Genomic DNA, 1,027,228 nt, shown 5'->3' on the forward strand with positions numbered 1-1,027,228 from the left:
TATTCCCCCATCCCACTTCAAATCATCCTTTTTTTTTTTTTTAAGGCAAACAACTATTCTGTCAAACAGACAATGACCTACTTTTTTTAAGAGAAGGAAAGAAAAAGCTAAATCCTAAGAAATCTAAGGTAATAGCAGTTGCTGATCTTAATATTGACGTGGTTTGATTGACAGTGGTGCTGAAACAAATCTATTTGGGGCGTCTTGGAGAGTGAGACCCCCATGTCTTCCGCATCATCAGGACCCTTTGAGCTGTTCAACTACATAAGCTGAGGAGAAACCCTGCCCTTGTTCATGGCTACACTGCCCCAAAGCCTGAGATTCAACTACTGAAAGACCTCAGACCTCCTGTCAATCCCTCATCTGTGGTCTACACAGGGGTCCCCAACCCCCGGGCCACAGGCCAGTACCAGCCTGTGGCCTGTTAGGAACTGGACTTCACAGCAGGAGGTGAGCGGCAGGTGAGTGAGCATTACTGGCTGAGCTCTGCCTCCTGTCAGATCAGTGGCAGCATTAGACTCTCCTAGGGGCACTAACCCTATTGTGAACTGTGCACGCAAGGGATCTAGGCTGCAGGCTCCTTATGAGAATCTAACTAATGCCTGACAATCTGAGGTGGAACAGTTCCATCCAGAAACCATCCCCCACCACCGACTCCATGGAAAAATTGTGTTCCACAAAACTGGTTCCTGGTGCCAAAAAGGTTGAGGACCACTGGTCTACACAGACCACTAGTGAGAGGGAAGTAGGAAGAGGGCTCTGGTCGGCCACACCCCTGCAGTCTGACTTGGACTCTGCTCATGTTTAGTGGCATCAAACCTTTGTACTTTGTCTCTGTGATTCACAAGGCATAACACAGCCCTCTTTGCTTCATGACCAATTCAAATTCACTATCTTAGTAGGGCTTCCTTCTCGTTTCTTTTCTGTGCAACTATCAGTCTCTCTAATTTAGAAAGTACTTCACTTAGGACATACTAACATTCCACCTCTCAAAACAGCACATTCTGTTATAAACAGGCTTTGGATACCCCTTATCAGGCTTCAGATAACCTTAATCTTATTCTTCTCCCCTTCTGTAGGACTTAAAGTGCTGTAAATATATTAGCTGCTGTAATCGGATCAAAACTTGGCTCCTTAAAGTTAAAATTTTTAAAGGAGAGGATGAATGTTCATTGTTTCTACATCATTAAAACCTCTTACTTCATAAAGTTCACATGTAGATTTCTCTGTCTTCTCCACTGGCTACCACCCAGTCCTTTGTTATAGTGACAAGTAAAATTCAGGTGTACATGTAGTATTTGTTCATAATATTCACAATAAAAATAATCACTAATATAAAAAAAAATTGTTCCTCTTCACGTGGTCTGTTCAAGGGACTCCGAAAGCAGAGTGATGCTTTTCTTTTTGAGCTCAGCATGAATAGCCTGGCCTACCAAGCATCCTTGGTCTTTGAAGAAGCTTAGCTTATAACATAACTCTGTCCAAGGGTGTAGAAGACTATCTTCACCTTATTCTTCTCTTAGCCTCTCCCTTTTTTCCAAATTCTCTATGAAAATATTAGTCACACTATAAAAGAGAAGACTATAAAATACCCACTGAACGTCAACACTGATAAGTCATAGCACATTATTAAACGCTGCTATAAGGATTATTTGAATTACTAGAAAAGCATAACTCTCAATTAAACTTTTAACTTTGAGATCTTTGTAGATTGATATGCAGTCATAAGAAATAACATAGGAAGATCCCTTGTATCCCTTACCCACTTCCACAGTGGAAATATCTTGCAAAACCGTAATACAAAATCACACCCAGAATGTTGACAGTGATAGTCAGGATACAGAACATGCTATTATCACAAGTCTCTCTCATGTTGAAAGGCATAATTTTTAAAAGCAAAACAATTTAAAGTTTTTAAAATGTTGGACAGATAGACCAATGGGGTGAGAAATCAAAGATGAAGAAGCAGTTCGAAATGTTGCTTCCATTGAAGAATTAAAAATTCAAAGATACTGAAAAACTGACACAGAATAAAGGGGAAATGGATCTGAAAAGGTCATTCCAAAACAGAATTATTGTAAGTTATTCTATTCATTGTGGTGCCCAAAGAACTAACCTCAAGTGAGGGCAAAGAAGATGTCTGCGCACTTTACCCTACCAGGCATTTATGAGGTCAGCCATAGTCTGAAGTCCTCAGAAACTCTTAACAGCATAACGAAAAGTGAAGCAATTAATATCTACAGAAAAATCAGCACTCTGAGCCTAAAACAAAGGTGAAAACTAAAGGAAGGAGAGGTTTTTGCTTCAGTGCTTCAGTTAATGGCAGTAAGATACTACAAATCAACTGAGCTTTAACTTGAAAGAAGCAACATTACAGAGGAATAGATTACAGCCTGTCCACACCTGCTCCCAACTCATCTACAGGGATATTGAAAGAAACAAATGTTTCTTTACAAATGTCTTCTCTTGCATTACAATTTTATTAAGAATTGTTTGCTGTGGGAAAAGGGCTAAATAAGATTAGTAAAATTTTCTACAACAATGCATAGGCATGTAGTCACTTACCATGCTGATGAGAACGTGCCCCTCCTGCCCTGTAGTAATGATTGAGGAGCCTCCCAGCTGAGCTTTATCACAGGGCCCAGAAATGACTCCACCTGAGGACTGGAGCGTTCTTCACTTAAAGCGGTACAGCTTCTTTTTAGTTTTCTAGTTATCTGGTCTCAGAGCAGCTGTGTTGGGCCTGAACAACCTGGGATAAAGTTTGTACACAACCACAGATGAACTACAGAGAGCTTATTCAAATCTGCGTCCAACTTATACCTATGTTGAAAAGAACATGTGTCTTTTAAAAATCACCCTTTGGGGTTAAGAATTTATTTAGCATTGGCAGAGAAAAGGAAAGAGTATGAGTAAAATTTGCTACCTTTTTCTATTGCATGAGTACTATATGAATATCTTCTTAAATAAATTTAAACAATCCCTGAATACATAGAGCAAACCAAGATAGTGTCCTTTTTACTTCTGTGTTCTATGCTTGCCTCTCAACCACTACCACATCCAAACATATGGGAATTTTCTGTTTTTATTATTATTGTCTTTTGAACTTTTATATTATTATACATAATATATACCTATGTTATTATTTTTTATTAATTGCACTAAGAGCAGGTAACACATCTTAACTGATTTCTCTCCTTATATATTTGCTAAAACTTCCTTTATATTCTACTATATGGTCAATTTTTGAAAATGTTCCGTGAGTGTTGAAAAGAATGTGCATTCTGCGTTTGTTGGATGCAATATTCTAGATAGACATATCATTCAATCAATCAATCTATTAAGTCAAATGGATTTATTGTGTAGTCCAAATTTTCAGTATCAATTATTTCAAAAGATGTGTTAAAAATTTTCATTATAATTGTGAATTTGCCCATTATTTCTTTTTCTGTCAATTTTTGATATATTTTGAGGCTATGTTATGAAGAGCATATACATTTTAAACTATTATATGTTCAAAAACTTTAACAATTTTTTATTTTTAAATTACCTTCCATATATACATTAATGATTTTTACCTTAAAGTGTTTTTTTTGTTTTTGTTTTTGAGACAGAGTCTTGCTCCGTCATCCAGGTTGGAGCGCAGTGGCGCGATTTCAGCTCACTGCAACCTCCACCTCCCAGGTTCAAGCAATTCTTCTGCCTTAGCCTCCCAAGTAGCTTGGATTACAGGTGCGTGCCACTATTCCCAGCTAATTTTTTTGTATTTTTGGTAGAGACAGGGTTTCACCATGTTGGCCAGGTTGGTCTTGAACTCGTGACCTCATGATCTGCCCACCTTGGCCGACGTTAAAGTTTTATGACCAAATATTAACATTACTACTTTAATACAGTTTTATGGTTCACATTTGAATTATGTATTTTCCCATCTTTTTACATTCTTAGAAACGTAAAACCTTTCCATATTCTCGTATGTGGGGTGTCTTCTTTGTTTGCATGATATGACTGAGTTTTTTTCTATTTTTATATTTGAATTGGAGAATTCAGCTCATTACATTTAATATAATAACTAATATAGTTGGGTTTAGATATAGAGTACTATTTTATTTTGTGCTTTCTGTTTGTCTCCATTTTCTAAGTTCTCTTTTCATCCTGATCTTCTTTTGAATTAATGGCATGTTTTGTTAGCATAGTAACAATTTTATTATTCAGTAATCAAAACAAAATTTCTGTTACTCAAGAATCTTGGTTTCTACCAATTCTTCCTTACAACTTTGAGAAAATGAAGAAACCATAGTGTTCTTTAGCAGTTTTCTCCTGAACTTATTATAAATTACACTTTTTCTCATTTTGATCTTCATAAAGTCAATCCTATCTATCTCTGTCAGTAACTCCCTGAATGTTTAGCATCCTGGTAATTTCATATAATAAACAGAAAAAATAAGCCAGTTCCATTTTATAAAATCAGAATGATATTTATTTTGTTGCTGTATCAAATTTTCTCCCATTGGTCCCAGATATTTTCAGTTTGAAACAAGACGAAGGAAGCATCAATAATGTGAGTGTCTCATTTCTAGTCCACTAATGTACTCAGTATCTTTCATTAACTTTTAAAAATTGTCAGTCTGACTTGGAGCTATGATTAACTTAGATTTACGTAGGAATTAGAAAGAAACTAGAAAAATCTCTTTTGTAGTGTAATTTAAGAAATGCATCTTATCTTTTAGTAATTCCTTATTTCTTTGAAAGACTAAGTCTTAAAGAAAAAAGTTTCCTCAAGTGATAATAATTGGAATTTCAAGTCTGAAGAGGCCTTCTGGGGTGACAGTTTTTGTGTCAACTTGGCTAGGCTGTGGCACCCAGTTATCCAATCTAACACTAGTCTGGGTATTGCTGTGCAGGCATTGTGGTGGTGTGGTGAACACCTCCAGTAAACTTTGACTTTAAGTAAAGGACATCATCCTCAATAATGTGAGTGGGTCTCATCCAATCAGTTGAAAGACCATTAGAGCAAAATGGAGATTTCTCTGAGGAAGAAATTTCTCCTAAGGATAGCACCTTTAGTTTCAGCTTTAGCTGTTACTCAGGAGTTTCCAGCCTGCCAGCCTGCCAGCCTGCCCTGCTGATTCCAGACTTTATAGCCCCACAATCACACTAACTTATTCCTTAAAATAAATCACACACACACTACTGCCTCTGACATACTTCGTGGTCACCCTTAGGTTCTGAGAGTGAAAAAATGTCAGAGTGATAAAAGTGTGGTATTTATAGTCACAATTTCCTTGTTCAAAGTTCCTTTCTTGGCAAGGCACAGTGGCTCATGCCTGTAATCCCAGTACTTTGGGAGGCTCAGGTGGGCAGATCACCTGAGGTCAGGAGTTCAAGACCAGCCTGGCCAATGTGGTGAAACCCCATCTCTACTAAAAATACAAAAAATTAGCCAGGCGTGGTGGTGGGCGCCTGTAATCCCAGCTACTCTGGAGGCTGAGGCAGGAGAATCACTTGAACCCTGGAGGCGGAGGTTGCAGCGAACCAAGGTCACGTGATTGCACTCCAGCCTGGACAACAAGAGCAAAACTCCATCTCAAAAACAACAACAACAACAACAAAACCTTCCTTTCTTACGTATTTTTCATTGTGAGCCAGTCAATTCACTGGCCAAATAATAAGACAAAGAAAACCTTCTAAGCATAAAAATTTGTTTAGAAAAAGCAAATTATTCAACTCTGAGCAATAATTCTGACTGACATTCTGACATTTCTGAAGTTCTCTTTGGTAATTCTCTGTTGGCAGCCTCATGACCACAGCCAGATCACTGTCCTCTGCCATTCTCTCTGCCCCCTACCATTGCACTGAAACGCCTTTCTCCTTCCTCCTCTATTCTCCTCCCCAACTACTGATATAAATTAATCTTTTAGACTTGCAATGTCCTTAGGAAGATAGTCTAAGCATTAAGAAAAATGAATTACAGTCTACTTTGGATTAATAGCACCTTCTCTGGCCATACATATTTCATCTCAAGTTTTATTCTCGTTCTCTAAGTTCAACAGCTAGATTTTGGAATTTTCCATTTTCCTCATTGGAATACCTAAGGTAAACCAATATGGTAAACATGATTCATAGATGATTCATTGATTGATTGATTGAGGCAAAAAAATGAAACAACCTCCCCCTACATCACACATACACACACAGTGATAGATTTTAAGGGATGACAAATCTGATTTCAAATATTCTACCCTATTGTGCCTGTAAGTACTCTTCTGCTTGTCAGAATGACAACACAGTCCACATACTTAACAGTGGACTACACTCCCTTTCATTTGGCAGGAACAATTAAGTTTGACCCAATTAAAAATTACAGTCTAATAAACAGTTTTATAAATTAATCAATAGTAGATATAGTAAATATATTTTTAAAAATTTCAGACAGTATTATAACATTCTATATATAAATTATAAGTATACACACACACACATACATTCACTCTCCTGAAAGTAATTGCTGTTAGTTCATGAGAAGCTATGAGAAGATTCAGAACTAAAAGAAAAACGTTGATGCAAAGGGAAATTCTCTAGTTATTAAGACTACTAGTTTTCTAACGGGAAGTCACTGTTTGCAAATTTGCTACATTTTTCTGTGGGAGCCTACAGACCAAAGGGGAATCATTTAGCTCGGGATAGCAACGGCAAACAAAAGATCACATAAAAATCAGCAAATAATTTGGAAATTAATAGAGTGTTTTGATGAACACTTTGTACTCCAATATATACATGTATATATATCTATATAAAACTTGGTAAGCAGTTTTGCAAAAATAGTTTGATATACTTAGATAATGAAAGAAAATAGATTTTTAAATTATTGATTTACATAATAATTTACTTTCATTTATTGATTGTTGAATATATTTAATATCAATCTGCAAAATGTTTGGTGTCATTACACAGGGCTGAAGGTTTTGGAAATAATCTTTGAGGAAGTTCCCCAAAGGAATATTTGTTTTGCAAATCTGTGGTTGAAGAAGTTTGGGTAACACTTTGCTCCAGTCAAGTTAGTAGGAATATCTTCTCAGAGAGGGAATTCTAGAGTCTGATTTTATATATATGAAAGCTGAAATCAAAACAATTTCCTCAAACCCTGTCCTGGTGAATATTTTAAGGGAGAAGGATGATTTGTGGGGAACTGAAAGAGAGAGGATTCAGAGAACATTTGTCATGGTTTTGGGACTGTTCTATACAGTGTAAGACATAGAATACTGGGACACTGGCATTCGGACACCAGAAAGTTGATCTCTTGTAAGATCAAGAGATGTCACCAGTCTTTCCCAGGTCGTGAATGACCAACCCTCAGAGCAGTCACTTTTCTTTGTCGTTCTTCTATGGTACCCAGCAATTTTCTCATCAAAATTTGTCTTCTATTCCTTATTTCTCTAATGTCTAGCACAGATTCTGGCATGTTATAGCAGGAATTTAATATATCCTTTTGAATAATTGAGCAAAATCATAAATTCTCAAGTGAATGAAAATTGGAAACATTTGCTCTGCATAAAACAATAGTATTCAGATCACTGGAAAGAAGTACCCACCCCCACCACTAGAATCCCCACATTGACATCCTGCGGTATCTATCACTTTGTGAGCAGTTATTACAAGTTACCAAAGGACCGACCACCTCTGATTACACAATCAAAACCAGTTTCAGAACCTGCAAAGCTGAGGACAGGCCCTGAATTCTGAGGATCTCACCGAAGTATGTTGAAACTATCAATATGAAACAAATGTTTCTGTGGGAAAAAAGACCAAATGTCAGTGATTCACATGGTCCTATCTTGCAAACAAAAGTTCTCTGAAAAGAAATTTTGGAGAAAGGAGACTTTTTTCTAGTGAACAGTTTGCAAACCAGGGAGACACAGCCTTTGGGGTAAAAGAAAGGCGATCCCGGAGAATAAAAGGGAGTGTTTGGCTTTTATAGAAAAAGTTCTTGTCCAAGTTTCCAATCAGATGTGTTTATGCAAATCACAGATTCAGACTTGCTCAGTTCGGATCGGGTAATACAGCTGAGCCCTGATTGGTTAAAGCAGATGAGTTCTGATTAGTTAGATCAGGTGAGCCCTGATTCGTCAATTCAGGTAAATTGTGGAAATCCCATAGGGATGTGGGTTTTCTGCACACAGAGTAGGTGTGACGTCTAGTCAAGCAGATAGCCCTTATCTCTGTTCAAAATTTGAGCCCAGTTAGCCACTTGGGATTTGACTTGAAGAATTGCTCTTACAGGTTTATTTTTGTTCATAATCTAAATATCTGCATCCACTGAAGCTCTGTCTTGGTAGAGACCAATTCCCCAAATATTAAGAACATTTCTTTATTCTTACACTCTAACGGCTATAAAGCAATGCTTTCTTCTTTGATTTTTGGGGAGAGATAGGGAAGGTAGAACAGAAGTGGTACTTATCCAAGGTCAACTTGTGTCCAGAGTTGGTTCCTTCCAGTGGATTCATGGTCTTGCTGACTTCAAGAATGAAGCCATAGACCTTCGTGGTGAGTGTTACAGCTCTTAAAGGTGGCATGGATCCACAGAGTGAGCAGCAGCAAGATTTATTGTAAAGAGCAAAAGAACAAGGCTTACACAGCGTGGAAGGGGACCCCAGCGGGTTGCCACTGCAGGCTGGGGTGGACAGCTTTTATTCCCTTATTTGTCCCTTCCATGTTCCTTTTTTGTCCTATCAGAGTGCCCTTTTTTCAATCCTCCCTGCAATTGGCTACTTTGAGGGTCCTGCTGATTGGTATTTTACAGAGCGCTGATTGGTGCATTTTACAATTCTCTTGCCAGCTACAGAGAGCTGATCTGGTGCATTTTTGCAGAGTGCTGATTGGTGCATTTTACAATCCCCTTGCTAGCTACAGAGCACTGATTGGTGCATTTTACAATCCTAGCTAAAGAGTGCTGATTGGTGCGTTTTACAATCCTAGCTACAGAGTGCTGATTGGTGCATTTTGAAGTCCTCTTCCTAGACAGAAAAGTTCTCCAAGTCCCCACTCAACCCAGGACGTCCAGCTGGCTTCGCCTCTCAATCTTACTCCCTAATTTCTTGCTCTTTTTAAAACTAAAACATTTTTCCCTCATGTTATAAAGGTTCTACAAGTTCAATATGTCCTTATTTTTTAAAAAATTAAGTGCAAAAAATAAAAATTTTGAATACCTGAAGTCTAACTACCTAGAGACATTTTAATACATTGATTTTTAATACATTTAATACATTTTAACACATTGACATTATCTTTTTCCTTTGTATAATCTCTTGTAATTCATAACTGAATATACTGAATATATCTCTATACTTCATGTTTTTATTTCAAATTACCAGTATACTATTACACACTTCACACTTCATTTTTGTTGGCTGAAAATATTCTTCTCAGTGGATGAGCTGTAAATCATTGTTTATTTAGGTTGTCTTAAATGTTTCTATTATAAACAATATCATTAATAGCTTCATGTTTATATAATTTTATTTTTTAGGATAAATTTCCAGAAGTTGAAATATAGTGCCAAAAGAGAAGTTTTTTTTTTTTTTTTTTTTTTTGGAGACGGAGTCTCGCTCTGTCGCTGAGCTGGAGTGCAGTGCCATGATCTTGGTTCACTACAACCTCCGACTCCTTGGTTCAAGGGATTCTCCTGCCTCAGCCTCCCGAGTAGCTGGGATTACAGGCATGTGCCACCATGCCCAGTTAATTTTTGTATTTTAGTAGCGATGGGGTTTCACCATGTTGGCCAGGATGGTCTTGATCTCCTGACCTCATGATCCGCCTGCCTCGGCCTCCCAAAGTGCTGGGATTACAGGCGTGAGCCACCACTGCCGGTCAGGAGAAGCTATTTTAAAGACTTTGACACATATAAAGCAATATTTAAATTCAAAGAACGTGTAATTTAACAATTTTTTTTTTTTTTTTTTTTTTTACTTGAGGCCGTCCTTTATTTTGTATTATGTCTTTTGCTGACTTTTTACAAGCAAAGGATGAAGTTACTTCATTCCGTTTTGCTAAGGAGAGACTGTGTATCCTTATTGGAAGACACCAGGGCTCAAAATTAGATTTTGCTGTTTCCTAGAGACAGCCCTGGGAACACACTTGTATAATCTTTGGTAATTGGAAATATATCTCATATTGGCCACGTGCACAGTAATTTAGTGTGTATATGGCCAATAAACAAGCCTTGTTTACAGGTCATTACTTTGGACCTCTCTTCTCCCCAAATGCTAAGAAAGATCTGATGACTTAAAATGCTTCCAGTCCATTTGCCTTGGCCTGCAGTGAAAGTCCTAATGAACAACGAAGGAGGTATCGGGCCTTGGGGACTCAGGGATGCGCTCAACAGTTAATGTCAAGTTTTCCTAGGCTCTTTCCTAGGCAAGTGGATCCCGGGAGCGGCGAAGGGGCGGGACTCCACGTCTCCTAGGAACCGCTGCGCGCTCACTGATTGGCTGATCGCTGCGCAGCCGCCATTTTCAAATCCCCGGATGACGGCGGTGGCGGCGGCAGTCCGCTGACAGGCGCTTTCTGCCTGGCAGAGGCTGGCGGGCATCGTGCCCGTCCCTGCCGGTCTTCTGGGCACCCGGCCACCGCCCCACCCCCTCCTCCGTGCCATGGAGCCCGAGCTGGCGGCTCAGAAACAGCCCCGGCCGCGGAGGCGAAGCCGCCGGGCCTCTGGGCTCAGCACGGAGGGAGTGGCGGGGCCTTCGGCAGACACCTCTGGGCCGGAGCTGGACGGGAGGTGAGTGTGGGGGAGGGGAGGGCCGAACAGGAGGTGAGTGTTGGGGAGGCAGGGGCCGGGGGGAGGGGAGGGCTGGCCGTGAGTTGGGTGTGGGGGGCAGCGAGAGCGGGGGATGGGGGGGATGGGGGGGTTGGTGAGGGCCAGGGGGAGGCGAGGGCCGCTGGGAGGTAAGTGGGGGGTGGGGGAGGTGACTGCGGGGTTCGGGGGAGGACCGGGGCCGCTGGAGATGAGGGGGACACAGGCCGGAGTGACAGTGTGCCTGGCCTTGGCCTGAGGTCGGTCCTGAGACTCCCAACTGCGATTTTCCCTGCCTGTGGCAAAGCGGCGGGCTTGTTGAGTCTCCTCTCCTCCTGACTGTTTCTCAGGGGAGACTTAGGAAAAGCCACAAGGGTTTTGTTCTCCATACCCAACTGGCTGTAGACTGGAGTTCCCAAATGACTTTACTCAGACCGAAACTGACATGGTGAGCACCACGAGAATGGGGTTCCATGTCCTGAGAATGAAAAGACTAGGGGATAAGTTGTGAGATGCCTATTTCCATCACAACCATTTTCGTGTTTTTTCTTTTTACTTTTTGTGGAAGTATACATTGAAATGAGAGTGTATGACTCGTGTTTGGCTCAGTGAAATTTCACAGAGCGAAGCTCAGGGGATAGCTGGTGAATTAGGAGGAAGGGAACCAAGTGAGAACAGTATCCAGGAGGCCAAATGAAGAAAGGATTTCAAGAGGACGTGATGAGCTGTGTCAGATGTTATTGACAGGTCAAATAAAAATGAGGATTAAGTAAAATATGAGGATTAAGCTAGATGAGGAATGAAAATTAAATTTGGTAATGAGAAGAGAGTATTGATCTTAGATGGTTTCCAAGAATGGTTACAATATCGAACTTAGAGTGTTTTGTAACAGGTTGAGAAGAGAATGTGCGATTTGTTCAGGAAATAATGTGAGTGCCAACACTAGGAATATGGAAATGGAAAAATACTGTTCTTACTATTTAAGGTTTATAATCTAATAGGGAAGAAAGATAAGTAGGTTAATAATTATAATGTGTGATAAAAGTTATTACAGAATATAGAATTAGAATTCTATATATTGTAGAATATAGAATGCCATAGATTAAAAGGAACACTTAATCCTGACTGGAGAGAACAGGAAATGATTTCCTATTGTAATCCTGAGTCTTTGAGGACCAGTTTAGAGAGCAGATGTAGATGGGTGATTTCAGGCAGAGAGGCATGTAGAAAGACCCTGAAGCAAATGGGTCTGATGAGTTCTGGGTGTATATTCTATTTTATTACTATATTAACAATACTATTTGTATAGAGGAGAGGAGACCAGTATAGGGAGAAGGAGGAGGTAGTCATGAGAGATTTATGCTAAAGAGGTAAGAGCCACATCATGAAGAGACCTTGTATGCCTTGACAGAGTTTGGGTTTTATCTTCATGGTAGTGGGGAAATACTGAAAGACTTTAAATGAGCCAATAGCATGACATATTTGCATTTTAAAAGATCAGTTTGTCTTCCATGAGAAAAATTAGCAACATTTTGGACTCATCTCACTCTTCATATTTTATGAAAACTATTCCCCAAAAACGTGCTCATATACATAAACATTTCAGGAGATTTGTGGACTCAGCCGTGTATACCAAATTAAAATTTCCAAGTTTAGATGATGGATTGGTAGGAAATCAGTCTGCAGTAGTCTAAATGAAAAATGATGATTGTTCAAATCTGATAGCTGGCAATGGGATTGGTGAAGAGAAGTCTCACTGCAACAGGAAGACAAGGAAGAAGAATAGAGGGAAATAACACAAGTTTGTGGGATAGACTCTTAAAAAAGAATAAACTTGATGTGCTGAGCTTAGTTAACAAATAGAGGGAGAGGTCGAACAGACAGTAGAGGAGAAAAATGGTTGAACAAGGATCCAAGAAGGCAGAAAAGGATAGAATCCAAATTCAAGGTGGAGGATTTAGCCTAACAAGAAGCTATGGATGGTACATAATTTTGAAGAATGGGGTGTGTCGTGAGCAGGAATTTGAGGACTTTCCCACCAGGCCTCTATTTTTTGTGTGAGGTAGGAAATGATCTATTCTGTAGTAACACAGGCAACATGAGGAGAGTGAGACACAGAAGAACCATGGAGGGAAAATGGAGAATTAAATAACTAACATTCCTTTTCCAGAAAAGAGGTAAGATCATCTACAAGAATATGTAAAATATTACAAGATAGTATTAATTGTGAGGCAAGAAACAACTAAGGGCTGTATCAGATTCAGAAATCATAAGGAAATTTTGTGTATATGATTGTGTGACTATTAAAAAATGTTCTGCAAAACTCACTATAAACTAATTTGAAAGACAAATACGTACAGTACAATTTACCCACTTAAATCGTACTACTTAGAACATTTTCATCACCTCAAAAAGAGCATTTATAACCTTTAGCTGTTGTTCACCTCCTGCCCCTTCTGCCCCAAAACCTAATCTGTTGGTCTGTAGGAATTTCTGTGTTCTGGACATCGCATATGAATGAATTCATGTAATGTGTGTGGCCATTTTTGGTGGGCCATCCTTTGGGGTTTTTTTTTTTTTTTTTTGAGACAGAATCTCACTCTTCTCACCGGGGCTGGAGTGCAGTGGTGCAATCTTGGTTCGCTGCAACCTCTGCCTCCCAGGTTCAAGCGATTCTCCTGCCTCAGCCTACTGAGTAGCTGGGACTACAGGCATGTGTCACCACACGTGGCTAATTTTTTGTATTTTTAGTAAGACGGGGTTTCACCATGTTGGCCAGGCTTGTCTTGAACTCCTGACCTTGTGATTCGCCTGCCTCGGCGAGAGCCACCGCATCTGGCCCTGCTCATTTGCAAATTTCTTTTTTATTGAGTTAAGAGTTCTTTATTCTGGATACAAGTCCCTTATCAGATAGATTATTTGCAAATATTTTCTCTTATTCTGTGGGTTGTCTTTTCACTGTCATGATGTTCTTCGAAGCACAAAAATGTTTTAGTTTGTAGTCTTACTTGTCTATTTTTGCTTTTGTTGCCTGTGTTTTGATGTCATATCCAAGAAATCACTGCTAAATCCATTGTTACGAATCCTTTCCCCAGTGCTTTCTTCTGAGAATTGTATCGTTTTAGCTTTCACATTTAGGTCTTTAATCCATTTTGAGTTAGTTTTTGTATATAATGTGAGATGAGGGTCCAACCTAATTCTTTTTCATGTGTCTATCCAGGTACCCCAGCACCATTTTTTGAAGACTGTTCCTTCTCCCATTGAGTAGTCTTAGCACCCTTGTCAAAAATCAGTTGACCATAAACATGAGAGTTTATTTTTAGACTTTGACTTTTATTCCCTTGATCTATATGTAATAGCCCTATGCCATTACCATAGTGTATTGATTACCGTTGCTTTGTGTGGTAAGTTTTGAAATTGGGAAATGTGAGTCCTCCTACTTTGTTCTTTTTTTCCCCAAGATTGCTGTGGCTATCCTGGGTCTCCTGCAATTCTGCGTGAATTTTAGAATCAGCTTATTGATTTTTACAAAGGAGTCCACTGGGATTCTGATAGGAATTGCATTAAATCTTGTAGATCATTTTCAGGAATATTGCCCTCTACACAGAGTTAAGTAGTCTGATCCATGGACAACGGATTTTTTCCAATTATTTAGATCTTTAATTATTTTCAACAGTGTTTTGTAGTTTTCAGAGTATAGTTCTGCATGTTTTGCTAAATTTATTCCTAAGTATTTTGTTCTTTGTGATGCAGTTGTAAATGGGATTCATTTCTTTTGAAATGGGAAAAGTTCCCTTGTCCCCCACGCAGGGCATGCACTGGGGGTATGCTGGCTTCTTCAGTGCCCTGCTGTTCAAACCTCTAGGGGAACATACAGACAGGCAGGCTGTGGGGCTCCGACCCCACGGCTATGTCTACGGGTGAATGTTTACAGCTGAAGCCTCAGTGGACATGTGTTACAGGGTACTCTTTTAGTTTAGCCATCCGTAGGTGGCTTGTGTTCGTCAGCTTAATTAGACCCCTGCCTTATTGTAAGGACAGGGGGCTTTCTGTATCCCAGGGTTCTTGCCTTGATGTAGTGGAACAGTCAGATCACGCGTTGGCTTGGAGAATGATTGCAAGATTGTATTGAGTGGAAGCAGCTCTCAGCAGATGGGGGAGCCAGAAGGGAAATGGTTTTCCCCTGGAATCAGGTTCCCCGATTCTCCTCCAACCTCCCTGGCCAAGCTCTGCGTCGTTCTACCAATCGATGGCCTGCCAGCGTGCCAGTGTACTCCCATGTCGGTGTGTTCCTCTTGACATCCAGCCGCCTGTGTGTCTGCCTGCTAGGGTCTTGGGGGTTTTTATAGGCACAGGATGGGGACGTGGTGGGCCAGAGTGGTCTTGGGAAATGCAACATTTGGGTAGGAGAACGCTCTTCTCTACTCAGCACTTCCCTGCCCTGCCTTGTATCCCAAGTAGCTGGGATTACAGGAACGCACCACCACGCCCAGCTAATTTTTGTATTTTTAGTAGAGATGGAGTTTCACCATGTTGGCCAGGATGGTTTTGTTCTCCTGACTTCGTGATCCGCCCAACTTGACCTCCCAAAGTGCTGGGATTACAGGTATGAGTCACTGTGCCCAGCTGCCAAGGGTCTTTCTCAAGAACCCTAGGTTATACTACATGGTTGAGAGCTCAGAATGAGGCCTGCTTTTCTGGCCTAGTTTTTTTGATACCAAGTCTGTTCTGGCCTCAGCTTTGATTTACCTAATTATTTTCTGTCTTCTCCTTTGAGAATGTATATTCTTTTAACATTCTTTTAGACTAGAACCCGTAGACAAAGAGTAATGTTTAAAGAGTTTAGGCTTTAAAAGCAGTCACACTTCCTAGGTTCGAATTCTGGCTCTTGAGGACCTTGAGCAAGTTACTTCGTCTCTAAATCTGACTTCGTAGTACCTATGTCTAAGGTCCTGAAAATTGGACACAAATAACGTTTAAATAATTTTATTTCTGTCTTTCAGGGCCTTAGGGAAAGCCATAGAACTTTACATATCACCCATATGGCAGAAATATAAATACAGACTGATCCTTTTAAGGATTTTATATTTTCCTTTTTTGCAGATTTGAAATAATGTTTTCCATTGGTAGAAAAATAATAGTATGACCTATGATCTACCAATAGTGATAAGGCTTACTCTTTGAATTTTGTTTTGACAGTAAAATTGATTGATGGATTTGTACAGTGGATATCCAGAGTTAAAGGTATAGTCTTAAACCAATTCTTGACAACCCAGGATCTTTATTAGTAGTAATAGTAGTAGTAGTAGTAGTTGCCAAAAATGAAAAGCATACTCACAGAAGCTTATAAGGCCATGTGCTCCCACATAAGTTGACTACGTTTTTAAATAGTTTATTGAGGTATGATTTGTATATCATAACATTCACCCTTTGTAGGTATACAATTCAGTGATTATCAGTAAATTTAAAGAGTTGTGCAGTCATCACCACAATCCACTGTTGGAACATTTCATCATCCCAAATATCCCTGCTCCTACCCCACCCCTAGGCAGCCACTGATCTGCTTTCTAGCTCTACAAATTTCTATTTTCAGGACATACAAGTGGAATCATATAATGTGTAGTCTTTCTGCATCTGCCTTCTTTCACTTACATCAGTATTTCATTTTATTGCCAAACCATATTCCATTATATGAATATACTACATTTTGTCAACTCCATTTACCAGCTGTTGTACATTTGATTTGTTTATAGTTTGGTGCTTTTATGGATAATGCTGCTATGAACATTTGCATGTAAGTCTTTGTGTAGGCTGGGCGCGGTGGCTCACCCCTGTAATCCCAGCACTTTGGGAGGCCGAGGCGGGTGGATCACCTGAGATCAGGAGTTCGAGACCAGCCTGGTCAACATGGCCTGTCTCTACTAAAAATATAAAATTTAGCTGGGTGTGGTGGCATGCACGTATAATCCCAGCTACTTGGGAGATTGAGGCAGGAGAATTACTTGAACCCGGGAGGTGGAGGTTGCAGTGAGCTGAGATCATACCACTGGACTCCAGCCTGGGTGACAGAGCAAAACTCCATCTCAAAAAAAAAAGTATTTGTGTAGACATACATTTTCACTCCTCTTGGGTAAATTCTTGGGGGTGGAATTATCAGGTCCGACAGTAAACTTATCACTAACATCTTAAGGAATTGCCACACTGTTTCCAAAGAGTACTGGATTTTTAATGATGGAAGCCTTCAGAATTTCTCTTTCCTTACTGTTACTTGCTGTTGTCATTATCCCCTGTTCCCTCTTCCCTGAATTTGCTGCCCTGGGCAAGGCCTGAGAATTAATGCAGGACATTAGGATGTCTGGGGTGCTTTGGGACCAGTGTTTGCTGGTTTCTAGATGCTCAACTGTGTTCTAGACAAGATATTCCAAGATGTATATATTAGTTGAGACTCTCATGCAGATGAGAAAACCCAAGTATGATGGGAGACATAGTCTACATGATTGTCAGAAGTGGAAGAGACAACTCCTTGATAGCAAAGATGCTGAAGAGTCAAAACAGTAGTGGATGTCTACTACATCAGATATTTGACCCAAATAAATGAATTGTTTCTATAATAATTTAGTTTGTTTTTGCCTTATTTGCAAAGAAATTGAGAACCTCAGTTGCTTAGCACCCCCCAAATGTAAAAAATGTTAACTGCAGAGGATAAATCATACCATTCTAAAAATGTTAACTGCAGAGGATAAATTATACCATTCTTTTTACACGTATGGTATAATTCTTTTTATATGTTTAACATTTACAGATATTCTTTATTTAATTGGAAAAAATGTTATTTTTAGGATGAGTATATGTACAGTGCTTGTCATATAGTAGGCACCCAATAAATGTTAACTATTGTCCTTTTTAAAATCTTTTTCTGAAACTCGTTTTCATTCTACATCCATTTTTTTATGATGAATGCATCTTGAGGGTAAATTATGCATCTAAGAATGCTTTTTTCCTGTTGGTAATAGTAATGTTCAATACATTTTTTGAAAATATTTATAATTTCAGGTCAGGTCTTATCTGTCATGATGGAGGAGGTGGTGACACAAATCAGAATCTCTGAAAACATAATTTGGCTTAAGAATGAATTAATAAGATACTTTTCTTGTGAACAACAGCTTTATCAATTTAATTATGATTTCTTTGACTAAACCTAATTTAGTGTAAATATAATGTACATTGTTCAAAAATATACCAAATGGTATGAAAGGAAATACATTAAAGGCCAAGGAAAATCTATAGGAGTCAAATCAGGAACTTAATTTAATACACTAAGCTAATTCCTTAATGTATTAGTTTATTTTATTCCTTAAATATTATAATTATTTGGATATATGGAAAAATACATTGGATATATGGACAAAAATTCTTGAAAAGGTGCACTGCCACTTTTTGCTCTACATTTCATCCTTTAAACCCTCCTTTTTAGGAGGTTGTTCTGTGTGTCTTCTGGAAAAACAACTTGTAATCTTAATGTTTTATGAAATCATTTTTTTCCCCACAAGGATTTAAAATAGCTATTACATTTTGAGTCTGACCCTTGTGAAAAATGAGTATATGTCTTTCCAAGATTTGTGAAAGTTGGCACTGTCTCACATACTTTCTGGGCACAGTTTGTTTTTTGGGTTCTTTTTTCCATGGGTATTCAGAATAAATAGGAACTTGTTATTGAAGTGGGAAAAAATAGCATTACTGTAAAGCTGGTTACAGATACTGCTGGAAAGAATTTTATCATATGATTGGATATATTTTTCCAGTTAAACTTTAAAAAATTCTTAAGAGCCATTTTTCTTTCCAGCCTTCAGATGGCAAATGCATTCTGAGGTTAGTGTGGTCATTTCTAGGGAATAAAGAAATTAGTAGCTTTGGTTTTGTAATACTCCCTAATGCTTATACCTGAAAGGAAGTATTTACTGAATATTTTAAGTGCCACGGTTAATGCCACTTTGTAATGTAGATTTGTATTGGATTTAAAACAACCTGAGAAATCATAATTGCTTTTTCTTAAGCCAGTGCCCACTGATGGCTCCTGCTAACCATGTAGCATACAGTAGCATTTAATACACTAAGAGTATTAATTCCTAGGGTAGTGTTTTTAAGTGTGATCTGTAGACTCATGATAGAGAGGTCCTGTCTTTCTCATAATTTACCATTTGTTTATAGTAATCATCCTATGTATTTCTTGATATGAATTATAATTTATTTTAGATGACTTTTTTTGTTTAAATACCTTGTTCCAGGGTTTTTCTCAAGAAAAAAATACCATTTTATTTGTTGTTGCCTGACTTTTCTGCAGTAGCAAGAAAAGATGGAATAATCAACTTCTTAGGTCGTTTTGCACTAGTAAAGAAGCCCTCAAAAAAAGTTTGAGCTCCATAAGTAGTCTTACTGTGTTTTGATTTTCTCCAAATAATTATTTAGGAAATGTTTGTTTTAAATCTCTTAAGATCTTTGCATCTAATTTCTGTTAGTGGCATCATATTTTCCCCAGGTCAAGAACCTTGGTAATAACTGAACAGATTTAGGGAGGAAAAGGGAAAAGTCTGTCCTGGCAATTTTGACATCGAACCCTCTCTCAAATCAGGTTCTCCTCTCTAATCTTGTTACTGCTGCCAGAGCCCCAGTCATCTTTTGTAAGCAATATTGGAGCTGCCTCCTAACTGAGCAATCTTGCCTTCTTACAATCCATTGTTCATGTTACTTAAGATTCAATGGCTGCCACACATACTCAAGATCAAGTCCATTCTCTCTTGAGTGCAGTAAGTGAGGCCTTTCATGATACTTTAGCCCTTCCTTATTTCTTTACTCAAATGTGAGGAACTAGTTGCAGTTTCCAGAGTGTAACTCATTTCACTCCACCTTAATGCTTTGTTAATTGCTATTTTTCTTTCAGATTCAGTAATACTTTGTATTAAGTATTAATTCAGCTGTGAAGTTTTGCAGACCTCCTCTTTATCTTATAGCCAGTTTCCTTTGTGTTCCTTGTCAAACAACAACAACAACAGCAGCAAAATTTCTCCTTTATATTTAGCTTAGAAAATTCCAGAAGCCCTTGTATTTGATTTAAGCTTGTATATTTTTGCAGGAAAGACACTGATGAGTGGTGTTTTTATAACTTTCAATGAACAAAGACTATGAGGCTTAAGGATCACATGTATAAACAGACAATGACTTGACAATCCGAGAAGCCAAATAATAACTACTATAATAATTGACCTAAAATGTCCAGGACTTCATTAATAACTGCCAGCTTCCTAATTTTTGTCCCTCTTCCAATTCGTAACCAACCTGTGAAAGCCAGATATACGCTCTAACCAATCACAGTACGCTGCCCCCACTTCTAGTTAGCCTGCCTACAGCTCCCCAGGCCAACAGCCTCCAATCAGAGCATACCTGATTTTCCATTATGAAACTTCACGCTCGTCTACTTGTCTTTTAGTCTCTGTCAAGATGCAAATGACAATAGACGACTCCCCTGTTGTAGCAAGCACTGAATAAATAGCCTTTGCTTTTCTCTTTTGATTGATCTTCATTTATTTCCACAAGGGAAAAAAAAAAAATCTGTGTTCGTTCTACATTTGTTTACATCTGAAGTGATTAATAATAAATATACTTTATAAACTGCCTTTATCTCTTGTGCTGTGTTTTTGTGGTTTCTACATATTTTATAAACACAGGTTTATACTTTATAAACATATAGCGACATATTTTAGAAAGGTGAAGACAGGTTTTGTCACAGGACTTTCTTGCTTTATGTCTTTACATTGAATGGAAAAAAAAAACAAAAATCTTTCACTTAATAGTAAAGAATAAAAATCTAATCACATTTTAATCTTGAGATCTTTGTCTCAAATGTAGTTATTCATAGCTTTGTATTTTGTTTGTTAAATTGCAGTTTTAAAAAGTTAGGGATTTACATGAAATGCAGATAATGTGAAGTTAGGTTTTGTTAAGAGTATCCTTTAATTTTTGTTTTTTAAAATACTATACATGAATGTGTTTCTTAATTTTTTGCACTTAGGAAGTTTGTTTGCTGTTTTTTATTTAACCTATTAATATATTTCATGTTTTTTAACTATGTGTATGTTCCTAAGGTAAACTCTGCTGGGTTTGGTGAATTATTTTTTAAAATAATCTGTTCACTAATTTTATGTAGGCCCTTTCACTGTAAAGATTACGAGAATGACAAAACCTATACCCTGTTTGTTTGTTTATATATATATATATACCATCTCTTATATTACTAAGATTGAATGACAAATCAGGCTACTTTAAACAGTTTTGAAAGTATGGAAAGTATAGCTTTTTATCTGTTTGATGCTCTATTATGCTAAAGTCACTCCTTTATTTATTGTTTGCATTTTCTGTTAACAGATACTCCCTTCGGAGAGGCAGCTCCTTCACATTCTTAACACCTGGCCCCAACTGGGACTTCACTTTGGTGAGTAGATACCTGGGTTTTTATTTCAAGACATTAGATAGACTTAATTCCCCAGTTGTCTTTCAGTCTGTTATACAGCGCAGTGGTCTGTACTTCTCTGAGTGTCTTGAGGAACAGAATTCCTATAACCATCTTTGGCAGCCTAATTTAGTCCTTTTCTGCTAACAAGCTGTAATAACTTTTTGTTTCAAGTAAATATAAAACATATTTTGCAAAGTACTCACATGTATTCATCTTTAACTCTATGCCATCCTTTCTCTTATTCCTTTCAATGTTAAATCTGATAATATATTATGAAACATGAAATTATTTGTATACATCCTCTATTGCCCTTTTTTCTTGGTTGAAAAATATAAAAATGCTTGATTGCATATTATGTATATATATTTAATATATATAATGAATGGTTTTCTGCTATTAATCATCTCAGCATAGAGGGACTCTTATTTTTATAGCAGGACTTTACAAAGGCCTTTAATTTTGTGTGAAGTGACAACAGAAAATTGGTTCTTTTTGTGCTTAAAACTTGTTAGCTCATAATACATATATAAATAAAGTATGTACAAATAGATCATGATTCTTATGCTTATTTGGGAAAAATAGCAAAAATGATTCAAAATACAATTTCATATAAATGCATAAGTATGATCATATATGTGCTTTCTTCCCCTCAGTACAGTCTTATTTTGCTAGGCAGTTTCCTCCCCCTCTCTTCTTCTTCTCCATATTAGTCCATTCCCAGGCTCTGCTGTAACCATGTCAACAGTACCATATGTATCCTTCTGTATTTTGCTCATATCATTAATATACACAAACAGGTTCACAGATAAATATACAAGCAGGATTTTTGGTTAGTTGGCTTTTCAAACCTGGGATCATATTATTCATAATTTCTGTATCTTCTGGGTATGACCTAGGGATCAATAAAATATTTTTTGAGTTCCATCACCTCAATTCTGATATATATTGTTCTTTCATGTCTTAGATCATTTTCCTAACGTCTTTTAGCTCAATTCAAAACAGTGTGTTATAATTTTGCTCTGCTTCCTTGAGCATTTCTTCCTGGTGTGCAATCATTTCCTAGGGGATAGATTCTGTTCCTTGTTTTCTTTTTTCATAGAGTGATATTGTGTAGAATTTGACTGAGAATTTTCTGTTCCATTTTAGTGTGAATTTAGTTTTCAACTTGTACACAAAATCTTGGCTCAGATAGCTTTTCTGACTTCACAGCCCTCCTTCGTGTTGTTTTTATGGTAGCTTGCTTTCTGAGACCGCCTGGCTCTATTACTTTCTCCACTTCTATCTGGACTTTGCCTTTCCTTTTTTTTTTCTTCTTCTTCTCTATTGGCCCTATCTTGCTCAATTTTGATTCAATTCCCAGCAGTTTCTCCTTACTGTGGGGCCAGGAAATTGAAGGGAACCCTAACTAGTCACTTAAGAGTTCCCAAGAGCTAAGCAGTGTAGATAACCTGAAAAGTTATTTTGAGATATGGGAGAATAAAGTGTTACTCATGGGTGCTTATTCAGTATGGATTAAGTACCAGAAATGGTAGATATATACACAGTTTTGCCACTGCTGGCACCAGCAGGGCTGAATGAAAGTGATAAATGATAAGTGGAAAGTACTACAGGGACATGGCTGTTCACCTTCCAGTTAATCAATCCTGCCTCAGGCAACAAATCTTAATTACTTTGGGCCATGAGAAAAGGATTTTCTTTTTCTAGTGAAGACCTTGCCCCCAAGATAAATAATGTGTTCCTTTTAAAAAAAAAAAAAAAAAAAAACTGGCTGATTTTATATTTTAAAAATTTTTACTTTTTCTCTAACAAGTACCGACAGCCCTTCATTTACATAAGATTCTGTTCTGAAAAACTTAAGTAGTGTTTTAATAGGGTAGCCACTTCACAGCAGTGATGACTCTGTCAGGGGAGACTGTTTAGACAGTATCTATTCCAAAGACAATTCATGAACGTCCCTCCTCAAAATAATTTTCTTCTTAGGGCAGTGGCGCAATCTCATCTACTGCATCCTCTGCCTCCCAGGTTCAAACGATTCTCCTGCCTCAGCCTCTCAAGTAGCTCGGACTACAGGCATCTGTCACCACGTGCAGCTAATTTTTTTTTTTTTTTTTTTTTTGTATTTTTAGTACAGGCGGGGTTTTACCACTTTGGCCAGGCTGGTCTTGAACTCCTGACCTCAGACTATCCCCCCGCCTCAGCCTCCTAAAGTGCTGAAATTGCAGACGTGAGCCACCGCACCCGGCCTCAAAGTAATTTTCTTGTGACTATCGCCAAAGGCTTAACTTTTTAAAATTGATTTTTCTAGTTTTCTAGAGTCTTTGTTTTGTGATGTAATATGCATTCCTTTTATATGAGAATGAAATATCTTTTTTTCTTTTAGAAAAGAAAACGCAGAGAGAAAGATGATGATGTTGTAAGCCTTAGCAGCCTTGATTTGAAGGTAAGCCCTGCTGCCCTGTTAAAGAAAAGCATTTAAAAATATGCAGATAGCATTTTATTTCTGTGCTACAAGAATAATGAATGCTGGTTTGGGTTTTTTTGGTTTGGGGGTTTGTTTTTTTTTTATTTCATAAGTGCAAAAGTGAATAATATTAGCTCACAGACACCGTCTTTTTTGCTATTCTACTTCTTTGTTAAGAATGAGGGAGAAACTACTCTCAAAATATTAGGCTATAACTACTGATCGCAAACACAAATGCCTAAGGAGACAGGCTGTAATCTGTGCGAAGGAAGGAGGGACGAGAGGGCCAGTGGTGAAAAAGCCCCAGGTTCTAGCCCATTGTCACATGTAGGACTGTCAAAACCTGGATTTTTAAGTGAAATCACCTGAATTTTAAATGTTGCGTCCATTTTTCTTAAAAAATACATGCAAGCAAAATAGCTTATCTGTAAGTCATATGTGGTCCATGGGCCTCAAGTATGTGACATAGGATAAACTAACACTCAGCACACACTTTAAAATACTTGAAGTTTTCTTATATGAAATTGTACTTAAGTCCAAAAACCTAGTATCTTTGGAATTACTAACATCATTTTTGCCGGTTGGCAAATTTTATTGTAGCATCTTGGTTTTGGAGAGTCTTTTTCTAAGGTTATAAAAGAGTTGTACATTTTTAAATGCGATTTTTAAAAATGTTTCATATTATGTTTAACAGCAGCAGCTGCTGTTTCTTTTTAAAGACGAGATATTTTCTAAAAGTTAAATTTTTATAATCTGCTCATCAACATTTTAGCAAATCCAGCAAGTCAGTTTTTTCTTATTTTTAGTACACAGTGTCTTCATAGAAGAATTATGTGTTTTAAGTTTTAGGCATTTTGCAAAACAGTTTTAGTTGCATTTAAAATATCTTGTATTCAAAAAAAGAAAAAAGTATGAAATGACAACCTTGATTATTTTTAGGTATGTTTCAAATCAAATCAAATACATAAATAGTATTTATAGTTTGCCACAGTAAAATACATGCTAAGCTTTAGCAATTATCAATATATGGATTATTTTGAAGCAAATCATAGATGTCATGTCCTTTCATCTGTAAATATTCCATTCTATTTATTATCTTTATTGTCTGAGATAAGAACTTTTTTTTTTTTTTTTTTTTTTTTGAGATGGAGACTCGCTCTGTCTCCCAGGCTGGAGTACAGTGGTGCAGTCTCAGCCCCCTGCAACCTCAGCCTCCTGAGTTCAAGCGATTCTCTTGCCTCAGCCTCCTGAGTAGCTGAGACTACAGGTGTGTGCCACCATGCCCGGATAATTTTTGTATTTTTAGTAGAGATGGGGTTTTGCCATGTTGGCCAGGCTGGTCTCAAACTCACAGGTGTGAGTCACCATGCTGGGCCTCAGATAAGAACTTTTTAAAAACAATAAAATACACTTTCTACAAAACAGTACAAATAACAATAATTCCTTAATATCAGATTCAGTTCAGAATTCACGCATTTTCTTGAACCTGTTTGTGTGTTTTTGTGGGGTTTTTTGTTTAGTTTTTTGGTTTTTGTTTTTGTTGTTTTTTTGTTGTTTTTTTTTTGGTTTTGGATTCATTTTGTCTGTTTGTAGTCCAAATAAGACACATACATTGTGATTAACTATATCTCTTAAGTTTCTTTTAGTTCATTGGTTTCCCCTGTAACTATTTTCTTGGAATTTTTTGTTGTTGAAGAAACATGTCACGCAGGATTTTCCTATATATCTTTTTATAGCCTGAATATTTATGATTGCATCCCCATGATATCATTGACTGTGTTCCTCTTTTCCCTGTATTTCTGATAAGTTGGTAATTAGATCTAGAGACCTGATCCAGTGTGGTTTTTTTGGGCCGTGTACTTGCCTCAAAAAGTATATAATGCCTTTCTGTGATGCTCTCAAAATGGATTCTCGTTGCCTACATGCATTTTTTTCTTGGAGGTTGCAAGGTGATGACATGTCTTTATCAGACCTCTGTTTATTAACTGGAATACTTCTGTAAAGAGAAAATTCCCCTTATTAGTCATTTGATTACTCTGAAGTTCTGATTTATAGTCAGAGCAGAACAAGTGCTTGATTCTTTTCCTTTATCAGTTTTCAAAAATAATAAGTTCTATTCATTATCTTTCTCTGAAAGTAATGATTTTTTTTTCTTAGTATTATGAACTAATGCATATAAATACTTGTTTTACATGGATTCAGGTTTTTTTTTTATTTTGTTTTGTAGAAAAGACAGGGTCTCACTATGTTGGCCAGGATGGCCTCAAATTCCTAGCCTCAAGCAGTGCTCCTACCTCAGCCTCCCAAAGTGCTGGGATTACAGGCATGAGCCACCGCACCTGGCCTCATTTCAGTTATTCTTACTGATGCCTCACATATCAGTCTTTGGCTGTTGGTTGCTATTTCAGGATGGTTCCTGTGTCTTTTGACATGACCTTTATCTCACATCTAGTGGCTTAATAGCCTCCTTGCCTTTTAGGATGACAAATTATTGCAGATCCTATTTTTATGCTCTATGCCTGGAATCAGCCATTTCTAAAAGGAGTCTGGCTGCTTTGGGAAATGGTAGAGGCTAAAATCTGGGCATTAGTAGTACTCCCTTCTACTGGATTAGTCATTGTTGGTAGGCCTTTTTAATGAATAGGGCTAGGAGATAAATCTAATTTAAAAAAACAAAATAGGAATTTATATTGAAATTTCAAATTCAAAGATAAAGGGATTTAACTTAATCTTATTAGTCTTACTATGTAGAGTTCCTTCAACTTCACCAAAAGTCCAGAGACACTGATTTAATTATACATTTGATTTATACCACAGTTCAAAGACAACAGCTTGCATAACTATTAATGATTACTGAAAACGTTTTCTGTTTTCTTGCATTTTTCACCTTTTTTTAAACCTTTAGGTTGTAACATAGTAGGGATGAACAGTCAAATTACTGTGCTTTTAAATTATTACACTAACTTCTGTGTGTAATTACACCAACAGCTCATTTGGTTTTTAAAAAATTTTTGTCGTTTAAGAATTACTGCTTTTTAAATTTATCTTATAATTGTGTGACAAAATTATGTAGAATTTTGAAGTCATTCTAGAGGATTCTTGTTCCTATTCCTGACTCTTCTACCCTACTCCCTCTTTCAGATGAAATCTTTTTTTTTAATTTTATGGTTTATTCTTCCACTTTTAAAATACATAAGCAACTATGTATATATATGCATATATATATATAGTATTCCACTTTATTGGATGAACTGTATGTAGCGTACTGTCTTTCATTATGTTTTGTTTGTATGTTTGCTCTTTGCTTTGGTATATCTTTTGATATTTAGGTAGGTTTGTGTTTTTGTTCTAATGGTTATCTTTATACTGATACCTTATGTAATGCCTTTTGGGCTACTATAAATGGGTTAATCCCTATGAGCAGTATTTTAGTTAACTAGTACTTCTCCCTGCCTTCTTTCTCTTCTGATTTGAAGTACTATTGCTTGACTTGTAGTTATAACTATGCATTTAAGGCAGGAAGTGAGCTTATTTTACTTTTCATGTACATTCACCACTTTCCTCCCATTTTTAAAAATAGTTTGTCAGAGCTTTTAGCCATTACAAGCTATACTGTAGACCCTGCTAACCATCAGGTAGTGTTAGTTCTGTGGGTAAATATATATTTAATTCTCAGCACCAGTCCTCATGTTGAGTCCTTTCTAGTTTTTTTTTTGTTGTTTGTTTGTTTTTTGTTTTTTGTTTGTTTGTTTGTTTTTGTTTCTGAAGCTCATTCTCTAGTACAGGGGTCAGCAACCATGACCACAAGCCATATGTGACTGGTCTGTCAATGTTTTGTTTATAGCTGCCTTCGTAAACACTGCAGCATCTGGGCTGAGCAGTTGTGACAGGAACCATAGGACCTATAAAGCCAAAAGTATTGACTCTCTGGCCCTTCGCAGAAGTTTGCTGACCCCTGCCCTGGAGTTGAGTAGATTCTCAGGCAGTGTTCATGGTGTTCCCCAAGTACTTGCACGTTGCATGTTCTTTTCAGTTTGTTTGCAACCTTTATACTTGAAGATTCATTTGGATGCATATGAAACTCCTGGCTCACCTTTTCTTTCATTGAGTATATTTAACATTTTACTCCATTGTGTTCTGGCATAAAATATGTCTGTTCAAAGTCATAATAAATAGGTAGTTTCAGGTCATCTTTTGTTTTAGGAACTTTTTTTTTCTCGAATTATACTTTTTGGTATATATTCTGTTTCCCCTCTGTACCCTTTATATTATGTTGGATCTTCATCTTTTTTTTTTTTTTTTTTGAGACAGAGTTTCACTCTTTTTGCCCAGGCTGGAGTGCAATGGCACGATCTCGGCTCACCGCAACCCCCGCCTCCTGGGTTCAAGCGATTCTCCTGCCTCAGCCTCCCAAGTAGCTGGGATTACAGGCATGTGCCACCACCCCGGCTAATTTTGTATTTTTAGTAGAGACGGGGTTTCTCCATGTTGGTCAGGCTGGTCTTGAACTCCCGACCTCAGGTGATCCACCTGCCTTGGCCTCCCAAAGTGCTGGGATTACAAGCGTGAGCCACCGCACCCAGCGGATCTTCATCTTTTAAAATCTTTTCTATTTATTACTTTTTCTCAAAACTTTTTATCTTTTTATTTTTAAAGCCATCCTCCTTTTTTCCCTAATGCATTAAGCATTGTACTTTTCAGTCTGAAATAATTTTTTTATTTTTAATTCTTAGTTCTATTACCTCTCATTTCAATTCCTTCTCCAGTCACCTAATTTGAGTCTTACGTTTTTTCATAGCTTCTGTAATTTTCTTAATTTACTTCACGCTGTAGAGACATGATTCTATTCCAGTCTCTCTTTCTTTATAATAGTGTTAAGTGGAATTCTTAATATTTCTGTTGCTCATTTTTCAGTGCAGTAAGTTTCCTGTATGGTGAGAAGAATAGGCCAGAATAGCCTTTTCAGCTTCATAACTCTAGAGCTCCCTCTTGTGTTATGTTCACAAGGTGAATTTTTCAAAGTATGGTTTCATCCTTTCTGGGATCTTTTCTGCTCCCTTTCTCTTTTATCTAGAACTTTTCTTGTCTTTGCTTCTGTTGCCCTGTTCTTCTCAGTCTGGAGTCTACTCCTAGGAGTTTTTCTCAGAGAAGTATCAGTTTCGAGAGTTTACATGGGCCAGACTGCTCCAGCACCTATTTGCATAGCATTGTTCTTGCTCTCAGCCTGAGAACAGGATCCTTCAGAGCCTTTCCCAGATTAGGCTGCTATTCTGGGACTAATATGCCATTGAGGCTTCAGGGGAGGTTGAAGGGATTCTCCTGTTCTCGGGGCCATCAGAAAAGCCCCGTGCCATCCCTCTGCCTCATCATGCACAAATGCTAATACTTTGTGGGCCTCATAACTGTCTGATTTGTCACTCTGCTCATATTTTGAGGTTTAAGAGTAATCTTTCTCTGTGTCGTGGATTTTATTTGTGGGTTTTCCTTTTTTTTTTTTTTTTCTTTTTGGTTATGCTAGTTGCTCTGTTTTGTTTTGTTTTTTTTCTTTAAAAGTAAAGACCTGTCAAAGAATTAACTTATTAATGAGTTACCCAATATTATAGAAAAGCTGATCAAAGGACTAGCACATACTGACATACACTAATCACTGAAGGAAAGAATGGTGGACTGAGATTACCAAATTATATATAAAATATTAATATCCTCATCTGCATCTCTACCTACAAAATTTATTTGCATTGCCATGAGTTTTCTACAGAGTTAACTTTTACCTTTTCAGAGCTATAGAAAACCCTGCTCAGTAACAAATAGTGAATCAAACAAAAGGCTTGAAGTTCTGATGATCCCAGTAGCATTAAACTGTATTTAAACTTTGAAAATAATGATTGGCTAAAACAGAGATACTCACCCCTGGCTGCAGGTCAGAGTCACCTGAGGGCGGCTTGTGTAGCAGGAGAAATGTGCTATGGGACCCTATTCCAGACCAATTCCATATATGAATGCAGGAATAGGGGAGGAAATGAGGATAGATGACATTGGGACCTAGGAACATTTGATTTTTCTTTTTATTTTTTAAAGATACCAGGTGATTCTCCTGTATAGCCAGAGTTAAAAACTAGAATGAGACATTCTTAAAGTTATTACTCCCTCCCCCTGATTTTTGCTTGGACTTACATCTAAATACAACAGTTTTTATGTAATAAGCTAAACATAATCTGTTAGTACGATTATTTGATGCCTGTTGCTAGGAGCCATTCTACTTTATTTGCTTCCGTGCCTGAGATATATATATATATATATAAAAAATAGATACTCAGTAAATATTGAATGAATGAAGTATTAATAATACAGGTCAAATGAATGACATAAGACCTTGGACTTACATAAGCATGTAACATGATCATTGTATTATGTATTTGGACTTTGGATATCTTATATGAAGAATTTAACTCTGATGCCAATTGAAGTTTCATGTTATGGATCATTAGCTATTTTGTCTTGAAGCTGTGATTGTTTATCAGATTTTTCTCTAGGTAAAATTTCAGCCTTGTCTTATTGGGCTGACTTGCCTCTGTATTATATATACAATTATTCATTTTTAAAAGAACATAGTATTAGTTTTCCAAATGTGTTTCTCAGCTATGTATGTTAGCAGCTACAACCTTTCCTTTTTATTTTGATAGGAAAGAGTCAAAAGTGATTGTTGACTTTGTTAATGTGAAATAACACTGGCACGAGTAATACTGAGCATATTTTTGTGACTTTTAAGTTCTTTAACTCTGATAGTTAATGATCATAACACAAACCAGAACACTTCTAAAAAAAGGTTTTAAAGTATGTTCTTTTTCTGAAGCTTCAAATTTAGGATCTCAGTTTCCCTAGAAGTTAAAAGGCTATGTGTATATATATACACACATACACATATATATAGACATATACACACACACACACACACACACACACACACACATATATATATATATATATATATATATTTTTTTTTTTTTTTTTTGTGACACAGAGTTTTGCTCTTGTTGCCCAGGCTGGAGTGCAATGGCTCCATCTCGGCCCACTGCAACCTCCGCCTCCCAGGTTCGAATGATTCTCCTGCCTCAGCCTCCCAAGTAGCCGGGCTAATTTTGTGTTTTTAGTAGAGGCAGGATTTCACCATGTTGGTCAGACTGGTATCGAACTCCTGACCTCACGTGATCCACCTGCCTCGGCCTCCCAAATGCTGAGATTACAGGTGCGAGCCACTGCGCCCAGCCTGGGGGTTATATTTTGAGTATTGGTATACTCTGCCATTTTTAGATTAAACATAATAATAAGTGTTTTAGTCCTAATAAAATAACATATAAATGATAAATAATTTTAAAAGCATTGTGATTGCTTATAATTATAATAATGTCTTGGCAGTTTCTGACTTAACATTCCAAACACCACTTTGGAGAAACAACCTCTTTAGAACCATGACAGGTAATTTGATAATGTTGCAAGGCACAGATTTGAATAGTGTGAAGCTAGCTGGCATGTGAAACCTAGTGACTTATCTAGCTTACTGTTGCCCTCCACCTGCACTTTGACTTAGCTATGATTTCTACTGGTTGCCTTATAAGATAACAAAACATTGTTTTGCTGTGACAGAGGTCCAAAAAAGAAAGCCAACTGCTGGTTCAGGTGTTGATATAAGAAAATGGTGCTCTTGGCCAAAAATATAAAAGTTAAATACAAAACAATTATTCCCGATTAGTGCTCTGAGAAGCCATTGAACAACACAGAGCTATTTATCTTTAAGCTTAATCATTCCTAGACTGCAATGCATTTAAATACTTATGTCTCCTTTTTAGTATATGAATACATTGTTCGGGCAAAAAATTGAAACTGTTTTTTTAAAGACCTCTTTTACTGCCTTCAACCTCTGAAGTATCCAGTTATTGTTTGATGTTTGTCCAGGTCATTTTGTTTTTATTTATCTATTTTCACACAGTATGTGTAATGACTACAGATATGTGATTATCGTGTATATATGCTACAGCTTGCTTTTTTAAATTTATGTTTTATTGGTACATATAAAGCAGGCTCCCTAATTCTTCTTGGTTGCTATATTGTATTCCATAGTGTGTTAAGGTACCATAATCTATTTAACCAGTCTTTTAAGACTGGCTATTTTTTGTATATTTCTTATTTTTTTCATATTAAAAACAGTGCTGCAGTTTACCTTCTTGTGCACAAGGAGGGACCATGTTTGTGTCTCTATTATAGATGTTTAGAAGTGGGTTGCAAGTTTTAGTTTTGTTAATATTGTCTATTTGCCTTCCAAAATGTTTGGCAAATGGATACTTTTCTATCAGTTTATGATAATATTCATACCCGAGTACCCATTTCAACTCTATATTTTCCCTAGTATTTTAATTTTTACCAACTATTGGGATAGACAACCTGACAGGAAATCAATAAGGAAGTAGAAGACTTAACACTCAGACCAAATGGACCTAACAGACATACAGAGCACTTCACCCAACAACAGTAGATTATACATTCTTCTCAAGTGCATATAGAACATTCCAGGATAGACCATATGTCAGGCTGCAAAACAAGTCTTAATACATTTATAAAGATTGAAATCATACAGACCATTTTTTTTAAACACACAGAGTGAAACTAAAAAGCAGTAACAAAAGGAAATTTAAAAATTTATAAGTATGTGGAAATTAAACAACTCATTATTATAAACAACCAATGAGTCAAAACAAATCACAAGGGAAATTAGAAAATACCTTCAAATGGAAATGAAAACACAACATGCTAAAACTTACGGAATGCAACAGAAGCATTGCTGAGAGAGACACTTACAGGTGTAAACACTTTACATTAAAAAGTAAGAAATATCTCAAATCAGTACCCTAACTTTATTCCTTAAGGAGGTAATAAAAAGAAAAGCAGTCTTAACCCAAAGCTGGCAGATGGAAGGAAATTAATTAAAAACGGTGGAATAAATATAGAATCAAAAAAACAATAGAGTAAAACCACAATATGGTTCTCTGGAAAGATTAACAAAATAAACCTTTAGGTAGACTGACTAAGAAAAAAAGAAGACTCAAATTAGTAAAATGAGAGTGGGGATATTACTACCATATTGTATGGAAATAAAAAGCACAATATTAATACAAGTACTGTGAATAATTGTATGCCAAAAAGTGGATAATCTAGATGAAATGGACAAATTCCTAGAAACACACAATCTACCAAGACTGAATGATGGAGAGAAAATCTGACTAAACCTATAACTAGTAAAAAGATTGACTCTGTAATCAAAAACCTCTCCACAAAGAAAAACTCTGAATGAGATGGCTTTACTGGTAAATTCTACCAAACATTTAGAAAAGAATTAACATTAATCCTTCTCATACTCTTTCAGAAAATCAAAGAAAATGGAATACTTTCTAAGCCATTCTAACAGATCAGTATTATCCTGATAACCAAAGCCAACACAACAAGAAAAGAAAACTATAGACCAACGTCATTTCTCAGCTGCTGGCAGGTTAGGCATTCACCAGTGGCAGTGACTAAAGCAGCCTTGGTAGCGCCCCTGCTGATGGAGTACACTGAACCTTCATGCCTGCCTTCGTGGCTCCTGTGCTCACGGGTCTATTGCACCAGCACTGGAATCCACAACGTAAATCACTGGCACCTTAGAGTCTTCAATAAGCATTAACATGAGAGACAAGGGTCCTTCCACTTTGTGGCTGTTCTCATAGGCCCATCCATATGCCTCTTCTCCAAAACTGATTTCTACCTTTTAATTCTTGGTTCCTTCCAAGCTCCTGACCAATCAATCAGCCACCCCATTTGCCACTGCCCAGGAGCCTTTGTCTGTCTGTATGTCACGCCATTTCTCCCTTCACACAGTGAACAACCAAGTGCACTGCTGACACTGGAAGTGTTCTCCTTTGCCACTCTCTTTAGGATTACCCCTGAATGGGATGCAGTGTAGTAGTGGTCCATTGTCTGCTCATAGCAACATATGAAGCTAATTCATGTGTGAATGAGGGCCCGATTTTTCTCTCAGTGGTTTTAGAGACCTACTCCACCCCTAAATGAGGAGTTGAAGGAGAAGTACCAGTGTAATGTACTAGGTTACATGGCAGTCTGGGCCATCTATTCATGTTATTTACTGGTGCCCTTTGGTCTTCCTTAAGCCAATCACAAATGGATCATTTCCTTTGTATAACAGATTGCTGCTGTACTTCCCAACCTTCTGACTCAGTTGATTTGACCCTGTTTGTTTTGGGCACCTCTGCTAGCACAGTTAAATGATGTCCGTAGCCAGGGCCTCACTCTAACTAGGTCCGCCCCACACCTGGGGCTTCTTTTCAAATCGGAGTCATTTTCTGCCGTGGAAGGCATAGCTTTGCTCTGGAGCCCTAAGGCTCTGCATTGCAGTTCTCTTCCTGGCCTTGCCAGAGCATCACACAGCATCTTTGTCTACCATAAATACCCCAACCTTGATGTGATATACCAGGTCATATGGCCTGAACAGCAGGGCAGTTTGCACCAGAGCCTGGAGGTCCTGCTACAGAGACTTCTGTTGCTCTGGGACCTACTCAAAACTATCACAGCAACATTCCCAAATATAGCAGATACTCCCTGCAGAAGATGAAGAGTCCTGCTAGTACTGTGCCTAGGAGATGCAGGGTGCAACACCTGTCCTTTCCTGTACAGGGGAGATCCCAGAAAGCCTCAGGTCATTGGATCTATTAAAACTTTTCCAACATGGCAACCCCTGAATTTTTGTGGCATGCGTTTGATTTACTGGGATATCCAAAATACTTTCCACTTCCTATTCACCAGGTCTTTTTAGTATAATGTTATTAATATAATGGACCTGTATGATGTTCTGTGGAATATCCAGGTCCTTGCTGACTTCGTGACAGAAAACAGAAAGTGAACAGCTTCAGGACGTGAGCAAACACAGGCTACTGTCCTGCACACCTAAAAGCTAATTACTTTTGACCCTTCTTACTAATGGGGATTGAAAAGAGCACATAGGCCTGATCAGTAACGATAACCATGTAACAAATGCTAGATGATTCGTTGGTCTGCTCCAGTAGACTCGACATGTTGCACAAAGCAGCTGAGGTTAGAACTACCACTTAAGTTTACAGTGGTCCACTGTCATTTACCACAGTCCATCTCATTATTGTAAGAGGCACTCAGATAAATGGAATGAGAATCTAGTGAGACCATCACTTGTGCAGTCTGTAACTTTGATGGCTAATCTCTGCATTTTCTCCTGGTGTGCAGTACTGCTTCTGACTTACCATCCTGGCCCAGGTGTATGGGGTGAAATTTCAGGGACTCCCGCTTAGCTATTCCCACCATGGTGCTGAGAAGATTATGAAAGTTCTCTCAGCTGCTTTTTCAAATCTTTTAAAGCAATTAACCAAAGCCAGCCAACACTACAGTCATTACAATTACCACTGCCCCTCTCTTGTTCATTTGCCACCACTACTATGTAAGGCATTGCCTCACTACTCGGTGTCTCATCCCTATTCATACCTGTAGGCCTTGTCAGCATTTTACTAGTGAGTGAGTCTGTTTCAGAGTCCCATCCTGTGTTTCTGATCTCTAGGACCAATCTCAGTGTCCATATTTTAGCCTAGGTTCTCCCTCCAGAAATCAGAGCCTAAAACAAGGACTCATTGACAGGTGGTCTTTCTTGAGGTATGATCCCAGGAAACAAGCTGGGGAAGTGAAAGAGAGGAGGCCCATGCACTGTCTAATTAAGTTGTCACTACCGTGGGCAGTGGGGTAGATCTCACTGGAACCCTCTGAAGAGCTGTGTAAAACACACCACAGACTTCTCCTCTCAAGGGACTGAAGAGGGGAGCTTTTATCCTGCAGCTCCTGTGCTCCATTAGTCAACAAGTGGCCTTTCGGGTGTCCATCTTACACACTCATGGCTACATGTGTGCACATGCCACACAGCAGCATCCAAGAAGCCCAGGGTGGAAGGCAAGAGATACACAGTGCAGCTGAGGCAGGGGACTGTGGGGTCACTCCTGTGGGGAGCCAGTTGCTATGGCAATGTCAAATTGGGCTGAGAAAACAGGAGGCTGGGCACAAGACACAATATCGTTTTGTCTTTAGTTTGGGGCCTTAACTGAAGTTCAGGGAAAAATGGGAGGAATCCCATTCCTGTTACAGAAGAATAAGTGGTCTTACGTTTTACCGGAAGTTATTCGTTACCTGAGATAAAAAGTCACCACTAACAGTGCTGATATCCCATTGGATTGTCTATTTGTGTTGTCATCGCACAAAAGAACCATTGTTTTGACAATACCAAACTTACTAGCGTATGAGACTATTTTGTTTAAAGTGTGTCTAATAATACTTAATTGGTCTGAACTGAGTTTTTTTCCCCCAAAATCAAATTCTTAGTACTAAGCTTGGAGACTCAAATCCACATATAACTTCATTACTAATTTCTTTCATACTCATCCAGTTCAAATGTAACTCTTTTGGTTTTTAAGTTATTACTACATATTTTGGAACTCTGGTTTCTTAAAAGTTCCACTTTTCAATTAATACTTCCTTTTCAGTAAGATTTAAAATTTTTTTTAACTAACCTATTTTTAGTGAGATACAGAGTATATGCTTGTAATCTTGAACTCTAGAGTTTTAAAATGGAATGTAGTTTTCTCATATTTAGAAAAAGTTCTTAAAACATTTCTTGTGAATTGTGGAATCTTTTTCATATACTTGTATCATTTTAAAATATATGTTTAATTTAGTAATATAAGGCATGAAGGCTGTACAAAGACTGACAATACAGATTTTACTGGTCATATTTTTCCACAAATTAAGAACTTGTTTATGTAGTCATTTATATAATGTCCTTAAAAATACAAAGTTAAAAACAGGTTGACAATTGCATTTCACCATATCTCATGCAGAGGGCAGCAGAGAGCTTAGATTTTGTTTTCTCTTTGCCTGTAATATGGCTTCCCTAGTCTAATTTCCAATTGCTTGTTATTGTTCCAGGTAAAAGTAAATAATAATGCCTAGACCAAAAAAATTAATGATTATTCCTAAGCTCTAATTTATTTCTAAATTCCAAACAGTTTTTCACTTGAAAGGGGGAGAACAGGTAAGTAATCTAATACTCCTTTTCTATACATAAGAGAAACATTATCTTTCTCTTTACCTTTACATAACTCAGTTAAGTTTATAAATTCTAGATGTTCTGCACAAAAGATACTAACCAATCTGTGCCTCAGTTATGCCGTTTGTAGAAAGTTATACCGTTTGTAGAAAGTTATACAAATAGTTGCTGTTGGCCAGGCAGGGTGGCTCATGCCTGTAATTTCAGCACTTTGGGAGGCTGAGGCAGGTTGGATCACTTGTGACCAGGAGTTCGAGACCAGCCTGGCCAACATGTTGAAACCCTGTCTCTACTAACATTACAAAAATTAGCCAGGCATGGTGACACACTCGGGAGGCTGAGGCATGAGAATCACTTGAACCCAGGAGGCAGAGGTTACAGTGAGCTGGGATTGTGTCACAGCACTCCAGCCTGGACAACAGAGCAAGACTCTGTCTTTAAAAAAAAAAAGGAAAGAAAAAAAACTCTTCTGGGCCAGACATGGTGGCTCACGCCTGTAATCCCAGCACTTTGGGAGGCCAAGGCAGGTGGATCACCTGAGGTCAGGAGTTCAAGACCAGCCTGACCAACATGGTGAAACCCCATCTCTACTAAAAATACAGAAATTAGCCAGGCATGGTGGCGCATGCCTGTAATCCCAGCTACTTGGGAGGCTGAGGCAGGAGAATCGCTTGAAACCGGGAGGTGGAGGTTGTGGTAAGCTGAGATCATGCCATTGCACTCCAGCCGGGGCAACAAGAGCAAAACTCCATCTCAAAAAAAAAAACAAAACTCTTCTAAACTTAAACAACTGGAACTATTTTATTATCTTTTTACCTACCTCATGTCTTGTTATAAAAAGGCTATAGGCAGCTAATCTCTCAAACGGTTTTATGGTTTCCTCCTCTATAAAAGTATTGGCAATTTAGTGAACGCCACTAGCCTGGGACTCAGGAGACTTTGGTTTTAAACTTAGTCTACTGTTAAGTCAGCTAACATATACTGAGCACTCAGTGTGTCTCAGAACATGTGCTGAAGGTTTTACATGGGTTATCTTAATCCAGACAGTGTCACAACAGCTGAGCAGACCAGAGTCAGGTCTGTTAAGCCACTGATTAACGAGGTACCTTTGGACAAGTTTCTTAAACTTGGTCAGTCCTAGTTTCCTCCATCTCTAAAACTGAGATAGTAAGTACTTCATAGAGTTGATTAAATAAGATAACGTGTATAGAACTCTAGCACAAAGTAGACCTTAAATTTTTCTTCTATTTTTCACCACCACCCGTTAAGTTTCCTTGTGAGAAAACTAAAGAGGATGGGTGAATGATCTCAGAGGACCTGTTTAGCCCTCCGATTTTATGTAGCATTGTGACAAGGCTCAAGATTCTTGAGTCTAGTTGAACTTCCAGATGTTCATCATTCCTTTTTTAGATGCTGTCTACATTTAGATCCCAAACCTGCACATTCAAAATGAAACTAAGATTTTAGTGTTGGTGAGCTGGGGCTTTTGTGAGCATGGCTGTCATCAGTATACCCTTTCTGTTTTCTATTTCTGTTTCTACATATAAGACTTCTACCTTTGCCTCTTGGGTCCCCAGCTGAAGGAGAAAATGAAAGATACCCCTTCTCCTCATTATCTTGGCTCATTTCTGTCGGAACTAAGTGGGAAAACAGTTTCAAGAAAGACATTGGGTAAGAATCCCAGGAGAACTCCCAGCTGCTTCTTTCCTAACTCCCACTGCACGTAATCCTTTATTCCCTTAGAAACTATGTGGCCGTAAAGTGTGGCCTTACTTACGCCGTATTTTAACTGATGAAGCTAACTGAACTGGACTGCTGGGGTCTAGCCTAGGCTGTTCATATTAGCTCTGAGAATGTATGCAGATCACTGTTCGTAAAATTAGGAGTCCACAATTGCTCAGGTGCTTCTGCTTTCATGCTATATGGAAATATCTTCTACAGTCATCCACTCTTAAGGCCAACCACATCACACATACTGCCCAGGGCAGACTGGACAAGAGAGAGTAGATGATGAAACAGAGCCAATCTCCATTACTTTAAAAAATAAGACAGAAAGATGAATTATTACCATCATCTCATGTATAAAACACACGTAGCTACAGAAGGGCAGTGGTGGTCCTTCCTGCAAGAAGTAGCAACTCTCCTGCAAACCTTAGGCAATGACTTTTTATAGATTATTCGTCTTTATAAATAGTCTGCGCCCACTATTCTTCTGTATTCACTCTTCAACCCCTGTAATTTGCCTCTATCTTTACTCCACTGAAATAGCACACTTGAGATTCTCATTAAACTTGTAATCACTAAATCTGTGGCTTTTTTCTTACCCTCCTTAACCTCTTTGCTGTAATTAACATTTTTTTCTTCCCTTGGCTTTTGCTTTGTTTCTTTCCTTCTAACTACTCCTTTTGCAAAATTCTTTTTCCCTTGGCTTTCCTCCAAAGTTAGATCCTTGGACCATGTTCTTTTTGTCCAAGTTTTCTCTCCTAGGCGTCTCATTCACTCCCATAGCTTCGATTTTGATCTCTGTATCTGACTCTCCAGTCTAAATCTAGCCTCCAGCCTCTTTTTCAGGTTTTTGTCCAACATTTCCACCTACCAGCAGAATATTTTCATTTGCATGTTCTTCCACTGCCTCAGACTCAGTATATCTAAAATGTAACTTAGAATTTTCTTTCAAAGCTTGTTCCTTCTTATTTCTTGATTTGCACTAACAGTTACCCCTCCTATTTAAAAAATTTTGGGCATCTGTGACTTCTTGCATATATCATTTTCCTTTTTCCCCACTACTCCTACTTTAGGCAAAGTTCTTATTGCCCAATTGTGATTTTTGCATTATGTGTTCAGTCATCTTTCAACCATCTTAAACACCAGTCATGTATATCTTATTACAACATGGCTCTCATTATCTCTCTCACCTGTTGAGTACAGCCATCTGTTCCATCTTTACCCACAGCCCGTGACCTCACAGTGGGCTCACTCCCTCATCCTCCTCGAAATTTTCTCTTGTTCAAATCTATGAAAAGGATTACATTCAAGGCCCCACAGACATATAACATCTTAAACCTCTTCCTGGCATTGTTCCCAGCCATGTCTTAGCTTAGAAAACTACCTGAAGTGGTTTCTCCTCCGGAATTCCTGTAGCACTTATTAGCTACACACCTTAGTTTTGAATTTGCAAAAGCTATCTTCTGTTATCTCTTCAAGTGGCCCGCCTTTATACAATGGTCTCTTTGGCAGATATGAAGCCTATTTTTTTATTCCCCAAGTATTTAGAATACTGACTTTTATATAATAAATTTCTCTGATTCTAATAAATCCTAAGAATAGAAATATTTTTCCAACATACTAGCATCATATTATAGTTTATAGTATAAAATTTTACCATTCCAAATAGAATAACAAATTTTGTGTTTAAAAGGAAATCTGCTTCACAGCAGGCCTGCCAAGCCAACAAAAGTAGTGTTGCTCCATAGAGGAAAAGATTTAGGCTAGAAATTTGGAGACTGTCGCTGGTCACTGTCATTATTGTCACTTCACCTCTGTAAGCCTCATTTCTTCACCTGTAAAATGCAAGACGTTTTAAGCAGTCTTTTGACCCTGTTAGGACTATATCAAGATCAGTTAATTCAGTTTAGAGAAGGACCCTGTTATATTATACACATATATAATATATACATAATTATATGCTATGTATACTATATACATATAGAACAAATCACTTTTGTTATAAAATAGTACACAGATCAAGTTTTTTAAAAATACAGAAAAAATATCTACCTCTAAGTCTAAGAAATACTGAATTTTGAAATCTGAAGTAGCCCTGTTTACCTGTAACCTCATGGGAGATTTTCTTCTGGAAGAGACATAACAGAAGTGCACCTGCTGTATTTACCCTGCTAGTCTTAAGAAAAAGTGGTGGCAACTATTTAAAGACTTAGATAATTTTATAATTGTGAATGTGCTTGCAGTTCTGTAAGATAAAAGCAGGTTTCCTGGAAAATTAGGGTTGTCTTCATTATATACATTGATTTAGCCCTATTGAACAAGAATTTCTATTTCCTTATTTGAGTTGTCAAGTTGTCTATACTAAACTTAATCCCAGGCAATAGGGTTTTATAGGAAAAGTCTCCCTGTGACTAAGCACTAGAGTAGATAATGTAACAATTTGTTTTCCTTCTGGAATGCATTTTAAACCAGGAAGAGAAGTTTCTGTCCTACTTGAAGCCAGCTTCACTCGCCTCCCGGGCGAAAGCTGAGAGGCCTAGGTGTGCCCTGCTCGCAGTTAACTAGTCACGTGGTGGTGGGCCCCGCCCCCCCGGGCCCGCTTGGCTGTGGCCCCGCCCCCGAGCCCTGGGGTCCGTGCCTGCTGCCTGCGGCTCTCAGAAGCGTCTGCTACACCGCGGCGAGAGGCATGGGCACGTGGCTGCGGAGGGTGGCCGAGCTCTGGGAAGAAAAGCCCGTGTGCCTCTGCCTAGCGTCGCTAGGGCGCTGACTCGGTGTGGATTGATTGGAAAGGTTTGAGGGAGTACTTGGGAAGCATGGTGGCACATGATGAGAGTGGAGGTCTCCTACCTATTAAAAGGACCATCCGAGTCCTAGATGTCAATAACCAGTCCTTCAGAGAACAAGAGGTAAGACTTTTAAGAGAAACATTAGGCAAAAGGAATGTTTTCTAACTCCACAGAGCTTTTAAGATTTTTAACAAGGTATTAACAGTATAATTTTAAACTTTTGATCTTGTTTTTAAAATGTGTGTTCTTGATTTATGTGCAAGCTTGAAATGTGTTTAGGGACTGTGGTCTAAGTTTAAATAGTTTATACATAGCACAGCTTGACTGTACACAGCTTTTATACAAAAAGAAAAAGATTTTAAATGTGTGTTACTCTGGTTACATTTGTCATGTTTCCGATGCTTAATATAGTTGTTTTTTTTTTTAACTTGAATTTATATCATCGAGTCTTAGAAACTACCTTAATGGAGCAAGAGGAAAAGAATCCTGTTCTTGTAAATCAATGCTAGTGAACAAATTGCACCTGAAGTGCAGTCTGACCTGGTGTGCGTTTTTCTTCCATCTGATGAGTTCACTGTATGCCACTTTTTTCTTCAGAGACATGTTAGAATATTTAAACCAATGACTCATTATTTTTACCCTCCTTGCTTTGTCTGAAGTCATTGTTTTTTTTTTAGTCTTTATGAACGTTTACCAATATAAATCAAATTACTTTATGCCATTTTATGTAATCTTGATGTACTGTTGTGTGATATTCTGTTTATACTATATATTTTAATATATACTACATAGTCACTTATATGCTAGGAATAGTGTTCCTGCATTCAGTTAACTGTGTATCTCTTGATTGTGGTAGTGGTTTCCGTCTCTGTACACATGTCAAAACTTACCTAACTGTGCATTTTAAATATGTAAAGCTTATTGTATACCCCAGCAAAGTTGCTTGTCATGTGTACACATAAACACACCTTTTGGTAGTTAAAATAGCTGCTGTCTTCAGGAGGTACACTTTTATTTGGTGTGGTTTGGCTTTCGTTTTTGTTTCTTGGTTTTGGTCTTTGCCTGTGTGTCTCGGTTTTCTCAAAATGTATAAGCATTTGCTCTGAGTAGAGCAGTAATCCACAGTCACTAGTGTGAATCCTGCAGCTTATCATCTGTTGGGCCCATAGAAACTGGCCTTTGTTTAGTATCAAGCATGAGCTGTGTTTCTGCCTTACCTTTATTTCTAAGTTAAGAAAACTAGGAATGTTGTCAGGGTTTTAGATCTAGTGACACAGCTCTAAATAATTTGAGTATTTCTAGAAAAGGAATACATCCCATGTGATCATAACTTATTTTTATCTTTTTAAAAATAACTTTTATTTTCTTTTGATTTTAAAGTTTTTGCTAAGTAGGAGAGAAGATTATTTATCTATTATAACTCAGAGGAATAGACCCAGGCGCATACTGGTTTTTTTATTCAGTGTCTTGATATGATTGGTTATAGAAGAGACCCTCCTAAAATATGTTCTGTAACTGGCATCATTAGACGAAAAAGCCTTTCTACAAAACACTGAATTCTCAACAGGATTTTTCCATGTTATTGCGGGATAACCTGAAAAATACTTTAAATTATTCTCAACAATTTTGTTTATAGATGTCCAGAAATTTTTAAGGCATAAAATCTAACTACGAGTGGATTACTAACATTAGTTAATACCCTGATCTGTGGGCAGATTGCTTATAATAATGCATGTGACTGCCTAGCTAACCTAGATAGTCTAATTAAAAATTAACCTAAATTAACAACATAAACTTACGTTAGAGGGTGTTGGACTTTTTTTTCCCTCCAAGTGAACTTTAGCCCTGGTGAAAGGTTCCCTGCAACAGAAAAATCATTGAGCATGTAAAGCTTGTTGGCACTCTTTGTTTATTCCTATGAATTTTTGGATTTTTTTAAAATTTTATGTATTTATTTATTTATTTTTGAGGAAAGTATGGTTCCAGTATCCATATCTGTTCTTTAAGCTTCTTGAATTTGCCGTAACATGTTTCCAGGACTCCAAGGTAAAAATAAACAATACTAGCAGCGGAACTATGGGTGCCTTCCATTTGGTGGTGGTGAGACAGTATGCGCCTATTCCACTCACCCTTCATCGCCTCCAGATGCTGCATCTGACCTATCTAAATACTGTATTAGGAATCTGTTTTGTGACTGCAAATATTTAGGTTTTAATAGTCATACCAAGATTATTAAGATAGTTCATGTGGACCTCTAAAGAAAACTACTTTTGGTTTCGGCTCACATGGGCCAATTCCTAACCTGTATTCTGAGAGACACAGATTTTTGTCCCAATCTTGTAGGTAGCCTGTGAATGCCTAATCCATGTCGCTTTTCTACGGAAGTTGCATGTATGAGTCTGTTTTCAAATTGTATATGTATCCTGAAATTAGTAGCAGCATTACACCTTTACATTTCATAGTCACACTTTTTGTTATTTTAGTCATTAAAATTGCTCATACTTTTAAAGTATGTATACTGAAAGTTTGTTTTGTATTTGCCAAACATTCTTCACATATGTCCTTTGAGTGAGGCAGGAAAGTTACCACCATTCAGTCCCCAAAAGTATTTGCAAAGTGCCCTCCTCCTTTCTCTCCCTCTCCCATCCTGTATTTCCTGAGTAAGCATCATACTTCCCAAGACATCTTAGATTTGATAAACTCTGAAGAGTAGCATTTCCTTTGTGGAGAACTGAGATTATAGTTGGATTTTTAAAGGACTGTGGAACATATGTAACCACCAAGTACCACTTGGTATTTGGTGTATGCTGCCACCCTAAAGAGACCACATCAACAAAACCCATGTTCGTTTCAGAAGTATGCTTTAGATATATTTACATTCACTTATCTAAATCTAAATTCTGTAGTTTTAAAATATCACATAATTTTGAGTTACCAGGAAGTTAGTAGTTGTACAGTAACTGATCCTATAAAGATAAGAAATTTTTATCGTTAATTTGATTTTATGTGATAAAATAGATATCAAAAATGTATTTCCTGCTAACTAAATTTTCCATTCATATTCATTGGGAAAAGCACCTTTGCAAAGACTTTTAACTTGAAATTAAATATTGTATTTTCTGGGAAGTCAAATTTGTTATGCATGAAACAAGGAAGAAGAGTTAACCTCTGTTCCCAAAAAGCAGAACAGAACTTTCTGACAACTGCTTTGTTCCAGTGAAATGTCGGCATTTCTGACTCTGTGAGGTAATTCTATCTTCAGTCCAACAGGAGACTCTTTGTGCTGTCTTTACTAAATGGAAAGGAATGCCTGTGCTGGCCCCTGCACACGCGTGTGTCAGTCAGTCAGCACAGATGTACGTGGGGGAGGCATCCACACATGTCCTCAGAAGCACGGCGTGTGCCATCTTATTACATATCGCGAAGGTTTCTTTTGCAGTTCATTTATATTCAAAGTTTTACTTTGGAGTTGATTATTTGGTATGAGGGGTTGATCTACAACTCTGCCTCTTAAAGCCTTCAAATTTCTAAATTCTCTTTGATTACCAAGTTTCCTTGGTAGTTCACATTCCTTTCTGATACATTTAGGAGCTTTAATGAGTCTAATTCTTTCTTTGGATATTCAAATTTTTTACATTTCTTTCCAAATAATGTTAACTTTTCCTGTCAGTTTATTCTTAAATTATTAATTTAAAAAAAAAATTTTTTTTACCCAAACCAAAAATGGTCAATATAGTCTTCAGTTGTTTAAAGGCATTATTTTTACTCATTTTCTATACCCCTTCCTTTTTATATTACTTTAGTCATGTCAAAGAATTTTTAGAAAAAGTTGCTTCTGTTATTTTTAAATGATGTCTTACTTTTCAGTGATAATTTTAATATAATTTAAAATTATATATCCTCCTGGATTCTCATCAAAATTATTTTGTCAAGTATGCCACAATTGTCAGAGGCACAAAATACAAATAGTTGTGCTCCATAGACATTATAAAGAATAGACCTGCTAGTTTTATGATCTGGCATTCTTCATTTCAGTAACCGTGTGAGTTACCTACTGGTATGCCTCCATTTTTCTAGCGATAAAATCAGAATAATGCAATTTTTTTTAAGTTTCAAAATCTTTGAATAAGTGATGTGTTTGCTATATTATTATTTAAAAGCAATAACATGTAGAATCATAACTATTTCTTCTCAATTTGTGTATACCTTTCCTTTAAGTTAATAAATTACTGAGAGAGGATCTAATTATTTATGAATCCCAGTGTTTATGTAGTAAGTGGATCTAATTATTTACGAATCTCAGTGTTTATGTAGTAAATGGAAATATTCCTAAAATATGTTAGTAATGGCTCAAACTTAATATGTGCCGCACTGTTTCAAGCCCTATTATTCATTTAATCTTCACAACAACTTCATAAGAGAAGTGCTGGTATTAGCCCCATTTTACAGATGAGAAAACTGATGCCGAGTATGCCCTAGCAAGTGGTAGAGCCGGGATTTGTGCCCAGTCAGATTTCAGAGCCTGGGTGCTCTTTTAACTCCTCCCTACCTTGGCTTCACTCTTTTTCAGCCCATTCCAGTGTCAGACATGTTTATTGAAAGGTCATATTTTCTAACAAAAGTGGTTAAGTGGTTAAGAATGAAATGGTATAATGTCTGAGATTTGCTTTAAAATATTTAAGTAGGGACAAAAATGAAACAAATTGTTATACCAGACACTGTGGAGGGCGCTTGATAGACACATGGGATCCATTATGCCATTCTCCACTTTCATATATGTTCGAAAATTTTCATAACAATAAGACTTTTTTAAAAAAAAAAGTTATTCTCCACATTAAACTAAAAAGTTCTATTGGATTTTAGGATGTAATTTCCTTGTTTGAATTTTAATTTTTCCCCAATGGAAATATTTGGCCTTTCTTATGCACTTATTATTTTTTGAAAAGTTACTGCTACTCAATAGCGTTCTTATTGTTTTGACAATGAAGAACAACTCTTATTTTCATGTTTCTGTATTTTATAATGTATAAAAATTGTTTTGTGAGAGGGCTTTACTTTGTCCAAGTTTGTATGAAATCATTGCCCCTAAACATACATTTAGTGTCATCTGGTTTGTTTTTATAGGAGCCAAGCAATAAAAGAGTTCGACCTCTGGCTCGTGTCACCTCCCTGGCAAGTTTAATCTCTCCTGTAAGAAATGGAGCTGTCAGACGTTTCGGTCAAACAATACAGGTAAAAAGAGAGAAGGAAGAGTCATGTAGTCAGGGGACTTTATAGAAGCCTGGAATTTGTAGTTTTCCTTGAGCTGTACAAACAGGTTTGCATTATTATACTTAAACATAGTTTTCTTTTTGGAATATACTACTAAGGAATATTGTTGCAGAACAATGTGTAACCTCGTTATATTAATTTGCATCTTATATCAATGCATAGTCTTGGCTAGTTTTTATTCCCAAAAACGTAATTTTAGCTGATAAATATTTAAGATTGGTAGGTGGAAACTTGGATAAATTACTGTTTTCTGCATTGAGAAATTCTCAGAACTTTGTCTTTCTTCACTTTAAAAAAAAAGAAAATGGGAATAATTCTGTTCTTCCTAATCTTATTTTCTCTTTTGTTCACCTTTTCTTTTTTAAGTCATTTACCCTTCGTGGTGACCACAGATCCCCAGCCTCTGCCCAGAAGTTTTCTAGCAGGTCAACAGTCCCAACCCCCGCCAAGAGAAGGAGCAGTGCACTGTGGTCAGAGATGCTAGACATCACCATGAAGGAGTCGCTCACCACCAGAGAAATCAAACGGCAGGAGGTATGCTGGCACTCAGCACCAAGACTGTATTTATTGGCCTGCACTTTAAAAAGACCTGTTTTTTAAATACGTGTTTTCCCAAAAGAACAGCAAATTGATACCGATGGCAAAATTAACTTGGATTTTTGTGTTTGAGCAACAATTCCTAATACATGGTGAACAAAACCTAATGATGGATGATGGTCAAATTAAACAACTCTAATAGGGTAAAATTACCAAACATATGGCAACCTTTTATTTGAGATTCCATTCTGAATTACAATTTTCAGACTGAGTTTGGTTTTTAAGTGCCGTTCAAAACATCAAATAATGTGATTATCAGTTGTATATAATTTTCCTTTCTCGAAGGAATGACCTCTGATGTTTGCTGGATGTTTTTAGGCAATATATGAAATGTCCCGAGGTGAACAGGATTTAATTGAGGATCTCAAACTTGCAAGAAAGGTCAGTAAATAACTTTTTATCAGATGCCCTAGTTTTTAAAAATTAAATTTCACAAAATCTAAAGGATAGTTTTCTTAACCTTTAGAAGTAGAAAAATAGAAAATATCTACTGGTGAATACATTTTTTTAGATGGGGTCTAGACATAGCCTCAAATACAAGTATAAGTAAGAGAGTTTATTTGGGGATTAATACATACTAATTTGTTTTATGTATAGCAAACAGAATCCACGCTAGCTTTTATATAATTAAGTCTCTTTGTTTCCAAGTATAGATCCCTCATGTTTTCCTCACATGATCTCTCTGTGACACATTTCTCCCCTCTGACAGGCCTATCATGACCCCATGTTAAAGTTGTCCATCATGTCAGAAGAGGAACTCACGCATATATTTGGTGATCTGGACTCTTACATACCTCTGCATGAAGGTTAGATGTGCAACTTAATTGTCATTAAATCTAAAGAGCAATAACGCACGTAATTTTCGGTCTAAACTTCTAATGTAATGCTGACGTATTTTTTAAATAAACCTGTTAATGGTGTTTATGCTTTTTTATCACTTCAGATTTGTTGACAAGAATAGGAGAAGCAACCAAGCCCGATGGAACAGTGGAGCAGATTGGTCACATTCTCGTGAACTGGGTATGTAGTGAGTTATTGACCCCAGATACAGTTTCTTACAGATGTGCCATGTTGCAGTTTCTGATAAATATGAGATTGATTTGATCCCATAACTCTGTTCTACAAACACATAAGGCATTAAAACTAAACAAGTTTACAGTGACATAAGAAATTACAGTCTGTCTAAAAAAAAAAAAAAAAACAAAAAACTTCATTAATGCTATAGGTTGATTTGTGTTGCAAATATGTTCCTGCTTGGATAGAATTGCCACATTATGTGTGATTATCCGTTGCATTCTTTCATGTATGTTTCAGTGCGTGCCAGATGCTGGGCACTGTTTGAGGAGGAGTCGCTGGGAGTCAATGATGAAAGGCAGTCTCTGCCTTTATAGCCTAGTGAAGGGATGGCCAAGCACATAAACAGTCTCAGGGCTGGTGGCAAATGGAGGACACTCAAGTGTCCTGAGAGCACAGACTGCCGGCGTCTGAGGTTGGAGGGGAGTAGAAGTCATGAGTCTTCACTTGGATTTAGCCAAATTACAAAAATTTGAAGAGCATTTTGATGATTGCTAAAATAGTATTCAACTTCCATTATTATCTGCCAGAAAATGTCCACAGCTTGTTAAAACTCTCAAGAATAGCTGTACATTTTGTGTTTCATGTTTGCAGGCTTGTTAATGCGCTCAGTTGTAACAGGAACACATCATACCTTTTCTTTTGTTACTCTTCAGTTGCCGCGCTTGAATGCCTACAGAGGCTACTGTAGTAACCAGCTGGCAGCCAAAGCTCTTCTTGATCAAAAGAAACAGGATCCAAGAGTCCAAGACTTCCTCCAGCGATGTCTTGAGTCTCCCTTCAGTCGAAAACTAGATCTTTGGAGTTTCCTAGATATCCCTCGAAGTCGCCTAGTCAAATACCCTTTACTGTTGAAAGAAATTCTTAAACACACTCCAAAAGAGCACCCTGATGTTCAGCTTCTGGAGGATGCTGTAAGTAGTCCCTTAAGTGATTGTTTTCCTTTTTAAGTTTATGCATTAGGCTGCTGTAGAACGTTGTCTTCTGAAGATGCTGCTTCACATCAGCACAGTGAATTGTTTTGTTGTTTTAAGTACCCAGTGCATTAGTACACTGTGCACTAAGCAATAAGGAGATGTGAGTACTGGACTTCGCACATTTTATATCTTAAGGGACAGGATTCTTATCTGATCTCACCTTTTCACCTTTGAACAAATCACTCAATTTGGCTAGGACTGTTTCTTGATCTATAAAATGAACAGACTGACAGAATTAACTGATTTCCGGAGTCCCTTCAAGCTTTAAAGTTCTTCCATTCCATATGACATTTTTGCCCTGCGGGAAGCAGGATGAGTTAATAAACTGAAGCTGCTCTGTCAATTTTATTTATCATTTTCAGATATCGATAATACAGGGAGTCCTCTCTGATATCAACTTGAAGAAAGGTGAATCCGAGTGCCAATATTACATTGACAAGCTGGAGTACCTGGATGAAAAGCAGAGGGACCCCAGAATCGAAGCGAGCAAAGTGCTGCTGTGCCACGGGGAGCTGCGGAGCAAGAGTGGACATGTAGGTGACTTCACCGCCGCGGCAGAGCGGCCTTCCCTCTGCCCCTTTAACTTTCACACGTTCATTATGAAGCAAGCTGGTAAGGGTAAAGTCATGACATGGTAAAAGAAGGTTGCCGATTTTAATTTTATATTACCAGCTTGATAAAGCCAACATTTGGTTTATTTGACTACAGAATAAATAAGATGCCTTAAATGTCTCCGTGGAGAATCAGTAATACTTTATTTTTTAGTTTTGAAGCATAAATCAACTTGTTTGGCCAGGGGTTTCTTTCTAAATACGATATTAGTTCCAAAATGTTTAATAAAAAAAATCCTTCAAAAAACTTTTAAGAGTTTATCTTATGCTTATGGAAGTGGTTTTTAGCATTACATAACAAATTTCTGAAGCAGATTGAATGAATGCAAATTTATTTTTAAAATGCTAATTATAAAAGGACCTGCTAGAACTAAGTACAGTCATGGAATGGTATTTTTGTTTCATCATGCATTTTCAGAAACCCAATTTGTAAGTTGGAGTTTTGTTTAAAAAATTTGAAATCTGACATCTCTGATTTTTCCCTCATGAGGGAAAAATTTATAGTTATAAATTTGTGTGGGACAAAATAGAACCATTAATATTTTACCAGCTTGCATTTGTAATCCCTACTTTGTGTTAGAAAACTGTGGTATACAACACTAGTGTTTCAAGTCAATGCTACTACTAATAGGTCTTTGTGATGCAGAGCATTCACTTAGCTGCTGCTTAATCTGATATTACATACCAGTAAGAAATGTTTTTTTTATTCTGAGATTGGAAAAGCTTTCCAAATAGAACACGCATAGCCTTGAAATCACCATCTTTATGATTACTAGATTTGTCACTTAGTAAGAGAGATCTTCAAAAAATAAATCTGATGAAATTAATAATATCAAGTTATTTTAGCAATATATTTCAGTCACTTAAAAACACAAGTTTCATATTTAGAAAGAGTTTGTTTCCCATTTCTCCAGAAACTTTACATTTTCCTGTTTCAAGACATCTTGGTTCTGACTCGGCCCGTCACACGGAACGAACGGCACTCTTACCAGGTTTACCGGCAGCCAATCCCAGTCCAGGAGCTGGTCCTAGAAGACCTGCAGGATGGAGATGTGAGAATGGGAGGCTCTTTTCGAGGGGCTTTCAGCAACTCAGAGAAAGGTAAAATGCAGGCCTTAAAATAATGTAAAGAAATAGAAACTCAGAACTGAAGTGAATTTAGTTTTTGCCTTTAAGAATTCTAGAGATGAAATGGCTCCATTGTCCTATACTTGTCACACCCATTGAGTTGTCCAGGCCTTCCCAGCTCAAACACTTACAGGTGTATCTAAGAAATAATGCATAGGCTTATGTATTCACATTGACATAAATAAATTGCCATAAATTGACAGTCATGTTAAGATTGTATGACCACTTTGTCTGGAATAAACCTTTTTTTAGCCTGATTTCTTTTTTTTTGTTTTCAGCTAAAAATATCTTTAGAATTCGCTTCCACGACCCATCTCCAGGCCAGTCTCACACTCTGCAAGCCAATGACGTATTCCACAAGCAGCAGTGGTTCAACTGTATTCGGGCGGCCATTGCCCCCTTCCGGTCGGCAGGCAGTCCGCCTGAGCTGCAGGGCCTGCCAGAGCTGCACGAAGAGTGTGAGGGGAACCACCCCTCTGCGAGGAAGCTCCCAGCCCAGAGGAGGGCATCTACAGTTTCCAGTGTTACTCAGGTAGAAGTTGACGAAAACACTTACAAATGTGGCTCTGGCATGGAGATGGCAGAGGACAGCAAGAGCTTAAAGACACACCAGACACAGCCCGGCATCCGAAGAGCGAGGGACAAAGCCCGGTCTGGTGGCAAACGGAAAGAGACTTTGGTGTAGAGAAGGCTCTGTGTGTTAACTGGTGGAGAGACTGTTTGTTTATAAATGTGTACAGTTTTGTTTTCTTGTAAGGGGAGCATTATAGGATTACCTTATACCAGTTGTAACATTTTCATTGTTTTTGGTTGTTCCTTTTTCTTTTTTTAATGGCAGCTAAAGATATACAGATTACTGTTAAATTGCCTTTTTTTAAAAAAAGATATTTTCTTGAATTATTTAGAACATGTAAGCCTGGTATTTTTAATCAAACAAAATATTTATGAAATGGGTTTTCTCTTAATTCTGGATTCATCATGGCTTTCTGATACCAATTGTAATATTTACAATATTCACCAGAACTTAGAATTTTGCAAATACTGGAATTCTGCCAGTGTTTCTTTGATAAGCCTTGCATGCAAAATTTGAAATTTTAACATTGGCACCCAGAACCTACATGGAATGTATGTCTGGAGTATTTCAAACTTTACGTTGAAACATAATTTCCTTGGAAAACAAACCATAAGCCTGAGGAGGTTTTTAATTTTATCAACTGGAATGCTTTATATTAGTTTGTTTTTCACTGTACATTCCTCATTTTACATTCATTTAACCTGCCGATTATTTAATTTTTTTTATTGTAAAGTAGTTTTTAGCATTTGCTTTTATTTTTTTACTTTGATGCCTTTTCAGATTGGCATGTCTCTAAAGTATTTTTCTTCCTGATTAAAAATGTGTGTGTATGTGTGTGTGTATATGTATATATTTTTTTAATCACATTAACTTTACCAAGTGAAACCAAGCCATACTGTGTTTGAGCCAATTAAGAAAATTGCCATTTTTAAAGTGTAGCATTTCAGGGTAAAGATCCATAAAATGACTTGATGTATTCTAGACTACTGAAAGAAAACCACTTCAAAGATTTTGTTGAAAGTTTTAGTGTTGTCTGAAAAGCAAGAGGGAAGGTGATTGGTAGTGAGCTAAAAGAAAAAGAGAGAAAAAGAGAGTAGTTTTGTCTTCAGGTAAAATGTCTGGTTGTGCCAGACGTTTCACAAGTGTGAAAGGAGATAGGAGAAGCTCAACTTGAGGGCATGTAGTAAGTTGTAGAAGGCTCGAGGGGACGTGGACTTATTTGCCTTGGTTTGCAATACCTGCAAATAATGAGTTTGAAAAGAAACAGTGAAATGTGTTAAAAATTTGACCATATTAGATAAATTTTGGTGGATTTATTCATAAGATGGAAAAAGACTGGTGAATCTTTTATTACAAAATGTTTCTGTTAAAATGGGATATCATCTTTGAAAGGGGGGAGGAGGAGTAAAAACCCGATTATAATGGTGATCAATTCAAGTCAGTGTTGACTATTCTGTGAAATATATTTGGCCAGTGGAAATGATAATCAGAAAAGACTGTAAATAGATCCATCCAAATGATTTCTCTGTACAAATGAATGATACTATTAAAAAAAAAAAAGCACACACATAATCACCCTGAAGGTTTCTTGCCTGGTGGCTATATTGGGGGCATTTGGCAAAATATGCTGGTGTGGCAAAGGAGGTAATGGTAAGCCTCACAAAAGTTAGTAGAAATTGTAGTTAAACCTTTGAAATTCATTGATGAATCAGTGAAAGGTAGGTAAGTCTTGTGTTAGGAAATCTTTTAAGAACATGGTGTAATCAGACACAGCAATTGTATTGAAGATAACTGAACACCTGTTACTTTCTGGATAGGATAGTAAGGGTAGTGGCAAAGCATCCTGATTAATTTCAGATTTTAATTTAAGTACCTCAGGTTCTTGTCTTTGGAAATTCACATTAAAAAGTGTATATTACACCAATGATTGTGATCTGCAACACCAGAAAGCAAGATTTCTAATCATTTCTAGAGGTGTTGGGTAGAATAGTTACTCCAGAGTTAACCTTGATCAGCTCCTGGCATTTAAGAAGCAAGTAGTAGTTCAATTGTTGTTAATGGAATGATGTTTTATTTAAAACTGTATCTTCCTTTGGTTCCCTCAAGGGTCAAAATAAGATCCAGTATCTAAGTCAATATATTTAAATGAATATTCTTCAGAAATAGCGCCTGTGTTTGAGAGCAGTCAGTGATTTAGCCCATTAGTTCTCAAACCTCTTCGGGCATCACAATCCCCAGAGGTGCTTAAAGAAAAAAAAAAAAGTAACTGGGCCTCACCCCTAACATCCCCCCTGCAGCCCCAGACACACCATGTTGCTGAGTCCAGATTGTGGGGCGTCGGGTAGAGGGCTGACTGGCTGTGTGCAAGCATCCCTCCTAGCAATTCCGGTGCTGTGAATTCCTCTTATCAACACTGAGTATTCACTCATCTAGCCAGCCCGCTTTGGGTAACTGATAGATAGTCAACATACAGCCACCATATTCCTAGTTTTTGCCTTAACCTGTTCCGAGTCAGAGCTGAAGAGAGTCTAATTTCCCTGCCTTTTTACCTTTCTCCAGTGGGTGTGCTTATATATTTTCAGCAAAGAATAGTCTCTGCCCTGCAAATCTTCTTAAACTTCATGGTCCTTCTCAGGATGTGTGCACGCACAGTGGTAAGGGAAACGGGTCATCTTGTTAGCCGTCCGTGGATCACGGGTAAATCACCCTGGGATCTGTCAGGACACAACTGACCCATCAGATGTGTTCAGCGACTTGTGGTAGCTGGGTCTACTTTGTATTTAATGCTTCTCTCAGTATGCAGACAGCACGATATTTGTTTCAAATATATATGGCTATAATGCTAGTAATTAATTGTACAAGCATCAGAAAATGCCTAGTTAAGGCCCCCATCTGTAAATGTTGATGACGGAGGCAGAAAGACCTAAAGTGGCAATGTTACAGTTTGTCTTCATCATACTCCCCACTTTAAATTCCTGCCTATCCCTAGAGCTGAAACTGGCTAAGAAGTAGAAGTATACACTTAGGAGTCGTGGGTCGTGGGGGTTCAAAGTAGATGATATCTCAGCCTTCAAACGGACTTTAATTTTATTTTTTTTTTTGGAGACAGAGTTTTTGCTCTTGTTTCCCAAGCTGGAGTGCAATGGCGCAAACTCAGCTCACTGCAGCCCCACCTCCTGGGTTCAAGTGATGCTCCTGCCTCAGCCTCCCAAGTAGCTGAAATTACTGGTGCGTGCCACCACACCTGGCTAATTTTGTATTTTCAATAGAGACAGGGTTTCACCATGTTGACCAGTCTGGTCTTGAACTCCTGACCTTAGGTGATAAGCCCACCTTGGCCTCCCAAAGTGCTGGGATTACAGGCGTGAGTTATTGTGCCTGGCCCAAATGGGCTTTTTAAAATTGGCATGAGACAACACTGATGAAAGAGTAATACCCCTTTGTCCATGCAGTCTAACTCGGGTGGGAGGAATGTCCTCAAAAATAAATCTCCCTAGACCCACAGAAGTTTTCATTTTTTCTGCACTCGGCAAACCCCAGGACCAACAGCAAGACTGAAAACTTCTCCCAGATGGACGGTTACTCGAGTCCACTTGTACTTACACTTAGAGCATGCGTATTTGAGATTCTAATAAAAGCTCTGGACCCTCTCCCCAGGAAAATGTGTGTACATCTACCACATGACTTCGGAGCTTTGGGGGTATTCCCCAGACCTCCCTGTGAATGCAAAGTTGAGATCCTGTTGTCTGTCCTGACCAGGACTCCAGGGAACCTGCTGGGGAGCACGGATTCACTTTGTTCCTATGGGTTCTCCATGCACTGACATCACATTTGTTACATAAAGAGTCAAAAACATTAATCTTTCACATTTCTCACTGGTCTGCTAAGTCACACTTGTGACACGTTCGGCTGTGCTGAATATGTTTCTTTGGGATAATATAAAAATATCAAGTATGCTTTTGTAAAGTAGTTTCAATTTGATACCACATAGCCTTAGCTTCAGAATACTTCCCTCTTCTAAGACCTGTTCACTCAAGAAACGTGCCTGTTTTCTTAGAAGTTGGGCTGCTCGTGAGACGGATGAATGCAGACCTGAGTGAAACTAGGTGCCTTTCCGAAGCCTGGAATGACACCGTCCTGCACGGAGACGCACAGGTGTCTCATGACAAGTGGGGCGTTAATTTAAAAGTGCTTGAGACAATTAGAGCTCATTAGGATAATGACTACCATGGATTGAAACATCAGACACATTTAAGCCTATAGCTACATAATGTTTCTTTACAAAATAAAAATTTTGATTTCCTTTGGAGTATCTCAGGGAACCAATGTAGGGCTTTGAAAACTGGTTAATAAAGGAAAATCAGGCATTTATCCTACCGTTTCATCTATGCGTTATCCCTCAGAGCAAGCAACCAAATAGCTAACATAGGGGAGATCCTCTGCATAGCAATATCCCCGCTAATAAACGAAGGAATGGCAGAGTATCACCATCTCATAACCCTGACGCATTGAAGGGTCATCAGTAAGGGCACAGAACACACAGACCACTACCTCCCAAGCGACCTGCATCTCAGCTAAGTCCTGCCAAGGTCACACCTGAATCTGATCTCCAGGAAACTAAAACAAGCAGAATTTCTTCAATGAAATAGAAACTGGAAAAAAAGTCATAGATTCCCCTCTATCTCTCTAAGAGACCATTGCAATGCATGGCCCTCATTTAGAGCTAAATCAAACTTTTTAAATAAGAAAATATCCAGCACTGAGTGTATGTTTAAAGTCAAGTAGTTACTGTTAGATTTTTGTGTTTAACAACGGCACTGTGATTAGAGTCATAGAGGCATTTACTGAAATGTTTACAGGTAAAATTGAATGACAATTGGGATTTTCTTTGAAATTACGAGGGAGGAGAATGGTTGGGACAGAAATGAAACAAGATTGGCCGTAAGTTGGGAATCACTGAAGCTGGATCAGACACACACAGAATTCATTATACTCTTTACACACATTTGTGTGTATATTGGAAATTCTTTACTAAAAAACGGAAGTAAAAACAGTGTGGTGGCACACACCTGTAGCCCCAGCTACTCAGGAGACTGAGGTGGGAGGATCGCTTGAGCCCCGGAGTTGGAGCCATGACCCTGCCTGTGAATAGCACTACACAAAGCCTGGGCAACACACCGAGAAACCACCACTTTAAAAAATGAAAAGGAAAGAAAGAACTTGTGGAATTCCAGGTATCTAAAATGCTTCCAGTTCCTCAGACTCCCCGCAAAACCCTCAGCCTTTGCATTTCAAAATACTGCATTTGCTATCTACCATCTCACAGAAACTCAGACCTTCTGCCTGAATTTCACACTTGCTGCCCTCTCCATTACAACTTGGCAGTTGTATTAGGCTAATCTGGATTCTGGCTTAATTAATACAGCCCCCTTCCTCCCTCTCCTCTCCTTCGCCCTGTATCTCTCTCTACCATGATTTGTTTCCTTTGCCAACTCCTTTTTCTCTGCCACACAAACGTGGCTGCCACACTCCGTGTGAGCTGAGGCAATGAGAAGACACCGAGGAAGCTCCTCAGTCCCCCAAGGAAGCAATCCACCCAGCCCGGCCCTGAGAATTTCACCAAGGGTCAGTGCGCTAGCTGCATTACTGTCTTCTAAGAAAGGAGATAGCTTTGCAATACCTGGAAATGTTTGCTGTTAAGTAGACCAGAAAGTAAGGCAAAATTAGCTAGATTCAGAGAAATCTGATAATCTCCCATAGAATCCAGATTCCTCAACAGCTGCTGCTGGTGGATGGGCTTTTGTTTTCCTCTTTCACTGGGCAGGACAAACAGGGACAGATCTATCAAGTTAGACCTGGAAACCCACATGGATCACTTAGTCTGATCCCCTTTGCCAGCTGAGGAACCTGAAATCTACAGACATCAAGTGAATTGCTCAAGATCAGGCAGCTGGCTTGTGGCAAAGTTGAGATTAAATGTATCTGAGTGCCCCTGTATTTGTTCTTCCTTCCCTCTTCCACCTTGTACCACCAGGCACTGGCTTTTCCGCTCCCGTCCAACCTGCCCTCCCTCCAGCCTGAGATGTGTCCCCCCTGCCCCACTCTACCCTACCCCAAAATCCCAGGCCATGCTCTAAATGCTTGGCTCAGTGACCCCCTCCCAGGGCAAATCAGGTCTTCAGCATGCATGCTCCCCACCCCCGATTCTCCCCCAAGTACCGCTATCCAGGGTCGGCCTCCTAAACCTGCACCCCCTTCCCCCTCCATCATCAGCTCACATGACTGCACTCCTGCCCAGATGACCCTGCTGCCTTTGCACGCTGACTCCCCAGCTTCCTCTAGGCCACCCCCACCCCCACCTTCCTCTAAGTCACCCCCAACCCCAGCTCCCATTTTCAGCAGACTGCAGCTTGATGAATTGCCAGGGGTAATTTATTACCAAGGATAAGTCATCAGATGCAACCTCGGCAGCACCTAGAACACCTTCTCCTCCACTCTCGGGCGCCAGCACACTCTCATCTCCTACCGCCCTCGCCTCTTCTCCCTTTGGACCTTGCTCTTCCAGACCTCTAAATGTTGGAAAGCCATGGCTCAGTTCCCAGACATCTTGCTTTATCTACTGGGGAGTTTGATCCATCCCATGGTTTTAACACTACCAACACCTGACAACTTCCAAATTTACATCTCCCCGGTTCTGACCGCTCCTCTGAGCTCCTGACTTGCTACCCAGATCCCACTTGACACGTCGTCTTGCAAGTCTAATGTGCTTCATGCTTAACAGGACCTGAGAGGACTCTAGCTTTTCCATCCTGAATCCTCTCCACCCCTGGTCTTCCACATCTTAGTAAACGGTGCCACTCTCCACCCACTCTTGATTCCACTACTCTACTCATGCTTCCTGACCACTCCATCAATAGGCTGTGTCACCTCCGTGATGCATTCTGAATGCTACCACTTCCCACCGCCTTCATTGTTCCAAACAGTATTAGCTGCAGAAAGCTCTGCCTGAAGAATAGCGACAGCCTTTAACTGGTCCCCAAACTCTCACCATTCTTTAATCCATCCTCCATATAGCAGCCAAATGATCTTTCTAAAGCAAAAATTAGATAATGATAAAATATCAATTTAGTAAAATATTAGAGCTTTCAAAATATTTTTTCTGATGCTAAAAGTTACACATTTTTATCATGGAAAATTAGGAAAATCAGGAAAGTATAAAAAAGAAGTTACCTCAATAGAATGAGAACACAAGCCACGGATTATGAGAAAATATTTGCAAAAGACAGCCTGACAAAAGGCTGTTATCCACAATATACAAAGAACTCTTAAAACTCAACAATAAGAAAATGACCTAATTAAAATATGAACAAAAGACCTGAACAGACATCTCACTAAAGAAGATATACAGGCTTGGCACAGTGGCTCACGCCTGTAATCCCAATACTTTAGGAGGCCAAGGCAGTGGATCACTTGAGGCCAGGAGTTTGAAACCAGCCTGGCCAACATGGTGAAACCCCGTCCTTACTAAAAATACAAAAATTAGCCAGGTGTGGTGGCACAGGCCTCTAATCCCAGCTACTTGGAAGGCTGAGGCACAAGAATTGCTCCAGCCCAGGAGGTGGAAGTTGCAGTGAGCTGAGATTACACTACTGCACTCTTGCACTACTGCACTATTGCACTTTGCCTGGGTGACAAAGTGAAACTCTGTCTCAAAACAAAAAAAAAAAAAAAAAAAAAGAAGAAGAAGAAGAAGAAATACGGATGGCAAATAGGCAAATGAAAAGATGTTCTACATGATATGTCATTAGGGAATTGCAAATTAAAACAACAATGAGATAGCACTACACACCAATTAGAATGTCAAGTTCCAAAACACTGACAACATCAAATGCTGGCAAGGATGTGGAGCAACAGGAATGCTCATTCACTGCTGGTAGGAATGCAAAATGGAAGCCAGTTTGGCAGCTTCTTTAAAAAACTAAACATGCTCTTACCCTACAATCCAGCAATCTTGCTCCTCAGTATTTGCCCAAATTAGTTGAAAACTTATATCCACACAAAACCCTGCACACAGACATTTATAGCAGCTGTATTCATAATTGCCAAAACTTGGAAGGAACCAAAATGTTCTTCAATAGGTGCTATGTATGGTCTGAATGGGTCCATGAAAATTTATGTATTGAAACTTAATGGTCAATGTGATAGTAGTAAGAAGTGGGGCCTTTAGGAGGTGATTAAGTGATGAGGGCAGAGCCCTCACGGATGGGATTAGAGCCCTTAGAAAAGGGCTGGAGAGAGAGAGAAGATTCTTTCCCTTTCATTTCTTCTGCCATGTGAGGACAAAGTGTCCACCTCCTCCAAAGGATACAGCAACAAGGCACCATCTTGGAAGGAAAGAGAGCAGCCCTCCCAGACACCAAATCTGCCAACGACTTCATTTTGGACTTTCCTGACCCAGAAACTATGATGCATGAATTTTTTTTCTCTATAAATTACCCAGTCTCCAATATTTTGTTATAGCAGCACGAACAGACTAAGACAGTAGTGAATGGATGAAAGAACTGTGGAACATGCAGACAATGGAATACAATTCAGCACTGAAAAGAAATGAGCTATCAAGCTGTGCAAAGACACAGAACACTGAATGCACATTGCTAAGCGAAAGAAGCCCACCTGAAAAGCCCACTTCCTATAAGACTCCAACTATGGGACATTCTGATAAAGGCAAAACTATGGGGACAGCGCAAAGATCAGTGGTCGCCAGGGGTTGGGGAAAGAAAGGGATGAGTAGGCAGAGCACAGAGGATTTTTAGGGCAGTGAAACAATTCAGTATGATCAGTATGATGCTCTCATGGTGGATCAACATCATTACACACGTGTCCAAACCCACACGATGTACAATACCAAGAACAAGCCTTCAGGTAAACTGTGGACTCTGGGTGACAGTGATGCGTCCATGTGGGTTCATCAATTACAACAAATGCACCATCTGGTGGGGATGTTGATGGTGGCGGAGGTTTGAGAACTCTGTACTTAGCACTCAATTTAACTATGAACATAAAACTTCTTTAAAACGTAAAGTCAATAAAAAAAAAATATCCAGACCCAGAAAAATAGATGGCATTAGTACACTTCCTTCAAGTCCTATCTATGGAGATCAAAACTGGAATGATACCGTACAAATTCTACAAATGCTGAATGTAAATGCTTAGCAAAGCGGCACAGGCTGTTTCATCTGGAGGTCTGGGCTGCAACCTCTCACTCTCAGATAACAACTACTTAGGAAAATTCTACATCCAAAGGCCCAGGAGCCTCAGGGCCCAACCCCAAGCCACCCTAACCTGTGCAGGTGAACCTTTCACTGGGGTGGGCGGGGAGCGGAGTTGCAAAAGAACCAGGTAAAAGGCAAGGACTGGTATTTTCTTAAATCACAGACTCAGCAGCAGCACCCTGATCTAGGCGATGAGGGAACTTACAGCCTCTCCATCCTCCCCCAGGCAAGTCTGGGGGTATCCCTGGGATCTGCTCCAGGTAACCTGGAGTTGACCAACCTGGGGACAGATTCCCAGGTTGTCTTTGTATCTCCTCTTCCCGGCCTCATGGCAGAGAGGAAGCAGGTCGCCTGCTGCAGTCAGAAACACAGCCCTCTCCTCTCTCCAGACACTATGAAGTTGCCCAGAGCTGCAGCCCCAGACTCCTCCCCAGCACGGCTGAGCGATGAGATCAGGAGGGTCGGGCTGCAGCCTTTGGCTGGTGCATTTCTCTCTCCCCTGCAGGCCCCACTCTCCACAGTTCAAACCACAACTGTTCATTGAACGTGACTTGAGAAGTTGGCGCCAGGCCTCCCTCCACGCCTGGAAACTGCTGCAGGGCTGGAGAAACGTCTACTGTCTGACATCACTTACCTTTGCCAACTACCATCACGGGGCCTCGCTGTCCCCACCCCTTAGGCAGACTCTTAGGCAGGTTCTCTTTGTCTTGGGCGATTTCCAGGTGTGAGCTCAGCCCTCTGCTCCCTACCCAAGGTGGGGGAAGGGAAGGGAAGGAAAGAAGCCAGGAGGGACTGTCAAGGAGGGGAGAGGGAGGTCAGGAGGGCCAGGGCCCCCCAGGGCAACTCTGATAAAGGGGAACAAGACATCAATGGGGCTGACGTAGGCTGCATGCCTCTCCTGTTTTCTATCACATTGCAAAACCTCACACGTGCCTCTCTGTACACCGGGCAGGAGGGGTAGGATTAGCAGAATGTCTCTGCCCCCTAGGACTATATAATCCAAGACAGGCAGCTCTGAAACAGACAGACCACAGAGAGTGGCCTCAGCAGCTCACACACCATGCGTACAAATGAATAGATGGCGTGTTATTTTCCATCCCATCAAATGCACATAAATGTGGTGGCAGATGGAGCCGAAAGCTCAAAGCAGTCTTTAAACTTTCCAGCTCCGGCAGGCCCGTGAGTCCCTCGGGTCCTTTGCAGCCTCCGCCGATCCCGGCGGGTAGTACACTCTTCCAAAACAAAGGAAAATGACACATGGGCATATAAATACACATGCGTGCACACCCTAGCTGAGAGCAAGTGGGGAGGGGACCCGAAAGCCACGAAGCTATGTTCGCCTGCAGCGAAGGAGCATGAGACAATCTTTTCCATGATGGAAACTATTTCTTTCATTCTGGCTGGCCCAACATTACACCCGGGTCCTCCAGGGCTGAGTTTCTCCAGAACTTTGTAATGAACTTCTTGGTTGCAGTAACAAACAAGTTAACCATTGACTTAACAGGAATTTTACAAAGCAGGAGAAATTTTTTGTTGTTTTGGAAGGTTCTGGAATGCGGGCATACTGGAGAAATGACACCCTAACTCCAGCAGTGCCCAGCATCTTGAGTTTTCTGACCAGCCAGGCCAAGCTATGCCTTTGCTCACTGTGGTCCCCCTGCCTGGAGGGCTGTGCCTCCCCACCCCAACACCCTCTGCCAGGATCCCCTGTACCCTTCCACATGCAACTGAGCCTTCCCTTCCCCAGGCAGCCTTCCCTTTCCCAGGCAGCCTTCCCTTTCCCAGGCAACCTTCCCTGAGTCCCTGGGAAGCCCATTCTTTGCTGGCTGGGCCCCACCCCATGCTCTGGTCTTGGTTCCTGCCCCCCAACATTGAACACTTCCCAGGTTGGTTGTCACCCTCTCTACAAGTCTCCAAGTCTATTGGTCTGTGTGTCCCCCTAAACTACCACTTTGTGTGACACAGAATGTGTTCAAACTTGTTTGCTGAGTGAGCTGTAAAGACTGACTGATTTCAGCTCTGCATGAGCCAGAGTCCATGGCTCAGTGAACAAGCTGCTCAGGGACTCAGAGCCTCTCAGACCCAGCATTCCAGGAGCCAGCCTTCTAGGAGGCCTCAGAGGACCTCACTTCCCAGGATTCACACACTTCCCACAAGGTGTCAGGGCTGGTACCTTAGAGCAAGGCCAACAGAGTAAGAAAAAAGTGACAGAATGTGACTTCGGAGGTTATACCATAAGAGACATTTCTGCCTCTGCTTACCCTGTCCAGGACCTCCTGCTCTGGAGAAAGCCAGTGTTCACAAGGATCCTTGAGCTGCCCTGCAGAGAGGTCCAAGACAAGAGAAACTGAGGCCTCCCACAGACAGTCAGTACCCACTGCCTGCTACAGGAGGGAGCCCCGGTCAAGCCTTCAGATGATGCAGCCCCACCTGCTGCTCTCTGGCTGCAACCTCATAGGAGATGCTGAGACAGCCATCCAGCTGAGCACCCCCAGAGAAATGGGGAGGAATGCCTGTTTATTGTGCTTTGAAGCCTCAATTTTCATGTAGTCTGTTGTGCAGCAATGGGTAAGGGCTCTAAGTCCTGAAAGTTGGCTGGGTTGTCACTCTGGTGTGCGCCACTGGGAAAACCAGGCCAGAAGGAGCTCATTAGACCTCTCGAATTTGGCCCAAACCAGAGAGAATAAAGAAGAAGCAAATCTCAAGAAGAGGCACCAAGACCTCATTCCCTGAGGCCCAAAACAAAGGAGCAGGCCAAGCAGGCCACATAAACACTCATCAGTCGTGGCTTGCAGTCTGAGGCCTGAGGCCGACTGCCCTCTGTTCTTGGATCCCATGTCCCAGGGGACACCAGCAAATAAGCTGACCTTGAATGTCCCCATCTTACTCAACCTCGGTTCATTTCACAGCAGGGGAAACAGATCCGGGAGGGAATCAGTGCATGTCTAGCAACAGCTCCTGGGCGGCCGCGGACGTAGGGACAAGCACAGTTCCCGCCTCCAGCTCAGTGTGGGCCACACTGCTGCCCTGGCCACACAACGGGCAGTGTGGAACTCGGTCACTTTTCCTCCTTTCTCCCTCCCACTCCCTCCCTCCTCCTTCCTCTGTCTCTTCTTCCTTCCCCCTCATCTCTCTTACACTAGAATGCTTCTGCTCATCCTAATCCCCATGCATAACAACAGTGTAGGCTTTGCCAGATGCATGAGGGTCATGGTTCAATAGAAACACAGTGAGAGCCACCGCCGATTCACACCCACTGTCTCACACAGCCCTTCTGCTCTCCGCAAGGTGCAGGAAAAGAACCGTAAGTGGAGGCCAGCAGACCACAGCCTGTCCCTTCCTCCCAGCCCAGCTCTGTCCTGCACAGAGAGGCCTCGCGTGTGCCCTGCCCTCAACCCCATGTCTGTCCACGTGCCCTACACCCCACACAGCCAGTCCCACAGTCAGAAGCAAACACAGGAAGGGAATTCCAGCTCCCCTTAACCCCCGCCAGAAACACATTCTAAAAGTGGGGTGGATGCTCTGACTGGCATGACCTCGTGCCCCAGCAGGCCCTGGCCTCAGGGGATGTGGAAGGGCTGGAAAGGCCCCTACGGCCTCCACAGTGAGGGCCACTGGGAGCAGAGGTCTGATGTCCAGGTCTCAGGAGAGGACTTTTCCAGGTACTTTAAACACGACCCACTATTTTATTTAATCCTCATGATGATTGAAGGTTTGAGGCTTCAGGGATGTGCTTAAGGTTGCCCAGTGGGCGGCAGAGCCAGGGGCCACACACAGCTCCACCTGGTCCCACAGGCAGTCCGGATGCTGAGCCTTCCAGGTGCTGAGGCCAATGGAGTGGGGCAGGCGGCCCAGCCCATGCCCACAGGGGAGGAGAGGAGGAGAAGAAAGAGGCTTAAGGTGGAGTCACTGCCGGGCCCTACCATGCCACTCAAGCCCAGAGTCCTGGGACGGACCAGGACAGAGGGGCCAGAGACAGGGCTCTCAGCCAGGAACGCAGGCAGCCACGGGACTGCGGGGATAGCCCAGGCCTGGCACCCCTGGCCCATCCTGCTGCTGATCCATTCTGCTTCAGGTCCCAGCGTGTGTGAGCAGCCATGGGGCCGCGCGCAGACAGTCAGGGTCCCCCTCACGGAGGACCTCTTGGGCTCTTTCCCACCGTTGATCTGCAAGGCCCCAGATCGCCAGCCTCCAGGGAGAAACTCCTCCATGGTTCAGCCGTGTGCTTGCTCTAGAAGGGAGAAGCAAGCTTCCTGGACATGACAGAGCAGCAGCATCTCTGGCCCTTCCAGGGCCCCGCTTGGTGCTGTCTTACTTGGAAGGCCCAGAGTTGCGTCAGTGGCTGCAGTGACAAAGCCCAAGGGAACAGTCCAGAGGACACTGTCGTCTGCCTGTGCCTAAGGCGGCTGGGAGCCAGGGCACGTGTGAGGGGACAGAGGTGAGTGGGTCCCACCAAGCCTGTGCCAGGGAGATCAGTGTTTGGTGCAAACGGTGGCAACACGCTGGCTGGAAGGAGCCTGTGATCATCACCCATTTTTCCCAGTTTTAATTCCATGCAATCCCCATGATGCTCTATGGCTTCCATTTACTAACGTTATTTTCATTAATACAAGTAAGCTCTTGTTGTCTGTTTCTGCATCACAAGAAAATGGCCAGAGAGATGTTTTCCCTGAGTTTCAGGGTCGGGCTGGAACGGTCTGACCTAAACTCACTGGCTGGGTAGTTTCGAAATCTACTCTGGGAAGCTTGGAGGGCATTAGCAGACATCTCAAAGAGACAGACAGTGACCCTCCGCAGCTGAGTACCCCAGTCTCTTGCCAAGCGACTGGGATGGGGCATGAGGATTACATGTCAAGGTGCCGTGGACAGAGACAGCAAATGGGGGCTTCACATATTGGCCCCCAGTCAGAAGCTGCAACCCCAATGCTCTGCTCAGAGTGGCTGTGATCCAGCTCTGACTCTCATGGGGCGAAGTCCTGGGGGTTAACTGACTTAACTGCGCTGAGCAATTCTCCCAGGAAAGGCCGGGAGGCTGCTCGTCTTAAGTCCGTGTTCCAGATTTGAATTTAGGAATAAATTTACACTCACCCGTAACCACTTCTCTCTGGGTCCTTCTCATAAGACCTGATTTTTTTTTAAGTGTTTCACTGCTGAAATGTTTGAAGTCCATGGAAATGCCAAATAGTACAACCAAAATGAAAGGAATTCACACGGATTTAAGAAAAGTTTCTCAGCTGCTCAGCTAACACCGTGAGAGAAGGTATCAGCCGCTGGGACTGAAATATTTAAGCCAAGATGCCCTGTCGCCTGCACGGCTGGCTGCGGGCTCTCTGTCTCCCACACACGTATCTCAGGTAGCCCCTCACCCACATGCCCCCTTGACAAGGAGACGCTCCATCCTTAGACGTGTTGATTTACTCAGCTAAGCACAGGCCTGGGAAACTGTCCAGTGAGTGAGTCCTGCCATCTAAGGATCCTTAGTCTCTAAGGACAGTCATTGCTCCCTCATCCATCTGTCCTTTGGACCCCTCTAGGGAGCTGGTGCACCTCACCGAAGTCCCAGGTTCAAGTTCCAACCTGTGAGTCTCCATGATCATCTGCAGGTGTCACCTGGTGGTCCCCAGGGGACCTCTAAACTCAGCTACCCACTGCCCTGGGTCTGGCCAGGACCCCAAACACCCCGCCCTGGGGGCCAGTCCTTGCTCCCGCTGCAGTCTCTGCAGAAAGGGCTCCACCAGAGCCAGTCGCCTCCCAGCCGCTGAGCTCCTGGCCTCTGTATGCAGGAAGCATACCCGGGCAGTAAGATGCAGAGAGAAAGGACCAGCCTTGGGAAAAGCCCTCGCCCTCCTGCACTCGTGCATGAGACTTCTCTCTAGAGAGACCTCTAGGGCATAAAGGGGCTTCCAGAAGTGACTTAGCCCAAGCTCCTGCAGAGCCCACGCAGGTCTACCAGATGACCTTCCTGGGCATCTACCCTGAATTCCTCCTGGACTTAAGTTTATCTCAGTTCTCCAGCTGTCCTAGACCGCAAGGCCACTGAGTGTTCTCTCTTCTTTCCTTACCTCGGGACAGACGGCACCCACCTCTTCTAGTCTCCCTGCTTCCTTGCCTCCCTTTGGGTAGTCACGGACAAAAAATGCCCCCCCGTGCTTTTCTTGATGAGCGAAAGCAGAAGTGTTGAGGCCTCAAAGAGTTTTTGAAAATCTCTAGCAAAATGAATCAGAAGATTTGGAAGCTGTATCATCAGAAAGTCCCTTTTGTGGCTGAGGCCAGGTTTTTGCCTCTGGCAAGGGTTGGGGGCTGTCTCAACCCTTGGGCTTGATCAAGGGGTGGGAGGTAAGCGGTGCTGTGTCCTCTCCCAAGGGAGCCTCCTCAATGGGAGGTGTTGAGGAGCCAGGGCAGGGCGGCTGCCTGGCCTGTGGGACGAAGGCTGGGCCACCGAGGGCTTCTCTCCCTCCACCTGCATCTGTCTGTGGCCTCGGCTCCCCTGGAGCTGGGCAAGAGCCATCCATGAGAGCGTCTGGGTCAGTTAAGGTCCCTTTCTGTACCCTTGCGATTCTCGTCTCAGGCGTGTGTCTCTGTCTCTCTCCTCTAATCCCCTCACGCCGTGGCTGCACCGCGTCCTTCTCTCCTGGAGGCCCCTGGCTGAGCCCCCAGCCGTGGCCTTGGCCTCTTCCTCAGGAACATGAGAGGCTGGGATTACATCACGTTTCCACAGGCCCACTCATTTTGTGCCACTGCCACCGTTTTGCACTTTTTCATTCACTATCTACTCAATAGTTTCAAATCTACAGTTTCTGTCTTTAGTGAACGTAATTTAAATGAACACTCTATGCGATTATTCTAAATGGAAAAGCAGCTTCTTTTGCTCTATAGAGGAGGAAATGATAACAATAAGTATATACTGAAAACAAAATAATGTCAGTAAGCGCTGCCTGGGCCTCTCTGGCTCTGAGAGAGGTCTGCTGTCTCCTTTTCTGTTTGCCATTGCAAACCCTGAAATCCCTCAGACACCATCAGAGCGCACAGCAAAAATTCTGGCAAACCCTTGGAGACCTGTGTGGTCCATTTCGAGGCTACTATTTTCACTATTCTTCTGTTTCTTTCTCCCGTCTTCTCCCCAGATGCCTTAGCTACTTCCCCGCGATAATTACAACACACCTGCAAACACAATCCTCTGGTGGTCTAAAAGTACTTGCTTTAAAAGACTTTTTATTTTCCAGAGCCCGCCACAGTAAGGCACCAGGGTTGTGTTCTGGGTGAGATAAGGGGCTCTGTTTCCAACAGCCCTCCCCACAGGCCCTGACAGATACCGCGGTGGTTCCTGATGGGAAATCCCCGCTGCCTCATGGAAAACCCAGAGAAGGAAGCCGAGCGGCCTGGGTGGGCTGGGCAGCCTCCACCTGAAGCTACAGAAATAAAAAGAGCCCCTCTTCTCGGGGCCCCAGGACCAGAAGCCCGGGGGTCTGATGGGCGGGAGGTAAGTGCCCCACTCACAGGGACCTGTCCCACGAAGACACAGGTGCAGTCACGGCTGTCCCCTGCCACTGCATCTACACCACACTCCATCAACCACAGTCCCCTGCCATAGCATGTGCACGGCGCTCCCCCAACCGCAGCTGTCTCCTGCCACGGTGTCTGCACCACACTCCGCCAGGCCCACAGTGGCCCTGACTCATGACCGTGTGATAAAGCAGAGGAAAAAGTGTCCCTGTCTCCGTTTGGCAAATGATAAAACCATGTCCAAGAGGCTCTGCCCAACATGGAGCCCAGGCCCGCATTTCCAATTCAAACCCACACAAAATACTTGGACCCCCTCTCGTACCTGTCATTCCTTCTTTCCCTTCAGCTTCTTCAAAGACGGTACCAAGTTCAAGGTCACGACAACTCCCCTGACAGAGCCTCTGCTGCTTTCCCCACCGAGGGTCCACATGAGGCTCTGCCACACCAATGCCTGGTGCCTTCTAGAACTCAGTGGCTCAGCCGTCCACCGCCACTCATGAAGCTGATCTGAGCCCCTCAGTGGGAAGGGCAGAGTCAGTCTAGCGAAGGCCCTCCCGCCTCACAGGGTGGTCCCGAGGCTTCCCCTCCTGGCAGTGGGTGGGCTGCCCCGTCCTGCCTCCCCCTCCCTGCAGGGCCCCGAGGTCATCCCCTCCCATCTCCAACAGCCCCCAAGAACCACCGAGTCCCAGTCACAATGTTCATGTCCATGCCAAGAGCCACCCCAAGCCATGCCTGCCACCCACCCAACCCAACCCTGGGGTGGCAGGTCGCGAGTGACAGCCCCAAGGACACCAAGGGATGAAGCTTGTCCTGTGCTGAGATCCTTCTCGGACCTTCTCAGAGGCCACACAGAACAGGAGGCCCCACCTCCCGTTCTTACTCAGAAGCCGTCAGCAGGGCTGGGCTCCAGATGAACCCGTGGCCGGCCCCACTCCCTGGTTCTTACTTCAGGGCCTCATGTTCCGCCCCCTGAAGCCTGGGGGCTCCATCCTCACGGCTGGAGAGGCTTTCAGAACATCTGGTGCCACGGCTCCCAACTCTTCTGGCCAAGGATCCCATATTCCTCAAAAGTCTTTCTATCAAACACAGTTGCTGTGGGATTGCTCATTTCATTTTCCTAATTTGTGTTGATCCAGGACACGGGAGGAGACCTGGGCAGCCGGGCGGACTCACTGCGGGTCGCTCTGCGGTGAGGACAACACAGGCACCAGGGTGCTTCTCCTCTCAACTTGTGCTTGTAATGACGGGTTTGGCCCTTTTTTACCCCCTTGTGTTGGTTTTCTAGAACTATGTAGCGAGGTACCAAAGACTGGGTGGCCTGAAACAGCAGAAACGTATCGTTTCTCAGTTCTGGGGTCAGAAGTCTGAGATGGAGGTGTGGGCACGTTAGGGGCGGCAAATATCTGAATTACCCGCAGGTCTGCAGAAACCTCAATTCTTGCCTCCTCAGAAGAAAGAATTCAACAGCGGGGCGTAAGGCAGAAAAAGAGACCGAGGCAAATTTCAGAGAGGAGTGGAAGTTTATTAAAAGGCTTTAGAGCAGGAAGGAAAGGGAAGAACAACTGGAAGAGGCCCAAGCAGACCCCTCGAAGGACGAGGGCAGCCTTTGAACTTTGGATTTGGGGTTGGAAACATGGGCGTACTTCCAGGGTCTTGTCCCTCTTCCGTGCTTCTCCCCTGAGGGTGGGCCGCCTGCACGTGCGGTGCCCTCCTCAGCCCCGGGAGGCGAACACCGGGCCCTGAGTTCAGGAAGTGCTGGGCGTCCTCCCTGAGACTTTCTTCCCTTTGCCAGCGGAGTGCCCCCAAAGGCCGTACTCCTCTGTTTTGCCTCTTAATGCCCATCCCAGAGCCTACTCGCCCCATTTCTGAGATTTTGTTGGAAGCTGATAACCCATTTCGAGTCTTTTTATCTGTTTGGGGAGTCACCCCTCCCTGGTGCCTGTGATCAGTGATCATTTTTAGAGAGGCGGTGTGATAACTGCCGAACTGTCACCCGATGATCGCCTGACGGTCCTGATGGGTGGCAGGGGAGCCCTCTGCTGCCCGGCTGGTGCCTGACTAGCCACCTGCAACAGGCAGGGCCCTGAGGGAGAATCCCTCCACACCTCCCCAAGCGTCCAGGGCAGCCAGGACCCCCTCCATGCAGTCTGTGCCTCCGTCTTCACATGGCCACGGTGTCTGGGTCTCTGTGCTTGTGTCCCCTTCTCTTAGGACAATGATCAGTGGATTTCCAGCCCACCCTAAATCCAGGTGATCTCCCATCAAGATCCTTAATTACATCTGCAAAGACCCTATTTCTAAATAAGGGCCCATTCACATGACTGCGTGTTAGAGCTTGGACATATCCTTTTGGAGGCCCCCCTTCAACCCACAGCCCTCTCACCGGTGAACAGTAAGTTCTGCACGGACAGAGAATATTTCTGTCCTGTTCATATCACATCATCAGAGCCTTTGCAACAGTTATTCAAACACATTTACTGAATGAATGTATACATTTAACTCAAAACACTGAAGTCTGACCTATTGTAGGTTAAGAGAAATTTCCACTCTACTTTCTAAAATACAGTAGATGATTATTTCTCTGGGAATCTAAGTATCAGAAGCATAAAAATAACCAAGTGGCTTTTAAAGGGACTCAAAATGAGACCCACCATGGCATTCATGCCAACATCATAAATGACAGCAACATATCCTCAACTTTTGCTTATTTCTTCCCAATCATTTTATACTAAATTGTGTATTGTACCAATTTTTCCAAATACATTGTTTGTTTGTTTTTTCAGTCACTGGGATTGTTTGCATTTGGACATCAAATTTGGGTCTGGCAGGGTGGCTTATGTCCATAATCCCAGCACTTTGGGAGGCCAAGGCAGGAGGATCCCTTGAGCCTAGAAGTTTAAAACCAGCATAGGAAACATAGCAAGACTCTATCTCTACAAAAAAAATGAAACAAGGCTGGGTGTAGTGGCTCACACCTATAATCCCAGCACTTTGGGAGACTGAGGCGGGTGGATCACCTGAGGTCAGGAGTTCAAGACCAGCCTGGCCAATATGGCGAAATCCCATCCCTCCTAAAAATACAAAAATTAGACGACCTGTAATCCCAGCTGCACAGGAGGCTGAGGTACAAGAATCACTTGAAACCAGGAGGAGGAGGTTGCAGTGAGCCAAGACTTCGCCACTGCACTCCAGCCTGAGTGACAGAATGAGACTCCATCTCAAAACAAAACAAAACAAAACAAAAAAACAACTAGCTGGGCTTGGTGGTGTGCACCTGTAGTCCCAGGTACTCAAGAGCCCTAGGTGGGAGGATTGCTTGAGCCCAGGAGTTTGAGGCTGCAGTGAACTAGGAATGTGCCACGGCACTCCGGCATGGGCAAGAGAGACCCTATCTCAAAAAAACAAAAACAAAAGCAAAAACCTATTGTTTATCTGGAATGCATCAGGTCCTGAATGCTCCAGGCAAAAAGTACCTGTGTTGAAATCTGCTGGTGAATGCTCTTCACATTCCAACCCTCCATCCAACAGTCTCCTCTGACCTCACTTCCTTTTGTTGTCTTCCTGTCCAGACCAGACTGGGCCCTTAGCACAATCAATCAGGCCACAGGATAGGTCTTGAAGGAACGAGGGCCAGATGTACAGCGCTAGCCTGTCTGGAATGGGGTCCTCTCTGTCTGCATACTGGGGGCAGTGTCTTTCCTCTTCCTCTTCTCTTCACAATGTCTGACAATCCTCACATCCAAGAGGGAAGGAGAGGGTTTCCAAGATACCTCAGACTCTGTGTGGATTCAGATTCTGCGTTAAGCAGGTGGAGCTGGAGGTTAGGAAGGGCCTGGGCCTGCAGGCGAAGGAGAGGCAGCTCTCCCTACTGACTCCCCGCTCCCTGACCCTCCCCTCCTGATCAGCACCTTCGTGGCTCGAGGGGAGTCCAGGGCTTTTCTTCTCTCCAAATTCTGGAGACGGGCAGGCCCCGGGGTTAGAAGCAGCACCTTCTACCCTGTTCTGATCACAGCCTGAGTCTTGGACAAGTGCTCCTTGGGCTCTCAGTGGCTCCAGGATTCTGAGAACTCTGATGTGCTTCCACCATCTGACAGGCAAGAGGCCAGATGGGCCTGATTGGCCCACCCTCCCGATGGTACCAGCAGTAACCCTGACCCAGCAGGGCGTGGACGCAGCTCAGCCTGGCGAGGCTGGGGTCCCTCCCGTCCCCTGCTCACTCCTCTCCCACCTCATCCAGAACTGCTCAAGGCCCCGGGGTTACTAAGTCAGGCCCTGTCCCTCCAACACCTTCCTCTCCGCTTCCCCTCCCCACGTCGCTTCCTTTCTCTGCCGACTGCCTCCGCTGTCCTAATCAGTTCAGGCTTAGGTGACCGAATCTGCCTCTTACAGGGCCCATCTCCCTGCCCTCCTTCATACAGACATCACTGCCAGCACAACCTTCCTAAAGCACAAATTTGGCCACACGCCTCCACAGGCTAAAAACCTTCCATGAGTCTCCATCTGATCTTCTGGAGAAGAAATAGCACTAATCTTGGTGACATTACGCGAAACACTTCTGCTGCTCCACAGACGCTGTTCTTAGCACTTTCTCCACATCCCCTCCACCCTCCTCACAACCACGTTGAGGCAGATCTCACTCTTACCCCCAGTTACAGTTGAGGAGACTGAGGCAGAGAGAGCCGCTGACTTGCCCAAGGCCACACCACCAGGCTTCACTGGGACTTGAAAAGGATCCAAACTCCTTCGGCAAACCATCAAAGTCGTCTGTGATGGCATTCGGACCTTTCCCTTACCTCCCAGGCAGTGTGGGCTCCCCAAAAGACACTGGCGCTCCCACTTCCAAACCGTCACTCACGCAGTTTTCTACCTCTCCCTGTTGAAGTCTTCCCCCGCCTCAGTGCTACCTCCCGGAATTCTGCCCCCTTCTCTGAGCACCTCCTGGAATGGGAATCCACTGACGAGGGACCTGACCCGCTATCTTTGCACGGCCATTTATGTTACATCTCCTGGGGGCCAGAGGCCGGTGCAGTGTCTCCTTCCAAGTCCCCGCAGACCCACCGTAAGGAGGAGCACCCAAGGAAACACTTGTAGAATAGTGAACGAGTGAATGAATGAAAGTCACTGACACCTCCTCCGTGAAGCCACGACCACAAGGCTCCCGGTGCGGGAAAATACTGTTCCTCAAAAGCACTGAAGTTTGTTTTTGTTTGTTTTGTTTTTGTTTGAGACTGAGTCTCGCTCTGTCGCCCAGGCTGGAGTGTATTGGTGCGATGGCTCACTTTAAGCTCCACCTCCCAGGTTTAAGCAATTCAACTGCCTCAGCCTCCTGAGTAGTTTGGATTATAGGTGCCTGCCACCACACCTTAATTTTTGTATTTTTAGTAGAGACAGGGTTTCACCATGTTGGCCAGGTTGGTCTCGAACTCCTGGCCTCAAGTGATCCACCTGCCTCTGCCTCCCAAACTGCTGGGATTACAGTTGTGAGTAACCATGCCCGGTCCAAAGCACTGAGATTTGACTTCTTTCTAGGCCAAAGGTCATCTGGGCAGCAAGGTGGGAGCTCCCGGATCAGGACAGCGCAGGCACACCATGTCTCTGAGTGGTGGGGTGGGGACAGAGACTGGCAGGCCACCAACAGGGCAGCATCTGTTCCCAAGCAAGGTGACTCAGACCTCGCCTGTCCAACCAGTGGGGCTCTATAAGGCTGGCGCTCACCTCCAAGGTTCTCCCCCACCACACTGGGCACCAACCTGCCCAGGGGCAGAAGGGAGGTTGGGCGTGGGGAGTGCCGGGTACAGTCAAAGTTTCCAGGACAGTTTGGAGTGGTGCCTCTTAATCTTGGCCGCACAGCACCTGGGAGCTTAAAAAAGACCCCCACGCCTGGGCGCCCCCACCGCTGACCCACCGGGGCTCAGTGCAGAGCGATGACTCACACGGCACGTTTTCCAAAAGCTCCCGGGGTATCTTCCAGGTACAGCCAGGCTTGGGAATTGCTGGCTTATGCAACCCGGCAGAGAGGCGGGAAAGGCTGAGCGGAGATCGGGTGGGGCCGCTGCGGTGGGGAAAGAGATGAGCTCACACCTGGAGACGGTAAACAGTGCAAAAGCAAGAAGGAACTTGCGGAAGGAAGCGTTGGGCCTTTGCCCCAACTGCAGCCACGTGAGAGGGAAGCCAGGGGAGGAACAAGGTGCAGGCATCTGCGGACTGGGCAGGGCCTGACTTCACTGGGCCCAGGCTGGGAAGGCCTCACCTGCTTCTCCAGCGGGAAACGGAGGGCGATCCTGCGCAGCCTAGGCACTGCGGCCATGGTTCACACGCAAAAATCAAAAGCTGGACTCATTTTCAGAGAAACTGAGATAGAATATTCTACCTAGATCGTTTCTGGAACACATGATCACCGTACCTGTTGGGAATCTGTTCTTTATGAGTTTTGTTATTGTTGTTGTTGTTGTTTTTATAAAAGGCGGACTCACTGTGGAGAGAGAAACAATGGCTTGAAATCTTAAAAGCTGGTCTTAGAGGTCTGAAGTCCACATCTTTGACTATCTGGCAGGGTCACATGCTTTCGACTCTCCCTATTTCTGGACCAAGAGGGGATGAGTTGGGGTTTTGTGATCATACGAGGACTATTTTCATGGTTCTTGGACAACAGAAAGAGAGAACAAGAGGAGTCCTCTCTCTGCAGTTGCGTTTCTGATTCTCCCCCTTGTTGCGGAGTAGGACGCTGTGAAGATTTCCTTTAACCCCATCAGCACTACGGAAGCCATCTCCCCCATGCTGGAGATGAGGCCTCCCAGGCAAAGGAAGCTGCCAAGTTGTGCCATCGCAGTGCATGTGGAGGGTTTCATGCAGAATCCAACACACTAGAGGAGCCTGTCATCTAGTTTTAAGCATTGATGGGCTTTATTTCACTCTTCAGGGTTCTGGGGATGGAACATAGGCCTTGTCCACTAGGAATGATGTAAGAGGTGCACTCTGAAAAGAATTGTACGAATAGGGAGAGATCACCTTCAGCCATTTGCTTGGAAAAGAGGTGGGTCCTCTGCACCAGGCCCCACTGTGGAAAGCTTCCAAAAGCAGGAGGCATTTGATACGGATCTTAACAGAAGGATTGGGTCACCAGGCCTACCAGCATGGATATAAATTAGGATTTAAAAGATCCAGGGGGCAATCCAATGAAGAAAATGTATTATTTCGTATATGAAATTTGAAATATCTGTTTGAATCAGAAGTAGAGTAAGTCAATCTACGGATGAATCAATCTACCGGTGAACCTCTTGGAAGATTTGGGGGAAGTTTTGCTTTACTTGAAATTAGTTTTGGTTTCCCCAATGCTGTCCCACCCAAGTCAGCTCCAGTAGCTTCATGAGTTCAGTTCTCCCCTGCTGAATGTCAGTTTCATGTGTGATTCATATTTCAGACACTTACCAAATACTTAAACCACTTGCAAAATATCCATTTGATTGAGCCAGTGAATAAATCAGTGAATTGAAAGAAGTCCTAAAGCAATAGATTTAAGTTGAAATTCTATTAGGGGAAAGAAACCTGCCAATCTATAAAATCCTGGACATTGAAGACGTGTCCAATGACTGAATCTTGAAATGAACCAGAAGCTCTCTTTCTCCAAAACCATTGACCCAAAATACTAAAAATGAAACACCAAAACAAAAACAGAGAACTTTAAACACTGTCAGGTTATGGTACAATGGTTGGGTAAACTGACTGCCGCTAAAATAATTTACTAAAAGTAAACTGAACAAAACTAAAAATTTAAACTTGGTAAATAAAACCTCAAAGAAATAGTCAACAACTGTTAGAATAGCTCATCCAATATGAATTTCTGTGACCTTTATTAAGTATCCTTTTTAAAAAAACTTTTTAATAAATTGGGAAATACCAGCACATTTACCATTTGCAGAACTAAGCTTCTGGCAAGTCAGTTTTCAGAGAAGCGGCTTTCAAAGAACTGGGTTTTCCTAAGTGACCTGAAGCTGTGCCAGCTGCTCGGACGCTTCCTGGGGTCTGTCTACTCTCCTCGGTGTTTTGAGCCGAGACGGGGCACCCTTGTGGACCCAGACATGGAACACAGCCTGCTCTCTGCCTTCGAGGGTCTTCAAGGCCATTCAGAGTCAGCAATGAGGCCATGTCTGTGCATCTCTTGTAACTCACAGTCACCAGCTTCCGAAAGACATTCCACCATGTGGGTCCTGACCAACCCCACCACCAGACCCCCACCTCAAACCCAGTCCCTGGGCAGGGTCTGCCCAGGAAACACCCCTTGAAGGCAGCCCCCTGACCCTCTTCTGAGCCCTTGAATTCCACTCCAGGTCCTTCTCAGCACCTCACTCTAAGACCTGAAGTGAGCCACTTCCTCTCCAGTCCCTCCGGTTACCTTCTTCGTCTCTTGGGTCAGTAGATTCAGAGAAGTTTCTGCTGCTTTCTTATTGCTTTGTGGCCCCATCAAAGCCCTTCTTAAGAATGGGCTCAACAACAATGAACTTACAGCTTACAGCACCCTGTGTCTGATATTCTGTCTGCCCCAGTCTTCTGCTTCCCTAGGCTGTCTGGATGGCTTCATTTCTATCCTTCCTTAATGCTTCTGATTGCCCATTCCCCAGACCTCCAAATCAGCACAGAGCTTCCTGCCACACCCTCTTTGCAGGGGGCTCACCCCTGCCCCCCTGCCAGGCTCGGACTGCCAAGGCCACAGCCCTGGCGTGGACACCCAGACTCCCTGATGCCAAGTGGGCCACAAGCCTGGAGCAGGCCTTGGCTCTGGGATTCCAGACTGTATTCCCACGACATGATGGATGTTCTGAGAGGGACAGAATTGCAGAACTCAGGCCCAGGATCCTGTCTCTCCTTCGCCACTCTTCACTTAGACCCTCGTACCTGGGGCAGTGTGTGTGGCTGGGGACTCATGAGTCACATCTGCTGTGAGCACTAAGCACCTGCTACATGGCAGGGGCTGCACTGGGCCACATGTGGACTCCACGGGCAAAGGCCACCTTGAGACACGCTCACAGTGGCACGCTCCAGAAGCCTGGGCTCTGCAGGGGGCTCTGAGTGCTTTCTAGTACCTTCTGCAGGCAGTGTGCCCGGTGCTAACCTCACAGCACCCAGTAGCCCAGGTATTATTACTCATCTCATTTTCCAGGTAAGAAAACCAAGACTCAGAGAAGTCAAGGTATTCGCTCGAGGCCACATGGACAGCAAGTGGCGGATCTGGGATTTAATTCCTTCTCCATCTCATTCTGAAGGCTCCAGGGGTGACACAACCATTGAATGGAATATGATCAGCCACTAAAAGGTGGCGTGGGTCTCCATTATTTTCACAAGGAAAGGTGTCCACAATATAGCATTAAATAGAGAGCAGTCACAGAGTCATCTGCATGATGCCATATCTGGGAAGGAAAAGTACATACAAATAGAAGTATGTGAGTGGATAGAAAAGGAAAAAAAAAGACAGGGTATGTTCCAAAATATTTACACATGGTCTTTGCTTAGAAAATTATTTCCATTTTATCCTTTTGTCTATGCTTGTGTAGGTGAGCATTGGACTGACAATTCTGAAGTCCCTTCCTGATAACCAGCATGACCTTTTCCTTCCCAAGAACTACGTTTCTCTTGCTCCTCTGCCTCCCCACCTTACACAAGGCACAGTTGAGCCCAGACAGGGGCGGCAGCTGACCTAAAACCACCCAGCAGAGCATGCCCCAAGCTTCAGGCCTGGAGCCCGGGAGTCCTGACTCCACACTCACAGGGGCCTGGGGCCTGACCAGACCAGTGAGGCCCCAACCCTTCACTCCCTGCAGGAATGTGCCCCAGTCTGTGCAGCAGCTGCCCCCAGGCCCTCCTTTAATACCAGTGCTAGGTAGAAAGGCTGATGGTGACCCAGGAGGAGGGTCTGGGCTTGGCCTGGCCGCTGCAGGAGACTCCAGGGTTCACCTTTCCCCTTTGCTCCCACCACCTGGACTCCCTGCTGCCTGAAGCACTCCCACTATGGCATCCCTCTAAGCAAGACCAGAGCTCATCATTCGTCAGCAGCTGTTCTGGTGGGCTCGACCAAGAAGTCAAGGACCCCCTGACAAGGAAGCTTCAGTGCAAGCCAGAGGCTCTCGGTGTGTGTGTGTGGAGTGGGTGTGAGTGTCTCTTCTTCAGTGCACATGCCTGACTCCCGTCCACTCCATACCCTCCTGACATGGCCTGGGGAGGGACTGGCAGAGAGACACTCCCCAGGCCTGACCTTGTCTCCCTGTGCCTGCCCAAACTGTGCACTGACATTGGTGCTGCCTCCACGCACAGCCAGGAAGAATCAGACCCATGGCTGAGCCAGGGATCCCGCCCAAGAAGAGGGAGAAGTGGGGGTTGGCTGATTTGCAGGATTAGCTCCATGGAGAGCTAGAGAAACGGATTCCAGGAAGCCAGGAAGGCAGGGAGAGCAGACACCCGAAGTGGGAGAGAGGGGCCTGGGCAGCCAGAGCCCAGGGCGGGGGTGTGGAATGTCGGCACGTCCCTGGAAGCTAAGCAGGAATGTGGTGGGAGATGTGCACCCATGGGTGCTTCCAAGAGGCACAACTAATTCCTGCTATCAGGCGGGATTCCCAGGAACAGCAGGTAAACAGTCCCTACTCACCTTAGAAATGCTCCCTCTCGAACTTTCTCCTGGCTCCGCGACCTCCCACCTGCCCCCTCCTCTCATCTTCAGGCTTCTTGCCTTTGCTCAGACTCCAGGGGAGTCCAGGGAGACCAAGGGGGTGCCTCCTCCAGCAAACATTCACTGAGGAAGTGTGGCCCTGTTTATTCAACGTGTTCTGTGTGCAGCAGGCTACACCCTGGAGGTATAGGAATTAGGAACTGCCCTGCAGGCCCTGAGGGGCTCCAGGCTAGGTCTGAGGGAGAAAACTTGAGAAACTGCTGCTTACCTAGAGACCGGTAAATATTGTCAGTGAGGAATGTGCAAATGGCCCAGGGTTAGAGGAAGACCTTCCCTGCAGAAAAGGCCCCAGGGATTACACAGGATACCAGGCTGATCCTTCTTTAGGTCCCCTGGGCCCTCCTTCAATACCAGGCTGATCCTTCTTTAGTCCCCTGGGCCTTCCTTCAATACCAGGCTGATCCTTCTTCAGTTCTCCGGGCCCTCCTTTAATACCAGACTGAAGAAGTTCAGTCTGGCATCCTGTGCAATTCCTGGGACTTTTCTGCAGGGAAGGTCGCCCTTTCCTCTACAACCCTCCTTCTTGCCCCGTTAAAATATCCCGCAATAAAAGTCAATCAGGTGGCTCGCCCTGTCTGTAATCCCAGTACTTTAGGAGGTGGATCACTTGAGGTCAGGAGTTCGAGACCAGCCTGGCCAACATGGAGAAACCCGGTAAAATGCAAAAATAAGCCAGCATGGTGCACGCCTGTAGTCCCAGCTACTTGGGAGGCTGAGGCAGGAGAATCGCTTGAACCCGGGAGGCCAAGGTTGAAGTGAGCCAAGATCACACAGCTGCACTCCAGCCTTGGGTGACAGAGCCAGACTCCATCTCAAAAAAAAAAAAAAGAAGAAGTCAATCAGACCAAGGCTTTTGGGGCCCTGACTCCCATTTCCCTCAAAGTGTATGGGTTTCTGGCCAGGTTTTTAGCCCCCAGGTACCATTCCCTCATCCCCATCTGGGTTGATCAGCTCAGCCCTGGTTCCCTCCACTGTCCCGGTTCTAACATTGCAAGCCCAGCATTCCAAGACCCTTACATCCCAGTCAGTCAGGATGGAGCCCACCCCATTGTCTGAGCTCTTAGCCCACAGAGGAGCTCCCCTATTCCTTCCAGAAAAAGGAACTGAAATGTGGTCCACACCGCAGCTCTCCAGGCCTGGTCTCCTGGCTACTACCCCAGCAGCAAATCAACCTGAGCTGCTTTCTCTCACCTGCTCCCTTACACGTGGAGCTCATTCCTTTTCTAAGTGAGTGGATAGAGAGGGGGATGGAAGAGCCAGCAGATGCCTCCATAGCCTGCAGAGATGGCAACAGGACCGTGTTTCCCAGGGCTGCGCCTTCCTTCCTGGATCCCAGGAACTTCCATTCCAGTGCATTTTCTTCTCAAAGGTTGGACCTTGGTCCTCTGTTGCCATGAGAGCCCAGATCTAACCATCATGACAAATCTGGATGTATATACTGACCCTGGAGTTGGTAACGCTACTGTAGAAAATGTCTTCTTTGGCTAGGTGTGGTGGCTCATGCCTGTAATTCCAGCACTTTGGGAGGCCAAGGCGAGTGGATTACCTGAAGTCAGGAGTTCGAGACCAGCCTATCCAACATGCAAAACCCTGTCTCCACTAAAAATGCAAAAACAATTGCCAGGTGTGGTGGTGCACGCCTGTAATCCCAGCTACTCAAGAGGCTGAGGCAGGAGAATCGCTTGAACCTGGGAGGTGGAGGTTGCAATGAGCCGAGATCACACCATGGCACGCCAGCCTGGGTGACAGAGTCAGATCTCATCTCGAAAAAACAAAAAGAAAGAAAGAAAAAAAATGCCTTGTTTTTTTCTTTTTGGTTTTGGTTTTTCTTCAGCCCTTCCAGATTCTGTCCCAACCCCCAACTATAGAAATGGAGACAGGTGCCTTGTTGGTTCCATGGAGAACTCAAGCCCTTTCCTCCCGAATCAGTCAACAGACTGTCGAGTGGGGGCCAATGGGGCGGTGCCTTCCCACAGGGGAAAATCCAGCAAAGCCTCGGGCTATGGGTCTCAGGAGGCGTGGCCTCGTGCGGCTATGGGTCTCTGGAGGCGTGGCCTCGTGCGGCTATGGGTCTCTGGAGGCGTGGCCTCGTGCGGCTATGGGTCTCTGGAGGCGTGGCCTCGTGCGGCTATGGGTCTCTGGAGGCGTGGCCTCGTGCGGCTGTGGCTCTCTGGAGGCGTGGCCTCGTGCCGGAGGGCCGCATTTCCCGTGTGTTCGTCTGTGGTTTCTAACCTTCCATGATGCACCCATATTATTTTTAGTATGAAACATTTCAGACACATAAAAATATAGAGACTAACAGAGAACACCCACTTAACCATCAACATCATCAGCTAAAGAAATGAAACCTTCAGAACCAGCTGAGGCCCCGCTCGTGCCTTCCCCAAACCCCTCCCACCTGCTCCAGAGCAAGTGTCAGTCCTGAATTAGAAGTTTATTTTCCCCATGTATGAGCTGCATATGTCTCCAAATTCAGGTATTTTTTTTAAAGAGAAGAAAATCGATTTTGCCTTCTATAGATTCAAGCTGTTGTTCTCAGACTTTGGGACCCTCCCGGACCAGGAGCATTTCCAAAGAAATTTGTGTAATGGTGAAACTCTCCATTTTGCAGAGTAAGAACACGAAGGAAAAGAAACACACAAAAAAAGAAAAAAAGAAAAAGAAAAGAAAAAAAGAAAGAAAAGAAAATTGCCTGTGATTCCAGTAGCTTCCTAAGAGAAAGAACTTCAGTGGTGAAAATGCAGAAAGAGCACATCCTCAGAATTTAAAAAGTGAATGCAAAGCCTATATTTTTCTTTTGCTATTTTATTTCATTTTTCTACACAGACCCTGGAAAACCTCTTCCTGACCAGCTCCGCACTGAGGAATCACCACTTCAGAAATGAGACCTCTGTGACCCGCGTCCCTAGGAGGATGGGGCTTTCCTGGGGGACCCCCGTGCGGAGCCAGGATGGGCTGGACTTTACCGAGGGCCTCCTGCTCAGTCAGGTGACTGGGCAGGTCTGAGGCTGCCTCTGCTCTGTTCTCTTCTCACCTCCTCATCTTCTCTCTTTGACCCCCTCTGCAGCCCTTCCTGTTCAGAGCCCTGAGGGAGGAGACTGGGCTGTCCACTTCTCCCCTCCCCAGCCCTAGGTGGGCCCTGCCCACAGCCCAGGCAGAGAAGGGAAGGTCTGGCCTCAGCCCTGAGGCTGGAAGGGCCTGGAGGGCACTGGCCAGGCTCTGAGCACTGGACTAGAAGGAACAGGTCGCAATGAGTGACCGCAAGAGATCATGGTGACTCCTGAAAACGCCCAGGCCCCGCCTCAGTGCCCCGGGCCACCCCTGGCTCCCCAGGCTTTGCGCTGAAGCCAGGATAACATGGACAGGCCCACCATGCTCCTCCATAGGTGTGCACCCCCCGCAGGTGTGCCCAGGAGCGTGGCAGGCGGGAAAGTGACGAATCCTGACTCCAAGGCCAGGGCTGCCACCTCCCCGAAACCCAATTTCACCCGATGCCACCGTAAGTTGGCCTTGGCTGCTCCTGTACCCACCTGGGGCTTCAGTTTCCACATCTGCCAAGCGAGGCACGTGGGCCCAACCATCTGAGACCCAGGACAAAGGAAGTCCTGGGAATGCAGCGCTGTGATGAGTAAGCCTGGGTCTCACTTCTAGACCTCAAGGCACCAACACAACCCAAGTCCACACAGGGCTGTGAGCTGTCAGGGTAGAGGGCCCTGCCTGCTCAGCCCCCTCCTTCTCCCCCTTGCTCTGCCCTTTCCCCACCTCTCCCAACCCTAACCCACACAGATGCACACACACACACACACACACAGACACAGACACACACACAGATGCACACACAGACACATAGACTCATGGACACAGACACAAAGACACACAGACACACACACAGATGCACATACAGACACACACAGACTCACGGACACACAGACACAGACTCATGGACACACAGACACACAGATGCACACACAGACACAGACTCACAGACACAGACACACAGTGACACAAAGACACACGTGGACACACAGACACAGACACGCAGACCCACAGATAGAAACACACAGACACGCAGAGACAGACACACAGACACACACAGACACATAGACACAGAGACACATACACACACACACAGACACACACAGACACACACAGACACATAGACACAGAGACACATACACACACACAGATACACAAAGCCACACACAGACACACGCAGACATAGCCACAGAGACACACTCAGACACACACACAGACACACACAGATACACATGCAGATGCACACAAGCACACACAGACACACAAACATACAAAGACACAGATGCACACATACAGAGACACACATACAGACACACAAGCATGCACACACAGATGCACACACAGACATACACGTATTTTATTTGCAGCCCAAGAGAGGCAGGCTGCGTGCAGAGGCTGGCAGCTGGGCTCCCTCTGTCCGTGTGAGGCGCGGGCTCCTGTTTGTGCAGGACACGTGCCCAGGTCCTCACCAGCAGCTCAGGCAGAGCCGGGAGCCAGAGACACCGCCCAGCACCATCCTCACACATCCTCTGCCCACCTGCCCTCTACTTTGCCTCAGGGGAGGCAGGAGGTGCCCCTGGGGCCTGCTCCAGGCAGTTTTCACACCGCAGGTGAGAGGGGTGGGCTGGGAGGAACCCTGGAAGCAGGTGGGGGCCCCTGGAGGCCGCCGGCCCACAAACACCAGGCACACATGGGACTCGGCAGTCCTTTATTTAGATCAATGCGGGGCTGAGGGACCCTCAGGGCAGGCCCGAGCTGGGGAACCCCATTCCACTGCAGGGCAAAGGGGGACCAGGCCCAAGGAGACCACCTTCTGCCCAAGGTCTGGAGGCAGAGAGGGGCTCACAGGCGGCCGAGGGCGCCGCATCCACGCCCTGGAGCGCAAAGCCTTCCTCCCAGGGGGAGGTAGTTTCCCATCCACCGACCAGGTTTCCCTGGAGAGTCCCAGCACAAAAGCAGCAGCGGGCGGCGGCCCTGAAGGCTCAGAGCGCAGCTGGGGGGACACAGGCGGGGAGCCTCACTCCTGGGTGAGCATCCTCGCGAACTCCTCGTAGTTCACCCGCCCGTCCTGGTCCACGTCGGCCTCGCGGATCATGGCATCCAGCTCCTCCTGCGGCAGCGGCTGCCCCAGCCCCGCCATGGCCTGCTTGAGCTCGTCCACGGTGATGTGGCCATCGCCGTCCTGGTCGAAGGCGCGGAAGGCGACCTGCAGGTCCTCCCGGCCGGCCCTGGCCTTCTTCACCACCGCCATGAACTCCTCGAAGCTGATTTCGCCGTCGCCGTCGCTATCAAACTGGGAGATGAGATTCTTTAGCTCGGCCTCCGAGAAATTCTTGCCCATGGCCTTCAGCGCCGCGCCCAGCTCCTGGGCATTGATGGTGCCGCTTCCATTCGTGTCAACCGTGGAGAAGGCGCTTTTGTACTCGGCCTCCTGCTCAGGAGTTAGCTCACCGGCCATGCCTGCGTCCCCTGCACCTCGCGGAGCCTCCGAGTTGCTGCCCACCGGCCCTCAACCTGCTGCTCTCAGAGCTCCTGGTCCAGAGCTCAGGCAGCCACAGGGATCCAGGCAGCGTCTGTCCCAGGCAGCTCTGACTTGGCATGGGAACCCCCTCCTTTTCTGCAATCGGAACAAAGGGAGGAGGAAGGCTCCCCACCCTCCAAATGCCCTGGGGTGAGAGCCTCCTCCCAGGGAGGGACAGATCCACTGCAGACAGGAAATGCAGGAATGGGAGTGGGAGAACTGTCGGGCTCCAGGTGGGAACTGCGGTGGGGTCGGGGTATGGGGGTATGGGATGGCTAGCCTGCCAACCCCTCCTGGCCTTGATAGCAACCACCTCCCTCCAGGAACATTCTGCCCAGGGGATAGTTTCCCCTGCAGCTGATTCTCGGAGATCCTGACCAAGCCAAGCGGTTCAAGACAGCTTCTCCAACTTCACAAAGACTGAGACTGGAAAGGGAGGTGGCTTGAAGAGGCTCCCTCAGGGGCACAGCAGGCCCCAGTGTTTGCTATTTCCATACCCCTCTCTCCAGTGCTACTGCCTAGCTCTTGCCCTGAGGCTGGGGCTTGTGGAAGGGAAGTGGGTGGTAGCGTTGATTCTGCCAGGGCACAACTGCGGGCATCATGAGATTCCCAGTCCAGGGTCTAGAGACAGAGGATGGGGCTCACTGCCTTTAACTTCGAGGAAGCAAGGGACCAGGGCTGCCTTCAGAGCCATAGCCGTTGCTGAGATGTTGTGTATCAAGTGAACATGTGATGTGCAGTTTCAGAGGCCAGGGAAAGACTTCTTGTCTCCCCAGAATACTCCCTTCTAGCTCAGGGATTCCTACAATTCAGTTCCATCCCCAAGTCCAAGGTTCCCTGTGCAGACACCCTGGGAGCTGAGTGGCAGGCGTTCCATCCACAGGGCGTCAAACAGCTACAGTTGGAGTTTTGCTGCAGAGGACACGGGAGGTCTCAGTGCCCAGCATACCCCAAAGGTGCAGGCAGAGGGGCAGGAGGATGCAGAACAGGTGGCTGCCATCAAGCTTGGCCTTCCTTGTGGTTTTACTAAGCATCAGCCCTAAGCACAAAAACCCATCTGGGAACCTACTGGGGCTCTCGGTCTGATCTGTTCTCTGGAAGGAAAACCCCAGGGCCACTTGCCTTGAGAAACTTTTAGAGCAACAGCTAAGCTTTTGGGGGACCATCCCCAAGTCCATCCACTGATGTGACCTACAGTTGTGAGGGGACATTTGCCTTGGAGTCCCCAAGATGCCTTTCTCAAGCAAGTCTCCTCTAATCTCCACAGATTCTCATTCTTCTCCCCAACCCCTGCCCGTACCTAAGGAACAAACTCCTTTATTCCCCTGAGAAAGTTTATACATTCCACCTCCCTCCTGTTCAACCCATGAAATAGACCAAGTACCCTCTCATTCCCTAAAGTACAGCCAGACAAACACCTCCCAGCCCCTTGGCGCTGCACACATTCCCCAAGGGAAGCCGGAGGCTGGGGTGCCTGACCACTCACCCCATGACCCACAGCTCGGTCCCCCAGGGCCACGCAAGGGGCAAACCAGGCAGAGCAATGAGAGGAGGGAAGATGCCCCAGCCAGCCCTGGTGTGGCAGCTGCTCCCTGAGCTGTGCACAAGGGGCCAGAGGGAGGTGTGAAGTGCTGGGAAGAACCACAGCAGAGAGAGAGGCTGAGGTTTGCGGAGAGGGAGCCCCGGGGACCAGGTGAAAAAGGGAAGGTCACGGTCAGCAGGGAGAGGCAAGCAAGGGGGTCACCCCACCGGAGTTCAGCGGCACCCGGCATAGAGAAAGAGATGCAGAGAGGAGTATGCCAGTTGTCTAACTCATTTTAGAAAGCTATCTTGAAGATTTTCTAGCTCACCTCAGTGGTGGAATAATACAGAGGCCTCAATAAATATTGAGCAACAAAAATTTCTCAATGAAATTGATAACCGGTTTGGGATGGAGAACATGGGTCCAGCCAGGAGAACAGAGAAGCATCCTGCCTGGTGAGGGGCCCAGGGAGGGCGGGACTCTTAATAGCTGGATTCAGCCCAGCTCCTTGTTTTATTTCCTTAAAGAATACCTGAAGATTTAAATCTATATTTGAAATTTCCTTTCCTTCTCATCTTGTTGTTGGGACCTGTGATTAAAATCCAAATGTTTAATAATTATTTCATGTCATTTTCCATGGGTATTAAATACTACTTTGCAAACAATATTAGGAGCCTTGAGCTCCCGGTTCCAGTTTTGTCAGTGATGTGGAAATGTGTGTCTCAATATCTGCATCTATAAACTAGGATGATGCACCCACCGTATCTGATTGGAGTGCGTAGGATCAGGTTATTAGGTACAGAGCCAGCGGCAGGTGTTATTATTCTATGATAAACCTCATGGTCAATAACAAGCTGGTTCATGTTTGATGTCAACCAACACTGGGGAAAAACATCTACTTGAAGGGGAATCTCACAATTTTATGATTATACCTCTTTTGATTGAACTGAAAAATTAAATGCATCTGCCTCGAGGTTTAGTTAAGTCCAACATGCCAAGGCTCAGAGCATTAGCTGACTTTCCAGTGTCAGCTCCAAACAGAGGCAGTTCCATGCAGAGCAGAAGCAGCTGTTTAGAAAAAGCCTCAGGCTGTCTCATCACGAGACGAGGCGATGGTCACTCTTCTCGCGATGTGCATTTTCTGGATGGGGAGAGGCAGTGTCCCATAGGGAAAGTCCCCTGGCTTCCCACTGGGTGTTTCCCCATCCGGGGTCGCTTCCTCCCTAAGACATTCTCTTTTCAGGGCATGTACAAGCACTGAGATCGTTTTTTTCATCCTCTCCTCAGCCTCCCGCCACAGTATGCGAGCCATCAGCTGCCTTGGCTCAGACTCCGTGGGTGAAGTTTCCGCCCCCCTCCTCTGGGGTCAGCACCAGGGACACCAAGGACAGCCATGGATGAGTGACCCATACCACAGATGGCCTGGCACAGCCCAAATGGGGGCTCCCAAAGAGGGACGAGATGGCGTTTGTTGTCACACCTAGGCAAGCTTGGTCAAGCCCCTCTGCCTTGGCTGGTTTAGCACAGCAGCTGGGTGCAGAGCCTGGCTTCGAGGAGGGAGAAATGCCTTCTTTCTAGCTAAGGTGCATTCCCAGGCGATGCCTTCTGTGTGTATCCCTGTGTGATGCAGGGGCCACGGGCATCATCCGTCCTCCACCCCATGAGGCGCCTGGAGCTGGGGTGCCCAGCCACTGGCTCCATGTCCCACAGCCAAGCTCCCCCGACCCAGGGGCCATGTGAGAAGCAAACCCAGCAGAGCAGTGAGAGGAAGGAAGATGCCCCAGCCAGCCCTAATGTAGTGGCTGCCCCTGGAGCTGTGTGTGAGGGGCCTCAGGGAGGTGCAGAAGGCCGGGAAGAACTGCAGCAGAGGAACAGGCTGAGGTTTGCAGAGAAGGAGCCGGGGACCAGGTGAGAAAGAGAAGGTCGTGATCGGCACAGAAGAGGGAAGTGAGGGGGTCTGTGCCTTTGTGATTGAGTGCTGGAGGTGGGCTCTCCTCCCCTCTCCCACGCCTCTCAGCTGAGCCCCTCATGGAGACGCCAACTCTCCCTGCCACCTTGGAGGAGAAAGGAAGTCTCCTTCGTTGAGGAGGACTGAAGACATCTGCAACTTGGAATAGGAAGGATGAAAACGTCTCCAATGTGGCTGGACAAGTCCCCAGAGGCAGGAAGGAGAGAGTTACCATCAGTCATGGGACTGCCTTGTGCATTCCCTGTGTGCACATGTGTTTTTGTGTGTGTATGTATATGTGTATTTGTGTGTGCATGTGTGTGTAGGTGTGGGTTTGCGTGTACATGTGAGCACAAGTTTGCATGTGTGTGCAAGTGTGCATGCGTGTGTGTGTGTTGGGAGGAGATACGCAGGGTGTAGAGTGGCTGTCCTTCTGTTCAGACGAGGCCAACTCTAACTTTCCCACCAGACTGACCCCAGGAAAAAAACACACTCTGGCACTTCCACTACACTTTGGCTCCTCAGAGTGGAGAAACCAGTCAAACAGGCCTTGGAACCTCAGCCGGCGCAGAAACTCCTCACACTCCTGTGTTTGCAGAAACTGATCTCACCTGGCACCTGTACTGTCTCCACGGTGTTGGCACGTTGGCACGGCCCTGACCTTCTCTGGGGACAGGGCAGCCCCAGGGAAATGAGAAGGGCCTGTGTGGAGGGTGTGATCTGTGGAAGAGAATACCGGGGACCCAGCTTCACAAAGCTCATCTCCCTTGCGATTATCCTCAGCAATGAGAAATAGAAATGGTGAGTGATTGTGCTGGCTTCACAGGCAGTTGGCTCCGAGCCCCCTTTCCTGGGTACTCCTAGACACCACACACCTCGCCTACACACCACGCACCTCCCCTACACACCACGCACCTCCCCTACACACCACGCACCTCCCCTACACACCGCACATCTTCCCAACAGCGTGTGGTCAGATCACTGGGGGTTAGCTCCTGGCTTCTGCACTTTGCTACCTGTGTGGCCTGGGTGAGGTGCTTCACCCCCAAACACTGCATGCCTCTCCAGTGAAGAAGATGGTACTAGCACCTGCCTTATAGGAGACTTGAGAGGGTGAAAGCCCTGCAGGAGAGCCTCCTCCCAGCACCTTGCGAGAGCAGGCACTCAGTAGGCAGAAGCCGCCTCAGAGCTCCTGCACCCCCGGCCTGCGCCAGCTCTCTGCTGGGTGCCATGCCGGGCTGCTTCCTGGCCAAAGCAGAAGTATCCTCACTGCAGACCTGGGTGGCAATTCTAAGTTCTCAGGGCTTCAGCTGAGTGGAGAAACACCTGATTTCACTGATGCCATGGACAGTATCGACCTTGCTGTCCACTGCACTCCTGGGGCCCCCAACATGGTCCACGTGTGTGGAACACGCTTGACAGAGGCTCATAATTCCACAGGAAATCATCACAGGGTGAGGACTCGGAAGGTGGAGAGCTTGTTCCAATCCAGATTCCTGTCCAACCAACGGTGTGATTCTTGGGCTACAACAACCTGAAGTCACGCCAGGGGGTTCCCTGGGCAAAGGGCAGAGGCCCCCCCACTCCCTCTCCTGGAGAGGATGCTTATGTGTTCTCAGGTGAGGAAAGGCTCTGGGGCTGGCGTGGGTTGCTATTTATCCAATGCCCGCCATCTGTCTAGACTTGCTGGGCTAGTTGGCAAGGGCAGTCCTCCCCCAGACTCTTACCCATCAATGACACTCCTGAGAACCTGGCAGGACACACCTGGCTCTGTGTCCCAGACCCGGAGCCTGTTCATCTGTCCCCATCCCCTTGCCCTGATTATCCAACACCTCCTGGATAAGTGTCTTGAGAGAGGTACTTATCCGAGAACTGAAACATTTCAACTCGGACCGTATTGGATGGAAATATAAGGTGGATTACATGTTTTATTCCCCATCATTTTAAACAAATTAGATGGAGTATAATCCCAGTGGTTTAAAATGATACACGGGGCCCTCCATTCACTGCACAGAGGTTTGCGTGGCATCTGCCATGCGTGACACGGTCCTGGTTCGCGGCATTTCCCAGGTGATCCTTCCCACCTGCTGTCGTGGGGTAAGTGGTCCCTCTCCCTTTCCCATGGGTCTTCTCAGCGCGTCCTGAGCTCCTCTTCATTTCACAGCTAGTATTGGCAGAACTTAGGGCATAACTCAGTTGTCAGGAAAAGATATCAGCAGCTTTCGTCTAAAATCAGTAATGAAGCAATGGTTCTGAGGGTGGTGCTCAGGACTGCCAGTGTATTTCAGGATTCAGGACCACATTCTGAAGCGTGAAGAGTGCCATGAGCCTGAACGCTGGACAAGATCAGGGATTATCATGATCCTGTTCATTGCTATAACACACATATATACAAGAACCCATTGGGGAAGTTTAGACCTAAACAACTAAATGCAAGCACATGGATGTGCAAAGTGAGAGGCGAGAGAGAAGTGTATTTGAATAATCCTGGAAACCCAGAAGTTCTCAAAGAAAAGGTAGATATATTTGACTACCTATAAAAAAGGTAAAAACTTTTGCATGAGCAGCAAAAAAAGACTATATCTAGATAAAGCAGAATGATAGATCTTGGGGGAAATGATAAATATACAAATGATTTTATATATAAAGAGCTCTAAAATTGTTAAAACTACAATGATAACAATTCAATAGAAAAATAAGCCAAGGATATAAAGAGCCAGTTCACAGGACAGCAAATTCAAATGGCCAAGAAACAGTAAAAGATGCTAAAATTCGGCAGTAGAGGAGGAAGTACAAATTAAAATAATAATGAGGCATCATTTCATGCCCAATCTAGCTGGCAAAAATTGAATTAATTAAAATACCTACTTCTAGAGAAGATGTGAAGAAATTGTTATCATTCCACATTGCTGGTGAAAAGGTCAAATGTGACAGCTTTATTCTAAGCAATCTGGCAATGTGTCATGTGTTACAACGAGTAACAGGATTATACATGTATAAACAAAAATCTAGGATATTAATGTGGGTTGCAGAGACACCAATATGCAGAAAAGGGGGTGAAAAGATGAAAAAGGTTGAATGATACGGCCATTGTGTGTATGTGTATGTATAAAAGAAACTGGATAAACATTTTTAAAGGATCTTTGTTTTGTTAAGTATTTCCTATTTATTTTTATTTTTCCTTTTTTTTTTTTTTTTTTTTTGATACAGTGTCTTGCTCTGTCACCCCAGCTGGAGTGCAGTGGCACATTCTTGGCTCACTGCAACCTGTGCCTCCCGGGCTCAAACAATCCTCCCACCTCAGGCTCCCGAGTAGGGCCCATCCCAGGGAGAGCTGGAGACAAGGAGGCCCTCGGCTTAGGAGCTCTGGTTGCATCCACTGTAGAGGAGGTTAGGAATCCCTACCTCTTCCTGCTATGGGGCTGCTGCAAGAAGCGAATGGGAAAGTGCCTGTAGCCTGCAAGGCACCCTACAAAGGCAAGGGACCAGTCTTCCCTCCCATTGTGAGTTCTACCCTCTTGAGACCCCACCTCCCACCAGCAGCTGCGGGTGCCTGGCCAGTGGCCTGTCCAGTAAGCGGGTGGCCGCTCAGAGGCTTTTGGGAAGCAACACCTCCGTGCCATTGCTCTTCATACCTGGACGGTGCCAAGCAAGGAGACAACGGCCCTGGGGTCCAACAGGGGCCAGGAAAGCAAGAGAGATGTGAGTTTGTGGTCAGAGAGGAAAGGAGGCGGGCGCCATGCAGGACCATAGGGCCGTCTGTGGAGGACAGGGCTGGCCAGACGGTGTCCTCTCCCCCTGGCACTTGCTCTCCTCTGCACTTGCCGTTGGACACACGGGCCTTGCAGAGACAGGAAGGGCACTGGCTTTGACTCAACAGAGCAGTGAGCCTGGGAGAGCCGCCTCCTCCCTCTGGCCTGACGGCAGCCCAGTGCCTACGCTCCACTCCTACTGACCTCACAGGCTCAGTCCCCTCGACAGGAAGGTCCTCGGTGTAGTTCCAGGGAACGGCTGGCTGCTCCCCGCTCTTAGGAGCTCTTTCCAAGGGAAACCTGTCCTGTAGGAGCCAGCCCGTCTGCAGGGATTGATGTGCATCCCCTCCAGGCCAGAGCAGGTCCCGGCACCAAGCTCAGCTGCAGGGTGCCCTGGGTGGGGCTGTGTCCTGGGAGGAGAGCAGGGCTGCCCCAGAGAAGGAAGAGGGAGAAAGGGACAGGAGTGCCCTGCCCATACAGGCTCCGTGGAGGGGAGCCCAGAGACAGGAACCTGGGCTACCAGCAAGTCTGACCCCATGTCTATAGTGGAAATGAATTTGGGTCCCACAGGAGGCCACTGGTGGAGGTGAAGCCTGCAATGGCCAGGGGGACTGAGGGCAGGAAGATCCCCTCCCCAAACCACCCTTCTGCCCTCCCACCCAGCCTCCCTCACCAGGCCTCCCCACACTGTACCCTGTCCTCCCAGGACCCCCTTACTGCACCCTTCTCAAGCCATCCAGATGCAAGCAGCCCCCTAAAGCAGCTCTGCCCTCCCGCAGGCCACGACTGCCCTCCTGCACCCACAGCACTTTGCCCCGACCTCCCGGGGGGATGCCTGTGTACCTGTTGCCTCCCCCACCTACTGGGCTGAGGTCCAGCCACAATGCAGGGGTGCTCTCCCTGCCACCCTTGAACTGGTCAGGGCTGGTCACAGACAACACTTTGAGGAGTCAGGCACGCTGACTGAGTAACCTCACGGGGCCCCTGGTGGAGCCGCCCTTCACCCGAGGCCCAGCCTTGCAGGGTCCAATGCACGTGGACTGGTTGGCAGATGCTGGCTCTGGGCTCAGAAGCAGGGAAAGGGCAGCGGGGCAAACCAGGGCTTCCAGGCAGGAGACCCAGTCCTGCTCCTCCTCTCGGCTCAGTGTCTGCATTTGCCCAGAGCTCAGTGCCAGTGGCCTGTGGAAACCTTTGACCCTTTCTTTGGTCCTGGAATTTTCTGAGTGTGCAGTGAGTGGCTTGAGAAGAAGAAATATGCTTCCAGGTAAACATGGCCTCGGCTGGCGTGGACACGCCCACCAGCCATTCACAAGCCTTTCCTCCTGTGCCTGCAGCCAGGCCCAGGGCAGCCTCAGGGTTAACCCCCATTTCAGAGCCAGGGAAGCCAGGGAATGAAAAGAAGGAGCTGCCCCTCATAAGGGAGGCTGGAATCAAAATACATGCCCGAGACTCATGTGGTGTTCGTCCCACACCGGCTGCCCTGGGTCCAGGTGCTTCCTCAGGCGCATCTGGCTCCTGATCCCAACTAGGGTTTGACGGCTCCTTGGGCGCCTCTTTCCCATCCACCCCTGACCATTACCCAGGGTCCATCCCCACTGGACTTGGACATCTTTAAAACCCCACTTCCGAGGACTCTACGCCTTTTCCACAAATATGTTCTCAGGTCTCTTCTTGGATCCCCCGGCTCTTGGGTGGAGGTTTAATTGTAAAAGATACACACACATTTGCTGTTCTTTTCCAGCACTAAATCTTCCCCAGCTGCCACATCCCACTTTCTTATCAACCCAGGTGTCCTCCGCCACTCACCCCCAACACCAGTTTTACTCTTTCTATTCTTTTCTAGGACAGGCTGTGCTCCCACACCCCCTTCTCCTCAACTGGGTGACATTTAAGAAGCGCTGGCGTTTCTGCTGGCCCGGAGGCTGGGACCTCCTGGACCTGGCTGGCCGGGTCTCCTCCTCCCTCCTCCCTTGGGATAAGATGCCCACAGCCCTTTCTGCACCACTGTAGCTTGCCTTCCCTCTCCTTCCCACAGTCTGGTTCAGTCAACCACGGCTTTCCTAGCACCGGGGCTGTTTCTCCTTCCTGCTTCCTTCTCTCAGGCAGTTGCTTCTTCCCTGTTCTGGAGCTTCAAATTGGCTTTCGCCGGTTCATGAGAAGTCACTAGTTCATAACGAGTTCATGAGGGTGGGACGTTGATGTGATGTCCTCAAGTTCCCCAGACACAGAACAACTCTGTGCTGTGTGTACCCCAGCCCTGGGGTTCGTGCCACCCTCTGCAGTGGGGTTTCTGAGAATCCCCTGCACCAGGGCTTAGTAAAGTCAGGTGCCACCAGCTTTATCCTTTACTTAAACATCCATTGCAGCCTGGCCACACCTTGGTGCCCAAACTGGGCAGAACCACATCGAAGCCACCGCTGCCCCGGTTATCTGAGGAGGACAGGCAATGTGCACCTGCCCTTTCTATGTGCCAGGCGCTGTGCTAAGGGCTTTGATGCATGACCTCATTCTTCCTCTCCTTTTATTGTTATTAAAATAAGAGTAAGCAGATGAAGTAATTGAGGCTTAGTGAGGTCACAAAACCAGTTCATCAAAGAGGTAGAAATGCAAATCTAGGTTTGCCTGATGCCAGAACCCAGGCTCTTATCCAGGGCACCATAGCGTCTGCTCATTATCTGATAGCTTCATCTTTCCTCCATAAGTCATTGAAGACAAAACTCAGCTCCAGCAGCCCCTGGCTCGACAGCAAGGCTTTCTAGCACAGAAGCCCAGCCCAAGGCCCCAGCGTTGTCCCACACCCCCAAGTGGAGAAGCACATTCACAGCTTCACCAGGCCTAGCACGGGCAGGGGCCTGCGGAGGCAGCAGGGAGTGGGAGAAAGAGCACTGGCCATGCCAGAAAGAGGTGGCAATTCAGGCCTGGCTCTGCCTCCCACCAATTATGTCCTTTGGAAACACACTTAACTGCATGAGTCAGTTTTAAATTTTTATTTTATTTTATTTTATTTTATTTGAGATGGAGTCAGACTGGAGTGCAGTGGCACGATCTCGGTTCACTGCAACCTCTCAGGTTCAAGCGATGCTCCTGCCTCAGCCTCCCAAGTAGCTGGGATTACAGGCACATGCCACCACACCCTGATAATTTTTGTATTTTTAATAGATACAGGGTTTTATCATGTTGGTCAGGCTGGCCTCGAACTCCTGGCCTCAAGTGATCTGCCCGCCTCAGCCTCCCAAAGTGTTGGAATTACATGCATGAGCCACCACGCCTGGCAGTTTTAAAATTTTAATGCGGTCATCTGGTTACTGTACATTTCTATGAAATACACTTGTATAAAATCCTTGGAAGCAATTTCACCAAGAACTCACTATCATCTTGGTCAGTCTCTATTTATGTAAGTCTATCATTATCTTATCTTCCGGAACATTCTGCGACAAGCTGGCTTGGCCTTCTCTCTTCCTTGGTAACTCGGCTTCTCTAGGTTAAAAATCTCTTTACTTGAGTTTTGACTTCTACCTCCTACTTTCTTGTAAGTTTCTCCTTTGTGTTTTAATGTCTGTGTTCTCTGTGACACGTGTGGAAATAATGATTTGATTCCCAAAGATCACTAGCCTTACTCTTCTCGAAGAGCTTTCTTTGCCGGTTTTTGTTTGTGTTTGTTTTGTTCTTAGCATGTCTGACTATTTTCTGGCATCTTAAAAAGAGAGCCGCACTTCCTCGAGCCCCCCTTTTGTTACTGTGTTAATATCTTTCTATTCTGATGGGAGTTGTCTCATCCTGCCGTGGCCCCTGCCAAATACATCAGCTGGATTCTATTACTATCTATTACTTGATTCTATTACTATACACATATGTCTCGCTTTGACACATTGCACACTCGCGTTTTCCTTGCCCATAGTCCTCAGGGATACTGGCCCGTTTTCCTTTCTTCAGCACATCCAGTGGTGTGATCACTTACAGTCAAAGCAGCGCTTAGAACTCCAGTCCTCTAAACCCACTTGAAATATTTGGATTCACCTTCCTGTTGTGTTTGTTTCCCAAGCTAGAACATTTTCTCCTAAGATACGCCTGAGATTCCTTCCTCAGGGCATAGTTTATCCATATAGGATCCAGAGTTTTGCAACTCGGGGCAGCTCTTTTTCCCAGTGGCTGGCACCTTGAGCCCCAAACCTGGTTCCTTCTCCTGTATATGGCCTCCTTTCCACCTCCTATGAAGATGGCACCAGGGTCTTCTCCCGCCGAGCCTTCTCTTTGCAAAGGGAAGGCCACTACTGATCACGCCTCGACTTCTCAGGGAGCCAGAGCTGCTCCGTGGAGCTCTCAGTGGAGACACACCAGGCTTCCTGCTGGGACATCTCACGGGATGACAGAGAACCCGCAAATGCTGCTCTGCCACGTCCCATTAGCAGAAACACCTGTTACAGCTTCTAATCCCTCTTCGCCTAAGAACTGAGACCAGGCAGGAAGCTTTGGGGTCTGGAAAAGGACACGCGGGGTGGCAGGGAGGCGTCCAGCTGGGAGTGGGCATCAGGCACCCCCCGCACCCCGCCCCTCTCTCACCATCAGGGGTGTGACTGGACAAACCCCGGGCCTCCGCCTGTTTCTTCCCTCAGGGTGAGATCTCACACAGAACCTCCTTGGGCTCCATACAAGAATGTCTGGGGCCTGGCAAGAAACATGACCTGTGAGCTCCTTGGCGGCAGAACTTTGCTGAAACCACCCTGAGGTCCTCGGGCCAGGCAAGGCGCTGACACAAAGTGGACTCTTAGCGCCAATTTGATGAATGATAAGGAAAGGATGGATGGCTGAATGAACGAATGCATGAATGAGTGGAATACAAAGTTCTGCCAGCATTTAAAGTCCTTTTTTTCCCCCCTTACTGGTCCATTCTCCAAAACAGAGTCCACCTTCTCTGTGGGTCCGAAATGCACGTCAAACCTCATTTCCACAAATGTGGCTGCCTTCAGGTCTGTGCCGGACGCACCTCGGTGGAATTCATAAGAAGGTTCCCATGGAGAGCTTCCTTCCCTGGAGCCTGCGACCTGCAACCTCAGAGCCCCTGCTCCCCGCTCCCCTCCAGGAAGCCGTGTGTGAGCTCTCGTCCGTCCATCCGTTCTCTTCTTTCCTTTGCAGGATTCTCCGCCCTAACCGTCATTCCTTCAGGACTCCCTGGAGCCAGGAATGGCAGGAGAATCTGGGAAAAGCAAGCGGCCCCAGAGAAGCCCTTTCTCCTCCCCGTTCCTTCTCATTTCCTCCCTTCTTGCCTCCAGTTCTCTACCAAGCTCCCCTCGCGGCAGATACTCACCTGTGGTGTGTCCTCAGCCAAACTAGGGAGAAAAAGCTCAGAGCTTCTCATACCTCATTTCCCTCATTTCCTCTCTAATGGCCTTCTTTACTGAGTTCTCTTGGGACACCCACCCCTCACTCCCACCCCTTCCTCACCATGGGCACCTGCCACCCTTCCCAGGGCCTCCCTGCGCGGAAGCAGCAAATCCGGCCTTGCGCTGGCAGACTTGCTCAGTCTCAGGCGAGGGCCTTTCTGCCTCCTTCGTGCCCCTTTAGAGATGAGGTCAGAAGCTGTCTGTTCTCTTCATTTTACACATGCAGAAATGGATACACAGAAACACCAAGAGGTTTGGACTGAACTGTGTCCCCCTCAAATTCATAGGCTTAAGTCCTGCCCCTCCATGGGATGGTATTTGCAGCGGGTGAGACGGGGTCACGAGGGGTGGGGCCCCATGGAAGTCATCTTCCAAATGAAAAGTGTATCCCCCAGCACAAAATAATAGTGACTATTTATGGAGCTCTTAGGGTGTCAGAGGCCTGACCACTCTTTGGAGTCCTCTCATGTCTTAATTCATGTCACTCTGGTCACCCTCTGACCTGGACGCTGCCATGATGCCCGTTGTACACATGAGGACCTGAGCCATGAAAGCTGTGATTTGCATGATGCATATGAAACAGTTGAAAGCAGAGGTGGGGAAAGGAAGGCGGCCAGGTGGCCTGGGCTCCTGCCCCTCACCTTCCCTCGCCCCCACGCACCTCTCGAAGGACCTCTGCAGAACTCAGCGGTTTCGAAGAGCAGAGTTTAAAACCACAGCAGTAAATAACTAAGGCAGGGTCTGAAGAAATGGTGAAATGGGAGCTGCATTTTGCCGAATCCCTTTGCCTGCTTTAAATCTCTCATCAGGGTACTGAGCCCACGCCCTAAACCCTCCTACCTTCTCCACACATCCCACACTTACCCGCAGGCAACCCATTGTCACAGGGATGCTTGAGTCACATGTGTGGGTACAAACTCATGCACACGCACGTGCACGCCTTCCTGTATTAAATGCTAAGGTTTGCTTCTGAAGCATAAACTTCAAAGGCTGGAATTGGGAACAGAAGCTCTTCCTGCTGCTTGGGAAACTCCTTATCCTTCAAGGAAGATCAACTTGTTCTCTGGGAGATAATCATCTTGCCCCTTTGGTTGTAGAAGCTTAAAGTAACAAATTGTCCTACTTAGCTAATCATCAAATGCATCTTGGTATAAAAAGATCTGTAGCATGTGGCTAAGCCCCTCAATGACATCCTCCTACTTAATTTTTTTTTTTTTTTTTTTTTGAGACAGAGTCCCGCTCTGTCACCCAGTGCCTGGAGTGCAGAGGCACCATCTCGGCTCACTGCAATCTCTGCCTCCTAGATTCAAGCCATTCTCCTGCCTCAGCCTCCCAAGTAGCTGGGATTAGAGAGATGGGCCACCACACCTGGCTAATTCTTGTATTTTTAGTAGAAACGGGCTTTCACTATGTTGGCCAGCTGGTCTTGAACTCCTGACCTCGTGATCCGCCTGCCTTAGCCTCCCAAAGTGCTGGGATTACAGGCGTGAGCGCCACAGCGCTGTGAGGGCCACAGCGCCCGGCCCATATTTTCTGCCATTTTTTCCAAAACATCAAGCATCAGGTTTGAAAGGTCAGTGGATCATACAACTGAAGCTCTCCCAGAGTAAATCCCCCATTCTCCCTCCCCCTCCCCCCATCCCCTCTCCTCCCTCTGCCTCTGTCCAGGCCCTTCACTTGCACCTCTCACCACCCACCACCCCCAGCACAGGCAGGGCAGTGAGTGAGCTCACTGTGGGCTCTTGGGGAAAGTTCCAATCCCTGCATATTTCACAAGAAATAACCCTCTTCCCAGGAAAGTAACAAGTCCAAGAATAGATTTTTTTTTTTTTTTAGTATTTGGCTGCTTTTATCATGAGACCTATTACTGGTCTGCATTGGTTTAGGGCTGATCATTTAATCCTGGTTTAATCCCACTTGCTGTCAGGCCACGTTAATGCCTCTTGCTTGGCCCTTTGCGAAATGCATCCATGGAGGTGCTCAGCGAGGCTCCGGATCTGGCCTGTGCAGCCGAGGCAGCCGTAGAACTCCATTGTGCTGAGAAGGCAGCTCTTGCATGGCAGGATAGCCCAGGGCTACCTGCTGCAAACTGCAAGACCTGACGTGGGGACCTGCCCAGGACGGTCTCCGTACAATCCCATTGTTTGGCTTGGGGGCCCGTGGTGCAGGTGAGGCCCCCAACCATGCAAGAGGACCGCTTGTATGTGATGACCAGGCAAGAGGCCGCGCAGGGCCCTGCAGGCTTCGGGGAGCATGCTTACATGCCAGCTTTTCACATGATGATCTATCAGATTTCAATTAAACCAATCGCTGCTGTTCCAGAACAGTGGTCTCCTCCCTGAATGTCAACTCCAGCCCCGCCCGGGACACAGCCCTGTGTGAATCTGAAGGAGTCACCTGAGACAGAACGAAAGTCACCCAAAGAGCTGAGCCAGGCAGCACATCTGGAGGAGGCTTTAAAGAGACGGTAGGAAAGGAAGGCCCAGGGCCCATGGTCCTGCAGGAAATCCCTCCATCTGTGGGGAAGCAGTGAGGCTGACTGAGAAAGGGTGCTTTCACCCCATGGTCAATGGGAGATGGAGTATAGAGCAAAGCATATCAATTTTCAGGTCAATCCGGGCCTTGGGAAGCAAAAGGAAGCCGCAGTATCTGGTCAATTCCACGGGCAGGACACAGATAGCATTGCCGTTCTCATACACGTTTCATCAGCATCTCCGGTAGCTTGTCTTCATGTCCTCCATCTCCATTTGGTTGCTGTTGCACACTGGAGTGTGAACTGCAAAAATTCCAGATTGACAACATATCTCGTGAAGGCTCTACAAATCCAGGCACATCTGACAATTTCCAGAAGACTGGAAGGGAGCTCATGATGGAAAGTCGCTGGTAGGAAGTTTGGATGCTGGGAACAAAGACCCCAAAGTCCAGGCAGGCAAACAGGCCAAATGAAAAGACAGCCCAAGAAAAGAAGTAGCCAAGGAGTTTGCTCTGTGATGAGTTGTGGGGAGCGCGGGGGCTCCTAGCAGGTATTTTTTAATTCTTCCATTTGTGTGTTTCCCTGGTGATCCTACAAGTCATGTGAGGAACACGCTCCTGCCAGGGGGTGAAGGTCGAGGTCCTGATGAAGCGCTGCTCGTCATGCTCCAGGAGCGGGGCCGCCCTTCCAGGCTTCTCCTTCCACCTCTTTCCTGAATGCCCCACATCCTCTTTCACCTGGCTCCTCCCATCTGCCCTAGTTGGGCTGTCAGCTTAACTTTCAAATTCGGCTTTGAGTCTGGAGTGTCTTCCTGACCTCCACGGGTTCTTTACTAAGGAGAGAAGGTCTTCTCTTCCCCTGAGACTTGCTGGCACGTATCACTTCAGCAGTTTCCTGGCCTCTCTCTAAGGATCCTGCACCAGAGGCCCTGGGTGGTGGCTGTAATAGACAGCTGGGGGTGAACACTGCGATGCACCAGAGGGCTTGCAGGAAGCTGGGTGTGTGAGTCCATGCCTCCTGAGGCCTACACAACACAAATGGTATGGGGGCAGGTTCTCATTCTTGCAGAGACATGAACAGAGGAGAAGCCTGGTGGTCGATGTCCACAGGTGCCAAGGTGTCCTGAGGCACCAAGTCTTAGCAGCTGCTCCCAGGGGCCAGCATGGAGGTCTCCAGCCACCACCAAGCCACATGGCAAATGAGGACAGTGGGGAAGAAATAACAGACAACACAGGCAAATAAAACAGGCACTTGGGCAAGGCCGTTTGAGGGATAGCATGGAATTTTTTGAACTAGAACTTGAAGGAAGGATGAGGTTCCAACAATCCTTGTGCCATTGGAGGCGGAGCTGCTCTTTGGTGACAACATGATCCTCTTGTGCTCTGTTTACTTAGCAAATACTGATTGAAGTCGGTGAGGCAGAGGACCTGTCCTATCTGAGGAGGTCTGACAGGGAAAGAAGTCAGAAACAGCCCTGGCTCTTGTGAAACTAAGATGGGAAGGAACTGAAAGAGGGGGTAAAACAGAAGTGACGGGAGGAGGCAGAGAGTTAATTAAAAGTGGGTATTCAGGGAAGCCCTCACAAGGAAATGGAATTTGACTTTCAACTGAGTGGCAGGGAAGGGTCAGCACTTCAAGGTTGGGGGCAGAGTGTCCAGGCAGACAGAGGACTCATGCGAAGTCACAAAAGTGGGAATCACACTAAGGGTGTTGTTCAAGGAGCAGAAAGTAGGCTGGAACATAGTCTTGAGTGGTCAACGATGGGATCACAGCGAGGAAGGCGGGAAACAATCATGGATGGTGAAGAGAGGTCTTTCTAGAATTTTGAGTAAGAAAAGACATGCATTGAATATAACATAAATAGGGAGACCACTTATGAGGCCATTGAATATTCCTGCCTCGAGGTGATGGTGGCTTGGTGCAGTGGATGAGTAAAGAAACATTTTCAAAGTAGAGCTGAATGATTGGCTTAGAAGTGCAATAGGAAGGGAGGAATTAAATATGACTCTAGGGTTTTGTTCTGAACAATTGAATGAATCGTTTTTTAAAGAGATGGGAAGACCCAGCTACTCAGGAGGCTGCGTTGGGAGGATGGCTTGAGCCCAGGAGGCAGAGGTTGCTGTGAGCCAAAATGGTGCCCCTGCACTCCAGCCTGGGCGACAGAGCCAAACTCTGTCTCAAAAAGAGACGGAGAGATGAGAAGACTAGAGGAGGCAGGGATGAAGGCCAAGAAGTCTGCTTGGTCACGTTAGCCTGAGATGGTGATTAAACATGCAAATGGAGGTGTTAGATTGGCAGCTGCATGCATGAGGTGCTTAGCAGAAAAGGTGGAGAGATTTGTACGCTACGAAGAAGCCTGTCTTGATACTTTCCTGCACTGAAAGCCATCTAAGGCAGGGCCAGTCCTGGCTTCTGTTGTCTGTTTGGCAGCTTCTGGACAAAAGGGTCAAAAACTGCATTAATGATGACCACAGAGAAAATGGAAAGGGAGGCTAGCTGTAGGAATTGGAAGATCTAGGTCCCAGTCTAAGTTCTAAACTTGCTAGTTGTCCAACTTTAATTCATATTCATCATCTGTGATATGGAGACATAACACAAAGGATAGTAATTGCTCAATGGATAGTAAGCAAATCCATGTCTGACATTATAAATGGAACCATGAAACCGTAAAAGAACTAACATAACTAACTCCATTTTTGTTTAAGGGGCCTTTACCCATTCCTGCATGGATGCTAGGATAATTTTAGAGCACTGAGATAATACATAAACACAGAAATCATGTAGTTTTTGAAACGCACTCTGAGATTAAAGGTAAAGCATATAAACAATTAACCATGTTTCGTTAAAGATTTACAGATGCCTTGTGACCTCACCAAGGACAAAGAAGTTTCCAAACTCCTCGGACCCTCACGGGCACCCAGATATCTGCAGTCCTAGATCACCTCTTGATGCTAATCCTCCCTTCTTCACCATATCCCCCTCCCATGAAAAAAAAAAACCCTGACCAGCCTGAAATTTTTGAGATGGTATAAAGGTTTAGAACACTAGCTCACCGCCATCTCCTTTATTTGCTGGCTCTCCAGATAAATCTGCTTTTCCTCCCGCCAACCCTTGTCTCTTGAGTCCAGCTTTCAAGTGGTGAGCAGCCGAAGCTGGGTTCAGTTACATAAAAGTGCTAATAATTACACTGGGGAGGAAGGAAGTTGATGAGCAAATGTTAGGGCTGGTGGATGGCTTTATCAAGGAAAGGAGAGTTCAGAACCACTCAGCCACACCCATCCCAGCAGGGTCACTGGAATGGCTACAGATTGGCGAATCTTCATATCCTTATAGCACCCAGCAGGAGAGGCACATTTAAAAGGCTACTTAACAAATTCTTCTTTACAAAGGCTGTTACAATACCACTTCAGGGGGAAAAGCAAATCACCTTGGGCCTTCTGGCTTTAGGGTTTCTAGTTTTCAAAGAAAGCAGCTGCAGTTGGTGTGTGTGTGGCAGGTGGGGGTGGGGGGCAGGTCCCTTCGATCTCTATCTGTTGGGTTCTTTGTTAATACTATTCTCTGGAGGGCCAGCACGGTCCCACCACAATTCCAGAGTCCTTACCTGACGGCTGCAGCCTAGGGAATTCTACACCCAGTTCACAGTCCTGAGTTCCAGCACTCCAGGCACCCGGCTCTCAAAGCCTGTCCATGGATCGAGAACAGGGTGTTCCAAGACCCTTCCTGAGGGCCTGGGAGGTCAAAACTATTTTCACAGTAATACCAATGTTTTTTGCCCTTTTCACTGTGTTGATATTTGCGCTGAGGTCAAAAGCAACAGGGGTAAAACCAGTGCCTTAGCATGAATTAGGAACTGTGTGCTAGGCATCATGACACTCTCCACTGCCATGTTGTCTCACTAAACAAACAAACAAAAGAGCTGGTTGCACTTAAAAATATCCTTGGAGCAGCAGAATTATTTTTATTAAATGTCAAAGCTTACTTGTACATTTTTAACAGTCTACTGATATTGAAATGTGATGATTGTCATGAGGAAAGCATTGTGTGATTGATTAAACGAGCAGCAAGGTAAGCTTTTTTCATGGAACATCATTTTTGTTGGAAAGAACAGCTGATGGACAATCCACGATCACTCAGACCTAGTATTTGGCAGACATTTTTTCGAGAATGGATGAAGTGAGCCTGTCACTTCAAGGAAAACAACTGGTGGTATTTGTTGGCCATTAAAAATTTTTGAGCTTCTGAATGAAAATTGGAATTTTTGAAATTTTGTATTTGTCACTGTGAACTTGAGCCTCTCCAGTACCTAGAAGCTTTTCTAATGAGATTGGTGGTGACATTAACGAATGTGATTTTTTTTTTTTTTTGAGACAGGGTCTCACTCTGTCACCCAGGCTAGAGTTCAATGCCATGATCACAGCTCACTGCAGGCTCGATCTCTCTCCCACAATCAAGCAATCCTCCTCCTACCTCAGTCTCCCAAGTAGCTGGGACTACAGGCACACACCACCACACCCAGCTAATTTTTCAATTTTTTGTAGAGACGAGGTCTCACTACGTAGCCCAGGCTGGTCTTGAACTCCTGGATTCAAGCAATCCTCCCACCTCGGCCTCCTAAAGTGCTGAGATCACAGGTGTGAGCCACCACACCTGGCCTAATGAATGTGATTTTTAACCGTTACGTATGTAATTGTTCAACCAGTGAACCAGTATTTTCCAAGTGACCAATGCATGGTGTTACAAAACCATGCATGGGTAACAGATCTGTTCAAAGGGCAAAAGAGACCAGTGGATTTTCATTTAACGGTATGAAAAGGTCTCTGATACGCTCTCAGATTCCACACTGCAACTCACCTTTCAGAAACCACCACTTGTCAAATTCTGATGTAATATCAAAGAAGAATATCCACAATTTTTTGAAAAGACTATTCAAATGCTCCCTCCTTCCCCAGATGCATAGCTGTGTGAGGCTGGATAATCATACGCTCCGAAACATTTTGCCACAGATTGAGCGTAGATGCGGATTTGCTTCTGGAAAGCCAAGCATGAAAGATATTTGCAAAACTATTTTGTAAAGTGCCACTCTTCTCCCTATTCCTTGTCTTGGAAAATAGTTATTTTTCATTTAAAAATGTTGTTTTTCTTTAACTTGTATTTTCAGTTGAGGGGCACAAGTGCAGGTTTGCTGCATAGGTAAACTTGTGTCATGGGGGTTTGTTGTACAGATTATTTCATCACCCAAGTATTACTGGCTAGTGCCATTAGCCATTTTTCCTGATTCTCTCACTCCTCCCACCCTCCACCCTCCAGTAAGACCCAGTGTGTGTTGTTCCCCTCTGTGTGTCCATGTGTTTTCATCATTTAACTCCCACTTGTAAGTGAGAACATGCAGTATCTGGTTTTCTGTTCCTCCATTAGTTTGAAAGAATAATGGCCCCCAGCTCCATCCATGTCCCTGCAAAGGACCTGATCTCGTTCTTTCTTATGGCTGCGTAGTATTCCATGGTATATTTGTACCACACTTTCTTTATCCAGTCTATCACTGATGGGTGTTTAGGTTAATTCCATGACTCTGTTATCATGAATAGTGCTGCAGTGAACATACGTGTGCATGTGTCTTTATAACAAAGCAATTTATATTCCTTTGGGTACGTTCCCAGTAATAAAATTGCTGAAAAATATGTTTTTATGTGAACAAGTAATGGGTTTATTTCTATTAAGTTATAAATATATAAAAATATACTTAAATATTTAAATATTTATTGGTTTTAGTTGTGAACACAGTAAATATTGATATATATATATATATATACCCCACATCAACACGAGCCCTTTGGAGTCCCCAATAATTTTTAAATGTTTTAATGGATCCTGAGACCAAAACAATATCTATTCTGTAGGGAAAGGAGTTGCTATATTGGGGTGAGAGGCTGCAGGGAAAGAGTTAAACAGAAAATAGAAAACATTCCCTCCGTCACAGTTTCCCAACCAGCGAGTTGCGACAGTCTGGCCCATCATGAGGCAGTCCTGTGAGTCACTGTGCACTAAGCAACGCTGTCTAAAATCCTGAGTCCTCTTTTTTTCCTGTTTTTTTTTTTTGTTTATTTGTTTTTGTTTTTGTTTTGTTTTGTTTTTGAGACGGAGTCTCGCTTTGTCGCCCAGGCTGGAGTGCAGTGGCCAGATCTCGGCTCACTGCAAGCTCCGCCTCCCAGGTTCACGCCATTCTCCTGCCTCAGCCTCCCGAGTAGCTGGGACTACAGGCGGCTGCCACCTCTCCCGGCTAGTTTTTTGTTTTTTTTAGTAGAGACGGGGTTTCACCATGTTAGCCAGGATGGTCTCAATCTCCTGACCTCGTGATCCACCCGTCTCGGCCTCCCAAAGTGCTGGGATTACAGGCTTGAGCCACCGCGCCCGGCCTGTTTTTGGTATTTTTTTCTGAGACGGGGTCTTGCTCTGTCTCCCAGGCTGGAGTGCAGTTGCACGATCTTGGTTCACTGCAACCTCCACCTCCCTGATTGAAGCAATTCTCCTGCCTCAGCCTCCTGAGTAGCTGGGATTACAGGCACCAGCCACCATGCTCGGCTAATTGTTGTACTTTTAGTAGAGGTTTCACTACATTGGCCAGGCTGGTCTCAAACTCCTGACCTCAAGTGATCCGCCCGCCTCGGCCTCCCAAAATGATGGGATTACGGGCGTGAGCCACTGCACCTGGCACTAAATCCTCTTTCAATGTGCCTTTTTGAGAAAGACATTTAGGTAAAAGCTAATGTTTGAGCCACAGAGCCATGACCCAGAAACCAGCAGGTACCTGTTGGCCTCTCATCCTGGTCCTTGGTCAAGTGGGCAGGAGGTATGAACATACTCCTGTCCTTGTCCATCAGGGCACTGTCTCAGGGCACCGTCTCGGGCTCTCCAGGAGACTGTGTCGGCCACATGCCAGTGTCCTTCGGTGCTCCTGCCTCCTGTGACTGCTGCTGTATTCCTTCACGAAGATGTCCCTCCAGTCGCTGGGCAGGTAAAGTAGAAGAAAAAAGCCTCCTAGAAGCCTCTTTCCACTACATTGTCACTCTGGCAGTCAAATGGGGGAGCGCTTATTGGTTATTAATTATTCTACTTTTCTATACGTAATAATAGCTATCACCACAGTCTCATATCTCTGAGAGACATAAAGCTGACCATATTACCAGGCCCTCCACATTACCTAACCTCAGAGAAAGAGAAAGAATATTGGGAGTTCAGTAAGGTATGGAATATTTTTTATCAGGGATGGTTTTTGAATCTTCAGTCATTTCCCCTAATAATAGAAATGATATAGGGCAAATGTAAAACATTTTTAAATGGGCAAAGATACTATATAAGAAAAGTAAAAGCACTTATAATCCTATTATCCAAAGTATCCACTATTAAGAGTTTGGAACATGATTATCTGGGCTTTTCTTCTGTGAATGTATATAAATAAACATATACAAATGTTTTTTTTTTTTTTTTGAGACGGAGTCTTGCTCTGTCGCCCAGGCTGGGGTGCAGTGGCCAGATCTCAGCTCTCTGCAAGCTCCGCCTCCCAGGTTTTCGCCATTCTCCTGCCTCAGCGTCCCGTATAGCTGGGACTACAGGCGCCCGCCACCTCGCCCGGCTAGTTTTTTAAGTAGAGACGGGGTTTCACTGCGTTAGCCAGGATGGTCTCGATCTCCTGACCTCGTGATCCACCCGTCTCGGCCTCCCAAAGTGCTGGGATTACAGGCTTGAGCCACCGCGCCCGGCATACAAATGTTTAATACATGAAATCGTATCACACATACAGTTTTCTATCTGCTTTTAAAAAATTGTCCATGGAGAACTTTTCATCACTATATCCTCATCCTCATTTTAAAGGCTGTGTATTATTTCACGGTGCGGAGGAAAGTCTTTTAAAGACTGTGTGTTATTTCACGGTGTGGAGGAAAGTTCAGGTATTTGTTACTCACCTGCTGTTGTTGGATATTTGGGTGATCTAGAGTGGAGATATTTAAATACTTTTAAAGTGCTTTTGGGATGTGAATTCTAATACTCAGGCATCGGGCACCAGTGTACAATCAAAAGCCCCTCTCAGAAGGTGACAGAAGGTCCCCATGTCCCAGAATTAGCTCCAAGAAATTCTGAGTTTTTCAGAGGGTGACCTTGAGCAAGCTGTGCGTGCAGCCTAGCCTTTGCCGGGTCTCCCCACCACAAAAGAGCTCTCTGGAATATTCGAGGAGGGGTGGGACTCCCAGGAACAAAGCACACGCTCTTTCTTGCACAGCCCCCCGTGGACAAAGCTGTAACCTGGGCCCAGGGTATGCTCCCAGCCTGCAAATGGAGACGCTGCTTCATTATTCTCTCTAAATGTAAACTTTATTATCAGCCCCTCTCCTACCCCAGGGAGTCCTGGCCAGCCCATCTCCCCACTCCCCTAGAGCTGTTGGGGTGTGAGGTCTCAGGCAAGGCCGAACATTCCAGGGCAGGGAAAGAAGGGGAGGGTGGGTTCTGGTTACCAAAGTGTTGCCCACACACGTGGCTTCCAAGATGCCCATCACCTCATTCCCTCCACCCACCGCTGGGCCCAGGGCTCTTTGCCAAAACTGCCTGTGGCCGCCATGTCCCTGACCCCTGCTCCTCTGGGTCCACAAACTTCTCTTCTAAAGGAAAGGATTCCATGGGGATGGAGGGATTCTTCAACCTTCCTGCTTCCTCCTGCCCAAACCCTCAGGACCCAGGCTTTGTGGGCGCCTTCAGGCAGGCAGGAAGGGGAGGACCCAGGCTTTGTGGGCGCCTTCAGGCAGGCAGGAAGGGGAGGACCCAGGCTTTGTGGGCGCCTTCAGGCAGGCAGGAAGGGGAGGACCCAGGCTTTGTGGGCGCCTTCAGGCAGGAAGGAAGGGGAGGACCCAGGCTTTGTGGGCGCCTTCAGGCAGGCAGGAAGGGGAGGACCCAGGCTTTGTGGGTGCCTTCAGGCAGGAAGGAAGGTGTCTTGCAGGTGGCTTCAATATTCCCCCTACCACAGACCCCTCCAGACCAGAAGGACAGACTTGCCTCTCCCTGAGTAGAGAAGGGAAGGAAATCCAGAGAGAAAAAAAATGAATATCCAAGCCCTTCTCCTGCCATAGTCTCTCCCCGGCAAGTCCAGGTCCTCAAAAGGACACTTTCTTTCCCATTCAGGTCCCTGCCCCACCCCTACACACCCAGCAAAAAATAGAGTGGGTCCCATGTTTCTCCCCCAGTGTGGATTTCCTGGATTCCCACAGGTGAAGCGCCTGCTCCTGCCTCTTTGGGGGTCATGTCCCCAGGCCCCCTGGGAGTAGGAGCCGAGTCTGTGCTGTGAACACCCCACCATCCCCCTGAGCAGGTCTCCTCCTAGAGAGGCCCTCCCCTCAGCCCCAGCTCCGTGCTCCCTGGAGCTCCTGGGGCACTGTGGACCAGACTATGAAGTGGGACTTCCTGACTGAGCCCTTCAAGGGCTCCTTTGTCTCTCCTCCTTGTCCCCTCCCTCACAGGCCTGCAGCCCCACTGATCATCTGCCAGACCTTGGCCCCGCCATGCCCACTGCAGCCTAGACGGCTGCTTCTCAGCAGAGGGTCTGTCCTTGACCAGGCCGAAAGGTGACCTCGGGGTCCTGTCCATCACCACCTTGTATGTCCCTCAGCATTTATCAACAATCCCTAGTTACCTTGTTTGCATTCCTCGATTAGTTTACCTGCGAACTAGCTGTCTTGCTAGTTAACCTCACGAGAACTGGGGGTGGCTTGCTGGTCCCACTGTGTTCCCAGCTTCCAGAGTGACACTGCACATAGTAGGCACTCAGTAAATATCTGTGAAAGGGTGGATGAGTGAATGGGTTGGAGGAAACCCCTCTCTATTCATGTCCATTCTGAAGATAAGAAAACTCCCTGCTTCTACCTGAAGGAAAAACCTTCCTCCTCCAAAAACCCTCAGGTGCTATAGACGGCTTTAGAAACCCAAGGCAAGGAAGTTTCTTCCATCTGCCTTTCATCCGGCAAAAAGCCCTCCACTCAAGAGAAGAAAGGGCACTGGAGTTAATTGAGGGGGAGACAGGGAGCAGGTGGGAGATCCGGAGGGAGGAGAGAAAGGGGAATTCAGGAGGATGGAGTCCAGCGTGGATTGCTCCAAAGCTTGCCCACCACGCCCTAACTGCAGGTGCGATTCCGGGGCCCCTGTGGCTCTGCTGGGTCCGGGTGCAGGCAGGCACAGAGGTGCTGGCGTCAGCTCAATTCGCAGGCCCCGGACTCCTGTCTAAACAGGACAGGCTCGGGCAACCGCAGGGCACGGGCGTCTGCCAATGATGGGGGAGGACTCTGCTGCTTCTTAAGCTCCAGCGACTCAAGCCAGGGCGAGACAGCCCGCCGGCCGCCCAGATCTCCACCTGCCACCCCAGAGCTGGGACAGCAGCCGGGCTCCGGCACTGGGAGGGAGACCCCGCCGTGGCCTCTTCTGCCACCCACGCCCCCACCCCTGGCATGGCCGACCAGCTGACAGAAGAACAGATCACAGAATTCAAGGAGGCCTTCTCCCTGTTTGACAAGGACGGGGACGGCTGCATCACCACCCGCGAGCTGGGCACGGTCATGCGGTCCCTGGGCCAGAACCCCACGGAGGCCGAGCTGCGGGACATGATGAGCGAGATCGACCGGGACGGCAACGGCACCGTGGACTTCCCCGAGTTCCTGGGCATGATGGCCAGGAAGATGAAGGACACGGACAACGAGGAGGAGATCCGTGAGGCCTTCCGCGTGTTCGACAAGGACGGCAACGGCTTCGTCAGCGCCGCGGAGCTGCGACACGTCATGACCCGGCTGGGGGAGAAGCTGAGTGACGAGGAGGTGGACGAGATGATCCGGGCCGCGGACACGGATGGAGACGGACAGGTGAACTACGAGGAGTTCGTCCGTGTGCTGGTGTCCAAGTGAGGCCGGCGCCCACCATGCTCCTGGGCGCCCGCTCGGCCCGCAGGGCAAGAACCCGGGGCCTCTAGCCTCCTCCTCCTTCCCCGCTGCCTCCCCAGGGCAGGGTGGCGTCTTCCTGGGCCAGGTTATTTCTGCCCACCTCTCTGCATCCCACTTCCCGCATCTCTTCTCTGCGCTCCTGCCCACCTTCCCACCTGCTCATCTGAATGACATGGAACTCTCCCGCTCCAAGCAAACCGTGGAACCCTCCCCACTCGGGAGAAGCAGAGCTGACCTTAGGACCAAGCACCAGGGCAGGTTGCGCTGACTCTGCGGCCAGTCAGGATGGACACAGGGTGACCCCTTAGAGCACGCAGGCAAGATCCCTAACAGGCACCCAATGCCCAGGCCAGGGGGGCTGCAGCCCTCAGCCCACGCCAGGATTCCCGGAGGCTCCTGGACTGGAGGCTCCCTCCGCAGTCGGATTCTGGAGGGTGGGAGGCCTCTTGGCCTGCGGTAAGGGGTGCTGATGGGGACTGTGGCCACAGAGGTTAGGCCTCCTGAAAACAGCACTGCCTTCCACGCTGCCTCAGCTTGCCCCTTTCCTTGTCGGCCAACCCACCGTGATTCATCCTCTGAAGCTGGGAGTGAAACCGGGTCAGCTGTAACCTGTTCCTATTCATCTGGAAGGAGGGAGGTTTGGATGAGCAGGGGAGGGGAGCTGCAGGGAAATAAATGAGATATTCGTTCTTATTTCATTTCCTTTTTTCTGGTTCCCATGGAAATGATCCTTGTTACATTCAGCGTTGAAACGAGGCAGGAATCTCCATTTTTGTGCTTTTTGAAAATGCAATGAATTCCTTTGGTGGGGTGCGGTGCCTCAGAGAGAGAGAAGTCTGGATGAGGGAAATCTTGAATATTCTCAATCAAATGGATACGCTGGCAGCAAAGAGTGGTTAAAAGTCCATCAGGACTTGAAAGACCTGAGTCCATTATGTTGAGAAGGGACCTGCTGATTGTTTTTATTCCCCGTGGCAAGTGCTCCCTGGTTGTGAAGTGCCAGGCACTAGAAGATGGTGGGGGGCACGCTGGGCACACACAGGGTAAGAGCCATGCAGAGGTGTTAGTCCTGCCCTAGCCCTGCAAGCAGCCGGCAACACCCAGAGAAGGTTGAAGGGGCCCTGCCAGAGATCCCTTCAGTTCTAAAGGGAGGTGTGTTTTCCAGGGTGGGCCCTAGACGGAGCTCATCAGAAAAGGCCATGGTGGATGCATCCTCTCTCCCTGACATCCACCCCCGCCCACCACCACCCGGTGTTTCCTCCTTTGTAAAACAAAGAGCTGGGCCCCAGCCCCGGCCTTGCCATCATCACTCTGCCACTGGGACCTCCAGGACGACAGGACCCTCGTGCCACCTGCTTGGGCTCAGGGCACCATAAAGCACTTGGCCTGCATAGACACTTGGCACCTCCCTGTGGGGCAGCCACTATTATTACCTTCCTCATCTTACAAACAAGGAAGTGCAGACACAGAGGGATTCAGAAAGCAGCCCTGGGTCCCGCCAGTGGGTAAGAGGCAGACCTGGGATTTCAGTCAGGCCTGTGCCCCGACCACTCAGCTACAGGCCCACCACCAACCTGTGCCCCCACCGTGGTGATTACACGAGTGCCTCCCTCCAGCACTTGTGAGGAGGCAGAGCAACATTCTTAACACACCCGGCAGGTAGTAGGCGCTTCATAAATGACAGCTACTATTACTATCACCTTAAAGATCCCTTCCTGCTCTAATACTGCAAGGCTTTCCGGGGCAGCCACCCCTCTCCATAGCTGGAGAACAAAACAAGAGCAGAAAGGGGCAGAAGCAGGTGCCCTGGAGCTGGATTCCTGAGGGGATGCTGGATGGTGGGGTCTTAGGTGAGCACTGGCCCAGGGCAGGTGTAACTGCAGGTACTCCTGTCAGGGGAACAGAAGCAGAGGGCAAGCTAAGGCTCAGCTTGCTGAGCAAATCTCCCCCCGCCCTGCCACTCTCAGGAGTTGGGGTTGATTGGACACATCCTGGGGAAGATTTGGGAACAAGCCTCATAAACCCTTGGACAGGGTGTCTAGTGGTCATTGGGCAGCAGCTCCCCAGGGGGTGGGGGCTGTGAGCAGGAGGGGCAGGAAGAAGCCCCCACATGGCTACTGACCACGGCCATAAGGAACAGGACATGGGGCCTGAGCACCTTTTGTAGAATGTCTCCTCAATTCTGCAGGAAGGAGAGAAGCTGAGGTCTCCCTGCACAGGGCATCTTTGTAGTCACTGTCATACACATGGCTGAGATTTGACATCGAAGCCCCCTCTTCCAGCTGCAGGCTTGAGGAAGCTCTTACAAGGGTTGGGACCTAGGCACTGCCAACGCCTGGGCTAGGAGGGCACGCCAGTGTCTTTATTTGTTTTCCTCCCAGCCTCCCAGCGATTCCACCAGGGCAGGTCTTTTTGCAACCCCACATGCCAGTCATTCTGGAGCCACCTGGGCCTGGATTTTGCAGGTGCTGGGAGCCTTTCATCAAGAGCTCTTTGTGCTCAGGCAGGCGCTGGCTTGGGTGGTAGAAAGGTCCTACCTACTCTCAGCTTAGAGCTGGCAGCCCCAGATCCTCTCTGAGGGGGAGTCCTCAGAAGCAGAGTAGTAAATGGAGGTGTCTTCTTTATACAGACAGAAGCCCAAGGCAGCAAGGTCAAAGTGGATCCTGTGGCAAACCCCTCCCCCTTGGTGTTCAAACACTTTTTTTTTTTTTGAGATAGGATCTTGCTCTGTCGCCCAGGCTGGAGTGCAGTGGTGCAATCACAGCTCACTGCAGCCTCAACCTCCCAAGCTCAAGTGATGGTCCTATCTTGACCTCCCGAGCTCAACTGATCAGCCTACCTCAACCCCTAGAGTAGCTGGGACTGACGGGTGCCACCATGACCCACTAATTAAAAAACAAAAAATTGCAGGGGGATGGTCTTTATGTTGCCCAGTCTTGCCCCAACTCCTGGCCTGAAGTGATTCTCCTGCCTTGGCCTCCCAAAGTGCTGGGATTACAGGCATGAGCCACTGTGCCCGGCCTTGAATATGATTGTTCAGTAACATCTTCTGTCATCCCTTCTCCTTGAAACTGGGTCACTGCCCTCACCACAGTGAGTGTTGCCTGCTGCCGCATGGCTCCGCCTCCTTCCAACCTTCTGTGTTGGGGTAAGGAAGGCCAGGCCAGAGGGGGACACAGCCCTGACAATGCTCTCTGGCACTGTCCCTTCTGCCTCAAGGGGTGTGACGCCCAGGGAATTCCCTGCCCTCACCAGTGGACCCCAAACCCACAGTGTGGATGCGTCTCTCACCACGCTAGCATTGCTGACCTCCACGGCATGGCATCAGCTACTCTACCCAATTTACCCATGGCAGCGACTGTGTCCTATCACACAACAGCCTCAGATTCCAGGTCTACCTGGGGCACACCTGGGCCTGTTTTTAGCTTCCTCCCATCTCCCTTTATATTATTTTCCCTTCTTCTTTCCCACCCTGGTCAGCACTTCCAAAGAGCCTGCCCCAAACCCAGATGTCAAGGTGAACTTTTGTGTTGGTAAAATGTGGTCACTCCAGCTGCCAGGGCTGGGTGCTTGCCTATTGGACATGGGCAAGGGGAGTCCTGGGGGCTGGAGCAGGAGGAAGGAGCCACCCAAAAGGGCATACAGGGCTCCCCAGAGGAACCTAGCCCTGCGGGTGGAGCTTTCTTCCACCCTGGGTTCTTCTGCCGCAGGGACTTAGAGGCAGTTGCCCAACTGGCATCTCCCTTTCCTTTCAGTCATTGAATAACCGGATTTAAACAACCTGCCCTCAACCCCCAAAAAGGTGCAATCTGACTGCAGCTCAAAACAACATTCCAGCCATCCTAGGGGAAAGGAGTTTATAAATATTACTTGGCTTCCATGTGCATCACTGAGCTCCTTCATAAATCAGGGCTTGGGGCTCCTGCACTCCCAGACTATACAAAGCTCGCCTCTGACTCCCGTGTTTCCAATTTTAAATCAAATGCAGCCCAGCCCTGCCGGCTCCTGTTTATCCTCAAAGATTCCAAGGGCCTGTTCAAAGGCTCCCAGAACCAGCCAGCTAAAAATGACCCATGGCTTCCGCTAGAGAAATGTAGTATCAAAACTCATGTATGGGGTGACACTGCTCCATGGAGAATGGTAGCAATGGGGAAGATGAGTTGTGTTTCTCCACCAAAAAACAAAGGTACATAAAGTAAGACAAAAACCAAAACCACCTCTGAGAAAGGTCTGGCCCCAAACCATGTGTCAACCTCCTCACCATCTTGCTTTTCTGGTAGTTGTTTCCATAGCAACAGGTTCTCAGATCTGAGTCTGGACTGGGCAAGAAAGGGAAGTGCCTGGGAAAGGCCTCCTCTGAGCCCTTTCTAACAGGGACAAGGCTGGGTGCTGAGTACTGGGTGGGACAAGCACCTTCCTCAAAGTGCAGGGAAGTGAGAAGCTTGAAACAGGCCTAGAAACAATGGCTGGGTTTCCATAACAATGGCAGGGTTTCCATAATCAGAGGAGAAAGTACCTATTGGAACAATAACAAGGAACAACACACAGTCCCCTAAACACCTTCTTTAGGTCTTTCATGTCTTTGCAGTGTGTGCAGAACTACCTGGGAAGGGAAGGGAGCCAGGCTCTTAGCACATAAGGAGATGAACATCTGAAGGGTGAACATCAGGTGGGCCTAGGCCTCGGAGAGCCAACTGGGTGGCCTTGCACACCTTGGGGAGCTGAACATCCAGGGAGTGACTTCCTGAAGACTGACCACATGTGGCCGTGCTGGCCCATGGTGAAGTTCATCTCCCGTCATCACTAAACAAACCAGTCTCGCCTATAGCTCACTGCATACCTGGAGACTCTGGTCTGAAGGCCCCCCACGATAGAAGCTCAGCCCTCACTGGGGCACACTGTTGGGAGGCACCTGTCTTGCATTTCATTGCTCCTTTAATCCTCTGAACAAGTCAGTGCAGTAGCTTGTTTTAGCCTGTTTCAGAGAAGAAAAGATTAAGACTTTGAGACTTTGAATAACTTCTCCAAGGCAGTATATCTAGTGTATCACGGTTTGACCCTGGGTCCGACCAGCCCCAAAGCTTGCATCCTTCCCACTGTGCCAGAGAGTTCTCAGAGCAAGGAGCCTGAGACCGAGAGGCGCTGAGCTCACAGAGGCGGTGAGTGCTGGACAGACCTCGGTAGCAAAGGCTTGGAAGTGGGAAACAGCTGTCAGGCAAGATTTGTCTGGGCAGAGAGGACCTAGAGAAAAGAAAAGGCATTGATCGATGCCAGGAACGTCCAGGAGCCACAGGACCCATCGTGTCTGGGTGTGGGCATCTGTAGGGGGAGTGCTGGTGGACTGCCCACTTGCCACGTGAAACATGACATCTCACTGCCCCTCTGGCCCACCACTGGACCCCGTGCAGGTGCTGGGGCCTGTGCAGTCCCAGCAAACAAGAGGGAATCCTGCAGTGGGCACATCTTTGAGATCCAGTCCGCTCCCTGCCCCGCACAGGTGCATCTGCCTGCAGCCAAAGTGCTGCACAAACCTTCGCCATTCATTATTGCAGAGCAGCTGGGAGGTGTCGAGCTTCTCAGCTTCTCACCCAAGCTCACATCTTGGGGTGCAGATGATGGGCAGTCAGAAAAAGCCACATGACCCTATTAGGGTTGAATTGTGTCCCCCCACCTCCAAAACCTCATATGTTGAAGTCCTCCCCACCAGGACCTCAGAACATGACCTGATTTGGAGATAGAGTCTTTACAGGGATAATCAAGCTAAAACGAGGTCATGAGAGTGGGCCTTCAGCCAATATAACCTTGTTAGAGTTATGGGACACGTGGACACACATGCCCAGTGGGAAGACAGTGTGAAGACACAGGGAGAAGACAGCGTCCACAGGCCCAGGAGAGAGGCCTGGAACAGCCCCTCCCCACAGTCCTCTGGAAGGAACCAACCCTGCCAGCACCTCAACCTTGGACTTCCAGCCTCCAGGACTGCGGACAAGACCTTTCTGTGATTGAAGCATCTGGTCTGTGGTCCTTTGTTATGGCAGCCCCCAAGCATCCACTGTAAGGGGATCAGGTGTATTCATGGCCTCTCTCCCTGCTCCAAGGTCCACAAGAGCTACTGGGGACTTGGTCCAGAGCTCTCCTTTGTCCGAGTCCAATTCCGACTTCATAGTGACTCCCTGGGGGACGCAGGGAGTCAGATCCACTTGATTCTGGAGAGGATCCAAAGTAAAGGAAGGAGAAGGAGGGAAATAATCCCTGGAATATGGGAAACGGTCTTTTGACAAATTCTGGTGTGTCTTTCCAGACCATAGATGTGTGGGTGGGATTCAAAGCCTGGCCCTGCTGAGGAGCAGCAGAGCATCCCAGGAAAGCCGCTGCTCTCCCAACCCCAGCTCTGCTGAGGAAGTGAAGGATCCTTTGAGGTGGTATAGCCATGCACAGGGTGCGTAGCTGCCTGGGATGCAACCCGGGCATGAAGATAGCACAGCCGTGCTACCACAGGGCCCGAGGCTGGGTGAGAGTCAGGCTGAGATCAACGTTTAGGCTTGTAGACGCCTAGATTTGCACAGCATCATAGAGGTTATCTGGCCTAATTTCCCATGCAGGATGAGAGGCCTACAAGGGATGACATCCTGAGCAGTGGCAGGTGTGCAAGGCCTTGAATGTGACCATTGTAGGGAGGTCAAGGCAATCGCCCACAGGTGGGAAAATTGCTATCCCCAGAAAGCTTTTCCTTAGGTCTGAAAGGTGCCTCCATGTAACTGCCCCCACTAACCCCTTTATTCTCTCTACGTTTGTGAGAGTCTAGAGCAGCAGCCCCTCTCCATGTGCCCAGGTATTGGTGCCTCTGGCAGCAGCAGGTCCCCTCATGCCCCACGCGGCATCCTCTCCTCTCCAGGCTCTGTCCAGCAGTTCTTACCCGACAGTGGGTAAGGTTCCTCCCTTTTCCCCCGGTGGTAGCTCACCCTGGGACACGTATCAGCTTCTCAGAGTTCTCCTTGAAGATGGGACCAGTGCCTGTGGCCAGGGCGACTTCTCTCTGCTCTGAATAATACAGCACTTGTAAGAATAAAGCTAGTGGCTCAACGCAGACTCACATTCCATGGTGCTGCTGAGTGCCGGGCGTGTGCTCATGTGTGTGAGGCTTCAGGGGACGCCAAGAGAGAAAGACACACATAACGGGAGAGGTCAGTGAACACGTGGGGATGAGACACTCACAAGGGCTGGGAGAGTGCCCTGGAGCCAAGAAGAGGAGGTGTCCACCACGGCTCAGCACATGGAGGGGCAGAGTGGGTACCGGGAAGGACTCCACAGAGAAGCGACTTGCCCGCCCGCTCTGCAGGGCAGCCAGGCCGAGGCGGTGTCGGGTGTCCCAGGCTGAAGCAGTATGGGAAAAGGCACAGGGCCCAAAGCAGGCCTTCTTCTCCGCTTCAGCGACCACTTCCTACCCATCCTGATGCCCTTGGTCCTGACATCAAATCCTCTAGGAAACCCCTCCTGACTTTCCAAGCCCTGACCTCTGGCCTCAGGCTGGACTGGAGACCCTGCACCTGTACATCTGGAATCCAGGCACTCACCTCGATCCAGTCCCATGAGGGTTTCTTTTCCACCTTGCTCCCCACCGAAGCATCAGCTCCTCTTGTGAGCATCTTCTCAGTGAAGATCTAAGGCGGAACCTGGCTTAGTGGCCGTTTGAGCGCGCCTGTGGATTGGATGCATGGGGCAGTCTGGTGTGCTCTGGGAGGAGATGCTGGCGAGGACAGTGGGGAGGCAGGTGTGCCGGGTGATGAGGCCCACCCACTGCCATCCTGCGGAGCCTGGGCTCGACTCCAGGGGCAGTGGGCAGTCATGGGTCACACGTGTGCAGGAGGCGGATGGGGAGCATGCTGGCAGCTGTTAGGGGTTGAAGATTAGGGTCAGGGTGAGACAGGGAAACTCATTAGGAAGCCTGGGAACGGGGCAAGTGAGAGACCTGGGCTTGAAGCAAGCTTGTAGCAACCGGGAGCAAACGATGTCAGAAAAAGGAAAATGGGTTGCAATTACATTTTGATGGTTGGAGGATGGTGGGGGGGATCAGATGATAAAGTCTAGGTTTTCGTTGATTTTCAGGTAATAGGATTTCCAAATAAAAGAATGGATGAGGTTCCCCAGGGACGGTGCAGAGTGTGGAGAGAGACGGTGCACAGATGGGAGGGTCACTGCATGCCCCCACCTCGCTCCCACACAGGGGCACAGGCCCTGTCTCAGGAAAGCCCCTCACGTGGCTTAAGGTTCTGCTGTTGCTGTCTTGAACTCTTAAAGAATTTTGAACAAGGGGCCCCGCATTTTCATTTTGCACTAAGCCCCTCAAACTATGTGCCTGCTCCGCTCACCATGTCCCCCTGAGATCCCAGAGCAGGGCCCGCCACACCCAGACGCAGACTGTCTCTGCTTCATCAGACCCTCCATCCTCCACGCTGAAGATCAAAGCAGGCTCTTTGCTGATGGGCTGGCGTTCGTTTCCACCCCGCCTGATGACACAACTTTGGTTTTCTTCTATTAGCTTCTTTGTCCAGAAAGCACCGCTGATTTTGTCAGGTTACACACTGAATGGAGGGTGACTAATGAGTGATGGGAGTTGCCTGTGGACTCAGAGAATCCAGATGCCCAGCCACGCCTCACTTCGCACCACCTGCAGGACCCATCAGCCAGACTGGGCTCAGCTCCTACCTGGTCCTCAGTTTTTCCCTCTGCACAACAGGCTTGAAGCCCCAGAACTTTTCCCTGAACTCTCCCGGCCTAGAGGACAGATGTCGTTGGGAAAGAACTTCTAACAACCAGAATGTGTGGTCAGCCTGCCGGAGACTCTAAACGCTCCCCAACACTCTTTCCGCCCGCAGTTATCACGGCGCCAAAGCACAGAAGCTCAGAGAATTGTGATTCTTTCGCTCGGGAAAGAAAATACTTCACAGTGATTAGATTACAGTCTTTCAATTCAGAAAGGGAGGTTAGGCAGAAGGTAAAGAGTTGTCCCTCTTTTCCGGTAAAAACTAAATGGCCTTAAACAAAAAAGTAGTCTTAAACATCAACAGAGAAGATATTGATTCGATGTGAGGAAGAATTTCACCGTAGCACAGATTTGGAGAGGTCTGCAGAGGAAACCAAACTGCAGAACAGTTAACCTGCGTGGGAACCTGGCCTGTGCAGAATAAAAAAGCCTTTTGTGTTTCCTGAAGTCCTGATCACAGCCCTTTGTGTGGAGACCTCTCCCCATCAAGGCTTACGAGGAATAAGTAAATGCCTGAAGCTATGCATGTACGTTTTTACGGACTATCCCAAGGGATACCAGCTGCGTTTCCAAGAATTAGGCTATCCAAATAAAAATCCTGGTCCAAACTCCCCTACCTAATTTTAAAAGGAAATTTTCCGTTCCTGAATCCAGAGTCTTGGTGGCCTTAGGCAAGCCCCGGTTCTGAGCCGTCACAACTCAAAAAACTGTGCTCCCAAAGGAGACTCGGGGATGGAGTAAGACCCTATCTGTAACCCAACACCTGTGAGGAAACTTTAGTTTTATTGCCAAATAGAGTCTCTGTTGAAAGGGAACAAAAGCATGCAAAGAGGTTTTGCAATAACCAAGCCTTCTGTTAAAAAAAAAAAAAAACCCTGCAGGGACCTCAGGAAACTCCAAAGAAGGCTAAAAAGAGATTTATTTAACCTAGAACACAGAGGCTTCAGCAAGGCAAATAGAGTGTGATGCTGGAAACTATTCCCTTCCACATTCTCTTTCTTTATTTCTTTTTTTTTTTTTTTTTTTTTTTTTTTTGAGACAGAGTCTTGTTCTGTCACCAAAGCTGGAGTGCAGTGACATGATCTCAGTTCACTGCAGCCTCTGCCTCCCAGGTTCAAGCAATTCTCCTGCCTCAGCCTCCAGAGTAGCTGGAATTACCGGCGCCAGCCACCATGCCCGGCTAATTTTTGTATTTTTAGTAGAGATGCTGTTTCTCCATGTTGGCCAGGCTGGTCTCGAACTCCTGACGGCAGGTGATCCACCCACCTCGGCCTCCCAAAGTGCTGGAATTGCAGACGTGAGCCACCACGGCTGGCCTCACATTCTCATTTCTAAACCTGAATCAGCCCTCTGGAAGGGAAGGTAGTAGGTGTGAAAAGAGAACAGCCCCCCTCATAAGTAGTGATTCTATCTTTATTGCTATGGCCTCTTTTGCTGTAGTGAACACAAAGATATATTGATGGCATTTAGAGAATGAAAAAATCAGAGATTTATTTCAATGCATATTTCATTCATTCATCCATTCACCAGTCTTACAATTATTTGTTGAGCATCTGCTGTGGACCAGGCCCTGTGCTGTTTACCAGGCACAGAGAGCCTCCTGCCTTCAGGTAGGGTTGTTTAATATTACATGTAAACAGGTGTGGCACACATCTTGGAACTAAAATCACTCTAATACTGGCTGTGGGATCCAAGAGAGGACAAAAAAAGTGCACGGTGCATTCGTAATTGTATCAGCGCCATTATTGTGGCTCTTTCTGACAGGTGAGAATTTTAGCTGTGATTATCAGGCCTTGATAGGAACCACATCCTCCACTTGCTGTCTTAGATCTGATGGTTGTGAGAATTCCACCGTCCAGCCTCTGGCTGCCTACATTTCGAATCTCAGTTCTCTTCCACTTCCACCATCCTTCTAGGGCCCAGCACTGTGGGATGCATCCCATGGCAATAAGGTCACGGGTCCAGAGGGCCCTCGTGCCGCTGTGTCCGTGAGTAGCAGGAGCATTCCTGAGGCTGTGTCTACACTAGAGCTTCTGGAGATCATATAAATGTACAAGGAGAGACTACAGACTGCCTCAGGACCACAGTCCCGCTGAGAGCAGTTGAAACATTAGTTTTGAAAATTTTACAAAAACATGACTATGTGAATACACTGTGGGGCTCCTCCCAGAGCCTCGGGAGGGGTCCCACAAAAGAAGGTCTGAAAGAGAAGCCGAGTTTCATCACGATGGCTGCATAGCCAGGTGGAGGAATGGTGAATGTCTACCCTATTTCCAGCCCTTTGAATATTCTTTTTTTTCCCTCAAGACACAGTCTTGCTCTGTCGCCCAGGCTGGAATACAGTGGCATGGTCTCGGTTCACTGCAACCTCCACCTCCCGGGTTCAAGCGATTCTCCTGCCTCAGCCTCCCAAGTAGCTGGTATTACAGGTGCCTGTCACCACACCCAGCTATTTTTTGTATTTTTAGTACAGACAGGGTTTCACCGTGTTGGCCAGGATCGTCTTGAACTCCTGACCTTGTGATCCGCCCGCCTCAGCCTCCCAAAAGGCTGGGATTACAGGTGTGAGCCACCGCACCCGGCCCTTTGTCAAAAAAATTAAATTACATTAAATTAAAAATTTTTTAAAGTGAAGACTAGAAAGACAACAATGAGAAGATTTACAAGAGAATTAATATTCTTGACCACATTTCCCCAGTGGAGGACAAAGGTCGTCTCAGCGGCCCAGATGCTGCAGCCTAGAGGTTGCCTCAGGTCTGTGTTCAAGAGCTATAAACACAGACTGAAGTCAGGCTTCCTTACAATGGCCAATAAAAGATGTTGTGACGCTAAATCCTTTCTTCTGCGTTTCGATCCGACCTCCTGCCTTCCTGTCTGTGGCCCAACCCAATTTCCCTACATGGGAATTTTTCTCTGCCAGACTTTTCAGGCTGTCCGTTTTGTATCTCCAACTCTCATTGTCTTTAATTCTCTTGTAAATCTTCTCATTGTTTTTCCAGTCTTCACTTTTTAAAATTTTTAACTTAATGTAATTTAATTTTTTTGACATAGGATCTTGCTTGGTCAGCCCGGAGGCTGGAGTGCAGTGGCACAGTCTTGGCTCACTGCAGCCTCAATCTCTCAGGCTCCAGCGATCCTCCTGCCTCAGCCCCATAAGTAGCTGGGACCACAGGTGTGTGCCGCCGCCACCAAGCCCAACTAGTTTTACAGTTTGTTTTTTTGTTTTTGTTTTTTGCACAGGTGGGGTCTAACTATGTTGCCCAGGCTGGTCTCAAACTCCTGGGCTTAAGCGATCCTCCCCCGTCAGCCTCCCAAAGTGCTGGGATTACAGGCTTGAGCCACCAAGCCTGGTCCATTCTTCACTCTGTAAAGCCTATGCTGCTCTGCCACTCCTCTCCTCTCCCATTTTCTTTTTCTTTGTCCTCCTCCTCCTTCTCACTCACCCTCCCTCTCTCTCTTCCTTTCACCGTCTCTCTACCTCTGGATCTCCACCCTCTCTCTTTTTCGCTGCTCTCTGTTTTGGTTCTCTCTCCATAACTACTGCCTTCGTGTCTTCTGTTTCTTCTACTCCTTTTTTTGTTTGTTTGAGACGGAGTTTCACTCTTGTTGCCCAGGCTGGAGTGCTATGGTGCAATCTCAGCTTGCTGCAACCTCCGCTTCTCGGGTTTGAGCGATTCTCCTGCCTCAGCCTCCCACGTAGCTGGAATTATAGGCATGAGCCACCACGCCCAGCTAATTTTTGTATTTTAGTAGAAACAGGGTTTCACCATGTTGGCCAGGGTAGTCTCAAACTCCCGACCTCAGGTGATCCGCCTGCCTTGGCCTCCCAAAGTGTTGAGATTACAGGCTTGAGCCACCGTGATCGGCCTGTTTCTTCTACTCCTGACCCTCTCTCCCCATCTTTCCTCAGTAGCGCCCACTTCTTTCCAAATACAACCCAACCTCCACTCTGTGCTAACATATTTTTCCCTGTTGCTCATCCATTGTTTTAGAATGGCTTTGATCTTGGGACACAGCCTTCATGCAAGTGGTTTTTCCTTCCTGCAGTGAGAAAGCTTCAAGAGCCTTTTCCCTTCAGGCTGTAGAACCTGCAGCAAGCAGAGCTGATCCCAGCTCCTCCTGCTCCTGTTTTCACAGGTCCTGCCCTCCAGGGGAACGATTCAGGTACATTCTGTATCTCAGACATAATGCAGAAGCCAAGGAGACAGGCGCGAGTCAGTTATTTGGGGATCCCTCTCACTGTGTTTAAATTCCATCTGTGTTTGTCTGACTTTCTACAGAAACCTATGCCCTGTATGCTTTATCACTCAGGGAATAAGTTTTGCTGGAAGGTCCTCGATGAGCTATGCAGAGCAAAGTTAAGTCTTGATCCTCAAATAGCTCATTCTCCAGGGTCTGCAGACACAAAACAATCACTGTAAACAAGCAGGGGCGCGTAAGCAACCAGATGCACAACGCTGACCACAGAGGTGCCTGGTCTGAGAAGGGAGAGCCCAGGGCAAGCCCAGGAATCGCAGAGGAATCACAGACTCCTTGCAGGAGAGGAAGGCTGGACTGCGCCTGAAGGGAGGAGGGCGCCATTCACTTCATATTCACAGACCTGCTCTTTTGGCTTAAAACAGGGATGATGTATTTCATATGGAGGAGCTCTGTGTCTCCCCATTTCTCTAAAAAATTAGCTTTCTCTAACTTGCCCTTGAGAGGATTCAAGTAGCAACAGTTTCTATCGTCTTATCACCACCATTAAAGTCATGATTTCAAAGACAAGAGCTGCATAGATGCATGGAAGGAAATTCCTATCGCCCGACCCTAGGGTACGGACACCCCAAGGGGAAGGCCCCGTTGCTTTAGCCGCTGGTTCAGTCACGTAGCACAGCCCACTGTCTCATTAGGCGCCCTGAAAATATTAGATAAATGAAATCAATTTGAACAGAATTAATACCACAGATCGCAGAATTTGGAAGGCCATGAAAGAGAGACCTTCTCCACAGATTGAAAGTCAAGGTCTTTCTTGAAGATCGTTTACCCCAAGAGCCAAGGATTTAAAAGTATGCCCATAATATCCTGCTTTCCGGTTGGTTCAATTTTAAGAACATTTAAGTTCCTGCCATGTGTTAAGAAGTGGGATGGGAGCTTGACTACTGCCCTGCACAACTCAAAGGCACCTTCACAATATGTCCCACGTCTGTGGACAATATGTCACAATATGTCTGCCTGGATGTGTGCTAGGCAAAGATCCTCACACAGAAGACAGAAGATGCAAAAATAAATGGGTTTGTTGGGGTATTTTGTTTTGTTTTGTGTTTTTCAGAAAGTATCTCACTGTCACCCGGGCTGGAGTGCAGTGGTGCAATCTCGGCTCACTGTAGACTCCGCCTCCCCACACTCAAGGGATTCTCCCACCTCTGCTCCCAGGCCTCCCCCGTCACCAGTAGCTAGGACTACAGGCGTATACCACCACTCCTGGCTAATTTTTGTATTTTTTGTAGAGCCAGGGTTTCACCATGTTGCTCAGGCTGGTCTGGAGCTCCTGGACTCAAGTGATCTGCCCACCTCAGCCTCCTAAAATGCTAGGACCTCAGGCGTGAGCCACTGTGCCCAGCTGGGGTTGTTGTCTGATGGGTGAAGAGTTACTCCTTGGGATGATGAAATTCTGGAAATGGATGGTGGTGACAGTTCTAGTTTGATTTCATGTAACTTAGTATTGAGACTAAGGCATTGAGACTATGGTATACTTAATGCCACCAAATTGTATACCTAAAATTGTAGATTTTATGCTATATATTTACCATGATCAAAATAAACAAAAACAAACGAGAAAAGTCCTTGAACCCAAGAAACTCACAGACCCAGGTGGTAAAGGGTATAAAATAAAATAAGTGCAATGTATAAATAGGCATCCGCCACCCTAAGATCACAGAGGGGGGCATGACTGGTTGGCACAGGATGTTGAATTATCAGTAGATGCTACACATTGGATAAACAGGGAGCTTTGAGAGGGATGGCAGTACACTGAGACTGGAAGCGGGGCTAAGAGCTCATTGGCTGAATAGACCCTAGTATCCTCTGGATTACCCTTAGAAAAGCTTGGATCCTGTCTCTCTTGGTCAAGAAGACTCCATCCACATGGAGAGGGTGGATTTGGAAGGGAATACCACACGAGTAGGAAGAAAGGGCATTTCTAAAACCAGAAGACTGTCTGCTAGCCAAGGAAGGGTAGAAGACCCAGAGAGAAGACCGGAGGTGGCCCTGGCAGGGTGAGAGCTCCTACAGCGGTTCCTCTGGAGGCCAGTCCAGTGGTGGACTGGGAGTCATGCGTGGGCAGGGAAAAGGACTTTAAAATTAAGTAATATCAAGGAAACCCTGTCCCTCCCTGACTCATCTTACAGGCCCCACTCCTTTCCTGCCATTGAGAAATAAGGGCTGTAAAACTTAGTGATAACCTGGTTCTTGGGAGTTGGATTACAATCACCTGCTTTGGAGAACAATCACAGGCCTAAGAAGAGGGGAAAGGTTTCTAGTAAAGTGTATGGCAGATAAGCAAGAATTTTTCTTCCCCTTTCAGGTGAATATTTATTTTAACCCAGTATCCACATTTTTCTAGCCAGAAATGAAATTGCATGGTGCAAAAATTACTCTTATATTAGGGGAGCAAGAGGACAGAAGATTTGAAATTGGAACATTGCTAAAAAGTCCAAGTTTGTTACATCCCAAATACACTCCCAGGCTTCCAGAAATATCTGGGGAACAGCAATTTATGGAGAGTTCTGTCCACAGACACAGTATGTTTCAAACTTTCGTCTGCTCCTCAGTGAAAGAATCACAGAGGCTTAAAAGCAAATAGTAGCAAGGGACCCAAGAGATAAAAGAGTCTAGCTTCCTCACTATAATAGAAACACCACCATACCACGTACACACTGCTTGGGCATTTAATAAATGTTGGCTTTGGATTGTTTAATACAATAACTCTATAAAGTGGGCATTTTATTATTTCCATTTTATAGATTTTAGAAATGAGGCTCAATGAGATAAAATGAGATGCAGTGCCTGGGTCACATTGTTAGAAAATGAGAGCCTAGTTTTTAAACCCACATCTTATGACACACTACCCATTGCTCTTTATATTTAAAAAAAAAAAAACTTTCTGATCATAAAAGGTAGAATTCTTAACTTTAGATAATTCAGAAGAGGATAAGGAGGAAAATAAAGGGCAGTTAACATAAAATTGGAATCACACTATATACATACATTTTATAATTTATATTTTTATATAATATATCATGAACATTTTCCCATACTTCAAGATATGTACACTAAGGTAGACTATATTCAGGGCCACAAAACAAACCTCAGCATATTCATCGAACTAGAAATCAATAACAGAGAGATGATAGGAAAATCTCATAACACTTGAAAACTAAATAGCATACTTCTAAAGAACCCAGAGGTCAAAGAGGAAGTCTCCAGATAATTTTTTAATACATTGAACTGAATGAAAATGAAAATTCAACATATCAAAATTTGTGGCACTCAGCTAAAGCAGTGCTGAGGGGAAAATTCATAGCACTAAATGAATATATTAGAAAAAGGAAAAATTCAAATCAAACTTCCACCTCAAGAACCTAAAAAAAATAGTAAATCCAAAGAAAGCAGAAATAAGGAAATAAAAACCAAACTCAATGAAATTGAAAACAGAAAAACAATAGAGAATATCAATCAAGAACTAGTTTTTTGATAAGATCAACAAAATTGGTAAACTTCTAGCAAGACTGACAAAGGAAAAAAGAGGAAATTACAAATATCAGAAATAAAACAAGGATATTACCATACACCCTACAGACATCAAAAGGATATTCATGGAATGCCACAAAAAACTCTATCCACATAAATTTTGACAACTTAGATGAAACAGACCAATTCCTTGAAAAACGTAAACTATAACAACTCACCAAATATAAAGTAGATAATTTGAATAGCCCTTTAACTATTAAAGAAATTTAATTTTTAACCTCCTAAAAAAGGAAATATCCAGGCCCAGATGGTTTCCCTGGAGAATTCTGGATTGTTTCCAGGTTTGGGCTATTGCAAATAAAGCTACTATACATGTTGTGTACAGGTTTTTAAACAAATACGAACTAAGGATAAGTGCAACAACCTGGATGGGTCTTAGTGAATTATGTACGGTGAAAAAAGCCAGTCCCAAAAGGTTTCACACTATATTATTCCGTTTATAACAATCTACAACAATCTTGAAATAACAAAATCATAGAGATGGAGAACAGATTAGTTGTTTCCTGGGGTTAAGGTGAGAATGGCACAGGAAGAAAGTGGGCATGGCTACAAAAGGGCAACACAAGTGATCCTTGCAGTGGTGAAAATGTTCGGTTGCTTGACCATATTAAGGTCAATGTCCTGGTTGCTATCTTGTACTGCAGTTTTGCAAACTGCTCCCATCTGGGGAAATTGGTGAAAGATACACAGGATCCGTGCATTCTTTCTTAAAATTCTTTCTTAAAAGATAAAATATTTAATTTTTAAAAATTAAAATAAAATGGGAATCACACTAAACATACATTTGTATTTTATAATTTTTAATAATATGAGCATTTTCTCACTGTGTAAAATATTTTTATGTATTATATTTTTTGACTTCTTTATACATTAACTGTGGGTGTACTATAATTATTTGATTATTTCTTTTCCTTATGGGTTTGGATTGTTTCCAATTTTTTATTATTATGAAAACTGATAAGAAAAACATCCTGGAGCTCCTTTTCTTTTAGAAATAAAAAATTGTTGAGATATAAGTCACATACCATATAATTCACGCATTTAAAGTATACAGTTCAACATTTTAAAAATAATTCAGTGTTGTACAACCCTCACCACAAGCTAATTTTAGAATATTTTTGTTCTGCTAAAATAAACATCATACCCATTAGCAGTGAATCTGCATCTTCCCAACTTTCCTACTCCAAACCTAAGCAACCCTACTCTATTTTTAGCTCCATCAATTTGCCCATTCTCGATTTATATAAACAAAGTCATAGGATGCGGTCATTTGTGCCTGGCTTCTTTCACTTAGCATAGTACTTTCAAGGGTCATCCATGTTGCAGCAAGTATCACTACTTCATACCTTTTTACAGCAGAATAATATTCTACTGTATGGATAGATCGCATTTTATTTATGTTTTCAATAGTTGGTGAATATTTGACTCTTTTCACTTTTCAGTTAGTGTAAATAGTACTGCTATAAACACATACAATTTTTCTGTGTTGTCACATGTTTTCATGTTCTTGGGCATACACTAAGAGTGGAATTGCTGGGTCATACAGTAACCCTATGTGTAACTTTTTAACCTGGTGCCCATTTCTAATTATTTCTTGAAGACACTCTCCTCGAAATGAAAATAATTGGTCAACGCACATAGTCACCTTTATGGTTTCTGATTCATATTGCCAAATTACACATCTAAAAATTGTACCAACTTCTGCTCTCACTGTCATGCAGGACGATGCTTTCATGGTACAATTATGAACTCCAGAAGGTCTCCATGATCTGATCCTCAGTCATCTGATCTCAGTTTAGGCCCATGGGACTCAAGAGGCAGGCCCCTCCTTTTCTAGATCAGGTTTTGTGAAGGAGCCAGAAGAGCTGGTTCTCCCAAGCCTGCTGCTTGCTGGCCATGTAACCTTGAGCAAATTGTTTCCTGCTCTGCAAAAGGAAGGCAATACCCTCCTGCCTACTTCACTCAGACGTTCTGAGGATCGATGTAGCAATGTGGTGTAGACATGCTTTTGTAAAGTGGACACACCCAGACAGGAATAAGTCTTGTCCAGGGAATATTTTTTGACAAACACTGCTTAACTGGTTTGTCTTCTGAGTGTCACAACTTTTGGCAGAACTTGGAGTAGTTGGAGGTCAGTGGTTGGTTGGTTCAGGTATATCTACTTTCACAGAACTTGAGAACAAACAATTCTTTTTCTCACATGAATTTGATTGAACTGCATGATTTTGATGTGCTATTTATTAAGCTGAACAACACACACACACACACACATACGTGTGCACACACACTACCACCAGTGGCCAAGTCAAGGAGGGACAAAGAAGGTGAAGGTGCCCTTGAATCTATTCTACAATAGTGAACTTTTCATTATTACTGATAAAAGATCTTCCTTCCATTGAAATGAAACGTGCCCCCCACAGAAATTCTCATCGGTAGTCTTCGCTTGGCCTTCAGTCCTGTGGCCATGCCCCATTGCAAAGTATTTCTCTAAGACTCTTCCCACAAGCCCAGTGCCTTCCTCTGCAACCAGGAGGACAGTGAGGTCCCCCTGGCCAGCTGATGGCCCCCACACCGAGCCCAAGGCCACCTATGCCTGCTCCCTGGTCAGCATGCTGGCATCTGGACCACTGGACATTTTTCCATTGGTTCATGGGAGGTCCTGGCTAACTTTAGAATGAGAAGACAGAAGAGGCCACTATGACCAGAAATGGGCCAGTGACCTGGAATCAGGGGTGTGGCCTCACTGGGTGCTGATGAGCATCTGGCCTGGGGCCTGGCCTGGGGCCTGGGGATGAAATGTCACCAGATGTTCCCCAAGGAGCTGTGTGTGTTCAGTGGAGAAGGCCTGAATCTTACTCAGCTTTCTTTACTAGACCCAGAAGGTTTATTTGAGAGGGGAAGAGATTTAATTAAGTAAGATTAGCCGCTAGGTAGTAAGTGCCTCCTGTGTTTCAGCACTGTACATAGGTCATCTTTAACCCTCACAGCAATCTCCCAGGTAGGCATCACCACCCATTTTGCAGATAAAGAAACTGAGACTCTGCAAGTTTAAGTCACTTGCCTGAGCCCGTAAAGCTGGGGGCAGCAAAGCAGCCTGCGCAGTCAGGTCTCACGGACTCCAAAGCCCACACTTTCCTCATTTCATGATCACGTTGTCTGTGGGCTGGAGCCCCACACTCAGCGCTGCCCTAGCCCGCTGTGCAAAGGGTCAGCCCAGCACGAATGGAGGTTCCCGGAGCCAGCAAGGACCCTGCCCAGGGCTGGGTTCAAAGCACCAGCTTTAACAGCTGTAGGAGGGAAAGCAGTGAGTAAATGTGCTCAGAGTCTCAGTCCTAAAAAGGTGGACGCGGCCCCACCCACCGAGCTGGAGTCCCTCTCCCAGTCCCTGGGCAGCTTGGGTCTTCTTGTGTTTATTCTGGCTTCTCGCCTTCTCCCCTCTTCCCCCGCAAAGCCCTTTGTGTAATGGGTTTTTCCTTCCAACTCAATCTCAAGGATTGTTTAGCCAAGGACGGCCCTTGAGCCTCTCTCTGGGTGTTTGTTTTTGTTGAGAGGAAGCGCTAGTTATGAGTCATTCCACCAACAGCGTATCCGAGAGCAGGCCCAATGCGATGGGGCCCGTGCTCTGCTGATTCGCAGCCGTCCGGGGTCAGCCCAGCCTGACCAGCAGCTGCAGGTCACCAGCCAGAGCCGTCACAGGGCTGGTTGTTAGGAGCAGTGTGTGGCAGGCATGACCCTCCTGGTGGGGAACAGAGGGGACAGTCCCCAGGGAAGGGAGCCACAAGGCAGACCACGAGCTGGACAGAAGTCGGGAACACAGGCTGAGGAAAACCACTGCAGTTCTGTTCTGGGAGCCCAGCATGCCAGAGCCAAGGACCCCCTCCTGAAAGACAGTGCAGCCAACAGAGGCATGGCCCCACCTGGGCAGGAGGGCACTGGCCGGCTGAAGGTACCGGTGGGCTGATCTACCCGAGGGACTTGGCAAGGCTAGAGGAGTCGAGGCCAACCTGCCGCTCTGGGCATCCTGGAGCACATGCCAAAGCCTGTCCAACCATTAGGAAAACCAAGCATCACAGCGTTGTCACCATACCCGAAGTCACAGAAGCCTCCCTCTCCAGGTGTGTGATGACCATGAGGACTGGCCCTGGTTCTTCCTGCAGGCCTCATCTGTATAAAGAACATCTGTCTTCTATCTACCACCCTCCCGAGGATGGGGTTGAAGGCAGAAAGAAGCATAAGACGGATTTTCTGCCCTCTAGAGATGTGGACTAAAAATGGGAATCAAAACATGGATACACAAAACAGACAACAAGGCAACGCTTTCCATTGTTAACGGTGTGAGTGACAGAGCAGCAGTGTGGGGCGGCGCCTGGTCAGCCACAGCTGAGTCTTCTCCTGCACTTCAGCACCGGCCCTGCCCACGCAAAGTCCTGAGCATCGCACTGCACCAGGAGTTCTGACATGAACAATGCCCAGTGATATTTCACAATCACCCCACCCTTTTATGTTCTATCTGTCCTTCTGGGCAGGTGTGGGCCGGGCACTGCCCTGCCTGCTTTTAACAGATAAAGAAATGAGCCCAGAGGAAGAAAAGCCCATAAATGTTCACAACGTCACCTGCTGAGTCAAGGCACAAACGTCTGACATTCTCCCCTCTCTGGCTGCCAAAGGAGAGAACTGGGCCTGGCTGGTTAGTTCCACCCCATGAAAGCCCCCAGAAATGCCCACCTAAGGACTGGTTCCCCTGCCCATGAGCCTGCAGGCACCTAGCCCAGCCACCTAAGAACACACAGGCCTCCTGCAGCAGCCAGTGTGTCTGGGAGGAGGAGACCTTTTCTTTGTGGCCCTCGTGCTGGTTTCTCTCAGCACAACTGGGCTCAGTTACACTGGATTTTGGGCATTACAAGCACCAGCCTTAGAAGCAAAGGCAAGGCCGGGCACGGTGGCTCAAGCCTGTAATCCCAGCACTTTGGGAGGCCGAGACGGGTGGATCACGAGGTCAGGAGATCGAGACCATCCTGGCTAACACGGTGAAACCCCATCTCTACTAAAAAATACAAAAAACTAGCTGGGCGAGGTGGCGGGCGCCTGTAGTCCCAGCTACTCAGGAGGCTGAGGCAGGAGAATGGCGTAAACCCGGGAGGTGGAGCTTGCAGTGAGCTGAGATCCGGCCACTGCACCCCAGCCTGGGCGACAGAGCAAGACTCCGTCTCAAAAAAAAAAAAAAAAAAAAAAAAGAAGCAAAGGCAAAATTGCACCCCCCCCAGCCCCCACAGGCATTGTTCCATCTGCTGGAAGAATGAATCAATAATACTGTATTAACCCCAGAAGCAGGGCTGCCATGTTCAGTCTCACAGGTTGCACACTGCACAACGGCAGGGGGCACCAGCAACATAGTGACCTGCCTGGAAGAATTTATAATTTAATGAGGACAAACAAATCTTAGCATAGATCTCTCTGTACTACAGACACAAGGGTTAGAATCAAGCAGACTTGTCCACAGCTAGCACCAGGGATGACAGTAAATGACAACAGTCTGGGTGCAAGGGGCTTGGTCCCAAGCCCAGCTCAGAGAGCAGCTCACTGACCTTTGGCAAGAGCCTCGCTCACATCACTCCCAACAAGAAAATGCACAGGAAAGCCCTGCAGGGGCATCTAACTTAAGTACTACATAGCATCATTTTAAAAGTGAAACTCAGGCTGGACTAAAAGCCCTTAGCAGTTCCTTCTGGCTGGGCCGTTGTGCAATTTTTTGATATAGAAGGCGGGATCACCAGGGTCAGAGGAATCAGAGATGGGGGAGAGCAGGAAGAGTGAGCTGGGTGAGCCCTGCACAAACACTCCAAGAACACGGAAGCAAACACACGCCCTTCGACCACTTCTGTTATTTTTTTCACCCCCTCTCAGGCCGGAACAAAGAGCCTTTTTGTGAGTTTGATGGTGTCTGACTTACTCAGCAAACTTTTCTTTCTCCTTTGCTATGAGGGAAAAAACAAAGCTCTCTGTCCGGTTTGTTAGGTTCCTTTGAAGGGCTTGCTGCTTGGGTTTAGGCAAACAGGAACCCAACTGGCACCGCCCTGGTCAGGGCCCTTTCTGGGAGGCTTTCCCCAGGCCTCGTCTGGACCCAGGCTGAAGAGGGGGCGGAGAGAGGGGGCACAGAGCAAAGGGAGAGGGCACCCAGCACCTTCCAGGACAGGTGTTATGGCCGATGCTCCTGAGGGAGCTCTACTTAAAGGAGCGCATTGAATCTTCACCACCCCTCCGAGGGAAAGGACCGTGCCCCCACTGCCTGGATCAGGAAACACAGACTGGCCAAGATCAAGGACTTTGCCAGCAGTCACACAAACAGGGAGTCCATGCCCAACGCCTTTACTCCTCCCAACCACTAAGCCCGCTCCCCCAGAGAGCCCCTACCCTTTGCTCATCCCTTCCTCATCTTCCCAGAACGGGATCTGTAGAGCAGGAAGTTCAATAGCCAGGCCTGATGTTGTGAGTCAGTCCTGGGGGCAGACATCCTTTCTCCAGCATGGAGGATAAGGAGTGAGTTCAAATTCCAACTCAAGCAACATAAAAACGCCAAACTCAGCTCACACCTCTGGCTCTGAGCTGCAGGATCCACTTGTGGGGAAGGGGAGACAGCCCAGCTCCCCTCCCTCTCCCTTATCCACACACATACACGCACTTGCACACACACAAAGACACACACGTACATGCACGCACACATGTATGCACATGCACACACACACACTCGTGCACACATACATGCCTCCTGGCATGCCACAGGGAGATAACACACACAGCCACCTCCCAGTGATCACGGAGCTCTATCTCAGGGTGACGTCACCTCATACACAGCTCCCAGTTCACTCTTTAAGTGACTCATCAAGGGCGTAAACTCTGAGGGTGATGGGGGCATCAGGGTATAGGGCTGAAGTCAGTTTAGTGCCATTTCCTATCCCAAGGGCGTAAACTCTGAGGGTGATGGGGGCATCAGGGTATAGGGATGAAGTCAGTTTAGTGCCATTTCCTATCCGTGCTTCCCCAGAAATAAGAGAGAAGGGAAGGCAGGCCTTTTAAAAGTCCACATTGGAGCCAGTGACTTGTGGCTTTCCCTTGCAGAAAAGAATCTTTGGCAGCAGAGACCCTCTCCCGCGCCCAGCAATCTCACAGCCCCCTCTATACACACACACACACACACACACACACACACACACACACACACACACGGCTGCAGCACCGCCTCGCTGGCCCCCAAACACTGTAGCGCTGAAGAGAACAAAGATGGAGACACTAACTGTGACCATCATAACCAGTGTGCACGGAACACTCAGCACGTGTCAGGCAACGCGAAGCCCTTTCCACATGAAAAAGAAATTTCCACTTCATCCCCACGACAACTCAACAAGGTAGGAACTGTTAAAAGAAAACTTTAGATGAGTTAAGTTTAACTTAATTGAGCAATCAATTGAGTTTCATTTGAAATGACTTGAGTTTACTTAAGCAAAGGATTCATGAAGTGGGCAGCCCTCAGACCAGAGGAGGTTCCAAGGGCCAAGCTCCACTCCATAGTGTGGGCAGGGACTATTTATAGGCAGAAAATGGAAGTGAGCTGCAGAGACGGCTTGTTGCTCACAGCTTGGTTTGCCTTGTTTGAACATGGACTGATCAGTAGCCGCCTGCGATTTATAGAGGCTCAGCTGCTGTGATTGGCTAAGACTCAGCTGTTTCTTACAAAAGTACACTCCTGAGCCAGGCCTGCAGTTCATTTGCTACTAAGGTTGCAGTTGGACTCAAAGTGCGGAGGCGTCCTCAGACCAAATTTAGTTTAATTTAACCCTACCATTATTCCCATTTTTCAGATGAGGAAAGTAAGGCTCAGAGCTTGGGTAACGCCTCCAAGCTCCCACAGCTAGCGAGTGGCAGAAGAGCCACGGCCAAAATCTGTGCTTTCTGGCCCGAAAGCCCAGGCTCTTCCCTGCTCCGGTGTGGAGCTTCTCTGCCATTTGAACTGCCTGTGCTCAGGTGACTCTCAGCCCTATCCTGCTTGACCAGGCCCAGAGCCCACCCCATTCCATCTCCTCCATCCCCGCTTCCTTCCACGCTGTCCCCTGCAGCTTCTTGTCTGCACCACACTGTGGAGTCCAGCAAGGTGATTCAGGGAGGGGACAGGAGATGCAGGTACCTCCTGGTTCGTGGAAGCTTCTGACATTCCAGGTGGCCTCTGAAGATCTGCAGAATAGGGTGGGTGTGGGAGCCCAGGTGGAGAGAGGGTGTGGTCAGCTGCATAATATCACCCCCAAAGATGTCCTCCTCCTGATCCCTGGAGCCTGGGAACACGTGACCTCCCTTTGTGGGGGTGATTGGGTTATGAACCTGGATTTGGAGAGATGACCCTGGGTTATTGGGTGAACCTGGAGTCATCCCAGAAGCGCCTTATAAGAGGCAGGCAGGACTCAGTGCTGATGGTAGGAGTCAGTGGAGAAAGAAGCAATGCTTGGAAGGGGCCTCAAGAAGCCAAAGAGGCAGAAAGATTCTCCCCTGAAGGGTCCGGAAGGAACCAGCCCTACTGGCACCTTGGTTTGGACTTCCAACCTGCAGGCTGTGGGAGCGACATTTATGTGGTTTAAACCACTGTGTTTGTGGCGATTTGTTGCAGCCACCCCCGTAACTAGTCCAGAGAGCACACCAGAACCTCGGGACATATTGGCGATTGTACTAGGTGGCTGGGGCGGCCTTAGCAAAATGCCCCAGGCTGCCGGCTTGACCGACAGAGACGGATGTGCTCACAGTTACCAGGGCAGGCAGGGCTGCTTCCTCCGAGGCCTCTGCCCTCAGCTTGCAGACGGCCGCCCTCCTGCTGCCTCCTTGCACAGCCAGTCCTCCAAGCCACCTGCCCCTGGAGTCACTCTCTGGGAATCCTAATGTCTTCCTGTAAGGACACCCATCAGACTGGCTCAGGGCCCACTCACATGACTTCATTTTAACTTAATTACCTCGGCAAAGACCCTGTCTCCAAATACAGTCACATTCTGAGGTCCTGGGGATCAGGGCTTCAACACAGGCATTAGGGAGACACACAGGGAGCCCATCGCAGGGAGCCTCCGCACTTGTATTGTTCTCCAGAGGCCCTTGCCTTTCTGGAAGCTTCCAGATATCCCGAGGGGCCCACCTGAGCCCACGCAGCTGCAGCCAGGTGGAACTGGTTGGGGCTTGCCTGGAGAACCGGTTGGGGCAGGCCAGGTGAGAGTTTACCTGCAGGAGGGCAGGAGGGTCCCTGAGAGAGGGCTCAGCCTAGGGGCAGAAGGACCAGGGCTGAGTGAATCTGTCATGCCTGGGGTGACTCACCACACTTCTCTTCCAGGCCAGACCCGCGGCCCCCGGCCCCATCTCTTAGGCCTAGTGGGGCCCCCAGAAGACAGGGGCTGACAGGTGGTCCTGCCTTACAGCAGAAGGGACCAGAAGGCCACTGTGCAAGGCGCTCAGTGATTTAGACCTGAGCCCCTGTGCGTCATTGCTGGGAATCTGTAAATGCCCACCGGGTGGGTCTGTGCAGGGACATTAGCAACAGAGACAGGGGCCAAGGAGATGTGGGTACATGCACCTGTCAGGGTCACCCAGGACTCCAGAGCCTGAAGGTCCCCAGCACCACCCAGGCTCTCTAAGGTACACCTGGTCCAGCTCACATTCCTAAGCCAGCCAAGTGACCCAGAACGCCACCCCCCACCACAGCCTCTCCTCGTTGACCACAGTCTCCTGTCTCCACATGACATCGAAACTACCTCTTCTCTCCCGGACAGGAGAGGAGGAGTCTGCACCGGCAAGGGCCAGGCTTCAGACAGAAGACAACGCCCACGCCCACCACTTTGATCCGGAAGATTCCTGTACACACCTGTATGGGTGTAAAATTACTAACTTGGTGGCTAAAGAGGTAAACAAGAGCTCCGAGGTGTCACCCCTGAGGCTGAGGAAGCAAAGGGAAGAGGTTGGGATTCTTCAAACATGGAGACTTGGAGGCAGGGGCTGTGGGCCTGCGCCCCTAACCTTGAAGGAAGCGGTGCCAGCCGTGAAGTGCCTGAAGTGGGTGCAAGGAAGTTGCATTTGCAGGCGCTGGAGAAGCTCAAAAAGAGTCAGCCTCTGCCACTGAAAGGAGCCGCTGCTGTGGGGCGGGGGTGCCCACAGGGAAGGGACAAACTCCAGGGTGTGGGTTTCTGCTCAGGATGGGCGAGTGTTTTCATGAAAGGCACCTGCATAAAGCATCCGTAAAAGCTGCCCCTTTACATCCTCTAAGCCAGCAGGTTCTCCAGGCCTCACCCGTCTTTCCTGAACTCCTCTGCACCCCAATCCGCATTCCTACGACCCCCTAAGGACAGGCTTTGCCCTGGCAACTGTCCATCTCTACCCAGCTGAGCCCTGTGTCCAGGACGGTGGTCGCAGGCCCGTGCAGATACGGAAGTTTGCTGAGGTCCCACTCCAACCGCCTGCTCTCAGATTCTCAGTATTTCTCTGGCCCCCTCATAAAAACACAACTCACTTTCACACTGAAGAAAAAAGATCGCTCCCTAAGTCCTTCATCCTGCATCTCCACCACCCGCCAGGCCCTGCCCAGGCAAAAAGTCTCAGAGCCTTTTAAGATGACCCGAGGACCCCCAACTCTGTCTCTCTCTCTCCTTCAGCGTGTTTCCTGGCCACCAGCAAGGTCCCTCTTTGGCCTGGGTCATGGGTGTCTGCAGGACACCAGGAGGATTTAAATGTAATGACCAGCCTGGGGCCCCTGAGAGGGCCTGAGACTGGATTTCCACTGATTGCCAACATACAATAGGGGACCTAGGAGACAAGCAGGAACTCCTGTTCTTACCCACGCCTCTGAGGATGGCAGAGACCACTCAGCCATGAGAGTGGCCTCTGCCATTTCAGAGAGTGGCCGAGGAGTGAGCCATCCTCAGCCACTGCTGTGTGGTCGGTGGGCCTGATCTCCACACGTCGCAGAGCCTGCTAAGCATGGGCCTTAATGGCACAGGCCCAGGAAGCTTTGAGTCCCAGGATTTATTTTTTGTTTTCTGGGACTTTTAAAAGAAAACGTTGTCATCAATGATTGCTCTCTAGCACGTCTCTGAAGGGCGGCCGCCGAAAGGAGCCACTGCTGCAGGGGCGTCCACGGGCCCAGGGAAGGAACGAGCTCCAGGGGCTGAGTTTGCTCTTGGAGAATGAGGTTGTCAAAACCTCACTTCATGGGGAAGTCTGGAAAAGACAGTTTCCTGCTTTGTCAAACGTGGGCAGCAGGAAACGGTGCAGCCTCCACTGAGGATGATTCCAGGAGGGTGTAACGGGGTGAGGTATGAAGGGGTAGGCAGTGCGGTGAACCACCCACCTGGGCCACGTAGCTGGCACGGTGGTAATTTCAGAGACCTGGAGAGACAGAGGAGGGATGGTCAGGGGACTTGGAAAAGGAGGAAGGAGGTGGGGAGCAGCCCAGTGGGAAGGAGACGCCTCATCACACCCTCCTCCCTCCCAGCCCCACAGGCTCCCACTGGCTGAGTCAGCCAGAGCCAGACAGCACGAGGTCCCCCATGATGGCTCCCGCTGGTCAGTGTCCTGGTGGGGGGGTGGTACACCTGGAGGGGCAACTGGGAAGGCACCCAGGACCCCCCAAAAACCCCTGGGCAGCCCCAGCTTGCACTGCAGGGAATCTGCCGTTCAAGAGGGCTATTAGAAAATGGAGATTCTACCTCCCAGGTGACCCCAAGGGCTCTTACCCAGAGTCCTGAATAGACACAGCCCAGCCCAGGAGTCCTAAAAGGAATTCTAGAGAGACCGGGATGGTTGTAATGGCCTGGGAATGATCTGTGCCATTCGGTGGAGACCCAAGTGCCCTCAGAGTGACCCAAACCTCAAGGCTGAGAACAGCTCGAGGTTCGCCTGGACTTATCCCTGCTCCCCCACAGATCCTCGGTGCACTCTGGGATTTCCAGAGCCACGTGGATTTTAAGCCACATCCAGGGTGATCCCGTGACACACAGGGCTCAGCTCCCCATGGGTCATTTCCCTCCAAGACCACCCTCCTCCCCAGCTCACGGTCCACATCCACAGAGCCACGCACCTCCGTGGCAGAGCTGAGAGCACGTGGCACAGAGTCAGGGCTGACATTGACCAGGGCACCCTTGGTCTCCCCCAAGACCCATCAGAGTGTGCCTGGCACTGCCTTTCAATAAAAAGCCCAGGGTCTGAGCAGGGTGGGGCATCTCCTCTCCCGGCCAGGATGAAGGTCAGAGCTGAATTTGCTCAGTTCAAAACCAAAAACAGCCCTGAAGGAAAATGTGTTGAGCTTGGCTGTAAGCCAGGTCGTTAAACATGGATTCTGATCACAGATCGTTTCTACTAATTAAACAAATATTTTTCCAGAGCTGTCTCGGTTTCCGCTGTTGCCGTTGGCCTGAGTTGCTGGCGCACCATGCCCCAAAAGTCAGCTCAGATCAGAGGAGAACACACAGAACTTTTGAAGGAACAGCTAAGACAGGTCTTCAAAGCAGAGCAGCTCTGTTCAGAGAGAAGGAACAGGCAAGAAAACACCGGCACCTCCAGCCCTTACAGTCACCAAGCTGTACTTTCAGATTCCTGCTGACACACACACACACACACACACACACACACACACACACACACTCTCTCTCTCTCTCTCTCTCTCTCTCTCTCAATCTCTCCCTCTCAGAATGCATAGTTCTTCTCCCTGCATCCATCTCTAAATCCACACCTGCACACACAAATAAGCACTCTGGCAATGCAGTCACTATTCCAAGTTTGGAGACTCACGTGTGTGTGTGTGTGTGTGTGTGTGTGTGTGTTTTCCTGCCGAAGTAGAGAGAAAAGGGCCAGGCAGAATGGGCCCTAGGTCCCCACGTGACACACCCCAGCAGGAGTCCTTTGCTCCTTCGAAAACGCAATTACCACAAACTTCCCTCACCCTGGACCCCAGTTCCAGAGAAACACCCATGCACACAATGTTTTGCTACAAGTTCAGGATGTTGGTGAACTTTCTGAAGCCCGCCAAGAGCGCACTGCAAGTTCCAAGTTTAGAAGTCCTGGGGAGTCAGGAAGGGTTCACAGCCTCTAAACTATCAGGAGAACTGTCAAGCGCCCGAGGCTCATCCTCTCTCAGCAGCCGCGAAGACTGCTCAACTGCAAGCACTCAGCACCTAGAACTCCCCTGCCATGCCCCAGTCCCGAGGTGTCCTTTTACACTCCAGACCCCCTGGCCTGTCTCAGGAAATGCTCTGCGCTGCACTGTCCTCACTTGTGGCACAAGAGTAGTAGCCACAGCGATGCTGACCAGGCCTGGCTGCACACAGCCCCTGCCCTAGGTCCAGGCCTGCACCAACATCCTATGCCCGTGCACACTTCTGCCATCTTGAACCCCAGACACCTTGTCTATGGCCTGAGACAAGGGGATTGCATCAGCAGCTTCACACTCTTTTTCTTTATGTTTTTAGATTTGGAGTCTCTGTCATAGGCACAGGCTGTGGTGAGCCACAATTGTGCCATTGCACACTGCACAGGCTGGAGTGCAGTGGCACAACCACGGCTCACCACAGCCTCGAACTCCCGAGCTTAAGTCATGCTCCTGCCTCTCCACCTCCTGAGTAGCTGGGACTACAGGCCTGCACCACCACACCAGGCTAATTTTTAGGTTTTTTTGTAGCAACAGGGTCTCACTATGATGCCCATGCTGGTCTCAGACTCCTGAGCTCAAGCAATCCTCCCACCTTGGCCTCCCAAAGTGCTGGGATTACAGGTGTGAGTCATTGCACCTGGCAGCACTTTTCTTTTTTTTAGCCAAGAGCCCTTCTGATAGAATGGGTTAGGCCAGTCTATAAAGCACAGCCAAGCAGCCAAGCTGCAGTTGAAGAGGGGATGGGAGAAGACCCCGCACTAGCCCCCAGGTCTCTGAGAAGCACAACTGGAAGACTCTGGCCCTCAAGCCCACAGCCTCCTAAATGCCCTGTGGCTGAGTCATGTTGTGACACTGGGATTTCTCAGGGACCCCAGACCTAAACATCTCCCTCCCAGCCAACCCACCACCCCCACGCCATGCATGAAACCAACACTCTCCTTGACGAGTTATGCAATCCTTCTTTCCAGATCATTCTGTGGTATGTAATCTAACAAACTAGCCATGCTTAAGGGTTCGGAAGGAGTGACTGGGTTAATGACCTGGTCCGACCCCTCCAGGAGGATTTTGCATTTGTAATGGGGATCACCTTACTCCAAGGGAGAACTGTTCAAATATATTTTGTGCATGTTTTTAAATTTCAAAAGTAAGGTATGATTTTGATAAGCCATGACTATACGATAGAAAGATCTTGTTTAGGAGATGAAGGTGCCCCCTGCCTCCCCCTCCAAATCCAAGCCTTTGAGGTAAAGCAATACTTGAATGACAGGCACGGTGGCATTTGTGTGCAAGGAGAAGACTGGGTACCACCAAGTCCTGGGAGTGGACGCTGCCTCCTCCCGTGGCTCTGCCTGCGCAGACGCTGCCAGGAACCCTCCCCAGGGGCTCAGGAGTGAAGCTACGTGGACTCTATGCCCGGCTCCCTGAGCAGGTACAATTCCGAGCACCTCAGGCTGCTCCTCTCTGGCTCCTGCCACATTCCTGAGATAAAGGGTCATCCCTCAGCTGACCTCACAAGGGTGGGAGCAAAACCATAAAAGGATAAGACATCTCCGGATTAGAAAGTGATGACTGGGCTCGTGAATGCCAGACCATCTGGGGCTGGATGATAAGCAAGGTCCTCATCACCAGGAGTCAGGGGTCTCTTGGCCGTGGGCGGCGGATACTCATTCCTTCAACACTGCTCTAGGGGAGAAGAAAATAAAAACCAACGCTCCAAGGAGCTTTTGACTTATTAATAGTCAGGCTGGCAAGAAATAAGGACTTAGAGGTTCAAAACTCCAATGGCTTGGAGTCCAGGCCCCGCGGCTGTGTGGTCTCTGCTGGAACATCCTTGGTGGTGGGAAGCTCCGTGCCTGGTGCTGGAGGAGGCCTGAGGGTCACGAGATCTTCCTCCAGGGAGCCCACTCCTCCTCCCCTGCGGCATGCAGCACTCACCCCGCAGCCTTCGGCCTGGCTGCCCCCATACGGGAGCTTCCAGAGCAAACCCAGGGGTTCCCCGCTCCCAGCCCTCGGTCCTGCCACTTCACCCAATAAAACATCCCCGTCTCACATGAAAACGGCCCTCTGAGGAACCCGGCGTCTTTCCGGTGGGAGGTTCCTCTCTAACACCGGGACTTCCCTTGGGGTCTGCTCACCCAGGCTTCTATGTCCTCAGCATGTCCTGTTTGCTGAGCCCAGGGAATCTGGGGGCACGTCAGATCTCAGTGTTGGGGAGCTGCCGCCAAACAATGCAGCAAAGTCGGTTTCTTTTCAAAGTAGAGGCTGTCTCATTATAATTCAGGGATGAATTCTAAGGTTCCAGAAGGAGGCCCCGGTGTGGAGGGGCCTGTCTCTCCTTGAGCACCTGCGTCTCCTGGCTCCACCAGGCCCCTCACCAAATGGTGTTTTGCATCCCCTTTTCCCTTGGGAGGGTCTGGGAGTGGACAGGGCATGTCTTCCTCTTTCCCCAAAGGAAGGGTAGGAAAGGACTTGCTCTTTGGCCCTGCATTCCAACCACAAGCCAAGGGAGGGGGTCCCGAGACCCCCTCCACTGGGCTGCCTGGATGAGGGGTGACTGTCCTTGAGGCTGCCAGGAGGTTGTGCGACACGTGGCCAGCAAGCTCAGTGCTCCAGGGAAGACGGCTGAGAGTAGCATTCCTGGGGGTCTCTGGGCAGAACCAAGAGAACCGGCCAGTGCCACTCAACAGCGTGCCATGTGGCATGTCAGGGGGAGTTCAAGGGTCCCCGGAGCTGAGTGGGTGCTGTAGAGGGGCTGGTGCTGTAGAGGGGCTTCACCTCGGGAAGGAGGTGGCCGGGGGGACCACAGCGGGGAGATGTAGGAGGCACAGACAGGCCGGAGGGGCCATTTGCCCATCAGGGAATGCTATGGTGCTGAGGACCCTGTATGCGGCTGGGAGTGTTCCTCCAGAGAACTCACCAATGTGTAAATGCAGCCCCCCACCCAAGAAAGCTGACACCAGCTTCCCGGGGTGAAGGCGGCACCCTGATCCAGCAGTACCATGTCCCCTCACCATGTCCTCTTTGCCCTGACCCCCAGAGGAGCCTGGGGGAGGCAGCAGGCGTTAGCCCAGGAGCTAGGAGGGCAGCCGGTGGGGGCAAGGGCGTTGCACAGGGCTGGATGCCACCCCCACGCTGCCTCCTTAACCATTTGCCCCCATCCCTGACTGGGGCCCCAATCCTCCTCCACTGGGGAAGGAGTCAGTGCCCTCAGCCACCTTCCTGGAGGCAAGCTGCTGCCCAGAAGGGAGAGGTGAAGCCACTGTCCCCAGGAAGGAGACTCGGCTGCCTTCATACCCTCAGGCCATGCCAGGGCACAGGAAGAGTGCCCACCTATCTGGCAGAGGCACCTCTAAGGCTGCCTTCCTCTGGAGAGCCCCTGACATCCCCTCAGAGGGAACGTGCTCTCTGGAACCCGTGCAGCACTGGGCCGTTCCTGAGCAACTGAGCAACTGAGCAGGCTCAGGAGCCGCGGTTCCCGCCCTCCATCCAGCTCCCAGTTGCCCTGGACAAAGAGCGAGTGTATCTGACACATCAAAAATCCTCCAAAATATTTACTGAACTGGGTTTAAAACAAGGAGGGCACTGCCTGAGGATAGCTCTGGTGTTCTCAGCATCGTAGAATTAACTAGCTCTCTGTCTATTTTGCAATTTATACATGATAATGCATCCTGTCTGAAATCCCTGTCTTGGAAGTGGGAGGGACCTCGGAGGCTGTGGCTGTTGTTCTAACTCATGATTATTGCTTGTTTCTGTGTGTTTGGGCCCAGATAAATCACAGATGATTAAATCCACAATTCTCTCCCACGTCTTCCTTATAGGGGAGATGTGTCCTTGCAAACACAACTCAGCTTTATGAAAGTATGTGGTTGTTTGTTTGTTTGTTTGTTTGTTTTTGAGGCAGAGTGTCTCGATCTGTCGCCCCGGCTGGAGTGCAATGGTGCAATCTCAGCTCACTGCAGCCTTGACCTCCCCAACTCAAGTGATCCTCCTGCCTCAGCCTCCTGAGTAGCTGGGAACACAGGCATGCACCACCACACCTATCTAATTTGTGTACTTTTTGTAGAGATGGGGTTTCACCATGTTGCCCAGGCTGGCCTCGAACTTCTGGGCTCAAGAGATCCTCCTGCCTCAGCCTCCCAAAGTGCTAGGATTACAGGTGTGAGCCACTGGCCGGTACACATTTTATTAAGTGCACAAGCTTTTTTATGGGTCTCCCCCTCTACCGAGAATGCCTTGGTGTGTTGCTTCATAAATTGAGAATAATATGCTAGCAAATATTTTAGAGTGTAGACCCTCCACACAGGTATGTACCAATCATTGCCGTCTCTGAATGTTTTATCTCTGATTAAGTGGCGTGGATTTTTTTTACTGTTCCCCAAAATACACACTGCCTCGGGGAGCACTCACTATTGGGGTAGCTGAGGGTAACCTGGACCATACAAATATTTAATCAAACTGCACCTCCTGGGAATTCCAAGTGTGGGTGATGCAACCTCCCTCATAATGAAAATCTATTACCCCGATCCTGCGCCTCCTCCCGCAGACCTCCACGTGTAGGCTTTTCCTTACCACACACATGCTGTCTGGAGAGGAAGCCAAGAGCCCTCCCAGAGGGGAGACTGCGAAGGAACCGAATGTCTAAATAAAGTCAAATCTTCTCTGCGCACCTTGTAATCATCATTCAAAGAACATTGCACACATACCCTCCTGCTCTATATTAAGTACACCTTCCCTGCTGGCTCAAAACAACCGTGAGGCTTAGGGGTAGGCACGGCCATAAATAACGCGTGCTTTAAGCCGGCTCTAATTTAACTGCAGTCTTTGGCGAGGGGAAATGCAAAGAATATTTAAACAATGACACACAACCAAAACTAACAGGCAGGGCTCAAAGGGGTTCGTCATTTTTTTTCCCATCTAAAATTAAATTTCATGCATTTGTTTTTCTTTTGCAGAACTTTGATTCAATTGCTTCAGGTTCTTATCTGAAATAGATTTGAGTCCCTCTCTCGTCTCTCTCTCTCTCTCTCTCTCTGACACTCTGATCTCTCAGAATCTCTGTCTCTGATCTCGTTAACTCTCTCTGTCTCTGTCTCTCTGATCTCTGTTTCTGACTCTCTCTGTGTGTGTATGTGTCTCTCTCTCCCTCCCCGCACCCCTGGCCCCCCAGCTTTATCTCCAGACAGTGTGTGTGAGACAGGAAACGGTCAGCATGGGGGTGGGGGGATGGGGAGTGACTGCAAGATGGAGGAGTGATGGGTTGACATTGTTCAGAGATTAGAGGTTAGAGATCATTGGAAACAATTTGGAAATGCTCTTCTGAGGGCTTTGGACTCCTTGAAAGCAATACATTCTATTTTGTTCAAAACAGCCTTGTGATCAAGCAATCAATCCATAGCTGCTTGTTGAGAATAGCGGGAAAACGGAAACATGATATTGACGCTCAGAGAGCTTGGCTGGAGCTCCAGAGACTAGGGAAAATCTTCAGTGGCCAAGAGCATGACATCTTATGGTGAGGCACAGACCGGACCAGACCACATCCATCTTCCTTTCCTCAAAGCTGAGACAGTCCCAGAAGGGTGGGACCCAGAGAAGGGCAGATACAGGCCACACTCTACATCTGGAAGTCAACACACCCATCCCCCTAGAGGACTGTCCTGGGTCCAGACCTGGCAGAGAACGCAGGGAGACCCTCCAGGAGGGGCTTACCCAGGGCCGTGGACTCCGTCGTGTGGAGGGAGTCAGATGAAGCCTGCACGGGGTCACTTCTCTCTGTCATTCAGCTGTGCGTCTGGGGGCACCTGCTGGTATATGCAGTGTGCACCATGGAAGGTGTGAAAATGAACTCGAGAGTTTGCGTCTCAGGTTCCCAGAGGACTTCGCTCATGTCCCGTACAGTCGCTCACCCTGCATCCTATGTGTTTACAGAATTCTCCAATCTGATGTTCAGATCTGAGTACATCTCCTGAGCACCCAACCCAGGCCCTGACCCGTGCCCGGCATGCAGGGGCTGGATGAATAAGACAGAGTCCAAGCCTACAGGACTAACGGCCCTGCCTGGGGGTAACACGGGCCCTCAAAGCCTTGATGTCCAGCGATAGGACAGCATCACCCACTGGTTGGGGAGCCACAGGCCCTGTGGAGGGGTGAGGGTGTCCGGAGGGTGCGTGAGATGCTTCGGAGGGCAAGTGACTTCCTAGGAAGCCCTTGGAGAAGGCTGGGAGCCTCCACCGCAGAGAGGGGAGGAAGAGGGTCCCAGGTGAGGAGAAAGGAATGTGGGGTGCAGGAGTAATGGGGACAGGCGGCCACACAGTGCTGGAGCAAGACGTTCACAAAGAAGCCAGGAGGTGACAGGAAGGGCCCTGGAGCAGGTGCTGAGGAGGCTGGACCCCTCGTGGGCCGTGTCCCTCCTGCCCGTGCTGTGGTCATCACACTGCCAGTGACCGCAGCAGGAGTAACGACGCCGGCTTTATTGTGGGCCCAGCACCGGGCAGGCATTTCTTTAAGCCTTTTTCTGGAATTAATCATTTAATCCTCACAAACACTCTGTGGGGAGATCCCTCTATTTACAGATGAGGAAACCGAGTCTCAGACATGCTGAGCTGGTGTCCCAAAGTTGAGGAGCCCAAGATGGCAGAGTGACTCCAAGCCCCACCCCTCTCCTGGCGTCCCCCCACCCCTGTCCTCCTCTCCTGGTGTTACCCACCAGGTCCTCTTCACCTGGCATTCCCCCTGCCAGGTCTCCACCTCCTGGTGTCCCACCCAGGTCCCCCTCTCCTGGTATCCCCCCAGGTCCCCGTCTCTTGGTGTACTCCCAGGTCCCCCTCTCCTGGTGTCCCCCTAGATTCTTCTCTCCTGGTGTCCCCCCCAGGTCCCCCTCTGCTGGTATCCCTCCTAGGTCCCCCTCTCCTGGTGTCCCCCCCAGGTCCCCCTCTCCTGGTGTCCCCCCCAGGTCCCCCTCTCCTGGTGTCCCCCCCAGGTCCCCCTCTCCTGGTGTCCCCCCGGTCCCCCTCTCCTGGTGTCCCCCTCGGTCCCCCTCTCTTGGTGTCCCCCCAGGTCCCCCCAGGTCCCCCTCTCCTGGTGTCCCCCCAGGTCCCCCTCTCCTGGTGTCGCCCCCAGGTGCCCCTCTGCTGGTATCCCCCCTAGGTCCCCCTCTGCTGGTGTCCCCCCCCGGTCCCCCCTCCTGGTGTCCCCCCCAGGTGCCCCTCTGCTGCTGGTATCCCCCCCAGGACCCCCTCTGCTGGTATCCCCCCCAGGTCCCCCTCTGCTGGTATCCCCCCCAGGACCCCTCTGCTGGTATCCCCCCCAGGTCCCCCATTCCTGGTATCCCCCCTAGGTCCCCCCTCCTGGTATCCCCCCCAGGTCCCCCTCTCCTGGTGTCACCCCCAGGACCCCTCTGCTGGTGTCCCCCCCAGGTCCCCCTCTCCTGGTGTCCCCCCCAGGTCCCCCTCTCCTGGTATTCCCCCCAGGTCCCCTCTCCTGATATCCCCCCAGGTCCCCCTCTCCTGGTGTCCCCCCTCGGTCCCCCTCTCCTGGTATCCCCCCCAGGTCTCCCCCTCCTGGTGTCCCCCCCAGGTCCCCCTCTCCTGGTGTCCCCCCTAGGTCCACCTCTCCTGGTGTCCCCCCTAGGTCCACCTCTCCTGGTATCCCCCCCAGGTTCCCCTCTCCTGGTGCCCCTCCCCCAAGGTCCACAGGCACTGCAGGCAACCCCTCCACTCCCGACCATGGCCCCAGCCCTCCCCTTGACTGTACTTCCACACTGAGTCCGTTTCACAGCTAGCTCTCGGGTTGGACAGACACCTGAGGGCCACATCCCTGTGGAGGGAAGTGTCTCTAAAGGACGCACGGTACCTGAGGGATGTCTTGTAGTGTTTTGTCGTCAGACTACCAGCTACCCCCAGCAGCCACGGCTGCATCTCTTTGTCCTCGGGATCCTGACCACCTTTGTTGTCATCTGACCACGGCCACTGCTCCTGGAGCTCCCGTGAGGGGAACCAGAGACCATGGCCGCTGTCTCCCAGGGTTCCCAAAACCCAAACTCTGGGGGCCACCTTGTTGTGCGTGAGGCCTCCCTCCTCCTCCCTCAGAGTCTCACAAATCCCCCACAAAACAGCTGCTGCTGCCTCACAAAACCATTTATGGGGCCAGTTAGTGACTGCTACCTATTACCTTCTATCTCCACCCCAGGAACCGAAGCACAAAACTCCCACCTCATTGCTCCCCGACCCAGACGAAAGTTCCTCCCCTCTCAGCCAGAGAGGAGTGAGTGAGGGTATCTGAGGTTCTGTCTCAGTTTAGCCTCAAATAAAGGAACTGTCTCTGTGCAATTATTCAATATGAATTGTCAATGTCTATTTCCTCCGTCGTTTTCTTTTCAAACTTTACTAGGCGTAGTCATAGAAACTGAAATTTCCTCCATACCTAGCAATTCTAATAAAAAGCTTTGGTCAGTTACATACTGACATTTTTAAGGCTGGAATAATGGGTCATCTAGATTTGCCAAGAAACAGCATGGGGGAATATGGGGAATATTGATAAAATAAGGTTAATTATGAACTGAAAACTGTTGATAATAGTGTGTATAGAAGCTTATTGCCATATTCTGTTTGCTATTATTAATGTGCAAAATTTTCCAACAAAATGTGGACGAGAAATAAAAAAAAAAAAGTAAGACTGCCGTTGGGGCAAGAGGCCCCAATGCATGTTAACACCACCGCTTGGGGTTTCTGTCTTTATTTCATTTCTCTGCTTGATCTCCGGCACCCTCTAGTAACCAAGATTTGGCCGGTTGTGTGTTCCTAGTCCAACAAAACCAGAGTTGGAATTGAAGCCTTCGAAGTTGAGCGAATTCCAGTAAGCCAGCCAGGGCCCCTCACAGACCCAGCTTCTGCTGCCCCCCATCAGGGCCCCTCACAGACCCGGCTTATGCAACCCTCCATCAGGGCCCCTCACAGACCCGGCTTCTGCTCCCCATCAGGGCCCCTCACAGACCCGGCTTCTGCTGCCCATCAGGGCCCCTCACAGACCTGGCTTATGCAACCCTCCATCAGGGCCCCTCACAGACCCGGCTTCTGCTCCCCATCAGGGCCCCTCACAGACCTGGCTTATGCAACCCTCCATCAGGGCCCCTCACAGACCCAGCTTCTGCTGCCCCCCATCAGGGCCCCTCACAGACCCGGCTTATGCAACCCTCCATCAGGGCCCCTCACAGACCCGGCTTCTGCTCCCCATCAGGGCCCCTCACAGACCCGGCTTCTGCTGCCCATCAGGGCCCCTCACAGACCTGGCTTATGCAACCCTCCATCAGGGCCCCTCACAGACCCGGCTTCTGCTCCCCATCAGGGCCCCTCACAGACCCGGCTTCTGCTGCCCATCAGGGCCCCTCACAGACCTGGCTTATGCAACCCTCCATCAGGGCCCCTCACAGACCCGGCTTCTGCTCCCCATCAGGGCCCCTCACAGACCTGGCTTATGCAACCCTCCATCAGGGCCCCTCACAGACCCAGCTTCTGCTGCCCCCCATCAGGGCCCCTCACAGACCCGGCTTATGCAACCCTCCATCAGGGCCCCTCACAGACCCGGCTTCTGCTCCCCATCAGGGCCCCTCACAGACCCGGCTTCTGCTGCCCATCAGGGCCCCTCACAGACCTGGCTTATGCAACCCTCCATCAGGGCCCCTCACAGACCCAGCTTCTGCTGCCCCCCATCAGGGCCCCTCACAGACCCGGCTTATGCAACCCTCCATCAGGGCCCCTCACAGACCCGGCTTCTGCTCCCCATCAGGGCCCCTCACAGACCCGGCTTCTGCTCCCCATCAGGGCCCCTCACAGACCTGGCTTATGCAACCCTCCATCAGGGCCCCTCACAGACCCGGCTTCTGCTGCCCATCAGGGCCCCTCACAGACCCGGCTTCTGCTGCCCATCAGGGCCCCTCACAGACCCGGCTTCTGCTGCCCATCAGGGCCCCTCACAGACCTGGCTTATGCAACCCTCCATCAGGGCCCCTCACAGACCCGGCTTCTGCTGCCCATCAGGGCCCCTCACAGACCCGGCTTCTGCAACCCTCCATCAGGGCCCCTCACAGACCCGGCTTCTGCTGCCCCCCTGTCCAAGTCGCTGCCCCAGATCTGGACACAGGCTGGAGGGTCATCGTGGCAGTTGCCTCTGAGTCAGCAAAACGCTGCTGTCACCCGCAAGGTCTGCAGTGCATCTCAGAGGAGTGAGGTCCCGGAGGGGTCCTGCCAAGCCGAGGTCCCGGAAATGGGGAGCCACCGGGGAGGTGAGATGGGAGGTGGGAAAACGGTGTCATGGGAGTTCTCTCTTGGGCCTTTAAAGTGCCGGTCTTCAGACAGAGGAGTCCAGAGGGACGTCTGGAAGCTTAGTTTTGAAGGAATTCCAGACTCCCCTGGGCAGCCAAGGCATTCTCTAGCTTTCTGTGATCCCAGCCGGGGCTCTGGCTCATAAATCTCGCAGGAAGGGCTCTCAGGAAGGACACTACTGGCCTGGGGCAGCCTCGGAGTTGAATGAAGATGGTTTGACTCTGAGAATGATTGGCCCCAGCCAGGTTCCCCGTGGGGCAGCCGTCTGCTTGGAAGTCTCCTTCCCCGCAGGGCCTGCACACCCACCCCTCCAGCCGCATCAGCCCCAATATCTCTGTATTGAGCCCAGGGGCCACCTTTCCTTTGGTTGCTCAGAGAGCTTCAGAGACAGGCCCTCACTACTGCATCGGTGTCCATCCAAGGAGCAGGGCGCAGGCTGTCCCTTCCAGCTCACAAAACAGATGCAGAGCCAGGCACATCAGCCCAACTGCGACTCACACCCCGCCAGGCCCCGTGGGCACTTTCTCAGCAGGGGCGTGGGGGCAGCAACTCCATCCACCTTCCTCTGTCCCCTCACCCACCCACTGCCCACGGCCGGGGTCACTGGAGCAGCCTCCATTCCGTCCCTGCACGGCAGCCACCGTGATCTCTCCAAACCACAAGTCAGGGTGTCACCTCTGCTTACAAGCTTTTGGTGACCGCCTGCTGTCTCAGACATGCTCAGCAGCGGACACACTCACCGCCCCGTCATGCCTGTCTCTCGCCGTCCCCCTGGCTCGCTCTCCTCTCACCAGGCTTAACAGCTGCACTTCCTGGGACACTTCTGTGACCCCAGGGCCCGGCTGGTGCCCTTCCATGGTGGTGCTTCACCACCTTGCCATGGCTGGTTTACGTCCCTGATCACCCAGACTAAACGTGAAGGGCCAGGACTGTGCTGAAAGTCCTGAAACCCAGAGACTAGAGCTCAGCTCAGACTGCGCGTGATGCCTCGTTGTGGACACGTGCCCAGCTGAACATGCCAGCCCCTAAAGGCTGCTCAGCGATGCTTGTGTTTTCTCCCTGGAAACTCTGGAACAACTGCAGCCAAGCATCCTCTGCTCACTCTGTTTGTATCTCTGTCCTCTAAATCAGCCCTCCAGCTTCCTCCCCACCTGCAATGAGACTGTGAAGGAGTAAGGATGTCCGGAGGAGACTGTGCCCCAACTTGGCTGTCGAAGGGGCCTCGTCAGCCACCTTCACGTCCCAGATGTTCAAAGCCTGACCCGACAGAGTAAGGCTGACCCTAGGAAGAGTAGGTGCTGGGCAATGTCCACAGTGTGCCAGAAGATCCCCCATTTAACGCAAACAACATCTCAATGAAAGATAACATCGAAGATGGCAGTCTGAAGCCCGGGGAAGGGCATGGACTTTGAAGCTGGGCAGGTTTGAGTTTAAGTGTTGCTTTGCCACTTCTTCTTTCTGTACCATCTTGGCAATCTGTAAAATGCATATAACACCTCGTGTGTTAGGGTGGGTCCTCGCTGCAATAACAGACAACCCCAGATCTCATTAACCCTGTGCAATGAAACACCTGGTTCTCCCTCACACGAAGCCGCATGTGATGGTTTCTAGTTATATGGTTCTCTTGGGTGGGCTTCTCCCAAGCCGCAGCTCCACTGAGCTCCGTAGTCCCCCTCTGGATCTCCTGCCCTAAAGTGGTCAACAGGTGAAGACAGAGAGTGAGAGTATTGGGTAGGAGGTTTGGGGGACAGCCTGGAGGTGGTGTCCTCCAGCATCACTCCCAGGGGCCCTGGCTGGAAACCAGGGGAGGCGAGGCAGGACATGCCGAAGCTGCAGTGTTCTGGAAAATGCACAGCCCTGCTTCTGCCACACCTGCCTGGCAGAACTGTCATGTTTTAGGGGACGGCCCATAAAATGGCTTAACAGAGTCTTGGCCCAGGGACTGCTAGAATAGTGAGTTTCCTTCTTCTCTTTGCCTTTGGTGATGTTGGGGCTGGAAGATTTCTAGAATGAGCTGTGTCTGTAAAGGAACCTCAAGTCTTTTTTTTAAAGCACCCACGGATGAGGCTTTTTGAGGCACTAGCCAGGCATCAGAGGCCCAGGAAAGTTCAAGAGTTCACCCTGATTGGCCTGAACATCTGGGAAGTTCTGGGCTGAGCACGAGGACAAATATGCCCTCCACTCCCACCATCCACACTCATCCACCCACACACACGGGTTCTGTCTTGTCCCAGAAGAAGACGGTTTCAGGATGACTGGATTTCTGAATTTCCTCCGTGCAGATTAAAGAGGCTTAAGGAGCCTGTCTGCTGGGGTGAAGCCTCGGACCAGAGCTGCTCTGACTGGGCAGGGGTGGCTCAGGGTGGCGCCTGCTCTTCAGCCAGGCTCCCCGAGGCAGGAGGGATGAGACACCTGGGTGGGGCGGGCAGAAGCTCAGAGTCTGCATGGTGCCAGGGAGGATGATGAGGACGAGGACGGATGAGCCCACAGGGATGCATACTCCACCTCCCGAGGACACAAGGAACTCAGAGGCTGCACACACAGGCAGCACAGAAAGGAACAGTGGGGCAACTCGAGGGGGTTCTGAGGGTACCTCTTGCCTATATTGCCTGGTTTTAGTCATCTCCCGGATGCCTGCCTTCAGGCTGATGGACTTCTGTGAGATCCCTTGGTTGCTGGCTTTGAAAGTCACTGGGTACCGACCACCCTCATCTTGGCGGGGGAGCTCCCATTGCTAACATTGCTTCTTAAGGTGCCACTGGAGAACAGCTGTTGAAGGTGACCAGCCCACAAGGAGTCAGCCGCCTTCCCCACCCCCAACTCACCAGAGTCCCATGAGGACACCCCACCCTCAAACGCAATCTGGACAGAACTGTCAAGGACCCTAAACCAGGCGCGCCCACCTTCTCATCCAGCTCCCTTTCACTCACTTGGGTGGTTGCAGCCACTGGCTCTGGTTTCTGGCCCATGCCTAGTTATTTTAAAGGCCAAATTTTCACAGTTATGCAACAGGCCCTCATCTCCAGGCCTTCAGATGCTCCCACGTGGCTTGTTTGATTCTCCTTCTCCGTATCAGCCCTCTCTCAAGACTCAAATTTCATTTCCAACCAAATTTCTCTTTTCTCCATTCTGTTGACTGGGCATCACCATGGCAACCCCCACCCCCATTGCAAACCTCCTCTGAGGAACGGGCCCACAGGCGGGCTTGGACCTGTCATCGCTGTGAGTCAAGGTGAGATGAGCTCACTTCCCTTGATCGGCGATGAGTGCTGAGTGCAGCTTCAATCCGTGTCTTTGTCACCAGGACGACTCTGTGACTAGTGAGCTTTGGGTAAGGCAAGAAGTCCTTCCCCAGGAGAGAGAAGTAAGTGACCTGCCTTTACAGACAGTTGGTCCAACGGATAAAACAGGGGCTGCCAGAGATCCCTACAGAACAAAACACCTATCATGCAAGATCATTACATATCTATCTTTTTTTCTCAAAAAAAAAAAAAAAAGAAAAAAAAAAAGGCCAGGTGCAGTGGCTCAAACCCATAATCCCAGCACTTTGGGAGGCCGAGATGGGCAGATCACCTGAGGTCAGGAGTTCGAGAGCAGCCTGGCCAACATGGTGAAACCCCATCTCTACTAAAATATATAAATTAGCTGGGTATGGTGGCGTGTGCCTGTAATCCCAGCTACTCAGGAGGCTGAGGCGGGAGAATTGCTTGAACCAGGGAGGCGGAGGTTGCAGTGAGCCTAGAATGCGCCACTGTACTCCAGCCTGGGTGACACAGCCAGACCCGTCTCAAACAAACAAGCAAACAAATACCTACTAAATACCACCTATAACAAAAACGACTTTGAAGATTTCTCACAAACTAATGATCACAAGCTTCTTTGGTAGTTGATTTTGTTGAAACAAAAGCTGGCCATAAATCCACAGAAGACAATTACGAATGAAAGCCACCCCATAAGCTTTGCTACATCCAGTGAGAAATACGTGCTACACACATGAGTCTCCAGGATATGAACAAAACGTTTACGAGCCAAAAAGTATGACGAAGGTATTGATTTCAATACATTTTATTAGCATTCAAATAACCACCCATAAATATTTGCCCAGTGATAAGAAGGAATGCTACCTTGTTCAACATCTGTATTCTTGAAGTTAATCATTTTCAAAGAATCAGCTCATTAACTAGTAAATAACAGTGTTGTCTTTCACCGTAGTTTAAGGGAATATCCCTTCTTTTCCTATCCATCTGCATGGTTTGTTTTGTTTTATGATATGAATGTTTTCACATCTTTTTTATCAATATATGGACTTGTTAATGAGCCTGAAGAGAAAAACCATATCCCTGCTATGGGTATAGGAGGTGATAACTCTCCTAAAGTCAGGTGAGATCATTTCTGATGAATACACCAGGTATAAGGAGGTGTGTCTCTCAGACCTACAACCATCTAAGGAGGAATGTTCTAAACCTTGGTTCAAGGGATGCTTTCATGGTTGTATACATACACAAAAGTCCGTCAAACTGTATAGATTTGTGCACTTTATTATGTCTTGGCCTTATTTTTAAAAACAGAATAAAATTATCAGTGAACCTCAGAGAGAGTCTCAGTTTCTCTTGCTTTTGACCACAAAAGTGTCAAATTCTTCCCAAATTGTGGAGAGAGGCTAGAAGGGAGAATAACTAGGGGCTCAAACAACATGGCTGTGAACTGTAGTTAACATTTAAGGGCCAGGAGATCTGTATCTAAGCAAATCATCAATAAATGCCATCTTATCTCAGACTTTGTAAACTTATTTGTTTTATGCTTCCTGAATTCTCATTTATTCTCCTTCGTTCTCAGTATTAGACAAAGTACAGTCAATGCTTGTCATTCTCAGTATTTCTGTTCTCTAAAGTCACCAAGAACAGTGAATTAGCAAATACAATCACCAAATCCATGGATTCCAAAACCTCAGATTCAACCAACCCTGGATTGATAATGTAGTTAGGCCTACGATGGTTACATGTGTACTAAACATGTCTATTTTAATTCTTGTCATTATTCCCTAAACAGTACAGTATAACAACTATTTACATGGCATTTACATTGATTTAGGTGTTATAAGTAATCTAGAAATGATCTAAAGTATACAGGAGGGTGTGCATAGATTATATGCAAACACTATGCCCTTTTATATCAGGGCCTTGCATATCTTTGGATTCTCATATCCGCAGAAGGTCCTGGAACAAATCCCCCAAAGATACCAAGAGACAACTATACAGAACCATTGCTCCCAGGAGAAATATGGGGTATGTTCCTACCAGCCCTGATCATAGCATTTTTGTCAACCAATCCATATATAACTTTGTTTTATGTGTTTCTGTTTAAAGGCATCTTATTTAATATAAAGTGTTGATTCATTGGTGGGTAAGTGGTTGATTGGTTAGCGGGTGGTGTGTTGGCTGGCTGGTTGGTGGGTGAGTGGTTTTTGGTTGGTTGGTTGGTGGGTGGTTGGTGCTTGATTTGTTGGTCAGTGATTGGCTAATTGGTTGGTTGGTGGTTGATTAGTTGGTTGGATGGTAGGTGGGTGAGTGGTTGGTTGGTTTGTTGGTAGGTGGGTGAGTGGTTGGTTGGTTTGTTGGTAGGTGGGTGAGTGGTTGGTTGGTTTGTTTAGGTAAGTGAGTGGTTGGTTGGCTGGTTGGTGGTTGATTGCTTGGATGGTTAGTGGTTTATAGGCAGCTGGTGATTGGTTGGTTGGCTGGTGGGTGGGTGAGTGAATGAGTGGGTGGTTGGTTGGTTGATTGGTTGTTGGCTGGTTGAATGAATTAATAAATTTTGCTCTCAAAAGCTCATAGTCCCCCCAGATCCCTTCTCCATCTGTCATAAGGTCTGATATTGCTAATGTTAAGATCCTTGATTAAAAAGCATAATGGAAATGTAAATATTTAAACTGGATCACAGAACTATTTTTCCTGGGAAGTGAGAACTCACTAATGAGTTAATTAACGGAACAGGATTCATTTCTCCAGTCATTTTCCCCTTATGATTCCATGACACTCGTGGAAAGAACGGGCACAAGGTAGGTATGTGTCTATGGAAAAGAGGGAAGAAGTAAGAAAACATCTGGAGTAAGACTTTCCTCTCTAGTCCTACACAAAAACGTTGTGATGCCAGGAAAAAAAATTATCTTCTCTCAAAAGAGCGTTTTTACCTTTAGACAACAGCAACCTATTGCAAAGGCTCATCAGTTCCTCGCTGTGTCACTGTGATCACAAATCTCCAGAAAAGGAGGATTTGCTGGTAAAGTTTCTGGGAAACATTTCACAAGAGGACGGCAGCCCAGCAAAATGTGCATTTGGGGAGTCTGGCTTGGGACATGCATCTTACAGCCTGGTTTGTTGCCAGGATCCTCCAGGACACTCTCAAAAAACCAGATCTCTAGGCTCCCCCAAAACCTCTGGAAACATTCTTGAGGGACCAAACAAGAAGCAGATGCTTCTGAGAAGCCCACCAGGTGAATCTGACGATGAGCCTAGGTGTGGAATCTCAGGCAAGGGCCTGGTGGAAAAGCCGTGGGCTGCAGGGAGAGCCGCCTGGGAACCCGGCACGAGGGGGAGACACGTGAAGGAAGGGCACGCACGCCAGAGGTGAAGCTTTGCCCTCTCCAGCACAGAGTGGGCCATGTGCTCTCTGCCACAAAGGCGGAGAGATGAGGGAAGAGGGAGGCTGCACTGTTTTGATGTCCAGGCACAGACTTGGCATCCACCAGCCCAGACAGCACCACAGCCAGGCTGACCCTGGAGGAAAGGGTGGGCCCTGGCTTTGAAGCCAGGCAGGCACACTTCCTCCAGATCCCGGGTCTGCATGCAGGGGCACGAGACTCAGAGGCCAGCTCGCCCATCTGTTTCCGTTACATACAGATGGGGCAGAGGGTGGAGGGCTCAGGGCTGGATGGGGACCAGACTGTGAAGCCTTTGGGGCCTGCGTCCAACTGCATCACAGGTCTCATCTGACCCAAGGAGGCCGGTGGGGCAGTGTCAGGGAAGCCCACTGTCCAGGACTTTGAGTGCTAATTCTTCTTCCTGGACTTCGGTCCCCTCCTCATTAGCTGGAGGCAGGGTCTCTGACTTGCTTTTGCAGGCACCCAGTGCCTGGCATCAAGCCTGGCCTACAATAAGTATGTGGTAAACATTCATTAAATTGAACTTAACACTCCTTTCAATGAGAAGATGAGCTCTTCCATCGCTCTCATTAGACGGAGGTCCCCATCAAGGGGTTCACATCAACCGGCTGTTCATAAAAAGAGGGACCCAGGCCCAGCCATCACCTGCACACAGGAAGCATCCAGCGATGCTGGCTTTGCTGATTTGCAATGAACATCTGCAAAACTCTCTTCCCTTTATCCGGGTGTGGGTTTGGTTCCTGTGTGTCCAGATGAACGTAATTGCCATCATTGATACCAGATACCCACCATGACCCCTTCTCTTCCCCTTTTTTCAGCGTCTACTCTAAGTGTAAATAAGTTAAATGATTTGGGGTTGTTTTGTCCGCATCTGATTCAAAAAGAGGTGATGGGGCATCTCAGTTCTACCAGCTGTGTGATCACGGAAAAATTGCTCAACCTCTCTGAGTGTCAGTTTTCTCACCTGCTAAATGGACTTACAAAACCCACCTTGCAGAGTAATTAGAAGGATTCATGTACCTAACGCACTGGAACAGAGGCGGTGGTTGATATCTAGAAGCTAGTGTTATAATATTCTCCATCCTGGGACAGTCTAGCCTTAGGGACTGGATCCCAAGATCATGGTGCCCCAGAGAATTTTGACCTTCACAGCTGTGGACAGAGCAGGGTCTGTTCATGGAACTCGTTGCTTTGTAAACAAAGTCCTATTTATTCATAGCAACAGAGTTTGAACCTCCTTGCATTTTTGTTCATGCATTTACCCAAATGTCTGTTTTATGCCTTGTTTACAAGTGTGAGTGGTGTGTTTACTGGGTGGGGATCCGCACACTCTGGGCTTGGACACTCAAACAAAGACCTTCCCAGGCCCAGTGCCAGGCCCCTACGGGAGCCCAGGTCCTTGTCCTTCGGGACCCTGCGTTCCTGATCACAGCCTTTGTTCTCTGGACCTGGGAACAAGGGTCCAGAGGAGGTAGTTTGCTGGCAGCCAAACTCGTTGGATGGTGGAGTCAGACGGAAGGGTTCTTGGATCTGAAAAGTGGTTTCATTGATGGGTTTTATTCCCCCTGTAGGCTGTAGATTTGGTCCGGGCTGGCCAGGAACAGAGCCGTTTAGTAAACACCACATTTTATGCACCATTAGGGGCTTGGATATGTTTGCTCCTGATCCAGGTCAGAGATTCCTAACTTCCTCTTCTGAGGAGCTGCTCTTATCTTTCCTGAAATTTGGTTTTAGCCATGGAAGAGGTTTCTCAGAGCACAACCAGTAGGCTCCATGTCAGCTTCTTCCCCCAAGAATATCTGTCAGCAGTCAGGAGGAAGGCGTGACAGCAGGACCTTCTTAGAGGGCAACAGCCAAGTGTCACAGTGGCCAGCACCACTCAGAGCAGCTGGCGCCCCTGTCCTTCAGGAGCTGGAGCTGTTGCAGAGCGGTCTGGGTCACTCCTGCCCCTCCAGGAGGCAGGGCCCCAAGAGTCCATCCCTAGGTTTGGAGGAGCCGCATCAGCCGCCTGACCTCTCTCTTCTTGTCATTGCCACATCTCACATACAAGAACAAGCATGTCTGCAGCCTCTGAGCACACGGCCATCAACTGTAGGCCTGCCTGCTTCTCAAACCCATTCGGATTGCAAAGCCCCAAGCCCCACACGCCCAGCACTAGAAAGGATGGCTCTTTGCTTCTTCACTGGGATGGGATCCCACAGATTCGAAAACTTTCTCCCCAGTTCCATTCAGCCTTCTCCAGACAAGCACCAAAATGCTTCCTTCTGCCTCTCCTTGGCACGTGCTTGTGATGCACTTGCTCACGCCGCTTTTTATGGCCACAAAGTCTGGAGCTGATCCGTCAGGCTGTGCAGGCCTGCACAACAGCATAAAGAACTTAAAGTTGGCTGGGTGTAGTGGCTCATGCCTGTAGTCCCAGCACTTTGGGAGGCCAAAGTGGGAGGATCACTTGAGCCCAAGAATTCAAGACCAGCCTGGCCAACATAGTGAGACCCTATCTCTACAACAAATACAAAAATTAGCCAGGCATGGTGGTGTGCACGTGTGGTCCCAGCTACTCAGGAGGCTGAGGTGGGAGGATCACTTGAGCCCAGGAGGTCAAGGCTGTAGTGAGCTGAGATCATGCCCCTGCACTCCAGGCTGGGTGACAGAATGACACCTTGTCAAGGAAGGAAGGAAGGAAGGAAGGAAGGACAGGAGGGAGGGAGGGAGAGAGGGAGGGGAAGGGGGGGAAGAGAGGGGAGGGGGGAGGGGGGAGGGGGGAGGGGAGAAAGAGAGGGAAAGCTAAAATTCAGAGGATTAAATACACTGCTGAGGACAAAGACAATGACTTTCCCCAGTGATCCTTCAGTCTCCCTCACCAGAGTTATTTAACCCAGCTGAGAGCCAGGCCCCTGAGAGAAATTAGACATTAAGCAAAGAGAAATCATGCAGCGGACAAGTGATGAGAGCAGCCAGAGAATAAACTCCCAACTCCCACCCAGTCCACTTCTAGCAGGAATATCCACTTCCCTGGAGACGTTTCCACTGTGTGACTGATATTTTCTAGGGCAGCTGTGACAACAGCAAGCAGAGCTGGAAGGACTCGCAGGCTCGTGGGATATGTAGAAATGTAAGTCAGCAGCATCGAGTGTCCCAGGTTGGAAACATAGGCAAATCAATGAGAGTTCCATATTCATTCCATAAATGAAGTTGGTGCATAGTCTCACAACTTACTGAGAACTCGCTGTGAGTCAAGGTCTCTGCTAAGAGTTTTTGATGCATTATCTCATACAGTTTTCATGATGGCCCCAGGAGGTGGTTATTGTTATTTGAGGACCCAGAAACTTCTAGCAGCCAAGCTGGGTTCCTAGGTCAGGGTCCATTAAGTTGCAAATCTGGCCTTCATCACACCTCAGCGGCTCCATCGCTGGCGTGAGATGCTGGCTCTGTGTGTGTGACATCTGAGAACAGCATGCACCTCCACGCACACAGCAACTTCCTGCAGTGCCTGGGCCTGCCACGAGGTCATCTTGCAGGAGGCTCAGGACAACACGCAGCTGCTTCACCGGAGTGAGTGGTACAGGGTGTTCTCGGCCTGATAAATACACGAGGAATTTAATTATCTGATGGGCAGAAGCTCCCGGGCTGCCCACGCCTACTGTGCAGCCAGCCGAGGAGGAAGAATCAGGTTATGAGACTTCACGAGGTCAGCAGGTGGGGCGGCGCGGTTGCCCCGATACAGGAGCCCCCTCAAAGGGCCAGCACACGCAGATTTCTCTGGACCAGTAAAGCCTGAGTGAAAGGCACCAAGAAGGGGAAGAGTGAGGTGCAGAGAGGCTGTGGGGGTGAGAGGAGCTGAGTAAGAGGAGCAAAGCTGGAACCCAGGGGTCCCAACCCTTATCTCAGCAACTCAATGACACCATCTCCCAGCTCTTACAGAGAACGCCCACAGGACAAATGCTGCTCATCTATTAACCCATTCCATCCTCTCAGCCACGCCTGAGGCCCCAGTGTCATGGATGAGGAAGCCAAGGCGCACAGAAATTGACCCGCCTGGGGTCCCGCTGCGAGGGAGACTTCCTCCGCAAGCGCTGCTTTCTGCTGCAGGGCTTCACCCTCCCCTGCACCTGGTTAATGATCCAGCACATTCTTCAGGATCCAAAGGCCACAGGGCAGGGTCCCAGCTGCACTCACAGGCACCTGCTGCTTTCTAGCAGTCATCATAAACGCGCCGTGACCTTAAATAATACAGGCTACGGGACACTCAAAGGCATGTCCACGATGCACAGCTAGCCAGTGCGGATGCTTGGACGCGGCCTGCCCAGGTCCAAGCTGCTCGCCCACACACCTGCAGGGCACAGCCTCCGGCCCCACCGGCACTGCAGGGACCAGGTCCCTCTTCTCCATGCCTTCCTTCTCTGGAAAGGCTCCAGCTTGGGCCCCCATGTGGATGTCACTTGCTCGTGACTTGCCCTTTCTGATCCCGCACTCCCACGAGGCCATCCTGGCAGGGGTAGGAGCATGGTTTTGTCCTCATCTCGTGTACTAGCCATGGCATTTTCGTTCTCTGTGCCTCCGGTTCCCCATTTATAAAGTCCCATGGCCCTGGGATTAGAGGAGTGTGTGTGAGGCAGGCGGCAGCCCCATGCAGGTGGGACTCTCGCTGCTCCTAGGCTGGATGGCACCTGGTCTCACCCAGCACAGCAGTGGTCTCTGTTCTACCGCGTGGCCCCGGGAGGCGGGCATCCCGCACAGACTGGGTGGTCTGTAGGTGAAGGAGAGAGATCGTTGTTGAATATGTGTGCCGAGGGAGAAGGGAAAGCATAAATAACCCCAAGGGAAAAGGTACCTTCCTAATTACAGGCCCTCGAAAGGTGGCGGCGCTCAGAAAGCAGGAACGGCCGCGACACATTCCCGAGTTAAAGGAAAGATGTTTCCATTTTCTCTGGCACGGCTCTATCCCTGTGAAGTTGCTTTTACTCAACTCCCTTGTGAACCTGTGTGGGCCGATGAGTCCCATGCTGATTTTGTGCCTAATTCCTTAAAGGAGGAACCACCTTATTTCTGTCGTTAATCTGACGGCTTCGTGGACGTCACAGAAACCAGCCCCCCACAAGGCGAGGGCTTTATGGTGACCCCGAAGCAGGATCTGGCGGAGAGAAGCTGTGGCTCTGAGGGAGGCTCTTGACAGGCACTAACGGGCTCACGGGAGCCACACAGAACGCGGGCGGTAAGAGGCGTGACTGGAGAGGGCCTGGCTGTGCCGAGGTCTCACCCGCACCTGCTCGGACCAGGTGGCTGAGCGGGGGCCTCAGGAAGGGACAAGGGGTCTTCCCGGCCAGCTGTGTGGGGGCTGGGTGAGGGGGCAGCTTTCCCCTCTGCCACCTGCCCCAGACTGAGGCCTGCTTCGCCCAGTGTGTCCTCGGCCCGGCCGCTCAGAAACAAGCTCGGGCGTGGGACCAGCACCCGCAGTGGGGGCCGGGAGGTCTCTCCCTCAGCAGGGGCACAGGAACGACACAGGCCAAGGCCAGGCCCACCATTTCCTGGGCTCTCCTGCCTGCTGCGCCACCCTCCCCCAAACCCAGCCGCAGACCCCTGGTGCCCACTCCCTCCCTCCCTCTCTACCGGTCTCTCCCTCTATCTCTGTCTCTGTCTCTCTGTCTCTGTCTCCATCTCTCTGTCTCTGTCTGCGTCTCTTTCTGTGACTCTCTGTCGCTCTCTCTCACTGTCCCTCTGTGTCTCTCGCTGTCTCTCTCTGCCTTTCTCTTTGTCCCTCTCTGTCTCTCTGTGCCTGTTTCTCTCTCTGTCTCTGTCTCTGTCTCTCTCTCACCCCGAAGAGGAGGCCACAGCCCCCACTCCCAGCACACACACAGCTTCTCTGTCCTTGGTCCCCCCGGACGTGTGCTGCCACTCCCTCTCAGCGGGGACAAAGAGGGGTGTTCAGGGGCTAAAGAGAGGGAAAGAAACGGACGCTAGACACTGAAGAAAAACGTCCAGTTTTTCCTTGAAATGCACATGTTTCTAGCAGGGGTTCCTGGGACTTTCCAAGACCTGGGCTCCCGTTTCCTCGGGGCCTAGTCCCTGAGCTCAGCGCCTTGTACTCAGGGAAACAGAAGGCGGCCCTGGGCCCCAGAGCTCCCTTGCAAGTGTGCACATGTTCAGATGCTGACACCCGAGTGTGCACCCCCTTGCACATGTACACGCTCACAGGCACATGCTGACACACTCAGACACGAAGGAGATCGTGGAGATCTCCTAAAAATGATGCGTGCCTAAACCTCCATGGCCCAGGTGTTAGGAGGCCTGGGTTACCGTTTGTCCCTCCTCTGGCACCTCCGTCCCCTACTTACAGCTCAGCGTGTTCCCAATATTAAAGATGCTGAAGTTCTTCTTCTTTTTTTTTTTTTTGATATGGAGTCTCACTCTGTCGCCCAGGCTGGAGTGCAATGGCATGATCTCCGCTCACTGCAACCTCCACCTCCCGGGTTCGAGCAACTCTCCTGCCTCAGCCTCCTGAGTAGCTGGTATTACAGGCACGCACCACCACACCCAGCTAATTTTTGTAATTTTTAGTAGAGATGGGGTTTCACCATGTTGTTCAAACTGGTCTTTTTTTTTTTTTTTTTTTTTTTTTTTTTTTTTTTTTTTTGAGACAGAGTGTTGCTCTATCGCCCAGGCTGGAGTGCAGTGGCGCGATCTGGGTTCACTGCAAGCTCCACCTCCCGGGTTCACGCCATTCTCCTGCCTCAGCCTCCCAAGTAGCTGGGACTACAGGTGCCCGCCACCACGCCTGGCTAATTTTTTTGTATTTTTAGTAGAAACGGGGTTTCACGTGTTAACCAGGATAGTCTCGATCTCCTGACCTCGTGATCCACCCACCCCGGCCTCCCAAAGTGCTGGGATTACAGGTGTGAGCCACCACGCCAGCCCAAGGTGCTGAAGTTCTGGGCGGGCTTCACGAACACACATGAGAACTGTCCCCACCACCGCCCCACCACTGGGGAGGGCTGAGGGGCAGCCCCAGCAGAGGTGCTTGGAAGGCGGACCCCAAGGCCATGATCGGGAACCAGGGGAAGGTCACAGATGCGCTGCCCCTTCCCAGTCAGAAGCCTGACTCCCGTTTTATTACGTTTCCACACTTGTTTAAACCTCTGGTAAACAGAAAATGGTTTCAGAATTGTTAACTCCTACCACTGAGAAAAGCAAACCTACTCACCAGGGTCAATATCTGTTCATAGTGTTTCAGAAGTAAAAGTTACATACAATGAAACCTTAAATGTACAGTCCAGTGCATTTTAATGTTGTACAGTCCAGTGCATTTTAATGTAAATCCATGCATATGACTCACATCCCTACCAAGGCATATGGCCGGTGTTTATCACACTAGAAAGCTCCGTTTGGCCCCCTCCTGACCAAGTTCTCACCCAGCGGCAGCCACAGATCTGATTCCTCTCAATACAGACTGGGTTTGCTGAGCTGGGGCTTCATCTAAATGGAAGCAAGGCCGGGCACAGTGACTCACGCCTGTAATCCCAGGAATTTGGGAGTCTGAGGCGGGCAGATCACTTGAGGTCAGGAGTTCAAGAACAGCCTGGCCAATATGGCTAAACCCTATCTCTACTAAAAATACAAAAATTAGCCAGGTGTGGTGGTGGACACCTGTACTCCCAGCTACTTGGGAAGCTGAGGAGCAAAAATCACTTGAACTTGGGAGGTAGTGAACCAAGATTGCACTACTGCACTCCAGCCTGGGTGATAGAGCAAGACTCCGTCTCAAAAAAAAAAAAGGGTCAGGCGTGTCGCTCACACCTGTAATCCCAGCACTTGGGAGGCCAAGGCGGGTGGATTGCCTGAGGTCAGGAGTTCAAGACCAGCTTGGCCAACATGGTGAAACCCCACCTCTAGTAAAAAATACAAAAATTAGCCAGGTGTGGTGGTGCACACCTATAACCCCAGCTACTCAGGAGGCTGAGGCAACAGAATTGCTTGAACCAGGGAGGCAGAGGCTGCAGTGAGCCAAGGTCGTGCCACTGCACTCCAGCCTGGGAGACAAAGTAAGACTCCGTCTCAAAAAAAAAAAAAAAAAGCATCCACACATCTGTGCACTCTTCTGTATCCGGCTCCTTTAGCTCGGTGTGACATCTGCAGGATTCATCCATGTCCTTTTAGTTCTTTTCATTGTGGTGCAGGAGTCCATTATGTGAATGTAACAAAATGTGTTCATTCATTCTCTTTCTGATGGACGTTGCTTCCCAGTTTTTGCTATCATAAATAAAGCTGCTGTGAACATTCTTGTACAGGTTTTTTGTAGACATATGCTTTCATTTCCTTTTGATAGATATCTAGCAGTGAGATGTCTGGGTCATAGGGTAGGTATCTGTTTGATTTTATAAGCACCAAACCCTTTTCCAAGGTGGTTACACCATCCTGTACTCCCACCAGCCATGTATGAGAGAGTTCAGGTTGCCCCCTGTGCTTGTCAGCACTTGACATTGTAAAGTTTCTTAAGTTTAGCCAGTCTAGTGGGGGACATAGTATTGCATTATGGTTTTCATTTCCTTGCTCTAAGAAATAATACTGTTGAGCATCTTTTCATTTATTTATTGACCAGCTGAATATATTTCTTTTTTTGTTTGTTTGTTTTTTTAAATGGAGTCTCACTCTGTGCCCAGGCTGCAGTACAGTGCCTTGGCTCACTGCCACCTCTGCCTCCTGAGTTCAAGTGATCCTCCCGCCTCAGCCTGCCAAGTAGCTGGGATTACAAGCATGTGCCACCACATCCGACTAATTTTTGTATTTTTAGTAGAGACAGGATTTCACTGTGTTGGACAAGCTGGTCTTGAACTCCTGACCTCAAGTGATCCGCCCACCACAGCCTTCCAAAGTGCTGAGATTACATGTGTGAGCCACTGCCTCTGACCCTCAACACCTTTCTATAAAGAAATAAGGAGGTGCCATCAAGTCTTTTGCCCATTTTTTAATTGGGCTGTTTGTCTTTTTATTATTCGGTTGTAGGAGTTCTTTATAAATTCTCATAAATCCTTTGTCAGACAAAAGTTTTGCAAATATTTTTCCGAGTCTGTGGCTTGTCCAGAATGAGGCTTGCTTTGATGAGCAGAGGTTTTTAATTTTCTAACATCTAATTCATTAACTGTTTATTTCATGATTATCGTTTTCTGTATTCTAACAAAGAAATCTTTATCTGTTCCTTGACCACAAAGATATTATCCTTCATTTCCCATTTTCTTCAAAAAGCTTTTATGGGTTTTGCTTTCATATTTGAGTTTATGACCAATCTTGACTTAATTTTGTGTATGGAGAGGGAATAATCAAAATTAATGTTTTTCCCATGGATATTCAGTTGTTCCAGCACTATTTTTTTCTGGTGGGGGGGGTTGTTTGTTTGTTTGTTGTTTTTTGAGACGGAGTTTCTCCCTTGTCCCCCAGGCTGGAGTACAATGACGCGGTCTCAGCTCACTGTAACCTCTGCCTCCCGGGTTCAAGTGATTCTACTGCCTCAGCCTCCCAAGTAGCTGGGATTGCAGGCACCCCCACTCCCCGGCCTGGCTAATTTTTGTATTTTTAGCAGGGACGGCGTTTCACCATATTGGCCAGGCTGGTCTCGAACTCTTGACTTCAGGTGATCCACCCTCCTCGGCCTCCCAATGTGCTGGGATTACAGGCATGAGCCACTGCGACCGACCGCCACCACCATTTGTTGAAAAGGCTATCCTTTCCCTTTTGAATTGCTTTGATAACTTCATCAGTAATCAATTGTTCATGTCAGTGTGGGTCTACTTCTGAACTCCACTGATCTATTTGTCTATTCTTAGGTCAATACCACACTATTTAAATAACTAGCTTTACAGTAAAACGATGTCAGGTAAAGTAAGCTCTCCAACTTTTTCTTCTTTTCCTAAATTGTTTTGGCTATTCTAAGTCTCTAAATTTCCAGATTTTAAAATTCATTTGTCAATTTATATATATTTTTTAAATGAAAGCCTACTGGGATTGTGTTGAAGCCATATCTTGGCTTAGGGGGGGAATTGACATTAATACTGAGTTGTCCAATCCATAAACATAGTATATCTTTCCATGTATTTACATCTTCTTTAATTTCTCTCAGCATCATCTTGTGTTTTCAGTATTGAATATTTCCCATCTTTTATTAATCTATTGCTAATTATCTTATGTTTTTTGACACTATTGTAAATGGAATTGGTTTTTTAAATATCAGTTCCCAAATGTTTGGCGCTACTATATGGAAATACAATTGATTTTTGTATCTTGACCTTTCTTCAGAAGTGTTTTAATGGGATCTGAAAGAAGAAGTGAGAGAGGTTTAATGAATCAGCCTGTACCTGAACACGAAGAGAGAAAATGAACAGAAAGGGAACCAACATACATCGAGTTCTCTATCTGCAAAGCACTCTGCTAGAAATTTTCCATACTTAACTTTCACAGCAGCCTGGTGAAGTTGGTTGTTATCCATGTTTTATAGATAAAGAAACGAAGTGCTCCAGGGCCCCATAGGTAGCAAGTGGCAGCCAGGATTCAAGCAGAGCTTTTGAGTCCCAAACCTGCATTCCTCTCGGTATACGGCGCTGCCACGATGCCCCAGAGCAATGGCATGTCAAGTACTCGCAGGACGGATGCATGAAGAGGTGGCAGCTTACGTCAAAGCCAGGTGACCTCCCATTTGGCTCCTGTAGCCAGGAGGTGTGAGATCCCTGGTGGGCACACAGAGCTAAAGTTCTCCCACCTGTTCCTTCTAGGGCTTAAGCTGCCATGAGCCAATAGGCATGGATGGATGTGATATCCACAGCATGGTGAACCATGGGCGACAGGGGCATGACCCAGTCCTGACCACACTGGGTCAGCACCAGGCCGGCCATGCCTCCCCAGAGCCTCCCTGGCCTGGGAAGTTTGTGAGCAGGATACCAGAGCTGTGAGGATCAGTTCCACCTTGCAGATGAAGGAGTACCCTGAGGCCCAGACAGAACCCCAGTGCTGAGCCCGAGAAGCGAAAGCAGCAGTTAGCCTTGGTTCCCCAAACCTCCCCTAACATGAGCATCAGCGGGGGCAATTTTTCTAAAGCAGATTCCCAGACAACCTCCCCAGAGTTTCTGATTCAGTCGGTCTGAGATGGGGCTCAGGAATCTGTGCTCTAAGCTGCCGAGTGATTCTTCCAATCAGGATATTTGGAGAAACATAAAGTGACTGCATCCTTAAGGGATTAGGGGAAACCCTGCAGATTGGGTGGGAATGAAACAGGCCTCCTACTAGAAGTGAGGTAAGGTCGAAGCCCGTGCTCAGGCAAGTGAGCTGCGTGAGTACCTAGAATGTGTAGGGGATTCCCTCTTCGATAAGTAAAACGGCCAGAGCTCGACTCTGTATGAAGGTTGACTCCTGAGATGTTGGGTGGGGTCAGGGAGGGACGCCATGGAAGAAAGGGCTTGGCCGTGACTCTCAAAGCCTTCAAAGGAAAACGCCCCCCTCTGGCTCCCCAGGGTATGGCAGCACAAGATGTCCAGTGGGTGACTGGAAGGAAACCGTCATAGGGCTCGTCACAAATCACTGCCCAATCAATGCATCACATGTTATCCAGACAGGCTGAATTCACCACCTTTGCCCATTGGCTGCTTAGGTGCTGAGGCCACAGGATCTGCCAGCGTGGCACCATCAGTTCCCTCCCGTGCCTTATTTACATTTCGTTTTATTGTTTCAATCTTTTTTAAAATTTTATTTTAGAGACACGGGGACTTGTGTCACACAGGCTAGAGTGCAGTAGTGCAATTACAGCTCACTGCAGCCTCCACCTCCTGGGCTCAAGAGATCCTCCCACCTCAGCCTCCTGAGTAGCTAGGTTACAGGCATGTGTCACCACCCCTGGCTAGTTTTCTTTTAATCTTTTGAGGTTGATGTTCTTGTACATGGGAAAGGAGAGGGAAAGCAGCTCCAGACGAGAATGAGAGAAAGGGAGGAAGGAATTGAAGACACTCAAGTGTGAGTGCAGAAATGCACAAAAAAGAAAAGGCTATGCAGGGCCAAGTGGACCTCCGAAAACACAGACACACAGCAGGCACATGCTGGTGGTGCATGGCAGGGCGCTGTGCTGGGGGCTGTCCCGGCCTGGAGAGGGACGGAGGGATTGCAGCTGACATTTCAACAGTCGCCCCTGAATGGCAAGCCCTAGCCGTCCTCTCCACTCCTTCATTCCTGAAGTCCAGTCAAGAGGCTCCATGCTCTTTTTTGTTACCTTTTTCTGCACCACTGGTTGCCCTAGCAACAGCTGCAGCTGGCCGGTCTCCCAAATCACAAGCTGTAATGAGAATCTCAGGCAGGTTTGTTCTGCTCTGCCGACCCACAGACAATAGGTGGAATGCTGGCCCACAGCTCCGGTTTCAGAACCTGTTCCCAAGATTGCCCCACAAGTAAGGGGAGGGAACAGAGTATGGGAGGAAAGGTGAGGAAGGGCTCAGCTAAGACAGAAGGCAGGGGAGGAACCAGGAATGTCCTGGAACTCCCCTACCGCCTCCTCTGGGCCAAACCGGCTGGATGGGAATGCACAGTGGATGGGTCTGCAGCTGAATAGACAGCAGCACCTAAAGGAAGTGTCTACCCAGCCTGCTCCTGCTCCTCCACTGTCCTTACCCAGTGGCTTCAGTGAAAACACGCCGTCCAGATCCACAACTGACCCAAAGCTTCCAGGAGGAGCAAATGTGCTGCAGGCAACAGAGCTGGTATTCATCAAAGAGACCACATTTGACTGGAACAGTGGGCGGAAACCAATAATTTTAAGAAAGATATGGGAAAAGTTGGCTGAACAGAAATTGTCCCGAGAGTCTGGGCGTGGTGGCTCCCGCCTGTAATCCCAGCACTTTGGGAGGCTGAGGCGGGCGGATCACTTGAGGTTAGGAGCTTGAAACCAGCCTGACCAACATGGTGAAACCTCGTCTGTACTAAAAATACAAAAAAAAAAAAAAAAAAAAAAAAAGCCAGGCGTGGTGGCGGGCGCCTGTAATCCCAGCTACTCGGGAGGCTGAGGCAGGAGAATAGCTTGAACCCAGGAGGTGGAGGTTGCAGTGAGCTGAGATCACACCACTTCACTCCAGCCAGAGTGAGACTGTGTCTCAAAAAAAAAAAAAGAAAAAAGAAAAAAGAAATTGTCTCGAGAGTTCAAATCACATCAGTGCACATCAATAGGGATGCAGCAGCTTAGAACGCAGATGCAAGCAGGAGGCAGGTGTGCCAGTGTGTCACTGCAGCCCATTCTTTGCCTGGTGGCTGAGCACCCCTCAGGTAAAGTGTATGGGGCCTTAGAAGTCAAGCTGGCAGATGCAGTTTGAATTCAGCTTCCAGTACAGTATTTAAAATGTTTGTAATTGTATAAATCAGAGGCTGTGTAATGTTGGAGTCAAGACCAAGAATTCTAGAGCCAAACAAACTGGACGTGAATCCCGGTGTTTATAAGCTGTGTATCCTTGAGGAAGTTACTTCGCCTGTCTGAGTGTCAGTTGCCTCATCTATACAATGGAGGCAATAGCACTGCCTCGCTCGCTCGTAGGGTTTCAGTGAGAACTGAGTCAGTGACTCTAGGTAAAACACTCAGAAGAAGGCAGGCACAATTCTGCAAATTGTGGTTGCTACTGGTATTAGCGACTCAGCTGTTGCTTTCAAAAGCTTGATGAGTTGTTTTTGCCTGGAGGGCCCTAGACTCGGGTTGCCTGGCCACCCTCAATACACTCAACCTAAACTCCTAGTCACCCTTGTGTGGTCAGGCTGTGACTGGCCAATCCCGACAGGAGGTGAGTAAGAGGGACAAGTGACCCTCTCCCCAGAGCAGCCCGAGGCCACAGGCACCAGCCCATGGTGCTCCTATGGCCCTTGAAGAGCCCCACTAAGGAAGGGCTGTCCCTCTGCTGGCTGGTCCATGGGGACCCAGTGTTCTGAGGACTCACAGCTGCTGAGGAAACCCACTTCCACCACCAGCTTCACACCCAGCGTGTGCGGGAGCCGTGGAAAACCACTGCCCTTATCTCCCTTCCTTAGCTAGTAACCCGCTCTTCTTCACTGGGCCTTGGGAAGACCAGAGAGGGCATTACCCCTGAGAATGGAACATTGTATAACCATCTACTTGTTCAGAGGAGAGAAATCCTACTCCAGTTCAATCTCTGGAAGAGATTTTTGTAGGCAGCCCAGCATTTCAGCTCAGACGCCATCGCACCCTGGGACCTCAGCCAAATCCTCTTGTTCTTCATTTCTCCCCATCAACATGACAGTGTTGATTTCAGGAGAGCCTGGAAACTTCTCCATCCACCCCGACCTGGAGAGGCGACTTGCACAGTGCTTTGCAGAAACACAGGTCTCTGCTTTCAGGAGTTGCTCTGGGAAGGTGAAGCTGTGGTCTTTGAAAGCTTTGTGAAGTTCCCTGCATTTCAGAATCACATTCTTTCCCATGTGCCTTTCCCACAAACCCAAAACAGATTAGGAGCAATCGAAACCATGCTTAGAAAAAAAAAAAAACCTCATGTTGGAAAACTGCCAAACCTCATCTTAAAAACTAAAAGTGGTCTCATCCCAGTTGTCATGGCCCACATTTTTTATTTTACTCATGTGTTATTTATTTTGCAAACACTGTAGGTGTGTGATGCCAGACACTGTTCTAAGGGCTTTGCAAACAGTGACTCATTTCATCCTTATAACAACTCCATAAGGAGACACCGTTGTTATCTTCATCCTCATTTTTTGGAGGGGGAAACTGAGGCATAGTACATGACCCATAAGTAACTAGGTCAGGATTCAGACCAGGGAGCAAACTCCAGAGTCCGTGGTCTTAACCCACCGTTCTGCTTTTCACTCTGCCATGCTTGCTTGCATTTTCCATGTAGACTAGAATCTTCTAGAAGGTAGAGGTGGTGTCTTCATAAAACATCTGTGAAAGGAAAATACATTTTAGGACCCTAAAATCACTAATTCAAAGGGAAAATTCAAGCTGGGAACTGCATCAGGCAAACCTGCCTCCTATTTTATTCCTAAATAAGATCACTACACAGACAAAAATTTACACACCTAGCTCACAATTTACCCACAAGGAACTCAAAGTCATCCCTCTGTTTATATGAGACCAATGTACATGTGGCAGCTTCCTCTGCCCTGTTGTCTATATAAAAACACAGATTCACTGAGCCAGACTGAGGCATCAGTGATTGTTCCTCCACCACTCTCTCACATGTAAATCGTGTATTCAGTGAAAGGCTAATCAGAAACTCAAAACAATGCAACTGTTTGTCTCTTATCTACCTATGACCTGGGAGCCCCCACTTTGAGTTGCCCCACTTTTCTGGACCAAACCAATGTACATCTCACACATACTGATTGATGTCTCATGTCTCCCTAAAATGTACAAAACCAAGCTGAGTCCCACACACCTCGGGCACTTGTCATCAGGACCTCCCGAGGCTGTGTCACTGGCATGTCCTTAACCTTGGCAAAATGAACTTTCTAAATGGATTGAGACCTGTCTCAGATACTTTTGGGTTCACACATCTTACAGCGAGTCCTGCAGGCTCCTGACAATTTCTTTGTAATGACGTGGGCAGTTGTTCGCAGCAGCAGCAATGAGCGAGAGGTGTCCTTCACCTCCATCTCACGAATTAGACACCACAGTTCTGGGAAGCAGGAGAAACCATCTCTGCTGGGGCAGCCGCTTCCAACAACCCGCCCAAGTGCCCTGCGAATGAGGATGACGGCAGCTCCTGCCCTGAGAGGGGCCTGGGCACAGGAGGGAACAGTCGCAGGATGCCTGTTCTACTGGGGGAGGGGGCGCAGCTTCCCAGAGGCTCATGGCCTGACCTCTGACCTTCCTGAAACCTGCACCACCGCCCGCTTCCAGCTTCCCTGACTGCAAAACAGCGTCTTCTCTTGCATTGTTCTTTGAGGAAATTTGGCAGCAGGCACGGAAAATGTTTCTTCCAGGCCCCCAGCTCAGCACATGAAAGGCAGGCTGCTGTCTGCAGTGCCCCCAGACGCCGCTGGATTCCCGGCCAGAACTTGCAGCTCAGGGAGTGGCCCTGTCTCTTTTGTTATGCCCCGTCCTTGAGATGCCAAGCTGGCAGGGGAACAATGGCTGGCACTGGCTGGGCTGGCTCCGAGTTCCCCTCTCTCAGCTCACCTGGCCTGAGCCCCTGGGACCAGGTGGGGCTGCTCCAGGACCAGGAGCACCTCCGGGGGCTGCAGCCACGTCTTCGGGAATGTCAGAGGCCTGATGCTGGCAGGGGCTTCACTCACACGCCACACATGGCAGGAGGGGCGAGCGCTCCCCAGGCCTGGCTGTCATTTATTCCCCTCTTTGCCCCTGTTCGGGGGTCGACTTTGAGCACCGACATCACAGTTTTGTTTCAAGAGGCCCTCAGTGTTCACTAGAGCAAGGTCTGCTCTGCAAAATATGGCAGCCAGGCGCCCCCTCCTACCATAGACTTGGGGTTCTCACCCGGGGGCCCTCAGAGAGCAGCGGGTGAAGACTGACATGTGACTCTACTGGAGAAATGACGAGGTGACAGGCACCACCCTGATGGCTTTGCACTCAGCTAGTGGGTGGCTTCTCTCCAGTGCCGGACAGTTCCTGCATCCCCGTCCAGAAACCAGAGGGCATTTTGAAGGTGACACGAGCACATCATGCCCCACTGGCATTGCTCTCTCAGGTACGAGGTTGTGTTTTCCCAGCAACCCTGCGCAGTAGATGGGGTTGGAATTTCATTATGCCCATTGGACAGATGTGAAAACTGAGACCCAGAGAAGTGATCCATCCAAGGGCAGCCACTCTGCCACTCATTCCAAGTGCTTTTCCCTTTCACGCCCTACCACCGAGTAAGGCCACCCATGCACCGGTGAGGGAAGCGAGGAGGAGAGTTGTGAGGAATTCGACAGAACTGCACAGCCCTGAGGGAAAGAACCTCTTTGAATTTGGGTCCCCCTTCCCAGCCTTCTGGGACCCCCTGTAGTCAGAATAAAGGCAGGTGTCACCAGCCTCAGTTGTCCCCCAACTCCACTCCAAATAGAACCCACCCAAAACTTAGCAAGTACTTCCTCTCTGTCCGGAAGACCCTTCTCCTGTTACTGCCTGTCTGTTTCCTCTGCTAGGCACGGGACGCTCCTAGTCAAGGCCACCTCTCCTAAAGGAGACCCAGGGACATGCAGCCACTGTCAGCCCAAGAGGGTGGACCTGAGGGCTCTTGGGGAGGTGATTGGGGAGGACCAGGGGCTGCTTGAAAATTGGCTTGTGCCCCAGGCTGTTGAGTGACAACCTCTCCCAGGGCACAGCTGGGACTGTGTGACGGAGAAATGGGGGAGCAGGAGCCAGGGAGACTGAATGTCCCCATGGGGCTTAAGCAAAGCTATTTTGAAGCCCATTTATTGGGCAGCCAGGATGGGTACCACATGCTTTCCTGGTGCCCCTTGGAGGCACTTGGGAATGGGGAAATGATGGAGATGACAGCTCGGGACAAAGCTGGGTTAGCCAGAGGTAGGAACAAAAGCAACAGCAGAGAAAGTGGGGCCGGGAAGGGGGTTGCAATACTGAGAAGCAGGAGGCAGAGCAGGTGGATTTCACAGGCAGAGCAGGTGGATTTCACAGGCAGAGCAGGTGGATTTCACGGGAGGCCCTCAGTCCACCTGCAGGGCCTCCGGCTGGCTCTGCAGAACCACAAGACACTTCCTGCCACTCAAAGGTTTGTCTGGGAGGAGGTGGGTGGAGAGTGACTCGCTGGTGGTGGGTGAGCCCAGTCTCCAGGAGGGCAGGTTCTGCCCGTGCAGAGATGCACCCGGGTGAGGCACAGGCAGCCCAGGCACCAGTGGTCCTGGAGGCACCGTCACCCACATCCGCAGCACTGGTGGGCGGGTCCCCTCCCATTGCCCAATTCCCAGCCCTGCTTCTGGTTTCCAAAGGTTCCTTGACATAGTATTCCATGGAAAACAACCAAGGTGAAAGGATGTGTCTGCTGCAACCTAACACCTGTAGCAATTCCTGATGGCCCAGGCCCAGCCTGGGGCACTGATCTGCGGCATCTGAGGCGTCAGTGCTTTGGGACTCCTGTCAGCCACCGGTTCACTGGGCATCGTCCCAGAGCCTGAGATGTGAGGCCACCTCCTCTGAGCCCTCTCAGCCCTGGTTCCCAGTGGCCTTGCTGTCCCTAAGCCCCACTTAGAGTTGCGAAGCTGTTAAGTGCATGCACCAGAGCCTCCTACGTGTGAGATACAGTCTTTAACCAAAACAGAATTCTTGTCTAGTTGGATAGAATATGTGAATCAAAAAAATCTATAGCTTTCCAGTGCAACAAACGGTAAGAAGCAAACAGGTGTTGCTGCAGTAACAGCAGGGATGGGTTATCACAGCCGAGGTTGTTCGAGGCAGGCTTCGTTGAGGATTTGGGACATGAATGGAACCTGAGCTTCCCCTCAGCATGGAGAAAGCGTGGAAGCCGAGGTCTGAGGGCGGAAGCAAGCAGGGCTGGTGGGGACCTGATGAAGGCGTCTCCCCGGCTGGGTGAACTGTAAGGGCGCTGGAGGGATCACAAGGTGGGAGAGGAATTGGAGACAGCCTTGAAGCCCAGGGAAAGAGCTTAGTCTCAATCCTGTGGGTAGTGGGCTGCCGTCAGAGGTTTTAAAGGGAGGAGGGTGGCGGTAGGAACGGCGGTAGGGGTTTTCCAAAGATTAATCTGGATGTACGGCAGGGTGGACCACAGCTGGAAAGAATAAAGACAGGAAGTCATCTCCAGGGCCCTGATGCGGCCACAAAGCTGGGCCTCACCCCACAGTCTCCAGACTAGAGAATCTGATCAAGCAAACCCAGGAAGGCCCCTTGTGGCTGACTTAAGCAGTCTCATGAAATGGTGTCTTTGCAAAACGTTCAGTGAGCCATAGGCTGACACCAGGAATTCCAAATGCTGGTGAAACAGAAGTTTGGGGGTAAATTGTCGCATCTCACCACTCACTTCCCGAATCTGCTCCAAAGAGACCCAGCATGAAGGAGAAAGCGCCTCGGGGGAGGGAAAAAGAAGATCTCCACCCCAGCAGTAGGCAGGCCCCAGCCCCCACCGCGCCCCGCCTCCTTGGAACCCTCCCATTCCAGCCGGTGGGGCTCTCTGGCTAGTTTCAGGGGGCCCCTCCACACACGGGAGGGGACTGCTCTCCCTTAATTGCAACCAACTCCAGGCCTTTTTGATAGGACTCATGAATTTTACCTATAGTGTTATTGGATGCCATGCTGGATTAGACTGTTCCTGGCTTTTTATACTATCCTGTTCTCCTTCTCCCGATCTGGGGGCTCCAGGCCCTCCCTAATTGCCTCCCTTCTCCAAAAGGCACCCCTAGTCTCAGACCTCACTGTACTGTTCATCTACTGTCTTATGACTCTGTCCTCGTACTCACCCCAAAAAGTAAGGCAAGGACAAAGAGACGGAGTGCGGGGCACTCGAGCAGAGGAAGCAGAGCCAGAAGCTCTCTCGCCCCAGGGCCTGGGAAGAGACCGGGGTCAGGAACCTTCAGACTGGCGGGGTGAGCGCAGCCCCAGGATCCAGACTCAACTCCTCACCCAGGCCCTCCAGGCTGCCCCCGCTTTAACACCTGCTCCTCACTTCTCCCACATACGTGTCCGTTCCTGGGGGCGACACCCTGGTGTTCACGTCTTTCTTTCCCTGTCCTATCTGTCAAGCTTTGCCCAGGATGCTTGGAAGTCTTCATCTTATTATTCCCAGGATCCAGGGAAGAATAAGATCCTTATTCCCAGGATCCGGGCATGATAATCTGTGTGCGGTTCAAACATAGCTGCACTTTGCATTTATTTTTTGAGGCTTCATATACATGAAGCACTACGCTAGGCCATTAGCGCTGACTGAAAGGGGAGAGATAACGTGATTGCCAGTCTCACATGGCGCGCTGGAAGGTTCAGGGAGGTGCAGCTGACAAACCGACCTGAGACACTAACTGCTCCAGGCTGCCCTGCTGGGTCACGGGGCGGCCTGTGGAGGTGGAATGCGCCCTCTGACCCCACAACCGGCAGGCTCCCGGCTGAGCTCCCAGAGGGCGGCCCGCATCTGTCCCTGTATCTCACGGAGCCCCTCAGGAAGCCCAAGGCGACATCCCTGGCGTAGATGCAGGGAGCCCTCAAGGGTGGGTGGGGAACCTCCGCCTTCCAACCCCAGGTGCCCCAAGGGCTGGCCTCCTGCAGGGACCATGCTGAGCTGGAGGTCCGCACGGCAGGCGAGGGGTGGCTGGTGTAGCTAAGCCTTCCCAGGAACGAGGAGCTGGGCCTGCTTTCACCTGCCGCTCTCTTTCCTGACAGCTGTGGGAGACAAGTGAACCCGAGCAGGGCTAGCAGCTAAGGGGAGGTTACGTCAGCCCCCAGCCCAGCCTCTGTGTGGACTTTGAAGGTGCGTGCATATACACATACACACACACACACACACACAAACACACACCTTGGCTGACGTATCCCTAGAACGTGACAGAGACTCAGGCTGGGGCCACTTGGTGCAGAGACTCACAACCTCCAAACTCCAGATGCCACCACTGCTAGGAGCTTATGTCGACTGAGCTTGAACCAGTGCTGGTCACAGGATCATGGACCATGTTCTTGCCTGTTGTACCTCGGAGATCCTTCCCATTCCCTTTCTTCTGTACCCGAGGAAAACCCTAGCCTGCACTTCCTGTCGGGGTTCATGCTGGGAGCCCCTCCAGCCCCCCATTACCCAGCAACAACTTATCCACGGCCACCCAGGGACACGTGCGAACAGGTGACGGAGGCCAGCATGGATTCCCACCCAGCCCCCATGCATGCCTGCTCCTAGGGGTTAGACCCCTGCTTTCCGGAAACTTTCTTTTCCTCTGATATTTGGCAAACTTTGCCCACCGTGCTTTGAAGTCCTCATCTTATAGATTGTCAGGATGCAGGCATGATGCTATCTGTGCAGTTCAAACACAGCCGCATTTTGCCTTTATTTCTCAGAGCTTAATATACACAAAGCACCAAGCGAGGCCATTAGTACTAGCTTTACCATTAATGGAAGAGACAGCATGATTCCCATTCTCTCTCAGGTGGTGTGCGGGAAGGTTCAGGGAAGCGTGGCTGACAAATGGACCTGAAATATTAAGAGGACAGCACAAGAACGAGTATGGCCTGGTGTCCACCATGCTCTTTGGAAGCTCGGTGCCATGGAAGGAGGGGATGGCCCTTTAGGGCCACAGTGCAGGGAAGTCTGAAAGATTTGAAGGAGGGAGCAATATGGTCCTATGTCAGGAGCTGGTATTAATGCCAGAAATCAAGAGTGTTCTTGATTTAGGAATAGGAGTACATGGAATTGCTCGGATCACAGCGGAGAGGGAGGAGAAGGGAGCTGGCTGCGTCCCCGTCATCACGAGCCGTCATTGGAGGGCAGCTTCTGAGCCCCATTGGTGTCTCAGCTGGGGGTGGCAGAAAGCCCCTGCAAGAACCTGCCAAGCTCTGTCGTTCCTTATGTACCAATTAAACGTGATTAATATTGTGTTCTCATTACCTAAATCATTCATTAACGTTTTCGGTAGGAAATTTAGAGAATAGCAAGTGAGTAAGAAGAAAACAGAAATCACATGTTTTCTCACCCACGGAGATCCTGCATCCTTCCAGTCTTTTTTCTGTGCATAAACATATTTTTGTTAAATTGTAATTTGTCAAATGAGGTTATTGATTCAGGGAAAGTTAATATTAGATAGTGCTGTTGCTGTCCATGTTGCCTAGTGACAGTAATGACTCTTTGGGCTGAAAAGAGTCGCCAGGCATGATGGCTCATGCCTGTAGTCCCAGCACTTTGGGAGGCTGAGGCAAGTGGACCACAAGGTCAGGAGTTTGAGACCAGTCTGGCCAACATGGTGAAACCCCGTCTCTACTAAAAAAAACACAAAAATTATCTGGGCGTGGTGGTAGGCACCTGTAATCCCAGCTACTCAGGAGGCTGAGGAAGGAGAATCCTTTGAACCCAGGAGGCGGAGGTTGCAGTGAGCCAAGATCACGCCATGGCACTCCAGCCTGGGTGACAGAGTGAGACTCTGCCAAAAAAAGAAAGACAAGAAGGAAGGAAGGAAGGCAGGAAGGAAGGCAGGAAGGAAGGAAGACAGGCAGGCAGGCAGGCAGGCAGGAAGGAAGGAAGGAAAGAAAGAAAGGAATGAAGGAAGAAAGAAGGGAAGGAAGGAAATAATCCCAGCATTTTGGGAGGCCAAGGTGGGCGGATCACCTGAGGTCAGGAGTTCAAGACCAGCTTGGCCAACATGGTGAATCCCCATCTTTCCTAAAAATACAAAAATTAACCGAGTGTGGTGGCGCATGCCTGTAATCTCAACTACTTGGGAGGCTGAGGCAGGAGAATCACTGGAACCCGGGAGGCAGAGGTTGCAGTGAGCCGAGATCATGCCATGGCACTCCAGCCTGGGTGAAAAGAGCAAAACTCCGACTCAAAAAATAAAAATATCCCTGTGCACCCAGAGGGGGCCCCTGATCTCAGGGAAAGGTTGATCTTGGGAGAGGCAGGGCATAGATTAAAAACAATTGTCTAATGCACGATTAAATACATTCATGAGCTTTCACAGTGTAACAGCTCAAGAGGGACTTAGAAATAATCGAGTCCCTCCCTCCCTCTGCCTCGCAGACAAGGAAAGTGGTTCCAGAAACAGGCTTATCGAAGCCCCAACAAGTTTGTTTCTGAGCCCTCACGTGGCTTCTTAGCTGTCTTTGTGCTTTCTAGCTCAGGTGCATACGCATCGGATGCATTTTCAGTGAGCTCACGGGAAATCACTGTGGCTCACACAGCTTCCTCGAACAGGCAAAAATCACTGGGAGAAAGTCACAAGGTTTAAGAACTTGCTCAGCCCCAAAGGGTTAATGGAGGCTAGCAATGCAGCACGATCCCACCCGGCTTGGACAGGAAAAGAACTCAAGAGCTGTTTTTCTTCTCCGAAAGCCAATCCCAGTGGAGGCGCTGGGGTTTTTAAAACCAAATGTCTCTACAGCTTGAAATGAACGACTGCATGACCTCAGCCGTCACACACATGCGGCCCCTGCTGTTAAACCCTGAGCAGGACTGGGCTCAGGGTATCCCGTAAATACTTGACGTCTGTGAGGCACATGTGGGAGGAAGAGCTGCCATCAGAAGTGGTTTCAGCTGGAAGGCCAGAGTCTCTCTCTCTCTCTCTCTCTCTCTCTCTCTCTCTCTGAAAGTTACCGTCATCTGTTAGCAATTTCCCCGCTCCCATTAAAGCCAGACACTAGATTCATTTGCGTTGCTGCCGACCACCATAAGGGATTCATTTTTATTGCTTGGATGTGAGTCTCTGAACCTCATCAATGACAGCCCTTTGTGTTACCGACGGGCTAGTGTGAATGAGACGATGACAGTCTCACTGCAGAATGGTTCACAGATTGTACCGAGATGGAATTCTGCATTCATTGAGAGCAGAGGAGGGAAAAAAGTCTAGATTCTAGGCTACAGAGACAATTCAAGTCCCACAAAATGTGAGTGCCTTATCAGTCTGAGCAAAACCTCACACCTGCAGGTGTGGGCAATTGGGACCTGAAACTCAACTGGAAGGAGTGATTTCCGAAGCTACAGAAACAAACACAACACGATTGTTATTACTAGTAACCATGCATGAAAAATTGAGTCATTAACCCTGTGGAGACATTGCTAAAACACACATTGGACCCAGACTGGAGAACTGAGTTTCCTCCTGCTTCTTCCATGAATTTGTGCCATGACCCTGGGAACGTCATGCAGATTGAGCCTCAGTTTCCTCTTCTGTTTGATGAAGGGCTGAAGGGTTTAGATGATCTGAATTTCCCTCCATCTCTAGTTCTCTAGGACTCTAGGCACTTTTATAAAGTGGGGAAATAGAATCATCAGGATAGAAACTCTCGCAGAAATCATCATACTGGGGCAGTGAGGGAGGTGTACCATGCTGAGCACTGCACGAAACATTTCAGACAGAAAGTCCTGTGCCTCCCCGAGCTTTCCGTCTAAGATAAGCATGCATGCAGTAGCAAGAATCCCTGGGCACAGGACTGAACCAGGACTCCGGGCCACAAAGGCTGCCATGGGAAGCTGGAGCTTCTCTAGCTCCTCAGTGGCACTGTTCAGCCCTCAAGGCAGACTCTCACCAGGAGAAGAGCCAGGGTGGCTATGCTGTGGGAGCAGGGGTCCCTAAAAGTGCATGGAGAGCAGCCTTCGCCCCTGCAGGGAATGCCTGAGCCTCCCAGATGGGCCTGACCTGGCCTGAAGATACCACCCCTCTTAAAGGGGCCTCACCAGCTGACGGATCCATCAAATCCCGGCAGAAAGGGGGGCCTGGAACCAGGACTTCACCCACTGTCTTCTCTCCTGCTCGCTTTTGTTTTCTGCAAGTGATGGATGGATGTACTTTGAAGGAAGTTCAGCCTGATAAGTCATTTCCTCCCCCGAAGGCATCTGACTCACCTCGAATTCACCTCCCGTGAGGCTGCTCAGGACAGACCATGTGGATTTCTTCCTGAGTTGTAATATCCTGGGGCTTCTTCACTCAAGCCCCCACAAGTAGCTTTGCCTGTGCAGGAAACCCAGGCTGGGGCCCTCAGGGCTTGCCCTCATCCTGCTTTTCTGCAACAAATCCGCCCATCTCCCGTTTTCACTCCAGGAGAACAGAAGGGTGACTCCGCCCCGACTCACAAGAGCTCAGGGTCCAGCTGTGGGGTGCAGCCGGGACCCAATGCCACGTCTGATCCCCACACGGGAGACCACCAGCCTGGTTCACAAAGGAGTGCAAAGGCAGCACCAGCCAGGCGAGACACTCATCCAGCTGTGAGCATCACGGCCTAAAGGCAACACGCAGGGGCTGTTTCCCATTTTTAAGAGAATCTTAACTGTCCACCAACCACGGCTTCTAAATTTACCCACAAGGCTTGACAGCATCAGAGGAAAGAGAAGAGATGCTCCCATCCCGGGCTCTTCTTTCTCTCTGCTGGGCAGCTATGTGTACGGAGAGCAAGCCACCACACAGACACACGCACTTGTATACACGCACATACATGCGCATACACACACGCACGTGCACACACACACACGCACACATATACACACACACGCACACACACATACACGCACACATACATGCACACATCCACACGCACATACACACATACACACACGCACATACACACACGCACATACACACATACACACATACACACACACGCACATACACACATACACACACACGCACATACACACACACGCACATACACACATACACACACACGCACATACACACATACACACATACACACACGCGCACATACACACATACACGCACACATACACACGCACATACACACACGCACATACACACATACACACACGCACATACACACATACACGCACATACACACATACACACACATACACACACGCACATACACACATACACACACATACACACACGCACATACACACATACACACACATATACACACACACACACACACATACATACACACATGCAGAGTGCAGTTTGCAGTGGCCATGCATGAGCAGACCCATCCAGGTGGGCAAAGGGAGCGATGGCCCAAGCTGTCATCAAGACAGCCCTGCCCCAGCGGTTCCAGCCACCTGGAGTGGCCACCTGACCCGCCTCCTGCGAAGAGGTGAGCTGCCCCTGCGCACTGCTGCTCCAGCTCACGCCCATCACCTGTGAGCCATTCCTGACTACCTACAGGGTGCGCCCGCCACAGTCTGCGTGTCCCACAGAAATTACCCAGGGCTGGCCCAGCAGCTCCCAGCAGACAGCCAGGCACGTGCTCCCAGGGGCACTGGTCCTAGACAGATGAGGACACGTAGAGACTGAAACCCCTGAAAATGCCTGGGGCAGCAGGCGAGTCACCAAGAGGAGGACTCAGGAGCTGGAAAGGAAGGAGCTGGAAAGGAAGGGTCCATCCCTGGAGGCTTCTGAGCAGAGGCTGGGCAGCCCCAGCAGGGCAGTGTCGGAGGAGACTGGAGGCTGCAAAGCTCTGCTGATGCTGAGACCCCATGAGGCTGCGTCCCACCAAATGAGCCTGCTGAGCTCACAGGCCTGCATCCCACCAAGCGGGAGTGCTGGTCCCACAAGGCTTCGTCCCACCAACGGGGCCTGCTGAGACCCCACAAGGCTGTGTCCCTTCAACAGGGCCTGCTGACGAGCGAGCTAGAAGTGGATTTCCTGGAAATGAAATCCTTGCCAGGACCTGAGAAACGAGAGTGGCTAAGGAGGAGAGGGTAGCAGGGGACGCCCCCCTGGTGGGGGATGCTCCCCACCCCTCTCTTTAGCACTGAGGGACCCAAGCAGCTGCAGGAGACCAGGGACCAGGGGCCGCTGTCATGGCCCGTGTTGAAATGTGAGTGCCGCAGGGTTTCCTTTCCCTGAATTTTCCCCCTTCCTCTTCCCTGTTTACCTTTCTGCCTCAATATCCCTGAGTACAAATTGCAAGGACACCAACAGCAGCTTCAGTGGGTCCTTGTGTGTGCCAGGCACATGTATTATTATCTCATTTAATCCTGAGGGAGGCATGAGGCAGGCTGGGGCAGAAACAGCGAGCACATTTTTCTAGCTTTTGGTTCTAAAACCCTGAGCCCCTGGGAGAAGGGGGAAGGTGGAGTGGGAAGAGAGGGCTTGAAGAAGCTTGGGGGGAGAAGGATCTCCCCAACAAGAGATTCATCTGGCCTGATAAGAAACAGCCAAGGGAGAGGTAGAAAGAACAACAGAGGGAAAGAGATAACGAGAGAAAGAGAGAGAGAGGAGAATGAGAGAGAAAGAAAATGAGAGAGAGAGCGAGAGAGAGAGAGAATGAGAGAGAAGAACAAGAGGGAGGAGAGAGAGAGAGAGGAACGAGAGAGAGAAGAACGAGAGAGAGAGAACGAGGGAGAGAATGAGAAAGAAAGAACAACAGAGAGAACAAGAGAGGGGAGAGAGAATAAGAGTGAGATGAGAGAGCAGGAACACAAGAGAGAAGGAGAGAGGGAAGAACAAGAGAGAAAGAGAACGAGAGAATGAGAGAGACAGAACAAGAGAGAGAATGAGAGAGGAGAGAGAATGAGGGAAAGAGAGAACAAGAGAGAGGAGAGAGAGAACAAGAGAGAGGAGAGAATGAGAGTGAGATGAGAGTGAGAATGCAAGAGAGAGGAGAGAGAGAAGAACGAGTGAGAGAGAGAACAAGAGAGGAGAGAGAGAACAAGAGAGACAGGAGAGAGAGAACGAGAGAGAGAAAGAACAAGACAGAATGGGAGGAGAGAGAAAGAGAATGAGAGAGAACAAGAGAGAGAATGAGCGGGGAGAGAGAGAACATGCATCCTAGGGAACTGTGCCCATGTTCTCAGCTCCTCTGAGGGACAGAGCTGAACTCTGAAGGGGGCAGATGGACCCCCACCTCCCTCACCTCCTGCCCGGGAAGCTGGAGTGCCATGAGACCAGGCCTCAGAGTCTCAGTTGCCCCCATGCACATGGAGCATAAAGGCCCCACAAGGCAATGAGGGCCCCGAGACCCCGAGGTTACCCCACAGTCTTTGGGTGGAAAAAGCTGGGGAAGGACTGGCTGGAATTTCCCAGCACCCTGCCACCCGGACCTGCAATCAGATGTCAAGTTACTACATGAAAACAAAGGGCGCTCTATTTCTTTTGCAACTGAGTTTTTGGACCAGCATTTACATATGCGACATTTGTTTTTAAATTCCCAGCTTAACACCTGGTAGTTCCTCAATGCATGTTTACTGAACGACTGTGTGGGCCAGAGCCAAAAAGAGTGCTGTCAGGCAACAGAAACATAGATTGGCCAGTGGTTCTCAAAGTGTCGCAGAGGAACACCTGAAGGGTTCCAGATCCTTTCATAATAATTCTAAGAAACTAATTGCCTTCTTCATTCTCATTCTCTCACAGTGAAGTTTCCAGAAGCTACATGGCATGCAGTTCAATTCTGATTGAATAAGGAAGGAGATAGGACAACCGCAACGTCCTCTATTAAGCCATACATTAAAAAGACTTGCAAGATGTAAAACGACGCCCTTCTTTTCACCGAATTCTTTTATTTTGAAAAAAATCATTATTTTCTATAAGAATATTTTATGTTGGTGTGCAATGGCTTTATTAATAGACTGATAGATTACTAAATGCATATTTTTTAAGTTTCTCAGCTGTAATTGTTAATGCAGCATACATTGATCGATGTGGCCGTATAAACAAGAGCTCTTCGGGAGCCTCAGTGGTTTTTCAGAGTACAAAGCGAGTCCTGAGACCACCTTGTTTGAGGATCACTGTAATAAACAAAGAGCAGTGCAGGGGCGAGCTGAAGGGGATAGTGGCTTTGTCGCTGACTGTTTGACCTTGAGCAGGCCGTTTGACCTCTGGCTTCATCTACCAATGGAAGATGCTGAGCAGATGGGTCCCAAGTCCCCTCCACCTTTAACCACGTCTAACTCTTGGTTCTTTCACAGCAGAGGCAGAGACTGGGAGCTCAAAAGGCCACAGAGGCCCTCCCTGAAAGCCTGGCTCCCTGGAGCACACCGTGAGAATGCCACAGCCTGGGTCTGCTGGCGAAAAATAACCGTCCTGAGACCTGGGGTCAGAGCGCTTCTCCCAGGGCCCAGAGGACAGGGGTGATGTCAGCGCCCTGGAGCCAGCGGCATTCCTGGGCGCGCAGGTCTGTGGGTTACTGTTCAGGAATCTGCTATCCTTTTATGCCTCCAGAAACGTCACCTCTAATCCACGCCTGAGCACAGAGTGTTTGCCTATCTGTGTTTGTGTGTGTGTGTGCGAACCACACTCCATCAAATGCAAGAAGTAATCCGAGTTAGGCTCTTATGTCCTTTCAGGGAAGACTCGCAGAGAAACAAAGCTCCGAGCCCTGTGTTTTGGGAAGTCACCCCCGTGTTGTGGCCTCAGCAAGCAGAAATTTGAAGGAGCGGGTGGGGGTGCGAGACCCAGCAGTGAAGGTGCCCTTCCTGCCTCCTGCCCAGAGGCCCTTCTGCCCGCCCCTCCCGGAGCCCACACTCGCCTCCGAGGGGCTATTGGAAACCTACTCTGAAACTGTTATAAATACTCAATAATAAACAAACATGAGTTATTTCTGAAATGTTCCCAGGAATAGCCAACTGCCCAAATAGCCAAGGTTGTTCTTCAAGTCCTGGGAAAAATAGAAATGTGGGTATCGTTTATTTTTCCTTTGCCCAGAGCAGAATCCTTGGTCATACACATCTAATTTTAGTTTTCTGTTTCTATTTTGTATGTTATCATTGTGCAGCCTAAGGAAAGAGAGAAGAGAGGGGTGGGAGAGAGACTGGGGAAGAATGAAGGGGAGAGAGAGAGAGAATGAGCATGAAGGGAAGACGGGAGGAAGATTCTGTTCTTCAACTCCTGCTCCCGTGATAACATTTGGAAAAACAACTGCCCTGCTAGAAGTGAATTTTAAAGACCCAAGATGGTGGGTGAGCCATAGAGAAATGTTATAAACTTCCAAGTCCCCTCAAAATCAGATAATAAGTGGAAATGTAGGCAGCTGGAAAAAAAAAAAAAAGGAGGCCACGATGAAGACCACAGCTCACCCAAGGCATCAGAAAAGGAGTTTCCAGTGAGCAAGGAGGGTCTGGAATTAACACGCTTTGGGGCCAGGCATGGTGACTCATGCATTTAATCCCAGAGCTTTGGGAGGCCGAGGCAGGAAGGTCACTTGAGGCCAGGATTTCGAGACTAGCCTGGGCACAATAGTGAGGCTGCATCCCTACAAAAAATACAAAACTTAGCCAGGCATGGTGGCGTGAGCCTGTAGTCCCAGCTACTCTGGAGGCTGAGGCGGGAGGATCACTGGAGCCCAGAAATTGGAGGCTGCACTGAGCTATGATCACACCACTGCACTCCAGCCTGAGCGGACCCTATCTCTTAAAAAATACAAAAAAGACCCTTTCACAAGATCACCTGGACACCGGAAATGCCTCTGTTTCCCACGTGCTGCTCTGGAGGAGAACGAGCAATAGACACCCCTGATAAATCCCTACCAGTGAGCTGCACTCAGGGCCAGCCCACTCTGACCACTTCCTCCCTTGGCTGTTAGGACTCAACCAATTCAGCACGCTCAGCAAGTAGCTGCTGAGACGCCAGACTGCGCTCAGTGCTGGGTGCATGCCCTGAGACTGGCAAAGCCATCCTCCCACTTGGGAAAGACTAGCGAAGCAGAGTTCTGCTCTGGGACTCTGGAGGGGAGCCCCTCGAAGCTGGCATTACCCTGACCAGGCCCTCACTTGCCAGGACGGGACCAGGCCCTCACTTGCCAGGACCTTGTGTCCTAACACAAGGAAGGCTTTGCACCCCCTGCCCATGACACTGGTCTGGAATCCTCAAAGCAGCCACAGAAGCTCCTGAGCCCCCTTCATTTGTTCCTAATCTGCCCTCTCCAGACCCCATCTTCACCCAGTTTGGAGCACGTGGCTCTCCCTGACTGCGGTCGGCAGTGGGCACTGTGTGGACTTGATGTGGGCTTCTGGCCTACCTGGTGTCAGCGTTTCCCAGAAGATCACACTGGGCTTGAGTTCCATTTCTCAATGCATTCTGCTAATTCAACCCTGGCCAAATGGGCTCTCAACACCACGCCCGCCCTGGAAGAATGCGGTGCACACATCAGCACTCTGCTTTAAGCTCCGATGTGCTATTCCTGCTGCAGCCTCCACACAGATGCGGAGCAGGCAAGTAGCCCATCTGATGAGGGGACCACAGGAAGTCCATCACTCTCCCAGGTCCACCTGATGAGATACCCACAGGAAGTCCATCACTCTCCCAGGCCCACCTGATGAGATACCCACAGGAAGTCCATCACCCTCCCAGGTCCACCTGATGAGATACCCACAGGAAGTCCATCACTCTCCCAGGTCCACCTGATGAGATACCCACAGGAAGTCCATCACTCTCCCAGGCCCACCTGATGAGATACCCACAGGAAGTCCATCACTCTCCCAGGCCCACCTGATGAGATACCCACAGGAAGTCCATCACCCTCCCAGGTCCACCTGATGAGATACCCACAGGAAGTCCATCACTCTCCCAGGTCCACCTGATGAGATACCCACAGGAAGTCCATCACTCTCCCAGGCCCACCTGATGAGATACCCACAGGAAGTCCATCACTCTCCCAGGCCCACCTGATGAGATACCCACAGGAAGTCCATCACCCTCCCAGGTCCACCTGATGAGATACCCACAGGAAGTCCATCACCCTCCCAGGTCCACCTGATGAGATACCCACAGGAAGTCCATCACTCTCCCAGGCCCACCTGATGAGATACCCACAGGAAGTCCATCACCCTCCCAGGTCCACCTGATGAGATACCCACAGGAAGTCCATCACTCTCCCAGGTCCACCTGATGAGATACCCACAGGAAGTCCATCACTCTCCCAGGCCCACCTGATGAGATACCCACAGGAAGTCCATCACCCTCCCAGGCCCACCTGATGAGATACCCACAGGAAGTCCATCACCCTCCCAGGTCCACCTGATGAGATACCCACAGGAAGTCCATCACTCTCCCAGGCCCACCTGATGAGATACCCACAGGAAGTCCATCACTCTCCCAGGCCCACCTGATGAGATACCCACAGGAAGTCCATCACTCTCCCAGGCCCACCTGATGAGATACCCACAGGAAGTCCATCACTCTCCCAGGTCCACCTGAGGAGGGGACCACAGGAAGTCCATCACCCTCCCAGGCCCACCTGAGGAGAGACCCACAGGAAGTCCATCACCCTCCCAGGCCCACCTGATGAGGGGCCCACAGGAAGTCCATCACCTTCCTGAGTCCACCTGATAAGGGGCCCACGGGAAGCCCATCACCTTCCCAGGTGCTCTTAGCCTGTCGGCGTAGTCTTCATGCCTTACCCAAAGCCTTTCTCCAGAGCCGCTCTCATGAACAACACAACCCTAACTGCAGCTAACATGAAAGGCTAAGTCACCAAGGCTGTGTGGCGACAGTGTGACAAGATTCATCTCACGCCTGTAATCATAGCACTTTGGGAGGCCGAGGCAGGAGGATTGCTTGAGGCCAGGAGTTTGTGACCAGCCTAGGCAACTTAATGAGTCCTCATCTCTATTTTAAAATAAATAATTTGTTTTAAAAAGCTCCATCTTATCTGTTGGTGTGGCCAGCCCTTACACTACCAAAAGAACTCCAAGGTCCCTGCCTGACTTGACTTCAATTCCTAATTTTTTCCTGGTGCACAAAATCGGATGAAAGGTAAAAATCTCCCTCCTGAATTAATGGTGTGAGAAACAAATTAAAAACAATGATTTCATGGCTTTCATGATCTATACATTGCCTTAGAAGTGTTTTAAGAAGCACAGGAGCTTTCCCCAACGTAGCAAACAGCAGACTCTGAGACCACTGGAGGCCTCCCCTGTTGAAGACCAGCGCCTCAGAAGACATGGCTTCTCTTTTCTAGATAACTGGGTCAAGAATTTGGTTAGGTTAAAACAAAACAAGAACCAAAACCAAAAAGGAACAAACCTTCCCAAGTATCTTAGTCAGTTCAGGCTGCTATAAAAAGAACCGCTGGCCGGGCACGGTGGCTCAAGCCTGTAATCCCAGCACTTTGTGAGGACGAGACGGGCAGATCACGAGGTCAGGAGTTCGAGACCATCCTGGCTAACACGGTGAAAGCCCGTCTCCACTAAAAAATACAAAAAACTGGCTGGGCGAGGTGATGGGTGCCTGTAGTGCCAGCTGCTCGGGAGGCTGAGGCAGGAGAATGGCATAAACCCGGGAGGCGGAGCTTGCAGTGAGCCGAGATCCGGCCACTGGATCAGCCTGGGCGACAGAGCCAGACTCTGTCTCAAAAAAAAAAAAGAAAAAGAACCGCTGACTGGGTGACCTATAAAAAACAGATGTGTCTCTCCTCTGAGTTCTGCAGGCTGGCAGTTCTGAGCCCAGGTGCCTGCACCATCAGGTTCTGCTGCAAGCTGGCTTCCTGGTTGCAGATGGGCAGGCTTCCCGCTGTGTCCTCAGGTGGAGGAGAGAGATCCTCTCTCCCATGTCTCTTTCATGAGGGCACTAATCCCATTCGTTGGGGCTCCACTCTCATGACCTCATCACCTTCCAAAGTTCCCACCTCCTAACACCATCTTCACATGGGTGAAGATTTCAACACGGGAATCTGGGGGAGACATCAACACTCAGTTCCTAGCACCAGGAAAGTGTACATGAATGTGACAGAGTGCTGGGGGCCCTGAGACATCAAGCCTCTTCCATTGGCTTCTGGGGCCACCAGGACAGGAGGACTTCCCCCAGCTTTGTGCAGCCTGCACACTGGGAACAAGCAGTCAGAGCTCCGCACCACATTGTGGGGACCAGCTCTGGAGACAACATTGGTCTCTCTGGCAGAAGTTGTCCCTGACCTCATCCCCTTTCTTTTCCTGACATCCTCCTGGCAAGCTGCCTGTGGGACCCACACACTGGTAACACTGCTTGGGTTTTAGATCCCTCCAAAGAGGTGGAACAAACACCGCTGAGCAAAAGAGCCGGAAGCAAAAGGGCACACACTGTCCGCTGCCAGTGTATGAAGTGCAAGGACAGGCAGAGCCAGCCTCGCTGCTGGGAGCCGGACAGCAGCCACCCGGGGTAGGGGCGGGGAGAGGGTCTGGGGTGCCGCCAGGGCATGGCTTCCCAGTGGACTCCACTTATAAAACTTCAACTGGCTGAACACTCACAGTGTGCGCACTTTTCTGTAAGCGTAGTCGAGGAAAAGTTGGAGAGAGAGGAGACACCAGCGTAACCAACCACTCTCCAGATGCCGAGCTTCCTGGAGATGCCAAGGCTGGTTTGTCTTCTGCGGGGGGTGGTTCCCTTCCCATCCTCTCATAAGCAATAGTGATGTTTCCGTTCTCCAGTCAGAAGGAGCCTGTCCTCGGACTTCACAAGGAGGAAGGGGTCCTCCCTTCTCGCTCCTCCAACTTCAGTACCAGAAGGAGGCTGCGCAGCACAGTCCTCAGACTCGGGGAGGCGGTGCAGACGCATGATGCAGGTTCAATGTCATTAGCCAGGGCAGGATCCCGGGCGGGCATCCTTTGTGCTGCATGGAAAACAGCAAGAGCAGCCCGCACGCACTCCCTGCCCGGGTCTCACCACCCATCCTGGGGTTAGACCAGGCTCCACTGGTCTCATCTTCAAGGATCTCCACAAGCTTCATTGCAGGATTTTTTTCTAGACAGGCCTGAAAGGTGAGGTGGAAACTGAGACACAAGGAATCAGCCAGGTGTGGTCGTGCAGACCTGTAGTCCCAGTTACTTGGGAGGCTGAGGTGGGAGGATCGCTGCCTGGAAGGTCAAGGCTACAGAGAGCTGAGATCGCACCACTGCACTCCAGCTTGGGCAACAGAGGTGGAGAGCAGTGGTGTGATCATGGCTCCCTGCATTGACTCCAAAATAAATAAATAAATAAATAGATAGCTAGATAGATAGATAGATAGATAAAGCTCTGGCCCAGCAAAAGGAGTAGGTTTGAGAAATAGTTGGGGTGGGGAAGGGGCTCTCCTGAAAGAGTCACCTTTTCTTTGGAAGAGGAGAAATGGTAGCTCTGGAAGGACCCCCTCTGCAGTCAGACTTGGTTCAAATACACTCTTGAGTACACATCGAGTGCAGGAAAATGAAGGAGGGGGTGCAGGCTCAGGGCCAGCTCTGCACAGTGTCCGGGGTGGGTAGGACCCCACCACTGTGGGATCCAAGACATATTCCTGCAGCAGTTGATTTCCAGAACTCAGATGAAAACACCACGTTAATTCCCAGAGCAAGCACCAGCCAGACTGAGTTTCACTCCTCATGAGGCCTAGTAAGTCTAAATATGTATAACTTCACCTAAAATTAAATCCGGCTTCAAAACAAGCCCACGCAGTTACATAAGGCAGACCTAGCAGTGGAACGGGAAGACTGGGTTCCTGCTTTCAAAACAAAACCAAAATCATGATCAAGGAGCGAGCATGGACCTCGGGGGGCTGACCCTCGAAAGACCCTCTTCATTCTCTTACTGTCTGTTCTATGCATATAATTTCCCCAGTGTAAGCCCTGAAGACCAAAACACCTCTGAAAGGCCTCGCTGGCATGTTGACGTCTTCATGTAGCTCCTTCTCCTCTCTCACATGTGGTCACATTTTCTTGCTTTTTTTGTTTGGTTGGTTTGTGTGTATGTGTGTGTGTGTGTGTGTGTGTGTGTGTGTGTGTGTGTGTGTTTTGACAGGGTCTGGCTCTGTTGCCCAGACTACAGTGCAGTGGTGCTATCATAGCTCACCACAGCCTCAACCTCCTGGATTCAAGCTATCCTCCCACCTCAACCTCGAGAGTAGCTGAGACCACAGGTGTACCCCACCATGCCCCACTAATTTTTTTCACATTTTCTGAAAGCATTAAGCGACTTGAAGGAGACCCCCATGCATACGAATGCACTCCAAACCAGAGACCTGTGAGTTAGGCCTCAGAATCCTAAAATCTGGGGAGACCCTGGGGCCTTTCTGACTCCAGACCACCCTGACTGGTAAGAACCCTGTTGAGATGTGAAAACCAAGAACGAAGAAGTGACGAGGTTGCCTGACCTGTTTTTCTTTTGTTTTTTAGGCCTTAAAATAGTTAACAGTGTATGTTATTTGAGCCATACATTCTTGAAAACATTAAGTTTCTCCATTTACGTGATGTATTTGCAATAACAAGTCCAGGACTAGAGATGAGAAGATAATAGGTTCAAGAGTTCAAGTCAAATTCCAACCCTTTCTAGTGCTTTGTTTTGTGGGTAAATCCTGTCCCCTCCCTGGGCCTCCCTGTCTCTCTCTCTATAAACTCAAAGGAGGGGAATGGGGGTCACTAAGGTCCTTCTGGTTCTGCGAGTGTCTCATTTATTCTTCCTGGGTTGGTCCAATTCCAGCTTCAGGTGACCCTCAGCAACGTGTCTTCTTGCATTGAAAAGCCAGGCTCCTGGAACCTCACTACCACCACTGACTCAGTGGGTCTCACTGCTGTGAACTTGGGGTCCACCAAACCACATGCCCCTGAGGGGCCACTGTGTGCCCCACCCCATGGTCACACAACATGCATGGGAGCCTCCCAAAATACAGCCACCCCCACCATCCACTCCAGCAGCTTACCTGGTGCCACAGGGCCTGGGCAGCAGTGAACAGAGGATGTCGTTGCAATTGGAACCACAGCACCTTTTCTTCCCCAGATGGATTCTACAAGTTTTCCAACATAGGAAGGGCTGTTGGGCTGGACATGGAGTAAAGCGAGGTGCCGCCTGCCATTTCCTTCCCCAGGAAAGCAGAGAAGGAGAGGCCACATGTCCTCGCCACTGGGCAGGAAGGGTCTTTCCTGACTCCCAGCCATAAAGAAACCAAAATCCCCGGGACTTTTCGGTCCTGAGGAAAGTCAATTTTGTCCTCAAGGGTGAGGCTTGTATCTAGAAGCTTCTTACGTGGTTTCCTGTGAACGCATCTCTGCTTCTTCCGTGAGGAAACTGAGGCACGCAGGTGTCCACGTACTCTCTGGCCATATCAATCTGGGGCTGATGCATACACAAAAGGGGACTTTCAGAAAGGCAGCAGGCACCCAGGGGGACAGAGCTGTGCACCAGAAGGAAACCCACTCCATCCTGAAGGGCAGGCACAAGATGCCATCGACCGGGGCACCCCAGGACGCAGTGGGGGCCCCACACCTGCACCCCCTCCTTTGTTTTGTGTACACTTGACGTGTCCTCAAAAGCATGTTTGGACTCAAGTCTGACTCCAGAGGGGGTCCTTCCAGAGCCACCGTTTCTCCTTTTTCAAAGAAAAGGTGTCTCTTTCAGGAAAGCTCCTTCCCCACCCCAACTATTTCTCAAACCCACTCCTTTTTCTGGGCCAGAACTTATTTATTTTATTTTATTTTATTTTATTTTATTTTGGCGACAGAGTCAATGCAGAGAGCCATGATCGCATAAATTGAGAGCTCTGTTGCCCAAGCCGGAGTGCAGTGGTGTGTTCCCAGTTCTCTGTAGCCTCGACCTCCTTGGCTCAAGCAATCCTGCCACCTCAGCCTCCCAAGTAGCTGCGACTATAAGCACGCACTATCACACCCAGCTAAATTTTTATTTTTTGTAGAATCATGGTCTCACTGTGTTGCACAGGCTGGTCTCGAACTCCTAGGCTCAAGCAATCCGTCCAGCTTGGCCCCCCAAAGTGCTAGAATTACAGACATGAGCCTGCGCTCAGCCCTGGGCCAGCACTTTCATGCCCGGCTAACAGCCTGTGGGGCCGGGCGGGAGCTGGGGTGTGTGCACCCCACACGTACAAAGTCTCCACCTACCCCTCCGTCTGGCCATCCCTTAGCGCTGCTCCCTGTGATGTGGTTTCTCCATCTTACGTTGTGGTGATGCGGGGCCCCCCCGCCGACCCGCAGTCACTCAGCAATGGCCTGTGGGGTGGGTGCTGACACCCCTGAGGCTCCAGGAGGGCACCCCGGGACCTGCAGTGACTTCTCTTATTGTAGATGTGGTTTCAAGGATGGACGAAAAACCTAAATGAATCCTTTCCGAGGGAACTTGGGGCTTTGTTCTATGTTCAGGAGAAGGTTCACTCTCAAACCCCGGCCGGCTGTGAGGGCAGATGTCTCCCTCCTTTTGCCTGTGAACAAGGACGCACGTGGTCCAGGAGGTGCTGGCAGCCACTTTATCACCGTGAGGGAAGCAGGCTGAGAACTAATCTGACCCGCAGGGAGCATCACAGATAACTCAACCTGCAGCCTCATAGGATCAAGAGCTTTGGAGAAAATCAACCCAGGTGCCTGCCCCTCCTTGGTGTGTTTTAGCTGTGGGAGCTGACGAAGCCCCTGTTGACAGTAGTTGGATGTGGATGTTCTGTAGCTGGACTGTGAAGCACTCTAATAAAATCACCTTTGGAAACTTTCACTCTTTTCATGGCTTTATGATGATGCAGGAAGTAAAGATGGGGTGCTTTCTATAAAAGTAACCCCTCCCCTCCAACCAGATTGCCACACCAAGTCCTCCCACACAGACATTCCAGGGCCACTGGACAGGAGCCCCTCAAAGGCCCATCAGAACAACCCAGCGTGTCCCCACAACATCCTGAGACCTTCCGTGCTCGTTATAGATTCTCAGGCAGAAGGAGCAACGTGGTGAAGGAGATATTCCCGGAAGACTGCCTGGCAGCACTCACTATGCAGAAGCCATTGAGATTCAGAGCCATCGGCCGGGAGGCAGGAGGCCAACGAAGAGGAGGGCATCCCAGAGACACTTCAAGGAGGAAGGGCTGGCAGCATTAGGACAAAGGGGACATGTCAGCCACGGGCACAGAAGAGGGTGAAACCGAAAGGCCACGCATGCCGGGAAGATGAAGCTGGCTTCAATGAACCACCATGCCCACAAGGTCAAAATTCAGAAAGGTCTATTTTGGTCTTAGATCATTTGCAGTTTTGTTAGGTTTGTTTTGCTTGATAGGGTGGGCAGGGAGGGGGAGGTTGCACTTGAGTCGTAAGTGGGAAGATTTATGGGAATGAGAGCCTGAGAAATTCCTTCTCTGCTCAAGGCAGCAGGGGGAGAGGAGACAGAATTCGCATGCTTCACTCTCAAACCCCGGCCAGCCGTGAGGACAGATGTCACCAGGGCCTGCTACTGGCAATACCACTTGGCTCCTTAAATGGTAAATTCTGCTAAGAAGGTCCCCCTTTTCCAGGAGATATTTTAAAATCAATGCAGTGGACATTTCCCCTCAAAATGAGATGCATTCTGTCAAGCCGCTGACATTTATTAGGAAACTAGAGACAAAAAGTATCACAATGAAATGACACCATTTGACAGAGGAGGAAACTGAGCCCCAGAAAGTCCAGTGGCAGAGCTGGACCTTGACTCGGCTCTCCTGGGTCCCCCACAAGGGCCAAGGTGACCAGCTGCCCCTGCCATCCCAATGCCATTATCACGTACACCACCCATCCCATCACTCTGGAAAAGGCCTGATCTGGATAACGAATTACTTGTCCATTCTGACTTTAACCCACTACCTCCAGGACTTAAGAAACCAGGAAAGCAAAGAATGGAAAACCAGCAAGTCCTCTTCTTTTGGGGCTTTGTTCTATGTCTGGGGGATGTGAAGCCATCTCCCTCCTAGATATGAACGAGGATGCATGTGGCCAGGAAGGTGCTGGCAGTCACTTTATCACCATGAGGGAAGCAGTTTGAGGACTCACCGGACCCACAGGGAGAATCATAGATAACTTCACCTGCATCCTCCTAAGAGTGAGAACTTTGGAGAAAGTCAGTTTACGCACTTGCCTTCCCTCAGGAGTCAGTTCTGAGAGCTGCCAAGAAGAGGGCAGGATCAGGGTGAAAAATGACTCGGGTGTCAGACCCAGAACGTTCCACTGGCTGCCTCCAGGGCTCAGTGGGGGGCTAGGAAGGCTTCCCCATCTTCCAAGCCTGTGGAGTGTGCTGTGGGTCACTCAGAACCTCCCTCTCCTCTTCTGTGGTCAGCAGATCTCGTCCAGCGCCTCTCCATTGGTGGCTCACTCAGCACCCTCCCCCACCCAGAAAATGCTGGGCTCACCTACTGAGCTATGTGATCCCTAAGGAGCTGTCAGGGCTGTACAAGTCTCACAATTCCTTACTCACGAAGCACTGGCAAGCGCAAGCTCCAGGGCGTGGCTGTCAGCACTCTGCACCATCCTGGAGCTATCGGGGAGCACACAGTCCTCAGTCAGGAGCTCCACTCACAGCCTTATTTTGCAGCTCAGGAATCCAAAGCCAAGAAGAAGACAGTGAAGACAGCCCAAGAAGACTTTTCGGTGCAGTTAATATCCAACATTTATGAGGCACCCACTCACCAGGGACACTGAGTCACATCTGAGCCTCAGTTTTTCTTCTGAGAAGACATGCACACTGCCCGACTCTTATCATTCACTTTTGGACAGGCAGAGGAGGGAAGGCGGCAAGGCAGGTGCTTCTTTCTAAAAAAAAAAAAAAGAAGAAGAAGAAGAAGAAGAAAGAAAAGAAAAAAGGATAGAAAGAGAGAAAAAGAAGGGAAGGAAGGGAAGGGAAGAAAGGAGAAGAAGGAAGGAAAGAAGGAAGGGAGGGAGGGAGAGAGGGAAAGAAGGAAGGAAGGAAAAGAAAGAAGGAAAGAGAAAGAAAGAAAGAAAGAAAGAAAGAAAGAAAGAAAGAAAGAAAGAAAGAAAGAAAGAAAGAAAGAAAGAAAGAAAGAAAGAGAAAGAAAGAGAAAGAAAGAGAAAGAAAGAGAAAGAAAGAGAAAGAAAGAGAAAGAAAAGAAAGAAAGAAAGAAAGGCCGGCCCAGGAAGAGAAAACCAATGAGTCCTCTCTAAATGATGAATCAGAATCAGTGGCATAGCCAGGGACAAAGTTCAACTTGCCTCTGCCCGGATCTCCATCATCTGCTGCCATCTCCGGAGGCCACACGACCTGGCCCTCCCCCGCCCACTCCTCCTTCTCTGATGACAGGCGGTATGAATGGCTACTCACCACTCCGATAGCCTCTCGGCAGCAGACTGTACCCTGGGTTTGCAGGTAGAGCCTGAGTTACACCTCTTGAATTCGTACACATCACGACACTGTCACCACACTCTCTTCTGACCTAAAGAAACCCTGCACTGGATAACCTCCAAGAAGCAATCTGCCTCTGATGCTTCTAGGTTAGGCAGCAGGGCAGGGAGAATGGTAATATAAACCCCTTCTCTCTACTGGGATCTTTTGGTTTCAGTCCTTGGAAACATTATTTGTAAAAGAACTCAAAATGCGCTCGCTTTGGGGAAATGCTCAGGTTCAGGAGACCCCCCCGATGGGGCATGGAGAGAAGCCAAGGTCCTGGGGCGGGCACCACCTGCCTTTCTTCTTTCTGCACCCCAGCACCCAGCCCAGGCCTGGCGCACAGCAGGGAGCGCCGGCTGGATGCTTCCTAAGTGAGCGGTTACTCTGTAAATGGATACAAGCCATGTGCCGGCCAAACAGATTCACTGGGGCCTCTAGGTGCTTAGGCTTGGTTCATGGTCTCGAAGGCATCCATTGACTGTAATATTTGTAGACTTACTTTTTTTCTTTCTTTTTTTTTTTTTTTTTTTTTGAGAAGGAGCTTCTCTCTGTCACCAGGCTGGAGTGCAGTGGCATGATCTTGGCTCACTGTAACCTCTGCCTCCCAGGTTCAAGCAATTCTCCTGCCTCAGCCTCCCAAGTAGCTGGGATTACAGATGTGCACCACCACGTCCAACTAATTTTTGTATTTTTAGTAGAGACGGGGTTTCATCGTGTTGACCAGGCTGGTCTCAATCTCTTGACCTCATGATCCGCCCACATCAGCCTCCCAAAGTACTGGGATTACAGGCGTGAGCCACCATACTCGGCCTACATATTCTTTATATCCGATCTCCAGTACAGGGGCTGCCAGGTGACCAGAGTTTTTACTCTTGGTCACTTTAGCACAAAAATAGAGAAAAGTGGCCTCAGTGAACCTCATCTGTACCTCATTTCACCCTTGCAGACGTCGCCGGGCTCTGCAGGACCAGTGAGCGAGAGGAAACACATACCTGGCAACAGCAGTCTGGGGTTGGTGTGCCCATCTGTAATGGCTGCACGTGGTACATGTGATTCTGTGAGTGCGTGTCTAATGCGAGTTTCAGGAAGGCGACAGCTGTGCCATGAAGAATGGATGACTCACCCCTCTGTGCCAGTCTCGCCAGCATGCAGGCCTGTGTGATGCTGTCTAGAGCCCAGGGCTCAGCATGAATGAGGAATGCACGTACCTGAAGGTGGCTCCCCATGCCAGCCCTTCCCCACCCCAGCCTCTACTGACTTCCAACCACTGAGAAAAGAAACCTGTTGTCTCCGGCTAATTCCCTCTCCCCTCTCTCCTGACCTTCTTAAGCAAACCTTCAGGAAAGGCTGTGGAAGGGGACCTGTGAGGTTTGCAGATGGCGTCAGAAGGCTGAGAGACAAGTGTCCTCCAACCTCACTAGCCGAATAAGCTGTGCCCTTCCCATCTCCTCTTCCCCCCCACTCCGCAGGCTCCCTGCAGACAACCTCTTTGTCTCCCTCCCTCATCCCCCACTGTGATTTCCTGCCCCTTATTCATCATTCACTGGACATTTTGAGCACCCATCTTGCCTAGATTTTAAGGCACTGAGGATGCAAAAGGAGAGTCAGGCATTGTCCCTGCCCTCGAGGTGAAAGCTGGGGCTCAGCTGGGAGAAAAGAACTGCCTTTAAGTGACATCAAAAGTTGCAGGGGTGGCCAGGCATGGTGGTTCACGCCTGTAAGTCCCAGCACCTTGGGAGGCCAAGGTGGGAGGATTGCTTGAGCCCAAGAATTCCAGCCTGGACAACATGGCAAAACCTTGTCTTTATAAAAAAAATACAAAACAAAAATAAAAAGCCAGGCACGGTGGCACACACCTGTAGTCTCAGCTACTTGAGAGGCTCAGGTGGGAGGATCACCTGAGCCCAGGAGATCAAGGCTGCAGTGAGCCAAGATCACACCACTGCACTCCAGCCTAGGCTACAGAGTGAGACCCTATCTCAAGAAAAGAGAGAGAGAGAGAGAAAGAGAGAGAGAGAGAGAGAGAGAAAGAAAAAGAAAGAAAGAAAGAGAGAGAGAGAGAAAGAAAGAAAGAAAGAAAGAAAGAAAGAAAGAAAGAAAGAAAGAAAGAAAGAAAGAAAGAAAGAAAGAAAGAAAGAAAGAAAGAAAGAAAGAAAGAAAGAAAGAAAAGAAAGCAAGCTGCAGGGGAGGGGACAGGGACACTGTGTAAAAGCTGAGTCCCTGTCCACTTCTTTTGCCTGTGAGCAGTCTGAAGTGTTGGCCAATTGAAGGAAATCTTTACTGCTTTGGGTCTTACTTGGAAACCCAAAGGCTTAGCTGAGTATGAGGCTGCAGCAGTCCCAGTTCTTCTATCTTAAAAGTATATCTGTGGGGCAGGCGCGGTGGCTCACACCTGTAATCCCAGCATTTTGGGAGGCCGACATGGGTGGATCACCTGAGGTCAGAAGCTCGAGACCAGCCTGGACAACATGGTGAAACCCCATCTCTACTAAAAACACAAAAATTAGCCCGGCATGGTGGTGTGTGCCTGTAGTCCCAGCTACTTGGGAGGCTGAGGCAGGAGAATTGCTTGAACTCAGGAGGCAGAGGTTGCAGTGAGCTGATATTGTGCCACTACACTCCAGCCTGGATAGAGCAAGACTCTGTCTCAGGAAAACAACAACAACAACAACAAAACGTATGTTTGTGACTCCATTTCATGACCCAGGCCTACCCTACCCTCCACCTGGAAAAGTTCCTCAGCACTAGGCCCCATGGGAGACGGACTCCGAAGTCCCCTCCAGCTCTCTGCTATACTCCCCTTCTCCTCCCTGCAAGCAAACAGAGGAAAGATACACGTTCCAGAGGGTGGGCAGAGGTCTCCAGTCCCCACCGCGACCACAGGGTTTCCTCCTCCGCAGCCCTACTCCAGCGAACCCCAGGCTCTGTGTCGCATCAAAGGCTGGGGGTGAGAGAAGTGCTGCCCTGCCTCCCCAGTCTAAGCACCTGGATGGGGGACTGGGGGCCAGAGGAGGACGCAGGTCCCAGGTCCTGTCTGTGCCAGGGGCACAAGGCACTGCTTCCCCTAGGCGGGAAGCATTTGCTCCCCTAGGCAGCTCTTTCTTCCAGAAGCCTTACTTATCACAGGCGAATTCATCCACCCTGAAGCTGCACGTCATAGTGGGGGCAGGGAGGAGATTTATACGGCCTTCTAGCTGAAGCTCGGGCCCACTGTGTGGAAGGTTTTTCAGGAAATCGAGGACTGCCGGGAACCAGGAACCTGGTTGTGTTTAGGTGTGCACACTGGCCTTGACAGTCATGGAACATTCCAGAAATGCACCGCCCTGATCCACCCTGGGGCCAGTATTTTGGTTAGGTGTGTTTGGCACCATCTCATCAGTAACCCCATGGTTTCCAAATGCCTCCTCCCTGCCCCTGTTCCACTAGGGCCCTTTGCCTGGGGCCAAAGCAAACACTGGGAACTGGAACAGAGGAGGACTTTCCCAAGGCAGCAGCCACCACCTGCATTTTAGCTGTTCACCCCAGCTGAGCTAAGGGCAACCTCCAGCTCCTGGCTGCTAAGATTCCTCCAGTTTCCTTAGATTGTCAGCCTGGGACATGCCAATGTGTTTCATCTATCTCAAATCACAGAGCACCGTAATGAACAGAGGCATGGAGAAACCAGTGTCTTTCCCCCACCATCCCAAATGTGGGTCTCTCCTCCCACCAGCCTGGAAAACAAGGGAAAATGATTAACAGACACGCTAACTAGGGCATGGCTGAGCCTGCGGGGATCAAGGATGGGCTTTGGTTTCCTTGGGTAAGAACGCTGTTTTCACTGTGTCCGTGAAGGATAAAGGGCTGGGATCTCACAGATCGCAGATTTCATAACCAAAGCTGGGGTTCATTGCATGCTTTCCTGTAGTAACCAAACTCAAGCTATAGAATCTTAACTAAGTTAACACATACATCCCATCTTTACCAAGATGGGGAAGGGACCCGAATTAGCAATTCATTTCCATTCTTTTTGGTAGTGGTGTTTTAGCTTTCTTGCTTGCTTTCTTTCTTTTTATTTCTTTATTTCTTTCGTTCGTTCATTTCATTTTGGTTTTTTTTGTTTGTTTTTTTGACGGAGTCTCGCTCTGTCACCCAGGCTGGAGTGCAGTGGTGCGATCTTGGCTCACTGCAACCTCCGCCTCCCACTTCAAGCAATTCTCCTGCCTCAGTCTCCCGAGTAGCTGGGATTACAGGTGCCTGCCACCAAGCCCTGCTAATTTTTGTATTTTTAGTAGAGACGGGGTTTCATCATGTTGGTCAGGCTGGTCTCGAACTCCTGACCTCAGGCAATCCATCCGCCTTGGCCTCCCAAAGTGCTGGGATTACAGGCATGAGCCACCGTGCCTGGCCCACCCTCCGTCCCTCCCTCCCTCCCCCCTCCTCTTCTTTCCTTCCTTCCTTCCTTCCTTCCTTCCTTCCTTCCTTCCTTCCTTCCTTCCTCTTTCTTTCTTCTCTCTCTCTCTTTCTTTGTTAGCCCAAATGTCTATTTTGTTTTCCAAAGTGTTCAGATAGAGTAAGTTACTAAACCATTTGGTCACTTTTCCTGGTGTCATTCAATGACCACAGTCAGCAGGTTAAAGCAAGGCTCTAACTTAAATACAGAGGCTACTCTAATAGGCCTGTTTTTCTCAGAAACATGAACATCTTCACTAAAAAGCCGTAGTTAGGTTCCTGTACACGTCATGTTGTATTGAGGACATCTAAGCCTAGCCCAAAACTTTAGGAAGAGGCAGCTCCCAGGGAGGGTGCTGGAAAGCGTCCAGGGAAAGCGCAGCATGAGCGCAGGAGGCACCCACAGAACCAGCATCGGAGCGCAGCTCAGTGAATGGCAATTTATTCCACAGTGACTGCAGGCCAGTCCCGTGCTGAGCAAGTTTATATTTTATTTCATTATCCCAACAGCCTCTGAAATTTTTTTATCTCCATATCCAAACCCATGCAGTCAGAGGCTGTGACTTTTACAAGGCCACACTGAGAGGCCCAGCCCCGTCCAGCCTGGCCTCTGTGGTGTCCAGGCTTGGACTCTTAACCACTGGGGTCCTGGGTTTGGCATCTGACTCCCAGGCTCAGGGACTGGTGATAAGCTTCTTTTCTTCCAGGGCTTCAGCCTCCTTGTTCTGCAGTGGGTATCACTGTCAGCCATTTACCCAGGGAATGTCCATGGCCCATGCCTGGCACCGCACTTGGGTAGGCAATGGGCCATGCTATGAGCAGACTCCGGGTTGTTACAGAGATTAAGTGAGCTGACATCCAGGGGTCACTCAGCACAGTGCCTGCGCATAGCTGGTACCCTGGATGGGAGCTAGCACGGCAGCTCCACACAGCCTTCCGGGACCCGTAGACTCTCTTCTTCTGCACCAACTCCAGGACCTCATTTAGCCCCTATCATAAGCATAACTCTGTCCCCTGCTTGCTAAGGTCTGGCTCTGATGCACCTTGTATCAATGGTCAGTGTCTGGCAAAGGGTTTGCGGCATAGAAGAGGCTCCAACACTTGGGTGGTTAGCTCCCCAAGTGCCGTCCCCACTGAGTGCCGCCCACCCCCCGCCCCGTGCCGTCCACCCCCCCACCCCGTGCCGTCCACCCCCCCACCCCGTGCCGCCCACCCCCGCCCTGTGCCGTCCACCCCCGCCCCGGGTGCCATCCACCCATCTAACGGTGCTCCCTATCTTCCAAGGCAAATTGAGACACCCCTTGGTACAGAATGAAACCATTCTCTTCGAAGAACTGCGCGTTTCCCCCAGTCATTTTTGTTCTGGGGAGTCAAATGTTTTTATGAACCCCTGAAGCTTAAGGACACTCTGGCATCACCCATTGTTGGGGGAGTTTTCTGGTGATTATTAGTGAGCAAACCTCAGGGCCAGCCCCGATTCAGAAAATCAGCCTTGGAGCTAGGACTGGGCAGAGACTCCTGGCCCTTGGTCCCTAGGGAAGCCAGGGGATTGGGGGGGGCGAGTAATGAGATCATGTCTGCAGAGGCCCCCAGCCTCTTGGAAGAAGATTCCTCTGTAATTTCTTGGAAAAAGCCAACGCCTTCCAGCCCTTTCTGCTCACACCATCTCAGTTTTCCTGTCTGGCTGCAGCCACCAACAGCAGCTGCAGGATCTTGCCAAATTTCCATTGACTCGCTCTCTGGTCTCCTCATGCTGGCGCAGTCCTCCCCTCCCGACCACGAGAGCCAAGGGCAAATTGTGTGGTCCCACCGATCACTCAGTCCTGCAGATAGCTGTGTTAAGGGTGTCTGGGGACCTGGGGAAGGAGTGTGTTTTGTGTTTTGTTTTTATGCATTTCCTCACTCTCGATACGGGGATCTGGGGAGGGAGCGAGAAGGTAGGCTTTCTTCGCAGGGGATGCTTACCTACTGGGGAGCACAGCGATTTGGGCTTTGGGGGCCTCCATCGGCCCTCAATGATGTATGGTTTCCCTCATTGGCCTTCACTGGGGTTCCCCTCAGTGCACTAAGGTGGACATGGGTGAAAAAGACCTGTGGCCCCCTAAACAAATCGACCCCGGATGCCATGGGACAGGGTTCCAATCCTGCCTCTTGTGTTGATTTTCTTGGTGATGGATGACAAATCCCTTTTCATCTCCAGTTCTGATTCCCTCATCTTGGAGGCACTCCTCCCTGTCTGGCATCCCACAATTTTCTATGGGAATGTGAAGATGCTTCAGTAGGGCCACTGCCCTAAGGAGCATCTGGGGCAGGTGGACCAGGATGAATGCATCAGCCATGAGGACAGTGAAGGGCCGTGGATGTGGCAGTGGAGAGGAGGGCTGGCTGGAGAAGATGGGAGAGCAGCAGTTCCCATGCAGAACAGCAGCAGGAGGGCCAGGGAAGATGAGCTGGACAGGTAAGTATGGCAGGCAAGTGGGTAAGCAGGTGAGCAAGTAACTAGATAGGCAGGTGGGCAGGTAAGCAGGAATACAGGTGGGCAGGTGGGCAGGGATGAAAGTGGGCAGGTGGGCAGGGATACAGGTGGGTAGGTGGACAGGTGGGCATGTGGGCAGGTAGGCAGGTAGATGGGTGAGCAGGGATGCAGGTGGGCAGGTGAGCAGGGACGCAGGTGGGCAGGTTGGCAGGGATGCAGGTGGGCAGGTGGGCAGGGATGCAGGTGGGCAGGTGAGCAGGGACGCAGGTGGGCAGGTGAGCAGGGACGCAGGTGGGCAGGTGGGCAGGGACACAGGTGGGCAGGTGAGCAGGGATGCAGGTGGGCAGGTTGGCAGGGAGGCAGGTGGGCAGGTGGGCAGGGATGCAGGTGGGCAGGTGAGCAGGGATGCAGGTGGGCAGGTGAGCACAGATGCAGGTGGGCAGGTGCAGAGATGCAGGTGGGCAGGTGCAGGGATGCAGGTGGGCAGGTGGGCAGGGAAGCAGGCCCTTGAATACTGTGCTAAGGAGTTTGGGTTTTACCTTGAGGATGAAGAGTTCTTAGCAGCTTGTTAGTGGAGCCTAGCAAAACCAGAGGCACAGAGATGCTGCCAACTCACCTTGCAGAGAGCACCTCAGAGATTCCTAGCAAAGAGAAGTCCCCGGGAAACCCAGTGACTCTGAAACCTTCATGCAGGGATGTGCCTGGAGAGCTCTAGAAAGGGCTGGAGCCAGAGGGATAGTTTCCGAAAGCTTCACAAATGCTGTGCTTCTGAGCTAAGTCCACACCCTGCATCTGGGCAGTGCACACGCAACCATGCACCAACCACACCACTCTGTGCAAGGACCTCAGCTCCTCGCCCAAATGTCGCAAGGCGAGGCCAGGCAGGGCTCAGTATTCCACTCTGAAGGTGAAGCTAATGTGCTTTAAAAGAAGGCAGAGGCTCTCTGTGGTTGTTTCTGTTTTCCTCGCTGGGAGGTGGGACAGGATAGTGGTTAAGCGTGGGTTCCATCATCGAACATCTAGGTGGCAATCCCAGCTCTACCGTTTAACAGTGTGTGCCCTTATGTGCATTTCTTAACTTCTCTGGGCCTCTGTTTCTTCATTATCAAACTTAGGATTGAGTGGATTTGTCTACTCTCTACACCTGGAGAGAGAGTAGTGGGGTTACCTCACTACATGGCTCGTTAGAAGACTACAATAAAATGTGTTGTTATGATGATCTGTTTCTCCAGCACTTTTCTTTTAAACTGTCTGGAAAGTTGAATAATAACAACAGGCCTTTTAAGACTTTTGGAGGTAGGAACTACAATGATCCCCAAACTCCTGATGAGGAACTGAGCCTCAGAGGGCTCATAACATCCCAGGATCTCATGCCCCCAAAAAGGGCAAGGCTCGGGAGGTGGAAAGACTTCTCATCACCAAGTACCACAGGGAGAAGGTCGGCTCTGGACTGAGCCTTAAAAAGCATGTCTTGTTCAGGAAGGAGGTTGAGGAAGTGGGTGGCCACGTGCCCGGGGTCCTGGAAGGCTCCCTGGACCCAGGCCTCATGGACAGACTGAGAAAGCCACTCCTGGCCGGGGTCATGCCCGCAGGGCCCTTGCTAGCCTATGAAACTCCAAGGGCCTGTACGTTTCCTCCACAGGCTGTGAGAAGCATCAGTATGTCCTGTTCGGAGTGACAAATGACACTCGACCCCAAGGACCACGCAGGCTTAGTAATCAGTGACAGCTGCAGCAGCTGTTCTGCTGGCCAGGGGGCAAGGTCCCAGGCAGCTTCTCCTTATGGGGTATAACCTGATTGCACTGCAGCTCTGAGCTGCCCCAGGAGCCCCGTGCACAGAGCCTGAGACTACGTCGAGCCCCTCCGTCAATCTGGAGCAGCCCCCCTCTCTGAGACTATGTCGAGCCCCTCCGTCAATCTGGAGCAGCCCACCTCTCTGAGACCATGTCGAGCCCCTCCGTCAATCTGGAGCAGCCCACCTCTCTGAGACCATGTCGAGCCCCTCCGTCAGTCTGGAGCAGCCCACCTCTCTGAGACCATGTCGAGCCCCTCCGTCAGTCTGGAGCAGCCCACCTCTCTGAGACCATGTCGAGCCCCTCCGTCAGTCTGGAGCAGCCCACCTCTCTGAGACCATGTCGAGCCCCTCCGTCAGTCTGGAGCAGCCCACCTCTCTGAGACCATGTCGAGCCCCTCCGTCAATCTGGAGCAGCCCACCTCTCTGAGACCATGTCGAGCCCCTCCGTCAATCTGGAGCAGCCCACCTCTCTGAGACTATGTCGAGCCCCTCCGTCAATCTGGAGCAGCCCACCTCTCAGTCTACAGAAAGAGACCGGAACAGTGCAGGTGCCCACTCAGTGCTGAAATGATCAATGAGTAAGTGAATGAGTGAGTGAAGGAATGCATGAATCCTTCCACCTCTTCCCTTGTAAGAGACATTCTCTGAGCAGCAAGTGCCCCAGCCTCATGGGTTTTTCCAGAACTGTGTGAGAAGAAAGGAGCTGCTCAGTGTCAGGGACACCCCTCCAAGTCCCACAGATCACAATAGCAGGCATCTGACCCATGCCAGACCTGTCCCTCTGCAGGGAGCACACACACCCACCTGCCCCCTGTGTGGTCGGCAGCCATGCCCCTGAGCCCTAGACGCAACAGGGAGCAAGATCTCCAGGCCCCAGCTCCACGCTGATGGCTGCTCTTGGACAAGGATGCAGGGACCTGGAAAGAAAGGACAATCCACCACCGAAGGAAGCGGAGGGGCTGGGATTTGAGGTCACAGCATGGAAGCAAAGAGCTGAGCTTCAAAGGCCGCAGAAGAACAGGCAGAGTTAACAGGAAAAACCACATTCAGGCCCTCTGGGAGAGGCTGGGGTTGCCTGCAGGGCTGAGGAGGGGGAAGAGGGGCCGGGACCGGCAAAGGCTGCCTGACAGTCTGCCCTCCAGACAGCCACTTCCTCCCCTGTGCCTGCTCCATCTGGGAAGCCCTATGGGGGCTCAACTTTCAGCCGTGCTTCAGAGTGGGGGGACTGTCCCCTCCCTCGTCGCTCCCCATTCTCACGTCCCACCCCCCAACAGAGACCCCTTTCTGCAAGGCCAGGAGTAAGCACACCACATCATACCCTTGCATCAGAGCCCTGGCACGTCCTTGTTTTCAGTGGTTTGGAAGTGAATCGTCTCTGGGCTTGTGTTGAGGCCAAGATACATGTTTTTCCTTTCTCCGCTTTCCTTTCTGGTGCCTTGTTATGACTGGCTTTGGAGCCTGGCTTCAGGGCGGTGGGGAGAGATGGAGAATGGGCAGGCTGTGGGGGAGGTGGCTGGGGTGCCAGGGAGGGAGGTCTCGGGACACCTGCCCTGCCAAACTCAAGGCTATTGGGTGGGTGACCTTGGCCTCCAGGTCAGGGAAGCTGGCGGTATCTCATGGGCCACAAAGTCCCAGGATCCAGAGAGGAAGGAGGAGGGAGCCGCTGGGAAAGTGGTTTAGGCTTACGTGGTTGATGAGTGCGTGGGACAGCAGGAGGAGGAAGAAATGGGGAGGTTGCCAGATGGCAGAGGAGGAACCCACACTCAGGAGAAATTCGCTTTGTGTTCCAGCCTCCACTCAGAGCCGAGTGTCATCCCGTCCACCCCGGGCTGGCCGTTTCTCCTTCGCTGAAGAAAACCAAAAGGCAGAATTGAGGGGCCGGCCTTCAGAGCCCATCAGGACACAAGACACGCCCTGAGCACCGTGCGCCAGCCCTGACCTGAGCGGCGGCCCCACCAGCTGGCCCTTACGGCCGAAAGCAAGAGCAGGCAGGTGGGAGCTACCAAGGGTCTCAGGGTGCTGTGGAACGTGCACCCCCACCAGCCTTCCACAGCCACCACATCCCAGGAGAGGCCAGGACACCACCCCGGACCAAACAGAAGATGGGAAAATGCTGGTTCTGAAAAATGTTCACATTCTCCTTCCCAGAACTCCAAGATACTAAGATGTTATAAAACAAAAAGAAATGAAAAGGTAGGAGGGAAACACCCATTGATGACAATGATTCATTCCCTCAATACATTTCCACAAAACCATCCCGGAGCAGGACCCAGGACTCTGCGTTCTCCGTCAGCGCCCAGCTAACTCCTCCGCACCCCTGTTCAGGGCCAGGTGGCAACACATCAAGATGGTTAAATTGAAGAGAAGTCACAGGGTGGTGGAAACATTTTAAATAACAAGCACCTGGTGAAGCGGTTCATTGCCGGGTCTGGACGAAGCCGCGTGGGAGCCGGGGTTGCAGAGCTATGGTTGTTGGACAACTGGGTGGACTTGCTACTTCAGGCTCAGTTCTCCTGTTTTTTCTACCCAGACTCAGCTGTCCCTCCAGGCCTCAGCAGCAGGACAGTGGGAGGTTCTAGTCTCCAGGTGCTGGAATTACCTGGCCCCCTGTAGGCAGCTCCCTTCCTCTGAGACAGCCCCCAGCCAGACCTTCCTCAGCCAGTGTGTGGGATGGAGGTAGAAAGCAAAGTTTACATAGACTCCCCTCTCACCCCACAAAGAATGCTCCCACACAGTCTGGGGCCCATAGAAAGGACAGGGCTGGCTGGGCGCAGCAGCTCACGCCTGTAACCCCAGCACTTTGGGAGGCTGAGGCAGGAGGATTACTTGAGGTCAGGAGTTCAAAACCAGCCTGGACAACATGGCGAAACCCCACCTCTCCAAAGTATACAAAAATTAGCCAGATACGGTGTTGTGTTCCTGTAGTGCCAGCTACTCAGGAGGCTGAGGCATGAGAATTACTTGAACCCAAGAGGCGAAGGTTGCAGTGAGCTGAGATCATGCCACTGCACTCCAGCCTAGGTGACAAAATGAGACTGCCTCAAAAACAAAAATAAAAAATCAAACAACAGGGCCAACAACACACAAAGAAAGGGAATCCGAGAGGAAAGGTGACTTGCTTCAGGTCATCCAGCTGATGTAATGGCCGAGCAGGTATCAGAAACTGGACGTGCCGTGAAACATGAGCTTCTGCTGCCCTAAAAATACCAGGGTTCATTCCCCTGTCAAGCAACAATGACTCTCCGTGAGAATGCAAGTTTTGATCAATAAGAGTTTATTACTTGGCTCCAGTAAGGAGGGCACTGGGCATACTCCCAAAGCAGTGTCTCTCCAAGGGAAAGTGACAGGAGGGTATTATGGGGCAATGGAGAGGGCAGAGGGCACATCGTCGCACGTAGAGCAGGGGTCTCTGTGGCACAGGCACCGTGTCATGCCAGCAGGGTTGCACGTTATGGACCTGAAGCTGCAGCGTTTCCAGGGTAGAGACTTTAACACTGTCATGAGGAAAGCTCACTGGGATTCATGTCTAAGCTGCCGGGCTCTTTCAGGAGCTGGTTCTGACCAACAGGGTGGCCTCATTCCACCCAGAGTTTAGGGAAGAGCAGGCTGCAGGGCAGGAGGCTGTAACCCAGGCTGATGGCTCAAGTGGATTAAATTCCTACAGTCCCTGGATGTGGTAGCACACACCTGTGGTCCCAACTGTACTCGGGGAGGCTGAGATGGGAGGATCACTTGAACCCAGTGTGTCCAGCATTGGTGGGTTTTTGGTCTCACTGACTTCAAGCATGAAGTAGCCAACCCTTGTGGTGTTACAGTTCTTAAAGATGGTGTGTCCGGAGTTTGTTCCTTCAGACATTCACATGTGTCTGGAGCTTCCTCCTTCTGGTGGGTTCGTGGTCTCACTGTCAGGAGTGAAGCTGCAAACCTTTGTGGGGAGTGTTACAGCTCTCAAAGACAGTCTGGAGTTGTTCGTTCTTCTCTGTGGGTTCCTGGTCCCGCTGACTTCAAGAGTGAAGCTGCAGACCTTTACGATGTTACAGCTCATAAAAGAAGTGTGGACCCAAAGAGCCAAACAATAGAGATTCCAGGGCGTGGAAGGAGACCAGAGTGAGTTCCTGCTGACTGGTTCAGGCAGCCAGCTTTTATTTCCTTATCTGGCCCCACCCACATCCCCGCTGATTGGTCTATTTTGCAGAGAGCTGATTGGTCCATTTTGACAGAGTGCTGATTGGTGCCTTTACAATCCTTGAGCTAGACACAGAGTCACAGAGTGCTAGTTAGCTAGATACAGAGTCAGCTAGATACAGAGTACCAATTGGTGTATTTACAAACCTTGAGCTAGACACAGAGTGCTGATTGGTGTATTTAGAAACCCTGAGCTAGACACAGAGTGCTGATGCGTGCATTTACAATCCTTGAGCTAGACATGGAGTCACAGAGTGCTAGTCCTCCAAGTCTCCACTAGGTTAGCTAGATACAGAGTACCAATTGGTGTATTCACAAACCCTGAGCTAGACACAGTGCTGATTGGTGTATTTACAAACCCTAAGCTAGACACAGAGTGCTGATTGGTGCACATAAAATCCTCTGGCTAGATATAAAAGTTCTCCAAGTTCGCATGGGGTTCAGGAGCCCAGCTGGCTTCACCCAATGGATCCTGCACCTGGGCTGTAGGCGGAGCTGCCTGCCGGTCCCGGTCCGGAGCCGGGCCTGCACTCCTCAGCCCTTGGGCTGTCGATGGGAACTGGCGCCAGGGAGCAGGGGGCGGCGCCCGATCAGGGAGGCTCAGACTGCGCTGGAGCCCACCACAGGGGGAGGAGCTCAGACATGGCGGGCTGCAGGTCCGGAGTCATGCCCCACCGGGAGACAACTAAGGCCCAGCGAGAGTTTGAGTGTGGCGCTGGCAGGCCGGCACTGCTGGGGGACCTGGTGCAACCTCCGCAGCTGCTGGCGCGGGTGCTAAGCCCCTCACTGCCCTGGGCTGGTGGTGCCGGCTGGCCCACGCCCACGGGAACTTACACCAGCCCACGAGCGCAGCCCCGGTTCCGCCTGCGCCTCTCCCTCCACACCTCCCCGCAAGCAGAGGGAGGCGGCTCCAGCCTCAACCAGCCCAGAGAGGGGCTCCCACAGTGCCGTGGTGGGCTGAAGGACTCCTTAAGCGCCACCAGAGTGGACACTGAGGCCGAGGAGGCTTTGAGAGTGAGGGCTACTAACACACTGTCACCTCTCACCAGGAGGTCAAGGCTGCAGTGAGCCAAGATCATGCTACTGCACTCCAGCTTGGGCAACAGAGTGAGACCCTGTCTCAAAAAAAAAAACAAAAAACAAAAAAATTTTATGGTGGTCCCTGCAGACACTCCTTGTCTGCTTACACTTCGGCCCTAGTGCATTTACTGCAGAATTAAGATCTGAATCAGTCAAAGGGTATAACATTTTAGCTATGCAGGATGAGTAAGTTATTTGAGATCTAATGTATGGCATCGTGAGTACAGTTAATAATACTGTATCCTAGGAATTTGCTAAAAGATAACTTCTCACCACACATACAGAAATACTGTCACAACGTGAGCTGATGGGTTTTTTCATTAGCTTGACTGAGAATCATTTCGGTCTATACATATATCAAAGCATCACATATACCTTAAATATATACAATTTTTATTTGTCAATTATACCTCGATAAAGCTGAAAAAGTCTTTTTACATTAATTTTAATTTTAGAAGAATTGAGAGCATAAAGTGACCTTCGAGACCTTTCACGTGCACCCTGCGTGTTTCAGATAAGAAGTCCGAGGCCCAGAGCGTGACACCCCCAGGCTCTGAAAGACCTGTAATCAGGACAGCCCAGCTCCACCCAGCCCGTGGCTCCCTGGGGCTGAGTTGCCTTCAATGTCTCCAGGGCTGGGGGTTACTGATGGTGGCAGGGAGCAGGGGCCTTCTAGACGATGCCCTCCTGGGCCCACGCCACAGCCAGCTTGGGGAGGCCCAAGGCTTCTCTCGAGGCTCCTCCTGCTGCGGCTCCCGCAGCCCAGATGGGACGAAGGCCAGTCTAGACTGTCCCGCTGGTGCCCCCGTGTGGCCAAACGCTAAGCACCAGGCGGGTGCAAATGGACTTACTCAGCTTTTGAGCCTGCTGCGCGCTTGGACCCGCAGGTCAGGGCCAATGGGGTTCAGGACGTCTGTGCACGGACGACTTGGACCACAAACCTGTGCCTGAGCAGTGGCTGGCAAACATTTAGGGGTGAACCTGCGGCTCATTCATGAAAACTAAGAACATGCAGAGGACCCCGAGCTTCAAGCAGCTTAACAGTGACACTAAAAAGCTCACCTCAGCCTGGGCAACACAGGGAGACCCTGTCTCTGCAAAAAATTTAAAAATCAGCCGTGCATGGTGGTGTGTACCTGTAGTCCCAGCCCAGCTACTTTGGAGACTGAGGCATGAAAACTGTTTGAGCATGAGAGATCAAGGCTGCAGTGAGCCAAGATCAGGCCACTGCACTCCAGCCTGGGTGACAGAGTGAGACCCAGTCTCAAAAAAGTTAAAAAGCTAACCTCAAGAATCTCCCCTTTTGTTCTGATCTTCAGCAGTTACAGGATCCCAGAAGGATCACTTTCCCAAAGCAGCCCCTTTCGGCACATCCCAGTGGCTAAATTCCCACTCATTATAAAGGGTAGGACGCTCGGGTGACTCATCCTCCAGTGTCTGGGGCCCACAATCTTTTAGGGACCCAAGAAAATGTTCTTACTTCCACTTCTATTTATTTATTTATTTATTTATTTATTTATTTAGAGACAGAGTCTGGCTCTGTCGCCCAGGCTGGAGTGCAGTAGCGTGATCTCGGCTCACTGTAACCTCTGTCTCCTGGGTTCAAGCGATTCTCCTGCCTCAGCCTCCCGAGTAGCTGGGACTACAGGCCCCCGCCACCACGCCTGGCTAGTTTTTTTGTATTGTTTAGTAGAGACGGGGTTTCACCACGTTAGCCAGGATGGTCTCAATTTCTTGACCTCGTGATCCGCCCACCTTGGCCTCCCAAAGTGCTGGGATTACAGGCGTGAGCCACCACGCCCAGCCCTCACTTCTTTTAAAATCAAATTTTAATATAATAATAATATACAGCTATGAATCCAGCCTAGATCACATTCATCTTTGTACCAAGAGTCATAAAATTGCATTTTTGTTTTTTTATAGAGAAAAAGGTCCCTGAAAGGAAAAGAGCCCCGACCAGGCCCCCTGTTCCTACACAGCCCCAGGACTGGGCCTCTGAAAGCTCTCACAAAGGTAAAAGTCCATTTCCAAAGAGGAGGAGCACCGTGGGCCCATTCTCGTTTGCTTTCTCTGAGACAGCACAGATCTGAGGGGGTGTCCAGGACAGTGAAGCCATCAGAGAGCGTGTGACAGGAAGGGGGATGCTTGACCTGGAGTGGGCAGAGGAGGACAACATGGGCCACGCGGGCGTCTCCACCTCTGCAGAAGCAGTAAGAAGAAAGGAAAGGTCGGGCACAGCTGGGTTCCTCCTCGATGTGGTCTGGAGGAAATGGTTTAATCTCCCAGACCGCTCCACATCTGTAAAGCAGGGAAGACACCAGCATTGGCCCGATGCGGCCATCTCGAAGATCTGCCACCCGTGGGAGGTACCGGAAACGGAGCTGCCGCGACCCTTTTCTCAAGATGGCGCCCGAGGTAATGAAGGAAGCTCCTGCACCTCCCAAAGCCCAAGCCGAAGTAGGGGCTTTGAGGGCCAAGGAGGCAGTGCTGAAAGATGTCCACAGCCACAAAAAGTAGATCCGCCGTCAGCCACCCTCCGGCGGCCCAAGACGCTGCAGCTCTGGAGACATACCAGATATCCTCGGAAGAGCACCCCAAGGAGTGTCCCCAACCCGAGTCAGCCAGAAATAAGTTATTAGGTTGGTGCAAAAGTAATCAAGGTTTTTGCCATTACTTTGGGTGGCAAAAACTGCAGGTACTTTTGCAGCAACCTAACAGAAGACAGCCACACACTTGTGCTTCTTATGGATGTCAAAGCTGACAGGTGCTGGTCAAACAGGCTGGAAAGAAGCCCTCCGACATCGGTGTGCCCAAGGCCCATACCCTGCTCAGGCCTGATGTTCAACTGGCACCTGGCTAAGATGGTTTGGATGTTGCCCAAAAACTGGGTCATCTAAACTGTGTCCAGAGCTGGGCATGGTGGCTCACACCTGTAATCCCAGCACTTTGGGAGACCAAGGTGGGAGGGTCACTTGGGCTCAGGAGTTCAAGACCAGCCTGGGCAACATAGTGAGACCCGATTTCTACAAAATTTTTTTAAATTAACTCAGCATGGTAGCTCACGCCTGTGGTCTCAGCTATTCTGGAGGCTGAGGCAGGAGAATCACTTGAGCCTGGGAGGTTGAGGCTACAGTGAGCCATGATCATACCACCGCACTCCAGCCTGGGTGACAGCATGAGACCCTGACTCAAAAATTAAAAGCAATTAATTAAAAAATAAAATAAACTGCACCCATATAAACTATTAAAAGTATAAATATAAAATATAAATATATATATACATATAAATATAAAATGTATATACAATTCTAAATATATACTTTTTCCCATGAAAAGAGTGGAGCCATCATCATAATGTGTTTTGGCTCTCATTTCCTAGGTAGACCCTGAGCCAGGCCACATCCAGAGGGGAGCCCTGCACGGGCAGAAGGTGAAACCCCATGGAGATGCCCAGGGATCCAAAGGCGGCGTCACTGATGGCAAGGCTGCCTCTTGGTCTCTGGGTTTGCCAGCGCTCTGGCTTGGAGACAGGTGCTGCAGCCTTTCCAATGCGGGGCTCATTCTTGACTCGTCATGAAGTGCTTCCTGCCAGGGCACCCTGGTTGGAAGTTTAGAAGCCCTAAAGGACAGCTACAGTTGTGGCAGCTGTGAGAGAGCAGCTGTTGTTGATCCACACATGGGCCAGAAGGTTTATTTCGAGAGGTTCTGGAAATCTGCTGGGAGGGATGACTCCTTTGTGTGGGGAACATGCTCAGATAGTTCCACATTCACTCATCTCTACACCACACCATGAATAAAACTTAGATTCCAGATTTTAAACACTGCCAAAGGGCAACTTCCTTCCTTTACCCACTGACCCCACAACTGCCCTCGGCACACAGTCATCCTGGACCTGCTCCCACAACAGCGCTCCCTTCAATGCTGCGGCCTGGGTCAGGGTCGCCCTGGGAAATGATGGTTAAAAAATCAAAATGGCCGAGGTGCCCGGTTCAGCCCTCTGTGCCAAACGAGCACAGCAGCCAGGTGCAACCGGAATGACCAATGAGGACCAACAGACGTCCCTCCCACATGGCACCAGCAGCCAGGGCCCCTGAAGGTCACTGTTCACCTGGGCCCTCATCCTGCAAACACATTCAGAGCTCATTCTCTGAGCCTGGCTGTGTGCTGGGCACGGGGCTCCTGGGGAGAGGGCAGACAGGACCTGACCTCTAGCCTCAATGTCCTTGCAGTCTGGGAAACTTTACAAGCACATGAATAAAGTATTCAAATCAAGAAAGATAGGAACTATTATAGAATTAAAAGCAAAGTGCTTTGGGTAGAGTTATAAGCCAGGTACCTGGAAACCCAGAAAGAGAAGGATTCTTCAGTCCGGGAGGAAATTAAGGAACATTCACAGGGGTCAGAAATGAGCTGAGCCCTAAAAGATGGAAAGGAATTTTCTGCTTAACTAGAAAGCTTTCTCCACAGTCCGAAATATGTTTCACAGTGAGAAGGAGGATAGGCAGGGAGCACGTTGGCATTGTGGTGTTGTGTTGTTACTGTTATTGTTGTTTGAGCCAGCAGTACACCTCACCACATTAGTGTGGATGTCTGGAGAAAGTGTGGAGACTACATTGGCATCTAAAAATTCCAGTTGCGCTGAACGTAGCGGCTCACCTATAATCGCAGCAATCTTGGGAGGCCAAGGTGAAAGGATTTCTTGAGCCCAGGAGATCAAGACCAGCCTGGAAACCATGGCAAGACCCCATCTCTACAAAACATTTTTAAAAATAGCCAGGCATGGTGGTGCACACCTGTGGTCCCAGCTATTCATGATGCTGAGGCAGGAGGATCACTTGGACTCAGGAGTTCAAGGCTGCTATGAACTGTGATTGCACCACTGAACTCCAGCCTGGGTGACAGAGTCAGACCCTATTTCAAATAAATAAATAAATAAATAAATAAATAAATAAACAAATAAATAAAAATTCCAGTTGCTAAAGCCACAAATATCCAGAACCCACACACTGACCTGTGCCTTCCAGGACTGCGGTGGGGATGGGTACTGTCTTACCGGCTGCCACAACGGAGCCCCACAGTCTGGGAGGCTTAAACAGCAGACATTTATTTTCTCATGGTCCTGGAGGCTGTAAGTCCAAGAGATCAAAGTGCTGGTGTGATTGGGTTCTGGTGAGGGCTGTTGTCCTGGCGTGCAGACAGCCACCTTCTCACTGTGTCCTCCAGTAGCTTTTTCTGTCTGAGACAGAGATCAATCTCTGGTGCCTTTTTCCTTTTTAAGTAAGAACACCAGGTTTTTTGAAAAGAACGGTCCCACCTTTATGATTTCCTTTAACCGTATTCACCCCCTTAAGGGCCCTATCTCCAAATATAATCACATTGGAAGTTAGGGCTGCAAAATATGAATTTGGAAGAGGCATAATTAAGTCTGTAGCAGGCATTCCCAGCAATGCATAAAAAAAAAAAAAAAAAAAAGACACGGAAGGTTGGAAAGAGAATGCAGTGAGGAAAGGGTAGGAAAGGGAGGGGCTGTGGCCAGGACGGGTGTCAGAACCCGAAGAGATTTGAAAACCAGGGACCCAGGCCATCCTCTGGGCCACTCCTAAATCAAGGGAAGAGGCTGGACGGGTCCAGGGTCGTCTCCTACTTTTCTGTGTCAGATCTCCTTGATTCTACGGTAACTCCAGGCATCTTTCTTCCTGTCCTATCCAGTCTTCACCATAGACTCGTTCTGGAAAGCGGGGAGGAATGGCCGGGGAGGGAGCTAAAAGAGAAACTATTACGCTGTAGGTCCCGGAGAACACGGCTCTCCCTGGGTCTGGGAGCTTAGGGACTTTCTGCCGCACTCCACGCCTCACAAGATTGAAAGAGTTTCATCAGGGTCTGAGCTCTGGGATTTGGAAAGACTCATGGAAAACAGAGCAGAGCCTGAGCTTTGCAGAGAATCCCTGCCTTCTCATAAAATTCTCCTGGAGGAGGCAGCATCAGAATGGATGCTTGAGACACACTACAGAATCTGCTTTCCCAAATCCTCCAACACACAGGACAGATGCCTCCTGGTTCTCATCATACCCCATCAGTCATGCCCCAAAGCCGCCTGAGCCCTCACCTCCCGGACTCTCCGAAGGCTGCCAACAATTACTGCTGAGCCAGCAATGCATAATCGTCTCCTTCCTGCCTTCCCGCCTCTTTCTGTCTTTTGTTCCCTGCCTGGAAATCTATACAGCATGAAAGGAGTTATTGAGGTGTGTGTGGTGTTTTTTTTAAACAAGAATCGGAAAATTTGAGTCATCTTTTTAGAAAGTTAGACTATAAAGGTTGTAGTCCCCTCTAAGGATTTAATAATGAAGTGAAGAGACCAGAGGTGACCAGAAACAAGTATGAGAGGAAACGAGAAGCCGTTATTCATGGATTTCCTGCAGTGTGCTCAGCACAGCACTACTCTAGGAGTTGGAGGATTTTTTTTTTTAAAGTGCTGGTGCTAGGGGCTGAGTGGTGCTACTTACTATCTATTCTTCTGTTTTTTCTCAATAAGAGAAACCTTATATTGCTTGGGATGGCACTGTGCCCAAAGTAAAACAAATAAACACACCAAAAAAAAAAAAATACAAAAGGCTTGTTTGGCTGGCAGACACTCCTTTTGCCAAGCTCTTTCCATCTTCTTCCTGCCTGGAAGATAGGCATGATGACTGGAGCTGTAGCAGCCATCTTGGGACCATGAGGGTCCCAAGGTCAAAAGGTCAAAAAAATGCAAAAGCTTTGGCTGTGGTATAGATGAAGGTTGGCAAACTATGGCCCATGAGTCAAATTTGGCCCACTACTTGTTTTTGTAAATAAAGTTTTATTGGAACACAGTCATGCTCATTTATTTTTCTGGAGCTAATTTTGCCCTGTCCATGACAAAGGGGAGTGGTTGTAACTGAGACTACTTGACCCACAATGCTAAAAATATTGGCTATCAGAAAAAAAAATTATAAACCTCTGCTCTAAACCACAGGCAGCAATTGCCTATCTCCAGACTTATTATGTTAAAAAAAAAAAAAAAATTCCTCTTGTATTTGACATGAGGTTTCTTGTGTTTAACATGAGGTTTCTGTTACAGACTAACTGATGTAACACTATTTACACTTGAGGCACTCAGAGTTTACACAGCTGTGGAAGCAGAACATGGCAACTTTTAGAAAATTAAAAAGACACATCCCAAATTCCCTCCACCAGAGTTAAGAATCATGGCCAACCAGCCTGACGTAGCCCTACATAACCCCAAGCAGCAATATTCACGGCGTCCTCTAGGTGGAGTTCTGCAGTGCACAGCCTGGGCAGCTGGAGGCAGCAGCCCTGTAACTCTGGCTTCATTCTGCAGCCCACTAATTCAACCAGTATATGGGGATTGTCTCTGTGTCAGACACTGTGGAAGGTGAATAAAACATGGTCCCTGGTCCTTAGAAGCTTATAGTATAAAAGAAATATACCAAGTAGCCATATGGTATGGACTAAATTGTGTCCCTCACCCAAATTCATATGTTGAAGCCCTACCCCTCAATGTGACTGTATTTGGAGATGGGGCCTTTGAGGGTGTAATTAAGGTTACATGAGGTCATAAGAGTGAGGCCCTAAACCAAATAGGTCTGGTTCCTTATAAGAAAAGGAAGAGATACCAAGGATGTGCACACACGGAGGAGAGACCACGTGAAGACACCATGCGAAGGAAGGTGGTTTGCACATCAAGGAAAGAGGCCTCAGGGGAAACCAAATTGCTGACAGTTTGATCTTGGAGTTCCAGCCTCTAGAGCTTGGGGACAATTTATTTCTATTACGTAAGGCCCCCAATCTGTGATCTTTTGTTATGGCAGCCATAGCCAAGTAACACACAATTTAAATAGACCACACGATGGCTCGAGATCAGTGCTCCAGAGACGCAAATGTCACATACCGAATAGCATCATTCCAAGTCCTGGAGGATAAAGACGTGACAGTGCCTGTGTCCGCTGAGACAACCAACCATTGCTGCTCCACACAGCTTCAGCAAGCACTGCTCAGGCTGGGCCACCTGATGCTGAGATCTCCCTTGATCGGTGTTCTATTTGAAGAGCAAACATTGTGTCCCAGCAATTGAACACCCACCCAGGCTTCATCCACCTGGGCACCCAGTCCAGCCCTGGCAGGCATGGCCTGGCCTTCACATTCCTCTCTCACTGCCTCTCCCAACTCCAGATCTGGCCTCCAGCTCTGCCAGCTGCCTGTCTACACCACACACCACAACCCAACCAATTTTCCAGAACATGCGTGTTTCAGTTCATGTCATTCCTTGACTGGAGATGCAGAGTTCAAATTCCCTTTCTCCATGATGCATTTTTTTTTTTAAACAATGAATTCTCAAGCACTGTTTTCCTCTTCTGTGGCATTCACTCCATTCTGGCTTCTGTTGAGACGATGTTGATAAAGCTGATGCATCTTTTATCCTCTCCTAAATGGGAGGGTCTTAAAGGGAAGCCAAGATCTTTGCACTTCCCTTCCCGAGACTCAGTTCAGAGCCATGTATTAGACATTCAGTGCATGCCCATTAAATAATAGATCAATGATAGATCAATAGATGAATGATAGCTCAAGAGACAGATATACTGATTGATTGATTGATGATAGATATACAGATGATTGATGATAGATCAATAGATAGATAATAAACTGATAAATAGATGATTGACAGACAGATAGATAGCCAGTGGCACACACCTGTAACACCAGCTACTCAGGAGGCTGAGGCAAGAGGATCGCTTGAGTCCAGAAGTTCTAGGCTGTGTTACACCATGCAGATCAGGGGTCCACACTAAGTTCGGCATCCATATGGTGACCTCACGGGATCAAGGGACTGCCAGGTTGCCTAGGAAGGGGTGAACCAGCCCATATTGGACATGGAGCAAGTCTAAACACCCATGATGATCCGTAGTGGGATCACTCCTGTAAATAGCCACTGCACTCCAGCCTGGGCAAGATAGTGAGGCCCTGTCTCTACAGAAAAATTGACAGATGATAGATAATAGATAATCAATGGATGGATAGACAAATGAATAGATAGATGACTGATGGATGGATAGGAAGATAGAGGGACGATAGATAATAGAGAGAAGGAATAGATGATGATAGATGAGAGAGAAAGAGAGAGAGGTAATATTAAAGCCATCATCTCTGGTCTTGCAGGGAACACTCTCACAGCCGTGTTTCCTGACTGCACTGGGCAGGATTTGGGTCCAAGCTCCTCCTGTAACTTCTTGCGGTCCTGTGAAATGATCCTATCCCAGACAGCTGCCCTCCCAGAGGAGTGTCCACCTGGGAGCATGCCACAAGCCCAGGGGAACATTCTGATTTCCTAAGGGAACCAGAAGTCCCAGTTTGGGCAAAAGGGCCTCCCGGGAAAACAGAGTACTGCCAAGGACTCAGTCTGGCATGTCCAAAGAGGGAGAGAAACTGTCCCCACCCTTGTATGGAATTCCTCCTCAGCACGCAGACGTATCACTGTGTGAGGTCGGCGATGATGCGTGGAGGCCTGTCTCAAGGCGACCTTCTGGTGGGGAGGACATTCTCTCTGGTTGTATTTTCATCGCACTCTCAGTGTTTCCGTGCAGAGTGGAGTGAGCACCCCTCCTTGACCTCATGAAGCTGCTCAAGGGCAAAACTCTACCCGGACCTCGATTTGCTTAGAAACAAAATACGCAAAGGAAACACCAGTTCAAGGTAGCTTGTTATTCACAGCTAAGAGAGAGCTTCTCTGACACTTTGGACTTCCCCTCCATCAATCATTTACTTCAGTGCTTGGAACGTCAGGAGGAAAATAATGAGTCACACCTGGTCTGAGGCAACCAGGTCACCTGTCAGCACAGAGTGCCTGCAATCATAGCACTCGGTGACCAAGGTCCTGACACTCGGCTGCAGCTGGAGGCATAACAAGAGGTGCCAGGGAGAAAGACCAATGAGATACTTTACAGCCAAGGTCTGCAAAGCACACACCCAGGGACTCCAGCTTAGGAAGCCTGGCGGTGAACGTTTGTTGAATGCAAAGGAACACACTGTCACAGGCTGGCCTGGGAGCCCAACACAAAATAAGAACCAGCGCCCAACCGGGCTCTCAGTTTACTTGTTACTAGAAATATTATTGGGCTTTATCAAGTCTTGGCAATTCTGTTGCCCTGTTTGAAAGGGACACAGAATTAATCCATGGGCTGTCAGATCATCTGAAGAAGGGCATTATAGACCAGGCCAGTTTTAGATTCAGCCTGCTGGGTGTGGGAGCCACTGGTTGGTGGGGCAAGCACAGGTTGGGGGCTGGATGTGGGAACTCAGTAGCACCCGGCCTCTTGAGTAATACTGCTCTCATCAATGCCGTATTTAACCAAAACTGCACCTAAATCGTATCTTATCTGTATTTCTTGAATACAAGTTTATACTCCATGATATTTTAGAAGCAGCAAGGGACTCCTCTGACAGCAAAGAAGCAGAAAAAAAACCTGACAATTGGACTCTTTGAAGTTAGCTTGTGGTGGATTTTTTTCCTATGGCTTAGTTAAGTTTAAGTTTTATAAATGACCTATTTCTGTTCTGCTGCCCACAGATTCCCAGAGGCTCGTAGGCAAAATCCCACGCTCTCCGGCTGGCCAAATCTTGCCTTTTATGATCAAAGTCTCTCCCGGGTCTTTGAAAATCATAAGCATAAGAAGGATTACAGTAAGCCCTGTTATACATGTAAAATTCCAAGGAATTAAGTCTCACTCTCGTTTTCGTGGCTGCTAGAAAAAGTATGAAGGGAAAAAAAGTCATACCAACAGATCTTCTGTTTCTTCATCCTCACCCCGGAAGAGTGCTGCCATTAATCGAAGTCGTTATAAAGCTTTGTAAACCACAGAGCACCATGGGAATCAAAATGAAGTTGTTCTTTATGCTACGTAATTGACTATTGATCCAAGACTTTAGAAGGTCAGCAGTCATCCCTCTTCCGTCTTCTCCAGTGTCCTTGGCGGAGTTAAGAGTCAGTTGTTCCTTTCTTATTTGCTCATGCCTTGTCCTGGTCTGCTGGGGTGGCTAAAACAAATTCTATATGGCTGGGCACAGTGGCTCATGCCTGCAATCTCAACACTTCGGGAGGCTCAGGAGGGAGGAACCCTTGAGCCTAAGACCAGCCTGGGCAACATAATGAGACCCTGTCTCTACAAAAATTAAAACATTAGACAGATGTGGTGGCACACGTCTGTAGTCCCAGCTACTCAGGAGGCTGACGTGGGAGGATTGCCTCAGCTAGAAGATTGAGATCACGCCACTGCACTCCAGCCTGCGCAACAGAGCAAGACCCTGGCTCAAATAAAAGAAAACAAAACCTAAACACTGGTGGTTTTCAAACAAACAACGGAAGTCTATTTCTAGTTCTAGAGGCTGGGAAGCCCAGGATCAGTGCCCGGTGACAGCAGCTCTCTTCTTCACAGACAGCACCTTCTTTCTGTGTCCTCGTCTGCCTGAAGGGGCAAGCCACCTCTCTGGCACCTTTTTTTTTTTTTTTTTTTTGAGACAGAGTTTCACTCTTGTTGTGCAGGCTGGAGTGCAGCGGCACGATATCAGCTCACCTCAACCTCTGCCTCCCAGCTTCAAGCGATTCTCCTGCCCCAGTCTCCCAAGTAGCTGGGATTACAGGCGCCCGCCACCATGCTTGGCTAATTTTGTATTTTTAGTAGAGATGGGGTTTCACCATGTTGGTCAGACTGGTCTCGAACTCCTGACATCAAGTGATCCACCCACCTTGGCCTCCCAAAGTGCTGGGATTACAGGAGTGAGCCAGCACGCCAGGCCTGGCACCTCTTTTCTAAGGGCACTGGTCCCTTTCAAGAGAGCTGTGTCCTCATAAGCTAATCAGCACCCAGAGGCTCCACATCCTAATACCATCACTGTGGGGGTGGGGATTTGAACACAGGAATCTGGGGAGACACAGACAGTCAGACCACAGCATCCCCCAGCTCACCACATGACGAGGTGCAACATCTGTTCCTGTACCTGCTCCCTGAGAAACAGACTCAGATTCTCGGGGCCAAGATTTGCTTTTCTGTGTTTTCATATCCTTAGTGCCCAGCAGAGAACTTAAAATAGAACAACCGGTAAAAAAAAAAAAAAGGAAAGAAGAAGATGGGTGGGCTTGGATGGATGGGGAAGAGGCCCAAGGAGCAAGAGGACATCCCTGCTTCTCCTCTGGTCCCAGCCCTCTGTCCCCAGCACAGCGGAATGAGCTTCAGGATTTGGATTCACACCAAAAACAGAGGGACTTTTCTTTGTTGATCACTCAGTGTGCAGATGGTGAAGCTAAGTGCACGTCCTGGCTCAGCGTTCAGTGGCAGATTCTCCCCAGCCGAGAAGTCCCTGTGCACAAGAACCGGACACCTGGAGGCCAGATGCTAGAGTGAAATTGTATTTGAACAAATAAATGTGTACACATGTGCGTGAGAGAGAGAGAGACAGAGACAGGCAGACAGGCCTACCATCCATCTTTTCTGTCTTTATTTGTGGTTTGGAGAAAAAGGAGGCACTCTTTAGATGGGACCAATTTAAGACATCTTTTCATTCAACTTGTGAGAGATCACAAGACCGTCATGCCAAAATCACTAAGGCCTCACTGTCAATACCGTGTGGTGCCAATGTGGAGAAAAGAGAAAAGGCAAAGACTCCAGGGTCTGGAAATATTTTCTTAGCCACTACAGGGGACACAGCCCCTGCCAGGGCCCTGTGCACCCCACCTTCATCTCTCCACAGCACAGCTGCTCGAAAGATGAGCAAGCAGCCCAGCTTTGCTCTCAGAGCCAGTCTTACGCTCATTTTTCTGAATAAAGGAACTCAACTGCCTAGAAGAAACAGGTGTCGCCCGCTGGAGAGAAAGCACGAGCAGTTTAACAAAGTGGCCCAGGGGATGAAATGGACAGGCAAAGGCATTCTTTTCATCCCAAATGACTTCAGAACTCTCTGCAGAGTCACCTAGTAGCACGGATGGGATAGCACAGGGAGCATTGCTGTGGTCCAGGAGTAGACAAGATTCGACTCCCTCCCTGGAAGACCATGGGGAGCCCAGAGCTGAGCAAGAGATCACACTGGGGACCCCACTGGGGTCTCTTGCTGTCTCCCTCACCTCCCGACGCCTCACACCTGCAGAAGGTGGGCAGCACCCCGGCTCCAAGGGCTGAGGACAGAGGGTGCAGCTGCATTTTCTTACTGTGAAATGGTCCCTCAATTATGATCTCTCCAAAGGGGAGGGTTTGATGCCAGGGACTTTGTCCAGAGCCAGACCTAGAAGACCCACCATCGTCTAGGGAGCGAGCCATGCCAGCGCAGGCAAGGCTAATCAGTGAAACGCATTTTATCCAGCACTTTCCTGCAGAGGAGATGAGGGTCGGCTCTGTGACACAAACATCAGGACCTAGGGCTTTGCATATCTAGTTTATCTGACAGTGTAGTTCCAAAAAAGGTGTCAACACCCACTGTGGAATACAAGCTCCTATAACCAAAACCATGCCCTTGTGGCCAACAGGAAACTGAAAGGTGTTTTTAAGCAGAACCCAGTTTATAATGGTTACACATTTTTGCCCTTCGTTGCTCCTCTATGCATTCAATTTTTATTAAGAAAAAATTAAACATCAAAACACATGGAGAGTAACACCCATATTTCTATTTGCCCCACCCCCCCAACATAAGCAAATAGTATTCTATCATGTGCTTCATATCATTTCCTTTTTTTTTTTTTTTTTTTTTTACAGATGGGGTCTCACTTTGTTGCTGAGGCTGGTCTCGAACTTCTGAGCTCAAGCAATCCTCCCGCCTTAGCCTCCCAAAGTGCCGGGATTACAGGCCAATATCATTTTTAAAGAAATGGCATACAACAGAGCTGAAGTTCCCTGTGTTCCTATCCCCAAGCCACAGGTATCCCCATGACACCAGTGTATGGTTTCCATGATTTTATGTATTTACTGCATACATATGAATTCTTAGATGAGCTTGTTAAAAAAAATCATACAAATTGATTCATACCATACACAGAAAAGGTTTGGCAATTGTTTGATCGACCATCATAATTTTTAGATCTATTTGTGTTAAAACATGTAATTCTAATCCAACTTAACTTTTATCGAGTGTAGGTATGATATATAAGATGTATATGATATTCTACATCTTATTCCTTACTGGTGGGGTCTTTCACTATTACAGGTATTGCTGCAGTAAACAACCTCATACATGTCTCCTTGTGACACTGCATGAGAGTTTTTTTGTTTTGTTTTGTTTTTTGAGACGGAGTCTCGCTCTGTCGCCCAGGCTGGAGTGCAGTGGCCAGATCTCAGCTCACTGCAAGCTCCGCCTCCCGGGTTCACGCCATTCTCCTGCCTCAGCCTCCCGAGTAGCTGGGACTGCAGGCGCCCACCACTTTGCCCGCCTAGTTTTTTGTTTTTTAGTAGAGATGGGGTTTCACCGTGTTGGCCAGATGGTCTCAATCTCCTGACCTCGTGATCCGCCCGTCTCAGCCTCCCAAAGTGCTGGGATTACAGGCTTGAGCCACCGCGCCTGGCCCCGAGAGTTTCTTTAGGGTATATTTATATAAAGTAGAATTACTAGGGACAAGGGTTACGCACGTTTTTAATTGCACTAGTATCAGCCAATAGCTCTCCAAAACAGACCCATCATCAGTGTAGTCCCCACAGGCAGCCTGTGCATTTCCATTTGCCCATATGGCTCACCCATCAACACTGTGAAACTCAGGCCTTTCAACGACTGTCTCCATGGCGGCATTCAGTGCTAATCACTTTGCTGAATTAAACATTCATTTGAATTTCCCTGATCACTTCGGAGCATCCTTTCCTGTGAGTGGACATTTCAAGATCCCTCTTTTATAAAGCCCTGTTCTTATTCTTTGCCCGGTTTTTTTCCATTAGGTTATCTTTTTTGTGTGTGTAGAAATGGGGTCTCATTAGAGTTTTTTTCTATTAGGTTATCTTTTTCTTTTTTTGTAGAAATGGGGTCTCATTAGGCTGCCCAAGCTTGTCTCAAACTCCTAAGCTCAATCCTCCTGCCTTAGCCTCCCCAAGTGCTAAGATGACAGGTATAAGCCATAGCACCTGGCCCATTTTCTTAATGATCTATAATAAGATCTTGATATATTTTGCTTGCCAATTACTTGTTATATATGTTGCAGATGTCTGCTCCAAATCTGTCCACTGCACACTGCATTTCAAAATGTAAACTGAGAAGTCTTATGACTGCCAGACTCCTGAAATAGATGGTATGGTCTTAAAGTGGGAATAGTTCACACAGCTGCAAGACCTACAGATATCAACAAAACCACACAACAGTCGATGTCACTTTCATAGTTAGGGACCACTTTATGTTTTTCAAGGCTTTATCTTTTTTTTTCTTTTTTGTGGGGACAGAGTCTCACTCTGCCTCCCAGGCTGGAGTGCAGTGGTGTGATCTCAGCCCACTGCAACCTCCGTCTCCAAGTTCAAGTGATTCTCCTGCCTCGGCCTGCTGAGTAGCTGGGATTACAAGCGTGCACCCCCACGCCTGGCTTATTTTTGTAGTTTTAGTAGAGACAGGGTTTCACCATCTTGGCCAGGCTGATCTCAAACTCCTGGCCTCAAGTGATCCGCCTACCTTGGCTCCCCAAATTTCTGAGATTACAGACGTAAGCGACCCCACCCAGCCAAGGCATCCTTCAATCATTTAATTTCAACCTCATAAAAACCTGAGGCGGCCGGGCGTGGTGGCTCACACCTGTAATCCCAGCACTTTAGGAAGCCAAGACGGGTGGATCACGAGGTCAGGAAATTGAGACCATCCTGGCTAACATGGTGAAACCCTGTCTCTACTAAAAATACAGAAAAAAAAAAAAATTAGCCGGGCGTGGTGGCAGGCACCTGTAGTCCCAGCTACTCAGGAGGCTGAGGCAGGAGAATGGCGTGAACCTGGGAGATGGAGCTTGCATTGAGCCGAGATCGCGCCACTGCACTCCAGCCTGGGCGACAGAGCGAGACTCCATCTCAAAAAAAATAAAAATAAAAAAAACCTGAGGCACGTGGGGACCCATCTTGTCACCCTGAGGTGAGGGGTTTGGCTCAGTGGTTGGTCATCAAGACCCCTTCAGTGCTCCAAGTCTGACCCGTTATCCCGGTTTTGCAGCTTTCCAGAACAACTCAGAGTAGAGAAGCAGACAAACCTGTCTACAGTCACAGTCCTGCGTAAGGGTGGGGGAGGATCCAAAATCCCAGTCACCAGGTCCCGTGAACAGCGTCTGTCTCCCCCAAGAAAAGTCTACATAACGGGGTTGCTGAAGTCGGCCCCAGGAGACCTGGGGAAGAGATGGCAAGGTGTGGCTCCCTGGCAAGCACAGCGCTGCCAACCCACCCGGGACATGGCAAGACGAGAGCCACCCCTCTCCATCCACACGGGATGCGCCCATCTTGGTGTTTCCGCCCCATAAGAAAAGGGTCGTGTGAAGACAGGGATGCACTTTATTCCACCACTTTTATTGAGCAACGGCCGTGGGGACCTGATGCTGCGCTAAGTGCTCTACTGTGAGACATCACCAGATGTCATTGCTAGAGGCAAGAATCGCTTACAAAGATGAAAGGGCAGAGCCTAATACTTGTTTTTTAATGGTTGTTATTCCATGCAGAAACACTGACTGATCCAGAACTGGTAGCTAAGGCGGTGATCAAACAGGAATGCTCTTCTTCTCAGTTTAAGACGAAGACTCGCCATGACAACGGCTGGAACGCTGGAGAAGAGAAACCCCACGGCGGCCGGTGTGAAGCTTTTCGCCAGATTTGTGGCTCCACCCCCAAGTACCCACGTGGAGAGGCCTCCAGTCGTACAGCACAAAGGGCATCGCCTTGGGCGGCTCAGGCTCACTCTGTCCCGCACTGTCTGTGGTAGGAGGTTCGGGCTGGCCTGGGTGCATCCAGTGAGTACCATGTTCCCTTTTCTGGGCACACTGTCTCCAGGACAGGCCTGATCCGTTCTCCATTGCCCCAGAAACCCACACATCCCTGAACTAATCATGCAAAGGGGTTCTTAAAATGTATGAAGACAAAGACTCCTAGGCCGGCCCACGCAGTCTGAATAGGCTACCGAATGCTCCACCAATGGCTTATAATGCAGAACGACCTGTTTCTATCACTGCAGGACGGGATTGTAAGATTTTCTTATCCCGCCTTGGCTGCAGAGTCCCATTCCCGTCCAACTCAAAGCACTAGGACAATGCTGGATGTGATCAATGTTCCATGAGTATCCGCAGAACCAAATAATAAGTGGGTGATGGTGCCTCCTGGGTGTGGGCAGCCTCTCGTACTAATTTGATAGCTTCAAGGAGTTCACAAACTGCAGGGTGGGTGAAGAATTCGTTTGACAACCATAGAAACAGATGAAAAACAATTCCCACCGAGTCTCCAAACGGCCCTGTGCACTGAGAATGCCGAGCCACGAGAATATACACCTTGACACACCTTCACACTGCTGTCGGTCTGAATGGCTCATTAGCAGAACCTTAGGGGTACCGCCTACGTGTCCTCTAAAAGGTTTTTATCCTACACATAAACTTTTTACAAGAGTTCAAGACCTAATACTGAAGACGAATTTCCTAAGAAACTCAGTGCTCCTTGTGGGGTATACAAAGCTAGGGCCTTCCCCTACAAACACCATAGAAAGCCCCTGAGTGACAGACGCGCCCAGGCACCAGGCTGGGGGATGCTTTGGAAAGTGCTCCAGGAAGAGCATCCACACAGCAGCCAGCAGAGCCGCGGTCCCAGGCCACATCCGAGGCCGACCTTCCGTGGGCCCAGCCATTCCTATGAGCACCGAGGGCAGTCCTGGTGCCAACCCGGAGGTGGCGGCCTGCACCTGGGACCTGTGCATCTGTGGCCGGCTGCCCAGGCGAGTGGGAACTAGCAACAATGCCCTGAGTCCCCAGCTCTGCCAGCCTCCTCTGTGCTTGAGGACGGCCCATAAAAGAGGAAAACTGGCCCACGCCCAGTGAGGAGGTAGGTTCCGTAGAACAGCGCAGGGTCACACCCACAATTGTGACCTGAGACGCAGGCCTTCCCAACACCTTGGAAACATTATCCAGGATGCAGAAGAGAAGCCTACACAGCATTGCAGGAAGGGACTCGAAGGAGCGTTGTTCTATCTACAGCAATCATGCTGCTTCAGAGGAACAGGCAGAGTCCTCACCCGGGCAATGCTGGGCACAACGGGGGCAGTCATGGCCCGGACCCCGCGTGCAACTCAGTTGTAGGAGAGGTAATCAATGAGCCGGGGTGGGATGTTTAACTTGGCGATCTTCTCCAGCCCTCGGACGCCAGTGGCCTTCCTCAAGCTCACCCTGCAGAGTTGCGACAGAGTTAGAGGTGTCTCTGAAAAAGGGAACAAGGAAGGACATGAGGTTAATTTCAGGAAGGAGCACAACACCTGCAACCGAATACAAACTCAGACAGAATCGAAAATGCCTCCCTTTCCCCTGGAACCGGGATGTGTCCTGCAGGCCTCCTCTGGAAGGACAGCCAGGAACCCGAGGAAAGGAGCCCAGGAAATGAAATTCGGGGCGTGATGTCCACTGGGATTGCCTTTTGTGGGGTTTGGGGGTTTGTTTGGTTTTAAGGTTTTTTGTTTTTTGTTCTGAGACAGAGTCTCGCTCTGTCGCCCAGGCTGGAGTGCAATGGCACAATCTTGGCTCACTGCAACCTCCACCTCCTGCATTCAAGCAATTCACCTGCCTCAACCTCCCAAGTAGCTGGGACTACAGGCACCCACTACCATGCCCGCCTAATTTTTATATTTTTAGTAGAGACAGGGTTTCACCAAGTTGGCCAGGCTGGTCTGAAACTGCTGAACTCAGGTGATCTGCCCGCCTCAGCCTCCCAAAGTGCTAGGATTATAGGTGTGAGCCACCGCACCTTTTCAAAACCATGGTTTTGGTTTCTCGAGCCACGGCATTATATTTCAGCACCCAAATTTGTCATCAAACAACTATATCTGCAGCTAGGAGGCTCATCTGTCAAATGTCCGGCACAGGAGGCACAGGTCTGGTTCCTGAGCAGGTGTCAGCCACAGCTTCTGCTGCTCCAGGCCACAGGCCACAGGGAACCCAGGGAGAGCTGGGGCAGCAGCACAAACAGCCCCCGCAAAGTGCCTAAGGGTCTGTCCTAGTGCAGAGGACAGGAGCCACGACTAACAGCCTAGCTCTCAATGGAAGCCCGCAGGGAGCCGGCATATCAGGGGTCCAGGCTGAAGGCTGGAGGGGATAGGGCGGGCTCGGTGGGGCGCCTCACTTTCGTAGTACTCCAGGCACTTGGCGGGAGCGCTGCTGCTCCACGTGTAGTCAGACGGCTTCTTCCCACGGTTGTCCCGGGCGTAGATGTTGCCGCCAAACTCGATAAGCATCTCGATGAGGTCAACATTCTTGACCTTGGCCGCGTGGTGAAGGGCCGTCTCATGAAGCTTTGCCGCGTTCACGTTGGCCCCTGGAGGTCAAGAGTGCAGAAGAGATTTCACCAAGAAGAGAAGCTGAAGTCAGGGGGACAATCACATCCGTTTCTTCACACAGCACGGCGGCAGAAGCAATCCCCACCCAGAAGACAAAACCAGGACAGACGCTACCGTAGCTTTCAAAACTATTTTTCACATCCAAAAGCAGGAATTACTCCTTGTCCCCCCTCATGAGAAGAGAGATCAAGGTAGGCAGCAATCATAAAGAAATAACTGGAAACAGAACCGAAAAGAAGAAAAACAAAATGAAAAACGTCCTGAGTTAAACAAGCGTTCTAATGCCCTGTCAATCTGCCTTCAGGGGTCCTGAGATTTCTGGAAGCTCAAACCAGAGCTACTCAAGCACTCCCACCTGGCCTCGAGCACAGACACACACTACTTCTTCCTCTTGTGGGCGCAGGACAGAGGCTCCAGAAATACTGGTTGAATGAAAGAATGAATGCTCCTTAACAATGCATATTCTTTTACAAAAGGAAAACAGATAATGTACCCAAAACGGTAGGCAATTCAGAGAAGAGATTTAGCTCTGCACTCCTCAACTTTCTCACGATAAGAGCAGGCATTCATCAAGCTGATTAAAAGTAAAAAAAAAAAAAAAAAAAAAAAATTTTTTTTTTTTAAAGAGTAGACATTCAGAAAGATGCCAAGAATTAGTAGCTAAATACGGCTGGTTTTGTTTTTTGTTTTTTGTTTTTTTGAGACAGAGTCTCACTCTGTCGCCCAGGCTGGAGTGCAGTGACACAATCTCGGTTCACTGCAACCTCCAGGGTTCAAGCGATTCTCCTGCCTCAACCTCCCGAGTTGCTGGGATTACAGATACACCACCATGCCCAGCTAATTTTTCTATTTTTTGTAGAGACGGGGTTTTGCCCTGTTGGCCAGGTTGCTCTGGAACTCCTGGCTACAGGCATGAGCCACCACACCTGGTCAAATATGGCATTTTTCAATGCACTAAAAAAAGATTTTGATAAAAATCTGATTTTTGTAACACATCATTCTTAGGGCACAGCCATCACTAATCCGATACGATGGAATCCCACAGGGTTTCAGAATTCTTTTGAAAGAAAATACCATTTTCTTCGAAGTCTGTTTCTCAAGTAACAAAGGAGGTTATAAGAGAAAACAAATGAAAGAGAAGTATTTTAAAGAAGTCAAGCAAATCGCCCAGCATTAGTAAAATAATCCGCCAAATGACAGATTCAAACCACAACTGTAAAATATTATCAAAAGTGGGATTTTAAAACAATCAGACCACTAGCACGCCATCACTTACCGACAATTTCAGAGGGTCAAAAGAGGAGTTGAGAGGTGGAATGCTATTCCATTTTCTAGTTCCTCTGCTCAAAAACTATCTGAAAAATCCTGCTTTCTGCTTTAAAATATTTGAATCCCCTAAAAGCAGATAAGAACTATGCTCATAACAGCATTTGTGGAGTGATCCAGCCCTCCAAAGTGATGACATAAGTAAAGAAAGTTCTTTCCGCTTCCCGCAGCCAAAACTCAGAAGTTAGGACAGGAAAAGGATCTCTCAGCCAGGAAAAATGCTAAATTACCTATGTCCTGAATTTGGCAGAAATGTACTGCAATAATAATAATAATAATAATAATATTTAAAAGCAATAGATTAAAGAAATATTTTCCCCACAATTCAACCTCCGTTTCACACGAGGGGTTTTCCTCCAGTGTAATGTTGCAATCATAATACAAAGTACATTTTAACACTAAACGTACACTTGTAATGAAGAACAAATTGTACCATCCACAGAATCTACAGTTCAAGTAGCTTTCTCTCATGTCATTAATTCTGGCAATATTCTTGCCAATTGGGAGAGAAAGAGATGGTCTCTATTTTAACAAAAGCAAAAAAAAAAAACAAACAGAGAAAGAGGCCCAAGAGAGGCACAGCTACTCTCACGATCAGGGAGAAAACCATGGCTGGAAAGAGCTCTAAAAATCATGCTCCCTGTTGTGCTCCACACACGAGGCCTTGGCCAGGGGCTCTTGCAGAGAGGCGGCCTTCCCAATGTACATCTTTTCAAAATGCGTGTTTGGCATCATTTGATTGCATGGAAGGGAAGGAAGGTGAATAAGGAAGGAAATGAAATTGTGAATAAGGGATTGAAAGGAAACACCAGGCCAGGGGTGCAGGCGGCAACTTGGATGGATCCTGAAAGTATAGCACTGAGTGAGCAAAGAAGAGAGAGATGAAATCTGAACAACTATGTCCATTAAAAATATGTGCCTCGGTCAGGTGCAGGGCTCACGCCTGTAATCTTAGCACTTTGGGAAGCTGAGGCGGGTGGATCTCTTGGGCCCAGGAAATTGAGACCAGCCTGGGCAACATAGTGAGACCCTAGTTCTACAAAAAAACTTTAAAAATTATCCCGGCGTAGGCCGGGCGCGGTGGCTCAAGCCTGTAATCCCAGCACTTTGGGAGGCCGAGACGGGCGGATCACAAGGTCAGGAGATCGAGACCATCCTGGCTGACACGGTGAAACCCCGTCTCTACTAAAAAATACAAAAAACTAGCCGGGCGAGGTGGCGGGCGCTTGTAATCCCAGCTACTCGGGAGGCTGAGGCAGGAGAATGGCGTGAACCCGGGAGGCGGAGCTTGCAGTGAGCTGAGATCCGGCCACTGCACTCCAGCCTGGGCAGCAGAGCGAGACTCCGTCTCAAAAAAAAAAAAAAAAAAAAAAAAAAAAATTATCCCGGCGTGATGGCACACACCTGTGGTCCCACCTACTCTGGAGGCTGAGGTAGGAGGATCGCTGGAGCCCAGGAGGTTGAGGCTGCAGCAAGCCGTGATTGTACCACTGCACTCCAGCCTGGATGACAGAGTGAGGCCCATAGTGAGAGAGAGAACACATACAGGTACTCGTTAGAAAGAAGAAAACAGGACCAGGCACGGTGGCTCATGCCTGTAATCTCCACACTTCGGCAGCCTGAGGCAGGCAGATCACCTGAGGTCAGGAGTTCAAGACCAGCCCAGGCAATATGGTGAAACCTCATCTCTACTAAAAATCCAAAAATTAGCTGGGTGTGGTGGTGCACATCTATAATCCCAGCTACTTAGGAGGCTGAGGCATGAGAATCGCTTGAACCCGGCAGTCGGAGGCTGCAGTGAGCGGAGATCACACCACTGCACTCCGGCCTGGGTGACAGCACGAGACTCCGTCTCAAAAAAAAAAAAAAAAAAAAGAAAGAAGGAAACAGATACAGAGGAAAGAAGGAAGAGAGAGGGTGGGAAAGGGAAAGAAAGTAACTGTGTGTGAAGCAAGGATGGTAACATTCCTTGAACTGAGAGACAAGAGAAAGACTGAGACAGAGGCAGAGACAGAGACAGAGAGAGCCAAAGACGAAAACAGGGAGCCAGGAAACAACCAGGGAACTAAAAGCTCTGAACTTCATGCTTCAGAGAAAAGGGGTCAGCATAGGCTCATTACCAAAATCCTGCTTTCAACGCCAAATAGGATGAAAGTGGATTCAGAGAACCCATGGCCAGCGATGTGAAGGGACCTTCTAAGACCTTAGCACACCAGGACTGGCACAATCCTGGAACATAAACACAAATAGCTCAATAGGTGCTTGCTGCAACAAGAGAAATAAAAAGAAATAATAATGGCAATTAAATTTTAAAAATTTATAATTGAAAATTTTTTTAAAAATTAAACAATTAAAAAAAATTTTTTTTAATTGTGCCAGGACCAGTGCTAAGAACAAAGGTGGAGGCAGGACCGTCCTTAGGGAGCGGCTTCTGAACACTCCTGGCAGAGTTCACTATTCACTGCCAGCCATCAGATTAAAAATTACTTCACCATCATAACCGGACTTTCACCCTCCCCAGCCCTCCTCCTTTGCAAATACAATCTGGTTCCTGGACTCGCCTCACCGCCTACAAAGAACAAGCACAACGGTCTCTACGTCCCCCCTGGGGTGCAACGTGGCTGCCTCACAGTTCAGCTCTCAAACCGCACACGAAAGCACCTGCAATCATGTGGGCTCCGACTGGTTCAATCCCTCTCCCCTCTCCACAGTAACTGGTTCAAATGACCCAGGTTTGAGCCAATCAGAATTTGGCAAAGTTTGGGCAAAGGGACTGGGGAGGGGTGCGGGAAAAGGGACTTTCCACTCTTCTGTTTTTCTGGAGACACCGTCCCTGGCTTTCCTTCAGTTTCCCAAAGGATCTGTGACCCGACCCCAGAAGTTCAGAATCATTACTTTTAAAAAATCCGTTTGTGAGGACGTAGGGGGTGCTGTTGTGTCTCTCTTCTCTGTATGTTTGACAACGACAAAATGGTTTCTAAGAAGATGATGATCCATCTGCTCTCACAAGGGGTACTAGAGGAGACCACCAGAGATTAGGATGTGAATCAGGAATCCCACATGGAGCTGATGGCTGGACACCACCCACAGCATCGAGCCAACACCGACAGTCACAGCGGGGAGGCTTCCCCACTCCCCAGGGGGCATGCAAACTCCCAGGGAGAGCTGTGGGAACCCCGCTTTAGGGCGACAGTGGGCATCACAGCTGCCCCTTCCTTTCCAGCCCCCACCCCCGACTGTGCTGCCACCTGGTAATGTGGTGGAGGTGGGAGCAGACCTGACTTCAGCTCCAGCGTGGGCCCCGCCTGGTCCAATCCCTCTCCCCTGACCACAGTAATTGGTTCTAATGACCCAGGCTTCAGCCCATCAGAATTTGGCAAAGTTTGGGCAAAGGGACTGGGGAGGCGTGTGTGAAAAGGGATTTTCCACTCCTCTGAAAGAGTCTCCAGAAGGCTTAAAATGGGAAACATCTGGTGTGTAGGCCTGAAGCCACTGCAGCCCCGTGATCTTGCTCAGGGAAGCTGGAGGCTTAGGATAAAGCCAACACTGAGGAAAGCAGGATCGCAACATTCAAAGAAACTGGGTGACACCACGGAACCTCCAGTCCAGCCGCCCCTAAACCTGCTCTGCGTCTCAGCCCTGAAGTCACCTGAACTAGAAATGCCCGCCATTGTTTACCAGGTAGAAGTGGCTTCCTGTTACTCGCAAAGGCATCCAAGTGACATGAAGTCCTAACTGATACAGAAAGGATGTTTGCTTTAAACACTAAGTTGATCCCTTTCCCTACAACCACACCAAACGGAACTGAAGTAAAAATGGAACTCATGTGTACTGAGCTCATAACGGCTTGATACGAATGCACTGCCCTGTGTTCATAGAAACAGATCCGGCTGCCAGAGGACAGCTCGGCTGGAAATACTTACGCCTGCTTCCAATGGAGATATTTTTAATACAGTGTATAAAAAATTAAAAGTACCCCAACAACTGTTCCTATACAAAATGAATCTTTTCCACTAAGAAGACTTAAAAGTGGCACATGAAAGTGAATAAGATTCTCCAACAGAAAACTACATATAACTAAGCTCAAATAGCTGTCATCGGGGGGGATTCATGATCTTCCTGTTCCTGAACAGGTTTGTTCTTGTTGTTAAGAGATGGGGCCAAGGTCAGGAGATCGAGACCACGGTGAAACCCCGTCTCTACTAAAAATACAAAAAATTAGCCGGGCGCGGTTGTGGGCGCCTGTAGTCCCAGCTACTCGGGAGGCTGAGGCAGGAGAATGGCGTGAACCCGGGAGGCGGAGCTTGCAGTGAGCCGAGATCGCGCCACTGCACTCCAGCCTGGGCGACAGAGCAAGACTCCGTCTCAAAAAAAAAAAAAAAAAAAAAAAGAGATGGGGTCTTGCTATGTCTCCCAGGCTGGCTCAAACTCCTGGGCTCAAGCAATCTTCCCGCCTCAGCCTCCCAAAGTGCTGAGACTACAGCTGTGAGACACAGTGCCCAGCCACCCTGAAGAGTTTTGTTTTTATCCTACACCACACCCAGAATTTGGATGAGATGATGAAACTTAAATTTTCCCTCAACAACATTAAGTTGGGTTAATGATAAAAACCCTGTGCCAACAGGCACTTTGGCTAAAACTTTTGGTATAGACAGGTCCTGAGCCTAATCCTCAATTGGTTGGGTCTTTTTGGTTTTGATTTTTTTCCCTCCTTGGGAATCTCGATCCTGAGTCTTTTTGAACACCTGACAACAGCCTGGATTCCAAATGCTCCATATTCTCCTAAATGTTGCTGACTCTACTTCCCATTACATCCCCTTCTCTCTTGGATTCAGGCAGCAACCTCACCAGGCAGCTGTGGGGACAGTGGCCTGTGATCTCTAGAAATAATCATTGGCATTTGTTGAGTACCTACTAGGACACACCAGGCACCGGGGAAATATCCCCAGTTCTCCCAGCAACCTGCAGCATAGATTCTTCCAGTGTTACAGATACATAAACTGAGGCCGAGGTCTCAGCTGGCAAGTAGGAGAGCCAGCCTCCAACCCTGGTCCCTCTGACTCCTCTACCCAGCTCTCTGCTAGGCACAGTAAATACCTGTTCAGGTAAATACCCTTGCAAGTAAACACCTGCTTAGGTGAACAGCCTTGCAAGTATATACCCATTCAGGCAAGCTTCTCATATAAATCCGTAAATACCCACTCTGCAGGTAACACCCATACAGGTAAACACCCATGCAGGTAAACACTCACGCAGGTAAACACCCACGCAGGTAAACACCCGCACAGGTAAACACTCGCACAAGTAAACACCTATGCAGGTAAACACCCACTCAGGTAAACACCCATGCAGGTAAACACCCACTCACCTGCATTGAGCAGCACTTTGACACAGTCCAGATGCTCCCGGGCACAGGCAACGTGCAGAGGGGTCCCAAAATGGCAATCGTGCGCTTCCAGATTGGCCCCAACATCAATAAGAAGCCTCACACATTCGGAACTCCCTTAAGATAAATGGAAAAGGGGGGACAATGTCCTTGAATACGGACACTGGAGACAGCAAGCACGCAGATGCGGCAGCTGCAGCAGCCTCCATCCCTGGTGCAGGACAGGGAAGCCAGGCAGGCCTGCATCCCAGCCTAGGGAGGAGTTCATGCCCCGCATGGCCCTCAGGAAGCCAGGACACGGCTCTGAGTCCCCCTGAGGAGGGGAGGGCTCACAGCAGTGGGAGAAACGGGCCTGGCCAGCCTCTTGCTGTGAGAACAGGAGACATGGGGCACCACCTAGAATGGGCCAGGGAAAACTCTCCCGCTGCCCTCCTGTCCTGTGTCTACCTGCAGCTGTTGGCACTGAGCCCAGCCTCCCAGGAAACCCCCCAGACTTTCTTAGGCAGGTCATCCTCCTGTGCCCCACGGCAGCCGCCTCTCCTGCCTCTTTTTTTTTTTTTTTTGACAGTCTCATTCTGTTGCCCAGGATGGAATGCAGTGGCGCAATCTCAGCTCACTACAACCTCCACCTCCCGGATTCAAGCAATTCTCCCACCTCAGCCTCCCAGATAGCTGGAATTACAGGCGTGCACCACCACGCCTGGCTAATATTTTTGTATTTTTAGTAGAGACGGGATTTCATCATGTTGGCCAGGCTGGTCTCAAACTCCTGACCTCAGGTGATCCACCCACCTCAGCCTCCCAAAGTGCTAGGATTACCAAGGGCATGAGCCACAGCACCTGGCCTATCCTGCCTCTTAAGCAGCTCCTCTTCCTGGGTCTGTAATGTGGATTTGGAGCGCGGTTCCAGGTCCCCACCCTCCCGCCCCTGCACATTCCATCTAGGCTGCATCCTTTCCTGTCACTCAATTACCTCTTCACTATTGGCAGCTCCCTGATTTTCCCCACCAGCCTCACACCCAGCCCCAGCCCCAGAGCCGTGTGCTGGCCACTAGCTGGTGTCTCCCACTCCAGAGCCCTCTCCCTTTCCTGGGGTCCCTGCTCCTGACTCAAACCTGACCCATTTCTGACCTCTTAAGCCTCCCTTCATACCAAATCCTACAGATTCCTCCCCAAACCTTCTAAATGAACCCATCTCACTCCACCAGCCTACTCTGAGCACTGGCCACCTTGATCCCAGCGATGGTCCCCAACTCATTCCTCTGCTTCCAGGAGACCCCGACCACCACTGCCACCTCCATCTGTCTGCATATGGAGGGCCACTAAATGAACCTTCCCCAACTTCTGTTTTCCTGGCCCTCAACATCTGCTCAGAAACCTTCAAGAGCTCCCCGGAGCTGTCCCCATGGCCTGTAGACATGGAAAGACCTGAGAGCAGGAATCAGGAGTGAGCCACAGGCAGCCATGGCTCTGCCAGCACCGTGGAAGGGCACATACTCCATACCCTGCACCTCAGACGTGCATCCAAAGACAAAGGCCATGCTGGCTGGTCAAGATATAAGCCACGGTTTGCAGCCTCTGCTCAAAAGAGTAGAATCCAAACTCCTTTGTCATTTAAACATCTTCCCACCAGCTGGTCTCACCCTAAATTCCAGTCCTCTCTGCTCCACTGGGAGCTTCTAATGCAGTAAGATAGGACAAGGAGTGTCCCCCATGCTCGGGGTGCCCTTTTATCTTCCCAGCATCTGCAATCCACCTGTTCTCGGAGGGCAGCTGAAGTCCCACCTGCTCACTGAGCCTGCAGGACCAGCACTGTGTTTTGAGAGCACTGCACACAGCCTCCTGGCCCAGGCTGTTGGGACACGTTTCTCTGTCCTCTCCCATGTCAATCAGGGACCTGCAGAGCACACTAGAGCAAAGCCCAAGTGAGCCTCTGCAGAGTGCCCCAGGCCCTGGTGCTAATGTGGAGGGGCCCGAGGAGCCCTGGCTTGGACACAGAATCCTACCATAGAGTCACCCGCCCCAGCCCTGGAGGAAGACCTCAAGGAGGGAAAGCTTAGAATCTCGGCAGCTGAGCCACCAAGAGCCAGAAACAGACTCAGAACTCTCCTTCACCAGCCAAGGGCTCCCAATTCGTCTACTCTGCTTCTTTCCCAAAGTCCTTTAATCCCAGAAAGGAGGAAACTTCCAGGGCCCAGCTGGACCAGCCCAGTTGTCTGCCAACTCACCACTCATGCAGGCCTCGTGCAGGGGGGATGCTGTGTACAAAGGAGGGTTGACCTTGGCCCCATAGGACAGCAAGAGCTTCACACACTCGATGCTGCCCGAGGCGCAGGCATCGCAGAGCGGGGTGCTGCCATCGATGTTGCGAGCATCCACCTCATGGAAGGAAGAAACAAGTATCAAAGGGCAGAGAAACGCCACGCAACCCGCTTTCCCATCCTGCTGCAGGTTCATCTTTGCTGAGATGCTTCTTAGAAGCACCAGTTTGCTTTGGTCTTATGTGCTAGGCGAGAACACCGAAAGGGACAGCACGTGGCTGGGGAGCACCCATAGCCTCCTGAGTACAAAGGTCATCTCGTTCAGGATTCTTTTCTCTCGGGGCAGGATAAAGCTCAGCCGCCCCCTCACCACCCCTACCCCAAACACCTACTAAGCACAGAGCAGGACAGGGGAACCCTAGGCTGCAAGCTGGGAGAGGCAGGCTTTAAACATGAGTTTTAAAAACTCTAACTTCAGCTGGGCACAGTGGCTCACACCTGTAACCCTGGCACTTTGGAAGGCGAGGAGGGTCACTTGAGCTCAGGAGTTCGAGACCAGCCTGGGCAACATGGCGAAACCCTGTCTCTACAAAAAATACAAAAATTAGCTGGGTGTGGTGGCGTGCACCTATAGTCCCAGCTACCCGGGAGGCTGAGGTGGAAGGATCACTTGAGTCGAGGAGGACGAGGCTGCAGTGAGCTATGATCACATCACTGCATTCCAGCACGTCACTGCATTCCAGCCTAGGCGACAGAGTAAGGCCTTGTCTCAGAAAACAACAAAAACCTCTACCTCAATGGAAGGAATGCCTGAGACAGCTTACCATCCTTCCCCTAGTGAGAAAGTCACAGGCCGGGAAAAAGGCCACTCCCCAAACTGGCAAATTTTATTCAGCATTTGTCCAAATTCAAATTCCGTTTGGGTACACACTGACACGGGTTCTATTCCAAGCTTTTGGGAAGAATAAACAGTACACCGTCTTCCCTTTTTCCCCACCCCTTGAACTCTGAGACCAGTTCCTTGTGTCCCTAGTACATTGGCCAGGGGTGTGCCTGGCCAGTGTTTGCCAGCTCGGGAGAGCTGCCTGCCAATGTGCCAGGAATTCTGCTGACCAGAAACCCCCGGTGGCTTCACACTAGCCAGGGTGGGAACATTTACACCAGGGAAAGCAGCAATACAGAGTTTTGTTTTTGTTCCTTTTTTCGGAGAGCTGGCGGGCCAGCATCCCACCGAGTCATCCTAAAGCCAGAACCCTGCTCTTTGGGCCCAAGCAGCAGCTCTGCGCCCAGGCCTGGCCGCCCCTGAGAGAGCCTGCATCTAGGCTGTGGCCAGCCTGCTGGCTCCTGCCCACCACAGGGCTGGCACTCCCACCACCAATCTGTTCAGGTCGCCCTTTCTTCCACCACCGTGACCTCCTAACAGCCAGGTCCACAAGCACTTCTCAGCCATAGGCTTCCTGGTACCTGTGTGCAGTGGACACAGTGCAGCCCCCACCCTCCCCTCTTTCCCAAGTTCTCCTGAGTCAACCTTCTCCATTCTGGCAGCTGCAGCCAGGCTGGGGGTCTGCCCTGATGGGCCACTCACCTGGGCCCCAGCCGCCAGCAGCAGCTGCACGCACCGCGCCTGGCCCTGCAGACTGGCCGCGTGCAGGGGCGTGATGGAGTCCACAGTGACCTGGTTCACACAGGCGCCACTCTCGATCAGCTGTTGCAGCTGCAGGCTCTCACCCCGCTGGGCTGCCTCGTGCACAGGGGTCCGTTCCACCCAGAAACCTGGAAAGGAAGGGGACCTCATGCTAAGACCCTGCTACTTCATCCAGGACAAATGAGCACACGTAAGACTCCAGGGCCCCTGATGCCACCAAGGCACCATCCGTGATCATGCAATTGTCCCAGCACTTCTGTAAAGATCCCTGAGGCACCCTCCCTCCCCCGCCTGAAGGCTGGAGTCCAAGCTCCTGGGCAAGGCCTACAAGGGGCTCCATCCTGTGGACCCCGCTCACCTCCACGGTCCACCTCCCACCACTGCCCCTGCATAAACCTGCTCTGCAGGCACAGGTGCTCACCACTCCCCTGCAGTTCCACATCCTTCTCTAACACGCCCACCTTTGCCCTCTGCCAATTGTCCGCTCAGCAATTTCCTGGTGAAACGTTTACATCCTCCAGGTGGGCCCAGATAAAACAACTTCCCTGGGAAACACTTCCCACAAAGCTCACACACACACACACGCTCAGACCACTGCATTTACAGTGTCTCCTGCACTCGACTGCCTTCAGAATCCATGTTTTAATTACTCCACTTTAGTGGCGTCCTCAGGCTTATCTATATACAAGTCATGTCATCTGCAAACAAAGATCGTTTAACTTCTTCCTTTCTAATGTGGATGCCATTTATTTATTTATTTATTTATGAGATGGAGTCTCACTGCGTCACCCAGGCTGGAGTGCAATGGTGTGATCTCAGCTCACCGAAACCTCTGCCTCCCGGGTTCAAGCGATTCTCCTGCCTCAGTCTCCCAAGTAGCTGGGATTACAGGCACATACCATCACACCCAGCTAATTTCTGTATTTTTAGTAGAGATGAGGTTTCACCATGTTGGCCAGGATGGTCTCAAACTCCTGACCTCAGGTGATCCACCCGCCTCAGCCTCCCAAAGTGCTGGGATTACAGGCATGAGCCATCACGCCCAGCCCTTTTATTTCTTTTTCTTGTTGAATTGCTCTGGCTAGGACTTGCAGTGCAATGTGGAACAGAAGGGGTGAGAGCCAACATCCTTGTCTTGTTTCTAGTCTCAGGGGAGAGCATTTAGTTGTTCACCTTTAAGGATGATGTTAACTGGGTTTTCTTTCTTTCTTTTTTTTTTTAGTCTCAGTCAATCATAGTGATCCTATTTCCCATATAGCATCCAACCCAACTCTAGCTAAGGAGAGGTGAGGGAGAGTCTGCGAAGAGGCCTCCAAGCTTCCATATTCTGTTCACTTCCAAGAAGGAGCTCGAGGGGATGGCTGTCTCCCTTCCTTCTCTGGATACTGCCCGGATGTGAACTTGAACCTGCTAAGCCATCTGGCTACCTGCCTGAAGACAGGACCTACAGGAATGGCAAAGCCGGGAAAGGACTGGAACCTGGAGGACGAGTCAAGGACCATCAAGTGCCTGGAGCCAAGCCAATGGGTGGGCTTTGTCATACTTCTTTTTTTTTTTTTTTTTTTTTTTTTTTTTTGAGACGGAGTCTCGCTCTGCCGCCCAGGCTGGAGTGCAGTGGCCGGATCTCAGCTCACTGCAAGCTCCGCCTCCCGGGTTCACGCCATTCTCCTGCCTCAGCCTCCCGAGTAGCTGGGACTACAGGCGCCCGCCACCGCGCCCGGCTAGTTTTTTGTATTTTTTAGTAGAGACAGGGTTTCACCGTGTTAGCCAGGATGGTCTCGATCTCCTGACCTCGTGATCCGCCCGTCTCGGCCTCCCAAAGTGCTGGGATTACAGGCTTGAGCTACCGCGCCCGGCCGTCATATTTCTTTATTGTCTAAACCAAGTGCAGACAAAAGCTTGCTAACTAGTACAGACCGTAAACTCCCCAGATGCAGAAACCACACACGCCTATGTTTTCTCAGCACCCATCTCAGACACAGAGAAGTCTTCTAGACACTTTAAAATGTCATAAACGACAACAGTGCTGGATGAAAGCTGACATATCCTTACCGTCAACTCCCCAGCTTCGAGCAGACAAGATCACACCACACACCTCTTCTCAATCAACAGTTTCCTCTTACTATTCTGACATGTCCCTGGAAAACCTTCCTATCACCTGGATCTTCCCCAGATCTTACTTTTACAAAGTGTATCTGGGCCGGGTGCTGTGGCTCACGCTTGTAATCTCACCACTTTGGGAGGCTAAGGCCGGCGGATCACTTGAGGTCAGAGGTTCGAAACCGGCCTGGCCAACAGGGTGAAATCCCATCTCTACTAAAAATATTTTTAAAAATTAGCCAGGCATGGTGTTGCATGCCTGTAATCCCAGCTACTTGGGGGGCTGAAGCAGGAGAATCGCTTGAACCCAGGAGGTGGAGGTTACAGTGAGCCCAGATCACGCCACTGCACTATAGCCTGGGGAACAAGAGCAAAACTCTGTCTAAAAAAAAAAAAAAGAAGGTATCTGCATCGAATTTCCTCTGCAGGTGGGCAGCCTCAGCAGTTAGTGCTGATGACTCTGTCTGCTCTTAGAGATCCCCACATTGCCCCCCTCCCCCACCTCTGCCTTTGGCACTGAGACCAGGGTTAAGAGTTCCCTGGAGCCACAACTGCACAGAACTGCTTGGTGGAAACTCAGCTCAGTCTTTTATCAGCTTACCCAAAACACAACTTCCCCGAGTGTCAGCTTCTTTACCTGTAAGTTGCTATAACAATTATTTTTTCTTCATAGGTGGTCTATGAACATGGTCTATGAACATTCAATGAATTGAAATAGGTAGATGCACTTAAAGGGTGGGGCCTGGCACCGAATCAGTGCTCAATAAACGTTGTCTGTTTGTAGTATTTTTGTGGGGTTTTTTTGGTTTTTTTTTTGAGACAGAGTCTCGCAGTGTCACCCGGGCTGGAGTGCAGTGGCGCAATCTCAGCTCACTGCAACCTCTGCCTCCCGGGTTCAAGTGATTCTCCTGCCTCAGCCTACTAAGTAGCTGAGATTACAGGCACGTGCCACCATGCCCAGGTAATTTTTTGTATTTTTAGTAGAGACGAGGTTTCACCATGTTTGCCAGGCTGGTCTCGAACTCCTGACTTCATGATTCACCCACCTCGGCCTCCCAAAGTGCTGAGATTACAGGCGTGAGCCACCACGCCCAGCTGTTTATAGTATTTTTGCCTCCAATTGTACCTATCTGTCTTGTCCACAGCCAAAGAGCCCGGGTGACCCTATGTCAGCGGACGTGGGAGTAGGGAGAACTGAACCACAAAGGAAGATTCGATCCCCACAAAATGTAAAAGTCAAGCTTCCATTTGACTGACCGTCTCCAGGTGGCCCTCAGCCCCACCGTTGTAATGAACAGTAACCCACTGACCTCCTGGGGTTAGTGAGAAGTGGTTTCGTGTCACTTTAAAATCAATCCGCGGGGAGCAAAATCCCAAGGGTAGAAGGAGAGGCCGCCACTTGAAAAAGAAGAGGAAGGCAGGGAGAGACCTAGGCCTTACAGCAAAAAAGGAAAATGCTTCTCAGGAGGCCACCTGAGCAGGGAAGGCACGTTCCCAACGTGCCTCCATTCACAAGATGTCCAGGTGGATTTAGCGTCTTCCGCTGCCACACACAAAGATGACTAAGATGCAGCAACAGACAGCTCACAGTCAGGGACCAGGGAACACTTGTGCAGACAATTCACAACATGACAACTGCGATCATGTCTGGTGACGGATCAGAAGCAAGAGCCCCGGTGCCCAGGGATGGCCAGGGAAGGTCACAGAGGCCGCAGAGCTGTAGCCAGGTCTATCTTGGGCACCACTTATTCACCTCTGTACCCTAGAACCTGGCACTGTCCACGAAGATGCTGGTATCTACGTGGTTGCTCAGCGGGTGAGTGGATGAGTAAATGAATGAAAGGAGTTACTAAAACCAATTATAAAGTCTGGCCGGGCAAGGTGGTTCATGCCTGTAATCCCAGCACTTTGGGAGGCCGAAGTGGGTGGATCACGAGGTCAGGAGTTCAAGACCAGCCTGGCCAATATGGTGAAACCCCGTCTCTACTAAAAATACAAAAAATTAGCCAGGTGTGGTGGCATGTGCCTGTAATCCCAACTACTCGGGAGGCTGAGGCAGCAGAATTGCTTGAACCCAGGAGGTGGAGGTTGCAGTGAGCCGAGATCACGCCATTGCACTCCAGCCTGGGTGACAGAGCAAGACTCCGTCTCAAGAAAAAAAAAATTTTTTTAATGAAAAATAAAAAAAAAGTCCATAGCAGTGAAACAGCAAAAGAACTAACATTTTTGTTTAAGGGGCCTTTATCCATTCTTACACAGAGGCTAGGATAATTTTAGAGCATTGAGATAATATGCAAAAAGAGCAATTGTGTAGTTTTGAAATAACTCTGGGATTAAAAGGAAAGCATGTAAACAACTAGCTATGTTTTGTTAAAGATTTTTAGCAACACTGTGACGTGATCAAGGACAAAGACGTTCCCAACCTCGGACCCTCGCTGGTGCCCAGGTGTCAGCGGTCCTGGGTTACCTCTTCATCCCAACAGCCTCCTCTTCCCACTGCTCTCAACATAATCAAGAGCCTGAAACCTGTACTGACTTAGATGGCACTTTAGACACTTGTCTACCATCTTCCTGGTTTGCAGGCTCTCTAAATAAACCTGCCACCAACTCTTGTCTCTCGTGTTTGGCTTTTGAACAGTAAGCAGCCAAATCTGGGTTCAGTTACAACGTGACATAAAATTTTTAAAAGAAAATCTAATTTTATTTCTCTGTATCACTAGTCTATAAAGGAAATGCAACTTATTTCTAGTGAATCACGTCAGCTGCTATGGTCTTACCAGCAGCGATTAAGGGCAAAAATTAGCAGCAGACTGATAAGAAAAAAAGAAAAAAGAAACTTCCGAGCATCTAAGGGCACAATCAGAGTGAAATGGCAACCCACAGAATAGGAGAAAATATTTGCAAGTCATATACCTGATGAGGGATTAGTCCAGGATATATAAAGAACTCCTGCAACTCAAAAAAAAAAAACAGAAATAACCAGGTTTAAAAATAGGCAAACGAGTTGAACGGACATTTCTCTAAAGAGGATACACATGGCCATGAACATAAAAAAAGGTATTCAACATCACTAATCATTAAAGAAATGCAAATCAAAACCACAATGAGATACTACCTCACAGCTGTTAAGATTATCAAAGAAAACCAAATACGTGTTGGCAAGAATGTGGAGAAAGTGGTGCCCTTGTGCACTGATGATGGGAATGTAAAATGGTCCAGCCACTGTGGAAGACTATGTGGCAGTTCCTAAAAAATGAAACATAGGATATCATATGATCCAGCAACTCCACTGCTGGGCATATCTCCAGAAGAATTGAAAGCAGAGTCTTGAAGAGAGATTCATTTGTACATCCACAATCATAGCAGCATTATCGTCAACAATCCAAGTGTCCAGTGGACTATTATTCAGCGTTGGGAACGAAGGAAATCCTGTCCCATGCTACAACATGGATGAACCTTGAGGACATTATCCTGAGTCAAACCAGCCATTTCTAGGCCGGGCACGGTGGCTCACGCCTGTAATCCCGGCACTTTGGGAGGCTGAGGTGGGCAGATCACTTGAGGTTAGGAGTTCACGACCAGCACAGCCAACATGATGAAACCCCATTTCTCCTAAGAATACAAAAATTAGCCAGGCACGGTGGCTATAATCCATGGTGTGTCAGTAGTCCCAGCTACTCAGAGGCTGAGGCACGAGAATCGCTTGAACCCAGGAGACGAGAGGTTGCAGTGAGCTGAGATCGTGCCACTGCACTCCAGCCTAGGTGACAGAGTGAGACTGGCTTGAAAATAAATAAATAAATAAATACGCCATTTCTGGCCAGGCGCAGTGACTCGCACCTGTAATCTCAGCACTTTGGGAGGCCGAGGTGGGCAATATGGTGAAACCCCACCTCTAATAAAATTACAAAAATTAGCTGGGCATGGTGGCCCATGCCAATAATCCTAGCTACTCGGGAGGTTGAGGCAGGAGAATCACTTGAACCAGGGAAGTGGAGGTTGCAGTGAGCTGAAATCATGACATTGCACTATGGCCTGGGTGACTCTGTCTCAAAAAAAAAAAAAAAAAAAAGCCAATAATCCATTTCTGAAAAGTCAAATACTGCATGATTCCACTTATGTGAGGTCCCTTGAGTAGTCAAGTTCATGGAGACAGAGAATAGAAAGGTAGTTGCCAGGGGCTGGCGGGAGGGGAAACGGGGAGTTAGTATTTCACGGGGACAGAATTTCAGTTTTACAGTATGAAAAAGTTCTAGAGATCTGTTATACAAAAATGTAAATGTACTTAGCCCTACTGAAATGGACACTTGAAAATGGCTAAGGTGGTAACTTCTGTGTTATGTGCTCTTTATTACAATTAAAAATAGAAAAAAAAAATTTTTTTTAAGTAATCAGAAGCTGGAGGACCTAGAGCATGGGGGGACTGTCACCCACAGGCTGTCCTCACAGGAGATTTACAGTGGGGAAGGGAGGGATAGAAGGCCAGAGGACAGCAGGTGCCTGGGCTGCACCTTGTCACCTTTCCTGACACCCTCAAACCACCGATGGCCCTTCCAAGGGGCAAAGAGACCCACACTCTGCATAAAGGTCAGCCCCCAGCTCCCACCACCACAGAGCAATGACTCAGCCCTGCAATGGCGGGGCCAACGTCCCAGGTGAAAAGAATCAGGAAGGACAGCTTGTGGTCACAGACCTTAAATGGATGAGGAGTGAGCCCAGGAAATGCTGTCTGTTAGTGAATGGACTGGCCAGGCTGGACTGCCGGCTGCTTCCAGCCCCTGTGCCAGGCTCCCTGTGGTGGCAAAACGCCCCCCTCCCCAATCCCTGCACCCTCTCCCTTGGCAGAGCACCGCCTTGGAAACCTGAAACTCCATGCTGTGCTGGCAAGTTCCCTCCGGACTCACGTTCTGCCCCTAAACCCTACCCACTGCTGCCACGTAATAGGTCTCCCGTTGCCCCCTCCCTAATGCAGATGAATGACAAACCAGTCTGACAGGGCCTGTTCACAAGGTAGAATCCAAGCAAGGTATAAGGCCCACACCATGCAGTCACAGGCCCTGTCCCCAGGCTCCCTGTCATGCACACAGCCGTGCCCAGTGACACCAAACTCTACCGACTCAACAGTATCCAGTGGCTGCAAGCCCCATGCTTTGTGTATGCTGTTCCTTCCCCTGCCTGGAAAGCCCTTCTCAGCCCCATTCCCCACCTTGCTTCCGGCTGAAATTCCTCGACTGAGTGAGCCCCTGCTCCTTAGGAAGCCTCCCGAGCATGCAGCCCACCCACCCACGCCATCTCCACACTATCGCCGCGCCACCAGCTGACCAGCATTCTTCCTTCCCTGGGCCTTCCTTCCCTGGTCGTCCCCCATCACCTTGGGGATAGTACCACAGCTAGCAGGTCTCCCGGCCCTGGCTGCATGTGCAGGTATCTGAATGAATAAGCACTCCCCAGACATCTTCCCCTGCCAGACTGAACTCGGACCCCTGCCACTGGGTTCTGTCCCCTGCTCCACTTTCCAGCCTAGGACAGTGGCCTGAGACCTAACAAGATGCTCCTACACTCTGGCCAGGCGGGGGCTCATGCATCCATTAAATGAAGAACTTGGGTTACAACAAGAGCCAAGGCTGCAGCCCTGGTGACTCGTGATCCAGTCCTGATGGCTGGATTCTACCCACCTCCTCCTCTGCTTCAGGTCAGGGTCACAGTGATACATACATGGCCCCTCCTGTTTACTTGCCACTTGCAGGCCTGAGGTCATGAATAGCCAGGCAAAAGCCTTTGCCCTGAAAACTAGAATTTCACAGACGTTCATCTATGTATCTACTGCAGACTACAGCAGACGTCACCTTGAGAAGGAATGACACAGGCTTCAGAACATTCTCTCCACTTTTCCACCCACGATACGAACTTACTGACTAGGCTGGTGTGCCAGATGTGGACCTTTCCGGACCGCAGCTCCTCCTCCCCTCTCTTGCCCCTTTGCTGGGGCCCTGACACCCTCCCATCTGAGGCTGCGCCCTGCCCCAGGACTGACCTGTCCTTTGAGATTAGGAAGCCCTGGCTGAACAGGCCAAGTGGCTCAGGGTCAGCCTACCCTCAGGGAGCGGACTCTACAGGGGCAAGCTGCAGGAACCGCCTGGCTTGTGAGTTCAAAGTGCATCTCACAGCTTACCCTCTCCAAGCCTCGGCCTCCTCTCTCCTCAAATGGGTGCTGTGAAGACTGAAGGAAACTGTGCCTGGCCACCTGTAAAGGCTCTGAGTAACAGACACTGTAATGGCTCTGGGATCACTGCTGTCATTATTACCCTACCAGTCCTGTGGGGAGGGCAAGTGCGGGTTCTTCCATCTCATCTTTGTTCCATAGCAAGCCCCCACCACCTTGCATTCCAGCTCCAGTAACTCGATGCTTATCTAAGTCTGAGTCTCTGCCCAGTTTTTCTGCTCAGTTCCTGGGCCCTCTGACACCAGAGCTCCTCCATCCCTCCCTGCCTTGTAAGCCACCCAGCAGTGTCCCAGGCCATGTCGCCACTGCTGGTTGCTGCACAGCCAGGTTCTGCTGGCCGGAGACCACCAGCAGCTTGAAACTAGCCGGGGTATGAGCATTTAGACCAGGGAAAGCAGCAAAGCAGACTTTTATTTTTGTTTCTGTTTCTTTATTTTTCCCCCAGGCAGTTGGTTTGCCAGTATCCCCCTCAGTCACCCCAAAGCCAGAGCCCTGCTCGTTGGGCCCAAGTGGCAGCTCTGTGCCCAGGCCCAGCCACTCCCTAGAGAGCCCGTGTCTAGGAGGCGGCTGGCCTGCTGACCCCTGCGCACTGCAGAGCTGGGCCCCTCCAGAGCCCATCCTCCACACTGCCCTGCCTGCACCCACACTGGCGGGCCTCACTTGACCCTCGCAGGGACTGCAACTATAAATGCAGCAGAGCCACTTGCCCCCCACCCCGCCCCACCAAGCCTGGGGCCTCTCCAGGGTCAGGGCCCACTCCAACAAAGAGCAATTCTCAAATGCCACCAGGGACGTCTTCCAGACAAAGCTGATCCAGACAAAGCTATTCCAGACAAATGCAGGCTTTGAATCCAGGTCAAATACCCAAGATGCACCTTTTTTCCTATTTTGTCTTCTTCTTCTTCTTTATTTATTTATTTATTTTTGACACAGGGTCTCACTCTGTCACCCAGGCTGAAGTGCAGTGGTGTGATCAGGGCTCACTGCAGCTTCAACCTAGGTTCAAGTGATCCTCCCACCTCAGCCTCCCAAGTAGCTGGGACTACAGGCCCATGCCCCACCATCACACTGGATAATTTTTGCATTTTCTGTAGAGACAGGGTTTCACCATGTTGCCCAGGCTGGTCTCAAACTCCTGGGTTCAAGGGATCCTCCCGCCTCGGCCTCCCTAAGTGCTGAGGTTACAGGCACGAGCCCCGCGCCCAGCCCACAGTGTACTCTTAAATGTTGCTGGAGCCAGAAATTTGGTTCAGAGTAAATCACCAAGGGGAGTCTGGGGTCCTGGCTGCAGAAATGTCATTTCTGCATCAAAAAAAAAAAAAACCCTGCAGCCTCTGGAAGAAGCCCTCCCTGCAAAACTCCAGTAAGGATCCTTGAAATGGTGAGGGCGGGCCCTCCACCCTGACCCACCCATAAAGCCATGCTGGGGTGGGCGAGCACACACTTGGGGAGGCCACCTGGAAGAAGCATGGCAGGCACCGGAAGCCCCCAGGGAGGGTTTTCTGATGCTGCTCTCAAAGGGCTGAGCCTCAGCTCTCAGGGAAAAGACAAGAGTCCTGAGTGACACAGCCCCCCAGCATCCCAGAAAGCTGAGGATTCATGAACACGTGCTGGCCGTTAGAACTGAAAAGGCCTTAGAAACGCTGGACGATGGGTCGGGTGCGGTGGCTCACGCCTGTAATCCCAGCACTTTGGGAGGCCGAGGCAGGCGGATCACCTGAGGTCAGGAGTTTGAGATCAGCCTGGCCAACATGGTGAAACCCCATCTCTACCAAAAATACAAAAATTAGCTAGGTGTGGTGGCACACGCCTGTAATCCCAGTAATAATCCCAGCTACTCAGGAGGCTGAGACAGGAGAATCGCTTGAACCGGGAAGTGGAGACTGCAGTGAGCCAAGATCGTGCCACTGCACTCCAGCCTGGACAACAGAGTGAGACTCTGTCGAGGAGAGAAGAGGAGAGAAGAGAAGAGAGGAGAGGAGAGGAGAGGAGAGGAGAGGAGAGGGGAGGGGAGGGGAGGGGAGGGGAGGGGGGGGGGGGGGAGGGGAGGGGGGAGGGGGGGGGAGGGGGGGGGAGGGGGGGGGGGGGGGGGGGGGGAGGGGAGGGGAGGGGAGGGGGGGGGGAAGGGAGGGGGGGGGGGGGAGGGGAGGGGAGGGGGGAGGGGAGGGGGGGAGGGGGGGGGGGGGGGGGGGGAGGGGAGGGGAGGGGGGGGGGGGGGGAGGGGAGGGGGGAGGGGAGGGGGGAGGGGAGAGGAGAGGAGAGGAGAGGAGAGGAGAGGAGAGGAGAGGAGAGGAGAGGAGAGGAGAGGAGAGGAGAGGAGGGGAGAGATGAGATCCTGGAGGATCAACACTCCCAGAGAAAGCCAAATGTAGCATGCATTCATCTCTGCCTGCTGTCCAAACCACACGGAAATGATAGTAAGGGAATAAAAGTGGGGGCTAAATGCACAAAGACAAAGAGACCACAGAGGAAAAGAGAAATGAAGCATCTCATGGTAACAACTAAAGACAGTGTACGTGACTACCCCGGCACAAAGAGGGTGTCTAACACATGGCACTTATCACTATCACCAAATTTTAATAGCACAGCCTAAATTTCAGTTTTAGTGTCCTTGAAACCCAAGGGAAAAAAATATTCATCTTTATTTTTCTATGTAGCAACTCCCACTTACAAGTCTAGGCTCAGTGTTTTCTTGCTAAGGTGATATTTTTCCACCATGTCTTTTTAAATGTTTTCATTATGAATTCCCAAAATATAGTTTGTCGGTAAACTTGAGATCAAACAGCAGACTGATTTCAAGATGTGTTCAATGAAGCAAAAATGCCAGTATTTGCCTTGTTAGAGGGACAAAATGGTCAAAACTCAGTAAGAGTGGAGAAAAGAAAGGGAAAGAATAAATGAAAGCAGAAGACGAGGAGAAAAGAGGTGAAAATAGGTGGACTAAGGAGTAAAGGAACCGGGAGAAAGGACCAAAGGTGTCAGGAGACCTTGGTGAATAACAGGCATTTCCTTCCACGGCATGGCGCTAAAACCACGCTGGATTCGCTGCATTATCCTTCAATGTCTCCTCCCCTGACTTCCTCATCACTCATTCAATTATCTGCTACCCCGACTCCTCCCTTGCCCCTGGTCCACCCCAAAAGGCTATGGCCCAGGGAGCATGGGGAGGGTCCCCCAATCCCAATCCCACCCTCAAGGCACCATGGGAGCTCAGGCCCTGACTCAGGATCCCTAAGCTCTGATTCCGCATCTTCCCCGTCTCAGTTAAGGGACCCGAGGGACGCTTTTCATCCTAAATCACCTAAGCCTCGGTTTCCTTAGGATAGCAGGCAATGTCTCCCAGGACTGCCATGTCGAGAAGGACGATAGAGGTACTGTTTTGCCCATAAACATGCTTTCTAAGCCTTTGTTACTCGCTATGATTTCCTCTGATACTTTCGTTGGCCCTAAATAGGCTTTTCTGGTGTGTCAACATGCCCTCTTTGAATTCTTGTTTTAGGATAAAATAGACTCCCACTCCAAGTAACTCTCTACCCTTTAGAAATGCCCTGGACTGCTACCCTAGTGGATTCTCCCTCTCCCCGTCCTGACACTGAAATCAAGAACGATAGAGCTGTGTTTCTCATTAAACACGGAGGATCTTCTCTGTCCCCCCGCAAAGATCTCACTCAACTGAGAGGACCTCGGTGGGAAGGCATAAATCCATATAAGCAAGTGGAAAACAAACAGGCTGCGGAGGGATTTCCGAACCATCCGGGGAGCTGGCGAGCAGGCTGGGGCAGTGGCTAACAAGGATAGAGAAGGCAGGCTTGGCACCCAGGGTGGGGACCAGCGAAGGGCAGGGAATCTGAACTACCCCTGGGAGGGCGCTGAACGCAAAGGGATGCGCAAATCCCCATAAACAACAGGAAGACACCCCCTGCCCCACCCCCACCCCGGTTTTCCAGAGCGGCAGCAGACAGAGTTGGAAGACCCAAGGCTGCAGGGGACACACGTCTCCAAACACTGAACCAGGAGACAGAGAACACAGGACCCGTCGCTTATCTGAGGGGCCTAAGAAGACTGTCTGGGGATAAATTAGGGATTATGCGCAAAGAACACCAAACCCACAGGTAAACAAAAACAACAGCCGCCATGTCCAAGAAAAGCAAGAAAAAAAATTAATTTTTTAGAAAAAATTAATTAATTAATTTAATTTTGAGACGGAGTCTCACTCTGTCACCCAGGCTGGAGTGCAATGGCATGATCTCGGCTCACTACAACCTCTGCCTCCCAGGTTCAAGTGATTCTCCTGCCTCAGCCTCCCAAGTAGCTGAGATTACAGGCGCCCGCCACTATGCTTGGCTAATTTTTGTACTTTTATTTATTTATTTTGAGACAGAGTTTCACTCTTGTCGCCCAGGCTGGAGTGCAATGGCCCAATCCTGGCTCACTGCAACCTCTGCCTCCCAGGTTGGAGTGATTCTCCAGCTCAGTCTCCCGAATTGCTAGAACTGCAGGCGCCCGCCACCATGGCTCGGCTAATTTTTGTATTTTTAGTAGAGACAGGGTTTCGCCATGTTGGCCAGGCTGATCTCGAACTCCTGACCCCAAGTGATCCGCCTGCCTCGGCCTCCCTAAGTGCTGGGATTACAGGCATGAGAGACTGTGCAACAGCCAAAAACCTAAATGCTTTGGTCAGGGTACACCACACATCCAGAATTTGAGGTCAGAATGTTAAAATTGACTAACGCTCCTACGATTCGCCTCTAGTGCTGCTGGAATGGCAGTACTGTTTTGAATCCAATACATTCAGCTTATTCATTACATTGGGAATAAAAAACATCAGCAGAACTTATTTGGGGAGAAATATATTAAATAAAAAATGACGATGTCAAAAATACCAGTGAACCTCAAAAGTTGCGGATTTATTAGTTTAAAACGTGCCTTTCTTCTACAGATGCATTCCTTAACAAACGATGCAGAAGACATGCTTAGAAGTGATGCCGTGAACAGAAATATTAAAATATGTGTTTAAATAAGCTTTCGTCGTTAGCTATTTACTGCTTACTTAAGCTAATCAAATGCAGATCACAGTGTCAGGGTCAAAGTCTTGTGTTTGCCTGGACTGGAATGCCAAATAAAAACAATGCTTATTAGGTACCTTTGATCATGTCAAAGCTGGTTATTTTGCAAAGTCAATTAAAATATCTTTGCCTTGCTATGACGGCAACTTCCTCTTCAGCTAAATTTAATTTACCCTTAAGACTTTTCCCTCTTACGTGCACTACTGTTTTTACCAGGATGAATATACTTTAGATTTTTTTTCTCTTTTTAGGCTTTCATAGTGCTTCCGTCGTTCATTTCAGTGACCATATTATTGCTTCATAGGCAGCAAAAAAATTTGCTTCCCCAAAGAGTGTACTTCCCTCAAATCCATTTCATTCTTGGGCTGCTCGGATGGCAAAGAAGGCTGCGTGTAGAACTGGGATCGCACTTTTCAGAGTGTGCCGCGGTGCCCCAAGGCCACCTTCACTGGAGCGGACTCGGGGTCATGCGGACGCCTCTGCAGGATGCTCGGACACTGCGCCACGGGCCTCACCCGCGCCAGTGAAGGGGTGTTCAGCTCTCACCGGCTGCCCCGAGAGGGAGCACCGTCAGCGTTTCCCAGGCTCTCCCCCGCCACTGGGCAACGGTTCTGCACGCGCCCCGCACCTTCCCCAGGGCGCGGGGCGTTCGGTGGGTTTGCGGTTGCGAAACCCCACACCTGGCGAGCCCCACGGACTGCAGCCCCGCAGTGCGTTGGCCTGGGACAAGGCACCAGACATGAGAGCCCGTCTGGGATGCGCGGCACCACTGCAACCCTGGTCTCACCGCAGCCCACCCAGCCAAACACCCCCGCCCACGGAGCCAGCGTGGGGCGCGCCACCACCTCCCTGGCGCAGGCCATCGGATACGCAGCCAGCCCCAGGAGCCGGCGCGGCGGCCTCGCCCTGCCTTCCGCGGCGCCCGCACGTACCAACGTCGCCCAGGAAGCAGCCGTCCGCCGCCCGGGGCTCCATGCGGCTCACCCGCGGCCCCGCGGCTACTCTGGGCGCTGGGACCTGGGCCAGGCTGCGCGGGGCCGCTGGGCGGGGCCAGTCTGCGCTGGGACGCGCGTCGGCCCGAGGCCACCGAGCCGGGAATTGTAGTTCCCGCCGCCTTGGCGTGGTTCCCGGAGGCGCTGTCCTTGCGTCCCGACTCCGCTGTCGCTGCCACCGGGCTTAGTCCGTCGCGCCGAGGAGTGTGCGTGCTTGCATCTGCAAACCGTGCGTCCCGTGCAAAGAATGCGTCCGGTGCAAAACGTGTCCTGTGCACTTGTCCTGTGTAAACATGTGTGTGTCCATGTGCAAAACATGCATCCTGTGCATATGCCCTGTGCAAAACATGCGTCCGTGTGTAAACATGTATCCATTGCAAGCATGCGGCCCTGTGTCCCTGTGCAAACCATGGATATGTGTTTCCAAGTGCAAAACATGTGTCCTGTACAAAACATGCATCCTGTGTATGTGTCCTGTGCAAGCGTGTCCTGTGCAAGCGTGTGCAAACATGTGTCCACGTGTAAGCATGTATGTATTGCAAACGTGTCCTGTGCAAGCATGTGTCTATGTGTCCACATGCAAAGCATGCGTCTAGCTTCCAGAGTTCACTTGCATTGTACTGATGCTGATGGTGCTCCGGAGTACTCGAGTTCCCCCATGCTTTAACTTTCAAGAACCGCTTCCCACCAGAGCCGGTGTTCATAATCACTGTTTCTTTGATCTTTCAAGATAATAATTTCAAATCATTCAAATCAATTTTTTTAACGCCTTTTCTTTACGGGTGGTTTTTAATCCAGTGTTCCCTTAAGCTGCTTAGCAAATGCAAGCTGGGACACAACCTAGGAGAAATGAAAAACCTGTTTCCTGTTTCCCGAATAATACCCAGTCAACAATTGAGTAAGGGATTTTTATTTTACTTATTTTTGCAAAGCGGCTTCCCAAGTTTAGAAGGTTTAACCTTGTCGAAGTTCACCGTAGCCCTGCCAGGAGATTCCTCACTCACCTGACCTGTGCTGAACCTCCTTGCAGAAGTTAGTTTGGGCTCAGAAGTAAATATACCAGAAATCATCCAGTCTGGAAATAGGTGAGGACTGGCAGAGAGTGGTCAGTTTGGTGTCTCCCTCTACAAAGCTTCTCGGATGACCCAGGTCTCCATCTTCAGTCCAGACCGAAGGCACTATACCTAGGGGACAATGAACCACAGCTTTTGGAAAGCAGAGCCCCTGGAAATGTGGAACCCCAGGCCTGGGAATGGAATTTCAAGCCGTGAGCACTAGGCATGTAGAGCCTTCTTGCCTCTTTCTAGCAAAATCAGGCTCCCGCATTTTTGCGGGTTTTCTGCACTTTTTACTATATGTCATAGATTTTTGTGTCATTATATTGACCACGGATGTTATGTTTTCCCCGTGGCGATGTCGTGGTTTGTATGATTGCATTTTCTTCACTATTTCTTCCTGGACAGTGTCATCTAAATTTGAGTATGATCATGTAGAACATATACATACATATATATATATATTCATGTGTATGTGTGTTATCCAAGTGTTTGCTAAACATATTAATAAGCAATTATTTGCTTATCATTTGTGTTTTTCCTCCATTCTGTTGCTTGATCAAAATATTAAAAGATTTCATTACAGAAAAAGCTTTTCAAAGTTTATATATATATTCAGAAATACATTCCCTGAAAGTATTTCCTTTTTCTTCAATATTTAGAATGTATTTCGCCAGCAAGAGCCAGAAAATATATATTACTCTGTTCTGTTCTGTTGTTGCTGTTAAGTCTTTGAGTCCCATCTGGAATTCACTGCAATGCATAGAATGAAAATATAGGAGCTCGATTCATTCTTTTCTAAACTGAAATAGAGTTTTTCCAAAAATATTCATTAAATAGTAATCCACTTATCTATTTTTGCATTAATCTCTTTTTATGGCATGTTGTTTCCAATTACCTTTTGAATCTATTGTAAGAACCGCTGTGATATTGAGAAAGTTTCTATTATTCATTTAGCAAATATTTGCTGATTACCTACCCTAAGGTCAGTGATTTTTAACTACCACATGTGGGTTTTTTTGGTTGTTGTTGTTGTTTCAGACAGAGTCTCACTCTGTTGCCAAGGCTGGAGTGCAGTGGTACTGTGTTGGCTCCCTGCAACCTCCGTCTCCTGGGTTCAAGCAATTCTCCTGCCTCAGCCTCCCGAGTAGCTGGGATTACAGGCGCCCACCACCACACCCTGCTGGTTTTTAAAATATTTTTAGTAAAGATGGGGTTTCACCATGTTGGAAGCAAGTGTCATTTTATAAGATCATAATTTCTTTTATTAGCATTTTAAAATCTGATAAGACCGCTATTTGGAAAGTGGTGTAGTTAGGGACTCCCCACACATCATTAAACGAGATGTGTTAACCCCTGTTTTTTCTAATAAAGATAGTCTTCATACCACATTTTTAGAGTCTCCTAGGTCATAAGATACTCTTCTTTTGCCTTCAAAACAAATAGCTTGGGTGAGGACTAAATTTGTAGGAAATCCAATTCTGTTTGCTTGGATAAGCCATTTTTCCTAAACTTACTAACTCAATAAATCAAGGTTTTGTTAAACATGTATATTTCTGGGTTTCTCCTGGAGATTCTGGGCTCCAGGGAGAGACGTGGGAGGCAGTACTGTAATTTTTTTTTTTAATCATTGCCGCAAGTTTGGCAATCACTGGTATACCCCATCCTCCAAAGGCTGTGAGGAAGCATTTCATTTACAATTTATGTTGACTGATTCTTTTCCTAAATATAAGAGTATTGAAAAATATATAGTTCTTCAAGTTTTGGTTCCTCTCTCCAATCTTCCTGCCATTGTTAACTTTTTAGAGTCCTCAGGAAGTTGCTGGGTGCAGTGGCACACACCTGTAATCCCAGCTACTTGTGAAGATCGCTTAAACCCAGGAGTTTGAGACCAGCCTGGACAACAAAGTGAGACCCTATCTCTAAAAAAAATCTTTAAAAAAAGCTCTTAGGAAGTTGCTTTTGGTAGCTTGTCTGGTTTTTATTTGTAGCAGTGGCAGACAGAGACTGTAATGGGCTGACACCATCTTGGCTGGTACAAGAAATCCTGATCTGATTGGATTTAAGGAAAACAAAGTCATCAGTTTAGGGTTTTCTCCAGCTCAAAGACCAGGCCAGGGCCCAGGAATCTTATATGGCCACCCTGCAAGAAACCCTTATCTCTCATAGCCACACAGCCAAGGTTTCTGAAAGCTAAACTCAAAGTATAAGCTTGCAGGTGACTGAAACAATGCAGATTACATTCTCAGCCCCATGGAGTCTCTCATGGTAAAGGTAGGGAACTAATTGGAAAGGAGTGGGATGCGGAAAAATGGAATGGGAGCAAATGGGCAGATTTCCATGAAGCTGAAGATCTTAAACCCCTGAATTCTGCTGAGGCTTCTGTGGCCAGTAGAAGGAATCCACCTGTGCTTACTCAGAGGGTTAACCTTGCCTGATGAATCTACGATGGCCTCACCAGTGGAAGCTGATTTGCAAAGAGCTGTGGATCTTCCTCAGGATCTACCCCCCACCTCACCTGTCACTGCTTCTAGACCTGTAACCCGGACTCGACCTGCCTGGCCCTGAAAGGTAAGGTTCAGAGGGGTTTGAGGCCTAATAAGGCACAACGCGCACCATAAAAGTTGCAAGATTTTTGCCAAGTGACATTGGCAGAAATCTGTAGCACTTATATAGGAATGGATCAAAGGGATACTGGATCAGAGTGGAAGGAAAATAATGTCAGATCCGGCCAGAATTTTTAATCAGGTTTACTATATCGCAATTCTAAAGTCAATTTGCTTGTTCAAATGGCTAGGCATGGTTCTACAGGTGAAATGCCAGAACTTTCTCGCTACACTTCGGAAAAATGTCTCCTAGAGTAGGAGTATGAATGCTAGAGTAGATTTTTCATGTAAAACCTGTCCACCCATTGCCTAACTCTGGCTCTCAGAATCTGAAGGAAACCCCTTCACAAGACTGTGAGAAGTCCATTTGTCAGGACGGTGTGGGGGCGGGGGCAATGGCTTCTTAATCCTTGAGGAGTCTAGGCTGGTAATGATGGTGGGAGAGATGCTGTCATTAAGCTTTACTCTCTGAATTCACTGGGAATGATAGAATCTGATGACTGAGTGGTGGCACTTAGTTGCCAAAGCCAATGTGGGACGAGCTGCCATCATGGGCAGCAGAACTGGCACAGTCATCAAGATGGTCTGTCCTCAGAGATCTTGGGCATTGATTAGTCGATGACAGCATCCCTACAGCTGAAACATATGGCAGCTTACTGAAGCCTTACTTGATTTTTGCAAGCAGAAAATCTCTAGGTCTGGTGAAGAGCAGTACAGAAAAAATCATTGTAATAGGGAGTTTCAGCCTCCCTATTTCCCAGAGTTGAGCCAGTTCACAGACCCAGAGCTCCTTGAATGAAAGGGGGGCCAGGTGCACCTGAACTCTGAGCCACAGAGTTTGTACTGTAGCTCCTCTTCCTAACCTTCCCAAAGAATCTCATGGATATTTACTAGGTTGTATATTGACTATGAACTGAAGAAAGGGAAATAACAAGACTATTCAGCAATTGCTGGTCAATGGCTCTGAACTGACACTAATTCCTGGAGAGCTAAAATACCACTATGTCTATCAGACAGAATAGGAGTGGATAGAAAAAATTAGTCGAATTTGGGTGTAGGTTCATCTCATATAAGCCCAGTGGGTTCTTGAATCCTGTAGTTATTTCTTCATTTCCAGAATGCATCATTTGAATGTATATACTAGAAACTGGCAGAGTCCCTACATGGATTCTCTGAGCCAAGTAGAAGGCACTGAAACTGCCTTTATCTACCAAAATAGGAAAAAGCCATTTTACATTGCTGGAGGAATTGCAGAGTTTAGTGCTACCATCAAGAACATGAACCACCGTGCCTGTAATCCCAGCACTTTGGGAGGCTGAGGCAGATGGATCACGAGGTCAAGAGATCAAGACCATCCTGACCAACATGCTAAAACCCCATCTCTCCTAAAACTACAAAAATTAGCTGGGCGTGGTGCTGCAAGCCTGTAGTCCCAGCTACTCGGGAGGCTGAGGCAGGACAATCGCTTGAACCCAGGAGGTGGAGGTTGCAGTGAGTCAAGATCATGCCACTGCATTCCAGCCTGGCGACAGAGCGAGACTCCGTCTCAAAAAAAAAAAAAAAAAAAAAGAAAGAAATAAAGAAAGAAAGAAAGAAAATGAAAGATGCAGGATGGTGATTCCCCCTGCTCCCACCCGCCCCATTTCCATTCAAATTACATAATTTTGCCTGTGCAGAAGACAGACGGTTTCTGGGAGAATGACAGTGGATTATTATAAACTTTATCAGAGGTGAAGCTGCTGTTTCAGAAATGCTTTCATTGCTGGTATGCAGCTATTGGTATGATGAATGCTTTCTCTGGCTACATGGTTACATGTGGTTAGTGAAGACCATGAGGAACAGTTTGTTTCCAGCTGGCTGGGGCAGCAATTCACCGTCACTATCTCACCTTGGAACTTTATCAACCTTCCGATTTTACGTCATAATCTGATCTGCAGGAATCTTGGCTTCCTCTCCATTCACCAGACTATCATTCCCATCAAGTGTTTTGATGATACCAAGCCCATTGGATCTGATGAGCAGGAATTAGTGTCTACTGTCAGCATTTCAGTAAGATGCATGCATGCCAGAGGGTGGGACAGAAATTCAAATTTCTAGTGATCTGGGAAATGTCAAGACACCCCTCCCAAAGTAAAGGGAAGGGGCTGCATCTGACTCCTCCAGCCACTAAGAAAGAAACACGGCACCAAACAGGCTTCCTTGGATTTTCAAGGCAACATATACCTCATTTCAAACATTTTTTTCTTTTCTAATATAAGCAGCCATTGGCTGTCACTGGCTCCCTATTTTCAGCTTCTCAAAGTCTTAGGCATGTGTGTGGCTCCACGGTGAAGAACACCAGCTTTCCTGCTAGTTAGTCATGCCAATGAGATTGGATACTGATAAAATGGACAAAGGCATAAATTTTCTTCTAATCACTGCTTTAGCTGCATCCCACAAGTTCAATGTTATAATTTCATTTTCTTGTGGTACAAAACATTTTCTAACATTTCTTATGATCTCTTCTTGGATCTGTGGCTTATTTAGACATGTGTGGTCTAATTTCCAAATATCTGGAAATTTCCCAGATATCCTCTTGTCATTGAGTCCTAATTTAATACAGAATCTGTACCTAATATACTCTATAGTATTTCAATCCTTTTAAATGTGTTAAGATTTGTATTATAGTGCAGCATATGGTCTATCTTACTGAATGTTCCCTATATGCATTAGTAGAATATATATTTGGCAGTGAGGTGAACTGTCTATAAATTTTAGTTAGGTCAAATTGTTTGACCTAACTAAACTAAACATTACTCAAGTCTTCTCTACTCTTCTGATTTTCTACATTCTTCTATCATTTCCTGAGAGACTGAGGCCCGTTTCCAACTGTGAATCTGAATTTGTGTTTTTCTTTTTTAGTTCTGTTACGTTTTTCCTTATGTTTATTGAAGCTTTTTTACTAAATTCATACACTATTAATACTGTATCTTCTTGATAAATTGACCCTTTGATCATTACTAAATGTCCCTCTTTATCTTTGGTAATATTTTTTGCCATGAAGTCTACATTGTCTGATGTAAATATGGCCACTTCAGCTGTCTTACAATTAGTGTTTGCATGCATGGATTTTTTCATTCTTTTGCTTCCAACCTATGTTTTTTATATTTACAGCACCTCCCTTCTATCTCACCTGTACTTGGAATCTGACAATCTGACAGTCTCCACCATTTTTTTTTTCCCCCCCACAGAAAGGGTCTCCCTTTGTTGCCCAGACTGGAGTTTAGTGGCTATTCATAGGCACTATTCTCCTGCACTACAGCCTTGAACTCCTGGGCTCAAGCAATCCTGTTGTATTAGGTCCGTTCTCTCATTGCTATAAAGAAATACCTGAGACCTGGCCTGGCGCAGTGGCTCATGCCTGTAATCCCAACACTTTGGGAGGCCGAGGCGGGCGGATCACGAGGTCAGGTGATTGAGACCATCCTGGCTAACACGGTGAAACCCTGTCTCCACTAAAAATACAAAAAAAATTATCCAGGCGTGGTGGTGGGCACCCGTAGTCCCAGTTTCTTGGGAGGCTGAGGCAGGAGAATGGCATGAACCCGGGAGGCGGAGCTTGCAGTGAGCCGAGATTGTACCACTGCACTCCAGCCTGGGTGACAGAGCGAGACTCCATCTCAAAAAAAAAAGAAAGAAAAAAAGAAATACCTGAGACTGGATAATGTTTACAGAAAAGAGGTTTAATTGGCTCACAGTTCTGCAGGCTGTACAGGAGTCATGGGTGGAGGCCTTAGGAAACTTATAATCATGGCAGAAAGTAAAGGGGAAGCAGGAGGAACAGAAAGAAGGGGGAGGTGCTACACACTTTTAAACAATCAGATCTCACGAGAACTCACTATCACGAGAACAGCAAGAGGGAAATCTGCCCCCATGATCCAATCACCTCCTACCAGGCCCCTCCTCCTCCAACATTGGGGATTACACTTCGACATGAAATTTGGGCGGGGAAACAAATTCAAACCATATTACCTCCTGTCTCAGCTTCCTGAGTAACTGAGACTACAGGCACGCACCACTGTGCCCAACTTGTGATGTATTTTTTAAAGAAATTCTAGATTTTGCTGATTGCATCCTTGTGGTGTCATGTAACGTGTTCTCTGTTCACCATATTTTCTGTACACTGGAAGGTCGATCTATAGTCTAGATGCTTAATTAGATCCAGGTTTTTTGGTAAGAATACTTCGTAGATCGTAAACTTCCTATTGCATTCAATCTGGAAGCCTATGATGTCTGGCTTTCCTTCTTTTTGTGATAATAAATTTGATGGGCTGGTCTAGGGATGATCAAACTGATCCATTAAAATACTTTTTTAACTTTTTTAACACCTCTCAGGCCATGTACTAGGAAATTATGTGTATACATGATCACATTTGATCCTCATATTAACCCTATGAGGTAGGTCCTGTTACTATCTCTTTTGCAGATAACAATACTTAAGCACAGAGAGGCTAAATTACCTGCCCAAGAGCACCCACCCAGTGAGTTGCAGAATTGGAATTGGAACCCAAGTGGTCTGGCTACAGAGCTTTTTATGTTTACTGAGCCATACATAATACATGATCCGTGTGTATGACTGAGCTTCAATAAAACCTCATAAAAACTCGGGAGGCTGAGGCAGGAGAATGGCGTGAACCCAGGAGGTGGAGCTTGCAGTGAGCTGAGATGGCACCACTGCACTCCAGCCTGGGCGACAGAGCAAGGCTCCGTCTCAAAAAAAAAAAAAAGAAAGAAAGAAAGAAAAAAACAAAACAAAATAAAACAAAACAAAAACTTCATAAAAACAGGCAGCAAGCCAGATTTGACCTAGGGGCATAGTGTGACAACCCCTGCTTTATGGCATCAATTCCACTTTTTATACATTCCATCAATGTTTTCAGTTCATCCTTAGCTCTTAAAAGTTTTGCTCTTTCCTGTAATATTATAGTATATGACCTTTTTAGGTTTTATTTTAAATTGGCACAATAATTATCTATATTTATGGGGTATGGTATGATTGTTTGATACATGCATACAATGAGTAATAAACAAATTAGGGTAATTAACATATTTGTCACCTCAAACATTTATCATTTCTTTTATTTGTTTTTTTTTTTTTTTTTTTGGACCAGGCTGGAGTGCAGTGGCACGATCTCGGCTCACTGTAACCTCTGCCTCCCAGATTCAAGTGATTCTCCTGCCACAATCTCCTGAGTAGTTAGGACTACAGTTGCACACCACCATGCCCAGCTAATTTTTGTATTTTTAGTAGAGACAGGGTTTCACCATGTTGGCCAGGATGGTCTTGATCTCCTAACCTCATGGTCCACCTGCCTCAGCCTCCCAAAGTGCTGGAATTACAGGCGTGAGCCACCGCGCCCGGCCTGTTTTGTTTTGTTTTTTGAGACAAGGTCTTGCTCTGTCACCCAGGCTGGAGTACAGTGATGCGATCTTGGCTCACTGCAACCTCCGCCTCACCGGCTTAACAGATCCTCCCATGCCCAATCAATCCTCCCACCTCAGCCTCCTGAGTAGCTGGGACTACAGGCAAGCAGCATCATGCCAGGTTAATTTTTGTATTTTTTGTAGAGATGGGGTTTCACCATGTCACCCAGGCAGGTCTCAAACTCCTGGACTCAAGCAATTCACCTGCCTTGGCCTGTCACAGTGCTGGGATTACAGGCATCAGCCTGGCCTTAGCTTTGTTCTTTTTGATCAAGATTGTATTGGCTATTTGTGAACTTTTGTGGTTCCATATAAATTTTAGCATTTTAAATTCAATTTCTATTAAGAATGTCATCAGTATTTTGGCACAGATTGCATTGAATCCATAGATCCCTTTGGGTAAGCATGTGCCTTTTAGCTGGAATTTCTTCCTTTGTTTTCTTTTAAATATAAAGATTAGCTTCAGTACTCTTATATTAGTTTGATAGTGTTAGAGTAATTAATGTTGAAAATTAAATAGTATCTATCATCTAATTTTAACTATGACAGAGGTACCTGAGACACCAATAAGAAAAACCAGTTCCTGGGCCCCCACCCTTACCTAGTTAAAAAGAACTTCAAGGCCAGGTGCAGTGACTAACACCTGTAATCCCAGCACTTTGGGAGGCCGAGGCGGGCAAATCACTTAAGGTCAGGAGTTGAAGACCAGCCAGGCCAACATAGTGAAACCCTGTCTCTACTAAAAATACAAAAATTATCCAGGCGTGATTGCGGGTACCTGTAGTCCCAGCTACTTGGGAGGCTAAGGCAGGAGAATTGCTTGAACCTGGGAGGCAGAGGTTGCAGTGAGCCAAGATCATGCCACTGGCCGGGCGCGGTGGCTCAAGCCTGTAATCCCAGCACTTTGGGAGGCCGAGACGGGCGGATCACGAGGTCAGGAGATCGAGACCATCCTGGCTAACACAATGAAACCCCGTCTCCACTAAAAATACAAAAAAATTAGCCGGGCGTGGTGGCGGCGCCTGTAGTCCCAGCTACTCGGGAGGCTGAGGCAGGAGAATGGCGGGAACCCGGGAGGCGGAGCTTGCAGTGAGCCGAGATCGCGCCACTGCACTCCAGCCTGGGCGACAGAGCAAGACTCCGCCTCAAAAAAAAAAAAAAAAAAAAAAAAAAAAAGATCATGCCACTGCACTCCAGCCTGGGCAATGGAGTGAGACTCTGTCTCAAAAAGAAAAGAAAGAAGGAAGGAAGGAAAGAAGGAAGGAAGGAAGGAAGGAAGGAAGGAAGGAAGGAAGGAAGGAAGGAAGGAAGGAAGGAAGGAAGGAAGGAAGGGAGGGAGGGAGGGAGGGAGGGAGGGAGGGAGGGAGGGAAGGAAGGAAGGAAGGATGGAAGGAAATAACAAACTTCAGGTGTGGGGCCCAGCATTTGCATTTTTAGTAAGATTACAAGAGTGCTGTTATGTTCTCTGGGAAGCAGACAATGAAATAAGTGAGGGTTAGGAGTGCTCCCCAAAGGCTTATTGGGCAGTGTGTCAGTTTGGGTACTCCAAGAAGCAGACGCCAAGATGGGCTAGACGTGCAATAGATTTATTAGGGAAAATTCCATGAAGAATAAACGGGGAGGTACAGGGGTATTGTGGGAGAACCCACAGATGAAGATAAAGGCCTGGTTTCTGTGAAGGAAGAGCAATAAGGAAGGTCTGGATAAAAGGAGTCTCAGATCACAGCTCAGGTCTGAACGTAGCTTTGCCAGGCTGACAGAGAGTGCCTGAGCAAAGGTTGCCCATTGGAGGGTACAGGCAGGGTTGGACCAGCACTCGTATCCCCGCTGTGCTCAGCCACTGTCTGGGAACATCCTGGAGGAAGCGTGAGACGCATGGTGGCTCCAGTGGGTGGAAATTGGAATCTGTGAGTCAGCTCTGCTCCCAGAGCAGCTTCTCTTTAGAAAGATCACTTCCATCACTACCACAGTCTGCCTTCCACCAGATAACTCTATTTCTCCATACTTATTTAGGGGAGCAGTTTCTCTATAATTCCCAAGAGCCTCTCAATGGGGAACTTAGAAAAAGAAGGTCAGTGGTACAAATAGGATCTGTTTCTGCAGTTAGTCTCAGGGCTTCAATGGGCATTCATCTCTTCTTCCTCCACCATATTTTAAATTTTCCTATCCCTCTCAGCTACCACCTCAATAAGTCTTTCTTTGTGACTCACCTTGTAACATGACTCAAACCTTGGAACTTGAGGGGCTTGAACTCATAATAATAATACATTTCTAAGGCTGCAATTGCTGTCTGTGTCCATCAACAGTTACAATGGGACAAGGGAATACCAAGGGGCCCCTGAGTGCACCCCTGGATTATACAAGTGTTCCTTCCCGTGTGCAAAGACAGCTCTACCTCCTCCTGCCCATCGGCAGCGATCACTACTGTCAAGAAAGTCACAGCTCTTCGTGCCTGCTGCTGCCTGGACGCAGGAGTCTAAGTGCCCCCACAGCAGCTTTAGCTTGGGAGTTAAAGGGCATGTACTGAGACTCCTGAGAAGAGGACATCTTTTAGGGTTGTTTCTTTAATCTTTTCTTTTTTTTTTTTTCTGGCACATGTGAGACACCTTTTTTGGAGACAGACCAGGATCTCCACCCTGGCAGAACCTGGAGTTTGGGAATGGATGTCTCCCCATGGAAGTGATAGGAATTGGGGCTACTTCTGCTCCATCTCCACCTCCAGCTTCCCTCTCCTCCTTCCTGGCCTTCTCCTAGTTGCAGATATTTTGTAGAACCCTCACTAGCTGCCTATTTATTTTGGAATACTATGTCCTATCTCCACTCTGTAAGGGCCAGGCCTCATGGGCTGCCTCTCCACTTTTGCCAGTCATTAGAGTAATTATGACCTGCAGCTTCTATCAGACCTCATCTGCCTCTATTACCTTAGATCCTGCCTGCCCCTGGAGACCACCCGCCTCTAGTACCTCAGCTCTGTGACCACCTCTCTTATTGTGAGCTCACACCTGCATAGTCGTCACTTCTCCTGGGTTAACTCTGGTGAAATTGTCACCATTCAGGCCACCACTTGGCACCAAGGTCTGTCCTGTACCTCACATTCCTCTTAGAATGAGCCTCTTTTTGCGATCAGGACCGTGAGTGACCCAATTCCAAAACCCCAGCTGGCCTTCTCTTTTCTTGGACCACTCTCAGTATTTACTTGTATCAGTCCCTGGTCTCTGAAAAGCAGACATACAAGCGATTTATTGGGGGAAATCAATGTAAAGAATAAACCGGCCGGGCGCGGTGGCTCACGCCTGTAATCCCAGCACTTTGGGAGGCCGAGGCAGGCGGATCACAAGGTCAGGAGATCGAGACCACGGTGAAACCCCGTCTCTACTAAAAATACAAAAAATTAGCCGGGCGCGGTTGTGGGCGCCTGTAGTCCCAGCTACTCGGGAGGCTGAGGCAGGAGAATGGCGTGAACCCGGGAGGCGGAGCTTGCAGTGAGCCGAGATCGCGCCACTGCACTCCAGCCTGGGCGACAGAGCGAGACTCCGTCTCAAAAAAAAAAGAATAAACCAGGAAGGAGCAAGAGTAGGTGGGGAGAGTCTTAGATTGTGGTGCAGGCCCGACACTTGTGCATGGAAAGGGGGAGGAAGAATTGGGTAGGGGGAGTCTCAGACCACCATGGAGCTCTAGAAAAGTCTCAGCTGGGAGATGTGCACCTCAGAATGAAGGTTCTCCATGAAAGAGGCCCTGCTCTGGGCAGGAACGGCCCAAACTCATCCTCCACCACCCTCAGGCCCTGGCTGAGAACAGCCTGAGGGCAGCAGATTTCAACCCACACTTCTCTCCACTTCCATAGCGCTTATTTTTTGAAAAAATTTCTAAACATGACACTTTGTTTATATTTTTCTTATGGATTTTTTTGGAGGAAGTCCTGCCGTATTGCTAAGTTTTATAAATTGGGCAATGGGATACTCTTAAAACAGAGACATTCTTGGTTTCCTATTTATTATTACAGATGATTTAACCCCTTTTACTCTTCCCCCACTTTTATACACACACATTTTCTCTCCCTCATACTCCTAATATAACGTGTGTGTGTGTGTGTGTGTGTGTGTGTGTGTTGTTGGAGAACTTGGGGTTATATTTTTGATAGATACAGAGATTAAAAATGATGCAGTTGCTAATTTCAAGAAAAACAAAATTTGTACAAACGTTTTTTATGGCTTAGCTGTAAACACACAAAAAAAATGATGACATGACTATATAGAAAGCATAAAGGAAAGCAAATGAACACTTGCAGGATGTTGCCTGAAATAGTCTAGTCCTCATTAGCCATTTTAGGAAGATTTTATCTAAAACTGAGAAGTCAGCTCGAGACAGTAGCTCATGCCTGTAATCTCAGCACTTTGGGCGGCTGAGGCAGGAGGATTGCTTGAGCCCAGTAGCTCGAGACCAGCTTGGGCAACATAGTGAGACCCCCATCTCTATTTAATATAGTAATAAGAAGAACGAAATTAAGAAGTCAAGAGTGGCAGGAAAAAATAAGTGAGTAAATAGCAGAAGAAACAGCTAAAAGAATTGGAAGTGCTTGTCTCCAAGGAGGAATCAGGAAGAGGACAAGACAGAGGATAGCTCCATATTGTTTTGTGTCAAGCAGTCTTGTCATTCTCTTGAACTTTTATTTCCATGTGTTAGTTATTAAAATTGTATAAAGTAGAGAATAAGAGTAGGATTGTCAGGAATTGGAGTTTTCCCCTCCAACCTTCTCATTCTGCAGATATGGAAAGCCCAGAGGGAGGGAGTCTGTGTATTCAGCACATGGATTTCCATTCTCTGAGTCACACTAAGTGATGGGAACACAGTCATGGACAATGGTTACTTTGAATCCTTTCTGTTAGATCTGACATCTGGTCACTCTTCCAGGCAGTTTCTGCTGCTTGTTTGTTGCTCATTGTATGGGTTATACTTTCCCATTTTTTTGTATGCCTCATAATTCTTGATTGGCAACTGAAGTTTAGATAATAAATTGACTCAACTCTGTGTAATATTTCCCCACACACATAGTGTCAAGCTTCTGATCGTGCTTCTTACGATGACACAAATTTAAATATGCCCACCATCACTCTGGTATGACAGAGGCATTGGTAGAACTCTCTTTCTCTGAAATAAATATTAGGTCTTTATAGGTCTATATCTACTAAAGAAATAACATGCTGCACTTAAAAACCTTGCTATAAAAAATACAGGCCCTGATTGTTTCACTGATTAATTCTATTAAACATTGATGAAAGAAATACTGCCAATTTAAATCAAAGTATTTTGAAAATTAAGAGAGGAAAGAAAACTTCCCAACTCATTGGATGAGGCCAGAGTTACCTTCATACCCAAACTGAAGACCTCACAATAAAACAAAAACATAGACCAATATCTCTTATGAATACAAATGCCAGAATCCTTAACAAAATATCAGCAATTCATATCCAGTAATATATGAAAAGGATAATGAATCCAGAATAAATTGGGTTTATCTCAGGAATTCACTGTTGATTTAACATTTGAAAAATCAGTTGATATAATTTACCATATTAATAGATCAAAAAAGAAAAACTATATAATCATCTCAACAGATGCAGAAAAGCATTTGACCAAATTCAACACCCATTTATGAGAAAAACTTTCAAAAAGTAGGAACAGAAGGGAAATTCATAAATCTAAAAAAGGGTACAAAACACCAAAGCTAACATTATGCTTAATGGTTACAAACTAAATGGTTTTGCACTAAGATGAGAGACAAGACAAGGATTTTTTTAAGTGAAGGATATTTTATCTCACTCCTTATACTGAACATTACATTAATGGCCTTAAACAATGCAATAAGGAGGAAAGAAATACAAATTGGAAACAATGAAGTAAAACTATTTTTATGTGCAGAGAGTGTCCTAGAAAAGCACAAAGAATCCACACATGTGCAAACAAATAGCTACCAGATATAATAAGTGATTTTAACAAGCTACAAGATATAAAGTTAATATGGAAATATCAATTTTATTTCTATATACTAGCAACAAATTATTGTAAAAATTTTATTTAGAATAACATCAAAAACAAGAGATAAATATGACAAAATATGTACAAGAGCTGTACACTGAAAACTATAAATAGTGCTGAAGGAAGTCTTTAAAGACCTGAATAAGTAGAATTTGACAATTAATAAGATGTTAATTCTCCCCCAGATAGATATGTACATTCAACACAATCCCAACCAAAATCCCAACAGGTTGTTTTTGTGGTAGAAAATAAGCTGGTTCTAAAATGTATACAGAAATTTAAAAGACTTAGAATAGACGGGCTGGGTGCAGTGGCTCATGCCTGTAATCCTAGCACTTTGGGAGGCAGAGGCAGATGGATCACCTGAGGTCAGGAGTTTGAGACCAGCCTGGCCAAAATGGTGAAACCCCATCTCTACTAAAAATGTAAAAAATTAGCCAGGCATGGTGGCAGATGCCTGTAATCCCAGTTACTAGGGAGGCTGAAGCAGGAGAATTGCTTGAATAGGGGGTTGGGGGTTGGGGGGGGCGGAGGTTGTAGTGAGCCAAGCTTGCATCACTGCACTCTAGGCTGGGCAACAAGAGTGATATTCCGTCTCAAAAAAAAAAAAGAAAACAAAAGACTTAGAATAGCCAAAACACACTTGAAAAAGAAAAACATTGGATACTATGCAAATTCAAACCTTGACACACCCTTCAGAGTGGCTACAATTCAAAAGTGTTGGCAAAGATGTAGACAAACTAGAATTATCTTTGTGGAACTGTATAACTTAGTAAAACCAGCTTGCAAAAAGTTTGAAATTATCTGCTAAAGTTGAACATATGCCCTTGTTATTGCCACCATAATGCCCTATAATAAATCACCCCAAAGTCGGTTAGCTTGTGATAACAGCATTAACTCTCAGACTCCTTGATCTTCAGGATGTCTAAGGCTCTGCTAATCCAAAGTGTGTTGGACTGTGGGTTGGTGTCACATCTATTCCACATAGGTTTGTTCTGGAGACTCAGGCTGAGGAGACAACGGCTACCTGAGATATTTTCTCCCCATATGAATCACCTGAGCACAAGAGCCAACTCAAATAGCATGAGCACACTTAAGAATCCTGCTGCATCATGTCTGCTAATATTCTATCAGCCAAAAGACCTCACTTAGACCAAGCCCAACATCAATGAAGTAGAGAAGGAAACTTGGCCAACTGTGGGGAATAAGGTCATAAATATTTGCAGAAACAAAAATCCAAATGATCATGTCTAGCATTCCAAAATCCCAATCCTAGGTTTTCATCCAACAGAAATGAGTGCCCATGTACACCAAGAGATACAAACGAGAATGATCACAAAAGTATTATTTATAATAGCCAAGAACTGGACACAGCCCAAATATCCATCAATAATACAATGGGTAAAGCAAATGTGTTACATTCACACCTACATATACAGCAATGAAAATGAAAGAACAAGTACACCAAAAAACATAGTGAGTCTCACAAGCAGGCACAAAATCATTCACTTTATATACAGTTCAAACCACAAGCAAACTAAATGATAAAGTTTCAGAGTGCCTATTTAGTTGGCAAACTTAATTTTAAAAGCAAAGAAGAGATTACCATGGAAGTCAGAATAGTGCTTAGGCTAGGGAAGAGGGGTGAGGTACTGGCAATGTTCTATTTCTTGATGGGGGTGTTGGTTTCATGAATATTTGCCTTGTGATAAATCATGGAGTTGTACATTCTGGTTTTGTACACTATTAAAATAGTTATATTTCACTCCCTACTTCCACAGTCAGCCTTCTTCTGTTCTTGAATAGGTTTGATTTCACTTTTCAAGTCCTTTGCACTTGCTTTTCCTTCTGCCTGGAAAGCTCTTCCTCCATGTATTCCAGGCTTTGGTTCTATCAGTTTTGATCTTTAGGGTTTGACCTCAAATGTGCCCATTTCAGTAAGATCTTGTAGTTCTACTGCTTCCGTCCTTGGCCTCCAGCCCCCAGTCCCATCCACTAGCATTTCCAGTGAGTTTTCATGGCATGTATTATTATCTGAAATTCTATTTTGTCATGGTGGTGATTTACCTGTGTTTGTGACTCACCTCTGCAATAAATTCCATAATGGGCAGGGTCCTTATCTATCTTGTTCATGATTGTAAAACCAGTGTCTATTACAGCACCTGGTTACGGTAAACAGTAAACACAATGACTGAATCTCTTCGTATTACCAGAACGGTGCTTGACTCATGATACATGTTCATTAGCACTTAATCTCTCTCATTGGTACAGTCATATGTCACTTAATGTTTCAGTTAACAAGAGACCACATATCCAACAGTTATCTTATATGATTATAATAGAGCTGAAAAGTTCTATTGCCTAGTGATGTTGTAGCCATCTTATTTTCATAAAACACATTACTCATGTGTTTGAGGTGATGCTGGTGTAAATGAATCTGCTGCACTGCCAGTCACATAAAAGTACAGCACACATGACCAGGCGCAGTGGCTCACACTATAATCCCAGCACTTTGGGAGGCCAAGGTGAGCAGATGACCTGAGGTCAGGAGTTAAGACCAGCCTAATCAACATGTCAAAACCTTGTCTCTACTAAAAATACAAAAATTAGCTGGGTGTGGTGGTGGGTGCCTATAATCCCAGCTACTTGGGAGGCTGAGGCAGGAAAACCGCTTGAACCTGGGAGGTGGAGGTTGCAATGAACTGAGATCATGCCACCGAACTCCAGCCCTGGTGACAGAGTGAGACTGAGTCTCCAAAAAAAAAAAAAAAAAAAAAAAGTATAGCATACACAGTTATGTACAGTGCATAATACTTGATCATGATCACAGACTATGTTACTGGCTTATTTATTTACTATACTTTTATCGTTTAGAATGTACTCCTTTTTTTTTTTTTTAAGTTAATTGTAAAACAACCTCAGGCAGGTTCTTCAAAAAGTATCCAGAAGAAAGCATTGTTATCATAAAAGATGACAACTCCATGCATGTAGTTGCCCTTGAAGACCCTCCAATGGGACAAAATGGAGGCAAAGACAATGATATCGACTCTCCAGATGCTGTGTAGGCCTAGGCTAATGTGTGTTTGTGTCTTAGTTTTTAACAAAAAAAGTTTAAAAAGTAAATTAAAAATTAAAAAAATAGAAAAAAAACTTACAGATTAAGGATATAAAGAAAATATTTGTGTGCAGCTGTACAATGTGTTTAAGTCTTATTACAAAAGAGTCTTAAAAAGTTTTTAAACATTTTAAAAAGTTAAAAAGTTACAGTAAGCTAAGGTTAACTATGAAAGAATTTTAAAAAGTAAATTCAGTGTAGCTTAGGTATACAGAGTTTATGAAGTCTACAAGAGTGTACAGTTATGTCCCAGACCTTTACATTCTCACTGTTCACTCACAGACTCACCCAGAGCAACTGCCAGTACTGCAAGCTCCATTCGTGAGAATGCCTTACACAGGTGTACCATTATCTTTTATACTGTATTTCTATTGTACCTTTTCTATGTCTAGATATGCTTATACAAATACTTACCATTGTGTTATAATTTCTACAGTATTCAGTACAATAACATATAGCATGGGTTTGTAGCCAGGAGTAATGAGCTATGGCTTATAGCATTAGTATGTAGTAGGTTATGCTTCTAGGTTTCTATGATGTTCACTCAAGGACCAAATTGCCTAATGAGGCATCTCTCTCATAAGGTGTCCCTACAGTTAAGCAATGTCTGCATGACTATTTATCATGGGCAAGGATAATAAACCTGAACTTATTGATGGTCACTTTATTTATGGTTACCGTAGCTCTCTGTGCATGTGTTATAAATTTCTAGAGGTGCTTTCCTAGGGGTAACAGCCACGCCCGCTATATGGATTAAAACAAGGGCAAGATTTCGGAAATGTTGCATTTGGGCCAGACAAATCAACTGTTCTTGCAGCAGCAGCAAAAGCAACAGAGGGAAACGCAGACAGCGGCGAAGGCGCCTGAAGGCGACCACGTGGACCACTGCCAGAGCACGCTAGGTCAGCCCAGAGGTCCTCTCCCACCTCTTCCCAAGGGCATCTTCCGCATCCGGTTAGGGGTCGCCATCGCGAGACGCCACGCGTTCGCAGGGATCGGGGCCCAATCAGGAGCGAGCTGTGGCCTTACGCCTGCGCAGAGGGGAGACGCGAGCGCCGCGTGGACGCTGACCTCGGTCCGCGCCTGCGCCTTGGTTTCTTCCAGGCGATTGGTTCCTATCTCTGAGGGGGACGCCTCACTTCAGTTTTCACTTTCTTTTTTTGCCCCCTCTCCCCTTTTCTTTTCCTTTGGCCGCGAGGTTTTACTTCCGGTGGCTAGCGCCGGTCAGCGAGAAAGTCGACATGTTCTCGCAGGCTGCCGGGCGTCCCGGGGTTGCCTCTCGCCTGAGACCCTGACGGGAGACAGAGCGCGGACAGGCGTGGCGTCCCTGTCAGCGCCCGCGGCGAGGACCCCGGGGCCGGGGCGGACGGCGTGCCCCTGAGGGGGCTCCCTGCGGGAGCGCGGAGCCGGCGACTGGTGCTTCCCACGTGCGCAGGTGTCGCGAGGGCCGGGGAGGACGCAGAGCACGGCCGGGAGAAGCATGGGAAGGAGGCCAAGCCGGGATCTCAGGTCCTCGGGGGCGGCGGCCAAGCCAAGCACGGGTAAGTCCCTCCCCGGCCTGGGCGCCCGGGAACCCTGCGAGGAGGACGGCGGTCTCCGAGGCTGAGCGCTCGGGCAGCTGCCGGGGCTTGGCTGCGAGGGTCGGCGCGTTCTCCTCATCTTTTGCGGCGCTCCAGGTGAGGGGGTGGGAGGGGTCGGCGCCTTCTAGATGACTCGACCTTCTGTCCTGCGCTACAACTTGTGGCCGCGCTCGGTGTCGGCGGCAGAGAGGTCGTAACCCTGTCGTCTTGCCCCTTTTTGAGGCGTTTCGTTTGCGTCGGCTGTCGGGGGACAGCTTCGTCCTCAGGGATATGATGATAAGTTCTTGGCTGAAGTTTCGGTCTTCGGGTTTGCACCGGCTGGGAAATCATTTCCTGCGGGTTCTTCATGGCAATGCGCCACTTTTTCTTGAGAGGGTAAAACAGGTCTCTCCGTAGGGAGGGTCATTTTAGCAGCAAACCCCAGCCGTGCAGGAGCGTTAGGAGAACTTGGTCCGAGCAGCCCAGAAGTTTGTCTGAAGGCGGCGCCAGGCAGCGTTTCGTGGGAGAACTGGGTTGATGACTCTGAAATTTTGAGGAAGATTACTTTGGGAATTCTCAAGTTTCTCTTAATCGCTTACTCTTCCTTATTCTCCCTGTAAGGTAAAATTAGAGTAGTAAAGTTTATGAAAGTGTATCCAAAACTTAAATATGTGGCATACAACTGTATGCTATTATTGGAATAGCTTTCGCGATCCGAGAGTCTACAGTGTTCCCTGAATAAAACTAGGGGTGAGCCTGGCGGTAATCCTGCCTAGGAGGTTTATAACAAAGCAGTGTCCCCTAATGGGGCAAGAATACCCTTGTGTTGAAAAACTGCCTTATAGGAATGGCTGGCTGTATGCAGTATGTCCAGTACTGTACATCAATAAATAACTAAGCCAGGCCAGAAAAAGGGTGACAGAAGGTCCACAGTTACTTTAAGGAAGACAAAGACGGTATATTCGAAATTTTGTGTATACAGAACATTTGCCCAAATGTAACTAATTTTCTTTAAAGGGAGGTTATAAGCATCTCCTGTGGTCCAAACATAGTTGTTAAAATGGGTTAAAATCGGTGAAGTGCCTAAGAACTTGACTGAGACATGGTGTTTGTTAAATACAGTATATCTATTTAGTAAAAATAGATCGATACGGCATGTATTTATCAAGTGAATCTTCTTCTATTGGTAGACATTCAAGTTATTTTCAAGATATCCCTATAACTGACAATACTGCAGTGATTATCTCTTGCCGTTATAGACAGTGCTTCAGGTGGTCATGATAGTATTTCTGTAGAATTGATTCTTTATGCGAGTGCTGGATAATAATGTTGCTAAATTGCCCTGAAATGATTGTACCTTTTTGTGTTCACTTGCTCAAAAGATGTGTTTTTATTCCATGCTAGCCAGCACTGGATGATAATGGTATTTTTAAAATATCTTAGCCACCTAGTAATTGAAAGTAGCATTCTGTTTTAATTTTTATCTTCCTTGGCGAATACAAAAGTTAAGTCTTTTTAGCCAGGTCATATCATTTGCTGATGTTTTTATTGGGTCTGAGCTCTCTTTTCTTTCGCCCATGTAACTGTTGCCATAGAATTTAATTATCATAGTTTTATAATATATTTTGGTACTTTCTTTTGAAAAAGAGCTTTGGGTTTTGTTTTTTGTTTTTTGGTTTTTTTTTTTTTTTTTGCATTTTTTTTTCCAGAAGAAATTATAACTATCTTTTTAAGTCCTATAGAAAATCTTGGGATATTGTTTGTGATGGTGTTGAATTTATAATTTGAAGAGACATTCATTTGAGTTTTTCCTTCTAGGAGAATATATACATCTTCCTTTTTCTTCTTTAAAAATTTTTATTGTGAAATATGCCGTTAATATGTACTGACAAAGTGTATCTGTAATAAATATGCTTTTTTGTCAGTACATATTAATGGCATCTTTCATAACAAAAATTAATAAAAGCCTAATTTAAAAGCTTTAGAAACTTTAGTTAGTTTAGAAACCTTTTGTGTGTTTCTACCCCAGGAGGAATGCGTTCCCTGCCCCCCATTACAATGGCCATTATTAATTTTGTGTTAATTATTCCCTTGCCTTTTTAAACAGTTTTATCACCTATATGGGTATCCTTAACTATCATTGTTTACTGTTACCTGTTTTTGAACTTTAGTTAAATAAAGTCATATTCTGTATTCTATGAGTTACTTTTGTTAAGCATTGTGTTTCTGAGATTCACTCATGTTAAAGCACGTGCCTATAGTTTAGCAATTTAGAAACGTTATTCCCAGGACCCCTTTACACTTTTAAGAACCATTGAGGGGGCCGGGCATGGTGGCTCAGGCGTGTAATCCCAGCACTTTGGGAGGCCAAGGGAGGCGGATCACTTGAGGTCAGGAGTTAGAGACCAGCCAGGCCAACATGGTGAAACACCATCTCTACTAAAAATACAAAAATTAGCTGGACGTGGTAGTGGCAGGTGCCAGTAGTCCCAGCTACTCGGGAGGCTGAGACAAGAAAATCACTTGAACCTGGGAGACAGGTTGCAGTGAGCCAAGGCTGTGCCACTCTACTGCTTGACATAGTGAGACTCCGTCTCAGAAAACCACTGAAGATCCCAAAGATCTTTTGTTTATTGGATTATATCAATTGATAATTACCATATTAGGTATTAAAACTGATCAACTTGAAATGTATGTTTATTTATTGATACCTTTAAATATAATAACCCATTACATCTTAACATATTTTATCCCCCCAAAATTGGTGATAAGAATGGGATTTTTGTACATTTTTGCAAATATGCTGAATGTCGCCTTTAATGACTAGAGTCTCATCTGCTTTTGTATTCATTGTTTTGCCATGTATTATTTTAGTTGAAGTACATGAAGAAAATCCAGCCTCATTCAGCTGAGTAGTTAGAAAAGAGACAAATGTTTTAATCTTTTCAGATGATTATGTTCTTTTTTGATACTTATCAAAACCTAACAGTTTTGTGTTTTTGTTTCTGTTTTGTTTTTTAGGACAGTGTCTTGCTCTGTTGTCCAGGCTAGAGTGCAGTGATGAGATCGTAGCTCACTACAGCCTTCAGTTCCTGGGCTCAGACAATCCTGCCTCAGCCTCCTGAGTAACTAGGACTACAGGCACACACTACCAGGCCCAGCTAATTTTTAAATTTTTTTTTTTTTTTTGTAGAGACGGAGTCTTGCTATGTTGCCCAAGCTAGTCTTGAACTGCGGGCCTCTAGCAGTCAGTCCTGCCTCAGCCTGCCAAAGCACTGGGACTGTAACATCCAGCCCCTAACAATTTGTTAAACGTTAGCTGCAGTGTAGAATTGGAAATCGTATGAATGAACTTCTCATGCTCTAACATTAAAATCCAGTGGCCTGCCTTGCACTTTCAAGGGCTCTTTTACCTACACATGGGTCACTTGGAAAATATTGGTTCACTGAATTATGCAGCTCTTTCACATGATGACACATTTCATTATATAATTTCAGAAAATTGGTTGGGTGTGTGGGCTCATGCCTGTGATCCTAGCACTTTGGGAAGTCGAGCTGGGAGGATTGCTTGAGCCAGGTTTGAGACCAGCCTGGGCAACATGATGGGACCCCATCTTTACAAAAAAAAAAAAAAATTAACTGAGCATGGTAGCACACACCTGTGGTCCCAGCTACTTGGGAGGCCGAGGTGGGAGGATTGCTTGAGCCCAGGAGGTTGATACTGCAGTGAGCCATGATCGTGCCACTGCACTCCATCCTGGGTGACAGAGCAAGACCCTGTCTCCTTTAAAAAGTACAACCTTTGGAATGGCTTTTATTGAAGATCTATTGATGATGAACACTCAGTTTTTGTTCACCTGAAAATGTCTTTATTTTGCAGCCATTCTTGAACGATGTTTTTGCTGAATATAAAAGTTGGCAATTGTTTTCTTTCAGCATGATGAAGCTCTTATTCTTCTGTCTTTTGGCTTTCATTATTGCTCTTGAAAAGTCACCTATCTGTCTTATCAATTCATTTTGTTCTGACTGCCTTGGGGGTTCTTTTGTTGTTTGTTTTGGTCTTTAGCTTTTTGATGTTTTGCTGTTAACATGTATGTATCGGCCAGGCGCCATGGCTCACGCCTGTAATCCCAGAACTTTGGGAGGCCGAGGCAGGCGGATCACGAGGTCAAGAGGTCGAGACCAGCCTGGCCAATATGGTGAAACTCTGTCTCTAGTAAAAATACAAAAATTATCTGGGCATGGGGGTGCGCGCCTGTAGTCCTAGCTACTCGGGAGGCTGAGGCAGAAGAATTGCTTGAACCGGGGAGGCAGAGGTTGCAGTGAGCAGAGATCACACCACTGTACTCCAGCCTGGGCGACAGAGCAAGACCCCATCTCAGAAAAACAAACATGTATATATCTTGCTTGAGATTGTCATAAATCTGTAAATTGGAGGTGTTTTTAAATGTGTTTATTCATAATTTATTAATTGTGAATTTCCATCTATGTTTTATTTATCTTGATGTATAAATACATTTTTAAATTATCTACATAGTAAATATTCTCTTCTGGTCTTTTACTCTTCTTTCACTTTGTTTCCCACAGCTTCCCCAACAGACATACATTGCCAAACTTGTGGATTTTTGATAATTTTTGATAATTGTGGATTTTTGACAAGTTAAAAGTAAAACAGTGAATCTCTGGAACTGGTCTTTTGGAAGAAGGGGTAGAGTTTTTGACTACTCTTTTCATTTTCTTCGTCATTACTGGTTTATTAAATGTTTCTTCCATTTAGACCAATGTTGGTAAATTATATTTTTGTGGTTTTCGGATTTATTGATATAAATTATACATGGTGATTTATAATTTTAGAAATATCTTCCTTGTATTTGTGGTTGTATCATCTTTGTTTTCAATATTTAATTTTTTCCTTTTTTCTTGTTTATATTTGCTAAAAGATTACCTATTATTACTCTTCAGATAGCTTTTGCTTTTATTGATTGACTTAGTTGGCTTTTTAAATTTGCTTTTTAAAATTACTGTTATTATCATAAGAAATGTATCTGGAGTGTACTGTTTTCTCCTAGTAAGATTTTAATTACATTTAATTGGAGAACTAAATCCCTTGCTAATATTTTGTATAAAGATTCACTACCCTCCTTGGCATGGTGAAAGAGACCCTGGTTAGAACCTTTCATGTACACCTGCTCCCTCATTAGGAGAAAGAATATTCAAGACCCCAATGCCTGAGGTTTGTCCAGTTGAGGCACCTATTTCACCCTTGTGCATATCCCCTATTTATCGGTGCCCAGGACATTTTGTGTGGGCTACATGTAGAGGTCGTGGCCATATATAATTATTTTTGTTCTGGCATTAATCAGATGTCACTTTCTCTTTTGTCATATTTAATAATCAAGAGTACCCAAAAGTGGGTCTTGAAATATAATTGTTTCTGAGAGAAATTTATTCTCAGGATTTTCTTGTAAGAGAGACAAAACTACTTAGCAGTATGTATCATTACAATAAGTATATTAATGAATATGATGCAACCATTTTATACAGGTGAAAGACGGTTTAATGCTAAAGCACAAACTCATAAACCCAGTTCATGAGGAGCCAGAACAATGGTCATTACTGTATATAGATGTCTTAAAAAGTCACCATATAAGCTTTGAAATAATTCTAATGAAAATTATATGATCTTGAGGTTGGGTGCGGTGGCTCACGCCTGTAATCCGAGCACTTTGGGAGGCTGAGGTGGATGGATCACGAGGTCAGGAGATCGAGACCATCCTGGCCAATATGGTGAAACCCCGTCACTACTGAAATACAAAAAATTAGCCTGGCATGGTGGTACATGCCTGTAGTCCCAGCTTCTCGGGAGGCTGAGGCAAGGGAATTGCTTGAACCTGGGAGGCAGAGATTGCAATGAGCTGAGGTCACGCCACTGCACTATAGCCTGACGACAGAGTGAGACTCTGTATCAAAAAAAAAAAAAAAAAATTATATGATCTTGAATATAGAAAGTATGGTTTCTAAATAATTTGTTGTTGTTTTTACATAATGTAGCAGGAAAAAAATTCTGGTGTTTATGAGCATCAGCCTGATTACCAAAAATACTTTTTATGGTAAAGTAAACTGGATTTTGAGAATGTTAAAACAATCTTAAAAATTGAATATTAAATCAAAAAAATAAGTCACAGCTAAATGAAAAAGTCATAGTACATAGGCGTAATACCCTTTACTCATGGGGTGTAATCCCAAAAAAAAGTTTTTAAAAAAGGTAATTTCTTTTCTACTGGATATACTAAATACCTTAGTGAATTTTGTATTTTGAATAGCTGTTAATCTACATAATTCTTTATAAATTTAACTTGCTTTATAAGTTCAAATTATCCTATATACTACATAACACACTAATAGTAATGATTAATAATATCTACTAATTAGGCTTTCTTCTGGGAAATGCATGTGGGTATTAGGTTGCTTAGTTAAAACATAATGAGTAAAGACGTCCTGGGGTCAGGCCAAATACTTCATCTTCCCCCTGCACCTCCATTTGATTTAATTTTTGGTGAATTTTGTTAGGCTGCATGGCTTATTGGGAAAGGACCTCATCCCTGCCCCAGGCATTGGTATCAGCTTTCCTGCAGATATGTGAAGTATTAAAAAGTCATATGGGAGGCAGAGGCAGGCAGATCAGTTGAGGTCAGGAGTTTGAAACCAGCCAGGTTAACATGGTGAAATGCCTTCTCTACTAAAAATACAAAAATTAGCTAGTCGTGGTGGCCCATGCCTGTAATCCCAGCTCCTCAGGAGGCTGAGGCAGGGGAATCGCTTGAACCCAGGAGGCAGAGATTGCAGTGAGCCAAGATTCTGCCACTGCACTCTGTCTCAAAAAAAAAAAAAAAAAAAAAAAAAAAGCCACATTCAGTATGACTTTTAATTTTGTTACATGTATAAATACTTTTTTTTAAATTATCTACATAGTAAATTTAAAAAGCTGCATCAAACTGTAGCCGGTGAGGCTGCATAAATGACGGTGGGATGAAGAGTTATAATAACTTGAGATCACTGTAGTGAAAAGAACGTGGATTTTAGATTAGACCTGAGATTGATAGATATCCTTACTGGGGGCTTGCAGGCAGGACACTTAAGGAAATTGAAGCTTGGAGTGAGTTTTGTAAAATAACACTAAGATCATCCTCCTAGTGGGGTTACTGTGTGACGTCCAAGAACTCCGGGGGAGTTGGCTTGCTGTCTTGTGCTACGTTCTGACGACTGAGCCCGCCCAGGTCTGCCCAGGTCTGCGGGGTCCCCGGATCCTGTGGGTTTTGTAGGGTTCCCTGATGTGTGGAGTTCCCACCCCCTGCAAGCTCCGTTGGGTCTACGGAGTGTGCGGGGATCTCCCATCCCTGTTGGCTGTGCGGGCTCAGCGGGGTTTGCAGGGATCCCCTCGTTCTGTGGGGTCCGTGGGCGCCGAGTCAGGGCCATGACCCTGGGCTCCGCTCGCGGAGCTGGCGTCACCCTTGTTGACTTTCAAATGGCGCTGCGGGCCCCGCGCCCTACACGCTCTGCACGACCTGCGCCGAGTTCCCCGCCCTGGCGCACTGGCCTTGGCTGGCGGGAGGGGGCCGGAGGGGCTGCCGGCAGAGCAGAGACACAGCCCCCTCCCCCACACACCATGAGGTGAGTCGGGGAGGGGCCCAGGTCTCCCCCATGCTGTTGTGGGAAGCTCTGACCCCAGCTCTGCTTGGGGCGGGCTCACCCACGGAAGTGGCTCTTACTGCAGCACTGAGTGCGAAGGAGACCCGAGAAAAGGGGCTGATTCTGTCTAGGAGCGTTTTACCTTCTGGTGAGGGTGTGGGGAGAGAAGCTTTGGCACGGTCAGTGAGGCCCCGCAGCAGAGCCCAGGTGATGAAAGACACTTTTGTATGGTACCTGAAGGCTTGCTTCACTCCTGATTGTGAGTAGGTTGTGGGTGGTAGTAGTGGAGCCCTTGCAGAACCACCAGAGAGATGGTGCTAGTTTGTGTGTGTGCCTGTGTAAACCTTACTAAGGTCGTCTTTTGACATGTGGAAGAGGGATTGCACATGGACTTTGCGCTTCAAGTATTTGCAGGTTATTACCTTAGTTTTTACTCCCTTTGTGCGTTATTATCTTGGTTTAATCTTGTACGTGGCCAAAAAGTTTTTTAATGAATGTTTAAGTTTCTGTGAAAATCGTACATTTCTCAAATTGTATTTTCTGGGTTTTAATAGGGTCACTTTGTTTTCTGGGTCTCTGTTTTGACTTCTGAGAAATTCTATTGGTTTTCCCTACATTTTCTTCATTTAAAAAAAAAAACAAAAAAAAAACTGTAACTTCAGGAGTTGAAGACCAACCTTAACAACCTCATTTCTGGGGGGAAAAACCCCACAAAACCACAGCTGTAACTGGCTGCTACTTAGGGGACTATAGGAGATCTTTTTTCCAAAGTAGAAATAGCTTTATTTCACCCAGATTATGTTTATTTAAAATTTCAGATAATATATAAAGCTGTAAAAAGTAAACAAAAACTACCTGTACTTGTCCCACCCAAAGATAACTTCACAGAATGTTTGATTATCTACTGTGGTGCTAGGAGCTCTGTTGGACACTGGGGACTTTGGTGAACAAGACAAAGCCTGCCTCTATAAACCCTACATTCTGGTGGGTAAAATAGACCTCTCCCAACCTTCCAAAAAGTAAATTTATTCCATGTTCTAATGCTTTAAAGAAAACACCTACTTTCAGCGGGGTGATCGGAGGTTTATCTGAGTGGATGACTTAAATAAATGTCACTAAGGAAGAGAAGGAGCTCAACCATGGGAGGAATGGGGAGAAAAAAAAAGAAATCTGATCAGAAATAACAGCATGCAAAAGGCCTTAAAAGAGGAAAAAGCTATAAAAAGAAAGATCCATGTAGCTGGCACTCAGCAGTCAGGGGAAAGTAGAGCAAGATGAGGTGTGGGAAATTGGCAGGGACCAAATTTTACTTGTCCATTGCCAGAAGGGTGTGTTTTGTGTTCTGAGGGCAGTGAGAGGGTACTGAGGGGCTTTAATGAGAAATAAAATGATCTGGAAAACTAATTGATAATTTGTTAAGTAAAATTTATTGAAACCCTACTGTATAACAGGCACTGTTCTGAGCACTGGCAGTACAGCATTGAAAAGCACAAGGCCCCTGTATTCATGAAACTTATCTAGTGGTTGGAGGACAATCAGATAAACAAGAAAAAATACCAGATATTGATAAGTGTGCAGAAGATGACCATTGTTTAAATTGTGGTTTATATTCTTTAAGACGTGGTATATTACACATATATTTCTTTTGGAACTTGCTTTTCTTTCTCCTGAATAATTTATGGTAGGACATTTTTCACTGTTACTAGTTTCCTTTGGGGGCATCTTAATTTGTTTTTGGATTAAGTATGGTAAAAAATAGCATGTATAAATGAAGAAATACTGTGCAGCAACAAAAAATTTGCATGTTACAAGGCATCTGGTGAACGTTATATAGTAACTTCCTTTTGACAGTCTGACATGTGGCTCTCCTACCCCATCCCAAACCCCAGCTGCCCCTTTATGGTTTTTTACTTTGACCTATTAGTATGGTTAAATTTATGGATTTACTATTTATTGAACCATTTTGCATCTTAGAATGAGCCCTACTTGATCTGTTATTATTTTAATGTCCTGATGGATTTACTTTGCCAATGCATATATTTAGGATTTTTTTGTCAATATTCATAAGAGATTGGTCTGTAGTTGTTTTTCAATGTTTTGTCTAGTTTTGATATTCGCATCTGCTTGCTTTGTAAAAATAGTTGAGAAGTTTTATTTCTTTTTCTGAGTTTTGGAACAGATTAAATTGCCAAGTATTATTTATTCTTCAGTTACCAAATTCATATTTACTAAACAGTCACTATGTGCTAGGAATTGGACTGGATGCTGAGTAATCAGTAGTAAACAAAACAGATATGGTTCCTGCCATGATATTGCTTGGCTTATGAAGGAAAATGACATTAATGAAGAAACTACACATATGTAATTATAAATCATGCAAGAAAAGGACAGGATGCTTTGAGAGAATATCATTGAAGATCTTTAGATTGTGCTTTTTATGCATTTGAGTAAATGACTATTGAGTACATACATATACACTAACAGCTAATTATTAATATGTATTGATTTGGTATGTAATTAGGGCTCTGGTGGGTACATTAGTAAAATGAGGTCTTCATAATTACACAAATTAAAATATAAAATAATGGCAATAGTAGCTACCATTGTAGGAGGTAGCTGCATCGTTTTTTAACTGTAGAAATTAAGACAGGTTAAGTAGACACTTTTAGTGTAACATATTCAATTGTATACACTCTTCGGGAGTCTCTGTAGGATTATAGTAAAAGAATAAGGCTATAAATCCACAAAGATCAAGAGGAGGTGAGAGTAAGATACAGCTGAAATCAATATTTGGAAAACTAGAAAGGAGATGGGCAAGTAATAAATGATTTCATGAATTAGAGAATGCTGAAAGCTGAAGAGAGGTAAGCCAACAAGGAGCAAGCAGATTCTTTCCACAGAATCTGGAAAAGTTTTAGGAATTGGGGGTATCAAGTACAGTATTTCTGAAGTCAAGGATTACAGGACAGGGTGGGAATAGAAGGGTTGGTTGATGGTCTTTATCATTTTGACACCCTGAAACCCCTTCTCCACTCCCATACACCCAGACAACTACTCTCTCCTCTACCTTGACAGAAGACTGAAAGTTTATACTCAGGAGACATTAACTGGGAGGCTCCAGATGGCTGAGGTGGGGGTGAAGCACCTAAATGAAAATGAAGATTGAGTGAAAGTCAGGTCAACATGCTGAACCTAGAGCAGTTGTCTTTTTTTGATTGGCTTCCAAACTGTCAGGCTTACGTGTCCCTCAACAACATATTAACGGATTCTTAGCTGGGGAAACTTACCAGCCCATGGCAAAGTATTGAACAGATATGAACTATGGGAATTCACCTGATTGAACAGTTGGATCCATCAGATCATCCGAAGAGTAGAGCTGCTGGTCAGGAAGCATTGTTCACGTACCACAGCTTCTATTCAGCTTTTATTTTTTGAGACAGGGCCTCACTCTGTCACCCAGACTGAAGTGCAGTAGCGCCATCATAACTCACTATAGCCTGGAACTCCTGGGCTCAAGCCATCCTCCCACCTCAGCCTCGTGTGTAGCCGGGACTACGGGCATATGCCACCACGTCCAGCTAATATTTTTATTTTTTGTAGAGATGGGGTCTCACTTTGTTGCCAGGCTGGTCTTGAACCCCTGAGCATAAGTGATCCTCCCACCTTGGCCTCCCAAAGTACTAGGATTACAAGCTTGAGCCACTGGTGCCTGGCCCTAGTCAGCTTTTAAATGCCTCACATTTGAGCATAAATGTACAGCCAAGGGTCACTTGCCATGGGATGAAAGTCTGTAATGAAAAAGAGACCAAGTAGGAAATAAAAGGAGCTGAGTATAAATAGATTTACTTTAGAGAACAGAAGAAACTTCAACAAATAAAACTAGTATCTTTAAAGAGAAGATATTCCATCTGTGAAAGATGAAAAAGGTTCTGTTTTAAAAAGAGAAATTATTTAAAAAATTGCTGCAACAGAATAAATTTTTTAAAAATTTAATACAAGGTTTAGATAATAAAGCTGAAGAATTCTCCCCCCAAAACCAGAAGAGCAACAAGAATTAGAAAATAAGAGTGAAATGGTAAGAAAACGAGAGGACTAGCCACGGAGGTTCTTCATCTAATACAGTGGAAGGAAACTATGTCCCAGAACCGAAGGAGGTGAGTTTCTAGGTTGAAAGGGCCTGTTAAGTGCCCTGATCAGTAAAACAGAAACAAACAAAAAATAGAACAAAACCTCATTGTACCAAATGTATATTTCCAAAAGGAACAAGACCAGATTCATTCTTAATCTTCCTACTTCTGAAAAGAAGAATGGGGGCAGAGAACGAGGGGCTAGCTCTCAAACTGCATTTTAACAAATTTAGGGAAAAAGGAAACCTTCTTAACTTCAAATTATATGCAAGTGCTGTTAGGAATCCCCAATGGGAAGTTCCAGCAGTTCTGTGACGAAGATAAAGTTGCGCAGAGGAAGCATATTTCAGGTATCTCCAGCAACTCACTCATATCCAGAATCAGCCCTGTCCAAAGAGAGAAGTCTTGTATTCCTAAGACTGAGGAGCCATATGGTATCCATCAAGGAAGGAGAAAGTAGAATGAGAAAGTGCCTGGGTGGGGCATGGGGGAGGCAGAGATCTTAGTGCTAATAAAATACTCCTAGAAATGAGTGCATAACCTTGGAAATCTAGGGTTCTGTCCCTAAGAGGTAAGCAGACCTGGCAGTAAAGGCCCTCCTGAACCAGATTACATTTGGAGATTAGACAAGGAACAAGAACAAGGCACTATATTATAAAACAGCAATCCTCTGATTTAGGAACAGAGGGAACCCTAAAGAAACATGACAACTGCCATCCCCTCCCTACACCCTGAATCTGCTGATAACAGTCCAGGATAATTCATCTCATTCAGACGTATATAACAAAAATAGTATGTACGACATCCATACAATGACTAGTAGAGTGTATTTTTTATATTTTGTGTTAGTTTTTTGTTCTTCTATATGATTTTTATTATTGAAGATATAATTCACATGCCATAAAATTCACCATTTAAAAGTGTACAGTTCACTGGTTTTTAATTTATTCCCAAGTTGTGCAACCATCACCACTATCAATTGCATTGACCCTAGTGCTTTACTTTCCCTTATATTCACGCCATGACCCTATGCAGTTCCTTCCGTTAAAGTGACAGAGATATTTCCCTACTCCTTGACTTTGTGTTTGGCTATGTGACTTGCTAAGGTCAAAGTGACCCCATGTCAGTTTCAAGCCTAAGCCTTAAGAGGCCTTGGGTATTTTTATTTGTTCTCTTTCTATCTGTGCCATTTCCATGAGAAAAACATGTCTCTCCTAGCTCATTGGTTGAGGGAAGATGAGAGAGAGGAGAGTGAGGGCCACCCCAGCTGAGTTAAGCTGAATTCAGTGAACACTGTAGAGATGTGAGTGATAAAAAAATGATTGTGCTTGTAAGCCACTGAACTTTAGGATGGTCTGTTAATAAACAATAGTTAACTGAACAGTTATATGATTAAAAATTAAAAAAGAGAAAGCAAAACCACAATTTTCTACAGATGGTGTTTTTCAAAACAATATTGCCGGAAAATAAATCACAAGTGGTCAAGCTACTGCCTGTGGTCTTGCCTGTTTTTGTAAATAAAGTTGTACAGTGACATGGTCATTCCCATTTATGCACTTTCTATGGCTGTTTTTATGCTCTACCGGTAGAGATGAGTAGTTGTGACAGAGACCGTGTGGTTCATAATCCTAAAATATTTATTTTCTGACCCTTTATGAAAAAGTTTGCTGACCTTTTGAAGTATATGGAAAATGTGACCTAAGGTTTTAATACAAATTTTAAAATACATTTATATACTTATCATACCCATTAAGATAGCGATAATCAAAAAGACAGATAATAAGTGTTGACAATGCTGTGGAAAAATTGGAACCTTCTGTATACTACTGGTGGAAATATAAAATGGTGCAGCCACTTTGAAATCAGCCTGGCAGTTTCTCAGATGAGCAGACACAAATTTACTGGAAGAGCAAGCAGTTCTACTCTAAGGTGTATACCTAAGAGAAATGAAAACATGTTCACATAAAAACTTATACATGAATGCTCATAGCAGCAGCATTCATAATAGCCAAAATGTAGAAACAACCCAAATGTCCATCAGTTGATGGATAAACAAAATGTAGTGTATCCACAAAGTGGAATATTATTTGGCATAAAAAGGTATGAAATATTGATATATGCTTTAACATGGATGAACCTCAAAAACAGACTAAGTGAAAGAAGGCAATCATGAAGGACCACATACTGTATGACTCTGTTTATAAGAAATGGTCTGGAATAGGCAGATCTGTAGAGACAGTAAATTATGTTTGCCTAGGCCTAGGAACCAGTGAGGGGTGAGGAGGATAGCTAAGGGGTAGAAGGTTTCTTTGGGGATAATGAACATACTATTGATTGTGGTGAAGGTTGCACAATTCTGTGGATATACTAAAAGCAATTGAATTGTACACTTTATGTGGGTGAATTTTATGCTATATGAATTATATCTCAACGTTGTATTAGAAAGTAAAATGAATGAAGCATAGAAGTTATGGAGAAATACTGGAAGGCAGAAAATACAAGAACTCAAGGAAGAGACAGCCAGACAACAGTAGGATGTGAAACAGGAATCAGCAAAAAAAAAGAAATAGAGAAAAATGATCAAGCCATTTCAGAAGTACCCAAGGTAAGACTAAACACCATGGCAAAGATCATAAAAGTAGAAATGAAATTTTTTGGTAAGTATATTTTACCACAATTTTGATAATGCAAAGAAACAAAACAAAAGATAGACATGAGAAAAGTGAGTAAAATAGGTATACATTTATTTTTATTGATGCATAGTAGATGTACATAGTTTTAGGATACATGTGATAATACATTCATATAATTTGTAAAGATCAAGTCAGTGTAGTTGGGATATCTGTCACCTTAAATATTTCTCTCTTCTTTGTGCTAGAACCACTCAAATTCTTCTCTTCATCATTTTGAAATATATAATAGATTGTAAACTGTAGTCAACCTACTGATCAACACTATGTCTTACTTTTATCAAACCATATGTTTATATACATTAATCAACTTCTCTTTATTCCTTCCTTCCTCCTACCCTTTCCAGCCTCTGATAACCACCAAATCTACTCTCTGTTTTCATAAAATCCACTTTTTTAGCTTCCACACATGAGTGAGAGTGTGTGATATTTGTCTCTGTGTGCTTGGCTTATTTCACTTAACATAATGATCAGTGTTGCTGAAAATGGCAGGATTTTATTCTTTTTTATAGCTGAATAATACTGCATTGTGTATACTACATTTTCTTTATTCATCTATTGATGGACACTGACGTTGATTTTATATTTTGGCTGTTGTGAATAGTGCTGCAATAAATATGGGAGTGCAGATGTCTTTTTGATGTGTTGATTTTCTTTCTTTTGGATATATACCCAGTAGTGTAATTGCTGGATCATATGGTAGTTCTGTTTTTATTTTTTTGAGAAAGCTCTATACTGTTTTCCATAGTGGCTGTACTAACTTACATTTCTACCGGCAGTGTGTAAGGGTTCCCTCTTCTCCATATCTTTGCCAGCATTCATTATTGCTTGTCCTTTTAATAAAAGCCATTTTAACTGGGGCGAGATGATGTCTCATAGTTTTGATTTGCATTTCTCTGGTAATTCCTGATGTTGAGGATTTTTTCATATACCTCTTGGCCACTTTTATGTCTTCTTTTGAAAAATGCTTATTCAGATCTTTTGCCTGTTTTTTAATTGGGTTATTTGTTGGGGAGGGAGGGTGTGTGTTTCCTTGCTTCCTTGCTGTTGAGTTGTTTGAGCTCCTTATAAATTCTGGTTGTTAATCTTTTGGCGGGTGAGTAGTTTGCAAATATTTTCTCCCATTCTGTGGGTTGTCTCTGTACTTCATTGTTTCCTTTGCTGTGCAGAAGCTTTTTTTAGCTTGATGTAATCCCATTTGTCTATTTTTGCTTTGGTTGCCTGTGCTTTTGAGGCCTTAAACAAAAAAACTTTGCCCAGACCAGTGTCCTGGAGCATTTTCCCAGTGTTTTCTTCTAGTAGTTTCATAGTTTTGGGTCTTAGATGCCTTAGATATAGGTCTTTAATCCATTTTGAATTTTGTGTATGATAAGATTGTTTCATTCTTCTGCATGTAGTTATCCAGTTTTCCCACCACCGTTTATCAGAGACTGTCCTTTTCCCAGTGTATGTTTTAGTTCCTTTGTCGACGATGAATTGGCTCTACATGGATTTACATTTGGGTTCCCTGTTCTGTTCCACTGGTCTATGTTTCTGTTTTTATGCCAGTGCTGTAGCTTTGTAGTAAATTTTGAAGTCAGGCAGTGTGATGCCTCCAGCTTTGTTGTTTTTGCTCAGTATTGGTTTGGCTGTTCGGGATGTTTTGTGGTTCCATATAAATTTTAGGATTTGATTTCTATTTCCGTGCAGAATGTCCCTGGAATTTTGATAGGGGTTCATTGCATTGAAACTGTAAATTGACTTTGGGTAGTATTCAACAATATGAGTTCTAGTCCATGAGCATAAAGTATCTTTCTGTTTTTTAATGTCCACTTCAATTTCTTTCATAATTCTTTTATAGTTTTTCTTGTATAGATCTTTCACCTCTTTGGCTAAATTGATTCCTAGGTATGTTATATTCTTTGTAGCTATTGTAAATGGGATTGCTTTCTTTATTTCTTTTTCAGATTGTTTGCTGTTGGTGTATATCAACGCTACTGATTTTTGTATGTTGATTTTGTATCCTGCAACTTTACTAAATTTGTTTATCAGTTCTAACAATTTTTTTTGGTGGAGTCCAGGTTTTTCTAAGTATAAGATCATGTTATCTGTGAACAGGCTCATTTGACCTCTTTTCTGATTTGGATGCCCTCTGTTTCTTTCTCTTGTCTAATTTCTCTGCCCAGTACTTCAGTACTGTATTGAATAAAAGTGGTGAAAGTAGGCATCCTTGTCTTGTTCCATATCTTAGAGGAAGGACTTTCAGTTGTTCCTTGTTCAGGATGATGTTTGCTATTGGTTTGTCATATGTGGCCTTTATTACTTTGAGATATGTTCCTTCCATATGCAGTTTGATGAGAGCTTTTTGTTTTTTAGTCATAAACAGATGTTGAATTTTATTAAATGCGTTTTCAGCATCTGTTGAAGTAATCATATGGTTTTTGTTCTTAGTTCTGTTAATATATCACATTTATTGATTTGCACATGTTGGACCATCCTTGCATCCCTGGGATGAATCCCACTTGATCATGGCAAATATCTTTTTACTGTGTTTTAAAATTTGATTTACTAGTATATTGAGAATTTTTGCATCTATGTTTATCTATGATATTGGCCTGTAGTTTTCTCTTTTCATTGTCTCCTCTGGTTTTAGTATCAGTAATGTTGACCTTGTAGAATTAGTTTGGAAATATTCCCTCCTCTTCAATTTTTTGAAAAGTTTGAATAGAAATTTATATTAGTTCCTCTTTAAATGTTTGGTAGAATCCAGCAGTGAAGCTATAAGGTCTTGGGCTTTTCTTTAATGGGAGAGTTTTTATTATAGCTTTGATCTCGTTACTAAAATGGTATTTTTTTTTTTTTTTTTTTTTTTTTTTTTGGTAAGTAAGGATAGATAAGACAGCCAAAAGAGATCCAAAATGGACAAAACTGGAGCCCCCAAAAAGAAAACCAATTCCATAGAATACGTATCTTAAAGTATAATTCAAGGTGTTTTTTTTTTCCTTAAAAGACTTAAATCTATTGAAAAGACACACATACTCCAGGGAAAACTGGCCCAACATTGAGACAGATTCTGGTAAAAAATTTGAACTGGCAAAAGATCATATAATGAAAATCATTGGTGCAGAATAACAGAAACATTCAATACCAAAAAATAGTAGAAGAACTACATGTCAGCTACTCAAAGAACATGTGAGCCAAATATTTTTTTGTCCTGCCAAGGTGTCTTTTGGGTATAAAGACTACATACTGGCTGGTAGTTTTAAATATTCAGAGTTTTACACCTTTTTATATGAACCTTTCTTAAGGAAACAACTAAAAGACAGATACCAGCTAATCAGTAAATGAAAAAGGAAACTTCAGCAAAGGAATGAACTGCTAAATTCTCAATAATTAGAAGATAATATTAGGGATCATTGTCTTCCTAATTTTAAAGGGAGTACTTTAATGTCTCACCATTATATATGTAGGCTGCTTTCTAGATACCTGCTTATCAGCTAATCTGTTTACTATGAATTATCTTTTTAATCAAGAGTGGCTGTTGAATTTTATATCTAGTAAGGCACAGGTTTTTCTTTAATCTCTCAGTATGATTAATTTTATGAATAAATTGTCTAATGTTACACCTTCCTTCCTTGAATTCCTGGCATAAGCTTTACCTCAATCACGTTGTTTTATATTTTATATGTATTGCTAGTTTAGGTTTTTCTGGTTTTTATTTAAGATTTTTTTTGCATGTATTGTCATTGGTGATCTTACCTTAAAATTTTCTTTTGTAGTTGTTCCTTTCTGGGCTTTCATTCAAGGTTGTGCTAGACTTATAATTTGAGAAAGTTTTCATTCTTGGCCAGGTGCAGTGGCTCACGCCTGTAATCCCAGCACTTTGGGAGGCCTAGGTGGGTGGATCCCCCTGAGGTCAGGAGTTTGAGACCACCCTGGCCGAGATGGTGAAACCCTATCTCTACTAAAAATACAAAAATTAGCTGAGCCTCGTGGTGGGCGCCTGTAATCCCATCCCACTTACTCGGAGGCTGAGGCAGAAGAATCACTTGAACCTGGGAGGCGAAAGTTTCAGTATCCGAGATTGCACCACTGCATTCCAGCCTGGGCGACAGAGTGAGACTCCATCTCAAAAAAAAAAAAGAGAAAGTTTTCATTCTTGTGAATAATGTTTATGTGGGAAAACTTCTGGGCTTGAAACTTATATACCTATGACAATTAACTCTACCACTTATTTAATAGTATCTGATCTTCTCTTTTTATTTCCTCCTCTTATTTGCTTTGGGTTTACTGTGTTGTTCCATTTTCTGAGTTCTTGAATTGACTCTAGCTTGTTGATTTTAAAAATGTTTTTATTCTGTAATGTATACATTTGAAACGAACAGTTTTCTTATAGATATTTTAGATAATATCTTAAGCTTAGATCATGTTACTCTTTAACTTATGAACTATTTGTGTGTAGGATTTTTAAAATTTAAATTTCCAAACATGGGGCTTTTGAGATTAACTTTTTATGGTTACATTGTCATTTTACTTGACTTTGGTCAGAGATCAGTTGTTTTTTAGTACTCTGGGAATTTCCTTTATGGCCAAAGTCATAACCATTGGGTTTTGTTTTGGGACTTTCAGCTCAACTTTATTGAGGTCTAATTTTCATACAATAAAATGAACACAATTTAAGTATATAGTTCAGTGAATTTTGGTAAATGTATGTACCATGTGATGACTACACCAATAAAAATATAGTGTGTGTCCATCACCGCAGAAAGTTCCCTTGTGCTTACCCCACTTGCAGTCAATTTTCCTATTCCTGCCCCCTACTGTAGGCAACTAATGAAACGCTTTTTATCACCATAGATTAATTTTGCTGCTTCTTGAACTGCATATGTATGGAATTCTACAATATGTACTCTTTTGTGTCTGACAACTTTTGCCCAGTTTAATGTTTTGAGATGCGTGCATCAGTTTTACTGTTTTTATTGCTGATTATTATTATGTATGAATATACAAGTTTGTTTATCCATTCACCTATTTATGAATATTGGAGTTGTTTCCAGTTTTAGGCTACTGTGAAAAAGCTGCTCTGAACATTCATGTGCAAGTGTTTTTGTAGATACGTTTTATTCTCTTGGGTAAATATCTGGGAATAGAATAGTTGGGTCATATGGTAAGTGTGTATTTATAAGAAACTGATGTTATTTTTTCAATTGGCTATATAATTTTTCAGTTGGCTTTATATTTCTACTAGGAGCGTTCCAGAGGCTCCTCATCTTTGCCAATGCTTGGTATTTTCAGTCTTTTTAGCCATTCTGCTGGAGCGGTAGTAGTTTATTGTGGTTTTAATTAGCACTTCCCTGGTAACTAATAATGTTAGCCCGTTTCCCATGTTTCCTTTTATTATATGCTTTCTTTTGTGAAATGTGTCTATGAGTTTTTTATATATTCTAGGTACAGGTGCTTTGCAAATATTTCCCATTTCTTAATAATGATACCTTGGAAGATCAGATGGTTTTAATTTTTAGGAAGTCTGATGTATATGTTTTTCTAGGTCACTAATTTTGTGCCCTATGAAAACTTTATGTACCCCATAGTCAAGAAAATGTTTCCCTATGATTTTTTAAATTTTATAATTTTAGCCAAATAGTTATAGTTTTTAATGTTTAGGTCTGTAATTCATTTTGAGTTAAATTTTATGGTTTAAGGTAGAGGTTTGAGGTTCATGTTTTTCCCCCTATTTTAGTTGTTCCATAGCAGCATTTATTGTAAAGATATTCTTTCTCGATGGAATTATACTGGTAATATTAAATATCTGTTATCTGGACTCTCTTCTGTCCCATTGCTCTATATGCATTTTCTTTATATCAGTACCACCTTGTCTTGACTACTTTAGCTTTGTAGTGATTCTTAAAATCTAGTAGTGAGTCCTTCAATTTTGTTCTTCTTTTTCAAAATTGTTTTGGCTTATATCTTTCTTACATGCATTTTAGAATCAGATCATCAGTTTCTGCAGACTGAGATTGTGTTGAATCTGTAGATCAATTTTGTATCTTAACATCCCCCAGCAATGTTAGAAAGCCAGGCAGTAATATCAGAGGGCACAAGCCCAGATTGAAGCTGGAAGGCATAGTGCTCCAGAAAGGATCCTTCCAAAAAAAAGATAAGAAACTGCTCAAAATGAACAAAATCTTTGATCTATGTTTATCCAGAAGATATTGTTAGTTCTCTAGAATTTCAAGCTGAAATAATGATTGGTAACTGAAATTTAAGCAGAGGCTACTTTAAATTCAGAAAAGCAAAACATGGTGTAAGAAAGGAACTTGACTACACAGTATGGCTCAGCAGTGATTAATACATGCAGTTAAGTAGTGAAACCTAGGCCTAGCACGGTGGCTCATGCCTGTAATTCCAGCACTTTGGGAGGCCGAGGTATGGCGATCACTTGAGGCCAGGAGTTCGAGACCAACCTGGCCAACCTGGTGCAACCCTATCTCTACTAAAAATACAAAAATTAGCCAGGCGTGGTGCTGGGCACTTGTAATCACAGCTATGCGGGAGGCCAAGGCAAGAGAGTTGCTTGAACCCGGGAGGTGGAGGTTGCAGTGAACCAGAATTGAGCCACTTGCACTCCAGCCTGGGCCACAGAGCAAGACTCCATCTCAAAAAAAAAAAAAAAAAAAAAAAAGTAAGCACCCAGCGAATGTTAGCCGTTGTTATCATTAATAACAGTAGCTTCCTTGCTAACTCTTACTAGGATAACGTCTTTATATCCATGGCAACAAAGAAAAAAGTACTTTGCTAAGTTATCTGATGCCAGTGCAACATGCCTCATGCACAGCAAGCCTTCAGTAAAGCTCCTTGTAGAGTCACAACTGAAAGGAGCTTTAGAAAGGCAATTATAACTAAAGGAGGCCTTAGAGAGCATAAATGTAACAAAATCCATCAGTTAGTGTGTCTTCAGCTTCCAATAAAAGTTTAAACAATAAGGAACATTTGTTATTTCATGTATAAAGCCCAAAGATAAGGCAGCCCCCAGGTTAGTTTATTTCATCAGTTCAAGGATCTGGTTTCTTTCTGTTCTGTTCCATTCTCTGTTGGCCAATCAATCCCATCTTGGTTGCAAGGAGATCCAGGCAACACGTCTTCAGACAAGATCTTAGGCTAGAAGATGGAGTCCTTTTCTAAGAAAGGTTTCCCAGAACTCTCTCTGTAGACTTCTGTTTATCTCTCACTGGCCAGAACTGAGTCACATGTTTATTCCTAAAACAAACACTATTCAAAGGGAGTGGAATTACCATAAAGATCTTAGAGTAATTAAGATTTTCATTCTCTTTCTCTCTTTCTCTTTTCCTCTTTCTCTTTCTCTTTCTCTCTCTCTCTCTCCACACACACACCCTCTCTCCCTCATTTTCACACACACACACACACACACACACACACACACACCCCCAAACTTCTTCTGAACCACGGGATCTCCTGATACCTGAACAGAATTGTGGTTTTGTGGAAGGGGAGTAAAAGGGACATGATTGTAGGGAAGTCAGTCCACTATATCTTCAACCACTGTCTCAAAACACGTTAGTAGTAGAACCTGCACCAGAATCCTGGTCTCCCAGTTCCTAATTTTCCCCTGCATAAACAACCTCCTTCATGAAATTTTATCAACAAAGCTACTTTTCCTAAAAAATCTTGAATGTATCCACACAATTCTACCTCCAGTTCTTTTTGGGGGGAAAATGTGTTGTAAAACTATACATGCTATTTTTGTGAAGCATGTTAAAATCCTTATTCCACAGACTCATGATAAAAACTGAAAACTTGACCACCTTTTTAATCATTTTCTTTGTTGTTATTCTTCTCACCCTTCTTCCCTTAGTCAGTCATATTAAACTATTTGCAGTTCCTTTAATGTATCATGTTTATACATCTGTTCATTTGCTCATACTATTTCTACTATCTGGAAAATGTACACAATTTCCTTTTTTGGCTTCCTCGTTTGAATATCTTCTCAGATTTCAAGTATCTATACCTTCATGAAATCTTTCTTGACATAGCTCCGTCTCCCTAAAATTGGTTATATCAGTGTACATCCACTGTATCATGTTTTAGAGACTTCTACACATTTAGAATTTCTTTGCAGATTTTTCTTCTTCATCTAGTCTGAGCTTGCTCTGTTTCTCTCTCTCTGCCTCTCCCCCTCTCTCCCTCTCCCCCTCTCTCTCCCCCTCTCTCTCCCCCTCTCTCTCCCCTTTCTCTCTTTCTCTATCTCTTCCTTCCTCCCTTCCTTCCTTTCCTTCCTTTCTTTCCTTTCCTCCCTTTCCTCCCTTTCCTCTCTTTTCTCTCTTTCTGACATGGTCTGGCTCTGTCACCCAGGCTGGAGTGCAGGGGTGCAGTCTCAGCTCACTGTAACCTCTTCCCCCCCAGACTCAAGCCATTGTCCCACCTCAGCCTCCCAAGTAGCTGGGGCTACAGGTACACTCCACCATGCCTGGCTAATTTTTGTATTTTTTATAGGGGTGGGGTCTCACTTTCTTGCCCTGGCTGGTCTCAAGCTCCTGAGCTCAATCTGCCTGCCTTGGCTTTCCAGCATGCTGGGATTACAGGCATGAGCCACCGCGCCCAGCCTCATCTGAACTCTTCTAATATAGGGCCTGTTTCTCTGTAATAGAGACTGTTTGTCATTTGTCTTGATAAATCCAAGGTATAGCATGGTGTTGGATGCATAATAGTCACCACTAATAGTTTTGTTTAATGAATATATATACTACTAATCTGGGGGAGGAGAGAGATTTTTGTAAATTTTGTTCTGCTTGATTTTGTTATTTTCAACTAATAAAATAAAGATGTGATTCTGTGATCTATTCATTTTGAAAGATTTTTTTTCAGTAAGGCAAAAGTGATTAAGCATAATGTATTTGTGTGTATAAAATTTTATTTAGAAGTTAAAGACTTTTGGAGGAAAAACATTTCAAATTATATGTTATTGCTTATAGAACAAATTTAGTCCTTCGCTGAGAATACTTGTCAAAGGAGGTAAATAAATGTTACATAATTATTCCTAACGCAAATTAGATACTCGGTGAACATTTGTTTCTATAGTAAATATGCTATAAATAGAATTGTTCACTTTATGATTTTTTTTCTTTCTTCATTTTAGCATTTATGACATTAACAGAGAACAGGACTGTGTCAAGAATTCTGAGGGTATACTTGGTGAAAATGAATTAAGACCACCCTCCCAGCTACATTCTGTCTCAGAGAAGATCGAGACAGGGTCCCTATCAGAAAAGAGTGAGTATTAAACTAAGTGCTATAAGTCATAATTAATGAATCTAGAATAGAATGATTAAAATGTTTTTAGTTTTAATTTAGATCATGTAAAACAAAGACTTTAAAAAATTATGATTTCCAGTACCTATATTTTTTAAAACAATCATTAGTCCAAAAGTAATAGGTGATTAACTTTTCAAATTGCAACATAAAACATGTATGTTCCTCTATTTGTATCTTTTAAATTGTTGCATTTTTATTTGGTTTTTGAATTGAAATATTTTAAATGGTAGAAGTAATACATGCAAGAAAAACCCATATGTATAAGGTTAAAAAATGTAAGTTCCCCTTGTATCCACTTTCCAATTTCAACAGCCTTTGCTTTAGCCATTATTAAGAGTTTGGCTTCCCACCTTTCTAGATCTTTTTATGTATACTTTCAAACAAATTATATATTTTTCAACCAAGTGTCATCATATAATGTAGCATATAATAGATATCTTTATATGCCAGTATGTACAGATTTACCTTGTTTTTATTTAGTAGTTGCAAGTTGTTCCCTGTTGATGGCAATTAAGGTTATTGCCAGTATTTTCACTATTAAAGATACTGATACACATGGAACACCTTTTTGTGTGTGGGGGGGGGGTGTGTGGGTGTGTGTGTGTGTGTGTGTGTGTATTTTCAGGAATAGATTCCTAGAAATGAAATGGTTAATGAGTATGTGTATTTAAGGTTTTATATAGGTCCTACCAAATTGTGCTCTAAGAAGTTACATTTATCTAAACCCAGATATCCTTTAATATCTTCAAAGTAGAAGTAATACATTTTAGGATTAAGTAACAATCTGTTCCTTCAGCAACTATCAAATGGCTTACTTCGACTAAATGAAGGATATAGGCATCTTTAGCATTAATGAAGGGTTGCAACCCTTCTATAGGAAGATGTAGTCAGGAAAGTCATGGGGAGATGTACAAGAGCTAGTTGTTTTAGAATTTCTGTGACACCTAAGATGTTGACATTAGTTTATTTCATCATCTACTTTCAGACCAGATGTTTCTAGAATGGAAGACAGTTATCTGTGATATGGCATCAGAAGTTGGTTTATAATTTTCTCATCTCTATTAGGAGTTAAAAAGAGAGACAAGTGTCTAAAACCAGTCTCACTCAGTGTCTCTAAGGGATTTTGAGAAGGGGAAGAGGTTATTGCAGTTACTTTGACTAGAATCCAACCTATATCAAGCTTAGACTTAACATTTAAGACTAAACTCACAAATGGAGGAATGTGCCAAAATCCAGGTACTACAGGAAAACTCAATTTTCAGAGCTATTGTGATTGAACTTAACCTTTCTTACATGCTCTTTATTCATCACTTAAGCCCTAAGGGATATACTTAATACTTTATAGGCAAGCGCTTTTCAAGTTACCTTTTTAGATTTTTAGGTGTCTTTGTGGTATAGCCCCCTCTTCATTTTAAAAGTCTGGTAGTCTTGAATGTTTAAATAAAGCTTGAGCATTACTCAGCAAAAACGAGACCATTCGTTCATAAAGTGTTTGTATTGTCTAGTGCACTAATTGGACTCTCAAAAGTGTATTTTGTAAAGAAGGGAGAGCATCAAATTTCTAGATGAAATTTTCGTCTATTTTCTCATTTACTGAGAGGAAACTTGTGGTTTCTTGAGAGTGTAATTGATGTCTTTATGAACCCATGAAAGAGTTAAGATTAGCTACGATTTTCCAACAACTTTGCTTTTAACATACCTCCACTTACCATAAAATCACTGCTTTTATGCATATACTCCTATTTGGAGAATACTGGCCTAAAGTGGAAGCATTTTTAACCATAAATAAATAGTTCTGGAAATAAAAATATATAAGCAAAAAATAATTTGGTACTTGTTCCTCCTCCTTCGTTTTAAATCATTGGCTTTATTTGTAGCTTTATAGGGAACAGTATTCCCCACACTGGTATTAATGAAGTGTTCTGTGACCATGTATTTGGGAAACCCTATATTAGTGTTTTTAATTGCACCATCTTTCCAGTTTTCAGTTCGTTATTGTGCGTTATGATGCTAAAAAATGAGGATGTATATAACTTAAATCTGTGCCTACCTATTAATGACTTATAGAATTTAGAGAAGTTGATAATCATAGTCTTCATTTCCAGAGTTACTTTTTAAAATATTTCTTTCAGTGTAAACGATATGTTTCTCACATATTGGATCTTGGTCTATAGATAATTCAATTTCGAAAATTTCTTGCTTTTTTATAAACATCAAATATAAAGTTTCCAAAATTATTGTTTCTAAAGAATTCTTGATTTGTGTTTAGGCTAGCAGTACAGATTATTTGTAAAATGAATTTGAAAATGCTCAGGCTTGCCAGTTTGCTTTGAGTAATGTAGCTAATAAAGCTTTAATTTTAATTATTGTAACTGATGTTTTGCTGTTTGCATCTATTCAGAATGTCCTTATTTTTTACAGCACTGGTATATTGAAGGAGAAAGTGAAACTAAGCAAAAGTAAAAGTAAACTTAGAATGAATATATAAATCATGTATATCAACTTCAGAATATTCATAAACATTTCATTCTTTTCTATTTACAGTCTTTCATTTTGATACTTGGAAGTTTATTAAAATATTTTAAAATATCTTGATAATTAAAGTATTAGGACAGTTTAGTCCAAATTTAGCTTACTAAAATGTTTGCTTTCATTTCTGAGATAGTCTAATTTTTGTATATCGGTTACTTATAAGTTAATTTTGATTGAGATTCTTTTTTCTCTTTACTTTTTGAACTTTAATACATTTGGGAGTTTTGGTAAAAGTAGGAAGCCATATTACTGTACTTCATAACATTTATACTATATGACCAGTACTTCCAGTGCTATATAAATCATTCTCTTCTCCTTATTATTTGTAAATACTGGGTTTGTAAAACCCCCCAACCTTAATAAAGAGAATAGAAAGAATACAAATAGGAGAGTGAACAGTTAAAATGGTTTGATGCGAGAGTGTTCTTAGGTCATTAGGCTCAGTTCTTGCTAAAGTAGAGACTTGTAAAATCAAAAGGCACAAAGAGTCAGTCAACATAATTACTGGATCCAGTCGGTAATTCTCAATTAGAAAACATGCCTCTCATGGGAAGGTGTATCACAGTCTCTCAGCACTATCTCACATGGGTGTGGTTTGAAAAAAGCACCTTCAAAAAATTGTAAATACAGCTCTGTTGTATAAAATGAAAGTGATTTTATAATACAACTCACAGGAAGTAAAACTCAATAGACTCTTCTTGGCTGGTGAGGAAATCCCAGAGATACAGTGATTTCTATTGTGTTTGGTGACTGGGCAATAATAGGTCCCTTAAAAGGAACCCAGCTGACTTAGGGATTTAATGAAAATATGTAAAGGGTAAGTTTATCAAGCGTGGCATATATATTAAAAAAAAGAAGAAGAAGAAGAATAGAAACGGAGGATTAAAAAAAAACTAAAGAATGAGAAATTGCTCTAAAAGTCTAAGCAGTTCCTGACTACCACTTTGACACTACAGTTGTATCTGCTTTTGACCAACTACAGTTATAGTACACAGCTTTCAACTGAAAGACATACGGGGTCTGGCAGGGCATATTTTAGCTCCTGTATTAAAAGTAATTCAGCCTCAGTTGTAATTTATTTAGGTTATTTTGCTAAGACAGTACAAATATTTCTTAGTTATATAGGGAAGGAATAGATGATGTTTTGAGTGATATTCAGTGTGTCCCACTTAACCCCATCCTTTGGTATCTGAAATAGCTGTGTTATTTTTGTTTGTGTTTTACAGTTTTTGAGACAGTGTCCTTGAGTTCAGACTCTCTCTTCCAGAGGGCAGTTTCACTCCTCCATACATCTTACTTGGACTCTTCATCTGAGCATGGTTTTCAGTACAGTCAAGTGACTTTGGTGAAAAATGACATTTTCTTAAATGAGGTGAGGTGCTTGGTACACACTGTGGTGGTTTGGTTTTAGTTTTAAAAGAGGTAAACCCATCATTTTTGGTATATAAATCTAGCACTTTTTAGCTATCATTTTTCAGACGAAGAAGATCCTTGGAAATAGCCACTTGGAAGGTAATTCTACGGAATAGAAAAATAATGCATTTATGTTTAGTCTTATAGCAGGAGGAATTTAAATGATGCATTTTAAAAATTAATTTGCAGGACAAAATAGTAAGTTTATAGCATTTGGTTATTCTCTCTTTACACAGTACAAAACTTTTTACCGACAAAAAAAAGCAAGTAACTATACTCAGGAAGAACTTCAAGACACTTACGGGTTTCTTCTGTTTGATACTGAAAAGGAGGTAAGGGAATTAGGTTGTAGAAAATTAATGGCATCATTAGTCTTAAATATTGTGGTGCTTCCGTTCTGTAAGAGTTGTAAGATTACCAAATCATCAGTGTTTTTTGTTACTTAGTTTGGTGGCATGTGAATGACAGCAGTAAAAGCCAGTCATGAAGGAGATTTGATTTGATTTCTACAACTTTTCATGGTTTCTCTTAAATACATTTAAGAGATTAAACGTATTTAAGTTTCATCTTAAATACATTTGTAAGCTTAGGGTGCAATTTGGATTAAAACGGGTTTCTTTAGTGTCAATAATGCCGTTTAATAGATTGAAGGGATATTTTTCCATTCTGGATCATCATTTAATAGATACTTTGTTTCTTGTGGATATTTTTCTGGTTTAAATTACATGATTTGGGAGATAAATCATGTAACTTAATAAACTTTGGCATCCTGGTTAACTGAAATTCCTTCATTCAATATTTGAAGACTGAAATCTGTATTGTTGCCTGTATCTAAATTATGGGAGAAGGAAAGGACCGTGTACAGGGTAGGTCTCCAAAGATATGTATGGTTTCCTAGATACATTTTAAATAATACCAGAGATCTAAAATAATTCAAAGTTAGTGCTTCCATTAGGTTAATGGTCTATAAAGAAGGGGGGCAGATTTGTTTAGCAGATAATTCGCACTAACATATAATAAGGACTATATAGTAATACCAGAAGAGTTTATCCCTTTTTAACTTAATCATCTGAATTCAAATAGGATGCTCTGGGTTCTTACTAAAAATAACATTTGGCGATAAGACATTTTGAAATTTCATGGTTCTAAAGCTGTAGTTGGAAAATAAGTCTTCTAGTGGACTTACCTGTGACCCTGCTTAATTTGGTTTTGCTGACATTTTTGTTAATTGAAACGGTAAAATTCTGTGAAAATTTTGGGCCATTAATCAAAATACAGATTGCTTTGAATAAGTTTTCTTTGTGCCCTGAGTACCTACAGTGAGCAGACTGTTTATTTTAAAGCTTATAGATTAGGCCAGATGCAGTTGTGCCTCATACCTGTAATCCCAGCGTTATGGGAGGCTGAGGTGGGAGGATTGCTTGAGCCCAGGAGTTTGAGATCAGCCTGGGAAACATAGTGAGACCCTGTCTCTATCGTATTATAAAAAAATAAAACTAAAAAAAAAAAAAAAACACCACTTACAGATTATAGCATTATTTCATTGCTACTTCAAAGACTGAAGCAAAGTAATCTTTTGTTTAAAGGCAAAATTGGTATGTCAGCGTGGACTCCGTGTTGGCAGCAGTGCTGTTACCACTCTGGGTGATCCAGCCAAAGGTAAGCCTGTAAAGCAAAAAGAATCTTAAAAAAAAATCTTTTACAAGATGAAGTGAGGTTTCATTAGGTTTATAAGATATGTATATTAAAAGCCAGTTTCATTAAATGTCAAACAGCTCATAATGTTTAGATTTCTAACTTTAAATATATGAACGAGATTTGAGTTTAAAACTTTACAGTATTTTTCAGCGTCAAGAGATTGGTATTGTCTTGAGAATGTCTTCTAAGTTATCACAATGGCAATAAGAATAGACACTAGATAGAACTGACCAAACTTGGCAACCATGGAATGTGAGGGGTAAGAGAAGAAATAATCAAATATAAGCTTTTAAACTTATATTACAATGATCATTATTAATAGAAAAGAGGTACATAAGAAGAGAAGCAGATTAGTAGAGAAGCTGATGAGTTAAAAAGAAAAATGTTATCTAATTGTCAAGAATATAAATTAGCACTAACTTTTTTTAAGATTCAGTTTCTTCATGTGTAAAACAGATTAAACTACTTTATAGAGTTGTTGGGAGGATTCAGTGAGACTAAAGTGTTTAGCCCAGGACTTTGCACCTAATAAGTTCTCAGTAAATGGACAGTACTACTTTTATGAGTTGAATTTGAGAAATAGATTTTCTTAAGTGTTTCTGAAAGATAGCCTATAGGTCATAAAGGGATCAGAACTAGATTTGGGGCTGGGGTTGTGGGAGTGGAGTGTGAACTGAAGCTAAGACATTGTTAGTGGGATGGCATGGAAAGAGAAGATGGCAAAAACAGAACTTTTGGGTCATTAATGGGACCAGGGTGTGGGGAGGTAGAGCGAGGATAGAACGAGGCAGTGTCAAGAGCAGTCTGTTGCATGGAGACTTAGGAAATAGAGTTTCACAGACAGCAGAAAGATCTCACAAAGAAGGGTATTTAGCAGTGCCAGGTACTATGTAGAATGTGGAGTTCAGAACTGAGAAAGATTATCATGGCTAGATTCCTGCTGACCTTTTTTAAAAAAAAAAACTGCTTTATTGAGATATAATTTCACAATTATAGAATTCACCCATTGTTTAATGTAGTCCCATAGTTGGGTAACCATCATAACAGTTAATTTTAGACCATTTTTATCACCCAAAAAAGAAATCCCATGGCCTTTAGCAGTGACTCCCCATTCTCTACCATCCCCGCTCTAGGCAATCACCAGTCTATGTTCTGCTTTTATAGATTTGCCTATTCTGGACATTTCATATAAGTGGAATCATCTCATATACGGTCTTTTTTGAGTAACTTCTTTTAGCATGTTTTTAAGGCATATTGTAGCATGAACCAGTGGTACTTCATTCCTTTTTATGATTGAATAATGCAGTCCTGCAGCACTTAACAATGGGGATATGTTCCAAGAATTGCATTGTTAGGCAGTTTTTGTTGTTTTTTTTTTTTTGAGACGGAGTTGTGCTCTGTCGCCAAGCTGGAGTGCAATGGCACGATCTCAGCTCACCGGAACCTCCGACTCCCTGGTTCAAGTGATTCTCCTGCCTCAGCCTCCTGAGCAGCTGGGATTACAGGCACGCACCACCATGCCCAACTAATTTTTGTATTTTTAGTAGAGATGGGGTTTCACCATGTTGGCCAGGATGGTCTCGATCTCCTGACCTCATGATCTGCCCTCCTTGGCCTCCCAAAGTGCTGGGATTACAGGTGTGAGCTACCACGCCCGGCCGCAATTTTTTACTCATGTGAACGTCACAGAGTGTACTTAGAGACACCTAGAGGGCATAGCCTACGACACACCTAGGCTATATGGGATAGCCTGTTGCCCCTAGGCTACAAACCTGTACAGCATGTTATTGTACCGAATACTTCAGGCAGTTATAAAATAGTGGTGTGTGTTTGTGTATCAAAACAGAAAAAATACAGTAAAAATATGGTATTACAAACTTATGGGACCACTGTCCAAACTTTATGCAGTCTGTTGTTGACCAAAATGTTAAATGGTACAATGCTGTATTCTGTTATGTGGCCATACCATATTTTCTTTATGCATTCATCAGTTCATGGACATATGGGTTATTTCTACTTTTGGGCTATTACGAATAATGGTTCTATGAACATGTATGTACAAGGTTTTGGGTGGACATAGTTATATATATGTCTTCGATATATAATGAGTGGAACCACTGGGTCATATGATAACTCTATAAAACAAAAAAAATTAAAATTTACATTCAATTCATCTTCTGAGGGACATTAAAAGTGATAAATTCATAACCCTGATAACACTGCATACAACGTTTTTTCTTCTCTCCTTTTTTTTTCACCCCACTCTCATTTCATTATGAAAAATTCAAACATAGAAAAAGTAAAGAGCATAGTGTAATATACCCATCACCAAAGTTTAGCAAATAATATTATGCATTATTGGCTGGGTGCGGTGGCTCACGCCTGTAATCCTAGCTCTTTCGGAGGCCACGGCAGGTGGATCCCTTGAGGCCAGGAGTTCCAGACCAGCCTGACTAACATGGCTAACTAAACCCCGTCTCTACTAAAAATACAAAAATTAGCCAGGCATGGTGGCGTGCACCTGTAATCCCAGCTACTCAGGTGGCCGAGACTTGAGATTGCTTGAACCTGGGAGGCAGAGGTTGCAGTGAGCCGAGATCACACCACTGCACTCCAGCCTAGGCAACAGAGCAAGACTCTGTCTCTAAATATAAATGTATATAAATATAAATATATATAAAAATATAAACATATATATACACACACACACACATTGCATTATTTGCTTCATTTGTTTAATTTTTTTTCTGGAGAATTTGAAAGTAAATTACAAATAACCACTGCAGCTTACATCTCAAAACAAAAAAAAAACATTTTCCTGCATTCCTACAATCTTATGATTTCATTGCTGATGTTTGAGAGGCTGGCTTCAGTAGAGTGGTGGAAGTAGAAACTGGATTGTTCCTGACAAATACACGTTCTTCAAAAACACATGCGCTGGGGTTGATAATAAAATTAACACTACTACTTACATGTGTTTTGTAGTTTTTGGCTTGACTAGAACTGGATAATTTTGTGTGTAATAATACTTTCAATTAATAATAGTTTTTAAAGCTATTGATCTTTTAAATCTTCATGAGCACCCTGTGGTGTTTGTGTCTGTGACCCAGGCCCACCCTCCCTACCTGAGTGACTTATTCTTGCCTGGAACCCAAGCTTCTGACTACAGAATCATCACTCTTTTCCACCGTATCAGTTTTCTCACCCATTGTCTCATGTTTTGAAAGAGGTGCCTCAGTTGAGGAATGCCCCTGAAGCTTGTCCTTTCCTCCTCATTTTTCACGGCTGCTGCCTTGTTTGAATCCTCCTCTCCTGCTCAACTATCACAGTAGTTTTTTTTCTAATTGGTCTTATTGCTTCTACTTTCTCCTCTCTGGTGGGCAATCTGCTGCTTAATCTATATTTTATACTTTTACAGGTGTATACATTTCCAAATACTCCGACTATCTTCATCCAAGACCATGGTATCATGGGAAATCTGGTTATGTTGTAATTTTTAATATAATTAAGGTAAAGCCTAAATGTGCTGTTATGTGATTTCCTTTTAAAGTTTAAGGTTATCTACCTTTGATATTCTCTGTAGATCTCAGTTGAACATAGTCCTCACCAAAGTTAGCTATCCAAATTCAGGAAAAGCAAAACTATTTTTCCTTTTCTTTAAAAAGAAAACTTTTTAATTCATTTACTAGATTGTAAACTTTAAGGGTATGCAGGGAAAAATCTTCCTCTCACCTGTCAGAGCTACTTTTTAAACATGAAATAACAAAACAAGTAGCTGCTTATAAGATGACGTGATTACACTTATAAAAGATGAGTTTAGAAAACAACATTCATTGTCTAATTTAAATGGTCAATAGAATCTTATTTTCTTTCTCCGTAAGACATCCAGCTTCACAGCTTCATGTGCCACCTAGAATTGATGATGCCACAAATCCTTGAATGTCCTAAATGGTACTGTGTTTAAGTGAATCATGCAATTTGGAATTTTCACCCAAACAGAAGGGAAACTGATTTTAGATATGATTGGGCTTCTTGAGGACATTTCTGTGGTCTCGTTATATTGTTTTTGTTTTAGCTTTCTTACTATCTTAAATTCTTTGGTTATCAGCCTAGCACTAACTGACATTTAATTTAAAAAAAAAAAAAAAAAAGCGTGTGAACTCTTAGTATTGTGAAGTTTGTTCTCAAAAAAGTGGAGGGAGAGGCCAGGCTCTATGGCTTATGCCTATAATCCCAGCACTTTGGGAGGCTGAGGCGGGTGAGGTCAGGAGTTTGAGACCAGCCTGGCCAACATGGCGAAACCCCGTCTCCACTAAAAGTGTAAAAAAATTAGCCTGACGTGGTGGCGGGTGCCTGTAATCCCAGCTACTTGGAGGGCTGAGGCAGGAGAATGACTTGAACCTGGAAGGTGGAGGTTGCAGTGAGCCAAGATCACGCCACTGTACTCCAGCCTGGATAACAACAACAAAAAACTCCATCTCCAAAAAAAAAAAAAAGGTTGGGGAGTGACATTGCTTTGAGGTACAATCAGTAGTTTTCCTCCCTTAATCTTTCTTCTCTTGCTCTGCAATGAGTGCTGCAGAAAGTATGCCTACTCATGTGGATAATGAGCATTTCATTTTTTACTTAGATTATGCCTAAGCCTTGATTTCTTGCCATTGGCTGGAGATTGCTGTTTTTGCCTCTGTGTTCTCATCTTCATTTTATTTCACAAAATCGAGCCACACAGAACCATAAAATGTTTGATGAGGAGATGGTAGGGGTGGTTGGTTACTGATAAGTACTGTTTATATTTTTTGGTTTAGTGGTGGTTTGGCCTTTGGTGGGTCTGTAAATAAAGACACAGGACATAACAACAAAACATCTTCTTTTTAAAAAAGTAATTTTATTCTTCTTATAAAAATTAAAATTGCCTATAGTCCCATATCCCATTTTGATATATTTGTTGGGGTATATATTGTATATTTTTATTTTTTCCTATATATTGAGTTATTAACCCATGGAAAAAGTTTGTATATACTTATATACTTATATGCTATTCTTTTTTAACTTAATAACATCTTGTGAACATTTTCTTATGTCATTGTATCATTCAAAACAGCTTTTAAAGTCATTGCATATTTCATCATAATGGTAAACTTGGCCTAACTGCTTTTTTTTTTTTTTTTTTTTTTGAGGCAGAATCTTTCTCTATTGCCAGGCCAGAGTGTAGTGACACTATCTCAGCTCACTGCAACCTCCACCTCCCAAGTTCAAGCAATTCTCCTACCTCAGCCTCCCAAGTGGCTGGGACTACAGGCGCGTGCCACCACGCCCAGCTAATTTTTTCGTATTTTAAGTAGAGACAGGGTTTCACCATGTTGGCCAGGATAGTCTTGATCTCTTGACCTCATGATCTGCCCACCTTGGCCTCCCAAAATGCTGGGATTACAGGTGTGAACCACTGTGCCCAGCTGCTTGCTTTTTTCTTTTCTTTTTTTTGTTTTGTTTTGTTTTGTTTTGTTTTGAGAGACACGTAACCCTTGATGGAGAGAAATCCGTAATGGAAAATACTGCTGACTGTTCAGTGACCAGGACCAGTGGCCTGCTAAGAACTTTGCTACATATTTGCTTCTTGTTAACTTGCTGGGCCTTGGCATAATAGAAGTATCTCAGTTTATAATTTACAACTGATCATAGTTCAGATTGGAAACTCGTCTTTTGAAATTTTAGATTTTGTTCTCTTTTATGTTACAGTCACCAAAGAGCCATTCAATGACCATAACATAAAAGATGGTGGGCTGTAGTTACTCTTTTAAGGAAATGGCTCTCTTAAATTTAGGGTGATTCGTATATTTCTTTGATATTGTGATAAAAACTATGGATATTTGTCTCAGATGCCCAAATGTCCAAGATTTTTAAATACATTTTTAAGGGTTCATGGATAATTAAAACTATTTTTGGCCTTAAGATAATTGTTTTTCTAAGGAGTATAGTTCTTAATACAGTTACTGTTAGGGGACACATATCTGCATCCTTATTAGACTACTACTAAATGAATTCTAGAGTAAAGGTTATTGCTATTTGACGGCATCTGATAAGTTTTAATATTTTCATTCTAGGGAAAAGTCAAGTCTGTGTCTGAGAATTACACAACTAACTATACTAAGCCATCTTCTGGCTATGATTGCCACGTGTCTGAAAATACTAACAAGGTTTCTAACAAGACGAGTCATTTTCGTGCCTTTGAACTGAGTCAGGTATAGTCACCTGTGAATGAATAACACCCAAGATATATTTCTGAGTCTAATGTGTTAAATTTCAGGGCTGGGTGGGGTTGAGAAAAACTTGGTACATATGCAATTCCATAGTGCTACTACCCTGATAATACTTATTTTTCTTCTTGCAGTATTACTTTTACGAACTTTCAGGCAACACTGTTATTGAGCGACCCAGACAGATCTGTCCTTATGTAATTGTAGCTTTTCGATACAGGGAACCTAAAACTATGGCACCACCAGCTCATAAAAGCATGTAAGTAATTGTATACATGCTTTGTTTTACTGAATCTGTTTCTTTTACTCTTGTAAAAATTTTCTTTTTTTTTTTTCTGCTAGACTTGAATGCAGCGAAAATGGTGAGAAATAATTCATTATTTTAGGTTTTTGTTTTTCTTGAGTAAATATTTCATCATAAATAATCGGTTTCTTTCTTACCTTCATTTCTTAAAGTTCTCATGTCTCCATGGAAAGGGAAATTAATTGTTCAAGACCGTATGCTATGTGATATAGCTCTTTGGTCCACTTACGGTGCAATGATTCCAACACAGCTGTAAGTATTAAATGTCATGTCCTTTACTAATGCTTATATTACAAGTTTTGGGGGTTCCCCCCCCTTCATTTCAAGGGTGGCATTGGTGTAAAATACAGCAACTGTTACTGATTTTAGATGAGGGTACATTTGGGTAGATGTATAGCACACAGGGTATGACATAGGAAACCTAAATTCTAATTTATTAATGGGAAAATGACCTCTTGGGATAAATTAAACTATTTGAAAGTAGAAATTTGACCTTCCCCAAGAAATAAATCAGATTTGCCTGATAGCAAATGTAGCAGATTATAGCCACTTAATATTATTTTTATTAACATTTTGCGGTATCTGAGTTTCAAATTTTAACATGGTTCTCTTAGAAAAGTATTAGAGTAGCTGTTACATGTTAAAAGCAATTATCATGATTAATATTTTCTTCTGGGGAACTGTGAAGAACATCTTAGGAAATCTTTTTTGTTCAGCCTGTTCTTAGTTTGTATCCCAAACCATTAAGAAATAGTCATAGTTTAATTGAAATACAAGGTGAAAACTGATGTGTTGTAAGGATTCATTTTTTTTCCTATCAGCCTTTTTTAAGAAGAAGTAGGAGTATAATAACCCACAACATAAAAATTATGTGAATAAGCAAATAGGAGAGGAGGGTAAGTTCTTCCTCATGTATAGAGTGCAACTAATAAATGTGGAAAGATTAATAAATCAGAAAATCAGCATTTGACAACACCATAATAATCAACTAGTGTATGCTAAAAACAGGTGAAAGTTTAATAATATTTGCATATCTTACAACGTTTCCCCACTACTTCTTATTAATCACAAAGGAAAAAAAATGCAGACCTACCAGTGGAGTAAACTGCCAGATACCATCTTAACTAAGTGGTTAAGTTAATGATAGACCTATGCTGATTAAGGAGCATTCTGCAAAATCGTCTGTATTTTTCAAAATATCCAAGTCATTGAAGTAAAGAAAGACTGAAAAACTGTTCCAGATTAAAGGAGACTAAAGAGACATGATTACTGAATGCATTATGGCATCTTGGATTGGAAATTGTTTTCTTTTTCTGTGAAGGAACTTAGTGAGACAGTTGGCAGCATTTGAATAAGATGTAGGTTAAGTCATAGTATCGTATCATTGTGAATGTGTTGATTTTGCTTGTTGCTTTGGGGTTGTATAAGAAAATTTCCTAGGGTCCAGGCACAGTGGCTCACACCTGTAGTCCCAGCACTTTGGGATGCTGAGGTGAGCGGATTGCCTGAGGTCAGGAGTTGGAGACCAACCTGGCCAATGTGGTCAAACACCGTCTCCACTAAAAATACAAAACTTAGCTGGGCATGGTGCCGCATACTTGTTATCCCAGCTACTTCGGAGGCTGAGGCAGGGTAATTACTTGAACCCAGGAGTCAGAGGTTGCAGTGAGCCAAGATCACACCACTGCACTCCAGCCTGGGTGACAGAGCCAGACTCCATCTCACACACACAAAAAAAGGAAAAAGTAGTCAGGAAATAACTCTTAAATAGCATAATTTTTAAAAAATTCCTTATTCCTGTATACATAATTTTTTGAGACATCTAGATATTTTGTCTGTACCAAAAAGACATGTATTTAGAAAATGTGAACATTTGCAGACCATGGTTTATGGATCATGTATTTGAAAATCTGTCGTACTTAAAAATATACATATTATTTAACCTGGAGCTTATCAATTTAAGGTCTTTTTTGTGGTTATATATTTTTTTACATTTATGTTAGAAAACTAAAGCTTATGAAAATTTAGATCCACTGTTTATTATTCTGCTTGATATTGTTGTGTTATTTTTTAGACCACAAGAACTAGATTTTAAGTATGTAATGAAAGTGTCTTCCTTGAAAAAACGACTACCAGAGGCTGCCTTTAGAAAACAGAATTACTTGGAGCGGAAAGGTCTGTTGAAATGTAGTAACACGCTGCTTGTCCTGGGCTTTGTTCTGGTTATTTTCTGCTCTATTCCAAACATTCAAACATGCACACTTCTATTTCATCTTAAGTGACTCTTAAAAGAGTCTTTTGTGAGAAAGTTGTAGAGTTACTATTTTCTTCAGTTCCTTGGAAGCCAACTAGAAACTGCAAGGTAGTTTTATCTAAGATGACAAAGACTAGCTTTAATCTAGAAATACTGATGCAATTAAGCAAACAGATATTAAAAGCATTTGGAAACTTGTAACTATTCCTCTCAAGGAAGATAGAGTTTTTGTTGGTTTTATTTATAGACGTACTTTTAAACTCAAAGAAAAACCATGAGAAGGAAATTTCTTGGTCATTTAGGTTAATTCACGGAGCACTGATGTTTATTCATGTAGTATGTATTTGTATTTGTCTTGTTAATCTTAGAGCAGTGTCAGTATAAATAAGAGCATTGTTTTAAAATAACTGTTTTGATGATGTTTTATGAAGGAGTTTTATAACCAAGAACATTAAATGATAAAGGTTTTTGAGTATTTCTATTCTTTCATTTTTGCAACATATAAAATGAACAAATTGACTATAAGTACATAATAGCATATTAAAAATAAATGTTTTTCTGGTTTTCTCTACAGTCTGTTTTCAAGATTTGTGCTTCAATTTGTATGAGGTAGAACTGTCAAACAGACAAGGGGAAAATATAGATAAATTAACAGAATGTATTAAAAACAAGCAATTGGTAAGAATCACTAATTTAAAATATTATTATGTTTTTCTTAAATTGATATGTATGTATTAATTGTGTCTAGATGGAATCATTTTAATTTGCTGTGAGGAGTTTCATGTTTAATATTTATTTATATATTATTGATGTAATACAGTATCTGTGGGGTTTATGTTCCAAGACCCCTAGTGGATGCCCAAAACTGTGAATAGTACTGAAGCTATGTCTACTGTGTTTTTTTCTATGCATACATACTTATGATAAAGTTTAATTTATAAATTAGGCACAGCAAGAGATGAACAACAATAATAAAATGGAAGTTACAACTATATACTGTAAGAAAAGTTATATGAGTATGGACTGTCCATCTCAAAATATTTTATTTATTATACTATACTTGAGTACTACTTGTGATGAGTGAGGTAGGTGGTGCAGGCATTATGAAGTACTACTGTTGGCCTACTGGGTGGGTAGCATCTACAGCATGGATACACTGGACAAAGGGATGATTCACAGCCGGGCGTGGTGGCTCACGCCTGTAATCCCAGCACTTTGGGAGACCGAGGTGGGCAGATCACGAGGTCAGGAGATCAAGACCATCCTGGCTAACATGGTGAAATCCTGTCTCTACTAAAAAATACAAAAAAATTAGCTGGGCATGGTGGCGGGCATCTGTAGTCCCAGCTACTCGGGAGACTGAGGCAGGAGAATGGCGTGAACCTGGGAGGCGGAGCTTGCAGTGAGCCTAGATCGCACCACTGCACTCCAGCCTGGGTGACAGAGCAAGACTCCGTCTCAAAAAAAAAAAAAAAAGGATGATTCACATACTGGGTAGGAGGGGCAAGAAGCAAGGATACAAAATAGTTCCTAAAGTCTGGCATGGCAGATCACATCTATAATCCCATTACTTTGATAGGCCAAGGTGGGAGGATCACTTGAGGCCAGGAGTTTGAGACCAGTCTGGGCAACATAGCAAGACCTTATCTCTACCAAAATAAAAAAATTTAAATTTTTTTTTTTTTTAAACTAGCCAGGCATAACCGCCTGCACCTGTAGTCCTGGCTACTCTGAAGGCTGAGGTGGGAGGATAGCTTCAGCCCGGCAGTTCAAGGATGCAGTGAGCTGTTGCTGTGCCACTGCATTGCAAGCTGGGTAACAGAGTGATACCCTGTCTTTCAAAGAAATAGGCTCTTAAATCATAGCTCCTGTAAGTCAAGGAGCTTAGGAGACTATGGAGGAGACAAATATGTAAATCATCATATGCCATACAACACATAGAGACTCTCATAGAATCTTTTTGAAAACTGAAAGTAGTGATTCTTTTTGTGAGTGAGATATTAGTGTCCTAACTTTATTGTAGTGTAATCATTAGAAAAGTCTGATTTTGTATATTCATTGTGATTAAATAATGATTTATATTTGTAGCCTTATCACCTCTCAGTTTTGAAATAAAATGTTTTATTCTGTAAAATGGTATATTTTGTTTAGGTGGTTTAACTGAAAAATTATTGTATAGATACTGGATTTTATCTTTTATGTGTATATAGATTTTTGAAGTGGTAAGCAGTAGAAAAGAAAAGCTATTGAATTCATGATTTAGAACAACAGCTTTTAGACAACAACTGCTGCCTGGGGACAAAACTGCCCCAGTTACTGAAAGCATTAAAATTTCAAGACTTTTCTTGAGCTCAAGAGTCCACTGAAGACTCTGATAGAGGGAAACAAAAGAGAGGAAGAATTTATTTTCATCTGTATTTCTTGTTGCCCTGGAACTTGATTATTTTCTATTATTTTCCATTTCTTAAGATGCTGTAGAAAGAAGTCTTTTATTGGATGGCATCTTGCAGTCTTTTTAGTTTCAGGGTTTTGGGAAAATTTTCATGTAAATATGAGCTTAAGATGCTACTTATAGGTTTGATTCATCTTGAGTTTATACTGGCTACATGGTAACATATTGGCTGTTTAAGCAGTGGTATGAAATGTCAGCTGTCTCAGTGAAAAAGTAAGGCTTTTCTGATTGATCTGCCATGTGCTTGAGCACTATTCTAAAACTAACCCTTCATATTCTGGTTATTTTATATAGCCCCAACAGGGGCAAGATTATTTCAGCTAAGGAATTTGAAGTTTCTGATACTGGGGACAGAATTACCCTGACTCCCATAACATGTGCAGAATTTTTTCTTTTCTTGAGGTCAATATTCACTAATGAGTATGGGTAGAGGGAGAAGAGAGGGATTGCAGAATATTCCTTCAGTTGAATTTTTCATTTATATTTAAGGCAATCATCAAATGCTTAGAAGATCGAGGGTTTTTCATTTTACTTACATCATCAGCCTTACTATCAGAACCAGGTATGGACAACTGTTTTGGGAAAAAATATTTTTCATTATGTTTACTTTTGCTTTATAAGATCAACAACCTAACTTTTCTTTTTCTGATTCTCATTCTGCATAGATTTTGGAGGCAAGCAGATGGGTCTGCATGGGTTACATTTATTTCATTCACCCCTGTCAACAGGTGAGGATACAGTGGTTTCCAGTTCACTCTGTTGGATATATTTAGTCCTCATCTGACTTGACCACTTAGCAGCACGTGACACTGTTAACTGTTTTTTCCTCTTAAGTATCTCTCTTCCCTTAACATCACTGGTTCACCCTTCTTGACCTCCCTTGTAGGTTTATGCTTCCCTCTGACCTCAATCCCATATCTCCACTTGTCTACTGACGTTGCCACTAAGATATCTCAAAGGTGCCTTAAATTCAGCATGTCTAAAACTGAATTCATTTGTTATTGAATTTTGCCATCGTCTCTCCAGTAAATATGTCTCAGGCTCTGGGTCTTCATAGGTGCTGTTCTCCTTATCTGTACCTTATCTATTAGTCTTTTTCATATCAAGCCCATACATTCTTATGGTGATGTTGATCCACCAGAGGACCAAACCTTGGCTCTTGGGGGCAAAAAAATACTACTCATACAGTGCATAAACAGATATGCAGTGTATATGTGGTATTAAAATTTTGGAGGTCAATTTGGGGGAAAAATGGGTCTAAAAGGGCTGGGGAGGAGGATGACTAAAAAGATTGAGAAACACTAATCTAGTTTATTCTTCCTCCTATCTGTCAAGCTCGGCTTCACTATCACTTTCTTTATTCCCATCACCACGCTTTGCTCAACTTAGACCTCTATACTTATTTATCATCCATATAGTTTAAATATTTATTTGTATAATTATTTAATGCCTGCCCTTCTTGTATTCTGCTGTATCCCTAGTGCGTAGCAATGCCAGTCACCTATAAAACAGTAAATATTTGCTAAACAAATAAATAAATGAGAGTTGGCCAGTCACGGCAGCTCACACCTATAATCCCAGCACTCTGGGAGGCCGAGGCAGGTGGATTTCTTGAGCTCAGGAGTTCCGAGACTAGCCTAGGCAACATGGCAAGACCCCGTTTCTACAAAAAATAGAGAAAAATTAGCCAGGCGTGGTGGCTTGCACCTGTGGTCCCATCTACTTGGGAGGCTCAGGTGGGAGGATCACTTGAGCCCGGGACGCGGAGGTTGCAGTGAGCCAAGATTGTACCGCTGCCCTCCAGCCTGGGCAACAGAGTGAGACCCTGTCTCAAAAAAAAAAAAAAAAAAAAGTCACTTTGTTTTATAATCACAATGTGTGTGTTTAAACATAAAATTCTATATAGTATTTATAAAGCTATAACCAATATAAAAATGTTTTTAAAGTTTTTTTTAAAAATTCAGTTACTGGCTAGGCGTGGTGGCTCACGCCTATAATCCCAGCACTTTGGGAGGCTGAGGTGGGTGGATCGCAAGGTCAGGAGATTGAGACCATCCTGGCCAACATGGTGAAACTCCGTCTCTACTAAAATACAAAAAATTAGCTGGTTTTGGTCATGCATACCTGTAGTTCCAGCTACTCAGGAGGCTGAGGCAGGGGAATCACTTGAACCCGGGAGGCAGAGATTGCAGTGAGCTGAGATCACGCGCCCCTGCACTCCAGCCTGGCGACAGAGTGAGACTCTGTCTCAAAAAAATTAATAATAATAATAAAACAACTAGTTACTTAAAGCAGAAAGCTGTGCTTTCCTAGGCATCACTTCATTGCAACAAGCAAAGCATTACCCATGATAATAACATAATTGGCAGTGGCTGTTTGTATTTTTCAAGCATTTATCATGTCAGGTTTTGTGGTGGAAGTAGTAGATTTAGCAATCCATAAAATAAGTACTCTTATAACAGTTTCAAAGATGAAGAAACTCAGGGTCGAATTTGTTTATGGTCTAACAGCTAACTCCAGATCTGGCTCCTGTAAGATTTCTAATTTCTTTTTTTTTTTTTTTTTTTTTCCAGTTGTAAACTATAAAGTTTCAGATATTTCATTAAAAGATTTTAACAAAGTGAAAGATTAAAATTCTCACATAAATATGACATGAACTTGCCAAGCGTTTGCCTATATTTATATCAGGTGAAGAAGAAAAAGACTGGCCAGGCATAGTGGCTCACGCCTGTAATCCCAGCACTTTGGGAGGCCAAGGCGGGCGGATCACTTGAGGCCATGAGTTGGAGACCAGCCTGGCCAACATGGTGAAACCCCATCTCTACTAAAAATATGAAAATTAGCTGGGTGTGGTGGCGTGTGTGTATAATTCTAGCTACTCGAGAGACTAAGACACAGAATTGCTTGAACCCGGGATGCGGAGGTTGCAGTGAGCTGAGATCACACCACTGCATTCAAGCCTGGGTGACAGAAGAAGACTCTGACTCAAAAAAAAAAACAAAAAACAAATAACAAAAAGACCAGAGTAATAACTTTAAGACAATTTAATTTATAAAAACTTCGGGCCCGGAGTGGTGGAGGCCTGTATTCCCAGCACTCCAGGAGGCTGAGGCAGACAGATCTCTTGAGCCCACTCGTTCAAGACCAGCCTGAGCAACACGACAAATCCCATGTCTACAAAAAATACAAAACTTTTTATTTTGATATCTGGCCACATTTTCCTTTTTACTGTTATTTGTCCTTCATTTCCTTTTTCTGTAACTACTGTAGTGCTAATGTATTTAACTAGAACTAATTTTGTGTTTTATTCTGAAGTTACTTTTCTTTAAAAAGAATGGTACAATTTTTATTTTCACTTACTAGGCCTTGAAGGCCATTGTTTCTTGTGGCTTTATATTACTGACAACTCAAATTTTCTAGGATTTTTTTACCCAGTTCATAGGGACCAGACCTTTTCTCTTTTTTTTCCCTTTTACTCTTTCCTTTATTCGTTTGCAAAAAAAGAAAAAGTTAGCACTTCAGTCAAAGCATGGGCCAAGGAGAGGAGGTGAAACATAGACTAGTCAGTTTTAGAAGTTTTTATTTCATTTGATAGAAAAGGCGATAAAGGCCGGGCGCGGTGGCTCAAGCCTGTAATCCCAGCACTTTGGGAGGCCGAGGCGGGCGGATCACAAGGTCAGGAGATCGAGACCACAGTGAAACCCCGTCTCTACTAAAAATACAAAAAATTAGCCGGGCGTGGTGGCAGGCGCCTGTAGTCCCAGCTACTCGGGAGGCTGAGGCAGGAGAATGGCGGGAACCCGGGAGGCGGAGCTTGCAGTGAGCCGAGATCGCGCCACTGCACTCCAGCCTGGGCGACAGCGTGAGACTCCGTCTCAAAAAAAAAAAAAAAAAAAAAAAAAAAAAAAGAAAAGGCGATAAAATTAGCAATAATCATTCCAGTGAGATTTCAGCATTTTTTAGGGCTTCTTTTTTCAGTTCAGTTGATTTGCACTAACTCATTAAAAGAATTTAAAGTGGCCGGGCGCGGTGGCTCAAGCCTGTAATCCCAGCACTTTGGGAGGCCGAGACGGGTGGATCACGAGGTCAGGAGATCGAGACCATCCTGGCTAACACGGTGAAACCCCATCTCTACTAAAAAATACAAAAAAACTAGCCGGACGAGGTGGCGGGCGCCTGTAGTCCCAGCTACTCAGGAGGCTGAGGCAGGAGAATGGCGTAAACCCGGGAGGTGGAGCTTGCAGTGAGCTGAGATCCGGCCACTGCACCCCAGCCTGGGCGACAGAGCAAGACTCCGTCTCAAAAAAAAAAAAAAAAAAAAAAAAAAAAAAAGAATTTAAAGTGAGTTCAATAAGGTAGAGCTACAGTAAGATAAATTTTAAAACAAAATAAGAAAAAGTACAAAAGCAAATCTGCCAGCTCTAAAGGCTAGTGGTACTGCTATGATGGACCATTGAGTTCATGAGCTCCTTGTTAGTGAGATGGAGCTGGAGGCAGGGTTTAGTTTACTTGTTCTAACCTAGTGATTGCATGTCATGATACTTTTTCAGTTCAGTGTGCGTGCGTGTGTGTGTATAATTTCAAATACACGGAGATATATTTGTTAAATGTACCTGTAAGTCTTCTATTAATTGCCATTTAGGTTGTCATTTGAAAGACTGTAACATATTTAACCATCACGTAATTTTGAAATGTAAAGCATTTTTTTTCCAGAATGTTTTGTTTTTAAAAAATAAACTTCAGATGTTTAATACATGTATATATATTTTAGGGGTAAAAGATTTGAAAGTTGAAGATGACATCTCAATGAAGCTGATACCTATTTTGCCTGCCCTTAATTGTGCCCTGCTAGAAACAAAGAAATCACTTCCTGAAGAAAGAATCCATCCAAACACATTAGTAAAGCATTTCCAAGAACTGTACAAGGTGGACAGAAGCCCTTCATTGACTGTTGCTCCTCAGGATAGAATGAAAGACCCTACATTCTTGGGGAAACTGCCCAGTGGTTTTGACTTGATTCCTCCAGCTGAAAAGTGCCCTTCAGAGTCTTTAACTCAGTTGAACTCTTATTTTTCAGACCCCAGTGCTTACATTTTGGAAGTGTCTACTGCTTTGGACTTGTTAGCAGAGCATCCTCAGTCTCCTTGTGTTTCAGACGGAATTTGTGATGCTGGATTTTCTTTAGTTATGACTCCAGATCCTGATTTTCCTGGCTCAGAGGCAGAAGTAAGAAAAGAAACTGAAACAAAAAAGGATTCTGAAGAAATGTTGAAAGCAAAGAAGAGAGTTGTGGTTCCATTGAGTCCAGCGTCCAATCTGAGAGTGCAGCCTAAGAGGAAGGCCAGCATGCCACACGTGGTGCAGAGTAAAAAGGTGAACTTGTGCCACCCCTTTCCCAAAAGAACTGCTCCCAGAGCAGACAACAGCTCGGACTCTCCAACAACTCTTAAGTTAGTTAAAGGGCAGTTTCCTCAGAAAAGAAAAAGAGGTAAGCACGATTTATGTGGGTTATTATAATAATAGTTGTGGCCAGGTGTGGTGGCTCATGCCTGTAATCCCAGCACTTTGGGAAGCCGAGGTGGGTGGATCACCTAAGGTCAGGAGTTTGAGACCAGCCTGATCAACATGGTGAAACCCTGTCTCTACTAGAAATACAGAATTAACTGGGTGTGGTGGTGCGTGCCTGTAATCCCAGCTACTCAGAAGGCTGAGGCACAAGAATCACTTGAACCCAAGAGACAGGTTGCAGTGAGCCGAGATCATGCCATTGCACTCCAGCCTGGGTGACAAGAGCAAATCTCCATCTCAGTAATGATAATAATAGTTGTTGTATTCAATCCCTCTTGCTGTCTTGGTCTCTGTGGACTGCAGCTTTGCAGCATCAGTTAGAATTGCCATCATTTCTCTTCAGGCAATTGTGTGCCTTCTAATGCCTGACAAGCACTGATTGAGATAGCAACTGAAAACCAAGAAATAGGAAAGACCAAGATACCTCAAAAGCCTACCCACCACCAACATGTTATGTTCCACCTTGTAAAACCACTCACACGTGTATGTTCCATTCTAAGAAAGACGACCATCTAGTTTCTGTGCCATCCTCTTCACAAATGGAGGAAGAAGAGGTTCTTCTAAAATCAAGCACATCAGTACCAGCAAACGGTGATAGCTGACAGCCTCAACACCTATAAAGAGGAGGGAAATGCCTGGGACCTCCAAAAGTAAAGTAGTCTGGGGCAGAGTTTCTAATCCTTTATGTGTACCACAGGTTTTTACGTGAGCACCTGGATTCTTCATGTGGTTTTTATGCTCCCTGAAAATTGAGTGAGAATTGGAGTCTTGAGCCACTTAGTGTATTGGCAAATGTATTTCAGTGAACATAGCACAGCAAACCATATGACTTTGCCCTAGAGTCATCTCAAATTGTATTTTACTATTATTTCTCTAAAAGAGTAGGGAAGTATATGGGTGACCCCTTTGGAGAAGAAGGCAGCACAGTATGGCCGAGGGGCCACTCAGTTGTGCCTGTGTCATCTCTGACTGTTCTCATGCCGTGTTGGCAGAGCTGAGCAGCTGTGGCAGAAACCACGTGACCTTCAAAGCTGAAAGTATGGACTCTCTGGCCCCTCAGAGAAAATGTTTGCCAGGCCAATCTGTAATACTTTGAATTTGAAAATGTTGGTGCCTAAAGAAGAAACATCTAGGATATGGTAATCCCAGGATTCTAAATAATTCAGGGTTTACCCTATGGAGGTTTTTTTGTTTGGAGTATTCTGTTTTTGTTTAGAAACAGGTTTTCTCTGTCAGCCAGGCTGGAGTTGAGTGACATGATCATAGATCACTGCAGTCTCGAACTCCTGGGCTCAAGTGATCTTCCTGCCTCAGCCTCTGGAGTAGCTGGGACTACAGGGGCGCCCCACTAAGTTTTTAAATTTTTTTGTAGAGATAGGGTCTTACTATGTTTCCCAGGCTAGACTTTGAACTACTGGCCTCAAGCGATACTCCTGCCTCAGCCCCCCAAAATGTTGGGATTACAGGCGTGAGCCACTGCACCCAGCCTTGGTTTTATCCTGTGGCTTCACAAATAGTGGTTTCTGGCTTATTGTGGCTTGAGGAATGGGGTGGAGATGTGTGTATTTAGGACGGTAAGTGGAAAGTATGGTAGTATAAAGCAGTGCACCAGACGGTACAACTCTCTGTAAAATAGATTCCAGGCCAACCATACTGCTCTGCATGAACCAATTTAAGGTATTGAATCAATTGTCCATAACTCAACATAAATTGTCACTGTTTCTCAAATGTTTTTAATTATATCCACTGTAAGAAATACGTTTCATATTATATTCCGGTACCTACAAATTCATACATGACTGCAACAAAAATTTCAAAAAAAAATTATGTGTAATACAGTCTGATACCTTCTGTTCTGTTTCATTTAAGAGTTCTGGGCTGGGTGCAGTGGCTCGTGTCTATAATCGTAACACTTTGGGAGGCTGAGGCGGGCGGATCACTTGAGGCCAGGAGTTCAAGACCAGCTTGGCCAACATGGTGAAACCCCGTCTCTACTAAAAACACAAAAAATAGCCAGGTATGGGGGCGCTGGCCTGTAATCCCAGCTACTTGGGAGACTGAGACACGAGAATCTCTTGAACCTGGGAGGCAGAGGTTGCAGTGAACTGTATTGCACTCCAGCCTGGGTGACAGAGCAAGACTCCATCTCAAAAAAAAAAAAAAAAAAAAAAAAAAAGAATGAATGAATGAATTCCAGTTGTGACACACTGAATCATTGAATTTATTTTACAACCCCACCAGTGGATTAATTGCATTCAGTTTGAGAAGCATGGTACTGAGTGTTCCATGTGAACAGAACAATCCCTGCAGGATCACTTTGTTTCATTTTTCTTATCTTTTTCTCCCAAGACCTGGGTGTACTTGCAAATATCTTCCCTTTCTGTTTGTACAAATATTAGAAAGTTTCCCCCTGGGTCTTGGTTGTCTAATCTTTTTCTTTTTAATTTAGTCTTAACTGTTTTCCTGATTTTTTTTTTATTTTACTTTTCCCTATGCTGAAGATTTTAGAAAATGTAATTAGAGTGTAATAAGAAGTCTTACTCTTAAAACAATATGCTGCTTTAGTACTTATTAATGTAATAATTTGGTAGGGAGGAAAATAATCAGACTTGAAATGTACAGCATTAAGATATTCTGAAAACATCTTTAAAACTATTCCTTTCCCTAACCCCCAAAAGAATGAAATGAAATGGGTCTCCTTTTTTCTGCTACATTTCACTAACACTCATCACAGTTTCTTAAACTGTTTAATATGATCTTTAGTGTCCTTAGTGAGAAGTAGTGTCTTCTGTATAATGTAATTTAAAAATATTTGCCAACATTTATATGTGTGATTATTTCATATGATATCTTTGAGGCTAAATTTTAACTCTTAAAAGATTGAAATACTTTCTATTGTGCATTATAAGCAGGTGTTTAGTATTTCCTTTTTCTTTCCATCCACCTCCCCCTTTAGCTATTTTTATACTATGTGAGAAGCAAAACAGAGCACTTCTAAGAGACATAATTGTGTAAGATAGTAGATTTGTTAGAAATAAAACCAGGTGCAAACTTTCCTCAGTCTTCCCATCTTTTAAAAGATTATTTTTCAGATGGTATTAAAATTTAGATGTTTACAAGTAGTAACGTAAAATATATAATATGGCTCTCCAAATATATAATATTGCTCTTGATACAACTCTTCTCTGCAGTGTGGTTATAGTTTTAACCACATCGCCTTATGGGAGCTGTGCTGCTTTTTGTTTAAACGTGAATATCTATATCCTGGGGCTGTGATCTAGCATATTCAGTCTGACCTGTCACATTAGTCAGCAAAGGTTATGAAGATTTTTTTTTTTTTTCTTTTGAGACAGGGTCTCACTCTTGCCCAGCCTGGAGCAGGTTGATCTCCTACTCCTCAGCTCAAGCAGTCCTCTCATCATGGCCCCCGACATACTGGGATTACAAGTGTGAGCCACACTCCTAGGCCAAAGATTTTTGTTTTTTTTTTCTTTTTTTTTTTCAGTTGTTACAAAGTTACTACTCCGATCTTTTTCTTCTTCATCTGATATGGATATAGGCAGACACTTAGCAAGTTCATATTATATTTATGTGAGAATGTTTAACTTTTGCTTTGTTAAAATCTTTTAATTAAATACCTGAAACTTCATAGTTTATTCCCCATTACTAAAGTTACTGCCCCCAAAATAAAAACAAAACAGAACAAAAAATGGAAAAGCTACGCTAAGTATCTGGGCCCCTACCCCTTAAAAACATGATGTCTTTTCTACATAAGGTGCGGAAGTGCTGACTGCACAGTTTGTACAGAAAACCAAATTGGATAGGAAAAACCAAGAAGCTCCTATTTCTACAGATGTTCCAGTGCCAACAAATGCTAAAAGGGCAAGGAAACAAGAGAAATCTCCAGTCAAAACTGTTCCAAAGGCTAAGCCACCTGTGAAGAAATCTCCACAAAAACAAAGAGTAAATATAGTAAAAGGCAATGAGAACCCCAGAATCAGAAAGCAGCTGCAACCTGGTAAGAAATACTCTTCCTGTAAATTTAAACACCCCAATACAGATCTAACAGAGAGTGCAAAATAATATATTGAAATAGTGTAAGAGCAGTTGAAATGTCCCTATAATATTTTCTGTGTTTTTCAATTCAGACATGAAAAAAAATAAGTAAACTGGTTAATGTAAATAAATTAGGAAGGTACAAAGGCTCAAACCTTCAAAAACATAGAGTCTACTTTTTACTTTGCAAAAAAGCCTAAACACGAATTGTCTACAAGCATTAAAGTATAAATGGCCTTATTTATAACTAAATACAGAAGAAGTAGTATCTGGCATTATTTTTCTGGACCATTATAATTATAAGAAATTATAATTATCAAGAGAAGTATAAGTTTATCTGAAGGGAATTATAAACAGACTGTCCAGAACTGTCAGTAATGCAGAATCCTTTATTTGGTTTTATTTATTTATTTAGAGACAGGGTCACACTTTATAATCACTGCAACCTTGACCTCTTGGGCTCAAGGTATCCTCCCACCTCAGCCCCCTCAAATAGCTGGGCCTACAAGCACGCACCACCATGCTCAGCTAATTTTTTTGTATTTTTTTATAGAGACCAGGTTTCAGCCGGGTGTGGTGGCTCACGCCTGTAATCCCAGCACTTTGGGAGGCCAAGGTGGGTGGATCATCAGGTCAGGAGTTCCAGACCAGCCTGACCAACATGGAGAAACCCTATTTCTACTAAAAATACAAAATTAGGCGTATTGGTACATGCCTGTAATCGCAGCTACTCGGGAGGCTGAGACAGGAGAATCTCTTGAACCTGGGAGGCGGAGGTTGTGGTTAGCTGAGATTGCGCCACTGCACTCCAGCCTGGGCGACAGAGCAAGACTCCGTCTCAAAAAAAAAAAAAAAGAGAGAGACAGGGTTTCACCATGTTGCCTAGGCTGGTCTTGAACTCCTGAGCTCAAGTGATCTGCCTGCCTCCGCCTCTGAAAGTGTTAGGATTACAGGCATGAGCTTCCATGCCCAGCCGAGAATCCTATATTTGGTTTTAAAAGGCATTAATTTTAAAAGTAGTTTTACTGATTTAACTTTGCTTAAGTGAAGAATCAAGTTTAGTCACATGAACTGCTCTAGTTTTGTATTTTCAACCTCTGGACATAACGTCTGTACTAGAAAGTTTTGTTGTCACCTTAGTGAGACACATACCAGCTTTCCTCCCGGATTTACTTTCCTTAATTTTTCTTCCCTTTGGTATTGATTCGTTTGTGGTGTGCGTGTTATTTTTTTGTTTTGTTTAACAAAGAGACGTCATTCCCTCATATCTTTTCTATGAGTTTTCTGTCTGGTTTTCCTGATTCTACTTTCTCCCTCATCTGTTACTAGATTTTAGTATCTCACAGAGAATGAGAATTCAGAGAAAGAAAGTGGATTGTTGAGTTTTTTGTTTTTTTTTTGAAATGAAATCTTGCTCTGTCGCCAGGCTGGAGCGCAGTGGCACAATCTCTGCTCACTGCAACCTCTGCCCCCGGGTTCAAGGAATTCTCCTGCCTCAGCCTCCCTAGTAGCTGGGACTACAGGTGCATGCCACCACACCTGGCTAATTTTTGTATTCTTAGTAGAGATGGGGTTTCATCATTTTAGCCAGGATAGTCTCGACCTTTTGACCTCATGATCTGCCTGCCTTGGCCTCCCAAAGTGCTGGGATTACAGGTGTGAGCCACTGCATCCAGCCAGGTTTGTTTTGTTTGTTTGTTTGTTTGTTTGTTTGTTTGTTTAACTTAAGCATACCCTGAGATTCTTTAAGGTTTTTCAGATTGTTTTGTGACTGAAGATTTTTTTAGAAGCTCATCATGTCATTCAAAAACCCATATGCTGCAATTTTGGCTTCCATACCAAATTTGAGCTCTTCTGCTTGTCTCTCTTGGGAGTTTATGGTGCGGCTGCACCCCACCTCTCTGTGTTGCGCCCCTGCTGTTGCCACCATGCTTCTTCCCCTGTGGGCCATATGTGCCTCCCCCACGCATCCTTTGCCCGTCAGGGGCTCACAGCTAGAATTTATCCCCACAGGGAGGCATTTTCTCATGTTCTGACTCTCACTAATCTCTCATTTCTTTGGGATATTTGAGAACATTATATAATTTAATTCATACTATTTTCAAGTCATTTGACGTATCTTGGTCCAGTCTTTCCAATTTGTAAACATTATGAGAATAGATAACATCTTGTGTTCCTAGCAGCGTCATTTGAATTCGTTGTACTGAATTGGCTTCAGATGTTTATTGACAAATTGATTAATGGGAGGAGGTATGTAATTGCATACTGGCAGAAAAGTGAGCCCAGAAAATTTAAAGTTTTCAAAATATGTGTTCAAATACAGGCTGATTTGTATTGCAAATGTCTCTATGTATTATGGAGCCACATTCCAAGTTAACATTTTTAAATGACTACGTTTAAATCTCTTAATTTTTTTCTTAAGCGCCTATGTTAATCATTTTACTTCCTATACTTGAAATATCAAAGTTTAAGAAGGTAGATGAACCATAGCCACATTGACCTCAGTTTGAAAATTACTGATTTAAATTAGAATCAAATGATAATTTTGAAGTCAAACAAACAGTCCTTTTGTTAATGAAACTTGATTTTCTGTCCTTTTTATTCACTAAACTTTTTTTTAGTGTAGTTCCTTTGGCATTGTCTTATGTATGTCTTAAATAGAAATTATTGGTGGTGTATTTTTTTTATTGAGAACCTGTAACACCTCAATAATTGGGTGATTTATGTGAGACTGTAATATATTAAACTACCATTTTTCTTTATTTTAATACAGTATCTTTTATATTAGGCCTTACTCATAAGTAGTGTTTTGTGTAAGGGATAAGTAGATGGAGGCCATAATAACAAAGATGGAATGAAATTAGCATCAGATCACAAAATTAATTTTATGTTTCCAGTATACCTTTGGGCTAACAAGACAATTATCTGCTTTGGGTCCTTTTCATCCACCTGTCCCCTTTGGGTTTGCTGTTTTAAATGAAAACTGGGCAGTGGTTGATTAGCTTAACCCTTTCCCCATGTATGTGCATGCCCTTCTCTTTCTAATTGGTGACATCATAGGCTGGAGCTTTCTTCTCTTTAAATGTGTTACTCATTGGCCTTGGCTGGCAGGTTGTTAACTCATTTTGGGCCTGCTACTATGATAAAGAGGAACACAGTTGGCTTTTCTGTTCACCTATCTACCTGCAGCAGAGAATCATTGCCTAGTAGAGTTGTGAAGTTTATCCTTCATAATAACAGCATTTAGGAAGGAATAATTAATATATTGAAAATACCTAGGGAAACCACTAGCAAATGTAAATATTCTGATTAAGGGCATATGGATAGATTTGATTATCTATAAAAAGGAACATTGTCAGTAGATTTGCTCTTTCTTGGATAATGTAAGAGGCAATGTTTTTGGTAATGAAAGTAAAAGTTTAAAAGGTAATGGAATTAATTGATGATTCCGAATACTCATGACTTTTCTAATTTTTTATTTCTATCACATCATGTAATTAAAGATCAATATAGTTAAAATCATTTGAACTTAGATAGTTTCTCTAATAAATCATTTGTTCAGGGAAATGATTCCTGAGAAAGTATGTTAGCAAACTCTAATACACACTTGAAACTTCTACGTTCCTGTCCTTATTAGATTGTAAGCTCCCCAAGGGCAGGACTGTCATATTTTTTTTGTTTTGTTTTTTTCTGTTTGTACATTTTTTGAGCTGAGCTGTATGTCTTGTGTGTAGATCAGTTCATATGTTTTTGAAAGGTAATTTCTTTCTAAATTAATGTACACATTCCTTAAGACTTGTCCCTCTGGTTTAACACATTATAATCTGAGGGTTGAAAGAGACCTTAATCTAATAGAAAATTTTAATATGCTGTGTATTACAGGTTTTACCTGAGGGTTGGAAGAGACCTTAATCTAATAGAAAATTTTAATATGCAATATATGTAACATAAGTTTTTCTCAAACATGTTGAGTTAACCATCATAGTAATATGGCAGAGAATTAATTCTATAACAAGCAAACATATCTCTCTTTTTTTTTTCTTTTATACTGAAGTCAAAGGAGAAACTGCTTCAAAGCTTCAATCAGAAATTTCAAGAGATGGTCAAGAAGATGGGATTAGCATAAATAGCGTTCAACCAGAAAATACCACAGTGGCTCACAATGATCTTCCTGAAAACTCCATTGTCAACTATGACTCCCAGGCCCTAAATATGTTGGCCGATCTAGCATTAAGCTCTGCTACTTCTTCCACACCGGTACCTGAGCCTAGAAATCTTCACTGTTCCTCTGAATTGCCACAAAATGATGTTTTGCTCTCTAAAGAAAATTCTTTGCGAGGTACATCTGACCATGAATATCACAGAGGAGTTAAAAGTCAAAAAGGCGAATTACTTCCTAACCCATCTTCTGATAGGAAGAGTAATTCTGAGTCAGACTTAATTGTTAGCCAAGATGAAGAAAGCTTGGTTCCGTGTAGTCAGGCCCCTGCTAAAGCCCAGTCAGCACTTACTGAGGAAATGCTAGAATCTTCAGATGCAAGTCAAAGCTCTTCTGTTTCTGTGGAACATTCTTATGCCCTGCTCCTTAGAGAACATTCAAAGAAAAATCTACAGGAGAGAGAGATACCAAGCCCTGTGTTTCCCAAGAATGGGACAAAAAGCCCTGAAGCAGTAACCCCAGTGGGGAAAGTCATGCCATTTCGGCATCAGCCTGGTCTTTTGCTTCAGCAAAAGCCTCCTGACGAGCCCATGATGAAGCCCAAGGATCGACAGGCGTCTTCCCGTGTGAAAAAATCTTCTTGCTCTCGTATAGTGTTTAGCTGTGATGACTCCGTTAAGATCACTTTCAAATGTGAAACAGAATATGCATTCAGCTTAGATAGCAAATATACCAACAACCCACTGGAGAAAACTGTAGTAAGAGCATTACATGGGTGAGTATGAGTGAAGCTTGGTGAAAATGGATGAAATTTTTCTGTTGAGATGAATGTAGTGAGATGGGGAAACTTGTGCCAAACTCTGGAGAAGGAGAAAGAAGTGTATGTAAAACCAGAAATTTGATAATAACATCAAGCAAACATGTTTCCTGGCAATAAAGAGTAACAGGCTGGTTTTCCCCCTGTGCTCATGTGGAGAACTTTTTAAAGATAATTTTAGCCTGATGAATAGCTTTCCAATTTGCAGTGCTCCTTCGTAAGCCCTTGTGGCTTTTGAATTTCAATTTTTACATGAGATCTTAATGTAAAATAGTGTGAGATTTAGAAATAATGCTTTACAGACTGAATTTCAGAGGAAACATTTTAAAAATCACTTGTAGCTTGGTAAATTGGTCAGACTGATAGGACTAAGCAGTTTCACATAAGATTGTTCTATAGATCTCCCTCAAGAAGGAATCAAGGCAATAATAACAGAGTGTTGACCAGCACCGTCTTTGGAGTGTAGGTTTGAACCCGGGTTCTTTCCCTTTCTTACCTCCTGTGATCCTGGGCAAGTGTCTTGCTTCTGGACAGTGCTGCTTAATTGCGTGTGCTGCTCATCTAGAGATTTCACTGAAGTGCAGATTCTGATGCATTCTCCTCGGGGACAGACCTGACATTCTGCATTTCTAACAGATTTTCAGGTGACATCAATGGTGGATGACAGTCTGTCGCCAACACTTAAGTATGTAGCTGCATCCTGAGGTTACATATATTGGGATTTTTGCACAGTGACTGGCCAGTAGTAATAATAAATGGTAACCATTACTGTTAGCAAGAAGCACTCGTTAGCTACATGAAATGACATTCAGCTCCCTATTAATGAACTATTTTACATCTGACTATATGGACTCTACAGCTGTCAGGCTTTCTTCCGTACACATGTTCATATATACTCATAAAGGTCATTTCCTTAGAACTTCCTGTTTAGCTGTTTCCCAACTCTGCAGCCCCCCTAACTTATCATACTCTGGCGATCTGCCATCCTTTTGCCTGCCAGAGGGCCAGAAATGTTTTATGTCTCCCTTTACAGTTTCAGGATATTTTTCAGAACTATAATCTGAAAATAGTATAGTTCTGTTGAATTGCCCAGAGAGAGATTTTATCTTCAGACTTTCTCAACTATTAGAATAGAGACACAAAAATGGAAAATAAATGAATCAGCCAGACTTAGCAAACGCATGGTGATGAGGATTTGGGTATTGGTGAAACTATTTCTACAATAAGTATTTTGTGTCCAGAGTGAATTCGTATGACGTAAAAGACACGTGCTACCCATGTTCAGATCATGGTTCTGCCATACAGGTTTTGTGATTCGAAGGAAGGCAATTACATGTTCTGATTCTCAGTTCCTGTCTCTGTAAAATGAGTGGGTTAGGTTGATAATTATTTGTTAAGTCAACTACATATTTACTCATTCATGTTTCATATCTGTAAATTTTAAAAATAACAAAAACTAAGGTTAATGTTGGAGGCACTTGCTTATGATAAGGTAGGTAATCAACTAAAATAACCATTTTCAATGATTTTCATGTGTTCTTTCTGTAAACTCTTAGGCCCTGGAATACTGATTTGCCTGATAATGTGGAAGAAGTGAAGCTTTTACTTCATATGTGGGTAGCTCTGTTTTACAGCAATCAGAACAAAGTCATACGATCTTCCCGAAAAGTTGTAGAACACAGCAACCCAGCAAAATATGTGTCTATAAATAGCACGTTAGAATCTTGTGAGCTCAGTGAAATTGAGGAGTGCCTTGGTTTGGAAAGATGTTCTGCAGACCCTCTCTTGGAGACTAACGAAATTTCCAGGGCTCATGCTGCTGAAGTGTCCTTCCGTGATCCTAACTGCTTGCTCCCTTTCATTAAAACACCACTTACCCAAGGCTTGGAACTCTGTGTACAGAATGAACAGAAAAAAACTTTTGCAAGAAAGCGTCATCCAGACACCCTAGAAAACCAGGATTTCGTCTGTTCTTATAATAATGAGGTACGTTAAGCTGAATACTGTTAAATGTTGGCATTATTTTGGAAGAAAAAAAGTTTATATGTAAAATCACATTCAAAACAAGGCATTTTTAAATTTTAGGACAGTGAATTCTCAAGGTATGTAAAGAACTATTACACCAAAAACTTAGTTTTCATGAAGTGTCCTCAAATTGTCTGCAGGTAGAGCTTACCTGCCATCCTGATTGAAAAAAAACAGAGTAGAAAAGTGTCATAGGGTTCACATGACCTGGGAGCCCACCATAATTTGAGGCAAATTGCTTATTTCCTTAATTTTTAAAAGAGGTGACTAATGCCTGTCATGTCTTATGTAGAATATTGTTTAAGGATCAAATATAGCAATAATAAATATTAGACATACTTTGATAAACCGTAAAGTAAACTAAAATTACTTGTATTAAAATTATGTTTGAAGACAGATGCTGGAATAGTAAAATGCCAGACCTGTGAGAGAAGACCCATTGCAAATAACTATTTGTAAATATGGAAAATATACTTCGTTTTGTTCCATTGTTCTCAACTGACATTCAACCAGGCCAGATAATCCAGATTTTACCTGGAGCAAATCTCAAAGTTGTTAACAAAATTCTAAGCAAATGAATTGATAAAATTACCTACCTTTTAAAGCTTTCAACCCAAATTTATTCTAGAATAATATTGCTTGGGTTAGGGCAGCATCTGTGATTCCTGTCTTAACAAAGAGTAGACAGTGTTCCTATACCCGGGGTCACTGGGGACTTGGAGGTCCTTGGGTGAGCCTCACAGAACCGGTGAATATCTTCAAGTGATTGTCATCATCATGAGAATTAAAGATTTCTGAGTCACTGTGTGCCGGATAGTGAGTGTTCTCAGCCCTTCACTCACATGAACTCAGTTCATTCTCAAATAAGTTAAAGACTGTTAATCTCCCCATTACACAGATGACAAAACTAAAGCACAGAGAAGTAAAGAAATTGCCTAAGGTCACATAGAAAATTGTCAAGCCAAGATTCCAGTCTAGAAAACCTAAACGTTAACTATGTATGTGCTTTTTTTTTCCTAAAGATAGGGTTCAGCAGTTCCATCCTGTTCTCAAAGAATTACGTAAAATCCAGTTAAGAATCACCACCTTAGAATAAGAAAATATAGTTTAATCAGGGAGGTTTAGATTAAAACGTATATACATGCTAGTTTCTTATAAAATACCATTTGTTGTGGTAATATATAATTAACTATCATCAGTACTAATTTTAGCAATGACTTTGGCAAGCCTGACTGTTCAAATCAGTGATTCCTAACAATCTCCTTAGTATGTACTTACATAGGTTTTGGTTTTTTGTCATCTCATTGAATGCTGTGCCTGTACTTGAAAGGCACACAAGTATGCTATCACACTCCCTCCACCAGTTGGCACACTGGAATGTGAAGGGGATTCTGGCATGATAGCCACTAGAAACCAAGAGCATGTTGCTGCTAGTCATGTGTTTAGTTGAGCACTCTTTCTGAATTATCAGACTTTATTTTAGAAGCATTACACTTTACCTGCAGTAAAAATATATCGAAATATAAATATATCAAGATTGTCACGATTTGCATTTCACTAAGAGTACAGTCATGGTGAGATTTAGGACTGAGGCTAAACGTTACCAGCCACATGATTGGGAGGGCCATTAAAGTTCTCAGAAGGACACTGACTATCAAGACTTTTCTAATACTTTGTTCTCTTAAAACTCTGGTGTCTCAGCCCCACGCTGCTGACTCTGACTCTGTTTTTTTGTTTTGTTTTGGGAAGAAGTCTTGACTCATCCCCCAGGCTGAAGCGCAATGGCACTATCTTGGCTCACTGCAACCTCTGCCTCCCGGGTTCAGCTGATTAAATCACTCCTGCCTCAGCCTCCCAAGTAGCTGGGATTTCAGGCGCCTGCCACCACACCTGGCTAATTTTTGTATTTTTAGTAGAGACGGGGTTTCACCATGTTGGCCAGGCTGGTCTCGAACTCATGACCTCAGGTGATCTGCCCACCTCAGCCTCCCAAAGTGCTGAGATTACAGGACTGAGATTTTGTTTTGTTTTGAGACGGTGTCTCTGTCGCCCAGGCTGGAATGCAGTGGTGTGATCTCGGCTCACTGCAGCCTCTGCCTTCCGGGCTCATGTGATTCTCCTTCCTCAGCCTCCCAAGTAGCTGGGACTACAGGTGTGCACCACCACACCCAGCTAATTTTTGTATTTTTAGTAGAGACGGGGTTTTCCCATGTTGGCCAGGCTGCTCTGGAACTCCTGACCTCAGGCAATCCACCTGCCTCGGCCTCCCAAAGTGCTGGGATTACAGGCGTGAGCCACTGCCCCGGCCAGAAATTGTTTTTTTGTTTGTTTTGTTTTGTTTTGTTTTGTTTGAGACAGAATCTCATGAGCCACTGCCCCGGCCAGAGATGGGTTTGTTGGTTTGGTTTGGTTTTTTTTGAGACTGTAGCCTCTGCCTCCCGGGTTCAAGTGACTCTCTGCCTCAGCCTCCCGAGTAGCTGGGATTATAGGCGCATGACACCACACCTGGGTAATTTTTATATTTTTAATAGAGACTAGGCTTCACCATGTTGGCCAGGCTGGTCTTGAACTTCTGGCCTAAAGTGACCCGCCTGCCACAGCCTGCCAAAGTTCTGAGATTACAGGTGTGAGAGGCCACGCCCTACCTAAGACAGAAATGTTTTTAACAAGAGATTTTGAACACAGTTCCTGATTTCCAACATGTACGCTTCAAGACATGGCAGGCAGTTTATAAGCATGGTGTTTCCAGCATTGCAGAGGTATGATCAGTTGTATCATCAGTTCATTTTATCATATGCTGGACAAGACCATGCTTGAGGCTTTAAATAAAACAAAAAAACAAACACCAACCTGTTTATGAGGTTATCAGAACTGTCCTGAGATGATAGCTCTGCTAATGTTTAACCTAAATCCTGCTTGCTACTGTTTAAATCAGCTCCTTTTAGTTCAGTTTATGAATGCAAACCACATTGATAAGTTTTCAATTGCCCTGTACAATAGGAGGTATTAAGATGAGAAAGAAAGTATCCCCAGTTTTATGCAAAAAAAGATAGCTAAGGGATGAGGGGCCTTTATTTACTAGAATCAATGTATTCTGAGTACAGGGGATAGTGATTAATTTACTGTGTTGCCTCATGGGAAAGTTTCAGATGATAGTGTACTTATGGTCTAATTGAAAACGGATGTTAAAAATGTTATTCTTTGCTTTTTAAAAATTATCTTTTAGGCTGGGCACGGTGGCTCACACCTGTAACCCAGCACTTTGGGAGACTGAGGTGGGTGGATCACTTGAGGTCATGAGTTTGAGTCCAGCCTGGCCAACATGGCTAAACCTCATCTCTACTGAAAATACAAAAATTAGCTGGGTATGATGGCATGCACCTGTAATCCCAGCTACTCAGGAGGCTGAGGCAGAGAGTCACTTGAACCCAGGAGGGAGAGGTTGCAGTGAGCCGAGATCACTCCACTGTACTCCAGCCTGGGTGATAAAGCAAGACCCTGTCTTAAAAAAAAAAAATAATAAAAATAATCTAATTTATTAAAAACAAAATTGAATGCTTTTTCTCTAGTGCTATACTTCTGGATTAAGTGGTGCTAAGTAGCAAACAGGCTGCATTTAAAGTCTTAAATTGTCAGTAGTCTAGCTATTTTTCTTCCAAAAAGCTCATTTAAAAAGAGAAAAAAGCTTCAAAGTTTAGAAAGTTTTGGAGTTCTCCTCTGTGTATGGTTTTAAAGAAAACAAATCCCATTGGGGGTATTTTAAGCCTGCCTTTAAAAGAGGGATTTGCTTGATTTGTACCCTGCGATATTTTCAGCTAGAAAATTCAAAAGAACATTCACAAACTAAAATTAATTTTTATCTTTTCTGTTCTTCACATGTACATATAATTGTATAAAAAACATTTTATGTGACTGATTTTTTTTGTTTTTTTACTTTAGCCATTTCAGGTAATTGGGGAAGAAGCTAAACAAGAATCATTAGATAAACTGGAGACTTCTAATCTTGCGCTTTCTGGTGTTGGAAGTACACGAACTAATGGACCCTCTTTTCCTAATGAAGAAGAAATTGTTCAGCCACTGGATAGCACAAGAGTGGCTTCTTACAGTGGCACTGTTACTCAAACCACATTCACCAGGACTTATGATGGGACTGGTAGTCAGCCAGTGATATGTCAGAGCTCTGTGTGTAGCACCCTTGAAAACAAAGTGGATGTTCCTGATGCAGCAATGCAAACAAAAACAGGTACTTTACAGGACCTTATCCAACATGGCAGCCCCATAAACAATGAATGTCACCCTTCCTTGGAAAGAAAGGATGATAATATGGAGTGTGCAATGATTAATCCAGAACCAGTTACTCTCATATTTGAAAAAAATGCACATGTACCATTACAGACAGAAGCTGTAAATACAGCTGATGAACCTACAACCTTTAATAAGGAGTTGATTAAGCAACTATCACCTGCTGCAAGCCTTAGACATCCTGTATCCACCTCGGAAAAGGCACAAACACAAGGCCTGAGGGACATTTCCTCTCTAGTAGTTGCAGGACAGAAAGGCTCTAAGTACCTTTGTGCCTCCTCAGTAGGTAGAGAGACACTTGATAAAGAAGTGTGTTCATTACAGAAAGAGATGCCTCTTCCAGTCTCATTACCGTCTGATAAAGCAATGGTAATGGAGGCATTATCATTAGTTAAAAGTTCTAGTTATCTATTACCGAGTGAAGAAGTGAGGTGCACTCAGAATTTCCTTTCGCAGACTCAGAGTCTCCTCAGCCTGTCTTCAGAAGGGCTTGTAGAACCGACACAGGTTGAAGTGGACTCATCATCAGCCTCTACTGCCTTGGGAAAGCATTGTTCACTTAACTGCATTTCATCAGGATGCCACACATCAGGTGACTCTTTAGAACTGAGGAAGAATGATAAGAATGGTCCAAACACTGAAAATACGAATTTTGAAGAGTTTGATTCAGTATTTATCAAACAAAGAAGGCTGTCTGTGAGTAGAGAGGTCAGCCTAGAGTTATCAGAGGAAGATTCTGACATTGACTTAGCTCTAACAATATCACCACCTACAAGTCCCAGAGAAGAAATGCCAGCTGGTGAAATAGAGCAATTTGAAGAGGCCCCATTTTCAAATTTAGAACTTCAAGATGTAGCCGAGGAAATAGGTGAACCAGAAGAGGTGGCTGTCACAGAAAGCAGAGAAGTGAATTCTGCTGACAGTGTGTCAGTATATCCCACAGTGTCAGAAGAACCAGTAGAAAATAAGGAGAGAAAGGGGGATAATTTACAACCAGTTACTGTAATACTTTCTAAAGAAAATTGCACACTTGAGATTGCAGAGGAAATTAATGTGACCTCTGATTTTCCCTTTGATTCTGTAATTGAGGAAGTATCACCAGCTTCTAGTCCTGAACCTCCAGTACCAGTTAAGGAGACACGACCATATCAGGCTGTGACTCCATGCATTTTAAAACTTCATGGTACACAGTGTGAGAAGAGCAACCGAATCTCCCAGCGTGTGTCAGAAGACTTAGGCATAACAGAAAAAGAAAATTTTTTTGTTGGTCCTACCCATCCAGTGGGGCAAGATAACTTTACCCAGGTACAACAAATGCAGGTCTCTGCTGAAATGCCTCTAATATTAACTGATCATCCAGGAAGAACAGGTAGACCAACCCTTCCTGGTAAAGTAACTGAGGAAATTGTCTCAAGTGAGCATGATGAGGGTTTATCTTTCTCAGGAAAGGCGCAGTGCTATGGTAGGGAGTTAAACCAGCCTGCCTCAGCTGCCGAATACACAGGTGACTTCGGTCCTTCTCCTGAAAAACTGGTAAAATCAGGAAATCCATTGCAGCCAATTAGAGTAGAAAACAGAAATTTGGACTTAAAACATCTTGTCTTGGAGTCCAGTGAACCTCCATTTAGTCCCAGAAATGTTACTGAAAATATGGCTTTGTCTGACACATTGGTTTCCACAGCCGTACCAAGTGGTATAGTAAAACAGCAGACTAGCCCTAAAAGCAGTCAGAACAATCTCCTTACCAGTGATTTGAAAACAGATGAAGGCGTTTATCTACAGGTGAAGTCCTTGACAACTGCCTCAGTTGATGGAGCTTATTCTACACAGGGATGCATGTGCTCAGTGGTCCCCACACTTTGTTCTTCCTCAGACAGTGCCACATTAACCCATTATGTAAGACCAATAAATGCAGAGCCGGCATTTCAAGCACAGGAAATACCAGCAGTCAGGATGGCCAGTTTGCTTAAGAATGGTGAAACTGAAGCTGAGTTACATAAAGAAATCACAGGTCTAGGCACTGTTGGCCCTCAGTCCAACACCAAATCTTCTCTAAAAGGCGAACGCAAAGCCATCCACACGCTGCAAGATGTATCAACATGTGAAACAAAGGAGCTGTTGAATGTTGGGGTTTCCTCCCTTTGTGCTAGTCCCTACCAAAATACAGCAGACACCAGGGAAAATCTCAGTAAAGAGCCTTTGGCCTCCTTTGTTTCAGAATCCTTTGATACTTCTGTTTGTGGAATATCCACAGAGCACATAGAAATTGAGAACAGTGGGGAGGGGCTCAGGGCTCAGGCTGGTTCTGAAACCCTAGGCAGAGATGCAGAGGTCAGTGGGAATTCCGACATGCACTATGAACTGCTCTCTGGAGATTCTGATCTAGACCTGCTTGGTGATTGTAGAAATGCCAAATGCGATTTGGAGGATTCTTGTACTCTAAGAGGTAGTTACACCAGGAAAAAAGAAGATGTTCCCACAGATGGCTGTGAGTCATCGTTGAACTTCCACAACAACCAAGGGGACTGGGGCTGCTCTAGCCAGGTTCCAGGCATGGAGATGAGCCTCCCTCCCGGGCACTGGACCACTAGGGTAAAGAAAGAAGAGAAGTGTGTGCCGCCTTACGTCCAAATCCGAGATCTCCACGGGATCCTCAGGACTTACGCCAACTTCTCTGTAACAAAAGAGCTCAAAGACACCATGAGAACTTCACACAGCCTGAGGAGGCACCCGAGTTTCACTGCAAACTGTGACCTGCCCAGCTCCTGGACAAGCACTTGGCAGGTGGCAGACGACCTCACCCAGAACACTTTGGACCTGGAGTATCTGCGTTTTGCACATAAGCTAAAACAGACCATAAAGAATGGGGATTCTCAGCATTCTGCCTCCTCCGCCAATGTCTTTCCAAAGGAGTTACCGACCCAGATCTCCATTGGTGCTTTCCCTTTGACAAAAATATCTGAGGCCTCAATTCTGCATCCTGCACCTAGGAGCAGAAGCCCCCTTCTGGTAACAGTTGTGGAGTCAGATCCCAGACCACAGGGGCAGCCCAGGAGAGGCTACACAGCCAGCAATCTGGACAGCTCTTCCTCTTGGAGAGAGAGATGTAGTCATAATAGAGATCTTACAAATTCTCGAAGAAATCAGACTGTTTCATTCCACCTTAACAAACTGAAATACAACAGTACTTTGAAGGAATCTCGGAATGATATCTCACTTATTCTCAATGAGTATGCCGAATTCAACAAGGTGATGAAGAATAGCAACCAAGTCGTTTTCCAAGACAAAGAGCTAAATGATGCTTCTGGAGAAGCCACTGCTCAAGTGATGTATCTGCCTTTCCCAGGACGGTCAATCTCCTTTGAAGACATAATCATAGACTTGTGCACCAATTTGCACATCAAACTAAGAAGTGTTGTGAAAGAGGCTTGTAAAAGTACCTTCCTGTTCTACCTTGTCGAAACAGAAGACAAATCATTCTTTGTAAGAACAAAGGTAAAGTGCCAGTCATGTCTTACATACTATTTTAATTGCTAATTTTAGTTTTAGAAATAATAAATTTAGCGTATTAGCCATCAAAAAGAAATCATGGTATGACAGGATTTAAATTTCATAGCTTAGTCTTTATCAGCCTACTAAATGTTTTCCTGCAGGATCTGCCATTTGTACTATATTTGAAAATTAGTATTATGTTCCAGAATTAGGGCAGTGACTTTTTTTCACAAAAAGTTACCAGTGTACACATGCCCGTACTTCAAATGTAAATACAAACACATTCCAATGTTAAAATACAGATTTTTCGAAAAGTGTTATTACCTGTGTTCCTCCATTAGTGTAGATTGTCAAGTAGGACCTCTTCTGGTTTTGGATGTATTTTTCTTTTAATTTAAATGTTAGGATAACTGATGTTATGGTGAGTACATGGAGTAATATAGTCCTTAAATTTAAGTAATGGAACCATGGTGAAATTCTGGCATGGGCGGAGCCAGAACCTGTCTTTTTTTTTTTTTTTTTTTTGAGACGGAGTCTCGCTCTGTCGCCCAGGCTGGAGTGCAGTGGCGCGATCTCGGCTCACTGCAAGCTCCGCCTCCCGGGTTCACGCCATTCTCCGGCCTCAGCCTCCCGAGTAGCTGGGACTACAGACGCCCACAACCGCGCCCGGCTAATTTTTTGTATTTTTAGTAGAGACGGGGTATCACCGTGGTCTCGATCTCCTGACCTTGTGATCCGCCCGCCTCGGCCTCCCAAAGTGCTGGGATTACAGGCGTGAGCCACCGCGCCCGGCCAGAACCTGTCTTGATTCACCATTAACTTCATTGTTTTATCCTTCCAGAATTTATTTCTCTTCTATTTTGGGTATAGACAACATTTTTAAAAATTTATTGTTTTTAATTTCAAATTTACATAAAGGTTGCAGAAATAGTACCCTTTACCGAGATACCCCAATGTTAACATTTCTGAACCATTTGCAAATGTGTTGCACACACAGTGTCCCATTACCTCTTGATACTTAAATGTATATTACCTAAGTTCAAGGATATTCATCTTTTTAACCACCGAACAACCCTGTACATCAGGAAGTTAATATAATATTAATTAATGTGACCATCTCCACTAACCTCATCTAGGTCCAGGATCATAGGTGTCTAGAATTGTCATGTCTTTAGTCTGCAAGAGTTCCTCTATTATTCCTTATCTTTTATGACCTTAACAGTTTTGAAGATGGTAGGCCAGTTATTTGGTAGAATTTCCTTCCATTTGTGTTCATGTGTTGTTTCTCCATGACTTAGGCATTTTAGGTGAGAATACTCAGATATCATGTGCTGCTCTTCTCAGTGCATTCATTGTATCAGGAGGCACCAATGGATTGATCCCCTTACTGGTATATTAACCTTTTCACTTGGTTAAGATGATTTCTACCAGGTTTCTCCAATGTAAAGTTATGTTGAACTTAGTAATAAGTTGGAAGATACTTGAGACTGTATAAAATCCTATTCTTTATCAGACTTTTATCCACTAGATTTAACATCAACTGGTGATTCTTATCTGAATCAGTTATTACTATGATGATTGCCAAATAGTGATACTGAAATTCCATCAGATTCCTTCTGCATTTCTTAGTTGGCATTCTGCTGTAGAATAGAGCTTTCCCTTATTTTCCACTTATCTATTCATTCGCTTATCTGTATCACTATGGGCCATGGCACACTTTGTTTTACTTAAAGGGTTATCATCTATTTCTTCATTATTTTAATACTTAGATTGTCCCAGACCCAGCCAGTGGGAGTCCCTTTAAGTTGGCTTCTGTGTCCTTTTGACAATTCGCCATAATTCTTTGGGCACTTCTTTACTTTGGGGTGTAACATAATGTTCCAGGCTTATCTTGTATTTTCCTTTCCCTTACTTTGAAGTCAAGCATTTCTCCAAGGAGTTGTGACTCTTTAGTGAGGAGTGGCATTTAGGATCACCATCTAGGCACTGGGGGAATGAACTCAGTGCCACTTGGTGTCTTTGCTTCTAGGTCCTCTCAGCACATAAAGCCAATAAATGTACATATGTACATACATATATCTACATCTCTATTTACATATAAAAAGCAAAAACAGAGGAGTTCACACTCATCCCCAATTCTAGTCCAGTACTGCCAGGTTTGTGCTAGCCTTCTCCATGTGTGGAGCTCCCTTCTCTGAGGTTGACTGTTTATCCTCAGTGTTTTGACTTATTATCCCTCCCAAGTCCCCCTCCCCGATCCTCCTTCCAACCCCAGGTATAATGAGACCCCTCACTGAGGCACTAACCCTGACCTCCCCAAACTCCCTGACCTGAGGGGCCAGCTGCCCTCCCCCACCCTTGCAGCAGAAAGCTCCATTCAGATGCCAGCAGTCCTGTTTAGTATCTACCCCAGAGCCCCAGCGTGTCCAGGTGGGGCGGGGGGGATGTTGCTTTTTTGGCATGATTCTTACAGTCTAATGGGACAGGAAAACACTGATTCTTTAAGAGAGTCACACAAATAAATGTAAAATGAAAGTGATGGTAAATGTGACGCAGGTGCCACGAGGACGCATTGAGGGTGGTTGGCCTGGTCGGGGAGGTCTTTCCTCAGGAAGTGCTGCAGCACAAGAAGCAGAGCATAAGGGGTCTGCAGGCCATGTGCAGAACTGGACATGCCGTACGTTGGTTCCACATGCCCGCTAGGTCTGTCTTAGATTTCACTTACATCACTTCTGCTGATTTCCTGTGCTAACTCCCGATTGCCACATGGCGAGTCCATGGGCGCTGGATTACTGAGTAACGAGTTACTTAGTAATGAGGGACATGTGTCCCTCATTGTTACAGTGTCCCTGGGTGCAGGGTCACAAGACCACTTCTGATCTGGAGTATAGAGGCCACTGCCCAAACCACAGAGCTGCATAAAGATTTCTTGGTCTGCCTAGCTTTTCTCATATGGAGGTGTGTAGCTGGCAAACACACCACAGGGAACAGCCTCCTGGTGCTGGAGGGCTGGTCAGAGCGAATGAGCCATGTCAGCCAGAGGCTCGGGCTGGGCTGTGGGAGAGAACAGCCTCATGCCTCATGTGGCAGTGGCAGGGCCTTGAGTCACACTGAGCCATTTAGACTTCATCCTGAGGTCGCTGGGAGCCACTGGAAAGGTTCTGTTGGGTTTTTTCCCACTAACCACTAGACTACCAGAGATAAAGTTTTCTAAAAAATCTTTTTAAAGGTTTTTTTTTTCAAGTGAAGCAGGCGGAGTAGGGATTTTTACAAATCTTTAAAAACTGGTTGTGATTCGTTGTAAAAGATCTTTTAAACAAGTAGCATCATATTTGCATTTTAGAGCTATATCTTAGCAGATGGAGAACAGATTGGAAAAATGATAGTCACTGCCTTAACGTGAAACTCCATTGTTGCTAGAGTCAGCAACACTGTTCTTCTGCAAGATGGCTCGTATTTTGAGTCAACTAAATATTACTGTAAATGGTTTTTTTCAAATGTGTGGAATCTGCTCTTTAACCTAATTGTATTTTTCCCCGGCCAAGGATCCTTTTGTTTGCCAAGGTTTTTTTGTTTTTTGTTTTGTTTTGTTTTGTTTTGAAACGGAGTCTCGCTCTGTCACCCAGGCTGGAGTGCAGTGGCGCGATCTCAGCTCACTGCAAGCTCCACCTCCCACGTTCACACCATTCTCCTGCCTCAGCCTCCTGAGCAGCTGGGACTACAGGCACCCGCCACCATGCCCAGCTAATTTTTTGTATTTTTTAGTAGAGATGGGGTTTCACCATGGTCTCCATCTCCTGACCTCGTGATCTGCCTACCTCGGCCTCCCAGAGTGCTGGGATTACAGGCGTGAGCCACCAAACCTGGCCTGTTTGCCAAGGTTCTTAATGAATGGTTGCTTATATTCCCTCTGTTATCTTTGCTCCAAGTTCCTTGCCATTTCGGTAAGCAGCACTGTAGTTGAAAAGATACTGAATGGTCTTCACTCTCAGTCTTTCTGTAGGCCCTCAGCCTCCAAAAGCAATCTGGAAATCAGTTTAGTTTTTTTATTTTACCTTGAATTAAGGTTAATTTTATTTGATTAATTATACATCCTATACCCTGACATGAGCTAGAGTGACTCTAGAATCAACCAAGTTAGCATCATGGTCACGTACATGTTTTGGCACAGTGAGCAAAATACTTGGTTTCTTTTAGCTTCCATCTTCTCAAAAAGCAACAGAGGGTGCAGTGACTCACGCCTATAATCCCAGCACTTTGGGAAGCTGAGGCAGGTGGATCACCTGAGGTCAGGAGTTGGAGACCAGCCTGGCCAACATAGTGAAACCCTGTCTCTACTAAAAATACAAAAATTAGCCGGGTGTGGCAGTGTGTGCTTGTGGTACTCAGGAGGCTAAGGCAGGAGAATCACTTGAACCCAGGATGTAGAGGTTGTAGTAAGCCACTGTGCTCCAGCCTGCCCGACAGAGCGAGACTCCACAACAGAGCAGTAATCTTAGTTCTCACTTCCTTTCCAGATGAAGTGATACAATTTTCATGAAGAAGAGAATATAGCAATGCTAAAGTTTTATTCATAGCAGGAGTTTTTTTGTTTGTTTTTTTCTGAGACGAAGTTTTGCTCTTGTTGACCAGGCTGGAGTACAGTGGTGTGATCTCGGCTCACTGCAGCCTCTGCCTTCTGGTTTCAAGCGATTCTCCTGCCTCAGCCTCCCAAATAGCTGGGATTGCAGGCACATGCCACCACGCCCGGCTAATTTTTGTATTTTTAGAAGAGATGGGGTTTCACCATGTTGGCCAGGCTGGTCTCAAACTCCATAGCAGGAGTACTTCTAGATTCATAATATTTTATCACGTGGTATCACTGTTTACAACAGAAAATAAATGTGCAAAGGTAAAACTACTTGTCAACTGAGGAAGTGGACACATTCCAAAATAAACTTGAGAGTAATGTACTATAAAGAGCAAAATGTTATTTTATATGTAAATTTTTTAATAGAGGTGGAGTGTCACTATTATGTTGCCCAGGCTGGTCTTGAACTCCTGGCCTCAAGCAGTCCTCCCACCTTGGCATCCCAAAGTGCAGGGATTGCAGGCATGAGCCACCAGGCCTGGCCCAAAATGTTTTTAAAAGCTCAGAAACGTATCTTGGATAATCCTTTTGTCCTGGAGAATCTTGAAGCATTAATTAGTAATGGGATGTTAGGCCCACTAGAGCATGTCTGAAAGACCCTTCCTTACTGTTGAAATCTGAGGGTGTGACAGAATAACTCAGACCACCACAGGATTTGATGAAAATGTATTCATTCACATAATTTGTTAGTCAAATAAATGAAGACTAGAGATTTATGCTTATTTTAGTAAGCTCTTCGTTAAATCTCATAATTTTTTTGAAAGTCATACCATATATTTTGAATGAATTGAAAAAGCCAAAATTTGAGTTGTTTAAAGATCCAAGGGAGCTGCACAGTGGCTCACACTTGTAATCCCAGCACTTTGGGAGGCCAAGGCACTTGAAGTCAGGAGTTCGAGACCAGCCTGGCCAACATGGTGAAACCCCTTCTCTACTAAAAATGACAAAAATAAGCCAGGCATGGTGGTGGGCACCTGTAATCCCAGCTACTTGGGAGGCTTAGGGAGGTGAATCACTTGAACCCAGGAGGCGGAGGTTGCAGTGAGCCGAGATCTCACCACTGCACTCCAGCCTGGGTGACAGAGTGAGACAACATCTCAAAAAAAAAAAGATCCAAGGGAAACAGATCAAAGTAACACTTCACTTTTATGAAGGAAATAAATGATGGTCAGACAGTCTTCTAGGAATAACAGAAACCCAGAATCCTTCAGCCAGGTAGTCAATGTCAAGGCCAGGTGCAGCAGTTCATGCCTGGAATCCTAGCACTTTGGGAGACTGAGGTAAGAGGACTGCTTGAGGCCAGCCTGAGCAACATAGACCTCCATTTCTAGCAAAAAAAAAAAAAAAAAAAAAGCCAGGCCCAGTGGTGTGCACCTGTAGCCCTAGCTACCGGGGAGGCTGAGGTAGGTGGATTGCTTGAGCCCAGGAGGTCAAAGCTGCAATGAGCTATGTTTGTTTCACTTTACTGCAGCCTGGGTGACAGAGTGAGACTATGTCTCAAAAAGAAAAAAAAAAAAAATAGTCAAAGGGAGGGTAGGGTTACAGAATTTACTCCATTAACACAAACTTACCCTCCCAGCCAGGATTATTAGGGAGCCATTCTGTGTGTTTATTGTACTGGACTGCACTGCAGTGGCACCGCACAGTTGCATGCTGTTTAAACAGCATCACCTATCTTATACTAAGACGTAGATCCAAGGGACTGTTGACTCCAAAATCAGTCCCCATTAATGGTGAAGAAATACATGGGTATTATGGGTATTGTTTTTTAAACTCTAGAAATGTTTTAACTAGAGGTAGCATTTTTAAAGTATATATCTGGTATTCTCAAGGTAGCTGATACCTTGAAGATTAAACTCATTTATGTAGATTATTCCGATGTTCTAAAATAAAATCAGCCTTTGATACTTTACCTTTGAAATCAACTTCTAAATCCGGTTGTTAACAAAACCTGAGTCATTTATTTTATATATAAAAGGTGCTTATTTAGTAATAAGACAAATGTCATTTCTGGTTGCCTTGTTAGGCTGTAATGCTTTTCATTATTTTAATAAACGATACAGGTAGTTCTGTGGAAGTATCCTTTTTTTAGTAATGGCTATTTGTAAATCTTTCAGAACCTTCTGAGGAAAGGAGGCCATACAGAAATTGAACCTCAGCACTTCTGTCAAGCTTTCCACAGAGAGGATGATACACTAATCATCATCATCAGAAATGAAGATATATCATCACATTTGCATCAGGTAGGTTGGAAATACCTTTTTTACAAAGAAATGTATTCCAGGCACATAAGTTGTTCTGTAATGATCAGACTCATCACTCTTTTTTTTGTGTAGAAGAGAAGCTAACAGACATGTTGGGCCTTTAAGTGGGAAGATAGTGTATCACAGAATACTGCAATATTACCAAGTTATTTGTAGGGCAGATAGTTTTAAAAAAAAAATATTAACTAAAGGAGACTTAGGTGTGAGATTGCTACATTTTTTCATCCAAAATATAAATCTGCATCACTTGATGTCTAACAATAAGAAATCTTGCCTTAAAAGACCTTTTGGAAATTTTCTGAACCATTGTATTTACCAGCTAGTTGAATCAAAGTCATTGCTTGTCTCAGGAAGACCCAACTGTGGACAAAGGCTGGGTGCATCAACCTGCCGTTGTCAGCAGGCAGCCATCAGTGCTGGCACCGAGGGGAGCTGGCGACGAAGGAGGTGAAGTGAGGTGACCTGACTGGTTCCTTTTCAGTGCCTACAACCTCACATGTGCTCTCTTCCCTCATGATGTATTATTTCCAACCTTTGGTAGTTTGAGACCTTTTTTTAATGAACTAATTTTGATGAGTTTGCAGCCCCTGGTGATGATGAGCTCAGTTAATATGCCTCATGCAGGGCAGAATGACCAGTCGGTAATCCAGGTTAAAATATTTTCAGCTGCTCCTGAACCTTGACTCTCTTGGATAAAAAAGCAAGGGAGTGTCTAAGAAAATATGCCCAGTGAGCCTCTATTCACGGGGGTCCTTTTCGTGTCATGCAGATTCCTTCTTTGCTGAAGCTGAAGCATTTCCCCAGTGTCATCTTTGCTGGAGTAGACAGCCCTGGAGATGTTCTTGATCACACCTACCAAGAACTGTTTCGTGCAGGAGGCTTTGTGATAACAGATGACAAGATATTAGAAGCCGTAACATTAGGTTGGTCTTTATTTTCTTTTCCTGTTTCTTTGAAGTCAGATCAGCTTCTCACCCAGTGACCTAAATACTGTTTCATCCAAAACAAATGATCAGCTCTAAAGAATATCAGTTGCCCCCTACTGAGGGCATAATTTCTGCTGTCTGCTGTGCTATTTTCATACAGTAATTCTCTTATAGCAATGCTTTTAACCTCTGTTAACTGATTGTTACCACCACACTTGCTTCTGAGTTCCCTCCCTCTCAGTAGTGCAGCTAAAATCAGGATTTTATTATATTTAGTCCCTTCACTTGCCAAGTCAGAGCAACTCTATATTAAATTTTTTGCTTAAAATCAACCTTCTCCATTTCTGATGTCATCACCCCTACCATCTTGATGTCACAAAAATCTAAAAAATGGCTACTAAGTCAGCTTATTTAATCATCTACTTGAAAACTCATACTTTACTTCTCTCAGGGCACTTTTATGCTAAAACCTGTGAACCTGCCTCGACTCTGATCGCATTGGAAGTGATACCACTTCTAGATCAAAGGCAGCATGTACCTTAACCAGCGTGACTTCTACACAGAAATTGGGATTTTAAATATTTGTAGGCACACGTCTGTAATCCCAACACCTTGGGAGGCTGAGGCAGGAGTATCCCTTGAGCTCAGGAGTTCAAGATCAGCCTGGGCAACACAGTGAGATCCCATCTCTACAAAAAAATAAAAATACTAGCCAGCTGTGGTGTGGTGGTGTGTGTCTGTAGTCCCAGCTAAGGAGGCTAAGGATGGAGGATTACTTGAGCCCAGGAGGTTGAGGCTGTAGTAAGCTGAGATCGTGCCACCACACTTCAGCCTGGGTGACAGCTGAAATCCTGTCTCAAAAAAAAAAAAAGATTCTGTATTTAGAAACTTTTGCCTCCCATTTCTCTACTGCAACTGGGCCTCCTGCTTCTCTTCTGTCACACAATTTGTACACAGAACTCTAGTTGCTGGTGACAACTCCACTGTGTTCGTGTCTACACAGTTACCTCCCACCATAGTGTGAGCAGGTGGGACCAGGCTGAGGGGCTTGTGAGAGCAGAATGCTGCCCAACCACATAAGCGCCAGTGATGGTGTGTAGTCTTAGTCTTTTTCTTGTTTTACAAATAATCATCACTGGGCTTGGCATGAGCCAAAAGTAACCTTAAAGTTGTCATCTTCTCTTGCTGAGTTTATTCTGTTTTGTAGTTCAACTGAAGGAAATTATCAAAATCCTGGAAAAACTAAATGGAAATGGAAAATGGAAGTGGTTGCTTCACTACAGGGAAAATAAAAAGCTAAAAGAAGATGAAAGGTAAGGACTTGCTGTGTGTATGGTTCCTCCTGCCCCGCTGGGGAAGGGGAGAAACACCTCATGTTCCATGGGCTCCAGCGTAGTGCTGCAGTGGAATGGCCTTCATCAATAAAGAGCATGAGGGCTGCTGGCTCTGTATTCAATGAAGGAAGCTATGTGCTGTGACCGTAGCCAACAGTATGAGGCATGTATTTATCTAGACTAACAGAAGTAAGGGAGTCAAACTTAGCAGTCATGAAATGTCCATATTGTATTTAAGCCCTACTACTACAAACTGTAAAAAATATATGGAACTTGTACCATTAATGCTTTTTTGGATACTTACAAGTTACCATCGTTTTAAGGAGAATGGAAAAATTAAGACCATAATATATCCTTAATTCAATTGTACCCTAAAATAAGAGGCTTATAAATGTACAAACTTTACTAAATCTAAAGCTATAATTTGTAAAAGAAAAAAATCCTTGGCTGAAGAGAGCTGGGGCTGAGAGATTCCTCCACATTCTCACAAGCAGGACCAATTGGAAAAGCAGACCTGACAAGTCCTTGTGAAATGAAGATTGCAGGCACTGTTAGGTGCATCCATGATCTCATTCAGACTTCATCCCAGGAGCTAGATAGCAAATCATTGCTTTCATAATGCAGAATTGAAGCAGAGTAGATAACACAAATGACCAAGGTGAAGCAAGTACTAAGTTTTGAAGCTGGGTTTCAATCCCAGAAAGATGAAACGACTGTTAGCTGCATGTGACCTTTAAGGAACAGAATCTCAGAAAGCTTTTCTCTTGGAGTGGAGCTAGCGAAGGAGAGAAAGAGCACAGGTTTCCTTGGCAGGAAAGGAGGGTGCAAAGGCTTCAGCAGGTCAAGGGTATGACCAGTTCACAGTGGACTTCAGTAACCAGCACTTTAGGGGAAAAACGTCAACTTTGGTAAGTAGATCACATTTAAGGTTCTGACATACCACAGCACACCTATAATAATAAGCATAAATTAATCTAGCACTTCTAGGGCTTTGGGTAGAGAGAGTCATGTCACTTAACGACGGGGATACAGCCTGAGAAATGTCATTAGACGATTTTGTCTATGTGCAGACATAGTGTACCTACACAAACTTACATGGTAGAGCCTACTCCTAGACTGCAGACCTGTACATGTGACTGTACCGAATACTGTAGGCAGATTTAATTCAATGGTGGTATTTGTGTGTCTAAACACAAAAACGGTTCAGTAAATTACAGTGTTATAATTTTATGGGACCCCCATTGTATATGTGGTCTGTCATTGACTGAAACATCATTTTGTGGTACGTGAGCGTACTCACTGCTGTTGGCACTGCAGTGTGCTCTTCAAATTATACCACTCTGGCATTATGTAACAGGCATGATGTATTATTGAGAACTCATCAGAAAACTCTTCATATCCTTTGACCTTTAGTGGAATTTACCCAAAATTCTTATTGCAAAATCAACCTCAGTTCCATCTCTAGGAGGGAGATATGCAGACTACAATTAAATATTTTAAACTTTAGGCCGGGCGCGGTGGCTCAAGCCTGTAATCCCAGCACTTTGGGAGGCCGAGACGGGCGGATCACGAGGTCAGGAGATCGAGACCATCCTGGCTAACACGGTGAAACCCCGTCTCTATTAAGAAATACAAAAAACTAGCCGGGCGAGGTGGCGGGCGCCTGTAGTCCCAGCTACTCGGGAGGCTGAGGCCGGAGAATGGCGTGAACCCGGGAGGCGGAGCTTGCAGTGAGCTGAGATCCGGCCACTGCACTCCAGCCTGGGCGACAGAGCGAGACTCCGTCTCCAAAAAAAAAAAAAATATTTTAAACTTTATACAAAATATTGCCCACCCAAAACTTAAACAATAGAAGCAAGTAAAAAGTTTCTATTCATAGAAAGAAAGATGGCATAAAAGTTGGTGTCATATAACTATGTTCAGTATGATGTCATAAAAAATGTATACAGGAGAAAGTGAAAGGAAATTGGTTCATGATGTTAAGAATGATTATCACTAGAGTTATGGGAATGGGTGTGATTTAGGTTTTCAACAAGCGTTGAGAACGTAAGTGATGAAGACTAGAGAGATGGAGTCAAAAGCAGAGACAGAGATGTTAAAAACTTAAACATACTGAATTAACACATTTTCCTAGTAGTGACAGAATTTTCAGGGAGGCAAGAAACCAAGAAAATTCTGGCTGCTACCTAATTTTAATGAAGTTGGTGATTAGCCCGCAAGGTATGAGAAGCATACATGTGCATTGCTCTACAAATATACAATGCAATAAGGCCCACTCGAAATTCATGAAAGGCTTGCCAACCCACATGGCTTGATTGGTCATAGAATGAGGCCTATGTTTAAAATCCACATTTACAAAAGGAGTAGGTACAGTTGTATGTTTTGAGGCAACCAAAGTGTGTCATGAAAAAGAACATCAAGAAGAAAGGCAGAGGATCTCATAAGTTTGAATGGTTAAACTGAAGGCAAGAAAAAGTCCTAAGAATAAAACTGAAAATGAATATTTTAATATGCCTATGTATCTTTCAGAGTGGATTCAACTGCACATAAAAAGAACATAATGTTGAAGTCATTTCAGAGTGCAAATATCATTGAATTGCTTCATTATCACCAGTGTGACTCTCGATCATCAACAAAAGCAGAAATTTTGAAATGTTTGCTAAACCTGCAAATTCAGCATATTGAAGCCAGGTTTGCTGTCTTCCTAACAGGTAATTCACAGGCCCATTTTACTCAGTTAATGCCAAAATTGGTCAGCTCTAGGAATGTCCAAGTTGAGCCATTTAGATACCTGACCATTTAGATACCTGACAAATAGTATCAGGTATTTAAATGGCTTGGCATCCCATGGATACCAGAATCACCCAAATCTGCTGATGCTGAAGCCCTTATATAAAATGTAGTATTTACAGGTTAACTCCACAATCCTCCTATATATGTTAATCAGCTCTAGATTACTTACAATACTCAATACAGTGTAAATAGTTATACCTGTATTATTTTTTAAATAAATACTGGGGCTGGGTGCAGTGGCTCACACCTGTAATCCCAGCACTTTGGGAGGCAGGTGGATCACTTGAGGTCAGGAGTAAGAGACCAGCCTAGCCAACATGGTGAAACCCCATCTCTACTAAAAATATAAAAATTAGCCGGGTGTGGTGGTTCATGCCAGTAGTCCCAGGTGCTTGGGAGGCTGAGGCAGGAGAATGGCTTGAACCCCAGAGGTGGAGGTTGCTCTTAAAAAATTTGTGGGGCAGCCAGGCACAATGGCTCACACCTGTAATGCCAGCATTTTGGGAGGCCAAGGCAGGTGGATCACTGAGCCCAGGAATTTGAGGCCAGCTTGGGCAACTTAGCGAGACCTCATCTCTACAAAAATTGGGAGGTGTGGTGATGTGTGCCTATGGCCCCAGCTACTCAGGGGGTTAAGGCAGAAGGATTGCTCGAGCCTGGGAGGTCAAGGCTACAGGCTACAGTGAGCCATCATCACACCACTGCACTCTAGCCTGGGCGGCAGAACAAGACCCTATCTAAAAAAAAAAAAAAAAAAAAAAAAAAAAGTGTGTTCAGAAAAATTTACGTAAAGAACCATAATGATCATTTTTCAGAGATTGTCTTCAGTATTTTCCCCACCACCCCTGATGGAGGCATCTATTCCCAAAGCTTCAAATCTTTTCTTAGCTTGGAACCCAACACCTTTTCTCCCCCTACCTGCCACACGAGGAAGTTCCACAGATTTTTTTAAATAAAAAAACCAGGTCCTGCAATGTAAAAGTGCATTAATTAACCAAAAGTTTTGTGTTTTGTTTTGTTGTTGTTTTTACAGACAAGCCTACTATCCCCAGAGAAGTCTTTGAAAATAGTGGAATCCTTGTTACAGATGTAAATAACTTTATAGAAAACATAGAAAAAGTAGCAGCTCCATTTAGGACTAGCTATTGGTAAGAACACTTTTTAATGTAACTTTCCCATGTGAGTTGGAGCTGTTGATGGCAAATACTGACATTTGTGTCTAAGGGAAACTTGTTTACATAAATTTAAAGTGTTTAGGGGTGGAATTGCTATTTGGCATAAATAGGAATTCCTAAATGAAGAAACCATCTACTAAAATTACCCATTTTATCTGATGTGCATTTTCACTTGCTGTTAACTTGGATTGCCAGTACGGAACATAATGTAACCTTAGAGTGCATAGGAGTTTTCCCCATTAGAGCATCTCACTTTTGAAATATACTTGTTCATATTATTTTAAGAAGTTCTTATCAATTTTGTGTTTCTTCAGGTGACTCAACTACAGCCTGCCTGGATATGGATGATGCCAATAAAAAATTATTATTTTCCCTTTGGAAAACTTGTGAACATGTGAATACACATGTGAACAGTCTTATATTTGAAAAATCAATGTTCTACAACCTGGAAAGTTTTCATTTTCTGTATTTTGCTGAAATATGTCACAGTGGCATTGTAGTTGTCCGTTATCTTTGGGTTGCAGTGCTAGATACTGTTTTAAATTATTTTCATTTTAAACAAGATGCCTTCTAAGCTATTGAGCTTAATATTAAAAATAAGAATTTTACAACATGTTTACTTAGTTGGAGCAAAAATAAGTCTATTTTAACAAATAGCTTTGTTTTTGCATGCTAATGTCAGAAAGGCCCATGATGCACATTATGCTCTGTTTTAAAGGTTTTACCATCCTTGTAAAAACTATAATCTTAAATGGTTTTATTTGCTGTTATACAAACAACACTACATAAACTTAAAACATTTTTTCCTAAATGGTACAAATTTATAAACTATCATTTTTCACTTATGGTATTTGTAAATACTACACTACAAAAATCAGCTTTCTGAGAAAGAAAGAATCATTTATTTATGATATTGAAAATTTCTACAGTAAAAACTCAAAACCACGCAAAAAACGTTTGTAAGATACATGGTATCTATTTGGAGCAAAGGCTTTTTTGTAACTAATTTGTTTCCTTTTTTTTAAATAAAGAGAACTAAAAATCATCTCTTTCTGCAATGATTTTTATAGCAGAAATTGACTCATCTGGAGTGCTCTAGCAATTTTTAGGCCACTTAGCAGAACAGTAAGCTTCCACAGGAAACCTCCACTTCTGTCCTTTGGGCCTGGCCTGTTCTGTTTCTGGGTTCTTTCCCTCCCAAAGTCAAGTACACTGAGTAACAGGTTAAAGAATGGCAATTTCACCTGGCTTTTACAGGGAAGCTTCTTTCAGAAGTCATTAAGTCAGTTTTTATTATTCCTAAACAAAAGAGCTTTATTTTCTCCTGAGTAGGTTTTAGAGTTTTAATTGTTGACAGTTTTTCAGTTACTAATAGAACCACAATCATTTCCTTTCATTTTTCCAAGGACAGGAATCTATTAAGGGAACCATTAACTATTCAGTACAGTGAATTACTTCCAGATTACTAAGGAAAAGGAAAGTGAGCAGGTATAAGCTGCCCAACACCTATCTGCCTGAAATATGCACCTTTCAGGTTGGACCTAGTAACACTCACCTCCCCTTGCTGAAAAGCTTCCCAACACCCACGAGGCCATCTTTCTCAGTTTCCATGCTACGTTCTCTGCAACTCTACTAATAACCAAACCATATCATGTGTTCGCCAAACTGAGTCATCCCAGTAACTATACTATTACCATCTTTGTCTCCACTGGCCTGGCACACAAGGTATTCAGTAAATACGCTGAATGAAGAATATGAAGATGTGTTTTTTCCTTTTCACTTATTACTAACCCAACTTGGGCCTTTGCTTGCATGGGAAGAGAAAAAGTCTTGCTGGAACTAGATAATTTTATCATACATGTGAAGCAGTGGTTTTCAACAACATCTGGAGACATTTTCGGTTGTCATTCCAGGATGGTGCTATTGGCATCTAGTGTGTGGAGGCCAGGGATGCTGCTACAATCAGTTCTACAATGCAAAGGCAGGCCCCTTCAGCAGAGAATGATCCAGCCCAAAACATCAGCTGTGGGAAGTCGAGAAGCTCTACCATTTTGGCAATCTAAACAACAATCTACATCACCACCCTAGTTCCTTTAACACATCATCTGCCTTAGTCTGTCTCCTTCATACTCTGAAGAGTCAGTCTTTATCTGTGGTAAACAACAGCATCTGCAGTGAGGCTCATCACTGTCAGGGGAAAAGGCCTTATATGTAAACACTTCATCATTTCAATTACACGAAAACTATTAGAGCACCTATTCTACCTGACAATTCACTTACTCCCTTACAATTGCTGCTATAAGCAAAATGATTGAACACTGTATTTTTTCTGCACAAAGATTATCAGTCTAGTAATTGTGCTGAGTCAAGAATAAAATGAGGTCTACTCACAGGGAAGCCAGATGACAGGACCTGCTGTGATCCATCCAGATCAGAAGACACCCACGCTTTCCACTGCTGAGCACCTTCTGACTGGCATTGACTCCAGTGCTACTAAAGGAAGCACAGCAGCTGTGACCCTTGCAATCAGGACACACAGACCAACACTGGGCAGTAGGTTCCACAATTTGGCTTTATTTTGCAGTACAGAAATCATTTGGAGCCATTTTGAGACAGAAGTAGAGGCTCTGTCAAGTCAATACTGCATTGCAGCTTGGTCCACTGAAGAAGCCACGCCTGAGATATAAAAGATGCTCTACACTTTACCCGCTTTACGTTTGCTTCCTCTCCCCTTTTCCCTCATCAACTTTATTAGGTTAAAACACCACATACAGGCTTTCTCCAAATGACTCCCTATGTCTGCAGTTTGGTTAGAATTTTATGCCCACATAAACCAAACTTGTGGCTATGCTATTTGGGCCCTGCCATAACATTTGACATAATACAAAATATAAAGTCATAGGGAAAACTTCTGGATGCCGTCCCAAACCGTGGATTATTCAATTTAGAATCTCCTGAACCTCAAGAGGGTAGATGGCACACAACCTGTATGGATCCAGCTCTTGAGAAGCAGAAGCACACAGCTACACTGATTAAAAGATACAAATACTGTCTCAAGTTTTCTGTATTGGTATCCCAATGTTTGTTTAAAACTGATCCTTCACTAGGGGAAAAAAAAAAAGCCAGTTTGGTTAAATTGAACAGAATGTAACTGCCAATTCTGAATAGCCACTCCATGAAAACAAGTTAATACATAATATTAGAAAGATGAAGGGGAGTATTTACTGGCACACAGCGCTCTTCACTCTCTCCATTTTGATTACAAAAGCAGGCCTTACAATATTGATTTCATATGCATTATTTGCCAAATTTTAAATGTGTCCTAATTAGATAATAACATGTACTGCTGTTAGTCTTCGCCATAGATGTCATTTTTCTTGCGCTTCATTTCCTCAAAGTCAAATTCTGATCCTGTCATCCTCTTGTAGATGTTTTTAATGTCATCACACGTTGTCTCAAAATGAGTGGTGGCATCGTATGTGCGGGAAATAAAGATCTGAAAACAAAAATTACCAAGACTTCAGACTATGGAGGGATGTCTTCCAGTGAAACCTGCCCATATCCTTTTACACCTCCATACTCACCTGGCTTTCCATTCCCAAGTCTTTCGGTACCAGGAGGTCACTGATGCTAACAAATCTGGAGGGAGAGAGAATTCAGTCAGGTGAGCTGGTCCTACACCTGACCGCAGCTCTGCCTGAGATCAACTGAGAGGTACAGATGACTCCCACAGAGCAGCCAGCGGCTACCTGCCTTGCCCTCACATTCGTTCCACCATGGTGGAGCCACAATCAAAAGGCCTCAGTTTGCATCTCGGCAGATATAAAAAAACACAACTCACTTCTGTTCAATTGGTTCCAAGAGCTCCAAAGCTGGTCTGATTTCCTTCTCGGGCTCCTTGGTTTCCACGGTTGTACTAACTATGGCAATGTACTTCCCTTGTGCCGCTACATTGTGCGCAAAGGAGATCATGCAGACATAGATATCTAGAAACAAATAACAACAGCTCACTGCCTCAACTGTGTCCATGTCATGAGGTGTAAGTTAAAATTACTCTCAACAGGCAAGATCTTCTACACTTAAGTGCTAAACTGTGACAGAGCTGGATGTAAAGTACACAAATATTTGACAAGAATTTCTTTTAACCTACTAGAGAATAAGAATTTAAGTGGTAGCAAACTGCTGAACTTTGGAATGAGATCTCTTAACAGCTCTGTCATACCTAACTAAAAAAGCTACCAAACCATATTAACTGTTCTAGGAGATTCTTCCATTCTGGACCTTGCATTTGGAAAGGTTCTGAATGGCTAAGAAAGGATGTACTTAGTACTGATGTCCTCATTTACTTATTAAAGTAATGTAAAATTGCAGGATCCACATAAACCACTTCTGAGTTGGCATAACTTGATAGAATTCTCAATTAGACTTGGTCTGTATTATCACTCATCCAATTAATTGTGTAATTTCCAGAATAGAAAAGCATTTGGATAGGAGAGCATTTAAAGGCAAAAAAACAAACCAAAAAAACCCAAAAAACTATGGGACCTCCTTTATTCTTTCTATACTCACAAGGACCCAGGACCGGCTTGGGAACCTTTCGGAAGATTTAAGTCCAGTCCCTTTGTTCTACAGATCATCTTTTGTGATTGGTTTGTGTGTTTAAACAGTCTGGCTCTGTCACCCAGGTTGGAGGCAGGGATGCAATGACAGCTTACAATAACCTGAAACTCCTGAGCTCAAGTGATCCTCTCCCACCGTACTCTCCCACGTAGCTAGGACTACAGGTGTGTGCACCATGCACGCCTAGCTTTTTTTTTTTTTTTTTTTTTTTTTTTTTTTTTTTTTGGTAGAGATGAGATCTCACTATGTTACCCAGGCTGGTCTTGAACCCCTGGCCTCAAGCAAGCCTTCTGCCTTGGCCTCCCATGATTTCATTTCTTATATGGGGGGGAAAAATCATAATACAGATAGCTCTTACCTGTCCCATAAAGCCTGATTACCCTTTTTAAGCTGCATTTTAGATAAAAAGATTTGGGGCTTCTAGTTGAAAGGAAAATGGGAACATCGAAGGGTTACAAACAACTGGCTAAGACAAATAAATTAGGACTTGCAATTTTAGAGCCATGTCCTGATCACAGAAATGAAAGGTAGACACTGCTAGAATCAAATGTAAGTACTAAGATTACAAATAAGGACACAGAAGCAGCTATATCATTAGCTCAAGAATATACTCGGGTCAGTTAACTATTAAGCATAAACCTCCACAGGCACCTACTGTTAGAGCTGGGAGACCCAGGGTTCACCAAGCCCAGTCTGTTCATTCTACAGATGGACACAAGTCCAAGGCTGGCTCCGAGTCGAACCTGTCCACATCAACACAATGCTGCCGGACCAGGAGGAGGTACAATGACGACATTTTTTCCCCATATGTAAACCAATGTCTGTTCACTAATACAGCATACAAAATTAGGAATCTAGGATACAACACAAAGCAAAGTATATCTTACAAAATTCTACCGACATCTGCTGGTCTTCAAACCTCACCTGACTTTCGATTGACTTGGTTCTGTGGAATAATGATCTGGCAGGAGTTGGCATCATTGGTGTTCTTGATGGGGTGGCTGAGGATGCAAATAACTCTGATCACCTGGCCCACTTTTTCTACCCGATCTTTTACATAGCTGGGGTCACAGATGAGCTGCTTACAACGAGCAATCTATAATAAAGCATTTAAGAAGACACTGAAGCTGACAAAGATATATGGAAACACATCCCATGTTCATAGTTTGGAAGACTTAGTATTGTTGAGATATCAAAAACCATCGTAAAGTTCATATTGGTTCCCAAGGGATTGAATTCTGGAACAACCAAAACAATCTTAAGAACAGCAAAGCTGGAGGACTCACTAAAAAGCTACAGTGACCAATTCAGTGTGGTACTGGCATAGTGACAAACGTATGGACCAATGAAACAGAAAAGACAGCCAGAAATAAACCCTCGCATCCACAGTACAGTGATTTCTGACAAAGTTGCAAAGACCATTCAATGAGGGAAAAGCAGTCATTTCAACAAATCGTCCTGGGAAAACTATCCACATGAAAAAGAATGAAGTTGGACCCTACCTGACACCACAAAAACTAACTCAAAATGGAATAAAGACCTAAATGTAGTATCTAAAACTATAAAACTCTTAGAAGAAAACAGTGGAAAAGCTTCCTGACGTTGGAGTTGGCAGTAATTCCTTAGATCTAAAACCAAAGACATAGGCAACAAAAAGACTTCATGAAAATAGGATTTCATGAAAATTTTAAAAATTTTGTGCATAGCCAGGCATGGTGGCATGTGCCTGTAACCCCAGCTACTTGGGAGGCTGACAGGAGAATTGCTTGAGCCCAAGACTTTGAGTCCAGCTTGGGTAACACAGAGCAAGACACTGTCTCTCTTAAAAAAAACAACAAAAATATTTTTTGCATCAGAAGATACTAATCAAGAGTTTAGGCAACTCACAGAATGAGAGAAAATATCTGCAAATTATATAGCTCATAAGGGATTAATATCCACAATATATCAAGAACCCCTAAAAACAACAAATCCTGATCCAAAAATGATCAAAGGGCTGGGCGCAGTGGCTCACACCTGTAATCCCAGCCCTTTGGGAGGCCAAGATGGGCGGATCACCCGAGGTCAGGAGTTGGAAACCAGCCTGACCAACATGGTAAAACCCCATCTCTACTAAAAATACAAAACTAGCTGGGCATGGTAGCGCACGCCTGTAATCCCAGCTAATCAGGAGGCTGAGGCAGGAGAATTGCTTGAATCTGGGAGATGAAGGTTGTGGTAGCCAAGATCACGCCATTGCACTCCAACCTGGGCAATGAGCAAAACTCCTCTCAAAAGAAAAAAAAAAAAAAAAAAAATCGAAGGACTTGAATAACATTTTTCCAAAGAAGATATATAGGTGGCCAATAAGCACATGCAAAGATGTTCAACATCACTAATCATAATTTCAGTGAGATACTACCTCACAACCATTAAGACTGCTACTGTCAAAACAGAAAATAAGCGTCAAGGATATGGAGAAACTGGAACTTCTTGTGCACGACTGATGGGAATGTAAAATGGTCCAGCCACTATGAAAAATGGTATGGCAGTTTCTCAAACATTAAAAACAGAATTACCATAAATGATCCAGCAATTCCACTTCTGGGTACACACCCAAAAGAACTAAATGCATGGTCTTGATGAAATATTTGTACATCCATTTTCATAGTAGCATTATTCACAGTAACTAAAACATGGAAGCAATCCAGGTATCCATTAAAGGATGAATGGATAAGCCAACTATGGTCTATCCATACACTGGAATATTATTCAGCCTTAAAAAGGAAATTCTGACACATGCTACAACACAGATGAACCATGGAGGCATCATGCTAAGTGAAATAAGTCACAAAAAAATACTATATTATTCCATTTATATAAAATATAGTAGTTAAAATCATAGAGAAAGAAAGTAGAATGGTGCTTGCCAGTGGCTAAAAGCAGGGAATGAGGAGTTATTACTCAATTGGTAGTTTCCTTTAGAAGAGGAAAAGTGACGGCGGGCATAGTGGCTCACACCTATAAAATCTCAGCACTTTGGGAGGCCAAGGTGGGTGGATCATCTGAGGTTAGGACCAGACTGGCCAACATGGGGAAACCCCGTCTCTACTAAAAATACAAAAACTAGCCGGGCGTGGTGGTGCGCATCTATAATCCCAGCTACTTGGGAGCTGAGGCAGGAGAATTCGCTTGAATACCAGAGGCAGAGATTGCAGTGACCCAAGATCATGCCACTGCACTCCAGCTTGGGTGACAGAGTAAGACTCCATCTCAAAAAAAAAAAAAAGAGGAAGTGTTATGGAGATGAATGGTGGTTGTACAACGAAGTGAATACATTTAATACCACTGAACTGTACACTTAACAATGGTTAAGATGGTAAATTCTGGCCGGGCACAGTAGCTGACGCCTGTAATCCCAACATTTTGGAAGGTTGAGGCAGGTGGATCACCTGAGGTCAGGAGTTCGAGACCAGCCTGGCCAACATGGTAAAACCCCGTCTCTACCAAAAATACAAAAATTAGCCAGGCATGGTGGCAGGCGCCTGTAATCCCAGCTACTCAGGAGGCTGAAGCAGGAGAATCACTTGAACCCAGGAGGTGAAAGTTGCAGTGAGCCAAGATCGTGCCACTGCACTCCAGCCTGGGCAACTGAGAAGAAAAAAAAAAGAAAAAGAAAAAAAAAAACCCGTTTATCTCTATCTCGTAAACAGCTATTATGCTGAAAATACAAGCAGTGTTACTGTCCCTGATGAAGATCTTCCGGTGGAACATGATGTGGAGATGGAAGATAGCGATACTGATGATCCCAACCCCACAAAGGTGGCTGGGTGAAGTTTGTTGGACCCAGGTGGTAAACAGTGCTATTTGCACTGATATGCCTGAGAATTAAGTTAGCATTAACAAAACCCAGTAATGAACATGTCAAACAAAATATGACTTCTTTTGTGCTTTGTAACTTCATTTAAAGTAGATAAGCCAATCACACTACGACAGAGTCAAGATGAAACGGGGTTATAAAGAAGTTGCCTAAAATATATGTTCAAAAGACCCAATTAAGTAACAGTTTAGAAGGCCAGGCACAGTGGCTCATGCCTGTAATCCCAACACTTTGGGAGGCTGAGGCGGGTGAATCACTTGAGGCCGGGAGTTCAAGACCAGCCTAGCCAAAATGGTGAAACCCCTTCTCTACTAAAAAATACAAAATTAGCTACGTGTGGTAGCATGCACCTGTAATTCCCACTGCTCAGGAGGCTGAGGTAGGAGAATCACTTGAACATGGGAGGTGGAGGTTGAAGTGAGCTGAGATCACGCTACTATATTCCAGCCTGAGCGGCAGAGCAAAACGATTTGATGTCTCAAATAAATAATTAAATAACATTTTAGTAGATAAAACACACAAACCTAACATCACCCAGCACAGGAATTTACATCCTCAGGTGTATCACGACTGAGGGCTATGGGTGCGGAACACCTTGATTCCAATTCTACCTCAGCCATTCATTGAATTGTGTGCCCTTGTAGATGTTTCTTAATTTAAGCCTCCAGGTATAACCTGGACGTAATACCTGCCTCTTAGGATTCTTGTAAGGAATAAAGAGGTTGAAAATGTGCTTCACAAATTATTATCAGGCTTTTTTTGCCCTAAGTCAGTCCTGTATTTTCTCTCCCTTACTCATTGTCCCCTTACACTAGCTATCAAACTCTGATCTCAAACTTTCATTTCCAGTGAGACCTAAACAATTGAAAATGCCCCCCACCCCACCACCCAGGTTTCTACATTCCCACACAGCTTAATATTAAAAAGATAAAGCTTAGATTTTTAGAATTCCAGTGAGACAGTAAAATAGTGCACTTTGAAGTGCGTCCTCTACTGCAAGAACTGTTGCAGATATTAACAGTGTCAAATGGCAGAAGAATTAATTCATATGGTGATAAAGGGAAACAGATCTTTTTTTTTCCTTGTAATTTTTTTTTCAGCGGCATCCACATCACCCGAGAGGTTTCAAGAAAATGCAGAGCCTTCTCAGACCTACTGATTAGAACATGCAATAGAACCAGATTAATGACACTTTATATATAATTCAAATTTGAGAAACACTGCTCAAAACCCCACCCATGTAGGTGGCAAGTATAGTTCAATTTAAATGAAAATTTGGGAGACAGGCACAACCCAAACTCTACAAATACAGAATACTTACTATTTAGAGCTTCCCTATAATGCATATTTTATTATTAAAGTAACAACTGACAACAAAAAAAGATGTTTTTTAAAACAAAGCACAGCAACTGTAATTAGTCCTTAGTCACGATAAATACTAACTTCCCATACAGAAATCATATGCATCAGTGTCCACACCAAAATAAATATTTACAATACACAATTTTCTTCACAAGAACACAGTATTTTTTTCATTTTAAAAGCTACTTACTTCTCCTTCAGATTTTACACCAATTACTTTTCCATTCTGCACAATGATTTCTTCAATGGGTTTATTCAGCATATAGGTACCTCCATAAATAGCACTTAGCCTGGAAAATTTTTAAAATCCCAATTAATATATAATTGTTTCAACTCCTAAAGTCCCCTTCCTTAGATCTTAATGAGTTATAGGTAATATACATTTGTTCAATTTCCTTCTAGAAAGATGTCAGCTTTAAAGTGATTAAAGCATGAAAACAGTCAAAAACACAAACTGATAATCACAGTTGTAAATACCAAGTCAAAAAAAATCACTAACCAGGCACTTGTCTTTCCAGCTGCCCACTTGGCCCTCCTCCAACTGCACTTTCTTCCCTTCCTTTCATTCCTGCTCTAAAGCTTCTTCATAAACGTTCACTCCTGCCCTAAAACTTGCTTCAGTCTCTCCTTCTGCCTTATGCCCCTAGGTCATTCTTTCTTCTGAGGAGAAAAGAAGTGAGGTTGCTGCAGACCCGTACGGATTCATCTCAGCGCGATAACATATTTTGGTGCCTGTGACTGGGATACCTTCCACCAGTAACACACTTTGGTGCTGTGTGACTCAGATACACTCCCTAGTAGTACGAGACCTGTACACCTCATCATCTTTGGCTGGAGGCGTTCAACCCCCATACACGGTTTTCTTCTCCCCTTTCCACTCTCCTGCTTGCTAACCAACCACCAGAACAGTTCCTCTCGGCTGCAGCAGCTCTGCTTCCACAGCTTATCCCTCAGCTCACCCTGACGGATGGCTCTTCCGGGTGGGAAGGACCTTGGGGTTCACACTGAGTAGACCTGAGACACTAATGGCCCTCCTGGACAGGAGGTTCGCAAGACTGGTGAGGCTAAAGTCTAAAGCCATGCCATGTCTGGGTTTTACTCTGCTTCTTCAACTAAAATCGGCTCTTTCCCAAAAACCCACACTGTCTAATTCTCCTGTTTTTCCTTGTGTGTGTGTGTGTGTGTTCTAAAATGGCCTTGTGCAGTTGTGGGACTATCCACATGAGAGGCAAATCTGCCATTTCTCTGGATTCACGTTCAGGGGAAGGGCAAGGGCAAGGTCAGGGGAACGGCTGACCAGTAATAGCTATATTCGTCTAATCCTCTGGCATATAAATAAAACTATGGACTTAAAACACTGTCAGAAGGAACTGGAGGCAGTGGTTCACGCCTAATGCCACCACTTTGGGAGGCCGAGGTCAGCAGATGGCTTCAGCGCAGGAGTTTTGAGACCAGCATGGGCAACATGGTGAAACCCTGTTTCTACAAAAAATACAAAAATTAACCAGGCACGGTGGCGCTCATCTGTAGTCCCAGCTACCTGGAATGCTGAAGTGGCAGTATCACTTGAGCCTGAGAAGTCGAGGCTGCAGTAAGCTGTGATCACACCACTGCACTCTAGCCAGGGTAACAAAGCAAAATGCTGTCTCAAAAAAAGATTGTCATAAAGGGGGGAAAAAAGGCAGCACTGGAGAACGACTTAAAGCAGCAAAAACTGGAGACTGAAAAGACTCTTGAAAGGAACGAACTGGGTGAGATCTTTATGTGGTTTATAGGGTTTTCCCCTCAGGCAGCAACTTCCCTAGTCATTGCAACATGGCACAGCTAGAACAGAAGCACAGCGCCTGCAGTCTTATTGATTTGAGATGTGACAGAATTTGGGGTGGCCAAAGGAGATGAAAATTGTAGGGAAAAATTTCACAAAAGAGGGAGCCTCAAAAGAAGGAGCCAACAAATCTATGATAAAATCTATTCAAATCCTTAACTACCTCCAAAAGTGCTTCTACAGGAGGGAGAAGCCACGGAATCCACCAGAAAGAAACAGCTGAAAGGCTCAAAGAGGTTAGGAGAGATTATAGAGGATGCGCAGAAGAAAAAATGTGAAGTTTGAAGTTTAAAATTGCCATGTTCAAAGGAGCTTGCTTACTCCAGAGGAGTAACGTTTAAGAATCAGCAGAAGGCCACTTGCGCGTGTGACATCGTGGCGCCGTGCGTGGCAGCGGCAGCGGCAGCAGCGCAGATGGCAGGCCCGTGGAGCAGTGCTGGAGGAGGGAGTGGCGAGGCTGTTGCTCCCTCTGCGCCCACTGCTGGCTCTTGGGGTGCAGAGAGGGGCTGCAGTCTCTGTGGCTGCATCTCGCTTCCCTGCAGTCCCCTCCGTGTTCCCCTGCGCCACCACTCCCCTTCCTAAGGCTGCCGCTTACCCCGGGGTCTATGGAAATAATGGATCCCTCAACCTGGCTCATCAACAGAGCTGATGAGCAGACCATTAGCAACTACAAAGAAGCTATTTCGTTTCTTGTCACAAAAAGGCTGCAGCAAATCCTTCGGAAGCCTTGTGAAGCTGACAGTCTGAGCAGGCTCATCTTTGGCTGGAATTGCAAAGGGATAGGAAACAGCGCTTCCTCATTCAAGAGAGGTGGAAAAGGGCCCAGCGTAAAGAAAGATTGAGGCCGGGCGCGGTGGCTCAAGCCTGTAATCCCAGCACTTTGGGAGGCCGAGACGGGCGGATCACGAGGTCAGGAGATCGAGACCATCCTGGCTAACACGGTGAAACCCTGTCTCTACTAAAAAATACAAAAAAACTAGCCGGGTGAGGTGGCGGGCGCCTGTAGTCCCAGCTACTCAGGAGGCTGAGGCAGGAGAATGGCGTGAACCCGGGAGGCGGAGCTTGCAGTGAGCTGAGATCCGGCCACAGCACTCCAGCCTGGGTGACAGAGCGAGACTCCGTCTCAAAAAAAAAAAAAAAAAAAATTGAAACCCCAGGCCGGGCGCGGTGGCTCACGCCTGTAATCCCAGCACTTTGGGAGGCCGAGGCAGGCAGATCACGAGGTCAGGAGATCGAGACCATCCTGGCTAACACGGTGAAATCCCATCTCTACTAAAAATACAAAAAATTAGCCGGGCGCGGTGGCGGCGCCTGTAGTCCCAGCTACTCGGGAGGCTGAGGCAGGAGAATGGCGGGAACCCGGGAGGCGGAGCTTGCAGTGTGCCCAGATGGCGCCACTGCACTCCAGCCTGGGCGAAAGAACAAGACTCAATCTCAAAAAATAAATTTTTTAAAATGTTTAAAAAAAAAAAAAAAAAAGGAAGCCCAGCAGAACACAGGATGTAGCTAGCCATCTCACAAACCCTCTGCTGAGGATGCAGAGGGCCAGAGCCCCCTTTCTCAGAAGTACAGCCCTTTCACAGAGAAATGCGTGCCTGAGATTCAAGGGATCTTTGACAGGGATCCAGACAGGCTACTACTTTTACTTCAGCAAAAGAGTGAGCCAGCAGAGCCATGTATTGGAAACAAAGGCCCAAAAGATAAAACAATATAGAGAAGCAGATTTGAAGAGGCATGTAGAATCCCTTGTGGCTGAGAATGAAAGATTAAGAAAGTAAACAACTAAAGGCTGAAAAGGCCAGACTTCTAAAAAGTCCAATAGAAAAGGAGCTGGATGTAGATGCTGATTTTGTAGAAAAGTCAGTTATGGAGCTTGCCACCACATTCAGAAACTGCTACAGCCTCTTCATCCTGATAGAAGTCTGCAGCAAATACCAGGAAAGCCAAGGACATTCCAATCCCCAATCTTCCTCCCTTGGATTTTCCATCTCCAAAACTTCCCCCTATGGAGCTCTCTGAGGATATTCTGAAAGGATTTATGAATAATTAAAATGGAAGGCCACAGAAGAGGAGAGAACAGGAAATAATGTGATAACAGTTAATCCAGCAAAAAAACATTAAAAAGGAAAACCACACAGAAGGGTAATCCCGGAAATGCTTCATCTGGCAGACTGTGGAAGAAGAGGCATTGCCAGGACTTGGCAGTCACTGTGAAATGTGTCACGTATCTGATTCACCGACTCAAGCTAATGATTCCGACTTGGTAGACACTAAATTCGTGGAAGCTCAGTTTCTCCAGGTACAAACCAAATGGCTACATAGAATAATTTTTTCAAGCAACAATTACTTTCCTTGCCTTCAGGGTTAAAATGCATGAAAGTTGTGCCAGGCACGGTGGTTCATCATGCCTGCAATCCCAGCACTTTGAAAGGCCGAGGCAGGTGGATCACCTGAGGTCAGGAGTTCAAGACCAGTGTGGCCAACATGGTGAAACCCTATCTCTACAAAAAAATAAAAAAATCAGCCAGGCATGATGGCAGGTGCCTGTAATCCCAGCTACTTGGGAGGCTGAAGTGAGAGAATCACTTAAACCCAGGAGGAGGAAGTTGCAGTGAGCCAAGATCATGCCATTGCACTCCAGCCTGGGTGACAGAACAAGACTCCATCTCAAAACAGTCACCTCACAAAAGAAGACATTTATGCAGCCAACAAACGTATGAAAAAAAGCTCATCATCACTGGTCATTAGAGAAATACAAATCAAACCCACAAAACCACAAGAAACCATCTCACGCCAGTTGGAATGGCGATCGTTAAAAAGTCAGGAAACAGCAGATGCTGGAGAGGATGTGGAGAAATAGGAATACTTTTACACTGTTAGTGGGAGTGTAAATTAGTTCAACCATTATGGAAGACAGTGCGGCGATTCCTCAAGGATCTAAAACCAGAAATACCATTTGACCCAGCAATCCCATTACTGGGTATATACCCAAAGGATTATAAATCATTCTACTATAAAGGCACATGCACATGTACATTTATTGAAGCACTGTTCACAATAGCAAAGACTTGGAACCAACCCAAATGCCCATCAATGATAGACTGGAGAAAGAAAATGTGGCACATATATACCATGGAATACTATGCAGCCATAAAAAAGGATGAGTTCATGTCCATTGCAGGGACATGGATGAAGCTGGAAACCATCATTCTCAGTTAACTAACACAGGAATAGAAAACCAAACACATGTTCTCATTCATAAGTCAGAGTTGAACAATGAGAACACATGGACACAGGGAGGGGGACATCACACAACAGGGCCTGTCAGGGGATAGGGGGATAGGAAGGGACAGCATTAGCAGTACCTAATGTAGATGATGAGTTGATAAGCACAACAAACCACCATGGCACATGTATACCATGTAACAAACCTGCACGTTCTGCACATGTATCCCAGAAAAAGTATAACAAAAAAAAGTATAAAGGTATGCTATGTATAATTAATCTATAATGCCATAAATGATCATGCAAAACCTAAATAATATGGTGGCCCGAAGGGCTGCCTTGTAATTGAAACATGCTTTCTTTCATGTATTGACTGTATGCACTTTGTTAATGTGCATTTTGTTTAAGTTGTGTAAGAGACACACCTTTCTAGATGAAACTATATGTGTGTGCTACACTTTGCACTACTCTTAATGATAACCTCAAGACTATCAGGAGAAATTTCCATTTTATGAAGAAAGGAACCAAATTATTAGTTATGCTTTTTTAAACAAATTACCAGTTTACTTAATTAATAAGGGTGCATTTTAAGTTCTAACTTTATTGTATAATGTATTATTTAAAAATACCAAGGAGGAAATATCATTTGCTTTTAATGATGCATGAGTAGAAGCAATGCTAGTTGGCAGTATCTGATTGTAAGAAATCAATAAAGTAATTGTGTTTAAAAAAAAATCAGCAAACAACAAAAGGAAAAACTAAAAAAGACCCACTTTAACAAGGTGTAAAATCCAGTCTCCACCAATGCAAGATGAACAGTCAATAATTCAACTGCCTACTCAAACCAAAACCAACTTTTCAGAAGAAGAATCCAGCATCTCAACAAACTATCGATTCATGTGTCCAGTGTACAATCCAAAATTACTAGACATGGGAAGAAACAGAAAACTGTGATCCAAAGAAAACAGAAAGACAAATAATAAAAACAGATGCCCAATGTTAAAATATGCAGGAGTTTAAAAGCAGCTATTATAAATATGCTCAAGGATATTATTATGTGTTCAAGAATATGTTCAAGAATATCCTTGTTCAAAGATACATATTCAAGGATAAATATGTTATAAATGTACTCAAAGAGTCGAGTAAATAGAGAATATCACAAAAATGAAAACTATAGGCCGAGCATGGTGATTCATGCCTGTAATGCCAGCACTTTGGGAGGCTGAGGCAGGCGGATCACAAGGTCAGGAGATGAGACCATCCTGGCCAACATGGAGAAACCCCGTCTCTACTAAAAATACAAAAATTAGCCAGGCGCGGTGGCGGTGCCTGTAATCCCAGCTACTCAGGAGGCTGAGGCAGCAGAATCGCTTGAACCTGGGAGGCAGAGGTTGCAGTGAGCCGAGATCGCGCCACTGCACTTTAGCCTGGACGACTCCGTCTCGAAAAAAAAAATAAGAAAAAAGAGGCCGGGCGCGGTGGCTCACGCCTGTAATCCCAGCACTTTGGGAGGCCGAGGCGGGCGGATCACAAGGTCAGGAGATCGAGACCACGGTGAAACCCCGTCTCTACTAAAAATACAAAAAATTAGCCGGGCGCGGTTGTGGGCGCCTGTAGTCCCAGCTACTCGGGAGGCTGAGGCAGGAGAATGGCGTGAACCCGGGAGGCGGAGCTTGCAGTGAGCCGAGATCGCGCCACTGCACTCCAGCCTGGGCTGGGCGACAGAGCGAGACTCCGTCTCAAAAAAAAAAAAAAAAAAGAAAAGAAAAAAGAAAATTATAAAAAACGGAAACTCTAGATCTAGACAGTATAAAAAAATTAAAAATCACTGAAAGAGATTAACAGCCTATTGAAAATAGCAGAAAAGGTCAGTGAACTTGAAGCCACATGAAGAGGCATTCTCCAATATGAAGCACAGAAAGGGGAAAAAAAAGTTTGATACTTTTTCTTTTTGTAAGAGACAGGGTCCTGCTCTGTCACAGACTAAAATGCAGTCCTAAGATCACGGCTCACTGCAGCCTCAACCTCCCAGGCTCAAGGGATCCTCCCACCTCAACCTCCCGAATAGCTGGACTACAGGCATGCATCACCACACCCAGCTAATTTTTTGTGTTTTTCTGGAGACAGGGTTTTGCCAAGTTGCCCAGGCTGGTCTCAAACCCCTGGACTTCAAGCGATCCACCTGCTTCACCCTCCCAAAGTGCTGGAATTTGGAATTGCAGATATGAGCCACCATGCTCACTTAAGCCCAGAAGTTCGACACCAGCCTGGGCAACATGGTGAGACTCCATCTCTACAAAAATACAGAAGTTAGCCAGGTGTGGTGCATGCCTGTAGTCCCTGCTACTCAAGAGGCTGAGATGGGAGGATCCCTTTAGCCCAGGAGGCAGAGGTTGCAATGAGCCAAGATCATGCCACTGCACTCCAGCCTGGGTGACAGGGTGAGACCATGTCTCAAAGAAAAAAAAAAAAGACCAAACTATAAATATAAGGGAACTTAATGTGACAAAACCATCTACCAAAAAAAAAAAAAAAAAAAAGAAACTATACAAAACATATTTAATAGTAAAACATTTACTAGATTCCCCATAAGACTGGTAACAAAGCAAGGACATCCATTCTCATCACTGCAACGTTATCAGGAAGTCCTAACAAGTGCAATAAAGGTAAGTGGGGGGAAAAACACATAAAAGTGGTAAGAGAAGAATCTCTTTATTCACAGATGACATGACCGTGTAGAAGGAAGATTCTAAGAAATATATAAAACTAGAAAAACTAGTAAGTGAACTAGTAAAACTTAAGTATAAGATCATAGCATACAACGTCAACATACAAATATTTCTGTATACTAGCAGCCAACAATTTCAACACAAAAGAAAGACAATTTCATTAACAGCAGCATCAATACAAAGAGATCTGAACAAAAATGTGATAGATCTCTACAATGAAAGCTATAAAACACTGCTGAGAAGAAAACCTAAATACATGGAGAACAATCATATTTATGAACTGGCAGACTCAGCATAATTAAGATGATCATTTTCTCCAAACTGATCTACAGATTTAACTCAATACCAAAATCCCAGCAAGCATTTTTCCTAGAAATTGACAACCTGATTTTAAAAATGCATATGGAAATGCGAAGGACCTAGAACAGCCAAAACAAATTCTGAAGAAAAAGTTGGACAAAGTGTTATCACCTACTTCAAGACTTAATATAAAACTATAATTATCCAGACAGTGTAGTACTGGCATAGGAAATACAAATCACTGAAATAAAACTGAGTCCCAAAACGAACTCATACATAGCCAACTGATCTCCCACAAAGCACCAAGACCACCTAGAAAAAAGGAAGTCTTTCCAACAGATGCAGCTAAAACAACTAAATATTGGTATATAAAAAAAAAAGAATAAACTTCAAGTGAACCTCAAGTTTTACCTCATCCCACACACCAACACTGTTTCAAGATGAATCAGATTTAAATGCACAAGTAAAATTATACAACTTCTTAAAAAAAAAAAAAAAAGACAATAGGAGAGTATTTCTGTGCCCTTGGGGGCAAGTAAAAGACTTCTAAAATAGGACTCAAAAGGCTATAAATATTTTTTTTTAAATTTTTTTTTTAAATATACTGGACTTCATCAAAATGCAACACTTCTAGGCCAGGCGCTGTGGCTCACGCCTGTAATCCCAGCACTTTGGGAAGCCAAGGCAGGAGGATCACTTGAGGTCAGGAGTTAAGAGACCAGCCTGGTCAATATGGCAAAACTCCATGTGTACTCAAAATACAAAAATTAGCCAGGCGTGGTGGCGCACGCATGTAGTCTCAGCTACTCAGGAGGCTGAGACACGAGAATTGCTTGAACCTGGGAGGCAGAGGTTGTAGTGAGCCAAGATCGTACCAATGCACTCTAGACTGGGTGACAGAGCAAGACTCTGTCTCAAAAACACAGTTAACACTTATGCTTATCAAAAGACCAGCCATAAACTGGGAGAAAATATTCTTAAAAATACATATATGACAAAAGACTTGCCCCCAGAATACACCAAGATCTCCTACAAGTCAAAAATAGACAAACCAATCTTTAGAAATGTGCAAAAGACTTGAATAATCACAGCACAAAATTATACAAATGGTCAATAAGCTCATGAAAAGGTGAGCAACATGAGTCAAGAAATGCAAATTAAAACCATAATGAGATAGCATTGCACACCCACTTGGGCAATTAAAATTAAAAAGACAATACTAAATGTTGACAAGGATGTGGAGCAACTAGAACTCTCACACACTGCTGAGTGTATACACAACGACACAACCACTCCAGAACACTGTTTTACAGTTTCGTATGAAGTCAGACTTCTGTCTGCCATATCAGTCAGCAATTTCACTCCCAGTATTTACCCAGAAGAAATGAAAACCTATATCCCCACAGAAAGACTTTTACATGAAAATTTCAGTGCCTTCATTCATAACAGCCAAAAACTGAAAATGAACTAGATGTCCACCAAAAGCAGAATTGTATGTTCATATAATTTATATAATGGAATTCTACTCAACAATTAAAAAAAAAGAATTGGCCAGGCGCAATGGCTCACACCTGTAATCCCAGCACATTGGGAGGCCAAGGCAGGTGGATCACCTGAGATCAGGAGTTCAAGACCTGACCAACATGGTGAAACCCCGTTACTACTATATACAAAAAATTAGCTGGGTGTGGTGGCGCATGCCTCTAATCCCAGCTCCTTGGGAGGCTGAGGCAGGAGAATCACTTGAACCCAGGGGGTGGAGGTTGCAGTGAGCTTTCACCACTGCACTCCAGCCTGGGCAACAAGAGCAAAACTCCATCTCAAAAAACAAAAGAATTAATGGCACATGCACCAATATGGATGAATCTCAAAAATATGAAAAAGACACAAATGGGAACATAGTATATTATTCCTTTCACCTGAACTTTGAAAACAAGCAAAAGTAATGTATAGTGACAGAAATCACAGATTTAGTTGCTGGGGGTGGGGAACAGTATTCATTATGAGGTGACACGAGGGAACTTTATGGGGTGAGGAAAATGTTCTATACCTTCACTCAGGTTTTAGTTAAACCCAGGACAGGGATAGGTCTATACATTTATCAAACTGATTTTTTTAAAATATATATATTATTTATAAAATGAAAAAATACAAGAATAGCTACTCCTGCTCGCTTCTGGTGTCCATTTACATGAAATATATTTTTCCACCCCTTTACCTTAAGTTTATGAGTCCATGTGTGTCTGGTGAATCTCTTGAAGACAGCAGATACTTGGTTGGTGAGTTCTTTTTTTTTTTTTTTTTTTGAGACGGAGTCTCGCTCTGTCGCCCAGCCCAGGCTGGAGTGCAGTGGCGCGATCTCGGCTCACTGCAAGCTCCGCCTCCCGGGTTCACGCCATTCTCCTGCCTCAGCCTCCCGAGTAGCTGGGACTACAGGTGCCCACAACTGCGCCTGGCTAATTTTTTGTATTTTTAGTAGAGACGGGGTTTCACCGTGGTCTCGATCTCCTGACCTTGTGATCCGCCCGCCTCGGCCTCCCAAAGTGCTGGGATTACAGGCGTGAGCCACCGCGCCCGGCCGGTTGGTGAGTTCTTAATCCATTCTGCTATTCTGTATCTTTAAAGCGGAGCATGTAGGCCATTTATATTCAACATTAGTATTGGGATCTGAGGTACTATTCTATTCATCATGCTATTTGTTTGCCTGAACACCTTGGTTTTTTTTTTCTTCACTGTGTTACTGTTTTATAGGTCCTATGTGATTTATGCTTTAAGCAGATTCAATTTTGGTATTCTGATAATTTGTTTCAAGATTTGGAGCTCCTTTTAGTAGTTCTTGTAGTGCTGGCTTGGTAGTGGCGAATTCTCTCAGCACTTGTTGGTGTGAAAAACACTACTTCCCTTCATTTATGCAGCTTTGTTTCACTGGATACAAAATTCTTGGCTGATAACTGTTTTAAGGAGGCTAAAGATAGGACCCCAATCCCTTCTAGCTTTTAGGGTTTCTGCTGAGAAATCTGTTAATCTGATAGGTTTTCCTTTATAGGTTACCTGAGGCTTTTGCCTCACAGCTCTGAAGATTTCACACCTCACTTTACTTCATCTTGACTTTAGATAACCTGATGACTATGTGCCTAGGCGATGATCTTTTTGCGATGAATTTCCCAGGTGTTCTTTAAGCTTCTTGTATTTGGATGTCTAGATCTCTAGCAAGGCCAGGGATGTTTTCAATTATTCCCTCAAATTTGTTTTCCAAACTTTTAGATTCCTCTTCTTCCTTGGGAACACCGATTATTCTTAGGCTTGGTCGTTTAACAAAGTTATTGGAGGCTGTGTTTTTTTTTTTTTTTGTCTTTGTCAGATTGGGATAATTCAAAAGCCTTGCCTTTGAACTCTGAAATTCTTTCTTCTACTTATTCAATTCTATTGCTGAGACTTTCCATTGCATTTTGCATTTCTCTAAATGTGTCCTTGATTGTCAGAAGTTGTGATTATTTATGCTATTTCACTGGAAATTTTTCCATTTATATCCTGTATCTTTTTTTTTATTTTGCTAAGTTGAACTTCACCTTTCTTTGGTGCCTCCTTGATTGGCTTAATAATGACCCTGTGAATTCTTTTACTGGCAATTCAGAGATTTTTGTCTTGGTTTAGATCCATTGCTGGTGAGCTAGTTGACCTTTTCAGGGTGTCAAAGAACCCTGTTTTGTCATATAACCCCAGTTGTTCTTCCAGTTCCTTCTCATTTGGGTAAACTATGTCAGAGGGAAGATCTGGAACTCAAGGGCTGCTGTTTAGATTCTTTTGTCCCCCAGGGGTGCTCCCTTGATGTGGTGCTCTCCCCTTTCCCTTAGGGATGGGGATTCCTGAGAGCCAAACTGCAGTGATTGTTATTTCTCTTCTGGATCTAGCCGCCCAGTGGAGATACCAGGCTCCAAGCTGATACTGGGGAATATCTGCAAAGAGTCCTGTTATGTGATCTGTCTCCAGGTCTCTCAGCCATGGATACCAGCACTTACTCCAGTGGAGGTAGTAGGAGTGTGAAGTAGATTCTGTGAAGGTCCTTGGTTGTATTTTTGTTAAGTGCGCTGGTTTTGTGTTGGCTGGCCTCCAGCCAAGAGTTGGCGCTTACAAGAGCACATCAGCTACAGTTGTATAAAACTGGATTTTTTTTTTAACTGAAGATCCGTGCATATTGTTATATGTTAATTTTATTTCAATAAAAACAAAAAGCATCGTATAACTCATAGACTGATCTCATCTCATTATTTAAACTATATCTCATATACACATTATGTTGAAGACGAGGTTTTGGATCAGTGAGGTTTTAGCTAATAGGTTAAACATAGGCTCTTACCTTGCAAATCCTTGGGGCAGTTCTCCAAGGCCATAGAGTGGATAAAGGTATGGGCTTTTGCCATATCTTGCCAAAGACTCACTGTAAAGTTTAATTCTATTAATGGTTTCATAACATGGTTGATCTAAGTAGCTGGAGAAAAGGAAATGAGTATTAGGAAAGGGTTTTAGTCTTCATTCATGATGTTCAATTTATAATTTTTTCTGAAGAGATTTCAATCCACTATCTTCATTTTGTTTTTTTTTTTGTTTGTTTTTTGAGACAGGGTCTCACTCTGTCACCTAGACTGGAGTGCAGTGGTGCAATCTCGGCTCACCACAACTTACACCTCCCAGGCTCAAGTGATTCTTCTGCCTCAGCCTCCCAAGTAGCTGGAATTACAGATGCGCACCACTACCTCCCAGCTAATTTTTGTATTTTTATTAGAGAGGGGGTTTCGCCATGTTGGCCAGGCTGGTCTTGAACTCCTAACCTCAAATGATCCAGCCAACTTGGCCTCCTAAAGTGCTGGGATGACAGGCGTGAGCCACGGCGCCCGGCCTCTGCCTTTATATGTCACTTAAGAGGTCCAAACAACTAATTCCAACTAGAACCTCTGCCTTCATAGTGTAATATGGCTAAGTGTTTGTTTTGTTAGAATTTCCACTTGGAAGAATTGGGAAATTTAGTGAGAATTTCAAGAAAAATACAAATCTGAAAACCAAAATACTTACTCATCAGTTCTATAAAGTGCAAGAGCATGCCCAGTAAAATCTATAACATCTTGACCCAAATCAAATTTCTTATACACCTCTCGCATTGTGGTCTTCTTAGGATCAATGCCTTCAAAAGTTCTTGGATCTTTTTCATCGAAGTTGGCGACATACACTAGGAATTTCCTGAAGCGACGTTTTTCAAACAGTCCCATTAGGCCTAAATAAGAAAGTATTTTTCACAAAGCACATTCACAATCAGACATTGAGGAGAACAAAGTATGAGAGCAAAGTTTACACATGCCATGTTATCAACTGCAGATGCAGGATGCAATTTTTTTTTTTTTTTTGGATGGAGTCTTGCTCTGTCACCTAGGCTAGAGTGCCATGGCGCGATCTCAGCTCACTGCAACCTCTGCCTCACGGGTTCAAGTGATTCTCCTGTCTCAGCCTCCCGAGTAGCTGGGATTATACGTGACCACCATTATGCCCAGCTAATTTTTGTGCTTTTAGTAGAGACAAGGTTTACACCATGTTAAGCTGGTCTCAAACTCCTGACCTCAGGTGATCCGCTCACCGCAGCCTCCCAAAGTGCTGGGATTACAGGCATGAGCCTCCGCGCCTGACCAAATGCAGGATGCAATTTAAGATATGGGAGTTTACACAGCATGGCTTCCAGTTTCACAACACTTTAAGATAAACTGACTCCATTATAACAGGTCACTTATAAAGTCTTCAATTTTACTACACAATTACAAGTAATTAAAACCAGAACCTAAGTGAATGAAAAATGTCAAATTTGTTTCTTACTAGGTACAAGGTAAATGTGACTCTGAACAAGTATCCATGAAGCCATCCATCTGAAGAGTCTTCCTTTGACAACTGTGATCTACACTCAGGCAATTGCCTAAATTCTGAATGCTCTTCCTTTTCTGCCTCTGTATGCTAAGATACAACTGGGCATTTTATGATAACAGTTTAAGATACCAAGAACAAATTGACCTCAGTAAAATTTACATGATGCTGCTGCTGCTAGTCACTTACTTTACTGAAGTCCTACATAAGCAACCAATTCACTGCATTTTACACTAAAAAACAGAAGAAGCCACAAATGACCACTTTATAAATCCTCAGCTTTTACTACTAGGCTGTATTTCAACTAATCATAGATGATAGACAAATAGCCAATAAAAAAGAAAATGTTCTGGTTTTATCTCCCTTCTCCCCCCTTTCCTAAGCTGTATAGCTATTTTTAAAATACAACTACAGTTTTAAAAACAAACTCTCAAACGTTTCTATTGACAGCTTAATGTTTTGATAGATTTAATATTACAGCCAAGATCATTTTCCACCCAACAAAACTGAAAATTAAAACCATGAGGCTGGTCGGGTCGTGGTGGCTCACGCCTCTAATCCCAACACTTTGGGAGGCTAAGGCGGGTGGATCACTTGAGGTCAGGAGTTCAAGACCAGCCTGACCAACATGGTGAAACCCCGTCTCTACTAAAAATACAAAATTAGCTGGGTGTGGTGGAGCACGCCTGTAATCCCAGCTACGTGGAAGGCTGGAGCAGGAGAATCACTTTAACCCAGGAGTCGGAGATTGCACTGAGCCGAGATTGCGCCATTGCACTCCAGCCTGGGCAACAAAAGCGAGACTCCATCTCAAAAAAAAAAAAAAAAAAAAAAAAAAAGAAACATGAGGCTATTAATGACAACTGACTACGTTTAATTTTTTTAAAATTAAGATTTACAACTCAGCCTTTTAAATGGACGGAATGTACACATAGTAAAGGCATAAGGCTGAATAGAAATATCCTATTACCACATCAGCACCATCCTTAAGACACAGGTGTAGTTGTCAGAGCTGGGTGTAAGACAGGCAAAAGGAAACATGAATCACTATTTCAATGCAATTAAAACTTAGGTATCATATTCCGGTCGGCACAGCCTGTCAGAACCTAAAGCTATTACTAACAGTTATTTTGGAGTATCTCCCAACTTTTGTTTATTTAATAGAAACTTGAGTTGCTGTTACCAACTTCTGTTTTAATCAAAATCAAAATCTATCATGTTCCCCCTTCTCTTTCCTCTCCTTTATTTTTCCTCCATTACCTGATCCTTACCCAGAGAGGGACAGAAATCAGTGCCGCTCCCGTTTTACACAGCACAGAGAGACGTCCTAGCTGTTTTTCCATCCCTTAATTCCATGTTGCTATGCATGGCGCCAAATAGTGGTCTCAATGACTAGCTGTTATGGCACCAGAACCAGATATAATTGTATTACAAACACTCCAGACACCCAGTGCTCATTCTGAAAAATTCCTAATTGAAAAAGTTCAAATCAATGTGTTTCCTACTGTGTTTAATTTTTTTTTCCATAGAAACAAGGTCTCGTCATGTTGCCCAGGCTCCTAAAGTGTTGGAACCACAGGTGTGAGCCACTGCATCTAGTCCTACTGTGTAATTTCTTACAACTACTATTTATCTATGCTGATGCCATCCCAGATCACCTTATTTAAAGCATCCTTCTCACACTCCCTCCTTCCTCTTTCCCCACAGCAATCTATCACCATTGGATAAGCCTTTCTGTATTTACAGTTGTTCCTTGAGTAACACGTCTGAACTGCCACTTTATATGTAGATCAGAGGTGATCAACTTTTTGGCTTCTCTGGGCCACAATGGAAGAAAAAAATTGCCCTGGGCCACACAAAAAATACACTAACGATAGCTATAAGCTTTACAAAAATTGTGGAAAACAAACTCATAATGTTTTAAGAAACTTAACAAATTTCTGCTGGGCTGCATTCAAAGCTACCCTGGGCCACATACTAGACAAGCTTGATGTAGATTTTTTTCTTGTCAATAAATGTACTGATTTTTTTTTTTTTTAGACGGAGTCTCACTCTATCACCCAGGCTGGAGTGTGCAGTGGCGCGATTTCAGCTCACTGCAACCTCTGCCTCCCAGGTTCAAGCAATACTCCCACGTAAGTGTCCCAAGTAGCTAGGATTACAGGCATGCACCACCAGACCTGGCTAATTTCTTTTGTATTTTTAGTAGAGATGGAGTTTCACCATGTTGGACAGGCTGGTCTCAAACTCCCTAACTCAAGTGATCCGCCTGCCTCAGCCTCCCAAAGTGCTGGGATTACAGGCATGAGCCACTGTGCCCAGTCAAGTTTGTTTTTTAAGTTCTACATTTTATTTTACTTGATTTTTTTTTTCCTTTTTGAGATGAGATCTCTGTCACCCAGACTAGAGTGCAGTGGTGCAACCATGGCTCACTGTAGCCACCAACTTCCTGGGCTCAAGCAATCCTCCTGCATCAGCCTCCTGAGTAGCTGGGACTACAGGCTATTCAGCTAATTTTTCTTCTATTTCCTATAGATATACAGGGGTCTTACTAGGTTGCCCAGGGTGGTCTCAAACTCCCGGGCTCAAGCGATCCACCCACCTCGACCTCCCAAAGTGCTAGGATTACAGGCATGAGCCACAGTACCCGGCCAAATGATTTTTTTTTTGAAGAGATAGGGTCTTGCTATATTTGTATATATCGCCCAGGCTAGAGGTGCAGTGACGATTCACAGGTGTGATCATAGCACACTATAGCCTCAAACGCCTGGGTTCAAGCAATCCTCCTGCCTTAGACTACCAAGTGGCTAGGATTACAGATGCGCAGCAACAAGCCCGGCAGATCTGTGACAATTTGAAAAAACTTGCAGATGAACTGCATAGCCTAGAAATACCAAAAAAATAGAAATATCAAAAAAAATTAGAAAAAAGTAAAGTATGTCATGAATGCATAAAATATATGTAGATATTTACTATCATAAATATACACAATTCTATTTCAAAGTTAAAATTTAATCACAAAACTTATGCACACAAACACAGACCAAACATGGTGCCACTGTAAACAAAGATGTAGTATTAAGTCTTAAATGCATAAGATTAACTGGAGTACATACTGTACTACTTTAATAATTCTGTAGCCACCTCTTGTCGCTAATGTGGTGAGCTCAAGTGTTTGAGTCTCTTAAAACTATGTGACAATAATCATCCCTGCATGAGCAGTTCACCTCTCCAGTAAACTATCACAGTAAAAAGTGATCTGTCCTTGTTCTCGCATATTTTTCATCGTGTTTAGTGCAACACCATAAACACTGAGTAAAATGTAGGACCCACAGGGAATGCCACTGATGCTGAAGCGCTCCCAAGAAGTAAAGTCATGACATTACAAGAAAAAGTTGAATCCCTTGAAACGTACCAGCTGACTTCAGGTCTGCAGCTGCAGTTGCCCGCCATTTCAGACAGACAATTCATCTCATACACACACACACACTAAACTTCTGGTATCAATAAATCCAGTATGGTACTGTAAATGTATTTTTTCTTCCTTACCATTTTCTTAGGGGCACTGTCTTTTTCTATAGCTTACTTGATTGTAAGAACACATTATATAATACATTATCACAAGGCCAGGTGTGGTGGTTCACACCTGTAATCCCAGCACTTTGGGAGGCTGAGGCATGTGGATCACCTGAGATCAGAAGTTCAAGACCAGCCTGACCAACATGGTAAAACCCATCTCTATTAAAAATACAAAAAATTAGCCAGGTGTGGTGGTGCATGCCTGTAATCCCAGACACTTGGGGAGGCTGAGGCAGGAGAATCTCTTGAACCTGGGAATTGGAAGTTGCAGTGAGCCAAGATTCCGCCATTGCACTCCAGCCTGGGCAACAAGAGCAAAGCTCAGTCTCAAAAAAAAAAAAAAGAAAGAAAAATCACATATAAAATAAATGTTAATCAACTACTTGGCTATTTATGTTATCCGTATGGCCTCCATTCAACAACAGACTATTAGTAGTTTCGGAAGTGTCACAAGTCTTGAAGTTTTAATCTCTGAAAGTGATCTAAGAGGCTGAAACTAACTTCCTCCAAACTCTTGTTAATGTTGGTATTTTGACCTCCTCCCATGAATCATAAATGTTCTTGGCTGGGTGCAGTGGCTCACGCCTGTAGTGCTAAAACTTTGGGACTCTGAGGAGAGGTGACTGCTTAAGCCCAGGAATTCAAGACCCCTAGGCAATATAGCAAGACCCTGTTTATACAAAAAATAAATTATACCACTATAGGCATGCATGGTGGCATATGACTATTTTGGGAGGCTGAAGAGAGATAACTGCTTGAGTCCAGGAGTTCGAGACCAACCTGGACAGCGTAGCAAGACCTCACTTCTACGAAAAATTTTTTAAAATGCACCATTATAGGCATGTGTATGCCGATAGTCCCAGCTACTCAGGAGGTTAAGGCAGAATGATCGCTTGAGCCCAGGACGTCAAGGCTACGTTGAGCTGTGATCGTGCCACTGCACTCCAGCCAGAGCAACAGCGTGAGACCCTGTTTCAAAAAAATACATATATAATAAATGTTCTGGGGCCGGGCACAGTGGGTCACACCTGTAACTCCAGCACTTTGGGAGGCCGAGGTAGGCAGATCACTTGAGGCTAGGAGTTTAAGACCAGCCTGGCCAATATGGCAAAACCCCATCTCTACTAAAACATACAAAAATTATGGCCAGGCACAGTGGCTCACGCCTGTAATCCCAAGCCTTTGGGAGGCCAAGGTGGGCAGACCACCTGAGGTTGGGAGTTTGAGACTAGCCTGACCAACATGGAGAAACCCCGTCTCTACTAAAAATACAAAATTAGCCGGGCGTGGCGGCGCATGCCTGTAATTCCAGCTACTCGGGAGGCTGAGACAGGAGAATTGCTTGAACCCGGGAGGCAGAGGTTGCGGCGAGCACACCATTGCACTCCAGCCTGGGCAAGAAGAGCAAAATTCCGTCTCAAGAAAAAAAAAAATTAGCTGGGTGTTGGTGGCATGTGCCTGTAATCCCAGCTTGTAATCCCAGCTACTCAGGAGGTTGAGACAGGAGAATTGCTTGAATCCAGGAGGCAGAGGTTGCAGTAAGCCAAAATTGTGTCACTGCGCTCTAGCCTGGGTGACAAAGGAGAAAAAGTAACTGTCCTGTTTACACTGAATGAGCAGAAAACATTTGGGATACTGTCTGTGGTCTGGCTGCCATATTATATATAGGATCTTGACTAATTAGAGAATTTCCAAAAAGTGGCCAAGAGATCTAGATAGCACATTATATGAGAAAAAACTAAGGAGACTCAAGTATTTAGTATGGAAAAAAAAGAATTAGAAGGTATGTAATGATTTTTAAAATATCTAAAAAGCAATATATTATTTCTTGTGGTTAAGAGTGTGGGATTCTAAAGTCAAACAGACCTGGCTCCACAACAGATACTAGCTATACTAGTTTGTGCTTTCCTTTTATACCTCAGCTTTCCCATCTGTAAAATAAAATATAGTAATTGTACCTGCATCTCACAGGGTTGCAGTGAAGAACTATATAAAGTCAGATAATACACATAAAGTACTTAATACATATATGCCTAGCACATAAGTGATCAAAAAACTGAGTTCTTGTTAAAATTATAAAACAACTTGTTCTTATCCACCCATCTCTTGAACTTTGCCACCTCTCCACCTTTCCTTACCCCATTCCTTCATTCTGCCTAGAATTTTCTTGCCTGCAACTCAAGATTTCAAAATCCTTTCCATCGATATAGAGATGCTGATAAGGTGTAGTGATTTGGTCAAAATGCATAAAAGTGTTTACTAAAATAAGTGAATTCTACTGTACATAAATTATACCTCAATAAGCCTAACCTTAAAAATATATACATAAGCATATGCACTTATTTAAAAAAAAAAAAAAAAAAAAAAAAACACAGAAGAAGGATAAACCAGAAAATGATTACCTAACAGGTCAGAAAGAATGGAAGTAGAAAAGTAAGAATGCAACCAAGACTCTAAATATATCTTTTAACTTTCAAGCTGTGTGTTTTATATATCTGAAAAAATTAGAGAAAACTGTCAAAAGATAATTTCTATTAGATGAAGAAGGTAACTGAAGCTTTAATATAAATAAGAGCTCCAAGAAAGAAAATGTAAAAGAAAGAACCTACGACCTTTGTCCCCCAAAAAAAAAAAAAAAGAAATTCTACTTTTTATTTTTATCTAAAAAAAATTTTGAGGCAGGGCCTCCCTGTCACCCAGGCTGGAGCACAGTGACGCGATCACAGCTCACTGCTGCTTTGATTTCCTGGACTCGAGCGACCCTCCTGCCTCAGCCTCCACAATACCTGGGACTACAGGCACGTATCACCACATCTGGCTAATTTTCTTATTTTTTGAAGAAACAAGGTCTTGCTACGTTGCCCGGACTGGTCTTCAACTCCTGGCCTAAATTAAACCTCCTACCATGGCCTCCCAAAGCAATGGGATTACAAGTGTGAGCCACCACACCACGCCACTGTTAAAAAGGATTCTATTCAAACTCAAACTCCTACTTCTATGAAGATACTTTATTTGGATTAAACTTTCATAGTCATTTAAAAGATTTACAATAATTTTGAACCCATGATTACACTACTAACTACCCCCAACTGAATGAGAAATTGTTCCTTCCCTTCCCCAATTGTCAATCCTAACCTAGCCCTGATTTTTGCGGTATTTTTTACTTTCTGGCTATGTCTTTAATATTTTATACCGAATATTTTCTCCCCTAATCAGAAGTAAATAGAGATAGAGGAAACTGCCATAATAATTCAAATTAGGTTTACAGATGAGAAAACTTTTCAGCACTGATGTCAAAATAATTATGACAGAACTCATGAGCACTTTTCCTATTCTCCCAGTCTATATCTTCCCCTCTTCTAAGTTCCCTGGAGCCCTCACCTACCCTTAGTTATACAAATTTATCCTTCCCCAAATTGCTCCATACAAGGACTAAAACGTCTTGAAGAACAAAAGGTATTTTCTAGAGTGTTTGCTATTTAAGAGAGACACTGAAATAGGAAATGTTAACCAGAACTCTTTGGTGAGGCAACAGAGGAAATAATGTTGGGCAGAGAATAAATATCACTCCAAGACTGGGTGCAGTGGCTCGTGCCTGTAATCCCAGCACTTGGGGAGAATAAATCATTCCAAGGCCAGGCGCGGCCGTGAGCAGTGGCTCATGCCTGTAATCCCAGCACTCTGAGAGGCCAAAGCAGACAAAACACCTAAGGTCAGGAGTTCAAGACCAGCCTGGCCAACATGGTGAAAGCCCGTCTCTACTAAAAACACAAAAATTAGCTGGGCGTGTTGGTGCATGCCTATAGTTCCAGCTACTCAGGAGGCTGAGGCAGGAGAATCGCTTGAACCTGGGAGGTAGAGGTTGCAGTGAGCCGAGCTCACGCCATTGCACTCCAGCCTGGGTGACAGAGCGAGATTCCATCTTAAAAAAAAAAATATATATATATATATATATATGTATCTCATTCCAAACTCACCAGGAGTTCCTAAAATCAAAGATATTGGGGATTAGTAACAAGACCAACTAGAAGATGAGCATCATCAGAACGAGTACTTCTCCTGTTGGCACATTGGGTAATATAGTGTAGGGTAAGCTTAGTAACATGATTAAGCACTGGGGCTCTGAAGCCACACTACCAGTATTTCAATTCCAACCCAGCTACTTATCCCAGCTACTTACTACCTATGCAATTTTAGGCCTGAGTTTCATCACCTATAAAAAGGAGACCCTATGTCATAGAGACGTTTCAGAAGTCAAATAAGAAAATGATATTGAGTGTTCAATACAAAGCCTTTAGACACAGCAAATACTCAACAGAAAGCATAGCCAATATGAATTACTATGAAAAGAACACTATTAACCCTAGATAAGCTCAGATCCACCAGCCACAGGGTAGATGGTCTATAGATGATCATTTAAACTCTAAGCTTCAAATGGGTAGGAATTTTTGAACATTTTGTTCACTGATGTGTTCCCAACTGCCTAGAACAGTGTCTGGCACATGATAGACATTCAATAAATATTTGTTGACTGGGTCCTCTCTAAGACTCTTTTCCAGTATAAAATCTCATTATTCTGAGAAAAATAAAACTAATTACTGGAGAAAATAAAACTACTTACTAGATGCCAGGGCTTCTGCTTCAGTGGAAGGAACCTTGTAGATTTTCCCGCCCTTATAAACGAAGCTGCCTTCAGTCACTTTAAAATCCAGATAGCGAGTTACCTCTGTATAAAGCAGCATCTTAACCAGCTGACCTAGAAAAGTCACATAATTCAAAGTATAACTTAAGACTATAAATTATAAAGAACATTTACTAATACTAAAAGCTTCTCAAATTTTTCCTAATAGTGTTCAATAACTCCAACAAAATAATTTTTTTTTGAGACACAGTCTCCCTGTTGCCCAGGCTACAGTGCAATGGCACAATCACGAGCTCACTGCAACCTCACCTCAGCTCCTGGGCTCATGCAAGCTTCCAGCCTGACACTCGCGAGTACCTGGCACCACCATGTCTGGCTAATTTTTTTTTTTATTGTTTTGTAGAGATGGGGTTTTGCCATGTTGCCCAGGCTGGTCTCAAACTCCTAAGCTCAAACAATCCACCCACCATGGCCTCCCAAAGTGCTGGGATTATAGGCACGAGCCACCGTGCCTGGCCCAAAATAATCTCCAAAGTCACATTTTAAATAAGACAACCAGAATGCATACTTATTGCACTGCGTATTACAAGTTTTTATTATTTTTTATTTTTTTCTACTCAAGGTTGAATACATAGGTTTTTTTAATATTACAACTTAAAGGTTAATAATTTTATCAACTTGCTTTTGCAAAAGCAATGAAAAATTTATTAGATATATGAGGTATGGAATTATAGCATTATTGGCCAGGCACAGGTGGCTCACACCTGTAATCCCAGCACTTTGGGAGGCCAAGGAGGGACTGTTTGAGCCCAAGTGTCCGAGACCAACCCACACAACACAGTGAGACCTCATCTCTACCATAACACAAAAAAATTAGCCCAGTGTGGTGAGACACCCAGCAAATCAGGACACTGAAGTGAGAAGATCACTTGAGCCTAGGAAGTCAAGGCTGCAGTGAGCTATGATTGCATCACGACACTCCAGCCTGGGTGACAGAGTCCCTGTCTCAAAAAAAAATTAATAAAAACAAACAATAGAATATAAACTCAAACAAGGAAAAAGGATAGCAGATGCTTTGCTTCATGTGCACAAACAGACCTATAACCAACAATTTAGTTCTTCAATGTCATCTCAGAAAACAGTACTAATATTACAGCAATTAAAAAAAATACTAAGCCTGTAATCACAGCACTTGGGAGGCGGAGGTAGGCAGATCACTTGATGTCAGTGACCAGCCTGGCCCACATGGTAAAACCCCGTCTCTACTAAAACTACAAAAATTAGCTGGGCATGGTGGCACATACTTGTAATCCCAGCTACTCGGGAGGATGAGGCAGGAGAATCGCTTGAACCAGAAGGTGCAGGTTGTAGTGAGCCAAAATCATGCCACTGCACTCCAGACTGGGTGACAGAGCGAGACTCCGTCTCAAAAAAAAAAAAAAAAGAGGCCGGACGCGGTGGCTCAAGCCTGTAATCCCAGCACTTTGGGAGGCCGAGGCGGGTGGATCACGAGGTCAGGAGATCGAGACTATCCTGGCTAACATGGTGAAACCCCGTCTCTACTAAAAATACAAAAAACTAGCTGGGCGTGGTGGCGGGCGCCTGTAGTCCCAGCTACTTGAGAGGCTGAGGCGGGAGAATGGCGTGAACCCAGGAGGCGGAGCTTGCAGTGAGCCAAGATCACGCCACTGCACTCCAGCCTGGGAGACACAGCGAGACTCCATCTCAAAAAAAAAAAAAGAAAAATAGACTTAGATCCTCTAAAATAAAAAAAAAGATGAAAATACAATTTAAAAACCCTACAAACTAGAAAAACATTAAAATAATGCTGTTTCAAAAGGCCCAGTTATTTAAGACTGTCATAACCATCAACAGGTAAGTCTATGCCAAAGGCTTACAATCTTGGTATGTATTATGCCACAGCAGCATCTGTTTCTACAGAACCGATTACTAATAAGTCATAACCCCTTCCCTCCTTTTCTAACTTATTGACTCCAGACATCTAATGGACCATGTTACTCACCATGCTGTTCCATTCAACAAAATCCAGTTCCTCATACCCAGAATAGTACTCTCTGTCAAAAGTTAGTTTTGATAGTAAAATTGCAATTAAAGTACTGTCAGAGATTTAAGTTAGAATTCTTTACCATTAGCCATAAGGAACTTGGGAATCAAGTCAACATTCCAGTCTCTTCCTCTCCCCATTGACTCAGGTGGTGATCCTGGTATTTTAAATCTTTTGTATAACTAAAAGCAAAAGAAAAAACAGCCATAATGTTAACAAAATTTAATTTTTTATTACAATATGTACATATTTTTTATTAAGTGCTTTTAGTATAACTAAACACCACTACACTAGTAAAGTATAAGGGCATTTCATCTTTTATCAGATAAAATTTTTAGCAAGGTCCAATATATATATAAGTTAATTACTAAACTCATAAATGTTAAAATTAACAAATGTGGCAGAAGTAAGGTTTTTCACTAGCAGAAAAGAATATAAAACAAGGCCAGACGCGGTGGCTCATGCCTGTAATCCCAGCACTTTCTAATCCACGAGGTGGGTGGATCCCTTGAGCTCAGGAGTTTGAGACCAGCCTGACCAACATAGTGAAACCCCGTCTCTACTAAAAATACAAAAATTGGCAAAGCATGGTGGCTCACGCCTATAACCCCAAGCACTTTGGGAGGCTGAGGCAGGTGAATCAGGAGGTCAGGAGTACAAGACCAGCCAGGCCAAGATGGTGAAACTCCATCTCTACTGAAAATACAAAAATTAGCAGGGTGCAGTGGCAGACGCCTGTAATCCTGGCTACTCAGGAGGCTGAGGCAGGAGAATCATTTCAACGCGAGAGGCAGAGGTTGCAGTGAGCCAAGATAGCGCCACCGCACCGCAGCCTGGCAACAGAGTGAGACTCCGTCCCAAAAACAAAAATTAGCTGGGTGTGGTGTGTGCCTGTAATCCCAGCTACTCAAGAGGCCAAGGCAGGAGAATCACATGAACCTGGGAGGTCGAAGCTGCAGTGAGCTGGGATGGCACCACTGTACTCCAGCCTGAGTGACAAAGCGAGACTCCATCTCAATAAATAAATAAATAAAACAAGATTATTTGTCAATGACACTGTATAGTTCTCTACACAGACTGTATATGCAGAACTAGGGTGTCTCTGACAAATAGCAATCATTTAAACTCATTCTCTCCCAAATAAAAAGCTATCAAAGGCTTAATTTTGCTTTCATATTATGTAAGGAATTCAAAATAAACCTTAGATTCTTCCTAATCAGAAAAGACAATTAAAATTAGTTCCAGTTCATTTATAATTTTTGAGCTTTACTTAGGTATAACTGATACATAAATAACTGCCTACTTTCTGCGTACATTTTGGTGACTCTAGACACAGGGTACACCCGTAACATCACCACAAGGTACCAATCATATCTATCACCTCCAAAAATGTCCTTTTGTTCTTTTATGATGCGGTAAGAATACTCAATTAATTTATAATTCACATGAAATGAAATGAAGCTCAGATTTCAAAAAGCTTGTAAAGTTAGAGAACAGTAACTTGAGCTCATGAATCCTACTGCTAAGGTAGAACAGAAAAAGCAAAATTAGTAGATATTTATTCAATAAAAATTCTAGCTGGGCGCGGTGGCTCATGCCTGTAATCCCAGCACTGTGGGAGGCCAAGGCAGGCAGATCACCTGAGACCAGGAGTTCGAGACCAGCCTGATCAACATGGTGAAACCCCACCTCTACTGAAAATACAAAACAATTAGCTGGACATGATAGTGTACTCCTGTAGTCCCAGCTACTTGGGAGGCAGAGGCACGAGAATCATTTGAGCCCAGGAGGTGGAGGTTGCAGTGAGCTGAGATAGTGCTACTGCACTGCAGCCTAGGTGACAGAGAAAGACTCCATCTTAAAAAAAAAAAAAAAAAAATTCATGACTCTCTGAATACATCTGGGGAGAAAAAAAGGAAAAGAAATCTTACTCATCATATTGAAGATCAGCTAAGAAATATACTAGGCCAGGTGCAGAGGCTCACACCTGTAATCTCAGCACTTTGGAAGGCCAAGGCAGGCAGATCACTTGAGGAGTTCAAGACCAACATGGCCAACAAAGAGAAACCCCCATGTCTACTAAAAATACAAAAAATTAGCCAGGCGTGGTTGTCCACGCCTGTAATCCCAGCTACTCAGAAGGCTGAGGCACGAAAATCACTTGAACCCAAGAGATGGAGGTTGCAGTGAGCTGAGACTGCACCACTACACTCCAGCTTGGACAACAGAGCAAGACTCTGTCTCAAAAAACAAAATAAAAATAAAACAAAATTAAGAAAAGAAAAAAATTGTGAAGAGATTTGTAGATTAAGAAAATAAAGAGGTGCCCAGGCATGGTGGCTCTCACCTATAATCCCAACACTTTGGGAAGCCAAGGTGGGAGGATCACTTGAGGCCAGGAGTTTGAGACCAGCCTGGGCAACACCTACAGAGAGACCCCATCTCTACAAAAAACAAAATAAGCCAGGCAGGTGGTATGCATCTTTAACCCCACTACTTGGGAGGCTGATGCAGGAGGATCACTTGAGCCCAGGAGTTCAAGGCTACAGCAAGCTACGATACACTGCTGCAGTTCAGCCTGGGCAACAGAGCAAGACTCTGCCTCTTAAAAACAAACAACAACAACAAAGAATAAAGCACTCAGGCGTGGTGGCACACGCCTGTAATCCCAGCAGTTTGGGAGGCCAAGGCAGACAGATCACATGAGGTCAAGGGTTTGAGACCAGCCTGGCCATGATGGTGGAACCCCGTCTCTACTAAAAATACAAAAATTAGCCAGGCATGGTGGTGCACGCCTGTAATCTCAGCTACTTGGGAGGCTGAGGCAGGAGAATCACCTGAACCCAGAAGGTGGAAGCTGTAGGGAGCTGAGACCGTGCCACTGCACTCCAGCCTGGGCGGCAGAGCGAGATTCTGTCTCCAAAATAAATAAATAAGAGAATAAAGAGAAAATTATACCAAATACAAAAGACTAAATACTAAAATACTAAACAGCTACATTAAGGGATTACTGGGATCACTGGGAAATTTAAATATGGTTCTGGATATGATATAATGGTATTATGCTTATGTAGGAGACTGTTATTCTTAGCAGATGAATGCTGAAATATTTTGCTCAAGCCTCATGTCTTATTACTTTCAATGGATCAAAATCAGTAAACAAAACAAGAGACATGAAAAAAATACAGCAAATGTTAACTGCTGAACTCCAATGGAAGATTTTTTTTATACATCGTATTATTCTTTAAGTCTTTCTGTATTACTGAATATAGAAAAACATCCTTTTTGATAAGTATTGTCTAATAAGTCACTGATTAAATAAAAGTCATTGATGATAACTATCTCCCATAAAACACAGTACAGGTCATATCCATACATGCAGGTGTTCAACAAACCTCACACAGAAAAACAAATCAATATGTTAAAATGCACTGTGGAAAGGCTATGTGTCCATGTTCAAAAAAAGTAGGAAACAGGGCAGTATAGCAAAAGGAACTAAGTTTTGTAGTCACGTAACAGGTTTACAACCCATCTCAGATTTTAACCCCCCAGAGACTATGTTAAATGGAGATTAAAAAAACATCTTTGAGGGACTGAGAGAATAAATAAAACCATGAGGAAAGCACTGGACTTGCGCTGGCACATCAGGTGATCCTCTACCCTCCCCTTCCTAGACTGTACTCTATTAACGCTGAGATAACTGCTCCACATAGCAACAGAAGTGAAAATGTAAATTCTATGAGCTTCAAACTAGAAGCTCCTGAAAAACAGTGCTCCAGATATTCTATTTAATAAAACAAAATAAGACCATCTCTAAGGAATAAGGTAGAGATTCACAAGTGAAATACAAAGTGTGAAAGGCATATAAAATTTGACTAACACTTGGCAGGGTGCGGTGGCTCATGCCTGTAATCCCAGCACGTTGGGAGGCCAAGGCGGGCAGATCACGAGGTCAGATCGAGACCATCCTGGCTAACACGGTGAAACCCCGTCTCTACTAAAAATACAAAAAACTAGCCGGGCGAGGTGGCGGGTGCCTGGAGTCCCAGCTGCTCGGGAGGCTGAGGCAGGAGAATGGCGTGAACTCAGGATGTGGAGCTTGCAGTGAGCTGAGATAGTAACTGCACTCCAGCCTGGGCGACAGAGCGAGACTCTGTCTCAAAAAAAAAAAAAAAAAAAAGAAATTTGACTGACACTTACATCTTCCAGTGGTGTTATAGATGCACTCTCTCCTCCATAGTAAGGGTTTCGATCCATATGAAGAACTTTCTTGCCATTCACTGACATTATACCTGACAGGATACATTCCTATAGAAAAAGCATAGTATCTTGAAAAGAAAGTTCTACAGCATGTTTAAAACAGATCATTTTTGTTTAAGCCCGCCATTACACATTCTCTTAGTAATTACACTTATATTCATGCAACATAACATAATTTATGAAGAAAGCCCTTAAGAAACCAGGTGTGGTATGCGGGCCCCTGTGCATCCCAAGATTAAAACTGTTTCATAATACCACTAAGACATTAGTCACCTTTTTATTTTTATTTTATTTTTTGAGATAGAATTTCACTCTTGTTGCCCAGGCTGGAGTGCAATGGTGCAATCTCAGCTCACTGCAACCTCCACCTCCCAGGTTCAAGCAGTTCTCCTGCCTCAGCCTCTTGAGTAGGTGGGATTACAGGTGCCCACCCCTCCGGCTAATTTTTTGTATTTTTAGCAGAGACATGGTTTCACCGTGTTGGCCAGGCTGGTCTTGAACTCCTGACCTCAGGTGATTTTCCTGCCTCAGCCTCCCAAAGCGCTGGGATTACAGACGTAAGCCACCGCAGCCGGCCTAGTCACCTTTTTAAACAGTGTTGACATTTCCACTGATGATATAAAATCAATGGTGGATAAAACTAAGACAGGGCTCTAAACTATACTAGTGGTCATTATATTCTTCATCACCAGGCATTCACTTAAGGATGTCTTTGATAGGGTGGGTGCAGTGGCCCACACCTGTAATCTCAGCACTTTGGGAGGCCAGGGCAGGTGGATCACCTGAGGTCGGGAGAACAAGACCAGCCTGACCAACATGGAGAAATCCCCTCTCTACTAAAAATACAAAATTAGCCAGGCATGGTGGCACATGCCTGTAATCCTAGCTATTCAGGAGGCTGAGGCAGGTTAATCACTTGAACCTGGGAGGCAGAGGTTGTGGTGAGCCATGATCGTGCCATTGCACTCCAGCCTGGGCAACAAAAGCTAAACTCCATCTGAAGAAAAAAAAAAAAAAGTCCGTGATAAAAGCATTAAAAAGTAACTTTACTAGCCAGGCGTGGTGGCTCACACCTGCAATCCCAGCACTTTGGGAGGCCGAGGCAGGTGGATCACTTGAGCCCAGGAGTTTCAGACCAGCCTGAGCAACATGGTGAAGCCCTGTCTCTACAAAATACACAAAAATTAGCAGGGCAGGAGGCTGAGGCAGAATTGCTTGAACCCAGGAGGTGGAGGCTGTGAGCTGAGACCACACCACTGCACTCCAGCCTGGGCGACAGAGCAAGACTGAGTTGCAAAAAAATTAACTTTATTAAACATACACCCTTCAATAGTCATCTTTTAAACACTGTGTGTGACAAAATGGGAAGAATACAGATAGCACTTCGGCTCAGGGAAAACCTTCTGTGCCACGGATCTATAAGCTGAACTAGCTACTTTTTTAATGAATAATCATTTTTATTTGAAAGAACTGACCAACAAACTGTGGTTATTCAGATTTAGGTATTTGACATTTTCTCAAAGAACATAAAGGAAAATAACTGACATGTGTTGCCAATAACAAAAAGTCAAATTTTAAATGAAAATTAGAATTATAGAAAACTTGGCCGGGCACGGCTGGTCACGCCTGTAATCCCAGCATTTTGGGAGGCCGAGGCAGGTGGATCACAAGGTTAGGAGATTGAGACCATCCTGGCCAACATGGTGAAATCTCATCTCCACTAAAAATACAAAACTTAGCTGGGCGTGGTGGCGCATGTCTGTAATCCCAGCTACTCGGGAGGCTGAGGCAGAAGAATCTCTTGAACCAGGAGTTGGAGGCTGCAGTGAGCCGAGATCGCTCCACTGCACTCCAGCCTGGTGACACAGCAAGATTCTATCTCAAAAAAAAAAAAAAAAAAGAATTATGGAAAGCTTACAACTACCACCATGGGCACGTCAGGTTCCCCAATACATGTAGAACTTTTCTGACATTATCAGTGACAACACTAACAAACATGATTTTTGATATTTTAAAATGAAATGTGTCAACATTGAGAAGACCCACTTTACTCAGAGTAAACCTTATTTTTCAAATAACAGATGAATGACATTACAAAATCACACAGGAGGAAAAAAGAGGAATTTAAAGTGCAAGCTAGATCAATGGGTTTTAATATATCAGAATATAAAACATTCATTAATGTGGCTTCAGATTTCATAATGGAATCAATCTTTTAAAAGCTACCACTTGTGCTTTTGTGTAAACCAAAGAATATCTACAAAAACCTGAAAAGCTATTTAATTACTCCTCCCTTTTCCAACTACATGTCTGTGTGAGACCTGTTTTCATATACTTCAGCCGAAATATATCACAACAGAACTGAACACAGAAGCATGTATGTGAATTGTTTTATTAAGCCAGAATTAAAGGATTTGCATAAACTGTAAAATATTGATAGTCTTCTCACAATTTTTAGAAAATATACTCAGGCAGATGACTTCAGCCCAGGAGTTGGAGACCAGTCTGGGCAACAGGGCAAAACCCTATTTCTGCAAAAAATACAAAAAATTAGCTGGGTGTGGTGGTGAGCACCTGTAGTCCCTGCTACTCAAGAGGCTGAGAGGTGGGAGGATTACTTGAACCCCCAAGGGTGAGGGTGCAGTGAGCCGTGATAAGGCTACTGCACTTCAGCCTGGGTGGCAAAGTAGGATCCTATCTCAATAACAAAAAAAAGTACATATACAGTTAAAATTGTTATACATGTTAACATGTAATTAGTTTTTTTTTTTTTTTTTTTTTTTTTTTTTTTGAGACGGAGTCTCGCTCTGTCGCCCAGGCTGGAGTGCAGTGGCCGGATCTCAGCTCACTGCAAGCTCCGCCTCCCGGGTTCACGCCATTCTCCGGCCTCAGCCTCCCGAGTAGCTGGGACTACAGGCGCCCGCCACCTCGCCCGGCTAGTTTTTTGTATTTCTTAATAGAGACGGGGTTTCACCGTGTTAGCCAGGATGGTCTCGATCTCCTGACCTCGTGATCCGCCCGTCTCGGCCTCCCAAAGTGCTGGGATTACAGGCTTGAGCCACCGCGCCCGGCCGTAATTAGTTTATTATTTATCAGTAAATTATTTATTCCTCCATTTCTAATATGATAAATATCAATAGCTACAACCTTTATAAACAAAAGCTCTTCAAGATCCTTAAATTTTTAGAATGTAAACAGATCCTGAGACTAAAAAGTTTGAATACTAGAGCCCTAAGCAAAGCATATAGGACAACCACCAATAAACTGACAATCAACCAAAAAGTATAAATGACCACTCTCAGGAAAAAGATAAAGCAAGCACGAATACACTAAGACAAACCAAATTAAGAAGAGGGAAAAAATACAATTAATGTGAAGAAACACAGGGATGGGGCATATAATCACTCAAAAAGGGTTTTGGTGATCAGTGTTTTATTTGTTAAAGAGACAAAGGAAATTCCATGTATCTTTATAAATCTTTAATATTTCTCAAATTTATCCAAAGGACCCTAGAGGTCAAAGAACAATCTTACTCTCTACAAGTCTATTTGACTTTGAAACCCATATTTTTAAAATTCACACAAATTTCAAGTTTTCTTCCATAATGTATGTATTCATTTAGTACTTTTTAAATGTTTTAAATTACTTACCATGAGGTTCAAATTTTACTACAGGAGTGTGAATCATTTCTTCTTTTTTTTTTTTTTTTTTAATTGAGATAGAAGTCTCACCCTATTGCCCAGACTCGAATGCAGTGGCGCGATCTTGGCTCTCTGCAACCTTCACCTCCCAGGTTCAAGCAATTCTCCTGCCTCAGCCTCCTGACTAGCTGGGATTATAAACATGCATCATCATGCCTGGCTAATTTTTGTATTTTTAGTAGAGATGGGGTTTCACCATGTTGGCCAGTTTGGTCTTGAACTCCCAGTCTCAAGTGATCTGCCTACCTTGGCCTCCCAAAGTGCTGGGATTACAGACGTGAGCCATTACACCCGGCCTGAATCATTCTTTCCTTGGCTCAAGAAACAAAACATTCTGAGCACTCCAGAAGGCCCTCATGCCCTATTCCAATCATAACCACCACCATCCCCCAGCACTCTCATAATTTCTAATAGCAAAGATTTGTTCTGCCTGCTTCTGAACTCTATAAAAATGTAATCATGTGTATTCACTTTCTGCATCTGACATTATGCAACATGTTTCAAGATTCTTTCATGTTTTCTGCATGGTCTATTTATTCTGATTGCTATAGAGCAAAGGTCCCCAGAAATGAGACAAATCCAGCCTGGAGGCTATTTCTGTGAAGTTTTATTGTAAATACCCATATCTGTTCATTATCTGTTCATGTACATACTGTGTATGGCTGTTTTCCTAGTACCACAGCAGAGTTGGGCAGCTGTGAGAGAGACCAGAAAGTCTACATAACCTAAAATATTTACTATCTGGAGCTTTTTTTTTTTTTTCCCCCAAAGACAGAGTTTCACTCTTGTCGCCCAGGCTGGAGTGCAATGGCACGATCTCAGCTCACCGCAACCTCCCCCTCCCGGGTTCAAGCGATTCTCCTGCCTCAGCCTCCCAAGTAGCTGGGACTACAGGCATGCGCCACCACGCCCGGCTAATTATTGTATTTTTAGTACAGATGGGGTTTCAATATCTTGGCCACGCTGGTCTCCAACTGCTGACCTGATGATCCACCCGCCTCAGCCTCCCAAAGAGCTGGGATTACCGGTGTCAGCCATGGCACCCGGCTACTATCTGGAGCTTTACAGAGTATATGGCTAACCCTGCAAGCAGGGCATCTCAGTGTGGTTCCTGACTTGGCATCACCTGCCAACTTGTTAGAAATGTAAATTCTATGCAGATTTCCAAACTTCAGGTTGTATCCACATCACCTGGAGGGCTTGAAGAAACAGACTGCTAGGCCCCATTTCCAGAGCTTCTGAGTTAGTACGTCTGAGGCTGGATCTGAGAATTTGCTCTTACAAAAAAAAAAAAAAAAAAGTGGCAGGGGCAGACAGGGTCTCACTTTGTTGACCAGCCTGGAGTGCAGTGGTGTGATCATGGCTCACTGCAGCCTCAACCTCCAGGCTCAAGAGATCCTCTCACCTCAGCCTCCAGAGTAGCTGAGACTACAGACATGTGCCACCACGCCTAATTTTTTAATTTTTTGTAGTGACGGGGATCTCACTATGTTGCCCAGCCTTGGCCTTGCAAAGCAAGGTTTGCTGAAGCAATCCTCCTGCGTTGTCCTCCCAAAGTGCTGGGACTACAGGTGTCACCACCACTGATGCTGATGAGGTGATACTGATGATGCTGGTCCAGGACCAATTTCGAGAATTACTAAAGCTGTGTTTGCAAATTTTATTATACATAAGAATAACCTGGAGATCCTGTTAAACTGTAGATTCTGACTCTGTGTAATATCTGGATTGGGGCCTAAACTTCTGCATTTCTGGTAAATTCTCAGGTATTGCAGATGCAGCTGATCTATGCATCGCACTTTGGGTAACACAGCTGTAGATGATTCCATTGAATGAATATACCACAATTTACTTCTCCATTCTACTCTTGGTGGATATTTGGATAGTTTCCAGTTTTTTTTACTATTACAAATAATGCTCTATGAACATTCTCACATGTGTCTTTTAAGTGTGCATTTCTGTTATATATCAAGAAGAATATAAATATGTTCAACTTCAACAGATATTACCAAACAGCTTTCCAAAACGGTTGTACCAATTTACACTTTTGTCAGCAGTGAAAGTCCCCATTGTTTCAAATCCTTGACCACTTATACTGTTACCTCTTTAATTGTAGCCATTCTAGTTAAGAAGTGATTTAATTTGCATTTCCTGAGGACAAATAAGGTTGAATACTTTTTTAAATAGTTGATTAATTATTAGGGACCGGCGGTGGCCCATGCCTATAATCCCAGCACTTTGGGAGGCCAAGGTGGGAGAATCGCTCGAGCTCAGAAGTTCAACACCAACCTATGTAACTTAGTGAGACCTCATCTCTACAAAAGAAAATAAAACTCGGCCAGGCGCGGTGGCTCAAGCCTGTAATCCCAGCACTTTGGGAGGCCGAGACGGGCGGATCACTAGGTCAGGAGATCGAGACCATCCTGGCTAACACGGCGAAACCCCGTCTCTACTAAAAACACAAAAAATTAGCCGGGCAAGGTGGCGGCGCCTGTGGTCCCAGCTACTCGGGAGGCTGAGGCAGGAGAATGGCGGGAACCCGGGAGGCGGAGCTTGCAGTGAGCTGAGATCTGGCCACTGCACTCCAGCCTGGGTGACAGAGCGAGACTCCGTCTCAAAAAAAAAAAAAAAAAAAAAACTGTTCACTGATGATCAAGCTAAGTGATAAGGCACTTTTGATAAGTGCCTTTCCCCATTTTTTAAATGCGCTTTTTCTCATTGCTTTATAAAAGTACTTTATATACTATATATAAATCCTTTCTTCATTACATGTACTGCAATTATCTTCTTCCATTCTGTGGCCTGCCTTTTCACTTTCTTCATTAAGTCTTCATAAAAGGAAATGAAGATATTTTACAACTACAAAAATCAAGCCTAATACTGACTAAAACAATTCACTTTTTGGGGGGGGTGGGGGGAAAGAAAACAACCTAAAGCAGCACCAACATATAGTTCTACATACGAAAATAAAATGTTTACTATCTTAAAAATAAGTTATGACACAACAGAGGAAGAACAGTTACATTCCCAGCTGTCAAAAGTAGACTGCAGGGTTCAACTTTTGAAAGCAAAATCTCCGCAAGCAAATTAGAGTGTTGCACAGCTTCTATACATAACCTTTCACACTAAGCATGATCCACTGGACTATGGCTATAAAGCAAGCACTGAGGCCTAAAATAAAGAGCCCAGTAATTTAAAGATGTGGCCGAGTCCAAAGAGCTAACAGCAACTACCTTCAAAGGCACCACTTGGAGCAAATATGACAAGAGCTAACTAAAGCTAATAAAAAATCTGCAGGCCCAGTGGTTCCTCTATACCCAACTATTATAAAAGACTGCTTCCACACTGCTAAAAGAATATATAATAGCACAAACATAATACTTTAAACTTTGGGACACGTTTAAAACTTTAAACATGTTTTAACACATGGGGTGAAGTCATTAATTCATTGATACAATTTATCAGTCATATCTGGGCACAGCGTATATATTAATGATCCTAAAATTTCAGTATTTTCCAAAATTACCAGCTCAAAATTAAATTCTACTACAACCTATCTGGTGAATACACAATATTCACAAGCAAAGCACATTAAAGCCATAGAAACTAAGCTTCTCTTTTTCACACTAGAAAAGCTGGTCCATCATGTACGTCAAGTATACTGTTAACTTTAACCAGGAAACTTGTATGTGAATGAATATTCACCAACATGAGTTTTAAATGTAACAGGTAAGAGTACCCACTCTAACTTCAAACTCACCTACAAATGACCTAAGGAGGATAAGTATATTCACATCCAAAATCACTAAGACTATAAAATCATCTTCAGAATCCAAGTTCTATATGACACTAGCATCTGTCACCCACCTGGCACTTGATAGTTCTCCTACATAAAAAGAGGTAACCAGCCAAAATGGTTTTCAATGTTTAATTGCACCAAAGTGCTAGTATGTGTAGATATGTGGATGTGGGGCTGGGGAACAGAACCATAAGCGATACTGATGCTCCCTTCCTTCAGCACCCTACACATAACACCAGAGTTGCAATAATCAAAAACAGAATAACTCATTTGGACAACATCCAAACATATTAGACAAAGCACCTGAAGAGGCTGAATGGAATTTTTATATATGAATTGTTACACCTAAATGGTGTTTCCATGGCCAGTAACACTAAATAGTATGCTGAAAAATTAATGCCCACTCCCCACCCCCAATTACAGAGCAATTTAGACTTGGAAGGGAACAGAGCCAAAATTTATTAGTATTTTGATATACCTTCCTAGTGACAAACTAAACACCTAGTGACAAACTGAACTCTATACCCCATCTGGGCAAGGTGGCTCACACCTGAAATCCTAACACTTTGGAAGGACAAGGCAGGAGGACTGCTTGAGCCCAGGAGTTCAAGACCAGCCTGGGCAATATGGCAAAATCCCATTTCCACAAAAAATACCCAAATCACATGCCTCCTGTAGTTCCAGCTAACTTGGGAAGCTGAAGCGGCAGGATCGCATCAGCCTGGAAGGTTGAGGCTACAGTGAGCTGTGATCACATAACTGCACTCCAGCCTAGGTGAGAGACTGAGACCCTGTCTCAAAAACAAACAAAAAAATCCTCTAGCCCTTATCAAATCCTACTGCATTTTAAAGTTCTGTTACGGGCCGGGTACGGTGGCTCTCGTCTATAATCCCAGCACTTTGGGAAGCTGAGGCAGGCAGATCACCTGAGGTCAAGAGTTCGAAACCAGTCTGGCCAACAGGGTAAAACTCCATCTCTACCAAAAATACAAAAAAATTAACCAGGCATGGTGGTGGGCGCCTGTAATCCCAACCACTTGGGAGGCTGAGGCAGGAGAATTACTTTAACCAGGGAGGCAGAGGTTGCAGTGAGCCAAGATTGAACCACTGTACTCCAGCCTGGGTAACAGAGAGCTCTGTCTAGAAATAAAAAGTATTGTTGTTATGGAAAAAAAAAAAAAAAAAACCCAAAGCGCAAAACTACAGATATAAACACATACACACAAATGCGACCAGGAGTACAAAGTATCTAATAATTAATATTAAGGTGCCTTTTCAAAACTACTTACCTAGACATATGTGAAAATATATTAACCAGAAAAATTTTAAATCAGTTCATTTCAATGGCATATATCTTAAATCAACAACATAATAAAAATGGCTGTTTGTTTTATGAAGAATGTTTCTTTAAATGACCCTGCCCCTCCAATACATCGCATTAAAAACTGTCAGCCAGGCGTGGCTCACACCTGTAATCCCAGCAATTTGGGAGGCCTAGACAAGTGGATCACCTGAGGTCAGGAGTTTGAGACCAGCCTGACCAATATGGTGAAACCCCATCTCTACTAAAAATACAAATATTAGCGGGGCATGGAGACGGGCACCTGTAATTCCCAGCTTAGAAGGCTGAGGCAGGAGAACTACTTGAACCTGGGAGGCAGACGTTGCAGTGAGCCGAGATCACGTCACTGCACTCCAGCCTGGGCAACAGAGCGAGACTCCATCTCAAAAAAAAAAAAAAAAAAAAAAAAAAAAACTGTCAAAAGATACCTTCTCTTGAAATGTGGCTAATTATATCACTCTCCTGCTCAAAGTCCTCTCTCACTGCCTTGAAGATAATTTTCACATTTCTTAGCCTAGAATCTCTCTCCAAACCTGTTTCAAGCAAAGTAAACCACTCCCCATTCCCTACATACATCTTTGACTTAACATTGACTTACACAGGTCTCTGCCTAAAAAATCATTCCTCCATTCAAAGCTTGCCAATATTTTTTAAAGCCAGCTAAATACCTCCTTCTTCATGAAGGTTTCCCCGACTCCCTGTCTGAACTCCCATAAGTGCACCTCTTAGGGGACTTACTGCTTTCTCATACGAATTATTATTAGTTACCCCCCAACACGAGAACAAGCTACTTATAGACAGGTTCTGTGTTTACCTTTTTACTGCCCATAACTGATCACAATAGTCACTGGAAGTTTAAATAACTGAAACCGAAACTATTACTCCAGTAAGAGTCTCCAATCAGGTACCATGGGAAGGAAGACAGAGGTAACTGCAGTGTATCACGCATGTGAACATCTACCAGTGGTCTTTAAAACCCAATGTCACACTACTGTCATCTCTACATGCTAGAATATGTCTAATTTCACTTGTATTTTCTTTTGGCCAGGATGCTTAACACTGGTTTAAACTGCCTACAACACAGCTCCCAAGTGTAATAGCATTTGCAAATATTGATCCTATGCTCACTACCGTAGTGAATAGAAAGTCCTTTGTCTACAGAACTCTAACACAGCTATAAGCAACAGGCCGGGCACGGTGGCTCAAGCCTGTAATCCCAGCACTTTGGGAGGCCGAGACGGGCGGATCATGAGGTCAGGAGATCGAGACCATCCTGGATAACCCAGTGAAACCCCGTCTCTACTAAAAAATACAAAAAAAAAAATTAGCCGGGCGAGGTGGCGGGTGCCTGTAGTCCCAGCTACGCGGGAGGCTGAGGCAGGAGAATGGCGTGAACCCGGGAGGCGGAGCTTGCAGTGAGCTGAGATCCGGCCACTGTACTCCGGCCTGGGCGACAGAGCCAGACTCCGTCTCAAAAAAAAAAAAAAAAAAAAAAAAAAAAAGCAAGAACTCTCAAAGAGCAAATCTAAGATTAAGCAAATCCAAGAGGCAATCTGAATTATAGTTCATAATTTTAAAATCAAGTATAAAACCTTCTCTGAATCTGAGATCACAAAATTTTGATAAAGAGAAATGGGGAAAAGTATCTGGTAAAGCAAGTTTTTAGACATATGATGCTGAGAATCATCTGGCTAAATATCACTAAAGTATATATTTCTACTCATAAATCCTTACTGTGTAGAACAAAAAAAAAACGGGAAGAGAAAAACCTCTGGGAAGCACAAATAGCTGTGGAACTATTCTTATTTTTTTAATCTACTATGTCTAACAAGACTCGTGAACTTATTTCCAAGTCCATAGTGAACTATGTGCAAAATATGTGGTGAGAGGCTGCCCACACATGCTGAAAGCGGAGAAAAGTAAAAGTTGCCAGCCTAACAGTAGAGTAAGACAGAGGGAAAAAATTTGAAGAGTAAACTCAAGAGCTCAAAAAGCAGAGCAGCCTGAGAGTAAAGGGGGCAAAAGTTCCTACAAAGCTGGCGGGGTCTTCATGGCTTCACCATGTTACAGCACAACACAATAATTAATCTTCACTATGTGAAATCTTAGTTATCAAGTAAATTATGTTTCTTAGTTTGTTAGAGAAGTTGTGACAGCATTTAGAAAGGCATTATCCAAAAGCTGTGCTCTTTAGAGATAACCCTTAATTCCTTAGAAAATTAAATTGTGTGGAATATTCCATTTCTTTTACACACAGAATGAAGATTTTACTCCTTTATGCCAAATCATTTTGTATCTTCTTGATTAAAATGACTATCAATATTTGTGATTACGAGCTTGGACTTAACAACTCATACAAACAATGGCAGCACTAAGCAACACAGCAACTCCAGCACTTCCTTACACTTCTTTAAAAGTAACAAGTTCCTAGCACTGAAAGCACTTGCCTTTTTTTAGGTTCTTAAATCTCAGGCACTAAATATAAAGTAAATTTCAAGAAAATTAATTTAACTCCAGACACTCAAAAGTTAATTCTAGGTGCTAACTTTGGTTTTCTCTTCTTCTAATTTTTAGTCATCTAATTCCTGGTAACACTAAAAATAAGGATATAAGATTTCTCATTATCAAAATCATCCTGTCATCACTACTCCTATCAAGGATGGTAATAATGTGATTCTTCTGAATTGATATAATTATCAAAGAACATCTCAGAAAACTTAGGCAGGCTCACAGAGATTAAAGTTATCACAGCTACAAAATGACAGCAGAAATTGGTCTGATTTCTAGTTAAGTATGCATCTACCATTTATCAAAAAGTTCACAATCCAAATGAAAATTTAAACGAAGTGCATTATCTTAACTTGTTATATAAAAACACTGTTTCACCATCTTTGATACAAAGTGATGTGAATGGGGCTTGTGGAAGCCTGCATGATGGTGGATTTGCACTCACTCATCCATGCTCAACTGACCTCGATTGTGAGCAAATCTGAAAGACCAGCAACAACCATAGAAAAACGGTGGAACTAACCGGCTCTAACAACACGCTGGCAGCAGCACTACCCATTCCAACGGGCAAAATCCACCACAAACTACTAAGCACAGTTTGGAATCCCAATTAGGCACTTAAAAAAAAAAGCACAAAACCTGCAGTGGGTAGGGCCTATTCATTTAGGCATCCAACAGTCTTCCAGCTTTTCAAAGACACTGACAGGATTATTCCTGAATTTGTCAAACATAACAAAGTATTCTGAATGAATATTCTCTAATAATTGCATATAACTATAAACAGAAAAATGACAGGCCAGAAAAACACCATTCTAAGTCTTAACAAACCTTTCCTAAAAAATTAGCCAAATAAAAGTTCAAAGGTTTTTTCTTGACTAGAGACATTTAAAAGTGTTATTTTGGGATGTTACCTGTAAAAAAAAAAAAAAAAAAAAAAAAAAAACATTAGTTTGAACCTGACAGATTATAATAAATTTCAAAAAATTTGAAGTGGAAGTCTACATTAAATGACACAGGAATTTAAAGTCAGAGTACATAGGATACACAAGATTTACATCAGTATTCGTCTTAATTATGATCAAGCAGCCCAAAGTTAGAATTTCAAAGTTCCCAAAAATCGATAGTTAAAATGGTTTTCTCCAAATTCTTTTGCAAGATGAAGTCTTCATTAAAAAAAAAAAAAAAAAAGAAAAAGTACAAACTACAGAACCTGCCTGCATTATCTACAGTTAACCTAAAGCTCTCTAAGCAGACACATAACCAGGAAAATCAGTATACCATGGTATTAGGTACACCTTGCATTCATATATATACTACCATGCATTCTTCATGTTGTTACTGATTTATCTTCCAACTCCCTGAAGCAAGCTTCGGAGTACAGAGAACTTGGCCTTTAGCAATCCATCGCCAATCCAATTCTTCGGGGAAAAGAGTCCACAAGAGACAAAGGAGGCAGGGAACCCACCAAACAAAAGGAAAAGGCGGCGAAGGTCAGGTGCGAAAGCATTTGATAGACAAGTTTTGAAAAAACTCAATTCCAATTCTACAGATGCTCGGGAAGTGGGAAGGGAGGGTGGCTAAAAAGATTCAATAATACTTCTTATGAGCAGGGGGGAGAAAGGATTAAAAGCCTAATTTCTGCCTTTTCTCCAAAAATATAAGTTAATCAAGCCGTAGCAGTTCCGAAGCAGTGATTATCCAAGACTTGTCAGGAAACCCCGTGCTCGGCTTTGGCAGCCAGACAGATCCGGGGAAGCGGCCGAGGCGGAATAGGAAATGCAACCGCGAGGCCTGCACCGTCCCCTCCGCCTCGGGTGCTAGTTTCCAACCCGGAGAGGTCACTGGCCCAAAGTGGGGAGCGGGAGCCTCGGCCCGGGCCGCCTTCTCCCTCCACTCCGCTTCCGCAAGGGGGAAGCGCAGCGGCCGGGCTCCGCCGTTACCCCGCCCGGAGCCTCGCGGCCCGCATCTCCATTTCCCCGCCTGCCCCTCACACTGGGAGTCGCCCGATCGTCCCGGGACGCGGGGCGCCCCCGAACCCGCCCGTGCCCCCAGCCACGACTCCCGTCCCGAAAACCACGGCTGACTGCAGAACGAAACCCCCCAGGAGCTGCGACCCGCGGGCCGTGCAGGAGCCGGGGATGCGCCCGCCCCGGCTGCTCAACCCCGGCCCCTCAGCCCCGGCGCCCACCGTCAGGCCAGTGCCCAGCACGATCACGTCGTACTCCTCATTCATGGCGGGGCAGGCGCGGACGCAGAACCAGAGAAAGGAAAAGGCGCAGGGGCTCGGTGACCACCCTACGAGGCTGGGAGGCGCTCTCGGGCGCGAAGGAAACGGGAAGAGAGGAGAGGAAAATGGAGCTGGCGACAAGGCGAGACCTGCCGCCACCTCAGACGGGAAGCGAAGAACCGGGCGGGGAGAAAAGGGGAGGGGGGAGGGAGGGGAGGGCGGGGACTGAGCCTCCGCAGCCGGGGCGGGGCCTGCAGGCGCCGGGAGGGCCGCCAATCAGGCGCTTCCGGCACTCTAATTGGTTTTGTCCCCGTCACTCGCCCAACTTTTTTTCTTCCCCGCCTCTCGCGAGAGGAAAAGGGCGGGGCGTCGCCATTTTGGCTTCCGGTTCCCTTTGCGGTTTCTGCCACCGGGGTCTGGGAGGCGGCGCGTGGACCGGGGTGGAGGCGCACGGGACCGCGGGAGGGGAGTACTGCCGGCCACCACGGTTCTGACTCCCGCCGTCGGGGCGGGAGCTCGCTCGGTCCAAGGTCCCAGAGCCGGACCGCCGTCCTTGGACTTTGAGCGGGTGCGTGCGGCGGCCACGTGGGCGAGGAACGTGGGTCCGGCCGCCTCTCGCGGGTAGCGGCCTTGGTTCCTCCCGCGGGGCTGGGCTCGCCGGGGCCCGGAGCCCGCCGGGAAGAGTTCGGAAATCACACGTGTCCTGTTTCCCGCTCTGTGCCTTCCCTGTTTGGTGCGTTGCCGGTGGGCGCTTTAGGAAAGTGGTAGGAGGAAAAGCGGCTTCTTTTGCTAAAAGGAACCCTTAACGGAGATGAAAGTGAAGGCCAGGTTTCATTGGGAAGCCGATCCGCACTTACCCAGGGCTATAACTTAAAGCCACTGTAAACGTGGTAGCTGATCCTTGGATGCAAAGGTTTAGGCCCTAAGCTTAGAAACTGTACCTTGCTTGCCTTCTAACCCCCTCCTCTTTTTCTAGAATTCTCTTAGGAATCTCTAACTTCATTGAGGACACGGGTGTAAGCAGAAGCTGTGTTCTCAGCTCCAAGAGGCAAATCCCACGAAAGCCTAGGCAGGTGAATTTCCTAAAGGCGATGACAGTTGGAAAACCTGTGTTTTCAGCACGTGATAAATCTGCATAGTCAGCAGACAATGAAGATTTGGCATTCAAGAACTACTCAAATACTTCTCGGTAATAGCTATCATGAGCCTGCCTTGATAGACCGAACTTGCTCATATTTAAATCATCAAGATTGAGGAGAGAATGTAACAACTTTTAAAAATGTTTCTTAACCCGTAAATACTTGGAGAAGATGTGTTATATTGGACCATGGACCTTTTGCAAGGGGAGGGGAGAAGAAAGCAAAAGTAAAGTTTAAATTTATATTCAACCTTAATTTGATTGTGTATATTTGTCACCAAATAAATTAGTGCAAAGTTGACCATACAACTGATTATGCAACAGTGAGTGTAACTGACTTTTCTTTTGGCTAAGCTAATGATGACTAAAGAAAGTCCTTCTGTTGCTCTGTCTTCAAGTCATCAGGGGGTCATACTATACACTACCTGTATTTTTGGACCAATATGAAATACCTTTTTTTTTTTTTCCCCCTGAGACGATCTCGCCCTGTCGTCCAGGCTGGAGTGCAGCAGTGCAATCATGCCTCACTGCAGCCTTGATCTCCTGGGCTGAAGCCATCCTCCCACCTCAGTCTCCCGAGTAGCAGGGACAAGAGGTACAGGCCACCACACCTGCCTACTGACCCTTTTTTTTTTAATTAGCAATAACAATAAAGAGCTTTTATCACAATTGCCATCAGCCTCTGACTGTTGAAGAGAAATTTAAGGATGTCAACTGAATTATGTTAACCATATTTCAGGTGAAGACTGTTTCATCAATACTCAGAGTTCTGAGAAACTTAAAGACACTGAGATAAGGGAAGTCAATTTAAGGCTAATAAGGATCCCTTCCTTACTTAACACTGAAGTTCATTTTAGTTGGCAGTATAGAACCTATGGCCCAACAGAAGGACAACAATCAAACCTGGACCGAGCCTTAACGGACTGAGTGCATCTAAAATGCTGTACTTGGGCCACACAGTGCTTCACGCCTGTAATCCCAACACTTCGGGAGGCTGAGATGGGAGGATCACTTGGGACCAGGAGTTCGAAACCAACTTGTGGTGTACAGCCTAGGTAACAAACTGAGACACCGTCCCTATAAATTAGCTGGAGGTTGGGCACGATGGCTCACGCCTGTAATCCCAGCACTTTGGGAGGCCGAGGCAGGCAGATCACAAGGTCAGGAGTTTGGAGTTTGAGACCAGCCTGGCCAATATGGTGAAACCCCATCTCTACTGAAAATACAAAAATTAGCCGGGCGTGGTGGCACGTGCCTGTAGTCCCAGCTATTCGGGAAGCTGAGGCAGAAGAATCACTTGAACCAGGGAAACAGAAGCTGCAGTGAGCCAAGATCCTGCCACGCCACTCACGCCTGGGCAGCAGAGTGAGACTCCGTCTCAAAAAAAAAAAAAGGGCAGTCTGGGCGCGGTGGCTCACGCTTGTAATCCCAGCACTTTGGGAGGCTGAGGCAGGTGAATCACAAGGTCAGGAGTTCAAGACCAACCTGTCGAAGATGAAACCCTGTCTCTACTATAAACTACAAAAATTAGTCGGGGGTGGTGTCAGGCGTCTGTAATCCCAGCTACTCGGGAGGCTGAGGCAGAGAATTGCTTGAACCCAGGAGGCAGAGGTTGCAGTGAGCCAAGATGGTGCCACTGCACTCCAACTTGGGCGACAAAGCGAGACTCCGTCTCAAAAAAAAAAAAAAAAAAGCTGGGCATGGTGGCAGGAGCCTGCAGTCCTAGCTACTCAGGAGGCTGACCTGGGAGGATCCCTTGAGCCCAGGAAGGTCAAGGCTACAGTCAACCATGATGATGCTACTGCCCTCCAGCCTGGGCAACAGAGCAAAACCCTGTCTCAGAAAAAGAAAATTCTGTGCTTTTTATTGGATCTTCCACCCCACCCATTCCAGTTGCAAGGGGACTTGTAGACGACAAATACTGCTTAAGGTGAAGAGACTTGAAAGCCACTAATTGGTTTAGTGGATCTCATGCCACAGAAGGTAGTTCCTGCTAGAGTGAAACCTTAGGTTTAGGGGAAGTAGGTTGGTTGGTGAAGATGAGTGGAAAACATCAATATTTTTAATTTTATTTTTTGGTGCCAAAACCCAAGATCAAACCAGGACACCATCAATCTTTAAAATATTTCAAATCTTGGCCGGGCGCGGTGGCTCAAGCCTGTAATCCCAGCACTTTGGGAGGCCGAGACGGGCGGATCACGAGGTCAGGAGATCGAGACCATTCTGGCTAACCCGGTGAAACCCCATCTCTACTAAAAAATACAAAAAACTAGCCGGGCGAGGTGGCGGGTGCCTGTAGTCCCAGCTACTCGGGAGGCTGAGGCAGGAGAATGGCGTAAACCCGGGAGGCGGAGCTTGCAGTGAGCTGAGATCCGGCCACTGCACTCCAGCCTGGGCGACAGAGCGAGACTCCGTCTCAAAAAAAAAAAAAAAAAAAAAAAAATTTCAAATCTTAAAATTAGCCAGGTGTGGTGGCACATTCCTGTAGTCCCAGCTACTCGGGAGACTGAGGCGGGAGAATCACTGGAACCCGGGAGACTGAGGTTGCAGTGAGCCAAGACCGCACCACTGCCCTCCAGACTGGGTGACAGAGCCAGACTCTGTCTCAAAAAAATAAAATATTTCAAATCTTTATGCAAAGCAGGAATCCATGGAGTCTTATTTATACTTGGGTACATGGGAATAATTGTTTGCTGATCTGTTTTTACTAATCATCCATCTGCACCTTGAAAAGGAGAGATTTAATCTAAGGAAAGAAAATGAGAGCAAACTTCAGCCCAGACCATCTTTCTGTCTCCTGGATCACCGTGGCAGTTTCTCAACAGGGTTTTTTTCCTCTCTTTTTCCTCTTCTCCTATCTGTTCTGTCCATTTTCTTCTCAAAACACTCATCAGATCACGTTCAGACTTCTGTATATCTTTTATACTTAGAATATATTGTAGATCGTAGCCGGGCATGGTGGCTCACGCCTGTAATGCCAGCACTTTAGGAGGCTGAGGCAGGTCACCTGAGGTCAGGAGCTTGAGACCAGCCTGACCAATATGGTGAAACCCCGTCTCTACTAAAAATACAAAAATTAGCCTGGTATGGTGGTACACATCTGTAATTCTAGCTACTCAGGAGGCTGAAGCAGGAGAATTGCTGGAACCTGGGAGGTTAAGGTTGCGGAGAGCCAAGATCGCGCCACTGCACTCCAGCCTGGGGGACAGAGTAAGACTCCATCTCAAAAAAAAAAAAAAAAAAAGGATACATTGCAAATCCTTAAATACGACCTAATACCTTAATCTAGCCTCTGTATGTCTCTCCAACTCTATTTTGTAGTGCTCCTTGGCTCCGTGATCATTAAACCCCAAACATGCTTGTGTTTCGGGTTTCGGTTCCTAGAATCTAGTCAAGCCTTTAACCACCCGAGGGCCTTTGTACTCTTGCTTCCATGGCTACCACTCCTCACTTCCCCCTGCACCTCTTCATACAGCTAACTTTTCCCCCTTCCTTAGGTTTCCGCTTTCCCCTCAACCATCATTCTCTGTCAGTACCCTGCTTTTTTCTCACTGCTTTTATTAGAGGGGTAATTATTTTCTTCACTTGTTCTTTGCTTGCCAAATTGGATGTAAACTCCATAGGGGCAGGGATATTAAGCCTGGACACACAGTAAAGGGCTGAGCAACTAGTGGAGGATGAGTAAATATTTGACAAATGAATAGGGGACTTGGAAGTTGAGCCCCAGATCAACAAGGACTGAATGTGATGATATTGGTACTAGTTCCCTTTTTTTTTTTTTTTTTTTTTTTAAAGACAGGGTCTCACTCCGTTGCCCAGGCCAGAGTGCAGTGGTACAGCCGTACCTCTGCAGCCTCAGCCTCCCAGGCTGAAGTGATCCTCCCTCAGCCTCCTGAGTAACTAGGAGTACAGGCATGTGACCACCATGCTCAGCTAATTTGTGTATTTTTGGTAGAGATGGAGTGTCACCTTGTTGACCAGACTAGTCTCAAGCTCCTGGGCTCAAGCAGTCTGCCCACCACAACCTCCGTAAGTGCTGTGGTTACTAGTGTCAGCCACCACCAGGCCCCAGTTCCTCCTGATACTTTGGAGAAATACAACTTTTCTTCCAGAAAGAGATGTTAAAACTAATATTTTAAAGAGTCTTAGAGATAGGTATCTATAAAACATAAACCTGTGTAAAACCTGGATAGCTAATGCTGTAGAGGGAACGTAATGGGATCTCTAGAAAGGAATTTTAATTAAGTTCCAAAAGTCTGTATTTCCTAGCTTATGATCATTCACTCAGAACCATCCCCTACAAACTGTTTGTCTGCTCCCAGTCTTTATTTTATTTATTTATTTATTTATTTATTTATTTATTTTTGAGACAGAATTTTGCTCTCGTCGCCCAGGCTGGAGTACAATGGCAGGATCATGGCTCACTGCAACCCCCGCCTGCCGGCTTCAAGTGATTCTCCTGCCTCAGCCTCCCGAGTAGCTGAGATTACAGGTGCCAACTACCACAGCCAGCTAATTTTTATATTTTTAGTAGAGACTGAGTTTCACCATGTTGGCCAGGCTGGTCTTGAACTCCTGGCCTCAAGTGATCCGCCCACCTCAGCCTCCCAAATTGCTGGGATTACAAGCATGAGCACAGCACCCAGCCCTACTCCCAGTCTTTATTTCTGCTCAAACCAGAATTCTAGATGCCATCCTTGGTTCTGCCATCTTTATCTCCTTCCACATCTATTCTGGTTTTCTATTACGGTGTACAAACCACCCCAAAATTTAGTGGCTTAAGTGGAAAAAAAAAAAAAAACTAGCAACTTAAAAAAAACAACGTATTATTATCTCTTATGGATCAGATGGGTTACCCAGGTGATAATTGCCTGGGCTTTCAGACAGCTTCAGTTAGTGGCTGGGCTGCAGTCATTTGAAGGTTTTACTGGACTGGACATCCAAGATGGCACAACCACGTGGCCAACAGCTGAGGCTGGCCATTGGTGGGAGCTCGGGGCCGTCTACCAGAGCAGCTATGTGTGGCCTCTGTTTGGCTTGCACTTCTCAGAGTGGTGGTGCTAAAAGAAACAAGAAGTGGAAGTAACTGTCTCTTAAGGCCTGGACCGAGAAACTGGCCCAGAGTCACTTCTGTCTTGTTCTGTTTGTCAGTGCAATCACAGAGCACACCGAAATTCAGATGGAAGAACTGTGGAGCCTGTCTCTGTTGGAAGAGTATTAATAAATTGGTAGCCATCTTTATTATTATTACTATTATTATTATTATTTGAGATGGAGTCTTGCTCTGTTGCCCAGGCTGGAGTGCAGTGGCACAATCTCGGCTCACTGCAACCTCCTTCTCCCAAGTTCAGGCAATTCTCGTGCCTCAGCCTCCCGAGTAGCTGGGATTACAGGCACACGCCACCACACCCAGCTAATGTTTGTATTTTTAGTAGATATGGGGTTTCACCGTGTTAGCCAGGCTGGTCTCAAACTCCTAACCTCAAGTGATCCACCAGCCACAGCATCCCAAAGTGGTGAGATTCCAGGCGTGAGCCACTGCGGCCAGTGGTAGCCATATTTAATCTGCCACAGTACCCCATTAAGTTTTGGTCATTCAACCTCATAAAAATCCTTCCAGTCCCTTCTCTTCAACCTCACTGCCACAACCTGAGTGCACACCAAGTTTCCTCCTAGATCCTGGCCCCAGCTTCCTATTTGGACATTTGGTGTTCAGTTTAGGTGGCTCAAACCTGCTCTCTGTATTGTAGCCCAAGTGATCTTTATAAAAATCAGAAGTGACCAAGTTGACCGTGTCTTTAGGATCTTTCGTGGGTTGCTGTTAGGATAAAGTCCATACACCTGGTCATTTCCTAACATGAACTTGAGTGATCTGGGTTTGAATGACCTATTCCACCAAATCTCTCACCGCAACCCTCTTCCACCCCTCATCATGTTCATTTTTTTTCTTTTTCTTTTTTTGGAGATGGGGTTTCACTATGTTTTCCAGGCTGGCCTTGAACTCCTGGGCTCAAGCAATCCTCCCGCCTCTGCCTCCCGAGTAGCTGGAACTACTCATCATAGTTTCGGATTCAGTCGCTGTGTCAGTCAGCATCCAGTCAGAAAGACAGGAACTACTCTTAAGTATTTTAAACAGAGATAATGTAGGGAATTGATTTCAAAACTGTTCAAAGAGCTGGAGGGTCAAAAAATAAGATTGCCCACAGATGTAGAACTGCCTGAAACTCGAGGCTGGAGCAAGAGGGAAACTGCTGTTGCCCTGTGCTTGGCAATGGTTTTTCCCAATGATTGTGCTGCTGAGGCCAGTGGAACTTGAAGTCATCCACCACCATTACTGCCACTGCCAGAATCCTTCTGTCTCTGAAGCTACTGAAGTGACTCCTGCCGCAGCTATTGCTGGGCCCCGGGGTCCCCACTCATTGGGGTGGCTGCTACCACTAGTGGCAGTGCCACCAAAGCAGGGGACATGGTGTCTCTCTTCCTCCTGGCTCCAGTCTTTCCCCAGTGCTTTCCATTGGCAGCACCTGGCCAGAAGCCAGTTAGCAAAGGGATCTGGGAAATGTGTTTTGCAGGCTCTCAGTCCCAGATATACAGAGGAGGTCAAGAATGGAGCTGGGAACTAACAGACCAATGACTGGCTTGGCTACACCAAACATTTCTGTGTTCCATGCACCTGCCATGCTCTTTTCGTTCTGCATGTTTTTTCCCTCTGTCTGGAATGTCCCCTCCCCCATCCCCCAGGTGGGCCTTGCTTTCTCCTACTTGCTTGAAGTCTCAGTATACATGTCACAGCCCCCAGGGATCCTTCCTGGATTCCCTAATCTGGATGAAATTCCTCTATGCCAGATTCCTATAGTATTCTCTTACCACATATCACCCTGGGTTGTAACTGGGTGTTTGCTGCTCTGTACTCTGAGTTGTGTTCCTCTAAGGGGTAGAACTCTACAGTATTAATCTTTTTTTTTTTTTTTTTTTTCCTATCACCATCTAGTTCAAAGTAGGCAGTTAATAAGTATTTAGTGGGCTGGAAACAGTGGCTCACAGCTGCAATCCCAGCACTTTGAGAAGCCAAGGCAGGCAGATCACCTGAGGTTGGGAATCTGAGACCAGCCTGGCCAATAGGGTGAAACCCCGTCTCTACTAAAAATACGAAAGATTACCCGGGTGCAGTGGTGCACACCTGTAGTGTCAGCTACTTGGGAGGCTGAGGCACGAGAATTGCTTGAACCCAGGAGGCAGAGGTTGCAGTGAACCACCAAGATCGTGCCACCGCACTCCAGCCTGGATGACAAAAAAAAAAGAAAGAAAGAAAGAAAAGAAAAGAAAAAGTAGTTAATGCAGGGGTTCCTAACTTGATTATAATTGTAATGGATGGGCATTTTTTTCAGAGAGAAGCTCCATTATCCCAAAAGGGTCAATGACACCAAAATGATTAAGAAACCATACATGTAGACAAATGAATTCATTCACCATATTTCTGCAACTTAGATAAAGGAAAAAATAACTTCTGAGAAAAGACTGAATATCAAAGTCCATTTCCAGGAGTTGCTCTGAACCTATTCTGGTTCAGGAGGCTGCCTAATAAATTTTTTTACGTTTGATTTTTTTTTTCTTAAGACCATTTCCAGTGGCTTGCAGTTCTAGTCCATTTATGTTGTTATAAAGGAACATCTGAAGCTAGGTAATTTATAAAGAAAAGAGGTTTATTTGGCTCGTGGTTCTGCAGGCTGTACAAGAACCATGGCACCAGCATTTGCTTCTGGTGAAGCCTCAGGAAGCTTCCACTCATGGGAGAAGGCAAAGGGGTGCCATGTGCAGAGATCACAAAGTGAGAGAGGAAGGAAGGGAAAAACAAAGGTGCCAGTCTCTTTTCAACAACCAGTTCTTGCGGGAACTAATAGCGAGAACTCATTCATGATCGTGAGGATGGCCCTGAGACATGCATGATGGATCTGTTCCTAAACAATCCAAAAACACCTCCCACCAGGCCCCACTTCCAACATTGGGGACCAAATTTCCACATGAGATTAGGAGGCGACAAATATCCAGACTATATTATTTGCCATAGAACACAATGTTTATTGAATTTCTGTACGTAGGGGAATGAAATCAGCACCTAAACTGATATACACGGAAACAGAAAATACAATTCCAATAGAAATCACTTGGAAGTGTGTAATTAGTAGCAGCTCTGTGGGGCGCTTTGTATAGAAGGACTAGGAGTTGGTGGCATTGAGTGGGGCTTGTGCATAGTGGCAGAGCGAGTCAGCCAGGTGTCCTGATTCCCAAAAGACTGGAAAGCATGGTGCAGGCATGTCGTACATGCATTTGCTCTTCAAAAAGCTTCAACTCATTCTAGCATGACTATCATGGATAAGCAATGACCACTGACAATTTCATTTAATTTCTTTGCATCATCCTAAAGACTAAAATGATCTCTAAGCTGCCCAGGCCTTAATGTTTATTAGGACACTTTATCATTCACTTGAATACTTCTTGTGTTAATTAAAGTGATTTTGGACCGGATGCAGTGGTTCACGCCTGTAATTCCCGGCACTTTGGGAGGCCGAGGTGGGCGGATCACCTGAGGTCAAGAGTTCAAGACCAGCCTGGCCAACATGGCGAAAACCCGTGTCTACTAAAAATACAAAAATTAGCTGAGCATGGTGGCAGGCACCTGTAGGCCTAGCTACTCGGAAGGCTGAGGCAGGAGAATCACTTGAACCCAGGAGGTGGAGGTTGCAGTGAGCTGACAGCATTCCACTGCACTCCAGCCTGGGCGACAAAACGTGACTCCATCTCAAAATAGAAAGAGAGAGAGAGAGAGACAGAGAGAGAAAGGAAGGAAGAAGGAAGAAGGAAGAAGGAAGGAAGGGAGGAAGGAAGGAAGGAAGGAAGGAAGGAAGGAAGGAAGGAAGGAAGGAAGGAAGGAAGGAAGGAAGGAAGGAAGGAGGGAAAAAGAAAAGAAACAGATTTTGATTACAAGTTAACTAAAACCACATCCAGCTATCTTAGGTAAAAAGGAGAATTTATTAGAAGAATAAAGGGGCAAAAATGTAATCCGGTCTCTGGAAGGAACTGGAATCAGGCACTAGAAAACTCACTGTGTCTAAGCTCAGCTCCTCTCTGTGCAACTTCTTGTTTTTTTCTCTCTCTATGGTTGACTTTGTCGGCTTCCCTTGCTCAAACCTAGAGCTCAAACCTAGAGCCAAGTCTCTCAGCCTGACACAATTGACATTTTAGGCCAGGTCATTCTTTGTCAAGGGGCTGTCCTGTGCATTGTAGGATGTTTAGCAGCATCCCTGGCCTCTACCCACTGGATGCCAGTAGCACCCACTCTACTCCACCTCCAAGCTATGAAAATCATCACGTCTCCAGACATTGCCAGTGTCCCCAGTGGGCAAAAATTGCCTTTGGTGGAGAACCACTGAGCTAGACTAGCTTGGTTTTCATCATTCAGTATCAAATTTCCAGAGGAGATAATCTGATTGGCCCAACTTGGGGCCTGCATCCAACTTGATTCAATTAATCATAGCCAGGTATTAATAGTATTACATGACAGAAATATGGCTGCCAGAAATCCATGCCTGTGGAAAGGATGGCCACTTCCCAGAAAAGAGGAATGGACAGATATCCTAGTGCAGGTGTCAGTTCCATGTCCTTAATCCTAGACATGAAGCTTTCTATCCTAACTCTACGTACTCTTACTCTTGGGTGATTTAGGGGACACTATCCCAGAGATATATTTAGGATATCTACATACCTTTAAAAAAATTTATTCCAGGCCAGATGTGGTGGCTCACACCTGTAATCCCAGCACTTTAGAAGGCCAAGGTGGGTGGGTCATTTGAAGTCAGGAGTTCGAAACCAGCCTGGCCAACATGGTGAAACCCCGTCTCTACTAAAAATACCAAAAAAATTAGCTAGGCGTGATGGCAGGCACGTCTAATCCCAGCTACTCAGGACGCTAAGGCAGGAGAATCGCTTGAAACCAGAAGGCGGAGGTTGCAGTGAGCTGAGATAGTGCCCCTGCACTCCAGCCTGGGTGAAAGTGCGAAACTCTATCTCAAAAAAAAAAAAAAAAAAAAAAAAAACTTTAATCTTACATAAGCAGAATATGAGAAAACAATCTTTAATCGAAAATCTTCCACCATAAGGGCTTTAAACTGAAAATATCCAATTTTTAAATGTATTTCTTTGACACTTTGTGATTGTGTCTCCTCTGTGCCAGGTGCTGGGCTAGGCCTTTCTGAACTAGGAGAACTGGGCCCTGTCTTCACAGAGGTTCTGTTTCAGTTCCGGATTGATTTAATGGTTAGGACAGGTTATCTTCCAAATACCCTACTTTGGATTGTCACTTGACAAATTTTCAAAGCCATTTTGCCTTCAATAAATCACTATTTTTTATGTAAAAATCTTAAAATCAGGCCGGGTGCGGTGGCACATGCCTGTAATCCCAGCACTTTGGGAGGCTGAGGTGGACGGATCACCTGAGGTCAGGAGTTCCAGATCAGCCTGGCCAACACTGCGAAACCCTGTCTCTACTAAAAATACAAAAATCAGCTGTGTTTGGTGGCACGCACCTGTAGTCCCAGCTACTCGGGAGGCTGAGGCAGGAGAATCACTTGAATCCAGGAGGCAGAGGTTGCAGTGAGCCAAGATTGCACCACTGCACTCCAGCCTGGGCAACAGAGCGAGACTCAGTCTCAAAGAAAAAAAAAAAAATCTTAAAATCAGGCCAAGTGCAGTAGCGCAGGCCTATAATCCCAGCACTTTGGGAGGCCAAGATGGGTGGACCACCCGAGCCCAGGAGTTGAAGACCAGCCTGGGCAACATCATGAAACCTCAATCTCTACAAAAAATACAGAAATTAGCCGGGTGTGGTGGCTGAGTTGGGAAGATCACTTGAGGATGGCATGAGCCTTGGAGGTGGAGGTTGCAGTGAGCCAAGATCACTGCAACCCAGCCTGGGTGACAGAGTAAGGCCCTGGCTTTTAAAAAAAGTTAAAATCAGTCCTGTTCTTTGTAACAATATGTTGTTATCTGCTTGTCTGAACTGAATGCTAGTCTTGGTATTCTTATCAGTAGTTGGTGAACAAAGGCCCCTGTTTTACTGGAATAGTCACAGTTTTGATCACTGAATCTCATTTGCTTACAGCTGTGGAAAAAAATCCCAGGGTGAGTCTTGACTCCTATTAGAAATTAACAACAAAGTATTAGGAAGGTCATTTTGTCTTTTCCCAGATAACAGAAAAGCAAGTTTTTGCATTAGCCAACAAATAAGGACTCACTCTGCAGTGAAGGTTATACACCACGACCCTGTTAGGTTAAAAACAAGATGGCTCCAACCAGGCAAAGTGGCTCATGCCTATAACCCCAGCACTTTGGGAGGCTGAGCTGGGTGGATCACAAGGTCACGAGATCGAGACCATCCTGGCCAACATGGTGAAACCCCATCTCTACTAAAAATATAACAATTAGTTGGGCGTGGTGGCAGGTGCCTGCAGTCCTAGCTACTCAGGAGGCTGAGGCAGGAGAATCACTTGAACCCAGGAGGAGGAGGTTGCAGTGAGCCAAGATTGTGCCACTGCACCCCAGCCTTGGTGACAGAGCAAGACACCAACTCAAAAAAAAAAAAAAAAGGCCGGGCACGGTGGCTCAAGCCTGTAATCCCAGCACTTTGGGAGGCCGAGACGGGCGGATCACGAGGTCAGGAGATCGAGACCATCCTGGCGAACATGGTGAAACCCCGCCTCTACTAAAAAATACAAAAAACTAGCCGGGCGAGGTGGCGGCGCCTGTGGTCCCAGCTACTCGGGAGGCTGAGGCAGGAGAATGGCGTGAACCCAGGAGGCGGAGCTTGCAGTGAGCTGAGATCCGGCCACTGCACTCCAGCTCGGGAGACAGAGCGAGACTCCGTCTCAAAAAAAAAAAAAAAAAAAAAAAAAAGAAAAGATGACTCAATAGAAACTAATCTTTCCAGGCCGGGTGCAGTGGCTCACGCCTGTAATCCTAGCACTTTAGGATACTTTAGGACATTTTTTTCTTAAAAAAAAAAAATGATGGCACCACTGCACTCCAGCCAGCGAGACAGTCTCAAAAAAAAAAAAAAAAAAAAAAAAAAAAAAAAAAAAAAAAAAAAAAAGATGGCTCAATAGAAACTAATCTTTCCCCATCTCCCAAACAGTGCTCCATTCCCGTTTAATCAACAGCAGTATCTCCCAGCATTCTGTGAGGAAATAGAGCTTCAGGATGCTTTTCAAGGAAAGAGTTCCATGGTCATATAAATTTGCATATTCCGTTCTCCTCTGGGAGAGTCCCAGCGCCAATTGACATGTTACGGTTTCAGAAATTTTCACTGCCACCACCGTTTTGGAAATAAATCTGGTAGTTAAATTTAATATGTGTAAACCCTATGTCCCCAAAACCTATTCTTAGGTATATATCTAATATAAATTTTCTAGCTGGGTGTGGTGGCTCATGCCTGTAATCCCAGCACTTTGGGCGGCTGAGGCGGGTAAATGGTTTGAGCCCAGAAGTTCGAGACCAGCCTGAGCAACATGGCAAAACCCCATCTCTACAAAAAATACAAAAATTAGCCAGGCGTGGTGGTACATGCCTACAGTCCCAGCTATTCAAGAGGCTGAAGTAGGAAGATCACTGGAGCCCTGGAGGCCAAAGTTTCAGTGAGCTGTGATCATACCACTGCACTCCAACCTGAGTGACACAGCAAGAACTTGTCTCAAAAATAAAAGAAATAGGCTGGGTGGGGTGGCTTACGCCTGTAATCCTAGCACTTTGGGAGCCAAGGCTTGCGAATCACCTGAGGTCAGGAGTTTGAGACCAGCCTGGCCAACATGTCAAAACCCTGTCTCTACCAAAAATACAAAAATTAGCTGGGCATTGTGGCGAGTGCCTCTAATCCCAGCTACTTGGGAGGCTGAGGTGGAAGAATGGCTTGAACCTGGGAGGCAGAGGTTGCAGTGAGCCCAGATTGTGCCACCGTACTCCAGCCTGAGCAACAGAGCCAGCCTCCATCTCAAAAAAATAAAATAAAATAATAAATTTTCTGACACATAAGAAGACATGCTAAAATGTTTACTCTATTGTAATATATGGTAGCAGAGTTAAAGGTGAGCTACTTGCCCCTCCTAAAAGGATGGATAAGTGAAATATGATGTACAATCCTGTAGCAATTGGGACTAAAGTACAACGTAGCAGCAGTGTAGGAGAAAGCTGGAAAATAGTTACTGAATGAGACAAGTAAGAAGCTGAATGAGATGTATTCACAATAATGTTATTGTAAAATTTTAAGATGTGTACACGTTATATGTTTTTGTTTTTGTTTTGTTTTTGGTTTTGGTTTTGGTTTTTTTTTGAGACAGAGTTTTGCTCTTGTCATCCAGGCTGGAGTACAATGGTGCAATCTTGGCTCACGGCAACCTCCACCTCCTGGGTTCAAGCGATTCTCCTGCCTCAGCCTCCCGAGTAGCTGGGATTACAGGCGCCCGCGACCACGCCTGGCTAATTTTGAATTTTTAGTAGAGACGGGGTTTCTCCATGTTGGTCAGGCTGGTCTCGAACTCCCAACCTCAGGTGGTATGCCCGCCTCGGCCTCACAAAGTGCTGGGATGACAGGCATGAGCCACCGTGCCCGGCAGTTACATACATTTTCAAAATACACTTATATTTATAAGTACATGAGTCAAATTTAACTGTGAAGACATTGAATGTGTAGCGGGGGTGAGGAAGCAGTAAGAAAACAGTAACAACATACAAAAGTGATCTTGAGATGACATTTTACAGATTGAACACATGTCTTTATCTTGATTCTCTCCCAAAAGTCTGCTAAAATGGCATTAAAAGAATTTTTTAAAAAATTAACGAATGAATTCAAAGAGACAAGGAGATCTGCAGTTGAAAGAAGCTGATAGAATCCTGAAAGAAGGTAGATGGTCAACTATGACAGACCAGAGAACATTAATATCTGAAGGCCGGCATAGAGGAGAGACGTAACAAGCAAACTCGTTGGAGCTGCAGGACCCCAGGAAAAACAGGGGGCCTGAGGGAGCGGCTGTCTCTGCTGGACAGGCTTGAGCTAGGGTAGATATGGGGCGCTAGCTGAAGGTGTGTACAAAGAGCAGCCGGGGTCCAGGAGCCCTCCTGCAACCCTCCCAGTCCCCACCCCCAACGGCAGGCATTGCCGGTGGGGATGTAGAGTTAGAAAGTCCCTGGATCCTTCAATAGCAGACAGGAAGATTAAAAAAAAAAAAAAAAAAAAAAATTAAGTAAGAAAGTCCCTGGATCCTTTGATAGCAGACGGGAAGATTAAATAATAATAATAATAATTTTTTAGAAGACTGGGCATGGCGGCTCATGCCTGTAATCCCAGCACTTTGGGAGGCTGAGGCGGGTGGACCACCTGAGGTCAGGAGTTCAAGACCAGCCTGGGCAACGTGGTGAAACCCTGTCTCTACTAAAAATACAAACATTAGCCAGGCGTGGTGGTGCATGCCTGTAGTCCCAGCTACTTGGGAGGCTGAAACAGGAGAATCGCTTGAACCCAAGAGGCAGAAGTTGCAGTGAGCCAAGATCGCGCCACTACACTCTAGCCTGGGCAACAAGAGTGGAACTTCATCTCAAAAAAAAAAAAAAAAAGTTAAAAAAAAAACAATTAAATAAGAAAGTCCCTGGATGCAAGGACTCCAGCACAGAGAACAAACCTGGCCCATGGAAACTGAGATGGAGGATGGTGAAAGGCACGGCACTGACCTCCCTGGCTGCAGGAGCCCTGAGCACATCTGTGATCCTGGAAGTGAAAAGGCCTCACTGGCTGCTCTGGCTTGCCATGGCCAGAGGGGCACACCTGGCTTCTCAAGCAAGCATCTAAAAGCAAGAGACGGCCTCTCTCCCATGAAAATGAAAGCACCTTCCAGAGAGGGACTGACCCAGGCCTATGTTAGTTTCAAAGACGTGCTTCCAAGCCTGTTGCATTAACCTGTGGACGTGCACTGTGACCCTTCTCCTCTGGCCATTCTTCCTACGCAGATGAGCCCACCCTCGTGTTTCTGTGCTGTCATGAAACAGACGGTCTTCCCGTCACAGTTGCAGCGGTGGCTTGTCGAGTTGCTGTTCCTAGTTCACCTCTCCAACCCCAAATCGTCAAACAATTTAGAACCACTAGACTCTAGAATGAGAACAGAAAGCACTTTTGAGATCCCATTTAATCTCTCCACTAGGAAACCTATAGCTAAAAATGTTTACATAACTTGTCTCCTAAACTGTCATCTCTGGGTTAATTAAATTAATTTTCTCTTCCAGTGGGATCCTATCAACATTGTGTTTTTGTGAAGCCTTGCTTTATGTTTTGAAGGTTGAAAGTTAGACCCAGAGAATTTCTTCAACATTCAGTCCTATGACTTCCGTGCCATTATTCACGCAGAAAAGCTGTCAATGGGCTTTATCTTTGTTTTGCAGGAGACCAATCTGATAGGTTGACCCGACTAGCTTGTGTGCTTTACTTATTATCTTATTTGTTGGCACAGGAAGAAAACAGCTAATGGCTAGGCGCCGTGGCTCATGCCTGTAATCCCAGCACTTTGGGAGGCCGAGGCAGGCGCATCACCTGAAGTCAGGAGGTCAAGATCAGCCTGTGCAACATGGTGAAACCCTGTCTCTACTAAAAGTACAAAAATCAGCCGGGTTTAGTGGTGCACGCCTGTTGTCCCAGCCACTCAGGAGACTGAGGCAGGAGAATCACTTGGATGCAGGAGGTAGAAGTTACAGTGAGCCGAGATCACGCCACAGCACTCTAGCCTGGGTGACAAAAAAACAAACAAAAAAAAGAGAACAGCCAAAATACAAGTTCAATATAGGCACTGACTGTACGCTTGATGCCTAAAGCTTTTCTGGACAGCATTATTTTATTATTTTAAGCAAAACTTTATTTTTCACATAAGCATTTAGGCAGCAGTAACTGGTAGGAGCAGATGGCTGGGAGATTAAAAGATAGGTCAGTGGGCCACTCCGTTTGTCCTGGAATTATCAAGACGAATCCTGTTTTCTCTCCTCATCTCTTCCCCACACTTTCTCTCGTTCTCCCCTTTTCCTATTTTATTTTTTATTTATTTATTTTTAAAGACAGAGTCTTGCTCTGTTGCCCAGGCTGGGGTGCAATGGCACAATCTTGGCTCACTGCAGCCTCTGCCTCCCAGGTTCAAGTGATTCTCCTGCCTCAGCCTCCCAAGTAGCTGGGACTACAGGTGCGTGCCACCACACACAGCTAATTTTTGTATTTTTAGTAGAGACAGGGTTTCGTGGTGTTGGCCAGGCTGATCTGGAACTCCTGACCTCAGGTGATCCACCCGCCTTGTCCTCCCAAAGTGCTGGGATTACAGGCGTGAGCCACCGCGCCCATCTCCCTTCCCTACTTTACTTGCCTTCTTTCTGTCCCTTTCTTTGGGGCATTTACCCCCATGGCCCCATCATCCCTACCACCTTTGACAGTTTCCAGACTGCTGGCACGAGAAGGTATGTTGTTTGGAAATGTGGCATAATTAAGAATTTCCAGGCCAGGCATGGTAATCTTAGCACTTTGGGAGGCAAAGGCAGGTGGATCATTCAAGCTCAAGAGTTCAAGTCCAGCCTGGGCAACCTGGTGAAACCCCGCCCCTACAAAAAAATACAAAAATTAGCTGGGTATGGTGGCCCGAGCCTGTAGTCTCAGCTACTTGGGAGGCCGAGGCTGGAGGATCGCTTGAGCATGGAAGGGACAGGTTACAGTGAGCCAAGATCACACCACTACACTCCAGCCCCTGTCTCAAAAAAAAAAAAAAAAAAAAAAAACGAAATTCCAGCTGGGCATGGTGGTTCATGGCTGTAATCCCAGCACTTTGGGAGGCCAAGGCGGGCAGATCACTTGAGGCCAAGAATTCAAGACCAGGCTGTGGAACATAACGAGACCCCATTTCTACCAAAAAAAAATTTTTTTAAGTAGCTGGGCATGGTGGTATGCACCTCTAGTCTGAGCTACTAAGGAGACTGAGATAGGAGGATTGCTTGAGCCTGGGAATTTGAGGTTGCAGTGAGCCATTGATCACACCACTGCACTCCAGTCTGGGCTGTCTCAGAAAAAAAGAAGAAGAAGAAGAAGGAGAAGGAGAAGAAGGAGAAGGGAAGAAGAGAAGAAGGGAAGAAGAGAAGAAGAAGGAGAAGGAGAAGGAGAAGAAGAGGAAGAATTTCCACCCATCTGGGATGTGCCAAGAGGTTTCATACCTGCCACGTGGTACGGCTCTATCCTCCTACTTCTGTCACATGGTAGGCTTCTTGGGGCTCTTTTTTTCAGGGGTTTTCCTCACGCCAGTACCAAAAAATCCTCAAGTGTCCTGGGATGTAGCTTTGAGAGGCTTGCCTCAGGCCTTCATCCAACTCAACTTCCAAGTGCCCCCGAGGAGAACTGCCTGAAGAGGGGCATTAGCTGCTTGCTGTGCACATTGAGGGCACCCAGCGTTTGTTCTTCTTGGGAAGCACCTGGGCATCCTATGTCACACAAAATCTTTCCCCTCCCTTCACGGGGTACATGAAAGCAGCTAATTAACTCTGCCGCTCAGCATGGGTGGCAGGAGAGAACTGCTCTGTGATTCCAACATTTCTAAAATGGCAGAAAACTTACATTGCAGAGTTCTGCCTTAACATGCCAATATTACATATTTTGTTACTTAATTTTTGATTTAAAAATAACACACATATTTTTAAAGTCAAATAATCCTTAAGACTATACAGTGAGAAGTAGGATGTGTTCCTTCTACCCAGACCTCCCCAGTGTTAATAGTTTCTTGTGTCTTTCCAGAAATATTCTACATAGCCTCCCTCGGCCAGCACAGTGACCAGGACTCCAAAATGATGTCAGTCACACCAGTGAGGAGAAGAAACTCACGGATGTCAAACTAGGGGAGCTGCCAAACTGGATCTTTTCTTTTCTTCTCCTCCTCTTTCTTCTTCTGCTTCCTCTTCTTCCTATTCCTCTTCCTCTCTTCTTTCTCCTCCTCCTTCTCCTTCTTCCTCTTCTTGTTCTTCCTCCTCTTCCTCTCTTCTTTCTCCTCTTCCTCCTCTGCCTCCTCCTCTTCCTCCTCCTTCTTCTTCTTCCTCTTCCTGTCTCCTTTCTTCTTCTTCTTCTTCTTCTTCTTCTTCTTCTTCCTCTTCCTCTTCCTCTTCTTCTTTTTTTTGAGACAGGGTGTCACCCTGTTGCCCAGGCTGGAGTGTAGTGGTACAATCATGACTCACTACAGCCTCTACCTCCTAGGCTCAAGTGATCCTCCTGCCTTAGCCTCCTGAGTAGCTGGGACTATAGGTGCTCACCATCATGCTTGGCTGTTTTATTTTATTTTATTTTATTTTTTTAGAGGTGGGATCTCACCATGTTGTCCAGGCTAGTCTTGAACTCCTGGCCCAAAGTCCTGGAATTATAGGCAGGCGCCACCACGCCTGGCCTCTAACTCATTTTTTTTTTCGCAAGTTTATTTTATGTATTTAATCTTTTGAGACAGGGTCTCACTCTGCCACCTAGGCTGGAGTGTGCAGTGGCACAATCTTGGCTCACTTCTACTTCCGCCTCCTGGTCTCATGTGATCCTCCCACCTCAGCCTCCCAAGTAGCTGGAACTACAGGCGTGTGCCACCATACTCCGCTAATGTTATTTTGTTTGTTTGTTTGTTTGTTTTTTGTAGAGATGGGGTTTCACCATGTTGCCCAGGCTGGTCTTGAACTCCTGGACTCACACAATCCACCTGCCTCGGCCTCTCAAAGTGCTGGGATTATAGGTGTGAGCCACTGCACCCAGCAGAACTCATTCTTTTTAACAGTTGCATAGCATTCTATAGTTCAATGTACTCTTTTTTGTTGTTATAGTATATATTCACAAATGTTATTAAGCTATAACGTGGAAAACAGGCCAGGCGTGATGGCTCACGCCTGTAATCCCAACACTTTTGGAGGCCAAGGCGGATGGATCAACTGAAGTGAGGGGTTCGAGACCAGCCTCGCCAACATGGTGAAACTCTGTCTCTACTAAAAATACAAAAATCAGCCAGGCATGGTGGCAGGCGCCTGTAATCCCAGCTACTTGGGAGGCTGAGACAGGACAATCGCTTGAATCTGTGAGATGGTGGTTGCAGTGAGCCAAGATCCCACCACTGCCCTCCAGCCTGGGCAACAGAGACACTCAGTGTAACATCCAAATAAAATAGCAAACCTGCGTCTTTTTGTCAAAGCATTGCATTTACAGCAAGAGTGAGCTTTTCCCCCAAGCAGCATGTATTGGATTGAGTAGTGGCCCCCAAAGCCTTATTCCTAACCCAGAGAACCTTGAACGTGATCTTATTTGCAAAAGAGTCTTTGCAGGTGTAATTAAGTTACAGATCTGAAGATGAAATCATACTACATGTAGGGTGGGTCCTGAATGCAATGACAGGTGTCCTTCTAAGAGAAAAGCAGAGAGGTTTGACACAGACAGGGACATGAAGCAGGAACAGCCGTAGCCACACACCCACCAGGGAGAGCACACCACTGACTGAGGCTGCAGGAAGAACTTGCAGGGATGGGCAGTGCCAGGGGAAGGCATTTTCCAGCTATGCCTCCTGAATTCCTGGAAAAGACAAACATGCTCCAAATCCTATGAAGGGAAAGACGTTAAGGAACGAAATTCCCTTTTCCAGTCTTCTGGACCCTTAGGTAAAATGATTAACATATTGAATTGAAGGGTGACCTGTGCCACTTACACCCCAGTCCTTTCTAACCTTCCTTCATGTCAAAGTCAGAAGCTCTTTGCAGCCAGAGGCCCCTGTATCTCCCTTTCCCTAGAGCGGTCTGGTTTCTCTCCTCCTTTCTGAACACTTCTTTTCTTTTTCTCATAGATAGATAGACAGACAGGCCGGCTGTGGTGGATCATCCTGTAATCCCAGCACTTTGGGAGCCTAAGGCAGGCAGGTCAGGAGTTCGAGACCAACCTGGCCAACATGGTGAAACCCTGTCTCTACTAAAAATACAAAAATTAGCCAGATGTGGTGGTAGGAATCTGTAATCCCAGCTGCTTGGGAGGCTGAGGCAGGAGAATCACTTGAACCCAGAAGGTGGAGGTTGCAGTGAGCTGAGATCGCACCACTGCACTCCAGCCTGGGGCAACAGAGCAAGATTCTGTCTCAAAAAAAAAAAAAAAAAAAAAAAAGATAGATAGATAGATAGATAGATAGATACAGACATTTTAAATTACTGCTTCTTATAGACCGTGTGCCCAAAGTCAGCTCACTTCTTTTCTTGTGGTCACCTGGTGCTTTTCCGTGACAGCCAGCATGAAGCACCATGACCGCTTTGAACCAGAAAGAGGAATTTTCCCTTCAAAAGGTCAGGACTCTTGGCAATAAAATTCAGTTGAAAAATAGTTTCGGGGCCGGGCGCGGTGGCTCAAGCCTGTAATCCCAGCACTTTGGGAGGCTGAGGCGGGTGGATCACGAGGTCAGGAGTTCGAGACCATCCTGGCTAACACGGTGAAACCCCGTCTCTACTAAAAATACAAAAAACTAGCCGGGCGTGGTGGCGGGCGCCTGTAGTCTCAGCTACTTGGGAGGCTGAGGCGGGAGAATGGCGTGAACCCGGGAGGCGGAGCTTGCAGTGAGCCGAGATCACGCCACTGCACTCCAGCCTGGGAGACACAGCGAGACTCCGTCTCAAAAAAAAAAAAGAAAACTAGTTTCGGGAAAGGGGAACAGTGCTGGGTGTTAGGATCTGCCACTCAGAAGTAACCTCTCACCCCGACGCTGGGAGTGCAGCTGGCAGGCCCTCAGCTGCAGAGAGGCGCTGGTGCAAGGCCGAGCTCTTCCCAGGACACAGCCATCACTGTGGAGTACTAAGTACGTCCCAGGAGTACTAAGCTCCAGGGCTCTCCCGCTACTGTGCCGAAGGACTCCTCTAGCTCTGCAGAGCGTCCTTGGGCTGGCCTTGGCCTCCTTGGCAGCATGGCTTCTCGCCAACCCTCTCCTGCCCCCTCACCTTCCCTTCCACGGGTGTGGACCCCACAACACTCCTTAATAACCTTCTGCCTGCTAAGCCCACGACCATCCCATCCTGGGGCGGGGAAGCTGCTGGCTTCTGTAGCTAAACCACTGGTGAAGCAGCTGCCAGTGGCCTCAGGGCCCCACCACCAGCGAAACTAGGGTTCACTCCTGCCTCTGCCCCGGGCTGGACACTGGATTTGGAAAGGCCTCTGATAGGCCCGGCTCCGGCCTACACCATGCCGCCCCTCTCAGCCATCTGTTTGAAAGCAGGAGAGACCATGACCAGACTGAACAACAGCAGGAGAGGATTCCAGAGCAGACAAACCAATGGGCTGCCAGATGCTGTGGGCTGTCAGACAGCAACCCCTCCCATCGCTGCTTCCTGTGTACCTAGGAAGCCCATCTGACCCCAGCCCAGTCCTGCACCCGTCCATGGGGGACGGTGACTTTGGTGATGCTGGTGGTCCACCTGTTGCATGGCAGTGTGGACATTTTATTTCTCCTATGGGTTCAGAGCTCTGTGAAGCCAAGATTTTTTTTTTTTTTTTTTTTTTTTTTTTTAGACAGAGTCTCACTCTGTTTCCCAAGCTGGAGTGCAGTGGCGCAATCTTGGCTCACTGCAGCCTACACCTCCCAGATTCAAGCAATTCTTGTGCCTCAGCCTCTGGAGTAGCTGGGAATAGCAGGCACATGCCACCATGCCCAGCGCATTTTTGTATTTTTTTGTAATTTATTTTATTTTATTTATTTATTTATTTATTTATTTATTTTTTGAGACGGAGTCTCACACCGTCACCTGGGCTGGAGTACAGTGGCATGATCTCGGCTCACTGCAACCTCTACGTCCCAATTTCAAGTGATTCTCCTGCCTCAGCCTCCCGAGTAGCTGGGATTACAGGTGCCCACCACCACGCCCAGCTAATTTTTTGTATTTTTAGTAGAGACAGAGTTTCACTGTGTTAGCCAGGATGGTCTTGATCTCCTGACCTCGTGATCCGCCCGCCTTGGCCTCCCAGAGTGCTGGGATTATAGGCATGAGCCACCGCGCCTGGCCTTGTAATCTTTATATTTTTTAGCAGAGACAGGGTTTCACCATGTTGGCCAGGCTGGTCATGAACTGGACTCAAGTGACAGGCCCGCCTCAGCCTCCCAAAGTGCTGGGATCACAGGTGTGAGCCACCGCCTCTGGTCAGCATCACACTTTCTAAACTGTATTCCTCATGGGCCCAGACTGGGTGTCCTAAGTATTGGTGGATGAGCTGAGCCCATACTAGCTCGTGGCTATGTAAGTTGAAATGAGCAAGAGGGGAACCACTCAGAAAGAGCTTGATTATCCCCCAGATGCATTTTTTGACCCATTTCAGCAGTTCAAAATAGTGCTGACCTGCCAGTACAAGCAGGCCTTGAGGTCAGTAAAAGGTAACAATACAGACATATAAAGCAAATTAAAAACCCACAACCTCAGAGAATAGATCCCTATGCCCAGCTCCTTCCCATGGCACCCCCTGCCCCATCCCACCAGTGTCAGGTCAGAAAGCCCCATGCTGTGCCGGGTGGGGATTTAAGACTCCCGGCTCCCCCACCCCTGCCGCCCTGTAGAACAAGGCGCTGCCACCCAAGCCTGTTTCCTGAGAACCAGTCGGACCAGGACAGGCCCCTGAACACACCCAGCAAACTGGAATCCTGGCCAAAGGTGCTGTGAGTCCATGAGGTGCTGGCAGGGAGGCGCTGGGAGGAGGGTGTGCAGAGGCTGAGGGAGCCAGGATGGAGGCTGCAGGGAGCAGGGGCAGGCAGGGAAGGCAGGAACCGTGAGCTCCTGGGTTGCAGACAAGACTTGCAGGGGCGCTCGGAGACAGAGCAATTTCCCCGGTGCTTTGTTGCCACGTTTTTGTGCTGATGGCATCAGATGAAAGAGAAAAAAAATCTCAAAAGGAGCCATCCCTAGCCACTAATCTGTGTGTGTCTGGATCCTCCTTCCACTTTAGAATGTGAGGGACAGGCTAGAGAGTTGAAACTTTTCCTTGGGCATTGCCTTTTTGACAGGGATCACTTGGTTAAATCAAAGAGATTAAACTCTAAGGAAAGAATTGCAGGCGTCAGCTGGGACTGCATTTTCCATGTAATCTGGAGGGCAGAGGAGACCTGCTTTTTCCCCAGGGCAGCCTCCAAGGAGGCTCTGAGAAATACATTTTGTTATCTGCAGAGGGAGGGGCTCAGGTCCGAGCTCTGAGGTCACTTACATCTGAGGATATTTATAGACCAGCGAGGTCCCAGCACTTAGCAACTTGTGTGGGGAATTAGGCGAGCAAAACTTGAAGGACTCTCATGAAAGCAGGGACCACGTTCAGGTGGCCAGCGAGGGTGACCCCAGGAGATTCCCAGAAAAGGGAAAGAATTTAGGAATCAATGCAAAATTAATAGGAGACTGACCATTTTTTCAGGAGGGATTTGGGAGAAAGACGGATATTCCAGGACAGGTAGCTGGTAAGTTTTCATGGGACAAAAGGAGAGGAGGAAACAAACCAACTGCATTTCCGTTCTCTGGGATTTCACCAGTTGCTCAGTGTGACCTTCGTTATGGGCAGGTGGGGACATCAGAGACTTTGACTTCAGTGGGAGTACGCAATTTGCTACGGTCATTCAGTCAGTGAATGGAAAAGTCATTCAACTAACATTGTGTGACTGCAAAGTGCCGGGGACTGTGCTCAGGGAAGAAGCAGAGTGGTGAACACGGCGGTTGCAGGCCCTGCCTTCACAGGATCCACAATCTCACATGACAGCCAGACACGGCATCAGCAACTGGAAATGGCACATGTGTGACAGGAGCCTATGATGGAAGTGCTGAGTGGGTGCACGCTCAGGGTTCCCGTACACTCGTGCGCTCTCCACAGTGCTCTGAGGGGGGTGGGCTTCATGATCATCCTTGTTCTTCCGATGAACAAATTGGATCCTTGACAGGTGAGGTGTCTTGCCCGAGGTTACACCACCAATAAATGGCAGGGCTGGGATTCAAACAAAGCTCTGTGTGACATCCAAATATGGGCTTTTAAATCTTTTTGTTGAAAATAACGGAAATCTAACTCAAACCTGCCAGACACGGTGGCTCATGCCTGTAATCCCAGCACTTTGGGAGGCCAAGGCTGGAGGATTGCTTGAGCTCAGGAGTTTGAGACCAGCCTGGGCAACATGGTGAAACCCCGTCTCTACAGAAAATACAAAAATTAGCTGGGTGTGGTGGCACACACCTGTGGTCCCAGCTACTCGGGAGGCTGAGGCAGGAGGATTGCTTAAGCCCAGGAGGTCGAGGCTGCAGTGAGCCGTGATCACGCCACTGCACTCCATCCTGGGCAACAGAGCAAGACCCTGTCTCCAAAAAAAAAAAAAAAAAGTAAATCTGACTCAATCAACCAATCAACTCAATGTGTCTTAAACAAGGAAGAGAATGTTGGGGATCTCAGAACTGCAAAGTCTACATGTAGGCTTCAAACATATCTGTGTGAATCCAGAGGCTGAGATGATGCCGCTGGGGCTCTGTCCTCTGCAGATGTCCCTCTGCTCTCTCAAGAGGCAGGCTTCACGGTCACCCCAGCTCAGGACCATGCCAGCCACCCCACTAGAAAGAGTTTTGTTTGTTTGTTTGTTTGTTTTGAGGAGTCTCGCTCTGATTCCCAGGCAGTGACATGATCTCGGCTCACTGCAACCTCTGCCTCCTGAGTCCAAGCGATTCTCCGGCCTCAGACTCCTGTAGCTGGGATTACAGACGGACGCCACCACACTCAGGTGATTTTTCCATTTTTAGTAGAGATGAGGTTTTGCCATGTTGGCTAGGCTGGTCTCGAACTCCGCCCACCTTGGCCTCCCAAAGTCCTGGGATTACAGGCATTAGCCACCACCTCTGGGCTAGAAAGAGCTTCTGCTGTGTAGCCTGGAGAGGGCTTTGGCTGACCTTGTTTGGGTCACATCATTAAACCCATCAGGGAGCATTTGATGACCCAAGTCTGGCCAATGACCACTGTTGGACAGCCCCACCTGAACCACACAGAGTCAGCTTAAGCCACTCTGCTCTCCATGTCATTGCCTGTCCAGTCCACCTAGTCCCTGCACCAAGCCCCAGGGCCCACAGTGCTAAGAGTTGGTGCGGGTAGGAGAGAATGCAATGAACGCTGTGGGTGAATCCCATTTTGCATCACAAGATCACCTAACAACTAGTATTTATTCATGCCACAAATTGTTTTGCACACATTACTTAAGCTACGCTCTGGGCAAGGCACTATTCTAGGCCCTGGGACTAGCAATCTTTTGCGGTTTTTTTTTTTTTTTTTTTTTCAAGACGGAGTCTCGCTCTGTTGCCCAGGCTGGAGCGCAGTGGCACGAACATGGCTCACTGTAACCTGCCAGGCTCACTCAACCTCCTGGGCTCAAATGATCCTCCTGCCTCAGTCCCCTGAGTATCTGGCGCCACAGGTGTGCACCACCATGCCCAGCTAATTTTTAAATTTTGTGTGGAAATGGAGTCTCACCATGTTGCCCAAGGTGGTCTCAAACTCCTGGGCTTACCCAGTCCTCCCACCTCAGCCTCTGGAGTAGCTGGAATTACAGACACACACCCCTATGCCTAGCTAATTTTTCAGATATTTTGTAGAGACAGGGTTGGTCTGGTCCAGTCTGGTCTGGAACTCCTGGGCTCAAGCAATCCTCCTGCCTCAGCCTCTCAAAGTGCTGGGATTACAGGCATGAGCCACTGCTCCCAGCTTCTAGAGGTTTTTGTTATTGTTGTTTGTTTGTTTTGAGATGGAGTCTCTCTCTGTCGCCCAGGCTGGAGTGCAGTGGTACAGTCTCGACTCACTGCAACCTCCACCTCCCGGGTTTAAGCAGTTGTCTGCCTCAGCCTCCCAAGTAGCCAGGATTACAGGCACCCACCACCACGCCTGGCTAATTATTTTTATTTTTATTTTTATTTTTGTATTTTTAGTAGAGACGGGGTTTCACCATCTTGGCCAGGCCAGTCTTGAACTCCTGACCTTGTGATCCACCCACCTCGGCCTCCCAAAGTTCTGGGATTACAGGTGTGAGCCACTGCACCCGGTCTGTTTTTTTTTTTTTTTTTTTTTTTGAACAAGACTTTATTTATTTAGGTATTATTTATATTCAATAAAATGCATAAATCTTGAATATTCATTTTGATGAGTTTTGATTTGTTTTTTTTTGAGACAGAGTCTTGCTCTGTCACCCAGGCTGGAGTGCAGTGGCGCCATCTCGGCTCACTGCAACCTCTGCCTCCCAGGTTCAAGCGATTCTTCTGCCTCAGCCTCCTGAGTAGCTGGGATTACAGGCATGTACCACCATGCCCAGCTAAATTTTTGTATTTTTAGTAGAGACAGGGTTTCACCATGTTGGCAAGGCTGGTCTCAAACTCCTGACCTCAGGTGATCCACCTTGGCTTCCCAAAGTGCTGGGATTACAGGCATAAGCCACTGAGCCCGGCCTGTTTTTGTTTGTTTGTTTATTTAAAAAAGGCCCAGGCCCTGCTCTTAAGGAACTCCCTGTCTAGTGGAGGAGGGAAGCATTTGAAAAATCAGAATGTGGTAAAAACAGCCAAAGCCTATGAACTCATTCATGTATAAAGAGCTCTTATAGGCCAGGCGCAGTGGCTCACACTGTAATCCCAGCACTTTGGGAGGCCGAGGCGGGCAGATCACTTGAGGTCAGGAATTCAAGACCAACCTGGCCGACATGGCGAAAACAAAAATACAAAAAAATTAGCGAGACGTGGTGGTAGGTACCTGTAGTTCCAGCTACTCGGGAGGCTGAGGCAGGAGAATCACTTGACCCCGGGAGGTGGAGGTTGCAGTGAGCACTTCGGGAGGACGGGGTGGCAGATGGCTAGAGCCCAGGAGTTTGAGACCAGCCTGGGCAACATGATGAAACCCTGTTTCTACAAAAAATACAAAAACTTAGCCAGGCATGGTGGTGCATGCCTGCAGTCCCAACTACTTGTGGGGCTGAGGTGAGAGGATCCCTAGAGCTCAGGAGGTCAAGGCTGCAGTGAACCGTGATCACACCGCTGCACTCCAGCTTGGGGGACAGAGCAAGACCCTGTCTCAAACAAACAAACAAACAAACAAACAAAATCACTCTATAATCCAGCATCCCACTCCTAAAGAATTGAAAGCAGGGACTCAAACAGACACTGTGCACCAATGCTCATAGCAACACTGTCAACAGTGACCAAAAGGAAAACAAGCCAAATGTGCATCCGCGGACGAGCAAAGAGACAGTGTGTCCATCCATACAATGAAATAGGATTCAGCTATAAAAGGGAGTCGAGCACTGAAGTATGCTACATCATGGATGAACCTTTGCAATATTAAAATAAGTAACAGAAGCCAGACACAAAAGGTCACATATTGTGTAAGTCCGTTGATACGATATGTACAGAATAATTAAATCCGTAGAGACAGAAAGCAACTTGGTGGATGCCGCAGGGACCTTTGTTTGAATCCCAACTGCCATTTATTGGTGGTCTAACCTTGAGCAAGGTATTTAACCTCTCGAGATTCCAGTTTGTTCATCTGGAGAAGGGGGATGCCTGCGAAGCCCACCTCAGCAGAGCACCGTATGGGAACTCTGAGCTTGGACCCGCTCAGCACTTTTTTTTCTTTTTCTTTTTTTTCTTTTTTTTTTGAGACGGAGTCTTGCTTTGTTGCCCAAGCTGGAGTGCAGTGGCACGATCTTGGTTCACTGCAACCTCTGCCTCCTGGGTTCAAGTGATTCTCCTGCCTCAGCCTCCTGAGTAGCTGGGATTAAAGGTGTGGGCCACCACGCCTGGCTAATTTTTGTATTTTTAGTACAGACCGAGTTTCACCATGTTGGCCAGGCTGGTCTTGAACCCCTGACCCTTCTCGGCCTCCTAAAGTGTTGGGATTACAGGTGTGAGCCACCGCGCCGGGGCCCTGCTTAGCACTTCTGTCATAGGCTCCTGTAACGGGTGCCATTTCCAGTTGTTTTGTATCTGGAGGTCACGTTAGACTGGACCCCACGTTGGCAGGGACTGCAGCTGCTGTGTTGACCACTCTGCCTCTGCCCTGAGCACAGTCCCTGGCATGTTGTCGTCACACAGGCTGGGAGGGGAGAATGGAGAGTGACTGTATTTGGGGTGAGGAGAACACTTTGGAGCTAGATAGCGGTGGTGCCTGCAGAGCACTGAATGTTTTAAATGTCACTGAATTCTTCATTATATTTTATTTTACTTTTACTTTTTTTTGAGACAGGGTCTCTCTCTGTTACCCAGGCTGGGAGTGCAGTGGGACATTCATAGCTCATTGCAGCCTCAACCTGCACCCCCAGGTTAAGCCATCCTCCCACCTCAGCCTCCGGAGTAGCTGGGAACACAGGTGCACACTACTATGCCCGGCTAATTTTTTTTCTTTTTGGGGGGACAGCATCTCACTATGTTGTCCAGGCTGGTCTCAAACTCCTGGGCTCAAATGATCCTCCCACCTTGGTCTCCCAAAATGCTGGGATTACAGGTGCGAGCCACTGCACCCGGCCTGAATTTTTCTCTTTAAATGATTCATTTTACGTTACTTGAATTTCACCTCCGTAAAAAACAACAAGGCATCTGAAGTCGTCCAGAGGCTGCACACAGCATGTGGAAAGGCGGGCCGGGGTGACTCACCCCTCTGGGGGTCAGGAACGCTGTTCTGGATAACTTGGATCCCCCTGGGGATATGAGTCTGAACTGCCCCAGCGAGTGCAGCTGTGTGCAGGGCCCGCAGTTCCTGTTTCCTTCCAGCCTACAGCCCAGAGAGGCGTGTGCTTCTCCCCACGGAGGTGGGTCTTCATTTCAGGGTCAGACCTGAAAGCATCAGTTGCATTTGCTGGAGTTGTCAGTATGTTTGCAGCTTTGATTTAGAGGCTGGGATAAAGGACGATTATCAAAGGGCTGCATGTTCCCGGCATGGCCACTATGGGCCTGGGCAGTGTCCCTGGAGGCAGCAAGCTCACTGGCCAGGAACAGAGGTGCCATTGTGTGTGGCTAAAGCAGCTGGGAAGTCAGTGCTTCCCTGCTGCACTGGGAGGCAGGAAGAAGATGTATTTCCACCTCGCGGGGCACCTCGTGTCCTGCCTGGGGGGTCTGTGGGCACCGGGCTCCACCTAGGTCCTGCTGCAGAAAGTGGGGAGGCCAGTGGCTCTGGAGCCTTCATTTAGATTTTTCTAGGATTCCTGCCTCCATGCTTTGTCCAAAGCTCTCCTGAAAACCCCTTGGAAAGTCAGGCACAGCATAGTGGAGGTGCTGTTCCCACGGTTCATGACACGCGGCCCTGGAAGGTCTCACTCGCTGCAGGTGACTGGGCAGGAGGACATACAGCAAGGCTTCAGCACCACGACTGCCCTGGTGACGCGGGCCATGTCCTCACCCTCACGCCCCCTTGTTGCCCCTTTATTTCTGGCATTTCCTTCCTCGATGGGAGACTCCCTCTCTGGTGCCCCAAATAAACACCAGACCCCGCCTGTCAATCACACCCCTTCACTAACACAATGTCACCCTTTCTGTGCATCAGTGCCCTGTGCTGTCAGAGCTTCGTGACACAGACTCAAACTGTTTGGGGATTCTATGTTGGCCAAGCACTGCCCAGGTATTTGACGTGCATGGATTCTTTTAACCCTTGTAATTACTGCATAGAGCAGGTGTTACTAAATCCATTGTACAGATAAGGGCACTGATCAGAGAGATTGGGATTGGCCAAGGCAAAAAGCTGGTTAGTGGTGGGGCAGGATTCAAACGTCTGAGTTACTGTTTTTTAAACTGTAACTCCAAAAAACAACAATAACAAAAATCAAACAAACAAATAAAAATAAATAAATAAACTGTAAGTTCAATAAGCTGGCCCTATAAATAAACCAGTTACTGGAGGCATTATCCCTCCAGAGCAAAAATAAGAGGTTTCTGTGGCAGCTGTCGTATATTTGTAGAGATGGCAGTGATTTGGATAGATTTTTTAAGGTAGGGGCGGGGTCTTCGCACAGCCCCTAAATCACCAAATATGACTGCCTGGTCTACCTGCACCAGAAGCTGCTATTTGACAGCTTTACTTAGCGAATGGCTTAATCATGGCATTTCCCCCTTGAATTGATGTAAAGGTGACTCCAAGAGCACAAATTCATTGAAGGTGTTTCTGCCACTGTCCCCTTCATGTATACATATCAAAGAAAATCAAGAGTAGGACGCCCTGGAGGCCCTGGCGTGAGCTGAAATGCTCTTCTCCAACTCATGGTGCTGTCTTCTGTATTAGTCTGTTCTCTCATTGCTATAAAGAAATATCTGAGACTGCATAATTTGTAAAAAAACAAGGTTCAATTGGCTCACGGTTCTGCAGGCTGTACAGGTAGCATAGCACCGGCAACAGCTTCTGGGGAGGCTTCAGGAAGCTTCCAATCATGGCGGAAGGCGAAGGGCAGCAGGCAACTGACATGGCCGGAGAGGGAGCAGTGGCGGGGGGCGCATTTTTGAACAACCAGATCTCATGACAACTCACTACTGTGAGGGATCCAACCCCATGACCCAAACACCTCCCACCACGCCCCACCTCCAACACTGGGGATTACAATTCAACGTGAGATTTGGTGGGGACACAGACCCAAATTATTTCATCTTCTGTGAAGCCCAACCGGATCCCCCATCCCTGACACAAATTGCTCCTTCTTTGGTATTTCTCACCTCCATTAGACTGTGAGAGCCTTGAGCTCAGGCACTGTGTTTTAGCTTCCTTTTCAGTGCTCTTTCAGTGAGAAAAACATTAAAGAATGAAGAAAGGGAGGAAAGAGGAAAAGCTTCCAGAAGGCTTACAATTCAATATTAAAAAGATAATGTAGGGCCGGGCGTGGTGGCTCACGCCTGTAATCCCAGCACTTTGGGAGGCCAAGGTAGGCAGATCACGAGGTCAGGAGCTCGAGACCAGCCTGACCAACATGGTGAAACCCCTGTCTCTACTAAAAATACAAAAATTAGCCCAGCATGGTGGTGCACACCTGTAATCCCAGCTACTCAGGAGGCTGTACTCTCTTGAACCCGGGAGGCAGAGGTTGCAGTGAGCCAAGATAGCACCACTGCACTCCAGCCTGGGTCACAGAGGGAGACTGTCTCAAAAACAAACAAAAAGACAAAAAACACAATTAAAAATAGGCAAAGAATCTGAATAGACATTTCTCTAAGCAAGATATGTAAATGGTCAATGAGCTCATGCAAAGATGCTCAGCTGGGCGCAGTGGCTCATGCCTGTAATCCCAGCAATTTGGGAGGCCGAGGTAGGTGGATCACCAGAGGACAGAAGTTCAAGACCAGCCTGGTCAACATGGTGAAACACGCTGCTACTAAAAATACAAAAGAATTGGCCGGGTATGGTGGTGCATGCCTGTAGTCCCAGCTACTCAGGAGGCCGAGGTGGGAGAATTGCTTGAACTCAGGAGGTGGCGGCTGCAGTTAGCCAAGATCGCACCACCGCACTCCAGCCTGGGCAACAGAGTGAGACCCTGTCTCAAACAGAACAAAACAAAACAAAAAACTGTAAGTCACTTATTTTAGCTGTCTTTTTTGGGTGGTTTTATTTTAAAATCTAAATCTTGGAACTTGTGATAAAGTTGAGGCTTACACACATTAAATTTTAAACCAGAACTGTATTTAGCTTTGTTTTAGCTTCGAAGAAGTTATCTATCTTTCACCATGGAAAGAGAAGCTGTACTATCAAAATAGCTCCTCCCCGCTCTCCGCTAAGTGAAAATGTGAAATCTCCCAGCTGACTATTTTCATCTGCATAAGTAATAATTTCCTGCTCTCCTTCTCTCTTCTCTCCTTTCTGTGTAGGGGGACAGAAGCTATATATATATATACACATATATATATATATACACACACACATACAGTTTAGCTATGTTTTGTAGTCAGAAAGAATACTGACTAACTTCAGAGGAGATAAAATAAGAAGCTCTCATATCTTTAAAAAAAAAAAAAGTCAAATGTGAGTCTTGATTGTCCTAGGAAACCCCCATTTTCAAGTCGGTGGTTTCTAATGATCTCCTCATCTTCCACGAAGCTCAGCCCAAAGGAGCCACGTCGCTCAGGACTTTTGCTCTTCCCTCTTTGGAGACAGAAGCAAACAAAGAGACTCTGATTTCTTTTTTTCTTGAGGGACCACCTTTTACAATATTTGCTCTAAATACATACTCTAAATCATAAACCTCAAGCCAGGCACAGTGGCTCATGCATGTAATCTCCACACTTTGGAAGGCTGAGGCGGGAGGATTGAGTGAGCTTGGGAGTTCAAGACCATCCTGGGCAACATACGGAAACCCCGTCTCTACTAAAAATCAAAAAAATTAGCCAGGTACAGTGGCATGCGCCTGTAGTTCTAGCTACTGAGGAGGCTGAAGCAGGAGTATTGCTTGAGCCCCAGAGGTCGAGGATGCTGTGAGCCGTAATTGCACCACTGAACTCCAGCCTGGCCAACAGAGTGAGACAGTGTCCCGAAAAAGAAAAACCATACACCTGGTCTAATTTTGATCTAAGGTAGTTTTGAGCCTCACTATAGGAACAGGCATTCCATTTGTTATATAACATATCATTGAAGATCTTTCCTTGCCTATCTGCCCAGGAGGACAATCTGTGTAGTCATTTGCCCTGTGGCGACACAGGCAGCCTGAAATGTGCCTGGTGGAAGTGCTATGCTACAGAATGGTATTTTGCTGCTTGCTGAAAATAACTTGTAAAGAAGAAGAGCTGGTCCCAGATGTTTGTGGGTGAAACACGTTGAAAGACCTCTCTGAAAGCCTGCAAAATGATTTGCCTGTGAAGTGGACCACTTCATCTTTGGGTGAAAAGAGGAAATTATTATTTACCCCTAAGGCCTGGCAGGAGTTCTTATTTCAGCTTGTCTCATTTTTGGATGCTGGCAGATGGGAAAAGCCAACAAAATAAATTGGTCGAGGGTGTTGCAATAGGTCACAGAGCTGGGGACGTCTGAGGGGTGAATTCATGTCACTGTCAGTTGCTTCTCTCCTTGACCACTCCTGTCACTTGGAAAACTACGGTAAAGATAAATTAACCCAGGCAGTGAAGAGCTGGCCATGTAGATCTATAGTCCCAAGAGCTCAGGGTCTGCTGCTGGCTCACTGCCATTTCAGCCTCTTTAGTAACTTCTTTTTTTTTTTTTTTTTTTTTTTGAGATTGAGTCTTGCTTATCGCCCAGACTGGAGTGCAGTGGCGCGATCTCCGCTCACTGCAAGCTCCACCTCCCAGGTTCACGAACTCCTGAGACCAGCCATTCTCCTGTCTCAGCCTCCCGAGTAGCTGGGACTACAGGCGCCCGCCACCGCGCCCGGCTAGTTTTTTGTATTTTTAGCAGAGACGGGGTTTCACCGTGTTAGCCAGTATGGTCTCGATCTTCTGACCTCGTGATCCACCCGCCTCGGCCTCCCATCTTTTTTTCTTTTTTTTTTGAGAGAGAGTCTCACTCTGTCACCGAGTCTGGAGTGCACTGGTGTGATCTCGGCTCACTGCAACCTCTGCCTCCCAGGTTCAGGCGATTCTCCCATCTCAGCCTCCCGAGTAGCCGGGACTACAGGTGTATACCACCATGCCAGGCTAATTTTTGTATATTTAGTAGAGATGGGGTTGTACCATGTTGTCCAGGCTGGTCTTGAACTCCTGAGCTGAGGCCATCTGCCCACCTCAGCCTCCCAAAGTGTTGGGATTACAGGTGTGAACCACCACACCCAGACTAGTTCTTTTTTTTTTTTAAATGGAGTCTCGCTCTGTGGCCCAGACTGGAGTGCAATGGTGTGATCTCAGCTCACCACAACCTCCGCCTCCTGGGTTCAAGTGATTCTCCTGTCTCAGCTTCCTGAGTAGCTGGGATTACAGGCACCTGTCACCATGCCCGGCTAATTTTTGTATTTTTATTTTTTATTTTTTATTTTTTATTTTTTTTTTATATTTTTTTTTTTTTTTTTTTTTTGAGACGGAGTCTCGCTCTGTCGCCCAGGCTGGAGTGCAGTGGCGCGATCTCGGCTCACTGCAAGCTCCGCCTCCTGGGTTTACGCCATTCTCCTGCCTCAGCCTCCTGAGTAGCTGGGACTACAGGCGCCCGCCACCGCGCCCGGCTAATTTTTTGTATTTTTAGTAGAGACGGGGTTTCACCGTGGTCTCGATCTCCTGACCTTGTGATCCGCCCGCCTCGGCCTCCCAAAGTGCTGGGATTACAGGCGTGAGCCACCGTGCCCGGCCTGTATTTTTAGTAGAGACAGGGTTTCACCATGTTGGCCAGGCTGGTCTCGAACTCCTGACCTCACGTGTTCCACCTGTCTTGGCCTCCCAAAGTGCTGGGATTACAGATGTGAGCCACTGGGCCTGGCCCCCGCATTTTTTTGTTTGTTTGTTTGTTTGTTTTTGCAATGAAGTCTTACTCTTGTCACCCAGGCTGGAGTGCAGTGGTGCAGTCTCAGCTCACTGCATCTTCTGTTACCCAGGCTCAAGCAATTCTCCTGCCTCAGCCTCTTGAGTAGCTGGGATTACAGGCGGCCGCCACCACACCCAGCTAATTTTTGTATTTTTAGTAGAGACGGGGTTTCGCCATATTGTCCAGGCTGCTCTCGAACTCCTGACTTCAAGTGATCCATCCACCTGCCTCCGCCTCCCAAAGTGCTGGGATTACAGGTGTGGGCCACCACACCTGGCCTCTGTTTTTTTTTTAGACAGGGTCTTGCTCTGTCACTTGGGCTAGAGGGTAGTGACACAATATCAGCTCAGTGCAACCTCTACCTCCTGGACTCAAGCAATCCTCCCACCTCAGCCTCCCAAGGAGATGGAACTAGAGGCAAGCCCACCACGCCCAGCTAATTTTTGTATTTTTTGCACAGACAGGGTTTCGCCGTGTTGCCTAGGCTGGTCTCGAACTCCTGGGCTCAAGCGATCTGCTCACCTCAGCCTCCCAAAGTGCTGGGATTACAGGTGTGAGCCACCATGCCTGGCCAGCAAGTTCTTTGGTCATGGCAAAATGAAACCAAGTTGAAAACTGAAAAACAACGCAGGGGAAAATGTGGTCCTTGCCGGTGATTTGTTAATTGTCATTAGCAACCCACTTTTGGTCCAGATTGATACGGAACAGTACAAGTGTCTGGTTGTTATTGAACGGGGTGCTTTGTGTGTTGGAAAATGTGAGTCAGACCCAGAGGGGAAATTCAGCCCCACTGAGAAGTCAAGCATGGCGTCAAGCCAATGAGAAAAGGTCAGTAAATTTCTAGAGTTTTCTTTCACTGTACTCTCTTCAGGAAACTGGAATGGGAAATTAAAATTCCGGTCTAGGCATAATCGTCACTGATATTTAAGAGGCAGAAAGAAAATTTCCCAACTCTTTGAAAGAAGTTGCAAACGCAGCCTGATCTCTTTATGTCAAAATGGTCCAGGTGACAGTGTGAGAAGGTGACACTCTGTTTACTAAGAGGGCAGGGGGCCAGGTGTATTTTAGGATCCTCATCTATGTGATCTCAGACAAGTCACTGAGCTTTGTTGAGCCTCAACTGCATTGGACGGTTTTAGGTCTTAAATCATTTTTTTTTTTTTTTTTTGAGATGGAGTCTCGCTATGTCACCAGGCTGGAGTGTGGCGGCACAATCTCGGCTCACTGGAACCTCCGCTTCCTGCCTTTAAGCAATCCTCCTGCCTCAGACTGCCGAGTAGCTGGGACTATAGGCGCATGCCACCGCATCCGGCTTATTTTTAGTAGGGACACGATTTCGCCATTTTGGCCAGGCCAGTCTTGAACTCCTGACCTCAGGTGATCCACCCGCCTTGGCCTCCCAAAGTGCTGGGATTATAGCCATGACCCACCTTGCCCGCGTAGGTCTTAAATCTAAGACACAAAATAATCTGATACTACTGTTCCATGTTCCTATTGGGTAAACCAAGACCCCCCCTACCAGCAAGCCACGGAATTACCTTTAATGACAGATTACAAACAAAATAATACTACAGTAACGACTTGTCATCATGTACCTTCTCTGTGCCAGGCTTTCCTCTCATAGCCACGTGGCAAGGTAGGTATTGTGACCTTTTTACAAGCGAGAAGATTGAAGGTAGGGGGCTAATCCACCTGGGCTGTGATTTATTTGTTTATTATTAGTTTTTGGACACAGGGTCTCACTCCTGTCGCCCCAGGCTGGAATGCAGTGGCACGATCTTAGCTCACTGCAGCCTCAACTTCCTGGCCTCAGGTGATCCTTCCTCCTTAGCCTCCTGAGTAGCTGGGACTACAAGCACACACCATTATGCCCAGCGAATTTTTGTTTTGAGACAGAGTCTTGCTCTGTTGCCAGGCTGGAGTGCAATGGTGCGATCTCGGCTCACTGCAACCTCTACCTCACAGGTTCAAGCGATTCCCCTGCCTCAGCCTCCCAAGCAGCTGGGATTACAGGCGGGCACCACCATGCCCAGCTACTTTTTGTATTTTTAGTAGAGACAGGGTTTCACCATTTTGGCCAGGCTGGTCTCAAACTCCTGACCTCAGGTGATCTCCCCACCTCAGCCTCCCAAAGTGCTGGGATTACAGGTGTGAGCCACCGCACCTGGCCTAATTGTAAAAGTTTTTGTAGAGACAGGGTCTTACTGTGTTGCCCAGGCTGGTCTCGAACTCTTGGGCTCAAATGATCCTCCCTACTAGGCCTCCCAAAGTGTTGGGATTATAGGCTTGAGCCACCACGCCAGGCCAGGCTGTGATTTAAACACAGAGCTCTCTGGTGCGGTCCATCCATTCTGCCAACCTATCCTTTACCACCCAGAGCCCTGTGGCGTTTTTTTTTTGTTTTGTTTTGTTTTTTTTTTTTTTTTGAGACAGAGTCTCCCTCTGCCGCTCAGGCTGGAGTGCAATGGCACGATCTCGGCTCACTGCAACCTCCACCTCCCGGGTTCAAGAGATTCTACTGCCTCAGCCTCCTGAGTAGCTGGGATTAGAGGTGTGTGCCATCACGCCCGGCTAATTTTGGTATTTTTAGTAGAGTCGGGGTTTCACCATGTTGGTCAGGTTGGTCTTGAACTCTTGACCTCATGATCTGCCCACCTCAGCCTCCCAAAGTGCTGGGATTACAGGCGTGAGCCACTGTGCCTCGCCAGGTTTGTTGTTTTTAGAGGCCACATATGAGTGAGATCTTACAGTGTTTGTCTCTCCATGCCTGGCTTGCCTCACCCTAACATCACATTCTGCAGCTTCATCCACGTTGGCACAAGTGACGTGACAGGAGTTCAGGAAGGGTTTTTAGAGCGGAATCAGCGATGGTGCCTGTCCAGGGAGAGACATTTAGGCTGGGGCAAGAAGAATGAACAGGAATCAAACTCATGACAAGTCGAGAAAAGAAATTTCCAGGAAGACCCTGAGGTGGAAGGAAATTGGCTTGGTCTGTTTTGTTTGAGGAACTGAAAGGAGGCCTGGGGCGTGAAGAAAGGTTGAGTGAGAGGCGTCTGTGGCAAGAGACTGGGCTGTCCGCCTGGCTTCCTTGGTGGTTCGACCCTGAGAAGTAAGAGGCAGGGAAGGGCACAAGCTAATCTGTTTCTGGTTTTCCCAGGCTGCTCTGTGAGAGCCACAGAAAGGGAAGTACAAAAGTAGAAGTAGGCTGGGTGTGGTGGCTCACGCCTGTAATCCCAGCACTTTGGGAGGCTGAGGCGGGCGGATCACTTTAGGTCAGGAGTTCAAGACAAGTCTGGCCAACATGGTGACCCCACCTCTACTAAAAAATATACAAAAATTAGCCAGGCATGGTGGCAGGTGCCTGTAATCCCCGCTACTCGGGAGGCTGAGGCAGGAGAATCACTTGAACCCAGGAGGCGGAGGTTGAGGTGAGCCGAAATCACACCACTGCACTCCAGCCTGGTGACAAAGCGAGACTCTATCTCAAAAACAATAACAACAACAAAGTGGGACTGGGCACGGTGGCTCACGCCTATACTCCCAGCACTTTGGGAGGCCGAGGAGGGCAGATCACCTGAGGTGGGGAGTTCGAGAACAGCCTGACCAACATGGAGAAACCCCGTCTCTACTGAAAACACAAAATTAGCCGGATGTGGTGGTGCACACCTGTGATCCCAGCTACTCAGGAGGCTGAGGCAGGAGAATCGCTTGAACCCAGGAGGTGGAAGTTGCAGTGAGCTGAGATAATGCCATCATACTCCAGCCTGGGTAACAAGAGCAAAACTCCATCTCAAAAAAAAAAAAAAAAAAAAAGTGTAAGTAGCAAGGCCAGTGATGAGGCCATTCCAGTAACTCAGGAAAGAGAAACATGGCAGAGCCCATGTCTGAAAGGTGCTCCCACATTTCCACTCCCACCTCTTCTTGCAGAACTTTACCGCTCCCATCAAGAGGTAGAGTCTACTTCCCTCCCCTTGAACCGCCGGCGAGACTTTTTGACTGCCTTGACAAATGAATGTGGCAAAGGGACACTGTATGACTTTCTTTCTTTTTTTTTTTTTTTTGTGGAGACAGAGTTTCACCAGATCTCAGCTCACTGCAATGTCTGCGTCTGGGTTCAAGTGATTCTCCTGCCTCAGCATCCCAAGGATGTTGGGACTACAGGTGAGAAAATAGTAGACCTCACCATGGTTCCACCACGACTTGAACCCAGGACCTTCTGTGTGTAAAGCAGATGTGATAACCACTTCACTATAGAACCACATGCCATGTGGGTTCCAAAGCTAGGCTATGAGGCCATGAGGCTGGGCACTGTAGCTCACTCATGTAATCCCAGCACTTTGGGAGGCCAAGGTGGGTAGATCACCTGAGGTCAGGAGTTCAAGACCAGCCTGGGCAAAATGGTGAAACTCCATCTCTACTAAAAATACAAAAAAAAAAAAAAAATTAGCCAAGCTTGGTGGCACGTGTCTGTAGTTCCAGCTACTTGGAAGGTTGAGGCAGGAGAATTGCTTGAACCAGGGAGGCAGAGGTTACAGTGAGCTGAGATTGTGCCACTGCACTCCAGCCTGGAACAGAGCGAGACCCTGTCTCAATAAATAAGTAAATAAATAAAAAAGTAAGTTAGGCTATGACAGGCAATATGGCCTTGCCAGGCTCTGCCTCCCTCTCTCTCTCTCAGCTCACACCAGCCGACATGGAGAGACCCAGGGAGAGGCCCACATGAGGAGGAACTGAGGTTGTCAGCCAGCAGCATCTGCCAGACATGGCTGATTTCAGCCTTCAAATCTTCTAGTGGCAATCCCCAATCCCGGGGAGCAGAGACAAGCCATCACTGCTGGACCCTGTCTGAATTCCTAGCCATAGAATCCGTGAACATGACAAAGGGCTGCTTTACACAGCTAGATTTGGGGGTAATCTGCTGTGCAGCCACAGTACCTGGAACAAGAGGACCATGACTGGAGCTTGCCTGGTGGCGGTTGGGGGGCTTGCTGAAAGTGGACCTATTTGAGATGCTGAATAGAACTTGAATTAACAAGATGTAGCCATGAAAGGGACAGAAAATGTCTTAATTATAAAAAAATTATAAAGACCCATCCGGGTGTGATGGCTCACACCTGTAATCTCAGCACTTTGGGAAGCCGAGGGGGGTGGCTCACCCGAGGTCGGGAGTTTGAGATCAGCCTGACCAACATAGTGAAATCCCGTCTCTACTGAAAATGCAAAATCATCTGGGCGTGGTGGCAGGTGCTTGTAATCCCAGCTACTCAGGAGGCTGAGGCAGGAGAATTGCTTGAACCCAGGAGGCAGAGGTTGCAATGAGCCGAGATTGTGTCATTGCACTCCAACCTGGGCAACAAGAGCGAAACTCCATCTCAAAAAAATAAAAAATAAAAAAAAAATAAAAATGGCCGGGCGCGGTGGCTCAAGCCTGTAATCCCAGCACTTTGGGAGGCCGAGACGGGCGGATCACGAGGTCAGGAGATCGAGACCATCCTGGCTAACACAGTGAAACCCCGTCTCTACTAAAAAAATACAAAAAACTAGCCGGGCGAGGTGGCGGGCGCCTGTAGTCCCAGCTACTTGGGAGGCTGAGGCAGGAGAATGGCGTGAACCTGGGAGGCGGAGCTTGCAGTGAGCTGAGATCGCGCCACTGCACTCCAGCCTGGGCGGCAGAGCGAGACTCCGTCTCAAAAAAAAAAAAACAAAAAACAAACAAAAAAAACAAATATAAAGATACAGACTGGGCACGGTGGCTCGCGCCTGTAATTCCAGCACTTTGGAAGCTGAGGCGGGCGGATCACTTGAGGCCAGGATTTTGAGACCAGTCTGTCCAACATGGTGAAACCCTGTCTCTACTAAAAATACAAAAATTAGCTGGGCGTGGTGGCACACACCTGTAATACCAGCTTCTCAGGAGGCTGAGACATGAGAATGGCTTGAACCCAGGAGGCGGAGGTTGCAGTGAACCGAGGTCGTGCCATGCACTCCAGCCTGGGTGACACAGAAAGACTATGTCTCAAAACAAAAAACAAATACAAATAAAGATATGAAGGAAGGCCCAGTTAGAATACATTTTTGAAAATACTTCTTTACATTTTTAATGATGCATGCATTTCATATTGAAAGCTTCATTCTTTTGGTTTAATAATTTGATCCTTGATAAAATGCAGACAATTGGCTGGGCATGGTGGCTCATATCTTTGGGAGGCTGAGGTGGGCAGATCACTTGAGCCCAGGAGTTTGAGACCAGCCTGGGCAACAGGGTGAAATCCGGTCTCTACTAAAAAAATACAAAAATAATTAGCTAGGTATGGTGGTGCATGCCTGTGGTCCCAGCTACTTGGGAGGCTGAGGTAGGATGATCGCTTGAACTCATCAGTCAGAGGCTGCAGTGAGCCGAGATCACGCCCTTGCAATCCAGCCTGAGTGACAGTGAAATCCTGTCTAAAAAAAAAAAAAAAAAAAAAAAAAAAAAAAGCAGACAACTCAGGGATTGATAAAATTTGAAACTTTCATTAACATGAAATGAAGACTGAAATCTAGTGTTCTTTTTGATAAAGACAATGGAGGCACCCAAGGGCTAAGGACATACATCCCCAGGGAGGGAAGGAGAAAGAGAACAGTAGGAAAAAGGGCTATAAATGGTGCTTGTCTCACTGCTTTCTTCAGTTGAGCTCTTCTTAGTCTTGGACTGATGCTGACTTGATGATTTTCATTCGCCTTTGATGACTCAGTCCATTAAGTCAAAGAGGCTCACCTGGTGCTACTGTTACTAACAATGGCTCACGTGTGTTGGGTGCGTGTGCTTGGCCAAGCATCATGCACACTGTAAGGCACCATAAGGTACCTGGATGTGCTTTGGTCAAGGTAGAGGCCAAGGCAGATATCCAGGCCTGCACGACTCAGGGAGTTTGGTGCACAGGCGCACACCTCCACTTGTTACATAACCTGTTTGTGTAAGTTCATACTTGGCTCTAAGGCACTATTGTCTGTAAAAGGTATAACTGCCCCGCTGACGCTATACAGGTGCTCTTGAGGTTCGGCTCGGCTCGACGTGGCTTAATGTGGTGGTTGTGCTTGTGCCCAGGGAAAGGGAGACAGCCAAAACTGTCCATCTTGTAGACAGACAGGAGAGAGCCAGGACACAGCTCTGCTTGCTTGTGCCAGAGAGAGAAAGAGCTAAGCCGCTGACCCTGAAGGCAAGGGAGAGCCGGCTGTGCAGCTGCAGGCGTGGGGGTCGCAGGAGCCACAGAGTGGAAGCAAATAGCCGAGGTAAAGGTGGACAGGGCGAGAGAGCTAATGTGAGTAAGCTGCTAATGAAAAGCCACTGATGAGAACTGCTGCTGAATAAAACCATATTCACCTGCCTAGGCCCCCCTGCCCAAAAGCGTATCTGCTTATCTGCTCATCCACCCACTCCCCTCGGACTTCAGCATCGGCTGGCCCTGGACCGGGATCTGACACACGCCAACTCAGTTAATCCTCACAGTAAATCTGGGAAGGAGGCGCCATTTGGCTCATCATTTACCAGGACACTGAGAGGCAGAGGGAGTGTGACCTGCATGAGGTCACTTGGAGCGTCATTGCGGGGGACTAACACCCTACATGTTCTCTGCTCCGAATGCCATCTTCACAGATTGTTCTCATGTCCCTTACAACTGCATGTCTATAAATAAGTGGATTTGCTCTCTGGCCTCTAAAACTTTAAAATCTAAGGTTAAGGAATGTGTGTGTTGGGGGAAGGCTGGGGACAGCAGCAGACTTGCACGGATCATTGTCCCCAAATAGTCTCAAGGAAGGCACCTCTGATAAGGGCATATGGCAAAGCCCTGTACCGTCCCTAAATTTCAATTTTCTTCTAGCGGTCATGTGACTGATCTATGGTCAGTAGGATGTGAACAGAAATGATCTATGTGCCTTCTGAAAAAAAGGGGGCATGCGTGGCCTCCCCTTCATTCTTTTTTTTTTTTTTTTTTTTTTTTGAGACAGGGTCTCACTGTCTCCCAGACTGGAGTGCAGAGATGCAATCTCAGCTCACTGTAACCTCTGCCTCCCAGGTTCAAGTGATTCTCCTGCCTCAATCTCCCGAGTAGTTGGGAATAGAGGTGTGTGCCGCTATGTCCAGCTAATTTTTGTTTGTTTGTTTTGAGACAGAGTTTGGCTCTTGTTGCCCAGGCTGCAGTGCAATGGCACGATCTTGGCTCACTGCAACCTCCGCCTCCCAGGTTCAGGCGATTCTCCTGCCTCAGCCTCCCGAGTAGCTGGAACTACAGGCATGCGCCACTGTGCCTGCCTGATTCTGTATTTTTAGTAGAGACGGGGTTTCTCCATGTTGGTCAGGCTGGTCTCCAACTCCCAACCTCAGGTGATCTGCCCACCTTGCCCTCCCAAAGTGCCGGGAGTACAGGTGTGAGCCACCATGCCCAGCCTAATTTTTGTATTTTTAGTAGAGACAGGGTTTCACCATGTTGGCCAGGCTGGTCTTGAACTCCTGGCCTCAAGTGATCCACCTGCCTCAGCCTCCCAGAGTGATGGGATTACAGGTGTGAGCCACTGCGCCAAGCCCTCCCCTTCATTCTGTTCCCCTCCACAGGTTGGGGAGCAATCCTGGACCAATGGAAAAGGTCAACCTACTCAGGACAGCAGAACAACCAGCAGAAGGAGCCTGGGGGGCTGACACGTGGGGCTGGTTGAGCTCATCTGTAGTTGGCTATGCCCAGACTCTTATGTGGGAAAGAAAATACTTTGGTTTAATCCGTTGTTATTTTTTGGTCTTTATTTAGAGACAAGGTCTCACTCAGTCACCTAGGCTGGAGTGCAGTGGTGTGATCATAGCTCACTGCAGCCGTGAACTCCTGGGCTCAAGGCATCCTCCAGCCTCAGCCTCCCAAAGTGCCGGGATTACAGGCGTGAGCCACCCCACCTCCATCTAATTTTTTTTGGTTGGTTTGTTTGTTTTGAGATGGAGTCTGGCTCTGTTGCCCAGGCTGGGGTGCAGTGGCGGGATCTCGGCTCACTGCAAGCTCCGCCTCCCGGGTTCACACCATTCTCCTGCCTCAGCCTCCCAAGTAGCTGGGACTACAGGCGCCCGCCATCACACCCAGCTAAGTTTTTGTATTTTTAATAGAAACGGGGTTTCACCATGTTACCCAGGATGGTCTCGATCTCCTGACCTCGTGATCCACCCACTTCGGCCTCCCAAAGTGCTGGGATTACAGGCCTCAGCCACCGCGCCCCGCCACCATCTAATATTAAATCACAAAATGGAATTATCTAAGTCTGTATCAGCTGGAAGATAGGAGAGGATGTGGTAGACCCAGGGCTCTGTGTTCAAGGGGCAGGAGGAGCCTGCCTAGAGGTGGAAGCTCTAGAACTCCGAGAGCTGCTTTAAAAGTACCACATACTATAATCTAAATAGAAACGTCCTATTATATCCAAGGAATCTGTGCCATCCCACTCCCAGCATTTTAGTTAGTGCCTGTGTTTGCTTGTATTGATTCACAAGAGCCTTTTTTTTTTTTTAAGGAGCTATAAAGGGGATTATTTCTGCTGTGCTGCAGTCTGCTTTTTTTTTTCACTTATAAATGTATAACCCAAATTTTACTGTCATTATTTGAAGTTATGTGTAGAGCTAATTAACTCAATATAAAAAGGACTCTTAAAAATCAACAAGACAAAACAGTGGTCAAAAGATAACGCAAGAACTGGTTTCATTAATGACCCCAGTCAATGGCCTCTGTGTCCAGTCCTGTGGGTTCTGCCCCCCTACACTAATTCTGGGCATGACCATGCCTTGCTTTGGCCAATGGGATGGAAGCATCTACACAAACAGAGCTGAGACTGGAAAACACATTCAAGTCTCTTTCCTCTCTTGAATCTCTGCCACTGTCATGAAAATCAGCCTGGGCTAGCCTGATGGAGAGACCATGGGGAGCAGAGCCAGCTTGATCCACCCAAGGCCATCCTATACCAGCTCAGCAACCCACTAGCTGACGGGACACAGGAGTGAGCCCAGCTGCAAGCAGCAAAGCCACCCAGATGCCCTACAGACTCCTGTTTCAACCCACTGAGCTTTGGGGTGATCTGTCATTTAGTAACAGCTAACTGATACAGGTAAAAATAGGAAAAAGAGCTCTAATGGCCAAAAAACAAATCTAAAGATCTTCAATTTGATTAAGAAATGCAAGGCCAGGTGTGGTGGCATATGCCTGTAATCCCAACACTTTGGGAGGCCAAGGTGAAAGGATTGCTTAAGGCCAGGAGTTCGAGACCAGCCTGGCCAACACAGTGAGACACCCTACAAAAGTGGGATCTCTACAAAAATTTTAAAAATTAGCTGGGTGAGCTGGTGCGTGCTTGTGGTCCCAGCTGCTCAGGAAGCTGAGAAGGGAGGATTGCTTGAGCCCAGGAGGTCGAGGCTGCAGTGAGCTATGGTCACACCACTGCACACCAGTCTGGGTAACAGAGCAGGACCCTGCCTCTTAAAAAAAAAAAAAAAGAAAAGAAATGCAAAATTAAAATCATGAAGTATTATCTCAAGTTAGTGGCCATTAAAAGTGTGATACCGTGGCTGGGCACAGTGGCTCACACCTGTAAGCCCAGTACTTTGGGAGTCCAAGGCGCGTGGATCACCTGAGGTCAGGAGTTTGAGACCAGCCTGGCCAACATGGTGAAACCCATCTCTACTAAAAATACAAAAAAATCAGCCGGGGGTGGTGGTGGGCACCTGTAATCCCAGCTACTTGGGAGGCTGAGGCAGGAGAATCACTTGAACCCAGGTGACGGAGGTTGCAGTGAGCTGAGATTGCGCCCCAGCACTTTAGCCTGGACGACAGAGTGAGACTCCGTCTCAAAAAAAAAAAAAAAAAAAAAAGGAGTGATACCACACAGCTTTGGTGATGGGTATGCCTGGGAAGAAACCTTGGCAAAAGAGAGTGACGTGGATGTCTGTGGCGCTCGAGACCCATCCCAGCCTCCTGGGCATGTGAGCCCCACACTGCAGACACAGGGAAGTTACCAGCTACATGCCCCGGGCTCCCGTAGGTTTGGATTTTGAGATGTGACTTGGATTCTGCTAATTGCTTGAGTTTCGGAAGGCAGAAGCGAAAGCCGTATTTCTGCTTCCACTAACAATGGCTGCAAATGATTTTCTGTGCAGCGTTCTGATCATTTTGGCCTCTCGACTGCAGCAGATGAAGACAGCAAGCTTCTGGAGTTGGAAGCGGAGGCAGCAGCTTCCTAGACTGGCAAAGATTTTCCTGATTGAAAAGGAACTTCTTTTTGAGGCCCAGGTCTGAAGTACAGCCCTTGATACCGTCCCTGAAAGTTCAACGAGATTTGTTTTCCAGCCTTCCTGACAATTCTGTGCACCATCAGGACCCTGTAACAAATCTCCTCCTGCATAAGCTGGCTGCAGTGAATGCTAGTCGCTGCTAACTGAACTGTAACTGATACAGTTGGCAACCTAAAAAAAGGGACAGATCCTCTGATCCGCTTCTAGGAATCTATCTTTCAGTCATTCCCAGAAGGACACAAAGATGTATCCATGCCACTGCTCTTTATAATAACTTAAAAAACCCTAGAATGTCCTACAATGTCCAGAACCAGGGAACAGCTTAGAAAGATTGTGGCACATCTGAAAGATGGAATGTCAGAAAGAATGCAACATTATGCAAAGTTAAAAAGAATGAGGTAGATTGTTAAGAACTAATGAGAACATGAAAATAACAAAACAAAAAGAACTAATGAGAAACAATGCACTCAGTTTAAAAAGTTGCAAGAGTATTATATGATCCTATTTGGAATAATCTTTATTTGTACTGTCTGAATTATTTTTCACCAGGAGTAAATATTTTAGAATATAAACTCACTAAAAATGAAATAAAGCACATGAGTGTTACATCATATATAACCTTATTCAAATCCATGGGTAATTCCTTGAAGGTGTACCACGTGCAGGAGCTGTGTGCAGCCTTCTGGGGTTTGTAAGGTAAGATATAGTAACTGACTCAGGCTGGGTGCAGTGGCTCACACCTGTAATCCCAGCACTTTGGGAGGCCGAGACAAGTGGATCACCTGAGGTCACGAGTTTGAGACCCACCTGGTCAACATGGCAAAACCCAGTCTCTACTAAAAATACAAAAATCAGCAGAGCGCGGTGGTGGGAGCCTATAATTCCAGCTACTTGGAAGGCTGAGGCAGAAGAATCACTTGAACCCAGGGGATGGAGGTTGCACTGAGCCGAGATTGTACCACTGCACTCCAGCCTGGGCGACAGAGCCACTCTGTCTCAAAAAAATAAATAGTAACTGACCTCCAGGGATGCGTGACTCAGTGGCCTTGACTACCACTTATATAAATAGTTCTAACATTAGACAAACCATGTGGTAATTGCTACAAAGTGCAAAGCAGGAACAGGGGTGGAGAAATTAATTTTTGTGAATCTGGAAGACGTCTGAGGCTCTGCTGGGCGAGGATGAAGAGATTATGCCAAGAGCTAATTTTTATTAAATGCTTTTTCTACTCCTGGGTTCTTTGAGAATCATTGACATTTATTATTTATTACATGCCAGACACGGTGCTAAGTGGCTTAGATGCAATGTCTTTTTTTTTTTTTTTTTTGGTTATCAGATAACCCTTTGTGAAAATATTTTCCTTTTCACTCTTTAACCACTGCTTCACTGTTGGTATCATCTGTGATACCATCAACATTGCAGCTCACAGACTGGGCAGTCCATGACCAGGAATTCTTTTTTTTTTTTTTTTTTTTTTTTTTGAGAGGGAGTCTCGCTCTGTCACCCAGGCTGGAGTGCAGTGGCGCGATCTCCGCTCGCTGCAAGCTCCGCCTCTGGGGTTCACGCCATTCTCCTGCCTCAGCCTCCCGAGTAGCTGGGATTACCCGCACCCGCCACCACGCCCAGGTAATTTTTTTGTATTTTTAGTAGAGACGGGGTTTCACCGTGTTAGCCAGGACGGTCTCGATCTCTCTCGATCCTCTCGCCTCAGCCTCCCAAAGTGCTGGGAGGCATGAGCCACCGCGCCCAGCCCCCAGGAATTCTTTAATGGTTCCAGAGAGTTCTCTGGCTAAAGACTGGTGCTACATCTGTTGGGCAATGTTGACAATCTCCTCAAAAGTGGTGCTTCCACTGTGTTTCATGTTTTTGTGTTTCTTTCTGTCTGTTGGTGGTTCCCGAAGGTTGTGACGATCAGGGCAGAGGCAGAAGGCACCACCTCAGTCTGGGCCTGTCTGTTGTGGCTGGTCAGTTTCACTGTCATCCTCAGACTCTTCCAGTCAATGGTTGGTGATGTCATCAGCAACCATTTTTGGAGACAGACCTAGGGAGCTGACCTTGGGGGCCAGTGCAGATGTGGCACCGACTTCGCCACTGACACACCTCAGATATACGACTTGGATCTCACTGGGGTCAAACATAGGCGGCTGCAGTCGGTTGAACTCAGGTTCAGGATGACTGAAGCAAGTTGCACTTTGCCTTCTCTGAGCCGAAAAGCGAAAGGTGCTCAGGCTCCCGGCAACTCTGTGAAGAAAGTTATTATCATCTTAGTTTACAGATGAAACTGAAGCTCAGAGAGGGCAAGCAGCTAGCGCAAGTCCCCACAGCTGGACTCAGGGCTGCTGGCCACAGGCCCTGGCTCTACATGCTGCACAGTCAGAGAGGGAGGGTCCCATGCGTGGTTGGAAGGCAGGAGGGAAGGTGAGGCTGGCGCTAGATAGTAACAAGCTGTTTGTTTTGGGCATTTCCCCCGTACCAGACACTGTGCTAAACGACCCTTCTGCTTTGTTTGCCTGGAAAAGTCCCCATCTTAGTGAATTCTGACTTTCCACCTACTGTCCCAGAGCAGCTGACCGTGGTGGAGAAAACTGCAGGACAGGGACCCTCAGCTGCCCCATACAGCCGGTGATACTGCCATGTTCCTGACTCCATGGGCTTTCAACACGAGGCCTCCCCAATGCAGTGTCCACACCAGCATTACCTGGGAACTTGGGAGACAAGCAGATCCCATAGGAGAGGGAAAGGGGAGCTGCCCTCAATTCAGATCGTTTCCCCTGTGCCAGAAGAATCAGTCCTCCAGATGGGTGGGCAGCACGAGGCCTGCAGTGAATGTTACTGTGCTGTGCGCTCACAAAGTTAGAGGGCAGAGCTCATATTAAAGGTTCATACTGAGAGGTGAAGCCAGCTGGACTTCCTGGGTCCAGTGGGGACTTGGAGAACTTTTCTGTCTAGCTAAAGGATTGTAAATGCACCAATCAGAACTCTGTAAAAATGTTGTCGGGTGCGGTGGCTCAAGCCTGTAATCCCAGCACTCTGGGAGGCCGAGACGGGCGGATCACGAGGTCAGAAGATCGAGACCATCCTGGCTAAAGCGGTGAAACCCCGTCTCTACTAAAAAAATACAAAAAAAACTAGACGGGCGAGGTGGCCGGCGCCTGTAGTCCCAGCTACTCGGGAGGCTGAGGCAGGAGAATGGCGTAAACCCGGGAGGCGGAGCTTGCAGTGAGCTGAGATCCCGCCACTGCACTCCAGCCTGGGCGACAGAGCGAGATACCGTCTCAAAAAAAAAAAAAAAAAAAAAGCACCCATCAGTGCTTTGTGTCTAAAGGATTGTAAACGCACCAATCAGCACTCTGTAAAATGGACCAATCTGCAGGACGTGGGTGGAGACAAATAAGAGAATAAAAGCTGGTCACCTCCAGCCAGCAGCAGCAACCCACTCGGGTCCCCTTCCACGCTGTGGAAGCTTTGTTCTTTTGCTTTTCATAATAAATCTTGCTGCTGCTCACTCTTTGGGTCTGTGCCAACTTTAAGAGCTGTAACACTCGTGGTGAGGGTCTGTGGCTTCCTGAAGTCAGCAAGACCACGAACCCACTGGGAGGAACGAACTCTAGATGCGCCATCTTTAAGACTGTAACACTCACCGCGAGGTCCGCGGCTTCATTCTTGAAGTCAGCGAGACCAAGAACACACCAGAAGGAATAAATTCTGGACACATTTTGGCGACCCCAATGGGAAACACTCAGGCATCAACAGGCTCACCCTTGAAATGCATCCTACACTGGGACCAATTTGACCCACAAACCCTGAAAAAGAGGCAGCTCATTTTTTTCTGCACTACAGCCTGGCCCCAGTATTCTCTCTCTGATGGTGAAAAATGGCCACCTGAAGGAAGTATAAATTACAATACTATCCTGCAGCTTGACCTTTTCTGTAAGAGGGACGGCAGATGGAGTGAAATACTTATGTCCAAGTTTTCATCAAAGGAGAATCCACAACTATGCAAAGCTTGCAATTTACATCCCACAAGAGGACCTCTCAGCTGACCTCCATATCCTAGCTTCCCTATAGCTCCCCTATTAATGATAAGCCTCCTCTAATCTCGCCCGCCCAGAAGGAAACAAGCAAAGAAATCTCCAAGGGACCACAACCTCCCCCACCCCCACTATCGGTTATGTCCCCTTCAAGCTGTAGTGGGAGGGGAATTTGGCCCAACCCAGGTACATGTCCCCTTCTCCCTCTCTGATTTAAAGCAGATCAAGGTAGACCTGGGGAAGTTTTCAGATGATCCCGATAGGTACATAGATGTCTTACAGTGTCTAGGGCAAACCTTCGATCTCACTTAGAGAGATGTCATTAGATCAAACCCTGGCCTTTAATGAAAAGAATGCGGCTTTGGCTGCAGCCCGAGAGTTTGGAGATACCTGGTATCTTAGTCAAGTAAATGACAGAATGACAGCTGAAGAAAGGGACAAATTCCCTACTGGTCAGCAAGCCGTCCCCAGTATGGATCCCCACTGGGACCTCGACTCAGATCATGGGGACTGGAGTCATAAACATCTGCTGATCTGTGTTCTAGAAGGACTAAGGAGAATTAGGAAAAAGCCTATGAATTATTTGATGATGTCCACCATAACTCAGGGAAAGGAAGAAAATCCTTCTGCCTTCCTCGAGCGACTAAGGGAGGCCTTAAGAAAATATACTCCCCGGGCCGGGCGCGGTGGCTCAAGCCTGTAATCCCAGCACTCTGGGAGGCCGAGACGGGCGGATCACGAGGTCGGGAGATCGAGACCATCCTGGCTAACACGGTGAAACCCCGTGTCTACTAAAAAAATACAAAAAACTAGCCGGGCGACGTGGCGGGAGCCTGTAGTCCCAGCTACTCGGGAGGCTGAGGCGGGAGAATGGCGTAAACCCGGGAGGCGGAGCTTGCAGTGAGCTGAGATCCAGCCACTGTACTCTAGCCTGGGCAGCAGAGTGAGACTCCGTCTCAAAAAAAAAAAAAAAAAAAAAAAAAAAAAAAAAAAAAATATACTCCCCTGTCACCCGACTCACTCGAGGGTCAATTGATCCTAAAAGATAAGTTTATTATCCAGTCAGCCACAGATATCAGGAGAAAGCTCCAAAAGCGAGCCCGGGGCCCTGAACAAAATCTGGAGGCATTTTATTAAACCTGGCAACCTTGATGTTCTATAATAGGGACCGAGAGGAACAGGCCGAAAAGGAAAAGCGAGATCAGAGAAAGGCTGCAGCCTTAGTCATGGCCCTTAGACAAATAAACCTTGGTGGTTCAGAGAGGACAGAAAATGGAGCAGGCCATCACCTGGTAGGGCTCGTTACCAGTGTGGCTTGCAAGGACACTTTAAAAAAGATTGTCCAACAAGAAACAAGCTGCCCCCTCGCCCATGTCCACTATGCTGAGGCAATCACCAGAAGGTGCACTGCCCCAGAGGACAAAGGTTCTCCGGGCCAGAAGCCCTCAACCAGATGATCCAACAACAGGACTGAGAGTGCCCGGGGCAAGCGCCAGCTCATGTCATCACTCTCACTGAGCCCAGGGTACGTTTTGAGGGCCAGGAAATCGACTTCCTCCTGGCCACTGGCGTGGCTTTCTCAGTGTTAATCTCCTGTCCCGGACAGCTGTCCTCAAGGTCTGTTACCATCCAAGGAATCTTGGGACAGCCTATAACCAGGTATTTCTCCCACCTCCTCAGTTGTAATTGGGAGACTTTGCTCTTTTCACATGATTTTCTTGCTATGCCTGAAAGTCCCATACCCTTATTAGAGAGGGATATATTAGCCAAAGCTGAAGCTATTATCTACATGAATATGGGGGACAAGTTACCTATTTGTTGTCCCCTGCTTGAGGAGGAAATCAACCCTGAAGTCTGGGCATTGGAAGGAACAAACTCAAGCTCCAGCCTTAAGCCTCCCCACAGGACAACACTTCTCTTTATACATCACAGAGAGAGCAGGAATAGCTCTTGGGGTCCTTACTCAGACTCGTGGGACAACCCCACAACCAGTGGCATACCTAAGTAAGGAAATTGATGCAGTAGCAAAAGGCTGGCCTCACTGTTTACCGGTAGTTGCGGTGGTGGCCGTCTTAGTGTCAGTGGCTATCAAAATAATACAAGGAAAGGATCTCACTGTCTGCACCACTCATGATGTAATGGCATACCAGGTGCCAAAGGAAGTTTATGGCTATCAGACAACCACCTACTTAGATACCAGGCACTACTCCTTGAGGGACCAGTGCTTCAAATACGTATGTGTGTGGCCCTCAACCCTGCCACTTTTCTCCCAGAGGATAGGGAACCAATCGAGCATGACTGCCAGCAAATTATAGTCCAGACTTATGCCACCTGGGAGGATCTCTTAGAAGTCCCCTTAGTTAATCCTGACCTTAACCTATATACCGATGAAAGTTCATTTGTGGAGAATGGGATACGAAGGGCAGGTTATGCCATAGTTAATGATGTAACCTTACTTGAAAGTAAGCCACTTCCCCCAGGGTGCAGCGCCCAGTTAGCAGATCTGGTGGCACTTACCCGAGCCTTAGAACTGGGAAAGTGAAAAAGAATAAATGTGTATACAGAGAGCAAGTATGCTTATCTAATCCTACATGCCCATGCTGCAATATGGAAAGAAAGGGGGTTCCTAACCTCTGGGGAGCCCCCATTAAATACCACAAGGAGATCATGGAGTTACTGCACGCAGTGCAAAAACCCAAGGAGGTGGCAGTCTTACGCTGCCGAAGCCATCAAAAAGGGGAAGGAGAGGGGAGAACAGCAGCATAAGCGGCTGGAAGAGGCAGGGAAAGACCAGCAGAAAGGAAAGAGAGAAAGAGACAGAGAGAGAGGGAGGAAGAGACAGAGACAAAGAAGGAGTCAAAAAGGGAGACAGAGAGAGGAAGCGACAGAGAGGCAGAAAGTCAAAGAGAGGAGAGAGAGGAAGAGACAGAAAAAGAAGAGTCAGAGAGAGAGAGAGAAAGAAAGTCAAGAAAGAGAGGAAGAGACAGACAAAGAGGGAGTCAGAAGGAGAGAGGGAGACAAAGAAGTCAAAGAGAAGGAAAGAGAGATGGAAGTAGTAAAGAAAAAACAGTGTCCCCTATTCCTTTAAAAGCCAGGGTAAATTTAAAACCTATAATTGATAATTGAAGGTCTTCTCTGTTACCCTACAACACTCCAATACCACCTTGTTTTCAGTGTAAGCAAGGGCGTAGCCTGAAAGCACTGAGGCCACTGACAACCCATTGCCTTCCTATCAAAAATCATTAACCCAGCAGGTTTCCTCACAAGGGATCTAAATCTTAACTAATTACCATACAAAGGTCCAACCGGACCTAGGAGGAACTCCCTTCAGGACAGGATGATAGATGGTTCCTCCCCAGTGGTTCCTCCCCAGAGATTAAGGAAAAAAGACACAACGGGTATTCAGTAAATGATAAGGAAACTCTTGTAGAAGCAGTTAGGAAAATTGCCTAATAATTACTCTGCTCAAAAGTGGGAGCTGTTTGCACTCAGCCAAACTTTAAAGTACTTACAGAATCAGGAAGGAGCCATCTATACCAATTCTAAGTTACTATGGACTGAACGAGGTTTTATTAATAGCAAAGAAAAATTAAAATCCCAAACTTACAAGGTTTTCAACAAAAGGAAAGTTTGCTAAAAGTTAACAGTGTAACAAGTATTATCCTAACTTCTAATCTTATGGAAATCAGACCCTATCAATGCCCCTCCAAGCTCAACTCCTTCAGCTCAGAGCCATACAACTAATACCCTTACTTATAGGGTTAGGAATGGCCACTGCTACAGGAACCAGAATAGCAGATTTATCTACTTCATTATCCTACTACCACACACTTTCATAGGATTTCTCAGCTTGCAAGAAATAATAAAATCTATCCAGTAAGAATAGTAACTACAATCCCAAATAGACTCTTTGGCAACAGTGACTCTCCAAAACCACTGAGGCCTAGACCTCCTCACTGCTGAGAAAGGAGGACTCTGCACCTTCTTAGGGAAGAGTGTTGCTTTTACACTAACCAGTCAGGGACAGTACAAGATGCCGCCTGGTGTTTATAGGAAAAGGCTTCTGAAATCAGACAATGCCTTTCAAACTCTTATACCAACCTCTGGAGTTGGGTGACATGACTTCTCCCCTTTCTAGGGGAGCCAGCTTGCTATTACTCGCCTTCGAGTAATACAGCCATCTTGCTATTACTCGCCTTCAGGCACTGTATTTTTAACCTCCTTGTCAAATTTATTTCCTCTAGGATTGAGGCCATCAAGCTACAGATGGTCGTACAAATGGAACCCCAAATGAGCTCAACTAACAACTTCTACTGAGGACCCCTGGACCAACCTGCTGGCCCTTTGTCTGGCCTAAAGGGATCCCCTTTGGAGGACACTACAACTGCAGGGCCCCTTTGTCACCCCTATCCAACAGGAAGTAGCTAGAGTGGTCATTGCCCAATTTCCAACAGCAGCTGGGGTGTCCTGTTCAGAGGGCAGATTGAGAGGTGACGCCAGCTGGACTTCCTGGGTCAAGTAGGGACTCTAGAAAGAGAACTTTTCTGTCTAGCTAAAGGATTGTAAATGTGTTGGAACCGAACTGTCGATTCCCTCCTGGGCAGGGGTCGCCGCGAAGGATCACCGACACGAGATTCACAGCAGAGAGTTATTTATTACTAGCGCGCTAGGGTCCCAAGCTCTAAGTTGGCCCTGGGACCCCGACTGCTTGTTACAGGCTGTTTATATAGGCAAACACAAGTTCAAACACAGCTTAGGGCGCGAAATTCAAACAAAGCTTTAGGCGCGTGGTAATTGGGTCTGTCTATGGCCTGAGCAAGGTGTCTTGTTCTAATTGGTTAGAGCAGGACCTTATGAGGTTTTTTTTTTCCTGGAGTTGTTGATTCCGGGAACTTCGAGGCAGGGTGGGACCCCCGGAATTGGCAGGGTGGGACCCCATGAGGTTGTTTCCCGGAATTGGCAGGGTGGGACCCTATCAGGGTGGGACCCTATCGAGGCAGGGTGGGACCCTATCCAGAGCCACCTGGTGTTAATTTTTTTAAGTTCTTTTTTTATGAGGCCTAGTTTCTAAGTTTTATGCGGCCTAGTTTCAAATGCACCAATCAGCACTCTGTAAAAAATGCACCAATCAATGCTCTGTGTCTAGCTAAAGGATTGTAAATGCACCAATCAGCAATCTAAAAATGCACCAATCAGCGCTTTGTGTCTAGCTAAAGGCTTATAAACGCACCTATCAGCACTCTGTAAAATGAACCAATCAGCAGGATGTGGGCGGGGACAAATAAGGGAAAAATAAAAGCTGGCCACCCCCAGACAGCAGCAGCAACCCACTCTGGTCCCCTTCCATGCTGTGGAAGCTTTGTTCTTTCACTCGTCATAATAAATCTTGCTGCTGCTGCTCATTCTTTGGGTCCACGCCACCTTTAAGAGCTGTAACACTCACCGCGAGGGTCTGCGGCTTCATTCCTGAAGTCAGCAAGACCACGAACCCACCAGGAGGAACGTACAACTCTGGACATGCCATCTTTAAGACTGTAACACTGTGAGATCTGTGGCTTCATTCTTGAAGTCAGCAAGACCAAGAACCCACCAGAAGGAATAAATTCCAGACACAATACCACAAAAAGACAAAAAAAGTGAAGGGGTGAGAAGAAACTTTTGGACAAGTTTGTACAACTTGTGGCCCAGGTGGCTTTGAATGCGGCCGAACCCAAATTTGTAAACTTTCTTAAAACATTGAGAGTTTTTGCGATTTTTTTTTTTTAAAGTTCATCAGCTATCCTTAGTGATAGTGTAGTTTATGTGTGGCCCAAGACAATTATTTTTCTTCCAATGTGCCCCAGGGGAGCCAAAAGATCGGATATCCTGTTTTTGGAGGTGAGGGATGTGTTTACTGCCTTGGCTGTGGTGATAGTTTCCTAGGTGCACAAATATGTCTGAATTAACTGTACATATCAAGGATGTGCAGCTTTGTGTACCAATTATACCTCAGTAAAACCATCACAAAAAGGAAAAGAACAAAAGAAATGCAAATTCCTAGACTCCACCCTGGACCTACAGGCCCAACCCTCTGGGGCTGCCCGGCCACCTGTCTCCAGCAAGGTGGGGGCCTGAGAAGCACTGCCCAGACCTTTGCTTCCCTAACGGACTATTTCACATCCTTCGCTAACTCCTCAGACCTCTTATACCGCGTCCTCACTCTCGGTCAATCACCTGCTTTCCTATTTCACTGAAGAGTCCAAGCACCTAGAAGACAGCTCGGTGTCTCCCAGCACCAAGTACCCCAGCTCCTGCTCAGCGCCCTTCTGCTCGGCTTTCCCTCTTGAGGCTGGGGAGGAACTGGCAGGGCAAACACGAATATTTGCCCTTATGCACAAGAAGCTATTCAATGCAGCAGCCATGGCTGCCCCTGGGAACTAGCTGGAAGCAGCTGGGGGTTGCCGGCGGGGAGGGGTGGGTGGGTGGGAATCTGCATCTTTAAAAGTTTCTAATTTCAACTTTTATTTTAAATATAGGGGATACATGTGCAGGTTTGTTGCCTGTGTGTATCACGTGATGCTGAGGTCTGCAGTAAGGATTGCATCACTCAGACAGCACGGTATCCAGTAGATAGTTTTACTGACTGGCCCCCACACCCCTGGACTCTTTCCCTCTGAGAATCTGCATTTTTCTTTTTTTCAGGATCCCTACATTTGAAGGAATCTGCATTTTAACAAGACTCTAGATGCTTCATAGGGACATTAGACTCATTCCTCCTCCTCACTTCCTGTCTGTTGGACCATTTTCTCAGCAATCTGTAAACATTAAAAAAAGAAACATTAAAAGAAACATTAAAAAAACATTAAAAAAGGAAACATTAAAAAAACATTAAAAAAAATCTGCTCCATTAAAAAAAGAAACAAAAAACATCGATCCACATCCCTCTCCACTGCTTCATTTTCCAGCTCCAGGTCCTGCCTTCCCATTCTCTCTCAAACCTGCTCTGATCTTTGTCCAGCTCCTCACTGACCCCTTCACAGAGGCCCCCAGTGCACCCATGCGGTGAGATCAGCTTTGCAGAGGCCCCCAGTGCACCCACACAGTGAGGTAAGCTTTGGCTCTGGGCCTCTCCTCCCTGCGACTCTACCTGGGCACCAGCCAGCCCTCATTCCCTCCCTACTGCTTTTTTTTTTTTTTTTTTTTTTTTTGAGACGGAGTCTTGCTCTGCCGCCCAGGCTGGGGTGCAGTGGCCGGATCTCAGCTCACTGCAAGCTCCGCCTCCCAGGTTTACGCCATTCTCCTGCCTCAGCCTCCCGAGTAGCTGGGACTACAGGCGCCCGCCACCTCACCCGGCTACTTTTTTAGTAGAGACGGGGTTTCACCGTGTTAGCCAGGATGGTCTCGATCTCCTGACCTCGTGATCCGCCTGTCTCGGCCTCCCAAAGTGCTGGGATTACAGGCTTGAGCCACCGCGCCCGGCCTTTTTTTTTTTTTTTTTGAAACAGGGTTTTGCTCTGTCACCCAGGCTGGAATATAGTAGTGCAATCATAGCTCACTGCAGTCTTGACCTCCTGGGCTCAAGCAATTCTCCCACCTCAGCTTCCTTAGTAGCTGGGACTACAGGCACACCACGCCCAGCTAATTTTTTGTATTTTTTGTAGAGGCAGGGTCTCACCATGTTGCCCAGGCTGGTCTCAAACTCCTGACCTCAAGTGATCCGCCCGCCTTGGCCTCCCAAAGTGTTGGGATTACAGGGGTGAGCCACAGTGCCTAGCCATTGCTATTTTTAAAATGTTGTTTCAAATACCCCCATGGTGTCACTCCCCTTGAGGATGCGTTGGGCCTTCCAGAGTAGGAAGAGGGAACAAGAGACCTGGTTCACTTATGGTGAAGCCAGGAGAGGTGTCATGTTGGTCAAAATGCCTGCAGGCCCCTCCTGTTGCTGTGCTCAGGCCAGAAGCTGCACAGGGCATGGGCTCATAAATGCATCCACTCCCCATGCTTTCCCAGGAGCGCCCAGGCCTGTCCTCAGTATCAAGTCAATCACGTTTTCAGCATGGTGGAGGGAGGCAGGTTCTGCGAATGCCGCAGGGTAGGTTAACCACACAGGCCAATCAAGTCCCTGTCGTTACCAGGATTGGCAGAAGCCAGCCCTCATTTCCATCTCGTTTCATTCTCGATAAAAATCACATCACGTGGCCGGGCGTGGTGGCTCACGCCTGTAATCCCAGCACTTTGGGAGGACAAGGTGGGCGGATCACCTGAGGTCGGGAGTTCGAGACCAGCCTGAGCAACATGGAGAAACCCCGTCTCTACTAAAAATAGAAAAATTAGCCGGGTGTGGAGGCGCGTGCCTGTAATCCCAGCTACTCAGGAGGCTGAGGCAGGAGAATCGCTTGAACCCGGGAGGTGGAGGTTGCTGTGAGCCGAGATCGCACCATTGCACTCCAGCCTGGGCAACACAGCTAGACTCTGTCTCAAAAACAAAACAAACAAACAAAAAATCACATCACTCTTTCCAACTGAAAGAGTATAATTTTAAAAAGTGTAAAAACTGCCAAATATAAGTCTACATTATTATCCATTGAACGTGCTCCACAAATCCCCCACCCTCCAAGATACTGGCATTCAATGAGGCACTCATGTGGGCTCTGCCTTGGACTTCTTCTTCCTCCTTGCCCTGCTTCTTTCCTCCATGCCTCTGAGAAGGAAATGCTCCTTCTTCATCTGGAACTGAGCTTCCCAAGGGCTTCTAAGCCTACTTTCCACGCCTTCCGAAGGGCCTTCCCACAGAGCCCTCACTTCCTCCCTGCTGGCTTCCTCCCTCTCTGGGCTCATTTCCCAGTCTGTAAACATGCCACACGCTCATCCCCTCACTCATCCTCTCGGAGAAAACTACTGTCCTGTCAAACTGCTTTCTTCTTTCCTTTCCTTCATCACACAACGCAGCCAAGGGCGCAGAGTTGCTCAGGTCCCATGTCTCCCACCCACTCGCGCGGCCCAACCTCCGGTAATCAAATCCAACAGCCGTTTCCGTCCCCAACCTGCCACCCTTGCCTCCAGTTGAATTTGACAGAGCTCTACTGATTACTCTGTCTACATCTTAAAAACAAAATGGAAACCAACGAAAGAGGCAACACACACGACTCAATACGGACAGCAATACGATGGAGCATAAGACGGCCATGAAACACGACATTCACAAAGTTTTAAAGAGCATTAGGATTTGCTTGTAATGTAAAGTTAGAGAGCCAAGCATAGTGCTCACACCTGTAAACCTAGCACTTTGGGAGGCTGAGGTGGGCCGATCACTCGAGGTCAGGAGTTCGAGACCAGCCTGGCCAAAATAGTGAAACCCTGTCTCTACTAAAAATACAAAAATTAGCCAGGCGTGGTGGAGGGCGCCTGTAATCCCAGCTACATAGGAGGCTGAGGTATGAGAATTGCTTGAACCCAGGAGATGCAGGCTGCAGTGAGCCGAGATTGTGCCACTGCACCCCCGCCTGGGTGACAGAGCAAGACTGTCTCCAAAATGAATAAACAAAGTTAAGTGAAAAACTGCATATACAGCATCAGCTCAACTGTATGCATTTTATTTATTTTTTATTCATTTATTTTGAGACAGAGTCTCACTCTGTTGCCCAGGCTGCAGTGCAGTGGTGCAATCTCGGCTCACTGCAAGCTCTGCTTCCTGGGTTCATGCCATTCTCCTGCCTCAGCCTCCTGAGTAGCTGGGACTACAGGTGCCCGCCACCACACCTGGCTAATTTTTTCTATTGTTAGTAGAGATGGGGTTTCACTGTGTCAGCCAAGATGGTCTCGATCTCCTGACCTCATGATCTGCCCTCCTTGGCCTCCCAAAGCGCTGGGATTGCAGGTGTGAACCACTGCACCTGGCCCCACATTTTATTTTTTATTTCTTGGATGGAGTCTCACTCTCTTGCCAAGGTTGGAGTGCAGTGGTGTGATCTCGGCTCACTGCAGCCTCTGCCTCCTGGGTTCAAGCGATTCTATGCCTCAGCCTCCCAAGTAGCTGGGACTACAGGCGTGCCCCACCACACCCGGCTAAAATTTTTTTTTTTTTTGGAGATGGAGTCTTGCTCTGTTGCCCAGGCTGGAGTGCAGTGGCATGATCTCAGCTCACTGCAACCTCCGCCTCCTGGATACAAGCAATTCTCCTGCCTCAGCCTCCCAAGTAGCTGGAACTACAGACACATACCACCACGCCCAGCTAACTTTTTTGTATTTTTAGTAGAGACAGGGTTTCACTGTGTTAGCCAGGATGGTCTCGATCTCCAGACATCATGATCCGCCTGCCTCGGCCTCCTAAAGTGCTAGGATTACAGGCGTGAGCCACCGTGCCCAGGATGGCTGGCCACTTTTTGTATGTTTAGTAGAGATGGGGTTTCACCATGTTAGCCAGGCTAGTCTCGAACTCCTGACCTCAAGGCCTGCCTCGGCCTCCCAAAGTGCTGGGATTATAGGTATGGGCCACTGTGCTCAGCCCTATATGCATTTTGAAAGACTAAGGGGAAATAAGAGTGGTTCCATCTGGCTGATGAACTATAGATTATTTTTGTTTTCTCCTTTACTATCTTCTGTATTTTACAATAGGCTTTACAAACAAAAGTCAGAGATTAAAAGGGACATTTTTCTGGTCTGCCACCTGCTGGTGAATTCTAGCAACGTCCCAGGTTAAATTCAATTCAGTGCTTGCTCCTCCCTCTTCTCACTGTCTGAGCACCCTCCCTATAGTTCCCTCAGGCTTTAGCCTGACTTGCCATCTCGTTTCCATTCTGTGATCCTTTCCATCTTGTCTTGTGTATTTTCTGGTATAAATTGTTGTGGTAATATATGTTAGGTCCTCGCTATTTTCAAGTCATTACAACTTTTACCTCTTTCCATCTCTTTTCAGCGACTTTTTTTTTGAGGCGGAGTCTCACTCTGTTGCCAGGCTGGAGTGCAGTGGCGATCTTGGCTCACTGCAACCTCCGACTCCCGAGTTCCAGCGATTCTCCTGCCTCAGCCTCCCAAGTTGCTGGGATTACAGGCTTGTGCCACCATGCCCAGCTAATTTTTGTATTTTTAGTACAGATGGGATTTCACCATGTTGGCCAGGATGGTCTCGATCTCCTGACCTCGTGATCTGCCCGCCTCGGCCTCCCATAATACTGGGATTACAGGCGTAAGCCACCGCGCCGGGCCGAGACTTCTGCTTTGATTGAGCTTCTTTTTTTTTTTTTTTTGAGACGGAGTCTTGCTCTGTCACCCAGGCTGGAGTGCAGTGGCCGGATCTCAGCTCACTGCAAGCTCCGCCTCCCGGGTTTACGCCATTCTCCTGCCTCAGCCTCCCGAGTAGCTGGGACTACAGGCGCTCGCCACTTCGCCCGGCTATTTTTTTGTATTTTTTAGTAGAGACGGGGTTTCACCATGTTAGCCGGGATCGTCTCTCGATCTCCTGACCTCGTGATCCGCCCGTCTCGGCCTCCCAAAGTGCTGGGATTACAGGCTTGAGCCACCGCGCCCGGCCGAGCTTCTTTTAATAACACACACTCACCATGGGAGCGGGTGTGCTTTTAGGACCAGCTGATAGCCCTGGTAGAAGTGGGCGTTAGTTGAGGCAATCAGAAATCCTGGCAAAAGTGTAGTACGTGCTCTGGGAGGCACGTTAAGCCACAATTGGCAATCAATGCTCTTGGTCACATTAGTGAGAACGCCCTGGCAGCCGTGTGGAGGGTGGATTTGAGGACGTGGAGAGGCGTGTTTAAGACATGGCTGCCACTCTCTAGGAGTGACAGTAGGGATGGTGTGGAACAGGCAGATTAGAGAGCCGCCCAGCAGCAGGCCTCCGCAGGGACCCCCGAAGAGGGAGCAGTCACGACTGACCCCCAGTTTTCCAACACGGTGGGGTGAGCTGTGGTGCCATCAACCAAGGCAGGAATGCAGGCCTGTACGTCAGTGGGTTGTGGGGAAGGCTGGGTTTTGAATAAACTGAATATGAGACGGCCTCAGAACATCCATGCAGAAATGTAAACAGGTGGTGGAAAGTAAGGGCTAGAGAGATCTGAGTGTTACTGACATTAGGGTGTCGCTGAAACCCGAGTCCTGGACAACAATGCTTCAAGAGAAAACCCAGAATGAGGGAGATGCTGGAGACAGAAGCTGGTACACATGAGCATGGAGGGTCGGCCTGACAGAGGAGTGCAGAGGCAGAGATGGAAAAGGCAGAAGGAAAAATCCAGGAGTGCATATTGCATGTGGCAAGACTCCAGAAGGGGGCAGTGATCAGTAAGTGAACTGAAAGGGTCAGTAACCTAAGGGCTAAAAGTACATCACTTGATATGGCAATTAGGACGTCGCTGGTATCTGAAAGGAAGAGTCTGCACAGAGCAGCAACAATGACGCAGGACTGCAGGGGGGTGGGTGGTGCCTACGAACTGAGGGTATCAAGTAGAGACTCTTCCTGAACGTGTGTATGGGAAAAGATGCTCCAGAGGGAATAACAATGAGAAGGGGCTGCAGGGTGCAAGAGTCAGAGGACAAAATGAGACAATCTAGGTAAGGGTTTAGCACTATCTTGCATATAGTAAGTGCTCGATGCACACAAAGGGCTTTTATCGCACATTCATTAACTATATAATACTTTTAAATTTAAAAGACAAAAATCAGTCCAAGGAGCCTGCATACCAGTGGGGGAGAAAAACAATGAACAAAATAAATAAATTATATGGTACATTTGCTAATAGCAAATGCTAAGAAGAAAAAATAAATTGGGGAAAGAAGATATCAAATGTTGAAGAAAGGATACAATTTTAGATAGGGTGGCCTGGGCAGGCCTCACTGAGAAGGTGGCTTGTAGGTAAAGACCCAAAGGAGGTGAGGAAAGTGACTATAATCAGGGAGTAATAGAAAAATATTATCATCATTGTCAGAGCATTCTTCATATATTATTGTTACGGAAACATCTGGTTATTATTCTATTATTGCTACTCTCTTTGCTGCAATTAATGTTTTTTTTTTTTTTTTTTTTGAGATGGAGTCTCGCTCTGTCACCCAGGCTGGAGTGCAGTGGTGCAATCTCGGCTCACTGCAACCTCTGCCTCCCAGGTTCAAGCGATTCTTCTGCCTTAGCCTCCCAAGTAGCTGGGATTACAGGCGACTGCCACCATGCCAGGGTAATTTTGTTTTGTTTTGAGATGGAGTCTCGCTCTTGTCGCCCAGGCTGGAGTACAGTGGCACGATCTTGGCTCACTGCAACCTCCCCCTCCTGGGTTAAAGTGATTCTCCTGCCTCAGCCTCCCAAGTAGCTGGGATTACAGGTGCATGCCACCATGCCGGGCTAATTTTCATATTTTTAGAAGAGATGGGGTTTCACCAAGTTGGCCAGGCAGGTCTTGAACTCCTGACCTCAGGTGATCCACCTGCCTCGGCCTCCCAAAGTGCTGGGATTACAGGCATGAGCTACCATGCCCAACCCACGATTAATGTTCTTATAATCACTGCCATCTCTGGGTATCTAGTAGTTTCAGCAGTGGCATCCGGTTACCACGGTTTCTATTACAAAGGTGCATGGAATCTCGGAAAACCGGGGACAACAGTGTAATATGCTGTGTTGTCATCATAAGCTGTTTGTAAGGGCAGAAGCAAAGCCAAATGGAAACTGATAGTGCATGCAGCTGCTGCAAACGCAAAGCTGCTCATGTGTGTGCTGAGGGGAAAGAGGGCAGCCCCAGACTGATCTTTCAGTCCCATCTGTACACGTGAAATATCCACACAACAGAACCATCTTCAGCCGCAGAGGGCATTGACGCAGGCATCTCTGGAACAACAGGAAAGTGGTAACTCATCTCAAATCAGTGCAGATGGAGAGTGTGTGTAATTTAGAGGTCACAAGACAGGAGTGTTTCTACCAGAACACTGATTTGGTGGTTAGAAACAGGAATCTGCTGATACCATCTGGGAATAATTAAGACGAACAGGAAATTCTTGCTCTGTGCCAAACCGAGCCCAACACTGAGAATAAGGTGGGTGTGCAATAAGCACTTGCTGGGTCACACTCAACAAGAGGGTTCAATGTTGCTTGCGACTGATGCATACAATGATTAAGAAGCCTGATCTAAAATAATAATTATTCTTTGCAATTCAGAGAAAAGGATCAAAAAAGGAAAAGAAAAGGAAAAATGTAGAAAAAGAATCTAAATGCCTGAGGACTCATCCTATCTTTACTCCATTTAAGAGGCTACAATATCTTTTAAAGCTAAATGTCAAGTGTTTCATTCCTTAACAGTCAGAGGCTTCTGTGAGTGGACGGCACAGGACAGAAAATGGGTTTTAAAGACAAAACCCCATTCTTCAACTCAGTTTAACAGAAATTTTGTAAATATCTTAGTTACATTTTCTTTCTTTTTTTGAGACGGAGTCTCGCTCCGTTGCCCAGGCTGGAGTGCAGTGGCGCAATCTCGGCTCACTGCAACCTTTGTCGGCTGGGTTCAGGCAATTCTCGGGCCTCAGCCTCCCTGGTAGCTGGGCCTACAGGCATGCACCAGCACACCTGGCTAATTTTTGTATTTTTGGTAGAGATGAGGTTTTATCATGTTGGCCAGGCTGGTCTTGAACTCCTGGCCTCAAGTGATCTGTCTGCCTCAGCCTCCCGAAGTGCTGGGATTACAGGCACAGGCCACCATGCCTGGTCCTTAGTTACATTTTCTACATGTATTTATTACTTGAAGGGGGCCAATACTGAATTTATCTATTAAAACAAACAAAAACCCTCAAGATTAAAACTTGATAGCTTAACGAGCAGTGCTTAGTATAAAAATCTTTATTAATTTCTTGTAAATGCCTGTGTAAACAGATTATAAGTATGTCCTTCTTGGCTACGAAACCAAAAGTGAACCATTGTAATGGCCAAGTAAAAGCTTATGAAGGAAGAAATTAAACAGGTCAACTACATTTTATGGCTCAAGTTAATAGCAATGTATGTGATATTTTTGTTATTATTATCATAGCCTTACCATGCAGCAGTTATTATATTTCATATATTTGTGAAAGTGTGCATACTATATTATATTCATTATATTCATGCATGGTGCGTGCTTCTCTAAGGATCCCACAATCTGATCTCACAAACATTATCTATTCTACTTTAAGAATACAAACAGTGAAATATGGACTACGGGAAGATTATGACTGTGCCCAGGACTCCATAATGTGCCTGTCATGGAGCTGGGAATTCAGCCCCCTGATCACTGGGAACTCCTCAGCAGGAGGGGAACATGCAGGAGGAGGGAAGGGAGGAAGAGGAGGAGATGGAAAACTGGCTTCCAACTCGTTTCGCTGAATCTGTGACTGACTTAAGAAGCAGGGTATGAATTACCATGCGCTTTATTGCCTCCTCTTGGAAACATCCTTATGTCATTGTGCTGTGGCCAGAGCCCTGAAGGACATCTGCTCTCCTTGGGAGCTGCTGAGCCAGGGTGCCCGTGACATCTTCAGAATCCTTTAGTCCCGACTGTAGGAGAAACTTGGCACAGGCCAAATGCTGACCTGCACAGGCCAGATGCAGGGCTGAGGGGTGACAAAAATCATGTGGACTTAAAAACACAACCCCTGGAGCAATACTGACCTTGTGAGTTGATAGTGCCCAATAAGAATATCGATTCTTTCAATATCTTCCATAATTCATTTTCACAACTTCACCTACACTAGATCAAAATATTTTTCTTTTCAACCTGATTGGGTTGAAAATAGTTTTAAAGATAAAACCAGTTAGAGAGGATTTAAGAAATTGATCTAGGCTGGGCGCGGTGGCTCACGCCTGTAATCCCAGCACTTTGGGAGGCTGAGGTGGGCAGATCACGAGGTCAAGAGTGTGAAACCAGCCTGACCAACATGGTGAAACCCCATCTCTACTAAAATTAAAAAATTAGCCAGGCGTGGTGGTGCGTGCCTGTAATCCCAGCTACTCAGGAGGCTGAGGCAGGAAAATCACTTGAACCTGGGAGGTGGAGGTTGCAGTAAGCACTGCACTCCAGCCTGGGTGACAGAGCAAGACTGTCTCAAAAAAAAGAAAAAGAAAAAGAAAAAGAAACTGATCTAAAACAAGAAGCAACAGAGCAAGTTAACAAGATATAGGAGACATCCTCTCCATACTCCGGAATGCTCTAGAAACACACTTAAAATGGTACAAAAAACTTTCTAAAAGGTTTATTGAATTTGCTTTGTAAATAAAACTATCACCACAAATAATCATGTAACCAAAAAAACACTGTTGAACAAGCTTCCCACTCTGGGTATAGAAATCAATACTGAGGTTCCTGGTGTGCTGAGTTCAGGGGCACTGGTGGTTCTGCTGCCTTCCCTCCAGCAGAGAAGCGGTGTCCCTTCCTGGGCAGAGCAGCTGCCCTTTCCAGCCCTAGAGGGACTAGGTAGGTTCCTGCAAGTCTTTGAAGCATCAGAAAGATCTCACTAGGCCAAGTACAGTGGCTCATACCTGTAATCCCTGCACTTTGGGAGGCCGAGGTGGGCAGATCACTTGAGGTCAGGAGTTTGAGACCAGCCTGGCCAACATGGTGAAACCTTGTCTCTACTAAAAATACAAAAATTGGCTGGGCATGGTGGTGGGCACCCATAGTCCCAGCTACTTGGGAGGCAGAAGAATCGCTTGAACTTGGGAGGCAGAGGTTGCAGTGAGCCAAGACCATGCCACTACCCTCCCGACTGGGTAACAGCGTGACAAAAAAAAAAAAAAAAAAAGATTCCACTAAACCCTTGCAAGATGGTCTTTGGCTCACAAAATGTTAGAGGGTTTATTTTAAAGTCCCAGTCTAAAGAATTCGCTCTCAGAATGTTTCTGAATATTCTAAATAAAAAAAAAAAATAGTGAATATAGTTCCTAAATATACTCCAAAATGGATGACCTGCGAAGAACTGATACAATACCTGGCTAGCAAGTGTCATCATGTATTAGAAAGAAACTGCTTTTATGACGCATATATTGTTATGGTTTAAAATAATAACAAAGGTTAACAACAGCAGTTGTAATGAGTGGCAGTCATCATCACTGCTATAATAACAATTATATGAAGAGAAACAGATATTTTAAGGAAAAGTAGCTGAGCTATTAGAAGAATAATATTAAGGCTGGTCGCAGTGGCTCATGCCTGTGATCCCAGCACTTTGGGAGGCCAAGGCAGGTAGATTGTTTGAGGTCAGGAGTTCAAGACTAGCCTGGCCAACACAGGGAAACCCTGTCTGTACTAAAAATACAAAAATTGGCCAGGCATCGTGGTGCATGCCTGTAATTCCAGCTACTCAGGAGGCTGAGGCACGAGAATCACTTGAGCCAGGAGATGCACGTTGCAGTGAGCTGAAATGGTGCGCCACTGCACTCCAGCCTGGGCAACAGAGGGAAACTCTGTCTCAACAATACCACCACACGGCCGGGCGCGGTGGCTCAAGCCTGTAATCCCAGCACTTTGGGAGGCCGAGACGGGCGGATCACGAGGTCAGGAGATCGAGACCATCCTGGCTAACACGGTGAAACCCCGTCTCTACTAAAAAATACAAAAAACTAGCCGGGCGAGGTGGCGGGCGCCTGTAGTCCCGGCTACTCGGGAGGCTGAGGCAGGAGAATAGCGTAAAAACCCGGGAGGCAGAGCTTGCAGTGAGCTGAGATCCGGCCACTGCACTCCAGCCTGGGCGACACAGCGAGACTCCGTCTCAAAAAAAAAAAAAAAAAAACAAAAAAAAAAACAATACCACCACAAAAAAAAAAAAAAAAAGGAAGAATATAAAATCAATGTTTTAAATATAAAAGTGTATTGGTTATACTCAGTTTACTAATTTCCAAGGCATATACAAAATTAAACGGTACCTGATCGATTTTTTTCATCTTTAGAATTGATGTCAGCTCCCAAGGATAAGAGAGTCTGAATTGTACTTGTATGTCCTTCCTGAATTGAAACAAATTTATCACTGTGAGGGGGATAAAAGAAAACCTTTTGCAAACCAAAAAGTATCTGAGACAGGCCTCAATCAATTTAGAAGTTTATTTTGCCAAGGTTAAGGACATACCCGAGAGACAGATCTGTGTCTCTCTCCAAAGATGATTTTGAGGGCTTCAATATTTAAAGGGGAAGAGGGCTGGAGTGAAAAGGAGGGGAGGGTACGGTCACATTACTGAATCCACGCTGCAGGATAAAAGGAGTAGGTGGGGGGAATAGGCAACGATACATTAAATATCTCCTTCTGCTCAGTAAATTGGCACTTTACATAAGATAAGGTGAATATAAAGTAGCTACCTGTGGAAATATTTAACCCTTTATCTGTAGCTATCTGCTTAGGAACAAAAGGAAAGGCAGCTTTCCGTATGACTCAGCATTCAGTTTAATTTTTTTTTCTTTTGGCAGAGTGACTTGGGGATCTTAAGTTTTTATTTTCCTTTCACACTTTAAACCCAGACTCTAACATACATTAGGCACCTTTTCTAAAACAGTCAACTGCTAAAAGTGAATTTTCATATCTTTTTTCCCCTAATTTATTCTTTTTTTTTTGTAGAGACAAAGTCTCACTATGTTGTCCAGACTGATTGCAAACTCCTGGGCTCAAGGGATCCTCCCACCTCAGCCTCCCAAAGTGTTGGGATTAGAGGTGTGAGCCACTGTGCCTGGCCAAATTTTCATATCTAAAGTAAGATAGTGTATCATTCTCAATTCTAGTATAAATCATTAAATAAACATTTTGGTGACATTTAATTATTAAAATATAGATGATCAACTCTGTGGGCCAAATTACTGACCCAATGCAGTTAGTTTCCATCATTGTGAGCAGTACAAATCTTGTGATTTATACAGAACCCAAAACTCTAAAATTTCCCAAGCAAATACACTCTTCGTTAAAATCTTTTTTTTTTTTTTTTTTTTTTGAGACTGAGTCTGGCTCTGTCGCCCAGGCTGGAGTGCAGTGGCCGGATCTCAGCTCACTGCAAGCTCCGCCTCCCGGGTTTACGCCATTCTCCTGCCTCAGCCTCCCGAGTAGCTGGGACTACAGGCGCCCGCCACTTCGCCCGGCTAGTTTTTTGTATTTTTTAGTAGAGACGGGGTTTCACCGTGTTAGCCAGGAGGTCTGGATCTCCTGACCTCGTGATCCGCCCGTCTCGGCCTCCCAAAGTGCTGGGATTACAGGCTTGAGCCACCGCGCCCGGCCCTTCGTTAAAATCTTTAGGGCACAGATAAACTAGAAAAGATCATAACCTCTCATAAATGGGAATTCCTATTACAGCTAGTAGGAATTATTATATTTTGTAAAATAAAATATTATTTATAAAATAAATAAATATATATATTTGAGATGTAGTCTTGAGATGTAGTCTGGGTGGGGTGCAGTGGCATGATCTTGGCTCACTGCAACCTCTGCCTCCTGGGTTCAAGTGATCCTTCTGCCTCAGCCTCCTTAGTTGCTGGGACTACCGGCATGCGTCACCACACCCAGCCTAAATTTTTTTGTAATTTTTTTAGCAGAGACAGGGTTTCACCATGTTGGCAAGGATGGTCTTGATCTTTTTTTTTTTTTCTTGCTCTGTTGCCCAGGCTGGAGTGCAGTGGCCGCGATCTCGGCTCCCTGCAAGCTCCTTCTCCCAGGTTCATGCCATTCTCCTATCTCAGCCTTCCTAGTAGCTGGGACTACAGGCACCTGTCACCATGTCCAGCTAATTTTTTGTATTTTTAGTAGAGATGGGGTTTCACCATGTTAGCCAGGATGGTCTTGATCTCCTGACCTCATGATCCACCTGCCTCGGCCTCCCAAAGTGCTGGGATTACAGGAGTGAGTCACCACGCTCGGCCTATGAAATAATTTATACACTCTTTGTCTAGCCAGTTAGTCTGCTACTATGTGATGAGACTACAATTAAGGTTCCAGGTTCACTCTTCCTATGGGAGGACCCTGTGGCCACAGAGCACATCCATGTGTATCTACCCAGCTGCTCGAAAGCAAGACATCAGGCAGGAGAATGTAATTGATTAGAAAAACAAGTAGGCCAGGCGAAGTGGCTTACACCTGTAATCCCAGCACTTTGGAAGGCCGAGGTGGGTGGATCATGAGGTCAAGAGTTCAAGACCAGCCTGGCCAACATGGTGAAACTCCGTCTCTACTAAGAATACAAAAATTAGCCAGGCATGGTGGCATGCACCTGTAATCCAGCCTGGGTAACAGAGCAAGACTCCATCTCAAAACAAAAGCAAAAACAAAAACAAATAAACAAAAAAACAAAAAATAAGTAAAGGCATAGAGCCAATAGATAATGTTAAGGATAATATGCAAAATGCTCCTAGCATTTAAAATAGCTACTTTTCCACTGAAAATGTTTGTTTATCTTCAATATTTCACACCCCAGAGAGCCTAGTAAATGCAATTCTCTTGCCCTGGCTGAAGAGTTCTTAACTTCTGGAATCCAGTATAAGAACGGAGAGCCAAGAATTTCATACAATGGGTATTTATGGCTTCAAATAACATTATTCCTGAAAACAAAAACCTGTGTGTGAGCGGGGAGGCACTTTATGGAGTAAAAGTTTTTTTTTTAAGTAAGTTTTTGCCTAGAAACAAATTCAAGTTAGGTTTCTGTTTGAAGAGATAAACTGCTTCAGAATCCTGACCATTTCAGAAGAATATCATGGGCAATTTCCTCCACAGAGATGGGGCCAAAGAAACCAGGCTACGGAGCTACCCATCAATGGAGTAAGGCAAGCCTCGGGGAAGCTGGGACAATGTTATAAGAAGTAACAAACCTTAGCTGCATAATGAAGTGCTGTGAGGTGGGTTGATGTGGCTCTCACATCTACATCGATGCCAAGTTCAGAGACCAAGAATCGGATGGCTTTGTTCTGCCCTGTGACAGCTGCCCTGTGCAGAGCCTGGGCACCCAGGCTGTCTTCTGCTGAAAGGCAAGCCTAGTGGGCAGAGGAGAGAAAGGAGCAAAGGTCAAAGATAAGAAACAGGGCAACTCAGATCTGGGCACCTGCTGGCGCTTCAGCAACACTGAGCTGTTTACGGATAGCTCTCTGGGTGGATGATATGTAGCTTTTGTCTCATCCTCAAAGGACTCTTTTTTTTTTGAGACAAAGTCTCACTCAGTTGCTCAGGCTGGAGTGCAGTGGTGCAATCTTGGCTCACTGCAACCTCCATCTCCTTCATTCAAGCAAGTCTCCTGCCTCAGCCTCAGGTGTGTGCCACTACACCTGGCTAATTTTTATATTTTCAGTAGAGATGGGTTTTAACATGCTGGCCAGGCTAGTTTCAAATTCCTGACCTTAGGTTACCCACCTGCTTTGGCCTCCCAAAGTGCTGGGATTACAGGCATGAGCCATCGTGCCCTGCTCTCAAAAAAGGGCTCTCTAATCAAAAAGATGGTTATGATTCAATGTTCCAGGCTATGGTGCCAAAAGCACTCTCAGCAGAGACAATTTGTTATTATTATTGCTATAAAACAGCTACCATTTACTGAATATTTTGCCAACTGCTTTATGTACATTATATTATTTAATCCTCCTACAACTTTCTGAAGAAACTAAATTTCTCTCCATTTTACAGATGGGAACACTGGTGCTTAAAGAGGTCACCAAGTCGCAGAGAGAGTTTGGAAGGGCTGGGGAATGGAACCTGGGATCTGAGCAACGATGTGCTCTGTTTATCCTGTGACCTAAAATGTGTAAGAAGAACCAAAAGAATAAAAACACAACCATTTTTATACCCCATGTTCATCAAGGAGCAGCCTAGCGACATCGATGTGACCACACTGGATTGCATCCATCAAGGGGGTGACGCCACAGTTGTCTCTGTAGTCTGGTTCATATTGGCACCTAGAGCCAAAACCCCAAGTAAGAGCTGAGAAAATTCACCACCTCAAACCCAAGGGACAGTTGACACCTGATCATCTGCAGGTGGACTGCATGTGTGGAAATGGCCTGTGAGCATGGAGCTCTCTCTATTCTCCCCCACCTCAGTGTCCGAACTGAGCACTAAGCCTTCAGGAGCATGATAGTCTTCCCCAGCAGACCCGTTGTTCCTCTAACCTTCTCCATCCCATTTGACAGCACTTGGTCTCTTCAGCTTCCTGCACCAGAGGCCCTGAAGTCATCCCTTGCCACTACCTTTCTCTCATCCTTCCTAATCAATTGATTACCCCCATCCCTCAATTCCACAGCCAAAATATTTAAGACATCTGTGTCCAAGCTGGGCACGGTGGCTCACGACTGTAATCCCAGCACTTTGGGAGACCGAGGTGGGTGGATCACCTGAGGTCAGGAGTTCAAGACCAGCCTGGCCAACATGGTGAAACCCTGTCTCTACCAAAAATATAAAAAATTAGCTGGGTGTGGTGGTGTGCACCTGCAATCCCAGCTACTTAAGAGGTTGAGGCAGGAGAATCGCTTGAGCCTGGGAGGTGGAGGTTGCAGTGAGCTGAGATTGCGCCGCTGCAGTCCAGTCTGGGCAACAAGAGGGAAACTCCATCTCAAAAACTTAAAAAAAAAAAAAAAAAAGGGAAAATCCTCAATGTGGCTGATAGCATTCACCCTCCCCTTCAATGTTCAGGCTTCAGCATATTCTAGGCGTCTTTCGGTTTCCTCAATCTACCACACTTTTTCCTGGCTGGGAGCATCCGTGGGTGCTGTTATTGCTGTCTGGAATGCTCCCTTGCCTCCCGCTTTCAGCTAATTTCTTTTTCTCCTTCAGGTCACAGCTTAAACACTGGCGCCGAGATTCTTTACTCTTAAGCCAAATTGGGTCTTCCCATTATTTGTTCTGTAAGGATCCTGCAAGTCCTTGTAATGCACACCGGACTTTCGGGACTCCTTCATGGTGCGTCTTTCCTGCCAGTCTGTGAGTTCCAGGAGGGTAGAAACTACATGTGTCTTGTTCTGTTGTGGCCCCCGCACCTGGTACAGGGCTTACTTTATATTAAGCGCTAAATGAATTTGTATAAATGCTTGTTGAAAAAAATAGAAAAATGGATGATTTTGCCACTGAAAACATTTCCCCAGATCTTTATTTTTTATATTCTTTAACTGCTTATGTCTTTTGTTTATTTTTCTTTTGAAAGCCTAATTTCTTTCTTAAAAATGTGTCTGAGCTCTTTACGTAGCACTGATAATAACTCTGTCATAGTTAGCAAATATTTTCCCCAACTTGTTGTATTGTTCTTACCTCTTAAGAAGCACCTTGACTGCCTCTAAATGGCCATGCATTGCTGGGAGGAGAAAGCTGACAATTAGAGCTTTTTAGTGCACACATAAAATACTTCCTGCCTCCTCGCTTTGCTCTCTGCCCCATTCTATTAGTGATAGCTTACAAGAAGGAGTCATTAAATAGGGTACACTGTTACTGCCCTACACAAATAAATATTTAACTGGATAAAGTGGTAAACAATAATGTTTTCACTTTATATGTATGCAGTCAACACTTGATTATCTTATCTTTACGTGCACTTTCACGGGAAACTTTCAATCCTAAACTTACGCTTCTGTGTTGCGAATCCCCAAGGCTAGTCCATTTTTGCCCAGGAAATGCAAAATATTGTAATAGTAATCCATGACAAAATAGCCTGGATTTAATTCCCCTACCAAAAGTAACTATACTCAAAGGTTATGACTATTTGTCTTCCCCTACTTTGGGTGAATGATGGAGTGCTGATTGTTTCTCCAGGGGAGAAACTGGTCAAATAATTTATGAGCTAAAAAAAAGTTTTCTACTTACTTGCAAAGCTTTAGAAAGGATTCCTTGGTCCCTAATTGCCAACTGTGGCTCATGCCTGTAATCCCAGCACTTTGGGGGGCCGAGGTGGGTGGATCACCTGAGGTCAGGAGTTCGAGACCAGCCTGGCCAACATGGTTAAACCCGTCTCTACTAAAAACATGAAAATTAGCTGGGCGTGGTGGCACGCGCCAGTAATCCCAGCTACTCAGGAGACTTAGGCACGTGAATCACTTGAACCTACAAGGCAGAGGTTGCAGTGAGCCGAGATCACACCACTGTATTCCAGCCTGGGCGGCAGAGCATGACCCTGTCAAAAAAACCCCAAAAAACAAAAAACAAAAAGCAACACTATAAAATGTCACAAGTGATGATTTTTAGAGAAACTAAAAGCCCTGTATCCTAATCAGTGTACTATCTAGAAAGCTACAAGTTATTTTCTGAATTCTTTGATCTAGACTCTTGAGCTCCTTAATATCTAATTTCTGAAATTACAGTAGTTTTACTTTTTACTAATTGCTTTTCTTTTTACTTTCTTCAAACAAATGAGCAAATAGAAACTTTTTACTAATTTAAAATAATCTACAAATAGCTAATTCAGAGTTAAGAATCACTACTCCAAATAATAAAAACTGTAACCCAAATTTACATTAGATGTTATTGGGCCAAGGCATTTAATTATGAGTACTATATTTATTTAAATGTATAGCACTATGGTAGGTGTTACTAAGGCTATGAGGACATATATTTCCCTCCTTCAAGAGTAACGATGTAAACATGATAAAGAAAATAGCACTAACCAGTTACTTCGTGCTATGTGCCAAGCATCTTCTAAAGGATTTACATACATCACGCTCTTTAAACTCTACCACAACCCTGAGACATACCATCACTGACATTATCTGGTGGATGAGGAAACTTGCTCAAGAGAGAGACTGATTTCCTTGCCCAAGGCCAAAGACTATGTACCACAGAACCAGCTCATGGGCAAATAATCTAGGGAGGATAACACAGATACATACGAAAAATAAACTAATACAACAGCATGCTAGCCAAGTTATGTTAGTTTTAGAAATTGATTATATGCCAAAAGGCCCCTAAATGCTCTTTTTTTTTGAGATGGAGGTTTGCTCTTATTGCCCAGGCTGTAGTGTAATGTAGTGCAATCTTCGCTCAGTACTACCTCTGCCTCCTGGGTTCAAGTCATTCTCTGGCCTCAGACTCTAGAGCTCCCGAGTAGCTGGGATTACAGGGAGCCGCAACCATGCCCGGCTAATTTTTTTATTTTTAGTAGAGATGGGGTTTCACCATGTTGGCCAGACTGGTCTTGAACTCCTGACCTCAGGTGATCCACCTGCCTCCAGCATCCCAAAGTGTTGGGATTATAGGCGTGAGCCACTGTACCTGCGCACCCCCTACCCCCTCCTCCACCCAGATGTTCTTATTCTCTGCCTTCTGTTTTCCAAAATCCTCTTTTCCCCAGAAGGTAACCTGAACAAGATGAGGTTGGGCAGTGCTGGGTGAAGCAGCCACATGTGTGTACTGCACACCTGCAGAGCTGTAGGCTGTACCTGCAGTGTGCAGAGGAGTCCTTCTAATTTTGCTCTCTGTCTTCCAGGCATCTGGGCAAACAGTGAGCAGGTACTGGAGGATCAGAGGGTCGCCTTCTCGACTGGCAATGTGGAAACTGTTCCAGCCATCTTTGTTCTTCAGGAGTGGATTGGCGCCATGTTCCACCAGCTCCTGGATCACCCCCAGGTTCTTCCTTGTGCAGGCCATCATCAGAGGAGTCCTAAGGCCAACCAGGAGAAGCTGTCAGATGGAAGCAGCTGAGACATTAGAAGCCAGGGGCCAGGTCTTCAAAACACACACATCCTTGGCACAGATAGGAAACCTAGAGGGTTGGGGCTCTGGCAGGCAGGAAACAGCTTTGACCGGCGACCTCTGTGCCTTCTGTGAGGACCCTGGGAGAAATAATAAGGGGAAAATGATTGTAACGAATGTGTACCTAGAGGAGAGGGTGCCTGGGAGACAAAGCTGCTTATGAGCTAGTTCACAGGAGAGCAGTGAATTGGGGCAGAGCTAAGAAAACCCACAGACAACCCTCAAAACAACCGGGTCTATTCCCCTGCCCCAGTGGGGAAGACGTACTTCCCCATGTTCCTAAAGAGGTTCACACCCTCTAACGAACCTGACCTAGTGAGTACTGAAATCAGCGTCAATCTAACAAATGAAATGCAATTGGCTTGTGTGATGGTGTGGTTTGACTGTGGTGGTTATCCATGGCTGCACGTATGTGATACAGCTGCACAGTGCTCTACACACACAAGTGCGTGAATAACTCAGGAATTCTGGATATTGATTGGAGCAATGTCAACTGAAACCATGCATTGATGCAGAAGTAACTGAGCTAAATGTCTCCAGAACGTCGCATCCAGGAGCTATCTGTACAGTGCACACACTTCATTGTTTGGTAACATTCTGTTTGGTTATATTCTACATTATTCTGTGCTCTAGAAAGGGAGGTGACTGGCCGGGTCAGTTAACCAACAAGGGCAAGAACGACAGACTCTGCAGGTCAACTGCGTTTTAAGGGAAAGTTGGGCAGGAGGTCCCTGCCGCTGGGCAGGCCTGGGGTGAGACTAGGAGCTGAAAATAGCTATGGTGTCCGAGGGGATGGAGAAGCACAAGGAACTCGCTACGACTCTGCGGGTAGAGACGAGGCTGGGTGTCTCCACACCTACCAGTCCGCCTTCTTCAGGCAGTCGACCGCTGCCCCCCGGCCCAGCAGGTAGCGCACGCAGTCTCGGTGGCCCATGGAGGCCGCCTCGTGCAGAGGCCGCTTGTAGTCTCGATTGGTGGCCTCGATGTCCATGCCCCAGGCCTCGGCCAGATAGGCTAGCACGTCCCGATGCCCGTGGCGCGCCGCGCAGTGCAGGAGGGTCTCCCCGGCTGGCCCCTGGCAGCCCCCGGCCGCCTGCAGCTCCTCCTGCAGGGCGCGCAGCCGGCCCTCCTGCACCAGCCTGTAGAGGCGCCGCGGGTCCCCAGGCTGGGCCATCGCCGCGGGTCGGGCCAGGCTGTGCGGGACGGCGGCGGGCGGGACACCGGCGGCCGGGCAGGGAGAGGCCGAGGGCGAGTGGAACTTTCCGCCTCTTCGCGCAACCTGCCCCGCGCGCCCCGGACCCGGCAGAACCGCCTCTCACGCCCCCGGCCTTGTCCCCGGCAGACCTGCCTCCTCACGCCCCCGGCCTAGTCCGCAGGCCGGCTGGCCCCTCACAACCCCGGCCTGCCCCGCATGGGAGAAGCCGCGGTCCCGGGCACCGGGCGGTTTTTCTTCAGGGACGGGGCGGTCCGGGGTGAGCGCGGAGGGGCCTGGGGATCCGAGAGTACTCGAGTCCGCCGTCCTGGAGCTGCCGGGGCCGATTCAGGACTGAACACGTGAAGGAGTGGGACGCGCCGTTACACCGCAAAGACCCGAAGCGGAGGGTCCGGCAGGGCGCGCACAGCCTCGCCCCGCGCCGGGCAGGGTGGCTCCTGAGGCAGCCGGGCCAAGCGTGACCTGCCCCACGCGCGTCCTCAGGGCCGCCCTAGCCTCCAGCCACTGGGGACCGGCGTTCCTGCGCTCCGCCCCAGTCCCCGCCCTTCGACAGCCGCGACTCCGCGGGAACCCAGGCAGCTCGAAGGAACTCTGGGAAAGTTTCCCCGCTCCGCCCCGGCCCGAGCGGAAGCGCAGATGGGGCGTGGCCCGGTAGCAGTGGCCGCGCCCCCGTCGATTGCGCATTTCGATTGGCCTTAGGGGCCGTCTGTCAGCACGCCCCCTCCGGTCTCGTGTCCCGATTGGTCACAATGGCCGTCTGTCTGGCTCCGGCGGCGGGCGCTTCCCGGGACTGCGGCGGGGCGGAGCTCGCGGAGGAAGTCGGCGGGCGTCTCGGGTTCCAGGTCCCGGCCAGAGGAGGAGCTAGCTGCTGGGGGACGCTGGGCTGGGCGGCCGGCGGCGCGGGCCCGGCGGCGGCGGCGGCGGCGGCGGGGCCCGGGTCCGGAGCGCCACAGTGCGTGAGGCAGCAGACGTGGCAGGGAGTGTGGGAGGGGCTCCGCCGTGTGGAAAACTTAACCTTCGGGGTGTCCTGCGCTGGGGGTCCGGGCCCGGGGTGGGGCAGCGGGGGTCCGGGGGGCGCGAGGCTGGGCTCGGGCAAGCGCGGGCGTGGGGGCTCTGCCACCCGGGCCGTGGGCAGGTGGAGGGCACGGCGGGGGTGCGTGGGGGAGGCCAGGGCGCTCACTGAGCTCGTTCGGGAGCGGCCCCCGCGCTGCCCCCCAAGGCCAAGAAGGCTCAGCGTGTGGGTTCTCGGGGCTGGAGGGGCACGCGCGAGGACGTGGCCTCGGCTGCTGGCAGGCCAGCTTTCCCGTCTACTGTGACGTTTTGACCTTGGGCAAGTCATTTTTCGCTGCCCTCTGCCCCTGTGTCATCGGTAGCCTCTCTGTCCTTCACCTGAGCATGGGAATCCTAAGGCGATATGGGAGGTCTGGCGCTGGTGGAGGGCTCGGCGAGAGCTGGGTAGGCTGTGGGTGATGGAAGAGATTAGTAGGTATTGGGTTCCTTACCCGATCTGATTAGGTGCCAGTCACTTAACCTCTCCGTGTTTTCAATTCCTTTAGGGAGTAGAATGGGAGTCGCTCCTATTTGCCAGGCCTAAAAACGAGTACCATTTACATTTTTTATTGCACTTTGTGGTCCAAAGACAACCCTGTAAGGCATCAGTAGGGTTTTACAGGTGGGGAAGTGGAGGCCTAAGGAAGTCAGTGACTTTCTTACAGAATTACAGGTGATAAAGTCTTCTGGAAAGCAGGATGGTAGCATGTGGTGAGCGTCCGTCAGCGTCTGCCCCTGTGGTAAAATGAGCGGAGATAAATGAAAAGACTTCTGGAATGGGCCCATGAAGATAAGTCCGTTTTACTCCTGAGCAGATTGAGTTTCGTTAAGGTAACAGTGATGCGGATAAGCCGCTGGAGACAGAACTAGTCCAAGTGTCAGCTTTGCTGAGGTTATTGTTCTATCGTGCCTTGTCACTCAAAAAAATAAAAAAAAAATAAAAAAAAGAAAAAGGCATAAAAGTTGTTTGAAATGCACAAAAGTGTAGGGCGTGCCAAGCAAGGTTCTGACTGCTGCCGTTGAAGTTAGTGCAAATTGGAAGTTGAGGCATCTGGTAGTTTCATACTTTTTGCTTTTACCCCCACCACCCTCCTAGTTTCAGATGACTCTATCTTCTCTTGCATTACGTCTCTAGTTTCCCTGTTTTTTAAACATAGTTGAGATACATGGGTTCACAATAGGTTGGAATATATATATATTTTTGAGACAGAGTCTTGCTCTGTTGCTCATGCTGGAGTGCAGTGACACGATCTCGGCTTACTGCAACCTCTGCCTCCTGGGTTCAAGTGATTCTCCTGCCTTAACCTCCCAAGTAGCTGAGATTACAGGCGTGTGCCACCATGCTTGGCTGATTTTTTTTGTATTTTTTTGTATTTTTAGTAGAGACGGGGTTTCACCATGTTGGCCAGGCTGGTCTTTAAACTCCTGGCCTCAAGTGATTCACCCAGCTCAGTCTCCCAAATGCTGGGATTACAGATGTGAGCCACCATGCCTGGCTAGGTTGGAATATTTGAACCCAGGATAATTGGTTACTTCATTGGTGTTGCACATTCAGTTTGCCTCTTCTGTCTTCTCTATGAACTTATTTTGGTCTGTATCCCCCTTTGGATAACTAAATGATAATGTATGTGAATCTGTCCCGCAACTCCTGTAATTTTCTGGGGCAAAAGCTTGGTCTAGAGGGGTGGGATCTGAACAGTAAGCTAATGGATGGAGCTGTTTCCTGGGTCTTGCTGTTTTCCAGTTGGGCTGCTCATTTCTTTTGTGCAGGCTTTTGGAGGTTGTGGTCTGGCCTTTACTGTCACAACACACATAATGGTCATTGGCACTGACTTGCTCCCTGGCTCGCTTTCCTTTTCCTCCTGTGGTTTTTCATGAGTATGCTATTCAGCATGCCCATCGGTACACTGATCATTTGACAGGTTTCCTGATTTGTGAGTGTGTGTGGACACCACTATTGGTATTAGATTTAGAATTCCAATTTTGGGTTTGTTGCCATCATCGTTTCTCTGCTTGTCTCATTCCTCTATCCCTCGTAGGCTGATTTTATTTGGAAACTGAATTTGGATTCTGTCTTTGCCTTTCTGGCTGTGAAATTACCTACTTTTAGAAAGCATCTCAAATCTTATATCTGTAACTGTCATTCACATGCCTTTTGAAGACCAGTCTCAGATTTCAGAGGACCTCCTGGAGCATAAACATGGTATTCCACAGATAACTTAAAAAATTATTTTTAAAACTGGGACTTTCGGCCTCCCTCTCACTCCGGGAGGAAAAAGTGATTAAAACACAAACACTGTTTGTCTTTTATTCCTTAACATGGTTAATGACATTAACATCTTTTTTAACATTCTACTAGAAATGCCAGTTATCCTTGTTGCTTTTTATCTTTTATGTTTCTCTTTCAGTCTTGTCAAACAAAGCTATGCTCTTACTCACCTGTCCTCTGCCCAGGGTCTGCTGCTCTCAGGCCTTTGCCAGCTCTCATATAGGTTGGTATGGGGGCTTTCTGACTTGTTTTCCTGACAATCTCCATGTCTCTCCACCTTCTATCCTCTTTCCCGAGTCACTGCCCTAAAGTGTAAATTTGATTGTGTAATGACCTTGCTTTAAAAATTGGATGAGGCCGGGTGTGGTGGCTGACGCCTGTAATCCTACCACTTTGGGAGGCCAAGGCGGGTGGAATCCCTGAGCTCAGGAGTTCTAGACCAGCCTGGGCAACGCGGTGAAACCCTATCTCTACTACTAAAATACAAAATATTAGCTGGGTGTGGCGGCGTGCACCTGTAGTTGCAGCTACTGGGGAGGCTGAAGCAGGAGAATCACTTGAACCTGAGAGGCAGAGGTTGCAGTGAGTAGAGATTGTGCCACTGCACCCCAGCCTGGACCACAGACAGAGTGAGCCTCCGTCTCAAAAAAATAATAATAATAATAATAATAATTGGATGATATCTTGAAGCTCCTACCGGATAAAGTCCAATTTCTTTTTTTGAAGCCCAGTTTCTTTATCATTATGTGTAAGGACTTTTGTAGTCTGTGGCTCCAAATTCCTTTTCCAGCCTTGTCTCCTGTCATTCCTCATCAGGGAACCTCTTGTTTTGATGAAGCCCAGCTTTCCTGCCACATGCCTCTGTATTTTTGCACACATTGTTTTCTTCCGCCTTACTGAATCCCACAATTCTTTCAAGGCTCAACTCTTCATAAAGCCTTTTTCAACTTGCCTAACTCTGTTTACGTTTCTTTACTATCACAACACTTCATGCATGCATTTATGTGGTTGTTATATTGCTTGATGTTTAGTAACTTGTGTTTGTTTTGGTAGCCGCCTTATGGGTAGGCTTATTCAGTTTTGTATCACTAATGTCTAAAATAGCATTTAACACCAAGGATACCACAAGACAAAGCCCTCACAGAGTTTATAATGAATCTGAGACATAGCAGATACGTAAAAGTAGTTGTGGAATGAATTGACTGTAGGAAAAACCCTTCAAATATATAAAATTATATTCTAGACCATAAGTAGTGATCTTTCTCATGTTTTTCACACATTCCTTCCTTTCCTTAGGAAAAACATAGACTGGAAAGCCCCGCCCATCCTTGTTGGCTGTCATACACGAGTGCTGTCTCCAAGGGAGTCATAGGTGTCTCAGATGTGAGAGGATCCCGGGGAGATTGAGCTTACTACCTGGGAACTTGTGGATTTCTGGAGAAGCAGGCTGTGGTAGCCTGGCTGTGCGTCAGTGAATACCCGGGAAAGGAGCTGGAGCTGTATTTTGCTTGCTTTCTGTATTTGTTTCTTTTAGAGCTAATGGGGACACAATATTTTGAAGTTTTTCCATTTCAGGTCTATGGCATTTAGTGGTATTTTCCTTATAGTTATGTTTTCCAAATACTTTTCAATTTCTTTGGTTCTGACATTTCACAATGATTTTTTTAAAAATGTAATATGGAAATTAAACTTGAGGTTTTCAGAAGTTGCTTTCAAGGTTTCTAGATGCAGAGAAAAGAATATCACCATAGGAAGTGCACTGGACTAGGGGAGTCAGGAGACCCGGGTTCTTGCATTGGCGCCGTCACTCATGAGCTACGAGATGAATTCAGGCGAGTCCTCCCGGAGCCCCAGTTTAATCATGGCACAATTATAGGATTGCTTTGAGGCTCAAATGAGAATATAGGAAAGAACTGCAAAAGCTGTAAAGCACTTAGGAGCTATCGGATAGTGGAGAGCTTCAAAACCAAGGAAGACAGCCTACACTGTAGAAGAAGTGCTGCAGCTGTGCATTTATTCGTTTAATCAGCAATTATTTATGAAGCAATGTATGTTGCATGCTGGGTGTAAGTACCTCTGTACTCCTTCCCACTAGAACAGAGAGCTTGTAGTCTGGGATGGAAGATGTATTAAATACAGACTTATACAAATAATTGTTACTAATATAAAATGTAATACATCGCAATTATATTAAAACAATAATTTGTATAAGACATGTTAAATGCACACTTAGCCAAAGAATTGTTACAAGTATCTCGGATGTGTGGGGTGGTTTTATTCCTGCGAAGTGCTTCCTGCCTTGAGTGAATACTTTTATGGTGCTGGAGTTGAGAGATAACACAGTTAACTGTTGAAACTGGGCCATTCCCATTTCACAGGCTGCCATTGGACCTGTGGAGTGCCTGAGTCATTGTGATAATGGGCCACATTGCAGGACCCCTGGGCCATCTCCACAGGAGATACCAGAGGACAAGTGCCCACTTGCTGATCTTCACGGAGCACCCTGAAAGTAAGAGGCGTGTGGGAAACTGACCAGGGTGGTTAGCTGACTCCGAAATTGTCCAGAGGGCAACACTGCCCTCTGTGGATATTTGTTAAAGTTGGGTATGGTATTATAGCAGTTTCTCCAGTCAGGTATCTTGTACTAGAGAGTCAAATTGATTTTTTTTAAATCAATTTAGGTCTGTAATCTATAAGTTTTAAAGGACCTTTTGGTATGAATGCTGACTAGTAAAGGTAGGGGAAGAAAGGAAATTATTTGGTATCCATTTCAAATGATCCTGAATGGTTAGGGTAAGCTTTGCTGCATTAACAAATAGATCCAGACATGTAATGGCCTCACAGTAGAAGTTTATTTTTCAATCCCATAGCAATCTAAGGAGGCTGCAGGTCATGGTGGTGGTTGGAGTTTGTGTGTGTAGGTGTGGGGAGGGTTCTCTTTAGAGCAGTAGTCCGAGGATTGAGGCTGCTGGAGGCTCTTCTATTTCGAACACCCGGCTTCTAAGGATGTCCTGGGAATCAGCTTCCCAGTTAAGAGGAAGAGGAGAAGAGTGAAGGGCAGGTCTGGAAGAGGTGTGCACTGCTGCTGTTCCCACTGCATTGGCTGGCAGCCGGCGGTAAGGCAACGTCCACCTGCACACAGGACGGGGAAGTATGGCCTGGCTGTGTGCTCAGGGAGAAGAGCAACAACATGCTTTGCAGCAAAACCTGAAACACTCAGTTTCACTTTCTGTGACTTGTTTTGTAAGTTGTTTTCAATAAAGAAGATTAAAAAAAGAAGGCAGGCAAATGAAAGCATAGGAGAGGAGTGGCAGACACGCAGTTCTCGTTCCGTGAGTGCGGGAGTGTCTCTTGTTTCCCGCTTGTGCGCTTAGAGGGATGAGGGGATAGACGTGGTTCCTTCCTTTCAGTTCCCAGTAGTAGAGTTCTTGTAAGGACTCATTCAGGGGAGACTGATAAGGGTCTCCTCTCCATCGGGGACCTCACCAGGGCGTGGAGTGGGTCAGCGTGGGCTGGAAGGGGATAGGCTGTCATCAAGGTGAAGAGATTTGAGGGGTGGTGGAGGGCTAAACTCCACATCTGACCACTTCGAAGTCAGCAAAGGCCAGGAATTGCTGAGGTAGGGCTAAAAGCTGAGGGTTAGCAAAGAGGTGGGTCCTAGAATGGGGACCCCTGGGATGGAGGACAGAGAAGTCACACAGTTAGAAAGCCGTCTCAGAAAAGGCAGTGTGGGAATGAGCTTACTTAAGCCTGGGGAATATTCGTTTGACAAAATGGTTTGTGTATGTTCTGGTTTTTCTGCCGTGACACCTGAGGGCTCTAACACGTTTCTGTTGGTAATTGTGGAAGACAGTGTCCAAGGGTGGGGGCACAGATGCCCAATTTGGTGTGTGGGAGACCAATTTCAACAACTCTGGGGGCCTTGTAGAGTTTGCAAAGCCCCATAAGTGATTCTAATCTCTCTGCACCCACAAGAACCCCTAGTTTAGACACAGCTTCCCTTTATCTGTGGTTGTTCACAACAGATAACTTCACTTCCTAAAGAATCACAAGCAGCTTCTAACAGTAAATGCCCTTTATGGGAGGTGTAAAGTGCACTTGCTATGTAGGGAGGGAGACATACCATGAGCTTTGGGTGACTCAGGGAAGGAGGATTTTTATGGAAGAAGTAGCATTTGAGCATCTTTATTTTGATAAAATTATTTTTGAACTGCTTTTTAAAAAGGTATATTAGGAAGAACAGAATAGAAGGGTGATTAGAATTCCAGTGTAGTGTTTTGGTTTTATTTTTAACCATTTAGCAAGAACATTAATGCTGTTAAAACAAAACTGATGTGCCTTTTAGGAGACACCCAGATTGGTGTGGTAGTCACACAGTTCTTCTGATGCTTCTGTTGCTAGGTGTTGACGTAGATTTAGAGATAGGTGTTGTCACCCTCAATGTGAGTGGCTCGAGTACTTACATATATATTGTCTCATTCTCTGAATTCAGCGTGGCAGGTTATTATAATCCTCATTTTCATAAGCAAGGCTTTGGCGATGAATATACCTGCCAAGTGTGGGTCTTCTCCTGCACCCCACAGCCTCGGAGGGGCTTTAAGGGAACATTAAGTGTAATGCCTGCAATTGCAGAGGAGGTGGACACAGGGCTCTTGCGCAGGAGGTGGACACAGGGCTTCTGACTCCCAGTTCAGGGCATCACAGCATCTGTCTCTGAGACCAGAGATACAGTTTAGTTTTCCTGACCTCCAGCTGACGTCAGTAAAGTGATTTTTGATACATATATCCAATAAGTCCAAGGGGTGGGGGATCCAATAAAAGTGTTAATAAAAATCCAATAAAAGTACCAGCTCTTCCCCCAGCCAAGCTATGGCTGGTAACGCCATTCCAGATATGTGATATAGGTTACTCGTCTTAGTGCACAGGGGCCAGATCGCCAGTCTAAGCGCCCCTCCCCCAGGGCTGAACCTTAACTCCTCCCAGGGTGGCTTCATGCCAGAACATACTGGAATATACTGGAACTCCCTCGAAGCAGAACACAGTGTTCCAACGCTCCCATTAGCGCTTTCTGTTACTCCTGTGTCTTTGTTGGATTTTTGCAAACACTTAATCTTTGCAACAAGCATTTTGGATTCAGATGTATTTTCTGAGATAAATACATAAACAAAAATCTATCATGTTCATATTACCTTTTCCAAAGCAGTTCCTTTTGGGACTGAACATTTTTGATGTTCTGTCATCAGTCTGTTGTGAGGTACCAGGGAGGTCTCCCTGTGGGAGCAGTTCTACAATATATGCCTAGGGATTAGAGTATAGGCTCCTGGACCTCCCAGCTGAACTCTTCTCCCTGCTCCTCACCCTCCTTGACCCACTCAGTATTCACAGAACGTGTGCTGCCTCAGTCCATTCGGGCTGGTATAACAAAATAACATAACTGGGCCGCTTATAAGCAGAAGTCTGTCTCTCCCAGATGTGGAGGCTGGAAGTCCAAGATCAAGGTGCCAGCAGATTTGGTGTCTGGTGAGAGCCGCTTCCTGGTTCATAGACGGCACCTTCTCTTTGTGTCCTCATATGTTGGCAGGAGTAAGGGAGCTCTCTGGGACCTCTCTTATAAGGGCACTAATCCCGTTTGTGGGGACTTCACCCTCGTGACCTTATCACTTCCTAGAATCCCACTTTTTTTTTTTTTTTTTTTTGAGACACAGTCTCTCTCCATTGCCCAGGCTGGAGTGCAGTGGCACAATCTTGGGTCACTGCAGCCTCCACCTCCCAGGTTCAAGTGATTCTGGGGCCTCAGCCTCCTGAGTAGCTGGGGTTACAGGTGCCTGCCACCACACCTGGCTAATTTTTATATTTTTAGTAAAGATGGGGTTTCACCGTGTTGCCAGGCTGGTCTTGAACTCTAGACCTCAAGTGATCCACCTGCCTTGGCCTCTCAAAGTGCTGGGATTACAGGTGTGAGCCACCATGCCTGGCCCAGAGCCCCACCTCTTCATGCCATCACCTTGGGGGTGAGGAATTCAGTGTGTGGATTTTCAGGAACATGAACATTGAATCCATGGCACAGACTATGTGTCTGGCTCCACGCTGTCTACATACAGAGTTACGGCAGTGAACAAGGTGGGCTAGCTGCTTACCTTGGGGCATGCGTACTGTCTTTTTGACTCTCAGGCATTTGATTGAGACATCTCCATATAGTTGATGGTCATTATCAATGCACTGTTGTTACAGTGAGGTGGCTGCAGAAGGCTTCAATAAAGCCATTCTTACACACTTCACGAAAAACGTTCCAGGGTTCACCCTGCATGTGTAAGTACCTCTTCTATACAAATCTGCCAGCCTCTGTTTGTAGCTATTTCCAAAAGCCAAGTGTAGAAGGCCGTCATAGATTTGGGTGGGCGTCAGACCCTTCAACTGAGCCTAATTTTCTCGCTGGTTATGTGCCTTTTCATTGACTTTCAGAAGCCTTCTGGGACCTGACACACCATTCAGCTAAGCAGGCCTGCAGCTGGCCTGAGGTCCCGGGTCTCAGATTTGAGTGGTTTGACGTTGATCTTGCTGCTTTGTGATTTTTTTTTTTTCCTTCATGATTTTATCCATGAAAGCTTTTCCTCTGCAGGCCAGTTTGGCAGTAGATGTTCACCTCCTATTTAAGTGAGATATTCACTATTGGTAACTTTCTTTAGTGAGTGTCTCCAGTTATTTATTTTATTTTATTTTTTCCTTTTTTCCTTACCCTTCAGCAGGACACATAGTGTCTCCAGTTCTAATTATAGATACTGTACTGACCAGCTCTGAAGCAATTGGGACTGTTTGAGGAGAGAGAAAAGCAGGCATGAGTCCAGTCTCTTGGATCTGTAGGGCCTGTGGATTTGCTGCTGGGAATCCTGCAGCCACTCCTGCTGTTGAGCCGTGTGCGGGACACCTCACCCAGGATTTTCGGGTGTTCTAGAAGCCATGTTGCTGCTGTCCCGTATTTCTTTTGCCGATATGCCCAGAGGTCCCCATTCAGGCAAAATAGTCCTTGGGATATATTTGTAATACGAAGGGTTTTGAACAGAGGAAATAAAATTTCATGTCTTATTTTTTAAAAAGAGAACAATAAGACTTTATGTTTTCTTTCCAATGTAGAAAACTTCAAATTTGGTTTTTAATGTAGAAACACTTCACATTCATAGTTTGTTACTGTGTGAATAAGACGATGTGCTGTTGTTTTACTCTAGATAAACTGGTCAGCAACATTACAGAACCAGCACAAACCAGCACAAAACCATCAAAGTGGAGGGGTGTTTGGTTTTCTTTTTTTTTTTTTTTTTTTTTTTTGAGACGGAGTCTCACGCTGTTGCCCAGGCTGGAGTGCAGTGGCGCGATCTCGGCTCACTGCAAGCTCCGCCTCCCGGGTTCCCGCCATTCTCCTGCCTCAGCCTCCTGAGTAGCTGGGACTACAGGCGCCCGCCACCGCGCCCGGCTAATTTTTTGTATTTTTAGTAGAGATGGGGTTTCACTGTGGTCTCGATCTCCTGACCTTGTGATCCGCCCGCCTCGGCCTCCCAAAGTGCTGGGATTACAGGCTTGAGCCACCGCGCCCGGCCGGGTGTTTGGTTTTCTGTCCATAATAAGCGAGCCATGTTACTGGTTAGTTTAGAAGGGTGTTTCCAGTAATACAGAATTGGCTGTAATTGGGCTGCTAGTACACTTCCTGCTTTGCCATTAGGCGGCATCTTTATAATTTGAAAGATATTTCAACGTCTTATGCAAGCTACTCACATAAACCTCGTTAAATAGAGGGAACAGGTAAGTTTGTGTGCCTGCAGTTGGATAATTTGACAGACAGTTTTGAGCATTTTTTCTCATCTGTTCCTGGTGACACCTCTCAGACTTAGACGAGATCATGCACGTTCAGGGTGGGATGGCCGTAGACCTATCAGACTTAGAGACCTGAAGTGCCCTGAAGCCATAGAGCTACCAAGTGGCCAGCTGAGGGCACCAGCCCAGCTCTCTTGCCAGGCCCTCCGCCCACTCACCGCGCTGTGCTGTGCTGCTTCGTGAGAGTGAGCGCATTTGTGAGTGCTGGGGCCTGACACTCGTGGAGTTGCACCCAGCTTCTAAGGTCAGGTGGTTAGAAGATCTCCAGCATCCTTTCCGAGGGGCTCGCAGAACTGGTTTTGTGTGTTGAATTGATTTTGGAAAAGTCTTAAAATATGAAGTTTTTTTTTAAAAGCTGCTATTAAACCTTGAAAAAGTTAACTGAAATTTGGAAGTGTGATTTCTGAATTAGCTAGGGAGGAATAATGAGAAAATATTGTAAACGGTATCAACTAAACTCACTGGGGTCTTGGTTTTATGTATTTTCAAGCTTAAAGGAAATGTTGAGCTGGGCACAGTGGCTCACATCTGTAATCCTAGTACTTTGGGAGGCCAAGGTGGGCGGATCACTTGAGGCCAGGAGTTTGAGACCAGCCTGGCCAACATGGTAAAACCCTGTCTCTACTAAAGATACAAAAGTTAGCTGGGTGTGGTGGCGGGGGCCTGTAGTCCCAGCTACTTGGGAGGCCGGGGCAAGAAGATCGCTTGAACTTAAGAGGTGAAGGTTGCAGTGAGCCAAGATTGTGTCACTGCACTCTAGCCTAAGCAACAGAGGGAGACTCGGTTTCAAAAAAAGAAGAAAGAAAAGAAATGTTGAGTGAGATTCTGGCATTTGATACCATAGTTTAGTGGTGGAGTATTCTTTTTTTTTTGAAACGGAGTTTCGCTCTTGTTGCCCTGGCTGGAGTGCAATGGCATGACCTCGGCTCACTGCAACCTCTGCCTTCCGCGTTCAAGCGATTCTCCTGCCTCAGCCTCCTGGGCGCATGCCACCATGCCCAGCTAATTTTTTCTATTTTTAATAGAGACGGGGTTTCACTATGTTGGCCAGGCTGGTCTTGAACTCCTGACGTCACGTGATCCACCCGCCTCAGCCTCCCAAAGTGCTGGAATTACAGGTGTGAGACACTGTGCCCAGCCTAGTGGAGTATTTTTAGGACCTGTGAAAATATGATACCGATAGAACCTGATTTTATTCTCTTTTGACCATCTCCTATAAAGGCTAACTTTAATTCTTTTTTTTTTTTTTTTTTTTGTGATAGAGTTTTACTCTGTTGTCCAAGCTGGAGTGCAATGGCACAATCTTGGGTCACTGCAACCTCCACCTCCCGGGTTCAAGTGATTCTTGGGCCTCAGCCTCCTGAACAGCTGGGGTTACAGGTGCCTGCCACCACACCTGGCTGATCTTTATATTATTAGTAGAGATGGGGTTTCACCGTGTTGCCAGTCTGGTCGTGAACTCTAGACCTCAAGTGAACCACCTGCCTTGGCCTCTCAAAGTGCTGGGCTTACAGGCATGAGCCACTGCACCTGGCCTACTTTTTATTTTTAAGAAGTACATCTTTATATTTTAGTGTTTAATGCCATAAGGAGGCTTCTGCATCTGTTACTGCATGTTTAATGCCACATGCAGGAACAGATGCAGAAGCATGGAGAATCTTGGTTACACATGGACAAGAATTACCTGAAAGAAGATGAGTACTACAAAACCAAGTATTTCAGAACCGTTGAAACAAAATTCTAGGCTTAATTGCTGCTGTAGTGTTTTGCTAAGGGAAGATACGAAGTTTTCTCCTCTAAAGGTCCTGAAAAGGAATTGGCTTCTCTTGCATTTGGGGCTGGGGGAGTCGCTGTTGTCCTTTCAAGTCTGTTCTCAATACTGAGGTGCTCGGGGGGGCTGAGAGATGTGTGCCCTTTGGTCCTTCTCTCAGGGAAATTGCAGCCTGTATTATCACGATGTTTTGCTTCTAGTTATGTGCTTTTCATGTTATGTGCTTTTTACTATAATTAAAAAATTTTAACAATTTAACAAAAAAAGTTATAAAAGCTTTTTGTTATTGAAAAAAATAGCCTATTCTTAAATACTTTTGATTATTATAAAAAAATATAAATGGCCTGGATAAAGTTAAGGAAAAGATGCCAAACCTCAGTATATCCACTAATGACAACTTCTTTTTTTGCTGTGTTGCCCAGATTGCAGTGCAGTAGTGCGATCTTGGCTCACTGCAACGTCCACCTCTTGGGTTCAAGCTACTGTTTCGCCTCAGCCTCCTGAGTAGCTAGCATTGCAGGCCTGCACCACAAGGCCCAGCTAATTTTTGTATTTTTAGTAGAGAGAGGGTTTTGCCACGTTGGCCAGGCCGATCTCCAACTCCTGGCCTCAAGTGATCCACCCACCTCCGCCTCCCAAAGTTCTGGGATTACAGGCGTGAGCCAGTGCACCCAGCCACAACTTTTTCTTAAATGAGCATTTCATGACCAAAGCTTCTAGAAAGTGTAAGTAGAAAAAAAAATCTTAAGATCTTAAAATGTCACTTAGGATTCTTCAATTCTAAGAAAGAAAAATGCTAAGAAACGGAAAGGACAAAGTTGGTGGGCAAGGGGAAGGGGGAAGGGTTGGCTGGGGTGTTGACAAAATTGTGTCACTATACAGAAACATGAGTATAATGTGTTGGCTAGCTTGTAGAATCTGCGATAACTAATGAATATCCCCTTTCTTCTACCTGCTGGTATGAAACAGTGAGACGGTTTAAGCGGAAGCATCTTACTGCCATCGACTGCCAGCATTTGGCTCGGAGTCACTTGGCTGTGACCCAGCCCTTCGGTCAGAGATGGACAAACAGAGATCCGAACCATGGTCTCTATCCTAAACCCAGAACAAAAAGAGGGAGTAGGGGTATGTCTCCTCCAAAACTCTTGCATTTCAAAACCTGTAGTGTGTGGGTCCTTTGAATATCTCCTAGTTTAAAAGTATTTGTAAATGTTGCTGCTGTGACTTTGTAGTCTTGATGCAATAGCTTGACACTTTCTTTATTATTTGTGACTTTTCCATGAAAAAAAAAAATTTTTTTTTTTTTTTTTTTTTTTGAGACGGAGTTTCACTCTTGTTGCCCAGGCTGGAGTGCAATGGTGCAATCTCAACTCACTGCAACCTCTGCCTCCTGGGTTCAAGTGATTCTCCTGCCTCAGCCTCCTGAGTAGCTGGGATTACAGGTGCATGCCACCATCCCCAGCTAATTTTGTTTTTTTTTAGTAGAGACGGGGTTTCTCCATGTTGGTCAGGCTGGTCTCGAACTCCTGACCTCAGGTGATCCATCCGCCTCAGCCTCTCAAAGTACTGGGATTATAGGCGTGAGCCACCGCACCCCGCTGAGTTTTCCATGAAAATTCTGTCCTATTATCATAGTTCCTAAAAGCTCCGGAAAAGTGTGATGGAATGAATCCTATTAGCTTGTGTAAAGTGATAGAAGACATGGGCCAGTGTCACTCCTATTCCAATCCAGAAACGTTGAGATTAGTTGACTCTTTGTTCATCTTCTCTGTCCAATCTGTCACTAGGTCCATGTGTCATTATTTTTCCTCCAAAATGTTCCTTCATCCTGAGCTCTTTGTCACCTAGTACCTGGACTACTACAGTAACCCTGCTCCTTGACTTCAGGTTTTATTTCTGCTGAATCAACTGGAATGTCCCCCCTAGGTACCAAATGAATTCCCACTTTAGTTAATAAATCTAGATTGCCTTATTTCCCTTTGATACAACTAATTTCAGAATCCAACTCAAATATTATCTGGTTGTCCTTTTTTTTTTTTTTTTTTTTTGAGGCAGGGTCTTGCTCTGTCATCCAGGAGTGCAGTGGCACCTTTTCAGCTCACTGCAGCCTCTGCCTGTCACCTCAGCCTCCCAAGTAGCTGGGACTTACAGGCACGTGCCACCATGCCCAGCTAATTTTTGTATTTTTTTTTTTTTTGTAGAGACAGGGTTTTGCTATGTTGCCCAGGCTGGTCTCAAACTCCTGGGCTCAAGAGACCCACCTGCTTCCGCCTCTCAAACTGCCAGGATTACAGGTGTGAGCCACCTCTCCCAGCCTGGTTGTCTTTAACTATTGTATGTTTCCTGCTGTGGGAGCTACTATAACCAACTCTATGAGGCAGTTTGAAACTTACTTATATCCTGTTTGATACTGAGTTTGTTCCATATACAGAAGTCTGTTTCTTCTCTATTTTGAGTTCTTTACTGACAAGGACTTGTGAGGTGGCCCTGAGCAGGTGGTAAGGTCTCAATGACTGTGGGTGTGACTGGATTCAACAATTGGAAGATACCAGGATTTGGCTGGGAGCAGTAGCTCACGCCTTATTTGTAATCCCAGTACTTTGGGAGGTTGAAGTGGGAGAATTGCTTGAGCCCAGAAGTGCCAGATCAGCCTGGGCAACATAGTGAGACCCCGTCTCTATTTAAAATAATAATAATAATATTTTTTAAAAAAGAAATTTTTAGGATTTAACCCTGATCATATGGATTTAACCTATAGTAATAGTGATGTGAAAACTCTGGGTTTCTATCAAATTGCCCAAGAAAGAGTTAACAGTTTTACATATATATATATTTTTTTTACTAATATAGAAAAATATCTGTTTCAGTTTCATAAATTTTGTTCAAGGCTAAACCAAGTTTCAGTCCATTCTCTTCCAAAGTGAGTATTTTGGTTACAGCCATTTAGAAAGGAACTATGTATTATTGATAAGGTGTTTACTTCTTTGGCATTTAAAAATTATTTTTAGGAGTTTGAAAATGCTGTGGGATGTATGAAATCACCATTTAGGCTTCCCTATGTTCCTGAAAAATCTGTGAGGTCAGGAAATGTAACCATTTTTCACTTTACATTTGTCTCAGAATCATTGGTGCTTAGTAAATGCTCACTGAACAAACATGTAGAAGAGATTAGGTACCATTCTAATACTATAAAGAGAATTCTGAGTCCTGCCTTTTTATTTTAAAATAAATTAATGTGTCACCTTCACAGGAAGAAATATGAATAAAAGCTGGGCATAGTGGCTCACACCTGTAATCCCAGCACTTTGGGAGGCCGAGGCGAGTGGGTTACTTGAGGTCAGGAATTCTAGGCCAGCCTGGCCAACACGGCAAAACTCCATCTCTACTAAAATATAAAAATTAGCCAGGCATGGTGGCATACGCCTATAGTCCCAGCTACTTGGGAGGCTGGAGGCAGGAGAATAGATTGAACCTGGGAGGCGGAGGTTGCAGTGAGCCAAGATCATGCCACTGCACTCCAGCCTGGGCAACAGAGCGAGACTCCATCTCAAAAATAAATAAATACATAAATAAAAAAGAAATAAAAATAAAAGTTTTAGCACTGTCAAATGAGAAGAGTGAGATTTTCAGAATCCTGATAACCCCAAGCATGTGAATTTCTGCTTAAGCACATGTAGGCTTTCTGTTGTGAGTGGGAGCGGGGCACTTTGTGAGTGGTGGTGTGGTTGTGAGCAGTCACCTCCTTTTTGTCTGTACATTCAGATGTTCCCTGCGTAGCCTATTTCTCTGTACTTGTATTTACTGCAGGGAGTATTGTTGGCCATCACACCATGCGAAGACTGGTCTCTGTCTCTTTGCAAATGTGTGTCTGGTTATCTGATAGAGCCAAATATAAATATCGTTTGAATTAGTTATTTATATAATCAGCTGGCCCATACATGTGTTTTTATCTCTTTCCTCTGTTAACATAGATAATTGAAAATTAGTGTGTCTTATTTGGGTTAATAGCAGGTCAACAGTCATCGTTCATTTCTTGTCCCTCCTGTTTGGGTTATCTCTACAGGTCAGGGACGTCAAAGATGTATCCCTGAGTTCTTCCTAGCAGGCAAGCGGCCGTGCACCAATGACATGGCCAAAAGCAATTCTGTTGGCCAGGACAGCTGTCAGGACTCTGAGGGTGACATGATCTTTCCTGCAGAGAGCAGCTGTGCACTGCCTCAGGAAGGCAGTGGAGAAGCATGGCTGGGCTCATCAGGGTCTGCCCCGCCCTCCAGGAAGCGGTCTCGGTCCTCTGAGGAAGAGAGTAACCAGGCTACCGGAACCAGCCGGTGGGATGGAGTTTCTAAGAAAGCTCCGCGGCACCATTTGATTGTGCCATGCACAAGGCCTAGGGAGGCCAGGCAAGAAGCAGAGGACAGTACGTCTCGACTCTCTGAGGAGTCTGGAGAAACCGACCAAGATGCTGGGGACATGGGTCCTGATCCCATTCCTGACTCATACTATGGGCTTCTTGGGACCTTGCCCTGCCAGGAAGCACCAAGCCACATTTGTAGCCTGCCTAGCGAGGTCCTGAGGCACGTGTTTGCCTTCCTCCCGGTGGAAGACCTCTATTGGAACCTGAGCTTGGTGTGCCACCTGTGGAGGGAGATCATCAGTGACCCTCTGGTGAGTGAGTGCTGGAGTTGGGAGATGTTTCCTCTAAAAGCATGTAACTTTGCTTAATGTATGCTTCTAATCAGAGGATCTTTTCAGAAATGGTTTCCATTTGCCTTCAGAAAACATTCAAACTCCTTAGAGGCATTTAAGGCCTTCCGTGTCTGCCCCACCCTATGACTCCAGCCTCTTTGCTCACTTCCACTCAACACGGCTTCCCTGGGTTCCATCTACAGCTCATCTGCTGTGTCCTGACCACAGACTGCACATTCCTTCCCCTCCCTGGGTTGCTCTCATCCTCCCACGCCGCCCACCTGGAGGGTTCCTTCCTCATATCTCCCTTGACTTCGTGTTTTTCTTTTTTTTTTTTGAGACAGAGTTTCCTGCTGTCGCCCAGGCTGAAGGGCAGTGGCACGATCTCGACTCACTGCAACCTCTGCCTTCTGGGTTCAAGTGATTCTCCTGCCTCAGCCTCCCCAGCAGCTGGGATTACAGGTGTGCACCACCACACCTGGCTAATTTTTGTATTTTCAGTAGAGACGGGGTTTTACCACGTTGGCCAGGCTGGTCTCTGAAACTCCTAACTTCAAGTGATCTGCCTGCCATCAGCCTCCCAACTGCTAGGATTACAGGCGTGAGCCACTACGTCCAGCCCGTTTTTGTTTGTTTGTTTGTTTTAATGTAAGCATTTATAGCTATAAACCGCTCTCTTAAAACAGCACAACAGCATTCATTGCATTTCATAAGTTTTGCTATGTTATGTTTTCATTTTCATTTGTCTCAAGATATTTTCTAATTTTCTTTGTGATTTCTTCTTTGACCCATTGGTTGTTTTAAGAATGTGGTTTTTTGTTTGTTTGTTTCTGTTTTGTTTTGAGACAGAGTCTCTGTCACCCAGGCTGGAGTGCAGTGGCTTGATCTTGGCTCACTTCAATCTCCACCTCCTGAGTTCAAGTGATTCTTGTGCCTCAGCCTCCCAAGCAGCTGGGATTACAGACACGCGCCACCATGCGCGGCTAACTTTTGTATTTTTAGGAGAGATGGGGTTTCACCTTGTAGTCCAGGATGGTCTCAAACTCCTGGCCTCAAGTGATTCGCCTGTCTTAGCCTCCCAAAGTGCAGGGATTATAGGCATAAACCACCGTGCCTGGCCAAGAGTATGTTGTTTAATTTCCATGTATTTGTGGGTTTTTCAGTTTTCCTTCTGCTGTTGATTTCTGGTTACATTCCATTGTGATTTAAAAAGATACTTTGTATAATAACTTCAGTGGTTTTTAAGTTTGTTGAAACTTGTTTGGTGGCCTAAAGGGTGATCTATCCTGGAGAATGTTTCAAGTGTCCTTGAGAGGAACGTATATTTTGCTGTTGTTAGGTGGAGTATTCTGTATATGTTTGTTCAGCCCACTTAGTCCATAGTGTTGTTCAGATCCTCTGTTTCCTTATTTATCTTCTGTCTGGTTGTTCCATTCATCATTGAAATGGCGGTGTTGAAATCTCCTTCTGTTATTGTGTTGCTGTTTGTTTCTACCTTCGGTTCTGTCAGGGGTTGTTTCCTATATTTAGGAGCTCTAATGTTTGCTGCATATATATTTATAGTTATTGTACCTTCTTGGTGAATTGACCCTTTTGTTATGTCCTTTGTCTCTTGTAACAGTATTTAACAGACAAAATTGACTTACAATCTGTTTTGTCTGATATTGGTAGAGCCACAGCTCTCATATTATTTTGTTCTCATTGAAACTCTGAGCTATGTGTACTAATGTTTCAGATAGGGAAACTGAAGCTATAGCTTTTCCCAGATTCTATAACTATAACAAGTTAGTGTTAGAACCAAGATCAAGACCCAGTTCTCCTAGTTTCCAATAAAAATGTCTGTACCATTTCTGGCTGATTTGCCTGGCTTTTGAATTGTGAGCTGTGATTGCTTTTCACTGGTAAAAGGTTATCTCTATGTTTGTGGCTTAATCTGCTTTTTTTCTTTCTTTCTTTCTTTTTTTTTTTTTTTTTTTTTTTCCCTGAGATGGAGTCTTACTCTATCACCCAGGCTAACGTGCACTGCAGTGGCTTGATCTCGGCTTACTGTAACCTCCGCCTCCCGGGTTCAAGTGATTCTTCTGCCTCAGCTTCCTGAGTAGCTGGGACTACAGGCGTATGCCACCATGCCTGGCTAATTTTTCTATTGTTTTTTCAGTAAAGACAGGGCTTTGCCATGTTGGCCAGGCTGGTCTCGAACTTCTGACCTCAGGTGATCTGCCTACCTCATTAATCTGCTTTCTAATGGCCTTTGCCTCATGTTATTTTGTTTTTTAACTACATAGTTCATTCCTTGGAAGAAGCTGTACCATCGATACCTGATGAACGAAGAGCAAGCTGTCAGCAAAGTGGACGGCATCCTGTCTAACTGTGGCATAGAAAAGGAGTCAGACCTGTGTGTGCTGAACCTCATACGGTGAGCTTCACCTGTTGTAAGGAAGGCGTCTTTGAAGTCTTCCTTGTACATCAGTGCTTATGGTCACCCTACTCATGGCCTCTCCCATGAATGTCTTACAGATACACGGCCACCACTAAGTGCTCCCCGAGTGTGGATCCCGAGAGGGTGCTGTGGAGTCTGAGGGACCACCCCCTCCTCCCTGAGGCTGAGGCGTGTGTGCGGCAACACCTCCCTGACCTCTACACTGCTGCCGGGGTAGGTCTGGAGGCTGCGGGAGAAGGCGGCATCTTATTTCACTGGAGGAAGCTTCAATTGAGGATGACTTTATATTTATTTTTAATATCTGTATTTAATCTCTGAATGCTTTGAAGCATGTTGTCATCGTTCCCAATGGAGAAATAAAAGGCCATATAATTATAGAGTCTTAGATTTAGAGGAAATTTTAAAAAATCATTTAGTCTGATTTCCCATTTGGTTGAGGAATCCTCTCTGAAATATTTCTGAAAAGTGGTCATTTAGCCTCTGAACACTTTTAATAATAGGATTTCTTTACAAGACAGCCCACCCCATTATTGACAACTTGGCTTATTTGAAAGGGACAGAAAAATTAAGGGTCTTGCTATAGTCACACAATGAAGTAATGAGAAGCTGGAAATAACCCTCAGTCTCCTTGAATCTCAGCCCTGTTGCTCGTCTTCCAGTTCAGGGGTTCCCAGATTTAATCTTCGAGGCTACGTGCAACCTCTGCGTGTGTTTTGCTGGCCACAGAGCGCTGGGAACCCAGGCAACTGCATTTCTCTTTATCTTGAAGAAGATGATTGCTGATGATGGTGGAGTGGGTCTTCTTTCATAGGATGGTTGAAGTGAGGGGATGGGACATTCCTTTCTTGGAATGTGTTCTTTTTTTTTTTTTTGAGACGGAGTCTCGCTCTGTCGCCCAGGCTGGAGTGCAGTGGCCGGATCTCAGCTCACTGCAAGCTCCGCCTGCCGGGTTTACGCCATTCTCCTGCCTCAGCCTCCCGAGTAGCTGGGACTACAGGCGCCCGCCACCTCGCCCGGCTAGTTTTTTGTATTTTTTAGTAGAGGCGGGGTTTCACCGTGTTAGCCAGGATGGTCTCGATCTCCTGACCTCGTGATCCGCCCGTCTCAGCCTCCCAAAGTGCTGGGATTACAGGCTTGAGCCACCGCGCCCGGCCGGAATGTGTTCTTTAACACAGAGACGTGTAGTAACTTAAGAATGGTAAAGGCTGGGTGTGGTGGCTCACACCTGTTATCCCAGCACTTTGGGGGGCCAAGGTGGGTGGATCACCTGAGGTCAGGAGTTCAAGACCAGCCTGGCCAACATGGTGAAGCCCTGTCTCTACCAAAAATAAAAAAATTAGCCGAGCATGGTGGCATGTACCTGTAGTCATGGCTACTCTGGAGGCTGAGACAAGAAAATTGCTTGAACCTGGCCAGCGGAGGTTGCAGTGAGCTGAGATCGTGCAACTGCACTCCAGCCTGTGTGAGAGTGAGACTTCATCTCAAAAAAACAACCTGTGTCCACTATTAACTTTCTGTGTAAGTGAACATTTATGGAGACATTGCTAAGAGGAGCATGCTGTCTTCACAGAATAAACTTTCCGTAATTTCATATTTATTTAACTTACCATGAAAAGCTATTACTAATAATAAATAGCAAGTTAACACCATCATGCTGGAGAATTGCCAGACTTTATTTCCCCTACAGCCTGCGAGCAGCCCTCTCCTGTGTCTGCGTCTCTCTTGCCTCTTGGGTGGGCGCCCCCTGCTGGCTGTTTTTCTCTGGCCCCGCCAAACGTTATGGGCCTGAGAGCCCCCGTGGCCTGGAGAGTAGGGTGGTGAGATGACAGGGAGCTCATATTTTTAGACTGTCTCTCTATCCAAGGTTCTATGTTAGATACTTCATCCATGTTATTTAATTAAAGAAAACTAAGATCTCAAATCCGAAAGTGATGAGAAGGAGTCCAGGGCGAACGGAAGGGCTCCTCTGTTTCCCAAATACCACCTGGAAAATTTGGATTCAATCCAGACAGTCTGTAGCCAGCAGCTGGACCCCCGGCTCGGCTCCTTCCTGCTGTGATTCGTATTAACCATGGCCTGTGTTTGGGCTGTCCCTCCTTCCCTGTGCACCTGGCTTGCAGGGTGTCAATGTCTGGGCCCTGGTGGCGGCTGTGGTGCTCCTCTCCAGCAGTGTGAATGACATCCAGCAACTGCTCTTCTGCCTCCGGAGACCCAGCTCCACGGTGACCATGCCAGATGTCACCGAGACCCTGTACTGCATAGCCGTGCTTCTCTACGCCATGAGGGAGAAGGGGATTAACATCAGCAATAGGTAATGCCCCGGGAGGAGGGGAGGGGATGCTGTGATAACGGGAGAGTCCCAGATGCGGCAGCAGGTCCAGCCCTGCCACTTAGCGGTATTAGCAGGCGGCAGGCTGTGGGACCCACCCTGCTCCACCTCAGTGTCATCTTCTGCAGGAGCCAGGGGTGGAGAGTTTGATGTGGAAAGGCTGGTAAGAGTGCGTTATGAACGTACAGTTCTAGGTGGCTGCAAGATACCACCAAGGCCGATTTTACCATCATGGGTCCTGCAGCCTTAGGGGAAGCCCCTCGCCAAGAGAAGCCTTCCTTATTCACCTGTGGCCTCGCTTCCCTAGGAAAATGTTAGGCTCTGCTTCCTCCGTTTCCCACTTGTGAGATGGAGAAGACTCGTCCCTCTTATCACGTGGGAGAGGCTGTTGCGTGTGGGCTGCTGATTCACAGGGGCCCCGATGGTTTCCTCAGCAGGGTGGGGAGTGCCTGGGGAGTCGTGTGCATCTGACAAACACTGAACACCTGTGCATGTCCGATAGTTGTCCACGAGCCAGTCCACAGCTTAGAGCAGATTCCTGATCTAGTGAGGGAAGACAGGTCCTGTGTAAGTGAATGTGTGAAAAGGCATTTTAGTGAGTAATGAGCACTGCAGAGAAACTAGAACAGAGTGCTATGGGGGGAATGCTGCTTTAGAGGGGTGGAAAAAGCTTCTCTGAGCAGGTAGTGTCTGAGTGAAACCTGAGTGTGGAGGAGGAGCCGCCGTTTCACAACTGTGGGGAGAGCAGTTTAGGAGAAGTTGTAGATGCCTTAAGGGCCTGAAGATGGGAATGAACTTGGGACATGTGAGGAAGAGAAAAAGTGCAGTATGGCAAGGGTGGGAGGGAACACAAGATTGTGAAGGACGGACAGGAGCAGTTGAGGGATCTTATAGGCCTGGATTAGAAGGTAGAATAAAGCCAGGCTCGGTGGCTCACACCTGTAATCCAGCACTTCGGGAGGCGAGGCAGGCAGTTCGCTTGAGGCCAGGAGCTAAAGCCCAGCCTGGCCACCAAGGAGAAACCCCATCTCTATTAAAAATACAAAAATTAGGCCGGGCGCGTTGGGCTCAAGCCTGTAATCCCAGCACTTTGGGAGGCCGAGGCGGGCGGATCACGAGGTCAGGAGATCGAGATCATCCTAGCTAACACGGTGAAACCCTGTCTCTACTAAAAAATACAAAAAAACTAGCCAGGCGAGGTGGCGGGCGCCTGTAGTCCCAGCTACTCGGGAGGCTGAGGCAGGAGAATGGCGTAAACCCAGGAGGCAGAGCTTGCAGTGAGCCGAGATCTGGCCACCGCACTCCAGCCTGGGCGACAGAGTGAGACTCCGTCTTAAAAAAAAGAAAAAAAATTAGCCGGAAATTTTTGGTGGTGCGTGTCTCTATTCCCCGGTTACTCGGGAGGCTAAGGCACGAAAATCACTTGAACCCATGAGGCAGAGCCTGCAGTGAGACGAGATCATTCCACTGTACTCCAACCTGAGCGACAGAGTGAGGCTCTAAAAAAAAAAAAATGTAGACTAAAACTCAGGGTGTGCTGGGCAGCTGGGGAGGGCCTTGTCCCTGAGTTGGAGTGATGGGGACAGGTAGCTCGACTGTGCAGCCATCCTGGAGAAGCAGAAACCGTCAGGGGTGGGGCGGGGGAGGGGGTGCCTTCTCCAGGGAGACTGGCCCCTGGAAGTTGCAAGCCCCGAGAGGAAGGTGGCTGGTGGCACCAGGGGAGTGACTGGTGCCCAGGCATCAGTGGCAAGGTACCAGGAGGGAACAAGATTCCCCAGAAGTGTCCAAGAGTTTGCTGATGGCTGCCTTCTTGCTGCATCCCCACAGGGTGGAGAGAACACTCTGGCATCTCCTTTTAGGAGGACCCTAATGCCTCTGGATCAGGGCCCTGCCCTTGTACTCTCACCTAACATTAACTACTTCCTTATTGCACACACCACATTGGGTAGCGCTTCAACACGGGACTTTCAAGGGACGCACTTCAGTCCATGGCAGTATGTATGTTGATCTTTGTTGCGTTTCTATGTGTCTTCCTGTTTTTTCTGGGAGATAATATAATCACATCTGAAATGTTGGATTATTAAAGGTATTTGTTGCATTGGAGAGGTCGAGGCTTGGAGACAGGCTCTTCTCGCTCTGGGGATGGGGAGCAGTGGAGAGGTCGAGGCTTGGAGACAGGCTCTTCTCGCTCTGGGGGTGGGGAGCAGTGCACTCGATTGTTGGGGGAGTGAGTCCAGGCTCACCCCCTGGTCTCCCCCACAGTCGAGAGGAGATTTGGAGAGGCTTTGGAATGGCATGTGCCAGCTGAGTCTGACGAGTCTGACAATGTCCTGTGCCTCTGCTGATTGAACTTTGTCATCTTTGGTCCCTCTTGGTGACTTGGAGGCTGTTGTTTTCAGGTCCTTAGTAATCAGATCTTGTTATCCGTAGCGTAGTCCCTTTTCTTGGGACCTTAAAAGATAGAATGCGTTCATGCTTCTAAAGCAATGTCATGTCATAAGAAGTAGACAGCAGAGCCACTGAGGTTTAGAAAGAGGCTGGTGTTTTTATCCGCAGGTATAGTGAGTATCATTCAAACAAGAGTCTCAGTGCTAGGAGCAGTGTTTCCCTTTGCCTTCCACTGGTCCTTACAGCTTTTCTGGTTGTTTGGCTCTTAAAGTCACCGCTGGTGCCCGTCATTCCCTGAAGAGCCTGTCCTGGTCTCTTCCTCCTCTTGGTGATATACATAGAAACTACACCTTTCCCAGGACTGTGTTATCTGAGAATGCTTTGCCAGCCATAGATATATTTAAATCCTTTTCTTTCTTTTTTCCATTAAATGGTGGTAGGTATTTTCTTTTTAGAAATGGGAAGGAGTTTAAATCCATCTGAGGAAAAATAAGATACAGATTGTGACTTGAATTTGAAACTTTCTAAATCTACTTTTTTTTCTGTTAGGATTCACTACAACATTTTCTATTGCCTATATCTTCAGGAGAATTCCTGCACTCAGGCCACAAAAGTTAAAGAGGAGCCATCTGTCTGGCCAGGGTATGTGTATATGTCGGTCAGCATGTGTTTTGTCTTCTGTCCTTGACTCTTCCTTATACTTAGGGAGGGAGATGTTTCGCTTCACTTTAGCAACGTCATTGAGGCATAATGTGCATTGCGTAAAATTCACCCATCCTAAGAGTGCAATTCAGTGAAATTGCCTGAGTGTGCGTCAGCATTATAATCTAGCTTTAGAACATTTTTATTCCCGTAAGGGGAGGCCTTTTTCTGGTCAGCTTTTGTATATCGTATTTGTCTGTTTGGTTTTTGGACAGCCTATCCATCCCCTGGACTTTTCATGTCTTTCTGTTTTTCTCATTTCTCTTCTGTCATGATTATAGCAAGAAAACCATCCAACTTACGCATGAACAACAGCTGATTCTGAATCATAAGATGGAACCTCTCCAGGTGGTGAAAATCATGGCATTTGCAGGTGAGGGCGCCCACATCAGGCTCCCCAGGCGGTGGTTTTCCGCCTTTTCTCCCTACAGCCCCTTCCCGCTACCCGCCAGGGCATCTTTGCTCTGGTAGGTCATCCAACTAACCATTTGATAACAGATCAAATAATCAATCTCAAAAGCAATTGACCAAGGAATCCTTGCTTCCCCGGACCACTCCATGAACATCCACAGTAGAATTCCTGTTGACGGGTCGTTCACAGCAGTTAGTTGGTGGGGTAGATGCCCCCGGGATTGAGCCCAGCATTGTGATGTTTGCTGAGGTACTGACGGCTTCTGGAGAGGGAGGGCATGTTCATCTCCAGCCCAGGGTTTCAGTTACTCCCTAGTTTTGTGGGGTGACGTCTAGAGGGTCTGCCTTGGATTCAGTTTTAACATACATTCATAAATATATTATCTACAATTATCCTGCCTCAGTCAGCCACACCGATCCACTTACAGCCTCCTGAAGTACTTGCTTATTCTTTCATCACAGCCTTTGCTCATGCTATTTGCTATTTTTTTCTACCTGTAATCCCTTCCTGCTCCTTTTGTGGCTAAATACCCTGCTAACAACAACGACAATGTATTAAATGCCTGCAGTGTACCTGGCATGGTGCTGATCCTGATAGCATTCCATGAGGTTGCTTAGTTATTCTTATTTTATAGAGGAAGAAATTGAAGCACAGAGAGCCTTGCCCCAGGTTGAATAAGTGGATTCGTGGTGGAGGCAGAATTCAAAGCTGGACTTGCCTCTCTCCGGAGACATGCTTTCCCCTCCCTAACCCTCGCCTCCTGTCCTGAGGGGCATTTTTGCCCTCAGGAACCCTACCTCTAAGGGATACCCACTTATTTCTGAGAAGCAAACTGAAGCTCATGAGGTCAAGGGGTCCGCCTGTCCTTTGTCCCTAGGCTGGAGCCTACCTGAGCTGAGATCCCAGCCCGCCTTCACCCAGCTTCGAATCTGCTGCTCTTTTTGTGGCACTACTTTTATCAGCACTGAAAAACTTGTCACTGTCAAGACAGTGTCAAGTCCTGTCCTGCTGTCAAGACAGAGGTGTGATAAGCCTGGACAAGGCCTGATTGGGGATCCCTGGGCATGTCTTGTCTGGTCAGAGGGTCACCTCCTTTCCTCCTGGCTTCCCCAGGTACTGGGAAGACCTCAACCCTGGTCAAGTACGCAGAGAAGTGGTCTCAGAGCAGGTTTCTGTATGTGACGTTCAACAAGAGCATCGCAAAGCAGGCCGAACGCGTCTTCCCCAGCAACGTCATCTGCAAAACCTTCCATTCCATGGCCTACGGGCACATAGGGCGGAAGTGAGTACTGCTGTCACTAGTGGCGCCGTTGCTGCTGGCACGGCCGCGTCTTACTGTTTTCCCCTGACGATTACATGTGAACTTACACCACAGTGACCCTGAGAAGTGTAGCGCTGTTATCTCCACTTACAGGCAGGAAATAAAAACATAGGTTTAGTCTTTTGTACTTTTATCCTGTAGCAACATATTGTTTACATATAATGCCGTCTTGCCGAGAGGGGTGTTGTCATGGAACTGAGGCACAGAAAGTCAGAATTACTCGCTTAAAGTTCAGTCTCACAAATCCTGATCAGTTGTAGGCTTTCCTTGGAAGGGAGTGAGGAAGACTTGTCCGAGGCACACTTGCCTCAGGTCTCCTGGATGTAGAGGCATCAGGGAACTCCGAGTGTCCCTCTGGGGACCTCCTGGAGCCCAGCTTCATGGTGGAATAGCAGTGTCTGCTGTAAGCTGGTTCCTCTTCTAGTTTGGTACATGGGAGTCCTGAAAGCGGTTTCCAGTCAGAAAAGGACCATGCAGAACTTTCTTGCTTTAAAACATTTGGTCTCGCCTGTGCGTGGCACTTGAAGCTACCTCCTGGTGACGTTAGAGTGGAGGAGATGTTAAATAGCACCGAGCCAGGAAAGCCACGTGCTGTTCATTGGGGATGGGTATTGCAGGTACCAGTCGAAGAAGAAGTTGAATCTCTTCAAGTTAACACCTTTCATGGTCAACTCCGTCCTTGCTGAAGGGAAGGGTGGATTCATAAGAGCCAAGCTCGTGTGTAAGACTCTGGAGAACTTCTTTGCCTCCGCTGACGAAGAGCTGACCATTGATCACGTGCCTATTTGGTGTAAGAACAGCCAAGGACAGAGAGTCATGGTTGAGCAGAGTGAAAAACTGGTGAGTGTCTAAGTGTATGAAGTGTTAGGGATCTGAGAATGGGGGAAACGGGAAGTGTTAGGGATCTGAGGATGGGGAAACGGAAAGTGTTAGGGATCTGAGGATAGGGGAATAGAGGAAGTATTAGGGATCTGAGGATGGGGGAAATGGGAAGTGTTAGGGATCTGAGGATGGGGAAACGGGAAGTGTTAGGGATCTGAGGATGGGGGAAACGGAAAGTGTTAGGGATCTGAGGATGGGGGAAACGGGAAGTGTTGGGGATCTGAGGATGGGGAAACGGGAAGTGTTAGGGATCTGAGGATGGGGGAAATGGGAAGTGTTAGGGATCTGAGGATGGGGAAACGGAAAGTGTTAGGGATCTGAGGATAGGGGAATAGAGGAAGTATTAGGGATCTGAGGATGGGGGAAATGGGAAGTGTTAGGGATCTGAGGATGGGGAAACGGGAAGTGTTGGGGATCTGAGGATGGGGGAAACGGAGAGTGTTAGGGATCTGAGGATGGGGGAAACGGGAAGTGTTGGGGATCTGAGGATGGGGAAACGGGAAGTGTTAGGGATCTGAGGATGGGGGAAATGGGAAGTGTTAGGGATCTGAGGATGGGGAAACGGGAAGTGTTAGGGATCTGAGGATAGGGGAACGGGAAGTGTTGGGGATCTGAGGATAGGGGAACAGGGGAAATATTAGGGATCTGAGGATGGGGAAACGGGAAATGTTAGGGATCTGAGGATGGGGAAACAGGGGAAGTGTTAGGGATCTGAGGATGGGGAACAGGGGAAGTGTTAGGGATCTGAGAATGGGGAAACGGGAAGTGTTAGGGATCTGAGGTTGGGGGAAATGGGAAGTGTTAGGGATCTAAGGATGGGAAACGGGAAGTGTTAGGGATCTGAGGATGGGGGAAACGGGAAGTGTTGGGGATCTGAGGATGGGGAAACGGGAAGTGTTAGGGATCTGAGGATGGGGGAAATGGGAAGTGTTAGGGATCTGAGGATGGGGAAACGGGAAGTGTTAGGGATCTGAGGATAGGGGAACAGGGGAAGTGTTGGGGATCTGAGGATGGGGAAATGGGAAATGTTAGGTATCTGAGGATGGGGAAACAGGGGAAGTGTTAGGGATCTGAGGATGGGGAACAGGGGAAGTGTTAGGGATCAGAGGATGGGGAACAGGGGAAGTGTTAGGGATCTGAGGATGGGGAAACGGGAAGTGTTAGGGATCTGAGGATGGGGAACAGGGGAAGTGTTAGGGTTCTGAGGATGGGGAAATGGGAAGTGTTAGGGATCTGAGGATGGGGAAATGGGAAGTGTTAGGGATCTGAGGATGGGGAAACGGGAAGTGTTAGGGATCTGAGGATGGGGAAACGGGAATTGTTAGGGATCTGAGGTTGGGGGAAATGGGAAGTGTTAGGGATCTGTGGATGGGGAAACGGGAAGTGTTAGGGATCTGAGGATGGGGAAACAGGAAGTATTAGGGATCTGAGGATGGGGGAAGTGGGAAGTGTTAGGGATCTGAGGAGGGGGGAAATGGGAAGTGTTAGGGATCTGAGGATGGGGGAAATGGGAAGTGTTAGGGATCTGAGGATGGGGGAAATGGGAAGTGTTAGGGATCTGAGGATGGGGAAATGGGAAGTATTAGGGATCTGAGGATAGGGGAACAGGGGAAGTGTTGGGGATCTGAGGATGGGGGAACAGGGGAAGTATTAGGTATCTGAGGATGGGGAAACAGGGGAAGTGTTAGGGATCTGAGGATGGGTAAACAGGGGAAGTGTTAAGGATCTGAGGATGGGGAACAGGGGAAGTGTTAGGGATCTGAGGATGGGGAACAGGGGAAGTGTTGGGGATCTGAGGATGGGGAAATGGGAAGTGTTAGGGATCTGAGGATGGGGAAACAGGGGAAGTGTTAGGGATCTGAGGATGGGGAACAGGGAAAGTGTTAGGGATCTGAGGATGGGAAACGGGAAGTGTTAGAGATCTGAGGATGGGGGAAATGGGAAGTGTTAGGGATCTGAGGATGGGGGAAAAGGGAAGTGTTAGGGATCTGAGGATGAGGAACAGGGGAAGTGTTAGGGATCTGAGGATGGGAAACGGGAAGTGTTAGGGATCTGAGGATGGGGGAAACGGGAAGTGTTAGGGATCTAAGGATGGGGAAACGGGAAGTGTTAGGGATCTGAGGATGGGGAAATGGGAAGTATTAGGGATCTGAGGATGGGGGAAGTGGGAAGTGTTAGGGATCTGAGGAGGGGGGAAATGGGAAGTGTTAGGGATCTGAGGATGGGGGAAACGGGAAGTATTAGGGATCTGAGGATAGGGGAACAGGGGAAGTGTTGGGGATCTGAGGATAGGGGAACAGGGGAAGTATTAGGGATCTGAGGATGGGGAAACAGGGGAAGTGTTAGGGATCTGAGGATGGGTAAACAGGGGAAGTGTTAAGGATCTGAGGATGGGGAACAGGGGAAGTGTTAGGGATCTGAGGATGGGGAACAGGGGAAGTGTTGTGGATCTGAGGATGGGGAAATGGGAAGTGTTAGGGATCTGAGGATGGGGAAACAGGGGAAGTGTTAGGGATCTGAGGATGGGGAACAGGGAAAGTGTTAGGGATCTGAGGATGGGAAACGGGACGTGTTAGGGATCTGAGGATGGGGGAAACGGGAAGTGTTAGGGATCTGAGGATGGGGGAAATGGGAAGTGTTAGGGATCTGAGGATGGGGGAAACGGGAAGTGTTAGGGATCTGAGGATGGGGGAAATGGGAAGTGTTAGGGATCTGAGGATGGGGGAAAAGGGAAGTGTTAGGGATCTGAGGATGGGGAACAGGGGAAGTGTTAGGGATCTGAGGATGGGGAACAGGGAAAGTGTTAGGGATCTGAGGATGGGTAAACAGGGGAAGTGTTAAGGATCTGAGGATGGGGAACAGGGGAAGTGTTAGGGATCTGAGGATGGGAAACGGGAAGTGTTAGGGATCTGAGGATGGGGGAAAAGGGAAGTGTTAGGGATCTGAGGATGGGGAACAGGGGAAGTGTTAGGGATCTGAGGATGGGGAACAGGGAAAGTGCTAGGGATCTGAGGATGGGTAAACAGGGGAAGTGTTAGGGATCTGAGGATGGGGAACAGGGGAAGTGTGGGGATCTGAGGATGGGGAAATGGGAAGTGTTAGGGATCTGAGGATGGGGAAAAAGGGAAGTGTTAGGGATCTGAGGATGGGGAACAGGGGAAGTGTTAGGGATCTGAGGATGGGGAACAGGGAAAGTGTTAGGGATCTGAGGATGGGTAAACAGGGGAAGTGTTAAGGATCTGAGGATGGGGAACAGGGGAAGTGTTAGGGATCTGAGGATGGGGAACAGGGGAAGTGTGGGGATCTGAGGATGGGGAAATGGGAAGTGTTAGGGATCTGAGGATGGGGAAACAGGGGAAGTGTTAGGGATCTGAGGATGGGGAACAGGGAAAGTGTTAGGGATCTGAGGATGGGAAACGGGAAGTGTTAGGGATCTGAGGATGGGGGAAACGGGAAGTGTTAGGGATCTGAGGATGGGGGAAATGGGAAGTGTTAGGGATCTGAGGATGGGGAAAATGGGAAGTGTTAGGGATCTGAGGATGGGGGAAATGGGAAGTGTTAGGGATCTGAGGATGGGGGAAAAGGGAAGTGTTAGGGATCTGAGGATGGGAAACAGGGGAAGTGTTAGGGATCTGAGGATGGGGAACAGGGAAAGTGTTAGGGATCTGAGGATGGGAAATGGGAAGTGTTAGGGATCTGAGGATGGGGGAAGTGGGAAGTGTTAGGGATCTGAGGATGGGGGAAATGGGAAGTGTTAGGGATCTGAGGATGGGGGAAAAGGGAAGTGTTAGGGATCTGAGGATGGGAAACAGGGGAAGTGTTAGGGATCTGAGGATGGGGAACAGGGAAAGTGTTAGGGATCTGAGGATGGGAAATGGGAAGTGTTAGGGATCTGAGGATGGGGGAAGTGGGAAGTGTTAGGGATCTGAGGATGGGGGAAGTGGGAAGTGTTAGGGATCTGAGGATGGGGGAAACGGGAAGTGTTAGGGATCTGAGGATGGGGAACAGGGGAAGTGTTCGGGATCTGAGGATGGGGGAAATGGGAAGTGTTTGGGATCTGAGGATGGGGAAACAGGGAGTATGGGACAGCATTATTTCTTCTTTCACTTTTTCAGAGCTGTTCGTAGGAGGTTGAGGGTGGGAGGGTGAGGCTGTGGGCCCATGGGGATGGCTGTGAATTGTTGGATATTTTCTCCTGTGGAGGATACCGGTCACCATCTCACTTAAGCCTCAGAATAGTCCTCCCATTTAACGAGAAGGCAGACATGGAACGACCTGCCTGAGTTTATAAGAGCTTGTCACTGGGGTTTCTGGACCTCAAGTCTGATCTTAACTGAAGGCTGGAATCTCTCTTCTGATTTTCTTGGGTTATTGGTTCTATGGAGTAGATTTTGCTAGTGGGAAAGTCTGTTTCTTATTTTTATCAAGTCTTTTTCATTTGCCATTGTTTTTATGAATTAAGAATCAGTCATAAATCTAGAAAAACAATTTGGCCTTTTCTGGTTCACCTAACTGTTGTGACCTCTGCCCTGTCATGGGCGTGGCATGGCCCAGCTGCTTCCTGTCTCAGCACTGGAGACCCTCTGTGGCGTGGAGAGGCTGTTGAGGAGACCCAGGAGGTTAGGGAGGTGCCTGCGGTCCCCCTTCTGTGATGATGCCCTGGCTCCACTGCTGTATAGGAATTGAAAGTGTGACTGCAGGGTGCTGCCTTTGCCAGGGTCTCAAACTCTGGGTTACCATATACCTTCCTTCCTAGAATGGTGTCCTTGAAGCAAGCCGCCTCTGGGATAACATGCGGAAGCTGGGGGAGTGCACAGAAGAGGCATACCAGATGACTCATGACGGTAGGCAGCTGGATGGCGGGGACTGGCAAGTGGGACTGCCTTCCTGGAGTTACAACTCCTGCCTCTCTCCTTATTTTAGGCTACTTGAAACTCTGGCAGCTGAGTAAGCCTTTGCTGGCCTCTTTTGACGCCATCTTTGTGGATGAGGCTCAGGACTGCACACCAGGTGATACGCTGTTCAGGACATCAGTAGTCTCAAATACGTAGAAACAGCACTATGATTATGTAAGAGGACACCTGTGTGAACTAAGTTGATTATTCTTATTTGTGGTAAAGAAGAGGATCTTCTTAATCACCTTAGGATTTCAAGCTGCCCCTTGCCCTCACCCAAGCAGATTTCTCTGTCACCATAGGTTTTACTTAGGTTATTCTTAACATGTTGACCAAGTTGTAGACCCGCAGACGATAGGGACCTAGATTCATGCTCAGTGGGAAGAGATCGTCCATTGAGAGGGAAAAGCTTGTGTTGTTTGTTTCTCAAGTGGCTAAAAGAGAACAGACAGTGTTAATGAGTCTGACTTTGTAGGTCAATTTCGAGTGCTGTAACATTAAAGACAATTTGCCTCATTTTAGATTTGCCTGTGTTGTTTTCTTAGGTTCCAACAGTTCATCCAGGGCGAAACATAATCTGCATTCCTAGGACCAGAAACTGTTTCTTTTGTCCATTATAAAATAGCTGCTTTTGATGGAGTGTGCCTGTCCTGCAGGAAAAGGCGACCTTGAGGTCCAGGGTGCCCTGGCTTAGCTTCACGGAAGTGTTTTGTCCTTTTCTTTTTGCTGCCTGGGGTGGAGGCCTCAAGGTTTCTCACTTTTCCTCTCATTGGTTACAGCTATCATGAACATAGTTCTGTCTCAGCCATGTGGGAAAATCTTTGTAGGGGACCCGCACCAGCAGATCTATACCTTCCGGGGTGCGGTCAACGCCCTGTTCACAGTGCCCCACACCCACGTCTTCTATCTCACGCAGGTAAGTGCACGCTCTGCATCGGAGCCATTTCTTCTCCCTCCCAGTGTCTTACGTGCTGGGCCCCGTGCAAGGTGGTATGCCAGGCTCACCAGAGCTAGCAAATCCTTGCTTCTAAGTAGTGGTTCTCAAAGTGTGGTTCTCGGGGTCTGCCAAGTCAGACTGTTTTCATAAGAGGTGCGTGCACAGCGGTCATCTGAGGAAGAGCTGCTGCGGCTGAACTGTGAACTGACGGCTGCTGCCGCCTTGTATGTTTGTACTTAGAACAGTTGTTAGACCAGCGCTGGTTGTTTAGACTTGTGTATTTGGCACTTTTTCAAAGACGAATGAAACAAGCTGCGACTTCAGGGAAAATAACTGACAGTGTTTGTTGTCAAAAATAACATCTTTGCTTTCAAGTGAAATTAAAATTTTGGCAAACTCTCCCATAATGAACATGACAACTCACAGTGTCCTCGATTATGCGAAAAGTTTATTATGCGCGCCTTCCTTTCCAATCACATGTCTGCGTGGGGTTGAATTTTCTTCATGTGTGTCAACCAAGACAGCATATCACAGCAGACAATGCAGATGTGAACACAGGAAGCCAGCAGTCTTCTGTTAACGCCAGGCATTGAAGAGATTTGCAAAAATGGAACATGGTGCCATTCTTCTTGGTGAATTTTTTTCTTTGTTCTGGGAAATATATTTCAAAAAATATGTTCTTTATGTCGTCACATAAGAGGCTTTTGGCTGGGCATGGTGGCTTATGCCTGTAATCCCAGCATTTTGGGAGGCCAAGAAGGACAGATCACTTGAGGTCAGGAGTTCAGTACCAGCCTGGCCAACATGGTAAATCCCTGTCTCTACTAAAAATACAAAAATTAGCCAGGCGTGGTGGCTCACGCCTGTAGTGTCAGCTACTCGAGAGGCTGAGGCAGGAGAATCACTTGAACCCAGGAGGTAGAGGTTGCAGTGAGCCGAGATTGCACCATTGTACTCCAGCCTGGGCGACACAGTGAGACTCTGTCTTTAAAAAAAAATAGTTTTGAATCGTTATTTTTAAATGAATTAAAATTTCTAATATGATAAATATAGATAGATAGAGCTCACGTAAATAAAAGCTCTTTGGAGGCTTTTTAAGTGTGATTTTTAATTGTGAAGCATCCTGAGACCAGAAGTTTGAGAACCACTGCTTTTAAGAAACTCATTTCTACTTAGAAGAGATGTCTCGGCTGGGCATGGTGGCTCACGCCTGTAATCCCAGCACTTTGGGAGGCCGAGGCAGGCGGATCATGAGGTCAGGAGATCGAGACCATCCTGGCTAACATGGTGAAACCCTGTCTCTACTAAAAACATAAAAAATTAGCTGGGTGCTGTGGCGGGCGCCTGTAGTCCCAGCTACTCCAGAGACTGAGGCAGGAGAATGGCGCGAACCTGGGAGGTGGAGCTTGCAGTGAGCCGAGATCGCGCCACTGCACTCCACCCTGGGCGACAGAGCGAGACTCCGTCTCTTCAAAAAAAAAAGAAGCGATGTCTCACTTGGATGAAAGTATCAACTGTGCTGTGTTTTGTGATGTTATTGAAAGTTCCGTAGTTGCCTCTGTTACGCTTCCTTGAGCTCCTGCTGCTGTGGTGATTTAGGGTAGCATCAGTGCAGAAGTGTTTTGTTCTTTTAATAGACAATATTTTTTTAGAATAGTTTCAGATTTCCAGAAAAATCGAGAGGAGAGTTCTCATATGTCCTGTACTCAGTTTCCCATTACTAACATCTTATCGTCTTATATTCATGTGGAACACTTGTCACGATAATGAACCAACATTGATACATTATTAATAGGCTGAAGTCCATGGTTCATTTGCATTTCCTTAGTTTTGAAATAATGTCTTTTGTGACTTCAGGATCCCATCCAGGATCCCACATTACATGTAGCCATGTGTCATGAGGCTCTTCTTGGCTGTGACAGTTGCTCAGACTTTCTCTATTTCTGATGTGACTTTCACAGTTTCCAGAAGTTCCAGTTAGGCATTTGTAGGCTGCCCCTGTGCTGGGATTTGTCTAATGTCTTTTCTCATGGTTAGGCTAGAGTTCTGGGTTCTGGGAGGAAGACCACAGAGGTGAAGCTCCATTTTCATCACATGCTGTCGAGGTGCATGCTGTCACCATGGCTCATGACTTGAGGTTGACCTTGACCACCTGGCTGATGTAGTGTTTGTCAGGTTTCTCCACGGTAGAGTTCCTCTTTTTTTTCATCCTTTCCCTACTGGATGCTTTGGAAGGAAGTCTCTATACACTCAAGGAGTAAGTGTCCACGAATCTTCATAAATTATTTGGAATTCTTCTGCAAAGGAGATTTGTTTCTTCTATCCCATCTATTTAAATATTCAATCATTTATCTAAATATGAACTCATGGATATTTATGTTATAATTTCAGTTATGGTTCACTCAGAGTAGTTTTATAGTAACAAAGTAGTGTTTGTTTAAAGTCTAGTTTTCATTTGCTATTCACCAAAGCACCTGAAGTTGTGTGTGCATGAAAACAGGCCATACACACTCTGAGTGTAGGGAAGAATGATATCTTGTCAGCTGGAGGGGTGAAGGAAGCAGGGTCTTGGGCTGAGTTTTGAAGGTTAGGAAGTGACTTTGGTAGATGCAAGTCAGACAGAAAGCAGCGTGGGCTGAGGCAGGGCAGCGTGGGCAATGTGCAGGTGCTAGTGCTTCTGCCATGGCTGGTTGGTGCAGGGCAGTGGTTTTAAAGGTAGTGTGGAGAGGGATCTCAAAGGCAAGGGGAGAAGCCCTCCTTACCCTATCTTAATCTTTTGTATGATTTAGACTTCACTAGATTTGATTTGGAGAAAAGGGTAGATTTGCTTAAAAGAAAACTTTACTATTTGTGTTGAGAATAACGGAAAATAAAGACTGCTGGGTTGTGAAGGGCCTAGAAAGTGAGCCTGTGAAGTTCGCTTTCCGTGCGGGGGGTCAGGAAGAACTTGTCGGGTCTGGCCTGCCCGGGCTGTGGTGGCAGTGATGGAAACGCACGGACACACCGCAGGGCGGGCTTCTGACTCCCTCTGTCTTGCTGTTTTCCAGAGTTTTCGGTTTGGTGTTGAAATAGCTTATGTGGGAGCTACTATCTTGGATGTTTGCAAGAGAGTCAGGAAAAAGACTTTGGTTGGAGGAAACCATCAGAGTAAGGCTTTGAGTTACTTTTCTCTTTTATGTTACAAAAGTTTTCGTCTTTATTTCGATTTGCCATAGAGTTTGTGCTCTCTCCCTAAAGGTGGCATTAGAGGTGACGCAAAGGGGCAAGTGGCCTTGTTGTCCCGGACCAACGCCAACGTGTTTGATGAGGCCGTACGGGTGACGGAAGGGGAAGTCCCTTCAAGGATACATTTGATTGGGGTAAGAGTACATTTCTGTTGACCACTTGATGCACAGAAACGTTGTAGATGAACATACCCAGTGAAAATGTTCGCCCTCATTGGGATTATCATGCAAGAAAGCATTTGGGTTTTTGACTCTTTCCACCGGGCTGCACCATGGCTGGTCTGTATCCCAGGCCATTCCGATTATGACAGTGAAACATTCCTGGAAAGGCAGACACAAGAAGGGCTGGGGACCTTAGTTTCCACTCTTTAAACAATGAATGCCCTTCTTCCCTTGACAATGCCAGTGAGGCCGCGGGTTACTGGAAGCTTTTCTGGTTGTGTGTTGTCGTTAGTGTGAGAACAGCTGAGCTGACAACACGCGGAGTACACACCTAGGCTCTAGTTCTGACTGGTCACTAACCGCGTGTGGCTGGGGGCAAGTCACAGCTTCTGTGTGCCTCATTCTCTCCACTCTGAGGTAAAATAATGCCTTGCCTTACCTGTTTCACAGGGAGTTAGAAGGATTCAGTGGCATGTTTACAGCATTTTTAACCCTGAAGCAAAGTTATATGACAAAAAGATATTCCCTCATTCATTTATGGAAATGTTTTCAAGAGCCTACTATGCATTAGGCACTCAATGAATATAGCAATGAATCCTAATCAAAAGATGTTTTAAGTTTATTTATAAAGACTATATAACAATGGTATAGAAATTTTGGAACCTAAAAAAGAACACATAATCCCAGTATTTCATATTATAGTTCTCATTTTTGCTATTTTTGTCTTTGTCCTTATAGATGTGTATTTTTGCATAATTGCAAGTATAGGGTACCTAGAAATGGATGCTGTTTTTCACTCAACACATAGGCATATTTTCCTTCATTACTGTTTTAATGACCTTGTAGTATTTGGTGTGGTAAATAATAACATAATTTAGCCATAGTCATTGTTGTAAGGGAGTAGTATTTTTGGAATATCATCCACACTGGCATGATGTAAAGCGAGTGGTTCTCTCTACCTCTCTTAAATCCACTTATCACCTGTACCATGTGTCATTACACGTGACCACACATCTGATTGTGGGTTATAATGTCAACTGTGTTATTCTGCCTGCTGTTTTATGTGAGTGTTTTACGTGTCCCTCCCTAAAAGATGTCAAGCCCTTGGAGTGTGAGGCCCTGGTCGTATCTGTCTTCTGTATGGGGCCTGGTGCTGTGTGAGTGCCAGAGCCCAGCCAGTGCTTAGCGTAGATCTGGGCTAAACAGGGCACAGTCAGGCTGTCTCCTCCAGGAGCTGACCTGTTAAAATGTAGAAGAATCTGGACCTAGAGACATTCTGTAGTTTCTTTTTTTTTGAGACAGAGTCTTGCTCTGTCACCCAGGCTGGAGTGCGATGGCGGGATCTCGGTTCGCTGTAACCTCCACCTCCCAGTTTGAGAGATTCTCATGCCTTGGCCTCCTGACTAGCTAAGACTATAGGTGTCTGCCACCACACCCGGCTAATTTTTGTATTTTTGGTAGAGACGGGTTTCACTATGTTGGCCAGGCTGGTCTTGAACTCCTGGCCTCAAGTAATCCACCCACCTCAGCCTCCCAAAATGCGGGGATTACAGGTGTGAGCCACTGTGCCCAGCCTGTAGTTCTTTTCTCACAAGAAACAGTGGTAAATGTGCATGCCAAGCACTTTGTATTCAGGCACCGTTTGCATTCTTTAGAATTGTCTCATGTTCCTGGAAGGTGCTTAACTTGCCTTTTTATTGATGCGAAAGCAGCGTGCAGCTATAGATCTTGCCTTTTTAAAAAGAGTAGGAGGAGTTTGAGGTAGCAGCGGCATCTTAGAATGTGGTCCCTGGGAGTGTTCAGGCCACGTGGCAGCCTCGCGCTTTCTGCTTCATGAAGTTTCCTGCTTGCCGCCTGTGCTTTGGGTGTAACTCAAGATCCATTTCCAAGAAACCATCTCATTTCAAAACCCCATCCCTGTATTTGCTTTATTTTGTTTTGTTAAAGCAACAACAAGCAAAACAAAACACAACAAAAAAACAAAAATCCCACCAAAAAACTTTTTCAGGGGATTAAATCATTTGGATTGGACAGAATCATTGATATTTGGATCCTTCTTCAGCCAGAGGAAGAACGGAGGAAACGTGAGTACCCGCCTGGCCTTGGTGCATTGGAAGGAAGCACCCAAGGGACAGGGACGAGAAAGAAGCAGGCCCGGTCTGAGTCAGGGACTCGTTTCCCTCCAGAGAAGGGAGAGCTAGAGCTCTCTTCCCATGAAGAGGGGGGTGCCTCAGGCCTCCTGTTTTCATAGATACTGACAGACTTTTCCAGATCCTCCCCACAGGAGCCTCAGTCTCTTTCCAACACTGGTCCCATAGGCTGTCTTCCCCTGCATCTTTCTGTCTGCCTGGGCCACTTTATACGTTGTACACTTCCACGTGGGCCCCAAGTGATAGTGTCAGACATTTCTAGAGCGCTTTTCTTTTCCTGTTGACTGCGCTATTTCAAATCCCTGTGAAGTAGGTGAGGATCTTGAGCCTAGGGTTTTGCTCCTCAGTCGGAGACGGAGAGGCCACCGCACTGCACTGACTTGCCCAGGGACACACAGCGAGTTAGTGATGCAGTCAGGCCTGGAACCTGGGTCTCCCCACTTTAAGACCGTCCGCTCTTGTGTGGCTGCTTAGGAACGTGCAGTACCTGCCACCATCTGTGAGTGGAGCTTGTGTCACCTTAACCTGTGCGTGTGTTCTCCTTAGAAAACCTCGTCATTAAAGACAGATTTATCAGAAGATGGGTGCACAAAGAAGGCTTTAGTGGCTTCAAGAGGTATGTGACCGCTGCTGAGGACAAGGAGCTCGAAGCCAAGATTGCAGTTGTTGAAAAGTATAACATCAGGATTCCAGAGCTGGTGCAAAGGATAGAAAAATGCCATATAGAAGATTTGGACTTTGCAGGTAAGGGAAACAGTTGGTTTTTACCTTCCCCCTAAGAGGAGGAGCAGATGGTCTGCTGCTGTTTTTTTTTGTTTTGAGACAGAGTCTTGCTCTGTTGCCCAGGCTGGAGTGCAGTGGCATGATCTTGGCTCACTGCAGTGTCCCCCTCCTGGGTTCAAGCAATTCTTCTGCCTCAGCCTCCTGAGGAGCTGGGACTACAGGCGCCCGCCACCACGCCTGGCTAGTTTTTGTATTTTTAGTAGAGATGGAGTCTCGCCATGTTGGCCAGGCTGGTCTCGAACTCCCAACCTCAGGTAATCCACCCACCTTGACCTCCCAAAGTGCTGGAATTACAGATGTGAGCCACCGCGCCTGGCCTCTTCTGCTGTTTTCTTCCCTGTGTAAAATATCTTTGAGCAAAGATGGCTTTATTGCTTAAGGGAGAGGGGAGCAGGGTTCTGGTTCTTCCTCAGGGGCTCTTTATTTCTGTTCTACTTTCAAGCCCGTAGAATGGGATTTTCTAGTCCCAGGTCTGCGACGTATAATGTCAGGCAAGCCGTGCAGCCCTTTTCTGGGCTCTGTCCCTTCATGTGTTAGATCCAGAGGGTGGGTAGAGCCACTCTGGCTTCTGGGGTGTGATTCTGAGAGGCACTAACTCCTGCAACTAATTTTCAACTTCTCTCCTCGTCTTTTTCTTTTTTCTGTTCCCGACAGTTGTTTCCTCTTTCCCCCTTTTCCCACAAAACTGCACTTAGGCAAGAACTGTTCGAGTTCAGAGTCAAGTGGGAAGCATGTATGTTTTTGTCATCTCGTTTCTTTGCCTTTGAAGCCCCGTCTAACGTGTGCTGTGTTTTTATCCTAGAGTACATTCTGGGCACTGTGCACAAAGCCAAAGGTCTGGAGTTTGACACTGTGCATGTTTTGGATGATTTTGTGAAAGTGCCTTGTGCCCGGCATAACCTGCCCCAGCTTCCCCACTTCAGAGTTGGTAAGAGGTGGCCGGGTAGTGTCAGGTGCTGTTGTAGTGAGTGGTGACTGAATTGTTCCTTTTCACTGCCTTGTTGTTTGTTGGATGCTGTGGCCTCCTGGTAGGGCACTTCTGGAAAAACAAAACCACAAAACACCTCCTAGTCTTAAACTTTTGATTCTTATACTGTGGTTTTTTAAAAAACAAAACTTCCCCAAGGCGCACCCCTCTGGGGGCTGCGTGTGGGGTGATGATGTTTGTGGTGGCCCTGTGAGCCCCGCGCTGCTCTCAGCTCCACCTGTGAGCCCCACGCTGCTCTCAGCTCCAGGTTTTTCACCATCAGGCTTTGAGTCTCCAGCCTCATGAAAGCTTTAACGTATAGTTTACTTGCTTACCAAGTAATTCCTTTAATTAATTCCTCTTCATTTATTAAAGAGATAAGAAAGTCACAAAAGGAGAAGTAGTAAGCATTCTGTATCATTTGTCTGTTTTGTTTTTTGTTTTTTGTTTTTTTGGTACAGACGGGGGTCTCACTATGTTGCTCAGGCTGGTCTCAAACTCCTGGGCTCAAGCAATCCTCCCACATCAGCCTCCCAAAGTGTTGGGATTGCAGGCGTGAGCCACCACAGACATTTGTCTGCTTTGTTGTTGTTGTTGCTATTGTTGTTGTTATTATTATTTTGAGATGGAGTCTCACTCTGTCACCCAGGCTGAAGCGCAGTGGTGCGATCTCGGCTCACTGCAATGTCCACCTTCCGGGTTCAAGCGATTCTCCTGCCTCAGAGTAGTTGGGACTACAGGCGCGTGCGACCATGCCCGGCTAATTTTTGTTTTTTAGTAGAGACGGGGTTTTGCCATGTTGGCCAGGCTGGTCTCGATCTCCTGACCTCAGGTGATCCACCCGCCTCGGCCTCCCAAAGTGCTGGGATTATAGGTGTGAGCCACCGTGCCTGGCCTTGTCTGCTTTGTAATAAATTTGTACTCAAGGCTGCTTTGTAATAAATTTGTACTCTGAGCATCAGTGCTTTTGCTTTGATTTTAAATCTTAGGATAAAACCGTTTGAAATTTATGTACAAACAAACAAAGCTGTCTGTTAACTGTAGGTTGGAAATTTGGGGCCTAGCACACATTGGCATGCTGAAAATGGAAACCACAGCATTCGTGACTGCTGGCGAATATAGAACATGATTTGGAGTGGAGAGAGGAAGGGAGGCGGCCATGGAGAAGTTTACTATAGTACTACCTTTTTCGCCCTTCTGGTTTACATGTTTACAAATGTAATTTTTTGGGGAACATGTAATTTACATGCCACACAACCCCCCCATCCAAAGTGTACAGTTCCGCAGCTTTTTGCACGCCGTTGGATCTGCTGCTCTTTGTTGAGTTCCTGCCATTGTGTGGTGAATCGAGATGGGAGATGAGATGTGCGGTTGGGCAGCACAGACACACAGCACACAGCACACCTGTGTGTCTTCCTTGTTGTCCCGTGACAGTGTCAGGCATTTCCAAATGGGAGTCTGGTAGTCCAGAGGCAGTGTAAAGAAATGGAAGGAGACAAGCAGACTCGGTCCAGCTCCCAGGCCCTTGATTAGCCAAGGTCTTGTTTGTAGGAGTGACTTAACCTGTCTAAGCCTCGGTTTCCCCAGCTGTCTCATGGGTTTTTTGTGAGAACTGGCATAATGACTGTAAACAGCCATCTGGCACATTGTGGGTGTCGAATAACCAATTAACACATTCCCAGGATTTACGTAGCAGGACTAAATAAAACCCAGTATTTTGTGCCACTAGTCTGCTGGGATTTGGTTTGTTTTTGGAACTGGCATTTGTAGGAAAATTTTGTATTTACAGCCAACAAATGTTGAGTGGTTTTCTGCAGGGAATGGATGGGGGCTAGTAAACATTTAGATGAGACATAAGGTTTTGTAAGCTTTTGTAAGGCTTTTTAGTTGAATTTTTTCCCCTTTACTTTGTTTAGAGTCATTTTCTGAGGATGAATGGAATTTACTGTATGTTGCAGTAACTCGAGCCAAGAAGCGTCTCATCATGACCAAATCATTGGAAAACATTTTGACTTTGGCTGGGGTAAGTGGGACGGGCAGCATGAGCTAACTTGATGCCATTGAATGTTATTTAGTCTGCATGAGGGGCTGACCTGGAGCCTTCAGAGGCCTTCGGATCAGGATCCTGGGTTGGAAGAGAAACGCTGCTTGCATGTGCAAAGGCCGACGACCAGTATAAGAAGTGTTCTAACCAAGGAAACAAAAATGTGGTTCTTTTCTAAGTCATTTCCTAATTCAGTTTAAAAAACTCTGTTTAAGATACCAGCAGTGGGCCAGGCACAGTGGCTCACGCCTGTAATCCCAGCACTTTGAGAGGCTGAGGCGGGCAGATCACTTGAGGTCAGGGGTTTGAGACCAGCCTGGCCAACATGGTGAAACCCCTTCTCTACTATAAATACAAAAATTAGCCAGGTGTGGTGGGGTGCATTTGTAATTCCAGCTACTCGGGAGGCTGAGGCAGGAGAATCACTTGAACCTGGGAGGCAGAGGTTGCAGGGACCCAAGATGGCGTCACTGCATTCTAACCTGGGCGACAGAGCGAGACTCTGTCTCAAAAAAAAGATACCGGCAGTGGTCATGTATTTCTTAATTTCTCCCTTACTCAATTAGTTCTTTTTTTTTCTTTTTTTGGTCTGAGACAGGATCTCACTGTGTCACCCAGGCTGGAGTGCAGTGGCACAGTCATCACTCACTGTAACCTCGTCAAACTCCTGGGCTTAAGTGATTATCTTACCTCAGCCTCCTGAGTCACTGGGACTATAGGCGCATGCCACCACACCTGACTAGTTTTTAATTTTTTTTCTAGAGATGGGTTCTTGCTATATTGCCCAGGCTGATCTCGAACTCCTGGCTAACGTGATCCTTCTGCCTCAGCCTCCCAAAGTGCTGGAGTTACAGGTGTTAGCCACCTTGCTTGGCCCCTATACTCAATATTCATAGGGAAAAAATGCCAGGAAGGTTTTGTGCACCCAGCCTTCCTCCCTCTCACTCTTTAGTCCGTTTTGAAATGGCATCTGCTGCTGCTACCAATAGACTTTCCAGAAGAACACATCGTTGCCGGGGAGAGTAAGTGTTCAGGTACCTGGCCTTTGTCACAGACATGTGGAAAAGTGAGCTGGTCAGCACTCACTCTTTACCCTTCCCACACACCACCTTCTCACACTCTACTTATTTTTATCTCTTTTTCTGCCTAAACAGCTGTAGTATAAACCATTTAGTCTTTTCAACCCGTCAGAAACTAGAACAGAAATTTGAGCTAATAGTTGCTACTTAGTCCATCTCTCCCTGAACCCAAGATATTTAAGCCTGAAACCTAAAACTTAAGTGTAAAAGTTAATATAAATACTCTTTCTTGCTTAGCTGTCTCCAAAACAAAGATTGTGTGTAGCAGGATGGTTTATTCTCAGTTCCATATTGCCTACTGTCATGGGGTGAGCCATGCCGTACTGCCGTACGTGCTCTGGGGTTGAACCACGGTGCAGGCAGGGTGGGCGGTCACCACTTTTGAGTAAATGATATTCAACTCTCAGAGGTATTAAGTGTAGTAGATCCCTGATGCTCATAATGGAATATTTATCGAGGGCCTAACACTTGCCAAGCACCTTTCTGGGTACTGGGGCATAACAGTGGGCAGGGAAATTCCTGCCCTCATAGAGCCCATCCAGGTGGGGAGACGGACAAGAAAGTGAACAAATAGGATTTCTCTTCACATTTTTGAGGAAGATAATATCAAAACTTAAAAGGGAGAAGCTTTGCAAATAAATACTCTACAATGACTCATCAGAGGGCAGAAGCTTCTTGCATAAAACTGATTAGCTTGCATATTTATCACATTTTTTGTGTCTCCTTTGTCATTTTTCCTCCAGGCCTCTGTTAGGTAGACTGACTTGGCCATAGGAATGTTTCCAGAATTTGAAATCTGATGCATTTTTCCCAAAGCAACTTTTTACCTGGGCTTCACTGAGTGCAACAGCTTAAGTGTCAGAGCTTAGAACTGAAGCCCTTTTTCTTTGGTTGCATCTTTACTGGCACATGGATCGTCTGTAGACTTTTCTGCAAAGGGCCAGGCAGCAAAGATTTCAGGCTGTGTAAGTCACATGATCTCTGTTGCAGCTACCCAGCCCCGCTGCTGTAATGCGAGAGTCCCTGTTGACAGTACATTAGCGAACAAGTGTGGCTGTGTTCCAATAAAATGGATTCACAGAAACGGGCATTGTTTGGATGTGGCCCATGTGTACTTTGCTGACCTCTGGTTTAAAGAAAAGTGTGACCTTAAAAAATCTCTAAACCAGTATCCCCAGGAGTTAAGCATAATAAATCATTATGTACAAATGAACTCTACCTATACAAACATTTTTGCATAAACTTTGATTTATAAGTGCTTTTTTAGACCCTCTAGTATGGTTTTCTCATGGAAGTCGTGGTACAGAAGTGGTCAGGCCTGTAACAAAACCACGTTGTCAATTGGTAGAAGTGTGCGGGGTATTACCGAGCAGTGATACCATCTCACAAACATGGGCTACACGGGACTTTTCATTTTTGCTTATGAAAATTTTAAGACATTAAAAAGTAAAGAAAGCAACACACTGAACACTCATATACAAATACTCATGTACATATACCTATATGTACACATCTCCAAGAAATAGGTACTTTTTTTTTCCATAACTACCGTGCCATTTTCATATTTTATATTATAATATGTGGCCTCTACTACCCAATCCATACTTATGCTTTTATGATTGTCTCAGAAATGCTTTTTTACAGTTGATTTGTTCAAGTCAGAGTCCAAACCAACATTTGATTGCTTGTCTCTTAAGTTACTTAATAGAGAGCTGTGCAGGACTCCCTCCCCACTTCTCCCATGCTCTTGTCTCATTGCAGAAACTGGCTCATTCATCCTATAGAGCGTTCCCATTCTTAGTTTGCTTCCTGGCGTGGTTGTGTAACTTGTTCTGCCATTGCCTGTCCTGGCTTTCCAGTAACTGGAAGCTAGCTGTAGAGGCTTGATTAGATTCAAGCCTGCGTCTCTGGCAGGCTTACCTCCACAGGCCGGAGCGGGCTGTGTGCTTTGCCACATAAGGAGGCTCCCGGGAGCGGGTTGGTTTTTCACTGTTAGTGATGCTGATTGCTCATCTTTTGAAGAGGCACAGCTAGGAAATGTGTCTTTTTGAAAAGAAAGAAAAAAACCAGTGATTCATACTGATAATTCCAATCCCAGTTTTTAAACTTTGTTTGAAAGAGACAGGGCCTCACTCTGTTGCCCAGGCTTTAGTGCAGTGGCACGATCATGGCTCACTACAGCCTCAACCTCCTGGGCTTAGGCTCAGTCCTCCCACCTCAGCCTCCCAAGTAGCTGGGAACACAGACATGCACCATCACACCTGGCTGGTGTTTGTTTGTTTGTTCTTTTGTTTTGTAGAGACAGTGTCTCACTATGTTGCCCAGGCTGGTCTTGAACTCCTGGGCTTAAGTGATCCTCCCGCCTCAGCCTCCCAAAGTTCTGGGATTACAGGTGTGACACCAGGCAAATTTCAATATTTTGTTGTTAAATATAACACAAATATAAAAAACAGCATAATGCAGTTTAAAATGATGATGTTGCGAGCATCCACCAGATGAGAAGATGGGATCTGCTAGCCATCACAGAGCTGTCCTGGTGGCCCCTGGCCATTGTAGCACCCCCCCACCGCCCCCGCTTTCTGAGGGTAACTGCCATCTCAACAGATAGGCACTAACCTTGCTTTGTTGCACAGCTGCGCCTTTGTTATTTATTTTTTAACCAGGTATGCACTGCCATCAGTAAGTGCTGAAAAATGATACTTTTTACACATGTTCTCTTCATTCTCCTGGGTTTCAAAAACTGCACTGTATCTGCATTATCAGAGGCTTTAGCCCTTCACACGTTCAGCCCTCATGAATTGTGTTCCATAATCTAGTTCACATTTAACACAAAAGGAATTTTACTTTTCTTACACTTGAATCTTTTCTCATACACTGAAATCTTGGTTCATAACAGTATTTATTAATTACTTATTGATACTATTCCATGTATTTAAAAATAATCTTCAAAATAATGCCGGTATTAATGGAATACTGACTGGACTTGAAGATTTCCTAACAGCTCCATTTCTCCATTAATGATTTATTTATCATGTTCTGAAGCTACTTAAAGTAAGTCCTTTTTGCTTTTGTGGTTTTATTACCAACTTAATTTGCAGTTAGAAATGTATTTTATTTATAATATCTACAGAGATTGCTTTGCTTCTTTTTGATTTAATGGTCTTTTTTGATGTGTAAGGCCTGTTAATGTTTTCAAAGTCAAAACCTTGTGCCTGAGCATGGTGGCTCACTCCTGTAATCCCAGCACTTTGCAGGGCTGAGGCAGGCAGATCACTTGAAGTCAGGAGTGAGAGATCAGCCTGGCCAACATGGCGAAACCCTGTCTCTACCAAAAAATACAGAAAAATTAGCTAGTCGTGGTGGTGCACACCTGTAGCCCCAGCTACTTGGGAGGCTGAGGTGGGAGAATTGCTTGAACCCAGGAGGCAGAGATTGCAGCGAGCTGAGATTGCGCCACTGCACTCCAGCCTGGGTTACAGAGTGAGACCCTGTATCAAAAAACAAAAACAAAAAACAAAACAAAACAAAGTCAAAACTTTGTGCTGAGAGAAGTCTCATTACCCCCTCTTCACTTCAGACTGTTCTCTGCCTCCACCATTGGCAGTTATTTTCAACAATTAGCGATTAATCCTTCAGTGTTTCTTTATGCAAGTATTAGCAAATTCGTAGGTATTTTCGTATTCTCCTTTTCCACAAAAGGTAGCATTTCAGATACACTGTTGTGTACTTTGCTTTGTCACTTAGAAGCACTCATGGGAATCACTCTTTTATTTTTTACTCTTTTATTTTTTGGCCTTTTATTCTTTTATTTATTGTCCTACCCAAATCAAGAAATCCCTCTTTATCAGCTCACAGAGCTCTCTCGCCCTTTCATCAGCTGCGTAGTGTTCTGTGTTGATGCACCGTGATTTATGCCATCCTCGCTCATGGACATGGTCACTTCCAGCCTTTTGCTTTCGTTAATAATGCCGCATTGCACAATCTTATGCACAGGTCATTTATGTTTTTGCCAGTGCATCTTCAGCATGCATTTCTAGAAGTGGAATTGCTGGATAAAGATAAATGCAAGTGTGACTTTTCAGTTGTTGTTTTGTTTTTGTTTTGTTTTGTTTTTGAGACAAGGTCTGGCTCTGTCACCCAGGCTGGAGAATGGCGGCACAATCTTGGCTCACTGCAACCTCCGCCTCCCAGGCTCAAGCCATCCTCCCACCTCAACCTCCCGAGCAGCTGGGACTACAGGCATGTGTCACCACACCTGGCTAATTCTGTATTTTTTTGTAGAGACAGGGTTTTGCCTGTTGCCTAGGCTCTTCTTGAACTCATGAGCTCAAGTGATCTGCCCTGCCTCGGCCTCCCAAAGTGCTAGGATTACAGGGATGAGCCACTGCACCTGGCCAAGTGTGACTTTTCTAGATATGGCCAATTTCTTCATGGAGATTGTTACCACTTTAGAGTTCCACCAGTTGTATGCATAAGAGTGAAATAGGCCCAGTGCAGTAGCTCACACCTGTAATCCCAGCACTTTGGGATGCTTAGTAGGGCGGATCACTTGATGTCAGGAGTTCAAGACCAGCCTGACCAACATGGTGAAACCCTGTCTCTACTAAAAATACAAAAATTAGCTAGGCGTAGTGGCGTATGCCTGTAATCCCAGCTACTCAGGAGGGTGAGGCGGGAGAATCACTTGAACCGGGAGGCAGAGGTTGCAGTAGGCTGAGATCGTGCCACTGCACTTCAGTCTGGGCAACAAAGCGAGACTCTGTCTCAAAAAACAAAAACAAAAACAAAAAGCGAAGTAGACTTTTTAAAGCTAATTGGAAGGTTGTCAGTTGGTTGCTGCGTACATTTTGTTTTCCCCAGAGAAGAAAAGAATACAGAATCTAGAGAAATACTTCCGGGTTACTGAGACTGGGCTGGGCTGTCTGGCCTCAGGCGTCCTGCGAGGAAGTCGCAGAAAAACTGTTTATTTATGGGAACAGATTTTTTAAGGCTTTAAGACCTTGTGAGAGGTGGATGTACTCTGCTTTTTAAAAAACAAGCAAACCAACAACAACAAAAAAAACAAGAGTCTCACTGTGTCGCCCAGGCTGGAGGGCAGTGGTATGATCTTGGCTCACTGCAACCTCTGCTTCCTGGGGTTCAAGTGGTTCTCCTGTCTCAGCCTCCCCAGTAACTGGTAGTACAGGTGTGCACCACCATACCTGCCTAATTTTTTTTTTGGTTTTTTTTTTTTTTTTTTTTTTTTTGGTAGAGACGAAGTTTCACCATGTTGGCCAGGCTGGTCTCGAACTCCTGACTTAAAGTGATCCACCTGCCTCAGCCTCCCATGGGATTACTGGCGTAAGCCACCATGTCCGGCCTTTTTTGTTGTTGTTGATCACAGCCTGTGAATAAATTTGGGGATATTCTGTTTTAGAAGTGTTGAATTCAGTCTGTCCAGGAGGGAAGGCCATGGGGATAATGAAGATCCCGAGTTGGGCAGTAGTTCAGGGGCTAGGAAAGCGTGTTGAAAATAGTGAAGCCGTGGGTGGGGTGTTTTGGAGATAAAAAGCGAGCCATTGCTTCCTGTGCTGCCTAGAATGATGTCTCTTCATCTCCCAAGAACAGGGCAACCTTCTTTTTCTCTGACCCCTCCCCCTTAGAAAATACAGCTAATAGAATCACCAGAAGCCGTTTTGTTCATTTGTTTCTTTAAGTTTTGGGAAAGTGAAGGAAATTATTACATTGTTGAGGTGTTAAGTGACATGAAGTTATGTTTCAAAGACAGCTTTTTTTTTTTTTTTGTGACGGAGTCTCCCTCTGTAGCCCAGGCTAGAGTGCAATGGTGCCATCTTGCTCGGCTCACTGCCTCCCGGGCTCAAATGATTCTGAGGCCTCAGCCTCAGAGTAGCTGGGATTACAGGCGTGCACTACCATGCCTGGCTAATTTTTGTATTTTTAGTAGAGATGGGGTTTCACCCATATTGACCAGGCTGGTCTCAAACTTCTGACCTCAAGTGATCAGTTTGCCTCGGCCTCCCAAAGTGCTGAGATTACAGGCTTGAGCCACTACATCTGGCCAAAGACAGCTTCTTGGTCTCACAGAATCTTAGATTCTTTTTGTTTGTTTAGATATAGGGTCTTGCTCTGTTGCCCAGGCTGGAGTGCGGTGGCACAGTCTCAGCTCACTGTAACCTCAGCCTCCCCAGAAGCTGAGACTACAGGTGTGCACCACTATGCCTGGCTAATTTTTGTATTTTTCGTAGAGACAGGGTTTTGCCGTATTGCCCAGGCTGATCTCGAACTCCTGGGCTCAAGCGATCCTCCCACCTCAGTCTCCCAAAGTGCTGGGACTACAGGTGTGACCCCTACCCCTTAAATTTATATAAATAAAAACAGTTAATCTAGTGGGTTATGAGAGGCTTAAAAAGAGTGAAATGGCATAAAATCTAAAGAAATCAGAGAACACTGCATGTTAGGTTAAATCATGTTTTGTGAAACTTTTCTTCCATATGTGTGGAATAGCATTATATGTGTATAGCATTATAATGGTAACTGCATCAAAAACGGTTTGAGAGCCCAGCCCTGGAGAAACTTCTGGAGTGGACAGGGAGTCGGGTACAAGGATGTTCATTGTTGCATTGTTGGAAATAGTTTGGAAACAACCGAGTAACCACAGCAAGGGAATGGGTAAATAAAATACAAGAGAGTGCTGTGACTGAGTCCCCTACAGCATTTTAGAACAACTAGGTGAGGAGGAAGCCAGAAGTGTAACATTCATGTAAATAGACACCTGTAAAAGGAGACCTGTGTCCTTGGACACGTGTGTAAACAAGAAGCTATTTCACAGTGGGTTGGAGGCACCTCGCCAGGTTCATGGTCCTGGCTGTCCCTGGGGAAGGAAATGGAGATGACAGTCGAAGGGACTTCCGCAAAATCTGTGACTTCAGACATGATTTCACTTCGTCAGCTGTTAGTACTTGTTGGCCATAACTTGATTGTTTGCATGGTGGTTTTCGGTTCTTTTTCATACCTAGTAGGCAGGCCCTCTAAGAGTAAAGACCAAAGAAATCAAAATGTAGGACACAGATTGTAGAATAATTAGATCAATAGCCGGTCATAATCCAGAAAATACGAAACTGTCCTTTGCTGGGCAGCAGGTGTGTGCGGTCCTGCTAGCGGATCAGCCGGTGACGTGGAGCCCCACGGGGCAGCAGCGAAGCTGACAGTGCCCTGTCCTTGTGGTGTTTCCAGCCCGGGAGGTCACTAGCGCTTCCTCTGGGTGCTCCTTTCCTGCCAGGCATGAGTGCCTTGCATGAATTGAGGGGTGTCTTCTCCTCAGCAGCCACCTTTAGCTGGCACCGTGCCATCTGCATTTATGGATAAAGACAGGCTTAGCGAGGGTGTCATTTGCTCACTAGCACAGCCAGTACACGGGACGGTGGAAATGTACAGGGATGTTTGGGGCAAGTTTTCTTCAGGTCCTCTGTGTTGCCTACCTGGGTTGTAATGTGAATATACAAATAATTTTCTAAAGATTGAGCTGGGGATGCCTTAGCATAAAATAAAATCCAGAAATATTCTGGAAATGTCATTAGAGGCAATAGTTTTGCATGTTTATCCGTTAAATATATATATATATTTAAAAAGCAATCAGACTGTCAGTTGGACTGTCGGTAGCTTTGGAGGCAGGGAAAAGTTAGAGAAACTAAGGGAGAACAGGGCAGTCGGTGTTTTTCTCTTTCTGGGACTCAGAGCGCATCTAAAGGGTTCTCACTGTGTTTCCAGCAGACCCTAGCGGAGGTATCGCCATGATTCTCTTTCTCACTCTTTCCTTCTCAGGAGTACTTCTTGCAAGCAGAGCTGACAAGCAGCGTCTTAAAAACAGGCGTGGTGCGGTGCTGCGTGGGACAGTGCAGCAATGCCATCCCTGTCGACACCGTCCTCACCATGAAGAAGCCGCCCATCACCTATGTATGTCTGCTGTCTGTGGAGCTTAATTCAGCCATTTGCGTGTTTTGCTAGTGAGCTTTATGCTTCTCTGGGTTGTAGGTGGGGAGATAAGAGAGAGCTGTGTGATCCTTTATTAGGGGCTTTTCATACGAGAGGCACGAGAAGTGTGCGGTCGGCCCCAGGGTCAGAGGTCAGGGCACGTGATGCTGCCTGGCCGTGCTGAAGCCATAGGTCTGGGAGGCTGGGTTGTGACACACGCTTAGAGGGAGAGCTGTTCCCTGGGGTCCCAACACAGCTTTTCTTGGTTGTTTATCTCAACTGGATAAATGGCTGTTTCTGCACTCAGGGAATTTGGGGGTGTTGAGGCCACCTAGATGGTGGTGCTGTGGGAGGTGTTATTCTGAGGGTGTGCACCCCTTTGAAAACATCAGAATTCAAATGCGTTGTCCCTGGGCAGCTGTGATGGTAACTCCATGCTTTTTGCTGGAAAATCCATGTTCTTTGGTGGTTCTCCTTAGCTCTCTTTCTTGTCCATCACCACAGAGCAACAGGAAGGAAAACAAGGGGGGTTACCTCTGCCACTCCTGCGCGGAGCAGCGCATCGGGCCCCTGGCGTTCCTGACGGCCTCCCCGGAGCAGGTGCGCGCCATGGAGCGCACCGTGGAGAACATCGTGCTGCCCCGGCACGAGGCTCTGCTCTTCCTCGTCTTCTGAGGCCAAGGCGCACGTTCTCCGCAGTGCAGAGCAGCTTGCCGAGGACCCCGCGTGAAGAAAGCCAGCGAGGGGGCTCCCGCTCCCTGAGACTCTGGGTTCACCCACAGCACTTTCTGAGGAAGAGGACACCAGCCCAAGCTGGACCTGCCATTTCTCCACTCCCTACAGACAGCCAGTCTCCACTTGCCTCCGCCCCAGACGTATCTGGTCGGGGAAGTGGGGGATGTTCTTTTGATAAAAAAAAAAAAAAAAATTTTATGTATTTAAACTTTTATTACAAGGTTTCAATTAAACAGGCATCATAGCACTGGCATACCGCTGTGTGATGACTGCGTCAGCACTGTTGTTCTGAGCCTGCCCTTTTTCCCGTTTACTGTTTCCTACAGCACTGTCACCATTCACATGACACAGGAAGCAGAGTACGAGACGTGATGTCTTGGGTGGGAATTGGGGCATCAAAATTGAGACTTTGGCCGGGAGCAGTGGCTCACGCCTGTAGCCCCAGCCCTGAATCCAGCCAAGGCAGGAGGACTGCTGGAGCTCAAAGCTGAGGCTGCGAGCCGTGGTCACCTTACAGTTCACTGTACTCCAGCCTGGGTGACAGAGCGAGACCCTGTCTCAAAATAATATAATAATAATAATAATTAATAATAATGTTTTAAGGAGGTCAGATAAATTACAAGGCTAACAGGATCATAATCTCAGCAAGAAATGACTCCAGATGGGCTGGACCACGGCACCTGTGGGGCCTGGTGAGGAGGGAACGGATGTGAGGATTGGTGGTTCTCAAAGTGTGGTTCTAGTAAGCAGTGGCAATATCGCCTGGGAACTTGTTAGAAATAAAAATGTCCAGTCCCCACATCAGGCCTGCAGGATCAGAAACTTCAGGGTTGAGGCCCAGCTGTTGGTACCTAACAAGCCTGACAAGTGGTGCTCATGCATGCTAAGTTTGGAAACTTCTGCTCTCGATGTTTAGAAGGTAGAATCGGTCGGATTTCTGGAGTACTGGGATCATGACAGGGACACTCTGTGGTAGAGGTCGTCTTCATTGAGACAGGGAAAATGGAAACTAAAGCAGGTTTGTGTAAACGCAGTGATGAGTTTGTTTTCAGCATGTTGAGTGGAACCATCCACGAGGCTGTTGGGTGAACACATCTGTCCTGCAGCAAAGGGCCTGGCTGGACCTGGGGACTTCAGAGTTGTCGGTGTGTGGGTGGTGGTGCAGTTTGAAGGGTTTCGCCGAGTTAATCCGGGAGAGGATAGAGAATGAGAAGAGCAGAGGTCTGAGAAGCAAAGCCGGCACACACGAGGCTTGGGGTGAAGAGAGGAAGAGCGTTTAAGAAGAGCGACAGCTGATCCAGAGGAGCCTCATGGTGGAGCACCACTGAGCTCCGGAGAGGGGGAGTCCAGGAAAAGGGGATCTTCAGCATCCAGTGCAGTAGAGACCAAATAAACAAGGGTGGGCAGGTGTTTAACCGGCACTGTCAAGGTCAGTTGACATTAGCTGATCAGTTTCAGTGAGGGGAGAAGCCGACCACTGTGGCCTAAAATGTGAGTGAAAAATTTGAGGGCTAAGATGTGTGTGTTCATTTATGGTTTCTTTCTGAAACCATACTATAAGGGCAGTAAAAGGTTTGTGTGTGTGTGTGTGTGTGTGTGTGTTTTAACCCTTAAGGGCAAAGACAACAAGAAGGAGGTAGCAGCCATCCTGGGGAGCATCAAACATCTGAAGATGACCCGGCCCCTAAGATGAAGGCTAGAGGTCAAAACCGAAGAATCAACTTGGAGCAAACTGTCTATACAGGGAGAAGAAAACATCTAAATATCTTTAACACATTCCGAGAATGAGAGGAGGTAGTGCATTCCATGGAGTAGCAGGATAGATACGTATAAAAGAATATTTGGGGCCGGGCGCAGTGGCTCGCGCCTGAAATCCCAGCACTTTGGGAGGCCGAGGTGGGTGGATCGTCTGAGATCAGGATTTCGAGACCAGCCTGGGCCAACGTGGTGAAACCCTGTCTCTACTAAAAATACACAAATTAGCCGGGTGTGGTGGTGGGCGCCTGTAGTCCCAGCTACTCAGGAGGCTGAGGCAGGAGAATCGCTTGAACCTGGGATGCACAGTAAGACTTCATCTCAAAAAAAAAAAAAAAATTTGGAGAAAAAAATATGAAAGAAAGCCAGTAGAACTGTTACAAGAATAAGCTGAGAATCGAGAAAGTAGAACAAAAACAAAGATTGAGAAGTAGTTAGAGGCTGGACGTGGTGGCTCACGCCTGTCATCCCAGCACTTTGGAAGGCTGAGGTAGGTGAATCGCTTTGAACTTGGGAGTTCAAGACCAGCCTGGCCAACATGGCAAAACCCATCTACAAAAAATGAGCTGGGTGTAGTGGCGCGCGACTGTGATCCCAGCTGCTCGGGAGGCGGAGGCTGGAGAATGGCTTGAGCCCGGGAGGTGGAGGTTGCAGTGAGCTGAGATTGTGCCACCGCACTCCAGCCTCGGTGACAGCGAGAGCCTGTCTCTAAAAAACAAAAACAAAACTAGGGAACCAGTTTAAGAAGCTGAGCATCTGTAAATGGGAATTGCAGGAAAAGAAAATGGACAATGGACAACAGAGTCAATTTAAAAATTTTTTTTAGATGGCATCTCTCTCTGCCGCCCAGGCTGGAGTGCAGTGGCGTGATCTTGGCTCACTGCAGCCTCCACCTCCCGGGTTCAAGCGATTCTCATGCCTCAGCATCTTGAAAAGCTGGGACTACAGGCATGCCACCACACCTGGCTAATTTTTTGCATTTTTAGTAGAGATGAAGTTTCACTGTGTTGGCTAGGATGGTCTCAATTTTCCAACCTTGTGATCTGCCTGCCTTGGCCTCCCAAAGTGCTGGGATTACAGGCATGAGCCAGCGCGCCTGGCCGAAACATTTTTTTAAATTATGAAAATTACCTGAAACTGATGGTAAGGGTTTCTGGATTGAAATGACTCATTAAATGCTCAGGATAATGGGTGAAAATAGGCCCACATTGGCCAGGCGTGGTGGCTCACACTTGTAATCACAGCACTTTGGGAAGCTGAGAGGGGAGGATTGTTCAAGACCAGCCTGGGCCTCATAGGCAGTCCCCATCTCTACAAAAAATAAAAAAAAATTAGGCGTGGTGGCACATGCCTTGTTCCCAGCTCCTTGGGACACTGGGGTGGGAGGATGGCTTGAGCCTGGGAGGTTGAGGCTGCTGTGAGCCATGATTGCACCACTGACCTCCAGCCTGGGTGACAGAGTGCGGACATAGCCTGGGGGGAAAAGGCAGTGATTAGGCCTCTGGAAGGCAACAAGTTGTATAGGAGAGAACTGTAGTTGACCCCCGACCTCGCCAACTCAGTGAAGTGTGCCTGCTTTTGTGGCCTTCATAAGGGTAAGCATGCACTGCAGGTAGGAGCTGTGTGCACATGTGGCGTGAACGAGCCGAATCTCAGCCTCAGTGGCAGGAAGTCAGTTACAGCGCCTGAAACTCAAACATGGAAGCAGAAGCCCACGCAAGCCCATCATTTAGAGACATCTCGGAGAGACAATACGCACTGAGACACTCAGCAGAAAGATTTCTAAATGTTTCCTTTTGGGAGAGGGAATGGGCAGGTGGAGGGGCTTTTTGGTAGGTGTCTTACATGACTATTGGCTCTAAACGATGTGTCTGTGTGATAGAACTGTAAAATACCAGTGGGAGGGGAAGATACGGACACTGCGTAGACTAGTTCTCACTCAGGAAGCAAGGCTGGCCAGAGGCAAGAAGTGGGTAGGGGATGATGTGGACTTAGGGAGGGGTTTTTGCTTTTAAAACGAGAGAGGTTTGTGCAGGGTTATGTGTTGAGAGGAAGCAAATTCAGAAAGGAGAGATGGAAGCCAGGTGAGAGGGATTGGGACGGAAGAGATGAAGGAGAAAGGGGTACATTGTAAGTGGTAAGGGAACAAGTTTAGGTTACTCTCACCCAATAATTTTGTTTTTTTGAGACAGGGTCTTACTCTGTCACTCAGGCTGGAGTGCAGTGGTGCAATGACAGTTCACTGCAGCCTTGACCTCCAGGCCCAGGTGACCCTCCCACCTCAGTCCCTCAAGTAGCTGGGACTACAGGTGCATGCCACCATGCCCGGCTAATTTTTGCTGATTTTTTGTAGAGATAAGATCTCGCTCTGTTGCCCAGGCTGGTCTGAAACTCCTAGGGTCAAGCTGCCCTCCTGCCTCAGTTTCCCAAAGTGCTGGGTTGAGCATTTGGGATTGACATAGAAGGTAATGGAGTGGAAAGTGATGGAAAACACAGATGTGCTGGGCAGCACCCTCCCAGTTGAAATCAAACACCATCCTTTTAGTTGGTGTTTTTCCTTTAGCAGCCCAGGCTTGAGGGCAGAGACGTCACATGGTGGACTCAGACACAGCTTAATCAACCTAAGGCAGTGCAGCAACCCTATGGGACCTTCCTGCCTGGGAAGCTGGTTACCGTCACGCTGCCTGCCCAGCTTCCTTCCTGCAGTGGTGTCTGGTCTGGGTCTGGGAGCAACTCACTGGATCACAAAGGGACTTTGATACCTCTAGAATCAGACTATTAGCAATTTAACATGTATCTTCAAGTCTGACCCCAGCCCTTCAGTCCTTCCTAGTCACCCTGAACCCCTGACTTTAGCAATGTGGGGTACACTGAGAGCCTGGAAGCTGATCACTCTAGATTTGCAGTGAGTGGGAGCGGTAGAGACGTCCGAACCCAGGCAGGCAGGGTTCCTCCAGCTCCTTGCCCAGACATGAAGATGGTGCTACACACACCCCTCACCAAGGCACCTCTGCACAGCTGGGTTGGTGTGGGGGCAGGGGTCCCTTAGCCAGCAGGGGCTCTGCCTCTGCCCAGCCTACTTAAGGACAGGTTCTCCAAGAGGGCCCAGGGGGTGCCGTCCCCTGTGTTCCTCCTTACCGGGGACCTGTGTGTGTTTTATCCCTAGCGGCCTGACCTGAGAGGTAGGTTAGATGGAGGGACGGGGGCTTCCCGCTCAAACGCCAAGGTCGCCAATCGATCACTCCATTTGCTGTCTTCAGCCCTGCCATGTCCCAGACACAGGCCCTGACTTCCTTCCGAGCTCTGCTGGCTCCTCCATGCACCCTTCCCCGCCTCCGGAAACGGCACCATCATCCGGCTGATACTTTTCTTCATGCCAGTTCACTGGGAAGCTCTCTTCACGCAACCTTCAGAACGCACCACCCACCCGCCTGCGACCCTCCACCGTTCTGCCTCCTGGACCAGTTGTGTATGTTGCTATGTGCCTCTGCCCCGGCCCAACTCGCTCTCATGTAGAGGGACCTGCAGTCTTACAATGAAGACTCACCCCGGCCACACTCCTGCCTCAACCCTGCAGGGCTCTCTGGCTGCCATGAGGGCGTCAGTCCAAGTTGGACCACAGCGGAAAGGCTGGGGTTTCCTGTCCACTTCCAGGCTGGCCTCTGTCACCCTACGCCCGTCTTTTAAAGGAACTCACTGAGGGCCCCAGGAAGCGGCCAGCACAGTGCTGACATCCTGAATTTTTCTCTTCTTCCTTTTTTAAATGTACAATTCAGTGGTTCTGATTGATTTTTTTTTTTTTTTTGAGATGGAGCCTCACTCTGTCACCCAGCCTGCAGTGCAGTGGCGAGATCTCCGCTCACTGCAACCTCCGCCTCCTGGGTTCAAGCGATTCTCCTGTCTCAGCCTCCCGAGTAGCTGGAATTACAACCATGTGCCCCCACACCCGGCTAATTTTTGTATTTTTGGTAGAGATGAGGTTTCACCATGTTGGCCAGGCTGGTCTTGAACTCCTGACCTCAGGTGATCCACCTGCCTCAACCTCCCAAAGTGCTGGGATTACAGGCGTGAGCCATTGTGCCCTGCCTGAATTTTTTTTTGTTTTTTAAGTAATCATTTTCCTAATACATGTCTTCCTAATCTGGACCCCACAGATTAGGAAATGCTTTAGTTTTTAATACCCATGGTATTTCCACTACCACTAGTGAAGAGTTGTAGTTAAAACTCTTCCAAAGGATCACATTAAAAAAAAAATAGCATCAGCCTTTGGAGTCCAGGATGAACAATAAAATAAAAAGTAAGTAGCCTGGAGGTCACATGGAGAGAGCTTCCCCATGAATTGGCGACACCTGGTGACAGGTAACACTTTAATCATGGCCTCACACACACACAATGGGGTCGGCCCCACGTCCTCGGCCAGCTCCATGTATTTTAGACTCTCTTACAACAACCCCACTTAATTGGCTGTGAGTGGCCCCAGAGCAAGACTCTCAGGGGCGGGGCGGGAAGCAGAAAGTGCTGATTCCGCGGGCGTGCGGAGGAGGCTGGTGGCAGGGGCTCAGCTCAGCTGCTCCCAGGCGTTCCTTCCTCCTCTGCTCATGTTTGGTGCCTCAGCGTCGCTGGGCAGTGTCGCTGGGCAGGCTTCTCCTGGCCAGCCACCTGCAGCCCTTGGAAGGAAGACCTTATTATAACTCTGAGGAATATACAAGTTAAACATGGAAAATTGGAGAAACTGGCGCCTTAGGACAAAGGCTAGAGTGTAAAAACAAGTCCATTAAGACCCCGCCTGGGCTTTCTCCCAAACCTTAGAGTTTAATTAAAATAATGGAGGCGTTCTTGTACACCTTGTACCAGGATCCACTTTAAATGAAATAATTGGGCCAGGAGCAGCGACTCACGGCCACAATCCCAGCACTTTGGGAGGCTGAGGGAGGAGGATTGCTTGAGTCCAGGAGTTCAAAGACCAGCCTGGGCAACATAGTGAGACCCTGTCTCTAAAACAAGTAAGAAAAAAATGAAGTAATCGTTCCAAGGCTCTGAAGTAATTTTCCAGACCCCAGACCCTAGTGACAGATTAAACAGAGGAATATACCACAGCTTGGAGGTGTACTCCTGCACAAAGGTATATGGTTTAAATGTATATAAGCACTGAAAAAAAAAAACTTACAACTTTAAATTAGTATGGTGAGTTACTCTGACCTTCTCCCTGTAACTGGCCGCAGAAATCAACTGCCTTCTTCCCCACTCTGTCTGCAGCTTGTTGTTGGACCATGAGAACAAGCAGCTGGACCTGGTTTTGTCTGGGAACGGGAGCAAGAAAGCCTTTCCCACAGGCTTCTCCAGCTGACTCACATATTGTTGGTCAGAACTGGGCGACCTGCCCACTCCTAAGCCAATCATCGTAAGGAAGAATGGCTTCAAATCATCAGGGTTTTATGTCCTGGAGCTTGGGATGAGGTCAGCTTTCCATGATGCATACGGCTGGATGAAAGAATAAATCCTAAAAAAGTGGGAATGTATTTGAGAAGGAAGGGGCAGGTGCTGATTACCCTGTAAGTAAATAGATCTCATTTAGGAAGTGAAGTCAATGTTTATTAGGAGCCTCCTGAAGGTAGATGCTATCGGATCTTTGTGTATGTGAATTCCTTCAGTCCCCACAGCAAACCTGGGAGGCAGATGACAGCTGCCTTGTGCAGATGAAGAAACAGGCTCTGAAGAGTCACTGGGCTGGGCCCTCTGTGCTCAGTATCACAGAGCAGAGCTTGGATGAAAACTCAAGTTCAATCTCAAACCCATAGCTATGTGAAGAGTTGGAGTTAGAATTCTTCCAAAAGATCACTTTTTTTTTTTCTTTTTTTAAAGCATCTGCCTATGGAGTCCAGGATGAACAATAAAATAAATATTTAATAGCATGGAAGGCTTTCAGATGTTCTTAGCCATAGAATTCTTTAGGCCTAATTTTACTTCCAGTTAACAAATGCAGCTGCTGTGATCACTCAGGACGGGGATGGGCACCCAGAGTTCCTTCTCCGCTCCCCACCTGTGCTGGCCCCTCAGGCGCCTCTGGAGCCACCAAGCCTTCCCGGAACACTTGGAAAATACCCGCAGCCCCTGCAGCCCAGGAAGGCTGGCAGCAATTTGAGTACCCTCTGGGTGGCATTGACTCCAAGAAGATTACACCCCATTTTAAAATTATTTTGGAGACAAGAATCCCAGTCTGTCGCCCAGGCTGGAGTGCAGTCACGCAATCACTGCTCACTGCAGCCTCACGCTCCTGGGCTCAAGCGATCCTCCCACCTCAGACTCCTGAGTAGCTGGGACTGCAGGTGAGCCATGGCACCCAGTTACACACTTCTGTAACTAGGACTCTTGGCTCTCTGCCCAGAGGAATGAAGACACAGCTTTGGAAAGAGAAGCACTGACCTTCACGGTGAGGGCGTCCACCAGGAGGGAGCGGTTTTGCTGAGCGGAGACTTGGGGCTGACGGCCCTACGGGACCCTTGCTCTTTTTCAGTTTCATTTTCCTTCCAGTTACTGAGCAGCCCTCCCAGGACCCGAGGATGCAGGGTGTGCAGGGGCGGCGCGGTGCTTCCCTGGCCAACCCCTGCCTTGCCGCCGGTTGACCTGGCTGCCCAGCGGCCATGCTCTGTCTTTCCTGAACATGTCGCTCAATTTCCTGTTTGTGTTTTTGTCTCCATCCCTCCCCTATTTAGAATGCTCCCTGCCCATTTATTGAAATTCCACCCATCCTTCCAGCTCACGTCCTGCATTCCTCAAGCCTCCAGGCCTTGGAGCCATCTCTGCCTTTATGGGGCTCGTGTCCCATTAGTGTGTGTGCTTGTGATTATCTACTAGCTTGTGGCATAAGGTTTTGCTTTGTGTTTGTTCTGTTATGCTTCTCTTTTTGACCAGGCTGTGAGCTTCTTGAGGATTAGTACCAGGCTTCACTGTCAGGATCTCTAGTGGCTAGTGAGGGGAGAGACTGACGCCAGGGTCTCCTGTAACCCTCACGCCTCTGGGAAGGGAGTGCATGTGCCGTCATCCCCACTGCGAAGACGAGGCAATGTCAGTGCACGTAGTGCCTCCAAGTGACAGGGCCAGCAAAGGGTAGAATGGATGTTCGACACTCAGGCTTTTAAGTTCTATCCTCTTTCCACTGCACAAAGACAGTATTTTGCAGATGCCACATGCATAGAGCAGATAATAAGTGTTATGAAGGCTCAGAGGCAAATGATTTTGTATAATTGAGTCATTGGCAGAGGCTCTGGGGCTGGGTACGGTGGCTCACGCCTGTAATCCCAGCACTTTGGGAGGCCAAGATGGGTGGATCACTTGAGATCAGGAGTTTGAGATCAGCCTGGACAACATGGTGAAGCCCTGTCTCTACTAAAAATGCAAAAATTAGACGGGCGTGGTGGCACGCACCTGTAGTCCCAGCTACTCAGGAAGCTGAGGCAGGAGAATTGCTTGAACTCGGGAGACAGAGGGTGCAGTTAGCCAAGATCGTGCCACTGCACTCCAGCCTGGGCAACAGAGTGAGACTCTGTCTCAAAAAACAAAACAAAACAAAACCCAAAACTGAAAAAACAGAGGCTCCTGGAGAAGGTAAACTTGATCTGGTTCTGGAAGGTGAGTTGGCTGTAGGAGACTGTGAAGGAAGGACAGGGGCATTGGGCGTTGGCTATGGGCTTGGCCTGTGAGGAGGCCGCAGGTGGGACGTGGGGGTGGAGGTGCTTGCAGCAGGGCACAGCCCAGCCTTGGGAGCTGTTGTTCCCACTGAACGGGCTGAATCCTGGGATCCTGAGGGTCTAATTGGGATTCTCAGCAAAGTTTTCTCCCCATGCGGAAGGGGCAGGGGGAGAAAATCGTCAGCAGAACAGACTTCCTTTTGCAAGATGACCCCTCGAGCAGGAGGAAATGTTGCAGCACTCAGAGGCAGAACAGAGGGCTGCTTCTGAGGGCAAGGGAGGTTGGGGGATCCTATCAGTCCTCCCAATGTCCCCCTACGTTTTTAATCCAGTACAGGAACCTCACCCTTCTCCAATCAGTGCTCTCCCTTCCAGCTGGGAAACCTGCTGGGGCCATGGATTCAGCTAATGTTCTTCAACTTGACAGCTTAGACTCTTTTTTTTTTTTTTTTTTTTTTTTTTGAGACAGTGTCTCCTCTGTTGTCCGGGCTGGAGTGCTATATGGCATGATCTCGGCTCACTGCTACCTCCTGGGCTCAAGCAATTCTCCCACCTCAGCCTCTTGAGTAGCTGGGACTACAGGCATATGCCACCACACCTGGATAGTTTTCGTGTTTTTTGTAGAGACAGGGTTTCCACCATGTCGTTTGGGCTGGTCTTGAACTCCTGGACTCAAGCGATCCACCTGCCTTGGCCTCCCACAGTGTTGGGATTACAGGCATGAACCACCGCACCCAGCCAAAGGCTCAGACTCTTAAGACGGGTTTTCAGACATCCTGGCCTTGCATCTGTAAGGGATGAAATTCCGTGTTGTTCTAGGAAGTCTTTAGGTTTCAGTCTGTGGCTTGAATTCAGACTTTAGAGATTTGAACTTCTAATTCTCTAAGTTTTTCAGCGCCATTAAAAGCAGTCACCCGCCTATGGCCTCAGATTTCTCGTAGCCATACGATCTCAGGATGGAAGCAACAGTCTCCAAGAGCCGGGCTTGCAGCGGGCATGACATCCCAGGCACCTCTTGGCGAACTAATTACCGAACTTCCTGGGCTGCTCCGTCCCTGTCTCTGCATATCATCAGAACATTTGCTCTTTTCTCTCCTCTCTAAGGCAGATAACCAACCGCAGACGTTCCTTATCTCCCCTCTTCTCCATAATTTGCAATACCCACTCCTGGTACCGAATTTCATATCAGCTAGGAACTTTTCAGTGACAAGTAATGAAAACCGAATCTGTTACCAAGAAAAAAGAAACGTATTGGAAAGATACGAGGGGCTCATAGAGTCCCGGGAAATGGGAGGCTTAGGTTTGGAAAATGGTTAGGACCCAAAGTCGCCTGGAGAGCCCAGGAACAGGAGGCCCAGCAGCCGGTCAGTGCTTCTGAGGCCACTGCTGGGCACTGCCCTGTGAGCACTGTGCTCTTCATTCTCTGTATTCAACAGCTTTGTAGTCTAGCTGAGAGGCCCTGGAGGCCACGCCCAGGCCAGGTGCCCACGCGCGGCGGGAGCAGGGAGAGGGGAGGTCAGCCCCTCTGTGTCAGTGCGTGATAAGGCACCCCAACAGGATAGAGGAGCCCCAGTGGAATTCTGCATTCCCATTCTTTCTCCTCCTTTGTGTGGAACATTTCTCCTTGGTGCTTTTTGTTGTTGTTGTTGAATTGGAGTCTCACTCTGTCGCCCAGACTGGAGTGCAGGGGTGTGATCTCGGCTCACTGCAACCTCCACCCCCAGGGTTCAAGTGATTCTCCTGCCTCAGCCTCCCAAGTAGCTGGGATTACAGGCGCCCACCACCATGGCCGGCTAATTTTTGTGTTTTTAGTAGAGACGGGGTTTCACCATGTTGGCCAGACTGGTCTCAAACTCCTGACCTCAGGTGATCCACCCGCCTTGGCCTCCCAAAGTGCTGGGATTACAGGCATGAGCCACTGTGCCCTGCCATCCTTGGTGATTCTTTTAGTGCATTTTAGCCTTGTAATTGACAGAGGGCCTCGGGTATGGCACTTTCCTCTGTGAACTGCGAGTCAGGATGAGGGACGGAAGGTTTCAGGAGAGGAGTGGGTGTTTCATCCTGAATAGCTAAGAACAGTGCCATTAGAATGGGTGGATTTACAGTCACTGAGGGGAGTAAAGTGTCAACTAAACCCCCGGGTAATATAGTGCCTAATATTCCCTAAAATATGCACACATTGAGTTTAGATTAGTGCCCGGCAGTGTGAGGTGTGGGGGAGGCTGTGATTTGTGTCGGGCTGGTCCTGCCTCAAAGGAGCACAGCCCCGTGGTGAGGCAAACCCGCAGTACTCGGGACTCCGCTCTGCGCTGTGCAATTCCGAGCCAGCAGGGGGCAGCCTCAGCCAAGAGGAAGAGGTCCTTGTGGACGACAGGGGTGGAAAGTCAGAAACGCGGGTCTTTCCCTGTGTCTTTTGGTCCCTGCTCTCCCACTTTCTAATGTCTGGAGAAGGGTTTAAACAGGGAAAGTCACACCACAAGATATATGTTAAAAAGTTAGACAGGCAGGAAGAAAATGGAAGTCTGCATCTATACAAGGGAATAAAGAACGTTGTAAATGGTTAAAAAAAAAAAAATGAAAAGGGGAAAGTTAAGAGTCTTATTTCTTGGCCAGCTGCGGTGACTCAAGCCTGTAATCCCAGCACTTTGGGAGTCCAAGGCGGGTGGATCACCTGTGTTCGAGACCAGCCTGGTCAACATGGTGAAATGCTGTCTCTGCCAAAAATACAAAAATTAGCCAGGTGTGGTGGTGCACGCTTGTAATCGCAGTTACTTGGGAGGCTGAGGCAGGAGGATCACTTGAACCTAGGAGGTGGAGGTTGCAGTAAGCTGAGATTGGATTGCACCATTGCACTCCAGCCTGGACAGCAGAGCAAGACTCTGTCTCAAAAAAAAAAAAAAAAAGTCTTATTTCTTGATCAAGGAAAATCAAGGCAAAATATAAAAGGCGAAGAGCAATCCATTTTCTTCAAGGCAAACGTGTAGGGCAGGGAATGAGGGAAGAGTGGGAGATGTGAATCATTTAGATTTGTGGCAGCTGAAGACATGGGGACTGAAGGTCAGGTGTGTTGGCTCACGCCTGTAATCCCAGCACTTTTGGAGGCCGAGGCAGGCAGACTGCTTGGACTCACAAGTTTGAGACCAGCCTGGCCATCATGGTGAAACCCCGGCTCTACTAAAAATACAAAAACTAGCCAGGCATGGTGGTGTGCACCTGTAGTCCCAGCTACTCCAGAGGCTGAGGCCTGAGAATTGCTTGCGGTGGAGATTGCAGTGAGCCAAGATTGCACCGCTGCACTCCAGCCTGGGCGACACAGTGAGACTCTGTCCCCTCCCCCACAAAAAAGAAGTCAGTGAAAAATGGCACTTTGAGAATATCTGATTGGGCACTATGCCCATGCCCCATCCCCCAAATGCCCACAGTGGCTCCCTCCTCCCCCTGGCTGTACAAGGGGTAGTTAGTGGCTGGTTTTCAGCCAGGTCTGCTCTCCTCCTACCCCACCTACACTCCCTATTACTTTTGCCTGGGCTCCATGACTCACACCTGTAATCCCAGTACTTTGGGAGGCTGAGGTGAGTGAATCACTTGAGATCAGGAGTTTGAGACCAGTCTGGCTAACATAGCAAAATGCTGTCTCTACTAAAAAAATATAAATATTAGCAGGGTGTGGTGGCGCATGCCTGTGGTTCCAGCTACTTGGGAGGCTGAGGTAGGAGAATTGCTTGAACCTGGGAGGTGGAGGCAGCAGTGAGCTGAGATCTCGCCATTGCACCCCAGCCTGGGTGACAGAGCAAGACTGTTTCAAGAAAAAAAATTTTTTGTAGAGATGGGGTCTCACTATGTTGCCCAGGCTGTTCTTGAACTCCTGGGCTCAGTCAATCCTCCTGCCTCGGCCTCCCAGAGTGCTGGGATCACAGGTGTGAGTCACTGGGCCCAGTGTCCCAGCTCCTGCTCTGATCCAGCTCTAGCATTAACCGAGCTTCGTGGCTGTGGGCAGAACAACTTCTCCAGTCCTCAATTTTCTCATCTATAAAATGAGGCGGTGGGATTAGGCCCATGATTTTAGAAATAAACATCAAAAACAGCAAAGAAAGTAAGAGAAGAAGAAGGGAAGAGACGATGTGTAAACCATTGCTGAGCTGAGCCCGGACTTGCCACCGTGTGGATTAGATAATGCTGCTTCTCCTCACATGGAATTGTGGGAAATTCCCCAAAACTGTGACTGGAGCCAGCTTTAGGCAAGGCTTTTTCTCCTTCTGGAAAGAACACCTGAACTCAGTCACCTCGGACTCTGCCTTCCTACTCTTTCTCCTCCTTTGTGTGGAACATTTCTCCTTGGTGATTCTTTTAGTGCATTTTTAAAATATTGAAAATAGACGTTTTATTTTGTTTATACAAGGTACAATGTCAAAATACAAATCATATATAATGTGTAGCTATAATAGACAAGGAAGTATAAATATAAACACATATATATGTAAAATGGCACTGAGTTGAGGTTTCTTCTTTGCGAATCCTTTGATGGAGAGGATTCGCTTGGCTCAGCATCTCTCCCACCTTTCCCGGGTCCCTGTCTGTGTGTGCAGAGCAGCTGGAGACAGGGTGGTTAGAAGCCCCAATGCTGGTGTCTTCCCTGGAGACACCTCCCACGCCAGGAGGAGCCTTGTAGTTGACAGAGAGCTTCAGGTTTGTCACTTTTCTCTGTGAACTGCAAGTCAGGATGAGGGACGGAAGGTTCGGGGCAGGGGTTTTATTTCATTACCACAAGTATTCCAGGCAGCTCACACTGTAATAAAATAAAACCCTTGCCCAGAAGCCTTTGGTCTCTCCTGGGAAGCTGGGTCCTGGATCCGAGGCAGGCAGGTGGTGCCCATGGGAATGCGGAGAACCTGCTTCCCCGTGCAGGAAGCGCCGACTCCGCAGTCCGTGAGATCCTGCTGGGACGTCTGAGAGGCCTGGTGGGCTTGCTCCTGGAGCCCACCTCCTTGCACCTCTTCTCAGTCATCTTTAGCTAAAGCAGATAGGCTCCTTCACTCCGGACGTAGCTGGGCTGGTTTCCCCGAGTTTCAGAGGTCGTGAGAGCAGTTTTCCAAGTCTTCATCTCTGCTGCTGGTCTCCCCAGTCACCGGCAGAGCCTCCATGGCTTCCATTTCAATGCTGGCCGGCGGGGGAGTTTGCCTGCAAAGCAGGTGGTTCATAGGTTTTGAAAAGAGGAGGGAGTTGGCCTCAAATCAACACGCTTCCCACTGAGCATGTCCAGCACTGTGGGGATGGCAGGAGCAGACAGAGGCCCTGCCGCAGGAGTCAGACAGAGAGCACTTAGTCCTCAGAGATGGAGAGAACCTAGAATGCCTACCTCTACAGAGAGTACTAAATCCTATCTAGCGGCCAGTTGTGGTGGCACATGCCTGTAATCCCAGCACTTTAGGAGGTTGAGGTGGGAGGATCGCTTGAGCCCAGGAGTTCAAGACCAACCAGGGCAATATGATGAGAATAATAAATCCTCTCTAGGTATTTCCAACCTCCCCATCCACCAAAGATCCACCAAATGTTGTTGGAGCAACTCACGCCACCCCGCGCTCACCCCACGCTTTGCCAGTCCTCTGCCAAAAAGCCGTTCAAATGGCAGGAATAAGAAAAGGAGAGAGTGACTGGGAGCCTGGCCAAACCAGACTTGATCATCTTGAAAAAAGTGATTTAATATTCATGAAGCTTTTAAAAACAGTTCTTAGCACTTAGTATGTGTGAAATAAATACAGAAATACACAAGTCAATCAGCTCCTGAATGACAAGCACAGGGGAGGCAGGACACTGGGTGCCGACGCCCTGGGCATCTGGCTGGCACCTTCTCCCGGGGCAGGTGAAACGTCCCTCCGGAGGAGCAGCAGCTCTTTAGGACATTTAAGGTGAGCAGTGTGAGCTGCCTGGAGTGAGAGCTAAAATAAGGCAGGATGCGGGTGCATTCACTGGAAATAATTTGCTAACAGCCAATTTGTCAAATGGCAAATCTAATAACCCATTTGCAAAAAACAAGTTTATGGAAAGCATCAGTTCACCAAATGACCAAGTAATTTATCAAATTTATCAATTCTTCTTTTCCTTCTTTTTTTTTTTTTCTGAGACAGGGTCTCGCTCTGTCTCCCAGGCTGGAGTGCAGTGGTGTGATGCCGACTTGCTGCAACCTCTGCAGACAACCACGCCCAGCTAACTTTTTGTATTTTTTGTCAAGATCAGGTTTCACCATGTTGGCCAGGCTGGTCGCAAAAAAAAGCGATCCATCCACTTCAGCCTCCCAAAGTGCTAGGATTACAGGTGTGAGCCACTATGCCCGACCATGCCAATTCTTCCTAAAGATATATTTATTTCACTTTTTGAGCTTTTTAAAAATGAAAAAAATTTTTTGTGTGTGGGGATCGGGTTTCACTATGTTGTCCAGGCTGGTCTCAAACCGCTGGGCTCAAGTAATCCTTCCACCTCAGCCTCCCAAAGTGCTGGGATTACAGGCATAAGCCACCATGCCCAACTGAAATATCTTTCATATAGCCAGTAAATATTGCTGTTTTCCTCTTATGAACATACTTATTGGCTGTATATACCAAATTTACAAATCCTTTTTAAGAATATATTTTAATGTAATTTTCATAAAAAGGTGGTATATACATTTAAACATATATTCAGTGAATATATGTATTCATTATAACCTGTTAAAAATATAATTCCAAATTCAGCATTTTATATGGAAATTCTGTAGTTATTAATAATGATATTTTGAAAATTGTTTTAAAAGTGATTTTCTGTTTTGTCAACATTTTTCAGTTTTTGAATTCTTTGGAGAAATTTTTGAGTAACATCAATGTTTGTTAATTTCTCAACTGTCTATGAGGTTGATGGCATTTTTTATTGGTTGGGATGGTATTCACAGCTTTTGAAGATTTATGTGAAGTTTTAGATACTGGTTTTCATTTTGACTTTATGGTAGCATTTCATGGAATGTTCATTTTGTCAAAATTAGGCTCAAAGGGTCACATAATTTTTATATTGATATCACATTTAGAAAAGAACGTTTTATAACTATTAATAGTAACTAAAAGTTTAGTTTGGACAAATCTGAAATCTATATCAGTATGGAATGCTGGAATACTGGTTAGTAATTGATAGAAGCACAAAATTAAGGCCAGAATGCCATTTGAGGATTTAATCAAATAATAATAACACTGCCTAAAGATTAGAAAAATGAGAAAAATTTAAGAAGTCAGCAAGTGGCAGAAACATTTTTGCCAGAAATGCTAAGATGTAGAATTTCAATGATCAGGAATACAAAATTAAGGCTAACATGAATGAATATATTTGTAAGAAGGCATACCCCTATTCAATGAGGACCTGCAAGAATATATTCACGGGGATATCACAAGAAGAATGGATAGGACTGCATGCGTTGGCCACCTGGTGCACTTTCTCTGGCCGCCCCATTTCTACCGTGGGCAGGGGTAGCGGGCACTTGGGCTTGGGGCTGGCTCACTGCTCCTCGGCTCTGGCGCTCGTTGGCCCCTACAGAAGGGGTGTGTGGTAGCCAATGGCCAGGAAAGGGGTCCTTCTTGGGAGGGGGCATTCTGGAATCACTATGGTGCGGCTCTTTTCTTTTTCTTTTTTTTGAAACAAAGGCTTGCTCTGTTGCCCAGGCTGGAGTGCAGTGGCGCCATCTTGGCTCACTGCAACCTCTGCCTCCCAGGTTCAAGCAATTCTCCTGCCTCAGCCTCCCAAGTAGCTGGGATTACAGGTGTGCACCACCACGCTTAGCTAATTTTTGTATTTTTAGTAGAGACAAGGTTTCACCATATTAGAAAGGCTGGTCTCAAACTCCTGACCTCAAGTGATCCACCCGCCTCAGCCTCCCAAAGTGCTGGGATTCCAGGCGTGAGCCACCGCGCCTGGCCAGGTGCAGCTCTTTTCTCGTGAGGGAATACTTCCTCTTGCAGAGGGAGTAGCCATGCAACTCACCTTGACTTGATGTAGCATGCCAGGAGAGACACAGCGCTCAGTCCACACAGCAGGACGGTGGATGTGGAGATAGCCACTGAAAGAGAGGAGACCACGCTGAGACACCCAGGAGCATATTCATTGCTATGAATTGCAAATTCTTTACCATGGACGTTCTTACAGAGGGATCCAAGGGCCTCCCAACAAGCCTGCTGCTATGGACATTTCTTAAGGTCCATGAAATTCCCTCTATTCTATGTCTAGGTAAAAACACATTCTCTTTCCTGCTGAGGGTGCCAGCTCCCTGTCGTCCCACACCTCTGCTCCTCATCTTTGTCCTTCTCAGGCAGAGTGCCTGGGCTGACGGGGCAGGGACGGGGCAAGTCAGGAGGCAGCAGTAAGAGCCTCAAGGGCAAAGCCAGGAGTGGGATGAGGAGAGAGTGCTCTTGCTGCTAAAGCCAGGGTTGAGAAAGCAGACAGGGACACCCCGCCTCTGCAGTCCCCAGTACAACGCCCCCTTTTCTTCAACTCACAGGTTTAGAAACAATAGCACCCAGTGCCATTTTCCTTCCAATTTCATTTTTTTCTCACTTGCCATTTTTTTCTTTTCTTTTTTTTGAGACAGGGTTTCCCTCTGTCACCCAGGCTGGAGTGCAGAGGCACTATCTCGGCTCATTGCAACCTCTGCCTCCTGGACTCAAGTGGTTCTCCTGCCTCAGCCTTCTGAGTAGCTGGGATTCTGGGCACACACCGCTACGCCTGGCTAATTTTTTGTATTTTCAGTAGAGACGGGGTTTCACCACGTTGGCCAGGCTGGTCTCAAATGCCTGACCTCAACTGAACCACCTGCCTCAGCCTTCCAAAGTGCTGGGATTATGCAGGTGAGCCACTGCATCCAGTCTACCTACAACTTTGTTTTATTTTTTTATTTTTTATTTTTTGAGACGAAGTGTCACTCTGTTGCCCAAGCTGGAGTACAGTGGTGTGATCTCGGCTCACTGCAACCTCCAGCTCCAGGTTCAAGCGATTCTCCTGCCTCAGCCTCCTGAGTAGCTGGGACCACAGGCACGTGCCACTATGCCTGGATAATTTTTGTATTTTTAGTAGAGACGGGGTTTCACTATGTTGGGCAGGCTGGTCTTGAACTCCTGACCTCGTGATCCACCTGCCTCAGCCTCCCAAAGTGTTGGGATTACAGGCGTGAACCACTGTGCCCAGCCAACTTTTTCTTTTCTTTCTTTTTTTCTTTTTCTTTCTTTCTTTCTTTCTTTTTTTTTTTGAGACGGAGTCTCGCTGTGTTGCCCAGACTGGAGTGCAGTGGTTCGATGTTTGCTCACTGCAACCTCTCCCTCCCAGGTTTAAATGATTCTCCTGCCTCAGCCTCCCAAGTAGCTGGGATTTCAGGCACCTTCCACCACACCTGCTAATTTTTGTATTTTTGGTAGAGACGGGGTTTTGCTATGTTGGCCAGGCTGGTCTTGAACTCCTGATCTCAGGCCCACCTTGGCCTCCCAAAGCGCTGGGATTACAGGCGTGAGCCATGGATCCTGGCCACCTACAGCTTTTGATGGCAGAGAAAGAGCAGTAAGGAGAAAGAAGAGGTCTTTTGAGAGATGTTATATATAGGAGGAGGTTAGGATTTGGGACCATTTTGAATGAGTTGAAACGAACAGCTTGGGGCACTGACAGGTGTCACCTGAAGTTTATCAGATAGCATAGGAAGAAGGGGGTCTTTCTGTGTGAGCTAGGGGCTTAGTCGGAGGTCGGGGAACAGAACTATTGTTAAAAACACTTGCAGGCCTGGTGCAGTGGCTCATTCCTGTAACTCCAGTGCTTTGGGAGGCTTAGTGGAGAGGAACGCTTGAGGCCAGGAGTTCAAGACCAGCCTAGGCAACATATCAAGACCCCCATCTCTACAAAAAATTAGCTGGGCATGATGGCACACACCTGTAGTCCAAGCTATCTGGGAGACTAAGGTGGGAGAATTGTTTGAGCCCAGGGGTCTGGCGCTGCAGTAAGCTGTGATCACGCCACTGTACTCCAGCCTGGGCGACAGCAAGACCCTGTCTCTAAAGACAAAAACAAAAACAAACAAAATGCACTTGCAGGTTTGACCAATGAGCCTGACTATTGTGAATTTCCCTGAAAAAACATCACCCAGTGCTCTGCATGCAAGACGATGACACTGAGATCTGGAGCAGTGGTTGCCGCTCACTGAAGACCATGGGCCGCACGTCTCATGGACCCTGGGGGCTTTGAGGGCCTTTGCTGCATGACCTCCAGGCCATGTCCATATACCAAAATAAACCTCCCAGGGCTTGGCCTTCCAATACAACTCTACTGCAAAACATCTGAGTATAAGGGTGTAGGGACACTCAGAGCCCTGTGGCTGGGAGTGTAAACTCGTGCCATCTTTCCCAAGGGCAGTTGAGAAGCGCACACTCTTTGACTCTCTAGTTCAACTAGAATTTACTCTTAGGGAATAGACAAATACAGGGGTATTCACTCAAGTATTGTTTAAACTAATTTTCTTTTTTTTTTTTTTGAGATGGAGTCTTGCTCTGTCACCCAAGCTAGAGTGCAACGGCATGATCTTGGCTCACTTCAACCTCCGCCTTCCAGGTTCAAGTGATTTTCCTGCCTCAGTCTCCCGAGTAGCTGCGATTACAGGCACTCACCACCAAGCCCAGCTAATTTTTGTATTTTTAGTAGAGAAGAGGTTTCACCACATCGGCCAGGCTGGTCTCAAACTGCTGACTTCAAGTGATCCGCCCCCCTCGGCCTCCCAAAGTGCTGGGATTACGGGTGTGAGCCACCATGCCTGGCCTAAAATAATTTTCAAGACGCTAATCTGAATCTCTTATCGACAGACAATTAGTTAAATAAAATGTGGTATGCCCATATGATGGAATACTATTCAACTATTAAAAATTATAAAATAGATCTGCATTTATTAACATGGAAAGATGTCTGCAATATCTTTTTTTTTTTTTTTTTTTGAGACGGAGTCTCGCGCTGTGTCACCCAGGCTGGAGTGCAGTGGCGCGATCTCGGCTCACTGCAAGCTCCGCCTCCCAGGTTCACACCATTCTCCTGCCTCAGCCTCCGAGTAGCTGGGACTACAGGCGCCTGCCACCACGCCCGGCTAGTTTTTTGTATTTTTAGTAGAGACGGGGTTTCACCATGTTAGCCAGGATGGTCTTGATCTCCTGACCTCGTGATCCACCCGCCTCGGCCTCCCAAAGTGCTGGGATTACAGGCTTGAGCCACCGCGCCCGGCCTGCAATATCTTAAGTTAAAAAGATATTGAGATAAAAATGAACCCGCAGGCTGGGCTCAGTGGCTCACGCCTATAATCCCAGCACTTTGGGAGGCTGAGGCAGGTGAATCACTTGAGGTCAGGAGTTCCAGACCAGCCTGACCAATATGGTGAAACCCCGTCTCTGCTAAAAATACAAAAATTAGCCGGGCATGGTGGCGTGCGCCTGTAGTCTCAGCTACTTGGGAGGCTGAGACAGGTGAATTCCTTGGACCTGGGTGGTGGAGGTTGCAGGGAGCCGAGATCGCACACTGCACTCCAGCCTGGGTGACAAAGCAACAGTCTGTCTCAAAAAACAAACAAACCAAACAAACAAACACAAAATACAACCACAATAGGCTGAGTGCAGTGGTTCACACTTGTAATCCTAGCACTTTGGGAGGCTGAGGTGGGCAGATCACCTGAGGTCAGGAGTTTGAGACTAGCCTGGCCAACATGATGAAACCCTGTCTCTTCTAAAAATACAAAAATTAGCCGGGCGTGGTGATGGGCGCCTGTAATCCCAGCTAGTTGAGGGACTGAGGCAGGAGAATCGCTTGAACCCGGGAAGCGGAGGTTGCAGTGAGAGTCATTGCACTCCAGCCTGGGTAACAGAGAGAGACTCTGTCTCAAAAAAAAAAAAACCAACCAACCAACCAACCAAACAAACAAAAAACACCTACAATAATCTCCAACCAGCCATTTGCATGTCCATATGCACAGAAAAGTCTTGAGGAATATATACAATGGTGGGATTCGAGATAATCTTTATTTCTTTTTTTTAAAAAAGTTTGTTTTTTTCTCATATATTTGCAATGACACTGTAATCAAAATAAATAGTAAAATTACAGAAACAAAACAACTTGTAAGTAAATAAAAAAGCATAGAAAAATTGTTACAAAAGAAGTAACAGAAAACACGAGAAATTAATGAAAAATGTTTTGAGTTTTCGGACTTAACATGAATCATTATTATGACTAAAAAAAGAAATCTGTCGTAGTGGAGATGCTGCACCTGACAGTAAGCTCTGTCTTCCTGTTGGCTAGTGAGTTGACGCACATTGACGGTGTAGGGGGTGTTTTATTGGAAAAGGCAACGTGACATAAACTGTGCTTCTACCTTCAGAAGATCCCTCCCCATTTCTATTTAAGTGACAAGAAAATCTGCAGAATGAAACTCAAGAGAGAAGAGGGCTCCTGAACCAAGGATAAAACAAAGCAACTTGAACTCAGCGCCAGACCCTTGGCCTCTCCCTCAGTGACATCCGGGCAACTCCAGTGAAGACACGGAAACCAGAATCACCAAGGCAGTGAATTAACAGCTTACCTGCCAAGCCCTCCACCTTTTATTGTTTCCTGGGGGGCGTGTAGATTGGAGGAAAAGGAAGAGAAAGAGATCTGGTGAGACAGAGGAGGAGCGAGGAGGAAGGAGAGAGGGGAAGGGTGATTACTGCAGAGGAGGCCATGAAAACCACATCTCCCCACCAGCCCCCACCTCCAGCCTGTGCGCGGTGGGTCCAGGACAGAGAAGGTAGCTGAGACAGCCGGGGGCCAGTGTTTGGCATGGATGATGAAAATATCCTCTGGGCATATGCAGGGAAGAGCCGTTCCTCAGCAACACCCTGACCAATTAGGCCAATCACTGGGTGTTAATACCCGTGTGTCACTGTGGCCAGAGCTCCTGAGTGCCTGCATCGGATGAAGGCGATTTTGAGGGAAGAGCGTCAACTCAAGTACTCTGAGCAGCCATCTGGTCCTATCCTCCCTCTTTTCTTTCCTTCCTTCCTTCCTTCCTTCCTTCCTTCCTTCCTTCCTTCCTTCCTTCCTTCCTTCCTTCTTTCCTTCCTTCCTATTTCTTTCTTTCTTTTTCTTTTTCTGTCTCTCTTTTTCTTTCTCTTTCTTTCTCCTCCCTCCCTCCCTCCTTCCTTTCCTCCTCCTCCTTCTCTTCTTTTTCTTCTTCTTTCTTCCTTTCTTTCTTTCTCCTCCCTCCCTCCCTTCTTCCTTCCTTTCTTCCTCTTCTTCTTTCTTTCTTTCACTTTCTCTCTTTCTCTCTTTCTTTCTTTCCTTGTTTTCTTTTCTTTTCTTTCCTTTTTTTTTTTTTTTTTGAGACAGGATCTCACTCTGGAGCCCAGACTGGAGTGCAGTGGCACCATCATAGCTCACTCTATCCTCAAACTCCTGGGCTCAAGCGAGCCTCTTACTTCAGCCTCCCAAGTAGCTTGGACCACAAGTATACACAACTACACTTGGATAATTTTTTTAATTTTCATTTTTTGTAGAGACAGGGTCTCACTATGTTGACCAAGCTGGTCTCTCAAATTCCTGGGCTTACGAAAGCCTCCCGCCTTGGCCTCCCAAAGTGTTAGGATTACAGGTGTGAGCCGCCGTGCTTGGCCTAGTGGTTTCTTTTCTATCTCTATTGCACTAAGCATGTGGCAGGTGTTGGGTTCACAGTAGATACTCAATAAATACTTGATTGATCAAGTTAAGCTTTTAAAGTTCTATAAATTGAAGTAAATTTAAAGTGACATTTGCTTTTTAATGAGGGATCTGTATTTCATAATAGCTTAGGACCATTCCTGGCACAGAACAGAAACTCAGTTTACATTGAATGGATGAATGATAAAACATAGAGGCAGCTCCTGTCAAAGGCTGAGCACATCGACTGCGGCAAATTCATTTCAGCCATGAAAGCCCAGAGGCATATTGCCATCCTGAGAAGTAAGTCCTCACACCTGGCATACTAAATCACACTAAACCATACTAAACCTGGCATACTAAGTGCTGGCATCGTGGCATGCTGGCCTTTTAGTTTACAATCAAGAGTCCTCAAGAATAGCTTCATCAGGGATGGGAGACCAGATATTGGAATAATTGTAGAAAGTTATTGATAAAAAGGGCTGCCAACATGGAATCAACCCAAATGCCCATCAATGATAGACTAGATAAAGAAAATGTGGTACGTATACACCACGGAACACTACGCAGCCATAAAAAGGTGTGAGATCATGTCCTTTTCAGGGACATGGATGGAGCTGGAAGCCATCATCCTTGCAAACTAACACAGGAACAGAAAACCAAACACCACGTGTTTTCACTCATAAGTGGGAGTTGAACAATGAGAACACATGGACACAGAGAGGGGAACATCACACACTGGGGCCTGTTGGGAGAGGCAGATGGAGGGAGAACATCAGGAAGAATAGCTAATACATGTGGGGTTTAATACCTAGGTGATGGGTTGATGGGTGCAGCAAACCACCATGGCACACATTTACCTATGTAACAAGCCTGCATGTCCTGCACATGTGTCCTGGAACTTAAGGTAAAATTAAATTAAATAATAAAAAAAGGGCTGCCAAGTAAGCCAGTAGATATTTAAGACAATGAAACTATGAACCATATTTCTTAAAATTTATTAAAATGTTGAAGCCCTCAAATTCACTCATTCATTTGCTTACTCATTCGATATTTATTGAGCATCTACTATGTAGCATTTACTGTTGAATTAAAAAGAGCAAAAGCATAGAGCTAATCATTTATATAACTTATTTTAAAAAGCAAATTATGATATTGGTAGTATCAATGGGTTGATTGAAACGTCAGTTAATTTACTGAGCAACCACTGTGGTAAAGCATTGTTAATACTTTCTTATGAAGACGGGCTCAACTGATTGCTTATTCATGCAGAAGTAGCAACATCCACTGATGTTCAAGGAACCAGTGAGTAGATCTCCCACACATAACTTGTGCTCCTGGATCTCAGGGTGGCTGATCCAACATAAAACACCTGAAGTTTTTTTGTGTGTGGCGTCTCTGTATTTCCACAGTTCCTTGCGCAGAATTATCTTTGTCCATTGTAGGCATTTGGTTAATGTTTATTACATTACATTTCAGAATTTGGGAGAAAGTTTGTGTGTGTGTGTGTGTGTGTGTGTGTGTGTGTGAGTCTCGCTCTGTCTCTTAGGCTGGAGTGCAGTGGTGTGATCTCGGCTCACTTAAACCTCTGCTTCCTGGGTTCAAACAATCTCTTGCCTCAGCCTCCCGAGGAGCTGGGATTACAGGCACACGCCACCATGCTCTGCTAATTTTTGTATTGTTAGTAGAGACAGGGTTTCACCGTGTTGGCCAGGCTGGTCTCGAACTCCTGGCCTCAAGTGATCTGCCCACCTCGGCCTCCCAAAGTGTTGGGATTACAGGCGTGAGCCACAGTGCCTGGCTGCTTTTTTAATGTAATAAAAGTCATGAACTGGAAAAGGCAGATTATAGATTATAGCCCATCATCAAATAGTTGTTGGAAAATCTATGTAGAAAAAATGACCCCTGAATTTTACATGTAGGATTTTATCCCACAGATATTCTTGCACTTACGGATTTTCAATTAATGGCTGTTTGTAAGATAACCACAGAATGTAGCAATCACATGTCCAGATAGGGGGTTGGCTAAATTAATGGTGGCAATTCCATACAACGGAATATTCTGTAACTGTTAAAAATGATGAGATGGTTTTTGTGTCCTGATATGGGGGGATCTACAAGGTATGCCAGCAAGTGGAAACAAACACGGTACCGAACAGGAGAAATGAAGCAACTGTCCAGCATTCCTTATCCTCTATGTGTTTATCTGTACAGTCTCTCTGGAAGGATGCCTGGAAATCTGGTAGCAAGTGTTGCTTCCTTCCTGCAAGGGGATTTTTGAGTTAGAAATGGGATTTACTTTTCGGTTTTTTTCTGAGACAGGTTCTTGTTCTGTTGCCCAGGCCAGAGTGCAGAGGTGTGACCACAGCTCACTGCAACCTCTGCCTCCTGGGTTCCAGCAATTCTCCCACCTCAGCCTCCCAAGTAGTTGGGACTACAGGCATGTGCCACCATGCCCGGCTAATTTTTTGTGTTTTTAGTAAAGATGGGGTTTCGCCATGTTAGCCAGGCTGGTCTTGGACTCCTGGCCTCCAGTGATCAGCCCGCCTTGGCCTCCCAAAGTGCTGGGGTTATAGGTGTGAGCGACCTTGCCCAGTCTGATTGTTTTTTTAAACTATTCTAATCAATTAACTGCTAAAATGTCCAAAGTCACTTGATGTTTTCCCAGATGACGTTTGATGCAGGTAAAAATGAGATCACAAAAATATGAGTCATTCTCTAGCAGGAAAATTTATGAACAGAAGATTAAAATAATTTTTGCCCATATCAAATTACAGTTGGTTTTTTTTGTTACTTTGGAAGCTTGTCAGCCTGGAGCATGACTTGCTTTCTTCTCATTACTTGCGTTCTTCCTCCCTGCCTGCTTCCCTTCTTCCTCCTGTTCTCCCCTCCTCTCTCAGCTCTCCTCCCCTCCCTTCAGGTTTTCCTTTTAGTCTTGCAAACGCTTTCCCCTTTTCCTCCTTATCGTCACTTGCACATTCTCTTTTCTATTCTCCTAGCCTTAGCATTGCATGTGTCTTCTGTAAGGAGGAACAGTTTTTGGTTTTATTTTGTGTTGTTAACTTTTTTTCTTTTTCTTTTTTTTGCTTTTTAAATAGAGATGGGGTCTTGCTATGTTGACCAGGCTGGCCTCAAATTCTGGCCTCAAGTGATCCTCCCACTTCGGCCTCTCAAAGTGCTGGGATTACAGATGTGAGCCACCATGCCTGGCCAAGAGGAGTGTTTTATACTGAAAATGTGGACAGCTTCTCTGTTAAGTGCACGGCGAGGGACCGGCAGCTTCTGGCAGAGATGCTGTAATGTCAGTGCTGGCATTGGCACCTGTGGCTTTGGATGCTCCGTGCGAGGGAGGTGGACCCTGCTGTGTAGAGCTGTGAAGAGCTGACCTTGAGCCCTTTTGTGGGGTGCCAACACTCTGGGTTCAACTCCAGTAGCCTGACCGCTAGAAGCTACCAATATTTAGAAAAACAGGCACATCAAACGGAGAACTCCATAAAGCAGCTATTGTTTAACTTTCTATGTGATGGAGGCCTTCTAAGTGTGGAAGGGACCGCTGCCAGGATTGTGCTGGGCGGCAGGCCTGGGCCAGGACCACCCAGCACCTGGGACTGCGATCACCCTGATCATAAACATACTTCACAAAGGGACACACTTACCAGTGGTGTCGCTGTGGCCCTGTGGATACACACCTGCGGAAAAGAGAGGAGAGCATCACGGCTCGAGTCCTAGAGGTCCTAGATCCTCATGAAGCAGGAGAAACTCGGCACAGCTCGGCTGCCATCTTAGCACCCTCGGAGACTCGTGGCTGGCGTAACCAGACTCGTTTTAGCAAAGAACAAGCAGGGTATCTCACTGAGGTGCTGGCCACACTTAAGAATCAGATAAGCTTTAGAGAAGGTCCACGTTACCCACAGCTCCTCCATTCCACAGATCCTGGCCCCGGACTGCAGGGAGCTTCCACCACCTCCTACTGTGAGAGGGCACAGATGCCACTCAGAGTCTCAGCACGGGCTCTGCTGTGCGGGTGATAAGGCTGGCCCTGTCACATCTTGGCGGGTGGGCTTGTTTTTCTAGTTGCCCCAGCCATAGAGAAAGCCACGGAGAAAGAGGACAGGCCAGGAGGCTGTGGCTGGTGGCTGGGGGCAGCAGGCTACCCAGTGAATCCCGACTTTGGGTTGACGGTCTAAAGCCGCCTTGTGCTGGATCTCAGCCCCGATCTCAGAAGCAATAGTGAGAAATAGACCTCTCCTGGGGCAAAGCAAGTGCTAACCTGGCGGCTGGTGGGAGGCGGATGCCGTGAGTTCCCAGGTCTTGGCTGTTGTCTGAGAGGGGCCGTGGGAGGACTCATGACTGCCTATCTCTGTGGTTCCTGTGGAAGGCGATGTGGAAGGTATCAGCCGGGAGCTCGGGACAATAGCGGCTGTTGTGGCCGCTGTGGTGTTTGAGCTGGGAGATGAAGCTGCAGGCTCTGTAGAGAGGCCAAGGCAGGGAGAGCATCAGTGTGCAGACTCCCCTCCTCTCAGCTGCAGCACGGGGTGATGTGGGCGCTGCCGTAGTGAGTCACCCGGGCCAGCCCTCCCTCTCCCACAGCAAACTGCTCCTTAAGAGGGTGACATAGCTGTTCCTCTGGAAGGGCCATAGGACCTGTGAAAACACTAAAGAACATGGCTACTATCACGGCACGTGTAAAGAAAAGATCAGCCAGACACAGTGGGTCATGCCTATAATCCCAACACTTTGGGATGCTGAGGTGTGAGGATCGCTTGAGTCCAGGAGTTTAAGACCAGCCTGGGCAACATAGCAAGACCCTATTTCTTTTCTTTTTTTTTGAGATGGAATCTCACTCTGTCACCAAGGCTAGAGTGCAGTGGCATGATCTCAGCTCACTGCAACCACTGCCTTCCGGGTTCAAGCAATTCTCCCTGCCTCAGCCTCCCGAGTAGCTGGGATTATAGATGCACACCACCATGCCCAGCTAATTTTTGGATTTTTAGTAGAGATGAGGTTTCGCTATGTTGACCAGGCTGGTCTCAAACTCCTGACCTTAGGTGATCCACCCACCTTGGCCTCCCAATGTGCTGGGATTACAGGCGAGAGCCACTGTGCCCTGCTGCAAGACCCTGTTTCTACAAAAATAAGAATAAAAATAAATTATCCAGGTGTGGTGGGCGTGTGCCTATAGTTCCAGCTATCTGAGAGGCTGAGGCAAGAGAATCACTTGAGCCTAGGAGTTTCAGACTGCAGTGGCCACTGTACTCTAGCCTGGGGGACAGAGTGAGACCCCTGTCTCTTAAAAAAAAAGGTGGGGAGGGCAGGGGGTTGGTGGGAAGAAAAGAAAGGTGTTAAAGATCTGAGTCGTTCAGCTTGTTTACTAGAGAAGGCAGGCCCAACGTTGGAGGCTCAGCTGAAAGCAGGTGAAGCTGCGTTGGCCGAGGATGCTCGGAGCGGCTGAATGTGAAACACATGAAGCCTGGGCTCTGGCCTGAACTCTCTGGGCTGTTGGAGGAAAGCATCTGGATGAGCTCGCTGTCAGGAATAGAGGCTGCCTTGGGTTCAGAGTCTTCCCTTCTTTGTCATTCCCCGGAAGGTGGCTGCCCCTGCACTGTAAAGGTACTGTTCCCTCTCCATGAAAAACGTGTCTTCCGTTGTGACAGCTACGGAATTTAGCAAATGTGGGGCCAAGCGCTGTGGCTCTCTGGATGCACTGTTGTTGCTGCGTTCCCGTGGTCTCCCAGCCACACAGGTCATGAGAAGTCCTCACATCCCCTTAATCCTTTGTCACCACCTCGCATACAACTTGCCCCGCCCTCACTGCCAACGCTCCAGGGCTCCCTGCAGACAGGGCACACCACAGCGTCCTCAGCCAAGTGCCCACGGTCGTGCCAGCTCAGGTCAAAGGCTGCTGTCACGTCGGAGCTTCTGACTGCACAGTTGTGTCTCGACAATGGCCATCGGACCAGGCATTTGGGATGCGAGAGTGGGGAGGATGGGAGAGGCTTACTGGATCATTCTCCTCCTTGGGTTAACGAGGTGTGACTCAGATCAAAGGGGTTGTAGAATTACCTCAAGTTTAAATGGAGCCAGCCCCTCAACCCCTTCCTCCCTGTGCAGGTGACTCACTAGGAGGGAACCTTGTTTAGCTGCTTCTTCCTCCCTTAAGCTGCAGGCCTCAGCCTTGGCCACTTAAGAACCACCTGGGGGCCAGGTGCAGTGGCTCATACCTGTAATCCCAGCACTTTGGGAGACTGAGGCTTGTGGATCACCTGAGGTCAGGAGTTTGAGACCAGACTGACCAACATGGTGAAACCCTGTCTCTACTAAAAATACAAAAATTAGCTGGGCGTGGTGGTGCACGCCTGTAATCCCAGCTACTCGGGAGGCTAAAGCAGGAAAATCGCTTGAACCTGGAAGGCAGAGGTTGCAGTGAGCCAAGATTTCGTCTCTGCTCTCCAGACTGGGCAATAGAGCAAGACTCCATCTCAAAAAAAAGATCCACCTGGGGCTGGAGAGCAGTGATTTCCAGCTTGCACCCAGGCCAACGGGAGTGCTCAGATGTTAGTGCGTATCCACAGCTGACAACCGACACTCTGCAAAGGATGGCTGCGTTTTGTAGTATGAATGACAACAGACAGGCCCATCCCTGGGGGGCAAAGGAGTAGGCAGGGGCCAGGGACAGCCACAGGCTGGACGATGCAACACTAAAGCCAAGAGTGAACTGTAACATGAAGGTATCATAGCACGCAGGGCAGAGGATCCCAAGAAAGCATCCAAGATTTCAAATTTTCTGAACACTGAGAAAGTGCTGAGGAAATCGGTCCTGACAATCTCCAAAGACTCTGTTGAAGCCTGGGACACTGGCAGCTTCAGGCAATGCCTCTACAATAGAGCAGTCACCGTGATGCGCTGGTGTTTAGGTCTGGGTGGGGGGCAGTTCTCCACGGGTCTCTGACATTTCTGCACATCTTGTAGACAGGGGAGCTGACTGCCCTTTCTCTGGACCATCCTCTCAAGGGTGCTTCTATAGCAAGCGCCTTGGAAGATAGGGACATGGTCTCCCCTGGAGCAGAGAGCAGGCGTGATTACTGCCCATGACAAAACACTTGGGTCTCCAAAGCCGGGGCTTCCTCTCCCACAGTGCAGCCCGCTGAGCGGACAGGCATCTGTTGAGGCCCAGCTGTGCTGTCCCTGCTGGCTAGGGGACGAGGGAATTGATGCAAACATGCTGAAGCTCCCGCTGCTTGCTGCCCTCCCATCCTGGAGTGCCCTCGTTTCTGCCAGCACCCATGAAAATGTTGAGGGCTGAGACACGTGCAACCTCAAACCTCAGTCTACTTTCAGTTCTTGAAGGTAAGTGTCTACAACTAAACATGATATGACATATTAGTGAGTTTTAAACCACTATTCATTCTGCACATATAACACCTGGATATCAAGCAACCTTGATTTGAAAAAGAAAATTAAGCTGGACGTTCTTATTCTTGATTGAATAAGACATTTGTGCTATTGCCTAAGTCTGCAGTGGCACACCACGGAGGTCCATGAGTCTGCAGGCTTGGTGATGGGGGCTTTGGGTGTTGGGAGGGAATAAATGTCCTCAAGAAGTTTCTGACCTTCCTACCTTTTCCAGAAGGGGAGAGGCTCTCTGGCTGTGGGGTCACCCCTGCCGTCGTTACTGTGAAGGGTGGCGCTGGCCTTTGGCGAGCCAGGAGAGGGTCTCCTAGAGAGAGGATAACCACATGGCACTTATGATCCTGAGCCTGGAACCTGGGCTAGCCTCAGAACTGGATACAAATAAAATATATTAACACATGCTTCCAGTGGAGGCATGAGAAACAATGTTTCCTCACCCAAATGCAAAGACAGACTGCAAACTATTTTTCTTGCATTTCCGAAGACTGCACAAGTTAAATATCAAATTTATTTTGGCTGAGATGATATTAATGATATCAATTCAATTTTATAATAATGGCTATTCTTGGGAAAATAAATGATCACTCAATAGATTCTATTTTGTTTGTTTGAGACAGGGTCTTGCTCCGTTGCCCAGGTTGGAGTGCAGTGGTGTGATCACAACTCACTGCAGCCTCGACCTCCCGGGCTCAAGAGATCCTCTTGCCTCAGTCTCCTGAGTAGCTGGGACTACATGTACGTGCCTCAATGCCCAGGTAATTTTTATTTTTTTATTTTTAAAATTTTTTTGGTAGAGACAGGGTATTGCTATGTTGCTGAGGTTGATCTTCATCTCTTGGTCTCAAACAATCCCTCCCACCTCGGCCTCCCAAAGTGCTGGGATTACAGGTGTGAGCCACCATACCTGGCTTACATTTCGCTTGTTTAGCAGGAAAAAAAAAATCATTCAAAGCACAAGAGGTTGGGAAGCGTCACAGAGGGAGTCGTGAGTGATCAGAACGCGGAAGGATCTTTGGACTAGGTGAAAGCTAAAAAGGCATCCAGTCTTTGGGCTCTAAAACCCTGATTCTGGGTTCTCTTCTTTCCTCTCCTATCCTGACCCTGTTTGGAGCCCACAGCTCTTCTCCATCCCACATTCATTTGCCCAAAGGACATGGAGCATTGAGGAGACCTGACTTTCCCTGCAGTGAGAAAGTCCTTATTTTACCTCGGGCTTACAGGTTCCAGGGAGTCCCAGGACTGGCAGGTTAAGACCCACCGTGGTTCCCACAGATCCTGCTCTCCCCGCCACGCTCAGCTTTCTCATTCCCTCACTGATACCACGGGGTGCTGTGTCCCCAGGAGCGGTTTCTCCGAACAAGTCGGAGTCTTCCTCCCTGTCCTCCCTCTGCTGCCTGTGGGACTCGCTCTGTTCTGGGGGAGGAGGCTGAGCCCGCACTCCCAAACCAGTGGCAATGTTCAGCGCCTCACGGAGCTCCCCTCTGTCCCCGACTGCAGAGGGCGGGAGCGATGGGGTCGCTCCATGCAGGGGCGCGCTCATCCCTGCCCCAGAGACGAGCTGGGGAAGCAGAGAAACCTGCCCTCAACGTTTGTCAAATGGGAATTCTCTTGAAAGCCCCCGGGTTAATTTTTTATTTTTTCCAGAAGGAGGAAGAGGGGGGCAGAAGCAGGCCTGAGTGTTCCAGAAACAGCCCCAAGTGGCTCCCACCCGAGGCGGTTTGGCCGCTTCTGGGATGTTTATCCAGGTGCAGGTAAAAAAAGTCGATTCTTGCCACCTTCCCTCCCTCCTGCTGGACACCATGCACAGCTGACTGAGCACAGGGCAGCCCTGCTGCAGGGCCTGCGCCCATCCTCGGGGCTGGGTAATGAACGAGGAGCAGTGATGGCTTCCAACATCCACCTTCTCATGAGAAATCCCAAAATTTCGCACACTAGTGTGCTCGTGAGTGCCCACCCAGCTCTGCAGCCAAATTCTCTTGCCAGCATCATCTCAAATCAAAGCACTACATGTAATAAGAGTTAACAAGTACCAGGGTTCACGCCACCCTCCCACAGCCCGCAGTGTGGATATCAAGTCTGTTTTCCAGATGACCAGCCAGAGTGCCAGAACGTCACAAGAGCCGCCCAAGGCCTCCTGGGTGGTAGGCGGCAAAGCCAGGATTGAAACCCAGAATTCTGTGACCCCAGCACCTGTGTATTTCCAACGTCAGGAGCTGTTGCTGAGGATCCCACTGGTGTCTTTTTTTTTTTTTTTTTTTTGAGATGGAGTCTTGCTATGTCACCCGGGCTGGAGTGCAGTGGTGTGATCTCGGCTCACTGCAACCTCTACCTCCCAGGTTCAAGCAATTCTCCTGTCTCAGCCTCCCGAGTAGCTGGGATTACAAGCACATGCCACCATGCCCGGCTAATTTTTGTATTTTTAATAGAGACAGGGTTTCACCATGTTGGCCAGGCTGATCTAGAACTCCTGACCTCAAGTGATCCTCCCACCTCGGCCTTCCAAAGTGCTGGGATTACAGGTGTGAGCTACCATGCCCAGCCCCCACTGGTGTCTTTAGCCTCAGACCTCAGCATAGATCCCTTGACCCCTGAGATGGTATCTTCTCTCTGTGCTGCCTTGGCGGGGTGGGGGAGGGAGGAGGGTGGGGTGGCGTGGGCTACTCACTAATGCATTTGAGACTGGGGGTTGTCCAGTGGGCGATGTTCGTGGCCTTGTTCAGCACGCACTCAGTCAGGCTGGACGTGCCGGCTTTACGCTTGAAACCAGAGTTACAAATGTACCGCTCCCTGGAGTACAAGCTGTAGCTCTTGACCCGGATGTCTGCGTGTTCCACGGACACTGGGGGAGGGCACGTGATGCCTGCAAAAGTGCAGAGGACAGGGGAGGGTGAAGAGGTTTCCACTTGTAAGACGCGTTCTCCAGGCACACGCGGCGGTAGTCAGTAACTTTAGGGCTGAGTTCAGCTTATCCTAGGGGTGCCTTAGGAAAAGCCCCAGGTGCCAGGCACATGGAGGATGTGCAGGAAGGGCATCCATCACCCAGAAGCCTTCCCAGAGCCTCACCTGAAGTGCCAGTCAGTCAGCAAAACTAGAGATGGGGGCGTGGGGAGAGGGTCATCGATGAAACGTCCTCTCCGTTCATTTCCCACTCCTCTCCAAGCCCTCAGTAGTCTTCATCCCTCTCCACTGTGGACAGAGCCTCCAATTCTCACTGAACGACAGCAACTGCCTCCAGATAGGCCCCCTGCAGGCTCTCCCACAGGCCTCTGCGGCCAGCATCACCTTTAGAAATGCATCTTTGAGCCTGGCCAACATAGTGAAACCCCATCTTTACTAAAAATACAAAAAATTAGCCGGGCATGGTAGCACGCACCTGTAATCCCAGCTACTGGGGAGGCTGAGGCAGGAGAATTGCTTGAACCTGGGAGACAGAGGTTGCAGTGAGCCCAGATCACACCATTGCACTCTAGCCTGGGCGACAGAGTGAGACCCTGTCTCAGGAAAAAAAAAAAAAAAAAGAAAAGAAAAGAAATGCACCTTTGACAACTTCACTCGTCCCTGACCACCCAGTACTCTTAGAATAAAAACAAATCTTTACGAAGTCTTCAGGGCTCGGCCAGCCCCTCTAGCTCTCTTCCCCCAGCCATAATGGTCTTGGGCTCCCCTCACACCACTCACCACGCTACCCACCTCTTCCCAAGCACAACCCACCGTGGCACTCTGTCTCCCACCACCCTTCCTAGCTCACTGAAACACCGCCTCCTAAGGAAGACCGTCCCTCTCCCTGAGTACACAAGGGCCTGGGCTGAGTTCTTTCTCCCCTAGTCTCTTCCACAGTTTGTATTGGAGATGTTGAGATTATGTAATTCACGTGCATCCCACTGTGTGTGCTCTGAGCCAGATGAGGGTAGGGCCACATCTGTTTTTGCTAACACTGGGATCCTGAGCCCAGCACTATACCTGAAACTAGTAGGTACTCAAGAAATCCTTGTTGGAAGAACGAATGGATGAACTCTGTTACTCAACCACAGTCTTCAGCCTGACTTTCTCATAGAAGTGAGTTCAATTTATTTCATTTCTACCTTTGTAACCAGTTTATCTCATTATCCTCTCTTTTTCAGAAGAAACCAGAAGCAAGATGAATTGCTCCAGACAGCTTTACGTTTGTGACAGGTGGAATTGGAGTCAGACTCCAAACTTCAGCTACACATCCGGCAATGGTGCAGGAGCTCAGTTCTGTGGAAATGAGGGGTTTTACGAGTCCACATCTAAGGGGATTGGCCTCAGAAGCAAAGAAAAGATGGAAATGGGTGTCACTTCCATTTCCATTCTGGGGACACTGTATTCACTAATGGCTTTTAGTTGTTGTTGATAATTATTTATTAACAACTATTGATATTTCTTTGTCCTTAAAAATTTCCTTTCCTATGTAAAAGCACATAACGTAAATGTTAAAGACAACCTGACTTGAGTGAGCTATAGGAGAACTTCAGGCTTTTTTCCTACGTTACGTGACAACAACAACAATGAAACCTGTAAAAAAGAAAGGTTGACTTGTTTTCCAGTAGGCAAAAATGAATGAGGTTGGTGTTATTGATCATGTACCTAATATAAAAATCTGTGGATCCCAGGAAAGAATCTATTCAAGGCCTTAATGACAGTTAACATACAATCCCCTTTGGCACCAATTTTGTAGACTGTGGTTCTATAAAGAAACTCCAAAAGGATCGCCCTTAGTTCTTAAACGGCAAGGAGGCAGCTAATGTATGCCAATATGGTTGGCTTTTCCTTGTTTAAGATGAGGTCTTGTCCAATGCCAGAAAGATTTTTTTTATATAAGATAAAGTCTCACTCTGTCCCTGGAGGTAGGGTGCAGTGGTGTGATTGTAGCTCACCACAGCCTCAACCTCCCAGGCTCAAGCAATCCTCCCACCTCAGACTCCTGAGTAGCTGGGACCACAGGCATGTACCACCATGCTCGGTTAATTTGTTTTTTGTTTGTTTGGTTTGTTTGTTGGTTCGTTTTGTAGAAATGGGGGTCTCTCTATATTGCCCAGGCTGGTCTTGAACTCCTGGGGTCAAGCGATCCTCCTGCCTGGCCTCGAAAACTGCTAGGATTACAGGCGTGAGCCATCATGCCTGGTCTGAACGATTCAATTGTGGCTAAATTTAAAAAGCAAGGTTTTTCTTTAGGCACTTTAAATAACTGTAAGATTTTCTTTTTACTATTTTTCTTATGAACGAATCACATTATTAGGTTTTCTTGTGCATCGAAAAGATGAGTAAGAAATGGTTTTGGTGTGGAGGGGCTGAGGGTGGGCAGTGCTGGAGGGCACTCTGGGTCCTGGTGCCCATGGGGACGTGGCCAGAAACATCTCCCCCAGACTCCCCACTATTTGAGTGTGTCTAGGCCCTGAGTGTCACTGGCTAAGACACTGGTACAGGGCAGCGATGGGGGTTACCAAGGCAGCTGTAAAACACGGAAACCAACGGGCTGCCTCCAGCTGCTGGGGCTTGTCTCTTTGGTTCCAGGTCAGGAAGCTCTCGGTAAGTCCCTGCTGAGCAGTTGGTGCAAAGGCTGGGTCCCAGACAAGAGAACTGAGTGAGGTCATCTTCCTGCCGCCTCGGGGTGGATTGACGGGGAGACCAAATGCAGTGGCAGGAAGATTTGCAGCCTGGGATAGGGAGGCCCCTGGCGGCCTCTGTGCGGAGGTCAGTAGGCTGTGGCCCACAGGTCCCATCCAGCCTCCACCTGTTATTGAGAGTAACGTTTTATGCCTCTCTCATTCATTAATGTCTTGTCAATGGCAGCTTTCACGCGCAATGGCAGAGCTGCATAGTTGGAACAGAGACCTGCCTGCCCGCAGAGTGTAAAATAGTTACTATCTGTCCCTTTACAGGAAAAGTTTGCCAACCTCTGCTCTATGTAGCCTTTACGCAAAGTACTGCATTTGTTTTGTTAGTAAGACCAATTGCCCAGTGCATCAGCGCAGACCTGGTAACTGAGGTTGACTAAGGTGATCTAGCCCATTTCAAAATAAAATAGTTTCCGTGTGGCAAAACCCAGCATCAACCGGAGGCAAATGGTGAAATGAAAAAGAAATTGCATCCCATGTTATATAGGGCCATTCCTCTCATATGTTTTTGTTTTTGTTTTTGGAGACAGGGTCTTGCTGGAGTACAGTGGTACGATCATGGCTTGTTGCAACCTCAACCTCCTGGGCTCAAGTGATCCTCCCACCTCAGCCTCTCCAGTAGCTGGGACCACAAGCACATGCCACCATGCCTGGATAAGTTTATATATATGTATATATTTTTATATATGTGTATATTTATGTTTATACATATGTTTACATATGTTTATATATATATATTTAAGTTTATGTGTGTGTATATATATATATATTTTTTTTTTTTAGAGACTGGGTTTCACCATGTTACCCAGGTTGGTCTCAAACTCCTGAGCTCAAGTTATCTGCCCGCCTCCACCTCCCAAAGTGCTAGGATTACAGGTGTGAACCACCATATCTGACCTCCTCATATATGTTAAAAGCCCTTGAAAATCAGCAAAAAGTGTGCCAAATCCCATGGGAAAACAAGAAAAAGATAAAATAGGAAGCTTACAGAAAAGGAAATACAAATGGCTCTTAAATATATTTTAAAATGCTCAATCTTATTCACAATGAAAGAAGTGTTAAAAAGAAAGCTACAGGAGACGGCACTTCTAGCTGCCAAATCAGAAAAGAGCTGAAAGTTGAATAATAAACCTTTTAGGTCAACCAGAACTTTCAGATTGCTTGTAACACCCTAGTGAGGGCATATTTACAGTCTCGAAGATTATAGAGGTACATGCTTTCTGACCCCACAATTCTGCTCCTAGCAATTTATCTTACAGATATGTCTGCATACCTGCGAGACAGTGTTACAACATATTCCTTAACCTAGCAATTCCACCCCTAAGAATTTATTTTACAGATATGCTGGTATATTTGCAAACTGAGTATATACAAAGTTATGGATTATAACAGCCAGTATCTGTAACTAATCTTGTATGTTGTCAGTAGGAGACTAATTAAGTAAATTTGTCTTGTTTTTTTTTTTTTTTTTTTGATACAGTCTCACTCTTGTCACCCAGGCTGGGAGTGCAATGGCACAGTCTTGGCTCACTGCCTGCAATCTCCGCCTCCCAGGTTCAAGCGATTCTCCTGCCTCAGCCTCTGAAGTAGTTGGGATTATAGGCGTGTGCCACCACGCCCAGCAAATTTTTGTATTTTCAATAGAGATGGGGTTTCACCATATTGGCTAGACTGGTCTCGAACTCCTGACCTCAAGTGATCTGCCCTCTGGGGCCTTCCAAAGTCCTGGAATTACAGGCATGAATCACTCTGCCTGGCCCGACAAGGGAGTTTTTGGCACTCATTTAAAATTTCTCTTAAAGTCATGAGTAATACCTTGTTCATACCCTTTCAGGTCATGGAATTGACTCTATCAATGAATCAATTTATAGGTTCCTCTTACTATGCTCTTCTGAATTTCTTTTCTTTTCTTTTCTTTTTTTGTTTTTTTTTTTTGAGACAGTCTCACTCTCTCACCCAGGCTGGAGTGCACGGGTGTGATCTCAGCTCACTGCAGGTGCAGCTTCTGCCTCCCAGGCTCAAGTGATTCTCCTGCCTCAGCTTCCTGAGTAGCTCAGACTACAGGCACCCGCCACCATGCCCGGCTAATTTTTGTGTTTTTAGTAGAGACAGGGTTTCACTATGTTGGCCAGGCTGGTCTTGAACTCCTGACCTCAAATGATCTGCCCGCCTCGGCCTCCCAAAGTGCTGGGATTACAGGCATGAACCACCATGTTAGGCCCTGAATTTCTATTCTAATAGCTTTTAACTGGATCAAATTCTCCCACCTCCATCTCAAAAATCCACCCCCTCATGTGTGCACATGTGTGCGTTTAGCTTGGTAGAACCGTAGGTTTCACTCCCTGCTACCAAAATCTTATACCTGCACCTGTGCTGCTTTGTTTTATGTTAAAATATCTGGGAAAATACTTAGGTAGGCAGTGGGGGTAGGGCAGGGCAGAGAGGAATAACCATAAAAATCAGCTCAAATCAACTCCAGAAACATCTGATAGCAGGTCAGAATGGATAGTCCCATGAAAACACAAGACTCTGCTCTGTGATAAAATATTCCTTCCTTCTGTGAAAGCCTGAATCGACCTGGACATGTGTTCCTCTCTGGGTGCTATTATATCATTGGTGGCTGAACAGTCAGTCTCCCACCAGCCACAGGGCAGTGACTCCAGAAAACAAGGGAGACATGAGGTCCCCAGGCGAAAAGTCAAGAGAAAGACTGGATTTTAGTTGGGGGAGTGACTGGTCTTTCCTCACCCCCAGCCCTCTCTTTAGCATGGCTGTCTTGGCCCTGTAGAGACCTTGCCAGCTCATAGAGTCAGCTCCTGGTCTCCCCAGGACTGAAAACCCTGCCATGAGTTATTCTGAAACCTCGGAAGGCGGGGGGAGTCTAAGAACCCCTCCCTTATCCCAAATGCCACACAGTTACTTGCAAGATCGGGCCATTTCTTTTACTTTTCTTTTTCTTTCTTTCTTTCTTTCTTTTTTTTTTTTTTTTTGAGACGGAGTTTCACTCTGTCGCCAGGTTGGAGTGCAGTGGCATGATTTTGGCTCATTGCAACCTCCGCCTCCTGGGTTCAAGCAATTCTCCTGCCTCAGCCTCCTGAGTAGCTGGGACTACAGGCGTGCGCTACCACATCCAGCTACTTTTTGTATTTTTAGTATGGACGGGGTTTCACCATGTTGGCCAGGATGGCCTCGATCTCTTGACCTTGTGATCCACCTGCTTTGGCCTCCCAAAGTGTTGAGATTACAGGCGTAAGCCACCGCGCCCGGCCAAGATCAGACCATTTCTTTGCAACTGCAAAGACACCTTGTTCCCCATGAAGCATCCTTTTCCCAAAGGCTGCTGTTGCTTTCAGTTCTGGTTGGTCATTCATACATTTTGGAATGCTTTCTATTCCTGGGATATAGTGCGTTGGAGAGAGAGTGGATGAACCGACGGACACAGCTCCACTCTGCAGGAAGTGACTGGTGTTGTTTAGTTACAGTTGTTGGTACATGCCCCTGGAAAAGTGCAAGGGTAGCTGGGAGTAAATTTGATAAAGAATAGGCTCGGTGCAGTAGCTTTGTAGATTCTATTCTAGTCTAATAGCAGCTTTGTAGATTCCATATGATTTTCTATAGAGATGATCACATCATGGATTCTCCGAGTATGTTTTATGATTCCATTTTATCACCTTTGTTGGTTATTAACTATAACTCATTGTACTATTTTAGTGGTTGTTTTAGGGCATCCACTATATATCTTTACCTTATCACAGTTTTCCTTCTGGTGATGTTATACCACCGCATACATATCCTGTAAGGATCTGAAACAGCAGACTTCCAGTCTGTCCCCCAAGCCCTTGTGCTATTGTTGTTATACGTTTTGCTTTGACATACATTATACCCTATGACACATTGTTATTATTTTGCTTTAAACAGTTGATTGTTATTGATTAGCTAAGGATTTTAAAAGGCATTTGCACTACACTATTTATCATTTCTGGGGTTTTTCGGTATCTACTCTGTCATTTTGCTGAGAAAGGAAGTCTTATCAGTGGTTCTTCCATTATGAACGGTCCTCAAACCAAGATAAATCCGTGAATAGATGATGTTTGAATGTACAAGGATATCAATTGTACTGCAGCCAATCCAACCAGGCAAATGATGGCCAGTTACTTACTTTGTAAAGTTGGACTGTCTCATCACTATATTGGAGATATTACTAACACTGTTTCATTTTATTATTTTATTTTTAAAATGATTTTATTTTATTTCATTATTATTTTATTATTTTATTTTATTTTGAGACAGGGTCTAGCTCTGTCACCCAGGCTAGCGTGTAATGGTACGATTATGCCCCACTGCAGCCTCAAACTCCTGGCCTCAAGCAATCCTCCTGCCTCAGCCTCCTGAGTAGCTGGGACTAGAGGCGCATGCCACCGTGCCTGGCTAATTTTTTTTTTTTTTTAACCTAGAGACGGGGTCTCACCATATTGCCTAGCCTGGTTCAAACTCCTGAACTCAAGCCATCCTCCAGAGATAATACATTTAATTGAAGCAATAACTTCATTTCCACATGCCTGAATCATATCTTTAGATACTTCAATTATACTTTCTATATATTTTCTCATAACATTGTTCCCTAGTTATTCAATGTAAACAAGTCTCACCTTGTTTACAATATTATAAGCTCCTTGCAGATGGTATGTATAGTTTACAGTCTCTGGTACTCTCACGTTCCTAAGCCTGGTATACAATAGATATTTTCTGAATACATATACCGGAATTATGAAGTAATGGAAATTGGAGTAAACTTACGGCTCTGGGACTTTCAAAACTCTGAAGTAGCCAAAAACATATACAACAAGTCCTAACGATCATTTAAATGAAGTTACCAAAATAGTGTATGGGCCACACCTCTTTCTGCTTCCCAGAACCTGTGAATCAGAGCTCCTTATCTATCAGGTTGGTGTACAGAGTCTAATAAGAGCTGGCAGCCTCGGCCCTGGTTTCATATCCAGAGTTCAGAGGTTGTCGGGTTAGCGTGGTCCCCCTGCCCTGTAAGCAGAGTCAGAATCGACTCCAACATTCTCCTCGCTTACAGCACCTTTCAAATGCCTGCACGAGCTAAGGGCAGTAGGATTCAGAGAAGTGTCAGATGTGGTTCCTGCCCTCAGGAAGCTCACTGTGGAGCTGGTGTACGGAAAAGGCAGAGGCCTCTGGCCTCACAGTCACCCACCACCTTCCTTCCTTATTTGCCCCGCTGAAATGTCAGCCAAGTCAACACACTTCCTTTTGGAGCTGGCTACAAGTACAGACTGTCTCCAGCTCACTGCCTGAAACTTGGCAATTCTTTTCTTTCTCTCTCAGACTCATTAACTGAGCTTCCCGACCCACCTCTTGTGTGCCAGGTGAATTTCTCCATAGCTCAAATCCTTAAATAATAATTTTTGGAGGCTTGCGAGAGTTGAGGGCTACAGGTTAAAGAGCAAATGAAAGGAAAATAATGAAATGCATTCTATAATTTTAGGACTCGAGAAGACATCCGGCCTCTTCTGCCTCCTGCATTGACACCGCCTGCATTCAGGATTTCATCACCACCCACCAGAACGATTGCAAAAGCCTCAACATAGCTCCTATTCTCTGGACTCTCCTGACTACAGTTCATTTTTCACACTCTACACAAGAGCAACCTTTTCACCATGCAGTTCCAGTAATGTTCCCCTGCACAGAAACCCTCAGGGGCTCCCCACTGCACAGAAGGGAATCAAGCCTTTCCAAGAAGAAGCATTCAAATCACATCAACTATGTCCGATGAGCAACACTGATATGACTCCCAGGATATATACTGAGGAGTTTTATATATATTTATTCATTTAGATACATATTGTTATTACTATTATTATGTTTATTGTTATTTTTGAGACAGACTCTCGCTTTGTCGCCCAGGCTGGAGTGCAGTGGACAAGCTTTTGTGAATTGGACAAGCTTTTGTAAAGTCATGAAAACATTGCCAGACAAGATCAGCTATAATTAAAGGTGAATTAGAAAAAACTCCAAAATTCTAGATCTTAATCGTGCTATTTCTTTTGTAATTTTATTTATTTACTTTTCTTATTACAGAACAATTCAAATTATGGCAGAAAAAATAAGAAAAGGCAGACAACTGCATACACGGCCACATATGACCAACATGACATATTCCCTATTCAATGACAACTACTTCTTGATCTTCTAGTAAAACATGAATCATATGATGTCTACTACTTGAAAACAACTCCATTTTATTCACGCAGTCCTCTGCTGTTTAACATTTAGGTTGATTTAGACAAATCTCATGTTTTGTGTGCTTATGTTTTCACCACTTTTTTGCTATCAGTAGGGGCACAGAAGCAGTAACAACTAGATAAAATGGATAGGAAATAAAAAATAAAAGGTTTGGGAAAAGACCCCTAGAGTTCTCAAAAATGGCTTAAAAATACTTAAAGACACATAAAAAGGTGTGAAAACACCCCCAAGTGAGCTTATACCTTATATAAAAAAGCAAACTGAAATAGGTGGCTAGGGATATTTGTCTTCAAAGAAAGCATTGTCTTCTCAGCTGCTTTTGGCCATCGCCCGCAATCTTTCAGACTGAAATGCCTAGTAGCACAAGAAGGAGACTCCACCCCTTAGTGATATTGATTTATCCAACCCATGAACATGGTATATCTCTCCATTGATTTAGTTCTTTAATTTCTCTAAGCAATGGTTTCTGGTTTTCCATATACAAGCTGGAGACAATGTTATTTACTCTCTCAGTGATGAGAAATGTGCTGTTCTCTACAATTTCATACCAGAATCATACTACCATGTAGCAAATTTAACAGTTTGGGTCCACTTCTCTTCCAAGCTCATTTAAAAACATCAGGTATCTTCTGCTCTGTCATCCCTCTGCCCATCTTTAATGCCAACATCACACTGTCTTGATTACTGTTACTTCATATTAAGTCTCACAATCAGGAAGTCGTGTGCTTCCAACTCAGTTCTGTTTTGACCATACTAGGTCTTTTGCATTTACATGTGAATTTTGGAATAGTTTTGTCAATTTCTGCAAGCAAACCTGCTGGAATTTTTATCTGGAGAGACTTCACACCTTAGTGATATTGATTTCTCCAACCCATGAACATGGTATATCTCTCCATTGGTTTAGTTCTTTCATTTCTCTAAGCAATGGTTTGTGGTTTTCCATATTCAAGTCTTTTACACCTTTTGTTAGATTTATCCATAAGTAATGCTTTTTAATGTTATTTCAAATGACTTTTTAAAAAATTTTAATTTCTAATTGTTCATTGTGAATGTATAGAAATAGAACTAACTTTTGTGTAGTGGTGTTTCGTGTACTGCAACCAACCTACCCACATATGGCTGACTGATGTTCAAAAGGCATAAGAGCAAGTCAGTGAAGATAATCTTTTCAATAAAGGATGCTGGAATAATTGGATATGCATAAATAGAAATGAATAAAACCCCAAAACAACCTTCAATTCGTGCCTCACATTATAAACAAAATTAATTCAAAATGGATCACAGCCATAAATGTAAACCCTAAAGCTATAAAACTTCTACAGGAATGCATAGAAGTAAACCTTTGTAACCTTAGGCTAGGCAAATATTTCTTAGATATGACACCAAAAGCCCAAAACACAACATAACAAATTAATAAATTAGACTTCATAAAAATTAAAAACTTCTGCTTTTCAAAAGACACTGCTAAGAGAAAGGGTAAGCCACAGAATCTGAGAAAATATTTGCAAATCATATACCAGATTAGGGCCTTGTATCCAGAGGATATAAAGAACTCCCAAAATTCAATAATGATACAACTCAATTTTTTATTCTTAAGACAGACTCAAAAAAAAGAGTCTCGTTCTGTCGCCCAGGCCGGAGTGCAGTGGCGCAATCTCAGCTCACTGCAACCTCTGCCTCCAGGGTTCAAGTGATTCTCCTGCCTCACCCTCCTGAGTAGCTGACATTACAGGCATGGGCTACCACAGCTGGCTAATTTTTGTATTTTTAGTAGAGAAGGGATTTTACCATGTTGACCTGGCTGGTCTCCAACTCCTGGCCTCAGGTGATCTGCCCGCGGTGGCCTCCCAGAGTGCTGTGATTACAGGTGTGAGCCACCACACCCAGCTGATACAACTCAAGTTTTAAAAGAGCAAAAAAGATATAAACAGACACTACCAGAGAAGATATATACATGGCAAATAAGCACATGACAAGATGCTCAACATCACTAGCTGTCAGAAAAACGCAAATTAAAACTACAAGGAGAAACCCCCTACATACCTATTAGAATGGGTGAAATTAAAAAGACTCATCATACCAAGGGCTGACAAAGGTGTGAAGGAACTAGAACTTCCCTACACTGCTGTGGGAATGTAAAATAGTACAACTTTGGGAAATGGTTTAGCAGTTTCTTTAAAAATTAAACTTCTGAGGCCAGGTGTGGTGGCTCACACCTGTAATCCCAGCACATTGGAAGGCCAAGGCAGGCAGATCACCTGAGGTCAGGAGTTCAAGACTAGCCTGGCCAACATGGTGAAACCCCATCTCCACTAAAAATACAAAAATTAGCCAGGTGTGGTGGTGCATGCCTGTAGTCCCAGCTACTCAGGAGACTGAGGCAGGAGAATCTCTTGAACCCGAGAGGCAGAGGTTGCAATGAGCAGAGATGGAGCCACTGCACTCCAGTCTGGGTGACGGAGTGAGACTCTGTCTCAAAATAAATAAATTAAAAAATAAATAAAAATTAAACACCTGAGCCGTCAAGGCTGCAGTGAGCTATAATCATGCTACTGCACTCCAGCTTGGGCAACAATGGTGTAGGGCTGTTTCAAAAAAAAAAAAAAAAAAAAATTAAACATACACCTGCCATATAGCACAGCCGCTCTACTCCCAACCATTCTCTACCCATGAGAAATGAAAGCATGTGTCCATCAGAAATCTGTATGTCAGTGTTCAGAGCAGCTTTCTATGTAATAGTCCCAAACTGGAAACAAACCAAATGTCCCTTAACAAGTGAATGGTAAACAAATGGTGGTCTAGCTGTGGGTAGAATACTACTCAGTGGTAGAAACCAGTGAACTTTTTTTTTTTTTTTTTTTTTTTTTTTTTTTTTTAGAAACGGAGTCTCCCTCTGTCACCCAGGCTGGAGTGCAGTGGTGCGATCTTGGCTCACGGGTTCACGCCATTCTCCTGCCTCAGGCTCCCCAGCAGCTGGGACTACAGGAGCCCGCCAACACACCTGGCTAATTTTTTTGTACTTTTAGTAGAGACAGGGTTTCGCCATGTTAGCCAGGATGGTCTCGATCTCCTGACCTCGTGATCTGTCCGCCTCGGCCTCCCAAAGTGCTGGGATTACAGGGGCGAGCCACAGCGCCCGGCCACAATGAACTATTTATACAAATTACAACATGGATAAATTCTCAGAATAATTACTGTCTGTGAACGAAGCCAAACAAGAAAGAGTTCCTACTGTATAATTCTGTTCATAAAAAATTCCAGAAAGTGCATCAAACTGATAGTGACCAAAAAAACAGATAAGTGGTTGCCTGGGAGATGGGCGAGGTGGGAGGTGAGGATTGTGCAGGGCATGAGGAAGTCTTTGGGAGTGATAGTTGTATTCACTCTGGGTGGTGGCACTGGTTTCATGAGTATGTATGCATTTACCTCCAAACTTATCAGAGTGTGCAACTTCAACATATGCAGTTTATTGTCTGTCAATTATACCTCAATAAGGCTGTTAAAGGAAGAAAAAAAAAAACCCATCGACTGGGCGCGGTGGCTCACGCCTGTAATCCCAGCACTTTGGAAGGCCGAGGCGGGCGGATCACAAGGGCAGGAGTTTAAGATCAGCCTGACCAACATGGTGAAACCCCGTCTCTATTAAAAATACAAAAGTTACCGGGTGTTGTGGCGGGCGCCTGTAATCCCAGCTACTCAGGAGGCTGAGGCAGGAGAATCGCTTGGACCCGGGAGGCGGAGGTTGTAGTGAGCCGAGATCGCGCTACTGCACACCAGCCGGGGCGACAGAGTGAGACTCCATCTCAAAAAAGAAAACAAGAAAGAAAGAAAAAGAAAAAAAAAAAAAACATCGAGAGCTTTGGGAAGGGAAGGCAGCAACACCTTTCTAAGGTCAAAAAGCAAGGCCGTGCAGCTGATGAGGTTAGAGATCTCACAGTGGTGCTCCCTATCCACTCAGTCTTTAAGGAAGACGCCTCCTCTCTGCTGGGCTCTGACTGAGGCTGCATTTCACTTTCACATTGTGCAATCCAGCTGCCCCAGCTGCCAGCTATCGGGGTCCTGTGACACTGCTAGCCAGCTGGGAGGAAGCAACCAGGTCACCAACATAACTCTGCTTCTCAGATGTGAGGGAAAATCCAAGCATCAGAGTCTCACGAAAACGAAACTTCACGAAAATTCGCAGAGCTGGGGTGGGGGTGGGGTGGGGAGTGGGGGCGTTCAGGCCACACCAGCCAGCAGCAACTGTGCGTGGAATGGCTTAGGCCAGGGCCTGGGCAGACTGGCCCGACTGGATGTAAATTATTGGGGTCTCGCTGAAAAACACACACAGATCATGGAATTACTAACTCTGATAGAGAGTCCATGGATGGCCTTCAGTGGGTCTTTGATCCCGAAATCATATCCACATTTTGTAAGTATGTGCATTCACGCATTTTTCCGGCGAGGGAGTTCGTAGCTTTCATCAGACCCTCCAAGAGCTCCCTGGCTATAAAAAGATAAAGAAGCGCTGGCAAGGATAGAGCTAGACCCAGCTACTGTTTCTCCTCCTTCCTCTGGCTCCCGGGACAAAACCCCTAGGAATCGCTCATTCCATCCTCCCTGCCGAGATCAGAGCTCCGCGACCCGCTTTCTTCTCGAATACAAGCGATCACCAGATTTCTTCCCCCTTTTCATGCGAGTGTAGACTCCAGGCTGGCCCCCACCCCCACCCCCACCCGATCCCGACGGCCTCTGCTGGTTTCCTGAGCGCTTAAGAATTGGAAGTTGTTTCCAGGTCCCCAAGTGTGCAACTTGCCCGACGCTTTTCCCCCCGGGACACGGCACCTCCCCACCCTCCCAGCTCCCATTGACAAAATTTACTTTTGCCTGGGAGTCGGGAGGGTAGTTTCTCCCGGACCCCTCCGAGGACCGCGTGCCGTGCAACAGCCGCACTGCTGTCCCAGCGCCTGGGAGAAGCGCACTAGCCCGTGTCTCCCAACTGCTGGACGCCGCCGGCTCCGCGCTCCGGTGGCCAAAACCGGCTTCGCAGAACTGCTCCTGACCTCGGCCTCGGAGACCCCAGCCTGACCGCCCGCTCCCTTACGTGGGTGACCCGGGCGCGGCGGCGGCGCTCTCCTTGCGACCCCGGCTCCCGGCACGTGTCGCTCCTGCCGGGCGCCGCGCCCCCTCCCCGGCCCGGGCCTGCGCGCACCGCGCTCCCGAGGGCACCGACGCCCCGCACGGCCGGGGGAGATGGGGAGCCCGGTTCCCTACAGCTCCACGTCCCGGCCCCCTCCCGGGTCCCGCCCGGGCGCCCCTGCTCCCAGCTCCCTACCCCGCGTCGCTGGCGGTCGGAGCAGCAGCAGCAGCAGCAGCGCCGGGAGGCCGAGGGTCCGGGAGCCGCGCGCCCGCCGCGGGGCCATGGCCGCAACTCTACAGGGTCCTGCTGGACTCCCCGGGCGAACGCTGCCCAGGCCCGGGGGAGGTGGCGAGCGCGGCTCTGGGACCTGCGGCCCCGCCAGGCGCAGTCGCTTTCGCTTTTGCTTTGGCCCCCGAGGGTTCGGAGAGGTGCAGAGCGGTGACAGATCCGTGACTCAGCGTCCCCACCCCTGCTGGCGAAGGAGCCCTGCGGACCGCCGCGGCCCCGCATAGCCACCCCTGTCCCGGGGACGCACGGGCCGTGCTCGGTGGGGACCAAGGACTTTACCCACGCAAGCCCGGGAACCTCCCGGTCCTCCGCGCTCCTCGTGCTCCGGGACCTCCAGCGTGCACTCGGTCTGGTGTCCCCACTGCGGAGAGAGTGGGCAAAGCCATCAGACAGTAGACTCTCTCCAGACCCCTCTGCGGCTCGGATCCACTCGACCTTGCCCCGCGCGGGTCGCCTCCAGCTGCTCTGCCTTCGACTTTCCTGGTCTCCCTCCGGGGCTCTGCAATCGCTTCTGAGCTGCCGGCCTGGGTGAGTGCCGGCGGTGGTGTCGCCGCGGTGCGGAGGCGCTGGCACCTGCCTGGTGCACTCAGGCCCAGGCGGAGCGCAGGCCCCGCCACCTGCTGGCTCCCGCGGCGCCCGGCGCCCGCTGGGGTCCCAGCTCTGCCACTTCGCCGAATTCCTGCTGCAGCTTTGCTCCCCCAGAAAATGCCTCATATTAGGAGAGGGGGCCGAGTGGGGTGACGGGGGAGAGGAGCCACAGTGCTTCAGCTCTGCGCCTCGCTTCCTTAGGTTCTTCCAGGCTACCGTCCCCCTCTTTGGCAGGTGGGGTTTTTCTTTCTTGGGGTCTCAAGTGAAGCCTGAGAACCGAGTCTGTAAGCTCCGAAGTGCAGATTCTCAGGTCTAGGGGTCACATTGGACAGGATGAGACATATCCGAGCCTCGGTCATTGTCTCTTAAAATCTCACGACGTGTTTATGAGGCTTTTGTGACATACTTGCAAATTCTCTTTGAAAACGAAATAATCTGTACAACAATCCCCCAAGACACAGGTTTACCTATATAACAAACCTGCACATGTAATCCTAAACTTAAAATAAATAAAAGTTAAATAAAAGAATTTAGGACCAGGCGCAGTGACCACTCCCGTAATACAATCACTTTCGGAGGTCAAGGCAGGTGGATCGCCTGAGGTCAGGAGTTCGAGACTAGCCTGGCCAACATGGTGAAACCCTATCTCTACTAAAATTACAAAAATCAGTTGGGCGTGGTGGCAGGTGCCTGTAATCCCAGCTACTCCAGAGGCTGAGGCAGGAGAATTGCTTGAACCCGGGAGGCTGAGATTGTAGTGAGCTGAGATCGCCCCACTGCATTCCAGCCTGGGCAACAGAATGAGACTCCGTCTCAAACATAAAATAAAATAAAATAAAATAAAACAAACAAAAGAATTTAATGGCGTAAAAACGTAGGTTGTTATGCATCCCCCTCCCCCCACCCCACACACACAGTGGGAAAAGAGTAGATGAAAGCTTTTCCTACAGTCATGTTGAGCCTCATGACCTTTCTGCTAATGCCAGCTGGTATGTGCCTCGGTGGTCCCATAAGATTATGATTCCGTGTTTTTACTGACTTTTCTATGTTTAGAGACACGGATCCTCACCACTGTGTTACAGTTGCCTGCAGTATTCAGCAAGGCTTCGTGCTGCACAGCTTTGCAGTCTCGGAGCAACAGGCTAGGCCGTGTGACCTCAGTGCGTAGCAGGCTATGCCATGCAAATTGTGTAAGTCCTCTGTGATGTTGGCAAAATGAGGAAATCATCTGACAAGCTTCTCAGAAACTATCTCTATTAGTAAGTGAGGCATGACTGTTCTTGCTCCTCTTTCCCTAAAAAGCTTAAAATTGGCATAAATGTAAAACACACTGAACAAAGGAATGCAGAGGATTGGTAATCCCACTTGGATCCAACCTGTAAATATAATCAATGTCAACATTTTGTGTGTTTCAGGTTTATGAAAACTTCTTTTGTTATGGACATTTTCAAATATCAAAAGTAGGGCCCAGATGCGGTGGCTCCCGCTTGTAACCCCAGCACTTTGGAAGACAGAGGCAGGAGGATCGCTTGAGGCCAAGAGTTGGAGGCCAGCTCGGGCAGCACAGTGAGACCCCTATCTCTACAAAAACTTTAAACAAAACAAAATTAGCCTGATGTGGTGGCACTTGCCTGTAGTCCCAGCTGCTTGGGAGGCTGAGTCGGGAGGACTGTTTAAGCCCCGGAGTGAGGTTTGAGGCTGCAGTGATCTATGATGGTGCCACTGCATTCCAGCCTGGGCAACAGAGCCGGATCCTGTCTCTTAAATAATAGTTAAAAAAAAAAAAAGTAGAAAGAATAATGAACCTACCATCTGGCAGTGACCACACAAGGTCCTTTCTTTTTTCTAAGCAGGAATAGCTACCCTTATTCCAACTGGGGAAATTCCATGTTATTCAATTTCCCTCAATACTTAAGAATATATCTCGGCCGGGCGCGGTGGCTCAAGCCTGTAATCCCAGCACTTTGGGAGGCCGAGACGGGCGGATCACGAGGTCAGGAGATCGAGACCATCCTGGCTAACACGGTGAAACCCTGTCTCTACTAAAAAATACAAAAAAACTAGCCGGGCGAGGTGGCAGGCGCCTGTAGTCCCAGCTACTGGGGAGGCTGAGGCAGGAGAATGGCGTGAACCCGGGAGGCGGAGCTTGCAGTGAGCTGAGATCCGGCCACTGCACTCCAGCCTGGGCGACAGAGCGAGACTCCATCTCAAAAAAGAAAAAGAAAAAGAAAAAGAATATATCTCAAGATGATAAGATCAAATTTTAAAATTAACAATATTCCTTAATATTGTCAAATATATTCAGGCCTTATTGAATGCAGTCTGAGCATACCATGTATAAAATAGAGCATTTTTTATTCTATGAACATTTATGAAGTAGAGATTTCTCCATTCTTACAGATTCTTTGTAAAAGTTTTTAATAGTTGCAGATTATCATAGTTTAACATCCCCTCTATTATTTTAATATTAAAAATAAGATTGTCATAAATATCTTTCTACAAAGTCTTGTGAATTTAAGATTGTTTAGAATAGATTTCCTACAGTGGAACTATTGAGTCAACTGGTAGGGAATATTTTTAAAGGCTTTTTTTCCTTTTAAACAAATATTTCTATCTTGCTTTCCAAAAGTCTTGTATCAATATACCTTCTAACTAGCATTGTGTTAAAGTATCCATTTTACTGCATTCTGGCCAAAAGTACATTTTAAAATTTGAAAATAAAATTTTAAATTTTGTTTGCTTAAAAGAACTTTATTTCATTACATATATATGTGTTGTTAAATAACGTAAATTTCAAACATACTTTGAAGTATAGCAATCCATAAATATAGTGGATATCCATGAGCCTACGGCCTCATCCTGTCAAATCTTAATATGTCTGCCCAATGTTTGCTTCAGGTATTTTTTGGAATAAAAAAATTACAGATAAAGTTGAAGCCCCTTTGTATTCCTGCATCTTTCTCTTCCTCTGTCTTCTACCTTCTCACAGGTAATGTTTCTTGAAATTGGTACTCATTATTCCCAGGCATTCTTAGGCCCCTTTTCCATGTGTATGTCCATGTGCAACGGACAGGAAGGTTTATATGTTAAAAAATTCATATGAATAAGGCTGGGTGCAGTGGCTCACGTCTGTAATCCCAGCACTTTGGGAGGCTGAGGCAGGAGGATCACTTGAGGTCAGGAGTTCGAGACCAGCCTGGCCAACATGATGAAACCCCATCTCTACTAAAAATACAAAAATTAGCAGGGTGTGGTGGCATGCGCCTGTAACCCAGCTACTTGGGAGGTTGAGGCACAAGAATTGCTTGAATCCGGGAGGTGGAGGTTGCAGTGAGCTGAGATCGCTCCACTTCACTCCAGCCTGGGCGATAGAAAGAGACTCAGTCTCAAAAAAAAAAAAAAAAAAAAAAAAAAATTCATCTGAATAATACCATACAGGTTGAGCGCTCCTGATCTCCAAATCCAAAATCCAAAATGGTCCAAAATCCAAAACTTTTTGAGCTCTGACATTACACCACAAGTGGAAAATTCCACACCTGATCTCGTGGGGTGGGTTGCAATCAAAACACAGGCACATAACACACTGTTTATTCAGCATCCCCAAGGGGAAAAAGACTCTCCTAGCCACCTTCAGCTGAGAGGTATCTTTTCTGTGCACACCCAGATTCCCCCATGCAAGCACACACACACAGGGTGGTAAAATGGCATGTGTGCTGGTCAAACACACCCATGACAGGTCCCCACAATTCCCCATATGGAGCCAAGGCCTGCTCCTGTGCACTTCTCACTGTGGTATTTTTGCTTATTCTCTGCTCTCTGGTCTAATGATATTGTTGAAAATATTGGCCGGGTGCAGTGGCTCACGTCTGTAATCCCAGCACTTTGGGAGGCCAAGGCAGGTGGATCACTTGAGCTCAGGAGTTCAAGACCAGCCTGGGCAACATGGCGAAACCCCTCTACTAAAAATATGAAAATGAGTCTGCTGTGGTGGCAGGTGCCTGTAATCCCAGCTACTCAGGAGGCTGAGTCACAAGAATCACTTGAACCCAGGAGGCCGAGGTTGCAGTGAACCGAGATCACGCCACTGCACTCCAGCCTGGGTGAAAGGGCAAGACTCTGTCTCAAAAAAAAAAAAAAAAAAAAAAAAGAAAAAGAAAAAAGAAAATGTCACAAAGGTCTGCAGATACCCCTGTGGATAATAGCATTAAGAAAAATAAAGCATTTATGTGTATCTATAACACAGAAAGTCAAACTGTTGGGGACACTAGGCAGTGGTGTAAGTGTGAAACATCTTACAGAAAAGTACGGTGTTGGAATGACCACCACATAGGACCTGAAGAAACAGAGGGATAGACTGTTGAAGTTCTGTTCTGCAAGTGACTAACAGGAGTTAATGGAAAATAGAAAAATCCTGCATAAAATAAGGGAAGATCTCGATTGTGCACTGGAAAAGTGATCCATCAGTATCACAGTGGACACATGCCACTTAATGATACCCTGATCATGAAACAAGAAAGATCTATTATGATGAACTAAAAATTGAAGGGAATTGTGAATATTGAAGGTTGATTGTAGAATTTAAGAAAAAATATGGCATTAAATTTTTAAAGATTTTTGGCGATAAAATATCTGCTAATCACAAAGCAGCAGAGTAATTCATTGGCTAGTTTGCCAACGTCATCGCCGCTGAAAATCTGACACCAGAACAAGTCTATAATGGCCATGAAACATCACCGTTTTGGTGCTATTGTCCCAGAAACACACTGACGCCTGCGGATCAGATGGTCCTAACAGGAATTAAGGAACCCAAAGACAAAACTGTGCCGGGTTGTGCTAATGTAACAGGCACACATAAGCCCAAACTGCTGTGATAGGCAAAGGCTGCATCCTTGCTGTTTTCAAGGAGTGGTTTTCTTACCAGTTCATTATTATCCTAACACAATACATGAATTACCAGGGACTTCTTTTCTATTCTTTTCTTTTTTTTTTCTGGAGACAGAGTCTTGCTCTGTCACCCAGGCTGGAGTGCAATGGAGTGATCTCAGTTCACTGCAACCTCTGTCTCCCAGATTCAAGCCATTTTCATGCCTCAGCCTCACGAGTAGCTGGGATTACAGGCACCCATCATCATGCCCAGCTAATTTTTGTATTTTTGAGAGACAGGGTTTCACCATGTTGGCCAGGCTGGTCTTGAACTCCTGACCTCAGGTGATCCACCCACCTCGGCCTCCCAAAGTGCTAGGATTACAGTCGTGAGCCCACGCTCCTGGCCTTTTTTTTTTTTTTTTTTTTTTTTTTTTTTTTTTAGACGGAGTTTCACTGTTATTGCCCAGGCTGGAGCGTAATGGCACAATCTCGACTCACTATAACCTCTGCCTCCCCATTTCAAGCAATTCTCCTGCCTCAGCCTCCCAAGTAGCTGGGATTACAGGCGACCACCACCACGTCTGGCTAATTTTTGTATTTTTAGTAGAGACAGGGTTTCTCCATGTTGGCCAGGCTGGTCTCGATCTCCTGGTCTCAGGTGATCCACCCACCTCGGCCTCCCAAAGTGCTGGGATTATAAGTGTGAGCCACTGCGCCTGGCCTCTTTTTTCTTTTTTTTAAATTTTTTTAGAGTTGACGTCTCACTCTGTTACCCAGGCTGGAGTGCAATGGTGCAATCCATAGCTCACTGCAGCCTTACACTCCTGGACTCAAGCAATCCTCCTGCTTCAGCCTCCCAAGCAGCTGGGCCTATAGGTGTGCACCCCACACCTGGCTGATATTTATTTATTTCTTTCTAAAGATGAGGTCTCACTATGTTGCCAAAGCTGGTCTCACACTCCTGGCCTCAAGCCGTCCTCCCACCTCAGCTTCCCGAGTAGCTGAGATTGTATGTACCATCAGGAACATCTTTGCTGACGAGTCCCACAAACATTTTGTACCAGTGGCTTGTGTCACTGTAGGGAGGGTGGACTGGATGACGACTGCAAGATTTTGTTTTTCTTTGACAACCGCTCTGCTCATCCTCCAGCTGAAACTCTCATTAAAAGTAATGTTTATGCCGTGGGCTTTCTTCCAGACGTGACTTCATTACTTCAGCCACGTGACTAGGGTATCCTTAGATCAATGGATATCAATGGAGAGTAAATACGGCAACACTGCACACTAGCAGCAGTGAACAGAGGGGTGGGTGTGGAAGTTTTCAAAAGGCATTTAGCATGAAAGATGCCAATGCAGTTTCCCATGCTTGGAACACAGTGACTAACGACATAGCCATGTGTGCATGGCACAACCCCTGGTCTGCGACTGTGTTCGGTGATGACGATGAACAAGGTGATGACGTGGAAGCACTCCACACATGAAGTGGGAAAAAAAGTGATGTTTGACCTCCCTACGCAGGCAAAAAATATACCTTCAGAGTGTGTCAGCATGCTGGGAGAAGTGGATATACAAGTTTTTAACATCCATACTGAGGCTCCAGTTGTTCGTTCACTGACCGATGATGAACAATGGCAAAACGGTTCTGAACCAAGGTGCTTGTGGTAACAGTGATGATGAAGATAATGCTGTTATCACTGCAGAACAAGCACCTACAGGCGCCGTGATGAAAGTATGCCACGGGCTCATTGAAAGACTAGATCGGTGTGTGTTTGAGGCAGGATAAGCAAGATGAGGACACTGTGCCAACTTGTCCCCTTGTGTGAAGCCCTGCAGAACCCTTCTGCAGAGTCTCCTTTTGCTTGCAACTCTGCTGCGTCAGCACCTAGCGCTTTTGCAAGATAAGCCACCCTACAGGATACCAGCAGATGGCCAGATGGTTACAAGTTGCTGCTGCCCGATTCAGCCCAGGAAAGAGAACAAAAGCCCCTTATTCATGATGTAGCTACCCCAGTCTCCAGCCAATCGGCACCAAAAGCCCAAGAAGCTATTAGCTACGAACTCCTGCCTTGAGGGTAGGGACTTCTCCAGGGTTCCGCGTGTGCATCTAGGCTCTAGGCTCAAGGTTTAGCTTATAGTGACCTTTTCCTTTTCCTTTTTTTTTTTTTTTTTTTTTTTTTTTTTGAGGCAGGGTCTTACTCTGTTGCCCTGGCTGGAATGCAGTGGCACGATTCCAGCTCACTACAGCCTTGAGCCCCCAGGCTCAGGTGATCCTCCCACCTAAGTCTCCTGAGTAGTTGGTAGCTGGGATCAAAGGCACCTGCCACCACGCCCAGCTAATTTTTTTTTTTTTTTGTATTTTTAGTAGAGATGGAGCTTCACCACGTTGGCCAGGCTAGTCTCAAACTCCTGACCTCAGGTGAACTGCCTGCCTTGGCCTCTCAAAGTGCTGGGATTGCAGGCATGAGCCACCGACCCCGGCCTACAGTAATCTTTTAATCAGAACACAGCATCATAGGTGGAGTTGGAAGCCCACTGTCATGGTTGCTGTTGTCTGTCAGCTGATCCAGGTCTCTGATGACGCCACTGGGCTGCTTAGTGACCCTGAACACATTATGTTTTCACTGGTTTAATGCTATGTCATATTTTTTACTGTTAAGTACTCATGTGTAAATAAGTGTAAGAAAACAATTGCTTATAAAGGTAGCACATAAATTCAGAGTCAGGAATGCTGGTGATGGCAATCATCCGTAGATACTCACGTGGGTGACTGCAGTGGCAATAACTTTGCTTTCTGGGCGTTCAATAGACTCAAACTGTTTCATGCACAAATTATTAAAAATATTGTATGAAACTATGTGTAGTTTATAGGCTATGTGTATGGGGTACATATGAAACATAAATGAATTTAATGTTTAGACTTAGGTCCCATTCCCAAGATATCTCATTGTGTATGTGTGAATATTCCAAAATGTGAAAAAATCTGAAATCTGAAATATTTCACATTCCAAGCATTTCAGATGAGGGAGACTCAACCTGCGCTGTCATGTCATTCCAAAACTTTCTTTTTCCCTTAGCATTAATTTCTCCATTGATACATGTAGTGGTAGGTCATTAATTTTAACTGTTAGGTAGTGTCACACCCTGCTATTCTCCACTATTATCTGCGCTATTTTCTGCCATAACTCCTAAAAGCTTCAGGTAGTGTCCAGTGCTGGTCTAGACTTTCCCTCATTGTATAAATTGAATGTTTTCACAGGAAACTGGAAAAGACCAAGGCCAGTTATTGATTTAGAATGCCACTGTACACTCAAAGGCTCTTCTTTTTTCTTTTTTTAACTTTTTGGAAATATTGTCTCCATAAATTATTTTCACTTAGATAATTAGTCCATTGCTGGGATACTCACTCTGTTCCACAGTCTCTGCCAGTTATTATAGCTCTGTAATGTTTTCAAATCTTGCAGGAGATGGTCTGCCTCATAAGTTCCCACTCCTCGAGGTTTCTTTGCTATCTTTCTAAAGAATATTCTTATGTTTGTTCATCCAGATGAAATTTTGAATTTTTATTTCCGATCATCAGTTACTTCTTTAAAAAAAAGGATCCAACACTTGCATTGTATTTAGATGGAAATTATGCTTAATTTCATCCATATTCCATAGGGACTGCTTTCCTGGGTTAAATTGATGTGACTTGACAGTATCTTAAAAAAACTTTTTGTTTGGAAATAAGTGGAGATTCTCATGTAGTTGTAATGACACAGAGAGATCCTGTATACCCTTGACTCAGCTTTCCTCAACGGTAGCATGTTGAATAGCTAAAGTACAATATCACAACCAGGAAATTTACATGGATACAACACATAGACATTCGAATTTTGCCAGTGTTACATGCGTGTGTGTGTGTGTGTGTGTGTGTGTAGTTCCAAGCAATTTTGTCACATTATAGGTGGTTGGGTTGTGGCCCCTCCACAGCCAAGAGGCAAGGCAGTCAGCACACCAGGCTCCCTTGTGCTGCCCTTTTATAGCCACAGCCATCTGTCTCTATCCCCTTTCCCTAAGCCCTGACAGCCACTGATGCTATCCATCTCTGCCACTTTGTCATTTCAAGAATGTTTGTTATATAAATGAAACCATCCAGTGGGTGGCCTTTCGAGGTCAGCTTTTGCAAACAGTGCAGTTCTCTGTAGATCCATTCAAGCTGCTGCACGGTCCTTTTTTTTTTTTTTTTTTGATGGAGTCTCACTCTGTCGCCCAGGCTAGAGTGCAGTGGCACAATCTCGGCTCACTGCCAGCTCTGCCTTCTGGCTTCACACCATTCTCCTGCCTCAGCCTCCCGAGTAGCTGGGACTACAGGTGCCCGCCACCACACCCGGTTAATTTTTTGTATTTTTAGTAGAGAAGGGATTTTATCGTGTTAGCCAGGATGGTCTCGATCTCCTGACCTTGTGATCCGCCTGCCTCAGCTTCCCAAAGTGCTGGGATTACAGGTGTGAGCCACCGTGCCCAGCCTGCTTGGTCCTTTTTAGGAGCAGCATGGCAGTCTCTTTAGAATGTGTGACCCTCCCATCCAAACTTCAGCCATGCCTGGCCTTTTCTGTGTGTATTAATTTCCTAAGCTTGCCGCAACAAAGCACCAAACACCGCGTGGCTTGAAGCAACAGAAATTTGTTGTCTCATGGTTCCGAAGGCTGGAAGGCTGCAATCAAGGTGTCAGCAGGTGTCTGATGGTTCTAGGGGAGAGTCCTTCCTGACCGCATCCAGGCTATGATATCTGCCAGCCGTCCTTGTCATTCCTTTGCCATTGCTCCTGCCACACGGCTGTCCTCTCCCTGTATCTCTTCCCAGAATCCTGCCTCTGTGCATGTCGACATCCAAATTCTGTCTCGTTATAAGCACACCAGTCATACTGGATCAGGGCCCATCCCAGTGACCTCATTTTAACTTGATTGTCTTGGTAAAGACCCTATCTCCAGACCTGGTGTGGTGGCTCATGCCTGTAATCCCACCACTTTGGGAAGCCGAGGCGGGTGGATCACGAGGTCAGGAGTTCAAGTTCAGCCTGGCCAGCATGGTGAAATCCTGAATCTACTAAAAATGCAAAAAATTAGCCAGGCATGGTGGCGCACACCTATAGTCCCAGCTACTTGGGAGCCTGAGGCAGGAGAATTGCTTGAACCCAGAGGTGGAGGCTGCAGTGAGCTGAGATCCCACCGCTGCACTCCCGCCTGTGCGACAGAGGGACACTCCGTCTCAAAAAAAACAAAACAAAAAAAACCAAAAAACAAAAAGACCCTATCTCCAAATAAGGTCACATTCTGAGGGTTAGGGGTTAGGACTTCAACATATATTTTTGGGTGGACGCATTTCAACTCATAACAACACAATATCATTATTTTTGAGAGCAAAGTCCAGTATCTGTTTTCTCAGACCGAAGGAAATGAGATGGCTTGGGAAGAGTGGGCTGCCTTGGCTGAGCATCCACCACTCAGGAGAGACTCAGGTGAGGGTCGTTCTGGGGCTTCTCGCAGGGGATCCATGCAGGGTGGGGATCAGCTCGGCAGTTACCATTCAGAACAGAGCTGGAGGTGGGGATGAGGCTCAGGCTCAGGAAAGAAAAGTCCTAGTGACAGGGTCTTTGGCCATAGACTGTCGGCAAGACGCAGACAGAGGACTCAGCTGGGGAGGGGACCCAGGCAGAGGGGAGGATGGCGGACAGGACCAGGCAGAGGGGAGGACGGCGGACGGGACCAGGCAGAGGGGAGGACGGCGGACGGGGCCAGGCAGAGGGGAGGGTGGCGGACGGGGCCAGGCAGAGGGGAGGACGGCGGACGGGGCCAGGCAGAGGGGAGGGTGGCGGACGGGGCCAGGCAGAGGGGAGGACGGCGGACGGGGCCAGGCAGAGGGGAGGACGGCGGACGGGGCCAGGCAGAGGGGAGGACGGCGGACGGGGCCAGGCAGAGGGGAGGACGGCGGACGGGGCCAGGCAGAGGGGAGGACGGCGGACGGGGCCAGGCAGAGGGGAGGGTGGCGGACGGGGCCAGGCAGAGGGGAGGATGGCGGACGGGGCCAGGCAGAGGGGAGGATGGCGGACAGAGACATCAGGAAGAAGAGGGCCCAGGGTAAGGGATTTTAAAAATTTTTTTATTTTTGCTTTAGAATCCTAAATTTTTAAATGGAGATATATTCATATGACATACAATTCACCATGTTATTTCATTTTATTTTTAGAGACAGGGTCTTACTCTGTCACCCAGGCTGGAGTGCAGTGGAGTGATCATGGCTCACTATAGCCTAGACCTCCTGGACTCAATCAATCCTCCCACCTCAGCCTCCCAAGTAGCTGGGACGACAGGTGCACACCACCATGCCCAGATGGTTTTTGTACTTTCTGTAGAGCTGGGGTTTCTCCATGTTGCCCAGGCTGGTCTCAAACTCCTGGACTCAAGAGATCCTCCCACCTTGGCCTCCCAAAGTGCAGGCATTACAGGTGTGAGCCACTGCACTGCACCCAGCCGAGGTGATGCATTTCTAATGGTCACCTAGTAATAGTGTACTTGGCTTTTGACTTAGGAACAAGGGCCAGTTAGAATCTGTAGAGGTCCCTATAAGGGAATCGAACTGCTGCTGCCAACCTGGAGACCTCAAGACAGTGAAACTGAAGTGGAGAAAATGAAAGAAAATGAGTCGACTGACAGAAGGGGTTTCCTTAAGAGTATAGGTATAGAAGAAGGAACTGCTTTTCAATACTCAAGTAGAAAAAAATCGCATTTCCTTATTTTTGTAAATTATATCAGATGTGGCTCTGAGCTTCCACTTGCCAAGATCAACGAAAATCTAACACTGTTTTTCCCTCCACTCCCTGCTATGGCAAATACTTCTCTTCCCTTCTCTGGGGTTGTACCAAAACCCAGGAAAAATAGGGGGAAGTGGCCTGGGCCTGGGTGGCCTTGGTCACTACTAAGACAGTCATTGCCCAGACCCACCTTGCCCTCTGTCCTCAGCAAACCCGCCTCACTCCCCTCTAGTTAGTTAACCTCTAGTTAACCTCTTCCCAAACACTTTTTGCATATCCACTTATCCTCACTGACAATCTAGCCAGATTATTTTAATTAGCCTTGTTCTTCCTCTAAAAAAAAAAAAAAAATGCCTATTTGGTCAGTCTCCCTGGCACCCTGCAGTCAGATAAACAAATGAACATCGAACACATAAACAGTCAGTGAACTACATCCCTGGGGTGAGAGAACCCCAAATTCTAGAAGACAAAACTGACCTGCTCTCAGGGAAAATCACCCTTCACTTTCTTTTTTCCTGTGATGAATCTTTGAAAGGAAAAATTCCCAAGAGACCAATCTATTTCTTGATGATTCACCCAATTGTATAAATTCGAAGCCTCCTAAGCCTCAGGCTCCAGAGTAACTGGGACTGCAGGCATGTGCCACCACGCCTGGCTCATTTTTGTATTTTTAGTAGAGACGGGGTTTTACCATGTTGGCCAGGCTGGCCTCGAACTCCTGACCTCAGGTGATCCACCTGCCTCAGCCTTCCAAATTGCTGAGATTACAGGTGTAAGCCACTGCGCCCAGCCTGTTGTTGAACTCAAAGCTGTTTTGCAATTGTACTTTTTAATTGGAAGCACATTCTCTCCAGTTTTTGTGTTTTATTGACCGTAAGTCTCTGTTCCTGGCACTGTGCACATGTAGAAGGCAATGATAAATAATGTCATGTGAATAAAACAGCAGCTTTGCACAATTTCAACCCTCTTCTGAGTCTTCAAGAACATCTGAATTACACCCACCACTCACTGTCAGAAGCCCCTCTTTATTTTCTACCTTATTTCTTTTTTTGCTTTCTTATTTCTGTAATACCTTGCACCTTTTATGCAGGAGCCCTGTGAATATCTGCTTTTAAGCATCACATGTTGTGAATGAGAATTATGAGATAGGTTTTCATAAGTCTTAAAAATAATAGTCTTGCTCTGTCATCCAGGCTGGAGTCCAGTGGCACGATGATAATTCACTGCAGCCTTGACTTCCCGGGCTCAAGCAATCCTCCTGCCTCAGCCTCCCAAGTAGCTAGGACTACTGACACATGCTCACTCTACCCAGCTAATTAAAACATTTTTTTCTGTAGAGATGAGGTCTCACTACGTTGCTCAGGCTGGTCTCAAACTTCTGGCCTCAATGGCTTCTCCTCTCTTGACCTCTCAAAGTGCTGGGATTACAGGTGCGAGCCACCGTGTCCAGCCTGGTTTTTATATTTATGTATGCTTTATGTCTGTATGTGTGCATCTATATCTATGTATTTATTTATATATATATCTCCAAATGGGTTCCTTTGGGCAAGTTATTAACTTCTCTGTGTCTTCCTTTCCTCATCTGTAAAATGGAAATAATAGAACCTACACCATAAGGTGTTTGAGAGGATTAAATGAGTCAACAAAAGCATTTTGAAGAGTGCTTAGCATGTAACAAGCTCTCAATACATGTTAGATATGAAATATGCAACAGATACTCTATAATATGTTGTCCTTGGTAAACTATCTAAGGTGATTGTAGAGAAAGTTGTTAGCTGAAAATGTTAAGTACAATTTAGGGGCCGAAGAGTGTCTGGAGAAACATTATCTGTGATACTAAGCTAGGGCCATCTGTCCAGGCAGAATGCCAGAGTGAGGAGAAGGCGGGTGGGGAGGTCCCATGAACAGATAGTGAGGACAAAAACCCCGCCCTGAGTGGAAGTCCCAACAGCTGGGAGCAATGTTCCAGGTCTCTTGCTGTCCCTTTTTACAGCAAGACAATGCCCAACTAAGATGGTAAAACTGTGAAGCGGATTGCCCCAAGAGGAAGTGGCTTAATGTCCCCTCCTCTTTGTAATTCCCCTACTGCCATCATCCTCCTAAGAGCACAGCGTGGCCTCTTGCCCACCAGTCTCTTCCCTCACCTCACTGAAGATTGGTTGCCCTTTCTCTTCCATCTCCAACTCCCCCTCTACCTTCCTTACCTCCTGGTAAGAATCCCGGAGAAGGGAAATCTTTAGAGTTTTCTGCCTTCACCTTTGTTTTTTGGTTCATCTCTTAATGATCTCAGGATAAAATGAAAGGAGAGAGTGATAGAAACTCAGGGTTTAAAAAAATGTAAACCCAAGATGTGTCTGGGAATCGCAAACTCAAATGCCTACAGGGTACAGGCCACAGGGTTGGGGGCACCAGACAGGAGGGAGTGGGCTGCCAGCTCTGGTAGGGTGTAAGAGAGCAATGCATGTCTACTACCTCATATTTTTAGTTAGGTTTTTTGTCTTGTTTTGAGATAGGGTCTTGCTCTGTCGCACAGGCTGGAGTATAGTGGCGTGATCACAGCTCTTTGCAGCCTCTACCTCCTGCGTTTACATGATCCTCCTGACTCAGACTTCCAGGTAGCTGGGACTACAGGAGCACGCCACCTCACCAGGCTAATTTTTGTGTTTTTGCAGGGACCAGATTTTGCCATGTTGCCCAGGCTGGTGCTGAACTCTTGGGCTCAAGTAGTTCTCCCATCTTGGCCTCCCAAAATGTTGGGATTACAGGGATGAGGCACTATGCCAGCATATTTTCAGTTTTTGAAGAGACTTTGAAATTATAGGTCCTTGTGTAAAATCTCCCACTTTATAAATAGTGATTATGGTTTTAGAAAAAAATATCAAAATCCTCCCGGGCACAGCGGCTCACGCCTGCAATTCCAGCACTTTGGGAAGCTGAGGTGGGTGGATCACTTGAGGTCAGGAGTTCAAGACCAGCCTGCCCAACAGCGTGAAATCCCATCTCTACTAAAAATATAAAAATTAGCCCAGTGTGGTGATGCATGCCTGTAATCCCAGCTACTCAGGAGGCCGAGGGAGGAGAATTGCTTGAACCTGGGAGGTGGAGGTTGCAGTGAGCCAGGAGATGGCACCACTGCACTTCCAGCCTGGATGACAGTGAGACTCTGTCTCAAAAGAAAAAAAAGAAAGAAAAGAAAAGAAAGAAAAAGAAAAAAATCAAAATCCCATGCAAGTCAAAGTCAAACCACAGCCTTTGCGACATCGAATCCATAGCAATCTTCTTTTAGCCAGGCAACTATTAGAAGTGTTTCTGTTCCCCTACCGTGTTAGAAAATCAGAAATATTTACCTTACTTGAAATGAATTTCATTCGTGAATTTCATTTTATTTTACTTTCCTGTTTGTTTGTTTATTTATTTACTTTGAGGCAGAGTCTCACTCTGTTGCCCAGGCTGGAGTGCAGTCGTACAATCTTGGCTCACTACAGCCTCCGCCTCCTGGGTTCAAGTGATTTTCCTGCTTCAGCCTCCCAAGTAGCTGGGACTACAGAAGCATGCCAAAACATCCGGCTAATTTTTGTATTTTTAGTAGAGACAGGGTTTCGCCATGTTGGCCAGGCTGGTCTTGAAGTCCTGAACTCAAGTGATCCATCTTCCTTGGCCTCCCAAAGTGCTAGGATTACAGGCGTGAACCACCATACCCAGCCTATTTTTTTCAAATTGACAAATAATTATTTATTAGTTCTTTCAAGAGTCCTTGACCTAAAATGTTAAACATAAAATGTCTATGAGGTGTAACATTTTACAGATATTATAATTTTTTAATGTAAAAACTTATAGGCTTCTAAGTTGAAACATAAGCTATTTATGAACCTAAAACTATTTTATTTATTTCTCTGGAGTTAAAGTCATTTCTCGCTCTCTTTTTTCCCTAAATTATTCCTTTAGCTGTCATAAAGTATTTTTAAAAAACCACCCAACACAGCTGCTTTAAATAAATAAAATAAAGTAAACAGGCTTCAAAATGAAACTGTTTCCAAAATACATAACCAATGCTAGATTTTATCTTTTTAATTTAGTTTAATTAAGAAAAAATTTAAGAGACAGGGTCTCCCTGTTTTGCCTAGACTGGTCTCAAATTCCTGGTCTCAAGTGATCCTCCTATCTCAGCCTCCCAAAAAATGTTGGAATTACAGGCATGAGCCACCACAGCTGGCTCCAAGAACAGATTTAGAATTTGGATCTTGGTAGACTGAGGTAGCTCAGCTAGGGAAGACTGTTAGACCTAAAAGAAGGTTCATCTATTTCAGAAACTCTCTCTACATGTTCTCCGAAAAGCAATAGGCAAAGTTTGTTTATCGATGCAAAGTAAATATGAAAACCAGAGATGTGCTTTGTATCTTGTGACTTAATTTAAATGGCCTTGAAAGGAGAAAATGTGCCACTCTAAACCCTTCCTCCTTCTTGCTGGTTGGAATGCAGCCATAATGATTGGAGTCCCAGCAGTCATACTGGACCACGAGGATTCTTGAAAATGGAAGCCACAAGCCATCCATAGAGTAGGAACAAGATGGAAAGACGGTGAGTCCCTGACACCAGAAGAACCAAACCAGCCTGGTCTGTCTTTCTTTGAACTTATTGAATGTGAAGGAGAACATCTATGTTGTTTGTCATTATTTTTGGTTTTTTGGTTTTTCTCTAACAACTTTTTTTTTTCTTTGTTTTTTTTCTTTTTTTTTTTCCTAAGAGACAGTCTCCTTATGTTGCCCAGGCTGGTCTTGAATTCCTGGGCTTAAGGGATCCTCCCCAACTTGGCCTCCCAACGTTCTGGGATTACATGGTATGAGCCAGCACACCAGACCCTAACAACTAAATTTTCTCCTGACAGTATATCTAAAAAGAGAAAATACATTTCCAATAGGCTTGGATTTTTTTCCCTTGTAGATTTCATTTGTATTAGCTATAGTGTTTTCATTTGCTTGATGGAAGTAAAGACATATAGTATATTGTTTATTTTCATCAATTTTAACATACTAGTAAGCGGATCCCCACATCTTCATTACATTTTTGTGATTTAAAACACATTTCATTATATTACATTTATATAGAACATATAGTGATATTATATTTTTAAAGAGAAAGAAGCTTATTATTATAAGAAACTTAATAACCAAACTTATAATAGAAAGAACATTCATAAAGTTACAATGTATACAAGATTATTCTAAGAATTATATTATTAAAAACATATTCATATTGGGCATTTCTTCATTTAACCTGGTGAGTCGGATTTTAAAGGGAAATTCTGGCTAGTTATATTATCTACCTGGCCTAATTGACAAATTTTTATGATTTAGGTCTTTGAGGAAATGGCTGGTTGTATTACTGGTCTCTAACCTTCAATTTCCAGAGCAGATCTCAGTGGCTTTTGAAAAACACTATCTTGGCCGGGCGCGGTGGCTCAAGCCTGTAATCCCAGCACTTTGGGAGGCCAAGACGGGCGGATCACGAGGTCAGGAGATCGAGACCATCCTGGCTAACACGGTGAAACCCCGTCTCTACTAAAAAATACAAAAAACTAGCCGGGCGAGGTGGCGGCGCCTGTAGTCCCAGCTACACGGGAGGCTGAGGCAGGAGAATGGCGGGAACCCGGGAGGCAGAGCTTGCAGTGAGCTGAGATCCGGCCACTGCACTCTAGCCTGGGCGACAGAGCGAGACTCCGTCTCAAAAAAAAAAAAAAAAAAAAAAAGAAAAGAAAAACACTATCTTATTAACTGGATATATTTACTCAATCATCTGTACTCCCTAACTTAGTGACACTGATACACAAAGTCCTCCTGACTTTTTCATCATTTCTGTAGAGCGTTTCTTATCTCCAGATTTTCTTTTTTTTTTTTTTTTTTTGAGACGGAGTCTCGCTCTGTCGCCCAGGCTGGAGTGCAGTGGCCGGATCTCAGCTCACTGCAAGCTCCGCCTCCCGGATTTACGCCATTCTCCTGCCTCAGCCTCCGGAGTAGCTGGGACTACAGGCGCCAGCCACCTCGCCCGGCTAGTTTTTTTTTTGTATTTTTTAGTAGAGACGGGGTTTCACCGTGTTCGCCAGGCTGGTCTCGATCTCCTGACCTCGTGATCCGCCCGTCTCGGCCTCCCAAAGTGCTGGGATTACAGGCTTGAGCCACTGCGCCCGGCCATTATCTCCAGATTTTCTGAAGCAGGCAAAAACTCATACTTATGAGCGACATAATTTGCAAGGCCCAGTGCAGAATGAAAACACGAGGCCCCTTGTTCAAAATTCCTAAGAATTTCAGTGTGGTAACAGCACAGCATCAAACCAAGTTCAGGGCCCTTCTAAGCAATGAAGCCCTGTGTTACAGCCCAGGTCACATGCCCATCAACCCAGCCTTGGGTAGATCCTAAATTGAATCAGCTCCCACATTAATCAACTGATAGAAGAAGATACATGCCATTTCTAGGTGTCAGTATTATTTACCTCAGTCTCTGCTATTCCTTTACACACAAAGTCCAGCATTCAATCCAAATTGTAAGAAAGCCCCAAAACAAAACAGTCAACAGAATCAGACAGAGAAACGCTGCAGATGCTCAAACTAGCAGAGATTTTAACTGATTAGTATGTTAAAGAGTCTAGTGAAAAGGTGGACAACACACATGATGGAGAATTTGATCAGAGAGATGGAAACTCTAGAAAAAGAGTTAAATGAAACATGAGCAATGAAAATGATTGTTATAGACTGACTCGTGTATCCCAAAATGTATATATTGAAGCCTAGTCCCCAATGTCACTGTATTTGGAAATAGAGCTTGTCTTAGCAGACTAATACAATCATGGTCTCAGCTTTAAAGGATTCCTTCAACAGGCTTACTTACAAAATGAATGTAGCAGAAGAAAGAATTGGTGAACGTGAAGAGAGGTCAGTGGAAATTTTCCACACTGAAACTTAACAAGTAAAAAGAGAGGAGAAAAAAAAACCTAGCATTTCAAAAACCGTAGGATAATATGAAATGGTTTAACATACATGTAATTGAGTCCCAGAAGAAGACACAAGAGACAAGGCCAGAAGAAATGATAACAACTGAGGTTTTCCCCAGATGAATGAAAAACAACAATCCACAGATGCAAGAAGGTCAGATAACCCTAAGCAAGATAAAAATGAATAAAAACACACCTGGGCACATCCTAGACAAACTGTTGAAAATCAGCGTGAAGAGGAAATCTTTGAAGGTAGCCAGAGAATAAGGAAATAGTCCATAAGGAAGACATTCTATGAAGCAGACTTTTCATTAGGCACTATGCAAGCAGAAGATGATGGAATGACATCTTTAACATATTTAAAGAAAAAATAATCCACCTAGAATCTTATATTCAGTGAAAAAATTTTAAATTATGAAAATATTTCATAAAAAAAAATAAAGCTTTTTTTTTGGCAAATAGAAGAGAATTTTTCATCATAAGTACTACACTACAAGAAATGTTAAAATTCTCCCGGCAGAAGGAATCTGAGACTGGAAAGAAATTCGGATCTACACAAAGGAATGAGGAGTGCTTGAAACCACTGTTCTGCCATAGTGACAGAAAAAAATATTAAAATGTGGGCAAATATGGAAAACATTTTTTCTTATTTTAATCTCTTTTAAAAGATAATTGACTCCCTAAAGCAAAAATAGTAACAATATATTATGAGATTTATAACATGTAGTAGTATAATGCATTTTAATAACAGCACAAAGAATGGGAAATAAAATAAAAATATACTACTAAAAGATTATGCATTTAAGGGGAAGTGTTATTATTTGAAGATAGGCTGTGACAAGTTAAAAATGTATGTTATAAATTCTAGGGCAACCACTAAAAAACAAATAAAAGTATAGCTAGTAAACCAAGAGTAGAGATAAAATGGAACCGTAAAAATACTCAGTTAATTGGCCAGGTATGGTGACTCACACTTGTAATCCTAGCACTTTGGGAGGCTGAGGTGGGCAGATCACTTGAGATCAGGACTTCAAGACCAGCCTGGCCAACATGGTGAAACCCTGTCTCTACTAAAAATATGAAAATTAGCCAGGCATGGTGGTGCATGCTTGTAATCCCAGCTACTCAGGAGGCTGAGACAGGAGAATTGCTTGAACCTGGGAGGTGGAGGTTGGGGTGAGCTAGGCTAATACCACTGCACTCCAGCCTGGGCAACAGAGCAAGACTCCATCTCAAAACAAATAAACAAACAAACAAAACAAAACAAAACAAAACAATCAGTTAATCAAAAACAAGGACAGGGCATAAGAAAAAAAGGAAAAAGGAATAGATGGGACCAATAGAAAACACATAGCATGATGACAGATTTAAATTTGATCATATCAATAATTAAACTAAACATACATGTTTTAAACAGCTCCAGAAATTAGATGAATTATCAGATTGGATTTCCAAAAGCAGGACCCAACTATATTCTTTCTACAACAATCCCATTATAAATATAAAGACACAGCTAGGTTAAAAGTAAAACAATGAAAAAAAATACCATGCTAACACTAATAAAAAGAAACCCAAAGTAGCTATATTAATATCAGACAAAGTGGACTTCAGGATAAAGAATATTACCAGGGATAAAGAAGGACATCACATACTAACAGGGTAAATTAATCAAGAAGACATTACAATCTTATATGTGAATGTACTTAAGAATAGAGCTTCAAAACACATTAAGCACAAACTGATAGAACTAAAAGGAGACATTTTTAAAAATCTGTAATTATTGTTGAAGTGTGGTCCAACACTCCTCTCTCAGTAACTGATAGAACAAGTAGATGAAAAAAAATCAGGAAGAATACAAAAGATTGAAAACACTTTCAAGACAGTCCATCCAACAACAGCAGAGAGAATACACATTGTTTACAAACACACATGGAACATTCACCAAGAGAGATCCCTTTCTGGACCATTGAAAATAGATTCTATTCTGGGCCTCAATAAACATAAAAGGATTCATATCATATAAAGTATATTATCTACACAACATAATTAAAATGAAAATCATTAATAGAATGTTATCTAGAAAATTCTCAAATATTTGAAAATTCAACAAAACATTTTCAAATAATCCACAGGTCAAGGAAGAAATCACAAGATAGAAATTTTTTTTAGCCGAATGGGATGAAAATGCATTATTTAATCCGAGGGATGCAGCCAAAGCAGTGCTTAGAGGGAAATTTATAGTATTAAATGCCTATATTACAGGAATAGAAAAATCTCAATTCAATGATCTCAGCTTCTACCTAAAGAAAATATAAAAAGAAAAGCAAATTAAACTGAAAGTAAGCAGAATGAAACAAATAATAAATAGCAGAAGCCAATGAAATTAAAACAAAATTAATAGAGAAAATTGAGGATACTAATAGCTTGTTTTGAAACAAGCATTAAAATGCACAACCCTGTAGCCGGACTTTTTAATGAACACCAGTGCCACTTACCAATCCCAGACTATTTTCTCAAATGACATAAAGCACAAATTGAAAATAAAATGAGTTAAAGAACGGACGGAAAGCAGTTTGGGGCCCTAATGGTCATTGAAAGCAGATTGGGCCATAACCTTTCTCTTTTTTTATAGGTAGAAAAGTGAAAGAATGATAACATAAAACACAACAAATTACATATTTTGAAAAGTTTGCAAATAACACAATCATTACAAAATTTAGAAAAATAATGTATTAAAATTAATCGTCTAACATACTTCTATAATGTTTTCAGCTGCATTTATTATTATTATTTTATTTTATTTTATTTTATTTTATTTTTTTAGACAGAGGCTTGCTCTGTTGCTGAGGCTGGAGTGCAATGGCATGATCTTGGATTCAAGTGATTCTTGTGCCTCAGCCTCCTGAGTAGTTGGGACTACAGGCATGAGCCACTATGCACGACCAATTTTTCTTTTTTTTTTTTTTTTGTATTTTTTTTAGTAGAAATGGGATTTTGTCATGTTGGCCAGGCTGGTCTCCAACTCCTGACCAAAAATGATCTGCCCACTTTGGCCTCCCAAAGTGCTGGGATTATAGGTGTGAGCCACCACCCCCAGCCAACAATGATTTTATAAGATCACTTTCCATAGAAAGGTCAAAAAAATAATTTGATATTCACAGAATATCAAATTCTGCGGCCATTCCAACCATATCTGACCAAAACCAGAGGCAGAGAATTTGAGACATTAATTAGTCTACTACTTCTATTGTTTCTGATATTACCATATACTAGTGTCACTGTTTTTGTTTTTGTTTTTTTTTTTTGAGACGGAGTCTCGCTGTGTCGCCCAGGCTGGAGTGCGGTGGCGCAATCTTGGCTCACTGCAAGCTCCCCCTCCCGGGTTCACGCCATTCTCCTGCCTCAGCCTCCCGAGTAGCTGGGACTGCAGGTGCCCTCCACCACGCCCGGCTAATTTTTTTGTATTTTTAGTAGAGACGGAGTTTCACCGTGTTAGCCAAGATGATCTCGATCTCCTGACCTCGTGATCCTCCTGCCTCGGCCTCCCAAAGTGCTGGGATTACAGGCGTGAGCCACCACGCCCTGCCTAGTGTCACTGTTGAAAATAATTTTGGCATGGCCTGATATATTTCTGTCATTACTGTAGTGATGGATTTCCTCTCCAAGAATTCAATGAAGTTTCACTCAAGTTCGCTCACATTCAACCATTCTTCCTGTGCCAGATATTGACTGTTGGTATTAAGTCCCATAGTAGTCCTTCCATATACTCTCTGTTCCTGCTCAGTCTAGAAGCCTGAAAACTACATTTCCTAATCTCTCTTGCCAGCTAAGTCCAGGTGATTTTGCTCAATAACACAAAATTGTAAGTAGGAAGAATCCACAAGCCATTTTGCTCCTGGCAGCAAATTTAGAAGGATCGTAGAGTTCCAGGCTCCTCAACAGCAGTAGGAACACCACTTCCCTGGTGCCAGAGGTGGCTGTAACAGCAGCCATAGCAGCAAGCATGTGCTCATAGGCTCTGGGTAATAATACCTTTTGTAACTCAAACTCTAGGGCAGTAGGGACTTCCTTTAGACACTGATCTGTAGGTAATCCCACCTAAATTCCAAAACTTTTGTAACCAATTGCTTGTATTAAATCCCCTTCTGTTTGAAATACATAGAAAGGTGTTTGTTTTTTAAACAGAGTCTTGCTCTGCCCAGGCTGAAGCGTAGTGGCGTGATCTTGGCTCACTGCAACCTCTGCCTCCCGGGTTCAAGCGATTCTTCTGCCTTAGTCTCCCAAGTATCCGGGATTATAGGCATGTACCACCATGCCCAGCTGATTTTTGTGTTTTTAATAGAGACGGGGTTTCACCACGTTGGCCACGCTGGTCTCGAACTCCTAACCTCAGGTGATCTGCCCGCCTTTGCCTCCCAAAGTGCAGGGACTACAGGCATGAGCTACTGCACTTGGCCCATAGAAAGATTTTTATCCTCTTGGCTGGATACTGATAGAGACAACTCTCAGTGCATGTTTACTAGAACAGACTTATTTATGTGCTGTGCTAGTTCTAGCCATTCCCAGAAATATTCAAGACCTGGCTTTGGGCCTGGATCACCAATACAGATTGCTTGTGACCTCACAGTGTGTTGTAACTTGTGATGTCTTTTTCCATCAGCACCCCTCATTGGGATCATCTTCATATATTAGAGAAGTTCCACACACTGAGCCTCACAAAGGAAGGGGTCTGGGTATCAGATTCCCTCTTCCCAGGAAGTGCTTTTGGAAATTTACTTACTGCCGACTGAGAAGCTCTGCAAGCTGAAAGGTCAGTTCTGGAAGGGGGGTCTTTCCATTGGTTAAAGGTCTTGTCGCCCGCTTTCCTCAGCGGCAGAGTGGCTTCACTGCTGCACATTTGCATAACGAAGGGACCAGTACTCACAATGGGGATAAGAAGCTGTGTTTTACGGTAACCAGCAATATCCATCCTGACAGAGAGGAGACTGGGACCTAGGATTAAGTCAACGTAAATTCCACCTTCCCAGACACACTGCGAAATAAGGGGAAAAAATAAATTTTGAGTTTAAAGACTTATTTCTTTCCACTGTTCACCAACCATTATAATCTAGAGACTTGTATTCTAGAAGGGCAGCTTGCTAAACAGATTTCCACAAGCAGAAGCTAAATGTAATAAACGCAGATTTCAGTTTGCTGTAAAGAGAACAGTTTTGCACTAAAGTCAGGGCTGAAGAGTATCCTTGTCTCTTTAGTAATCAGATGAAAATTTAGTTCAGTAATTAGTGACAGACTTTGAACTTAGACAAGTTAATTAAGAACTGTGGGCCGATATCCCTGTTTTATAAGAATTATACTTAGAAAATAATTAATGTGCTTTTCTTTTTTGTCTTCCTGAGATCTCAGTCTTTTCTGCTGGCCTGGGACACCTACCTGTTTTGTGGGGAGTGATGAGTTTAGGTTTGTTACAGAGAAACGCAAAGAAAGGACTAAACTCTTAAAGATCATTGATTCGAAAACATATGTTAACCCTCACATTTAGCATTTCTAAATCAGGTGTGTCTTACAGCCTACAGTGTGTCGCAGTTTTAGTGGTGATGCTCTTTTCCCCTTTATTTCTTAGGAGTAAAAATAAAAGCATGGTGAATCTTATAATTTATAGCATCGTAGATTTAATGAAATACTTCTGATACTCAACTAGCATTGACATTTTAAATTAAGATCCGCTTTACATGAGTTTTGACAAATGCAAACACCCTTTCCTCTATCAAGTCATAGGATAGTTCCTTTTCCTCAGAAATATCCCTGGCGTCCCTTTCCAGTCAATTCCTACACTATCCTCTGTCCCTGGCAAACATGGTTCTGATTTCTTCTGCCACAGACGAGTTTGCCTACTCTAACGTCATAGAAACAGAATCGTGTGGTACATGATCTCTCGTCTGGACTCTTTACTCAGCATTTTGTTTTGCACTTCTGCCTGTTGTGTGCGTTCATAACTTGTCCCTTTGGTTGTGGAATAGTCTTCCATTAGATTAATATATAATTTGGGCCAGGTGCGGTGGCTCGCGCCTGTAATCCCAGCACTTTGGGAGGCCACAGCAGGTGGATCACTTGAGGTAAGGAGTTCGAGACCAGTCCTGTCAACATCGTGAAATCCCATCTCTACTGAAAAAAAAAAAAATACAAAAATTAGCTGGGCGTGGTGGCACATGCCTGTAGTCCCAGCAACTCAGGAGGCTGAGGCAGAATAATTGCTTGAACCCAGGAGGTGGAGATTGCAGTGAGCTGACATTGTGTCACTACACTCCAGCCTGGGCAACAGAGTGAAATAGTGTCTTTAAAAAAAAAAAAAGATGAACATATAATTTGTTGATGGACATTTGGGTTGTTTCCTGTTTTTGGCAATAATAAATAAAGCTGTGATGAACACTTTTGTACAAATATTTGTGTGTGTGTACACACATATATATATATATATACGTTTTAATTTATCTGAAACTTTTCTAGGAGAAGCATGGCCGGGTCATCTAGTAGGGGCATATTTAAAATAGGATTTTGAAGCAAAACAATCAATAATCCTCTCAGCCAGGTTGCTTTCTCCAGAGAGAATGGTTGCTAATGTCCCTCTAGCATATCAAGTGTCAGGTTTGATGGCTAGCCCTTAGAATTCTTTTTTTTTTTTTTTGACAGCATCTCTGTTGCCCAGGCTGGAATGCAGTGGTGCAATCTCAGTTCACTGCAAACTCTGCCTCCCAGGTTCCAGCGATTCTCCTGCCTCAGGCTCCCGAGTAGCTGGGATGACAGGCATGAACCATCACGCCAGCTAAGTTTTGTATTTTTATTAGAGATAGGGTTTTGCCATGTTGGCCAGGCTGGTCTCGAACTCCTGATCTCAAATGATCTTCCCAGCTTGGCCTCCCAAAATGCTGGGATTACAGGCATGAGCCACCGTGCCTGGCTGGTTTATTAATTTTAAATGACTAACTGTCCTTATGAGAAGTCCAAACCTCAGCATCATGCAATATAATCATGTAACACACCTGCACATGCACCCCCAAATCTAAAATAGAAATTAAAAAATAAAATGATTAACCCTGAGACATTTCTGGGCAGGGAATCTATTGGAGAAGAGGAAAGAAAAGCCTGTGCACCCCAAAGTTGTGGTTCGTGGAGCGAAGATGCCATTTGATTCTTCCGGGTAGAGTGGGCAGACGATCCTTGCAGGACCTGGGGGGAGACGCATATTTGAGAGTCCCCACACGTCATTTCCCCTTCCAAACCCCTGATCTGCCAGGGGCTCTTGATTGAACCTTATCCACTCTGTGTCTTTCCCTTTGTCTACTTCAGTAATTTGTCAGGTGAATTATTAATTCAGTCAGAGTTTGGTTCAAAAAACTCCTTAGGATTTCATTCTCCTCTTCCTTGGAGAGCTCCTGTTAGGGGTCCACAGCCGGGGAGCCCTCTGGGGAGGGGGCCTGGCATGGTTACGATGGGCCACACATGGGAGGCGGGCAGGTCTCCCTCAATTTCTGTCCCTGGTGTCTGCAGGTGCTAAGGATTCCCAGTGGGTGGCACCTGTAGATCCCGGGTGCCTATTCCGTTCCTGGCAGGCTTACCTGCCTGCAGCTCTGGCCCCAGCTGCCTGCGGGTCTGCAGGGGATGGATGGGGAGCCCAGGCCCCTCCCTTGTTAATTCCCCGCGAGGTGTGCCTGCTCAGGCTCTCAGCTCGCCATCCCTCACCGGTTGGACACGCGGGGACATTTGGATCTCGTTCAGGCCACATTTGCCTGAGGGAAACTCAGAGAGTTGTCAAGCTTTCTCCCGCTTTTCCTCCTTCCCATGGGCAGGACTTGTACTCCTGGCTGCTGCTTCCAAAATGCAGCCTGACTGTCCTAGTTTTTGGGGTATCACAATGTAATGGATTCTGCGTATTAAAACCTACGCTTCCTCCACAAACTGCAAAGCAGCAAAAAGCAGAGATTGGGGCACAGACTTCAACATCCCTCTTTTCCTTTTCTCTTCCGTCACAGTGACAGCAGAGAGCGGCGTGGGTGGGAAAGAAACCAGTTCTCCTGCCTGTCTCCTGCTGCCCCACCTTTTCGGTTTTGCACCTGGTGGAGTGTTCCTGGCAGAATGTTCCGGCAGAGCAGCACCTGGTGACTTTGTTCTCACAAGTCTGCCTGGAGGCGTTGCATGGGAACAGAGCACACAGTCTGGAGCCTTCGTGTGGGAACTCTGCCACACTGTAACACTTTACACGTCATTTTGTCCCAACAGCAATGGAGCCTCTTGTTTCTAGGTTTTCCTTAAGGGGTGGTGCTAAATATTTGTAAAATGAACACATAAAGAGCCTAGAGTTCAGAGGCCTTAGCAGATGGTGTTACATCCTATCGTGAGGCACGTGGACAGTTTCCGACCACCTGTGTTCACCCCTAGAATTCGGATTGATCTGGGCACCTCTGGGAAACCTATGGGGCAGGATCCGTGACTCTAGTTGCATTTTTGGAAGAGTGAGGCTGGGGGAGAAGAATAGGGAGGAACGCAGATGACGTCCTGGTACCTGTCTTGGAGATTCTTCCATGGGTCTGTGTCAAAACCTTGTGGAAAGCAAAGCTGGGGGCAGAAGCTGGGGACGCAGGATTCACGAAGGATTCTGTGAGACTCTAGGACACAGTTAACTTGTCTTAGTGCCCAGGTGATAAAATACGACATATAATGGGAAGGAGGAGCATGTTCCCCTCCCATAGGTGGAGCCCAGGAAGGCTGCCTGGCAGGATGCCGAGGACTCCTAAAAATATCTGAAGGAGACTGTGTATGTGTGTGTATGTGTGTGTATGTGTGTGTATGTGTGTGTGTGTGTGTGTGTGTATTATCACCAAGAGTGCAGTCTCACCTGAACCTGCAGGCTCTGAAGGAGAGAGAGAGAGAGAGGGTGTGTGAGTGTGTGTGTGTGTGTGTGTGTGTTATTTACAGGCTATTATCAAGAATATGGCCTCACCTGAGTCTGCAGGCTCTGAAGGAGATCATGTTTGTGTGTATGTACAGGTTATTACCAAGAGCACAGTTTCATCTGGACCTGCAGGCTGGTGAGGCCAGGAGAGATTCACTCAGGGGCCAGTCCAAAAAACAGAACCTGGCTAGGAATTTCAAACAGGTAACTTTTGAGAAAGGGTTTTATTGGGGGTTTAGTGAACGTTAAAAAACTGCACATATTCAAAGTACACAATTTGGTAAGTTTTGGCATAAGTACACGCCCATAAAACCACAATCAAGATAATGATTTTGTCTTCTTCCCCTGACAGTCTTTGATCTGCTTTCTGTCACTATAGGGCAGTTGGGATTTTCTAGAAATTTATATAAACGGAGTCAAGCAGTATATATATATTTTTTTTTATATATATATTTTATATATATATATAGTGGCAAAAAGCACATAATATAAAATTCACCATCTTAACCATTCTCAGGTGTACAATTCTGCAGCATTAAGTACAATCACCTTGTGCAACCATCACCAGTATCCTTCTCCAGAACTTTTTAGTCTTGCAAAACTGAAACTTTGTTCCCATTAAACATTAACTCTGGCCAGGTGTGGTGGCTCATGCCAGTAATCCCAGCACTTTGGGAGGCCAAGATGGGCGGATGACCTGAGCTCAGAAGTTTGAGACCAACCTGGGCAGCACGGTGAAACCCCATCTCTACGAAAATACAAAAAAACTAGCCAGGCGTGGGGGTGTGGGCCTGTAGTCCCAGCTACTCGGGAATCTGAGGCAGGAGAATCGCTTGAAGCCAGGAGGCGGAGGTTGCAGTGAGCCAAGATCACACCTCTACACTCCAATCTGGGCAACAGAGTGAGACTCTGTCTCCAAAGAAAAAAAGAAACAAAACGAAACCATAACTCCTCCTTCCTTTTCCCCCAGTCCCTGGCAGTGACCATTCTACTTTCTGTCTTGGTGAATTTGCCTACTCGAAGGAGCTCAGATAAATGCAATCAAACAGTGTTTGTCCTTTCGTGTCTGGCTTATTTCACTGAGCCTAGTGTCCTCGAGGTTCATCCGTGCTGTAGCCCGTGTTAACATTTCATTCCTTTTCAAGGCTGAATAATATTCCATCATGTGTATGTACCACACTTCGTTTATTCTTTCATCTGTTGATGGACACCTGGGTTGCTGCCAGCTTTGGACCATTGGGAATAATATTGCTATAAACTCTTTGAGACCCTGTTTCCAGTACTTTTGGGTATATACCCAGAAGTGGAATTGCTGGATCATATTGTAATTCTATTTTTTTTTTTTTTTTTAGCATCTACCATACTGTTTTCCACAGCAGCTGCTCTGTTTTACAGTCCCACCAGTAGTACACCAGAGTTCCAATTGCTTCATATCCTTGTCAACACTTGTTATTCTCTGTTTTCTTTCTGATAGTAGCCACCCTAAAGGGTGTGAGGTGGAGGCTTAAAAAAAATGTATCCCAGTAAACAGCCTGTGGTGATAAATGTTCCTTATGTTCCTTATGCATTTTAAAAGAATGTTTCTTTAGTCTTTGTTTGGTAATGGTTCTATACATTTCAATTAAGTCAAATGCTTGATAATGTTGTTTAAGTCCTCCATATTTTATTGGTTTTTCTCTCTACTTGTTCAACCTGTTTCTGAGAGTGACAGAAACGTATTGAAATCTCCCACTGTGGTCACAGATTTGACTATTTACTTTTGCAGTTCAATTAGTTTTCACTTCATGTATTTTGAAGCTCTAGTATGAAGTACAAAGCAATCCAAACAATCCTAGTATTAGGGTTGCTCTGGCCTCCTGATGAATTGATCCTTTTAGCATTATGAAATGACTTTCTTTGTCCTTGGTTATATTCGTTACTCTCAAATTTGTTAATCTGATATTAGTAGCACCACTCCAGCTTTCTTGTGCTAAGTGTTTCTAATCTTTTTGCTTTCAATTTTTTATTTCTTATGTATGGATATAGTTTATTCTTGCTTTTAAAATCCACTCTTATAATCTTTGTCTTTTGATCGGAATGTGTAGACAATTTACATTTAAAGTGGTTATTGCCGGGCATTGTGGCTCATGCCTGTAATCCCATCACTTTGGGAGGTGGGCAGATTACTTGAGGTTGGGAGTTCAAGACCAGCCTGACCAACATGGTGAAACCTCGTCTCTACAAAGATACAAAAATTAGCTGAGCGTGGTGGTGCATGCCTGTAATCCCAGCTATATGGGAGGCTGAGGCAGGAGAATTGCATGAACCCAGGAGGCGGAGGTTGCAGTGAGCTGAGAGCCCACCACTGCACTCCAACCTGGGTAATAGAGCGAGGCTCCATCTCAAAAAAAAAAAAAAAAAAAAAAAAGGATTATTGATATGGTTTGGTTTCAATCTATCATCTTGCTTAAAACAAACAAACAAAAAAACCGTTCATCCCGTCTGTTCTCTGTTACCCTTTCTCTCCTGTCTGCCTTCTATTGAAGTGAATTTTAAATCTTTCCCTTTTACTGCCTTTTGTTGGTTTATTACTATAACTTTTCATTGTGTTGTTTTAGTGGTTGCCTCAGGGTTTTCAGTACACATCTAACTTACCACTGTCTACCTTCAACAGATATTATCACAGTCACACATAGTACAAGGACTTGAAAATAGTATACTTCCATTTCTCCCTTTTATCTATTGCTTTCTTACATGTTATTGATAATTATGTTATGTACTCTCCCTACATTTGTGATTATTTTTGTTAAAGTATTTTTAAAGGTATTGAAGTAAGAAAAGTTTTCATCATTTTACCCATGTAGTTACCATTTCCTGTGCTCTTTCTTCCTTTCCATAGATCTGTATTTCCAACTTGTACTATTCTTCTTCTGTCTGAAGACTTCTGTATTAGCTCCCTAGGGCTGCGGTCACGAAGTACCACAAACTGGGTGGCTTAAAGCAGCAGAAATGCATTCTCTCATAGTTCTAGAAGCTGGAAGTCTGAACTCAAGGCATCAGCAGGACTGTGCTCTCTCTGAAGGCTCCAGCAGAAGCCCCTTCCTTGCCTCTTCCTAACCTGATTATTGCTGACAGTCCTTGGTGTTCCTCAGCTCGTGGTATCAAACTTCAGTCTCTCCAGCTGGGTGCAGTGGCTCGTGTCTGTAATCCCAGCACTTTGGGAGGCCGAGGCAAGTGGATAACTTGAGACCAGGAGTCTGAGACCAACCTGAGCAACATGGCAAAAACCTGTCTCTACTAAAAAAAAAAAAATACAAAAATTAGCCAGGTGTGGTGGCACTCACATGGAATCCCAGCTACCTGGGCGACTGAGGCACAAGAATCTCTTGAACCCGGGAGGCAGAGGCTGCAGTGAGCTGAGATGGTGCTACTGTACTCCAGTCTGGGTGACAGAGTGAGACTCTGTCTCAAAAAAAAAAAAAAAAATCTTCCAATCTCTGACTCTGTCTTCACCTGGCTGTCTTCCCTCTGTGTGGGTCCGCGTCCAAATTTCCCTCTTCTTATGAGGACACCAGTCATATTGGTTTAAGGTCCACCCTAATCTGGTATGACTTCATCTTAACTTTGTTACTTTTCCAAACATTCTGTTTTCAAACAAGGCCACATTTGCAGGTTCCAAGTAGACGGGAATTTTGGGGAGATGTTATTCAACCCAGTGAAATTTTAGCTGAGGCCTTTAATATTTCTTGCCATGTAAGCCTGCGGGTTATGAAGTCTTTCAACTTTTATATGTCCAAAAATACTTATTTCATCTTCATTTTTGAAGGCTATTTTCCCTGGATATAGAATTTTAGGTTGACAGTTTTTTTTGCTTTCTGTAGTTTAAAGATATTGCTCCACTTACACTGTTACCAGAGAGAAATCTGCTGCCTTTATTTATTTATTTTTATTTATTTTGAGACAGAGTCTCACTCTCTCACCAAGGCTGGAGTGCAGTGGTGCGATCTTGGCTCACTGCAACCTGCGCCTCTTGGGTTCAAGTGATTCTCCTGCCTCAGTCTTCCAAGTAGCTGGGATTACAGGGATGCACCACTATGCTTGTCTAATTTTTGTATTTTTAGTAGAGACAGGGTTTCACCGTGTTGGCCAGGCTGGTCTCAACTCCTGACCTCAAGTGATCCGCCTGCCTCGACCTTCCAAAGTGCTGGGATTATAGGCGTGAGCCACCGGGCCTGGCTGTCATCCTTACTATATTTCTCTGCAATGGTTCATTTTTCTCTGGCTGCTTTTAAGATCTTCTCTTTATTACTGGTTCTAGGAGTGGGGTCTGTGGCTTGGGCCTTACGAAATCAGAATCATCTCACATCTTCTGGTCACAGTGCAGCAGTAGATATGAGACCTAGTTTGAGTCAACAAGACTGGAGAAGGCATTTGCTGGAAGTGCCAAAGGGGGAACCTTATTTCTTTTCTTATTTCTAGATGTGATCATCTGATATTAATTCTGGAATAGCGACAAACTGTTGGCTATCACGAGGCTAAGCTGGTCTTTGGATAAACTTGACATCACTGGAGACAGAAAAGAGAGAAGAAAAAATACCCATAACCAGGTTCTTGATAAAGTTGCTGAGTCGTGCAGGAAGCACCACTGGAGGGTACACGGTTATGAGAGACAGTGGGTTTTGATTTTCTATTACAGTCACGAGTCACTTAACGATGGGGACACTTTCTGAGAAATGCACTGTTAGGTGATTTTGTTGTTGTGCAAACACCACAGAGTGAACTTGCACAAACCTAGATGGCAGAGCCTACCACACCGGGGCTGCTGTAGCCTATCTCCCCTAGCTACAAACCTGTAAAGCAGGTTACTATACTGAATACTGCGGCGATTGTGATACAATGGTATATATTTGTGTATCTTTTTGTTTGTTTTGAGAGAGAGTCTCACTCTGTTACCCAGGCTGGAGTGCAATGGTGCAATCTCGGCTCACTGCAACCTCCGCCTCCTGGGTTCAAGCGATTCTCCTGCCTCAACCTCCCGAGTAGCTGGGATTACAGGCATGCACCACCACACCCAGCTAACTTTGTATTTTTCGTAGAGATGGGGTTTTGCCATGTTGGTCAGGCTGGTCTTGAACTTCTGACCTCAGATGATCTGCCCACCTTAGCCTCCCAAAGTGCTAGGATTACAGGCGTGAACCACTGCACCTGGCCATATTTGTGTGTCTGAACATGGAAAAGGTATGGTAAAATATAGTATTGTAATCTTATGGAACCACTGTCGTGTAGATGCAGTCTGTTGTTGACTAACACATTGTTATGCAGTGCATGGCTGTATTTACAACTCAGTCTTAAGTGATGCATTTGCTGATACAGTGCTTGATAATCCTATTGCCCTGAGATAACAAGATTTCTTCTCATCCTTACCCTCATATCAGTAGGCTAGCTCTGAAGGTATGTTCATTGATATCGTAGAAGAAGAGGACATATGTTTCGCATTGCACTCTTTAAGAGGAGAAATGGAAATAGCAGGGAGAAGTTTTTAAAATTTCAGCAGCTTTCTCTTTGTGGTTTCTGACTTAGCCAGAATCCATCAGGAGAAAGGAACACCTCCACATGAGCCAACATTTCAGAAAGCCTTCAGGGGTGTTGGAGACCGAGTGCAGTGATTTTCTGAAGAAGAGTAGGGGAGTATTCAAATTAATAAAGAGAACCAATGCTATTTTTTCTTATCTACTTGTTTACCTCCTGTAGAGAAGTTTTTTTCAGATAATATTTATGGAACAGAAAACATGTATTTCCTTGAAAGTCTGCTGTCATGTTGAATGTTGATTCTTGAGTCCATTTTCCCTTGAAAAGATTTTGATACTAATATGACTACACAAACAGAATTTTGGTGGAGAGGGTGTTTTAGTCTGTTTTGTGTTGCTGTAACCTGAGAATACTGAGACTGAGTCTTTCTTTCTTTTCTTCCTTTCTTTTTCTTTCTCTTCCTTTCTTGCTTTCTTGCTTTCTTGTTTTCTTGATTTCTTGCTTTCTTGCTTTCTTTCCTTCTTGCTTTCTTTCCTTCTTGCTTTCTTGCTTTCTTTCCTCCTTTCTTTCTTTTCTTTCGACGGAGTCTCACTCTGTGGCCAGGCTGGAGTGCAGTGGCACGATCTCTGCTCATTGCAACCCTGACTCCCGGGTTCAAGTGATTCTCCTGCCTCAGCCTCCCAAGTAGCTGGGATTACAGGTGCCTGTCACCACACCCAGTTGGAGACGGAGTCATTTATAAAGAAAACGTTTTATTTGGCTCACAGTTCTGGTGTCTGGAAAGTTCAAGATTGGGCATCTCCACTGGGAAAGGTCTTAGGCTGCTTCTCCTCGTGATGGGAGGTGAAGGGGGGCTGGTGTGTGCAGAGGTCATATGGCAAGAGAGGAAGAAAGGGTGGGGGGAGATGCCAGGCTCTTTTTAACAACCAGCTCTCATGGGAATGAATAGAATGAGAACTCACTCACCGCTCTCACTCAGGGAGGACAATCATCTATTTATGAAGGATCCACCCTCATTACGCAAACATCTCTTATTAGGTCCACCTCCAACACTGGGAATCACATTCCTACATGAGATTCGGTTGGGATAAACAACTGTTAGAGATGTTTGAACCAGAGCAACTCCATCTTGAATAGGGGCTAGATAGACTAAGGCTGAGACCTACTGGGTTGCATTCCCACATGGTTAAGGCATTCTAAGTCACAGGATGAGACAGGAGGTTGGTGCAAGATACAGGTCATAAAGACCTTCCTGATAAAACAGATTGCAGTAAGGAAGCCAGCTACAACCCACCAAAACCAAGATAGAGACAAGAGTGACTTCTCGTCATCCTCACTGCTACCATGACAGTTTACAAATACTATGGCAACATCAGGAAGTTACCCTATATGGTCTCAAAAGGGGAGGCATGAATAATCCACCCCTTGTTTAGTATATCATCAAGAAATAACCATAAAAATGGGTAACCAGCAGCCCTCAGAACTGCTCTGTCTGTGGAGTAGCCATTATTTTATTCCTTTACTTTCCTAATATACTTGCTTTCACTTTACGCTACAGACTCGTCCTGAATTCTTTCTTGTGTGAGATCCAAGAACTCTCTTGCGGTCTGGATCGGGACCCCTTTCTGGTAACAAAACCATATCCAAACAATAGCCAAGGGTGTCATTTCAGTAGGAGTGTGGGTGATTGATACAGTTAGGCTGCTGCCCTAACAAGGGCAAAAATCACAGCAAATGGGAGGGTTATTTCTGTCTCACATGCAGTCCGAGTGTGTGCACAGATGGTGGGACACCTCATGGGTCAGACTCCTAGCCTCCTTTAATTTTCTTTTCCTCTCAGGCTTCATGTGTGGCTTCTGTCCTCCAAGTGATCCTAGCTCACGAGAGCAAGAGCACACAGCCACCAGTGAGAGGAGATGAAGGAGGGTGTGCGTGTTCTCTTCAAGGGCACACCCTGGGTGTCACATGTCACTTCTGCTCATATCTCTGTAAACCAAACATAAAATTCTAAGCCTCCAACTGACTGAATGGGCCCCTTCTTGTCCAAGGGGATCCCCAAGAAACTGAAAAACTAGTTCAAGTCATGACAAGAAGTGGGGGGTTGACTCACCTGATTGTAATCCTTCCCTTTGGAATTCAGGCATCACTGACCAGCATTACATTAAAACAGAGATCATAAGACTGAAGAAACAGACCCTTTAGCAGTAAGATACCCAATCCCAACTTGACTCTGGTATAGCATCACGTGACATATAACAGGCCAAGAAGGAAATAAAATTATTTTATCCCAAAATATTTTTTGACATATTTTGAAGTGACCTTGCAAAGCTGTCTCTTAATTTCCATACTGGAGGAATCTCCTTTCTCCTAATGGGTCTTTTCCAGAGAGTTTGACATCTGTAAAGGTCCAATAAGAAATATGTGCTATCTATTCTCTCTGCAGCCTGCTATCTGGAGGCTTCGTGTACATGACAAGGACATTATCTTCCACAACCCCACCCCCCTTATCTTAACTCAAGCATTTCTTTTTACTGACTTCAACTCCTCAGCCTTAGCTTAACTCTTTCAACCAATTGCCAGTCGGAAAACTTTTGAATCAACCATGACCTGGAAGCCTCCCACTTTGACATGTCCCACCTCTCTTGGCTGAACCAATGTATACCTTACATGTATTGCTTTATGTCTTTGCCTATAATTTCTGTGCCTTTAAAATGTATTAATATCAAACCCAGCTGTAACTCAACCACCTTGGGCACATGTTCTCAGGAACTCTGAGGCTGTGTCACAGGTCATGGTCTTTAATCTTGGCAAAATAAACCTCTAAATGGATTAAGACCTGTCTCAGATACTTTTTAATTTACATCTTATTGTCCCAGTTTAGTCACATGACCACACTTAGCTGCAAGGGAGGCTAGAAAATATCATCTTTAGCTAGGGGGAGAAATGTGTTGGGTTAAAACTTGGGGATTTTATTACTGATAGTGGAAGGGAAGAATGGATCCACAGGACCATAGAAATCTCTGTCATAATGGTTTATTTTCGTAGTTGTTTTAAATTCCCAGTCTGATAATTCCAACATGGTAGTATCTGAGTCTGGTTACAATGCTTGCTTTGCCTCTTTAATCTGTGTTTTTTTGCCGTTTAGCATGCCTTGTAATTTCTTGTTGAAAGCTGGACCTGATGTATAACATAAAAGGAACCAAGGTAAATAGGCCTTTAGTGTGAGGCTTTATGTTTATCTGATTAGGAGTTAGGCTGTGTTTACTATTTGCTGTAGCTGTAGGTGTCAGAGGATAAAATTCCCTCTAGTGTCTTTGTTTTTGTCTCCCCTCTCATCTTTGGGCTTCCCTGGAGACCGCTTCTTAAAGAGGGACTGAAACATGCAGTTGTTTCAGCTGTAGTCCCCTGTGACACACAACAACCCCGTTCATGTAGTGGTAAGGTGCAGGGGGTGAGGAACCATTCCATAGTCTTTTTTTTTTTTTTTTTTTTTTTTTCATTCCATAGTCTTATGATTAGGCTCAGTCTTCAGCAAGCCTGTATCCCTGGACTGTGATCTTCACAAGTGCTTTTCATTCCCCTCTTCCCTTAGATGAGACAAGAAGGGCAGAGAGGCTAGAGTTGGTTATTTCCCTTCTTTCAGGTTGGTTAGACACTGGTAAAATTCAGGTTGGTTAGACTATGGTAAAATTTAAGATAGTGAGGAAAATACTTTCCTTGAGGGCAGGCCTTGTTGGACAAGAACTGAATGCTCTGGCATATTTCAAAATGGTACCTGTCAGGCCTCTGAGCCCAAGTTAAGCCATCATATCCCCCATGACCGGCAGGTATACATCCAGATGGCCTGAAGCAATTGAAGATCCACAAAAGAAGTGAAAATAGCCTTAACTGATGACATTCCACCACTGTGATTTGTTCCTGCTCCACCTTAACTGATACAATATGTTCTTCCCTGCCCTTAAGAAGGTACTTTATAATATTCTCCCTGCCCTTGAGAATGTACTTTGCACGCCTATCCCAAACCTATAAGAACTAATGATAATCCCGCCACCCTTTGCTGACTCCTTTTTCGGACTCAGCCTGTCTGCACCCAGGTGAAATAAACAGCCTTGTTGCTCACACAAAGCCTGTTGGTGGACTCTCTTCACACGGACACACGCGACACTACCTTTTCTCTTTCTCCTGTCAAAAGCACAAGGAAGTTTTTCTCCCATCTTCACTGTGAAGACCTCATTGAGTTCCTGGAGGGAAAGGTCATGAAAGTGGGGACCCCTTGTGACTGGGCTGCTCCCCTGAAATTTTCGTCTCTCAGAAGTGTCCACACTGAGCCTCCAGCAATTTGTCAGTTCCCAGTTTCGGTTTTCCTGCCCCTCTGCTGGTTCCAGTAGCAGGGTTTGTTCCTGGGCTTCTGCTCCGGGAAGTTGTGATTTCCTTGTATCAGCCCGTCTGCCTCTCCCATATTGAGGACAGTGAGCTACCCTGTACTGTTACTTCTACAGACCTAAGAAGAGTTATTGACTTTCAGTTTGTTCAGGTTTTCAACCCACAGCAAATTAATTGATTATGCACATTGGCAGCCAGCCAACACAACCCCTCCATGAAAATCACTGGCAGGAATTCATCATTTAGCTGAAGGAATACCAGTGAGTAAAAACTAAAACCAGTTCACGATGGTTCTGGTGATGCATCAGGAACAGCAGCCTTTCCTGGGTGCTATGCAAATTTTACGTTCTTGATAGAATACCAAATTGGAGTCTTCCATAAACTTTAGTAATATGCTAATTTTAGTTTTTGAAAACAAAAATTCAGGGTCTCCTGATAACTCACTTAATAGAATACTAAAGTCACCATAAAGACTTCAGGAGGATCCTTCTGGGCTGAGGACCCTTCTTTGAGAATCTTGAATAAGATAAGCAATATTCAAATATTTTGGTCTTGGGATCTCCTTTTTAGAAAGTTGAGGTGAAATTTACATACACAATTAACCATGATAAAGTCTACAATCCAGTGGCTGTCATGTGTTCAACACATTGTGCAACTACCTCCTCTCTCTAGTTTCAAAACTTTTTTACCACCCCAGAAAAATCCCCTGGCAAACACTTATCTCCTTTCTGTCTCCATGGAGTTGCCTATTCTAGATATTTCATATAAAATGAGTCATACTGTAGTGACCTTTTGTGTCTGGCTTCCTTCACTCAGCATAATGTTTTTGAGGTTCATCTAAATGGCAGCATGGATTAATACTTCATCCCTTCCTGTGGCTAATACTCCACTGGTAGGGATATACCATGATTTGCTTAGCCATTCTTTTTTTTTTTTTTTTTTTTTTTGGAGGAAAGAGTCCCTTGGTCACCCAGGCTGGAGTGCAGTGGTACCATCTCGGCTCACTGCAACATCTGCCTCCCAGGTTCAAGGGATTCTCATGCCTCAGCCTCCCATATAGTTGGGATTACAGATGCGTGCCACCATGCCCAGCTAATTTGTTGTATTTTTAGTAGAGACAGTGAGATGAGGATTCACCATGTTGGCCAGGCTGATCTCTAACTCCTGGCCTCAAGTGATCTGCCCACCTTGGCCTCCCAAAGTGCTGGGATTACAGGTGTGAGCTACCACGCCTGGTCTTTATCCATTCATTTGTTGTTGGGTATTTGGGTGTTTCTACCTCTTGGTGAATGTGAATAATGCTGTTATAAACAGTCGTAGTTTGTGTTTAGACACATGTTTTTGTGTTGTTTGGGTGTGTACCTAGGAATAGAATTGGGTCATAGGACAAATTTATGCTTAGCTTTTTGAGGAACTGCCAAAACAGACTCTGTTTTGCACAGTGGCTGCACCTTTTGACATTGCCACCAGCCATCTGTGAGCATTCCTAGTCTTTTTCTTAAGGTCATCTTAATGTGTATGAAGTAGTATCTCATTGTGGTTTTGATTTGCATTTCTGAAATGACCAGTGATGTTGATATGCTTGTTGGCCATTTGACAGGACCTTTTCATGTTATTTAAAACTATTAAAAACTATGGAGGATACCAGGCTGGGTGCTGTGGCTCACACCTGTAATCCCACCACTTTGGGAGGCCAAGGTGGGTGGATCACTTGAGGTGAGGAGTTCAAGACCAGCCTGGCCAACATGGTGAAATTCCATCTCTACTAAAAATACAAAAACTAGCCAGGCTTGGTGGTGGGTGCCTGTAGTCCCAGCTACTTGGGAGGCTGAGGCAGGAGAATCACTTGAACCCAGCAGGCAGAGGCTGCAGTGAGCCAAGATTGTGCCAAGATTGTGCACTACAGCCTGGGCAACAGAGCAACACTCCATCTCATAAAACAAACAAAACAAAAAAACCCCAAAAAACTATAAAGCATTTTTGGTTATGTAAATTATAGCTAGCAATACTTACCATATTTATAATAAAAACCAAGAGTTTTTTAAAAATATCATTTATTCTTTTATAAACAATAGCAATAAATTGATTGTATGCTAACAGCAGAGTGATGACATCATCACATATCACATAGCTTCTGGAAAATTCCACCATACACTTTTGAGAGAAGGAGAGTGAAATGGTCAATAACATCTTAGTATTATCATGGAAAAGTTTTGATCTTATAGACCCCTCAACACCCAAAAGGAGTAATTCAATTCTACTCAAGTAAGATTTAAATATAGATATATTTTTTTTCTGGTCTGAGATTCTTCTCAACTTTAATCAGAAAACATATACCTGAAGGCGGAGGGGGAGGGTGCATGGATGAGTCTGTTTGTATGTGGTTGGTCACAGAACAGACAGAAAATAGTTATTTAATCTGAATCTGGACCCTGCTGAAAACTGCCCGTTATTTTTCATAACACTCTCCTGCCCCTTCAGAAATGAAAACTGGCTGATAGTTTCCTGAATGAATAATTTTCGTTAATCTTAACCATGTGATGATGTTGAGCTAGAATGCTGACTCAACTGATTCGTGAGGGGAGATCTGACACCAGATATGGAACCAGGACTTCCACCGAAATAGCTCTGGAAGTTGATTTTTTTTGTGGGAGTTGAGAGTGGATGGGTGTGCAGAGCGATAGCACAATGGTTCTCAAAGTGTGTTCCTTGGAATAGTAGTAGCAGCAACAGCACCTGGGAATTGTTACAAATGCAAAACCTTTGGCTCTATTCCAGACTGACAACTCAGAAACTCTGGGGACGGGCCCAGTGAACTGCTTTAACAAGGCCTCCAGGTGGTTCTGATATGCTGAAGATTTTGATTAATGTTTGAGGACTGCTGGTATGCTCTTCTTTTCTTTTTTTCCTTAAAGACAGGGTCTTGCTGTGTTGCCCAGGCTGGAGTGCAGTGGTGCCATCGTGACTGACTGCAGCCTTGAACTCCTGGGTTCAAGCAATCCTCCTGCCTCAGCCTCCTGAGTGTCTGGGACTATAGGCATATGCCACTACATCCAGCCAATTTTTAATTTTTTGTAGGGATGGGTCTTGCTATGCTGCCCAGGCTGGTCTCAAACTCCTGGCCTCAAGAGATCTTCCCACCTTGGTCTCCTAGGTAGCTGGGGTTACAGGCCTGAGCCACCGTGCCCGGCCTGATGTGCTCCTTTCCACAGTTACATTCTACTAGTGTGACCTCCATCCCTTCTCCCTCTTCACTTCCTTCTTTCTTTCCTTCCTTCCATAAACACTGAATGTATGGATCCCTTTTTGGTGGTCTTAGACACTTCTCAGGAAACGTACTCATTGATTTGCACGTTGTGTGTCCACGTGTAAACATCAGATTAGTGCAGGCCAAATTCAGGGTATCATTCATAGCAATCCCAAAGAAACTAACTCTTAAAGAGGCCTATTAGTAATGCACAGGTAAAACCTTGATAAGTATGATTCTCTGCCTGGGACCTCATTTATCCTTCTGTTCCTGACATTGCCTCATGGGTTTGGCTGCCCCGTTTTGAAGTTACCCAAAGATTATTCTGCCATGGCCTCTGTTTTTTAGAAATTCAAGACTGAAGGCTCAGTAGAAGGGGGTTAGCTTAGAGGATTGAGCCAAGGGTAAAACGATTTCTGGGTAGCAGCCCAGAGTTCTTGAACGATGTTCACTGGGTAACATGAAGGGGAGAATCAGCAGTCAGAAGTGGCTGGGAAAGGAACCACGCGGACAATGTCCAGTTGTATCGGGTACAGGGTGTGTGTGTGTTGTGTATTTACATTAGTGCTAGGGCTTTCCTTGGGATTCCTGAACTGGGAAGTTGGAATGACATGAATGTAAACCTACTGTTCTTTATACTACATATAGCATGGCGAGAGTTCCACACCATTCATGCTTTAATGAACACATATACATGAAAATAAGATGGACAGTTCTAGTGGTCTTGCCCTTTCTCTTCAATGATGAAATTGCTATTTAGAAGTGGGTAGCGCTCGCTCTCTGATGGGACTGAGTTGGCGTAGAGACAAAGTTGCCTCTGCCCCGTGTCCTGTGATGTGACTTCAGAGCTTCCAAAACCCAGGCGAGCACAAGGGATGTCTCCTGGGCGAGCATTTAGCACCTTTGATTTCGCTTGGGCTTCATGACTTCTGTTGTCTGTTCTCGGCTTCTTACCAAGAAGTTCTTGTTCTTTTGGTTTTCTAGATTGTTCTTCTATTCTTCCTCCTGTAGTGGTGTAACAAAGTCATGGTCATATGTGTAATATGGCACCAAAAACATGTGGTCCCCACTCTAAACCAGTGTGCGCGCCACCATGCCTGGCGAATTTTTGTATTTTTAGTGGAGACGGGGTTTCACTATGTTGGCGAGGTTGGTCTCGAACTCCTGATCTTGTGATCTGCCCGCCTCGGCCTCCCAAAGTGCTGGGATTACAGGCATGAGCCACTGCGCCTGGCCTAAGTTTTTAAAAACTATACAGCAGACAATAGCTGTGGAACAAGAATAATAAACAGCAACTAACTGTGCTAAGTGATTTGCATGCAGTAAAGCACTTAGTTTCTAGCCAGCACTCTGCTATAGAACTTTATGAGATGATGGAAATCTTTTCTAGTTGTGCTGTCCAATAACACAGACACCCGTGGCTAGGGAATACTTGAAATGTGGCTAGTGCAACCGAGGAACTGAAGTTTTAATGGTATTTAATTTATTTGAGTTTAAATACACTTAAGTATCCGCAGGTGGCTAGTGGCTACTGTATTGGACAATACGGTCTTAGTCTTTTCCCAGTCCTTATTTGGCTCATGGGAATTTCTAATTACTCCCTACTTCACACAGAGTTCCCACAGCAAAAGGCTCCAAGCAGAGGTGTGCTGGTGATGTTTAACAAGCAGCTCTCTGACGACGTTGCCTATCTTCCCTGGTGTAAATCCTCCCTCCACACCCAGCTTCCAGCTGGCAATGTGACATCACTGACCACGTGATTGGAAAGAGCTGCGTAGTAGCCACCGTTGAACGGTATTTCCACCATGCAGACACAATCGATGTAAACCACCCAGGGAACAAAGATAACAGTAAAATGTAGCAAATAATTAGGAAGTGATTAGTTGTAAGTAATTCTTGTCTTTGATTTTCATGTAGTTTATTGAATTGTAAATTTAAATACTTTATTTTATTTTTATTTTTTTATTGTTTTGAGACAGCGTCTCAATCTGTCAGTCAAGCTGAAATGCAGTGGCGTGATCACAGCTCACTGCAACCTTGCGCTCCTGGATTCAAGGGATTCTCTCACCTCACCCTTACCAGTAGCTGGGACTACAGGTATGTGCCACCGCACCTAGCTAATTTTAAAATGTTTTTGTAGACACAAGGTCTCGCTTTGTTGCCCAGGCTGGTCTCAAGCGAGCCTCTCACTTTAGTCTCCCAAAATGCAGGAATTACAGGCAGGAGCTACTGCTCCCAGCCTAAATGCTTTAGTTTTACATAATGGCTATGCTTAAAAACCAGTTTGCAGAAGTCCTGAAAATTTAACCGCTGCCTCTCACAAGCCACCGTGAGCCTTCTCTAGCACGTCACGGACTCCTGGTCATTGCCCAGAACAAACAAAAAATATTTCCCCAAACAAAACTCTCTTTGGCTAGGCTACAGTGATCTTTCGGTAATTCAAATGCAGCTTTTCTGTTGCCACAAGAGGGCACCACGAGTTGATAGCAGATTCTAGGAAGGATTTTGGACAAACTGACTAGAGGAGTCATTTCTAGATGTATGTTTGAGTCTCCCTAAAGACTGTAATTCTGGGAGACTTTGTGGGAACTCACATAGGTTCACACAGTTCTTTGTTTCACAACATCAACACTGAACCATTCCTACTTCCAAATCGCTTTGTCCTCTGGGCCCGAAGGCTTTTGGTCTTCAAACTAACAAATGAAAAAAAATCCTTGTAAGGTGTTAAGGCTTGTCAAGTGTTCAGCCTGAGGAAGGAGAGGATGCAAGTACTGAGTACACCTACAACACGTCAGCCATGTCACATCCTTCCCCTCCTGGAATCCTAAAATGACACCTTGGGAATCCGCTGACCCCTTAGAGAAACTGGTAGACTGTCAAGTTATATGGATCATTCCTGCTACAATAACCCTGGGAGGCTTATCATTTGCATTGCAGTAATTTATACTTTTAAATTCCAGGAGGAAAATTAGGGTATATTATGGGCCTGATGACCCATATAAGAAAGGAAGAGATATTTTATTTTTCTCTCTGGCTAGGCTAAGTGCTTCGGTTTTGGGGGCGTGGATCTGCATTTTCTCAGGGTCTTACTGTGGAGTTTGTATTAGGGTTGGCCAGAATATATGCTGGCAGGGGTCAGGGAGGCCCTGGATAATCAAGAGAGATACAGAGTGAGTTTCTAGAGTTTACTTTTTCTTTATCTTTCTTTTTTTTTTTTTTTCCTTTTTTTTTTTTTTAAACAGAGTCTTGCTCTGTCACCCAGGGTGGAGTGCAGTGGCATGAACTCGGCTCACTGCAACCTCCGTCTCCCGGGGTTCAAGTGATTCTCCTGCCTCAGCCTCCCGAGTAGCTGGGATTATAGGCCCACACCACCACGCCCAGCTAATTTTTGTATTTTTAGTAGAGACGGGGTTTCTCCATGTTGGCCAGGCTGGTCTCGAACTCCTGACCTCAAGTAATCCACCCGCCTCAGCCTCCCAAAGTGCTGGGATTACAAGTGTGAGTGTGGCCAGCTTCCCTGATTCTTAATGCTGTTATCCTAGTGCGGTGATCCTCAGAGTCTGCTCCCTGGAACCGCAGCATCAGTATCACGTGGGAACCTGATAGAAATGCAGATTCCCAGACCTAAGCAAGACAAGACGATTGCAGCAGAGACTCCACGGGTGAAACCCAGCAATCTGTGCTTCAAGGAGCCCTCCAGATGATTCTTTAAACAAACGTTTTTAAGTTGACACACAATAGTTACACATATTTATGGGGTATGTAGGGATGCTTTGATACCTGCAATGTGCAGCAATCAGATCATGGTATTTAGCATATCCATCATCTCAAACATTTATCATTTCTTTATGTTCCTACAGATGATTCTGGTGCAAATTCAAGTTTGAAAACCGATGGCCTAGTGTAGGGTTGTCAAACCTGGACGCATATGTATTAGATACATCCGAGGGGCTTTAAAACGTACAACTATCCCAGACATAAAAGGCCACATGATTCCATTCACACCAAATGTCCAGAATAGGCAAATACATAGAGAAGGAACACGGAGTAGTGGTTTCCCGGGGCTGGGGAGAATGCGGAACTTGGCAGTGCGGGGCTTCTCTTGGGAATGACGGAAGTATTCTGGAATCAGTGGGGATGGCTGCACAACATTGCAAATATACTAAATACCACTTACTGTGGTTTGAATACACCCTCCAGAGCTCATGTGTCGGAAACTTAATCCCTAATCCAGCAATGCTGACAGGTGAGATCTTGAAGAGGTGATCAGGTCACGAGGGCTCTGCCTCATGAATGGATTAATGTTGTTATTGCAGGAGTGGGTTTGTGATAAAAGCTGAGTTCAGCCTCTCCTGCTCTCTCTCACTCTCTTGCCCTTCTGCCTTCTGCCACAGGATGACATAGCACAAAGGCCCTTGACACATGGGGGCCCCTGGACCTCAGACTTCTCAGCCTCCAAAATGGTAAGAAATAAATCTCTGTTCTTTATAAGCTACCCAGTATCAGGCATTCTGTTACAGCAGCACAAAACGGGCTAAGACACCAATAAACTGTACACTTTATGACAGTTAAATGATGAATTTGATCTCAATTAAAAATAGGTACTGATGTCTTGGGTTCACCCCCAGAGATTCTGATTGGAGCCCAGTCATTGATACCTTTTACCTTTTTTTTTTTCTTTTGAGACAGAGTTTCGCTCTTTTTGCCCAGGCTGTAGTGCAGTGGCACGATCTTGGCTCACTGCAACCTCTGCCTCCTGGGTTCAAGCAATTCTCCGGTCTCAGCCTCGCAAGTAGCTGGGATTACATGTGCTCAACACCATGCCGGCTAATTTTGTATTTTTTAGTAGAGACAGGGTTTCACCATGTCGTCCAGGCTGGTCCCGAACTCCTGACCTCAGATAACCACCTGCCTCAGCCTCCCAAAGTGCTGGGATTACAGGCGTGAGCCACCGCACCTGGCCTATCTTTTAACTTTTTAAATTATTATGTTGTTTTGGCTGAACAACCTACATAAGCTACAAAAATATTTCTTATTGCAACAAATTTGTTCTTCTATTGTTGCAAATGAAGATTCCCCCCAAATTGAAAGTGGGTCACAATGGTTTTGGTGACATGATTTCCCTCTTGTAAACCTCTCTTAAAAGATGTCACAGCTACGAATAACACTGAGCCACAGGAGAAGCAAGCCCTTTGGACCGCCTTCCTTTTCCTGTGGCATTTACTCGGACCTTGCCACTCACTGGTATTTTAGAAGACTCTCTCCTGGATGTTCTAAGAGGCATCCAGGGTTGGAAATCTGAGTTAATGCAAAAAGACCACACATGGGTTACATTCCTGGTCAAGGGGATACTGGTGTGAGCCTCTGCAGAAGGGAGGGTGGGGAGCACAGGATAGGCAAAGCTCAGCACAGATGCTGCCCTGGGTCCTCTATAGGTAGGGGCTGGGTGGGAAAACCATGGGCTCTAGATTCAAGTTGCAGTGCTGGCTTCTGCTGTGCCATCTTCTTCAAGCTGTTGCATCTCTCTAGGCCACAGCTATTCCAAAGGTTTCTGAGAAGGTAGATTTCAATAATGTTTATAAAACAAGCATCAAGCCTGGTGTATAGTAGGTGCTCAATGAATGTGAGGCTCCTTTGCCTTCCCGTTTCCCTGGTGCTTTAATTTTTGTTTGTTTGTTTGTTTGTTTTTTGAGACAGAGTCTTGCTCTGTCACCCAGGCTGGAGTGCAGTGGTGCGATCTCTGTTCACTGCAACCTCTGCCTCCCAGGTTCAAGCGATCTTCCTGCCTCAGCCTCCTGAGTAGCTGGGATTACAGATACCTGCCACCATGCCCAACTAATTTTTTGTATTTTTAGTAGAGACGTTGGCCAGGCTTGTCTCAAACTCCTGACCTCAGGTGATCCACTCAGCCTTGGCCTCCCAAAGTGTTGTGATTACCAGCGTGAGCCGCCACACCTGGCGGTGCTTTAATGCTTTTTTACTGACTCTTGGAGGCATGGATTGGCCTCTCCTTTTGCCAGTCCCTGAACTGCAGGTGATTAGAGCGAGCATGGGGCAGGGTGGGCAGGGCTGGGTGCAGGACTTTGATCTGACCGTGTGCTGCCTTGGTGATACCGCACTTACTGTCTCCGCTGCCAGGTGAGCCCACTCAGCAGGAGGACGCTGATCAGCAGGAAAACACAGCCGGCCACTGTCAATAGAGAGAGGGAGTTCAGCAAAGGGCCCTGAGCTTGGCATGGGGGCAGCAGGAGCCAGGCCCACAGGGCAGGCTGAGGACATCCCCAAAGAGCAAGGTGGAGGCTGCAGCCTCTCTTCCCTGTCTCAGGACGCAGGTCCCTCCCCGTGGGATTTCCTAGGAGTCCTGAGGAACAGGGCGGGGAGGACAGGGTGAGGGTGGAGGGAGCTTCCCCTCAGTATGCACCCTTCTCTCACACAAGCCCCTCAGAAAGGCTCAGAGGCCAGGCCTCGTTTAAGGACACCGAGAGCGCCTGGTAAAAGAAATGTTAAAATATGCAGATAATGAGAAGCACATTAACGTCTCCTGGAAGGGTTCAGGTCTTCCAGATACTGCTCTGCTGAGGTTCTGGAGCCTGACGTTTATTTACTTTCTAGGCAGATGCAACCTCAGAGTGTGTTTTTCCCTCCTACCAGGAAACGACGGCCATGTTTCTGGAAGCCTGTCCTCTCTGCCTGGCTACATGGCTCCTTCCTCCCACTGTTGACCCCTGACAGAGGCTCAGGGTACAGCCCTTCCAGATCAGCTTGAGAGGGGCTGATGCGACTGACTTGAGATTTCGCTCACAGCATCCTGTAACTGGTTCATGGGATTCTGAGCTGTCAGCATCTGGATTAGCTTTTCACTCACACATTCTGCAGTGTAAGGAAGGGGTCTTTTCAGTCAACCAACCAACCTACCAATCAACTAACCAACTAACCAACCTACCAAACAACTAACCAACTAACCTACCAACCAACTAACCAACCAACCAATCTACCAAACTATCTACCAACCAACTCACTAACCAATCAACCAACCAGTTAACCAACCAAACTACCAACCTACCACCCTACCAACCAACCTACCAACCAACCTATCAACTTACCAACCAAACTACCAACCAACTAACCCACCAAACTACCAACCAACTAACCAACCAATCTGCCAATCTACCAACCTACCAACCAACTAATCCACCAACATACAAACCAACCTGCCAACCAACCAACCAACCAATTAACCTCCCAACCTACAAACCAACTTGCCAATCAACTAACCAACCTACCTATCAACCTACCAACCAACCAACTAACCTACCAACCAGTCAACCTGTCCATATCTCAGCCTGGTGTACATTTTGTCCACAAAGCCAGTGCCCCACTCACCTGCTACCTGGTACTCTGTTGTAAATATGAACGTTTCCATGGTTGCAGCCACTTCTGTCTGTATTCGAAAATCTGTGAAAAAGAGATAAAGAGAGACACTCCTGCTATTGTGACTTTAGGATGGCACGAGGCTAAAGGAAGTCAGGGCGTCTCTGTGGATGAGAAGCTCAGAGGCTGGTAGGAGACACGTGGTGGTGGTGAGGACAGGAGTTCCATCTCTGCCTGGGGACCGTGCTTGGTCCTGGTCCTGGGTTCCCTCTTTCTGACACTTGCTTTGGGGCCTGCAGGTCGCTGAGGCCCTTTCCCTGCTGAGAGGGAGAGGAGGCTGCTGTGGGCGTCTCCCCTACAGGTCACCTCTGCCCATCTCTCTGAGCCTGGCTCCTGGCCACCCCTGCTCTTTTGGACTAGGCCTCTGGGGTCCAGCGTCTGTCTTCTCCCGCACCTGTTGTTGTGACGAGGCGGGAAGTCTCACTCTCAGGAAGGCCGTCGGGGCTTGCCTGAGGCTCCTCTTCACCTGGGGGAGAGAGTGAGTGATGCTGGTGGAGCTAAAGACAGGAGTCAGGGCCTCACTCCCACCCCGCCTGCCCTGGGCAGCCGGCCCCAGATATCCTGAGGAGGCATGAATCCTGGTGTGGGCACTTCGCTGGGGATGCCACCCCACATGGTTCCACACCAGGGGCACTGGGAAGCTGTGAAGTGGCCTCAGCAGAGCAGACGAGGCTGAATTCTAACTCTGACCCTGGCTGTCCCCAGATCTCTGAGCAATGGTTTCTCCCCAGCCTCCCTACTCAGTCCGGGTTTCCATCTGTGACTTGGAAACAGGTCATAATAATACAAATGTCACTGAACCATTGGATGGAGCAGAGATGCACTAAGGGACAGCTGCTTCTGTGCCAGGTTCTCCAGTCCTCCTGAGGGGTAGCAGTCCTGGCTCTGCCCTGCCTCTCACCCTCTTCCAAGGAAGCGGCAGGCATTCCCTGGCTGTCAGGGTGGCCCAGCGAGGTTGCTACGGGAACAAAACAGCCTCCCCAGGGAACCCAAGAGAAGGACATGGAGTATGAGAAGTGCAGTGAGCAAGAAAACCAGGAATACTTGTGGTTGAATGTAAGTCGCTTTTTTTGTTTGTTTGTTTGTTTGTTTGTTTGTTTTTGAGACAGAGTCTTGCTGTTGCCCCAGGCTGGAGTGGAGTGATGTGATCTCAGCTCACTGCAACCTCCACCCTCTGGGTTCAAGTAATTCTCCTGCCTCAGCCTCCTAAGTAGCTGGGATTACAGGTGCCCACCACCACACCCAGATAATTTTTATATTTTTAGTAGAGATGGGGTTTCACCATGTTGGCCAGGCTGGTCTCGAACTCCTGACCTAAAATGATCTGCCCACCTTGGCCTCCCAAAGTGCTGGGATTACAAGCATGAGCCACCGCGCCCAGCCTGCATGTAAGTCACTTTTGATTGTCGCGATACTAATAAGATTTCAGAAGGAAGATAGCAGGAGACCTCAACATCGGTGGGCTGAGCGTTTGCATGCATGTGTGTGTGTGCATGTGCACTGAGTAAGTCCCGACACTGCACATTTTGTGTTGATTTATCCAAGCTCCGCTGGGGAATGGCACATGGGCAAGGAGCATGCTGACTGCAGAGTACTGTTCAAATCATGCATTTGCACGATCACCAGTAAGAGGAAAAATGCGTGAGTGGGAAACTGGACTTGCCCTTGGAGCCAGAGGAGGCCTCGGTGGCTTAGAGAAGTAGTGGACTCAGGACCAACTATGAGGCAGCATCTAGGGTGCTTAGGAGAGAGCTTTCCTTCTCTTCTGTCTCCAACCTTTCTCCCCACTCAGGGCACAGGGGAACCTTCATTGAAGGAGCCCTTGGAGTCCATCTGGTCTATTTAAAAAAAAAATTTTTTTTCAGAATGAGAAAAAAGGGAAGCCCAGGGAGATCAAGGGGCTTGTCTAAGGACACACAGCAGGAGAGGTCAGGGATTCCGCCCTGGTCAGCCTGATGGAGAAAAGCAACACTGTGGATCCCAGAAGGGAGCCACCATACCTGGAAACTGACTGGGCTCCGTTTCACCTGTGCATATGAGCTGGGGCTGGGTCCATCTTGTCTTCCCGTGGGTCATTTTGCAGACGCTCTCAGCAGGACCTCTGTGTAGAGCCCTGTATCCCTGGACGCACTGGTAGTAAACCGTCTGCCCCACCACGAAATGATAAATTCTTTCTGTGGCTTCATTTTCCCACGGTGGAGGTTCCCTGCAGTGACCTGGAAGATGGAAGGAATGCTCTGAAGGCAGTTGGGGACGGCACTGCGAGTGAGTCCAGGTTGCCTCTTGCTAGGGACTGGACCTTGGTTCTTACTCTTTTGACTGCTTGCTCATCCTTTCATTCAACCAATATATGTTGAGAACATCTGAGCGTGGGCAAGTTCGCTAGGCCCCGTAGGAAGGCATGAAGACCCTGTCACTGCTGCAAGGGGCGGACAGTGGATTGTGTAAGAAAGGCATGTGAAGGATAGCAGACGCTGGCGATGGGGACACAGAGGAATGAGCGATTTATTCCGGTTGGTGCTGCCCCGAGAGAGGAACACCACAGCCAGCTCTTGGAAGACAGTGCAGGGGTTGACAGCTGCCCCGAGAGAGGAACACCACAGCCAGCTCTTGGAAGACAGTGCAGGGGTTGACAGTGGACAGGAGTGGGCGGGTCAGTCTCCGCTGAGACACAAGGGCAGGCTCAAGCCTATTTGGGCCAATGGAGCATGAAGACCACCTTGGATTTCTGCTGGACAAGTGAGGAAGCACATTCTTGGGGGCGGCCGGTGGACATCTTGGGATGATGGCGGAAGGACTGGGGGCAACCCAAAGCCAGGAGGAGGGACGGGCTGAGGGAACCTCAGAGAAATGGAGCACCATCTCTGATCAAGCCACACTGAAGCTTGACACACATGTGCCCTTTCAAGGCTTCTCAAAATTTCCCATTCCCAGAACTTTCCACTCACCCAACTACATCCCAGGTCTGACTGACCTGCGGCCTGAGACCATGTCTTATTCTGATTAAATCTCTGAATTCCCCACCCACAGCCCCCAACCTGGACATATGGAATTGTATGTGCCCTCTAACCTTAGCCTGTGAAACTGCACACGTGCTCTGAACTTCCAGACTCTCCCCAACCCTGCATACCCAACAGAGCCTCTGTAAATGTCCTACAGAGCCTCTGGCCCAGCAGAAAGCTGGGTGGTCCTGTCCCAGGCTGGCTCCTGTCGTGTGGCACGTTGAACATCATGACTGAACTTGTGTTTTTGTCTCAGGATAAAAGGTTATTTGACAACCAATACAAATCATAACTGTCTGAACATGTTGGAATTGGATTTGCTTCTTTCCAATGAAAACACCCAAACTGGCCGGGCGCGGTGGCTCAAGCCTGTAATCCCAGCACTTTGGGAGGCCGAGACGGGCGGATCATGAGGTCAGGAGATCGAGACCATCCTGGCTAACCCGGTGAAACTCCGTCTCTACTAAAAAATACAAAAAACTAGCCGGGCGAGGTGGCAGGCGCCTGTAGTCCCAGCTACTCGGGAGGCTGAGGCAGGAGAATGGCGTGAACCCGGGAGGCGGAGCTTGCAGTGAGCTGAGATCCGGCCACTGCACTCCAGCCTGGGCGACAGAGCGAGACTCCATCTCAAAAAAAAAAAAAAAAAAAAAAAAAAAACACCCAAACTGAGACAATCTTTGAAACATCCCTCAGGCAGAGCCAGCCTTGGAGAAAGGACACTAAGCACTGGCCTCTTTGAAGCTTTCCAATAACTGTGCAGGGTGATATGGGGGAAGAAGAACAAAACAAACAAATGTGCTTGGAAACACCAGTCCAGGACAAAGTCGGAGGGGGAAGGAGTAAGAACATCGTGTTGCAACTGTGCCCTTAGATTAGTCTGTTTACAAAAATAAAATAATGGAAGCTATAAACTCAAACTCTTTTAAAATAAGTAATCAGGAGAAAGTTTCCTCATCTAATCGGGGAGACCTGAGGTCTGATTCCAGCCCTACTATGTGAGCTTAGCCAAATCTTTTGATCTTTTCTGCATCTCAGTTTCTTCAGTAAATTGAAGTAACCCTTCCTGGTCCTGACTCATCGTATTGCCAGGCTCAAATGGGATGGTGCCTGATACAGTTCTTTGTAAGGCTGTAAAATTAGCAAAGGGCTCTGAAGTCTCCTAAGGTCAGCCCCTGACCTTAGAAAGCTCAATTCTTCCTAGCAGGTTCTGTTTTTCTTTTTTCTTTTTTGTTTTGTTTTTTGAGGGGGGACAGAGTCTTCCTCTGTCACCCAGGCTGGAGTGCAGTGGTGCAATCTCCGCTCACTGCAACCTCCGCCTCCTGATTTCAAGCAATTCTCGTGCCTTGGCCTCCTGAGTAACTGGGACTACAGGCGCCCTCCACCATGCCCGGCCAATGTTTGTATGATTGTAGAGACAGGGTTTTACCATGTTGGCCAGGCTGGTCTTGAACTTGTGACCTCAAGTGATCTGCCCGCCTCGGACTCCCACAGTGCTGGCATTACGGGCATAAGCCACTGCGCCTGGCCCATTTTCTTGACACCATGAGTGAACCACCATTCAGTCATGGGAAAGCTGAGGGCAGGCAAGGAACAGCCGCAGTGCTCACTCATGCACAGACTGCTGGCCAGGACACATGCGTCTGAAACTTTTGAGACTCACAAGTGTGGCATGTCCATTTTACAACCTTACCCTGGAAGAAATATGGAGAAGTGAATAATTTTTTTGTGGTGCATTCTTTTGTGCTTAAGGGGAAGACGCAGAGCGTTTCCTGGAGGGCGGGGATCGTTGTCACACTCTTGTTTGTGTCTCCTGTCAGCAGGGCCTGGCACACAGACCCAACAGATGATTGTAAGTTGAGTTGAATTTGGGTTGAATTCTATTTGGCCAGTTACCAAACCAGGGAGTGAGCCCAGACCTGGATTGGCTGCCATCAGATTGGCTCGAGTTGCTGAGCAAACAGCCTTTGGGCAGCTCTGCACTAGCTCTTGTCTGCAATGATGTCCTGGGAGGAGGGAGCAACATGCATGTGTTTACAGAAGGCAGGGCAAACTTTCTTCCCTTGGATACACATCATCCGCCTGCAAGAGAAGGGTGGGCTCTCAGGAGTTAGCTGGAGGGCAGATTCATCTCTCACCTGGAAGGCTCACTTGGTCCGCCAGCTGCATTTGACTTTGCATTTCTGTGGTTTTTCTTTCTTTCTGTTCTTCAGGTTGAGGTGTCACTTGTTTTGTTGTGTTCCGAGCAGCTAAAAAATATAGATGGAATGATGCAGATAATTCCACAAATGCTTAATAGAAAACACCGTTCATGTATTCATTCACTTGAGAAGCACACTTGTCCAGTGCCCACGATGTGTCTGGCAGTGTCTGGCTGCTGAGCTTACAAAGATGAAACCAGAGCACGCCCTCCCTCGGGTGGGGCCTGCTCGCACACCTCCCAGCACCGGCCTCTGGGTATTCATGTGCATATGGCAATGCCCACGACATGTATTTGAACGTGTGTATGCGTGTCTGTGTATGTCATGTATGTTATGTGTGTATGTGTGTGTGTCTCACCAAAAGGGACTCCTTGCTTGCTATCAATTGTTTTTGAGTTGTTTGACGGCAGCAGAAGTGGTCTCACTCCACAACGCACTGATCCTTTGCTCCCTAAGACTGCTCAGAATGCTTAAAGTTAGAGACACCATCTTAACAAAATGACAAAGAAACTTCTAGAACAGTCCTGTCTATTGTGAAGAATTTGGCAAAGGAGTTGAGTCTGAGTGCCCCAATGAGGGGGGTGATCAGAATTCTGGCTCAGGATAAAAGAGGGTGTCTAGGTCAGGCGTGGTGGCTCACACCTATAATCCCAGCACTTTGGGAGGCTGAGGCAGGAGGATTGCTTGAGCCCAGGAGTTTAAGGACAGCCTGGACAACATGGGGAAACCCCATCGCTAACAAGAAATACAAAATATTAGCCAGGCATGGTGGTGTGAGCCTGTAAGGCCCAGGCAGGAGAATCACTTGAGGCCAGGAGTTTGAGACCAGCCTGGCCAACATGGTGAAACCCTATCTTTGCTAAAAATAAAAAAATTAGCCAGGCATGGTGGTGCACACCTGTACTCCCAGGTACTCGGGCAGCTGAGGCACAGGAATCACTTGAACTCAGGAGGTGGAGGTTGCAGTGAGCTGAGATTGCACCACTGCACTCCAGCCTGGGTGACAGAGTGAGACTGTCTCAAAAATAAAAATAGAATTGTGTGGCCGGGCACGGTAACTCATGCCTGTAATCCCAGCACTTTGGGAGGCTGAGGCGAACGAATTACTTGAGGTCAGGAGTTCGAGACAAGCCTGGCCAACATGGTGAAATCCCATCTCTGTTAAAAATGCAAAAATTAGCCAGGCGTGCTTTTGGGAGCCTGTAATCCCAGCTACTCAGGAGGCTGAGGCAGGAGAATCACTTGAACCTGGGAGGCGGAAGTTGCAGTGAGCCAAGATTGCGCGCCATTGCACTCCAGCCTGGGCAACAGAGTGAGACTCTGTCTCAAAAAAAAAAAAATTGTGTTTAGTGAATGACTATTTCAGGAACCACTAAAATTAGTTATCCTGTAGACTGGACTGGCCCATTTGTGTCTGTAGGGCTGAGTGAACCAAAGCTGGGCTTTGTCTCACTCTTTGCTGCAGTTCTCTTTTTCTCGGTAGTCACAGAAGGGACACTTACCAGAGCTTGTGCATTGACATTGGTTGTCCCAGGACGAGTGGCTAGAGTTTCCTGTACAGAGCATATAGGGTGACCCGCTTTTTATTCTGCGGAAACCTCTCTTGCATTCACAGTTCAACATGGTTCCTTCCTTGTAGGCCACGGCTTTGAATGTGGCATGTGTGATTTTTGGCGGGTCATCGTCACAGAGCTCTGCAAAGCAAAAAGAAGACTATTAGGAGCTCAAGAGGCCTCGAGCAAGTACTCACATATTTAATCCTATAATAACTTTCATCACATATTTCTTCACTTTATTTAAAAGATGGTATGCCCCACTTTTTGTGAGAAAGGAACTAAGGCTGCTACCATTGTTCTTCAGAAACCTTTGAATCAGAGCTGGCTCAAAAGTTAGCTACGACCAAGCTCCTCTCCAAAGCACAATGTATTTCAAACTAGATGAGTAGAAATTAATGAGGTTTTATTCTGAATATGCCTCATGTCAAGCAAGTACGGAGAGAGGAGGGCCAAGGAAAGTGAAGAAAGGAAGGAGCAAAGTTACGTACATTTAATTGAGGGGCAAAATGTGTCTGTGCAAAATACTTTTCAGGATATACAAATTGTTAGACTTTCTATAATTAATGACTCTGTGCCATTTTTTGAGAAATATACAGAAAGAACTTCACTCAATGTCTGGCAAATAGGAAATGTGTGTTTCTCACCCACCTGCTCACCTCTGAGTTCACCAAATACCTTCTTATATTATGAAGACCTTACCCTCCCTCAGTCTGAAAAATGGACCCTGGAATCTCACTAAAGACACCAGAAGCAGTGGTCAAACATTAAACTGTTACAAGGAAAAGTGGCACAGGTCTAATCAGAAAAATAATTCCATTGCCTACTTTGCAACAGTTTCTCTGCTTTAAGAGATTAGATTTTGGGGGGAAATATCACATGCTGGATAAAGGAAGTGGACGGGGAGATGACAGGGACAGGAAGAGGCAGGAAAGCAGAAGTCTGTGGCCTCTCCATCGATGGAAGCCCGCATGGAGGCTGATCAGGGCTGCTGGCTGTACTCATGGCTGTGGGTTGGCTGGTTGTGTATTAGTCGTTCAGGTTGAGTGAAGCTTCTCTATGCACTTAGTTTCTGCCCAGCATCTTGTCATCTAGAAGACCATCCCCATCCAATGACTCAGGACTCTCCTGACACCCCTAAGAACTGAAGGTAGCGAGGCTGGGCGCAGTGGCTCATGCCTGTAATCCCAGCACTTTAGGAGGCCAAGGGTAGATCACATGAGATCGGCAGTTCGAAACCAGCCTGGCCAGCCTGGTGAAAACCACAGTCTCTACTAAAAATACAAAACAATTAGCCAGGTGTGGTGGCACGTGCCTGTGGTCCCACTTACTCGGGAGGCTGAGAGGCTGAGGCAGGAGAATCGCTTGAACCCGGGAGGCGGAGGTTGCAGTGAGTCGAGATCACGCCACTGCACTCCAGCCTAGGTGACACAGCGAGACTCTGTCTCCAAAAAGAAAACAAAACAAAACAAAAGGAACCAAAGGTAGGGAGAAATCAGACAGCTTGGCCCATCTCTAACCAACAAGGGACTAAGCAAAAGCAATTTAAATGGGCTCCATGGGCTAGAAATTACGGTGGAACAGGAACAGGCAACGTAAGTGCTCACTAAATTCTGGTAATCTCATGATAAGGCAAGAGCAGCAGCATGGTGGGAAGGGAGAAAGATGGGTTTCTAACTTCTAGCTCCAGCAGTTTACAAGCTACATAGTTTTATTGTTTTACTTCTCTAAGGCTCAGTTTTGTGGTGTAATAATAATTATTTTATTGATTTAATGATTACAGCAAATAATATACTAAGGTAACTTGATGAAAGCCCAGAAAATAACAGAGGTGGAATAGATGGTAGTTCTGTTCCTTTCCTTTTTTTCACTGTCCAGAAAAAGAGAATGGTAATTCAGATAGAGACTGGACTGACGTTTACTTTAACCTTTAACTCCCGCAAAAGATTGTCTCTCTGTACTTCTCATATCACTGGTACCATTTGTTGGCACTTATTATAGATCAACACCAACCAATATTTTACGTATCAGAAGATAAATCTGTTGCTAAAGCCAGACATGGATAATAATCAGAAAAACCAGTGAAGACTTCTGCTTCCAGCCATCACAGAGTAACTGGGACCAAAACTTACGTTTCTGCTGAAACAGCTGTGAAACCAGCCCAAATGTATGCAGCAAGTGCTTTCAGGTGCTGAACAACAGGCAGCTCAGGGCTACATGATTTGGGAGGAGGGAAACACACGAGAGGCGCCCACGGTTGCCCTGGCTTCCTTCTTGGGGTGCTTTCCTCCCAGGCAGCACCCAAGTGGAGCCCAAGCAGAGTGGTGGGCTCATTGACGTGACATGACTGGGATTTGTGGGGTGGGGCTCTGGAGAGGGCACTACATGAAGGGTGCTCAAAAAGTATGTATAGGGGTCCACCCCAGGTTCTTAGCCAAGAGCTGGTCTGAACCTGAACAGGGCAGAACTTAGAGAGACTTAGCCCTGATCACCCATTGTGAGGGCTAAGAGAAGAATAGTTATACTAAGTTTTATTTATAAAAACAGGTGTCTGAGCTGTGGGTTGTAGTTTTCCAATCCTGCTCTAGAGAAAGAGACATCCCTAGGATGAATTTCAAAACCGAAATAGACCCGCCCTTACAAAGATTAAAACCAAGCCTAATAGACAAGAGGATGTGCTAGTCATTTACCTGCCTATCAGAGCAAAATGCATTACCTTTTAAAGGACCACAAGATAATCCAGACCCTTTATAATGTATAGTTCATAATATCCAGCAAGTTAAAAGAAAATCTAGACATGTGAAGAAACAGGAAAATGTGACCTACTTGACCTACTCAAAAAAGTGCTCAATAGAAACAGACTCGTAAGATTGACTGGGTGCGGTGGCTCATGCCTGTAATCCCAGCACTTTGCGGGGACAAGGCAGGCAGATCACCTGAGGTCAGGAGTTAGAGACCAGTCTGGCCAACATGGTGAAACCCCATCTCTACTAAAAATACAAAAAATCAGCCGAGTGTGGCGGCGCATGCCTGTAGTCCCAGGTCCTCAGGAGGCTGAGGCAGGAGAATTGCTGGAGCCTGGGAGGTGGAGGTTGCAGTGAGCCAAGCACCCCAGCCTGGGTTACAGAGCGAGTGAGAGTCTGTCAAAAAAAAAAAAAAAAAAAATCAGACCCCTAAATTGACCCAGATTTTGGAATTAGCACAAAAGGAGTTTAAAACAGTCGTAATAAGTATGCTCAATGTCTTAAAGCAGAGGTCAGTAAACTACGACCTGCAGATTTGCTGCCATTTATTTATTTATTTATTTTTGAGACAGAGTTTTGCTCTTGTTGCCCAGGCTGGAGTGCAATGGTGCAATCTTGGCTCACTGCAACCTCTGCCCCCTGGGTTCAAGCGATTCTCCTACCTCAGCCTCCCAAGTAGCTGGGATTACAGGCATGCGCCAACATGTCCGGCTAATTTTTGTGTTTTTAGTAGACATGAGGTTTCACCACGTTGGCCAGGCTGGTCTTGAACTCCTGACCTCAGGTGATTCACCTGCCTCGGCCTCCCAAAGTGCTAGGATTACAGGAGTGAGCCACCATGGTCAGTGGTTTATTTTTATAAATAAAGTTTTATTGGAAGAAAGACACACCCATTTATTTACATTTTGTCTATGGCTGCTTTTCTGCTATAATGGCAGAGTTGAGTAGTTGCAGTGGAGTAACATGGCCAGGTAGCCTAAAATATTTACTCTCTGACCCTTTCAGAAAAAAATTGCCAACTGCTAATTTAAAGAAAAAATGGTTGTAATGAGTGTAACAATAGGATATCTCAGTAGATAAATGAAAACTAGTAAGTTTTTCTTTTGAAATGGAGTCTTCCTCTGTTGCCCAGGCTGGAGTGCAGTGGTGTAATCTTGGCTCACTGAAACCTCTGCCTCCCAGGTTCAAGTGATTCTCCTGCCTCAGCCTCCCAAGTAGCTAAGATTACAGGTGCATGGCACCATGCCTGGCTAATTTTTGTATTTTTAGTAGAGACAGGGTTTCACCATGTTGACCAGGCTGGTCTCGAATTCCTGACCTCAGGTGATCAACCTGCCTCGGCCTCCCAAAGTGCTGGGATTACAGGTGTGAGCCACCATGGCCAACCAATATTTTTAAAAATAAGAAAATAAAACTAAAAGTTACAGTATCTGAAATGAGCCTAGCCAGGGCTTGAAGGCAAATCAATAGAAATTATCCAAACTGATGAACAGAAGAAATTTGAAATAGAATAGACCTTTGGCATCCTGTGAGACAATATCAAATAGCCTAACCTACATTTCATTGAATCCCAAGGAGAGAGGAGAGAAAGAATGGAGCAGAAAAAATATATGAAGAAATAATGGCCAAAAATGTTTGAAATTTGATGACAGATATGGATTTACAGATCCAGATGTTCACTGCACCAAGCAGGATACGGATAAAGAAGAGCACATCTAGGTACATCACAGCTACACTGCTGAAAACCAAAGAGCACATCTAGATACATCACAGGTAAACTGCTGAAAACCAAAGATAATGAGAACATCTTAAAAGCGGTGAGAGGAAAAGGACACATACCTACAGGGGAACAATGATGAATAACAGCTGACTTCTCAATAGAAACAATGGAAGCCAGAAAACAATGGCACAACATATGCAAAGTTTTAAAAGAAAAAACCCCATCAGCCTTGAAATCTACCTAGAGACAATATCCTCCAAAAACGAGGGTGAACTTAGTATATTTTTAGATAAAAGAAAGCTTAGAGAATTTATTATGGCACATTTGCATTATGCTAAAGAAAAATTTTCAAGCAACAGAGAAATTACACTAGCTAGCAACATAAATCTACATGAAGTAATAAAGAACACTGATAAATATTTAGATAAGTGAAAAGACCACTTTTTGTTTTTAACATCTTTGAAAGACAACTGTTTAAAACAAAAATAATAATATGGTATGGTGGGTTCTGTTGAACATGCAGTTCTAGTATAAAAGTTAGGAAGAATGGAATTGTACTGTTTTAGGTTTTTATATCATATAGAAAATGGTACAATATTAAGTAAGTAGATTGTGATAAGCTAAGGATGCATACTGAATAGCCTAGAGAAACCACCAAATAATACCACAAAGAGTGTAGCTAAAAAGAATATTTGGTGAGCCAAACTGAAGAGAGAAAAGGAAGAATAGAGTAATAAAAACAGAAAGGGAACAACTAAGAAACAGATAGCAAGAAGGTGAACTTAAAGCCAGTCCTATCAGTAATTACATTAAATATAAACGGACAAAAATCCATACATTAAAAGACAGAAACTTTCAGACTGGATTAAACAGCAGGGCCCAATTATATGCTGTCTTCAAGAGAACACACTTTAAATACAATAAAAATGATGGGTTGAGAAAAAAGGATAGAAAGAGACATAATCTACAAAGGTAAGCATAAGGAAGCTGGTGTGGTTATATTAATATCAGGAAGTAGATTCCAAGATAAGGAACATTATTCTCAGATAACATGATTGTTTACATAAAATTACTGAGGAATCTGCAAAATGACTACTAGAATTTAGCAAGTTAGCAATTTCAGTATATATATATATATAAAATCACTTGTAGTTCTATATACTGACACAACCAATTAGAAAATTAAAAATTAAAAACAATTGTATTTACAATTACATAAAAAAACATAAAATGTTTATAAATAAGTCTACCAAAAACTTGTAATACCACTAAACTGAAAACTCTGAAATATTGCTGAGACATATTTTAAAAGAATTAAGCAAATGGAAAAATATACAATCTTTATAGATTGGAACATTCATTTAAAAAATCTATTCACCTTAAATTGATCAATTAATTCAAGGCAACTGCAGTTTAAAAATCCAACACAATATTTAGTAGAAATTCGGAAGTTATTTCTAAACCTCCTTAGAAACGCAAAAGACCTAGAATATCTAAGACAATCATAAAGATGTACACATTTAGAGGATTCATGACATCTGATATTCAGGCTTTCTATAAAACTATGGAAATCAAGGCAGCATAGTATTGGCATAAAGACAAACAGTAATGAAACAGAGCAGAAAGTCCTGAAATGGACTCACTCATGTTTGTTCAACTGATTTTTTTTTTAAACAAATAAATGTGCCAAGGAAGTTCAATGAGAAAGGAAAAATCTTTTCAACAAATGCTTCTGGAACAAATGGATAAATGTATGAGAAAAAACCTCACCTCTTATGCAAGAATTAATTGTATTATTTGTATAAAGATAAAGATCTACATACTAGGTCTATACCTTATAGATGTAACCATAAAAGGCAAAACTACAAAGATTTTAGAAGAAAATAAAGGCAAATGACTTTGCAGGTTGGAGATAGGCAAAGATTGCTTATAGAGGATGCAAAAGCACTAACTATAAAAGAAAAAAATGGAAAATGTCTACTCATTCAGAGACATTAAGAAAATGAAAAAGACTGAGAGAAAATATTTGCAATATATTTATTTGTCACAAACACTTGTGTCCAGAATATATAAAGAACAACAAAGCAATAGTAAAAGGCAAACAGCCCAATAAATGGGCAAAGACTTGAACAGCCACCTCCCCAAAGAAGATATATGATTATCAATAAACACTTGAAAGTGTGCTTAATATCGGGTATCAATAAAATGCAAATCGAAAACCATGATGAGATAGCCCATTAGGGAAATGGAGGAAATTGATAAAAGACTGATAAACCAAACACTGGAGAGGAAGTAGAGCTACCGGAACTCTCTTACATTACTGGTGGCAGTGTAAGTAATGCAATTACTTTGGAACACTATTTGAAAGTATTTTGGCTGGGCATGGTGGCTCATGCCTGTAATCTCAGCACTTTAGGAGGCTGAAGCAGCTGGATCATTTGAAGTCAGGAGTTCGAGACCACCTTGGTCAACATGGTGAAACCCTGTCTCTACTAAAAATACAAAAATTAACCAGGCATGGTGGTGCATGGCTGCAATCCCAGCTACTCTGGAGGCTGAGGCAGGAGAATCACTTAAGCCCAGGAGGCAGAGGTTGCAGTGAGCTGAGATCATGCCACTGCACTCCAGCCTGGGCAACAGAGTGAGACTCTGTCTCAAAAACAAACAAACAAAAACAAACAAACAAAAAGAAAGTATTTTTATTGAAGTTAAATATATATCTACCCTACAATTCAGCAATTCTACTCCTAGGTATTTATCTAAGAGGAATGAAGGGATATGTCTACAGAAAGACTTTTATAAAATATTTATTTACTTCTTTCTTTTATTAAGCCCCTTCCATTCTAGGACATAGTAGCTTTATTAATAATAATCAACTCAATAATTCAAATATCCATCATTGGGAGAACAGATAAGTAGCTTATGATATAGTCATACTATAGAAACCACTCAAAAACAAAAAATAATGAACTATTGATACGGGCGATTGATAAATCTCAAAAATGTTATGTTGAACAAAATAAGCTAAACACAAAATAGTGCACACACTTTGCTTTCATTTATACGAAGTCCAAAAAAGACAAAAGTTATATCCAGAGACAGAAAGCAGACAGTGGTTTCTTGTGGTAGGTGGGTATTGACCAGAAGGCAGAAGTGATGGAAACGTTTATGCAGCTGTACACATTTGTCAAAACTCATCGAATTGTATGCCTCAGATCTGTGCCTTTCTTTACAAGTAATTTTAGCTCAACAAAATCAATGAGAAGCATACTTAGCAACTCTTTTGTAATTATTCATTCGCACAAACAGCCAGGATTGACCACAGATGCTTTTGGAATCTGAAATGCCAATCACAAGCCAAGAACATTTCTAAACACATCAATTGGAAAAGAAGGCGACAAATTGTCTTGGAAGCTGTTTTGTGACCTTAGAAACTCTTTAATTCCATGAGGGTGTGTTTTGCTAGATGAGGTAATGGGCATTTTCAGAGTCATCATAAATTAATCTGAGTGTCTGAAGAGGTCATGCGGGGACAAGGGGAGGTTCCAGAACTTCTTATTCTCACAGACTTTCCTTTCATAAAGAATCTTTCCAGGCCGGGCGCGGTGGCTCAAGCCTGTAATCCTAGCACTTTGGGAGGCCGAGACGGGCGGATCACAAGGTCAGGAGATCGAGACCATCCTGGCTAACACGGTGAAACCTCGTCTCTATTAAGAAATACAAAAAACTAGCCGGGCGAGGTGGCGGGCGCCTGTAGTCCCAGCTACTCGGGAGGCTGAGGCAGGAGAATGGCGTGAACCTGGGAGGCGGGGCTTGCAGTGAGCTGAGATCCGGCCACTGCACTCCAGCCTGGGTGACAGAGCGAGACTCCGTCTCAAAAAAAAAAAGAATCTTTCCTGGAATTTAGAAACATGACACCTCCAGGTCTGTAGCTCAGTAACCACTAAAGAGCTTGACTGTAATCCTTTTCCCTGAAAGGCCTTGCCAGGAAGTGCCAAACATCACCTGAAGGCAGCAGGAGGTAGAAGAGTGTGTGGAAAGGTACGCTGGAGGGTTGCTCTTTTTCAATCTAATGGGAATAAATTTGGGATTTTTTTTAGCCCTTCTCAGCATAGTGTTATAAAAGCAGCAACAGAACAACATCCAGAAAAAGAATAAAAAATAATTTGTCTAAAAGTCTTGCACAGTAATAACAAAGGAGGATTCCATTTATATGACTCCAAAATGTTGAAATCATCTTTCCCTATATTATCATTCTTTTATTTTTTAAGACAGCATACAACTGCCCTCATTCTCTAGTTTTACTCACTAAGAATGCTAAAAATTACTTCTCAAAATTCAGCTAACAAGGGCTTTTCTCTGCCTTTACACTTCCTCCTGTCTTTCCAGACCCACCTCCTGCTTCTCCCAATGGGTCTTCTCAACATAAATAATTCTCTCCCGGAATATTTTCCAGTTCCCAGCTCTATGCACTCCCCCAGCTCACACCACAAGGGACCTGGGAGCTTGGGAGGCAGACAGAATTTTCCTTAGAAGAGGGGAAGGGGAATATTTTTCTCCCCGTAATTTTAAAGTATTGGCACAATTCTGGATGTAGACATCACCTTCTTCTCTGAGAGTATTTGAAGTGTCTGGTGTCTACGGACTGTGGGAAAATTTGAGATGATCAATTTGGGAGTTGGAGGTGGGGGTGTAGGGTGGTAAACACTCCAGGCTTAGAAATTGGGGCTCCCCACCCTGCTTTAGGGTCTTACCCAAAGGGGTTGGCACAGGGCTGAGAAGCAGTGGGGCTCCTGTCCACCCTGCCCAGCACCTACTCCCACCAGGCAACTCAGTGGTATTTAGTCTGCCAGGACTAGCCCAGAAACTTGAATGGGACCCTGAGAGAGCCAAGGGTCCCTTGGGCCCCCCCAGGGGCTTTCTGTTTGCCCTGGGTCTCCCTGTGTGGGCAGGGATGGAGAGTCAGGGCCTGCCTTCACGGCAGTAGGCTCTGAGTTGGCGACTGGCGGCAGGCCAGGTTCTAAGTGGGCTTCCCAAAGCCACATTCAGGCTGGACAGAGCTGCTCTTGCACACGGTTTCTGTGGGCTGGATTTTCTCTGTTGCACGCATGCTTAGTATCTGTCTCTCTCTTTGTTCCTGAGTGGTGGGCCCCACATGTGGCTCTGAGCAGGCTGTATCTCCATTCTGGCAATAAAAGTACTCTGGACACTGTTAAGGTGAGAAAAGAAAAGAAATCAGGGCTCCCAGGAGGAAAATCCTGAACCACAGGCTCTGCAGTGAGGTGGCCTTTGCCTTTAGTTTTTGTGCCTTTTATGTGGGCAGAGGGAAAAAGAGACAGCCAGCAGTTTTCATTAATCCTGAAAATGCTGAGGGCTTTGGCCTGGGACCCACACCAAGGGCATAGGCACAGAGTCAAACCGAGCTCTTCTGGTGTTGAGCGTGTTCCACATCTTACGTTGGATTTTGCCGTGAATGCTCAGACATGGACAGAATCCCACTTGTTCCTCGTCCTTTTCCACCTCACCTGCATCATTATGGCTGAAATACATGATCATGGGTGTATCTTTCCTTGTGAATTTGTTGCCTCTCTGAGTTCTGTATGCAGCTGAAGGGTAACACCCCTTGGGAGCTTTTGCCTTGTCTGGCTGACACCTTGGCAATCGCAAGTGACTGTGACGGAGAGCTACCTCTTCTGGAATGCATCCTGGAACAGGTCTGGGAGAACAGAGGGTGCAGATGAAGGGCCCTCGACAATGCTTCTCTTTGCACTGTGGGGTTCCCTTTCAATGGACTGCTAGAGATTCAACTTCTCTGTCTCCTCGTGTGCCCGCTGGAAAGGGAGAAGCCAGGCGTTTGTAGTCCTCCTGCCATAGATGACCAGAACGACCTAACCCATGACAAACAGCGACAGGTTTAGGGATTCAAGCCAGCTTTTCTGACTCCCAGGCACCTGCTCTCTCCTTTCGACTGTTGGGACTCTGCTCTCAGTCACTCGTCGCTTTTCCCAGAAGGACAAATGTGCGGCTTCTATGTCTTGGATTTTAAATAAAAGCCGAGGAACTTGGTGAAATGAGGTGGTCTTTGCCTTCCGCATCTCTCTCTGCTCCTCCGGGCAAGAGGCCACATTTTTCTTGCCACTGAGGTTAAGTGAAAACAAAACAAAACAAACAAACAAACAAAAAGAGACCCTATTCACAGTAAAGATAAGCAGCGGGCCAGCGGCTCTTCCCTGACGTGGAGTCATGAGCCCTCTTTATTTGATTTTGCCACATACCCGCCGCTCCACTCCCATAATCTGAAAGGTGTCTCTTTACTTTTTATCACTTCATTAGTAGAATTGTTGTGTCCCTTGAGTTAACCAGAAATACCAACCCTAGAAGGAGACGTGAGGGACAGTCATTTTAGAGAGTGGATGCCACTGCTGAAGAAGAAGGACATCCCGGTTGGCTGCTCTAGAGCCAGCAGGACGGTGCTGAGGTTGTTGACAGCAGCGTGTGTGCAGATCCCCCAGGATCTTGCAGATTGGGATTTGACAGGGCAGGCGTGGAGGCTGAGGCTATTTCTAACAAGTTCCCACGTGATGCTAGGGCTGCAGATCCCCAGGCCACACTTGGAGTAGTGAGAGTTTCCAGTGCGCGAAGTCCCGGCTGCTCGCTCAGTCCTCCCTCCATCTGCCCGCTTCATGACGACAGGACCCCCATGCCTCCAGTGCACAGTGAGCACTGCTCAATCTGCATCCACAGCGGTTTGTGCCCCGACGCTTTCTCACTCAGCATCTAACAGGGTGCCGTGAAAACGTCACTGGCTGGAGGAAAGGTGGGTGAGTGAGAAACGTTTGTGGGTCGAGTAACTTTTTGTCGTTGTTTTTTTTCTCTGATGTTCAAAGTGAAAGAAAACTCATTTGGCCCCTGCAGCCCATATGAGCAACATGAAAGATAAAGGAAAAAGAGGCTTATAAAGGATGTGGACCGAGTCTGAGATAAGATTCTTTGCCCCTGGGATGAATCAAGGTCAAGTTGTTTTACTCTTAGCCCAGCCAGCCCTGGGTAAAGGCTTCATCGCTCTTCTCTTTCCTATCCATATATCAGAGCTTTAAGCTCTACTTTTACCCAGTGAAGATTAGAATAACGCATGGAGCACAGGAAATGTCTAGATGATGATTCACTGAGCTTTACAAGGGAACACAGGTATGCATCAAGAGCTTGGGCCACTGGGTAAAGAGAGTCTGGTTCTTGCTCTAACATGGTTCATCTTCTGCGTCAGAATCAGACAGATTGTGGGTGTCAGAGATCCGAATCTTCCTCTTGTTCCAGTCACTGGCTCCCTGTGGTCCCTTCTCATTTCAGATGCTCTGTCTGTAACATGAAATGAAAAAAATTCCTCCCAGACCCCTAGCCAAGTTTCACCTTAAGCTCGTTGACTCACAGAGGAAATCCCTATAGGAGACTGGAAAGAAGATGTTGGAGCCAGAGGCTATCTTTGATTGTCAGGTGAGGTTTACTGTTTAATAAGAACTCCAAAGATATGCATAATATCAAAGGTTGTCTCTCGCTTCCTTGGGAAACTCAAACCAGCAGTTTAGGCCTTTAGAAAGTAAGTGGTTTGGGTGCAAAATAAAATACCACAGAACATGTCAAACATCCCTTTTAATGGTATCATAGAATATAGGAACGAGAAGAGACCTTAAAGATCATTTAGGCCAACCTCTACATCTTCTAGATAAGAACACTGAGCCTGTGGTCATTCCACAAGTTTGTGGCAAGCCTTGGATTACAACAGATCACCAGGTTCCCTGACTCCTAGTTCAGTGCTTTTCCAACACCCAGAATCATAATCTTCAGGAAGGAGCATGCTTTTCACCTATCTGTTGAAGGTTATCTCTCACAAAGAGGTGGAGCTATGTCTAAACTATCTGGGTGCTGGGAGGTGTTTGTGTGATGTTGTGGTTTAGTTCAGATTATTATCTTTGAAGAAGTCAGAGGGCCCAGGCCCTTTATTTGGGGTTATCTATGTAATAATAACTATGATATCTGATCCCTGCATATGTGCTGCTTCTTTGCATATATTACCTTCAGTGCTCATTATGGCTCTGAAAGGTGGATATTGTCATCCCCGCTTTACAAAGCAAGAGATTGAGGTTCAGAGAGATTAAGTAAGTTGCCTAAACCACACAGCTCAAGGTGATGGGACAGGAGTCACGTGAAAGTCTACCATTGCTGCCCTCATGTCAGCCTTCTAAAAAATCTCACTTTTACTTTCAGGAAATTCTTTCAAATAGCAAACATAAATGCACACAAAGAAGCAAGGAGGAAGAAGACAGAACTGTGTAGAAAAGGTTTGTGGAGGCAATTTGTTCTAAGGTTATTTATTATTTGAGAAGAAGGCTATTGTATTGGCTAAATCTGGGCTTTATAAAGTCTGGATTCACGTTAAAATGTTAAAAATTACATCTAAAATGACAGAGTAAAGTGAATAACTTACAAGCTATTGGGAAAAAAGAATAAAATAGGATAAAAACTTACTTAAATCAAAAGAAGGGGAAAATGCATAGAAAGAGAAGGTAAAAAGTAAAGAACAAAATAAGACAGTGGAAATTCATCAAACTATATCAGTAATAATTACCAATGTAAATAGACTAACTATAGTTAAAGAATGTTGGACTGCATATATTTTTTAAAATATGCAGTTATATGCTGTTCATAAGAGACATGCTTAAAGCATAAAGGCTCCAAAAGTTTGAAACTAAAAGAATGGACAATTGATTCCAAGGAATTATGTTAACATCAGACTTCAAGGCAAAAGCATTAATAGAAATACAGAAGTCAGTATGTATTGCTAAAGGTTCAATTCACCAGGAAAACATAAAAATGCTATATGTTATGCACTCAAAAACATTACTTCAAAATATACAAAACAAGAACCAGGAAAACATAACACTTACATACTTCTATGCACCCAACAACATAACTTCAAAATACACAAAGCAAGTATTGACAAAACAAGGATAAATTTAGAAATCTACTATCATAATGAGAAATTTTAACAGTGTCTTCCTTTATGATGGATAGGTCAAACAGACAGAAAATCAGTAAGAACAATCAAATGTCATAACCACAATTAACAAATTTGATTCCAACAATAGCAGAGCCCACTCTTTTTTCAAGCACACATGGGACATTTACAAGACAGTAGAGGAGTTGAAGGCAAGTTAGGGGCATAAGAGTGGGTATCTATGGGGTAGGAAAATGGAAGTCTAGATAAGGAATAAACAGAAGGAAATGTTGAAGGGAAAGCTCTGGGTGTCAGAATCTTCCTCCTGCTTCAGTCACTGGCTCACTGTGGTCCCTTCTCATTTCAGATGCTCTGTCTGTAACATGAAATGAAAAGAATTCCTCCCAGACCCCTAGCCAAATTTCACAATACCTTAAGCTCATTGACTCCCAGAGGAAATCCCTGTGGGAGACTGGAAAGAGTTTGTTGGAACCAGAGGTTAGGTGAAGTTGACTCTTGTGAGAATCTGAGCTTCTTTAGATTTGGATTTACCAGCCTGAAAAGTGTAATACCATCTTTTGGTACAGAGTTGTTTTGTTTTGTTTTGTTGTTTTTTGAGACAGGGTCTTGCTTTGTCACCGAGGATGGAGTACAGAGGCCCAGTCACAGCTAACTGCAGCATTAACTTCCTGGTCTCAAGCTATCCTCCTGCCTCACTGCCTCAGCCTCCTGGTTAGCTGAAACTATAAGCGTGCATCACTGTGCCCAGCTAATTTTTGTATTTTTTATAGAGATGGGGTCTTGCAATGTTGCCCAGGCTGGTCTCAAATTCTTGGGCTCAACTGATCCACCTGCCTTGGCCTCCCAGAGTGTTGGGATTACAGGCATGAGCCACCACCCCCAGCCAAGTTTTTTATTTTTATTTTACCAAAGATTTTTTATAACATTCCTTTGCATGGTATTATAATCTCATTCAGTGATCAAGACATGTAGGCTGAGAATCTTAGTCACTTGTTGAAAGTTACACAGCTAGGCTGGGCATGGTGGTGCACGCCTATAATCCCAGCACTTTGGGAGGATGAGGTGGGCAAATCACTTGAGCCTAGGAGTTTGAGACCAGCCTGGGCAACATAGAGAGACCCTGTCTCTACAAAAGGTACAAAATTTAGCTGGGCATAGTGGTGTGTGCCTGTGGTCCCAGCTACTCGGGAGTGTGAGTTGGGAGGATCGCTTGAGCCCAGGAGGGAAAGGCTGCAACGAGATTGCTTCACTGCACCCCAGCCTGGGGGACAGAGTGAGACCCTGTCTCAACAAAAAAAAAAAAAAAAAAGGAAAGAAAGAAGTTACATAATTTGTAGTGCAGACCAGTATCAGAGATGGAAAGATGAGGTGCTACCTCTACAGACTGCAGACAAAATCTACAGTCCTCTACCTCTGCTGCCACCTAACCCCTGGAGATACTGAGAATTAGGTCAGGTGGCTTATTCACTTGATGGCTCTTTCTCACTTACTCTCAACTTTCTCCTTGGCTTTTGCACTCCCTCAACTTTCCTTTTTCACATGTCAAAATTTCCCCATTTGCACTCATCATTTGCTCTTTATTCTTTCTTTCTTTCTTTTTTTTTTTTTTTTTTTTTTTTTTTTTTTGAGACAGAGGTTAGCTCTGTTACCCAGACTGGAATGCAGTGGCACGATGTCGGCTCACTGCAACCTCCGCCTCCCAGGTTCAAGCGATTCTCCTGCCTCAGGCTCCTGAGTAGCTGAGATTACAGGCACCCACCACCACACCCAGCTAATTTTTGTATTTTTAGCAGAGATGGGGTTTCACCTTATTAGCCAGGCTGGTCTTAAACTCCTGACCTCAGATGATCCGCCCGTCTCGGCCTCCCAAAGTGCTGCGATTACAGGTGTGAGCCACCGCACCCGACCCATTTGCTCTTTTTTCTGTGGTTATCTCTCTAAGGTGAATTCCCCCACTATGCACTGTGCCCCCCGCCAGTTACCCTCTCTCTGAGGGTCTCACCGGGTCCCCTCCGCAACTGATGAGCATCCCAGGTACTTAAAGGTCCTCCCAGCAATCAGTCCTCTTTTCCTCACAAGTCAATACCTCCTGAGAGTCGTGTGCCTCACTGTTTCTACTTCCTCTCGAACCACTCATCCCATGACCTTCTGGTGCGTCTTCTGCTTCCACTGGAACTATTTTAACAAAGTGCACCAAGAAGCTCCTAGTGGCCAAGCCCAGTAGTGTTCATTCTCCTCAAAATTCCTGCCTAAAATTTCATTTTTGGTATCATAAGAATCACAATCTCCTGGTTCCTCATCTCTTTGGCTTTCTTTCTCTGAATGCTCATTTAATTTGCATCTTTGCTCATTTAACCTGCATCTTAAAAATGCCTGAATCCCAGCACTTCAGGAGGCCGAGGCGGGTGGATCACCTGAGGTCAGGAGTTCAAGACCAGCTTGGTCAACATGGTGAAACCCCATCTCTACTAAAAATACAAAACATTAGTCGGGCATGGTGGTGGGTGCCTGTAATCCCAGCTACTTGGGAGGCTGAGGCAGGAGAATGGCTTGAACCCTGGAGGCAGAGGTTGCAGTGAGCCGAGATCACACCACTGCACTCCAGCCTGGGCAACATTACAGACGCCCACCACCAAGCCCGGGTAATTTTTGCGTTTTTAGTAGAGGTGGAGTTTCACCGTGTTGGCCAGGATGGTCTCGATCTCTTGACCTCATGATCCACCCGCCTTGGCCTCCCAAAGTGCTGGGATTACAGGCGTGAGCCACCAAACCCAGCCAACTTTCTAAGCCGAAAAACAATACTTAAAATGTTAATTGATTAAGCTTGATTGTGTCAGAATGAGGAAATAGAGTTTCTTTTGAATTCATATTCTAAGAACTATTTATGAGAACACTGTATTCGGTTGTTTCCTGTCACCTATATTCACAATAATAGATTATAACGGATTTCAATCTACTGAAGCATGGTCGGTTCTCCAGTTGCTATCAACCAAATCACCATGGTTGAATTTGAATACTTCCAGTGATTTTTGGTTGTTGTTGGCTGCCCACATCACCTATTATTTATTTAAACTATCCTATATACAAATACACTTTTATATACAATTACAAATTTTTTCTTAGCCATCATTAAATCAAACCTAAATTTGTGATATATGGTATTGTCTTAGTTGTTCGCTTTGCCTTTTGTCTCTCTTTTCCTAAATCTACCTTTTCTTCCCCAAAGACACTCAAAGACTTAGTGGCATCTTTGGGTTTTTCTCACTCCAATTGACTTTAAAAGAACCCTCATTATTAGTGATCTGATAAAACTGGTAACATAGATAAGGCATACAATTGTTAGAAAAAAGAAGACAAAAATAATCATTCTATGTGAGGAATTTAATTAAGTACTTAGAAAACCCAAGACAGTTAAAGTATTAGAACTATTAAGAGTTTGATAAGATGGCCAGATAGAAAATTCATTTATAAAATTCAACATTTTTTATATATCAGCAATAACCAATCCAAAAATATAATGGAAAATGACATTTTTTAACAGTTGCCAATCCTTAGTTGCCAGAAATGTGCTAAGTTCTGAACAGAAGATCCTAGAACTGGGAGAGATGTTAATTAACTGTGGACTTTTAACATCAAGAGTACTTTGAGAACTTAAAGGGTGAGTTAATTCTAAAAGTAGAATTAAAACATATAATATGCAAACTAGTAGAAGGAAAAGAGAAAATAAAGGAAACTCAATCAACTAATAGAAGACAAGAAAGGATAAATATAACAGTAAAAGAAAAATAATGGTTAATAAAAGTTCAAAGTAAAATAGCATAAATAAGTCCAAATGTAGTACAATAAATATAAATGGATTAAGCTTGCTTGTAAAAGACAGAGATATTCCGACTTAGGGGAAATAATTTTCCCCCAAGTCCTGCACAAGGTCTATTTTTGTTATTTCAAAAGACATCTTTAAAATATAGTGACATGTGAAGATTGAACTAAAGGGCTGGAAAATACATTATATGCAGATATTTAGTAACCAAAAGAAAGCTCAATAGTTACAATAACATAGAAGAAACTAAACCAAAAATGTATTTTCACAGATAAAAATCATTGTGGAAGTTATAATAATTTTGACCCTGTGTACACTCAACAATACATATTGTTGATAAGGTAGCCAGATATAAGAAAGCTCCATAGCTACGATAACATAAGAGAAACTAGACCAAAAAAGCATTTTCACAAATAAAAATTATTCTGGAAGTTATGGTAATCTTGAACATGTATACACTCAACAATACATATGGTTAAGGTGAAGAATTACAAAAAGAAATTAACTCTACAGTCAAACTGGAGAATGTTAACACATTTGCACCTGATTCTAGCAATGTATTAAGAAAAAAAAAATTCTGATCAGTCAGAATTTATTCCAGCAATAGTGAATGGTTTAACGTTGGAAAATCTCTCGATGTACTTAAGTACTTTTACGGTATAAAGGGAGAAAACCTACATGATCATTTTAATAGAAGAAGAAGAGCATCTAATGATGATGAAAAGAATATCCGTTATCGATTAAAAGAAAAAAAAATTTTTAGATAGTAGAAATAGAAGGAAACTTCTTTAACCAATAAATGGTAGACACTGAAATCTTACAGAAAATGACATGTACCTGATACCTTAAAAGCTTTCTATTTAATGGTGGAAACATATATAATTCCTGCTTTTATTCTCTACTGTATTGAACACCCCAGCTAATGCAATGGAACAAGCAGAAGAAATCAGAGGAATAAGAAGTGGATAAGAAAAAATAAAATTGTCATTTATAAATAATAATATCTACCTAGAAAATCCAAGAATCTATAATTATCCAAAGACTTAGTATCCATAATACATAAGGAAGACTTACAAATCGATAAGTAAAAAGCCAACAACCCAATAAAAATAGGGACAAAGGATATGAACAAGGAGGCCACAGAGATGACCAAAAAAACATATGAAAGCATGCTCAATATCACCAGGTATCACTGAAACTTAAGATAGTAATGAGACTTTATTTTATATTATCAGATTGGCAAAAAAATGTTAAAATTTCCCAGTGGTAAGTGATGATGAGGAATATGTGAGGAATTCGGGAAATTTTATAAATTGCTGATGAGGATTGCAAATTAGCATAGCAATTTCAATGAGAAAATTTTAAATATAGCAGTAAAATTGAAGCTGAATCAGTGATTTCACTTCTAGGTATATTCCTAGAGAAATTCTTGCATATGTGCACACATTCAAGGCTGTTTATCAGAGCATTGCTTGTAATAGGGAAAAAGCAGACACAATCTAATTGTCCATCAAAAGAAGGTTAGATTAATAAACTCAGCATTAGCAATAACTGTATTATTATACAATGTAATAATGTACAGTTGTTAAAAAGAATAAACATCAAGAACGAATCTCAAAAACAGTGTTGAGTGAAAAAAGCAAAGTTGCAAAAAGAAACAGTATATTATGCATTTAAGTATAAAATAAAAAACAAACCAGTAGTGTATATTGCATCAGGAGATACAACCCAGGTTCAAGAGAGCAGTTACTGGAAGGGAAGAATGGGATTGGGTTGGACAGAGAGGGAGCTCCACTATATCCATAGCATGTATTTATTTCTTTTTGTTTGTGTTTGTTTTGTTTTTTGAGATGGAATCTTTCTCTGTCACCCAGGCTGGAGTGCAATGGCGAGATCTGGGCTCACTGCAACCTCTGCCTCCCAGTTTCAAGTGATTTTCCTGCCTCAGCCCCCTGAGAAACTGGGATTACAGGTGTCTGCACCACGTCAGGCTAATTTTTTGTATTTTTGATAGAGATGGGGTTTCACTATGTTGACCAGGCTAGTCTTGAACTCCTGACCTCAGGTGATCTACCTGCCTCAGCCTCCCAAAGTGTTGGGATTACAGGCATGAACCATCATGCACGACAAGAGCATGTATTTAAAATAAACAAAAAGGACATGAAACAACCAAGATAAACTGTAAACATTTACTGAATCCTGATGGTGGGCACATGATGGTTATATTAATCTTCATGTTTTTCTGTATTGTTTGAAATTTTAATAATTTTTAAATATTTATAGAACAAATAGGTTCTTCTTGCCAACCTCCCAAATGTTGATTCTTTACCAAAGCTTCTTCCAAAGGAAGTGATTAGTTCAGGGTCTTTTCCTTCTGTCTGTGGATGTGGAAATTTATCAGGGAAAGAAATCCCCCTCTCCCCCAACTCAGTGGCAAGTCCACAGCCGGAAAGTCTAACTCCCAATTTTATTTATTAAGTCAATCATCCAAATCACCTCTCAGTCCTCAGCAGCTGAATTCAATACAATGATTAAGCCTCGAGCGTCTTCCTAGAGAAGGTGGTAGTGATGCAGGACAAGCGAGACCCAGGGTGGGGCTTAGCCCGCAAGGGTCCTTGGCTTTGCCCAAGAAGGAATTCAGGGGCAAGCCAGTGGTAGAATGGAAGAAAATAGCTTTATTGAAGTGGCGATGTTGTAGTTCCTGCTGTGCTACAGCTCCGTGACTGCTTCTGCCGAGCAGGGCAACCACATAGGCAGAGAGTGGGAGGTCAGGGCAGTTCTGCATTCATATTTATATCTGCTTTCAATTACATGCAGTTTAAGGGGCAGTTTGTACAGAAATTTCTAGGGAAGGGGTAGTAACTTTTGGGTCATCTGGTCAGTGCTATGGAAAGGAGCAGGAATGCCTGGGTGTTGCCATGGCAATGGTAAACTGACATGGCACACTCATGGGTGTTCTTATGGAAAGCTGCTTCTGCCCCAATCCTGTTTTTGCTAGTCCTCAATTTGGTCCGGTGTCAGAGCTCTGCCTCTGGAGTTGAGTCCCACCTTCTACCTCAGTAGGAGGATTTTTAAATGGCATAATTACAGAGATATAAAATTTATGTATGCATGTGACCAGAGGAAAAAATAAGAGAATCCAAAATATAAGTGGTAGTATTGGGACTTCACCTACCACTCCCTCTCCACCCATTCTTTTGGCTGGATCAGCACCCAAAAGCAGAGCACAAACCTTGGGCCATGGTAGGTTCTGAATGAGTACTTGAGTGTGTTCGCATTAGCATTGGTGCTGTTACCCATTGATTGGTTCATTCAAACAAACATTCCCTTTCCTTGTTTCATTCAGCAAGCACAAATGTTGAAGGAAATGTGGGAGAAGTAAAGTGCCTGTTTCAGGGCTGGGGGATTTAAGGAAGTTGCTGTCATCAAAGAAAAGTTGCCTGATTCCCTGGGGAAAGGAGAAGGCCGTGTGCTTCAAGGAGGAGACCTTTGCTTCAAGGAGATCTCCAGGCACTTGAGCACATCTCTGTAGTAATTAGCACAGAAGCACTGTAGTTATTTGTTATCTGACCCACAGTTTCTGAGGCCTGGTTGACTGGGTCAAATAGTCAGAGTTTCCGCAACCCTAAAATGAGTAACTCACAGGGTAAGACCCTTTTGGAGAACGACTGTGCCTTACTCAACACTTGTTAAACAACAACAACACAACGATGGGATGGTGGGGTGGAGGGATCTAGTTATTTTCTCTTTACTTAGAAGGAAAAAAAGAAGCAGGAAACCAAAAATACCCCTACAAGCAGCTGCCGCTAAACCATCACATTTTGGGACCTCAAATGCTTCCGCAAATGAAACGTTGGGTGCTGGTTATTTTCTAATCCTGGGAGTCTTCTCGGTCGACAACAGGTTTCCGGGCATGAAAGAGTTAACCACAAGCTCACCACAGAATGTCAACCCGATTAAAATAAAAGTTATCAGATTTAAAAGGGGGAAGTAGAAACAGACTCTTTTTCTTTCTCTGAAATCTTAAAGCAGTTTTTCCTCAAATCTTTAAAACCAATTTCTTGGGATGGAGTCATATTTTTAGTAGAAATATGCTAAATCGGTGACTCCCGCCCACAGTCTTTTCTGCAAGGAGAGAGACTCTTCTGAGAAACTGGAGCGAGGAGCTGAGGAAATTTTCAACTCAACGGAATTTCCCCTGAGAGTGTAAAGAAAGACAGAATAAGTAAGTATAACTTACTTACAGGTAGAAACTTAAGGAGGAAACAGAAAAGAAGGAAAAAGAAAAAGTCATCAAAAACGATGGCAACCTCCGAAGTCATGATGCTAAGTGTTTCTCCTGGGAACCACAGCCCAGTTGGTGTCAGGTGAAGGCCGGTCCTGTTGACACAAATCCTAATTGTGTCAGGCAGGCCAAGCCCACATGTCCAGAACCCAGAGTTCTGGTCAGGGGTTCCCAGCAGCCAGGCTCACTCTGCCCTGCTCCTCAGCCATCTCCCAGGGGGCACTGTTGTACCCCTTTTCCTTCCTGCTCTCAAGAATTCACACTCAGTTTTACACAAGACACACATTGCATATATTGTGTGTTGTTGACAGGGATCATGCCCTTTCACAGAGAATGACAATCCAAATGTGGAAACACATTTGGGAGAAAGTACATTTGGGAGAAAACCATGGGAAGTGGGGAGCACTGATTGAGGTTCTGGGGTCTTGGGGCCTTCAGATACTACCATGATCTGCTAGTCTACTGTAATTTTGCTTAAGAAGGATTCAGTAGAGACAGACGGCATCATGAAAGTATCAAATCCACATGTTCACAGATGCTACCCCAGACATCAGGGAAGACAATGACATTTCAGGCACTGTGGGACTGGTGGAGTGGACAGCATAGAACAGAGAGGTTAAAGTTGTAGGTTACATGGTACCAAAAGCCCATGCCTGTGCTCCAGGGACTGGCCTCAGACACATAAATGCAACCTCAAGGCTTTTGCTGAGTTCAGTCTTTGTATTCAGCTGTGGGTGGGTCAAAAGGCCTGTCTGCTGACCCAGCCCTCTCCTGCAGCCATGCTGAGAGGAAGCACAGGCTGCATTTCTTCAGAGTTCCTTTAAAGTATTGGTTCTCAACTATTCCTGCCTTAACACAAATTCTTAGTCAACATACAACATTTGATCTCTGATAGTTTCAGTAGGTGGGTTCTATTCTTTTCAACAGATACCTAGGGTTAGTGGGGGTGAGCATTCACACTGGGCTTCTTAGAAAGCTGAATTCCAAGGTGGCCATGTTTCTTAAGGACATGGGAACTTAAGGTGCAGGCGGGGATCCCATGTCCTATTGGAAGGTTCAAAGGCTTCCTCAGCACAGTGCTGAGATCCTGCTTTTTACTCGGGTGTAGGACAAGTAGTTATTAAGCCACAGAATGTTAGGACTGAAAGGGACAAAGACCCTCTCCATCTCTGCATGCTTGCATGGAGAACATGTATGCATTATCCAAGGACTCTCAAATCACTGCATGTCCTGCACATGCCCTAGCCCTGAGGAGGGGCTGAACCCTTGCTGATGTGCAGAAGGGGTTAATCAGACCATGTGGACACAGCTAGCCCAAGGAACAATCCCCATGCCAACAGCATTCCATCCCGACCTCATGCCATGTGCACAGCACCTGATGCTGGTGGTGTCAGGAGTGTGGCCTGTCCCACACTCAGAAGGCAGGATGAACATAGAGGAAATACTAGGATGGCAAAGGCTGGTTGTCACCTGGGGGCCTCAGAAGCCACAGCACCAGAGGAAGGCTCAGGAGTCAGCCCACTCCAAAGCTCTTACTGCCTGTAGCATGCACCCTGCATCCTGCACCCTGTGCCTCCGGGCCACCAAGAACGGCAATCACATCAGCTGAGATGCAACACACTGCATGCCGAGCACACAGCAGAGCTCACACGCAGAAACGTTCTAGGCTTCCCTGACACCAATGAAGGAGCTTATTATGAATATGAAGGATAATTAACATACCTATTATTTTATTAGACATCACAATTCAAATATAATAAAGTATATAACTATAACATAAATATATCATAAATGAAATATATAAAATACCATCTTATCATATGAAATTATCTTATATGATAATAAAATAATAACTATACAGATATATAATAAACAATTAAGATATGTTATATAAAATACTATCGTGTACTCATTAATATTAGTATATTATATGATAAATATATATAATAAAAGACATCATACACTAATAGAGTATAATAGTCAATATAATTAAAATTAATACTTATGCAATAATTAATTATGAGATGATGTGTTCTTCTCATCTCCATTCTATAGAGGCAGGAACTAAGGCACAGAGAGGCCCAGGGACTTGCCCAGAGCCACACAGCCCCTCGGTGGTGGAGCTAGGACTTGGACCCAGGCAGCCTGACAAGCGTGTGCTCTTACGCACGAGTGTCCCTCTGTCCTCCCGCCTGCCCTCCCTCATGTGCTGGCTGCATCCTGCTCCTGTGGCCCTGACCCTCAACTGCCCTTGTCATGTGTCTGTCTCGCATCACAGGAAGGCTGTCATGGGAATCCTGGGATGGGTGGTGATGAGTAAGCAAGAAGAGGGGTTGCTGGCGTTAAGAGATTTTAGAAGTTGGAATTGCCAAAAATTGAGGCTGGATTAGTTGCATGGAGGACAAAAAGGAAGAAACAAGAATTTTGCCCAGATTTCCTGGGCAATGGGGAAGATGGGGTGCCATTCATTGAAATAGCAAGGAGAGGAGAAAGAGTAGGTTCCGGGGAGGGAGGACAGTTCTGGGTGTGTAGACTGAGCAGCTTGTGAGGCATCCACATGGAAAGGTCCAAGGGAAGGGCCTTTGGCCATGCAGACTACAAGTCCAGCAAGTCACATTTAGTGAGCACCTACTGTGCTCTGGTCACTCTAGGCAGGCTAGCTTATGTAGCCTTCCAGCACCCAGCAGGGTCTGTGTTATTCCCATTTCATACGAACAGAAGCTGAGGCCCACCAAGGTTAAAAACCTGCCCTCATGGACTTCCATGGAGGTTACTCAATGCCCTACAGGTTTGCCTTTCTGCTTCCCTTCATTCTTTACATAGACCAGTGCTTTCTCTTCTCCCTTCATTCTTCACATAAACCCAGTGCTGTCTCTCCAAAGTACAAGCCACGCCCTGACTGAGACCCCTCTGGGATGTTCTGTTCCTTCCAGGACACAGTTTAAGCCCAGTGACATGGCGAGGCTGCAAGACACAGCTCATGCCCAGCTTCAAAATCTCTGCTTCCACCATGTGTCTGAGCTCTCCTGCCATACGGGACTCTGTGTGGCTCTTGGAGCTCACCACGTGTTTTGTCTTGGGCTTTGGTCATTGTATTACTCAGGGTTCTCCAGAGAGACAGAACCAATAGGATGTATGCAGAAAAATAAGAGAATATTTATACGAGAATTGGCTCACTCAATTATGGAGGCTGTGAAGTCCCACGAGATGCCAGCTGCAGCTGGACGACTGGGAAAGCTGGTGGTGTGGCTCAGTCTAAGACTGAATGTCTAAGGACCAGAGGGGCCCTGCTGTAAGTCCCAGAGTCCAAAAGCTGGAGAACCAGGAGTGCCAGTGTCCAAGAGCAGAAGACACATGTCCCAACTTGAACAGAGATAACGCAACCTTCCTCTGCTTTCTTGTTCTATTCTGGTCCTCCATGGTTGGATGATCCCCACCACAATGGTGAGGGTGATTTTTCTTTACTTAGTCTACCAACAAGAAATTTACCCAGTCTATTCAATTCAAACGCTAGTGTCTCCTGGAAATACCCTCACAGACACACCCAGAGAGAATGTTTAGCCAGCTCTCTGGGCATCCTTAGCCCATGCAAGTTGACACATTAAAATTAACCATCATGCTCATGCCACACTTCCTAATGCATTTCCGCCTTCTCGACTCCTGCTTTCTCTGAAGAGCTCCCATTGGCTGTCATCTTTCTCTAGAAAGCCTCCGGGACCCTTCCCCTGTCTGTGCTTCATGGCATTTCTCTGCAGTCCCAGACTTAGCTCCCTTTTCTTTACGCGGCACTCACCCTACTGTATCCATCTCACTCCTACCATCTTGCTAGTGCCTGCACAGAATGGCACGCAAAGGTTTTCGTAAAGGAAAGTAGAAATTCGCAAGTTCAAGCTAGGATTTGAATTCAAGTCTGTCAACTTTCCAAATTCATAAGACTTTTCCATTCTCTCAAGATGCTTTTCTGGTTGGGAAAAATTCCAGTAGGCAGACAAGACAGGGAAGATTAATCCAGAAAGGGAAGACGGTGTTCCCGGGAGTCCAGCTTGGAAATCACAAATGAGGTGGTTCCCTTTGAAGGACAGGAGGAGACCTACTGGCCAAGATGTGCTATGTGCTGAGGGAACAGTCTTGGCGGGAGAGCATGTTGTGTGCCAGGCAGAGGAGGTGGCAAAGTGCCCCTGATGCAATGGAAATGACTGGAGCTATTGCAGCGGAAAGGGCATCATGACAGGTGCTTTCAGGGGAGATCAACTTGGGGATGAATAACAGGGTGACTGAAAACCAGAGCTTCAGGGCCTGCCTAGGAAGCCCAGGAGATTAACGGTGCCTGTTGACAGCTTGCTTCCTATGTCAGGCCTGAACGCATGGGTTCTCTCAGATCTACTGGCTCTTTGCTTTCTTGGGCGAGTGAATTACTGCCTCATGGTCTCAGTTTTCTCATCTGTAAAATCGAAATGGTAGCAGGGCATGGTGGCTCAAGCCTGTAATCCCTGCACTTTGGGAGGCTGAGACTGGTGGATCAATTGAGGTCAGGAGTTTGAGACCAGCCTGGCCAACATGGTGAAATGCTGTCTCTATTAAAAATACAAACATTAGTCAGACATGGTGGTGGGTGCCTGTAATCCCAGCTACTTGGGAGGCTGAGGCATAAGAATCTCTTGAACCTGGGAGGCAGAAGTTGCAGTGAGCCGAGATCACGCCACTGCACTCCAGCCCGGGCAACAGAGTGAGACTCTGTCTCAAAAAATGGGGGTAAGGGGGAATGGGGCTAACAGTCCCCATCTCTAGGGTGGTTGTGAAGAATCTGTGAGATCACAGAAGCAGAGCATGCAGCAAGGCCTGTCTGGCCTGGAAGTGCTCAGAGCTGGGATCCCAGCGCAGGACGAGGAGGAGGACGGGTGCCCTGGTTACAGGTCCTCTTGCACTGGATTGAAAACGAGGCCAGAGAAGCAGAGCTTGAGAGACTCTGGGAGAGGGAAAGTGAAACTGAAGGTCCAGTGGGTGAAAGGTAGTGAAAGCCCGAAGTGCAGTAAACCAGGGATCAACATCATCAGCCGAAAGGCTCACCGTGTGGTCTCAGCGCCACCTGGGCATCAGCGAGATGTCTGGAGAAACGGCCCGTTTATTCTGAAACCCCCCTCCAACTTTTTTTTTTTTTTTTTGTAATTGTTTGTTTTGCTTTCCATTTAAAATAAGGAGTTTTCTCCTTTACAGAAGTTCTTTTTGTTCTAAATCAGGCTTTAAGCAGAGGTGCCACCACAAGGACAGGAAGCAGAGACCACACCGGTACTCAGCTGTGTTGCAGGCTTTGCCTGGTTTCATCGTCGGGGAAGCCACCAGGCCTGCCCCCAGCCAGCGAGATGTCATGCATGCCGCTGGGTGTCATCCCCAAAACTCCCGGGAAACTCTCAGGGCGCCGGGGCAGGAAGAGGCTGACGTCAACTTAAATGCCGGGGACTTCAAACGAAACTTTTAGAAATGATTCCTTTGCCCTTTACTTGGTAACATAATAAACTGATCTTTCTCTGAAAAGATGGGCCAATTTGCTTCAAGGGGCTCATTTCATGAGGAGAAAATACACACACATATATATTTCTTTTCTTTTTCTTTTTTTTTTTTGAGACAGAGTTTCACTCTGTCACCCAGGCTGGAGTGCAGTGGCTCCATCTCGGCTCACTGCAACCTCCGCCTCCAGGTTCAAAGGATGCTCCTGCCTCAGCCTCCAAAGTAGCTGGGATTACAGGCATGCAGCACTACAGCTGGCTAACTTTTGTATTTTTAGTAGAGACAGGGTTTCACCATGTTGGCCAGGCTGGTCTTGAACTCCTAACCTCAGGTAATCCACCAGCCTCAGCCTCCCAAAGTGCTGGGATTAGAGACGTGAGCCATCATGCCCAGCTATATATATATATAATTTTTTAAAGAAACATTGCTGCTTTGCTACAAAGTATATAATCATGTAAACGGGACTAATACGATTCCTTCCTTCCTCCCTTCCTTGGAGGGGTCACAGACTTTGAAGATTGGGGAACGGTTCACATGCATGTGCGTGGGGCAGTTGGTCAGAGCTGTCTATGAGAAAGGTGCTTCTAGAATACTTGGGCAATGTGAGGTGGCAAACAGGTTGTTATTAAAGGAATTGAAATACTCTCACTTGAAATGTTCCCATTTTCTCTGTAAAGGAATTTCTTGAGCAAAGGAAAACTCCACATCTTCTGTCTACCTGAAGTTCAAAATTAGTGGCGTTTGGTTTTGATAATTTTAGTAGTTGATGACAAAACAGTGCTCTCTGCTGTCCTCTCTGTCACATCGAACATGATGTGAATGAGGCAGTCCCTGATGTGAGCTGTGCTGGGTTTTGCGGGAGTAATGAACATCAATCTGCGTGTTCCATCGACTCCTTTGAACTTGATCTCAGCACTTAGCCTGGGTCATAATTGTCTGTGCAGAGGTCAAGGACGGGCTCTTATTCATCTCTGTGTCTCAAACCTGTGCCTGACACACAGCAGTTCCTCAGTGAACATTTGCTGAATTAATGAATGAACAAAGGAATGAGCAAACCAGTAGCCAGCAGTCCTGCCACACAAGAGGTTGTTTCCGATCGCCCTGATTCTCGCTCTTCCTCCTGTACCCGCAGCCCATCTGCTGCCCCTACTGCTGTAGCAACAACTTCTCTCTGAAAACCTTCCGAAGGGAGAAAACGCGCCCCTCTCACGCCTCAGAGGCACACACCTATCCTTGCCTTTGTTTTTTTATTGCTGAGAGTACAGAAAGCAGAAGCTTCTGAAGGAGGTATCTATTTTGGTCCCAAACAGAAAAGAGTGGGTGATTCTGTGGGCAGAGGTGGCAATTCCTGAATGTGGTGTGGTGACTCACGCCCGGAGGTGCTCAGAATTTCCTCTGTTTTGTGGCTGCTGGGGCAGGTGCGACAGTGCCGCTTTCTCCAAAGATGCCCCAAGCTGCTCTGGGGGTAGAAGGAGGGCTGCAGGGAACATCAGAACCCAGAGAAGCCAGACCCCCAGGACCAGATGGGCCTTAAGCCATCCTGCAGGAGGCCGGCTGCTCCAGCAGGTTGAGGAGTGCCACACAGCTCTGTGGGTACTGCCTCACTGAATGTACCTGGGGCTGAAGGAGCAGTGGGCATTATTCATAGCCTATTACTTCACCTTTGTAAAAACCAAAAATAACTTCCCTGCTCACATGGCACCTTCGTCTTTGACCTTTAGCAGCAGTTTAGACAGGAGGAAAAAGGCAGGCTCTGGAATGAGACCGCCTGTTTCCAATCCTAGCCCCTTCCTTGTTGGGCTACATCGGGCAACCCATTTAACCACTGTAAGCCTCAGTTCGCCAGGCATAAAATAAAACAGAGATGATCATATGACCTACTTTATTTTGGGAATTAACTGAAGTAATACTATGTCTGAACGTAATACCTGAAAGACAGCATTTAGGCAATGGGTATTCACTGTCGTGGTTCTAGCTAGTGTTCAAATGTTTTCTGGAACAAAGCTTGAAGCAAAGAAGCCCAAAAAGAAACATAGATCTCAATCTCAGAGTTGGTGCATGGCCGGCCTGAACTAGCCATCTGTTCCCTGGTCTACAGCTTTGCTCACTTTGTTACCAAACGAAATCAGGGCCTGTTGGAGACTGTCCTATTTTCCACACTCTTTAGAATAAAGAAACCAATGGCTTCAATACAACTTCCTTATTTAAAATTAATTATCATTTTGAAAAATAGAGGTGGGGTCTCACTATGTTGCCCAGGCTGGTCTCGAACTCCTGGGCTCAAGGGATCCTCCCCTCTTGGCCCCTCAAAGTGCTGGGATTACAGGAATGAGCCCCTGCACCCGGCTGCAGCTTCCTTTTTATTCTTTTAAAACGTTGCTCTTTCTTCTCCTTTTGGGAAAAACGGACTCAATTGCTGCTAGTCCAATTGCATCAGCTTGTTCTTGCACTGCATACAGCGTGGGAGGGAAAAGCCTGGGAAAGGGGGGGACATGGGCCAGCGAGCTCGTCCGGCCACACCTTCTACCATGGGGCAAGCCCCTCCGCTGGCACAGGATGTGAATACTCCTGATCCGTATCTTGCCCCTTCCTTCCTCCCGTTCCTCTTCCTCCCAGCACAGTGACCTTCCGGTCAACTCCACCCATGCCACCCACACTTTGTTGCCTTGGAGTTTCCCGCCACCTGAACCCCTGCTGTAAGCAGGATCTGGGTGGAGGGCTGCAGGCAGAGCTGCTGGTCAAGAACCCCTGGGGAACTGGTTAGGTGTGGGAGTGGGAGAATGGGCTATCAGGACAAAACCCCTGGGACTCCAGCCTTGTGGTGTGCACGTGGCTCAGGCTGGGTCAGGGAAAAAATGTGGAGGTAGGGAAACAAGGCTCAGGAACTCTTTGGCTGCCGTCCAGGGTCATGTGGTGCTGGCAATAAGTGATCAGTGACCCATTGCACCAAGGACATCTGCTGGGGACCAATGACACCTGTAGACACTGCAGAGTTGAAGCTGGGTGAGAAGCACTCACATGCTGTCTGTCTGACCAAAAGTATTCATTTTTGTCCGAGAATCTGAGACTCCTTTTGCTCGGCACACACACCCAAAACTGCATGTATGTTGAAATATGGCTCATTATGTAGTTGTCCTGGCAAACGCCTCATCTCTCTAATTGGTCAGCTCACTACTGATGGAACATGGTCCATGTATATGACTCCAGCAACATCACTAGAAAATACCATCCTCCAGCCCTCTCCTGATATTCAGAACCGCCATTCAGAGCCAGGAGGTCCCAGGGCCACCTTCTCTGAGAATTTTTTTTCTAGTTCTCCAGGTAGCATGTCGCTCTCCCTATTCTGATCATTTATGACATTCTTTGCAATATTTGATCTTTCCCAGATTGGTTTTCCCTTTTTCTAATTTTTTTTTAAGAGACAGAGTCTCACTATGTTGCCCAGGCTGGTTTTGAACTCCTGGGCTCACGTGATCCTCCTGCCTTGGTCTCCCAAAGTGCGGGGATTACAGGCGTGAGCTATCATGCTCAGCCTATTTTCTCGTTTCACTCGCAAGTTCTGTGTGGGTAGAAGCAATGCCTATTTCTTCTCTGACATGATGGCCCTGTTACTCAAAATGGGGTTACTCAAAATGCACCAACAACATAGGCCTCCTGTGAAATCTGTTTACACCAGAATCTTAGGCGCTAACCCCTAACCTCCCGAGTCAGAATTTGCTCCATGACAAGATCCCTGAATGATTTCTGAATACATTAAAAGCTGAGAAGTACTGCTTGAGCACACCTGTTCCTAGTGAATCAGACCAACCATGAAAGTCATTATTCCATCTCTCTAATTTGGTGAGTTTCAATCCTAAGTGCAATTTGGAAGTATACAAGGAACTGAAGAGAAGGTATTGTGATGTTCAGTTCTGTTCCCCAGAGAGTCCACTTAATTCATCTTAATTAGTCTCAGACATCACTTTTTAAAGCATCCTGGATGCACACTAACGTACAGCTGGCATTTTGAACAATTACTTTCCACACATTTCCCAGTGGGAACTGTGTTTCTTTTTGACAGAAGCAAACCCCAGAGTCGCCTTGAGATCAGTCAAAAACTGGAGTAATCTTAGAGTGGAAAATACCTAAAATTTCTAGAGACAATTATATTATTGTCTTCCCCTAAATGAGTGAGTTACTTGAGAATATGGTGGGGTATTCAGTGGGGGCTATCGGCAAACACTGTTGGCTGACTTCAGGATGGGAGCCACTCAGCAGAAGTTCTGTCTCCCGTGTTAAACTGTGAGCACTAGAGGACAAGAGCTGGAACTTTCTTCATCTCTGTAATCCTTATGCATGAATGGATGGATGAAGGAATACCACTGAGAATTCATGTATAGATTGCAGATGTGCAGGGAATTTTTGAACTGAAATTTAAGAGGACTGGATTCAAGTTCAGCTTCTATGTGAACTCTTTCAGTGAAGAAGGTCTTATCATTTTTAGAAGTAATCAACTGAATTAAGATTCTCTTTTCCGCTGGGCACAGTGGCTCATGCCTATAATCCCAGCACTTTGGGAGGCCCATGCAAGTGGATGACTTGAGGTTCAGAGTTCAAGACCAGCCTATGTAACATAGCAAAAACCCCATCTCTACGAAAATTACAAAAAATGAGCCAGGCATGGTGGTGTACACCTGTAATCCCAGCTACTCAAGAGACAGAGGCGAGAGAATCGCTTGAACCCAGGAGGTGAAGATTGCGGTGAAGTGAGCTGAGATTGCACCACTGCACTCTAGCCTGGGTGACAGAGTGAGACTGTCCAAATAAAAAAAGATTTCCTTTTCGCTTCTCTCAGGGAACGGCCTGGAATAGAGAAGAGAGACGGGTTCCAACTCATGTAAAACTTCTCCAATGGGAGACAAGGACATTGTTTGAGGGGAAAATTCCTACACAAGCAAACAAACAGCAGAGGATACCGCCCTCCGCGCCCCCCCCCCCCCCCCCCCCCGTCCAGGGTAGGAGCACAGTGGATCACCTGCTGCCCTGTGTCTTGTGGCCTCTGTCCCTGGAATCTCACTGATAGAAATGTACCAGTCCCTCAGGACTCCTTTCCCATGTCACCCTCATGAAGCCTTCTCTGATAGCCCCACGCTCAGTAGATCTTACCACATATGACTCGTGTTACTATGATTATATACATGCCTTTCTCCTCACCAGCTTACGACTCTCTTAAGGATCAGGACTATGTCTTGCTCATTTTTACATTTCCTATAGTATTGAAAGGGGGCATAAAAGGTATTGGATAGATTTTGAGAATTGAGTGAGTGGAGTTTTTGCCTTGACACCTGCAGCTGCAGCAATTACAAAAGCAATGGGTCACGCTGGCTGCCAGGCAGTACTTCTTCAGAGCTGGAAATAATCCACAAGGAGACATCAGGTTTTGGTGCATTGACACACTACAGTCGCTCAACCCTGACCCTGCCAGTATGTCTTCATTTGGGAAACTTTTTCATCCCAAAGTTCCCCAGCTTGAAAATGCCTTTTAAGCAGAGCTTATTTTATTTCCTTTCTGGAATTCTTGACATAGAGTGAAGGAACTGGAAGGGAGTTTCAAGATCTCTGGGTGACCTCCTCATTTTACAGAGAGAAATCTGTCAAAAACTCACACCCTCCCAGTGTCCTCTCCTCAGTGCTTTGGCCCACTTTCTGATTCCTGCAAGGTTTATCTTCCTGCTAATTCTATTCCCTGTGACCTCAGGCAACATGCCTCATTTCCTGAGGGAATTCTCTCCTTATCTGTAAAGTTTCTGCTCATCCTTGGGCAAGAAGAGGAGCGGGAAAGGAGCCGGAACAGCCACCACATTGAGGGACTGCCTGCCTTGATGGTGCCCATCGCTAGCAGAGGAATGACTCCAACAAAAAAAAATCACAAAGAGTACTGGGCGTGGTGGCTCATGCCTGTAATCCCAGCACTTTGGGAGGCCGAGGCGGGCAGATCATCTGAGGTCAGGAGTTCGAGATCAGCCTGGCCAACTTGGTCAAACCCCGTCTCTACTAAAAATACAAAAATGAGCCAGGCGTGGTGGCACATGCTTGTAATCCCAGCTACTTGGGGAGGCTGAGGCAGGAGGATCACTTGAACCCGGGAGGCAGAGGTTACAGCGAGCCAATATCTCGCCACTGCACTCCAGCCTGGGCGACAGAGTGAGACCCTGTCTCAAAAGAAAAAAAAAAAATCACAAAGAAGTATTCAGAATACCCAAGCCTTTAGGCAAAAACCAGTCTAGGAATACTTCTCTATCAGGGGAGTGGGATGGAGGAGTTATAGAGCCCACCAACCATTCTATATTAGCACCTCTAACTGATGCATTCGTGAAACTCATTCTTTTGGTGCAGAATTGTGAAGTCAATTTTTTTCTTTTTCAATTCTCCCATCTAAATGAAGCATACGCGCAGGTGATTTATCAAACTGTCTGTTTAAGGCACGCTGTTTTAAGGGAAGTAGCAACTGCCTCATGAAGCGCTCCCAATGTTTAGGAAAAGCCCTTCCAGCCTCAAGGCATGTCTTGAAGATGAATGAAGAAGTAACAGTAACAATAATACTTTGGGATCTCAAGAAGTTGAAAGATTAAATGTGAAGGGTTAAACATTTTGTGTTTGACTGACAAAGGCGAAGATGGGAAATTCCATTGTGGGCAGTTGTCTTTACAAGAAGGGATAATTACACAAACACATGATCTCAATGGGTTTCCGCACTGTTTTTTTAAAGAATTATTTTTGAGTCTAGAGGATAAAGATTTGATCACAGAATTCCTAGAATGAAAGAAAGATGATCAAGGGACACATAAGCTCTCAGAATTTCCACAGTTCTGAGAAAGGTGCCTTCAATAACGTGCCATATTGGTAATACCAGGAGAATTTTCTTTCTGACCACATCCCAGGGCCCAGTAATATAGAGACTAAAAACACTCAAGTTGACTAATATGTCCTCATAAACCCTTGCCATGTTAAATGGTGGCTTTGGAAATTTTCAGAATGAAAATCTGCCCTTATGAATCAGCTAGAAATTGCATCTGTTGACAGTCTGATTTCATTAGAGAACTCTCACCCTGAGGAATAAAAAGTCTGATTTGTTTCAAGACTGGGTTCCTCTTGGAGAAAAAAAAGTCTGTGATGAAATGGTTTCTTACCCTGGAGTGATGCCAGAGAATTCCTGTTGATTCCAGAAACTCGACCCATGTCATTGTCTTTGGCCACTGGGTCCTCGTTTGCCTCGTGATTGGACAATTTTAAGAGCCTCATGACCTGTCTGTGTGCACCTGATCGTTCTCCACTCTATGCCAACCTCATCTCCATAAAGCTCTGACCCTGTTTGCAATAAACAGAAACAGAACAATCCAGGGAGACCAGGTTCAAACCCTGGCACTGTCACTGCCTGTGCGAGTCTGAGTTTTGGGTTCTTCTTCATCTACGGGTTCATGACATCCATACTGCAAAGTGGCTAGGAAGATTACAATAAGACACACATCTGGCACATAGAAGTTACTTTCTAAATGGTAGTTTTAAATTTTCTTGTAGTTCTTTATCACCTACTAAGTGAAGTTAAGAAGTTATAACTAGGAGAATTCTCTTTCTGACCACATCCCAGGGCCCAGTAATATAGAGACTAAAAATGCCTAATGCCTTAGATGATTCATTTTACCTCATCCTAACTTTCCAGTTTGAATTTCCCATATCCCCACCCTCCCTGTCCAGGGTAGGAGCACAGTGGACCACCTGCTGCTCCCTAAGGCGCTCCTGTGTTTTGGCATCTCATTGATGGAAATTCCCGGAATCTCATTGATGGAAATTTACTGGTCCCTTGGGGCTCCCTTTACATGTCACCCTCATGAAGCCTTCTCTGATAGCCCCAGGCTCCGTAGATCTTACCACACTCTGACTGGTATTACTGTATTTATATCTATGCTTTTCTCCTCCTCACCTGGTTATAAATTGCTTAAGTGTCAGGGCTATGTCTTGCTCATTTTTGTATTCCCTATAGTGTTGAGAGGCAGATGGTGTATGGATAGATGTTGAGAATGGTGTGAAAGAGTCCTTATGGGACTCTACTTCCCCTCCTCCCACCAAGACCACTCAGACCCTTGGATAAGTCACCAATGGCTAGAAATAACACGAGTTTACTTGAAATGTGTCTTCCAGAGGCAGAGCATGATTAATTGTCAAGATTTTGCTGTTCTTGGCTTGGACTGAGTTAGCAAAGACCCTGTGGACATAGAAATCACATTGAAAACCTTCCTAAAAGTATACCCTTGTTATAAGAACGACACAATGGACTCTGAGGACTCAGGGGAAAGGGTGGGAGGTGGGTGAGGGATAAGAGACTATGCATTGGGTACAGCATACGTGCTTCAGTGGTGGGTGCACCAAAATCTCACAAATCACCACTAAAAAACGTATTCATGTAACCAAACACCACCTGTCCTCCAAAAACCTATTAAAATAAAAAATATAGGCCAGGCATGGTGGCTCACACCTGTAATCCCAGCACTTTGGGAGGCTGTGGCCAGTGGACCACAAGGTCAGGAGTTTGAGACCAGCCTGACCAACATGGTGAAACCCCATCTCTACTAAAAATACAAAAATTAGCTGGTCATGTTTGCACACACCTGTAATCCCAGCTATTCAGGAGGCTGAGGCAGGAGAATTGCTTGAGCCCATGAGGCAGAGGTTGCAGTGAGCTGAGATCATGCCACTGCACTCCAGCCTGGGCGACAGAGCGAGATTCCGTCTCAAAAAATAAAAATAAAATGAAAAATATATAATAAGTAAATAAAATTTCCTCTTTAAAGACATTCCTACATCTGGGCCAGCACACAGCCCAGCATGACTTGGCCACTTCCCCTAAACAAGCAAGCAGACTCCTTAAATGCATCATCATGCTTCATTTCTTAATAAATTATTTCTGCAGCCAGTTGGCATTCTACTTGTTGTCATTGTAGACTTTCAAAAAAAACTATAAACTTTCTTATCTGTCTTCCTGAGTAAGCAAAGGGAAGACGTTATTAGAAAATTCACACTCAATTAGGAAGAGTGGTTTGAGGTAGAAGTTGGTGGTTTTTTATTTCTTTTAAAAAAAAAAGTCTTGGCCAGGCACGGTGGTTCATGCCTGTAATACCAGCACTATGGGAGGCCAAGGTGAGTGGATCTCTTGAGCCCAGGAGTTCAAGACCAGCTTGGGCAACATGGCAAAATCCCATCTCTACAAAAAAATTAATTAACCAGGTGTGGTAGCTTGTGCCTATAGTCCCAGCTACTCAGGAGGCTGAGGTGGGAGGATCGCTAAGCCTGGGAGGCGAAGGTTGCAGTAAAGCCAATATCACGCCACTGCACTCCAGTCTGGCTGACAGAGACAGTGTCAAAAAAAAAATTTGAGAAAATCCATTTGAAAGAAGGAATGAAATTTAAAATTTGCATATATAAACACATATACACATACATATCATGTATATATATAGTATTATGAGCAGTAGTAATGTTCTAAAAGAGAGTATGCATATTTTTAAAAATTTCTGTAAAGTTGCACTTGTAAGGAAATTCCTGGGTATTATTTCCTGAGGCAGTAAAAGCAATGAATACAACCTTGAAGCTAAACTTTTTTGAGATCTTAAATTATCCCAGTGTTTGATATATGAGTACTGATGTCTCCAGCAAATTAACCTGAACTTAAAGAGCTTCCTGATAGCTTCTTAGCTGGGGGGTGGGAGTGCAGAGAAGAAAGGAAATTCACTGAAGAATAAAAGATAATTTCTCGAGGAACCTGCTCATCAGGGCCCTGTTAACATCCAAGTATCCCAAATATCATGCCACACCATTCTTCCCAGAATTAATCGTCAAGGACTGAGAAGGACAGGAGAACCTAATGCTATTTCAGGCTCTCTTGACGGACGAAGGAATACTGAGGCATAAACTGGGGTCCCCGTGGGTCACGGGCAAGAGGTGGAACCCAAGATTCAACTCCCTTCTTGGAACCATCTACCTGGGGACTCCCTCTGGCTCTGTGGCTGGGGAGAGGGAGGCCCATCAGCCTTCCTGGAATTCCGGAGGCACCCACAGGCCCTTACCTGCCTGGCAGCCAGGCACCGTGATGAACGTGAGCAGTCCCCACATGAGCAGGTATGGATCCATCTTCCTGGCCCTTGGGACCTGCCGGGACAGTGAAGAGAGGTCTTTCTCTGCAGAAGGCCCAGTTGCCGTCAGCCTCTTTTTGGCATCGCGCTGGAGGATGTGGGATGGGAAGATCGGTCCGCCTGGACTGTCACCCTTGTGGGCCCATCCAGTCTCTATCGGAGTCAGGAGTTGCTCTCTTTAAGTATTGGGCTGGTGTGTTCAGCCAGGAAACTGCCTAGCACTCTCTTCTCTCATCTCAAATATAGGAAGTGTTTTTTTTTTTTTTTTTTTTTTTGATGACAATATAGTTTGCGGTAATTTTTCAAACCAGGTTTTTTTTTTCAAGTTCAATTGCTGGAGGTGTGGGCTGGGGTTGATGAGAAGGATTGAACTTCATTTATGAATCCTTTCTTCAGCTACACCCATAAAAGGAGAGGGAGATTCCCCTGCCGTTGAAGGTAGGGTGAGCAAGCACTTCTTGGCAGTGGTCTCACCCAGCACTTCCTAAGCTGAGTCCTCCCCCAGGGCTGTAACGTCCTGAGGAGTCAGCAGGGACCACCCGGGATGAAGGAGCAACGTCCTGCCAAGATTCTGATCAGGCAGCCTCCAATATTCAAATAACGGAGACGGATGCAGCGAACTGATGGGTCCAGAGAATTCATAAATAATTCCCCAAGACTTACAACCTGTACTAGCCATCATGATTTCACCACGGTTCCCTGGGCTTCGGAAAGTGCATTGTCATTTTATAAGGTGTTTTGCTTCCAGATTTGTCTTTCTCTTAAAGGATCATGCAAAAAGTGGGCTTTGGTTTTAAACTTTGGAATTTTTTGTAAAATTCAGTCTTGCTTATTTATTGATCAGAGCTCCTTTCTGATTATTGTGAAATGGTTGACTGTGTTTTGCTCCCTGGAAATTTGTCTAAGACTTAAAGCCATTGCATAGTTAGAGCAAAATACAATTTTTTAAATACTAGAAAGCAAGCAAAGATAGTAACAAAAAGAAAACCATCCGGGCAAGCAAAGGAATTCATGGTCCCAAAATGCATCATGTCGGCTGGGCCCGGTGGCTCATGCCTGTAATCCCAGCACTTTGGGAGACTGAGGTGGGTGGATCACCTGAGGTCAGAAGTTCGAGACCAGCCTGGATGACATGGTGAAACCACTGTCTCTACTAAAAAAAAAAAAAAAAAAAAAAAAAAAAATTAGCCAGGTGCAGTGGCATATGCCTGTAATTCTAGCACTTTGAGAATGATCTGCCTGCCGAGGCAGGCAGATCACCTGAGGTCGGGAGTTTGAGACCAGTCTGGCCAACATGGCGAAGCCCCGTTTCTATTAAAAATACAAAAATTAGGCAGGCGTGGTGGCGGGCGCCTGTAATCCCAGCTACTTGGGAGGCTGAGACAAAAGAATTGCTGGAACCCAGGAGGTGGAGGCTGCAATGAGCTGAGATCGCGCCACTGCACTCCAGCCTGGGTGACAGAGTGAGACTTCTGTCTCAAAAAATTTATCCAAATGTGACAAGATTCTCTTAAATTCCACAGCAGGTATAACTTCCTCTCTAGGAACGCTTCTCACTGTGCGGGCGACTGCTTCAGTAGAAATTCCTAGTATTCCCACCAAAGTCAAGCTCCTTTCTTCTTGGGCGTGGAACTAGAATGAACTTCCTGCCTCTCCTGGAAAATAGCTTATGCTTTAAGTAGTTAATGGATTGTCATTATAAAATATTTAAATTTATGCTAATGTCTTTGTCGTTGTTGCTGTTGTTGGAGAGCAATGGCGTGATCTCGGCTCACTGCAACCTCTGCCTGCCGGGTTCAAGCGATTCTCCTGCCTCAGCCTCCTGAGTAGCTGGGATTACAGGCACTCGCCACCACACCCGGCTAGTTTTTGTATTTTTCGTAGAGATGGGGTTTCACCATGTTGGTCAGGCTGGTCTCAAACTCCTGACCTTAGGTGATTCACCCACCTCGGCCTCCCAAAGTGCCGGGATTACAGGCGTGAGCCACCATGCCTGGCAATGACAAGATTTTTTAAAGGCCACATCACAAAGCCCCCACAATTTTTCTGATAAATAAGAGGCCCAAGTCTTGGTTCTGAGATGGACCATGGTGAAACAAGTCATTGAACTGGCTCTTCTGGCTCACCTTGCAGATGAACGCTCTGTCATCGTTTGCTGACACTGAGGTTTCCAGTTGATGCTGCATGGCACAATGCAGTGATGTGAGAGGAAGTGGGGGGGGAGTGCAAAAGCAGACCCATTTTGTCATGAATTGCCCAAGATCTCATACTGAAGCTATGGCAAAGCTTCTGCCCTTAATGAGTTTACAGGTGAAATGGAAAGACACTTGAGGGTCTCTTCCTCCAGGAGGCCTTTTCCACTCCTTTCTACTCCATCATAACACCTGCCGTGCCACATTGCAATTCACTATTTATATCTCTTTCTTTCTTCTAGTTGCTATTAATCTTGTTTGGGATTAAAAACTCTTTTTTTTAAATGTAAGTGCCAGGATACAAGTGCAGAACGTGCAGGTTTGTTATATAGGTACACGTGTGCCATGGTGGTCTGGTGCAGCTACTCACCTGTCCTCTAAAGTTCCCTCCCCTCACACTCCACTCCCACCCTGCAGCAGGCCCTGGTGTGTGTTGTTCCCCTCCCTGTGTCCATGTGTTCTCATTGTTCAACGCCCACTTATGAGTGAGAACATGCGGCGTTTGGTTTTCTGTTCCTATGTTAGTTTGCTGAGGATAATGGCTTCCAGCTTCATCGAGGTCCCTGCCAAGGACATGATCTCATTCCTTTTTATGGCTGCCTAGTATTCCATGGTGTATAGGTACCACATTTTCTTTATCTAGTCTCATTGATGGGCATTTCAGTTGGTTCCATTTTGCTATTGTAAATAGTGCCACAATAAACAGGGTGCATGTGACTTTATAGTAGAATGATTTCTATTCCTTTGGATATATACCCACTGATGGGATTGCTGGGTCAAATGGTATTTCTGATTCTAGATGCTTGAGGAATTGCTGTACTGTCTTCCACAATGGTAAAAACTCTTCTCTTAATTTGATAGAACCTTTGGTTTCTCTCCTTGGAAAAAATGCACATCCGCACATACTCTGGATAAATCCGTAGGAAGTTTCAGGAGCATGATGGGCACTTTGTTTTGTTTTGCTCTGTTTTGTTCGAGACAGGGTTTCTGGGGTGCAGTGTTGCCCTCTCGACTCACTGCAGCCTCTACCTCCTTCACTCAAGTGGTCCTCCCACTTCAGCCTCTCAAGTAACTGGGACCACAGGCACGCACCACCAGGCCTGGCTAATTGTTTTGTAAGTTTTGTTGAGACGGGGTTTTGCCATGTTGCCCAGGCTGGTCTCAGACTCCTGGACTCAAGCGATCCTCCCACCTCAGCCCCGCAGGTCCCTGGGATTACAAGTGTGAGCCACCGCACCCAATGGTAGTGGGCAATCTGAACTTCAAAGGTCCAAGGATCTCAGGTTAAGGTGTCAAACTGTGGGCCTCTAGAGGATAGCCCTATGTCCAGTTTATCTGTGAACTTACGTCACCTAACACAGTGCATAGCACATATGGGTGTCCAACCACTATGTATGAAGCCACATGTGCATACGAACATAATTAGCATATACTAAAGCAGTTTCAGACAAATTCTTTGTGAGGCAAATTCAAAGTTTTGTTTCAAACCTGCTGCAAGGAGGTAATTTCCAATAAGTCCAGTTCAAAGATTTCTTTCCTACTAGAGGGCTTTTTTGTTTTTTGTTTGTTTGTTTGTTTGGGGAAAGGCGTGTAGATAACGTTAGTAGATTAAGTTCAAGTTCAAGAAAGGAACATTTGGTTAAAGGTAACTAAGTTCATCCAGGGACAGCCGGTCAACAGCGCAAGCCGAGTCTCACTTCATCAGGAAATTGCTCAATTCTATTATCAGAAATGCTTGGTACTTCCCAGAAGAAACTGCTCATCACAGCGGACAACACATTTCTGACCCAGACTGCCTTCCCTTAGGTTTAAGGCCACTTTCTTTCTAGATGTACAGTGGGGCGAATACTAGTGATTATGATAAGAAGAGCAATTGAAATTTAGGAGGGAAAAGTTGCTGAGCTGACATGATCAGGAATGGCCCACGTGTTGCCCTTGAAGGATGGATACGGCCTTGGTAGATGGTTCCCGAAGAAGCAGTGTGGTCCATAGTTAACCAGAAGTAGAATGGGGTAGAAGCTAAGGGCAGAAATGTCAGCTGAATTCAGGGTCAAGTGGACCTCGAAAAACAGAATAAGATCTATAGACTTCAACCACTGAAGCTGTCTAACCCGGGCGAAACACAGCTCAGTGATGTGATAATAAGGCTGAACTGGTGTGGTGTGCAGGGGAGATTGAGGCATAGAGATCCTGAAATACTCTCCAGGAAGGAAATAATAAGGACTGGAGGAAGGTGAAATAAATTGGAATGGCAAGGAGGCTTGATGCCAGAATATCAGGCAAAGGGACAACGCGGTTTTTAATGCCTGGATATGGGGCAAGAAGCGGGGAACAAAATTTGTGAGCTTTGGCCAGGAGAAAATTCACTGATACCAGCTCATCAAATGGATTGGCGAAATTCAGGTGTGTGAGGCTGAGGTTAGGAGATGGCAGAGAGGCAGCAGCGTTTGTGGACAGGAGTTCGTTGTTCACTTGGGTTCTTCTCTTGTTCCTACAATGTCGGACAGTCCTTGAAGACAGCATTTATTATCCAGACAACTGTAAAGTTTGACTTGCCACCTCCCAGCCCCAACCACTCTAACGAGTTTTCAGCTTGCAACAGAAATCATTTCTGTTTATTAGAGTCTAGATTGGGGAGCAGGGGCAAAGGTGTAGAGGAAAAACGGGGAGAGGTGGTGAGAAATCAATCACCTTTCATTTTCCTTTACATACCCTCGGGGCTTGTTAGTGGTCACTTCAACAATGCCCATAGAACCAGCAGGGCGCGGTGGCTCATGCCTGTTTTCCCAGCACTTTGGGAGGCCAAGGTGGGCAGATCGCCTAAGGTCAGGAGTTCGAGACCAGCCTGGCCAACATGGCGAAACCCCACCTCTATTAAAAATACAAAAATTAGCCAGGCGTGGTGGCATGCACTTGTAATCTCAGCTACTCGGGAGGCCGAGGCAGGAAACTTGCTTGAACCTAGAAGGTGGAGGTTGCAGTGAGCCAAGATCATGCCACTGCACTCCAGCCTGGGGGACAAGGGCCATTCTGTCTCAAAACAAAAAACAAAAAACAAAAACAAAAAAAACGCCTGTAGAACCAAGTGGCATAGATGCCCATATGAAATGAATAACCATGAATAATTGAATGCAGAAATAAAAAGGAAGGAGGAAGGACGGGATAAGGAAGGAGGTAGGAGAGAAGCGAACACAGAAGGGAATGGTGAGCCCCGCTTGGCGATGGACACCATAGCTTGCTCACTTTGACTGTTGAGGACGTGTCACTCTGGAGACTACAGGCTGCCAGGAGGACCTCTGTGCTGAATCCACTGGGGACAGTTTTCAGGGATTAAAACACTGGTGCTCCGACGCTCACTTGGTGTGGTGGCATAACATGCAAATTAGAGGTGCCCAGGGTGAGAAAACTTGCTCTGTAGAATAAAAGAAATACTGGTCGATTACGGAGAAGTCACGTTGAGGAGACTGGCAGAGAAAGGACCCAGAGTGGAAAGAGCAGGGGAGTTCTGGAGAAATAATTAAGAACTAGGAAGAAAATTTTAAAATCATTTGAAGATAAAGGTTTGCAATATGCTTTGCAATGTTAACTCTTCTCCCCAACAGCCCACAAAAATCTTGAGTAAAATTCCCATTTTGTCTTCACGCATTTTGGAGTTGAAGGAGCTTTGAGGACATGTTGAAACGTGGAGCATGACTTCCTCTATGAGCCAGGACTAGCGGGAGGCCTGTTTAGTCCTGGAATCACGGGGTTTCTCCCGTTTCCCGTCGGCTGCTGTCCTCTTGACTGGTTCATTGTTTACCAGCATCTCCGCCAGGGGAGCACGAGGAAAGGAAAAAGCAAAGCTGAGCGTGGTGGCGCATGCCTATAGACCCAGCTACTCAGGAGGCCAAGGCATTGAGGTTCACTTGAGCCCAGGAGGTCAAGGCTGCAATGAGCTGTGATTGTGCCACTGCACTCCAGTCAGGGCCACAGAGCAAGACCTCGCCTCTTAAAAAAAATAAAAATAAAAAAGGCCGGGCGCGGTGGCTCACGCCTGTAATCCCAGCACTTTGGGAGGCCGAGGCAGGCGGATCATGAGGTCAGGAGATCGTGACCATCCTGGCCAACACGGTGAAACCCCGTCTCTACTAAAAATACAAAATAATTAGCTGGGTGTGGTGGCGGGAGCCTGTAGTCCCAGCTACTCCGGAGGCTGAGGCAGGAGAATGCCGTGAACCCGGGAGGTGGAGCTTGCAGTGAGCCAAGATCGCACCACTGCACTCCAGCCTGGGTGACAGAGCGAGGCTCGTCTCAAAAAAAAAGAAAAAAAAAAAGGAGGGGAGGGGTAGGGGGGAAAGGAAAAGGTGAAACCCAGATCAAATAATTTCACCTCTGTCACATAATCCACCAACAAACGTTGACTGCCATTAATCAAAGCATTATGCTAGAACCTGTGGGGAGAGCCAAGAAGCGAAAACATAGCCCTGCACGGAAGATGCTCACAGTCTCCTCAAAGAGGAAAAGAAATGGGCACTCAAAAGGGGAGATGACCGCTCACATCTGCAGGGATTCGTTCAGCGATCAGGCCTGCCCTGCACTACTCACTGGCACCACATGAAAGCAGCCTCACTCTCTCATCTTAGACTTTCTTTTCTCTAGAGGAGTGATGTGCTGAGCTGTGGTCTCAGAGCCAAAATCCGAACAGGAGAGAACCCTTTGCTTTCTGGGAGCGTGGCAGTGGAAGGACCAAAGCCGTTGCAGAGAGCCTGCTGTTTATGTGTTGGATGTTCTTGTTAGGCTTCGTAGGAGGTCATTTTCCCAGGCCTGTGGCGTCCCCCAGGATTTTCTCTCCTTTATCTTGTTAGACATGGACCTGAAATGTCCACATGAGGTCCCACGAATTATGTTTTACTCAGCTCATGCACTCCTGGGTGTGCCCTTTAGTATAGTTCAATTCAGTGCGTATCAATGTAGGATCCAGGAACAGGGAGCTCTTGCCCAGGGTCTGGGAGAAGCAAAAACAAACAAAGAAGGGTTTTTGCTCCCAAAGCGCTAGCGATCTAACTGTGGGAATTTGGATTGGAAGCAGAAAGCCCCCAATTAATTGCAAGCACGTCTGTCAAATTGATAATCCCATCAAAAGCAAATGACCCATTGCAGGATAAGCCTGGAGCACGAGGGTCTTCCATCTTTGCTTGTTAAGCGGATGGCGGATGGGTAGATGTTACTGAGATCGGTGCCTCCCATGGCTGACAGGCAGGCAAGACGCTTCAGATTCTGCCCCGGTTGGCACTACACAAACAGGGTTATTTCTCTCAAAGTGGTGTAGAGAAAACGCTGCTGCTAGTTCTACGAAATCTACAGGTGCATCCTGTTATTGTAGCACTGAGTTGAATTTCTGCAGTTTGTAATTTCCACCAGATTTTACTAGACAAGGGCACAGGGGTCCCGTGGAAAACCAAAATCCACTATGAATCAAATAAACCAACTCTACTCAAGTGTCTAGTTCCCAAGCCACTATTGACTTGTGGGTTGTGCCACCCATAAAACACTGGGAGAGAACAGGTGGTTTGTATGAATCATGAACTGAATGCCCCATCCCTAACCATTGAAAACTGACTTTGTTAACGTTTGCGGCTTATGGTGACCCGTGCTGTTGTCAGAAGGCCCCGTTTCCATTTGAGTGGAGGACGTGTTTGCTGAGGGGATAGCAGCAAAGCTCCGTGGCCACTTCTGTCATGATTTTAGTTCAGGGATGGATAATAGAGTTTATCTCTCAAGCCAGCACTGATGAGTTACCAATGGCGGCCCAGGACACGGATTCCAAAGCCCCGTTGGAGCTCAGTGGGCTGTGGTCTTTGCAGGGAGGTGAAGGCATGCTGTGTCACATTTTGTCTAGACGTCTGTACAGCTTTTCGGCTGGCTTCCCTCACTCAAACATGTCTCTCCATTCCACTGTTCTTACCCATTGCTTCCAGTTTAATCCTTTTTTGCCGTTTGTTTTGACTGAGTCTTGCTCTGTCGCCCAGGCTGGAGTGCAGTGGTGCAATCTTGGCTCACTGCAACCTCTGCCTCCCTGATTCATGCAATTCTCCTGCCTCAGTCTCCCAAGTAGCTGAGATTACAGGCACCCACCACCACGCCTGGCTGATTTTTGTTTTTGTTTTTAAGTAGAGACAAGGCTTCACCATGTTGGCCAGGCTGATCTCAAACTCCTGACCTCAGGTGATCTGCCCACTTCAGCCTCCCAGAGTGCTGGGATGACATGCATGAGCCACTGTGCCCAGCCCCAATTTAACCTTCTTGAAGAACACTTTTCTTTTCCCTTATCTAAAACGTAACGTTTTAGGAGTGTCCGTAACGTCTTTGAAATTAAGCCCAAATTTCTTAGCCCGGTATTCAAAATCCTTCATAACCTGCCCTGGCCTATCTCTTCAATATTAATTCTTCGCTATCCTTCGTGCTGTCTTTGCCACAAAAATGTCCCCAAGCGAACCAGAGAACAAAACAAAAATCATCAACTGCTCACTGTTCCCACGACGCCACCTCCTCTTTTCTTGGTTTCCTCTGTTAAATCCATAAGCCCAAAGCTCACTCACTCCTTAACACCCAGCTCCAGTGCTACCTACTGAAGGAAGTCTCACCGCATCCCCCCCTCTGGAAGTGCTCCCTCTCCTCCGGGCTGTTCCCTTATCTGCATCTTAGGAATATTGAAAGTAATCGCTAGCATGGATTAGGCACTTACTACATGGCAAGCACTGTGCTGAGAATGTTGCGTGTCTCTCCTGCTGACTTCTCACAGCAATCTGGCGGGGTAGGCATGCCATCACTATTTCCATGTTACAAGTGCAGGCATCGTGTCTCACTGTGGTCGTGAAACACCCACACTCACATAATTCGTTAGGAGGGGTGTCATGTCTAGGTCTCAGGTCTGTCTAACCCTTACACATGCCACAAGCCCATCACTCTCAGGGCATTTAGAACTGCCTTGTAGTTCTCTGGAGACACGGCTGATCATTCTGACGAGGCTCTATGCATCTTTAGAGAGAGGATATGCCTCTAGGTCAGCTTCTTACTCCTAGTGCTGAGTTCAGTGCTGATGATGGAATTAATACTCAGTCATTAAGCATTGAATGAATGACTGTATGCAGAAGCTTTTTAGAGCTCTGGATTTGGGAAACACGGTTAATAGGGCATCAGCCTTCACTGTATTTCATCAGGCTTTTACTTTATGGAATTGGATTCGAGAAAAAAATAACATTCAGTTGTGGCCCAAGTCTAGAGTCCACATTTATGCTATGAAGGGTTTGACAGAAACCTTCCAGTGTCCGTAGGGAGAATGGTCAGTACACTCAACCGTGAATTCAAGGACTAGTATGTAATCAGCCTGCTGATGTAAATTCCTCCTCCTCCCTCCTTCCTCTTCCTCCACCTCCTCCTTCTTTCTTTTTTGTGGTTTTATTTAAAAACAAATAAAATGTGCACACGAGCCGTCTAATCGTTTTATTTGCCGCACAGCTTGGCACTGGGATTGGTGACTCCAATGGGCAGCTGGGCTGCTTTTCTAGGATGGTTTTGCAGTTCTTGGGGGCAACATTGCGGGCAGTCTCAGCCCACTGAGATGTGTTGCACCTCAGCAGCACCTCCGGCTCCTTGATGGGGTGGACCAGGAGCTTCCGGAAGCCCCTGGGTGGCATGTACCCTGCTGCTCCCATAACTTGTGCCGGGCATCAAAATCAGGCCCTTGATTCTTCTACCAACCCTGTTGTCAAGAGGAGTGGTCGATGCCGCTGTGTTTCTGCCAGTTATGCGAGTTTTGACATGTTGGCCTGACTGGTACTGGAGGAACTTCTCGTCCTCTTCATGAGGCTCCTGGTCTTCGTGAGGGGTCCTAGTGCAGCCGCAGTGCCGAGTAGGAGAGGAAGGCAAGGGGAGGCTGTGTGAAGGGCTGAGGGGACGTGGGCTCTGTCACCTCCTTCTTTTGGGAGCACCGAGTGCTCTCTGGGATGCTCTCGCCTGTCCCTAAGAGCGGAAGTGGGCTGGATGTGGTGGCTCACGCCTGTAATCCCAGCACTTTGGGAAGCTGAGGCGGGAGGATGGCTTGGGACCAGGAGTTTGAGACCTGCCTAGGCAACATAGTGAGAGCAGATTCTCTAGAAAAAATTTAAAACTTAGCTGCGTATGTCAGCACATGCCAGTAGTCCCGGCTACTCAGCAGGCTGAGGTGGCAGGATCATTGAGCCTGGAAGGTTGAGGCTGCAGTGAGCTAGCGATGGTGCCACGGCACTCCAGCCTAGGCACAGAGCGAGACCCTGTCTCTACCATTAAAACAAACAAAAAAGAACAGACCAACTTCTGGGAACTGAAGGGAGTACCTTTGTCTTCTGAGTACGTGAGTAAGAGAGTGTGAGGAAGAAAATACAATATCTTGTTTAGTTTAGGTTCTAAACAACTTCACCCCCGTCCATAAAGACCCACAGTTTCCCCCAGAAACTTCTGCTGTCAGAGCTTGAGAAAACAAAAACAAAGACCAAACACAAAGCAGGGACTTCCTGGGTAATGAAGCCAGAGGATTATTTCATAACAAGCATACTTTTTTCACATGACATCTGGAGGGTTAAGTTAGAACAGAGAAGCCAGCCACCTGCCAAGGAGGCCTGAAGAACCAGAAGTGACATTAGCAAGGGGTTCGTTTCACGGAATCCAAAGGTCTGTTTCGTCAGTCATGGCCAGATGGGGTATTAGCCGTATCTCGAATTGACGAAATTCATTTTTTTTCTGAGAAGTTCGAAACTTTTTGTTTGAGTAACCTCATTCTTCCCCTCCCCAACATGCGATGAAGGACTCTGTTCCTTGTCTGTTAGATGAAGACACTGAACTCTGTTGAGATTAGGCTAATTTCATCCCTGGTGGGTGTGGGATGAATTTCTAGTTCTCTCACTTGTCTTTTTCTTTCTCTTTCTTTTTTAAAATTTTACTTTAAAACTGACAAATCATAACTGTACGTCTTCATGCGTACATAGTGATGTTTCGATACATATGATGTGTAGTGATCAAAGCAGCATAATTAGCACATCCGCCATCTCAAACATCCATCATTTCTTTCTGTTGGGAATGTTCAGTATCCTCCTTCTGGCTATTTTGGGTTTTGTTTTTGTTTTTATTTTGAGACAGAGTCTCGTTCTGTCACCCAGCCTGAAGTGCAATGGTGCGATCTCAGCTCACTGCAACTTCTGCCTCCGGGGTTCAAGCAATTCTCCCGCCTCAGTCTCCCAAGTAGCTGGGATTACAGGTGCCCGCCACCATGTCCAGCTAATTTTTTTGTATTTTTAGTAGAGTCAGGGTTTTACCATGTTAGTCAGGCTGGTCTCAAATTCCTGATCTCAGGTGATCTACCCTCCTCGGTCTCCCAAAGTGCTGGGATTACAGGTGTAAGCCACCGCCCCACCTCTTTCTAGCTATTTGAAACTATGTAATACATTATTGTTAACTGTAGTCATCCTATAGTGGTACAGAACACTAGAACTTATTCTTCCTGTCTAGCTATAATTTTGTGTCCTTTAATATCTCTGTCCCTATCACTCCCTTCTCTCCCTTCCCAGCCTCAAGTATCCTCTGTCTACTTTTTACTTCTGTGAGACTGACACTTTTTAGCTTCCACATGTGACTGAGAACATGCAGTGTTTAACTTTCTGTTCCTGGCTTATTTCATTTATCATAATTCCTCCAGTTCCATCTGTATTACTGAGAATTACAGGATTTCATTCTTTTTTTTTCATGGCTGAACAGTATTCCATTGTGTATATATACCAAATTTTCTTTATCCATTTATCGGTTGTTGGATACCTAATAACTGTCTTTTTCTGAAAAAGTCAGCTCTCTCCTTTATGACCCATATTTCCCCATGTTAATAACTTACCTGCATTTTGTTTGTTTGTTTGTTTTGCTACAGCAGGATCTTGCTCTGTCACCCCGGCTGGAGTGCGGTGGCATGATTTCAATGCAGCCTCTAACTCCCAAGCTCAGGTGATCCTCTCAGTCAGCCTCCCTAGTAGCTGGGATTACAGGCTCGTGCCACCTTGCCTGGTTAATTTTTGTATTTTTTGTAGAGACAGGGTTTCATCATGTTGCCCAGTCTGCTCTCACCTGAGCTCAAGGGATTGGACCACCTCAGCCTCCCAAAGTGTTGGGATTACAGGCGTGAGCAACTGTGCCCGGCTTGTTTGCCTTTTTAAGACAAATAATGAAATTCTTCATTTTCTGCGAGCTCATTTTTGGTGCTCTGTTGTACCTACTATGTGCTAGGTACATAAGTACTTGTATCATAGTGAGAATAAAACAGACCAAATCCATGCTATTATAATCCTGCTCAAGTTCTGAGGAGATGAACAGATAAGAAGCAAATAAACCGATGAAAATATGGTGTAATGCTCTGGACGGTAAGTCTCACAAAGAAAAATAACTCAGCTAAGTCAATCATGCCAGGGATGGGGTGAAGAGGATGCTCGTTCAGGTGACGAAGTCGAGGAAAGCCATTGGGTGGAGCTGGAATACAGTGATGGAACAAACCATGTTGCTGTTTGGGGGAAGAGCGTCGCTGAGGAGGAATGACTCGATGTCCCAGGAACAGCAAGCAGGCTGGAGTGAGTGCATGAGCCAGGGGCCAGGGTCAGAGATGCATGAGCCAGGGGCCCGGGTCAGAGATGCATGAGGCAGGGGCTGGGTCAGTGAAGGCCTCGTAGGCCAGGTGAGGAGTTTGGGATTATATTCAGAGTTGATGGGAAGCGATGGAAAGGTTGGGAGCAGGGAGAAGTGATGGGGTTTTCGCATTTGTCAGTCGAAGTGGCAGTGCTGAGGTCTCAGGTCATAGCAGTGGAGATGGTAAGCAGTGACCACTTAGGGAATCTACTTTAAAAGTGGAACCTACGGAACGTACTTGATTGATTGGATGCAGCGGGGTTGGGGGGAGGAAAAGAGAAGAATCAGCATGACTCAGATTTCTGGCTTGTGTACTCAGTGAAAGATGTTGCCAGACATCTTACAACTGAACATGTACGTATGTTGCTTAGATAAATGTAATCACTGTAAACATCTATATGATCTGGGATTTTGTTTTTATTTTGAAATGGGAGCTTTTTTGTTTACAAGTTCATTAAAAACTAAAAACTGTTTCTGTAAAAAAAAAAAAAAAAAAAAAAAAGATGCTGCCAGTTACTAAGATCGGGAAGATGAACGGGAGCTGGTTAGGATTACGAGGAGCTGAGAGCTCTGCTCTGACCTGCGTGGAGATGCTGTGGAGGTGCTGGACCAACAGCTCATCTGAGAAGCTGTGCTCCGAGGGTATGGGGCAGCAGCAGGAGGCAGCTGTGGCGACTGCAACTGTGAGGTTTCTTTTAAAATAGACTTTGTTTTTAGAGCAGTTTTAGGTGCACAGCAAACTCAAGTGGAAGGTAGAGAGAGTTCCCCTGTGCCTCCTGCCCCCACACATGCACGGCACCCCAACTATCAACACCCCTACCAGAGTGGTGCATTTGTTAGAACTGATGAACCTACTTCATTTCAACTAATCTGTGTATGATCTATTCTTCTGGGAGGAAAGGGGGTGAAATTGCGTGGGCAGCCCTTCCTGAAAATAAATATGTGTGGGGTGTATGTTGGTATATTTCCGAGTGCTGTAGCATATTCACCAGTCACCTGTCTGGTGCACTTGGGAGTCCTCCACCTGGCAGTCTCCTCCACCCCACAATCCCCTCCAGCCCGCAGTCCCCTCCACACCGCAGTCCCCTCCATCCCGCAGTCCCCTCCACCCCGCAGTCCCCTCCATCCCGCAGTCTCCTCCACCCCGCAGTCCCCTTTGGGTGTTTTTGCACAAAGTATTCAGTGCACAGCTGAGTTGCATACACTCGGGTGTGAATATGTGACTACCTGTGATGATGAAATACTGGACAGTTGGAATCTGTACACACGGTCTTAAAATGACAATAGCCGTGTAGCTGTTCTTGTAGCACCAGGAGCAATGTAAAGACACACCACCTGCACACCAGGACAGCGCAGAGGTGAGCTCGCTATTAGTTTCTAAGTATTTCCAACACTTCTGTCTTTGGAGTTTTCTTTTTAAATGTTTAAATCAAACGCCTTGGCTAACATTTAATCAGGGTCCTGTTATTCATGCACACCTCAACATGATTGTGTTTTGGAATATTTACCACAGTTCTTCCCTTGTAAATATACCCTGAATATTGAATAAATAGTTGCTCAATGAATTAATTGATTAATTATAATCAAAGTCTGGACACTAGAAGAATAAAGAAGAAAAAAAAAAAAGAAATCTGGCTGGGTGCAGTGGCTCACGCCTGTCACCCCAGCCCTTTGGGAGGCTGAGGCCGGCAGATCACCTGAGGTCAGGAGTTCGAGACCAGCCTGGCCAACATAGTGAAGCCCTGTCTCCACTAAAAAATCCAAAATATCAGCCGGGCGTGGTGGTATGCACCTGTAATTCCAGCTACTCGGGAGGCTGAGGCAGGAAAATCACTTGAACCCGGGAGGTGGAGGTTGCAGTGAGCCGAGATCGTGCCATTGCGCTCCAGCCTGGGGAGCAGAGAGACACTCCATCTCAAACAACAACAACAACAACAACAACAACAACAACAACAAAAGAGAGATCTGTGCTTGGAGCTTCCAAGGGACAGCAAGAGATAACGTGGTGGAAGGTTGTGGAGGATAGAGGTGGCACTTGTTAGGATAGGGAGCAGGTCTGAGAGGGGAAATTAGAAGGCACCAAGGGCAAGCTTTTCACACTACCCAAACGTTCCAAACCACCACATAAAATGTGTTTTCTCTGCTTTGCTCTTATTTTTCCTCTTCTTTTTACCCCTCCTTTTTCTCTTTCTCTCCTGCTGTTTTCCATTTTGAACACTTCTTCTCTTTAAACTTCTATCCCACTCATTATACCAAGATCAAACAATAACATATACTAATAATTTAGACCTTCTTTTCTTTGGATTTTTAAATTTGTTTTTGAGTGAAATACATGTTTATTGTACAAAAATTTATATGATCCAAAAGGGGAAAATAATAAAAAGTATATTTCCCTCTACTTTCTGTCCCAAGCTACCCACTTCCCCTCCCCGAGACAAACCAGTTTCTTGGTGTGCATTTGTCCAGAGAGTTTTCTAAGCGTGTAGAAGCATGTTGCATACATAGTCATCAGTGCCGTCTAGACGCTCAGGAGGCAGACAAGGAGATGGATTTGGGATTGCAGGATATTGATTGGGATCAACATCTGTGAAAAGACAGGGAAGGAGACAGGACCAGGCAGCGGGAGAAGCCAAACTGCCACACAACCTTTGCCAGCCGTGGGAGCTGCAGAGCACCTGGCGGGTCAGTCATCCTGGGGTGCGCCGGCATGGCCGACCCTGTCTGCTCCCGCCACGATCTGTCATTTTGGATCCCCTGAAGAAGGGTATCCTTGTGGGTGAGGTAGTTCTCTGCAGCTGAGGCCCACCAGCATACAACTGTGGCTAAAGTATATCTGCTGTTAGCTCCCAGCAGATGGCTATGTCCTTCGCTAGGGGCCTGGTTGGGGCACCTCTGTGTTCCCCTTCATCCATCTCAACACTGCTCGGATAGACTTCTCCATGGACACCAAGAAACAGGACCTCCAGCTTGCTGCTGACCTCTCTTCTGGGGAAACTGAGGAGAGGGAGGTTGAAAGGAAGACCTACAACTCCTGTGGCTGCCGCTGTCCCCGAGCCACAGCGGATGCTCATCCTCACCTGCACCCTGTGTCCCGGAGAGCCGCGGGCCCGGACAGCATCTTTGCTGGTCTTGGGGGCTTACCCGGTGGGGTAGTCAGCCCTCATCCCTGGGGGTCTGTGTCCCTGGTCATCATGTCCTTCTTAGACTAGAAAGGATACACTAGTCCAATTGGCATCACAAGTGGCACAAGGAGTGACTTGAGGAGCTGAGGTGCACCTGATCTGCTGATCCGGGTCATACAAAAAGCCCGAGGTGCCTAGGCTGCAGCTGCAACTCATAATCCACTGAGACTTTTGTGTCCCTTGGCAAAAGTGTGATTCCTTGGGGATCAGGACCTCCAGCCCTGCAGAGCCCAGAGTTGCAGGACTAGGAAACACAAGATCCACTGCTGGGTCGTCGGGAGCAATGATAAGGCCGCTTATGCCCTTTGGTTTCCAGACCCTTGTGTTCTTCCTACTTGGGGGGGTCAGACCATATAAAGCTTTTTTTTTTTTTTTTTTTTTTTTTTTTTTTGAGATGGAGTCTCGGTCTGTCACCCGGGTTAGAGTATAATGGCGCGATCTTGGTTCACTGCATGCCTGGCTAATTTTTTGTATTTTTAGTGGAGACAGGGTTTCACCCCATTAGCCAGGCTGGTCTCAAACTCCTGACCTCAAGTGATCTGCCTGCCTCAGCCTCCCAAAGTGGTGGGATTATAGGTGTGAGCCACTGGGGCCGGCAGTGTAAAGGCTTTTGATTCAAAGTGTATACTGCATTCTGGAGAGTGGTGCCCCACCGTCACAGACTGTCACCTCTGAGTTGACATTTTAGTGCCACCTTTAGCCAACTATTTCAATGCTTGGGCCAGCAGCTTCTGCGTGGTGCAGGCTGTGGTGTGATCTGCCTAGGGAAGTGGGAGTCTACGCTGCAGGGCTCCAGGACAGCCTCTGTGTCTCTTATCCTACCACTTCTTTCATGGCCCTACCATGCCATGGTAGGTGACCAAGGAATGACAGGGCTGACTGGTGTCACCAGGGCTGGCTTTGTCATTTTGTCTGCTTGATTGGTTAATGCATCTTCTGTGATGGACGCTTCCTGGGAGCAAAGTCATGAGATACAAATACCTTCATGCTTCACACTCACTCTGTATTTTTTTTTTTTTTTTTTTTTTTTTTTTTTTGAGACAGAGTCTCACTCTGTCATCCAGGTTGTAGTGCAATGGCATGATCTCGGCTTACCTGCAGCCTCCGCCTCCTGGGTTTAAGCAGTTCTCCCGCCTCCACCTCCAAGTAGCAGAGATTACAGGGGCCCACTACCACACCCAGCTAATTTTTGCATTTTTAGTTGAGATAGGGTTTCACCGTGTTGCCCAAGCTGGTCTTGAACTCCTGATCTCAGGTGATCCACCCACCTTGACTTCCAAAAGTGCCGGGATTACAGACGTGAGCTACCTCACGCAGTCTTTCCCAAATCTCTAACCAGAGAGCTAAGTCTTCTGTACCACTCACAAGTAGGTGTCTATTCGAATCTTAAACCACATCTCCTTCCCACACAGAGTGGATGGCTGGGTGCATCCCTCAATGCTCTGCCCATTGGAGGGATTTTCTCTCACTGTCATTTTTCAAGGCCACTCCTCAGTGAAGCTGTGCTGCATCTGCTGTCTATTTTTGGCTTGCATTTTTATAATGAACTTGCTTATGTAAAGCAAGCTCAGGCCTTTCCCTCCCCTGTGAGCTGGGGAGTCTTCCCCTTAGAAAGTCATGATCCTTTGCCCAGTGTTCAGTTCTAAGGCTATGATCAGTCCCAGAATCCATGGACCACCCTCCGCATCAGGAGGAAGGAATCTGTAGCACCACTGCAAGGATCCAGAGTAATAATTCCCCATCGGCCAGGCATGGTGGCTCATGTCTGTCTGTAATCCCAGCACTTTGGGAAGTGGAGGCGAGCGAATTACTTGAGGTCAGGTGTTCGAGACCAGCCTGGCCAACATGGTGAAAACCCATCTCTACTAAAAATACAAAAATTAGCCAGGTATGATAGTGGGCACCTGTACTCCCAGCTACTTGGGAGGCTGAGGCGGGAGAATTGCTTGAACCCAGGAGGTGGAGGTTGCAGGGAGCCAAGATCACACCACTGCACTCCAGCCTGGGTGACACAATGAGACTCCATCTCAATAATAAAAACAATCATAATAATTCCCCAGTCATTCACCAAATGGGACTGTAGCCCTTTACTTGGGCAAATATCCTATGGAAAGGAAAATAACCAACCATTTGAAGAATTAGTGTAGATACTGTTATCTTGAGACCTAAGGTTCGACTGTGGGTGTAGAGAGCAGAAAATAATGAAGTCCTTGGCAAGGCCCAGTTTATGTGAACCCACCTTGTGGTCCATTTTCCCAGTCTCTGAATATGCAATTGGGGTTGACATTCTTGAGAACTGGTACACTCCCCAAGGTGGTTCCTTGGTCTGTGGAGTGAGGGCATCATAGTGAGAAAAGCCAAAAGGGAGATGCTGAAGTTCCTCTTCTAAAATCAAGATAGAAAATTAAAGACAATATCACAGGCTGGGTGCGGTGGCTCACGCCTGTAATCTTAACACTTTGGGAGATTGAGGCTGGTGGATCACCTTAGGTCGGGAGTTTGAGGCCAGCCTGGCCAACATGGTGAAACCCCGTTTCTACTAAAAATACAAAATTAGCTGGGCACAGTAGTGGGCGCCTGTAATCCCAGCTACTGTGGAGGCTGAGGCAGGAGAATTGCTTGAACCTGGGAGATGGAGGTTGCAGTGAACTGAAATCGTGCCACTGCACTCCAGCCTGGGCAACACGGTGAGACTCCATTTCAAAACAAAGAAACAAACAAACAAAAAAAGGACAATATCACAGCCCGGGGCTGGCAAGGATGGCAAAGATGAGTGCCACGCTTAAGGATCTAAAGCAGGACTTGCTTAACATTTTAGACCTTGTGGGTCATGCAGGCTCCATTGCAGCCATTTGCCTTTGCCGTAGTAACACACAAGCAACTAGAGACAATCTGCGAATGAATGAACATTTTTGAGTGTGAATAAAACTTTACTTACTGACACCAACATTTGAGTTTCATACAAGTTTCACATATCACAAAATATGATTATTATTTTGATTTTTTTTACCAACTATGGGAAAATGTGAAAGCCGTTCGTAGAGCAAAGGTGGTATGAAAACAGGAAGTGGGCCAGATTTGGCCCGTGGGTTATAGATTGTGGACTACTGATCTAAAGGATGCAGGGGTGGTGGTCCCCATCATATTTCCATTAAATTCACCAGTCTGACCTTGGAAGAAACCAGAGAGATCCTGAAAACAACAGTAGACTACCACAAAGTCAGTGAAGTGGAAGCCGTAGTCGTAGCCATCAGAGCAGATTAACACAGCCTCGGGTAGGTTGTGTGCAGCATTACGATTTGGCCAAGTTTGTTTGTTTGTTTGTTTGTTTGTTTGTTTGTTTTTGAGACAGAATTTTGCTCTTGTTGCCTGGGCTGGAGTGCAATGGTGCGACCTCGGCTCACCGCAACCTCCCAGTCTCCCAGGTTCAAGCGATTCTCCTGCCTTAGCCTCCCGAGTAGCTGGGATTAAGGCATGCACCACCATGCCCCACTAATTTTTTATTATTAGTAGAGATGGGGTTTCACCATGGTCAGGCTGGTCTCGAACTCCTGACCTCAGGTGATCCACCCGCCTTGGCCTCCCAAAGTGCAGGGATTACAGGCATGAGTCACTGCACCCGGCTATTTATGTTTTAACTGTAAAAGAGAATCCGAAATAGTTGCAAGGGGGAACAATATGCATTCACAGTTTTTTTCCTAGGGCTATGTTAATTCTCCTGCCCTCTATACTCATGGGGAAGAGACTGGATGGTCCAGCTCTTCTGCTGAGCATCATGGGGATATTTCGCCAACCAGGATAGACGAGCACGAGGTAGCTAACTTGTCGGAAGTCTCCATAAGACACATGAGCTGAAGACAGTGGGACGGGACTCTTAATAATATGCAGGAGGCTGCCACATCCATAAAAATGTTGGAATCCACTGGTCAGGGGTATGCTGGGACACACACACCAAGTGACATACCCAGTTGTCTCTGACACCCATTTTTTTTTTTTTTTTTTGAGATAGAGTCTTGCTCTGTTGCCCAGGCTGGAGTGCAGTGGTGTGATCTTTCCTCACTGCAGCCTCTGCCTCCCAGGTTCAAGCGATTCTCCTGCCTCAGCCTCCCGAGTAGCTGGGACTACAGCTACCTTTTGTAGAATATCAGTGGACCCTAGCAACAGTCATCCAATCCCATGGTCCTTAGAGATATCATTTTCCCACACTTCTCAAACACCTAATACCACGCACCAGCTAGTGCCCTACCTTGCCCAGGTATCCCATCGCAGCGCACCTGGAAACTTTGCTAAAATTATGACTGTCCATGTCCGTTGCGGTTTGCTGTCTTTTCTTGGTCTCTCCATCTGGGCCTTTTATGTTTTTGGCAGGTTCTGTTATCTGATGTCCTACTTTCACAGCAACCTCTGCTCTAATTTGCTGAGCACAATCAGCCCAGGCCTCATCTCCTTTTCCCACCATATTGTCCCTTAAATATCTGCTTTAAGCTCTTAGTTTATAGAGGCTACCGCTCTATTACATTAACAAAATCTATGACTGTATACTTGGCCCGGGTGTCTGTTCCATCACAATCTCTTTCTGGGGCTATTTTACTTTCCCCCTTTTTTCTTGGTTTAACATTGTGTTGATCTGTGTTGGGTACATCTTTTCATTTTTGTGGAAATTTCTGAGTCAATTCCTTCCTAAACAAGCCATTTATATAGTTGTGGGTAGGGAATATCCTGAGATCCTGGTCAAGAGTAGCAGAAATTCTTAGACACAGGGAGGATGTGTGTAGAATCTGTTCTTTTAGCCTTTATTTCACTCCATCAGCAGCCGCAAAGATGCTTACAGTTTCTTTCCTTTACTTACCTCAGTCATAGTCCGCTTCCTGCAAAAGTGTGATTCCTCATCCCCCAAATCAGTGCCTCTTCTGCTTTTCCTGCATTGCAAATGCAGCCAGGAGCACACCCCATTTCTATTGGTCCAAGCAAGGGAATGTTGACTTTGCTCATCTATATAAGCCTCTTACTGTGCAGGGCTGTGCTATTCTGGTGCCTGAGGTATTCAGCGCAGAGAGCGTTATCCTGTCCTGTTTTTCTTTGCCTGCATATGGCAGACATTTCCTGTAGTCTAGAGTCAGACACGTATTCTGGTTAAAGACCGAGTCTGCGCTTCTGCTTCTCATCCATCTGTGGCTTCAGGTGATATCTAAGATGACAAAGAGCAGTGCCAACTCAACTTTTCCCTTTTAAAACTCAAGGGCTTGCTAAACCCTGGTAGTAAATAGAATTCTTAGTCAAATCCAAATAGAATTCTTAATTTAAAAACTATGATACAGATCTAGGATGAGTTTCTAAGAAACTAGACTCAGAAATTCCAAGATGGAATTCAAACATTTTAGGGAGTCATCCCAAATTTCCAGGTCTTACCTGAATGTTGTTAGAAATAAAAATGCTATCTTAGACTTGCCAATATGTTTCCTGTATAGAGACGGTGTGTCACAGTGAGTTGGGGCTCTGCCCATGTTTCCCTAGGAGAGCAAGGCGTGGAATTTCAGAGGACGGCTTTGGAACCTGGGAACTCTGGGTCCAGGTATTTATGACCTTGGGGAAATAGCTTCAAGCTGCCAAATGGAGATGATCACGGCTACCATGTAAACCTATAGGAGGATTACATTGGCTCAAATATGTAAATCACTCTTCCCAGAGCCTGGTGCATAGGAAGTGCTTGTTAAACGACATTATTGTCAGAGTGGGAAGAATGGCAGAGTTCCAGTGGGACTGGGGGGACTAAACAGTACAGTGCCGGAGATACGCCTGGTGGGAGCATCGCCGTCCCGCTCATTATTTAAATCATCTTCCCCTCATGAAGCAGCTTAAGATACTAAAAAGCACACTAACCCCAGTCAGGCAAACCTGGGTCCTCATCACAGTTCAGTCACTCACTGGTTGTCTGACTTCAGCAAATTCCCTAACCTCTGAGGATCAGTTTCCAGTTCTGAAAAATGTGCATAACAGCACTGGTCCTGTTGAGTCATTGGTAATGCATGAGATGATTTACATTAAAACCCCTGGCACACGGTTGGCAGTAGTTCTCCCCGACTCTCCTAGGAATGTTTTTCCTCTGTGCTGAGCTGTTGTCGCTGCTCTTTGCAACACTTTTGCTCCACGGAGGGGGAGGATGTAACTTGAAAGGGTTACTAATCCCTCGAAACCCTCAGATCACAGATAAACTCATTTCCCGATCATGCCACGTAAGCCAATGATCTGGCTTTGATAACCCGATCACACGTTGGGGACCACATTAAGGTTGCCACTCAAAGCTGTACTCCCATTCAAAGCGTTGCAGCAAGGTTTGCTGTTCTGTGCCTGTTCTCTGGGGATAGCACTAAAGGGCACAATGGAAAGGATAACAGTGCCCCAAGGAGACATCACTCACAGGTGAAGCTCTTAGCCTCATTGGCTAAGGAGTGGGAACCTCCCAGCTGGAAAAGGATAAAAACAGTTTATCATTTTATTGAGCATTTTAGGTGTGTGCATATGTAAACTTGGCACTTAAAAAATATCCACATGAGACCAGGTGCAGGCTTATGCCTGTGACCTCAACACTTTGGGAGGCTGATGTGGTGGATGACTTGGGCTCAGGAGTTCAAGAACAGCCCAGGCAATATGGCAAAATCCCCTCTGTACAAAAAAAAAAAAATACAAAAAAACTAGCCGGGCATGGCGGTGCACGCCTGTAGTCCCACCTACTTGGGAAGCTGAGATGAGAGGATTGCTTGAGCCTGGGAGTTCCAGGCTGCAGTGAGCAGTGATTGTGCCACTGCACTCCAGCCTGGGAGACAGAGAGACCCTGTGTCAAAAATATATCAAAATAAAAAATATCCATATGAAAGTCATAAATTGCACACAAAATTATATTTTTAAGAAAGTAAATTTCTTATTGAAACGATTAGTTTTCAACTAATCACTGTAATTAAAAAATGCATGAAAATCTTGTCAGACAAGCAGAACAGGCACCAATTAGGTGGAAGATGAATTAAAACTTAAAAAAGATTTCAGAAAATTCTATGTACTTTAAAAATTGATAATCTCCTTTGTTATATTTTTACTTTTATTTTTCTCTTTTTTGAGAAAATGAAGAATCCTTATAATCCCGATTTGGATTCAACCATATTGGCAAATATCTTATAGATACTTTGTATATATCTATATATTTTTAAAACAAAAATGGAATCCTTCCATGTAAATTATTTGTGTCTCAATATAATTGAATTTCCCTAATTTGTTATTGCTCACTAGTTTGTTCCTACGTTTTTGCTATTAGAAACCTTACAGAGCAGGAATAACTGTAGAGAATGATTTAGAAAGAAAAAAAATATAGTGAAAAACACTTAAAAATTTCTGAAATGGGCCGGGTGTGGTGGCTCACACCTATAATTCCAGCACTTTGGGAGGCCAAGGCGGATGGATCACTCGAGGTCAGGAGTTTGAGACCAGCCTGGCCAACATGGTGAAACACTGTCTCCACCAAAACTACAAAAATTAGCCAGGCTTCGTGGCAGGCATCTGTAGTCTTACCTACTCAGGAGGCTGAGGTAGGAGAATTGCTTGAACCCGGGAGGTGGAGGTTGCAGTGAGCCCAGATGAGGCCATTGCACCCAGCCTGGGCAACAAGAGCGAGATTCCATCTCAAAAAAAAAAAAAGAAAGAAAGAAAGAAAAAATTCTGAAATGGACGAAGCTGCTTAGAGATATACATGCCTGTAATCTCAGCACTTTGGGAGGCCGAGGTGGGTGGATCACCGGAGGTCAGGAGTTCGAGACCAGCCTGGCCAACACGGTGAAACCCCGTCTCTACTAAAAATACAAAAAAATTAGCCGGGTGTTGTGGCGGGCGCCTGTAGTCTCAGCTACTCGGGAGGGAGGCTCAGGCAGGAGAATGGCGTGAACCCGGGAGGTGGAGCTTGCAGTGACGAGATCGCGCCACAGCACTCCAGCCTGGGCCAGAGCAAGACTCCGTCTGAAAAAAAAAAAAAAAAAAAAAAAAAAATTAGCCTGGCATGGTGGCGGGCACCTGTAATCCAAGCTACTTAGGAAGCTGAGGCAGGAGAATCGCTTGAACCCAGGAGACGGAGATTGCAGTGAGCCGAGATCGCGCCACTGCACTCAGCCTGGGCGACAAGAGCAAGACTCCGTCTCAAAAAAAGAAAAAAAAAAAAAGAAAAGATACAAAAAAGGAGACAAAAATCATTCTCCACGGTGCACCGAAAGCATATCTACACACAGAATCCCTGGGAATACTTATTTTTGATCAAAATATAATCTGATCAAATTGTCTTAACTAGCTTGTCTTCCCTCCAGGGCCTGCACCTGTTTCTTTTCCCTGTTTCGGGGTCCCCTCGGCTCCATCCATGCTGCATACTGTAGCATTTCACCCAGCCTTTCCTGCTAGCCCAAACACCACCCTTATCTTCTTTCTTCCTGGAACAGCTGCCCTGCTAATTCCCAGTTTTCCATGAATTCTACCATCTGCTGCCTGCCTGCCTCCCGCCAGGCGCGGAGCACAGCTGGAGAAGATCACACGACTTGTTTACGCAGGTGTCACTACCTATGTTTGCTCTGCAGCCTCGAGGGGGCGCCCCAGCGCCTCTGTCTTGTCCCTCTTCTAAAGCTCCACCGTTTTGTGTGTGCTTCCTGGTAGTTGCATGGCCTGGGTTCTGTTCCTCCATTGGGTTAAGCTTTGGATTCTCAGTGCATAAAATAAAGATATTTGTTACTGTTGACAGGAAATGCAGGCAAGCATGAGACTGCTCACGTACTAGGAAATGAAGTAAGGCAGCTTTCCTTCTGGAAGTTAAACTAGAAAATTCCTAAACGGTCTGTAAACCAAAAAATTACTTGCGTATGTATGATGGAATGATTTGGGAACAAATGCACAAATTTTCAACCAAAAAGGGAGGAAGGAGTGGTCTCAGACTGCAGAGTGGAGACGCCAAGCAGATTAGGGAGTATGGGTAGACAGCAGATTCAACCTGGAGGAAGTCCTGCAGTTCTGGGCCTCCTAATCAGGGCCTTTGCACACCCACCTGTGCTTTGATCGTGGGTGGGGAGAGACCCAGTCTAGACAACTTCTATCTTTGCTCTTCTTCCTTTTTCTGTTTACACACTATTACTTTCTGCTTCTTTTATTGACCAAGTACTTCCTTCTGCTTTTCACATTTTTATTTTATTTCCAGTTGCTTTCACAAGTGCTTAATTCACTTAATTCCAAGTTTTTAGTTGATACAAAAACTTAAAACCATAAATTTTCCTCTTAGTACTATCTGAGCTAAATCCCATGAGTATGTCGTTTTCATACTTTTCTAGATATTATGTTATTTTGATTTTGTTTTCCTTTTTGTTCCAAGTGTTATTTGAGCATTTAAAAATTTTCAAGGGGTAGGCATGCTTTATTTTCTGTTTTTTTTTCATTAATTTCTACTTTTATTGAATTGCTGCAGATAATATTACCCATATGATTCTACTTACTGGACTATATTAAGATTTTTCTCTGTGGTCTAAAATAGGACTAATTGTTGTGAATATTCCTTAGACACTAGGAAAGATGTTATGTCTATTTAGGGGACAGCATTTGATATCTATCCTAGGAATTGTATTTTTAGGTATTCTCAATCCTCATTTACTTTTTGTACCCTTAGTCTGGCAAGGAATGTGCCAATTATTTCTGCCTATTCATTCACTCCTACAGTGTTTGCTATGAATAATGAGATTATGTGATTTGGTGCAAAGATTTTCCTATTTTTCCCATTTTTTTCTTGATTGTGAATTGTGCTTCTCAAGATTATAAAATGCCCTTCTTACTCTTACTTAATGCTTTTTGCCCTGAAATCAACGTTTGAGTAAGTTGTTTGTGATTCCTGATTTTTAAAAATATTTTTTGCATTATCCTGGTATAGCTTTTCCAATCTTGTATTTTTCAAACTCAGAATAACTTTAGTACTTTCTTGTATACAACACTGAGTTGCATGATGGTTTGGGCTCCAATCTGAGGTTGTAGTTTTTTAATAGGTAAGCTTAGGTCTATATTTCTTCTTGTGAGACATTTGGTCTTGTTCTGTCATATAGTTTGGTTGTGCTTTCTGTTTTGTAACTTTTTCAAATATTTCCCTATATTGGTTTGTTTTGCTGTGTGTGTGTGTGTGTGTGTGTGAGTGTGTGTGTGCATGTATGTGTGGATTATTTGAAAACTTTGTAGTTTTGTTCTGGGTTACCCTCAGAATTATACCATCCCATGACGTCTTTAATCCTCTCTTTCTTTAGATTGTCTTTTGTCTCTCCACTATATTTCTTTTTTCCCCCATTTCCCGTTTTCTTAATCACTGGATTTTAATGGATTATAGTAACTTTCTTGGTATATTCCTTCCGACTAAGACGTCTGCTTAAATCTCTACTATTTGATTTATCGGCTTGAACTTTGAGACCCAATTACAGATGTAAAAATCATATTAACCCGAAGTCCCACGTTCCCTTCCCCTCCCTACTTCTGTCAGCGATGTCGTTTTTAAAGACCGAGGCTTTATAGCATTGACATTCTTCTCTGTACCCCTAATCGCGGCATCTGTTTCCTTAATCTTACGCTTAACCCCGTGCTCCTTGCCATCCTTTTGCAGCATCTCGCCTATGCAGACTTATTTTCAACTTTTTGCTTATATAGGAGAGGTTTTGAATGAATGAGAGCGAGGGGCCTGGAGGGACTTCCCCCACCTCCCCATCAGAAAGCCGGGCCTCGGACCACTTCTCCTCCTCACCATCTAGGGGCGCTGCCGCGCTCCCCAAACCTTGTGGAATTTCGAAAATGTGCGCCAGGGCGACACCTCTTGACGGTAGAAGACGACGCCGGCGGAGGGGAGCGTGCAGTGCGGTCCTCCCGCGGGCAGGGGGCAGTGCGGCAAGGCGCCCTCGGCGCAGGCGCAGAAGCCGAAGCAGGCGCTGGCGCAGGCGCGGCGCAGGCGCGGGCGCGCTCTCCCGGCAGCCCGCGCTCCCTGACCCCGCGCCGCAGAGCGCCCTGAGGACTCAGCGGAGGGTGGGCGCCGCCGAGGCCTCCTGCCGCCGGCGGGTTTCCGCGGAGTGCCGCCCGGCTCCGCGCTGCCGCCGCCGCGGCCCATGGGCAGAGTCGGCCGGGCGGGCCAGGTAAGTCGCACCCCGGCGGCCCCGGGTGGGCGGCCTGGCGGGACCTGAGGCGGGCGCGCCTTCCCGGGAGGCGCCGGACGCAAGGCCGCGGCTTTAGGCCCGTCGCGAGGGGCGGGGGCCGGGCCAGCGCAGCCCGAGCCTCCGGGGGGTCTCAGTCCCCGCGGCGGGCCCTGGTCTCTCCGCGCGGCTGCAGCCCGGGACCCTCCGCCCGCCGCCGCCTCCGGTGACCCGGGCCCTGACCTCCCTCTTCCCCTCCTCCTCCTCCTCCTGTCTGCCTCTGGCTCTTTGGTACTGAAGAGCGTTTCTCCTTCACCTCGTGGGCCACATCCTGACGAAGTTGTCCGGTCACTAGACCCCAATAGTCCGGAGCGTGTCCCCCCTGACCCCGCACAGTTGCCCCTCTCCGGGGCTCAGAGAAAGAAGCCGGTTCCTCCCCGGGACTCAGAACTGGGAGTGCAGACGTTGGCGCTTCCCAGACTCCAGAGCTCGCTAGGACAGGAATGCAGGCCTGACCCCGGCGTCGCCTCGGCTCGTGCTGTTTGAGCGGTGTTTCAGCGCTCGCGGCCGACCCCAAGCAGTCTTTGAGCGTCACCTCTTGCCCAGAGGGTGTGTAATGATCGGGGAATGCAGGTGGAAGGAGGTTCTGCCCCTGCTCGCAGGAGTTTGGTTTCTAGGAAAGCAGGCGTGAAAACCCAGGCCCGGGTTGATCTGAGAGACGCAAGTAGGGTCTGAAAGGACCTCTCTTGGGAGAGGAGGTGATGCTTCTGTTGAGTCTTGAAGGTACTTTGTTAGATGGTGGGAGCTGGGGAAAAAGGCTCCCGGCGGTAAGTGCGAAAGTAGCAGAAGTGAAGCCTCGTAGTGCGTTCTGGAAACTGCAGGTAAGGCAGAGAGAAAGGTTTGAGGAGCGGGTGTTTCGGGTGTTTCGAGGAGTAGTCAGGTCAGAACACGGAGGTTTCTTGAGAAGCAGTAAAGGAGCGCCGTTGGGGGTCCTTATTTTGCTAGAGCCAGGCATATGGATGGGAAATAGGATATTCTAGATAAGGGCAAGATTCGCATATACTCAAGATGAGCACTGGCTCCCCGCAGCAGATGGAGTTTTTAAAAGGGTGAGACTCGGTTTCCACATTTTTAGTTGATAAATGCTGCGGATATTTTGACCGTAATGACGGCTTTTAGGGAATGTGGGGTAACAGTTTAGCGAGCTAAACGAGAGGGCTTTTAGTTAAGCAAGGTGCTGCATGCTGTCCAGTTTATAACAGCAGGTTGTGCGATTGTGGAACTCTCTGGAACCAAAGACAGCGTTTCTGGAGGCACTTGAGAGGATTGTTGTACATTCCCAAATGCAACTTTATTTAAAGTGGATTTCTTTTTACCTGGTTTGCTTTAAATTACCTTCCCATTCTCCCCTACATATGAATTTTTCAGACCTCCCCCCAGCAGGGAACAGATGATCCCAGGCTAGTCATCTCTCAAACCTTTCGTAATAGTCAATAGTGAAGGAAGTTCTGTTTATTCGCCTAAATTACAGGTGACGCTACTCGACTGTTTGCATTTTGGTAACAGCAGAGTGTGAGATTGAACGGAAAGATTAAATTGACAAGGGTGTCAGATGGAGGTATGGGGAAAAAAAATTTTTTTAATTCTTTAGAAAGTCATGGTAGAGCTTATACTTGAAGTAGATGCTTTTTTAGCTGTATTTTTTGCGGACACCAAAGTGCACCACCCCTTGTTTCCCCTCCTGTTCATTTCTGTGTATATTTGCCATATTTTTTTTTTTTCTCCTGAGACAGAATCTCACTCTGTGGTCCAGGCTGGAGTGCAGCTGTGCAAGTCGGCTCACTGCAACCTCCGCTTCCCGGGCTCAAATGGTTCTCCTGCCTCAGTCTCCTGAGTAGCTGGGATTACAGGCGCTTGCCACCATGCCCGGCCAATTTTTGTATTTTCAGTAGAGACGGGATTTCACCATGTTGGTCAGGCTGGTCTCGAACTCCTGATCTCAGGTGGTCCTCCTGCCTCGGCCTCCCAAAGTGCTGGGATTACAGGCGTGAGCCACTGGGCCCAGTCTTGCCATATTCTTTAGACTTCAAAGAGGCATGCTTTGTTTTATGATGCATGAGTATCTATTTAGTGATAGAAATATTTCTTCCTAACAAGCCTGCCTCTTTAGGTGCTCAGAACTCAGACCTCGACTCTTTATTGGTTGCGTGGTGGTGGTAGTTTTTCTCTCCTTAATTGTGGTTTACAGTTTAAATTTTATCCTACTTATAAGTTATGTGCTTAAAAAGCAGATCTGCAGATCTCACTGTTTCATAATAATGTGATTTAAATAGGTGCATTAACATTTTTCATCCTTTGACTAACACATTTAAAAAATATTAATAGAGCCACTTACAGTGTTCAATCATGGTGCTAAGCTAGAGATACAAAGCTGAAGATAAAAAACACCCCTGCCCTTAGGGGGCTTACACTGCAGGAAGAAACAGGTGTGTGAAACAATAGGCAGCATAACTTGCCAAGGTTGCTGTGATCTGAGTATGCTTGAGGAAACCAATTGGGGGGAGTTAGTTTTATGTGGGGGCAATAGTCACTAAAGGCTTCTGAGATGCACTTGAAAGATAAGTAGGTGGGGTGCTTCTGAGAAGACACTTCCATGTTCTTTTTCCTGCCAGTTGCACATGTTTTAAAAAAATACTTTCCAGCTTGGGTGGAATCTTGAAAACTCAACATTCTTCCTTCTGGCAGAACCATGTTTGTTATGTTTCTTGAGAGAAAATGTAGCATATATGAAACGTGGGTTGCTCAAAGCGTAGTGTTGCCACAAAAAGGAAGGAAATAGCAAATATTTTAAAGTTATAAAACCCAGCAATTTGTATTTACTTTTGATCCTGGCTTCTTGTGGTATATCCAATTGTTAGAAAGTACAACTTTTTGTTACCTGGCAGCAGACCTAATGAAATAAGTGTGTTATGTTGTCTAAGTAATATGTCAACGTTAATTAGGGTAAGTTTGGGTCTTGGCAGTCTTATTAATGCACTTACTGTATTTCAGTAGTTGCGGTGGGGAGAATTAACTGTTGTATATTCATAAATGCTTAATACAGCTAAAATAAGGAATACACACTTTTTAAGGAATAGATTAACTAAAACTGTAAATAAAATTACATAAAAGGAGGAAAACAAGGAAATAATGAGAACAGGATTCCAGGGAAATTACATGAATGGGTTGGGGGAGCAGTGTGGTTGAGTGTGGTTTCTGAGTCTAGCTCCTGTCTTGTTTTGGGCGGTGAAATCATAGGTGTTTGCAGCATTATAATAATTAAACAAAAGCAGGTAGTACATATGTGGATGGATGAGAGTGTGTTGTTGCTATGATTAATCCCATTCTGTGAACTTAAAGTTCAGTGAAAATGAGAAAAACAAAGAAAGCTCTTTTGCATTTGCTGTGATGCAGAGATTTGATTTTGTAAGCTCAGTGTTAGAGAAAACTAGCAGATGCTGGTGAGATGACATCAGTTTCTAATATTTAAAGCACTTTGCAGGTTTCAGAAGAGAAATGAGGACCTTTAAATGAGATTTGCTGCCTAGTGGTTTCTGAAACTTTTGCACAATGCAGCAAATCAACTGGAATTGTCAGTCAGCCATCTTAAATGGCATGGAATCAGAGGAGATGTGTGGTCTCATAAAACCTCATTAATTCACTTCTGAATTTTTTGCTTAATATTGAATCTATTGATGGAAGAACTGTTGGCAGCTGAGATCTAGTACGCTGCTTGATTTTTAACCTCAAAGTTTAGAGAGCTCTTTCCATCAGAGTTGACTCTTCTGGGGAGGGTGAGGAGTGTTGCCTCCCTCCCTGGGGTTTACCTCCTTCCCTTATTCCCCAGTGCTGCCTCTTTGCCTATTTCTTTAAAAAAAATTTTTTATGTGTAGTGAAACATACATCCAATTACCATTTTAACACATTTTTATATTTTATCTTTTATTTTATTTTATTTTTTTGAGACAGAGTCTCGCCCTGTCATCCAGGCTGGAGTGCAGTGGTGCGATCTTGGCTCACTGCAACCTCCGCCTCCCGGGTTCAAGCGATTCTCCTATCTCAGCTTCCCAAGTAGCTGGGATGGAACTACAGGCATGCACCACCACACCCGGCTAGTTTTGTATTTTTAATAGAGATGAGGTTTCACCATGTTGGCCAGGCTGGTCTCAAACTCCTGACCTCAAGTGATCCGCCTGCCTTGGCCTCCCAAAGTGCTGGGATTACAGGCGTGAGCCACCACACCCAGCCCATTATTAGTATTTTAATAAAGCTTATTAAATGCCTACTCTATGACAGAAATTGTAGATGCAAAAATAAATGAGTCTTTCCCCTCGAAGTTTAATGGGCATTTGGTTAACACATTTCTGGTGGCACTAACGTATTCATAAACACTTTTGGTAAAGTTCTCAAGTTATAAAGAGAAATGGATTGAGTATCCCTTACCCAAAATGCTTGGACCAGAAGTGTTTCAAATTTCGGGTATTTTTAGATTTTCAGAATGCCTACATATACATAGTGAGATATCTTGGGGATGGGACCCATGTCTAAACACAAAATTCATTTATGCCTCATATATACTTTCTACACATAGCCTGAATATGCAATATATGCAATACTTTTAATAATTTTGTGCATGCAAAAAGATTTCACTGCATTTTTTACTGTGACCCATCACATGAAGTCAAGTGTAGATTTTTTTTTTTTTTTTTTTGAGATGGAGTCTCACTCTGTCACCCAGGCCAGAGTGCAGTGGCGCAATCTTGGCTCACCACAAGCTCCGCCTTCCGGGTTCACGCCATTCTCCCGCCTCAGCACCCCCAGTGGCTGGGACTACAGGCGCCCGCCACCATGCCTGGTTAATTTAGTTTTTGTATTTTTAGTAGAGGCGGGGTTTCACCATGTTAGCCAGGATGGTCTCCATCTCCTGACCTCGTGATCCGCCCGCCTCAGCCTCCCAAAGTTCTGGGATTACAGGTGTGAGACACCACACCCGGCCTGGTGTGGAATTTTCTATTTTGGGGTCATGTTGTTGCTCAAATTCGAAGGATTTCAGATTTTCATATTGGAGATAGTCTGTATTGAGAAAAGCAATGATCTAAAGTAGAGTTTAGTTTGAGTTACAAACAGATTTTGGTTTATCTGTTTTGTGATTTTCCAGAAAGTCACATTGTTTATTTCTCAGAATGTATTAGTATTCCCCTTCCATTTTAAGAATAAAGAAGGAACAGAAGAACCCGTAGTTCAGTAGGCTTGGTTTGGTGACCAGTTGGATGAAGAGGACTCAAAAGATTAAGTTAGATGAAAGGTGCATGGTCATTTCTGAAGAAGTGTTTTTGGGAGCCACAATGCTAAGCTGGACTCTCAGCATTGTTTTTCTTTACTATTGCTGTTTGAGTGTTTTTAGATTAAAATTTAAGGATATGTGTCTAGATGTGAACAATGAGTTTTGAGTTCTGGGTAAGCCGGAAGAAAAGTGTACAAAAACCTCAAAAGCTATTTGGTGTGGTGTTCTTCCTTCTGGCCAGTGATTGCTGGCCAGAAATTTCTAATTGAGAGGGCTTTGTAAATGGAGTATAAACTGCAGTTTGGCCTCATTTCCTATTTAGCTGTGGGTTGGATATTGATCTTAGTCTGAGGATAGAGCAGTGAACAAAACAAACTGGATCTAGGTTTTCTTGGAGTTCAGAGTTATTAAACTGGGCTCTGAAGTGGACATCAGGAGATTCCCTCCAAGACTTTGAGGACATGGTTATATTTCAGCCATATTTGTTAAAGAATGGAGTTCATTATTTTTTCCTGATTTGGCCTCAGTGCTTCAGGCCTGTGTCATGAGACGTCATCCCCAAGTTCCTGAGAAAGTGCAGTTTGGCAATGAAGATGTCAATCAGGAGGAGAGTCTGTCTGCATCCCAGCATCCCTTCATTCTTTTTTTTGGCGGGGGCGGGAGGAGGGGAGGTGGCGGACTCTCGATCTATCGCCCAGGCTGGAGTGCAGTGGTGTGATCTTGGCTTACTGCAACATCCGCCTCCCAGATTCAGGCGATTGTCATGCTTCAGCCTCCCGAGTAGCTGGAATTACAGCCACCACCACGCCCAGCTAATTTTTGTATTTTTAATAGAGACAGAGTTTCACCATGTTGGCCAGGCTGATGTGGAACTCCCGACCTCAAGTGATCCGCCCTCCTATGCCTCCCAAAGTGCTGGGATTACAGGTGTGAGCCACCGCAGCCGCCATCCCTTCATTCTTATGTGATTCGTTTGCGCAGTCAGCCGTCGATACCCCTGGACAGTCTGCTTTCCCTGCTTCTGTACGGCCTTGGGGGGCCTTTCATTTAAAAATCAAAATGGAGAGGTTTTAATTAATCAGAGTGTTCACGTATGAAGGAAAAGGGAGAGGTTTTAATTAATCGGAGGGTTCACCTATGAAGGAATGGAAGAAACTAAAAAGTGGTACCAGTTTTCTGGATGCTGACTTCAGGCAGGGAGTTCCTGTACTTAAGACCAGGGCAGTTCTTCTGAGGGAACAGAAGTTGGTGTGCACTCCGTCCCTCACTCCAAACAGTGTGGTACCAACATCAGCTAAGGTGTTGGGGTGGCAGGGTGTTAGAATCCTGGTAATGGAGGAGCTGAGAAGTAAGAGTACCTTCAAGAGAAATGCTTGCCGAGTCAGACCTAAGGAGGATGTGTGTTAAATATTTTCCTTCTCTTCTGAGCCACAGAACACAAGCAAATTAGGCTTTTCGATAACACTGTTTCCATGGGAAAATGCTTTATGGGCCCCCTGGGAACTGACAGACTTTGGGAATTTGTCCATAAATTGGGAACTACTGTGCTAAGCATTTGCTTGCAACTTGTGGGTTTCTGTTTAAATTATGTTCTCTTTCTGTCTGTGAGATTGATTTCTTATTTGAAGAAGTAAGCATGTCGGTGCGTTTCAGAATGTTGAGTTTTTTTTTAAAAGTGGCAGTTGGGGTTCACTGGTGAGGGCTCTGGAGTTGGCCTGGCTGGGTTGGAAGGGGCTTCCACTGTGGCCTTGGGCAGATTGATTCCCTAAACCCCAGCATCCATGTCTGTACAGTGCTGGGCTTTCATGGGACCTGCTGCCGATGCTGCATTGCATGTCATGCTTTGTGCCTGCTGACTCGATTTTTGTTTTCACGTGTTCCTCTGTTCTGCACGGAAGCTGTGTGTTGCTTGTTCACATGCAGATTGTTGATTGTCTCTTTGTAATTGCTATCATTAAAGATGACAAGTTTCCACTTGGGGGGGATATGAGGAAGTCATAGTATTTAAGATATAACCAGCGCCGCCCCCCCTCCCACCCCCGCCGATAATCGTAATTGACAAAATCACATCTAAGAGGTCATTTCTGTCACTTTTTTCCCTAAGAGTATGTTTAAATTTTTTCTTTATGAAAGGGTAGCTAATTGTGCTAAATCAACCTGGTAATTTGTGTTTTGTAAGGCTTCTACTTTTTGGCACTGACATGAATAGAATTTTTTAAACATTGGATATATGTAATTAATAATGTCTCAATTCTTACCTCATTATGTGCCCTAGCTTTGAAGGATTTCACTCATGGATCACCTGACTGCATGGTCTTGTAGATGGAAAAATGAATTCTAGAGGCTTATTTTAAAAATAATACATGGTGTAGCTTCATATATCGGGAAGAACCCTGCATTAATGGTACCAGGAGCCTTGGCCTCTGTTGCTGAAAGGTCCTGGACCTTTTACCTCTAAAATTTCGTGATTTTTATTTTAACATGAAAAGCCTTTATTGAATTGTGCATTCTTTAATCCCCACCCCTTCTGCCTTTCAGCATTAAACTGAAGAGAAGATGTCCCTGTACGATGACCTAGGAGTGGAGACCAGTGACTCAAAAACAGAAGGCTGGTCCAAAAACTTCAAACTTCTGCAGTCTCAGCTTCAGGTGAAGAAGGCAGCTCTCACTCAGGCAAAGGTAAAGACACGCCCAGAGCAGGAGAGCAGAGGCCTCCAGAGTGGGTTGCTCATTAGGATGACAAGGAGTTTGGTTTCAGCTTGCTCTTCTGCCTTTGTATTGGGTAAATGGTGTTAAACATTTGTAGGGGGAGAGGAATGAGGAGTTTAAGGCCGCTTTGCTGCTCCTGGCTCCTGGGAATAGGAACATTTCATGGGATAGGAATGAAGAAAAACAGTACTCTGTGGGGTTGGGCACGGTGGCTCACGCCTGTAATCCCAGCACTTTGGGAGGCCAAGGCAGGCAGATCATGAGGTCAGGAGATGGGAGACCGTCCTGGCCAACACGGTGAAACCCCGTCTCTACTAAAAATACAGAAAATTAGCTGGGCATGGTGAGTGGGTGCCTTTAGTCCCAGCTACTCGGGAGGCTGAGGCAGGATAATGGCGGGAGGCTGAGGCAGGATAATGGCATGAACCTGGGAGGCAGAGATTGCGCCACTGCACTCCAGCCTGAGTGACACAGCAAGACTCTGTCTCAGGACGGGCGTGGTGGCTCAAGCCTGTAATCCCAGCACTTTGGGAGGCCGAGATGGGCGGATCACGAGGTCAGGAGATTGAGACCATCCTGGCTAACACAGTGAAACCCTGTCTCTACTAAAAAATACAAAAAATTAGCCAGGCGAGGTGGCGGGCGCCTGTAGTCCCAGCTACTCGGGAGGCTGAGGCAGGAGAATGGCGTGAACCCGGGAGGCGGAGCTTGCAGTGAGCTGAGATCCGGCCACTGCACTCCAGCCTGGGCGACAGAGCGAGACTCCGTCTCAAAAAAAAAAAAAAAAAAAAGACTCTGTCTCAAAAAAACAAACAGACAAAACAAAACTGGTACTCTGAACCAGCAGTGACACTGGTTTTCAAACTTAAGTAGTGGAGGTCTAAGATTGAGTGAGAACTTGTGTAAGGTGCTGATTGTGTAGCCATACTCCTGATATTCTGGTAAACTCTAGTTTAGACTGGAGCCCCAGGAGTGGGCATTTTTAAGTAGCATTCCTACTGGTTTGTTGGCGGTAGTTTGGAAGCAGCACTTTGGGAAGAAGCTCCACAGAATACCTAAGCTGCTGGGTGTGACTTATTGAGGGCTGGGGTTGGTTGTGAAGGCGTCAGGCATATGTAGTCTGGATGCCAATTGCTTTTGTTTCTGTTGTGTACATGTTGGATATTGGCAATGTCCTTGAAATAACTCAACATGTAAAACATTAAAAACATAGTTGTCGACTGGATATTTGCCATTAAAATGTAGGCATGAGAATGGTATGATTTGTTTACTATTTTAGAGGTCGTTATGCTCTAGAGTTTGCATTCGCAGTGGAGGCTATATCCCCCCAAACGGAGCGAATGTTGGTCTTTTGGGGGGCGAAAAAATCTTGCTCATATTGTGCACAGTGTTAAAATTTCATGTGTCGGAAAAAATGTATTAAAAGGCTCCTTGTTGGGGAGGCAATAATTAAACTTGAGAAAAAGTACTTTAGAGATACATGCTGAAATATTTACTGATAAGATGATGTCATTTTTGGGATTTACTTCGAAACAATTCAGTACCAGGCAGGGGAGGGAGGGAAGAACAGAACTACCCATGAGTTGGTAATGGTTGAAACTGGATAGCAGAGACTTAAGAATTTATAATCTCTTTAATTTCATGTTTGAAAATTTCCATAATACACAGGTTTTTTTTTTAAAGTTTTACTCCTTTTTCTTTTCCCTTTACCACATCAATAGATACTTACATGGAAGTGCTTACGTTTGATTGTTCAGTATTGTAGAAGTTTTTTTGTCTTTTTAAAATTCATCATTACCAAATTTAGATTTTTTGGATGCCAGTATTTTTTGTTTTTTTAAAGCAAGTTTTCATTCCAAATGTAAGGAAGGTTAGCAAAACCTCGTTTTTCTCTTTAATTTTTTAAAAAAGTAAATGTATAAAATCTTTGTAGATTTCATGTAACTTTTGCTTTGCAGGAAAGATGTGGATGTGAGCCACCATGCCCAGCCTCATATAGATTTTTAAAACTTGAGGTAGCTTGTGAAGTTATTTCTACTAACTTTCTAAAACTTTTGAGATTGCTATGTACAGTTAGTTTTGTGGGTTTGTTTGTTTGTTTGTTTAAGGGAAATGAAGATTGCATTCTCTTAGGCTGTTTAGTTACTCAGAATACTAGATTGGCCTAGCCAAACCTGTAAAGATATTTATTTGGTAGAGAAAATTTGAAGCTGTGGTTTCATTTGTATCTCCATTTGAAAAATACAGAGTTGTTTCTTGGTGTCCACAGGGGATTGGTTCGAGGATCCCCCCGCACCGGATACCAAAATCCAAGACTGCCCAAGTCCCTTACATAAAATGGTGTAGAGTTTGCACATAACCAGCACATATCTTCCCATATTTTAAATAATCTCTGGATTGCTTGCAATACCTAACACAATGTAAATGCTGTATAAAAAGTTGTTATACCGTATTGGTTTTTTAATTTGTATTTTTTCTTGTATTGTTTTATGTTCTTAATATTTTCATCCTGGGGTTAGATATGTGGAACCTGTAGATACAGAGGGCCAACTCTATATTGAATAGAAAATAATAATAGAAAATACGTGAGTCTGACTGGGCACGGTGGCTCGCACCTGTAATCCCAGCGCTTTGGGAGGCCGAGGCGGGTGGATCACCTGAGGTCAGGAGTTTGAGGCCAGCCTGACCAACATGGTGAAACCCTGTCTCTAATAAAAATACAAATATTAGCCCAGTGTGGTGTCATGCGCCTGTAATCCCAGCTACTCTGGAGGCTGAGACGGGAGAATTGCTTCAACCTGGGAGGCAGAGGTTGCGGTGAGCCTAGATCGAACCGCTGTATTCCAGCCTAGCGACAGAGCAAGACTCCATCTCAAAAAAAAAAAAAAGAAAAGATGTGATTCTAATAAATCCCCCTTCCGTTCTTTAAACTTTCATATTTACTTTGTGAGTTGTTAATTGGGTTAAATTTTGTTTGCTTAAATTTATAAGTATTGTTATATTCAGGAGAGATGAAGGCTTATTTTGTGCCTTTTATAGTGGTAATGAAAATTTGTAACACTTTGACTTGCAAAAGAGAAAAATTAAACCTTTCTAATCAAAAGATCTAATGGTTGCCAGCATACCCATGTGATCAACCTTAGCCTTGCTGATAGGCAGCCTGACTCAGTGTGCCTGCTGTGTGATGCCGGAAGGGGCACACTGCCTCACCTGCAAAGTGTTCTTGCCTAAAAGCTTTACCCTGAATTCAATCAAGCCTTTAACCTCCAGGTTTCAGGAGTTACAAGGAATAGAGGAACAAGCTAAACTAAATAGCCAGGTAGTTATTAGACAGATCTAGAACAAACAGCATTTTGCAAGATAGTGTCAGAGGAAAAAAAGGAAGAGGAGATGAAGATGATGGTGATGATGATGATGGGGAAGAGGGACTGTTCTTAATCAAGACACTTAAAAAACAAAAGCATTTCAGGAACTTTGGTAGGATCCTGGTTCAAAAAAATCAGCTGTTTAAAGGACATTTTGGGGGCTATCTTGGAGAATCTGAATATGAACTGGATGGGAAATGACATGGGAATTAGTGATTTTTTTAGGGGTGGTAACCTCACATAGGAGAATGTCCACAGTTTCAGGAGATTAGGGTGAAGCGTCATGATGTCTCCAACTTTCTTTCAAATGGTGTAGCAAAAAATATAGGTGTAAGGCCAAGAAAGTATGGTAGAACATTAACTATAATTGAATGTGTAGGAATGATTGTTTTCTTTTAAAAACTTTTTTTTGTAGATTTATAATAAAGGAGGTAGGAAGGATTCTGTATCCTAGTAGGAGGGAACAAAATCCTCATCCCCAGGTATCTTTTGAAAGTGACCAAGTTTACCGTAAACCTTTCACAGAAATGGAGAAAATCTCGTGTTTTTTTGAAAAGCTGAAAAGAAAATAACATGATTATAGTAATAAATTAAAAGGCTGTTGTTTTAAGATTATGGTTTTCTCATATCTCAAAGGTTTGTTGCAGGGACCAGAAAGAAAGTATTTGTTGCAAACAGTGAATTTTAATTTGAAACTTCAGTATGTTTTCCTCGTTTTTGATGATTTTAGAGCCAAAGGACGAAACAAAGTACAGTCCTCGCCCCAGTCATTGACCTGAAGCGAGGTGGCTCCTCAGATGACCGGCAAATTGTGGACACGCCACCACATGTAGCAGCTGGGCTGAAGGTAAGGCCGCACCTGCCTGTGACCTTGATACATTTTCCTGTTTTCCACGTGGCTTATTTTGCATATATGTTACTCTTAACAGATGGTCTCCTTAGTAGGCCTTTGAAACCAAGTCAATATTATTTTCCACCTAATTTTTACTTTTGTTTTGCCAATTTTGAAATTTATCTATTTGAAATAAAATAATTTGTCGTAGAAAAATCAGAAACTAGAAATAGGCAGAAAGAAAAACAAATTACCTTCAGTCATACACTGCAGAAGTGAAGAACTTATATTTTTCCATTCTGTGCCTGCTCCACCTTCTGCTAACTTGGTTTTCTTACTTAATACATTGTGACTGTGTCAAAAAATACAGGACTGTATGATCACGTTAATGGCTTCACTCTATTCTCTTGTGTAGATGAACTGTAATTCCTTTAATGCTGGATATATGGGTTGTTTCTATTTTTTGCTATCATAACAATGTTAGTACTTACTGATTTATTGTGGATTAAAACAGAGAAAGGGGTTTTAAAACCCACTTCCACCCTAACCTTTATGATTCCAGTGATTTTACATATGCTTGAAAACAAACATGTGGTCAAGTCTATAAATTGGGTTACTGAGGATGAAGAAAATCTGGAAAGGATAACTCAAAATCATAGTTAAAACTAGAAAAAATGAGGTAAAATGAGTGAATAAACTAGTTAAAATTATACCCACTATTTAAGTATACATTTATCTTTCCACAGATGGCATTCAGATAATGACTGTGGTCATTTAAACAACACTATGAATCGCACAAAACCGCTTGATGGAAAATGACCAAAAGATTAATAATAGTGCTATCAAGACAGTTTCTTAGCAAGGCGTGCTTATCCTTCCCACCACCTGTGGGAAGGGCTGCATCAGGCTGGGGCAGCCCCAAGGGCACACTCCTGCCCAAAACTCCGTTTCGCGTCACTGTTCTGGGCTGGGCTCCGCCTGCGGCCTGTCCTGCTTGTGTTCTGGGCCAGGCCGTGGCTGCAGCTTAGCCTTGAGTTACCCTTTTCTGAGGGGAGCGGGTGTTGCTCCTGAGGGCTGGTAGTTCTTCAGGTGGGAAGGCACCCCATGGTGGAGGTGTTTTTTTGCTGATTCCTAATCATTGAGCATTTTCCCCCGTAAATTTGATACCTAGTTTTTTCCTACTACATCTAATTAAAAAACTGGTTCATCGTTTCTTCTCTAATTGTGTATTGGTTCTAGTACCTATAATATTAGTCTCCTATTTAATGAGTAAGCCTTTTTCCTCCTTGTTACAAAGTTTTCACGATCAATTTTTAATTTTATTCACATTAAGTGAATGCATCATAATTTACACAAGTATTCCCTGACTGTAAAACCACCTAGATTTGCTTTTACGTTGCCTTTATAAATACCACTGTAATTAACATCTTTTTGGGGTTTTTATTTTTGAGACAGGGTCTTGCTCTGTCACCACGCTGGAGAGCAGTAGTGCAGTCTTGGCTCACTGCAGCGTCCTCCTCCCGGGCTCAAGCGATCCTTCCACCTCAGTCTACTGAGTTGCTAGGACCACAGGCATATGCCATCACGCTTGACTAATTTTCTGTAGAGACGAGGTTTCACCATGTTGTCCAGGCTGGTTTTGAACTCCCGAGCTCAAACGATCCACCTGCCTTGGCCTCCCAAAGTGCTGAGATTACAGGCATGAGCCTCTGCACCCAGCCCACTAATGAACATCTTTACAGAGCTGTTTCTGTGTTATTAGGGTTATTTTCTTGGATTTCCTGAGCTGGCATTAAGATAGCCGTTTTTATGGCCGGTCTGTTCTGGCACCAGTTTACTCCCAGCAGTGCACAGTATCACCTCAGGCATATGGGGTGAATTTTACCCCATCCTCCCTCCTCAGCATTGAGGGTATTAACATTTTAATTTTTTTTAATTGAACAAATCACTTTATTCATTGCAGCATTTAGAAAAGGATGATTGATTTCATTGTTAAGCATAGCAGGGTTTATACGTAAAAGTTTTTTTCTTTGAAATTTTGAAGTGTCAGAGAATGAACCTTCATATTGACAGTTTGTTCTCTTAGACACGTTGTGATAATTGTGTTAGATAAATTGAGTGGCTGATTGTCAGTTTCTCTCTAAATAATAACTGAAAATAAATCTTCATGTGCTTTTGTGTTTTTAAAATGTCTTTTATAAAATGAATACAAATGCATAACTAACCTTTAGGAGCCCTACGTTAAGTATCTTTTCCAGTGGTAGGGCCTGGGAGGTGATTATAGTTATTTTCCTAATTGCTCTTATTCATTGGATCATAGCATTTCCTGATACTTCGTCATAAGGAAATGAGGTGTTTGTTTTATAGTGCAAAATGTCAGACCCAACCATGAAACAAAAGAACTGTTAGATTGAGGTGTAATATGGCATGTAAGCTGTCTTAATCTTACTGGTTCTGTGTTCAAGCAGGAAACATGTTTACAAACGACCTTCTTGCCTTTGATACAGTTGGACAGTGTACCTCCTGTAAGAGGTACAGACTGGGCCCTCAAGGACATGAATCCTTGTTGTTTTGGATGTGTGTTTAACAAAAAGGGGACACTAATCCTAACTTGTGCTTGTTTGAGGTGTCTTTGAAAACGAGAAAAGGCATCTTATTGTTACAGCTAATAACGAAGAATTATGCTAAGAAAACTAACAGGAGAAAGTGTGGGAAGGTTTAGGAAAGTTGGGTCAGGGCTTCCAGCACCACGTGTAGACCGAGGCCAGCCTAGGGTAAAGTTCTGTGTCTACTCAGATATTTCCTGGCTGTGCTCTGCCTCTCTTGTTTTGCTAATTTCTTTGTCGTGGCTACTTCTTGTCTTTCAAAGAGTAGACCAAGTTTCTGAATGTATAGATGAGAAAGCACAAACTGTTATCTAAACCTGATTTTAGTGAACCTTAAAAAAAATATGATGCTGGAAGGGAAATTACATCCCCATGTATCAAACTCAGTGCCTGAAATGCAGCCTACCTGGGAAGGGACATGTGTTCTGAGGATTAAAAAGACTGAGAAGATGGTTTCTAAGATCTCCATATATTGTTATCTCCATGTAATCAGAATCTGAAGTTATTCTATTAAAATGATGACTGCAAGAATGATTGTGGTGTTCATGGTTGTTTTATTTTTTAAGTTGTCATAGAGATCTGTAAAAACAAGTATTCAGTGCTTTACTATAAATATTCAAATTTTTTACTCAACTAACATTTTAGCTGGTAGTGGCTTATTTAGGAATTCCAGGAAAAATGCCATAGAGTATTATAGAAATAGTACTAATCTAAGAGGTGAAATTTTGTGTCCTGTTTCTGCTGCCACCTGATGAGGCATGTGGCCTTGTCTGGTATTTGTTTTCTTTGTCTGTGAAACAAAGGAGGGAGCTAGATGATGTTCAAGGCCCTTTTATCTCCCATATGCTTTGACCTTAATTTTGTGAGTAAACTGGTAAGATATAAAGATGATTTTTACTGCTGTTTTTACCTTCCTCAGGATCCTGTTCCCAGTGGGTTTTCTGCAGGGGAAGTTCTGATTCCCTTAGCTGACGAATATGACCCTATGTTTCCTAATGATTATGAGAAAGTAGTGAAGCGCCAAAGAGAGGAACGACAGAGACAGCGGGAGCTGGAAAGACAAAAGGAAATAGAAGAAAGGGAAAAGTAAGGCTTCCTTCGGATTTCGGGATGTTTTACAGTTGAAATGTTCGTTAAAATGTTAATGAATGGACTTCACTGCTGTCTGTAAGGCTGAAGTTAATTTTCATGGGTGATCTGATCAGTCACTACAAGGAATGAAACTGTTTTACGATTTGTACCTGTTACATCTCAGAATCACAGCAAACTTCACCTATAGACTGAAGACCTAAAGTGTATATTTTGAGTGAGTTGTTAGAAAAATAACTTATAAACCTGATGTTGAAAATTTTTTTTCTATGCTGGTACTCTGCTATAGGTTGACTATCCCTAATTCAAAAATCCGAAATCTGAAACACTCCAAAATCTTTGGAATGCCAACATGCCGCTCAAAGGAAATGTGCATTGGGGGATTTTGGCTTAGGGATGCTGAACTGGTAATTGTAATGCAAATATTCCAAAATTCGAAACACTTCTGGTCCCAGGCATTTGGAATAAGGAATTCTCAACTTGTAAAATCACAACTATTTAAAGTACTTAAAATACTCTTCTTAACTTTACTATTTTTGAGCCAGGTGGATTTTTAAAAATTCATATGCAGCTTTTATTTATGTTTTTGCAAAGTACAGGTAGTAGAATGTATTTGTAGTTCTTCTTTTTAAAAATATTTAGTATTAATTGTCAAATAGTTAACATATATTAAATATGAATATACTGTTTCCCATTTTTTGAATCATTTCATGAGTGAAAGTGTTATAGACTATTGAAATGATTAAACTATTACTATGTTGATAGGCTTTAACATTGGAAAAGGTCAACGTCAAGGAACCTTTTTTTAATTGCTGGTTACTCTCATATAGTTATTGGCTCAATTTATCTCTTGAATTTTTCTCACTTTTCATACTTTATCTACTTTAATCTTTTACCAGCTATGCTTCCTACCCCCGCAACTTAAGAGTTGATTGTGAAAGGATTTGGTTATCTTCTGGCCAAGAGGAAGTCATCCCAGGTTCAGGTCTCTAAATTGGTTCATCCTTTATTTATTTATTTATTTCCTTTATTATCACAGAAGGCGCAAAGACAGACATGAAGCAAGTGGGTTTGCAAGGAGACCAGATCCAGATTCTGATGAAGATGAAGATTATGAGCGAGAGAGGAGGAAAAGAAGTAAGGCATGAACAAATATGTCTTAAATATATTTAAATAGTAGAAGTACAATTCCACTATGTGCTTTTTCTTTTCAGTTTGATAAATAGTTCATTTGACATTGATTTGGGTAATTTTCTTTCTGGAATCCCAGCAATACACATTTGCGTAAGTTTTAATTTATATTGGGTTTTCATATATATTTTCCTTGGAGCTTCACAACCACTTTCTAACATTTATTTATTGGATACTTTGGGACTAGCTTAAAATCTATTCCTATACTGTCTTACTGCCGCACAGTCCAGTTGGCCTATGCTGAATCCACTCTGTTGTTTCTCTTAGGGGAGAAGCCTAGTTAACGTTGACTGTGTCTGTGTTGGGCATTGTGACACATTTCATCTCCACTATCTTAGTTAATCCTCAGATGTTGGTTTTTGTTAACTTGTTTTGGAATTCAGTATACAGGTTGAATATTTGTAGGTCTCGTTTTTCCAGCTTATAAATTGACTACCCTTTTTAATAAGGAGGCATGCTTTCCATATTAAGGACATTGTTTTGTTTTGTTTTTTTCTTAAACACCAGCGGGAACTAGATAGCTTTGAATGAGAAGACTTTGACCATGTAGCTCATGATAGGGAAGTAGTGGCATGCCCATTATATGTATAGTTGTTGACAGATTGATGTGTTTATTTTAATGTGATTAGTAGCAGATTTCCAGTAATCACCCTGAATTTTTTTAACTGAACTTATTAGAGCTAATCTGCTTTTCAGAATCAGTAATCACTCTCGGTCCTAGTGACGAGGTTAGTAAAATGATCATAGGAAGTATTTCAAAAGAAATATAAGAAGGTTTTACTCAGGTTCATATTTCTCCTTGAGGATTTTGTATCATCCAGTCCTGTTGATCAAAATGCGTGGACACTGGCTTTAGAATAATCTCTAGAATAGTTCTTTAGAATAGTTTATTTATTTATTTTTGAATTGGAGTCACTCTGTCGCCCAGGCAGGAGTGTAGTGGTGCAATCTCAGCTCATCACAACCTCCAACCTCCTGGGTTCTAGCAATTCTCCTGCCTCAGCCTCCAGAGTAGCTGGGATTACAGGTGTGCACCACCACATACATCTAATTTTTACATTTTTTGTAGAGACGGGGTTTCACCCTGTTTGTCAGGCTGGTCTCAAACTCCTGACCTCAAGTGATCCACCCACCTCAGCCTCCCAAAGTTCTGGGATTACAGGTGTGAGCCACCACACCCGGCCTCTTTTTTTTTTTTTTGAGACCCTCTGGCTCTGTTGCCCAGGCTGAAGTGCAGTGGTGCCATCTCAGCTCACTGCAACCTCCCTCTCCCAGTTTCAAGTGATTCTGCCTCAGCCTCCCGAGTAGCTGGGATTACAGGTGTGCGCCACCATGCCCAGTTGATTTTCGCATTTTAGTAGAGATGGGGTTTCACCATGCTGACCAGGCTGGTCTCAAACTCCTAGCCTCAAGTGATTTGCCTGCCTCAGCCTCCCAAAGTGCTGGGATTACAGGAGTGAACCACTGTGTCCAGCCAGAATAATTTCTTTTGTCAAACATTTTGTGCTGATGCAGCATGACTTTGTAATCAGTTTTTAAAATTTTACATTTTATGTTATTTCATTGTTGATTAAGGTATAATACATATGTATTATATAATATTATGTATATATAATCCATGTATGTTAGGACTTATACCTAATGCAAAATTCCTGTGGTCTCCACTGATGTTCTCCTTCCAGTTGTCAGATAGCAGATAGAAAAGATCTGTCTTACCTCTTTTGGTTTGTTTGTGTTCACCATTCATTGTCCAGGAGATACACCAGGAATAGTAACAACATGCAGCAGTTTCTTCAGGAGCCAGAAGGACCCACACTTTCAAATGTGTGTTTAATTCCAGTGGTTTGCACCCTGGAAAAGGAGCGTGCTGTGTGGTGGGGGGGATTTGGCAACACAGGGAGCTGAGTTTACTCCCTTTCTGTTGATTCACTCCCCTCTGATCATTGTCTTATCTGTAAACCGGATGCAGTAATATCTACTTCAGAGGTCTGTGAAGCCCGAACAAGGCCATGTGTATAAAGGGCCTGATAGGTATTGCTCTCAGTAGATAGTTACATTCCTCTCTTTTAAGTTTCTGCTGGTTCTCTTGGTTGTATTGTTTTGCCTTAAAATGATCATTTGCAAACTACATTGTGGGGCTCTTGAGTTCCTTTTATGAAGGAACAATTTTGCGTATCTGAGGGAGTGTTGCCGCTTTTCTACATTTTAGATCCTAGCATCAGAGGTTTGTTTATATGTAGCAGGAGGTCATCAGAAGTAGCAGGTCCTCCCTTTTTAGTTTTTTCTTAGGGGGGTGGGTGATAGATATATGGTGTGTCATAGTCCTTGGGAGTCTGGCATCAGAAACCTCCTTTAATGCTTGGATTTGTGGTTTTGCAGGTATGGGCGGCGCTGCCATTGCCCCACCCACTTCTCTGGTGGAGAAAGACAAAGAGTGTAAGTAGATCTGTGTCTTCCTCTTTTATTCTGATACAGGTCTTTAACCCAATCACGGGGGATCTCAGCTTGGGCACCAGGTTTCCTGAGTGTAGAGGGAAACGACCTGCAAGCCTGCCTGGCTCTGTCACCTGAGGCTGCACCTGGATCTCAGAATGCAGTGCCCTCCCTCCTGCAGAGACCTTTCTATGCCAGGCTCTGAGGCTTGGATTTCATGCAGTGGAATCCATCTCTTTTATGCAATTCACTTTGTTTTCGTTAACATATCTTACTTGTTAGATTCATTTGGAGTTAAAACAGCAGATCATTACAGTTTTTTAACTCAGAGGTTTAGAGGCTGTTATATTCATGACCCTCCACAAGGTGGCAATGCCTTCCTTGATTAGATTTTTTTCTTCCCTTTCCATTTCAGTGCAGGTGGGTTTGCGTGTCATTGTATTGCCAAAACACCCTTGCCCACTGTTCCTTGGGGATTGGGATTGGACTTCTGAATATCATCTAGGTCATTTTCCCATTCTCTGGATTGGACCATACCTAAACTATCCCAAGCAGATATTCTCATTTATAGTACTTTTTAAAACTTGTTGGATTTTATTTATCTTTTAAAGAAGATAATTTCTAAGATGTTATGAAATGCCTGTTACGTGAAAACAACGGACAAACAACCCCAATTGAAACCAGTCACTGGGAGTGGGGCTCAAGGCATCTGGATGGTCTTAAAGCTTCCTGCTGACTTTCATGTAACTAGGGTTGAAGCCACCGCTCCAGTGCATGGCCCCTAACCTCGGAGACCTTTGTGGGCTGTGAGGCTGATGAGATAGGTCAGGGTCTAGACAGGTGCACACAAGGTGCTGCGGGAGTCAAAAGATGGCCTGATTGTATCTCCTTGGAACATACAGAAGCTCTTTCCAGCAAGAATATTCATTCAATGAGATTTTAAAGGGTAAATAACATTTCAGTAAAGTATAAAAAGGACGTTTGAGGAGATAGAAATAGCAAAAGCAAAGCTGGAATCAGGAAAGTAGTGACTTTCCTCTGGTTTTATAAAAAAGTCATATAAAGGCTGTAAAATTGATTTGGTGTTTTTCTCCTTGTGGTAAACCAAAAAGTAGGTTAAATTTGTTCGAGATAAATAATTGATACAAGTGAGGTTTCAGAGGGTTTTCTATAGTATTTTGGTGAGACTACTTTATATTTCTCCAATAGTACCCCGAGATTTTCCTTATGAAGAGGACTCAAGACCTCGATCACAGTCTTCCAAAGCTGCCATTCCTCCCCCAGTGTACGAGGAACAAGACAGACCGAGATCTCCAACTGGGCCTAGCAACTCCTTCCTCGCTAACATGGGGTAATGATTTAATGTTCTTATCTAAGGACTTGAGAGACAGTGTGAAGCATTGATAGCCCTTTCAACAGATGCCGCTTGTTTGAAACTGAGGACATTCAGGCTGTGGGGAGACTCTTGGTGTGTGCAGGTCACACGGTGCCTGCCTCAATCATGTGGAGCGTATTCCAGTGTAATGATGGGGCTCGTTCAAAACAGCAACCTTCCAGTAGAAGTTTTGACTCATTTTGATGTTGAACATTATTTTTCTAGACAGGTACAGAACCTGATAACTGTTTACATTTGTTTTCATGACATTTGCAAATAAAATAGCTCATATGAATCAGAGCTGACTTACTATCTGCAAAGGACAGGTGATACTTTTTTCCCTGATAAAGTGGGCCATTTGCTTTAAGGTCATGGTTCTCAGGGTCATTCTAACTACAAGTAGACATTTGCTTGCCAGCATATAAAAGTTGACTGTAAGGTTGACACTCAGGTGGGGCTTGAGGATTTTTTTAAACTGTACTGGGCTTGGCAAACATTTTGGTTAAGAGGATATTCTATGGTGTTGATTTTGATCCTGTGAAACGGCTGTCCCATGAAGTGGCGTCACACGAACGCTTTGTTCTGTGCTGTGTTGCATCTGCTGGCTGCTGCCTGTAGCGGAAATGCAGCCGGTGAGACAGCCAGTGGAGTTGAAACTCACTAGTCTTTCAAGTGCTCAGTGACCACATGCAAGTGGTGACCATGTTGGATGGTGCAGACATACGACATGGCTGTGGCTGCAGGAAGCTTTGTGTGCTGGAGGGTTGGACAGACATGAAGCTGGTTATGTTTTGTTTTCCCTGTTTATGATAGAAATTGACTTTTTACTGAATTTGCTTTTAACCAGGAATTACATCTTTAACTTGTGCTTAGGAAAGACGCAAGGTGGTACCATTCAGCAGTTTTTGGTCTTTTTAGCCCTAGAATAGCTTGTTCAAATGAACATGTTAAGGGAATTAAATACAAGAAGTAATGTAGGTGCAGTTCCAGTTGAAGCAGAGTTTTGTGGCTTAAGCCCTAAGCAGCAGTGGTCATGGGGTGGGGGTGCCCTTCAGCCCCATACCACACCTCACAGCACAGTGTGAGAGCCATTTGGTTATTACAGAAAGCAGTGGACTGAGAGTTGTAGGGTCCAGTTTCAGCTCTACCATTAACAGCTGTACAGATAATTTATTTGTTTTTTGAGATGGAGTCTCACTCTGTTGCCCAGGCTGTAGTGCAGTGGTGCAATCTCAGCTTACTGCAGCCTCTGCCTCCCGAGTTCAAGCAATTCTCTGCCTCAGCCTGCCAAGTAGCTAGGACTACAGGTGCACACCACCATGCCTGGCTAATTTTTACATTTTTAATAGATGTGAGGTTTCACCGTGTTGGCCAGGCTGGTCTTGAACTCCTGACCTCAGGTGATCCACCCACCTCGGCCTCCCAGTGCTGGGATTACAAGCGTGAGCAACTGCACCCGGCCTGTACAAATAATTTCTAACGTGGCGTCTTGCTTTACTTCTAAGTCCACCCCTTAAGCTAGTCAACTAATCTTAGCCTCCGTTTATTTCTCATTTGTTAAATAGGTGATCTCTAAGGGTTCTTTCATTTACATAGTCTGTCATTGGAAACTCTCCTGTGCCATTCAGGAAATGGGATCATCTTCATTATATGAAACTTCATACTTACTTTTTGATAGCCACTTTTTAATATACTGTGGTCACAAGCTATGTGGCAGTGCAGGTCCAGAGCACACAAAAGGTCTTGTGTTTCCTAGCAGGGCACTGAGGAGACTCCACCAGAGAAACTGGCATTTCTCCTCCAAGACAACAGAATATTCTGGATTTTAGTCATAGCCTTTTCTGTTTCTCTCATGCTGCACATCCCCATAGCTTCCATCTGATAGCCCACTCCTAGTTAATGAGTGACTTTGTTGAAACCCCTGTGGAGCATGCACTCTCTCCAGAAGGAGGTGGTTATGATGGAAAAATGCAACCTGTCTCCAGTTGACGATGTCAAAGCTAAGAGTCCTTTCCCTTCTCCTCCTGCCAGGGGCACGGTGGCGCACAAGATCATGCAGAAGTACGGCTTCCGGGAGGGCCAGGGTCTGGGGAAGCACGAGCAGGGGCTGAGCACCGCCTTGTCAGTGGAGAAGACCAGCAAGCGTGGCGGCAAGATCATCGTGGGTGACGCCACAGAGAAAGGTATGTCCCCAGGGAAGCGTGTGGCTAGGGGGAAAGGACTGGCCCCGTCCGTATCAGACGTGGCCAGTCTTGATCCTGATATGCCAGCAGGGGGACGATGATGAGTGTGGCCAGAGGGAGAGGGCTGGCCCCGCCGTCACTAGAACAAAGGCCATCCTGATCATATGATGCACTGCCACTTCTGTTTTGTGAAGCCAGGAATCCTGAGGCTCATCTTTATTTTTTCAGAACAGAGGTAGAGAGATGAAGGCTCGTGGAGGAAAAGATGGTGAGAGACTTGGGCAGAAAATGAATAGTTCTCAGGAAGAAATCTTGGTTATGTGTTTAGAGCATGAAGGACAGAGCCATATAGTGTGGCAGTGAATATACCTGCCATCTGCATCTCAGAGGTCTTCTCTACTTTTCCCTCTTGCCCTTTCAGTATAGATGTGGTTTCTAATTCTCTTACAGATTGTTTGCTTTGCGAGATCTAATGTTATTTTGCAGTCTCTTGGTAAATGATGCCTAGTTGGTGTTTTATTTTCATTTAATTTTTACAGTCTGTTCTGTATTGAGGGAATTCAGGAAAGAAACATATATTAGCATTTTAATCAGGGAAATTAAGTTTGAGTCAGCCTAGCTGAACTTCCTTTGCTAAAGAAAGAAGAAAACTTTTCTGGCAGCCCTGTTCTTGCAGAGCTTAGGATACATCACGAGCCCGACAGGTGAGTGCCGGAAACCAGCAGTCGTCCCGACTTGTGAGGTTATCTGAAGTAAGGCAGCCGGTGGCTGGAATAGTAACTGCATATTCCCCTGGGCCCGTGACTTTGAACGTTTGCTTCAAGTCAACTCACCTATAGGAATTATCACTCACATGCCCTGTCAGCCCTTGGGGAAGTGAGATGAGCAAAAATTGCAGGTAATGATGGAGGCTCAAAACATCCAGATGCTATTGTAAAAACATGCCAAAGCAAAGCAGAGGCTTTTGTTGCAGATAAGGCTGTGTTTTTGCTTAAAGACCAATTGTGTAGATGCTTAGGACATAAATGGTGGGGATCGCTATTGAAATTAAATTAAATTATTATAAGTAGGACTCAGTTCTGTAACACATCTAATGATATGTTTTGATACAGATGCATCCAAGAAGTCAGATTCAAATCCACTGACTGAAATACTTAAGTGTCCTACTAAAGTGGTCCTACTAAGGGTAAGAAGCTGAGGAAAGCAAGCTGTCGGCCTGCCTAGATTTGTGTGTGTCACCCCAACCTACCCTGCTCCCCCTAAAAGTTAAAACTGAAAATGATCCTTTTGCAAATAATACTTTGGGCAGATCCCACGTAAGGCTGATTTTAGATTTTTCACTAATGTGTAAGTCTCTGCTAAGTACAGTGTTTAAGACTGCAGTGAGTAATTACTTTCAATATTTGAAATTGCAAGAGCTTCAGCTAGTTTATACATTTTGGTGCTTACATAGGTGCTTTTGTAACTCTTTACAGGCTTAATGTATGTTTTAGTGTTTTAAGAAATACTAACTTTTGGGTACTTTGGGGATGAAATTTTTCATTGTGTCATTTGGGATTGAGAACATTTACCATCACTAAAGTAAGTCGTATTTATATACCCCTGCTAGGTGTTTGTAAGTTATACTTGGTACTTGAATTTATTTATTTTTGTGTTTAAAGAACATGGTTGGTGCGGGAGAGGTGGATGAAGACTTGGAAGTTGAAACCAAGGAAGAATGTGAAAAATATGGCAAAGTTGGAAAATGTGTGATATTTGAAGTAAGAGTGTTTTCTTTTGATGTTTATAACACAAGTTGTTATTGGCAGATTACAAAACATTTTCTACATACGGGACAGGGTATGCTACAAGTAACATTCTTACTGCAGAAGGTGACAGGCATTGTTTATTTGGGCTTCTCTTGCTCAATTATTACAGTTTTAAACATAAAGACAAGAATGACTTGGAGTTGTATTTGGTGAAGAAACAGGAATGTTTCATGATTGAGAATCAGTATGGTGACTGAAGACCTTGAACTAGTGTGCTCAGTAGTTTAGTTCCTTAGACGTGCCTTTGGTTTCAGTCATTTGGCGAGTATTTAGTGCCTTTCACATGCACTGCACTGTACGGAGAGCACTTGGATTACAGGAAGCATGCTCTGTACTCAGTGGTGTGTTCAGTTGAAGAAACACAAAAATAACTAAAGGGTATTCAGTTACTAGACTGGGTAGTATTGACTAAGTTCAGGAGTTGAGACAAGAATTAGATCAGTGAAAACATAGAGACTGCCTTGTGAGCAATAGCAGATGTGGACTGTGCTTTGAAAGGAAGAGGTGAGATTTGCAGGGAAGGGTATTCTGATTGGGATAATGGCTCCTAGGAGACAGTGAAGATCAGGACTACCAAAATGGAATGGATGGGCCCACTGGAGATTAGCAGAAGTGCTTAGGTGGGTGGAATGGACCACATTACAGTGGGCTAGGAAAGCTAGACAGAGCTAGTCAAAATGAGACCTGATGTGAAAGGCCACTAGAGCACCAGCCTTTTTAATCTTAAAACTCTGCTTACTCTGTTTCTTTATCCTGTTGCTGTTTGTTGACCACATAATTATTTGTTTACGTCATCCGCTGGCACAGAGCCTTGATGAGGTCAGAAACTGCTTGGCCCTGTGTTCCTGGCACTAACAATGCCTGTCATAAAAACAGGCATTCAGTACATTTTTGATGATGAACAAATTATACTTATTTCCTTGGTATTTGACAACTAGTTGACTGTATATGATGATAATTAGAAGATTCACTCTGAGAAATCATTTAAAAGAGAAAACTCATTCAATGCAGTCTCAAATCCCTTTACGCATCACACTCTCATTTTCTTCCAGATTCCTGGTGCCCCTGATGATGAAGCAGTACGGATATTTTTAGAATTTGAGAGAGTTGAATCAGCAATTAAAGGTTAGTTGTACAGCTAAATATTAAAGAATTAAAAAGTTGAGTTTACAGCCTTAATGTTTACAAGTAAAGTTACTGTTTAATTAAAGTTAAACCTTTATAATGTCTTATAGGATACCTATATTAACTGTCTTTTGTTTGCCTTTCAGCGGTTGTTGACTTGAATGGGAGGTATTTTGGTGGACGGGTGGTAAAAGCATGTTTCTACAATTTGGACAAATTCAGGGTCTTGGATTTGGCAGAACAAGTTTGATTTTAAGAACTAGAGCACGAGTCATCTCCGGTGATCCTTAAATGAACTGCAGGCTGAGAAAAGAAGGAAAAAGGTCACAGCCTCCATGGCTGTTGCATACCAAGACTCTTGGAAGGACTTCTAAGATATATGTTGATTGATCCCTTTTTTATTTTGTGGTTTTTTAATATAGTATAAAAATCCTTTTAAAAAAACAACAATCTGTGTGCCTCTCTGGTTGTTTCTCTTTTTTATTATTACTCCTGAGTTGATGACATTTTTTGTTAGATTTCATGGTAATTCTCAAGTGCTTCAATGATGCAGCATTTCTTGCACTAAAAAAAAAAAAAAAAAATAGAAAATTTTGGGACATGGGGTGATATTAAATTATTCTTTGTTTTTCTTTTTCTTTTAATAAAGCCTGCAAGTTACTATATTGTAGTTTCATAAATTCTGTAATAAAGTATCATCTTGGCAGTGTGCCAAAGGTGAAAATGATGCTTTCTCTAACAGAGAAATTCTTAGTGACTCCAGTTGTAGAAAAACGTCTTTACAACCTGAATAAGATTGAAGAATTGTGAACATACCATGCCTATTGGATGAATCATTTGCCGTTAAGCTAAGTCAGACTGTAGGGTTTGTGATGGATTTATGGAATATGTGGGTATAGAAATCATGAATCTAGCATTTGTTTTCAGAGATTCAAGCATAGTCTTTAGGGTAGATCAGAAATGACAAATGAATTCAAAACCTAGCAGGTGCATTGTAAATGTGTGCCCAATTATGTTTTGGAAATGGCAGTTCCTTGGGGTCATGTTTCTACTGGCAAAATTTGCAATAGTATTGTATGTAATTTTAAAACTTATAAAATTATCCACATTGGCCACATAAACTGTACTGCCAATTAATAGAATTCTGGAATTGTGAGAAATTGTATCATTGAAGTTCAATAGGATGTGTGGCTTAAAAATTTATCAGGACCACAAAAAAGAAAACAAAAATATTTGGTACTGAGGTTCATTGCCAGGGCAGGAGGTATTTCCAGAAAATACTCATGCCTGTGTTCTGTTCCTTGCTTTCCCAAATACTGCATGTGACTCTCCTAAGTGGCAGCTGAAAGACTCGAGCCCGTGTTGTCTCCTTTGGTTATTATGACATGAAAGTGTATCAAGAACTCAGCATTTCTTTGCATCCATGGACTTGGTTTGGAGACATAAGGAATATTCTGACCCTTTTTAAAAAAGGATTTTCTCATGTTTTTATTTAACATAAATAAAAGAATAACATTTTATCTTTTGTGGTATTATTTTATTGAATAAAATTGAGTTTGATGATAAAAGTGCACCTGTTCTGTAAAGTCAGTTGGGGTTAAGGAATGTGAGGTAAATTACATAATTGAACATTGTAGAGGACAGAAAGAATCCAAAGCAGCCCTGAAACTAGTTATCTGTGGAATTAGGCATACCATTCCTCAAGCGGACACCATGTTTGAGCTTACAAGTACCCGAGTGTGCCATGCTGAATGTAACAAGGACTAGTTTGATTTCAGAAACTAATGGTTCCAACCCACCTTTCATGCTTGCATTTATTGTTATGCTTTGTAATAACATTGCTTGCTTGCATTTAGGTGGCCTTTCTTCACATTCTCATGGTCAGCAACCAGAGAATTGCAAGCAACTCATACTACTTGATTTCCATTCGCATGGGCACAACTTATTGCATGCCTTTCTCCCCAGTCTTTTATTTTTAAAATTATCCGTAACTGCATTAATCACTTAGTGCTTTATTTATAATGGATTTCTGATAGTGGAATAATTTCTAAATCTCCTGCAAGTTAGTACTTGAGAAATTTGAAATTTATTTTCAATATTAACATCCAAGTTAATATAAGAATTTTAGATTTCAATAAAAATTAAAAATCACATAAGCTACAATCTAACTGGCAAGGTTCCATGTCATAGACGGTTGTCATTCTTGGTGGCCCATCTGTGATCTTTTGAAACCCCTTTTTCGGTGTGGGGAACTTCCTCGTTTCCCTCCTCCCCCCAAGAGACTAGAAACTTGCTTTCCCAGCCTGTCTTGCAGGTTGAGTAGGGTTGTGCACTTGGGATCTCTGATCAGACCAGCACCGCAGTGTGAGAGAGCTGTGTGAAGCGTCTGTCCTCTGGCTTTGGTAAGGGTTCCCCTGCAGTGTTGTGTGGCACTGGGGGCAACCATGGCAGATGCCATGTCACCCCTGCTGGTGTGTGGTGTCTGGCAGAGCAGTCTATGGAGGGGTTTGGGAATTTTGCTTTCCATAAATCCTGCGGCTTGCCCCTGGCCTATCTGGAGATCCTTTTCCTTTTTTTTTTTTTTTCTTCTCTTTTGAAACAAGAGTCTCACTGTGTTGCCTAGGCTGGAGTGCAGTGGTGCAATCTTAGCTCACTGCAACCTCCACCTCCCGGGTTCAAACAATTCTCGTGCCTCAGCCTCCCAAGAAGCTGGGATTACAGGCATGTGCCACCACTCCTGCCTAATTTTTTTATTTTTAGTGGAAAAGGAGTTTCGCCATGGCGGCCAGGCTGGTCTTGAACTCCTGGGCTCAAACGCTCCTTTTGCCAAAGTGCTGGGATTATAGGCATGAGCCACTGCACCCGATCCTTTTTTTATTTTTATTTTTTTGGTAGATTTCTTTCTGCTTAAACTAGCTAGAGTGAATTTTAAGTCTGCACATAAGACCCCTGACTGATAACAGATTGATAACTGGGATTGCATGACAAATCCTGAAAGATGGAGGAGGTAGGATGGGATTTGTAAGGACCCAATTTCCCTGGGCTGAAAAACTGGTGAACCTCGTTATTTGGCGATGAAGCATTTAGCCAAGCTGCTGCTGTTTCTTGGACTGTAGGCTGGTGTTACGGCATGCCTCGGCCTCCCAATATGCTGGGATTATACATGTGAGCCACTGGCCTGGTTTTGTGGGGTTTTTTTTTCTTTTTTAATGTACATAAGATTTACTCAGTGTGCTCTAAAGTTGTATGGGCTTTGACAAAATCTTAATGTCAGGCCAGGTGCAGTGGCTCATGCCTGTAATCCCAGCACTTTGGGAGGCCGAGGGAGGCAGATCACCTGGGGTCAGGAGTTTGAGACCAGCGTGGCAAACATGGCAAAACTCTGTCTCTACTAAAAATAAAAAAATTAGCCGGGTGCGGTGGCGCGTACCTATAATCCCAGCTACTCAGGAGGCTGAGGCAGGAGAATTGCTTGAACCCGGGAGGTGGAGGTTGCAGTCAGCCAAGATTGCGCCATTGCACTCCAGCCTGTGTGACACAGAGGGACTCTCGCCAAAAAAAAAAAAAAAAGTCTTGTATTCGTCTTTATAGTATCACACAATGACTTCACAGCCCTAAGAAATCCCCTATGCTTCATCTATGTAGTGAAATTTCCACCCTCCTCCCCACCTGCATTCCTGGCAACTACTGATGTGTTGGCTGTCCATAGGTTTGCCTTTGCCAGAATGTCATGTAATTGGAAATCACGTATCATGCAGCTTTTTTCAGACCGGCTGCTTTTGCTTGGCAATGTGCATGTCAGATGCATGCATATCTTGTGGCTTGATAGCTCGTTCTTTTTATTCCATCGTGCGGATGTACCACCATATGTTTATCCATTCACCTATTGAAAGCCATATTGATCACTTCTAGTTCTTGGCAGCTATGAATAAAGCTATAAGCATCCATGTGCGGGTGTTTCATGGACATGTTTTCACATTAGCGGGGTACGTACTTAGGAGTGCGATTGCTGGATTACGTGGTAAGACTTGTCCTTTTGTCTCTCCCGTTTTCAAACTCTCTGTACTGGCATATAAACTTCCTCAAATCTCTCCCATCTGTAATGGAAATAGGTCAAACCTTGGATTTTTAGCCACTCCCCAACTCCCTCGTGTCCCTATTCTTTCTTCTCAGAGAATCCCAACGTCCTGCCTCCACCTCCTTGCTTCTGACTGCCTCTTCCACTCAGCCCACACTTGCAGAATGAGGACTGCGTCGACTACACATTAGACCTCTGCTTCCACCAGGCCTCCTCGATAGTTCAGCTAAGAGCTGTGCAGTGAGTCTCCTGACCTTTGATGGCACTTGACGCTGGTAACCACTCCCTTCCTGAGGACGGGGACCAAGGCCCCTTGAGGATGGAGACCAAGGCCCTGCCAGTGCCTCCCTGTATCGCTCACCCTTTACCTCCTCCCATGTGGTTTTCTCTCCTTGCCCTGGCCTTGGGTTTCTTCTGTGGCTCACCCATACTTGAATCTCAGCCAGTCTTCCTTACCAAACCTCAGATCTGTATCCAAGTGCCTATTAGATATCATCCCCTGACTATATCCCCTTTGCACCTCAAACACATGTCCCAAACTTAACTCACTTCTTCCCTTTCAAGCTCTCCTGCTAAACACTCTGGAATTGGGGAAAGCATCATCTATTCAGTCATGTAACTCAGAAACCCAAGAATCACCCTCGATTCCTCACTTTCCCTTCTATCTAGATCCAGTCTGTAGTTGAGGACTGCCGGTTCTGTTTCATTTCCATCTTTCATGATAACACAGTGGAGCGCCTTCATTTCTGACCCCTCATCTCCTGGAAGTAGGCCCGTGGGCTCCCCCTGGGCTCCCTGCTTTAAACCTTGCACCCCTCTCATCTTCCAAGGCAATGCCTCAGCTGTTCAAGCTGCTCCGATATACACAATCCTTACCATGTCTAGACTCCTGCTTGGAAGCTGGGGCGTTCTCACTGCCCTCGCTGAGCCGTGCCTTCCCCTTAGGTTCCTGTGGTGGGAGCGTTGGCAGTGACTTCTGCTCATGCTCTCCCCGCAGCCTAGAGAATTGCCCCTTCCCTTATTCTCCTTCCAACACGTATCCTGGGCCTGCTGAGTTGCTACTCATGCGAGGTTTATTGGCACCACAAGCCACATAATTGAGAAACAACAGTCCCCAGCTGCATACCTCCCCCGCGGAAACTACATTTCACTTTTTATCTGGCCTGCTGCTGGTCTCTGCCTCCATGCTTCTAAAACATCATCGTGAGGCTCCTTCCTTCTCTTCCTAAGCAGATGTCTCGGAAGAAGAGGCTGTACTTACTTTCCACCTCCCTCATCTCAATTCACTCTTTAACTCGCCACAACTAAAGGAGTAAATCCAGAAAATGATGGCATTGACTTGGGGAAATAGGGAACCCAAAGTAGGAGAGAGGAAAGCAGTTCCCAAGGTGATGATGAAAGAAGTCTTGGTCCACAGCCATACAGGGGCCTGGAGAACTCGTGGTCCACACGGGAGCGGGAAGATAAGGGGCTTTCCAAAGTTGTAAAATAATGGTAATTAACCATGATATACAACTGACTCAGCTGAAACGAATACACAAAATGCCATATCATATAAATACTGATTACAGGTTTGCTTTTTAATGTTGCCCTAGGCCTAACTTGAAAGAATGAATCGGAGGGTGGGGGGTGGGGGGTGGGGGGGGGCAGGGGGGGCATGGGAAGGCCAAACTTTGTCTCTTTTTTTTTTTCTTTTTTTGAGACGGAGTCTCTCTCTGTCGCCCGTGCTGGAGTGCAGAGGCACGATCTCGGCTCACTACAACCTCTGCCTCCCAGGTTCACACCATTCTCCCGCCTCAGCCTCTTGAGTAGCTGGGACTACAGGCGTGCGCCACCACGTTCGGCTAATTTTTGTATTTTTAGTAGAGATGGGGTTTCGCCAGGCTGGTTCCGAACTCCTGATCTCAGGTGATCCAACAACCTCAACCTCCCAAAGTGCTGGGATTACAGGCATGAGCCACCATGCCCAGCCCACTCTTCTGTTTTCTAGGAAGTCAGTGGATTGTCCAACGTTCTGTCTGTCTCTCCTGTGCTGGAGCATTGCGCTGGATCCTGTGTCTTACTCTTCTTGATTTCCTCTCTAGTTTTGGTGGAGCTTATCTTGAAGTAGTTTCCTAAGAAAAGATACAAGGGAGATAGAGTTTGTTAGGCCATGCGTGTCTGAAAAATCTTAATTCAGCATTTTTCTTTTTCTATTTTTCTTTTGAGAGAGGGTCTCCGTTGCCCAGGCCAGAGTGCAGTGGCGCGGTCATAGTTCACTGCAACCTTGAACTACGAGGCTGAAGTGATCCTCCCACCTCGGCCTCTAGAGTAACTGGGACCACAGGCACTCGCCACCATCCACAAAAATCATAATTCTGTCATGCTGAATTGCTAGTTTGACTAAATGTGGACTTCTTGATTAAAACACATTTTCCCTCAGAATTTTGGGGGCATTGCTACATTCTCATTTTCTTGTTTTGCTGTTGGTAAAGTCAGTGTCCTTCTTGCTGACCTGTTTTTCTTCTCTCTGGAAGGTTCTGGAACCACTGTCTGGAAGTTTCACAACTATGCCGTGGACCTCTTCTCATTCAGCATGGTGGGCATTGGGGATGAACCCTCTTTTTTTTTTTTTTTTTTTTTTTTTTTTTGAGACGGAAACTCACTCTGTCGCCCAGGCTGGAGTGCAGTGGTGTGATCTCGGCTCACTGCAACCTCCGCCTCCCAGGTTCAAGCAATTCTCCTGCCTCGGCCTCCCAAGTAGCTGGGATTACTGTCATGCGCATCATGCCTGGCAAATTTTTGTATTTTTAGTAGAGACAGGGTTTCACTATGTTGGCCAGGCTGATCTGGATCTCCTGACCTCAAGTGAACTGCCTGCCTCGGCCTCCCAAAGTGCTGGGATTACAGGCATAAGCCACTGTGCCTGGCCAGGGGATGAACTCTTTCAATCTAGAAACTCGAATCCTTCGATTCTGGAAATGTTTCTCATAATATTTCTTTAATAATTTACCCCCCTTCCTTCACTGTATTTCTCTTTCTGGGACTTTTACTAGTCAGTTTCTTTTTGGGTTGGTCTCTCTCTTTTCTCTTTTATTGGCCAAGCCCTGATCTAAGGCACTAAAGTGTAGAGGTGGTTGAGTCCTGACCAGAGCCTTAAGGGTCTAGATTTATGTAAATGATGGAGCTATACACGTTACTTTATTTATAGCAAGATAGTGTAAAGATTTTGAAATGTCAAGATTATTAAATTCATAGTTCACTGTAACCTCGAACTCCTGGGCTCAAGCAATCCTCCCACCTCAGCCTCCAGAGTAGCTGGGACTACAGGCACATCCCACCATGCCCAGCTAATTTTTGTATTTTTTGTAGAGACAGGGTTTCACCATGTTGCCTAGGCTTGTCTCGAACTCTTGGACTCAAGCAGTCCTCCTGCCTTGACCTCCCAAAAGGTGGGGATTATAGGCACTGAGCCACTGCACCTGGTCAGTATATTTTTAAACATGGTCTTAGGGTATCAGCAAGCTGCAGATTTGATAACAGTTGGGTCTTTTTATTTAGGAACCACCCTTTTTTCCTCCTCTGTGCTCTCACACAGTATTTAAATACCTCCTATGAAATCTCTATTATCCCCTTCTCTTCCTGTTGCATTTTTCTCCCCCAACTGAAGTCTCAAGTCTAAGCAGCGAACATACAAGGTTTCCGATAAGCTAAGACAGTGTCTATCCATGGATGGGTTCGTGACAAACCCATGTGGGTCCCTGGCTTGCTGAAACCAGGTTTCACATGAGGGGAGGAAGTGGGTTGACAAGAAGGGGGTTGCTAAGGGAACTTTATTACTCATTTCTCTTGGAAAAAAGCAGAAGGAACAAATGGAATAAAAGTCTGATAATTTGGCAGACATGCTTTGCAGTTACTTGCAATACTGTACTTAGGTTCAGAATAAGAGACTAAGTAACAATCATTGATGCTGAATCGCTTCAGAATTAAGCTGATGGTGACAATAAACTGTACCGGATGACTGCTGTATACACAGGTATTGTATGAGGGTGCAACTGGATTAAGTCATTCTGAACTGAATTTTGCATAATTTTTTTTTTTTTTTTTTGAGACGGAGTCTCGCTCTGTCGCCCAGGCTGGAGTGCAGTGGCCGGATCTCAGCTCACTGCAAGCTCCGCCTCCCGGGTTCGGGCCATTCTCCTGTCTCAGCCTCCTGAGTAGCTGGGACTACAGGCGCCCGCCACCTCGCCCGGCTAGTTTTTTGTATTTTTTAGTAGAGACGGGGTTTCACCGTGTTAGCCAGGATGGTCTCGATCTCCTGACCTAGTGATCCGCCCGTCTCGGCCTCCCAAAGTGCTGGGATTACAGGCTTGAGCCACCGCGCCCGGCCGAATTTTGCATAATTATTACCAAAATTTGGATTGAAAAGTAGGTTTACAGTTGGTATTCCTATTTAATTTTAGTTTTTGTCAAAATAATATACGCACATAATTATAAAATCAACTAAGTTCTTCAAATACTCATAAATCAAAACAGCACTCCGCCTCCACCAGTCTCATTCTCCAAAGGGAAACACATTCAGCTCTTGGTTTTTTTCTTGTTGTTTTGGGTTTTTTTGCGGTTTTTTGTTTTGTTTTGTTTTTGTTTTGAGACAGAGTTTTGCTCTTGTCGCCCAGGCTTCAATTCCTGGGCTCGAGTGATCCTCCCCTCTTGGCCTCCCAAAGTGCAGGGGATTACAGGTGTGAGCCACCACACCAGCCTTCAAGGGCAGTTCTGATGCCTAACACCCACTGATCCGGCTCAACAATATTGGATCACTTGAGGTCAGGAGTTCAAGACCAGCCTGGCCAACAGGGTGAAACCCTGTCTCTACTAAAAATACAAAAATTAGCCTGACATGGTGGCATGTGCCTGTAATCCCAGCTATTTGGGAGGCTGAGGTACGAGAATCGCTTGAACCTGGGAGGTGGGGGCTGCAGTGAGCCGAGATTGTGCCGCTGCACTCTAACCTGGGTCACAGAGTGAAACTCTGTCTCAAAAAAAAAAAGTCGCCAATGCCTTCTGGCCTTCACAGTGGACATTGGCATATAAAGCTTACAAACACCTTCACCCTTGCAAGGAGGATGATACGGAATCTTCACATTCTACTGCATGGCACCAATTGTGCTGTTTTAACAACAATGACTGTGCAGAAATCAAGCCAGTGCTTTTTTCCTCCAAGCCTTTGGACAAAGCATGTTTTATGACAAAAATAATCCCTCTGGCTCACATGTCCTCTCAGGCTTCCCACTGCTCTCCCACACAGCCTCTCGCTCCGAGAAGCGAGTCCCCTCCCGCTAATGACAATCCTTTGGGCAGACCCAGAACTTGTTTCCAGAGACTGAAATAACATTTCCAACGGGGCGGTGCCACCAGATTTGCTGAGCTGTTTTGTGGCCCGTAGTGAGCTGATCTGTGCTGGATAAATTATCTTCCCTGGGAGTGACGGGAACTTCTTTTTGAGACAAACGAATTTGGAAATATTAGATAAGGAGGAAATAGTGATATAACTTGTTTTTTCTAGTACTGAAAGATGCCACCTCTGTACTTAACTACATAGAGTAAGAAACATTCAGGAAAGTATATATTTTTATAGCATTGAAGTTAACCATTGAAGAGGGGTATTAAGTGCTTACTATTAGGCAGTATGAGAATTTGTTTAAAGTATTAGATACCCCAAAATCCTATTCAAAAAGCCACAAATATGATTCTAAAATATGTAAACAGCGGCCGGGCGCGGTGGCTCAAGCCTGTAATCCCAGCACTTTGGGAGGCCGAGGTGGGCGGATCACAAGGTCAGGAGATCGAGACCATCCTGGCTAACACGGTGAAACCCCATCTCTACTAAAAAATACAAAAAACTAGCCGGGCGAGGTGGCGGGCGCCTGTAGTCCCAGCTACTCAGGAGGCTGAGGCAGGAGAATGGCGTAAACCCGGGAGGTGGAGCTTGCAGTGAGCTGAGATCCGGCCACTGCACCCCAGCCTGGGCGACAGAGCAAGACTCCGTCTCAAAAAAAAAAAAAAAAAAAAAAAAAAAAAAAAATGTAAACAGCAATGCTAGTAAACAAATGAAGGTATAATGTAATTTGGCCCAAGAAACCCACACATTCAGAGCTTAGAGAAAATATATTATTTTTCCCCCCTTTCTGGCTTTTACAGCCTTATTAAAACAAAACAAAAAAAATCTGGTGACTGAGGATTCAAATTAAAAAAAAAAAAAAATGAAAGAAAAAAAATTTTAATTCCAAAGCATGAACCCCTCACTGAAGCCACTGAATACTCTCATCCACACCAAAACTTCAAAAGTTAACACTGTCTCGCACAGTTTGTCCCATCCTTGAGCGGCAGAGCGACTCACCGTCTGCAGCCAGGCCTGGACGGCACCGCTGGTCCTAAGTCCCTGAGTCTTCAGGTCTCAGTCTACCCAGCCAGAGACGACTGCTGTGCGTCCTCCGTCAGACGGCAAAGCCACGACTTTGTGCCCACCTACAGAACTTCAGTTAGTCTTGGGAATCTGAAATCATTCATTTTATTTAGCAAAGTGTTTTCAGTTCCTTCAGGATTGTGCTTGCCTAAACCATCTGCTTTGAGTGAGTTGTAAGGACTCAGGTACGAAGCACCTTAAATATCCCAGGCCCAGGGGGTTTTGAACAGGCCCTGCAGGCCGGCGGAGACCCTCTCCTCTTCCCCAGACAGCAGCGCTGTGGACCTCACTGAGCTGGTGTACCCGTCATCCCCAGCCCTTCTCCGGGAAACCCCTTCTGTAAGAAACAAATTTCTCACTTCCCCAGCACCTAAGTGCCATCATTCTGTCTGATGAGATGAAAGTGGAAATATCTCCATCTTCTGGGGAAAGCTTTCATTTTCTTGGTAAAAGGAAAAACGCTGCTGCTGCGACTTCTGTGTTCCCGGCTTCAACCTTGAACTGGGGCCCGGTGCCTGAAGATGCAGGGGAGGGCTCAGACCGTGAGCAACTCCAGCTCACTGCAGTGGGTGGAATAGAACATTATCCAGCCTCTGCACCAGTCCTGGACTGCTCACCCTGACTTCTACAAGAAAAAGAAATCCCTTTTTGGTAAGTCACAGTAAGTTGGGGTTTCTGTTACTTAAAAATAGACGTATACCTGCCGGGCGCAGTGGCTCATGCCTGTAGTCCCAGCACTTTGGGAGGCCGAGGCGGGCGAATCACTTGAGGTCGGGAGTTCAAGACCAGCCTGGCCAACATGGAGAAACCCTATCTCTATTAAAAATACAAAATTAGCCAGGCGTGGTCGCACATGCCTGTAATCCCAGCTACTCGGGAGACTGAGGCAGGAGAATCGCTTGAACCCAGGAGGCAGAAGTTGCGGTGAGCCAAGATCACACCACTGCACTCTAGCCTGGGCAGCAAGAGTGAAACTCCGTCTCAAAAACAAACAAAAAACAGACCTACACCTAACGGATAGGGAATTTGGTATCTGAAAGCCAGTGGCACCAGGGAACAGACACTAATGTATGGCGTTGCCTAAGAGGAGGTCCAGTGGTGGGGCGGGGACCCAACTCCTTCAGCCTGGAAAATCAGGGTCCTACTTGGTGGTAAATGATCAGTTTCATGCTCACCTGTTGTGAGACCTAGACACTAAAGCTGTAGCGTAAAACAGTGGTTCCCAAACCTTTCTGCACCAGGGACCAATTTTGTAGAAGACCGTTTTCCACATACCAGGGTTGAGGGATGGTCTGGGGATGATTCAGGCGCATTACATTTATGGTGCACTTCATTTCTATTATTATTACATTGTAATATGCAATGAAATAATTAAACAACTCACCATAATGTAGAATCAGTGGCAGCCCTGAGCTTGTTTTCCTGCAACTAGGGCCAGCCTCCAGGAGACAGAAGGGGAGGTGGGCAGGTCACCAGGGCCAGCCTCTGGGAGAGGGAAGGTGTTAGGTTGGATGATGTGTGGAGAGAAGGCCTTTGCTGTGGCTGCTCAAGCACACGACCAAATAGAATAGACCAGGAATTTACAACTGTGTAAGGTAATTACATTGTCCCAGAAACCAAAGGGTGCAGTGGCTCACTCCTATAATCCCAGCACCTTGGGAGACCAAGGTGGGAGGATCACTTGAGCCCAGGAGTTTGAAACCAGCCTGAGCAACATGGTGAGAGCCCATCTCTAAAAAAAAATAAAATTAACTGGGTACAGTGGCACGTGCCTGCTGTGGTCCCAGCTACGCAGGAGGCTGAGGTGGGAGGATCACCTGAGCCCCGGAGGTCGAGGCTGTAGTGAGCTATGATTGCACTGCTGCACTCCAGCCTGGCCGACAGAGTGACAGCCTATCTCAAAAACAGCAACAAAGAAGCCCTCAGGCTGGCTAACAGTAACTCCTGTCTGTTCAGGCCATGAAGCCGTCTGCAGCTCCCGAACCCATACTCAGGAACCGAATCGCAAAACCCTACGTTCTCCATCAAGCATGTCCTGCCCTGGGCCCTCCTTAGATGAGGCCGTGGAGGACCCTCCCAGAGACCGTGGAAGTCAGTGGGAAGGTCTGACACGAGGTGCCAGGCTGGCTCACCGGGGAGCTCGCTCTATCGCCAGGGCAGGGAGACGTCACTGCTCCTTTCAGCGGGATCTCGTGTGTGACTCGTTTTGTCTTCCCATCCTCTGAGTTTCTGAAGAGGGATTTTTATTGCAATGATCTATTTCCTCTTCCACCATTCCTTGTTAGATGTGTCGATGGTGGACTACTTATCTTTGGGCTATAGCTGTTGGGATCACGAGGAGCTCCCTCTGGACCCCAAGGGGACACCTGCATGTCATCTGGAGACGCAGGACTCGGGCAGTTGGATGCCATGGCTCGGGTGGTCTTGAGGGTGGTCCTCCAAGCCTTTGGCAGGGGCAGTGTGTTATCTAGAAAGAGGTGCACTGGGGCTGACCTGGGAAAAGTCCAACCCGATTCTCATTCCCAAACCCTTTCGTGTATTTAATTTTTCAGAAACATTCCAGCTGCTCGCTCTCTCAGCACCACTTTGCAGCTAATCAAGAAGACATAAGCAGACATCCACTGGGGGCGCGGAGGGCGTTCTGGGAGTGCCTAGCCTTCTGGATTAAAGAGACATGTGCTGCTGCCCGAATCCCAAATGCAGCGTGATGCCTGCCACTACCGCAGCCTGGCTGCAGCCTTGGGGAAGAGGGTGCGGGAGCTACAGAGGCTGTCCTTGACATGATTCAGCCTCCAAAGCAGGATTAACTGCTGCTGCCTCCAGACCTTCCTGTTTTGTGAGAAAAACAAATCCCAATGTGTTTCAGCCTCCGTGAGTCAGGTTCTCATTTACATGTAGCCGAAAGCATTTCTGAAGTGTGCAAACACACTCGAGAGATAAGATTCTAACCCATCAGCAAAAACCATCAGGTGAAGTTGATGAACCTGTTTCAGTCAACACTGGTTTCAACTTAGTGATCTTCCCAGGGGGTGAGATTTGGGGTGCACTGAGGTGGCCTCCCTATCCAAAATAATTCCAACAGTCTTGTTATTGATGCCTGAACTTCTACATGCAGAGCCACACACAATCTGTGTGGTATCTACACACACTCACACACAGCCGTTAGGAGGGGCCTGGACAGCCAGGGGTGAGGACGGCAGCACGGGAGATTGGGACAGAAAGCCGGGCTGTGGTTTCACGCATTGCAGATCCTATATCCCAGAAGTCATTTCTTTTTCTTTTTCTTTTTCTTTCTTTGTTTTGTTGGTTGGTTGTTTGGTTTGGTTTTTTGTTTTTCTTTTCTGAGTCAGAGTCTTGTCCTGTCACCCAGGCTGGAGTACAATGGCACGATTTCAGCTCACTGCAACCTCTGCCTCTCTGGTTCAAGTGATTCTCCAGCCTCAGCCTCCCAAGTAGCTGGGATTACAGGTGTGCACCACCATACCTGGCTAATTTTTGTATTTTTAGTAGACACAGGATTTCGCCATGTTGGCCAGGCTGGTCTTGAACTCCTGACCTCAGGTGATCTGCCTGCCTCGGCCTCTCAAAGTGTTGGAACTATAGATGTGAGCCACCATGCCCGTTACAAATCTATTTGTAACAGATTTCACTTTCAGAAAATTTCTCCATATAATCCAAATCGTTCATTTTCCAGTACAGACCTCTTTAGTCTTAGCATTCTGTTCTTGATGACTTAGAAGTGTCTTTTCTCTTTATATCATTTGCACGTCACTCCTTCCTGTCTCCGGCTTCTTCCCAGCCCTCCTCCTCCTTTGCACACAGGAAACCTCATTCTGTGGTGTGAACAGGGGGATTCCCATCTTCCTGAAACGACTTAGTCTTGAGCTGCCTGTGCCCTTCCCATCGCAGTGAATGTTGCCAGTTGGGGATGACTGGGCAGCCATGGGGAAGGTGAGCAGAGGGCAGAGGAGTCCAAGCCCCTGAGGTGGGGGTGGGAGCAGGGAGGGCTGCAGGCTCAGCTGCTGGGGCACGAGGAGGAGAGCTAGGACCTGGGGGAGTGTGTGTGTGAGAGTGTGTGTGTATGTGTGAGAGTGTGTGTGAGAGAGTGTGTGTGTGTATGTGTGAGAGTGTGTGTGAGAGTGTGTGTGAGTGTGTGTGTGTGTGTGAGTGAGTGTATGTGTGAATGTGTGTGTGTGTGTGAGTGTGTGTGTGAGAGTGTGTGAGTGTGTGTGAGTGTGTGTGTGAGAGTGTGTGTGTGAGAGAGTGTGTGTGAGTGTGTGTGAGTGTGTGAGATTGTGTGTGTGTGTGATTGTGTGTGTGTGTGTGAGAGTGTGTGTGAGTGTGTGAGTGTGTGTGTGAGAGTGAGTGTATGTGTGAATGTGTGTGTGAGTGTGTGTGAGTGTGTGAGTGTGTGTGAGAGTGAGTGTATGTGTGAATGTGTGTGAGTGTGTGTGTGAGAGTGTGTGTGTGTGAGTGTGTGAGAGTGTGTGTGTGAGAGTGTGTGTGAGAGTGTGTGTGTGTGTGTGTGTGTGAGATTGTGTGTGTGTGTGACTGTGTGTGTGTGTGAGAGTGTGTGTGTGTGAGTGTGTGTGTGAGAGTGAGTGTATGTGTGAATGTGTGTGAGTGTGTGTGTGTGTGTGTGTGTGAGAGTGAGTGTATGTGTGAATGTGTGTGAGTGTGTGTGAGTGTGTGTGAGTGTGTGTGAGTGTATGAGTGTGTGAGTGTGTGAGAGAGAGTGTGTGTGTGTGAGTGTATGAGTGTGTGTGAGAGAGTGTGTGTGTGAGATTGTGTGTGTGTGTGTGTGTGACTGTGTGTGTGTGAGTGTGTGTGTGAGAGTGTGTGTGTGGTGGGTCAGTGGGGAGCGGGGGAGTCTTTTATCTTTACCACTTGTTTGCCTGATTAGCCTACTTTTCTCGGTTTCTAGGGAAAGACCAAAAAAAATTTTTCCTTTCTCTGAGACAGGGAGTACAGCACGTGGCATCAAGAGTGCAGCAGAGGGCCAGGCGCAGTGGTTTATTCACGCCTGTAAACCCAGAATTTGGGATTCTGGGGCGGGGGGGCAGATCACCTGAGGTCAGGAGTTCCAGACCAGCCTGGCCAACATGGGGAAACCTCATCTCTACTAAAAACACCAAATTAGCCAGGCGTGGTGGCACCTGCCTGTAATCCCAGCTACTCGGGAGGCTGAGGCAGGAGAATCACTTGAACCTGGGAGGCGGAGGTTGCAGTGAGCTGAGATTATGCCATTGCATTCCAGCCTGAGCAACAAGAGTGAAACTCTGTCTCAAAAAAAGAAAAAGTAACGAAAAGAAAAAAAAAAAAAAGATTGCAACAGAAGCGCAGGGCACCCTGCGGATCCCTGCAGCCTCTCACCTTCAACTTCTGTGCTGCGATCCAACAATTCCCTTCCCATTTGACTGTCAGATCAGAAGGGTCTTTGCTAATTTCAGTCTAAATCGGGAGAAAGCTGACCTCGATTTAGCTGGAATGACAGTGATGACTAATTTGTACACCAGATTTAATAAAGCTAGCTCTTCCCCCATGGGGAGAGACAGATGATGTGGGTTTCTCGCATCTGCACTAACTGAGATTGCTTTCTGGCAAGGGTAGAGAAACGCTAATTCTCCACACTCCCAGGAGGGGGTTCTGCTGACAGCTCCTGGACTGTCACCTGAATTGGGGTGTGACTGGGCCAGAGATGTCCCAAGCCAACCAGCCAGGCACCTGCACAGGTGGGCTCTTGACCCTTTGAGGCCACTATGGTCTTTGAAGGAAAGTCAGTAGGTCTGGAAACTAGAGTGGTGGGGACCCCTTCCCCGTGGGGGGCCAGGAGCTCCTGTTATAAGAGCTCCAACAGGCCTCCGTATTTTCTGTCCCTTTTACAGGCAAGAATTCAATTCTGGGTCCTGAGCAGGGGTTGTCCTGGTCAACAAGCAACTTCAGTTCCTTGGGACAGGACCCCAGACTTGCTGGTATGACGTCATTGTTTCTTTACTGGGTAAGTCTCTCTTAACCCTGGAAAAGCCTGTTTACACAGAGAAGCGTGAAACAAACTCTTATTTTTGATATTTTGGGGTTACGTTTAGGTGATCTGTACGTACTTGATATTTTAAGAAGTTGCTGTTTTAAGAGAATGTGGCATATTTTAACTTGTAATTTTAAATGCAATGAATGGACTGGCCTCTTGATTACAACTAAAAATATGTAATTGGGTAATTGGTGTAGATTTGTGATTTAAACTCAGATATTCAATGCCAGTTTATTAAGATTGTAGGCAGTATGGGAACATTTAAGAAAACCAGAGGTTCACTATAGTTAGTTGTTAAGCACTTGAGAATGCTTGTGAGTAAATTGAAGTATTTAAAAGTATAAAGTATTAATATTATAAATGCAGTTTAAAAATTTTAAGGCAGCAGGTGCAGTGGCTCATGCCTATAATCCTAGCACTTTGGGAGGCTGAGGCGGGTGGATTGCCTGAGCTCAGGAGTTCGAGACCAGCCTGGGCAACATGGTGAAACCCCGTCTCCACTAAAATACAAAAAATTAGCCAGGCATGGTGGTGCACGACTATAGTCCCAGCTACTCGGGAGGCTGAGACAGGAAAATCGCTTGGACCCAGGAGGTGGAGGTTGCAGTGAGCAGAGATCGCGCCACCGCATTCTAGCCTGGGTGACAGAGCAAGACTCTGTCTTAAAAAAAAAAAAAAAAAAAAAAAATTCAAGGACATTTAAATAAGTAAATTTCTGAATAGGAACAGTCATCAAAGTTTTCCTTAACAATGGCGGTTCAATGTTTTCTGTATTATAAAATAAAGTTATACATGGATGGAGCTGGAGGCCATTATCCTAAGCGAACTAACACAGGAACAGAAAACCAGATACCGCATGTTCTTGCTTATCAGTGGGAGCTAAACACTGAGGACACAAGGACACAAAGGAGGGAACAACAGATACTGGGGCCTCCTTGAGGGTGGAGGGTGGGAGGAGGGTGAGGACCAGAAAGCTGCCTGTCAGCCAGGCGTGGCGGCTCACACTTGTCATCCCAGCACTTTGGAAGGCTGAGGCGGGCAGACTACTTGAGCTCAGGAGTTTGAGACCAGCCTGGGCAACATACTGAAACCCCATCTCTACAAAAAGTTAAAATTAGTCAGATGTGATAGTGCCTGCCCGTGGCCCCAGCTATTAGGTAGGCTGAGGTGGGAGGATTGCCTGAGGTAGAGGCTGCAGTGAGCTGTGATCATGACACTGCACTCCAGCCTGGGTGACAGAGCAAGACCCTGCCTCAAATTAAAAATAATAATTACAATAATAATAAAGAAGGCTACCTATTGGGTACTATGCTTATAATTTAGGTAACAAAATAATCTCTACACCAAACCTCTGTGACATACAATTTACCTATATAACAAATCTGTACATGTATCCCTGAACCTAAAATAAAAGTTAAAAATAAATAAATGAGGCCGGGCGCGGTGGCTCAAGCCTGTAATCCCAGCACTTTGGGAGGCCGAGGTGGGCGGATCACAAGGTCAGGAGATCGAGACCATCCTGGCTAACACCGTGAAATCTCGTCTCTACTAAAAAATACAAAAAACTAGCCGGGCGTGGTGGCGGGCGCCTGTAGTCCCAGCTACTCGGGAGGCTGAGGCAGGAGAATGGCGTGAACCCGGTGGGCGGAGCTTGCAGTGAGCCGAGATCGCGCCACTGCACTCCAGCCTGGGGCACAGAGCAAGACTCCGTCTCAAAAAAAAAAAAAAAAAAAAAAAAAATAAATAAATAAATAAATGTAGGAGTGCAAAAGTCTTATTGAAAAAAAAAGATAAAGTTAAGAATAAATAAATAGGCTGGGCACAGGCCGGACGTGGTGGTTCACGCCTATAATCCCAGCACTTTGGGAGGCTGAGGCAGGCAGATCACCTGAGGTCAGGAGTTTGGGACCAGCCTGGCCAACATGGTGAAACCCCATCTCTACTAAAAATACAAAAATTAGCCAGGCGTGGTGGCACATGCTTGTAATCCCAGCTACTCGGGAGGCCCAGCAGGAGATTCGCTTGAACCTGGGGTGTAGAGGTTGCAGTGAGCCGAGATCGCACCACTTCACTCCAGCCTGAGCTGGAGAAAATCTGTTTTGTTAAGCAGGAGAATCTATTTTGTTAAGCAGGAGAATCGCTTAAACCTGGGAGGCGGAGGTTGCAGTGAGCTGGGAGTGTGCCACTGCTCTCTAGCCTGGGCGACAGAGCGACACTTTGTCTCAAAAAGAAAAAAAAAAAAAAGAGTCATTTGCTCCTCACATTTGGCCACTAATGAACATGGCCTACATGTTACAGGTGAGGAAACAGGTGAAGGAAGGGCGTGCCCGGAGCAGAGGCCCAGCCCCACCCCAACGGCCTGGCTCTCCTGCCTGGTTTAGTTTGGCCTCTAAAGCATCCTTATTACAGGTGAAGTGCAGCCCCACCACAGAGAATCCCTTTTCTCTCTGGAAATGCTTATGTGATTAATCTGAAGTCACCATGACTTTGATTTCCTCTGCAGAGGACAGCAGCGTGTTCCAGGAGCGCAATGCAGTAGAAAGCAACCACTTGGCCCTAGAGACCGAGACTGATTTCTGGGAAAGAGGCAGCCAGGCTCCTCCGCCTTACGCAGGTCGTGAAGACTCAGTACACTGAGATCGAAGGTCCTCAGTTCCTAGCTAAGCAAGCCTCCAAGGACTGTGACATCCCAACCTTCGGACGAGGATGGAGGCGGGAGGAGACACAGCACTGGCCAGGAGACCTGGGGTTGGGGCTCTGTCCCTGGTCTGGCTCAGCAATCAGGGCAAGTGACTACCCTGGCTGAGGCCAGCTTTGTCGGCAGTGAAATGGGTGAACGCCGCCTCTGCTTGAATCAAGAGTTTGTCAGGATGCTATGGGAAAATTATATGAAGGTTCTCTGTAACATTAAAAAAAAAAAAGGCCTGTTGCATATTTGTCAGGGGCTGGACTTTCTGAGAGCAGGCAGACAGGGAACAGCTGAGCATGCTTGAGGGCTCTGGTGTCTTCAGGGCCTCCGTCACCCGTGTGACACTGTCCTTGGCTCAGTGGGCTGTGGAGGCCCCAAGTGACGCTGTGAACAGCTGGCAAGGGACTTCCCCCGACTCTGCAGCCTCCCTGCGACTTGGGAAGGGGTGGCTGCCTGACCTATTGGTCCTGGGCACTGTCCTGCTCCCCTGGTTGTGGAGCTGCCAGGATGGCGGGACAATCAACACAATGCTCCCCTTCTTCTGTCGGGGACATCTCCACAGAGAAGAAAAGAGTGTCTCCCTAGAGAGAAATCCTGATGTCTGAAACTTCGGCTGAGTGGAGGAGAAAGGATAACTCATCACATTTCCCCAGAGCCAGGGCAGCATGTAGGAGTTGCGTTTCGAGGGGAGGATGATCCAGGAGAGAAAGGGTGCGCACAGCACACCAGCTGTGCTAGGGCCGGGCCAGGCGGACCATGGGGCTCTGGGGAGCCCATTGCCCCCACCAGCAGCCTGCTGCTGTGTGCGCCTCCCCCCAGGTGCTCAGCTTGGCTTTGACCTAGCAGTTGCCGGGAGGGGCTGTGCAGATGGAATTAAGGTCCCCATGAGCTGATTGCAAGATGGGAGACTGCTGGGGGCCTGAGTCCTTTAAGGCAGAGAGCTTTCTCCTGCAGGACCCGGAAGAAGACATCAGTGTTCAAAGCACGAGAAAGATCCAACCTGCCCTTGCCCCCGTGGAAAGAGGAGCCAGGTGTCATGGAACAAGGGTGGCCTCTAGGACTGACCCCGCTGACAGCCAGTGAGGAAATGGGGACCCGATTCCCACTCCACAGGAACTGAATTCTGCCAACAAGGAGGACCTGGGAAGTGGTGTTTTCTCCAGAGGTTTCCGATGAGAACTCAGCCAGTTAGCACCTTGATCTCTGCTGGGCGAGGTCTGTGCAGAGCCACAGCCAGGCAATGTGACTTCTAACCTTCAGAATCGGGAGCTAATGAAGGGATGGAGCTTAAACCACAAAATGTGTGTGTGTGTGTGTGTGTGTGTGTGTGTGTGTGTGTATGTTTTTAAAGAACACTACATAGCAATAGAAAATAAACAAACATCCCCTCCATTAAACTGCACATTTATTGAAAGGTCAGTAGATGTAAATGAGCATATCTGTGTCTTCCTTCCCGAAGGCATTTTTGTTTGTTTGTTTGTTTGAGAAACACAGTCTCACTCTGTTGCCCAGGCTAGAGTGCAGTGGGGCGATCTCGACTCACTGCAACCTCCACCTCCCTGGTTCAAGTGATTCTCCTGCCCCAGCCTCCTGAGTAGCTGGGACTACAGGTGCGCACCACCACACCTGGCTAGTTTTTATATTTTTAGTAGAAACGGGATTTCACCATGTTGGCCAGGTTGGTCTTGAACTCCTGGCCTCAGGTGATCTGCCTGCCTTGGCCTCCCAAAGTGCTGGGATTACAAACATGAGCCACCGTGCCGGCCCTGAAAGCATTTATTTTGAAGCAATTTCAAACTGAAAAACACCTCTATCCCCTTCTCCCACACTGACCAGTTGTCTATGTATTTGCTAAATAATTCTGTGTGTGTGTCACCTGCGAGTGCATATTTTTTTCTGAGCCATCTGAGCCCATTTACCCCTACAAATGAACATCAAGCCCATTTACTCCTACAAAGAAAGATATTCACTTATATAATCACATAAAAAATTCAACCTTGATGAAATGTCTATTCTATAGACCTAATCTGAAGTATGAATATGCCCACGTTACAGATGGACAAACTAAGGTAGAAACGTTACATGCCTTACCCAAAGCCACACAGATGGTAAGTGGCAAAAGCAGGTTTCACTTTGAAATCCCGGGCTCTTTTCCTTGTGTTCCATCTGTTTCGATTGGGGTCCAGTCGGAACAAGAGAAACCACTCTGGGTGTTTCGAAGAGCAGAGATTTAATAATATAGGAAGCCCTGTAAGTGTGGGAAGCCACAGCCATTCCTCTGGGGGACTCAGAGAGGGGAATGGTGTCACCCAACAGCCCAAGAATGTCCTCAGCACCCCAGCTCTCAAAGCTTCAGGAAGGGGGAGCCCCCCTCCAGCGGCTGCTGGGCAGGAACCCAGGAGCGGCCTCCTGCACCCCGGGCTGACCTGCCGGAGCCTGGAGTCAGCAGCTTCCCATCACTGCTCGAGCGAAATGAAATCACAGCTTCGCCGTCAGCTACTGGGGGACCTGCACGAGTCACTTAGCCTCCGAAGGCCGCATTCCTCTGTAAAATGGGGCATCTGGTTTAGATGAGCTGTAAGATTCATTCCAGTTCTGAAATGATTAATTCTTCCCTCATTGTGTTCTTTGACTTTGAACAACTCATGCCTCTGTTTTGCACCTCCTCTTTTTCGGTATCTCATGTAACACTCACAGCCACCCCGGGGGTAGGTGTTGTTATTGTCTCCACTTTACAGATGAGGAAACTGAGGCACAGTGAGGCCAAGGAGCTTGCATATGAAGTCACATAGCTGTGAGGGGTGGCAGCCCCCAGATTATGTCACCAATGCAGCCTAAGACGCGGCAGAAAATGCTTCAGGGATGAGGCCAGGTGTGGTGGCTCATACCTGTAATCCCAGCACTTCGGGAGGCCAAGGCAGACAGATCACTTGAGCCTAAGAGTTCACGACCAGCTTGGGCAACATGGTGAAACCCCATCTCTACCAAAATACAAAAAATTAGCTGGGCGTGATGGCACATACCTGTGGTCCCACCTATCTGGGAGGCTGAGATGGGAGGATCGCTTGAGCCCAGGAGGTTGAGGCTGCAGTGAACTGTGATCATGCCACTGCATTCCAACCTGGGCAACAGTCCTGTCTCAAAAAAAAAAAAAAAAAAAAAAAAAAAAAAAAAAAAAAAAAAAAAGAAGAAGAAGAAAATGTAGCAGTGACAAGAAACTCCTGGTCACTCAGCACAGGCTTTTCCTGAGGACAGAGATATGTGGTGAGAGCCTGTACAGCCCTGCCTGTAGAACAAGAGCTGTTCCATCTCAGCTTCATCTAGAAAGGCGATGTTTCCTACAGATTTTCGTTTTAAGTGTGGAGCAGAGGACCATACTGTATAAACAGCAAATCAGAAAAATTAAGCATACTGTTTTAGTGAAAGAAAACAGATTTTCGCGTGTCTCTCTGTTGCCCAGGCTGGAGTGCAATGGCATGATCATGACTCACTGCAGCCTCAACCTCCCAGGCTCAAGCCATCCTCCCTCCTCAGTCTTCCGAGTGGCTGGGATTCCAGGCGTGCACTGCCACCACACCCAGCTAATTTTTAACATTTTCTGGTAGAGATGGAATCTTGCTATATTGCCCAGGCTGTCTTGAACTCCTGGCCTCAAGTGATCCTCCTGCCTTGGCCTCCCAAAGTGCTGGAATTACAGGCATGAGCCACTGTACCTGGCCAATCTGAGAATGCATCCTCGTGGTTAAATGACTTATGACTTTATCCTTCACTCAGATTCCCTAAATGTCAGATAACCACAGCACAATTATCAAAATGTGAGAATTCATAACTCTCTAATAATAAGTTAAAAATAATTAACTTACATGTCATCAACTGTGCTATGAATATCCTTTTGGGGGTTCAGGATCAGTCCAGGGGTCCCCCAGTGCGGTTGTTGGTCATCATGTCTCTTCAGTCTCCTTGAATGTGGAACGCTTCCTCCACCCCGCTTTGTCTTTCGTGATTTGGACATTTCTGAGGACGTCCTGGCTGGGTATTTTGTTGCACATCCCTTATTTTAGGTGTCTCGTGTTGCCTTGTGATTAGAGTCAGGGTATGCATTTTTGGCAGGAATACCACAGATGTGACTCGGTATCCTTTTCTATGAACTGTGTCGGGAAGGACGTGACGTTGATTCCGCCCATTCCTGGTGAGGTCTGCCAGATTTCTCCCCTATAAAGTTACCATTTTCCCCTTTGTAATGGATAATTATCTGGTGGGGAGATGCTTTGAGTCTGTCCATATCCTGTTTCTCATGATATTTTGCCCACTAATTTTAACATCCACTGATGATTCTTCCCTGAAACAAGTACACTGTGGCATTTGCCAAATGGTGATTTTGCTAGTTCCATGATTCCTCCTACATGTATTGGTTGGAATTTTACTGTAAGGAAAAGTTTTCTCTCTTCCCTCATTCATTCATTCATCTATTTATTTAAATCAGTATGGGCTTAAGATTCTTTTTTAATTCCATGGGTCACAATCTGTCTACTACCATAATTTATCTTGTTCTTCAGATTGTCCCAGAAGAGCCCCCTCAGGTCAGCCCTGGTGTATTTGGGACACGTCCCCATCATTTTGGGGCACCACAGATGCTCCCGGCTCATCTTGTGCTTTCCCGCCCTAACCCTCTAACCCTCTGAGGTCTCCTGGTTCCTTTAATTGCAGGATGGTATTCAGAATACCAAGACCTGGGAGGTAGATGCACTCATTTACTTTTTCTTTTTTTTGAGACAGAGTCTTGCTCTGTTGCCCAGGCTGGAGTGCAGTGGTGCAATCTTGGCTCACTGCAAGCTCCGCCTCCCGGGTTCATGCCATTCTCCTGCCTCAGCCTCCCGAGTAGCTGGGACTACAGGCGCCTGCCACCGCACCTGGCTAATTTTTTGTAATTTTAGTAGAGACGGGGTTTCACCGTGTTAGCCAGGATGGTCTCGATCTCCTGACCTCGTGATCCACCCGTCTCGGCCTCCCAAAGTGCTGGGATTACAGGCGTGAGCCACTGCGCCCGGCCACTTTCTTTTTTTCTTCTCTCTTTCTTGTTTGCTTGCTTTCTTGCTTTCTTGCTTCTTTTGAGACAGAGTCCTGCTCAGGCTGGAGGGCAATGGTGTAATCTCGGCTCACTGTAGTCTCTGCCTCCTGGGTTCAAGTGATTCTCATGCCTCAGCCTGTTGAGTAGCTGGGATTACAGACGTGTGCCACCACGCCCAGCTAATTTTTGTATTTTTAGTAGAGACAGGGTTTCACCATGTTGGCCAGGCTGGTCTCAAACTCCCGACTTCCGGCGATCCACCTGCCTCAGCTTCCCAGAGGGCTGGGATTACAGGTGTGAGCCACTGCGCCCGGCTTCATTTACTTACTTTCCATGTTCATGGTTCTCTCTGATGCTGTGGATCATGAATCCTTTCACAGTCATATGCATGTGCGTGCACACGCACACAGGAATGGTCTAGGAACCCATGCCCAGCAGGTGGGGTTTCTCTCAGCAGCGGTGCCCACCCAGGCGCCCCCTCCTCCTCACTCCTCTTGGAGACCACAGCTTCCTATTCACTACCCTGGGGCAGTTAAAGCAGCCCCGCCCTGCTCCCAGCTAAACAATAATGATGATAATGGCAATGATCATAATGATGAAGATAATGTTAATATAATAATGATTATAATAATAATACTGACGATAATAACAACAGAAGCACCCATTTATTAAGCTCTCCTTGTGCTGCGTGAACAAAACACTGAGGCTCAAAGAGCATTTTTCACACAGCATAGGAAGGGAGCCAGCAGGGACTCAGACCCATCCCAGAACCCCCAGCCTTCTGGCAAACTCCAGGGAGATGGGAAGCTTGAGGCGGGGGAGCCACACCACGCGTGGGCCGTGGCGTGGGGACAGCCAGGCAGTGGGAACGGCTCTGGACTCTCACATCGGGGATGTGGCAGAGGCCTGGGGGTGGGCTCTGGACTCTCACGTCAGGGATGTGGCACAGGCCTCAGGTGGGCGTGGACAGGACAGGCATCGGCCTCAAGTACTCCGCGGACCTAGCTGGCCCTGCCCCCGGCATTCCTTCACACACATTCTTTTTTGCCAGCGGCCCAGCCCGCATCAAAGGATCCCAGCATGCTTCCCAAAGCCTGGAATTCCTTTGCTGGGAATGGGAGACAAAGCCGTACACTCTATCATCAGAGAAGAAAGGCCCAAAATGCAAACACACGGCCAGAGAGGCTGTTGCAGGCAGGAGTTTCCGAGTAGAGAATGTCAGATCCCCTCCTACTGAGTGTCGCCCTCCCTTCCGAGACAGCATGGGAGCCGTCAGCCTACGAACTGCAGAGAACTCCACGAAGGAGCCCTTTTCTTCCTGCAATGAGGACAACCAGAAGCTGTGGCCACGGCACCTGCGGTCCCCGGAGCCTGGGCACTGACGTGAGGGAGGAAGGCGGCACCTCCCTTTCCCCCTGCCCTGGCCACAGGAACCTCAGGATTGAGAGCTCATCTGCAGGTAGGTCTGCCCAGGGAGGGGTCCTTGTGTAATGGGTCTGAAGCCCCTGGGGCCCTGGGGTCCCTACCCTAGGTCACCTGCAGGCATAAGTCGCTCCTTTCTCTTCAGCTCTCAGGTGTGGTCAAGAAGTAGTGGACTGAACTAAGCAGCATAGTGGTCAGCATCACCTGGGACTCCGCCTAGAATGCTGGAAATGGGCATTCTTGCCCCCCACGCCCACGAGACTCACTGAGTTAGAAACTTGGGGTAAGGGCTGGCAATCGGTGTGCCCAACCCTCCAGGTGAGTGGTTCCGATATCTGTTCAGGCTTGAGAACCTTTGTGCTCAGGAACTCTGGTTACCAAATCATGCCACTTACAGTGACCATTCTCAAATGATGACAGAAGGAAGAAGGATGAGGAAGACTTGAGCCTGGCCGGGCAATCCTTGGTTTCCTCACGAACCCTTGAGATCGGGTTAGATTTTGAACACCACTGGGACGTGCTAAGAGCTTCTCTGGAGCAGAGCAGTGCTCACATCAATAGTCCAGCAGACTGAGCACGGAGATGTCAGCAGACACACTTGAAAGTTTGGTGAGTAATAATGAAAGTACTCAGTTCTGGGACTCATACTATATTGTTGACAGGTCTGGGAATAGAGTCTCAACTTAAAATTACTTCAGATCTTTTCTCCAGGTCTGAAAACCAGAGGGACCGTGCCCACAATCCCCGCCGTTTCCCCGAGCAGCATGGCTGTGGCGAGTTTGTTGTTCAACCCCGGATGGCTCAGCAAATCCAACGCCCTCTGCCTTGTACTGTCGCCGCACGGATCTGCAGAGGCAGCCGTTCCTGCCCGGTGGCTTCTCCCTCTGCGAAGGACAACACAGAACCACTCTTTGAATTATTTGACATTGATATCCATCATAATTGGCTGACTCTGGTTGGTGGTGAGAGAACAAATGTTTCCAGGGATTATTAAACAACCACAAAAATCTGAGAGCGCGGTTATCTGAACGTGGAACAGAAACAAGACAGTAACGAGTTCCAATGTTCTTTTTTTTTTTTTCTACACAGGATTCAAACGAACTCAGAGCAGCGAGATCAGAATACATCAGTCTGACCTGTTTTTACTCACAACACTTCTGACACCAAGTGCGTGGGTTTTTTTCACACCGACAACCAGTTCCCCAATTCTCCAGACACCAACTGGGTGGCCTACGATTCCATTCAAATGTGACACTAACTCCACAGGCTCCGAGGCTCGGTCCCTCAGGACTGCCCTGAGTTCAGACACCAGCCTCCTGGCTCCAGCCCAGAGTACCCATATTTCTGTCCAACTTGGCTACAAAGTAGGGGGTTTCCTACACTCACCCCTCCATCCCCCCAGTTTCACATTCAGTAACTTGCTAGAACAGCTCACAGAACTCAGGAAGGCACTTTACTGGTACTGGTTCATTATTAATATAAAGCACTGGACTCAGAAGAGTCAGACGGAAAAGATGCTTAGCATGAGGTGAGGGGGGTGAGGGCCAAGGGGCTCCCCCATCTTCTCCAGCCTGCCACCCTCCCAACACACCTCCATGTGTTCACCAACCCAGAAATTCTCCCCATTCTCTCTTTTTTTTCCTTTCTTTTTGAGTCGGAGTCTCGCTCTGTCACCCAGGATGGAGTGCAGTGGCATGGTCTTGGCTCACTGCAACCTCTGCTTCCTGGGTTCAAGCGATAATCCTGCCTCAGCCTCCTGAGCAGCTGGGATTACAAGGGTCTGCCACCATGTCTGGCTAATTTTTGTACCTTTAGTAGAGACGGGGTTTCACCATGTTGACCAGGCTGGTCTCAAATTCCTGACCTCCAGTGATCCACCCACCTTGGCCTCCCAGTGCTGGGATTACAGGTGTGAGCCACAGTGCCTGGCTCACATTCTGTCATTTGGGTTTTTTTTTGTTGTTGTTTATTTTTTTGAGGATTCATTACATAGGCATGATTGATTAATCACTGGCCATTGGTGATGAACTCAATCTCCAGCCCCTCTCCCCTCCCCAAAGGTCAGAGATCTGAGCTGAAAGTTCTGACTAATTCCAGCTCCCAGCCCCTATCCTGAAGCTGCCCAGTCCTCCCATTGACATCCAAAAAACACTCATCCTTCTGGAGATCCCAAGGGTTTTAGAAGCTCTGGACCAGAAAACAGGATCAAAGACCAAGTATCCAGCCACAGCACCATCCACCTCTGAGGGCATGTGCTCTGGCCTTACTACGACAGCAGTGGTGGTGAGTCTGATACAGGCAGGATGACGCATGCTTTATCCGGAACCCCTGGCCTTGGACAAAATTTGCCTTCTGTAGCAGGTAAGTCCATGGAGCTAAGTCCAGGTCCACCTGCCATTGCAATTATGGCAGAGAATATTATAGAGGGAGCTGACGATTATGCCTAACTTTGGATTTGGGGTACCCTTCTGTTCCCCCCCTTCCTGCTCCGCTGACACTCACACCTGCAAAGGCAGTGGCACAGAAGCTGAAGTCAGGGCTCAGGACCCAATCTGTAGCCTGGCCCATGAGCAGGATCTGTTTTGAAGGCTCTACCAGCAGCTGTGTCCCAAGACAACTGGCAAGATACCGTCCCACTCCACAGTGGCTTCCTCCCCGTGGCGTCATCTCCCTTCCAAAGAGGGAGGAATTTGGACTATTACCCATGAACGATAGCAGGCTAAGAAACAAATTATGATTAAGGAAAGATTAAAGGAAAAAAGAAAACAAAAACAAACCACCCACACCTACTGGCTGTACCTTTCCTGCATGATTTTTGCCACGGCATGGAAAGTGGGCCAATTGATATTTGCATGGGTGTTTTAAATATCAGGAGATCAGGAGATTTGCTCCTGACATCTTTTTTTTTTCAAAGTGCAACTGAAAATAGCACTTTTCACAACAATTAATTGTTAACTGGCTCCAAAGAAGGCCTGCTTTTTAGACATTTGGAAGGAATAAAAAGCATCTTCTCAGATGCTGGCCTTTGCAGAGGCAAGGTCAGTGGTGCTGGGAGGTGACTCCCTGCATTTCCGTATGTCCATTTCTTAAGTCGCACTATTACTTCCCTTGAGTAAGAAACGTAATATTGAGTAATATTTATTGAGCTGTGCGTGAGAGACTGTTCTAGGCTCCGGGAAAACAGAGAACAAAAGAAAAAAAAAATGGCTGCTTTCATAGACACCACACACGAATAAGCACATAGGGAGTCGGTCAGGCGGTGACCCGTGCGGTGGAGAGAACGCAGCCGGCGGGACGCGGGGGGTCGAGGTTAAACCGAGGCAGTGGGGAGACCCCCATAGAAAGACGCGAGTTTCTGGGTTGCTCCCTCCAGCCAGCAGTTAATTTCAATTTTGCCGGGCGCGGTGGCTCACGCCTGTAATCCCAGCTACTCGGGAGGCTGAAGCGGGAGGATAGGTTGAGCCTGGGGAGGTCGAGGCTGCAGTGAGCTATGATCGCACCACAGCACTCCAGCCTGGGCGAGAGTGAGATCCTGTCTCAAAACACACACACACACCCAAACCAACACAAACAAAAAAAAAAAAAAAAGAAAAAGAAAAAATTAAACAATTTCAGTTTGTTCAATTCGAGTCAGCTGGTGATTTGAGCCTGTCCCCAGTGCCCGTAGGACATAAAAGTGAAAATGGGATGGAATTTCCCCAAGTCCCGTCCTTTGGGAAGGATGGCTCGGAACAACCTGAAGGCGCTAAAGGAGTTGGTTTCTTCCCCGACCAGTTTTCCCCTGCTCCATGGAGTCCGCAAAGGCAGGCGGCAGCTCCGAGGCCGGCAAGTTCTGCGTCTGGGGGGCTGCGGGCCGCCCCTGCGGGACCGGGGGGAACTGGGCAGGACAGGGCGGCCCGGCCCACGCCCCGGCTTCCCCCTGCAGCCCGAGGGCACCCGGAGCTCACGGCTGGCGCCGCCCCGCGCTTCCTGCCTCGCCGCGGATCCTCCTCCGCGCCGTGACGCGCCAGGCTTTGACCAAATATGTCCCTTTCCCCTCCCTCGCCCGCCCCGCCGCCCGCAGGCGCCCCGAGCCGCGGGGCTGCCGCCTGGACGTCGTCCTGTTTGGGTGTTGCGGGCCAGCCCCGCGGGGAGCGCCCCCGGCGCGATGCCCTTCAGGAAAGGTAGGAGTCCCGGTAACGCGACCCACGCCCCCAGCGCGCGCGGGGACCTGCACGGCCGCCTGTGGGTACCCAAGCCTTGGGTCCTCGCCAGGCGCGGAAGCGCTGTGCACCCGGGCTGCGGCGGTGCCGGCTGGGGCCGAGCGAGACGCGCGCCACCTTGTTCCCTCCGCCCTGCGCTGCGCCCCGGCCCCGCGTGCCCCTCCAGATCCTCCCTGTCTCCTCTGGCCCCGCGTGTCCCCTCCGGCCCCGCGCGTCCCCCTCCGGCCTCGCGTCTCCTCCCTGGCCCCGCGTCTCCTCTCTGGCCTCGCGTCTCCTCTGCAGCCCCGCATTGTCCCTCCAGACCCACGCTGTCTCCTCCAGACCCGCGCGTCCCTTCTGGCGACTCCGCGGCCGCCACCACGTGCCCGAGCCGGGAGCGGCACTTGCATCGAATTCCCGCTTCCCGCTGCGCTCCAGCCCCGGGCCGCGGATAGACCAGGGCCCCGGACCCGGAGAGACCCGGAGGGCGGCGGGATCCGGGATCCTGGGGGCGGGCGCGGTGCGCTCGGGGGCACGGAGAGGGACAGCGCGGCGCGGGAGGGAGGCAGCTCGGGCCTGAGTCCCGCCTCTGCCCCTCTCGCCCTCTGACCCCGGGGAAGTCATTTCAGCGCCCAGCCTCAGTTGCCTCCTGGGCAAAACCGGCGCTTGGATAGGGACGGCCGCGTGAGGATGGGAGCAGTCCCTAGAAAAGCAAACCCCGGCCAGCTGATGAGCGCGGCCCGCCCCCTCCTGCAGGGGCTACCCTCTGCCTTCTCCGCCCTGCGTGCCAGGACTGCCAGAAAGGCCCAGCTACCTCATGTTCCCTGCCCGCGCCGGGGGGCTCCCAGCGCACTGGACCCCGGTTTACAGGCCGGGTGGTTGGAGGCCCAGCACGGCCCAGAGCCCAGGGCCACTCTCAGCTCAAAGCCCCGGGAGAGAAGTGGGAGCTGCAGAAGTGTGGGGAAGGGGGCCTCGATTTGACTTTCAAATCAGTGTTGTGTGACTCCTGCAGACGGGGTGGGTGGGGGTGGGGGGTGGGGGTGGGGTCGGGTGAGGGGGTGGGAGGTGGGGTCGGGTGGGGCGTTGGGAGCCTGGCCTCTCCGGGCACTGGGCGTGTGCCGTGCCGTCTCTCCCTCCTCCCACTCACCCTCCTGCCTCTCTTCTCTCATAACTCAGAGGCACGGCCAGCTTGGTGCTACCGTTGCCTGGAGGTTGTACTGGACTTGTTTTTCAAACAGAGGGTGCCTAGGTATCAGCGTGGGCTCCTGGCGGTGAAGGGGGTGGCTGCTGACTCTCCTGTCCCGTTGGGGTAGGGAGATGGGGGAGGGTGGCCAGAAGGAAGGTGACAGCCAGCAAGCAGGGGCTCTGCCACTCCTCCGTCAGCTGGGCACGTTTAGTCCCACGCCCACTGTCCTCGATGTCTCCATTAATCCAGGCATGATGCGGCCACCTTGACACTCTGGGTTCTCTGGAGGCTCTCAGAGTTCTCCGCCCCCCGACTCCCCCCCGCCCCCACTCACTGACTGCAGGGGACAGTCATTTATCTCTGACTTCATCACTTCTGCCCACTTTTGTAGATGTAGGCTCTGGTTGGGAAACTCTTAAAAGGGACAGACTTCTGTTTGACTTGTTAGGGCGCTCAGTAGGGTGCCTTATGCGGCAAGGTATTACATAGCCAAGCTGCTAATGTATTGTTTGCATACGAAGATTTTGCTTTATGACAACGTATTTTAGTGCATTATTAGAGCACACGGGACAAAACATTTGCTAACTGCCAACCACGGTAAGCTTTGGTTTTGTTGGTTATTGTTGTTATTGTTTAATCTGAAGAGACCTTGCTGCATGAAGAGGAAAATGTTATCCTTCCATTTGGCAGATGCTCCTTCCGGGGGTCCTAGGGTATAAGAACCAGACTTGCTTGGCATAAGTGCTGTCTGCATTGTCCAGACGCGCTGGTGTGAGCCAGGGCACAGGCTCTTGGAGGCTTTATCTAGGCAGAGCTTCCCCAGTTGCAGATGGGAGCTCTCACTTAGAAGTAAACACAGCAAGTGGGAACTGCAGGGAGCCAGGCCGTTGCTGGATTTGGTGCTGAGCCGTGGTCTGAAGCTGCCTGGAGGGGACAAGGTCCTGTGAGGGACAGCACGGCACCTCAACCCTGCACTGTTGGGAGGTGCAGGAGATGCCAGTGCAGCTACTCTTCTGTATTTTTTGACCTTCGCGCTATCTGAATGTGTTAACTATTCAGAAAAGTAATTTAAAAATTGGGAAATGAAAAGACTTTGCTGCCTCCCTCCCAAAACCAAGAGAAGCCATCTGGAGAAGGCATCCTTTGCGGCTAGAAGCCAAACAGGGACAGCTGCGGATTCCCTCCCCAGGATGCACTTCTGCCTCTTGACAAGCTTCAGACTTTGGGATCAGCTCCGTCAGGGGCCCGGCGGGTACCAGACAAGTCAAGGAGTTTAATGATGGGGAGGTTTGGGTAGGAGATAGGAAAACCTTAAGGGATAGTGCAGAGCCCTGGGCATTAGCACCTCGAGGTTTAAAATGTCAAGCGGCAGAGCCAAAACTAGGGACAGCCTGACAGGGACTGCGGCCTCTGTCGGAGGGGGCAGGCAGTGTGTAGCCTGCAGAGAGGGAGCTGGGAGAATCCCCACCTAGACCTCACTCCTTCCTCCCTCTGGTCTCTCGGCTTTGACAGCCAGAGGGCCGGGGAGCCTGATGGAGTGGTCCATACAGGGGAGTCTGATGGGGCGGTCCATACAGGGGAGCCTGCTGGGACGCAGAGCTGGGTGAGTTTCCCTTTTGGAGGAGAGAGGGTCAACAGAGAAGCAACCAAGGGTCTTAGGTGCTGGTCCTGTCCCTCACTTATGGGAGGAACTAGCAGACAGCTACTGAATGTAGTTACGGGAAAGGTGACTGGTTGCATGCCACGTCATTCATTCATTCTCTAGACTGGGCACTTGCTATGCACCAGGACATGCCAGGTACCAGCTGAACAGAAAGACATGGCATCTCCTCCCAGGAGCCCACCTTCTGTGCTCTCCAGCAAGTGCCGTGGAGGGGAGTCAGAAGTGCCAGTGCAGAGTGGCTCTCAGTAGGAGGCCCCACCTGAGGAGGCTGAACTCCACATTGAGGAGGTGTGGCACTGGTTGACCTCCTGGACTGTCACACAGGCTGTGGTAGCGTTGGTGCCATGGTGCTGGCTCGAATGGAGCCAGAGGGACTTAGACCTCATATTCCACCTGTCCAACATGGACCGCAGTGTATGGCACATGGCAGGCAGGAACCGTATCAGGTGGGTGATGGCTGCATCTGGGTCGTGTCCCTATGCTCAGCGCGAGGCTGAAGCAGCAGCTGGCAGTGGCAGTCGCGGCCCAGGTTGGGGAAGGATGCCGCAAGCATTGCGTTCAGGGCTCACAGCTCTTCCTGTGGGTCTCCAGGGTGATGGTTAGAGTGGGAGGAAGGTCTGCGTCTTTGGCCAATCTGTCTAGAAGAAGGAGAAGTTACTATCTTGATGTGAAACATAAAAGAAATTCATGAGAAGAAAAGGAGGCAGGAAGCACTTCAGCTGGACATGGAGAGGAAAGTCACGCATATCATGACTAACTTTGGGAACCACAATGGAGGTACGCTGGGGCAGTTCTTCCTGTGCAAGAACTTCTCTCCTTAAAAATCAAATAGATGGGCTGGCGTGGTGGCTCATGCCTGTAATCCCAGCACTTTGGGAGGCCGAGGTGGGAGGATCACTTAAGGCCAGGAATTGGAGACCAGCCTAGACAACATAATGAGACCCTCTCTCTACCAAAAAAATCAAAAATCAGCTGGGGGTGGTGGTGTGAACTTGTAGTCCCAGCTACTCTGGAGACTGAGGTGGAAGGATTGCTTGAGCCCAGGAATTCAGGGCTGCAGTGAGCTATGATTGCACCACTGCACTCCAGCCTGGGTGACACAGCAAGACCCTGTCTCTCTAAAGAGAAATAAATCAATAAGATAGGTGGTGTAGACGGTGACTCATCTCAGGTGACGGAGGCGTGGCTCTGCTAAGAGACTGTGGTCTTGAGCAAATTGTTGAGGTCCTTTTCAAGTCTAGAATCCTGTAAAAATGTCTTCAGACAGCAGTGTTCCAAGGATTCTTGCACATTCCACCTTCAGAGGGACAAGGGAATAGCAGGTGAAAGTTCTAATAATAAATAACAATAAGGCCGGGTGCGGTGGCTCATGCCTATAATCCCAACATTTGGGAGGCCGAGGCAGGTGGATCACCTGAGGTCAGGAGTTCGAGACCAGCCTGGCCAAACATGGTGAAACCCCGTCTCTACTAAAAATACAAAAATTAGCCAGGGATAGTGACGGCTGCCTGTAATTCCAGCTACTTGGGGGGCTGAGGCAGGAGAATCACTTGAACCTAGGAGGCAGAGGTTGCAGTGAGCTGAGATTGCGCCACTGCACTCCAGCCTGGGTGACAGAGTGAGATTCCCCCTCAAAACAAACAAACAAACAAAACCAATAAGATATAAAATGCACTGTGAGGGATGTGAGGGCAATCTGGCTGTGACATCTGTCACCCCTGTGATTGCCAGGGTTGATTTGGCTGATCTAGCTGGCTAGGTGGGTGTCCCCTTCCTCCCTCACCACTCCATGTGCATCCCTCCTGAAGCTGTGCGCTTGGTCCAAGAGGACCACCATCCCCGATAGAGGAGGACCCGTCTTCGGTCAAGGGCATACGAGTAACTGTGCTCCTCTGCTAGAACCTCCAAACAAACTCTCAAAATGCACTGTGTGACCTTACTAGAATATCCTCCAGTTCCATCCCAAGGATTTCACTCTTTTTTATGGCCGAGTAGTATTCCACGGTGTATATGCACATTTTCTGTATCCATTCATCTGTTGTTGGACACTTAGCTTGATTCCATGTCTTGGCTGTTGTGAATAGTGCTGCAATAAACATGGGGTGTGGATGTCTCTTCACGCCTTTTAAGTTCATGCCTTTTCTGTCACCTTTTCCACTGATTCTATGCACATAGCAGCTCTTGCAGGTATATCCTGTCCCATAACCAGACCAGAACACTCATTCGTTCTCGGAATGCTTTCTGCATGGTAACTTGGTGAGCTATTTGAGTTACGGTCTATACCTCATGCTTATATTGGACCTGGTGGTAGCAAGTGTTTCATAAATTCTTCTACTTGGTGAATCTGTCATTTTCTTTTGGAATGAATAGTTGCAGAGCCACATTAAGATCCTTATAGGCCAGGCGTGGTGGCTCATCAGGCCAGGCGTTCGAGACCAGCCTGACCAACATGGCGAAACTCTGTCTCTACTAAAAATACAAAAATTAACTGGGCGTGGTGGCGGGCGCCTGTAATCCCAGCTACTCAGGAGACTGAGGCACAAGAATCACTGGAACCTGGGAGGCGGAGGTTGCGGTGAGCTGAGATCGTGGCCACTGCACTCCAGCCTGGGCGACAGAGCGAGACTGTCTCAGAAATAATAATAATAATAAATCCTTATAAACCCTAAATGCTGAAAGATGATGGCCATCCCCCCATGTGTAATTTAAAATAAAGACAATATCCAGCCATAAATGTAGGGAAGATGAATACATTCCTGAATTTCACTATGGTCATCATTTGGCTCCTTTTTGGAAATACCAAATATCAAGTTCTAAATACCACTGCCACCCAGGGCGGCAAGCATGGACACTGTCTGCACGCCAGTTAGTCCAGCCCTAGACCCGAAAATACCAAGAGCTCCTAAGTCCTCAGGACTGTAGAGCTCCTCAATTCCCAAGCACGCATTGTATTTCTCTGCCCCTGCGAGTCTGTCCTTTAATTTCCCACGTCACTGGGAGTTCCCAGGGTGGGGCCTGCATCTTCATCTTGGTCCCAGCACCCAGCACTGACACGGTGGTCTTCCTACTGCCTCAGCATTTGATGTGGACGCCTCTCGGGCTGGAAGCCCAATCACACTGTGTCCTCCTGTCCTTCCCAGTATTTGTACGTAGATGAAACTGGATAAAATGAACACGGGGAAGGGAACCACAAAGTCACAGGAGAAGCATGGGAAGGGTGGGGAGGACCCAGGCAATCAGAGCCTCAAGTCTTTTCATAACACCCGCCATCTCCTGGCCCTCAATATCATGGCTTTCTGAGCATCTGCATACGGAGACCATTCGCTTTGCTCATTATGCAGGAGTGTGGTCATGTCTACAGATCCTTTGCTGTAGGGGACAGTTCTGGAAGCTGTTCAAGTAGGAAGGCACAGGCGGTAGGAATCATGCCGCAGGCTGCATGATTGGGCGCTTCATGGAAGCCACTTAAGAGCACTTGGCCTCAGCTTACCCATCTGTCAAAGAAGAGGGTGAGCTAAGATTCTCTCCAGTTGGAGATCTGTGCTTCCTAATCGCTTGGATGCTTGTCACACACACAGAGTCTCCAGCCCCTCAGCCTTCCTGGCTAAGTCGGCTGCAGGAAGCAAAAGGAATTCCGCCTGCACCTTTGTCCTTCAAAGACTTTGTCCTGGGCACGTGGCCAGGTATCTCCCTGCACCTCCAGGTCAGGCTGGCCACGTTTTCAGGCAAGTGGCAAATGAAGAGGCCATGACCTTGAATTCTCCAGGTGACGTGCTCCTTCGGCTTTGACTCCAGGACTGAAATTTATGTCCAAAAAATGTCAGTGTTGGGATCTAAGCTCTTGAATGCACATTCTAGGTTCTCTCCTATTAAGACAGCTTGGGGCTGGGCGCGGTGGCTCTCACCTGTAATTCCAGCACTTTGGGAGGCCAAGGAGGGTAGATCACTTGACATCAGGAGTTTGAGACCAGCCTGACCAACATGGTGAAACCCCGTCTCTATTAAAAGTATGAAAAATTAGCTGGGTATGGTGGCAGGCACCTGTAATCCCAGCTACTCGGGAGGCTGAAGCAGGAGAATCACTTGAACCTGGGGGGCAGAGGTTGCAGCGAGCCGAGATTGTGCCACTGCACTCCGGCCCAGGCGACAGAGCCAAACTCCGTCTCAAAACAACAACAACAACAAAAAGCAAAAATTGCCTATCATTCATGACTGCAGAGGAAGAGTTCCAAGATTCCCAGGTGGGCGGTTGAGACGGTGGGCCAGGACAGCAGGGAGACAGACACAGGAAGGGAGCCCCGGTCTGTGGAACACCATCCCACTCACTGTAGCTCCCTGCTGGCAGTGTGCATGACTCTTGGTGGTATCTTGTGTGGGGGTCTGAGCTAGGGGGCCTGGCCCCAGGAACGTCACAGGTTCTGGCTGGGGCAGCCACAAGGTGTCTGAAGAGTAGAGGGTTTGGTCATCCTGGCGCTTCCGCAAGCAGCCTCTCCAGCTGTGGCTCCGGAAGGTGCTCTGACATGACAGTTCAAAAGCACACTTCCCCCTGGCCTGGGCTTCAACACTCACTTGTCAGAAAGTGAGGTCCTGTATGCCCCAGTCCTCAGCCAGAGGAGCAGGAAGCAGATTTCCCAGAGGCCGTGGCCCCTTGCATTGGTGAGGACACTGGGGTGCTACCTCTGTTTGAGGGGTGACTGACAAGTGTGCTTTCTTAGGGTGGAGTTGGTCTGGTGTCGTGACTGTCTGCTTGAGATACTGACCCCTGGCGATCAGATTCTGGAAGTCCCCTCCTGAGGCTGCTGAAGTCATTCCAGAGGCTTGTCCAGCCATGGGAGTGGAGAAAGATCCAACCAGGCAGGCAGGGGCGAGCAGGAAGTCGGGAGGGTGCCCTCTCCCCTCCCCGAGAAGTGTGGACTTTCAAAAGGAAGCGAGAAAGAGGAAGGTCTTGCCTAGGCATGGGGTAGACCTGTTGGATGCAGGCGGACTTCAGGGAAAGCCGGTCCTCAGCGCCATGGTGCTGTGACTGTCGGGCGGCAGGCGTTGGCTCACAGCCATGGTGGGGACGCCTTGTTTCTCAGAAGGACAGAAATGCACTCCCACAGCTCTTGTTCCTGGCTTCACATTAGAATTAACTGGGGAGCTTTAAAAAAAAAAAAACCTGATGCCCCAGAAATTCTGATTTGATAGTTTCTGCCTTGATGCTTAGACAAAAAATGTCCTGAAACAATACTTAACCTCAGACAATACTGTACATGCTGTTTTCTAGTCTGTTCCATTTCATTAAGAAAGATTCTGGTCTTATTCCAGTAAATTGATTTCAAGGCCACTAATGGGTGGTGACCCACACTTTTGAGACGCCTGTTCCGGGCATCAGCTCCCACTGCAGAGGCTGGGGAGCCGGACAGCTCCCTTCCCAAGCTCTGCAGTGGGAACTGATGCCTGGAACAGTTCCTGCAGCCGGTCTCCAGTGTGAGTCACGTCCTGCGGCAAGTTCTGGGTGGTCCAAGTGAGGCAGAAGCCTTGCGGGGGGCTTTACCCGTCCACACTGCTGTGGAGCCTCTGACTCTCCATGGAGGCTTTCCGAGCCAGGCAGCGGGGGAGGAAGCGTCTGGTAGGAGGGTGGAAGGCATCACGATAACTAGCCACCCGCAAGGGCCAAATCTCTCTGGGACGTTTGCACAAGGAACATTCCAAACCCACGAATAAAGGAGGGCTGCAGATCTTGTAGTTGAGGAAATTCAGTAGAAAAGCAAGAAATGTATGGCCAGGTGCAGTGGCACACACCTGCAGTGCCAGCTACTCGGGAGGCTGAGGTGGGAGGATCGCTTGAGCCCAGGAGAGCAAGACTGGCCTGACCAACATGGTGAAACATAGTGAGATCCTGTCCCTACAAATAAAAAAATTTAAAACTTAGCTAGGTGTGGAGGCATGTGCCTGTAGTGCCAGCTACTTGGGAGGATGGGTGGGAGGATTGCCTGAGCCTGGGAAGTTGAGGCTGCAGTGAGCCTTCATTGTACCGCTGCACTCCAACCTGGGCAACAGAATGAGACCTTGTCTTTAAAAAGAGAAAGAAGAGGCTGGGCACGGTGGCTCATGCTTGTAACCCCAGCACTTTGGGAGGCTGAGGTGGGCAGATCACCTGAGCTCAGGAGTTCGAGACCAGCCTGACCAACATGGTGAAACCCTGTCTCTACTAAAAATACAAACAATTAGCTGGGCGTGGTGGTGGGTGCCTGTAATCCCAGCTACTCGGGAGGCTGAGGCAGGAGAATTGCTTGAACTAGAAGGTGTTGAGCTGAGATCGTGCCACTGCACTCCAGCCTGTGTGACAGAGCGAGACTCTGTCTCAGGAAAAAAAAAAAAAGAAAAGAAGAAAGAAGAACAAAGAAAAGCAAGAAATGCAATTGAAAGGCCGATGGGCTGCCCTGTCCTGCGGGTGCCTACCCTCATCCGTGATGTCACTGAAGTCACTTCCATAAGCTCTTAAGTCCTTCAGCAGTACCCAGTAGGCCAGGGGCGGGTGTAAGTGCAGAGGCTGCGGCAGTGAACAAAACGGACAAACCCCGGCCGTGGAGCTTCCGTGTGAATGGGGTAAGCCTGCGTGGCTTTGTCCTTGGTAGATACTTTGAGTGGCTGGTAGGAGGTCATGGTGACCTCCCTGGGCTGGTGAGCAGTGAATGCTGCATGTGTCAATGGATGTGAATGCCAAGAAGAAAATAACTCAGGAAAGAGGAGGGAGAGGGGCTGGGGATGGTGGCTCATGCCTCTGATCTCAGCACTTTGAGAGGCCGAGGCTGGCGGATCACCTGGGGTCAGGAATTCGAGACCAGCCTGTACAACAGGGTGAAACCCCGTCTCTAGTGAAAATATAAAAATTAGCTGGGTGTGGAGGCAGGCGCCTGTAATCCCAGCTACTTAGGAGGCTGAGGCGGGAGAATTGCTTGAACCTGGGAGGTGAGGTTGCAGTGAGCCGAGATCGCGCCATTGCACTGCAGCCTGGGAGACAGAGCAAGCCTCCATCTAAAAAAAAAGAAGGCGAGTCAGGGACAGGGAGGGAGGATTGTGGTTGCACACAGGATGGTCACTCCAGGGGACATTTGGACCGAGGCTGAGGGGAGTGAGATAGCAGACAGTGCCATTGGCTCAGGAGTGTGTCCAAATGGGGAGGTGTGAGGCAAAGGTCCGGTGGCCAGAGCGGCTGAGTGCGGGAGGAACCTGCGGGCCAGCACTGCTGCTGCAGAATGAGGGTGGAAGCCACGTGGATGCAGGCCTAGGAAGGGAGTGGCGGCTCAGCAGGTCCTCATCTGCCACGGTAGGGCCTTGTTTGGCCTCTCACCTGGAGACCCAAAGGCCTGGGAGGGTTTTGGTGGAGGTGTGGGCTGAATTAATTTTTTTTTTTTTTTTTTGAGACAGGGTGCCGCTCTGTTGCCCAGGCTGGAGTGCAGTGGCACGTTCCTGGCTCACTGCAACCTCTGCCTCTCGAGTTCAAGCGATCCTCCTGCCTCAGCCTCCCGGGCAGCTGGGATTACAGATGCACGCTACCGTGCCCAGCTAATATTTTTGTATTTTTAGTAGAGACGGAATTTCACCATGTTGGTCAGGCTGGTCTTGAACTCCCGAGCTCAAGTGATTTGCCCACCTCGGCCTCCCAAAGTGCTGGGATTACAGGCACAAGCCACCGTGCCTGGTGGGCTGAATTAACGTGATACCATCAAACGTCTCCACCACGTGTGGCTGCTCTCCTGCGAGCAGATTGTGGGGTGGTGGGGGAGGCAGGGAGACCAGGTGGGAGTCTCTGGGCCTGCTGCAGGTGGCTGGGATCAGGGTGGTGTTGGGGGTGGCTGGATTCTGAATATATTTAGGAGGCAGAGGCGGCGGGATTAGATGGATTCGCTGTAGGGTGAGAGAGAGTGAATCATGGGTGGCTCCCCCAGCTGCCTTCTGTCTGATCTGGGGAGACGCTGGGAGCGAGGTGGCCAAGGTGGTCGAGGCCTGGGTTGTAGTGAGCTACGGAGAGCCCGCACTGCCACAGCAGCTGCACCTCCTCCAGGCCCCGTCCTTGGTAGAGGCTGTGAGTGGCCCATAGGAGGTCACGGTGACCTCCCTGAGCAGCTCTGTTTCTGTCCCTGGTTCAAAAGGATGGGACCCAGTAAGCAGCCTTCCAGAAAAGTCCACTATGCCCCGGGTCAGTCATCAGACAAAGCCGTTTCAAGAAGAAAATGACTTGGACAATGGGGGCTGATGCTCATCCCCACCGGCAAAGAATTCCAAAAAGTTCTGAGGGGTTTACTCCGGGCACTGAGCATGCTCTCTTCCAAGCTGGGAGAAAAACACTTATGAGTTTTTTCACTTTCCCAGTGTTTCCACGTAAATACTACACAATTGCCAACCAAATGTCTGTCCTTCCCTCTGTTTCCATAAATGTCAAGGGCTCCTTTGTAAGGGGGAAGCATGAACCCGCACTCCAAGAGGGCTTCCTGAACAGACTCCACCCAGGCACCTGCTGACCGGGTTCGCTTCCAAATCAGGGTACCGGCTCTTCCTGGTTTGTCCAGATTTCCCTGGTTTTAACCTTGACAGTCAGGTCACCCCTACCTCCAGCTAACCCTCATGCCACAGGCTTGTTGAAAGTTAGATGGCCTCATTTTAGAAAAATAGATTTAAAAACCTCATTCGTGTTTGAACACAAAAAGAAAGAATAAGAAAGTAGGCTTTAGGGCTCTGGGCTACTGGCTTGAAACTTTGGAAGATATTTTTCTTTCTTAAAATGTTTTTATGTTTAGGAGATACTAGTGCAGATTTTCTCCATGCATATAGTGAACATCCTACTCAATAGGCAGTTTTTCAACCCTCAGCCCCCTACAATCCTCCCACCTTTTGGAGTCTCCAGTGTCTATTATTCCATTCTGTGTGTCCGTGTGTTACCCATTGTTTAGCTCCCAACGAAGAGATATTATATATATGTACATATATACATGCATGTATGTGTGTGTATTTTTAGAGACAGGATTGTGATCTGTCTCCCAGGCTGGAGTGCAGTGGCACGATCATGGCTCACTGCAACCTCCACCTCCCAGGCTCAAGCAATCCTCTTGCTTCAGCATCCTGAGTAGCTGGGACCACAGGTGTGTGCCACCACAGTCTGCTTTTTTTTTTTTTTTTTTTTAACTTTTTGTAGAGACAAAGTCTCCTTGTATGGCCCAGGTTGGTGTCCAACTCTTGGGCTCAAATGATCCTCCCACCTTGGCCTCCCAAACTGCTGGGATTATAGGCGTGTGTCACCACGCCCAGCCTCCAAAGAAGAGCAAATTCTCTTTTTATTTAATTTAATTATTTAATTAATTAATTTTTATTTATCTTTTTTGAGATGGTATCTTGCTCTGCTGCCCAGGCTGTAGTGCAGTGGCACAATCTCGGCTCACTGCAACCTCTGCCTCCCAGATTTTAAGTGATTCTCCTGCCTCAGCCTCCCAGTACCATCATGCCCGGCTAATTTTTGTATTTTTAGTAGAGATGGAGTTTTGCCATGCTGGCCCGTCTGATCTTGAACCCCTGACCTCGTGATTCACCCACCCTGGCCTCCCTAAGTGCCGGGATTAGAGTTGTGAGCCACCGTGCATGGCTCAAATTCTCTTTTTAAAGTATCCGAGCTGGGTGTGGTGACTCATGCCGGTAATCCCAGCACTTTGGGAGGCCGAGGCAGGTGGATCACCTGAGGACAGAAGTTCAAGGCCAGCCTGGGCAACATGGCAAAACCTCTTCTCTACTAAAAATACAAAAATTAGCCGGGCGTGGTGGCAGGCACCTGTAATCCCAGCTACTCGGGAGGCTGAGGCAGGAGAATCGCTTGATCCTAAGAAGTAGAGGTTGCAGTGAGCCAAGATTGTGCCACTGCACTCCAGCCTGGGCCACAGAGTGAGACTCTGTCTGAAAAGAATAAAAATAAATGATAAAAAATTTTAAAAAGCAATTCTGCCAGACTTAGTAGAAAATGGAAACAAGGATTTTATCATCAACTTGCTGCCTCATAATAACAGCAAAGGAATCTGAATCTGTAAATAGCTGTGTTTTCTTGTGAAAACATTCTAGAAGTTGAATGTCATCCGTTTATAAGAAATGAGTCAGCATGTGGTCCCCCAAGAATCCCGTCTGCTGTTGTCACAGCATTTCCCGGGTCCTGTTTATAAATGGGGTATGACAAAGGGAAGCCACTTCAGGCTGAAATCATCTTTTGTTCAAATCCTGGATTATAGAAAGGCTTTTTCATTGTGACTTCAGTGAAGCGGAAGGTTATGTTATCATGACTGTTTTATAGGAAATGGATTTCTCAACCTTATAAAACTTTGGAAACTTCATTATTTTGAATGAGTAACATGTAACACACGGCATAACAGTAAATCCTAATCCACAATACGGAAAAACTGACTTGACTGAGTAAGCAGGCAGTCCATTGTTTCTCTGTGGCTGTGTTCTTTTCTCTGGCTTCTGTGAGCAATAACTGAATGACTGGTAAAGCCTTTTAAAAGTCAGGCAGTGTGTAACAAAAGGAAATAAAGAAATTTCACCTCTTTAGTGATCAGGAAAATGCAGATTGAGACCAAAATGAAGACACGTTTCACTTTGTGTGCCGGGTAGAAATGAGGAAGTCTGATGGCTTTCAGCGGCGACAGAATGTGGACCACAAAAGCCCCTCACACATTGCTGGTGGGCCTATAAGTGGTACAAATGCCTTGGCGGCAGTTTGGTCTTTTCTTTGGTGTAAAGTTGAAATTCATATACTTTGGCTAGGTGCGGTAGCTCACGCCTGTAATCCCAGCACTTTGGGAGGCTGAGGCAGGTGGATCACCTGAGGTCAGGAGTTCAAGACCAGCCTGGTCAACATGGTGAAACCCCATCTCTACTAAAAATACAAAAAATTAGCCGGGCATGATGACACACACCTGTAGTCCCAGCTACTCCGGAGGCTGAGGCAAGAGAATTGCTTGAACCTGGGAGGTGGAGGCTGCAGTGAGCTGAAATCGCAGCGCCACTGCACTCCAGCCTGGGCAACAGAGCAAGACTCCATCTCAAAAAAAAAAAAAAAAAACACATTCAGCTACTTTGAAACCAGCAGTACCACTCCTAGTATTGCTGATGCTCACACAGTCATGTTCATAGCAGCACTCTCATAGAAAAACCTTTACACAGCACAAAGGCACTTTGACAGGAGGATAAATTATTCTTAGTATATTCACACAAGGCAATATTATAAATAAGCTACACTCAAATAGACAGCAACTCTCAATATTGTTGATGACTATTAAAAAAATCCCAAAACAGGCCAGGCGCAGTGGCTCTTGCTTGTAATCCCAGCACTTTGAGAGACGGAGGTGGGCAGATCACTTGAGGTCAGGAGTTCGAGATCAGCCTGCCCAACATGGTGAAACCCTGTTTCTACCAGAAATACAAAAATTAGCCAGGTGTGGTGGCAGGCACCTGTAATCCCAGCTACTCGGGAGGCTGAGGCAGGAGAATCGCTTGAACCTGGGAGGCGGAGGTTGCAGTGAGTCGAGATCGTGCCACTGCACTCCAGCCTGGGTAACAGAGCGACACTTTGTCTCAATTAAAAAAAAAAAAAAAAGAATGAAAGGAAAAAAAGCTCCGGACGTTGTGGCTCACACCTGTAATCCCAGCACTTTGGGAGGCTAAGGCAGGTGGATTACCTGAGATCAGGAGTTTGAGACCAGCCTGACTAATATGGAGAAACCCGTTTCTACTAAAAATACAAAAAAATTAGCTGGGTGTGGTGGTGCATGCCTCTAATCCCAGCTACCTGGAAGGCTGAGACAGGAGAATTGCTTGAACCCGGGAGGAGGAGGTTGCAGTGAGCCAAGATTACACCATTGCACTCCAGCCTGGGCAACAAGAGTAAAACTCCATCTGGAAAAAACAAAACAAAACAGCAACAACAACAAAAAAATCAAAATCATTACATATGGTAAGGTACTTTTTATTCTTATTTTTTTTGAAACAGGGTCTTGCATTGTCACCTAAGTGATCCCCCCACCTCAGCCTCCCCAGTTGCTTGTGACTTCAGGTGTGTGCCACCATGCCTGGCTAATTTTTTTTTTTTTAATAGAGACGAGGTCTTGCCATCTTGCCCAGGCTGGTCTTGAACTCCTAGACTCAAGCAATCCTCCTGCCTCAGCCTTTCAGAGTGCTGGGATTACAGGCATAAGCCACCATGCCCAGCCTACGATACTTTTTAAAATAAAATTAAAACAACTAAAACTCAACAATGCTTTTTAGGAGTATATACATAATAAAACGATACATTTTTACAAGATTCAGGATAATGGTTACTTCCATTTGAAGGCAGGCAGAAGCAGAGGATGGGGGAACATACAAAATATATGTCACTTAATGTCAATAATTGAGATGTCAACTGGCTGATGGAGTCATAGTCGTCTGTTATATGAAACAAGCAAATACAAAAGAGGGCCATTCAGGCATCAGTGATGAGAGCCTGAGATGAGGCGAGGACCGTGATTGCTCCAACATCCTCTCTCCCTGAGGTCCAGAAAGCAAGAAAGAATGAAGAGTTTCCCTTTTGACTTGTTACAAGATCAGCAGCTTCCTGGACGCCTGTAATCCCAGCACTTTGGGAGGCTGAGGCAGGCAGATCACCTCAAGTCAGGAGTTCCAGACCAGCCTGGCAAACGTGGTGAAAACCCTGTATACTAAAAATATGAAAAAATTAGCTGGGCATGGTGGCACGCACCTGTAATCCCAGCTATTCAGGAAGCTGAGGCAGGAGAATTGCTTGAACCCGGGAGGTGAAGGCTGCAGTGAGCTGAGATCCTGCCATTGCATTCCAGCCTGGACGACAAGAGCAAGACTCTGTCTCAAAAAAAAAAAAAAAAAAAAAAAAAAAAAAAAAAAAAAAAAAGGAGGATGAAGCAAATATGGTAAAATGTTAATAATTGGTGAATCTGGGTGAAGATATATGGAGAGATTCTTTGTACTACTTAAAAATTTTCTAAATTTGAAATTGTGTCAAAATGAGAAGTTAAAAGAGAAACAAGAAGTCACTTTTCCAGTCATCTCCTAACCCTGATTCATTTGGCCTCTTTTTTAACTTCTTTATTATTATTTTTTATTTTTTTTGAGACTGAGTTTCACTCTTGTAGCCCAGGCTGGAGTGCAATGGTGCAACCTCCGCTTCTCGGGTTCAAGCGATTCTCCTGCCTCAGCCTCCCGAATAGCTGGGACTACAGGCGCCTGCCGCCATGCCCAGCTAATTTTTGTATTTTTAATAGAGGCGGGGTTTCGCCATGTTGGGCAGGCTGGTCTTGAACTCCTGACCTCAGATGATCCACGCGCCTTGGCCTCCCAATGTGCTGGAATTACAGGCGTGAGCCACGGCGCCCGACCTCATTTGGCCTCTTCTTTCTGTTGCTCAAACACTCAAGACTCATGACTCAGGGCCTCTGCAAGTTCCCCCTGCCTGGAGCGGTGATAAGGTGACACTTTAACAGCAATCTGAGGATCCCATTTGTTTGGGTCATTTGTAAAGTTAACTTTTCCCATTTGTAACGAACAAATTATCTGTGGAGGGCTCCTTTGCAATCACTCACAAAGTGTGAATAAAATATCCTGTTCCCAATAATCTTTATAAAATATTTAAAAATGTATTATTTCATTTCATTTCGTCATGTCCTTGAGTCAGAGATATATGTATATATATACATGTGTGTACATATATACACACACACATATATATGCACATGCATATATATATATAGAGAGAGAGAGAGAATCTCGCTTTGTCACCCTGGCTGGAGTGCAGTGGTGCCATCAGGACTTGCTGCAGTCTGGAATTCCTGTGCTCAATCGATCCTCCCACCTCAGCCTCCCGAGTGGGTGGGATTACAGGTGCGTGCCACCATGCCTGGCTAATTTTTTCATTTTTAATTTTTTAGAAACAGGGTCTCACTATGTTGCCCAGGGTGGTCTTTAATTTCTAATGTAAAAATTTTTAATTGTGGTGGCCGGGCGCGGTGGCTCAAGCCTGTAATCCCAGCACTTTGGGAGGCCGAGACGGGCGGATCACGAGGTCGGGAGATAGAGACCATCCTGGCTAACACGGTGAAACCCCGTCTCTACTTAAAAAAAAAATACAAAAAACTAGCTGGGCGCGGTGGCGGGCGCCTGTAGTCCCAGCTACTCGGGAGGCTGAGGCAGGAGAATGGCGTGAACCCGGGAGGCGGAGCTTGCAGTGAGCTGAGATCCGGCCACTGCACTCCAGCCTGGGCGGCAGAGCAAGACTCCATCTCAAAAAAAAAAAAAAAAAAAAAAAAAAAAAAAAAAAAATTTTTAATTGTGGTAAATACACTCATAATTTACCATCTTCAACATTTTTAAGTATACAGCTCAGTAGTGTTAAATACATTCACAGTGTTGTGCAACCATCACCACCATCCATCTCTAGAACTTTTTCATCCTGCAGAACTCAAACTCTGCACCCATTAAACAATAACTCTCATTCTTCACAATCCCCAGCTCCTGGCAGCCACCATTCTTTCTGTCTCTGAATCTGACTATTCTAGGGAACTCATGTGAATGGAATCTTACAATATTTGTCTGTTTGTGCCTGGCCTATTTCACTTAGCATCATGTGCTCAGGGCTCATTCATGTTGTAGCATCGGTCAGAATTTCCATCCTTTTTGAGGCGGAGTAATATTCTGCGCGTTTACTCACATTTTGTGTATCCACTCATCTGTTGATGGACACGTGGATTGCTCTACCTTCTGGCTGTTGTCAAAAATGCTGCTGCAAACATGGGTCTACAAATATCTCTTTGAAATCTTGCTTTCAATTATTTTGGGTATGTATATACAAGGAATAATCTTTTATTCAATAGTTTTAGCGTCTATTGATGATTCTTGATTGAAACACTTATTATCAGAGTGTCCGTAAAATGGCTATTTACCACTTTTGTCATTCCTTCCACATTTATTAGTTGGCATCCTTTTGTAAAGAAGCTCTTTCCTGCCCATCCTCCCTTTTTCTAGCTTTAATTTCATCATCATTATTAATAGTAGTAATAGTACCAGTGTGAACTCGGGGATTTTTAAAATTATGATTGCATGTGTTAGAATCCATTCTTGACATACTCAGTTGGTGCTCAAGCCACTCCTAGTTTGGCTGAGAACCCTTTCAGGCTGTCCGCTGTGTCCTTGACACGTCCCTTCAGCTTTTGAACTCTGTCTTAGCTCCTGTTCCAGGCTCCTTGTGTCCTCCCCAGTCTCGGCCTTGGGATCAGCCACTCCTCCAAGGAGACCTGGGGACTTTCAGTGGAGGATGGTCCTTAGAAGGCTGGATCTGGGCTTTTGTGTGCCTCTTCTTGCTACCGGAGTGTCCGTGTTTCCAGGGCCTTTTCCACGGATGGAGCTGGGAAACATTTTAAAATTGTAAATTCAAACGGATCAGTTATTCCAGTCCAGCAGCACAGAGTTCTTCCTCTTCTTCCTCCGTCCCATAATTATATCTTTCATTTGCTTTCTGTGTTTTACCTAGGAATGTTGTCTTCATCTTGAATCTCCTTTGCTACTGGCTGTACTCATTAGCAACATAAAATTCCTCGTGATAACCTCTGACCCCCATCCTATGTGTGATGACACGGAATAGGAGATCAGACCTGCAGTGCACAGGTGGGGGCCAAAACCAAGCCTCCCGGGGCTTAAAAAAATATCTGCAGAGATGGGCGAGTCTGGAAGGGAGCTCCCCCACAAATATTTTAGGTTCCTTCTATCGTTCTCAATCATTGCACGAGTGTATATTACTTTTTTAATAACAAAAAGGAACTTTTAAGGTAACCCCCCACAACCCTATATAGACTGGATGTCAACCCTTTAGTCCTAGATACACCTGGAGCCTGGCGTCGTGGGGACAGAGGCAGGTCCCTGTGCTGAGGGCGGTGAGACAGGGCGGGCATGCGGGGGGACCCAGCTGGAAGGTCGGGGGAGGGCCAGACGGGACACCAGCTCCCGGGAGCCCCGCTCTGGGCACGGTGCGCGCCCCCACACCCCCATTGCACCCCGCGTCTGCTCCCTCCAGGGTGCGCGACCCCACCCCCCCCCCATTGCACCCCGCGCCTGCTCCCTCCCGGGTGCACTTCGGGCGCCTAAGCCAGCTTGGTCCTGGCCCCAGGAGCAGCTGCAGGTCCGACGGGGGCGTGGCGGAACCGGCAGGGGCGTAGCCTGGGGATGGTTCGCTCGGATTGGCTGTTGTCCGCGGCGCACGAGCCGGTCAGCGCGCGCCCCGCCCCTCCTGGGCCGTGCGGCACGCCGCGTTCACGTGCGGTCGCACACCCTCCCGGCGTGCCCCGCGCCGCCCCAGCCTGCCCTGCGGCGACTGTCCAGCTCGTGAGCTAGGCGTGGATCGGGCGCTGGGTCTTCTGCGCTCTGGGGCTTTGAGGTTGTGTTCCCGGCAACGGATGTTTTCCGAGAAGGCCTGGGAGCGGCTGTAAATAATACCCGAGAGGAAATAGGCCCGGCAGGTGTTTTTGCGAGTCCCGGAGTTGGGTGGGGCTGCGGCGGGCTTGCAGGCCGCGGAAGAGGAAACAGACTAGAAAGGCTTTAGGCGTGTGGACTCTGCGGGGCGGCTCGGGAGGGCAGCCCCTTTCCCTCTGGGTTGAGGGCGCCGGAGAAGTGGACGGCGCACCCCCTCCCCGCGGGAGGATGCGGGACCGGGGCGGGTCCGCGGTGGAGGCGCCGCCCAAGCTCTCTGAGCCCCCGGGGACCGCTCCTATCCCCCGGTATGGGACCCAGACCCCCTGAGGACCTCGTATGCACTGGGTCTGTGGCTCCATCTGAATCTTCACGAAGAGGGCCTGCAGTGAATTTGGGGAGAGTGAGTGAACCGGTGAAGGGTCAGGAAATAAGTCTCATGAGGCATGGTTGAAGAATTGGGGATGTTTAACCCAGCCATGGCAGGACGGGGGACACTTGACTCCTGTTTGGAAGTATTTGAAAGACTTCTGAAGGGGGCCAGCTGCTCCACACCTGTGGGTATTTATCGTCAGGTGGGAGGAGAGACTGAGAAAACAAGTAAGGCACAGAGACAAAGTATAGAGAAAGAACAGTGGGCCTGGGGGACCGGCGCTCAGCATACGGAGGACCCGCACCCGCGCTGGTCTCTGAGTTCCCGCAGTATTTATTGATCATTATTTTTACTATCTTAGTGAGGGGAATGTAGCAGGGCAACAGGTGGGGAGAAGGTCAGTAGGGAAACGTGAGCAAAATAATGTGTATCATGAATAAGTTCAAGGAAGGGTACTGTGCCTGGATGTGCGCGTAGGCTACATTTGTTACTCTTTACCCAAACATCTCAGTGTAGGAAAGAGTAATAGAGCAGTGTTGCTGCCAGCGTATCTTGCCTCCAGCCACAGGGCGGCTTTCTCCAATCTCAGAATAGAACGAATGGGAATATTCGGCTTTACACCCAGATATTCCATTCCCAGGGAGGAGCTGGAGACAGAAGCCTTCCTCTTAGCAAAGAGGCCTCCTTCTTTCACTACTCCGCCTCAGCACAGACCCTTTAGGGCTGTCAGGCCGTCGGGCTGGGGGACAGTCAGGTCTTTCCCTTCCCATGAGGGCATATCTCAGGCTGTCTCAGTCGGGGGAAACCTTGGACAATACCCAGGCTTTCTTGGGCAGAGGTCCCTGCGGATTTCCACAGTGCATTGTGTCCCTGGGTAATTGAGAATGGAGAATGGCGATGACTTTTACCAAGCATACTGCCTGCAAACATATTGTTAACAAGGCACATCCCTAAATCCATTAAACTTTGATTTAATACAGCACATGTTTCTGTGAGCATAGAGTTGGGGCTAAAGTTACAGGTTAACAGCATCTCAAAGCAGAAACAATTTTTCTTAGTACAGGGCAAAATGGAGTTTCTTATGCCTTCTTTATAGACACAGTAACAATCTGATCTCTCTCTTTTCCCCACAACTTCCTTATGAGGAAGAGGCTAGGCTTTTCATTCTGCCTCCGGGCACAAAACAGACTTTTTCCCAGGTGGAGAATTTCAGGTCAGTTACACAGAGCCAGGCAGGGATGAACATGTCTGGCATTCTCTGCTGGAGCCAGGTGTTTACCTATGTTAGTGGGAGAATAGTGGAGCTCAGATGCGAAGTCTCGTCTGCCAGACTCCAAAGGCCTTGCCTTTTCTTGATGCCTGTATTTTTTTGTAAATGTTTAAGTTCAGAGGTACAAGTTCAGGTGTACAGAGATCCACCCGTCTTGGTCTCCCAGAGTGCTGGGATTACAGGTGTGAGCTACCGCGATGGGGTTTCGTCATTTTGGCCAGATTGGTCTCAGACTCCTGACCTCAAGTGATCCACCTGCCTTAGCCTCCCAAAGTGCTGGGATTACAGGCATGAGCCACCACCCGGCTCAGTATTTTTTTTTCTGAGTCTCTTCCTCCTTCCACCTGATGCATCTGTTTTAGTGGAATGGGTTCCTTTGTGAACAGTGATGTTGCAATTATTCATGAAGTAATAAAGTGTTTGTGTATTGATTGATTTCTTTGGACTGGAGGGTTTGTCCAGCCCTGTTGAGCTTTGTCATTGTCTACTTCAGGGGAAGAGGGAGATTGTCGCTGGTCAGAGGAGAATGCCAGGGCTACTCTTAGATGGAGGCAGCCTTCCATCTCACCAGCAAGTTGGATCTTCAGTAGTACCTGTTTCTGGCCCATTGCCCCTTTAACAAGGGGCACAGATGCCCTTGGACTTGCTAAAAGAGTAATCATGACTTTGAGTTTAACAAACATGGTCACGGTATTCCACTGCCATCCACCTTTCCCACTTCTCCTAGCCCCTGTTCTTCTCCTCCTCTTCTTCCTCCTCCTCCTTTTCCTTCTCCTTCTCCTTCCCCTTCTCCCTTCTCTCTTCCTCTTCTCCTTTTATTTTTTTTTGAGATGGAGTTTGGCTCTTCTTGCCCAGGCTAGGGTGCAATGGTGTGATCTCAGCTCCCCGAAACCTCTGCCTCCTGGGTTAAAGCAGTTCTCCTGCCTCAGCCTCGCCGAGTAGCTGGGATTACAGGCATGCACCACCGTGCCCGGCTAATTTTGTATTTTTAGTAGAGATGGGGTTTCTCCATGTTGGTCAGGAACTCCCGACCTCAGGTGATCCGCCCGCCTCGGCCTCCCAAAGTGCTGGGATTACAGGCATGAGCCACCTTGCCTGGCCTCCTAGCCTTTCTTTTTTGCAAACCTGACACTCCTCCCCTCCACCCCATATGCCTAGACAAGGCCATCTGTAGGACTCACACAGGAAGAGCTGAGGACTGGAGGAGTGAGTAACTTTTACCCGAGTACGTTTCAACCCTCCAGGTAGTACCAGGTACAGTATTCTGAGAAGTCGGGAGGAAAACGCCTGTGCTGGTCTCATTCAGCTCTGCGGCCCTCAGTGTCCATCTGATACTGAGTCTGTAGTGAGGATGCATAACAGGGTAACCGTCTCTGAGCTCCTGGATTCATTTGCCTAATTAATAGCTTCATACTTTTCTCTGAAGAGAGGAACACTTTAGGAGTCTCTTTTTTGTCTCTGCCACATTTATTAAATTGTCACATTTTAACACATTTTAAGCCATTTTAACATCTCTTGGGAGAAGGTAAGAGCTGTGGAATGTGTATAAAGAGACAGTATCTTGTTTTTCTTGGATCCCTGTCTAGCAGATGTGATAACAGTTTCTTATCAAGAACCCAGCCAGAAAATTACCAGCCAAACCCTCTTCCTCCATTGGATTATGTGAGGCAGCGACCCTTACCTGGTGGCCTCTGCTCCCAGCAGGTTGTGGAGCTCCAGAAGATATCTGTGATAATCCTCTTTTCTTCCTTTCAAGGGATCTCCTGGATTATTCATCCTCAGCTTGGGTCTTCTTCCTCTGCTCTGCCCTGAGGTGTTAAGGAATTGAATGTCTATGGAGGTAGCCAGCCCAGCCCTGAGCGACACTGTAGAGAAGGTAGAGAAGGTGAAATTTTGTTTCTTTGCCTGTTTCTGGTCCTTTGTCTGTTGCTAAGTCCCTAGGTCTTTCCTGGTTTCTTCTAAGTCACATCCTCAGATTCCTCATCTACGTCATCTCTAAATGATAGATAGTAGCTCAGTTTGCATTTTAATTGATAGCTGAGATCTTTAACTCCAGAGATGCTATCTAACAATTTAGGGACAGGTTAAATCACATTGTCTTCCTTCCCTAGCCTGCCCCACTCTCCAACCCCAGCATTTTCATACAGAAAGGCAGCTTAGGTAGGGGTGACTGGAGGCAGTGGGAGGCTGGTGGAAGATGAGGTAGTGAGTCCTAGAATCCTCCACTTTGCTCCCACTTGCTGAGCGAGGGTCCTGGCCACCCACCCTGACCATGCTTGTATTCATGAGCCGTCCTAGAATGTCTGCCTCAGGCTGGCAGCTGAGGATGCCAGGGGGCAAGGCAGCACGGGGGCTTCAGTCAGCCTTCCTGGGTTCTGATGCCACCTCCGCCACTGAGTAGCTGTGTGACCTTGGAGAATTTCCCAAACATCTCTGAGCTTCAGTTCCCTAATGTGTCAAGCTTATGCAGTTGTGAGGATTACATGAGCAGCTAAGCACAAAAGGCTTCTACATGACCTAGTAGAATATCAGGATCCCACCCTGCTTGTGGCCACTGGAGACCCTATTATAGTCCAGAGTGCTTCCTAAGTGGGCCTTATGATTCCTGTCTTAAAGGAACTCTCTGCCCAGCAATGACAACTTGGCTGTTGCTACCACCATTATGCATGAGTTTAACTGGCCAGAAAATGGGATGGGATGGTCCGCACAGCAGCTGCCCACTCACAGGTGCTGAGTGTATTTGCAAGTCTGTTTGAGCCCTTAACATTCAGGCCTGGGGATGAATGTGGGTGAGTGCGGGCAATAAGAGCGAGGCAGCTCTAGTGGTCTGACGTATTCAAGGCACTTCCACAGAATCCATCTGCCCAGACAGCCTCCTAAAGTCCTTCGCTGAGTGCCTCTCCTTCCTATCCCCCTAAAAGTTATATAAAAGTCCCCACTCCTTATACTTTTCTTTTTTTTTCCTTTTGAGCCAGAGTCTCGCTCTGTCACCCAAGCTGGAGTGCAGTGTCATGATCTCAGCTCATTGCAACCTCCCCCTGGTTCAAGCAATTCTCCTGCCTCAGCCTCTTAAGTAGCTGGGACTACAGGCGTGTGCCACCACGCCTGGCTAATTTTTTGTATTTTTAGTAGAGACGGGGTCTTGTCATGTTGGCCAGGATGGTCTCGAACTCCTGACCTCAGGTGATCCACCCACCTCGGCCTCCCAAAGTGCTGGAATTACAGGTGTGAGCCACCGCGCCCAGCCTTCTTACACTTTCTTGTCACAGTGGATCTGCTTGGGTGGCAGGTGCACCTACCTGGGGGAGAGCATGTTTTCTGTTCTTTTTTTTTTTTTTTTTTTTTTACTTTAAGTTCTAGGGTACATGTGCACAACGTGCAGGTTTGTTACATATGTGCCATGTTGGTGTGCTGCACCCATTAACTCATCATTTACATTAGGTATATCTCCTAATGCTATCCCTCCCTCCGTCCCCTCCCCACAATAGGCCCCGGTGTGCGATGTTCCCCTTCCTGTGTCCAAGTGATCTCATTGTTCAATTCCCACCTAGGGGTGAGAACATGCGGTGTTTACGCAGGGAGGATTGTGATTGGGTCTCTGGTGGCTACAAGCAGGGTGGGGGTCTTAATTTTAGTGAGCAAGGGGCATGAATGCTCAGACCTGGGCCACCATGGAGTTGTCGGGGTGTGGGTAGGAGACTGGCCGTCACCTATAAATGCAGAGTAGACTCACTTCCCCCAGGATATTTGACGGTGATCTTGGGCCGTTGCATCTGTTCCTCAGGCCCCGAGGGTTCTCCTCGGATAAGATGGGCGTGAACTTGCTACACTGATGGTGGAGGCAGGTGGCTGAGGAACAGGGAGAGTGTGTCCAGCACTGCCTAAGAATTCAGTGATGTCCGAGCTCAGCAGTTCGAGACCAGCCTGGGCAACACGGTGAAACCCTGTCTCTACTAAAACACAAAAGAAATTACCTGGGTGTGATGGCGGGCGCCTGTAATCCCAGCTACTCAGGAGGCCGAGGCAGGAGAATCGCTCGAACCTGAGAGCCAGAGGTTGCAGTGAGCCAAGATCGTGCCACTGCCCTCCAGCCTGGGTGACAGAGCAAGACTCCATCTCTACAAAAAGAAAAAAAAAAAAAGAAAAATTAGCCATTGCATGTGGGATACTAAATCATAAGGCGAAACATGTCTTATCTGTCAAAGTTAGAAAGCCACTCCATGCCTAGAATATCTCTGAAGGATACATAACGTGGGTCAGAGCCTTAGCAACAGCAGAGGTTTCCAGTCTGGGGAGAGGGTCCATCTTAACCACCTTGGGGGCTTTTCCAAAATATACTATGTCTCTGCTGCAGCTTCTCAGTCTTTCCTGCCTCTCCCTCAAGAATGAATTTAAGCCGGGCGCGGTGGCTCACGCCTGTAATCCCAGCAGTTTGGGAGGCCGTGGCGAACTCCTGAGCTCAGGCAATCCGCCTGCCTTGGCCTCCCAAAGTGCTAGGATTACAGGAGAGAGCCACCGCGCCTGGCCTGCAATGGTTAATTTTACATGTCAAATTGGAGGGTGTTTTGGATGAGACTGACATTGCAACTGGAGAACTCTGAGTAAAGCAGACCGCCCTCCATAATGTGGGCGGGCCTCATCCAATCACTTGAAAAAACAATGGATAAAACAAAAAGACCAGCTTCCCAGAGCAAGAGGGAATTCAACAGCAGACTGCCTTCAAGCTGCATCTGTATCATCAGCTCTCCTGGGTCTCCAGGAGTTCATGCTGCAAATTTTGGACCCGCCAGCCTCCATAATGAGGTGAGCCAATTCTTTATAATGCAACTACACACACACATACACACATACACACACATACACACATAAACAGACCCTATTGGTTCTGTGTCTCTGGAGAACCCTAATATACGGACTGACAGGATAGATACCAAACTGAAACAAACATTTCAAGAAACAATAGTTATTTTTACTATATGCAACGTATTGAGATACTTTCTATTCAGTATTATGCTACCTTAATATAGGCGTGTGTTTCTTAATTTGGGTCTTGATCAAACAAGTCAGAAAGCCACTGAAGGCCAGGTGCAGTGGCTCATGCCTGTAATCCCAGCACCTTGCAAGGCCAAGGCAGAAGGATCAGTTAAGGCCAGGAGTTCAAGACCAGCCTGAACAACATAGCGAGACCACCTCCCCACTTCAAAAAAATGTAAAAACTATTCAGACATGGCACACTCCTATTGTCCTAGCTACTTAAAAGGCTGAAGCGGGAGGACCGCTTGAGCCCAGGAGTTCAAGGCTACAGTGAGCTTCGCACTACTGTACTCCAACCTGTGCAACACAGCAAGACCCCGTCACAAAAAAAAGAAAAAGAAAAGAAAAGCAAGCCCCTGGAATTTTTTTCAAGTCTATTTGTATTTATATAATAACAATAATAAACCTGACCCACTAAAAAACAAAACAAAACAACAAAAAAAGAATTGAGTGATGTCTGCTGGGCTCTCTAGAGGCTTACAAACATGCGGAATCTCTAAAAGTCACTCAGAATTTGGAACTCTAAATTTATGTCTCAGGGTGAAATCCCAGCCCTGAGCTGTATATATGGTAGTGGCCGGGAGGGTCTGAGCACAGGGGAAGGACTGGCTTCTGCCTGACTCCTGGTTTTACATTTCTGTAACATTGTTATGTCTTGAATGCGCATTTCCTCAAACCTCTCCCAGGTTCCTTTTGGTTCTGGGTCTAGGATACTGAAGGTTGAAACATTGGGAGTGCGCTGGGCTTGCTCTCTGGAAAGGCTTTACTTTTTCTGTTCCCTATTTGCAGTTCCCTTCAATTAGTAACATTTTGGGACCTTCTTTTGCATTGAATTTCTGGAACTTATGTTTATGATTATTTTGAAGTGGGGGTGGGAGGACATGCCTGGGCCCACCCCGTGGTTCTTTAATGAAGACGATGGTTTTCCTTTTAAGCAAAAGAACCTTGTTTACCATTTACCAGAACTCTGGAAATAGGTATTTAATCCCAAAACAGAGGTGATGGTGTGTCTAGAAGCAATATTTACCCTGCGTAACTTTTTGGATCGTTTGGTAATCTAGAAACGAGAGAGAACACTAATTGCTTCAACATTAAAGAAACCACCTTCCAGACTCACTCCCTCCCCCACCCCTCCTGTATGTTTTCTTTCTTGTTCCTCTAAGAAATGAAATATAGAAGACGAAAGTATCAACTGGACTACAGCAGGGTGCAGTGGCCCATGCCTGTAATCCCAGCGCTTTGGGAAGGAGGATTGCCTGAGGCCAGGAGTTTGAGACTAGCCTGGGCAACATAGTGAGGCCTCTTTCCTACAAAAAATTTAAAAAGTAAAAATAAATTTAAACCAGACTAGAAACTTTCAACCACAGAAATCCATGGGGCCATTGAGGCGCAAATGGAAAGACCAGGAGCAAAAGTAGAGGGTGGGGACAGTATGGAGTTGGGGACAGTATGGAGGTGGGGACAGTGTATGGAGGTGGAGACAGTGTATGGAGGTGGAGGTGGTGGCTGAAAGCCACTGGGGGCTGTGAGGAGCTAGGTTGGGCTGGGGTGGAATGGCAAGGGCTGGACAGAAAGTGCTTTCAGAAAAGCCCAAGGATAAAGTCCAAAGAGATTAAAGGTTAGAAAAAAACAAAAGCTCAGGAAGAGGAAGATGACAGGTCCCCAGGGGAACTCTGCCTAATCTAGCAGCTAGGAAGACAGGATACACCTCAGGCCCTTCCTTAGGGCAAAAGGATTACTCCTTGCAGGAAGGAAATATTACAAAGTCTTTCTTGTCTTTTTTTTTTTTTGAGACAGAGTTTCGCTCTTGTTGCCCAGGCTGGAGTGCAATGGTGCAATGGTGCAATGGCGCATTCTCGGCTCACTGCAACCTCTGCCTCCTGGGTGCAAGTGATTCTCCTGCCTCAGCCTCCCGAGTAGCTGGGATTACAGGCATGTAATCCACCACGCATACCACCACGCAACCACGCCTGGCTAATTTTGTATTTTTAGTAGAGATGGGGTTTCTCCATGCTGGTCAGGCTGGTCTTGAACTCCCGACCTCAGGTGATCTGCCCGCCTTGGCCTCCCCAAGTGCTGGGATTACAGATGTGAGCCACCGTGCCTGGCCCTTCTCTATTTTTAACTCATGTTTTAAAATTTTTCTTTTTGTTTTTGGAGACTGTCTCGTTCTGTTGCCCACGTTGAAGTGCAGGGGCATGATCTTGGCTGACTGCAACCTCAACCTCCTGGGCTCAAGGAATCCTCCCAGCTCAGCCTCCCAAGAAGCTAGGACTACAGGCATGTGCTGCCACGCTCGGGTAATTTTATTTTTTGTAGAAATGAGATCCCTCTGTGTTGCTCAGGCTGGTCTCAAACTCCTGGACTCAAAAGATTCTCCTGCCTTGGCCTCCCAAAGTGCTGAGATGACAGGTGTGAGCCACCACTGCTGGCCTAGATTTCTATTTTTTATGTGGAATTTCTATCATGTACATGATGTGTTTGTGCAGTAGCACATGTATATTAGATACAGATAAGTAGGTTGTGGGAGTAGTTGTTTGTGATCAGAAAAGGTTTTGGCCGGGCGCGGTGGCTCACGCCTGTAATCCCAGCACTTTGGGAGGCCAAGGCGGGTGGATCACAAGGTCAGGAGATCGAGACCATCCTGGCTAACACGGTGAAACCCCGTCTCTACTAAAGAATACAAAAAATTAGCCGGGCGTAGTGGCGAGCGCCTATAGTCCCAGCTACTCAGGAGGCTGAGGCAGGAGAATGGCGTGAACCCAGGAGGCAGTGGTTGCAGTGAGCTGAGATTGTGCCACTGCACTCCAGCCTGGGTGACAGAGCCAGACTCCGACTCAAAAAAAAAAAAAAGGTTTGGATATCTCAGCTCAGAGTCACGACGAGAGTCGGGAGGGAGCCTGCACTTCTCAAACTCAAATGCCTGGGAGTCTTTTGGAGATGGCGTTCAGATGCAGATTCCTGTTCCGTAGATCTGGCTGGAGCCCAGAGTTCTGCAGCTGGAGGGCTGATTCAGAAAGCATGAGTTGGTGCTTTTCCTCTTTTGCCGCAGTACTCCATTGAGAGTCTTAGTCATGGAGGGAAACCCGAAAACCACCGGTGTCCAGGGCAGATGCTCTGATGCATTCTCCCAGAACACCCTGGGGACTGCGAGAAAGCCCCAGCTGGCTCACTTGTTTGCTGGGATCAGTTCCCATCAGGCATGTGGCTGTGCTTCTTGGTATTGATTTGCTTCTTGGTCCCATGGCTTCTGCAGCCTGCGTCAGGGGAGGGCAAGGTGCTGGTGCAGCCGGAGAGAAGCACGCTCCTTTCCAGGGAGGAGAGGGAGGCGCACAGACGCGCTTTTTGGAGCAGAGGAGGCCAAGCTGGGTGCAGTTCCTCTGCTGTAGCCCTGAGCTGGGCAGACAGGATGCTTTGCTGGCCTTTCCTGACCGCACACTTGTCACTCAGTGACGCTGCGACCCGTATGAGCAAACGTTCAGAAAGCACATTTAAACACTGTTACTTAAAATTGCAACTCCACAGGGCCAGTGTTCTTTTTACGATGTTCCAAATGAGGAAACCGGGGTGCTGAATGATTAGGTGACTTATCCAAGACCACAGGGCTTGCAAATGGCAAGTGGGAGGATTGCTCGAGCCCAGGAGTCTGAGACCAGCCTGGACAACATGATGAGACCCCGTCTCTACAAAAATTAAAACGTTAGCTGGGTGTGGTGGCACATACCTGTGGTTCCAGCTACTTGGGAGGCTCAGGCAGGAGGATTGCTTGAGCTCAGTAGGTCAAGGCTGCAGTGAGCTCAGTAGGTCAAGCTGTGATTGTGCCACTGCACTCCAGCCTGCGCCACAGAACGAGACTTCATCTCAAAAAAAAAAAAAATGTTCACCTAAGGCAGACAACTTGTCCAGGGAGGACAGAGCTAGATGTTCCTGTGACTGGAATGCTGGGGTGCATCTGTCCTCTGTCCTGAAAGCAGGCTGCTCCATGCTAATCTCCCGCATCTTCAACTCCTGTTAGGCCAGTGTCCATTGCAGTAGTCTAGCTCTTCCCAGCATCCCCTGACACAGGATCTGTGTTCCCTTCATGGTTTGGCCTGCGTGTCCTTCTACCTGGGACGTTCACTCTCTCTCAGTTCTGTCCTCACTGTGCCCTACTTGTCTACTTCGGGAACTCTCCTTTACCACTTACCTCACACCTTCCTCCAGGAAGCCCTCCCTGACTATTTAGGCAGAGTTGGAGCCTCACCCTGGGCATTTCCACAGCAGAAACTGTCCCACCACAGCCGTTGCTTGTGGTCATGTCTGTGTTTGCCAGCAGCCCACAAGAGGTCGAGGTGCGGCCTGCAGTCCTCAGCTGCTGGGGCCAGGCAGTGCTGTCCTTTCAGCCTGAAGGGGGCACTCAGGAAGAGGCTGTCCACATGTGTGCAACTTTTGTGTGTCCTCTCCATATGGTGACAGCACCGCTTCCTGTGAAGGAGTTGAGCTAGGGGTTGTGCTGAATGCAGAGAACAAGGTACAAACTTAAAGAGGCTTAGGGTGTGGAGGGAAACACACACCCCTTCCCCCACCTATGTATGCTCGCATGAAAAGGTGCAGACAAGTCTTTGAGGTAGTGCAGAAAGTGAATGCTCAGAGAACAGCAAGGGAGGGATGTCAGTAGACATGGAGAGAGTAGACAGAGGCAAGGGGGTTTCTGGGTCTCCAGAGATCTGGGGGGCTGGGTGTGGGAAGGTATGTTTTGGGAGAGCAGCAGACCAGCTGCAGGGGTGGAGAGAGAAGGAGGGGAAAGGTTGCTTGGGGCCTCATTGCAGAGGACCTTCCGTGAAGCCTGAGGAGGTTGAACTTGGTCTTAGTGGCAGTAGGGAGCCAGTGATCATTTTTTTTTTTTTTTTTTTTTTTTGAGACGGAGTCTCACTCTGTCGCCCAGCCTGGAGTGCAGTGGCCGGATCTCGGCTCACTGCAAGCTCCGCCTCCCGGGTTTACGCTATTCTCCTGCCTCAGCCTCCCGAGTAGCTGGGACTACAGACGCTCGCCACCTCGCCCGGCTATTTTTTTGTATTTTTTTACTAGAGACGGGGTTTCACCGGGTTAGCCAGGATGGTCTCGATCTCCTGACCTCGTGATCCGCCTGTCTCGGCCTCCCAAAGTGCTGGGATTACAGGCTTGAGCCACCGCGCCCGGCCCAGTGATCATTTTTGAGCAGGGAAGAAGAGAACCAAAGTACTTACTGTTTTAGGAAGATGAGTCCCCTCTCAGCGAAATGCACAGTGGACAGGAACGGGAGGCGGGGGGAAGAGATGGGGAGTGAGGGCCTGTGGTCTAGGTTCAGCGTTTAGAGTTTAATCCGAACGGACAGTAGGCAAGGAAAGAACATAGATTATGTGTGCGGGAAACCTGATGTGAGTTGGAATTTGGGGACTGACCAGGTGTGGGGATTGGAGCGGCCTGAAGAGGCAAGTTCCAGTAAAAGGAGTCATTAGTCCTTACAAGGTGCTCCTTACTCCAAAGCCTGTATTTTTTCTGCTGACCTCTCTGAGCCTCAGTCTCCTCTTCTGTAAAGTAACAGGCTTGGATCTCTTGTGATGCGTTCTGGTCACCTGGCACAGATCTGCTAGTCCCTTCATGCCAATGACCCAGGCCTGTTTACCAGGAGAAGCAGACATCGTGACCTTTCCCGTCCAGCCTTACAGCCTAGTTTATCCGTCCAGGACAGGAGTTCTTAGAGGAGTCCTCTCCGGTAAACAATAAACAAGTGCTGTTCCGTCTGCCGCGCGGTGCCCCCGCACCTGCCTGGCCACGTCACACCAGCAATCGGGACGCAGGCATCGGCTCAAGTTCTGTGGAGCGAGAGATTCCGTGGCCTGGGCTGACCTGGGCTTGTAGGCCTGGAGCTGCCTGCGGCCCCCGCCGGGGAAGCCAGGAGCTGGGGCTCGTTTGTCGGGCGTGTTTCTGTTTCTGTGGCACTGGGCCTGCTGCCTCTGGACTGTGGAGATCCAGTGACTGGCGCAGGGTGAGAGCCACGGCTGGGGGGACCCAGGCGTGTTTCTGTTTCTGTGGCACTGGACGTGCTGCCCCTGGACTGTGGAGACCCAGTGACTGGCGCAGGGTGAGAGCCAGGGTTGGGACCAGTGTGCGAGAACGAAGCCCCAGAGGAAAGTGTGTTCTGGTGGTTCTGGCCCTGCGGTCTCGGTGCAGTGCAGCCCTCCTATGGCTCTGCTGGGGGCAGCTCTGGGGTCCTGTGTGTGTAAAAACCCTGGGTCTCAAGAATAGCTTCTATTTTGTTTCTTCCTTTATTTTATTTTATTTTTTTTGAGACGGAGTCTTGCTCTGTCATGCAGGCTGGAGTGCAGTGGCGCAATCTTGGCTCACTGCAGCCTCTACCGGCATCCCAGGTTTAAGTGGTTCTCCTGCCTTAACCTCCCAAGTAGCTGAGATTACAGGCTCCCGCCATCACGCCTGGCTAGCTTTTGTATTTTTATTAGAGATGGGGTTTCGCCATGTTGGCCAGGCTGGTCTCGAATTCCTGATCCCAAGTGATCCGGTCATCTGCCTCCCACAGTGCTGGGATTACAGGCGTGAGCCAGCGTGCCCAGACTGCTTTGTTTCTTTTCTCTCAAAGTTAAATTGTCCCCAGCTTCTCTCCTCAAACCTCAGTTTTACCCCCTCTTTGCTTCCCATGCACAAGTAGAGAGAATATGAGGTTGTCATTTCAATGGCCATCATGACCAGAAAATTTTGAGATTGCATCTCTCGGTCTTGCTCCGTCCCCTCTCTCCTTTCCCTCCTTTCCATCATGGCACTTTGGTGGGCACTTTCAGGTACACAGAGTGTTGGCATAACAGTAAATATCCTGAGGCAGGGAGCACTTGGATGTGCCTGGCATGGATTGCAGTGTTTGCAGGTGGGAACTCATCTGAGTGTGGGGACCACAGTGCTGTCGTCATCCCCGTTTGACAGATGGCACAGCTGGGGCACCGCAGGTGCTAAGTAGCCTGGATCTCTCGCCGACCAGCTCGAGGGCTGCAACAGGAACCTGCCGTCTGGCTTGAGGGCCTCGGCTCTTATCCCGGAACAGTGTTGTTCTTATTTCTCCAGATCAACAAAGTCACTGTAGAGAAAGAAAAAACAAAACAAAATCCAAACCAAGTAAGCTAAAAAAAAGCTTAGCATGGGAACCCAGTTCTGCATTTGGTAGTGTTCATAAAAGAGGCTACCCAAATGGCCAATAAGCATAGAAAGCCATTCAACCTCCCTAATTATTCAAGAGATGCAAATTAAAGCCACAGTGAGATACTACTCTACACCTGTTTTAGTTAGAGTGGCTAACACGAAAAAGACCACATGTTGGTGAGACTGTGACTCACAGGAACTCTCCTATCGGAGTAGAAATCCATACAATCATCTTGGCGGCATTGACCAGAGCCGAGCATCTGCACACAGAAGGATCCAGGAAGCCCCCGCCTTGGCATAGACGCATGCACTGGCGGTGCACAGAAGAATGTTCACTGCGGCGCCCCAAAGGGGGAGAGCCCCAAAGCAGAAAGAATGCAGTGTTCCATCAGTGTGGAGAAATCAAGTGTGGTGTTATGCAGTGGAATACTACAGAAGGATGAAGAAGAACCAGCGATTGCAGGAAGGGACACAGTGGAAGAATCTTATGGGAAAAGTGCTGAGGGAAGGAAACCAGGCCAAGTAGAACTGATAGAAAGTTCAAGACCCTGCAGATCGTCTGTGTCCGATGTCAAGACACGGGCTCCCTTGAGGTGGCGATGGGAGGGGCACGGGGGCTTCTGTAGTGACCTGGTTGATGGCTGGGGTCGCGTAGGCATGCTTCCCTGTGAGGATTGTCGAGCTGTGCATTTTGAACGTATTCTAGACTTCTCATTTACCTATTTAATTATGTAAAAGATGGGGTCTCCCTCTGTTGCCCAGGCTGGAGTACACTGGGGCCATCCCCGCTCACTGCAGCCTCGAATCCTGGGCTCAAGTGATCCACCCACCTCAGCCTCCCAAGTAGCTGGAACCATAGGTGTGTGCCATCATGCCTGGCTAATTTTTAAGTTCTTTGTTGTCCAGGCTGATCTTGAACTCCCGGACTCATGCAATCCTCCTGCCTTGGGCACCCAAAGCACTAGGATTATAGATTTGCACCACCACGCCCGGCCTCCATGTTATATTTCAATAATATGTTTATTTGAAAAGTGACTTGGGTGCCAGGAAACCTGGGCCCTGCCTAGTCCTGGCTGCTCCTAACTTGTGAGTGACTCAAGCTGTCTGCGGTTCCACTTTCTGGAAGACTGATGGCTTGGACTAGATCGTGGTTTTCAGATCTGTCCTAGCCACAGAACCCTGTCTTCAAACAAGCCCTTACCTGCAATCTGAGCATAAAATGCTACCTGGTGGGACTCACGAGTGAGTTCCGGACAGGAGAGGAGACGGCTGTCGCTGGGCTCCAGGATACAGGCGGCAGCGCCTGGCTTCCCGCTGCTGCCCGCTGTGGGAGACGAGCTGCTTGCACTGGGGCCTGATTTCCCAGGCCAGCCTCTCGGATCCCGTGGCTTCCGGTTCTCCTGGTCATGCAGTGTCCTGGTTCAGCACTGAGTTGTTCCCTAATGGTTTCTGCGTGACGGATTCCTTAGCTCTGCAGTGAACTCTAATGGGGTAGGCTTGACTGGCTTCTGTGGTTTTCCTCGTAGTGGTCAGGATGAAAATTCACAGCCTGCCTGCTGACTGAAATGGGCGTTCCTGTCTTAGAATGCTCAGCAGATTGCTTTTCTCTTACACATAGAGGAGGTCAATAAAATGGAGTTTGGGCGATGTTTCTTTTCTTTCCTCCCTCCCTCCCTCCCTTCCTTTCTTTTTTTTGAGATGGAGTGTCGCTCTTGTTGCCCAGGCTGGAGTGCAATGGCGCGATCTCGGCTCGCTGCAACCTCTGCCTCCCGGGTTCAAGCGATTCTCCTGCCTCAGCCTCCCTAGTAGCTGGGATTACAGACACCTACCACCACCCCCAGCTAATTTTATTTTGTATTTAGTAGAGACTGGGTTTCACCATGTTAGGCTGATCTCGAACTCCTGACCTCAGGTGATCCACCCGCCTTGGCCTCCCAAAGTTCTGGGATTACAGGCGTGCGCCACTGTGCCTGGCCAGGACATTTCTGATGCAGGGATAAGGTGGGGAACTTGGGAAATGGTGTACACCACTGACGGCCTGGGGTACATGGGTTGGACACATTGGGAGTGGATACCTGAGGTGGGCATGTGGGGTGGACATGTGAGGTGCACGTGTAGGGGGTAGACACCTGAGGTGGGCACATGGGGTGGACGTGTGAGGGTGGACACATGGGTGTGAGTGGTCACCTGAGGTGCACGGGTGAGGGTGGATATTGTGAGGGTGCCTGTCAAGAGGGTGGGTGCTGGTTCAGGGCTGGCATGAAGACCCTGGTTATAGGGGAGCCAAGGCACCCAAGGAAGCCCTCGGGCTGCAGGTGTTGGTTTGGCCCCAGTCTTGGTGGTGACAGGACCTTTGGGAATCCGAAGCCCAGTGACCCCGGGCTGTGGGGAGCTGGCAGGCTTTATCTGCCCAGCTTCTCTGCCCCAGTTTTGGGCCTGTCTGTGACACTGGGCACATACTGATGTGTGTAGCTTCATTCATTCCTCCTCCACTCATCCACCTGACCACTGTGTGGGACGCCCCTACCGTGGGCCAGGCTGGTTCCAGGGTCCATCAGTGACAGAAACAAAAATGCCCTGTCCTCTTGGGGAGACACAACCAGAAACAAGAGAACAGCAAAGGAGGCGTAGGACGTGCGGCTGATATGGGCTTAGGGGAAACGCAGGCAGGAGAGGAGGCTGCAAGCTCGGGCGTGAGCTTCGAGGCGTGACGGCTGGGCTCAGAGGGGACTCGGGTCAGGGTCACCACAGGGAGGTGAAGCCACTGACCCAGAGCTGCTGGAGAGCTTCCGGGGGTGGACAGAGTCCGCCCCACTGGTCCCTTCTGCCCTCCCTCGGTGCGTGCTGTGGGCCGTGGAGATGACGGGAGCAGCCGGGCGTTATTTTCCCCGGGGCCAGCATGGGCATCTCGGCCTCGAGTTGATCTGAAAGGATTTACTGCTGTCAGAGCCATCCCATCATGTGCAGCACGGACTGGGGGGGGATTTGAAGACAGAGGGCCTGGGGTGTGTCCAGCCCTGCCTGCCCCTCGGCCCCAGTGGGCACAGGCCCTTCTGCTTCTGGAGAGTGGCCTGGCTGAGCCGGGACAGAGCGCACTGGTCTCTACCTTGGAGGCCTGACTCCCTTGGGAAGTGGCCCTGTCCCAGTTCCCGTCTCACTACCAGCCTCCCCAGCACAGGGTCCTCTGCAGGTGATCTCATCTCTGGGGCGGCTTTCTTATCTCTGGAAGAGCAGTACTATCTCCCTGGTGGAGTCGTTCTAAAAATGAAAGGCAATGTGTTCCAAGTGCCCAACACGCGCCTGCTGTATTCAATAAAAGGGAGCTGGTATTCATTTAACAGCTGAGAAGAAAAATAGTGAATGCTTCTTGAGCTCTGTTTATCTGCCTTGTTTTACTGGAGGAGAAAGTGGGGCACAGAGAAATTCAGTTAATGGTCCGAGGTCACACAGCGTGTGAGTCGGGAAGGAAGGGGCAGCTGGAATTTGAACCTGGCAGTGTGGCTTCCCTCCGGGGGAGAGCAGCGGATGAAGGTGAAGGCAGCAAGAGCCCGAACTCGTCTGCGCTGCCCTGCTTTTGAGCCATACAAATCCAAATAAAGGATTCATCCAAATCCTTTGTTTTCTCTCGAAGTTTTTAAATCATTAATCAGTTAACAGCTTGTTCCCTTCTGTGCTGGACAGCCCCCAGCTGCAAGGGCAGGAATAGAGCACGGGGAAGGCTGTAAAATAGATCACTCAGGCAGTTCCCCAGCGAGCCCCCCCGGGAATGAACAGAAGGGTTTCTCTCCTGTGGGGGGATGTTGCCGTCCACGGGGGTCGTCAAAGGGCAGGTGTGGAGGCCCAGGAAGACTGCAGGCAAGAGGGGAGAAGAGGAGGAACCCGTCTCCCCTCAACTGGATCATCATAGGCTGTGTTGCACTGGTGAACCAAGGTGCCAAGGCTGTGGCAGCTCAGATGGGAAGGGGACCCTGTTTTCTGAGTATGCAGATGCCAGGATTATAGGACATTCCGCCAGGCACAGAAACCATGAGAGCCCACGCTCCCCAAAGGCTGCTGGCTCCAAAATGGGGAGGGAGTGGTTGTTCCCAGGGGATAAGTGGTGAGCTGACCGTTGAGCCCCAGAGTGACACCCAAGCATGTAACTAACTCGAGACCAGGAGCATCCACTGACAAACGCCCAGTGAGGTCAATCCTGGTGATAGGATCCAGGTGGTAGTCGGGTCCTGAGTTGAGTTGCTGGACTTGCAGCATTCAGCCATTCAGAGTAACCAGTTTTAAAAATGTCTGTAGGCCAGGCTCGGTGGCTCCCGCCTGTAATCCCAACACTTTAGGAGGCCAAGGCAGGAGGATTGCTTGAGCCCAGGAGTTTGTGAGCAGCTGGGCAACATAGTGAGACCCTGTCTCTAAAAGAAAAAAAAAATGCTGTTATTGGCATTATTTTTAATGGATGGATGGATGGATGGACGGACGGACGGACGGACGGATGATTGCTTTCCAAGACAGCATGAACCTCAGGTTCCAGAGTCAGGCTTAAAGCAATCAGATTGAGGGGGACAATGTAATATTTTTTCCTAACATTAACAACAGGCTCATTGTACAAAGGACAGGAAAATACAAAGAAAGATGCCGAGACCAGCTCGGTCAGGGAGACCCTAACCCAGCGGTGCTAGAGGAATTAAAGACACACACACAGAAATATAGAGGTGTGAAGTGGGAAATCAGGGGTCTCACAGCCTTCAGAGCTGAGAGCCCCGAACAGAGATTTACCCACATATTTATTAACAGCAAACCAGTCATTACCGTTAACTAATACATCTTTAAAAGATAAGTTTGGAAGTGAAACAGAGACTAGAACAGATATTTGTCACACCCATGTTCTATTTTGTTTCCATTTGTAATTATTTATTTTTTAGAGACACAGTCTGGCTCTATCACTCAGGCTGGAGTACAGTGGTGCAATCATAGTACACTGTAACCTCAAACTCCTGGGCTCAAGTGATCCTCCCACCACAGCCTCCCAAGCAGCCAGGACTACAGGTGTGTGCCATCACGCCTGACTAATATTTCAAGAAAATGTATTGTAGAGAGAAAGTCTTGCTATGTTGGCCATGCTGATCTCAAACTCCTGGCCTCAAGTGATCCTCTAGTCTCAGCCTCAGTAGCTGGGATTATAGTCATGAGCCTCTGCACCCAGCCCACACCCGTGTTTACATCAGCATTATTCACAGTAACAAAGAGGTGGGAGCAACCCAAGTTCCATGGAGGGATGAACAGATAAGCAAAATGTGGCTCATCCACACGGTGGAATATTATGCAGCCTTAAACAAGAAGGAAATGCTGACATGTGCTACAACATAGATCAGCCCTGAAGACAATGTTCTGTGTGAGATAAGCTAGACATAAACAGACAAAATACTGGCCGGGTGCAGTGGCTCACGCCTGTAATCCCAACACTTTGGGAGGCCGAGGTGGGAGGATCAGTTCCGCCCAGGAGTTCAAGACCAGCCTGGGAAACAGCGAGACCTCACTGCAGGGTGTGGTGGAACACAATTGTGGGCCTAGTTACTCAGGAGGCCAGGGTGGGAGGATCGCTTGAGCCTGGGTGCTCAAGGCTGCAGTGAGCCGAGATCGTGCCACTCACTGCACTCCAGCCTGGGTGACAGAGTGAGACCCAGTCTCAAAAGAAAAAAAAAAAAAAAAAGACAAATACTGCGTGATTCCACTCTTTTGAGGTCTCTAGAAGAATCATATTTATAGAGACAGAAAGTAAGATGGAGGTGGCCAGGGGCTGGGGAGGGAGAATGGGGAGCTGGTGGTTACATGGGGACACCGTTTCCATTGGAGAAGATGGAAAAATTCTGGAGCTGGATGGTGGCGATGGCTGCATAACACTGTGATTGTGCTTTCTGCCCTGAACTGTGTGGCTAAAGATGGGGAAAATGGACAATTTTATGTATGTTTTGCTACAAGAAAACAAAAAGCAAAGGATGAGTTGGAGCTGAGGTTCCTGGTTTCCGGCCTCCTCAGTCTTGGCGGATTCTTCCTGCCTGTCTCCCCAAGTTTTCTCTCTAATCCCTCACCCGGCTTTTCTGGGCAAAGGCCAGCCTGCTTCTCACCACCCCCCTTCTCTCTTGTGTCTGCATCCCCCCAACATTCACACACACACACACGCACTCAAACACGCACGCGCACACACACCCCCCTTGAGGTCTAGATTGGGGGTCTGAGCGCCCAGGCTCAAGTGATCCTCCCACCCTGGCCTCCTGAGTAACTAGGTCCACAATTGTGTCCCACCGCACCCTGCAGCGAGGTCGTGCTATGTTTCCCAGACTGGTCTTGAACTTCTGGGCTGAACTGATCCGCCCGCCTTGGCCTCCCAAAGTGTTGGGATTACAGTCTCAGGCCCCGTTCTCCTTAGGCTTGTGCCACACCAGGCTGAGAATCAGAGACTGGGTGTGGGGCCAGGGGGAGCTGGAGGAGGGGGCAGGACCGATGCTTCCCTGTCTTAGCTGGGCGACATCCAAATGCAGTGAAGTTCACCATCCAGTCCAGTGTCAGGGCCAGGACAGGAGGGCAGACGGCCGAGCCTCCGCCAGACAGGGCAGTGCCCTTCCCAGCCCCCCAGGGTCCTCACTTGCTTCACAGAGGGTCAGCTGGAAGGACCGTGGGGCCCCGCAGATCCACCTGTCGCCACAAGTTCAGAACACGGATGGGGCGGTGCCCAGCAGGGTCTCTGGCTCCAGGACACACTGCACAGCCACACCCCGCACACGCCCCAGCCCCATCCCTAGGAGACTTGGTCCTTTTGTGTCATACCTCTGCTCTCCCTGGAGTTTCAGGGGATTTTCTCTGGAAACTACCTAGTAGTTTAGCGTTTTAAGAATTTATCCAATCTTCTTTTAGAAGATCCACCCAGTTCTTCATTCTCAAAAACAAAACACAAAGACCTTTAACAGCTGCCAAATGGCTCATCATAAGCCACACAGGAGAAAAGGCCGCAGGCCCAGCACGATGCCAACTTTGGGGCTGGCTTATTCTAGAATCTAGACTATTTTATTTTTACTCACAAATTATCTCTAAAACACCTCCAGCTCCACTAGGATTCTGTTTACTAATCGCTTCCTGTGCACCTGTCTCTCATTTCCTCCACAAGGAAAAGAATACTTGCAGTCAGGTGCCCCAACCCCAGCCTGAGGCTGGGCATGTAGCTGGCACCATGGTAGATGGTGGCGAAAACTGGACTCTGGCCTGGCGTGGTGGCTCATGCCTGTAATCCCAGCACTTTGGGAGGCTGAGGCGGGTGAATCACCTGAGGTCAGGAGTTCCAGACCAGCCTGGCCATATGAGGTCAGGAGTTCGAGAACAGCCTGGTCAAAAAAAAAAAAAACAAAAAAAAACCAACTCTCTCTCTCTCTCTCTCTATATATATATGCATATATAATATATAAATAATTATATGTATATATAGTTTCAAAAGCCAGAATCTTTACATGATAGGCATGAACATCACTGGAGAAGCTTTTTGTTTTTTATTTTATTTTCCTTTTGAGACTGAATCTCGCTCTGTCACCCAGACTGGAGTGCAGTGGCGCCATCTCGGCTCACTGCAACCTCCGCCTTCTGGGTTCAAGTAATCCTTGTGCCTCAGCCTCCAGAGTAGCTGGGATTACAGGCACCCACCACCAAGCCCGGTTAATTTTTGTATTTTTAGTAGAGATGGGGTTTCACCATGTTGGCCAGCCTGGTCTCGAACTCCTGATCTCAGGTGATCTGCCTGCCTCAGCCCAGCAAAGCTAGGATTACAGGTGTGAGCTACTGCATCCAGCCTGGAGAAGCTTTTCAAACATTGCACCACCAAAAGCCCCATCCTGGCAATTCTCATTTAATCAGTCTGGGATGGGGTTGACACAATGGGTAGTTTTAAAATTCCTTGGTGATTCTTTTTTTTGTTTTTTATTTTTTGAGATGAGCCTCGCTCTTGTCACCCAGGCTGGAGTGCAATGGCACGATCTTGGCCCACTGCAACCTCCACCTCCCAGGTTCAAGCGATTCTCCTGCCTCAGCCTCCTGAGTAACTGGGATTACAGGCTCCCACCACTATGCCTGGCTAATTTTTGTATTTTTAGTAGAGATGGGGGTTTCACCACATTGGCCAGGCTGGTTTTGAACTTCTGACCTCAGGTGATCCATCTGCCTCGGCCACCCAAAGTGCTGGAATTACAGGTGTGAGCCACCATGCCTGGCCTTTTTTTTTTTTTTTTTTTTTTAAGAGAGAGTGTCTAGCTATGTTGCCCAGGCTGGTCCCAAACTCCTGGGCTCAAGTGATCCTCCCATCTCGGCGTCCCGAAGTTTTGGGGTTATAGGGGTGAGGCAGTCTACCGGCCTCCCTCGTGGCTCTTATGTGCCACGGGTATTGGGAACCCCTGATCTCCATCATGGTCAGACTTAGCCAGCAGCTTCCCATGTTCACTCTTTTTCTCTCCCCAGATTATTTAGCAAATTAGCCTGGATCTCAATTTATTGAAACCTGACCAAAAAAAAAAAAAAAAAAAAACCCTGATTAAATCACCAGGAGACCCAGTTATTTCCATGAGGACACTAGAGGAAGAAGCACTCGGGTGACCACGACATGCCGCACGAGGGCCTCTGTGGCCTTGAGACACATCGCTCTCTGCCCACAAGGACTCTCAGTTCTTTCCCTGCTCCTCTCCTTTGATCCCTCTGCTGGGGGCGGATTACAGAAAGAACTGCTGGCTCCCTGTAATCTCTTTACAAGGCCCCTTGAGGTGGGCTGTTCTGAGCTGGTTCCGCTCATCTGCTTACTCACAATGGCAGGAGGGTTAGCCACTAAGCTGTTTATCAGTCATTGATAACTTCACATAAGTGAGGGTCACATTCTTTTCTGAAAACACGTTTTGACAAGGATAGAGAGAGCACGCCATGGAAACAGTCCACCGCCGGGGCAAGGAGACGGCAGAGGGACGCCAGGGTCTCCCATCGGCTCACCTCTGGTCTCGCCCCTTTTCCACCAGGTGCTGCTGGATCTGTGGTCCAGCCAGAGGCTCAGCCAGGTCACTACCTGGCACTCAGGCCGTCACCCAGTTATACCAGATCAGTACTTCCTTCCCTCCTCCAATTTTTTTTTTTTTTTTGAGATGGAGTTTCGCTTTTGTCACCCAGGCTGGAATACAATGGTGCGATCTTGGCTCACTGCAACCTCTGCCTCCCAGGTTCAAGCGATTTTCCTGCCTCAGCCTCCTGAGTAGCTGGGATTACAGGTGTGTGCCACCATGCCTGGCTAATTTTTGTATTTTTAGTAGAGACGGGGTTTCGCCATGTTGGCCAGGCTGGTCTCGAACTCCTGACCTCAGGTGATCCACCTGCCTCAGCCTCCCAAAGTGCTGGGATTATAGGCATGAGCCACTGCGCCTGGCCCCCCTCCTCCAGTTTTAAGAACTCGAGCCCATCTCCCAGTGGTATAAAGTGTTGCTGATAGGGAAGAGCAGGAACCTTGGTGGCCCCAGTAGAACTGCTGGTGACCCTGGCTGCCAGAGATACAGCAAGGGCAGAATAGGAAGGTGTTTGGTGGTGGTTTCGGTGGTATATGATAGAGAAATGATTATAAATAAAACTATTTTGTTTTTTATTTTATTATTAATATTCTAATTAGAAAGTTAGAATTTTAATGATATTCATAATATACTTCACAGTTAGGGATGCTTTTGGCTGTAAGGTACTGGATCCTGGACCAGCAGTGGCTTAACCCCGTGGAACTAATCACATGAGCACATCATGTCGCACCCTCAGCAAAGAGGGTAGATGGGCCCAGTGACACCTCATTCCTGTGGATGGAATGGAAGATAACTTTTTCTGAAATTGGGGGTCTCCGTCTCCCTCCATTAGCCAATCAAGGTTCATTCAGCTGAGCAGTGTAGAGTGGTCGCAGGTATACCAGTGAACAGTGCCCCCACATAAAGTGAAATTCAGCTTCACCTTTCTTTTGTTATTACTACATGCTATTTAGTTATCAAGGGAAACTGAATTTTTCACAGATCATTTCAAGAATGGCATTGTGTATGTGGATTGGAGATTAAATGTATAAACATCATGGTCTTGTCTGGTTGCAAAGTCTAGTATCTTTTCTCACTCTTAAAATTTTTTTCATTTTTTTGTAGACATGGGGTCTTGCTATGCTGCCCAGGCTGGTCTCAAACTCCTGGCCTCAAGCCATCCTCCCTCCTCAGCCTCCCAAAATGCTGTGATTACAGGCGTGAGCGACTGCACCTAGCCTTTTTTCATTCTTTTTATAATAAAAGGCTGTCTTTTAGAAGGTGCTTGTTGAAAAAGGATGTTATAGGAAGAAGATATTGTGGCTGAGACTGCTGGCATCCCCCAATACCCCTTCTCCCTGCTTCCTCAGTAGCAGAATCCCAGGCAGCTGCCCAGCTGAGAGGCTATGTTGCCTCCCTGCATTTGCAGGGAGGTGTGCCGCCAGGACTGAAGCTGGCCAGGGAGACCAGTGTGGAAGTACGGTATGGACTTCTGGAAAGTTGTCTCAAAAGTGAAAAGGCGGCCAGGCGCAGCGGCTCATACCTGCAATCCCAGCACTTTGGGAGGCCAAGGCGGGCCGATCACTGAAGGTCGGGAGTTTGAGACCAGCCTGGCCAACATGGTGAAACCCTGTTTCTACTAAAAAAAAAAAAAAAAAGGCTGGGCATGGTGACAGGTGCCTGTAATCCCAGCTACTTGGTTGGGAGAATGAGGCAGGTAAATTGCTTGAACTCAGGAGGTGGGGGTTGCACTGAGTTGAGATTGCACCACTGCGCTCCAGCCTGAGCCACAGAGTGATACTTTGTCTCAAAAAAAAAAAAAAAAAAAAAAAGAAAAGAAAAGAAAAGAAAAAGTGAAAAGGCCAAGTGCCTTTTTGTCCTCTCTCACTTCCTCTTACTGCCAGTAGTAGTTTGGTATTTAAATAGTGTAAAGGTGCAGTGTGGTGTATATTACGCTGTCTCGTGTACAGTAAGTGATGAGATGGGAGAAGTTTAGGCAACTACTCTAGGCTGCGTCTACAAATTACTCATTGCACGTTTGGCAGGTCGTTCGTTGTCAGCAAATGGAAAGTCAAATGTATTTGTCGTTATCTTTCAGCATTGGTGTTTGAAATATTAGTGATGTCTTGATTCATTGTTTATTCAAAATAAGAATTTTTAGCTGCCATAATCTAAGATGGGTTTAAAAAAGGTAAGAATTTTGCTCGGAAATATGCACCTTCCAAAACTGAGGATCATCCTTTTGAGGTGAATGTGCAGAATTATTACCATTTATACTTCTCATGAACTTTAACGTTTTTGAGTTTTAGCTGTTTTGAAATAATTCCAGACTTACAGAAAAGTTGCAAAACTAGTGCAAAGTGTTCCCATAGCACTCTCCCAGATTCTGCAAGTGTTACCATTTGACTCTATCATTCTTTCCCTCTCCATTTCTATCTATCTATCTATCTATCTATCTATCTATCTATCTATCTATCTATCATCTAGCTATCCATCCATTTACCTACCTACATATATATACACATATATATATCTGTCTCATAAAGAGGAAGAGAAAATATATTTATATGGATGTGTGTGTGTATGTGTCTGAAGACAGAGAGAAATACATGTCACGCCTGCCCCCCCATTTTTTTTCTGAACCATTTGAGAGTTAGATGCAGACATGATGCCCCTTTGCCCCTAAATACTTCAGGGTTATTTCCTCAAAACAAGCGCAGTATCATGATTGAAATCAGGATATCAACGCTGATACAGTTCTGTTATTGAATATGCAAACTTCAAGTCTCACCAATTTTCCCATTACCGCTCTTTACCTTTAGCAAAATCAAGAACAACATTTTGAGTGATCTAAGGTTTCCTCCAGGTTCACAAGCTTATCATCTAGTGTGTCCTCACTCTTTCCTGCCTCTCGTGGCCTTTGTATTTTTGAAAAGTGCAGGCACTGATTTTTTTAAAACATTTTTTTAAAAAAGTTTAAAATGTGATAAAAATGACACAAAATTTACCATCTTAATCATTTTTAAACGTACAGTTCAGTAGTGTTAGGTATATTCACGCCATTGTGCAATAGATCTCTAGAACCTTGTCATCTTATAAAGCTGAAACTCTGCACCCAGTAAACAACAATTCCTAATTTCCCCAACCCCCTGCCCCTGACATCCACCGTTCTGCTTTCTGTTTCTGTGAATCTGTTGTATTGACCTTGTGTAAGCAGAATCATACAGTGCTTTTCTTTCTGTATCTGGCCTGCTTCGCTTAGCAAAATGTCCTTAAGGTTGACCTCTGGTGTAGCTGTGATGGATTTCCTTCCTTTTTAAGGCTAATATTCAATTGTCTGTAAATTCCACATTTGACTCATCCATTCATCTGTCGATGGACACTTTGGTTGCTTTACCTCTTTGCTATTGTGAATGATGCTGCAATGGGCATAGGTGTGCACGTATCTCTTCAAGAGTCAGGTCACTTATTTTTTAGAATGTCCCGCAACTTGGGTCCATCTGTTTCTTCTTTCTAATTAGCTTTAAGTTCTGTGTGTTTGGCAGGGATGCTTGAGTGGTAGTGATGTGCCCGTCACAGACTGATGATGGTGAGGTTAACTTTTTTTTTTGGGGGGAGACAGTCTCATTCTGTCACCCAGGCTGGAGTTCAGTGGCGCGATCTCTGCTCACTACAACCTCCACCTCCCAGGTTCAAGCGATTCTCCTGCCTCAGCCTCCCAAGTAGCTGGGACTATAGGCATGCACCACCAAGCCCGGCTAATTTTTGTATTTTGAGTAGCAATGGGGTTTCACCATGTTGGATAGGCTGGTCTCGAGTCTCGAACTCCTGACTTCAAGTGATCCGCCTGCCTCGGCCTCCCAGAGTGTTGGGATTCCAGGCGTGAGCCACCGCTCCTGGCCTGAGGGTAACTTTATCACTTGCTTAAAGATGGTGCCCATCAGTTTTCTCTACTATATGGTCACTATTTTGTCCCTTTGTGATCAGTAAGGATTTGGTGGGGAGATATTTTGAGTCTCTGCAAATATCTTTATTTTATTTTATTTTATTTTATTTTTTTGAGATGGAGTCTCGCTCTGTTGCCCAGGCGATCTCGGCTCACTGCAACCGCTACCTCCCAGGTTCAAGTGATTCTCCTGCCTCAGCCTCCCGAGTAGCTGGGATTACAGGCACCCACGACCACGCCCAGCTAATTTTTAGTAGAGATGGAGTTTCACCATGTTGGCCAGGCTGGTCTTAAACTCCTGGCCTCAAATAATCCACCCGCCTCAGCCTCTCAAAGTGCTGGGATTACAGGCGTGAACCACCACGCCCAGCTGCAAATATCTTGTTTGTTATCAAGCTTCCACCTGCTTGGTGATTCTTGTGTGAAACAATTATTCCTGCAGTGATTACCCAGGGATGACCTACAGATGCCATCATTCCTTCTATACTTATTTGTTGACATTCTACCCTAAGGAAAAGCTTTCCCATCTCCTGCACTCATTCCTTCACTCATTGTATCCACAGTTGAGTGAGTTTATGGGTTCCTGTGTTTCTCCAGGTTATAGTCTATTACTATCAGTATTTATTTTGTGTTCACATTGTACAAGATTTTGGGTGCAGTGGCTCATGCCTATAATCCAGCACTTTGGGAGACTGAGGCAGGGGGGATTGCTTGAGGCTGGGAATTTGAGACCAACCTGGGCAACATAGTGAGACCCTATCTCTACAAAAACAAACCAACCAACAAACAAGGAAAAACACAACAAAACAGATTGTACCAGATTTGGCCAGTGGTGAACCCTTTAGAATAGGCTCGTGTCTTTCTTGACACATCTACATCATCTTCCCATTAACTTCTATTTCAACATCAGGAGTTTTTGTGCTTCCTGTCTCTACTTATTTTGGAGATAGGGTCTTGCTCTGTCACCCAGGCTGTAGGGCAGTGGTGTGATCTTGGCTCAGTGCAACCTCCGCCTCCCCAGTTCAAGGAATTCTGGTGCCTTAGCCTCCTGAGTAGCTGGGATTATAGGCGCCCACCAACATGTCCAGCTAATTTTTGTAGTTTTTGTAGAGATAGAGTTTCGCCATATTGGCCAGGCTGGTCTCAAACTCCTGGGCTCAAGTGATCCTCCCACTTCTTCGGCCTCTCAAAGTGCTGGGATTACAAGAGTGAGCCACCACACCCAGCCAGCTTCCTGTCTTTCAACAGTGATCAATTATGGGTATACATGACATACTAAATAACAAAGATTAAATCTGTTTCAAGCTGTCAAGTGGCCGAACACTGAAGGCTGTCACAGGAAAATTATTTAAAGATACATTTGTTAAAAATACATTGATTGATTAAGAAATTAGAAATTGAAACAGAACTATTTCTACTTGGGATGTGAACCCCATATCACACTCTGCATCCCCACCAGCAGGGACTGCTCAAGATCCATTGCATACCAAGGGTCTTGATGAAGGAATGTCCCACCCAATCTAGGGCTCCTAGCCCCTGGACTATGCAAGTTGGTCAAATGTATGCCTAACTGTTACATCAGCAGTTTCACTTAATATAGCAGTTCTAGACTCAGAGACTTTTACACAGAGAAGAACCCCGAGATCATTCTGAACTTGAGGTGCAGAACAGTGTGTTGTGCAAAGTCACAGAGTTGCTGAGAGGCAGAGCTGGGATGGGGGCTCAGGCCCCGCCTAGAATCACAGGATCCTTATGTGCAGGACTAGTCAGAGACCAGCGAGTCTGATTTGCGGCTGTTGGGAAAGTCCCTCTGGGATGGTTCTGACAGGTAGGCATCTGGCTGCTGCATTTGCCATCTCTCTGGCCCACCGCTGTCCACTGTACAGGGAAGGCATCTCCTTCTGCCTTCAAATCAGCATCTGGTTTCTGTTCACAGGAGCAACGCGATGCAGGACAACCCCCGTGCCTTTGTCAGTGGCTCCATCTCCTCTCACAGCCTTGTTCTTTCTGCCATCTTGTTCTTTAGCCGTTTCTCACAGGGATGGTTTGCAGGTGGCTCGGACACCCTGGTCGCCGTTCCCTGGGGGTAGATGAGTTTATGAAGATCGGACACCCTGGTCGCCGTTCCCTGGGGGTAGATGAGTTTATGAAGATCGGACACCCTGGTCGCCGTTCCCTGGGGGTAGATGAGTTTATGAAGATCGGACACCCTGGTCGCCGTTCCCTGGGGGTAGATGAGTTTATGAAGATCGGACACCCTGGTCGCCGTTCCCTGGGGGTAGATGAGTTTATGAAGATCGGACACCCTGGTCGCCGTTCCCTGGGGGTAGATGAGTTTATGAAGATCGGACACCCTGGTCGCCGTTCCCTGGGGGTAGATGAGTTTATGAAGATCGGACACCCTGGTCGCCGTTCCCTGGGGGTAGATGAGTTTATGAAGATCGGACACCCTGGTCGCCGTTCCCTGGGGGTAGATGAGTTTATGAAGATCGGACACCCTGGTCGCCGTTCCCTGGGGGTAGATGAGTTTATGAAGACCAAATTGGGTATGAACAAAAGCACTCTTGGAAAAACGGTATTCAATCAATCCCTAGATGAGCATTTTTTTAACTGTCCAGGCCCACCCCAGATGTCTGAATAGAGTTCTTCTGATCTTGGCTGCTCTATAATTTGGCCTTCACCCCTTGATTTACCCAGCAGATCAGTGACATTCCCCAGTAGACACACACACACACACACACACACACACACACACACACACAGCTTCCTGAGGAGGAGTACACAGAAGGGAACACGATCCAGTCTCAACACTAGTGATTACAGACCGTCCCATTCTCTCATTTGAACCCTACACATTGATCCAGCCCAGCCGGGAGGTTTCCCAGCATCTCGTCAGCAGCCAGCATCGCTGTCCAAAACCTGCCCGTTCTTTTTTTGTTTTTGTTTTTTGTTTTTTTGGCTTGATTTGGCTCTATTTTTAGATTGTTTTCCCCTGGGAGAAGGAAGAAATATGAGGGGAACAGAGCAGGGAGAGGTGCCAGCTGTGGCTTGCCAGCCTAGGGTTGCTCCACGGCATGCGTCTACACTGCATTCATGGGCTGGCCTTGCCACACAGAGCCTGGCCCCTGCGGGTCACCAGGCACGCTTCCCATACCCAGCAGAATGTGATCTGGGTTCCAGTTTCTGTTCTCCCCAGTCCTGGGTTAGGAAACTCCGTTGTTTTGACATTGACTCTCCCCCTCACCCATGTGTGTGTGTGTGTATGTTGGGGGATGTCACTGATCTGCTGGGGAAACCAAGGGGTGAAGACCAAATCATAGAGCAGCCAAGAGCAGAGGGAATCTATTCAGACATCTGGGGTGGGCTTGCACAGTTAACAAAAAGTGCTCATCTAGGGATTGGTTAACCTAATACTTCATAGTTTTTCCAAAAGTGCTTTTGCTCATACCCAATTTGGTCTTCATAATGACCTCTTGAGGTAGATGGGGCTGCTGTTCTCATTCGACAGATGATTTTACTGTGAATGGCTGTCTGTGCACCTCAGAGCCCTGCAGGATTTACGGAAACTGCTTCCAGCTTATTAAGTGAGCCAGTACTCGCTCCTACTTAGGATCATATATTGAGGTTGGACATGGTGGCTTATGCCTGTAATCTCAGCACTTTGAAAGGCAGGAGATTTGCTTGAGGCCAGGAGTTTGAGACCAGTCTGGGCAGCATAATGAGACCCCCATCTCTACAAAAACAAAATATAAAAATTAGCTGAGTGTGGTGGCATACGCCTATAATCCCAGATACTTGGGAGGCTGAAGTGGGAGGACAGTTTGAGCCCAGAAACTCTAGGCTGCACTAGAGTTTGTATAATTGTACCAGTGCACTGCAGTCTGGGCAACAGAGCCAGACCCTGTCTCAAAAAAACAAAACAAAACAAAAAAGGATTATATATCGATGAGTTGAATTGCTGCAAATGTAAACATTCATTCATCAAGCAAGCATAGATTGAACACCTTCTCCATATCAGACACTGTGGTAGGGTCTGGTGATTCAAAGATGAACAGCTGTCCCTGTTTCTAAGTTGCCTGGAGTCAACTTAGTGATTACTCGCAGGTTTCTATTAATATTTCTATTTCATTGAGAGCAATGGGAACCATTGGTGTCTGCCATTTGGGAAGTGGAAGAGATGCTTAGACAGATAAGGGAGCAGAGGTCTAGACGAGGTGTAGAGAGGGTCAGAACCCGGGTTGGGGTTCCTAACTCCCAAACAATGTCCCCAGCCACACACTGCAGTCACTGTCTTGGCCTCCCATTTCTATTGAATAAGCTTTGGAGATAAGACAAGCCTGGTTCATCATGATTGAGTCTCTAAACCTAGATATGCAGAGGTTCCCTGGAATTGCGTCTTGAGTCCCTGCTTAATTCAGCTCTTGACATCACAAGATGAATTCACTCTTTAGTGAATTGCACAGACTCTTGAAAACTATGTTTCTGCTGCGCTGAAGTCCCTGAGCGGGCTCCTTAGCCTGGAGGATGCGTGCTTCAATGGGACGTGGCAGCTGCTTTCAAACATTTGAGGGCAAGCACCTGTTGTTGGAGGAGGGGTGCAGGCTTACCCCATGTCCAGCAACAGAAAGAGACAAGGGAGTATGTTCCAGGAAGATCAGCTCGGCTCAGTGTAAGCAACGTCTTTTTAGCCAGTAGTGTCATCTAATAATGGAGCAAACAGCTTGGAGCCAAAAAGCCAGGGATTCAAGCTGAGGATCCCAGGACTTTTCAACAGGGGTTTGTGGATTCAGTGGGAAGCTGGCCTGAGAGCTTTCAAGGCCCTTGGAGTGACCACCTGATTTACCCTTTGTACAGTTTGCTTAGTGCAGAACTTAGAGTTTCACTTTGTGAAGGGCGTAGAACCCCAACACTCTTCTTATGGCAAGGATGGGCTTCTGCTCCTGTTCCTTTTCTTTTTCTTTTTCTTTTGAGACTGAGTCTTGCTCTATCACCCAGGCTGGAATGCAGTGGCCCAATCTCAGCTCACTGCAGCCTCCGCCTCCCAGGTTCGAGCTATTCTCCTGCCTCAGCCTCCTGAGTAGCTGGGATTACAGGCACCTCTTACCACACCCGGCTAATTTTTGTATTTTTTTGTAGAGACAGGGTTTCACCACATTGGTCAGTCTGGTCTCGAACTCCTGAGCTCGAGTGATCTGCCTGCCTTAGCCTCCCAAAGTGCTGGGATTACAGACGTGAGCCACTGCTCCCCGCCTCCTGTTCCTTTTCCATCCATGATCTGGAAGAAGGTGGTGTCAGGGTCATAGAAGACCCTTGGACAGGAGACATGGGGCGGGATGGTTTAGGGATTAATAGTGGCCATGTTTCCCCTACCCCAAATGGGGTTTTGCCCAGGGCTGTTCCATTGGTTTATCTGGGCCTCACAGACGTCTAGAGTTTTCTTCATCTTGTTGTGTCTGGATCTGCACAATACTGAGAAATTGTCTGGCAAGAAACAAAGCTACTCGTGTTCTAGGTCATAGTTCCATGGCTTAGCATGAAAACAAGCAAGATTCAGGTGTCCAAGGGCCCCTGCATCCCCGACATGCCTCCTGGGTGGCTGGCCACGTCTGCATGGGGTCACTGTGGCCCAGGACTCAGACTTTCCTCTAGAAGTTGGTTTTGGCAGTGCACCCGGGGACACTGAGTCACCAACCAAACTGGTAAGAGAATGCAGATAAACGTGGTTCGCTTCCAGGAGGATCACAACTGCCAGCAGAGAGTATTTGGGGGGGCTCCCTGCAGAATTCTCTTGGGGGAGAAGGTAGGTGGGAGTTAGGGGCCATTGTGTGTGGCGAGGCAGAGAAGGGAGAATTTGGGCTACTGTACTGGCTACTCTGGCAGAGCCAAGGTGGCGTGATATGTGAGTTTCTCCGTCCATTTTCCATTCACTTATTCTCATGACAGATGCTGGTCTCCTTTGGAGAGGTGAGGCCCGTCACTATTTAATGTGGCACAGTTGCAGGTTCCAACATCCTGCTTTTTTTCTACTCTACCCGGCCCCTTGTTTTCAAGACTTTGAAAGGAATTTTCCAGAATCAAGCTTTCTGGCTCGCCTTCCTCTTTTGCTTTCGTAAGGATAAACACTATTCGGGGGAGAGGGCGGGAGAGCCAAGGCACATGAGACAGCGCGGGCAGGGTGCTGCCTCGTGAGCTTGCCTTTTTGTTTTTTTTTTTTTTTGAGACGGGGTCTCGCGCTGTCGCCCAGGCTGGAGTGCAGTGGCGCAATCACAACTCACTGCAACCTCCACCTCCCGGGTTCAAGCTGTTCTTCCACCTCAGCCTCCCAAGTAGCTGGGACAACAGGCACCTGCCACCACACCCAGCTAATTTTTTGTATTATTTTTTTGTAGAGATGGTGGATTAGTCAGGGTTCTCTAGAGGGACAGAACTAATAGGATAGATGTATTTATAAGGGGAGTTTATTAAGGAGTATTGGCTCACACAATCACAAGGTGAGGTCCACAATAGGCCGTCTGCAAGCTGAGGAGCAAGGACGCCAGTCCAGGTCCCAAAACCTCAAAAGTGGGAAGTCAGCAGTGCAGCCTTCAGTCTGTGGTCAAAGGTCCAAGAGTCCCAAAGCTGAAGAATGTGGAGTCCGATGTTTGAGGGCAGCAAGCATCCAGCACAAGAGAAAGATGTAGGCTCAGAGACTCAGCCAGTCTAGTTTTGCCACGTTCTTCTGCCTCCTTTTGCTATGGCCATGCTGGCAGCTGATTAGATGGTGCCCACCCAGACTGAGGGTGGCTCTGCCTCTCCCAGTCCACTGACTCAAATGTTAATCTCCTTTCGCAACACCCTCATGGACACACCCAGGAAGAATACTTTGCATTTTTCAATCCAATCAACTTGACATTCAATATTCACCATCACAGATGGGGTCTTGCTGTGTTGACCAGGCTGGTCTCAAACCCCTGTCCTTAAGCATTCCTCCCCACCTCAGCCTCCCAAAGTGCTGGGATTATAGGCCTGAGCCACTGTACCTGACTTGTTTTAATCTTTTATACTGCATTTTTACTGTACTTCTAATTTTTATTATTATTATTTTTTTGAAACGGAGTCTTGCTCTGTCTCCCAGGCTGGAGTGCAATGGCGCTATCTCGGCTCACTGCAACCTCCGCCTCCTGGGTTCAAGTGATTGTCCTGACTCAGCCTCCCGAGTAACTAGGATGATAGGTCCCCACCACCATGCCCAGCTAATTTTTGTACTTTTAGTAGAGACAGGGTTTTACCATGTTGGTCAGGCTGGTCTCGAACTCCTGAACTCAGTTGATCCACCCACCTTGGCTTCCCAAAGTTCTGGGATTATAGGCGCGAGCCACAGCACCCAGCCTTACAGTACCTTTTCTATGTTTAGATATACAAATACCTACCATTGTGTTACAGTTGCCTACAGTATTCCATAGTCACATGCTGTACAGATTTGTAGCCTAGAAACGACAGGCTGTACCATGTCGCCTAGATGTGTAGTAGGCTCTGCCATCTAGCTTTGTGTAAGTTCACTCTGTGATGTTTGCACAATGCAAAAGTGCTTAGTGATGCATTTCTCAGAACACATCCCCATCATTAGGCAACACGTGACTGTGTTTCTTCTTCTTTTGCTTGACCAATAAATTAGGACATCTTTTTTTTTTTTTTTTTTTTTTTTTTTTTGAGGCGGAGTCTCGCTCTGTCGCCCAGGCTGGAGTGCAGTGGCCGGATCTCAGCTCACTGCAAGCTCCGCCTCCCGGGTTCACGCCATTCTCCTGCCTCAGCCTCCCGAGTAGTTGGGACTACAGGCGCCCGCCACCGCGCCCGGCTAGTTTTTTGTATTTTTTAGTAGAGACGGGGTTTCACCGTGTTAGCCAGGATGGTCTCGATCTCCTGACCTCGTGATCCGCCCGTCTCGGCCTCCCAAAGTGCTGGGATTACAGGCTTGAGCCACCGCGCCTGGCCAAATTAGGACATCTTAAAACTTTTGAGAAGTACACAAAAAGCCCAAGCCATCCTCCACATCTTTCATAATTTTTTTTTTTTTTTTTTTTTAAGGAAGAGAAACCATATTCATTATTCCTTAAGTGGAAGTGAATCCTCATAAAGGTCTTCATCTCTGTTGCCTTCATGCTGAGTAGACTGGGAAGGAGGAAGAGGGCGTTAGTCTTGCTGTTTCAGGGCCGGCAGAGGCAGGAGAAAGTAAGTGGGCCCATGTGATTCAAATGTGTTGTTCAAGGGTCAACTGTATATGGTTGGCTCTCACCATCTAATATTTTACATAGGAATCTTATAGCTCTGTCTGTCATAAATAAAATGAACTTGAAGTTTCCTTTTCTTTGACTTTCTGTTTTACCAATCAAGGTTATGCTAGCCTCAGAAATGACTAGAGTTGCTTTTATTCTTTTCTATTTTCTGGAACAATTTACTTAGATAAATCATCTGGGGTCAGGAGTTCAAGACCAGACTGGCCAACATGGTGAAACCCCATCTCTACTAAAAATACGAAAAAAAATTTAGCCGAGTATGGTGGCGCAAGCCTGTAATCTCAGTTACTCAGGAGCCTGAGGCAGGAGAATCGCTTGAATGTGAGGGGCAGAGGTGGCAGTGAGCCAAGATGGTACCACTGTACTGCAACTGGGCGATAGCACGAGACTCCGTCTTAACAAAAAAAGAAAAGAAAAAGAAAAAGAAAAAGAAATGCCTAAAGGAGATGGAGTGACAGGGTCGGGGCAGAGGGAAATGGAAACTTACCGGAGGGTTTGCTGGGACTTAAGTTGAGCAATTTGAGTCACTTCACCCAGAGCCAGGCTATGTGCTGCGTATCCTCCTTACACCCAACTAATGAGACACTAAGTCCACTAGATTGGAGAAAAAAGTATATGATATTTGTAGAAAAATAATAATCTTTTTTTGAGACAGAGTCTTGCTCTGTCACCCAGGCTGGAGTGCAGTGGCACAATCTTGGCTCACTGCAACCTCCACTTCCTGGGTTCAAGTGATTCTTGTGCCTCAGCCTCCCAAGTAGCGGGGATTACAGGTGTGCACCACCACAACCAGCTAATTTTTGTATTTTTAGTAGAGACGAGATTTCGCCATGTTGGCCAGGTTGGTCTCAAACTCCTTACCTCAAGTGATCCGCCCAACTTGGCCTCCCAAAGTGCTGGGATTACAGGCGTGAGCCACCGCACCTGGCCTCTCCGTGTCTTTTCATGACTTGATAGCTCATTTCTCTTTAGAATAGAATCATATTCCATTGTCTGGATGTTCCATAGTTTATTTATCCATTTACCTACCAAAGGACATCTTGGTGGTTTCCATATTTTAACAGTTATGAATAAAGCTGGTATAAACATCTATGTGCATGCTATGAATTGTTTTTTTGAATCCCTGATGTGACATTGTGTGGATCATCTCAGTCTCTGTTCCCAATCATGTATGAGTTACAAATAATTTATTGAAATAAAAGCCCCCTCCCCGTGTCTTTGGCTGGTGATGATGGAAGGGTTTGCTTTCAGTGTTTTGTTTGGTGTCTCACTTCCCTCCCTCATACATGGGATTTTTCACAGGAGCAAATAGTGACTCTTGGTGTCTAATGAGCAACTTCTGATTGCTCCCAGCCTGCCATGCTTGTCACCTCTCTCACTCTCTCTGGGCAGTGGGTAGGTCCTAGCACGGTTTAAACGTTTTAACCTGGCTATGGCTGGCACAGGATCACGGAAATGCGGTTGCTTGTGTTTGTTGTTACAGCAGCATTTGGAAGCACTTGTAGGAGTTAGATGACACTGGCTGGCACAGAAGTGTGGGAACAAAGGTGATCCTGGAGAAAAACCACTCCACTGTCCTCAAGGCTGGACTGAGCTCAGTGAATTCAGCTATGTGAGCACCTCACCAGGCACTTTTTTTTTTTTTTTTTTTTTTTTTTGCAACAGGGTCTCACTCTGTCACCCAGGCTGGAGTGCAATGGTGCGATCACAGCTCACTGCAGCCTCTGCCTCCTGGGCTCAGGTGATCCTCCAACCTCAGTCTCCAAAATAACTGGGACCACAGGTGGGAGCCACCACGCCCAGCTATTTAATTTTTTTTTTTTTTTTTGCAGAGATGGGGTTTCATGTTGCCCAGGCTGGTCTCTTAACTCCTGAGCTCAAGCAATCTGTCCGCCTGAGCCACCCAAAGTGCTGGGATCTGCACCGGCCAGGATCTTTTTCAATAATTGCCCTGCTAATGTCTCATTCTACTCACGGAAGGTCCTTCTCTGATCTTTCCTTCCCAAACAGCTCAATTGTTCTGGGTGAGTCTGAATCACAGCCTGATCAGCTGCTGAATTAGGATTCCACTCAGCACCCTGGGGTTAGGGTGGCCCTATAATGAGTCTCCTAGGGAGCTATCTATCTGTGTCTGTGTCAAGTAGAAGGGAAAAACAAAAACAAAAACAAAAGCAAACAAACAAAAAAACCCAACAAACCCTGCTCCTAATTGGCTTTCTTTCTTGATCTCTGACCTGGTTCATTGACTTTTCTAATCTAAACTCCCTTTACTTCTTCCCATAAAGCAAGTGGGGTTGACTAGGTAGTCTTGAAGTTTCCTTGTATCTTTCATAGGTTCTAGGACAATGACCGAGACAATGACCGAGGAGAAATCATCAATCTGCGCTAGCCTTGGTGTTATTGTAGCTGTAAAAGAATCATTGTATTAGAGGAACGTTTACATTATTGGGGGTGTTTTCTGAAGGACCGCCTTTGTGATACATAGGTTAGGAGCAGGGAAGTTGGCGAAGCCGTAGTTGGATATTTGGGGTGAAGATGGGGTACTAGTAGAGCTAGGGAAGGAGTTAGGAGGATATCCAAACTAGTAAACTCGGAACCAGTAAATTACCAGAATACAGTTGCAGTTGGATTGTTCCTAAGTGATTTTGTAGTGAAGCAGTTTCATCTCTCATGAGGGCTCTACCCTAACTTACCTGGGGCTGTAAAGGTTGCCAGGAGTTCTAGCTGGCCATTAAAAAAACAAAACCAAAAACAAGTGTGCATTCGTCCTTGCTCCCACGCACTCCCAGTTTGCACTTAGATGTAAGGAGCAGGAGGGGGATTGAGTAACTTCCTTTTGCCTGCTGCATAGCAAGTGTAGGAGGCGAATGTGGAAGAACGTAGTCTTCCCTCTAGACTCGCAACGCCTTAAGGAAAAGTGCCCAGTCTGCGAAAGTTCAGCTGGACCTCCGGGACATCAACTCCCTGTGCCCTAAGAGCTGACGGCTGTCAGATGCGTTATCTAGGTCAAGAGATTAATGATGTGCCTCTGCTGGGGCAGACGCCATCTCTCTGCTCTCCCTGTGAGCTGAAACCAGCAATGTGTTTGCAAGCTTGGAGGGAGTGTGGAAGAAGGCCCCCTGGTCCGCTTGCCTGGCCTGTAGGTGTGCAAAATTGGTGGGCAAGCAGCGGGCGCTCAGGTGCACCGTCATTCTCCAGGAACCGCGGGCGCTCTTTGCAGGGGTGCAGCCGCTCTCCCCGCACGCAGCCTGCAGCCCTCCCCGATCCCCCCGAACCCCAGGGCGGGGACTCGTCCCGGTGGCGCGGGCGCTTGCTGCCTGCTGTTTCCCTCTTCGGGTCAGCTTTTATTTCAGGAGTGGAGTGGGACTCTCCCCTGGGCGTTTAGGGTGTCGCCTCTGGCATGTGCTCTCACTGCAGAAAACAAGTCTAAATGCAACGCATCGGGTTTCTGAACAGCCGCCAGAGCGCGGAAACCAGACCGTCAGCAAAGCTGTCGCGGGAACAGGGGCTCTGAGAGGGCGGCGCGGGGGGCGGGGTGCCGGAGTGGGGGTCAAGGCGGGGGGTGGGGGGCGGGGCACAGGCCAGGTGGCAGATGTTGCGCGTTCCGGGGCCCCTCGTCAGGCGGCGGGGCGGGAGGAGTGGAGGCCCGGGTGGGGCGGGCGCGCGGGGCGGGAGCAGCCCTGGTCGCCGCCTGGGCGCGGGCGCCCTCCCTGTGGAGCATGCGGGACGTGAGCGACGTGTGGCAGCCTCTGCGCAGTTTTCCGCCGCCGTGTAGATTTCAGCAAGCGCCGCCTTCCCTCCAATCACAGCCCAGCCTCAGCGCCAAGTGTGCACCTCTCTGCAAGGCGGCGCAGAGGTCCTGTACTGAGGCTTCGTTTGCAAAAATTACATCCATGTCGTGCTCCGGTGCAGGCGGCGGTTCCCCACCAAAAGCAGCCCAGATCTTCCCCGCACGCCTCTGACTGACTGCACGACCGTCACAAGTCGCCAGCTGGTGCAAACTGCGAGGGCCGGGAAAGGAGACGGGGCACGCATACACCAAAAAGTGGGGAGGCAGAGCTGCAGAGTGTGCAGGATAATGGAGTTAATGGAGTTAATTTTAGGGGTCTGCATAATAAGGGGCCGCCCCCAAGTTTTCCCGCGACTTCGGTAATGAATTGCAGATCGAAATGGGTCTGGTTTTATTCATTCTTCTACTCGGGGCGATAAAAGTTTATTGAATGGTGTGCATGGTGAGTGTGAAAACCAGATGCCAGCTGCCCCCAGCCCCAGTCCACTTCAGTCCAGCTCCCTGGGGCTTTCCCGCCCCCTCCTCGTGCCCAGCATCGCAGGCCTCTCAAGGTTCCCAGTCTTTGGGCTAGGGCAGGGGGAGCAAGGCTCAGTTCAAGTCCAGGTTTCTAAGGGATTCAGGAAAGTGGACAGGGTGAGGCAGGAGGGTCAGGGAAGCTTCCTCTCCCCGGGTGGTACGGGTCGTGGCGGGGGACGGGCTCACGAGTATTATCAGGGGGCAGCCTGGCCCAAGTCCTTACCTGGACAGCGCCTGCCCCGCAGAGCGTGTTAGGAATGCGGAGTATCAGGGCTCCACGGCCCTAAAGGAGCTGCACTGGTAGGATGCACTTTAAGCAACTTCCCAAGGGATTCGGCTCGGGGTCCACGGTCCACACTGGGCAGGACTGCATCGCTGCTCTCCTCCCGGCCAGCACAGTTGAGTTGAGGGGCCGAAATTATTCGGGGAAGCTGCGCCAGACGTCCCGAAGGGACAACGGGACGAGGGGATAACAGCAGCCAGGACCTTCAGCAGGGCTGGGCGGCAGGAGCTGGTGCGCCGCCGTCGCCGGCCCGCAGGGGGAGCCAGCAGGCCGCCTCCCGGCTCGCCCACCCTCCTCCCCACGTGGAAGGGGGCTGGGACCCAAGGAATGCGGCCCGCCCCGAGGCTGACGTGCGCGTCTGCGGCCAGCCCGGATTCTTTAAAAGCCGGCGGTGCGTGGGGCATCCCAGCCGAGCCAGAGAGAAGGCGAGCGGCAGGGCCTGGTGGCGGGAGTGCGGCTGTCACTGCGCCCGAGCATCCCAGAGCTTTCCGAGCGGACGAGCCGGCGGTGCCGGGCATCCCCAGCCTCGCACCCCTCGCAGCACACGTCGAGCCCCGCACCGGCAAGGGTCCGGAACTTAGCCCAAAGCACGTTTCCCCTGGCAGCGCAGGGAACGCCCGGCCGCGCGCCGGCGCACGCCCCCCTCTCCTCCTTTGTTCCGGGGGTCGGCGGCCGCTCTCCTGCCAGCGTCGGGATCTCCGCCGTGGGAAGTGGGCCGTCGGGCACAGCCGCGAAGATGCCGTTGGAACTGACCCAGAGCCGGGTGCAGAAGATCTGGGTGCCCGTGGACCACCGGCCCTCGTTGCCCAGATGTGAGTGCAGCTGCGTGGGGCCGGGCTGCAGGGCGCGCTGCGCTGGGCCGGGCCATTGTGTGGGGCGGCTTTGTGCTGACGCCCCTCTGCGGGGGGCGCGCCCGTGCGGGTTGCGCCGGCGGGGCGGGGCGGAGGCCGCGGGCTGCGCGTCCTTGGCCGGGCTGCGGGGGCGCTGTAGCCCTGTACCGGTGGCTGCCCCGCCGGCCCGGAAACGGCGAGTGCGCCGGGCCGGGTTGCATGCGCCGAGACAGAGGAACGCGCGCGCCTGGGTAGGCGAGTGAGGGGATCCACATGCTCCGCGATCCCTGTCCTCGATCCCCGTACCGGGCGCCCGCGGCCGGAGCGCAGCCCAAGGACCCGGCCGCTCACGCCTCCACCCCTCTCCACGGTCCGGATCTCCTCTCTCATCCTGTTTCCATCTCCTCATCCCACTTGCTATGCATTCCTGACCCCTCGCTTCACTTAATAACCTATTTCTCTGTCCTGTTTTCTCTTTCGACATGTATGTGTCTGTTTTTCTCTCTGTTTCTACCTCCTTCGTCTCCCACTCTGTGTTTCTTTCTGCTTTTAACTCTTTCTCTCTTCTTCACTCTCTCTTCCGCGCATCTCCAGTGCTGGGGGCGCCAGGAGAGCCACCTTGAGCCACGCCTGTGCCCCAGGCTTTCGGGAGGGTCGGGGGGTTGGTGAGTGCACAGTTGGCGCTGCTCCACGCGGCCCGGGCCCACGCACTCCCCAGTGCTCGGAATTGGCTGGCAGTGCCCTGCCCCGCCCCGCCCCGCCGGTCGCCCCCTGCCACCCCGCGATCGCTTGGGAGACGGTTACCTCGAGCTCCACCTCAGCTGCGGAGCGCCGCCGCGGAAAAGAGCAGGTGGGCAGCGCAGAGAGGTGACGCTGCCTCTCCAGGTAATGCGCCCTAGCACCCATGGACTGTACAGGGAGCCGCCTGGTGCTGTTTTGCCCAGGTCAGGTCGTAGCCTGAGCAGTGACCGTGGGATCCAGGTGCAAACTCTCCAGGTGGCTTCAGGTTATCCGAAGGCGCGTGAGCACAGGCGGCTGGCAGGGTGGCCCGGGTACCACGTTTCTTAGGACGTCCTCCGCGGGACTTGACAGCTCTTCTGGAGCCCTGCCCGGTCTGAATCACCGGCCTCATCCAGACTTGCCCCTCTCCCCACACCCACCCCCGTGGTGTGCCCTGGGTGGAGACGTCAGCAGATCCACCCTGCTGGATTTCAGGATTCTGGGGTAGCCCTCAGGAGAGATCTTGTTCCCCCTCTTGGTGAGGTAGCCCGGGACTGGGGGCTGCAGGTGTGTTGCCCAGCCCTGTCAGATGTGCTTGAACTGGCATGGCCCATGGTTCTCTTGTCTTTGTGTAAAACCTGTAAGTGGAGTGGAATGCAGCTCTTAAATCCTCAAGGAGGTTTGGGCAAGGCCAAATGCAGAAACAACTTTTGCATAAAACAAGTATTATATCTATAGCACTTGGTAAACTGTAACGGAGGCTAGTCCCATGTATGTAAATACATGTGATTGTATGCATATGCCCATGGGTCTGGGAGGAGTGTCTCATGTCTTCCAGGGTTCTGAGATGGGTAGGCATCAGCTCAGTTGTGATCTTGAGAAACATCAGCATGCACCAAGGCGTTCTCCCTCCAGGCTTGGATCCTGATCTGTTAGACCCCATCAACCTGCACGTCTCGCACGCAGTGAGAGATTTGCCTAAGAATCCCTGTCAGAATCATTCAGAGCTGGAGGGTGGGAGGTTGGCTAAAGCCGAGGGATTAATTCTCTTGTCCCGCCCACTGCTGGCATTCTCCTATGTGGCTCTGGGGTCTAGTCTCAGACACATTCCTTCTTGTAACAAGATCTGCAACCTGGGTATCACACATCCTTATTTCAGGTGGTGGTGTCTGTCTGTTTATGTAGTCACATTTATCTCTTACTGGAATGGAGGGAAGAAGGTATTTGTATTTGGTATCTTTCCTGACACCTTCCCTAATTCCCTAATGGCATTTGGGACATTGGGTGGGTTTTTCTTTCTTTCTTTTTTTTTGAGATGGTTTTTCACTCTGTCACTGAGGCTGGAGTGCAGTGGTGTGATCTCGGCTCACTGCAACCTCTGCCTCCAGGTTTCAAGCGATTCTCGTGCCTCAGTCAGCCAAGAAGCTGGGGTTACAGGCGTGCGTCACCATGCCCAGCTAATTTTCGTATTTTTAGTAAAGACGGGGTTTCACCATGTTGGCCTGGCTGGTCTCCCGACCTCAAGTGATCCGCCCACCTCAGCCTCCCAAAGTGCTGGGATTATAGGCGTGAGCCACCATGCCCAGCTGGGTGGGTTTTCTTTCTCCTAAACCTGTTGCCATCTTTATAAGGGGCCTTCTCATTGGGGGTCTGCAGCAGAGTCCCCTGAGGTTTATTATTTATTTATTTATTCATTTTTGAGGCGGATTCTCACACTGTCACTCAGGCTGGAGGGCAGTGGTACGATCATAGCTCACTGTAACCACCAACTCCTGGGCTCAAGTGATACTCCCGCCTCAGCCTCTCCAGTAGCCGGAACTACTGTGCACCACCACACCTGGCTAATTTAAACAATTTTTTTCATAGAGATGGAGTCTTGCTATGTTGCTCAGGCTGGTCTCGAACTCCTGGCCTCAAGTGATCCTCCCACCTTGGCCTCCCGAAGTGCTGAGGTTACAGGCATGTGCCACCATTCCCAGCCTCCCTGAGGTTTATTGCTGAAGGAGAGTGTCTAGGACACTGCTTTTTATAGACAAAGAACAGTAAAACAACAAAACAAAAACTACTATATCAATAAGCTGCATTATATTCTTGCCTCGGAGGCACATTAACGGGATGCCCTATTGCTACATCAATGTGGTGGTAAATGTTTCTTACAAAACCTGTAGCTTCCTTCGCATGCATCCCGTAACTCCTGCCGACTTATTAAATTTGTGAGTCAGCATAATGGGCAGGAAGTACCTTTTTGACTGGCAAGGTCTGACTTTTCTTTCTGTTCTTCATCACTAAAATTCAAGAGCCTCTGTGTTCTGAGGGATCCTGGGTACTAGGCTGAGTCCTCAGACAGTGCTTGGGACTTGGCATTAAATCAGAAGTTGCCATGATCAGTGGAGCTAATGGGGTATTGATCAGGCCAGTGCAGGGTTGTAAACAACAGGTAAAAGACAGCCTTTTAAAGCACTAAACTTTCTTTTTTGAGACAGGGTCTCACTCTGTCACCCAGGCTGGAGTGCAATGGTGCAATCATGTCTCATTGTAGCCTCGAACTGCTGGGCTCAAGCAATCCTGCCTCAGCCTCCTGAGTCGCTGGGAGTGTGGGCATGTGCTACTGCGCCCAGCTAAGTTTTAAAAATATTTTTGTACAAATGGGGTCTTGCTATGTTGCCCAAGCTGGTCTCGAATTCCTGGCGTCAAGCGATGCCCCCTTGGCCTCCCAAAGTGCTGGGATTACAGGCGTGAGCCACTGTACCTGGCCTTTTTTTTTTTTTTTTCTTCTTAAATACAGTGAAATGAGACAAACTGCTAGCTTGTCTTTGCTCAGGATTTAGATAGACACCGCAGGAAATTGAGTCTGAAGAAAGGTGGATGTGGTACTCAAATACAGATAGACTTTCATCTCGGTAGGGAGTTACACTGGCTGATGGTGTTCTACCTTAAGGAAGCGGGGTGGGTGATGTCCTAGAGAAATCCTGCCTTATCCCTGGGTAGCCCCTACAGTTTATTTTCTGGGGATGCATTCTGTGTTAGGGTTTGAGTCAGTGGGGGATACAGGCCGTGTGGGCCGCTGCCTGTCTGTCTGCGCACTGCACACCGTTGGAGAGGTTAGTAACTTAATCTAGCTGGGAGAGCAGGAATAGGAACCCAGGGGTGCCAGCCTCTCACTGTCCAGGTGAGGGATTCACCATCCATCTGGCTGCTGCTTTCCATAACTGGCTTCTTGTGTCACTGTATCCCACAGCTGAGTGTTCACCAGCCAGCCTTCAGTTTTCTTTTGACTTCCTGTGTACGTTTAACTGCAGGGAACGGGCCCCAGTAGGCAATCTGCGTTGTACACTGATGGTACTGCGGGCTTGTAGACATTGGCCCAAAGGCACTACTCAGCCACGCTGACCCTGTCTTCCCCAAGTAGCCTCTATCTCACGGGTACACAGTGCATGCACCTGGTACATGTGCCCAGCGAGCGAGCGTGTCGTGAACGTAACAACCTTGCAGAATCGAAGCTCTGTGCTTGGGACTTGATAACTTTCTGGGAGGATTTGCCGAAGTGGCCATGGTCATAACCACGACAATACTTTGCGCATGAGTCCCCCAGACTCAATTCGGGTGTTTAGTCTGTTACCCAGGGTCTTTACACAGTTGCTTCCTTCCCCTGTAACGCAGTGACATCTGTGTTCCCCCAGGCATGTTTCAATTGGCATATAAAGTCCACATCTAAATACATTTAAGTTTCACAACTTTCAAAACTTTGTGCGTGTGAAAAAGAAGTTAAAATATTAAACATTTACATAAAATGAAATGAGACACACAGTTACTCTTTGGAAAATCTTGTGTTAAACTCTAATTTTTTTGTTGTTTTTTTTTGAGACAGAGTTTTGCTCTGTTGCCCAGGCTGGAGTGCAGTGGTACAATCTCAGCTCACTGCAACCTCTGCCTCCCGAATGCAAGTGATTCTCCTGCCTCAGCAGATGGGATTACAGGTGCCTGCAACTGAGCCTGGCTAATTTTTGTATTTTTAGTAGAGACGGAGTTTTGCCATGTTGGCCAGGCTGGTTTTGAACTCCTGACCTCAGGTGGTCTGCTCTCCTCTGCTGCTCAAAGTGGTGGGACACTGTGCCCAGCCAATACCTATCTTTTCTAATCACTGTGTCTTGCCAGGGAGGGTGATGAGGCAGGTGGGGGTGTCTCCTTTTTGGTGCTAAAAAGGCCCATTGAGAAGAGAAGAAGAAACTGAGGGTCACAGAATTGGAAACATGAGGTGTGCTATGAGGTTTTAAAAGGGGCCGGGGTTGGAAAGTAAGACTCAAAGATTTAGTGAGGATTTGTGATTACCTCATCTGTCCAAGACAGTGGTGGGTGTCCGAAGGGAGGGACAGCTGCAGACACCTCTGGCGCCCCTCTCTTTGAATCTCACTGTACGAGAAACCAGCGCATAGGCAGAATGGCTCTGCTTTGCCAAGAAGGGACTGGTGGTTTATTTGGGTTTGAAATCCAGTCTGAACTTTTGCCCTATGGTATTTACTCTGCTGTCTTTATTGTTGTTGTTTTTCCCTCCCTAAAAGTCTACTGCCAGAGGATATTTGTTCCTATGATTAATGTGTAGACATAATCCCCTATTGGATAAATCAATCAGCCTCTGCTTCCTTGGCGTGGTTCTGACAGAGATATTCTGCACATGTGCACAGCTGAAAGTATGTGTGTGCATTGGTCTCTGCATATCTGGGTGTCCTTAGGAGCAGCGGTGTGGTGGGGACACCTGGTAGGACCAGGAGGGCCCCTTGGCCTGGGGGAGGAGTCAGTGGATGGGTATTGTTTCCAAGGAGTTGCTGCTACTTTTCTGATGTGGCAGCTACAGATGCCAGAATGACCCTGGGCACAGTGGGGTGTGCCTCACTGGCTTTCAGGGAGGCCACCATCTCTCTGTGTGCTCCTGGGGACACAAGAAAGCCCCTGGGTGCTTTGTGCTTGTTTGTTCCACTTACGTGCTCAGGATGCCTGGCTCACCCTGGGCAATGAAAAGCGTCTGTTTTCAAGGAACTGTTTGTTCTAGGTCACTGGACACCAAGGGCATGCCAGCCCAGGGCTCTTAGCATCTCCTGAGCATCTCCTCATCCGCAGATAGCCTGTCTGTCTCCTCACTCTGCCTGCTGAGAAGGCCACTAATGGTCTCCAGAGCGCGTGGAGGGGACAAAGACCCACATTTCATGCCTGCCTCCCCGTCCCCGCCTCCAGGCCTAGGAGCAGATCCTGGACCTTGACTCCAGTCTGGAGCCCTGTGGGGGGATCCGGCTGACAGAGGGGCTTCTTCCCTGAGCCACTGCCCATCTGAGGGTGGCGGCTTCCACAGCCTAAGCCTGCTCAGTTCGGACATCAGGGCCTCTGTCCAGTCTGACGTCTGCCTGGTTCTGTGTGCAGCTTTCAGGGGTTTTCCTGCAGGCCATGCGGGCTGTGTCTGGGGATGGTGAGGACAGCCAGGCTGAGCACGTGGCAGTGGGCGCTGGGCAGTGCCGCCCAGGCGGGAGCTGGCGGGTATCATCTGGCCCTGGAGCTTGCGTGTCGGCAGGATGCGGGAGTTGCCTGAGACTCTCAGGGCCAGGCGATAGCCGGGAAGATACTCGGTCCTTGGCTTCCAGAACAGGGGCTTCTGGCTGCTTTCTGAAAAACCCAGCAAAACCCCGCTCCCTGCTGTGCTGTCTTACTGAGATGCCGAGACCGTTGTGTAGCCGTGGAAGCCAGGAGGGAGCTGGCAGGCAAGAGCATATCCAGGTTTCCTGGAGACAGCTCCGGCCCCTGCCTGAGGCTTCGTACCGTCCCTTCCCTCGGCAGTACCCCAGTGTTCATCCGAGCCTGGCACCAGAAGAGGGGGTCAGACGGGGTGAGAGGCTCAGGCGTGGAGGATTTACCTGTCCACTGGGGTAATTTTAGCATTCTGCCTCCCTGACCTACTTTGATTTGATAAACTCTTTTCATTTTCTTCTAATTTTTTTTTTTTAATTAATTTTTTTGTAGAGACAGGGTCTTGCTGTGTTGCTCAGGCTGGTCTCAAACTCATGGTCTCAAGTGATCCTCTTGCCTCGGCTTCCCACAGTACTGGGATTACGGGCATGAGCCACCGTGCCTGGCTGTAAACTCCTACTTTTAGAAATTACGTTTTTAAAGATTTTTGTTTTTTAGAAATGCTGCCCATACCTCCTATGTGGAGGTTCGGGTGTTGATGGTGGGCCTCTCTGTCTCTTGACCCCGGGGCCCCAGACCCCTGCTCTGTCCCCTTGTTGTGTTGGAATCCACCCTCTCAACTATGAGCCCCACCCTCCCTGGCAAGAGCAGTCCTTTCCTCCCACCCACAGGGGCATTTCCACTTCCACTGTGGTGTCAGTCACTGGTTCCCTGCTGGGTTTGTGTGTATCAGCTCGGGAATTTGGTGTTGGGACTGTCTTTGCCAAGTAGAACCTAAAGGCAGGATTGAGGGACAGGGAGTGGCTGGGGGGCTGTGGCCACTAGGGTTGCCTGGTCCCTCTCTGGTACAATGCCAGGGACTGCAGGATGGGGAGATGAAATGAAAATTTCAATGAATGCTGGGTATGGTGGCTATGCCTGTAATCCCAGCACTCTGGGAGGATTGCAGAAGTTCGAGACCAGCCTGGGCAACACAGCGAGATCCCATCTCTACAAAGATAAAAAAAATTAGCCAGGGATGGTGGTGTGCACACTTGTAGTTCCAGCTATTGGGGAAGCTAAGACCAGAGGATTGTTTAAGTCCAGAGGTTCAAGGCGGAAGTAACCTCTGGTGGCCACTGCACTCCAGCCTGGGCAACAGAGTGAGACCCTGTCTCAAAAATATTTTTGGTGAAATTCTTCAGCGTTATTGTTGGGCGTGGCCTCTGCTCCTCTTCTCCGGTCACTTGGTCCATGACACACCCTTCTTGCTTGTTTTTCCAGCCTGTGGGCCAAAGCTGACCAACTCCCCCACCGTCATCGTCATGGTGGGCCTCCCCGCCAGGGGCAAGACCTACATCTCCAAGAAGCTGACTCGCTACCTCAACTGGATTGGCGTCCCCACAAAAGGTGAGGCTGGGTCTTGAGGCCAGTCCCCTGCAAATGCAAAAACTTGACCTTTCCAGCTCAGTTGCTGGCTTCACAGGCAGGACCACCCCAGGCACATCTGTCCCCTGGTCGGGGAGTCTGATCCTGCCTCCCATGCAGCTGGATCCTCCTCCACACTGTGTGTACACCCTTCTTCTGTTGGGGTTTTTTCCTCATTGGCCATTCTCTTTCCCACTCCCCTAAATCCTGCCCTGACTCAAATTTCACCTCCTTCAAAACCATCTCCGGCCACCTCAGTCCTTTACATTCCTGTGGCACTCAGTCCTAGCTAACATTCCTCTGCTGATGGCCCTAAGCACTGCATACCATAGATGAAGGGACTTCAACCCCCGGGCTGTGGACTGCTATGTGAGTGGCCTGTTAGGAACCGGGCTCCAGGAAGTGAGTGGCAGTGAGTAAGCATTCCCACCTGAGCTCCTCCTCCTGTGTGATCAACGGTGGCATTAGATTCTCATAGGAGTGAACCCCATTGTGAACTGGGCATGTGAGGGATCTAGGTTGTGTGCCACTTACGATAATCTAATGCCTGATGATCTGAGGTGGAACAGTTTCATCCCAAAGCCATACACCCACAGCCCCTCCCTGTCCATGGAAAAACTGTCTTCCACGAAAGGGGTCCCTGGTGCCCAAAAGGATGGGGACCGCTGTTGTAGATGATGCATTTAAGAATCTCTGCTTGGGCTTCCCAACTAGATGGTGCACATCTTGTGGATAAGTGGATAGGCACTGGTTTTTTTTTTTTTATTTTATTTTAGATTAGGGGTACATGTGCCTGTTTGTTACTTGAGTATATTGCATATTGATGGGGACTGGGCTTCTAGTGAACCTGTTACCCAGATAGTGAACATTGTACTCAACTGGTTATTTTTTAACCCTTGCCCATCTCCCACCCACCCCTCTTTTGAGGGCATGGTTTTTGTGTTTACCATCCCCGCTGTGCCCAGCTCAGTGCCCAGGAACCATGGAACACATTCCCCCGGCCCTGGCCCTGGCGGCTGCACCAGCAGAAGGGCTGACCTAGATCTGGCAGTGGGCGTGAGACCCCACTCACTTTCTGATACCATTGGTGGAAATGTGTTGTCCCTATTTTTGCTAGACTTGGGGCCTCCCCCAACCCATCTTCACAGTGTCAGTCTCTGGTTTAGGATATCGTGAGACTGGGATGAGACTGGGATTGTAGACTTGGCTGGAGGGGACAGTGTTGCAGAGCATGTGGCAGGGGCATTGCAGCTGGACTGGGGAAGCCGGCTGCCTGTGGCCTGCTGTCCTCAGGAGTTGAGGGTAGCGCAGGACTGAGTGCCGGCATTGCTTCCATGTTGTATCATCTCATTCAGTCAGCGTGGTTGGCTGGGTGGCTCTGCCTTTGGTCGATCCCACGATCCCAGTGTGAGTTGGCCCCTTCCTCCTGCTCAATCATCCAGGCTATTCTCCTCTTTCCCGTCCACAGTTTTCAACGTCGGGGAATATCGCCGGGAGGCTGTGAAGCAGTACAGCTCCTACAACTTCTTCCGCCCCGACAATGAGGAAGCCATGAAAGTCCGGAAGTAAGGCTGGGCCGGGGGAGTAAGGCTGGGCCGGGGGAGTAAGGCTGGGCTGCAGGAGTAAGGCTGGGCCGGGGGAGTAAGGCTGGGCCGGGGGAGTAAGGCTGGGCCTCGGGAGTAAGGCTGGGCCGGGGGAGTAAGGCTGGGCTGCTGGCTTCAGCTTGCTTTGTTCTGAGCCAGGCTCTGTAGGAGGCAGAGAAAGCCGGCCTGCGGGGTGGCTCCTGTTGGTGGCCTTCAGGGCTGTGCAGTGTGGGAGCAAGCCCCCCTGCCCCTCTGAGGTTGCTCTCATCTGTTCCCTGAGGGTCTCACTGAGCTGACCCTCACTGGGACAGCTGCAGAAGCACCCTCACTGAGAATTAGCAAGTCCTGTTTGCCAACAGTGTCTGTTTATGTTTGGAAAGGATTTCTTGTTAAGTGCGAGTTGATTGTGAAACCCTAGTGCAAGGGTGTTTGGCCCCGGCTGCATGGGCTGGAGTCTCCTGGGGGATGCTAAAACCCCTGATGCCAGGCCCCACCCCAGACCAGTTAGCGCAACTCTGTGGGTGGCTCTGGGCAGCCATTTCTTAGCAGCTCCCCAGGAGTGGTTCCTGTGTGCAGCCTGGCACCAGCACCGCCTCCCGAGGGTGCCTGAAGCCACCTGTGCAGGGCCCCAGGTTGGTAGCCTCTGGGCCTGAGGGGCGCTGGCCAGCCTGCCCAGTGCTGAGCAGTGTAGAATGGAACCACCAGTTACTCTGCCTGTCGGGGTGCGTCGGGGGTTTCTTGGGCTGCCCCAGCGGATGCACTAGCGCTGACATTTGGCATCTCTTGTGCATTCCAGGCAGTGTGCCTTAGCTGCCTTGAGAGATGTCAAAAGCTACCTGGCGAAAGAAGGGGGACAAATTGCGGTAAGTCCAGGGAATGTAGCAGGCTTAGTGTCCAGTCCCACCCAGGAGGGCGTCCTCACTGGCCTGGGGTGTACTGAGACCTGTGCCTCTGGCCCTGAGGGTGGAGGAAACCAGGGGGCCAGGGCAGCCCAGTGGCTCAGGAAGGCGGATGTGGGATGGACTCAGGGACCCACCCCCTCTGCGGCCAGTCCCCCACCTCCAGGGTGGGCAGGACCTGGGTGGCCCACAGGACCACTGGCCCTTCCTTGTACACTGTCCCATTGCACGTTACTGTTTTGCTTGTTTGCTTTTGGGGTATTCCCCCCATGCTACCACCCCTGAGTGCTGTTGGTAGTTGGGGGAGGCCTGCCCCGTGGGTGCGCCCTGGAGGGGACTGTGGGCAGGCACCAGCTCCCCTGAAGCGCTTTTGGGACTTATTGCTGGAGATGATGACCTGGCATCCTTGCTGTTCTGGTAAACGTTGTTAAACTCAAACTTAGAGTCGTCGTCTTGGCCCTTTGCTCTCCACATCAGGTTTTCGATGCCACCAATACTACCAGAGAGAGGAGACACATGATCCTTCATTTTGCCAAAGAAAATGACTTTAAGGTGAGCTGAGCATCTTGTGTTGTGCTAGAGGGCTCGGGAGACAGGAAAAGGCCTCAGGAAGCAGCCTGAGTCCTGCTTGGTCCTTCCCCTCCTGCTGCCCATGTTCCTGAGTCTGCTCAGTCCCTCCTCTCCTGCTGCCCACGTTTTGCGGCCTTAAATTAGGGCCTTTGTGTGGTAGGGCTCTTGGGGGCCGTGGGGTGTCCCAGAGGGGTGGTGGCGGGAGGCAGCAGTGAGGAGGTGGCCTTTCCTGTCTGTGGGAGTTGGTGGGTGGCGTGCTTCCACCTTGTCCGGACGATGACGTCGCAGTGATGGCAAGGTTGGTCCTTCATGGTGTTTGTTTTCTAATATCCCCACCTCACTTCCACCAGGCATTTTTCATCGAGTCCGTGTGTGACGACCCTACAGTTGTGGCCTCCAATATCATGGTAAGACAGCTGGGAACCCCAGGCTCCTGCAGCAGTGTAGACCACAAGGACATTTGCAGTCTGAGGAAGTGGGGGACCGGGTCCGGCTCGGAAGCGCAGCTGAGCCCTTAGGACGAGCAGCCCCCAGTTGGCTGTTGATTGGGAGGTCAGACCTACAGAGCCGTTTTTAACCCAGAGGCCTGTCCTGTGAGGGACTAGCTCCATCTAGGGCAGTGGGCAGGCTTGGATGGGACGTAGGAAATAATTCAGGGAGACAGGAGTAGTTTCTGTTGGTGGCAGGAGACTGACAGCTAGTGGTGATGGGGCTGCCGGGGCAGAGGGCATCTCATTGCCCCCAGCGGGACAGGAGGCAGCAGCGGGTCGCTTGCTTTGACGGCTCCGGGAGGTAAGAATGCTTGGGCAGTGGCAAGAGTCCGTAGGGCTCAGCAGCCCCCTAAGTTTGGGAGGTGAGACTGTCTTCCTGCCGATGCATCTCATGAACCTGCCACGAACCCTCCTGTCTGTGCTGTGCACGGGAGCTTGCCCAGATAAACTGAGGGCACTTGGCACCATAACTTGATGAATTTCTCCAGTGTTGCCACTTGATAGCAATATATATAAACAGGAGTTGTTACTATGGAGACTTACTACAGGCCGCCACCCTGTGTTGGAGACAATTTTCAGCTTAAACATATTAGAATATGACAATTCTATAAAGAAAAGCAGTTCTGAAAACGTACACTGGGACGCTGTGGTGTTGGCATCTTTGCATCTTTAGAGGGGATGCTAAGCATGTGTTAGCCCCGGTGGTGGACGTATTTCTAGATGTGTTAGCCCCGGTGGTGGACGTATTTCTAGATGTGTTAGCCCCGGTGGTGGACGTATTTCTAGATATCTTTAGGGAATGAATTCCCGTTTCAGGAAGGGCTATTTGAATTGTGAAAAGTCAGTTTAGATTTGTCCAGTAGGTGCAAAGGAGGAGGCTCAGAGTACGAGGAAATCACCTAAACAGAGGGTTTGCCACCTTTCTTGGGCTCGGCACTCCTCATTCCCCTCAGTTGACAGCAGGGTGCAGCTGTGAAGTCATTTTTCCCAGTGAGCGGTCACCGATGTGCTTAGCAAGGAGTTTAGCATTTGTCTGGTTGTCCACTAACAGATAATCATTTGCCCCAACCCGCCGTGTTCAGAAATCTCTTTCTGATGAAATCTCAAAGCAGCTTTGTAGATCCAGGCATTTGTGAACTTAGATTTTTTTTTTAAATTGTGGTAAAATATACATAATGTAAAATTTACCATCTTAACCATTCTGTTTATTTATTTATTGAGATGGAGTCTCCTGTTGCCCAGGATGGAATGCAGTGGTGTGATCTTGGCTCACTGCAACCTCTGCCTCCTGGGTTCAAGCGTTTCTCCTGCCTCAGCCTCCTGAGTAGCTGGGATAACAGACATGTGCCACCATGCCCGGCTAATTTTTTTGTATTTTTAGAGGAGACAGAGGTTTCACCATGTTGGCCAGGCTGGTCTCAAACTCCTGACCTCAAGTGATCTGCCCGCCTTGGCCTCCCAAAGTGCTGGGATTACAGGCGTGAGCCACCAAACCCCGCCATCTTAGCCGTTTTTTAAATGCGCAGTTCAGCAGCAAATTATATTCGCATTGTTGGGCAACCACCACATACTATCCCCAGGACTTTCTCATCTTCCCCAGCTGAAACTCTGCCAGGACAGAGACACAACTCCCCACTGACTCGAGTCTTTGAAGAGTGGCTGCCTCTCAGTGACAGCAGTGGTTGATGAGAAAAAGAGCCCAGGCATTCAGAAATGCTGTTTCCCTAAAATCCACCTGGTTTCTGGGGCCTGTGCCACTGTGGGTGTTGGTAGACCTGTGTTGTTGCCTGGGAGAGCGAGCCCTGCAAAGGAGCAGGCACAGCCCTAGTTGGAGAAGCAGTTAACCACAGACTGGTCACACTGGGGCTGCCTCGGGTGGTTGAGGGGTGGAGGAGAAGCCACACAAGGCCAGAGGCATCTCTGGGAACTCCTGAGCGCACCTTAGAACCAGCAGCCTCCTCCCGGCGCGGGGAGCATTGCAGGTGCCCACGTGGAGCTCGGTTGAGTTGAGCGCCAGGCTGTCTGGCGGTGCCTCCGGCACGGGACAGATCCTGACTTGCTGGAGCATTCAGAGGTGTTCTTTATGGAATCCCCCGTGGGTCTCCTGTCTCTGTCCTTCCGGCTGCAGTTCTCCATCTCCCCAGGGAATCCTCCCCGTGTAACATCAGGCTGTGACTCAGCCCCCAGGATCTTTTTCCCTTTCTCTTTCATGCTGGGCCGGCTCACCTTTGTACTGAGGCTTCTGTGCGCTCCCCTTTTGAAAGCCCCAAATCCTGCTTAATCTCGGCAGAAAGCCTTCCCGCGTGATTCATCAGCCGCCCCTTTGTGGTGTTGCAGGAAGTTAAAATCTCCAGCCCGGATTACAAAGACTGCAACTCCGCGGAAGCCATGGACGACTTCATGAAGAGGATCAGTTGCTATGAAGCCAGCTACCAGCCCCTAGACCCCGACAAATGCGACAGGTGATTCCCATGGCTGGCCGTCTCCGCAGACCCACATGAGAGTTCTTATTGCATTCTTGATGCTCCCACAAAGCATGTGCTCCTGGATACCTTAAAAACAAAAATTTTTTTTAAGACAGTTTTTTTTGTAGAGATGAGGTCTCGCTATGGTGCCCTGGCTGGTCTTGAACTCCTGGCCTCAGGTGATTCACACACAGCTGCTGGATACCTTTATCAATTCTCTTTGAAAATATCTTTTAAAAACAATCCCTGATGACAAACCATATTCAGTGGGAATATTTTGAACACTGTAGAAGTATAGGAAGTCAACATAGAGTTGAGGCTGATCTTGCTACTGTCCCTCTGATAGTTTCTTTCTTTTTTCTTTCCTTTACTTTCTTTCCATTTATTTATTTACTTACTTACTTATTACTTGCTTACTTGCTTAGAGACAGGGTCTCCCAGGCTGGAGTGCAGTGGCATGATCATAGCTCACTGCAAGTTCAAACTTCTGGGCTCAAGTAATCCTACTGCCTCAGCCTCCTGAGTTGCTGGGACTACAGGTGTGGCTGTCCACACCCAGCTAATTTTTTTTTTCTTTAGTAGAGATGAGGTCTTGCTATGTTGCCCCAGCTGGTCTTGAATTCCTAGACTCAAGCAGTCCTCTTGCCTCAGCCTCCCAAAGTGCTGGGATTATAGGCATGAGCCACGCATAGGCCCCTTTCTTTTTATCTCCATTTTTAAAATTTTTTCTCCCCCTTTTCTGGGAGGCAAGCCAGTCTCACAGCCAGACACCAGCTGTGGGAGTTGTTGCACGCACATGCTCTGCCGCTTAGAAGGATTCGGTCTGTGCTCTGGAGGGGCCTACAGTCCTGCCTTGCTGTTCCCTGGGGAACGCATCTTCTGGAGACCGGCCGGGCCAGGCCGGGTACGTCCCGCTGTGGGCAGTGGCCTGAGCTGTGGTCCTTGGTGGGGTCTCTCTGCAGGGACTTGTCGCTGATCAAGGTGATTGACGTGGGCCGGAGGTTCCTGGTGAACCGGGTGCAGGACCACATCCAGAGCCGCATCGTGTACTACCTGATGAACATCCACGTGCAGCCGCGCACCATCTACCTGTGCCGGCATGGCGAGAACGAGCACAACCTCCAGGGCCGCATCGGGGGCGACTCGGGCCTGTCCAGCCGGGGCAAGAAGGTGCGGGGTGTGCTGCGGCATGGGCCGCTCTGGCTGCAGGGCGGTTGCAGGGTCTGCAGGGTGGGTGGGGAGGTGTGCGCTGCTGCTGCTGCTACTTGGTATGCCTGCTGTGTATGTTATCTGTGTGTGTGCCTGCGTGTCCCTATGCATATCTGTGTGCATCTCTGTATGTGTGTGTGTCTATGCCTATCCATGTGGCTTTGTGTGTGTGTGTGTCTTTGTGTTACTTTGTATGTATGTATGTGTGTGTGTATTTGTGTGTGGTGTGTGTATCTCTGCACGAGTGTGATGTGTGAGCAATTGTGCACTAGGAAGAGGGGGGAAGGAAGAGCTGAGCCTGGTCTCTGGGGAGGGTGTGTGCTACTGTGGCTGTCCGAGTGGCCTGGGGCCCCCACGGTGTAAGCAGGTAGTGCACAGCCCCACGTGGGCTGCCTGCTCCAGCCCCTGGCTCTTGGAGGAGCTGCGGGCATCTGGAATGAGTGGCCCCTCTCCACCACCTCTCAGTTTGCCAGTGCCCTGAGCAAGTTCGTGGAGGAGCAGAACCTGAAGGACCTGCGCGTGTGGACCAGCCAGCTGAAGAGCACCATCCAGACGGCCGAGGCGCTGCGGCTGCCGTATGAGCAGTGGAAGGCGCTCAATGAGATCGACGCGGTGAGTCCTGGGAGGCGGGCATGGAACGGCTTCCCAAGAGGCCCTAGACACCCCTGTGGTTTGTTCCCCTGAGTGACCACTGTGTCCCCACAGGGCGTCTGTGAGGAGCTGACCTACGAGGAGATCAGGGACACCTACCCTGAGGAGTACGCGCTGCGGGAGCAGGACAAGTACTACTACCGCTACCCCACCGGGGAGGTGAGCGCAGGCTGGGGCGGGCTGAGGGACCCCAGCGCACACGGCCACTGCTGTGCAGGGCTGGGCCACCCCTTCAGGGAGTTCGCTTCCGTGTGGGTTCTGGGGGCTCCTACACCCTCCACCTCGGAATTGAGTTCCCCCAAACTGAACCTTCTAACAGCCTGGGGAGAAGTGCATTTTCCCATAAGCAGAAATGAGATATGTTTCCCTAGGGACCTAGAACCGTGTGGGAGAGGAGGAAGGTGGTGTGTGATGGTCTACTGGGCAGGGTGGTGGGCAGGCTGGCAGGAGGGGTGGCTCTACATCCCCTGGGCAGCGTCTGTGCCTCCCCAAGCACAGTGCCCGGGTGGCTGTGGCTGAGGATGCTGCTGCCTCCTCTACAGATGGGATCCTCCTAGGCCGGGTGTGTCCTCCTTGCCCGGGTGTGTCCTCCCTGCTCGTGCCCTGCTGAGCAGTGTCGTGCCTCAGGCCTCTGTGCCCTACTGTCCTCTGGCCTCAGACAGGGCCTTACACACCGGGGCCCTGGTTAGCACAGCAGAGAGCCTTTTCTGGTCTTTTTCTAAAGTCACAGCCCTTCTGCTGCTTTTTACATTTTTAAATTGATAGAAAATACACATCACATAAAAGGGACCATTTTCCTCAGGTTAAAGTTATGATCTAGCGCATTTTAGTGTACTCACAGTGCCGGGCAGCCATCACCACATATTCCAGGCCTTTCCCTCGCTGCACAAAGAAACCCAGATCTGTTAGCAGCCGCTCCCGCCTGCCCCACCCAGCCCCGGCACCGGCCCGTCTGCTTCCTGCATCTGGATCTGCCTATTCTGGGCATTCCATGTAAATGGAATCAGATGCCACGCATGCCTTTGGGCCCGGTTCTTTCACACAGCATTGGGTTTTCCAGGTTCCCCCGTGTGGGAGCGGGGGAGGGCTTCACTCTGTTGATGGCTGAGCAGTAGTCCACGTTAAACCCTGCCGCTTCTCAACCGCTGCTGATGATGGGTGATTGATTTTACATGGCTCTCTGGCCGGTCTGATACAGGCCATGGCCAGTGGCAGAGCCCCTCCCCAGTGCCCTGAGCTCACGTGGGCCCGGCCCTCTGTGCTCAGTCCTACCAGGACCTGGTCCAGCGCCTGGAGCCGGTGATCATGGAGCTGGAGCGGCAGGAGAACGTGCTGGTCATCTGCCACCAGGCCGTCCTGCGCTGCCTGCTGGCCTACTTCCTGGATAAGAGCGCAGGTACCTCGGGCAGGCCGGGGTCCCGGGATGGAGGGAGGAGGGGACTGGCACTCGAGGGGTCAGCTGCAGACCTGCCGTGGCCTGTCCTGTGTTGGTTGCTGTGCCATGGGGTGTTAGGAGAAGGGCACAGGTGTCAGCTCCTGGCTGCTTCAGGTCCTCTCTGTCCAGTGCTTCCTTTAAGCCCTCGGGAAATGCCGTGGAGCCCAGGTTGATGCCTGGGACTTCATTGCTTCATAAACACCTCCCCGAGACCCACCCCCGGCTCCACACATCCCAGGGTCTTGTCTTGGGGTAGGGGCTGCTCTTCTCTTCAGTACCCTCTAAGGAACAAACAGCCCGGAAAACTCTGACAATCAGATTGAAATGTTAAGTCTTAGCATGTCCAGTCCAGTGCAGCTGAATCCCTAGACAGACCTACGTTGTTTGGGAGTGACTTTTTTCCCCAACTGTTAAGTCATTGTGAGGGCGAGTGTTTTGGTTTGGTTTGATGGTGCTCTTTGGGCTAAAGTCTTCTTTGGGGCCATCTGCTGCCCGGGGCAGCTTGTGGCTGGGGACAGGTGCCCCGGCCCGACAGTGCTTCCGAGGGTCCTTGTGGGGGGACCATAGAGGTCTTTCTATGCCTCCCCCACCCTCATGTCTCATTTCTTTTTTGGAGACAAAGTTTTGCTCTTGTTGCGCAGGCTGCAGTGCAGTGCATGAGCTCACTGCAACCTCCACCTCCCGGGTTCAAGCGATTTTCCTGCCTCAGCCTCCTGAGTAGCTGGGATTACAGGCACGTGCCACCACACCCTGGCTAATTTTGTATTTTTAGTAGAGATGGAGTTTTGCCATGTTGGTCAGGCTGGTCTCGAACTCCTGTCCTCAGGTGATGCACCTGCTTCGGCCTCCCAAAGTGCTGGGATTATAGGCCTGAGCCACCACGCCTGGCTGTGTCTCATTTCTAATTGTGGGTGTACAATTTCCATTTCAGAGGAGATGCCCTACCTGAAATGCCCTCTTCACACTGTCCTGAAACTGACGCCTGTCGCTTATGGTGAGTAGCAACCCCTGCCAAGCCCTATCCCCCTGAAGGTGGCCACAGCAGCTTCTTGTGGCCGTGGGCTGTAAGCGGGGCTGTCCCTTTAACAGCAGCTTCCTCTGCCCCCATCCCACGCCCTCCAGGCTGCCGTGTGGAATCCATCTACCTGAATGTGGAGTCCGTCAGCACGCACCGGGAGAGGTCAGAGGTGAGTGGAGGCCCCAAGCCTCATCCTGGCCATCATCACACGATAGCCCTGGTGGGTGATGGGTGCTCAGGAGGCCCCAGGGCCGCTTTCCTGCAGGTGCTGGCCTGTATGTGGCCATGGGTCTGCTGGCTGCCTTCCTCAGCACCTCTGTGTTCCTGCCCATCTGTTCTGTGGCCTTTTCTTTTTTTTTCTTCCTTCCTGTGTCCTCTTCTTCCCATTTCTGCTGAGCTCGAGATGTGAATATTAGTGAGGAAGATACGTTCTCTCTCTTTTCTTTTTTTTTTTGAGACAGGGTCTCAGTCTGTTCCCCAGGCTGGAGTGCGGTGGCGCAATCACGGCTCACTGCAGCCTCAACCTCCTGGGTTCAAGCGATCCTCCCACCTCAGCCTCCCGCGTAGCTGAGACTACAGGTGCGCACCACCATGCCCAGCTAATTTTAATTTATTCGTTTTTTTAGAGATGGGGGTCTCGCTTTGTTGCCCAGGCTGGTCTTGAACTCTTGGGCTCAAGTGATCCTCTTGCCTCAGTCTCCCAAAGTGCTGGGATAAAGGTGTGAGCCTTTGTGCCCAGCCTCTGTTCTCTTTTAACATCAGCATAGCACAGTTCTTGGTGCCTTTCCTTTCTGGCAGCTAAAACCCGTGCTTTCAGTCTCCAGAGTTACTGTTTCAAACAGGAGCAGCAGGTCAGCGCCGCCACGTGCATGTCATTAGGCTCAGAGCCGCCAAGAACACGGTGTTAAAAGAGGAGTGGCGTGGAGAGCGGAGGCCTGGGGGATGGCGGGTGGGGAGGTGTTTCGGGAGACCTCGAGGCCTGGCCGTGCGGCTGCTCTCTACCTTGTGGGGAGGCCTGACATTTGGAGGTGGGCCAGGCTGCCTCTGACTGAGTAGAGTGGACCTCTGCCCAGGTGGATGTGCGTTGTGAAAGTGAGTTTGAATTCACGGTGTACAGGCTGCCAAAAGTACAACACTTTGCTAGTACTAGTCAGACCTTTCTCTTAGACCGAGCGTGACTTTCCATCATGGCATTCCCAAAACAGGTGACTGTCCTTGTCCCAAGAAGCTTGGCCGTCAGATTTTGGCATGAAGGGATGAGGTGTCTGCCCAGTCGTTGGCAGTTGCCTGGCTGGTGGGCTGACCTGAGAGAGGACGGGGTCCCTTGGCCGCCTTGGTCCCTGTCACCCCCTCCCCTTCGGAATATGGGTCACTGGATGCTGTCCTGCCTTTAGCCATATGACAATAGCCCCGGTCAGGGAACCACTGCCCCAGCTATGGGATTGGGCCTGAGCCGGTCCTGGAGCTCTTCCCTGCAGGGAATGGGGCAGGGCCATGACGGAGACAGACCCCGGTTCTGAGGCTGGAGGCCCGCACCCCATCACGCTGTCCCTCCCGTGGGAGGGCTGGGTCTGGTCCTGGCCGGCAGAACCTGCTTCCTGCTGCGAGGTTTCTGCCCCTTTGGTCTCCAGGCTGGTTTTGCAGCCTCCGTGCCCCATCCTGAGCCAGGGTGCCCTTTGTGGAGTACAGATGGCCTCAGGTCGGCGGAAGGCAGTCAGCACAGGTGCCTTCCCCTCCCCATCCTGGGAGCCTCAGGCCCAGCCTGTCCCTCCTAGATGCCCGTCCTCAGCTCTCAGAGAGGCTGGAAGCAAAGCTCTTTTCTCCGACCTCATGCTCTGCTGTGATTATCATTCTTTCCCTCCTTGCTTTGCAAGCACCGTGTTTGTCTGTGTGGGGAATCCTTTGGAACCATCCGAGGAAGGGGCATGGGAGGGAATCACCCCCATTCTTGCCTGCTTGCCACACACTGTGGTCTCTGGTCCGTGGTCTGTGGTCCCTGGTCTGTGGTCCCTGGTCCACAGTCCCTGGTCCGCGGTCCCTGGTCCATGGTCCCGGCCACTCCCCTCGGTCAGTCTTGTTGCCTCCCTAAAATCCAGGAGCAGATAAACTTTGTTGGGGCTAATTTTCCTCCCCTTCTTTGTAACTGTCGCCTTTCTCTCTTTTGTCTTTGTCTTGCTTAGGATGCAAAGAAGGGACCTAACCCGCTCATGAGACGCAATAGTGTCACCCCGCTAGCCAGCCCCGAGCCCACCAAAAAGCCTCGCATCAACAGCTTTGAGGAGCATGTGGCCTCCACCTCGGCCGCCCTGCCCAGCTGCCTGCCCCCGGAGGTGCCCACGCAGCTGCCCGGACAAGTCAGTGCACTCCCCTTTCCTTCCTGCCTGGGGGACGCATGCCGGGCGTGACGCCGCAGATCTGCGATTGCGTGTGTGTTTGCAGGAATGCGTGGGGGTGTGTGTGTGAGTGTGCATGTGTGTGTTGTAGGTGTCTGTGCACGTGTGTCACGGGGGCATGTGCACACACATGTGTGTTGAGGGAGAACATGAGAAGCACCCTCCGAAGTTGAGGCCCTGGGGACTCTCCTTGCTGGTGACAACTGTGACTGCGTTCGCCTCCTTTCTGAGGATGGGGTCTTTACAGGGCAGAAGCAGGCAGTGCAGAAGGAAGAGTGAGATGTCCAAGACCCGTTCACATTTGTGAATGGTTATTTCTAAAACAAAGAGAGTGGCCACTTTCTCCCATAAATAACATGGTTATCCCAGCGGTAGTGAGAAACCTAAACAAGGCTGGGTACGGTGGCTCACGCCTGTAATCCCAGCACTTTGGGAGGCCGAGGCGGGCGGATCACAAGGTCAGGAGTTTGAGACCAGCCTGGCCAACATGGTGAAACCCTGTCTTTACTAAAAATATAAAAATCAGCCGGGCGTGGTGGCGGGCACCTGTAGTCCCAGCTGAGGAGGCACCTGTAATCCCAGCCTCAGGAGGCTGAGGCAGGAGAATTGCTTGAACCCGGGAGGTGGAGGTTGCAGTGAGCCTAGATGGCGCCACTGCACTCCAGCATGGGCGACAGGGAGACTCGTCTCAGGAAAAAAAAAAAAAAACCAACCCGATTTCACTTATTTCATTAGTTTTGAAGGTTACAGGCTGGAAGATTTTGGTTATTAGACATTGATTTGTTTTCAGAAAACTGGTCTTTTCCTTTAGAGCCAGGAACCCTTGCAAATATGTGAGATGTAGAAATTTCTGGGCTCAAATTCAGGTACCACCCAAGGGTCTGTCCCACCTCCACCCACCAGGCCTGGCCCCACAAATCAGCCTAGTGCAGCGTCGTCCGGTCAGGTTTGTTGATGAGCCGGATGTTGTTGCCGGCTCTGAGCATCCTCTTCAGTCTGCCCCCTCTTCCCGCTTTTTCCGAGACTTCCTTAGACCTGGTGGTGTCTGGAATGTGACCTGCGAGATGCCGCAGCCTCCACAGGTCACTTAACCTCTGCAGGCCTCAGTTTTCTCATCCAGGCAATGGGGGAACAGTGGCAGTGCAGAATGCAGATCAGATGGGGGGATTTGTGCCCTGCATCAGGCCCAGTGTCGGGCACGTGGTGGGGACACGTAGACACGGTGAGGTGGCTGTGATTAGCGGAAGCCTGGAGGCCTGGCTTTGGTGGTAGTTCAACACTAACATGAGTGCAGCATTTAATCGCCCAGATTCTTCTCCTCCCAGGCCCTCAGTCTCCTTAGCTTTCCACATGACGGGGGCAGGATTGGGAGAGCCCTCATAAATATTCCCTGGTGGGTCTCAGATCTGAGGGTTTTCATGAAAAGCCAGCAGAACGGAAATGGTGTCCCTGTGGCATCCGTTCTGATGGAAATGTGCCGTTGTATTTGGAAGTTCAGAGGCCGCTGCTTTGATGCTTGGGGGGACCAGGCTGGGGAAGGGGGTTGACATCCTGAGCTGCACAGACCTCCATTGTGGAGGACGCAGTGGCAGGGGCTGCATCCTCCCGTCCGCTTCAGAGCTGCCCCTGGTGTCGGGAGGACAGTCCTTCAGACTGGCCAGGTTCTTAGGGACATCTGAAGCTGCTGGCTGGGCTGGCCTGGGGTTTTGCAGGGCTTCGTCCCTGCAGATTGCGCCTCCTGACTGACTTCTCTCTCTGCTTCTCCTCCGCAGCCTTTGCTAGGGCAAGCCTGTCTGTAAGTATCTCTCCGATCATTGCTGCTGCTTCACCGCTTTCTTCCTGCTTGCTCAGTTGGCCTCCTGCCTGTTAAAATATTGAGGATGAGAGCAGTTTTGTGATCCGAGGTCTTCACGGGGGAAGGAGGAGATGGGCGTGGGAGCAGGGAGGAGAGATTCCTGAATGTTTTTAGAAAAGGGTGCAGGAGGTGGTGGTGGCTCCACTACGGTTGCGTGTGTTCCAACACCGCCGCACGACAGCTGGCTTCTCCGTGACCCTCAGGGCTGCAGGTCGTGGTTTGTAATGGCCGTGGTTTAGGGCTCAGCATAAGTCCACATTTCCTTCTCCGAATCAGATCTCGGTGGCGAGCTGCATCTGCGCCAGGTGCCATTGGCCCTAAAGCCCCCTCCTGCCCCAGGAGTGTCTTGTTTTGAAAGGAAAACTTACTCAGAGCCTCATCTGTAAAACAAACCTGTGTGAATAGTGGGAGTGTGCTGGGGCCTGAGCTCTGAGCCTCTCCCTCCCCATGAGGATCCCCCATGCCCCGAAAGAGTTCCAAGTGGAGCCCTTCTTGAGGATCCGTTTGTCCTGGGGTGGAGCCTGCTCAGCGTCATAGTCACACCCAGGGCTGGGTGCGGCTTCCATCTCTAACCCATGTGGTCACCTCTGCTCCTCCCAGAGCTCTCTGCAGAGTTTCAGGTTCAGTCTTAGCTCTGGCAGCCCCTGGATAGCTGGGGCTGTGTTCCCACCACTCTGGGATCCTGCCCCCACCGGGAGCAGAGGACTTTCTGCCACAGAACCTTAATGACAGCCACCATGAAGTGTCACCCTCGTGCCCCCCAAACACACACCTCCCCTTTATTTCCTCTTTGCTCCTTAAGTTACCTTTGCTACTTTATGCAGAAACTGGAGAGGTGTAATGAGGAGTGCAGCCTGAGACTGAAAAGCATGGCTGGGTTTTGGAAACAGGAGAGGCTGGGCATGGCACTCAGATTTTGGTGGCGAAGGGGTGAAGGGCCAGAGGATATGCCAGTGTCCCCCATGCCCACGTTCCTTAAGACCACCCTGAGAGATCGGAAGGACAGTCAGTGCCCCGTTTAATGGGTGAGGGGCTGAGTGACTGCTCCGTGCTTCCAGCAGGGTTCACCTTTCCCTGCTGCTGTCCTGAGGCCCCTGCCCTGCAGCCTGCAAGGCATAGGCAGCTGTTGGACCCTCGTGTCCCCCCACAGCCACTCCCTTGCAGCTGCTTCCCACGGCCAGGCTTTGCTTACCTAAGGTGGGCCTGCCCTTAACTTCCAGCTTCTGGGGGCACGCCCTGCATCCTCAGGGCCAGTGTCTGTGATGTGCCGGGCCAGTGTGCAGCACTTCAGGATCTGGGCTTCTCCCTGTGGGAAACCTGCCTTTGCATTTGGAGCCTGAAGGTTTTATATCTGTGCGTGTCCTGATCCTGTAGCCCAGCAGTCCCCAACCTTTTTGGCACCAGGGACCCGTTTCATGGAAGAGAATTTTCCCCACCACAGCAGGGTGGGAGATGGTTTGGGGATAAAACTGTTCTGCCTCAGATCATCTGACATTACATTCTCAGAAGGAACGCAGAGCCTAGATCCCTCGTGTGCACAGTTCACTGTAGGGTTCATATATGCTCCTCTGAGTCAGGTGTTAGTGCTGGCTGGCCCGCCCACCGCCCACCTCCTGCTGTGTGGCCTGCCTCTGAATGGGCTATGGACTGGGTACTGGTCCACAGCCCAGGGGTTAGGGACCCCTGCGTTAGACCCGTGGCCTGATGTTGCCAGGAAAGAAGTCTTTGTACTAGGAAGAACCATTCGGGGATAGTCTCCGACCCGCTAAAGCTGATCTTGTCCATCTCCAAGACTGACATTATAGTGCCTTTGCTAGAATCCCTCCTGCTCAGCAAAAATACATCCTGTGGACCCATCGCACCTGACTCAGGTCGGAATTTCACTCTGGAGTCCCATTGTCCCGTCCATTCTGGGTGCGTGACCCCACGTCTAGGATTGTAGCCACATCTGATTCTAGGAGTCCACCTGGGCTCTGTGACCAGAATTTATGATGAAAGTCAGACCGAGCCAGGTCTGCGTCTTGGTTCTACTCCTCCTGGCCTCTGTCCTTGGCACGGGCACGTTAAAGCAATTCTAGGACCTCAGCTTCCTCATCTGTAATATGGAGATAATAACTTCATAAAGTTTTCCTAATGGGACTCTAGATACAGCACTTAGCAGAACATCTGGCCCCTAGGAAGTGCATGGCGGACGGCAGTGCTGTTCTTGTCAGGGAGGAACTTGGTGCCCTGGGCCTGTGGAGACTTCGGGGCTCGCTGGCATTGGGTCAGCATTTGGATACCCTTCTGTAACCCGAGGGATTTCTTCTCTGGGGCAGCAGGAACATTCAGACTTGGGAAGGGGAAACCCCTGGGGTCTCAAGGCAGTGGCCTGAAATCTTTCTTTTTTGAGACAGAGTTTTGCTCTTGTTGCCAGGCTGGAGTGCAGTGGTGCAATCTCGGTTCACTGCAGCCTCCTTCTCCCGGGTGCAAGTGATTCTCCTGCCTCAACCTCCCGAGTAGCTGGGATTACAGGCGCCCACCACCACGCCTGGCTAATGTTTGTATTTTTAGTAGAGATGGGGTTTCACCATGTTGGCCAGGGTGGTCTCGAACTCCTGACCTCAGGTGATGCACCCACCTCGGCCTCCCAAAGTGCTGGGATTACAGGCGTGAGCTACTGCACCTGGCCTAGAGTCTTTTGACCCCTGTGATCTTGGTTTCCCAGTAAAATGGGGGTGAACGACTGTCCGGACCCGGCGCTCTGCAGTGCCTTCCTGGGGGCTGTGCCGGCTGCTTGGGATCGAGAGATCACCTGGCATTTGTGATGCAACCTTCATTTTTAAAATTTCAAATGCACACTAGAAAACCCTACTAAAGATTTTTTTTTTTTTCCTTTTCCAACCTGTTTCTTCCTCTTCCCCACTCTGCTTGAAAGACGAACTGTCTGTCACATTTTCTCAAAGTTTTCTCCTTACTAACCGTGGAAGGTAAATGCCTGGGTGCATGTCCCTCCGTTCTGCACCGCGTCACGGCACCTGGGTCTGTGTGCAGACTGGCCATCGTGCAGTGCGGGGCTCATTTGTCTCCATGCCAAGGGTGTGAAGTGCAGCACCATTGTCGTGAGGTCCTCTCTAGTCTGTCTCTCACCCCCCACGTGTCCTGAGCCGGGGCCCCTGGGTGAAGGACGTGGACGTCACCCGGTCTTGCAGGTTCTCCACTGTCATTGTTGCATCGCCATCATCTGTGGGTGCCGGAAGCCGTGGGCTGGTGGTGGTGAGGACAGGTCGGAGCCAGCGGATGTGGAGGGAAATGTCAGCCCTGCTCTCTGATCCCACAGCCCGGCTGGGGCTCTCCCTAGATATGAGGACCCAGGGCTCTCTGGAGAGAACCCCCCCCTCCTGGCGGGCACCCGTCACTTCCATCACCCCCGACAGGCACCCATCATCCTCCGATGGGCACCCGTCACCCCCTGGAAGGCACTTATCACCTCCCGGCAGGCACCCATCACTTCCATCACCCCCCGGCGGGCACCCATCATCCTCCGATGGGCACCCATCACCCCCTGGAAGGCACTTATCACCTCCCGGCAGGCACCCATCACTTCCATCACCCCCCGGTGGGCACCCATCATCCTCTGATGGGCACCCATCACCCCCTGACAGGCACCTATCACCTCCCGGCAAGCATTTATCACCCCCCAGCAGGCACCCATCATCCCCCGGCAGACACCCATCAACCCCCAATGGGTACCCATCATCCCCTGGCAGTCACCTATCACCTCCCAGCAGGTACTCGTTATCCCCTGGCAGGCACCTATCATCCCCCAGTGGGCACCCATCATCCCCCAGTGGGCACCCATCACTCCTGACAGGCACCTATCACCTCCCGGCAGGCACCCATCACCTCCCAGCAGGCACCTATTACCTCCCAGCGGGCACCCATCACCTGGGTTCCTGAGTCCAGCCCAGGCCTGGGCGAGAGCTCTGATGCTGCCCAGCCCTGACTTTCCTCCCTGTGGATGGCTGCAGCCTCGGACCCCCAGTTCTGTGTGGGGTGGGCGTGGGCCGTGGTGGCCCTGTGTGCCTGGGCTCTCCCACCGTCTTTAGAGCAGTCTCGGTGGAGACATTGAGGATTGGAGAGAATAGTTTTAAACATTGTATGTTTTCTTGTTTTTTGAGGCGTAGGGGAAGGAGGTCGGGGAAGGAGGCCTGCTGTGCAGTGGCTGCAGTCAGTCATGTTCCCCACTAATATCGGAACATGTTTTCGCGGGGGGGGGGTTGGTACTGGCCAGTGCCTTAGGGGTGGGACTCCCTGCGAGGGCCATTGTGATCAGAAGTGGGGCAGGGTCTTAGCGACAGCCCCCTCTGCCTGGCTTCCCGCCTGGGCCTCCCCACCATGTCCAGCCATTCCATGTATCACCTGTGTTCTGCCTGTCAAGCTGTGTTCCCAGAATCTGGGTGCAGGAGCTGGGAGTGTGGCTCTGCTGTGGGCTGAGTTGAGAGGAAGGGGCCTGTGTGTCTTTGGAGGCCCCAGGCTCATCTGCCTGGCTGGGGCCGGTGAGGTTCCCCTTGTGGAATTTCTATGGGGTCATGAGCATGAGGCTCCTGTGGTCCCTGGCGCCTAGCACTGCGTAGCTCACGGTCCTCCCGGAGCCACACGGCCCCCACCAGGCGGGCTCCTGGCCTGGCGCCCAGCCCCTTCTCTGAGACTCTGGGGTTATCTTCCGTCATGTTCTGGGGCCCACCTGGGCTGTCTTCCGCCTGTGGGATTGGCAGCACCTTTCTTGGGTCCTGTTCTTTGTCCGGGATGGAGGGAGGGAAGAATTCTCCCTTGCATGACTCGGCGTCTTCTGCTTTAGAAGCCGGCCAGCTGCAAACCTTGACTCCCTCCCCACCTTTCTTTTCTCCTGAAAACAGAACATGAAAGGCTCCCGGAGCAGCGCCGACTCCTCCAGGAAACACTGAAGCAGACGTGTTGGTTCCATTCCGTTTCCATTTCTGCAGCTTAGCTTGTGTCCTGCCCTCTGCCCGAGGCGCGACGTATCCTGAGGACTTCTTCTGGAGAGGGTGGGATGGAGCAGCGGGGGAGCCTTGGCCGAAGAGAACCATGCTTGGCACCCTCTGTGTCCCCTCAGCCGCTGGACACCGGAAAGCCATGTGGGTCCCTGGCACCCTGCCTTTAGCCGCGGGGCCCCAACCTCCACTCTCTGGGTTTCCTAGGAGTGTCCAGCTTCGGAGACCTACAAGGCCTGGGGAGAGTGATGAGTGCTGGTCCTGACAAGAGGCCACTGGGGACACTGTGCCATTTTATTTTGTTTCTGTGATCTCCTGGCACATTTGGAGCTGGGAAGACCACACTGGTGGCAGAATCCTAAAATTAAAGGAGGCAAGCTCCTAGTGGCTGAAGGTCAAGGAATGGGTAAAAACTTCCACGTGGCTGTTTGATGCATCTTGACCTGGGAAGACGCCTCATGGGAATGGACTTGGATAGGTGTTGGGTTGGGGCGTCTTCTGCAAGAAGTCCCTGAGCCGATACGCAAGTTGGCTGGGTGGCCCACACTTTGGCTGTCCCGCGGGTCCGCACACCTTCCAGGCCTGCGTTCTGCCTCCAAAGATGTTCAAGGGCAGGCTGGCTGCCCGGGGAGAGGGGAGTATTTTGCTGAAATATGAGAACTGGGCCCTCCAGGGCCCCTCTCTCCTCCAACCTGGACTTGGGGGGAGCTGAGACACACTTTCCTGGAGCTGCTGGCTTTTGCACTTTTTTGATGGCGGAAGTGTGACCTGAGTGTCACACCTTCTCTTCAGGAACGTAGATGTTGGGGTGTGTTGCCCTGGAGGGGCTTGGAGCCTCTGAAGGTGGGGAGCGGAACACCTGGCGTCCTTCCCCAGCACTTGCATTACTGTCCCTGCTCTTCCCAGGTGGGGACAGTGGCCCGAGCAAGGCCTCACTCCCAGCTGCTGCTTCCAGAGCTGCCTGCACACTGTCTTGGAGCGTCTGCCTTGTGCCTGGCACTCTGCCAGTGCCTTGGGGAAGTCGGAAGAGTGGACTTTGTCCTGGCCTTCCCTTCATGGCATCCGTGACATTTCTGTGGTGATGGAAAGCATGGGACCTGTCGTCTCAGCCTGTTGGTTTCTTGTCATTGCCTCAAACCCTGGGGTAGGTGGGGCGGGGGGGGGTCTTGTGCCCAGATGAAACCATTTGGAAACTCGGCAGGCAGCAGAGTTTGTCCAAATGACCCTTTTCAGGACGTCTCAAAGCTGGTGCCAAAGGTCACTTTTCTTTCCTGCCTTCTGCTGTGAGCCCCGAGATCCTCCTCCCAGCTCAAGGGACAGGTCCTGGGTGAGGGCGGGGGATTTAGACAGCTGAAACTGGGCGTGGAAAGAAGAGCCGTTGCTCTTTGTTTTTCAAGAAGAGCTGTTGCTGTTTGTTTTTCGAGAAGAGTTTTTAAAGAACGCATGTTTTTTTCCCGGTTGGAATTGAGTAGGAACTGAGGCTGTGCTTCAGATATCGTACAATCAAGTGGGGGATTTTCACGCTGAACCATTCAAGCCCTCCCTGCCCATCACACCCGCTTTGGCTGGCATCTGCTGGAGAGGATGCCGCTGTCTGCATTCCCGTGCAACTCCAGACTCACACAGTTTTCTCTCTCTCCCTGGATGTTGAGTCTCATCAGAGTGTGTGGGTAGGGGGTGGGCGTGCGTGGGTGCATGATTGTGCTTCACTTGGTTGTATTTTTCGATTTGACATGAAAGGCCTGTTGCTTTGCTCTCGAGAATAGTTTCTCGTGTCCCCTTCGCAGGCCTCATTCTTTGAACATCAACTCTGAAGTTCGATACAGATAGGGGCTTGATAAAGCTGTGTTCCCCTCTCCCCTCTGACTAGCTAAAATCAATACCTAAATATAGAAGCCTTGGCCTAACACGGGCCTTTAGTCTGGGAAGGGCCTAGATGGGAAGAGAGGGAACATGAATCTGGACAGGGAGGGAGATTCTACAGAAAGGAGAACACTGCCCGCTTTGCAAGCCAGTGACCTGCCTTTTGAGGGGACGTTGGACGGGGCAGGGGTGGGTTTGAGCTACAGTCATGAATTTTGGCGTCTACCGATTCTTACCAACTCCCCACCCCACCAAAAAAATAACGGGGACCAATATTTTTAACTTTGTCTATTTGTTTTTGGGTGAGTTTCCCCCTCCCCCTCTCCTTATTCTGTCCTGAGACCACGGGCAAAGCTCTTCGTTTTGGGAGAGAAGAAAAACTGTTTGGAACCACACCAATGATATTTTCGTTTGTAATACTTGAAATTTATTTTTGTATTATTTTGATAGCAGATGTGCTATTTATTTATTTAATATGTATAAGGAGCCTAAACAATAGAAAGCCGTAGAGATTGGGTTTTGTTGTTAATTGGTTTGGGAGCCTTCTATGTGTGACTTATGACTTCTCTGTGTTCTATGTATCTGTCTGAATTAATGACCTGGGATATAAAGCTATGCTAGCTTTCCAACAGGAGATGCCTTTCAGAAATTTGTATATTTTGCAGTTGCCAGACCAATAAAATACTTGGTTGAAATACATGGACGAAGTGAACCTCTGGTCTTTTCGTGGGGGAAGAAGAGTCTTTAATTGATGTTTATGGCAGATGCACCACGGAGCTGCCAACTCACCGCTTCATTATCTTCCCTTCCAACAGGATGTTCAAGTACAGAGTGTCTCCTGCCTGCATTTGGGGAGAATGAGCTGTCTCAGTCTTTCTTCTAATTGATAGACTTCATGTTTTATTTTTATTAATTTTTATTTGATTTTTATTTTTGAGACTGAGTTTCTCACTCTCTCGCCCATGCTGGAGTGCAGCGGCACGATCTCAGCTCACTGCAACTTCCTCCTATGAGGTTCAAGCAATTCTCATTCCTCAGCCTCCCGCGTAGCTGGGATTACAGGTGTGCGCCACCATGCCTGGCTAATTTTTGTATTTTTATTAGAGATGGGGTTTCACCGTGTTGACCAGGCTGGTCTTGAACTGGCCATAGGTGATCTGCCTGCCTCTGCTTTCCAAAGTGCTGGGATTACAGGCGTGAGCCACTGTGCCTGGCCCTATGTCGGTTTTACTCCCTTCCTTCTATCCCCCTTCCCCACGCCCTTTTAAACAGCAGCAGTTCTTGCCCCAGCAACACCACAGAAGGGATCTTTCATTTTGGTTCCTTTCACCCGCCCTTCCTCATCCCCTTCTGGCCCCTTCCAAGTTTCTACAGGGAATAAAACTCAAGCTTCTATGACTTTTTTGCCTCTCATTGGTTGACAGAGGTTGAGCCGGTTATTTCACTTTCAGCCTCAGCATCTGCATCTCTGCAGATGGGACCGGGTTTAGGGTGGAGCATGGCATACCCGCTGAGTGGAGGAAGCCCTGGAGCGGTTCCTTCTGCAGCCGGAATGCGTGACCAGCATCTTGCTTCGTCTGAATTTTTTCCAGAGCCCCCCACTGCTACGCTCCAGAAATAGCCTTGATTGCCAGTGAGTCTTTCTTCATCCTTTACGCACCTGCCGCCCACGCTGTGAGGAGAACAGGCGGCAGAGGCTTGGCACCTCCTTTGCGAGATGACTCCCAGGGTTGTGATCTGGCCGCGGCGTGATGGGGCAGGGCATTTTGGTGAACCTGAGGCCACCTCCTCAAGCTCTGAGTCACGTTTGATGGCGTGAGATGTGTCAGGTGCAGGGATAGAGCAGTGGCCTTGACAGAAATCTGGCCTAGCCTTCAGGCTGACTACCCAGAAAATGAAAAGACTGCTCCCAAAGAGGATATCTATGTATCGTAAGGTCCTGGGCCGGCCGCGCTGTGGGGATCTACAGGGGCTCTGTGACCTTTTGGGGCAGCCCTGAGATTCATCTGAGGGATGGGCTAGGTCCACAGTCCCTGACTAAATACAGAAGATTCAGTAAGCGGGTGGATGCTGTTGGAGAGAGGAGGGCCGGGGCCGGGAAGGGTGGACATTGTACACACCAGTCATCTCCATTCGCTGCCTAGGCTTGGTTCCTTTCACTTCTCACTCCCTCAGCTCCAGCCACACTGGCCTCCTGCAGGTCCTTGAACTTGCCAACGTACACCCACCGCAGGGCCTTCGAGAGTGCCATTCCCTCCCCTGGGAGGTCTCCCCAGCTATCCAGGGTTCTCCCCGACACTTCCTCCCTACCCCCATTCAGTTGTCAAAGCCTACACCAAAAAAGGCTCCCCTGTCTCCCAAGTCCATGCACACCTTTCGCTGTGTGTGTTGACTGCCTTGGCCTCTGTCTCGTGAACCTGAGCCTAAGATCCCTGAGAGCAGGGCAGCTCCCTGTGCCTCCTCATCGTCCATACAAACCTGGCCCGCAGTGGGCTCTGTCACTAAGTGGATGACTAGACCCAGACGATGCGCTGGTGAAGAGTGAGGCGTTCATTCAGCTTGGAGAGGAGGCTTAGAAAGAGTTTATAGAAGAAAGGAAATGTGAGCAAACATGTCATTGAAGGTAACTTTTTTTTGAACTAAAAATATTATATTAACAAAAATAAATTCAAAGCCTCTGTGAGTTTTCAAAATCTAAATCTCACAATGCTTGTGAGTTCTAAAGTGTGTTTGTTTTTCGAGACAGGGTTTTTTCTCTGTCTCCCAGGCTGGAGTGCAGAGGTGGGATCTCAGCTTACTGCAACCTCCATCTCCAGGGCTCAAGTCATCCTCCCACCTCTGCCTCCCTAGTAGCTGGGACTACAGGCATGTGCCAGCATGCCCAGCTAATTTTTGTATTTTTTGTCGAGATGAGGTTTCGCCATGTTGCCCAGGCCGGTCTTAAACTCCTGAGCTCGAGTGAACCGCCTGCCTCGGCCTCCCAAAGTGCTGGAATTACAGGCACATGCTACCAGGCCCAGCTAAAGACTGTTTTATAAACTTCATTTTAAGCTCACATTTTGCAAGACAGCATAAGTGGCTTTGGATTCAGTTGTTCTCGGTGTGTGAGCCAGTCTTTCCAGTCAATTAATTGATGGTCTAGATAATCTGTGAAGGTGCTGGTTTCAGCCTATAGGTTCTGACATACTCCTAAGACCAGGTGAAAAGAGAACCCCCATAAAGACACCAGACTCACCTCAAAACATGGCACTTCAGCCCTTGGGACTAAAGAGGACCCCTGGTGCAGTCCCTGAGAAATGTCTTTGGAGAAACTTTTATTTCTTTCTTTATTATTTTTTTGAGACAGAGTCTGGCGCTGTTGCCCAGGCTAGAGTGCAGTGGTGCAATCTCAGCTCACTGCAGCCTCCACATCCTGGGTTCAAGTGATTCTCTCGCCTCAGCCTCTTGAGTAGCTGGGATTACAGGTGCGTGCCACTAAGCCCGGCTAAGTTATATATTTTTAGAATAGAAGGAGTTTTGCCATGTTGGTCAGGCTGGTCTTGAATTCCTGACCTCAGGTGATCCACTTGCCTTGACCTCTCAAAGTGCTGGGGTTACAGGTGTCAGTCCCTGAGCCTGGCTGAGATGCCATCTCAAAAAAAAAAGAAGAAGAAAAAAAAAAGATGTGAAGGAATGCCATAGTTTTCAGGCTTATTGGGAGGACTGAATCTTTTTTTTTTTTTTTAAACTTTTATTTTAAGTTCAGGTGTACACGTGCAGGATGGGTAGGCTTGTTAAACAGGTAAACTTTTGTCATGGGGGTTTGTTGTACAGATTATTTCATCACCCAGGCATTAAGCCCAGTACCCATTAGTTATTTTTGCTGATCCTCTCCCTCCTTCCATCCTCCACCTTCTGATAGGCCCCAGTGTGTGCTGTTCCCCTGTATGTGTCTATGTGTTCTCATTATTTAGCTCCCACTTATATGTGAGAACATGTGGTATCTGGTTTTCTGTTCCTGCATTAGTTTGCTGAGGATAATGGCCTCCAGCTCCTTCCATGTCCCTGCAAAGAATAGGATCCATTCCTTTTTATGGCTATATAGTATCCCATGGTGTGTATATACCACATTTCCTTTATCCAGTCTATCATTGATGGGCATTTGGGTTGGTTCCATGTCTTTGCTATTGTGAATAGTGCTGCAATGAACATACGCGTGCATGCGTCTTTAAGGTGGAACAGCTTGTATTCCTTTGGGTATATAGCCAGTAATGGGATTGCTGCTGCATCAGATGGTATTTCTGACTTTAGGGGTTGAGAATTGCCCCACTGGGGAGGACTAAATATGAATGAAACACGCCTAACAGTTCCTGGCACGGAGAGAGTGCTGCTGCGGTAGTTATTCTTCTAAGCATGCATGCCCGGCGTTTCAAATGCAAGGTAGACACTGTTATCCCCACTTTGCAGATATGGAACTGTAGCCAGGAGAACTTAAGGACCCTGCTTGATTTTGCTCAGCCATAACTGAGGCAAACCAGGTCTGTTAGACTCCCGGAAGGTGCTGTTAGCCACATCACAGCCTAAGGGCTCCACAGACTGCCAGGATACTCCTGCGTGAGTCAGCAGACCACAGGAAAGGGAGTTGAGTTGCATATTAATTAGCAAGCAGGGTTTCCTGTCCCTGGGGCTGTGGAGAGGTTTGTCAGTGTCCAGATGAACAACAGATTTTCTGGAGTGGGTCATAACTCAGGATGCTCACATAACCTTGGGGACCAGATGTCCGTTCTGTAAGTTTATGTGTTTTTCACTCCCTACCTCTTCCAGACAGCATCCTCAGGGATTTCCTATCCCTGGAGAACATGAAGATGTTCTATTATTTATTTTTTTTTGAGACAGAGTCTTGCTCTGTTGCCCAGGCTGGAGTGCAGCGGCATGATGTCGACTCACCGCAACCTTGAATTCCTGGGCTCAAGCCATTCTCCCACCTCAGCCTCCCAAGTAGCTGGGACTTCAGGTGTGTGCCACCACGCCTGGCTAATGTTTGTATTCTAAGTAGAGATGGGGTTTCACCACGTTGGCCAGGCTGATCTCGAACTCCTGGACTCAATCGATCTGCCCCCCTGGGCCTCCCAAAGTGGCGGGATTATAGGCATGAGCCACCATGCCTGACCATGAAGACTTTCTAAGGGGTACATTTGCATAGATAATTTTAAGGGAATGTTTTCGGATCCCCAGTTTCCACATTCACCCTTTTCTAAAACAGACTGAGAAGTTTGCTTACATTCACAATAGTCCTTTACTGCTTTGCAAACAACAGGCCAAGCTCCTACTTATCACATGCTCAGTGCTAGGATGCAGGGAGTTTGCAAGTTAGCATTCCTAGATTTCTTACATGCACAAGAAAGGGCTTAGACTAGATGGTTTTTGGAAAACTTTTTTATTTTGAAATTATTTTATTTTATTTTATGTATGTATGTGTGTATGTATGTATGTATTTTTGAGATGGAGTCTCGCTTTGTCCCCCAGCCTGGAGTGCTGTGGCGTGATCTCGGCTCACTGAAACCTCTGCCTCCTGGGTTCAAGCGATTCTTGTGTCTCAGCCTCCCTAGTCGGTAGGATTACAGGTGCTCGCCACCACACCCAGATAATTTTTGCATTTTTTAGTAGAGATGGGGTTTCACTGTGTTGGCCAGGCTGGTCTCGAACTCCAACCTCAGGTGATCTGCCCGCCTCAGCCTCACAATATGCTGGGATTACAGGCGTGAGCCACTGCGCCTGGCCTGAAATAATTTGGGATTTACAGAAGAGTTGCAAAGACAGTACGGAGAGTTCCTGTCTACGTTTCACCCAGCTGCCCGTAATACAAACAGCTTACAACAACATGGTGCCCTCGTCAAAACTAAAGAGTTAACATGGTTAGTACAGTGCTAGCAACAAAACTACAGACTTCATTCAGGTCTCACCAGTTTTTCCACTAACGCCGTTTTTCTATTTCAGGATCCAGAGTCCAGGACGTCACCTTATCTCCTTAGACTCCTTCAATCTGTGACAATTTCTCACTCTTTCCTTTTTATTTTTATTACCTTGATGCTTTTGCAGAGTACTAGTCAGGTATGTTGTAGAATGTTCTTTTTTTTTGAGATGGGTTCTCACTCTATTGCCCAGGCTGGAGTGCAATGGTGTGATCTCAGTTCACTGCAACCTCCACCTCCCCGGTTCAAGTGATTCTCCTGCCTCAGCCTCCTGAGTAGCTGGGATTACAGGTGCACACCACCAAGCCCGCTTAATTTTTTTGTATTTTTAATAGAGACGGGTTTCTGCATGTTGGCCGGGCTGGTCTTAAACTCCTGACCTCATGATCCACCTGCTTCGGCCTCCCAAAGTGTTGGGATCACAGGCATGAGCCATTGCACCCGGCCGTAGAATGTTCTTCAGTTTGGGTTTGTCTCATGTTTTCTCTTGATGGGACTGAGTCTGGTTTAGGGATTTCGGGAAGAATCCCACCGAAGTGAAGCGTCCTTCTCATGACATCCTCTCTGAGGGGACACAGTCACACAGGACTTCCTTCTGGGGATGTTAACTTTGATCTTTGGCGAAGGTGGTGTCTGCCAACTCTTGCCAGGCTGGTATTTTTTCCCTTCAACTTTCAATGTTTTAGGAATGAGTCACTTAGTCCAGCTCCCTTTCAAGGGGAGGGCAGTGAGCTCCACCTCCTGAAGGGAGCAGTATCAAAGGATCTGTGGCCATGTGTTCAGACCACCACCAGCCCAGGTGCCGTGGCTCACGCCTGTAATCCCAGTGCTTTGGGAGGCCAAGGTGGGAGGATCGCTTGAGCCCAGGAATCCGAGACCAGCCTGAGCAACAGAGTGAGACCCCATCTCCGCACACAAAAACTACCAATGAAGGAGATACTTTGAGGGGATGTAAATACCCTGTTTCTCCTGAAAGTTTCACCTTCTAATTTTAGCATCCATTAGTGTATTTTCCTTGCAGCAGATATTATTTGTATTGTGGTGTTCTAATGCTGGCTTTCTTTTTTTTTTTTTTTTTTTTTTTTTTTTTAAGAGATGGGGGTCTTACTCTGTCACCCAGGCTGGAGTGCAGTGGCATAATCATAGCTCACTGCAGCCTCTAACACCTGGGCTCAAGCAGTCCTCCCACCTCAGCCTCCTGAGTAGCTGGGGTTACAGGTGTGAATCACCATGTCCTGCTTAATTTTTAAATTTTTTATGGAGTTGGATCTCACTGTTTTGCCCAGGCTGGTCTTGAACTGGCCTCAAGTGATTCTTCCTGCCTCAGACTCGCAAAGTGCAGGGATTATAGGCACATGCTACCTTGCCAGGCCCTTAATAGTGAGTTTCAATTTTCCTTATTCCTTTTACACTTATCATTTGTAATTCTTTCATAAGGAAAATCTGTCCCTTCTCCCTATTTATTTACTTATTCCGTCATTTATATATACCACTGTGGACTCATGATCATTCCTTTGTAGATGAGTTCTTTTTTTTTTTTTTTTTTTTTTTTTTTTTGAGACAGAGTCTTGCTCTGTCGCCCAGGCTGGGGTGCAGTGGCCGGATCTCAGCTCACTGCAAGCTCCGCCTCCCGGGTTTAGACCATTCTCCTGCCTCAGCCTCCCGAGTAGCTGGGACTACAGGTGCCCACCACCTCGCCCGGCTAGTTTTTTGTATTTTTTAGTAGAGACAGGGTTTCACCGTGTTAGCCAGGATGGTCTCGATCTCCTGACCTCGTGATCCGCCCATCTCGGCCTCCCAAAGTGCTGGGATTACAGGCTTGAGCCACCGCGCCCGGCCTGTAGATGAGTTCTTAAGTCTCTGAACTAAGTCTCTGCAATGCAAGCTCAGATTTCCATGAACTCCTTGCCTCCCACTCTCCAGAATATTTTACACTTAATATTCCTGCCCAGGACAGGCCTGGCCAGGGCACACCGTCACCCGTATATACAGAAGCAGGTACCTCGTTTTCCATCCTGATGGCAGCCCAGCCACATCCTCACTTCGTTTTTCCTCATGTGCCTCAACTATTATGCACGGTCTCTAACGTGTGCAGGCACACCTGTGGGGTGAAACTGGTCCCACTGTAGTGCCCTGAAGCAGTGTTCTGTAAACATTTTTTTTTTTTTTTTTTTTTTTGAGATGGAGTCTCGCTCTGTCGCTCGGGCTGGAGTGCAATGGCTCGGTCTCAGCTCACTGCAACCTCCGCCTCCTGGGTTCAAGCGATTCTCCTGCCTCAGCCTCCCAGGTAGCTGGAATTACAGGTGCCCACTACCACACCCGGCTAATTTTTGTATTTTTAGTAGAGACGGAGTTTCGCCATGTCGGCCAGGGTGGTTTCGAACTCTTGACCTCAGGTGATCCACCCACCTCGGCCTCTCAAAGTGCTGGGATTACAGGTGTGAGCCACCGTGCCCAGGCTAGACATTTTATTTCTATAATTTACTTTATAGCAGATTCAGTTACTGACCAGCCCAAAGGGGCTTGTTTTAGTTTTTCCAGCGAGGCTTTTATAATATGACTTGGAGGAGGCTGTCTATACCAGCAAGTATCTGTTGAATGCCTGTTATATGCAAGTCACTGTTCTAAGTATTAGGGATGAAAAAGCACTGGATGACTTGGCACCACCCTACCAGAGCTAATGTCTAATTGATTCGCTAGGAATGCTCAGGTCCTTCAAGTTCCAAGACAATCAAGAGAGCTGTGAAGAAAGCCAGTGCTCCAGAGAGCGTTTCATTAGAGAACAAAAGAGAGATCCCTTTAACAACCGCTTTGTAATCCTTGGAAGTGGAACTGCCGCACGTCCCAAGCAGCTGGTCCTGGGACAACATACTGAGAATATTTTGTCAGTTCTGAGATTTGAAGGAAACTTAACCCAAGACTTTCTTTACTTAGTTATTAAATCCCAGAAGGCATCATGGATGAAGTTAGTCAGGAATGGCAAGCATAGAGAGAGGAGGAAGAAAGGAAGAGGAAACCCACGGCGTCTGCTTTGAAGACGCCCTTTCTTCCCCTGGGAAGGGAACCAGGACACAGCCCCGGGCAGGCTCTGGGTACTGTCACCCTAGTGCCGTCAGTGGAGGCAGCTGCTTCCTGCAACGCTCCCCATAGAGGCTGAGACATTTTCCTTCTGGGGTCTGTTGTTCTCTTTCTTTAATTCAACTTTGCAGATCTCCTCAAATGGAGTGGGGAAGGTGTGAGAGAAATTATTATTCTGTCATTTTGTAACTGCCAGGGCTTAGGGGTGAAATGTGTCAGCTATTTCTTTCTTTTTCTTTTTTTCTGAGACAGTGTCTTGCTAGGTTGCCCAAGGCTGAAGTGCAGTGGCACGATCATAGCTCATTCCAACCTTGAACTCCTGGATTCAAGCGATCCTCCCACCTCAGCTTCCCAAACAGCTGGGATTACTTAGTGTGCGCCATCATGCCCAGTTAATTTTTTTATTTTTTGTAGAGATGGGGCCTGGTCTTGAAGTCCTGGGGTGACGTGATCCTTCCACCTCAGCCTCCCCAGTGTTGGGATTACAGGTGTGAGCCGCTGTCCCCAAAGCTGGTGTCAGCAATTTCTTCCTCATCCCATTGAGGGGAGAGCATGGCCTTGACTCAGCTGTTTGGCTGTCAAATGAAGAGCAGACATCAGCTCGCTTGCCAGGGCTGAGAATGTACCACACACAGGGAACATGAAGTGAAGGCCATTTAGTGACTATCAAACTTCCTGTTTCCCAGGCAGCTTAATCACCACAGGCCGCAGGAATATTAGTGAAGCCCGTGGGGAAGGGAATTTCTGGAGGGACCGTCGTCTTTCTGGACCAACTTGGCTGCTCATTCTTTTTGAGGAAAACACTAACTGTCTTCCAATTTGGGGCAGGCCTGAGAATTCAGGTGCAGCATCGAGAAAAACTATATTCAGCAGGTGCTTTGGGGCAGGTCCTCCTACAAAGCACACCTCAGCCCATTCGAGAATCTGGGCTAAGATTCTGTTGCTGTTCTCTTACACGGTAATAAATTAGTTCTATTGCAAGCAGATTAGACCTGGACAAGTAATTCTTGGTTTTCTAAATCCACAGCTTACAAAGGATTAGGGGGGGGATGAGAAGCTGGAAAAAGGGCAGCTAAGGATATAGGCACGTTGGATGACTGGAGATGCCCTCATCACCCAGAGGGTGTTATGTAAAAGTGAGAAGGGCTGGGTTAAATCAGGTTCATTTGTTCATTCGTAATTTAGAGGGAGAGTTCCTATTAATGGCCCAAGATTGTGCTGAAAGTTAAGAGTTCATTTTACAAGAGATGAATGAGAAAAACAGTTCCTAGCACACACTCACCATAAAATGAGATTTTTAGTCTTAGAAGCCCAGATTGCTGGAGCTGGGATCTTCAAGATCTGCAAGTTTAAACTCCACCACTTTACAGCTGGGGAAACTGAGACTCACAGAGGGAAAGCGAGGTCAGGTGTCACAGCTGCTGGGACTAAACAACTTGACTTCTGGTCTAGCTCTCTTATTTATTTATTTATTTATTTAGAGATGGAGACTTGCTCTGTTGCCCAGGCTGGAATGCAGTGGCATGATCTCAGCTCACTGCAACCTTTGCCTCCTGAGTTCAAGCAATTCTCCTGCCTCAACCTCCCGAGTAGCTGGGATTACAGGCATACACCACCACTCCTGGCTAATTTTTATATTTTTAGTAGAGACGGGTTTTCACTATGTTGGCCAGACTGGTCTCGAACTTCTGACCTTGTGATCTGCCCGCCTCGGCCTCCGAAAGTGCTGGGATTACTGGCGTGAGCTACTGCACCCGGCCTATTTGATTTATTATTATTATTATTATCGAGACAGGGTCTGGCTCTGTCGCCCAGGCTGGAGTGCAGTGGTGCAATCAAGGCTCACTGCAGCCTCAACCTCCCAGGTTCAAGGGATCCTCCCACATCAGCCTCCCCCATAACTGGGACTACAGGTGTGCAGCACCATACCCAGCTAATTTTTGTATTTTTAGTAGAGACTAAATTTCTGCTCCATGTTGCTCCATGTTGTCCAGGCTGGTCTCAAACTCCTGGGGTCAAGTGATCCACTTGCCTCGGCCTCCCAAAATGCTGGGATTTCAAGTGTGAGCCTTATATTTATTTTTAAAGGCTAGTCAAGTGAAGCAATGGGAGTGGAGAGGAACAAAGTAATCTGTAATGGGTTGTGATCAATTAGTTGTAAGCACCACTGCGCTCAGACCAGCCTGATGTAGCTCCCTTTTCAGTTAAAACTACTTACCTGGAAAGAGTGAGACGGTAAACAGTGCCCTAGAAGGCGTCAGAAGCTCTAAGCAGCATTAGGGGGAAGGCTGTAGGATGCCGGATATGGCAGCTACCACTAACCGATAAGAAGACAATTTCCTTCTCTCTCCTGAAAGCCCCCTCCTCTTCCTTCTTCTCGAAGACCCTCCACGTAACCCCTTCAGCCTCCCACTTCCTCCCCATGGCCCCAGTGCCCTGGGTTGCTCTCTGGTGATGGCCATTCACCCGGCTAGGCCCAGGCTTCCTGAGGGTCTCCTGTTTACAGAGTGAATTTGCCATGTAAGTTGCACAAGGAAATTTGGACAGAATTTCCCAAAGGAAGGACTGGAACAGTTTACACTCAGATTAAAAGCACAGAACACAATCCTTTAAGCCAATAACAATCACTTTATTTTTTTCTTGATGTACATTTTTATTTATTTTATTTATTAATTATTATTATTAATTTTTTTGAGATGGAGTCTCACTCTGTTTCCCAGGATTGAGTGCGGTGGTGTGATCTTGGCTCACTGCAACCTCCACCTCCTGGGTTCAAGGGATTCTTCCTGCCCCAGACTCCCGAGTAGCTGGGACTGCAGGCGCCTGCCACCACACCTGGCTAATTTAAAAAAAATTTTTAGTAGAGATGGGGTTTCACTATGTTGGTCAAGCTGGTCTCGAACTCCTGACCTCAGGTATTCCACCCGCCTCTGCCTCCCAAAGTGCTGAGACTACAGGCATGAGCCACCACGCCCGGCCTATTTTATTTATTATTTACATATTAATATTTTTAAAATTTTAGATTCAGAGGGGAGATGTGCAGGTTTGTTATGTGGGTATATTGCATGATGCTGAAGTGTGGACTTACAATGATCCTATCTCCTAAGAAGTGAACAAAGTACCCTTGATTCCCCCGCCGCCTCCTCTACTTTTGGAATCCCCAGTGTCTGCTGTTCCTATCTTAAACAATTGCTTTAGACAGCAGCTTTAGAACGCTGGAGGAAAACGTCCATTTTACAAGTTGGGTGCTGAAGAAGCCACGTGAGATGCAACAGCTTGCATCCCTAGCCCCGAGGCTGGTGCGGTGCCCTTGCCCTGTGGGTCTGTTGCACAGACCCGGAAATGCAACAAGTCCCAAATGAAGTCAGATGAAGGTCATTATGTCGATAAACCAAGGGCAACACTGGCTTCATTCATTCACTGGAAGCAGAAGCAAGATGCCTAAACGACTGTCTTCATTCTCGGCTTGGCCACCAGGGATCTCACCTCCTGGTATTTGGATGTTAGGATACATCACGGTGGGGCCAGTGTTTCTTTTGGGTAGAAACCTTCGGTTCAGGCTCTGAGGGAGGAAACATTGTCAGTTAAATGAAATAGAGCCAATATTTCTTTTATGTTTGGAGCCAAACCTTGGTCTAAAATGGAAAGACTTTGCCTCTGAGACAGCCTGATTTAATTGTTGAACAAAGCCCTCTTCTTGTGGGGAAGAAAGATGAGGACTCTAACAATTAGCCTTCTAAAATGTAGGCCTGTAAAAACAATTGGGAGGAAATAGGCAGTGACATCCATCCGCCCACTGCTTCTTGGCGAGTTCAGGCCAAGGCCAAACAGAGGAAAAATACATCCAATCGGTTCAAGAGTTCAGCTCTCCCTTCAGTAAGGGAAAAGCTCAGCTCCCCTCTCCCCACCAGCCCAGAGCCCTGTCCCATTCCACTGTGATCGTGTATCCTCCAGACCCCTCCTAAGGAACCCCTCCCTCTCCTCTCCCGGCCAGTCCAGAGCCCCATCTTCATTCCACTTCCGTGACGGTGTATCCTTCAAACCCCTCCTAATGAACCTTCCTCATCTTGACAGGGGTCTCTCGTATGAACCTGATTTTCCTGCTAGGGAATGAATAAATCAATGGTCTCAAAGAAGAAACAAGGGTCCTATTAGAATACCTGCTGTGGGTTTTAGTCTTAGAGCATCGCATGAAATCTTCCCCACCACTTTATGAGCTGGTTATATATATTTTCCTATTTAATATATGAAAAAATTCAGGCTGAGAGGTTTAAAAATGTAGGAGGTTAAAATATTTGCCCCAGATCACACAGGTCATCACGAGTAGAGCAGGGAATAAATCAGGTAACAATGGTTGCCAAGTGGCCATCAAGCCAATGCCTTTGTTATTTTCCTGGACTCACCTTGATTAGAGAAGAGTCAATCAGTTTCCGGAAAGGTAAGAGACCCAGTGGAACAGGGCCTGTTGAGAATGAAAACTGACCGTTTCTTTCATTGTTATTGATATGATTTCCCTGGAAATATATTCACCTCCAGTTTTCCTGGGCCAATATAAAGTTGTTCATTTTGCTGGCTTGGAAATGTTATTCTCTCTCCTTGTTTTGAAGTGTTAAATGTGTGGTTTTTTAAAATGCATTTCTCAAACCACTCTACGGAAAGAAAGCAAATAATCTGATTAAAAAATGGGCAAGGATGCCTGTAATCCCAGCACTTTGGGAGGCCGAGGCGGGCAGATGGCTGGAGGTCAGGAGTTTGGGACAAGCCTGGCCAACACAGTGAAACCCCATCTCTACTAAAAATACAAAAATTAGCTGGGCGTGGTGGCGCACGTCTGTAATCCCAGCTACTCAAGAGGCTGAGGCATGAGAATCACTTGAACCTGGGAGGCAGAGGCTGCAGTAAGCTGAGATCACGCCACTGGATTCCAGCCTGGGCAACAGAGCAAGACTCCATCTCAAAAAAAAAAAAAAAAAAGGGCAGGGGATCTGAATAGATGTTTCTCAAAAGAAGACATGCAAATGGCCAACAGATATATAAAAATATGTTCAACATTACTAATGTTGATTAATGCATCATTAATGCATTAATGTGGATTAGGAAAATGAAAATTAAAACCACAATGAGATTTTTAGTTCACGCCTGTCAAAATGGCTACTGTCAAAAAGACAAATGATAACAAGTGTTGGTGAGGATGTGGAGAAAAGGAAACCCTTAGGCTGGGTGTGGTGGCTTACACCTATAATCCCAGCACTTTGGGAGGTCAAGGCGGGCAGATCACCTGAGGTCGGGAGTTTGAGACCAGCTTGACCAACATGGAGAAACCCCATCTCTACTAAAAATACAAAATTAGCTGGGGATGGTGGCGCATGTCTGTCATCCTAGCTACTCAGGAGGCTGAGGCAGGAGAATCGCTTGAACCCAGGAGGTGGAAGTTGCAGTGAGCCGAGATTGTGCCATTGCACTCCAGCCTGGGCAACAAGAGCAAAACTCGGTCTCAATAAAAAAAAAAAAAAGAAAAGAAAAGAAAAGGAAATCCTTGTACACCGTTGGTGGAAATGTAAATTAGTACAGCCACTATGAATAATTATATAGAAGTTCTTCAAAATAGGGAAGGTAGAATTAATATATGATCCAGCAATCCCACTTCTGGGCACTTACTCAAAATATTTGAAATCACTATATTGAAGAGATGCCTGCTCTTCCATGTTCATCACAGCACAATAGCCAAGTTATGGAACCAACATAAATGTTCATCAACATATGAATGGATAAAGAAGATATGGCATATATACAAAATGGGGTACTATTCAGCCATAAAAATAAACTTTGTCATTTGCAACAACATGGATAGAATTGGAAAACATTTAAATAAATTAAATAATCAAGGCACCGAAAGAAAAATACTGCATGTCCTCACTTATATGTGGAATCCAAAACAGTAAAACTCAAAGAAGCAGAGAGAAGAATGGTGTTTACAGAGGCTGGGAGTATGGGAGAAATGTGTAGCTGATGGTCAAAGGGTACAAAATCTCAGGCAGGTGGAATATTTGTGTGTGTGTGTGTGTGTGAGATATTGTACAGCATGGTAACTATAGAAAATAATAATGTACATTTCAAAATTGCTAAAGGAGTAAATTTTAAATATTCTCACCACAAAAATGATAAGTATTTGAGGTGATATATACGTTAACTAGCTTGATTTAGTTATTCCACATTGTATTCATAAATCATAACAACACTTTGTACCCTATCCATATATAAATATTATTTGCCAATTTACAATTTAAAAATATGAACACTTAAAAAAGCATTTTGTTCCTGATGCTGCATTCCTAAAGGCTAAATCTCCTGGGAGCATATTGCACCAACCACCTCACAAACAATTATTGGACTTCTACTACAGGGAAAGTGTTATGTTGGGTGCTGTGGAAGAGACAAGGGTGACCCAAAAATAGCCTGAGCCCTCAGGAGTTAAAAGGTTATGATATAAAATAGTTTAACACATAAAATATAAGAGATGTGCTACGGTTTGAATGTGTCTGCTCCAAATTTCAGGTGTTGCCAATGGGACAGTAATAAGAGGTGGGGTCTTTGAGAGGTGATTAGGCCCTGAGGGCTCCTCCCTTGTGAATGGGATTAGGCACTCTATAAAAGGCCTTGATGGAGAGACTGGCTCTCTCTTCCCCTTTCCCACCTTCTGCGATCTGAGGACACAGCAGGAAGGCCCTCACCGGATGCTGGCACCTTGTGGACTTCCCAGCCTCCAGAACTGTGAGAAAATACATTTCTGTTTTAATAAATTACCCAGTCTCAGGGAATCTTGTTATAACCGGCCCAAATGGCAAATGGACTAAGGGACTAAAACCTGCCTTAGTCAGGATGGTATGAGTAGGCTGAACTAAGCCAGTGCTTCTTAATTTAGCTGCACACCAGAATCATTTTGTGACCTTTCACAAGTGCCGAGGTCTGAGCCTCACCCCACAGAGATTCTGTTTTAATTAGTTTGGATACTGCTTTGTCCCCCATCCCCATGGGTATTTTTAGAGGTCCTGTAGGCTATTCTAATCTGCAGCTTAGGTTGAAATCATTGAACTAGGAAAACCCAAAAGATATTTTCCAGCTCAAATATTTCACAAGTTGAAATCAATGTAAATAGACTTTGGATATTCAGAGGGCAAGGATGGGGTGGAAAGAGAGTACTGGACTGATATCTTTTTATCTCATTGAATCTTCAAAAAGTCCCTGCATCTCCCCTAGTCTGTGGCAGAACCAGCCCCCCCACCTGCCCATCCAGACTCAGCCGTCGTCTCCAGGGAAGGGTGCCCGTTTCCATTCACCCAGGAAAGTCCTTGCTCTCTCAGGAGTTCTTTGAATTTATAATTCCCAATAGGTTTTTGAAAAATATGTCGTTGTTAGCTTATCCAGTTTCCTTTTTCTTTTTTCAGTTGTTGCAGCTGTGGGTGTGATGGTTTGTTACAACCTTCCACATTTCAGTTGGAAGCAAAACTATTCCTATTAGGCATTGGGAAGCCTTGCAAGAAGAGAGGGATGAACTGGTGTGTGGGGAAGATGAATCTGGTGGCCAAGGCAGGAAAAGTTAAATTTAGGAGAAGAGGGATGTGTGCAGAGAGGAGGGCAGCGTCAGATTGGGATGGAAGGAGATGAATAAGAGAGGCCTTGGCCAGGTGCAATGGCTCATGCCTGTAATCCCAGTATTTTGGGAGGCCAAGGAGAGTGGATCACGAGGTCAGGAGTTTAAGACCAGCCTGACCAACATAGTGAAACCTCGTCTCTCTAAAAATACAAAAGTTAGCCGGGTGTGGTGGCAGGTGCCTACAATCCCAGCTACTCAGGAGGCTGAGGCAGGAGAATTGCTTGAACCTGGAAAGTGGAAGTTGCAGTGAGCCAAGATTACGCCACGGCACTCCAGCCTGGGCGACAGAGTAAGACTCTGTCTCAAAAAAAAAAAAAAAAAAAAAAAAAAAAAGCGCCTTATGAGAGAATAAATTTCGATTTGTAGGGATAGATTCAAATTCGTGCCTGTCCGTCTTTAAAGCCTAGACGCTTTGTCTACACCATCTGTGTAACTGGCTGCAAGAACCTGCTGCCCCTACGGAGTGGCTAATACAGAAGTAAAACTCTTTGGCTTAAGTTGTTATCCTGGTATATTTATGGGAGAGACTTTTGGCTTTTGTGACGCATACATCCAACTCTATTTTATCTGAGAATGGCTGAGATGGTTCATGCCAAACTCATGGTATAATTGGTAACAGATACCCAGAACTTTCTCTGTAAGATCCTTTGTGATTTTTTTCTTTTGATGTAGTTTGGAATTAACAATAGTGTATACTTTTGGGCCGGGCGCGGTGGCTCAAGCCTGTAATCCCAGCACTTTGGGAGGCCGAGACGGGCGGATCACGAGGTCAGGAGATCGAGACCATCCTGGCTAACACGGTGAAACCCCGTCTCTACTAAAAAGTGCAAAAAACTAGCCGGGCGAGGTGGCGGGCGCCTGTAGTCCCAGGTACTCGGGAGGCTGAGGCAGGAGAATGGCGTAAACCCGGGAGGCGGAGCTTGCAGTGAGCTGAGATCCGGCCACTGCACCCCAGCCTGGGCGACAGAGCGAGACTCCGTCTTAAAAAAAAAAAAAAAACAAAAAAAAAACAATAGTGTATACTTTTGGATTGGTAATTGGATAATTAAGCATGTGTTTCATTTGAACAAGTTAATCTCTCTTGATTCATTGACTCAGTTTCCAGAAATCTGTCCCAAGGCAATACATGCAGACAAAGGCTTATAAAAAAAGTTATTTTTAATAAGGACAAACTTAGAAATGATTGAAGTGTCTTATTTACATAAAAGAATGAGATATATATAATACACACATTTCTAACCATATGTGATTATAAAAATATCTGATATAACTCAAATGGCCATCAATTTGGAATTGGTTAAAAGATATGGTATAACAGTATGGAAAACTTTGTGATAATTAAAAATAATGAGGTCGTATATATGCAGATATTTGAAAATATGTCTAGTACATATCGTTGTATCATATAATTCCATTCATGTCTCTCTCTCTGTATATATGCCAGTGCATAGAAAAACACTAGAAGGATACATGTCACACTGTTAATAGAGGTAAATAGTTTTGGAGAAGTGGGGGAGAAGGATGATAAAAGGACCTTTATGTTTTACTCCATAAACTTTCATATTTGGATTTTTTTTTTTTTTTTTTTTTTTTTAAGACGGAGTCTCGTTCTGTCACCCAGGCTGGAGTGCAATGGCGCAATCTCAGCTCACTGCAACCTCCACCTCCTGGGTTCAAGCAATTCTCTGCCTCAGCCTCCTGAGTAGCTGGGATTACAGACACCTGCCACCACGCCCAGCTAATTTTTTTGTATTTTTAATAGAGATGGGGTTTCACCATCTTGGTCAGGCTGGTCTTGAACTCCTGACCTCGTGATACACCCGCTTCGGCCTCCCAAAGTGCTGGGATGATAGGCGTGAGCCACCATGCCCGGCCTATATTTGTATCTTTTACAATGAGAACATTTACATCTATTGCCCTTGTAATTAAAAATCATAAAATTGTAACGGCTCCTTTCGAAAAGGCTTGACTGTTAGTTTTCTTCCTAGGTGGCTTCTCATAAGCTTGGCTGCCTTTTGAAGGCTGAAAAACAAATTACTCTCTCTGCTAAAGTGCTCTCTGAAAATTTAACAAATTAGGCAATTGCTTTGAGGTGAACGAGCTACCAGGCCAGGTCGCAAACACGCTTGGCTAAGGTCCATGGCCATGCATCAGGGAAGTGGTACCCTGAAGGAGCTGGATTTGTCCCAGGTCAGGGTGACGGTGTGTCAGCCCACAGCCAGCGGGGGAGGTGTGTGCTGTGACATGAGCTCAGACATGTCTTCCTACCATCTTTGATTTCAACATTCTCCTGCCTCAGCTGCTAGTGCAGAGAGGAGAAAGAAAGGAAAAGAGATGCGGTCACAGCCTGGTGGGGGATGAGGGGTTGGGAGGGAAGTTTGGACTTCACCTGGACAAGAGAAAGCATAGTCGTCAGGAAGCCTTCACTGAAAGGTAATATACTGGCTGGGCACGGTGGCTCACGCCTGCAATCCCAGCACTTTGGGAGGCTGAAGTGGGCAGATCACTTGAGGCCAGGAGTTTGAGACCAGCCTGGCCAACGTGGTGAAACCCCATCTCTACTAAAAAAATATTTAAAAATGTAGCCAGGCATGGTGGTGCACACCTGTAGTTCCAGCTACTTGGGAGGCTGAGGCAGGAGGATCGCTTGAACCCAGGAGGAAGAGGTTGCAGTGAGCCAAGATCACGCCACTGCACTCCAGCCTAGGAGACAGAGTGAGACTGTCTCAAAAAAAAAAAAAAAAGGGTGATGAGGAATGCAGGGTCTTTTTCATCCATGTACTTTCAGATGGCTCTTTTTTTTTCTCTTTAGCCCTTTCTGAGGTATCCACTCAATCTAATCCACAATGTATTCCTTCATGTTTAGGAGTTAAAGAGTGGAATTCCTGGAAGGGATCTGGAAGGGACTCTGGGCCACCAGTTCAGCCCCCTGAAGGGCAGAGCATTCTCTGGATACCCAGAGAGGTGACCCTGGCATCCAGGAGCAGACCCAGGGCTACACCAAGCATTCCAGAGTCCAGACTGGTACGGCTTCCTCACCTCTCTGGCTCTGCGGCAGGCGGCTGCTAATGACACCTGGCTGAAAGAGACCATTTTAACCCGAGCTGCGGAGACTCCCAGAAGCTTCCCTTATGCTGTGGTTATGTGGGATTTCCCGGGTCAGTGTCAGTTGTGTAAAATATAGAGGTCTCCAATGGATGATTATGACACTTCCACTTTACAAGGATGCAAAAGAGATATGCATTTCGTAGAAGCGGAAATGGTGCTTCGAGTTCCCACACAACCATTCTGTTTTTCACTTTCAGTACAGTGTTCAATAAATTACATGAGATATTCAACACTTTATTATAAGATAGACTTTGATGGTTTTACCCAACTGTAGGCTAAAGTAAGTGTGCTCAGCATGTTTGAGAGAGGCCAGGTTAAGCTATGATGTTTGGTAGGATAGGTGTTCTCAACTGCATTTTTGACTTATGATATTTTCTTTTGTTTTTTTCTTTTTCTTTTTTTTCTTTTTTTTTTTTTTTTGAGAAAGAATCTCGGTCTGTCACACAGGCTGGAGTGCAGTGTCATGATCTTGGCTCATTGCATCCTCCCCGTCCTGGGTTCCAGCGATTCTCCTGTCTCAGCCTTCCGAGTAGCTGGGATTACAGGCACATGCCACCATGCCTGGCTAAGTTTTGTATTTTTAGTAGAGACAGGTTTTCACCACGGTGAACAGGCTGGTCTCGAACTCCTGACCTCGGGTGATATCCCCAAAGTGCTAGGATTACAGACGTGAGCCACTGGACCTGGCCAATCTCTGTTTCTTTTCTTCTTTTCTTTTTTTTTTGAGACAGAGTCTTGCCCAGGCTGGAGTGCAGTGGCGTGATCTCGGCTCAATGCAACCTCCGCCTCCCGGGTTCAAGCAATTCTGCTGCCTCAGCCTCCTGAATAGCTGGGATTACAGGCACATGCCACCATGACCAGCTAATTTTTCTATTTTTAGTAGAGACGGGGTTTCTCCATGTTGGTCAGGCTGGTCTCAAACTCCTGACCTCAGGTGATCCGCCCACCTCGGCCTCCCACAAGTGCTGGGATTACCGGCATGAACCATCGCGCCCAGCCCAATCTCTGTTTCTTTCTAGTCCCCATGTAAGCAAAGCAAAATTTAATAAATTTGTTTTTTTAATGAATCCATAATAATGCAAAAATGCAAGATATATTTTCGGGGAAGATTACTTCAATGGGTGTGTCTCCCTTATCTGATTGTGTAAACCTGGGAGGAATAGAGTGTACTTTTCTGTTTCGTTTGTTTAGTAGCCAGAACTCTGCCAGGCCAAACAAACGATGTGCTTGATGGGACAGAATTTGTCAGGGCTGTTGGCTGTGTGAAGTTGTGAGCGGGAACTCTGTGTTCTGAGCAACAGCAGTCGGGCTGGGGAAGCTCCAATGTCCAGGCTCAGAGAAGCGGACTGGATAGGCAGGGTGCGAAGCTGATGGAAAAGTACCCAGCTGCCTCCTCTTCAGTTCTTCAGCCTCATTGTGTGCAGGCGACGTGTCACAGCAGCATTCTATCATCATTATCCTGGAAGGGAGTGTTGGCGGGGTGGGAGGGCAGCCCTGACATTTACCCGGTTCCTCCTGGGCTCGCCGTCCTAATAGCATTCATTAGCCACGTGCTTCAGCGGGAAGAGCCCGGGGCCAGTAACAAGGGGCGTAGGCTGCAGCCTCTGACTTGCCACTAATGAGCTGGTTTGGGGTAAGCCACGTAAACTCAGAAAAATAGTCATTCCGCTCCGGGCCCCATCAGAGTCTGATCTCTAGGTTCCTTTCTAACCCTGAGAGTTTAAGGGCCTGTGCCCTTTGAACTCACTCTATCTTCTGTTCTCAGCATCCGGACTGGTACTTTTCTGGAGAAGGTTTAAATCTCCTTTCCTGGGTGGCTTGATGCAGTACTCCTAAACCAGAGGACATGAATTCCCAGGGACTAAGCAGGATTTTGTTTTGGGATAGGAAGTGGCGGGTCACTCGAGGACTTGGGGGAGTGTAGATAACTGAACCTGCCTTCAGTTTCATCATCCCTGGTGGAAAAAGAAAAAAGGATGGAGTCTGTCCTTCCAAGGATGTGCATGACAGTACCCGGAGGGGTCGAGGCTCTACACGGTCCCCAGCTGGTTCCAGGGTTGTGCCAATAAATTCAGGTCTGCAGCACCTTCTTTGCATACTTCATCTCCAGCCAGGCTGCCATGTGCGTGGGAGATGGAACGTGGCAGCCACCACACCTCCCTTTTCACAAGGTGGCTGTTGTCAGTCGTCTGACTTCATTCATTGCCCTGGAAAGCTTTAAAAATGAGGTGTGGCTCCTCCCAGCCATATTTAACGTGATGAAGCTTCTGCATTTTGCAATCCTGAAACTTCACATAGAAACTATTCAGTGAGTAGAAACCTGTAGGCAGAGATGGGAGGGCCTTTCAGACTCAGATAGGACGTTCAAATCCACCCATGGGAGGAAGAAAGGCTTCAGACGATTGCTGTGGTGGGTTCTGTGCGAAGGGAACGGTGCGAAGGGAGACTGCACTCTGGTGCTTCGCCAGAGAGCAAGAGTTCAACTTATTTTCAGAGGTTTCCTAGACAAAAGCGTTCCAAATAGATTTCTATGTATCTTAGCTTCACGTTTCAAAAAGAAATATTCAACCTACTTAGAGCTCTTTCTTTTCTAAAATTCCTAAGAAACATCACAGCAGCATCATATTTTTAATTTTTTTTCTTTCTTTTCCTTTCACCGTCCTCACAATTTGTTCCCAACAGCAGCATCATAAATGAAATCTTTCCATCATCACAATTTCATCTTTAGTTGGGGCCATCTGAGGAGTTGGGAAGAGACAGGCACTGCTGTGTGAGACCCCAGATTCTCATACATAGGACCGTTTCTGAGTCACTGATCTGAAAACACATCAGCAGGATCCAGCCTATCGTATCTAGGCTGTGCGAAAACAACCATTGATTACCTGGGAGTCTGAGCTCAAGGGGCTTCAGGAAGTTGTGTGGGCTGAACTTTTTGATCCTAACTTAACTCTGGGAAAAATAAACAAGCACACTGAGTCATTGATGTTCATGGTCACTAATAAAGGTGGTGGGTTCCTTGCAGCCATGTTTACATTCTTATTTTTAAACCATGACGATAGGAGGTCAGACAAGTGACTCGATCATGGAAGTGACTTGTAAGAGTGGCCAGGGTGGAGGGCAGTTAAGGACCCTGTTGTAGGATTAGTGTGCCAGCCCGTGTCCAGAGTGGTCTGCGTTGGGAAAAATCGAAGACATTACAGTCCACTAATAGGAGACTGGTTAGGTAAATGATGGCGTGTCCTGTGCCATGGAGTATTGCATGCTGTGGGTCATCTTCTCAGACACACCCTGCGATGAGGGTTCCTGTGTATGGGATTTATTATGGAAGAGTTCCTAGGACAGCCTTGTGAAGGAGTAGGAAAGCAGGGGAGGGAGGTGGAAGGAACAAGTAAGGATGTGGTTTCAGATCGGGTCTGGCACCCACCTGATCCCCATGCGGGACTCTGGAGTGTAGATTACACCCACTGGAGACGAGGAGCCAGGTGTTCGTAATCCTTCAGCTCCTCCTAGCAAAATGGCTCTGGGAGCCCAAGGACAGGTCTCAGAAGAGAGTTATAGGGGTTGACACCTAAAGCAAAAGCTCACCTAAGCCCAGACATGGACAGTTCAAAATGAGAAAGGGACTGGCGGGTAGGATCGAGGACCTGCTTTACTATGCAACCATCAGTAAGAAGGAGATAGAGTTCAAAGTACATCGATGGAAAGTTCTTTATGATAAGCACTGAGTGAGAAAAACAGGCTACTGAGTAGCATAGATATTTTGACCTTATTTTTTTGTAAAAGAAATGCGGGTGTGCACATAAAGAAAAAAATCTGGAAGGAAACAGACCCAACTCTTAATTGTGTTACTACAAGAGAGTTTCAGATTGAGGAAGAGGGGTGAAGGGATCATGGAGACATTTAGATTTTATGAGCAGGCATGTCCTGCTTTATAACAGGAATAAAAAATACAGAAATGCACAAGGCCTGTGCCATGTGGCAGGATCATGTGCCTGTGCAGTTAATGGACTTTTCTGTTTCCAGTCCTAAGGACCAGACAGGCCACACTAAGTAGACCATAGGGACCACTTGGTGAATTTAGGGATGTTTCCCTTGAATGAACAACACTCTGAAGTCTGCAATTAAACATAATACTGGACTGGAAATTGTGGCCTCAGTGGTCCTCATTTCAGATGACTGATTGTCATTTTAGGCTGTCTTAGGAAAACATGCTCTTAGCCTAGTGTCTTCTCTTCCTGTTTGAATATCCACTGGATGTTCATTAGTTTAGCCTCTGCTCCCTGTAGGGGATTGTCTGAGTGGAAAAATTACTCTCATGCTTTGCCCACAGCCTGGATTGATGGCCTTGGCAGAACATTAAATTCGTAGGTGAAATAAACTCTCTTCCCACTTGGTGGTAGGTTAGAGATCCAGGCTGACATAATTCTTTCCCCTGGCCAGTAAACAGCCAGGAATGACCATGGAAAGGCCTGCAAAAATGGCCACCAACTTTCCTGTTACCACAAAGCCTAAAATTACACTGTATCATATATGGTGTTGTGTTTAGCTCTGGACAGAGAGAAAACTGCATGGAGCAAGTATTTACACCATTGGGGTTGCAAGATTTTCATCAAAACCACTCTTGTTTCAGTTCATCTATCCATACACTCATCCACCCACCCATTCATTCATTCATCCATCCATTCATCTATATCCATCCACCCACCCACCCACCCATCCATCTATCCATCTATCCATCCATCCATCCATCCATTCATCTGCTCACCCATTCACCCATCCATCTACTTATCCATCCACCCACCCATCCATTTATTCATTCATCCCATCTATCTGTCCATCCATCCATCCAACCATCCATCCATCTACATCCATCCATCCATCCACCCATCCCTCCATTCACCCACCCATCCATTCATCTGCTCACCCATCCACCCATACATCTACTCATCCATCCATCCACTCACCCCATCCATTTATTCATTCATCCCATCCATTCATCTATCCATCCATCCATCCACCCATCCATCCATTCACCCACCCATCCATTCATCTGCTCACCCATCCACCCATACATCTACTCATCCATCCATCCACTCACCCCATCCATTTATTCATTCATTCCATCCATTCATCTATCCATTCACCCACCCATCCATTCATCTGCTCACCCATTCACCCATCCATCTACTTATTCATCCACCCACCCATCCATTTATTCATTCATCTCATCTATCTATCTGTCCATCCATCCAACCATCCATCCATCTACATCCATCCATCCACCCATCCATCCATTCACCCACCCATCCATTCATCTGCTCACCCATCCACCCATACATCTACTCATCCATCCATCCACTCACCCCATCCATTTATTCATTCATCCCATCCATTCATCCATCCATCCATCCATCCATCCATCTATCCATCCATCTACACCCATCCATCTACCCATCCACCTATCCATCCATCCATTCACCAACTCATCCATTCATCTGCTCACCCATCCACCCATCCATCTACTCATCATCCACCCATCGATCCATTCAAAAATTTATCCACTCATCCATTTGTTCATCAGCCCATAATTACATTCATCCATCACCCCACCCATCCATCTGCTCATCCATCTGCTCATCCATCCATCCATCTATCTATCCATCCATCCATCCATCCATCCATCCATATTGCTAGTAATTATTGAGTGACTCTTATGTGCCAAGCATTGTGGTAGTTACCTTGTCTCCTGGCATTTATTTACCTGTGGCAAACACACTTAAATCTTACCTCCAGCCTCTGGAATATACTAGAAACAATTTTAAGTCCTCTCATTAGAATTTGCTGTCTCCCAGCCCAGCATTAATAGTTATTTTCATTGCTCAGTAGCGGAACATCAGATAGTAATATCCATTATGTGATGAGTGCTGGCTGAATGGCACTTAGCAAAGCCTTCTGTACATCCTGGCTCATTTAATTCTAATGGTCATCCTAAGAAATGTGATTAAGAAATGTGTATTATTGTCTACATTGTAATCTTTTTATGGTGAAGTACAACATACATGAAAAAAAGCATGAAAATGTAAAGTATGGGTCTATTATTTATCGTAAAACAAAGATGTATACAATGAGGTTAAAAAATTCAAACATTGCCAGCATCCAGAAGGCTCGTTCATGCCCCCTTTTAATTGCTACCCGCTTTCTCTCCCTGGAAGTGACCACCATCCTGATATATGTGGTGGTGGCTTCTCTGATTGTTTTTATAGTTTTACCATCTAAGCATGTATCCCCAAGTACTATAGTTTCATTTTGCCTGTTTGTTTTACTTTAAACTTTACATAAATCACATTGTACGTCTCTTTCAGTGACTTTATTTTCCTCAAGATTAAATTCTGAAATTCATACTTACTGTTTCATTAGGCAGTGATCGATTCTCATTTCTGTGTAGTATTTTATTGTATGAATATACTACAGTTTATTTTCCATTCTACTGTATTTGGTCATGTGTGTTTTTCCAGTTTTTCACTATTATGAATAATGATGCTAGGAGCATTCTTGCACACATCTTCCACTGAAAAAGGGCAGTCATTTCATTGGATATGTAAATGGGAGTGAGATTACTAGGTGGTAGGCATGTGTTCAATTTTGGTATCTAGTGCTGAACAACTTTCCTAAACAGTGGCACTAATTTATCTTCCCACCTGTAGTGGACAGGAGGTCAGTTCCCTGCATCTTCACCATCACTTGGTACCACCAGTCTTTCTAATTTCAGCTTATCTGATGGTATGTAGTGGTAGTATCTCTTCACGATTTTAATTTGCATTCCATCTATGACAAACAAGGTTGAGTGTCTTTTCATACGTTTACTAGACATTTGCATACCATCTTTTGTGAAGTACATTTTGAAGTCTTGCTCATTTTTTTAAAACTCAATTTTCTGCTCTTATTTGTAGGATGTTTTCCGGATGCAAGGTCCTTTTGTTGTTAAATGAGTGGCAAATGGCTTTTCCTAATCTGTCACTTGCCTTTTAATACATTAAAAGCTATCTTTGGAATGAGATCATGTCTTTTGCAGGAACATAGATGGAGCTGGAGACTATTATCCTTAGCAAACTAATGCGGGAACAGAAAAGCAAATACCACATGTTCTCACTTACAAGTGGGAGCTAAAATGATGAGAACGCATGGACACAAAGGGAATTGCAGACACTGGGGCCTTCGTGACAGAAGAGAGTGGGGGGAGGGAAAGGAGCAGAAAAGATAACTGTTTGGGGATGGGTGTGGTGGCTCACACCTATAATCCCAGCACTTTGGGAGGCCGAGGTGGGCAAATCACCTGAGGTTGGGAGTTTGAGACCAGCCTGGCCAACATGGTAAAACCCCATCTCTACTAAAAATACAAAAATTAGGCCAGACGTGGTGGCTCACACCTGTAATCCCAGCACTTTGGGAGGCCGAGGCAGACTGATCACTTGAGGTCAGGAGTTCAAAACCAGCCTGGCCAACATGGCGAAACTCCATCTCTACTAAAAATACAAAAATTAGCCAGGCGTTGTGGCAGACACCTGTAGTCCCAGCCATACTCAGGAGCCTGAGGCAGGAGAATCACTTGAACTTGGGACACGGAGGTTGCAGTGAGCTGAGATCATGCCACTGCACTCCAGCCTTGGGGACAGAGCAAGACTCTGTCTCAAAAAAAAAAAAAAAAAAAAAAAAAAAAAAGATAGCTATTAGATACTGGACTTAATACCTGGGCAATGAAGTAATCTGTACAACAAACCCCCAAGATATGAATTTACCTATGCAACAAACCTTCACATGTACCCACAAACCTAAAATAAAAGTGAAAACAAAACTGTCTTTAGATATTTTCAGTGTAATCTAACTTACCAACCATTACCTTTATGGTTAGTGCTTTTTGTGTCCTGCTTAAGAAATCGTTCCCTGCCCTAAAGCCATAAGGATATTCGTGTATGTATTAGTCATGGTCAAGTTAGGAAAACAGAAATCACACTATAAATTTCAGGAGAGAATCTAATAAAGAGAAATGGTCACACAGGTTTCAGAGTCTGAAAACCAAAACAGGAGCCCTAAGGTAACAGACAATAGCTTCAGAAATGGGTACTGCCTCAAAGACTAGAGGAGCAAAGGCAAGAGGGTGGTGGTATCAAAACCTAGTAGCTCGGAGAAGGGATCTCTCACAGCGAGGAGGCTCAGACTTCTAAGGGGAACTGCTGTCCCGCGGTGCTGATAGCCCTGAGGGGCTGTGATGAGATTGGTTCTAGGGTTGTTGAAAGAAGCTGAAGGCTGGAACCAGAATGCTGCCCAGGTGATGGCAACAGTGCAGAGACCATCTCTACTTCGCTCGTCCTGAATTTCCATCTCTTTCTAGCAGCTCCTATTGCAAATTCTAGCAGGAAGCCAACCGTCAAGGGGGAAATGAAGAGTCCTGGCCCCAGAATTACAAAGCAGGACAAAGAAGTGTAGGTGTGGAGCTGAGAGACAAGAGCTTAATAACGATTATTTTGTTTTTGAGACAGAGTCTTACTCTGTCGCCCAGGTTGGAGTGCAATGGTGTGATCTCGGCTCACTGCAACCTCTGTCTCCTGGACTTAAACGATTCTCGTGCCTTGGCCTCCCGAGTAGCTGGTATTACAGGTGTGTGCCACGATGCCTGGCTAATTTTTGTATTTTTAGTAGAGATGAGGTTTTGCCATGTTGGCCAGGCTGGTCTCGAACTTCTGGCTTCAAGTGATCCTCCAGCCTTGGCCTCCCAAAGTGCTAGAATTACAGGCGTGAGCCACCGTGTCCGGCCACAGTTATCTTCTCGAGAAGCCTTGTGGTTTTGCCTTTTAGCTGTACCTAAAACCCGCCTGGAATTGGTCTTTGAATGATGACAAGGGTCTGGTATCACTTTTTCCCCATATGGAATTGACTTGGCATCACTCGTTGGAAGGTCGCCTTTTCCCATTGCACTCGAGTGCCATGTTTGTCATTGATCTAGAGGGCCTGCTTCTAGAGATTCCGTTATGTATTCGTCTAAACTTGCACCAACATCACACTCTTTTAACGTAGCTTTAAAATCAAGTTTGACATCTGGTAGAGTAAGTCATCTTACTCTGTTCTTCAAGACTCTCTCGGCTATTCTTGGCCCGTTGGATTTCCATTTGATTCTAGAATAAGCTTTTTAATTTCCATAAACATTTTGCTAAGATTTTAATTTAAATCACATTAACTCTATAGGTAACTTTGGGAAGAACTGATATCTTTACAATATTGACTTTTTCAATCTAAGAATATGGCTTATTTCTTCATATATTTAGGGTTTTTTGTTTGTTTTAATATTTATGTCTTCGGTGTAGAGGTCTTACATATATTTTATCACATTTATTCTTAGGTATTTGATTTTTTTAACTTATTATGAAATAATTTCCAAATTAAAGAAAGGTTTTAAGAATAGTACAGAGGAATCCCTCGTTCCCTTTACTCAATGTTTTTCAACACTTAACAAAACATTTTACCACATTCACTTGTTTATTCTTTCTCTCTTTTTCATTCTCTCTATATGTGTATGTTATTTTTATTTTCCATCTTTTCCTTAATAATCTGGGAGTAGATTGCATGAATCAGGCTCCTTTACTCGTTTATATTTCAATGTTTTGTAAGAACAGAGAGAGTCTCTCATGTAACCATAGTACAGTTATCAAATTCAGAACATTTGACCTTGATCCTTGATAGAATACTTGTATATAATGTAGTCTATCTTCCAGTTCATCAGTCATCTTAATGACGTCCTTTCTAGCATTGTTTCCCTGGAGGTACAGGGTCTCGTTCAGAGACACCTACTGCATTTAGTTGTCAATTTGTGCTAGTTTTCTTTAATTTGGCATAGTTTCTTTTTCTTTCTTTTTTTGTTTGAGATGGAGTCTAGCTCTGTCACCCAGGCTGTAGTGCAGTGGCACAATCTCAGCTTACTGAAACCTCCACCTCCTGGGTTCAAGAGATCCTCCTGCCTCAGCTTCCCAAGTAGCTGCAGCTACAGGCACGTGCCACCATGTCTGGCTAATTTTTGTATTTTTAGTAGAGACGAGGTTTCACCAAGGTTTGAGGCTGGTCTCAAACTCCTGGCCTCATGTGATCTGCCCGCCTTGGCCTCCCAAAGTGCTGGGATTGCAGGCATAAACCACCACACCTCACCTAATTTTTACTTAGTTTCTTAAGCTTTTTGTTTTTCATGATATTGACAATTTTGAAGAATATAAGCCAGTTATTTTATCAAATGTTTCTCAATTTGAATTTGTCTCATGTTTCCCCATTATTATGTTTAGGCTATATATCCCTGGCTAGAATATTATGGAAGTCATGTTGTGTCTCTTGGGGTATCACCTATGAAGGCCTGTCACCCCACTTGCCTCTTGTGGGTAATAATTTTGATCACCTGCCCAAGTTACTGTTCAGTTTTTCCACTGTATATTTACTATGTTCTCCCTTGGAGCTAATAAGCAATCTATGGGGAAACACTGGGACCATGAGGACATCCTTCTCCTCATCCAAATTTCCTTTTAATTTTAGCTTTCATTGATGATTCTTGTCTCAACCAATCTTTGCTATAACGATTGCAGAAATATGATTTTCCAACTCCACCCTTCCTTCTGTGTTTATCATTCAGGATTCTACTGTCAGGAGGAGCCCTCTCTTGTCCTTCATTTTTTGTTTGTTTGTTTTTCTATTTATTAGTATCATTTTTTAGAGGCTAGGTCTAGTTCTGTTACGTTGTGGAGAGTGCAGTGGCATGATCATAGCTCACTACAGCCTTGATCTCCTGTGCTCAAGCAATCCTCCTGCCTCCGCCTCCTGAGTAACTAGGACTATAGGCTTGTGCCCTGTGCCTGCAGGCCTTACTATGTTGCCCAGGCTGGTTTCAAACTCTTGGGCTCAAGTGATCCTCCTGCCTCGGTCTCTCAAAGTGTTGGGATTACAGGCATGAGCCACTGTGCCTGAGACTGTTTATTTTATGGATTCATGGATTCCCATTACATTTAATGGGGTATAATCCATACTGTCCTTATTTATTTTGACGCTCAAATTGTCCTAGATTTGGGTCATAGGAGCATCTTCAGGCTGGTTCCTACATCCTTCGGCATGCTCTCCTCCTCTGCTTTAAGTATGTCATTGATTTCTAGGCCTGTACAATACTCCAGGCTCATCTTGTGCCTTCCCTGTCTCAGCTCTAAGACTGTCGATATCTCTAACAAGCCCTTGGTCCTAGATCTGGTTGTAGTTATGCTGTTGCCAGTGGGTGTCATTGTTTCTAGGGTGTTTCAGTGGCTAGAGCTAGGATAAATATGTGTGTGTGTTCACATACGCATAAATAAAACCATGCAATACTATAATATGTATGTGTGTGAGTGTATCTATATCTATATATGGTTATATTATTAGAAATATACATTCATATTGAGATCTCCAATTCCAATTCAATGCAAATGTTCTTCTTTCACCCAGGACTGTCCACATATCTTGCAGAGTCCAAGTAAAATGTGGGACTCTGTTTTCAAAATTTATTCAGTATTTCAAAACAGCAACAGCAGAGCATTAACCCACATAAAGGGCAAGGGGTCCTGGCCACACATGGGGCCCTGCGTGATGGCCTTGGTCTCATGTGTGTGAAGCAGGCCTTGCCTCTATTATTCTCATGGGAAGAATGCTGGCTTACGGCACGGACACCATAACGCAGGGCTGTCTGCAGAATCTGGGGACTATGTGCAAAATAAAAAGCAGAATTTAGAGGTGCTAAATTATCAATCTTTCACCTCTTTTCTCTTGTCATGTTGTTTTTCAAAATTTGCTATTTAATGTTATTCAAAATAAAGAAACATTTAAGTTATTAGCACGAGTTCTACAGTTCATCCTTATATTGTGCAGTGACAATTTTACATGCAAACATAAGAGCATTTAGCTCCTAAAAGGATTCACTACAATCACACAATTGTTATTTCCCACCTTGTACACGCATATGTATCCTGTTCTTGTGAGAACAGTGGAAATATTGTACAAAACACACTCAACTGCTTTTATTCACCGCTTGATATGCTCATGTTCTGCCAGTGCTGGTTACCCTGGATGTACGTGCTAATGAGTGAGGAAGGTCTGAAAGAAGGAACTGTGGCTTTCCCTGGTTTTCTCTTTCCTCACTTCAGCATGTGTACTTGGTGAATACAGGGAAGTAGGAGGTCAGGATGAGGCTGCTTGGTGGTTAGCGTTTCTTAGAACGTCATTGCCTTCTTTCTGCAGTCAGAGCAGGTTCTGGGTCAAACAGAAAGTACGGTCTCTCGGGGCTGTCCGTGTTGTTACTTACCCATTTGTAGACATACCTTGCTTCCTTTCAGCCCCTCCTACTCACTTGCTGAATTCCCAGGCACATGGCAGCAAGCTTCACTTCTCAAACATCAGTCCAAAGAACAAATTACTGGCCAGGCGCCGTGGCTCATGCCAGTAATCTCAGCACTTTGGAAGGCCGAGGCGGGCAGATCACCTGAGGCAGGAGTTCGAGACCAGCCTGTCCAACATGGCGAAACCCCGTCTCTACTAAAAATACAAAAATTAGCCGGGCGTGGTGGCGGGCACTTGTAATCCCATCTACTCTGGAGGCTGAGGCAGGAGAGGCAGGAGAATTGCTTGAACCTGGGAGGCGGAGGTTGCAGTGAGCTGAGATGGCACCACTATACTCCAGCCTGGGTGACACAGTGAGACTCTATCTCAAAAAAAAAAAAAAAAAAAAATTCAAATTACTAAGAATTTCAAGCTGGCAATGACAGTGTTAAACCACGTGTAGTGTCCTGAGTGTGGGGCCTTGTGCAATGGAGCAGTTCTCACCTCCCCTGCTTTTCAAGGATTTCCTGTCTCCCCTCCCCCACGCCCCTTGCATGGCCTGGAAGCCACAGGCAGAGCCCCCATGGTGGTTATGCTGAGATTAGCTGTGGAATTCTCGGCATCATCGGAAGTTACTCTGTATCCCAGTAATGCCGAAAGCGTGTGTGTCTCATTAGTACTTCTTGATAAACTCTTTTTTGGAGATTGGGTAGAGGGTTTTTAATTCAAGTGGCTGCTATTATGCCTCATGCTAGGAACTTTCTTTGGGGTGCTTTTCTCTACTATTATAAAAATTATATAAGGCCGGGCACGGTGGCTCGTGCCTGTAATCCCAGCACTCTGGGAGGCCGAGGCGGGCGGATGACTTGAGGTCAGGAGTTTGAGACCAGCCTGGCCAACATGGTGAAACCTCAACTTTACTAAAAATACAAAAATTAGCCAGGCGTGTTTGCACGCACCTGTAATCCCAGCTACTCGGGAGGCTGAGGCAGGAGATTGTGCCACCGTACTCCAGCCTGGGTGACAGAATGATACTCTGTCTCCAAATAAGAAAAATAAATAAAAAAATAGAAATTATATAAATATATTTAATTAAAAAAAGATTAGTTAATAACTTTTGTTTTTGTACCGGATCATACATTCATAAATTTCAAACATAAAGAGGTTAAAGAGGCCGGGTGAGGTGGCTCATGCCTATAGTCCCAGCACTTTGGGAGGCTGAGATAGGTTAATCACTTGAGCCCAGGGGTTCGAGACCAGCCTGGGCAACATGGCCAAAACCCTGTCTTGACTAAAAATACAAAAAACTAGCTGGGCACGGTGGTGCATGCCTGTAGTCCCAGCTATTTGGGAGGCTGAGGTAGGAGGATCACCTGAGCCCAGGAAGTTGAGGCTGCAGTAAGCTGAGATTGTACCACTGCACTCCAGCCTAGGAGACGAGAGTGAGATCTTGTCTCAAAAAAAAAAAAAAAAAAAAAACGGTTAAAGATTTTTTTAAAAAATTATTTTTTAATTATTTACTGCTAGTATGTAGAAATGACAATTGCTTTTTAAAAAAGTAGTTCTAAACGTGGGCTCCCCTCCCTGGGTCTTCATCTTCTCTGCAGGACAAGTCTTCACTATATTTTTACTTCCCAATATGCCCAAGCAGATTATTTTTACGTTTTTTTTTTCAGCTGTTAGATGAAGATAATGAGATACCAAGAACATAAATAACTTTTCCTAAACAAATTTAAGACTGAATTATAGACTCAGTGATCTAGGATGATTTATGTGCTTATTTATTTTTAGAGATGGTTGTCTTGCTATGTTGCCCAGGCTGGTCTTGAACTCCTGGGCCCAAGCAATCCTCTTGCCTCAGCCTCCCGAGCAGCTGGGACTACAGGGATGCACCACTGCACCTGGATACGATGATTTAGTCTTGTCTTAAGGAGCAACACATATGTTCTTTTTCCCCTTTACAGATTCCAGGGTCTGTTTTATCTGTGTGATAAGGCCATGGGGAAAATGCAGTGAGCATGGGCTTTGCCATAGGTAAGATGTTGCAGTTAGGAAGGTGGAAGTGACTTAGGGTGGAGAAATGGGAGGAGAAATCGGTTTAGTGTGTGGAGAGGAGGGGCAGTAAGACTTAACTCTTCCCAGGGGTAGACATTAAATGGCTCGTATTTCCGGTCACCGACTGAGTCATTTTGTACCTGGACAACTTCAGAAGTCAGCATGTCAATGCATAAATGAAGAGGGCCTTATGATGTGACTCTATTTGATACATTTTTATCTACTTATTTTGAAAATGAGGCCAGGTGTGGTGGCTCACGCTTGTAATCCCAGCACTTTGGGAGGCTGAGGCAGGTGGATCACCTGAGGTCAGGAGTTTGACACCAGTCTGGCCAACATGGTGAGACCCGGTCTCTACTAAAAATACAAAAATTAGCTGGGTGTGGTGGTGTGCGCATGTAGTCCCACCTACTTGGGAGGCTGAGGCAGGAGAATCGCTTGAACCTGGGAGGCTGAGGTTGCAGTGAGCCAAGATCATGCCATTGCACACCAGCCTCGGCAAAAAGAGCAAAACCCCATCTCAAAAACAAACGAACAAACAAGCAAAACAAAACAACAACAACAAAAGAAAATGGGTGTTTAAAGACTTGGGAACATGGGACAAGAATCCTGTGCTCTACTTTCTGGCAAGCTACGACCCAGAACCAGTTGCTTTACCTCTCCACAGATCTCTCACGGAGATGATGATGCCTTCTTTTCCCCATTTCATAAGAGAAATATAAGGTACCTAATATTACTCATTCTTCTACCACGAAACTAGAGGAATATTTTTGAGGTAACTGATTGTGTCATGCAAGGTTTAGAAGCCCTTCAATGGTTTCCTGTTGCTCTTGGGTTTAATGACACACGTCCTAAGCACAGCTCACCATGTCCTGGGGCATCTGGTTCTTGCCCGTCTCTCTAGCCTCAGCTCACCCTACACTCCTCGGCCACAGAGGCTTTCTTGAACTCTTGTTTTTGCACACTCCCTCCCATGTAACATCTTTGTGCTTGCTGTTCCCTCTGGCTAGTAAGGGTCCAGTTCCGTCTTTACCAGGTGGTTTCTTTTTTTTTTTTTTGGAGACGGAGTCTCGCTCTGTCGCCCAGGCTGGAGTGCAGTGGCCGGATCTCAGCTCACTGCAAGCTCCGCCTCCCGGGTCTAGCCATTCTCCTGCCTCAGCCTCCCGAGTAGCTGGGACTACAGACGCCCGCCACCTCGCCCGGCTAGTTTTTTATATTTTTTAGTAGAGACGGGGTTTCACTGTGTTAGTCAGTATGGTCTTGATCTCCTGACCTCGTGATCCGTTTCTAACGCATCGGATGGTGTCATGGCACCAAAGAGTCTTCTCGGCCTCCGGGCTAGATTAGACCCTATGACGTGCACTCATCGGACCACGTGCCTCCTTTGTAGGACACCCAGAGTTGCAGTTTCACCTTTATTGGTGTAATTATTTGCTTCATGCCCGTTCTCTCACTAGACTTAAGCATCTTGAAAGTAGAAACTGGGCCAGTTTTGACTCATCACTCTTTCCCCAAGATCTAACCCCCTGCCTGGGATAGTAAGTACCCACTAAATATTTGCTAAATAAATGAAGGAAGGAAAGACATTTTTATTCATTTTGCCCTAAGTGTAGATTTTCCCAGTCTTTAAACTTGTTTTCTGAAACGTGGGTTTGGCTAAGAAGCCTTCAGGAACAGATTATTGAAACTGGGAAAAAAAGTGAAAGATGCTCTTTCCAATGTCCTTGCTACAAGTAATTAGTATTCAACCACTTCCCCCGTCTGGAACCTACTTTCAAGTGCCAAGAGAAAATGTGTTTAGCATTTAAATGGATTCTTCCGGAACACCAGTGGCCATGCAATTGCTGAAGTAGCCAAGCTCCTGTGCACTGTAAATGTCAGCCTTGTTCCAACACCTCTGATAAGGTAAGGACAGAACCAAAGAAGAGCGTTACATTTTAATTGACAATTTCCTGGTGTGCGTGTGACGCCTGGGAGGCCCAGGCTATGTTCTGTTAGCCACTGAAGGACTCTGACAGCTGCCTCCTGGGGGTGTGGGAGCCAAGAGGCAGGAAGTCAAACTTCAGATGTGTCTGTTGAATGGCAAGATGAAGAGCCTGGTAGCAGTGCTTGCAGAAGGGCTGGAAAGTTGAATTCTTTGAGAGTAATGAAGCCACTTCCGGGAAGGTAGCACAGGGAGCTGATTAAGCCCAGTGTTTGAATCAGACCTCTCTTAGCTCCAGTCCTGGTTCAGTACTCTCTAGGCGTGTGACCCTGGACAAGATGTTCAAGCCCAAGCCTATGAGTCTCTAACTAAGGTTGTGTAGAATAAATGAGGCAGTGTACATAAAACCTTTGATAAAAAGAGAATGTTCAATAAAGGTAACAGGATACTGTGACCCCAAATAGCCGCAGCGCCTTCTCCTGTGGGTGGAGGGTGGAGCCTGTGGGTATTTGTGTGTGCTTTCTCCCCCACACTGTGGGCGTGTATTTATATATTTAAAGCTAAATTGAAATGAACCCTAGTTCAACCTTGAATGGGAAGAAGTATTACAAAAGGGCAATAGGCTATCAGAGACGGGGTGTGGAAGTGCGAGAGGCAGGTAGCTATTTACTTAGGGAATATTTACCAGTCTCTACCATGTGTGGAATCTGTGCTTAGCACTGAGGATGGAGCAGAGGGTGAGACAGACAGTCGCCCCTGCCCCGATGGTGGCTGCCATCCAGCAGGGAGGGCAGCTGTGAAGCATTACATACGTGCTTACTTGTCATTGTGCATGTATGTTGTATGTTACAAACAAGTGCAAAGCACCCCGAGTTCATGGACAGGGGCTGTAACTAGTCTGGTTTGGTGAACAGCTGATGAAGGCAGTGCTGGGAGATGGTAAATGTCCCTCCTGTCCCTTAGGACTTGCAGGTAATGGTCTCCCATGCCCCTCCCTTGACTCCAGGCTGTCTAGTGAAGGTGATCGTTCTGATTGCCCCATTAGGACATCGGGGTTTCTTAAACCCTGAATGATGCCTTGGATTTATGGATTCTGGCCAACATGTTGAAGTAGCTCAATCTGGCTGGGCATGGTGGCTCACGCCTGTAATCCCAGCACTTTGGGAGGCCGAGGTGGGCAGATCACCCGAGGTCAGGAGTTTGAGACCAGCCTGACCAACATGGTGAACCCCGTCTCTACTAAAAATACAAAAATTAGCTGGGCATGGTGGTGGGTGCCTGTAGTCCCAGCTACTTGGGAGGCTGAGGCAGGAGAATTGTTTGAACCCAGGAGGCAGAGGTTGCAGTGAGCCTAGATTGTGCCATTGCACTCCTGCCTGGGTGACAGAGGGAGACTCTGTCTCAAAAAAAAAAAAAAAAAAAAAAAAAAAAAAGGAAAGAAAAAAGAAATAGATCGATCTGGGCTTCTGTGCTTTCATGAGTTTCCATCAGACCTGTTCCATATCCTGGATCTGTGCGTGCCAAGGGCTATGTGGGAAGTTTTCATTTCAGGTCTCTTGAGAACAGGGTTAGATGGAGGAGGTAGGCTTTATTTCAGATTTGGATAATAGGCCTGAGGGCTTGATTTATAGAGACAGTCTCAGAGGAAACGAAAGGAAAAGAAAATACTTTCCATTTTCCTAAAGTGTTCACATGTCTCCTATGCAGTGAGTGGGGCTGAGATTGCAGGGTTTTTGTTTGTTTGTTTGTTTGTTTGATGGAGCCTTGCTCTGTTGCCCAGGCTGGAGAGCAGTGGCATGATTTCAGCTCACGGCAACCTCTGCCTCCCAGGTTCAAGCGATTCTCCTGTCTCAGCCTCCTAAGTAGCTGGGATTACAGGCATCTGCCACCACACCCGGCTAATTTTTTTGTATTTTTAGTAGAGGCAGGGTTTGCTAGGCCCACCTGACGGACGTGATCCATATTCTCATGATGGCTGTGAAATTAGAGATGTGACTAGAAGCAGCTGCTGACCAAAAGTAAAACAAACAAAAATGAGGCCTGGAGTTTTCCCCGTTCCTCTTCTGGGGCCCAAAGAGCTTGCCACGTGGGTGAAAAGCTTTGCCTTCCCGAGAACACCTGCTCTTTAAGAGATCCCTGCCGCCATGCAGCCTACAATTGCCTGACCCTTTGCAGTGTATAAAGCCCTTCACACTTTGAGTGAGGTACCGGGAAATCTGTGTTCTGTTGACAGTTCCGTCAGTCACTCTGGGCTTGAGGGTCCTCTAAGGAAAGCATGGGATTGGACTGCAGTACATTAAGGCCTGAATTGCATCCCTGCCAAAAATATCAGAGTCCTACTCGCCAGCACCTCAGGGTGTGACCTTATTTGGAGAAAAGTCTTTCCAGAGGCGATCAAGTTAAAATGAGGTCATTAGGATGGGCCTTAATCCAGTATGGCTGATGTCCTTATAAAAAGGGAAATTTGGAGACAGGCACGTGCAGAGAGAAGGTGATGAGAAGAGAGAGTGAAGACAGCTGACTACAGGTCAAGGACAGATGCCTGGATAACTCCTTCCCACAGCCTCGGAAGGACCCAGCCCTGCCGACATCTTGATCTTGGACTCCCAGCTTCCAGAATCAGGAGAAAATAAATTTCTGCTGTGGGCCGGTGCAACAGCTCATTCTCATCATCTCAGCACTTCGGGAAGCCGAGGCAGGAGGATCACTTGAGCCCAGGAGACTGAGACCAGCCCGGGCAGCATAGGGAGACCTGTCTCTACAAAAAGTAAAATAGCTGAGCCTGGTGGTGGCACTTACCTGTTGTCCCAGTTACTTGAAAGGCTGAAGGAGAAGACTGCTTGAGCCCAGGAGGTCGAGGCTACAGTGGGCTATGACTACACCACTGTACTCCAGCCTAGGTGACAGAGCGAGATCCTATCTCTAAAAATAAAAATTAAAAAACTGTTGTGTAAGTCCCCCCGTCTGAAGTACTTTGTTGCGACATCCTCAGCACACTAATACAGTGTCCTGAAGCTTTTTTTGTATGTGCTGTAGCCCCTCTGAACCTTCAGGGTTGATCCTGAGCCCCTTCTTAGAATAATGTTTACATTAAAAAAAAAAACACACTTTGGATTACGAAGGAAAGAACTGTTGAAATACTGATATCAAAATGCCAAACATAAACATTTATGATGTAGACATATATGTGCCACTTTAATAGTGTATTTGATAGTGGCAAGTCTGAAAACAACTGTAATTTCACAATAGAGATGAAGGGTAAATACTTTTTCAAGACATCTGCAACAGGCTGGGTGTGGTGGCTCATGCCTGTAACCCCAGCACTTTGGGAGGCCAGTGTATCAGGATTGCTTAAGCCCAGGAGTTTGAGACTCGCCAGGGCAACATAGTAAGACCCCATCTAAAAAGAATTAGCTGGGTGTGGTGGCGCATGCCTATAGTCCCAGCTATTTGGAGGCTGAGGTGGGAGGATCCCTTGAGCCCGGGAGGTCAAGGTTGCAAGTGAGCTGTGTTGATACCACTGCATTCCAGGTTGGGTGACAGAGCCAGACTCTGTCTCAAAAAAAAAAAAAAAAAAAAAAAAAACCTGCAACAACCATCACGTGACACGAACATATGATTTTTATTGGTGACCGACACAGAGGCTGTTCATGTGGTCACTATCTTCATAATGAAAATGCTAAATACCAGTTCCTGGTTAGTGGAGGAAAAGATTTTTTTTTCCCACCCAAGTTTACATATTCCTGAATTTGATCTGTTCCTGGCCTGGGTGGTGTCCACTAGGGGACTTCTGGGGTCTGTGGTTAGGCGACTGTGGGTGGATTGTCCCATGAGGCTGAGGCCTCTTGCTCTTAGCTTAAGGCTCAGTGACCCTTCAGCACTTGGGGGCCTTGTGCCAGGGACAGGTGGTCCCGGCCACTCCTCTCTGTTGCCATGGTGACAAACCTATGTGGCCTCTGGAAGCTGCTCCCTTCTTGGTCCTCTGTCCAGAGCCTTGCGGCAGCTCGGGTAAATTTCTCTGCATAGCTTGTCTGTGATTCAGCGAAGGAGGTGTGTGGAGAAGGTGCCAGTTCCCTCAGCGGAGCCGCCCTCAGGGCTTGGCCTGACTCAGGCAGGAAGTAGCTGACTCTCCATGCCGGGAACGCTGTCACCAGCCTCGTGATGGAGTCGGGCCTCTGCCGGTGACTCACCACCGTCACCCAGGCGCTGCTCTTGCTGGGAATTTTCTCATGAGCTCATCTGGCCAGTGCAAAGAACCACACAATTGTTCCCCACACGCGTTCTTATTGTGCAAAAGGGAAACCTTGGTTCGGATCTTGTGGTTTTTTTTTTTTTTTTTTTTTTGAGATGGAGTCTCACTCTGTCAGCCAGGCTGGAGTGCAGTGGCAAGATCTTGGCTCACTGCAACTTCCGTCTCCCGGGATTCTCCTGCCTCAGCCTCTCGAGTAGCTGGGATTATAGGCACGTGCCACCACGCCCAGCTAATTTTTGTATTTTTCATAGAGACAATGACATCACCAAGAATGAATCTTTTTTTTTTTTTTAATGGCTTAAGGGGTATATGGCTCTTCAAATACACGCAGGGGTTATGCTTTCTCCATCTGGAGAGTGATGCTCCCCCTGCAGCCCAGTGATTCCGAGACAGGCTTTCTTCAGGCTGGAGTTATCTCATTCATTGAAACGTGCTTGATATTTCATGCTTGAAATAAAGATGTCCCCCAATTCGTGGCACCTTGTGTTTGACAGATAGCCTGCATAGAGACAGAGTCTAGGCCGGGCGCGGTGGCTCACGCCTGTAATCCCAGCACTTTGGGAGGCCGAGACGGGCGGATCACGAGGTCAGGAGATGGAGACCATCCTGGCTAACACGGTGAAACCCCGTCTCTACTAAAAAAATACAAAAAACTAGCCGGGCGAGGTGGTGGCGCCTGTAGTCCCAGCTACTCGGGAGGCTGAGGCAGGAGAATGGCGTAAACCCGGGAGGCGGAGCTCAGCAGTGAGCTGAGATCCGGCCACTGCACTCCAGCCTGGGCGGCAGAGCGAGACTCCGTCTCAAAAAAAAAAAAAAAAAAAAAAAAAAAGACAGAGTCTATCAGGGAATGAGAGGATTTTTGGTAAAAACGACCAAAACTTCTACTGACCCAAGAGAAGGCTTTGGTTGCTTGGAGTGGATTATCAGCCAAATGCTACCTTTATTTTGTGGGATTTTGGCCTTTGAATCAGGTTCATGGGTGGCATGTTATAGAAATAGGGTAAAAAACGGGATAATTCTTCAAAAAGAAGTGGGGCATAGGATGGGAGGGGTTGTTGTTTATTTATATGTACGTGTCATAAAAATATTTTAGATCGTAATTTAGCAAATATATGAAAGTGGAAAATGTGTTTATGGATCTATTTAACAAAAGGGCCATGCTTCAGAAAAAAAAAAAATCCCAAGAAACAAACCAAAAAATGCCCAAAAGAGAAATCTCTGTGTGGGAGACTATCATTTAGCCGCAGACAGGATAGTTACAGGTTAATTGCTGGCTTTATCTAACTACCAGCTACAATAACTCCAATTTGGGGTCGACCAAGGACCAGTGAACTTCGCTTTCTCTGGGCAACGGCTGAGATGTTGCAGCTGCAAGTAGGGTTAAATAACCTCCAATAAAGGAAAAAACTTGCAGAGTAATTCCGTTAAGAAATTTGACATAATTATAGATTCAAGGATGATGCAAACAGAAAGTGGACAGGAAGGTCCTTGTCCCCTTGCTTCAGTTTCTCCCAATGTGACATCTTACATAGCTGCAGTACAATATCACCACCATGATATTGAGACTGGGTCACAGAACCTACCTAGATTTCCCGTTTTATATGTGTTTGTGTGTGTCTGTGTGTGTGTGTGTGTGTGTGAGTATATAGTTCTGTGCAGGTTTATCACATGTGTGGATTCTTACAACCATCACCCAAATCAAGATACATCTTGATTTTGCTCCATCACCAGGAGGATCCCTCATGCTACCCCTTTTACAGCCTCAAGTCCCCTTCCCTCCTTTCCCCTCCCTACCTGCTGGCAGCCACTAACCTGTTCTCCATCGCCATAATTTTGTCATTTCAGAATGTTGAATAAATGGAATCATACCATACGTGATATGGTTTGGACCTGTGTCCCCGCCCAAATTTCATGTTGAAATGTAATCCCCAATGCTGCAGGTGGGGCCTGGTAGAAGGTGATTGGATCATGGGGCTGGTTTCTTTTTCTTTTTCTTTTCTTTTTTTGAGACAGAGTTTTGCTCTTTCACCCAGGCTGGAGTGCAGTGGTACAATCTGGTCTCACTGCAACCTCTGCCTCCTGGGTTCCAGCAATTCTCCTGCCTCAGGCTCCTGAGTAGCCGGGATTACAGGTGCACACCAACATGCCCAGCTAATTTTTGTATTTTTAGCAGAAACGGGGTTTCATCATGTTGGCCAGGCTGATCTTGAACTCCTGACCTCAAGTGATCTGCCTGCCTTGGCCTCCCAAAGTGCTGGGATTTACGGGTGTGAGCCACCACAGCCAGCCGTTGGGGTGGTTTCTAATGGTTTGTATCATTTCCCTTGTGCTGTGCTGACAATAGAGTTCTTACAAGATCTGTCTGTTTAAAAGTGTGTGGCATATCCCTGCCCCCGCACCTTCCTCCCGCTCTGGCCGTGTAAGATGTGCCTGCTTCCTCTTTGCCTTCTGCCATGATTGTAAGTTACCTCAGGCTTCCCTAGAAGCTGAGCAGATGCCAGCATCACACTTTCTGTACAGCCTAAGGAACTGTGAGCTAATGAAACCTCTTTTCTTCATAGATTACCCAGTCTCAAGTATTTCTTTATAGCAGTGTGAGAATGGACTAATACAGTATGTAACCTGCTAGTGGACTTCTTCAATCAGAAGGATTCCTTTGAGATCCATCCAAGTCATTTCTGTATTAATAGTTTTTTTTTTTTTTTTTTTGAGGCAGAGTCTCGTTCTGTCACCAAGCTGGAGTGCAGTGGCGCGATCTCTGGCTCACTGCAAACTCCGCCTCCTGGGTTCAAGTTATTCTCCTGCCTCAGCCTCCTGAGTAGCTGGGACTACAGGCGTGCACCACCACGCCCAGCTAATTTTTGTATTTTTAGTAGAGACGGGCTCTCACCATGTTTGCCAGGTTGGTCTCAATCTCGACCTCATGATCTGCCTGCCTCGGCCTCCCAAAGTGCTGGGATTACAGGCATGAGCCGCCACGCCTGGCTAGTTTGTTCCTTTTTGTAGGTGAGTGGTATTCTGTGGTTTGGATCAGCCACTGTTGATGGTTTTTTTTTTTTTTTTTTTAGTCTTGCTCTGTTGCCAGGCTGGAGTGCAGTGGCGTGATCTCGGGTCACTGCAACCTCCAACTCCCTGGTTCAAACAACTCTCCTGCATCAGCCTCCCAAGTAGCTGGGATTACAGGCACATGCCACCATGCCCAGCTAATTTTTGTATTTTTGTTAGAGACAGGGTTTCACCGTGTTGGCCAGGATGGTCTCGATCTCCTGACTTTGTGATCTGCCCGCCTCCGCCTCCCAAAGTGCTGGGATTACAGGTGTGAGCCACTGCGCCCAGCCAGCCACTGTTGATTTTTAACCGCTTCTCCTCTGAAGACCATTTGGGTTGTTTCCAGCTTGAGGTTATTTCGAATAAAATAGCCATCTGCGTAGCCATTTTAAAGCTAAAGTGGATACTGACTTCTAGATTAGAGGTTTGCAGAGGGTAGACTTTTATACACATTTTTGTCCTCTAGGACTTAGCCTACTGCTTGCATGCAGATGCTCAATAAATGCTCGTTTAAGGAATGAATAGACACATAGGAGCCACTTAAGGAGACAGTGTGGTGGGTGGTTAAAACCATGGATTTTAGACTTAAACAGACTTGAATGCTAGGCCTGACATTATTACTTTCTCCCTGAGAGGTCCCATGCAGGCCTCTGCTCCTCATCTGTAAAATGAGATAGGAACAGGACTACTGTTATAGGGCTGCGGTGAGAATTCACTGAGGAAATGCATAAAGTCCTTAGTGTAGTGTCTGTCACACAGCAATTGCTCACTAAACTTCAGTTGTTATGATTACTATTAACAGATCATTGATGTGCATAAGATTATAATAATGCAATAGCTACTAACTTGTTATGGCTTTTATTCTGAATGCTTTTATCCCTCCAGTGAGGACATATCATTTATATAGTTTATATTCATGCACGGTTACATTTTTAAGTCATGTAAATGTGAATTTTTAAAATGTTTCAACTGACTTCTTTTTTAAATAACAACTCTTTCTTAGTGTTATTATCTTAGGAACATTGGTGGTCAACGATCTAACATGCGTACGCATATTTTTAGAAATTTGGAAGGACTGAAATGTTCTTTTCTGTGCAGCCAATCAGGGGTTTCTATCAACCTTGGAAAAGGGCATCTGCTCTTATAAAAATGGGCTGAGCAGATCTTATTTTTCTGTTCATCATATTATAAATTCATCTGGAGGAACAGCAAGGATCTTAGTTCTTTGGTGGATGGATGAGCACTTCGAAGGGAGAAAGGCGCTCTTCCTGCTTCCTGCTGTGTCTGCTGCCTGTGTGCCAGGGGTCACGTTTGGGGGAATGTCTCTCCAGTAACCTCCTGGAGTGTCATTCAGAACCTCCCGCCAGACAGCGTGAGGCGGCAATCAGAAACTAACTATTAACTAGCTCCGGGGGCACCAGGAGGTGAACACAATTTCCAGCCGTTTGACAAAGACGAGTGCTATTTACCATGACATAAATGAGGCTGGAGTCATTGACCTTGACTTCTCAAGGCGCTCCTATGCAGAAGGTGCTGGGCTACTCTCTGCTGGGTTCTAGGGATTCATTAGACATTGGCCTGACCCTGGCCGGATGCTGTGTGTGTAGGAAAGGTTGTGAAGGAAGGCCTCTTGGAGGACTCTGGGCTTTGCACGTGGGCAGAACATCAATAGGCAGATAGGACTAGATAGTTTTGGGAGACAGGGTTCCAGGGCTTTCCACGCTGTCCGTGTCACACAGTGGCCACGCCTGGCTCGTTACCTTTGAGCTGTGACATCTTTGCTCAGCTGCCCCCTCTACCTAAAACCCCTTCTCTGGAGACATTGTCTTCATCAATCAAGACCCAGTGCTGGCATCACTTCCTCCAGGATGACTGCTTCACCTCTACCAGGTAGAACGAACTGGATTTTTCCCTCTGTGGTGACATAGCCCTTTATTAAGCTGTATATAGTACTGGCCACCTTATTTTATTTGGATCCGTCTTCCTCCTTTGGGCGGATAGCACCTTAATGGCGCGATTGGGCATGGGCCATGTCATGTCCCTAGAAACATGTGCGTGGCCCCAGCCTGTGGAAGGCATCAGCCAGTGGTTGTGAACCTGGCTGGCCTGACAGTGGGAGGAACTGGGATGGGGCAGCGGCTGTCAGTGCTCATCAATATCCTGTGTTCCTCATCCTTCTGGACACACCATTAGATCGTGTTATTGTCTTTTGTCACCGCCTTTGTGTTAGATGTGAGCATGGCATCGATCCTGGCCATGCAATTTGTCACTTTTAGCCTAGTCTAGAAAAATCTTCTCTGCAGGAGGCCTGCTGTCTTCTCCATCTGCTCGCTGAATAGAGAGGGGCATGAGGCACTCTAGGAGGACAGAGCCACAGATAGCAGAAGTCAATGTCCCTGGTTAGAAACAAGGGGGGTGTTCCCTGGTTAGGAACACTTAATTGGGCTTTAAAAGACTGAGGCACATTTTTTTTTAAAATTTATATTTTCGTAGTTTTTTGGGGGAACAGGTGGTGTTTGGTTACATAAGTGGGTTCTTTAGTGGTGATTTGTGAGATTTTGGTGCACCCATCACCCGAGCAGTATGCCCTGCACCCAATTTGTAGTTTTTTATCTCTCACCCCCTTCCCACCCTTTCCCCCTAAGTCCCCAAAGTCCATTGTATCATTCTTATGCCTTTGCATCCTCATAGCTTTGCTCCCACTTATGAGTGAGAACATACGATGTTTGGTTTTCAATTCCTGAGTTACTTCACTTAGAATAATACTCTCCAATCCCATCCAGGTTGCCATGAATGCCATGTATTCATTCCTTTTTATGGCTGAGTAGTATTCCAACATATATATATATACACACACACACACACACACACACACACACACACACATACACACAGCACAGTTTCTTTATCCACTCATTGACTGATGTGCCTTTGGGTTGGTTCCACATTTTTGCAGTTGTGAATTGGGGAGGCAGAAGCACTTAATGGGGGAAAGTTCCTGAAAGTTTGGGATTGCTTTGTTACAGCTGCCAGCCTGACTCAGTTTAACTTTACTTACTAACACAGAGACGGAGACCGCATTCTAGGGCCTGCAGAAACAGCTCCATCTAGCTGCAAGTGAAGCCCAGACTGTGTAGTTTCGATTCTGGACAACCACAGGCCCAGCTAAAAATTTGGCATTGATAGAAGAAGAGAATAACAGATATTGGGGCTCCCATAACAGCATCTTCCATAGAGGCTCAGACAGCTCTTTGAGGTTTTAAAAAGTGCTACTTCTCCTAACTGATACGTTCCACTGTTTTCCCCCGACCCTCCAATTAAACCAAGCAGAGCTCATCTCACTGAAAAGCTGTTGAATCAGGATTTTCTTTCTTTTCTATTCTTTTTTTAAAGTTGTACTGGAGCAAACTTTGAGACATTAACTAAAGTTTCCCGAATCTCCCTCTATCTCCATTACTTGGCACTGTACTCCAGGATCCTCCTAGGGAACTGGACCCACAAGGCTGAAGCAGGCTTCACTTTAGTAAGAAGGCAGATACAGCAAAGATCAATTGAATTTCTAAGTAGGTTTTAAAACAAATTCATGAGCTTGAAATCTAAGGAAATTAAAATGGAAAGATTTTTGAGCCCAAAGAATAAATCCTGAAGGACTCAGAGCATGAATTTTTTTTTTTTTTTTTTAAGAGATGAGGTCTCACGATGTTGCTCAGGCTAGAATGCAGTGACTATTCACAGGCCCCAATATAGCACACTACACGTTGGAAAACTCCTGGGCTCAAGTCATCCTCCTGCCTCAGCCTCCCGAATAGCTGGGGCTGCAAGCACACACCACCATGCCTGGCTGAATTTTATCATGAAAATGATCACATGGAGATGATTGTGTGATAATGTAAAATCTGTTTTCCTGCCAGGGAGAAAGCATGGACTAGTTGAGGGCGTGAAAAGAATTGGTGGTGACTGGATTCAGGCTCAGATCTCTGGCTCCTCCTCTTTGGGACAGATTCTCAAGAGACAGGATCATAAGAGCCTCTCCATTGGCTCTCAAATTCTCTGTGCCTAAGATACCCTTGGGGGACTCAATGTATGTTTCCAGGTTCCCGCTGCATGGTCTGACTCAGTGTGTCTGTTGGGAATATGGCAACTTAATTTTAAAATTACTATTCTGATTATGATAGCACCACTGCCTCAGTAAATTCAAAGGGATTCAGGAACAGCTGCGGCCGTAGCAGCAGACGTAGTGAGGCTGGGGCTTAGCCCCGCCATCCAATGGGCCAGGCTACCCTTCAGGAAAGACAAGCATAGACCTAAGGTTGCTCTAGGCCAAATGCCTCTCTTTCTCTGAGGACAAGCTAATAGCTCCTTGAGACTCATATCACCAAGAAAGTGCGAATAAGGGGGTGAGCCTTCAAGCCTCTCTCCAGTGCCTCTGCCTTGCTTTATTCCTCGCTTGTCCACCCCCTGCTCTTTCCTCTGACCCAGGGCTTGCACTATAGTCAGGAGGGTGATCTTCCGGCCTCCAACTTCCATGCCGATGCTTCCTGCCCTCAAACACTGGGCTCCAAGTTCTTCAGCTTCTGGACTCAGTAGGCACAGCAGGCATTTACTCAAAAGAGGAGTAGGCATTTTGAGTAGGCATTTACTCAAAAGAGGGGAAGACAATTCAGAGGTTAGTGAGTTTACTCTGACACAGCAAAATTATGCCGTATTCTGCCGTCAACGAACATAGGAGCTATGTTCAGTTCAGTGATAAAACAGTATAGAAAGTTCCTTTGTCTTTGTATATCTGAAAGTTTGGCTATGAAATTTAGACCTACCACATGTGGGGTTTAATCTGGAATTTCTATGGAGTGATTTGTTTTTCTCACTCACCCCTTATTTTCCTGCTGTGCTAGTTGTTTTATTTTATTTATTTATTTATTTATTGGAGACAGAATTTGACTCTTCTTGCCCAGGATAGAGTGCAATGGCACCATCTTGGCTCACTGCAACCTCCACCTCCTGGGTTCAAGCGATTCTCCTGCCTCAACCTCCTGAGTAGCTGGGATTGCAGACACCTGCCACCATGCCCAGCTAATTTTTTTGTATTTTTGGTAGAAATGGGGTTTCACCATGTTGGCCGGGCTGGTGTCAAACTCCTGACCTCAGGTGATCCATCTGCCTCGGCCTCCTAAAGTGCTGGGATTACAGGCATGAGCCACCGCGCCCAGGCCAAGTTGTTCTATTTAATCAGGGCAATTCTGTGTCTATTGCCTTGGGAGGTGTGTGTACTGGGGGAGGGGAATAGAACATGACTCAAAGCAGAAATAAGTTTCCTTGGCTTTATTCTTCTCAAAGCCTATGTCCTTATGGGAATGGTGAGGAGGCCTGGCCACCTTGAGCCAACAGGCTGCCCCACCTCCATCCCTGCTGTGCCTACTGAGTCCAGAAGCTGAAGAACTTGGAGTCCAGTGTTTGAGGGCAGAAAGCATCTGGCATGGAAGATGGAGGCCGGAAGATCACCCTCCTGACTACAGTGCAAGCCCTGGGTCAGAGGAAAGAGCCAGAGGGTGGACAAGCGAGGAATAAAGCAAGGCAGAGGCACCGGAGAGAGGGGCTGTAGCCATATCAGACCAACCTGGTTCAGTTTTTATGCAACAAAGTTGTGTGTTGTTTTTCAGTTGCTGTGGAGCCCCAGGTTGAAGTTCAAGTAACCTGAGCATGCTCAGGTGAACCAAGCGTGCAACCATGGGTGGAACCTAAGTGCTCATACTGAGCAGTGGGGACCGAATTAAGCAGCGAACACTGCAGGCAGGATCCAGGATCCAATCAGATTGGAACCTGATGCCACCTCATGGCAGGATTCAGTCAGATCATGCCTCCCAGCATCATCTCATTGTAAGATCCAATCAGATCATGCCTCATTACCCTATGCTTTTAAAACCCATTGCAGCCCCCAGCTTATGGAGACAGAGTTGAGAGCTTCCTCCTCTCTCCTTGTCAGTTGACTCATAATACATCTTTCTCACTGAAAAATCCAGTGCTTCAGCGTTACATTTGTTAAGGTGTATTTTATGACCCAGAATATGATCTGTCTTGATGAATGTTCCATGTGAGCTTGAGAAGAATTTGTATTTTGCTGTTGTTGAAAGGATTATTAATAAATGTCAATTAGATTCTGTTGACTGATGGTGCTGTTCAGTTCCATTGTGTTCTTACTGATTTTCTGCCTGCTAGACCTATTTTTTATAAAGGGTGTTGAAGTCTTCAACTATAATCGTGAATTCATCTATTTTTCCTTGCAGTCCTTTCAGTTTTTGCCTCACGTATTTTGACACTCTGTTATTAGGCACATATACATTAAAATTGTTGTCTTCTTGGAGAATTGACCCCTTTATCATTTGTAATGCCCCTCTTTATTCCTGATAATTTTCTTTGCTCTGAAGTCTGCTTTGTCTGAAATTGATATCACTTCTCCAGCTTCCTTTTGATTAGTGTTAGCATAGAATATGGATTAGTAACTTTCTTCATCCTTTTACTTCAAAATTTTTTATTATGGCATAATATACCCATGAAATTTACCATTTTAACTATTTTAATGTGGACAGTTTAGTGGCATTAGGAATATTCATAGCGTTTGGCAAGTATCACCACTGTCCATTCCCAGAACTTGGAAACAAGAACTCTGAACTCACTGAACTATAACTCCTAATTTCCCTCTCCTCCATCTCCAGCTCCTGGGAGCCTCTATATTACATTCTTTCCCTGTAAATTTCCTATTCTAGCTACCTCATGTAAGTGGAGTCATACGATATTTGTCCTTTTGTCTTTGGCTTATTTCACTTACAACAATGTTTTCAAGGTTTATCCATGTTATAGCATAAATCAGGATTTTTCCCCATTTTTAAGGTTGAATAATATTCCATTGCATGTATACCATGTATTGTTTATCCATTCCTCTATTGATGGACATTTGAGTTGTTTCTACCTTTTGGTTATTGTGGATAATGCTGCTATGAACACTGGTATACAAGTATCTGCTTAGCCTCCTGCTTTCATTTCTTTGGGGTATGAATCTAGAGGTGGACTAGATGAGTCATATGGTCATTTTATGTCTAAATTTTGGAGGAACTGCCAAACGATTCCACAGCAGCGGCACCATTTTCATTTCTATCAGCAATGCGCAAGCGTTCCAATCTCACTCTCTCTCTCTTTTTGTTTTTGTTTTTTTTTTTTTTTTGAGATGGAGTTTTGCTCTTGTTGCCCAGGTTGGAGTGCAATGGTGTGATATCGGCTCACTGCAACCTCTGCCTCCTGGATTCAAGCCATTGTCCTGCCTCAGCCTTCTCAATATAGATTATAGGCATGTGCCACCACATCTGGCTAATTTTGTGTTTTTAGTAGAGATGGGGTTTTACCATGTTGGTCAGGCTGGTCTCAAACTCCTGACCTCAAGTGATCCGCCTGCCTCAGTCTCCCAAAGTGCTGGGATTACAGGCATGAGCCACCTCACCCGGCTCAATCTCTTTACTTAAAAAAATTGTGATAAGAACACTTTATGTGAGATCTACCCTCTTATCAAATTTTTGAGTGTACAATACATTATTGTTGACTCTGGGTACAATGTTATACAGCAGATCTCTAGAGCTTGTTCATCTTCCTTGACTAAGACTTCAAGCCTATTGATTAATGACTCCCTATTTCCCCTTCCTCCCAACTCCTGGCAACCACCATTCCACTGTTTGATTCTATGAATTTAACTATTTTAGATACTTCATGTAAGTGGAATCATACAGTATTTGTCTTTCTGTGACTGGTTTATTTCACTTAGCATAATGTTCTCAAGTTTCATCCATAGTGTCATACTGAATTTTCTTCTTTTTTAAGACTGAATAGTATTTCATTGTATGTATGTACTACATTTTAAAATCCATTCATCTGTTGACCATCTTTTCACTTTTAATCTATTTATGTCTTTAATTTGGGTCTCTTGTGGGCAATATATAGTTGGGTCTTGTTTTTTAATTCACTGTGAAAGTCTTTTATTTTATTATGTATTTATTTATTTATTTTGAGATGGAGTTTCACTCTGTCACTCAGGCTGGTGTGGAGTGGCATGATCTCGGCTCACTGCAACCTCCGCCTCCTGGGTTCAAGTGATTCTCCTGCCTCAGCCTCCCAGATAGCTGGGACTACAGGCAAAGGCCACCATGCCCAGTTAATTTTTGGATTTTCAGTAAAGACGAGGTCTCACCATGTTTGCCAGGCTGGTCTTGAACTTCTGGCCTCATGTGATCCGCCCACCTCTGCCTCCCAAAGTGCTGGGATTATACATATGAGCCACTGTGCCCAGCCAGTCTTTGCTTTTAATTGGTGTATTTAGACTATTCACATTTAAAGTGATTATTTTTATAGTTGTTTTAATATCTACTGTATTCGTAACTATTTTCGACTCATTGCCTCATTGTCCTTGCTGTTGTTTTTTTCCCACTCTTTTTTCTGCATTATCTGGTTTAATTGAGCATCTTATATGATTTCCTTATCTTCCCTCTCTTAGCTTATCAATTATACTTTTTTTTTTTACCTTTTAAATTGGTTGCCCTAGAATTTGCAATATACATTTACAACTAATCCAGTTTTACTTGGAAGTAACATTGAACCACTTCGCAGGTAGTGCAAGTATAGCTGTGTGCTGTATAATGATGTTTCAGTCAATGATAGACTGCATATACAATGGTGCTTCCATAAGAGATTATAATACTGGTGTTTTTTTTTTTTGGACTCTCACTCTGTCACCCAAGTCAGAGTGTAGTGGTGTTATCTCAGCTCATTGCAACCTCCATCTTCTGGGTTCAAGCAATTATCCTGCCTCAGCCTCCTGAGTAGCTGGGATTATAGGCACCTGCCACCATCATGCCTGTCTAACTTTTGTATTTTTAGTAGAGACGGGGTTTCATCATCTTGGCTGGGCTAGTCTTGAACTCCTGACCTCAAGTGATCCACCCGCCTGGGCCTCTCAAAGTGCTGGGATTACAGACATGAGCCACCGCACCTGGCTGAGATTATAATACTGTATTTTTACTGTACCTTTCTGATGTTGGATATCTATTTAGATAAACAAATATTTACCATAGTATTACAATTCCTACAGTATTTAGTACAGCAGCATGCTGTACAGGATTGTAATCCAGGAAAAATAGGCTATACAATATAGGCTAAGTGTGCAGTAGGCTATACTATATAGGTTTGTATAAGTACACTCTGTGACATTTGCAGAAGGACAAAATCACCTGATGACAGATATCTCAGAGTGTGTCCCTGCCATTAAGTGACACCTGACTGTACTTTATAGCAGAGTACACCCAATTCCTCCCTCTTGTCCTTTGTATGATTGCTGTCATTAATTTAACTTATCTGTAAGCTATAATCACCAAATACATTATTACTATTATTATTTTGAACAAACTGCTATCTTTTAGATCAACTAAGAATAAGGAAAATAAAGATTTTATTTACCTTCAGTCATTCCTTCTCCATCCTTTCTTTATGTAGATTTGAGCTTCTGACCCATATTGTTTTCCTTCTCTCTGAAAAACTTCTTTTAGTATTTCTTGCAAGGCAGTTCTATTGGAGACAGATTTTCTCAATATTTTTCTGGGAGAGTCTTTATTTCTCCTTTACTTCTAAAAGATAATTTCACTGGTTACAATGTTCTAGATTGATTATTTTTCTTCCAACACTTCAAATATCTCACTCCACTTTATTCTTGCTTGCATTCATTTCAAAAAGAACCTCACTATATTTTTTAATCCTAGTTCCTCTGTAGGTAAGGTGTTTTTTTATTTCGTCTGGCTTCTTTCAAGATTTTCTTTTTGTCTTTGATTTTTTTTTTTTTTTTTTTGAGACGGAGTCTTGCTCTGTTGCCCAGGCTGGAATGCAGTGGCGTGATCTCGGATTTTGGCTCACTACAACCTCCACCTCCTGGGTTCAAGCGATTTTCGTGCCTCAGCCTCCTGAGTAATTGGGATTACAGGCACCCACCACCACGCCCAGCTAACTTTTTTTTTTTTTTTTGTATTTTTAGTAGAGATGGGGTTTCGCCATGTTGACTAAACTGGTTTCGAACTCCTGACCTCAGGTGATCTACCTGCCTCAGCCTCCCAGAGTGCTGGGATTACAGGCGTGAGCCACCACGCCCGGCCTGTCTTTGATTTTCTAGATGTACATTTCTTTGGAATTTATCATGCTTGGTGTACTTTATCTTCCTCTGAGCTTCCTGGTTTTGTGGTTTGGTATCTGTCATTAATTTTGGAAAATTTTCATACATTATTACTTCAAATATTTTTTTCTGTCTCTCTTTTTTTCTGTCTGGTATTCCCATTACATGTTTGTTGCATACATGAGTTTTATTTTTCATTTTTATTTTGTAACTTTATGTGTACATATTTAATTAAAATAGAATAGGCATAAATCAAAAATAAAAAAAAAATCAGGATAAAGTGTCACTGTCATTTTGTTTACAAGGAGGAATCAGGAAATGGAACAAATTATCAGAAAAATATTCTAAGACCATCTGAAGTGGCTAGGTTACATAATCTTCAGAGTCAAATGCCAAAGTTAAGTATTATACCACTTAATCCACAAATGAAAAAAAAGAGGAGTCAAAAGTTTATCCTGTTTAGGCCGGGCGGTGGCTCCTATAATCCTAGCACTTTGGGAGGCCAAGGTGAGCGGATCGCTTGAGGTCAGCCTGGTCAACATGGTGAAACCCTGTCTCCACAAAAAATAAAAAAAATTAGCTGGGCATGGTGCTGCATATCTGTAATCACAGCTACTCGAGAGGCTGAGGCAGAATTGCTTGAGCCCACGAGGCGGAGGTTGCGTTGAGCAGAGATTGCGCCATTGCACTCCAGCCTGGGCAGTGGAGTAAGTGAGACATCGTCTAAAAAAAAAAAATTTATCCTGTTTACTATAATAATTTTTACATTCAATCTATAGTGCTACTGGCAACTTTTAGAAGAAAGAAATTCCCATTAAGCATTGACCAGAAAATCTCAAATACAACTAAGCAGCTATGCTATGCTATAGCTCATTAAGTATCATTAAACTGTTCTGGGCTAGTGTACATTTCAGGTTAATAGAGAGCCACATTTTGGGTTTTAGAAAGGCAGCAATAATTATATTTCAGCTTTTAGTCTGGATGCTTAACACAGTTAAGGCGACAGTTCAAGCACATTCAGTGAAGGTAGTTAAGATTTAAGAATAACCATCACCATCTCTTACAACTTACATATACTGTTTAATGCTTACATGGAAGGAAACCAGTGGTGGTTTTTGTTGTTGTTGTTGTTGTTTTGTTTGTTTTTTTGAGACACAGTCTCACCCTATTGCTTAGGGTGGCATGCAGTGACTTGATCTTAGCTCACTGCAACCTCCATCTCCTGGGTTCAGGCAATTCTGCTGCCTCAGCCTCCTGAGTAGCTGGGATTACAGGCATGCGCCACCACGCCTGGCTAATTTTTGTATTTTTAGTAGAGACAGGTTTTCACCATGTTGGTCATGCTTGTCTTGAACTCCTGACCTCATGTGATCCTCCCACCTCAGCATCCCAAAGTGCTGGGATACAAGTGTGAGCCACAGCACCTGACCAAAACCAGTATTCTTTTTTGAGATGGAGTCTCACTCTGTCTCCCAGGCTGGAGTGCAGTGGCGCAATCTCGGCTCACTGCAAGCTCTGCCTCCCAGGTTCACGCCATTCTCCTGCCTCAGCCTCCCGAATAGCTGGGACTACAGGCGCCCGCCACCACACCTGGCTGATTTTTTGTATTTTTGAGTAGAGAAGGGGTTTCACAGCGTTAGCCAGGGTGGTCTCAATCTCCTGACCTCGTGATCTGCCCGCCTCGGTCTCCCAAAGTGCTGGGATTACAGGCGTGAGTCACTGCACCTGGCCCAAAACCAGTGTTCTTAATTGGCATTTTATACACACATACACAGAATTAAAAAAAAAAAAACTATCAAAGGCAATCATTCTAAGTGTACTATGGTAGAATGTGTTAAAAATGCAAACATGCCATCAAACTAAAATAACATGAACAGCACTTCTCATGACCTAGGAGAAAGGTGACTGGTTCTCACACGAAGCTAAGCCTGTATTAGTCATCCTAATCAAAATGGCTTATAAAAGTATCAGGTTTCCGGGAGAGAAACTATTCCAGGAAAGTCAGTAAATCTCTTGAAAGTTTCACCTCTATAAAACCAGGATGAGCTACAGCTCTCTTGAAATCTGAACAAGGTATCAGATGAAACAGTAAGATTCCCAGCCATAATGTGAGATGGAAAGATCCTCATGCCACGTATGCTCAATCGCTGGCCCCAGAAAGCTTCATGTGCAGAATACACAAGTTGCCAAAGAAGGAAACTGGAGACGTTCAGCTACATTTCCGTCGTGTGGTGAATTTTAAACCCTCAGGAATGGTGTGGTCTATTAGGCTTTTCATGCTTGGTGTCATCCACTTAATATGTTCAAAGATAAAAGCAGACATGATTGTAATAGTAACTAGAGTCCCAGATGTTGACAGTATGTCTGCAATTTGAGAGTCTTTCAGTCCAATGACATTCTGTCTGTTGATTTCACAGATGTTATGTTTTGTGAGAAGACCATTTCTGGCTACAGAACTGTCCTTCACTGTGGATATTATTTTTTCTTTCTTTCTATTTTTCTTTTGGAGATGAAGTCTCTGTTGGCCAGGCTGGAGTGCAGTGGTGCAATCTCGTCTCACTGCATCCCCTGCCTCCTAGATTCAAACAATTCTCCTGCCTCAGCCTCCTGAGTAGCTGGGATTATAGGTGTGCACCACCATGCCTGGCTAATTTTAGTAGAGATGGGGTTTCACCACGTTGGCCAGGCTGGTCTCAAACTCCTGGCATCAGGTGATCTGCCTGCCTTGGCCTGCCAAAGTGCTGGGATTACAGGCATGAGCCACCACGTCTGGCCTATTTTTCCATTTTAAAAGAGAAAACCAACATGTCCAGTGCTATCCTTATGCATGGTAATTGTCCATTCAAAGGGTCTGTCATGAATGGTTATAGAAATCTTCTCTCCAAAAGCCTGTTTGAGCACCTTGTGTGCTTTATCTGAGCTCCAGCCTACACAGTTTTCACCATTGATTTGGAGTACTTAGTCCCCAAATCTCAGACCAACCACTGAGTCTGGAGAATTAGCCTTGACTAGCTGAACAAATATACCATTATCTATTGATTTAAACCTGAGTCCAATTTTTCCATCTTGGTACTTATGGCTTCATGAATTTCCCATCTTGATCCAATGGCTTCATGAATCCCTTGCTGAATTTCTGCTCTACAAATTCCAACATCATTACCAGTTACAGGAGCCATTGTATAGTTCATACTGGAAGGTCTTGCTACCAACTGGCCCTGAATTGGTGCTCCAGAAACCATGGTCATATTTGCATGTATTTCTTCTTCATTTAAACTCAGACCCATGTATTGAGAGAGCTCTGGACATAGTTTGGGATAATGGTTTCCATCTTGAGAGATGTGAACAGAAGCTTCTGAAAAAATTGCTGGGTTGGCCGGGTTTGCAGAAAAAGCAGTGTATTAATCTGTTCTCACACCGTTAATAAAGACACACATGAGACTTGGTAATTTACAAAGGAAAGAGATTTAATTGACTCACAGTTCCACATGGCTGGAGAGGCCTCACAATCATGGTGGAAGGCAAAGGAGGAGCAAAGTAATGTCTCATATGGCAGCAGGCAAGAGAGCGTGTGCAGGGAAACACTCCTTTATAAAGCCATCAGATCTCATGAGACTTATTCACTATCACAAGAACAGCATGGGAAAGACCCACCCTCCTGATTTAGTTACCTCCCACTGAATCCCTCCCATGACATGTGGGAATTATGGGAGCTACAATTTGAGATTTGGGTGGGGACACAGCCAAACCATATCAACCAGTTTGAGCCTGAATTATTTTGAGTCTGCCTTCAAGTCTTCAAGAGATGGAGAGAGACATATTTTTGCAGGGTTCTTCTAGACCACAAGGACCCACTTGCCACTGCTGCCTCTGGTCACTCTGCATAAGTAAGTTTTAGATTTCAAGCCTCTCCTTTTGATTATTTCTTCGAGTTTCCATCTCTCTGCCTCCATTCCCCATCTGCTCTTGGATGTCGTCCAACTTTTCCATTAGAGCCTTTAGCATATTAATCAGTAATTTTACATTTCTGGTCTGATAATCCCCAAATCTCTGCCATACATGGGTTTGTGTATGATGTGTGCTTTGTTTCTTCAGAATGTGTGTTTTTTTGTTTTGTTTTTTATCATGCCTTGTAATTTTCTGTTGAAAGTCAGATGTGATGTATTGGGTAAAAGGAATTGACATAGATTGATCTCTAGTGTATTTATCTGGCTAGGAGTGAGGCTGTGTTTGCTGTTTGTTGTAGCTGTGGTGTCAGAGACTAAAATTTTCTTGAATGCTTTTGTTTTTATCTCCCGTGGTGTCTTGGGTTTTCCTAGAGACTCCTTAAATAGGGTCTTAGGCTTGCAGATTTTTTTTTTTTTTGAAACAGAGTCTTGCTCTTGTTGCCAACGCTGGAGTGCAATGGCACAATCTCGGTTCACTGCAAACTCTGCCTCCTGGGTTTAAGCCACTCTCCTGCCTCAGCCTCCCAAGTAGCTGGGATTACAGGTGCTCATCTCCATGCCTGGCTATTTTTTTTGTATTTTTAGTAGAGATGGGGTTTCACGATGTTGGCCAGGCTGGTCTTGAACTCCTGACCTCAGGTGATCTGCCCCCCTCGGCCTCCCAAAGTGCTGGGATTACAGCTGTGAGCCACTGTGCCTGGCCAGATGTGTGGTTTTTTTTTTTTTAAAGCTGAAATCCAGTTATTATACAGGGGCCATCTTGATGTGGTGGTGAGGTATAGGGGTTAGGGAAACATTCTTTACTTTTCTGATTAAGTCTTAGTCTTCTAGTGAGCCTGAGTTGGGTATTTCTCTTCCCCCAGGTCAGTTGGGCTTTGGTAAAACCCCAGTAGGTTAGACTCTGGTAAAGTAGATTCCCTTGAGGGCAGACCTTGTTAAAGAGAACAGAGAGCTCTGGGTGTATTTCAGAGCAGTTACTTCCCCCTCCTCTGCGGGGAGTTAGAGGTTATTTTTCTCTGATCTTCACAGTGGGGACCTGGTGGAATTCCTCAAGGCAAAGCTCACAGGAGCATGGACACCTCCCTATGACTGGCCCCCTTTGGGGTTTTCAGTTCTCCAGCTCGTTTACACTGAGCCTCCAGCAACTACTGATGCCAGTTCCACACACTACAGCAGATACTGACTCCAGCTGTGCGTGTCTGCTCCCAGTAAGCTGCCATTCTTTGTAATTTTCTATTGTCCCCAGTTTTGGGGACAGAGATTGGCTCTGTGACCTCAGTTCTCTGATGGATCTAAGAGTTGATGATCATTAGTTTGTTCAGCTTTTTTTTCTCGTTGCAAGAATAGGAGAGATGATGTCCAAGTTCTTTACTGGAAGTTGGCATTTTCTTTTTTTTCTTGTTTTTACGTAAATCTAAGTTTGTGGACTGAGATGTGTACCCACCGTAGACTGATCTCTACAAATATTGTTGGAAACTTCTCAGCAGCCATTCAATTCTAAAAAAGAACTCCCAGACCTAGTTTAGGGGAATGTTACTGGAGACCTAGTTTAGAGGAATGTTACTGGAGACCTAGTTTAGAGGATAGTTACAATCCAGACACCAAGAGAGGGTTCTTGGATCTCACTCAAGAAAGAATTTGAGGCAAATCCATAGAGTAAAGTGAAAGCAAGTTTATTGAGAAAGTGAAGTAATAAAAGAGTGGCTACTCCACAGGCAGAGCAGCGTGTGGCCTGCTCAGTTGTTTACACTTGTTGTGACTTCTTGATTCCATGCTAAACAAGGGGTGGATTATTCATGAGTTCTCCAGGAAAGAGGTGGACAATTCCCAGAACGGAGGGTTCGTCCCCTTTTTAGACCATATAGGGTCACTTCCTGATGTTGTCATGGCATTTGTAAACTGTCATGGTGCTGGTAGGAGTGCCTCTTAGCATGCTAATGCATTGTAATTAGCATATAATGAGCAGTGAGGATGACCAGAGGGCACTTTCTTCACCATCTTGGTTTTGATGGGCTTTGGCTGGCTTCTTCACTGCATCCTGTTTTATCAGCAAGGTCTTCATGACCTGTATCTTGTGCCAACCTCCTATGACCTAGAACGCCTAACTTCCTGGGAATGCAGCCCCGTAGGTTTCAGCCTCGTTTTACCCAGCCCCTATTCAAGATGGAATTGCTCTGGTTTGAACACCTCTGACAGGAACCCAAGGCAAAGGGATAATTAAAGGTTGGACCTCACCTGTGTATGACCAACCATGCCGTAGGGAAAACAGCAGCACAGTCTTGAGGTAGAATCTGGGTCTCCTAACACCAACCAGGCTTGCTTGGGCGTCACTGGGAAGTGGAATATTTTAGTGCCTATGACATTCCTTTGTGTCCCAGTGGAGCATAAACAGATTCAATATTTGGCTAAGTGCTGGAAGAGCAGCCCAGGATCCCCTGGCCCTTGCTATGCATCTGCCTTGATTGATGTGCATAGCGGAAGTGACTTTCATAGGAGAAGCAATTTTGTGTAGGTTCCTGGGAGAAAAGGGAATATGCACCTTGTTCCCTGGTTAGGACACAGGGGTGATGTCTGAACCCTAGGGAGAGAGTAGGCAAAAGATGAAAAGGTCACATCCATGAGTACTTTGTGTGCCCCGACAGCAGGAGCAGGGCTGCTTCAGAGCCCAGGTGACAAAGTGCAGATGAGAATAAGGAGAGAGGTGCCAGTGAGGTGTCTTTCCTTTTTTTTTTGTAGGCATCTTGTGGTCGTGGCACAGGTAGGGACAGGTAAGGAAGCACCTGTAGCGTGCTTCCCTGTAGGTAGGGAAGCAAGATGTTTACTGCTGTAAGAGCAAGATGTCCCCATGAGGGGTGCATGGAGAATGTTTCCGAGCTCCTGTGGGGACTGTCTCAGGAGTGTTTACATTTGAGCTGGAAGCTGCTTGTCATGGATGAATTACAGTTCCTTGATGATGACCCTGCGGAGGGTGTGTCAAGTGATGGGGGATACTTTTGAGTAGGCTGACCTTTCCTTCTCTACATATCCCAGAGCGGTCCTCTTTCCTATCTGTGGGTATTTCTACCTCTGCTCCACGCACCCCTAGTCTTGTATAACACCTTGGCTTACAAGTGTTCCTAAAGACCCATCTCTCTTCTGCTGATGACTTCCTGGGGGTATCAGTCTGTTCATCCGTCAAGAATGTGGATGAACAAACAGATACATTACACTTCCAGACTGAAAAGGCTCTTAATAATTGGGCTGGCACCATAAGTCACTATGTTCTATTTAGGTATGGAACTTACCAGAACAGAAAGAAGGGGAGAGGAAGGAGACTTCTTGGTTAGCAGTCTGTTTCTCTTATAAATCAGTATGATCTCTTGAGCAAAAGTTAAAGGGAAAAGGTGGAGGTGACACTGTGACCTGGCCTAGGAAGTCTAGGTTTGAGCCAAGTCAAACACATTTCTCCTCTGTCTCAGCTCTGTGAGCTCAGTTCTGAGGTTACCCTAGGTTACCTTGGGCAATGCCTATGGAAATTGGCTCTAGGAAGGGAAGTGGGAGAATGGCAGAGTCCAGAGTCCACTTATTCTACAGGTCAGGGCCCTCTTTTTTTTTTTTTTGAGACAGTGTCTTGCTGTTTGCCCAGGAATTCAGTGGTGTGATCATAGCTCACTACAGCCTTCTACTCCTGGGGTCAAGACATCCTCTCATCTCAGCTTCCCTAGTAGCTGGGACTATAGACACACTGCCCGGATAGTTTTTTAATATTTTTCAGAGATGGGGTCTTGCTATGTTGCCCTGGCTAGTGTTGAACTTCTGGCCTCAAACAATCCTCCTGCCTCGGCCTCCCAAAGTGTTGGGATTACAGGTGTGAGCCACTACACTCGGCCTTGTTCAGTACATTTTCAGGGCATCCTGAAAGGCCAGGCCTGGGTCTTGGACAGCTGTTCAGTAGCATTCCAACTGTGAATGGTCCTGAATGTCCTCGTGGCCTTCCAGATGGATCTCTAACATACCCCAGTGCTGGTGCTCCCTGAAGACATACTGGATCTGCCGATGCTGAAAAAGAATGCAGCATGTGGTGGCTGCAAGTGATGCCAATCATTCTGAAAAGCTTACAGTGATGTGCCAACCACTGCTTAGGTAATTTATATGACATCTTATTTTGTCCACCTGATTCTAAGCTCCTTGAGGACACGTCTGGTTCATCTCTGTTGGCCGCATAGCCTAAAACCCACGCTGATGCGTCCTGATTTCATCTCCTTCTCGGATGTAGTGAAAGCACTCAAATTATATTGATTGCCTCCTTTTTAGGTTGACAAATAAAACTTTCAAATTCTGTCTTTCCTAGTGTTTCCTTTGTAGGATTGGAAATGATGGTCTTGACAGCGCTGTGGTTAGTGAAGCGTTAATGGCTCACTCTCCTAGGGGAGACACGTCAGTTGATACCACGCACTCTGCATGCAGTTTTCAGAAATGGTGTTTGCTTTTTTCAATGATGGTTGTGTTGCTGCTCTAGATGAACCAGCTTCTATTCCTGTCTTCACTCAGAGGTAGGTAGGATTCTTTCCCAGGCACCTATAGCCCTGACTAGGATTTACAGGCAGGGGTGAGTCAGCTGACCCAGGAGGATGGCATCCCATAGTCAGGACAGCGAGAGACTCACTGCCACGTGCTGGGTCCCTGCGTTGTCCTGACGTGCCTCCGTGCAGGTAGCACGGCTGAGTCAATGTGCCGTGAGTCATAGGCTGCCGGAGGTGCACTTGAGCCTCACTCCGGCATTGATCTTTCGCAGGGATATATATTGTTAGTTCCCATCTGTTAAGACCTATAAAGGGTAATAATTTACTGACCTCAAGTTTGTCTTCTCTTTGATTTCACCACTTCTGCTCCTTATACAGGAATTGCTTGACCTTGACTTTTCAGGAATGTACCCAATTTTATACTCTTGGTGTCTCCTGGGCTTAGAACCCCTTACCTCCAACCTTGCTCCCTGGCTAACTTCTCCCCTTCCTTCAAAACTCAGCAGAGATGGCACCCCCTTTCTGAAGCAGTCCCCAGTTGCTGGGCGAAGTGAATGCCTGAAGCTGTGTTGAGGGTGGCACTGAGCCCCTGGTTTGGAGCGCCACGTTTCCTTCACTGTCTGCTGAACATTTTAAGGCATCGGTTTGGACTTTCCTGGGCTTGCATTCCCAGAGCCTAGTGCAGTGCCTGTTCAGAATATTCCACCGATACTCTTTTTTTTTTTTTTTTTTTTTTTTTTTTTTGTGAAGAGGGAGGAATGTTAAGCCTCACCAAGTCTGATTATACTAAGATCACTTAAATCTTTATCTGCCTTTGCAGAGTACCCATTGTAGATAGGGTTAGTACCCATGGCTTGGCACTCACTGATTCTGTGGTTGTGGGGTGACTTGTTTGTCTCTTTGGGCAGGATGCCAGTCACTCCAGGGCAGCGTCTATTCCTCATATTCCTCTCACATCCTTTAAAGCCTCCCTGTGTGCACTCAAACCACACAATGAACCTTCCTGCCTTTGCCCACAAGCCTGAGAACTCTTCAGAGTGAGACTGTGTCTTATGCATTTTCACTTCCTCCATCATTTGACACAGTGCCTGGCACATAATAGATGTTTAATAAATACTTGTGTTTATTGAATAGGAATAGGTAGTAGATTCTAGAGACACAGTGAGCTCAGCTCAAGTTCACTTGCATCAGGGAAGGCTCCCCCGCGCCTCCGGCAGCTCCCTCTCTCTGTGCCTGTGCAACGCTTAGCAGCATGAGCTGCCTTGAAAAGTCTAACCTGGCTTTTCCCGAAAGCAACTCAGCAACGCTCTCCTGGGGCCAGAACTGCTCTAAAACAGGAACAGCTGTGCATATTCTTTGATCGTTAGCAGGAAACGATGTGTCGTGTCTCAAAGCACCTTTTCATGCTGTTTTCTTATTCATTCCACCCAGAAGCCTTTGCCTTAGCAAAGTCAGTCTCATGAGGCGCCATGGAAGTCCGGAGTTGTGTGTAGCTGGGTTTGATTCCTTCCTGGGTTTGAGTTCTGAAAGCCTTGGTTTCTTGAGGCGATTATGTTGTGGGTGCTAGAGAGATGCTACTGTCTTTGAGAGAACGGTAATTACTCAGGATTTGGAAGGAGACAGGAAGCTGTGGGTGCCAGAAATAGAGGAATCTTGTTCTTTTATATTTGGCAACATACAGCAAGGTGGGAAGACTCCTGAGGGGAATGCCTTTCTGGTGCTAAAAGGAGGCTGGTCCCTAACAGCAGAAGCTGCCATCTTGCGGAAGATTCCTCCGCCCAAGCTTGGCATGGCCGGACTTCGTGGGCCATGTGAACAGGAGATGTTATCTTGCTGTGTGTGTCTTCTTATAATTTGGGGGGAAGTGTTGACTAGGAGGAGGCATCCACCATTGGGCTTTTCATTATCTCAATAGAATGGTGACTTGGAGTTGACTTTGACTCAAGGAAAGAAAGTAAGATGAGGATTTACACACACCTAGATTAGAAAACTAACCTTTATATCTAGTACATATGTACACGTGTAAGGCCTCTGGTACATGGGTCCCTGGGTGCTTCAGGGACTTCATAAAGGTGCATTTCCTTCACCCTTACTTATAAATAATGGTTGATGCATATTCTTAGATCATTTGAGATACGTCCTTAAAAACCGTTGAGCACTGATCAAAATTTGTTTTGGAAATAAACTTGTTTTTAGTGCCCCAGAGAAGCACGTTGTTGCTTAAAGTGAAGAATCCTTGTTGAAGATGAATTGTGCTAATCTGGATTTTCAGATTTTTTGCTTTTTGCAATAACAGATAGATTGAGGAAAGCTCCCTTTTATTTTCTCTGGAAAGCACTGATGGATGTAACTGATGACAGCGTGACCTAGCAGGGCAGTTAATCTGCCCTCAAGAGCAGCTCAGCTCAAAGGGCGGGGTGGGAATCGCCAAGTGTGATGGAGGCAAGTCCCGGGGGAAAGAGAGCTCTAATTCATCAGAATTCCTCTATCTTTATAAGGAAAGCTAATTTCAAATCACTTCCTTCGTTATGACTAAATTTCAGGAAATGAGGATCACATTATTGCAGTGCCAAGAACTGGGCTGAGAGTCACATGCTTTATTATCTGCTCTGATTAATGACTAACCAACCTCGTAAGTTCCCCGAGACACAGGCTAGTGACTGGATAATCATTTCGTTTTATCCACTTCTTAACAGGAGGAAACAGAGAAGTGAGCTAACTTTGTTATTTATACAAAGGTAACACACTTGTGATTTTTCTTTTCTTTTCTCTTCTTTCCTTTTTTTTTTCTTTTTTCTTTTAGACAGAGTCTTGCTCTGTCACCCAGGCTGGAGTGCAGTGGCGTGATCTTGGCTCACTGCAAGCTCCGCCTCCCGGGTTCAACTGATTCTCCTGCCTCAGCCTCCTGAATAGCTGGGACTACAGGTATGCACCACCACATCCAGCTAATTTTTGTATTTGTGGTAGAGGTGGGGTTTCACCATGTTGGTCAGGCTGGTCTCAAACTCCTAACCTCCACCTCCTGGGTTCAAGCAATTCTCATGCCTCAGCCTCCCTACTAGCTAGAGTTACAGGTGCCTGCCACCACACCCAGCTAATTTTTGTATTTTAGCAGAGACAGGGTTTTACCATGTTGGCCAGGCTGGTCTCGAACTCTTGACCTCAGGCAATCCACCTGCCTCGGCCTTCCAAAGTGCTGGGATTACAGGCATAAGCCACCACGCCTGGCCCATACTTGTGGTTTTTCTATACCTATCTTCCTTTCAGGTGGGAGCCCAAAACAAAAATACGTATATGTGTGTGTGTGTGTGTATATATATGTATGTATATTTGTGTGTGTGTGTGTGTGTGTTTAATGTGATCTTTCTTGGCTTCTGCATTGAGAAAGTCATCTTTGAAATTTAGAAAAACTGTCGGACTGTTGGAAGGCACCTTGGACATGGCATCTCCCCAGTGCCTTCTTTATGCATAGAAAGGGCACTCAAGGTCACAGGACATCACGACTCTTTTGAGATAACAGAGGAGCAGAGGAGAGATGAGAACTCAGGCCTCCTATCATCTGTCCAGGGCATGTGGCTAAGATCAAGCATAGGACTGCCTTTATAAAACACAAATATTTGTTTGTCAACAACTATTTGTTTATTACTTCATTTTTGTTTCTATCTTCTAAAATTCAACCTAAACTCTTTAATGATTTATGGACTGCTGTAACCTTACAATACTGATAAATATGTATATGCTGTGTGAGGAATACATTGATTTATTTACAAAGGTAGCAGAATTCTAATGCAAAAACAAATAAGAAAAAGAAGAGAAAGAAATAAAGATGTAGACTGGTTTTATTCATAAATAGAGAAGTGAAAATTCTAATAAAAATATGAGCACATGGTGCAATATAGCCACATCCCATCATGAAAAAGTAAGGTTTATTCAAAGAGTGCAATGATGGTTTCATGTTAAAATTTTTATTAGTTTAGGTATTACATAAGTGGGTCCAGTAAAAACAAACAAACAAAAAACTCACGACATCAATGAATGCTTAAATGGCTTTATTTACTCTTGATGAAAATGCAAAAATCAAGGCCGGGTGCAGTGGCTCATGCCTGTAATCCCAGCACTTTGGGAGGCAGAGGTGGGTGGATCACAAGGTCAGGAGTTTGAGACCAGCCTGGCCAACGTAGTGAAACCCCGTCTCTACCAAAAATACAAAAATTAGCTGGGCGTGGTGGCGGGTGCCTGTAATCCCAGCTACTCGGGAGGCTGAGGCAGGAGAATTGCTTGAATCCGGGAGGCGGAGCTTGCAATGAGTGGAGATGGCACCACTGCATTCCAGCCTGGGCGGCAGAGTGAGACTCCATCTCAAAAAAAAAAAAAAAAAAAAAAAAATCAAGAAAATGAAAAGTAAGTGTTGCTAGTGAGTTCCAGGCAATAGAACAGAATAGGAGTGAAGAGTACCATCTCTTAGCTGAAGCTTCTACGACCTGGGTGCGCCCCACAGTCTCACCTGTGGCTGGCTAGATCCAAATGAAAACAAGAGTGCAGGGGGCGGCAGAGACACAGGATGAAAGGATCCTGGGTCCCTGAGTCACCACGTGGAGACGCCATCAACCCAGAGTGCTGCTTTGATCAGTTTTCTAAGCAAAGAGTTTTAGTGCCCCAGAGACACACATTGTTTCTTAAAGTGAAGAATCCTTGTTAAAGACCAATTGTGCTAATCTGGATTTTCAGATTTTTACTTATTGCAGTAACAGATAGATTTAAATATTTAGATAGAAAGCTCCCTTTTATTTTCTCTGGAAAGCACTAATGGATGTAACTGATGACAACTTGACCCAGCAGGGCAGTTAGTCTGCCCTTTAGGGAGCAGATCTAAACCTGTGTTACTTGAGACATGATAGATTTGGGGTCATGAGTCCCCACAGCTCAGCCCACTCTACGAATCCGTCTGTTTTTCTGTACAGCATCACATATTTCTTCTGCGGGCCTACATGCCAGTCCAGCCATCCTCTGTGGGCTACTACTACCATTAGACATTAATTGTATCTAATACGTTATTTTTATCTGTTAGCCACCATGCCTGGCTAGGTTTTGTAGTTTTAGAAGAAACAGGGTTTCACCATGTTGCCCAGGCTGATCTCAAACTCCTGATCTCAAGTGATCTGCCCTCCTCGACCTCCCAAAGTGCTGGGATTACAGGCGTGAGCCACCATCTCTTACCATTTTAAATTTAAAATATTAGGATTTTTTTTTTTTTTTTAAGTAGAGATGACATCTCACTATGTTGCCCAGGCTGGCCTTGAACTCCTGAGCTCAAGCTATCCTCCTGCCTCGGCCTTGTAAAGTGTTGGGATTATAGGCCTGAGCCACCACACCCAGCCAATTACTAGGTATTCCTACATTTACGAAATGTGTTTTCTTTTCAAGCATGCTTAGCCATTCCTTACAGTCTCTCATTCCTCGTGCTTGCTTTTAAGCTTCTCATTTATTTCCTTAAGTGCTGAAGTATTGGCAAGTTGAATTCTGCGGCCTGAGGTTTCTGTGTGCTTGCACACAGACAGCTTTTCTTTCTTTCGTGTTTAAAGATCCTTTTACTGTGAGATGCTGACTTTCCTGGTTACTTTATCTGTGGGACTTCTTTAAGGCCTGGTTGAAGCACCTTAATCTCTCTAGAGAATATCTGCTTCTGTCAGTTGCCTGGGAGGGCTACCATCCCTGAACACTTTAAACGTAAATATCCAAACGGGTCTTTTCAGATCGCACAGATAATGTGAATTCAGACCGGAAATCTGTCTGGAATCCGGGTTGAGGTAACAACTTCTAAGGACAGGTTTTTTCCCCTTCTCCCCAGAGTGCTGAAGTCAAGACAAGCAGGTTTTGTTTCCTTTATTTTTTTTTTGTTTACATTGGGTTAATTTCTCCTTCCTCTTTTTTATTTTTAGAGACAGGGTCTTGCTATGCTGCCCAGGCTAGAGAGCAGAGGCTATTCACAGGTGTGATTAGTGCTCATGGCAGCCTCAAACTCCTGGGCTTAAGTGATCCTCCCGCCTGGGCCTCATGAGTGGCTGGCACACCAGGTGCGCACCACTGCACTTAGCCTTCTTATTCCTCTTATTCTGAGGATTTGCCCTTTGGGCAAAGGAGGTTCCGGTTTTCGGTGATGATTCTAGGCTTTGCCTCCTGTCCCTAGGCCCTATGCATCTATCAAAGCAGAAACTCAGGATGCAAGCTGGCTTGGATATTGCATTACCTCTCAGAGATGCGTTTGAAAATATCTGTGGAATGTGGAATGGTTAAGTGACATTTTGGGGGCATTTAGTCCTCAGATGGCTGGAAACAGGCCGTTTCTTCAGCTTCTCTCTGGGTTTGTGGGACAGGCTTAGAGGCCATCATCACAATGTGGTGGATGGCCATGGGCTCAGATCAACAAGTAGCTGAAGTTAGGCTTGCCTTTCAAAAATGTAACAGATTTCCCTACATATTAAATATTTTAAAAAGAAACATGTGAAAACCCAGAAAGATGAATTAAGATTTGAGATAGTGGAGGAAGGAGATAACACCTTTACTCCGGACACAGAGCCTCTCTTCAACATAATAACTTTTCATCACGACTTCCCCCGTGGAAGGCCCTGTCCTGGGCCCTGCAAAGGAGAGCAGGTCTCAGGGACCTGCCAAAGATGTAGACACACTCATGTCTCTTTCATGAGGCTCTTCCAATAGGATGTGAGACAACCAAGTTATGGAGTCATAAGTAGTGACAGGGCAACTTTCTTAGTTCATCAGTGTAATGGTTAATTTTATATATTAACTTCATTGGGCCAATGTGCCCAGATATTTGGTTGAACATTATGCTGAGTGTTTCTGTGAGGGTGTTTTTGGGTGACATAACGTTTCAATTAGTAGACTCTGAGTAAAGCAGGTCACCCTCCCTGATGTGGGTGGGCCTTGTCCAATCAGTTGAAGGCCTCACTGTAATAGAACAAAAGACTGACCTCCCCTGAGCAAAACGGAATCCTCCAGCAGGCAGCCTCCAGGCTCCATCCACAGCATCAGCTCTTCCTGTTTCTACAGCAATGGCCTCGAACCTGAGCTGCAACATCAGCTATCCTGGGTCTCTAGGCTGCAGCCCACGTTGCAGATTTTGGATTTTCCAGCTCCCAGAATCCCATGAGCCAATTCATTATAATAAACCACACACACAAACACACATACGTGCATGCAGACACACACATGCATGCATACTACACACACACTCACACACACACACACTCACCCTACTGGTTCTGTTTCTCTGGAGAATGCAATCAGGATGTAGATGGCTACCAGCAGTGGCCCTAAGGAAAGGAAAATTTCTAGGTACTGAGAATAAGTTAGGACTATAGACTGGTTTAAGATATCTCCTTCTCTCCCTTCCTTTCCTTCTTCCCTCCCTCCCTCCCTCCCTTCCTCCTTCTCTCCATCCCCTGCCCTTTCTCCCTTTCCTTCTTTCTTTCTGCCACAATGCCATACTTGCCCCACTGTGGCATGATGTGGCCTGTATTGTCTCGATTGAGAATCTGAGGCTCCACAGTCTGGTGCCACAGCCTGCGGTGATGAGAATCCGTGCAGATGCATCCAGTGGGAAAAGTATTGAGGAGTGCCGTGGTTTGAATGGGTCACACAAAGTCCATGTGTTGGAAACTTAGTCCTTAATGCAACAGTGTTGAGAGATGGAACCTTTAAGATGTGATTGGGTTATGAGGGCTCTGTCTCGTGAATGGATTCATGCCGTTATTCCAGGAATTGTTGTCATGGGAGTGATTTTCTCATTAAATAACGAGTTCTGCCCTCTTCCCCATTTCTCTCTCTCATGCTCTTGCTTTCTGCTGTGAGATAACGCAGAGAAAACCTTCATCAGATGCTGGCACCTTCATATGGGACTTCCCAGTCTCCAGAACTGTGAGAATTACATTTCCTTTCTTTATGAATTACCCAGTTTGCGGCATTCTGTTATAGCAGTTTACAATGGATCAAGACAAGGAGAAAGCGTCATTGTTTGATTTGGAAGCCACTGACTTCAGAACAGCCTTTTCAATACACTTCACCCACTTCTCTCTAACATGCAGGAAAGGCCAGGTGCAGTGGCTCATGCCCATAATCCCAACACTTAGGAAGGCCGAGGCAGGAGGGTCACCTGAGGTCAGGAGTTCAAGACCAGCCTGGCCAACATGACAAAACCCCATCTCTACTAAAAATACAAAAATTAGCCGGGCATGGTGGTGGTGTGTGCCTGTAATCCCAGTTACTTGGGAGGCTGAGGCAGGAGAATAGCTTGAACCCGGGAGACAGAGGTTGCAACGAGCTGAGATCATGCCACGGCACTCCAGCCTGGGTGACAGAGAGAGACTCTGTCTCAAAAAATAAATAAAATAAAATGCAGGGAAGAAAACAGCTTGAGTGTACCTCATTATAGTTAAGACCAGCAAGTACATTTAGACTCCTTTAATTTATTCAGATAATACAAACAGGTGCTAAAGGTGTGTTCTCTTTTTAAAAAACATGTGCTACCTACAGTGAGGCTTAATGCTAAACTTCCTATTTATTATGCTGTAAGTTAATCTGTTACACCCATGACAGCAAGCATTATTATTAAATCATCACCATGCATCCAGCCAGGACCACGTCTTTGCCTTCTTGATCAGTGTAAATCTTTCTTGTTTCTGGAATCCCCTGGAAAGTCATTTTATAAACATCATTTTAAAGATGCCGGTAGGCCACCCCATAAAGTAGTCTTGACAAAATGAAACTAGCAATTTATGAGACACACAAAGAATAGAGGAACAAGTTAAAGGGCACACGGGAAAGTGCCAGCAAGTCCATGGGACTTGTGGGTTGCTCTACAGGACACACAACCTGATTTCAACAATATACCGCAGATATGAATAAAAGAGAGTGTGGGTGGGATGTCCAGTCTCCATACAAGGACTTGAGGCAGATCCCCAATTACAATGTGAGAAACCTAGTTGGATTCTGATTCAAAAAAGTTGTAAAAAATGAAAACCCAAATCTACACATTTGTGACATATATGAGACAAACTAGAAAATTGCATACCAACTAGATTTTTGATGATGGTAAGGCATTATTGGCCATTTTTGGGGTGTAATAAGAGTATTATAATTTTTTGGCTGGGCGTGGTGACTCACACCTGTAATCTCAGCACTTTGGGGGGCCGAAGTGTGTGGCATGTGCCTGTAATCCCAGCTACTTGGGAGACTGAGGCAGGAGAATAGCTTGAACCTGGGAGGCAGAGGTCAGGAGTTTGAGACCAGCCTGGGCAACATGGCAAAACCCTGGCTCTACTAAAGACACAAAAATTAGCCAGGCATGGTGGTGCATGCCTGTAATCCCAGCTACTTGGGAAGCTGAGGCAGGAGAATCTCTTGAACCCGGGAGGTGGAGGCTGCAGTGAGCTGAGATTGTGCCATTGCACTCCAGCCCGGGCGACAGAGCGAGACTCCATCCCTGCCCCCTCCCCACTGCCCCCTGTCAAAAGAGTACTATAATTTTTTTTAAAGAATAACTTTTTAGACATATTGCCATATTTATGGATGAAATATAGGCTGTCTTGGATTTTTGCTTCAAAATGATCAGGAATGGGGGAGAGGACAGTGTAGAAAGAGTCAGATTAGTCGTGAGGTGCTGACTGCAGAGACTGGGTGATGGGTACACCAGCTCATGATACTGTGCTGTTTCCATAAATGTTTCACTTTCCTTAATACAACATTTAAAAAAATGTATCAGTTCTCACAATGTACTGATGCAGGAAATGAATTACTTTGTATGACTCTATTCACTTTAACAGATCTAAGCTAATACATTCTGAACACTTTGGATTTCCAGGCATTAGCTGTTTTCACATAAATCATTGAATTTCATCTTCTTAGAAACAGATATTGAAATTAAGATTCGAAAAAAGCTAAGTTTTCTGCCTCACTCTCCACTAATGGGAATGGACAGAGACAGAACTGAAGCACATACTTTGTGGCTTCACAGCCTCTCCAGTCATGTCATGACTGCTTTTCATCCTGCCCTTGACAGAAAAGGGACATTCACAGCCCTTTCTCAGATAGGAAAACACCCTTATCAATACAGGAATGTGATTTCCTGTACTGATTTCCAATTTCCCATGCTCCCCTGTCTCCCTGCATGGGCTGCCATGGAAAATCACCAAAGGCACTCCTCTGATCCCAGGTAGCTGTGTTCACCTGTGGCCTTTTGCTCTCCCTAATTCCTCCTTGTCTGGCAGAAGCTCTCAGGTTCCCTACGGAAGACCCACCAGCAAGCCACTGCAGATTATAGTCAAGAAAATGCTTTGTTGGCTGGGCACAGTGGCTCACACCTATAATCCCTGCACTCTGGGAAGCTGAGGCAGGTGAATCACTTGAGGTCAGGAGTTCGAGACCAGCCTGGCCAACATGGCAAAACCCCGTCTATACTAAAAATACAAAAATTAGCCGAGCATGGTGGCGGGCACCTGTAATCCCAGCTATTCAAAAGACTGAGGCAGGAGGATCACTTGAACCCCGGAGGCGGAGGTTGCAGTGAGCCAAGATTGCACCACTGCACATCAGCGTGGGTGACAGAACGAGACTCCGTCTCAAAAAAAAAAGAAAGAAAATGCTTTGTAAAGGCAAACACACAATGGTGTGCAGTAGTAATACCACTGGAGTTGCCTTGAAAGTGTTGAAGTCAGGTATTCCGTGAGCTGGGAACACTGCATTCCTCTTCATCTGTCCCTTTAAGGTATAAAGGCTCCAATGTCAAACCAGGTCCCTGAAATAGCTCCAAGAATCGCATGTTTCTGCAAGTAGAGGCACAGACTACATTTAAAGAGGGCCTTGTTCATAAGAAACGGGGGCAGGAAAAAGTGCCAAATGATGAAGGAAAAATGACTAAGTAGCCAAGTAGCAGGTTACAGGAAAGCTCTAGAGGTTGATCTCACGGGTGGCTAGTGGGGCTGCACTTAGCTCTGGCCTCCAGGACTCTCTTGGCCCTCTGTCATCTCTTGGAGGGGTCCTGATTAGGTGGACGGGTTTCTGTGTGGAGGGCTGGAAAGCTTGGCTGAACTTTTCAGTAAAGAACACAGAGGCAGGATTGAAAGCTCCTTTTCTATCTGCCAGGATAATTTGTATCTTGGAAGAATAAAATATACGTTTTTTTCCAAGTTGTTTTTGCCTGGGCTCTGTCTACCTGTCCTCATCTCTCATCACTGTCTCTCCATCTCGGCTCCAATCTTATCTGAAGTTTCAGCTCTAATGAAATACCTACTGCTAGCAACGTGCCAAGAATGGGGCCATGTGAGCCATCTGCCCCAGGTGCAGGCAATAACGGGGACATCGCCCCTAGAGAAATTTAAAAACAATCATAAAATAGGCTGAAATCTACTTTTGCCATGTGCTGGCAATTCTAAACAATGTCAGCTATTAAACATACCTTCCAGAAAAAAAGGTGGTATGAGTTCTAAACAACTGCTGGGGTGCTGGCTGAGTTTTAACGATATGTGAAGGTTTCACATTAGCAGGTTTTTATTAGTTATTTGTTTGTAAATATTGTTTTCTACATGGAAGTGAATTTGGAGACCTGTCCAACGGCTCACAGTCAGCTTCCAACACATGTCAACTTAGTTACACGCCCTGGTTTCAAGAACAAGCTGTTAATACTTCAGAATCCTTCTAGCTGACTTTGGACGTAGTGAGAGCTGCATATTCCTCTGTTTAAACAGTGGAATCAAATAAGCAATGATTACCGGTGTCTGGAAAAGACTAAGAAACAGAACTTGAGTTATTTCGCTTTGTCATCCCATGTGACCACTTGGAATTTCTAAATCAGTGTTTAAAATTTAAACCAGTGGAACTGTATGAACTGGGAGGTAGAATACCTTTGTTTGGCAAGAGCAAGTTTTAGCTCGCATGTGAAATCTCTTACTAAATGTGATGATAGCTTTAACCTGAAAATGCTTTTAATTATTGCTTGTTTGCAAACAAAAGGACAAATCAAGGAATTAAATGTCCATGACATGATTTCATAGCTGCCTACCTTTTACCTTTTGCAAGCGCTTTGATTTTATTACCATTTACTGGTAATTTTTGTAACTGTCTGATTAGACGCTAGACACACAAAATTTGGCAAAAGGAAAATGCCACGATCGGCAGTTTTACTCTGGCTATTACTATCATTCATTTGATTTCATAATTATCACTGTAAGTAGTTTATGGAGGGAGATGGTGTTAAAAACGACTTGCCCCAGGTGCCGAACACGCTGGGTGCTGGTTGCTCAGTGTGACTGGTTGTCTCCTGCTGAGCTGCTGTTTGTTCCTTCAAGCATGATGCTTTTCCCCTTGTAAGTTCCTGCTCCCACTTTGAGACTCAGTTCACACAGCCCCCCCTCTGCGAGACTCTTCCGATTCCATCTCGCCTAAATGATCAGTTTTAATTTCCCTTCTTGCCTTTGTGCATTAGTTTATCCTTGCATTGGCTGTGCTGAGGTTTCATGATTTATTTGTTAGTGTCTTTCTGCTTCTAGATGATGAGCTAATAGACAGCAGACATCACAGCTCATTCATCTCAGTGTCTCCAGTTCCCAGCCTAATCCCTGGCACATAATGGGTGCTAAATCATCACTCTTGGAGCGAAGGAAGAATGATGTGGCTCTCCAGAGCTATTAAATTAGGCTTGGCTTGGAGACTGTTCTTTATGCTAAGTTTTTTCTGTTTCGTCAGCTCAGCGGCTAACACCCTCTCCACAGGTGCTCCCCCCGCCGCTGCCTTGCACACCTCATCACTCACCCTAGCACCAAGGCGGTGGGCAGAGGAGGCAGGCAGGGGACAGGTATGGGTGAGGATACAGAGGAACGGGACGCAAAATCCAGACTTCTGGGAATTGTGCAGCGTCCCTTGACATCCAAGCAAGGGCAGTCACTGTTTCCTGAGAACTAAAGCTTATGATGAATCTACATTGCCTATGAATAGAGTATTACTACTCCCCAAACCGTCCCATATGTTGGAATAATCTGGAAGCAAAAAGGCCAAAATGATTTCCTCTTTTTACCCATTCCATTAACTTTGGTTTAATTGAATACCTGCTGTGGCCCAGCATCATTCTAGGGTTTATGGAAGATACCATGAAAGAGGCACATGTTCATTGCAGAAAAAATCAGAAAATGGAAATAGGCAGAAAGAATTTTTTTCGCCGGGCGCGGTGGCTCAAGCCTGTAATCCCAGCACTTTGGGAGGCCGAGGCGGGCGGATCACAAGGTCAGGAGATCGAGACCACGGTGAAACCCCGTCTCTACTAAAAATACAAAAGATTAGCCGGGCGCGGTTGTGGGCGCCTGTAGTCCCAGCTACTCGGGAGGCTGAGGCAGGAGAATGGCGGGAACCCGGGAGGCGGAGCTTGCAGTGAGCTGAGATCCGGCCACTGCACTCCAGCCTGGGCGACAGAGCGAGACTCCGTCTCAAAAAATAAAAAAAATTAAAAAAAAAAAAAAAAAAGAATTTTTTTCAAAATGCCCACAATCCCATCACCCACAGATAATTGCCGTTAGGATTTAGATAGAGATCTTTGCTTTGTCTCTGTCTGTGTCTGTGAGTATGTGTGTGATCTCTCAAAAGGAACCATAACACACATTCTGTTTTGCGATGTAATTTTCTCCTAATAACGTATCATGGCATCTTTCCATAGTCCTATGTGCTCTTTACAGTATTACATTCAATAGCCAATATTACCCTATGCCGTTATATGATGACTTCAACCCCCATTCTATTATTAGATATTTCAGTTGGTTTTAAACTGGCTTTTACTGTTAAGAACCATACCTATGCTGTTTACAGTCATGAATCATTCATTGAGCAAATGCTGAACTGTTTCCTTAAGATAAGTGTCTGGAAGGGGAATGGCTGGGTTGAAGGGTGGGAACTAACAAGCCATCCCTTCCAGACAGCCTGACAGGAAGGGCTCAGCGGAGTCTGTGACGATCCCATAATGAGAAGCTGAACTGGAACCAGGGATCTCCTGGGCTGGGTCCCGCCCCAGGAAGTCTCTTCTTTCTACTCTGCGTTTTTATCCATCACAGGCAATGACTGATGCCACAGCTCAAAGGGGCATGGCCTTGAATAGCAGAGTCCAGGCAGGAAGCATGGGCCAGAAGCCCTGCAGGGACTCTCCCTCACATGGCCCGCTCTGTGGTTAAGGAGGAAAAGCCTCGCTAGAGGCTGCCAGGTGACTAGGTGGCAGTCACCAGACCCAGCCCACCTGCCTGTCCCCTAGACCATACAGCGGTGAAAAGGAATGAAACTAAGGGCTGGGCGCAGTGGTTCATGCCTATAATCCCAGCACTTTGGGAGGCCGAGGCAGGTGGATCACCTGAGGTCGGGAGTTCGAGACCAGCCTGACCAACATGGAGAAACCCCGTCTCTACTAAAAATACAAAATTAGCTGGGTGTGGTGGCGCATGCCTGTAATCCCAGTTACTTGGGAGGCTGAGGCAGGAGAATTGCTTGAACCCGGAAGGTGGAGGTTGCGGTGAGCCGAGATTGTGCCGTTGCACTCCAACCTGGGTGATAAGAGTGAAACTCTGTCTCAAAAAAAAAGAAAAGGAATGAAAGTGCCCTGACTGGTTGACTTTAACCCTGGCTCATTCCTGGGGACTTGGCACAAACTGCCTGAACCCAGCCAGTCTCCTTAAACAAACAGGGGAGGGAGAGGGGCTGCTTAGCGGTGAATGCCATCCCAGAGTGCGCATGAAACTGTTACAGAAAAAGGTCCAGATCCAGACCCCAAGAGAGCGTTCTTGGATCTTGTGCAAGAAAGAATTCAGGGCGAGTCTGTAAAGCGAAAGCAAGTTTATTAAGAAAGTAAAGGCCAGTTGCCTTATAGAATGTCTCACATTCTAGATCTGCATGATTTTTCTTGGAGGTGTCATTTAATTTGTTCCTCTGTCCCCGAGTATTTTCTTTTCTTTCTTCTTTTTCTTTTTCTTTTCTTTTTTTTGAGATGGAGTCTCTGTTGTCCAGGCTGGAGTGCAATGGTGCGATCTAGGCTCACTGTGACCTCCACCTCCCGGGTTCAAGCAATTCTTCTGCCTCAGTCTTCTGAGTAGCTGAGATTATAGACGTGCACCACCATGCCTGGCTAATTTTTTTTGTATTTTTAGTAGAGATGGAGTTTCACCATGTTGGCCAGGCTGGTCTCAAACTCCTGACCTCAGGTGATCCTCCTGCCTTGGGCTCCCAAAGTGTTGGGATTATAGGTGTGAGCCACCGCGTCTGGCCCTGTCCCCAGTATTTTCTGATTAGATTCAGATGAAAGGCTTTTGGAAGAATAGGTGATACTACATAATATATATTGTATTATACCAGGTGGCTCATAATGTCAAGCTGTTTTGATGATGGTGTATTTGATACATTTGATCCTTTAAGAATGGAATCCAGAACAGTTTCTTTCTCTTTCATTCCAAAAAAGAACCATCACTACAAATCTGTTTATATATGAGACTTTTCCTGAAAATGTGGGCATCATAGCACAGCTTATAGTAGAATACAGAAAAAGGAAGACATTGAAACTGAGTATTCTTTCTGTAAGGTGGTGTATGTGTATGGAGACGTGGATCTGCGAGGTTCATGAGGTGGACTGTGATAGACACAGACACCCACCTTGGACCCTCCTTCACGAAAGGACTCACTGCCCAGCTGTGAAGACTGTAGTTGACTGAAAACCTCTATGAGCTCCTTCCGGATCTGCCTAGGCTGTTGAGCTAAGGTCACACTCTTCTCAGGGGTACCTCGACCAATGGCAGAGCCACGTGGAGGTAGCTGAGGGCATGCTTTCACCAGGGTGGCCACCAATGATCAATGACTTCAAAAGGCAATGGCACAGGAGACTTTCTGTTTCTGCCCAACACAGGACATCCTGGGTTCAGGAAAAGTTATAATTTAAATACGAATCCAAGCTTTTTCTTTTCTTTCTTTCTTTCTTTTTTTTTTTTTTTTTTGGACAGAGTCTTGCTTTGTCACCCAGGCTGGAGTGCAATGGCGTGATCTTGGCTCACTGCAATCTCTGCCTCCCAGGTTCAAGGGATCCTGTGCCTCAGCCTCCCAAGTAGCTGGGATTACAGGCATGCACCACCACACCTGGCTAGTTTTTGTATTTTCAGTAGAGTCAGTGTTTTACCATGTTGACCAGGTTGGTCTTAAACTACTGACCTCAAGTGATCTGCCTACCTAGGCCTCCCAAAGTTCTAGGATTACAGGCATGAGCCACTGTACCTGGCCAAGCTTTTTCTTACTGTAGAGTGGGAATGGCATCAGCCTTCTGCATGCGAGGTACAGGCCACCTTTGCTCTGGAGCTCCCTGCTAGGCTGGAAGACTCTTGGCCAAGTCTGCATCATGATGTGACCCTCCCCTTGCCCAATTGCCTTTTGCAAGTATGACTCCCCAGTCCACTTTTTATACTCCAAACATTGCTGTGATCTTCTCCAGGAAGAGCTCAACTGGCACACAGACTGTATGGAGAATCTAACTAAAATTCTGGCTCATTTGCCCAGAAAAAGTCAACCATGCATGGAAGCCCCAAAACCTGAATACAAGTTCAAGGTATTCATGGATGCCTTGAAGCCCATGGACCCCACCTGAAGAGCCCTGGGATTCGACTCCCGTGGAGGATGTGCTCTTGATACTGTCAAGAGTTATAACTGTAGCAAGGGGCAATGGTTGCAATCTGGGAAGGACAACCATCAGAGGCAGTGCGGTAACACATCTCACTGGGTGGCAGGCATTCTCTCTCATTATCCTTCCTCAGTGGATTTGGTAATGAACCTTCATAAAGAGAAGATAAATTCTCCTGGGACCTTTGGGTACCTGAGAAATAGGAGAGCTGACATTGGAATAGAGAAAAGCTGGCATCTTGGGCTAAATGATAATGAAAAGGGTGTAGGCAATTTTCAGGTTTCTTCCTAGATTGTCCAACTCAATCAGGGCAAGGGAGGGAGCAGGAAGTCCAGAAAATCATCATGTTCATGAAGAAAGACTATGCATTCGCACCGAGTTGTTCATGAATTTGAGCTCTCAGAGGAGCCGGTGGAGTGGAAGGCTTGGATGGGCTATTGTAGCAGGAAAAGGGGCATTTCAAGATCCTAAGGTCTAGGATTCAGGAAATTCAATCAATCAGCACCTCATTCTTTGTTTCTATCTCACCTTCTTCCATAAAGAATGATGATGTGTCCCTGTGTGGTCATGTAAAATGGGTTACAATTTGGAAGCTGAGGCTGAGGGTGGAAAGACTGAAGAAGCCATGAAGAAATTGTGTCTGGGACCTGCAGGAGGGGCAGACAGAAAAGGCAATTGTGTGCAAAGACTGCATATTCTCAGTAGCCAGTGATTTAATTTCGGTGTGATGGATATAGCGTCTTTGGGAAGCAACTTCATGATTCTCAGGATGAACAGAGCTATTTAACCAAATCTGTGTTAAAGAAACAGCATGTGGTTGTGACACCACTTCAGAAAACTATACATACATAACCTGAAAAGCCAAAGTCCCTTTTCACAACACCATGCTCCCTCCACCCTAAATTCAGTTCCTGGGAAATAGCTACTGTTAGCAGGGATGTGTCTTTTGGATTTTCAGTGCACTCCTCTTTCTGGGAAGGCGCGGGTGCCGGGCTCCTCCTGTGGGGAGGACTACTTGCCCATCCATGCACCCATAGGGCCACCTACTCCTTCTCAAGCTGCCCCTGGGAGCAGATGCATCTCGGATCACCCTAACTGGCTCCTCCGTGGTGAGGACAACCATCAGAGTGGGGAGCTTGGAGTGTACACCACCAGCTTCCTTCTGTTGGTAGGAACCCCATGACGGCCTTGCATTCTAAGGACAACCTGATTGACTGATGGTTTTATCCCTCAGAAACTCAGATATGGATAGAAAGTCAAGAGGTGAGCTCTCCTTCTTCCCCAGGGAGTGGAGGGGGTTCTGCCCATTCCCGGAGCTGTGCTCCAGCCTCTGCCTGCATGCCCGAGGCTGGCCCCACCTCTGCCAATATCCACTGCCCTGTTTTGACTTGCAATAGAGACGCTCATTTTGTGCTTTTGCCTGACCACGAAGATTTGTCTGCTGCGGCTTTCTCGTGACTGATGTTATTTGCTCCACTGTGGAAAAACCCCAGGAGCCTCACAGATCAAGGGCCTAAAGGGAATTGTGTGGGAGGCCTCTGACAATTTGTGTAAAGGGGAAAAATATTATTCCCAGGAGGCAATCAGTCCTCAGGGTGATGAACTCTGGCCACGGGACCAGCTCCGTCTCTGTGGTGAAATAAGGATGTGTCATGTTGAAACATGAGTGGGACTCGTGAAGGTCTGGAGGCCAAGTCAGAATTTCCAGGCTGCATCCATGGGTCCCACGGTCACCCTGGGGTCCGGTCCGAAGCTTGGCTTTTTGCCATTTGAGACTCATATGCCATTTTCCCATACCCTAACACGGAGGCTAGTACAGTGTCTGATACTTTGTGGACCCTTGATCAATATTCTCGGAAGGAAGACTTTGATAAATATTCTAAAAGTGCCTTATCTGTTCTAGATGCTAGGGATTCAGCAGTAAACAAAATGAACTAAAAATAGAACTACCATTTGATCACCAATCCCACTATGGAGTATCCACTCAAAAGAAAAGAAACCACTATATAAAAGAGATACCTGCACTCTTATGTTCATTGTGGCACTATTCACAATAGCAAAGATAAGAAATTAAGTGTCCACCAGCAGATGACTGGTTAAAGAAAATTTGGTACATATACACAATGGAATAGTACTCAGCCATGAAAAAGAATCATGTCTTTTGCAGCAACATGGATGGAGCTGGAGGACATCATCTGAAGTGAAACAACTCAGAAACAGAAAGTCAAATGCCACACATTCTTACTTATAAGTGGGAACTAAATAATGTGCACACATGGACATAGATAGTAAGACAATAGACATTGGAGACTTGGAAAGGTGGGAGGAGGGTGAGGGATGAGAAATTATCTATTGGGTACAATATTCCCAATTTGGGTGATGGGTACCCTAACAGCCCAGACTTCACCACTATGCCAAATATCCATGTAATGTGTAACAAAACTGAAAAATAATTGTAAAAATTGTAAAAACACTTGTAAAAATTTGTAAAATTGTAAAAAAAAATCCCCTAAATCTATAAAAATTTAAAAATGGACAAAATTCTTGTTCTAATGATTCCTAAAAAATTAATTCCCTTGATACATTCTCTTCCTCCCTGATACATTCTATTATCTTTCTGTATTTCTACCAATTAATTTGGGTTTATTTCCCTTCAAGAAATAAACAACAAAACATCTTGGTAAAGGGACCATTCTTCGTCAGGTCAATAAACATAAATGAACCTGGTCAGGCATGATGGCAAATGCCTGTAATCCTAGCATTTTGGGAGGCAAAGGCAGGAGGATCACTTGAGCTCAATAGTTGGAGACCAGCCTGGGTAACATCGTAAAACCCTGTCTCTACCGAAAAAATACAAAAAATTAGCTGGGTGTGGTGGCATGCACCTGTGGTCTCAGCTACTTGGGAGACTGGGGTGGGAGGATTGCTTGAGCCCAAGAGGTTGAGGTTGCAGTGAGCTGTGATCATGTCACTGCACTCCACCCTGGGTGACACAGTGAGACCCTGTCTCAAAATAAAATAAGACAAAATAAAATTAATGAAGAATGCATCTTCTAAGAGACATAGGCTATGGTGGATAAATGAGGAATATGAAGTTGTAGTTCTCAGGAAGCTCAAAGTCATTCCTTGGATGCTTTTGGCTCAATCTGGTTTTTAAAAAATGAAGAAATGTATGAGTTTATAGAAGAGAAAATCCAGAGATTGGGCTGACCTTCAAGGTAGCAGCAGCGACTCACGGATGGCATGAAGAAGCAGCAGCTTCTCCTTCTCCTTCTTCTTTCTCCTTCTTCTCCTTCTCCTTCTTCCTCCTTCTTCCTTCTTCCTTCTTCCTTCCTCTTCCTCTTTTTCTTTTTCTTCCTTCCTTCTTTCTTTTCTTCTTCTTCCTTCCTCTTCCTCTTTTTCTTTGTCTTCCTTCCCTCTTCTTTCTTCCTTCTTCTTCCTTCCTTCTTCCTTCCTTCTTCCTTCCTCCTTCCTCTTCCTCTCTTCTTCTCTTCCCTTCCTTCCTTCCTTCCTTCCTTCCTTCCTTCCTTCCTTCCTTCCTTCCTTCCTTCCCTCCTCCTCCTTCTTCTTCTTCTCCTTCTCCTTCTCCTTCTTCTTCTTCACAGGATCTTATTCTGTTACCCATGTGAAAGGGCAGTGGCATGGTCACAACTCACTGCTCAGCCTCCTGGGATCAACTGAGCTGAGCCCACAGGTGCACATCATCATGCCTGGCTAATTTTTACAGTTTTTCAGTAGAGACGAGGTCTCCCTATGTTGCCCAGGCTGGTCTTGAACTCCTGGGCTTAAGGGATCCTCCTGCCTCAGTTGCCCAAAGTGCTGCGATTACAGGCATGAACCACCACGCCTGGCCAGAAGCAGTAGCTTCTGTCTGTGTTCTTCACCGTGCCTGTTGCAGTGTTGATTTTAACCTAAACCTGGCTCTCATCACAGTTCTGGAACCCAGCTGCCAGTAGCTCTCAGAGCCACATGTTCCCTCATTCGTGCCTGACATGAGAGAAGCTGGCTTTCCACAGCCTTCAGAGTGGGAAATCACCTTGCTGGAGGCCTCCAGCAAATTTCTGCCCAGGTCTAAATAGTGAGCGTTGGGTTCTGTATCCATTTCTGAACCAACCACTGTCCGTGGAAATAGGATGCCTTTTTACCCTGCAGTGGACATCAGTTCCCTGACTCATAAGGGAGGGATAGAACAGAAGTCATTCTGTACAATTTAAATCTAAAGTTGACCTTTATCCATCTTCTCAAAGCCTTCCCTCTGGGCCTGGTGGTCTCTGTGGGACAAATATTTTCCTTCTTCTCATTTCCCAGGAAGTAGGGTGTGCGTCCTCTCTCCTCCCAGCTGCTGATTCCGAAACTTTTTGTTTTGTAAAACCTCATGCTCCTTTGAAACTGATGCCTTTATTCCTCCCTCAGCCGTGTCATGTCCTAGTCACCTAGCAAGTTCCTTGTCATGCCTATTCTCTGTTTTTTTAAGTTCTCAGTTTTTCTTCGTATCCTTTCTTCTAATTTCATTCGCTTTTAATTCAGTAAACTAAGAAAATGTGACCCAACATTCTGCTTCTCAGTTTTTTCCTTTGTTTACCTTCTAAACTTCCCTTCTCCAAAGTGATCCTTTCCTTCCCTAAACCCCAGTCATGGACTCTCATCGTCTTATTCTGTGTCTTGTCATCAGCAGAAACTGCATCTCTTTTGGAATCTTGATTTTAAATGCCCTATGTCCTGGCTACTACCTTCTCTCCTTCTTGCTAACTTCCTACTCTCCTTTACACTCACCCAGCAAAAATCACTCGCTCACCCAACCCTGGTTGAACCCAATGATCTACTTTCTTTGTGATTGGACTGAACTACTGAATATTGTTTGAGAAACTTACACTAACTGGCTTCACACTGAATTGCAAACCTGACTGAGGGCTCAACTCTATGTGGAAATTTGCAGTGCCTCCCTGTAGGCATCCCAGCATCCAAGATGGCTTCATTACTGGCTGCTCCTTCTCCTTTGCCGATTCCGCCTCCACTTCTGGCTTCTAAACAGACATTCCCAGGGCTTCCGCTCAAGCCCTCTTCTCTCCCATTCGTTCTGCTCTTTCTGCCTCTATATTTCCATAACTTTGAAACACCATCCATGTACTTGTGACATCTAAATGTCTTTTTTTTTTTTTTTTTCTGAGACGGAGTCTGGCTCCGTCGCCCAGGCTGGAGTGCAGTGGTGCATTCTCGGCTCACTGCAAGCTCTGCCTCCCGGGTTCATGCCATTCTCCTGCCTCAGCCTCCCGAGTATCTGGGACTACAGGAGTCCGCCACCATGCCCGGCTAATTTTTTGTATTTTTAGTAGAGACGGGGTTTCACCGTGGTCTCGATCTCCTGACCTCGTGATCCGCCCGCCTTGGCCTCCCAAAGGGCTGGGATTACAGGCGTGAGCCACCGGGCCTGGCCCTAAATGTCTATCTTTAATCCAGCTCTTTCCCTTGGGTGCTAATCTGGTAAATTGTCTGTTGACATATTCAGTTGCTGACTCACAGGCGACTCAAACGGAACATATCCCATGTGAATTTCAAATCTGCCTTTCTGCTTCATCTAAAATTTCTCTTCCAGTGTTCTCCGTTTCTGTTGCCGTCTACCCCATCACTAAAGCCCCAGGCCCTCAGTGTCTCCATTTTCCTCACCAGTCCTTTTCTTTCACACATTCGGCATTCGGCGAGCTCCATGGATTCCACCTTCCAAAGAGCCATATCTCAAATCCATCTACCACTCTTCCCCTCTGTCACCATCTGTGGGACAGTCCATCATCATCTCACCTGGCTCATGACGATAGAGTCCTAAATGGCTTCCCTGCGGCCACTCTTGACCACTGTAGTCCACTCTTCAGTCAGCAGCCTGAATGATCTTTGAACAATGTCAATCACATTATCTCACTTCCTTGCTTACAACTTGTCAGTGGCTTCCCACCATGCCTCAAGTTCCAGTGCAATCTTCCCTTACCTCCGTCTCAAGCCACATTGGCTCCCATCCTCCCTTGCTCGTGATGCTCCAGTAATGCTGATGTCCTTTTCAGATCTTAGAACATGTTGAACTCTTTGAACCTCAAGGTCTTTAATGGACTTTCCTTTCACCTGGATTAGTCTTTCTTGGTCTCTTCTCATAGCAGAAATTTCTCATCTCTCGAAACTCAGCTTGAGAGTCGTCTGAAAGATGGCTTGCTGTCCACCTCCTCTAATGTGTGTCTGACTCATTCTTCTCTGTTGTGACTCTTTTTTTCCCTTTGAATGAAACTTCCCATAATCCTAGTTATTTTATTTATTTGTTTATTGTCAGTCTTTGCCATTAAAATGTAAATTCCATGGGGACAGACCCTGGTCAGTCAGGTTCCCTGTTGCGTCCCCAGGACCTAAGACCATCTGGTACATAGTTGGTACTTAACAGGCGCCTGTTGAGTGAAACAGATGAGAGAATGTGAACCCTTCTGTGGACCACACATCATGATTTCAGAGGCCTTCGAAGCCTCGCACAGGATATGCACTTGGCCTTCCTGTCCCTTCGTTACTTGGCTCATGTATTAGCGTTCTCCAGAGAAGCAGAACCCATTGAATATATCTGTATCTATATCCATAGATATATCAGAGATTTACTATGGGAACTGGCTTATGCAACTTTGGAGGATGAGAAGTCTAAAGATCTGTTGTCAGCAAACTGGAGAATCAGAAAAGCCAGCGGTGACATTCAGTTCAAGTACAAAGGCCTGGGAACCAGGAAAGCGGATGTTGTAACTCCCATCTGAGGCTAAAGCCTCGAGAAGGAAGAGTTTCAGTGTCCATAGGCAGAAAGAGAGGGATGTCTCAGCTCAGGAAAAGAGAACAAGTTCTCCTTTCCTCTGCCTTTTTGTTCTATCCAGGCCCCAGATTACATGTGACCTTGCTCTTCTAAGTCCTTGTGTGTGTATATGCACATAATTAAATGCATATTGTTATGTTGTTGAGAGCACACAATATGTATCATGTTTTCACACCCGACAAATATTTATCAACTTAACGTCCCAAAGCCAAGAGTATTTTGATAACCAAGAATACACTACACCATTTCAATCAGGAAAAAAATGTAATTTTGCCTTTCACGGAGACAAAAATTTCCTGAAAGACAAAAATGGCAACAGTCCTCTGAATAAAGATGTTGGCAGAGTTACAATTAAAATACCGCATTCCCTTAATGCTCAATTTAAAATAGGGTATAAAGCACTGGGCGCGGTGGCTCACGCCTGTAATCCCAGCACTTTGGGAGGCCGAGGCGGGTGGATCACGAGGTCAGGGGATCGAGACCATCCTGGCTAACACAGTGAAACCCCGTCTCCACTAAATATACAAAAAATTAGTCGGGTGTAGTGGCAGGCGCCTATAGTCCCAGCTACTCGGGAGACTGAGGCAGCAGAATGGCATGAACCGAGGGAGCGGAGCTTGCAGTGAGCAGAGATCGCACCACTGCACTCCAGTCTGGGCGACAGAGTGAGACTCTGTCTCAAAAAATAAAATAAAATAAAATAAGGTATAAAGCAACAGGATATAATGCTAAGAGAAAGATCAGAGCTATCCTAGTAAAATGTTAGCAAGAAGGTATGTGTCCACTGAGTTATTTAGCAGTGTATTCTTACAGCAATCCTCAAAGAGATATACACGTACATCAATGGTTATCATCAAGATGGAAATAGCAATGTGTCTGTGTAGTTCCTTCCTCATGCTCCTTCTGCCGCTCTGTTGCTGACCCAGTTAATGAGTCCTGGGGGTGCACTGCTTAGAGGTGGCTTCGGAATGCCATGTTCAAGAGGCTTCTTCTGTGTTAATTATACTAAAAGACATTTACAAATGGGCCAATTCACTAGCTTTACTTTTTAACATACATTGTCATCTCAAGACATCTAAAAAACCATCGATGTTGTGAGATAAAGAATGAACATGGTCTACCTTTGCAGGGACATGGATGGAGCTGGACGCCATTATGCTCAGCAAACTAATGCCTGCAGAAAACCAAACACTGCATGTTCTCACTCATAAGTGGGAGCTGAACAATGAGAACACATGGACACAGGTCGGGGAGCATCACACACCAGGGCCTGTCAGGGGAGTGTCGGGGGTGGTGGTGGTAAAGCATTAGGGAAAAGACCTAATGTGTGCTGGGTTTAACACCTACGTGACGGGTTGACAGGTGCAGGAAACCACCATGGCACATGTTTACCTAAGTAACAAACCTGCACATCCTGCACATGTACCCCAGAATTTAAAATAAAAATAAAGAATGAACATAGTCTATAATAAACACAAGCACTTACTAAAAACTGCACATTTGGAACTGCGGTGATAACCCCAAATTGTCCTCTAGATATGGAGTTACCAGCAAGGAGCTCCACTGTCAATCTCCTCCCAGCTCTATTGCCCTGATGAGGAAGCGTGAAAATGTGTCTGGCTCCGTCCAAGAGGTGGGTTAACAGAGGTCACTCCCAGAAGACAGTCCTTCCTATAAACTGACAAAACAAAAATGGCCAAAGTGTGTTCAAAGCAGAGGTAGTTAAACAATCTCTTTATAAAACAACCCACGTTTATAAAGGGGTTGTTTTCCTACCTCTGCTTTGAACACACTTCGGGCACATAGGACTTGTTTATTCCTTACTGGAGACCAAAATTAATGAAAATACACAGAACCATGGTCAGACAGCCTGAAGTTGTCTAAACTTCCCTCTGCACCCTTCTCCAAGAGATCAAATTTAACACCATTCTCGAAAGATAATCATACCTGTAAGTTAGTAGAAAAATCTAAAGTATTATTTTATATTCTCTACTTTTTTTTTTTTTTTTTTTTTTTTGAGACGGAGTCTTGCTCTGTCACCCAGGCTGGAGTGCAGTGGCCGGATCTCAGCTCACTGCAAGCTCCGCCTCCCGGGTTTACGCCATTCTCCTGCCTCAGCCTCCCGAGTAGCTGGGACTACAGGCGCCCGCCACCTCGCCCGGCTAGTTTTTTGTATTTTTAGTAGAGACGGGGTTTCACCGTGTTAGCCAGGATGGTCTCGATCTCCTGACCTCGTGATCCGCCTGCCTCGGCCTCCCAAAGTGCTGGGATTACAGGCTTGAGCCACCGCGCCCAGCCCTCTACTTTTAACATATATGTGTACTTCTAAATTCTTAGGCTACGTAATTCAGAGATGATGGAAATTCATATGCATTAACTGCATACGTGCAACAAAGGCCATGTCCTGAAAGCATCTTCTACACAGGGACATTCTGGCCTAGAACCCTTCCTCTTCTCACATCTATCAACCCCGTGGGCAAATCGATGCATGTGCAATGCTTAGAGGTGATGTTCACAATGTTCACAAGTCATTTTTAGAAGACGGTCTTTCCTGTGAATTTTAATTTACAAAACTTACAAAATTGCTTACTAACTGGACTTTGGTCAAACACTGGCAACCTCTTTAACATCTAGAAAGAGTAGGTGCTATAAAATTAGGACTTGTTTGCTGATCATATACACTACATGCACAGCAAAGTGAGACAAAACGCAGCCCTGCAAGACACTGGCTAATCCGGCCTAACCATAGGCGTGTTGGCAGGGAGCCCACGAGCACTTGCTCCTTTCTGCTCTTCCCTAGACCAGAACACAAATACAACGTGTCCTGTCCCAAGAGGCAGTTTGGCCATTCCATTGCCCAAAGACAATGTTTCATGTGGATTTTAACAAAAAGATTTGGAAAATATGTCCCTTTACAACATCTACTTTTAATATATACCAACCAGTACTTCAGAACATCAAGAAAAATTATGTGTCTCAGAAAGGAACATGGTGAGGCCAACTACATCTACAGTGGTGAAGAACAGAAAATGCAGGCAGGACGATGGTTGGGAAACGAACATGTCCGCTAAACATGACCGACTGGGCATAGAACCCTTCTTCTGAACTCCACCCAAACTCAGCTTCCGCATAAATTCAGGGTGTGCACAGACCTCCTAGAGCTTGTTCATGACCCTCTAGACTAGCCTGTGGAGTCTAAGTTAAGAACCCCTCTACTTAGGAATTTTCTGTCTTTTCCTGACTGCACAGTTACTTTGCTGGAGAAGAAGAGAGGGCTTTGTTGAAGTCTTCCCATGCTTTCTGCACAGGGCTCTGGCCTTGGAGAAGGGATTTCCAGTTACTGAAGTGTCACTTGGCCCTGGGTCTCCTCCCGGGAGAGAGAAGTGTACGGCTCCCAAGGTTCCTGGCAGTTTTGAAAGAGCTCTCAGCCACAGCCAGCTTTACTTTGGCAAGTGAGGCCATCCCCTTTCTTTCCTCCTTTCCTTTCCCATGGAACCTAGTCCTTCCATCTGTCTTTCAAGCTCTGCCTCAGAAATGGCAATTCAAGCCTGATTTTCTCCTTGAATGCACTCTCTCTGTGAAAGAGGCTTTTCACCAAGAATGTGGTGCTGGTGTTTCTCTTGCCAATGGGCTAAACAAAGACCTCCGCACAGGGTAACATTTGGGCAGGCCTCTTCACACATGCCTGTCCTTCTCCATCGCACTTGGCTAACGCCAACAACCTGTGTGTGGAAAGTATAAAGAGATGGAAAAATTCCCATGAAAAATCCTTCCACAAAGCCATTGCGAGACAACTGTGGCATCATCTGATAACATGATTTCTATTTTGCATCTGTTTCATTGTCGGAGGGCACTCATAGTTGCAAGCCTTGCATGTACATATGTAAAAATTATAAGTGAATGCGTCTGCTCAGTTTATTAGCCATTGATTGTGAAATAATCTGAAGTTTGAGAGTCTCAGTTACTAACCTACAGGTGCTGAGAGCATTATAGGCCTACTAGCACCAGTATTAATCACCTCTTTTCTCCAGAGTAGCAAATAAGAAACCAGGAAGAGCTCGGTTTCACTTCCAACTTGTTCTTTAAGGGCCTCAAAGTTAATAGTTGTCCTTATCTAGACTCCCTAATGCCGCGACAAATCAACGAGAAAAGAAACATGCCCCAAATCAGCACCCAGACACGCCGGTGCCCGCCTGCGTCCACACTCCTGCAACAGCTGCTGCCCGTGGGGTAGGACTGAGCCAGGTCTAAGATTAGCAGCCTCCCGGCTCCTCAGCTTCCTGCACATTGACTCACAACGGAATCAAAACTCGGGAGCTCAACTCTCTAGTTTCTTCTGCTTTCTCTTCTGCAATTTTCTGTTTTTTAATTTAATTTAATTTTTATTTTATTGGCAACCGTGAAAGAGATATTCACAAGACTCAGAGCAAAGTCAGAGACCCTAAACAGATGGTTCTCCCTTAGCTTATCAGGCTGGAGCAGAGTTTAAACCAAGCTGGAGGAATCCCACCAGCTCTGGGCACAGTGTAATCTCTACATCCAGGCCTTCATCGCATTGGCTGGAAGCTGGTTCGCTTCATCCGAGGGCCTACTTCGAGGGGATTCATGCTTCCGCAAGCCTGAGCATCCCTCACTCCTGGCGCTGGTGGTTCCACTCGGGCATGGACTGGAGCATCCACTTGGTCTGGAGCTTGTACAAATAGTAGCCATAAACCACGACTTCGGTGAGGTCTGAAGACTCCAGAGCCTTCAGCTGGAGCATGGCCTTGCTCACCAGCTCAGTGTAAGGGATTCCTCCCTCCCCAGCCTCCAGAGAGTTGGAGACAGCCCTACCCCCCGGTGGAGAAGGAAGCTGATTACTGGTGTGCTTCCAGGATACGAGAAGCTCTTGAAGTCCAACATTCCCTTTCAGTGATATTACTGACATTTTCCCAAAGCTGTGTACTTCAGAGTTGCACATGGCATTGTTAACTATTTTTTAAAAACATTTCTTTTAGAGACGGGGTTTCGCCATGTTGGCAGGTTGGTCTCAAACTTTTGGGCTCAAGGGATCCACACTCCTCAGCTTCCCAAAGTGCTGGGATTAACAGGCCTGAGCCCAGCCCAACAAAACTCTTGTGAGTTAATTGGATAATTTTGCCTTTTTCTAAACCTTTGAGTTGAGACTCCTTTATCACTGTCATTTCCAGCACCTCAGTCTTCCAGTCTTCCTTTTTCCTTTCCATCACCTAATCTTTTTTTTTTTTTTTTTTTTGAGACAAGGTCTCGCTCTGTCACCCAGGCTATAGTGCAATGCTGTACAGTCACGGCTCACGGCAGCTTCCACCCCATGAGCTCAAGTGATCCTCCCCCTTCAGCCTTCCGAGTAGCTGGGACTACAGGCGAGCCCACCACGCCCAGCTGAATTTTGTATTTTTTTTGTAGAGATGGGGTTTCATCATGTTGCTCAGGTTGAATCACCTAACTTTTTATAGAAAGGCTCTACAACTTCTCCAGGTTCTGGAACTTACATTTGATTTGAGGGTGAGTGGCCTTTGACTCTTGGGAGAAAGTTAATGACGCAGAAATGCACTCGGGAGAATTGAAAACAGACCCGAGGAACGTGCGTGCAGAGGCTGCGCGGACCGCCAGGAGGGCTGAGACGCGTGGGGGGCAGGGTGGGCGGCGGGAGCACGGGTGGAGGGAGCACCTGCTCAGGCGGGAGCCCTGCGGCACGTGTCCCTCTGTGCACTGGAGAGCAAGAGGTTTTGAGGTGTTCCTTCTTTTTTTTGAGACGGGGTCTTGCTGTGTTGCCCAGGCTGGAGTGCAGTGGCGCCATCTCGGTTCACTGCAAGCTCCGCCTCCTGGGTTCACGCCATTCTCCTGCCTCAGCCTCCCAGTAGCTGGGACTACAGGCGCCCGCCACCACGCCTGGATAATTTTTTTGTATTTTTAGTAGAGAGGGGGTTTCGCCTTGTGTGCCAGAATGGTCCCGATCTCCTGACCTTGTGACCTGCCCGCCTCGGCCTCCCAAAGTGCTGGGATTACAGGCGTGAGCCACCGCACCCGGCCGAGGTGTTCTTTCTATGCCAGTGGTTCTCAACCTTGACCACACGTTAGAATCATTAGAGGAGCTTAAAATGTCCAGACTGTGCCCCAGAGCAGAATCCCTCGGGATAGGGACCATGGATCAGGACTTTTTTTAAGCTGATAATTTTATACATATATATACATATATAAATATATATATGTATAGATATGTGTATATATGTGTGCGCATGTGTGCGCATGTGTGTACATATATATCAAGTCTTTTGTTTCCTGAACTTCAGGTGAACTGGTCAGGCTCCTGTTAGACCCCTGGAGCCTGGTTAATGGGAAAAACCACAGAGGGCATCAAGTGGGGAGAGGCTAGGGAGACTGCTATATATATATATATAGCATGAAAGGAAGAGAGAGAGAGAGAGAGAGAGAAAGAAAAGAGAAAAGAAAGTGAAAAGAACGGACGGAGGGAGGGAGGGAGCCATCTCTTTATACTATTCACACATAGGTTGTTGGCGTTAGCCAAGTGCGACAGAGAAGGACAGGCGTGTGTGAAGAGGCCTGCCCAAATGTTACCCGGCGCGGAGGTCTTTGTTTAGCCCATTGGCAAGAGAAACACCATGTTCTCATGAGAGAGAGAGAGAGAGAGAGAGAGAGAGAGAGAGAGAGTCAGTCCTGTCACCCAGGGTAGAGTACGGTGGTGTGATCATATAAGCTGATAATTTTTAAACAGGTAACTTCAGTATGCCAGCACGGTTGAGAACTGTTGTTCAACGCAAACTTAACATATGAAGCCCCTCCCATGTGTCAGGCACGGTGTCAGATGCTGTTATGGACTGAATGTTCGTGTTCCCCACAATTTCTATGTTGAAGTCACACCCTCAATGTGGTGGTATTAGGAGGTGGGGACTTGGGCAGGTATGAGGTTGTGAAGATGGAGCCTCACGATGGGATGAGAGCCCTTACAAGAAGAGACACGAGACAGATGATCTCTTTCCATCTCCTCTCCACCATGGGAGGACAGCAAGAAGGTGGCCTTCTGCAGATGGGGAAGGGTCCTCACCAGGTGTGGGATCTGCCAACACCTTGATCTTGGGCTTCCCAGCCTCAGAACTGTAAGAAATAAGTTTTGTTGTTTAAGTCACCCCATATAATATAATTTTGTTATAGCAGTCTACATTGATTAAGACAGATGCTAAGAGTATAAAGGTGAAGAAATGTCCCAGTACTTCATGGGAACACATCCCAGTGGACTACAGAATCAAAGATGAAAGAGAGATGGATACACGTGGTTGCTGGCTCTCCCCTGCTGCTCAGATGCCTGGACCACTTGACTGCGTTCTTTATCAATGGTTGGTGTCTGTTTTCACTTTGTTAGAAACACAAATGATTGGCTGGATGCAGTGGCTCACGCCTGTAATCCCAGCACTTTGGGAAGCTGAGGCGGGTGGATCACTTGACGTCAGGAGTTCGAGACCAGCCTGGCCAACGTGGTGAAACCCCATCTCTACTAAAAATACAAAAATTAGCCAGGTGTGGTGGTGTGCACCTGTAACCCCAGCTACTAAGGAGGCTGAGTTAGGAGAATTGCTTGAGCCCGAGAGGCAGAGGTTGCGGGGAGCTGAGATTAAGCCACTGCACTCCAGCCTGGATGACAGAGCGAGCCTGCATCTCAAAACAAAACAAAACAAACCAACCAAGAAACACAAATGATCAGGGCATCAATTTTGCAATACAACAATGACTAAACATTTCTGTAGAGAATCCCAATGGCTTTTACATTTTCAGTGCCACTGTTCTCTTGCAAATAATATGATATAACCCATCAATATTTGGAAGGATCTCTGAGATTGCTTTAAAATTATTGCACATTAATAATTATGAACATTTGGGCAATGCTTTTTGATTTTATAAAATGTCTTTATGTATAAGCACTGGTTTTCAACCAGGGGCAACTCCCTCCCCCAGAGGACATTTGGCAATGTTGGGAGACATTTTTCGTTGTCCCAGCTGGAGAGAGTGTTACTGGCATCCAGTGGGTAGAGGCCGGAGAGGCTGCTAAACATCTGACAATGCACAGGACAGCCTCTGACAACAAAATAATATCCCATCTAAATGTCAATGATGTTGAGGTTGAGAAACTCCCATACAAGATCTCATGGAAATGTTTGCAATTTTTGCAGTTATTGCATGAGTTAGATATTTTTACAATTCTTTTACAAATCAGGATCCTGAGGGTCAAAGATGATGAGTTACTCATTCTAGACTGTGAGTGACAAAGCCGGGTATATCATGCTGAGCCTGTTGAACTGCAGGCTAGCGTCATGTAGAACCAGTGTGGTAGGAGTGGGCAAGCGATTTCCTGTGCATCTCTGCTTAGAAGTGAAGCAGAAACTCATGTGGAGCCACCTTAGCTGAACAAAATAATTTTCTTGACCTCGTTTGATTCCTTGGTCTTGAACAGGTTTTGGGCTTAAGGCGTGGAAAGTTTGGTTCTTGCCCATGTTATTTGGCTCTTTTCATTTTTGTTGTTATTGTGGTCAAGACTGTTTTGGCTGGTGCAGATGAAGCCAACGGAGATTAATCTCTGACCTTGTCCTTGAAAATCCCCTACCAGGAGCCAGACCACTCGAGAGCACAATGCCTCGTGAAAGCAGCAGCTCCTTGTAAGGCAGATGCTCCTTTCCTTAAATTTCATGTGGTGAGGTCAGGCCCCTGTTAGATCCCTGGAGCCTGGTTAAGGGAAGCAACCACAGGCAACAAAGCCCAACTGGTCCATGCTGCCCTGGGCTGGGGTGGAGGGGGATGCTGGCAACTTCATGGAGCACGGCAGTCCCTCTGCACTGCTGTGGGCTCTGGGTGAGCTGGGAATTCCAGTCTGGAATCCAGAAACTCTGCTTGTGGTCGGACCCAAGAAAAGGCTTATTTGTTTCAACCAGCGCTTTCCCATCTGTACAAAAGAAAGATTTTCAGGTCTCTTTGTGTGAGTCAGAGTTCTCCAAAAAAGAGAACCAGTAAGAGATTCTACATTGTATTAGTCCGTTTTCATGCTGCTCATAAAGACATACCCAAGACCAGGGAACTTACAAAAGAAAGAGCTCTAATGGACTCACAGTTCCACATGGCTGGGGAGGTCTCACAATCATGGTGGAAGGTGAAAGGCACATCTCACATGGTGGCAGACAAGAGAAGAGAGCTTGTGCAGGGAAACTCCCCTTTATAAAACCATCAGATCTCGTGACACTGTCACAATAACCGCACGGGAAAGATTTGCCCCCATGATTCAATTACCTCCCACTGGGTCCCTCCCACAACATGTGGGAATTGTGGGAGCTACAATTCAAGATGAGATTTGGGTGGGGACACAGCCAAACCATATCATACATATATAGAGACAGAGAAAGAGAAAGAATTTTTCGTCTATATTTGTGTTGTGTGAAATGATATATATATATATATGATCTATCTATATATGATCTCTATATATATATGATCTATCATATATATATATATATATATATATATATATATAGAGAGAGAGAGAGAGAGAGAGAGAGAGAGAGAGAGAGAGAGAGGGGCTTATTATAAGGAATTGGCTCCTATGATCATGGAGGCTGAGAAACCCCAGAATCTGCAGTCAGTGAGCTAGAGACTCAGGAGAGCCGATGGTATAAGTTCCGTCTGAGTCCACATCCTAAGGTAGAAGAAGACAAGTGTCCCAGTTTGAAGACAGGTGAGGGACAACAGATTCTCCTTTACTCAGCCTTTTTGTTCCCTTCAGAGCCTCAACTGATTAGACGTGGCCCACCCACATTGGGGAGGGCAATCTGCTTTACTCAATCCATCAAGTCAAATGTTAATCTCACCCAGAAACACCCCCACAGAGACACCCAGGATAATGTTTGACCAAATATCTGAGCATCTGTGGTCCAATCAAGTTGACACAAAAGGGTAACCCTCCCCCTCTTGTTCCCAGATGTATTTTGATATGTTTGTGAAGCACCTTGGATATGTGCTTATAGGCTCAAGAAGTATCAGAGGACACCATGGTAGTATGCCTGTTTTCCATAAAAATGAATTTCTATGTAGTAGCGAATTTTGTATCTACATTTACACTGTCTGAAATGATAGTCGCTAACCACGTGTGGTTATTGGCACTTGAAATGGGACCAGCGCAACTGAGGAACAGAGTTTTAAAATGTTGTTTAATTTGAGTTAATGTAAATTGAAAAAGCCGCCTGTCGCCAGTGGCTACCATATTGGATAGTTCTGCTGTAGATGCTCTCTGAGCATCAGTCTGGAGTAGTATCCAATAAGACACTTAGAGCTGCTGCACATGAAGAAATCTGTAATATTCATATCTATGGAATATCAGGTCTCAAGTAGGCTCATTCGGTCTCAGGAGCTCCTATCAGATATACAGCTGACATTCATCATGTACTTGTTACTAAAAGGAAATGTGCTATGCACGTTGTCTTTGTTAATTCATTTATTGAACTAATATTTATTGAGAGCATTGTCTGTGCCAGGTAGTGGAATAGGTGCTGGGAATACAGAGGTAAGCCAGATAGACACTGCCCCTGTCCTGGAACCATTTAACCAGGAAGAAAAGCGAGCAACCAGCTAAACACCTGGGTCCTAGGTCGCAAGCTTGTTCACATCTTCACTCAACAAATACTGACCAGGTATTGCCCTTCTCCTGGGATCTAGCAGTGAACAAAACAGAGACTCTGCTCCCATGTCATTTGCATTTACTGGTCAGTTACAAGTCACGTGGTCTACCAGTGGAGTTATCTAGAATCTTGTTTAAATGTTGATATTTACAGCAACCTTATGAAGTAAGTGGTTTTTTTTTTTTTTTTTTTTTTTTTTGATGGAGTTTCGCTCTTTTGCCCAGGCTGGAGTGCAGTGGCACGATCTTGGTTCGCTACAACCTCTGCCTTCCAGTTTCAAGTAATTCTCCTGCCTCAGCCTCCCAAGTAGCTGGGATTACGGGCACCCGCCACCATGCCCAGCTAATTTTTTTATAGTTTTAGTAGTGACAGGGTTTCACCATGTTGGCCAGGCTGGTCTCGAACTCCTGACTTCATGATCTGACCACCTCAGCCTCCCAAAGTGCTGGAATTACAGGCGTGAGCCATCGTGCCCAGCCCATAAGTTTTAGTGCCTTTTCTTCATAGATGCTGAAATTGAAAAAGGGTGTGGTTAAATGATTTGCACAAGCAAGTCTCTGGCAGAAATGGGATTCAAATCCAGCTACTGATGACCAAACACAGTAAACAGGTATCCTATGTCCCAAGGAACCCCATTCCACCTGAGCACTGGATGGGACGGATATTGCAATCACCCGCATGCATGGTGGACAGGTCTAGGAGCACTGGACGCTCAATGGAAACTCATGTCCCCCGTCAGAAATTGGCAACTGCCACTGCCATGGCACTTGCAAAGTTTGCACACGGTCCAGATGTGGCCTGGCTTGCTGCTGTCATGGTAGCAATAGTAATTACTTAGGGGATTTCTGCAGATCTTGCTCATATTGTGCATAATAGGGTGTAAAATATGGAAAATTTGCCTAAAATGAAGTGTTGCTGGCAAACTCAATGTTTCTGAAGCTGTTTAAATTAAGCTCAGTCCACATGAGAAAATTATGGGAGCTTTGAATAAGCAGAGTAGAGTAGATTACAGGAAAATGGAATGAAGCTCCCAGACAAACAGGAGCTCATCGTAGGGGACAGTACTGATGAATAGAGGAGATGCTGGGTGATCACCAAACAGCTAAGGAGCCAGGCAGAGGCAGCCCTGTTGAACCAATCACTCCAAAGAGTGAGACCGAACAACAAGCTGCACTGCCAGAAAAGCACTCCACACGCTGACAGAGAGCTCTGGTGAGGGTTCAGCGTCAAGACCTAGTGGAGAAAATACAGCTCCCTCCCTCCCTCTCTCTCTCTCTCTCTCTCTCTCTCTCTCTCTCTTTCCTTCCTTCCTTCCTTCCTTCCTTCCTTTCTTTCTTTCTTTCTTTCTTTCTTTCTTTCTTTCTTTTTCTTTCTTTCTTTCTTTTCTTTCTTTCTTTCTTTCTTTCTTTCTTTCTTTTTCTTTCTTTCTTTCTTTCTTTCTTTTTTCTTTCTTTCTTTCTTTTTCTTTCTTTTCTTTCTTTCTTTCTTTCCTTCTTTCTTTCTTTTCTTTCTTTTCTTTCTCTCTCTCTTTCTTTCTCTTTCTTTCTTCTCTCTCTCTTTCTTTCTTCTCTTCTTCTCCCCTTCTCTCCTCCTCTCCCCTCCTCTCCCTTCCTCTCCTCTCCTCTCCCTCTCCTCTCCTCTCCTCTCCTCTCCTCTCCTCTCCTCTCCTCTCCTCTCCTCTCCTCTCCTCTCCTCTCCTCTCCTCTCCTCTCCTCTCCTCTCTTTCATGGTTTTACTCTGTCACCCAGGCTGGAGTGCAGTGGTGCAATCACAGCTCACTGCAGTCTCTACCTCCCAGGCTCAAGCAATCCTCTCACTTCAGCCTCCCAAGTAGCTGAGACCACAAGTGCGCAGCGCCACGCCAGGCTTTTTTTTTTTTTTTTTTTTTTGTATTTTTTGTAAAGATGGGGTTTCGCCAGGCTGGTCTTGAACTCCTGGGCTCAAGAGATTCGTTCGCCTTGGCCTCACAAAGTGTTAGGATTATAGGCGTGAGCCACCGCACCCGGCCTTTTTATCTTTTTTCTTTTCTTTTTTTGTTGAGACAGGGTGAAGTGTCTGTTGTCCAGGCTGGAGTGCAGCCTCAACCTCCTGGACTCAGGTGATCCTGACATGTAAGCCTAGTGAGTAGCCAGGACTACAGATGCGTGCCACCATGCCTGGCTAATTTTTTTGTAGAAACAAGGTCTCCTTATGTTGGCCAGGCTGGTCTCAAACTCCTTGGCTCAAGTGATCCCTGGCCTTGGCCTCCCAAAGTGTTGGGATTACAGTCAGGAGTCACTGCACCAGACCTGAAAATATTTCTAATCTTTGAGTTAATGCCTGTTACTCAGGAAATACAGTGTATACGTGGAAAATTCTGTGTCTGAATTTTAGAAAATTTTGAACAATTTTATTATATTTGTATGGTTGTGTTTATTAAAAGCGCCTCCATTTTATATACCTGAACAAAGAAAAGTATATGAGTTCTGAGTTCTAAATTCTTAGATTAAATGTCTTTTTAAATTTAAAAAAAGGTAATTTTCATGGTGTTCTGCTGGGAAAAGCACAGTGCTGTGGGTTTGTGAGATAAGGAGCAAAAGTGTTCATACTGGGTTAGAATCATTTGCTTCTTCCACAGTGAAAGAGAATTCTATAATGGACTATAGTGAGTTGTGACTTACTTTGGCCAATGAACTCATTTTTTCATGAGTTTTCATCATCTCCTCTTTCCTTTCTGTCTCAAGATCAGCAGTGCTTCTGACAGAGGCCGCCACTCAGTTCCGGGTGTGGAGCGGAAGCTGAGCTGGCCAGCCATGGACACCAATGTGAACTAGAAATCAACTGTTTACTGTTGTATGTCGTTGTGATTTTGAGGTTGTTTCTTACTGTGGTATGGCCCAGCCTGCCCTGACTCTTACAATACGGATGTTTTCCCTACACTGCAATCTCAGCCCTCAGGGATGCGTCCCCGCCTTGAGAAATAAGATTCATTCAGAGGATGTGGTTGTTTTCTTTCTCACTGAGGATGCAGGGTAGAAGGAAATGGGCTTTGCAAGAATTTTAGTGAAGATAAAGCCAACTCATTATCCATGAAAAATATGCAGAGCACAGGATTTGAAGTCAGATAGTCCTGAGTTTAAATCAGAGCTACCACTTATGTGCTATGTAGCCTTAAGGGAATTATTCAGTCTTTCTAAAAATCAAATTTTCTTTCTATAAACCTGGGATAAAAACACTTATATTACAGTGTTTAATTACATACTGATTAAATTATATATATGAAGATATATACATGTATGTATAGCCCTTAGCAGAGTATAGCAGACCAACATATGGGTTTACAAGATGTATATATTCATATATATAAATTATATATATGAATGCATATTCATATATATGTAGATGCCATATATAAACCCATAGTGTTGGTCTGTTATACTCTGCTAAGGGCTATATATATATATATATATATATCTTCATATATATGTATATACATATATATTCATGTATTCATATGTATGAAGCACTATATATGTATATATCCCTATGTGTTCATATATATAACTTATATATATGAATATATATGATATGAATATACATGGAGGAATTATATATATATATGAATCCCTTAGCATAGTGTAAGAGCCTAACACTGCAGGTTTAAGAGATGTAGGAGTTCAGTAAACGGTAGTTCTTATGAACATTCATATATACGCACATAGAGGAATTTAAATGACTTATGTACACAGTCTGAATGCTGATACAACATCCACAAATTTAAGGAGAAATGGGATCGTTGAAACCACTCATGAGTTGGCATAGCTGATGCATCATATGTTTGCTCTAATTGCAATATGGCTAGATAGCAATTTAAAAGATTCAACAATTGTTTAACATTTGAGAAGCCAAGTTGATTTGAGGCTGTTTTTAGAAACAGAAAATGCTAATACATGGTAAAATTTCGAGAGTCGTATTCCAACCAAGCCACCAACATTTCAGTCGCCTTTCAAAGACGCACCTACTGATGGCATGGTTCTAGATGTGTCAATGGCAAGTGAGATTAAAAACAAATCACATGTTCTTCCTACTCACAACTAGCTTTAAGTCTGGTGATAGAAACAGGTGTGTGAGCAATGAATTATATTAGCAGACAAACAGCAGCCTAAATAACATGCTCAGGCTACACCAGTCGAGTGTAATGTGCCGAGCCTGGGGTGCCCAGTGTGACCCACGACAAGGGCACTAGCACCAATGGGAGAAGCTCTACCACCATTTAATGAAGACAAGTCCTGCCTTGCTGGCATATGATAAGCTTTAGTCTTGCTCCAAAACGACAGCAGCAGCAGTAACAACAACCTGTAACATAGCAGAGTGCTCCGTTCATCCCTCCATGTGCCAGATGCTGAGGGGAGTAGTGAGATGGGAGTGTGAGCCCCACCCGCATGAACCTACGCTGACCAACCTGGAGATGAGGCTCCATCAGGGCGTCAGGTTTAGGCTGGGGCAGGAGGCCAGACTTTCCTGAGAATGTAATATTCAAACGGAGACCAGGAGGAGAGTAGAATAGTTTATGTGAAAGTGGTGATTTGGGGAAGAGCTTTGAGCCTTGAGCTGTGGGAGGAAGGCCCATGAGGCTGGAATAAGGCAAGAAAGGGGCAGAGTGATGGGGGAGAAGGCTGGAAAGGCCAGGGCGGGCCAGGCAGAGCCCAGTGGCTGGGCACCTGCTGACCATGTGCCATGGGAGGTCATTGGAGGGCTTTAAGAAGGGGAAAGACATCATCTTACTAATGTTTTAAAAAGTTTTTAATGCTTCCTCAACATATCAAACATGGAATTACCATGTGATCCAGCAGTTCTACTCCTGGGTATATACCAAAAAGAATTAAAAGTAGGGACTCAAACATATTTATACCCTAGCGTTCATAACAGTGTTATGCACAATAGCCAAAAGGTGGACGCGAAGCCACCCAGGTGTCCACTGATGGAGAATGGATAGGTGAGGTATGGTCTGTCCACACAATGGAATCTTATTCAGCCTTAAAAAGGGAAGGAAATTCCGACACGTGCTACAGCGTGGATGAACCTTGAAGACAACACGCTGAGTGAAATAAGCCAGACATAAAAGAACAAACACTGTGTGATAGCACTCCCATGAGTTTCCTAGAATAGTCCAGTTCAAGGAGACAGAGAGTAGAAAGGTGGTTGCCAGGGGCTGGGGGAGATGGGAGAATGGGGAGTTGTGTTTCCTGGCTTCAGAGTTTCAGTTTGGGAAGAAGTAAAAGTTTTGGAGGCGGATGGTGGGAATGTTTGCATAACAATTTCAATGTACTTAATGCCATTAAACTGCACCCTTAAATATGGTTAAAGTGGACCAGGTGTGGTGGCTCATGCCTGCAATCCCAGCACTTTGGGAGACTAAGGTGGGTGGATCACTTGAGGTCAGGAGTTTGAGACCAGCCTGACCTACATGGCGAAACCCCGTCTCCACTAAAAAACAAAAGTACAAAAATTAACCAGGTGTGGTGGCATGTGCCTGTAATCCCAGCTACTCAGGAGGCTGAGACAGGAGACTCGCTTGAACCCAGGAGGTGGAGGTTGCAGTGAGCTGAGACTATGCCACTGCACTCTAGCCTAGGTGACAGAGCAAGACTCCATCTCAAAACAAACAAACAAAAAACCCAAAAAAACTCTATCTATATCTATACATATAGTTAAAGTGGTAAATTTTATGGGCTCCTCCCGGCTCTTGTAGTAGCCCCAGGAGGAGCCCAGGATGGCTGGGGCAGGATGGAGCAGCAGAGATGAAGGGAGGGGATGGGTTCTCCACTCACAGGTGAGGTAAGCTGTGCTGGGCTGGGTGACAAACCAGATGGGAGGATGTGGTGAGACAGGTGGAGAGCCAGGTGCCAGGGATAGCTGCTCCCTGTTCTGGCACCAGCAATGAGAAAATAAAAACACCACTGAGTGTGGCAGCAATCGCTGGGGTAGGGACACATTTGGTGGTGTGGGGAGGTGGGGCGGTGGGAATTCAAGCGTTCAGAATGGACACACACCACCTTTGAGATGACTACGAAAGACCCAAGGGCGGGCATTAAATAGGGGGCTGGATACACAGGTCTGGAGCTCAGCAGGATGCGCCAGGAAGGAAACGGGAGATGATAGAGTGGCAATGTCATGGAAACCACAGGGAGAGAGGGGACTGCTCAGGCAGAGGGTGTAGGGCAGTAGGAAAAAATGCAGGCCAGGAGGTGCGACAGGCCTACACCAAGCCTGGTCAGCCTTGAATCCCAGCAAATTAGTCTTCTTTTCTCTTTAACCAGAGATGAGCACTTGGGTGAGAGTTGCCAGTGAAATGCAAGTGAAATAAACTGGGCACAGAGAGACAAACAATGCATGATTTCACTTTCATGTGGAATTTAAAACAATTTTTTGTTTTAATTTTTTTTGAGACCAAGTTTTGCTCTGTCGCCCAAGCTGGAGTGCAGTGGTGCAACCTTCGTCTCCCGGGTTCAAAATTCTCCTGCCTCAGCCTCCCAAGTAGCTGAGATTACAGGTGCCCACCACCATGCCTGGCTAATTTTTTTTTCGTATTTTCAGTAGAGATGGGGCCTCACCGTTTAAAACAATTTGAATTCATAGTAGAGGGTAGAATGGTGACTACCAGAGGCTCGGAAGAGGGAGGAATGGGGAATTATTGGTCAAAGAATACAATGTTTCAGCTAGACAGGAAAAATAGCTTTTGAGATCTGTTGCACAGCAGAGTAACTATAGTCAATGATGCATATTTCAAAATAACTAAGTTGTATTTAACAAAATAACTAAATGTATCATCACAGAAAATGTCAAGGAAGTGAGGTGAGGGATTTGTTCATTAGCTTGATTTAATCACCCCACAATGTGTACCTGTATCAAATATCACATTAGATGCCATAAATGTAATGCAATTATGATCTATCAATTAAAAATAATATAAAAATTCATGGAAACAAAGTACACAGGGCAGCCTGCTAGTCCCACAGACCTCTGGTTCTCTAAGCTGCAAAATGCAGATGACTGGCTATCTCGGTGGCAGGAGACAGGGTCAAGTTGGAACCTAAGTAGCTGCTGAGTATCAGATCTTACTATACCAACTCTATCAAACCCTCTGTGCTTGGAGAGGCCCAGCATGAGAGAGAGCGAGACATAAAGGAAAAACAGTGATGGCCAGGAGGGAGAGGAGGTATGGAGCAGCAAGGCCCACAGTCTACCTGAAATACGAAGGCTCTGTGTCTGCATGCCGTCTGTGTGTGTTTGCATAGCAACCCTCCTTTTCCTTCAATTAGTCTGACAGAGACTGCTGATCGCAGGCAAGAGAGTGAAGAAACGCCCACACAGCAAGCCTTCTCATCTTCAGGCAAGAGGCGATGCCAGTCTCCTGTTATAATGGTCATGAAAATGTCAGTTACTGTATCATGTACATATGTTGAAGGAGAAATTCCTTCTTGCTCTCTCCTGGTCTCTTTTAATTGCAAGAGACTCCTTTTGGAGCTTAGAATTAGTTTGCATTTTCTGGACATGCTCTAGCTGGCCCCAAAGTGGGTAGTGGAGAGGAGCTGGTTGTAGAATAATTGAGATTTTCCTCAATACGTAAGAACTTCCCTAGCCCGGGAGCAGTGGCTCATGCCTGTAATCCCAGCACTTTGGGAGGCCGAGGCGGCCAGATCACTGAAGGTCAGGAGTTGGAGACCAGCCTGACCAACATGGTAAAACCTCAACTTTACTAAAAATACAAAAATTAGCCAGGTGTGGTGGCGGATGCCTGTAATCTCAGCTACTCGGGAGGCTGAGGCAGGAGAATTGCTTGAACCTGGAAGGCAGAAGTTGCAGTGAGCTGAGATCATGCTTCTGTACTCCAGCCTGGTCGACTGAGCAAGACTCTCAAAAAAAAAAAAAAAAAAAAAAAGAACTTCCCAAGAGTAAATGCTAATAAATTTTGTATTTCAACTGGAGAGAGTTTACCAGCCACACACTTGGATTAGGATGGGGTTACCATAATCTATGGTGCCACAAGTGAGAAGTGGATGTCTGCTGGGGGCTGTCAGAAAAATAGGTGGGGAAAGAGCTCAGCTGCAGGTACCAGCAAGCCTTGAGATATTGTGGATTGTGGGCAGGCTTTCCAGGCCTAGGAATTTAGACCAGGTTTTGAAGCTTGGCATCACCACAGCCTGGAGGGCAAAGGAGAAGGACTTAGGCCCCAAATCCAAAAGAATGGAGTAGGAAGAGGAGGCCAGGTGGAGGTGGAGGGGTGGACAGGGGCTATGCATGTCTCTGGAACCAGGTTCAAGGCACCCAGAGTTCTGTGATGGAGTGCCAGGTGTAGGAGGGACGTGGTAGATCCAGAGGTACTGCATTCTGAGAGCCTCCTGCCTCCTGGGGCAGAGACACAGGGTAGGGAGGCTGATGGTCCTGATGTGGCCCCAGGCCTTCTGTGGCAGAGGATTCTGCTCTGCTTCCTGCCTGGCGCTGCATCTGAGGCCAGGATGTAGGCAGGCTCAACGCAGGGTGAGGACATGTGTATATGCATATGCGTGTATGCCTGAGTGTGTGCATTTGTTCACATGCATGCACACATCTGCGTGCATATTTGTGTATGTGTATGTGCATTGTGTGTGTGTGCACATGTGGGTGTTGCTTGCAATAATATCCCCCTGTCTGGCCTTCCTACTGCACGCAGCCACATCTGGAGGCAGGCAGCTGAGCCAGGTGGACTGTCGATTAACCATCTGGCTTTCTAACGATGTGATTTGGTGACTCTGCAGAGAGCACTCTGTGGCAAAGTATGACACGGGATCTTTTTCAGCCGTGGACTTGCCCGCAGTCTTCTGCAGCCATGGCTTCTGGGCCAGACTTGTAGGGAATTGCCCCTCCCTATTCCTGCCCAGCCTGGTTGCATCTGGCTGCTGTCAGGCTCCAGGCTGCTGGGTGGAGGAGAGCTGCAGTGGCAGAGTTTGCTCATCTGGATGCTTAATAAGCAGGGACCCTCCCTATGCCAAAGCAAAGCCTGCAAGAGAGGATTCTGATGGGTTGTGGGCAAGAGCAGTATCGGCTTTGCCATCCCCAATCTCATCGTGACCTGCTAAGTAGTGGAAGGGGAGCTGTGGCCTCCTCTTCACTGGAAAGATGTGGACTTTTCCTCCTAGTTATGAAATGGCCACGGGGCGTGTTACACATCGAGGGAGGTCTAAGAAAAGGAAACTGCCGCCCATGTTTGACTGTGATGACACTGGTAGAAATGCCATCCCGGGAGCAAGGATAGAGACCGCCTCCTCCCTCCCCTTGCCTTTGTTTCCATGTGCTTGTTCCCATTGGGAGTGGGAGGATGAGTTTAGAGAGTTTTGAGATGATGCCTTCATTTAGGTGAAGCAGAGCTTGGCCAAATCTAAAGTCAAGCTCCATAGATGGAGCCTTGCTAGAGAGCTGCCTCCGAGAAGCTAGGATTGCTTATGAGAACCAGGGAGGAGGAAAGAAAGTGGGAAGGAGGTAGGCAGGGATGCAGGCTGCCCATGGAGCAAGGTGGAGAACCTGTCACAGGGCACCTGGCCTTTTACAAGGGTTTTTTGGGGAAGGAACTATATCAGAGGCTGTTACTTGCTTCCTCGATATCCATTCTTCCCTTCTGTTGCTATCACAGGAAGGTGAACACATGCCCAGCTAAAAGCCTATATTTCAGTGTCCCTTGCTGGAAGTGTGGCCAAGGAGATGTAAGTGGAAGTCACTCGACGGGATTCTGGGAAGGTTTTGTGAAGGGGGCTGGACTAGCTGGGAAAAGTGACCTTTTGTACCTCTGTCTCCTTCTTTTTCCTGTCTGCAAAGAAGTGGGATGACTGGAGCTCCAGCAGCCATCTTGTGCCTATGAGGTGAATTCTAGAGAACAAAATCCCACAGCTGAAGGTGGTAGAGGAGAATGATATAAGGTACTTGGTTCCCGCTGACAATGTGGAGCCCTCCTATGCTCCCTGGTCATCTCTCCTCAGACCATGCCATGTGAAAGAAAGCCATCCCATAATGTGATTAAGCCACGCTTACTCTGGGTCTCTGCTTATAGCAGACAAAAGCCATTTCTAGATAATTCAGGAGACTAGGCAATTCAGACTAGCCTGCTTGCAAGACAAGCTTTCTTAGTCAAGCCTAGGTCTTCACATAGAACTGTTATTCAGGGAATTAGACTGAGAAAAAAGGCAAAGAGGAATCTAGTTGAAAGAGTGCATTGTGGTGAAAGTTAAACAGTCAAAAATAAACAGCAGTGTCGTTAACAAAATGCCCTTCTTCAATGTGCTCAAACACTTCAGAGTCCTGTTTTCTCAGAATCAGGGGATTGAAAATGACCTTAAATATCATTTAATTTGTTTAGTTCCACTCCCTTTTTTTCTTTTCTCTTTTCCCCTTTTCTCACCCACAGAAAGTCAGTGTCCTTCTGTTTGTGCCTGCTGGCCTTTTGCTGCCAATATCTGAGCAAAGTTGCTCCATATGACCCTGTGAGATTGGCAGATCACAAGACTTGTCCCAAGTCGTGCAGTATCAGATCCCATAAGTAGCGACTCTTCTTTTGCTGATGCCAATCCGTCTATTTGTCTATCTCTCCATCCATCTGTCTACTTATCCATCCATCCATCCATCCATCCATCTTCAGCCATCCATCTTAATCCATCCATCCATTCATCTATCTACTTATCCATCCATCTGTTCATCCATCCATCCATTCATCCATCCATGCATCCATGCATGCATGCATCCATCCATCCATCCATCCATCCATCCATCCATCCATCCATCCATCCATGCATCCATCCATGCATCCATCCATCTATCCATCCATGCATCCATCCATTTGTCCATCTGCCCATCCATCCATCTATCTTCTCTCTCTCTCAATTGTCTATTTATTGGTTGTTTCAGGCACTGCGGCTACACAATTTAAATACATAATCTTCACAACAACCCTACGAGCCTTGTTATCTCCATTCCACAAATTAAGAAACGAGGCTAAAGATAATAAAGTAATTTGCCTAAGGTCAAAGAGCTAAATGCAGGATAAGGTTTGGAAGTGTCTGTGTCATTTCAAAGAACCCAACACACTGAACCACTTGGCTAGGCTGGCTTGTCGTGGGTTATACTTCCACATGACAGGCAAATAGAGAATTCATTCCGGCCAACACACACTGATTGCACAAACATAAAACAGATCTTATAAAAATGTTTATTTGATGGTCTTCCAGGTAAAGACTTTGTGTACAGCCTATCATGATTTACTCTGGCTTCAAAAACTTGCTTTAAAAGCCTAGGAAAAAAAGGTGTGATGTTAAAAGTCTTTGGGTCAGTTGGGTAAGAGGACATCATCAGAGTGGCAAATCCTAATGAAATGGAAGCTCCATGGCCAACAGAAATGGACCCTTGTTAGATTGTGGCTTATTGTAGCAATTCAAATATATTCACTCTTCAAATCATGTGTTTTCCAGGTATTATAGCCGCACAGGGGAAAACCAGGTTAGCCCCTGTCTTAGAGGACGGCCCTTTTCTGGATCCCCAGGTTATAAATTTGTCCTACGACCTAGGTTCGTGTATACTCTTGGCCCTTCAAAGGATGTGGTGTTTTGGTGTTGACCTTCAAATCAACCCCGACGTTCCATAGTATGTAGTCATTTTAATTTTGCAGACGTACAAGTTCAAGGGATATCTGAGATGAGATATTTAGCTAGTGAGGAGGCAAGGGGGTTAGCAAACCTTGTAAAGCTCTTCAGGTGATGAAACGTTGTTAAAAGTATAGATAGCAATTTGGCAAGAGACAAAAACGTAATGGAATTTGAAAAGACCATTGCCTTGTGGGATGGGGATATTTGTAGGAATGGTTACTCAGTGGGCAAGGACGGCTGGGGAAGCCAGGAACCCGTAGAATCATTAGGATCCAGTCATTTGGAGCTCCCTCCAGGTCTGGGAAGACATTGTTTCCCAGTTCCCAAGGGCCATTGCACTCTGATTTGGAAAAAAAATTTAGGATGAGTATAAAAGTGATAAAACTTGCTCATCAAAGTGACATTTTAGACATATCTAAATATTACCACATACCGTATTATACTGTATTAATTTCCCACCATTTTTTGTTCCTTGGAATAAGGCAACATATAAATACTCTATATTATGGTATGGTTTTGTTTTGAGACAGGGTCTCGCTGTCACCCAGGCTGGAACGCAGTGGTGTAATCATGGCTCACTGCAACCTTGACTTCCTGGGCTCAAGTGATCCTCCATCTCAGCTTTCCAAGTTGCTGGGACTACAGGCATGCACCACCATGCCCAGCTAAGTTTTAAAATTTTTTTGTAGAGACAAGATCTTGCTATGTTGCCCAGGCTTGTTTCCAGCTCCTGGCCTCAAGTGATCCTCCCCTCTCAGCCTCCCAAGGCATAAGTTACTGGTGTGAGCTGCTGTGCCGGCCTATATTATATATTTTTGCTGCTTCTGTTGGGGAAGAATGTGGTGTTTTATCTGAGAGAGGTGACAGGAACCTTGGCCAGAGGCCACCCCCAGAAATTCAGTGTCCTACTGGTGCCTGCTTGCCCTTTTGCTGCCCGTATCAGAGCAGAGTTGCTCATTTGCTTCTCTGGGCACATCTTGTATGGAGCCTCAGGCCCCAGACAGCAGGACTGCAAATTACACAGTGAGCTGCAGGCAGCAGTGCTCTGTGAATGACACTCAAACCCAGAGAGAAACGGGAGCCTCGAACTGCATCTGAAAATCAGTGAGAAAGAACCAAAGTCCTGTGAAATGGTGCAGCTATCCCTTCAGCGATGACTCATTCTGCTCAAACCTGTCACCACTCACACGGCAGTGGTCGTTAGAATAAGGGACTCCTAGGTAAATGACAAAGAAACACAGATTTGGATTTGCCCAGCTGTCTGGAGAGGAGGCTGCCCCTGGATGCCACACCCCACTGTGCAGAAAGGGGGTGCCTGGGGCATTGTCACCCTCCGGCCCCTTTCTGCCACCTCTGCAGCCTCTCCAGTTAAATTAAAAAAAAGTAAAAGTGGGAACATCACACACTGGGGCCTATTGTGGGGAGGGGACGGGGGGAGGGATAGCATTAGGAGATATACCTCATGTAAATGACGAGTTGATGGGTGCAGCACACCAACATGGCACATATATACATATGTAACAAACCTGCACGTTGTGCACATGTACCCTAGAACTTAAAGTATATATATATATATATATATATATATAAAACAGTGGGGACAAGAATGATCTGGCTGCCTATGTTTGGCCCTCTTTCCAAGTTTTTGTGTTCTGTTTGAAATCAAACTTATGTTTTCTTCCAAAATGAATGACAGAGAGAGAAAAAAGGAAAAGCCACCCAGGCTTGCAAAGTGGTAGCTTCTTGCCGCCGACTTCCTGCCGGTGCCAAGTCAGAGGGAGCTCCGTGTGTCCTCAGTTCACCCTCGCCAGGCCACGCTGCATGCAAATAAGGAGCTGTTCCAGTGTCTGCCCATCTGAGACGCTGACATAAAAAAGGAAGAAAGAAAGGAAAAAAACCACCGTCACCACCAACAAAAAAACCCAAGACTGATTAATTCTCGTAGATTGCAGCAGAGCAGTGGGCCTGGTGGTGACACATCCTGTTTTGCTGTTTCAGTTATCATCCCCCGAGCCAATAAGCTGCCTCATGAACGGCACCAGTTATGAGGGGTGACAAAGAATTCAAAACACAGGACAATTTTCCTAACCCTTGGTCTCTCGGAATGCTATTTTTTAGGCTAATTTGTTTTGATGAGAAAACTATGCCTGCCAGGCCTATTTTTAAGCCAGATTTGAAGTCAACGCAGTTGGTATTTGATCTTGCAAGAACTACAGAGGTGTCAGCAGCACCTTTGCCATTTAAGAGCTGGAGCCTAGTGGGACACCGTCCTGCAACCAGGGCCCTAGCACAAGAAGTTTCTCTGTTGTTATTCGCTTCTCTTCTTTGATATCCGTATTTGAGTTGAAATATCACCACTTGAGCAGCACCTGGTGATTACGTAACCATTCAACTCTGTGTTTTATCTGAGGGCTAGCTAAGAAATTAAAAACCCAGCCAGAAATAATTAGTTTAGCTGCAGACAGGGCATATTAAACAGACTCAATTCAATAGAGCTAGAACCATAAGATGAATGTATTTATCTTCAATCAAAGATGACGTGTTGGACAGATTCTTTCATTCATCACTTTTCTGTTATGTTTAGCCCTAAAGACAGTGGTTTTTAGGTATGTAAGATGCACTTTCAGGGTGAAATCATCTAGTCCCGTCTGAATAAAACATCAAAAGCACCTACAATCCCAAACTCCTTGAAGAACTTTTCAGGCAGTCTTCAGGTGAGATTGGTAAGACTGTTAATTGAAGTAATGAAAGAAAGTATTATCACATCTATTTATTTTTCTCATTTTCTTTTAACTTCTTTTTTGTGTATGTTCTAAAATATACGTAATTTTCAGTTCAGAAGGGCATTTTCAACTTGTAAGTAAATATGAATATATTTTGGAGTGAGCTCAAATTTTTATTTTATATTTAGGTAGGCATTTTTTTTTTTTTTTAAGATGGAGTCTCACTCTGTCACCCTGGATAGAGTACAGTGGCTCGATCTTGGCTCACTGCAACCTCCGCCTTCTGGGTTTGAGCGATTCTCCTGCCTCAGCCCCTGAGTAGCTGGGATTACAGGCACCCACCACCACAGCTGAATTTTTGAATTTTTAGTAGATCTGGGGTTTCACCATGTTGGTCAGACTGGCCTCGAGCCCCTGACCTCAGGTGATCCGCCCACCTCGGCTTCCCGAAGTGCTGGGATTACAGGCGTGAGCCAACAAGGTAGGCAAAAGTTACAAAACAAAAACAAAAACAAAACAACAACACAAAAAACATTTGAAATAGTCTGTAACAGAGGAGGGCTTGAAGAGAAGTGAGGTGACTTGCAGAAGCATCAGCCAGGAGGCATTCCTCCAGGACAAAAATGTTTACTTCAAGGAGAGAGCTTAGTGATGGAGAAGGAAAAGACTTCGACAGATTTTCAAGATTAGAATCGTAAGCCGGCCATCGATTGGGTGTGGCTCCTGGAAGCGAAGGTGCTGCGGGCAGGGGCTGGCTTGGGCAATGAGAAAATGGTGTTGCTTTTGTGCCTGCTCTGTCCCGGGACTCAGCTGTAAGTGCCTCCAAATTCACCACATTTTTCAAACCTCAGTGCTCTGAGACGCTTTGCCCAGCAGGATGTCCATTCTTTTCCTGGAACCACCCATCCAGTTATCTCCTTGAGTCGCCTGGGTGGTGAGAGGTGTTCTCATGCACAATCGATGCAGTGCGATCCCCCTGCCATGTCACGCATGGCGTCTGCCGTCTTCCTTGGCGCCTCTGCCACGCCAGGTTATGCCTGTGCTGCTGCCCATTCGATGCCCACCTGGAAAGCTTGAAACCTTCTGGTGCCTTCTACGGCAGCTGGGGAGCTTCTTCCACGTCTCATAGCCAGCTTCCCCAGAGGGGACTCCCAGAGCTGACTGTACTTTCCTACCTCAGCCGCTTCTTCCTGGGATGGTGTCAAAATATGAACAGTCACAGCTTCATGCTTTCAGGAAACCACCTTCTTTTCCATCATCTCCTTTGGCCTGCTCAGCCAGCCAGACTTCTTAAAAATATTTTTCCCACAGGCTCATGCAAATTAAGGGATGTGGCTGAGCATCTGCTTCAGTGTCCTCAAACAGATCACGAATGTTGCAAAGCCCAGAATCATGCTGCCCTGGTAGAAGGCTGGTTTAGCCAGAACACACAGAGAGGACTTTCTAATGATGGTGCGGCTGAATTCCACATGTTTCTAACAGTGTCTTGCCCTGACCTGACTCCAAGTTCCGATCCCCAAGGAGGGCATAATAGAGAGCCCGTCTTGGGGATGGATGATGACTTCAGGTGCAAACAAGTCAAATTCAAGATGTGTGTTGTGGGCAGAGATGGCAATGCCCAGTCATCCGTTAGGTATACAGGTCTGCTGTACAGGAGAAAAACCAGAACGGAATTTCTATTTGGAGTGTTCCTTTTAGAGGCTGGGGAATTGAAGCCACAGGTGAGTAAGAATGTACAAGGAACCAGGCCTTCTTGAAGAAATAGCTGATCCAGGTTGGTGTCCGGAGCTCTGCAAGGGGATCCAAGAATGTCTTGTCATACGAGCCAGACAGCTATTAAAGACAGCTGGGATCATGGCAAAAGGGACCAGGCTTCTACTGGCCAACAATGAGACAATTTGAGCATCCCAAAGAATAATGACTTTAGTGGACTGAAACACGTCAACATGTATAGGTCCGTGAATTCATAATACTCAAAACAGTAAAACCAAACTCAGTTGTTACCTTTGGAGGAGTCTGTCACCTCCAATTATTCTGAAAACTGGTAAATAAAAGGGGAAAGTTCAAGCATTTATTCTGTTTTTCTTGTATAAACTGTACCTCACAGTTCCCAAAGAGCTGATAAGGGAAATGTCTTCTTTATTGAAAAATTCAGCTAATACATTTGGAAGGAATGAGAGAATTAGAGTATCACCATTTGGTGACAACGAGGGTCTTGTTTTTTATTTTTCTTTTGCTAGGTGCTGGGAACATAGTGATAACAAAAAGAGTCATGGTGTTCTGGCCCTTGTGGAGTTTTGATTCTAGCACATTAATCAAATAATCCCAGAGCAAAAATAAAATGTTGACTATGATGAGTATAGAGAAGGGAAAATACACAGAACTTTTTTGTTTAAGTTTTTTTTTTATTATTATTATACTGTAAGTTCTAAGGTACATGTGCATAACATGCAGGTTTGTTACATATGTATACATGTGCCATGTTGGTGTGCTGCACCCATTAACTCGTCATTTACATTAGGTATATCTCCTAATGCTCTCCCCCTCGTCCCCCCACCCCATGACAGGCCCCTGTGTGTGATGTTCCCCACCCTGTGTCCAAGTGATCTCATTGTTCAATTCCCACCTGTGAGTGAGAACATGCGGTATTTGGTTTTCTGTTCTTGTGATAGTTTGCTCAGAATGATGGTTTCCAGCTTCATCCATGTCCCTTCAAAGGACATGAACTCATCCTTTTTTTATGGCTGCATAGTATTCCATGGTGTATATGTGCCACATTTTCTTAATCCAGTCTATCATTGATGGACATTTGGGCTGATTCCAAGTCTTTGCTATTGAGAATAGTGCCGCAATAAACATACGAATACACAGAACTTTTAACAGCTTAGATCCAAGGAAGCTGACCAGCCTGCAAAAAGGGACAGCTTCCCTAGGGAAGTGACTTCGGAGCTGTGATGATGAATGACTAAGAGTTAACCAAGGAATGGGAGGAGGGAGGAGGAGACAGGGAAGGCTTTCCAGGCAGAAGCCAGAGCATGTGCAAAGATCCTGTGGCAAGAAGGAGCCTGGTGCAGGGGAGGAATGGAGAGACATGCAAGCTGGCTGGAGTGCAGAGAGGGGGATGGGCAGGCAGGTGGTTGGATTGGGGGAGGCAAGGATCAGATCATGAGTCCCTTGGAGAAGCGGGAAGGCATCATGATGACTAATGTCGGAGGCAGGGGAGGACAGGTAGGGATAGACATGGAAGCAGTGCTGGGAAGATGCTAAAATGCTGCAGTTTGTGCTTGGAAAGATCATGGCCTGGTTCTTCCATTGTCATGACTGGTTGTTCTCTTTCTTATTGTTCTTCTAATTTGTCTTGACTGATGGAGAAGATCAGGAGCTCAAAAGATAGAGGTTGTTTACAGCACTCAGTTTGGCTGCTGTAGGTTAATGGGTTTAGATTCTTTAAAGGGATTAGGCTTTTGCTCAGAGACCAGTGGAGTATTCTAGCCAGGCTGTCTTGCGAAGGTGGTACGTTAAGAACTAGGTTTGTCTGATTTATCAAATTAAAATGTGGTACATCAAGTTAAATTTGAATTTCAGATAAATAACAACTAATTTCAGATGTGTCAGATAAAGAATGAATATGGCTTTAGTACAATATGGGATAATGAATATTTTGAGATAAATAGATGCCCTGTATTCTGTGTAGCAAGCATAACTAGAGAATCAATGTTAGTGCTCATACTAACAAGACTTTTGAGAAATTATCAGAGGTAAATACAAATACAGATTTCCATCCATCCATCCATCCATCCATCCATCCATCCATCCATCCATCCATCCATCCATCCCTGTTGAGCTCCAACTATGTGTCAGACACTTCTGGGGGGTTGAGGGTATTGTGATCAGTAAGACAAACTCTCTGCCTTCATAGTATTTACATTCTAGGAGAAAAATATTCATCTGAGAGAGATTATAAAAAACAAATCTTCAGAAATAACTGTTACATCCAAAATAGAGGAATGTATAAATAAATGTTAATATGACGGACTAACATGCAGCCATTACAAAAATCCTGGTTTGAAGGCTATTAAATGTCATGGTGAATTAATTCCAGTATAAAACCAAATGAAATAAAAGCAGTTCACAAAACCACGCATGAGGTATCAGGTAAATTTTGTAAACCAAAATTACAAGGTCACCTCAATATTTAGAAAGACACAGCAATGGTGGCTGTATCTGAGTGCTGCTAGAATTATTAATAACATTTGATTATTTACATTTATATTTTCTTTTTCACAGTTTCTACAAAGAATTATGGATGATTTTTATATGTAGAAAACCTTTTTTTGTTTGTAGACATCTATTACCTGTGGGCGCCACAGCAGCATGGAAAAGATTAAAGATTTGTGTCAGCTTTGACTCTGCCATTAATTATCAGGACACCCCACAGCAAGTCATGCCATTTATCTGGGCTTCACTTTCTCTGGATTTAATTATGGACTAAGCTGTGATTTTCTGTGTAATTAAGAACCAAACTAAAGTTAAAAAAATATGCCTTTGTTTTATGGAAGAGTCCAGAGACACAGTCATTATACTGTGTGTCTTTGTAAAACCCATATACCTTATTCTTTTGTTTTATCTAGCTATTATATTGTCTATAACTTACTTTTAAGTATTCTAGTATAAACAGGTGTGTGTGTGTGTGTGTGTGTGTGCATGTGTGTGTATTCTTAATCTTCTATAAGGTTGTAGCTAAAATTTAAAATACCTTAACTGGACACACATCTTTTAGGAATGGTTGGTAGTATTTGAAGGACTACTATAAGGCTTTAAGGATCTTTATCTCTAGAGAGTTCTAGAAGTTTCCTTAATTAGCCTAATATAAGAAGTCATTTTGCATTGGAAAATTAAGGAGTGTTGAAGATATGTGAGTTGGCTAGAGCTATTTAAAGACACCCCTGTCCTTGATAAATAGGGTTTAGGAATCTAGTAATCCTGGATTAGAAACTGTTTGGAGTGATGCCTAAACCAGGTATGCCAATCTGTCTTGTGTCCACATACTAACAGAGGGTTCTAGCAACTTAATCCCATTAGCATGTTAGCTGAAGACTACTGCTAGAATGCTGTTACGTTTGTTTAGAGTTAATATTTCATGGAAATGTCTGAACCCTGGTACTGTATTAAACTCATAGAAATGGCTTTGTTCCTATTTGCTAATAAATATTTTTCTGTGTGGCAGAATTTGGTCTGGGGTTTGCTGTCTAGCTGTCTAAATCACATATCTCTTAGTATTTCAGTAATAGGTGAAGAGATACATAGTTCTTCTCACCCTTAATTGTTGAATGTGCAAAGAAACTGGTCATTTTGAATGACTGAATGGAATGAGGTCAGTTGGCATATTAACGATAAACTTTGTTTTACAGAAATCTTTTATTTACTTCAGGTTTTAAAATTATTATAAAACTAATAATGTATAAAGTATCTCCCAAACCAACACAGATTCCTACTACTTAGATGTATTATGTCTCTATTACCTGTCTTTTATTTTTAGAATAGAGCTGTGTTCCACAACCTCTCATTTTAGGCTTATAGGTGCAATAATTCATTAAAAATGAATGCTGGATTTGAAAAGTATCACCCGAATGCTAAATATTCAACAGGCAGCCTAGTTCTGGCTCTCTGGAGAGAGTAAAGGGAGGTTTTGGCAAAAAGCCTTGGAAATAACCAGCTGATCTTACTGCCTTCATTTTGATGAGATAATTTGTGTTTATGCACATATTGAATTACGCTTAAATACATGGAAAATTTAAGATGCCAAAGAAAGGGGAAAAATGCTACATAGCACACATTTTAAGTGTTTTTGTTTTTTTTTTTCTGCTAAGCTCAAACCACTTGAAAGCTAGGGGCCGGGCGCGGTGGCTCAAGCCTGTAATCCCAGCACTTTGGGAGGCCGAGACGGGCAGATCACGAGGTCAGGAGATCGAAACCATCCCAACATGGGCTAACATGGTGAAACCCCGTCTCCACTAAAAAAATACAAAAAACTAGCCAGGCGAGGTGGCGGGCGCCTGTAGTCCCAGCTACTCGGGAGGCTGAGGCAGGAGAATGGCGTGAACCCGGGAGGCGGAGCTTGCAGTGAGCTGAGATCCGGCCACTGCACTCCAGCCTGGGCGACAGAGCGAGACTCCGTCTCAAAAAAAAAAAAAAAAAAAAAAAAAAAAAAGCTAGGAAGAGTCACTGCAGGAAGATCCAATGCTGGAATTGACAGTAGTTGCTCACAGTCATTACGGGAGCTGAGCTCTATAATGGTACCGAGCCCAGGGCCTGTACATACACTGCTTCCTACAAGGGTGATGATGTAAAGTGAATGCTTGGAAACTGGGACCGGGATGTAAATCTCCCGTTTGCCAGGGGCCAGCTCTGGGACCTCAGGTGAATGTGACACCTCTCTGGGTAGCCAAGTCATCACCTACAGAATGCAGGACATGTCAAACGACTTCATTTGATGTACAATAAGCAAAAAATCAGCAAACTCTCAGGGGACTTTCTAAGGACACAGGCAGTTTGAGGAGGTAATGTGGCAGAGTGGGAAGAGTGAGAATTTGGTAATAACCAGCGTGACCTTGGGCAAGTCATTTACTTTCTAAGCCTTGTAACTCAGCAAAACTGAACTAAGAAAGAATGAATTACTTTGCAGGGTTGCTGTGAGCATTGTAAGTATATAGTCAATTCACTCATTTATTTGAGATGATATTCTGAGCAGAGCAGACTTATAGATGTATGAGACATGGTTTCTGTCTTTCAGGAGTTTATAATGGAAAATAACATCTGTAAATAAGCAAACACCATAAAGTGTGACAAGTCCTCCTCTAGTCAGCCTAGAAAAGAGTTTTCTTTTTTTTTTTTTTTTTTTTTTTTTTTAAGAGACAGAGTCTTGCTCTGTTGCCCAGGCTGGAGATCTCAGCTCACTACAAGCTCCGCCTCCCAGGTTCACGCCATTCTCCTGCCTCAGCCTCCCGAGTAGCTGGGACTACAGGCGCCTGCCACCACGCCCGGCTAATTTTTTGTATTTTTAGTGGAGATGGGGTTTCACTGTGTTAGCCAGGATGGTCTCGATTTCCTGACCTTGTGATCTGCCCGCCTCGGCTTCCCAAAGTGCTGGGATTACAGGCATGAGCCACCACGCCCGACTGAAAAGAGTTTTAAGAGCAGGTGAAGCACGGGCTGATTCTTTAAGGATATGTGTCAGGTGGACAAAAGGGCAAGGAAAACCCAGGTGTGAAGGTATGTGTGCATACGTATTACAGAACTGCTCAGCAGTGTTAGTTTATTGTTATTATTGTTGGTGCTACTGTTGGCCTTGCCTTTGAGGGCTTATAACATCATTGGGAAAATGTGATGATTAAACACGGAAAATGCCACAGAAACAATAGCAACAACTCCAAGCTGTGCTCTTGAGGGCTAAGGGCCTGTTAGGAAATAATAATAAAGAAACAACAGATAATGTTTTCTGAACATTTACTATGTATGGTGGAATATAATACCTTTGACAGATCTTTTGATTGAGTGTATTTATAGGTAAGCTGATTCCTCAGTCTGAACCTTATTTGCCATTAAGACTACCCCATACAGTGGAGTTGGGAAGGCAGGAGATTAGATGCAGGTGAAATCCTAATCCTAAAGGAAGGGGAGGTAAAAGGGAAAAGCTAGACTTTTTCTGTTCCTGGGTACATTATAGTATCAGGAGTAGGACAGGATGGAGGCAGAGTGAGCAGGTAATAGATATTTAATTCATTTTTATTTAATGTACTAATATTTACTTCTACCATCTAGTTTTATGCTCTTTAATTGTCCTGAAATTTCTTTGTCCTTTATGCTGTTTTTAAGGGGAGGGATTAATTAGTTTTTTTCATTCTACTTTTTTCCCCTCCAGTAGTTAGAAAGTCATGTATTTCTATTCACTTACTGCTTACACTAGAAATTATAATACTCATACTGAATATATAAAATTCTAACCATTAATCAATATCTTTGTCCTCTGGTGCACCAGATTATATTTCCTTTTGTAATTCTTAGGATTTGTCAGACATACTGAATCTGTAGATTGATATCTATCATCATGACAAAAAATTCAGAGACAGTCTTTTTAAATGCCTCTGTGATATTTTCTTTTTCTCCTGTTGACTCTGTTCAATTCTCTTTTCTTTTAGAGCTATGATTAGATTAATGCTTTACTTTCTTTGTTTGACATGACACTTGTTCTTTTTTTCACATTTTCATCCTCTTTAACTCTCTGGATTATCTTCTGCATAATTTCTTCAGAGAAACTCTCCAATTCATTAATTCTCTTTTCAGCTGTGTCCAATTTGCTATTAAACTTGTTTATTCACTTTGCTTTAAAATATTTTAGTTTTTGTTTCGAGAAATTTCTTCCCCCATAGCTTCATGTTGGTTTTGTGTCCTGCAACTTTATTGAATTCATTTATTAATTGGTTCTAATAGATTTTTGGTGGAGTCTTTAGGCTTTTCCACAAATAAGATCATGCTGATCTGAAAATAGGTACAATTTAACTTCTTTTCCATTTTGGATGACTTTTATTTCTTTCCCTTACATACATGCTCTGGCTAGGACTTCCAATACTATGTTGAACAGAACAGGGCTTGTTCTTGACTTGTTCCAAATCTTAGAGGAAAAGCTTTCAACTTTCCCCCAATGTTAACTGTGGGTTTTTCATATATGGACTTTATTGTGTACATTCCTTCTATAACTAATTATTTGTTGAATATTTTTTATCATTAAAGAATGTTGAATTTTGTCAATTTTTATGCGTCTATTGAAATGATTAATTTCATTGATTCATTAGCTTATGTTGAACCATCCTTACACACAGGGAATGAATCTCATTTGATCATAGTGAATGATTTAAATTTGCTGTTGAATTTGATTTTGTTGAGAATTTTTGTGTGTATATTCAGATACATTGGCCTGTAGTTTTTAATTTTTTTGTAGTGTCTTTGTCTGGCTCTGGTACTGGGGTAATGTTGCTCTTGTAAAATGAGTTTGGAAGTATTCCCTCCTCTTCAATTTTTGGAAGAGTTTGAGAAGAATTAATATTCTTTAAAGGTTTGGTATAATTCAGCAGTGAAGCCAGTGGGTCCTGGGCTTTTCTTTCTAAGTTATCCAATTTGTTAGTGTATAATTGTTCATAATAGTCTCTTGTGATCTTTTGTATTTCTGTTGTATCTGTTGTAATGTCTTCCTTTTTTTCTGATTTTGTTTTTTCTCTTTTTAGTCTAACTAAAAGTTGGTTGATTTGTGTTTATCTTTTGAAAAAGCCAACTCATAGTTTCGTTGATCTTATTCTGCTCTGATATTTATTGTTTCTGTTTTTGTTCTTTTAGTTCATTGAGGTGAGTTATTTGAGATCATTATTCCGTTTTGACATAGACATTTGTTGCTATAAACTTCCCTCATAGAATTGCTTTTGTTGTATTACATAAGTTTTGGTATATTGTATTTCAATTTTCATTTTTCTCAAAAAATAAAAAAATTAAAGAATTTTTTCATTGATCCATTTGTTCTTCAGGAGCATGTTGTTTAATTTCCATGTATTTGTGAATTTTCCAAAGCTTCTCCTATTATTGATTTCTAGTTTTATACCATTGTGGTCATAAAAGATACTTGATATGATTTAAATCTTGTTAAAATTGTTAAGACTTGTTTTGTGGCCTAACATATCTATCCTGAAGAATGTTCCATGTGTAGTTGAGAAGAATATGTATTATGTAGCTGTTGAATGGAATGTTTTCTGTATGTCTGTTAGGTCCATTTGATCTAGAGTGTACTTTAAATTCAATATTTCTTCATTAATTTTCTTTCTTTCCATTGCTGTCAATGGGGTGTTGTCCTCTACCATTATTGTATTGAAATTTATCTCCCTTAAGATCTGTTAATACTTGCTTTATGTATTTAGGTGCTCCAACATTGGGATTGGGTGTGTATATATATAAAGTTGTTATATCCTGTGGCTGAAGTGACTCTTTTATCATTACATAATGACCTTCTTGATTTTTTTGTACAATTTTTGACTTAAATTCTATTTTATCTGATATAAATATAGCTATTCCTTCTCTCTTTTGGGTTTCATTTGCATGGAATATCTTTTTCCATGAAATCACTTTGTGTATGTGCGTCTTCACAGGTGAAGTGAGTCTCTTGTAGACAGCACATAATCGGTTTGTTTTTAAAAAATTATTCAGTCACTGTATAGTTTTTATTGGAGAATTTAATCAATTTATATTCAAGGTAAGTATTGATAGGTAATAACTTACTACTTTCATTTTGTTAATGGCTTTCTAGTTGTTTTGTAAATCCTTTGTTCCTTTTTTTTGCTATATTCCTTTGTATTTTTTGATTTCTTGCTTTTTCGTGGTTACCATGAAACTTACAAAAACCATGTTGAAGTATAAAAGGTTATTTTAAGCAGATAACTTTGATTGCAAAAAAAAAACCAAAATATAAGATAAAACTGTACACTTTTAGTCCACCTCTTGCCAAATATTTTGAATTTTTGATGTAATTAATTCAAATTAATTTAAATTTAATTTGAATTTTTGATGGCATAATCTTTATATGACATGTCTCTCAACAAATTATTGTAGCTACTATTATTAGTGTTAATAGTTTTGCCTCTAAACCTTCATACTAATGATATAAATGTTTTACACACAATCATTATAGTATTAAAGTATTCAGAATTTGACTGGGTACTTAGTTTTACCAGTGATTTTTATTGTTTTTGTATTACTCATTAGCATCATTTTCTTTCAGCTTGAAGAACTCCCTTTAACATTTCTTGTATGACAGGTCTAGTGGGGATTAACTTTTAACTTTTTGTTTGTCTGGAAAAATCTTTATCTTCATCTACTTCATTTCTGAAGGACAGCTTTGCTTGGTACAGTGTTCTTGGTCAACAGGTGTTTTGTTGTCTGTTTGTTTGTTTTTTCCCCCTTCAGCACTTTGAATGTATTACTATATCATTCTGGTCTTTCTTGGCCTGTAAGCCTTCTGCTGAGAAATCTGTTGATAGCTGTATTGGAACTTCCTTATACATTATTTGCTTCTTTTACCTTGATGTTTTTAGAATCCGCTCTTTGCTTTGGTTTTTTGACAGTTTGATTATGTCTTGAGGTAATCTTGTTTGGATTAAATCTGACTGGAGATCTTTGACCTTTCTATACTTGCATATTTACATCTTTCTTCAGGTTTGGAAAGTTTCCTGTGATTATTTTTAAAAATGAGCTTTCTACCTCTTTATATTTTTCTTCTCTTAAATTCTTATGACTTGAATTTTGGTCTTCTGATGTTGTCCCCTAAGTCCCATAAGCTTTTCTTATTTTTCATTCTTCTTTTTCCTCTGACAGTATTTTCAAATAACTTGTCCTTGGGCTCACAGATCCTTTTCTTCTGCTTGATAAATTCTATTGTTGATATTCTGTATTGCATTTTACATTTCACTTACTGTATTTTTCAGCTCCAGGACTTCTGTTTCCTTAAAAAATTGCTTCAATCTCTCTGTAGACTTCTTGTTCTGATAACTTATTATTTTCCTTATTTTATTGAATTGTTTATCTGTATTTTCTGGAAGTTCACTGAGCTTCCTTAAAAGAGCTATTTTCAATTCTTTTTTTTTTTTTTTTTTTTTTTTGAGACGGAGTCTTGCTCAGTCGCCCAGGCTGGAGTGCAGTGGCGCGATCTCCGCTCACTGCAAGCTCCACCTCCTGGGTTCACGCCATTCTCCTGCCTCAGCCTCCCAAGTAGCTGGGACTACAGGCGCCCGCCACCTTGCCCGGCTAATTTTTTTGTATTTTTAGTAGAGACAGGGTTTCACCGGGTTAGCCAGGATGGTCTCGATCTCCTGACCTTGTGATCCGCCCGTCTCGGCCTCCCAAAGTGCTGGGATTACAGGCGTGAGCCACCGTGCCTGGCCTATTTTCAATTCTTTCTCAAGTAGTTCATACATTTTCATTTCTTTAGGGCCAGTCACTGGCATTTTATCTCTGTGGTGATGTCATGTTTTCCTGATTGTGCTTGATCCCAGTGATTGTGCATTGATGTCTGCAAATTTGAAGTAGGTACTTATTTCATTCTTTGCCCAGGCACTTCGTCTTGGAAAGCCTTTCAACAGTCAGCTCATCCGAAGATTCTGGGCAGGCTATCTGGCATGGTTGTAAAGCTTGGGGATACTGGGGCTGGTGCATCACTGGAGCAGGCCAGAAACCTGGGATCACTAAGGCTTGCCTGCCACTGAGGGCAGTCTAGATCACAGGGTCACTGAAGTTGGCTTGCCCTGTGTCCTGCCTGCTGCCTGAGTGGGTATAAAGGTTCAGTCTGCAGGTACTAGTCTGGGGTCTGGGGCTATGTGGGCCTGTCCAATGCTGAGTTTTACTGTGACAGGACCAGAGTTGGAGACCAAGGCAAAGTCCTGTACTCACTCTTCTCTCTTTTCACCAAATGAATGACATCTCTCTCCATACTGTGATGCCTGGGTTTGGGAAAGGAATGATGTGGGAAATGTAAAACTGTCCTTCCTACCCCCATTAGTGTATTTTTTCTTATTATTGTGCTATGCCAGATGTTGCAATCTCCTCACCTCGTTTCCTTGGCTCTTGTAAATTATTTTTGTGTGTAAATAGTTGTTCAAATTGATGTTTCTGCAGAGAGATAATCACTGGAGAGTTTTCTTCCACCATCTTGCTCTGTCCCTCTCTTCTTAACAGATATATTTCGAATGGAAACTTTCAGGAAATACATAATAAGGAACACAACATTGATGTTCCAGAGGAAATCAGGCTTAATTGCCTTCAGGGTAAACAGATCAGTATCTTACTCTAGGACTAGAGTCTGGGAGTACAAACCAGAGGAACATTAGTATTTTTACAATATCTACACTTCTTTGGATTTTTCCCACAGAGTGTTAATATAGGTAGTTCGCACTCAAGAGAAAATAGGCTGACTCCAAGAAAATCCAAGCTAGAGCATTACTTGAATAAGGCTTTATCTCCATTCGTGGGCTAAGTAAGTTCAAGTGTGCACATCCATCCCAGAACTTCAGAGACTGCCTATCTCAGACTGTAGTGAGAGGAATAAGAGATGATGGAAGAACTTTATATAAGACATAGAGGCCGTTTTTGGAAATAAGCATTTGGATGGCAAAGAATTGAATCAGACAAATTAGAAATGAAGGAAGAGGACATAGAGTACTAGACTAATATTTTTATAAGCTTAAGATGATAACATTTCAGGTCCTCATAGTAAAATATTTTACCTCTTCCTTCTTTATGATACTTTTAACTTTTTACTTGTGTTATAACTTTTTATATTAATTTCTCTCTGTCAGGTTCTAAGCACCTCACAGGTAAGATAAACATAATTACAGTGTTAACTTAAATTCAAGTGGACATTCATGCTACCAATTATTAACACACACAAAATATATAGCCAACAGGTATACTCTTTAATGTTCATGGTCTGGTAACTACTGCTGAGGACTCTCAGTGATTTAAAAAAAAAAGGGCTTAAGGCCCAAACTCTCATGAAAATGTCTGAAATGATTCCTGTAGAAAAAGAATTGAAGTAGATAGGGTTATTTTGTGGCAACTGACCAATGACATTCAATTGATTTCAATTTAACAATCCTATTATGTTTCAAAAAAGACAGTATAAAAATATACTCTCTAGCTGTATTGGAAGAGAATTTTGAAGGACTACTTTTGGTACACAGTTGGTATTCTTAAGAAATCATGCCAGAGGAACAACAACAGAGGTAACACCTCAACTCTTGTTGGGCTATGCAGCTGATTCTAGGAGATTTCAAGCCCTTGGCAGCTAGCTGTTCTGCTTACTGTTTCAGGTCACTCTGAACTCTAGAAGTGTCTTAAACCTTTTCACTTCAAGCACTGTTCTCACCTTTCGTTCAAAGTGATAATATCAAGGGAATATGTAGCAGCCAGTTAAAATTAATTTATCCATGTTAAAAGGATATTTGCTTGGAAGAAAGCTACAGACTGATTTCCTGCTGGTTCAATCTTACCCATTGCTAAAACCAGAAATCTCCACACTATCCTCAAAAACATGCATCTTTTTATTCTTGACTGTCAATTTTACTTGCAAAATGCCTGTCATGTCTGTGCCCACATATCCTTTTTTGCTGCCACTATTTATTTCAAACCTTTGTCATCTCTTACATGGACTCTTGCAGAAAACATCTGATGTTAGCTATCCCTTCCTTTAATTCATGTGCTGTGCTTAACCATAGCTTGTGTCAGATCACAGCCCCAAGGAACACCTTCAATGCTTTGCCCAGAGGATCAAGTGTTAAGTGTCTTAGCATGATTTTCAAGGCCTTGAGCAATCTGAAACCAGTGTACTTTGCTGACTTTTCCTCCTGGGAGGCCCTGATGACCTTATGTCCTGGTCACACTTGATATTGCACCAATTCCTTCCTATGTCATGTACATTCATGCTTCTGTGACTTTGTTCAACCTGTTTCCTCCACCCAGGTTATTGTTCTCATTCTCCTTGCCTGGTGGAAGGCCATTCATCCCTTAAGACCCAGCCAGGTGGAATGGAACTTGCACAAGCTCCCTTATCTAACATGGTAGACACCAGCAATCAGCTGATTAATCAAAAGAGTCAGTTAAAGAAGGAAATAAAAAAATAAATAAAACCAACAGAGTATAACGTTCTCACTTAAAACATAAGAACTTTCATTTATTGACCCTTTGGTGGAAGACTTTTTGAGTGTGGTTTCTCTGATTGAAGTTCTTCAGACTTTCTTCATAGAGTACTGTCAGAATGTTTATTTCCTTTTCTTGTTTGAGTTTCTTATAAAGGAGTGAGAATTTAAGGGTGCTTGAAAAACAATCCAATTGCAGAGTTTTGGGCTTTTATGATTTCACCCCCCATCTTTTACAATGGTGTCATTTACCTCTAGTTAAACAGCATTAAAAGATCAATTTTGCACACCAGTGGTAATGTACTTAATACCCTGAACTGCATACTTAAACATGGTTAAGATGGTGTCTTAGTCAGCTCTGACTGCCATAACAAAATAGCACAGACTGGGTGGCCTAAACAACAGACATTTATTTTCTCACAGTTCTAGAGGCTAGAAGTGACACATCGAGGTGCTAGTCAAGTCAATTTCAGGTGAGGCCTCTCTTTTCGGCTTGCAGATAGTGCCTTCTCTCTGTTCTCACGTGGCAGCGTAGAGTCGGGGAGTGCTCTCAGATGTCACTTCTCATAAGGACACTAATCCTGTTGGATCAGGGCCCCACCCTTAGGACCTCATTGAACCTTAATTACTTCTGTAGAGGTCCCAGCTTCAAATACAGCCACCTGGGGGTTAGGCTTCTATACAGGGATTTTGGAAAGACACAAACATTCAGTCCACAACAGATGGTAAATTTTATGTTATATGTATTTTATGATAATTCAAAAAAAAAAAAGAAGCTGCCAATTGTTTTCTGAAATTATATATATATATGTGTGTGTGTGTGTATATATGTGTGTGTGTGTGTGTATATATATATATATATATATATATAACTTTGCCTAATTGGGTCATTTCAAAGCACTCAGCTTAGTTTTTATGGAAACAACTCTCTTTTGTGTTCATGTTTCATTCATCATGGAATGTTTTGCTAAAATAGCCTGCATAGGTTTGAGAACCCCTGTCATTGATTCTGGTAGAGATAGCACCCCAGTGTGTGCCTCTGAAGATAAGCTTCCTGGCAGTGAACTGCCAGTATGCTCCCAGCACGACTGAGTCTATTTTACAGAGTCCATGGAGAGTTGTCATTAATCTGTGAGTCTGTGAAGTGGAGGCCACTTGACAGTTTCTGCTGAGATGCTTCCGATGCCCTCAGCGTATGCATGATCCACAAATAGCTTGCCGTCAGTGTTTTCCCAATGAGGGATGACTTTGCATTGCATCTCATGTGTGTGTGCTTGACATCCTTAAGATACAGTGAAGTTTTGGAGGAAAGTCTAATTTTAAAAGTTGGGTTAGATTTTGGCTATAATGATGTTACACAACAAATGACTGAAATCTCAGTGACTTTTTAACAGAAGTCATTTATTTCACACTCATCGGTCAGTTGGTCCTTATTTGGCTGACCATGGAACCAGAACAAAGACAAAGGGGTGTTCTCCAGGGGTGCTCTTTTTAGGCCACAGTGGGAGCCCAGCCAATGCCCTCCTTCAGTGATTGGTAAAAATTTCTCCCCGAGATCCCATGCTGTTCTATCCTGAACAGCTTTGGATGTTTATTTTCTGATTCTATCTCTATTTTCTCTCTTCTGTTGACACATTCCTAACTTGAAGACATTACAGCCCTGGCAGGGGAGAACAAACATTTCCCGTTCCACTATCCTAGGTTCAATGACTTGAGCCCAAGAATCAAACTGATAAAAGGCAGATTAACAAGAGGAAGAAAAAAACAATTTAAATTATGTATGTATGTACAAGAGCTTACAAGGAAAAACATAGCTCAAGGAGGCAGCCAGTTGATTGAGGCTTATGTATCATCTTAGACTAAACACAGTAAAAAGGGGTCTTGGGCTTCTGAGTGGGGAGGCAAGTTATGAGAAGGGGAGGGGAGGAGACATAGGGGCAAATAAGTTTGTCTTGTTAGGCAGGTAAGTCTCTCAGGTGATGAGAGTGGAGAGTAACTCTCTTGCTGGTATAGGGACACCTTTACAAGTGGAAATTTCCATTATAAATGTAAATTTCCTTTACAGGAGGGGAAATTTATATACTCCAGTTTTAGGGAGTAAGGGAAGAAGTAAAGACTTTGTCCTGCAATCAACATGATTGTTTTAGCTCAGAACAATCCATATGCCTGTTAAAGCAAACTAAATATGGCCTGAGAAGGACTCCATATTTCTATATTTGAGTCCTCATGGATGAACTGCAACCTAGCTTAACAGTCAGAAAAAATGGAAAACCTAGCTTAATAGTATGCACCTGTAACAATGGCTGAGTGTTGGCCAATCCCAGTGGTCATAGACTGCTGAATGTTCAAACTGTGTTCAAACAAGGCAAACGCCGAGCCCTAACCACTCTCACTGTTTCTGTACCTCACTTCTGATTCCTGTACATCACTTTACTTCTTTTGTCTATCAATTTGTTTTGACCACGAGGCACCCCTGGAGTCTCTGTGAATCTGCTGTAATTCTGGGGGCTGCCCAATTCGTGAATCGTTTGTGAATTGTTCATTCCTCAGTTGAACCCTTTAAATTTAATTCTACTGAAGTTTTTCTTTTATCATGCCAATGAGGCCTAAATGGCATTTCTGGTGCCCTTCTCCCTCTGCATAAGGTGCAATGTGGTGTGCACAAGGTTGATTTAATTCCTTCTTTCTTGAGTCCTGTCTCTGCCAATGCATCATGAGCTTCTGATATGTATAGCACAGAGTGAGGGGTTACTTACCAGTCTCTGCAGTGATGCACCAAAAAAGACCCATCTCATAGAAAAATGAGAGTTAAATGAGAGAGAAATAATTCTTTAATACCCTCCTACAACCTGTCTAAAATGAACACCTCCCTTTTCATGCATGTGGCTAAATGGGAATGCCTTAGGAGAGGTTACACACTGATTTAAATTCACCCTAAAATATAAATGATATGTTTCAGATTTTAGTTTTGATCAGTGTGTTAGTGCATTCTCACATTGCTATAAAGAAATACCTGGGACCACATAATTTATAAGAAAAGGAATTTAATTGGCTCACGGTTCTGCAGGCTAGGCTTCCTGTATAACCTGCACCAGCACCAGCATCTGCTCAGCTTCTGGGGAGGCCTCAGGAAGCTACAGTCATGGCAGAAGGCAAAGGGAAGCAGGCACATTACATGGAGAAAGCAGGAGCAAGATGGAGGGGAAGCACCATACACTTTTAACAACCAGATCTTTCGAGAACTCACTACCATGAGAACAGCACCAAGAGGATGGTGCTAGACCATTCGTGAGAAATCCATTCCCATGATCCAATCACCTTCCGCTAGGCCCCACCTTCACATTGGGGATTACATTTTGACATGAGATTTGGTGGGGGACAACATCTAAACTCTCTCAATCAGTAACTACAAATGAGAGAATGAGGTGTTAGGACACTCAAAGATGAAAAGAACTAACTTGTTAGAAATGGCACACTGGCCACTGAGCTTTTACTATGTGCAAGGATGGTACGGGGGTCCTGTAAGAGAAGGTGGGCCATAAGGGAGAAGAGAGGGGTGCAGGATTGAGCAGCTGTGGCTCCTAAATTGTCATCTTCATTTTCATGGCTATGGTAATCACCAACCCTGTTGAATAAAAGCTATCTTGTCCAAGAGGTATATAGTCCAAGCAATTCAAAGACCCTGAGACAGTCCTGCCACTGAAACACAGATTTTTTTCAGGGTTTTTTTTTTTTTTTTTTTTGCTGTTTTCAAGTTTGGGGTACATAGGGACCTCTGTATCCACAGTAGGTATAGCTGGCTTCTTTGTATTTTGCCATTTTATTCTGTATTGTGTAGTATGCATGACCAGACATTAGTACTAGACAAAAGAAGCTTTAGAGATGTTGAACACTTCCCTTTACAGTTGAAAAAGGTCAAGCTGGGGGGTTAAGCGATTTGTCCCAAATACCCCAACCAGTTAATGACTGTGGAAGAATGAGAATTACTGCCTGTCTTACTAACACCTCTTTATAAGGAAACTGGCTTATCTGCAGGTAGCCATCTTGGGAAACTCGTGACCCCAATTCCCTGTGACAGTCCATTGAACCAGCATGGTCATCTGACCTATGTATAGTCGATTTTTTGATTTGTTCACAACCTTTGACACATGACCTTGGCCAATCAGATGTCCCCCTTAGAAATGTGAACCAGGAAACGGAAGCTGAAATTGCTAATGTCATAATACGGAGGGCATTTGCATGGCTATGGTGAAGCATGCAGTTGAGACTGGGAGGGAGCCTGAATTGTAAAAGAGAGAGTAAAGGGAACAGGGCACACTCAGCAAGCAAAAGTCCTAGAAGGAGCAACCACGTGGCCCACGTGAGAGAGGAATTAGCCTGGGCTTCTGTCAGAGGCGTTCGAAACAGAGCGACTTCATCTTGAGTGAGGGCTAGGAAAATGGGGCTGAGACTTGCTGGGCTGCACTCCCAGAAAGTTAGGTATTCTTGGCCTCTAGATGTTTATGGTTAAGGGAACAGATGGATAATATTTACTAAATAGACCTAGACTTAGGAGTGTCCTTATATCCCGATATCTTGAGAACAGAAGCATTCCTAATTTTGCCTTAAAGATGATAATATTGATTCTTGCAAAATACAATAATTAAGAAAATTAATCCTTTATCACAAATCCTTGTAGCATAATCTATTTTTTATCCTATATATAAACAAATATTGTACCTAGGTTGAACACATTCTTCCTCTTGCTTTTGGGAACACCATACTCTGCCTATGGATGAGCTATTCTTTCACCACTTTACTTTCTTAATAAACTTGCTTTCACTTTACAGACTTGCCCTGATTCTTTCTTGTGCGAGATCAAGAACCCTCTCTTGGGGTCTGGATCAGGACCCCTTTTCCTGTAACACTTCCATGGTTCCTGGGGCTGCTCTGGTTCCAGCCCCAGTTCTAGGAAAAGCCCATTTGCACCCAGCCACCCCTGTTCTTAAATGAAAGATAATTTTGACATCTATTTCTTGCTACCAGCAGATGCTGACTGGGACATGACAGAGCCAGGACTAGCTGCTAGGTCTCCTGGCTCCCAGCTTATGTTTTTTTCCACTATACTTTACTATGTCCTGCATGCCTCCTAGAGTTTTTTAAAACCTGTTGAGGGCCAGGAATAGTTTATTTAACTTGGAATGCCTTTAACTACCTGGACTTCACTCCATAAAAATTGATTGACCTGAATTTAATTATTGATAATTCCAAAATTATGAGTACTGTCCTTTCTGAGTTTATTTTTCTAGAATATAAGCTTTTTTCCTTGCTAGAAGTACCAACACTTTATAATATTTTTAAGTGAACAATTTATGCTGTAGAAGACATTGTTGGCTGTAGGGTAGGTACCCCTGGCCAAAGGAAGAGCACTTTTTTTCTGGCTGTGCTCAGCCATCCTGGGCTGTGAATGATGGGAGAGTTGCTCTGTTCTGAATCACAAATTCATGGCTTTCCTTGATGCAGTTCTCAACTCACAGGCTTCTTCATCTTGCAGATAACTACAACTATCTACCTGTGAGAGTTTCAGGGAAAGTTCATGAAAGTTGTGATGCTTACAATTTTATAATTCAGCAAATCATTTTGCTAAAGGAGACTTCTTCAGGAGATAAATTATCTCATTATTGTACTGCCTCAGTTATTTATTGCTATATAATAAATCGTCCCAAAACTTAGTGGCTTAAAACAACTCTTTATTACCTAACACAAGTCTATGGCTGGCTGTGTTCAGCTGGGATGTTCTTCTGCTCCACGTGAGCTCACCTGCACTGGAACATCCAGCAAGGCTCACTCACCTGGCTTCTTAGTGGCTGTCAGCCGAGAACCACACCGTTGTGCCAAATGTCTTAGTTCTCATCCACAGTGCATCTCTGGGGCTTCTCACAGTGTATTCACTGGGTCCCTCCAGGGAGTGTTCTAAGAGACAGAAGCCTCAGATCTCTTAAAGCCCAACTTTGCGGGTGACACAGTGTCAATGGCTGCCATAGTCTACTGATCAAAAGAAGTCACAGGCCAGCCCAGATTTAAGGGGATGGGCGACAGACCCTAACTCCGAGTGGAAGAAGTGGTAACACTGCCATTTTTAACCAGCCACAGTTCTTGATGACAATTTCCTAATGGAAAAGATGTTTCTTCCACAGGACTCTAGAATAGCGTTTATCGGGTGTTAATGTGCAAAGAATCATCCCGCGATCTTGTTAAAATGTAGGTTCTGATTCAGTAGGTCTGGCGTGAGGCTTGAGAACCTGCATTTCTAACAAGCTCCCAGGAATGTAGCAGGCACCTGCAGAGCTGTTAAAAGAGATTTCTCCCACCCCTTCCTTCTGCTCTAGAAAAATCCTCCAAATCCTGAAAACATCTGGAGAGAAGCAGAAGAAGATGGTAGAAGCTGAGGCCCCACAGTGGAGCAATTTTATTTCTATTGATTTTACGAAGACACTACCACATAGAAATGGCAAAATCGATGTTGGCAACTTACGTGGATAAAATGTAACTGTCAGGTGGAAAATAAAACCTGGGCAAACACTAAGTGTATCCCCTGAACCATCTTAAATGTGGTTTGTGTATACCTGACATTGGCAAACTTTTAACAGTGAGCCTTATGGTCTTCACCAATTTCAGGTGCTCCACTCCCCAACCCTACCCCACTTCTTCAAGTCAGTTCAGTAAATAGTTACTGATCCCTTATTCAGAAGAAAGCGCTGTATCGGACACTGTAGGTGCAGAGAGAAGACAGCTCAGCATTCTTTTTTTTTTTTTTTTGAGACGGAGTCTCGCTCTGCCGCCCAGGCTGGAGTGCAGTGGCCGGATCTCAGCTCACTGCAAGCTCCGCCTCCCGGGTTCACGCCATTCTCCTGCCTCAGCCTCCCGAGTAGCTGGGACTACAGGCGCCCGCCACCTCGCCCAGCTAGTTTTTTGTATTTTTTAGTAGAGACGGGGTTTCACCGTGTCAGCCAGGGTGGTCTCGATGTCCTGACCTCGTGATCCGCCCGTCTCGGCCTCCCAAAGTGCTGGGATTACAGGCTTGAGCCACCGCGCCCGGCCCAGCTCAGCATTCTTTCACTACAGAACATTATACTTTGGCGGGGAGACAAGTGACATATATAAGTCCCCATCAGTTCATTAAGTGTTTATTATTGCAACAAAACCTATATGACTTTTGAGGAATTCAATGACGGGTAGGATCAGGGAATGGGAGTTGTGAAAGTTCTTTCTTTATTTAAATATTTATATATTTAGAAATAGGGTCTTGCCCTGTGCACCCCAGACTGGAGTGCAGTGGTGTGATCATAGCTCACTGCACCCTCGACTTCCCAGGCTCAAGCAATCTTCCCAATTCTGCCTCCTGAGTAGCTGGGCCTACAAGCCTGTGCCACCATACCCAGCTAATGTTTAAATGTTCTGTAGAGCTGGGGTCTTGCTATAGCAGGTATCTAGAAACATATTAGGCCAGAATTAAGCTGTAGCTCTCTGCATAGTTTTTGAGATGCTTCTCTGAAGTGCAGCTGAAAATGATGGGCGTGTGTGTTTTAAATCTGAAGGCCCTTGGGAATGGCATGTACACAAATGTCAGTGTTTGTGGGCATGAAAGGGAAGGAAACCAGACATGGGACTGCTGGAGGAGACTTAACAGCTGCAGCTGGTGTGCTCTTGCCTTGTCTTTGATTCTTTCGATTCCTGTTTGGCTTTGGTCCTATGTTGTGGGCTGCGACTAAGGTTTCATGTCTTTGGGGGCTAAGTAGACTTCAAAACAAATGCCACTCACTGTGCAGATGGCTTTGTCCAAAGTGCCACCAAAGAAGACAGGTTGGCATCGCGCTGGTGCTTTTCTGCTTCTACTTAAATAGGAGAGGATTTGGTCAAACTTGGTCCTTGGGACGAGGAGCTGTTTTGGACAAACGGTTTACGGAAGGTGAGGCTGGCCATTTTAAGAAGGGAGGTGAGAAGTGAGAGACCTGGAATCTGGTTCTTGTAATTGGTCATCTTGCAACATGGACTTGACTGTCATAGAAATGGTCTATACCTCAGTTTCCTTTTTACCACAAGCCCCTTCCCTCCATCTCTATTGACACATTTCCCTCCTCTTGCTCCAGCCTCTGCTTATTTCAGGAGCTCAGTTTTCTCAAGATGGCCCCATGAAACTTCCTTGCCACAGAATGCTTCTCTGGATGCTGTATCAATCAACTACATGTTAGTATGAATTTAGCTAATACGATACCTCCACATGTGACTCTACACTCAAAGTATCCCAGCAGAGGCACTCTCCCAAGTCAGTTTTGGGGTCTCTTACCATATCCCTAAATAAACCCAGGTGTGGAAGGGAAATATTTTGAGATGACTGCGTGGAACTCTGTACTCCTTTTCCATGTAATGGGTATATTATTCTCCAACATCTCTCCACTGCTCAAAAACACTAATATCTCCTCTCTTGAAAAATTGACAGTGTCAGGACTGGGAAGCTGAAATTTTAGCTCAGAAGGCTACAACTAGAACCAAGTTTCTAAAAATGTGCTGTTATATAATCCAGGAGGAGGCAATGGAAAAGTACCAGCTGGTGTGGGACTGGAGGCTTTCCTGCCTCTGACTCACTCAGGCAAAAGGTCTTGAATTAAGATGCATCTCAGAAAAGCCAAACAAAACCCATTCATTCTCCAAGGCTTCACATTCGTTGTGGGAGTCGAAATGTAACCATGGGACTGAGACTGCCTGGGCACAGTTGGGAAAGTTCACAAAGTTTGTTCTTGTGCCCCTCGAGGCCAGCTTCCAGGGCCTCCCCACTCCCTTCCAGTTGCCCGATGCCATCCTGCTGTATCTATGGCACCACAGACAGCCCTATCAGGAAGATGGCCCAAATGGCTTTCCCTGTCAAAACTTGACTTCTCTGTCCTGTGGCCTCAGGCCCTGCTCTGAGTTGCAAAAGGGTTGTTCTTAATTAAACAGTTAGATGGATCCTTGCTGTGGTATTGGCTAACTGAATAGAGTACCTTTGAAAAAATAATGTAATAGGCCAACCACGGTGGCTCCTGCTTGTAGTCCTGGCACCTTGGGAGGCTGACGGGGGAGGCTTGCTTGAGCCCAGGAGTTTAAGACTAGCCTAGGTAACACAGCAAGCCCTTGTCTCTACAAAAAATTTAAAAATTAGTCAGGCATGGTGGTGTCTGCCTGTGGTCCTAGCTACTTGGGAGGCAGAGGTGGGAGGTTTAAGGGGGTCGAGGCTATAGTGAGCTGTGTTTGCACCACTGCACTCCAGCCTGGGTGACAGAGTGAGACCCTGCCTCAAAAACAAAACAAAACAAAAACAAAACATAATGTCTTCACTCAAAAGAGAGTATTTGCTGCTTGTGCAGTGACAAAAGTGGCTGGTATATCAGGAATGATGACGCTGGCCTAGGAAGATGTTTGCAACCGGTGGAGCCTTTGGATTTTGAGTGCCTCAAATCACACTAGAATCTGGCTGCCTTCTCCACGAAGAGATTTCTCTGTGGAAGGTCCAGGCATCTGTATTTTGCAACTCCCCAGAAGGTTTCGAGGCCTGTGGGAAATGATGGGGAACTGCAGCATATCTATGCCGTGATAGCAGAAGAACAACAGCCAGCGGCCAGGCAGCATTCAGGCTTTATGGACTTGCAGACTGTTACTCATTCCTAGACTTTTTCTCTTTCTTTCTTTCCTTCTTTCCTTCTTTCTTTCTTTCCTTCCTTCCCTCCTTCCCTCTTTCTTTCTCTCTTTCTCTCTTTCTCTCTTTCTCCCTTTCTCCCTTTCTTTCCTTTCTTTCCTTTCTTTTGCCACAGTTGATATCTGTACGCCCCACATCACATGAGGTTAGTGTCTGAGCAGGGACTAGGAGAAGCCAACAATCCTGACTTCTGGTCTACCTCTTCCCCCACTACCCACAGCCTCCCTAATATCCAAATCCTCATGTAACTTGATGCAATGAAACATATCAAACTTTACACAGCATTGCCCAGGCTGTGCACGTTGGGGTATTTCAAAGCAAAAAGCATTACAAAGTCTTTGTGAACTTCTCCCGACAAGAATGTAAAGACTTTGGGAACAGGCCAGGAACCACCTGCCTTGGCATACCATAGTGCTGTGGCCATTGCAGTCATATTTTCCTGATAAAATCTTGGGGCATGCAGCCTGAGAACGCTTTGCCTCTGAATGGAGCACATAGTTTTTGGATAGGGAACTGTTGGCCTTCAGATGTTTGAAGGCTATGGTGGTGGGTGGGGTGGGGGTGGTGGGTGCCATAATAGGATAAACTTGAGTCTGAATGTGTGAAGTGATGTTTCAACTACAGCTGATTTTGGAAGTGATTGTAGCTGGCACTGGGAGATGAGGAGGCATGATGAGGGTGAGAATAATTCAGTGTGAATTTTCAAGAGTTAGGTTCTTGAACTGTAAGAATGTAAACCTCAGGTCACTTTACTAAGAGGGGTTATACTGGGCCAAATGTCTGCCTACGCCTCCCACCTTCATTCACCCGGCCCCACCTGCCTGTCCCCAGGTGCCCTGTAGCTGGCTCAGGGCTGAGAACCGCAGCAGCCCGGCACCCACTCCCTAGTCCTGGCCTTGTGGTCTCATGTGGTCTTGGCTGCTCCCATCACATCCTGACTCAGGTGAATTGTGGATCTGGGCTCGCAGCTGCAAAGCGCAGGGCCTGGGGCTTCGACCCGGAAGTGCAGGTGAGATCACGTACCTGTATGGCGTGAAGACGGCCTGAAGGAGGTGTGGGCAGGAGAGGGCTTCGTGCCCCACGCAAGGAGGTTTGACCATTGATACAGGAGGTGGGGGCACTTGTGAATTTGTGTCCCTTCCCTGCCCACCTCCCTCCTGCTCCCACTCACACTCAGACTGCTCCAGGTATGGTGATGCCTTTGGCCTGCCCCTGAATGTCCCATATGCCTGGACAGCCAGCTGTGTCTTCTGAGGCCGTGAGCAGCCGGCAGCACATCCCTTGCATCTGTTTTCCCCACTCCCGTTTTGTTTCCTGCCCTCACTCTTGCTACCCTGGGATTGCACCCATCTCCTCACAAAGCAGGAGCCCAGAAGATCTGCCTCAGGCTTTGTTCTCGAAGGAGGACAGGTCATTTAGGCGCTGGTTGTAAAGCTGCACATAGAAAGCTATGCACATGCTTCACCTGGTTTCTTCTGACTGGTCATAGGAGATATAAACACCTTGGTTTTCCTTATCATGGAGGTATCTCTTTATACATGTTTGCTTTGGCTTCCTTTTCTTCTCAATTCGCCAGTTTATTTCCATATTTTTAATGGCAAGCCTCATAAGGAGCCCCATGAATTGTCATATCCAATGAAGATTGCAGTTACTGGGCAAATATTTTGTGCTGCATCAGGTCGGTTCGTGGGTAGCCCGCCAGCTTACTGATAAGCAATCCTCGGATTCATGGCCCTTTCAGGAGCGAGGGCAGCTGGCCCTATGTCCTTCTGTTAGAGTCTGTTCGTGGGCAGGGCCAGCTGGGTATGGTGTGGTTGGTAGAAGTTCCAGCAGGATGAGGAAGGTGAGTTTTCAGCTCATGTGGACCAGCTATCTGGCTGGCAATGTTTGTCCTGGGCTACTTAGGACTCCCACATAGGTTCCCTCCTGGCTGTCATTCTGTATGTAGCTCAGCCTCCATTCCCAGGCATCATTTAAGTCCTTGGACAGGGATCAGTGAAGTTGCTCACTGAGCGATGGCTAAGGTGTGCTGTTGTGCGGAAGACAGTATAAGCACAGGTGAGAATCCCATCTGTTCTATTTCTCAGGGGCATGGTAGCAAGTCAAGGGACAGCTTGCACTCACTGAAGAACCAACCAAGATGTTGGAAGGAAGATGTGACCTGGAGGTCGTTTTGGGGAGTTTCGTGGCTGGTGAATGAGAAGTGATCCCAGAACTAGGAAACAAAACAGAAAAGACAAAATGGAAAAATCAAGCATCGGCAGGTTGAACAGGGAAAGGCGACACAAAGAGGAAGCGAAGGCCAAGGGAGCTGGTCAGCTCGGAGCCCCGTGGTTGCCTTGGTCCCAGGTTCTCCGTGCTCATCAGTGTCAGCCTGGTGCTGGCCTCACAGGGCTCAGTGCTGAGCCAGACAGCCATGGCCCTCCTGAGGGCTGAAGTGGGGTCCTAGCCCTGGGCCTTCCCCTTCCTCACCCAGCTTCCTCTGCTGCGGCGCTGCCCAGGCCTGGGGTGGGTGGTGTGCATGGCGAGGAGGCTCAGGCTGCCTAAACTGAGTGCCTGCCGTGTGCCGGCCACTGCTGGATGTGGACACTGCAGAGTCCACTGTGGGGCTCCCTCTCTGCTAAGGAAAATGCGGACAAGACCCGGCAGTGTGGCTCGGCCATGTGTGCACGCACACACAGATACACATACACACAACATACACATACAGACACACATATACACACAGACACATATACACAAAGACACACATACACATACAGACACACACACAGTTAAACACACGTACACATACAGACATACACACAGTTACACACATGTACACATATAGACACACACATACACGGACACATACACATGCACACTATCCACAGACACACACATACACATACAGATACACATACACACACATACAGACACATGTATACATACAGACACACATATACACATACACACACATACACATTCAGACACACAGACACATTTACACACATACAAACACACACACACACACGCACACATATATGCACACACATATAGATACACACAGACACACATACACAGACACATACACACAGATACACACACACACAGGCACATACACAAAATACGTACACAGACACACACACATGCACACATATACACACACCTACACACACACACACATACACAGACATACATATACACACACAAGGGAAAGACAAAAGGGATTAAAGAATTAGGGATTTAGGGAAACAGAAGCTTTGATACAGAGTGAAAATGTTTGGCTGGGCATGGTGGCTCATGCCTTTAATCCCAGCACTTTGGGAGGCCAAGGCGGGCAGATCACCCAAGGTCAGGAGTTTGAGACCAGCCTGGACAATATGGTGAAATCCCATCTCTACTAAAATTATAAAAATTAGCTGGGCGTGGTGATGTTCACCTGTAATCCCAGCTACTCGGGAGGCTGAGAAAGGAGGATGGCTTGAACCTGGGAAGCAGAGGTTGCAGTAAGCCGAGATCGCACCACCGCACTCCAACCTGGGTGACAGAATCAGACTCTGTCTCAAAAACAAAAAGTTAAGGGTTGTACAAACTAGAAAATATTAAATAAAAACTCAAAGGTTAAAACATAATATAAAGAAAAATCATTAAAGAAAGACAACTCAAGTCTTTTTTATCTTTGAAAGAAATGACAAAGCAATTTAGATTGGACAAAAGAATCACATTTGAAATGCGTGAAAGAATCACATCTGGGCTGGGCGTGGAAGTCTCTTGTAATTTTAAATTTTTATCAAAGGTATACATGTCCACATGTAAAGAGTCACCTAGATTTACAAGGGTCAGGATAGAAAACAGTGTTTCCTCCCCCTCCCGGCTTCTCCTACCCTCCTCGAAGGGTAAGCACCTTCACTGTTCTCACTTTTATTGCTACCTCTCCATTTTAGTTTTAGTCTTTGACACCCTTCTTTGACTTCCCTGCATGGAAGTGAAGGCTTTGCTTTTCCCCACTACCTTCCCACCACACACTCACAAGTTTCCCAACTCTTACTCCCCCAAGTTTCGGTCAGATTAATTTTTAGCATTTACTTTGGTAGGACTATAGGAAGGCCATTCAAAGCTGAGTCATGTAGTCTATCGTGTTAGTTATGGATTTCTGTGTAACAAATTACCCCACAATTTAGCTGCTTAAGGCAATAAGCATTTATTATCTCAGGGCTCTGGCCAGGAGACCAGGTATGGCTTAGCCAGGGTCTCTGGCTCAGGGTCTGTTGCGAGGCTGCTGTGAAGGCTGCTGGCCAGGGCTGCCATGTCCCCAGGATTGGCAGTGGGAGGCTCCCTTTCCAAGCTCACTCACGTAGGGTTTGCAGGTCGTGAGTCCTTTCTGGCTGTTGGCCAATGATACCAAATCCTGGCTACTTGGGTCTTTCAATCAGTAGTCCACAGCATAGCAGCTGGCCCTCAGAGAAGAAGAAAAACAGGAAGAGAACAAGATGGAAGCAGTTCTAGACTCCATCATCTTTACTGTATTCTATTCACTAGACACGACTCATTAGGTCCAACCCACACTTAAGCCTAGAAGATTTGCATTAGTTATCTATTGAGCGTAACAATATTACCAAAAACTTAGCAGCTTAAAACAACACACATTGGTTATTTCATGGTTTCTGTGGGTTGGTGAGTCAGGCCATTGCTGAGCTGTGCCTTCTGTTCAGGGTCTCGCAAGGCTGCAGCGAAGGTGTTGGCCACGGCTGCATTCTCATCTGAAGTTTACCCCGGGGAAGAGTCCATGTCCAAGCTCACACAGGTTGCTGGCAGAATGCAGCTCCCTGCGGTTGTGTGACTAAGCACTTTGGTTTCTTGCTAGCTCCCTGATGGAGGCCTCTCTTGGCTCTGGAGGGTACCCATAGCTCACTGTCATGGGGGGCTCTCTCAAGGTGGCAGCTTGCTTCTTCAAAGCCAGCAGAGGAGAGAGAGCCTCCAGCAACCCTTATGTAATGGAATCACATGCATTCATCATCTTTGTCATATTCCATTGATTAGAAGCGTATCACAGGTTCCACACGTTCTCAAGGGGAGGAGCAATGCAAGAGTGTGAATTTCAGGAGGTGGGGGTTATTGGAGACCATTTTAGAGACTGTCTACCACATATACTATGATTGCTTTTTCTTTTGAAAAGGTTTTAGACACATGAAAAAGTGGCAAAAAATAGCACAGCGGGTCCACATATGCCCTTCTCATACTGTTAAATTGTGTGTACTTTTCCTTTGCGACGCAACTTTGTGTTTTCTTTGGAGTGAAACCAAGTTTGATATTTCATTTTCTTTGTTTTCTATATACCTTTTACTAATAGAACTCCCAATTCTTTCATCTAAATCTCTTCCTAAGACACGTAGGGACTTCAGGTATTCTAGCAATTTCATCTTCCTGAAGAGGTCTGCCCTGAGCCTTCTGACCTGTTGCGTCTGGGCCAGTTGAACTCCAGGCCCTCTGCACAGCTGTCATCTTGGGATTTCTCGTTTTTGCCATCTTGGGGCTCCTCACTCTCTCCTGTTTCTTACTCTTCCTGTTTTCCTCTTTCTCAATTATTCTCTCATTTTGGTGGAGTTTCCTCTGATTTCTTAAGAATGGTGCATGGGCAGTACATTTTGTTCTTTTTGTGTCCTTTCATGTTAAAAAATGTCTTTATCCTGATACTTTCTTGACGTTTTATCTGGATATACTTGTGTAGGGTGAGAATGCTTTTCCACTAGGAATTTGAAGATTTTGCTCCATTCCCTTTTAGCTTCCAGTGCTGTTATCGACAGATCTGGTGTCATTCTTATTCCTGACCTTTGAAAATAACATTTTTCCTATCCCACTTGGCAGCCTGTAGGATCTTTTAATCTTTAAATTCATGCCCTTTAATTCTGATGCATTTCTTGGGCTTATTTCACTGATGGTTCTCTCTCATCTATTTTCTCTGTTGTTGCTTTCTGTACTCTTATTACACAGGTATTCAACCCACTGGACAGATTCTGTAATTTTCCAGTCTTTTGTTTCCTATTATTTCCTCTCTTTCTTTTATTTATTCTACTTTATAGAATATTTCCTCAATTTTATGTTCTAATCCTTCCTTTGTTTTTTATGTCTGAAATCATATTTTAATTTTTAAGAATTGTTTTTTCTTTGAGTTACATTTATATAGTACCTCTTCTTGTTTCTTCTTTTGTCTTTCTAAAGCTATTAGTGATAGTTTCTCTTTAGAAAGTCTTTTTTTCTCCCCTTCATACCTAGGCTTGTTTTCTCTAAATTGCCTGCCCCTTTATATATTTGCATTGGCTTTTATCTTTCTTATTAGAGATTTTCTTCAGTTATCTTATAATCCATGATTGTTTCCTAGTATTTCAGAGTGGGAACTGAAACTGCCATTGCAAAATTATGACTGAGACAGTGAAAGAGATCTGACCCAACTGACTCCATCTTGCTTCTAACCTCCAAACTCTCCTCATTCATTCTTGGGCATGGGCTGAACTAACTTTGGGAGGAACTTAGTTTATAGTTTAAAACGAAGATGATAACAGCCCTTTCCCAAAACAAACCTTCTTGCCTAGGATCTAGACTGCCTTTGTAGAACTAAGAAATTAGCCACAAGATTAGAAGTTATGGTTTAGGAGTCATGCAGCTGGAGATTACGAGATTCTGACCCTCCCTAAACTGCTCCTAAGATCAGTGCTTGAGATATTTTGCAGACCTTGCACTTAATGGATCAGCTGGCACCACCCAGATCGATAAACTGGCTCATCTGATCTTGTGGCCCCTACCCAGGAACTGACCCAGTGCAAGAGGACAGCTTCGACTCCCTATGATTTATTTCATCTCTGACCCAACCAATCAGCACTCTTGACTCACTGGCCTTCCCTCACTCACCAAATTATCCTTAAAAACTCTGACCCCCAATGCTCAGGTAGGCTGGTTTGAGTAATAATAAAACTCCAGTCTCCCACACAGCTGGCTCTGTGTAAACTACTCTTTCTCTACTGCCATTTCCCTGTCTTGGTAAACTAGTTCCATCTAGGTAGCAGGCAAGGTGACCCCTAGAGGGTGGTTACAGGACTATGAAGCAGATAGAGCTGTGTGCATGTGAGTGGAGTATGTTAACTGTGCACTTTAGAGAAGGGCCAATTGGTTATACCATTGAGCTTGGGAACTTCCTTGGCTGGGCTGCTCTCTTGTCCTTTCAGCCTGATCATGTCCCACAGAAAACTCAACTGAGAGCTCCCCTGGGGTGAAAGCCTGATTCTGCATGCTGGAGGAGGGCATCTCAGCATGTATACATTTAATCCCTTTCCTTCATCCCTCTAGTATCCCTCAGACCAGAGACGCTCTCTGTTTTGCCCTCCTCTGATTATAAACCTACTGTCTTGTGCAAAAGTAGGAAGAACTAGCGGCTTAGTTGCTGAAATGGGGAAGAGGACATGTGGCCCTGTTTCTTAAGCAAAATTACAACAAACTTTCTTTATTTTAGCCCTTCTTTTATTCTCACGTTTATCATTTCTGAGCTTCTGGGAAAGCCTGCCTCAGTTTGGTCCTAGGATTTCTCTCTACTTCTGGCTTGGTCTTTTTTCTATTCCTTATCTGGTTTCTCTCCTTAAAACATTGTTACAGCTGTAGATCCTTCCAGCTCCCCTATATTTGAGGGTCTATGCTAAAAAAAGTTATTTTGCTATTGTTTTAGTGCATTTTGTTTTTGAGGAAGAAGTGAAAATAGATGCACGTGTTAAATCCACCATCTTTACCTAAAGGTTTTCTAGTAGTATTCAATAATCCATCCTTTCCCCACAAAATTAAAATATCGCCTTTGGATTCTGTACCTTGTCAATATTATGTTAATTACCTCGTTAACATTATGTTAATTTTATTACAGTGCCTTAAAAGTGTTTTTCATAACTTCTAAAGCAAGTTCTCCTTTTCTCTTTTTTCCAGAAAATTTTGGATTATATTTGGGCATTTATTTCACATAATATAAATGTTAAGGTAATATGATTTAATTTTAAGCATAAAGCAAACAATCAAAACAAAAACAACAACAACAAAAACCCCTCAAACCTAATTGAGATACTAGTGAAATGGCTACACTGTCTGGGGTATACACCCTGGGGTTCGTCATCGCGCCAGGAAAATTTAGGACGCAGACACACAAAAGGAGTTTAGGCACGGAGGTTTAATAGGCAGAAGAGAAGAGAAGAAAAAGAGAAACAGCTTTCTCTATAGAGAAAGGAGTCTCCAAGTGGAAAAGACTGGGTGGCAGCGAACGCAACGGATTTCATAGCCTGGTTTGAGGAGGTGGTGTCTGATTTTCGTAGGCCTCACAGATCGGTTAGATTCTGTACGACTTTTACATAGCCCACAGGGAAGGCTGGTAGCCCCACCAGTCTTATTATGCAAATGGACTTTCCAGTTGATCAGGGCCATCTTGCCTGCTCTTCACTGTACAGGTGGCTGGCAAGAGAAGGGAAGATGGCGCCGCCATCTTGAACACGTCTAGTCCCTAGTTCCTGCCTAGCATTCCCTCGAGCAAGCTCCCAGCTTGCTTGTCTATGCTTGCAGCTCGACTTGAAGGCTGCTGTTTGTTAGAAAAATGATTTGGGGCTGCTTTTCCTTAAAGAGAAAAGCCTTACCGAGGATTCCCATACCCTTACTATCTGCCTTAGTGATGTCTTCTTAACTCCTATATCACTAGTTGGAAAGACATTAAATTTGTATGTTAATTTTTGGGAGAGGTGTGTGTGTGTGTGTGTGTGTGTGTGTGTGTGTGTGTGTGTGTGTGTGTGTGTTATTGTTACTGTCTTTTCATCATAGAATATACTTCCATTTACTTCAAACCTGTTTTTGGTGCTTTGATTTGATTTTATAGTTTTCTCTATGTGAGCCCTTTGCTGTTAAATGTATTGGAAATGTTTTTCTTAGTAAAGTGTTTGGCTTTTTTTGTGAAGGGCCTGAGAGTAGATATTTTCACACGTGATCTCTTTTAAACGACCCAACTCTGCCACTATGGTAAAAGCAGCCATAGACAAGACCTAAATGCATGACCGTGGCTGTGTTCCAATAAAACTGTATTTATGAAAACAGGCAGTAGGCTGGACTGGTGTACAGGGGCTGAAGTTTGCAGACTCCTGACATAGGAGGTCCTTCATAGAAAATTAATCCATGAATCTGAAAATGCAGGAGGAAGTGTGTGTTTTTAGTCAATTGTCTGAGAGACATTTCACAGAATCCGGGGCCTGAAAGTTATTTTGCGGGGGAGTGCCTTACTGTCCCACAGTTTGATCACAGTGGTTTTTTTGTTGTTGTTGCTTTTTTTGTTGTTTTTTTTTTTTTGTTGTTGTTGTTTTTTGAGACTGAGTCTCGCTCTGTCACCCAGGCTGGAGTGGAGTGCAGTGGTTCCATCTCGGCTCACTGCAACCTCCACCTCCTGGGTTCAAGCGATTCTTCTGCATCAGCCTCCAGTGTAGCTGGGATTACAGACGCTTGCCAGAACGCCTGGCTAATGTTTTTGTATTTTTTTCAGTAGAGACGGGATTTCACCATCTTGGCCAGACTGGTCTTGAACTCCTGACCTTGTGATCCACCCTCCTTGGCCCCTCAAAGTGCTGGGATTACAGGTGTGAGCCACCGCGCCAGGCTGATCACAATGTATTTTTAATTGTATCACACATTGAATCTTACCATGTATACTTGTGTTCAGGTCTGCCCCGCTCTTGGATTGTGAAATCTTAGGTCTATGGTAGGGTCTGAGCTTTACTTATGCTTGTAACTTTCTTAGCACACTGTCTGTCATGGGGTAGATAATCAATGCATGTTAAATTAATACATGAAGAGGCAGGAAGAAATGATTTTCTTCCTGAAATACATGTGAAAAGGAAGCTGCTACTGCCATTTATGTATGATGTTAAATTCTGATTAGTTTATCTGTGAAGGTGTCTTTTCGTTCATTCTTTATCTTTGGTGATAAGCAGGCTGTAGCACTGGCCTTGTGATTATGACTTTGACACACTCTGGGTCCTCCCCCATCTGCCTTTGTTGTAAGCATAGCGGCCTGATCTCCAGAGACAGGATACCTGGCGCCTCTGCAGTCTGCTTGTGCATTCACAGGGCACAGAGCACTCCACCGATGGTTGGGTTCTTGAACTAGGTCACTCATCTTTCCAATCTGTCACTATTCTCCTGGAGTAGAAGGGGGAAGAATTAGAACACAAACATCTAAAAATGCAAGAGAGACCAAAAAACAAAACAAACACAAACAAAAAACAGCTTTCTAACTGTTAGCTTCACTGAGCAGCAGCATTCCTTTTTCTGACCTTAAGCACCATTTCAGAATGGGTAGTGTTAGGTGCCAGCGGCACCGGCTTTCTCAGATACGTGTTGTAAATACATACGCCAAATCATCAGACCTGCAGTCCATGCTGGGCAAGCTGTTGAATTGATGAATTCAGCCCAGCAACTGGCTGAGAAAAGATCAAGTTACCGTTGAAAACCCAGGAGGAGGAAGAAAGTCCATGCTACTCCCAAGAAGCAGGGCAATTTTATAATCTATTTTCTCAAAAACAAATAGTGATTGTGTCAAATAAGAATGGTTGAGAGGAATAGCTTGATATTTTTTCCAGACATGCATCATTCACTCCTTCTCTTCATGACTCTTTCCTGAAGGTCTTCCTTGTGCCAGAACAGTGCGACCTTTGCTGTTATTATAACCACCCAATGGGTTCACCATGCCTGCTGCCTAGACAGAGCCGATTTATCGAGACAGGGGAATTGCAATAGAGAACAAATAATTTACACAGAGCCCAGCTGTGCAGGAGGCTGGAGTTTTGTTTTGTTTTGTTTTTGTTGTTGTTGTTTTCTATTTTGTTTTGTTTTTGAGATGGAGTCTTGCTCTGTCGCCCAGGCTGGAGTGCAGTGGCACGATCTCGGCTCACTGCAAGCTCCACCTCCCGGGTTCACGCCATTCTCCTGCCTCAGCCTCCCGATTAGCTGGGACTACAGGCTCCTGCCACCAAGCCGGCTAATTTTTTTGTATTTTTAGTAGAAAAGGGGTTTTACCGTGTTAGCCAGGATGGTCTCGATCTGCTGACCTGGTGATCCACCCACCTCTGTCTCCCAAAGTGCTGGGATTACAGGCGTAAGCCACCGTGCCTGGCCGACTGGAGTTTTATTATTACTCAAACCAGTCTCCCTGAGCATTCAGGAATCAGAGTTTTTAAGAATAATTTGGTAAATGGGGGGAAGGCTCGTGAGGAGGTACCAGCTGATCCATCAAGTGCAGGGTCTGCGAAATATCTCAAGCCCTGATCTTAGCAGCTTCGGGAGGGTCAGAATCCTGTAGCCCGATTGCATGACTCTTAAACCATAATTCTAATCTTGTGGGTAATTTCTTAGTTCTACAAAGGCAGTCTAGTCCCCAGGTAAGAAGGAGGTTTGTTTTGGGAAAGGGCTATTATCACCTTCGTTTTAAACTATAAACTATAAAGTTCCTCCCAAAGTTAATTCAGCCGAAGAATGAACAAGGACAGCTTGGAGGTTAGAAGCAAGATGGAGTCAGTTCGGTCAGATCTCTTTCACTGTCTCAGTCATAATTTTGCAATGGCAGTTTCATTACCAACATCGCCGAGGTCCTGACCGTCAGTGCCCTGTACTGAGTATATTTTTCAGAGGCCAACCTTTTCCTTCTCTGCTCCCACTTTATTTAGCTTTCATAATGGGTCTCAATACACCATTGTAGTGTTCCCTCAATTTTCCCCATCAGTAAGATGCAGGCAGACTTAATGGAATCCTCAAGCAGTAAGACCTCCTAGCTCCAGGAACCAAAAAACATTAGACATTAAAACTTCCCAATAGCAAATGGCGATTGATAATGATATCATCTCTGTCCTGGGAACTTAGATGCTACTATTATCATAGTTAAATAGATAATAAAGGTAAACAGTCACCTCTAAGTACTAGACTCCAGCATTTAATTCCCCTTGTCATTTGCTGGATGTTAGAAACTTGGCTAAAACTAAGCCTTTTTTTTTTGCCCTCAAGAGTTGATGTTTTAACTAAAACAAGTTTTATTGAGATGCAATTTGCATAGCATAACATTTACCCTTTTAAAGTATACAATTCAATGCTCATATATTTACAGAGTTGTGTAACTACCATCACAATCATATTTCAGGACATTTTCATTACTCCCCAAGGAGCTTCCGTACCCACAGAGGTCACTCCCCCGTCTCCCCATGCCGAGCCATAGGCAACCACTAATTTACTTTCTGTCTCAATAGATTTGCTTCCACTAGATATTTCCCATGAGTGGAATCATATACTACATGGTCTTTTGTGACTTGCTTCTTCCAGTTAGCTTAATGTTCTTGAGGCTGACTTATGTTGTACCATGTAAGAGCACCCCGTTCCTTTTTATTGCTGAATAGCATTCTGTTGTGTGAGTATGGCACCACATTTGTCTATCCATTCATCAGCTGATGCACATTTGGGTTGCTCATACTTTTCGGCTATTACGAATCATGTTGCAGCGAAGCTTGGTGCACATGTCTTTGACTAGGACATATGTTTTCGCTTCTCTTGGATACAGAACTAGGAGACGAACTGCTAGGTCATATGGTAACGATGTGTTGAAAATTTAACTGCCAAACTATTTTTCAAACTCATTGCAAAATTTTACATTCCCAGCAGCACTGTATGTTGGTTAATTTCCCCACATCCTTGTCAACACATGCGATTGCCTATCTTTTTTACTGTGGGCATCCTAGGGAGTGAAGTGACAACTCATTGTGGTTTTATTTGCATTTCTCTAGTAACTAACGATGTTGACCATCTTTATGTGTGCTTAATGGCCATTTACACATGTTCTTTAGAGAACTGCCTATTCAAATTCTTTGCCAATTTTTTTTTTTTTTTTTTGAGTCTCACTTTGTTGCCCATGCTAGAGTGCAGTGGCACGATCTTGGCCCACTGCAACCTCTGCCTCCCAGGTTTAAGTGATTCTCTTGCCTCAGTCTCTCGAGTAGCTGGGATTACAGGCAAGCACCAGCTTGCCCATCTAATTTTGTATTTTTATTAGAGACGGGGTTTCACCATGTTGGCCAGGCTGGTTTTGAACTCCTGGCATCAGACAATCCACCCTCTTTGGCCTCTGAAAGTGCTGAGATTACAGGCATGAGCCACCATGTCCAGCCCCTTTGCCTATTTTTAAATTGAGTTTTTGTCATTATATTATAGAACTGTAATATTTATATATTTTGTATACTATCGCCTTATCAGGTATATTATTTGCAAATATTTTCTCCTAGTCTCTTGGCTGTCTCTTCACTTCCTTGACAATGTTGTTTGAAGCACAAACATTGTGTATTTTGATGAAAGTCCGAGTTATCAACTTTTACTTTTAGCTTCCATATTTGTGAGATTGGATCTAAGATACCCTTGCTGCCTGGGTGCAGTGGCTCATGCCTGTAATCCCAGCACTTTGGGAGGCCAAGGTGGGCAGATCACCTGAGGTCAGAGTTTGAGACCAGCCTGGTCAACATGGTGAACCCCCATCTCTACTAAAAGTACAACAAATTAGCCAGGTGTGGTGGTGGGCACCTGTCATCCCAGCTACTCGGGAGGATGAGGCAGGAGAATCGTTTGAACCTGGGAGGCAAAAGTTGCAGTGAGATGAGATCGTGCCACTGCACTCAAGCCTGGGCAACAAGTGCAAGACTCCATCTCAAAAAAAAAAAAAAAAAAAAAAAAAATCCTTGCCTAATCCAAAGTCAAGAAGATTTATCCCTATATTTTATTTTAAGAATCTCATAAGTGTTACTTCTTACATTTAAGTCTATGATCCATTTTGAGCTGCTTTTTGTGCATGGTGTGAGATTGGGGTTCAAGCTCATTCTTTTGAATGTAGATATTCAGTTGTTCTTAGCATCATTTGTTGAAAAGCCTATTTTTTCTCCTTTGCATTCCCTTGGCACCTTTGTTGAAAGTCAATGACCATAAATGTACAGGCATATTTATGTATGAACTCTATTATGTATTCTAATATGTATTCTATTCCACTGATTTTCATGTCTAGTCTTATGCCAGTACCACAATGTCTTGATTGCTGTCACTGTGTAGTAAGTTTTGAAATTAAGACGTATAAGTCTTCTAACTTAGTTCTTCAAAAGATGATGCTTATTTTTAAATAAAGGCCTGTTTGTCATATAATTTGACTGTGTGTTGGAAAATACTTTTAGATTTTGACAGGTTTGCATAAGTTAGTCAATATTCTTTTGTGGAGGGTAAAAGCTTTCTGTGCCCAGCTGTTCAACAACAGGAAAATTGTATAATATGTTTTCTCGTTCATTTGGAGTGGACATGTGAGTCAGCCTTTGACTGTTTGTTGAAACCTTCTTGAAGAGCCTTATTTCAGAAGTTTGATTTGCTCAGTGGACGTTTACCCATCATTTCCTCCATGTCATGGCCTGTGCTAGATGCTAGGAGAGAGAGATAAAGGAGACATAATTGCTTTCAGGATGCTTACAGTAGAGCAAGGAACGAGTCACAATTTTAGAGCTGCATTTTTCTTTTTTTCTCTCTCTCTCTTTTCTTTTTTGAGACAGGGTCTGGCTCTGTCACCCAGGCTGGAGTGCAGTGGCACGATTACAGCTCACTGCAACCTCTACCTCCTGGGCTCAAGCCATCCTCCCATCTCAGCCTCCCAAGTAGCGAGGACCACAGGTGCATGCCACCACACACAACTAATTTAAAAAAAAAATTTATAGAGTTTTCTGTAGAATTTCACCGTGTTGCCCAGGCTGGTCTCGAACTTCTGAACTCAGGCAATCTGCCTGCCTCAGTCTCCCGAAGTGCTGAGATTACAGGCGTATCAATACAATGATACAATGGCTGAGCCACTACACCCAGTCATTAAAGCTGAAATTTCTGGAGACCGTCAGTGTAAACTCCCTTGCTTTGTAGACATGAAAAGGCAGCCTACAGAATGACAGTTTTGGGTGAAAGCCATAGTGTCCACACAAGTCAATAATGGTGAGCAGACTGCCTTGCATGTAGTAGGCCCTCAATAAATATTCACCATGATTTACTTACTAGATGGTGTGTAGGCTAGGGGCTGGAATATTTAAACATAAACATGCAGACTCAGAATGTTGAGAATGTGCTCAATTCCTTTCTGCAGTGAGTTTTAAATTTAAATATTCCTTTGTGCTCCCTGCCTAGCCTGGAGCTATTGCTGGGCTCTTGGCAACATCCACCTGGCTGAGCCCAGCAGCCCTTGCCCTGGAGACAGAAATTGCCCCCTTTTTTTTTCCTTCTTTTTATTTATTTTTTGGCACAGGGCATCTTGAGACAAGTTGAATAGCCACCCTGGAGTTTTGCCAGAGTCACAAGATGAGGAAGGTCAAGAGGCAGAAGAGAACAGGGTGAGGAGATGGGGGTAGGGGAGAGGAAGTTTGACATCATGTGGTTTGAATGGCTCAAAATGCTGAAATGCCAGCATTAGTTCAAGCAATTTAGACTTTCAGGAAGCCTGGCCTCTCCCCCTAGAGTTATTTGTTTAGTCCTGTCTGGTGGGCTTGGCTGGCCGATTCCACAAACTCATGATCAAAAAGTTCTCCAGGCAGAACAGAGACGTGGCCTCCATGCCTACTGGGTTGACAATCAGTTCCAGGGGCCCAGCGTCTCCTGTGAACCCAGGGTCACCCAGATCAAGTCCCCAGGGTGGCAAATGTCTGGCGTCAATCGGGGGTGGGAGGGGGGGGACACTGAGTTTAGTTCAAGGAAGTATTGCCAGGTTTCATGTGTTCTTCTGTGCCACTGACGGAGAACATGAATTTGAATATGCTGCACGGTTTGATGCACGTCAGAGCTGAAAGAGAAGAGTCCAGGTGAAAAGCAGGAACGTGGCCAGATTGCCCGAGTTAGAGTGGGGCTCTGTTACTAGCCAGCTGGAGATGTCGGCCGCTGACATGGTGTTCTCTACCTGAGTTTCCTCATTCAACACTGAATCCCCTGGCTTTGCCCTTCTTTCATCTGTAGCCCCAGTACCTTTTAGCAAACTGTGTAATTTACTTGTTTGCTATGTTTGTGATTTACTGTCTGTCTTCCTCATCTCCTCCTCTGAAAGGACAGACATCTTGCTTGTTGTGTTTTGATGCATTCCAAGATTCTGGAAGACTTGGAAGACAGCAGGTGGTTGATACACATTTGTAGAATATGAGTAGTCACAGAACCAGCCTCGCTGTGTTGTTAAGCGGGTGAAATGACTTAATACTGTCATATGCTCAGGGCAGTCCCAGCCCTGAGCAGCGTGCCCTGAACCATATTTCAGCACACAGCGAAAGCTGGATCCGTCGAGCAATCTCACGTTCCATGTCTCGGCAGGCCCAGGACAGCTCTGCTTTTAACCTGTTTCCTGGAGTAATTGCTAACAGTGCTTCCTTTCAGTTAAAAAAAAAAAGGCTCATTTTAGCTAGTAAATTATATGGTTTTGCTACATGTAAGTATCTTTACTCATTCATTTTAGAAACTGAAAAAAAGAAAAAAAAATCTGCCAGGTGGCATGCACCTACAGTCCTGGCTGCTCGGCAGGCTGAGGTGGGACGATGCTTGAGCCCAGGAGTTCAAATCCAGCCTGGGCAACGTAGAAAGACCCCACTTCTACAAAAAAGCAGAAGAAAGAAAAAAAAAAAGATATTGAATATAAGAGCAATGACCGTAGTTCATTCCCTTTTAGAGCTTACTGTCTTCTAGAGAACTTGCAAAATTAAATAATTCAAATTTAAAACTGTTGGAACTTCAAAATATTCTGAACCTTGAGAGAAATGCAGCTAGATGGGCTGAGTCACAGAGCATGCTGTTGCAACTTCTGCTTTTTCCCGTAAATGATTAGGAACGACTGAGTAGCACCAGAAATAAGACGCTCTGAGTGGTGAGCCCTCAGAGCATTACTCTTGTCCTCACAGAATGTTGAAGTTGTCTTCCATGGAATGGAGCAAGCCGCCCTCGTCAAATCGCTGTAACATGTCTGCTAGCCTTGCATGGAAAACGTTGCAACCTTGCTAAAACCACCTCTTCCTATGTAGGCACAGCCTTGGCTTCCCCACTTGAGAGCATGGACCTTGTCCTCTTGGGGTCTGTGTTTTCCGGGTGACCATTCTCAAGCTCTGTACTCAGATAAACCCTGTACTTCATCATATTTTCTATATCACCTTATTTAAGGTCAACAAACTTTAAGAACCTAGTTAAGTAGACAACCTCATGACTTGAACACATGGTTAATAGTAATAGTTGGATTGACATCTGTATGGTTCCCTGCCATTTTAGGGGAGGTTTTTTTTTTTTTAAATATTGATCCATTTTCATGCTTTGTGTAGTACTGTTTACAACAACTGGGATGCTGAGCATCAGCCACTTGGTGAGGATTGCCGAGCCAGGGCACTCTGGTCCCAAAGCTCGGATTCCCACCGGCCTTCCTGCTGAGTCACACTGTCTGCTGGGAGCTGTCGACCCGCCGTCTCTTTCTCTGACTTCCACCCGATAATTCTACATGGCTCTGCAATAAGCAGCTTTTTTCTTATTATTTCCTACAAATACATAGGTTACCCTCTGATTAAAGGCAGGATACACATCTTGAATTAAAGGGAAGGCTGAAGCCTGGAATTCTTCCGATCTCTAATCCTGCCTGGTCAATGAAGTTCCTGAGTCCTCAGCTCAGGTCTGAGGCAGCCCTGCCCAGCAGGGACGGAAACTGCAGCTTTGTCATGTTCCTCTGCCACCCTCTAGTGACTCACGTCCAAATTAGGGTGGCTGGGAACTATTGGAAGAACACAGATGCTGCAAAGAAGCCGCAAACCTTCATTCTCAGCAAACTAACACAAGAACAGAAAACAAAACAGCGCATGTTCTCACTCATAAGTGGGAGTTGAACAATGAGAACGCCTGGACACAGGGAGGGGAACATCACACACCGGGGCCTGTCGGGAGATTGGGGACTAGAGGAGGGAAAACATTAGGAGAAATACCTAATGTTGATGAGTGCAGCTAACCACCATGGCATGTGTATACCTCTGTAACAAACCTGCATGTTCTGGACATGTATCCCAGAACTTAAAGTATAATTTAAAGAAACCCCAAAAGAGTGCAATTTCAATGCCAAAAAAAAAAAAAAAAAATAGCTGAGCTTCGTCTGTTCCTTCTGCCCTTTCCTCCCTCACACCTACCATGTGTGCAGCATTGTACCAAACCTGAAGGACAGAGAGAGAAAAGCCTGGCTCCGCATCCCCCTGCTCGGGTTGCCTTGGTAACTTCTCCATGTACCCAAAGAAGCAAAGGGGACTCAACAATTTCAAAGAAGAGTGGCAGTAACTACTTCTTCTGTTCCAAGCTTTCTTGTATAAAGTGAAGCACTGTGTTGCCTTTAAGAGTTCCATTAAGGGCTGGGCACCGTGGCTCATGCCCGTAAATGCCAGCACTTTGGGAGGCTGAAGTTGGTGGATCACTTGAGGTCAGGAGTTCAAGACCAGCCTGGCCAACATGGCAAAACCCCGTCTCTACTAAAAGTACAAAAATTAGCCAAGTGTGGTGGTGGGCACCTGTAGTCCCAGCTACTTGGGAGGCTGAGACAGGAGAATCACCTGAACCCAGGAGGCAAAGGTAGCAGTGAGCTGAGATTGTATCACTGCACTCCAGCGTGGGCAGCAGAATGAGACTCTGTCTCAAAACTGGACCAAAACAAAAAAAGAGTTCCATGAAGGGAATTAGGACCACTTTTTAATTCAGTGTCTGCACACTATCTCCTGACCACCTGGCCGCTGCTTTTCCTCCCTGCTTCCTGTCCTCCCGTCCTCTCTCCCTTGCTCTACTCTCCTATCCCTTCACTGGTGCTCTTTTTGTGTTTTATCTCCTCTGCCAATCAACATGCAGGGCAAGGAAGCCAGGCATAGCACTGGGCACTGGCCAGCCCTGCTGGTTGCTCTCGTGCCGGCTCTCATGCCTGAAGCTCTGTGCTAAAACACCTGGTTTCCAGCAATGTGCAGATGGTGAACAGTCAGAGGTGGGGTGGGGCAGGAGTCACACTTCTCAAGGACACCATAGTGTGATAAACACTAAGGAGTTGGCTGCCAGTGTCTTAGTCAGGGCAAGGCAAGGCTATGGAGTAGGGTCCCTTCTACTTGGAACGGAGAGAAGTGCTTCTGATGTTCTTTTTATATCAGGATCCACGCAGCTTGGTTTGACCATCCAACACCTGCAGCGCCCAGCTCAGCATTCATGTCTTCATTCCCCTCTGCTATCCCTGAACCAGTGTCCCTGAACCGTGACTTCCCGGCTCACTCTCAGGTTTCTGCTGACTTTGGTGGGTCTCAGATGAGACCTTTGGTAACCGCAGAAACAAAGCTTCTGCCCGTGCTCATGGCCTGAGGAAACTGTGGAAAGGTGTTTTATGGATGTTTCATATGCTGTGTCAGACCATTTTGATCTATGCACCTCTTATTATCGTGTCTGAGCACAACGTATTGCAATCCAGTGTTTATGTCTCCTACTGAAATGGAGACAGCTAAAGGGTCTGCATGATGCTAATTGATTTTTGTATTCCCAGTGCCTAAGACATGGTTGGTGCTCAATAATTGTTTGTTTCAGGGATAAACGAAAAAAAAATGAATGAGTAATCGTTAGTCTCAGCAATACTTTATTCCCAAAGTCACACACACACACTCATTTATTTCCTCCTAAGAACAGATGCTAGACCCACAGGTCTTTATGATTTTACAATCTCTATGGTGACAGATAAGACCTTAGGGTGCATATGAGGAAAAGATAGGAGATAGCAGGATACGAAGGCCAAAAAAAGGGGGAGAGGAAATGGAGAAAAAGTGCCCACAGATTCTAATAACTGAGAGACAATTTTCAGGATTATGGTCACCATTTTAGTAGCAAGGATAAAAAGAAAATACAGACTTCTACCCTTTCCTTGCCAAGGTTAGATAAGGACAAAAATCCTTTAATGGCATTAAAGAGAAAGAGAGAGAAAAGAAAAGAGAGAGAGAGAGAGAGAGAGAGAAGGGGGGGGAGAGAGAGAGAGAGAGAGAGAGAGAGAGATATTGCATGGCAACTGTGGCCAGAGGACTAACTCAAATACTTGTAATGTTCAGATAAAATCCCTCTTCCATGCCAGACTCTGACAATGGATTCTCTTTCTTTCTTTCTCTTTCTTCCTTTCTTTCTTTCTCTTTCTTTCTCTTTCTTCTTTCTTTCTCTCTTTCTTTCTCTCTCTCTCTCTCTCTCTCCTCCCCTCCCCTCCCCTCCCCTCCCCTCCCCTTTCCTTCCCTTTCCTTCCCTTTCCTTCCTTTCTGACATGGGGTCTCACTCTGTTGCCTAGGCTGGAGTGCAGTGGCACAATCTTAGCTCACTGCAATCTCTGCCTCCCAAAAGTGATCTTCCCACCAGGTGTGTGCCACTACACCCTGCTAATTTTTTGTATTTTTGGTAGGGACAGGGTTTCACCATGTTGGCCAGGCTGGTCTCAAACTCCTGAGCTAAAGCAATTTGCCCACCTCGGCCTCCCAAAGTGTTGGGATTACAAGCGTGAGCCACCGCGCCTGGTCAGATTCTGTTTTTCATAGTAAGAGCTTCACAACAAACAGATGTGTTTCCCTGGGAAGCAGTGTTCCTTCAGGCAGATCTGTTCATTGGGCAGCTCGCCATTTGCCATCCTCTCATCTTGACTTTCGAGAGCTCTCTCCTTTTGCGTCCTGGACTCCACCCAGGGAACTGCTCGCTGCCTTGTTGGCAGGTTTGCAAATCACACATGACAGCAACTTACATGTTTATTACCCAGTGCTATTGGCATTTTCATTGGGGAAATCTGGAGCCCCACAAGTCTTCCTGACCTCAAGAATAAGATTTTTAATAGCAAAGTGTTAAGTATGTGGTGGAGAGGGAAGGTGGATATTTTGGAAGAGGGAATTTGCCTTGCGTCTTGCCAGCTATGCCCAAGAGCCCACTAGATGGTTCAAGTTCTTTATCCTGCTCTTTCCAAATGGACTGTCACATGATTCTAGGTCTAGAGGAAGCTAATTGCTGCTACTGGAAGGGTCAGGCTTTGAAGGACAAGTGCGGGAGTGCTGGCTACTTTATGGGACTGTATGACTGGTGCACCCATGTGCCCATGGAGAACAATGACAGCTCCAAAGTCTCACAGGTTGGTGCCTGTTACCAGTGTTGCCCCATTTCCATGCAGCTGGGAGACCCTTGGTGGGAATGATGATTTCTTCTTGGTATAACCTCAGGTCAGGCATGTTGCTACCAAGAGCTTGCACATTCAGAGGGCCCATCCTGGAGGACATTTGGGCCATTTGTTTTGGGCCTTTGTAGCAACTAACACTTTTCATATTTTACCAACATGGAGAAGAAGCATTATGATAATAATGCCCTTTGGAATCGAGATTATTCTATAGGGGTGAAATCTAAAGCATTGTGTGGATTTAAAATATACAACATTTTAGAAAAATCTTTGGGTTAGAATGAACTTATGTTAGAAACTGGAGATGCCTTAGCCTGCCTATATCATCCTAAAATTGTTCTTTTTAAAATTCAGAACGGTGTTCCAGACAGTTTCTAACACCAAATACCCAAGCTCCTTTTTTTTTTTTTTTTTTTTCCCCATGACTAAAAGGAAAAATTTGCACAATGGGGCCCGTGTTCTTTTGAGCTCTAACCTGTGGTTCCAGAATTCGGCTGTAAAATAATGTTCGCTGAAGTCGTCCCCCAGTGGCTAAAATTGTGATTGCAGGTTATACCAATGCAGAATTTGTCGTATGGTACTGAGTAATTTTTAATTATAATTTTAAAATTACTTTCTCAGTTTATTTTAATGTTTCAATAAAGTGTTTTTTTTGAAAAAGGAAAAAGAGAGTTGCTTTATAGTCAATGTGTCATGTTTAACCAGAAGGATTTTATAATTTGTATAGTCACAAAACAGTTCTGAATAATGCCATGAAATGAATATGTCTGTGCAGATCTTATGACAATGTGTTCATTCTGAAATAAGTACCTGAGGCACTGAGGGCATGGCTCACCGTCATTACAATGGGTATGCACTCACCACTGCCAAACTTCCGACAAGGAAGTAGAGTTTTAGCCACTTTTAAATGATACTTTTCAGCTACAAGATGCAAATGTTTGGTTGACCTAGTGTAAGATTAATTAGAATGTCTCATATGAGTGCAGAAACATGCATTTTCGGTGTGATGATTTAAGCGCAGCTAATAAAGTTGAAATGAATGAATGCACTTTGAATATGCAAAATATACGGTCCTTTTTATTTCCTCAGGGGTAAAAGCCCTTTGAAAAGATCAATGAGTGAAGTTTAAAAACCACAGGCATCATTTTTCTAATTTCACAAACCCAAAAAGAGCTGTGGGTTCTAATAGATCACTCTAAAGAATTTGGTAATTCATCTATCCAGCTTTCACTCCACAAATGTCCAGCTCTGTTACGGGCTGGAGACACGAGGCAGAGAACATGCAAGCCCACGCCGGCTGAGCTTGCAGGTAAGCGAGCACCCAGTCCCGAATGCAGTGAGCGTGCATGGTGCTGGGGTGTGGGAGGTGTGAGGGGATGAGTGGGGGCATAAGAAGCATCTGGAGGGGCGATATTGGAGCAGAAATCAGGAGGAGGCGTTCAAGTGAGGGGGACTTCAAGTGACTTCCAGGCAGCAGCTTGTGTCAGACCTGGAAGAAAGCATGTGGTATGCTTGGAAAGCTACATGAGTACACATGCATGCATGTGTGGTATACATGTTTGGCGTGTGGGTGTGTATGGTGTGTATGTATGGTGTTTGTGTCATGTGTATGGTGTGTTCATGTGTGAGTATGTTGTTGGTGTCTATGGTGTGTGTAAGGCATGTGTGTATGGTGTGTGAATGTGTGATTACATGTGTGTGGTATGTGCATGGGACATGCACATGTGTGGTGTTTGTGTGTATATGGGTTGTGTGTGAATGCATGTGTGTGTGGTATGTGCATGTGACATGTACATACATGGTGTGCATGGTGTGCGTGTGTTCATGTAACAGCCAGAACAGCGTAATGAATCTCCATGGATGCATTATCTAGATTCAATTCATGGCCAATTTTGTTTCATCCATATCCCCACCTAACTCATTCTGCCTAGTATTATGTTCAAGCGAATCCCATATATCGTATCATTTTATCTGTAAAACCTTATATGTAATTGTAAATAAGTATAAAATGATATATCTATCTTGAAACTTCTCTAAAAATGTTCTTTTTAAAACATAGCCACAATACCATTATCACACCAAGAAGATTAACATTAATGTTTAATATCATCAAGTCTTGAGTCAGTTGTTCAAATTTCCAGTGGTCTTGTTCAGTTTTTTTTTTTTTTTTTTTTAAATCAGGATCCAGATAAGGTCCATATGCTGTGACTCACTGATGTCTTTTAAGTTGTCTTAGACCTATAGTTTTATCTCCCCTACTTTTCCTTGCAATTTATTTATTGACACTTATATTATGGAATTGCTCAGTTTAGATTTTGCTGATTGCTCAGCTTAGATTTTGCTCCAGGGTGTACTTTGACATATTATTCTGTGTTCTGTATTTCTTATAAATTAGTACTTGGACATAGACATTTGACCAAACTCAGGTTTGATTGATAGATTTAGTTTTTTGGCAAGATCACTTTTTTTTTTTTGAGATGGAGTCTCGCTCTTGTCGCCCAGACTGGAATGCAGTGGCTAGATCTCGGCTCACTGCAACCTCCGCCTCCTGGCTTCAAGCAATTCTCCCAAGTAGCTGGGATTACAGGCGCCTACCACCACACCCCACCCAGCTAATTTTTGTATTTTTAGTAGAGATAGGGTTTCATCATATTGGCCAGGTTGATCTTGAGCTCCTGACCTCAGGTGATCCGCCTGCCTTGGCCTCCCAAAGTCCTGGGATTACAGGCGTGAGCCACCGCACCCAGCCTTGGCAAGACTACTTTAGAGACAGTATTGTTTTTCACGTGATAAACATTTCCTGAGATCCATTTGTCTTTCTTTTGGAGATGTTAGTAGCTGTTTATTAACTCATTAGGCGATGCTATTTATCCACTCAAACGTTTATGGGATTTAGGTTGTTGACAGGTTTTTACTGTTATGAACAATGCCGCTCTACACACTCTTACACTGCCTCCTGGTAATAGCTGGAACACAGATTTACCCAGAAGTGGAACGGTGGCCGTAGAGTATGTTCAGGTTCAGTTTTACTAGTCAATGCCAAATTGTTTTCCAAAGTGATTGTTGCAGTTTACACTTTCATCAGCAGCGGATTCATGAAGTGAATTTTGTGCAGTTTGCTTCCTGGTCTCACTTTTCAAGTTTTGCCAGTTTTATGGATATGTACTGGTTTTTCATTTTCACAGTGAGAGAGAGGGAAAAGGAAATTACTGTAAAGATTTTAAGTGACTAAGGATGTTTGTCACCATCCACTACTAACTGGCTCAGAGAGGACAGTGGAAGAAAGAACGAAATCTGGATGTATGTTGCTTGTGACCTCATAGAACAGGAATTAATATGGGTGTTCCTCGCAGCCAGAGATGAAGTGTCTATTTCTTTTTCTTTCTCCATTTTTTTTTTTTTTTTTGAGACGGAGTCTTGCGCTGTCACCCAGGTTGGAGTGTAATGGCACGATCTCGGCTCACTGCAACCTCTGCTTCCCAGGTTCAAGTGATTCTCCTGCCTCAGCCTCCTGCGTAGCTGGGATTACAGACCTGTGCCACCACGCCTGGCTAACTTTTGTATTTTTAGTCGAGACGGGGTTTCACCGTGTTGGCCAGGCTGGTCTCGAACTCCTGACCTTAAGTGATCCGCCCGCCTCAGCCTCCAAAGTGCTGGGATTATAGGCGTGAGCCACCGTGCCCAGCCTCTTTTTCATTTTACATACACTTTCTGGAATTTCCAATTGGAATTTCGTTTCAGCTATTCCTGAAAGAACTTTCAAATGACACAGTTTCGATAATATATTTTCTTCCATTTAGATTAAATGTGGGTAACTCTACTGAAGGTTTTTTTTTTTTTTATAGCTTGGAGGAGATAATGTAGCATAAATATTGATAAATTGAAAAGCTATCATTTTCATGGAATGGGGAAAATAGTTAGAATTAAGATAGCAAACTAAGATAAAGTTTCTCTGTTCATGCAGTTACTCCAATGGCAAAATCACAAGTCTTGTAATCTAGAAAGGTTAGTTCATTATGCCTTGGTGAAAGGTATTAAAAAGCTGTTCGATGCCATGACAAACAGAAAGTTTAAGAGCCCTGCTCAGCCTCTCCATTGGAAGAAGACTGGCAGAAGCTCATAAACTATGAGGGGGAGGGAGTGCAAGTCATAAACTATGAGGAGGAAGGAGTGCAAGTCAGCCTTTTTACACTTTGGACTACTCACTGCGCCATCCCTGTCTCCACGCTCTTCCTGTTGCATTCAGTAGCCATTACTGACACTGACAAGAAATCTTAGGCTTCCTTGGATGAGCTGAAATGCTGTTACCAAGCTGTTTTCAGGCCTTTCTTATTTCCTGCTTTGGTCTGATGATCTGTTGTTTCCTTTTGAGATGATTTGTTCTTCTTAAGGGACATTTATGGGATCATTTCAAGTGTTACTTACTTGACATGATATGTGTTTTTAAAGTGATGTAAATCCTTAAGTGAAATGAACAAAGCTCCTGAATTGGAATGGGAAGTGCCAGAGTTCACAGCTGGCTTTCTGTTTGGAATACTCCATCATACCAGCTGGGTGAAGCTGCTGCCTTCTTGGTAGGAAATGTAGGGCAGAGGGTGGGGCTTTATTTCTAGGTCAGCAGCTGCTGAGGTTGACTTGAAACAGTGACATCACCCAGGGCTCTGAGTAGCAGTGGTGTTTGGAAATGCATAGGGGCATTTTGGTTTTCAAAATGGCCTGGGGGTGTTTGTTGGTGGTGGGCATGATTGGCATTTAGTGCTTGGGAGCCAGGTAGGCAAAACATCTTACAATGAGTTGAGCAATTCCACCCAGCAAAGAATAGTCTTGTCTGGCAGGGTGCAGTGGCTCACGCCTGTATTCCCAGTAATTTGGGATGTCAAGGTGGGTGGATCACCTGAGGTTAGGAGTTTGAGACCAGCCTGGCCAACATGGTGAAACCCCGTCTCTACTAAAAATACAAAAACTAGCCAGGCATGGTGGTAGGTGCCTGTAATCCCAGGGGAGGTTGAGGCACGAGAATTGCTTGAACCCAGGAGGTGAAGGTTTCAGTGAGCTGAGATCATGTCACTGCACTCCAGCCAGGGTGACAGAGTGAGATTTCGTTTCAAAACAAAACAAAACAAAACAAAAAATGTCCTCTCCAAGATGCCAATCATCCCTGTTGAGAAACATGGCAGACTATTGGAGCTAGCACGCTGATCTTTGAGTTTTATGGAAAAATCAATTGTTCTTAAGTCATCAGTATATTTTGTAGCCTCTAGCTTATAGTGAGGGGGTAGTCTACATAGTTCATAGAGCAACTCAATTATCTGATAGTACTTAGGCTTTCTGTTCTTTAAGCTCTTTATCAGTTAGGTAAGGACAATCATGGCCCCTACCTTTTATAGGCATTATGGAGATTAAAGGAGTTGATGTATTTAAAGCACTTAGAAAGTTCCCTGGCACATAGTAGGCACTCAGAAATTATTAGCTATGATTGTTTTTTTCTTCATGCCCCTTGGGAAAACTTGGCATTGCTTGACAGTTATTCCAGAAACATCACTCTAGCCTCGGAAATCTCCAAAAGGTCCGGTAATATTTTCCCTAAGAGGAGACAAATTCCTATGGTGGTAAGTGATTGAAAAAAGGGATCATAATAACACAATAGAAGGACATCAAAAACAAATAAAACTGACTTCCTGATTTTGTCTAGAGATTGGCAAAATTTAGCCTTTAGACTGAACCCTGTTCTGTAAGTAAAGTTTCATTGGGACACCCATTTGTTTCTGTATTGGCGATGACTGTTTTTGCACGGCAGAGCTGAGTAGTTGCAACACAGACTGTATGGCCGTCAAAACCTAAAATGTCGGCTAAATTGTCCTTTACAGAAACATTTGCTGACCCTGGTACATAGTTTATATTATGAGTTGGCTACTCATCACTGTCACCTGAGGTCCACATCTTATCAAAGCTCAGAAAGATAAACACAAAGGGGTTAGGAGGAAGTGTTTTACAGTGATAGTAATACTGTACAATGATGATGACAGATGACACTTATTTGTTTACTATGGTTACACATGCTTCTAAGTACGTTATAGATACTAAATCTTTTTAATAAACACAAAAATGCCCAGCATCTCAGTATTCCCTCAAGTTTATTTAGTCTCTGACAAAATTAGCCTATGAACCCAGACAATAGCTGGAAGTTGAGGAGAAACTTATGTTTTAAAGAGATGGTGTTTTGCTCTGTTGCCCAAGTTGGAGTGTAATGGCACCATCACAGCTCAAACTCCTCGACTCAAGAGATTCTTCCGCCTCAGCCTCTGAGTAGCTAGAACTACAGGCCTATGCCATCATGCTTGGTAAAAGAGGAGTGACTTTTAAATGTGATAGATTTATGGTAAGAAGACTCTAAGGTCATATTTGGGCAAAGGAATGTTTAGTTATCTTGGAATTTGCTTTAAGATGTAAAAGAAATTTATTATCCTCAAATCAGTTTAGAGATTCAATGCAATTCCAATAAAAATATCAAAAGGGAGTTTTACAAAGTGAAATTGAAGCTAACTTTAAAGTTCATTTGTAATAGCACATGTGTAAGAATATAGAAGAAAAACACTTAAAATAATTGCCTTGCTACGATATCAAAGCATGCTATAAAGTGATAACAACCAAAACAGTTGGTTCTTGATGGAAGAACAAACAGTTCAATAGATCGTAATAGGTGATATTCAAAGATACGCAAAAGTATGTATGGTAAAATAATTCACAACAAAGATAATTTTAAATCAGTGGAGGAAGGACAGATCCATTCAGAAAACAGCATTGAGTCACTTGGTTATCCATTTGGAATATCAGTAAGGTTAGATCCCTATCTCACGTCATATATTAAATAAATTCATGATTGATTAGATTGGAACTTCCTGACCAATGTCCACACTGGTATAGTGTAAGTGGGTTACCAGTGACTTGAGTTACTGATCCCTCAATGGGCCACTAGGTACAGCCTGGTATTGTCAGTACTCCTGGGCTGGTTGCTGTCTTCCACAATCACTTATGAGCACAATTGCTCGTGTACTCTAGTTTTCTGTACAAACATTACAATTTTCTTTTTCCTTTCTTTTTTTTTTTTTTTTTTTTTTTTTTTTTTTGAGACAGAGTCTTGCACTTTCGCCCAGGCTGGAGTGCAGTGGTGCGATCTCGGCTCACTGCAAGCTCCGCCTCCCGGGTTCACGCCATTCTCCCGCCTCAGCCTCCCGAGTAGCTGGGACTGCAGGTGCCTGCCACCACGCCCGGCTAATTTTTTGTATTTTTAGTAGAGACGGAGTTTCATCGTGTTAGCCAGGATGGTCTCGATCTCCTGACTTCGTGATCCACCTGCCTTAGCCTCTCAAAGTACTGGGATTTCAGGTGTGAGCCACCGCACCCAGCCTTGTGGTGTGTTCAACCACTTTAAAAAGGTTAGGCTTACTTTAAACAGCAAAAACAAATGAAATGTAAATATCAAAACTTCTCATCAATGTCAGCAATAAAAACAGTACCTGCCTACATTCCTTGGGCTTTTCTGCAACAATCTATTCTTCAACATGAGTATTTTTAATCCTTAGGTAGATGTAGACATGGGAAGATAAAAAATTATGCCACATACACACACACTAGGAAGCACTGGATTAAATGCCACTTGTGCGCGCGCACACACACACACACACTTGGAAACACTGGATTAAATTCCACTTGTGCACACACACACACCCACACACACACTAGGAAGCACTGGATTAAATAGCTAAAAGAAAAATATTTGAGCTTTCCACTGCTGGCCAAGGTGAAGTAACAGGGACTGGATTTGCCTTCCCACCTGAAACAACCAAAACCTAACAAAATAAATGACATAACAGTGCTGACGACAATGGACATCAGGTCAGAAAGAATCTCAGTGGTCCCTGAAAGATGGGGAGCAAATAAGGTGATCCCCAAGACTGTAGCACTTTCCTACCTGGAGAAGGTTTCAAGGGCATGGCAAATGTGTGGGGAACTCAAGCTGACTCTGGAAGTTTCCCTGAGTCGTGTAGGTAGAGCAGGGAGTCAGAGGGTCCCAGGCAGCTGGGGCTCACAGGGCAGTGACTGGAGAAAGAGAAATCCTGCGGCCTGCAGGGGGTCTTACGCAGTGGGAAAAACTACCCTTAGATCAAACATTTTGTTGATCTTTTCCAATAAAATTTAAAGCAAGATCTGAAACGACCAAACAACTTCCAAGTAACTTTACCACATCATAAAACAAAGCTCAAAACTGTTTTTAAGGATACAGAAATGTCCAGTTCTCACCAAAGAAAAAGTAACAACATTCAACATTAATCGCAAATTACCAGGCACAGAAAGCAACAGAAAAATAAATGAGGAGGGGACAAATCAACAAATCAAACTGATCCCAAAATGACACAGATAATAAAATTCATAGACAAGGATATTCAATGTGTTATTATAACTGCATTCCATACATTCAAAAAGCTAGAAGTATTGAACATATTAAGTATAGACATAAAGTATATTTTAAAAATTGAAGTTCTAGAGGTGAAAACTAATGTCTGAGATAATCAATACATTGATTAGGATTAATGGGAGACTAGATATTACAGAAGAAAATATTTGTAAGGACGTAAAGATTTGTACATCTGAAAACGTAGCAGTAGAAATTATCCAAGACCCTGAGATAAAAGTGACAAAGGAAAAAAAAAAAAGAGAAAGAAAATCCCCACAATATCAATGAACTATGGGATAACGTCAAGTGGCCAAATATATATGCAATTGGAGACCCAAAGGAGGGGGAGACAGAAAATATACTTAAAGAAATAATGGCCTCCAACTTTCCAAGTATGACGAAGACTTTATTTTTTAAATTTTAATTAATTAATTAATTTTTTTTTTTTTGAGACAGAATCTCGCTCTGTCACCTAGGCTGGAGTGCGGTGGTGCAATCTCCAATCACTGCAACCTCTGTCTCCTGGGTTCAAGCAATTCTCCAACTTCAGCCTCCTGAGTAGCTGGTACTACAGTTATGAGCCACCATGCCCAGCTAATTTTTGTATTTTTAGTAGAGATGGAGTTTTGCCATGTTGGCCATGTTGGTCTTCAACTCCTGGGCTCAAGTGATCCATCTGTCTCGGCCTCCCAAAGTGCTGGAATTACAGGTGTGAGCCACCATGCCCAGCCTGATGAAGACTTTAAATCCACACACCCAATAAGCTCAATGAACCCCAAGCACAAGAAACACGAAGAAAATGACACCAACACATATTGTAATCAAATTTCTTAAACCTAGTGATAAAGAGAAAATCTTAAACCCAAGAAAATACTTATATACGCACCTACTCAAAATTTACAGGAAATTTCAGCTCATTCGTGAACTTCAGATTAAGAACTTTCTAATTTAGCTTAAGGAGGTGAAGGTGTGAGAACAAGCTTGTGGTAAGGGGGAGGGAACAAGTCATACTGGACATGAGTGGCTAAAGTTTGGTCACTGCCATTGTAGAATTCCGTCTGTGCTGAGAACCCCAGAACCGTATGTTTCTGTGTGCTATTCTGGGATTGTTGGGGTCAAGTTATAAATGAAGCCCCATTGTTGACAATTGCTGCTAATGTTTCTCCCTCTCTCTCTTTTTTTTTTTTTTTTGAGACAGAGTCTCTCGCTGTGTTGCCCAGGTTGGAGTGTAGTGGTGTGATCTCGGCTCACTGCAACCTCCGCCTCCTGGGTTCAGGAGATTCTCCTGCCTCAGTCTCCCAAGTAGTTGGGATTACAGGTGCTGCCACCATGCTTGGCTAATTTTTTGTATTTTTAGTAGAGATGGGGTTTCACCATATTGGCCAGGCTGGTCTCGAATTCCTGACCTCAGGTGATCTGCCCAACTCGACCTCTCAAAGTGATGGGACTACAGGCATGAGCCACCATGCCTAGCCTGCTTTCTTCTTTTTGAAAAAGGAATGGACCACTTTATAGAATACTTGGCAAATAAATCTGTGGGAATCAAATACTTATTAGGGTATAGCCATTTGGATTCTTGATATGGTTGACCAGACATACAATGAGTGCAAAATACAAAGATTCTTCTTTTTCAAATATTTAATTGAATTTTTTATTTCAATAGTTTTTTTAGGGTACAGGTGGTTTTTGGTTACATGGATAAGTTGTTTAGTGGTGATTCCTGAGATTTTGGTGCACCCATTACCTGAGCAGTGTGCACTGTACCTGCTGTGTAGACTTTTGTCCCTCAGGCCCCTCCCACCCTTCCCGTTGAGTCCCTAAAGTCCATCATTTCATTCTTACGCCTTTACATCCTCATAGCTTAGCTCCCACTTATAAATGAAAACATATGATGTTTGGTTTTCCATTCCTGAGTTACTTCACTTATAATGATGGCCACCAGCTCCATCCAAGTTGCTGCAAAAGACATTATGTCATTCCTTTTTATGACTGAGTAGTATGCCATGGTGTATATAGACCACATTTTCTTTATCCACTCGTTGGTTGATGGGCACTTAAGTTGGTTTCATATTTTTGCAATTGTGAATTGTGCTGCTATGACCATGCATGTGCAAATGTCTTTTTCATAGAACGACTTTTTTCCCTTTGGGTACACACCCAGTAGTGGGATTGCTGGACTGAATGGTAGTCCTACTTTTGGTTCTTCAAGGAATCTCCACACTGTTTTTCACAGTGGTTGTACCAGTTTACATTCCCACTAGCAGTATAAAAGTATTGTCTTTTCACCACATCCATGCCAACATCTATTATTTTTTGACTTTCAAATTATGGTCATTCTTGCAGGAGTAAGCTGGTAAGATTCTTCTTCTTATTTCACTCTGGGATTTGGTCATTTTATAGCCTGACCTGTTCAGCAGGTTCAACTTTCCTCTTGATAAATCCACCATCACAGACACCACTCCTGTAATGTATTCTTGAAGGAAATACAAGTTTGGGACACTAGAGGTCTCCACTTCACCATATAACCAAGGTTATCTCAGGGACACCTGCCAAGCACAATTTCCATGGCAACATGAAATAGGTGGCTTGTGCTTAAGTGGGAGGAGGAGAGGGTTGAGGAGGAAGACAGGGTGACAGCAGGGTAGTTTCCAATTTCTGTTGGGTGGATGTCCTCCGTTGTTATTTTGAAATACAGACTGAAATTTGAGTAGGCTTTGCTGGAGTTAGATTTTCCACTTGTTTTTCAGATTTGTATCTTTGCTTGGACACCCAAAGCTTCTTTAAGCCTGCAGCACTGGAAAAAAAACCAAACCCAAAACAAAAAACAATAACCGCGTGGTGATTACTACATGCACCTGCAGAGAAATTCTTTTCTTTTTAGATTTTACTTTGATAGTCCACATTCTAGTTCAATTTCAGTCAGACCCCAAATTCGAATTGACATAACCGTTCTGATGTTCAGAATGCATGCAATCTAAAACGATGCTAGTGTGATGCTCAGAATGCATTGATCCATCCATTCTTGTCCTGGCATCTTCCCCGACGGTGGCTGCCTTAGACCTGGTGCTTCCAGTGTTGCCTTAGTGGGACGATAGAGTGGCCACGTGAACATTCAGGTGAGAGTATCCAGCTAGGTGAGCTGCCAGGACATGTGCTGGGAGAAGGGAAGCAGTGAGTTCTGTTGGAGTCCTTCCTCTCACTCCGTGGCCCTTGGCTCTCCAGTGGCTGAAGTAACTTCAGATTTTTAATGTCCTTCCTACGTCTCCGGCTTCTCAATACTGCTTGCTCCCAGTGAAAGTCCCTTCACTTCCACCGTCTCCCAGAGGCGTGTCTCCTTCCACCATCTCCCAGACACGCATCTCCTTCCCTCATCTCCCAGAAGTGTGCCTTCTTCCGCCCTCTCCCGGAGGTGCGCCTTCTTCCGTCATCTCCCAGATGCCCGTCTTCTTGTCTTATGAGCCTCCTCAGGCTTCTCCAAAATTCGTTTCTTCTGAAAGCGTATTTGACAGCAAGCGTTCTAACCGACTTTTTCCAAATAGCAACATCCTTGTTTTAAAATTCATTACGTGTCGCTGTTTGTATTTTAAAATATCACCTGTGAAGTCACAGAAGCTTTGGATGTATTAAAAACAAAGGAAAGGATGCATCTCTAAAACCTCTGAGGCTTGGAAAAAAATTCTTAGATCACTAAACTTTCTTGACATTCGTCTCCTGCCAGAGGATGCTGGTGAACGACAAAGACCTGACAGGGAAGGCTTGGGATGCTGGTGAGAATCCGTGCTCCTTCATGACAGAGGTCAGTCTTGGCCGGCTCTGACATCCTCAGGAGGCAGAAAGCAAAGCAAAGTCTGGTTCCTTCTTTGTTTCCATCCTTTCCTCCCCTGCTTTCTCCCCCTCTCATGTGTTACTATAGGAAAGAGGAAGGAAAACCTGCCCACCACTCCTTAAGAGACTTTCCCAATCCTCACCCGACCCCTGGCTTTGAGCTCAGGAGCCCTCAGTGCTCCTCTCCACCCAAACTCCTGTGGCTAATTACAGGACCGTAGAGTCAGAGGGAGGCCTGGGGACTAGTCCGTCATAACTGAAACCTCAGGCTCAAAAACCCTCTAAATGTGTCTGATAAAGTTATATTTCCTGTGCTTTTTCAGTCCCAGCTCAAGGAACTGCCAACTTTCCAGGGAGAGAGCCTGTCTGTCTATCAATCAATCATCTATCTACATACCTACCTGTCTATCAATCAATCTATCATCCATCTATCTACCTATATATCATCTATCTATTCTGTCAATCATCTGTCTCCATATTATTTATCCATCTATCACTCATCCATCCATCCATCTGTCCATTCATTTATCTCATCTCTGTATCTATCTTATCTAACGTCTATCTATCTATCATCTATCTACCTATCAATCTATCATCCATCTATCTCTATGTATCATCTATCTATTCTATCAATCATCTACCTCTGTATTATTTTTCCACCCATCTATCATCCACCCATTCATCCATTTATCTCCTTTCTATATCTATCTTATCCATTATCTATCATCTATCTATCTATCTATCTATCTATCTATCTATCTATCTATCTATCTATCTATGTTTGTCTATTTCTATCTCTATATTTATCATCAAATCTATTTATATGTGTGTGTACATATGTGTATACGTGTGTGTATGTATACATTAAGTGTTTGTGTATTCAAAGTAATAAATACATATATTTTAAAAACCCTTTATCTGTTTCTCCTTCCTATATCTTAAGTAGATTTGTGTTTTGCTCTTTCCTAATGTTTAAATTTTGAGATGATGTTAGGGCTTCCTGTTGAGGAAGATGATAGTTTATTTAATCAATTCCCCATACACATACCCTCCGTGCTCTCCCATTCTCTCAGTCAGGTTATAACTCTCAGTTTGATTAATTCGGCATTTACATCATCACTACTCACAATGGATCCATTTAATGTATTATAATTATCTTTGCATTTTTGAACAAAGTATTCTTTTATTTGGAATTGATAAAATAGTTATTAATATGCTTGGGTTTCTGTGTATCACCCACTCTCAAATCTCTGACAGAACCGAAATCTTTTTTTTTGAGACAGAGTCTTGTTCTGTCGCCCAGGCTGGAGTGCAGTGGCGCCATCTTGGCTCATTGCAACCTCCACATCCTGGGTTCAAGTGACTCTCCTCGGTCAGCCTCCTGAGTGGCTGGGATTACAGGTGCATGCCACCGTGCCTGGCTAATTTTTGTATTTTTAGTAGAGATGGGGTTTCGCCATGTTGGCCAGGCTGGTCTTTAACTCCTGACTTCAGGTGATCTGCCCTCTTTGGCCTCCCAAAGTTCTAGGATTGCAGCTGTGAGCCACTGTGCCTGGCCGAAATCTCCTTTTTTTTTTTTTTTAAGGTAGAGTCCCACTCTGTCACCCAGGTGGGAGTATGCAGTGGTGCAATCTTAGCTCGCTACAATCTCTGCCTCCCAGGTTCAAGCGATTCTCCTGCCTCAGCCTCCTGAGTAGCTGGGATTACAGGTGCGCACCACCACGCCTGGCTAATTTTTGTGTTTTTAGTAGAGACGGGGTTTCACCATGTTGGTAAGCTGGTCTTGAACTCCTGACCTCGTGATCCACTCGCCTAGGCCTCAAAATCTCCTTTTAATAGGCTTAAACACACCATGCCTTTGAATCTGTGTGTTGGGTTTCTTCCCTGAGGGAGCTTTGTGTGGACACTCCACTCCCTTGCTGTCTGACTGGGTGTTCTCTAGACTTTACCACTATGGTACGGCTGCTGGTGTTAACTTCTTTTCATAATCACTGCATGAACTTCCTTTGTTTCAGTCACTCTTGCATGGGATCCTTGGTTTCCAGGTTCCTGTGTCTTTGTCTCTCTTGCTTCAGTTCCCTCCCCTGAGATGACCTATTTCTTCACTCCCACTTTTTTGGTAAAATATATCCTCTCAATAGCAGGTATGCAGAGGATAATTTTTTTGAGAAATTGTTTGTCTGAAAGTGTCTCTGTTATATTCTAACATTTGAATCAAGATTGACTAGTTATAGAATTGTGTGTTCAAGTTTATTTTCTCTTGGAATTTTGAAGACATCGTTCCAGTGTCTTGTAACTTTCTTTGTTACTATGAGCAGTCCAATACCATTTTCCTGATCCACTGTGTGTGGCCTCTTTTGCTTTTTATGGGAGGCTTTCAGAACAACTTCTCTCTCTCTCATCACTAGTGTTCTGACATTTTTAAAAATTATATTCTTTGGTGTAGATCTTTTTTTCTTTTGTTTTGTTGGACACCAAAATAGTCTGTTCACACTGAAAACCTATGTATTTCAGTTCTGGGAAGTTTTCTTGTACTATGTCTTTCATGATTTCCTCCCCTCTGATCTCCTTTTTTCTCTCTAATTATTATTAATTAGACACTGGATCTCGGAACTGAAACTTTAATTTGTTTATCTATTTTCCCAACATTTTTTAGCTCTAGTTTTTAATCTATTTTTTGGGAAGTTTCTTTAATGTTCTGAATTTTTATAGCCCCTGGTCTAGTTCATGGATGTAATGTGAATGTAATACAACCTTAGTGTTTCTGAAGATAATAATTGTTGTAGCCTGGGCATGGTAGCTCATGCCTGTAATCCCAGCACTTTGGGAGGCTAAGGGGGAAGGATCCCTTGAGCCCAAGAATTTGAGACCAACCTGGGTAACAAAGTGAGACCCTGTCTCTACAAAAACTCAAAAAATCAATCAGGCATGGTGGTGCGCATCTGTGGTCCCAGCTACTTGGGAGGCTGAGATGGGAGGATCACCTGAGCCCAGGAGGTGGAGGCTGTTGTGAGCTGTATTTGTGCCAATACACTCCATCCTGAGTGACACAGTGAGATCCTGTCTCAAAGAAAGAAAAATTCAGTTTTTTCATCTCAGCTACATTTCAAGCCCATGATAGCCCCACGTGGCTAGTGGCTACCATACTGTACAGTGCAGGGGTGGTGCATTTCCATCACAGCAGAAAGTTCTGTTAGGTGGTGTCAGAATTCAGAGTTTGTGGTGCATTTTGTTCATGACTTCATTTCCACCAGTGATATTAATTTGTCATGTGCTATAAGAAAGAGCCTAGGTGCACTTAAGCATTTTTGACAAATGAAGGTTGAATGACATCAAGACACACTGCACAGCTGGCTCTTCCTTGATAGTTCCAGTAGAGAACGTGGTGCATAGATCGAGTCACTGCACCACGTGTGCTCATCTAACCATGCTGAACTCAGTAGGAACCACACCATGGTAGTTAAGACACATTGACATGGAGGGTAGTAGTTTAGTTTTAGCCTTGTAATATCATCATCACCATAAAATCAGTCTTGTTGCTGTCAGTGTTATTACTTTTGTAGTTTTCTTTGTATTAACTTTTACAAATTGTATCTTGCTTTTTCAGCTGTATAAGAAAAATAAAGTAGAACTTTTTGTTTGTTCATTCTTCATATTTAGGTTTGATACCCCCTCTCTTTGTGATCAGATAGAATTATTTTTCCCATGAAAGTGGTCTCTAAATGATTTATGTTGGGATGCAGCAGTAAAATAACAATACTGTGTTAGTGGGTGCCTGTTCCACATTGGGCACTCTTGCAAGTGCTTTGCATAGATGATGTTATTCACTTCTCATATGGCATGTAAGGCCAGCACTATTACTGTCCTTTTTATTTTATTTTATTTTATTTATTTTTTGTCTTTACTTCTTGGTACTCATTTTAGAAAGGAGGAGACTGAGGCTGAGTGTTTAAGTGACTTGTCCAAGGTTATGCACCACATCGGGGGTGAAGTTGGGTATGACCCGGGCATCCTGACTCCATAACCCACTTGCTCTCCCACCCCTTATGGTGATAGAGGGATGAGCTTTGTCATCAAATAGGCTTGGGATCTAGTTCCAGCTCTTCTTCTATGATTCTGGGCAAGATATGTAACCTTTCCAAACCTCAGTGTCCTTATTGATAAAATGGAGACAATGATGCTGTCCTCAGAGACTGTTGTTGGAGGTTAAATGAGGTAATATACACAAAGCACTTCACCCAGTAGCTGGTAATTGCAACAATTTGCCACAAGGAAAACTGAGCTCTCCTCCTGCCCTCTGGGAGTAGGGCAGTTGGTGCATTCCAACAGCATATTTTATAGTCAAAGCTTCATCCTCCGTAGAGTGAAGAAATGACATGGAAGGCAGAAGCTGGGGGCAGAAAACAGGTTCCCTGGCTGGGCATTTCCTTCCTGTCCTCATGGTGAGACATCATTGATCACTGTGGTCACTGTGCCTCTCAGATGACCCCCAAGTGGGAGTTGTTGCCAACCTCTGAGGATCTTCTCAGACAGTGAGTTGAGTGCTGTACAGAAACAACCTTGGGTGGCGCTTACTCCATTTTCAAATATCTCTCAGCACTGAGAGTTTGGCCAAGCTCTTCACTATGCATATTTCAGAGGACAAATAGAGGCAGGAGGCATCTCTGGGCAGCAGCAGCTGGCGTGGTCAGCAAAGGCCTCGTGCAAGAGGCTGCTGGTGCTGCAGCCAGGCCTGGGGTTGGTTGGCTTTGGGGTTGTTTATGAGATGTTCTGGCCCTTTCAGGCTGGTAGGAGAGAATGAGTAAAAGTCCTAGAGCAGGAGCAGACATCAGGCATGTAGGGAACAATGAGTCAGACAGCCTGGTGCTCACAGCAGTGTGGTGTCTTGCTCTGATATACACACACAGGCACACGCATGCCCCAGGGACACACTCAGTCTCTTTGGGTTCAGGACTTACTTAGGACACAGGGAGAAACAAGGAAGTCGGGGCTCCTCCCCTCATCACTGACCCTCCAGGAGACTGAGCAGACGGCCCTGAGGGAAGGAGAGCAGCCAGTGGCTTCATTCCCCCCACTGCATTCGGCCGGGGGCTGCTGCCCATGAGGATGGCTCCCTGAGTCAGAGAGAACAACACAGGACTACTGGAGGGCTGCCTGCAAGACTCCCAGCACCTTGGGGACCCCTCAGTAACTCCGGGAAGTGAGAGCAACTTACTGGAAGTTGCTGGTCTTAGCCCTCCTTGAGTCACCCACACTGCGGTGACAGGATGACCTTGTGTCTCTGTTGTTGTGACTGCCCCTACCTCCTGGCTTCTGCTGCCCGTCCCTTTGGCTGCCTTGTGGCCTTTACCAAATGCCTTTTCTCTTGGTCAACTATTTCTGCCTCTGTCTAAAATTCTTCAGGAGAGAGGACCTGACACCCAAGTCTGGTTACTCCTGTAGTGCCTGTAGGACGAAGCAGTGTCCACCAGGCGCCATACAGACAGGGGATTGTAGACAGGTGCTCGCCCACATCCTACTCACCCACTCACTCAACAAATGTGCATGATGGCGGAGTGTCTGCCAGGGTGGCAGGCTCGGTGGTAAAGAGCGTGGTCCTCCACGTGTAAGAAATCTCCTGTGGAGCTGTGGCACCAAGAGCAACATCGCTGTCGCTCTAGGGCTTGTCTGTGTGTAAACAAGCAAAATTCTCAGGACAAAGCCAAACCAAACCAACACCTTTATTATTTGTGCCCACCATCCACTGAGACCTGCTCTGTGGGCTCATTCTTCCAAACTTCGGCTGAAATCTCAAAGGTCCCGTGACCTTTCCGGTGACATTAGACATGTCCTTCAGTTCCTCCCTCAAGACTCATTTCTGCAACTTACATGTGCAGTGCCATGAATAATTGAAAACCGATTTAAAGTTGACCCTGTCCTCTCATCTAGTTCAAGAGGGCAGTGCTGGTGGCTTGCAGTGGGGAAGGCACGTGGTCAGCGCCTTCACATTTTCCATCCGCCCATGCTCAGTCCTCTCCTTCCGATGACCGTGGTTTCTGCTCCCTCCCCCAAGCTGGGAAAGGACAGAGAAAGAGGAGAGAGGTGGCAGGAGAAGGCTTCCTTGATTTGCACTGTTGTGAGTGGGTTCTGGGATGTTCCGGGTCTATGGGTGTTTAAGGCTGACACCTCCTCTCGTGGCCATCCTTGATGGGTCCATCGGAGACAGAGGCTCTGAGAGCTCGGACCCCTGCCTGCACTGTTATAATGTAACAAAGGCATTTCTTCTTCTCTGGCTGGTTTGTGACTTCTTCCTCTCCCATAAGCGTGGTCTTGCTGGACAGGATCTGAGAAAACCTTGGTCAACGCTCTCTCTGTGGCCAGCCTCTCGTGCGCCGGGAGCCCTCTCTCTGTGGCCAGCCTCTCGTGCACCAGGCTCTCTCTCTCTGTGGCCAGCCTCTCGTGCGCCGGGAGCCCTCTCTCTGTGGCCAGCCTCTCGTGCGCCGGGAGCCCTCTCTCTGTGGCCAGCCTCTTGTGCACCAGGCTCTCTCTCTCTGTGGCCAACCTCTCCAGCCTCTTGTGCACAAAAAGCTCTCAGGCCTCATTTGTCAGCGCGTGCAGAAGTGGTAAAGGATCTATCTAAAGAGCCAAACTCTCAGTCCATATCTTCCAAAAAGAAGCACTGGTCTCTCTTTTTCCAAAACCTTTAACTACGCCCCAAGGTGAAGTTCTCATTTCTATTGGCAAGGTTGAGTCTAGGCTAAAGAACACTGTGGAGGGGAACTGGGAGTGGTGGTGAGAGGACCGGGATTGAAGAGGCTGGTCCCCCGTGCCATTTTCCCTGGAAGCAGGACGGGTAAGCCAGGTGTGGCCCTGAACTAGGGAGTCCACTTAAAACTTTACTGAATGATAATCATTAGATGCTGATGGACGGATGTTGCTGAAACCCTGTACCCTGGAATGAAGCAAGATCTGATGCTAGGAGTTCTGGGTTCAAGTCTCCACTGCTCAACCTTCTAGTGTAACCTTTATGGTCTCCCTGGGCCTCAGGTCTCTCCCTTATTTTTTATTTTATTTTATTTTTTTTTTTGAGATGGAGTCTTGCTCTGTTGCCCAGGCTGGAGTGCAGTGGCATAATCTCAACTCACTGCAACCTTCACCTCCTGGGTTCAAGTGATTCTCCTGCCTCACCCTCCTGAGTAGCTGGGATTACAGGCACATGGCACCATGCCCTGCTAATTTTTGTATTTTTAGTAGAGATGGGTTTTACCGTGTTGGTCAGGCTGGTCTGAAACTCCTAACTTTGTGATCCACCCACCTTGGCCTCCCAAAGTGCTGGGATTACAGGCATGAGTCACTGCACCTGGCCAGGCCTCTCCCCTATTAAATAGGGATATTAATAAGCTATTTCAGAGGACCCCTGAAAGAATAGAAGGGAGTAATAAGTACTTCTCACACTCAGAAATACGAAGCAAATAGTAACCTTGTTAGTCATCTGATGGATTCACACAGGTGACATTTATTAAAAACAAATGATGAGGCCTGTAATCCCAGCACTTTGGGAGACTGAGGCAGGAGGATCACTTGAGTTCAGGAGTTCAAGACCAGCCTAGGAAACATAGGGAGACCTTGTCTCTAATTCAAAAAAATAATAAAAAAAAAGAAAACAAACAAAATCAGATGATGAATAGACATTATTTTGGTCTGGTGGAGGGGGTAAAAGTTGTGTTGGTTCCTGTTTCTAAGAGCCCACAGTCTTCACTTGTCTCCTGGTGGAGGTCCTGTTGGGGTCTCGGAGTGTCGGGAGGATGTTAGGTGCTGTGGCAGGGGTATGTGGGAGCCCAGAGTGAGGAGAGGATGGTTGGAAGGAAAGTGGGGTAGAGCTGCCCCCAGGCCTGCAGCATGTGGAATCCATGAGTGTTTGCTGTGGAAAGTGTTGCTCACTGACCTTTCAGCTTCGCAGGATTTTGATTCAGATTAGAACCAGAAAGTGCTCTAGATAGCATCTAAAGAAAGGACTTTAGATAGCATCTTCACCAACCCATTACTTGCAGGCCCTGAAAGATGAAATGCCTTGTTCAGGGCTTCACAGCAAATGCAAAGCAGAGATCAGAACAGAACAGGGGGCTCCCTGCTCTCCACTGGCCCATCCAGGGCCTTGAAGGACCCTCTCCCTCCTTTAAGCAGGCGAATTTGGTAAACACGTGTGAGCATTTTCATTTGGAGCAAGGGGAGGACAAGCGTCGCCTTCTCACATAACTAGAGGTCTGTAGTCATGGTGCTATTTTCAG

At 45.9% G+C, this 1,027,228-nt stretch overlaps 14 protein-coding genes, 4 long non-coding RNA genes and 1 pseudogene across 46 annotated transcripts in view; 10 read left to right on the forward strand and 9 right to left on the reverse strand.

Moving 5' to 3' along the window:
- TUBAL3 (tubulin alpha like 3) overlaps positions 1 to 2,614 on the reverse strand; it is an 11,630-nt gene extending 9,016 nt beyond the window's left edge. Inside the window, exon 1 of the mRNA XM_050803190.1 lies at positions 2,566 to 2,614. Within this exon, the coding sequence (XP_050659147.1) occupies positions 2,566 to 2,568 (3 nt within the window). The 5' untranslated portion in view covers positions 2,569 to 2,614. The remainder of the gene's footprint in view (positions 1 to 2,565) is intronic.
- Positions 2,615 to 10,504: 7,890 nt separating this feature from the next.
- On the forward strand, positions 10,505 to 53,237 carry NET1 (neuroepithelial cell transforming 1). Of its 2 annotated transcripts, XM_050802693.1 has the most exons (12): positions 10,505 to 10,774; positions 21,209 to 21,275; positions 23,677 to 23,736; positions 46,558 to 46,665; positions 47,071 to 47,238; positions 47,620 to 47,682; positions 48,011 to 48,107; positions 48,245 to 48,321; positions 49,032 to 49,289; positions 49,715 to 49,885; positions 50,878 to 51,064; positions 51,370 to 53,237. In XM_050802693.1, exons 1-12 carry the CDS (start codon positions 10,647 to 10,649, stop codon positions 51,774 to 51,776), a joined length of 1,791 nt encoding a protein of 596 aa, XP_050658650.1. In that variant the 5' UTR covers positions 10,505 to 10,646; the 3' UTR covers positions 51,777 to 53,237. The 2 variants fall into 2 exon arrangements, with proteins under 2 accessions (XP_050658650.1, XP_050658651.1); XM_050802694.1 differs by lacking the exons at positions 10,505 to 10,774; positions 21,209 to 21,275; positions 23,677 to 23,736 and adding an exon at positions 41,248 to 41,553.
- Positions 53,238 to 84,097: 30,860 nt separating this feature from the next.
- CALML5 (calmodulin like 5) lies at positions 84,098 to 84,777 on the reverse strand. The gene has a single exon (XM_050803157.1). The coding sequence runs from the start codon at positions 84,649 to 84,651 to the stop codon at positions 84,211 to 84,213; it is 441 nt and encodes a 146-aa protein (XP_050659114.1). The 5' UTR covers positions 84,652 to 84,777; the 3' UTR covers positions 84,098 to 84,210.
- A 14,489-nt stretch (positions 84,778 to 99,266) lies between these two features.
- On the reverse strand, positions 99,267 to 102,931 carry LOC126962327 (uncharacterized). The gene is made up of 2 exons (XR_007728651.1): positions 102,844 to 102,931; positions 99,267 to 102,364 (listed from the first exon to the last, which is right to left on the reverse strand). It is a non-coding gene; the product is annotated as an uncharacterized LOC126962327 (long non-coding RNA).
- Positions 102,932 to 109,133: 6,202 nt separating this feature from the next.
- CALML3 (calmodulin like 3) lies at positions 109,134 to 111,453 on the forward strand. The gene has a single exon (XM_050803178.1). It carries the CDS (start codon positions 110,275 to 110,277, stop codon positions 110,722 to 110,724), a length of 450 nt encoding a protein of 149 aa, XP_050659135.1. The 5' UTR covers positions 109,134 to 110,274; the 3' UTR covers positions 110,725 to 111,453.
- Positions 111,454 to 228,531: 117,078 nt separating this feature from the next.
- Positions 228,532 to 230,177, reverse strand: LOC126962925 (uncharacterized). The gene has a single exon (XM_050804641.1). The coding sequence runs from the start codon at positions 230,175 to 230,177 to the stop codon at positions 229,701 to 229,703; it is 477 nt and encodes a 158-aa protein (XP_050660598.1). The 3' UTR covers positions 228,532 to 229,700.
- On the reverse strand, positions 230,016 to 256,751 carry ASB13 (ankyrin repeat and SOCS box containing 13). The gene is made up of 6 exons (XM_050804634.1): positions 256,505 to 256,751; positions 242,124 to 242,311; positions 240,506 to 240,656; positions 238,260 to 238,394; positions 231,352 to 231,543; positions 230,016 to 230,436 (listed from the first exon to the last, which is right to left on the reverse strand). Exons 1-6 carry the CDS (start codon positions 256,545 to 256,547, stop codon positions 230,309 to 230,311), a joined length of 837 nt encoding a protein of 278 aa, XP_050660591.1. The 5' UTR covers positions 256,548 to 256,751; the 3' UTR covers positions 230,016 to 230,308.
- A 19,410-nt stretch (positions 256,752 to 276,161) lies between these two features.
- On the forward strand, positions 276,162 to 355,704 carry TASOR2 (transcription activation suppressor family member 2). 9 transcript variants are annotated; one of them, XM_050804593.1, is made up of 25 exons: positions 276,162 to 276,380; positions 300,038 to 300,171; positions 303,972 to 304,117; positions 304,395 to 304,490; positions 305,745 to 305,817; positions 309,275 to 309,366; positions 311,958 to 312,095; positions 312,245 to 312,369; positions 312,453 to 312,472; positions 312,567 to 312,666; positions 314,489 to 314,589; positions 315,243 to 315,346; positions 317,610 to 317,682; positions 317,786 to 317,848; positions 321,892 to 322,608; positions 326,464 to 326,706; positions 330,799 to 331,678; positions 333,277 to 333,706; positions 337,685 to 341,542; positions 348,287 to 348,412; positions 349,203 to 349,356; positions 350,567 to 350,672; positions 353,223 to 353,404; positions 354,520 to 354,634; positions 354,976 to 355,704. In XM_050804593.1, exons 8-25 carry the CDS (start codon positions 312,344 to 312,346, stop codon positions 354,977 to 354,979), a joined length of 7,302 nt encoding a protein of 2,433 aa, XP_050660550.1. In that variant the 5' UTR covers positions 276,162 to 276,380; positions 300,038 to 300,171; positions 303,972 to 304,117; positions 304,395 to 304,490; positions 305,745 to 305,817; positions 309,275 to 309,366; positions 311,958 to 312,095; positions 312,245 to 312,343; the 3' UTR covers positions 354,980 to 355,704. The 9 variants fall into 9 exon arrangements, with proteins under 9 accessions (XP_050660550.1, XP_050660543.1, XP_050660552.1 ...); XM_050804585.1 differs by lacking the exon at positions 276,162 to 276,380 and adding an exon at positions 283,329 to 284,069; XM_050804587.1 differs by lacking the exon at positions 276,162 to 276,380 and adding an exon at positions 283,329 to 284,069 and having other exon boundaries at positions 326,542 to 326,706.
- A 1,511-nt stretch (positions 355,705 to 357,215) lies between these two features.
- On the reverse strand, positions 357,216 to 891,187 carry GDI2 (GDP dissociation inhibitor 2). 3 transcript variants are annotated; one of them, XM_050804622.1, is made up of 12 exons: positions 891,184 to 891,187; positions 406,570 to 406,770; positions 392,972 to 393,079; positions 388,854 to 388,953; positions 386,686 to 386,820; positions 377,652 to 377,850; positions 376,939 to 377,070; positions 364,693 to 364,792; positions 360,206 to 360,377; positions 358,503 to 358,647; positions 358,246 to 358,300; positions 357,216 to 358,157 (listed from the first exon to the last, which is right to left on the reverse strand). In XM_050804622.1, exons 2-12 carry the CDS (start codon positions 406,612 to 406,614, stop codon positions 358,011 to 358,013), a joined length of 1,338 nt encoding a protein of 445 aa, XP_050660579.1. In that variant the 5' UTR covers positions 406,615 to 406,770; positions 891,184 to 891,187; the 3' UTR covers positions 357,216 to 358,010. The 3 variants fall into 3 exon arrangements, with proteins under 3 accessions (XP_050660579.1, XP_050660577.1, XP_050660578.1); XM_050804620.1 differs by lacking the exon at positions 891,184 to 891,187 and having other exon boundaries at positions 406,570 to 406,899; XM_050804621.1 differs by lacking the exons at positions 406,570 to 406,770; positions 891,184 to 891,187 and adding an exon at positions 395,481 to 395,499.
- On the forward strand, positions 366,942 to 369,301 carry LOC126962955 (nuclear receptor-binding factor 2-like; annotated as a pseudogene).
- LOC126962927 (uncharacterized) lies at positions 406,961 to 408,419 on the forward strand. Its single transcript, XR_007728861.1, has 2 exons — positions 406,961 to 407,341; positions 407,585 to 408,419. It is a non-coding gene; the product is annotated as an uncharacterized LOC126962927 (long non-coding RNA).
- Positions 454,829 to 484,972, reverse strand: ANKRD16 (ankyrin repeat domain 16). Of its 4 annotated transcripts, none has more exons than XM_050804629.1 (8): positions 484,044 to 484,972; positions 482,871 to 483,091; positions 480,754 to 480,796; positions 479,300 to 479,408; positions 478,338 to 478,499; positions 475,427 to 475,505; positions 472,928 to 473,118; positions 454,829 to 455,782 (listed from the first exon to the last, which is right to left on the reverse strand). In XM_050804629.1, the coding sequence occupies exons 1-7, from the start codon at positions 484,355 to 484,357 to the stop codon at positions 472,961 to 472,963; spliced, it is 1,086 nt and encodes a 361-aa protein (XP_050660586.1). In that variant the 5' UTR covers positions 484,358 to 484,972; the 3' UTR covers positions 454,829 to 455,782; positions 472,928 to 472,960. The 4 variants fall into 4 exon arrangements, with proteins under 4 accessions (XP_050660586.1, XP_050660587.1, XP_050660585.1 ...); XM_050804630.1 differs by lacking the exon at positions 454,829 to 455,782 and adding an exon at positions 464,053 to 464,366; XM_050804628.1 differs by lacking the exon at positions 454,829 to 455,782 and having other exon boundaries at positions 472,920 to 473,118.
- On the forward strand, positions 485,189 to 537,712 carry FBH1 (F-box DNA helicase 1). 8 transcript variants are annotated; one of them, XM_050804598.1, is made up of 21 exons: positions 485,189 to 485,348; positions 498,322 to 498,477; positions 501,416 to 502,017; positions 504,324 to 504,454; positions 504,556 to 504,691; positions 506,599 to 506,789; positions 509,745 to 509,837; positions 510,179 to 510,270; positions 511,423 to 511,591; positions 512,248 to 512,470; positions 517,269 to 517,356; positions 517,436 to 517,522; positions 518,187 to 518,323; positions 521,392 to 521,491; positions 521,582 to 521,703; positions 523,739 to 523,814; positions 524,427 to 524,624; positions 525,466 to 525,591; positions 527,547 to 527,653; positions 536,575 to 536,706; positions 537,229 to 537,712. In XM_050804598.1, coding segments are annotated over exons 1-21 (3,138 nt in total). In that variant the 5' UTR covers positions 485,189 to 485,347; the 3' UTR covers positions 537,400 to 537,712. The 8 variants fall into 8 exon arrangements, with proteins under 8 accessions (XP_050660555.1, XP_050660559.1, XP_050660553.1 ...); XM_050804602.1 differs by lacking the exon at positions 485,189 to 485,348 and adding an exon at positions 485,789 to 485,851; XM_050804596.1 differs by lacking the exon at positions 485,189 to 485,348 and adding an exon at positions 485,861 to 490,224.
- Positions 551,254 to 585,861, reverse strand: IL15RA (interleukin 15 receptor subunit alpha). 4 transcript variants are annotated; one of them, XM_050804636.1, is made up of 7 exons: positions 585,598 to 585,861; positions 570,670 to 570,864; positions 568,213 to 568,311; positions 564,865 to 565,062; positions 564,251 to 564,283; positions 554,901 to 554,976; positions 551,254 to 552,080 (listed from the first exon to the last, which is right to left on the reverse strand). In XM_050804636.1, exons 1-7 carry the CDS (start codon positions 585,698 to 585,700, stop codon positions 551,969 to 551,971), a joined length of 816 nt encoding a protein of 271 aa, XP_050660593.1. In that variant the 5' UTR covers positions 585,701 to 585,861; the 3' UTR covers positions 551,254 to 551,968. The 4 variants fall into 4 exon arrangements, with proteins under 4 accessions (XP_050660593.1, XP_050660597.1, XP_050660594.1 ...); XM_050804640.1 differs by lacking the exon at positions 585,598 to 585,861 and adding an exon at positions 585,222 to 585,434; XM_050804637.1 differs by lacking the exon at positions 568,213 to 568,311.
- On the reverse strand, positions 627,288 to 678,287 carry IL2RA (interleukin 2 receptor subunit alpha). The gene is made up of 8 exons (XM_050804635.1): positions 678,000 to 678,287; positions 640,762 to 640,953; positions 639,197 to 639,307; positions 636,060 to 636,275; positions 634,454 to 634,525; positions 634,012 to 634,083; positions 632,752 to 632,818; positions 627,288 to 627,633 (listed from the first exon to the last, which is right to left on the reverse strand). The coding sequence occupies exons 1-8, from the start codon at positions 678,061 to 678,063 to the stop codon at positions 627,609 to 627,611; spliced, it is 819 nt and encodes a 272-aa protein (XP_050660592.1). The 5' UTR covers positions 678,064 to 678,287; the 3' UTR covers positions 627,288 to 627,608.
- Positions 628,149 to 636,187, forward strand: LOC126962929 (uncharacterized). The gene is made up of 5 exons (XR_007728863.1): positions 628,149 to 628,513; positions 628,608 to 628,725; positions 631,023 to 631,091; positions 633,280 to 635,115; positions 635,925 to 636,187. It is a non-coding gene; the product is annotated as an uncharacterized LOC126962929 (long non-coding RNA).
- LOC126962930 (uncharacterized) lies at positions 649,176 to 660,274 on the forward strand. The gene is made up of 3 exons (XR_007728864.1): positions 649,176 to 652,767; positions 653,539 to 653,612; positions 659,984 to 660,274. It is a non-coding gene; the product is annotated as an uncharacterized LOC126962930 (long non-coding RNA).
- RBM17 (RNA binding motif protein 17) lies at positions 705,086 to 732,843 on the forward strand. Its single transcript, XM_050804623.1, has 12 exons — positions 705,086 to 705,287; positions 713,146 to 713,286; positions 717,412 to 717,528; positions 721,039 to 721,205; positions 722,248 to 722,345; positions 724,779 to 724,835; positions 726,042 to 726,183; positions 728,239 to 728,390; positions 729,503 to 729,576; positions 730,052 to 730,150; positions 731,251 to 731,323; positions 731,470 to 732,843. Exons 2-12 carry the CDS (start codon positions 713,164 to 713,166, stop codon positions 731,571 to 731,573), a joined length of 1,206 nt encoding a protein of 401 aa, XP_050660580.1. The 5' UTR covers positions 705,086 to 705,287; positions 713,146 to 713,163; the 3' UTR covers positions 731,574 to 732,843.
- On the forward strand, positions 761,104 to 851,028 carry PFKFB3 (6-phosphofructo-2-kinase/fructose-2,6-biphosphatase 3). 5 transcript variants are annotated; one of them, XM_050804618.1, is made up of 16 exons: positions 761,104 to 761,213; positions 828,760 to 828,885; positions 830,372 to 830,468; positions 831,283 to 831,349; positions 831,863 to 831,937; positions 832,306 to 832,362; positions 834,784 to 834,908; positions 835,874 to 836,081; positions 836,586 to 836,732; positions 836,826 to 836,930; positions 838,038 to 838,167; positions 839,138 to 839,200; positions 839,329 to 839,393; positions 841,405 to 841,578; positions 843,390 to 843,412; positions 846,390 to 846,441. In XM_050804618.1, the coding sequence occupies exons 1-16, from the start codon at positions 761,198 to 761,200 to the stop codon at positions 846,430 to 846,432; spliced, it is 1,521 nt and encodes a 506-aa protein (XP_050660575.1). In that variant the 5' UTR covers positions 761,104 to 761,197; the 3' UTR covers positions 846,433 to 846,441. The 5 variants fall into 5 exon arrangements, with proteins under 5 accessions (XP_050660575.1, XP_050660576.1, XP_050660571.1 ...); XM_050804614.1 differs by lacking the exon at positions 761,104 to 761,213 and adding an exon at positions 820,627 to 821,085; XM_050804617.1 differs by lacking the exons at positions 761,104 to 761,213; positions 846,390 to 846,441 and adding exons at positions 820,656 to 821,085; positions 848,371 to 851,028.
- Positions 891,188 to 1,027,228: the final 136,041 nt, after the last annotated feature.

The sequence above is a fragment of the Macaca thibetana genome, chromosome 9 (assembly GCF_024542745.1).
Source record: "Macaca thibetana thibetana isolate TM-01 chromosome 9, ASM2454274v1, whole genome shotgun sequence".
NCBI lineage: Eukaryota > Metazoa > Chordata > Mammalia > Primates > Cercopithecidae > Macaca > Macaca thibetana.

What these genes read in the sequence shown, in the direction of transcription:
- CALML3 (XM_050803178.1), top strand. Translation starts at nt 110,275, where the DNA reads ATGGCCGACCAGCTGACAGAAGAACAGATCACAGAATTCAAGGAGGCC.
- IL15RA (XM_050804636.1), bottom strand. Translation starts at nt 585,700, where the DNA reads ATGGCTTTGCCCACTCTCTCCGCAGTGGGGACACCAGACCGAGTGCAC. An exon ending in CGCCTCCCACCAGCCGCCAG is followed by an intron (nt 564,284 to 564,864) that starts GTTAGCACTTGC and finishes TCTTTTCCGCAG; the next exon opens with GTGTGTATCCACAGGGCCAC. An exon ending in GGGCCACAGCGACACCACTG is followed by an intron (nt 554,977 to 564,250) that starts GTAAGTGTGTCC and finishes CCTCTCTTTCAG; the next exon opens with TGGCTATCTCCACATCCACC.
- LOC126962925 (XM_050804641.1), bottom strand. Translation starts at nt 230,177, where the DNA reads ATGCTGTGTAGGCTTCTCTTCTGCATCCTGGATAATGTTTCCAAGGTG.
- ASB13 (XM_050804634.1), bottom strand. Translation starts at nt 256,547, where the DNA reads ATGGAGCCCCGGGCGGCGGACGGCTGCTTCCTGGGCGACGTTG. An exon ending in CTGCTTCCTGGGCGACGTTG is followed by an intron (nt 242,312 to 256,504) that starts GTACGTGCGGGC and finishes CTTCCTTTCCAG; the next exon opens with GTTTCTGGGTGGAACGGACC. An exon ending in CAAAGTGCTGCTCAATGCAG is followed by an intron (nt 231,544 to 238,259) that starts GTGAGTGGGTGT and finishes CTTGACCTCCAG; the next exon opens with GGGCCAACGTGAACGCGGCA.
- TASOR2 (XM_050804586.1), top strand. Translation starts at nt 283,873, where the DNA reads ATGACCCTGGGCTCCGCTCGCGGAGCTGGCGTCACCCTTGTTGACTTT. An exon ending in CATTCTTTGTAAGAACAAAG is followed by an intron (nt 341,543 to 348,286) that starts GTAAAGTGCCAG and finishes TAAATCTTTCAG; the next exon opens with AACCTTCTGAGGAAAGGAGG. An exon ending in GTTTGCTGTCTTCCTAACAG is followed by an intron (nt 353,405 to 354,519) that starts GTAATTCACAGG and finishes TTGTTTTTACAG; the next exon opens with ACAAGCCTACTATCCCCAGA.
- RBM17 (XM_050804623.1), top strand. Translation starts at nt 713,164, where the DNA reads ATGTCCCTGTACGATGACCTAGGAGTGGAGACCAGTGACTCAAAAACA. An exon ending in ATGTAGCAGCTGGGCTGAAG is followed by an intron (nt 717,529 to 721,038) that starts GTAAGGCCGCAC and finishes TACCTTCCTCAG; the next exon opens with GATCCTGTTCCCAGTGGGTT. An exon ending in TCCTTCCTCGCTAACATGGG is followed by an intron (nt 726,184 to 728,238) that starts GTAATGATTTAA and finishes TCCTCCTGCCAG; the next exon opens with GGGCACGGTGGCGCACAAGA.
- NET1 (XM_050802693.1), top strand. Translation starts at nt 10,647, where the DNA reads ATGGAGCCCGAGCTGGCGGCTCAGAAACAGCCCCGGCCGCGGAGGCGA. An exon ending in GGGCCGGAGCTGGACGGGAG is followed by an intron (nt 10,775 to 21,208) that starts GTGAGTGTGGGG and finishes TTCTGTTAACAG; the next exon opens with ATACTCCCTTCGGAGAGGCA. An exon ending in TGCGGAGCAAGAGTGGACAT is followed by an intron (nt 49,886 to 50,877) that starts GTAGGTGACTTC and finishes CCATTTCTCCAG; the next exon opens with AAACTTTACATTTTCCTGTT.
- PFKFB3 (XM_050804614.1), top strand. Translation starts at nt 821,010, where the DNA reads ATGCCGTTGGAACTGACCCAGAGCCGGGTGCAGAAGATCTGGGTGCCC. An exon ending in GAAGCCATGAAAGTCCGGAA is followed by an intron (nt 830,469 to 831,282) that starts GTAAGGCTGGGC and finishes TGTGCATTCCAG; the next exon opens with GCAGTGTGCCTTAGCTGCCT. An exon ending in TTGTGGCCTCCAATATCATG is followed by an intron (nt 832,363 to 834,783) that starts GTAAGACAGCTG and finishes GTGGTGTTGCAG; the next exon opens with GAAGTTAAAATCTCCAGCCC.
- ANKRD16 (XM_050804629.1), bottom strand. Translation starts at nt 484,357, where the DNA reads ATGGCCCAGCCTGGGGACCCGCGGCGCCTCTACAGGCTGGTGCAGGAG. An exon ending in GACTCCTCTGCACACTGCAG is followed by an intron (nt 480,797 to 482,870) that starts GTACAGCCTACA and finishes TTCTCCTCCCAG; the next exon opens with CAATGCATGGCCATTTAGAG. An exon ending in CACTTCATTATGCAGCTAAG is followed by an intron (nt 475,506 to 478,337) that starts GTTTGTTACTTC and finishes GTTTCAATTCAG; the next exon opens with GAAGGACATACAAGTACAAT.
- GDI2 (XM_050804622.1), bottom strand. Translation starts at nt 406,614, where the DNA reads ATGAATGAGGAGTACGACGTGATCGTGCTGGGCACTGGCCTGACG. An exon ending in TGCTGGGCACTGGCCTGACG is followed by an intron (nt 393,080 to 406,569) that starts GTGGGCGCCGGG and finishes CTTTTTCTATAG; the next exon opens with GAATGTATCCTGTCAGGTAT. An exon ending in CAAGTTCCTTATGGCTAATG is followed by an intron (nt 386,821 to 388,853) that starts GTAAAGAATTCT and finishes TGACTTTTCTAG; the next exon opens with GTCAGCTGGTTAAGATGCTG.
- IL2RA (XM_050804635.1), bottom strand. Translation starts at nt 678,063, where the DNA reads ATGGATCCATACCTGCTCATGTGGGGACTGCTCACGTTCATCACGGTG. An exon ending in CCGCCTCGTCACAACAACAG is followed by an intron (nt 634,084 to 634,453) that starts GTGCGGGAGAAG and finishes TCTTTTTCACAG; the next exon opens with ATTTTCGAATACAGACAGAA. An exon ending in CTCACCTGGCAGCGGAGACA is followed by an intron (nt 627,634 to 632,751) that starts GTAAGTGCGGTA and finishes ACACCACTACAG; the next exon opens with GAGGAAGAATAGAAGAACAA.
- FBH1 (XM_050804596.1), top strand. Translation starts at nt 490,134, where the DNA reads ATGGGCCACATTGCAGGACCCCTGGGCCATCTCCACAGGAGATACCAG. An exon ending in AACAAAAAGAGGGAGTAGGG is followed by an intron (nt 498,478 to 501,415) that starts GTATGTCTCCTC and finishes TTATCTCTACAG; the next exon opens with GTCAGGGACGTCAAAGATGT. An exon ending in GGGATTAACATCAGCAATAG is followed by an intron (nt 506,790 to 509,744) that starts GTAATGCCCCGG and finishes TTTTTCTGTTAG; the next exon opens with GATTCACTACAACATTTTCT.
- CALML5 (XM_050803157.1), bottom strand. Translation starts at nt 84,651, where the DNA reads ATGGCCGGTGAGCTAACTCCTGAGCAGGAGGCCGAGTACAAAAGCGCC.